Here is a 1,153,433-nt window from a genome sequence, read left to right on the forward strand (position 1 = left end):
GTTATTAAACTCAATTATACCATCTCTAACACCGGCTGTTCCGGAGGGACAGCTTCGCAGGGAGTTCAGAGCATTCCTGCTTGCCTGGTTTACCTTTGTTCTTTAGTGACTATTATTAATGCTATATCTTCATTCAGATGCCTACCCTTAAATAAACCTTTGCTCCCTCCCACAAGAAACATTCCCCCAATATTCCTTCCTTCCCAAATAGAAAGGGATTGGGAAATAAATGTTGGAGAAATCAGAGAACAAATGAAAGGGAACGGCCTCAAGTTGCACCACAGGAGGTTTAGATTGGATATCAGGAAAAATTTCTTCACCAAAAGGGTTGTCAAGCATTGGAACACGTTGCCCAGGGAAATGGTTGAGTTACAGTTCCTGAAGGTATTTAAAAGACATGGAAATGTAGCACTTTGGGTCATGGTTTAGTGGTGGACTTGGCAGTGTGAAGTTTATGATTAGAGTTGGTGATCTTAACGATTCTATGAAGAGAGGGATTAGGAGAAATAGCGTACAGCACTCCCCATAGCAATCACCATTCATGGAGCAAGAACTCTGGTCTGATCCAACACATCCATTCTCAAGGTCTAACTACGAAGCCCTACCAATGTAACTTAACTTTTGTTTTTCTCAGGAATGGTAATATTTTGTTTTTCCAAGTAGAGCAGCTGATCTAGTAGTAAAGAGGCAATAAACACTTCTCCCATTCTGCAACTGGCACTGCAAAATTGAAGCTAAATATAGAAATCCCGCTGTGAATCCCACTTGCTTTTGACACTCAGTTAAGCGGTTGAGTGTGAGAGGTAACTGCAACAGGAAAATGGTGTCATTAAAGGGCAAAAGATGAGCAACCATAATGGAACAGAATGTGTCACAAGACTTCTCTACAGGGTCCATAATTCTGGATGCTACACATCTACAGCAGTTACACTTGCTCCTCCAGTTGTTTGCTCGAAGCACAGATTTGGAGGTCACCAACACACACCCGCCAGCTGCTGGCATGTCTCTGGGATTTACAGATCAGGGTTGATCTCACACACAGGTTCTTCAGGACAGAGAGCCAGGGCATCCCAAACCCCATTTGGTTATTTTGTGTGTAACCAGGGATCCAGGCAGCTCCGCCACAGCGGTGCTCAGCAGGTTTACCTTCCCTCCCCACCCTTCTCCTCCCTCTTCCCTTCTCCCTTCTCCACAGCATCTTGGCTTGTATCAGAAACGGCATGGCCAGCAGGTCCAGGGAGGTTATTCTGCCCCTGTACTCAGCACTGGTGAGACCGCATCTTGAATAGTTTGTTCAGTTCTGGGCCCCTCACCACAAGAAGGATATTGAGGCTCTGGAGCGTGTCCAGAGAAGAACAATGAAGCTGGTGAAGGGGCTGGAGAACAAGTCTGATGAGGAGTGGCTGAGGGAACTGGGATTGTTTAGTCTGGAGAAGAGGAGGCTGAGGAGAGAGAGACCTTACTGCTCTCTACAGCTACCTGAAAGGAGGTTGTAGAGAGATTGGTGCTGGCCTCTTCTCCCAGGTGACAGGGGACAGGACAAGGGGAAATGGCCTCAAGCTACATCAGGGGAGGTTCAGATCGGATATCAGGAAAATTTTTTTCACAGGAAGGGTTATCGGGCACTGGCAGAGGCTGCCCAGGGAAGTGGTGAAGTAACCATCCCCAGAGGTATTACAAGGAGGGGTAGATGAGTCACAGATATTGGTTCAGTGGTTGATAGGAGTGGTTGGGCTCGATGATCATAGAATCATAAAATCATAGAATAGTTTGGGTTGGAAGGGAAGTGTCCATGGGCAGGGACACTTCCCACTAGATCAGGCTGCCCAAGGCCCCATCCAACCTGGCCTTGAACACCTCCAGGAATGGGGCAGCCACAACTTCCATGGGCAACCTGTTCCAGTGCCTCACCACTCTCATAGGGAAGAAATTCTTCCTTATATTATGCTAAATCTGCCCCTCTCCAGTTTATACCCATTGCCCCTCAACCTATCAACACAAGCGTTTGCGAACAGTCCCTCCCCAGCTTTCTTGTAGCCCCTTCAGGTACGGGAAGGTCACTATGAGATCTCCTCGAAGCCCTCTCTTCTCCAGGCTGGACAAGCCCAACTGTCTCAGCCTGTCCTCGTATGGGAGGTGCTCCAGCCCTCCGATCATCTTTGTAGCTCTCCTCTGCACCCGTTCCAAGAGCTCCATATCTTTCTTATGTTGAGGATTCCAGAACTGGACACAGTACTCCAGGTGAGGTCTCACAGGAGACGAGTAGAGGGGCAGAATCACCTCTCTCGACTTGAAATGATCTCAGAGGTCCTTTCCAAACCGGTGATTCCAAGGCTCCATGGTTCCACGTCTCTCCCTCCTGCCTCCTCCCCGGGGCGGCTCCCGGGGCGGGCGGGAGGAGGTGTCAGCCCGCCCCCCCACCCCCGCCCGCTCCCACTGCCCCGCCCCTCTGTCCGCACGCGCCCGGGCCGGCAGTGCGCAGGCGCAGGGGCGGCGGAAGCGGCGCGGGAGGAGGCCGAGGCCGGCGGGCGCTCATGGCTCCACGGGCGGGCGGGTGAGGGGAGGGCGTGCGGGCCGCTGGCGCTCCCCGAGGCGGCTCCGTCTCCTCGTCGCCTCCCTGCTGGGCTGGTGTTATGGCCCCTTGGGGGAGCGCAGAAGGCTCCCCGGCTTGGAAGTCAGCGCAGCTCCTGCTCCTCGTCGTCTCCTGCTGCGGTAGGTACCGGGGCGGCCGCGCCGCCCTCCGACCCCCCCCGGCGGCGGCGGGGAACAAAGCGGCCGGCGCCGTCCTCCCCCCGCAGCCCCGTCCGCTGCCGGGGCCGCCGATGGACGGGGCCGCGCAAACAACTCGGCGCCGGCCTCTGAGTCAGGAATAATCGCTGCCCGTGGGTGACGGGGCTGCCTGTTCCGCCGCCGGCCGGGCTGAGCCTCCCGGGGCGCGAGGTTGTGGCACATCTGCGCAGGCCTGGGAGCCCTTCCAGGCACCTTTGCTTCTCTTCGGGCTGCCCAAGTCCAGACCCGAGCGGCGTTTCGTTTGTGGTCCCGAACCCCTCTTTAAATAGAAGTGTAAATGAAAAATGCGTGTGTAGAAGCGTCGGGTTTTACGGCGCGTAAGTGGCCTTGCGCCCTGACACGAAAATGTGGGTACTTGGCGGTGAGAGTGATCGCCTGTTTTCTCACAGACTTGTGTTTTATGAACTTGAGCCCAGGTTGTGCCTGTGGGCTCGTAACGCAGGAAGCAGCCTTTGGCATGGAGCTGGGCATGTGCCTTGCTCTGAAGAGGACGATAACAGCGGCCCTGATTTAGCATTTTTTTTTTAGTGCCTTTGCTTTAAATACACGGTAGAACATATGAAATACTTCAGGTCTGTCGGTGCAGAGGGCTTTGTCCAGCTTATGCCTGCACTGCAAAGATTAGTGCAAACTCTTGAAGTGTAGATGCACCATGAACGTTTCGTATTTACGTGAGTGGAAGTAAGGTGGGCTGCCTCAAACAAAACTATAGTTACACCAGTACCTGTAATTGCGTAGTTATGCTGATCTAAGTTAATTTTTGAGGGGGCCTACTTGCATGACCTGAGGTACCGTGCAATCTCTTAAATGCTCACAGAGTCAAGGAAAAGAGTTTTAATATCTGTGTAGTTTGTTAAAAACGTGAGTGGGAGTTGGTTTACAGCAGAGCAGGAACTGGTAGGGAAAATCTCAAGCTGTCCTTACTTTAGTATACTTAATGTACTTGAGGAATTTAATTTCTTTGCAAAGGTTTTTAACAAACTGTATCTGCTTGTTATATTCACAACAGAATTGAAATATTATAACTGTCATGATATGCTTCATCAGCCTGTCTTCAGCAGATGCATTCGGATTGTGATGCTGTGACTTAGACAGTATTGTCAGCATTTCCTCGGTAGAAACTTAAACCACAAGCACAATCTTTAGTTAGAGAAAAAAACAACCATATAAAATTCTTGCTGAGTAACATTTTTCATAGACCTTTGATCAGGGCTTTCCAAAGTTTATCCAAGAATGAAGGCTCTGTAAGTTTCTTTTGCCTTGCTGAGAAATGCATCACCATTTCTTATTGCCACTGCTTGGAAGAAGCTGCTTCTGATCTCAGTCAGCGTGCTGCCTCATCCTCATGAGGGATTAGTTTCTCCTAACAGTTTCTGTTACAAATGTCAGGTTCGGCTCTAAGGAAAAGAACTTTCTCCTCTCCAGGCTAGAGGGAAAAACATAAAACCAAGTATTCGCTGTGTGGTGTAGCCCCATCTCAAGCTCTCATTTTGGTTTCGTCTGTTTGTTTCTTTTGGGAGAAGGAAGTGGGAGCACAAACTACTCCCTATTAAGGTATTTTACCTTCCTGTACATCTACTTTTAGCTCTCACAAACTAAACTAATTTAATATCAGCATGAATTTGATCAAGGCACTGCTGTCAGTAGAGCTCTGGACTGTGATTTTGATCCTGAGCAGAGCCTTGTAGAGATCATTATGTTACTGCATGTTAAGGCTTCAAATACAGTAGGTTGTACACAAAGTAAATGCACGCTTGAAAAAGCAGTAGTGCATCACTTTTGGTTGCCTTCCATTAGGCAGTTAGAGCTATGATATCTAGAATTTTCCACTAATTAAATTACTAAATTCAGCAAGGTTGATATGTGGGCATTGATCTCTCAGGAGAATGTTTCTCTGTTTCCCTGTAGTTAGTGAATTTTTCAAACCTTCCTTCTGATGATGACTATAATTATAAAAATTTGAGAAGGAGGAATACTGATGAGTGAAATACTTGGAATAGCACTGACTAACAAGAATTATAGCTTGATGGCGTGTTGGGCAATTATTTGTTTTTAATATATCTGGCCTTCCTGTTGGCTTGAGAGTTTTATATACAACAAATATTTGGTTGTATGTGTGTCTACAATTCTTGCATGTCTTTTACTGGGACAAATATGAAGACAATTCTGCCTACTTGGAGGCCTTAACAGTTATCTGAGTTTAAAACCAAATGTGGTGAAAGTAGTTTCTTTAGGGGAAAAAGGCTGTTTGAGAGATTGGTCCTGTTCTTGAGGCCAGTGTTTTTCAAACCAAAGTTTGATGATTGATCTACTGGAAATCAAATTAATCTTATTTGGTTTTTTGTTAAAATACAAGCTTAGATTAGAGAACTGAATTCTTAGTGGAAAGATGATGGTTTATGTTTTATGGGGAGGGATCGGTGTTTCAGAGTAGAGGCTGAGTTAAGAAAAGTCCCTGAGGTAGCACTTTGGAACAGAAATGTGGGTACTTGGCTTCTTAAGATTTCTGGAAAATAGATTTTTTTAATAGTCTTAACTACACTTGTCGCCCTGATTGTCTTAATTTGCATTTCTGTTCCACTGAACAGAAGACTACCACAAACTTTTGTAGTGTTCTGCACAGCTAGTGGTGTCAGTGCAGTGGCACAGTACATAAATACCCCTGTTTCTGGCTTCACCAGCTGTAATGAGTATCAAAGAACAATATTTACAGCAGCAGGACAGTGAGACTAAAACTGTTCAAAGGTAGAAGCGGGAGCAGATAGAGATCAGTCTTAATTCTTCTGATCTCCACAATGGGTTTGGCTTCAGTGAGTACTTCTTGAAGTAACAATGACTGAGAAACATTACTAAAGGTCAGATCATGATTATTCCCCAAAATTATTGTTGAATCAGTGTAGTATATTACTGGTGAGACTGTAATGCTATTAACATTATTCTGGCCCATTAAAGAAAGGCATATTACACTTACATAGGCTTTAAAATACTGTGTTCTGGGTTAGAACCATTGCAGGTTTCTGTGGTACAAATGTTACTTGAGATTACAATGAGACTATATAGATTATTCATTGTTCACTTGGCTTTAAGATAAGGCAGGTAAAATTGTCATATAAGTCCAGGACCCAAATTTGACTTACATATCATTTTGCTAGTGATGGTATGAGGAAGAAGAAATAATTCTTCAGGTTCATTCGCCTTGTTTGAAAGAATAGACTGAATCATGTAAGCAAATAAAGTGTGCCAGGCAGTTCATTTTCTAAAGAAGTTGAACTGTAAAGCCAGAACAGACTGTCCTTAAGGAATGGCTTTGCTTAATAAATTATTGTACCTTGAACTCTTGATTGTCACTCTTTAGTGATACTTTTGTGATATACTGAACAGAAATATTTTGCTAAGCTGTAAATCTTACTATTGTCAAAACTGCTGCATTTAATTTATTAGAATGATTTTGTAGTCCTTGAAGTGAAAATGTCCTAATTTTAATGCCGTAGAAATTTATATAATCTATTAAATTGACTGTACGTCAAGTTGTGCAAATACACAGATACTCAGCTGGCTGTTCAGAGCCACAATTGTGTTAGTAGTCAAAGAATCTATAAGGTCACGTGTACAATATTTAAAGCAGTGTTGATTTGAGGGAAGAAGACAACCCCCATGTCCTAGACAACCTCACAGCAAAAGGAGTTTGAAAATTTAATGTAAGGTAGTTATGTGATTGCTCTTATGCATTAAATGAGAACATTTTCAGTTGTATGAAGAATAGAGAGCTACTTGTAACCGGAATCAGGACAGATGCCACCTGAATCCTTTCCTGTCATCAGAGCAAAGTATATAATTAGTATGGCTTTTTTGACTGTTTGTGTCATTGCTAGGAGGGGAAAAGCCCTGCTGGGTTACTGGTGGAAGGGCTCTACAGGTGAACCTGTTTGATTCCTTTGCTTTAGTCACTCCTATTTTAGTTTCAAGTATATGTAATCTGTATGGGCACTATTTTCAGCTAAGACCTAAATGCATTGTTTTATACTTGTTCTGGCTAAAACTTGCGATTATGATCAGTCTTGTGCTTCTTTAACAGACCTTAAATTTTTAAACTTAGTTGTTTTGATATGTTAGGTACATCCCTCCAGGGGTCATGTACCTTTTCCAATATGCCTCAGTTTCCCAAGCTCTCAACGTTATTTTTGTACTTTTTAAGTATAATACACCAATTTCCTTACAGTACTCATGACTTTTAAAAAAAGGTGTATACTGTGTAAATAGTGTAGTTTTCATTTCCTAGATGTCTTTGCATTTTCCAGTTTTAGTGTTCTGTTTACGTTGTCCCAGATCAGCCGAGGGATAACTAATAGGCATTAATTGAAAGAGTGTGATTTGTCAACAACCTGGGATTTTCTTGGCTTGTGTCTATTTCAGAATTACTAGCTATAACATTTTGCAGTACTGATCGTTGCTGAGGTGTTGGTTGGAGAGACTCGGCCTACTTCGTTTACGTGGTTGTAGGAAGACACTGGGTACCAGCACATTTGGTAGTACAGAAGTTGGTTGTGGATCCAAGTTTCTTTGTTTATCCCCTCAGTAGAAGTAAATGCTTGAACTGGTTTATAGCAGGCTATATGATACCATACTCTGAAGAAATATGTTGTTCTGACTAATTTTTTTTTGTTTGTTTTCTACACTTGATTTTCTGCTGCAGTTGTTACTTTACCAGTGCTTTACTACATGAAGGTTTACAGTTGCATAGAAATACATAGTATGTATTCTTGTATCTAAGATTAAACTACTAAATTTTGCATAATTGGCAGATCAGTGCACATATTATCAAAAGCACTATTCTAAATTGGGGTTCTGACTGGTTTCTTGGAACCCATGCTTTAAATTTGGATATACTATAACTTTTGCTATATTATTAACGTGTCAATGATGTCCTTTTAGCAAAGCAAGCGTATTTAGTAGCTGTCTGCTAGATTTTGTTTTTTCCTGCTGTTGGACACTCTTGAATTTTAGGTTCAGGGAGTTCCTGTGTAACTTTTTGCCTGTTTTGTGAGGAACAGCTTTCTGGTCAGGAAAAAAAGAATGTTTTTTTTCCCTCACTTTGAATAATTTGTTACTGGATCAAAAGTAAGTTAGCAAGCAAGAATAAGAGCCCAAATTTAAGAAGGCTTACAAGTAGAGCATATTTTGAAGGGGAAAATAAAAACAAACCCTCACATGTGAACATCAGGTTTACTAGCTGCGGTTGTCATAAAATGGTCTCTCTTTTCACTTAAGCATCTTGAGACTTGTTGGTACTTTCCCAGGTACCTTTAGTTGGTTGTGGAATCTTTTCATGTGCAAGAAAGCTGAACTTGCTCCGTCTTAGTGAACTATAAACTTTCTGTAGAGCAATGAAAGTGAACAGTTGTTTCTCTCTGAGTGCAAAGTACTGTGTATTATGATGTGAACTGCATGTTTTCTCCCATCTTATTGTGTGTCTGTAATTCATGACTGCCCTTCCCTTAACCTTTGCTTCCTCTGCTAAGTGGAAGCCCCTGGGACTGACTCTGGGTAATCAGAGCAGACCTAGTGTTGGTTGCAGCCAGAAAAGAGTAGAGTGATCCTCTAATAAGCAGTGTGAGCACACTTTGCCATTTGGTGGAAGCCTTTAATGAAGTCACTTATTTTTAAAAGTTAGGAAAAAATGACTTTGCTAGAGGCTCCTGTAACTTGCTTTTATTACTTCAGCTTTGTAGGAAACCATTGGGAGACATAGATAGGTCCCTCTGAAAGTACAGATTGTGAGAAGACTTCTTTCATGAAAAAAAATAGGGTTTTGTTTTTCCTCTAATTTATACAGCATTTCTAGTAATAAGTTTGTTCTAGTCAATGCTGTCTCTTAAAAATTTAGTGATCTTAATAATTTAAGGAACTGCTCATTTAGAAAGAGCTTTCTGTAACTGAATATGAGCGGTTTAGAACAGAAAATGGAAGTCTTGTTGATGTGTCTTGTAGGGGGAAGGCATGAAGTTACATTCATGTGCTCCGGCTTCTAGACTCTAGCTGTATAAATTTTCATAAGACTTTGATTAGCATCTTTTTTTTTCTTACATTTTACAAAGTGCATTAGGATCCAGTGAATTAACATGCCCTTGTAGGATGTTCTCCTTCTATGAAATTGTGTTTTTCAAGAAGTGAAGGCTTCAATTAGGAATATTGTAGTAACTGGTACTGAGACAGATAACAAATAGGTCAAATGCAGTAAACAAATACATATATATGAGTTCCTCTTATCACATAGTTTTAAGTGGAAGCTTTAACACTCCCCTCCTTTTTTTCCTGCACATAAAGCTCAATAGAATAATTTGCAAAGACAGGATGATTCTAAAGTCCTAATTAACATGCTGTTTTACTCGTAACGTTGTTGTTTTTACTCCAGTATGCTCTTCATACTACTAGAGCAATTATGTTTTTCCATTTGTTCTGAAGAACTACTTAAAGAGAGCACACAGGGATTTAACTTGAAATGCCTGTCTAAAGTATGGAGACAGAACACCTCTTTCCATTATGTGAACATCAGTTTAAGCATTCTGAAAGAGATTCCTATAGGTGAGTCAGGGAGATGAGTGATAAAATGGTCAGTCACATGTCTCTTGATCACATTAGTGTGCAACTGGAAGTACTGCCTAGGATGGACTTGGGTGGTTGTGTAATTGGTGGAAATGGCTTCCCTTGTCAGAGCACCTTCCATTATTCATGTTTGCTATCTAAAGGTACTGAAAGAGCAAACAGTTCCACGGCTAAAGTTGAGCTGGTCCCTCTAGTTAAGAGATATTCATGAAAACTGAAAACCTGGGATGGCAAGGGAGCCAAAGACTGAGACATCTCGGGAAGGCATGTTCACAGCTAAAGGTGGCAGTACCATTCTTCAGTGTGGAAGAGGAAGCTAGGCTGTCTGGGAGAGCAGCTGTTGTTTAAGAGGCTGTGCAAGTGGATGGCAGGAAGTGAACAAACCCTTTTTTTTGTAAGGGGTGTTATGGTGGCTGAGTGAGCATCTAATAAGCCTAAGAAGTTACTCTTAGAAGTTCTTAGCAAGCGAGTGGAGGGGCTGGAGTGCAGGAGTAGATCAGGAGACACATGCGGTCTCTCTCATGTTCTGTTCTGTTACAGAAACATTAGATTTTTTCATTGTACCTGTGCTTTAGAGAATAAGTTGGTGAGCTAATAGATTTTTAAGTGTTTTGTAACTCAAGAGTATGGCTTTTGTCAATGTTTGAAACAGTGTTTTTCATGACCCTGCTGTGTGTTCCTCTTTCTGGCTGATGCTGACGTTTAGCAATTGTGCACTCTTTAGAAACTTTACCAATGGATGTGCCTGAGAGCTTCTAGAGTCCAGTTACCACTGACCTCCCTGGTGCTGCTGATCCAGCTAAAGCTGTTTCCCGTGCCTGCTGCCTAAGTGTTGTTCTAGCTTGTCTCGCTGCAGTCCCTGATTTCAAGTTATCTGTTGTTTGTTCTCTGTGCACTGTAAGAAAGCTTAAAAAGTGGTATCGCGGTTCTCATTTACATGACAATCCAATATACCAAAGCTGAGTGATAATGTTGCTAATCTCTTGTTAAGTCCACAATACTATCTTTCTGTTTTTCTTCATCTGTTGTGGAAATCTGGGACAGTACTACCTGTACAGCCCTTTTGCCTTCACACTGTAGATAGAAGGAGGACTATATCCTCTTGCCTTAGGAAGGAGCACAATTTGCTTTCCCCACGTTTTGCTGGGACTGTGTAGCTTTTGTGTGATGCCTTTGGAGTCCATAAGGAATTTCACTGGAGTAAGAGATCCTGTGTTCTAAATGTGCAGATTAGGAGGAGCAGCAGTGCTGCAAAATGGCCTGTGCAATGACATCTCCAAGGGATGACTGCCTTGCGAGTCATATCTGCTCAGAATGAAAAGTTAAGTTCATGACTGGGGAATTGAGAGACCCTCCACCGCATTCCTAACAGAAAGTTCTAGTAGTGCTTGATAGTGACTTTTTTGAATGAGTATCATGAAATACTCAGCTGTACATCTGTCTTAAAATGTTAATTAAAACCATAGAGGCCAGGAAGGTCTATGTGGGAATCAAGTGAGTAAGTCTGTGTTTGAACAACTTTCACCAGTTTGCTGGAACAGTCCCTGGCTTTACAAAGGAGCCACATTTATGAATGATCTGAACTCTGGATATAGCCATGTAGAGCATTGTATGTGAAGGAATTTGGCATAAAATGCAATAGCTTTCAGAAGTGGTTAATGACCAAAATAAATCTGAATTTAAATATTTAATCTGAGATCCTGCTTGCTGATCATATTGCACATTTGAGAGCCAATAAAGTACTCAAAACACTTACTTTGAAATAAGCATGCCCAGTTTCTCAGGGGTGTGCGTTTTTCAAGTAAAACGATCACATCAAACAGTAGGTTTTTTCAAAGGAGATGAGATACTGTGATTGGAAGGTCTGAGCTTGCTTTTAACTTGTGAGTTGTTGAACATAGTTAATAAATTATTGATATAAAACTATGGATCAAGTGCATCAGATTCTTATTAAGCAACTCCTTCATGTGTATACTGAAATACTGTGTACTTGATGTATTTTTTAAGTGTTTGAAGATATTTTAATTTATTTAGACATGTAATCAGAGTTTGTGTGTTGCAGTTTATGGAGTTCCATTGTTCTGGGTCTACTTTTCTCACTATATCTGGAAATCTGCTGTTAAACAGGAAGGACGTGTACTTAAATGACTGATAGACTTCATTATATAAAAGCAGATAAATAGAAATTTGAACATGTAGGCATTATGTCTGACATTGATCTTGTACTTGTCACCATGTTATGTCACATTTTTTGCTATTTTAAAATTCAGTGCCTCCCTTTAAAAAGGGTGTAGGAGAAAGTGCTGAATTTTGTTAGCAGGTTGGCTTTTAACAGAGTGGAATGTCTGCCTGCAGATATAATTTTTTACCCTTTATTTTATGCTGAATAAGTGCATTGAAGCCTAATTAACCCATTTCCCTCTTCAAGCCACATTCCTTAAAAAGAAAACCCATAGTTATTTGAGCCTTAGAACCTTTCTGTAGCAGGATAGAATGAAGCATCCCCTGTTGTAACATCACCGTGGCTATTTAAAAAAATATTACCAGGTATTGTATTCTTTAGATAAACTTCTCAAGAGATAGGTTTGACATATTTGTGTATGGCAGGATAAAGAATTCTGTCATTAATCCACAGCTTTGTTTCCTAACTCAAGACCAACTTGCTGTATTCTGAAGGTTGTTTCCTGTTAGTTTTTTTTACTTGCTGTTGCCTTGGCCCTTCCATAGTGAGGTTGGTCTTTCACTTCATCCATAATACTATATCCACAGAACTTGACAAAATAAAGGTAAATCTTTGGTTTTCCAGTGTGCATATGGTACTGCCAAGTCCTATGATTGCGTTTAATATGTGTATATGTATTTGGAAAGGGGGAGGGTGTGGAATTTTAATCCATGCTCAGCCTTGACTTTGCTGTGTTTTGTTGTGATCAGTTTAAATTTTACTGCTGGCATCAGTATGATCAAAGTAAAAAATTATCTGTTTTTAAAAATGTATTAAAATTGTTACCTACAGTTTGATAATTATAAGCAATTAAATTAACTTTAGACTTCAGAAATTTTCAGTGACATGCTTATTAATTCAAAATTACCTTTATAGAAAAGCTACAGTTGAAAATTTTACCCAATCGGGATTATTGTAGGCCACATACTTCTGTTGTAGGTGGTCCATGTTAGAAACCTATACAGTTTCTTTTTCTTTGAAAGGGCAAAGGCCAAAAAACCTGCCAGCTGTACTATCACTTTTAGCTGCAGCAGGCCCAACAGCTTGGGGATTGAATCAGCTGGAATACTTAAAGACTGAATGTGTAGATCTATTGAGAAATCACGTTGTCTTGGTGTTCCAGTGCTGATAATGACTAAATCCATGTAAAAGTTCTCTTCCAATGTCAATGCTGAGCATCTGAGTACTTCTGCAGATGATCCAGAAAGGAAAATCAAGTAAATAGTCAAGTAGATAACAAGCAGTGGTGAGTGCAGACAGTGTAAGAATTTGCAATTATCCTGTCTTTACAGTTTGTACTTCATCACAAATAATCTTTGCTTTTCAGTTTTGCAAACTGTAACAACTTGAAAATACTTCCTAATTTTTACAAAGTAGTATATGTAATATAAAAGATGAGGCATGGAAAACTGGGATACCAGGAGGTATTCCAGACTTCCTTTGTGCTGCTTTCCTAGAACTGTTCCTCTTGTAGTGATAACCTCTTCGTTTTTGAATAGCAAACATACAGCGAAACCAATGCACTTAAGCTGTGGGTTATTATTATTCATTAGGCGGAGTTGCCAGTGAGGAATTGTAAGGGATGTAATCTGCTTTCATCAATGCACAAGTGTAACAATGCTTTTCATGCAAATTGAAAAGAAGCTACATCCAAAACAATAAGACTGCCTGTCAAGTTTGGTAAATGGCATTAATATAAAATAGTAGTGTCTTCTTCACATAGCTATTTTTCCAAAGCATTCTGCATCCCTTTCTTCAAAAAATCATTTTGTTTCATTCATCATGCGAAGGGTGAATCTGAGTCTCTCAACAAATAGCTGCTGTTTGAGTTTTCCCTAGTTGGCTGTTACTTAGTATGTGGCATGTCTTTGTAAAAGAACGCTTGTGTATGAAGCGGTGACTTGCTGGCACTTAGCTTTCTTCTTAAAAATAGGATTATACCAAAAGAGTACTTTAAACATAACTCGTATCTGAATTTAGTGTGCTTTACTGATGTGACATGGTTGGAAACAAACCTCCAGTGAATATTTTTCTTTTGAAATATTTGTATAGTTGCTTAAAAAAATCTTTATTATCTGAGATTTAAGTATTAAGATAGACTAATAACCCCTCACACTGGCAGTAATAAACTGTAAGATGTTGTTTGCAGAGTAGAAACTGAAGCATAGAAAATAAATAGTTGTTCCATGGTTGTGCATGAATAGTTTGTTACTCCATGTTTCTGGTCCTATAGTGATTTTCTGTGGGACTGTGAAGTGGGGACTTAACTTAAGGTAGAGTCAGTGTGGGGAAAAGGCAGGCTTATTAAAGGGATGAGAGACATCAGGAATGTAAATTAGGGGATCTGAACGGCTTTTCAGAGAAGCCTCAGTTCTCTGTGCAGGCAAGCTACCCTCAGAGGGAAGATAAAGGATAAAGAGTGGTCCTAAAGTATTGAAAGGCAAACAGCACCCTTTTGGGAAAGATGTGGTTGCTGAGATTTCATTGTGGGACTGGAAATGGGCTACTTTGAGAACACTGTCTTTTCTTCTACTATATTTAAAACTCCAAATCCTATAACTGCCTTTTTTTCACAAATGTAACTATCAACTGATTTCACTCATCCCCAAAATGCCAATCCGCTTCTGCTCATAAGAAACACATATTGTTTCTTAAAGTAGTCTGCATCCCTTAACTGCAAAGCTTTGGTGATGATCTGCTGCTGCCATTTTGAGAGCTTCTTCAGACCAGCTATCTTTTATTGGAAGCAGACAGGTAGAACATTTTTTCTCATGGATTGTTGTATTCTATGTGGAATCTCCTGTGTTTAGTGACAAGAAATTTTATAGTGAAGCCTTAACGTTGGAACACAAATAGAAAAGTATATTTTATTTTTATGGAATAAATTATAAAATATAAACTGGATTTTTTTGACTATTACTCTTCTGCCAAATGTGGTAGCAGTAGTCTGAACTGTTTGGAAGATGTACAGAATGTACAGATGTGCACAACTGCTCTTAAGCTGTGTGATCCATGGGAAACTAGGCTCAAGTTGACGTTCAGTTTGCCAGATAACAATGAATATGCAAACTAAACAGCTGAAGTGGCTTTTGGAGTATCAGGTTGTGAACTGGATGGACAAAGGGTGGGTGGTAATTACGTAAATTTGCCTTCAGTCACCTAGTGTTTATCTGAATGATCCAGGGCAGGAATTTCCTCAGAGGAAGAGTTGAAACAGGTTTTGGTACAGTATCCCATATTTTTAATAAGTTTGGTTTTTTTTTTTTTTTTTTTTTTTTTTAGGAAACTTGAGTGCAGGAAAAAAGTAAATTGTTAAAACTCTTCTCAGGAAGGAAATGAATGACTCATGTAAAAGTGTAGTAAGAATCATTTTTGGTCGAGAAAGGAACAGATGAGAAGAAGAGCTTGAAGAGCTTGTGTCAAGGCAAAAGTGGATATAAGGTGTACTAGGTGTAGGTATACAGGAAGGTAATTATAAATACAAGTGTCAGAGTAAATGTTGATAAGGATTTTGGAAATACCTGTTAGGTCACATTCTCTTCTCCAAGGTGTTCATTCCTCTAATTATGTTTATGCCTCTCTTCCTATTTGTGTTTTTGTTATAGGAACTCTGTCTTTAACAGAGGGAGTGTGTGTGTACACACTCACTGTTGGCTACCTGCTTTTCCCTCCCTGAGGGAGCTGGGCATTTGGTGAGGTTTTTTCAGTGTATTACAGTGTGTGAGGTGCTCTGTGTTTTCCTGGTGAACATCCCAGAACCTGGAGGGGCTGGGGAGCATGTGCCTATGTGAGCCTTCTTTCGTAGTTCTGCCTGTAGGACAAGCATACGGGTAATGAGAACAGGGATATTGGGAATTGGTAGCCTCACACTCGTTGAAATGAAGCGGAGAGAAATGGTACAGCCCCAAGTATTTTGGTGAAAGGAGGCATCTTATTGCTTTCTTAGTTATCTCCATAAGTTTTTTTCATTAGGGTGGTAACATTGGGTGGAAGGGAATGGGCCAGTTCAGGCCTCTATAAATGTGCCTGTTTCAGCTATCTAACTTCTTGGAAAACTGTTTGCGCTTTTGAATTGCTGTGAACTTACATCTAAAACATGAAAGTTCAGAGTGCAATGAGACACCAAATTTGGGGTTGTTTGACCCTGAGATAAACAAATAAAGCATGTATTGTGAATTTTATAGACATTTCCAACTTTTTGCGAAGTGATCCAATTGAAATGATGATTCTGCTGCACTAGGGTACATGTATGTGGTGGACAGAGGGTCAGGGGGAGTGTCTGTGCATGTTTGACAAGGAAAACAGGATGTAGTTCATATTCCCTGTTATGAAAAAAGTGAGATAAGGCTGAAGAGTGCAGGACTTCTCTTGCATACTTAAAGCTACTGTGATGTAATAAAACTTGGTAATTTGTGACCTGCACAGTGTGAAACTTTTTTTTCTTAGTGGCTCTATTGAGAGTAGGCAAAGAAAGTCAACTTAGGGTCATACAAACAGCCTTTATTACACACTGTGGCATCTACAACTCATTGTGATCTTTTAATCTCTGTAACAAATACTCTCCTTGCAAAAAGCCCAAACCAGAATCCATATAGTAACTTAGCTATGTCTCTACTTTGACACATTTAAAGTTTTCCAGTGGTAATTTGTCTGTTTCAGGGGTGTAGTTTGACAGCAGGGAAATTGTATACTTAAGTGTTTTGAAACAAACTTTGTTCTACTCTCTTTGACTAATGTTATGTATGCTACGGCTGTCTTGAAAGCATGCTGTACTCTGCTGAATTGCAGCTGCCTAAACTTGCTGTCAAGTCAAATGCTTATTCAGCTCTTCAGAAAGGATTTCTTTGCTTCATTTTGTAATTGTGGAGTCATAGGACTATCCAACACTCTTGTTTCTAGTTCCTGACAGTAGAAGATCGTATTTATCTTTTCGAGCTACTGGGAATCCCCATGGCAAGAGGCTCCAGTACTCTGCAATACTATGCAATGTGAAAAGAAGTATTTTGGCTGACAGATGTGCATTTTTTCATTGCATATAAAGGTGACAGTGTTAATTACTGTTCTACAGTTGTTTTCACATAAACTCTCCAGTCTCCACAGAGCTGCCTCCAACACAGTTAATGTAATTCAGATTTTCACATATACTTCCTGAAGTTCCACATTGGGAAAGGGACAAACCTTTGCCTTTGGTGTTTAGAATTTTGACCTTTATTCTGGATGATTGAGAGGAGAGAGGGAAGGTGAGGCACAGTGTTAGCACAGTGTAGCTGTAAGTCAAAGTTGTGTTTCACTTGGGTTTTCTATCCAGTTCATCTGCTGTGGTTCTTTAGTACTGATAGCTTTATCGCTTACTAACGTTATTCAAGTTTATCCTGTCTTTCTTTTGTGCTTCCCACCACTTGGGTAGATCTGTCTGTGGGGAAAAACAAAGCCATCATATTTACTTTCTGCAAGACCTCTTGACTCTGCTGTGGTTCCTATGAAGCACTACCATCTGATTATATTTTGGCATCTAGTAGGCTAGGATTTCCAACTGTTTTATGTTTTGTGCTTTTTAATTTTCTTACACTTCTTCAGGTAAAGGAAAACACAGTTTTCACAAGATGGTGAGCTCTGTGGAGCTAAAGTTGTTTTTGTTTGTACAGCTGCTGACACAATAAAGCTATAATCATGATAAATGCTTATTTGTGCTGTTATGAAAAAATCTGGTTGAATGTTACCGTGTTTTACACATCATAGGCCAAATAAAGAAGACTAAACTTTTTGCAAGTTTATATTTCAGACACTGCATAGTGTCATGCTAATGTGTCAGGTACAACTCCAGCATCATTCTTGCAGGACAAAAATCACAGAATTAGTAGCAGATAACACAGAAGGAAGGGAAAGAAAAAAGTCTGCCCTCCAAAGAGAGGGAAAGAAATAATAGTTTGGATCTCATTTACTGTTTTTTTTTTTAAATTATGTGAATATATATATACTACTTCCAGAGTTTTACAGATATCCATGGGGCTTCCTGAAGTTTCCTATTTTAGAATCAACTACTTAATTCTCAGTGCAGTAGCTGTAGCAGAGTTTTCTTGAAGTGTACATGGGTATTGCATAGCACCCTGAAGAGTAAGTTTTGCTGAATTATAAATTTTACTGGTTATAATTATAAATTTTATTATTTCTCTTTATCATTTATTTGCTTTGATGAAACTAATTTATTTGAACAAAAGAACATAAAGTAACTGCCATGGAGACAGTTCGTACGTGGGTGCTGAGGATACTCATGCAAGTATGTGTACACACATGTTCATACCAGGAGTATGCCTTGACTACTTCAAGATCTGATTCTTAATTAAAGAAGTTATTAATCTGAGTAAAATTGATTTCATATCTTTGCATGCAATCTGTCTCCTATTAATGTCTGCCTTTTTTTTAATAGAAGCAATTCATGGTGCATTTTGAGGAATGCAGTATGTTATGACTGGCAAGCTACAGCAAATTCCTATCTTTTTCTTCCTGAGTCCTGAGGTTATTTAAAAAAGAGCATAGTTTAGGCAAGTCTAGAAAATTAGTGTAGCTAATTAATAGCATGGACTATCATAATGATTGAGATTTTGAAACTAACAATTAGTAATAAAGATCTATGTGGATTGAATGTCTTTTTAGTAGTGAGAATGGAAGCTTCTGCATGATATGGATCCTTTGTAACTCTGACATCACTTCTGTCTGCTATAACTAGAGCAGATCAAATTATTCATAATAAATAAATTAATTTTACACGTGCATGTTTGCTTGAGATTAACAAAAAACTTTGTTTTACAGATGTTGAAGGCACAGGCAAGAAGTGCGTTGATTTAGAAGTTCTTCCCTTCTTTTTACCTTTTGCTGTGTTGTTGCAGTCCATGTGAATGCTGGTGTGCTGAGTTACTTCTATGCTTTAATGAGTTCAGTGAGGCATTACCAAGGGACAGAGTCTCTGTCCTGTATTACTGGAATATAGCTGGGCAGACTGCATGGCGTTTTGTGTTAGTTCAGTTTCAGTCTGAATAGCTGCTAGAAGTCTAAGGACTCTGATTGCCAGACTTTGCATAAACAAGTCTGCACAAGTATTTGCAAGGTCTGTTTTTTCTGTGAACTTTTTTTTTGTGTAAATTAAAGAAAAGAAGCTTTCTTGAGAACTCTGCAGTGCTTTTTGATTCTATCAGAAAGAAACTAAAACACATTAAAGAGTATAAAAGTTGTCAAAATCAACATTTTATTTCTAGTAATAAGCTGCAAGAGGGGAAGAAAACAGTTTTATCTTTCAAATGAGGGTATTTTTTCTAGATGCAATAAACATGCTGCACTTTTACGATTTTTATATTTGATGTATGTGCAAAATGTACATGTAAATATATTGCTGCTTCACCACCCTTCCCAGTGAAAGGCTTGCATTCAGTTCAGTTATGTTATTACAACAAATGCAGCTGGGATGTTTTGCAGTTAATTCTAATTTATTGTTACCTTCATGTAGGCAGATTTGAAGCTCAGTGGGTATATACTTTTGGCTCCAGTATTCCTTAGTTTACACAGGCTAGTGTTCCAGAAAACCTAGCAAATCTGTAAATTATGGTTGGATTTCTCAGTCCTCTGCTTTTACTCCTGTCAGAAGTATGTAATTTCCTCCTTGATTTCTGCCTGAATTGTAGCATCTTAGCCCATCTGTTAAATGAAAGCTTAAAATTAATAGATTTTTAAATTATTTTATGAACCCAGTGAGCTCTCTGGATTTTGAAATTATTCTTCTCTGGATGGATCTTAGGTGATTTTTTTCTTTTTTTTTTTTCTAATTTGACTAGTGTTTTTCTTTCTCTTCTGTTTTGAGTTGTTGGTCACACGAGATGCAGGCTCCTTCATAAAGATACAACAATGGAGCACTGTTTTCGTTTTCTAAAATCCTCGTGATTCTCCCCCACCCCCACTATCAAATACTCTACTACTTAAGTCGTCTTTGGAGGAAAAAAAAGAGTTTTAAGTCTGAGTCATGCTGTCATCTGGAACTAGAAGCTTGGATTTTTTGAGGGTTCCTGGTAGAGATTCATGGAGTAATAGCAGATAATATATTTAATTCTGCAAGCTTACGATAGATCTGATGGCTGCTGTTATTAATTTATGAATAATTATTTTGTTTCTTCTGTTAGCACTTTTAAAAGAGAGAATGGAATCAAATCATTTGAAGAAAATAGGATAACCAGCAGCATTATATTCTTAGATATATGATCTGAAGCCCTGCTTTTGCCATCTAACTTCTCATAGAGGTTTAAAATCTTCTGTTTGACTATAGAAGTTTCTTTGTTGTTTTTTTTTCTTTTTGTTTGGTTTCGTTTATTTTTTTTAATATATAATACATAGCCATAAATAGATTGTTGCCCACTGCCATTTGTTCCTCTAGTTATAAAGAATTCAAATGGAAATTAGCCTAAACCTGCATGGAGCAAAACTAATATTAGGTTTTTAACTGCAACAGCAATTTAAAAACAGTGGTAGATAAAAGTATGAAGTACGTGGAGAGTATGAATGAAATCTGAAACGTTCTTTCCCCTACTCTATAAGCACTGTGCAGCCCACACATCGAAATTTTCCCATAGTCTGGCACTTCCTCAATGTGAAATGCTTTAGTATCTGAAATAGAATTTCAGAAAGAACATTTACTGCAGTTGAACATGTACAGCGGCTCTCAACAGTCCTTTGCTAAAATAATTGAATTTTATTATTTTAAACATAGCCCTTTAAAATAGCTAGGAATCTTGGCTTTTTCTAGGTTTGTGAGTAATACAGTGGAATGTTTTCAAATAGGAGAACAGATACAGAACTGAATTCATGATAGGATCTAATCAGTTAAGAATAGACACCTAATAAAGGAGATAGTTCATTTAAGGATGGGTGGGCATTATGGTCTCTTGCCATTTTTTCCCCCTTCCCTAGTTTCTGGACTACTTACTTTTCCTCTGATTTCCATATCCTTTTTTTTTTTTTAAGTTACTTGGGACTTAGCTGTAATTTATAAGACTCTATTCACTGTTTGAACTGTTTAATTGGTTTTAGTAATCTTTTTTTTTTTTTAACTTTGTCTAATCTGAAATGCTGCACTAGTTCTGCCACCTGAGAACATGTACAACTTGCAGGCAGAAGTCAGTCAAGTAACTACTTTCATACCTGGCTGAGCAGAAATATAAAGTTTGACATGAATAGAACTACTTATGTGTTTAAAATCAGGAATCTTGTTGAAGCTGAGCCAGTGTCTCTGCTAGATTTCCAATTTCCACTGCTTGCTGCCAAGTGTATTAGAGCTGTCTATAAATAGTTTGTGGAATTTTTGAGTGAGAATAAGAAAAGGGCAGGTCTGTCCCTACCTTTTCTAACTACAATTGAGAAGTTTTAACCATTTTTGCTGAAACTGTCACACAAAAATCCTTCTCTTAAGTAAAGCTGGTTTAGTTATTAATTTGTCTTCTATATTTTAATGGCAATGTACTCAGTCAAAAATTGTTGTGTGGGATTTACAGGTGTTACCTTTTTTCCACCTGCAGCAATAAATCACAGTTGCTCCTCTAGCTTCTCTTTGCAGCCTAGTATGAAAGATCTTGAGGTTATTGTGCTAATTTGGTGTGCAAAGATGTCTTCAAAAGCTGTTTCCTGTTCTCTTTCTTGAGAAAGTCTCTTGCCATACAGAAAAAGATTTGTGCTGTATTAAACACAGACAAGTACAGAAATGCTATTTGTATTGTAATTTTGGCAAGCAATAAGGGAGAGCAGTCCTTCCTATTGAGGGGAGAAGGAAGAGTGGAAAGTGGCTGGGAAGTCACACCTGTAGAGCAGGCATACAAGACCTCACATTGACTGCGGCATCTTCCAAATGTTTACTTGGTGCATCCCAGTAGTGCTGAGGGTTTGTGTTTGGGTATTCCAGCATAATCTGGTTGACAGCATGAATGTCAAATTTGCATTATGCTAGCATCTCATTGTGGTTTATATGGAATTGTTTAGACTTTCTGTTGTGTTGCGACAGCATTCACAATTGGTAATATTAATGAATAATGTATGCAGTGCTCAGTGTATGCAGAAAGAGGACTTCCATTGCTCACACTGAATGACTGCAGACTCAGGAGCTTGTTCCTGAAATTGAGGTGGAGCCTCCCTGGCAGCGCTGGAGCTGTGCTGAGTAGAGACTGCACTTGCGGTGTTTGGCAGCTAGAGGGGTCTCTGCGTTGGCCCATCCCTCAGCCTGGCAGGGGAGTATTTGTGGAGCAAAGCAAGTTATGCCAAAGTTCTGATGTTTGTGCTGTGTGCGTTTCTGAAGGGTTTTCTTTGGAGTAGCTTTAGTGTGGCCAGGGAACTGAGTACCCATTACCAGTATAAGCATATCATCTAAAAGGAATGCAGTTTGGTGGTTCCAAGGCCACAGCATAATGTGAACCAAAGCACAGGAAGTGGAGTAGATCGGGAGATTCAGAAACATGCTCCTTATCTGAAATAAAATACTAGCATAGACAAATCCAGATATGTGCTGTAGGAATAAAGGTATGTAGTATTGTTCAGTCAAGTACTCATTAATGTTGTATTTAGGCTCTGTGCAGTGAATGTAGATTTGGAAACTTCCTGGCTGTGCTTCTTAACTAAGAGACGAATAAAGACCTGTTTTTTCAAAAGTATCATACAGCTACATGTCATTTAAAGCCCCACTTTGAGGGGGTGATACAGAAACAGTGTTAGACAACAGGTTTTCATCATATAGGGCGGACTTTCAACAGCACCATAACCATTGTTTCATACCCAAGGAATAATTTTCGAAGCACAAAATGGAAGATGTTAGTTGTTGTAAAAAGTAAAAATGAGAATCTAAAACTTATATAGAACAGTTCCATTGCAGAATTGATTCTGTAGTTCTTAGTTTTCTAAAGAAAGCTGCATCACAGTTGGTCTAAAATAAAAATGGTACTACATAAAATAACAACATTAAGTATTGTAAACAAATGCTGTGCTTTATCTGTTTTTACAGCGAAATTTTATGTGCTTATTTCCTGCTTTTGTATCATAAACACATTTTATTAGCCAGTATTTCAGTATAGCTTCATCTGTTAGTCATTTTTATTCTTTCCTTAATTAAAGAAATTAATTATGTTGTTGTAGTGTTCAAGTATACACTTTCTCATTCCATGTGAACATTTGCTTTCACTGTTTGAAATTTTAGATATATTTACTGTATCTTCTTTGTAGCAGCTGTTCTTCTGTTACAAAGATTTGGAATGTATGTTGTCACTCTGCTCAGCTTGCCTTTAGTAGAGAATTCTGGCTGATGTCTGCACACTAGTAGCACTTTTGTCTCAGTGTTTCTCTATTGCACGTGTAATTTTGTATTAAAATAAATGGTCATTTAGTCCTTCCCTTACCTGAAGGATAATTTACATCTTGCTGCACAGTTTAACGCTTTTTTACAAATGACCACCTGGAATTCCTATGAGTCTAGTACTTACCCCTAAGGAAATATTGAAAAGAACTGCACCTAATTAGTTAACCCCAGACTGCTGATTTAAAAATAAATAATATAAAATTTGACAATAAGGCTTGCAAAGATTCTTCAACTAAACTGGAGATTAACCGATGTTAATGCCTAAAAGTCAATGTTATCACTTCTCATGATGCTTTTTGAATTGACTTTTGTCATGAAATGTATGAAATCATGCAAAAGTGTGTATTGCCTTATGTCAAGGAAGTATGTAGCGGTTGGGTATAGAACAAAAACTTCTGGTCAAAGATGCAATGCACTATATAAAAAGAACAATGAAGAAATGAAAATGAGATGATTGTGGATCATGAATTTTATCTTGAGCAGTTAATCCAAATATGTATCAGTGTACAAACATGTTAATCCAATTTCATGGATATCTCTAATCAAAAGGATGCAGTGATTGCCAACTAAACCATCACAAGACAGGAAATAACTAAAAGGTGTCACCTATAAAGGTTGTGAGTAGTTTCTGTAGGAATCTGGGAATGACATTGATGCTTCCCTTTGTTACTGAATGTAGAGATGTAACAAATGTTGCCTGGCTTCAGTGTACTGTTTACTCTGAGCTCTGCCACAGTTTAATTTGAAGCATTCTGTGTCGTAATAATACTCTTTATTTTCTGAACTGTTCTGGGAGGGTAAGTTTTAACTGCTAAGGTGGCTCTTCCCCCTTCCCTCCCCGCCCCCCCCCCCCTTTTTTGTTTCACTTTCAGTGAAGTTGCACATGTTCCTTTATTATGAGGAAGGCAAAGTCTGCATTTCTGTAATAACAGTTTAGCAATGGTAGAAGAATGGGTTTTGCGCAGAGAGAAGGTACAAGACGAACCATATTCTTAGAGGCTTTTCTAGGGTATAAAAGATGAAAGGCAAAGTCTAGTCCCTTTTGTAATTCATTTGAGATTATACCAAGTTTTTGTTTTTTTTCCTCAGTTTACTGGGTAATACTGCTATTGCAGGAGAATCTGGCAGCAGTATGGCAATATACCTATGGATATCTAACTCTTTGCTGTTATAGTGTTAAATCCCTGCAGCTAATGCATGTAATTCTAAATGCACAGTAGTTTAACAAATGTAGATGCAAGATGTTCAGGAGATGAGGAGATTGTAAATTATGAGACTGAGAAGGGTCATACCCTTGGGATTCTTTTGGCTCATTGACTGTGTGTGACCTACATGTAAATAATTCAATATAGTATTATCAGTTGCATACCGAACAGATGTTTTTATCATAGAATAGTTTGAGTTGCAAGGGACTTCTAGAGATCATTGAGTTTATCTGAAGGAGGACGGTAGTTTTCCCGTTGGTCAGTTCTGAGCTGTAACATCTTAACCTTAGATTAACTCTAGGTATGATGGGTAGGCAGTTAGCCTTTGCACTTTTCTCCCACAGACTTAGTAGATGACTGTAACTTTGGTTCAGCCTGACAGTGTTTTAAGGTGGAGCTTGTTTCTGCATAACTGTGCTTATATGTTTGTAGGAAGTGGGGAGTGGGATGGCTGCTGACTGGGATTGTCAGAAAATATGCTAGCAAAAGGACTTATTTCCAATAAGTGTGCTGGAATATTACAGCGACGTCATGGCTGTTACCACCTTCAGTATCTTCAGATCAAGAAGGATATTTCTATTTTTGCACTAGGATATCATAGGACCACAGCAAAGTGACTTTAGTGGAGTAATGAGTAAGGCAGCACCAATCTGTTCATGGAAGTGCATAATAAAATTCTTATTTTGCTGGCATCATCCACACACTTGGTGGATTCCATTTGGGGCAAAATTTGGTGAAGATTAATGAAACTTAAGCTAACGAGAGGCAGTGTAAGCAAGTTAAGCTTGCTTTTCGTAAGGTACAGAGGGGAAAGGAATTTTGGTCATGAAGTATGTTGTCTGAAGTAAAGCAAGTTGAACATGTAGTGTGTCTTTGGAAACACATGCTATACAGGAAGTGTTGTTGCTCTCTTGTCTCTGATAATTGTGGTTCAAGAGAAATATCCTGTCCTGTCTGCTTTTGTGGCATTCATTATGCACTGCAGTACCTTTTAACTCAAGGTGGTTTAGGAAAAGCTTTCTCTTTGTAGTTATTCAGTTACGGTGATTCCTCAATTTATGTAGTTCTGTTTATAGGTGGATTGTAATTTGTATGCTAAAGCTAATGGCAGAGGCTTAATCTTGGTATAGAAGAATTTAGTTTCAATAGACATGTGTGCATGATTTTATTTCTTCATGGGCAGTAACTGTTTGGTCTAACAGCAAAAATAAGGGTAGCTTAAATGTGCTGGTTTGCGCTATGGATTTTTTTCCTTCTCCTTTTTCATTTCAGCAATCAAGTTAATTTATCTGTAAAACACAGTCTGTATTTAAATGAGTCCAAAGATGCATGATGTTCTTCCAAACTGAAGTTATAAAATTTGGTTTTACAGTCATGGTGGAAAAAGTTACATGTACTAAATTTTTGGGGTGCACTTTTACAATATTCATTACTTCACTTTGTGTTCATGTTACTAGTTTTAGTCAAATCAAAATTAAAACAGGGTTTTCATTTGAGTCATTATCTCCTATCACAAAATATCAGACATAAACTTTTTTGTCTGAAACCTTTAGGTTCAAATTTCGTTTCATTCTGAAATGCAGAAGATTGTCGTGTTTAGTCTGAATGTTTTGACTAAAAGGACTTAGTTACTGCAGTGAGGGGTGTCTTTTCGGGTATGCTTTTTGAAAACTGTAGGACTTTGAAGTTAGGACTTAAAGGAGAAGCTCATTTCAGGACTCTAGGCTTGGTTATATGCTCTGAAGTTACATGCAGACAATCCTTTGAGACTGATACTGATCCCATTTTGAGTGTGAGCTGTGCTGTGTTTGCTGTGGGGAAGGGTGGATGTAGGGGTATAACATCCTAAATGAAGGCTGCTGTGTTGTGGCTGGCCTCTGCAGTAGTCAGAGCATCTCTGCGACTGTATGGGTTTCAGATATATGGAAGTTGGCAGATATTTTTCACAAACATGTCATGTTTTCCAAGTGTGAAAGCATTGTTTTTTTCACAGAATCGTTTCAGTTGGAAAAGGCCTTTAAGTGCGTTAAGTCCAAACATAACCCTAACACTGCCAAGTCCACCGCTAAACCATATTCCTAAGCACCATGTCTACATGTCTTTTAAATACCTCCAGGATGGTGACTCAATCACTTCCTTGTTCCAGAGCTTGACAGCCCTTTCAGTGAAGAAATTTTTCCTAATATACAGTCTATGCCGATGCAACTTGAGGCCATTTCCCCTTGTCCTCTCGCTTGTTACTTGGGAGGGGAGATCAACATCCACGTCTCTACAACCTCCTTTCAGGTAGTTGTAAAGAGTGACAAGGTCTCCCCTCAGCTTCCTTTTCTTCAGATAAAACAACCCCAGTTCCCTCAGCTGCACCTCATAAGTCTTGTGCTCCAGACCCTTCACCAACTTCATTGCTCTTCTTTGCATGCACTTCCCCCATGCAGTTTGTCTCTGCAATTTCGTTGGAGTGTTTGCTGCTGTGATGTTTTCCTTGTTGCCAGCCCTACTTCTCTGGCCTTTATTTTCCCATCTGTGCTGAAACTTAGATGTTTGAGTCAAATACCTTCCAAGTCTATGGTTTTTATCTTCTGCCTACTTTTGTTCTGCTGTCTGTACTCTCTATGAGTATAGGGCTCATGACTCTTTGACCAGGACAGTTGGAAGTGACCTTGTGGGGGTGTTTGGTTTTTCAGGGTGGGGTAGGGGATGTTTTAACGTAGTTTCATATAGACTGATATGGGAAAAATGCCTCAACTGCTGGAAAACGTGAAGGCGAACCCAGTGTTGTCTTGCCTGCTTCTGTGATCGTTCAGCTATGAAACAGAAATCAAAAGGAATTAATTCAAGTGTTCATGGAATTACTTGTTGTCTGTTTCTGCCTGCTGCTAAGGCAAGACAGCATCTCAGCTGGGATGATTTGAGTAGGATAGAGAAACTGACAAAGGTCTAAAAGACCAGCTTTGTGCTGTTAAAATAAAATTTTATGGAGTCTATCAGAATCGGTAACCAACTTAGACCATAACCATACTTTGAACATTTAAGTGATTTTTTTTAAAGTTATTCAAGACAGAAATGCACATCATAAACTGGAGATTGTTCCGTGCTGTAAACACACACTATAAAGACTCTAACTCATTTAATGATCAATAATTTCTTTCTTTTTTTTTTTGCATTGCAGTCAAGGACTCTCTGGAGATACTGCCAGCAATGGTGGCAACAAACTCATGTGCACTTAAAGCCATTAAAAATACTTTCCATAATTTAGTTTAACCTGTAGTTTACCAGTAGTTTAACAAATCTTATTTTATTTATGAAAGATTCTAATTTAATTTTTTTCCTAAGAAAAAATGTAGTAAGCATTTGTTTTTATCTTGAGCCTTAGCCATTTGATTTTTTTATTTAAAAATGCAGTTGCTGAAAGTATCTTAAGCTGATGGACTAAAGTTCACATACGTTTCTGTTTAATACGACTTAAAATGAGTGGTCCACTTGCAATAGCTATTTATAAAAGGATGTGAAGGAGAATGAGTATAGTCCTAGTTACACAAGTGATTTTTTTTTTTTTTTGCTAACTTCTTAAAAAATGTGATGGAACATGTCAGTTTTTGAAAAAACAAACTTGGATTCTTGGAGGCAGAATGGATTTCAGTTAAAAAGCAACTAATAATTTGAAAGGTTTCTGAGGTTCATCTTTTATGTAATGAAGGATTATTCGTAAGGAAATAATTTAAAAAAAAACCCTCTTATTTTGATATTATAGTACTTGGATCTGAGTTGAGGCTTCATAATCACACATAAGTCCTTCTTTTGACTAATCACTGAAGGTAGTTTGATAATAAATCTGACCTCACTTTATGTCAAGATTAATTTTTAGCTCATAAAGTATATTAAAATGGAAAATATTAGTGTTTTTCATTTTGGATACTGACTTAAGTTTTCTTCCTAATTTAAATCGTTAATTCTAAGGAAGTTGTTGGGATTTGGATGTAAGTTCCCATTTTATTATGCTTCTCGCTACTATGTATTTATAGGTTTTGTCTATTTTTTTAATGTTTTTTTTCTTTCCATCACTGGTGTTATGTCACTATTTTCATGTTTTGTTATTGTATTCTTATCAGAAATGCTGGAGTTTTTGTTTTTCTGCTCTTTATGTATAGGCAGCTTGTCTGTAATTCAGATTCTTGGTCTCTCAATGGAGTGCCCAGATACCAACTGTCTTGTATGTAATTACTTTGGGATTTTTCATCTTTTTAGGTGCTTGTGAATTCCTTTTGTTTTTGTCGGACTGTTAATTTTCAGTGTTCATAACACTACAGTTAGAGTTGAATGTGTTAATAACCCTAAAACAATAAATAATCCCTACTGTAATTTGGAAGATGAAATACCAGTAAGCATGATTTAGTTTAAAGCAAGAGGTCTTGAAATGTGCTAATGTTTTCCTTATGTTGATGGAAATAACAGCAAACAGTTGGAAATGTACTTCTGTGGAATAAGTTAAAGGCAAAATCACTTTAAAGCAAGGATGGTGTTTATTTTGTAAATTTAGATTTAAGTGCTACTGAAGACAAGAAATTGGAGAGGCAAATGTTCCTTAGTGTGTCAGATTATGCAAAATGGAGAAATTATTTGGTGAATAACTTCTTAAATCTTACAAGTGTTTTATTTTTGAAAAGTTTAGTTGGAAAATTGGTGCTGACTAATACGGTATTGGAAATAGATTTTGCTTTAAAATACATGTCTTTTGAATGTTGAGGTTAGTTGTTACACTGTGGAATTATTTTTCTTAATTGCAACAAAGCACATTGATATGTAAATATATGCAATGAAATTAGTACATTTAAAACAGAACAGGGGGGAATGCATCACGTCTAAGAGCCCAGGAATTTAGGTTTTTTAAAAAAAATTAGACCTGGTATTTTTCCACAAATTCTGATCATCAGGTTTCTGACTGTATTGTGTCTTTAGGAAATCTCCTAAAAATATGTCTTTGTGCATTTGGTGTCAACTCTGAGAGCAATTGCTGAAATATTTTATTTCTAACCACTGCAGTGGAGAAGCATTGAAATGCTTGCTTCGGTGTATATGGTCTAGGTCAACTCTAACAGTCTTTAAGCTTGATATAAAAGGAATTCGAGTTTTCTTCATGTATGCAAGGTTCTTGTTACCCAAACACATCACATTTACATTGCAGTGCTGGTAGAACAAACTCATTTCATGTGTATGAAAATCTGTGTGACATGGCAAATCTTCAGTATTACAAAACTTTGAGGCGTTAAGAGTTGCGTGTTTAAAATTTGCTTAGTGATGCTTTTTAGATTTTAGATTCGCTGCCTATGTTCAAAGCAGCTTATTTATGCAAGTAGTGCTCTCCTCCTGAAATGCCTGGAAGATTTTATTAAAAATTTGTTGTAAAGGTTAAAAAAAATGTTCAATAAAGGAGAGGAGAATGAGAGCTGTTCCGTAGGGGAAATCTGCATGAATGCAACTTGATCTGTCACATTATGTAACGGGGCTACCAGCAGTCAGCAAACGTTTTTGCTTTAGCAGACTTCTTTTACTTTGCGGGAGTACAACGTAGTATGAGATTCAGAGGATTAACTTCCTTGTCTCTAACTCTTGAGCAATGACACCCATGTGGTCATCATCTTTGCAAGTATACTTAGTTTTAATGAACATTGAAGAGTTACGCTTGAAAGTTGCTGGTTCCTGGCTGTATCCGAGACATCTTTCTGGATGAAGGGTATAGGCTGCAGTTCATTATGAAACAGATGGGTGTCTTCCCTCAGGTGTCTGTACTTGTATAGCATTTACTTACAAATATTGATCCAAGATATATTGAAATAAACCTTCCTAAAAAAAAAAGCATCTTTTGATGAAAATCATGCAGCATTTGCCTTCTAAAATGCCTGAAGTTTCTCAAGACTCTTTGCTACTATCAGTTTCTCATTCCTTAACTTTCTAGCATATTTAATTGTTCCTAGTACACTAATGATGCTTGGTTTTTATTTTCATTGTATAATAACTTTCTTTCTAGTTTTTCTCTTAAGTTTTATCATAGAATGACTGCAGGACATTTAATGTTTAATATTAATTAAAATAACTTCAGGTTTGTTCTTTCTGTTCTGTAAAAGGGTATCTGACGAATTTTTACAAATTTTATCTTGGAAATTAGCTTATTCATTATGTTTAATTTTAGGAAATGGTGCTCTTGCAGAACATTCTGAAAATGTGCATATTTCAGGAGTGTCAACGGGTAAGTCATTTTTTGTAATGTTTAAATTTCATGCATGACTTAAATAGTAAATATTGAAAGCCACCTGGTATCTTATGAAGAGATATTTGGCTATAAAAATTATTACTGCCTTTTGCAGCATGTAATAAGGAATGAAGCAACTGGAACATGGAAAAATTCTCATAAGATAAAATTGATACCTGCATGCTCATGAACAGATTATGCCTTTCTAAGTGGACTGCTTAATTATTTTTCCATACAAACATTGAACTAAGAGAAAAGTTGGTTTAAGTTGAATTGATATTTTCTTTCCACAGTAAAGTTTTTGTGAAATGAAATTTATTGAAATGTAATTTTGGACACTGCTACTATCAAACAATATAAATCCAGGAGTTGTGTTTCACTTGATTAGATTGAAGAAGTAACTGAAACTACTGTACACTAGACCACAGGTTTTCCTTAAGACAGGAAATAAAAAGGACTTCAGAACTCATAAAACTGAGAAACTGATGAAATGATGGGAGATTATGGGGTATAAAAGCAGTTCAGGCTGATTAAAGGTCACTGTGTTCTCTTCCAGTAAGTCAGTCTTAGGCCTCTTCTGGGCAGCAGCCACAGTTGGGACTGTTCTGTGCCAGTAATGTGACTGTACATCCATTAAGGCATTATGTAATACCAGCGTATGGTCTCTGTTCCTCAGATGTTAGGCAGTGTCAGCTAAGCTGCTGGTCCCGTTTTATGATACGGATACTCAGAATGTGTACAGATGGGGAGATAAACACTCTTCCTCAGTGGGTAGAAGAATACAAGCCTGATTGTTTCCATGATCCCTGGAAACGAAACTTAATTTTCACATCCATCTATAATAAGAGTCAAAATACAAACTCGTCCTTTTGACAACAGCTTGCACATCTTGCTGTAGTTATCCTTGCAGTATTTCTTCAAACATTACATTGCTACTTTTGCACACAATTAAGTTTTTGGATTAATGTATGGTCAGTGGATGATCTCTGTTGCATCATAGTACCTTCTTTTTCCGTTCAATTGTTTGCCACTCAAAGACTATAAAAAAATCTGTTATAGAAGAACTTTGCTATCCATTCTTGTGCCGTGTCATGAAGAATGTTGTTGCTTTTTAACAGTAATAATGCACCAAGTTATCATATGTAGTACATCTATGGTACACTGTAAACAATAAATAGCAGCACAGGTACTTGCCAGTATTGGAACAATTTTTGCTGGAATTGGATTGTACAAGACGCATATCCTAAAATCAAGATATGCAGTTTTCAGGATGTATTTTAACAACCTTTCGCACTTGTGTTTACTGCAACAGTCATGTCAGAGGTCGCAATACAGGCAGAAAAGCATCTGCTGGATGTGAGGTGAATGGAATTTCTGACTCTGCTTTCAGTACTGTGGCCAGCATGCTTTAATAGGCATTGCCAAGAAGAGAACACAATGTACTTCCTAAGCAACATAAAAGCAGCTGGTAGACAGACCTTTAACTATTGAGAAGAAAGATGCAGTGAGGCCTTCCATTTCAAAATAAATTTTTAAAATATGTGTGTGTATATATATATATATATATGCATGTAATTCTAGTGGTCTTGTGTTCTAAAATAACTTTCCAGTTGGGGAAAAATACCATACTCTTGAAGTTTCGATCTTAATATAAAGTAAAAATTCTTCACTGGAGAATTTTTGAATAACAGCGATTGGGGTGGTCTGTTAATGAAAACCCGAAGAAGGTGCGTAGGTATTTTCCTTAGTTCCTTGTATGTACATCTTAAATGTTAGGTGTTTGGCCCAAGCATAAAGGACGGGGATGAGTTTAGATGTTTTTTGTGTTCCTTTGAAACAGTCTCTGTCTCCCAAACATATTTTTGAACTTGCAGATTCTGTATTTACAAGCATACCTGGACAGCTTTATATTTATCAGAACAATTTTAGTCAGAATTCTGGTAAAGTAGAACCAAAGACATCTGGCCTTTAGCCTTTCTAAACCCAGCTTTAACTTGGTGTTGAGACCAAGCAAACGATTTTCTTGGACAATTGCTACTGAGAAGGGACGTAAAATGAAGTGATTGTCTTGATGGTAGATTTTCTGTCGTGCTGCTGCTGTAAGGCCTGTGCTATTTATGCTTCTACTGTATATTATACCTGCCAAGTTGCAGGTACACCTCTAATATGTGAGCATGCTTTTTGTACCAACTACAATAATGGAATGTTGTCTCTTGTGTATAAGCTATCACTAGAGAAGAAGTGTTTATGCCTTTAAAATATTAAAGATTGAGAATTATTTTCACATCTGTCTTTTCAAATCAATTAAAAATATGTCATTTTTCCTTTCTCTGAGTGTATCTCTGTATTGCAGAGCAAAGGGCGTTTTAAATTGGAGCTCTACAGCTTGACCTGGAGGCAATGATTCCGATGCCTGCTTCCCCGGTAGTTCTCCAAATAAGACTTTCAGTGGCTCCTGAGAGTTACAAATGCAATAATTATCCTCCCTATTCATGGTTTAGACTTTATCACAACATTATTCTCTTTTTACTCTAAGCTGTTTTAAACACCTTCAGATCATTTATCCAGCTGCATTCATGTCCTTACCATGTCCAATATAATGCATACCTTATCATCTTGTGGTTCACATTGAAAGCTAATTCTTTTATCTTTTCAACTAATCTCCTGGCATTACTGTGAAGATAAATCCCTAATCTCCCTCTCCCTGCTTTTCTGAAGTGACTTTTTCCTTGACATGTTGTTCACTGTTACTACAGGTACTTTACTTCTCTAGATCCTGCTACAGAATTTTTGCATTGCATTTCTCAATTATTTTCTTGCTTTAACTTGCAAGTACTGTAAAGTTTTCACTAGTTCTTATCTGTTTACCAGGTCAACATCCTGTAGGTAGTTTATGGTCATATTCTGCAGTGAAGAAATTTCAGGAGGAAGACAATAAGGCAACTGTTGTACAAGAAAATCTAAACACACTAACACACCAGAAAACCGTATGCACAGCTTATCCTCTCAGCAGAAACATGTTCAGTCCTAATTACAGTATTGCAATGTACTGAACAGACTTATGGCGAAGTAATGAACAAAATTGCAAATAGATTGTTAATAAAATACTTGCAAAGGAAAGATTTTAAATCGTGTAGGAGATGGCTGAATAGAATTGTACTAAAGAATAAAGGGGAATTGAGAGGACTGCAGGTAGAAACAACGACCATGTAGAAATGGTTATGCAGGAGGGAGTTTCTTCCACCCAGGAATCTTATAATCAGCAGCATGAGATTTGAAAACATCTTGACCGTGAATGACTATGTATCTGTGCTTCTCTATGATGCAGCCTTCTCAGTTTTTGTGCTTGTGTCTCCATTACAAACTCATCTTGTTTTTTCCTGACTCTTAATTTTCATTGTGCTGTTTTCTTTTTTTTTTTTTAAATACTTTTTTTTATAAGCTATTCCAGACCTACTCAGTTTTCCTGTAATTGTATGTTCCCATAGACATAATGGACCTGTATGACAAATGCTTGCAGGGCCACTTACAACTGAAATTAGAAGTGCAAATTCTCCCCAACTTTGTGAGATGATATCGTATATGTCTAAGTGCTGTCAGTTGAATTGTTTTTTGGATTCTTATGCCGTACTTGATGTTGTTCACATTCATCATGTTTAGAAACACACAAATAGTCTGTTCCATTATATCTCAAAAGCTTTAGAAGAAACATCCTAGTTAGACAGAGGGTCGGGAATGGATTTTTAAAGGCTTGCTGTTATCTTTATGACATAGAGTCCCTTTAGAACTGTTCTATTTCAAAAAGTTATCCTTGATTTCAAAAAATCTGAGAAATTATTCTCTCAAAATGATAGCACTTCTGAAGTACAGCTTCTACACAGTTGATCTTTATACACTTTTTAAACAAATAGGTGAATTTTAAGGTATTACTGCCTGAATCTATACCACGTATACAAGTACATTTAGCTTATCTAGCTAACCTTCAGTTAAAGAAGCTGTAATTCTCTTTTCAAGAACATTCCTTTTTATTTTTTGAACCCTCACTTTATCATATGCACGCTTTATTCAGTTTAATTTTTCTCTCTTGTACAGCAGTAGTACAGTATTGTTCACTCCATGCTGTAATTTAGTGCTTCTGATCATTCTTGCTTCCTCGTGCCCTCTTTAGCCTGCTTCTCTCTTCCCATATTGGATGGTGCTAGAAATGGTCATATTTTGCTTCCAGCTCTTTAGTGTTAGCTTTACTGGAAACAGAAAAAGCAGCCTGAAGAAAAGAATATAGCTAACATAGGGATATGACTGGTATTGCAAATAAAGGCTAAAAACCCGAATTTGAGTAAAACTAGATGTTTTCATGGAGCTCTGAAAATACTACCTTGGTTATGCAGGCTTTCAGTGTGAAATTTTTCCATTCAAACTCACATAGCAAGTAAAAGTCACTGCTCGTACTGCTGCAGAGATTGGATTGAGTGGATTATAGTGGTCAGGGTGTGCTATGCCAGCACTGTAAATTGCAAAGCTAATCACATAGTAATTTACAGTTTCTAGCAGTGTTTGGAGGTTCTTATTCAACAGACGCATGCTGTGCACATATTGATAGCATGCTTAAATTTTTGGAGGCGAACTTTAAGTAGAATGAACATGTGTTGAATGGATTATTTTTATTTTCTAGGGGAAGATTTTTGTTTGTCAGGCAAATTCCTCCATGACAAAATCTTGTATATCAGTTTGTAAATATCAAAAACTAGGTGTATGTTTTAATAGTATAAATTGAATGTGTAGACAACTTACTTCAAGCTGAGCACTATTTCAGTAGTAACTAAAATAGTGCATGGTATCGCTTGCTGACATCTGCAAGCTTGGTACAAAATGTTTTACGCGTTTTTTTTTTGCAGATGTTTTTGTTTCAGACCTGTTAACACTACTGTTTTACTTCAACATTTAATTGTGAATAACTAGTTTTTGTTTCAAGTCCCTCAGGAGCAGTGTTCCAAAATATCATGGTGTTAGAGCACCACCTATAGGGTTTGCTCAGAATAAAACCAATAAAGTTTCCAGGGAATAGTGGATTGGATATTCAAACAAAATAATATCTTTCTGTATTTGAGACTTTTTTTTTTTTGTCCTTGGATATTACAACAGGTCCTACAGTCTATAGCCAAAGTATACTAATACTTACCTGTGCCGCATGAATGAAGCTCTAATAAGAAACGTGAAAAATATTATTCACTGCACCAGTTCTGATTTGATTTTTTAACTAAATACATATTGAAAACTTAAAAAATTCTAAAAGCTTTTGATCATCAAACAATAAAAATGCCTCCGCATTTGTAATAGCTCCTGTGTTTAAACTACTGTGTGTAACTGTGATTGTGCTACCAGTAAACATCGAGACCCCACAGGTTTTGGAAAAGCAGTGAGGAGATTGTAAACTAAAAGTACAGAGGGCAGTTCTTTTCTTTTGTTTTCTGACCCCTGAAACTTCATGATAATTTCAGGCTTTGTAGTAAGAGTATTCTCTAGTGAAAGGAACAAGCAACTGAGTTAACATCTATAATAACTAAGTTACATCTATAATAAAGTAAGAATATAAATGGCTGAGTTACTTCAGTTGCATAGAATTAGTCCTATAAATACAGGCTTTCTAGTCCATTATGAGCAATGTAGATATGCAAGTCCCTCTTAAGAATAATCTCTTGTAGACCTAACTTTTAGTGGTATAAATGAGTGCAGCAATAAGTGCTCTTTGCCTTCCAAGCATTAGGATTATGTGTATGAAGATCATTTCCATGCCAAGGACTGGAAGAGGGAATTTAAATGATAGTCAGGTGACAGTGTCTTCCTAACACAGGAAATTTCAACTACTTGATTATTTTGCTTTAATTTATTTCTCACCTTCTAATGCATTTTTCAATATAAGGTGTAGAGGCATAGTTAAATTGAACTGAGTCTTTGTTAAGGTTAAAAATAAAATTAGGAAATACAAAGTCTCGCATTACTAGAAAAATTGTCATTGTCTGTATAAAAGAATCTTTTTTTTTTTATCTGTAGTACTAATTGACATTCATATAAACTTCTGTACTGCTAACATTGGAAAACATCTTTTGGATTACATGTTGTGACCTGTGTCCATTATGAACTCCTTTAGACGTTTTCACTGCTACCTCATCTAACTAAGTAGGATATTTTCCCTGATAAGTGTTGAGTAATTTTTGTCCTACTGGCTTTAAAAAAAAAAAGTCATTAATCAAATTGCTTTCAATATACATATATTTTATAGCTTGTGGAGATATACCAGAGCAAATTCAGTCACCAAGCGGGATAATCACAAGTCCAGGGTGGCCCTCTGAGTATCCTGCCCGAATGAACTGCAGCTGGTACATCCATGCAAACCCAGGGGAGATCATTACTATAAGGTAACAGTGCTCCTCTATTAACTACATGGATTCAAGAAGTACTGATCGTGTATGTACCAATTTCCTCTTCCTTCCTGTAAATGTAGGATTTCCGTTTTGTTTGTTTTCTGCCTTTCCTTTTGTCTGACTTGCTGTTCAGCCATGTAGCATTTGTTTTCAACTGGAGAGTTGGTGATAAGAAAGTTTCTCTGTGCTCATTTATTTGATTTCTTTTTAGTATCTCTAGTATAAGAATTTTGCATTAAAAATGTGTAGGGGAAATTCAGTAATGCTTCATTGCTGTGAAGTCTCCTGGTGTGCATAAAACTAGTAAATCGGCAGGTATGATTGCAGTTTTGGAAGTGCTGTCTTTTGGTGCACAGAGCTCTTCACTGTTTCATGAACCTTAAAACTTCTCTATAGAAGTCATGTAAAAAAGTTGTGCCACAAGGGAAATCTAGGTTTGTTTTAGCATCAAGATACAAATTAGTACTGCTTTGCAGGCTGATCATGAAACACTGTTAGCTGCAGATTTACTTCTAGTTGCAGTACAGACCTGTTGACCTAAGAAATAGCTCTTCATAACGAAGTATTTGTTTTGACAGCGTTTACTCCTTTGAACAATTTTTGTGCTAAATATTAAACTGGCATAAATGCAACATAAAGTAGGTAGAGCTCTTCATTTTCTAGAATCCTTTCTAAACTTTTTCATAGAGTTTAGCTTTATGAGAACTCATTTCTTTTTCTCACGTTATTTCCTTAAATCCATCTGATGAAATTTGGGTTAAGTAAAACCACTTAGTAGCATATAAAAGCCTTTGATGAGACTCATAAAGACAATTTCATTAACATAATTAATTATTTATTTATAACTTTTTTAGACGAAGGCTTAATATGTTTTTTAATAGCAAAACTGAACTGCTTTAAATAGTGAACGCAATATTTTGGTTAAAGAATGGATTCTTGCTGTCCCAATAATAGTATCATCACTACAAGATTAAATCCTGTTCTTACAGGGTAAGAGAAAACAGTCTCTATTTCAGTCCAGAGAAGCACTTACAGCAAATTTCCATTTTTATGTGTAGCAGTTCATCAGCTTGGTTGTGTAATACCCAGTTCAGTAGTAATTTTGACCTTTTTTTTTTTTTTTCTTCCCCCAACCCCCAGCTTTCAAGATTTTGATGTTCAGGGATCACGACGATGCAGCTCAGATTGGTTAACAATTGGAAGCTACAAGAATATTGAAGGCCACAGAGCATGTGGCTCCTCCATTCCTTCACCATACATCTCTACACAGGATCATGTCTGGATCAAATTTCATTCAGATGATAGCATATCCAGAAAAGGCTTCAGATTAGCCTACTTCACTGGTATGTTTCAAATGATACCTAGTTCAGTTTTATGGTTTCATTTTTTGTTTTCTGTTTCAACAACTACTTCCTTGTAGCAGGGTACAGCATAAGTATTTCCTGTAGTTGATTCAAGGTCTATTGTAAGTATGCATTGTGTAAATTATTTTGAGCCCACACACAACTTGACTATTCAGAGCAGGAATTAATGTTCACAGTAATAAGCAGAGTGAATGATTTGGAGGGAGGCTGACTATTAATACTAGGTAGCTTGGAAGGTTTTTCTAACATGAGTTAAGATTTGAATTTTTTTCATCATAATAAAATTAGTTGTTAAAATAGTTGGGTAGACTTCTGAGTAGCATAATCAGGGGAAGAGAAGGAAGAAATAGTTGGATTTTTTTGTTTGCATCATTTTTTCCCATCTCCTGAAGGCATACTCTCTTTTTAAAGAAACCTCTCAATTTAAAAACCTGTTAATATCATACATTACTGTAGCCAAGTATAGGCCTGGTTTTCTACATGCAGAATTTGGCTTGGATAATTCAGTTATGTAATATAAGGCTACTTACCACTAGTAACAGTTTGAGACTGTGGGTAATTCTTGCTCTGGTAGCTGTTGCCAAGAGAGACTAGCTCCAAACTTTTTTACTGGCCTTAAGCAATACTAGGATTTTCTGTAACAGCATAATCATGGATTTCCGCTCTCTGACCTGCTCCAAATCTCCAAGTACTAGATTTTAACTCCTCTCCTCCATAAAACAATTCATACTCTCTTATACCTATCCAGTGCCACTCATCTTCAGAACTACTCCTCTGAGATTCAGTAGAGTGAGCCCTGATCTCCTGTAGTCTAAGCAAGTCATGTTTGCTCCTGTTCTGTGTTCTGCACTCTTTACCTAATGGCTTCCTCCACCCTGTCAGTCTTCTATAAACCTGAAGTTTCCAGGCCGGCTTATCCCTTTCTACAGCCTGTTTTCAAGCCTACGAGAAAGTTTGCGCTATCCTGTATCTCCTTGCAGCTTAACGAGTCCTGGGAGAAGTTATGCAGCATTGCATTTGATGCTGGTTCAGCTTTCAGGGCAATGTTCTGCCTGAGTTTTGGTTACTCTCGCACCACAAAAACACCATCAGGAAAAAAAGCCACTGTCTAAAGAGTGACCCTCTACCACTGTTTCAGATAACTGCCTACTCACATGCTATTATCTTCTGTGAGTCATTGGCTTCTGCCCTGCTTTTCTCCCTGCCCTGTAGATACAGCGGGAAGGCAGCAGTATTCTTACCTGAAGGGCTTTGAGAAGGAAAGACATTTTGGATAAGGGTATGGAATGGGCAGAGGAGTCAAGCCACGGGCTGAGATCTTTTGTGAAAATCCTTTCCTCTCTTTTCCTCCAATCTTGAAAGTTTCAGTACATAACTGCTTTTTGGAAAAAACTGCAACGTTTTCAACCATAAGCAAGTTTTACTGTCATGTGATTTTTTTTTTTTTTTTTTTGTTGGCATCATGCAGTAGTACAAAGTTTAGAGTACTTAAGACTTTAATCTGATGTCTTTTAAAAGAAAATATTTTTGGTTTGGTTTTTTTTCTGTATGATTGTTGGTTTGGTGTTTTTTCTGAACAAACCTTGCTGAAACATAGCTTTGAGCCTGTTATCTGTGCTTGTTATGATACTTGGGAAGTATTTCATGACTGAGATGGAAGTGTAGTGTTTCAGCAATCAGAGTAGTCTTCTGATGTTGTAAACTGACCTGTGTATAGGAGAGTTGACAAATCTGCTTTAATAATCATCTGATCGTTTCTGCTTTCCAGTTTGAAGAGGAGACTCCTGAACTACTGACAGCATTTTTGCTATACATTCAACTGTGTCGTTTTGTTGTTTGATTTCTTCTCATTAGCATCATACAGTAGGGATCATGTTAATTCGTTGATAGACTATTTAATTCAGTGTTCTTATGGCTACTCTCAAAGGTGGCATGTGGTCTTAGAAAAAAGCAAAAAATAATAATACTTGATGGATGCAATTGAAACCTACTTGTGCTGGAATGACGAACAATATAGATTATAGGTTTATAAGGGACTGCTAGGGAGCCCCATGTTTAAAATTTGATGTGGAAGATAGGCCATGTGAATTATTGGAGTTCATTCCTGTTGAAAGTTAATTATATCTTGCTGGTAAATACTTGTATTTCATTTTAAACAAACAAAACAACAACAAAATCACAGTTGAGAAGGGTTCTTGACAAGGGTAAATTTTGTCACTTGTCTTTCCTCTGTCTTCCACTACTTTTAATTTATCAGCCTCCTTAATTATGGATATTGAAATGGGGTGGAGTTTTACTAATGGTGATGTAGAGTGGAAAATACAGTTAAGAATAAGTACAAAGGTTTATGTTGACTGTAAATGCATGGAAAGTTTGGGTTAGTCCTTTGGCTACAACTGCACATGGGTTCTGCTAATTATCTTATACTAGTCCTTTGTAGTACAGCTTGCAAAGTCTTATTTTGTACGTCTCATTATTTTATGATCTAATTTTTTATTCATATATAAACTTCCCTGATATAATGACTTCAGGATTGGTAATTAAAAATGTTAAATCAGGATCAAGTAGACAGCTCTTTTCTCAGATGTTTAAAAGCCTGCAGAAGGATGAGCTTAGGTTGAAATCATATCCTGTTTTGTTACTATAATAATACCATAAATATTTACAGCTCAGTGTTATAGCTTTCTATTCAACCTTGTTCCAGATTCTGTGATGTAGAAGCGTTGAGCTAGAGTATAATTGGTACCTGAGTGAGTTCAATGACTCTTCTTATGCTTATTCTACTATATTGCCTGCCACCTATGGGGCACATTCATTCAATTTAGGCAGGACAAGTCTAGTAGTTCACTTTTACAAGTTTCAAATTCAAGGCCAAGGTCCATACTAAGTTTTTGCCGTACTAATATTATGGGTGATATCTGTGTGAGTATATTTTTTAATATATATATAAAATGTATTTGTGATAAATGTTTTTTTTTATATATATATTAAAAAAACATTTATCTGTTTTACAGAATGAGAAGATTGTATCTTTTATTTTTTATTAGAAAATAAACATTTTCTAAAACTTAATCACTGGCAGGACATACGTCTTGCTCTCCTTTCACTCTGTTAGTGAATTTGTTGACTTGAACACTCTTCAGCAGTGCTTATAACATTTATCACTCTTGTTGGTTTCATTTTTTCCTGCATTCATTTTTTAAAAACCTTAGCATTTGTGAAATTAAAATGCCAATGTTGCCCTTTAAAAAAAAAAAATATTTCAAGGTAGAGTATTTCTTTTTTAATGCATTCTAGAGTACTAAAATAGCAAAAAGGAGAACAGAGGTGTGATATGACTTGACCTTTCACAGCAGATTAGTTGCAGCCAGAGAAATTCAGGCTAGATATGAGGACTTTGTGTGGTTGAGCACCAGAACTTTGAAAATACTTGATGAGACAAGGCCCTGAATGACCCAATCAGGCTTCAGTTAGCCTTGCTTTGAGCAGATAATTTGATTAGGTGATGTTCAGAGATGCCTTCCAATCTGAATCATTCTGTTGCAAAACAAGCTAGAACTTGCTGCTTCTAGGAAAGTTTATAGTTTAGGAAGTTCATCATGCTGTAGCTCCTGTTTCTTTTTTTAAAACCCTAACTACAGTGTATATTTATCTATTAGTTCCTGAATTACTGCTGTGTAGGACCATCTGCGTTACAGATCTTGTTGGAGGACTGACCATGGCTGTTCATTTTATAACAAATTTTACAGTCTGTATCATGGTTTTTAGAAGTTGCAGTGATTTTAAATGATACAGCGGTGCTTGACTCAGCTAAGTTGTTGCAGACCTGAAATAGCTTGCTTCCCAGGTATGCTTCAGTGTTTAACATGGCTGGAACTTCAAGAAATAAATCTCTGAAAAATTTATTCTTGATGTTACACGTGCCATCGTAGCCAGTAGACCACATTTTCTTCAATAAAGGGGTCTCTTGATTTTTATTTCCCAGAATTTAAAACAAAAACAATAACAAAAAAAAAAACCAGCAAAAACTCCCCTGCCCCCCACATTTCCGTGTTTTCTGGACCAATAGTTGCATCCTTATCTTTTAAAGCCTAATTTTGGGGTTTTAAGAATGTGTTCCTGCATTTGCTGCACTCTCCTCTAGGTTAGAAGTTTCTCTCTTCAGTTGACGGTAGTAGGTAATTTTAGCTGTCAGCTTCTGTCTTGCCATAGATAGGAACATATGAAGACAGGAGAGGTCTGACTGCTTTTGCAAGAAAGAATTTGAGGAGGTAACTGGTGCTGCACAACAAAATCTTTGTTTTTCAAGTGATACAAAGGAGATAAACAGTGTTTTTCTGACTTATTTCATAGAATCACCAGGTTGGAAAGGACCCACTTGATCATCGAGTCCAACCATTCCTAACGCTCCTTTAAACCATGTCCCTAAGCACTTCATCAACCCGTTCCTTAAACACCTCCAGGGAAGGTGACTCGACCACCTCCCTGGGCAGCCTGTTCCAGTGCCCAATGACTCCTTCTGTGAAGAATTTTTAGCACCTTAGAAGCCAGATTTTTCAGTCGCTCTCAATAAGCGTTGTTTTCTTGCTTGGGTTAAAGTTATTGGACTGAAAGCAACTAAGGATGATGCTCATACTGATATGCTGACTGAATTCTGACTTGAGAAATCTATTTTATCTCAAAACTCATTGAAAGTTGTTAGAGTTGAAAGAGTTAGAGAGAATTTTAGGTTGTTTTGCCATTCTGAACTACATGGTGCAGCAAATAAATATGACACAAACTATAAAAGTGCTGAATTCTGAAAAGATATTTTCGTAATTTCTTTTTTTTCTTTCAGGGAAATCTGATGAACCAAACTGTGGTTGTGACCAGTTTCATTGCGCTAATGGCAAGTGTATTCCAGAAAGTTGGAAATGTAATAATATGGATGAATGTGGAGATAACTCAGATGAAGAAGTTTGCACCAAAGCGAATTCTCCAACAGATTCTTCCTTTCAGCCATGTGCTTGCAATCAGTTCCGGTGTCTTTCTCCATTCACCAAGCTTTACACTTGCCTTCCAGAGTCTTTAAAATGTGATGGTAACATCGATTGTCTCGATCTAACAGATGAAATAGGCTGTGGTGTGCCGACGTGTGGGCAGCCATTAAAATACTTCTATGGTACTTTCAATTCTCCCAACTATCCTGACTTCTATCCACCTGGAAGCAACTGCACCTGGCTGATAGACACTGGTGACCACCGCAAAGTAATTTTGCGATTCACTGATTTTAAACTTGATGGTACAGGGTATGGAGACTATGTCAAAATATATGATGGATTAGAGGAAAATCCACAGAGGCTATTGCGCATGCTAACAGCGTTTGACTCTCATGCTCCCCTCACAGTTGTTTCATCCTCAGGACAGATAAGAGTGCATTTTTGTGCTGACAAAGTGAATGCTGCAAGAGGATTCAATGCCACCTATCAAGTAGATGGCTTCTGTTTGCCATGGGAAATTCCGTGCGGTGGAAACTGGGGTTGCTACACAGAGCAGCAACGCTGCGATGGCTACTGGCACTGTCCAAATGGAAGGGATGAAACCAACTGTACCATGTGCCAGAGAGATGAGTTTCCCTGCTCTCGAAATGGTGTTTGCTACCCTCGTTCAGATCGCTGCAACTACCAGAATCATTGCCCTAATGGTTCAGATGAAAAAAATTGTTTCTTCTGCCAGCCAGGAAATTTTCATTGTAAAAATAACCGTTGTGTGTTTGAGAGCTGGGTTTGTGATTCTCAAGATGACTGTGGTGATGGCAGTGATGAAGAGAATTGCCCAGTCATTGTGCCCACTAGAGTAATAACTGCAGCTGTCATTGGGAGTCTTATTTGTGGATTGCTGCTTGTCATTGCACTGGGATGTACTTGTAAATTGTACTCACTCAGGATGTTTGAGCGAAGGTAAGTACAACAGATCACCTCACGAACTCAATTTTTTAAAATATTTTCATATCTTTTATTGTTATATTTGAAATATTTTTATCGACCTACAGTTTTTTCTTGCATTTTTTTAAAGGCATTGGTCCTTCTTGGACAGTTAGTTAAAAAGATATAGAAGTATTTTGATCACTTAGCTATTGAGAGTTAAGCTTTCATATGTTATTACCAAAAAAAGTATGGAAAATCTGCATTTCTGCAATTAAACGTCCATTCTGTATTTAACAGCATGTTTCATCTATTACAGACTATCTCACCCTAGGACTGAGCATTCTGCAGTTTTTATAAAATATCAACATCTCTCATGGTGCCTTTCATGTTTAGCCTGTGCTTCCTTGGGCTTTTCTTAGGAATTTATTGTTGGATTGGTTTTGTTGTTTTGTCTCAGGTAGACCCACTGGAATGACTGCAAGGACTTACTGTATAGTCTTTGTCAATTAAATTTCAATTAAATTAATAAAACTTTCTCATGAAATTTATTGTTTCAGATTATAACAGTCTCATGTAATTTAACTTTATGTATATGTTATAGTCTTATGTATTATGAAATTTCTCTTCTCTTTGAAAGATCTTTTGAAACTCATTTGTCAAGAGTTGAGGCTGAACTGTTAAGAAGAGAAGCTCCTCCATCCTATGGACAATTAATTGCCCAGGGTTTAATTCCACCAGTTGAAGATTTTCCTGTTTGTTCACCAAATCAGGTAAGATTCCAAAATAGCAGGCAGACTACTTAAATTTTAGTGAGACTGAAATAAAGATACTTTAACTTTCATCTGCATTTTTTTTTTTTGTTCCACAGCATTTACCTTTTCTTTTCAGGCCAATCTTATGATATTAAGGATTAGCTATTGGATGAAATCGTGATATGATAGCACCATACAGTTTTCTTTGCAGGCTTTTTTTCACAGAATCACCAGGCTGGAAAAGACCTCCAGGATCATCAAGTCCAAACATTCCTATCAACCACTAAACCATGCCCCTGAGCATCTCATCAGCCCGTCTTTTAAATACCTCCAGGGCTGGTGACTTCACCGCTTCCCTGGGCAGCCCAGTGACCCATTCTGTGAAAAATTTTTTTCTGATGTCCAGCCTGAACTTCCCCTGGCGGAGCTTGAGGCCATTCCCCCTTGTCCTGTCACCTGGGAGAAGAGCCAGCTCCCTCCTCTCTACAACCTCCTTTCAGGTAGTTGTAGAGAGCAATGAAGTCTCCCCTCAGCCTCCTTTTCTCAAAGCTAAACAACCCCAGTTCCCTCACCTGCTCCTCATAAGACTTGTTCTCCAGCCCCTTCACTGGCTTCGTTGCTCTTCTCTGGACACGCTCCAGATCCTCAATACCCTTCTTGGGACCCTTGAGGGGCCCAGAACTGAACACAGTTCTCAAGGTGCGGTCCCACCCGTGCTGAGTACAGGGGCAGAATAACCTCCCTGGACCTGCTGGTCACACTGTTTCTCATACAAGCCAAGATGCTGTTGGCCTTCTTGGCCACCTGGGCACACTGCTGGCTTATGTTCAGTCGGCTGTCAACCAACACCCCCAGGTCCTTCTCCTCTAGGCAGCTTTCTAGCCAGACTTCTCCTAGTCTGTAGCACCGCACAGGGTTGTTGTGCCCCAGGTGCAGGACCCGGCATTTGGCCTTGTTAAACCTCATGCCATTGGTCTCAGCCCAATGGTCCAGCCTGTCCAGATCCCTTTGAAGAGCCTCCCTACCCTCCAGCAGACCCACGCTTCTACCCAGCTTAGTGTCATCTGCAAACTTACTTGGAGTGCATTCGATCTCCTCATCCAGGTCATTGATAAAGACATTGAACAGGGCTGGACCCAGCACTGAGCCCTGGGGGACACCACTTGTAACTGGTCTCCAGCTGGAGTTAACTCCATTTACCACCACTCTCTGGGCCCGGCCATCCAGCCAGTTTTTCACCCAGGAGAGTGTGCTCCTGTCCAGGCCAGAGGCAGGCAGTTTCCTAAGCAGAATGCTATGAGAAACTGTGTCAAAGGCTTTACTGAAGTCCAAGAAGACAACATCCACAGCCTTTCCCTTATGGAAAAATGGGTTTTACTAAAATGAAATCTCTTGATAGAGAAGACAATTCTGGAAAACTTGGATATTCAGTGGTTGCAGTCAGAGACTGGTACTGGAGCTTTTAAAAAGCTGTGCCGTTACTGAAATTTTCTTCTATCCTTAGTTTAACTTAAATTTAGTTAACCACTATTGCTTTGGATATATTTTAAATTATTTTTCAGAACTAAAATGTAATGGAATTTGAAGGACTTAACAAAATTGGCAATCTTTCATAGTGGTACATAACAAAATGTAGTTGCTTTGTAGTCTTTCTCTGTAACCATGATTTCACACTCCATAAAAGTACCAATGCATATACAGTAGTTTTGAACAATGAAAGTGTTAGTTAATTCCCATTATGTGGACCAGCATTTCCAATAAGACTTCTTTCATACCTGCTTTATTTTTAAAATAGCCTATTGCTACGGGCACCAGATCTCAATATTAAGGATCCTTTTTTTAATTATAAAAAAATTATTTTTATATTTAAGACTATATTTAACTTTGTAACTATATGCCGTTTTGTGTAATAGTTTTTATTCTTCCTTGGTTAGAACAGTGCCAGTGTACTTGATTGTTGCTTGTCTTCTCATTTAGGCTTCAGTTCTGGAAAACCTGAGACTAGCAGTACGATCTCAGCTAGGATTTACCTCAATCAGACTTCCTATTGCGGGCAGATCAAGTAACATCTGGAATCGAATTTTTAATTTTGCAAGGTCACGTCATTCTGGATCGTTGGCATTGGTCTCAGCGGATGGAGATGATGCCAGCCAAAGTACTAGCAGAGAAACTGAAAGAAATAATACTCACAGAAGTCTGTTTTCAATTGAATCTGATGATACAGACACAGAAAATGAAAGAAGAGACACAGCAGGAGCAGTTGGTGGTGTTGCTGCCACCTTGCCTCAGAAAGTCCCACCTGCAACAGCAATAGAAGCAACAGTCGGAGCATGTGGGAGCTCCTCTGCTCAAAGTGGCAGTAGTGGTAACACGGATAGTGGAAGAGAAGTGACGAGTGTAGAGCCCCCAAGCACAAGTCCCGCACGTCACCAGCTCACTAGCGCGCTAAGTCGTATGACTCAAGGCTTGCGCTGGGTGCGCTTTACATTAGGGAGATCAAGCTCAGTGAATCAGAACCAAAGTCCTTTGAGACAGCTTGATAATGGGGTAAGTGGAAGAGAAGAGGATGATGATGTTGAAATGTTAATTCCGGTCTCTGATGTAGCATCAGACTTTGACATGAATGACTGTTCAAGACCTCTACTTGATCTCAGCTCAGATCAAGGACCAGGGCTTAGACAGCCTTACAGTGCAACACATCACGGTGTAAGGTCATGCAGTCGAGATGGCCCCTGTGAGAGCTGTGGCATCGTACACACTGCCCAGATACCCGACACTTGCTTAGAAGCAACAGTGAAAAATGAAACTAGTGACGATGAGGCATTATTACTCTGCTAGGTACGGATTGTTTAGGAAAGATTGTGTACAAGTTGGAGCAATATCTGTCATTGTTTTGTACTTCACAGTTAAAACTAGTTTTTAGTTTTAAAAAAATCCAGGACAATGTTATGTTAAACCTATTTTAGCCTGTGTGGTTGATTAAACATTTCTTATACTGGATGATGGTATGGAACTGTTAGAGCGAACATTTTAGTGGCTCTGAATTTTCAGTGTGTGTATCCAGTATAATCTGATTACTCTTTAAACTGAAGTTATCCCACTTAGTTTCAAATTTAGTTTATCCTGGTACTGTAGTTCAAACCAGAAACATGGCTGCTTAAGACTTATTTGGCTGCCTGTTTAACCCCATACTAACAGGTGAATTTGTACAGAATTATTTTCCTTTAGGAATTGACTCTGTTGTATTATTTGCCAACATGCTTGTAACTTAATATACTAAATGCTGGTAAGGATTGTTAATGTAAAATATGTACTTTTCTTTGAGTTTATACAACACTTTGTCTAAATATTCTTGAATTTCATCATAATGTGAACTTACTTAAAGGGAGGAGAAACTTTCTCCAGGAGCATTCTTTTTTCTTTCAGAAGTACAAAATGTAATGATTTATGAAATTTAGACGCAGTAGATGAACTGGCAAAAGCTTTTATAGCACTGACTTTGCTAAACTACCATTTAATATGGTACAGTCAAATAGTATGTAAAATCCCCAGTCATTAGTAGTTTTGATTGAAGTAAAGAAGGGCCGAAGATATTACAATATGTGTTAGTTCTTTAAATATCCAATATGTACAAATACACTACAGAATAAGTTCCAACTGGTAATAGATCTTTCCCTAATACTGTAGGGTATAAAGCTTGTTTGGACTCAAGGGATTTGCACTAAAATCATTTAAAGGTCTCTAATGAGCTTAGTGCACAAGCACTATCACTTTAAGTACTATTATTGTCTAATATTGCAATGGCTATATATTTCCATGGCTCTTTTCTTGGGGTGTTGCATTTTTGTTGCAATTGAAGTTGCTTTACTAATTCCCCTATTTATTCGTTGTATTTAAAAACTGGTTTACTTGGTTGCAGACTGGTTGTTTTTTAAAAAGAAATACAAAATCCCTTTTAGTGTATTTTTTTAATCATATTACATGTTGGAGCGAAACAGATCAGTGGGAAAAAAGTTCATAATATCCAATTTTGTGATAAGCAGGTTAATATGTGGCTACTACCGTGACAACAAGAATCTACACTTTTTAAAAACAAAAATGTCAACTACTGTTTTATTTATTCTTTGCCAGTCTGTTTTTAGTAGGCTTAAAGATCCAGTATGAAATGTATTTGTGTGTGATTGTATGCTATTTATTAAATTTTAAATACTTTGTTGAATGTCATTTTAAAGCATGTTTAAAGTCTTGTGCATTTCTGTCGTGTTATGCTGTCGGGCAGAACTGACTAAAATGTTTTAATATGTATCAAAATTAAATTGAATTTTTGTTATGTTTTTGAGGTACTTTTAAAGATCAATCCAAGGTCTGTCTGGCTTTTTATTTTATTTTTTAAAAATCCTCATCTCTGAAGTACAAATCACATGCAGAAGAAATAATTGAATGGATTCCAAAGTGTATATATCTTCTCCCTCTTCTTTCACAGACACTGGGATGATAAAAATAAACAATTTTACCATCTGGTTGATTTTATTAATGAGATTTAGTGGATAAATTCTGAGTTCAGGATACAGTTATGTAGATTTGTGCTTTTGAGGAACTTATGTGCAATACAATTGTAAAAGATTTTATTATAATAACCCATGCGGTTTCAGAACAGATCACATCACACAGGTACCAGATCAGGTACAGATTTGGCCCATAATTACACATACCCAAGTAAAAGTCATCAATGGCCATTTTTATTCACATTGAATAATATCTAAATCTGTAGGTAATCTTTAGTCTGATTTCAGTGGCATTGCTTATATAGCAGGCAACTTTGCAATATGAACATGGTAACACACCTTGAAATGTATGTGAACAGTATGTCCTGGTATAAAATAGGTTTTTCAGCCTTCCTAACTAATTGTCATTAGAAAGTGATTATGGAAATGTTTGTCACCGAGGCAGATACATTTTGATGAAAGTCTTCACAGAATACCTTTGGTGTTACACACGCATATAGTGATTTAAATTTGTTCCATTGGAAGCCCCAAATAGCATGTACCTATGGACTCCATATTGCAAATGTAAAAAGAACACATTTGATTTGTTTTAAAGGAGAAATGCTACACATTTAACAAGAAGTTGGATTTGATTGAGAATTTGGAGAAATGTAAATAAAATTCATATTTGTATGAGGCTAATTTGTGACTTTTTTTTTTTCTTGGTGAATCTTAAGGGAGTGATTAAATCTTTATTAATAGTGATTTGGTTTACTTTGTTTTGAGGGGAGGCTGGGTGGAATGTGGGGTTTTTTGAGTTTCTGGTTTTTTTACTGAGGCTTCTGTTGTGTCATTTTTTATTTTGGAGCTGCTTGAATCAGTGTTTCAAGTGTTTGTTGGTTTAGCTGTGCTACACAGTGCCAGGGCATTTTGAAGAAAAATCAGAATGGTTCACTGTGGAAATATTTTCTGTAGTACATCACTTTCATCTGAAAGCTTTGAAGAATGTTGGTTATTGTGAGGCGAGTTTTCTCCTCACGTAAAGCTTTCTAAGCATGGAAGGAGTTTATCATTGTTCCTTTTCACACATCATGCTTTTCTTGTCATTTGATTTGCATTGAAACATTAAGGGGGGGTTGGGGGAGGAGGAGCTGATTTACCCTCCAATGCTAAAAGGGCTTGTTTTGTTTCCAAAGTGAAGTATGTTTTCAGTAGGAAGTTCAGCAAGTATTGTCAATAACTCTTCTTTAAAAACGGGTTACTGGAGAGGGTGCTGGAATTAGTTACAGCACCTTGCTTTCCACTTCTATCCAAATGCTAAAGCAAGAACTTGTGGCAAAGCTTGGTTTCAGTCTAGGAAAATCACAGTTCAGGTTTGGGGGATACATACTTTCTCAGTGAGTCCTTTACTGCAGATCAAAGTTAATTGTGGGGTTTCCTGTTGAGTTTTTGCTTCCTTTCTGAAAACTGAATGTTTGATTCTCTTGCAGTTGTTTGCTGCAGTTATCCTGAGGAAGTACTGCACATTTTCCATACGTCTTTAACAGCTTCAGTAGTCTTCCTGTAGTTCTGAAGATTTTGGGGGGATGGTTGTATATTTTTTTTCTTTTTGCTGTCTCTTCTTTACATTTCAGTTTCTGAAAATAAGCAGTTGGTAACTGAACTCCTCCAGACTATCATCTACAATCCATTTGCCCTAAATGGGGTATGTTCTGAAAGGACAAAGGAGGAGTCTGTCCCTTCGCAAAGTCACTGAAAGTATGGAGAAGTAAGCACATCCATAGTTGAAACTGCTTTCCTTCTGTCCTCCTTTGGGATTTGACTACTGTAGTTAGCTTTTCCTAAGAAGTTATGATTGGATGATTGGAGAGTTATAATAAAATGGACTAGAAACTCTAAAGGAATATAATCTGTTACATTGTACAAAGGATTTTGGGTTTTTTGAGATAAGCAATAGTAGGACACCCCCTTCCCCCCAAAAAAAAAATTAATTGGCGTGGGTAATGCATGTCAAATCAGGAATGTATAAAAGAAGGAAAAGAGGAGTTCTGGTTCAAGGTGCACTTTCTAACAAATAATAATGATTTCTTATGCAAAATGTAGAGGACAAAGGAATAAGTTTGTTAAAAAAAATTAGGTAATGTTATTTCAGGGATCTTATTCCTAAGAGGCAGGCGTCTGAGCCAAGACCAGAAATCTCAGGGTTTGTCACAGCATTGTTGACTTGTAGTGCTACAGAGGTGTAAGGCAGTTAGTAGAGTTGCATTTGGACTTTTGCAACTAAATAGTCGTGTCTGTCTGAAGGAATGCCAACAGAAATGCAGAAATAAACTCAGCTGCTTATCCAGGTGTAAAAACTAAAGCAGAATAATGGGTAACGCCTGTTGTTTTAAACATGTCATCTTTATTACAGTCAGTTAAGGACCTTTGACAGTCGCAGTTCAAGGAAGTTGTTCCGGAGCATCAGATGAGAAACAAAAGCAGGAACAATATACAGGATCATGAGGAAGGTCATAAACCAACGTCTTATTTCTGCAGTGGTATGGTAAGGAACAAAGGTGTTCACTTTTGCTTTCTCTTGCCTGGTATGATGTGCAGCAGTTAGAATTCTGACTTGATACTCCTTCAAAAGACAGATGTTGTGTTTGAGAACCATCCAAAACAATAGAATAACACTTTGCAACATTTTTTCCCGGGTAATTTACTAGTAAAAATAATAGTTTCCAAAGGAAGCTAATCTCTGTGCTTTGTGGTTATGTTTCTTGAGGTTTGGAAATGGCTTTTTTGACTAAGATCATCCACCAGGAAGCAACTGACACATCTGATGAGTCCTGAGAGCTAGAACTTCAATATCTGAGTGGAATTGTCTTTGGTCTCATGGATTTAACAGGCTGCCCGGGGAGGTGGTTGAGTCATCTTCCCTGGATGTGTTAAGGGATGGGTGGACAAGATGCTGAGGGGCGGCATGGTTTAGGGAGTGTTAGGAATGGTTGGACTCCATGAACCAGTAGGTCCCTTCCAACCTAGTGATTCTATGATTTCTAATCATAGTAATAGAGTAAGCCACTATATGAAAACTGAAAACAGCATAGTATTATGACTCCTTAGACGCTGCTCTGCTCAGTTCCTGGTTTGGTTTTTTTCCCTTGGTTGTGCTGTGTGTGATCTGTCTCCTGTGTTGAGCAAGAAGCACTTAGTGTTATTAAAATGAGACTGAATAGTTACTCACTGTTGTTGCTTTGTTAAAATAGGATGGTTGCAGATGTGGGGTCCAAGGCTGGATGTTAATGGGCTGCAGCTTCACCTGCAATATATTTGGGAAAAGACTGGCACTAAGAGCTTGGATGTGGCTCAGTATTTACCCCAAGAGCATATTTATAATTGTTCAGATGACGTGGAACTGTGGGAATCAACTCCTTTTGTGGTCTTTTTTTTTCAGTCTTGCTTTATTATAGAAAACCAATAGGATGTACTTCCTAGTTTTGGAGAGCATTTATAACTAAAGAAGCATTTAGTGATTAGATTTTAAAATATCACCATTTGTTTTGTCTGCAAATCAGTCTCACAAAAGTAGTCAGCACCAAATAGTACAGAAAACTAGTTATGAATTTTTCATGAGAGACACATGACTTTTATCACAATTACAAAGACTTTCCAGGCAGAACTACCTGTAGACCATTTGATTTTGCTGAATATTAAATTCCCACTGCAGAAAAGAGCTGTGTGTGTGTGTGTGAAAGTAAATCGAGGTGAACAGGCATTGCATATTCTTTATAGGAACTGCAGATAAACACCTACTGAGTATTCAAAGTATTCACTTTCAGAAGATGTGAGGAGATAACCATTGAGTCCCTGTTGCAAATCCTGAGTTCACCTCAAACTAACACATTTTTACACTGTTTATCCAAAACCAAGTGCCTTTATCCAGCATTACTGAAAGTCAGTGGTGTCTTGTCTGTTAATTTTCTTCAGCTGAAAATGTTGCTTATAATCCAGTCATTCTTCATTGGAGGAAAGTTGTCAAAAATGGAAAACATGATTAATAATGTACCTTCCTTAGCTGAACTTTTCTCCCCACTGCTTATCATCAGTCTCTAGTTGGTCACAAAACATCTTTATTGTTTGTCCAAAAGCCTATTTGTCTGCATCTCCGGCATTTTGAGATAGATCTCTGTTCCACATACTTTTACTTGAAGCTTAATGCCAGTACAAATCTTTGGCTTAAGAAAAAGACTGAGTGATCATAAGAAAGACTTTTCAGAAAAAAGATACAGTAGGAAGGACATGAAAATGGAAGCAAAGAGAGGATAAGAATGAGATTATAATGACCTTCAGAAGATGTACTCAAGATCTTCTGAATGTTCCAAACTTCAGTTGTCTGGTTTTTGCGAACCTTTTCCTCGCTTTGCTTAATTATTTTCTTCTGGTAGATGATAGATTGGATTGGGTTTTCTTCAGGGTACTTCATCTTAAAATTAAATCAGTGAAGTTAATCATTAGGTTACTGAGAAACCTCTTTGGTCAGACTTCTGTGATTGCAACCCTAAACAAGACTTTTTTAATGTTTAGATCTCCAGGATTGTTTACTTTGCAGCAGACCACAAAGGCATTAGCATAAGATTCAAGTTCAAGGTTGCAGTTGATGACTTTCTGCAATGTCTCAGTTAATTGAACTACTATGTAATATCTTTAGAATGAGTAAATATTTCTTAGGAAAATTCTCTGCACAGTTGTCGTTTAACCCCATCTGGCAGCTAAGCATCACACAGCTGCTCACTCACTCACTCGTCCCTAGTGGAATGGTGAGAGAATTGAAAGGGTGTAGAAGTGCAAAAACTCAGGGGTTTTAGATACAAACAATTTCAGAAGTAAAGCAAAAGCTGCACTTGCAAGGAAAGCAAAATAAGAAATTCATTCACTACTTCCCACCAGCAGGCAGATGTTCTGCCATCTCCAGGAAAACAGGGCTCCATCATATACAACAGTTACTTGGGAAGACAAATGTCATCACTCTGAACGTCCCCACTTCCTCTTCCTTCTCCTAGCTTTTTTTTGGTGACTATTGCATTGTATGGTCTGGAGTGTCCCCTTCCATCTTCTTGTGCACCTCCCACGTACTCACCGTGGTGATGTGAGAAAGCCTTTTGGCTTTGACTGTAAGTGCTGCTCAGCAATAACATCACTATCTTATTAACACTGCTTTCAGCACAAATCCATAGCATGAAAACACATAGCCTCATACAAGCCTCTATGAAGAAATCTGTCAGCCAAACCCAGTACAAAAATGCAGCCACAGATTACAGAGCAAAAATTGGTTTTATGTTCTGCAAAGAGAAGCATGAAAAGTTTGGGGGTGAGTGAAGATTCCAAAGCCAATTAGGAGTCAAAGGCCTTGTTGCAGTAGCAACATTTATTCAGTGATCACAATGAATTATGTGGCCAGCTGTCTTCTCGTGGTATCACCTGGATTATTTCTGTCCCACCAGACCATTCTTTCCAGGCACAGCTGAGATGTGAAATATCAAATACTTACTAAATATACGTAAATGCTGCTGATTTGATTTTATCTTGTTGGTCCAAATGGACTAAATAAAAGGGCTGCTTAAACAGTATGTCATTATCTACCACTAACATAATTAATGTGTACAAAACCACCTCTGGGATAAATTTAGTTTTCCTAGAAACAGCATTTTAAGACCCGACACTCAATTACCTTGCTGATTTGTGAAACCTGCAGATCTGAGTCAGGCATGAAGTTACACGTAGGAAGGTTTAGGTGCTTATTCATAGGATCAACAAAGTTTAAATTAGCCAGGAGAAAATCAGAGGTGGAGAGACAAAGCTCAAGCCCGATGCCATTCAGAAACAGAGGTAAATGGAATTTTGAGCTGCGCTACTCTTCATGCATTTAGGTGTCAAATCATATCAGTACCTTCCTGCACAACACACAAAAAAAGGGAACCGAATACCTTGGTGTTTACTATAATCTGCTGTGCTGTGGTAGGCTGCCTTCTAATCTCACTCTCCCTAATTTGGCTGAAGGATTTGAGCAGGAACTGTTTACCACTGCCACTAGCCCAAGAACATACACCTGGAGGTGATCGTCTAGGTCTGCCATGTAGAAACTCATTTTGCAGAAATAACTAAATATCCTTTGGCTTGGGAGATACAGTAGGAAAGTGACTGCTTTAGGTTGGCAGCTTTGGCACTGAGCTGGGAGTTTCAGGGTGAAGTCTCTTGGCTAATAAATATTTGATAATTTATTGATGCTATTCCCCTTGGAGTCATTAAATACTCTTTGGCAGGCATACGAACTTGACTGCTTCACACCTTGTGACTGCACATGGTCGTGGTCAAATGAACTGTCTTTGTCACCCCCTCATCTCATTTAGCAAAGGTCACTTCATCTAGACAAAGTGAAACTATTGTACCTGAGGCACACCCATCCCAGATCCCTGGCAGTCCAGCTATTCAGGTGCCCATCTGCATGGTGGGAGAAATGGGTTCGCTGCCTCAGCAGCAGCAGATTCAAAGTATAGCCCTGTTATGCCATTTCAGTGCCCACCTGGACCACTTCTCATTCTCTAGCGGTCTTAGAGAAACATAGTTTGATTACCCTTTTACATCTTTCTTCTTCTGCTCTTCATCTGAATAATCATACTGCTGAATCTCAGCTGTTCCTGGCTCATCAACACCACATTGATTCGAGCACTGGAACAGGCTGCCCAGGGAGGTGGTCGAGTCACCTTCCCGGGAGGTGTTTAAGGAATGGGTTGATGAAGTGCTTAGGGACATGGTTTAAGGGAGTGTTAGGAATGGTTGGACTTGATGATTCAGTGGGTCCTTTCCAACCTGGTGATTCTATGATTGTAATCAGTGAGCCAGAGTTCCTGCCTGGATTCCCATCACAGCACCTTGACCCTTATCTTCTTACCAGCTTTAAGTGCAGCAGATAGGGTAGGTGCGGCTTACCCTTTCCTGTGTGTTCAGCACCACAAAGCTGCTCTGAGACCCCTGGGCCATTTCACTTTCTGTTGTCCTCATTCTCTGCCCTGGTCTTCTAAACTAGTTTTGACCTTTTCTGTCACTGTGTGGTGGGATGAATCCCGGTGGATCTCTGTCCCATAGTACAAAGGCAAGGCAAAAGATGAGACAATTTGGGATGTGCAGATACAAAGGCAAACTTCTAGTACTGCTTTCCTGTCCACTGGGACAGAAGGAACGAAGTTGACATGTTGATGGGAAGGTGAGCATTTTCCAGATCCAGTGTAATTTCTCTAAGTGTCTATTTGGCATTATATATTATTATTATTATATTTGTGCACTCCCTGTCACAGCCTTCAGAGTCAATATCCCATCTTCTGAAGCCATCGTCGCTGAACTGGAAGAGGTCGAGGGGTTGAAGATGCTGGTGCTCAGCAGACTGGAGAACATGCTTGAGCAGTGTCACTGCTGAGTATGCAAACGCTGGGGTTACTGAAGGAGAGAAGTGGCAAAAGTCCATAAAGCAAGTGCCTCTGGGATAGTGTAGAGCAGGTCTTTCCTCTTCATCTGCTCCAAGTTCCATCTTATTTTCTAGCCATCTTAATTTTATTTTCCCACCTCTTTTTACAGGTCAATATTCTGAAGCACACAATCTGCCTCTCCCAGCCAGGGTCACACCAGCCCTGTGAAACCCACTGCAGAAGCCCCGCTTTCTCCTGGATCTCACTGCCTGGTGTGCACTGCTGCCCCAGGACTGAGGAAGGGGCAGAGCGGGTCAGGCACAGCCTGGGGGTTCGGAGGTTGTTGTGGGGCTGAGTGGGGCCCCAGCGATTGTGCAGTAACTATGTGAGGGGCAGCGGTTCTGCAGCAGCTGGGGGGACGACGACGACGGGGGTGTGCGGGAGGCAGTGGGGAGCAACACAAGGCAACAACTACTGGAGGATGAGTTTCATCTGGTTCTTCGCCAGGGACTACACCCCCTTGGTGCTGAGGCCCTCTGATGAGACGGTGAGGAGAGGCTCAATAGCTTCCCGAACCCTCTGAGCAGCTCTCTCCCTCAGCCTGGTGTGCTGTTCAAGCAGCGGCATTGGGAGGAGGGGGTCACTGTTTGGGTCCTGAGGGTTGTGCTCCATATCTTCTTCTGAGAAACAGCCTAGACACAGATGCCAGTGGCCACTGTGGTGGCTCAGTCAGGTGCAGCAGAGGAGACCCCACAACATCGATCTGCAGAGGCTCAACTGAGTTGGATGTGACACTTGGATTATTGCTGCCCTGCACTCTCCTGGGTCCTCTGCATAGGTGGGACCCACAGGTTCCGCAGATACTGCTGCAGGGTGTTTGTGCTATCCTTGGGCTCCCAGCCAGCTCTGTGAGAGCCTGGGTCACCCTCAGGATCCCCAGCCACCTCTGTGGAGAGCTCAGGTTACCATCGATTTCCTCAAACCCTGTTGCAATCAGCACGGGTCACCTTTGGGCACCACAAGCCAATGAATGGTCACATTTTCAAAACAGCCAAGCATGTTTGAAACCCCGGGGTATACAGGGCAGACTGGAGTGAGCGCCGTGAGAAGCCAGCTGCATCCTCCTGGAAGCTTGGCCCCTCTTTCTCCAGGCAAAGAGTCTGGAGTAGAATGGTCCAGAAGCCAGCTCTCTGCCACTAGTCTGTACACCTGATCTCTGCATTCATTGGGCATTGGTGCTCCACTGGAGGTGGTGGGTGGAGCTGCCAAGGGCACTGGGGGCAATTCCCCTGGTGTCTGTTTAAATAACACTGTGTGGTGTGTGTTTGTTCAGAGCCATCTGGAGATAATCTGCTGCTCTGGGAGAAGGGTGAGCAGTGAAATACTCTCAGGCAAGACTAGCTTCCTTATCTGAAGCCTCATTCTTGTCTTTTAGGCTCCCATGCCACCCTCAAAACTGGCTCAGCAGAGACTTCTGATCAAGGGGGGAAAAGTCGTGAATGATGACCACTCTGTGGTGGCTGATGTGTACGTGGAAGATGGAGTGGTGCAGCAAGTGGGACCAAACCTAAACCCTGAGCCGCCCACCGGACTCCTCGTGCTGGATGCAACCAACAAGTTGGTGATTCCTGGGGGTATCGATACTCACACGCACATGCAGTTCCCTTTTATGGGTAGCAGGTCAAAAGATGACTTCTATACAGGAACCAAGGTGGGTGTGCATATATATCTGGCTGTGTGTGCATCTGGGCTTTCTCAAAAAAGATTGTCTGCTGGCTATTCAGTGTTACTTCTAAACGAGAGAATAATGTCTGAATCAAGTGCAGACAATCGTTACTGCCCCTTGGCTGGGACATCCTTATAAGCAGTTAGGATACACAGAAGTGCATCTTCAACCAGTTTGTTATTTGGGTTCCTTCAGAGGCTTTTCTGGCTGCAGATGGAAAATGTTAGGTGCAGTTGTTTCCGCTAGCTGTTGCCGTGCAGTCTACAACATGCATCCATACATTCAACGAGCTTCATGCTTTGCTGAGCAAAGGTTATGTAAAGCAGCAGTTAAACTCCTCAGTGCATTGAGAGTGCTTTTGTGGTAATCTGGTTTTTGTCCTCCTTTAGCATTAGGGACTTACAGTTTTTCTTCTGCCTTTCGCTTCTGTCCCTACAGTGTCACTCAGTAGAAGTCCAGTTCAAATATAGTTTCTGAAAGGGTCTAATGTCTCCCAGCTTTAAATCTGGAGTTCTTTTTTTTAGTGTTTTAACTGATCTTATTACATTCCCTGCATTAACATTGTATTTTGCAGTGCCAGGTCAAATCCTTTGCACACAGAAGGGATCACATTGTCCTATGAAGTGGCTTGTCTGTTAGCCAGTATCCTCAGAGAGCCTGTTCTATCCTGTCCCTCTCACAGCAGAACTGGAGTTTGCTATAAAACAGAAAATGTTCATGCATCCCTTCTAAAGAAATTATTTTCATTGATATGCATTTTTTTCAGATGTGCAAAATACAAATCTACCTCTTTTAAAGAGTTGAAATAAGTTAAATTAAACTCATTTTAGCAAATGGTGTGGTGCAGTAAATATGCAACTATTAAGAACCTTTAAAGTTTGCAGTCCTTAGACTGACTGTCTTCTTTAACAGGAAATTTCATTTCTTGCTTGCTCCATCATTTAATGAGAATGCATTAGAGTGGTGTAAATTTCCATATTCTAAGGCTTTTTAAACATTGAGCCCAGAGTGCCGAAGGGACTAGAAATTACCTATATGCTGTCCTTAAATTGCTGGTGTATTTCTTTCAATAGTGATGTTTCTTTCAACTCAAGATAGATTTGCTGGTATAGCTGCTGTTACTTGGAGTGGAAATGCTGGGTAGCTGAAAGCGCTAGAATTGTTTTTCTCAATGAGCACAGGACTTAGAGTGGCTCATTATAATGAGACTGTAATTATTCTGCGAAACCTTGATGAAAGATTATTTTGTCCATCTCAGCAGATCATTCCTGCTGTACGAAAACACCTGCTAGGTCAAGCATAACCTGTACTCCAAGTTAGACATAAGATATAAAAGTGCCACAGCACAGGATTTCCACCTCCAGAACTGATAGCTGGAAAGGGATTATAAATTTGATCATGGGATTTTTTTTCCTCCAAACTAAGTCACTTCGGTAGCTGTATGGTAGAAAAGAGTGAATTTATTACTATGTGAACCTAACAACACTGTCTTTTTCAGATAGACAATAAATATTTTTTGAAAAAAAAATGTACTTACCCAAATGGCTTCCACAAGCAGTTTTTGTGATAAATGGAGAGAAAAGGTTTAAATCAAGTCCACAATGTCAGTTCTGCTTGTCTACAGACATCACCAACTATGTTTCCTCACTGAGTGAAGGGCAGAACTTGATTTCTGGAATACTTACTCTACATGACTTACTGTACACAAATAGATGTGTGTTAATGTTTTGTCGTTTTCTGCAACAATCCTTTATTTCTCTGTGAAGAACATTTTTGTAAACTAATTATCAACAATGTATTTAGAAATGTGGCATTGCACAATGCACATTGATTGATAGGAGAAAACATGTAAAAGAAACAGCAATGACTTCAGCTTTCTCCTAAGACGTCTGCTTGGGGTGTAAGAGCTCTCATTCTTCAAGTGCCTCCATTGACCAAAGATGCAGACTAATTCAGATGCACGTGCCCACACTGTAAATCCCAAATTAAAGAAGATAAATTGTGTGTTAACTTGGAAAACAAAAAGGTAGTAGTTTCAGTTACATATAGGGGTTTTTTTTGATTAACTTTTTGAGGCACTGGACAGGAGAACTGCAAATCATAACCTGCATGCAGGAAAAAAAAAATAAAAAAAAAATGGATGTCTAGATAGTCACTTTGGTTCCTAAAAGAAGACTGTAGATCCAGAGTAGTGATCAGATGTCAAAAAGTTAGATACTGTAAAACCGAACCCAGGTTAAAGTGTGGAGAATGTTCAGAGCTGTTTACTCGAGGTCATCACCTGCCAAATACTTTTGCAAGAGAATCAAGAGAGACAAGGTTGTGTTCCAGCTATTGCAAAGTATGCTACAATGATTAGCTAAGACTAACTCAGTTGAATAAATAAAGAAACAAAATACCTCTCTTTACAAAGAAAGGGGGGAAAAGATGTTAAGGGAAAAAAAGACTTTGGGTGGAGTTGGAATCAATGACTTTTATTCTTGAATTTTTTAAGTATTCTTTAAATCTTCTTTAACAAACAAGAAGTCAATCTGTCTCAATGAAAAAAATTTGACAGTTTCAACAACTTCTCTTGGAGACAAGATTCTGCTGAATTAATCACAGATTCACACATTTATGTCACTCTCGAAACTCCTTTTTGGTTTCAAAATATACTGACATTTTTGCTTCAGATTGCTAAGGCAAGGGAAGGAAGGAAGGGACTGATCTAGAAACAAGAAGTGTAATTTAGCAGGAATTTGGACTGTGTACATTTTGATCTGAATTGATTGTACCTGTTGTGCAAAGGGATGTTGTTCAGAGCAATAGAGAGGATTTCTCAGGCTAATTTGGAAGACTGCAACAATGACAGCAAAAGAATTTCTACATTGGATTGATTTCTATTAGCCGAGGATCTGATTTCTGAGAGTGACTAACAAAGATCTTTCAAAGGAAATAGAAGTAACAATTCAATTGTCCATAAAGGATAGTAAAACTTACTGGGTAAAACCTAATTTTTGATGCATATAATATACATAAAGTAAAATTTTTGTTTATTTTTTTACTTACATATATTTATGTGGAAGATGTAAATTCCTTATTCTGTTTCAAAACTTGCTATGCAGTTTTATTAAATGATACCCAGTCAGTAACAAAAATAAAAACACTACAATTCCTTTTGGTGTTAATCAAGAATATGGGGATTTTCATGATGGATTTTCAAATTGAACCCATTTTTTTCATTTTGCATCAGCCCCTTAATACTTTCCTGCTACATGTGCTTGTTTTTTCAACTACATAAGCTCTGAGCACGCATTTCTCATGTTGACTATGGGCTTCTGGCACTCCTTTCTCAGTGTTCCCACCTGCTTAAGGAAACTCACCGATGGATGAATGCTCATTTCCAAATCTTTGATAAGATTTTGTACGTGTGCAAAAACTTCTTCAGGAATTTCCCCCATGAGTTTCCTGAATAGCTGTTTGAGAACATCCTTCTCAAAGGAGGTGAAATTAATCTCCACAATCATTTGGCAAATTCAGACTTTACTCCAGAAAACTCTTCAGTGGCTTTTGGCTTTTCAGTGTATCAAGATTAAACGTTGCACAGGGAATCGGAGATGGTGTTGCGACCCAAATTAGCCTCTTACAAGGGGTGGGAGGAAATTTGCATTGCCTCTGATTGCTAAATATTAACTTTCTTGCTTTCAGGCTGCTATAGCAGGAGGAACCACTATGATCATCGACTTTGCCATCCCTCAGAAAGGCTGTTCTCTTATTGAAGCTTTTGACACATGGAAAAGCTGGGCAGACCCTAAAGTCTGCTGTGATTATGGACTGCATGTGGCAGTTACATGGTGGAGCGACAAGGTAGGCACAATAGCTGATTTTCAGTGCCATGGATTGGTGCTGCACCTGCTTTGAATTAGTCCTCACATGCTAAACATAGCTTGCTAGCAAGGTAGTATTACTATAGTAGTAAGTGTATTTTTCTATTTAAAACTACGTTTGAAATAATCCACATCCTTCTCAAAGTACATGTATTTGAAAAAACTAAATCCTGCAGATAGCCTGCATCATTAGATAGTACTGCACAAAAGGAAGCAGTTGTGCAAGATCAAGACCAGGCAGACCAGAAGGGGCAAGAAGTGTTTGCATACGTTTTGTCTTTTGTTACTTGAACACTTGATAATCTATACTCTTGTTGAGTCTTGGTGTTGTGTGTGGTTGGGTTTTACATATTGGAGAACCATCCTTGGTGTGTGAATGTTTGCTCATAGCCTGAAAGCTTTACTGAATAAATTAGCTTCTCAGGTGCTTGACATTTAGCTGAACGAGACCCATGTTTTACAAAATCACTTCAGATCTTCAGAGAGCTTGCATCAGTAAATAGATGTATTAAGTAAATTCCACTTTTAAATATGAAATGTAAGTACATCTCCTAATTTTTAGCTTTCAAAAGATATAAGCCAAAATCTTCACTCTGCAAACACCTCACCTTTGGTATTCTGTGCACTGAACAGACTGACACAACTTCTGGCTCAAAACAAAGATGTGAAATACATCCTCCAGTAAAGTCTGAAGAATGTGCATTTGAAACAGCCTTAGCAGAGAACAATGAAATCATCCTGAAAAATCCAATAAAACCAAGGACATGTAAATCAGTTAAATGTTCTTGTTTATGCTGAGAAATTAACTGTTTTTAAAGGCCACAACTGAAAGAAATAGAAAGGTCTGGTGTTTGTAGCTGTAAAAGACCTGAGTAAAGAAGACACTGATTTTTTATGCCCTTCTAATTTGCTGTCATCTCCTCAGCATTTAAAGTATTGATTAAAGACGTACGTTCTTTGCAATGTTTTCCCTTAGTCATAGTAACTGCTGAAGAAGAAAATAAATAAGATATGCCTCTATATTTGTGCCAGATCAGGGCCTTATGTCAGGTATTTATTTGTCTGATAATTCCCAGTGAAGATATGCTCCCAACCTTCCTCTGGATAAGTCTAGAGAATTTCCTTGAATTTTATATCAGTCTCTCACTTCTCTTGGGCTCCAACCAGAGTATTAGAGAGAAGATGAAAACTAATGTTCTACTTCTGAAAGAAATTCATTCTATGGAAATTATAATGGCATTGTAGATAGATGTCAATTACTATCACTATCATTTTACTGGGAAGAGAGAGCCGAAGTCAGGTACTATAGTTGTAGCTAACCTCCTGCACAATAAACCTTTGGGCTAAAATCTGCATCTATCTTTCCTTCTTTGGAACATAATGTTTTGATGGGTTTCACAGACTCTAGCAGAAGCAGGGAATTCTGTAAAGGAGTGCTTATGAGAAAAAAACAGTCTTGCATATGGAGTTTTATAAACATTTTATCTGATGACAAAATGTTTCAAAAGGCTGTGTGTTTTTTAGAGTCAAGTAAGTCTCTAGAAGATAAAATCTTTCCTGTCAATGATATTTGCCAGAAACTGAAGCTTATTACAATCCAGTTTTGAAAATCAATTTTGCTCAAATCTCCATATCCTGTAAGTTAGATACATTGGCTGGTGGTTTTGACAGGAGGAGGTTTATGTAGAATAAAATTCTGTTTCACTACCTTTTGCAAAATGCATTCTCTTCCTGCAATTGCCTTGTGCCACCAATATCTGCACTGCAGTGGTGCTAGTTGCTATACTTTAAGAATCAATTCGATACAAGAGGAATAGTGTAAGTCAATCTTCAAACATGTGACTTCGGCTGTTTGGACTGAACTTATGTTTGATGGGTAAGTAAAGGCTCATCCTTCATACTTACAATTTCTTTATACAAAATTATTACCAGTTAAAATATAATATTATTATTTTTTTTAAATTGCTGACTGTCTTTTAGGTGAAGGAAGAAATGAAAAGTCTTGTTCAAAACAAAGGCGTCAACTCCTTCAAGATGTTTATGGCTTATAAAGATTTATATATGGTCAAGGATGAGGAGTTATATGCAGCTTTTTCCTGCTGTAAGGAACTTGGAGCAGTTGCTCAAGTCCATGCGGAGAATGGGGACCTAATTGCACAGGTAGATATTTGACACTTCATCTGTGAAAGTCGCGAATATAAGCAATGCTGGTATCTAACCACTTCAATAGATGTATTAGTAACATCATTGTATCACAGGGAAAGGTTTTTCTATGCTATCTTACTTGCAGAGAACTGAAGATTCTCTGGGGCTGTTTAGCCTGGAGAAGAGGAGGCTGAGGGGAGACCTTATTACTCTCTACAACTACCTGAAAGGAGGTTGTGGAGAGGAGGGAGCTGGCCTCTTCTCCCAAGTGACAGAGGACAGGACAAGAGGGAATGGCCTGAAGCTTCATCAGGGGAGGTTCAGGTTGGATATCAGAAAAAAATTCTTCACAGTAAGAGTCATTGGCTACTGGAACAGGCTGCCCAGGGAGGTGGTCGAGTCACCTTCCCTGGAGGTGTTTAAGGAACGAGTGGATGAAGTGCTTAGGGACATGGTTTAGGGAGTGTTAGGAATGGTTGGACTCGATGATCCAATGGGTCCTTTCCAACCTTGTGTGATTCTGTGATTCTGTGAAGATGAACGTATCCAAGACCCAACAGGATGCTTGTGGTGATCTAAGAAATTGTAAGCTGGATTCCTGGGTAGAGTAGACAAAAGGCAAATGATTCTGTTGTAATGATACTTGCAGTTAATATATATACTTGCATTATGATATACTGACAAAGAAAGATGAGTCAGAAACAGTCAGAGCCTGAACGTCAACCAGGTCAAAGCCAAATATTTAAATGTCAGGAGTGTGATGCCTAACCCTAGGTCTCTCCAAACGTAGTCAGCTCATTTGACAAGAATGACTCTGGAATTGTGGAGATAGTCTCACTGACTGGGCACAAAAGTATTAACGCCCCTCTATGCATAACTAGCTGCACTTGACACTTGCTGCTTCTGTCAGTGCGATGTGGAGACACTGGGAGTATAACTACACTGATGTCTTTGAGTTTCTTCAGTTATTCTAGTCAGTAGTGCTTTGAATCTGCCCCAGGTCCCATAACGGAAATTAATTGATTGCTAAATAAGCTCAAATCAGGAAAGCATAAGCTACTGGAATATAGTAGGGAAAAAAAACTTCTGCCTCTTAAAACCTTAAAGTCTCATTCAGAGGCTCTGGATGTGTATCTTTGTGCTTAGTAGGGATCTTTTATTTTCTTTTTCCAGTGAGGGGTTAGTGCTATCATCTCAGTTACTGGCTGCGATCATCTAAGAGTACATATTTAGAGAGAAGTAGGATTTTCAAAAGTGATGATTTGAGGATTTATCCCTGCAAGCCAGTAGAGAATGTTCCCTGAAGTCACTTAGGTATTCTGAGCCCTATGTTTATTGAGAGATATATTGAATTTCAGATAATACAACAATAACTTTTCTTGAAAAAAATCATAACTGCCTTTTTTTTTGCCCCCCCTCCAAACTAGCTGCAGTGGCTGATTTGAGGATCCCTTGAGGATCCACTTGGCTGGCAGCATTTTCACAACACCATGGCTGTGCTTTAACTGGCTCTTACATGTTTTCGTGTGGTGTTCAGGGTGCAAAGAAGATGCTGGCAATGGGAATAACTGGTCCTGAGGGGCACGAGCTGTGTCGTCCTGAAGAAGTGGAAGCTGAAGCTACGCAGAGAGCAATTACCATAGCAAATGCTGTAAACTGCCCCCTTTATGTAGTCCATGTAATGAGTAAATCTGCAGCAAGAGTGATAAGTAATGCACGAAGAGAAGGTAAAAGTCCTATTTCTTTTATGCTTGGGGAATGGCTTTGGAGGAAGGGTCATGGAAAAACCAAATATAGCATTAATGTCCTACCTGTTATGGATGCCGTAACCCTCAGAACATGGGTGAATTTCTTGGAGTGTGACGTCTAAACTGTGTGTTTATATTGTGCAGACCGAGGGGAGCTGAACAGTGTGGAAGAAGAGACTGGGATTAAGGCTTTCCTTTTTCTCCAGAGCAAACATTTTTCTCCTTCATACTACCTTCAAGGTCAAAGTGGTGGGCAAGACAGCACTATTGCATTAAAAATTATGTGACCAGTCCAAGATAATGTATGCTCTGCTGTTCCCCTCCACTGAGTTATAGTCTGCAAGACCTTACTAGATATTTCTGTGGGAAATACTACAACAGAGATCCTAACATGTTTTCACAGACAGTGCCATGCCAAGACAAGAACTTTATTCAGTGGGCACTTAGAAATCATAGTGAAGACGAAAGTGTCTGAAAGATTCAATACTCTCCAGGGAGGAGTTTCTTAGGTCATGCACTGCAGAGTTCATAAGTAGTTCTGGTTAGCCAAGGGAACTTGACCCTCTTGAACATCTCTGGGCAGGCTAGAAGCAACATAAAGGCTGTAGGAATTCAGGATGTTTTACCTCCTCATCTGTAAATTCATCCAAAGGAGCCCGTGGAATCACAGTGCAGTAAAGAGACATCATATATTTATGTGGAATGTGTATTGATTATGACTTCTAGTAAGACTGATCAATAATTCAAGTTTATAAAACAATCTATCAGAATGGTTTTTACTAGCACATCTCTTGATATTGTGCTCTATTAGATTCCTCCACTAGATGACAGTGCTGCTGGTAATGTGGATTGTATCTGTCAGGGTATGGTTATTTGTACGTTCACAGGTGTGGTGTCAAGCTGTAACCACAGTTAAAATACTCAGATTAAACACTGACTGTGAACATAAAAGAGCTGAGATAAGAGGTGCTTTTTTACAAACTATTCAAGTACAAAATTCTATACTGATAATAAATATTGTAAAGTATTGTTAGGCATGTGTTACAAGAATAGTCTGCAGTGCAAGTAGGGTGACTGACTTTATAGCAGTATGCTTCTTCAACATGTAAAAAGAAGAAATTGGAAAAACATATGCTTATTCTGGTGCAAACTGGATTTTATATCTTCCTGGTTTCATACAGTCAGAATAATCAATGCTTGCCTTTGTTCACAGCAACTTATGACATCTCTCCATAATAAATTTCTATTTGTGTGGCAGTGTGCTATTTAGGAAGCAGAAATCTAGGATTGATTAAGAAATTTTGAAAGATTGCTAATGTGCCACAAAGATAGATAAAAGAATTACAGTTTTCAATAAGACTGATCTGTATAAATCCTGGCAATTAGAAATTCATTGTTGTTAGTTCCAGTAAAAGTTACTTTCTATTCTTCAGTTAATAGTGGTAATACAAAACAAGGACTTGCAGACAAACCCTGGAAATTCTCAAAGTATTTTATGCATGACATAATTAAAACCTAAATGCATTGCTGAAAGATATTCAACTTGAAGAGGTTAATGTGAAAACATTGTAAACTCTTAAATATAGGGACGCTCTCAAGCCTTTGCAGTATTCTCTCTGGTGCAGTTTATACATCTTTTCAACATTATTTCTCCATATTTTGATGCTAGTTTCCCACCATTTACAATTCTGAATTTTTTTGTGTTACTTTCCAAGCGCTTAATGTGAAGTACTGTGTGTGGGTGCATATTCCTCCATGCCCATGCCAGAGGAAGGCTTCCTATTCCTTCCTATTCCATCACTGACCTCAGAAGGGGAGAGACTGGTGTTTGTTGAATGTAATCTATTATTTGGGTGACACTGTGACACCAGCGTTGAAGCATTGTATCAAATTCTGTGGGATTATGATTTTTGTGGTCAAAAATGTAAGTCAGAGCTCAGTTCTTCTTTGACCTTCATTTAGCTGTACGAAGTGAACAATAATATTACATCTAGAAACCAAAGGCCTGATCCATTTTACTAAGGCATAATTCTGTTATCTTCAGTAAGCTCTGGCTCAGACTTTAAAGGCTAAAGTCAGTCATATAGACTGTAAAGGGATACTATAAGTGAATGTCAGGGAAATTACATGAGTGACTGTCTTCCGTTGTCAGGCAGTGCAACTCCCTCTCGTTAGGATTACCTGATATGAACTTGCTGGGCAGAACTAATGTAGCTCTGTAACCCATTGCTTCAGCCAATAATGCCCACAGGGAAGTAAGGCTAATAAAGTGTGATGTGACTTATACTGCCTCCCACTTAAAAATACTTTCATTCTAAGAGTAAAAAAGACTAGAGATAGTCATGTCCTTTTGCTTGTTTAACTGTGCGGTTACAGCTAAGGATATAAGACTTTCTAGTGCAGATCAGAACTGGAGAGCAGCATCTTACTAAAAAGTCAGTTGTTAGAAGGTTTCTCTCTTTTAAAAAAACAACATACCAAAAATATGTACTTGGTCAGATTACAGGAAGGCTACTTAGACTTATGAAGTTGGTATCTCCTACTATCAGTCACAGGTTAATCTGCTTTCAGTGAGAGGAAGGGCATGTCCATAGCTGTGGATATATGCACTCACAAGCTGATTCTCGGCACAGGAGTGCAACTACAAACGCCAGCTTCTTAGCTGGATCATGCAGGACAGCTTAGGACCAGATTGTAGATAACCTAATTGATGCAATGCTATGCCTGATTCAATGAATCCTGCCTTGCCAGTTGGCTCCTTTCAGACCACAGCTGGTCAGTGAGTAGCTTTGCCGCATATGACCTTACCTTAAGTGCTTCTGGAACTTTTATTAGCATAAGCTAACAGAGACCAGGTTTTCAAGCCTGTAAATGTTAGTTGGTATTTCTGAAGTTTAAAACTCTTTCTGAGTTCTAATAGGTGGTAAAATAAATTGCAGTTCCGCGTTCTTCTTTGTTATAAGGTAATTTATGTGAAAATAGCTCTTTCCAGTTGGTTTGGACATTGGATGAAGAAGTCACAAAATCCAAAGCTATTTTCCAGCAGCTCAGAGATGTCAGAAAGACCAAGCACCAGAACACTTTCTGATTACTATTTTTATTGAATGCAGGAAGATGTAACAAATGGAAAGACCTGATTTATTGCAGCAGTACTCCAGTTTTATGCCTATAGGCAGAAGCCAATTGATCTAGAAAAACCTTAACGCATAATTCGCTGTTGCCAATTGAACTAAAAGAGCCTTAATACAGAATTTCCTTGTTAATTGAATTAAAGCAAAGCCTTGATATTATTGCAGCCTTCAGCCTGGCTAGTCATGGTCCAAATGTAATGCAAGAAATAGCACCATCAGCAGAATTGTCCAGATGTAGCCCATTGAAGCTGCAGTGTTCAGACTCAAAATCACTTGAGGAAACGGCATGTACTCCTTCCCACTCAGAGGAACGATGGGAGCTGCTCAGGTCAAATTCTGACTGCAGAAATACTGTCAGGAGCTGCAGTACATGAGTTAGAATCAACTCAGCATATACAACTGAGAGCTCGGAGACTTCTTTTCAATTTTATGTTGTGAAACTGAGAAAATAATTTATGCAAGATAAACACTCCTTTCTTTCTGTTTTACCTTTTATTATTTATTAACTTTTATTATTTATAGGTATGTCCTAATGATTCATAGTTTAGATTTGGATGGAATTTTCTTTAGCATGTTTAGATGCAGGAGGAAATAAAAACAACACACTTTCCCCTTCTCCCCTTTGCACTGACCTTGCTTATAAAGAATCTGTCAAAAACCTAATAGGTAGATATAGCAGATGGTTGTATATGCAGGAGTTTTTCTATATATGTCTAGGTTTTTGGCAGCCTGCCTCCAAATACTGTGTCTGAAGTTGCCCAAGGAAGGCCAAGATTCCCCTAACTCCTGCCACAACTTTAAATCAGGAAAAAAGTAATCTGACTCAAACCTCCTCATTCTCCGAGTGGACATATCACTTCTGTGGATGGCTTAATATCCAATGCTTTATATTTTGAAAAAAAGATACAAAACCCCAGCAAATAATTGCTTTAGTCATGATTTCCCCCTCTGAGTCCTTATAAACCTATAAGTACAAAGATAAGTGGCACAGGGAGCTTAGGATGCTCCAAACCTAAGTGTCAGTACAAGATGTGCACATACACCACGTACACTGAGACAGTCATAGCATCTATACTGCTATAGGGACTTTTTAGGTGGCAGAAATTATACTGTGTAGTGCTTAGAGTAAATATACAGTACAGTAATGTCAGAGAAGGTCTTGAAACCTTATAGAAATAACCACAGAAGTATCAGTTTTAAAAGGCATGACACCTTTTTGCAAGTCTAGCACAGAAAATTTAAGGAATGGCACTGCTGCAGTGGGAAAGATACTTTGAGAAGAATCGAGCTCCTTGTTAACTACTTATGGTGGTGCAGCAGTTGTAATCCAGTAGCTCATAGAAGTACCAGAAACTAATGTACAGAGAGAAGCCTGCAAATGTTTGCTTTGTTGTTTCCTGACAGTATAGTGAATATCTGACTTACGTGCTGACAGCCAGAGAAAGGTCACTGTCTTGTATCACTGAGCAATTGCTAGCTGAGCACTTGCTGGGATAATTCAGTGACAGTTCTAATAAAAATTGTCCCTAAAGTGAAATCTGGGATCTGTAGCAGGATACCTACTGCCTGTTGGGAGCAGGCGAGGGAGAAAGCCCTTGCTGGGATCCAGCAGAGGCTGCCTTTAACCAACACCTGGTTAAGCAGCCTGTGAGTGGGTGTGTGAAGTCCCAGCTTGCTCCAGTTCTTCAGTAATCATCACTGTCAGGGACGTTACTACCTATCACCTACAGAACCGCAAGGTGGACCAACTCCTCAGGGAGTCAAACATCTTGTTTTATTTCCCATCTTGTTTCACTGAATTTCAAACCCATGTTTCCTAGGAGAAAATACAGTTAAAATATGTTAGCTCCATCCAAAGGCTAACAGACAGCCCGGGTTAATGTCCTCTTCTGAGGAATCTGGAATAACATGCAGCAAAGAATTAAAGATTAAAATTTGAGAGCTAATTTTTAAAATTAAATTATTCATCATTTTTCTTATTTGGGAAATGTTCCATATTGTTCTTCTCGGAACAATTCTAGCCTGGCAATTTAAAGTACCCCCTTGCAAAGTCTGTCTGCTGTATAACTTACATTGTTACATAGTCAATAACTTCAGAGGACAAACAGACGTTACCAAGAAATATATGGAACTTGAACATAATTAATGCAACTGAGGACTGTGTGCGTTTCTTTTGAAATCTCAATCACATACCCAGTAAACAATGTAAAAACCATTATAATATATCTGTCAACAATTTAATTAAAAAACTTGCCCAAGCAATGTTCTCATGAGTAAATATATTGGGAGATCACCAGCAGAATATTCAGAACAGAGATGCTGTGTTATAGTTGAGTTTATTATGTCCTTCCATGTGTTGGTGTTTAATTTGAAACAGTCTTTCAGATTTAACTATTATCACCAAAAAAGCTCCAGAATGGAGAAAATAGAAGGTATACATTTTTATTTTATTTAATGATAATACTATTGCTTTACATTTCAGGAAAGGTGGTTTATGGGGAGCCTATTGCTGCTAGTCTTGGTACCGATGGCACCAACTACTGGAATAAAGACTGGGCTCATGCTGCAGCATATGTCATGGGACCTCCACTGAGACCAGATCCATCTACTCCAGGTTTCCTCATGAACTTACTGGCCAAGTAAGCATATGAGCAAACAGTGACAGCTGACGTCTAAATACACAGCAAATTCTATCTTTAGTATATAATAACAAGTTGATGCCCTGGAGATTTTCCAAGTAGAAAATGTTACATTATTAGGAAGGAGAAATGCAAGGTGAAACCATAGATGAAAAACATTTTTTGTTACACAAATTAGAAAGTGTTCAGATTTCGTTTCTCTGGACTGTTGTGGCCTTCTCTCCCCGTTTGACTTTAATCAATAAACTTTGTCTTGATAACAAAGCAACAAAAAAACTGAAACATGACCGGGGGAGAGTAAGGCTGTAAGTCAATGGGAAATGTGTAAAAAGTGGGGTCACAGCTAGAGGTTCTGTGTTTTGTTGCCAGCTGCCCTTTTCACTTGAAATTTGGATGCTGCACAAAAACTAAGCCTGCTGACTTCTGAAGTTGTCTACTTCATAACAACTCTTTCAGAATAAAGTAGGAACAGAAGTATCCTTCAATACCTGCAGTTAACAAAATGTGCAGTTTGCTGGCATTTCATTGCCATTAAAGCTTAACTCCACAAAATGGTTGAATTGACTGAAGAGTCTGTGAAGGCATGCCTTAACGCTGAGTGATATTTGTGCACATCTGTAGTAATTTCACAGGGTGTATGGCATGACACAGTCTAAAATTGCTTTAAGTGAGGACGGAACCAAGTCTCTTGCTCTGGGCAAAGTGGGACAGTCTTCCATTTGTGGAACACCTTTGCCATATCCAAAGCAGAATTGATATTTTTGATAATTTGTTTCTTCTGAGGGGTTTCTGAAGGGGAAAGTACCTCCTAGGGGAAGCGGCTGTTACTGTAGAGCTATTCTTGGAGGATAGGACTGAAGACAGGCTGGCAGGGCATATCAGTTTTTCTTTGCCACAGTGATGCCTGGATATACGCAGCCTTGCAGCTGATTTTCTGATCTGGGACTGTCTGGTACATGCTCTGGTTCATAACGAACTTTGTTTCTCTATAGTGATGACCTATCTGTGACAGGGACAGACAATTGCACCTTTGACATATGCCAAAAAGCTCTGGGGAAGGATGACTTCACAAAAATCCCTAATGGAGTGAATGGTGTGGAAGACAGAATGTCAGTCATATGGGAAAAAGGCGTTGTAAGTATATCAAGATGCTTGAATGTAGAGGTAATTGATTTCTTCAACAAAATATAATCTCTCAGCAGTATTAACTTTCCAGTTTTATCAAGTGTATTTATCATAGGATAACTTCTTTGATCAAATACTATGACAGAACCCTTACTAACTCTAACTTTATGGTCCTGGGAAACAGAAGAAGATTCTTAGTGCTTAAAAAATACAACAAGAAAGTAATTTCCATTGTTTAGCAGCAAAGGACAGCTATTTCAGTGGTAGTGCAGAGTACGTTTACTTGCAGCATATTTTTTTCAACAGATGAAATGAAAGTAAGAGGAAGGAGGAAGCCACAGTATTGACTTGGTCAGTTCTGAATTTGTTCCTCTTTGATCTCTTTCAAATTTAGCTGTTGGAGTAACTTCTGAACTAGGTATATGCCTGTCAACTTCTAATTTGTGTTTTCAGTCAGAGGAAACAAGCTAGAGATAAGAAATGCTTCTCTAATGTATGGCTCAGTCCTGTGATGTGATGCAGTGAGCACCTTCATTGACTTCATATTCTCAGGTCTATCATAAGAATGCTCCGTGCGTCTCAGGACAATGCCCTTCAGGCTATGAACAAATATGAAAGCTAGCAGCTAGGCTCTTTGCATATGGGGTAGTCTAACGAAAGAGGAGGTGAGGCAGTTCTGTGAGGGATCTGCTGCTTACTGGGTATTATGATTGCTCTGGCTAATATGATACTGTTAATTTCTGGAGACTCTAATTCAACTTTTTAATAACACTCTCTTGCAATAGCCAGGTCTTGTTGACAACACAAACTGGAAAGCATATTTTTTGTCATAGTAGAATTATCTACCTCCCACATTTGGTAAGGATGTTGTTCAGAATCTCTCTTTCTTATATCTATATTGGATTCAGTTCCAGTTGACACGTACATAGCAGACTTCTGCCTATATTCACCTGTGGCATAGCTCTAGAGTAATTATTTATGGTGTAAACTGGAATATAATCTAGCTTGTGGTTAATGTGAGACATGGATATGTACATCAGTGCTTTTTTTTAACAGTGTATCCTGTTGGGCAAGACAATTTTTCAAATGGTTCTTCAATCAGTAATATTCTCCCTTTTCTTACTTGGAAAATATTGCACAGCTGTGAGACTTTGTCTAGAAAGCTTCCTTCACTTCCCAAAAAACATTATTTAGAAGAGCAGTGTTCACCACCTTCTTTATGCATTTCTTCTTGGATGACTGCTCACAGGACGTATACACATGTTTTTTATAACACCCCGATTTCTAGACTGACTTATGCACAATGTTACAGCCAGTGTAACTGGCTTTGCAAGCAAGCAACAGTCATGGAGGCTGGATTAAATTTGTTATGTAGCAGTGGACCATCCCAAGACACGTGTATCCATTTTTGTTTACCATTTTACTGATGCATCGCATCAGCAAATCTGGATTTTATACTGCTTGATCTCAAATATTTACTGAACGATACTGTTCTCTGCATTATTACTGAAGAGATTTGCAAATCACCTTTTGTAATATTACACATTGTGCCTTGCCTCTCCTTTATCATCTCATAGGTTCAAATTACATTGCAGTATATGCATCTAAGACAAATAGTTATTTTTATTTCTTCTAAACTATTCACTTGAGTTAAAAAAATGTTGATGTAATGTTCGCAGAGAGCTGTCACTCATCCTAACCTTTTCAGCAACAGAAACATTTTTGTCAATCCTTGTTTAAAAAATGTAATGAGCTTGGTTTTTTGTACTCTTCTGCAGTACAGTGGAAAAATGGATGAAAACAGATTTGTAGCTGTTACCAGCACAAATGCTGCAAAAATCTTTAACATTTACCCAAAAAAAGGGAGAATTGCTGTGGGTTCTGATGCTGACATCGTAATTTGGGATCCCAAAGCTACAAGGTATGTATGAGTAGTTATTTCCTCACATCAAGCCTCTCTGCAGGAAAAAATATCTCAAATCCTCTGTACAGCAGTAAGCCTCCAGAGTGAGGTTATGGTGGTTTTCAACAGCACTTCATGTGAATTATTTACAGGTTATTTGTCTCCTACAATAGTGTGTGTAAGCAGAGATCTTTGATCTCTTGATGGACTTATTAGATTGCTGACCAAGTGCAAAAATAACAAGGTCTGTACATTATGCTGCCAGGGCTTGGTATCCTCAGGGTCAAAATAACAACTTTGGGATCTTAGAGTAACTCTGCGAAGTACTTGAATATGTTTAACTTTCTCCCACTGCAAAGAGCAGGGAGAAGAGCCTGTGTCACTGCAGGATGACCCATTGCAAGCTCATGTTTTGAACTAAAAGCTGTTTCAAACGTATTCAGACGTGGTCAGGATGGGTGATGAAAGTGTGGGGTCTTGCCCTTGTAGTGTCTTCTCCTTAGCTAACAGAGCAAATATAGCGGTAGAGCCAGGAGTGAGCTTAGTTCTGAAGCTCAAGTTGTGCATGCTTATTCTTTTCTGTAAGTTTTTGCACACGCTAAATCTGCGAGATTAGACCTTGTCACACCAACAACCAATGCACAAAGTATGTGCTGATGTCTCACCCTGTGTGACTTTTTGCTACCAGGGGTGTGCAGTGTCTTTCTGTAAGCCTCAACATGTACAGCATACTGTGCATTACAGCTGAATCCTGTCTTCAGGTTTATTCACAGAGCCAGCCAGCTTCATACTCGGGCCACTATAAATATATCAAGAATTATATGTTTTGAGTCTTGCTCTGGCTCCTGCGCCCATCCTGGTCTTGTTTCAACTGCCTGGAAATGGCCTGGCAGCAGGCTGCCACCGAGCCTGGAAGCCAGAGATCCCTAATCCAAGATTTACTTTATGCAAACAAAATTTTCTTGACCAGCCTTCTGGGTTTTTGAATTTTTGGAAGTGTTGCATTTTGTTAATGAGTTCTCAGTCACTTCAATATATTCATGAGTACCAAAAATGTTGTGAGAGGAAAAGCATTATGTGTTTAAGCTGCAAAGATTAAGGACATGGAGGTTGCTGTTCAAAAGTCCCATAAAAAGCTGGCAGCACCAGCAAAAGAAGCTTCAGGAGTGTCAACCCCAATAAACAAAGAGGCCTACCCAGTGCTGGGTCAGAGAGATTTTCATGTGCATTATGCCTTCTGGCATGTTGAGCAAGCATATTTTGAGTTACTAGCAATGAGCTATTTCAGGACAGTGGAGCTATGAACTCTGATTAAAAAGAACACTGAAGGATTCTTTTCTGAGCTCACTTCTGCTCTGCCTGAGGACAGATGAATCTAGAAGGACAGCGGAGTTCTGACAGTTCTGAAGGTGCTTTGCCAGCTCCTGAAACTGCTTATTCTTTTGACCCCAAACATTCCTTCTGCCTCCCTTCACTCTCTCCTGAGTGCTTTCATTGCTTTTTGCCCACTGCAGCCCTGAAGGTGCAGTTTTTCTTAAAATATTTTTCAAATATTAAACTGTATTTTCCTACTGAGCAAGCTGATTTTAAGTTCGGCCAATAGCTTGGTGGTTTTTTTTTTTTTTTTTTTTTTTTTTTTTTCTGACCTGGTACCTTTCCCGTTGTTTATCCCTTTGGCTTTGCCTGGAACAAGCCTCTCTGCAGGTACAGTTGGGTAAACTACATGAGAAAGCGTAAATAAACCTGACTAGCGCCTGTCTATTCATTTCACTACAAATCCTGAAGAGGGCACAAACAGCCTAGCAGAAAGAAAGGATCCAGCTAAGGGACTTGGACCGCTTAAGATATTACACAATGTGCAGCCTCTCGTGCATTTGTCGAATCTGGGGAACTATTTTCAGTTTCACAATAGGCTTATTCCTCTTTCTTGCAGTCCTTCCTCTTTTGAGCCTGACTTTCTTCTTGTTTGTAAATCTAAATGTTATGATAGAGGAAAATGCAATTTTCTGGTTCTGATTTGATGCTATGTTGCTGTAGTCTTAAAATACTGGTTCATATTAGCCTAAAGAGACAATTGTTGAATTATCACCCTGAGGAACTGAGATTATCACAGTCTGGCAGAGGAAGTCTATAGGCAAGATTATGAAGTGATTCTGTAAATTAGCGAAGCTCTTCAAAATCCAAAAATTTAAATCCCTACAAAGTTGGCTGCCTTTCCCCTCCCACATTATGGAAAAAAAGCAACATGTTCGGTGCCATCTGAGAATTCAGGATTTTCTCTTTCTAGGTTACAAAAAAAATAGTGAATTAACTGTGTGAGCTCTGCGAACTGAGAGCAATTACAGTTCGAGGTTCCACTTCCTGCATTTTGCTACTTTAGCTGAGGGTTTCCTTCTATGGATTAGCTTCATTGACTGGCTTATTTCTGGAGCATTTTCTGATAATTTCTGCAGAAAAGATATAAGAAGTTATCAGATTTGCTACTGTATTTGAAGGTTTTAGCGAGTCTGCAGGAAACAAGCAATATTGGGAAGAAACACATTAAATGTATAAATTAGTTAGAAGCTGCATTAGAAAAGATGGGTCGTGAGTTCTGCCAGGTTAGGTGTATTAGCTTCCTTATTGCAAATTCATTAAAGAACACAGAAATACCAAAGGGACCTGTTCATTTATTGTAGCCATGTGCTACCAAACATCGTCTTGCATATCTCAACACCCTCAGTGTTCCAAATACAGCCTGTGTGCACAGGATTCTTTTGCGAGAAATCCTTGGAAAAATGCACATAAGCAGCAATTGTGTACTCACTGTAAAGTCTTATTTTAATCTGTATTTTGATCAAGAATGTTCGACAACTTCTTTCAGCTGCACACAAATAATATAACAGCCCCAAGTCTGTGAAACAAAAGCAACTGCACGGACTGTCCCAGAAGGAGAAGGCAGAGTAAGCAAGGAAAAACCAATGTCACCTGTCAGCAGCTCAGTGTCCTCTGTAGAATGTCTTTAGCTGTTTGAAAGCAAGCAAGAACACTAAATCTCTAGGGGTTGTTTAAGAAATGCTCTACAAGGAATCTAAATACTGCGGTACCCAATTCAGACTGTGGAAAAAACTAAACATTGCTTGTAAAGTAGGGGCAGAAGGTGCTAAAGATCTCATAAGAGACATTCAGCTCCTGACAGACATTAGGGCTCGATAAACTCACTGCAGCCTATTGAAGCCTTGGATCAGGCCCCAAGGGCAATATTAAACACTCATGGGGATAAAAAACCCATCTTGAGTTGAGTTTTAACTTTCTATATCAAGCCACTTCATCCTAAAAACATGCAGTCTGGGAAGCTTAACCCATCAGGGTTTTTTTAACTCACAAAATTTGGCTGAAAAGTTAGCTCGTTCTGAATGTGGAGGCAGAGCTGGCTCTGCAGGTAGCAGTCTCTCAACTGCAGGCACAGTGTGTGCCCCAAGTGTGCCGATGGAGCTGGGCTTACCCCTGAGCACAGCAGTGCCTGCTGCAGCCCCAAGTGCACAGCTCCTGGAGCAGGGTCCCTGATTAACAGGGAAGGCAGGAGCCCTGGGGTGAGAAGGAGAGGCAGGAACAGGACATGGTCCTCTGTAATCCACCTATTATGTCATGACTGGTGAAGACATGGTTTCTAGCCCATTTCGTGTGTTTCCAGTTATGCATTTTAGAGGAAACAGTCACTGGATGCAAATGAGCAAGAAGTCATAGTACCCCAGTAGATGCATGTGTTCCCTCAATGCCTTTTTATGTGTGTATACATGTTAATGGATAAATCTTTTGCATTAGTTGTAACCAAAATCTGCAGCCTGTGCCTGTCTCATTTGTAGTCAAGTCATCAGTCTCAGAGGCTTACATGGGGACAAGCTACAACAGTTAAACACCCTCTGCCAAGCAACTGCCTGTAACTTTTTGTAACATGAAAGGGAAAGAAACTAAGATGTTAGCAGATAATTAGAATAAATAATGCTGCAACTGTCTTACTCTTTTGATGAATGAGCATAATTTTGAATACTGAGTATATGGATAACTGCATCTAGAAACAATGAGGCAAAATGAAGTAATGTGGCTTACAAATGTGTATGCATAGGACAAGTATGTTCTGGCATTTTTAATAGCTTCATATTCATTTGCACAAGTGCAAGCGTGTGCATGCTTGAATGTATACTAATTCACTGGAATCAGAGTTCCTGTCAAAGGCCTGATATCTCAAATTAAGGGGAAATGGAGAAAGGAACAATAGGCACACATTAAAATACAGAAATTTCCTTTTAAACATAAGAAATAACTTTTCTTGGTGTGGGGGTGATCAAACACTAGCACAGATTGACCAGAGAGATTGCGGAGTCTCCATCTTTGGAGATAACTTAAAACCCGACTGGACATGGCCCTGAGAAGCCTACTTTGGCTGACCCCAATCAGAGCAAAGGGCTTGGAATGGATGATCTCCTGAGATGCTTTCCAACCTCAATGACTCTGCGGTTCTGTGAGCTGTAACAAAATAAGCCTCTCTGAGACAGCATGATGTACGTTTCCGTAGTAACTTGCTGTCTCACAAAATGTCAGCTGCTCTCTTTAGAGAACTGAATCTTAGAAATGTTACCAGAAAAAATTAAATCTTTCTTATTTTCTCCTTATATAACCTTGCTGTTTTCTCCCTGGTAATAACTTCCAGATCTTCTTTAGTCATTGAATAGACTAACTTGTATTTTCCATTTTTTTTTTTTTGCTATTCTGCAATCTTAATTTGTCATTACTGTTTCCTTCCTGCCCATTACACAGTGTGACCATTCTCACTTACATCCCACATCAACTTAGAGGGATTGATAGGACTGAACTGATGGTATTGTTGACAAATGAGTTACTTAACATAATCAGAAAAAAAAATTGTTGTCATTTTCTACCCATCTTAAAATAATGAATTTTAGGAGGTACGATTACATGAAAAGAAGACCTCATCCCCCACATAAGTCACTTTGATTTGGAGCTCCTGAACATTAACTTCCTACCTCTTCTTGCATCTGTTGTTTGATCCACAAATCTCCTCAATTCATAGTGCTACTCAAAGGCAATGCTTATCTAAAGATATTTTTAAGAGTCTAGGAATACAACTTAGGAACAGTTGCCTGAATACAATTGCATTTGCAGTTATTGCAATTCCTTGTTATAAAATAGGCCATGGGGGCTTAAATCCACATTATAGGCTTATAGCTAGCATTTTTGCACTTAGATTTTAAGGCTTTCTTCTTTTTCATTTCTTTTCTTCCCCTCTTTTGCTTTTCTTTTTAATAAAACTGACTCTTTAATAAAGTTTTACTTAATTATCATTATAAATGACTGGTGGTGCAGGACAGCACAGAGGGTGAATGATCTATATAGATTTTTCCTAGATTTTAGAAAAGCAGGTTAACAATATGGACGGTGCAAAGACATCTGAAAGCGATATAAAGAGGCAACTTACAAAGGCTGATAGTATCTCAGTAAACTGACATTTCTCACCTACCCCCAGCTTCAAAAAGCTTAAAGATATTGCACTGTAAGCACTGAGAGAAGTTGCTTACAGCTCAAATATATTTAAGGATGGGATGTCATCCAAAGAGTCCTGGACAGACTGGAGAAGTGGCCCTTCGAGAACCTCATGAGATTCAACAAGGCCGAATGTAAGGTCCTGCACCTGGGTCAGGGCAATCCCCATTTTCAGTACACGATGGGAGATGACGTGTTTGAGAGCAGCCCTGCAGAAGAAGGACTTGGGGGTGCTGGTCAATGAGAAGCTCGACATGAGCCAGCAATGTGTGCTCACAGCCCAGAAGGCCAACTGTATCCTGGGCTGCATCAAAGGAGCGTGGCCAGCAGGGCGAGGAAAGTGATTCTGCCCCTCTATTCCTCTCTTGTGAGACTTCATCTGGAATACTGTGTCTAGTTCTGGAATCCTCAACGTAAGGAGGATATGGAACTGTTGGAACGGATCCAGAGGAGGGCTACAAAGATGATCAGAGGGCTGTAGCCACCTTCCATACAAGGACAGGCTGAGAGAGTCGAGCTTGTTCAGCCTGGAGAAGAGAACACTCCAAGGAGATCTTATAGTGACCTTCCAGCACCTGAAAGGGGTTGCAAGAGAGCTGGAGAGGGACTGTTCATAAAGGCTTGTGGTGATAGAATGAGGGGGAATGGGTATAAACTGGAGAGAGGCAGATTTAGACTAGACATAAGGAGGAATTTCTTCACTATGAGAGTGGTGAGGCGCTGGCACAGGTTGCCCAGGGAGGCTGTGAATGCCCCATCCCTGGAAGTGTTCAAGGCCAGGTTGTATGGGGCCATGGGCAGCCTGATTTAGTGGGATGTCCCTGCCTATGGCAAGTAGGTTGGAACTAGATGATCTTTAAGGTCCCTTCCAACCCTAACTATTCTATGATTCTATGATTCTAGATTCACTCTTACATAAGTTGGTTTTCTGTCAACAAAGAAGTTGCTTTCTCTTCAACAATGACTGAAGTAATGTTAGGTGTCTTTATTACTATGTTCCTATTTAATTAATTATAAAATAGATATCCTTCTTTTGCTGAGATGTTAAGCAGCTATTCTTGCCTAAGGGCTGTTGACTACAGCATTCTTTCGTGTTCCAGTACCTGGAATTTTTAAGAAAACTGTGTGAAGCATGCATCCAGTTTCCTTTAAAAGTAATTAAATTGTTAATTTTCTTATGCCTACCTTGAAAATTAAAGCAATAATCCTCTCAGGAGTCAAAGTTTAGGTTCTAGAGCTCACTCAAATCCAACAGATCCACCTTCATTGGTCTGGCATAGCTTCATGTCCAATGAGAGGCATATCGCTGTAATATCTCATAATTTTCCCTTATCCAATTCCTCCTCCTCCCTGACTGTAACTCACTATTTAGTATTTCAGACTCTGACTGAGGCTTACACATTTATGATGCTCCTGGTTTGTGTTTGACTTGAAATGAAAGTTGGCATTTCTATCTCCTTAAAAAAAACTCAGGGTGTAACTTTTAATCTGGCCACCTGTACAGTCTTGAATTTCACACTACAGCTTGCTGTGTTAGTCTAACCTGATGCTCCATTATAAATGTCAAATTTCAGTTTGTAGTTTATTTAGATATAATATTCTAGGTGTCACTGTAAAGCCCTTTCTTACATAGACCATAAATAAATACAGGTTTGCCAGCCACTGAATCCTTACACAGTCAGAGAAAATCTACTGATTACTCTTGGACAATAATTGCTATTTGACTGTAAATTAGTTGGACAGAAGCAATGGATTGAAAAAAAGACAATTTCGGAATCGTGTCTTCCTCTTCAGTGCTAGAGGTCAATTTTTATATCGACAGCAGCTGAAGTGAATTACATGGAAACACCGATGTAAGTATGGACCAAATGGGGCCTGATGTCTTTGCAGTATTGCAGTATTTGTAGAGGAGAATGTTCTTTTAAACATTGAAATAATAATTCTGATCTCAGACTCTGTTTGAGAGAGGGTTGCTTGAAATAGGAGCCACTGTAATTTATAAGCAAATTAGAGAATTTTACAAATTTTATTTAAAAAATCCAATACAGCATTTTGAAGCCTGGAGTCAGAATCTGCTCTCTCATGTTGAATAATCCCTTATGTCGGGCATCACTTGGCGTGCTGGGGACAACTGTTACATTATACTTCACTACAAAAGCAGTCTTGGTTTCTTGGATAAGTAGTAGGTTACAGCCTTTTTTGCCACTAGCCAAGAGGTCAGTAGTGTTCAGACATTTGGAGCGAATGTTGGAATTTCACTAAGATTCCCAGCAAGCTGCCTGTTACTGGAATGGCTGATGCAGCAGTAAACAGTCTGTTAGGTAAGGCTGCTGAGTTACAAGGTTCAGAACCAAGCATATCATCTAGTTCTCTTTTAATTGGTTGCTCTCTTGCTACCTGAAACTTTCGTGGCCATTGATAAGGTCAAAGGGTTAAGTCACAGACAAATTCTGGTGATCTTCATCAAGGAGATTGTGCTTCAGCTTCAGAAAGGGCAGAGTGATCTAAGGCTTGTTTCCACAGAAAAGTTACAAATGAGTTCTATACAAGTTTGTTTTTGAGAAAAGTTCTGGGAAAAATGTTTTGTCATACTGTAAAGTTTATCTGTACATATGGATATTTCTTTTAAATGTACTAACTTCCATTCACTTTGTATGTTTTTATGAGGGATGTACTTATCTTTGAAGTGTGTTTACCTTTAGTGATCCTGCACTAGCGCATTTAAACAGCTCTCATGCTGAGTTGAAGGATCTTGCTTATTTTTCTGTTCATTTGCTGAAATTACCTTTTCCATTTTTCATTTCATGTCCCAGTTCTATTTTGCAAATAGATATGATGTATATCCAGAGAATGCTAAAGATAATTACATTACAGTTGTTCTAGCAATTGAACCCACAAGGGTGATGCAAAAAGCTAGAGGAATACATTCACAAACTCTTTGTAGGGCTGTTAGAACACCTATGGATAAAGTTGTTGTACGGTATTCATGGGACCAGTGAATACAAGAGATGACTGACTTCTACTGCTCGTTCTTTCCACTGTGAATCTACAAGATGATGATGCTACTGATGAATAGGCATGCATAATTTTTCTGTCCGAGGTGTGCTGAATAAAGAGAGTTTTTATACTAATGGGCAGATTGGCCATGGAGAGGTTTTCTACGTATACATCCTGTGAAAAGTCAGTTGCCACCAGGATTTAAATGTAGCCCTTAGCAGAACAAATTTTTCTTATTTCAACAAAACAATATGGATGGAAAATAAGTATCCTTCCACAAATTCTTTTTTCCTCTGTATAAATAATTGGGAATGTGATTTGTCATTACTTTTGAAATTTGATATGTGATTCCATTTGAAAATGGTTATACTTCAAGAAAGATACAGATTTTGTTGCTATTCTCTTATTTTGATAAGGATGTTAATAGAAGGTTTAAAAAACTGTTCTCCAAAAGGATTGACATTTTAATCTATTCATATTTCATATTAGTTTAGAATTTGATAATTCTGTTGCAAAAAATGTAGTCTCTGGACTATTATTAATGCTATATATACATGGTAAGTTTTTGATTGTGTGAGCATCCATTTTGGAAAATTCTGACTGCTAGCCAAAGCATGAAGCTTGTCCTTTCAGAAATTAGAGATGACAAAAAAAAAATATAAACTCTCCAAATTATAGGAAAAAAATAATTGTAGATTGGATTTAGAAAGTTAATAAAACACTTAGCTAAAATTCAAAATCTTGTGACCTATTTTAAATATAGTAGGGAAAATAGACAGTAAAGGAAGAATACACAACCTGCACTTCCAGACACAAATGCCAGCTCTAGCATTTACTCTGTCTTAATTGTAGCCAGCTGGGGTTGAAGAAATTGGCTAGCAAAATGATAATCATTAAGAAAGAAGCCTATGTGTAAAGAAGACAATAATACCATGGCTCAAATTAGTGCTGTTGCAGTCTAAAATTATAATTTGCTTAATACTATTAGAGGGAAGCTAAGTAGAAGTGTGCTGTTGTCATTATTATGTGGCAGCAACGAGAAATTTGGGCTGTCAGTCACTGGGTCAATCCAGCTTACATTAAGAGTTACCAAAATTCATTACCATCTACTGACTTCCCAGTGAAACGGTCTTTGTCTTATTCATAAGTCTCAATCTTTGAAACATTGCAGTCATATTTTTCAAACTTGAAATTGCAAGTCATTCTACCTAAAAGGTCAGAACTCTTCCTGACCTTACTGTAAATAAATATTTGCTTTAGAAGGCAGAATGAAATCATGTTATCAAAATAAAATATTACAACCTGATTTTTTTCTCCCACTAATCTCTTTCTCATGGAAAACTTTGTGTTTCAAGGCTTCAGAGTTCTGTCCTTTTGACGCCCTCTTAATTCTTTTGAAATGCAATTACTGCTCAATGAAATGTTAATGCTCTAGCCTATTTTTACAGCTATCCGGTGATGTACTGTACAATGTTGTAGTTTAATAATGCTGCTAAATTTTATTCCTTTTTCGATCTCTCAGCATTTTATAATGAAGTAAAATGCAAGGATCATAGTAATTTTGGGTGTTGTTTTTGTTTTGTGAACACAGGACAATATCTGCAAAGACACATCACCAGGCCAACAACTTCAATATATTTGAAGGAATGGTCTGCCACGGAGTCCCAATTGCAACAGTTTCAAGAGGCAAAGTAGTTTATAAAGGTGGAACTTTCAATGTCACAGCAGGAGAAGGCAAATATGTCTCCCGTCCACCATTCCCTCCATATGTCTACAAACGAGTTAGGCAGCGGGAACAGGTTAATTAAACTAATAAATCTCTGTAATGCTTTGTACAACATGAGAATAACTAGCTCTTGGGAAGAGAGGTTTGGAGATTCAATGGTAATTTTCCTTACTAATCAAAATCTGCCAAGGTGGGAGGAAATTAAACTAAGGTCTCAATTTTTATTGCTTTTTATCTTACAGAAAAAATATCATAGAATAGTACGTGCTCTTAGGGTAGCATGTACAGTTCACAGACTAAGCCTGGGTACTCTTTAAAATAAACACATTCCACCTGCAATAAAAGTGGATGAAGTTTTTCTCGTGGGTAATCTGACTAACTGCTAGAGTTCATCACTGATTACACTGAAAATCAGAGGATTAACATCATATGCAGGAAGAAATCTTATTCTGAGGAAGAGATTGATAATTTTCTAACTCTGTCATGGATCAACTATTTAGACCTAAAACAAATATTCTACAAGAATGTTGAACTCTTGGTTCTGTTACAGCATAGAAGCTGAACATGTGCAAAGTACACTGCTGGACCATCTAAGATAGCTCTGTTCAAGTTCTTGTTCTATTTTTTTTTTTAAGAGAAATATCATAAAATACATGAAGATTTAATTCTCAGTGCCTGTTTGCCATGCAAGCATTAATGAAGAATAATTCTGTGTCCTTAGTATTAATTATTGTGGGTAGGTTTTTCAAAAGCACCCACACTAAGCATATTTGAAAGTCATAACCTGAATTGGTGGGATTCACTGCAGGGTCTAAAAGCTGAATGGTACTATCATCCATGTGAGTCACGGTCTAATGAAATGCTTACAAGATAATTCAGTATTTTTCTTCCTGATGTTGTCTTGATGGACTTAGAAAAGCGTGTAGAAGTGTCTGAGTGAAGCTTTCTCAAAGAGCACAATTCCACAGGAGCTCGTGGATTGTCTGCAAGCTGATACACATAATAAAGTGGATAGGCAGCGAAGTCCCTTCATGAGGGCACAGATTTCCCCTGGAAACTAAGAACAGAAAACAGATGATTGAAATTTGAGGTTTTCTAAGAACAAAGGAACTTTTTTTTTTTTAATAGCAGCATGAGTCAGTGTAAATTAGACAAACTAGAAATATTTTCGCTTGCATTACTTCATTTGGACTGTTTCTACTTTGCTTTTTATTTAGAAACCAGATTCTTCATTTAAATCTGTCCACAAATTTTATGTATTCTAGTCACCTTTTCAATGTGAATGAAGGTTAATGTTTCTAGGGGAAAGGCAAAGCTAGAAAAATAATCTGTGCCTGGAATTTCCAGACCTAGTAGAAAAGTCAACCAGTAGTCCTAATTGTGAATTTGTCTGGAGAAAAAAAGATCTTCCCTTTCCACTGCACATTTAACTGAATTGAAACAATTGTTCCAAATGTCATGCAATTCTATGACCAGCTGCAGATAAGGTTATCTCACAGGCTAAATAGTGAGAACTGCTTACCTACAGTCGACTCATTCTGCATTTTCAATCTAGATAGTTTGTCTTTATGGTGCTCCTCTTAGAAATCCTGGCCCTTTGGATCTGTCTTCAGTGAGATATGTATCATGTGCAAAGTTGTATGTATCTGTGAGTCTATTTAATACACTAGACACTGAAGATATTTGGTACCTTGTTAACGAGGGCTGCTTCTCATTATAGCACTTTCTCAGTTGTGCAATGATAATCCTTTTGACTTTTAATGCAAAACAAATGTCAGGAAATTGTAATAGAAATTAGCTATTGAAACCAGATTTTTACTAGTGACAGAAACCTGGTCCTTCCTCAAGTATATCTGAGTTTTAGTGACTCCAGATCTTGGTATCTCTGCTAAAGATGGTGTCCCATGTCAGAGGAATATTATTATCTAAACTAAACTAAAATTAATAAGAAATTTGATAATTCTGGATTTCAGAAAGATTTCAGTGAATGTGGTGGTTTTAATTTCCCATCAGAGCATGAGAGATTTACCTTAGCCAAAACATAAAGAGCAATATGTCTTCAGAGTGATTTTTCTACCAGCTCAACCTCCTGTAGCCAGCAGCTGGGATGGTGGATGGTAGATGCCCTCAAAAGCACGATTCTCTGTTTCTGTGATATTCATTTAATTCTCTTACTTCTATCAACTCATCACTGGAAGATGTGATCAGTTTAACAAAGAACAAGCTTATAGCTTCAATATGCACCGAGTCGGCTGCTCTGGACAGCAGCTCATGTGTCTTTTCTCTGTACTTGTTTTCTCCTGGGATATCCTGAAGTAGCTGAACCAAGGTTAAAGAAATATACAGAAGCAACGAGATTAATCAATTTATGATTGTGTTTAAGGATATCCTAATTATTTATATGCCTTAAATTCTGGGGTTTTGCCACTCCAAGATCTGTTTGAACTAAGGAAGGAATAAAATGAGTAGGAATGTGGTCAATTGCTTTAAAACAATGGGTTTAGAATCATTTTATTACAGTACTGAACAAACTGAGCCACCTAGTTCCTGAAGAAAGTTGAGAAATGAACAGTTTAATCCTAATCTAAGGGATCATTTCAAAAGAGAGGTTTGATGAAAGTGTTGGGATGCATAACATACAAAGCTGAGTTATTATAGGAGTGCTATTTTTTGTTGTGTCCAAATAGCAGTTGCGAGGGGAAGACAAATACTAGTGAAAGTTTTGAACTCTTTTATTGCAGGTCTGTCAGCCTGTTCCTGTTAAGAGAACACCATATACAGATGTGGTCTCAGCAACACCCACCACACCAAAATAGTAGTCTCATTCTGCAGCTTTGGCTCTTGCAGGTAACTCTCTTTTGGTTAATGAAAACTACTTTACTTAATGCTTCTCTGAAATGTCAAGAAAACAAAAGTGCTGCTGGTCATCTAGCTTGTGACAGTCTTGTTTGAAATAAGCCCTCTCAGAAGCTGAGTTGTCTTGGTTTCTTTAACTTAGATGAAACTATATGTTAGCCTAGGGATGGAGGACCTTCTGTTTGGAGCCTCCTTTTTAAAGTTCAGTTGAAGGAAGCAGGTGGAGTTTAACTGCTACACTGAGACATGGGTTTGAAGGCCTATAGAAAATCTGAGTTCACTTAACGCCAGGATTACAAACAAATCATAAATGTTTGGCTTGCAAGTTTACAGAAAAAAAAATCTAACCAAAAACCAGCTTGATGTGAAAAATTAAACTCTCTAGTGTTCCTGTGTTACAGACAATAATTCTCCACCAATTGAGCTGTTTGGGTTAAGCTGATAGATCTGTTTTACAAGGACAACAGCTGCTTTCATGCTATAGAGTGCTGCAGTAAAAGCCAGCAGTGGTCTAGTGAGTGGTTGAGCTACTGTGAGGCTTAGTGCTGCCAACAGGGGAATAACACTCAGCATCTCCCCTTCCCTCCTCTCCAGTGTCATTCCAGTTGACATTCCTTCAACTGTATACATGCTGGTGCTCAGCAGATCTTTCTGTGAGGTGATTTACTTGCTAAGCCAGCAGAAAACTATTAGCTTCCTTTTTCTGGGTTAGTTTTCTATTGGCTTTGTGAGGTGAACTTCCTCTCAGAAGAAACTAGCACGAATCAGTGCAGTGCAACGTATGAGCGGGATAAGGCAGTTGGGGAGAAGTGGGCACCACCTCACTCTTAAGTGTTCAATAAGCAGCAGAAACGTTTCAGGAAACAGTAAAAGAATTAGCTAAGACCTTCAGGAAGCACAACTGAGACAAGATGCTGCTGTATGCCAGCTGCAGCTGAAATGTCTTCTGCTGCAATGGTGTTTATTAATATGGTGAAGGACACAGTGAGTGGGAGTAAGCATGGCAATATCCAGGCTGACTTTTTGGGTTGCATACGTGTACCAACAATGAAATCAGCGAGTTTGAGAAATGATTTCCCAATAGATGGATGTAAAGCCCCAGTTCACACCTCACATAAAAGGGGTTTGTTCTTACTGCTAATTAATATGAGGACAGGAACAAACCTGCAATGGTAGGAGGGTGAAATTAGTTTTTGCACATTTCATTGTACCGTGCCTTTAAAGCTCCCTCAAAGTGAACTTCATCCAGGCCATCAGCAGCAGCAACAGAGTGCAGCAGGCTATTTGTTTTCCTCTGTCATAAGGGAGAAAACTTTTGTAATAGAGGCTAAAGCTGTAATAGAGTGAGGGAGCAATAATCATTCTTTCTAGCTCTTAGCACTCTTTCTCCATTATTATCTCTCTGAGTGACAAATTACAAAGCACAGTTTTTCTTTTGAAAGATTGTATCATATTGTCTTTTTCTTCCCTGTAGATAAAAGGAAATGAAAATGACCCTGCTGTCCCCACCAAAGCAGTGCATTCTGGGTCCAACAATCAATCCACAATCACTACCAACTTCTCAAGAGCCAACATGAAACAACAGTAACCAATAAACATTATATTTGGCTTCTTCAAGAAAGTTGTCATTGCAATTTATCTTTAAAAGGAATTTTGTTGTTAGCACTGGAGAATTCTTTCTAGAAAATGGACTAACAGTAAAATAAAAACTACAATTAAAATGTAGCAGCTGCTCTGTAGGTTATTATAAGCAGGTAAGTTTGGGGATGGCGTTTCTCAGTATTTATCTTTAGAAGGTGTCAGCTAACCTATAAAGTCAAAACAATGATCAGTGGTCTTTAAGCACATTTTCTACATTCTTGCTCTGTAAGGTTACAGGAAATGAATCCTAATTCTCTAATTTCATGTGTTAGGAAGTTCTCTGTTGCGTTTAGCAATGCAGACAATTTTGATAGCAGATACTGAATTTGATTATTTGATTTTCCCTTCCTGGAAGGGATCAGATATAGAAAATGCTGATTCAGGAGAACTATCACTATTTTAGAGCTACTGATACATTTTCTTGTCTGTGTCTTTAAAGGAGTTTGTGTGGTTTTTTTTCTGCTAGCTGCACAGCCAAGCGTTTATTGGTGTGTTCAAGTGTTTCCTGTGCTACACCCTAGGCAAGCCTGTGCTAACCATACTGGTGAACTCAACTACGATACTGTTTTTTGCTCTCACTTTATGGAGAGGTCCCTACCCAGAACTTGAAAGCTTATGAAGAGGGATCACCAGAGCAAGACCGTAATGCATTAATTTAAAAATAATTCTTTTTTTACTGAAAAATATGAGTTTTTACTGATATAACTAGTACTTCGGATTTTGTAGGATAGGATACCTAATTCTTTTTTAAAAAATCTAATTTGCTCAGTTTATCTGATTTCTCATTTGAGAGGCAGCTGTGTTCTTAGAAGCATGACTGTGTTGCCATGTCTAGACATGTTTTGCCTCAGAAACCAAGAATGCAGTTTTACATTTTCACACGTGTAGCCCTTCTTTCTAAGCAACTGTCACTGGGAAATATTTAAGAGAGAAATGAGGCCAACACAAAAACACCTGTACAGGGAGTTTATTGCCCTATGTGCAGAAACAGTATGTCTATGCAATTTATGCACCAAACAGGCACAGAAAGGCACTTGTATTTTAAGACAGACATCAAAATCATATGGTAATTTACTGTTATTTTTAATTTGCCAGTGGAAGACAGACTTGTATTTCCTGCTGTATTCATATGCATATAGTATGATCTTGTATGAGAAACAAACTCCTGCTAGGTTGGTAGTTCTTGTCTCTAAATCACAAAGGAGAATTTTCTTTGTAAGATGATGGAGGATAATCACGGGGATGGTCAGGAAGAGCTAGCACGTGTTCCCATTTCTCAGGTTTTCTTAGGAGTGGCAGCACAGCAGAAACAGGCATCCAGCGCTATTGCAATGGATAACAGTTCACTGTTCAGAGTAAACTTCTTCACTGCAATGATCTGCACCTGAGTTTGTTGTCTAGTGTCCCTCTGTCACTGACAGGGAAAGAGGCTTCTGGAACACGGTTCGTCTCTGCATCAAGATCTCAAACAGGCCAGAGGAACTTGTCCAGAGTTGTTCTTTGGGATAAGTATCTTTCTTGTAATGCCAATTTGTCTCCATTGACTACAAAAAAGAATATGTCTGACTGTGATGCAGATGTCTACTTTGCAGTCACCTTTCACCTCTCCCATTTTTTCCTCTCAGATCTAGAACTTTCTGGTATAACTTTCATATATATATATACGTTTTGTCTCATCAAGAGTTTTTGTAAAGCATGGTTCTATTCTTTTTCATCTAAACTTTTGCTACGCTGGAAATTTGCAGCAGAAATTTGAGAAGAGTAGGGGATAAAACAAGGGGAAGAAAGGATAAGTTTCTGCTTCTAACAACTTATATTTGTGTGGCGTTTGTCATTTCAGGCTTCGTGTTTTAACTTTAGAGCCTTGCAATTTCATGATATACCTGTGAGACAAGTGAATATAATTAGAATAACTTTCCAGTTGTGAGAACTATGGATGCTCAAAGCTCTGAAATCACTCCAGTGATTGGATGTATGTACCCGGATGTTTAACATCCAGCATTGTCTTAAGTGAATTGCTCAAGGCCAAAATGACTCAGTTGAGACAGAAGTGAAACCCAGGATTAAAGGCTGCCAGTCCTGAGGATACTATGGACATGCCCAGGACTTTCAAATGTCCTTAGGGCTCTTGGGACACCCATTGAAATCAAAGTGATACAAAGCACTGCAGACAGTGAGGGCCCAAAGGAAGGAAGATAGTAACATTTCTATAATAAAATCAGATGTTTTCACAATATGACAACAGCAAGTAGTTTTACGAGTTCTATAAACACCCATTTTGTGAACTAATTTCTCCAACCCATGAAAGAATATCACCTGTGGAAAAATGTGTAAACTTTTTAGGTTTTCTACAGATTTTTGTTAGAGTAGAAATGAAGAAGCTTCTCCTTATACAGTTAGCACAGGGTTCCTGATCCCTATGTTGGTATTTACTGCTCTGTTCAATAGATTATGCTTCTTGTAGGAGGGTATCCTTTGGATTTTATTCTTAACAAATGGCCTACTTTTTAATTTCAATGCTGTTTTCATTTTTGTGCAGATGTCATGGAAAAAAATACCTGTATACTGTGAAATGAGATTTACACCAAAGCATCTGCTGTATTTTTATGTGCTTGAGTGCAACAAGCTGTCAGGTCTGCCAGATGTGTGAAATTTATGAGTATTTGTTTTGTCATGACACATGTGTGCCCTACTACCTGAATCCTGCTCTAGCCACAGAGTTTCAGGTAACAGTCCTTGAGAAAGTGTGTGACATCAAAAGTATTTCAGCTGAGCTATTCAGGTGCTACAACTAAAGTTGAGACTGTCGGGCTCCAAATCCTTGAGGTTCTTGTTAGTTTTAGTTTATGTGGGGCACTCTATAATAGTAGTGTCTTCATAGGGATATAATTCTGTAACTGCCCAGGTTCATATTTTGAAACACCTGTAATGAGTGATAGCAGAGCCAAACACAGTATCATGTTTTTTTCCTGATAGGCATATAGTTAATTTGGGATGAAATGGGATTATAAAATGCATTTATGTCAGCACAGGTCCTGAAATGGAGCACTGAGTGGTCTCTTAGTCCTGCCTCAATCTTCAGACCCTGATAAGACCTCCAAATTTGTCCTGCAATCTCATACCTGCTATCTCTTGCTCATTACGTTCTCATAAAGTTGTTAGTAGTGCAGTGCTGTAACTGTTGTCCTAAAACAACTACCAAACTAGACTGGAAATCTGGTTTAGAGATGACTTTTGCAGCACACTTTTCTTGATCATTTCACAGACAAGTACAACAACAATTGCTTTCCCAGATGTTTGAATCCTCCCTCATTTAGTCCCACTCCTCAGGCTTTCGAGAAAAATGTTTTCTTTGAGCCTTCTCTCTGTTGGTCACTTTGTGAGAGATTACTGTCTCTGACTGCTTTGAGAGATAACATTACATTGAACCCCTTTTTCTCTGAAGCAATGCATTACAGTATAGAGGAGCCAAGTATCTCTTTTGCCAAGGCTGAAACACAGAAGAGCCTTTTCTTGTTCAGTACTTATTAGAATTCTGCTGGTTTCCCCTCTGCTCTTGTATGGAAAGGTGAAGACTCAAATACATTGTTAGAGTAAGGAGAAAAGTCTGTAAACTGCATTTTCATTGCTCTCCCTACACAGAAATTTGCGATGTTTAGTATCCTGTTCTCCCTTGTGACGTGCATTCAAGCTGCAGGAGCAGAGAAGGAATTTGTGAGATCAGATCCTGACATACCTAACATTGCATTCATCCCCACCATTCGCCAGAGAAGCCCTCATATGGCCAGTGTGTGTTTATTGTCCGGTTGTGTCTTGGATTTCATTTCACTGCCTGTGAAGACCTCATGGCTGTAGTGCGAGCACCTACACCTGCTGGTCTTCTCTCTTCAGCCTGAAGGACCTGGGGATCTCCGCAGAGAAGCAATACTGGGGCATGTAGCTTTACTGGGCCACTGGAGGGCAGGGCTGTTATTGTGTATCAGGAACGAGATGAAAGAAGTTACTCTCACACACAGCATCTGTTAAGAGTGCTCACGTATTTTGAAGTCTGTGCCCATAAACTCGACAATAACATCCCCCTTTTCAGGCTTTATTTATTCATCAGCAAAAAGTGATCTTTTGATCCTTACTTTCTAGTTTTGCTATGTAAAAGAGAATCAGAGGAAAGGCTTTGCGTGTTCATTTCTTCTTTAATTGCAAATATCTCTGAGCTATTTAAACTGTGATGAAAACACAGTGAGTCAGTGTGACAATATTGACAGAGCAGGGGTCAGGGTGTAAGCAGCTGTAAACCCTATGTCCTCTGAATTGGCACACCCAACCGCCCAGACAAAATGCTGCAACAAATCTAGCACAGATTAAAAAAAAAGCTTTTATCTTAGCTATGAAGCAAGCCAAGGTCAGGGGTATGGAGTGGAGGTGAGGAGAGTTCTGTAAACACAGTTGTTGAAAGGAAATGTCCTCGTTTGCGTTGTGCTTCAGGAGGGTCAGGAACACCAGCACGTCTATCTGAATTATCTTCACAAGACAATGAGGTCAGCCTTTCATTAATTTTGCAAACCAGATTTGATTCAATTGGGGGATTTTTCACAGTAAATCAAACATCTTTGACACTAGTGAAGGACATTTAAAAGGGAAGTTGAGCTCTGCTGTGAGCCGGAGGAGGAAAGGGATGAGTGAGTCAAAAGCCAAATCCAGACTTCTCCTCAGATTCATGTTCTGAGTGCTGGTGGTATATGAATACATCTCTAACAAGTTCCAGAAGGGCAGTTAGAGACAGTGTCCAGTAACATGAAAGGTATTAAAAATTTCCATTAAGCAAATAAATGAATAAATGAAACCCTTAGTTTCAACTGTACTTGCAATTCACTGTCAGCAGAAAGAAAAAATGTGTGGTTTTATGTATGAGGAATAATGATCTGCTTGAGCAGAATAAAACACCAAAAGAGGAAAGAAAACTGAATGACAAAGACTGGGTAAAAGAGACGAAATAAAATGTAGGAAATGTGAAAAGAAGATAGAAAAAAAGAAAAGAAAAAACAATGTAATCACAAGGCCAAAAGGAATAGCTGAACAACTAGCAGAAAAGAAAGCTGAAGATAGACAACCCCCCATATTTTCCCAGATCAGATGACAGAAAAACATGGAAGAAAACAAGTTAAGTAAGGTCTGTAGAGAATGAGAGGTCTACCTCTGTGTAATGCCAGGGAAGAGACAGACCTGCCTTTTCATGTATACAACTAAAGAGGACAGTTAGTGGATATTTCTTCTACTCTCTTCTCAACGATGGGAGAGCCGAAGAAATAGACCTATTACAGTAGATGGGATTAAAACTGTTCTATCACTGAGATAAAACTCAATGTCTTTGAGGCACTAAAGGTGAATTTGTTTTAGAATTTTGAAAAAGTGTGCCGAACACCATTTAGGGAGCTAGGGAAGAGCAAACTTAGCTCCTTTGCCTGCCAGCTGCCTCTTTGCCAGCACACAGGTCTGCGTGTGTATGGTCACAGAAGCAAATGGTGCATTATGCGTGTGACTCCAGCGTCAGTCTAATGGAAACCACATTTGTGAGGTGGCACTCTGCTGCTGGCACGGCACGTTTACAAATTAACACAAGCTTTTGCTGTGCATGTCTAACATCTTTTCTGCAATTCATTTGGTATGAGTAACTAAATCACAGAGTGGCTGAGGCTGGCAGGCATCTCTAGAAATATCTACTACTCCTCTGTTGCTCTACGTTGCTCAGTCTAGTTGGATTTTGAGTTATTTCCAGGGATGGAGACTCCATAACATCTCTGGTTATCCTGTTCCAGTGTTTGATCACTCTCACAGTAAAAAAGCTTTTTTTTAAGTTTAGGTGGTACCCCAGACAGGTTCCCAGCCTTTATACTTGGAAATGGCTTGCAGGGGAAATTGTTCCATCACCTTCCCACAGACTGAAGTGAAGCTGACAAACCTGTTTCACAGATCCTCCTTATTACCCTTCTTGAAGATAGGAGTGACATTTGCTTTCTTCTAGTCCTTAGGAACCTCTCTTAATCACCATGATCTTTCAAGAATAATCAAGAGTCACCTCACAGTGATGCCAGCCATCACCCTCTGCAGCCATGGGTGCCTTCCATCATGTACTATGGACTTAAGTCTGTCCAGTGTGTCCAAGTGTTCTCTAACCATGTCACCCAAATATTGCAAAGAATGTCAAAAAAGTACGTCAATGGCAAAAGGAACACTAGCGAAAATGTAGGCCTGGTGCTGAATGAGGTGGATGTCCTCATGGCAGACGATGCAGAGAAAGTGGATTTGCTGAATGCCTTCTTTGCTTCAGTCTTTACTGCTATGGATGGCTTTCAGGAATCCCAGACCCTAGAGGAAAGAAAGAAAGTCTGGAGGAAAGAAGACTTGTCTCTTGATTGAGGAGGACCAGGTTAGACATAATTTAGGCAAACTGGACATTCACAATTCCATGGGCCTTGATGGGATGCAACCATGAGTGCTGAGGGAGCTGGGAGATGTTACTGTTAAACTACTCTCCATCATCTTTGAAAGATCGTGGTGAACAAGAGAGGGCTGGAGAAAAGCTAATAGCACTCCAATCTTCAAAAAGGGTAAGAAGGAGGACTCGGGAAACTACAGACCAGTCAGCTTCACCTCCATCTCTGAAAGGTGATAGAACAGCTTACGCTACATTTGATCTCCAAGTGTCTGGAAGAAAAGAAAGTTATTGTGAGTGGTCAACATGTGTTCACCAAGGGGAAATCACACATTCTATCAAAGACAGGAGAAAATTTGCACTAGCAATACAGTCTATGGATATGTGAAAGTGGGAGACTAAGTCCAGGCGAGGACAAATCAGCAAAAAAAAGCAGGGGACCCAAGGTGGGAGTGAGAGTTCGGGTGCGCTATAAGATTGGTAGGGCATACAGAGCACTGACTCTGCAGAAGCAGGTGCAAGTATGTGAACCTCAGGATGGAAAAGAACCAGGCTGAAGGATTTGGGGCACTTGATGGTTGAGAAATAGATAGAAATGCCTAGAAACAACTGAGCCCTCTAGTTAGGTTCTCGGCCAGCCCCGAAGCCAACGAACAGCCTCTGCTGTATCTTCTGAATGATATCTTCAATGTCTGAAAAATGTGAAGAAAACAAAAACCTGCCGCTGACATTATGTCCTCTGTTAGCTCAGTCCAAAGAGGTTTGTGCTGTCCTGAAAGCTCCACGCTAACTGCTTTTACACAGGAGAAGAGACCTTCCATGGATTTCTAAACTACCAGATCATGTAGACCTGAAGTTGAAAAACTAGTATTAATGCAATCCGGAGTCCTCTGTGGTGGAGAGCACACTATTTCCCATGGCTTCTTTTCCACTGATGTTTAGCCTTTGATCGTATTTTTTACATTTTAAAATCGAAATTCCATAGGAAAGATGGGTGCCAAAAACAGGCCCCTGTGGATCTAGCACATCTCAGCCGTATCCAAAGATTCACTTGGTCTCTTTCATACCATGTCATCATTTGCCACACTTCTTTCTTTCTTCCTTACTACCGCTCTTGCCTTGAGTATTGGAAACCAGAAGCTGCCCTGAAAAGACAGAAATATAATGCTATCGTAGTATTAATGAGTTAGAGATCGCCCAGTCAGTTCTGAAGGCTATTAAAAAAAACCAAACCAAACTAAAACAGCTATCTAGCTCAATTTACCATAAATATATGCCATTTCCATTAGTATGCATGTATATATTTATATATATATACAAAGTGAACATTTTTGCAAGTCAAAAGTTTTGTTCCCTGGAGGCATTTGGAGTTGCACTCCAACTGTGTTATAAAAGAGAAATATATGACCTTCCATTTTGCTAAGCAACAACTGAACATTTTTCTCAACATTAAGAGGCTGCTCATAAATACCTAACATTTGCTGTTTAGATTGCAGGGATAATCTTTGTGCTGAAGGTGCTTTTCGTATGTTCATGAAAAACATGTTTCTTCTCTGGAGAGCTCTAAATTCGAGAAGTATTTTCTTGCCAGCACATAGTCATTTACATGTACCCATGTTATGTGTGGTGCGTGTGTGTCGAAGGACAGAACAAAGTAATTATATGGTCTAACCTCACCAACAGGCAACTTGTCTAGGGCTCCTGTGCAGGAGAGCACTGGGGAAAGTCTGTTAGCACATAATTGAAGTTAATAAGTGTTTAAAGGTTTCCTGGATCTGGCTACCAACCTGAAAGAGGAATATTTATTTTTTTTGTGAGCTGATGGCTTACCGTTCTAACAAACATGTTCGTTCTAGTTTTCTCTCGTAGCTTTGCTCTTTTCTTGAGCAATTTTTCATGCAAATAATGTATCCGTTTCCTCTCAGTGTCAGGATAAAATGAAGTTGACACAAGAATTTTAAGTTGGGTCAGAAGGCCAGAGAATAACCCAAAAATGATTAAGAAGAAGATGATGACTCCAAGCTGGATCCAGGTTGTGGAGAGAGAGAGCTTGGGCTGAGGGATGCAGTCATGCTTAAACAAAGAGATCTTGAAAGGATCAGTCTTTGCAATATGCTCTCTCATGCCAATGATAAAGGTCTTCTCATTTCTCTGCAGAAAAAAAGGGGGAAAAATTTATAATAGTGACTCCCTCCTTTCTTAATATTTCTCCCATTGAACTTTCAGATTTAAAAAGTTCCATAAATATTCTAGCCCATCCAGTGTCTATGTATGCTATACATATAATAATATATTTATTGGCTATTTATAAATGTTTCAGACTGAATTTGCACCATTTCTCTTGAGAGGCTGTCCCACACCTGGAACTTTAAAGAACTTATCTTCTCAGCGGCTCTAATAGACAAATATTTAGATAATCTGGTTCTAATGATTTAATATATTTCCATTCCCATGAATCTGCTCAGATCCTCTGTTGGAAAGTCCCTTATTCAGACTAAGCCAGCAGAGCAGAGTGTGTCCATCCCTTTGGTTGTGGCTCTGTACATGATCAGCAGTGGTTCTACACCAACCTAAGCAGGTAGTCTGATAACAAGGTTACCACAGACCCCTGACCCGATCCTCCTCCACCAACAGTAAGTCTTGTTGTCACAGTGGTGTTTTAACCGTAAAAGTGGTGCTTCACATATGTCAACATTACAAATTTCCAGTTTTAAGATTCTGATCTTCTCCATATATATAAATGGAGGCATGAAAGTGCTTCTTCCTATAGTTACCGTTCTCTAGAAATATAATGACACTTTGGAAAGCACAGAGGACTGTGAGGTTCCAACATACATATCTGTAAAGTCAATAGCCATTTTTTAAATGAATGACTGTGCCATGAAATAACTGATGGCTCATCAGCTGTATCTGCTCCTGCAGCTGCTGAAAATGAAGGGAAATTTTTCCACAGTAAACTTAAGGAATATGTAGTACTGATAAGTACTTACTTGTTGAAAGAGGCTGAGTTGAATCTCTAGATCCGGTACTTCTTGGAGATGTTTAGTCACAGAAGTAATTAACCAATAAAACAAATAATCTACTGCAGCAAATAGAAGCCAGATGCAAAGATGAATAATTACAGGGAGAAAAAAATGCTGCATATTTTTTCTGTCCTTCATTGTGAGGCAGAAAGATGGGATCATCACATAATCTTTTCTTTCTTTTCTGTTAAGTGGAAGAAGACTGGGTCTTTGCTGTTGCTTTTGGTGCTCATCAAATGCAATGAACTTTTTTGTGATGTAAGTATTCTTAAATTTGACACTCTGAGAGCCCACAAATTTTTTGATAAAGAGGCCTGTTCCAAATGAGGCTAGAAATATCCCCACTATAGGCAATACTTTCTGGCCTATGTAAGGCAGTATAGTCAGCATAAAAGCTATCTGGTTAGCAACTCTCTGGATTTCTTGCTTTGTGTCATTTAGCTCTTGTTTTAATGCATCATCTGAAATTGAATAAGAAGGTGTGAATTCATGTTTTAGGAACACTATATATTCAGATAGTTCAGGGGAAAGCTTGGCTGCCTCATAAATCCATTTTATTGCTTCAACATAATATTTTATCAAGGCAAATTGTTCATACTCTAAATGACAGGTTATACTGTCTGCCAGAACCTTTAGGTTGTGAAAAATATTTTGGATGTTGCCAGCCACCACAACCCCTGTACCAGCAGTAATAAGAGCATTCCTGCCATTTTTCAGTCCACAAGAAAGAAGGAACAGGACACTAAAACAGCGCAGGTGCCTGAAACACGAGAGTGCAATAGAAAGCAAGATCCAAATGAATCCAGAAATCAGTAATGGAGCCAAAGGGTGGTGTGCCAGGGAGAAGTGCATGCCAAGGAATAAGAGGAAGCTTGAGAGGAAGCCAACTGCAGAGCAAACTGCAAAAAGCTGTATCAGATGCTTCCAGCCAGGCTTCCTGTTGGATATAAAAATTTCCCAGGCATTCTGGACTATGGAGACAAGTGTTTGCATTTTCTTCTGATTGTTGTTGAAACTGCGATAGCTCAAACTAAAAAGAAAGGAAGACAAAAGTACTGTTAGCTACAGGGTGACACTATTGACAATGATGTGCTTTTAAATGGCTGTGGTCAGTACTACTTCATGTTGCAAAAAATGCAGATCTGACTCACATAGATGCTGAACTGCGACATGTGAGACCCAACTCTTCATCCCCAATAGCACATGTATAAACATGAAAGAGATGACTTTAAATGGTATTTTATCTTTATTTCAAAGTATTTTTATCCTTTTACATTTTGTATAGTTTGATTACTCTTTTGCTATACAGACATAGTGGTTCTTATGTGCGTATACGTGTGCATGTTTTAGGAGAGAATGACAGGGACACAAGCCTTCTGTAACTCCCAGTGCTTCCCCACCGACACTAGTTTTGCCTTACAGGAGTGTTGGGAAGGGAAAGAGCGGAGCATGGAAACTTCCCATCAGTAGCCTGAAGCAGGGGAGGGTGGCTCGACCCACAGGAAGCAGCCAGAGCATCTGCTAGGGAGGGAGGAACAGGTGGAGCAGCATGTGCACGCTGCCAAAGCATGGCATATGAAGCTCTCCTTTTTTAGCTGGAGGTAGTTCAATATAGAGGGAAGAAAGTGTACCTCAGAGGCATCGTTCCTCCTTTGGATGTCTCCTGGGATAGCACAGCTACAAATTGGCCCATATACACTTATAACCCTAATTGCTTGTACTTGTCACCATCTTTCCTGCCTACCAGCATGCTCATATGGTCAATTACAGAGTATTTCTGTGAGATTCAATTCAGTTTAACGGGAGACAGTACAGTGCTCACGTTTTTCCTTCTTCTTTTACAGTATAATGTTTATAGTGCATTTTGTCCAAACACGCAAGAACAACTTTTATGCATATTAGCTTTTAATATGCTACAGCAAATGAGATACTAATTAAATAAAATAAACTACTGTAATTTTATCTTATAATAGAGAATAGTTGTCTTGAAAATACCTCCTGAAGATATTACTTTGTCTTTTGTTTAGCTTGGACACAGCAGGTAGCGAGGAAGTATTATTTTGTACACATACTGTATTTTACTGCCATTTGACTTTATGAATTCTGCTGCCATTCACTACATGGTTTTCCCCTTCTCTGATTGTAACTAGTTATTAGTTATGTCAATACTGTCTTTGCTTGCAACAGGAGCTGAAGATGATTGGAGAGGCATCTGACCCCAGTTGGGACCTTCTTGGACTGCTGTGTGCGGTGTGATGCTTTTCCTTGACCTCACTTGGGCCTTGTCCTTTCCAGTGCTGAGGATTATCCTGAAAGATGATGAGTTTTTTCACTACTTCAGCAGTTCAGGGATTAATGGTGGGCAGTAGTTCTTGGGTGGAATCAGTTCCTGACACTAGCCTCTGCTTGGGAAGGCTGAGGAAATTGCTTCCCTCCAGAGCCTCTGTGAACTCAGCTGTAAATGGAGTATAACAGCAATTAGCAGCTCCTTCACAGGAACAAATTTAGTTAATTAATGTCCCTAAAGTATGTAGAAGTGGCCATGTGTTTAGGAAAGTGGAGCAAGTGCAATAGGTAGGAGAGGTAGCACACAAGGCACTGCACTCCATCTTTGCCGTGAGCAGAGCTGCTTACACAAATGGTTTGCTTTGCCCTCTTCCTACTGAACTAGAAATTAACAAGTCACTTTTAGAAAACACAATTAAAAAGACAATGTTCCTAACCCCAGAGTCAAGCAGAATCAGACCCTGGAGTCAGGCAGAACCAGACCTAACAGCCAGCAAACCCTGCCGTTGAATGCTGAACTTCTGAGATCAGAACCTTAACTAGTACTTGCTACTATATCTTCTTTGTAGATCTAAGAGAAATTGCCTTGTACAGTGAGTAGATATGAAGTACTGCTCTATATTTAATGAGCAATAAAAAAAATCAAACGCAACCCCCCTAGCATTTATGTATTATACAAAAAACATCTGTGTGAGAAAATAATACATTTTGAGTTTTCTTTTCCAGCACTGATTTTTCAGTTATTCTCAAGTGTAGTTTCTGCATGGTTTTGTGTGTTACTATGTATGGGTATGGTGTATTCCTGTTAATGTTTATAGGCATTTGGTAAATGGCTGCAATATGTGACTGGGAGTCTGGCATGAGTGCATCTAAGTGTTGGAGAGAGTCAAGAATGATGACTTAGAATTAACTAAAGCTGTACTTCCGGACTCAGAGGCTGAAGACTTGCAAAATGTAGACAGAACATCAAAATAATTAAAAAATCTCATTTACTGGGCATATTCAATACTATATAAAAGATCACTGCACTACTCAGCACATAAATGGCAGGTTTCTCCCCAAACTGTTTGAACCCAGAATTTTAAGGCAGAAATGTCATGGTAAGGAGCAACTGAATTTTGGAGCCTGTGGCACAGATGCTCAGGTGTCTCTCTGGGATCACTGAAGGATGGGAAGGGAGCATCCCTGTCCCATGCAGAGCCCATCTCTGAGCTCAGCCACTGTTGGGTTAGTCAGGCTCACAGTGTGCATCTCTGTGGCTTGTCACCTCTGTTTTTCCCCCATAAGATATCAGCAACAGACACAGATATTCAGCACAGCAGAATCATGCAAAGGATGTAAACTCTAAACCTAAAAAATTGTGGACACTGAAGATTCTTGTATCACCAGGCTCTTAAACATCTGTGAATGCTTGGAAAGGGAAAATAACAGTCTGACTCAGGGGGTAGAAATAAATCTTTGGCTTGACTAAAGAGGCTAATTCGGTGCTTAAAGAAATAGTAAACCTTGAGAGCTTTCTGGAATGATTCCTCTATAAAACATAAATCATGAAAGCTCTCCTGAAGCTGTTTAGGTGCAAATACAAAGTCTAACAGGAGGCTGACGAGAACAAAATCTTCATTTCAATTACAGTCTCAAGTGAAGTATTTTTTTCTGTCCTATAAAGTGAACTAATGTGGGGGCTGCTACCAATATTTATGCAATATAAAGAAAGAATTATGCTTGGAAAGCATTTTCTTGCCGCTAAGTGCCAATTTCTTTCCACCATAATTTCTTGTGATGTACGCCACAGAGTGGAGTTGGAAATTCTTGTCCTCTAGCTCTGCCTTTGAACCTGAGTTTTCTGTAGGATGCATGAGAAAAGTCTCTATGCCTTAGTTTCCCTCTCTAGGAAATACTTAGACCTGAAATTGTGATATTCATCTGACATATGGCATGCTGGCAAGATTAATAATAACAAATTCTCAAAAGGAGCCTCTCCAGCAAGGAGTTTGGGCCGTGCTTCTTAAGGTTTGTGGTGTACTGAAATTAAGGCACTATAATTACATTAAGGCTATATAGTTATTTTTCTAGTTTCATTTTAAAGTAAAAGAGGAAAAAATTTAAACTTTTTAAGGTCTCACTTGTGTTATTTCAGGTATTAGCTACAGTTTTTAAGTAAGCAGAGGATAAATACATAGCATCAAGAATCCCTAGAAACTGTCAGTCCAGCTCAGCCATGAGCCTTGTGTTAGAGCTCTGTGCATCTAACACTGCGTATGGTCGCTTCCCTACCTGCTATGGAAAGTCTTTCATACTTATTGTCCAATAAGTTTTGGCCGTCTTCACTACTGATTTGGTCCTGTCCTAGTCCCTTGCTCACCCTGTATCTGATGATCATAGAATCATAGAATCATAGAATACTTTGGGTTGGAAGGGACCTTAAAGATCATCTAGTTCCAACCCACCTGCCATGGGCAGGGACATCCCACTAGATCAGGCTGCCCAAGGCCCCATCCAACCTGGCCTTGAACACCTCCAGGGATGGGGCAGCCACAACTTCCATGGGCAACCTGTGCCAGTGTCTCACCACTCTCATGGTGAAGAAGTTCCTCCTTATGTCTAGTCTAGATCTGCCTCTCTCCAGTTTATACCCATTCCCCCTCATCCTATCACCACAAGCCTTCATGAACAGTCCCTCTCCAGCTTTCTTGCAACCCCTTCAGATACTGGAAGGTGGCTATAAGATCTCCTTGGAGCCTTCTCTTCTCCAGGCTGAACAAGCTCGACTCTCTCAGCCTGTCCTTGTATGGAAGGTGGCTACAGCCCTCTGATCATCTTTGTAGCCCTCCTCTGGATCCATTCTAACAGTTCCATATCCTTCTTATGTTGAGGATTCCAGAACTAGACACAGTATTCCAGATGAGGTCTTACAAGAGAGGAATAGTGGGGTGGAATCATCTCCCTGCCCTGCTGGCCACGCTTTTTTTGATGCAGCCCAGGATACGGTTGGCCTTCTGGTCTGAGAGCACACATTGCTGGCTCATGTCGAGCTTCTCATCAACCAGCACCCCTAAAGTCCTTCTTCTGCACGGTTACTCTCATTCACATCATCTCCCATTGTGTACTGAAATTGGGGTTTTCCCCTACCCAGGTGTAGGACCTTACAATTGGCCTTGTTGAACCTCATGCGGTTCTCACAGGCCCTGTAGTTTGCTACGGTTGATAAGATTAGGATAGGATAGGATAGGATAGGATAGGATAGGATAGGATAGGATAGGATAGGATAGGATAGGATAGTTCAGTTTCATGTTTCCTACAGCAATCATATAGTCCAACTGCAATAGATTGAAACTCCCTACCTTTGCAGATAGTATTTCTGAAACCTTCTCTACCCAGGCTGATCCTTGCTTAGAGTTTATCATCAGTCTTACATTTTGCGTGTATGTATTAGCTACTCATGCCAATTCTTTGCAAATTTTTAATATAATGGAAGAAGCAGATGTCTCCTAAAAATGTGTAGGGAGAAAAAGAAAGTAATTTACTAAATAATTAACTTTTTTAGTAGAGCTACAGCTGATTTGGCAAAGCATGACAGGGTCATATCTTTAAGTCTACTTTCTGTTTTGACACAGATGTAATTCAGACAAAGCCTAGGGACTGCAAGTCCCTTTAAGTTGGGACTGATCGGTACTATCCTTTTTTTACACCTTCACACAAAGTCTGACACAAATTTTTTGTCTGTGCAGCATGAGATGAAAAGCATAGCAGTTTGGCAGGCCCTTTGCCCCATACAGTGCACAGGATCCGCATACAGAAAAATAAAGTTTTATTAAAAGAGACTTTAGTTTAAATGGGAAACATATCTCATTGATGTTAAAGCTTCAGCTTCATAGAGATCTTTGCCTCATAATTCCTGTTTGGATTTTATTCAGGACTTAACAAAAAGTAAACATATGATAAGAATAAAAAAAACAAATATCTTTTTTGGCAGTTTCAACAGCCTTCTTTCCTAGCTTGGATCAGTTACATTGAAATGTAAGATAATTACTTCCCTTTTTATAGATACTATAAAAAAAAATGCAATGCTGAACTACGGTTTAGTAAGAGGCAAAAGTACATGAGGGAGTCCCATATTATTTCCTTTGATCAATGCAGGGCATTCAGCAAAGAAATAAAAGCCCAATAAAAAATTCAGCCCCAGGGCTTCATTGAGAACCCTGTCATTTCTCACATTTGCATTCTTTGCTCTTAACTGCAGGGGAAGGAGAGTAAGTGGTACTACACACGTGCAAGTACTAAAACATAAAATTAAATGTGTGCAAATAGGAATCCAAAATACTAAACAACTCAGAAAATCAAATAAAACAGTAAGTTGTACACATGCAAAAGGAAAAGGAATATGATAACTGATCAAGATCTCTTTTTTATCATGTGTTTAAAATGCATGGCTCAGGAAGATTCTGAACACTGCAAGATATTATCAAGTGCTTAGCATGCACAAATTGGTCAAATATCATCTAATATCAGTTGTCTAAGCTTAATGTCCACATCTGAGCTCCCTGTCTTTATGATGTCGCCTCTTCTCAATGAGGAGAAAAGGACAGTTACCCAGAGCCATATTTCAGACTTGCTTTAGAAGTCTACCCTCACATGAGATAGATTGCATGCTATGAGAGCTTTTTCTTTATCTTGACTGTTGAAAGAGCCTGTATTACTCACACAGAGCTATCCAAATTCAGGCAAAATGAACCTTGTTATGTTTTCACATTGCAAGCACAACTTGCGTTTGAGTGACTGGGGAATCAGAGTAGGACGCAGAAAATGTGTTGTGGGCAGCAGCTGAAAATGGATGGCTACAGAAAGAACATGAAACGAGAAATCGTACTTTCTCTCTTATACCCCTATGGGCCATGTTATGTTTGGAAGTTCTGATGCAGCAGAACAACACACATATGCTTCTCTTAAAGCACAGGAGGGAATGAGACACAGTTTGTGAAACCCAAATTACAGTTTTCCTATTGACAAAAACAACTAGAAAAAACACAGAAAATTCAACTATGAGGGATGAAAGGGAACATGAGAGGTTATAGAGTCCCTTTTCCTACCCATAATAAATATCACTATACATAGCTTTGGAGGAGCTTAGGACTAAATTGTTTCATGAAATTTAGTAATAGAACCTCCAATCAGAAAGGTGACAACTTACAACAAATCTTTTTACCTTAGAACAGCCAACTCAGTCTATGATTGCTATCCACAGTTCCTTGATATTAATCCTAAAGTATTACTTACAGTCTCTCCTGTAAAGCACATGAAGGATATTCACAGTGTTCTCGTGTCTTTCTTGATTTCAGTGAGGAACCTAGATGGACACTAGTAAAAAAATTCACATGAGTAATTTGTTTCCCACAACCTTCCTCGGTGAGTCAGACACACTACAATTTTGAAATTTTTCTGATTTTGACAAAGATTCATGAGGAAGTAACTTATGCACAAGACTAAAATAGTGTATAATTTGCAAGTGCCACTTTCTACCTTTTTTCCTGGCAGAATAATAGATATCATCAAATGAGTTCTGAGCCCTGATTTCAAAGACTTAATTTTATGTTGAATAATATCTTAGGTCTAGAACTTTTAAGCTATTTTGGTACTTCACAGTGAAACTAGCAGCAATTCAGTGCCCAAGTAACTTTGAAGCTCTAATAATTTTTATCCAACAAATGTTCATACTGAGATCTATGTAAATATTTCTGTAGGCAATTTGTCAGCATATGGCCCTTAGAATGGTACCCACCTTAAACATACAACAATGACACTCAAATCATGTACAACAAGGCCTTGGATAATAAATGTAATTGATAAACAGGAGGGTAGAGCTGCTATTCAGAGGAATTTTGACAGGCTGGAGAAATGATTTGGCAAGCATGTCATGAAGTTTACCAGAGGAAAATGCAAAGTCCTGTCTCCCGGGAGGAATAATCCCAGACGTGTACAGGCTGGTGCTGACCGATGCAAAGAAGCTTTGCTGAAAAGAAAAACAGATTTCTTTGTGGAAAAGAAGTTGAATATAAGCCAGCAATGTGTCAGTTGGGCAAAGAAGGCCAATGGCATCCTGACCTTATTAGCAAGAGTCTTTCCCACAGGTCAAGGAAAGTGATTCTTCCCCTCAACTAAGCACTGGAGACACCATGTGTGCAATGCTGTGTCCAGTAAAGAAATCCCAGTACAACAGAGTAGCCCGATCTAGCTGGACCTGTTTTGAGCAGAGCATTGAACTAGATGGCTTTCAAGATTCCCTTCGAACCGAAATTATTTTATTCTTCACTAATTGCCTTATAAGTCAAAACTGAGATACCAACTACATTTAAACTTTCTTCTGAGCTCTATTTGCATGCAGTACCACATGCATGTGCTGTGTTCGTATGCTACATTTGCTTTAGGTAAGTTTATGACTATTACACACCTTTCAAAAATAAAACATTCTACCTTGGTAATAAAACAAACAAAACAAAATATTACTTCTTTCATAGCTTTGAGATTCTAAAGAAAGGGTAAAATCCATCTGTCTTCTAGGAGTTTATCTGCATAAATCAAAGTGCTGGTCTGGACATTACCTATTTGCCCTTGCATGAAATGTCCCTGCATGTAATTTTCCAGACAGCTGGTTTTCCAGCAGGTACTGATAGCACTGAAGTAACAGGTCTCACTGGCTCACTGTAAGATCAACTTTCCTCCCCACAGAGTAGCCATATCCCTGCTGTTTCAAAAGCGGCTACCAAGAAAGTTCAGAAAGCTGTCAGGCAGCAAGATGAACAAAGCATAATGTTCATAGCAGCTAAATTATGCACAATGTAAGGGTATAATTAGATACAGCAGACCATCTATAACTGGAGAAAGTCTCTGTTCATTATAGGACAAATGAACAAAATGATCTTTTAGAAGAACATTTTCTTCATAGTGTTATACAGGGGAAAATTCTGTGATTCAGATAAGTGCACATTGAGTTAGACCAAGTATCTACAGAGCCCAGCACGTCAGCTTTGATATTGTCACATAGCAGATGTCTATAGAATCACAGAATGGTGATTCTGGACCTGATCTAGGTGACCCTGCTTGAAGCATGGGAGGTTTGGACCAGATGACCTCCAGAGGTGCCTTCCAACCTCAACCATTTTGTGATTCTATGATTTTGTGATAGCTGAGATCGCTGTCAGTCCATTTCTCCAGCTTCTGAGGCCACTATGAGTGGCAGCACAATCATCTGCTGTGTCAGCCACTTCTTCTAGTTTTGTATCATCTGCAAACAACTTGCTTTTGCAAAGAGAGTTGCTCTTTCCTGACAATTAATGAAGATTTTATACAGTATTGTCCCCAATATCAGCCCTGGGAACACACCACTGGTGATCTTTGCCCAGCTGGATTTTGTGCTGCTGATCAAACCCCCTTAAGCCCAGCAGATCAGCTAGTTTTCAATCCACCTCATTGTCCATTTATCTTACCCATACTTTGTCAGCTTGCCTATGAGGATGTTTTGAGAGAGAGTGTTAAAGCCTTTCTGAAGTCAACCTAAAGAGCATCCGCTTCTATTCCCCTCATCCACCAAGCCAGTCCACTCATTGTAGGCTATCAGGTTGGGTGAACATGTCTTCCCTTTTGTAAATCCACATCAAATATTTCCTGCAAACGATTTCCAGGACTCGTTGCTTGATCACCTTCCCAGGGATCAAGGTGAGGCTGACCAGACTGTAGTCCCCTGAATTCTCCTCCTCACCATTCTTGAAGACGAGTGTGACTGTTGCTTTCTTCCATTCCACAGAAACCTCTCAGAGGCTCCATGGCCTTCAAAGATAATCAGGAGTGGCCTTACAGTGACATCAGCCAGTCCCCTCAGCACCCATGGGTGCCTCCCATTAGGTCCCAAGAACTTTGTTTAAATGTTCCCTGACCTGCTCCACCTCCACCAGGCGTAAGTCTTCCTTGCTCCAGACTCTCAGTCTGGTCTTGGAGGCCTGGGATTCCTAAAGGTTGGTCTTCCTCATGAAGCCAGAGCTGAAGGTGACATTGAGTACTTTAGGCTTTTCCATGTCCTTCATCACCAGATGCCAGCTGGACTTAGCCCACATTTCCCCACGTCTTTCTTTTTCTGCTGATATAGAAGATCTTTGTGGTGCCCTTTGCCTGACCCACTTGATTCGGCTCCAGGTGGGTTTTGTCTTTCCTAACCCCTTCCCATATACAACATCTCAACATTCTTACTGGGCTCCCTGTCCCTGCTTCTACCTTCTGTACGGTGCTTTTTCATGTTTGAGTTTTGTCAAGAGCTCTTTGGTTGCCTGTGCTGGCTTCCTGCTGCCTTTGCTTGGTTTAGTTGGGGTGAATAATTCTTCATGTTTGAGGAGATGATTTTTGAACACCAACCTGCTATCCTCGACCTCTTTTCTATCCTGTACCTTATCCCATTCTTCTAAGATCTCTGGATAAACCTACGTGTTTCCCCACATCCACTGCATATTCATTGCTAATCATTTTCTTCAACTCCACATGCAATTTGCAGGCAGAGAAGGCACTATTTTTCCTCACCTGGCATGCTGTTTGTCTCCTAGTAATTTTTAATATAGTGAAATAAAACAGTTAATAGGCACAAGTTTTATCTCTTAGACTTGGAAATTTTGGAACTTGGACTATATAGGGGGAAGAAAGTAATTCGTAGTCATCTGGATGGAATAACTTTTCCCACCCTTTAAGTGTTTAAGAACAAGGAGTAGTAGGCAAGCTTTATCCATACTCGCCAATTTGAATTGAGTCACAGCAGTGGCTGGCATCAGTGTTTCTAGCCTCTCCTAGAGAACGTAAGTCTGTAAAGTATATACAGACAATGCAGAAGTCAATCCTGCAGACTGAAAAGTATCCAAATGTTTCAATTACTTAATGCCGTAGCTCCCTTCAGTGATACAGCATGCTGAAAAAGAGCCTCAGCTGTTTTTTCCCAACCCAGGGACATTTTTCAGGTGTGCTGGTGTCACTGGGGTATTTTTTTCCAGAACCTTTAAAGCAGAATGTTTTACTGACTCACTCACAGCCCACCCTTACAAACTGTTGTGTCACCAAAACTGTCAAATGTATTCTGGGACCAAGGTGGATGCCTGCTAGTTTTGGGTGGCCGAGGCCACTGGATCACAAACTACAGCACAAGCCTGTGCTGGGAGAATATTTTCACCAGCTAATGGTAGATGCTGGGGCTGCCTGTTTCCTGGACTTCCCTGCTGATGTTGTACAGTACTTGTCACTGTGAAATGGGAGGAACTGATACTTAACTGGTTTGGACAATAGTATGGTAATAGCTGTTGGTTTTCTCTTCCTCTGTGTCCGCTTGGTGCAGTACTGATCCTTCTGTCTGCACTAAAAAAGTGAGGATGATTTCAGAATTAGTGTATTTGTGACCTTTGTTTTCTTATATTTCTGACCTCATTTTACTTCTTAATCCCTGGAGAATGACTGGCAAAATTTGCTTGCATATAAACAGTAAAATGTCACTGTTCAAGTTCCTACGGTTCTGGCAGTTAATCCATTTCAACTGATAACAAAATTGTGATTGACTTGATTCTGATAATGCTGTGCTTCAACTATAGTAACATGCAAATTGGATGCATATTTCTTTGTGTTTGTCTTTAGGGTGTTGAAGGTTTCTTCCTTTTGTGACATGTTGAGTGCTTCAAGAACAAAGTGAGTTCAGAGCTGTGAACACTGTGTTGCATTGAAATCACTAGATATTCTGCTCTGCTTGGTTCTGCCTAAGGATGGCCAGCTAGTAACTAATAGTTCTTTCTCCTGGCTGACTTCCAGAGAGCCAGGAAAGAAACAAAGATCAGCTTTTGTAAGTATTTGTGCTTTTGTTTTTGAGTCATGGTTTTAATTACTGTTTCTGTTTTACGGCTACAGCAGAAATTTAGATTAAAATAAGACAATTACCTTTTCTTTTCTAAATATCTGAGGAAATGAAATAATTATAGTGGATCATTACTCACAGTGAGCAGAGCTCCACCGGATGCACAGTATGTCTGGAGCTAGTGACACAACAGTTATGAGTAAATGGTTCTTAGAGTGAATCAGGATTGCAGAAACTCACTTCTGATTTTCTGCAGTGAAAAATCTGATCTAAATACTGCTGAGCACAGGTAAAACTTGTATCTGATACTGGTAGCTGAAGCCAGTCTTTGTATCATAGAAAGGTAGTGTTTCAGTCACTATGAAAACACTAACTTGTAAAGAACTATTCCTGTGAGTCAAGCTGAGGAAGTTTCCTAACGGTCTCCAGGAAAGGAATTTAACAGGGAATTTTCAGCTGAATAATCATCATTGGTGGCCACATAAATGCTCCTCACTTCATCCCAGGAAAATGAGGTCTCAGTACCTCTCTATGGAGTTTTCATTGAATGCCCATCAGATACCACGAAGTGACTGCCCAAGGCACAGATTTGTCACATCCTTCCTCTTCTAATGTAAGCTAGAAATAACTGTCTTTGCTGTTGTAAGTTACTTTACTTTGTTTATGTTTTACATCTCTTCCGTGTTGGAGGTGTCAATCCCAACGTATTATGCAGCCAGCTACAGCTGCTACCTACGACTGCAGACCGAATAGGCATTTTAAATGAAACATAAAATCAACATTTAAAAAAGCATTGGTAGCAGTTTCACAGTTATAATGAGGAGCTGCATCTGCCTAACTAGCTCAGAGGAAAAAGAGGATGTAGCCTGTATGAGATCCTGGGTTAAGAGGTCTGTGATAACAACCTTATTAGGAAATAAATGCTTGCTAGGTTGTGGCTGCTTGTGGGATTTCTGCCCTTTACTCCACAGCCTGAACTGTTGGGCAGATTCACAGACGCGTGCTTTTGGATGCAAGCTTCCCCTGGTGCAGTCATGCACCTTGTGTTGGGCCCATCTGTGTCCCTGGTTTGAGCATTCCTGGCCTCCTTAGAGTCACTACAACTGCTTGTGTATTCCTGCTTTAGCTCCTTTCAAAATCAGGTTACTTAAAAAATTCTGTTAAAAAAAACCCTTAAAATAAGTGGTAACATTTTGACACTATTAGACTATCTGGAGGTTGGACAAGAGGTTATTCCAGAAAATATGAGAGGGGAAGTAATCCTTGCTGAGCCATAGTGATGTGGCTAGGGTGAACATGGTAAATTCTCAGTCTGAAGATGCTGTGTAAGGTCTTGCTTAGTTGGAGGACACGTGGGGATACTCACAAAGCACATTTTCCAGGAGTGAATTCCAGATTGTTTTCACCATCTTAAAGTAAACCCCAAACTATTCATACATTGATAACTGATTTTTCACTCCTTTTTACCCTTCCCTTTGTGTTTTCCCCCTATTGTTCACTCAATACCCTAAAATCTTTTTCACCAAAGTTAAAGATATGCCATACAAAAGAACTGACTTTTTTAAATGGCTCTAAGAAAATTAAAAACGAATGGGATGCATCGCAAAAAAGGTTTTACTCCACATAGTTACACTGTAATAAAATGACAAAGTATTCCAATCTAATTTTTCTACAATATATGCTATTCCAGATAACTGAAGTCAGCATTGCTGCAGTGAAGGCGCCCATACAGCAAAGACTGCCAAAGTGACAAAGGAAAAAGGTTATACGAAAGAAGAGAAAAATGTAATAACAGCAGTTGTTGGACCATATCTTACCAGGAAATCGGATACATTACTAATAAATTCCTTACTGTATGCTATGAAATGAATCAGTGAGATAAGGAAAGAAACAATGCAGCCAAGGAACAGCAACTGGATAGCAATCTTTGCTTATAATAATGTAAGTAGAATTTATAATGGCTCTATCAAAGCATTTGGCACAGTTGCTATAAAACAGGCCTGGCATTTCCATCTTTTCCATCTTCAATTACTTTGAAGAAGTTTATAACTTACAATAAAGCATTATTTTCCAGGCTTGAATGTTTGGGAGAGAATGAAAAAAATAATTAAATAATAAGGCAGCCTAAGCCTTATAAGAAAACGCTTGTCACTGATCTTCTCAAAGCCTTTCCTTGTGCTGTCTACTTCTGACCAAAGACTGAATTCTCTGTCTTCTCCTTTCTGACTCACGTGGCTTAGCTAAAGAATGGCTTCTTTAAATTAAAAAATAAAAAAAAAAAATGAGGAAGTTGTTGGTGCAATATGGTTCCTGTGCGCAACAAGTATATGATACTAAAACCAGTACAGAAATGGAGTATTTTGAGGCATAAGAACTGGTAACACAAAGGGGAAGGCACAGAATGAAACCCATGAAGCATTATAAAACAAACCTCAACACAAGTTTGCAGAGTTATGGAAACAGTTCGAATCTCATTAGATATTAATATGTACTCTTAGGGATTCTCTATGTACTCTTATGGATTCTCATCAATCCTGTAACTTTACAGGATATGCCAAGACATGCCACCTTCCCAGAACCCGACAGCCTAGATAAGCTACAAAAATATTAACAGTCCTTTAGCCATTAAAACAATTCATGGCATAGTTAATCACAGAGGTATAAAACTGATGATGGTTTGAGCCTGAACTACTTGGTAACTGAGAATATGTGTTATCCAGCAGTTCCTACAGATAATTAGGGCAAAAATCTGTGGTTTAATGCTTCTACATGGATGTGGAAAGGGGTAGTTATGCCTTTATTTTAGCAAGAAGAAGAAGGAAACAGTAAAACATATATAGGACAGGAGAGAGAGCGATCAGCATATATATGGTGCTAAAACTTATCCTCGCCCCTCCCTGTGACAATTCTCCACTGTGGGCAGATTCTTGGGAGCCCTCGCAAGGAGGGGATCCACAAACAGCACTGCTGTTAAAGTGATGCTCCCTTTCTGCCTCAGAGCTCTGAGCTGCAGGACATCCAAGGGCACAGACGGAAGACAAATATGAGCAGAGCTATCCTGGGAAGGACCTGCAATAAGAACAATGACAAAGCAAGATGAGAAAGATTCATATCGGGCCATTATAGCTTCTCTAATGGATATTTTCCTTTTTAGGTTTATTTGGTTTGTCTGACTGTAGTCAATTAAATTATTCTTTATGGAAACAAGCAAACAGAGACAGCACACTTTCTACTAACTAGAAGTTGCAGCTCATGTTTCTTCTCAGATGGAAGAAGATAACTCAAATGTTTATTTATAAATACTGTTACAACAGCAGTTAAAAAAATGATCTCCCAGTGATAAAACCTGAAAGGTAGGATGCTGGTTTTCTTCTGACCTACCCAAAGATTTTTTGACACCCATATTCACTAATATAATCAGAGAAGTAGCTGTATGACACTTTCAGACAAATTTGTTGTAGTGCAAACGTAAAAGAAAAACTCATTGATAACAATAATGCTGCAAGTTGCCTGCAAAGAGGGAGAATGGAAACATTTTCTGCAGTTACATCATTTTTTGATATCTTAAACTGATTCATCATAAGTTTTGAAATAAGTCTGGTACAATGATTGCAGCAATTATTTATTTAAGTTATTGCAGGTAAGCACTCTTAGCATACATCTAATGAAGAGAAACATAAACCCCAACACTAAATGTTAAAGCATATGATTTATGAGGAAAGGAGTTCCTATTCTAGTAGTTTTACTTCCCTCTGCATTTCTGTTAAATGCAACATTCTGGCTTCCAGTAAATTATCCTGTCCCCAGTAATCACAACTTCAATTATGAATTATCAACATTTGTACTTTGTTAGGAAGAAAACAGCTAATCGACCATTTCCTTTCCTGCAATCAAGCAAAGATTGTGTTCAGGATGAGATAAGCTGCTTTAGAACAACAAAACATTCTGTAAATAAAGGAAAACTGGGAGAATCGTATATTTTATGATCAGCTAACAGGTTGCAATATGAAAAATTTCACAGGCAGAAGGGTGTTTGACAGAAAATATGGATGTGAGGACGTTTTGAGGAAGACAACTTTCCAGCTGAATTTAGCCAGCCAGGGCCCAAGTTTTTCTCCAAGTGCTCAAAAAATGCAGATAATATGTCAGCATTGGGAAAGTATAGTAAAAAGAAATTATTTTAACTGAGAGATTTATAAGTAAGGTAGTTGTCTTTAGGACAGACTGCGTTGAACTGTAATTATTAATGGGCTGACTTACACTGTGCTGAAAGCTTGATAATATCCATGACACTAAGAAGGGTCAGCCAAACCTCCTGGAAGCAGGATAGGGAGAGAACTTGAGGCTGGTTCCTTCCCCGTGAGGACCTGCAACAGAAGAGAAGTACTTTGCAAAAAGAGTTAGTTTGCAATACGCCCAAAATCTGAAATGTACATTGTGTTACATCTTAAAAGCTTTACGATAGGATAATTAAAATCGATAATTCTTGCTGTAAAATCTTTCTCTTAGTTGACAAATGCCCTATTATGTACTTTTCAATGATCCTAAAGAAAATATCAATGCTATGACAGAATTACTGCATTTTCTTTGTTTTTGGCATTCTGTAAGTGTTCAAGTCAATTTGATAGGAAAAAAGGAAGATGCTCAATACACTGTAATTACCTTTCCTTTTTCCTGATTTACAAGCTCTCAATGAATCTTCCCTCCCCATCACAATTGTGCTGAAAGCATTCATTTTATTTGCTTTATCATTTCTGTGGGGATTGTTTAAATATAAATTAGGTGAAATGTCTGTAATAGGCAATGAAACTAAGTCTGCTCAATAGAAGTCAATGGATAGTCTCTTTGTTTCACTGAAGTTTCATATGAAGATTTATATCTTAGTTACTTAACTATTAGGTAGAGAGTACAGCTCAGATTAGGAAAGAAAGAACCTTGTCATACCTAAATTGATTTGCTACCAAACTTATAGCCAAATTGTTTTGCTACCATTTAATTAGAATACCAATGCCATGGAGAGTTTTATCTCATTCCAATATAATGAGCCTGATCTGCTATGTATTAACTCTTCATTTCCTATATTGCGTTGTAAGTTCATTCTCTTAAGATGCAATCAGATCCTCTCACATTTTCAGTTGATAGACTTTGATGTAGGGTTTTGTTGATTTGGGAGTTTTTAAGTGCCATAGCCCTGTTACCCCTACCAAGAGAAAAGTCCTAGTTCTTTACATCAATGGAATTTATGTAGGAGATAGGGGGGTTTTTTTCTCTTTTCGGAAAAACTTTAGAGCAGTTGCAACTGAACTTTTCCTACTGCTCCAGTCCATTGAAGTAGAAAATCTAGTTTTCAGTAAAGACACATCATGTTTCATAGCCACAAAAACTGTTATCGTTTCTAATAATGATTTGTTTCTTTACGCAACCCAAACAACTCATATCTCCAGACAAAACAAGAAAAATACACCTTCGTGTGTCTCTGTGCCTAATTTACTTATTTCCTCCTCTTTAAACTGCAAACCAATACTTGGAAAACCATACATAGTGGCCTGTGTTTTTTTCCCTCAAAGTGCAAGTTCTTTAGTAGCCTGTGTGGCAAAAAAGAATGGGACTTTTTCTGTTTCCTGAACTCAAAATTATTGTGTGTATTTTATTTTGTTTTTGTTTTCAATTACAGCTCTAGTACAGAATCATTTGTGTTTGTGGTAATTATTCTGAACTTTGTATCCCAAAGGAGAAATGTGTAAATGGTTCACTCTTTTGTGGCTATTTGTTCCTGCCATTAGCTCAGGAAATGTGTTTTTCAAGCTCTGCATTAGTTTAGCCAACTGGTGACAAAAGTAGTAATTTGTGTTAACACAAGCACAGCAGAGTTGAGCAACAGAATAGACTCTTTTCTGAATAACATAATATGGTCATCTGAGGAAAGAGTAACTGTACGAAAAGCTTTGCCTTAAGTGTATTCTTTATTATTCATGTACTAGTTGTCAATGTGAATGGAGAATGGTTTTTAAATCATTGACAGCTGTCACTGGAAATGTTTCTATTTTGATGACTTGTCCTGCTATCCTTGAAGTCAATGTGGATGCTAGTCTGAACTTATACTAAAACGACAAGGATTTAGGTTTTATCCAAACATATATTGTGCTACCTGCTTTGGATTTCGCAAATCCACTACAAACTTAGCCTGGAAAGATGGCTGAGGCTCTGCCCTGAGACGTTGAGGCTGCAGCATGAGCAATGATGCTGAGTACCACCTACCAGCTGTCAGAGGGGAAATAACTCAGTGAACCTTCACCAGCACAAATGCACCTGGTAGGGCAGCATGACAGAGGTGTTCACGACCTACCCGATCAACAATTTTGGAGAAAAGGGGGTGTGAATAAAGCCACAGTAATCTGATACAGAAACCCTGATGTCAGTCTAAGTCCATCAACTTGGAGTCCCTGAGGAGCTAAAAGTTACTATCTAGACAGTTTGTACACTTTGGGTCCATGGAGAGTGCTGGACAGACCTGAATCCCAGAAGTACTGTGGGCTTCAGGGTATCAATATCTGCCCAGCAATGAGTAGCTGCCTGCAGAGCCACCAGTGGTTGCTGGAGAGACCTGTGGTGCTCCTCAGGCCCCACTGGCTCACTGGGACATGGAAAGGGACACAGCCCCTGTGCTTACATTGTGCTGACAAACTCCTACAGGACTCTGGAGGTGCAGGTACCCACTGAGCTCTCCTCCTGGATGTTCTCCAGTTCCATATCCTGCAAGCCCCTGCTCTCTCCCCATGTCCTTTCCCTGGCTCCTCTTCTCCCTTGGAACCTCAGGGCTACCACTTCTGTCACTTCTGATGCCAGCCTGCAATCTTGGCTGAACCCTGCTGAAAAGCCAGCCTGGGTTTGGGCTGGCAGCACTCATGTCCCTATTGGCAGACCATCACCATCCTGACTTCCTTGAGCTTCCAGTCCCATGTGGCACCAGCCCATGCCTGGAAGAGCCTGTCATGAACCTACCCCATGGGAAGAGCCTACCCCATGCCAGGCAGCTACCTGCTTTCTGCAGCCCTGTTAATGCCTTTCCAAAGTGTTTCCCCACTCAGTATCAGGTGTTGTCATGGAATAATACAGCCCCCAGATAATCTGCACACAGATTATTTAGAGTGGATGGTATGCAATCTATTTTACAAAAAACACCATTAAACTCTACTGTTCTACAGAGTTTCAAATACTCAGATGTTTTATACTGAAACCAGGAGCTATGCCCTATAGCAAAGTATTAAATGCAAGAAATCCTGCCAAGTAGTCTTTGTGCAGTAATCCCGTAGATCAAAATGTCACCACAGTTTGTACTTTTGTACTTTAGAACCTGAATCTAATAAAAGGTGACTGGTTTCTCAGACGTGTCAGACTAAAGAGCCTCCCATCTCAGCCTGCTCCACCAAGCCACGTTACCTGGACACTGATATCTGTACCCCCCTAAACCCTCTCCCCAGCAGAAAGCTGGGCTGGAGTCCTACTGAGGTCCCCTCCAACCTGAATAATCCAATCATCTCATGTTTCCACTACTCCTACCCAGGTATAGGACTTTTCATTTGCCTTTGATGAATTTGTCCTCTTGGCCAATATCTCCATCCTTGTTAGGTGGTTCTGAATGGCAGCATAGTGCCCAAAGATACTGGCTAATTCCCCCACTCCTAGTTTGGTGCTATATGCAGACTTGATGAAAGCAGACTCCACCACCTCCTTAAGTCATCGCTATGGATGCTTAAGTAGACAAGTCCCAGGATAGACCCCTGCAGCACCCTACTTCTTACCAGGATCTAGGTGGATTATGGCTCATTATTCACTGTCCTCTGAGCCTGATCACACAATCAGTTTTTTACCCATCTAGCTGTCTATCCATTCAGACTGTCACATCCTAACTTTGGTACTTGAAGGACTTAATGTTTGGACAACAGAATACATGCTTTGCCAGCTCTTATTGCTTGAGCTTCCTAAGAGCTGCTGTGTAGGTATGTTCATCCATTTTTTGTGTCAACTCTAGTGCCTTTAAGAGCTTCATCACATGCTCTTTTTGTCTTGAATGTGTCTCAGATGAGTCTGGTAGTGCATAGATACAGATCATCTGAACTTTAGCTGGAGTTTAAGATCAGAGTAATCTTATGCACCAACTAGGTTTAGAAAAACAATAGACTGCAAACACTGCAAATAATGACAATTTCATTGATTGTTTAATATGATATTTCAGTTGACAATTTTGTCTGATTTGACTGTTATCATTGACCTGTGATGCTCGTATGTTCTGTAGTGAATTATGGACAGGTGAAAAAGAGGAATTACAACTACTGTCCTCTTCATAAAATACTGTTCTTCATAAGAAAGTGTGCTAAGGGAATAGGACATTTGGGAACTAAAGACAATCAAAGCTTGGCTGGTTTTGTGCTGCTCTGGGAATGCAAACGTGGTTTTGCTGGACAGCATGCTCTGACTGCTTTGGTCTGTTCTGAATCTCTCCTTAAAAGTTGAAAAAATTTGAGTGATTTTACCACCAGATTCCATAACAGCAAAAGATTAAAAATAGCAAGGGATGTTGTTCAGTGTTTATTTATGCATTCCTTACTCACTTTTAAAGCCCAAAGATATTTCTAGAAGAACATATACATTAAAATGAAGATAAAGTCTTTCATCAGCAAGGTAAGGATATGACAGATGCTCCAGTCTCTTAACCATCTTTGCAACCTTTCACTGGTCTTGTTCCAGTATGTCTTTGTCTTTCTGGTACTGGGAAGGCCAGAACTGGCCTTAGTGATTCTTATGGGTGGAAGGATTACCTCCGTTGACCTGCTGGCAACACTAAGCCTACTACAGCCCTTGGCTTCCTTGCCCAAGGAACATCCTGGGTCATGGTCAACCTCTTGTCCGCACTCTCAGGACTTCCTTTGCAAAGTTGCTTTCCAGATAGTTGGCCCCCAACTTGTAGTGGTGCCTGAAAATCCTTTTAATTTACTGTGTCAAGAAAAATATGAGGGCAATATTCAAAATTATGTGAGCATCTTTGAGCAATTTGGTGGACCTTACCTACCTGTAGTTCCATGAGTCCTTCTAGTACTGCCATTAGGTTCTGCGAGGCTGTAGGATTGTGACTGGCCTCATCTGCTTTTACATCTCTGCATGTATGCTTGCCATTCACAATTCTCTTTAAGGACAATATGCACATCCAGGGCATAAATTGTCCTGACTGCTCTAGGATAAAACAGGTCACACGGCATAGCTGCTTTTGTAATTCCATCTGCTGTAAAAGGAATCTAGGTGACCCCTTGGGTCAAATTAATCAATCCCATGCCTTCACAGGAAAATGCATTAAACCAGATGATGATACTCTTTCTTTTTCTGTGATTCCCACCCTTCACTGCCAAGTGAGGATATGACACTTGGAAGTTCAGGCAATGAACAGGGAACTGTTCTGGTCTGAAAATAATACATAATATAAAACGGTTACTTTTTCACCCGAGCTATGTTTCTGTCCAAATAGTTGTACCCAGATTGAGAAGGGTGGAAGCTAGCAGTTGCATGAGCAGAAGATCTACAAGGAGCTGCAGCTAAACACAGGCTAAGTACACTCCAGCAAAGTCATCTCAGAGGCCTTCTTTTAGGAGTGCACTGAGCATCTGACACATACTTAAAACAGTGTACAACTGCCACAGGTATGATTGCCCTGTGCTGAAAGCATTTTCTGGTGAAGAAATGTTTGAATGTTTTAAGGATAGTTCAAGTTAATTCATTAAAACTTACAATCCAAATACCATTTTCCAGGTTTTTAATGCACAGTTTTAGTAATGTAATTACTTTGTGATGCTCTATACTTCCTTCTCTGTCTTCCTTCAGTGCCATCTTAACACATCTGGTAACATCAGCAATCAAACCTGTTCCAGGATTTCTAGGCATTTTAAACTAATTGTAAACCTGATTATTGCTAACTGAAGCTATACTTCCTTTGCAAGTTCTTCTATAAATACATGTTCTGTAACATTGCTAAGAAAAACTCATTATATTCTCACTATCCTTGGAATAAAGCACTTGTGTTACTGAAGCTGTACATACAGGAACCAAGGACAAAGATTTGGAAGTTTTTTGCTTGGAGTATTTATGAGTCAATGAGCATTGCAAAACCTCAGGGTCAGGCTATGGCTCCAACAGTGACAGTGGCATAACCCTGTAGAAAGCAGAATTTCTTCGCAAACGGGAGAAGCTGTAATGACTTAGGCTGCAGGTTACACAGAAGCTGATACGAGTGATCAAAAAATAACGCCTGAACAACCAGGGGTCCCAAGCTGTGTTCACTGTGATGCCACATCAAAGCCAGAGATGATGAGGCTTGGTTCTGTTTCAGGCCTTTTTTGAGAGTAAGCAAAAGTGTGCACTTGACATACTGCCTGGGCATCATAATGGCAGTTTCTTCTTTTTTGACTACAAACACACTGTACTCTATTACAGCATTATCACCAAAATCCACGGATCACGTGTTTTTAAATTCAGTGTGGATTTCATGTTCAAGAGTGTGATCCTAAGTCTATCATAATAAATTAATTTCATATAAGGACTAATTATAGAAAATAATGATAGCAATATCAGGTCAGATACTATGAGCTAACTTTTAACAGAGCTTACTGAAGTGCTTAAACTCATGCTTTTTGTGTGTGAGGCATTAAATCAGTTATGCACCGGTGAGGTGGCTCAGTAGGATTAATAGGTGACTCCTTGATCATACTAGCCTCTCCTCATGGAGACAAGCGATACAAAGCTCCCTTCCCAGCTGAGGCTGTAGGGATCCCCTCTGCCAGGAGGATATAATTGCCTGGGACAGCAGGAATCCCACCACCTCTCTTACCCAGCCCAGAGGCCAGAATGGCTCAGATACAAAACCACAATATAACAAAAACCAGTCCTTTAGGGGAGTACTATTCCTAACTCCATGTTTAGGACTGGTGCAGTGATTCTCAATGGGAAAAGGCTGTATCCTACAGTTACAGTGATGCTTTTCTGCTCTATTGCTCAGAGCTTCCCTGCCAGCCTCTTTACCTATCCTGGAATACTCTACTCAAACAGGCATGGTTCATCTTGGGAAAGACAGATGAAACCAGAGCATATGATACAGCTGGAGACCGTCTGCTTTCTGGACTCAGCTCTAGGTGACAGGACCTACAGATGTGTAAACGTACTACTACAAAGCACAGAACAAGAAATCGTGTGTGTTGTGATGCTGAAGATGTGTATGGGAACCATAAATAAGCACAGACAGCATGTGTACAAGCAAGTACCTAGAACATGGGTCTCTACAGCTATGTGGCAGTGTCCTGATCTGGTGCTTCTCTGGCCAGTGAATATCTCATGGGTACATGAAAAACAGAGGACACTTAACAGCATGGGTAACATATTCCGAAAATGCTTCTTAGTTTGTGCCCTTCTGCCAGTGTAGGCAGATCACCTAGTTTGTGGATCTAGGTATGACTTAAGCAGTAGCAGTTAGGCCTAAATACATCTTCAAATGCCAATGCAACTTTACTACTTAAAACCTGACTGATGCCTGTGATCACTCAGAGTAACTGTTGGCAGTTACATGATTGGGGATTTGGTGTTCTGGAGGCAGTTAACAGAGGGGAAGTGCACCAAGGCTGTGGTCTGTTCCTGAGGGGATGCATGAGAGCTGCTCCAGCTGGGCAGCTCTGAAGTGTGGTGCTTGAAGCCAGTTCAGGTCCCTCGCACAGCACTGAAATCCAAGGGCAGTCCTGCCCATAGAGTTCAGCTCTGTAGCCTGGGTCCAAGCTGCTGCCAGGGAAGGTAGCACTTCCCTACTTTTACACTGTGCCCATGTATCCCGAGCTCCACCTTTTGTCAGCCCTAGATTCACAAACCTACGCGGGCTGTTGGATCAGAGAATTAACGAGCGCTAATCCTGGGTATAATACAGTTTACCTTTATTAGCAGTGTGACAAGTGTATCTTGACCTGAAATCCCACTCAGGTTTACATGCTTCACTTTGAGGGGCAAGGGGTTGTTCAAAACCAGTATCAAACTGAATACAGACTGGGGTAAAAATGATCTGTTATCATTCCAAAGGGTTGTGTGTTGATTCTGTGAACAAGAAACAGACTCATCTTTTCCTGATATCAAAATAGTTATAGAAGGGAATATGTAGATTGGCCATATGACTACGCTCTGCCAGTCCTTTTCTTAGCTCTCTGCTCAGGTTTCTGTAACTGCTTCTGGGCTGATTTTCCTCTCTTTAACTTACAGGAAAAACTTTGCTTTAAGTTTCAAGGGACATGGATAAGGTCTGTATAGCACAGGTGTTCAGGTAAACATAAAAATACAAAGGTATAGACAAAAGTAGAAGTAAGGCTTCTTGGTGCATTAGAACATGATTTTGAGCAGCTTTTATTTGCTAATGATCCCTTAATTGTTGTGTCTAACAACACAATGAAAGGAACTTAAAAAATGTCTCTGCTGATAGCTATGACTACTGTGGTGGGAGATACAAATCTGTCTTGGATGAGTCAAAGATAGGGTATGGCAAACATTACAGTGACATGTACTTGGTTTCAGATGTTTCTCATGGTCTGTGGCGAAACATCAGTTATGGAAGTGGTGTATTTCATCTGACACTATAGGAAGACCAGCTTTCACAGATCAACGTTGGGGATGTAAATCTTTGTCCCCTTGCTTTAAAACACAATAGCTGGCTCAGAGAGACAATCTTCACATTTTTGGTCTGGCTGCAGAACATATTTGGCTGCACAATGTAGCTGTGGTTTTCCTTCCTATTAAAACCAGGATATCATGTATTCAGCTATTACATTCCTTATTGTTGTTATGTAAATGTATAAAATTCAATACTACAAGAGGCTGTCCCCAGCCCACAGCATGAAACTCCTTGTTACTCAGAAACCTTCCCTCCAGCATGAAGGAGAGCTTCTAGCCCTGCCAGCCAACTCCTGTTGCTGTGCAAACCATCCTGCATGCCAGCGCCTGTCTAGCACCAGCATGGTGCCAAGCATAGGGTGCTCTCACAGCCCTGGGGGAGGCTGGTAAGTATAATTCCTTAAGCCAGACTTAACACAAAATGTGGGTGTGGGAGATAAACCATGGCTTTAGGCTCCTCAGAGCTATGCTTTGAAGGAACCATTTTCCTAATACTCCTTCAGCTTGTTTTATAGTGATTTTTGAATCCATGGCTGACTTAGCAAAACTGGAAATCATGATTTACAAGCATGGGAGGAAAGTCTGCAGAACAAACTCCTGAAAACTTAAGGCCTGGTGCCTAAGGACTTAATAAACTGTGGTACTTCAGGTGTTTTTTCCATATTATCTGCTCCCTCCAGGTTATTGAGGTATCTGCCTACAGGTTTTGTGGAGTCGTTCCAGAATAGTCACATGTTTGGGTTTGGGTTTTTGGCGGTGGTTTTTGTTTACCCCCAGCATAATTTTCCTCTTCAATATTTATGGCAGAAGTACCTTTTCTCAGAGTAATATTAGTTGTACATTGTCTTAACAGGAAAGAAAAAAAAAAACCCCACATCTGCTTCTGCTGTTGCTCTTGCTTTTGTTCTCCTTTCACTGACGCAGGCAGCACATCCCCAGACCACAGCACTGGGACATCGATGGACTGTGTAACCACGTAGCCCTGTACTACAGTACTGCCACTGTTAGTAATAGGCTATAAGCTTCTGCAAGGCCTCAGAAGTGAGGCTGGTCAGGCTCTGCCCTGCCCAAACTCCCACTGATCTAGTTTACTTGATTTAGCTGTGACAGCAGGTCCTCTAAATATTCAGGTGTCCATGGTTAATGCCTTTTACTTTGTGTGACACAATCCTAGCTGTGGGCAGATAGTAGGCAATTACAAGCAGCTATTCTGCACTGAATACTGTATCTGCCATTCCAGAGTTAGGATGTAGTGCAGAGAAATACAGACCTGGTGTGATAGTAGAAGCCTTGAGAAGTAGGGACATAGGACATGATGTAGAAGAGCACAGGCAATAGGTGATGAGAGATGAGACATCTATTGGCACTAGAGACCACCCCCCCAGGTATAAACAGTTCCCTAACAGCCAAAGAAATACAGAGCCTGAGCTGAAGCAAACTGGGTTTAGTTGTAACAAAAAGAATAAGAAGTAGGATCTGACGTACATAAAAGGCACCATTTACAGTAAATTTGGATGTAACATGGAGCTGCCCACTGGTGAAGAAAGAATAAAGGTGCAAGAGTATATTAGCAAAGAATGTCCCTGGTGGATCTTGGAGAGAAGAGGGAACCATCAACATAAACATAATTTTTCTCCAGAAAGACACTCCAGGTGCTGGAAGCTCCCCCACCAACACCAGAATGCAAACATTGATCTTAGGACCCAGGGGAGCAACGATACAGTTGAGCGGAAAAAAAGGTAGAAAATAATAAATGTATGTATAACAATTTTTAATTGCATTCTAGTTTTGGGAAACACCATCTAAGCACAAAAATAAGGTACACAGAAATGGTCTCTGATCTTGTGAAACCTCTCATGGTCTGTCTATACAGAATTCCCTTGCCATTTACAGAAAATTGAATGAGTTATCCCTCCCACTTGACACTGTGTCAGTTCCTTCAATGAAAGTTTATGCATTCTGACTTGCTACCAATTTTATTAGCATTGTAGAAGATGTTTTACCCACTAAGGAAATACATGAACAATATTTTATATGACTACTGTATAGCATCCAGAAATCTCATGTTTCGTGTCTCAGCCTTAACAATTCATGAATGCATCCAGTTCTTGAAAAGTTCCCAGTAGGCACAAACAGTCCTATTGATTTCTGTTGTATTTAGGAAGTCTGGGGCCAAGGTTTTAGTGCAAGACTGCGCCTGACATGTTTTCTGGAAATAGCATAGGTGGTTTGAAGTCTACCATCATTCAGAGGTAGTGTGTAGATGTTTGCATTAGTATTGCTTCAGTGGATAAAAGAAAGACTTTGCTGCCCAGGGCAAAGCAAACACTTCAGTGTTTGCTGAGAGAAGAGTTTGTGAAATCAGCTTTATTTATCTAAACAAGGTGACAAAGGGACAACCTCCCCCTTGCATAGTCAGTAGAAATACTCATGCAGTTTTCAGTAACAAAAGCAGTGATTTGACATTTGCCTTCTGAGCAAAGCTTTGGGGTAATTTTGGCCAAGCAGGCACTGATGTTATAGCCTCAATATTTATCATTCTGAAACAGTTAAACTATTATTAAATGAATGCCCATACTATGACTGCATTTCTGAGTTTTTTGATCTTCAAACCCTTGGAAGTTAAAACGTGAGCTGAAATCCAGTTCAGTACTGTTTATGTGTTGTACAAAATCATTCTTGCGTCATAGATCAGGTGAACACTGCTGCAAAATGAAATTAGTTGCTGCAATTAGCTGTTCGTGAAACAACTGCACCATTAGTGGTTTGTAGATCTTAGGATTTCACTCTCTTTGTGTGAGATGAGTAAGTGAGCAGAAAGTAATGCAGATTGAGCAGGCTGCAAAAGTTTCTTTTGTTTGTCTTCCCTCTATTTCATTTATTCTTATGATTTTATGAATTTTATTTACAAGGACTGATTCTTTAAAAAGTATTAATATGGGATTATCTTCCAAGAAAAAGGTCAAAATATAAAACCATGGAGTCTGGGGGCCACATAACAAGGCTGAGTAGAAGTTTGATGCGTCTTATATCTACTGGAGGGAAAAAGTGCCATCAGAGTAGGAGGATGGAAAAGAGGTTGTCTGACAAATACACCATATGCATAAACATAATTCTGAACATCAAGGAAAGGTAGAAGAAAAAAAGTCACGAGAGAGGCAAACCCCCCCATCACTAAATAATGCTCCGTCTTAGCTGGAAATAAGCACTGGATGTAGCACATTTCATCAAAACACTTTTCAGAGAAGTGCTGTAATGCCTTGTTGTGGCCATGCTTTCCACAGAGCATGCACTTGAAGAGCAAAATTATCCAACCTGAAGTTCGTCTCCATCCTGCGCATCACGTGCCTGGGAGCGTGACTGCTGAGGCTGCCATGGATAGGCAGCCAAGCAGGCAAGGGCCACGTGCGTGCTGGCAGGAGAGGCTGCTACCAGCCTGCGAGCCTGGTGTCATGTGCCAATAACACTTAGCACAAGCATCTAATGTAGAGCTCTTTTTATTTTTCCTTTGAGTATGCTGTGGTCTGCAGTGGAATAAATTAATCCTCCAGTAAAAACCCACTATTTTTCTGCAAGGATGAGAAGGAGAACTTAAACATTTTTTCCACAGGTGAGGCAGAGCCCTCAGGAGTAATTAGTAGGGAACAATCTGTACTGGTAACTCTGCACTTTCTATTTAGTGCACCAGAGAAAGCAAAAAGATTCAGAGCACCATTAAAATTGAAATTTATTGTAGGTAGCAAACCTTTTAACATAGGAAATGGGAGGCTCTAGTGGAGATAAAACCTTTTACATTTTGCTTTCCTGCCACTCTTCAGTGCACAAGGCAAGCCTGTTATCTCCCACCAGTTTCCTGGGGCTTTGCAGGGCCTCCAGTGACTCAGCGCAGAGGCTGCACATCTTCCTCCCACCAGTCACTCTCAGCTTACTGCTTCTTTTGGTGGCCTTGTCCTTAGCCAATGTGGAAATTCTCTGACCCTCTCTGAGTAATGCTTTGTTTACCTTTGTTAATTTCTGGAGATATCCGGCATTTCTGGATACATAATATATTACATTCAACAAGTGTTGTCAATGCTGGTTTAATAGCAGGTAATAAAACATTTATGGAAGTGCTTTACAGCGTGCTGCCCTAAACCAGAAACATATTGAAGGGATGCTTCAAACACTGAAGTGGAGCCAGCAAACTGATTTTACCACTGCTGAATCTGGCCCCTCCTTTACTCACCCTAAGTGGCACAGAGTAGTCTTGCTCTCCTTTCTCTGCTAAACCTTAAAGACAAGTTTTAACAGAAAAGAGAATTTTACTAGAGGGATGACAGTGAAGGAATTGTCTTTTTGTGTTGTTCATCTTAACAGTCACCACATGGAAAAGACAACTTTTTATACTTTTCTCCGTTCCCAATTGACAGATGCTTAAGAGTTAATGGGTCCACCAGGTACACTTTTAGCCACATCAGTCAACAGGAATTTTTTTGTGGACTTAGATGAGATAAGAAACTGGCACAGACATTTCCAGGGTGGATTCCTCAGGTATAAACAATAAGTTGTTTTTAAAAATAAGTGCAATTCTTGTGTGTTGAAATCACAGAGACTGACTTGCAAGGCCCATTTCCTTCCTCTAAGCAATATCTTTTCTACAAGCTAGGGTTTAGAATAAGGTGCAAGTTAAACAACACTCACTTCAACGGAAGATTAATAGCAGAACCAGAAGATAGCCAGACAGAGAAGCACTGGTAGAAATAATGGTATTCAGCTGAATTTCAGCAGGTATGGAGATAATATAAAATAATGAAAATAAACCTGCACACATCTCTCCGATGCAACAATTATCTTCATTGTTTACCAACATACCTGCATAAAACTGGTTTAGGTGCCATGATCATTTCTTCTTCCTGTGAGTACAAAGAAAAGGAGCTGAATGTGGGAAGAGATGCTTATGCTTAGGCCATAGAACCACTCTTTGAGATTCCTTTATGAAACCGTCTCCTGTCATGCTGGAGGAAATCTTTTAGTACAATACACAGATTTGAAAGACTTCTAGTGAGGTTGAAAACTCACTGCAGGTTAGCTGCAGGTTAGCTGCATCATTAACAGATAATTTTTCAATGTTTAAGAAAAAAAAGGGTGCCATTTCATATTTTGAAAGTGTCAAATGCCTTAGCATTTGGTCTTGCTAAGCCTTTTTCATGTGGCTGGAGACCTCTCTATTGGCCGAAGTTTTGTTCCTGAGTAGACCAGCTGTAGAAATTTGGAAGGGAAGACCAGGAGTTGTTGTTAGCATAAAAAAAGAGAGAACTTTAGGATAAATACAGATTGTGTGTTTCTCTCAGTGTGTGCTGCTTTCTTTCTTCTAGTGTTTATTCAGGTGCATGCACACGAGCAGCCTCGGGAGGTACTGCTCCTCCTCTGCCTGTGCCCTATGCTGTCACCTTGGAGTTTACTGGCCTCTTGGTGTCCACAGGACTCACACAGAAACCTTTCATACAGGTTTCTGGTTTTTTCAACCAATGTCATATACGATGTTTTAGAGATGGTCTGTGTTAAAAAACTGGTCCATTAAAAACAGGCTCAACCTGCAGGTGTAGCAATGATTTCTACCAACCTTACAAAGCAAGACGTCCTTTCGAACATCGCCATAATACAGCCCCATGTCCTTCCAGCACTGAGTCTGCCACTTTGGCTCATACTAGCACCTTCTCCAGCCACAGGTCTCACTGTTGTTGCTGGAAGAAGAGGAGAAAACCAGGCTCAGATGGTGTATATTCTGTGTGTATGTAATCAGGCTGCACATCTCTGTACCTCGTTGCAACCCTCTTCTGGACTTGTTTCTCTAGCCTAAGAATGTTTTCTTTAGATACAGGACACAGACTGCTACTGAGAATTGCAAGTGGGCAACAGTCCTAGGAGACTTCGTCTGAAGTGACATCCTCCTCTTCACTATTTCTCTCAATAGGGTGACAACCTAGGCTGCAACAACCCACATTTTCAAGTGTTCTCCGTGTGTATTGCACACTGAGCCCAAGTCCCTCATTTAGAAATGGAAGATTCAAAAGAAAATCAGATTAGAAATTTCATTAACATACTCTAGAGATATCACACGGTATGTTGGCTTTACTTTTGCTTTCTGTCTCTTCTCTGAAGAGCTTTTCTTCTAATAGCTTTCCCTCTCCAGCATGCAGCTTTACAATTTCGAAAAGGGAATGGGGATTCTAAATAGATGATCGAGCAGTAACTGTCATTGAGACAAAAATTCTGTGGCAGTTTTTTCTGCTGGACGTCATTCTTTCCAACAGGAGTGAATATGCATCAGAGAGACAAAACTATGATTTTGGAATTAAGATAATGGTTGATAGGACAGGAAAGAATAAGTTGGAAGATTTAGGGAGATTAAAAGAAGAGGTATTCTTTCAAATAACAGGTATAGGCTGTTCGTATGTGAAGGCCATGTTACCTGCAGAAAACATGATGGAGACATGTGGGTTCATCTCCAGCAGAAGAAAAGAAAGAAGCCTGTTCCTGTGTTGTCAATAAAGTGATCTGTGAGAGGCTTAAATCCAAAGTATAGAGAGGTTCCTCAGGATCCCGGACCAGAACCCAGGCATGCCTAATCCCTCAGCTCACCAGCACTCCCACACATCTGTCTGTCTCTGTCTTGGTTACCTAGTCATCAAATTTCACAGAGGCTGGGAGAGTCCCTTTTCCACCACATGCCTCAGAGCTGGATCTTCAGGGCCCTTTTCTGCTTGGCAAGAGATTTGGGTATGAAGTCTTTTTAGAGTAAGTAAAAACTCAATTCCACTCAACAGCATCTGGGCCTTATGCTATAGATGAAAGACTGACCAATACAGGTCCCTCAGCATGCTTTTAAAAAGCAGGGTGAGGCAGAATTAGCTATATGAGAGAAGAAAGGCTCCAGTCTTCAGGAGAGGGCTCTCTGCACCCCAGAAACAGTTCCTGAACCCCTCCCATTTCAGACATATCCAGAGATGTCTTCTCTGTCTCTGCTGGATTAGCTCAAGGGACCTCTTGCACTGCAGCCAACAGACGTTATTTCAGCTGCCATTCTGCAGCACTAAATGTTTGTCTCTGGTGGCGTCAGACTGGATGCCACAGTGGTGCCTCTTCTGTGCTAGAGCCACATAGGAGGCTTCAGTCAAAAGCTCATTAGAATCAATAGCAAGACTCAATTAATGAGATTCATCTGACTAGCTGTACATCTGAGCTATTCCTTTTATAGCTGGTGATGAGAATAGGTACAGCTAAGCTATGATCCATTTCTATCTTAAAGGAGAACTCTAAAATGTCAGATAAACTGGATTCTAAAAGTACCGTTTCCACTGGTTATACAGGAAGAAAAGAATGTATCGCTTAGACACACACATCCACCTGGCTGACCTCTGAATTAGGTAAGATGAGTCCTATCCCTAGAGACTTGCCAGACAGCAGAGCACCCTCAAAGTTTAGCACCAAGGGAGAAGGAAAAAATCCTAGGTGAAGGCAGTGGGAAACACAGTGCAGGGAGCCAGGGGAGGTGATGATAAGTTTATGTTGTGACACCTGAGGCATCCATAAACCCAGATAAGGCATTTCTGCAACCCATGCAGCAGGGAATAGAGCCTGGTGCCAGGCCAGAAGGAGAGCCCAATCTCTAATGGCTATCAATGCCTGCAAAATCTGCCTGGTATCATTGGAGCAAAAGCTAGAACAGTCCCTTCTCATAGGAACAACCACCAGAGGGAAGTAACATGTCTCTTTTATGTAGATACCAATGTGTAGTTTATTTACCTGCCCCGAGGAGTTCCAGTCTGCCAGGGTAGTGAAGCATTTGGCAAAGGGCACTTCTCAGACACTGCACTGAAAGGTCTTGCAGGGTATAACATAATACAGTGCTGACTGGAGCAATAAGTAAAGGGTAGGTCTTGCCCCACAGCTCATGGTGCCTCCATATCAGTCAAGAATCTACGATTCCTTTCAGGTCCTCCCCACCGCCATTTCACTAGTTGTTCTTGGCATCTGGATTTTCATTTTTAGTGAAACATCTAAACACTTCTAAAAAACCTAGCCCTAGCTACATGCTGATCACAACCTAACTCAGCCATGCCCACTGTCCCTGAAGATCTCAAGGGATCTTTGTGGTTTCACATTCCCAGTAAGCCTCCTGTCATTCTACTGAAACTGACTTGAGTTCCTCTCCTAACAAAAGAAAGTTCCAGTGAAGGCTCAGTGGGAGACAACTGCATCACAGCTTCTTCTTCCCCTGTGGAGCTTTGGGTAATAGTTCTTCTTAAAAAAATTCAATTTTGTCGACTTCCAAGGGAGATGATGTATGGGATTTGGCATCATTCGACAATGGCCCATTGCGGAGCCTTGCAAGGCAGGCACTTATTGGTTAACTTTCCTTTTCTGCATGAATTGTGAGTTGTTTCCTTCCAATTTGCCATTTTCCTCTTGGCCTCTACCCAAGATAACCCTATTTTATTTTTCGAAGATGAATTTATCTTGAACAACTCAAGCTGTATTAATAGTTGTGACCTGAATGCATGTGCTTAGTAAATAATAGGGTAGTAAAATAAAAACCAAAACCACATTTGGGTGTAAAGGAACTTGAGAAAAGAAAAGGGTGTCAGTTGGAGACTCATAAACACGATCTTTACGCCATCTCATTTCATTGTTATTTGGCATCCTTAAAGACTGCAGATCAGATCAGCAGAAAGATTAAGGCTAGCCTTGAAGACCATGGGACTCACCATGCTGGATCCTAGCCTCTCATTTTACTTTCGTTTGACATGTACCCCTGCTAAATGTTTCAAAAGAAAGTACATAGGATCTCTTGGTAGATAGGAGCAGGATAACCTGTCCCACCGAAAGAGCTTATCCTTGTCTTTGGTGCTTTGCAGATCAGTTTCAGCTCTCAAATACAAATAACTTCATCCCTTCCAAAAATCAGTTAGAAGCAGATGAGATAGGATGTGGCAATGATGAGTGTTTATGGGGAAAACCACCTGCACGATGGTTTGTTTCTATTACCTGTGTAAAGGATTATGGGACAATATCACAGGCGCTGAACTAGACAAGACAACACCCTAGTTGTGAACAAGGGATGAAAAGGAATGAATGAAATTGCTTAGTAGATTCTTTTTCCCTCTCCTCTGTCTTTAATTACTTTGCTTGTTTCATTCATTTTATCGTTGTTAATTACAAATAATTGGCCATAAGTCAATTCTCTTTTTGCAAACATGTACAAGTAGGATAAACTTGAGCAAGGAAAATATTTGGCCAGAACACTTCTGGAAAAGTGTAAAATGGATCTTGTTGCTTATTTTTCCTGAAGCAGCTCCTTGGCAAGCTGACTGGCTCTTAACCTTCCTGCTGATGGGAGGCAGGATATATAGAATCATATAGTCACTAAGCTGGAAAAGACCTTTGAGAACATCAACTCCAACTGTACCTGTCCACTGCTAAGTCATATCCCTATGCACCTCATCTACCCATCTTTTAAATACTTCCAGGGATGATGACTCAATCAACTCCCTGGGTAGCCTGTTCCGGTGTTTGATAACCCTTTCTGTGAAGAAGTTTTTCCTAATGTCCAATCTGAACCTCCCCTGGTGCAGCTTGAGGCCATTCCCTCTCATTCTATCACCTGTCACTTGGGTGAAGAGACCAACACCCACCTCTCTACAACCTCCTTTCAGGGAGTTGTGGACAGTGATAAGGTCTTCCCTCAGCCTCCTCTTCTCAAGGCTAAACAACTCCAATTCCCTCAGCCACTCCTCACAAGACTTGCTCTTCAGCCTCTTTTCAGCTTTGTTGCCCTTCTCTGGACACACTCTAGGACCTCAATGTCTTTCTTGTAGTGAGGGGCTCAAAACTGAATACAGGATTCGAGGTGCAACCTCACCAGTGCTGAGTAAGGGGGTAGAATCACTTCGCCGGTCCTGCTGGCCATGCTGTTTCTGACACAAGCCAAGATGCCATTGGCCTTTTTGGCCACCTGGACACTCTGCTGGCTCATATTCAGCCGGCTGTCAACCCCCAGGTTCTTCTCTGCCAGGCAGCTTTCCAGCCACTCTTCCCCAAGTCTGTAGTGCTGCACAGGGTTGTTGTGTCCCAAGTGCAGGACTCAGCACTCGGCCTTGTTGAACCTCATCCCATTGGCCTCAGCCCATCAATCCAGCCTCTTCAGATCCCTCTGTGGAGCTTCCCTCAAGCAGATCAACACTTCATCCCAGCTTAATGTTATCCTCAAACTTACTGAGGGTATATTCAATCTCACCCAGGTCATTGATAAAGATATTGAACAGAACCAGACCCAGAACCAAGCCCTGGGGAACACCACTTATGAACAGCTTCTAACTGGATTTAGCTCCCTTTGCCACCACACTTTGGGCCCAGCCACCCAGACATTGTTTAACTCAGCAGAAGGTGCATCTGTCCAGGCCAGAGGGAGTCAGTTTCTTAAGCAGAATACATGCTGCAGTCTTCTCTAGTACTCCTTCCAGATGCCACATTTCTCACTTCCCCTGTGTTGACTTTAACATCACGTCTTTTCAAATTCTCCTGGATGTTTCTATTAACTCCCCTTGTCTTGGGGCAGGGGAGAATTGGCCCGTGTAGGCTCAGGACCAAAACTGTCTGCTTAGCTTACAGTGCTTAGGAGCCTGGCCATCTTGCAACAGATTTCTGTTCCTGCAATTCTTGTTGACTTTAGCCTTTCTCTGTTAAGCATTTATTAAAGACCACATGGAGTAATGGACCATGCTTCCAGTCTGTCAAGAAAGGTGTCATGTTCCCAGTTTGGAAAGGACTGATCGATCCTTGAATTCTCAGGCAGCTCTTTGAATTATTCACTTGAATTCCCATCTAGTGCTGCAACCCCATGTGCAAAGATGTCCAGGCTGCATCTGTAAGCAAGGACAGGCCATAACCTAAAGCTCTGGCTTGTGCCACATGTACTGTGCCGTTACTGGCATGGTCCCTGCTATGGTCTTAACCCATGATGTACAGTGTTCTCCCATGAAACGCTCTGGGGATAGCATAGGCCAGCCCTTGTTCCCAGATGTCTGGAGAGGAAGGGAAGGGAGAAAGGAAGAGTAATTTGTGTGTATGGATGCAAAGCAAGCCATGCTACTGGATCTTCATGCCTATGAACTGAAGATGGTCAGTTTTATTTAGCAGTGCAGATGAAACTTAACTGAACAAGGTCCGTAGGCAGAAGCATGGCAGGGACACCAGGACAATGCTGTCACAGGGCTCCAGCAGCCAGGTGCTGTCTTGTTTGTCTGCAAGTGAAACTCAAGTAGCTGTCTGAGAGCAGAAATACAACCAATCCTCATGCCAGGGTCTGTCACCAAGACTGAGGTCAGCCATGGTGTTAAGTCTAACATCCCAAGGTTTGCATGAGAAGGGTGAATAAGCTTCGGCGAGTACATTTTTCTCTTGCACATATTTTTGCCTTCACAAAATTCGAATTCACTGTAATTCAGGTCTCAGAAGAGACACTTTCCCAGGCATTTTCTGGAAGTAGACAGTACTGACAAGGAATAAGTAGTGATACTTCTTTTATGTCTTATCCAGGGGGTGGCATTGTTGTTTCAGGAGCTATTTGCATGGCTCACCTTGGAAGCTGAACTGCCTTAGCCCTCCTATGCAGTTGATAGTGAAAGGTGCTTAAAATGGCTTTCCAGAGGATCCTTAGTTAGAATCACCCTAAAGGGCTTCCTGTCTCTTTCAATTGAGTGCAATTATATAGACTCTTAATTTTGACCCTTGGAATTTCACTGAAATTAGATGTCTGAAGACAGCGTGAGTATCCTCTCGGGCTGTAAATCTGGCTTGCTGAACTGCATTGACACCCAGCTGTCACAATTAGGTTTGTTAATCAACACTGGTTAGGAAAGCAAAGCTGGTGAGAGAGGGAGAAAACTATATGCCAGACTATTCTGAATCCATTACCTAAGGCATCTGCTCAAGTTTTAAGTATAAACCAGACACATATTAGATGTAGAAAGATGACCAGGAAGCAGACGGGTCCTGCTCTCATTTTATGGATCATCCTTAGAGAAACCAAGGAAGCAAAAACTGTGCCTAAGCAGGTGAAGAAAAACTAGCCCTGCAGCTGTACAGGTACTGTGATCTTTACTGACCCTACAACATGCTAACTGAAATCAAGAAAACTTGGGTTAGAAATGAACATAGTTCACAGAAATCTAAAATGGGTGGTTTTGTTATTTTCTGGGGACTCACACCCCCCTCCCTCTTCTTCATCTTACCAAAACTTTCAGAGTTGAGAGCTGTACCAATGGGTTTTTTTTTTTTGTTTAAGGCTTCTTAAGGTGCTATCAGGAACATGTCACTTTTCTGTCTACACTCAACATTTCCTTGTCTAGCACCTGGCTTGTGAGTTGTATGGACAGATTTGAGATGTGGGTTTTAGCTGATTTTGTGGCCCGGTTCACTTTATGTGACCCAGACACTTCTCAGCTCACTCTGGTATCTATTGTTCTTAGATTCAGCTTTATTTCAATGGAAAAAGTGCATCAGGGTATATACAAATACACCTTTTCTCCAGCTTGTATCTTTGTCAGTGAGGGATAAAATTACCTGTTGGTGAAGTGCCATAGTACCTTTGGGCCATTCCTGGAGAGTCAGAGCTGTTGGCTTCCAGGCTGTTGCATTTGTACAGCCAAATCACAGTGAAGGACAGGACTCACTTGTTCATGCATGTGGCTGTGTAAATATGTGCACTGATGCCTGAGGCATACGGCAGGTGGTAGCTAAGGCTTCAAAAAGTCCACATTGGTACACCTGAGAGTAAACAGTTCTTGCATTCTGATTCTGAAACAGAAAATCACAGCTTGGAAATTGGTATGGAATCAGAATTGGGGCTGAGAAACTCTTAAATAAAGAAAGTTGTTGTCTTCATGTCATTTTCACTATGTGGTAGACTACAAGAAGGCATTTGAAAAATCCCCAAGCTTCTTAATCAAGTTGCTTCCCCTGCAGCAGCATTCTCAGTGAGCTGGTCTCTGGGAGATGGTGCCTAATAAAATGACCCTTCCTCATCTTCAGGGCAGCTGTCTGCCACTATTCAGCAATGCTGCAGCTAATTAATCATACATAAAATGGGGGATTGATAAAATATCTGCCTGTTTTTACCTTGATAATTTTACATTCCTACTTCATCCCTCAGTCTTCCCTATATCTATTTGCATAGCAGGACCAGCTGGTTGAGTTGTGGACTACTAAGTGTTGGTATATTGGTTTGTTTCCATTTCAGTGAGTGCTGTCACCTTAATATAAATATCCTATCTAAAACACCGATTGTTCCTTACCAATACCATAATTAAAACACTGATTGTTCCTTACCAATACCATATCTAAAACATTGATTGTTCCTTACCAAAACTGCAGCTACACAGGACTTTGACTAACAACTCTTGCATTAGCCCTGCTAACAGCTGTCCAGAGAAATCATAGAATCATAGCATCATAGAATAGCTCAAGTTGGAAGGGACTCATAGGAATCCTTGCTCACCTCAGGAATACCTAAAATTAAACCATGTGACTAAAGGCATTGTCCAGATGCTCCTTGAACTCTGACAGGCTTGGTGCCATGACGACTTTTCTGGGGAGCCTGTACCAGTGACTGACCACCCTCTCAGTGAAGAATCTTTTCCTAATTTCCAATCTGAACTTCCCGTGACACAGTTTCATTCCATTTCCTCATGTCCTATCACTGTTTATCACAGAGAGGAGATCAGCACCTCCTCCTCCAGAGCAGTACCCTGTAAGGAAGTTGTAGACTGCAATGAAGTCAACCCGCAGCCTTCTCTTCTCCAAACTGACAAGCCAAGTGACCTCAGCCGCTCCTTGTAAGCCTTGCCCTTGAAATAGTCTACCAGTGCCAGATAGCTAGTTGAGGTATCCTAAGCCTCCACATCCATAAAGCTACTGGCATTGAGTACCACTCACCCATTCTGTCTTCATGCCACCATGACTTCAGCATTAAATAAATTTCGGATGGCATTTAAACTGTTCCTGGTTGCAGGAAAGGCCACAGAGGACAGGTGCTTATGATAAACTTTTCCTCACTCCTGTGTCACGCACTTTCTGCAGATCTAAGATGGTATTTTCTTTCAGTGACTTCATGTCAAATACATTTTGGAGCATCAATGCCCTATAGTTTAATTAGTACGGCTGCTTCTCTTTCTCCCTGTGACTGGGCTGAGGAGTGACCTGACAGGGCAACACGTCAGATCTGGGAAACTAATTCCCAGACATTTCCTCTGTCATCCTTCCTGCTGCCTTCAGACCCGATAATTACACAGGCAGTTCAGATAGGACTTGCTAACGAAGGACAATGGAACCTTTGTTCTTACTTCTGGCTGCTGAGGCTTGGTCCACTTCTCCTGAGCTCAGCTGCTGTGAAATAAAACATTCAGCTCAAGTCAGTCACTGTTTTTCTGCCTCTGTGGTCAACAGGAAGTAGGGAGAGAATTTGATCTCCCCAGAATGAATCATCCCATCCTAAACAAGACATCTGAAATAGGCAGGTATTAAGCCAATAATTACAGAAGCTAATTTATCTTTGGTTTTAGTAGCATAAATCTTAATTTCTTGCCAGCTAAAGCTAGCTCCCATTAATATCTCTTAAATATGGGCCATATTTGCCTGGGAAAATGTACATCTTCTTACTCATATAGCTGCTTGCTCTTGGTAAAGTATCATAGCACATATTTACCAAGGAAGGGACAGAGAGGGTAGTCACAGTTGGAAGGTTGTTATGAGATCTGTAGGTCTAGTGTCTGGTCTTAGCTGCCTTAATGACAGGGAGATGAGAACTAAAGAGAGGTATGAGCTGTTGGTCAGGTAAGGTTGGAGGTGATGATCTCAAAGGTCTTTTCCAACCTAATGATTCTATGATTCTAAGGGAACAAATATGGACTGCCCTAGACTGCCCCACAGCAATACCTAACTTTGTGAGGAAGCTGTGAAATCTAATGCTTTCTTAACTTTTATGTCACGTTAAAGCATTGGTATTTAACCTTCTACATAAAACCACTTACATTTTAATTAGTTACTCAGTTGTGAAGCGCTATTCAATAGTAGTGGGAGGCTATGGCAATGCAATGGCATGCTGGCTGGCTTGTGCTAGCCCCATGCTTACCCTCACCATGGCAAGAACATCTTGCTACTTAAGCTTTAAAGATGGGCAGAAAAGGCATGGAAGCAGAAAACCCCCATGATTAGGGTGACATGGTGTTTTACTGCACTTTTCATTGGCACAAGTACTCAGAATGACAGCATACATCAACCATCTGACCCAATGTTTAGTAGTCATGAATAAAGTGGGACTGTTAAGATTAAAATGAACTACAATTTTGTGTTGTTTGAAATTAAATGGAGGTAGGTGAGAAGGTACTGGTGGGGGGAAACAGCAAACAATCTTGAGAAACTATCTCAAAGAAGAAAAGAACTCTTTAGATATTTGGAATCAAATGTACACATTTTGCTGTGCAAACTGCTAGCCAGCCTCTCAGCCTTCAGGAAATTTCCACGACGTAGGTATCTGACTTAGTGTCAGTGCTCTAGTTTTGCCTAGTCACCACCGCCTGTGCTGATGCTGCCTCTGAGCAGTCAGGCAGAAAGAGAAAAGCCTCCATCTCCATCTCCACTCCCGCCGCCTCACACAGCCACTGAGATGAGGAGCGCTGCCCGCTCTCCGCTGCAGAGGTTGCACAAGCCTCGGCAGCCACCACTGCCGTCTGGGTACTCTGCCCTCATTTGTGCCCCGCTCATCAAAATGATAAAAACCCCCAGCTAATATCAGGTGGTATCTAGGGATAGGGTGGAAGCTTACAAACTTCTTATTTCTACAGTCCGATCTGTTTAATATTATAGTTCAACAGCTGGAAATCTAAGGCTGCAGGTTTCCTAGTGAGTTAAGTGGTGGAAGGAACCATACCCGGGCAGGGAACACCACTGGCTTTGCTCTGGAAAGGCTGGTCGGTGCCCTCCTGACAGCGCTGGGAATGAGGCAGGAGTTCAGTCCACAACCACCCCCAACAGCCACCCTGAGCCCCGCCGAGGGCGGCCGCTCTTTCAAATGCTGGGCGTTTAACCGGGTGGCACAGCTGCTCTGCACCAGCTGTCGGTAGCACTTCCCAGTCTCAGCACATTTAGTGTGCCGTTTATATCAGATTCCTCGCGTGTCCTTGCAGCCAGGGTTGGCAGCTCCAGCGCTGGAGCCGTGCAGGTGTTTCTGCACGTGTCAGCAGGAGCATGGCTGGCGAGCAGGGTTTGACACCTGGATGGGCGAGGGGCAGCTCCGCCACCCCCCGCTCCCCGGCCTCTGTGCACACACAGTCCCAAAATCTCTGGCAGTGAATGTGTTATGTTACAAACGGTATTTCATTTGCAGCACCGTTCTGAGAAGAAAGGCTTGCTTGTTCATCAGCTGCATGTGCTGTTTCCCACAAACCCCACTACAAGATGCTGCCGACCATCAGAGAAAAGCAATAAAGCACTGCACACAAGTTCTGTAAAGAAAATGTTTTATTTAAAGTGTTAAATACCATCACCAGAATGAGTTTGATTTACATTAGTTGGTGTTCATTACAGGCCTAATCTGCCCTTTTTTCTTCCCCAACTGTAATTCCTTTTAACTTTTTAAAATGTACTATGTACAAGACAGCAGTGATCACTGGAATAGTGCTATTTACATGACTAAACAATAAGTAGAGTTGCAGATGTGTGAAAATTAAAAAAAATACATTAATTTTTTTAAAATAAATACTACATAATGACAAGTATGTACAAACCTTCCATGCGTCATGTCCTTGATTGTAAATTTGAAATAATTTATATAGGACTATGCATACAAGAATGTGTGAGCACATCTCACAGTATCAGGAAAATGGTTATGTATTTTTGTTTAATATCCTAGGGGATATTGTAGACTGCATGTTAGTAGTATTTATTTGCTGCTGGTAGACAGATGTCTAAATTATTTCAATAAATATAATTTTACCAGTCTGTCCATTAACTTAACAATAATCCATTATATAAACTCTGAAGACAAGACACAATCTTGATTTATATGATATTGCACAAAGTAAAAGGCATTTTAAGTGATACTGTTATTACTTTTGCCCTTTTATGAGGCATGTACAATTTCTGAATGGGAAACTTTAATAGATTTTCAAATAAAATCAGAATAATTCTGTGTGGCATTAAAGGTAAATGTAATGAATATTTCAAAAATTATTGCAAGGTTTCAATATTAAACCTTAAATAGGTATTAAAGGCATACAAATACCCAGAGAAAAAGGATATTTCGCTATTAAATGTTAGCCAGTTACATTCCCTTTAAATAATGTAATTTAATAAGAAGCTTGAACTTGCAGCACCACCCAATGGTAGTTACTGTCTGCTACAAAAACCAGGTTCTTGAAGATGCTTTGACTGCAGTGAGGGTTCTGGTAACAGTGTCAAATAGCTGTCAGAGTGGTACTGATAAGCTTTTTTTAAGGCTATTTTATGAACCAAAGAGTGACATTTTTCAGACTGATATTACCTAATTATGTCTTTTGCAACACAAATGTAATTTATGAAAATTGAACTTTACAGCAGAACTGTACGAATTACTAAGCTTTGTTGCTTTTGTAATCTCAAAAATGTAGCAATTAATTTGGTTTAGTGCAAATAAAAATGTTTAAATTTATTTCCTAAAAAAATCAACCATTTACTTAATTTTTCCTCTTTCCAAACCTTCAAGAAATGATAGTTCAACTTTTGAATGAAAGATGCTGGTGCTGAAAACAAATTTATTGAAGACACCTTACAATGGCCACATGATTCCAGTATTTTGCTGTAGAATTCAATTTGAAGGTGAGAAAAAATTAAAATAAGTTATCATGCACTGTACAATAAATTGCAAAAAGTTCAAATATCTTCTTTATCAAATACATGCTGAATTACTTTAATGTACTCCCAAGCCATGTTGCAAAATCCTTTTCAACATGCTTGAAAAAAAGTAAGTTCTTAAACAATATTTTTCTCAAATAATTCAGAAATGCAGAACAATCTGCAACCTCAACCAAATATGGGGCATAAGAGAGTAATAAGTCAAAAGATAGCCATTTTAGAATATGATGATCATCCTGGGAGGTAGAGGGGAGAAAGAGCAAAAGGAAGAAGGGAGACCAAGACGAGAGAGAGAGAAAGAAGGAAGTAAAAGAAGTGTACAATTTGCACATTATGTTGAACTTTACAAGGCTTGTACCTTTTACATTTAAATAAATTTAATATATTACACTTATTTCTTGTCACATAAACAGAATTTTAAATATTCGCTAGAAATTATTTTTATTTTTAATATATGTCTGCAAAAACACAGACCATGACCGGTTTAAAGAATGATAAACGTGGTGTGTCTTTGTATCACCCTGTTGCATTCTCTTCCCTTTAAAACCATGCACTAGTGAAATTTATTTTTAAAAATAATATAAATTGTTGAAAATGGCTGATTTTTTTTTTGCAAGTTGCAGCCCCAAGAAAATAATTTAAGTGTTCAGCTAAATCTGTGTCCATGCAAAAAAGTTTCTTTAATTTCATACAGTACAGTATATCCACAGAATTTATTTTTCAGAGAGTCCATCACATCTGGGGTTTCACTGTATCTATAGCTGGAGGTATGAAGCCCGCCACTTTAAGTCTTGAACCTTTTCAGTATGAAGAGTGTTCAGATCTCAGGCAACTTTTTTCTAATGACAGTTGACTTTTCCAGCATCCTGACATTCGTCTTTTCTTCCGCTGTCTGCTAATCCATTGACTTGTAACATGGCTTCATGGGAGGGTAACTCCATTTCTGTGGCATAACCAAGCTTTAGGAGGGGAGGGCAGATAAATAAAGAAACGGGAGCAACAAAACAGATATGCCATTGAAAAGGACTTTTGTTGCATGAAACAGATTGATTCTTTTAGTTTAGTCCATGGCTTCAGATTGGACCAAAACTGAGTGTCCCTGAACTCCAAACCTATCAGTTCTTCATGACTTCAGTCCTTCACCTGAGGGCCTTCTGTAGGGCACAATGTGTGCAACTTCCTTGAGAACACAGGATCGCATTGCAGCCCTAGAAACAGGCTCAGAAGACACAACATTAAGCATGCAGTGTTACCAGGGTTTGCGACCTGTAATTTTATTTTTTTGTAACGCTGGTTGCTATGACAACAGTTTCACAGCTGCTATGAGCGAGCATAAGAAGGTCCTGTTGAACTTTCAAGAGATGACTGGGAAGCTCTTCTAGTGAGAGGAGCTAAAGTTGGGTCTACTAGGGAAGAAGGAGGGAAGAGTTTGAACCACCCAATCACCATGTTGGACAGGTCCAGTTCATCTAAAAGTATCTGTGCCACTCCCATAAAGGACTTGTGATCCATACGGCCATAGTCTCCCCAAACAATTATCTGTTAGCAAAAGAAACACAAGAAAATAGAAAGAAATTAGTAAAAATGTCAAGAGCTTCAATCAGATTAATCAAATATCTCTGTTTATTTAATTATAGTAAGGAATGAAAATACTTGACTGCTGTGATAGTAGTTCTGTGCATACTAATAAAGATGCAATGACAGAAATGACCTGGGCAGTAACACAGCAGTTATCCAGTACACTAAAGAAAGCCTAGTGAGAGAAGGACCCCATACATATAGTAGGAGCAACTTTTCTCAGCACTTTGTATTTGCATCAACAGTTTTACTGTAGTATTTATCGTCTCAACGAGTATTTGAAATAGCAGAACTTGCCAAAAGAAGCACAAAAGTAAGTCTGAAACTCAGTGAAAACTGCACAGGTGATGTTTTCAGATTCAGAAGGATATTGATGCAAATTACCTGTAAAACTTTGCCTTGGGGACTTTCTTCAAATGATAGAAGTTGCTGATAAAGTGGTTCCAGCGTTTTTCTTGCTACCTTTGTTTTCTTTTTGGCTATGCAGACTCCATTTTCTAATAGATACACCTTTACATATGGTGCTTAGAAAAACGAAAATAAAGAACAGTAAGTCAAGAAGTCCTGATTTTTTTGCACAACTGATGCACTGTTCTATCATCATATGATAAAATCTGCCCTTTACAAGATATGTAACTTATATGAACAAATTTCCACAACTAATATTAAAAATTATTCATATGCAATGCATCCATGCATTTCTTTTACATTTCTCCCTGGTATAGTCTTTTCATTACTTCTTTTTATATGTCTCTTTTGCCACGAAACAATTCAGATTTTGACCTGAAAAAATCAGACATTTGTACACATAGTTTCCCTATACTGACAGCATGCAAAATAGGCCTGATAAGTAAATGAATGACTTGAGTTGACTTTGGTGAGATTTGGATCAATGCTCCAAATTGTTAATAATTTAAAATTATCTACAAGGTGAAAATCAGTGAAGAAAAGACTCTGACACGATTTCTATTTTTCTATTTTGGCAGAAGTGCTTGCTAAAAATAACATTATATTATCCTTTTCACATAGTGTTATAGGACATCAGATTATAAAATAAGGAGTAAGTATCAAATACTGGTCTACTTTTTGCATAGATACCTATTCCACATCTCTTGTTGATTCCCTCTTCATCCCTATGTCAACCTTCAGTATATATCTTCCTTTCTGCCCCATAACCAAAGATGCACCTGCTATTACAAATTATTTTGTGTCTTCTGGTAGCCTAGACATCAGTCTGATTTTTTTTTTTTTCTCCTGAAGTAGGGTTGACTTTTTTGTATACTGTTTCAATATATCATACATTTCAATGTACAATACTGTAATCTATTAATAATGTGAATTTGTTAAGTTTATCTAAGTTGAATAGTAAAGCTCCAGAAGTTGGGGGGGAGGGTTGGATTTTTTTGGTAGAACTCTATTCTTGTTGCTAAGATTTTTCTTCCTTACCTGGCAGTGTCTTTGAACCTGGTTTTACAACAAGGCCACGGGCTCGGATTATTTCTACTTCCAGTTGTCCTTTCTTGTCCATCATTCCCACTTGGATATCCCCTAGACAACATAAATAAATCCTGGCATTATAATTCAGAAATATCTAAATATATGAAAAGCTATGGGAATTTCTAGGATGAATATGTGATGACTTGTATCATCTGCATTCCACCAGTAAGAATTATCTGTATTTTAATACTACTAGGTGATTTAATACTTACCCTCTTCACTGCTATTTACCTTAGTAAACAATTAAAAAGCCCTACAGTAACATCTTATCTCCCATTTCCCATGCCCCTATCACTTCAAAGTAAATTCTTTTTTTTGGTCTCTTTTAGTATGAAGTAGCTCTGCAAACCTGTTTGAAATCTCTCCACCATGCCGCTAGTTTAAGACAAGGTAAGAAAAGAAAACTTGTAAATATAAAAAATACTGCAAGCAAAACAATAACAAATACCTTCACCTAAATTCCCATTTTTATTCAATACTATCCAAGTGACTCAGAGAAAGGATTGGTCTCGTTAGTAATATTTTAAAGATGGAAAACTGAGGAAGAAGAGATAAAAGACTGAATTTTTCAAAGCACCTTTCTACTTTTGAGTGTTTTAATAAACATCTGCAATTATGCTCAACTTTGGCTGAGGTTATGGTTTTGGTCTTAACTGAGTTGTTCAAAACCACATGGGAAATCCGTATTTAAAAACTTAGAACCTAGGTAACTTCTATGTTCCAATCATCAGACCCAGTACATTATATCATATCTATGGGACATAAATGCTTACCCATTGATGGTGTTGCCAAAGTCTGTCGTCCTACAAGCTGGGCAGGACCAAGACCATCCAGAAAATCACTGAACTGGCTGTCTGCAGCCAATCTCACGCCAGGAAAAATCAAACTGAAAAATAATATTTCAAAAAAACCCCAAATAAATACATTTGCTTTTGGTTTTTTTTTTTTTTTTTGCTTTCTAGACATTTTGTATTTAGTGTTTATGTTTTTAGTACTACTGCTCACAAGGAACTTAGTTATACTGACAAGATTACAAAACAATTACTGTAATTTTCAAAACTGCACAGTGTTCAACAAGTAGCAATTCAACCTTCAGCATATAAACAAACAGGTGAAGGAAGCACTAATCCACACTAAGTTTAATTTCCACAATAATATTTTTACATCATGCTTTCTTTTCCCAACATGTTAAACACTGCTGTTAATTATTTCAATATTCATATTAGATCAGTTCAATGCAATAGTAACACATGCCCTTATCAGTAATTTAGCTACAAGAAGGTAAAATTGCTTATGTTTCTGTCAATGTGGACTCAATGGTTGAATGTCAAATATATCTAGTGAAATTGTTACAATAGACTGAATACTGGTCACTATGTTTAAAATCACCTCTTAAAATCAGCATTTATTCTAAATATTTTCTTAAAAATGTCCTTGAGAAAGACATCTATTCAATAACGGAATGGAAATCCATTGTGGCAAATGACCAAATTTGGCATATGGCCAAATTCTTGCCATAAAGTATCTATGACCCATTTCAAGGCAATAGGAACTAGTAAGATTTGTAATGACCAGCTAAAAATAAATGCCTGACTCAATGCATATAGCGCATCAACTTGGATGTGTAAGATACATGGTACGGTATAGGTGTATCAGCCAGTGCCGTGAATACCACTAATAAATCTATTCACAATATGTTTTTCTTAGCTATTGTCTTGGACCCATCACTAAGAAGTCTTCGACTCGGGCTTTTACTCAAAGTATGATACAAGACAGTCTCACACTTCTGCCCAGACCATTTCTTCAAGATTAACTAGCAGAATTTTTTAAAAACTCAAGCCCAGTGAATGATACCCATGAATGCTCTGTAAATACTTTTCTCTGCAAAGCACCGATGTAGAAGAGGAATTTTTTGAAGATGACCTGTCATTTAGAGTGTTTTACTCAGTGCACTGGATCTGCTTCCCCTCCTGCCGCACTGCATGCTGATGGCTAATTCTGACTAACAGGACCTACAATGCTCACCTCACTTTGGTCTAACTACCAGTTTAATGGAGAAAAGTCAGGCAACCACAGTAAGAACTGCTGCTTACTTTCCCTCAGAGCTGTAGCTGTTCATGCTCCCATCCGTCGACTCCCGGCTGGCCTGACGAGTCATCCAGTTCCTCATCTCCACAGCCAGTCCTGTCTCAGTGCTCCTCTGGACAGTGCTCCTCAGCTTCTTGCCCCCTGCTTCTGCAGAGACAAAAGAGGAGCCCCCATCGCATCGCACTGTCACAGCGGTGCAGCCTTGCAGGGCACCACGGAGTGTGGTACCACTCCATTTGACAGGAACAGTTGAAGCCGGAAATTAAAGACCTGTAACAAAACTTCCACTTGAAAATTACCATTTTTTAAATAATAGGCAAGCAGCATTGCAAATCTCTTTTATAGGACCTGAGTTCATTCACCTCCTGCTTTCCAAGGGCAGACAGCATACACAAAACTCAAGCCTGCCTGTGGAGGTAACCAGATTTAGACATCCACATAGTCTACTGCATTTAGAATATGTTTTGTCTGGATAAATACATCCCTCCCAGGAATTCAATTAAAATGTTACCATTACATCAAAACCTGCACTGTCTGAGGAATTCAGATTGAATTATTTGATTTAAAAGCATTTGGTCACTGTCTGTTGAATCAAGTGAGATATCCATTAGTGAGGACAGAAAACAAGAACTGTTTATATTATTTCTTCTCTATTCACACTCATTTCACTAGCTGATTCAACTGTCTGTTGAATCAAGTGAGATATCCATTAGTGAGGACAGAAAACAAGAACTGTTTATATTATTTCTTCTCTATTCACACTCATTTCACTAGCTGCTTTAAATTAGTGTCTAAAAATATTGATTTATGCATAATATGAAACTTTATTTCCACCTCCAAAGTAACAATTTCGTTTTCTTTCTTGCAATTCAATTTTAGTTGTAAAAATAGCAGTGACATATAGCTAGGTACCAGAAGGGAAGAAATACTCAGAACTTAATACTGTAGCATTTTAGTGTAGAAATTTTGACCCCAGCCTCAGCTGGAAGATATATTTAGTGTCACCAAAACAAAAAAAAAAAACCAACTGAACAGGAATGAAGCCTCAGTTTTCCTCTCACGAATAAGATAGTTACTCATAGTTACAGAGAATTCTGCATTTCAATTTCTTTTATCTGTTCCTTGGATAAAACCTCCAGAATTCAGCACAGCAACGTGTTATATGCTGAAAATACCGTAAAAGAGAAATAATTCTGAACGTACATGACACCAAATGTTACCAGAATTCATAAATATTGAAAAAATGAGGGTAAAATAATATCCAAGACCCTAGAATAACTAGGGACTCACTTTCTTCTGCAGTTGTTCGTGGCTTCTGCTACCCTTCACCACCTCTGGGTCATCATATATCAGATGGCAGAAGAACTGCTGGACCTGTGGGATTTCTTAAGCACTAGGGATCTGGGAAAGGAAATGACCAATGGAGGAGATTGCACTAGGATAAGGACCCTTACACTCTGAGGAGGATGTGTGAGCACAGGGACTGGCTTACTGTAAGAGATCCTGCACCTTCAAGACAGGAAACAGGATGGGGTACTGATTTCAATGTCCCCACTCAATGTGGCACTGCCCTACAGGCTGCAGAGTGGGTTGAAGTCTCCCAGGAGTATACCCCAGGCCCTTGGGTGAGGGGGAATACCAGGTCAGATAAAGAACATGGGAATTTTAGTGAAGTGGGTAACAGACGTCAAAATCACCTTGAGAACCCACTGGCCCCTTGCCAAAAAACATCTAATAACATTGTAATACTGAGCAGTAGGGAGACATTTCTATAGCAGTACCATAAATGCTTGAAAACTTATTGCTTATTACAAGCCTTTCCTGCCATCCTTAAGACTATAAATTTTAACTAGTATACAAAAAAATAACAGAAGTAATAATTTTTGTCTAGAACTTCAGCTGTCCACATGAATTAATACCCAATAGAGTGAAATAATTTTTTATTATGTCAAAACTACTTCTGAAAATACCCATCAATATCTGGTGCAATAAATACAAATAAAAAAGAAACAACGCTAACATGACATATGAAAAATGAAAGGCAGAATCAGCAATTTAATTTCTAGTGGGTTGTACTGTTCCAACTGTCTTCCAGGTTTATTACTTATATTATAGTAAAGAAAGCTGATTTCCAATACTGGTCCACAGTTGTTCTAAAATCCAATCACTCATACCAAAGAAATATTCCCACCAAGCTGCCTGAAAACAAAGTGCTGTAGTTTTGTAGAAAAGGTACATGGTGTCATCATAACATGTGAAAAGCACACAACTCCCGAAGCTCCATGCTGTTTTCATGAAAGTCTTGTTACAGGATTTTACTCTTCTGTTGTAAGAGATCTTTTGATTACTAAATATTTATTTTTGTTCAGACTTGTTGAATGGTGGTCATTCTCAGTTCATTGTTGCAAATACGAATCCTCATGCAAATTCAATATCCAGCGTGATTCTGCAATCTTTTCACATCATATCTTTCAAAGATTTTGGCGTTTAGGATAAGTATGAGTTTGAATATGTGACATGTGAAGAAGTATATACAAACTTCTATCAACTAGTATGGCAATTTTTATCTGAATTAGAATTGTAAGTCTCTATCCCTTCACCAAAACATTCACAGGAAAAAATCAACACACTTCTTGCACATGAATTTACTGATTAATCAAGACAGAACGGGTGCAATTGCCATTCAAGTCTTCATAGAGGCGTACATGTTTCATTAGCTGTTCTTAGCATCTCCCTGAATCTTGTGTTTAAGCAGTTTTACTTTTCCACATTCATTTTAACTGACGTAAGTGCTCTGGTTCACATTAAGACAGGCTGACAGCTGAGAAGATAGGACTTTGATACAGCATGAAAGTCCAACATGCATAGTACATCCAACTTTTGTAGGACTGTGGCTGGAAAACAGTAATTATTTTGTCCTTAACACTGAATTTAAGGAGGGATGAAAGGAGGCTATGTAAATAACTATTTTCCAGTTTCCAACAGAAATGGGCAGAGCTCTGATCGTCCCAAAAGAGAAAGCTCTGACCTTTCAGAAAAAACGCTTCTAATCATGACGTTTATATTTCTTGAAATAAGAATTGAAAATTTAACAGTAAAATGTCAATTTGGAATAGCAGTCAGAAGCAGCTCCAGTTCACAGATGTGACTCGTGAGCCACTACTTTAGAGATTAATATTCTTTCAGATTAAGTTTTGATAAACTAATATATAATAATACAGATGAGAAATGCCTACACTTGATTGTGCACAATCCTAGCATACATTGGTCCCTGGGAAAAGGTAATAAATAAAATATAATCTCACAATTCCTCAAACAACTGAAAAGCAAAGACAAAATTTATATAATCCATAATTTGTGTTTCATAAATTCAACATTAAAATATTTAAAAGGTTGCAAGTAGCAAAGAATACAAAGTTGTTGCTTAGCTCAAAGAAATAACCTTTGGTGCCATACTTCCAAGCTGTAGGTGATGGAAAGTCTGGTTGAAGGTTTTACCCCTCCAGTAAATCCAAACTGTTTTCCCTCATCCTTGCCTAGAAACCAAAACCTCCTCAGTTGTGCTGATTTAACTGCTTGTGTAGCTGAATTCTGTTTTGGACTCAACCCAAGAGGAACAAATATGTTTTAAAGTTGTTCTTTTTCTTTTCAGACAGATCATTTCCCAAAAACATTGGTGAAAACACACAGCTGAATAAGCCCATGTGAGGTGATGCTAATCTCTAGCTAGGAGATTAATTTGGGAATCTGTCTGCCACTAACACAGAAGTAAAGATGTAAGTAAGTGGTGCCACTGTAAAAGTGAGGGCTGACTTTACAATCATAATGTATTTATAAGTATACACTTACCTCATGCACATTGTTCTTGATCCTATCAAATGAAAGGGTGTGAAAACAAGAGTCTAATAGTGTACTTTGTTGCCAAGTATGTTGCTGACCATCTACACCAAAAATCATTTAACTTACAATTTACTAAAATCTAATAAAGAACACTGAAAATGTTCTCCAAATTAGTGTAACCTAATTGCCCTAGAAAGAAGACATTTCTCTCAAGTTTCCATGACAAAATATGGAATACATTATCTGAAGAACACTAGTTAAGATTCATGTGGCCATATTGTAAGGAGTGGAATAAATTGACAGAAATAATTGCTTTGGCATTTACGAAAGCACACTCATTCTTACAGTTAATCACACTCGTAATTTAACTAATATGGTTATTTCAAATAGACTCCACAGACCACATTTTCTAAATTACACATGGAATTATTTGTTCCCACAACTTGGAGTATAAATCATTGCAAATCAGGGGTGAAAAACTACCGGTACGATCATCAATATCAGATGAGGACAAGTTGAAAACTGCAATGAATGCAATAGACTGCCTTCCGTGATTTGGGATCTAGCCAGATGAAATCTGCCTCTGGTGAGGAGAGTGAGAGCTCTCAGCTTGCTCTCAACAAGAGCTTCCAACAACTGCTCACCACCAGGCACAGATCCTTGAGAGAGGACATTGCTGGCACAGGCAAAGGCAGGCTGGCTATGCCAGTCCCCAGGTGGTATGTGACCTCTTGGTAGGACTTGTACTGAGTACAGAGAAGCTGTGGCTTGAGGAACACACTGAAGTGACTGAGGTGCCTCTTCTCTGCTCTCTCTACCTCACCAAAATGACTGCACAAAAACTGCTTCACTATTTTCATTTGAACTTAGGAGCTAAATCCACAAAGAGAATAAGCTGCTTTTAAGTGACCATTTTTTAAGAGTAAAGCTCTTTATGCACTTAAAGGTCTGCTCTGGACATGTTAAGAACAGGCTAGATAAAATCATCCAAGACAATCTAACAACTTTTGATCCTACCTAAGAAAAGGAGGGCAGAGTGGGTCTCAAATTCCCTTGCAGGCACACAGTTGTGTGTCTGGAACAGCACAGGTTTTTGTCACATTGAACAAGGCATTCAGCTCTTGTTGAAGAACTGCTGAGAACCACAGCTGAGTCATTTCTTTCCTTGTGTCACCCACAGACCTCAAGCAGCAGACAGATATTAGGATCTACTAAAGCAGGATCTGAGAAATGCAGATTTCACTGTCACTTCAGTTTGAGAAGTTTTTTGGTCTATCTCACTGAGTATTGGAGGCCAATGTAAACCACCAGCTGAGGAAGCGTGGTGTTACAGTCATTCTGATGAAGTTTATTCACAGTGCATTCTGTCAACATTTACGAAGCCCAAAGAGCATTTGCAGGACCAGGGAAAAACTGTAATCAGGAGTCTTTCCTTACTTTGCACTTGCAAGAAAGAAGGGAAGATCTGTGTTCCACTTCCTAGTGCCATGAACAGCTGAGCATAAAACACTTAAGAAATTCTGACAGCAATGGGAATGGCCTGCCATGGTAGCCCAAAAGCATAACTGCCTTCAGAAGGGAAGCACTTCAGTAATGGGAGCAGCCAGGCTTGGGAAGTCTGAGAGAGCCTGGACTGACAGCCCCAGTTTGCACTATTCACTTTTAAGTTTCTTGGGAGACCTCACTAGTTTTTAATTTTCAGTCAAGATATACTTCCTCTCCCTTGTCCAATGCCTTTGTGTTTCCTCCTCTCCATCTCCTCTGGATATAATAGAAGCACAGTGAAATTAACAGTAAGGTTAATTCAGATGGCATCTAAGAAAAAGCAAAAGAAAGCAAGAACTGAATGAAATAGCCTGAGAACTGTTGCTTGAGTTTCTGGTGAAAGGCTGATACAGAAGCCTTCAGGACCCATACTTGATGAATCCCCATATACAGCACCTAAAAGGCAGCTATCACGAATGTCAGTTGTACTTGGGATATAAAGATTTGGCCAGAGTGCAGCATCTCTTTTCTGCATTCCTGTTCATGGCAAGGCTGGTGATATGTTCAGTCTGGAAAATATCCCCCCAGCTTGTTGTGGTCACCTGATGTGAAGTCAGTTTACCACACGCTGCTTCAAAGTAATGCTGTGTTTTAACCTGCTAGTTATTCTCTCATGCTTTTTAATGGTTTCCAAAGTTCTCTTCTGCCACTTTAATTTCACTGCTGTACTGATGTCCATTCTTCAGTCCTAACTGACCCTTAACTGACTTTTCAGTAAATTCTTAAGAGTATCAGATAGTAGAGACTGCTTTGTGTGGAGTGGGGAGTGGAGGGGGACATCACATCTGTTTAAGTTCTTCAACACATGTGATCCCAAATAGTTTTGAAATATTTTTACAAGCCTAAGTTTTTAACAACAGTTGGTTTTCCACATACAGGAAATTTAATGTTCTTAAAATTCTTGTATCCTCTGTATTATTATTCAGAATCACTATTGAACATGCTACATATAAAAAGAATAAATAGCTGTCTCTGATAGTGTAGAGATTGTTTTTAAAACCTGTGCTATGTAACATTCACTGGAAATCCGAATTAAGTAATATACAGGACCACAGCATGGAAATTTTAGTTTGGCCATTGCCTGGACAAAGAATTAACCTCTGATAACAGCCAGTCAATGGTCTGGGATCCATTCCATGGAAGAAAAACTAAATAACCATAGCTGTCTGGATGAGAGGCGTTCACACTGATGTGACTTCCACTTCTCTTCTAGTTACTAGGCTCTGACTATAAAACAACAAATTGGCTATGCAGACAGAAGTCTGGTTGGATAATTCTTTTTACATAAGTTCATTATAGATCTGGATTGTACAGTAAGAAAATATCTGGCCCAAGAGAGATCAGGGTATCTCTATTACGTTTATGCTATTTTATTTCAAATTTATGACTTCTGGGACAAGAAGGAATGTTTTCTTCAACTTTGCATAAGATACCTTTCCAAGTCAACAGCTATACTAAGATTTACTGAGCAAGTAAGCTACCCCTTGGCTAGCCAGTCTAACCAGAGATCCATAACGATTTGCATATAACTTGGAAAAATCCTGTTGCACACCAAGTGGTTCAGATATGGAATTATTAAAAAAAAAAAAAAAGTTTAGTTCTGATGCAATACAAAATCAGGAGACATCAAATGCCGAATTAATATGTTATCCTTATGACTTGTACTTAGAAATGCACAGCTCCTGAAATAAGATATGACTCAGGAACACAGCTGCACAGCCCCTCCAGTCTTTCCAGCACTTCTGCAGAAGTCTCTATTTCTGATACTGATAAGACCATCAAGTTTTGAGTGCGGTCAGAGGATACACGTGCCAAAAGCCTTGTATGATTGCTGTAAAACCAAACACAGAAATACGATAATGAAGAAGCATGTGGCTTTGCAGCCCACAGCTGTGTGTTCCACGTGCCCAGTGACCTGAATGAACAGTTTTTCAGGAACTCTCATTCAGAGCAGTTAAAATCTCCACACAGATAGATGTTCTCATAATTCAAATATAATAGATGAGACTTTCTGCATATTTTGTGAATATGTCACAACAGAATGAGAGCATTTTATAACCACTGTGTACATCCTGTATGACAATCTACATGACTACAAAAAGTGCAAGGCAGGAGAAATCAGTCTCATCACCAAGCTATTAAAATCCTGAAAAACTAGAACAATCAGTTTTGTGGAATTACATTCTAATTTAAAATATCATTTACATAAGGAATCACTAAACTGGTGTACATCTTCACCACAAGAAATCTTTAACTCCAGTCCTTGATTTTGACAATGACAAAGGATGACCATCTAAAGTAGACAGAAACACTCACTGCAGTTTTGAGAGATATTGTATCTATGTTTACATGCACATTCAATTTTCTGGACATATAGCATTCTTATGAACTCAACAATTATACCATGCAGTACCAAAAACTTCTAAAACTAAGACTAAAACTTCTTAAACAGGGAAGACTGTATATATTGAGAAGCTTAGAATTGCTTTTTAAAAATTTTTGTATTACATGAATTGAGAGATACTTTCTAAATATGCAATAATGAGAGTAACACCATTCTTTAACCCAGCCTTGATTATGTTCAGTATAACAGGGTCACTACATATGCTATCAGATGGATTTGTGCAGCATTTTTTAATGATGCAAGTATGTTGAAATTCAACACCCTTGGTTAAGGCTTAATGAGATCGATGGTGCCAAGCAGTTGGATGGCTACTGAGATTACACAAATCAGAAACAATTCTGCCTCCTAACTTTGTCTGAGTAACAATACTATGCAAATATCATTATTAAAATAATCACAGTTCCCAAAAGTCTGAGCAAATTTCAGACTGTAATGGCCCATTTTCATACTACTGCTGTTAAATGTTAACCTCTGCTATTGAAATAATGTCGACACTGTGCCATTGCTCAGACTACTGTTGACCTTGCCATTGAAAAATGACAATACAGTATGCAGATGTAAGTGAGACAGGTTTTTTTCAGGTTTATGTAGGTACCACTAGAGATGAAACCTGTCATACTCCGTAGCTTCGCTGCTGCTGTTATAGCAATACCTGTGTTATCTATTAGCTATTCTGGTATATGCCGCAGTGTAACTGTAAGAGCAGCTCAAAGGAGAAATACAACAAATAGAAGAGAAATACAGTTTTAAAATTCTGTTCTATCACATAGTCAGGTTGAAGTATCTTGTACTTTGAATGTCAACCCTTCTGCAGTCTCTTCTACTCTTCTGTTGATTTTCCAGATGTTTCCCAGAATGTTTGTTTTGTTTGTCACATTCTTTGCTTCACCAGCAATTTGCTTCACCAGTATCATTTTTACTATGCTTCTTTTTAAAAGGTGTTATCCACCTTGGCATCTACATCTACTTCATGAGTACAGCACCTGAGTGTAACTGGTAAAAACACTTGACACTGGAAAGAGAGGTGCAAAATGCTGGTAATCATTCCTGTACTGCCTCCACCCCGGAGTCAGCCTGAGGAACTGCAAAAGTGGGAGACACCCAGCCCCACTGCAATGCCAGACAGGCTGACTCAGGGCAGATGCCCCTGAGCAGTGCCCTAGAAGCAACCATAAAAGATCATCGACCACAAACCTAAGTGTCACAGATTCTGCATAGAATAATTATTATTCCATATTCAGAGTGATTTTTGTCCTCTGACATGAGCCACCGCACTGATGCATGAGATGCACAGCAGACAGTTGTTGATGTGTTATTATCGATCAAGCCAAGGTTCTTTAAAACTTCATCTTTTACAGTGGATACCCTGCCACAGGGCATTATACCCTTCTTTCACATTTCACCTTGGCTCTGCCTGTGAACAGTCCAAATAAACAAGGTCATCTTTACCGCCAAGGCCAAAAAGTAGGCCAATTCCCCCAAGAAGATGTAGTTATTCTCATTTTCTTCATTGCCTGATACTCCTACTATTACTTTATTCTTTTCAAGAGGATAATTTTAAAGCACAACTACTTCATGTGCAGGATGCTCTTCACTTTAGTAATTACTGTGCTAATGAATTTGTTGTTACTACTTCCCCCATTTTCTATTTCTGGTTAAATTATTGTCTGCTTGTTATTGTCTACCAGGACCTCCAGACGGACAGTGTGATCTGGCGGTCTAACCACAGACACAGAATCCAGGAACCGATGAGCTTTATTCAAGTTCTACCAATGAGCAATGATTAATTGGGGAGAAATGCCACTGAAGTCAATAACAGTGCTCAACTGAGCAGTTCAGCATACATTTAAATAAGTCCTGATCCTTCACTCTCTAGCATCAATAGCAACACTCCTGCTGATATCTGTGTAGGATCGAACAACCCCTCAAGCAAGTTTCCCAGATAGTTATCAGCCAGGTGACAGGAGTATATAAAGTGCTTCTATTCCTGTTGAACCCCTGCAGCAACACTCAAATACCTCCTTCTGTAGACATCAACATGCAAAACTGTAATGCATCTTCTCACATAACTAATTCTTGCTATTTTGGGGATGATCGTCTCGAACTGAAGAACATTCTGTGGCTTTTTTTTTCAATTGCCTTTTGTTTTTCTAACATAGTGGGAGACCAAGATGCTTTCCAGTTCCTTCTGATTAATTTATGTCTTCAACTATAATGAATTATCTCCAGAATTGTCTTCAGCACCTGCAAAACATTCCACTTATCCCCTGAATCTCATAGCTTCACTACCATGCAAAAATTTGGGCAAAAAAAGACATTAAACTGAAATAGACTCCCTTTTGGAGATCATCTAGTTCCAACCCCCCTGCTATAGGCAGGGAAAACTCCCACTAGATCAGGCTTCCCAAGTCCCCATCCAGCCTGGCTTTGAACACCTTCTGGGATGGGGTATCCACAACTTCCCTAGAAAACCTGTTCCAGTGCCTCACCACTTTAATAGGTAAGAAATTCTTTCTAATGTCTAGTCTAAATCTGCCCCTCTGCAGTTTATATCTATTGCCCCTCATCCTATCACTACAAGCCTTTGTGAACAGTCCCTCTCCAGCTTTCTTGTAGTCCCCTTCTGGTACTGGAAGGTTGCTATAAGATCTCCTCAGAGCCTTCCCTTTTCCAGGCCGAACAAGCTCAACTCTCTCAGCTTGTCCTCATATGGGAGGTGCTCCAGCCCTCTGATCATCTTTGTAGCCCTCCTCTGGACCTGTTCCAATAGTTCGATATCCTTCTCATGTGGAGAATTCCAGAAGTGGACACAATACTCCAGACGAGGTCTCACAAGAGAGGAACAGAGGGGCAGAATCACCTCCCTCAACCTGCTGGCCACATTTCTTTTGATGCAGCCCAGGATCTGTTTGGCCTTCTGGGCTGTGAGCACACATTGCTGGCTCATGCAGAGCTTCTCATCAACCAGCTCCCCCAAGTTCTTCTATGGAGGGCCACTCTCAATTACATCAACCCCCACTCTGTACTGAAATCAGGGATTGCCCCTACCCAGATGTGTACAATACACACAGTGTAATTAGAGGAAGCATCAAATTAACAGCCCCACTCATAAAAATAGACGTAGGCTTTCTAGCAACCATACGCAATCTGAGCCTCTTCTTTTCTCAGTGCATGCTGGATAACTGCTATTCTTCTCCAGTAACCTTTCTGTCCATAAGAATTCACTTGCTCTAACACATTTTCCAGTTCTCCACAGGAAGTCTAGCAAATATATATCCACTACTTTTAAATACATTATGTGCATAAAATTTTGCACTATGACTACAGACATCTAAAAGGAGGTCACACACATTTACATTGGAAATTCCCTGGTCTTTTGAACTTAATGACAAAATTTCCTTTGGTTTCAACAACGTCAGGACTTCAGACAAAACATGAGGCTTGGGATGCTTCAAGAAGCAGGTACTGATTTGCTCTTTGTCCCCACACCTTTTCTACAAGTTCCATGTAATTTAAAGCCGTTCCAAGTATTATTTGATGGCAATCCTCGCTTTACTATGCAAGCTGTACACTTTAGTGTTGATGAATCTACCAAAAAATGCAAAAGGCATCCTTTAATAGCTTTGATACTTTGATACCATAAGTAATCTGCTCTGGTGCCAGATGTCACATTAGCTCTGCATGTGCACATGCAAGCATGACAGAGATACTGCTAACTGATGATGAAAAAACTGATTTTTCAATACCTCTTTTTTTTTATTAGACAGAGCTAAGAACAACAAACTCCTTTAAAAGGAATGAATGTGAATAAACTTGAAGAACCCATCTAACTGATTAGCATGTAGGAAATGCCAGAGTGAATAGCAGTTGCCTGTGCTGCAAACCTGGCCAACCACGGCAAGTTCAGGTCTACTCATGGCATGTTCATGTCTACCAGCTGGAAAACTGCACCCTTTCCACAGCTCACTTCATCAATACCTTGCAGCTTGGATGTCAGGGCTTAAGAAGTCTCCTTCTATAGTCAACTGACGCTCAAATGGATCTTGTCAATCACTGTGTTCAGAAGTAGTTTCTAAAATTATTCTTATTAATACGTTGTATTGAGTTACTTACTATTCAGTTACTTCTGAACTTCACAGTATTCATATTCTTTCATACCCAAAGATCTACCCATGGACCGGTGTACTCATTTCAGCAGTTAAAGAACAGAAGTCCTCAAAGGCTATTACGAAGAAATGCTTCAAAGGTTGGATTTTGTATTTATATTAAAAATATCATTTAGAAAGGAATGTAAAAGCACCCTCTAGTAGGTTATCTCTTTTTAACATATCCATCATTCACAAAAATAGCTACATCTCAAGTATGGATAACTCATGAAGTGGGTTTAATATGTACAGTTTAAACTGTAAAAGTGCATTAAGTTAGTGAATATGGGAGTGCATGTACCACACCCACTTAAGGACACTGGTGGTACATCAATATAATTGCCAAGAAGCACTTAGAATACAACAAATTCCAATTAAAATGCAGAGGTGACTTGCCATCAAAAAATCTCATCACATTTAGTGGTCAATGGCTCGATGTCCAGAATGAATCTGTGACAAATGCTGTCCCCCAGGGTCCATACTGGGACCACTGCTGTTTAATATTTTCATTGACGATACAGACAGTGAGATTGAGAGCACCATTAGCACGTTTGTGAGTGCACCATCAGCAAGTCTGCAGATGACATCAAGCTGAGTGGTGCAGTTGTCACACCAGAAGGATGGGATATCATCCAGAAGCACCTGGACGAGCTGAAGAAGTGGGCCTGTGTGAACCTCATGAGGTTCAACAAAGCCAAGTGCAAGGTCCTACACTTGGGTTGGGGCGATCTGCAGTTTCAAGTACAGAGGATGATGTAATTGAGAGCAGCCCTGTGGAGAAGGCCTTGACGGTGCTTATTGATGAGAAGCTCGACATGAGCCAGCAATGTGTGCTCACAGCCCAGAAGGCCAAACATATCCTGGGCTGCACCAAAAGAAGCATGGCCAGGAGGTCGAGGGAGGTGATTCTGCCCCTCTGTTCCTCTCTTGTGAGACCTCATCTGGAGTACTCATCTGGAATCCTTAATGTAAGAAGGATACGGAGCTGTTGGAACGGGTCCAGAGGAGGGCTACAAAGATGATCAGAGGGCTGGAGCACCTTCCCTAAGAGGACAGGCTGAGAGAGTTGGGCTTGTTCAGCCTGGAGAAAAGAAGGCTCCGAGGAGATCTTATAGAGACCTTCCAGTACCCGAAGGGGGCCTACAGGAAAGCTGGAGAGGAGTTATTCATAAAGGCTTGTGGGGTAGGACCAGTGGGAACGGGTACAAACTGCAGAGGGGCAGATTTAGACTAGACATTAGGAAGAATTTCTTCACTATGAGAGTGGTGAGGCACTGGCACAGGTTGCCCAAGGAGGTTGTGGCTGCCCCATCCCTGGAGGCATTCAAGGCCAGGCTGGATGGGGCCTTGAGCAGCCTGATCTAGTGGGATGTCCCTGCCCATGGCAGCGGGGTTGGAACTAGATGATCTTTAAGGTCCCTTCCAAACCTAACTGTTCTATGATTCTACAATTCTACTGTGTCCAATTCTAGAATCCCCAACTTAAGAACGATATTGAACTGTTGGAATGGGTCCAGAGGAGGGCCACGAAGATGACGAGAGTTGGAGCACCTCTGCTATGAGGACAGGCTAAGAGAGTCGGGCTGTTCAGCCTGGAGAAGGCTCCGGAGAGGACTTATAGCGACCTTCCAGTACCTGAAGGGGGCTACAAGAAAGCTGAGAAGGGACTGCTAACAAAGGCTTGTAGTGACAGGACGAGGGGCAGTGAGTATAAACTGGAGAGGGGCAGATTTAGACTAGACATTAGGAAGAATTTCTTCACCATGAGAGTGGTGAGGCACTGGCACAGGTTTCCCAGGGGAGTTGTGGATGCCCCATCCCTGGAGGTGTTCAAGGCCAGGCTGGATGGGGCCTTGGGCAGCCTGATCTAGTGGGATGTCCCTGCCCACGGCAGGGGGGTTGGAACTAGATGATCTTTAAGGTCTCTTCAAACTCAAACCATTCTATAATTCTGTGATTTTTTTTCTTTCTAACCTCAGAGACAGCACTTGGGAAAAGAGTTCAGCTGTCATGCCTGTCATTCCCTCTGCAATGTAGTATGTCTGAAACCTCAGCAGCACAAACTCAGCTCCATAAAAACTGCATAGCAATTACATCTCTTTTTTTAATTGGAATTTTCTAGTGTAGCCTATACCTAAATAGGATCATACAATGTAAATCAGCACATGCAACACTTCCGTACACTTCTGTTTAAATAACTTGCCCACACGAGCTAAATAAATCATTACAATTATCCTTCAAATAAGTTATTAATCTACTGACTTCCATATATTCCATATTTCTTTGAATCAGTGAACAGCTTTAAATATACACAGATCTCAACTGAGGAATATGTTAAGTGTTTCCCAGAGAAGTAAAGAAAACAGACAAGAACAAGAGAAATCAATGCTCTGATTAAAGCAATTATTGTAACTAATAATTAGTACCAAAAAGACAACTATTCTGGAATGACAGAGAAAAAACAATCTTTAAAGAATTCTTAGGCACATTTAGCACAATTTATGATATTTTCAGTGTTCTAAAAATGTGTGTTTTTAGCCACAGTGTTTATTAGCATGTTAAAACATTAAAAATGCCCTCTGAAGACAACCCTGCAGTCTACTGGCAATACTTCGCAGTTCACTTCATTGTTCAAGGTAGGGAACAGATGAGCGTACTGAAGGGCAGGGCATTTTGCCACAAGGAGCAGCTCCCGCTTGTCCATGGGAAGAGGCAACCTGGCCATGGGAAGAGGCAACCTGGCCTACCCCAAAGTAAGGTCCAGGGCAATGCAAGTGACCACACCTTTGCATTCACATTAGAACAGGAAAGATGATTTGGAGAAGAGACTTCAGGGGCTGTTGCACATGAGAAGATAAATCAAGATATGTCAAGACCAGGGACAAACATTTTAACTCTCAGCCTGAGATGTGGAAGGTGATATATGCATATGCAGATATATTACATATATCATACACATATGCAGCTTATGAATGGGGCGCATATATAGCCAATACACGTTTTTCTAGCAGCACTGTCCAAATACTGATATCTTAATTTGATATTGCTGAAATCTACTGAAGGTGCAAAAGACTCAATCTTAATGCAACTAAAAATTGTGAATTAGTTCTGTTAAACAATAGGAAGACTAGTTCATTTTACATGTAAAGATATTTAAACACAGCAGGTTATTTTCTTCATGAAATCGGTATTTTCAAAATAAGCTCCTGAAACTCAAGGTCTGTCCTGGGCAGGGTCTGGTGTTATGCTTAACTATCCATAAACATGTTACCCAAGGATTTCTGACCACTTGCTTAGGTTTTGCTCTTTTTCTTTTGGCCACAGTTATACAGAAAATCCATTGCATTTCATTTCTTTGTTATGTAAAGTTCCAGTCCTGCAACAAATACATGGAAAGTACACAAGTACTGGATTTAGGAATAGAGATTAACTGTGAGCTAGACCTGCGCAGCCTTCCACCTACGGAAAAGTTAAACAGAGACAGTATTTAATTGTTCAAACCTGGCGTTCTTTGTAAATTATGCTGTAACAACGGACAAGAGAAACCTGAGCAAGTCCACGGAGCGTCACAAAAATCACCCGCGAGCAAACGCGGTTCGTTTTCCTTATCCATGAGCAGAAAAACGCAGAGACCTCTACCTCACTCTTTTTTTGAACAAAACTAAAGCTTAGCTAATAACTTAATTTCCCGTGCGATGATAAACATCGCCTTTTCAATCCCCCCTCCCCCTCCGGGCAGCAGCCCCGTGCCGCCGGCCCCGCTCCTGCCCCAGCGGCTCCTCTCCGGCAGCCGCGGCCCCGCTCGCCCGCGGGACCCCGACCCCAACCCGCCCGGCTCCTCACCTCCGTCCTCCTCCTCCAGGGAGTTCATGCAGGGGAAATAGACCGCCAGTGCCTCGAAGGAGGCGGAGAGGCTGCTCCGGCTCTGCGAACGCTGCATGCTGCGCCCGCCGGCCGCCGTCTGCCGGCCCATCTTGGCCGAGCGGCACCCGCCTTTGGCGCGGTACAAGAAGCGCGGCGTCTTGGCGGCGGGCGGAGCGGGGCCGGCAGCGGAGCGGAGCACAGGAGGAGGAGCGCGGCTCCCCGAGAGCGCCCTGAGCCCCGGGGGGTGCTGGCGGCTGCGGGGAGCGCTGTGCCCCGCACTGCCCGGCTCTGCCCCGCTGTACCAGGCTGTGCCCCTCACTGCCCCGCTCTGCCCCGCTCTGCCCGACTCTGCCCAGCTGTGCCTCTCTCTCCCCGGCTCTGCCCCGCTCTACCCCTCTGTACCCGGCTCTGCGCCTCTCTCCCCGGCTCTGTCCCACTCTCCCCAGCCGTGCCCCGCTCTGCCCCTCTCTCTCTCCCCGGCTCTGCCCGGCTCTGCCCCTCTCTCTCTCTCTCTCCCCGGCTCTGCCCTGCTCTCCCCCGCTCCGCCCCGCTGTGCCCCGCTCCGGCGCCGCTGCTCACGGCGGGGCGGCCTCAAGCCAGCACGGGGCCGCCTCTCAGCGGGGTGAGCAGTCAGGCGGAGGGGCCGCCCGTCGTGCAGCCTCTCCGGCGGGGCTGTAAATACCCGGGAGGACCGGGCGGCAGCGGTCCCGCAGGCACCGCCCGCAAACTTTGTTCCTCCCCGCGCGCTCTCCGGCGCTCGCTCGCGCCTCCCGCCGCGCTGGGATGCTGAGAACGGGGAGAGGGTCGTAGGAGGGATGGTCCCCTCGCTTCGGCGAGGCGTGGGGAGCGCCCCGGTGGCACCGTCGGTGACGGCTGCCAGAGCTCCTGGTCGGTGACACCTCTGCGGCCGAAGGGCAGGTGTCTGTGTGGAGGAGGAATGGGTCACTGGGGCACAGAAGGGCTGAGGAGATGGGAAAGGACTTAGGGTGGTCATATGGTCACCCTACGACTTTGAGTATCTCCAAGGATGGAGACTTCACAGGCTCTCTGGGCAACATGTGGCAAAGCACAGTCACCCCCACAGTGAAAAAGTTTTTTCTGCTGTTCAGAATGGGCCTTCTGTGTTCCATTTTGTGCTCATCAGTGCTGCTCCTGTCAATGGCCCAGCATCTGGAGAGACATCAGCCCTGCAAGTCACAGGCAAATCCTTCACCTCTCCTCTACTACAAGACAAGCAGTTTTTCTCTAAAGCACACCTGCCTTCTTAGCAAATACAGATGCATCTTTTCTGATTTCAAAGGATCATACCTACCTGCCCATACCTACAACACAGATTTTGGGTTTGATTCACATTTACCTCCGTATTTTCCTCACTACTATTTAACATTACCTTTTTTTTCTGTTTATCCATTACATAGTATTAACAGGGTGCACAGCATTTGGCAACATTCATCTCAAACCCGTAAGAAAGGAAAGCACTGGAAGTCATTAAAAAGAGGTACTAGCTACTGTAATAGTCTTTTGCAGCAACAATAACTTAATCCCCTCTAGTTCATAACAGCACAAAAATGGTATCAAACCTTGCACATGTCCGTCGGTTCTTACTGGCCCTTTAAACAGTAACAATCGTAAATGTGGTAGTTTTTTTAGTTTTCTCTCAAAGATCTTTAAATCTCCCAAAATAATAATAACTTCTATTTAGGGCTTGATCTAACAAACCTTGCAGACACAATGCCAGTTTGAAGCCAACTAAAATTCTTCACAAAGAACATGTATAGCATCACACCCGTGGAGTGTATTTCATTGAATTTATTTTAGCGAAGGAATATTTGTGGCTGGATAATAATAAAGATTATAAACAGCCAACACTATTACTCTCATGCTTTGCTAAGGAATAAAAACTAATCAGAACTTCAGCACTCAGAGATGGAAGTCATCATCACTCAAACTACAGAAAAACATTGAGTTTTGACAGCTATTTTTACAATATGCACAATATTTTAATTTCTAGTTAGCTATAATCTAGTATTCCTAATAAAACATGTTTCACATGACATCACGGGCACTTATTTTAGAACATAAATCATCTTTACCTCTGTGCTAGCTATAAATGATGTCCAAAGCAATTTGTCTAGGCTTCAATATCTTTTAGGTGTCTCATTCAGTTCATACTCTAAAACGTGTATTTAGTTGGTCATTCTACATAAGTTTTCTTTGGCCACATGCTAAAGGTTGTCACCTTCCAATCTATCTGCGACTCTGATGATTATCACAAAGATGAGCCACCGAGACAGACAGACACCTCCCTCATATGTCGTGGGCAGGCCAGTGGACAGGCCATGATCACAGAGACCTGCTGAGACATCCTGCTTTGAGGTGGACACCTGGTTAGCCTGCAATAGCTCTAGAACTTCTTCAAAAGTCACCCTTTGCATTTGTATGAACGCCACATCACGTTAAATTGCTTTCAAGTTCCACAGTTAACTATTTCTGTTTACAGTTTACTCTAAAAAGACATTACTAAAAGACTAAAGCAAACCACTCTAAAATAAATCATAATGATAATGATAGTAATAGCAGTAAATTTCTAATATACATTTATCATCTAATTGGCTAAACTAATAAAACCTATTGAAGTAATTGCTAAAGATATCATTAAAAGTCTTAGTGGCTATAGAATTTTCTGTCTATAAATGCCAAAGCAGACAAAATAACTTAATTCAACATTTTTATCTGTAAGATATGGCAGAAAAGTAAAAGTCTGTGTCTTGATTAAATAATAGTTCATGACTGCTTTTAAGAAGTTGAAAGCAAAAAAGTTAATGCTTGTTACATTTCCGCTGAACTACTGATGACTTTCATAAAAACAGCTGAGTAAAACTGAAAAAGATGTTGAGGATGCAGAGAAAGGCAGAACAACAGTTGGACGACTTCAAAATATTTACAGAAATACAGGTAAACTGTAGAGTACACGTTCAAAGAAAAACAACTGATTGGTAACATCTGTTTAATTTGCTCTCACTCCCATTTATAAGTACTCCTTTTGTAAGTACTCCCTTTAGAAGTATCCCTTATAGAAGAAATAACACCTGCTTAGGAGCTAGCAAACTTTCCAGCAGCACGCTCTTGTTTTCCTTCCCAAATAAGAGAGTAAGCAGTTCTGCCACCTCCTCCTAAGCTCTGACTTCAGCAGAAACTGGGAGTCCCCTTCTAACACAGAGGCCTGACATCATGCCACAATGAGGTCATGGCAGTGGTTGTAGGCAAAACGTACCAAACAAGTTGGTGATGGGGCACTTCATGGGTGATCTGCAGCCTCTGTGGGAATTTGTCTGCGCCCTGAAGGCTGTGCCACAGTGCCAAGGTCCCCATATCTCTCAGCCCCTCAGCACAGAACAAGACCACCAGCCAAAGTGATTTTAATGAGTTGATGATTGTGCTAATATTGCATATATTAAAAAAATCCTGTTACTATAATTGATAAAACCAGTCTCTACCAAGAAAATCACTTTAAATAAAGGCAGTCCGTAGCCAGTTCCAAATTCCCACAGCAAATCTATGGCAAAACTCCAGGTCACGATCCTGTTCAACCTTCCTCTCCTTCTCTCTCATGATTTTCTTTCTTTAAAATAAAGTTTTAAAGGGAAGAAAGAAAATAGACACAAAGAAAAGAGATAAGAAAGCCATAAATCATCAGGATTGTGGGATTTGGGGAGGTTCTCCTTAAACAGTTGCAAATTATTGCATTATATAAATAATCTAATTGATGGCAGTCTAAACACAAGCCTTGACTGCAGAAAACAAGATTGCTACCCTGATATTAATAACATTCCCTCGTTATTTTGCTGGGATTTGTTGTTGTTTTTTTGTTTTGTTTTGATTTGATTTGGTTTTTTAATTTTAACTGCTACTCATTGATTTGTGTCACCAGTTGCAAGTGAATCAAATTCCCGTTGAAGGGAATCTCACATCTTAATGCTAAATACCGAGACAAAACATGAGACTCCCAGGTATCATATTTCTTTAACATTTTCTGATAGTTTGCTGAAAGACTAGTACATTGTAAGAATCCAGGTCAAACGGAACAAGGTCAAACATCTGCTATAAATGTATGCACTGTCCTGAGGCAATTCTATTTGTAGAGTTGGATATATTTTCAAATACTGTGGTGGCTCATCTATTGAACTAGGAAAGCAATTGCTTACTAGTTGTATTCCCTGAAAATTACTAAAACAATGTCATGTAACATGAACTGATAGGACTGGATCTTCAGTGCCACATTGCTTTAAATACAGGCAACCAGTCATGGGATTCTGGATTTAATCTATTTGCCTTTCTCTTATATAGATATTGTATTTATGGTAATTAATCACAGGAAAACTTAATATGGAAATTAGTTTATTCTCCATCTTTTTCCATCTTTAGGTGTGACTGGGTAATTTTCAGCAAGTGTTCCCCAACTAAACACAAATTATTAGACTTTAAATGGGGATGCATAGGAAAAACAATGATTTCATGATTTCTTCATGAAAACTTATTTTTATCCAGGGAAAAAAAAAGAGAAAGTTCCTTTACTTCCTATTGCTACTTCTGTGTGCTGAGCCTGGAGGTCATAATTTCCTGGATTTGAGGAATGTAAAATGAGTTGTATAGATGAGGGTTTTTTTATTACTGCCTATATTATAGATTAATTCCTAAAGCCTGCTCCGTCTCCTGAATGCAAAATAAAAGCACACACTGCAATAAAGGGGTTCTTAAGGCCTTGTGTACATTTTGGACAGGGCTTTTCTGTGCAGACACTGTGGAAATGTGACCTAAAGTTTCTGAATACCCTCTTGATCCTGTGATTGAGGACCGTGTTGTGGGAATGGGACTGGAAAGGAGTTATTGCCCCTTTCTTTGTCACCTTTTTTGCTCTTCTGTCAATTATTTCTCACAGATTTCTTTTGTTTGCTACAGAACGGATTTGTTTTGATTATGGATGTCTTCAGAAAAGACAGTGCAGCTGCCTAGCTTTTTATACGTGTTAATTATCTTTAACTTGCACTTATACCTATCAAGTACTAGGCATGAGATATTATAAGTGTTATTCAAACCCCCTAATGACTTTCTATCCAAAGGCTTCATCACTTAGGAAGTATCTCTGTGAAAAGTGTCAGCTACAAGAAGGGTGCTGGCTTCCTCTTACAATGCAAGGGACAGTCCCTCACACCTCCCACTAAGGTGCAATCCACCGTGTTTTATTTAACTGTGTTTTGGCCTCCTTTCATATCCTCAGTCTTTACTAAGCAGAGACAGCCAATGCTCTTCAACAGAGAAGAAACACTTGATAAACATCAGGGGGCTCAGAAAAAGCGTTAATTATTTCCCCTTCCAAAAAAAAACCACCCCAGTTTGAAAACCTAGAACTTGGCGAATTCTAGGATGACAGAAAAAGGAAAATAAATACTAGTATTAATTGGTGGAAATGTTATTCTCCGAATCAGTTATTATTCAAGCAATTTCCAGTAATTTATCCAGGTTAAGTATCACTGGGATATGAATCTGCAATTATTACTGAATTGAAATCTTTTTTTTTTTTTTTAACCTCTTTTTTAAAAAAAACCCTAAACCGACACACTGGACAGATCATTAAAAATACTGCTCAGTCAGTGTAAAACAGGGTTGAGGTATGAAAACTTGTAACTTGTAATAATGAGCTGTTACTTATTGTAATTTGCTGAATGTTAGGACTGTGCTGGCTGTCCCCATGCCCATGGAGAGGGGCACGTAGCAAGTCCAGCCAAGCACTTGGAAGAGGAAAATTCCAGAAAGCTACAAGGTCCTTCACAAAATAATGGATGTTTTTACTGTTTCCCATCATATAACAATTCACTATTCTTGCCTTCTATTTTTTTTACCATGACTAACATGGTCTTGCACTCTGTCCCAGGACAATGGCTCCCAATCGATGCCACACTAACCTTCAGTGGTGTCCTACTCTTCTTGAATTTTCATGACACAATGACCAGTCCTACATCATTTCTATGCCCAGCAATTGGATACAAGTTTTCTAAGTTCTATTTTTTTTAAAAAAAATCAACACATTTTAGATTTTCTGAGCATTCCCTGTTAAGTAGTCACAGAAAATGCAGCCTTACTTTTCCATCTGCTTACATGGTAATAGTAAGTTTTTCCATTCTCCCAGTTCTTTTGGCATTTTCTAATGTAAGGTCAACTCCACCTCAAATATCAAGCTAGGAATGCAGTACAGGTTTCTACCAAAATAGCTTTGCTGACTGACACAGCTGTTCTGGGAGAATTCCCTAGTTGTTAGTGCAAGCACGATTATATCAGCAAAACAGGATTCTCCTAGAACTGCTTGTTTTGCATGCCTACATTACAACTCATTTCCTGGTACCCAATTCCAGCATTCCTACACTGGAAAAGTGCTCCCAGTGTTTCCATTATCCTAATAATCGATGCCAGTGAAATTTGACCTATAAGTAATTTAGCCCTTCTAAGGATCGTTTCAATGTCTTGCACATTTTCAGAGGATACAGAATTGAAAAGCTGAAACAGAATTGCTTTATTATGTCTCTTCCATAACCATAGATTTCAATTTCTGAAAATGAAATTGGGAAATTTTAACTTAAAAATGCTTTAAATGGTAGAAATGGAAAAATAGTAAGTTATTTGTTTTTTTTTTCCTGGAAACATATGATGCTTTCAGATCTATGGAGATACCGATTTTAGTTTCTTAAACAACGTAGTAGGATTGCTTGTCCAGCAGTTGGCATTCTCTTCCGTATTATACATTAATGAACACGAAGAAAATCTGCAAAAATAAGTCTTTCTTTTGTTTTAATGCTAATATTAGTCACATGTGAAAGCTGTCTGTTCTTGTTTGAATAAAATATATTTAACTTTCCCCTACAATGTTTACAATAAAACCACAAAACCAAAATAAAGTTGTAATTTTTCTAAATAACAAAGGGAGCTGTTAGTGGGCTAGATGCAGCAATGCATTGTAGCTAGCTCACAACTAACTAAGATGTCAGAATTGGAGCAGAAAACCTTTCCATAGCTGAGTATTTCTATTTTGATTAAAATAATTTCGCACCTTTGTGATCACAAAGCAGTCTGCAAACCACAAGGTGTCTTAGAGCTCAGCAAAATATGTTGCTTCACAATGCTTCATCAGTGTGAGAAACAAAGAGCACAGAAGTAAAAATGTACACACTCTTTTAAGGGAAAAACCTGGTTTTGAAAATAAAACCCACAGGAAAAAACACCAAGCTGTAAAAACCCCAAAACTAAGTGTTTGGTTTTTTTTTTTTTTTAAAAAAATACATACATGGTTGCTATTTTCTCTCTCTACTTAGATCCTCATCAACCTTTTTGTCTCCAAGAGCAACCTTTATAATTCATCAGACCCATCAGCTTAGAAACAAACTGCAGTTATTCATGTATACTCTTAAATCTTATTATTTCAGCTGCCTGTTACTCCACTGAAGGTTTTCAAAATGTCTTAGACAAGAGCAGTGTAATTAGTTTCTGAAGCTGTAACTTCATGGAACTTGATTTGCTCCCCTGTATACTTCAGTCTTCCGTGTGGATGGGACAAAACCAGTATGGAACTACTGGCAGCCTATGGAGCACACTGCATTGCACAATGAATGCAGCCAGTCAATGCACCTCTGTTGATGCACCACTCTGCTGATGTTACTTAAGAAGATATACTGTGAAAAAGCACCCTATGATCTTTGGGCTTGTATTTTTCCAGAAAAAAATAAGTACAGAAAAACCCCTACTGAGAGTAAATGGGTTTTACAAACAGCATATTAAAATGACAAATGAAAACAACAGTATCGAAAGGAAAGTATATACCGATCACATACTGTTCTCTGTGCTCAAGACTGCCATGTCCAGAGAATACATAGTTTGCTGAGGACATTGCCTCTACAATGCAGATCTGGTTTGATATATTTGCTGCATAAAAGTATTACATTATCAAGTGGTGAGAGCTCTGGTGAGTCCAAATGTCAGCATTGCAGAGACATTTGCCTTGCAAGTCTGTAACATAATTTTGACATAGCTTGCAGAAGGTTAATTTATATTAAGGGGGGGATGATTTTGCAAAGTTCTATGCCTATTAGGTTACCTGTTTTTCTTGAAACCACAGACTACATCTACTGGAAACGCTGTATGCCACCATCTTTCAGTGCAGAACAACCAATCAGCAGTTTTCTAATGCTTCTTCTGCTATGCAAAGCCCTGCAGGGAATTGCCACATCTGTCTTGTAAATCATGCTCTTTCAGATTGCCTGCACTGTGTAGTCCACAGGTAACCAGTTCTGCTCCATCCAGGTGGCCTAGCTTCCACTTACATCCTTCAGGTTAGTGCTACCTAGTAGGTGTGAATCTCTGAATGCCTGGAAGTGCTACAGCTTCAGTGGAAGTCACACCATTCAGTCACGAATGTCACTTTTTACAGCTGAAAATACACGTGTGAGGAGTTTACAAGGGGGCCATATTTAAAGAATTCAGTTAAGTAATGAAACACCTTAATTTTAATGAACAGCTAAAATTCCGTGACTACAGTCTGGTCAGATGCTGTGGCTGAGATCCATCTACAAATAATAATAAAAGGTGATTTTCAAGCAAAGTGCAAATGACTGGGAAGAAAGACATATATTTTCATCTAGTGATGTCATATTTAACTGAAAAAAAACAATTTTAATTTTATTTTGTGAGTTTTCACACTGTTCATGTTCCTGGCAGAGGAATGTTTGCTGTTGTCACTGCACTACTTTCATTTCCATGGTTTTTGAGTCATAGCAGTGTCTTTTAAGCCATGATAGCACAATCATATGAATCTCCAAATCCCATTGCAGATGAAAAACAGATTTATTTTTCTCTTTCACATGTTTTTATTCTGGTAATCAACTGCTATGTCTACATGAATAAATACAATACCAAGATGCATTATGATGCATGGGAACTAGATAATTTTACTGCTACATATTTAGAAGAGTCTCTAGGACACTAGTGGTCTGAAGTTCTAGCACTCCTCTGATAAAGTCCCGGGTTAGGAGTTAAAATGTGACAGAAATCACTTCCAAAAGGCTGGTTTGGAGGGTAGGAGGGTATCACAGAATGGATTTGGGTAACTCTATGCCAGCTGGACTCATCGCCAGAGAACAACCCTCTGTGTTTTAATGGTGTAATATAGAGGAAACCTGTTTCTCTCAGATATGACACTGCTACAGATCTAAGCCTGCCAGGCAATAATTGGATTGTAGGTACAATCCAAAGTTAGCTTGCCAAACAACTTATTTGGCTTCATCGTGACCATGCTGCAAATACCTTATGAAGTATGTTGGCTGTCTGAAAGCCAGTTAGCCACGCTATCACTATTTAAATGAGTTTGACTGTGATTCAAAGCACCGTATGTGACTTCTCAATTGAGGCATATAACCTGGAACCCTTAGAAACTTTTCAGACACATAGGATTACATGATGTCCTCACTGGACGTCTTTTCACAATTTCATATTCAGGAACTAAGAATAACAGACAAAGAACTGTAAAATTCTATAGATTAGTATGCTATTACTATTACTGTTATTGCTACTAGTCGTAATAGTAGTGGTGACAGCACTAGTACTAGCCAATATTGATTGTAGACCAGGTGTGTTGATATAAATTTGGTCCCATGCATGACCTGTGTTGGATCCTGCAAAATATTGAGCAACTTCAGCTTCTTTACCTACATTGATCTTTAAGAAATAAAATTTACTTCTCCAGCTAGTAGGGTGTGCCATCTAAGATTATCTAATTATATCATCAAACACAAAGAATGTCTAAAACCAGTGTAGAATGATGTTGTAAAGGTACAATTTGAATAAGCTATAAGGAAAGCATTTAAGCATTCATACACCATAATCACAGAAACAGAGAACCATAAAACTATAGGACCATAGAATGGTGCAGGTCAAAGTGGGTCTTTAAAAGATCAACTAGTCCAACACCCTACCACAAGCAGGGACATCTTTCACTATACTAGGCTATTCAAAGACTCATTCAACCTGACCTTGAACAATTCAGGGTCAGAGCATTCATATCTCTCACGGTAATTTAGTCCAGTGTCTCACCACTCTCATAGTAGGGTGGTGAGACACTTCCTTCCTTAGATATAAGGAAGTGAGACACTTCCTTAGATATAAGGAAGAAATTTCTTCCTTATATCTAAGATAAAGCTATCGTATTTTACTTTAAAATTATTATCCCTTGTGCTATCACTATAGACCCTAATAAAAGGTCTCCCGCTTTCTTGTAAGCCTCCTCTCAGTATTGAAAAATCACTATAAGGTCTTCCTGAGCCTTCTCCTCTCCAACAGTCTTAACTCTCAGCCTTTCTTCAGAGGAAAGGTGTCCCAAACCTCTGATCATTTTTGTGGCCCTCCTCCATGAAAACAAATATTTTTGTGGCCCTTCTCCTGTGCACCATATCTTTTTGTATACACACAGTCTTTAAATTATAAGCATATAATATTTTTCAGACATGCCGAATTCCAGGTCTAAATTAAATACAAGAGATCTAAAATTAATACAATAAAGATAAAATAATAGGTGCAATAGCTACATTTTCTGTTTCCAAGGTAGTGCACATAGAACCAAGTCATACCAATCATTGATGGGTATAACGCATCACATAATTTAGGCACTTTTGACTGAAACAAATGCAGAAATCCAAACATTAAATGAAGAATAGCAGTGCAAAATGAAATGTCCCCTTTCTTTATCTGCTTGTATAATCTATTTTGAATAAAAAATAGCACCAGTATAATTCTAATAAAGAGTGGTCTAGTTAACAGTACAAAATCCAATAAAAGTGCAAATGTGTTTCTCTGGGTTAGAAAATAAAAGACAGCCTCTAACTAAAAAGAAGAAAGAAAACCCAAAAGATCTGAACTGTTCTTGCTCAGTGACGTAATGGGTTTACTTACACAGCACAATGGAGCTAGTACTTTAGCACCAGCTTGAGTACTGGAAACTACATAAGTGCTGTGTTTGGCCAAGATAAATAGCTTTGCAGAATATGTCACTTGATTGTCTGGAGTCAGCTCAGGTATTTGTGACCCTGCTATGCTTTGTGGCACTGACATGCACCAGATTCTTCTCATTTCACTTCTGCATATTAAAAGCAGGCATCTAGTTTAAGCCAGCTGCCTAAGCTCTCACTGTAGTCAATGGAGAAAACATTTGAAACAATCTCATTGTAGCAGACTGCAGCGCCAGAGGACCAACTATGGCAAATAAATTAATTTTCAATCCTGGAGAATTTAACAGTCAATATTAGCTGGAAATAGAAAACCTATGGACTCAATTAGGATTTGCATGCAGACATAAAAATAACAGCATCAAATCTAGAAGATGACAACAATCCCAAATAACTGATACTGCTGGTGACTGTCAGATATGTAAAAGAGGTTCTCAGAGCTTTTGGACTAGTATAGTAAAGGCATATCAAGTTCTGAACTCAATAGAGTGTAAAGTAGTACAAAATGCAGTCTCACCCACCCAGAAGCCCGTGGGCTAATTTACAGATAGATCAAATAGGCAGGTTGCCTCCCATCTCCCAGTCCAGATGGAGATGTCTAGCTGTGCTGTGACTGCTCCTTTGCAGTATACAATTGTGTGTCTGTCTGTATGCACAAGTATATTTATATCCACATATAAACACACACACATCTAAAAACATACATCTTGTGTTTATTGACAGATGCTTGTGTCTATATCATATTTTAATGCTTTTGTACTGCAGAAAATGTAGGAGTTGATGACAGACTGAAAAAAAGCAATCAGGAGGACAGCACATCTCCATATCTCACAGACAATGTCTATTTAACCTGAAATATTCCTATATATAAATGATATGTTAAAAATAATGCCCAAATAATGAATATAACACATATAATATAAGATCGTTAAGTCTTTCTCCAAAAATTTCAGCTGAATAGTATATAAGCTATTTTGTAGAGGAGCTGAGAAACTCTCTCTCTCACTTCTTTTGGAGGGATCTGTCAGAGACTCTGGGTTCTAAGAACCCTAAAAAATCAAGCAAATAATTTTTTCTCATTTCTTCCCCCTCACCCACTCTCTTTGTTTCAGAAACAGATACACATTTTGTTAATTAATTTTTTTTTTTCTGTATGAATACTGGCTATTGTTACTTTCTAAAATAAACTTTTGTGGATTTAGCAAATGTCAGACTTTCATCAGAATTCTGCACCAGCATTCTTGTTTAGAGAGTTCTACAAAATTCAATTAGAATAGCAGCTACCCACAAATGCATATGAGTTATTTGAATACAGTTTTTCTACGTCTGCCTATTATGTAGAGCGTCAAAGATAGCTGACTTTTTCTTAATTTTACAATGTGGGCCTTTAGTTACTATTTTAATACAGTTCAGTTAATAAAAGTCTCCTAATTTTCTCTATATACTGCTCTTATTTAGTTCCATCATGTTTAATAAATATAATATCTTTGTGTTTAGTGAATATCTTTAGATTCAGGGTCACTTAATATATAGAAGAATTAAGTTCTGTGCACATGAAAAAAAGAGGAAAAATGTTCTCTAAGCACAAATGTGACAAATGACCATATGAGAAGATTTTTTTTCCTGTAAATAATTAAAGAATGTTTAAAATTTGAATTTGAACCTAATTTTACTCTGTGCAATGTGATCTATAACAGAAAGATACAGACTGCACAGTCAAACTGTTGATGCCAATGTCTTTTAAAGACATGAGATCCTGTGCTGGCTTTGCTTACACTTGTGGAATATGTAGTTACTCCATGAACCTCTCTAGATTAACATTACCTTTGAGGTTTCGTAGAAGTATGCCAGGTAGACAGATAAATCAGCTGAGTTATGCACCTATTTACTTTAAAATCTTTTACAATTAAGGTAAGATTGTGGTTAGAATATTTTTCTTGGGGAAAGATAAATATTCTTAAAAAGCATTAAAGACATGGTTAAACACAATGTTAAGGTTTTGACTGGGATAATGAAAATCAGAATTGATACCAGCTACTGAGACTTTTGCAGAAAGCCAGATGAAACTTATAATGAATGAAATTTTCTGAGTAAGGGAAGAAAAAGAGATTATCATATGTAGAGCTGAATCTGCCATGCTGGATAAATCACACAAACTGCTGGTTTCCAACATCCATATAGTCTAATAATCAGACTGTTGTTTTCATGTCCCAGACCAGAGGCAAATATGGACAAAACATAAGAAAATAAAAATGGTCATATCAGGAAAAAATGAGGGTCTAGTTACTCAATATCCTATCTGTCAGCAGGGTCAGTACCAATGCCTAAGAAATGCATGTAAGGAAAAAAAAGTATAGGAAGGAATGTCTCTGTTTCACTGACTGCTGGTGTACAGGATCTCTGGATTAGAGACTTTTGTGTTTAATAGCCATTGCGAGGTCTAACCCAACTCATTTTGTCTAATCTGTTTTTGAGCCAGTATATACATCAGGTCCATATACTTTCTTATAGAACAGGACCATACAGTATCTTGTAGAACAGGCCCTACACTTTAGATTTGTCCTGAAGAAACACTTCCACTTGCTTGTTTGCCTGGTAATTGCCTGCAATGACTCAGTTCTTGCATTGTGAAAACAGTGATCAAATCATTCTGTAGTCACCTTTTTCACAGTATTCCTGACTTTACAGCCCTTAGTCATCTCTTTCGGTTATTTTTCTCTGAACTGGAAAACCCTATTCCATATGTTTCATCAAGCTCGTTGTGGCTCTCTGCACTTGCTCTAGCTCTTTGCTCTTGCTGAGGCTGTGGGACCATCAGAGGCAGACAACATAACAGTGATATTTTCTTCTCTGCTTTGTTGTATTATTTTCCTAATAATTTTTGGGAAGGGGGAACAGATCATATGAGTTTGAGGCAGGAAGACATCAAATCACACTTTCCATTGAAATGATTTAATAAGCAATAAACTTTCTTATTTTTTTTAACAACTCCTAAGCTGTAAAGAGTGATGAAAATATTTTCTTTCTGTTTCAGAAAGCCTCAACACAAAAATCTGTGTTCACATGAGGACAAAAGAAAGCAATAACCAATTCTGAGTGCTTGAACACGGAGACCTGTGCCTCTTTCAGTATTCAAATTTTAACTCAGGTTCTATGCTTGCTTTGGGAAACTTTTTTTAGACTTCTTACCTATGAAAGTCTTTGAAGCTAAGTAAAATTTTGTGACAGGATTAAAGCAAACTAGTGGCTAAGATGCTGGCAAACAGGTAATGAGATCCATCAGAGGAAGCCAGCAAACATGCCTGGAGAGAGATCTGAAATGTTAGAGGAAGATGGTATTTAAATGAATGACAAACTAAAAGCAATTGCTTCTTAGGCACACTCCCCAAAATGACTAAGTCAAAGATAGATATGTTTAGCTAGAAAATACCTCAATCTGAATCTGATGTAAATCATGCAATTGATTTTGATACAAAACTTGAAGAAACCATTGATCATCACTATCAGATTTCAAATGGAGGGATGAAACCTACCTTCCATGCAGTTCAGGCTAGCCAGATGAAACTGAACTAGAATGACTGTAGCCAGGTACCCAGGAAAATCATTAGCTCAAGTCACATAAAGGAGCCCATAGACACAAACCCTAATGCCTACAGAGTCCTCGTGATACTAATGAAAATCTTCAGAGATATAAAGGCTCCTTCACTGCCATTTGCAAATCAGAACCCTGGGAAAAAAGATTCTTGCTGCAGGTAATTAAACAAACAAGTCAGTTGGAAGACAAATACTGAGTGCAGTAGTTCTTTTGAATTCAGTATGGGCAAGAATGGCCTCTCTTATAGAGGAGAAAGATTTGAAACAGAAGTCAGTTGTGAAAGACACTTCAGTAAGCATATGAAAAGTGTGTATGTGGGGAGATTTGCAACATGTATAGATGGGGGATATAGACTGAGGACACAGACTGCCATGGGAGTTATCTCCTGAGATCTCTGGAGCCACTGTAGAGTTCAGAACAGGCTGAGTTTATACCTTTGGGGATTGGGTGAAACTAACAGAAGGATGTATCTATTTTTGTTGCTATGATTCCATTACAGAGTCTTTAGTTGTATTCTAGGCTCCTACTGAGTGCCCAGATAACACACACAACAATATAGGAAAATTGACCTGATTTTCAGTTGACTAAAGCATCATATAATGTGCCTTGAGTCCCTACCACGTGCTCTTTGAAGTGCAGGGTAGCAGGTCCTTCCAGCTGGTACTCTCTGACCAGCCCTGCCTGCCAGCTGAAGTGCACATGGGGAACAGAGACCCAACAACTACACAGCAAAGCATGACCTCCTTTGCTGTGAAGGAGTAAAAGGGCACAAAAATAGAGGGTCTTTGCTCAGCATCTAAGATTTAGCAGGTCTGACACCAACAGTCATCAAAAGTGGCAGGGGGATGGGAACTAGGTGATCTTTAAGATCTCTTCCCACACAAACCATTCCATCATTCTATGATTTTCTGTTAGACTAGTACTTTCTTTCATTTGCTTCTGCTTTCTCACTATGGTCCTACATCTTGGCATTGCATCCAAAGTTACTGCTAGAAAGCTGTTTTATATATACATGAAGGCTATTTTGAAGAGGACATTGTATCATTGATTCACCATTATAACTCAAACACACAATTAGCACCGAAAAGCTACCTAAACAGACACTTTAAAACTATGAAGCCTTGTGTATTTTGTGTCATGGCTACTTCAAGAACTACCTCTTCCTTTTGTAATTACTCTGCTGGTGAGTATCAGCTGTCCCCAATCTATCAAGCAGAAAAGACATAAGAACAGGGTATTTTTAGGAAAGAATCCTTCACTTTCAAATGTAATTCCACTTAGAGCTCAGAAATCACTGGCTTCTAGGGAAGTCTGTGAACTTTTTCTTCTTCCTTAGGATTTTGAAGAGGAGAAAAGGAAGCTAGGAAGGAAGAAATTGTAGATTATAATCCTGGTGAATCCTGAGTAAAAGTAATAATTTCATTTAGACTTTGTAAAAGCCTACTCTGAAGTCAAATATAGGATGACTGAAATTTACAAAATAAAAATTCTTAATTTTTCTAAACATCACTATGTGAGAAAATTCCTTTATTTCCCAAGAAAAGGAAAGAAATTTGCTAGGAATCATGGTACTCAATAAAGTTGGCTCTGCAAGATATATAAAATTGACAGTATTTGGAAAGCAACTGTTTCATTAGAGAGGATTCTTTACCCTCAGTTTATTTCAGGTTCAGTTTGAATAAAAAAATCTGACCCAGCACTTTGATTGGGGTGGAGAGTGTGACTCCAGAACACGTGGCTGCAATAAACTCTTGGGTCATTGAGGCTGCAGATCCCTTTCTGCAGGACTTTTGAATCTATCAAGTCTGAAAAGACTTATCATTTGTAGGTGGCTGTACTAACACCTCTAGTTTTCAGTCTCTCATCAAGAGGCATTAGTTGCTTTGTGTCAACTGCCTTGACTTGTTGTACTTCTACAAGAATGACAAAGGTGCAGTAAGCCTCAAAATCTGATTCCTTACAAAAGTCCTGTTCAGGAGGATTAACTAATGAAAACATCTGGACCTGACTGCAAAAAAATCTTTTAAGTTGGCAGAGTGGTGGGAAGAAACAGTTAAATGCAGTTTAACTGGGGTAAGAAATAATGATGCTTATACAAAAGAATCTTATCATAAGAAGAACTGAACATAATGAATCTGGGTAAATGGTCATTTGAAAATCAGGTTAACACATTTCCTTTGGTGTTCAATAGTAAGGAACACATCTGTTCTTCCTCATGACTGAGATACTTTAGCTGACCTTTTCTTTAAAAAGCTGCACTCTCAAGGCCACACATTTATTATTTAACATTGTATTAATACTTCTGCAAAATCAAAAGATAATGTACATGCTCAGAATCTCTAAATGATGAATTTGAGAGTGGAATGAAGTCACATTCCCGTTCCTTTTATGGTTCTCAAATGTCTGTCTGTAAGGGTGATTTATTTTCAGAACAAATAAAAGTAACATTGTAACTACTCTTCTATGCTAACAGTTTTGTTATTGTATTAAAAATGTTTTAGAAGGAACAAATTCACTGGCATGAACACTTGCATTGTGAAATGGCTCCGCTCTGCTCATGCCTGCTTCTTCACTGATATAGTTTTCCGGCAATATGTCTACATTTTATTTCCATTACTGCAAGTTACCACTTTTATGAACAAATACAGTATTGTTTGTTTTCACAAAACAGAAGAAAACTCTAAATTATTAACATCATATTATGTAATTACTCACGATGTAACTTCTGAGCATTTATTATGACCAGATGAACTACAACAATGTTCAGAAAGGTATCACAACATCATCTGTTAAGGGTAGGATAAAACTAAAATGTTTGGAGTTTTTTGGTATTATATGGCAAAATAGGGTGCATAGATTGCGAGAAAGAAGTTTACTGGCATATTGTTGATGTCCATCAGATTATATGAATGAAGGTTCAACATACATTCAGGAAGTGGGAAGAGCACAAAGTGTGCAGAAAATCGCATTTCTGTCAAAGCAGTCAGGGAGCCAATGGCATAACCGACATTCTGCAGGCTGGGCAGGGTAATCTTAGGCCCTTAGTACACTTTACACATCAACCACGTACAGGACTAATCTAATGAAAGTTTCTTCCACTAAGCTCTGCCCTGCCTGAAAACTTATGTTCATTGCTCCCTCACTGAACAGTATCCCCCTCAAAATTTCTTTTCTGAATGTTCATCTTACCTCCCTTGTTGAATTATAATAATCTAATTTTTTTTCATGAAGTATAGTACTGTATGCATACATGTAAACAGCGTGTGTGATGGAGAGAACAATCCTTTTCTTGTCCTGTAATAAACATTCTTCCTTTCCTCTCCCTTCTTTCCTGGGGAGGAGACACTTTGTTCATATGCCCCATTTTGTTTTGTAACCACTTAACAACCATGGAACCCAAGTCTGAGGGCCTAAAATTGTAAAACAGAGACCATTTACATAGCTTAAAGCATATGCGTGTGCAAGACTGCATTTTTTAATGTAGCAAAGGAATTTGCTTATAAACTGTGTCTAAATAGGTATCGATGATACACTCCTTGCCATGGTTTACCCACAGTTGTGAGCAAACATAATCTGCTAATTTTTATTCAGTCTAAATGGTATCCATGCATTTAGTTTTGCTGTCAGAGTGAAAGGAACAGGAGTAACTTGAGAAAAAAAACTGACTAAGAGGAAGAGACCTGAAAGATGTTGGAGTTCAGGACACTGAAGTTAGAATTTATATGGCTAGAAAGGGGGAGAGATAGTCTGTTGGAGCAATAGTTAAGGAAGATTATTTTAATTACTGAATACATGAAGCATCCTGATATACAGGAGAAAAGAAGATATCCTGTGCTGAAGAAAAGTGTGTACACAGCACAGAACTGCATAGCATAAGAATAGGACTTGACTGCTTTTGGAAAACAGTGTTTTTTCAAAAACACATTGCTTACATTTTTTTTCTACAGGCAGGCCAAGAGGAACCTTTTCTGCCCAGGCAGTAGCAACATCAAGTCTCATCTATCCTGTGTCATACTCTTGTCTAGTAAAAATAAGTACTGTGTGCTCATTAAGATAAGCAAAGATCAATCTTAAACTGCTGAAGAAAGTAACAGGAAAAAAACAGCTCCAGTAATAATCATTGGTGAAGTCTTTAATTTCATTTCATTTTTTCAATTGACCTTCTTCCTACTTAAGGCTTAGGCTTTATCATAACAAAGCTTTAGTGCATTTTTAATCCAGTAAGGAGCAGGTAGGAGTAATAATCATTACTAAGAAATTATTTCCACTCCTGCATGTGAATCTTACCCAGCTCTCTTGGAGCACTTTTATGGATGCCTTCACTCCTGCCTGAAATATATTAAATTTTGCACATGATCTGCATATGGAGAAGGATCTGTAGATTGTCTCTGAAGCTGTCTTTTGAAAGATCAGAATAAAAAGGTCCTATACCCTTTTCACTGCAAATTTATTATAAAATGAACTGAAGAACTAACACAGTGAAGAACTTGCATGGAAAAGTTACAGAGCTGTTTTCTTGGTTGCCAGAGAAAGTGTCTGGCACTCTTACATGGTGACTTTCTCACCATATCTCAGTTTGGAAGAGGGGAATGAAGCAGTTAAATTAGAATAATATCTATCACAGATATACAAAATATCTGTTTTCACTGTGAGAATTATAGAAAGTAGAAACAGAGAGGTCTATTAATCCAGCTAGCCACTGTCAATGCCACAGCAGGGGTGTCCACTGTCAGGCAGCTCGTTCAGGAAAGGACTGAAAATCCTACTGGCATGATGCTATTAGTTGCCATATATTGCATGGATTGCATTTATTAAAATGACTCAGCATATCTGCAATATACTAGTAATTGTTTGGAAGAAATTAATTTACTAGCTTCATTTACAAACATTTGGCTTTAAGTTTGATCAAGAGCCCAAATTACAACATAATCCCTCAGAATGATATAGCAAACTTCATGACCAATCATCCAGCCCAATTCATGCATCCAGCTGGCAAATCTGCGCTTAGCCCAGTCTGAGAAGTGAGAAGGGAAAAACTCCATTTCAGGACTGAAATTTACCATCAGTATTCATTATCCTGTCCTGATGCACCAAAAGCCCAGCCACACCCAGTGCTGTAACCTGACAGGGTAACTGCACTGCTGGGCACAAAAGCCGAGTTTGTAATTTCTAGACATCTCCTAAAGAAAGGGTTCTTATACAATTGTGCTATCTGCCCATATGGGCATTCTTTTCTCTTTACTAACCTATGGAATATTTGCATTCAAGTTCCATAATAGCTAGAGACCTTAACACTATTAGTTTCCTACAGATTTAATGAAAACAGATGATTGCTAAGAGCTGCAAATCAGTGCTCTCTAAGCTCAGGTTGGACTGTGCCAGCTTCAATTTGCACAGCTTGTCTCCTACTAGGAAGGGATGCAAGAGAGAGATGAGAGCTCCAGGGACTTGGGAGATTTGATCAAGAACTGCAGTATGCTGAGTAAGAGAGGTGAGTTTATTGTTGATAAGTGAGGTGTAGGCTCCAGTACCTCTCATATCTGTAGAAGAACTGAAGCTAGTAAGAAATAAAAAACTTAAAATGCCTATGTGGAATATATATATGTCTATATATGTGTATATGATATACATACATCTTGCACAGAAGCGTGTACATCTCAAACATTTAAATCAGGTTTGCTTCCTTTGAAATTATTGAATATTATTTTTCAAAGAATAGAACATTTTCCCTCTACTTTTATTACCAAGTTACACGAGATAATTGAAAAAGGCACCTTAAAGGACATCTTATGGTAACATAAAATAATCCTGGCAAACTTTTAATTAAAAATAAAAAGAAAAATTTACACAGCTACCTTATTTTTGTTTATTGCATTGAGGATTGACCTGTGAAACTATAATCTGATTTCCTGTCCCCAACAAAGTAGTGATTTTCAATTATTATTTTTGCTCATAGAAACTACATCATTTTTCTAACTGTTCAATATTAAAAACCAATAAGTGATACACTAATAATAAATAATTATTGAGCACAAACAGTAGCAGAAAATTAATAAAGGATTACAAGAAACAGGGGAGAAGAAAGTATGACACTTAAGAAAAAATAGATTTTCTATTCAAGTTGCTCATGTACTCTGCTTTCTCAGGATTGTCCTAGTCAGTCCAAGCAGTCCTACACAGCTCTCCTTCACAAAAGCTTTTCTTTCTTACTATATTGTTCCCCAGCTCCTGTTTTTCTTCTGACTCTCTTGTTCCTGATTCCCACAGTCTAACCAACAGCCAGACATTCAATCCTCTGGTGTGTGTGCCTACTTCTTCCTTCTCTAATATAATTGTTGAATATCTCCATACTCCACTTCTCTCACCTCCTGGCTCTTTCTCTCACATTAAAATCTGCCTTGCTGCCTCCTGCTGTTGCTCATCCTCACCAGTCACTTCTGCTTTCAGGCTATGGTTCATCTTTGATGAAAATCTTCTCAACAGGCCATCTGCTACCAGCCACAGATACTGAGTCCTTCATCCTGGATCTGTACAGTTTTATTAGCCAGATATATATTTCTTTGATATCAATACTATCCTATGATAGTAGTACCGTCATTTCATACTGATTTAAGACCAATGTCTTAGGGGGTCTCTGTTTTCATAAGAACTGATAGAACAGTTTCTTCTTATTTTTTTTTTTATTATCAATGATTTTTTTCACAGTCTAGAAAATTCCCGGGAGGTCAATGTTTTCATGTCTGCTTTCACGTCAAGGTCATTTACCTTCAGTGAGATCCAAACTCCCTCTGCTCTGAAAACAAAAAAGCAACAAAATGTGTCCACTTTCCTAGTATTTAGACACTGGACCGACATGACATAACTCTGGGTGAGAGATGGAGAAAAAGCAGGAACTGATGGCCTGAAGGTGGAAGTAGAAAACACAGTTAACTCTGCTAAGGGTGAAATTAGCTAAAAATGGCTAATTAGCTTCCTACAAATAATTTTCAGGAATGAACAGAATTCTTGGTGATATGCCAAAAAAATAAATGGAAAATAAGGATTTTAATGTGTTTTACCTGTTTACTGACTCTGATTTCAGCTACTTCTATCCTGTCCACACACACATATATATATATATATGAAAAAAAAAAAGGAATTATGAAACAAAAAGCTATAAAGCTCAGAGTAATGAATGTAGAGATAGAGGCTGCAGTAGGATTTATGTGCTGGTAAGTATTACGAGCACATTACTCTGCCATGAACCTTATCCTCCTGAATTTAATTATCTTTGTGGTCTACTCATTCAAATGTAGATGAAATTAGCCAAGACATTATAAAACTACAAAGTATTATGGAGGGTGCACACAGGCAAATAAATCCTCCATCATGGAAGATGACTGCATGAAATTCACTTTCTCAGGCTATATTTATAGTACAAAAGTCCACAGGTGTGGGACACTCATATAAACGTGCTCGTGATTTCTTAGCCCACTCCCTGCCATTATTTTGACCTAAGCCAGCAGTTCAGAAGACAGCATTGTTATGGGAGGATTCCAACAGATCTTAGGGACCCTGTTCTAAGGAAAACTTAAGATCGTTTAGCCATATGCACATCGAGATTGAGAGCTTTCAGGGTCTCTCCAGAAGGAGACCGTCAGATTCCTTTCCATATACACTTTGTATAGTCAAATGTCAGAGTACAGAATTGCACTAAGCTAAAATCAAATGACAGAAAGTTTCTTCCTCAGTCCCGGAAAGCTGATAATATGCAACATGGATACAACTGGCAAATGTTTAGATTCATCTCCACACTGAAAAGAGACTAGCATGGTGGCAAAAGCCAACATCCAGCTTGGACCATATGAGAAAATCCATTTCAAAATTGCAAAGAATCCTTTTCCCAGTAGGGTTCTGTTCAACAATTCCTATAATCTGCCAGCACACTGCATGAAAGCACTTGCTTAAATAGAACAGCAAAAGGCATGCAAATTAGTGACTTCTAATGTGCACTGAGCACTTACAGACCTCTCTGTAAGGAACCCACTGAACTGACTGATGCATTCATTTTCATGCAGCCTGACCTCTAATGGGTACCTGTTGCTGGTACCTGGCTTCTGTTGGTACATTATTAGAATATGAAGAGTCTCTTAGCTTGTGCACTAGCTAAGAAATGGTGTTTTTAAAGATAATCCCTGCAGCCAGATATAGGGATTATATATCAGGTAGTTTATGGAACAGTTCTCTCTACACTTTTATGTATCCCACCTATTTAATTGGAAATGATTTGCTATGCTTCCTGGCATTTCAGTCCCTCTACTGATGAATACATGACTTTGGCTATTGGTAAGATAGCAAAGTTAAACCAGGAAGTGTAGTAGTGGCAACAGTGAGATAACTGAAAAGTTTCTCTAGTTCTCATCCTTCAGTGGTCCTAGCAAAAAAAAAAAAAAAAAAAAAAAAAAGATCTGCTTTAGAAAACAGGATTGGTTTTGTGTGAAAAGTTGATTCACATGTCCTCCCTCCCTTTGCGAGGGTCAGTATCCCTCAAATGTACCACTAACTTCAGAGGAACTACTCATATGCTTAATAGCAAACACATGTACTCAGCTATTTCCAACTTCCATAAATAATATTCAACCTCAGAAATAAAATCAGAATGTTTTTACAACAGCCAAACAACCTTCTTCATCTTCCAAGTTACACATATTCATATAAAACAATTTTATTTGCATCCTCTGGATGGGAGCTCAATTTTCAGTCAGATAATGTAACTCATGGTATACTGAGATTATGAACTGAAACAACTTTTCAGTTGTCTACAAACTCCACCAAGGAACCAACCAAAATGCCTGTTCTGCAGGTATGCCCAAGAAGAGCAAGCTCAGTACTACTTGTGAAACTTGTCATAGGCAAGCCTGAGGACGTATCTAACTGAGGAGTGACATAATAAGGAAATATAGCTGGCAAAAGGGAGAAGAGGTTCTTTGCTCTATTCAAAACCCACACATTTTGGTGAAACAGAGGCAATGCTTCTAACTAGACCTTCCTATTCTGTAGTGGTCCCATTTCAGTTTTGAAGACTCTTTCAGGATGCATAGATTCTCTAAAGACAATGCTTCCAATCTGTGAGTTTAAGGTTTCAAAAATAATATCCAATTTTATGTGCTCTTGAAATGACTGAAAATATTAAAGCAAGCTCCTCTGCACGTGCCAGAAGGGGTGCGTCAGCCCAGACTGAGCTCCCAGGGAAACACGCAGCCATCCAAGTCTCTGTTTGCAGGGAGTGCCACCAGCTTGCACTGGAAACAGAGGGCAGCAGGGGCAACAGCTGCGTAAGCTGTGATCAGGTGAACTATCTCCTCAGCTTTGTGGCAAACCTGCGAGAGGAAGTAGATTGGCTAAGGAGCATCAGAATCTGAACTAGAGATAGACTTGTGGGAAACACACCCTGACCTCTCTGAAACATGAACAAAGACAACCACTGGAAAAAAGCCCTGATCAAAGGGATTCAGCGTCCTCCCCCCATCAGCATGCAGGCAGGGACTTAAAAGGAAGTAGTGAGTAGAATCAAGTCCACAAACAGGGCAGCAAGTGAACCCCCCCCTTGCCCACGCCTCCCCAGGTGCCTCTGCACAATAAGGCACAAGGCTCTAGCCGTGGAGGACCAATCAGAGAGCAATGTGGGTGTCCATTCATCTACACCAGAGGAAGAGCCAAGAGCAGAACGACATACCCCCCATATTATTACAACTGCCACAAGGAAGAAAATGCGAGTCATAGATGTAGGAGACTCCCTGCTGATGGGAACAGACAGTCCAATATGTCAAGCAGACCCTACTCATAGGGAAGTCTGCTGCCTCCCAGGAGCCCAGGTTAGGGATATCACTAGGAAACTCCCCTGTCTGGTACAGCCCTCAGACTACTACCTGTTACTGCTGTTCCACATTGGAGGTGATGAAGCTGCAGTATGTACCCAAGGGTGATCACAAGAGATTTCAGGGCCTTGGGACAGCTAGTGAGGGAATCTGGGGCCCAGGTGGTTTATTTCCTCCCCCCTTTCCATTGTGGGCAGTGACATTGGAAGGTACAGACAGACCCAGTCTATTAATACATGACTCCATGACTGGTATTACCATAACACCTTAGGGTTTTTTGACAACGGGATGGTCTACACAGCAGCAGGCTTAAAGCATCAAATGGGAGCCACCTTTCTCAAAGGGAAGGAGGGTCTTTGCTCAGGAACTTGTCGGGCTCATTAATAGGGCTTTATATCAGATGTGAAGGGGGAGGGGGATGATGTCAGGCTTGCTTATGACAAGCAGTGGGAGGACACACTATGGCTGGAATGACGGGGTGTTAGTATGGGCCTTCCATCTGTTGCCTTTGGGAATCTTTGGGATGCTGCTGCACAGCTGAAGTCTTCTGGAGATGAGAGGAGTGCTCCTGAGGTAGTAGCCAACAAGGAAACTTCCATGGAACAACTTAAGGGAAATAAGTGGTGTTCCACTAAGAAGGTGATCTGGCAAACAACCCGGATGAAGTGCCTCTACACAAATGCACACATCTTGGGCAACAAACAGGAGGAGCTGGAAGCTACTGTGCTGCTAGAAAGCTATGACCTGATTGCTGTTACTGAAACTTAGTGGGAGAAATCCCATGACTGGAGTGTGGCTATTGATGGCTACAGGTTGTTCAGAAGGGACAGGCCAGGAAGGACGGGCGGAGGTGTTGCCTTCTATATCAGGAAATGGATAGTGTGAAGAGCTGTCTCTGAAGAGTAGCCATGAACAGGCTGAAAGTTTATGAGTGAGAATAAGATACCAAGGCAACAAAGGGAACCTTCTAGCTGGTGTCTACTACAGGCCACCTGATCAAGGAGAGCTTACTGATGAAACCTCCTTCCTTCAGCTGCAGAAGGCTTCACGCTCACAAGCTCTTGTGCTAGTAGGGGACTTCAACCACCTTGACATCTGCTGCATAAGTAGCATGGCAAGCTGTATGCAATCCGGGAGACTCCTAGAGTGCGTCAAAGATAATTTCTCAACCCAGGTAACAGACACCCCTACATGAGGGGACGAAATACTGGACCTGATGGTCACCAATGCAAGTGAGTTCATCAGTGATGTCGAGATTGGAGGCAACCAGGGCTGCAGTGCTCATATGTTGGTGGAGTTCAAAGTTCTGAGGTATATGGGACAGGTGAGGAGCATAGTCAGGACCCTGAGTTTTAGGAAAGCAGACTTCCAACTCTTCAAGGAGTTAGTAAGAACCCCCAGGAAATGGTCCTCAAGGACAAGGGAGCAGAACAGAGCTGGCAAATATTTAAGGATGCTTTCCATAGAGTACAAGAGCGTTCTGTCCCCAGATGTAGAAAGTCAGGCACAAAAGGGAAGAAACCAGCATGGCTGAGTTGAGACCTGCTGGTCAAACTGAAGAGCAAGAGGGAACTGCACAGGAAGTGCAAGCAGAGACAGGTAACCTGAGAAGAGTATAGGGACGCTGCCCAGTTGTGCAGGGATGAGGTCAGGAAGGCCAAGGAGCAGCTGGAGCTGAACTTGGCAAGGGAAGCAAAGAATCACAAGAAGGGCTTCTACAGCTATGTCAACCAGAAAAGGAAGGTTAAAGGAAGCGTACCTTGACTGGTGGACAAAAAATGGTGACCTCATATCAACAGACAAGGAGAAGACTGAGGTACTCAACAACTTTTTTGCCTCAGTCTTCACTGACAACAGCTGTCCTCTCCCCTCCTGGATAAATGTCCAACAAGATGGTGACCAGGGAGGTAAACTCCCTCCCGCTGTAGGGGAGGATCAGGTTTATGATCATCTGAGGAACCTGAACATACATAAGTCTATGAGACCTGACAAGATGCAACCCAGAGTCCTTAGGAAACTGGCTGATGTGGTGGCCAAGCCACTTTCCATTGAAAAGTCATGGCAATCAGGAGTAGTCTCTGGTGACTGGAAGAAGGGTAACATTGTGCCCATTTTTAAAAAAGGGTAGAAAAGATGACCCTGGGAACTACTCACCTCCGTTTCTGAGCAGATCATGGAACAGATCCTCCTAGAAGCAATGCTAAAGCACATGGAGGACAGGGAGGTGATTCCAGACAGCCAGCATGGATTCACCAAGGGCAAGTCCTACCTGACCAACCTAGTGGCTTTCTATGATGGGGTGACCACATCAGTGGACACGGGAAAAGCATGGTCCCCCACAACATCCTTCTCTCTAAACTGGGAGAGATATGGATTTGATGATAGGTGGACTGTTTGGTGGATAAGTAATTGGTTGGATAAGTAATTGGTTGGAATTGAATGATTCACATTCAGAAGCTAGTGGTCAATGACTGGATATCCAGAAGGAGATCCCTGACAAGTGGTGTCCCCCAGGGTCCATATTGGGACCAGTGCTGTTTAATATTTTCACTGATGATATAGACAGCGAGATCGAGTGCACCCTCTGTAAGTTTGCAGATGACACCAAGCTGAGTGGTGCAGTTGTCACATCAGAAGGATGGGATGTCATCCAGAGGGACTTGGACAAGCTGGAGAAGTGGGGCTGTGTGAACCTCATGAGGTTCATGATGTTCAACACAGCCAGGTGCAAGGTTCTACACCTGGGTCAGGGCAATCCATGGTTTCACGGCAGGATGGGGGACATTGTGATTGATAGCAGTCCTGCAGAGAAGAACTTGAGGGTGCTGGTTGATGAGAAGCTCGACATGAGCCAGCAATGTGTGCTCACAGCCCAAAAGGCCAAACATATCCTGGGCCGCACCAAAAGAAGCATGGCCAGGAGGTCAAGGGAGGTGATTCTGCCCCACTACTCTGCTCTCCTGAGACCCCCTCTGGAGTACTGTGTCCAGTTCTGGAATCCCCAATTTAAGAATTATATGGAACTGTTGGAGTGGGTCCAGAGGAGGACCACGAAGATGATGAGGGCTGGAGCACTTCTGCTGTGAGGACAGGCTGAGAGAGTCGGGCTGTTCAGCCTGAAGAAGAGAAAGCTCCAGAGACCCTATAGCAGCCCTTCCAGTACCTGAAGGGGCCTACAAGAAATCTGGAGAGGGACTTTTACAAGGGCATGTAGTGATAGGACGAGTGGGAATGGCTTTAAGTTGGAAGGGGGAAGATTTAGATTACACATTATGAAGAAATTCTCCACAATGGCAGTGATGAGGCCCTGGCACGTGTTGCCTAGGGAAGCTGTGGCTGCCCCATCCCTGGAGGTGTTCAAGGCCAGGTTGGATGGGGCCTTGGGCAGCCTGGTCTAGTGGCAGGTGTCCCCACCCATGGCAGAGGGTTGGAACTAGGTGATCTGTAAGGTCTCTTCCAACCTAAACCATTCTATGATTCTATGATTCTACAAAATATTAAAAGTGATATCAACATTATAAAATTTTTACATTTAATCAAGTCATAATGTTTTATATGCACGTGTACTCCAAAAAAGATACTCACTACAGATAAAATTCAGAAATTAATGAGTAAATTAGTTCAGTAAGTGTTTTTCTGATGTTCATATATCATAGCATATTTTTATGCTGCATTAAAAAAAAATCAGAATTAGAACATGTAATTTATAGATTTTGGAACACCTATGATACAGACTTTCTATAAAAATCAAGTTTGTTTTGTAAGGTGTTATGTTAACTTTTTCATTTAATATTTTGTTAAATATAGCACTGTCTTAACACTGCAGGTTCCACACCAAATGTTGCATTGAGTTTACATTTTCAAAAATACTTAAGATATCCACTGTATTAGAAAAGTCAGTAATGTTGGTAACTATTAATTAATCTAGTTAATCACAGGGAACTAATTTTTCCTTTGCAGTGCAAATTTGTTCAACAGGTCTTACCACAGTAAGCAGTAACAAGAAGAGTACTTATTACTGTGAATATTTTCAATTAAGTCCTAATGTGTTTTCATAGACTCAGCTAAAAATAATTTTTCCTGACACAATGTTCTACCTAGAAAACAGTGAAATCTAAAAATTAGTGTACTATAGTTACAAAACTGGATAAAATTTGAATGTAACTTTTGAGGCAGAGTTTTAATTCATGAACTATAACATAAATAGCTTAATATTTCATATTGTAACAAAAAGATCATGCCAGTAAAAAAAAAATCAATGTCATTGACACAAGCACATGCAAACATAGGAAAAAAATCCTAAAAATAGGCATAAAAAGACATACCTCCTCCCTATTTTAAGGAGACTATGTTTACATTACAGTGAAAAGTAGGACTGATAAAATATCTCCCTAAGGATCTGTTCATCTTATGCAGATACACACAGAGCCATACAAAAATTATTTCACTGATGAAGAAATTTTTTTGCCATTGTTGACAAATCATTCACCTTTCCTAAATATGCTCTATTAGGAATGGCTTGAGAACAACTTGCATGTTTTCTTCCTTCTGTGACACAGAATCATAGGATGGTTTGGGTTGGAAGGGACCTTAAAGATCACACAGTTCCAACCCCTTGGCCATGGGCAGGCGCACCTTTCACTAGATCAGGCTGCTTAAAGCCTCATCCAACCTGGCCTTGAATACCTCTAGGCATGAGACATCCACAAGTTCCCTGGGCAACCTGCGCAGATGTTTCACAGTAAAAAAAAAATCTTCCTTATATCTAAATTAAATCTACCCTCTTTCAGCTTAAAACAATTACCCCTCTTCCTATCACTGCACTCCCTGATAAAGATCCCTTCCCCAGCTTTACTGTAGGCTCTCTTTAAGTCCTGGAAGTATGTTATAAGGTCTCTCCGGAGTCTTCACTTCTCTAGGCTAAACAAGCCCAACTCTCTTGGCCTTTCTTCATATGGGAGGTGGTCCAGCCCTGTGACCATCTTTGTGGCGCTCCTCTGGACTCACTCTAACAAATCCATGTCCTTCCTGTTGAGGACATGTTCCCAATGACATTTTTTTGCTTCTTAATATATTCCATGAACAGGAAGAGAGTTTAACTGAACTCACATATGCCTACTAATATTAGAGAAAATCCTATCACGTTGTGCAAGCAGTAATCAAAATGCAATAACAAAAACTGTACTGACATTTAAGAAAAATCTTGTAGCAATTACTCAGTTGTAAACTACTAATACAAAAAAGTCTAGCAAAAATATACAGCTTACCGTTGCACTCCTTGAACTAGATTCTCAGGTTTCCACTGAGTTTAGATGTACTAGTAATGTCTTCAAACCTCTCACTGTCCACTGCAAAAGCATTCGGCAATTGCTAAGTATAAGGATGTTATCCACTTCATAAAATTAAAAAAAAAACAAACTTGGACTTGTCCAATAACATAGTTAAGAAGCATAATGTACACTCAGAAGGACAGAAAAATAATTTCACAAATTCTTTTTTATTTTATTGCAAAAGTATGGAATCTGGACTTTATAAGCCATATTTCGGCTCTCCACTGACTTCTCTTGTTCTCAGGTAACTTCTCTCTTTCTCTCCTCCCTGCTTGTCTCCCTTCTTGATACAGACTGCAAAAGTCAGATATGAATAAAAGATGGTTTAAAAATGGATTCAAATAACTAAAATGCACAGGAATTTAGCATCTCATATCAAATAAACATAAAAAATCTTGCTCATGGCCCCAGTGGTCCCTAAATTCCTCCAAATCAGCCTTTTTTAATCATAATTTTCCCTCTAATTTTGATTCTGTGCATGTTGAGAAGCTACTGGCTCTTGCCAACACAGAGACGGCAGGGACCTATCCTACACATCAGTAGTCAAAAACTGCAGGTTGTGCACATTCTGTCTCAGCAATGAATCTGGTAAGCTTTGCAAACTGCAGCTGCAGGACTCTGCTCAAGGAATGTAGTTTTGGCCACTTCTTTCTTTTATTATATATTTAGAGAAGCAGAAACCAAATGCCTTACATTGAAACCAAGAAGATGTATCCATAATGGAGGGAGATCTGGGTTCAGAGTCTCACCGTGGCAGGAGAAGACTAAATAATTTCCCACTTTCTTGGAGAGTACCTTGCACACACCATCTGACACATCCCTGATGCAGTATTTTGCAAACTGAAGGGTTTTGCAAGCACCCAATAAAAAGGAAAAAGAGAACTCAGCAGGACAAACACAGCACTGATAAGAGAGCTGTGACTATAGGTTAATGCCTAGGGTAATTTGTTTGTGAGTAAAGGGTTCAGCTTTGTGATCCAGTGGTTGCTTGTGCATTTTCTGTGAATCATCACTGGTACACTTAACAGATTTTAAATTACTTTGTTGTTAATATAATTTCTCCTGTAAGAGTTTTCTACTAATGGCACATATAAATTTTGAGTAACAGCAACATCACACTTCTTCCATGGAAGACAAACCCAATTTAAATGGCCTAGGAGATTTCTAGGAGGTATGTCACTGTTAATGACGAGGAACATCAGCACAAAGAGTCCAGAAGTATCAAAGTCCACACAATTATATTCTCAGTACTTGCATGACTTCCTGTGAGCTGTGTATCTTGTGTAGTGTTTAAAAGAAGAAGTACTGTAACATTTACCTCCCCATTTTATCCTATGGAGAATATAGATTACTCTTATTTATAATTAAGCATACAACAGCCAGCTGAAATGGGCAATATGAAAATGCAGAAAAACTGAATGTTTTCATACTGCAACACTCACATAACTTGCATGCTAGTTGAGGCTGGAGAGCTCTTCTGAATTAATTTTCAAAGCATGCCTACAATGCTACCTTTACTTTTGGATCTATTTTCATGATTTTTTACTTTCAGGTAATCATTTTATAAATTATATTCTATTATTAGAAAAAGAAACAGTTATCAAAAGGGTATTAATAGTATGGCTCGTGGCACAGGTAGTGTTAAAGACTTAAATTAAATATTGAGATAAGACTTGCTAATGGACCCTTAATATTGCATTCCATTTAAGTACAAGGAAGGAAATCCTGTGTTATTATGAAATGTTGAATCAAAAAAAGATGAAGTCCTAATGAATCTGTAAATATAAATGTCATACTTATTTATTGTTGGTGCTAAAATCACGCTTCTAGTAACTGCCTAAGAGCAACGCATAACAGCCCTGTTCCCACCGGCCTTTAGAGCTCTGAAGTATAGTGCCCTTCATGGGACATTGTTATTTAGTGAAGGTGTTTCATTGAGAAATGTGTAGATGAGTTTTATCCTTCTGGAACAATATAAAAATAGTTATTGACATGGCTATATAGAAAACTGACAGTACTAGAAAAATTATTTCAAATGGAAAAAAATAAAACTAATCTCCCCCCCCAAGTATTAACTACTTAGATACACAGAACTGTAAGCATCCTAGACATTTCACATAAACTGAAAACTGAATAATTGCCAGAGTATAGGTATGAAATTACTCTATAAAGTCTTTTCTCTCTCAGCTTTCAGTAGGATGAAGTCAGAACCTTCTTTCATAGAATATCCAATAAGAAATTTGCATACACTAGATCACATGTTAACTAAGGGATTATAAAAGTCACAAAGGAGTTTTCAAACTGAAGCTTTCTTAAGGAAAATCTAAATTATTCTGTTGAATAGCTCCCACATAGCCTAAAAAAGAAATGCTCTCCAGATTGAATTAATTCAGGAAGAACTGTGATGGGTTTTCCTTATGTAATAACAAAAACCAAAAATCCTATTTAATGTGAAAATAGAAATAAAACAGCTTTAAAGTTTTTTTATGAAATGTATATATACATTTTTTTAGTAGTGATCTTATGAGAATTCTTCTGCTCTGAATATTAAAAGATAGCTTAGCAGTAATCTTACCAAGAAAAATCACCCTACATTTCTGTCTCTATTTTTACCTCTAATTATGGAAAGAAAAAAATATTTTAAGGCAGGTCAAACTAAACGTTCTGATCTCACTTATAGCTTTCTCCTTCTTTTCCCTTATTAATGAGATCAAGTAGTACTATTAGTAAGTCATTTTTTATGGGAAGGGTTGACGACATAAAAAAAAAAAAAGGAAATATAAGTAGAGGCTTTTAATCATATAGGTATCTAAACCTAAGGGATTTAGTTTTATTCCTACCCCAGTCAGCTGGAAAACTCACAGGTACATATCTCACTGAGTTGTTAAGTACATATTACAGAGAGGAATGAGTAATTTGTGACTGGGACAGTATTGCTCACTTGGTGTACATGGTATGCGCACTTTGTCCCAAAATTAAGCCTTTTATTCGTACTTCCTAGTCTCATCACAGGACTTCCTTCTTATGTCCCTGGAATTTCAGCTTATAAGGCATAAAGTGCCTCCCACACTTTGTGTGTGAGAAATGTCTTCCAGATGACTTCCATAAGACCGTAGCTAGCCCTGCCTGGAGTTAATTTCTGACACTTCAGCTATATATGTCTTTTCACTTCATCCATCTCTCTCAGAAGCTTTATGGAAATATGAGGACTCAAATACATACTTACATACTTACTGCCTCTACAGAAAATCCCTTGAGGATTGAATAAATTTTGTACTGCCTTATCTTGTTACCTAGTCTTTTCCTACACGTGAAAGAAAACAATTGAAAATAAAAAAATCTATCATTTTAGTATATTAAAAGCCTCTCTGGTCAGACTTTTTAGTGTGCAAGTAGAGTTTATTTATTAGCATACTCTCCAGAGTTGATTTAGTAAAAGCTGATTAATAGTCTTGGTAATGCATTTATTATAATAGTACTTTCTCTTTGGTAAAGGATTCAGGTCACAATTCTCAAAGGACAAATTGGCCTTTATCTCTTGTTAACTGTTAATCCTGTATTTCTATCCATGTAATATGGGTTTATTTTGAGACACTATCAGATTACACATCAAGAATACCACTACAAGTACAATAGTACATATGAAAGCAATTTGTTAACATGAGTAATCTGTCTCTGATAGACAGAGAGCAGGAAATAAAACCTCAAACACCAAACAAATGGCTTCAACTCACTGAATTATATCTATGATTTTAAAAAAGTAAAATACATGGCCATCTTAAAAGTAGTGAATGATAATTTCAGTTGCCATTTTGGCCATAAATTAATTCTAGGGACAGAAATTAACAATGTACATTATGAAAAGAAATACACTTTTAGTTCAGTAAGTTGTTTGCTTACCATGTTTTCTCTCATTTTAGACAGTGAAAGGCAATCAATGTAGTTCCTCCTTTAGTTACCACTGTTGGAAGTGATTAATCTTTTTCATAGGAAATCTGTACTGTATGTGTGACCGCTTAACATCTTTTCATATAAGAGATACGAGAACAAACTCATATTTTTCTAGCTATGATAACCTGAAAAGATCAGTTCCTAGTTCTCATATTAATAAGATCAGATGTTTTCACCTTTTTGAATTATTATTTTACTCTCATAAATTACCTTTGATGGACTTGGTCAATAGAGTTACCAGATTAGCAATTTTCTAAATGCTTAAGACTGTATATGTCTGAAGGGAAAAGAACATTGCTTATTCAGTTCTCTCTGGAGACATTCCAACACAGAATACACACTAACCACAGCTGAATGAAATAAAAAAAATTACTTTTAGATAATAATAACTACAGTACTACTACTACTACTAAGAAGAAGAACAATAACAATAATCCAAATTCAATTACTCCTTTTATTCCCTCCTATAAAAACAAAGCAACACACCCCTGACTGGCAAAAACTCAAACAACTGTTCCTACCTGAGTAAACAGAAAGAACTACAGACCAGAACAAAAATTACTTTGTTGTATGTATTTTGAGTATCAGTCTCTTAATACTATGCCCTCTAACAAGAACTAACTTAAAATTAATTTTAAAAGTCAGTGAAAATGGACCTTTGAAGGCGTTTATTATAAGCCTGATTCACAGTGCTGAAAGCACTTGTAATGACCTACTTTCAAAAACGCTTCTGGCAAAGATTTGTTATAAAATATGAATGAAGAAAACCACTGAAATACGGTTGTGCTCATAAAACACTTGAAAAAAGTTTCAAGGTTACAAGTAGGCATTTCTTTACTAAATTCCATGTGAGCACAAAGTTTATAAAAGCCTACTTGCTATAAATATGATAACAACTTTCTACACAAGTAGTATTGTTTTCTCATGATATCAGTGTGCTTTTTCAGGCCTGATATGTAAGGAGATACTGATAAAATAATTTCTTCAGAAACTACCTAAGAATCCTTTATACTTCTACTAGTTTCTATGCAGCACAAGTGCTTTGCCTCCTATTTCCTGCCTCTCAGCTCCAGAAATCTTTACTAACAGGATGTGTATAGCGCATCAACATTTTGACTTAATCTCTTGTATTAATGCTTGTACCAATACACCATTCCTTGTGCAGGCACTTACCCTCTGAAAACAGCAACATGATGAGATAAACTGTGGAAATTTACAAGTTCATTAAATACATTAACTGCCAAGTTTTAAACCTCTGGTGTATATGTATAACACTAGTGTCAAATGTTTTCTTTAAGATGTGGAGATGGGTGCTTAAGACATGCAAAACACTTCTTCATGATGTGACCTCACCCTAACCTACCCAACACCCATCACCTTGCATCACCCACCCAACAGATCATCACCTTGTGTCACTGGAGACACAGCATCATACACATACTTCATTCAGCGGCTGATGTGGCCACAGGTTTGCTCACTCTATGACCAGTGTGCTTGCATGACCCACTATTTAAATGATGCGCATGCCTGTCTTGGTAGGTGCAAACACATGTGGCCACCAGACATGGCCCCTCAAGAGCTCTGTCAAATAGGGTTGCAGGTGCTGTTGTCTTTTTAGAAGGTGGCAGCAGGAGGTGCACTGGCTGCACTCATCAGGGCAAGGCAAAGGCAAACAGCACTGAAATACAGCTCCTTAATCAAGAGTTTTTCAGAGCACCCCATTCATGGATAATGCATCAAGAGACCTAGAGTAGTTTTGAATGAGCTACATCCCACATTTGTCACTGATTTGAGCACCTAATCAGTTATTGGGCAACTGACTGAATATAACGGAGAGAAAAACTTCAGATTAAAAGTCCCAAGTAATTAAGACAGTGGGGTATTTAAATCAAATCTAGGCAAGCCACACAATACAGTTTCACTCTAGTGCTGAGACATGAACAACATAAAAAAGCTGATGAGTTAATAGCATTTCTTACAGTAAAAGAGACAAGATTAGATTAGACCTAGTAATATAGTGCATTGTATTTGACTTTATATTCAAATACATCAATACAATTACCTACCTATGTAGTTTCATGAGCAAAATTTCGATTTCTAGAGAAGCAAGTGGTTAAGACACTTCCCAGACCTGTATAAAGATGATTTCATCTCTTACTTCACATTTATTTGAACTCAGACAAAATAGAAATGTATATGAAATTGCCATTTCCATAACACACAAGTGAGCTGATAAAATATGAGACTGCTGCAAAGACTGATGGAGTCATCAGTGTCTGCATGATATTCAGAGCTTTCACTATATACGTTCTTTCCCCACTCCTTTTTCATTCCCTTCTGTCTCATATCACATTCAGTAAGACACATACTCGAGCTCTCTGCTTTCTTCCTGTACTTCATCTGCGCTGTTATCCCTCTTGCCTGACCTTTCTTTTCCCTCTTTCGTACTTCTACTCTTTCCAGGTACTTCAAATTCCACTCTTACAAATGTTTCTTTACAAAATTTACCACAGTTTCTGACATTGCAAATCATTGTTTGTTCCATTTACTTAACATTAAAACTCACTTCACTTTGGTTTCACAATATAAACTGTAAACTTTCAGAAAACTGAAAAATCTCTTTTCAGTGTTTGAGTGGATGTTAGCACAACAGAGAACTTCAGATGAGATCACACACAGATGAAGACTAAAAATAAACTTGCGTTAAACATATGACCATGTTACAACAGTTTTGCTTAAATACTGAACACACAAAATGTCTTTTATATATATACCTTAAAATGTAAATATATATGTTCATAATTATATATATGGCTTAAACACTTATATATATATGTAATTTAAATAGAAGTAATCTTTTTCCAAGTAGAATACACTTGTCCTATACAGCTTCCTCAATTAACAATGAGTGATTTTCAGAGTGCATTATATGGATTTTCCCTGAAATAGGAGGAATAGAAAAAAAATGCATAAGATTTTAAATGCTTTAGACATCAAAGCAGAAAAACTCTCCCCTTTTCGTAGGTAGAATATTTCATTATTAATTTTTAATTGAGATAAAGAGAAATGAGGAAAATTTATACGGATGATGAATACACTTGTAGTATAAAAAGAAATTAATTAAAAGGCAGTAAAACAGTTGTAGTAAAGTAATAAATGCATCATTTTGTTCAGGAAAATTGTTTCATTTCAAAGTAAGGATGCACGTTCAAATGTGAAAAAAAGATCCTGTACTGAAATATGCAAACAATACTTGTAACAAAAGTGAAGGAATTTTACAACATTTCAGTAAGTCTTCACAAGCTTGCAGTAAGAAGTCCCTTCCCCGCCAGAAGTACAGCATCACATGTTGTCTCCTGAGAAGCAAGGAATTAGTGCATTAAGCAGGTTCCAGCAAGCAGAAATTAAAGCCTCAGTCCAACCTGGAAAGAATCTTTGCTGAAAAAAAGTAGTTTGATAAGTGTCCAAAGAAAAAAGATGTATGACCATTTTCTTCATTCTGTAGAATGTTGTTCAATAGGCAACTTCAACAGGATATACAAGTGAATAAACCATAATACATACACATAATGTACATTTAAATTATAATTTGAGAGGGAAAAAAAATCAAGTTCCTACCAGTTTGGCTGAGTTGTGACGTGCTACGGCTTTTTCGTGAGAGACCCACAATGGCGACCATCTTTGCACCAATGCTGGAGCGTCTCTTTTTGCCACCACCGCCAACAGTGCCCACTGCAGTGTCCGACTGGCTACCGTCATTCTTCTCCAGTGTGTACATGTCCCCGCTGATGCTGGTGCTCTTGGTCATGTTCTTTCCTGAGACGCCCATCTGTCTGCTTTGCATTTTGGATGTAAAGACACTGTCAGCCAGTGGATGGATAAACAGCGCAGACAAAGAGTATAAAGGGGAAGACAGAAAAGGACAGGTTTCAGATGGAAGGTTTTGGGAGACTGGAGGGTAAAAGCAGCTAATTCACACAGGTAGGGTTTGGTTCCTGAGAGGTAAAAAGCAGCAACTTTAATTCTAGTTTCCTGTTTGGTCACCTGTAAGCATACTTGACTCATCAAAATTTTGGTTTAAGTAACAAGCGCTTATTTACTCATTTGCTTAAAACACATAACCAGCAAAAGCATATCAAAGAATTAATACATCAGCATATCATATGTACACTCTTTGTTAGGGAAATTTAATCTCTGTAATCAGTGATCTGTCTTCTTCTCACGTATATGCACACAATCTATATTTCTCTGGGAAACAGACACTTGATTCAATACTGAGTGAGAAAAAGATATAGATCTAAAGCATAGCTTTCATTTCTAAACATTCAGACATTTAAAAGATATTTTCAGTACACTGGTTTAGCTCAGTCATCCTATGATTTCAATGAAATTACATAGCAATGATGGCTGTAGGATTTTTACTCCTTCTCTTCAGCTACAAATCCAGGTATTATACATGCATGTCAACACAGCACTTTGTGGCTATGTGACAAATATTATCATTACTGATAAATCAAATTTAATTTTAGCCTACCTTCTGTATTACTTTGTAAACTGTTTCTACATGTTTTACACGGCTGCCCCTAAATCAACTGCTACAGCCTTTTACAACATGTCAAAGGCTAAGGGGCCTTTCCTTTGCACAGAAACGACCATCTACAGTGATAATCGCAGTACCTATCCAAATTTTGCCCTGACATCTAACTGGTAGGTCTCTAGGCAAACATCCAGACCTGGAAACTCTGGAATACGTGTTGGCCCGGGATACATACAGAATATTTCTAGTTCAGCAAAGTTCTTGCACAGAACTTAAACCTTTATTATTCTGTTCAGTACAGTGCATCTCATTGAAAAGTTCCTACTAGATACAGTCTTTGATAATCCAAAAAACAGCAGAATATTTTTAGAAACTAGAGGAAGCTATTCATTTTTGAGTAAAATCACCAGTATGTAAAGGCTAACAATGAATATTTCTGCTATTTAAACAGATTTTCAAAAACATGCAAAGGCTAGTCCTAGAGCTTTACCGCTCAGTAAATGGCTCTAAAATAACTTTTAGTGTGTATAGCCATACTCTTTCCCCTTTACCATAATGGTCTGGATCTATTTTAAAAAAGTAAGATTTTATCTTTTCTTTATGGCGTTTTTATAACACACATTCTGTCACAGAAGACTTATCTATGTATTTAACATAGTGTCCTCAAAAGCAAACGGATCACTGTGGCTCTTCCCACTGACTCAAGGGGAAATGGAATGAGGCATCAGATTCAGAAGAACAACGCAAGTATTTAAGATATTTGAGAGGTACCATAGAGTGTTTTACTCTTTAGTTGACAGTGCACATGCATGAAGGTACAAAATGCTTAGAGTTAAGCCACAACACAGAGGAAAACATAAGAGCTAATTTATAGGAGAAGTGGACCTCTGCCAACAAATCAAAAGAATATTGGGTGTGCTTCTAGAGGAAGTTATAAGGGAAAAAAAATGCGGAGGTGCAAAACAATGCTGAGAGACTTATTGGCCGTGACTGGACTAAAAACAATAAATGACTGCAACACAGTGGTAACTTGAAAGTTATTTTCTTATCACTTTTTAAAATCTGTTATCATATATTAGTACATGCTAACTTGCATTGTTACATTTAACACTAAGGAAAGAGTCAGGTAGGAAGTGAGTAAAGAGGAAGGCAAGGAGGGGAAAAAGTATAGGTCTCTGTTTCTGGGGATTTTTAGCACTATAGTAACCTGCTTGTAAGATGATAACATCACATGCTTTACTTTCTTTCAAACTAACACTTTAGGGATTGATTCACAAAGATGAAATGCCACAGAAACAACTTCTCAACTTCAACAGAACCTTGCACATAAGAAATACTAGAGAGATCTAGGAAGAACAGTGTTGGGAAAAACTGGTATCTCCAGTTTTATCTCACACAAAATTCTACTAAGAATCAAAAAATTAGAGCCCCTTGCCCAGTAATGCTATATTTAACCTATGTTCTCTAAGGAAATATGATTAATGTGACTATGTTTTCTCTTTTAAATGTTTTTTTAAATCTGTTCAAATTTGAGATAGGAGTAGAAAACTAGAGCTACTTAGTTTCTAAAACTGTATTGAAAACAGATTCTTGAATAGAGATCTTAAGAATGCCCCCTTGGGGAAGGACTGTAGTATAAGTCATTACTAAACCTGTTACTTCACATGGGAGCTCATTCGCACCACAGAGTGACAGAGGAAGTAACATTTTTACTGCTTGCAAAACAACCTATTCCAATGATCCAGTTTTCAAGAATTAAATCCAGAAAATCAGTGGGTTCTAGTCATATTTACAAATAGGAAATAATACTTACGGCATTGCTTTATATGTTATATTGACATTTAGGAATGACCTTATGTCACAGCACTGAAAACAGAAATATTCTGTTTCTCATAACACTTACACAGAGGAGAAAGTTCCCATTTCCTGACTCTAATGTCCCTTTGAGGAGCTTCACATATCATTTCCCAAGATGTATAATTCTGTGTAAGTGCAATGGATTACAATAATTACCATTATTAAAGAAATCAATGCGCTTAAAAAGTCTGACATGCAAACCAAATTGCTATAATTTCACTATGCATAATTTAGCTATTGAAGTACTATGCATTATAAAAACTTGCTCCTTGGCTGCTCTGTGAAGACTTCTATATCACAAAATGAAGCTTTGCAGTGTACACCTGCCTACGACAAGGTAGACTTCATTTAGCCGTATTCTTTTGACCAGTCGGGAAAAGTAGGAAAGAGAATTCATTTAAGGGAAAAGGGATTTGGATTTAGATTTGTGCAGATATATCAAATATTACTACAAATGGCTAATACTGAAAGTTCATTTAAAAAAATATGTAATTTTTTTCCCAGTAGAGTTCTAAACGTATTTGTGTTATTTAAAGTTTTGGAGTTTTCTACCTATCTCTAAAAGAACCAGTGAAGACATCTTTGTTATGCTCTCAAATAGCAAACAGTTGCTGGAGAAAGCCATCACACAGTAGTGGCTTTTTTTTTTTCCTTAATTCCTCCCTCAACAAGAAAGCTTTGCAACATAAGTGCTAGCAGAGTTCTGAGTGACTCTTGGTAAGCCTGCAGTTGTCATGAGCACCTCCTTCATCAGCACTCTGAGCCCATCCTGGCCATACAGAATGCTTACTGTCCTCACCAGCAAAGTTAATTTTCTACCCAGATTGCCTTTTCACAGAGCAAGAAATGGATTATTCCCACAAAACCAGAGAGTTGTATATCAAGTTTGGTTCCTTTCTGAAGTAACAGAAATATAAGATGGGCTTCAGAGTAAAAAAGGCAAATTATAAAACATTTTCTCTTAACAGGAAACAGAAATTACTTGAAGTGTTCTTTACATATATATACACTCAAACATAATCACACATGCAACCAGTTAAATATGTACAACAATATTTTAAAACTGACATTAAATAAAAGTAATTTATGAGATGAAATGTCAAGGAATAGATAAGGCACTAAAAACAAGGTTCTCAAGGTGCCTTACAAGGTATTAATCTTGAAAATATCCTCTTGAAAATCTTTCTAGACCAAATCACACGTGAACAATGGCATAATAATCACCCTAATTAGAATCAAAACAAGTACAAAATCATCACACAACCCCAGCTGCGTGGCAGCCAACAGTGACAGCAGAGTGAAGATGACAGCCAGGACTCTGACTATCCGGCAAGGGCAAAGCGTTGGGGAGGCTCATACGGCAACATTGCTTCCTGTGTTACCACTACGTCTGGGAAAGCATCTAAGGACATCTAGAACCACAGACAGGCCTCTGTCTGTGAAAGTAGGTTAGAAACTGGGGACTTTGAAAACGATCCCCTCTGGAGCTGATACATAGCCAGAGGGGAATACCATAAACTGCCTAAATTAATCCTCATAGTAAGGAAGCAGAGAGGTAGGTCTCACAAGTTCTTTACTTCAGTCTTGGTATTTCCTGCTTTAGACAGATAGTTTCCTTGATATTTGACCAAGAAGAAAAGCAAATGTTTGTGAGGTTTGGATTAAGAAAGGGAAGAATTCACAGTGCAAAAGGACCCTGCCCTAGAGGCAGAGAAAATGTTTTGAAGGCACTGCTTACTATACAGCAGAATAGGTGGGAAGTCTTGTAGCAGGTAAGATGGACTGCACTGTGAGCAAATGCTCCAGACCTTAGATAAACAAGTTCTGCATAAAAAACTTGGTTTACTCAACAAACGAAAGACAGAATCTCTGTCTGACCTCTTCCAATTTCTGACTGACTTATTGGTGCTTTAAAGTTGTTTAATGAGCTTGCAGAAAATACTAATTTTAGAATGAATTGGTAATATTGTTGGCTGCTTCTATATTTCCTGTGAAGCACTTGAAAACACAATCAATACTCATTGTTTCGTATGTACCAAATGGAAAGTTTCATCCTGTCTCCATAGTTAAAAACCTGCAGTCTTTGGCTGCACCTTTTGAACCAGTTGCAGAATTGGACAAGCCTCTCTCTAGTTGGTTGGATTCTTGCCTACGGAAACAGATTAGTACAGCAAGTGCCAAATTTCCTCAGGAACCTTTTGTTTAGGCTGGAAAAACAAAACAAAACATAAACTAAAAAAAGCCCACAGACACCTGAGAGTCCTTATGCTTTATCATGCCTGTTGAGATTTACAATATGAGGCAAACCAACCAGAAAAAGGGATGGAGGATCTAAAGGCAATGACTCCCCTGAAAGCTCTTACTGCTACAAAAAGCAACTTTGAAGTCCCATAGGTTAAAGAATATTATTAAGATTTTTTTCAGGCATCCTATGTTTGTTCACAGGGCAGTACTGCCCATTATTTTCTGTACATTAAGCAATCCAAAAGGCAGCAACAAGAAAGGCAGAACTAGGAAAATGCACTGACTCAGTCTTTCCCTGTAGACAAGAAGTGCAAACAACAAATAGGCCCAAACCTAAATCTTAGGGCACGATGGTCATTTGAAAAACCCAGATCATATCTTTTCAGACATCCTCTGCAACCATTTCATTTTTCTCTCCTTGAATTATCCGAATGATAATTAGACTCTTACAAGGCAAACACCTCTCTTCCCCTATATCTCATTTATTAAATAGTATCACAGCCCATCTACCAGCTCAAAGTAAGTCCCAGTGTCAGCGTCCCAGCCCTGTAGCTTAGCTAGTGACTTGTTGAACTCAATGGTCATTTCCCATAACCCATAAATATTACCCAGCATCTTCTCCTGTCTCTTCCTTTCCTTATTCTTCCTTCTGTCGTCGTCCTCACTAAAGTAACAGCAAGACATATATTTTGTGTTGGTTGATCTAGGGAAGCTTCCTCTTCTCTGTTTGCTAACCTAATAAGCTGACATCACATCAGCAGTACTTCTGCAGGAGTAAAGTACCCATAAAATTATACAAAATTCACTTTGGACATTTATTATAATAAGAGTCCATGGCAAAAACCAGCACAGGGAGCAGTACAGAATCCTTACACCTACTGACTCTGTAATCACCAACAAATTACAAAAAATATCATTTATTCTATGAAGAATAAATAGAAGTTCTACTCTATTTCTAAATGAGAATGATAGACTAAAATTATTATGACAAGCTTGATTTGTTTCACTTACCAACAGATAAATTTTACTAAAACCAGTATTATGAAGCACAGACTTTTCCAATCTACAATATTATTAATATTTTTAATTGTGAAGGAGAAGATATCAATACTAACCATTGTACTGTATATTAATGGGATTTCTGAGGATATTTTTTGTATTTTTGCAGTCATCTTTACAACAGAATTGGAAATTAAAACATAAAACCTTGTTGCTCTGTCAAAAGTGTGTGTACTGGAAAATCCATCTTACTCAAGTAATTCGGTGGATCTTACAGGTTTTTTCTTTCTTTCCCTTTGCAAGTCAGTATTAGTACTTTCTTGACTTTTAGCTTAGCTCTCTGGAAATGATCCTTAATGAAAATAAAGCACCTGCGATAATACAAATCCATTTTTTTCAAGTGTAGAGTACAAGTGTGTGCTATGCTACAGTTTTTCAGTTGTTGTAATAGATATTTTCCAATACACATCTCTTGTGAGAATGGAAGACCCACTGAAGAATTTGTTTATGGCTTTTTAGAAGAAAGAGTGGAATTTTAATGCCATTCTTAATAGGCTTCAACTCAATTGGACAGGCTTTCATTTCATTAATCTGCTTAAGAAATTTAACAAAAAAAAGCATTATGGGGACAGCTGTGATGTAGGGACTAACATTTCCATGGAAACAATGCTTCTGGCGAATGCACGTATTCATTTGCCAATTCACATCAAAGAGAGACACTGCAGGTTTGAAATTATAATGACTTAGTCTTCTGAGATTCACTTGGTCAAAAATTATCCTATTTACTTATTTGTGATATAAAACTCTAATAGCTATTAGGCTGACTTAATTATTAGGTTTACTTTATTTATTGAAATTACAACAAGAAAGTTTGTGGGAAATGATAAAGCAGTGATTATCATGTATTTTGTTATGTATTTTACTATTCAAAGAGATCTTGTGTGTACATCTCAAAACTAACAATATTTTTATATGAATCATCTGTTTCAAATGTCTTTTTCATTACAAATCAGAAATATCTCACCTGTTACAGTACACAGGTTGACTTGAACTGTATCTTCCCCACTCTGCTACATATCAAGCTATACACACTGGTTTATTATTAAAAATTAGTAGAGTTATAGCTTTTTTCATATCATACATAGCATGTTGTTGTTTTTTTTTTAAATCAGAACAAATTTCAAAATAATTTGGAGTCAGGCCATTGAATTACTTACCAAATATTGCCATAACAAATGAGAGATGTAGAAAAAACACTGCAACAGATAACTGTTGCCAAAGACTAGCAGCTGAATTCTTCACAGAGCTTCAGAGGTTTTTGATAAAAGGTCTCACCACCTCTGACAAAATTGGCCAATTTTATATGAAAATACCACTTATAACAATTATTATTTTATAAAAACATTTAAATTTAAATTTAATTAACATCATGACAAAAATTATTATATTCATATTCATCTACTGCTGATAAACTTTCAAGTCTTCCTTCACAAAGTTACAGAAAACCTTTTTATTACCATGCTAGAGTCACAGTAGTGATCTCTGTAGAAATCCCTTTCTTTGATACAGTGAACTATTCACTATGTGTGAAAGAAAAAGAAGGCCAGTGAGAAAACTAGCCAAGGTCCAAAAGCCTTGCATTAGTCAGATGTCATATTAATTTGTAAATACAAGTGGTCCATATGAGGTCTGAAGGCTTGACAATACAGTTAGTAAATTCTAAACAAAGACAGAGTTGGTTCTGAATAACATCCAAATCTTTGAGTTTAGAGAGCACCTTCCTTAACCCAGCCTGGCAAAGAAGCAGTTGCACTTGTAAAAGCAAGTTAACAACAAGCTTACCAAATTAAAACTGACAGCGAGCAATCTGATTTAACTGAGAGTGTCTCTAACAGAAATGCACCATGTGTGTAGTTAGTCTGAAAGTTAGATGTTATGTGCTCATTCAAACGTACTGTTGAATTACAGATTTCCAACAGAGACAGAAGAGAGGGGTAATTCTGTTTTCTGTATCAACGTTGCTGAATAAGTCACAAGCTGTACTGAAGTTTGCTTATTGCAGCCCAGATTTGCTCCTTGAAGGGCTGAAAAGAGCTCTATGAAATGAAAAGCAAGCAGTGAATTGCTAAACCAGACCTTAAATCCACTATGTGTCCAAGACCTAAAACCATCAGAGAAATACTGTAAAATCAAGTCAGGAAAGTGAGAAAAATTTCAGGCTTGAAGGAAGAAATGCTCAAAAATATAGAGAGGTAAGAAACATCACATATTGGCTTAGGGAAAGAGGAACCATGATTTATCATTTTTATTTGCTAAACAGGAATTAGATATAAGGAAGGCTTTTGTATTTAGAAAACACATTGACACCTAGAAAATTTTGGAAAGGAGACATGCGGGAACTGGATGGGATGCAATACCAAGATTACCTTCAGAGGAAAATCACATAACATACGGGGAAAAGCCAGATGTCCTGAAAGGGCTTTATTTAAATAAATTGCTGTACTCAATATGGATTTCACTGTAGATGCATCTATACTTCATCATGAGAGACTGAAATGCTTTGAGTAGTACCGTACAATGTGGTTATGCTCATGTTTGTACTACTTTGCATGTGTATGTGTGTGGCAGCAGGTGTCTAAAGAATAAAGCAATTCTGACATTTCCTTCATTCCTTGTAAATTCAGGTTGCTTGAGGACTCAAAAAAAAAAAAATCAGGATCAGAATAGGTACCACTAACACCTCACAAATCCATATCTCTCTGAATTGATCTTCTGGGACTAAGAGCTAAATGGACACAAGCAAGAGCTATGAAACCATAATTACCTCAAACAAAGAGACATTATCTGGGACATCATGATCTTGCAAGTCTGACTTCTGTCACTTTGACAAAATGACTTTGAGTCACTTTGGGACTCTGGGAGAAATTAGTAAAGCAAACAGAAAACCTAAGACCATCGCAAAAAGAAAATGCTGTGAGGAAGCGTGGCTTGCATCTTTCTGAACACAAGTCTGCAAATTTGTTTTTCTGACCTGGGGAGGACACAGGACATCACGCATGTTTGGGGCAAAGGTTCCTCTTGTTTATCTTGGGACTTCATAGGAATCATCCTTGTGTTATGGCTATGATCTGGGAAATGCTAGCCTCTCAGTTGTATTTGTAGGGAAATAGATAGGCTTTTTTCCTACTCAGGGCCACCCGATGGCAGATCTTCAAGGTTGTTTAGGTAACACCTTTTCGACTTTATAGACTAAGATGAATATGAACACTGTGCAGGTCAAACAACATTGAAATCAGATAGATGGGCAATGGCAAACCACTGGAGCATCATCTTACCATAGGTATTAAGGATGCAATAATAAGACCAGCACTGGACCCCTGATCTTTCAAAGTTTCAAAGGCACTGGAACAAAACCACTAACTATGTTTCAGAAATAGTTTTATGAAGCAACAAGAAGGAGTTTATGTTTGTTTCTCAGAAAGCTAAGGGATAAACTCATTAATTATTTTTAATGAAGTACATTTAGAGAAATCATAGATTCATAGAATCATAAAATCATTAGGTTGGCAAAGACCTTTGAGATCTTCAACTCCAACCATACCTGTCCACTACTAAATCATGTCCACAAGCACCTTATCAGAAAAGGAACTATTTTAATTTTATAGAAACTTTTCACTTTTCTATTAAATTTTCTATTTATCAGGTAAAAATAGTGAAAACATACAGCAGTAAAACAGAATCAGAGAATCATAATATCAAAGAAAGAAAAGCCTGGTGAGCTTCAACATTCAATTCCTTGATTCTTTAACTTTCTACCTTACCCTTTGTTGTTGCTATTACTATTCTAGTCTACAGACCTGTTGTGCTCAGTCCTGTACAAATAAAGACAAAAAAGTCTGTATATTGAAGATCTTATGATTCTATCTAGTTTTAAATATCTTCAGAAAATTAGACTTTTTAAGCACACTTAAAAGAGAAAAAAACAATTACAACATTTATATTTGCTTCAAATCCTCATTTTAATTTTTCCCTTCATCCCTACTTTCCTGCATGTTTACAGGGTTTTCATCTGCACCTTTAAAAAAAAACCTACTGAAGCACTATTTTTAAATAAGCTCTAGTAACAGGAGTATATCAGTGCTTTCTGGATCATAGGTCAGAGCTGACTCAACAGAAGTTGAAGTGCAGGCTGCGTTTCATGGAGAGGGAGATATCTCAATGATATCATGTTGAGGTTGAAAAGTCTAAGTTCCTTGCTGGGCACCATATATCAAAACTGCAGACTCTTTCATATGAAACATTTTCAATGTTCACCTATTAATAATTCCAAATTCATTACTTTATTATTTCCCAGTGGATCAGAATAAGTTTACTCAGTGAAAAGGAGTCTATATATCTTTTGTACTTCCTCCAAAGTAACAGGGAAAAAATGGGTCTCCAGGGGTTTGATAGATGGTGACAAATAACTTGGAAACAGGTGACTTTGCTGGATTTCTTAAATTATTTGTATTCTACTCTCAGTACAGGTTTCACAGCAAATACATGAATTTATATAATTGCCTCCTGAACAATTGCAATTTTTTATCCTTTTCCATAATATTTTTCTGGAAGTCACAGATAGTTTTCTTCTGCATATGATCTACAAAAGTGTAAAACACCAAATGGCCAAATTATTGACTGTATGTGTTGCTACACTCTAGTAGCTATATGAATTTTCAAGTTTTTAAGTGTTGCTGCACTGTAGAATACTAATGTTAAAAAGTAGTGGGTTTGAATCTGTGCTTCAAATGGAGCAAGAATTTGCCATGAACTGCTAACGGCTGAATAATAGTAATGAAATCATACTGAAAAAAAAGTTTATGTTAGGTCCTTCGATCTCAGAGTCACAGACCAGAAATGCATAAGCAGCATTCTGTTTATCTAGTCAGAAGTATGCAGAAGAGTTATGTTAGACTAGGGACACAAAGGTGCTGCCTTTTATTCAAGGACTCAGTCCTTTATGCCTGCCCCAGCTGACTGAATAACAAAATATTTTGCAGCTGAAAAGAGCTGGTGAATGTTGTACTGCAACCAGCCTTTCTCATCCCAGGAATGGCAAGGTCACTTTGTTGTTATGTTAAAAATTTTGTTACACCAACATCTTCAGTTGAGAGCTGCAGGAAACTGACGTTTTGCCTGAAAAATTATATGGACATTGATGCAGCTGCACCCAAGTTCTCTCTCCTCCCGTGGCGGTTCACACTGAGTGAACCCCATCTATCTGTAGATAGATAGATAGATAGATAGACAGACAGACAGACAGATAGAGCGAGCTATTGGGAGCATAGGCTGCATGTACTGCAGTTTCGCTAAAGGACCAATCATGCATTGGGGGAAGATTCTCAGGAGTCTCAGGTTACAGCATTTGTTTGCAAACATATGGCCCGTTTGGCTAGAAAGGTTAGGCACAATTAAGTTCTTTCATCCAGTAGTCCAGTTGGAGCAATAATTATAATCTTTCTGAAATAGCTTTAAGAAACCAAACAGCACATGTGCCTTGAAAATGGATTCCCAATGCTTGTTAACCGCACGGTTTCTGACATTTTTACAAGTATATAGATTTTCAAGAAATGTTACTGGGTACCACCCCTGCGAAGGAGCTTGCACAGACTGAATTGACATGCTTTTTCCTCCAGTTTTGTGAAACACTGCATTTAACTGATAATAGCTACAATTACAGTAGAAAGCTCATAAAAACGGAAACACTAAGATTACAATATATTGAAAAACTAAGGAACAAATACACATCAGGAATCAGTCTTAAAACCCTCCAATTAAATTCTTTAAAGATTTTTTTTTAACTGATTGACACACAAATATCTAGAAAGTGAATTTGAAATAAAACTTTATACCTAACAAGGGAAGGGGCACGTAGAGCATGAAGAACCATTAGGAACAGAAAAAGGTTTGCATGTGAAGAAATCCATTACTTAAAACTACATCCTGCACTCTGTTTCTTGTGTCTTCAAATGCTCTGCGAAATTACATCTCAGCTGATTTTCTGTACTACAAATCCTCACAAATCCTCCTGTCTACTGCTGCCTACACTAAAACCTTTTTCTTCAGCACCTCCTTGTAAACCAACAATCTCAACTCAGTCTTGTTGGACTCAGTGTTTCCCTCCAACAGCTCTCTTCTGCTTCTTCTCCCAGCCATGTAGATCATGCATGTAATTCAGACCTGCTATTTGGGCAAGCTTTTGAATTCAGGCTTCATATCAGGTCCACTTTTTTGTGACTTGCACATACTTCCTATTTCACATCTCTACCTTCTCTATCCACTCACACAGCTAATTGTTTTGTCCACTCTTCCTGTAGACAATATCTCATTTCAGATATCCACTATCACAGTGCTTTTCTCCAGCCCTAACAATTTACCCCCAATAACCTCTTCCAGGTAACTATAAAAAAAAGATAAGTTTCGTAGCCTTCCAGTTTGCCCGTGCCATCTTACTCCATACATCAGTAAAAAGCTATACTCTCTAATGCCTATTGTACACAATTCATCTCTATTTTCTAGTATTTTAGCAGTTGTTCCTCATGACATTTATCTTCTCACATTCAAGACTGAAAGATCAGCCCCTGCTGCTCATCAGACTTGCCCTATCATCCACCTGATACATTTTTAATAAGCACCTCATGTTTTTTTCCTCATTGCCTCTAATGCTTGAAAAGACCTCTCTAGAAACATTCACAAAGCTGTCACTTGGGGAAAGAGACCAACACTCACCTTGCCACAACCTCCTTCCAGGTAGTTGTGGACAGTGATAAGGTCTCCCTTCAGCCTCCCCTTCTCCAGGCGAAAAAAACAGTTTGCTCAGCCGCCTCTCATAAGGCTTGTTCTCCAGCCCCTTCACCAGATTCATTCCACTTCTCCAGACATGCTCCAGCAGGACAATGCATTTCTTGCAGTGAGGGGCCAAAACTGAACACAGGATTTGAGGTGCGGTCTCACCAATGCTTAGTACATTGACACAATCATTTTCCTGGTCTTGCTGGCCACGCTGTTTCTGATACAAGTCAAGGTGTCATCAGCCTTCTTGGCCACCTGGGCACACTGCTGGCTCATGTTCAGCCGGCTGTCAAACAAACACCCTCAGGTCCTTCTCCTCTAGGCAGCTTTCCAGCCACTCTTCCCCAGTCTGTAGCACTGCATGGGGTTGTTGTGTCCCAAGTGCAGGACTCAGCACTTGGCCTTGTTGAACTTCATATCACTGGTCTCAGCCCATCAATCCAACCTGTTCAGATCCCTCTGTAGAGCCTCCCTACCCTCAAGCAGATCAACAATCCCACCCAGCTATGTGTCATCCACAAACATACTAAGGGTACACTCAATCCCTTCACCCACACTATCGATAAAGATATTGAATAGAACTAGACCCAAAATTGAGCCCCAGGGAACACCACTTTTTGACCAGTCTCCAACTGGATTTAGTTCCATTTATCACCAGTCTTTGGGCTCAGCCACCCAGCCAGGTTTTAAACAGCAGAAGGTATGCCTACCCAGGCCAATGGCAGCCAGATTCACAAGCAGAATACTGTGAGAAACTGTGTCAAAGGCTTTACCAAAGTCCAGGTAAACTGGATTGATGAGAAGTTCAATACGAGCCAGCAATGTGTGCTTGCAGCCCAGAAGGCCAATCTTATCCTGGGCTGCACCTAAAGAAGCATGGCCAGCATGTCAAGGGAGGGGATTCTATTCCTGTCTTGTGAGAACTCACTTGGAGTATTGTGTCCAGTTCTGGAATCCTCCACATAAGAAGGATACGGAGCTGCTGGAATGGGTCCAGAGGAGGGCTACAAGGATGATCAGAGGGCTGGAGCACCTGCCATATGAGGACAGGCTGAGAGAGTTGGGGTTGTTCAGCGTGGAGAAGAGAAGGCTCCAAGGAGATCTTATAGTGACCTTTCAGTACATGAAGGAGGCCTACAATAAAGCTGGGAAGAGACTTTTTACAAAGGCATGTAGTGATAGGACTAGAGGCAATGGATATAAACTAGAGAGAGGCAGATTTAGACTAGACATAAGGAGGAATTTCTTCACAACGATGGTGGAGAGGCACTGGCACAGGTTGTCCACTAAGCAGGTAACCTTGTTGTAGAAGGCAATCAAGTTAGTTCGGCAGGACCTGCCCTTCATAAACGCACATTGACTGGGCCTGATCACCCGGTTGTCTAAATATTAAGAAGGTTAAGATTTAAAGCAGTCTTAAAAAGATTTCTTGCAATAAAAATTATGAATGCCCACACACCAGACCTAAGAGGGATATTTTTTGTCCCTGATATCAGGGAACTGTACAGAAGGAATCCTTAAAAATTACAGCAGGTAAGATTGATCCATGATTTCTGTTTACTAACACATATTGCCAAGAAAGAACACAATTATGTTTTCCCCATAGGTCAACCATATGTCAAGGTTTCGCTTTACAAGATTTAATGAAGGCAAAATCTGATGCTGCAGCTATTTCTGTCAAAAAATGATTTATTGATTTATTGTGCTCCAGTGCTCAAAAAGCTAATGCAGTTTAATGTGCTTAGGGACTCTTTAAAATAGCCATGGGATGAATCCATGATAGATATCTGCCTTCACGGTCATTTAAGTTATATTGAACCCATCTATGATCTCAGCAGACTGAGGCCCTTATTACAACTACTACCATTACTCATAAAGTATATAAGCACAGTGACATCAAGAGGCACAATGTATCCTTAATGAGCTAATTTTTGATGGTGGAGTGATTGAGAGCAGCATCTGCATTTGAAACTGCCCAGAGGAAAGCTGACTGTTGTTCAACTAAAGATGCACATCTGAAGTAAAAATATAGGTTGAAAATACCCATCTGCATTATTGCTTTTCTTGACGCCCAAGGTCTCGAGAACAATCTGATAATTTACTGCTACACTGTGATGGGTGAGCTGGCTGCTTTGGTTCTGTTGGGTCTCTCAAATACCTATTGATATGTTTAATTATTAAGCAATGCTTTGGTCATTATTTAATATTGTTGGCATGTCATGAAACACTTTTTTTAAAACTGAAGTTGTTAACTTAATTTATAAGTATCTTATAAATTGCCAAACAAGCAAGAAGAAGGCACTGAATTCACAACAATGCTTAAGACCAATCCTGCCTTTGTGTTTGTCCACTGAATATACAAGTCGCAGTATTTCAGTATATTAATGATATACAACTACGTATGTAAATAAATGTATATACATACGTATACCTGTACCTATATAGGAATCAATCTCTGCTTTTCAGTTTGCTTCTTACCCTAGAAAAATGCTAAGAAGATGAACGCTTACTGTACCAAGGGAAAGGAAGGTGGGTATAGGGATACTTTCCTTTTTATTTACAACTTACATACTAAAAGTAGTCAAATTGGTCTACGTGGGCAAATAATACTAGAGGCTGGTTTCCAATACTAGAGGCTGGTTTCCATGCTGGGAGCCAAAATCTAACATAAACAAAAGTCACTGCACAGCAGTCACTTAATATCTTGTTTCTCTATCGGGCTGAGACTCCTGACTTGTGCTGCTTCTTCCCAAAGGCAGAGATAGTTAACAAGCAGAGGAACAAGCTGGCACACAGAACAAGAAGTTGTTTCTCAAACAGGACTTTACTTTCTGTGGGGATATCATTTTGGCTGAAGACTAATCTGAGTTTTTGAAAGGCAGGACTTCCAGATCGACTAAACTGGGAACTGAGTGGAAGCTGGGAGAGAGAAAGGTCTTTAAAAGATCTTTTCCCACACTACCATTTAGCAGTACCTGCAATAAGTATTCCAAGGCATTCTTAAAGACAGCTGTTTCTAAACAACCACTTTTGCTAAATTCTAACATGCACTCACATGAGTGCAAGAATGATGGCACATAATGTATAAAAGCAGCAGCGTGACTTTATCAGTCCATACCACCCCACACTGAAGACTACGCATCTGGATTCTCTTTTCGTATCACCTTTGCTTGGTGCATATTCATGTATGTATGTATGTATAGACAGGTATACACGTAAATTTTTAGCAAAGGAAGAAAGCGAATTGCCATAGAGTGCTCTGGCTTATCCTAATATATACGAGCACAGTTTTACAGGCATAAGTTATCTCTAGTAGTGCAGAATTAGGAAGTTAAAAGAAAGTATTTTTTCCGACATTTTCTGTCATACTTGTGTAGGTTCAAGAATATTCAGCGAATCAAAAACTCATTTTTCACTAATGAAGAAAAAAGGAATATTATATCTTTCTTAATGCAAATTACATGGAGTTTGCAATACAAAATGTCACTCATTTATGGTAAAAGTCATGATTCAAAAGAATTGTGGAAAAATGTATACAGTTAGAAAGTTATCTGATAAAATCAGAGACAATTGTGATTGAATTTTTCTGGATACAATACAGCAGCAGAGGTACATGACCCCTCTACAATACAGCAACCCACAACAGTTATTTACATAGAACTAAAAAAAAAAAAAGGAAGACTCTACTTATCCTATTGATTGTTAATCAATACACACATCTCTCAGCCTACATAAAGAGGATTAAAAATAAAATCCAAATTATTTTTGCTAGTAATGACACAAATGAAAGTAAAGATGGTTTTGATATTGATGAAATGTCTCTCAACAAAAGATTTTTCCCTGAAATAATAATTCAAGCAGGGAATATAAAGAGGAATCTTACAATTTCTATTGTTTATTATAATCAAACCCAAACTCTAGTCTAAACCAATTTAAAAATTAATATGCTGTAGTTGCATGCATAATAACGAGTCAAGTTAACGTACTGCATCATTTTGTATGCAGAACAAGTTCACTGAAGCTGAAAGTGAAACTTGTTTAAATATGAAAGCATCATGACTGAAAGCAAAGCAAGCTGCAGAGAACACAGGCAATAAGCTAAGCAAAGGAAAGAAAATGGAAAGACAAGATTCTTGGTAAAGGAGGAAGAAGAATAAGTCTATAGAAACAGATGTATAATTTACCTGTCATCCTCTTTCCCTTCCTCAGCCTGGTCTTCTTGAGCTTTTTCATCATTCCCTGATCCTTTGATTTCCTCCTTATCACAGTTCTCTGTCACCTCTTGCCCTTCCCCTTTTTCATTAATTTCTTGCTCTTTTGCTTTTTCCTCCTCCTCCTCTTTTTCTTCCTCCTCAGGAAATATTCCATCTTGTTCATCCCCTTCCATCCCTCCCTCTTTTATTCCCTCTATATCCCTTGTCCTTTTGAAGTCAACAGGAATCGAAAAAGGCATGCAAAAAGAAAGAAGAAAATAATAAATTAAACTTAAGGTCATGGGAAGAGCATGCATGAACTCACAGGAAAGGAAATAAAAAATAAGTTAAATAAAAACCAAAGGATGGAAGCAATCATGAGTTAAACCATGTTGGCTAAGACTACAGCTTACACTAGAGGACCTTGGGATGCTTTCTTAGGACAGTCTTTAAGTCCCTCTTTGAAAAAAAGTTGTATGGCAATACATCACATTTAGAAATGTATATGTAACCATATGGCAGAAACATACAGTTTGAGATACTTATATAATTGGATGTTTAAATAATCTTTTCAAACACAGCATTTGCTTCAAGAGGACAATTTTCTGACAATTAATGTAGGCTGACATTGAATTTTGCTGAGAGATGGAGGTGGGTTACACCTTCCAAGGAAAATTATCTTTCATTCATCCTACAGCCAAAGCTCCTCTGAGTGTGCATAGGACACATATGACAGTGATGCTGTGTTTTGTTTGCAGATACACGATATACATCTAGTTGAAAAGTAGTTCAATGGTTGTATGCCTGCAGTCGCATTGGACCAGGGTAAGTATTAAATAAGATTTCTATAAAAGTTCAGCAGCTCTAGTGTAAAGGGAAATGAAAATGCTCCTGATGTTGCTGGCACAAATTTTCAAGTCTTTTCAGCCATATTAAGTATTTTACAAAATTATTTTCAGAAAGTGCAAATATGTGCCTAATACTTGCCATACTCTTGTATTTTAGTGTATATTATTATGACCCAAGATAAGAAAATTTGACTAAACCAAATACCATGAAGGCTTCAAAAAGCATTAGACGAGGAAGACATTTAAACCAGTATTTTGCAAATTTCAACATAGGCAAAATATTAATTTCAAATACAAATACTGACAAATGTTCAATTACTTAAATACACAGCTGTGTCTGGCACTACAGCTCTGTGTGCTCACCTTATTTTCTTGTTTCCTCTTGGACGCTCTGACTGAACAGACATGTAGCTTGTGCTGCTGAAACGAGAAGCACTGCTTGTCCGTGACACAGCAGAGACATCACTGACATCGCTGTCTGAAGACTTATTGGAAACATTGTCTGAGCCTCGCTGAGGATCCCGTCCTGACCGATACTGTAAGAGGAAAGGGAGAAATATACAGATGTTTTCAGTGACATATATCACAAATCAACTATGGAGCTGGTCCCTGATGCTATCTAAACTGCCTTTGTTGCTAGACTGTCTGAATTTTTATAATGAAGTTTTTACTGATACCGAATACAAGCTATGTCTTGGTTTCTATTAATTTTACTCTGCTTTGCTATCCCACTCAAGTTATTAGCTCCTCAGCTTAATCAACAGAGTGACTTGTGCAAAATTTCCAGCTCTTCCAAAGGTTTCACAAACCTTAGCAAAGGCATCTAAACCATCATAGAATACTCTTACCACAACTGTGCATAAAAGAAACAGTGAGACTTGGTGACTTGCCCATGATTACAGAGTTCATGAAAGATTGAACAGGAGACAGAATGTGCTTCAGGCTATCTATAAAAGACATGTCTCTTTTGGGGCCTAGTCTATTTACAAGAACTACTGTTTGACAAGTACTAACAATTTGGGGTTTTTTTTAAGTAAATAGATAGATGAGATTAATAGATAGATGAGATTATCAAACCCAAAGACAAAGTGATGTGGCAGCTGTGCAAACAAACCCTACATCTTGCTGAACTGCTGAACTGGGAAGTCTGAAAGGATCAGACAGGACCAGAGATAATTTGTACTGACAACACATAAATGCCTCAGAAACTAACAAAATTACAACAGTATTTGAGCTTGCTAATAGTATATTCCAAAAACAGAACTGGCAAGTGACTGGTGGTCAGCAGTAAGCCCATACAACATAAAGCAGTGTTGTGCAGAGGTATTCAAGTTAGATCTGAAAGATGTATTATGGCTACTTGTTCTTATTACACAAGTTAGCTATAAATTAATGCCAAGTCTGTGCCACTGCATTGCACTATGTGCAGATATAAGAAATAGAAGAAAGATATTTTTCTCTCTTCTCTTCATATATAGACATTTCTGGTTATACAGAAATATGATGGGTTACTATAGATAATCTTTTCAGAAAAATAGTACTGCAAGATGAATTGTCAGTGATCACCAGAATATTGCTTGGCTGGCACGGAAAGAAGACAATATGGAAACGTGAACAGAAGCACAGAGACAACGGAAAGAAAACAATTGGAGAAAATAATCTGTATAATACAACAGTGGTTTGTTGAACTCATGATGTAGAAACATTGGACTCAGCCACTTTGAGAAAATAATTCGTAATGTAAAGTGGCAGCCCTGTGTACTCCTGCAGAAGACAAGGGTGTACTTTCTTGAAGTACACTGGTCATTTTCTTCTGCTGTCTTGCAAGGAATGTTATACCAGGAAATATTCTGAAAGACTGTGCAGTGTCTAAATAGCATCTCAGAATAGCATCTAAGTGTCTATTTACCATAAGGGAATTTTACACTAAGAAATAGTAAGTTACTTGGCCCATTTTAAGGTAGGGAAATGAAATAAAGACAAGAAAATATTAGTCATGCAGGCTACACTGTATACCTGTTGCAGTGACCGAGCACAGCCTGAACTACCGACTTATGTAAAATGGTTACACACATTGCAGCTGGCTTCTCCATCTGTATGAATCTGCAGTATTTGTGTTCATTGACAAACAACTCCTGCCCTCACTAGTCTTTAAGTGTGTGAGTGCCATAAACTCATATAATATCTCTGTGATAACAACACTTAAATGTTGTGATATTTACTGACTGTTTTTGTTGATATCATTAGTATTTTTCCTTGATAAAGAAGATGGTGCGTATTATTATTGATGTATTTATTTGGGAACATAAAAACAATGATTAAACATCTGTCCTCAGAGATAACAGAACATTATATCAGAATAAAAGGATTGTTCTTTTTCCGCAACTCCTTTTAAAAGCACAACTACTTAGCCCTTTGGAGAAGAAAAAAAACCAACTACACCAGTGAAATGTGTATATATTGAGTTCTATCTATTCAGTTCCACTCACCTAGCCCTCCCTAGAATAATTCTGCATTGAAGACAAAGCTATGAGTGTAGTTTGTGTTGACTTAGCCTAAAACTACCAAAACTGGGAAGTACAGCCTGGTGTACTGAGTTACCAACACACACTATAGAAAAGGTACCGCAGATCTGCCTTCAGTGTCTGTCAAAGCTCCCAAGCAGATGTAACTGCCATGCCAAATGCTATGCTGCCAAGGCTATGCTGCTACTGGCTCCGAAAAGAGCGAGCGTACAGCCAAACTCTGTATGCATAGAAAACCAAACAGCTGTTGTGTGGACAGTGGCTAGTGACCGCAGGGCAGATGCACTGCTAGCGTTACAAGCCTATCATGGTCATCCTTTGGGGAAATAAGATAGATCGTAGTGTCAGAGGTAAATCATTGATGGAATTGTTAATTACATTCCAATTAGTGATAGATAATTACTCATGGTGATTCAAAGAATAACAGACCTCAGCCCGCAGATGCGACACCGAGTTTCCTAAGGAGTCCACAGAAATGAGCCCTTTTAAGCCACATACATGCAAGCAACACGAAGCAGCAAACAGCATCAGCATTGCACAAGGTTATTCTAAAGACTCATTCTGCAACACACTGAAAGTTTCCCCAACCTAAGGTTTTGATTTTGCCTGTTTCATTTCAACACCTGGAGAATATAAATTCTTAAAAATAATTTTTCATAGCAATGTATATAACAAACCAGGCATTTTCAGAAATAAAACAACCTTATTGTATTTTTTTAAATCTAATGTAATAGCGATAACATTTTAATATATCTTGACAATTGTGAATTTTTATGGCAAGAAAAGCAACTGAAAGGTAAGTAATTTTGAAAATATAATGCAAAAAAAAGATCCCCGGCCCGTTACCTTGTCTGATTTTTCTCATTTGTATGTAAAGATGCTTCTAATCAAACGCTTTCAATTGGAGTAGATACCACAGAAATATTATTTGACCCTTACTATTTCAGGATGTTTTAGGTTTGAAATTGGGAAAATTTACTGATTCTTTCATGAAATCTGAATTTCTTAATATCCAATATTAATTTTTAAAAAAGTTTTATTTACATATTGTCTGAGTTAGTGTCTCAGCTTGTCTTTCTTGCCAGACAAAGCTCAGATACTTCATATTCATCCATTAACTCAGCTACAAATTGCTATTTATTATGCTGCTAAGACCTACTTTCGACCTTACACATGACTTAATTGTGTTTAGGAAATGGATAATAATATTAAATGTACTGCATGTTTGTGCTTCAGTAACTACAGTACAGAGACAAAAAGAAATATACTGCTTGTCTGACAGAGGCCATGATGGCATTTCAGTTTTGCATTTATTTCTTAAATTGAAATTCTGTACTGGACAGCTTCTGAAGTGCTCCTTTACTCTCTGTCTCAGAAGTGAAATGGTACTTCCATCGTGTGAATATTGATTTTTAGAACTACTCTTTCTTCGGTTTTTGTGTGGCTAATGTTGCTCCAAGGCATTATATGTTCATATATTTCATATACTTCTTTGTCTTCTTCCTCCAAATTACATTTTCTTTCTTTCTAAATGTCATCAACTGTATGATAAGATCAGCTAATAGACTGAAAAGGTCATTATTAGCCAGGTGGCATCTACCCATTATATTTGAAACACTGCTACCGTTTCCCGTCCCTTTCCACTGCTGTCCCTGCGTTCCCGGCTGTGGGAGCGTGCATTGACTGAATGCACCCTGCCAGGTGACTGCAGCCTCCATGGCTGGATCCTGGCTGTAGCATGGCCACAGGTTTGGACCATCAGATCCAGCAACTACCCTGTATGCTCCATTTTCCCTCAGAAGAAAACATGGGTATGAGGTGAGTAAAAGAGCTTCAAGGTCCTCGATAGCTCCAGCTCCCCTGGTTTGGACAATCAGGAGCTCCAGGCCGTGTGGAATTGTACCCTTTTGCTATGCAGGTTAATTAAATAGTGTTTCTCTTTAATAATTTTTTTGTTTTTTAAATAAAAGCCGGAGCAGTAGGAAAACTATCTCCTCACTTTCCCCATGCTGGAAAAATGTGCCTTTTTTATTGGAATACGGTTATTTTTTTATTTCCAACCCAGTCAAGCCTCACATAATAGAGGCAGTATTCTGGATGTTATGACCCATAAAGCAATAAGAGTACTCAGCCTCTTCAAGCTGTTTCAACAATGGGAAGTCTGCTGCAAGCAGAGCAGTTGATTAAAAGTCACTTTTGTGTTTTTAATATTAAGATGATTTTTTCCTATTTTTCTGTGTTGAAGAATGGGATAAAATTCACCATTACAGATTCTATTAAACAAGTTTTAAAGTTTTTAAAAGTCCTTTGCTCTGCATTAGTAAAATACTCAGTGAGAGACCCTAACAAACTGACAGGTGTTTGTGCCAATATCGAGTAACTGCAATATATTATTTCCCTGTAGTGCTGAATTCAAGATTATTAAAGCTGAAAAGCACATACTTGCTTTGCTTCCTAATACAGCTACCTCTGCAAATATTTTGACCTTGTTGTGAACTACCACTATATGACTGACAGACTACAGAGAACTACCACTGCTCTGATACTTATTTCTCAAGAGAAACTGGTTTGGAACTTCCAGAGGGAGTTTTAAAGTATTTCGTATTGCTTTAATCTATTGTTACCAGTTTCCCATCTTGGACTATGCAGTCATGCAATTGTCTAGGCAATCGAAATTGTCAGTGATTTCCAACTGTCTTTCTATTTTATGATCTCTTTCTTATAGTTTACTCATCAGTTTTTATTTGCTAGCACTTACACAGAAACATGCAAATCTGGTCAATGTTTTTACTAATCAAAATGTTGGGAAGATGTTTCAGACCATTGTCCATTGTGCTGCTACAAGAAGATAAAAGAAAACCATTCTGGACTGCTTCAATAGTTTGCCTCACTGACAAAAGCTCTCAAGCAGCCAGAGCACAGCAATTGTATGAAATGTTCTGTAATTTCAACTGTTACTTTTGGTGTCAGTTCACAGCCTCTAGAGGCACTGCAAATTTTAGTTACCACACATCATTTGTGAATGAATGTTATTGGACCCTTTCTAAAATCATTGTTAATCATTGTTAATGGCTGCCTAACCAAATCTTTACTAATATTTACAACAATATTTACAACAATAGCATTACATTAATATAAAGCAAAAGATTCTAAGACATTTTTAACAAAACACCATATGCAAGTAAAGATGGAGACAGAAGATATGCTTATCTGTAGTTTGCATACACACAAACCCAAGATTAAAGTTATGATGAATCTGCCCTTGCATGTAACTCATACTTAGCCAACTCAATAATCTGTACTTGCATTTGTCAAACCTGTCATCCTCTATCCAGGCAAATGAGGTACAGCCAGCCAGGTCAGCCTCTGCCAGCCCTGCTTTAGCTATCAAGCTGCACATGGCAGCCATCAGTCCATCGAGAGATTTAAGGACTGACCATGGAGGATAAATTATTGCACTGCTCCAGTAAGAGGTATAAAATAAGTTCCACAGTCGCCTTGGGCTTATCAGCATGGGGCAGCAATCAGTCGTAGCCCAGACTCATTCTTGGCTGCTGATTCTGACTTCTGCTTTGTAGTCCTGGATTCTATCCTGTCTTCCTCGTTTTTATTCCTAATTCTTGGATCTTGCTTTCCTAGCCCTATATTTTTATTCTCATTGGCACCCAAAGTTCCATTAGGACTTTTCAAATCCTGTTCTCCCTTCAGCCAGTTCTTGCTTTGTATTAGGCACCTCTGGATTTCCTGACCCTGGCCTTACTGTGCCTCTCTTGGCAGTGTTGTCTTGCATTAGCATTCAAGAGACAGCTACTCGTGGTGTTGCTACTTCTGACCAATAGTGTGCCTGAAGCAGTAAATTTAGCTGGATGTACAGTGGTTTCCTGTACATCCAATTCCTTACTCCCATTCCTTATCCAACACATTTTTTTCCCAATATTTGAAACATTCCAGTCTACTACTACCTTGAATAAAAAGAACTGACTGTAACCTGATCTGCAAAAGCCACCTTCTAAACCATCCCATCTCCCGTAAAGTTAGGACACAAACTGAAACATTTTGGTAAAGTGGAACATGCATAGTTCTACCGAACATGCGAAAAAAAACCCTACTTCAAAAGTTCTCAAATAGTTCCCTTAGTGGTTTGGTGCCACCTATTTATTGCTTTCACTAACCAGTGCTCACATACAAAGTCTTACAAAGGAGATACTAAAACCTGACTTCACTACAAGAGTAAGCCATGTTGCAAACAGCATCCTACTGCTAAATTAGTAAATGAAAAATGAACAATAAAAAAGGTCAAGCAAGTCAGCAGTGGGCCCTGGCAGCAAAGGAAGGAAGCATTAGTTGTAGATCAAGGGAAGTGATTATTCCCCTTTACTCAGCGGTCATGAGATCATGTCTAGAATATCGTATCCAGTTTTGAGTCTCAAAGTACAACAATGACATAAATAAACTAGTATGAGTTTATTGGAGGCATCACAGAGATGGCTGAGGTTAAAGCATTTGCCCTGTGAGGAGAGGCTGGGAGAGCTGGGCTGGAGAAATGATGGCTTTGGAAGTACCTAACAGCAGTCTGACAGGTCGTGTGGGAAGGACGTCAAAAAAACAGAGCCAAGCAATTCACAGTAGCCATGACTGGTGTAAGAAGGCACATTTTTTATCACAGGCAGAGTGAGCAGTGGATTAAGTTGCCCAGAGGAGTTGTGCAGTTTTCATCCCTGAATGTTTTCAAGTCTTGACTGGATGAAGCCCCGAGAAACCTGTACCAGCCACACAGCTGACCCTGCTTTAAAGTACAGGTTGGACTAGATAGCTCCTGAGGTCCCCTTCAACCCAAATTACTCTTCCATTCTATAGTGAAGTTGATCCAGGAGCTCAAGAAGAAACTGCAATGGCAGCAGTAATGTGGAAGCCACTTAGACAGTGGATCACTGTTTAAGGACATCTGGAGATCTAGAAGGACACAGTCTGGAGGAGAGCCAAATCAAAAGACAAAAAGTGATCTGCTTCACTATGTTGCCCTTTGCTGCAATTTGTTTAAGAACTCCCTAAGCACACAATATGAAATAATTACAGGAGAGGACTAGAAAATATTCTGGAATTATATCAAGGAGAATTTATGGGACCTGGAAGTATTTGGTAAAGTAGAAAGCAGTAAGACAGCTCTTAATAAAAAGTATTTGGGTCTTTTAGTGAGCTTGATATTAGCTGGTCAACAAGCTTGTCTTCCTGCGAAAAAATTCTGTAGCTACAGTCAGTTTCAAAACACAAAATAACCTCTTGCTCTGATGTTCTTTTTCAGACAATATGGCTTCTGGAAGATCAAGACAACCTCTAATTCAGCTGCATAGATATCCGTTCTAAGTTCAAGCTGTTATTAATGCAGAATTAATTCACAAAGATAGCTTCATCCAGCCTAGGGAAGTAAGTGTTCTTATTTAATCATTAAGTCAAGTCCTAATTTTACAGATTTTGAAAGGAGAGAGCATGGCAAACTTTCTGCTGGGGTATGTAAGATGGCACATTATTCCAAAGACTGTTCAAAATCACAAAGACACTGCTTAAAATCCCATTTCTCCCATGAAGAGTACAATGGCCAAAACCTGTAGTTTAAAGTAAAAAGACAAGTAAAACAACAGAAGAATGGTTCCTTAAAAAAATCTGAAAAGGCAATCTAAAATGTATTACACACTGGCGTGAAAATACAAGGTTTAAAATGGCCAGGAAGGTGTCTCATAATCTTAATACATCATCAAAAGTTACCCTGAGATGACTGCTCCAAATCATCGAGAACAGGACATTGGAACTAGACATTTCATAATAACAAGAGCATACTACAACCAGTCTGAGTCCTTCGGTAGTGTGCCTCAAGTAATATCTAACTAAATATCCACTTTAAAACAAAAATAATTAGTTTTCATTATCTCCTAAGGAAAGTAACTGAGATTTTTAAGAAGAGTTTTCATAGTTTGATTAGTAAAGCAAGATGCTCTTTTCCATGGTTTTTGCTCATTGTGGCAGATTAAATTAGTTGGAAGAGAGATGGAGGTATTGCATGTGGCTAGGGTGAAACAGCTATAATTGACTATATTGTAATGAATAGAAAATCTCATGCGTTCTGTGGCTCATCTTCACCTTGTTACAAGATCTGTTTATCCCAACATGTCTTAACAAGATATAGGTGAACCCTAGAATGCTCTCATTTAGCCAAGGTATTCCCAACAATTTTTAAAAAAAAGCAAAGATCTTGAAGGAAGATGAATCTACTTAATATGACAGTAAGTAAATAAAAGCTTCAAAATAAGGACTCTTTAATGAGAATTGAAGGCACAAGGATGTCTAACAATCTAACCCTCTTTTCTGACATGAAAATAATTCAGGAAATCAGGCAAAACGGAAAATAAAACAAAAGTTCTTTTTAAGATTTATTTGAAACCTTTGCTATCCAAAATTCCTTTCGTACTGCTGATGTTCTGATTTTTAACTGCTATTTAAAATGAGGCTTACTAAGTCATCCAGCAAGTTTCACTTTAGAGACAATAGGTCCACAGTCTGGCTTTGTAATGGTGGGTAATAAAGTCTTTATGTAGATCTTCTTAAACTTCCCAGCATCTTTTTAGCTGCCATACATGAAATTCTAGACTTTTGCACAGAAGGAACAAAATCTATTTAAAAATACAGACCAGTAGTCCGTTAGCATTAGAGAACACTGTGTCAAGTCTCCTGAAGATGCATGGACATTGTTCTCTGCAAATAATCTGAGCTGCTCAAGCCAGGGTGATCATAAAAACACAGGTGTTCAGGGCTTCACAATCTACTGTGCAATTGCATTTAATGGTATCTCTAATGCTTTATGTTCTGGTGAGCTTCAGCATGTTTATTAGGACAAACTGGTGAGTGTGCCTGCAGTTAACTCACATGTTCAATGGGTTCAGCTTCAGTGATAACTCTTAATTCTGTTTCTGGTCCTTTTTGGTCTTCCAACCCTAGTGAATCCTATTTATGTTGGATAAACACAGTCAAAGTGTGCTTCCTGTATTTGTTTCTGTTCCTCAAGTGATTTACATGACATGTCTGTCACCACCACTCCCAAAATCTCTTGCACTTCCTACAGTCCTTCCACCCAGGCAACATGTTATTTTCTTAAAAGGATAACAAGGCAGAATTTCTGTTTTATGAAATCCACTTTTGCCTTTAACTGTTATAACTAATTTGGGCTTCTTTGAGATTTTGCTTTGCAAATGCAAGCTAGGAAGACAAACAATATGCATTTTAAGGAGTTCTCATTTAACCTGGATTTTAAACTACATTTCTTAATCTGGTTTTAGTTCCTGTGTCTCTCATAAAAATAAAAACAAAAAAAAATTACGGAAAAGCAACCATCTTTTCTTATCACAGAATTTCTGTTTCATTACAATTTTTTTCACCCAAAAAGCCTGTTAAGTATTTCAGCATACTTAATGGTTTGAGAACAGACATATGAACCTCCCCCTTAATCCTGCTTTCTCTATGGAACATTTAAAATATGCCATTCACTAAGTTTGTCCTGGGACACAGCACCTTCTAAGGAATTCATGCTGAAGACAACAGCTGGATTGACACATGGACCATCTGGTGGATGCTTATTCTTGTAAGCAGAAGTGCCTAAGGACCATGAGTAACACAATTGCTCAAGAACAGGATATAAATATATCTTTGCATGATTCCATTTTATAAGTCCTTAAATCCATAGATATCAGAGGGTAGCCTCCAAAATCAAGCATGATTTGAGGGACAATCCCATAATTTTTTTTTCTTAATTTCTTGTTTTCACTGATTAGGGTACATCTTGGAAAATCCCCGAATGCTAAGAAATATACGTTCCCAGCTGATACAAATTTTCTGCTGATTCATGTCTAGCTAAAGGGGAAACAAATCTGCAAGATGTAGATAACTCCATCTCCTTATCCCTTCACAGAAAAGTTAAACTGCTTAGCAAACTTTACTTTTGCCTGAAAATGTATTTCCTCAGCAGCTTTATCCTTGCTATATTGCAACTATGGGAAAAAAGCTGCAGGCAGACAGTGAATATGCAAACTGCTCCTAAGGAATAGAAAAAACAAACTCATTTTCTCTTTGGTCATTGTGCTTTAGTTTTCAGAGAGGCTCTAGTGAGGAAACAGTTATTAATTATGTCTGTCATATCACACTGTAGATCATAAAATAATTTACCTCTTTGCTTGTTTGTAAGGTTAATTTGAATTCACTTTTACAGACAATATGCAACAGCTGTTAACATTATTTACAACTTCAACTTCATATGAGACACTTTAAAGTGAGATTAAAATGTGTAACATTTCGAGAAAACAAGGAAAAAAAACCCACAAAATAATTCAGTTGAAACTCTTTGGGAAATTTAGATCATTTCACAAGACAGTTATCTAAATTGGAACTATTCTGGGGTCAAAAAATTCTATGGATATTTTTGAAGATTTTTAATGTCTATGAATTATTTGAACCCTTTAAGTTATTTACCTTTTACGGATGTTTCCTTAGCAGAGCATTAGCATAGCATTTTCTATATTTACGTCACTAGAAACTAACTTAAAAGTGGAAAGGAAATATTTCTAACTGCCTCCTAAAACCACCAAAGTTACTTCTTTACAGTTCTTGAAACTTAAAGTCAGCCTGTTTACCATAAGTAAATCAAGAGAAGTAAATTAAGTGATCATCTCTTAAATACAGAAAACTATGTTACAGTATTTTGATTTTTTTTTTTGAAAATCATATTCAAACTAAGTAAAGTGTAGATACTATTAACTAACTAGTTGCTTCAGGTTAAACCACAGAAGTGCAAAAATAACCAGAATTGTTTTTTACCTGATGGCGTGTCACTCAAGAGAGAACAAAACCAGGAAGATGCATCCTGGTTCTCTGAAATTTAATGGATCTAAGATACTGAAATATAACATCTTATAAAGGTCTCAAATATTTTGAAGAAAAAAAGGTATATCAGATAAATTTTACTGTGATAACACAAGTTGAACTTCATGACAAAATTGTGTGCGTTTGCATTTTGACAGATTGTTTTCTTCACCATAAACTGACTCTGGAATTTCCAAACTTATTTTCAGCATGATACTTAAGGTTATCAGATAAAAAAATAAATATAAATATATATGCAAGGCAAAGATTTAGGACTAGATGCTATTTTAGGGGGAAAAGAAGAAGTTTTGTTTATGCAGACTTTATTTGATTACTTTGCATAAAATTTCATTTTCTTCTGTCTTGAAATACTACTGGTATAAGAATTTTGCTGCAATAGTTTAATTATTTTACTTTTTGTATGACAAAAAAAGAACAATTTTTGGGTACATCATTACCCTGTTCAGAAGTAAGGATTAAATTTTCAAAATGGCTTTTTTTTTTTTTTTCTTGTTACTTCCTGTTATCATTGTCTGATTCCAGATTGTCCAAGGTATCTGTGGTAAAACAATGATTTCTGTCTGGAGGAGGAAGAGAATATTCCTGCTGATGTGTTACTAAAAAAAATATTCTATTGCCTAACACTAAATGAATATTAATCCTTGTAAACTTTCAACAAATGACTGTTGGAAATGCCATAGATTAGAAGCGCCACAGAAATAATTTCAGGTTTTAGTAACATTCTCACTAGAAATGTCGATGAAAGCATTAAGGCCTTACAAAGGAAAGACCTCCCTGTGACGAGACTGCAAGGTCCTGACCCTATTTTGATTAGCCCTATTGTGCAGAGACAGCTTTTACAGAATAATAGTGGCGTGTTGCATATCCATGCAAGTCGTTCACATATTCTACTTGCCATATGGATGGTTGAAGTCAGTTATATTCACTAAAATTAACTGCAATAGATTATGTGGCTGAGATACTTTAAAAAAAAAAAGGAAATGTGATGCCTTGGGGAAATAGTATAGAGATACATAGATTTTTATTTTATGATGGATGGCAAAAATTCTTCATAACCACAAATCTGTTGTTTGGAAAAAAGGTTGATAAACTGGCAAAATTTCCATTGTTAATAAATTTGGGGCTGCTATCAAAGAAAATCAACCCATGTAATAAACAGAAGCAATCCCAGAGGCAGGAATGAAGAAAATATCAACACTCCTAAAACCACTCATTATTACAGCCAGAACCTTTTTAGTGAAGAATTACAATTGATGACAGTAGATTCTGGGTGAATCCTCCATCTAAGGAACTGACAGCTGAAACATGGGGAGCAGCTTTTCAATGCCCCCCCCAGGAGACACATCTCAAGCTGCTACAGCAGAAGAGGGTTGGGCAGGGCAGAAGGTGTGCGAGGTGAGGGCCCAGCCAGCTTTCCTGCCTCTGAGTCCTGCAGCACTCAGTGGCCTCAGAATCATCCCTTGCAAGAAGATAGACAAAGGTTCTTCGTCATTTTAAATCCTACACGTTTATGCAGGCTCCATGCAAGCACTGCACTGGGACTACAGGTCTATATTTTCTACTTGTGTACCACACTTTCCCTGATTTTTCAAGGTCAATAGCCTAGCAAATTGATCTGGCAAACATATTTCCATCTACTTAGAATCACTGCTCTACCCTTGTTATCTTTCAAATGTGAATAATGTCCTTTTTGCGGCTATTCTGCCTGCAAGGGAATTAAATAGCACAAACTGCAGTCTGGCATGATACTTGTTATCAGAGATTATTATTCTCTTTTCTTGGAGCTTCCTGGCTGTTGAAGCTATTCAATTAACTTCATATATTCACTATTTTTGAATGTCACAATTTGGCACCCAGGTATTTAGTACATATTTCCTAGTTAATTTTCTTTCTTGTTTTCCATAGCTTTTCTCATTTATTATCAGCATAACATCAGATTCAGTACATCTTAGATAATTAATCAAGTATAGTCATACTATTTTAGACATTAGTTGTTACTCAGTTCAATATCATCTTGGAACTCAACAGCTTAAAATCAGATACGAACCGTAAACAGAATTAATTGAGTTTACTATGAAAAGATATCCACTCTGAACCAAAATAGACTAGAGTTTAGAAATCCATGTCTATACAAAGCAGTACTGAAAGGAAAATATCTACTATCATGAAAGGATAAAAGGATTTAAGATGAACTGCAGTGTTACTCTGGCTGGAAGTTGGTCAAAACAGCATCCACGTAATTTTAAAATATGATTGTTAATGGAAGGGTTCAATTACTTAATTGAATCCAACTTTGATTTAAAACTTTTTGATTTAAAAGTTTTTGATTTAAAACTTTTGATATACATTTTGATGTACATCAGTTTGATAAAATATTTTTTTCTGAAAAATGTTTACTTTTTGCAAAAGAATATTTAACTAATTGCTGTAAAACTCAAGATTTTGTGTTGCACTTAGCACTTGTGGATTTTTTAAATCGAAAAATGTAATGTTCTGCTATTGAAAATCCCCCCTTTCCCCAGGAAATTCAAATAACTAATGAATATTCAGAGCCAAAATAGACTGATGATTTTATTTTTCTTACCTTCAGGAGTAATTTTTTTTCTATTTGAGATCCATTGTAAAATTATAAGGTACTTTATCAACATTTTACAGTGTATTTAACCTCTGCTTTCCATATATATGATAAGCAATAAAAGCTTACACAAAAATGAAGTAAATGACTGGCAACAGAAAGTAGCTGCTGACAGATAAAGACAGACAGTATCAGTCTGCTTTGAGATGTTTACATTTCAGTCATGATCACAATATGTGAATGTAGTATTTGTGTTAATCATAGAATTACATTTCAGAATATTCTAAATCTCTAAGACAGGGATACTCATGATTAAAAAATAATTTAGAAAAGCATAAAAATCAAAATAAGTTGAAAACTTGAATTAAATGAAAAAGAAAAATGACAGCAACAGAAATATTTTCTTAGAGTTCACATATCATTGACTAAAGAAGAAAATACTAGAAAACAGACCAGTCCACATCTACATTCAAAGTCACTGCATCACTTTTAACCCATCATGAAAATACAGTTAGGAACCAGAACTGCAACATCAACAATATATTCTACAAATTTTTTATATTAAAAAACCAACAAAATAATTGATTGAAAATATTAATGCTATCAGCACTTTGGGCCAGAGAGATTCTCTCTGCCATTAAGTAGTAAAATTCCTTACATATTATAAATGAGCATGATTGATTGGGTAACCTGAGCACTCGCAGGCTGTTGAGAGTGATAGGACCTGGTCTTCCAAACCGGATAGCTGGTTTAGCCTTCAAGTTTCTTGTCCAAAAATACAATTACCAGCTAGTCCAGAGCAAGCACGGCACAAAAGCCACGGAACAGGAAATAGCTAGTTTCACCATATTGACAATTTTTATTAACCTAACTGGTGTGTGGTTCATTTCCTAAAGTAAAGAGCTTATTGGTGTGGAAATGGGGAAGACAAAGAGACCCTATGAAACTACACACAGCTATTCCCATTTAGAAGCCTATAAAAATCTACTGATTAGGTCCTTGGTTTTACAGGTATTTTGTAAAAATTAACTGCATGGAACATTTGTGTGTGGTATTATCTGTGTTAAATTTTGCCTTGATAATTATTCTTCAGGATAGCTCCATTCTAATACTAGTTATTTAAAATTTAAATTTTAAACTGGTATGTCAAAAGAAATGTATACAAAATAGATTTCTAATTTCTGCACTGTTTTGAAGCAATATGGATAACTAAACCAGCTTCCGCTTTTTATTCAATACAATGAATATTTCTAATTACATTCTTAACAACAGAAGTTGTAGGAAACAATTATAGGATCAAAGAGATATATTCATAATTATTATAGCTTCTCAAATTATTACGAGACATATCATGATCTTCCAAGAACTCCTAAACTCTAATCTTAAATTTGCAAAACCAATTGCCAATTCTAAATGACTATTAAGTCAACTATAGCTCATATACAGTAAGAATATCTAAGTTATCATCCTATTAGTTTGGACATTTGTCCAACTGCTTTTCCTCAAGGATTTAAAAAAGAAAAGTGAGAAGTGTTTCTGCTAGCAATCTTCGTTGCTCTGTGCACTCCTCTGTTTTGACATTTGAGGAGAAAAGGGCATTCCCAAACCACCACTAAATCAAATGTTTCAGTCAACAACACAGGTCAAAACGTACCACGTGTAACTGTTCCAATGACACAACTACTTACTGCAGGTTTCAGAGGAAAAAGGCAGTTCTTGTACGCTTTTGCACATTGCAACAAGACAGAGTTAAGGCGATCTGCTTCTGAAGTATTCGAACTCAACCTCTTTCACCTCCAGTGTCACAGTTCTTACCTTTTGCACATTCTCTCACACAGGTAACCCATAAGGCGGTACTGATTCATTGCTGAATCAGGGAGTCTCAGTCTGAAGAACTGCAGCTTTTCACTGTCTACATGCTCCAAGAGCATTTCATCTGCCTCTACATTATGCATGTAATCTGAGCTCACGCTTAACTCATCTTTTCCACACCTTAACTTGCCTTGGTTTTGCTAACAGGTTAGAAGATCACAAAGTAGCATGCTAGTATGCCTAATATTATTAGTCTTCTATATCTAACACAGAGAATTATGCTCATATCTAAAACCTGAACTGCAGTTATTAACAGGAACTGCAGCATTACATACATCTGATGAAGCAAAAAGTTCCACTTTAATCATCAATAGGAATCATTAAAGGTGGAATAGGAAAGTTCTCTTTGGTGTTCTGTATTATTCTCTATTTGGTGTACTCTTTTCTACATTTGGCTGAATAATCTTGTCATCAGTTCTGCAAAAATTTCAGGTTTTATCTGGTCTTTTACCTCTTTTATGCCAGATTTCTTCATTGTTGTTTGAATAGACAATATTCCTAGTAAATAATACCTTACTGACTACTACTAATTACTGTATTATATAACTGAATTTCTCTGCCTTTTTGTAGGTCATTATTTTCTCCTAAGAAAACAAATAAAATGAGCTTCATCATACTTTGAGGTTTAACTGTGCTAGCTGACAATCTGTTTTAGCTCTGTTCCTAAAGAAAAACAACTGGTTTTCACTATTCTAAGTCCTACATAAATCCAGCCCCCTCTAGTTTGTCATTCAATGCTTTTAGTTACTCAGATCCTTTTGTAGTGGCTATTATGTCTGAGTTGATGGAATTTTGCTTTGATTTCACATCGATTACAAATACTTCTAGGGCTCCCTAGTCGATCCACTGGACACGTTCCAGTAGTGGGGGCAAGGAGAGTGAAATGGCATGATTTCTTGCACCTGTTATCCTTTGTTTGCTAGCAGGAATTCCTGAATCCAAGCAGTGGTGGGAACAGCCACCAAGAAGTAAGGCACAGAGGCTCACAGAGGTTTTAAGAGGTAGTTTGGGAGCTGACTTCAAAAGCCAGTTCAACCAAACATGAACAAAGTCAATCTAGCATACTGCTCATTCAGCTTCTCCGGGCTCCCACGTTGGCTCTTCCCTCATCACGGTGCACCTCACTTAATCACTTAAGAACTGAGAAGCTTAGTTTTTATGAAAAACAATAAACTAGTTCCAGAAAGAATGTTGAAGAAAACGACATAAATTAGGCTAGTGTAGCAGAACTGCTTTTTCCTCAGGTGGAACGGTCTTACGACACAGTGGTTTTTGTCTGCATTACTAGAACTAAGGTTTCCTGCATGTCAGCTTCTACTAGCACTGCAATTCAGACTTTAGTATAATATGCTATTGAGTACAAGTCTACTAGTGCTCAATATTCAGAAAAAAATAATTGTTCCAGCACCAGAAATACTATTACCTAATCCTTAATCCGCACATTGCTTGTCCTCTCGTGTGCTTAGTTCCAAATAGGTTTATATGAAAATCAAATATATTGCTTGTTTTCCTTATGTCTGTGCTGAAACCACACCTAGGCAACTTCTGCATTAAAGGAAGTAACTCTTTTACACAATATATTACCTGTGAAACTCAGGTACACAAAATATTATGGAAGCAGATTACATAGCTTTCAAAAAATAATGAGGCGGGTATGTGAATAATAAAAATGCAATCTGCAATTTTATCATTCATGAGGAAAAAATATAAGGGAAAATCAATTTCATATTTCAGTATCTTCTAAGAACACAGGTGTCTGGAAGTAAACTTCTCCCACAAGCTTCAAAATGTCTGACTATGTACCATAGAAGTGTACGTATCTTCCTCTAAAGCCTCTAAAACTGACTCCCAGAAGGAGAACAGAACTAGAATGGTATAATACAGGACTAATTTCATATTTTAATATATACTATAACTTCCACTGTTACAGTTTTTGCTTTCTTAGTGAGGAAAGATATTTTTTCTTAACTCAAACTAATCACACAGGGCATACAGTTGCTGTTGAATTCCATTTAAAGAAATAAATAGAAGAGAAAGGTAAAAGAAAATTCCGTGCACTAGCTTTACTAAATGTCACTTAATGCCTACTAATGACATTTTTCTCAGTTATGGCACGCTTGACCGCGTGCTTGTGCCAGTTACCATATTTAAAAAATCAAAGTCACTGTATAGTACACGGGACATGTTATTTCAGTCAGCATTTGACATGTGTGTTTCAGTTTGTGATTCCAGAAGAATTTTTTGTAGAAACCATGTAGATACATTAAACTTACTCATTTTCTATCTCTAGATAATATAAGCACTTAATTAAAGGCAAGCAGTGGTAGCAAAAAAGTTAAAAAAAGTGAAGAATGAACTTTCACATGGTTTATGAGAGTTGTGGTTCTCACATGGCTTTAAAACGACACAATTTTAAGAATGCATTTTGAGATAATACATATATCTAAATATTCAGTGTCTAGTTCCACAAGTTCATTGATAGAATAAATAAGTCGTTTTCAAATACTGAAACTACACTTTGGCAGAAGAGTAAATTAACTGTTTATTTCTGGAGACAATTTGATGTGTGCAATAAATAAATCAGCATATTCATAAAATAAATCCATTTATAATTTTCCTCTTTAATACATTCCAATAATACTGAAGGTAAAATTTTAATTAAAAAGGTAAAAGATGTAGAGTGAGGCCCAATAAGGTTGTAGGTAAAATGGAAAAACAAGAGTAGGAAATACTTCCTTAATTAGTTATGGTCTATCCAGCTCCTTCACATGAGAGCCCATTTATACTCTTTACTCCATACCAGTCCTACTTCTGACTCAAATTTCATTCAAGCATTGAGAGAGCAGAAAAATTAGCAGAATAAGTCTGGTTATACATACAATATATGAAGTCATATTTTTGTGATACATACAATCATAACACTTACGAGGAGGTCTGCTCACAATCTCTAAAAGGTAACACCTTGCAAAGTCAACAATATAGACACACATGAAAATAATTTTACCATGTCAACATAAAAGAAGCGTCTAAATAGGACAGCATACCGAGCTCTTCCTACATGTTAATAAAAGCTTCTATGCCTTCTGTAGCAATAACTACATTTGTAAAATACTCAATTAAGCATGCAACCCATCTACAGAGTTTTTAAGTACTGTAGGCAATTTTCACACTTTTCTTTTTGTTTTGTCAATTCTAAATATTTCATTAATGGGATTTTACATTTTGTCATGGGCTTCACTAGAGCTCTTCCTCTATTTTCCCACTCTGATATGTACATTCTAGAAAGTAATTATATAAAGTCTATTAGTCTACATTACCTGCAAAATGAATAACATGTAACAAATTTGATAATTCTTTTTCTTCAAATATTAAATGACTCCGTTTACAGTAAATTTGCCAGTCTTGGAGAAATTTGCCAGTCCTGGAAATAAAGTCTAAAACAGACTTCTCTTCCTCTGCCAGCTTTTATAGGTCAGATGTCTCATGTTTTCCACTTACAATCTGACCTCAATTAATGAAGTCTTTTAGAGGGTGCTAAATTATTTTTACATAATAGAAGTTTAAATGGAAAATATCTTGATTATTGTAATTAACACACTGTATATGACATGACCCTGTTCCAGATAGCAGAAAATTTTAGATAGTATATTTGAGGTTATGTCACTACATAATGATTCAGATTTTTTGGCAAATTGCCATATTTGGGGTGGAGGATTTTGTTGATGTATAAGATACCTTTCTGAGAACTAATCTACCACTATTAAACTAAGTAACACTACATCTTTCAGCATTCAATGGATCAAGATACCTCTGTGTTCAAGTGTGTGAAAGTGTGAACACTTTTCAACAGCTCCCATTCCACCTGTCACTCAATAAAAATACTTTTTTCTTCTCTTTGAGTTTTTAAATCATGGCCCTATTGTTCATTTCAATGGATAATTTATTTGCTTTAACTTACCCTTCTTAAATTTTAATAATCATGAATACTCTGTGATAAGGGGTTTGCTGCATGTTTCTAATAATTTTATTATAGACACACAACAAATTCTACTGAAGAAACAACCTCTCATATATCTACTACTTTCTAAAAGGATATTGAATATAGTTTAGCATATTTTGTTGCTTTTCAAAACAAAACTCCCTTGCCTTAGAATGATAATCTTGTTCCAGCCTGGAATCTGATCCTGCTACCTGTTTGTACTTGCTCATTTTCATTTGGCGATTCCTTTCTTCTACATCCATTGCACCTGTTAAGTTGAAAAAAAAAAAGAAAATAAATACAGAAGTAGTCCTCAATTCCAAGTTTAAAGTTATGCCTATGGAAGTTTTGACAGAAAGACATGAAATCTGATTTACTTAAATTACATTGTCTATAATTTTAGTTTCTGAATTACAGTTTTGCAGAAAACCAAATAGTTGTAAAAGGAGGAAAATAGTACATAATAAGTACTTCAGCAGAATCTTAAGTGTTGTATTATCTACACAACTCAAACCAACTTTGTGGAAGAAATGAATGTGAATGGAACACAATATTTCCATAGAACAGAATTTTACTATTTCAAAAATATTCAATAGAAGTGAAGTCTTTCATTTTAAAAAAAGGAATGCAAAAACAACCTGCTTATTTTGAGTGGAGATCCTAGTTCTGAATTTGATATAGTGTGATATGACAAACTATTAATCAGGTAACAACCACAAGCTGGCAGACTTTCTGTTTACCATTTGAACATCATAGTATGATCAAAACAACTTAGAGATGTCTAAAGAAATGTTAAAGAGCCACCCAGTGGCATCACCGTTTTACATTCTAATGACACAGAACTTCAAGAATTATTTCAAGATTCACTCTTCTTGGACTAAGTACATAATTAGTCTCAGTTAGGGATGGGTTCTTACTATATGACTCAGGCAGCAGCTGGTTTCAACCAACTGGTCTTCTGACACCACAATTTACTATGTAAAATAATAAGGAAGTCAGTACCAAAGCTGAGGTGGGAGACTGAGAAATAGAAAAACGAGAGGAGGACAACAGCCAAGAATTAAAAAAAAAATTCAAACAAAATATAGTTATTTATTATACACACACACAGGCTTGATTCTCTTCCACTTTAGTGTGGTATGAATCATGAGTAATTCATCATCCAAAATTGTATGCTAAAAAGTATTCATTTTGAGTGACATTAGAAGCCATCTAGGGTCAAAATTCCAGCATCCTACTAGTCATAAATGGAAGTTTCTTTACACTATATATATTGAACAATCTGGACCTTACTTACGTAACTGTACTATATAAATCTCAAAACTTTAAGCCTCAGTTCTAGGTTGTAATCTAATAGTAAAGTGGGGTTTTGTACAGGGCCTCTGCAGAAAGCTTTGTACTTTCGTTCTTGAAAACAGTAATGGTAGTAGCACATACTATAAGGCCTGTTAGCTAAATCTTGTGGCATTTCATAGAAAATCTGGAAGAGAGGGAATGCAATAAAGCTAAACTGTACTGTTTTCTGTAAACTCTTTCTGATATTTGTATTCAAACTTTCCATACTTACCCCCTATAAACAACATGGAAAAGTTTTCATCAAAACATTTAAAAGAAATTAAAGAAAAATGGATGTAAAAGAAGAAATGAAAATGATAGCAGCAGATTAAAATTCCTAAAATAAAAAAGCTAGTTTTTCCTATCATAGTTTTCTTCAACCATTATAGGTCCCAAAGCAATATTTGCCAATTTATCATTAAGATTTTTTTTTAAGGATCTAGTTTTAAAAGCCCTAAAAGTATATTTTTTTCTCCTGAAAACAGAAACATCAAACTGAAAGATTACTTCTGTTTTTCAATGACAGAAGTAACACATAAGTGCTTTTGAAGTAAAAGACACTAACTTCTGCTCAAAGAAAGAAATCATAACACTCTGAAAATCCACTTCTTGTGCTTCCATAACATAAAGACACTTTTCACCAAAAAGGAAACCTTGTCGATTTTTCTTATAAATCATCATGTGTTTTTCCCCCACACATTCTGCCAAAATTCAGAAAACAATCAGCTCTTGAGCATAAATAAGAAATTTCACAATTACTTGTGAAAATCGTCATTCTTATCTATCTGTTGACAAATTTAGGTTTCCACAAATTCAGTTGCCTATGATCTGTAAAACCAAGCACTCAAAAATATGGCATTGAAAAGGGAAGTACAACACATAAGCCCTTGGTGTAAGTCCTCTAACAAAACAAGCAAAACTGGTGGCTCATTTTAGTCTCAAGAGAAAAATCAAGTTAGTAAGTTTAGAGAAAAATAATTCAATTCCTATAAAATCTTACTAAAAGAAAAACTAACTTGCTATGTACATTTGAAACTGCCTTGAACAACTGATTGAATTCAGTTATATGGAAAAAAAGGGAATGTTGAGGACTGTGAAAAGTTCATAATGAGGAAGATCAGCTTTGGTTCTACTATGCATGGAACTGACAAGCAGAAAGAGTCTGTAGGGTTACCGGCTGCCACACGTGACGTAACTTAAGCCAAATGCAGCTGCAATCTGGATGGGAGTAGGAAAGGGTGAGAGACTGTCATAGCACTTCCCATGCATATGGTCCAGTGTGTGTGCATGTTGCACTAAGTGGTGCAAACACAGGGCTGTCATCTCCATTTCTGCCAAGAGATCTGTACTTAGCTGAAACTAGTGTAGGTGGAGGGCAGGTGGGGTGGTAGGAGCAGAACTTCCACTGATTTCAATGACAGTCCGGGTGCATTAGGAAGCTTCAGGTCCTAACAGGATTTTGGTAACCAAGGCTGAAAATCCATCCTGCGCTAAGGACTCCACTGTAATCAGGAAGTGGATGTGAAGCATGTGGAAGCAAACCAGAACTAATCTGAATCTATTAGATATCAACAGTGGTGAAAATGTATCAGCATAAGCTTTCACACCAGTAGCGCAAGGCTCACTGAGGCCCTGTGTTATTCTGGTCTAGAGCCCAGCACAACACATTTTCAGGAATATAGAGACTGACTACAAAAATGCAAGCTATTTATGATTTATGACTTTCATTTACTGCCATACTGTACCAAAGTGTACGCAACCAAAATTGTGGCTGGGAAAAAGTGAGTTACTTTGTATACTTCTGCCTTATCTTCCTTACAGAATTTTGCTTCTAGACAATAGCTGATCCTCCAACAGAAATATCCAATGAGACAGTCAAACTTCAGTCACAGGAACAGAGGAAAAAAGGCAGTATAGAGGTTCGCATACTCTGTGCTTGGAGTAGAAAGGACAGAAGCGAAGTCTTAAGGTATATGAGAGTTCTCCTTCACCGATTCTGGTCTTTTTCTTCCCATTTATCACCCTAACCTGACTCCCTTGAAAAACCAACGGAAAACACATGTGCGAAAGCCCTTTCTTAGTTTCCATTTCCTAGTGTCTCTATTGAAACAGCCAAAATATATCAAAATTGTGACCCAAATCCATAGTGCACATTTTCTTAAACATAATAGATCAAAGAACTTGAGGGCAAAAAGATGAAAATACTTTGAATGAGTCACCCTACCTGTATCCCCATTCTCTGGATCTGCTTTCTTTTCTTCTATAAACAAATGAAAGCAATATGTAAAACAAAAAAAGAGGGAGAGAGAAAATGCAGAAATAATAATAAAAGTAATATAAATCATGCATTAGAAAGTAAAAGTGAATAAAACACATCAAATTAATCTAAATTGATTACTTCAATCAAACAACAAGGATGATGCTCTGCATCCAGAGGCACATTCACTGCATGCTGGTGTAAACATTTGTGCACTCTTATTGACAACTTACTGGAGGGAACCCACAGGTATTTTGTACACTTCCAGAATCATTAACACACTCAACAAAAAAGAGAGCAAGGCAGGTGTCAGGCATAGTTACTTTACAGTTTCCTTGAGTAGGATGACATAAAAGTAAAAGTAAAAAATTTGCTTGTGCTACATGTTTTATGCAGTGCACACACAATATGAGGTCTAGTAACTGAAGCATAAAAATTGAATCTGTCAGAATGATTTTCAATAATTACTTTAAATCCTTATTGGCATAATCAATTCTCACAGCTTCCACAGGTTAAACAGTTTTATAGTGATATTACTGTAGCTTGTTTTAGAGTTAAAAAATGAAGAACACTAACAGCAATACTCAGAACCCAGTAGATGCACGTAAATCCACCTAACTGATGCCAAGAAATATTCTGAATGCATATCTAAGGTTGTATATGGCTCGGGGCATTCCTCTGTCACAAAGAAATGAAAATGCATTGAATCCTTGTCAAATAGTTTGGCAGCTCATAAATACTGCACTCTGAAATCCAAGTTTGTTAATTAACGTAAAAGAATTTTAAGTCAAATGAAATTCACTTTAATTAGAAATAAATTAACTTTTAAACAGACTGTCTGTTTCTTTTTTCTTACTGTAAGCCAAAATGTTATTAAATTCAATTAAAACAATTCCATGAATATGGAGCAACAACCCCCAAGCTACAAACCAAAAATAGCACATATTATTAGAATTAAATATTTTCCTGAATTATTGGTAATTGAGGTTTGCTCATAAAATTATGATCTGCTTTATAGTACACAGACTATAGCAGGAAAAAGCTGTAATATTTTAAGGAAATACCACTTTGTAGATGGGTATCAAAGCAGCGGATGAAGTCATACTTAAAGAGAAATCATACTAGGGAAAGGTAGAGTGTAAGAAAGAAAAGTATGCTCCTGCAGAGAGCGTGAATTATATCCCAAACTTTATTAGGATCTGGCATCCCATGCAGAATGGGATTCTGCTGGCAACCCCTGGTAGAATGGTAGGCAATTAATGGGAAACAGATATTGCAAGTCATAAGCTTACACTTTTGGAAATCAGAGGATACCAAACGATTTCTTGAAACCTCTCCCACTTCCCAATCTTTCCTGCCCCATACTGCGCACAATTTGCAAATAAGGCCCTTTGCATTCTTCTGATTTGGGCTTTGGATACCCAGGCATATATTGTCTATGCAAGTTGCAGATACGGCTAGGAAATAGCAGAAAGAGAGATATAGTTGTGTTTGTTTTTCAAGATTTCAGTTTTTAATTTTTTAAAGAAATTGCTGTCATCACTATAAAAGCTACAAATACAACACTGCCTTCTACTGCCTCATTACTTTCTAAAGCAGAAAGTTGATAGCAATACCACTGATTCAACATAATGCAAAATAGATGAAAGTGAAGTAAAAGTCATTAAAATACTCTTGAGTTCGAGTTCAGACAGAGTTATGACATTTCTAAGTTATTTCTTAGGCATGGTAAAAAGAAATACTTATTTTGCCTGAAATATCATCTTAATACAGAAATCTAACACTATTTAGCATAACTGCTTTTTTTTAAAATGCCTAGAAGTCCAGTCATTGATGTGTCTGCATGCCTTTCAACCATAAGCCTTATTTAAAGGCATTGTCAAAATAAGGACAACTTGAAACCTGTCCAACTTTCACTAGTTCTTGCTCTATGTTTAAAACGTATATAAAAAAATATTTTCAAATTGACTTACAGAAAAGAATACTGTGGTATTAATAAAAACAAAATCCTTTTAATTTCTTGAATTTTAGAAATGTAACTGAAATTCTGTGACATTTATTACAAATCTCTACAACAAAACCCTTTATATTTTTACAAGAAAGGTCAGCACAGTGGATCCTAATTTCCAAACTGAGATTTCAGCTGTATTGTGAAGATCTGTCTGAAGAAGTGCTAGAAAGAACAGAAGACTGAATTGAGAAAGATCTCACTTGGGTGGGAAGCAGCAGAACTGAACAATATCAGTATTATGCATTGACCAAATAAAACTAATGCTAACTTATCAACAGCAAAGATCTTCACAGCAGCAATGAGCCTAGCCACTGCCTCTCAAAAGAACTCAGAGTCGGTTCAGAATGTTGATATTATAGTAATTAACCCTTTTGTTTGCCCCAGTTAATACGCGCTCAAATCAGAAAAGCTGTAAAGAGCCTCAGTGTCTTGAAAATGCTGAAAACCAATGAACCACTATGCGACAATTTTAAAATGTCTCAAACTGAATAATATATAAAAAGACAGTCACCAGTCATCCCTAAAAATCTTTGTGTATTTCTGTTTACATGATTTCTTCAATATCATCACATTAGTCAACATTTTTCTACACCTCTTTAATTATCCTTGGTTTACAAAGTGAAAAGCATATACTTCATCATGTGGTGCAATGATCTCAATGTAAAACCGAAAGTTTTTCAGAATTAACCAATGTTAAGAAAAAAAAATGTTGCTTTCATGAAGGAGACATTTCTGTACATTACAGAAAATAGCTATACATTTTCAGCTTAACCAGAATACAGATACACTGAAGGATATTGATGAAATATAAAGATGAACAGTAGACAGAGGGATTGAAATGCTGAAAGATCCTCTCTCAAAACCTTCTTCCAACATCACAGTTGACATCACTATTATAAATGACCACTGACATTTCATGAAATAGTAGACATAGTCACATTCCCCTGGTTCTGCAAGGGTCTATTCTTTCTAAGAGGTACTAGTATATTTAATAAGTATCTAACAATCTAACACACATCTGGAAGATAAAATTAACAAAAGAATTCTAATTAAGAGACTCATAGAAGAGTGGGCTTAACAAGAATGAAAACTGATCTAAAACGTCCTTGATCAGCTATATTTTCTTGAGAGCATCTTAGCTTAATGAGCTCTGGTGTTCTGACAGGAATCTGGGGGTGCCACGGCCAAAGCACCCAGGCAGACTTCACTCACCTTGCCCAAAGAAGTACTATGGAGCAGGGGCCCAAGTCCCTTGGAGCGGAACATGAGCACCTCCATACATGTCCAAATAGAATAACATCCACAGAAGAATCAGGATAGCAGACTTCTCTCTAGCCATGGATACCGATAGTAGTGTTGAACAATAGGTCTAAAATTGCTGGCTTCCTTGGGAAGATAACAGGGAGTTTGACTCTGTAGCCTTAAGGTCACAACTGGAAGGTGCTGGGCTTACTAGCCTTCCTCCTAGAGTTTTTTTCCTTCTCTCACAGCTGACTACCCCAAACTTGAGATTAGAGCCTGGTTCTGTATTGAACTGTGAGATATCTCCGGCAATGATCTTTAGCTATGCAGGGATCAGTTCAGCAGGCTGGTTCAGGAGAATTCTTTCACTTGGGATTCAAAAGAAAAAGATTTGCATCATCTCAAGCTGGGACCTAAAGTAAAACCAGACTTCCTTGCTTTGAATGAAAGAAATTGCAGCCTCCTACACTGGAGGACGTGCATTTTATTGCAACAGATGGATTTGCATCTCCTTGTTTATCTCTGAGTTTAGGCATAAGACAAGACAATGAAATGAAATATTTTATACTTCTATTTTTCATATTTGTAGACACTTAAAATCAGTAATTGTATTTAGAGAGTGGATAAATAAGCTTCTTTATTTAAGTGCTTTATTAAGTATTGAGTCTGATTTTTCAAAGTAGAGCAAATTACAGCATTTTATTTTAAAAATCAAATGTATACATAGGACACTAACTTCTGGTGAGTACTTTTAAAAAAGCTACTCAAGTTTCTCACTAGACATTTCTCTGGAAATGCCATTTATGAGAGCAAAATCTGGAAGTTATTTACTTTGAACATCAAAACTTGTCAATTAAAATCCTTTGCGCTCAAAGGATTACACATCTTCCTATTTTTTGAGCCACTCAACTCCAATCTTACCTCTAAGAACTTATCTCTACATTTTGTCATTCTGGCTGTCTACAGTGTGAAAAATATAACTGCCCAACTGCTACAGGTCTAGCAAAGGATCAGGTGATGTGTGATATAAACGGCTGCTGAACTTCACTCCAGGACTTTATGTCCAATGTGTGGCAAACATAAAAAAGATATTGTTGCAGCAAGCAAGGCTTTTCTAAGAACTCTGTGGTCCACCTCACAATCTGAATGAAAATAATATGGCTGACACCTACAGAAATGTGGAACAAGGGGGAAAAAATGCACATTGTTCGAGGTTTGGGGTTTTGGTTTTTTTTTTAATATTACTGTTTAAATGAGATTGAAGTGTCAATTACTGTCCTTAAAAGGGAATGCTAGAATGAAGATGATTTCAGTTAGCCAGCTTCCTGGTGGGGGAGCGCGCCTTTGCATTCGTGTTTTCTATTTGAGAACTGCTTGATAGTTTTGGTATTTTTTTCCTTCTTGGCTCCAAACTTGAGACACTAAACAAAGACTGAAATCCGGGGGGAATTTCACACCAATTAAACAATTTTTTATCACAATGCTTAAACCATGTTAACTATGCTACTTTGGATTATTTGAAGAATACATGGCACTGCTTAGTATGTGAATTGAATAAGATGGCGTGGTGATCTAGGCTAGAAAGCCAAAGAATCTCCAGAATCATCTGTTTTATAAATTGACAGGGTCATCTCAGGTCTTCATCACTAGGGATAGGTCAGTGCAGTTGGTAGAGGACAAAGGTCTTTAGAAGCAAGATGGGAAATTCTGTTTTGCATGTTTATTAAAGCAATAATTAGGGTTATGACCAGCTTTTTTTTTTATGGTGTGTGATTTTCCAAAGTGATTTTCACAGGGTGTTCTGTGATCTTGCTGCCTCATGCAAAGGTGTATATACATTTCAGTGGCCTTTGAAAAATACTGAGCATCCAGATGGAAAAAGGAAAAAGGAAGTAGTAAGATGAATGTTAACTAAAATGCTCTGTTTCATTTCTCCAAAGAATTCTGGTACATCCACCCTACATGAGTGATATAAAATAGTATTTTGAAATTTTAAAGAAAAATATCTGAGGGATCAGTGGGCCTTTCAGTCTGTACTCATAAAAATTCATTCAGATCAGGCATGCTACAAACCCTGCATTGTCTTCATGAAAGCCCGAGCACAGCCTTATTGTTAAGTTCTCCAACATCCTGTTTGCCAAGCATGAAAGCTCCTCAGAGTTCCCACCACTGGTATACTCCACAGTATAACCACAGAATATTTCACATTCTAATATAGCCACTTCAAAATATAGGCACAAACACTTGATGATAACTATGCCTCTGCTTCCAGAAAAGCAGACAACTATTAATAGAGATTCCTCAGCTATCCTAAGAATGCAAGACATCTTCTCGAACCAAAGAAATATTTATTTTGCCTGAAATATCATCTTAATACAGAAATCTAACACTATCTAGCAAAACTCCTTTTTTTTAAAATGCCTAGAAGTCCATTCATCCATACATCTGGATGTCTTTCAACCGTAAGTCTTATTTAAAGGCATTGTCAAAATAAGAACAACTTGAAACCTGTCCAACTTTCACTAGTTCTTGCTCTACATTTAAAAAGTATATAAAAAAATATTTTCACATTGACTTACAGAAAAGAATACTGTGGTATTAATAAAAACAAAATTCTTTTAGTTTCTCGAATTTTAGAAGTGTAATTGAAATTCTGTGACATTTATTACGAATCCCTACAATAAAATCCTTTACATTTTCACAAGAAAGGTCAGCACGGTGGATCCTAATTTCCAAACTGAGATTTCAGCTGTATTGTGAAGATCTGTCTGAAGAAGTACTAGAAAGAACAGAAGACTGAATTGAGAAAGATCTCACTTGGGTGGGAAGCAGCAGAACTGAACAATATCAGTATTATCCATAGATCAAATAAAAACTAATAAAATAAACCAAAGATCACAAAAACAACAGTGGTGTATACACCTGCATGTAAGACTGAGAATTACAACTAGCAAACCATTCCTGTTAAAAAAAATATATATATATATGTAATGCTAATCTGTCTTTTTATCTCATTTTCAAATATATAATACAATATTTTTAATATTTTTCCTTTAGTAGACTGGACATCAGCATTTATTCATGTGATTACATCTGAGTAAGCAACCTAAGTACCTTTAAAGTGAATTTGGAGCTCACCCATTCCTTCGGGTTTTGTTGACCAAATGTAGAGCTAGGCTCTTTAAAAGTCTCAGTCACAGACTAAGGCATCAGATTTAAACATGCCTGTCAAACTAAATATCACAGAAGTTTTCAGAGATGCACAAGTAACTTAATCATATTTGTGCTAAAATGTAGCAAATTCCATCCAGAAATTTCTTTTCAACATAAGAAAGATGGAAACAAAACAAAGCACCATCCTGGTCTTTAAAGGAAAGTATGCCACTGAATGCTGACTATAACAATAAATTAAAAATAGAGGAGGGGTGTCATGTTCTGTTGATAAAGGGTAAGTGTATCATAGTAGATTCACTCTTGGAAGGCTTGAAAAAACTCTTGTGGTATTGTAAGATAAGAACAAGTCCAAATAACCCTGCTCCTTGTCTTCTACCGCAGTCAATCTCAAACTCTCTCAACCATAGAATTCTTTTGCCCTTGCTTTCTCTAACACTTTATTTGCCAGGCCCTTCTACTGTTTGGCTCTCCACTGTTCAGGGCAGCAAGCTCTTCCAATTTGGTCACCCATCTTTAATAAATAATAAATGACAAACCACAGAAAAAAATTTGAAGTCCTTATATACTTGAATTTTATTCTCGAAGTTAGCAAAAATTCTAACCAATCATTCATGTTCTCTTAATACAAGAGTTTTGCACTAGATGTTGCAGAAAAGAGATAGAATCTCTATTTCCCTGCCTTTCATGGCCCTTTAGGAACAGAGCTGTTTCCCCTGTTCTATCTTCTAACTTCCATCCTCTTGCATAGAAAGCCTCAATGACTGAGCATCACCATCCCTCCTCATCCTGGGATAAACCTAGAATTACTTAGCACTGTTTCTGCTACATGCACACTGACTGCCTTTAAACTGTCATTGATCAGCCTTTCCACAGTTTTGGTAATCAATTTTTTGGGGCATAGTTACTTGAGTCAGCTCACATCTATGCCTAGATTGATTTTACAAGGCTGAAGAATGTTTTCTGTATTTCATATGTTTGAAGACCACAGTAAGTATTACTTGCAATTGCAAGTGATTGCTGACAAAATGGTAACTAGGTGGTCTGAACTGACGAAAAGAAATATGTCTTCTCTGTCACTAAGGTTCTTTGGAAGGCAGGGGCTTACTTCCGTTGTTCATACTGAATCCGTGAAGAGGTGAAGGAGGCATATGTCTCCCTAACAGTTTTCACAATACTTAAATCCTATGAAACACATTAAATTATTGCCAAAATATTATTTTAAAAACAAATTGTGACAACTTTGCATCACAAATCTCTTCCTTCACTCAATGAAAATAGGGGTTAGTCATTTAGACATGTTATCGAGCTGTACTGCTGTCAGATGACAAAAAATTACATAAAAATATTGCTTGTTAGCTTTCTGAACTCACTTTTGTGCTTGAAATATACAGCATAAACTTTGCATGCACTCTCACAGGACTTTGCAGTTAAAATACCTAGATATTTTCCAAGTGATACAATTCTCTCATTTGCACAACTAAAGATTAGAATGTCCAGGGAGAGGAAATGAAAATGGTTTCCTTTCAATATAATGGGTCCACAAGTTTCCTTTTCTTTTACTATGAACAAATAGGAAATGGATCACCCAACCTCTAATTTCAGTTTTGTAATGAAGGAGATTTAGAATTACTGGAGAGAAACTAGCAATAGATGTTAGGCACAAAGTAAGTAAACTCAGTGTTTCCACAGCATAATTTATTAATTTCTAATAGTCATGATTTACAGAAGGTGGAATTCAGATCACACTGCCAGTTATCTTCTCTGTCTACACCCAAATTTCCTCCTCCCCCACCCCCATAATTTAAGGGAGTTCTATCTTGAGATTTGTTTAATATGAAAACTACAGCAAGTAACATCTGCAAGTTTCCATAGAGATGATCTCTGACTCTAGGGGATTAGGACATGTGTAGTACTAAAGGTAAAACTGAGTTCTGAAGGGGTGAGCCACAATAAAGACAAAAATTTTTTACAAAACACCACCCAAGATGAATGGACCAGTCAATGTACTCCAAAAACACTTCATATTTTAGAAGCTAAATGCCATCCAAGTGTTTTCTCTAATTTGTTGGGATAATAACAGAGCCAAGGGAAATTCATTAAAGCTTTGACACAATAAGTGTAAAATTTACATTTTATAGGTAAATTTAATTAACTTAAGTATGGGGAAATGCATTGTTCTGACACACCACAACTGAACAAGCAGGGAAGTATGAACAATGACTGCATTTTCAGAGCTAAGATGCCTTGCTATATATTAGTTCTCTGTCAGTAATATAAACTACATGGAAAATTCAATAAAATGGCAGATTAAAAGTCAGTACGAAAGATGAAACCATAACTAATGCACAATATGAAAGAAAAGTCACAAACAATACAGCTAAATTAGACCTACTTCAATGTGTTGACTTCTGGCTCTCTTGTGTTATCGTAACCTTAAATTTTACACTTTTTGGCATGAGAGAATAGCTTTTGATCACTAACAACTATACTTTTAATCAAAATAGATTTTATTCAATGAAACTAAGTTGAAATTGCAGTGTGTGAAACATAACTCGGTAAAATTATTCAGTTCTCAAATTACATCCTCCTTGGGGTGAAAAAATAGCTAGCTATACTAGTTACATATATACAATTCCATAATTTTTGTAGCAGTTTTCAAATGCAAAGATAAAGCAAATTATTAGTTGTTTTCATGTGCTAGTCGGAAGCTTAAAGACTAATTTACAGATAAAGGAGATGGGAAATAAACCCCGATATGATAGAATTCAAATAAGTTTAAAGTCTTAAGGTATAGCACGCTCCATTAGTTATCTTTCAACACTAACTTTTTGTAGAGTATGTAGTTTATAGGTAATGAAAATTACATAAGCCACTTAAATTCTTACAGTTTGGCAATATTTAAATAAATCGAGGGGGAAGAGGGTGAAAAGTATATGAGGTAAGCTGTGGTAACATCTATAGGAAAGGTAAAAAGAAAAAATAACACAGAGAAAAGCAGTAGAAGAGACAGACCTGAGTTTCTTCTCCTTGATGATTCCGCTTCTTCTGTGATCACATCGGTTAATGGACAGACATAGACAAAGGAGATGGGCGTGAGAGGATGTATTCAGAAGGTTAAAACTGACACTGAGGGAAAGGGCCAAAAATTGTTTTAGAGAGAAGTCTGCAGAGCAGAGTTAGTAAGTTGGGGGAAAAAATAACACAGACGCCAGAAGGAAAAAGAAAGCTGAGGAAGAAGTGGTTAAACTACTGTTGTTGAAAAAGAACAGTAAAGACAGAGTTAGTATAGGAGCTGAGGAAATAATAAAAGTTATCATTCACAGCAAAGTCAGTCCTTGCAATGAAGCTGAAGAAAAAGCTGGATAGTAAAAGGTATGTTAACTAGAATAAACACTTTTGTTCATGACTGTTTCACTTCTTGGAACATTATCCACTTGAAAGAAAGTATTTTTCAAGTTTCAAACATTTAGTTTAATGTTACAAATGGGAAGTGTATTATTATATTTTTCAATTATTAAACTGCTGTAATTGATGCTGAACCAACCTTCACATATCCAAAACAGAAATCAAAAAATTTTTTTTCATGAGGATATACAAGCTCAGGAGTTTCAAAATCCACATAACACACTCTGGAAAGGACTGCATTATTTTAACACTCTGCCAAAGGCACTATTATTAAGATCAAAACACAGAATGTGAGAAAGAAGAATGTATAGCTTTTAACTCTTATGGTCAATTTCCAGAACTAAATATAACTCTCACAGAAGTCTAAGTTACTGCAAATGCATGCAAGTTAAATGACAAAGCAACAATTTCATTACTTATTTTACTACTTCGCATTCAGAAATACACTGCCACTTAACACACAGAGGACATCTGAGAGACAGTGTCATTCTCTGTACTGAAAATCTATTTGTAGCAAAAAGAATGGGAGGAATTAATCTTGAAATATAATAACAATTACAAAGAACTGTGGAGCTACCATCTTTAGCAACACAAATGCGTTCTTCAGAAAATAATCAGAAATAATAATAAAAATATATCTATAAGCCCTGATCTGAATTCAGCTTGCAGTTTGTTAATGAGTCACAAAATATTGTACATAATTCATTAACACTGCACGTGTTCTATTAGAAATTCCAGAAAAGTTCATGCGCTACAAAAATATGCTATAATTTTATCCACATTTTACAGTCAATATACCATTGAAAAATGCAAAACTAGAATAAGCAATGTAAATCAATAAAATTAAATTAAAGACCACTAAGTTCTGTCTGATAGCTACTGTACTGTAGTCAAACAATTTTATTCCATAGCTGGTGGATTATAACTTTCCTCTACTATTACATATCAAGACTGCACCAAAACGTTGTTGTAAACTTCTTGTCACATATATATTTAGAATGCATTTTTAGGCAATTAAATTTGCTTACAGAATGATCACATTTAAGTGCTGTATACAAAGTATGTAGTATGAAAGCATAGCAGCTGACAGTTTTGAGATGCATTCACATGTTAAAAAAAATTAACGGTATATAAATATCTTTTCACCTGTGCAAGCACAAAGAATCCACAGGATTAAATAGAAATAAGCCAATACAAAGATCTACTTCTCCTTGGTGTATTATAGCTTGTATTAATATAGTGTAGCTATAATTGCTGTAACTGTTAAATAAAAAATTATTACCACCACCAGAAATCCAGTTAAAGTTTTCTGAAACTCTATTCTGTTGTGTATCTATAGCCCGGAAGCAAGAACTCCTATCATGTCAAAACTAGTCATTAAAAAGTGTCTATCGTGACCCTCTTATAATTCATTTATTACTTTTAATATCCATGAGAATGCATAGCTTTGAGACATACACTGCATTAAGATAAACCCTTTTCAAGAATTTTTTAAAGGATGTTTGGAATCACATTGCTTCCAAATTAGGAATATGCCCTGTATGGCAATGCAAGGCATTCCAGTAGTGTCAGTGGGGTTCAGCATGGACATAATTTCTTCTTCTGGGAAGAAACCTTGGAAGATTTTAGAACCAAATGTCCAGTATTCATCTGCATATCAGTCACATGTGCAATACTTTTCGAAAACTGCATTTTTAAAGGTCTTCGTGCAAGGTGTGTGTTCTGAAAAAAAAATATCAACACACCAAAGTGGCAAACGAAAATAATTTGTAATTACAAATATTTTTCAATTTTAACTAATGAAATATATTAGAAGAACAATTATAATAGAAGCCAGAGATGAAAATAAAAGATAATAGCTATCTTCTCATTGTGGATATCTACTCAGCTGATATCTCACCTCTTGAGATACATGGCTTGTATAGATTGCTGCAAATATTAATAAATTAGTCAAAGTTGTGGCATGGTAATACACCTGCTTCTTTCAATTATCAGTGATAAGAAGGAAATACTAACAGGCTCATTAATTTAGATGTAATAGCACTTATGTGAATCAATCTCCTACTGAATAAGAAGCCATGCCATAATTCCCAAACAATAGTTTGAAAATTATTCAGGTCTTTGTTGACAGGAATACATTAAAATCTAAGAACAAAATTATGGAATAAATACTAAATAAATAAATATTAAATTAATTTACATCATGCCAACAGACAGTCTTTATTTGCATATTTATTACTTTGTTGTGGAACTAGCATTTATTTGATCAATTGTTCATCTTGACATAGGGGAATAGTATGTATAATAGTATTTGACACAGATTTAGAAACAAATGAGACTCTCAATGAAGAAACTTATAAAGAAAATTAAAACCACGTATTGTACTGCAAGTCTAAATAAAACAAAGTAAGAAACATCTATTTCATCATGCTTCGATGCAGAACTTTTCATTGCAAGTAATGTCACTTCTTAAAGAGTTAGTAATTTAGGAACTTAGTGTTCAAAAAACACACTTGAAACCTTTCACTGCATATATGGCCAACAGAAATTTCTGTTACTGATTTGGAAAGCAGTATTTCTGTATACTCTTCACAAAATCAGATGTGCAATAGCACAATCAAATAGGCATAATCTTAAAACATGGAGGAGACTTTAAGATAGAAATGTTCCATGGATACTATATGTTCCATAAATACATGCCATTAGTCTGGATATGATTAGACCTGAAGAATGACAATCTCTGCAATGCCAAGGATACAGACAAATGAAGAAGAGTAGATAGAATAGTTAAGAGCAGAAACATTTGTTGAAAGATATTTAGAATGAAAGGCTGGTTTACTACATTGAGGTGTGAAAAACAGTTTTCCTTAATCTTCTTTAGCATTAAGCCACGTTTTTCAGTTACCCTTCCTGTTGACACAGTGCATTTTTCACACTTTGAATTTTTTTTTAATGACGCAATTCCCTAGTAGTTAAAGGCTAGTTCTTTATCTTGAAGTATATATCCATACACACAAAATCCCTGGTGTATACTGGATAGATGCTGACATTTTTCCTCAAAAATACAAACAGAGGACTAACTATGACAAAGAACGTACAGGAGAGACAGAAGCAATACATCTAATTTAATAATTACAGAATATAAGCTATATAGAACATGCAATAGCTAAAGACAGTAAGAATATGGGAAATGTGGATAATTCCTACCTAAAGATAAGGATAACAGATAAGAAGGCAGAAAACAGCATAGAAGAAGAAATTGTAAATATTTTCAGGAGTGTGAACTCTTTCAATCAAATGAAACCATATAGACTGCATTACTTCTTCACAAGCCACAAGATAAATTAAATGAGGCATTCAGATAGAGAGCTTTTACTATATTGTTGTCTGAATAAAGTTCATTTTATAATTTTATAAGGGGAAAAAAGAAAAGAGTAACATTTCAAAATATTATTGCACTACAGTTACACTTTTGATTTGAAAAATCATAAATCCTGAAATGATAATAAATCTCACTAATAAGTTAGGTGATTAACGCAAATAACAATACTATTTCAGAAAAGATGCCTAACAGCATAGATACAAATACAGTCTCTTTCATCAATAAAGGATAGATAAGCTATCCTAAATCAGATATTTCTATTACATATCTGTTCTCAATCTAGCTATATCAAGAAGTTTCACCACCTACAGAGTCAGATTGTCCCGCAGATCACTAAGTTAGGACTGCAGGTATGATTTCCAGAAATGAAAAAGTAGGAAAAGGTTATATACAGAAAGGTCTGTGGTTTGGTAGGCATTTTCAGGCCACCTCACCATTAGTGATCCTTTATAAGTTTTGATTATACGCTAACTTCATGCAAGTTGGATACAACACTGAAGTTCAATATTTGACTATATCTGTACCCCAATCACACTGGTACTGCAATTCCCAACCACAAAGGCCCCTTTTCTCTCTTGAATACAGTTCTTAGTTAGTTTGATACAGACCAGGTATGTTGTCTTTCAAAGTGGTATAGAAAAAGATGAAAGCAAATTTTAAGAGAAGCAAATATATTAGAAGACTATCTACTTTAAATAGACCATTTATTACATGCAAGAAGAGTCCCTGGGAAGTGTGCAAACACTAATTTCTTTCAAGAAAACAATCATGCCACATATTCAATCTATATAATTTCTCACTTTGTCGCAGTTTAAGCAATCCTCGTAGACGCAACACATAGCTCCTTTTATAAGTTTACCCACTTCACTCCTTTTCAGATCCCACAGCATATTCATAAAATCATTCCTGTGCCTTATTCCCCAGTGCTATTACAGCAAACTGAAACTTGCATCAGGGCCATGGACTTTCTCTTCTTCCTCTCCCGTTCCATTTCTTTTGAAGAGTGTTGTACTGCCCAGTCACTTTTCCTCTTCAGCAGTCATTAACTAGCCTCTGATTCCACTCTACTTCTCTTCTTTTCAGAAGCTGGTAATTCTATACCCCCCTTCTTCTTTAATCTTTTTTTTTTTTTTAATTGATTCAACGCTCATGATGTCATTTATATGAAGTACTAGTGTGGCCCCCACCGCCCTCTCCTATCATTACTTGGTCTTTTCCAGCCTCATTCATTCCCCATTTCTAAACATATATTCCCTTTTATAATTTTCAGTCTACCATACTTTCAATTCTGACAACAAACTTCTTTTAAAATAACCACTACCTTGTTTTGAATTATTTCTGAATATTGATTTACTACTGCAACTAATTCCATGGTAACAGATTAACTAAAAAATCATATTCACATTAAAATTACTTCTGAAAGGTTTTTTCTATGTACAATCGAGGAATAATTCAGCCAGGAGAGACATAAATCTTCCATGGGTAAAACAAGCCATGATTCCCTTCAACTTGAAAGTGGATCAGTATCTATAAAGACTTGGCATTTGTAAGTATGCATTACCTTTGTATTTTCTCCTGTTTTTAACTTCTTATTGTTATAATTACTCCAAAACTTAAATATTACATTAAAGAAATACAGCTTTCCTACAAATAATTACAAGGACACTGCATTTTTACTTCATTACATTCCAAGATGTATAAATGCATTTCCACTATTCTATCTCCTTTCAGTCAGTCATAATAAAATATGGCAGCACTTTCTCATGGTTATTTTTCAACTGTCGCTTTGAAATTAGAAGTAACTGTAACTAAGTTTGGCTATTTGATGACAATGCTATCTTCTCAACAGGCAACAACAATGAAACCATTACAGTATGATTTCCAGGTAATAGCCATCAAATCTCCTGGCTCCAAGTAGGAAAAAAACAGGAGAAAAATAATAGAAGAATAGTGTTTCCTTTGCTATGCATGAAAGTAGTTTCTGCATTACCTGTATCATCTCTATGTGGAGACACAGATTGCTAGACTGCATTCAGCTTCCAAAACTTTGTATCGTGAGACTGATTGGACACATCAAAAACAATTGATGAGCAATTGAAATGAGTATCACTGCCTTAGTACCCTACACTATGTGCTTTCTCCCTTTAAGTAACCCTGATTCAAGAGAGGCTATTGAATATACTAGAAGAAAATAATTGATTTTTAAGAAAAACATCTTGCCTAACCTTATCTCAACCAGTACAGGACATTCGTACACACAGCCAACACCTTTTCCAACTTCTTTTCTTAATTCATTATGTATAAAAACGCAAAACTATGTGAAAATATTTGCATGCCGTGTTTTTTTCTTTTCTTCAGTGACCAAGGAAATGTGATTAGAGGACTAGAGCTTTATTTACTTTCTTTCATATGCCATCTATTACAGCTCAGAGACAGGGATGCTGAAAGTAGAAATGCTTAATAACATTGGATAGGAACAAATAACTAATCCACGGGGTCTTTGATACAGTGGTGTTCAGAGAATACAGTGCCCTCTGGCAGAGTGCTGACATTGGCTAAAGAAGGGGCACACACATTCAAGACATGGCTTGAATTCTGATGCTCTGCTTACCTATGATTCTGCAGTTTTACCCTTCCAATCCATCACAATCTTTGCTTAAATACAATTGACTCTTTGAAATATACTGAACAATAGCTTTGCAAATTGCCTCAGACCTTAAAGACTGCATGTTAAGAAAACATGTTGATTTCTGATATTCTGGAACAGAAATTTTATTAGCATTTTCTATTGAAAAGCCTGAAACATAAGAACCATTTTACTACCTGATTTAATGACCTTAAATTACCCTCCAACAAATTTGCTAATCTCATTTCTAGTCATGCCTATTTGTTGAATATTAATGCTTCACACGATACAGTATTACTGTTGGTTTTTTCTGTTATTCTAAACTATTTTTATTATCTACTTCAAGTTCTATCTACAATTTGCTGACAATTCTATTTATTCATTTAAGGAATCTATGTAACCAACATTTATGTTTTCTCACAGATTTCCTTAGCAATAATACTGCCATGGCTATTTCCACGTGACGTGGTAAGCTTAAGTTCTTTACAGACAAACTAAACTTACCAATGGGACAAGCTTCCTTAACAGGCTATAGCAGAAAAGTCTTTACGTGAAAAGCCAATCAAAACAGGGCAACAGCAATATGAGGTGCTGTATTCCTTCTTGCTTCTGTCTGCAAACTGCCAACTGCAGCCAGGGACAAACTTTTATTAGTATCACCTTTCTGTTTTCTGTGCAAACAGAACATTTAAAGGATTTTCAGATTAAAGAAAGCACCGTCTTCTACAGAGGATAAATCCCATATTGAAAATACTCAAATTCTTTGAAGCTTCCTTAGGTAGATTCCATCAGGCTACATCACTGGTAGACCATGGTCACAGATACAATATACTTCAACATCCAGTGTTACAGCATCTCCTTTCAGATGTCCTGACTACTACGCCTTGAAAATTGTTTGTAATGATATGGAGATGTCTACAGGGGACAGTAGTGTCCCATACATAGTAGCTAATGTAAATCATAGAATCACAGAACCACAGAATTATAGAATCACTTGGTTGGAGAAAACATTTGAGATCATGGAGTCCAACTGTACCTGTCCACTAATAAACCATACCCCTGAGCACCTTGTCTCTTCATATTTTAAATACCCCCAGGGATGGTGACTCAACCACTTCACTGACCACCTGTTCCAGTGCCTGATGACCTTTTTGGTGAAGAAAGTTTTCCTGATATCTAATCTGAACCTCCCCTGGTACAACTTCAGGCCATTTCCTCTCTTCCTATCACTAGTCAATATATATACAAATATATTAACAGCAAAAGGAGGGCCAAGGAGAATCTCCATCCTTTACTGGATGTGGAACAATGGTGACATTTTGGTAAAATACAAATATGTACACATTTGTAGACATATTTTTTTATTATTGATCAGAGAATTGGTCAGTTTAATTTCTAGTTGGGCTTTAGCCCAATTTTTCTGATTTTTTCTATGCATGACCTCACTTAATTCTTGTATTCCTCCCGAGATGTCTGCGCCTCCTTCCAAAGCTCATATACTTTCCCCTTTTTTTCTGAGATCCAGGATTGAGTGAATCCTTCAGGCAAAACATAATCTTTACTCAACTTTGTATCTATTCTAGACTTTGGGAATAGTGGCTGTGGCCTTCCAAGCCAGTTCTGTGTATTCCCTGCAGCACTGGAGATCAGTGGTACTTTTTCCACAGGGAAAAATAGATAAAAATCAGATAAATATCATGTTAATATAAAAAAAACTTCTAAAATTACAACATTTTCATGTCCACATTTGCTTCTTTTTTTTTTTTACAATTACAAGATTTCACTCAAATTCCAAAATCTAAAATGCCCCAAGACCAGGCATCTAACAAAATATGCTTCCCATTTCTAAAAATTGGGAAAGGTGGCTCTAAACAAGTATTGTAAATAACTATGAATGTGCCATCTGACCAGACCCCAGTTCTAAACCCACCTCAGCTGGGAGATGAAGAAAATGTTCTTACTTAGATACTATATAAAATAAAAGTCTGGGCAGAGGCATTATTCTGCAGACCTTGCTCTGGAAAGGCAACAGTGAAGATCTGCAGTCAGTATATTTTGAATCTGTCATGAAATAGTTAAAACATTCAGCTGAAAATGAAGATACATCATGTTCTGATCCTGACTCTTCTAAGCAGTACTTGTTTTATCCTGTAACTTCCTCTGATGCATTAAAAAGTCAGGAAACAGGAAATGCAACAGCAGGTCTGGCCTTTTGCAGCTAGGTTCCCTAATTCCTAGGTTGCAGAGTCAATCCAGATTTTACTGCTCTTTTTCAGTTCTGACTCTTCCACTTTCAGCTGAGCTTCAGGTGAGCTTCAAAAAAACACTTGGAAATGATCGGCATGTAGATGAGCTTAAAACTGAGATTACAGCATTCATTTAGGAGGTGGCACAACTGGTCATTGTAAACTTTAATTTGTGTGATTGGGAGAAGTGTTGAGTAGACATAGATGAACATTTAAATGCAGAGTGAAGCCTGCAAGCTAAAGGTTCTTTTCTCTTTTTTTCACTTTTCTCTTCTCTACTGCTTACAGCGTGCTTATCATCATAATATCACAATGTCTTAAAAATAAATTACTGTGATTAGGACCTTTTATTGTATGATACAGAGGAGAGAACGATACTATTATTCTTACCATTATCATTATTATAGTGATTATTATTACTAGGTTTAATTTTTATTACTATGTATTTGTAGGAACAGAGATAAAGTCAAATAATTACATTTTATGTTTGGGGCGGAAGAAAGTTTGTCATGGTTTTTAGGTTTAGAAGAAATCAGTCCATGTACAGGACAGAGGAAGGAAGAGTGTTCTTAGATTTGAGAACTCCAGTCTTAGGGGGATATAAAATGCAGCTTGTATAAAAGTTCTATTGGAGCATTACTACTTCCATGTGTCATGGTGCAAGAAGGTTTTAGACTCAAGTTTTTAGAAGATGACTTTTAGAAGATGAAGATACATGCACTAGATACCATAGTTTTGTCAACTGAATAAGAATAAGAATCAGCATAACTCATACTTGGATTCCTGAGGCTTGCATACATAGGTAAATCATTACAAAATTCAAAACTAAAAAGCAAGCCAAGTCTAATGTTGTGCCAGAACACTCTTTTCTAAAGCATGTGCATTCTAACACAATTATTTACAAAAGCAGATCTGTTTCGGCTACTCTAAAACAGAACTAAGTAATCTAAACGGTCTCTACATACTAAAAATTTCACACAAAGTGGAAAAAAATAAGATACATCAAGCACACACGCATTACAAAAGCATGAAATGTGTTTTTATAGTCTCATGCTTTCATGTGGTTTTCCAAACCCTGACAAACCTGTCTCAGAATGTTGTTTCTTTTTCGGCAATGGTTTGTCATCAGTTATTGTACCATTCACCTTTTTCTGCTGGTCCTCCCATGTAACTTCTAGCATAGACCAAAAAAAAATCAGAAATATTATGTAACTTATGTTATAAGACATCTAAAATCATTTGGGGTAACTTGATACAGAAAAAAAGTACTATCATTAACATGGCAAAAATTTAGATTAGTTATTTAATTTAGAGGCTTGTGTTGGAGAGAATTAGTAAATATCTCAAACATAGAACAGAATATAGTATACAAAAGATACTATCTATGTAATTTGTCAAATATTCTGCCCTCTGATATTTAACAATTGGAATAAAATTCCCAGGTTATTTACACAATAATTTCTTCAATTTCTAAAAGTTCACACTCTACATTGTATAGCTACATGCAGTATATTTGTACTTCTGTGTATTAAGAAAGAAGTTAGAAATATTTTAGTAAAAAAAGGCTTTGCAAAGGTATAATTAAAAAAACTAACCAAACCAATAAAAAATTAATCAGCAATCATATACGTTTATTTTAGATTTAAAAAAAGGAATTTTAACAATTAATTGTTAAGCCAAAACTTTCTTAATCTGGGATTTGATTTAAACTGGGGGGGAGGGGACACACACATGACTTAGACCGATTAAGTTATGCAATAAAATCTCTTTTGCAAACTATGGATCCTGCACCCGGAAACCAGCATTTCTAACAGAACTGCTCAGAAATAGCGAGCTATGAATAGGAGCACATACACTCTCGTCCAGACAAAGACTCCTTTCTCTAGACTTGCAAGACATTAGTTTTTCTGAGATCATCAGATATTTTTGGTCTATACTTTAGTTTTTCATTTTCTAACAAATAACCTGGGTGGTTAACATAATACTGTAAACAAAATTAAACAGATTCAACTCCCTATACTCTATTTTTCCTTTGGGTTGCTAAGAATGTGCTGATTTTACTGATCCCAGAATGCATAAACTTCTTCACAGCCATTGCCCACAGGTATAACAATTTTATGTTCACAGAAACAACCAGTGATGAAAAATAATATAATAGAGAACATATTTTCAATCTCATAAATTCAAAATAAATTGACATAAAGTGATATAAGCCTATGACTTTATTTGTCTTTTTAAATGAGACTGATGGATACCTGGCATTAAAAATGTAAACATGTAAAAACATTATCTGTAGGCATCCTGTAGCCTTCTTATCTGTGACTACTGTTTTTCTATAAAAGGCTGCTGTCCTATAAAATGTGGCTTTGATTTTTCAAAATTATGGAGCCATAGGTTTCAAGTATTATATCAATAAAATCATCAATATAATGATTTCATGACACACTGATATGCATAGTGAAACAGAAACTGTTGTCTTTGAAGTAGTATGTGTAGCAAGAACTAATTAAAATTTTCAAAACAAATATTGTTTCAAAACTATGTAGATAAAATCTTATTATGTTTCTTTCTACCAAAAACTTAGTTCATTTTATTTTTATCTGTGAAAATACACATTTAGCAATAAAATATTTACTGATCCCATCCATGCTTCCATTTTATTGGATGAGTACAAAAATGTCTTCTTAACACAAAAAAATTCAATGACTTTAGTAAAACTACCTTTGAATTTAAGGAATAGTCGTTGCTAGTAAAAAACAGACAATTATTTAGGTCAAATAGTGAGGATACTTAGAATAAGATAAAAAGTGGACAGGCAGTAATCTCAAACATAGCAGCAAACTGCAGAAGTACAAGATGATGCTGCAAAACAACTGATGGTAATGATGGGGAGTTTTCTTATGCAAATATTACCCCCTCCTTTCTTTTCTCCACCCTACAGACAGTAAAAGTCCTTTTCACTACTATCTTTTGCTTGAAACAATTTTTAAATACTTTCTCTTTTACTTGAATTTGTCTTTTTTTTTTAATTAAATGCACTCAGCTTTTATATTCTTTTCAGCACCTAAATTTCTGTGAACCAATTTCTAGTTTTAGACTTTTAATTAGGTTATCATGAAGTCTTAACTTTTTCATTAGGACATACTTAATTTAGTCATCTTTTCCTGCAAATGAAAAATCCTCAGAACTTCTTTCTATTTTTAATAGAAGTTCTCAGAAATGAATTACGTTCTTAATAAAGTATGGTGACAACTACTGTAAAAACAAGTCAAAAGTGTATTTGGCGATTGCTTCTTAAACACAAAGCAGTGCAGTAACAACCCATTAGAACTGTGGGATAAACTGTCAAAAGCTGAGAAACGATGTTTTGAACCAGATATTCAAGACCTTTAACTCATGCATTAAGAATATAATAAGAAGAAGAATTAATTAAAGACATAGAAAAGCCTAAATTCAAGTTACATAAGCTTTACATTCCACAATAATGTTCCTAACAAAATAAAAAAAAAAGGCATCAGTCTCAAAAGTTCACACGGAAAGAAATATTCTCAGCTGTGTCAAATCTCTACTCAGGGAAACCAAAGAGCATCAAGTCATGATACATGAATTGTCCCAGACATACTGCATTATATCTGGAATTAATCCATTTCCACCTGGCACCACAAGCTAATGGCATCAAGGCCAGCTCCAAGTGACAGAAAGTCAGCAATAGAGGCTTTATACCAGACTGCTGTTGCTCCTACATCAGAGAAACATTTAGGTGCCTCAGTAAAACAGGACTGTTGTTCTCTCACCTTGGTGCAACAGGAATGAGACTCGTCCAATTTCTGAAGACAAATAACAACACACAAAGTGGTTTCCTGATAAATTTTGGGCAAGATCTCCTGTCTCTGCAAACATCCTACAGTGAATCTGGGGACACCATTTTTTAGCTTCCTCTTTTGACAGAGTAACAGTTCTACATTTTTTCCTCCAACCACTAGAAGAATATTTTAAAGAATGACTCTGTCATTACAGCTCAAGGCATTCATCTGAGATGTGATTATCTGGTTTCCTTCCAAAGAGTGAAATGAATTTATGTGCTACGTCTTAGAGCATTGTCCTGAATGCTGGTATGGTGTGGAGAGTCCAGAGCAGAGACAGCAGATCTCCCTTGTGCCTTTTATGAGTCAGACAAACAGCATGTGCCTGTACACATGCACATGTTTTCATATGAAGCTAGTTTGCAAATTTGTGTCAAATCAACAAATGAATGCTGGGAAATGCTGATAAAATTTTAAAGTAAATTAATTATTGTTCATACATGGCTGTGTAAGCATCATTTATATCACAGTTTTAACTAATGCAGCATTCCAATAAAAATTCTGACATATTTTAATTTTTTTTTTTTAATTTTGATTTCATCTTCCCTACCGAACTACATATTCTGAAAAAAAAATCACCCTTAGGCTTCATTCCTTGGGGCTGCAGTGGGAATATGTTAAAAGAACTTTAATGGAAGTCATTAGGTAGGCAATAGAAAATATTGCCACATCTCTACATTTAATATTATCATTACTAGGGTAATAAATTGATAGTGCACTGTAGGTTATTCCTTTACCCATAAATGTTTTCTTCAAATTGATTTCAAGGCTACATTAATTATTTGTACCTATAAAGCACTTAACACGCCTAGTCCAGTCACAGTCTATTCCAATCATACTCTCTAGCTGCAAATCTCATCAATGCTGTTCTAAACTTATTTTTAAAATGTTTTATTAATGGATGCCTCGATATGGGGAATATATTTATTTGAGTCTACTCTTACTTATTTTAAAGAAAATTCTACAAGGGCTCAAGCAAGATCACAGAGAATACTTGTTCAATATCATGGAGTAAAGTCACAGCCTACCTACAGATAAAAATCAAAGTATCATGTTGACACTTTCATAAACATCATTGAGTTGTAAAACACGAAAAAACACCAGAAAAAATTTAAATGCTCCAGGTTATTCAGAAGAAAAAACACAGTCAGTTAATGGTACATTATATATATGCATATTAATATTTAATAAAGTATTCTTAAATATCAAAATATAAATATATCATTTTTTAAGACACTGTTAAGGCTTTGTTTCTAGCACTGTTTGGAGCAGGGGAGGCTATTTTTGTTTGGTTTATGTCATCTTATGTGTTTTAAAATACGGCAGTTTTGCTCCCTCTTCTGGTTAAATCTTTGAAACACGTTAGAAACTAGCACGATACAGCTGCCCTGCTGGTCTATTACGAATAGGTAGATTTTTAATATCTCAGAAGATTAGCTCTACTGAGTCACCTGTTTGGATAAGTACTGCAGGTTTATGCTCGCAGGACTGATTTCGCAGGACCCTCTCTGCAGAAAGGGTGCAGAGAGCCTATGAGGGAGACGAAGACACAATGTAAAGGTACTACTGACGTTTCTATAGGTTCCTCAGGCACAAGTCATAGGAGACTGGGGATTCAGTACCCTGAAGAAGCACTACCACACGCTTGTTCTGCTCATATTCCTTTCCCCAAGCATCCATGCCTCGTTCACTGAGGACTAGACATTGGGCTAGGTGGATTTTTGGTCAGACCTGGTATGGTTATCCTCATGCCGCTACCAAAGGAAAACACAAAGAAATTCACAGTATCTCAAGAGTCTGATGATTAATGAATTTAACTAAGGCAAATTACAAGTAATGGCCAAAATAAATGTGGAGCAAAAGGCAAGCTTCTGCTCTCCACTTGTCTCCCACAGTCTCTGCTCAGTTTACATTTCTACTCCCTGAGTGTCAGGAAGTGCTATGTGCATGCATGGAAAAGTAAATAGCCTATAAATCCACCCTGCAGAATGCAGGATCTAAGGATTAGCTTGCTATAGGACTTTTTTTACAGGTTATTTTTAACCTTTACTGAAAAACATAAAATTTATAGGAAGTCTTAAAATACTTTTAATGCAGAAAGTTACTTTATTATTACATAATCACACATCTAAAATGCACACAAAAGTCTGCAAGAAATTACAAGTGTTCTACCCTTTTTAAGTGCATTTAAAATTGAAGTTTATAGCATAATTCTAAAATGTTAAAAAATTATTCAGTCCAAAAAATGGTTCTGAAAATAACCCAGTAGTTTTAAGGGCTAATAACAATTAATAAAGAAAATACAGTAAATTCCTTATAGAAAGATGAAAAACATAGGTTTGTATCTTCAGAAAGCTCTAAATTCTTCAGAATGTCAATTAACAACCTGTAAGTTTTCTTATTGCTCAAATTTACATGCACATTTACATGCAAATTTTACATGCATCTTTACATGCCAAAAGTGCCCACAGCAAAACACTTATGCTATTTTTCAGCATTACTTATAAAATTTTACGTTAGAACCAGACGGTGTTTGACAAGCAGACAAAATGGCATCATATTGTTATATATGAAGTCTTAGAAATGCTACTTTATTCTGTGAGAAAGCTTTGAAATATGCCACCTCACAGTTTGTATAAGTGAGTCAAATTTGAAGTTATTTATGAACATAAATATGAATATTTGAAGCTATTTATTGAAGCTAGACTTTTTCTCATTGTCATATTTCGCTGATAGTTTTAAATTTGTAAAACAGTCACCTATATCATAAAGAATTCCATTGGAATGTAGGTTCTTCAGTCTGGAGAATTTGCATCTTATGGGCATTTCTTCTATTTTGTGTTGCTGTGTTGGGTTTTTTTTACTTCACCATCCAGCGTGTAGATTGCAGTTATGCGCCTGCCTACAACTACCACCATCTCAACAGGTCTATACCTTACTTTAACCTTCAGACTAAGATTTAATTAAAATGCAGTATTACCCTAGGTACTCATAACATGTATGAATACATTTTCTCACAGCACGCATAGCACACGCGCTCAGTATTATTTTTCATGCAAAGTTCAGAAGCTGCCATGGTCTCTTAGCAAACACCAGAGCCAGGTGAATAGACAACATACAAGACACTCACAGCACTCTTTTTTAGTAGTTCAGGCAAAGTGTAGGCCCCGATTCCAGGAATCCCAAATGGTCTTAGATGGAAGAAGGTGCTTGGGTCAGCCAGCAGGATGAGAGTTCCCTCTGGCTTGACAGCCACATGCTTTTTTTTTTTTAAAAAAGCGCCTGTATACACTATTTCTGCAAGTCAGTTAAGCAGGTCTCGCTGTCATGACTTCTTTGACTGGGATCCCTTTATTCTGTTTGCACTTCAGTCATGTAAGTTCTTAAGATTGTGTCTAAACTGTGTAGCAAGTCTAGAATGCAACGTACTTTCAGTTCTAGCCCTCCCGGCATCCACACTGCTCACAGAGTGGTGAGGCTGCCATGAGGGCAGAAACCAGAGACCATAGAAAGGGGAGGACTCAGTGACTTTGGGCTTGTCTTGGTATAGACTCAAGATACCAAATACACTCCAGACACTTCTCAGCCTGGGGGACGAGAACTGGAAAGCATTCCTGATTCCCATGATATAGATACAGCTCTTGTGTAATTACGTATAATGTTCTAACAAGTGAGAAAACCAGTAACCTGAAAGGCTTAAAATTGTACTTTGGTAACTATATCACCTTTCATACATCCTAAAGTAAGAAAATAAAGGACAGAACTACTAGTTCTGCTTTTTCTCACAGACTCAAGTGATCAAAATGCATCATACAAAATACATGAAAGAAAGAAGCAAAAGACCTGAATTAAAAATGAAAAGGGTAGTGGGTTTGGTGATAAATATTTGATAGTGAATTTTAGGCACAGATGATTTTTTTTGGAGTAAAAGAGTTCTGCAGAAGAAACTTCTAAAACACAAAATTGACACCCTAGAAAAATTAATAAATATATGAAAACAAATTACATTAAATACATGTTAGCAGTATTTACTTTAATGTGCACAGTACATCTTTCAGGCTCTATAATTAATTATAGAGAATATTGTTTTTGTTGAAGGATTGGAAGAAAAATGGAAAATGAAAACAGCTTTAGCCTGCCTCAATCCTTAATTATTGGTTTGTCATCCTCATCAAGTCAGTGGCAAAAGCCTCCAACTTTACCAGGATTGGAATTTAGATCTTAAAAGTATAAGACACTGAATTATCTGGTAATTACCATGTGTTACAGTCACAGCAGCAGATTTCCAGCATTTGAATTCACCCAGAACTATGCTGGCACAGCCAGTAAGTAAGAGTAAAGGAGGTGACCTCACACATTGCTCTGCCAGGCTGCCAACACAGCAACCTCTCCGCAAAGGCACCACATCCAGTTTATTCTGGACAATTAGCAGCATATTACAAATTGGTTTCCCTGAAATGCAATGAACTACCACAGGCAAAACTGAATCCCTGCTGTATTCCTCCTTGTCTCTGCTAGGGAAGAGAAAGCTGGGAATAGCCCTTAATAGTGTAACTGGCGCTATCTCCCACGTGGTCTCCTGGTAGAGAGGGAGTGTATTCTGAAAGAATATCCAGAATAAACCCAAGACATTGATGAGACAAAGTCTAGATGTAATATGGCTTTAGAAACACATGGAAAAATAAGAACAGATTTCTTCACAATTATCAACGCGATTTAGAAGCATAAACTTAGCTAAAGCTTCCAAGTAAGCTATGGTTGTTCACTGCAACTTTCCTGTTCTATTTTTAAATAAGAATACTATGTCTCCATGTTAAAATTTCTGTACTTTGAACAAAAACTACCCCACTAGTTCTGAACCGGCAACATGATCATGTATCTAGGTGGTATAAACTCCATCTTCAATAATATAATTAGCTGCTAAAAAAAAAATAAACCCAGAGCTTTTGATTCAAAGGAAAATTTTAGAACTGTACTTGAATATGATTATTCTAAGTGCAAGAAGTAAAACAACACATTAAAATTTAACATACATGAGCTTACTAATTTTGAACCAGTAGAACCAAGCAACACACACATGCAGAAAAAAAGAAGCAAAATTTCTCAAACACCCACAATTCACTAGTAATATCATCAACTTGCCTTTTCGCCCATTAACAGCTGGGGTTTGATGTTTTTCCTCACAATCTTTACAACATCAAAAACAGACAATAATGATTAACAGATGAAACAGCTACTATGACAAACAGCACAACTATAGCACACAAATATTTTGCAAACTAGGTTAACAAAATTCCATGCACTATGAATTATCACAAAACACACAGAGTAAGCAGTACACAGTACACACACCAGAGAGAAGCACACACTTAGAGACAGACCTACAACAGAAGCAATAAAAAATGTAAACTGTACTATAATGAAAAATCGGAATGCAAAGAACTTAAAGGATACTTTGGATACTCAAGTGAAAACTAGAGTTAAAAAAAGTAATTTTGTTTTCCAGCTGCCAAATGTGAAATTACTCCAGCAGCCAGATTTCAGAACAAGTAATGAGCCCTATCACATAAATTATCCCTTTCTTTGTTTTAGGAATAAAATAATGATCTGCATTTTCTTCTCTTAAATAACAATAGGAGTAGGGTCCAGTGCATGGTATTCCAAATAAATTGTGATTAGGGTACTTACACTTTTAAGCCAGGATGGCATTTTAGACATACTTTTGTTTCGCCAGTAACTTTTCCTACCAGCTAGTACTAGAAATGTTTCTTGCTTAGCTTGTCATTTATTTGGACCACCCTTCTGGAGCACTTAATTCTCATCACATAGCTTCAGTAATACCCTCATTATGATCCTTCTCTGGGCTTTGTTTCACGGGCCTTGAGGTGTGTACCACATTGCCTGCATTTAAGGCAGCTAAGTTTAGCATTGTTCTAGCCCCAAATATTTATAACTAGAACAGCTTATCTCTGCTGCTCTTCCACATTCACCATAGTTAATGCACTGGCACAATTATTAACAGGAATAAAAAATCATTTTTGAGAAAAGATTTAACTTGAAGAGCTAAAAATGTAACCTATTTATAGCACATGTAAATGCACTTTTGTGTTTTTGTAATTCTCCCTTTAAGAAAGAAACTTATGAGCAGAAAAATCATGGTTGGAAAAAATCTTTAGGTCTCTGCATGTCTTTGAGCCTGTGTATGGTCTGTGTTTTCTGAAATTAGAAGGTAAAGTTATTTTAAACTTATTTTAAACATAGGCATTTGAGTTGCATTTGTTTTATTTGATTTGATCATCATCTATCAGTTCTCAGCACACTAACTTCCTTTTTCTACCAACTGAACTGTCTTCATAGCAGGATGAGAGCATCATACAAATATTCAAAGTATTTCAATGTAATGCAGTTTCCTACTATTTTTGTTCAGCATCATCATTCCACCTACACAAACTACGGAAGAAAAAGTGTAATGGCACAATAGTGTTTGCTTCTCTGCTTGTAAAAAGTATAGCTGCAAAGTAGAGGGTACCATATCTAAGAGGTACCCATCCAGATCTCCTAAGGCTGTGACTTGATCATAGTGACAGAGTATTTTCATGAAGATGGATTAAAAAAGCTAAGTGATTTTTGCAGGCTGAATTATTATAAGCATTTACAAACTGGTAAATAAACTTAGTTATATTGGTTTGCCTTTTTCTTAGACAAAAGGATAAAATTATTGTCTGGATTTTGACTTTTAATAAATTTACAAGCTGGCTGGGGGAAAAATAATTCTAAAGGAGATAGGCACTTGTGGTCAGACAGACCTGCCTCGACCTCCGATTCCTGAACTCCATTATGCTTGTTTTCTTCATCTCCTGCTGCATTTGTATAAGCAAGGTATGACAGGGGGGAAAAAAGCAAGACAAAAACATGCATGCTTTATTACTAGCTGTTCAAATAAAAGATAAACAAACAAAAGACTTTCACAATAACATACAAACCCTCAGTCTGTAGCATAAATTTTGAGCGAATCAAAATTTAAATATATCCTTGTGTTATTTTTCATTAATATATCTCATTTAATCCAATGAGAACCTTCTGCAAGTAATGATGGTCTTACCCACCCCTTAATATGCATTGTTGCCAATCTCTTATTAAATTACTGAAGCACTGGAAAGCAGACAATAAGTACCAAAGAAGGGAAAGCAAACATATATTGCCATATTATTGGCTTAAAAGCATCTTCTGCTTCATTTTGCTTTAGTTTTTCTAGAAATAAAAGTCCAAGCCTCTCCTCTCGAAGAGCATATTTCAAATCTTGTATAAATCATAAGCAAGTGGACACACTCAGTATCTCAAGTGCGGAAGAAACAATGACCTTTTTTTTCCAGCTTGGAAAAAAAATCGTCAGTTTGCCAGATAATATGCTTTTGCCTGGATTTCAGAGTAGTTAGAATTCAGAAAGACAGACACTTTTCCATCAGTAACTACAGTTGCCTAGAGCATATTTAAATACTAGGGAACAATGGTGGCAATACAGTTAGTGATAAGCAACAGAAATATATTTCTTTCATATCATTAATAAAGAACTTTTTTACAGACCTCATCTAATAGCAGGGTAACAACAGTAATGATATAGAAGAGTGTTGAGCTGAATAACCAATGTACAATATGCATGCATTAAATTAAATATCAGTTATTAATTAAACACTGTTTTGATGTGATGCAACATACTGTAGCTTTTCAAGGTTCAGATTTTGATTACATATTGATTTTTTTTTTGTGATCTCTGTTCCCAGATTTTTTTCTTTCCAATTCACTCATTACTTGTATAGGTTTATGTGCAACAGAATAGCTCACTGAACAATTTGACTTCACGTTTAGCTAGCATGTAGTAATCATTTTAGAACTACTTGTTCTAACAGGTTATAGTTAATAGAGAGTGTTAGGTTATAACCAAAGCCAATGCAATGGCAAGTGGAAAATGGTACTGTGTCCAGCTCTGGAGCCTCAGCACAGGAAAGACATGGACCTGTTGGACCAGATCCAGAGGTGGGCCACCAAAATGATCAAAGGCCTGGAGCACCTCCCCTGTGAAGAGAGGCTGAAGAGAAGTTTAGACTAAGTAGTAGGAAGAAATTTTTTGTTGCTGATGGTGGTGAAACACTGGAACAGATGGTCCAGAGAGATGGTGTACGCCCCATCCCTGAAAACATTCAAAGTCAGGTTGGATGGAACTCTGAGCAACCCGATCTAGTTGAAGATGTCCCTGCCTACTGCAGGGGGGTTGGACAAGATGACCTTCATGGTCCCTTCCAACCCAAACCATGCTATGACACTATGGTTCTATTAAACTAACCTTTACATAGATTTATGGTCTATAATTCTGTGATAAAAAACAGATATTGAAAATTCTGATTGAAATATTTAGCACAGATACTATCTATACAGTCAGTCTTGTCTCATAGAAAAGAATGTATAGAAGGTGCACCAAAGACTTTAAAAACTTGACTCCAGTAGAACTGAACTAAACTATTTTTGGCATGTTGATATCCAGAAATATAAATAAGCAACAGCTGTTTTAAGCACAGGCTTATCACCCTTTCCTCATATTTCTTTATGCCTTTTGTAGTCACAGACCTAGATGGTAAGACCTTCAACTGGCATAAAGAGGTGTTTGATTCCTACTTTTGCCAGTCCAAGAGAAAATTATGAACCATTACTTCCCAAGAAAGGTCAGAACTTTGCAAGTAAGCACCCTAAGCCCTGTGTTACAGCTGACATTTTTTCCAGTTTTTCTATGGAAATTGTACTAATGTAAATAAAATATTTTTATATTCTTCAGGGGCTGAAGTCTCTGTTGCCTCTCAGAAGAGTGCACTAAGCATCCACAAGCAAAACTCAAAGCTATATTTTTGAAAATTCATAGTTGAAAATAAAAACCTGAGGTAGATTCATGAGTTATCCTAAGACAGCCTTGCTACTGACATAAACTAAGCTATTCTCTTTGCTTTCCTGTCAAGCACACATAATGTAAGTTACCCCATGTTAGCACGAAAATGTCTAAATCAGTGAGTATCACAGAAATATTGACATGAAAAGGGGGTGGGTGTAAGATCTTCATTTATCTTCATTTTGTAGACTGCTGTATTTGACTAAGTCATCAAGTTCTTAGCCAAGCTGAAGGCAGTCCAAGTTCCTATCCTTTATTATATATATCTGATCAATCACCTTTTACAAAACAAACTACCTGTATGCCATACAGTTTTAAAATCCTGTGAACCCACAGCTGACAGAGTATGATAGAATTAAGTCCAATGTGAATACAGGTTCTCTGCAATTGGATTATAATAGCCTTTCTCTGTCTCCCATCGAACTATGATAGAGCACTGGAAAACACACAATGAAATTCCTTCTCTTTTGCAAAATTATGTCTCATTTAACAGAGAAATTGTGTTCTGAATGAGACAAAACCCCTTAAAATAAACAGCATGTCTTTCTGTCTGTCAATGGTATGTGTGTTTTTCTAGCTCAATACTGCCTGAGTTGCAACAATACAATTGACAGTATAGACATTTTCTTTTTAAAGATACAAAATTGTATTTGAGAGATATAAAGACTGGAATCAGGAATAGCTAATAGCTATTCCTGATTAAACCTAATCAACTATCCCTATTATTTCTGTGTGTAGATAATTTTATTCTGGAATAAGATAACCCATACCTGAAGTTAAGAGGGGACAGTTAATCAGCATTAATGTCAGGTTTTTGAAATAACTTTCCCAAGACACAAGATTATTATGAAACCCTGTAATTAAAGTCTGTACTGTAAAGCATAAATAGAAGAGCAAATCCTCACTGAGCATTACTACTTGCTAACTTTCTGAATACTTCATTTTTGTACTTAAAGTTTCTATTACATTTGTTTGGCCTGACATAATTTTCTAGGTTTATTTTTTTGGAGGATTTCTGGTATGGATGAAGAAAGAAAGGGCTATGTTTATTTCTAAGAGGAAATGGAAAAATATATCATAGGAAAAAAATTCTCTCTCTGATTAAGTGTTAAAAAAAAATAGAAAGGGCTAATACTGAACACTTTCAAGAGCATTTTATGGTGTTACATTTTATTTAGCAGCAAACAGTCATTAAGTTCATCCTTCTACCAAGACAAGTAAGAGCAAATGAATATATTATATCTACATATAAATGAAACCAATTCTTGTTAACCTTTAAGAACTATAAATATTCCAGTATTTGCTTACTCTCTATAGCACTAATAACACAGAACATTTAAGAGTACATTACCATTTCACTGCTAAAACAAAGTTAAATTTAATACTATTTTTTTCCACAAATGTTCATTAGAAACAAGATATCTCTATTCCTAACATGATTTAAAACTATGCAAGCAAATGTTCAGCCAAAAAAAAAAAGTTTCCTGGCATTTCAGTAGTGAAAACCCAGTAAGACTTTAGGTGGTCTCCGATTACTTTTCAGAACTATTTTCTAGCCATCTTAAATGAATATAACAAAGTCTAAAGCACCCCCCAAACTACCTAGATGCTTATGGTATATTCTTTTTAGATAAGATAAAGAATGGCATGCATTTCAAAGATGCTCAGTCTTCCTTTGAACAGGTAAATCTGACAATGACAGAAACATAGCCAGGGTAAGCTAAGTAATTAGCCAAAATATCGTGACCATAAAAGAATGTAAATGCAACATGGCTAATGATATGTTTTTCCACGGAGCATGTGGGACACTGAGAAATAGATATATAGGTCAATATACTACTGTTAGGAATAGTCCTTCATAGCTACTCGCATCTAGTTATTAAAAACAAACTTACATGGTTATTTCAGAGTTTTTCTAAAATAAATAATTCTAAGGAAAACTAGAAATCCTGGAGCAAAATCCTGCCACTACATAACACACCTCACCAAATTAAAACTACCCCAAATCAATGTTTTTTAATTCTTATCCTGTTCTGGAAAGTAATTACCTAGAGGTGTATTGTTTCGGGTTTTTTCCGTATAGATTCCTTTCATTCCAGTTACATAATCATAAGCACATCATACTCCACATTATACTGAGTGCTGCACTATAATAAAAAATGTCCCCAACTGCGAATTAGTCCCTTATTTCTACATGGGTCCCTACATTTCTACTACATTTTAAGAAATTATACCCATTTTCAACCCTGTAACAAATATAGATTATTCAAATATATACACACTAAATGAGGCTGCTGCAGGAGTTACAAACACAGAAGTTTTTCTTTTGAAAAGCTGAGATGACTTCCAATTCCTGTTTGTATATAATGTATCTTTTACTAACGCTTTTCTTAAGTATGATTTTAACTTACTTTGGTCAACATAAAAATCTTTGATTTCAAAATACAGAAAGATTAACATCCACTGCAAGGTTCCACGCAACGTAAAATGTCCTCTATCTTTTAAGAGAAGTACACACTTCTATAAGAACAGAAAGGACTACCATGTGGCAATGACATTTTCCAATATGGTCAAATAGCCTTCCCAAAACCAGAAAACACCAGTTTTGATTATCACAAACAGACAATTGTATTAATAATCACCAGGGGCTATAGTAACATGTAAAAAGCTCTACTAAAATGTCTATAAAATCTTCAGGTTTACTTGCTGTTATATTTGTTGAATAATAAAATAAACCACTATAGTTTGTATTGTCAGTTCTACTGAATTTAATTTTTTTATCTGTGGTGCTTCATTTGCCTAAAATAACTTTTTGTAAAATTCAATTTCCACAGTAAAAACCTACTATTAATCATAATTACATTCTGTAACTGACAGAAGTGAGGTAATCTACTGTTCTTGTAGAGTGCCTTTCCTTTTAAAGAAAATGATTATTCCCCTTAAAGACAAAGATTAAAGAATCCCAAATATGATAGAAAAAGCCTCAAAGTAGAACTATATTGCTATTAGAATGTAAGCTCTTAATTAATGACAGAAAATTATAGAGAATACCATGTGAAACCTGTATCTATGGATTGCATTTTTAAGTGCAGTGTTTGTGACCTTTATATGTGTAATATTCAACATGAAATTTTGTCGAGGTACTGTATCTTGAGTCACCGATGATGTTTTGATTGCACATTAAAACTCCAGTATCTGTTGATTTCACAATTTTCCACAACCCAGATTTTCCAAAAGACTACTTTAGACAGAGGTACAGGAAAATATTACTCAGTCTTGAAGTAAAACCAAATAGAGTTCTTCAATTCCCAGCAGTACTTACCAGAGCAAACAATTCTAGCACTCCTATAAAAAATATTTTTTTTATTGTATTTATTACATTTCTTTCTATAGAACCCATGGTGTAAATAAGAATGCTACCCTCTGTAATCAAACACAGTAAAAGTATGCAGTACATCACTACTGCTGCCCTAAAGAGTTCACAGTCTAAACATATATACTAAGCAAAAAGCAGGGAAGAGTGGTAAAGCGTAAATGCATATACAGCAATGACAGCAAACATCGTATGCTCAGATGTGATTATTTCCTGGCATATCTAGACTGTATTTCCTATAAGCATTTCACAACACATGAAATCGCAAAGAAATTAATATACTAGGGTGATAATCTGAGAAAATATAGTTTTCTTGTCATGAAGTTTTGCTTCAAAAATGGAAATAAACACTGTAAACATTGGAAACACCAAATTAAAAAGCCTTATAAGACAGTTACAGTAATACTACGTATAGACCCTCAGTGGTATAACCAAGGACTGCAATTGATATCTCGTGGCTTGCTGTTAAGCAAGTTAAATCATTTTAATGGTATAAAATATAAGGGGATTTAATTTCAAGCAAAAGTATTAAAACTTTTTGAAAGAATATCTTGATTCAATTAAATTTAGCCCCTATATTTTTTGAAAATCACCTAGTAATTCAGCAACTGTATAATATTTTAACATATCAGCAATGAAAGCATTGTACTGATTAAATGAATGTTAACATTTAACATGTCAAATAGCCCCAAATGCTTAAATTTAAATACGTGGCTGAAGTACTAATCCGGAAAAGGGATATACATGCAGAAGTTAACTCATCTTTGCTGCAAGGTAAACCTTCAGTATTTAAAAATTTGTACATGTATAAGAATTTTTCTCATGATGATTGTATTTAGATAGTATTACTTATATTGGTTTTTTTTCATGTAGAGCCCTGTACCATTTATGAGTCATGGGTTTGATTATAAAAAAGACTAAATAATTATGACAATAATTCAGCCTATGTCTGGGCAATCAAGTAACATCAATTGCAGTTGGGTTTATTTTTCCCTATGCAGCCTTTCAAAAAGGCTTTCAGGTTAAAAACAAACCCCCCTTTCCGTACAGACCTTCATAAGATTCTATCTCCTTGTCTCCATTGTCTAGGGAAAGTAATAAAAACAAAACAAACAAACAAAAAAAAGGGAACCAAAGCACAGGGGTTAAAAACAACAGAAGTTTTATAAAAGATACAATATACATGTTAAGAAGGATTAAAAAAAAAGAATGTATATGGCCATTTAAACTGATTTTTCACAGCACTTCTAGCTATCAGAAGTGGAAGGGTGAAAATGTATTTGATACCAAAAATGTGTTTATATTCCTGTTTCTAAACATGTTGGAAAATGTCTCCATTAACCAATGCTTTTTTTAAGACACTAAAGAGAAGAACAATTACTGTACCAGTAAAACATGACTCATAAAATATCTTGCTAACCTTTCCTATTTACAAGATTATTACCTCTCTTCTTGCTGTTCCTGTTTCGAAATGCAGAGATTTTATACTAGCAATCTGTAAACATTTCACATGAACCCACAGGTGAGCAGCTATTCTCCTAACTCCCAAGGGAGCCAGAGCTTTATCGCTAAATAACATATAAAAGACTATTTCCTGTGCCTGTTGAAGTCAATAACAAAACACCTACTGACTTCAAAAGGAACAGGATATCATGCCAGTAGTTAGTCCATCTTGGTTCATGTGTATTGCACCGTTGATGATTATTGTACTGCCGATGATTCATTTCAGTCAAGAGTATTGTAGATATAAAAACATAATATACAAAAATACAGTACAAAATACAATACTACTCTCAAATCCTAATTATGTACACAAAACCTCAAGATATTTCAACTGCAATGCCAAAAAAAAAAATACAAACAGCACTGAGAAAATTTGTAACATCATTAAGGAGAAAACCCATACACTTACTTCTCTCCAGCGTCCCCTTTGGTGGGAGCTGCGGTAACTGCCTGCCCCTTCGCCCTACCACTGGAGTACTTGATGGACTTGTCTGAACAGATCCAGTTCGAGGATGTGACCTATGAGACACATATCAAAACAAACCATAACAATTAAATGACATATTAATCCTTAAATACCATGAAGAACTGATAACATGACTAAGTAAACTTTAGATCACTTGGGACCTTTGCAGTCCCATAGTGAAACTATTATCTCTCTTCAGAAAAAGACTTGACTAAAAAGAGAAATCTCTCTGTCGAAAGGAAGAAAGCCATACTAAGGCTGAACATCCATAAAATGCTTGTTTGCACAGTCAAGACAGAAAATGTATTGTGTGTACATTCATGTGCATACGGATATAATACCCACGTACACATAAAATATCCACAGGTCAAATTCAGTGATCTTTACTCAGCTTGTATTTGTTTAAATTACCATTGAGTGGCAATGACATTACACGGATTTGTCTAAACAAAGTAATAAACTGAGAAAAGACACTGGTATTTGACTTTAACTCTCACTGGGGGTTTGATATTACTCTCACTTTCATAGAAAAAAGGAATGTATCTGCAGTTCTAAAATGAGGAGAAACTTTACTGAACACCAACTAGACCAAATCATACTCATATTTTAACTGAATTATGTCTATTTAAACTGAATAATCTATAGAAACCTTCAAAATATCAATCAGTAAGGTATAGCACTCAAACAGGAACAATACAGACTATGGCACAGTAAAATGTAGTCAGAGAAAATGGTGGTTAAAATGGCAATCAATAGACAAAGTTAGTACGGTCCATTTAAAGAAACTTATTTTTTTAAAAAATATAGTTTCATTTGATGTTGTTATGATGATTGTTCCAAAAGCGATGTCTGATGAACACAAACAATTTCTCATTCTGTAAGAGAAGAATATGATAGTTATGAGGTGCTTTATGTGGGAAACCATCCAGGATTCCTGATAAATGAAAAATCACAAACGGATGTAGTTATACACTGTTAGCAAACAATTTGCGATGGCAGCCACACCATTATATCCAGAGTAGAATATAAATAGTGTGTTGGCACTGAAAGGATTAGTATCTATTGCTACTAGTGATCAGCTAAGGATGAGGCGATACCAATTAGCTACTTGGAAAATAAAATGGTGAGCTGGTGGGGTAGAAGGGGATTAGTCTGATTGATTTGTCTGTTTCACCTCGGTAAGGCAGGTGAAGGAGGGGCAGATCTTCCAGTCATTAATGAAGGCATCGACCTGATGAGGTTTGAGTCAGGACGCTCTGTGGATCGGGAGCGGGAGTTGGTCCGCTCTAGCATAGGACGTTGCTCTGTTGATCTGGATCTTTGATATGGCTGTCTATCTGCTGCTTCACAATTCCTGTAATATTAGTCAAAAAGCAGCTCAGTTGACCTTTGACTTTCCTATTAATTATGAAATATGCTGCATGTCACTGGTTTGGAGCATATCATTTTCTTACGTACACTTTTGGGGAGGGGGTAAATTTTCAGAGTTCTGTTCTTGAAAACACAGTTTTTTATACATGTATGATTACGTTTGCTCCATACTCTTGATAAATGGGCTGAAATGTTTCCAATGTCTCAGTAATGACTATCCATGCAATAGTCTGTTTCCTGATAATTTTGGGGTAAAAATATTGTTATTTTCTTAATTAATATATCAAACATGGAGGAAAAGAATAGCTGACATAATATTAAGTTTCATTAAAGCTAAGGACTCATTTAATTGTGCAGTTTAATTGAGCATTTTTACTCACATGACTAGACTTTTACAGACTTTAAGAGGTAATACACTTGTATGTAGGAAAGTCCACATCTCACATACTATAATTAACATATAGCACTGTTAACTATTATTAGACTCTGGATGTCTGTCAAATTATAGGCTAGCCTATAGTTATGGATTCATGCGTGGTGCTTGGACTGCAGTCAGATGAAAATCTACAACATCATTAGTAGTTGTAGAGGTTCCACCAACTACAGTAAGTTTGATTTGTAACCACAAAAAAAATAAAATAACCTTCTAATAGCCTAAAGAACAGTGCCAAAGCAGTAATGGAAAAAACTATCACTAGAGATACAACAGGGAGAAAGTAGACAGAGTAAAAGTTTCTTGATCAAACACTCTGGTCACCTACTATCTCAGGCAATTAATCATGCCATTACTTTCAGAAATTAATCAAACCACACCATTTTGCACAATGGAATTGATATGTTTGCAAGGTGTAGAATTTGCTAGCAATGTCCTAAAATACATAAAATTGAGGTAATTTTAAAAGCAAAATCCATACCCTGAGGAGTTACTTATTAAATTCACACTCCTCCCATCTCTCCTTGAGTAACTGAACACCTATAGAATACAAATGGGGAAGATGTACCCTTCAATACTTCTCCTTGAGCAAAGTCATGCGCTTTACACTGAAGTCAGTTAATACTGGTTAATCACTGGATGGTGATTAAGTGTAACAAGAAGCTAGATTTTAATCAGTCTCAAAAAAAGAGAGACATACCACAGCCTCATTATAAAGAGTCTTATGTTATCAACAGCATTTTATATCTAAAAACCATAGAGAGACAGGCTGTAGCTGTCTCAAGGGTGGCTAACTTTGCTGAATAGGTGGATAAAAGACTCATTAAAATTACTGTCTTTTCAGGCCTTCCATGAGTTAATTATTGGACTCCTAGAGCATACAAAGGAATTGTCACAGACAGGTTCAGAATAATACCGTTCACCATGAATCATCTATAAGCTCCTAACAAGCAAACACACCACAGTGAGACACATAACAGCAATTTTAATCTGAGGCACTAAAGATTGGAGGAACAGTACAATGAGCCTGGCACAAAACCACAACAAAATTACCTCACTTCTTCTTCTATCAGTTCTGTTTCTGAATGGGAAACTTCATCAGCAAAAGCATCCACTGTCTCGCTTCTTTTACATTGTGGATAGACAAAGAAACACAACCTTAGCTTTGATATGAATGTTGCTTTGTTCAGATAATTGTTTAAGAGAGGTTTCAGTGCTATGGAAGGTGAGAAAGGTGTCAGCTTGGTGGTTAAAAGCATGACCATAGGAATAAATTCCTAGTCTATGGGAATAAATTCTAAGAAAAAAATTATTCCTAAATTCAGAAAAATTACAAAAGAGTATATGGCCCATGTCAACCTGCCCTACCTCGTGTACCCACACGTTTAAGAAAACTAGTGAGTCCACAGAGACACTTTTCTTTGAGTCCGTCACTCTCACAGAGCTAGAACAACCCTTCTTCTGCCAATGAGCAGGGGACTGCTGAAGCACACAGCAGCAGGAACTGGGTGGTATAGGAGAGATATAATTTCATTTCTAGTTCTTTCTCCTGTCAACAGCAAATAGGAAACACAGAACAACACGCAAGTAGTAACCACATGATTCACGTAAACACCTCATTAGAGGTTAAGCCTCTTTCACTTGTTACTCCTAAGGCTTCATTCTCTTTAGCTGTTGCATAAAAACTATTTTTAGAGTGTTGGGGATCTGACCCATTGCCAGTATTAGAATGCAGGGAGGAATTTTTACCACTAGGACCAATACTAACAGCTTACTGAGCAGATTTTGCATTCTGCAGGCTCCAAGAAGCCACTATGCCTAACCACTATGACAACAAATAAGGGACTCAGAAATTTCATATTCAAGAATTAATATAAATATTGTTTTCCACAGTCTGCACCTGGCATTTACTTCAGGTGGAAAAAATAACCAGTAGTTCCCATAAGTGAAGAAGAACATGGATTATGGCAGTGAACCTTTTGTTTTTACATGAAGCTTTGGCACCACTGTTGCTTTTGTACACGGAATGCTTTGAAGACTAAGTTGAATTCTGAATTCTAAGTTTGAACTGAGTTGTTATCCTCAAGTTACAGGCTACATGCTAAAAGCCTCTCACTACTACAGCAGCAAATGGAGAGCTACGTAAGAATAATGTTAGTCTTCCACCTGAAAGCTTCACTGTGTGGTTTTAGATCATACTCATTTAAAGAATGATTCATCAGACAGTTTTCAGCCTGCAGTGAAACAGGTATACTGTTTGTCATGACGTATTTTTTTTGTCCTTTTAACAGTAAACATGTGTGCTAAGTGATCCAGGTCTTCAGAAATGATCTGTCCCTTTCATAGAATAAATATCTGCTTGGACAGTATCTGTCTTAGCACAGTATACAACTATGCATTAATATCATAATCCAGCCATAAGCACGAAGGGGGAGCTTTTAAAGCAGCTCATAATTAAAAAGAAAAGTTCATAAACTTTCAGGTAACATTCTGCAGGGCTTATGCTCCCAAGTTATCTAGATGAAAGTTTCATGTATTCTCATTATAATTCAAATCAAATGAATTACTGATTTTTAAAGACGGATATATAGTAGTCTGTGTTAACGTATTCAATGTCCATGCAATATTTTAATGTATACTAGAGCTTTTTATCTTTGCTAACAGACTTTTCATTATAAAAAATATGGTTAATGAAATGTCAAATAGTGACCTCGTCCATTTAGTGTTGCCTATCATAGCATCCTCTGCCTCTGCTGAGGAAAACATCCTTGGCAGATGGCCTATTTCCCTGCCAAAGTCTACAAGACTTTGGAGTGTAACTCTCTCCTACACTGAGGAAAGAGTACAGCAGTGTCTTCTTCTTAACTAAGCATTGTGAAAACTATCATTTTGAAACTGTCTGAACTCTCCGTAAGCCACCATGCAGAAAACTCTGTGGTCACAAATTAATTTTATATTTTAAACACCTCAAAAGTTAGAATTGGAATCTCATACTGTTTAGGTACCATTCTAGTAACTACAATATCTAATCAAAGGTGCTACAACATTTTTTTTAATCTACTGATTTATCTGCATTGTTCTATATTCATAGTCTGAAAACTTCAAAAGCTAACTCTTTTCCCAATGCAGAAACTACTTCTAATTTTTAATTTTTCAGATTTGTTACTTTTCTTAATAAATAAAAAGGAGAATTTTCAACAAATTAATACATTGATCTAAAATTATGTATAGACAAAGACTTATAAAAGATGAACATTTTTCAATAGTAATAAATCATAACAGCTTACAACATGAATAGAAGTTATTTTTTCCACAAAAAATGAAATCAGTTTATTTTAAAGCCCATGTTAAATTATTTTGTGGTGTGCAAGACTAAAAAAGCAAGCTATGAGATCCAATCACAATTTTAATACTAGATTGCTCTTGTAACAAAAACCTGAAGAAATAAAAATAGAATTGCTGTAGGTTTACACTACACTACAATTCAGCTCCTAGTGCACCTTTTTTCATCTAGAAACACTGAACACAGAACAAGAAAAATACAGCATTATATTTTCTAATCATCATAATTTCAAACTCCAGCTAACATACAATGGTAATACCTGTCAGTGTCTGTGGATGGCTGTTGGATTTCAATCCTTGGACATGTTATTCTTCTACTATCTATAGGAACTTTGCTGTTTAGTCACAGACACAAGATCCTCTGTTAGCATAATACAGATAAGCATGTCTACAAACAACTGAGAGTTCTAGTACCAAGCAAACTTAAATTTGAGTCATAAGTATGGTAACAGAAAATGGGGAAATGGGAAGGAGCAGTATACTGCCAAATATCTAGATAATCTGGTGACAGGATATCTCGACATGTCGCTCATTTATACCTATAAAGAAACTTAATATAAAATGATGTGCTGCTATAGTTTTCAAAAACCATGAATGCAATGCTTTTAGGTACTCTTGCAAAATAAACAAAAACAGGAAGCAAAGCAAGGTAATTTTGCTGCAGTAGTCTTCTATTATGCTTTTATACATATGTAGAACATATATCTATACGCATACATGCACACACTCATATCATCTATTCACATGCACATTACACCATAGTGTAAGTGATAACTACAGGTATATCTACATGACAGTCCCAGGCATGACGAAAGCATAACGTGCCAGTATCTGAACTACTTTTCTACCAGCTATCTCAGCTAAGCAGACAATGCAGACAACTCAGCTGCAATCCCAGGCACATTGTGCACCACATTGCTATGCACAGACTGCTACAGCTATAGAAAATCACTTGCTTACAGCCTGCTTAGTTACCTGTACATGGCATTGCAATCACTGGTGATTCTGTTGTAAACATATCGAGTCATGCTAACACATGACAGCATGATACAATTACAAAAATCCTTAAAAACAGCACATCCAACTGCATCTAAAGAGATCTACTCTCTGAAATATTCCATCATTAATAGATTGTAGGGCTGTTTAATTCCTGAGGAATAGCAAAGCCTTGCTTTAAGTAGAGAGTTAGATCAGACTTTTTTTCCATTTTTTTTCTAATCCAAAATAGTTTATGATTCTATGGATGCAGTGAGATGTTTACACTAGCTATTACAATCAAGTATCAATAAACTCAGTAAGTAGTGTTGATCCTGGAACAACTAAGACTTAAATGGATATTTCATATCCTCTTTTATCTGTAAAATCAGGCCAAATGAATTTTGGGTATTTTTGAGGAATAGAAAAGCAGCTTGTGCATTTGAAAGGAAAATAGTAAAAATATGTATGCAATTTCTTCACAGAAGACCTTGACATTAAACAAAAAAGAGGTAGTTGATGCTCTTGAGAAAGAGATCTCTCAGCTTCCAGCTAATGCTACCAGTTGTCACAGATCCTATTTGTAACTGCATTCCAATGAAAGCAAACACAGAAAATGAGCTACAGTGATACTAATTTAACTTGTCTAGTTAACTCTAAGTAGTTTAAGAATCATTTTCCAGTATTTTAGCCAAAGGTAATGTCTCAAAAAATGAACCTTCCAGGCTACCATTTCTGGTAACCTGGTGAACCAATGCATGTAAGGAACATACATATATGTGGCCTTTATGTCTTACCAATTCATTTAGCTTGTACTAACTTTATCATAGTAACATTTATTCATATTTTTATCCTATGCCTAGAATATGAAATGTCTGGAGGTATTCCTTTATTACTTAAAAGTCCAAGTGACTTAAGCAGGTTTTTGCTATAATGTAATATGTTAAGTTTTTTTGGTTTATGTTATTGTTTCTGTTACTTGTAACACAATTTTCCATCTATATAGACAGTTGCCCTCTATAATACCTTGTACTTTGCTAACTACTTGCAACTTTCAACATCTTTAACATAGACCCTCAATTGACACATACAAAAAATTGCACTGCAGGAACATGGATCTTCATCTTCATGCAGTGACTCACTGAAGATCACAATAAAAATGATTAGCATTCAAAAGCAGGGAAGTCAAAAGAAGAGAGAGTAAATCCTCTTAATTTACAGCTTAATTTTATAAGTGAATATACTGCTGCAACTTTAAGATAATAATCTAAATTCTAATAATATGGCAAATGTTTGGTTAGTAAAATATCACAAATGGCTTAATACTGCAAATATACGTTTATCTGCCTTCTTAACTTTTGGCAGAAGACTTGTAATTTGTACCTCACAGAAGTCAACAAGAGTTCTGTCACTTGATGAAGCCAGAATTTCAATCAGATAATTCCAAGACGAGTAGTTATGTAAGACTTTATTGTTTTAAGCTCTTAAATTACAAATGAGAAAAATAGCACACTGTTTTCATTAAAGGCATTCGGTAAATCTATGGATCTTGACAGAACCTGATCCATTTCAGTAGTCTTCATTCTGTTAAAGTATGTTTTATCAAAAAGTCATATTAGTTCACAAAAAATGTTCTTATCATTTTTTTCTTTTACCACAGTTTTGGGGTTTTTTTTTCCCAGCTAAATTTAAATGGGGATAGAGACTACTAACAAGTTTCTTTTTCAATTTGCAAACCTGGTTTTCCCCCTGCTATTTATTTATGTTAGCATCCATACAGTACTAAATCTAAGACAAGTGAAGTAAACCAGTACTACCTAACGGGAGTATGCTGTCCCTTGTCAGCATGCTTGTGCACTTTCCCAAGAAGAACCAATACTCATGGCCCTTGCTGTAAGCACCAATTAAATGCATACTTCAAACACTTAAAATTGAACAACCAGCAAACAGCAGCACGAGCTAGGGAAGGAATGGTCTCAAGTAAGTTTCTGTGCCTGCACTCAAGTTGAGCCAAAAGATCCTTACAAATCTCTCCTTTCTAGAGAAGAAACTTGCATGAAAATATTGAAGTATTCATTCTGGGTTTTACTCAGATTTTTAGTTTCAAGTTGACAGTCACTTACATTCTCCTTCAGTCTCTGAGTGTTTTAAATGGAATTCCTGCATTAGTCTACATATACAGGACAAATATGAATCACTATTTTATTTAAATAGCCTTAGGACTGCAGGTGAGCTGTGACTAATCCCTTTTTTAAAATATATATCTATATATTATATAGATATATATATAGTGTTCTATATATATATAGTATCATTTTATATGTTCTGTTATATCTAGCTTAGTAATTTAATAACCTTCCAGCGATCTTAGATATTTAACTATTTTTCCCGAGAGATATATTGACTAGTATCATCATGAAAGTATAAACAAACCCACAAAAGCTAAAGAATGGTCAGTAATTAATTTACTAATAAGCAATTAATTCAATATTCATGCACAAATTATATTTTATTAAGTATTAGTATGTCCAAAATTACTGCATTTAAGGCACCAATGTATAGTATTATTTTGAATAATTTCACAACAAATATTTTTGAGATACGGCTTTGTAACTCTTAGTCTTCATCAAGGAAAACTGCCCAGTAACTCTGTGGTACTTTCACTTAAGAACTTCAGGATTTACCAGCATTTTGGACCTACATCCTATGTTTGTTTTAGTTGGCCAGAATATGCCACAGGTCTAGCCCAGCTCCTGCTGATAAAATATGGAGAGGCAGAAAGAAGCAAGCTCTAGGCACATTCACAAAAGAATTAAGTAAAAATGATGAAGAAAAGTGTTGCAAGAGCAAGAAGAAAATGAGGGAGAAGCAGTAAAGTGAAAGAACTATTCTTAGCAAAGAAAATCTGTGTGCTCCCTTTGATCAGGAGCCAACTGCAGCTGCAAAGAACTGAAGATTGTAAGGAACCCAGCACTTTGCATGGATTATGCATCAGTCACACAGAAAGACAGGTTATACCATTAGAATTGGGATTATTTCTAAAACTAAGAAATATTTGGTCTCAAAGACACATTCCCCAACACTGTGAATGCAGGCAGGTCTTATCTGTCAAAAAGTGCTTTTTCATTACAGTGGCACTGAACAGTGAGAACATGTTTTAAAAATAGTTCAAACATAATTAATGTTCTTTTACTATTTGTAACCAAATAAAACAGCTTAACCTTGGAAAAACAGAGTAGCACAAAAAAGTGCTTTAGTTCTGAGCCAGGAAAGAAAGATTTCAAGAAAAATATACTTATTAAGAATAACTTTGGCACAATTATAAATGAACTCGTATTATAAGACTAGAACTACATTTTAGCTATATCTGTAACACTACACTCTTTACTTACCCATAATTTTCAGCTGAACCATTGACTACATGATCTGCCCATGAACTTGCACCATTGTACCACCTTTGCAACACAGTTAAAATAAAGAAGTGTTACAAAGAAAGAAGTATTATTAATAGCATTCTAATTCATATGACATGATCATTTCTCAATAAAATGGGAAGCTTTTCAAATGTTTTCAAATAATTTTTAAAATTTCCTATCTTCTATTAAATTTGAAGAAAATTGTATCTTTTAAAATTAAAAACAAATCAATTTTTGTTTAATTTTTCCTATATTTCACTACGAATTTATGTTCCATATAGACTAACTGATTCCTTATCTTTTCTTATGCAAAAGTCTTCATATTTTCAATAGTCATTGAGTTTGTGGAATAATTAAAAGAAATAATTGTGGAGATACAGAATTAACAAAAATAACATTCTATGTAATAATAACGTAATGCTTTTAACTTCAAATCTCTAACTTTTGGAAATTTAGGGTTTTTTTTGATAGGGTGGTTAGATTTTATGGTACTTTCAGTTCCACCTCAGCAAGCACCCAAAAGCAATTTGAAGGTGTTTAGTTAGTAATTTTTAAGTTAAGTGGGCAGCAACATGTTAAAAGCTGAGGTGTTTCTTAAGTTACTGAGGGATATTAAAGAATGAAATTGACAATTCTAAATTGCCCTATAATCACTCCTTGTGACTGGAAGGTTAGCCATGAGAAATATGCTGTGGCTAAGTGAGGGAAAAAAACCTTCAGTTGTACCCTGCTTCTCTGTAATGTCCGGTATTCCATTTTAATGAATAAAAAAATTTTCATGTTAAGAATTATGCTAAAAAAAGTCCAAAGTCAAATCAGTGGGGAGCTAAAAGAAAATTAGGTACTTAAAACCATGGAGATTAGTTGTTCAATATTTAGAGATATACTGCATAAAGTGCACTGTAAATTTAAATACAATTAATCTAGGCCAATTAAAAATTTTAGACTACAACTCAGAAAGTATTACTCAGCTTTTATCTACTTTTACTATATAAATTTAAATACCTTTCAGGAGTATAGGTTGTGTCATCATAATATGAATTAGGCACTCTTCTCTCCTGCCTAGTCCTCCTGAATATGGAATAAACAGCACAGACATTTCAGACATTTTAAAGGGTGCTTCTCTCCTGTTGTTTTCCCTCACTGTATTATTAAGGTAGTGATGAACACAGAGCATATTTATCTACAGTTCAGCAGTATCTTCTGAACATATAATTATACACATATATAAAATTTTAATCTTCTACTTCTAAATTATAATCAGATATAACGAACAATGTATTAAGAACACTTGATTGATACACGTGTATTTCATAAGAGTGAAAAGTTACATCAGTATGGAAACAACATTTGAGAACTGAGAAATTTCACCAAAAAAAAGAATATAGATGTCGGAAACTTTCTGACTGGTAAAACAAGAGCCAGAAAACAAAATGGAAGTTAAAGTTTGTTTCCTTAAGTGAAGCAACAGAAAGTCTGCTTAAAATAAACCTCATATTCTGTGAAAAATGTGCACAAAACAGTATTTATGCCCTTGTAAAAATTAACAACCTAGGCTAAGTGAAAAAAATAGAAGTAGTAGATAGCATGGTGTTCTCAGTAACAAAGCTGAGCTTTGAGATAGGCAAGTTGAGAAAGAATTTCATACAGTGAGGCTTTCAGCAGTTTTTTTTATTTGGGAAGGACTAGTAATATTTTAATTTTAAAAACAATTGGGATAAAAATCTTGAGGACATTACTCTGTTATTGACATCACTTATGTCAGCCAATTTAAAATGGTTGAACACCAAATTAGGAACTAACCTGCATGACTCTACAGGATTGTGAATTGGGAGATATTAATAAACACATAAATGAAGCTCTGCATATCCAGTCATAATGTCTTATATATGTTCAATCTGAATAGCTGCAACAGTTTGAACTAATACTAGCCAGTGCTATGATGCTGACTATCACATTAAAGAGTTAAGGAAAATTGGACTGCCGTACTGAGCAGCAGGATGTTCTTGAGAAAGCACTGGGTCCATGGGGCACTGAAGTCACTGAGGCTGCACACGTGCCTATTGTGCATAGCTGGATACGTATCTTGTGCTTCCATTTCTTTTGAGAAGGAAATAGATAGACTTCTTCAAAAGAAGCTGTTACAGGGACAAAATGACAAGTTTTGTACAAGCTGTAGCCTGGGAATGAACTCGGAAATTCAAGTTTTGGTAGTGTAAGTGTGTCCTAGAGCTAATAAATTTAACACTATCAAATCTGATAAATAGTAACTGAAACAAATCCCAGCACAGAAAAGATGAAAAAGACCAAAAAGTCTGTGGGGGAAAAAAAGGAAAAAAACTGCTAGAAGACTTCACTAGAGTTAATGGGCTCGTTATGTGGCTGTGAATGACTACAAGATAAGCAAAGAAAGGAGCCATGAACAACAAAGGTGGCAAGTAATTTTGACTGAGGTATCTGTATGACATATTTGCCTGCAGGACATCCACACTGATAGATTCACAATGACATAGGACACAAAACTCTCTGTCCCAGATTACTCTTTCCTCAGTGTTGGACTGTGCAGAATAATGTTTGCTAGTTTGATGAATAGTGGAAGCTGTAAAGTTATTTCACATGCTTAATAAAGTGAAAGGAAAAGACAGACAGAGAGGTGGTTGCTTGATATCAAAATGACATTGGAGATGGAACTAAGAAGACAGGACTAACCCCTTGACCTACATAAATAATGCAATCTAAGATAAGCATCAAACTTAGGAGAAATGTAAAGACAAATGAGGAAATATTGTTTAAAACCTAATTTAAATATATTTCCAACAAATAAAATAAGGAAGAAGAACTGACTTAGTGTTTATCAGTGGATAAGGAGGAAGAACTTCTGTTGGAATATGGAATGAGAAAAATATATGAAAAAATTATAGTGGCTATGAGCCACTCAGAATAGTTCATATCTTGTAAGATGCTTCAAGTAACTTCGACACTAAAGTTACCCACAGGCAGCCTGATTCAAGAGGAGAAGAGAATCCAGAATCAGTTCTTTCCTAGGCCCAGGGAGCTTCAAGATACTGTTCTAACTGTGAGCTAAAGACATTCCTTTTTATGTCAGATTTTCCTTTCTGACTTCAGAAGGAATTAGATTTAATAGCCTTGTCTTCAATAAAGCCCTAATATTTACTATATCTCACTGCTTAAATCCCAGCTTTTTCATCTTTATGTAGGATCGTCACTTTCACTCTTTATTTTCATTGATTTTACTTTATTTTGAGAAATTAATTCGTGTAGAAACAAAGATTAAGATTTGCAAATCAAGAACCTCAAATTAAAACAATTTGAGAATAGCTTTGACTTTCAGCAGTATCTGGATGGTGACAGATACAGCTGGCAATCTGAAATAGGTTCAGATAAACTAATGCAAATGTGAACATGTAACTAAGGAAAAAAAAAACCAACCCAGTATATAAAAAATAAACTATTGAAATAGCATAATTATGAGCACATATCATCACATATTTTCAGAAAAAAACCCAGAAAATCCCTTTCCTTACTAAAGTTTCTACGTGCAAACTGAACCATTTACACACTTCATTTATATTAGGTTTCGTGTAAAACAGTATCTTTTCAAAGCAATTGTTTAACTTGAATTCTAAAGGCCATATTGTCTATTATACTATAGCTTCGGAGAATTTTAAAAAGTAATATTTCTTTGCAGGGAATGCTTCTATGATGCTATAAAAGTTTCAGATTCCATTTTTTTTCCCCTGCACATTGTTTTACACTTAGTAAAAACATGGATGTATATGAGCTGAATTCAGAGCAAACCTTAATGGACTCCTCAGAGGAACTCGTATCCAGCAGCCATGCAGTTAACATATCAAGACTTCTTTAGTCCTTGATATGGAAAATTTTACATGGCCTATGTTATAAAGCACATGTCTTATTACATCTCTTAAAAGCCACTGTATTTCCAGTATAATTTTTTCATAGAAATTATTATGGGTTCAACTCCTTTCTACCATATATTTCATATATAAATAGGAACTCTGATGTTCTTTAATCACACACTTGAATGTATTCAAGTACGTATGAATTACAGAATAAGCACTATACCTATATCTACAATGTAATCTTTTACTTTTCACTCTATTTTTCAGTTAAGCAAGACTCTGTTTCTGTCTACTTTGAAGTAAGTAGGCTTTTCCTCATTGTTTTAAAGAGAATAAGTACTATAAGCTCTTTGGAAAATTTCAGCAAAAATAAAGGTTATACAAAGACATGTATGTAATATCCATTTAACCTAATTTATGAAACTGACTTCTATAAAGCTATTCAACTTCCCTTGAGATTCACCCATAGCCTTGAGTTTTTCTTTTTTGATAAATGAGTACATACTGACAAAGTATTATAAAACATCTTCAGTGTACATGTTTATCACCTAAAATATAGATCATATTTGGTTTGGAAATCAAACACAGTATTATCAAAGTATAAGTGGTAGAGCTAACAATATGCTCCACATCAGTTATACCTCTCAAGATCATAGTAAGCACCCTCAGAATAGGTACGGCACATCTTACGGGAGCGAAGTAATCTGATTGCATCTTCACAAAATAGAGGATACATTGTGTGATCCTGGCTGCCAAAACATAAAAGGTGAACACAATGAAAAGCAACACAAAGATGAAATGAGGACAAAATGACATGAGAAGCAAGCAATGTCAGCAACAGAACAAAACATTGGAACAAAGCTCAGCTGGAACTTTGGTGATTTTGCAAAACTACTTTTAAATGTTAGGGCATATTGGCCAGCATCTGAGACTACAAGAAAGGTACCACATTCCAGTTTTAACTAGTCTATAACACATCATATATGTATGACATTCTGTATATGAAAACCACAGTGTTAGCAGGTGTTTGTGTTTGTTGAATTAAGTCATTTTCTTTATTGACTTTTAAAAAGGTATTAAACGATATAAAACCCGGCCACTGATTATATATTCATGGGCCACCGATTATAAACTATTGGCAGTAAGAAAATATTTAAAACATGAAACATATGAAGAATCACCCCGTGATTGTCTACTCTCTATATTAAGAAAGCTAATGCTGATATTAACTCAAGACTTCTAAGTTTTCTACTACTACACACAAACTAATAAAACCAGAAGTGGACAGGTAGGTACATAAAAGTACATGCATTATCCACATAGAGTCACACAGAGGAAAGCATATACCTGGCATCTCTGTAATGGTGAACTGTGGGCTGGGTATACCGGGAACGAGGTAATGTAACATAATGACTGAGTAGATGGCAGAAAGAAAAATACAAACATGAGACAATATGAGATGGCAAAGGAATGATGTACGTCACACAACAGAAGACATACAAATCCAAGAACACAGGAGCTACAAAAGCATTGTATAGAGCCTTGAAATTACTAACAAAATTAAAATCTAATATATAGTTCTACAAGAAAAATTATTTAGAACACATTTGTTCTGAGAAGCCATTTGGAGACCCTGGATCAAGTGAATATCTATAATTTGGAATTTTGTACATTATTTCAGTTAGGAGGAAAAGATATAAAAATCTCTATCTGAAAGCCATCTCACAAAGACAAATTGCCCATTCCCTTGCTTGAAGGCAGTGATAACTTCAGCATGAATACTTTGGCAGAGATTTACCTAGACTGTCTGAAAGGCTACCACCATTGGGAAAACGGTCTCCACATAGCTAGTTCTCCAGAGCTTTTGCATTTCTTAGTGAGTTTTCCTAATATTTATCCTGTTATGATAAAGATGAATTTAGATGAAAGCCCCATTACAATTTAAATAATCAATGAAGAGATAACACATCTCTAACAAAATATGCAAAAAAACAATGCATACATTTTAAAAAAAAATTTAAAAGGGTGTTTATACTTTGTTTGTATTCTGAACATAGGTCAAAATTTATATATTTCTAATATATTTGTTACAGCACCTGATATTTTCCAGTTATCAAAACCAGAAGAATGTTACTTCTCTTTAAGTATAAATGTATGTTCACAGCACAGGAAAAATTATTTCAAAATTAGGGGTTTTTTTCCAATTCAGAAGGCATTATTAGAATGCAAATAAGTCCCAGGTTTACAGTTCTTCTTAGCCTGAGGTATTTTAAAGCAATTTCTGTCTAATCACAAAAGTTCACATTGGAAGTATAAAAAAATTTCACAAGAAAAATCCCATAGAAACCCCCACGTTTAACCTACACTTTTATTTCTCATGTCTTAATTTGCTTAGAATTAATGATTTCCTACTAATCAAACACACTGTAAGAGGTAGCTGTATTACATATACTTATTATCTTTGCCTCTTTTTCATATGGATAAAATTTAGTATCAGCCACATGTAAAAATTCTTTATAAGCATAATAGGTCAATTATATTTAGTACAAAAGATCTTTGTGCTCACTTCTTGTCAAATAAACGCAAATGCATAGTCACCACTATAAAAATCTTCTAGTCCAAGTCCCTGATTATGCAATTTAAACTTTGCAGTTTGTTACAAGAACAAAAAGCAAATCAGCTCAGCCCAGTTTGACACAGTATGTTGAAAATTTGAAGATGAGATCCTAAGAAAAACAATCAAAAAAATAATCATAGAGCTATACTGCAGTCTGTAAAAAATGTTAGGGTTCTTAAAAGTGCTGCTCAGTACGAAAAGCATAACAGCCTGGCAGTCAGCACTGAAAAAGTACTTTCATTATGTTCTTAAAATTTGTTTAGAATATATGCACACCCACAGAAAGAACAATTAAATAAAAATGTAGGAGTCTACCCACAGCAGCCATGATAAGTTTGATGATGGAAAGCAACTGCATACCAACTTATTCTCACCACAATGTGGTGACATCCTCAGGCTATGTCCACATGAATATGCCCTTAAATGATTTAGATGTACCTTGAAATTAACACTAGAAAGCTGTTAAAAACATCACATTAGTCTTAATGAGATATAACTGCTTCAAGCTGGTGGATGATATTTTAATATTAACAATTCACTTTACCTTCCCCTTTTATATCTCCAGTGAAATATTGATAAGTTTTCTTTATAGTCTTTCAAAAATATAAGACATCAAATACATACGATATATTCAACTAGTTTTCAAAGAGTAAATCTTTAAGTAAAACTAAGACTTCAAGCAGAACATGTGTTGCAAAACATGAATTTCATGGGAATGCAGTCGCTCTTTGCAAACAGCTTAACTTACTGTCCGTAAGAAGAAACACCCCAGACTTGTCCTTCACTTACTTGTGTGTGGATGAAAGATCATCATCTAACACTCTGCTCAGGATTTGAATCCTAACTACTTTTCAGATTCCCACTAAATTGTTTAAGTGCCCAACAGTTTTGTCCTAAAACTTCTAGGAACTCACGGCTCTCTAGTGTCCGTGTCAGGTTCTGAGACATTGGCTTATGAGTGCATGGCAGGCAGCTTAGCATTTTTTTATTCAGGAATTCGGAATCAGAGTAAGCCAGCATTTAGACACAATCACTTACAGAGTTTGATATGTAATAACTTTTAACAGGTTTGTTGCTTCCTCATCATCCAGAACTTTGCTTCTCTATCTAGAGAAGCGAGATAAGCCTTAGCTTAATTTGACCTGATCCTCTGACATTACTGGTTATTTATACTTTTTCCTACAGTTTCTTAGAGTACATGTTATCCATGCTATATAACTCCTAATAGATAATAAGCTCACTATAAAATGTTCTTACAAGTGCAACATAAAAAATGAGATTATGTCTAAATTCACTAAGAAGAAAAATCAGTCCTAGACATGAAGTAACACAGTAACTTACTAGACTACAAAGCACTAATCATAAAACAAAAATACATAACCTAACAATGTTTGTGCATTTTCATAATATCTCCAACTACGATAATAATTATAGAGATAGTATTGATAGAATCATAGACTCATTAAGGTCGGAAAATACCTCTTAAGATCATCAAGTCCAACTATCAACCTAACACCAGAATGAGTACTAAACACAGTCCCATAGTGCCATTTCTTCACGTTTTTTGAATACTTCCAGGGATGGTAACTCCACCACTTCCCTGGGCGTCCTGTTCCAATGCTTTCCCACTCTTTCACTGAAGAATTTCTTTTACCTGATATCCAATATAAACCTCCCCTGGTTTAACCTAAGTCCATTCCCTCTCTTCATATCCCTATTTACTTAGTAGAAGAGACCAACACCCTCCTCAATACAACCTGCTTTCAGGTTGTAGAAGGCGAGAAGGTCTCCCCCTCAGCCTCCTTTTCTTCAGACCAAACAAACACCACCCAGTTCCCTCAGCCACTCCTCATAACACTTGCGCTTCAGTCCCTTCACTAGCGTCATTGTCCTCCTCTGGACATGCTCCAGCAGTTCAAAGTCCATCTTGTACTGAGAGACCCAAAACTGAACACAGTATTCGAAGCGCAGCCTCACCAGTGCCAAGCACAGGGGCACAATCACTTCCCTAGTCATGCTCGCCACAACTTTTCTGATACAAACCAGGACACTGTTGGCCTTCTTGACCACCTGGGCACACTGCTGGCTTGTCAGCTGGTTGTCACCCAGCACGCCCAGGTACTTTCCCACCAGGCGGCTTTCCAGTCACCCTTCCCAAGGGTGTAGCGTTGCATGGGGTTGTTGTAACTGCAGTGCAAGACCCAACACTCGGCCTTGTTGAACCTCATACAATTGGCTTCAGCCTATCAATCCAGTCTGTCATGTAAGCACATCTCTCTCTGTCTAGAAACAGTTTCTGTTGAAGTACAGTAATATTTTCCATAAAATAAGCACAGTTTATGAAAAAGAAAGGAAAGATGCATGGCCTATTTGTATATAAGAGACAATTGCATAGGTCAAAATATGCCTGTGACATACCTAATTCTCACTGTCCAAAACTGAAACATGCAATGTTCATTTAGCCAATAGCTATTCCCAAACACTTAAAATCATAATGCAAATAAATCATAATGTAGTAAAATCATTAAGCTTTGCATTGCCTAAATGAAAAAGAATTCCAGCTATGTTCTAGTTCTGCATCTACAGTAGTCAACAACGGAAGTATACCAAATGATGGTAGGTCTAAATGAAAATATCAGTCTGCATCCTCAGAGGTCTCTGAAATGCTACATACTTTGTTAGAGATAGCACAGATGGAAAATTTGCAGCAGCAACTCATTTGATTAGATTAAAATAATGACATTAGTCTGATAAGGTAATACTATAGGTTTTGCAATATGAACATTAAGATAAACACACATCTTCTACACATGCTCCTGCATCAGCCGAAAACTGATTTCCACTAGTCTGACAAGAAGATTCCACACATGGAAGCAAACATCATAGCTTTTCTTCTTTAAAGTGAACAGAAACAGATTACTTAAAACATTCTTATATTGCTCGCCTATTTACTCATTTTCTTATACCTTCATAAAAATTCAATGAACCACAAAGCTAAGAAAAACAGAGATCAGTAATTCAGTGATGAATTAGATTGCCTAAGTGTGAATACTTAGCGTCCAGGAAAAGGCCTGGCATACCAGAACTGTCTTGGAAGCACACTTGAAAACACACACGCACAGAATGCCTCACTGAACCATCTATGGCACCACTTTCTATTCTTACTGTGCAAGGGGAATTTAACTTGGGCTTTAGAGTTTGGGGTATTTTGCTCAACAGTAAAGATGAGGCATTAGAAAATAAACTATTCCTTTTGATTTTCATTCTCAGTAAACAGGTCTCACAATTTGATTAACATTATAGCTTCCTTATTAGAGTGGGAAGTTTACTCCCAGGTATTTCTGTAGAAAGGATGAAGTACTGGAGTACTATTACATACTGACTATCTTATGCTTATTGGAATATCCATAAATAATTCTGAAAACAAAACAAGACTCTCTTCCGCTGTTAGAGCTTGAATGAATCAAATCTAGTTGACACCAGAAACTTCAACCATCCTATTAGTGGTTATTCATTCTGATAGCCAGCTTTTTCCAGTGTATTATCTGACTGCAATTTACTTAAAGTGATACATTATATCATGGGCAACACTACTATCATCTATGTTTAGTACTTTTTACACTTTTTAAAGATGAAATAGCAAATTGAATGTGTGACAATTATGACATTAGTAACAACGCTAAAACCAAATACAATGTTTTACTGATATGAATTTCTCTTTAAGAAAATACTCCCAAAATTTTTAAAGTTACAATGTGAAAAAAACCCAGAAAATTCTGGCAAACAGAAATTAGCTAAATCAGACTGCAGAGTAAGAAACAGATCATTCTTTGGGACAAATAGTGGGAAATTTAGGAAAAAAAAGTCTCATTGAATGTGGTAGGAGGGAGAAGAGTGATATCTGGCATATGAAACTTAGGGTAAGTACTGTGGGAAGGAATAAAGTAAAACACTGTGCCCAGGATCAAGTTAGGATTGCAAGACTGAGCACAGAATTATTCCAGGGAATAGGAGCCTGGAACTAAAAAAATGATGTGGCTACCATCATTCCAATGATGGTAACTAGCTACTACAACTACTTTATCAAAAAAAGTGAGGCCAGTGATATGGTTATAGAAGTTTATATACTCAGCTGAACAAAGTAGGAGTTAAATTGCTCTGGTAGAATGTTTGTGGTAGAATGTTTTCCATGTTGCTTCATAAACAACTGGGAAATCACATCTGAAATCTACATAGATAAAATGTGAAGTCAAGCTCTCAACCTCTAGAAAACAGTAAATGCCATTCCAGAATAAAGCATTAGTTATATAACTTCCCTGATACACTTCTTCAAAAAGATTAACAGAGTAGTTTTATTTAATACTTTGGGGTTTTTAAAGGTGATCACAAATTTTCTTTACATACAAACATCAACAGTTTTTCCACCCATAATTGTGTGGATGCTGTTCGTCACATCAATTCTACAGAAATTCTTGTTTATCTTCTGGGACAGATGAAATCTTAGAAATATGCCAACTTATGGCAATTGACAGTTTGAAGACTTTAACTGTGAAACAACAGCAATTATCAGCAGAGAATTTGTGAACAGACACATGTTCAATCAAGATGACAAGAAAATGAGCATCACATTATCACAATGCTACCCATAATATATTTTTTAAGTTCTGACTCCAAAGGCCATAATACTGAACTCTTTCATCCAAACTGCATTATTTATTCGTATTAACATGGGCATTTCGTATGCGTATTTTATTCTGAGGAATGCATCTATGACTGTTGTTGTTTGTTAGTTTAATTCAGTTCAAAGGTTCTGAATCATGATTCTTTGCAGATGTAGCTACATTTGCAAGACTGCACTTCTCTTGCCACCTTCCCACCTCATCCCTCTTACTGCAAAGATAAAATAGGACAGTGTGCTAGGACAGCAGTTACATCCATTTAGGCTCAAATTTAATTTTGTGTTAAATAGTAGAAGCAGCTAGTTAAATGGTACCTTATCTAACATGCAGCATACTCATGGCAGTGAACTATTCCAGTCTTTGCTTGTTTGATTAGAGTAACCAGAATTTTTGGCATGTATTTTGGCACTTTCTTTAAGATGCTTAAAAAAACCCCAACATTTCTTTGAACATCATGAAATAAATAAAGTGTTCAGGAGAAAATCTGTATTTACATGTGCTGATGAAATAATCTCTCAGTGGCGTGATAGTCATGTTAGTCCCAGTATACCAAGATAGCATATCTGAAGTGATTTAAAGATGATGGAGAATGTTTCTGTAAATATTTACAGTTATGACTACCCCATTGTTCTAACAGAGTAGGTAACAACTTTTGTTCTGTAAAATGAAAACTGCAATAATCCTGGAGAAGGGATAGCAGTCACAAAATTTAACTTGCCTTTTCTCTCATTTCCTTGTAACTGCTGGTAGAAAAATGTACACTTTAGGAGTTTTCTCATAACATTTCCATTGCACGGCTATTTTGAGTTAGGCTCTCTCTAAGTGCTATAGCCTAACATATCTATGCTAAGTTCACCATTAGCTATATCATGTTTCAGGAAGAGCACATCTAGGATAAAGAACATAGTTACATGAAATGTTGCTAAATAGTATTTAAGTTGGTTAGATACAGTTTCCTTACATTGACTTGGTGTTTGTTGTTAACTGCTGATAAATCATCTTTCAGAAAGTAATACATAGATTTAGTTTTGGCAGATGTCTTGTTTTGGGAACTATGCTAACATTCTCACTATGTTCCTATAATTCACCTAATTATGTTGATAGCTTAAGCATAAAAATATGAGGTCAAATCTAGCCGCTTCCAGCATTTTCTCTATAGTATGGTTGTTTTCAGTTTCTGAAGTGAGGTAAAAGTCTGCTTTAGAGACCTTATCAAAACATGTCAAACTGAAGTTTACAAGGTTGTCCTGTCACAGATGAAAGACCTTATGGAAGATGGGGCTGTATCAGGTCATAAGCATTCATATTTCTTTCCATTACAAGTTTAGGCTATTTCATAAAAGTGTGTGGGTACTTTCAAAACAAATCCTCACATTTTGACAAAAACTAACTCATACATCTATGTTAAATTTATAATATTTATATATATAAAAATATATATGTTTATTCCATATATATTTTTTCTCAGACTATATATATATTTATATGTATAGTCATATATATTTTTTCTCTTTTTTTTTGGTTTAGTAGTGGATAGGTACGGTTGGACTTGATGTTCTCAAAGGTCTTTTCCAATCAAATGATTCTATGATTCTATGATATAGGTTACAAATTGAGTCAATTTCCCACTTTGAGTTTCCAGTATACACAACACAATTCTGACATTTTTGATAATATAGCAACAAATTTTAACTGTTACTGTACCCTGCCAACAAAAATTAGTATATGATTTGACAGCAACATTTAAAATATTTAAAGGCCTGCCACTTGAAAATAAGTCTATCTCAAATTAAATTTAAAATTTATGTCTTTCAGCTTTTTTAAAAAAATAATTTTATTTTCATTTCTAACTATGCATTCCATTTTGAAAGAATGTTTACATGGTCATTAGGCTTCAGGTCATTTGACATTTTTGTATGTGGTTTCAACTCTAGTGCTATGTACCTTAGAGAACTTTACATTAAATTATCTAGAAAAGGAAGGAAAACATTTTCTTTCTCATATTCTCAGTCATATTTTAACTTATCAATGAGCATGTCTACAAGAAGGTAATTTTCACAGTTCCTTTTTTGCAAACATCTCTTGGGGATAAATGGACTATGGAAACAACAAACCATCAGAGCTGTGGGAAAGCAAAGTGTGATATCTTTTTTTTTTTCAGAGGTAAGTGTGGAGCAAAACAAGGATGACAAATAGAATATAAACCTATACAAAGATCCCATTTTCCCACTTTTCCCAAGTGCCTGCAGTCCCAGCAGTTTTCAGAATCAATACCATCAAAGTCCCTGATTTAGAGACCCGTGTATGCACCACTGGGTTTTTTTAAAGTAACACAGACAGTATCACAAATATTCACTAATAAAATTTGAAGTCTAATTCCATTCATAAAACCACTATGAAACTAATAATGCATATGAAACAGACAAATGTTTGAGAATAGACTTTTTCTGTTCTCTTGAGTGCGGCCTGAAACCTCTATGCTTCAGAAACTGTATGTTGCAAGGGAGGCGTAACTAGTAACAGTCTGGTAATACAGACAACTGCTCACCATAAATAAACAAGAGAACTTCAGTGTGTGTTTTGGAAAATACAAATGACAGATAAACCTGTGTTCAGAGATTCAGAGCACACCTAACAAATAAATCTCATCACCAACAACTTTCTGACATTGCTTTTCTGACATATTCCAAGAAAAAGAAAAATCAATTCTCCTTCTCTAAGCCAAGCCAGTCCAGTAGGGGTTATTTGATTGAAGTGATGGGGAAAGATTGTGGTGCCGTACTTCAAGCCACCTTTCACTGCTATGCATTTATCTGGGAGGCAGCAAGCAAATTTGCACAGCAAACAAATGCAGCAGCATTCCATAAGGCATATACAGGCTTTCAAGACAAGTTTAGATTCCATTGCAAGGATGACTGGTCTGAAAACCAACATAACATAATACCAAGAGCATTCTGTTCTTTTCTTTTATGGAAACAGCTCAGAATATTTAAGTTATCACCTTCTGTATGAAAATCAGCCTCATGAGTCAACTAAACAAAATTCTTCTTTTCTATAGCTTAAATAGAAATATTCAATGGTTCGATGCAAAAAAAAAAAAAGAGGTTTACCTATGATCTATTACATTTGCAACATATAGAGGTAAATTCTGATTGATAAATACTTGATTATTTTTCAATATCTTATTTTTTTTGCCCATTTGACATATTCACATTTTTTGTTTAATATTGGTAGCAAAACACCACTGATTTCTTAAATTCCTTGTATTACGCTTAGCAACACCAACTATATGCTTTGATAGCACTTGAGTAACAAACAATAATAATCACTTTTAGAAGTATTAACTTCAAATACTGGTCAGATAACAGTCAATAAGATTATAAAATACATCTGTGTTACTCTTTGCTATATGCAATTATGAAAATAGGACAATATCTAGTAAACATGCCTCTCTAACTATGATGTGTCAGTTTTCAACTTTGTATATGAAAAACTGGAAGATTTTCAAAATTAAAGGTAAAAATTCTTTTTCTTTTGATTTTATGACCTGAAGACAATGAGTAAAAAATATTTTTCTAATATATTTTTCTAATGTCACAAAGGCACCATCACAATCAATTCAGCATTACATTAATTACTACATTAGCCAGCTATCCTCTGCAATCCTTTTTTACATGATTAAAATTCACAGAAGTTGCTACAGCTCTGCTCGCTCTTTGGGAAGTTCCATCAGGCAAACCATTAGTCATAGTAAGATGTGTCTCTAAAGACAAATACTCTGATTTCATTTTAACACTTATTGCCATAATCTTTTTAATTTGGGGGTTAGGCTTTGGGTAGGTTTTTGGGGTGTTTTTTTTTTTTGTTTTTCACAAAAATGGTTCAAAATATTGAGGAAAGACACAGTGCTAGAATATACTTTAATTATGTCTGTGAATTGCACTGTTTACAATGGCAGCACTACATTAATATTGAGCTGAAATTATCCATTTTTGTGCCTCTTTATTCAGCAGCAAAGACACACTAATTTGACAGTTTTGTCAGCCTTGTGTGCACTATACATTTTATTTTAATGTATATCATGTAACCAATGGAAAAATAAGTAGGGAAATGCTCATCTGTGAGGTGAGATTTAGGTAAGTAATTTTGGTATTTATTTTAGTGAGCTACCATGCTGAAGTAATTCATGTTGATGAATGTAGGCTACAGCTTTTTCTAGTTCCAGTCAGATATTTACCTCTCTCTGTCCGTGGAGTAGTGGTCATCTATTACACGATGTCTATCCATTCGGTTCAGGGTATTGTAATGTGCAGGAGTAGATCGCGTCCCTCGTGGTCCCTGATCCACAGTCCGACTAAGAATAAAAGACATCAGATTCTGAGTTCTAGGTGCTCCTGGACCTTATTCCCTCACTAGTCTGTACAGACAGTTGTTAGTGAACAAGTTGGTAATGAGATGGGTCAGCTGAACTGTCTTTCATAAACTTTTACTCTCACAAAATTTTAGGTGTTGTAAAAAAGTTTTCTCCTTCAGAAAAAGCTGCTAAGTGCATGCTATGGATGGCACGGGTTGGTTTTTTTTTTTTTAATTTTCTTTCAATGTTTGTTTCTTTGTTCTGAAAAAAATTTTTTTAATTATAAGGTTAATTTTAAACAAAATTTCCTTAGTATTTCCAGACTGCTACCTTCAAGTCAAAATTATTTTCTAGCTGAAACATACACTGTAAAGAATTTCCCGTGAGGTCTTGAGTTTGGCTATACTATGAAGATGTAAATAGTAGTAAGACACAATGAGGACTTATGGCTTTTACAGCAGTGTACAGCTATCTGAAAACCTTGTCATCTTAATTAAACAACAGATCCTTGTCTTGCACTGGAAAGTTTATTCTGTAGTCTCAGTAACACAGAATCTGAAAAAGACAGAACTTTTAAACTATGTAAAAGTGCTACCCATAGTTCAGGCTTCATTTTTAAAGACGAGCAATCCAATCACTTTTACAGTTTTGTACTATTTAAGATCAAAGCTTTGCTCATAGATTGCTTTACTCTTAACCATTAATACCTACTGATAAGCACTAACTTAATCTGCTCTGTAAAACAAATCCCAAAGAATAGAGAGACAGAAAGACAACAGTTAACTGTAATAATTATTGGACAATTAAAACATACTCTCTTCTTTTGATTTAAATATTTAAGCTTTCTCAAGTTGTCATTTCTTTGAAAAACTGCCCAAAGACCTGACCTTTGCTATCTGCCCACACAATCAGAACTCCTGCCTAAACTCTGATTATAAGTCTTAGCCCTGACAACCCAGTACCATCCTGTCTGCTCAAATTACTTTCAATAACATTTTATTATTTCTTTATTGTTCTACATAAATAATTTATTCTTTAAATTTCTGCATTACATCAGATTGTGACTTCATGCTGTTTCTTCACATCCTACACAACTGCATTTCTTCTTCTTCAAAGTGTTACTACTATTTCAGTTCTGTTTCACTCTGCTAAAGTTGCCTTTGTTACACTTTCTCCAATGAAATGTGCTCTATAAGAAAAGTTGCTTTCACAACATATGTCTTCAGTCCTTTAAAATTCTTTGCAACTGACAGAACATCTATGGAGCAAACCGATAACATGTAAGCAGGTGAAAAGGTGTAGTTGCAGGTGGTGTTGGTAGAGAATAATGAACATCCTAATGGATTTACCACGCCATTTCAGCCTAGCCACTTTCTGTAGTCACCTTCACCTTGCTTTTTCAAATGTACAGTCCTAGAAACAGCTTAACACGTTTGTTCAGTGTCTGCAATGGTCTAAGCTGCTTTTTGATATACAGAGAGAATAACAGTTAACAATAACATTAAATAAATTGGCAGAAATCGTTACAAGAGCAGTAACAATTTTTTGTCAGCTACTATGCAATGTGAATTTGGTGGACTTCATTAATAAAATCCAGTAGAAGGACTGAGGACTACAAAACAGCTTCTAGGATATAACAGCAATTCGCACTTCTATGGCCCAAGAGCTCCTGCCTGAAGGCACATCAATCGGTATTTAGAAGATGGGCAGCATGCTTACTGCAGTTAGAACACGCCTGCAGTGGCATATGTATAACAAACTCAGCTAAACATGGTGCAAATGTGGACAAAGAAAATAACAACTTCTTTTATTCCAGCTGAATTACAGCAGCTGGAAACTTACCCATACATAGTGACAAAAGTGCTGGAAAACAAGTTTCATTCCCCTTTACATCTATCCTTCTGCTTACCCATGGAGGAAAACTCTTAATTCTGGCTTAAACAGTGTATTCAGTCAAGCAGTTGTCACTATCCAAAATGGATAGCTTTTGGAAGAAATGTCCAGCCACTGACAAGCTAAGAAAATGTCAAAGCATCATATGCTACAAAATGCTGCACCTTCTAAACAGCTCTTGAAAATGAAAATCTTGAGAAATAGTTTTCCTTCCTTAGATTAGAATGTACTGATTTTGGACAAAAATTAAGACAAAATTAAGTGAAATTTTGCACATCACCATAATATGAGAAAAAAAACCAAAATACATTATTGGTTTTACATAATTTCATAAGATCTAACTAATTAATTGCCATTTTGAAGGTCTGGAGATTCTTTCCAGTACTGTTATAGAATCAATACCACCTAAATTTATATACCTGCATAGTTCAATAACAGTTTACCTTTGTGGGGGAGGGACACTGGGAGACCACGATCTAGTCCGTCCTATACTATCTCCACGGTGAGGGGACCCTGATCGAGAGCAATGATTAGATGACATAACTTGTTCTGGCACTGATAGCGTTGAACTTTGAAGATCTCTCCCATTATGTCGATAATCTAAAAAGAAATGCAAATATTCAATAAATCTGAAATTGCACTTTTTAGTTTCCTACCATATATATATTAGTTAGAAGCATGACAAAAGATGGAATTTGATAAAGAATGTTTTTATGTACCCTTTTGGGGTTTTGAAATCAAAAATACATAACTTAAGATGATTCCTGTTGTTATGCTTAATGTAAGTAAAGCTATAGTTCCTATAGTTACAGTTTCAAAGTATAGAAAAGCATTTTCATGCACCAAGCTGGGGATTTATAATAATCAAAGTATCCAAAAATATTATTTATTTGTGGTTATTATGATACATTAATAATGAAACTAATAAAACTGACTTTTTTCCTTAGAATAACGTAAAAAATTTATTTTTGCTTAAAAGGCTACCATATGATCATTTTACATAGTGATTGTCTATATTGAATTGAAAAAGATGAATTGATGGTCCCAGGGTACAATACACTCTGTGAATAAAAGATGCCAGATATACAGCTGTTTCAAAGAATTATTCACATTTGTTGTGAAGATCAAATTAGTATACGATGATAAGAAATGGAAGGACTGCGAATCATAACCTGATGATAATGTTTTGCAGAAATAGGTCTTCAAACCTCTCCTGTGATTATGACAACTGATATAACTGACTTTATTCTGAGTGCAGTAACTGACTAACAAACATTTAGAGATCCACTTGGTAGTGAAAAAATCTGGCTCATAAAACTGTAATTCTTCCAGGAGAAGCTTCTCAGAATCCAGGAGTATTTGGTCTTCTACTCCAGATTTTTTTATAGTTTTTCTTCGCAGAAAATGTTCAGTAAGCTCCTAAACAAAACCTTATCAATTCAGTCCATTTCTTGGTTCCAAGATTTTTCTATATTTCCAACTAAATATTCCATTCATTGTATGCCTTAGAAACAAGGCCATACATGAACCACTGTAATTTATAGATAACTTCTTCCTCCTACGTCTAGGTGTGAGGTGCTTTGTGTGTGTATGTGTGTACATAAAGCGAAAAATTGCACATCATTACATTATCATAATGATGTTGAGTATCAATTACTCTCTTGTCACTTCAAAGTAATCAAGTCGTGTTATGTGTAATCTCAGTTGTGAGCCAGTAATGATCTAAAGATTTTTATCCTGAATGTGATCTGCACATTTTAGCATACACACTGACATAGCATATAAGGACCAGTGCAACACCCTTCTGGGTGAAATCACCAACATGGAGACATGGAATTTCATGTGTTTGAAACAGGTTGTTGCTCACTGACCAGTCAAGTACAAAGATACTGGTATAACAAAAACATTTTCACCTGTGAAAAAGAGAAATGATGCTTAATTTAATTAAGTGTCCATGAATTTAATTAAGAGGCCATGAAGTCTGGTGGATAAAAGGGAATACAAGCTTAGGCAAGTTACAGGAGTCCCCTCTCATAAGTTAAAGGGAAAATTAACCACAAGAAATGGACTGAGTTGTGATGGAGGCTGATAAGTAAAGGAAAGAGCTATCTTTTCTATAACAAATCATCATATAAATATTTTATGTTCTCTTTTATTTCTTATCCAATGTATCTTATAAATATTTTAGACTTGTTTTTTTTCTATCTCAGGTGTTGTAACCAAATGTTTTCATCTGCATTCAGTTTTAACCTTGCGTTTCCTAAGTGCTGCTTTACTGCAACTGGATATCAACAAGGTATTCATCCAAAGGTACCCCAATCTATAAAGGGAGCAATATACTACACTTCTGAAAACATCCACTGGATTATCAACCATATAACCTCTCCTTTAAGTCACACAGAACAGAGTCAGCAGTGTTTCTCAGCAGCTGGTGGTTCATAGGAAAAGTTTCTAGAGTTTGGTAAGTTACCAAGGTAGCCTTAAGCCTATTGTCTCTGGAGAATGGGTCATAGCAAAACAAATATAGTATATAGTCATCTAAATATGAACACAATCAAATTTACTGTGTGAAGCACAGCTTGAACAGCATGTTTGATAAAGGGGCAATATATTCAGAGCCTGGTATATGAAATAGCTTTTGCAAGGAAGTCTGGAAATTAATAGACTCTGCAATTCTGCTGTTTTTTAAACAAGAGAGAAAGAGCCAAAGTAACTGATGAAAGCTCATTAATGATAAAATAAAAAATGCACCAAAGCAGTAACAAATTTCTTAATTAAGGGAATCCATATTTGCCAGTTTTACACAATAAATGAATATTGTCCTCAATACAAAAATAATGCACAAAGAACTCCTTATTGATAAAACCAGCATTTTCAGAGAAAGCGGGGAAAGCACTTACAACATATTTATTTTAATTTGACCAGAAGCTGGAAGAACATGAAATGCACTGCACAGCACAAGAGGCAGGAAAATGAAGAGAATCATTTTGATGTTCTTTGAAGGCTCTGGTCAAGATGCCACCAAAAGAAAAATTCTACAGGTAAGAAACAGGCAAAGAAGGGAATACAAAAGATCTGTGAAGAGATTGTAGGCCATCATCTGCTACACCAGAAAACAAAAGAGCTGTAAGTGATTCTCAGTTAGGACCACAAGTGAGAGCTCTGCAGACTATTTTTTTTGATGGACTAGAAGTTAATCTCTCTATTCTTAGGTATTTATTTTTTTTATATTTTGCCCTTTTTAATTTACAGTACATGTGACTAAGACAACAAGCTTTGTGTTTCACTTAACCAATTAAATGGCATTGTGTACAGAGCAAGAAATGTACCGAAACAACCAAGTTATTATGCTATGATATCATACTATATATTGAAATAAAACAATACCCAAAATCCATATTTTCTACAAAGAAGACTGAGTGAAACTGGAAGGGCAAGGAATACAAATAATAAAACACAAAAATACCCCATACTCTTTCTAAAAAAATCCTAGAAGTGAGAACTACTAAATATAAATTATTACATTTATTAAATCTATAAACGTAAACAAATTAATTACTTTTAAACAAAACATCTCCTCCAGCTCTAATTTGTTATCGTAGTTAACTACTTGCACATTACTGTTGCAAGAAATCAAAATATATGACTACAATTAGATTGTGAAGTGTAATCTTGATTCGGAGTTTTACACCGAATTGGCAGCAGACATGCAATGCTTTCAGGTAACTAACACTGGTAATGCTTTCTTATAACAATTTCAAAAGGCCAAAAACTATCAACACCTCTTATAATTTTGCATCAACAAAACTAAATGTTAGCTGTATTTGAAGAGATACACTAATATTCTCTACGCTTTGTTGCCAGAAAATAAACTTTGAAATTCATAATTAATTGACTCAAAAAAGCCCTACTGCATTTATAAACTACTGTATGAATAAACTCACAGGTCACACATTGAAAAGGAGCAGTTTCAGTAGGGCAATCAACTAACATGAGTTAATTCTGAAGTCATCCTTCAACTTTGTAGAGTTCATGTAGCTCTCTGCCTTATTTCACACTACGTATTTTCACTGGGAGTCAAAGCAACACAGAAAGCAATCCCATACTGAAAATAACTATATCAGATTTTCACAGAGATAACTTTCTTTGAGTATCTTACAATTTAATACTTCTACTTAATAAAAATGTCCATTTTAAAATGTCACAATACCAGAAAATATTAACATGGGTTTAAGGTGGAGAAAAAGGAGTTTAAGGATAGATCCAGCAAGGCCTTTAGGTTTTTGAGTATAGTCATCATCATTGCAACACTCTACAGCCAGTAAAAATTCTAAATGGTAAAGGAAAATACTTGAACTATATACTTGCGCAGGAAAAAACAGGTATTTCAAAAAAATGATCCAAAACCCTATATGCTGTTAACAGCCATTAAGATACAGCTCATAGAAGACATCATGTTTTTAACTTAGTTGCCAAAATCAAGGATGCAAGGAGGATAATTCTATTCATTCAGGATCAAAAGCCCTGCGTTTTCTCCTGACATAACATATCTCAGAGTGTTTTTTAAAATAATTTAATAAGGATAAGGTGAAAACTGTTTTTTCATTTCCTGGGAAGCTAAGAAAACTGCTAGGCTTATGCAGGAGCTAGCTGACTAGGCACTAAGATTATGCCAGTTTTGAGAAACACACTCAGAGAAAAAAGTATAATCATATACAAAATTCTCAGATCCTACAGCTGAGAGCTTAGAAAGTCTCTTGATCACTTTTGGACTTAAACAAGTCTGACTAAAGCCAGCTTTGGCAGATCAAGTAGTTCAGAGCTACGACACCTGTCTTGAAGGCATTTGGCCCTAGTATATCGCAGTTTAATGATTCATTGGTCTTCAAGTCTCTATATTTATTAAAAAAAAAAAACTTTATTTATAATAGTGGACAGTTTTTTAAGTATTAGATTTTTGTTAAAATGTCATTGGGTTACTGTTTTATTGACTGTTTTATTTCTACAAATAAATGCTGATTTCCAAGCTTCAGGCCCAAGTGTAACATTTATTTTAATTTCTGAACTTAGCGATCAAAACAGTATAGTTACTGTGTGACTACTACTGTTCCAGGATGAAAGACTCGTCTATGTTTGAATCACAGAGACAGACAGTTGTCCCACAGCCAGTGGGATCCACTATGTCTTCAGGTCACCTGTGCACTGACTTTTTCTTCCAGCTGAAACCAGGTGAAAAAGATGGCACATGCTACACTTTACCATGAGACTTCAACTGGTACAGGATTTCAACCCAAAATTCAGAAAATATGAGAAGCTACCTTGGATGCAGGGAGATACAGTAAGAATAAAAAAATGTACCCTAAGAAATTGTGTAAGAATGAACTTATAGCACCGGCCATTGTTGTAATTACTGCTCATCAAATAAAATACTTCCGCATATAGGAAATACACGCCTATCATTAACGTTGGGAGTTCTTAAACCCCAAACACACTTTAAAGTTGCTATTGGTGATGGACTGACTATAGGATGTGAAGTGGTAACTTTGTTACTCCTAACTTGAGAACTAAATTCTTTCTAGAAGGTGACCAGCTTTGCTTGCCCAAGAGTCAAAACATTCATATCTCTCCCAAAACACATGACATTTCAAAAATTATGGTGATATTGCAGTTGAAAAAGGTGCTATTTAATTTCCAATTTCAAAAACATTCCTTGTCCTGGAAATAGGGTTAGAGAAAGAATGTAAAAATATTTTCTTGTGGAAGAAAATTACAGACAGTAAGAACAGGTCATAAGTTCAACTGGACCAAGGAGCTGCTGTTGAGCAAAGCAGATAGTTATTCACAGCAGTAGTAAAAATAGGATGAACGTTGGAATCTGCTTGTAGCTATACATAATAAGACTCTACCATAGAATCAAATGCTCTATAACTATAGAAAATCTCTTAAAACAACATAAAGAGCACAGAGAACCTCAAAATTGGTACAGAGATAATTAGCTATAACCAATTGTGAGCTGCAGACACTTAAAAGATGGGCACATGACAAAGATATCTGCAATGCCACCATCTTCTTTTCATGGGAGGGCTTGATTAAAAACTATGATACACATCAAATGAGGGATTTTAGAAGGCACCACTAAATATAGCTTCCTCTGAGGTGAAGTTTTAGTTTTATCTGTTTTAAAAGATATTAATATATTTAACTTACAGTATTCATCCATGCATTATAGCTGTACTGTGCTAATACTATGCTACGCCGGGTACATGTTCAGTAGACAATAACATTAATGAATTGTTATAAAATTCTGCACCTTACAGCCACAAAATTGCAGAAGAACCACAAACCTCAAACTATGAGGTTTACATCAACAGCATTAAAATAACTCTGAAAATAACAAACAACTGAAACGTAGTAATTAAGCTTTTAATTAACTGCCTTGCTGCTTGACTGAATTGAGAGAAACTCTTTGTATGAAAATTGTTCTAGAAAAGCAATATTAGAATTGCTGTTCATCACAAGCAAAATAATAGACTTATTTCAGACACTGACGCTAAATGACATTTTCTCCACTTTTAACATCTGCACTTCATTAAGGCATCAAGCTTTCTCTTTATCAGATATTTAATTTTTAACACTCACTGTGGTTGGGCTTAGAAAAAGCACTAATTAAAAACAATTATATAATCAAATTGTCAGAAACACTTAACATATAAAGATTTCACACATGGGCGCTTTGGAGGCATTTCAGATCAGATCAGCTTCTGTTGGAGATTTGAACACCTGAATGCAGAATTTGGATGTCCTCTGACAAACCGCTGACAGTAACTGACCAAATAAATTGAATCATAATATCTGAATTATTGAAGAAACATTATGAATGGGTTTGGGGATTGTTTTGCATCAAAATACTATTCTACAAGTACAAGAAAAGGAATACCTACTGAAAGGAACCAGAAAACATTGCAGTAGGATTAATAGGTTACTTGCTGTGTATTGTCCCGGCTCCTCCAGAGGTGTTTCTAGCTCTACCGCACTAACAGTATGTAAGGGCCTTCTCTGTCACTCATCCCAACCAGGCTTTCCTTTATGAGAGAAGTATCCATCAAGAGTGTGTCTGACAGGAATGCAACCTCTTTGGAGCTTCTCATTATCTGATAAATAACTCTGTCACTCTTTAGCTATCAGGGCTGTGGCAAAATAGGAACTAAGGTGCTTAGTTCATATTTGCTTTATTTTACTCAAATAAGAGAATGCTCTAATAATTACTCATTATCTGCAAATATAACTTGAATTTAGTTACATCGTGACTTTCAAAGTGAAATCATACAGCTTATATCTAAAAAAATCAAACTAGTTAGTATTAATTGAAAGAACTTGGATGTCTGAGGAGAAAGAGGTTTCGTCAGCTTAAGAAATGATACTAAGAAGGTGGAGGGTTTTAAATAGTTAAAGTATTACTAAACTTTACCTTTGATACATTGAAAATTAAACTAAAAGTTCAAGGAAAAGCTTGATGTATGATAACAAATTCCTGTGTTAAGAACTGTAGGCATAATGTTGTAAATAATATACACTTCGCTTGTTTAAAAAAAGCAAGGAAAATGGTTACAGACCCCTTGACCTAAGGGGTCAGCATAAGGACTATTTCAGTCCAATTTTTATTATTTATTTTATTTATGTCTATTAATATTATTTTTATGAATTTATTTTTATTATTTTATCTATTTATTTGTAGCTCCATTTATTCCATTTTTAAGGGGAATTTTCAAGACAGCTAGACAGTAAGCTATTTTTTACTCAAGGAAGAACCCACAAAGAACAGATTTTAGAGCAGTGGAATAGGCATCAGCCTATAATTAAGGGAAAAGCTTGATTATGTTAATGTATGTAGTTACTGGGCTTTTGGGACACTACAGAATTCCATTTAGGGCTAGCTGGTGACATGTAATAAAACTCACTATTTTTAGTAATGGTAGAAAATACCCACTCCATGTATTAATGCTGTTAATGTATTTTGATTAAAAAAAAAGTCTTTCAATAGGAAGCTGATTTCAAGCTGTAAACCAAAGTATTTGTGTGTTCTGTATCTGCTTTGAGCAGCAATCATCAACAAGATTCAGGTATAAAAATTCAGATCACATTATCAGCAAGTAGAGAGAGGGCCTTTTGTTTCCTCTGCAGGAAAGGCTGTACGTGACAGTGAAAGAATTCCTTTGAACAAAGGACTCCTCAGGTGCTGTGAGAAGTGAAGCAAAAATGAGTAATTGCTTTTCATTCTTCTACAAAAGCAGAATCACTTTTGTAAGCTCAATAAGAATTTCTTTACTGGTTGTTACTTCCTTTCCTAATCTACTTGGCTCTAACCATCCTCTGAATAATATCTTATTTGTATTCTTATTTTGCTTCTGAAACATCTTGCTGTCTTTTTTATAATGAGAAAAATTTATCACTATAACTGTTTTTCTTCTCAGGGCTGGTGACTGCATTCTTTTATTTGGAAAAGCTCGTCTCTGCAGAGACTTGAAATGCACTTTATGCAGAGTTCACTGCCTTATATTCTCCCAGGTTTCATCTGTTGAAACATACCACAGATTGCACGTCTCATAAAATTATGTAGTGCAGATGAGATACTGGTGTAGAACTGAATATTTAACATTAATATCTTACTTAATATTTAAAACTCACAACAATGATACGTGAGACTTTTTATGATTAAATGGTCTTGACAGTTCATGTCTCTTTTTGTACATAAAGTTGGACTTAGTAGGTTACTTGTATTTAGTAGGCTACAGACAGTTGAATATACATTACGGGGAAGTACCCGGGAAGATAACCATTTAGAAATTATAGTCCACATTCATTGAACTTCATTAACTGTAATGCCCATTCAACTTTGGTCAAGAGAAAAAAACCCCAACCTCCCTGCATTTCATTGAATTGTATTAATATTATGATCATTTTGCTGAGGGAAGACCTTGTTGCTCTCTATAACTGCCTGAAAGGAGGCTGCAGCAAGGTGGGTACTGATCTCTTCGCTCAAGTAACAAGTGATAGGGTGAGAGGGAATTGCCTCAACTTGCACCATGGGAGGTTTAGATTGGATATGAGAAAAAAAATTCTTTACCAAGAGAGCAGTCAAGCATTGGAACAGGCTTCCCAGGGAAGCAGTGGAATCTTCATCCCTGGAGGTGTTCAAAAAGCGTGTAAACATGCACTTTGGGACATAGTTTAGTAGGCATGGTGGAGTTGGACTGAGGGTTGGACTTGATGATCTTAGAGGTCTTTTAATGATTCTGTGATTCTATGATTTCAACGATCTGTCATGTGCTTTAATCAAATTAAAAATACTGTATTGCTTTTATCAATAAGCATCTGGGAGCATTCTAAGGGGCACATAAAGATACTGATATTCTCCCACACAAAATTGCTGATGACAGACAATTTTATGAGGAACAAAATTTCTTGTTCAAGCCAGCAAAATGAAAGCTTTAAGTGGTTTGAAAGCCATGCACAAGTGATCTGAAAGATAAAACCAGAACTGGTAGTGCCTCTCATTCCACTGTCTTATGTGAAGATTAAATCCAGCACAGATGAGATATAATAGAGATTGTGTTTTACTGGCCCCGCTCCCAAGATCAAATGAATGTGTATTGTGCATGAAGAGAGCTATTTTAAAATCTAGTCAAAAATCACTTTTTTATACATTTTTTAAATACATAATATGTTATAGCCATTTCTGAGAGTAGCTAGTGTAGAATACAGATACAGCAAAAAAAAACCACATTGGCATTTTACAATTGGTGTATCATTATTTTCTTAAGTTTTCCCTATTGATAGAAACAACTCTCTAATAAGATTGATTTTACTAAGTTTGGCGAAGCATAATAAGAAGCAAGAAACAAGAAATGATAGCTTTTATGAATATTTTTTTTTCCAGGAGATGTTTGAACTTCTTGTAAACATTAGCAGAAAGAATAGTATGGCAAGCAGACATAATTTAAGCATTTTATCAGCAGGATATAAAATTAGTGAATCAAAAGTACTACAGCAGCAACAAACAGCAACTGCAGATTTCTTAAAAACAGATGATGATACAAGTTCCCTCTGTTTGAGAATATACATTCTAACGCAATCTTGCTTAGAGATGTACATTGAGAAAGATCTTGGAGTTCTACCTGTCACCAGCTTATCCAAAGATGAGTCAATTGACCTTATGGGACCAACACCAGAGAAGGTAGATAAGATGATGTGGAGGAAGAGAAAGTCTCAGCTACAGTAAGGAACATGATGAAGCCAGACAGCATACATCATTCAATGAACTATAAATAAATACATAATGAGATCAAGGAAGGACCATGGGTTTGATAGAATCATAGAATGGTTTGGGTTGGAAGGGACATTTAAAGGTCATCTAGCCCACTGTTTTGAATAAAAATAAAGAGGAACCAAAAGAGAATTCGTGCTCTTCTTAGGGGTTTCTGGAGTTTAATTCACAGGTCAAATACTTTGAATAAGCATTAATTTTATGGAAAAGATCACTGAGAGTACCTGATGGATGTGGTACTTGATGTGATATAGTATTTACATGGCAGAAGAAAAAAGAGCAAAGTGAAGTGTCATGTTAAATAAAACCAGAAAATACAAAATGAAAGAACTGGGGTATGTAAGAAAGAAAGAAAACAAAAAGAGACAAATGGCTGAAGTATTATACTTCATGCAAAGAAGGTATATATTTAAACCAAGATTGTGATGAGTCTGCAAATGAACAGAAGAACCTTAGATGAGAGAAGGATGTGGATGATAAGACAGGGATAAAGCAAAAGATCTGCAAACATAGTGACTGCAGCACAAACAAGAAAGGCAATAAATAAATATTTCAAAACCAAAAGAACATCAAACTTTTCCACCCACACAGGCGGTCTGAATTAAAATGCAACAAAGGTATAGAATTGTCAGCAGAAATCCAAAAGCTAAAAGATCCCAAAGGAACCAAATATAAATCAAAAACTTAGGTAAAGGAAGTAGACTCATTCACTGAACTGTAAAGACCATAATTTTACAAGCTGTAAAAAGAGGGGTTTATTTCCTGTAAAAAGTACAGCTAACATAAGGCAGATATTAATGACTGCTTTTACAGTCTTAACGTAAGCAATACAAAATGTGATACAGATAAACAGTTCTTTAAGCAGGATTTTCAAAAGAAAAACTGCATTAGAAAATCATATGTCATAGGCATCTGGAAAGAAGAAATTTAGAAGCAGATGCGCTATCCTCTATTTAAAAGTTAGCCTTTTCAAATAACATGGGAAAATTTCAAAAGGCTTAATATGTTTTGAATGCTGTATGAAGTAAACAAAAAATGAAATAATATAATTGTAAATCCAGATTTTTCATAGGAAACCCAATGATGCTCAAGCACTGGGTAAAACTTCTGCAAACTCTGTTACTTTTTCCAGGATAATACAAAGATTTCAGTTTCAAAATGGCTCTATACTGGGTGCTTTACACCCCTTTTTTCATTATCTCGTTATTAAAATCCAGAGTTAGCATGATAGATTTTTAATTTAACAGAACAACAGGAATAAGAAAGTCCTTCTCTTTGGGAGGACAGGCAATCTGAAAGCCTTAGTGATTACTAGAAACATACAGAAAGCTAACCAAACTGAGAATAAGTACAGTAGGTAGGAACAAGGGACTTCTGAGGTTCCCTGCTTCTCTAGTTCTGGTACTGCACATCACTCTGTCTAGACATCCTTCCTGTCTTCTGACTGTAGTAAAGCAAACAGGGGTGTGGGAATGTAAAAATGCCCTAAATTTTCCTAAATATCTTTCCAATTTAGGTAAAAATCTGAAAATTTAGCCTATTACTGTTTGAAGATAAGCTGTTTAAGGAAGACAGAAAATTTAGTGGTCCTGTAACACAGCATTCATTCAGTCTCTGTTAAAATTGTTGGAACCTTAGAGCAAAACAAAACATTTGAATAGAGGTTAACAAAATATGATAGTTTACACAGAAAAGAGAAAAAAATCATTCCTTTGAGACAGAATAAGTTTTACTGTGGAATATCTTCAAGGTTAGATTGTTCCAACACGAACAAGGACAACTTCTGTTCAAAATGTCTTCTTTCTAGTAAGAGATCTACAAATGAATCACAGCCAAAAAAATTTGCTAACAATATGAATTGCCCTTGTTTGTACCATAAAGTCTGTACCATAAAGTTTGTACCATAAAGTTTGTACCATAATATCATTTTAGTTTAAAAAGGGCTGCTTGATACAATTTACATGCTGGTTAATAAAAAAATCCATTATGCCATTTTTCCCAATTACACAAGACAATGGCAAGGGAATAGCAACATAGTAGGGTCAAAAATTAAGCAGAGTCTAAGAGATAACCATCTGGAAATACGGTGATGACTACATAGACAACATAGAAATGCATTTGAGCTCAGACTGTTAATTTTTAAAATAGGGCTGGGCCAATTCAGTAATTTGGTAGCTCACTAATGTTTGAGTTTATCAATATTGACTGCACCTCATCTTGCAATATCCAGGATTGCCTATTTTACTCCCTTTTTAGTCCTACCCTCAGGCCCAGCTGTATTCTTCTGGCTCTTGTTTCCTATACAATGTTCCTCAGCCTGCCAGTAGCATGCATGATACCTGGTGTAATCGCTGTACATCTGCTAACGTGTGGCTGCATGGTAGGAACAGTTTTTGACCAACCAGCTGATCACTGTCTTGTAGCTGCTGCATAGACCAGACAGCATATATTGTTCCACCTTTTCTATGTAAGGTACACAATTCACTATATGTGTACACTTTAGCTAGACTTGACCCAAGCAAACCAGAAACTGTCTAACACAGACCACTATGAGTAGGTTAAAAAACTCGGTAGAGCACTAGGGCAATGGAGTACATGCTGAGGTGTGCAGCCAACAGCATGCTGGTACCAGTAGACATCAGTTCTGGTTTAAAGGTGGCATGGCTGCATCCTAAATATATTTCTTGTAGTCAGCAAAAGCATATGATTCCCTGATTTTGTTGTTTTGAGCTACAATTACAGTACTATCTTTTAGAGAAGAACAAGAAATACTCTTCCATATGACAACTTTTCTCTCAAATACTCATTAAATTCACAATTCCAGTGCTTCTTTGCAAAACACATTATCAGTTAAGATACTTCTGCCTTAAATGGTCAGGTTTCAGACCTGAACAGTGCTATTATTCCACCATGACGTTTTAAAGGATATACCAAACCCAAATGCCTGTCAAAAAAATCAAATAGTGACTTCTTCACATTTAATAGAAATAAACACTTTTGCACTATTTTTATCATTTTATAAAGGCAACAAGGAAATTCACACACATCATTATTTTTCCTTCTGTTGGTAGTTTTTATGGTTAAATATGCATTACTCATAATACTTATTTTGCCTCTATTGGAAAAATACACACTTAGATTCTCCTTATTTTTCACCAGAAAAATATTATAAAATTCTTAATAATATTTTATGAATAAGAAAGACTTCTACTGAACCTAGAAGGGTAAATTTAGACAGTAATACCTGAAACAACACCAATTCCATCATCACAGTCATAATCAGAGACTTCACTGTCGCTGATTCTTTTGGACCCTGTCAAAAAATATTAAAAAAAAAATCAGAAATGTTTATTTTATCCTCCAGTAAGTTAAAACTATCCTCAGCCAACAATACATATATAAACATAAGGATTTCATACTAGACGATGAAGCATTAATAAAAGCTTATAATCTTAATTATTGAAGTTATATTATTGCAAATGTTTTAGTGTACCAACAATTTTCAACTCAATGTTTAATGTAATATACAATGATATGTTGAAATACAGCTCCACAACATTGCTTTTATGAATATTTTCATATACTTCACATCTATATGAATTCGGTCCATACAGAAACTGTCATCCCACTGTTCACCATCCAAGTTTTCATATGCAAGGCACGATCCCTTAGCTGGTAAAAGCAGATTCCACATCCACAATTAAAGCCAAAACTTAGGTCATGTAGGACAAATATATCTGTCAGTTTGTGTTTAGCTTAATTTTAATTCTGTCTTCAGTGTCATCTTTTAAACAGCATTTGATTGCTGACATCAGGATTAAGCACTGGCATGTGAATGATAATTATTCATTTACTTGTTTTGAATGTGAAAATCACATTCTTCATCAAGGTGGTGTTTCTGCTTTATTTCTCCGGCAATCTAAAAATAGGTAACTAGTAGGTAGAAGGTTTAATATAATTGTCACCAATGTTTCAATGATGTGCAAGATTTTTTATTTTCTTACCCCAGGATGATTTATTCTGAAAAGCACACACACAAAAATACCAGTAAAAACTGGGAATAAACCTAAAGAAGCCCAGAACAAAGCATGACTAAAGTTCTAACTGTGTGACTTGCACAGGAGGATCCCTACTCTACTTTTCCAACATAAAACTAGGAGAACAATTGCTGAGAGGATTTTCAACAAAATAAAGTTTTCAATTTCAAGAAATTTTAGAAATTATTTGAATCATATGAACTATTGTCATTTCTGAGAGTGTCGTAACATCTGTCCACCTGCCAGGGGATAGTAGAAGGTCATTCTCCATCAGTAAGTGTGTGCTTACAAGAACTGTATGGAAAAAGTTTTCTGTGTTGCAACCTTCTAGTTTGCAGCAGGCAGGGCTCCTGGCAACTGAGACTTCTCCTAACCCATCCTGTTTATCATAAGTCTTTAATCAACTCACTCTCCACAAATTAATATAATTTCTTTTTGAGTCAGAGTATTCTCTCGACCTCTATAATATGCTGTGTCAATAAGTTCTGCAGCTTAATTTCACATTGTATGAAATAGACTTTCCTCTGTTTTGTTTACACTATTTCAGACAATTACCTCCAAGCTTTTGTATTCTGAGAAACATGAATGATCATTCTGTGTTGTCCCATACTCATGTCTTTTTTTGAGCTGAAATATCATTTAGTTCCTTTGCATATGCAAACTGTTCGGTATTTCTGATTGTTCCTGCTGTATTTTTGTATGTTTTCTAGTACTTCTGTGCCTTTCATGAGAAGTGATTGTGGTAATCAAGATGTGGGTGTATGAATTTATAAACCAGACTGTAGACATTTTCATTTTGGATAAAAAATTCTCTGTTAGAAATTATTCAACTAGAAAATGGTATAAGTCTGGTAAGTGTTAATTCTTAAAAAATGCAGCCTAATCTGTTATTACATTATGAAATTCCAGTATAGCAACATTAACTATTGTTATTTATTTGCAGTAGTGGATGGAGTTTTTTGCTTACAAATAGGAATTTAAAATTAGTACAAGGAAAGTCGTGCTTCGTTTTTCTATGCCCTGCAGTTCTTACACGGTAGAATTCAGGTAGGTTCAATTTATTGCAAAATTTTAGAAATAGCCATGCTGCAATGGGAAGGCTGAAAGGTGCCTTTGAATTCAGGAAATAACGAGGTCTTCCTCTAAAACAAGAAATCACAAGCAAGACATCACAATTAGCACTTGAGAAAGTCTAGTAGATGAGGGCAGGAGTGAAGGAAAAGTTTTCAGCCTGCTAATGGACCTTCTGAGAATCAGGATTTCTAAAAGAAATTAGGTCTGACAAGGATAATATTCAATCTGATTATTTTCTTAATTATAGTATCACAGAGACCCAATGAAAATCTCTCTTTCTTCCCAAAGAAAGAGCATCCATTCTATTTGTGATGTTGTTCCTGCTGCCATTTTCAGCAGAGCCTTCTACTGGTGTGGGGATATTGAACAATAAGTGAGCCAATGAGCAAGAAGGATTAGTCTCCATTCTCCTTAGCCACTAATTCCTAATTAGGCCATTATAAAAGAAGGAAAATATTTGTGACCAAACACTAAGCAAGAGAGCCCTAGTAGTTTGGCTGGGATTTGCCTGGCACCTTGAAGGCAGAAGCCCCAAAGGCAGTGCAGAGCAACGAGATTCTGGCCTCTGGTAATCCTGGTACTGATCTGGAAGCAGAACTACGGGATGGGAAGATGAAGGCGACTGAATAGTTTGCTAATGTTCATTACATGGATGCTTGGAAAGATTTGCATCATGAAAAATGTAAGAGTGCTGAATCAATTATTATTTGAAATAATGCCATTTATTTATCATCTAATTCATCCCTTTGAATGAATGTAATTACAACTGAGGTTGTGTTTTATTTATGATTATATTTACAGCTAAGCACATCTGCTCAAACATATTTTTAGCATACTGTATTCTGTATTCTGAAGAAAATATTTGCAGCTTTGAGGATGAAAATAGCCAGCTGTTGTCACAGTGGGCTCTAGTCTTCCCAGTTACATAGCTAAAATGATATGCCTTAGTAGCCACAGGATATATCAGGCAGAAAAGAGAGACTAAGAAGCTTCAGTGGACCACAGGTATGAAAGACAAAGGCTTCTCTCTCTCTGTCTCATCAAACCACATCCACCTTTTCAAAAATCTCCTAATCCCTCAACTCCGAATCACCTTCCAAGACCTAAAGACCCTCTTCTTTTTTTACATACAGACCTCTGTCTTCACTCCCATCCAAGCTGCAGGGAAGAGTCAGGGCATGGGGAAAGCGAACAGGCCAGGATTGAGACCTGCCCTAAGGATGGGAGTAGAGAAAGAGTAGAATCAAGAGAAAAATCAGATTTCAGGGCTTTCTCCAATTGCCTTTGCTACTGCAAAGAGGAAAGTCTCTTGTAATAGCTGATATCCCTTAAAAACAAAAACTTTTTCCTTGTGAAAATATACTAGCCTTGTTCAGATCAGATCACTTGTTCTGTTTCCTCAAGCAGAGGCTACATTAAGTCAGCTCTAACTACCAACAGACTTAAACCAAATAAAAAATAACCATGTTTACCCAATATTTCATATGTACTTATAAATGTAAATGAAAATGCTGGCTAAGAAGTCAGAAGGAATTTAAACTAGAATTAATTACTTTGTTTTATCTTCAGAAATAAATGTTTCCAGGAAGGACAGTGGAAGGCAAGCATGTCAATTAAATATTTTAATATATACTAATATTAAATATTTAATAATTAAATATGTCAAGAAGTACTGCCTCGAATATGGAACTTCTGCAAAGGAATCAGATTATATTTATTTAAAATGTTTTCCACTCATTTCAGAAATGGAACAGACTAGAAAGTGCACAGGTCAAAATCCTGTAGTGAACTCAGTATTCAAAACACCAGTACAATTTCTGGCAGCTTAGTTTAATGTTTCTTATATTTTTTGCAAGAGTAATTTCATCTGCTATATATCAAATTTAGATAGATTCAGATTTTCTTTTTAACCTATTGACAGTGCAAATTTTAAGATTTAGGCTTCAGTCCTACCTTTGCCACATCTTTTCAAAATATCACTTAATTATCTAAGTAATTTAAACCACTGACCGTAAAACAGAAGTAACAATCTGTAGTTTATCTAGAAAATGTGACAATGAAGCCTCTCAAATGATTTCAAAGGGATATTGTTAATGAAACTGGTATTTCGTATTTCCATTAATGTAACATTTGACAAATATGTTATGAAATATAGTACATATTTCAAGAGCAAGAAGACTAAATGCATTCTCACATAAATTAAAAATTCAGTAAAAAAGTTTAAGCATGTAACATCCAGGACACAGGGTACTTCAAATAAATGCATTGATGCCAATGATTTGCATCTAATTAACTTTTTCTTTGATGGATGTTAAACATGAGGAATGATATTAAGAAGTCTTACTGCCATTGCACTGGAATATAGCTTATAAATGAAATATTCTTAGGGATACTAGTACCATTTTGCCTGATAACTGGGTGGTAACACATGGTAAATATTGACTTTCGAATGCCTTCTACCAGGATTAATGGTTATCACAGTTTAAAACTGAGGCAAAAATAGATACCATGCTGTATGATTAGGTAGTGTAAGTCACATAAAAATTACTTTAATTCAGCATAAACTCAGTCCCGTGAAATCAAAATATATATTCTCATACATCTTAGCAAGTTGTGGTTTAAGGCCTTGAACTATCAATAAAACTGTTTTCCAGGGTCAACTTACCTTGAGGGCAGTGGAGAACCTCCCCAACAGAACTTGATAACCCTCAGCATCCTCCTTCCCTCCTGCACCTACTCCTTCCCTACCACTGCTGCATAAGGTACCATCCCACCCAGCATGACAACTCCGCAAGAGTGTGTACACACTAGAAGTGGAAGTTTATGGCACCAGCACTGAAGCTTTCATTGCAGGGTCAGAGGAAAAGCCCATCACCTACAGCCATTAGACTCATTATTTTCATTTTCCATTTAAAAAGTACTTTCTTCTTAAATTTTTACTAGTTTATCATTTGTCTTATTTACATTTTTACTTTCTATTAGGCAGGAAAAGAATGCAAAACACAGCAGTTTCTTAGTGTAAAAAACTTCCAATTTTTATCTTAACGACTAGCAATAATGGAGAGGAAATAGTGAGGTGGTTTATTCCATTTTATGAACCAGATCATTATTTTTGTTAACTTTACACAGGCTGCAGTGTTGGTGGCCATGGAAAGCTCTAACAACTTATGAATAAAAATAATATGGAAATATTTGAAGACATTTTTAGACAACCTTCTTCAGATGTCCCATGCCTGTCAGTGTTTAAGAGGCATTTGGACAATGCATTTAATAGCATGCTTTAACTTCTGGTCAGCCCTGAAGTGGACTGATAGTTGGATTAGATTATCATTGCAGATCGTTTCCAACTGAGCTATTCTATTCTACTTTACTTTGACAGAATTGCATTTCTCTCCATAATAACATTCTAACTGAAACTCTTCCAAATGAATGAGACTATGCAATCATAAATATTTTGCTGCAAAGTATAATAAATCTGTGGAGAATTCCGAAAGACCTTCTGACTTCCACAAGACAACTAAATTTGGCACAGAGCTGTGTTCCACTCTATTATTAATATACAGGGGAAACAATGCAAGATATAATAACTTCTGTGTTTCGTATATTGTCCATTAATATTTCTGATATAGACCTCAAGGGATAACAAAAACATGAGAGTCAAAACTCTACTAAAGCAAATATGAACAACCAATGTAGTTATCAGAACTGACAAGGACAAGGGATAGAATGAGAAACAAAATTACGGCAAGTCAGCTTAAACACAGAAGAAAGTGCCAGATTTATGGCCCAGGAATTCTCCGAATTCTCTGTTTTCCTCGTAGAAGGAAAAAAAACCAAAAAAAATAAAACAAAAAAAAAAAGAAATCAGAAAGTAGACTGAGCTCCTAAGCTGAGGATCCTGCCCTTTACAATGCAGGAAGCTTTTACAAGGTTATGCAGACTCCTTGGGGGAACAAAGAGTAGTGAAGCATGCTTATGAGCTCCTTCCCTGAAGCTCACAGAAGGCCTTCACAACCACTTAAAGTAACTTAGCATTGCCTGTAATTGTTCTGTGTTCAAAGCTGACATATAAGCAACCCTAAAATCAATCTCACAACAACTGTCTTAAGAATTTGCTCTCCCATACTCATTCAGTCTGTGCCTGAGGGTTCTTAGGGTGATTTGATTTCTCATGCAGTCCCGCTGTCTCCATGTCAGTCTGTCTATTTATCCTTTGGCACATAAAAATATCTCTTTTTAAGTTTTTGATCAAATTCATCTCCATTGACAGAGGGTTATAAATAAGAAATTTAATTAAATTCCTACAGATCTTTGAAAATGGTTGCTGGATAGAAGTGAGAGATACAAATCAGAGGCCCTTAGTGAAAATGAAACATTTTCAAGCTAAAATCTGTGGTTAATCCACACGTGAGCAAGTCTGCAGTCACCACAGCAAACATGATCTCTTCACATGTGAAGATATCATAAAGTATGAGAAGATTGTGGGATTATGTTCAGAAGAGAATGAAATAGAGGAAACATGTGAGACTAAAGGTAGATGAAATGGAAACTAGACTTTATCACTACTACCCTCAAGAAACATCCATTGGGGTTTTTGTTTCTTTCCACCATGGTATCAGATTTATTTTGTTAACAATATGTTTCATATTTTAACCATAGCTAAAAGATAAGTAGCTGAACCATTTATCTGAGATTCCCAAAATTAAAACTGCAAGAAATTCAGTAAGTCCCACATGAAATCCACTACAGAATTTAAGCTTGTAAAAACTGTACATTATGATTTTATTTGTATTTAATTAAGACTAATTCTGAGATATAGCAACTGGATTTGTAAGTGGTGATTTAAATCAATATGAAACTATAAACATGTATCAGTATAAATACCAATTTTGCTAGTATTTCACTTACCCCGTTTGTATTCTAAAAATACTTACGCTAGTTCTCAAACAGCTGTAATACAACAGTGTTCCTCTTAATATAGCTTAAGCAAAATAGCATTTTCCTATTAAAATGCTCACTAGTTTACCTACCAAAGCTCTACCTAAAATAAAGGCAAGCAAAGCAATTATAGTGTTACAATACTGCTCCAATATCAATATTGAGATGCTAAGAATAGAGAAAAAAAGCCAACAGAAGACCTCTGACTGAAAAGCAGACAACAAAAGCCAAGGAACATTTAAGCATTTTAGCATCTGCACGATAGGTAGCAAAAGCACAACAATAAAATATTTATTTAAATTTTGCATGTATGTGGAAGCAATAAGCATTTGTGGCATGCTGAAAAATTACCTGAATTATATGAATATAAGCCTTTATCTGGAAAACAAATTTTGAAATGAAGTAGTGTCAGGGAAAAATACATGAATCAGTACATGTAACAGGGATGGTAAGAACCTTAAACTTTATTATAATTGCTTCTGAAGACTAAAGAATTTGATATAGTAGGCCACATTCATTCAAAACAGTAAAACACAAGCAACTGGGAGAAATTAAACCACAAAAATGCCAGCCACTTCTGAATCAACATTTATACTCAGTAGTCACAGAGGACTATTAGCGTTATTACAGTCATTTCCAATTCTGAAATACAACTGCACATTCACTACAAGCGTTTAACTTTTTAAAGACAAAACAGATATTCCACTAAGCATACAATACAAGCTGCTACCCTTAAAGTTACTGCACACTGCCACTGGCATCTCCGCAGGAAGATATCATTGTTAACAATGATAGCATATAGTTAACATAGTGAACATTGTTAGCACATATCATTGTTAACAGTGAATTTAAAAATCCTGAAGTGAACACGATTAAATGCTTGCAATACCTGTTTTATTGTTTGCTTTCCTCAAGTCTGGCTGATTCATATATTTTAGCTTTCCAGAAAACCATACAAGTTTTTCTAAACTTGACAATATAATAGTATGCAAACATTTGGACTAATGCCTTTAAGAATTTACTGGATGAATAGGTACTTTCTGGCAAGTCACACTTACAATTTCTAACTCTCTGTATTTTCAGACTGGGTTTCTTGATAAATATAATGAATTTTTATGGCCCAGCTCCAGAATTCCATTAGGCAATATAATTTCAAAGTGAATAATAAGGGTGTTTCTCAGCATCATTTACAAACTTTTAGATGTGAGCTTCAGTGCATAACTTTAATATTTGTATTACTTGGTACAAATCTCTTCCAGTTATGAATTTAATGAAAAACTAACTCTTCTTTGGCTTCCAAGTTATGAAAAATGGAGCATAGGGAAGTTTCCTAGTTTACTCCAGCAAGATCAGAATGTCACCAAAGATTCAAGAGTACCATTTAAAATCAAAAAAAAAAAAAAAAAACACACCAAAAAAATTAATGCACAGAACCTAGAAATTATTTAAACAATTTAAATTTAGGACTCTCTGAATTTAACATTTGGAAAGATCTTGAAAAGGATAGAGTTTTTTTGAAGCGCACAAGAATACAAAAAATACTGAGATTAATATGGGAGTGGGGACTATGGAAGCCATGTTTGTTTCTGTATGGATACAACACAGAAAGGAAAAAGTCATAATAGTATTTAACCCATCCAAAAACTTCATAGGAAACATTACAGCTATATGTTTATTCTACAGCATTAATTAAAAAAATATACATATATATACTATGTTTAGCCAGAAAATGAAGCTACTGTATGGACCTATATATTTTAGAATCTTTTTAAAGATCACCTGACCTGCTATTTATCTGCTTAGCAAGATTACTGTACCCTGTCCACTGGGTTATTTCAACAAAGAGCACTGCTTTTCTGTCATCATTACATGACGAGAAGAGTAGTTTAATGACATGATACTGTCAACTAACCAGGCGCAACAGCATTATAAATAATCAAATTCCCTTAAACAGCTTCAAAACAGGATTTTAAGTATTTTTGTAGTTTAATTACAATTTAATAAATTTTATTTAAAAATTTTCAAACAGCACAGAATTAATATCTTAAATAAGTTTCTATTATTAGGAAAAAAAATATTTTTATAGTTTAAGGTCTTTCCAGACACCCCTGTATCATGTTAAATACCTTTTAATTAAAGTATTTAATAAACCATAGATGTACAATAAATATAATAAATAAATCATAGATGTATAATAAGTACAACATTAGTATAAATATACATATTCTATGAACAAAATATCAATGCAAGCAAACAAAGATAACATGCCCAGGGACTGTACCTCATAAAAGAAAGAAAAATTAAGGAAGAAGTATGAGAGAGAAAACAAGTTTTATTCTTGCTCCCTAGGGTAAAATTCATATCACATATTTATCATTCATAGTTTGTATCACCGACTATAAAATGCTCCATATTATAATTTGAAAAAAGTCACTGATGCATGTTTCCATTAAGTAGAACTCACTTACCTATCAGTAAGCAGCATTATTATAATTTCCTCAAGTAAATTCAGTGACACTGATATGAAATTATTGTACTGACTTACCATATTCACTACAAACTAAAAAGAAATTGCTGAGAGAGAAGATCTTGATTTTGCAGTAAAACAAGACTGTAAAGAGTTCCAAGAAAGTCAACAGCTTTCATTGGATGACTGAGGTTTGAAATACAGGGACTCTGATTTCACAAGATAACATTTCAAATATATTGTTATTTATTATTATTGAACTATGATTTTCATACTACCCATTGCATTTCTTAATACAATGCGGATTGTTCTACAGTATAGATTTGAAAATTATAACATTTAAATAACAGAAGAGTTAAATTAACAGTTATAGCATTCAACTCATCTATGATTTGATGGTACAGCCATGGATTTTCAAAAAGAACCCTCAGCACTCAGCAACAAGTCTATCTAAAAATGTTTTTCAAAAATTGATAAGCAAAGAGATCCTTTTATTGTTAATTCAGTCAATTTGATTTTAGTTATTACATCTAGTTAGATATAATAATTTTGGGTACATTATCGTCTCAGTATTGTTCCAGAAAATATTGTCTGATGGGATAATGTATAAAGCTGATGAAAAAAGATGACTAAACATTTCATGTGATTCAAAACACTTTGCTTATGCATTATAAAGGGGTTTTTTACCATCTGAATGAATAAATAAAATTCAGAAAAGGAATGTTATATATAGGTTTTGGCATACTACATGCACATTTTTTTTTTGTAGAACATAACTATACTTAATCTCTGTTGCCACAGTTTAATTACTCATTGCTATTATTTCTCTCCCTCTAGATTTTTTTTTAGGTCTTAAGAATCATGAAACTCAGTGAATTGAATCACTGATGACTTTAACTCTAAAAGTAATAAAAGTAAAATTCCCTTTAAAAGCAAGCTAATTCACAGTCTATTAATTTATAATTATTTTGGTCTTGACTTACTTTTCTGGTGTCCAGTTCTGGAAAAACTACAATTTGACTCACCATTTTGGACTTCTATGTGTTGATTTTCAAACGCTGTTATTCCTAAAATCTCTTAGACCTTGTTTACAGAAGATTTTATCTCACATAGATTTACTACTTTTCCCTTAGTGAGGATGCTTAAAACATCAATCTTCACTTTTCTTTTTCAAGCCATATTGTGCATTCTCACAGAAATAAAAAGCTCTCTTTTCACCACTGCACATACCTAAGCTGTGACTAGAGACCTGGAAATGGGTCTACTGTTATTTTCACATTTCTTCCCTTGTTGGTATTTAACTGTTATCTATACTTTACACCCTCTCTCTATGATCTGCAGATCAATAATTCAGGTAGCTTGGCTTTAAAGATGCAAAATCTGACCTAGAAATCTTGTGTCAGTTACTTTTTCATCCAAAGTAATTGAGAAATTCTTAAAATACTTGAAGTAAAACAAAATCTGCTTCTAAAGCAAATTCAGTGTTAGCGAGAGCCAACCGTTGTTCTTCGAAATACACAGTAACCCATTATTTTTTATCAACTAAACAGTACCAGCTCACACTGCACAAACACACATTACATGGACATATCTGTAAACGACAGAATAAGAACAATTCAGATTCAAACTGATGTCTGTTAGCTCTTTGTTCTGGGCTACATGGAGAGGAAGTAGTAGGATTTGCAGTCCCATGGTATAAGCCCTGCTTGATTTCCATATCAGTTCTTAATGAATACTAATAACTTCCATCTCATTGATCCTCACAGTTACAAACACAACATTCAAACCACATTCATTTTTAATGTAACCTATAGTAAGCCTCTTACCTAATGTGAGATGGAACAATAATACTTTGACCTAACCAACATCAGGAATTCCCAGATATTTTTTTAAATAATCATTTATTTTCCGTTCACAATCTCTTTTCCAAGGCAACATAAAAAGAACTTCAGTTTATCTCTAATTCTAGTTAATGCTGTCTGTCTGGAATTTTTAGTATGTGGCTGATTTTATGTCAAATTTTATAGAAAATTAAGCCATTTTAAAAATTCACTTCAAAAGTTCAGCACAGCAAGTAAAATAGAACTACTCATTACCTCATATTTCACGCAAGAAAAAGCCTAAAATATACTCATTGTATAAAAAAAGGTCAGTTTATGAAAAATCTGAATCATAATTACTTGAAAAACCTATTAAATCATAATCCTATGTTCTATATTACATAATTCTATGTTCCATATTAGCTCCAGTTTCTAAGTAGATGTCTTTAAAAAAATACTGAAGGAAAAAGCATGGTAATAATTCTTCAGCAATAGGATGTTAGGATGTTAATGGATTGTATGGATCAGAGGATTGGGCAAGACAGGGGGAACAACTGGCTTAAATCAGTCTGTATTACAACATAGTGTCCACTCAAGGATATTGAGAAATAAATACATGTAGAAACTCAGATGCTGCCTCTGAAAGCTGGTTCCTGAAAAATAAATAGCATATGGGGTTCTGTAGGAAGCTTGCACTTTGCTACTGTCTGTCTGTAAATATAGGAGTTCGGTTTTCAGGGCTGACAGTTTGTTCTTTGTCAGTAACACTACAATTCAGTGATACTAAAAAGAGAATAGAAGTAAGTGGTAAGTGTAGGTGGTTCTTTTAAAATACCTTCAGAGAATAACATTTAGGTATTTTCTTCAAATATATGTATTTATAGCAACTTTGGCAATCATGACGATAAGAAAGCTTAGATGTGTTAATGTGTATTTATACAAACAACAAACAATCTTGAAATTCAAAACATTTCTCATTATTTTTCACACTAACAATTTTGGGAGGCTTGCAAAAAAGTATTTCATATTGTACTCACTAATCCTATACATAGCGGTATCACAGAAATGAATAAAAGGTGGGAGGACTAAACTGCAGCCCCAGAAACTGAAATCAGCTGATTGTATAACAGCACAATAATTGTTCTAAGCTGTGCTTTGAAAAAGACAGACTAATTTGAAAGACATGCCTTGTCTTCATTCTGGAGATTTTTTTCACATTGCTGTAATGTGCTGCTGGATAACATCTTCTGTTTCATCATATATAAGAGTTCTTATTGAAGGATACAAAAAGAGCTTCAGTCACCAGAAACTAAGATATTAGGCTTAACTTAACAGTCATTTTAAACCTCAAGAAAAGGAAAAAGAACCTGACTTCTATAGGTTATTAATGTATTATAAATATTAGTGAAGGCAAACAGGCATAAGATGTGTTGTCTGCACTTCGCCAGTCCCCTTTTGATGACTTTTAGGTTGGGAAGGGATTTCAGGTTTGACCAACTTACATTGCATTGCTGAGTGTCTTGTCCAATTGAGTTCTGAATATCTCCAGCAGGATATTCCACCACTTCTCTGGACACAAAGAAATACTTTTTCCATTTCAGAGGTGTGACACCATTTTTTTGAAAAATGTATTTTTTAATTGCTAAATGTATTCTGCTGCTACAGCAGAACTCTGACTAGATGCTAAATTTCCATTTGGAGGCCTTTCTTGTCCCCAAAAAGGAGGTATTTTCATTCCAAGAGTCCTTGTTTTCTATACGTGTACATGTAAAACTATCTGTTTAAACCAAAGGTGTTTATTACACATAAGGATTCAAGAAGCGCATATATTCCTGGGACACTAGTGGAAATCCTTCTGTACAGGGTCTTAATCTCAGTAGGAATGTAAATAGCATAATTTATAGTAGGAGCATGTGAATTCTCCAGTAATCACAGTGTATGTTTGACGCTGCTTATTTGGGTGAAGTTTTTTGAGACTCAAGTTGCCAAAGTACTGCTCTGGGAAATACCAGGGTAAATTGTCTTTATTGAAAAGCGGGAATTCCTCAGCAAATCTTAATATTTGACCACACCAGAAGTTTTGCTAAGTCCTTCCCTCTACATTCCCAGACAGGCATATAAGATTGTTCAGATGAGCATAGTATTAGTATTAGTATTAGTATTAGTATTAGTATTAGTATTAGTATTAGTATTAGTATTAGTATTAGTATCAGTATTAGCATAAGTATTAGTATCAGCATTATTAGTATTATTAGTATTATTAGTATTATTAGTTAAAAAACTTATTTGCTGACAAATTTTGAGTCAGTAGTCAGTATCATTAAACAAATCTTTAGACAAGTATTACTACAATTTTTTCCAAAATAAATTACTGTCTCATTCATTCCTCATGGCAGTTATTTATTGCACAGACAGGTTTCTTCGTAGGACTGAAGATTTCCTGAAACAGAATTTCACCAACTTCATATGCAAACAGATACTGAAATGTCCATCTGGTCTGTAAAAGTAATTTTACATGGAAAATTTAACTCCCTAAAACGTGTTACAGGATGGCAGAAAAAAATACAGAAAAAAAAAAATGTAAACCGTAAACAACAGTCATGGTACTTGAGAAGACTGAAGAGGATTGAATTGATACAGAACTCCTTGCCCATTAACTCTCATTTTTTTTACCTCCTTTTGAGGATAAATATAATCTTGCATCTTGAAGGCTATGCATTGTAACTCTGTTTATATATCTATCTCCGAATATTATGATATGGAGCATTTTAATCCTTCTCACCATCCAATGCACAGACACAAAAACTATCAACTATTTGAAATACTTACATACAAGGGATTATTTAATAGAGAATACACATAGAACATATGAAATATCCAAGCTTGTTTGCATAGCTGCACATGCATATGTTTCTATGTGTAACATATGCAAACACACTCACAAACAATGACTCAAGAAACCCCAAAGAATTCTTAGAAATAGTTTTTGGTTTCTTGTTTTTTCTTTCTTGTTTGGGTTTTTTTATCAATGTGAACTGATATTTTATCAAGTTAATTCAGTGAAGGATAGCTTTAAATCACTGACAGTACTGAGCAGTTAAACTAGAGAAACAACAAAGTATTAAGGAGACAGATTTTCATCCTTTACTGTCTTATTCTTACGTATCCATTTTCAATAGCATAGTCCTAATACTCTATTTTCAAAATATCTACTGATAACATCAAACTACTGTGGACTGAGTATACCAAAACCTACAAAATAGAATTTTAAGAGAAATTCTATTTGTGAATATAACCACATAAAATACTGTCAAAACAAGGCAATAGGCCATGGTATTAATTTAGCTACATATGATGTTATATACTGGTCACTTTATTTTTTAGAAGTATGAGCTAAAGAGAAAGGTACTGCCCACTCACTTTTGGTTGAACAATGAAATGATGAACATAGTATAGGAGATAGGACTTCAAGATAAAAACAGCACATTGCAAAAGACCAAGATATTGTGCTCAAGCTCAGGATCTGCACTAGGTAGGCTCATAAGAAAAAAATGGTGTTCCGTATTACCATTTGTAGCATGTCAGACTCTTTCCAGAAAGCATAAATCACCTAATTCATAAGAGCTACAAGTGAACACAAATTCTGTCAGCTTTCCATCTACAATAACCTAATGTTCTTTAAACAGTAATTCAAATCAATTCTAAACAGTGAGTAAAACTAACAACCTACTTTGTAACCTCCTGGTGGGACTCTCACCATGGAGTTGTCTGCGTGGCAAATATGGTGAGGGATGGGGAAGTGGCAATGAAGAGACATCATGTGTTTGAAGTTTGTACCAATGAGGTTCATCATCTAGTAATGCTGTCTCTAACTCAATAAGAATCTAAAAAAGAAAAAACGTTTAAAAAGGAAAGCATTATGCAACAGAACATTTTACATTTTAGTCTATTCTCTTATTTTTAAAGACTTCAAAGTTTGCTAAAAATCTTACATTTAATATGAAAGTAGTTCCTGTCTTTTATAACACTATATACCAAAAATCTTTCATAAAATCTTTATTACCTTATGACAACCCTTAAAGTATTTAAATATCTTGTAGCAAGTTAGTCAGCAACATTCCAACATTTTTGTAAAATGGAACTACAAATAATATGGATTTAAATTAACAGTTCTAACAGAAATGGAGAAACCATGTGCATGCTGTCACTAAAACAGAACAAATACAAAAAAGAATCTCATATCAGTACTATGTGTTAACTGCAAGATCACTATTTGTTTACTACTAAGTGAAATAAGGAGGAATATAACAATTTAAAACAGTTTTGCTTTGCTGTATTTAACAATTTTTTTCAAAAATACTGTATCTAGACATGAATCTGGGAGCAACTGTATTTCTATAGTAACTACCAATAATTGTATACCTCTCCTAAAAATTCACTTTCTTCCTCTCGAACTCGTGCTTGGTCCCAAAGTGTAATTTCTAACATTCGTTCTCTAAACTCTCTCCGATGAACTGGAGAATAAATGAACGTCTGATTCCACTTAGGTTCCAATGTTTTCTTTACTGTTTTTGTTCTTCTTTTATTTTTATCACTGAAAGAAATAATTAAATATTAAAATGTAGGAAAGTAGGAAATCTTAAAGCAGAAGTAGATTATGGGCACTATAATCAATATCAGGGTTAGACCCTTACGATAAAATAAATTTCAGCACATACATTCAGGATAATTCATAACTTCATATTGAAAACTAAAGTTCATGTGCCAATTCCAATTTTAAGAAGTTCCCTGAAAAACAGAATTGTTTTGTTATGGTTTTTTTAGGAAACAGGATTTAATCAAGTAAAATATACTCCTGTAAATAGGAATTTGATGAAGCACAGTCTGACAGTAGGACATGTTTGCAGACAACATCAGGCATAGCAAAAATCTGCATTTCACACAAAGAAGCCAGCTGGTTTACTCAAGCTTCCAGGCCTACAGGGGCTGACTCTTCAACTGCAGACCAGGAGGGAGCAGCTGGTCTACAAGAAGGAACAGTCAGGAGCTGCGGGCAGTGTGAGGCCTTCTCTGCAGGATTTTCCCAACTAAGGGCTCCACAGCTGGGAAACTAGAAGTCCCAAGAATAAGTAACATGTGTTTTTCCAGCAGCACTTGAATGACTCCTGAAATGCTTTGGGTAGTGCCAAGAACCCACTCACGTTGAAGGTGGAGCTCCACTACAGGGTTGGCCTTATATTTCGGAGTCCGAAGAGATTTCCATGCAAGGCTACCATGGAATTCGCGACTTTGACTCCTGGTTGTTGTTGAAAGCAGTGCATTTTGTAGAATAATTCTGCTTAGAAGATTAATATTTTCTGATGGAAACAAGTTTCAGCCCTGCGCCTTCTACTGAGAATACTGATGAGTTCTCATAACAATGCCTAATTTAAAATGTGCCAGTTGCTGCATAATGCAGCTGTGGTACTAATTTATGTGGATACTTTAATATGGCAATGCAGGTACTGTCTGTTTGCTAATACTTGTGATTGCAATACAGTTTTGTATTTCTGAACAGTTACTTAGAAGCTGGAACAAAATATTAACTAATAAATAATATTTTAAAACATACTATTAAAACATAATGTAATTATTTCTATTATACTAAAGATTTGTTTACCTCACGAACTGAAACAAGTTACATTGGACAAGTTTTTCCAATGAAATTTGTTTAACTAAATACAGTTCAGAATCTTCATCCAATTAAACGCTTGATGTATTTAAGTGTATTTTACTTCTAGCACATTTCGTTCTACTACACAAGAAATATATTGTTTCTTACTTAGCTTTTCCCTCTACGGAAAAGAAAATGAATTTGCACATCAGAAAAAAAATGAACCGATTTGATAAGATGGTGAGCACATAAGTGGTAGAAAACACATATAATAATTCAAGAAAAAGTTCTGAATACTACACATAAATACACTGGTGTAGTATAATAAAATTTCATGTTATGTAACTTTTTGTATCTGTATACCTGAAAGTATTTAATAAAAATATTTTTCCTCTCTATAATTCCAGTTATTACAACTTACATTGAGAAGCATTCTGAACATAGTCATTTTTGGTCGCTTTATAATCTTGAAAAAGCAGATAAGATAATTTAAGCAGACCTGATTCTCAGTTTAGCACAGCTTCAGCATCTCCACACGCACTATAGCAATTTGAACAAACTAAGAATCTAGAGCAACTGTTCAAATATTGGCAAGTCCAACGCAATCCATCCATAAACTTTTTTCCATCAATGATATAGCAACTTATACAGTCACAGAAAATTTTCTTGTCAACATATAGTATGCAATAAAAGGGGAAAAGCAGTGTCTTCCAAAATACTGACTATCTTTAATTCCTGTTGAAGTCAGTTGGTAGTGAAGATAGTCAGCACCTTCCCTGTTTAGATATCAGTAAAAGCAAAGGATGTAAAGGTATAAAAGTTACATCCTATTCTACAGATTCAGCTATCCACTAGTCAATCTTTTATATACTGAGTCAGGTCAAATCTTTGAATTATTTGGTAGATACACTACGAAATACAGCTAAACATCTTCCCCTATTGACACAACCTGAGGAAATACCAATTTAAAAAAACAGCTGGGGAACACATTGTCCCCCTTGCTGTTCTTCCCACTACCTAAGTTGAAATGGCAGAAAACCAGGGACTAAAAAATTAAAGAACACTTAAAGAATAAGTGTCCCTATCTCAGTTTAGTTTTCCCTAAATGCATATATAATGCCAGTCCAAATTGATATCAGTCCTTTGTTTTAGGGGGATTTTTCAAGGTGTGTCTGGGAAATCATAATTGCATCCCCTCCACCCTTAACTCACTTGTACCATTACATGAAATCCATGGGTTTCAGATGCCAAACCTATTTCTGCTTTGCTGTGTAAAGTCAGGGCAAAACAAACTGCTGGACTGATCATTCCAGAAATCTGTGAACCTAACTTCATAGCATTTTCTTTACATTAGTCAGAAATAACTGTCACAGATATTAAGAGCATTATAAAACAGTAACAATATTCTTTGCAAATAACAGATCCCCATATAATGATGTATGTTCACCTTTCCTTTTCTATCCAGTATTTAATAAAATATGTAGTGAAAGTGAGTTTGTATTTAGGGCTCAAAGACACATTGTTGTCACATAGCATATTCAATGAAGAAATTCCGAACTGTAAGATTTTTCTGCGTATGTATAATCAGTAAACTTAGCTGTGCATGCCATTGGAGTATCAGACTAATTCTTACTGAAATTTTCCTTGTCTTTGTGTTCACCCTACCTTCTGTCTGGAAGAAAGTAAATTTTAACATAAGGATTCCTTGGCCTCCCATCTTCCCTTGAAGGAAGATCCTTTGCTCCCAATATTGTCACTATTAATTGATGACCAACCTTGTCATACCACAGTTTTATCTGTAATGAGAGAATATTAATTAGTGAACCCATTAGTGAACAAGCTACAACAAAGCTACGTATTAATCATTAAAATTAATTTTGCTCAGAAGCTTCTTTTTATATTGGTTACTTATACAAAAAATATAATGTTCTACTTTGTATTTATAACAAAGCATTAAATAAATTAATACTATAGTAGTTTCAGAATATACCAGGAGTTACTTTTTTAAAAACCCTGCATAATAAGCACATTATTTCATCCTAATTGTTTTTCACATGGTACTCGGTTTAGGATTATTCTCTCTGGGCAGTGATATTGTATTACTTGCATTACTGATGCATGGTATTCATATATATATACATTTTTAGGGAGTTTATGCACAATGAATGTATGAATTTTTCGTGTCCTGTTATGCTTGAAAGACTATGGTATAAGACCATAAATATTTCAAATCTCTAAATGTTTTTCAAGATGCAGAAACTCATGCTGAAATCATATAAGCTCTCCAGAAATTGTAAAAGATGAAGGCTTAGTAGTCCAGCCCTCTTCACAGTCCTATTCAGTACCAACAAGGCAAAAACTACTATCACTTAGCTATAGAAACTATTATTAAACAGTCTTAGACATGGTCTGCTACTTTTGTCATTAGAAGCTGCTACAGTCATTAGAAGCTGTTATTTAGCTATTTCAATTTGAACACCATAGCTGCAAATAATTTATTCAAGAAGAGGATATACCTACTTTAGAGCACTCACTGTGGAAGGGGGAAATGGTGCAGTTAGGACAAAGCAAAGCTTTCCAAATAGCCGGGGTGTCATGATAGTATCACTGCATTATCATTAACTATAGCTGTCAGAGGAGGCTCACTGCGCAGGGAGTTTGCCTGAGACAAATTACAAACTAGGACATTTAAAGGAAATACTGACCCTGCCTGAACTTAGGGGAATCAAAGAGGATAATGCCTAGCTTCACACTTGACCAAGCAGTGCACCTTTAGGTATGAATAGCTAAGATAAATATAACTATGGGAAGGTGCACTTTGTGTGGAGCCAATCTCACATCATTTCAGAGACAGATCTCCATATGCTGTCATAGTTCCTCATCTTCAGCCTTTCAGTCACTCAAAGAAAGTTCTTGATGCAATTCTCAAGGCCTTTGACCCACCAAAAAGAAGCCGATGCAGCTCTCTGCCTTTCCTAATACTTCTGTAAGTGAGAATACCCCAAGACACACCAACTCAATCAATAGAGGCAGTGTACATCTTCCTTAGATCTTGTAACTCCTGTAGCCACTAAACAGCAGTGTCTGAATTGATATTAAAAAGGGGAGGATACCTGTCCTCTGTTACCATGCTGTTGGCTTGATAATACTGACTTTATAGATTTCTGGTACCAACAGTTAAAGGGCTATGAGGCTTTAGTAACTAAAGCCAAGTACTGTGTAAGAGATTATCCTTAATATGTCAGATTCAAAAAAGTTCTAGATGCTGTTCCTTCATGCCTGCATAACAAGGGGCTTTGTTAGTATTTTTTCCAAACTGAAAGTTATCTGAAATATAGGTATCCTTATCCAGCTACGGATCGTAAATAGAAAGCTTAGCAACACTGCATGAGTCCAAAGCAAAGCTTTAATGACCTCTGAAGTGCAAGTCAACATAAATGTTAATGTATTCACCCACAAGCTTCCTTTGTTTCGTTGACCAAAGGTCAGTCTTGGCTAGTCCCACACTCCAAGGGGAGTAGCACTAAAGAGAATCTTCTTAATCTGCTTTTTGGGCCAAAAAATTTCCTTGCTTAAGCAGAATGCAGTATATCTGTGATCGAGACACTATCACAAACCGGGACCGAATGAATGTGAGATAATCCATATCTGTGTGTCTAAAATGTAACTGGAGTGATTCGTTCATATTCAGGATAAATATTTCTTTGCTATATTTGTTTCAGACTGGATTTTTGCAGGAAAACTTTGGCCAAAAAGTTTGGAGAATGACTGTAAGCAGGAAGTTAAATCACTTGACACCATATCTTTGAGATGTTCTAACATCTGTGTTTTGGAACAAGAATTCAAAATTTGCACTGACTTATAACTTCTACTTTTCTCTTAAGGATCTAAAAAAAAAAAAATTAGAGCAACTGGTACATAATGGGCATATATCCTTGTAATTCCCTATAATTTGGATTGTTACAAGAAAGGCTGGGAGGTACAATTATGACCAGAAGGCTCTCTCTTTCCTGTGTTCAATCTGCTCCCACTCCAATATGCAGCATGGGCACCTGTAACCCAAGAAGTCATTTGACTTGGATTCAAAAGAAGGGAAGAAACTGGGATTGAGAGAATGAATTAAGAACCTCATGGAGGAGAGAACAGGATTGCATTCTCATAGGATTAGAAGGAAGAAGTGGCAAATCAGAAACTGCTTTACAATTACTGGGGAAGTAAAGCATACAATATGCTTCTTGGTGAAACATAAGAAGAATGGAGGCATTAATGTGAGGGATCACAGAAGAAAAGAGGAGTAAAAACAGACTGAATGGGAGAAATGGAATGAGGTGAGAAAAGAACAAGCCATTCTGTATCTGATGAAAGAAAATCTTATAAGAAGGTAGAAAACTGGAAAGGAAAATGCAAATCAAGGAGTTAGACTAGCAGACTAAACATGGAAAATTAGTTTGGGAATAGGACTGATCTAATTCTGACTCTCTTGTGCAGTATATTCAGACAGTATAGTACCTTCCCACAAGAACCTTGGTTTTTTTCTGCACAGTAAGTGAGAAAGGATAGCCATTTAAGACAGCCAGGTGCAGTCCAAGAGGACTGGATTCTATGTCTTCCTCTTTGCCAGATCTCTGGTGCATTAAAGGGTGGATCTCTTAAAATAGTTCAAAAGGTATTTACAAACTACATGTTCTTCATTGTCTGGGAACCTGACATGAGACCCTGGAGCCTGATTTGAAGTGCTAAGTAAAGCACAAAGGAAGTCCAAGGTGTGTATTATGCCTGGATAGAACCTGGTTGTCTCAGACTCAGATCATAGTTTCTCAATTCTTAATAAATACAGGACAATCCTACCACACTTCACAGAATGTTATATATCTTTTATGTTGTGAAATAGACATGTGCTAGCACATGTATAGCAGGAAAGCTGATGATGGACTTATTTTTTTCATTTATACTTCGTTGAGTTGTATGCAAAAAATATTCTTAACACCAAAAAGATAAGAATATTGAATTATTCAGCCCACAAGAACGTACAGATGTGATGCTCAGAACTGTAAGACTAACAGAACAGAACCTACAAACCCTCCAGTAGCATGATTTTATACATGCACATGGCACTTCTAAAATCTTAAAGCATCTAAGCAACCGTGACTATGCAATCCTGACCTAAATGAGGGAAAGGGAAAGCAAAAATTAAAACACACAAAATGCTCCACAGGAAACCCATGCTGGCTGAAGCTAACATGGGGGCTAAGACCTGTAAATATCTTCTTGAACAAGATTTTGCCTGCATGGATAATTTAGGATGTAGGTACCTAAAATTCATCTAGATAGTAATCCAGCATGAATGCTTTCTAAAGATGTTTCTACACAGTGTTGAAGTCTTGGAAATTTATTTGCCACTCACACACTCATCTACTTTCCTTTCCTAGGCAGATATACACCTAATTCTTGACTAAACTTCTATGTAAATTACATTTGGGTAAACAGGTATCTAAATTCAGTGTATCTCAAAATTGTGAGATGGTCCACCATCCATAGAGTGTATCTGTTTCATTTCCTGAGACTGGCTTTCAGGTAAGAATATCTGCCATGCAGAGTGCAAGAAACAAGAACTCTTCTGCAGTAAGGTAATGAGGATAGTCAACAGAGGGGAACAGAGATGAGGAGCTCTGGTCCCAACTTCATAGGATTCTTTCTGGGTTTCAAGCAATAGTGGTCTAATAAAAGATCAATACACATTTTGGAATCTGGTATACTAAAATTAACCTTTCTTTACTATCACCATGTATTTATACTCCCAGTCACAAAATACGTCAGCTTGAGATGAAACTTCATACTCCAGAGAAGAAAAAGATGTGCAATAGTTCGATGATAAAGGCACTTTTCTGAGAGACAGGTTTAATCTCTTCACTTTAAACACTGTGTAAATCACAGATGTCCTGTTTCTGGAATACGCCTCCTACACATGGAACAGTATATAAAAGCTGACTGCTGGTGTTGCATTCTAAGATGCGACGATGCAGGTATCTAGTATTCCTGTTTGGTTCTCTGTAGCCTCATAAGATGCCTCCCTCTGGAGAATCAGCTTACCCTCAGAAGGAGTCTACACTTCAAATAGAGTTAATAGGGATAGGTGTCCATTATTCGGGCTGGATCAGTCACTGCAGGTATTCAGTTTTTTTCCTTCAACTGTGCAAGTCCAAGTTCCTTCCCAAGCCACCTCAGACTTACTTGAAGCTAGCATAACTTAAGTTATATCAATTAAACACATAAATTCAGTTTACTAGATTTCATCCTTTTCCTTTTAGTTCTCATCTTAACTAGGACTTTTTTTTTTTCAGAGCACTGATTGAGGTCATATTTTAGAAAAGAAGTAATCGAGTAATTAGGACTCACAGTGTAATACATATGCATAAGGAAAATGAACTAAGAAAATCTAGATAATATTATTATTGCCACTTCCTGTATTCCTATAAAATAAATGCTTGACTGTTCGCTTAACTATGCAATTCTAATGTGGTTTTGTGCACAACACATACAGGCACACCGACTTTTTAAGTGGTAACTTTGGATTTTAAAACAGAATATTTGGAGTTTTTAATTTGATGCTACACTTCATTTCTTGATTTGTTATATAAGGGTTCATTCACGAATCTCATAGAAAAGAGATAAAACTTGTGCCACCTGGCCTGTATAGCATGAATTCTATCACACAGCCTACTCAGATATCACTGGATTTGAGAGACAGCTGGCCAGGCATTTTTGTTCTTCTGTTGTTCATTATAATGTTGCTCTTTAATAGAGAAATATTTTGAAATTGAGATATATTATTTTTCTTTCTTACTCTCATTATTCTGAAACAAGAGATTTACCACCAGGATCTGTTGTTAGAAAAGAAAAAGCAATTTTCTCTGTTTATTTAGGAAATGCTTACAGCAACCATTTTATTTGGACCTAAGCTTATGTGGAAGCAGAAACTGCCCTGAGGTGGTAAACTCTTTGGCGTAGCTGAGGTGAGCTTTGCATGTTGTTAAAGATACATCTAATAAATCCTCACTACTGAGATTTGCTGAACCAAGCTATTATTGCCATCTGCTTCCAATGCGGACTGATCCGATGGAAAAAATACAAAAAAAGACTGTCAAATTGAAGACCCCCCAGGATACGAAGGCCAGAAAATTATGGAGGTTTTTAGGCTACACTAATCTACATTTCTTTTTAAAGCTTCTTTTTTAGTGGCTTCATCTTGATTTCAATAATGCCAAATAGACACAAGCATGTACTTTTATACATGATCAAATACACTGATGTTTTGTAGTAAAGCAAGTAAGTCTGATTTTTTTTGAAGTTAGAAAAAACCCAGCGGTTTATGGCAACTCCGACTCAGAAGGAAGTTCCACCAAGTAAACAAGAGATACTGTATGGAAAACACAAATTTAAGAACAGATTGTTCCCTATAAAGATATTGCAAAGCATCACTCTCTAAGTTAGAAAGTTGCTGGCATGCTACTCTAAATCTAAAAGTTCAGGAAATAAATACACACTTTTCCAAGTACTGTAGAATTAATAAAAGTTCAAGAGAAAGGTGCACATTAGGGAAAAAATGAGATTGAGTGTTTTTCTTCCCATTAAAGTAATAATGACAGGTTTTAAATCATCCAGTTATACAAGAGCTAGAAAATTAATGGAATGGCATGGAGAGAAGTGTGGAAAAGGAACTTGTGTCAGAATGCAGGACATTTATCACCAGGACCAGTTTCAGACTAACAAGTAAAGATGCAAGCAAGAATCCAGATGTGCATTTCCTGTTGAAAGCAATGAAACAGAAATGTTTGGTGCTCCTCATGCTTTTAGGGAATTCTACAGACACAACTATACCACAGCCCACAACAAAATGTTTATTTCCTGAGAACCCTAAACAACAGCTCAGAGCTCTGAGTTAGCTAGTTTCTCATGCCAAGAAGTAACCAGAGTTCTGCACTTCTGCTGGACTACTTCTAATACCCTTATTTAAAGATCACTAGAGAATTTCTGTTCTCTGCAGCCTGCATTGTAAATATATCTTAAATTAACCCATTTTAAAATATCTACCACCCCCACTAAAAGTGGGCAGATGGGGGACTTTTTGTTGCAGTCTAGTTGTAAAGCTGTTGCCAAGGTCATAAGTTTGAGTTCTTCAGGAACTCTTGTCACAAACATTATGTTTAGCTTTGACTGTTACTGAGCTATGCCAAAAAAAACTGTCAAAGAGAATCAAAACTAGGGCTAAAGACAACTCTTATCTACAAAATAATCCAATCAGAGGTGAGAGAGTAAGCCTCACATGATTTCACCTCTTGCTGGATATTCTCTATTAAGAATTACACTTATTTTCTCAAATGTAATACCCATTTGACCAAAGTAAAGTTTTTTAAGGGATATTAGTTTAAGTAGAACTGACAATTTTTGTGCCTATTTCTTTATTTTATATAATGTGATTAAAATAAGGAATAATGTTACTTCCACATTACAGTATTTCATGAAACATGCAGGTTTCAGGCAGACATTTCCTTCTTAAATTGAACAATTAGTTATCATATCATTTATTATTTTATTTTGTACATTTCTAAAAATAAAATAAATATTGAAAGCCTACTTATGTCACGTACAATATTTACCTTTCTGAACCACTTAAAAACTTGTTGTACCCCTCTCTAATTTCATTACCATGAGCAAAACCCAACTTTCTTAATCATGCTAAGGGTTGTTGTAAATTTTCAACACAAAGCCACTTTAAGTGATTAGTGTATAAGAATACGTTAACCTAAATCAATACTATCAAGACATTACTTTTTTAATATCTTTTTTCTTAGATTTTTTTATTTTGTATTTACATTTATGCAGTTGCAAGAACTACTTTCAGAAAATTATATACTGTGAAAAAATTGCATTTTATCAAATATGATTCATAACCAAACCATTTCTTCTGTCCTATGTAGAATTCCTTTTTAAATATATATGATCTTTTTTCCATTTCAATATGAAATTTAGTCATCGCATTCTGATCATTTAGATCATCTTTTTCATCTTTCCTTGAGCAACTGATCAAACAAGAGAAACATTTACACAGCTCCCACACAAAAAATAACTTCTCCATAAAGAATTTTTTTAAAAAAACAGATAATATTCTACACACAAAAAACTGAAGAACATGCAGCAAAGCAAGATAAGCATTGTAACATGTTAGTAAACCTACTTTTGTGTTAATCTACAATACCTTAAGAGCTTCCTAATGAAAAAAGGCAAACAACTTGTACCTAAACAGAATATAAAAGCTAAATAAATTCAGTAACACAATGGGAGAATTCATTTTTTATTTCAATAGGTGTACTTTTAAAATGCAAGAACCAAGCTTCATAAACAAGAAATTTGTTTCTTTAAACAAGGTACAAATTTTTTGCCTATCTTCCACTCAGAGCGCTACTATTACTTGGAAAATGCAAAAAAAAAGGATATGTTAAGTAATGATAATGAATGATTTAAAGAGACATTCATCTTTACATAATAACTTCAAGCACAAAATTATTTATTAATTAAACAGTACACACACTTTGTACATAGGATGCATAGCCATCATCAGCATTGAAACCTGCCTGACTTTAATTTTGGGTAAATGGCAAAAAAACTCTACATGTCTCTTTAAATTTTAATTTCATATTTTAACCCCCATGCAGAATTTTACAAGCTGCTCACAAGATGACATGAAACTTGTTAACATGGGTTAAAGCAACACACTAGAAGTATGGGAAAACGGACTATAACGTAACGTTTTCCTACTATGCATTTTCCATAACAAACAAAAGAAAAAATCACAACTTTAGTTTCTGTCAGGCAGACGAAGTCTTTACCTGAACCCTAGGAACAAAAGGCGTTGTTCTTCTACTAAGGCTTTGGCTCTGGTAAGCAAAATTAAAGAAAAAGCAATAAAACAAAACCAAAAAGGACAACACGCTGGAAACTAAAAGACCAAAAGTAAAAACAAAGACACACGACTATTACTTTAAACACAGCTTTACACCAATGACATATTTATCTAACATAAAGTCTTTTAATGCAATGCATAAATAAAATCTGCAAATCTGTTACCAAATTATATCAAAAACCCATGATGGAAATTCTGGCCTTAGGGAAGTCAGCAGGAATTTTGCCACTGATTCCCCAGGAGCAAGGATTTCACTTTACAGCTCTACAGATAACATTTACAATACAATTAGAAATAACATTAACAAAAGGAGCAGGTCAGCACAGTGTGATTTAAAAGTGGGATAGGAAACATAAGTTCAGCTTGATCATCTCTTTCAGGAAGATTATAGTCAGAGATAGAAACAAGTACAGATCACACACTGAGAGTTTTGGTTGCTTTCAGAGTAAAGCAAGCGAAATAAAAGGGTTTGTCTTTTCTGCAACTTCAAGAGGCATTTCTACAAAAAGTTCTCCTAAATATTTCAAAAATTATTCAAAGAATATTAGTGGTATCTGGTATTAGCACTACATTGTGGGAGGTACAATCAATCAATAGAGAGTTTTCTAGCAGTCATGACAGAAATGACATGATATATACAGAAACCCCTTGCATGAAGCAGGATTTAGAGCATTTAGCAAACTTAGTAGTTGCATTGCACATATAGATGCATTTATAACTCTTATTTTTTGATGTAAGACTTCAGACCACATATGGCTTTGTGGCTTCCAGTGGCTAAAACCAAGACTGCATCAGTACAGACAACACTCCTATGTTCCTGGACTAGCTACAAACTCCAACCAACCACTCTCCATCTTCAGTTTAGGGCAACAGGTGACGGAGTGGCACAGAAAGTGTACCCAGTATGGGGAATGGACAGGAACAGGAGCACAATGTTGATATCTCAGAAGTCCAATGAGTGGGTAAACAGGAGATTATTGATCTATTTCAAAGTGATGGAAAAAAGCAACTACTCAGTATTAACTTCAGTAAAAAATGTACCCAAAGTACGGAGATAGGCAGTGTGACGATGCTTCTGCCACCCTCCTTGCTTACTTGGCATGCACAGATGCTGGAGAAATACGTTCCATAAAACGTATGAAGTAATCTCTTCTCATACCAAAGCAAGGGAATATATAAGAAAATTTGACAGCGTGGATCACTGGTTTTGTCTGCTGTGCTCTGCAAAGTGCAGCAGCTGTACACAGCCCCCAGCTCCGCAGAGGCAGTATTGCATAGCCTAACATTTGGGTGCCAGAATGTGATTTACTCATATACAATAAAATAAGATCTTCACCTTGCTTCTGTTCCACATCCCAAGAAAAATACAATACTCCAGAATATTGCAATCCTAGGAAGGATAGACTATCTCCCACCATGCACCAAGGACCCTCCTATGACATATTGTGCCTTGGAAAATGGAGGGCAATAAGCACAATGTTGCACTATCGAGAACTCTCCAAGTGTTGACGTTAGAGCAAAAGCAATTTACTTGTGTTGAGGTAGAAAAGAAAGAAAATAAATGTGAAAAGGTGAAAGAATGAAGGGGAGTAAGTCTCATACTTGACTTCACTTCCACAGTATGCTGACATATTATGCCCTTCACAACATACAATATCCACTTTCTAACATGCTGCAGAAATTACAACTACAATTAATATACCAGTATTTTTATTGTTTTATACACTGAATATGTATGGAAAAACTATTGAAGTGGTTCTGTGGTTCATCTGTATCAGGAAATAGATTAATCTTATAAATTATATCCTTTTCCTGCTAGAATTTCCACCAGTACAAAACTGAAATATTGTAATTTTACACCTCTATCCATCGTATTCTAGTCATATTATCAGTCTCTAAACTATTGCAAAAGCATTCCAAGTTACACTCTTCATGCAGTATTTAAAAAGCAGCCAGAATGCAGTAATGAAGCGAGAGCACCAACACACAAAGAATTACAGACTTTTTTTCAAAATGATATTTAAGGAAAAATAAACCAGTGAAAAAACACAGAAACCAGACAGCAAATAATAATAAAATGATAATTGCAGTTATAGTCAGATACTCCTCTGAAAGAACAATGTGGATCAAAAATGACAGAATAAAGATAAATTATTTATATGTGTTAGTAAATTATAACACAAAATAGTATGCTGTAGCTGCACATAATTTGTTCAATTAAATATGTATTTGGGCAGGATAATTATTTATGGAAACATGATTTTCTAGCTACTTGAGATGGTTTGCTTCTAGGGAAATCCTACTAGCCAGCACTGCAGTTTCACTGTAACCTTGACAGAAGAAAACAGTTACACAGACCAATGCCAATACAGAGGAAAACATGGAAGCCTGAACAGATAAAGATATCGCTGAATAACAGAGAGGCATCACTTCAGATAAACTGGCTAAAGTCATCCTGAACGCAAAACATTCCAAACCACTGTTAATATAAAAACCCTTGAAGGATCTGGAGAACTGTCTGAATAAGGATTCCTATATCCAACTATTTATTCAGAGACTTCAGACCTCCACCCAAACTATGGGTATCTCCACTTCTGCTACAACTCCTGTATTTCACAGCGTTTTAACCAGAGCTGCCCCAACAACATCCTATCAGGACTATATGGTATTGTCCAAAAGTACAGAAAATACAGAAAACAATTCCAAAATCTTGCCTATCATCTGTTCCCTCATATTCATTACACCTGTCTTAATTCAGCCACCATCACCCAGAATGTTAACCCCCCAATTCCACAAAGAACAGCATCCCGTCCCCATCTACTGCCAGGATTCTGTACCTATGCCGCTGCCTGGGTACACACCATAAAGTGACAATTCCCAGTTACATTTGGAATTTAGTATTGTCTTCCATTTCCATCTTACTCAGCTATTTGGAATGAACAAGCATTCCAGCAACTGTTCTGTCAGAAAAGAGTTGATGAAAAACATAGAAAACCAAAGTACTGAAGCTTAACCATTTGGTATTGTTCAAACTACAATATTTTGTGAAACCAGAGGAGGTTTTTAGAATTCAGGTTTTCCCTACCACTTCAACTTTGCTAAAGGTCCAAAATTAGTGAATCTCATAGTTTATTCTATTTTTTCAAAATGTTTCCTACTCTATGAAGAGTTTTTTCACTAACACTTCTCACGTTTCAAAACTTTTTAAAGTTATTAAATCAGAAACCAAAATTCTAAGAAGCAAAGGAAAAACTATTCGAGATACCTTCAAAATTCATAACCCCCCAAATTCAAAAAGTAAAAAATTGCGATTTTTCTAAACTAACTTAAAATAGCACATCAAAAAGAAAACACAAATATTTACTGTTTTGAAAAAAGTCTTCCTGTAAAATACTTTCAATTCTCTTGAAGTAATCTTTTTCCAAAAATATATCTTATTCTACACTTTACAATGTACCCAATTAGCTGCCATGTTGCCCTCTTCAGACATTGTGAAAGCCACACTTCCTCATAAAGCAAAAGGTTTAGCACTAACCTCCCAGAGTCTCAAGACAACAGCAGCTGGAGCTGGATTGTGCCGTTAACATAATAATATGAAATACAGCTATTTCCAACTTCTCTTTAGCTTGTGAGGTAAGATAGATATCCAAATTTTCAAACCGTCTACTAATGTTAGGTGTCTACATTGAGACAGTGGGACTTTAATTTAGAGAGTTTCTGAGCATTTCTGACTTCAGTGTCAGTCAACTGGAGCTGTGTGTTCTCAGATATCAGCTGCTTTCAGGGGGAAACGAGGATATTATGTAGTAATGAGTATTGTATATAATTGCATACAGTATAGAAAGGAGTACAAAGAGGACAAACTATTAGTTTTCCTTAGATGCAAAAGAATACTATAAACTTATTAATAAAGGCATTTATATTTTGAAACAAGCAAAAATAATTAAAAATAGCAACAGTTCAGTTAAATGTGGAATTAATACCATTCCAAGTCATAAAAGTTTGTGAATATTCTTATTCTCAGTAAATTAGAATATATTTCCAAATCGCGTGATACTTTTCTTATTCACCTTAAACTCCAATATCCTATCAAACCACAAAACCAACAGATTTATTTACCAATAAATCTTAATCTTGGTTTCCTGAAGATTTTGTTTTTGAAAGTGAGGAAGTGAGGGAATCAGTTTTGTGGGGTTCCTATTTGGACCATCATTCCACAGCATCTGCATTGGATGTCTGAACAGCTGACTATGGATCATGATTTTCATGCTGGGAGCTAGGAACCAAAAATTTTGACAGCCTAATCTTTTATGATATTTAGCCAAAGACATTTCTTCTCCCTGTTTCCACTATTTTTTTTTTTTTTGCTGTCTTGTAAAGCTAAACTGCTTTTTAGAAACCTTGCTCTGTATATTTTTGACATTCATATTCATGTTGCCTTGTCATGGTATTTTGTCCAAAACATTCTGCACTCTACAGTCAGGGTTTCTTGTTTTCCATTAATCCAAAGGATTGAGTCCTTCAAAGTAGTTAAGTAGAACAGTTAATGAAAATTAAAAATTATATATTCTAAATGGCTGGTCTGATGAGCAAAACAAATAATGCTTCATGCATTGCACAACGGAGCCAGCATGGCTGCTGAACAGACAGAAAAATATTTCTTCCTGTCCTCTGTCAACACCATAAACCATTTCTGCAAGACCTATAAACATTCTGGTTTGATTTTATGCATACTTTTATGGCACACTCGTTATCTAAACATAAACAACCTAGAAAAAATATAATTGTGATATTTTCAAACTTGTTTGACACCAGTTTTTTACTGCTTCCATTCCATTCTCCCCTCCTTTTCAACGTGTAAGAGGACAACACTAAGTACTTTTGAAAAATCACACTTTGAAGTTGTAAATGACACAGAAATGAGTACAAGACCCAAGTTCTTCAGTTCAGTAAAAAAAATTACCCTTTTAAAGAAAACATTCAGCAAATTAGCATGTTCACAATGAGAGTGAAGAACAAAAGTCAATAAAATGGTACAAAGAATACATTAGTAAACTATCAGAGGAATATTTGGGGAATGGTATATATGAAAGCTAGAGCAAAAGAAATAAGCAATATTAATGTCCAAGCATACAGGTGATAAAATATACAGACTGTACATGTAAGTCTTATAGCTGAAAAGTGTATACACTCAACACCACAAACGTAACTGGAGGCCAAGAGCAGTCCTTTCTGAAATTTTGACTCTAATAGTCTAGCTTACTAGATAAATATACAGGTATTTACGCAATTCAATTTATATAATATTTCCGAAAGCAAATAAAATTGAATGCCCTTATGAAACTATGGCCCTGCCTATACTGTGATATATTGCATTAACCAAAAAAAATTAGCTAGTTTAACAAGAAATTCGCGCTACAGGTAGCTTGCACTCTGCAGTGAGAGTTGCATATGCTGCAAAAAGCAAACACTAATATTAATGAAATGTTTACATACTGAAAGTTGTCCAGACAAGAACTGTGGAACGTCCCTTAACATGCCAGGACTCATAGGAGAAGTCACTGAAATAGAAGGTCGGTCCATTTTTTGAGATTCAAATGAACTAGAACCTGTAATTATAAATAAAATTATTTTATAAATAGTAGCACTTATATATTTTTCACAATGTTCTTCAAAGAAAAATTGGACAAATATAATTAAATATACAATAAAATTGTGATATCATTTCGTTATCTATTTAAAGTTACTAAACAATGATACTCAGTCTTTTGGTGCTCAGATGTAACCAAAAGATATCCAAGTTTAATATAGCTGCAAAATGTCATCTGAAGCCTATAGAATGAAAAATAGTTTATTCAGATATTTCCAACTGTAATTATATCAGTAAATTGAAGGCCCAAAACTCCTAAATAATAAATACTTTCTGTGGTCAAAGGAATTCAGTCTTCTGAAGAGCACTTATTATTTTGTACAATCAGACTAAATTTTAATCAGATTTTTACAAAAACGTCAAGATGCATGTCATGCTTTTGATGCATTTTGTTTCAAATCTACAAGGTTTGCAAACTATCAGATGACAAGTTTTGAAATGTAAAACATAAAGTAAAAAAGCAAAGTATTTTTATAAGTACAAAAGACATTCCACATCTCACAAAACATAAAATGGATTCTATTTTAAGACTTGGCTTGATCAGTGAAAAGTTACTGAAGGAGTTTTTAATATTATTATAATCCAGTTTATTCCACTGTGTTTATTCATGGCTTCTATTATAAAAGACTTCTAAGACAATGACAAAAAAAATAACTGTAGGCTGGAATCTATCCTATCTGATCTAAGCCAAAGCAAAGTTATTTTTCCCCACATTGAATGCTGCTTTAGCTGATTTAAACAGTGCTGAATGGTTTAATAAAGCAGAAATACTGAGATTTCAAAGTAGCTATCTTTCAGGTCATCAGGTCATCAGAGATTTTATCTCTGCTTTTAGTTTACATGATTTAATTGAAATGCAAGACAATAAAATAGGAAGCTAAAAATTATTATTCATGTTCTTGTATACTAGTTAAAATTATGTTTTCCTGTTCAATGAAAAATAGCCAAAGCCTTATAACCAAATATCAAGCCTAAATCAAAATATCCTGATTTTTTATGGTTTATTATTAAACAAAGTTAGATAGATAATGCAGTAAGATGACTTATTGAGACAAGCACAGACAAAGAGACAAGAGCTATACAGACTGTAGATGACATTTTTCAATCTATTTGTGCTTACATAAAAGAGAGAGAAGATTTTCCTACCCCACAATTGAAACTTACTGGACTCCAGCTGTGCATGTGTGCTGTCAGGTATTCTGGGAATGTCCCTGAAATCAGGAAAATTGAGACAGGCTGATCCTTTATCTAACAAACATATTCAAAATTCAACCACATTATAACAGTTCTCAAGCCACCATGGAATGCCTCAGGAAAAGCGTATCATCTACCCTCTCTCTCCAGCCATGGGGAAGATTTATCTTTTACCCAGTATAAATAATTTCAGTGGTAAACTAAAGTCTACAGAACAAGTGGATTGGTAAATGCAGGAGAGAGGCTGCAGAGTCACAAGTAAAACAATTCAGTAAATAAAGAACAATCACAGAGTTAATGGTAGACTAAAATTGTTAGTAGACTATTATGACATTATCCATTAATTAAATTTATTGGGCCCTCATTCAAGCATACTAGACTGCCAACAATGGTTATTCCAACGTCCTTTACTGTCCTTGAATCTCAAACTTGGCCAAGCTTACCTTTTCCATGAATAAATGAGCAATTTCATTTGGTAAAATTGCATACTTGCATATACATGAGATATTGTATTACCTGTATTAAATTGTGTGTACAGCTATGTAATTTAAAGCACTTCGTCATAATAACTAAGTACCTCATTATGCCTGCCCACCCCTCAGAGGAACACATTCTTCCTAGGGGGGCAAACGTTATCGTATGCTAATAAAAACTATCAACATGCTAATAAATCATTTTGGAGGTTTTTGAGTAAAACTAAGCAAGAGGAAGAGCTTCAGCTCTGAGTCACAGCAAGAACGATATTTAAAATCATGATGAGTGTTTCAGTGTGGTTGGTTTCTTCGGGGCTGTGCTGGGTGTCAGTGCTCAGGTGCCGGCAACGGGGGCAGCGGGGCAGCCTCGGGGAGGAGAGGCCGGGGTTGCCCCATAACAGGCAAAGCTGGCTCCAGCCACTTCCAGTCAGCTCCAACAGCCCCACCACGGGGCACAGCTGAGCCCACCAGCCAAGGCGATGTGAGAGAGAAGAGTGAGGGGAAAAAAGCATAGGAGAAACATTCTTGCAGACACCAAGGTCAGAGAAAGAGAAGGAGGAGAACTGACCACAAATCCATTCCCCATCCCTCTGCACCACTCCACAGGGGCTAACGAAGGGGTAGAAAATCCAAGAATAAAGGAGTGAAGTTGGGCCTGGGAAGAAGGTCAGTAAGAGGGAAGCTGTTTTACTTTTGTTTTTACTTCTCACTACCTTAGTCTGTTACTAATTCCTGATAAATTAAATTAATATTCCCCAAGCTGTCTGGTTTGCCCATGATGGTAATTACTAAGTCTTGACCCATGAGATTTTCTGTCTTATTTTCTCTCCCTGTCCTGCTGAGGATAGGGAGGGAGAGAGCAGCTGGGTGGGCATCTCGTGGCCAGCCAGAGTCACCCCACCACAAAGATACGTGAAAAGTTAAAAATGCTTTCAGTGATATCTACTGTCTCATACAATGAAAAGAGTCTTCCATATACAACTAAAACATATCTAGTTCCTTTTTAGTATACAGCTTCAAATGTTTTCAAGACTAACTAGAAAGATACCTTTGCTAAGCAGACTAAGGAATCTTTCCAAGTGAATCGATGCACAGTGCCCAATAATTCAAATTAGTTACAGGACATGCAACTGGTGTAACTGCTCGCAGTAGACACAAAAAAAATCACTGTTTCTATTGTTAGTAAGCAGAATTTGCCAGAAATGTACAAGGGCTATTGAAGAAGTAAATATTTAAGTTTGCATATTTAATATCTGTAGAATTTATAAAGGCATCCAATGCTCGCCTATTTACTCAAAATTACACTTCTGAGCCTAACCTGTAATTTTAAAAGTATTTCTATCATATAAGTTGAGAAGAATGTCTTGAAATATATGTATCATTGTGAATAGATTTAATATGATTTTTCTATAGACAGCTAAACCAATATGTTCCTAAAGCATATAGATTCCCAGTATTTCACACTAGTGTGAATGGTATTTTTTACAAGGAACTCCCATTGAGATAAGGAGATGCAGGAGAAACAGACATACTTTCAGGCATTTCTTTACATTTTAAGATACGTTCCATTGCCAGCAGAACGTATAGAACAATTAATAAAACACAATGCATTGTTCTTTCCAAATTCAAAATGGTAGTGGCTAGGAAAATACCATGCATTTTAAACTATTTCTGAAAATTAGAGAGCAGAAAATAGGTATATTCTTACATATAAGGTACAGCCAGTTCACACAGAATAGCAACTTGGTCATCAATTTTTATTTTAAGATAGAAAAAGGGATAAATTGCATGCCATAATTATTTCATTTTTTTAAAGGAGCTTTCCATTATATTTTCCTTTATCAGCTTATCTTGCTGTCTTCAGTTCGCATAGCAGTCAGAACACAACAAAACAAAGAACTAACAATCATGTCTACTGGAATTTGGTTTGGTATTCAGAATACCAGGCTATGAGAACAGATTCACCTTCTCAACTAATTTAATTGCTAGTAACTGTCTGAAGATTTCTGGAACAATTTAGTCCATTGCCATGAGACCACCAAGACTCTCTTTATAAGTAATAGGATATACCTCAAAAGTGAAATTCTTCAAGTGGGCATTAATTATTCTAATCAAAATAATTATCACTTCATATATTTGGTAAATATGAACTTTTAATGATTTTAAACACATGGAAACTTTATTCCTGGGTCAGACAGGGACTATGTTGTTATGATTCTACACAGACCTATGGTGTTATGTTTCCTTGGCCAAGCATAAGATATTAATTTCTACAGTCCATTTGATTATGACCAGAAATCTTCTAAACTAGGAAGATAACATGGAGTTTCCAGTTCACCAATTCAAATGTCATGAAAAGCATTTCTGAAGTTATATTGTTAATATAAAAATCCAAATAGTTACATGCATCTAACATGAATCTAAAATCTTACTGACTCGCTGAAAGTATTCATCACTGAGACTTCAGTTATAAACTAATTTCAATTAGTAACTAGATTTTTGGAAGTGAAAACCCTCTTTTACATCTACTGCAAAAAAACACAGAGAATCAAGTACACAAAAAAACTTTTAGTCCTGCTATGGCTCAGTATGTGGCAAGCAGTTAATGCTGAAGAAGGAATACTGAAAGCCCACATAATTTTCTTTAAGGAATTACATATCATCTGTACTAATGACAGCAAGTGGAACACAGGGTAACATAACAGAAGACATGATGATAAGGAAGGTAAAGAACAGATAGTAAATACAAAAGCAGAAGCAAGAATACAGGCAGTTTCACACAATGAACAGAAAGCAGAACAAAAAAAATTGAAGATGTGAGCAGTTCCTCAAAACTTTTGCTATTAAACTTTTGATCTTACACCTGTATGAAATGAATTTGAAACCACCTTTTCTGAGATGATATTCTTCTAGCAATGAAGTCTGTCCTTTAGCATTACCATTATACCTACAACTCACAAGGTGCGCGAGGGGTTACAAGGATAAGATTTTTTTTCAGTACTTCAGTTGTTGTTTTACCCATGGTTTCTCGTATAAAGGTATCTTATATAAATTTTGTGTGTCATATAAAATAGAGGGATAAATATATTTATTAATTATAATTACAGAATCACAGACCAGCCCTGTCTGGAAGGTTTGGAAGACCATTTGCTCCAACCTCACATGGAAAAGGAAAAGATTACCTAGCACCCTGTCCAGTTGTGTCATATGCATCAGAATAAATTCAGTGGGACAAAAAAATTCTTAACAGTTGTAAGCATGTTCTAGTTAGGTGATAACCATCCCCCTCTTCATAGCCCTGGTGTGATCATCTATGGAACTTCCCATAGAGAAGTAAAAAAAGGATGGATGGAAAAAAAAGGAAGGCTTTAGGAACTTGGAAGAAAAAGAACAGATGAAGAAGGGGAAGTATTCAGTCTAATACAAAAAAAAGCAACTAGAAATGCCCTATTGTTATGCAAGAAAAATTTAAGTTTAGACATTGAGAGGTAGATCTGAAAGTTAAGAAAACTGGGCGATGTAAAGCATGAAAGAAAAGGTGCTACACAGTTTAGACATGTACTAGTCAAATTCAAATACTTTCTGTGTTAGATAGCAAGCATTAATTGAACAGATTTCATAGATGGAGATGATGAGAATGTAGATTAGAGATTTTCTAAAGAACATTGATGATGTCATTAGCAAACTGCATTTTGAGCAAAATACTACATTGCAGATTCACAGTAAATAGAGTTCATCGTCAGTTTAGAGACCAAATATGAATACATAATTTTATATATTATATAAAAACGTGAAGGAAGAAATAAAAATCAAGAGTCAAGTCATTAATCAAGAATTGCAATAAAGAGCATAACCACAGTTTCAGGGCCAATATAAGGTGGCTCACTAACTAAACAACCACAGAAGGGGACCTATTTTTGACCATATTAGCAGATAATGTCTCGGACTCTCTTAGACAACAACAACAGTTTCACACCAGCTCTTACTACTTACAGACATGATCTATCATTCCAGCTATGCTTTTGGTTTACAGAATTTTGCATACACTTATACTATTTGCAACATTTATGAATCTGTTTAATATGCTTTCCCCAGAAAGTTAAATTTAGCAACATTTCTATCATATGTAATACAAAATGTACAAAATTACTTACCCTATTGGTCTTGAAACAACAAGCTCCACTTGTGGCTCAGGTTTGGATTCTAAAATGATGTTATACACCTCCTCAAAGGTGGCTCCTTGTAGTAGCCTTCCATTCCATTCTAATACTTCATCACCTGTAATTTCCATAATAACACTGCTTAGGACACCTGCTGTAAACTGTCAGTTTACTCAATTGTGAAACCTGTATTACAGAACAAGTTTGGAGTACTTTATACAGGAAAATTCTGAGTATTAAAGATATGCAGCTCAACTTCAAACATGTGAAGTTCAGTGAAACAATTATGAGTAGGGCCCCTACTGAATTAGATGTAGCTCTTACTCTTTTTGGCAATTGTGGCTTAGAAGAAACCCCAACATGCTCTTTACAAATTGTAATCTTTAAAACAGCATATCTCATCAACTAACTGTTTTGAAGATCCATTTATCTCTACAAGTTTAATATTTAAGGTTCAGACAGTTCCCATGTTAATAGTTTATGGGTTTTGCACATTCTTCAGTCTAGCAATCCACGGGTTGTGTGCGGCTATAGAAGCAATTTCTTAGCTAAACTAGTTCTGTTGGTGCACTTGTAATATCTTGGTTTGCTCTAAATGAAATATACACCACAAAACAACTGGGCAGAACATGAGTGGGATATTATTTTGAGTATAAAAATGTGAATAAAAATGTAAAGTATGATTCTGAACAACAGGAGAATTTATATATTTCACAAAAGCAGGAATGCCAATAGCCTAGTAACCAAATGTCGGGTTGAATTCTGTAGCAGGTCATCACACCCATTTAACATACTTTCACATTTAATTAAACTCACTCGCTTATCATCAACTTTAGAAAAGCAACTCAGCAGTATAGATCTATAGTAGATACGTACCTGGTCTAAGATGCCCCACTGTATCAGCTAAGCTTCCCTTTTTAACTTTGGTGATAAATGCACAGAGTCGACCTGATTCAGTCATCTTTCCTCCTACTACCTGTTTCAAAGAGGAAGTAGTTCAACAGAATGAAAATTAAATTATTTAAATGTTCTTGCAACAGAAAGAAAAAATCAATTTCCTTCATTTTCAGGTAATCCGGGTAAGAAAAATACACTTGAAAAAAACACCACAGAATTTTGACTATGACAAGCTGTGTTTTTGCCTATTCTGGCTATAAGTGTAATTTAAATATAATGCAAATACTGAATACTAAAGTTTAAACTTTAGCAAATATAAGTATAGTATTTCACTGTATTATAGATTACAACTCAAAAAAAAGTAATTTATTGGTCATTAGCCTGCTTACTTTAATACACTATTTACATTATACTATTATACTTTAATTACTCTATCAATTAATCAAATCCACTTTGGCTGGAGAAGTCAGATGAAAATACTTGTTATATTGAAGATTTCTCTACAGGAAACTTTAACAGGTTTGACCTTAATATTTATCTTAGAATCAGGAGATTCAAATATCAGAGTTGGTTATAACTGCATAATCTTCAAATTCTTACGATTTCTTAACATTCTTCATATTGGTAATTAAAACTTATAATATTATATCCAGTTTAGATTACTCTCAAATATGTAAATACTTGAAAGTTCAGTTCAGGATTAACTGTCTAAAATCATTAAGTGACGCTGTCAGTCTTTTCTCCTGCATTTTCTGACATTAAGACAATAACACAAATCCCTAAAGTGGTGTTCAACTGCCTTCTTCACCCGACTCAAAATACAATCTTTTGTCAGTTAAATAAAAAAATCAAAGATTTCAAAAGCAAGTTAATATATACTGCAAGTAAATGTACTGATTTCTTCCCTATCTACAGCGTATGACTATAACATATGTCTGTGTACTCAAAGCAAAGTTAGTGCTATGCTTGATGAGGAACGGAGAATGAATCAAACTTCATCATGATTTCTCACAAAAAAGTACGTTGATTCAAAACAAATACTTGCTTGTTTCTTTTACTGTGTATAATTCATTCTTGTACTAGTATTGCTCAAACTGCAGATAATGTCATACAAAAATGAGATCAAGATACAGCTTCATAATGTGTTCAAAGAGTAGTGCATCATGGAAAAGGTGCAAACGCATTACACAAGAAATATTAATTTTCTGTCTTGTCTGTTTAAAATGTAGCAAATCAAACAATCAGAGGAGAAAGAGTCCAGAAATACTTGCAGATTCTGCTCTGGATTGAAATGTCATTAACTTCCACGTATCCCCCAGACCTTCAAAAGAGATAATTTATTTTACAGATTTCTCTCCTCTTTTGGGGAACAGAAGTTATACTATGGTGCAGTGCTCAATACTGAAGAAAGGAGATAGGGCTTGGCTTGTCCAGCAAGGATGCAATTAGTATCTTGCAGAGCAGATATTCTCAGTAAACTTGTGAAAACACTCCTAGTCATTCTGCAAAACTACTCTTTGTAACTGACTATAAAATGTCTCTATATTGCAACTTTAAGAAAGATAAGACATGACAGATATCATTATACATGCACCATATAATATGAGAACATTTTCATTACAAATGTACCTAGTTTATCTGTGAGAGTTGTTGGCTCCAAAATTATTTTTTTACCAACCTTTAGTCCAAGCATTGCTCCTGAGTCTCTAGGCACACTTCCATCTTTTAGTCGTTTATTTAACAAAATCCGACCAATGAGACGGTCTCCATCTTTGGATGGTTGCCAAGTTACTGGATGCTATCATATGGTGTTGATGGAAAATACAGTGAATAGGATTTCATGGATAATATTTCAGTAATACTTTTCATTTTCTGATAAATTTTTAAAATGCCATGAAAGTATTATGATTACACTAATATTTTATATAATAGAATGACAGAAAACTGTGCTGGAAAATATTTATTTGGACATATAGGCCACACAATGTATTTTAATATTTAATAACATTATCTATTTTACTCAATCCAATTTGTAAATATCGAGAACAATCTTTGCATCCTGATTAGACAGATGTAGACAACTATATATAGTTATCTACACTCAATGACACCCACACCTGAAAACTGGGAAAAAAATATGTAGAGGTCTAGTATAAAAGTAATATTGAAAAAAGGTTTAATGGAAAATATAAATTCTATGTAAGATATGTTTTCTTTTTCTGCTATTCCAAACATGTCTGTTTTCTCTAAAACTGACATACTTTTTCAGTGCTTTACTTTCTTCCGGTAGCAATATATTAAAAATTATAGAATCCATTTTTTTAAAAAAAATCAAACAGATCAAGAATATGTTAAAAGGTATAGCCATTACTCTATTTAAATGTACTCTTGCTTTCCTTCTTCTTTTCTAATTGCTTCACATATGAAGCGTAGTTACAGTGAATGTTATTACTCCATTACTATACAGGGGCACAGTGATACTTATATATTAGCATAATTAATAAAATTTTAATATTTTATTTTGTGTAATCATATCACTTTTTTATAGATAAATACCATTTCATGCTCTATTTCATGCAAAATTAGCAGGCACAGACAAATCTGCTCCCATTACAACTAATAACTCTAAAAAGATTTATCATAATCTCCACTAAACAGAAAGCAAAAATACAAAATACCAAAGCAGATGGCAAAGCCTTTAATTCTGCACAATACTGCACAAAAATGGCATGGCAACAAAACAAAAGAACAACCATGACAGTGAAAGGGAAAAAAGAAAAACAACTTTTCTGTGCAGAGAGACCCAATTTTCTCCCCTTTTCACATGGGGTTTAAGCTATTAATTTAATTTCAGCCCCAGGAGTTTGAACATAGTAAATCAAATAAGCCAATCAGTAGAATCCTTATTGTTAATTACTTTATACTTGAAGGTAATACAATGATATTTCTTTATGCCTCTCAATTTTTTTTCTTAGGCTGCCAAACAGTAAAAGCTGCAAGCATGCAGAGACTTTTCATTTGTTTTTCTTTTCTGCACCTTTAGAAATGCTACATTGTCTCTAGAAACACTCTATCTTTTATTTTATACACTACTTTAATGAGTGACAGAGAGCAAACAAAGACCAAATGAGCAGGTTAAAATGCAGGCTCCATAGTCTCGGTACCTTCTCACTATGGCTATGTTCCTCGTTTAAGGTTGTGCTACTACACGTATCTACCCCAGAGTCTTTTATCTGGGGCTCAGACCATTCCAAGTCCTCTTCCAAAGAGTGGCCACCAAAGCACACCATTCTCTTTTGCCTCTCGGATAAGGTGTTAGAATCCGACAAAACTGCCTGCTCACTAGTTTTTCTTTTTCCCCTTTGACTGTCCCCTAAAGGTGTGGGATAAAAAAAAAGATACAAAAAAGAAAACATGCAAAGGTGTAAATAAAACAAAGGAAATGTGAAATTATAAAGAAATCTAAATGGTAAGGCTCCACATGTCTCACCAAAGACATTGGGGATGCCTCACTGCTATGCCAAGACGTATGGTCCAACCAGTTGTAATCCATGTCTCCTGCGAGAGTCAGATAGACAAGATAGTGCCATGAAGGAAAGGTGAAAGAAAGGACAGACAAAGATACAGCAAAATTGTTAAGACTTCTGATTATCCTATTTGATTCATAACCTTTCCTAGCAGGACTTCCAAAATGCTTCCAAAGAAAGGTTAAGGCTCCAACAACAGAGTATACTGAATGACATACAGCGAGGAAGAAGGTACATTCGTGTGTCTCTATGTCTGCATAAAATTATGTACAACATACAGTATCATTGCTTCAGAGTTTTCAATTGTTCCTATAAAATTGCTTACAGTAAGTTAAATGAAAAGGCAAATTGTATTGTATTCCTAACAGAATTTTCAGAAAGGAAAGCATTTGCATACGGAATAAAGTGTCATCATAATCTAAAGAAATGGTTTTGTCCTAAAGAACATATGTCTTTGCTTGTCTAACATAAACTAGTATTTACTCTAATGACTTCAATAAAATACATAAAACAGCTGTACAGTAGATGGTGTCGTAAGGAAGGTTAAGTGGTTTGTTAGATATGCTAGATTGATAAGAAAAACAAATATATAAAATACTTTCAGAATAAAAAGCATATTAACCTTGCCTGCATTTCCCAGAAAAATGCCTACTGGTAAAATACCAGGAAGAATTCTAATAAATACAGGTAACACATAACTGAGAATAAATGTATAGGATTTTGACAAAATATATATGTATATTTTATAGAATCACAATTTAACCTGTATGGCAGACATATAGTACAAAGAAAGGTTTAAAAAAACATTTTAAAGGAAAGATCTAAATTAACACTGCTGTCCATAGAACGGGAGAATGACTCATGTATTTTAATAAAACATTCTCTTTTTTGTAGGTACTTTAAAGTGGAAATTGTACCCACACATTTGCATTAAGATATTTCCCTCTTTTCTTTTTTACCAGTGTTACTACGTTACATGAAAAATATTTTGTTACTATATGCTACATAATATTTTGATACTATTGTACACTGGAAAAAATGTTGATTTTTCTATCAATTTTCATGACCCAAAGAACACCAAACCAAATTAGTTCTGCTCTTTTTAGTACAGACCACAAATGACATTGTTCTGTTTCCATTACTTCAGACTCTGTTTTGACATTGCTCAATTTAGTAATCTGACACTATGTCAATAAATTGGTAATAGGTCTAAATGTAGTCTCAACACTTCTCTAGAAAACTTTACAGAGACGATCTGAAGATAACGTCCCATAAAACTGAGCTACCAAAAGCTAATAGATGCTTTAAAAAAATAAAATACAGTCTTCTCAGAGAGATATTATGTACAGTGAGAAATACGATCTCTTTTACTTGTTCTCTCTTAGTATCTAGACATGCGTATGCTATATGGAAAATTAAACAAGCCTCATTTCCATTTTAAAGAAGGAAATGTATGGAATACACAGGTTTTATTTTCAAAAGGACACTTTCAACTTAGTCCCTTACACTTACTGCTTTCTGTTGACAGTTAACATCTTAGCTATATTATAGATAAAAGTGTGGCTACCCTTCTAACGGGAAAATAAATAGTCTTCTGAAAGCTAATAACTTTTTGCAAAAGGTACTTCTGGTGTGGAATTTCCAGTGCTGTCTTACTTCTGTCTCCAAAGGCATTGCTTCAGAGGAACTGAGTGAAATCATCAGTGAGCTCACGAAAATCTAGACTTAACTGCACATATACACATTTAGAGATATCCAGAAGATCACAAGAGTTCCAGTCTATATTTTGCCTGTTTTACAAATCCTGGTTTTAAAATATATTTTAAAATTTATCTTAGTTGAGGAAAACTCACTAAATTGCAGTAATGATGACTTCTCAGCTTTAATTACATAAACTAAAGGCATGTGAGCCCCTGCAGATTTTGCCAGCAGTTATTTTCTGTCTCATTAATACAACTGCTATATCCAAACCCAAATTCTGACTAAAAAATGTTGAAATTTGGCTCCCTATAATTTGGTGTCTAATTCTAGGAGCAAAGCACTGAAATAAAATAGTCTTTAGAAGCAGTACAGTTAAAACAGATCATTTTTACTGAATCCAATTCCTCTTTCTGAGAAGTGTTGTATTTACATCAAGATGACTAAATTTAAACAAAGATATCTATGATTGGGCATTAAGAATCCACCACTGCAAACTACTGGCCATTTTTTATGGTTTTAAAATTCTCAGTTACAATCTCAACTAGTACTCATAATCCAAAGCAGCCACCAGAAAGGAATCTAGGAGTATAGCTATTATGACTTTGCTATTCTACACAGCATAGTGAACATAGCACTTTACCTGCAAACCACGAAACCCATCATGGCATTCCTATCAAAGTGAACTTTCACTTGTGTATTTACATAGAAAATAACTTGTTAAAACAAGTTACAGAAAAGTTGAGGGCGCTGAGGTGTACTGACTATGTACATATTCCCACCACAAATGTGTATTTACCTAGTCACCATAAGTGGTACAATCTTCACTTGCTACTTGTGTGACCACAATACGTGCACATAAACAGACAGAAATTAAACTAGCTTTACAGCAAGTGTACTTTCCAGTATAGAAGTCCTGTACATACATAACTTCATCCTATAGATGTTTATATGAGCAAATGTCGAGCAATGTTGGGCTTTAACAGCCTGGTGTATGCACACCTGCATTTGAAACACAAAATGACTTTCACTTAGAGAAAAAAATTCTAGGTCCTTTTCTCTAATAGAGCTATCCAAAATAGTAATCTACACACATTAATGCGTACAATAGTAGATGATATTATTGATATCACATTTTAAGTTACTGAGAGTAATAAAATTATTGAGAGTAATAATCTAAAATTTTTCAACTTCCCTTTATACAGTAAAAATAAAATTTTTCTAGTATAGAACTTCAAATTTCTGTCTACTTTCAGGGGAAAAAAATCTCTTACCAGAAGTCCTTTTGTCTCTTTTTAGAGATATTTTACTAAAATAATTGACTTTCAGTTCTTCTACCCAAACTTTGGATATTTATTGTACAGATCTGTGCATCTGAATTAATCAGACTGTGCTCCTTTTACAGTCAGAGAAAGAAAAAAATACTTTTGATCTGTTTTAGATGTGTACGTCTAGGTGAGATAAATCATACCTTCATCATACCCAAGAAGTCTTATGCCTCCTCCATTGCTTATAAAAGAGGTCTCAATGGCTCATTCAGACAGTCATCACCTTTTAACTAGGAGGATACTACTTTAAATTGCTATTTTGACACAGCCTCAACTATTCGTTTACATATCCAAGAAAATACCAAAATCAGCACAGAAAGGATTCCGGACTCTTCAAGTTCTCATAGAAGGTAAGTCTACTGGATTAATTTTATGCAACTAGAAATACCAAATATTTCTTTTAATACGTCATTTGAACAGGGTATTGTGTACTCTCTTGTTCATTCTTCACCTTAGCAGTGGTAATGGAGACTAAATTTCTCTGAAACCGCCTCTGTGCTCAAGTGCTTAAACTCAGGTCCCAGACTCATCTGGTGTTGTAAATGATGTCGGCTTATTGAAAAGGTTTCCAAGAGTCCTCTATCCATGTATTATTATATGGATCATCCACACACTATATATGTCCAAGATTAGACACATTTAGCCCTGTATACCCAATGCATAGGCACACAGAAATTACCTACATTTTAAAAGATCAAGTTAATCTTTATCAAATGAGAAGCCCTGAACCTAAATCTGCAGAGAAAGACATGCCAAGTCAAGCCTATTGCCTTATCAAACACTCACACTTCTTGCTCTACAATTTTTTCCTCTCCTTTTCAGTCAAGGTATAGAAAGTTGACTTTCTTTTTAATTTATTTGTCTCACAGTAAATAACAATTATTCTAAAATTAAAACGAGAAAAGTAACAACCCCATCCAATGACTGCCTTGTTTATATCTGTATTCTTTTTTCTATTAAGGTATGTCGCTATGTTTCACAAAACATGTGAAAACATGTTTATGATAACAAAGCTATGTTATCATAGAAATCAGAAATAATGAAGACCTTGTAGATCATCAAGATTTTGCCCTTAATACTGCATTAAGTAATTTAAATGACGGGTCTAAATACTATAAGTAAATGCAATCAAGCTTTTATTAATTAAATATTTAAACTTCTAAAAATATACCCAGGATGACTGTCTGGAATCCCCATAGCTTATCACATTTCTGTGAGAGATGTGTATTGCTTAGTACACCCACAGTTTTTTGAGGTACAATGAATTACTTGATAAAATCACTGGACATAAATTTTTCAGTGTAAGTTCTATAAGTGTTAAAATCTTGACTGGGTAAATGATTTGTGAAATCTTGCAAAACTGAAAATAACACGTGTAAGATAATGCTTTGTGTCTTTACAAGAAAAACTGCTAAACCAGAATCCTTCCATAACAAAGATACTGCAGTTTCAATTCTGACTACCAAAGAAGGCACTTGCTGGTCTCTTAGATACTTCTCTACCACAATAGCAGATGCTTTATGTTTCAGAATATGTGCATTTAGGGTGTGCAGCAGAAATTACTCTGGAAAAAACATCACCTCATTGATAAATTATTTAGGCTATAATATCAAATCCTTCTTTTTTTTATGGAAAAAGGAACTAACATATTACTAAACAAGATATAATCTTAGCTAATGGCATTATAACAGCATTCAGATGTCTTATGAGTTCTCACATCAGTGCAATGTGAGAAAGGACATATGTGAGGTCTGCTGTTATTAATGTCAGTGAGCTCTATGTGTATATGAAGAGCTTGCACAGACAAATTAGGTTGGGGGGAAATCACATCAGTGACCTACCCCTTCCGTATAAATGGTGTTAAGCTGAAATCTTTGTAATCTTACTGATGTTTAGTTTTCTTTAGCCAAAACCAAATACACAGAGGAAAAGTTTCTCTTCTCCTCCACCCAGGAACCCACAGTGATGGGAACTTCCCATAACGATGGGAACCTTGAATGACAGCCTATATTTAAAATAATTCCATTCCATTTTCATTACTCTTCTATTTTAATGTTTGATTACATATTTTTGATTCTTAGAACAGCTTTGTCACTCTGAAATATGGTACTTTCAAAAGACATTAGGTAATGTAAATCTAACGCACACATTGTGTGTCTATTCTTTCTTGAGTGTTGTCTAAGCTCATGGTAAAGTCCAAAGCCATTTGTCTTCCAAACAGTTTAGACATAAGATGCTTAATTTAATCGGCCATTCTACATGCAAAGTCACTTGAGATGCTCTAAGTTGCCCAAAACCACCACACAGGATATATGGATGATCCACTCCCTTCTTGTCTAAACCAGGATCTCTCTAAACTGGAAAGGTCTTCCTTTAGTAAACTAAAGACATCATCTTGCATTGAATCAAGTAAAAGAGAAACATGTTTCCTCAAATCCAAATCTCTGCCAAAAAGGACAGGTCATACAATTTGAAATTCATCAAGCTGTGGAGTCTACCTGACTACATAGTCCATGCTAAATACATACCACATACCTACTACATAAGCCAATGATTGTGCGTATGTGTCATTACTCAAAACTACAAATCATTTAGCCTTGCAATTCAGTGAGTATATTCCCCTCCAAGCTGATTTTCAGCATGAGGCTATAAAGACCAGAAACACATCCCATGTCTCTTTATCTTCCTCTTAAATGCAAGGGTCCCAGTGAAGCCCTACACCAAAAAGGCTCTGGAGAGAAGCGGAAAGTGCACTACAGCTATTGAAGAACTCACGTTTAAGCAGGTTGCTTTCTATGTTTCAATACTATTCATCTAGATTGCCACACAGTAGGTGACTCCAAATAAGAGCTACACAGCCAGAATTACCTGGAAGTGATTATATGAGTGCTTAAACAATTGCTTTCTCAGCTCTGGATATTTCAGTGGCATACTGGCATTTGGTGCAGGAACAAGTACAAAGGTGCCTGGCACACGGAAAGCACAGAAGTATTTTTTAGCAGAGTCACTAATGTAGTATAAGCACTAATGACAAAAGGATGCTTCTTGCAGGTCTTATAGCAGGCTTTGAAAGTTACTATCATGCATTTCAGTACTTCTTGTTTGGAAGTATTTCTCTGTCAGCTTTTGACTTTGAACTACCTAGGAAAATGTCTGGTGGATGTGGTCCAACCAAAACAAAAATAGAACCATTAAGAAAAAAATCACTATGCATAATTCAGCAGAGACTTCTGATGAGGAGCTTAGAATACCAGTGGATGTTGTGGTAAGTAGTAAAGTGTCAATTATCTGAGAATTAGAGACCCAAAGGAAAGTAAGAGGATAAAAAAGGAGAGGGGGGAGAATAGTAACAATGCATACCCATGTGGCAAGAATGATGACATGGAGAGCATGAGGGAATTGACTTAAGAGATATTGCCACCAAAGAAACTTCTCTGGTCTACATGGGCCAATTGCTTAGAATTTAAAAATCTCTTGATTTTGGTTTAGTTTTGATTATTCTTTTTTAATTGATACTGTTTAGGGAAACATAAAAAAAAAAAAAAAAAAAAAAGACCCTGGCTTACCCTCAATCAATATGTAACCTTGTTTCCTTGTTTTCAACTACAGCTAATACTGTTCAACAGAAAAGATATTATTCTTAAAGGAAAGGATTGTCTAACGTAAAGAGTGAAAGGGTTTCAGCATGATTATTTTGTTCTGGTTCTCTTTCTGAGGCTCAGCCTTAGCATCACTGCTGATAAAAGGATAATTACTGGAAGTATTTTCTTAGAATCATAGAATCATAGATTTCCAACTAGGTTGGAAAGGACCCACTGGATCATCGAATCCAACCATTCCTAACACTCAAACCATGTCCCTAAGCACTTCATCAACCCGTTCCTTAAACACCTTCAGGGAAGGCGACTCGACCACCTCCCTGGGCAGATGTTCCAGTGCCCGATGACTCTTTCGGTGAAGAATTTTTTTCTGATATCCAGCCTGAACCTCCCCTGGCGGAGCTTGAGGCCATTCCCCTTGTCCTGTCCTCTGTCACTTGGAAGAAGAGCCCAGCTCCCTCCTCTCCACAACCTCATTTCAGGTAGTTGTAGAGAGTAATAAGGTCTCCCCCCAGCCTCCTCTTCTCCAGGCTAAAATTAATTCTTAATTAAGTTTCGCTGCAAGGATTTAAATTACAGGAAAGATTTTCTCCAAAATTATGTTTTTGAAAATAAAATTAGGCTTAGTCTATTAGTCAAATATATTTTCATAAATGTCTTTTAAAAAAAAAAGAAAAATACAAAAAAGAAATACCAGTTTCTTAATGGAAGTCTATACTGACCAGACTCCCACTGGAAGAGATGCTTCCAGTCAGAGCACAGTGCACACACTAGATGACCTCACATGCTTACAGCCATGCCTTTCATAGGACACCTGGAGTGTGCCCCTACATGTCTCATCATGGCCTCTATCATGTGATCAAGGACATAAACCACACTCTGGGCCACCAAGAAAACAGACTACTAAGAAGTCATGGAGAACTCCTAGACACTTTATACCAGTGACCTAGTTCACCACTGCCGTTTGATTAATATTAATAATGAAATTTCTCACATTTGTACCCTTTTCTCATATGTTCCCTGCTACTCTATTTCTAGTAAGATAAGATAATGACACATGATAACCTATGTATTTCTCTGTTGTGTGATTGTCTTTAAGACATCGTCTTAGGACAGTATTATTCCAAATTATACTTTTGGCCCTGCTTCTGGCCTGTTCACTTTTCCACTTCTTCCTTCTCATGCGTTTTTTCTGTAGGCAGTTTTAAGCCTATGCCTGGAAAAGAAAATTCCTTCAGCAGAATACAGAGGAAACCATGCTTTGGAGAGCTTAGAAAAGATCATATTTCTGGATCGTGACCAGCAGTAAATAAACAAAAGAAATTTATTACTTTTATATCATTATTTTAAATAGCCTAAAGTTTACAATCCCTTCTTACAGAATATGCCTTTTTATTCCCTATTCATATGCACAAAGACTAAATATATGTTCATGAACTGACCTCACACATCTTCCTTGCTTGTCTCTCACTACCATTCATCCCCCCATCCTCAGGTTCCAACTGACAGCTTCATTGCCAAGCTTCCTCACCATCTCAGGCTTGGAGCCAATATCAGCAATATCAGTTTGCCTATACCTGAATGAGGAACCCATTTAAAGAGGAAATAAGCACTATTAGTATTGCAGTGGAGAGTAAAACTCTTGAAGAATTACATATCTGGCCCTTGTTTCAGCAGCTCAGTCTTCTGTAACATTCCCATCAACTAAAAGCAGATAGCCTAGTTAGATGTCTTGAATGAGCTTACCTTTCTTCTCTGACTCGGCTACTGAATGTTAACGAGCTCTTTGATACAACATAGATAGGAATTAACAGGTGTCTGGAAGGTAAGAAAAACCCTTATATTTCCTAAACCACTGGCTGAGAAAAATGAATCAACTTGTAGCTAAGGAAGCACAGACGATCCAATGGTTCTATGATATGTTGGAGATGCTGCACAACTGGGAACTGATCCGCACATGCACAACAAATGCCTTCCTCAGATGTTGTAAACGATCCAGGCAAATTCAGCAAGGCAACAGCAAAACCTGCCAAGCCAGTTGGAAAAGAGCCTTACAGCACCCTGGAAGGACAGTCAGTTCAAATTGGAGCACCATAAAAATTTGTGAGAAACAGCCACAATGTTTAAGAAACAGGTTTAGGTCTTATGTGCTCAGGATAGCTATTTCCATTAGATTTTGCTTTTCATTACAATTTTATTTATACTCACCAAAGGAGGCTTGGTTAAACTGAAGAAATAAGTAGCTGCAGAAAAACTCAATTTAGCGTTAGTAGCCAGATTTATTAATGCAATTCACTTTACGCTGGCTTACCCTATATTCAGCTTTCCACTGATATACATTGTTGTGACTTTGGAAAAATGACTGTCAGAGTAGCTCCAACAAGGCTGTCTGGCATCTGGAAGTCTCAGGGGCATAGGACTTACTGCACATGTTTCGAATCCTAAATGTGAACCTATTTCTCTTTAGACATTTATGACAGACATACGAGCTGTCTACCTTTGGGAGGCAGTGTTTAATCAGGTGTATTTGAAATTCTTCTAGAAATGGGCATCTGCTGAGAGGGAGTCTCTATTAATATTTTCTTCAAATGATACATTTAAAGCTACTAGAACAGTTGAAGCAAATACAAATAATAAAAATGCATATTTATTTTCTCAACATGTATACATATGCACAGATCCCTGTAATACTTATTAGTAAGAGAAAAAAACCACAAAAAACTAACCCATTATATTGGGTACTTATTTACTTTCAAGCTTTACTGCTTTGATGTCAACATTAATTATTACAGAAAATAACTCTAAGCTACTCCGAATCAGTACATCTTAATTACTAAGTAAGCCTCAAATTTACAGAGTGAAGACAACAGAAGACCATGAAAGACAGCAAGGGAATAGATTCTTTATGAAATGTGATGTCAAATGCATAAACAAGAACATAAACTTAGCATGTAAGTTGTACTAATGACAGAGCTGTACTAATTTCAGCAAAAGAGCAATCAACCACAAGTAATCAACCACAAGTAAGGCAGAAATAGTGAACATGTCAGGAAGGAAAATCTTCTTAGCTTAGTTTTAAAGAAACACAAGTATACTACTTCATAATAGCTTTCTATACTTTATCCCCAAAGTCACATAGCGATGATTCCAGCGAAAGTAGACACTACTAACACAGAGACACCTCCCACCATAGACATGTTATTATCTAGAATCAATTTCCATCATCAGCCCAACAGCCACATATATATTATGATCAGCCAGTTGTTTCATTGATCACATCTTTTTCCCTTCTCTCCATTACTTTCAGTTGAGATCAGAGATATCTTGCTAACACAGTGTGTTCTTAAGAAATAATCATCTTGTGATTTTCAGTATAACAAGCACAGAAATAATACATATGTGTATTTAATAGAATAATACAACAATAATAATCGCTATGATTTAAAACCAGAAATATTTAAAATTTTTAAGTGAAAATATTTTATGAAATAATCAAAACAATATCTAAGTTCCAGTTCATCATTGCCTTTTTCTGTTCAGTTATTAGGTTTTGTCTAGGAGGAAAAAGCCCTCCACTTTTACCCTTGGACCTCATTGTTGCCCTGTAAGGACAGCTGGAGGGAAGGAATAACACAGAAAAGGTTTTGAGCATGCTATCCCAAATAATTTTTTATAAACTCTCAATAGGCACAGTAAAGGACTTTAAATTCACTCTGTCGTGATCACTGATGAGGAAATGCATATTTTAGAATAGAAATAAGATGAACTTTAAAAACAAAGCTTCTGTATTACAAACTTGAACAACTAGGCATTTTGAATAGAAAATCACCACTCAGGGGCTAAGATTACTTATTTTCTTGTCTGTAATTCTCAGTTTGCATTATGCAGAAAACCATAGGCAAATTTTAAAATTCTACCTAATAATGAAGAGAGAAATACAACTAATATGTTATAACATGACCAGTTTAAGATTAAACTATTTCTAACAAGGAAATACAGTATTTCAATATAAATCATAGCAGGGTTTTTTTCTTTAAAGGTGATCTAACATTTCACATGTGGAATACTAATAACAGCCTTTCTGATTGACTAAACAAGTGTAATTTTTAACAAATTCAAACCGCTACCTTCCCAAAACTGATTTCTAAACAGCAGCAGACATAACATAGGCTCACCACTGTTAAAATTATTTAAGAAACAAGAGCTTAATCACAGCAGTAAATCCAAAGCATCACCCACCCATGGCAGCACACATGCCATAAAGGTTCGAGAAACATGCAGTGCATCTGCTGATGCACTATGCTGGAGTGGCAGCAAAAAAATCAGTGCAAGAGGGTTTTTCATCATCTTGACACTGCAATAAAAGCCTCTGTAAACTAGTAATTGGATCATTAATTATTGATCTCTCCTTTAATAGTCACAATGAAGAAAGTAATTTGGTATAAGTAAAAAAGAGGTATTGTTTTTAGTTTGGTTGCATGTTATTTTTGCTAAACCACCTTCTTTGAAGAAACTTAATTACCTCCTTAAAGAGAAACAGAAAGCCTGAAAATGAAACTCCAGCGTATTCACGAAGCAAAAATCAAAATGAGCTGTCCAATTTAGTTTCATACCTTCTATGCACATGCTTGAAAGCATGCTACTGTACAATCAAATTAGTTTAGAGCAATTATCTGTTATGCCTGGTTTACAGTTTAAAGAATACATGTACAGAAATGAAATTCCAATGACTCTGTTTTTTTTTAAGATGCCTTAGCACCATCAACCTTATTTTGTGCTTATACATGTTTATATGCACTTAGGTGCACGCAGGAAAATTCACATACATGTTACTTTGAGAGGAAGGTTAGCCTGCAAAATTAAATATTCAGAAGACAAGAATGATACAAGAGTTAAGTTTGCCATGAAGCATTAATATAGCTTTTATACAAATGTATAATCTTTCATAATATGATAGCATGTTCCTCCTATTCCCTAGGACCACAGTTATCCTCTGTGCACAGAATAAAGTGTGCAGATTAAATAAGCAGCTAATCAATATTTTGTTTCTTCACTTAATGACCCCTTTCATTAGCTAGTGAACATTACGTAAATGCAGTGCTAAATACAAAATTATTTGTCTCCTGAGAGTATTTCTCTGGTGGTCTCAGAGTATGTTAGTTCTGCAGGAGTCAGGGTGAAATTCAAGGAATTTTTCTTTGTGGCCTGTCTGCATAACGCAATCAAGTGGATGCTACAATTACCCTGTTTTAAAATGAGCTGCTAACACACAGACACAGAAGTGAAAGATATTAAATGTTCCAAACAATTTTCAGAGCCAAACTTGAGAAATACAGGACTTGATTTTTCTTCAATAATTTGTAGGGCTCTAGTTCTGCCTTTTCCCACCTTAATTATACTTATGCTTAGCAAGGGACAAGAATTTATAAAAATCTACTTACCAAACCACCATTAAATTTTACTATATATTTAAAACAAGGAAAAAATCCCTCTTCCCAACATCCATCCAGGACTGCTCATGTTTATGCATGCAAACTGGATGGAAACCTCCTTTGAGTAGAATTTTTCCAAGAATGCTCCTCAAAGAGAACCAATATGGTTAGTAAAATGTTGTAGAGATAATAAGGGTAAAATTGTCAAGTTGTATATATAGAGAGATATAGATACAATCACATTCCAAAATTAATTTTGAATACTAATGATAAAGAGGAGATTTCTTAATTACAATTTTCAGGGTCTTTATGATTTCAAAAGAATACAGAACAATTGAAGAGGGTTCCACAAAAGAACAGTTGGTTGACATCAGCTTTGTAATTATTTCATTTAGCTGAATACATAAATAAGCATATTGCTCAGGGACCTTTCCACAGTCAACAAGAACTACTCCCATAATTATAGCCTTGATGGTAGCCGAGGCTGCAATAAAAGTTACATAAGGGATTTAATCTCAGTCTTCTCTTTTTATATGATCACATCCAAAAATATATCTCTCAAGGCTAACTATTTCCAGAATAAGTTTAAGGAAAAGGTCAGTATTTTTCACTGGTTTTTAAGGAAAAATCCCTCACATCCTTCTCTTGTTCATCTTTAAATTTAAGGAGAGTTGAGGTGAAGGGAGGAAAAAAAAATGTTATAATACTTATTGCCTGCAAAAATAGCCAGGAATTTCACCTCATAACTTGGACCAGGTCCCACATTATGGAGACTCTCATAGTACAAAATAGTTTTCAGCCAGTATAACTGATGTAGCTCACACCAAAATAGCTTTTCAGAAGCAAACAAATACTGTAGATTGAGCCTGGACCACCATTCTGTTCTCCAGGTTGAATGATATTCACAGAATAGAAGTTGCACATTCATGATGTAAACACTGAAAACGTACTGCTCCACATGAGGTTAATAAATCATTCTTGTTATAATTATATCAAGGATGAAAAAACAAAGTGTTTCAAAAGCCACCAAGTGACTTTAGATAGAATCATGAGAGACATTTGTGGTGTAGGCATTTTCAAAACATCCTCTTCTCCCTTGCTTCAGTTGCTCATTTCTTTAGATGTGTGCCATACTTGACAATATAATTAATCCAGATTAACACAAACCTTCAAATAAAAGGTTTTTTGCATTCACCTTGTGACTCTCCACATCAGTTTTATCTTCAGATAAACTGCTATTGTACTAACCCGCTACTAACTAAAGATGACTAGCAGCAAATACATAATGGTCCCTCCATCATTTGTCCTCTTCAGTTATGCACTTCACTCATGAACTACTTATTCATCTCTGTAGAGCATGAATCTGAAAGCTTTTGATGGGGAAACATAACAGGAAAAAAAGAAAATTACATTAAAAAAAATCTTTTTTTATTATTTTAAATTAAAAATGTCAGAAACCTGTTGACATTAAGTTCCAGGGGGTTCCAATCATACAAACGCTACTGTTAAGTAAGATTTTTTTGTTGCCTTTTGTTGTGAAGAAGAAAGTAGGGCAGAGGCTGGCTCTTTTCCTCATCATGCTTTCTTGGTATCTCTGTACAGGCCTCAGATGTGAAAAAAATGGTTACGGGATCCAGCTGGCATAGGTGTCATCACAATGACCTTAACAGATATAGCCAGCTGACTTGCAAAGAGAAGGATCATTCTCCTCATTTAAATCTGGCAGCGAACACTTGGAAGTGCATCCATTAGTCCCTTGAAAGACTGCTCAGCAAATTTTTCGTCGAGTTCCCCGAAACAATGTTTTCTGCCTGTGTCTGTTCAGCACAGATAAAATATCATACAGTGTCTTTGCTGTGCTGCAAGAACTACAGTCCTTGTCCAAGACAGGGTTTTACAGAAAACCAAAGCCTTGAAAAAGCTATCAGATAACAATTGTATTATGATTAGAATATTGCATTATCTGAATCTGTCATTTTTTAAGTCTGTGACGTTATTTTATTTATTTTACAGCCGTTATAGATAATTTTAATCTCAGTATTCTTCTGTTGCTGCCTACCACTACACAAGTAAACTTGGACTATTTGTATATATCAAAACAAAATAAAATTAGCCTAAGTTGAAATCTTGATTAGTAATAGTGCAAATGCATATAATGAAATATTAACATTTATTACTGTACATTTCATAATGGATTGTGATTTTTATTTCCTATTTCTAGAATTGATTTGTTGAAATAAAAGATACCACGAGTTTTTGCAAACATAGGATTGGCTATGCACTCTGAACAATACAAGCAGTTAATGACTTTTTAGGGTGACATTGCTGTTCCTGCCTATTTTTTTTTTTTTAGATCATCCTCTGTCAAATCCGATAAAGAACCGGCAAGTATGATATGCTTTGGGAATAAAAACTTTGGTAACTACATGTCTCAACAAAAACAGTTATAGAATTTAACTGCTTCTCTGCCACAATACAGCATTTCCTTTTCTTTCATGTTTTCAAATGAGATATTACTCAAAAAATGGCTTTCACATTTCATATATGACTGTGTTCTTTAGATCAGTCTCTATAATTTTCTTTACTTGTTTTTACAATTAAAATTGTAAAATTTAATTGTTTTTACAATTACAATCTTTTCTTTCATAAGTGAAGAATAATAAGCAATTTGTTATTTCTGTTAGTCATGTCAGAAACAACAAAGGTTGATCATAGAGAAATCCTTTACTCCCTGGTTTTCGTATATTTCTAAGAATAAGAGTGTCTCAGTGCAGGGAAGGTAAAAAATGTACTGCAATTTTCTTTAACTCCAGGTGCTGCATATACCAAGAACTTAACATAAGTTTGCAGATTCCTAGAGAGAATATGAGTTCAATAGGACCCCTCACAGTCTTTTACTGAAGTGTTGTTTACAACCATTACTTCTTTCCATCTTCTTATCTCCAAAAACTCTGTCACATGCTATCAACATCATGTCATCAGACACAGAGAATCAGAGAATAGTTTGGGTTGGAAGGGACCTTAAAGATCATCTAGTTCTAATCCCCTGCCATGGGCAGGGGCAGGTCCCTCTAGAGGCTAAATAAATAGCAAACAGACAACTTTCGATGCAAACTTACTCAGCTACAACACTTGTCCCAACCTTCATCAATTTATGAGAAAATTTCCTGAGCTACTATTGCACTGGAGACAATGCCATAGTCCTGTCACTGGTAGCTGCAGCTTTCACACTAAATTCTATGTGACCCTGAACAAGACAAGGCAGCATTCCAGACAACACTTTACTGTAAGTCATAGGTTACAAGTTAGCAGTCCAAGTGTAGCAGAAGACCAAAGTGACCAATGACCTCATCTTGACAGCTTGGGTACGTGCAGGAATGGGAGCTATCATCTCACCTATGACAGACATCATTAAAAAGTTGACCCTGCAAGATTCATGCACTTTTTTGCTTCTGTGGAAGCTATCTGTTCTGGTAGCAAATGCTTTCAGAACTGTTGTGTAACCAGAAAACCAAGTACAATGGATGTCAAGACTCTGCAGTTCTTTCCCTGGCTTAAAGGCATCCACCAGGAGAACTAGTAGGCAGAGACAGCACGAGGAAGTACTGGTGGGGACTGGTCTTTCTCAAGCAGTGCATAACAAAGGCAGATATTCACACTGGATGCCTGTTCCCAGCTCTAGCCCTGTACAATGCCTTGGTTACTTAATCCGCTAGAAGAGATAAATCATAAAAAAGAGTAGATTTAGGAGAGCTTTGAACACAGCAAAAGCACTATGAAGTCAATGCACAAGAATGAACAAATGCTAGTACTGCAATAGAAGAGTCAAATGGGTATCACAGTTTCAGAATTTAGAAGATTTTGATCTTTGCAAAATCTTACAAGACCCAGAGAGGAGCAATGCAAGAAGACTAGCACACAGACAGTCAAAGAAGCAAGCCTAGGGGTTAGAGGGAAGTGCAGGAAAAAATTAGATCCACTGCTTTGTTTAAATGCTTTGTGCCTAAAAAAAATAGCAATTCAACCAAAATTTTGGAAAGTGACCCCCAACTGAAATCTAACAATCATAACGAAGGTTAACTGAAATGTGAATCTGCAGTTCCTCCCATAACAGTAATGAGTAATAAGCTCAAATACGGGGGATCTGAATGCTGAGCTTTGTTCTGACAGTGATCCATTGATTTTCAGTCCATAAAATCAAGATAATAGAGCTTTCTTCCACCTACAGAGATAAAGGAATAAATGTGAGCTACTCAAATACTACTGTGGTGAGTGTTCCACAAAGGACTATGAAAAAAAAAAAAAAAAAAAAAAAAGGACAGTTACAATAACCCAGGCTCCCTCAACAAGAATTAAAAGAAAAAATATCTATCTCATTTCTCCAGATATGATCCCTTGTCCATCAACAAAAAAGGCAGACACCTGCTGAAAAAAAAAAGACCATGGGGTAATCAAATTAAAGATATTGGTACAAAGCAAATATTTAAGGAAGTACAACTGACCATGCAATCTGGTTACTGAATTTTTTTATTTCATACTTGATTCTGAAACACAATGTTGTATCTAGATTCCAGTTCAAGGGAAGAAGTAACCAGAGATGGGCTCTGATTCTGTGCACAAAAGGGCAAATGCCTTCTCAAAGGTGAACCCTCAGGACTGAGATTCCTTAGGCTGGTATGCAGGAGCTTATTTTGTCACACTGTGAATTTAACTTTCAAGAGTAATCTTAATTTTCTACTCCAGTATTTTTTTTACAAATCTCCTATTTACAGTTCTTGTTTGCTTTTGAGTTAAATCACATTCTAGTAGAATAATTAGGAAAATAGGAAAAAATTACATCAAAAGTTTGCCTAGTTCAGCAATTTCAAATAAAACAAATTTAAATTCAATTACTAAGCCTATGTATTAATAATACAACAAAAAATAGTTCCTGCAGCTGTGATGTTTGTGAGTATACAGCCATAATTTTTTACTCAATTTGGATATTATTAATTTCAGTATTAAAAAATATACCCTAGTAACTACTATGTTCTATTTAACAACATCAAAATACTGTTCTCAGTCTATATTTGACATCAGCCAGAATGTTGTCAGCTGGCATTGCAAATGCAGATGTACAAGAGAATCTGGTCAGCATATCTTAAATAGTATTTATATAGTAGTTTTTCTTTCAGCTCAGGAAAATACTTGCCTTTGATTTGTATAAATATAGCTCTTTTAAAGGCATACTTTGTTCCTGCCCATGAGGATTTTTTTGTTTTGTTTAGTTTTCTGCTAACATCACATTAATGAGGGTCTTACAAACAGAAGTATCCTCATTAATTAAATTACATTCAACACATTAAACATATTAATGGATGCACTTTTTTCTTCGAGTAGGGGAATCATGCATTTCTTCATACACTAAACACTCATTTGGGAAGTTATAAAATACTATAAAAATTATAATACCTCACTTTCATCTGTCAAAAGTAATTGTTTTTGTAGTTTGAAAAAATTCGCCTGGGGTGACTAAAGTCACATGGTTTATACTAAGCTGAGATGTGTAAAGAAGCATTGTTACAAAAGCCTTATGTTAATATTCCCAAACCTTTTGGTCTTTCTGTGAGGCCAAAATGCTGCATTTAAGGGAATTGTTCCAGAACTTCATCATTACTGCTATAGTAAAACAATACACATTTTTTCAGATATAAAATACAGCTTTGTTACCCAGTTTAACATCAAATATATTTTTATCATTTAGCTCTTCCACAGACAATGCAGATAAGTCCCCAGCTTGTTTCTCATAAGAACTTTCTGAAAATATATACTATATTGTTCAGCCCATGGGGAAAACAATGCAACTGATGAAGAAATATGATATTATTATCAGTTATGTTTCACCCTTACTATTAACATTCAGCATTTTAAAGTATCACTACACTGTTTCAATACTTATTGCTGGAAAAACATTTTATATGCTTTGAACTACCATGCTATTTCATACTGTTAGCTACTGGGAGAATATGGATAAATTTATAATTATATACCAGTTCATTAAAATCCTAGATTTCAATACACTTTAACATTCTACTTACTGAAAAAGATAACCATAATCCATATAAAAGCCTCCAAAGGAAACAGAGAAATTCTCAGCTGACTTTTGAAATCATGAGTTGCATATTCTGCCCTTTGCTTTGCCATCTTCATTATTCATCTCTCAGAATAACAGATATTGGTACACACTAACATTTCATATTGAAAAGCGAATGCATTTTTTGTACATTTTCTGACTAGTGGAAATATTATTAAACTACAGTCAAAAAACTGATTTTGTGCATACATTAAAACACTTCTCTAAAGCAAGCTCCACATTTTAATAAAGAGATTCCCATAAGCCCACATTAGATACCACAAACATTTCCCACTCTGAATTCCCACTCTCAGTCACTAGTATTTTCAACTTTTTTCTTTGCAATATTCTAAATGCCTGAATAGGATTCTGGGTAGAAGAAATCCAGCACCTAATTTCTTAGAAACTGGTATAAGCAGTAACTCTTATATAGCTCTTACTTTCCAAATGAGAACTTCAGCAATCAAAACACTAGAAAAAGGCAAAGGTAAGTGTCCCAGACAAAAAGCAAATGTTGTCAATGTACATCACAACTAGAACTGACATTTCCAGTCATTGCTCAGCTGAAAGTCACTATAAAGATGTGAAGCTCCACACTGAACTCAGTGATTTTTGAATGAAATCCGCCCATATAATTTTAAGTGGCAGTTCTTGTCAACTTTTTCACAGGAAACTCTACCTGCTCCTTAAGGCCCTCCAAATGTAAATTTCTCTGCAAGCAGAACCTTGCTCATGTTAGGAAATGAGAATCAAACCATCTTATTCTCTCAGCTCTCTAGGGTGCTTACAAAAAAGGGATGTTAACTGCTGGCCATACTTCTTTGGATTCAGCCGAGGACACAGTTGGCTTTCTGGGCTGCAAGTGTACATTGCTGACTAACTTCCAGCTTTTCATCCACCAGTACCCCCAAGTCCTTCTCCAAGAGCTGCTCTTAATCTTTTCATTCACCAGCCTGTATTGATACCAGGGATTACCCCAATCCAGGTGTAGGATCTTGCACTTGATCCTGTTGAATCTCATAGAAAATATATTCTATTTTCTAAGATAATAAACTTAAAATTTTGGTTAATAAATTGTCTCAAAACTTTATGATTCAAACATTAAAAAGAAAGGGAAAGGAAGCAACTGAAGTATGCATTTACTTTGTTTGTATACAAGACTGCTTATTTGTATCTATTTTAGTCTCTTAGCTGGAGGTGGGATTAGTTTGATCTGACACATACGTGCAAAAGGACAAATGATCAGAGTAGAAAATATGCCCCATTCTCACTACAATTCATTTTCTCTTCAAAAACATATGCCATCCCATCCTATTTGTTGACCAAACCATCACTGAACTACAGGAGAACAGAGCAGTATTTAAGCAGCTGAAATTGTAATAAAGTATTCAGAGTTCCAAAACTAGACCTGCCATGCAGAAAGCAGACATAACAGAACTTGGAGGATTTGTATTAGGAAACCTTTTAGCCATTTCAACAGTCCTACTCATGTCAATGAAGGGCATTAACTTCATGATCGCTCTGTTTGCTGCATTGCAATTCTGTAGTCTTGCATGCAAATCTAGGGTGTTAGCCTGGATTTACTGCCCTCCTATCCTACTACACAGACCTAGATCAGCTTTGTGTCCCAATTCTTTTTGTTGCAAATGCCTTTTGCCAGGTCCACACGGCTCCCATTTTTCCCCTTTTCTTTGTTACTTTTTTTCTCTTTCTGCTCTCCCTTCCAACTGCTTTATCCTTTTTTTCTTACTAGGGTGCCAGAAAAAGCAAAGAGTGATTCTGCTGTATGACTCTGCATCCTCAGGTTGGCAGATAGTTTCTGACTATCTTATTATCCAAATTTTTTTTTGCAGCGTTGGACTGTGCTACTATCACTGTTAGGAAATAACTTGCCAAATGTTTTACCAGCAAAATACCATGAAAATGAATCCACTGTGAACAAACTGTGAGCAAACTAGTATAATGTTTTGCCTATAATATAAAGGTTCCAAGTTTTTCAATTCCAGAACGCAATCCTAATTTAATTTCTTTTGTATGAATATTTTGCTTTACCAAATCTCATCCTGTGGCAGAACGATTTTTCAAACTTAGGTCTCAAACACCTTCTATTTTTTTTTTTAAACCCTCGCCAAAAGCTTCAGTTTCTCTGTTTGTGAAGAATTATAAATATTTGTAAAATAAAACCCAAAAGCTTCTTAGTACTGTTACACACATCTTACAACACAGTTATTACGTTAAAAGTCATTTTTCTTAAGGATGGTATTTAAACCAAGACTAGCAGGGATAAAAACCCCAAACCTATAGGAAAGACTAAAGATTAGGCACAGAAATATGGTCAGATAAAAGGTGGTTGACCCTAAAGTCTTGAATTATAGAGGATTACGGGGCTCCTGTAGAGCAGATGTTTATCAATGTCAGAGAACACAGAAAGCAAACAGAGGGAAAAAATGCATAATATTTCACTGACTACAGATTTTTCACATCCTAGATGCACCCAGTAATAAAGGCAGCCTTCAAAACTGCTCAACAAACTGTTTTGCCTACAGATTTTGTAAAGGTACTAAAGAGTTTTCCTTTCTCAGTTTTCAGTTATATCCCTCAACTCTTTCCCATATTTTTATAGCTATTAACACAGCAACCGCCATGTGTGGCAAAGCTTTACAGTTTGCACTCATAAGGAAAATCATTAACACTCAGGCAAAGAATACGATATAAAGAAGGTCACAAGTAACAAGTCTGCCCTTCTAAGTGCACGAGCACTACATTATGATTGTCTTCCACTCTTAACATACAATGTGTTGTGCTCTTCTCCTCACTGCCTTGGGAGTGCATCCCATCCCAAACAAACTCTTCCTGTGAATGTGAGTAATGTCAAACAAAAGATAAGAATTTTTAGGTTGTTTATTAATAATTTGAATCAAGAAACAAGTTATGGAAAATAAAAGTCCCTATAGATATAAATTTCTACAACAGAGACAAAAAACTGGGAGATTAATTTAGATTAAACACTTAAAGTATTTCATTGCCACTTCAACTGAATGTAGTATCAATTCAAATTCTATAATTGAATCATCTCAGCTTTCTCTTACTTAAGAGTTTGTTGTGTCAAAACACTATTTTACTACATTTTAGTCGAAGGGTCTGGCTAAAAGCAAAACATTACCTATCTTTTTTCTTCTATAAATTATTCAAACTGTGAGCATTTTGTTCCATGAGGAATGCACATCAAGGAAGCAGAACATGTCATATGCATACTTTTCTTCCGTATTACAATCCTACATTGTATCATGCCATAAATCAAGTATTATGACACAACCTACTTTAGGAAAAAGAATGTAGATTACATGTTTTTTACTGCTTAGTCATAAGTGTGATGCTATAAAAAGCTGTAATCCTTACAACTTTCTTATCAGAGAGATATTTTAATACTGGACTTATAAAGTGAATCTTCTATCCACCATGAATGAATTTCTCTGGCCTGAATATTACTTTTCCATCAATATACTTCTTTCTTGCACTGCTAAAAATGCACTCTTTTTGTGAGTATGAGAAGCTCAAACGTAGTAAGCAATATTGTCCAAACTGACAAAGAAAGGAAAGGACGAGAAAAGGCAAGGCAATAAATACAGCCTCAAACTAACTAAAGTCTGGATATGAAGGCCTACCCATTCTCAAAAAATATGTTCACACAGTACTCTACCTATTCCACTGAACAAAGCAATCACCAATAGGAAAAGACTTTCCCTACTTCTTTATTATCTCTTCCTTTTTTTTATCAGTATCAGAATCCTAAAGGCAAGAAACATAAATGAGCCAAAACACTTCATTTCATAGTCTCTACTTCTCCCCAGGAATAACAATTAGCACTTGTGAGAGTCCCTTTAACTAGTGGGGAGGGGAGGTTGCCTTCTGAGGATGTTACAGAATATGAGAGAGAATTAGAATTTTTCATCATATAACTTTCATATTCCAGTTATATAATTATTTTCTGTTTGTTTGTAGGTGTTACAGATGTCAATAGCAACAACTGCAAGAATTATTTCCTTTGAAAGAAAACCCTTTATCAAATCCACACACACCATAATGAACTGTTCTGCTGTTGCAACACTGAAAACAGATACACATATTATTCTTATGCTAATATTAAGTATTATCTATAAAGTCAAAGGGAAGAAGGTTGATATGCTAGTTTAGATTCTGATCTGATAAACTTAATTAGAAAGACATCTACTCCCACTTTAATCCACTCTGTCCTGCAGGAGGCTAACAGTACTAGCAGACAGGCACAGAGCCAAATCAAAATCTCTCAGGTCTGTAGGTAAAACTGAATTTTTCTGCACTGAGGGCTAGTGACGTCCCAGCGTAAAGGTCAGGGAGGCATAAAAGATGGAGCTGAAGATGAGGGTAAGAGTACATTCAGAGTCAGGTTTGTTCTTCCTCCTGCATCCAAGCCATGGCTGTCACTGCAGCTTGGAGAGATTGCACAGCTCATCCTCTCCCTCTCTCCAGCAGCAACCACTGCACCAAATACTAACCTCTCTCTTGCAGCAAGCTCAGCATGCAAAATAATCAACTGGGCAATTTCACCAACCCTTATTATCCTGGGCCGCTGCCTACTTAGATTAGTCCTGAAACCCATCCAGGACATTATCTACATAGTCAGCTGTGAAGTCCTACATACATACTTCTACCACTTCTGTCAAAGATGCACAAACAAGCCCTTCACCGGAAAGAGCATAATAATATTTACGCAAATTGTGATCATGCTAGCAAGACCAGCTAGCTGCTCTGTTGAGCTCAGTCACGCAGTAACATGTGGAAATGGCTGATGAACTGGGGTTGGCAAATGCACCCTCTAGTTCAGAGCACAGCAGAGGCTAGCACTTAGCTATGTGGGTACATTCAAGTGTTAATTTTATCCATTTTCATCTATTAATAATTCAAGTCAATCCAAGTAACAGAATATATCAAACTTAGAGATGCAGAAAATTCTGTTCTTTTTAGCAAACCTGAAATACTTGGTGCCACATTTATTTTAACAATCTCAATATGCTATTTCCATAGAAAAAGGCCTTGTAGAGTATGTGATGCCAAGTTTATTGAGCATCCACAATTTACACAAACTCTAATTTTTGCTTGGTTCACTGCATCTACTTTAGGATAGAAAATACCTTTACAAAGCATTCCGATCCCTTTCAGGAAGGTACATCGCTTCAGCACAAATCCTCCCAGCATCAGCCTGCACTAGGATCCCCTCTGCCACGAAAAGCTTAGTGTTCAACCCATAAGAGCTAACAAGAGACTTTTTCTGTTTCTCACACTGCTGGGAAGGGACATGGCTGGGACAGCTGACCCCAGCTGACCGAAGGGATACCCCATACTATACAATGTCATGCTCAGTAATAAAAGCTGAGGGAGGAAATAAAAAATATCTGAAAGAACACAATTTCTTCTGTAGCCCAGATGAAAAATACTTCCTGTTTGTTCTCACTCTTTAACAAATGCATTCATTGAGAGATGGGTGATGAAACCTAGCTCTTTTATTTTCTTTCTTTCACACCTGGATTTCAGTTATAGTATCATAGTATTATAGTATAGTTAAGGTTGGAAGGGACCTTAAAGATTATCTAGTTCCAACCTCCCTGCCATGGGCAGAGATATCCGACTAGATCAGGCTGTCCAAGGCCCCATACAACCTGGCCTTGAACACCTCCAGGGATGGGGCATCCAACACCTCCCTGGGCAACCTGTGCCAGTGTCTCACCACTCTCATGGTGAAGAACTTCTTCCTAATGTCCAGTCTAAATCTGCCCCTCTCCAGTTTATTCCAGTCCCCCCTGGTCCTATCCCCACAAGCCTTTACGAATAGCCTGTCTCCAGCTTTCCTGCAGGCAAAACTATCATGAAGTTTATCATAAACTTCATTCTTTTTTCACTTTTAAATACTACCTGAACCCGTTAAGTCAAATTATTGCAGCTTTTAGATTTGCAGGTAGTAAAATACAATATTAAATTCCAACTAGTTACAAATTAAATATTTCCCAGTAAATTTCTCATTTTCAACTATTTAATAAACCTTTAATGAATAATTTGTTGAGTCTAATTTTAGAATTCATATTTTCTCCTCAAAGTATCAGCAATGCCTTCCCTCTCTGATTTTAAATACACTAAGCATATTTTTCTAATAAAATGAATAGCCAAACTGTAGTATCACATAACCTATTCCCTTATCACTGGAGTGATAATGATAGACATAACCACTACCCTCTGATTTCTTGGATCCTCTTTTTAAATGGCAGGAAAACACTTAAGCTAAATGTAATTGGTTTTTAATTTTTCTCTTATTCTCTTTTCTGTAGGCTTTTTCCTATATTAATTTTTATTTAATTTTAATATTTGTCTTCAAATAATATTAATCCATTTACAGGTTTGCTAGCTTACAACATCTAAATGACTGTATTGAAAACCTAAAGCAAATCAGCCAGTTTGTACAATTCACACAACAAGGCATAATCTCACACAGAAATGTAATTCTTTAATTAAAACACAATATTATTTTCTCTGCTCGTGTCTTCACATCTTTTAAATTCAGAATTCTTCATATTAAAAGGTGGAAAAGACACCTAGTTAAACTCCAGAGCAGTTAGGAGATCTGTTTAGGGATCAAACTAAGACTGTTTTATCTTTTTAGTTAGGTTGAGTCCTTATAATTATTAATGAAGATGCATCAAAACTTAATATGACAAAGTTTTGACATTTGCAGCAAGCTTAAGAGCCCAGATTATGTATAGATATGAGTGTTGCTCCCTGTTTCTGTTCCCACGCAGTCTTAAGCAAATGCAGAATCCCATACTTTATGATTAATACCACTGACTTTACCAGGATGATTTATAACACATAAAACACACAAAATAAAGCCTCTTTCAAGATGAAGGTTTAAAACACATGCAAGGCTAGCTCAATGTCCAGAATCTAAATCCTCACCTTAAGCAACAATAGAAATCATGTATTGAAATGAACTATTAAGAGACATCATAGATTCCCATCTCTCCTTCACACAAATTCTGGATGCCTTTCAAAAATGCCTTTTTATCAAACATAAGATATTCTTCAGTCGTACAAGTTATTGAGCTCAATAGCAAATTAACACATGACACTTGAATGGACTATGATAAATAGCAAGCCTTATTAGATGTTGTAACTATTCACTTTAAATTTTGTGAAACCATAAAAAATGGTTTAGATAAAACAGAAATACTACACAAGTACTAAAGAAGAGCTTTCCTGCTCAATAAAGCATTGTCAGTTGACCAAGTTAGACTCTAGATAGCAATATATTAGTTCTATTGCAATAGTACCTAAAAGCAGCAGTCAAGGATTAGGGCCCTCTTGAGTATGCCTCAGCCTGTAGTATGGAAATACAGCTACTATTTTATGCTTATGTTTTATCATAAATAGTTCACAAGTACATGATCTGATGGGGCTCTCTAGTTCAGCAAAATCTGCTTTATTTTTACAGGGAATAGAATAGCTAAAGCATTTGGTGGATTATGCTACATAATACCAAATTTAAACCTCTAATAGGCAGGCCAGATCCCTGGCCTTGAAGTAGACCTACTAAGCCATCAAAGTGGGCTTAGCTTGCTATCTGATGAACCTGCCAGTGTGAAAAGTTTTGGGGTAGCATAGAAATGAAAATGTCGGGTACTTGGCATATACTTTTGGAACAAAAACATTTCTGCACCATAACAAGCCTTACCTAATAAAGTATAAATTGGAAAGGCAAAAGCATATTTACCTTTCCAATGAACACTAGGACATCCCAAGCTGATTTGATACAATATAGTAACAGCTTTGCAACTCTTTGTTATGCTACATCTGTATCTACCATAAGTCACAATGAGATCCTATCAGTCCTGTCTCCCAAGAACAGTAGAGCTTTAGGGAGCTGTTGTGTATATGTAACTGAAGTAACATTAAATAAACAAACACAATGAGTAAAGAGCTATCAGTGCATACAGATCCAAAGCATGAAATGGAGAGGAAAACGCAAATCCATCAGTTTATCTTCTACAACTGTGTTGAATTCCCTTGCATCATTCACTACTAGACAATCCATTTCAGAATGGATTTACATTTACAACCCCTCTTGATCAATATGATTAAAAAAGATGTGCCAACTGTACTAGCTGTTCTCATACAAGGATAAATCTTTAGTAACTTCCACTCTTGCAGCAGTAGAGTTTTCAAAAGGAAGTTGGAGAAAAAACATCCAGCTAGAAGGATCTAAAGAACTACAAATACTCAGGAAAAAAAAGTGTATCAACCAGCAAAAAGAATAAGGATGAAATGCATTAACAAAATAAGAGGAAATTGAAACTTGTTTCGCATAATTCAGTATCTGAAGTTCTGCTTTGTGAGCTTGCTGATCGCATTGCTATAATCTGATAAGGACCATACAGTAGTGAACAGCAGTGACACCTTTTACAGCTCATTATTGCCACAGAAATCACTTAATAATGCTGTTTACTCCATTTGTGTGAGAGGACATGACTGCTGGAACTTACTCAACAAACAATATTTTTCAGGTCAAAATAAATTATGACAATCATAGAATCGCTTGGGTTGGAAGGGACCTTAAATATCATCTAGTTCCAGCTGCCCCTGCCATGGGCACAGACACCTCCCACTAGATCAGGCTGCTCAAAGCCCCATCCAAACTGGCCTTGAACACTTCCATGGAAGGGGAATCAACAACTTTCCTGGGCAATGTGGTCCAGTGCCTCACCACTCTCATAGTGAAGAATTTCTTCCTTATGTCTAGTCTGAATCTTCCCCCTTCAAATTTACAGCCATTCACCCTCATCCTATCGCTACAAGCCCTTGTCAAAAGTCCCTCCTCAGCTTTATCGTACACCCCTCAGGCATTAGAAGGCTGCTATAATGTCTCCTTGTAGCCTTCTCTTCTCCAGACTGAACAACCCCAACTCTCTCAGCCTGTCCTCATAGCAAAGGTGCTACAGCCCTGTGATCATCTTCATGGCCCTCCTCTGGACCCATTCCAACAGTTCCATATCTTTCTTATGTTGGGGATTCCAGAACTGGACACAATACTCCAAGTGGGGTCTCACAAGTGTGAAGTAAGGGGGGAGTTACCCCCCTATACCTACTGCCCATGCTTCTTTTGATGCAGCCCAGGATACAGTTGGCCTTCAGGACCATGAGCACACATTGCCAGCTCGTGTCAAGCTTCTCTTTGATAAGGAACACTAAGTCCTTCTCTGCAGGGCTGCTATCAATCACGTCATCCCCGAGCCTGTATTGAAACTGCGCATTGCCCTGACCCAGGTGTAGGACTTGGCCTTGTTAAGCCTCATCAGGTTCACACAGGCCCACTTCTCCACTTTGTCCTGGTCCATCTGATTGACACCCTATCCACTCAGCTTGGTGTCATCTGCAAACTTGCTGAAGGTGCACTCGATCTCGCTGTCTACGTCATTGATGAAGATATTAAATGGCACTTGTCCCAATACGGATCTCTGAGGGACACCACCGGTCACGGATCTCCATGTGGACTTCAAGCCATTGACTGCCACTCTCTGAATGCGACTATCCAACTAACTCCTTATCAGCCAAACAGTCCACCTATCAAATGCACACCACTCCAATTTAGAGAGAAGGATGTTGTGAGGGACCATGTCAAAGGCTTTACAGAACTCCAGACAGAAGACGTCTATTGTTTTTCCATATGACAGGGGTCCAACTGACTAACTCCTTGAAGAGCTGGAAGCCTGCTTTCCTGAAATGTAGGGTCCTGACTATATTCCTCAACTGTCCCATATCCCTCAGGACCTTGAACTTCACTAGCGTATGAGCACTGCAGCCCAGGATGCCTTCAATCTTGATGTCACTGATGAGCTCACTTGCACTGGTCATCAGGTCCAGTATTGCATCCCCTCAGGTACTGATGTCTATTACCTGGGTTAAGTAATTATCCTCAATGAACTCTGGGGAGTCTCCTGGATTGCCTAGAGCTTGCCATGCTACTTTTCCAGCATATGTCAGGGCAGCTGTAAGTCCCCTAGTAGGATGAGAGGTTGCGAGTGTGAAGCCTCCTGCAGCTGAAGGAAGAAGGCTCTATCAGTAGGCTCTCCTTGATCAGATGGTCTGTAGTGTACACCAACCACAAGGTTCCTTTTGTTGTCTTGGTCTTTTACTCTCATCCATGAACTTTCACCCTGTTCGCGGCCACTCTTGAAAGACAGCTCTCCACACTCCATTTCCTGATATACAAGGCAATACCTCCAACCCTCCTTCCTGACCTGTCCCTTCTGAAGAGCCTGTAGCCATTGATAGCCACGCTCCAGTCATGGGATTCATCCCACCAAGTTTCAGTAAAGGCAACCAGATCACATCTTTCTAGCAACACAGTAGCTTCCAGCTCCTCCTGTTTGTTGGCCAAGCTGCATGCTTTTGTATAGAGGCACTTCAACTGGGCTGTTGGCCCAGAAGGTACTATCTGAACAATATTTAGCAGATTATAATTCTCTCCTACCAATACGAGGAGTAGCTCGTAAGTATGGGTCTGAGATGATCTGTTCCATAAGGAACAAAATTTTAACACATAGCTTTGGCTGAAAAAAGGCGTTGTTTGAAAGGGTATTAGACTAGTTTTTTTTAATACAATAAGAATGTAATACAGAGCTTTCACTCAGATCTCTTTAATTATTTGGTATAACTGTTAAAAACTTCTTGTTCGGAGCATATTTCAACTTGTCAGAAAGGATCTATCATCAAGTGTGCAGACAGAGGGAAAAGGGTTTAATGTCTCTTCAAGTATTACGGATGAATTAATCTAATTTTTCTCTGCATATTTCATCCTTCCTCAACCTTGGCTTCCCCTTAAGCAAGAGGCATTTTGAATATTGCAACAACTCCTAGCATGAAAAAAAAAAAGCATAGCAGGAACTGGAATCAGGTAAAATAAACACTGGTTCAAGACCACTAAGGAAATGAGGCCTAGCAAGAGTATATTTTTTGTAGAAACTCTGGACTAGATGTTCAGTTCAGGTCTGCATAACTATACTGATACAAATGGAGTTATATATCCAGGTAAACAAAACATTTCTTTTACTCTTCTTTACAACAGAACAGAACAGTCAGAAGAAACAGAAAGACACTAAAGGTCTGTTCTAGTTTAAAAACCAAAATATTTGAGAAAAGCAGAACAAGTAGGATAAAAGAGAGAACTAAATAAATAACGGATATACATATTTCTAGAGTATGAAAATAAGCTAATTTTAATAACAAAATCTATCATCCCTGTTCAGCTATATTCTCTAAATGTCAAATCTTTTTGTGTTAGTATTTAAATAATCACAATAAAATCCCATATTGGGAAAAGAACAAGAAATGCAGATACAGTTGTAAGTTTAAGTGCTAAAAAAACTGGAAATGCTACTAATGCCAGACTCATTACCAGCCCCATATTCCCAATGGCAAGCACTGGTCCACTCCTCTTCTTCCTCTGTCTGCTCCCCAGACCCAGTCTGCCCTTGCCAGCGTCAGAAGCCTCCTCTCACTCCCACCGCCTTCTGCCTCACCCCTCTTCTCCTAGGGACAATTTATCCTTCTCCTGTCCCTACCACAAAATTTTTGCCCCAGTTTAATGGTTTTCCTCCACTTCATGAGTCATCCGTTTTGTCTTCCCAGGATCAGCACGATATGGAAGATAACGTCAAGAATACAAAATACATTGTCTTTGTTTTGTACCCCTGTACTGCCTTAGTCCAAAGCAGTTACAAGGAAAACCCTCATGTCTATGAGTACCAAGGAGAAAACTAGTTAAGAATTCCTTAGGAAGAGACCTTATATATTGTGGTCATACACAGGAGCTTCAACAAGTTCAGTAGAGCAATAGATATTAGCAACTTAAAACTAATAATTCTCTCCTAAGCCTATGTGAGCTATGATTTTTTTTCACAGGCCATAATGCAGCCTACTCTGTGCCCGTTTTCATAGTGATACGAAGTGCACACACACATGAAAAGAAAGTGATGCACCATTTCAAGTGTCTTAAGTGTTTTGACATGGATGAAGCAAGACATTTTCCTCGGGATTCACCCTTCAAAATATTTGAACTACTATTTCTGAATTGTTATGATTTGGGTTTTTTTTTTTTTTTCAAATCAGTCTGCAGGAGAAACCCAGCGAGGAAAACTGCAACACAAAGAGCCAAGTCTCACAGAGAATGAAACAACAGATAAAACAATCACCAAGTAGGAAGTCTGAAGAAGTCTTAATGTCAGGCAGTCCTACAACCTGTTTTTCACAAAGTCTGGGTGACCTGCAACTGTTATCTATAATTACCAATCAAATCATATCATTATAATGTACTTTCATAGTACTTCTTACATCACATTTCAACACTGCCAATAAAGAGGCAACTTCAGCTTCACCTAGTCCTGTAAAATGCTCAGTGACGTATCTACAATCGCTGAAGGTCACTGCCTTCACAGGGTGATGGGATTTCACACTCATACTACGCAAAAGTAAATAAGATATGTGGTTTCAATTTTAGGAAAACAGGAATTCCAAGAGGCTCTCACCTACTCTATCGCCTCTCCAGCCGTCTCATGCACTACCTTTTACAATTCGCATTTTTGCTTATGAAGTTGCCAGTGTATTTTGAAAGGCATACAATCTACTGCTTAATGCAAACATGGTACATTAGATGGCTGAATTATCTGACAGCTCATTGTCACTGGATGTGGTAGTCTTATTCCTCTTCCTTGTGGTAGTCTTTATTCCTCTTCTCCATGCTGCTCCTAGGAGTGTGACTATGCTTTTTTGTGACTGCATAACAGTGAATAGTCATGTAGATTTGTGATGAAAACTTGTATTTTATTCTTATTTAGATTATGTAACTAATGTCCATGTATTTCCATTTTCTAAGTAAATAGGTTATATGACGATGGCCCTAAAGTATATTCATAATCTAAATGTTCAGAAAGGCTGAAAGTATAAACAATGGAACTATTTATTAAAGAATATTTCTCCAATAGACCATTGACCTGAGTACACTTCCATAAAAATTGCTGTCTTCAATCTGATCTAAATTTCAGTGTGTGACACAGGTATTTTTTATGGATGTATTCATTCATTTTGTCTGTCTTTACACATCTCAATGGAATATCTTAACATAGGGAATACTGCTGCATGAATACAGACTGTTATATTCACTTTTCTATTGAAACAGATGAGACATAAAACATAGCCCATATTACCAAACTCCCTTCTCTCACAATCTACATCTCCAGGCTCATAAACTCTACTCAAATTTTCCTTTACAAGTTACTTAATCAACAGGGTAAAATGAAGAAATCTTCACACAGTATATGCGGCAATTTAGCAAGTTAATTTTCAGTTAAATGTTATCTAAAAGCAACTGTTTTAAAAGCATCTCCAAGTCTGAGAACTTGCAAGTGCTGGAGCATGATCCATCAAATCATTGACTAAAATACACTACTTCAAATAAGAGGGGAGGAAATAAACAATATAAGAGAAAAAATACACATTCAGTAAAGGAAAAAAGCACCACTGAATAATGTTATGATTTTGATGGGAGAAGTGGTAGAAGGCTGCAGTGTAAGCAATGGCAATCTTGACAGGAGGAACTCAGTCAAATATTAATGTGATGTCTCTCAATTTTTCTCTCTCTTTTATGCTTTGATTGTCCATTTAAAGTGTAACAATGCTCACCCATAATCACCTAGTAGTTAGGAATGAAAGACTACAGACTTGCTTTGTCCTTAACACATCTGGATGTTCTAAGATGTAAATATTTTAACAGTATAACAAGATACATTATAGAGAAATATTTTCAAAATAAATTATAAATTATAATTTTCAAATGCTTTCATATTTCAAAGCCATCTAGAGAACTTTATAAGTAAAACAGTGATGATTTATAGCCAAGAAAAAACAATGTTGGGCAAAACAGTGTTCTTATTTTTGTTTTCTCTGTGCGATAGTTGTTAACCTTTCCACTACAAATAGGTTAAGTTCAACTGAAAAGGTGAAAGTGTCAGCATATACTTTAACATAAAAATTCACTCTTCAGAGAAATGAAGGTATTTTGTATACCAAGCCAAAATATATTTCTCAGTGCAGCTTTACCACAGAACCAGCGAGCACCAATTTGATAGATTTCAATGATCCAATTCTCTTTAGCCAGTTTTAAATAATATTTTCTCAATTATCAGAAAACTCATTGTTACTTTTTTTTTCTATCTTGCCCCTGGAACCAGGATCTAAATATCAAAACAATGGACCATCACAGGAGAAACACATTAATGATCCTTTTAAATTAATGAAAGACATAAAAAAAACTTCAAAACACATTTATAGGCTTTTAAATATATTTTCAAGAAAATGTTACAGCTGGAAAAGGTTAGGTAGAATTTTCACGTATAGTGTAATATTCAGTTCCTAAATCAATAATAAGTTTTCCAGGCAGGAAAGGTACTCAACATTAGTCAGGTTGCTTTTCACTGGTGAGGCATCAGGAAAATGCAGTATTTCATCCTTTTGAAAAAATTCTCAGGGGCCTGACTAAGAAGCAGGGACAGATTTCTGTAAGGCTGCAGTAGTGATGGTTCCTGCCCTAAGCTGCCTGGCTTACCTCTCACACTCGTGCTATTGCCTTCATCACAGGATTAGCTCCAATATTACATAGCAGCCCCTGTATAGCTGTAGTTGAAATTACAGCCAGGTCCACTAAAGGACACAGAAATACGTATCATTTTACCTAGATTATTCATGTCACATATTTCTGGTGCCTCTGTTGTGAATTGCAGCAAATAAGGCTTGGATGGGGAGAGAACTGGGAAAAGATGGAATGGATATATGTTCCTTTGGCAATCATATTCTTCTAGCTGTCACCTTTGCAATACTCAGTTTAATCTCAAGTAGCGTCTGTGGATAGCTCCAGATCTTGGATAGGACATTTGGGGAAGCTTGGGGGAACAGGGCTAGAGTATCCTAGAGGATCCTAGAGGATCCTAGGAACCCAGTTTTCAGGTGAGTGACATATATACAGCCCACCCCACTCTGCTTATCCCTTCTCCATTTCTTTTTCCCTACTACTTCCATTCTGATTATCCTATCCTTAATGAAATACACATAAAACTAACTGTAGAACAAGAAAGATGACTACTCCACCTACTCCACGTGGATTACTGTGTCCAGTTCTGGAATCCCCAACATAAGAAGGATATAGAACTGTTGATCCGGAAGAGAGCCACGAAGATGATCAGAGGACTGGAGCACCTCTGCTATGAGGACAGGCTGAGAGACTTGGGGTTGTTCAGCCTGGAGAAGAGAAGGCTCCAGGGATACCTTATAGCAGCCCTGCCAGTACCTGACAGGGTGTACGATAAAGCTGGGGAGGGACTTTTTACAAGGGCATAGAGTGACAGGATGAGGAGGAATGGTTTTAAATTGGAAGGGGGAAGATGAGGGTGATGAGACACTGGCACAGGTTGCCCAGGGAAGTGGTGGATGCCCCATCCCTGGAAGGGTTCAAGGCCAGATTGGATGGGGCCTTGAGCATTCTGGTCTAATGGGAGATGTTCCTGCCCATGGCAGGGAGGGCTGGAACTAGATTATTTTTAAGATCCCTTCTAACCTAAATCATTCCATGATTCTATGATTTTTAACGAATGTAAAGAAAAGCACACCATATCATTGATAGAATACTTTCAACTAAATTTTTTTTTTCTCTTCAAATGATTAAAATTATTTTATAATGGGCCTTTTATTTTCTGGTATTTAATTGGAAATTTAGCAAAAATACCTGCAAAATCAGTTTAAATATGTGATAGGAAAGTATTTACATCATTTATAATGTCACAGAGTCTTATCCAGTCATTAGATCTGTGGCAGATAGGTTTGAGTGTTTTGTTTTACTAGGAGAATAATTATTTCAAAGTGTGAAGAAAATTATGCTCTGTGTATTCCAGAGACATGATATGTAATTTTCATTGCTGTTATTATTTCTGTTTGCTGGATTCCTCTGTGAAAAGACTACAAACCTCATAGCATTTAGCTAAGTATTCTTAAAACTTGAGAGAAAAATTCCATGATGGCTTTTTTGTTCTGCCATGTCATTGCAAAGAACTGAAACGTTTCATGCAGAATCCAATGGATATTCATTTTGGCTCATCTCTGCCAAATCTTTATGAACTAATAGCACTTATTTCTGATGCAAGACTTGGACCACAAGTCTTAAGTTAGTAACACAGTTAAACAGAAATTTTGATTAGAAATAAGTGGACAAGGTTGGATAAGATGTGAAACAGCTCAATATGAAGCTTTGCATTTCTTAGGATTAACCCCCTTCCAGGCATGTTTGGAAAAGGGATTTCTTTCATTGCTCTTTATATTAAAAATCAATAAATATTTACTGAGGTTTTTTCAGCAAATACTGCAGCTGCCGAGGTATGAAAGCATAATAGAAACTTATTTTTAAACTATAACACAACTTTCTTTCATTTTCTACTTAAATTTGAAAAAGATCAAAAAGTACTTAAGGAACACTATAATGCTTTTTAGCGATACTATTAAGAACGTCATCCATACAATTCAATGGCTTACAGTTTCAACTGAAAAGAAAAAAAATCTTTGCTATCAGAGTAGAATTTTTTGAAATTGCAGGGCAAAATGCATCTTGTAGCAAGGCTAAAAAGGATAAAGTTAAACTGAAGAGGAGCTTCAATTATAAAAATTTTCCTCAAGTCAAAAATATTAAAAATTGTGTTGTTCTATTAACAACAAAGTAAATTTCATCTAGTACCATAAATAAGTACAAGTAATGCATTAAAACACTTTAATAATAACTCATAACTTTTTCCATCATATCAAGAGAGAATTAACCTGGTGCCTGCACAACACTTATGTTACAGCTGTAGTTCCAGCAAAGTCCCAGGGTAAAAGGAAATATGATTTAAGAACCGCATTCTTAATGGTATCTATATATTTGCATAAAGAAAGTTCAGTTTGTAATTTAGTTAAGATTTTAATCAATAAAATTGAGTATTAGACTTTTTGTTGCAATCAAAGTGCTATGAATTATTCATGTTCACTTACGGGAAAATATTCTCCCTTCTCTGATCACTATATGAAAATATTTCTTCTTCCTTACATCAGCATATCTCTCTTTATCCTCAATTTTTGATAAGGCATAATCAGTTGCGTGCTATCTTTTCAGCATGCGCAATGTTATAGCTTCAAATGTTAATATTTACCATCTTTTTCCTAGCTAGCGTTACCCCACAAAAGTTTCCTGGGTGGATGCGTTGTGTACCTGCCTGAATGCTTCTGCCAGCAGAGCAGGAGTGATAAGAAGATGAATATGCAGCCAAGAATTGGGAAAAGGCAGGGCTCTTTCTGTAAGGGATATTATTGGCTTACGCTACGTTTAAGTGACTGCAAATTTAAAATATTATATAGTACATTTCTTCTAAATTCTGCAGAAGATCACATCCCTTCCTTTTATCTTCTAATGAACATGCAAGTGTCTAAGTAGGAGAAGGTTCATCAAATATAAAGAAACATTCTTTACTATTAGAAATCTCTGAAACTTTGAACACTCTGGTTCTGCTAACATCTATGCATCTATAAAAATTATTTTTGTAAGAAAACTCTATCATAGCCAACATTAATATTTTTAAGTAGTAAGATACTTCTCATCCACTGTTGTAAGAAGTACTTTAAAAGCAAGTTTTTATTACTCAGACATAAATGAGGAGAAAAGAGTAATATTTCTTATCTCTTAGTATTTCTTATCCTTGCACTTATAACAGAGGCAGTCCATAGAAGACATTAAAAAAAAAAATTGCATTTCCAGCAAAACTCTTTATACAGTGAAGTCACATTTTCCTTACATAAGATGTAGAAGCCTTTATGGGAAAGTAGGATTTCTTTATAAATGCAAATTACACTCTCTCACACTGCAATATTAATTGAAATAATAACAAGAAGAAATTTTGTCACTCCTTCAAAACTGACTTTTAATAAAACTCATCAAACATCTCGGTGTTTTAAAAAATCAGTTATTCTGTTTATGACCATTCAAAATTCCATTATTTGAATTCTTAGATACCTCCATATTGCATCATACAACTGCTGCAGGTCAGTCCTGAAAATTTGCCTTCTAGTATAATTTGTTCCAGTGAAGTTAGACTTTCAGGAACTCGCTAACCTGAATGAAGTAAATTTTAGAAACAATGACCTCATTCTGATCTAATTTAGCTCAGTGTATCTTTGAAGCCAAAGTTGTTGAAGATGTATGAAACTGGAACAAGTGGGATTGAAATCAGGTCTCTTATCTCTCAGAGTTTAAAAGTGAGAGTACTGTGATGGTATCCCGCTTGCTTGGCATCTCTGCTTACGTAAGAGGTGCACTGTTCTTGCAGTAGCACTCAGAAGGTGTGCTTTCTGCTCCTGACACCATGAGCTACCGTATATTTCTAACTTGTGACAAGAGGATATCATTTCCAAATAGACTTTATTCTCTGACAAAAACTAAAGTGTATCTCTACCGGATTGGTTTCAATATTGCAATAAACAAGGAGATCCTGCAAGCTATTCCAGACATGAGGACCTTTTCAACTTCTGTAATGAAAAAGTGCAAGGTTATACATCCATGTTTTCATTGCACATAGTGACAAAGAACAGCCCATTAACCTATTATCCTGCATTCACACTTTCCTACTTACAGCCTGCACTCTGTAGCATTCAATCAACAACACAGGGGCATTAAAGTGTATAAGATCTCTGTACATGTTATGCATAAAAGTTTTTATGATAATAAAAATGGCCATCCATCCAGTTATTGTGTTTTAATAAAAGAATAGTAAAAGCAAACACTAAACTTAAGAACTGCACCTCTAACAAAAGACGTATTTGCCTTTCCCACTACAGACTCCACCCATATCAGATATCAGTCACTGTCTGTGCAGGGTGCTCTGGAAGGTAGCTGGGAGCATGGTATGCGCATATGCCCGAACTCTTTACCACCACTGGAAAATCTACTATGTCCTACTTTGTATTTAGAGCTATACACACCTAGATTTCCTTGAATGAATTCTCTTTTTCCCTGTAAGATTGACAATTGTGGGAACCCTGGAGTTTGAGAGATTTGTAAAGAATTGTTGGACATCCAGGACTCCCAAATGTTTGGGGAAGAAACAGAAGGAATCCTAGCTCCAGCAAAGGTCACCTCTTCATTGACTATGTTCTGAGTAGGGGCATGATAGCCACAGTGACCAGTGGATTTCCTAAGCATGGCTGTGGCATGTCTCTTCAGACTGGTACTTCAACACACTTCAGGTGTGACAGTATTGCCACAAGGAACGTATGGGCAGTGGTACTGTTTGATTTTCTAGTCCTATCTGGAAAGCCTGTGGACACACAACACAAGGCTGTAGCACTCTGCCTCACAGCTGCTTCATGCTGGCTGACAAATTATGGAGGCCCTGTCAAATCTGGCCTAAGGCCGATTCCTTACAATCGCACTAACAGATATCTAAATGAAACTGCAAATAAAAAATGTTTTACTATTCCGTCACAATAGAAGAGACTTAAATTAGACAAGCAATAGAGACATCTTGTCCTAACCTACACACCACAAAAAAGATGACTTCATTTGGAGATTTGAAGGTGCCACAGTTCAATGTTCACTTTACTGCAATCAACACCGTGACTATTCTTATATTACAGACAATGTTTCTCAGAGCCTTGAAACTAAAGCAAGTAGACTGAACTAGTTTTAAGAAAGAGCCGGTGAATTTAACAGTCTAGAACATTCAAAAATTAATCCTTATGATCGTTATATTTACTAATGAGGATCTATTTTACTGCCATTTAAAATTTATGATTTCATAAAAGCACTGGCATTTTAAGAAGGTTTTTCTCTAACATTTTTAGCATTTTTCTTTTTTCCAGTATTAGGGAAAATAGAAATATACCTAGTATTTTGGTCTAAAACATATGGTCACATTCTTGGTTTTTTTCCTTCTATAGAGTGTATTCCCTAACAGACAGCGAATCCTACTGTGGAGATACAGCCTTGGACTGTTGGACCTTGATCTCCATGATAGCCAATAAGTGTTGAAAAAAAGAGACGACACCTTTGCAGCTTCAAAAGCTTTACATTCCCAGCAAAAATAAAGAAAGGTCCCTTAGATATCTTGGAAGCTTCAGAAAATTCTGAGTAGCACAATAAGTGAGAACTGTTCATCCTATGCACGGAGAAAGGCAGAGGCTATCTGGCAAATTAGCATGCAATTTTGTCACTAAGCACTGGCTTAATGTATAAGAAGACCTGCACAATATTCTATCTGCAAAATACATCTAATTCTGACATGACCTAACTTTCAAGTAAACAATTTTGTAATCTCAGTTGTGCCCATTTACTAATGTTGTCATGCATTTTCCTAACCTTTTAAAAAATCAACTTAACTGTAGCACCATTGGATCCTCACCGTAGTCCTGCACTTCTCATCCTGCCCAACCCCCTCTTCAGCACCACAGGTTGATGTGGCCAGGCCCTCACTCCTCACTCCTCAGGGAGTCCCAAGACTTCTCTGCCAAAGTTCCCAGCCAATTAGTGTCTCTCACAAAATGCTGCTTCTGCATCTCAGTTAATCTCAGCATTCTCTAACCTACTACTCAGGAAGCTCCAGTTCTCACCTTCCCAGTTATCATATTGGATCTGTTTTCTTTACTTTATCCCTTCTTCCCAAACTACAGATCACAGGTTTAGTCTACTTGATCTATTAGCATTGCTCTCCCTTCTGCTTTAGCCTCACTTTCCATCTCAGTCCACTAGTTTCCAGTCACCCAATGACATTTTATTTTGCAGTTCCTAAACTCTTCCCCTTGCCAGCCCAGCCTCCTGAAGCCTCCTGATTCCCACTCCAATACGCCAGTCCTGAGCGTAGTTTATGACCCGAATTTCTTGGTCCAAATATAGGTGCATTACAAAACCTATACAGTATATTAATAATCTAGCTCTTCTCTTCTGCACTTGCATGTCTATCTACAATGCTTCCGCATCATGCCTGTATACATGGCTGTCTGCTGGGGGCCTGGGTGTTGCCTGGGTATTTTCTGTTCACAGGTTTCTTGGGCCCTATGAAGAGGAGGCAGGAGTATCCCAAGGCAATGGTTTCTCCGGCTATTACCAGAAACCTGAAGAAAAATGATTTTGCCTTGTTGTCTCCCTAAAAACAATCAGATTTTTTTTTAATTTATGTTTTTTAATTTTAAAAAATAAAATTTAAAAATTACATTTTAAAATTTGCAATTTAAAAAAAAATAAAGGAAAAAAATAACGTTCGAGCAACCAGCTACTGAAATGAGATAAGACCCCAACACCTAGGCATTCAGTAATAATGGATGCCCTTCCCAGAGCTCTTAATCCAGCAGCTGGTCCATGTCTCTGTTGGACTTGTACAATGAAATGGCTATGTTCATTTTTTATGTATATGTATGTTTCAACCCTATATATGTAACGATCCTTTTCTAAGTCTAAAAAGGTAAACTTTTATATGACTATAATTCTTCCTACATTTTCAGATAATTCACAATTTTCAGACAATTCACAATTTTCAGACTAGTTTCCGAAAACTAATGTCGGAACCTTGCAAAATCTCAAACGTAATTCAGTGAACAGCTGCTCCTGCAGCTCAGGCCCAAGCTGCTCTTCACAGCTGAGCAGTTCTTAATATTTATTTGCAGAATCTGAAAAGATTGGGTATTCCATAGAGAAAGAGATGGAGGACCAATCATTCTCCTCTTTTGGAGAAGTCAATATTACTGCCTCCAAAATCTTACTCTAATATTGCCAGCCTTCATCACTCCAAGGATGAATGCTTTATATGAAGCATTATATCTGTGGCCAAACAGATTTTGTATGTGGCTTAAAAGAACAGCTGAGAAATCTTCAGGTCTAAGACTTTTTGAAGGGCAGACAGTGGGTTATCTGAGGGGAGGAGAAACCCGGTTTTGTAGGAGGTATTTAAAATAATTAGTTGTATTTCATCGATTAAGGAGATAATGTTTTGCAATACAAGAGAGAATACAAGGGAGAATGCATGCTGTATTCCTTTTGCTGGTATTCATTAATCATTTTTTTATAGGGCCTTAGAGTACAAGCTGTTTTACGTGGTAAGAGAGATTAATGAAAACAAAAAGAATGAGGTAGGATTCTGTGAGTCTTCGTATTGCAGTTGTGAAGGCTGAATAGGTGGTGAGACCTCCTTCTTCCTCTTCATCCTAGCAGATCTCCTCTCTCTCCTCCATGCCTAATAGAAGCTAAAGCTACCCAAACCCACCCAAAGAAGTGGTTTTCAGGAGCTTCTACTCCAGGGGGAGGGAATCATGGGTGGGACTGAGGATATCGCCCAGTACTGCGAGTAGGGCTGCGGAGGCTGGAACCAGCTGGCTCTGGCTCTGGCTACAGGTATTACTGCTGGGGTGGCTGCCTTTTCATGTGTGGTCACTGCCTCCCCACCCATCAGCAAGGGCAGAAACAGGACCCTCCAGCTCAGGCTGGAAGCAGGCACAGTCAGAAGTGGTCAGAGCTTTTCCCCAGTTCTAGCAGTTGCTCTCTTTGTCCGTGAAAGATCAAGGCTCTTCTCCACACTGGCTCCAGCCACAGGCCACCACTGGGCCACGCTGACACACCTACACTCTATATATCATGAAAATTTCTTACAGTAATTCAGTCAAGATTAACAAAACGTAAAACAGTATTTTCTCCCTGTAAAATTTTGCAAGCTTTTTTTGTTCACTTATAAAATACATGCTCAATTTAGCTTCATTAACTACCTGAGATAGCACAGGTATGACATTGTTATTAACTACTGTTATCAATAATAATGTTTTCTTTGACAGTTAAAATATAAGATTAATTAAGTGAAAGCTATCATTTGTCAGATTATTATGACAGAGAATCTAACATTGTTTGTAAACTATGTTTTAAATGTATATGGTTTGTATGTTATGTGTACAAAAATATATTGTTTCTATATTATTGTAAATATTATGTTTCCTATGCCAAATTTCATTAAATAAACACCTTTTTACTACTTCCCATATATTGATTGGGCCTCTTTTCCTCAAAGCTGCTACTAAGAACAGAACTATGAAGGTATCCTGAAGGTGATTAATGGAAGTTTTTCTACTCATCAGGAAGAATAAAAAACTCCATACCCCCACAGCAAAAAGAAACCCCCCATTGGTATAAGCTGCATCACTCATTTTAAATTTGTTTAAGAACTTGAATGAGTTAAGTTATACATGCAATTTTTTTTGCAGATCAGATGCTCTTTAACCTGCAGCAGCCAGTGTGAAACTGGCATAAGCTCTGTACCACGTGCTCTAGTTAATTCAACAGAAATGCGGTCATGCGCCCACACTTGATCCAGATCAAATATGCACTCATTGTGACTCAGGAGTATGTAAATCTGGTATTAACGGACATGAAACTGTGGCTTTATATGACAGCCCAGATTTAGATTTTGCAGATTTAATGAACAGTTTTTTCAACAGGCATGTCCCGATACTTCTAATAGCCATGATGTTCTTTTCCATATAAATCACGAAATTTAGATTTAAGAAAATTAAACACAAAATCAGAAGGAAAAAAACTGCCATCACAACAGGCTTGAGTCACCTGTGAAGGGCTGTAGATATGTGGTGGTCATCAATTCTAAGTAGTAAAATAAACATACAATGAAATGGAAACTAAACCACATCTATATATTGAAACACTTAAAAAATTAGAAATCTTACCTTTTTCACTAACACTTTCACTTTCAATCTCTACATCATCACAACTTGTATACTCTGGAGTAGATGCCAATTCTTCTTCTGAGCTACTTAAGGAAACCTGTCGCATTTTACCTCCCTTTTTTGTTTTATGGGGCTTTGGTGGTGGAGGTCTGACAGATTCAGACTGGTCTGAGCTGAGTGAATCGTTCCGTAACATGGTCTCCATCTTTTCACGTTTTGTTTTCCGTACAGCAGAATTGGGATCCAAATGGTGTTGTTTCCTTAATGAATCAGAGCGCCTCATGTCTGGTCTTTCCAAAGGAATTGGACTCCTCCTAGGTGTAGGAGGGCTATGATTTGTGGTCCTCTGACGACCGGGACTTGGTCCCTGAGCCTCTTGAGTTCTTTCCATAGAGTATGAACGTTGATTTTCCATGGCAGCCCTGCGTTCAGACACTGATCTTTGTCTTGATGGTCGTTCCATCCTCAGCATAGACATTCGAGAATCTTCCAACTCAGTATTTGCCAGTGAGACATCACTATGTCTCCGTTCATGACGTGCTCGGGACACTTCAGCATGGATACGCATTTGTTCCTCATATGGTTGTGGCTTGACTGGATAACGAGCCAAATTAGGATCACTTCGGTATCGTGCCTGGTATTCCTCTTCCCTACGTTGCCTTTCATATTCTTCCCTGTTCTGTGCATCCTCCTCTTCTACTGGATACTCCTTGGAACGCCTGCGACTCCTTCTGTTGGAATCCCTATAATCACCCAGTTCAGGTTCTTCATATAACTGAGGCCCACGCTGCGACCGCCTATCTGAATAATCTGATGGTGACCTGGGCATCGCACTGTCCGATGTAGCATACTGTGAATATTCGTCTCTCTCGTCCCTTTGGTCGTATCTTCTGTTCTGCTCTCTTGATATTGATGGGCTTCTTTTCCTACATAATCATGACAAGAAAGAAGAAATAAAATCCTGTCAATATTTCTTGTAGCAAAAATATACAGTTAACACTAATTAAATCATAGAATGATCAGCTGGTGGGAAAAAAAATCCATTCATTTTATTTCTTTGTGAACATGATTGCATATTTTCTGTCCTAAATTAAAGAAAGTATGTCAGGTTACAAATCTGCTTATGGTGCACAGTTTAAATCAAAAACAGCTTTAAAGAAAAAATGTTAATAGAACATTATAAAATATAGAACACAAATACTTATGCTACTTTGTAGTCATAACTGCTTTACAAGTACCAAAATCTTATAATCCTTTGTAAGCATTTTACAGCAATGCAACTTGACCATACACTTCTATTTCATAAGGTTTTATAATCACCATAGAAATTAAGGCTAGGAGGATCAGTCAGTTTGATCTTTTAGCAGACATTATTGCTTAAAAACATACATTTCAGTTCATACAAAACTATAATGCATGCTAAGACCAGAAAAGTGGACCGACAAATATCCAATGGCAACACTTGTATAAATCAGATTAACTCAAGACCTGAGCACAGAAAACAAAACATCTTTTGTGCTGCATAAGAAAGGAAAGTCCTGCCTCTCTGACTTGAAGAAAATAAATCATTCCCATCCCTACTTTTGCAATGGAATTAGTCCAAGCATTTGAGCAAGACACACTAGCCAGATACTAGAACAGAGTTCTTGCACCACATTAAGCATTGACTGTTCATCATAGACAATATCTAGCCACAGACAACTTCTGAGGCTGCAGAGGAAGGTGAAAAAAAGAATTATCAAGAGATATTCTTTTCTGACACTTAAAAATAATTGACAGAAGCGTGTCATTTTATTATATGTAATATTTCGATAGATGATGTGTCTGCAATAAATTATGAATGTTATATGTTCTGTTTGTTTGATACAACATTGTTTGCTACTTGATTAGAAGTGGCCAGTTAAACAGGGAGTAGCAATTCATAGGGGAAAAAAACACTGGAGCTTCAGATCCTTCTTTTATCAATCCTAACAGGGTAACAAGCATTTAAAAAGTTACTTCCAGACATGTCCAGATTTGTACTTAGTTTTTCACCCTAGGTGGATCTGAAGGAGTTACCTGCAAGAAACTGGAGCAAAGATCCCTTATGTGGATAAAAAAGACTGAGAGGTGGACCTTCTCTGGGATAAGATAGATCTGCTCAAGCTTTAAGTAACGAAAATATGTATGTGAATCTATTTTTATGTTATCAACCCTTTCTCAGATATTGAGTTCTATCTTTATAATTAAGATCCCTTTGAAAGCATTTTCTACACTCATAAATGGCCACTAATCCAGAAGGGAGCCTTGCAGGCAGCAACCAGGAAATCCTGCTTAGTGTTGGGAAGGATGGGAAAAAGGAGAGCAAAGATGCTGCTCTGTAGTTGCCACAGTGGCGCTAGAAGGGATAAGGGAAAGAAAGGCTGAAAGTTAGTGAAGAGATAAGGATAAACAGTCTCTCTTTGGTGCCCAGGTACATAGAAAGGCTTCTGCCTAGCCAGCAGGAGAGAAAATGTTCTTCTCACAGTCAGAAAGGAAACAGTGGTCTCTGCTCAACAAGAGAAACTACATCTGTCTATACAGAGTGTGCACAGGGTGGTGATTGGCAAGTTGTCATCCTGTCCTAGGTACCATACAGGATCATTAAACTATGTTTGAAAGATTTGAACACAGTCTTGCCTTGTAAATATTAAAGTACTTTAGTCTTACAACAGCATTGGCAAAAGAGAAAATTAATTCAATTTTCCAAAAATGCAACTCTTCCTATGAAGCATGACAAGTAATATAAGCATCATTTGGATGCTGTTTGCTTATGGTGAAGCTAACCTGTCCCATCTGTCTTATTAAAGTGTCATGTTAGTACTAGCACAAATCATAACCACTTTTATTATTTAACAAAATCACTGTGGATTCTGTTACTGGAGATTCAAGCTGAATCGTTCTAATGTGGCATGAACAGAATTTCATAAGTCTAAAACCAGAATGGCCAGCAGGAACAGACAATTAGGGCAACAAAACTACCAGAATTCAGAGAATACAAAGGCCTAGATATTTTCATTAGAACAGCAGAGATTAGATGAGGAAATTTTTTTTAAGGAAGATGTATATTTTTCATTTAAGTACATCAGCTGATGAAAAATATGTCACATCCCAAAATAAGTTGTTCCAATAGCAAATTACCTTTGTTGCTGAAAATTTCTGCCATGCCTATAATAATAATGTGCCTAATTTATTCTCCTTGATTCTGTTACCTATATAGACAAAATCTTTATCTCTATGCAAATCCAATTGGAATAAATGGTACTCAATAGATATGGCATTAATCTATGTGGATCTCAGATAAAAATGTGTGCACATGGACTGTACACACTCTACTGTTAAAACCCATACTGTGTATATTAAATTATATAAAATATATGTGTATATTAAATTACATATATATCAAGTTGCATTCGCAGTCACAGATCTTTGCATAGATTTGATCCTCCAAGACATCAAAACACTTTAGTGAGCATGGTTTATAAGATCAAGTCCATCATGAACTGTGTAACACACAAAACCGTGCAGAACCTAGTTTGGCAAATCTCATGCATGCCTTGGAGCAGACTGAGCATACACATTCTCCAAGTTTAAACATCTTCATACATCTATCTATAGTATTATAAACAACAGAATAGTGAGAATTGTTTTAGCTACATATAGGGGATTGTACACAAGTTCTGACACAAAAAAAAAAAGAAAACCAATACGAATCCTGTAGCTTGAGAACCAAGAGTGGGAGGGGAGAAAAAAGAGGTGGTTACAGAACGTATTCTAACCTGTCACAGTGGGACAAGGCTCAACTCAATCACTTCACTCAGTATGAGAGGACACATGTTCAAATACAGACATTTTCTTACCCTTGGTCAGAAAATGTTGGTATGTGCCAGCCCACAACACTGTCTATGGAGCAGTTGTTAGCGAACAACATCTCTGTGCTTTAGCACCCACCCTGTTCACCAGACTTGGCTCCCTGTGATTTCTACCTCTTCCCAAAGATCTAGTTGGTTCTCAAAGGAACCCATTTTTTGTCAGTAGAACAAAGCAAAAACAATGGAGATCCTCAACAGCCTTTCAGAAAATGATCCACAGAATTGCTTTGAACATTGGCAGCATTGTATGCAGCTGAGAAAAAAATATTTTAAATGTGATTGCAGTTAATGTTCTTAATGTTTTAAATAAAAAGAGTTACAGGTACAGTCTCAGGGGGGTTGTGTCAGACCTCACATATATATATAACACTTCATGTCATAGTGTCCTCATACGGAAGCAAAGAATAGAGGACAAATGTCATCTGGAAACAGTGCTGTTCTACAAATCCATGAGGGGAGAGGCTGAGGGGATAAAAAAGAAAATGTATGAGTAAAAGCACTTATTGTAGACTTTTCGGTAAGGCAAATGTACTTCTATCAGGAAAACACATCTTCTGAGGAACTGTCGCAAGATTTACTAAAAAATCCTCACCTTTTTCTAGCATGGTCTATGCTAAAGAGAGGAGGATGTGTCAATTTAGCGTTATATTTTCCATACCTCTTACACAAACATTTTCTAACCCTGTCTGTTACATTTACAATAAGCAGTCATTGTCTTTCTTCCATTTTGTTGTTAGGATATAAACATAGGAACACCACCTATGGCTGACAGTAATGTAGAGATCAGCTGGGTCCTCAATCTATTCCAATCTTCTATGAAGGAAAAAGCTTTATATGTCAATTACTAGGCCACATGCAAGAATAAAGACCTTCCTGAGAAAGCAACATTTTTCATCTGAGGAAGCAGTCTGATAGATAAAAGTAACTAATCTAATTCCTAACCTAAGTTGATTTGGACTATCAAACTCCCTTTCTAATTCAGCCCTGCTACCAGTATCAAATGCCAGAAGCTGTAATCCTATCCATCAGAAATAAATTAACTGCACCTGCACACCTGACCAACCAGAAACCTCGCTGGCAGGAGGGGCTTCTTTTTTCCTAGCAGACAACATACTGCTTCGTATTCAAGACTCTGCTTCTCTTTTCTGGTCATCACAACATTTACCATTAGTCACTTTTTTTCATTTTAAAAACAGCAGCTACAAATACAGCTGTACAATATATGCTATACATTTTAAACTAGTGTTATTACATCATGATAGGAGGAATAGTCCTTGTGAAAACTTACAGGCAGTCACTACTGTCGAGAATCTGCTGTTATTTTTAGATCACAAACTAATTCTCACTCACCTTTATGAGCCTTTATCTAATCCATTTCTCACAATTAACTACCTTAAAGATACCTTACTTTCCTCATGTACCTCTAGCTAGACACACCATGGAAAATGACTACTCCCGTCTTTCCAGGACTCTCATGGAACATTAAAAGTTAAGAGAACTTTAAATGTGGGTCAACAACTGTGATACACACCCTCCAACCACCAGCTTAACTAAGCGCTATATATCTCGTCTGAAGGATTACCACCTTTTCTGAAAAGGTTACCACACCACTGAAAAATCCTCCAGGCCTTTGTGATTATTTCTTCTTTGAAACAATAATAAAAGAAAATTTCTGTTATGGTCAGAAAATTCTAGAACCTGCATAAATTTCTTTGTTAGGTACATTCCATAAATATTATTTTTTTCAGACATAGAAACAGAAACTTATTTTCCACTAATTATCACCATGTATTCTTTTTATTGTAATTTATTAACACACGACATTTGGTCTTTTAACACACATTTATTAACCTTATATTGATGGAAACCTTATTTGCAGTGCACTACAGATATCACTAGTACTATGAAAAAGCTTGACTGTAATCAGACCTGTTGCTCATAAAGTCAAATTATTCAACTCCCACACATGATGATAGGAATTAAATACTTAAAATATAGCATAGAAGAATATAAGAGCTATTGTGCTTTGATGGCTCTGATTTCAGTAATCATAGAATTATAGAACCATAAAATCACTAGGTTGGAAGGGACCCACTGGGTCATCAAGTCCAACACTCCCTACACCATGCCCCTCAGCACCTTGTCCACCCGTCCCTTAAACACCTCCAGGGAAGTTGACTCAACCACCTCCCTGGGCAGCCTGTTACAGTGCCCAACGACCCTTTCCGTGATTTTTTTTCCTGATGTCAAGCCTGAACCTCCCCTGGCAAAGCTTGAGGCTGTTTCCCCTTGTCCTGTCCCCTGTCACTTGGGAGAAAATGGAGCTAAACAGCTTGAAAGTTTTTGACATTTATTTGTATTCTTCCTTGAAGAGAAAACACTTTTGCTTTGATTTAGATATTTTAAAAATCAACTCAAATGTACTGAGGAAAAGTAAATTTTAAAAGGTAGGTTCCCATCACACTTCAGAAGACATGGATATTAAAAAAACACTGTAATATCTAATTTATATCAGAGTCAAAACTAGATTTCTGATATTTATGGCTACTAATCTTGTTCTCAGACCAACAGAAGACATAGTTGAACTGGAGAAAACTTTCAAGAAAATATAATTCTAAAGATATGTTCAAACATATGGGTCTCTGAATTCATCTGCATTTACTTGGAAAATTCTATAAATAAGAAGTTTTGGGTAAATTAAGAAATAGTAAGGGCTCAGTAGGTCTATTGGCTACTTGAAAATCCAATATTGGATTTTCACCTATTTCTAAGACCTAATTATAATGTGCTAGACAAAACATTAATATTTTATTCTCTTGTTCCTATAAATTAGAAAGGAACAATATTGACTGGAAAATTAAAACTGGAAATATTTCTCCTACCCATATTGTAATATTGCTTAAATGTTGTCAAATTGTGATCCTTTCAGAAAACAAATAAAATTCAGAGTCAGTAAAAAGTCGCATTTCTCTGGAACTCTTTTCACTGGAACTATGTCACAAAAGACATGCAAGAAACCTCATCAAATACACTAAGAGCACATCTTTGTCCTTCCTTTACTGTATGCTCCTATTAGGAAAGCATTTGTTGGTTCCTAAGTGACTATATAAGAAAAGTTCAACTATTCTAAACTTTTCTATTTCTATGTGTTGTATTCAGCAGATAGTCAGGCATTTGTTTTAAAACAATAGAGACAGGGAGTGAATAAAACACCATCGTGACACCTTAAAAATGTTCTTAGGCTGCAAGAAGTTGAGCTGAACACACTCCAAACCATCCAACCAAAACTCCTGTAAGTGCAATGGACCCAGAAAACTTGCGATGCAAAACTTAAATCTGTCTGCTGTTCTCAGCAAGGGAACTACTCTCACTGCTTGATATTCTTATGAAAGCATTTCCACAGACTTCCTTTGCCATACTGAAGAATCTGCAAAATGTTTATCTATTTTTGGAAGTGTTTTTAAGAGATTAGCTGGTATTGATTTAACTCCTTTTCTCATTCTCTGCTTATAACTTTTGCTTTTGCTGAGTCACGCTGTGTATGAGAAATCTTTTTGCACATTCTCCAAAGCAGCTATGGCTCCAGCTTATTGAAAAAAATAGCTTTTTCTGACCTCTGTGAAGTTCCAGTTTCTACCGAGATTTCTTTTTGCATTTTTTCTATGCTGCCTAGTTTTATACAAGATTACTCTTCTGATCTGTCAGTTCCCCCTCTCCTTGGTTTCTCATTCCCACCCCCCTCCGCCCCTCAGAAAAGGAAAGAACACAAGCAACCAGTGCACAATCTTCCAGCTATTTCATTTAAACATCTTACTCTGATAAAAAGAAAAGGTATTTATCACATTTCTTGACCAATATAAACAGGCTGCCCTGAAGTACATCTAACACTCAGGCTTCTAAGCAATTCACAAGTAAAGTTCATCTGAGACGTTATATCATTTCTCATTTCAGCCACGCCTTACAAATTTTATTTTATAGCAACAATATTTTGAACCATTAAAATACCTTCCAGCTAAATATCTCCAAACAATAATGAATTAAGTTTACAATGATGATTATAAAATCTACTGAAGCATGGCAGTGATACTGCAGATGCTGATCTCTAGTAGATTTTATCAGAAAATATAAATTCACTGACTGCAGGGTAGTATCAACAGAATGAGAGGACGATTGTAGCAACAAGACATTAACATAATTAAATTCACCACTGATAACTTTGCTTTGAACTTCACATGATTGTTCAGACATATAAAACAATACATGTACTTCACACTTTTTCTAGACAAGTAATTCAGTGAAAATTCAGCATTGCAGCTCTCAAGGGCTAATTTAAATTTGTGTGTGGAAAAGAGTTAAAACATAGGAAAAAAACAAGAAACTGTTGAAGAAAACTAGTGATTATAAGTATACCTTACTATTCTAGAAATATTTAGGTAATAAATTTGTTGCACAGGTTTTTATTACATTACTTAAGAACATCACAGATAGGAAAATGGGACTGCTAGAAGAAATGGCTTTGTCCTTTATTTTGTCTGAGATTTCAGTAGCCCTTATATAATTTGATCTCACAGAACTGCAATAAGAAAAACAAAGTAACTACGATCTTACTGTTTACTCAGCTACCTTTGATGAATGCATACCTTTTACAAATAGGTTAAACATCCTGAGATTTTTCTTTATTTTCACTTTGAACATTTACAAAAATGAATATTTTACTAATTATTCTCACTTAATATATTAACAAGAATATTATTACACCTACTTTTTCCAGCAAAATCTTTTGTTTAAAAAGCTAATAATAAAAACAATGCTAAATATATTAAATCATTCTCAAAAATAATTAGTCAGAGTGTGTATTCTAGTTATCTGTCTCAGTACTGGCACCACACAAATCATTTGCAGAAGCATGGAATCAATTAACAGCTGCCATACAGCAGGATTCAAATGAGTTTAAAATCTGAGGTGTTAAAAGAACACTAGGTCACAGAAACATTAAAACGTACGAATGAGTTAATTCAATACTAAGCTGCTACTAAAAAAGGAATTAAAATAATATAAAATATAAGAAAATTCCAAAATTCTGTATATACTATTTTTATGAAAAGAAATCCAACTTTTCACGAAATATTTTTGTCACAGAAAATATATTACAATTTAAGATACTAATATAAAGAAAAGTACATGACTTTGTTGAAGTACTATTCTCATATATCCAAAGCACAATAAAAAGTTTTTCAGTTTTTTTTGATCTTTTTCTGCTAAAAGTGAAAATACCTTCCTAATCATCTCCCAAAAGAACAAAAAATGGTGAGCATTACACATTGTTTTAACAAAATACATTCAGCATCTTTCTTCCCTGATTTACCTTTTGATCAGCCACTGCACATCTGGGAAGTAGCAAGCCTCAGGTTCATGAGAATACATCAATTTCTCTTCTGGCTAGGTCTTTCATTTAATCCTCTAGGGTCAGTGAAATGATATGAACTGTCTCTTAATTTCGAGACACAACTTAGTTATATTTTACTATCCCTTCCTTCCCCCAAAATGCAAGTATAAATTATAAGGCATCTAGGAAAAAAAAAAAAAGTCTAGTATGTGAAACAACAGCAATTCCAGTCAGAGAGCTGACCCAATGGGAAGCTTTTGAGAGCATGAGAGAAGTGTTATAGTCTAATGCTGTTACCATGTGCTGTATATAGCTGGAGGTCAAGTAAGAATTTACCCTATAAGGAGGATTATGGTACTTAGCTGATTAGTGCCTTGCTACAGTACTATTGCCCACAAACGTACATGCTGGTCAAGGCATTTAATTTAAACTATTTTTAAAATTGTGCAGTTCCAGTTTTTCATATTTTGTGCTACTAGGTCCAGCATCTTCTTTATGTCCTTAGTCTCACATGAAATTATGGAATTTCTTTTTTAGTTTGCAACAAGGCAATTTTTCACATAATTTTCAACCAGTAGGCTAAAATAGCTGTAGCATCTACTTCTGTCTGATGTGCTGAACATACTGTAGAATGAAAAATATTTTTTTTTACATATAATTTAAAAAATTACAGTGAAAATCAATGGACTAATTATTTCTAGCAACAGACATCAGAATTCACTTTCAAAATATGGTTAGAATGTGAAAATAATAGAAAGCAAATGTGTAGATACCATCATTTGCATTAAATAACTATAAATACTTTTTTCCACAATTTTGCTAACTAGCTTACAAATAAACGATGTTTAATATAAAGCACCATATCCTACCCAAATTTGACTTCAATTAATTCAAGACATGATTAAATTGGATGACATGAAAAATACTGACATAGCAGCAGCCTAGTTTTTCTCCACCTCAATAACATTGAATCATACTCTTAGAAAAGACATTCTGACATCAGTTTTTTTCCTCAGCCACCACAGAGAATATATCATAATACACTTCATTGATACATCATTGCATCTCATTCCGAGTCTAATCTTTTTAAAGAGAATCATACAGCAGCTGCTTTTCCCAGCAGTTGAAAGTATCCTGATATTTCAAAAGAAACCTTTAATTCTGATGAAGAGGAGCATTTTCTTTCAAAGAAACACTCCTTTATTACTAAAGTATTATCATCATTAAATAAAGATAGCTGCTTCGATAATGAACAAACAGTAAGAAAGTTTCAGCAACTTGGACAGTCATAAGAGAACTGTTTTGCCTAATAACTTCTCCGCAGGCTGTTTTGGATTACTGAATTCCTAGAACTGTAACTTCACTAATGAATGTGAGTCAGTGTATCTTTTCTACTTTTTCTCTCTCTTTTCTTGCATCCACAATTACAATACATATGTGATCTCATGCAATGAAATTCAGATGTAAAATATCTGTGTGGTTCGTATTACAGCCTGGAACAGATTAAATACATCATACTGCGCTGTTTTTATACCTCCACAAAAGACCAAGCAGAAAATAATCACTGTGAAAATGTCCGGTTTCTTCAGTAATATGAGATAAAGGCCCATTATTAAATCCAGTGAATTAAATCACTAGTGGCTCATCAATGAATGGTGGGCTGTGTGCAAGACAAAGGTGGCAGGCTAAACGCATTCATGCTAGGGAAGATCAGCCGGACCACTATGAAATGACAGGTGCTTTCAATAACTCTTGTAAATTATTATGGTATATAAAACTTAAAAATTTTCTATTCAACTGTCATTCTCAGCATGCTGGTAAGGTGAAATTAAATGTGCATATTTTCAAAGCAGCACCTAACTCTATCCAACATACGAACATGCCACAATTTTTCAGAAAAATAATTTGGTTTTCTGTAAAAATTGATAGTAGATATATTATATACTGCTAGGACATAATTGTACAATGTTTTTCAATCTAAAATCAGGGAACCATAGAATCATAGAATTATAGAACTGTTTGTTTTGGAAGGGACCTTAAAGATCATTTAGTTCCAACCCCCCTGCCCCCCGCCATCGGCAGGGAAACTTCCCACTAGACCAGGATGCTCAAGGCACTATCCAACCTGGCCTTGAACACCTCAAGGGATGGGGCATCCACAACTTCCCCAGGCAACCTGTGCCAGTGTCTTACCACTCTCATCATGAAGAATTTCTTCCTAAAGTCTAATCTAAATCTTCCCCCTTCCAATTTAAAACTATTCCCCCTCATCCTGTCACTACATACCCTTGTACAAAGCCCCTCCCCAGCTTTCCTGTACTGGAAGTCTATAAGGTCTCTTGGGAGCGTTCTCTTCTCCAGGCTGAACAACCCCAATTCTCTCAGCCTGTCCTTGTATGGGAGGCACTACGGCCCTCTGATCATCTTCGCGGCCCTCCTCTGGAAGCGTTTCAACAGTTCCATATCCTTCTTATGTTGGGGATTCCAGAACTGGACACAACACTCCAGGTGGGGTCTCACAAGAGCAGAGTAGATGCACAGAATCACCTCCCTATACCTACTGCCCCTGCTTCTTTCAATGCAGCCCAGGATACAGTTGGACTTCCGGGCTGCAAGTGCACGTTGCCAGCTTATGTCAAGCTTCTCATCAATGAGCACCCCCAAATCCTTCTCCACAGGGGTGCTATCAAACACATTATCCCCCAGCCTCTATTTGAAACTGCGGATTGCCCTAACCCAGCTGTAGGACCTTGCACTTGGCCTTGTTGAACCTCATAAGATTCAAACAGGCCCACTTCTCCAGCTTGTCCAGGTCGCTCTGGATGACATTCCATCCTTCTGGTATGAGAACTGCACTACTCAGTTTGGTGTCATCTGCAAACCTGCTGAGGGTGCACTCAATCTCACTGTCTATATCATTGACGAAATATTAAACAGCACTGGTCCCAGTACGGACCCCTCAAGGACACCACCTGTCACCAATCTCCATCTGAACATCAAGCTGTTGACCACTACTCTCTGAATGCAACCATCCAAGCAATTCCTTATCAACCAAACAGTCCACCCATCAAATGCATACCTCGCCAATTCAGAGAGAAGGATATTGTGGGGGAGTGTGTCAAAGGCTTTCCAGAATTGCAGATAGATTACATCCATTGTTTTTCCTGTGTCTACTGGTGTGGTTACCCCATCAGAGAAAGCCATTAGGTTGGTCAGGCAGGACCTGCCCTTTGTGAAGCCATGCTGGCTGCCTCGAATCACTTCTCTGTCCTCCATGTCCTTTAGCATAGCTTCTTGTAGGATCTGTTCCATCATCGTCGCAGGCACAGAGGTGAGGCTGATAGGTTGGTAGTTCCCAGGGTTATCTTTTCTACCCTTTTTGAAAATGGGCGCAATGTTGCCCCACACTAGTTTAAGTACTGGGCTCTCAAACTGCTGTCCTTATATGAGCCCAAATAAGCACCTCAATGTGCAGGATCAAAGATTTACAGCTGCCTAGGCAGACTTCCTTCTGTAGGCACAGAAGGAATTCCAGGGATTCAGACAGGAGAAAGGGAGAGGTCCACTATGCCTGTCTGACTGGAGACAGTGTGTGAAAAATTTCCCACCACACTATCATGTATCAACAACATCATGTGCATAACAACAAACTGGAAATTTAAGCAGAGAGAGGAGCCATCCTCAGATACTCAGTTCAGATCCCTGAATTAGGTATTTCTAACAGAGCTATTTTGCTTTTCTGAAGTGCTAAGAGCACCTCTGGATGTTCCCCCCTCTTAATTTCTGATCATCTCTCAGAGTTGTCTGCACTAGATTAAATCTCCCATAAAAGAGGCTCAATGTACAGTCCTCCAAAGAAGAAAATTTATTCCTGGTTCTTCATAAAAATGCATATAGAAAGATCACTATCTATTCTAGGAAGTGTGTAGACGTGAATACTTGGAAGTGAAAAGGATAACTCTGGCTGCTTAGCAGCATTTATATAGAAGGTTGACATCCAGTCAAGATGACTACAGTATGAAAAAAAAAATGGACATCTTCTAGCAGGAAGCAAACCAATGCTGAATAGTTCCTGCAGAACTACTAGAAACACAATAGCCATGAAGAAAATTCACTGAAATATATAACTGTGTCTCTTACAAGAAAGTTGTGGGAGTATTAAAGGCACTTTAAAATGAAACAACTACAATTTTAGTTGCAATGTAAACAAGCCCTTGGGTGTGTTCTACGTTCTAATACAATGAAGGTAGACTTAATTATTCTAGTCTTATTTAAAAAAGAAAATAAGATGCCAGCTTTTTATATTCCACAGGAGAAATGAGTGCTCATTTTGTATCTCCATGTGTATCCCATCCCAACAAATTAATGCTTTACAGTTCCTATCACCAACATAACCTGCATTGCCGAAGAAGCCAATTCTCAGCAGGATTCTCCAAACTCAAGATACAAATGAAAAAATTCTAACTAAAGTTCAGGGCTACATATTAGAAGATTTTGGACCTAACATTAGTCACTTCTTCTATCAACAACAGCATTTCTACAGAAGGCATGAGAACTAGTAAAAAGAAGGCCAACCAAGACCAACTGGACTCAACTGGCAAATAGCTGAGAAACTCTGAGAGGCAATTTTAGAAGTTGTACAGGTTCTTGGCACCCTCAGTAATGTAAGTCTATTATAAAAATTACAGAGTGTTCTCAATAACTCAGTTTTAAGTAGAATGCGAGCAATCAGCTAAGAGATCACAGTAAAGGAAGAGGAAAAAAGTAATTAAGGAAAGTGATGATTTAAAACATTTTGTGAAGACATTGACGAAAGCTTTGAGAGATTAGTCATTTCATCACTCAGTACTATTATTGTCAGATTGTTGGGGTCAGTTGTATTTTTTAAGTTAACCTTCACTTTTGTTGTTGAGCTAAGCAACAAGGAAGGTTAAATGTATGCTCACTGAAACACTTTTCAAGCATGAGAGCAACTGGAAGTCAGGCTGGGGAGCCAAGCTAACATTGCAAGAGACTATAAAAGACATTCAGGATGCTTGAGTTGATGGAGCAGAAAGTGAGGATAAGTTTCTGTAATTTTACAGGAGAAAAACATTCAAAATGTTTTTACTATGCCAGACAGATTTGACTTTTTCAATTGCCAAAGAACATTTCTTAGTCTATAGCAATTTTGAAATCTAAACCCAGGTGAACTAACACAAAACAGTTACAAGATTAATAGATCAGTATGCATACTAATGAAAGAAGGATAACCACAGTCATATAGTTTGATGTCCTTCCTCCACAGCATGGTTTGGCATTTTCCTTCCTAGAAATTAGATTAATGTCGGATATAACTGAAACTTTGCTGAGAAGGAAAAAAAAAAAAATCAAATTAAATTCCTTATATATGGCCTTACTGTAGCACCAAGTTAATTTACCCTAATCATTAGTCTGATATTTGCCAAAGCAGTGGATTAGATTATTTGGGTTTATATGGATCACATGCTATTAATAGCACAACCTGAAGAACTTTTATCTTTCCACTACCTGGCCATTTCCATACAGCTGTAATTCACAGAGTCATAGAATCATAGAATTAATTAGGCTGGAAGGGATCTTAAACATCACCTAGTTCCTACCCACCTGACACAGGCAGGGACACCTTCCACTAGATTAGGTTGCTCAAAGCCACATCCCACCTGTCTTTGAACACTCCGCAGAGGAGTCATCCACAACATCTCTGGGCAACCTGATCCAGTGTCTCACCACTCTCCCAGCAAAGAAATTATTCCTAATATCCCCATCTTTCCTTTAAGCCCCTCCCCATCTTTCCTGTAAGCTCCCTTGAAGTTCTGGAAGACCATGCCTTCCCTTCTCTAGGCTAAACAAGCCCAGTTCTCTCAGCCTTACTTTACTGAAGTGTTCCCACCCTCTGACTATTTTCATGCTCCCCCTCTGGTCCCGCTCCAATGCCTTTCTTGCACTAAGGACTTCAGAAGTGGATGTATTACTCGAGGTGAGGTCTCACAAAAGCAGAGAAAATGGAGGAGAATTCCAGAACTGGACACAATACTCCAGATGAGGTCTCACAAGAGAGGAACAGAGGGGCAGAATCACCTCCCTCAACATGCTGGCCACGCTTCTTTTGATGCAGCCCAGGATACGGTTGGCTTTCTGGGCTGTGAGAGAACATCGCTGACTCATATTTGGGTGTTTATCCACCAAAATCCCCAATACGTTCTCTTGTAGCCAGGCGAGAAGAACTAGTGGTACTCCATTGGAATTTTTAGTTTGAGTCACAGGTCCATAGAAAATTATTGATGCAGATATAAACATTTAAAATACAGAAAAAACCTTGAGATAATTACCATCAATACATCATAGAAAAATAAATGGGTTTATAAAAGCCAATTTTCTGAAAGTGAACTGGAAGCTATTACTTTGACAGAGTTTATAGACATTTCTTCTGCTGCTCGTTTTAGCTTCTTTAGACTCTGCTAGAAATATCTTCAATAATGCATTAGAGAGTATCTCTGAATGGAGAATTCAGGTGAAGTTACTGATCAATAGTCTAAAGGCTAAAAAATGACAATGATACGGAAGCATTTTCTAGCTAGCATTTGCCCAATATTACCAAAATACTGGGCATATGAAGAAAAACTCCAGTTTAGCAAAAACATGAGAAGAAAAGTTTTTAGCTCCAGTTTTAAATTCTATCTGAAAACAGAAACCTTACAGAACCACGGAATCCTTTATGTTGGAAAAGACCTTTAGATCATTGATTCTAACCCTTAGCCTAACATTGCCAAGTCCTCCACTAAACCATGTCCCTTACCACATCTACATATCTTTTAAATACCTCCAGGGATGGTGACTCAACTGCTTCTCTGAGCAGCCTGTTCCAGTGTCTGAAAACCCCTTCTGTGAAGTAATAATACCTAATAAATAGTTCAAACTTCCCCTGGGCAGCGTGAGGCCATTTCTTCTTGTCCTGTCACTTATTACTTGGGAGAAGAGACTAACACCCACCTCACTACAACCTCCTTTCAGGTAGTTGTAGTAGCAATAATGTTCAGCCTCCTCTTCTCCAGACTAAACAATTACATTTACGTTAGCCGGTCCTCATAATACCCGTGCTCCAGACCCTTCTCCAGCTTCATTACCCTTCTCTAGACACACTCTAGCAGCTCAATGTCTTTCTTGTAGTGAGGGGCACAAAACTGAACACAGTATTTTTTTGCTGGTTGATGAGAAACTCTACATGAGCCGGCAACGTGCACTTGCAGCCCAGAAGGGGTATCCTGGGCTTCATCAAAAGAAGCGTGGCCAGCAGGTCGAGGGAAGTGATTCTGCCCCTCTATTCCTCTCTTGTGAGACCTCACTTGGAATACTGTGTCCAGTTCTGGAATCCTCAATGTTAGAAGGATATGGAGCTGTTGGAACGGGCCCAGAGGAGGGCTACAAAGATGATTGGAAGGCTGGAGCACCTTCCCTATGAGGACAGGCTGGGACAGTTGGGGTTGTTCAGCCTGGAGAAGAGAAGGCTCAGAGGAGATCTTATAGCAACTGTCCAGTACCTGAAAGAGGCTACAAGAAAGATGAGGAGGGAGTGTTCACAAAGGCCTGTAGTCATAGGACTAGTGGCAATGGGTAAAAAAATGGAGAAGGGCAGATTTAGACTAGACATAAGGAAGAATTTCTTCACTATAAGAATGGTGAGGCACTGGCACAGGTTGCCCAGGGAAGTTGTGGCTGCCCCATCCCTGGAGGTGTTCAAGGCCAGGTTGGATGGGGCCTTGGGCAGCCTGGTCTAGTGGGAGGTGTCCGTGCCCATGGCAGGGGGAGTAGGAACTAGATGATCTTTAAGGTCCCTTCCAACTCAAACTGTTCTATGATTCTATTTGAGGTGTGATCTCACCAGCACCATTTTCCTTTATTGTTTTCTTTTCTCAGTCATTTAAACTAATAGTGAAGCATTTTATCTATGCTTTATGCTTTATTACTGCTTTATCTTTCTGATTGCTTATCTTGCATTAGGACCACTCTTGTGCCCTGTGACAACTCTGTTAGACTATACAGTTTAACCACATATGACAAAGTTAGACTGCACCCGCAGCATGATAGTTCAAGTGCAACATCCCTAGAGACTTTTAGAGACAGGTGACAGCCTAGGTTCGCTTACTCTGCTTTGACAGGTACTGTAGCAGCTCTGTTCCCATAAAGCCTTTGACACAGTCCCATACAACATCCTTCTCTCTAAATTGGAGAGATATTAATTTGATGGGTGGATAAGGTAAGGTGGATAAGAAACTGGTTGGATGGTCATATTCAGAGAGTATGGTCAATAGCTCGAAGTCCAGGTGGAGATCCATGACAAGTGGTGTCCCTGAGGGGTCCATACTGGAATCGATGCTGTTTAATATCTTTATCAATTATATTGACAGCATGTCCCTGCCCATGGCAGGGGGATTGGAACTAGATGATCTTTAAGGTCCCTTCCAACCCCAACTATACTATGATACTATGATGCTATTTTTTGTATACTTTTGCCAAAGCTCTTCCTTAAAGCAATAGTTTAAGGGAATGCCAAGTGGATATTTTTTTTTTACACTACTGGAAGAAATATGAGAAAGATAAATCAAACTACTGAAATAACATGGGAAACAAGCCAAGAGATCCAACATTTTGCCAGACATTCTGAAAACTCTTGTCAAGAATTATCAAAGACACAGGCTTACAGATAAAGGCTGGTGCATAAAAATACTTGAAGACTTTGTAAGGCTTGCAAAGACTGGCAATTATGTAATTAATCTTAATTCAACTTAATAAGAAAGTCTGTTTTCTCTCTTCCTCAACAAGTTACCCTAAGAGAACATTTACTGCATCAAAATCCATTTTCAGGTCAGGTCAGCCTAACACTGGTAGCATCACATTGTCTCACTGCCTGCAAACTGTACTTTTTTAGGTCAACAGTTGTGGATTTAAAAAGAGTCTTATACAGGCACCTGGACATGATGTTTCAGTTCCAGATCACCAAGGATAAAGGATCTATTTATCACACAAAATAAAGTCACTGAAGATTGTAATAGAAAGAGTGAGATGACTGGCATTTTATGCAAATCATGTATATAAATCAGAGAGACTAGCACAAAAGCCTATAAATGCTGCAGGAACCAGAACTGGGATCTTGATCAGGACTACTCTGCTATTATCTTAAAAATACAGGGGAGCCACGAGCAAACACGGAGAGAAGCATTTCAATGAAGTGGACTAAAATGCTTTCACTAATTGTGTTATTTGGAAGTAGTATGCCCTATAATCAATATTTAGCACTAGTTGATATGGTGGGCAAAGAAGCTCATGAAGGAATGAAGAATGTGATAAATAGTAAATCTGATGAAGTTGTACAAAAGATAATTAAATTGCTTAATAATAATTTGAAAAAAAAGATAAAGCTGTAAATCAACATTACAGCTTTAAAAATACTGCCTAAAGAAAACAAACAAACAAAAAATCAGTGTCAGGAAAAATGAACACAAAATAAAATGCAGTCCAGGAAATTTTTAATCTCAGTTTCTATCACTACCTTATGTTCTCTGTAACAGAGATACGTATAATATAATTATGGGCAGGAACAAACTGTGATTCTTATTGATTTAGTTGCATGCACACATGCTCGCTTTCAAGATGTTTCTTACCATACCCACTCCCAAATTTTCAAAATATTCTTTTGTTAGTTTATGGTAAACTGCATCTTCTGTCTTCCTATGGCTAGGAATGATTTGCCCCTTATTCTTCCTTCTTAGAACCACAAAGAGACTTGGTATTGCCACAAGGAGTCTTCTAGTCTGGAATAGGACAGCATTTCTCCCCTACAGCATTTGAAACCTCCTTGTCTATGAACACAAAGGAAAAGAGAGGTTTAGCTGAGAAAAATATGTCCTCATCAGTCTTAGACAAGCAACATGAAAATAATCATCTATTCCTCATCTTTAAAATAAAATAAAAAAAGCACTGTTGCACTCCAAAAATCCATGGATGGCCAGAATTAAAGATCATAAGGCCCTTATCATATATATTCACAAACTTTTTAATTTTGAGTAAATTTCCTTGATAGAGTTTAACAAGTAGAAGTATACAAGCTCAATGCCCATGTTTCATTGTTTATGGCAAGCTTGTATGTGCCTGAAAATGTCCCTGGGATGATTCACATTAAAAAAAAAATGTGAATGACTGCAGGAATGACTGCACAGGTAAAGTCAGGGCCAATACATCAGTGCTAAATGTCCCTATAAAAATGCTCGTGTGAACAGCCTATGGAAGTGAAAAATAACAAGAGATTTTGATGGGGATGTGAAAAGCAGTTTTATCACTTGATTCATTGACCAAGCTCAAGCACCAGCATAACAAAATACTTTTTTTTAATATACATTACCTCCAAGGATCAAAAGAAAATTAGTCCCCTGGTTTTCTTTCTTAATCTACCTGACTGTTAAAGAGAGCTTCAACACATACATGATTTCCTTTCCTGACTCCCTGTTGCCAAGCTAACAGCTGTCTAACAATAATGATGGTAGTGTTTCATATAGCACAGCAAAACATAAATACTCCAAATATTCTAGTACATGGGTTCATTTGTTCTACTGCCCAAAAAACAGATGTGGCTTTGTTCCAGTAACACAACCTGCACACCAGTTTTATTGCAAAAATTGGTTTCTGCTTATGTTTTTTTTTATAGGATTGAACACAAGTCCGGGGTGATATCACACGTGAACACTTTAACAGTAGTTTGGCATGCAAAACCTCCAATATTGCAGCACTATAAGGAAGTTTCAATCCTGATTGTCCATGTTTGGAAGCCGCGATGCATGTAACACCAAGGCACACTTACCCTGATTAAAAACAACATCCAAGTTTTCTGAAATTGTTACTTTAGTAACAAACAGATAAAAAAAGAGACAGGTCCATGACATAGATAAAAATTTTGTTTGGAATTCAAATGGTTAATGTGGAGGAGGAGGGGCACAGATGACTCAAACTTCCCAAAACTTTCAGATAAGTAGTTATGCATTAGATGGGGCACTGTTCATCCAGGATGCAGGTTATTCCTCTGTGCTTTCAGCATAAGAAGGAATGGAGAGACAGAAGAAAGAGGCATGCATATTTCTGCAGAACTTCAAAGAAAAGGCTGGAGGCAAAGAAACAGAGAAGCAAGAGAACATGTGCAGCATAACCTCCACCTAATCTAAAGGAGGTTCCCTTCATTACATCAGGACACTTAGTTGTTCTGGTATCGCCAAATTCACTCCAGGTAAGAGTCCGAAACTCTCAAAAATGCCTAACATCTGAGTCCATACTTCACAGCTTTTCCCAAATCCATTAATTTAAGACAGATCATCTTCACCAGAAAAGCTATTTTCCTCTTATATTTCAGTAGAAATGCTGTTGTTGGGGATTTAAAACCTATTTATAACTTTTACTTAACACAAAGACAAAAAGCAGTCTGAATTTCAAATATCGATGTGAAAAATTGTTTGAAGTAAATGTTTTTTTAAAATAATAAGCCCTGGGTATATCACGATTAATTTTTTCCCAGGGTAAATTGTTCTGGAATATTCCAGATAGAAAATTTAACTAAAAAGTGAATGGCTGAATCAAAAATTGTTCTTGCATTACAACTACTGTTTTAACAAAATGTTTATCTCTTTCTTTTTTTAACTTCATTATGCTAAGGAGCAAAAACTCTTCTAATTCACTAGCAAATTGCTGTCACATGACTACAGAACATGTATTGCCTGGTCTTTCAAGTATTTATCACTCACTCCTTGAGAAGGAACATTCTTGTCACACGTTTTGTAGTGGTGGTTAATAACAGAAACATAGTGCAGTCAGAACAATTATCAGGACCCAGTAAGTTTCAAAGCCTATTGCAAATTCAAATAATGAAATCAAGTCCAAATAGTCATACCCATGGAATTCAAGAGATTACAACAAGACTTAAAGTTGGGATTTTTCAAAAGGAAAGCTGACATCAGGGCATGATTATTCCATGTATCACTTGAGTTTTTTGTTGTAGTTGTTTTTACTGAAACTTCTCATTTGCTGTTGCTATAATTAAAGGAAGACAAAATGTATCAGGCCAAATGCAGGTTGATGGATTTATAAGAAAGTTTAATCTGACATTTATTATCTATGACCATCTCTTACAAAGGTTACTATTAACAATAGTGTGGCGTCTTCTCAAGAAATCCAGACCCTTATATCTGAGGAAAAAAAGGGCTACAACAAAAAAAAAAAATCTATTTCATTGCTAAATCTCATATTTAGCTGTATTTTCTGATGAAAATCAGGATGTCAGAAAAAATGTCTATACATGGATCACTTGAGTCTTTATTTTATGCAGCTAAAACTACGTATTGGCAGGAAGCCTGATTTTTAGAAGGACAAAGATGTCCAAACAGGCATAACTTCAATTGTCATTCCAGGCATGACCAACAGATATTGCCAATTTTTAAAATACGTCCAGAGACCTGTCAGTGAGATGAAAGCTGAGACAATGGGCAATCATGTAATAAGTTTAATAAAGTTTCAAATCTTTTAACCACTAGAGTGTTGACAATGCTGTGAGACAGTTTCACTATAAGCAAATTTTCAGTGCTTAAAGATCTAACACCATAACTTTCACTGAAGCACGTGTTTATGAACTCTCCGGCCTACTTTATATAGATCACATGTACACCTTTGTATAAATAAAAATATTATTATTTTACCACATTCTGTTCAATAAAATAGATATTTGTTATGTTTTCAATCATGAACATAAAAGCAAACATGGCAAATATATGTCTTTACAATTGAAATACATTTTCCTAAATCCCAGATTACATTACTTCTGAAATAGAAAACAGTTTACAAGGTATTTATAAAATATATTTGAAATAAATTAACTTAGGCTTATGCATGTTACGCTCTTATAGTTAAAAAGTGCAACTGCTTTTCTTGTCAGGGTCTAATGGGGAAGTTGTTGACTTAAAAAATCCATAGCATCCCTACTTCCAAGTCAATGAGGCTGGACAAACTTCCATTATCAGGTTAGAAAAGATAATATAGCAAAATGCAAATAAATTATATTTTTTAGTATTCAGAAACAAAATTAGTTTTACAATAACAAAATTATTATCATTATTTTATTAAACTTTCCAGACTTCTGACATGGGCTATTTAACTCATTTTACCTATCTTTCTACACAATTCATTATATTATGAAATAATTATATATAAGAACTGTTTTATTGTCAAAGTGGTTTTATATTCTACTACGGCATATATTTTTTGAAAAGTTAAAGAGGCTTTTGCAGTGAAATAGGCAGTTTTTAAAAATAACCGTAGTGTTTAGCTGATATTCTCTAAAGCTCCGTAGTTTTCATGCCATTATCAGAACTAGAGAGTACATGCTGGGGCTGCATTGTACTTTCCGGTTGAAAGAACAGAAAAAGGAGACAACTGCATATTTACTCTGATATTCACTAGAAAAAAAACTTCAGTCTCTACAAAACAAAAAACATATTTGTACATTCTGAGGGACACAATAAAATGTGAATACAAGATCCTTTCAGCAAATAATGACTCATGCATTTAGTCTTTGTTCTTTTTGCCTCATGGCTTGTATGAAATGCTACAAAATACTGGGTCACTGAATATACAAAATGTAACTGCACACTCAGTATCACAAAGACATACTCCTTTACAGACTCCTTTAATAATAGGACACGGGTAACCAGTTCAAAATATGTAATGCAGTCAATGGAATAAAGCATAAAAACAATATGTCCGAGCCTATACTTGTGACTGTGCTTAAGAAATGCAATCAACTAGCCAAGAAACAAAAGCAGAATCTAATCAGAGCTGGATTTCTCAGAAAATTCAGAACTTTGTCAAAACGTAAGGATTTTCAGCAGAATCCTCAGAAAAAGCCAGTGAAAATAAAACCATCAGGAGAAAATATACAGTATTACATAAGCAGCCTGCTTTTTATTTCTCTTCCAAGGTGCAGACACCAAAAGAGAAGAAATACCTACAGTAATTAAGGCACTGGATCGGTTATCTGGGAGCATTATACTCCAAGAATATTTAGGATTAGTACAGATTTTAAAACGTCAAAAGGAGGCTGACATCTTTTGAAAACTATTAGCTACACACTTCTATGAATCACTGGATACTATGCAATAGCTCTTAATGTGTCAAAATATACTTAGTTCTTCCAGCTCTGTCTGTAATAACAAATATTTAATTTATCTAGTTATGATTAGCCACTGCATATCAGGGAGGTATACAAAAATTTCAAAGGAAGAGACAGACAGGCTTTTTGGTAGTTTATTTTTAAAAGTAAAGGGTAACAAAAATGATTAAAAATTTATTTTTACAGCTAGCTTTTGCAGTCATCACTTTTGCACATAATCCCTTTTACTCCCTCATCTATGGAGACTTAATCAGTTTTCCTGTTTGTAGGAATAATTACAAGAAGAAAGAAGGAGAGAAAAATTCCTTACCTTACAGTAATTGACGTTCTTTGAGATGTATCGTTTTGATGCACAGACACCTCAGGTACTCAACATAAAATCTTAAGGCCATCGATATTTGTTGGGGCTGTACCTGACTGTTCCCTCCCTACTTCCTACAAGGCATGAGAAGGGCAATGAGAGGATGCAGCTCCCTCGCCACTGCAGAACCCAGGCGGGAGATTCCTCAGTGGCGAGGACAGAGGAAGCACCATGCTTCCACACGCACAGGATGCCTCAAGGAACCACAGGTGTTGACATCTGCTTTCTTTTTCAAATGACTGGTCATCAGCAACTCATTTTTGCTGACTCACAAACAGTAACCTGATATGCAGAATCTAGATGCTCCGAGTCAATCTAAAAATGACTCATACAATTTTGCCAAAATGAGCTGCACACCTATAAGCCTTCGTAAAGAAACAGTATCCCGTAAATGTTCATATTAATGCCCAGAGAGAATCTTTTACAAAAACCTACAATCCATTCCTGATGTGAGGACTCAAGTTCTAGCGTGTTCATCTTCAACTAAAATAATTCACTGAAATATTAAAAAAACAACTCCCTTTTTCCCCAAAATATCCAATCACCCAATATTTCACAGTTTTTTATTCTAAGCAGAGTACCTTGCCAGAAAGAGAAGTATAGAAGAAAAGGGGAAAATGTTAATTCTGCTTCTCTAAGCTTGTTTAGGATTAATTACAGGGAAACATCATAGAACACCTTTTAAGTCAGGCATTAATAAGTGTGATGAAAAGTTTAGTCATAAATAAAAACCTTTTTCTTCTCAAATTCATTATAAAACTACACTAGACTGTAAAAGTGATGCTGTCAAAAGGACATTAAACTTTAGTCTTGCTAACAAAAAATTAATTTTTATACCATTTTGCTCATTGTGTCTTATGTTGCATTAATCCAGTTACCCCTATCTGTTTAAAATAATTTAATTTATATTTTACTGCAAACGACATCGGAAAATTTAAATACTTGATTCAAAATATGTTGAGTGCATACATGGGGTTTATATTTTTGTTTAATACACAGATGAGGTGCATTTATAACCATATTTTAGTAAATCACGTTCACCTACTATATACTACGCCTTCCATTATCAAGACTACATTAAGATAAAATTAATAACTACATAAATTTTTGCACTATTCAGTAGCAATAAAATCTGATCTATAATGTAATAGGAGTGTGTGTATGTGTGTGTTGAAATCTGCTATCTGAAACTCAGCATATCTTGAAAAAAGTCAGAAATAGAAAACTAAATAACACATGTACCAGAAACTATATGACTCTGTACCTTAAAATAAAAATCAAATATAGCTATTTTACTCTAGAATTAACAGCTTTTACTCCATCTGACATGCTACATTGTGATATTGCTTTTAAAGATACAAAGAAAATAGATTGAGGTTAACTACCTTTACACAATATGATAATAAAGCCTTGAACACACATATTTAATGGGTGCATATTGACCTATTAGTGCTTAGGGTGTGTTAGATTTTGTCCGTGTTCTTGTGTGGGGATATTCAAACACTCTTTAAGTCAACTCAGAGAATCTGCTCTCCCTAGGCTCTCTCTACAGTCAATGGGGAGAGGCAGCTGACTCTACTGGGTAATTCAGAGCAGAAAAGTAAGTTTAGGTTATCTGAATCATCCCCTAGAGAACCTATATATCTTCATTGACTATGAAGGGAGCCAAGGGAGATCAGCTACAAGCTAAAGCTAGCTTTTATGAATCTGTTGCATGTCACCACACTGTTTAAAGTGTGATTATACTATCACAGCCCTCATGGCTAAGAACTGTCATCTACATCTCTTTTGGACAATCTTTGTGAAAAATCTGAAGAATCTGACTTTTGCATCAACATTATCGTCATGGTTTTCAATAAAACATCTGCCTTTCTTTCATTTTTATTTAAAAAAAAAAATTTTAACTTCAAATTTTCTTTAAAATAAAAGGAACAACAAACCTTTGGGTAATCTCACCTAGTCTGAGGAAATGGCAGTTTAGGCACTCCAAAGCAAGGTTCCTAAGTCACGAGTCAGTCCCTTAGAGTGACTAGAAAGAAATGGCATCTGTAGAGTCTAAGAAATTTTAAATCACAATATGAGGAAAAAAACCTGTCACTAACTTTACAACCATTATGGTATAGGAGGGCTATGTGTGATGCAGCTGCTGCACCACGAATTGAGACCAACAGCGTATTGACCCGGAACTAAACAAATAATACTACATGTGGTCTTAGCTTACATGGATAATGTTTAAGTCTGCCTATCACTAATGCTCTGCCTACACTTATATCACTGTCGTGACATTAAAAGTCCAAATACATTGAAATAATAACAAAATAATCTATTTAATACGCTTCCTCTGCATCTTGGTTTCCTTTTGGTGGTATTTTCACTGAATAAGAAGAATTCCATAGGCTACTTATTTACTATCAGGATGGACTGCATTGCATAGACTCATAGAATGGTTTGGGCTGGAAGGGACCTTTAAAGGTCATCTAGTACAATCCCATTGCCATGGGTAGGGACATCTTTCACGAGATAGGGTTGCTCAAAGCCCCATCCAACCTGAATTTGAATACTTCCAGGGAGGGGCCTCCAAAATTTCTCTGGGTAACTCATTCCTGTGTCTCACTACCGTCATTGTAAAAAATGTCTTCCTTATTTCTAATCTAAATCTACCCTCCCCTAGTTTAAAATCATTACTCCTTGTCCTGTTCCTACAGGCCCTGGTAAAAAGTCTTTATCCATCTTTCTTATAAGCCCCTATACACACTGCAATAAGTTCTCCCTGGAGCCTTCCTTTTTCTAGGCTGAAGAACCCAAACTCCCTCTGCCTTTGTTTACAGGAGAGGTGTTCCTGCCCTCTGACAATTTTCATGGTCCTCTTCTGATCCCGATCCAATAAGTACATGTCTCTTGTGTTAGGGATCCCAGAACTGGATGTAGCGCTCCAGGTGAGGTCTCACAAGAGCAGAGCAGAAAGAGAGAATCACCTCCCTCAACAGTCTGGCCACGGTTCTTTTGATGCAGCCAAGGTTATGATTTCAATCCTCGTGGTACTCTGCAAAAACTGAACAATCAATCCCCATCCTACATGATGAGGAAAATATGGCATGCTAAACAGTCATAGATTTTCTTATTTAACCAAGTTCCACTAAAAGGCCAGGGAAGCTGTTCTGATAGCTAAAAAACTTGGTGTAATACCAAGAATTAGGCTATAAGGTTTATTTTATCAAAAAAAAAAAAAAAATCATGCAACCTTCCAAAATGCATGTATTCAATCTTCTGAATTGTACTGTCAGTACTGGATATATAATGACTGAGGAAAGATGTCATTTCAAAACATCGACAGTCCTCAAGCTAACAGAGAAAAAATGACATGAATATACTGACAATATAAAAATGCTATGTGGTTCATCTTTACATGTGTCTTTAACATTTCTCTTAAATCTTTCAAGCTTAATTACAGTCTCAAAAAAAAAAAAAAAAAACCTAAACTCTCTTCTAGAACAAGAACTATATTTGAGAAAATCTAATGTGTTTCTGGATCAATATTATCCTAGGGTTGCTTCCTTGTAGACTGCAAATCCGACAATTAATACGTATATTGCTTCCTCGGATGCAAAGGATTCCTGCCCTTCATTGTTATCTAGTCCATTATTCTGTAAGAAAGAAGACTTAAAGTATCTGCTTGACATCTATATTTCTTCCATCTCACTTCCCTTCTTGCTTCCTAACTCACATGCTGTCTGTCACTGTTACATATCTGATAAAAAGGATGAGACCATCTGGCATGAATGTTCTTTTCTCTCTCTCTCTTAGTAACTGACAAGCCAGGGTGACAACACTGCCCTCCAAATATCTAATGTGAACTTTCAGACAAAAAGAGGATTGACTCAGACCTTGCCAGGTTTAAAGCACAATCTGAAAGCAAGTCGTTTTTCCTTGATAATGCCTCAGCCAGTTTGGCTTATTTGCCAAAACAGTCTCAAAGATTTTTTTCAAAAGAATTCAGAGAGCTTTGACTTCATTTTAATAAGTGGCTTGACAGAATAATTTAAATATCAGGAAATCCTGAAGAACTAATTAAAAAGTTGTTATAGGATAGATGTCTTTTGAATATATATTTTTCAACTTAAAATATATCTTTTTAGTCCATATTAATAAGACTTCATGGCTTCTAAGCAGGTGAATATTCTGTTACATCTTTTTATCAAACATTCATAAAATCATACTAGAAAATGGCCCTAAGTCTGAAGATATTTCATAAACTGAAAAGAGTATTGTTAAGTGTTCCTTGAGGGTTCTGATTTTTAAGTTGATATTTAATAAAATTATTTTGCATTATTCACTCAATTTTTCAGTTTCTAACCTTGAAATATGGACGTATCTTGGCTCTGTCTACAAATATGAGAATGATTCCATTTAATTTAGTAAAATTAGTATTCTGGATATGTAAGACAGCTTTAAAAGGTAACAAAGTGAATCATAGAAACATAGAACAGTTTGGGTTGGAAAAGACCTTAAAGATTATCCAGCATCAAACCTCAAAGATTATCCAGCACCAAACCCTCTGCTGTCGACAGAGACATCTTCCACTGGATCAGGTTGCTCAAAGCCTCATCCAATCTGGCTTTGAACACCTCCAGGGATGAGGCATCCACAACTTCTCCAAGGAATCTATTCCAGTGCCTCACCACCCTCACAGTGAAAAATTTCTTCCTAATATCTAATCTAAATCTACCCTTTTCCATTACCTCTCTTCCTACTGCTGTACTCCCTGATAAGAAGTCTCTCACCCATCTTTCCTGTAGGCTCCCTTTAGGTACTGGAAGGCTGCTATAAGGTCTCACCACAGCCTTCTCTGCTCTAGGCTAATCAAGCCCAGCTCTCTCAACCTGTTCTCAAAGTGGAGGAGCCCTGTCCCCTGATCAGCTTCATGGCCCTCCTCTGCACCCACTCCAACAGATCCATGTCTTTCTTGTATGGAGGACTCCAGAGCTGGATGCAGTACTCCAGGTGAGATCTCATGAAAGCAGGGTAGAATCATCTCCCTTGACCCCACTTCATTTGATGGAGCCCAGGACGCAATTGGCTTTCTGGGCTGTAAATACAAACTGCCATGAACACTGAGAAAAATACAGATTTATATGATGTATCAGTGCCCCATGAAACAATCCAGAATCCTGCAACACTTTATTCATTCCACTTTAGATAAAATTAAGTCATGCCCATTGCATGAATGTTTTATGGGAAGTTCTTGATTTTTGTTAAACATAGAATACACTTCTGCTTTGTGTTTTATTAAACCGATATGCCAAAGCAAAACATGGGGATAAACTTTAAAAGTCAATGAGTTTAGAAAATGCAAGATTTTCTTGCCAATATGTTTACATAGTATGCTGAAGAACTAGATTATTATGCCGAATACAATATCCACAACAAAACACTTCCTGCTGATTTATAAAAGCTCTATTTAAATGCTATTTGTATAACAATTTTCTTAACTAAGTAACTGCTACCAAAATCTAAATAAACTATTTTTCTGAGAGACATGCAGGCATGACTACTCATGACCTACTCACTTGAATGGGTATCTTTTGCAGCCTTGAAAGCCCCATTCCCTAACAGGGTCTATTCCAGAACTTGAATGCCTTCCTTAAGAAAGTTTATTGAGTTTAAGCATGAGAGCTGACAGACCAAGTGGCTCTTGTTCACAAGGTCAAAATGCAAGGTTGTGTTAAATACACATGGTTAAACACTGCAGGAAAGAAGAAGGGGTTCTTGTGCGTGTTCATTAGATTTCAATAGAATCTGTTTTGCTTTATCATGAGATCTGAAATTCTGCACTTCCTGACTGAGTTTCTCAGCTAGTGAGTCAAGAAAAACAAATCCTCTGAACAAGCAATGCTTAAGTAGACACTTGGAAACCACACATGATCATTAAGGAATCACTTTTGTATTAGCACCTATAATTTTTATTTACAGCTATTACTTCCAATAACACTCACAGACAGCTGCTGTATCAAAGATTAGCTATTGCCCCTTATTGGATTAGCTATATGTCCTCCTTAATAAGAGCTATATGTCCTCCTTAATAAGCATCGTCAGTCGCCTTTTTTTTTTTTTTATCTTCATTCAAGTTATTTAATAACAGGACATATCTTGCAATCTTGCTAAGGAAAACAAATCCTTTGCACACTTCCTATGGGTGATGCTGCTAAGCAGAAAGACTTTATTATCATCTAATATACACCAAGCCAAATAATTTAGATCAAAGGTTCTAAATTTTTAAACTCCAACTTACTTTCCACCCTTTGATCAGACTGCAGCAACTTCTTACCTAACTTCAAAACTCTCTTGAGCTAGGAGATTATAGTACAACACTAGTTCCAAAAAGACTACTGAAATTTGATAACTGCAGACCTTAGAATCCAAATTTAAATATTTGTTTAGGTTTTCAAAGAGAAAATGAGAAGTCATATAAGCAGCTATTTTTACACCCACCAGGTATAAGGCTATAAAGGCAAATATTGAGAAACCTAGGGAAACAGCTTAGGTAAACGTTCCTTTCCCCATCCTCAGTACACCCCAATACTATTTGCATATAGACTTTCCCATGTAAAAAAAAAATACATTGTGGTTCAGAGGCAATCCACATTTTTATGGAACCCTATTTCGCAATGAAAATTAAAACACCATAATAGTCAATTTTTAATGCTAAAATCAGACTAGAGAAATATAATTTTTAGTTTTTATCATAAAGAGCTATGAAAGCCAGAATAATATATATTTTTAGCCCATAAAAAAACCCCTTATGTCAAAATTAAATACAATTGTTAAAGTAAAGGCTTTCATAAGAACACTAAAAAAAGAATAAGGAATATTTTAAGAATAAATTACCTCTTTAAAGACAAATGAAGATTCAATTTCTAGTAACTTTCACAACATGCACAGTGGTCCATAAGCCATTTAATGGGACCAGGTACATGATTCAATGCTGAATTTCAGATACGTTACATGAACACTACAGTAATATAATTCAGTTTCATTTAGAGGCAAAAAAAATATTTCAGTGAGGAAAGTACAGTCGTATTTATATACAATACATCTAGATTAGCTGCTCAAATAATCCAGTCACTCCAAATTAGGAAAAACTTGTAGTTACAGTACAAAGACATCTGAAATATTTTGCATTTTCATGATTCTCAACATTCTCAACCATGCTTTCACAGCTCACTGCACCCTTAGTCAGCTATTCATCACAAAATAACACCAGCTTCAGCTAAAATTTTAGCATTTACATTTTGTTCTTTCAAGTTTCTACAATTTTTAATTCACTAAGATTTTTAATTCACAATTTACAGAAGAAAAGATAAATAAAACAAAACAGCAAAAAAACAAAGCTTGATTAAAATTCCTCCTCTTCTACTGTTAAGGAGAAAACCTACCTTTTTGCTAATGGAATATTATACTGTATGCTGTATTATGCTTTTCTGCATTCTATAGTATATTACATGACTACTGTAGTTCCACATACTCGTGTCTGAAATAAAAAGCCTATTCAGCTATTAAGCTTTTCAAAAATAATGGCTTCACAAATGATGCTTAATGTCTCTTTTCCTTCATACTGAGACTTGTCAAGTGAAAAAATCACTCCACAACCAAAAATGTAAGAGACAAAAGATATAATTATACTTCTACTTTTAAGCAATGTTTTCATATGTAGGAATATCCACATTCAAGCCAGAGGCCACATGAATACCTTACCAAGCAGAAAACATGATGAACTCATTAATTTACAATATTATCTCATTTAAAAATTTACTTCCCAGAAACAATAATTCAGCAAGCTGTGACCATTTTGCCACATTTACTTAAGAGGTATAAAGTATTAGGCGTCTGTCATTAGTCAAAGCCAATAAAAAAAGACAATGGGAAAAGGTATGAGGTATCTGTTTTAGCTGTGTAAGCATTATTTGCATATAGCAGTTTACAATTCAGCCTGGGAAATGAAGTAAAAAAAAAAAAAATAAGATACAATGGTACACAAGGGATCTTCTCCTAAAAGAAACTTCAAACAAAAACTCAAGCTGCCTATGGGAGCTAATTACATAGTCTTCAAAGACAGTTGGCATAGGTGTTTAAAGATATTGAGGGTAAAAATAGAAGTCTCAACAACTACCAAAAATTCAGTTTGTAATTGGGCAGCATCTCTAATACATTTTTTTTTCTTTTTTAAAGCTAAAAAAAATATATACTGTACAGAAGTATAACTAACAAATTATTCCTTAGCAACCAAAAAAAATAAAAATCTAGTCCACAGATTTTTATTAACTACTATAAAGTTAAGCTTATAAGAAAAAATCAACGTAAAAACAATTCTGTTTCTTTTATAGTGTAATTTCACTACAATTAATAGAAGTCCAGTAATGTAAAAGTGGACTGACACATTACCTCTGACTTTCATTAACACATTTTTCTCTTTACCATAATCAAATACTAATACCAAATAATAGAACTCAAAGCTATGGCCCAGTAGAACCCCTAATGGGAGCATGGAAAGTCCCCAGTATCTATGCTTTCAGATTGATTCAACAGCTGTTCATTTATTCGGTATCCGAAATGCCATAATAAGTCATCCAACAGTGCTCAAGGATGCACTGTCTGACTTGAAGGAGCTATGAATGAGCACTTGCATCATATCTGCCTAAAGGGATGGTAAATTATATCTTTAGAGGTGGGAATGAGTGAGCCAGGATATGGGACAAATGAGAATGGATAAAAGAGTTCTTAAGCTCTCAAAGACAACGTGTCATCTAAACTGCATTCTGAGCATGCTAACCGATGACTCACATATTCAAAGTTAGGTACACACTTCATTATCTTCCTGCACAGAGATAGTCTCTTGCATTTTTAAAACCATATTTCATCATATTTATTTCATTATAGTTGGTATTTTTCTAGGGCTTATCCCATTTCACCCTTTCAGCTCTGGTGTTAGCAACAACACTCATTTAGCATCATCAACGTATTTAATTAACATAAGGTTAATCTGTAGATACTTTAATAAAATGTAGCGTGTGATCAGATTACACAAATCCATGTGTTCCTCATCTCCCATCCTGAACATTACCATTTATCCTAAGCTGCTGTATGGTGTGGAATTCCATTTCTTTTCAATACATGAAATTGTACTTATGCCCAGATGCTTTGAATTGAAGTAAAACAAGTAAAGAGATTGCACTGAACTCTTCTGCAGAGATCAGTAAATTATGTATCCTCTTTAACCTCTTACACAATTTTGCCAAATAGAATAGTTTGTTAAGCAATATGCTTTCTTCCCACTTTCAAAATAATAACCGATTTTAGGGTCCTATACAGATTTGCACATCTCTTCCTTCAGTTTTTTATTATTTTCCGACTAGGAATTGAAGCTTGATTTGGGAGGTGCCATTTTGCAGTTTTACATCCCGTAGTTTCGAAGATTCATACTACATATCCTATCTTATCCCCCTACACATTTTTATTGATTTTTAAAGCTGTGCAAACGCAGGATACAGGAACTAGGGAGACTAAGTTGGAATTCTTTTGGATATTTGAAATCACCAACCTAACGAATAAAGACTCTGTGGGAACAACAGGGTCTGATACCGTTCCTAGTGAAGTCAGTAGGAGACTTTCTACTGAACTCAGTAGTAGACAAAGGTGGTTGGGTACAAACAGTAGTAATTGCAATGGACCTCAAAGAAACATTTATACTACTAGGAACTGCGTATCTGGAGACCACATTTGAAGGAAAAATGAAGCTCTTAGAAAAGGGAAACTTTATCTTTCTCTCTCCTTCCGCCACATTACAATTAAAAAGACCCAAGATGTGTACAATTCTTAGAGCCAGTGGCTGCAGGGAAGGGAAAGATTACCAGACAGACACAAAGCTCAAGAAGGGTCTTTAAAAGAAACAGAAAAGGCAAGCATTCAAGAAAGCAGAATCAGACAAAGACTGTTGTTTGAGCAAATATTTATAGTATAACTGAGGATGAACTGATCCACCAAGTTAACTTGGGAAGTCTAGATGGGTAATAATGGCTCTAGAACTGCAGAAACACATGCCTGAATTCCAAGTTCCCTGTTTCTCCTTCACGGGTTTAACAGATGTATTCTGATAATATTCTGTATATTTATAGATGACTTCTAGACAAAGTGAAATACTGCCATGACAGTTTTCACAGTTATTTAGAAAACAATGAAAACTTACTCTAAGAATTACAATAGGGATCTGAAAATAATGATTGGATAATAAGCTGGCAGATAATAATAAGTATTAAAAAAAAATAACAGGGCAAAAATAAACCTAACCAGACTTAACTAGTAAAAGAACAGAAATTAGCTGTTATATTATCTACTCAATAAACAGGGGAATTGTGGACACTTTTCTGAAATATGAGCTTAGTGGTCAGGACTGGTCAAAAGCATAGAAATAATGAAATAGAAATGTTGAAAAGAAACAGTGAAGACTGATGCAAGAAGATGCCAGTTAATAAAATCATATATGTAAAGGAAAAGATACACAGGAAACAATTACCTGCTTTATCTCACAAAACTGTAAGTACCTGATGAAATTGTCAAATTACAGTTGTCAAAACAAACAAAAACGAAAAGCACGTTTGTACACACAGGACATAATTCCCATGTTGCAATAGCAGCCTGTGGATGCCAAAACAATGACTGGATTAAGAAAATTATTTTAAAAATGGGAGGACACGGCTACCAGAGATATTCCAGCTGTTACACCGCCTCAAGAAGTCTCTGAACTTCTATTTCTTGGCAGCTAAGATATTCTACATTTTCATTGCTGTTTGCATTCCTCCCTAAACCCCTGTTGCTCATTGCTGTCAGAGATAGGACACTAAGGTACTTGAATCTCTGACCAGCATGGCCTTGCTTATACCATGAAAAAGTAAATAGCATGGGACAAGAAAATACAAAGATAGTGCTTCAACAGGCACAAGGAACCAGACATATCACATTACCGTTACACATTGTGGTCTACACCATTAGATCAGTTGCACAGTTGCTAAGTGGTAAGTATATAGCCAAAATAGTCGTTCTATTTTCTCTAAATAATATGTTTACTATCCAGTGGGATAACTAGTAAACATCTTTGCCACTAAAGTAGCAGCTGGTGAGTTCTGTGTAGCTGAAAATGCTTTGCATTAACTGCTGGATTCATTGCTTTTTATGAAAATTCAGGCAAGCTGAATATTACTTAAATGATCTACATATTAAGCAGAAAACAGGAATCTCAGCTCTCACATTTAAATAGTAAATACCTTTCATAAGACAAGTTTCTAGTTACAGAGAAAAAGGAAAACATCTGAACTCTAAAGATTCTGGGACCGAAATTTACAACATCCATTCTTGGGAGCAGAAACAAAAACCCCTACAATTTTACAATGAACCTGAATGGAATCTCTGAAGTAAAGTTTGTCTTACTCCTAAAAGTTGGCTGTACAAGTGTTGTTTTCTAAAGTTATATAGTGTATAGCAGAAATTCAATGCAAAAAAATGTGCAGCCTAGAACCATCCATGTTCATCAGCTGAATTTGAGAGTTTCCAGACATACAGAATCAAACTAACAGAAAAGGGAAAATTTAATATTAAAAAGCGGAATCTTACTTAAAAGCAAAAAATTCTGCTGCAAACTACATAGCCCTTTACTGAAGCTGTTAGAGGAGGCAAGGGAGGTGTTTCTAAATCAAATGCTGGATATAGTGGCCAATCACAGCATGACTGTATTATAATACAAAAGTGTGATACAACGAAAAAGGTAATCGTGATTCTAGGAATAATCATAAACTTGCTTTCAGAAACAGAAAGAAGCATTGATGTCATTGTACGAGGCACTGTAAGATTCCATTTAGACTAACTGGTACGCTTATGGTCACTTATCTTCAAAAAAAGTAAAGCACACCGAAGACATACTGCAATGACTAGGAATATGGAGCATTTCACTAAAATGTAATACTAAAATAGTTTGGCTTATCTAGCTATGCAAAATAAAAGTCAAGCGGGAATATCATGACTCTATATATGCAATTAGGGACAAAAATGTAGAGAAAAGAACAACTTAAGCTACAGGATAATGCACTAACAAATAGAGAGATAGATACAAAACAGTCATGAATAAACTAAGACTAAAAATCGAGAAGGTATCTAATTATTGCTGGGATTGTGTTCCAAAAGGCATGAAACTTTCATTCTTGTACAACAGAAACTGTAACTTTAAACAAGGTGTCGTCTGACTGTGATAGAGAAATATAAGCTTGAGAAATGAGCATACAGAAGTCTGTTTAACTACCGTACATAAGGAAATGTTGAAAAGCAAGATTTGGAGTCTGCTTGCTCCACCATCTTATTTAACAGGTCCTGTGTCTTGTGATTTTCAGTGCTCACATGTACATTCCTGTTTTTCCAGAAGCATGATTTGATTTTAGGTTAGCTAGACTTTGGTTTTCACTGATGTGTGAGAATTTGGCTCTATCTAGCAACAGATTCTTGAGAAGAGGACATGCATGCTCCAGATGGTATTAAAAAAAAAATATTAGCTGTCTTATTGCTGCATCTTCTTTACCCTTTCATGGATAAAATAATTGATGCAATTGTGGTCAAGAATGAATTTTAGCTATGTCAGATTGGCAGGAATTATTTTTTATCTTTGTCTGAAGTATAAAGTACGGTCTACTTTTTAAGGTAATTTGGCATTCTTATCTGCAGGTGTTAGTCCTTTTGTGAAAATATAAGACACTGATAAAACTTTTGATCATTCCTTCCATTTTCCTAAAATCTCATGCAATAAGATGTTAATTAGCAGCACAGCACAGCCAAAGAAAGCCAAAGGATTCTCATCCGTACAAAGAATGTAACATAGCTTTCCCCAAATCAGAAATAAGACATTAAGTCAGAGTAAGCATATTTAGTAAGTGGGTGAATTCAGCTACAAAGAACTGTTCTACAGACTGCAACATTGAATGTGCCTCAAATAAAACTGGCCATAGCCCTGCTTGGCAGAGCTCTTTATACACTAAGAATTTATGTGTTCCAGTAAGTTTTATTACATGATCTCATTCGTTTGGAAAACGTTTAAATGGAATCACCTTTACACTTTTCCCCATAGGGGACAAACATTGTATTTTAGTTTTCAAAGGTCCTTGTTCTGTCTCTCTCAAAAAAGGATTCTTCACATTAAAGGCATGCAATGGTTGTTGCTTTGTTGGGTTTTTTTCCTTGAGTAGGCAGGAGCCTAAGGAAAAGGACAGAAAGAAATAGAAGCTGTCTGACTTGAAAGTGTGCAAATACGAGGGAAGTGAGTAAGAAAGTGATTGATCTAAGGGACACTTCATCTATATGTCCTGTAATGAGTAGTAAACCATTAGGAACTTCAATCTTGCAAAATATCTGTGAGATATTTTTGTGGCTGTAAGAAGCCAGCTTTAAGTAATAATTGTACAAAGGAACAAAGATTCAAATGCTTCTTGCAGTTGCATTATAACCCACCATGTTTAATTTCAAAGAAGGAGATGGTTTTCTCACCATAGAAAAGTGTAGGGAAAGTCTTTTGAAAGTCTCTAAACTGTCAGACAAGGTTATTCAAGATGTCAGTGAACAAAACTGCCCAAGAGAGTAAGCCTAGTTTGCTCACTGGAATTGAGTATGCTACCAGACTTACTTGCTTTAATAACTTCCCAGCCCAAACAATACAAAAACACATGTCCACAGAGAGAATATTGATATCCAAGAGATAAACATGGTCTTTGATGATCTCTGTTGATAAAATATAATGAAAAATTATAAAAAAAATGCAAGAAATAGATACAGTGCCAGGTGTTATACTTCTTTCTAAAGTCAAGATACAACTGTTGGCTGATAGGCTTCTGCTGCTGGTGATGACACATATCAGAATTAATAACACTGCCACACAACACCTTTCTAGGTTATAGATTATTTCAGAACACTAAGAACTAATGACTATTCTTGACAACATTTTTTATTACATTTTGGAAGTGACTTTTTGTCTAGGTGTGGATTTATAGAACTTAAATGCACCATCTCTCAAAAGCCTAATTTCTTGATACAATTTATGTCACTAAATGAGGGTCAGATAATTCACTTTACTAAATGAGCTCCCTTTAGTTCCTTCACCCTCCTTCTATTCACTCAAGAACTTTCAATAAAATTAACTCAAATGTTTTTAAGTCAATGTTTTAATATATGGAAACAAATTACAGACTACAAGCTTGCTGTTATTTCCCAGCCACCCATGAGCATCACTTAGTATTCACATACTTCGTGATATATGTACCACTTTCAGGTGACAGTTGTTGAGCTTCAAACTAGCTACAAAGCATTTAGTCACACTAGCTAAGTAAAAGACAAATGCATTAAGACTCATCTATAGGGTAAGAAAAGAAAAGCTTTTTCACAATGAGGAGACATTAGTATAAGAATATATGCCACACATACTGGAAGTCTCAAACTACTAATGCCAAAATGTCCCTAGAGTATTTTAGAAAGATAGCTGTCAATAGTGAAAAAAAAAAAAAATTCATCAACACAGGACAACCTTTACGAACATTATCCTGAGAGGCTGAGGAACTGGAAATAAAACTTAGTAACATCCTAGGTACAAATCATCACAATTACTTTGTATTTGTTATATGATTCACAGTCAAGTCCAAGCCTGTAATACACATGCAACGAGTTTTAAAGTAATCTGTGCTGCAAAGTTGAAAACAATTCCAAATCAGAATCCAAATCAAATGAGGGAAGAAAATGTGAACTGAAAGGCAGAAATTCTGATTGAGTGCTTTTCAGCACATTTTAGCAGGTATCCTTTACTTCAGCAATAAGCGAAAGCAGTTGCGCAAATATAACAAGCAGAAAAGAGAGGAAGCTGAGAATAATTAACATAAAGCTAGAAGTTAACAGAAATCTAGTAGTGGAACGAAAAATGAATATGGAATATCCCCTGTGAAATAAGATGAGGAAAAAAAATCATGAAGTCTCTCTGGAAGTATATTAAGAGCACCCAAGTTCTAACAATTTTTTGAGTCATTATGAAACAGAACATTTTCAGCTGACAGACAGAAATGTTCAGTAAGTATTACTATCCTGTGGTTTGGAAGGAAGCCAGATCATACACTGATGTTAGGTGGTGATGATCATAAATATTTCTCATTCCATCAGTAGCTAAGGAAATAACAAACTTTAGTAATGGTTGGTTTACGTTTTAAATGATAAAGAGTTATTAGTTTGTACCCAGTAGCTACACAAAGAGCAAGCTGATGCGTTAGCAGTGATTTTCAAGATCCTGAAGTACTGATGGTGTTGTGCCAATATTTATTTACACATTGATACTTACATATCTCCCAACTAAGCAGGAACTTGTCAGGATGACACTGACTGAATGACTAAAAGAAAGGGATAACTTCAAAAATCATGTTGCAGCACAGCTAAGTGTAAATCGTAACAGCTAGGAAAAAACAGGTAAGCCAAATCATTAGGACATAAGACTCTACACTGAAAAGTGGTGACTTTGATTTACAAGAAAGAATCTGAGTAAAAGGGCTAATATAATCCTTAAATGTTTAAATAAGGAATTGAGGAAATAAAATTCATTGCAGGACTTGTATTATCTCCATTATTGCTATAAAGACATATTGCAACTGCTTCTAAAGATCATGTCCAGGTCTAATGGTTGAACTCCAGGAAGTACAGATACATACAGTTCAACCATTAGGAACATGTCACTTAACAAAGACTTGATTAATACAGTCTATTTAGCTTATCAAATAGAAAATAAATTCCCTAATAGCTATCTTCTCATTTTGGAAAAAAAGTAAAGAGTTCTAATACATGGAAATTGAAAATAACAGATGAGGTGTACTCCTTTAACAACAACACTCTTAAAACTGGAATGATCTTGAAAGATTGCAATGGATTGTAATGAAAACTGTTGATTGAAAAAAAAAATTTTATGAAAAATATATATTCTTTAAGCCTTGAGTCTGTTTAGTCTCAGCATTTACGAGATAAATTGATAAGTATACAGATAAATTGATGAAAATCAATTTAGGGAATGGCCTGAAGCTCCGTCAGGGGAGCTTCAGCAGAAAAAAATTCTTCACAGTAAGAGTCATTGGGTACTGGAACAGGCTGCCCAGGGAGGTGGTCGAGTCGCCTTCCCTGGAGGTGTTTAAGGAACGGGTGGATGAAGTGCTGAGGGACATGGTTTAGGGAGTGTTAGGAATGGTTGGACTCGATGATCCAATGGGTCCTTTCCAACCTTGTGATTCTGTGATTCTGTGATCATAAATGTTTTGATGAGGGCCATAGAAAACAGCTACCTGTGGCTGGAATGGTGAATCAGCAGTACCCATCATCTGGGCAAGCTTATTAAAATGCATGGAAATCATAACCACCTTCCATTCCTTTGGACTGCTAAAACTGAACATAAGGCATGCAATACATACAATACAAAACATACAGTAGCATACATTTAAATAGTAAACTACATTTAAATTTGTATGCTCAGGCAAGATAGCTAAGACTTTAAGGCTTGCTTTAAAAGAAAATTAATGCTAAAATCAATATTACTTGAAATTCCTTACATGAAAAATTTGTTTGAATTATAGTATCTCTTCTTGATTGAGTGCCTGCAGCTACAAAATGGATTACTAATGGATATCAAAAGAAAAATAAAATTTTCTGAAGCTCAGTAATCTGGTTTATTGTAGAAGAACATAATACAAAAAAATGTCTAAGGAAAAAAATTAAATAACAACATTGTGTGTAATATTTTATTAGCAAGATGGATGGTTAAAATTAATTCAGAAAGCTTGTTTCAAAAGTGAAATAATGTTGACTTGCTTGTGTCCAATCAATATCGCTGTTTTTTCTCGTTACTGTTGATAAACACGTAACAGTTCTTCTATACAGATAAGACAATAAAAATGGAAGAGTATTATGTTCAAAAGAAATAAATAGAAATATCATTTCATGTGGGAATATCTGAGTCAAAAGAAGATCTATCTAATCCCTCTGATGCTTGATATATTCACAGCTTTGACCAGCTGCACATCCATAAGAAGAACACACTACTTCCGTGTACAATTTCACTCACTTCCTATATGATGTGATTTTATCTCCACCTGGACACTCACTTCCTTACTTTTACTACAACCTTGCTTATCTTCCCTTGCCTCAAATCTTTGAAAATATGGCTTTCCTTATAGATTTTATCCTCTGCTTGGCCGTTAGTTAGTTCATAAATCAAATTCTAAAGGAAATATCAACTCATATGGTCTCCCAGATTACAAAGACCAGATTTCTTACATCAAGACCATAAATTGCATTTGAGTTGAAAAATAAGCTTCTGAAAAGCATTAAATTGTGATTCAGAGTCTTTTCAATTCTAGAACAAAACTTCCACTCTTCTCTAGTCTGAGATGATGCTCTCCTTTCAGCTAATGGATTTTGTTGCATCTCGAAAAGTCTTTCCAGGGAGCACTCCCCTATCAATAATTATCAAGTGATAATTTCACCTTTTTTTATATATACTGCATCTTTAACCTCTTAAATTTTAATATATCTAGTCTTTGAAGCCCCCTGCAGACCTTTCTTAAGCTCTTCTCAGGAGTCAAAATCCCTTTGGAAGACCCAACACTAAAATTGGATACAGTTAATGTTCTTACTATGTTTTTCATACTTATCTCCCACATGGGCATAACTAGTCATACTTGATTTATGCTCACACCTTTCTGAAAGACAGCATTTTGTCTGAATGAAAAATTAAGTCATGAAACAAACCTACAGCCAACAAAAAAAAAAAATAATGACTTGCCAAGCCACTAGAAACTCACCCATTTGGAACTCTTGCTGTTCCTTTATTACTTTTCTACCCAACTAATTGTCCTACAAATTATTTCTGTCATGAGTCAACTTTAGGATTGCAACACACACCAGTAGTTCATGAAATGTTAGCTGTACATTCAGGTTTTCTCATACTCTTGTCCTTGCTCCAAACTATACTTCACCTCCAGTCCTGCTTGAATCTTCTGAGTTCTTTCTCTTTTCTCATGTATAAGACTTCATCACAATAAGCATAATAACATAACACAGTAATAATAAGTCACACAGTGCTGAGAAAATTTTTTTTTGCCCTTCACTCATAACATCCACAGATAAGATTTTTCCTAAGCAACAGGGAAGAACGTCCTGATTCTTCTCTGCCTCTTCCACTTCATTTCATTAACCCATTCTTTCCCATCCATCAGTTTGGCTACACTGACTGCACCGCTCTGAGAACCCACTGGACACCATTTAACTTCTTCTCACAATATACTGTGTTGGAAGAATATCTGCCTTTCTGTTCTCCTCCATAACTTGTTAGCGTTTATTTCTGTCAGGGTTTGATCACCCCAAGTCACAGTACTGAACAAGATTACAATAAATACAGAAGTGCTCTGCCAACTTATAGTATAATAACCTACTTATGTGTTAAGTAATTAATAGTTAATTATTTATGGAATAAAAACTAATAGTAAAATAAGTTTTTGCACTGGGCCATAGATAATTTAAAACAGAGAATTGCATGGATGTTTTGCACTTATGTTTGCAATGGAATCTTCACAGGGAAATTCAGACAAAATGTCAAGAGAGTTTCCTTCTAATTAGAAATTAAGCTCCTGAGAGTCAAAATAGAATCATAGAATCACCAGGTTAGAAAAGATATCTAGATTTTTCTAAATAAAAGGGAAAGTTTGCATAATAAGTATTTTTTGTTGCTGATGCTTACCTTGTCAACTGGACAAATAGCTAACTAATACAAAACTGATAACAACAGCACATACTCCTACACTGCTTCTGGCATACAGAAAAGAATCTCAAAGATTACTACATCAAACCCCAAAAGTATATTTTATTACAGTCTGAAAATCCAAATTCAGGTACTTTGATCCAAAGGATATTGTGTATTTGAATCAATCCTGCCTCTCATACTGCCTCTGACAATAAAACCTGCTTTTCAGGTTTTCAAGAGCAATCTCATGCTATGCTGTGCCAAAGCATTCTGACCAATGTTCTTTCCTCCACGCCACCATTCTCCCAGACCCTGGCTGCTAACCCACTAAAAAGAGGACAGGAGCAAGACAACTATCTGCTTTTCAGTATCTCTTGCCAGAGCCTTGATTTACCATGCTATGCTGAAAATCAGGAAGAAAGCTGCTGATAACACAGAAAGTATTTGGGATTGTCGATTAAAGTCTAACAGGTATCTTTAAACTTTCCCAATAGTATCATTCACTGTGAAAATCCCTAGGAGACTCCACTGGTAGCTTAGGATTCCTTTGAGTTCTCTAAATAGCAGAGAGGGAGCATAAGTGACTAAAACAAATTGTCCTCAAGTTATGCCTGTTATCTATTGACACTTTTAAGACAGAACACTCAGTCCGTTGGCTCAAAAAGCTGGACAATACTGATCTCAGTAGTACATAATAATTTTGGTTTTCATTTCTTCTTCTACCTCTCCATCAGCAGAGACATGGCATGTTTTGTATTATTGAATTGTTCCACATAAAAAAAAATCTACGACATGTTTCATGTGCTTAGCAAGCAAATTTTATGCAGTACATGTCAATAGCTAAGACGTTTACTTATCAAAATCTCAGCATTGCATGTAAAAGACAGAGGGTATAAAAGCTGATGTATCAAAGTAAAACGAAATAACAGAAAACTGTTAATTATATATTCTTTCAATCAATCTATATAGATCCCTTTATTTTCTCTGGTTTTACAGGATCTTCCTACTGCATACTCCTTTTAATATTTGCTTGAAATTTTGTAAGCTTTACATTTATAGGAAATGAACTGAAAGGGAAGTTTCAGTTACTTGGGCCCAAGAACTATCCATAACACACAGACGAGAAAAACTGGTGAACCTGTTTGCTCTACCTTCATCCATGCCACTAGCAAAGAAAATCCTTTGAGGATTTTGGCATTTTGGGGATACTCTCACTCCCTCATTTCCTGCTTCCACACACTCAATCGTATCTCTGACTGGAGCATCCCCAGCCTCCTGGGTGCCCCCAGGGAGCAGTGCCCACTTCACAGTCAGGGGATCTTGTGCTGACCTCAGGGCTCTCTGCTTGTTCCATATGATTCTGAGCACTTCTACTGCATTAGAGTGCCTCACTTGGGAATCTCATGGAGTACTATACGTTTGCTAGGTGACAAGGTCACAACTCAGCAAAACTGGTAGACCCTGCTCAGAAGTGCAAGCAGTATACAAATTTAGTCATAAAAACGTGAGTGTTCACGATCTATCAGCTATCTAAGTACTTACCAACACACTTCTATGAAACATTTAATTTACAAGATACACACAGTTATTTTTCAAAATGTAAGCCAAATAAACTAAAAGAGTAATTCTTCTTCTTTAGGACAGTCAATAAATTTGTGTTAATTATCAAATTTGTTTTAAAATGTGTGTGCATATACATATACATATACACATATAAGCACACACACTGAAAAATATTCTCAATGGATTTTATAGTCTAACATTGCATCTCTGGATGACTGAACAGAAAATTTATCTGGAACCAGTCATACTGACAGTGCAGTTGGATGTGTGTCCTGAAGCATTTGTCCAAGTATGTTTCTTACTTGAATGAATTAATTGTGATTATCTCTGTACAGTATTTCAGAGTAATTCAGTTAAATTTGATGTGGCTTCTACTTTACAAAAAGAAGCAAAAATTATAAACCAAGAAAGTTCTGGAGACGGTAGCACAAGAGACAAAATTAGAATGGAAATAAAGAGGAAATGATAAATCTAATTTTAGTTTTAAACACAATCAATATAACGATCTTATTCAACAAATAAACATCTAACAAGCGTTGTTTATTATCTCTAATGAACTAGTATTCTTATTTTTCTTTTGGGCCACAGAGCCTAAATTAGTGTTCTAGAAAATGTGGCTATATTTTGTGTTGATTCTTTTTCATTTCACTGGTTTGGCTGCAACAGCTGCTGTTGACAGCCATAAGGGAAAAAAAGGTAGACAGCACTGTTGTTAACACTAGACTATCACAAATGTGGAACAGATTTAAGCAGAATTTTAATGCTTGAAAATAGATTATTTTAAAATTTACCTTTCTTAGGAGTATTATGATTTTTTAATGAGTCTGCAATATTTTCTAAGAAATTTTTGTGTAAGATCATATTTGATCATTTCTCACCACTTTAGAAATCATACCATCTTTGCAAAGTGCAGGAACTTAAAAGGTGTTATACTCCAACAGTGAAGGCATTTGAAAAAATCACTCTTAAGTCCGACAGGAGTTTATTGATAATACATATATTTGGAAATATATTGAGAGCTTGTATTTTTAACACAAGTTCCATTTCATGTATTTGCAAATGTACTAAATGACTAAAGTTTATATAACAGAAAACTATTCTAGCAATGCAAACAGTAAAAACCTTTCTGCAGAAAACTTAAAAACTGCAGATAAATAAACTGCAGCAAGTATTAAAAATGCCTCTGGAATCCATATAGTCTGTCCCTGGGCTCTTTTGCTATCTCTGTGTGCAGATACTTGACTTTTGAATGAAATCCTGCAAAGAAAGACTAAATACAGGATTGGAATTTAAGTAAACACAACTTCTGATGATGTTTTAACTAAAAACTTCTCATGTGATCAGTAACAATTTCCTCTTTGGAATAAAGGTTGTTTGATGCAAGTTCAAATTAATTTTTAACCTTATGGGAAGAAGCACATATTTCATCTGTGACATCATTCTTTAAAGAATCTTCCAAGCAAATCATTTACTATTCAAAAACTTGTGTAAAAGGTAACACACAAACACAGTCCAAACATATTTCTGAAACAAAGTCTTCCTTGTAAAAGAGATAATTCAGATAGAGGATAAATGAAATTAATTAAATTTAGTTTCCATTCTTTGACTTGTCTTGCATTGCACTGAAAGATAGAAGAATTAGCAAAATATAATAGAAGTGAAACTCACATGATGCAGAAAAAACCCCAGAGATAATAGCATTAGGTTTTGCTCTGTCAATAATGTTATTTTGTTGATGTAACTAGGCATTCATGTATCCTACTTAGTCTTAATGAAAGATAAACTTCCAGAGATAATACTGAAATCTCAACTGTTAGTATGTTATACTCTATTGCCAGACAGTAAACTAATCAAAGATGCCTTCCTTTTCTAACTTCACCTGAAAATAGATGGCAGAAATAGAACATAGCTACAGAAGTAAAACATTTATCGGATCACCTAGTTTGTTTCCATGACAATGAAGGATCTTTCCCCACAATACATTTTATAGAGTTTTCTCAATCTAATTCCAGAAGCTTTTATTTTTTTAAGGCTTATACCATCTCCTATGTGATTTGTTCTATAATGTCGTAGATTAAGAAACTTGCAAGGGCATTCAGTCAAAACTTTTTATTGATTACATCACACTTCAGGATTTTTTGTTTAAATTTCCCAAGTAAATCCATTTTCTTCTTGTTGTTTAAATAATTATTACATATATATGCTGCTAACCTGCTTCCTTTCAACTCTAACTAAACCAACGTAGACATATTTCCACTCCTCTCCACTACTATATTCTGGACTTTTTTGCCTCCTTTTATTGCTTCTCTGATATATAATTTTGGTAACAATGTACATCCAGAATTATGCACAGTGATCCCAGCGTCAATCTCAGAGTTGTTTAGGACAGCATGTTCCACCCTGTATTTAACAGAAATACTACATAAAACTTAAGATGGTTTTCAGAGCTTTTTAATTAGGCGATAACCCACCAGTCATGGTAAGTGCCAGCGGGCACCTATGGGATTTGTGTCTATAGTAACACAATATCAGTTCCCAAGTGATATATGATAAGCATATGTTCATCCTTAAGAGTCCAAATATAAAGTTCCTCTTCCATGTAGTTCACCAGAAGCCAAAATTCTCATAAACAAATAGATAACAATTTAGAGAAGGAATAAAATTATGCTTGAGAGAAATACTGTTAAGAGCTTTTAATGGCAAAAAGTATACTTATTTTGCTGCATTGCATTTACTAAGGACAACAGTAGATACTGTTTTAACAAATAAAATATTTTTGTATCTATAGCTTAAAATAATTAAACCAGAATTTAAAAAAAAAAAAACAGTATCAATAAAGATTCATGGAAAGCAACCTTTATTTGGCTGATTTTAGTCTTTTTTGTTAGCAGATCATAAAACTAAAAAGACACTAAGAAAGGCTGTAGTAGTACCTTATTCCTTGCACTGTTTGTACAGAATTGGAAAAAAACAAGACCAAATATCTGCATATTTAAAATATTATTTTACAGGATTAGAGATGCTTCAAGACACTCAGGCAAATCTAGCTTTCCTGAAAGAATGCTAGGAATACCTGAGAGTTTTGGTTTCCTTCCTATAAGCAGCAAAGTTAAATTCTCTGCTTCAAAGGAAACATTAACTATGAAACCATAATTAATCCATGCTAATACATGAATACCTATAAAAATGCAGTATCATGCCTGTTTAAGTATTCAGACTGCCTTATTTATTATACGTGATTATAGATCACAAATAAAATTTAGCAGCCCTGCAGCAGAAAGTGCAGCTAATCAACAGAAAGTACATCATAGACAGAAAATATAATCAGGGAAATGGAGGCTATGCTTTCAGTGCAGAGTTAATACAGACTTCTGCTGTGATATTGACAGTATCCTTCCTCACAGCTGCTCTCATAAATCTCTTCTTCCATTCAGTAATGCTTCTAAATTGGGCTTCCTGACATGCTTTAAGTACAGGCAAAGTCCGGGTATACAGCCTATATCCAAAGGTCCCTACTATGACTGTATCAGTTTCACGCTGGCATTAGCCAATTTGCAGTCAGTATAAAGTGCATGAAAATTAGTCATTGTAACATTTCCTTTTATTTTTTTCAGTGTATCCATCTCAGCCTTTGCTAAAGCACATTCTAAGAATGTGCTGCAGAGAAGTGATTAAGTAAAAAAAACTGCCAAAATAATAGAAAATAAAATTTTCTTTCTAGATCTGCTCACTACATAGACTAATCCAACACAACGCTGATGAAAATCTGAAATTAATGTATTGGCCTGAGAACATGTTACCATCTCTTGGTTTTGATTATATAACTTAAAGTAGCACATTCTCTTCTGGAAAATAAACAAAGCCACCAATGGCTGTTGGTGCAAAATCATCTCAAAAACTGAAAGAAAGAAAGAAAGAACAATTATCTGGTTTTAGCTAGTGATATGAGCAGGGTAAGATATTGAACCTTGAATGAAGTGCCTTTTTATGGAATAGAATGAGATTCATCCCCATAATAAGTGAACAGGAAAGAAATTAAGTTTCTGAAATATGTTGTTTAGGTACATGGAGTTAATAAAATATTCCACTCTATTGCCATAGTTTAGATTTGGCATTACGTGAGGGATGCGTGACACATGATTTAATGAGGATATTCTATTATTTTGCAGCATTTTCTGGTCAAAGAAGAGAAGTGAAGCAGGAGAAGGAAATAAATACAAATAGGCAAGAGACGGAAATAACACACTGCAACTCAATGAATAGGTGTATATGATAAACTACATTTCCTATCTTTCCTTCACACTGTTATACTCCTTAAATTTCAGTATACTTTTTCCATACATCTTCAGGGCAATTACAATGTGCTAACATTATTTTCTGGAGAAAAAAAAATATCACATTATCAACACATCACTCCAAATTTGAAATTGCTATAATGAAACTCCTAGAATTCAAGTAAAGCTGAAGCATTGCCAAAGGCCTATTAAAAATGCAATTTTCTTTCTTCTTTTTAGTTAGCTCATCTCACTTCTGCTGAAACAGCAGTAGATTTGAGATTAGTTCTCAATTTGACCTGAAATGTTGTTTCAATACCCATTTGCTCCAATCAAAGGTGAATATATGCAACAGACTTTTTTCAGTAGAAAAATAACAGTTCAGATATCACCCATATGTGATCAAAATGAAATATTGATTAATTTACCTCTCCTAACTTCAGGTAAAAGTGATGATTATTGGGACAGCATTTAGACATCAGTGATTTTTCAAAGGGTTTCCCAATTAAAAGTAAGAAGGAAATGTTCAACTTTCTCAGGTGTGTTTGTCAGTTCTGAAGTCTAAAATACACAGTGGATTACATTAATAGACCAGAATCCAGTAGACATCCCTTTGCGTTAGTTATATGGAACTACTTCAACAGTAAAATCCACAAAAATGCAGCTCTGCAGATTATTCCTCAGTTTACCATCAGGAAGCCACAAAACATCCCGTGCAGAATTAATATTTTCTTTCTCTGCTTCACAGAAGAACAAAGCATTGCTGTAGAGAAGTGCAATCTTGTGAACACAGTCTCCGAGCATCTTGTATACTTACTCAATTTTTTAGAGTCGCCATCGCACTTGGCAAATATTATCAAACATGTTTACTGCACAACATTCTCACACTTGTTAAGAACATCTTTGGAAATACAAATATATTTGCTTTTTTTAGATATGAATATAGAGTTGAGAAATTATGATCATTCTTTTACTTAATGAACAAAATTTCTGAAAGACCTATCCCAAGGCAAAACAATCTCTGTAGCTGAGGACACATGAACTGTGTAGCTGACAGTATGTTAGGAGATAACGTAGCTAGTAATCTGATGCAATTTGCAGCTGGTATGACAGAGGGCATCCTTTGTGCACATGAAGGGTACGGCACAAAATCCTTGTGTATCTCTAAGATATTTAAGTTACTTTGCTATAATACATGGTCTAAAATCTAAAGATCAACCTTAATTCCCAGAAAATAGAATGCAAATATAATTTGATCTTTCACTTGCATATACTTAACCCAGGATCATGAAGAGCTTTACAAATATTTATAGGTTAAACTTCAGAGACTCCCATGAAGCACTGAATATGAAATACATCCCAGAAAGCTCGAGCAGTGAAGTTTACATTACTTTCCTGGCACTACAAAGGAGATTTTGATAGTAGAATCCAGGCACCTGCATCCTCCATTAACTGAATGACAGTAATACCTTCTTCTCATGTTTTATTCTAAAATAAGAGATTCGTACTTTTTATGAACTAGGCTTATACTATGTCCTAGAAATGAGCATACTGTAACATTAAAGACCAATGCTTAGCACAAGCAAGCTCCTGTTCACATGAAGTATCTGAATTGCTTTCTTTTAATATCATAATTCTTGTTGCATTTTAAAATCTTTTCTGTCCTCCCTGACACTTTTCAAATCTTCCAAAAGTGTGACAGTTAGATGAAGTAGGTTCTACTGGAAGAGTTCTCGAAAACAGGGCACTTAGGAGCTTTTACGATAGGTTATTTGAATAATCAAATACTGTTAAAGTCACTGTGATACAGAAGAGCTACAAAATTTGAGTCTTTTCTAAAACCAACATCTTTATTGTAATTTTACAGCAGAACAATGCCAACATTAGCAGTGAAAAATGGAAGTCCTCAAGTGAATGAAACCTTGACTACCCCTGAGGTCCTAACATCCACAAAAAAATGCACTTGCTCCGAGGGCAATATGAAGACACAGGAGCAATAACATTAAAAAAAACACTACTAGGAAAATCAAGAAATGTAAAGAAAAATGTTGGTATATAGAAGAAGAGAGGCTAAGAACAGAGGATAGATTTTATGCTTGCTCTTTCAGCAAAAGGTTTTAATGTTGTCCTAGATTTTTTTTTATTTTGTTATTTCTGTACTTGCAAATAAATTTTGTAGGAGTAGAGGTAATAAATCAATAACTGGAGTATAAAGTCTCATAGAAATTCTGAGGTTCCATCTTTTAGTAATGTTTTATTTATCATCTTCTTAATTCACTTTAAAAAATAGTAATTTGAATGTGTTATATGGAGAAAAATACTAAAATTTGCAATATATTCTTGAACTAGATGATCTTTAAGGTCCCTTCCAACCTAAACTATTCTATGATTCTATTCTATTTATTTAATAATGAAGTGAGTTATTATTTACTTTCAAATATATATACATAATACATGATAAAAGGTCCCATCTTCGGTGCACAACAGTTAAACCACATACTAAATTTCTGTGTTTTAAAATATTTCTCTGTGACTTTATGTATTATTTTATAGGCTAAAAATTATAACTATTTTAAAGCAATTATCACAATTGTGTTACCTTCCTTGTCAACCTAATGTTGTGTACCTCTTAACAAGTAAAGGTTATTGTTCCTATTTCAATATATATATCTATTACTATCTAAGAGACATGGACTAAAAACTAATTTATTGAAAATATTGATGGAGTTTCATGATAAAAAATTATCTTCAATACCAGAAGACAGGAATTTGGAAGTATATCTTAATAATTAGATAAGTCAAAAATTGCTACGAGGATAAAGTATATTAATCAAGACATATTTCATTCTTCTAAATAAAGACCATGCAAACTCACTCTGACTTCTGTAAGATAAATCCAACTCTATACTTACTTGAAAACCAATAAAAGTTAGGTTTCAGCAATTCAGTCTGTAATCCCTGTCATACTTAAATAAATTTGAGATAAAATTCTCCAATACCCAACTTTTTTTATTTCATTTCTCATTCTCATAATCATTTCTTGACAGGTTAAAAAAAAAAATGCAGAAACCAGAAAGCAGCTACCAGAAAGCTGTATTGCCTCCGTATTGCAAAGCACATGCTGAAGTGAAGCCAATGATTTGAAATACTTCCAACTTCTGCTTCAAACCTTTCATCCCAGAGTAAAGCTAAAATGATTATACTTCTGATAGTCATCTAGGATTTCACAGTTTTTTCAGAGGCCGATATTTTTTTTCCTTTCCTCAGAACTTTGTAAATCACCTGAGACCCACATACCAATCTTTCTTGAACTATTCTGAAGCACAGTGTTTTCTACAAGCAAAGCTTCAATCTACCTTTATAGAGTAAAATTAGAAGCATATTCCTGAGAAATCCAGAGGTCCATAATTAGCAACCAATGGGACAGCCCAGCCCTGCCCCACCCAAAAGAAGCAGAGCAGCTGCAATACTATTCCTTTCCATCCTCTGCAGTTAAACCAGACCTATATAGCTAACCTTCCAATTTTATCTGTACTATTCTGTCCACCCACAAGCTGTGATAGTAGAGTTTTAAACTGGTTATGTTTCCCTTCTAATTTTCTTCCTACCCAGAATCACACTATGCCAAAAAGATCAATAAGAAAAAAAAACTGCATCAAGAAACAGTAGGGCCCACACTAACAGAAGAGGTCTTCCTTCTTCCCACTCTTTCATGGGTTCAGCAATGATGGCAGGAAGAGGTGGCAAAACCTTGATCAAGGAACGCAAAGACCTATCTTAGTTCTGATAAAGCAACTTCTGCTTAGCAAAGCCCCATGTTTCAACAAAATTACTGTTACTGACCTGGTAAATGAAGAGTGACATTAGTATGCACATTGTGCCATAAATGTACATGTGATTTTATTTACTGACCCATGAGGAAAAGAACTAAAAAGATAAAGGAAGGAGTGAAAGCAAGGTGAGGGACTACATGAATGCTGTTAGCCACATTTTTTACATATTTGATCCTGAGCAAAGCAGAACTGGTAAAGATTCTCACTCGTAATTTTGACCATGTAGATGGGAAAACTGAAATATTTATGAATATGCATCTGATCAGAAACAAAAAACTGTCTGGTGTATTGACTTTGCCTCATACCAATAAACCAGACTCTAAACTGAGACAGTATGGAGCAGACTCGCATAGCATTCATGCCAGTTTTACATTAGTGACAGCACCCTGAAGAAGGGTAAAAGGGATCGCTCAGGCTAGTTTGTCTTTCAGTCATCATAGCTCAATCCACTCCAAAGTGTATTTATTACAAGGGTCATGACTACCAACTTTGATTTCTGGATGTCCATGTTGGAAAATGTAGTTTTCATAAGCTACTGGGCTCTTGTCATTGAACAAATCTTTTTAAGATGTTTCAAGCTGAGCACACAAAATCACTAGTCATTTTTCAGTAGCTCAATCTCTGCCTGTCTTCTTCCAGGAAAAGAAGAGTACATCCACATCTTACATGAACGCTCTCAGGAAAGACAGTAATCACCTGAGTTATTCAGGAATGGAAAGGGATTCTTTTTAGATGTTTTGATCAAAAATGTTGTGCTTGGTAACTCAAATATAGCTCAGATTTCTGTTGCTCTCACACAGGTGAGAAAAAAAAATCAAGTTTTAAGGCATGTTAAATGAGTTCCAAATTTAGGATGATTTAAATTTGTCAATTTAACATACTATCCGAATTGAGATATCCATCTCCGATCCCTCCTCTTTTTTCTTCCTGGTGAGAGGTTAAGATCATATGCCAGCTAGGATTTTATTACCATCACCAGATAACAGCAGCTGATGTACAATGAGAATAGAGAGAAACCTGTTACGGCTGCTAATATCCACAACTCTGTGAGATTCATGGAAGAAGCATATGTCACCTTATTAAATCTGTAGCAACTGAGGTGCCAGTAACAGAAGGTATCCCTCTCCAGAGCTGGAAGTGATGGGAACAGAGATGGTTCTGTAAGGAAATCACTCATTTTTCTCCCTCTGAAAATATCTGTAACAGGATGTTACAGGGATGGGTTTTCCTAGAAATAGGGATTTAAAAAACAAACCCACAACCCAACAGCTGCCAAGACAGGAATTTCTTTCCAGAAAGAAACAGCTTTGGGGCAAGTTAGTATGTTCAGTTGCTTCTTCCAAGGGAAACAGAAAGATAAGGAGATTTAAAAACTCATGCTACTTGTCCTACTCTCTCCCAAAGAAGCAAATCAAGGGGCATAGTTGTTAGATACACGTATTCACAGCCTAAAGAGGACATAGAGTGCTCTGTGAGAGGGATGCATGGCAGAGGTGAAAAAAATACCAAATGTGTTCACTAAATTCATCGCCAAGCACCCTCATGCTTGCTGACTGCCAGCACTTCTGTGTTACTTTGAGGTTATTTTTGTAGTTAAAAAAAAAAAAAAGGAAGTTTTGAAATTACTTGCAGAGAGAAGAGGAAGTAAAAGGGTTTCTTTACTCTCCTTGTTTCAAGAGCTGTATTTCATGGAATACTAGGAAGTACAGCTGTTAAGACTCTCTCTCTGCCTTTTATATACAACTTGCCGACCCTGTCAGTCTTCCTCTTGTGTTTGCAGAAGTTTACATATATGTGTATATATACACATGCACATAAGGATCCACCTGAATATGGCTTACACTTCTAATTTTAGGAAGAAAAAAAAGACAGAGGATCATTTGACATGGATAACCTCTCTGAAGTAATACAGACATCTATGCCTGGTGTCAGCTTAGTTTTGGAATTCTGCCTGTGTCTGATGCAAGACATAAAACAGCTAGGAATCAGTGGGGAAGTAGCTTTGTTATGCCTTTAACTCATAAAGGAAAAAAATATATAGAAGTAATACAAGTAAAGTTCCGGATTTTTTTCCAGCATTGCATGATTTTCAATTGAGAAAGCACATCAGATGTAAAATTCAGAAAATTATTTAAGAGAGGATTATATGAATCTAGTAAGGACGTAAAAATAGAGCAGGTGTGAAAATCCCAACAAACTAAATTAAATGTTAACAAGCTAGTTTTAGAAAGTGAGGACAGGCAGTTTCAGTTATTATTCATTATTGTATATCTAGAATATGGATAATATACTCTCAGTTCTAGCACCATCAGTGGGTTTTTGTCCTTGGCTCTTGGACTAAATATTTGAAAATACAACATTCTCTTAGAATGATAGTAAGCCCCTCGCAAGCTAGGAAAATAAAAAATAAATCAGATCTGTTCTACAAAAATATCTCAACAAAATTGTTTCATAACAAGGAACAGAAAATTATCTTTTTCCTTCGATATCAAAGTAATCATTAACTTCACCATGACAAAAACCAATTGTTTCTACCAGTAATTATTGACATCACGTGATGGCTTCATTATAAAGCAGAGCATTAGTAAATACCTCATAGGTATATCTAGAAAACAAAACAGAAAATTAAATTATAAATTATATAAATTATATAAATTATATATTTCTGCTAACTATATATATTTTTGTGTAAATATGTTTTCATGAACAGGCTAATATATTAGGCATTTTAGTAACCTATCGAAAATCACGGTATTTATATAAAGGATGATAACCAAGGGAATGACAAAGTGCAACTCTTAAGGATCTTTGATAATATTATGGTTTAATTCAATGAAAGAAAACAGAGTTTACTTTTTTAAACTAGATGTGTTTAATTTCAAAACAGGGATCATTCCTAACTCTCTGCTGTACACAGAATTAGTGAACAACCTCTGTACTATTTTGGGGCTGAATATCTCAGTTATCTTATGCCCCTGTGTGGCCAACTCAGACAGCAAGTTCACTTTCACACAGCTGTAATAGTGAAATAATGTGTCATGGAAGAACCCAAGTTCAGGTAAATTCACTGCTATTAAGATATACTGCAGTGGTAAAATTGGACTGCTACTCGTGTGTACATTTTCTATCAATTTTAGTCACAAAGGATACTTGCCATTATGCAGTGATGTGTTAATCTGAATATTGCCCAAAGCAACTGTGACTTCACAAAGCATGCTGCTACAAATAGAGCGTCTGACAGCACTTTACTTGTACATTAAACTCTAAATGAATAACGGCAATCAGAAAATCCAGCTTATCATAGAATCATAGAATGATAACTATATTCTTTAAGACTTTTAAAAACTTTTGTCTTTAGCCATTTGAAGGAAAAGTATGTCACTGAAAGTTATCACAAAAATTTTAGACTTCAAAAAAATGAAGTTCTTTTAGATGCTGCTTTAGAATTAAGATGTAATGTAAGCACTTAGTATGTTTTCAGAAAAGGTCTCCCAATTTCTTCTCCTATACTTTATTTTCCCAGACACATTAAGATCTTATGCCACAAACTAGCTATTTGCCAAATGCTAAGAAGGCAAAAAAATTCTTGTCACTTCCAGATGTGAGGTAATTCTAACCATTTTTCAATAGGAAGTAACTTATTACATAGGAAAGAGCAGTATAGTCCCCGGCATAGGTGAAACACAATTTTGAAGCAAAGTCATAGCTCTTACTGCTTCAACTGGATGAAGTTGATAATGTCAGAATAGAGGGATGCAGGGCTGGGAGGAAAGACCAGTAAACCGTCTCTCTGACACTCACAGTAGCATCTTATAGAAAAGCGTTGCAGTGTAGCTGGCAAAAGAGAACTAAACTAATATTCCTCCAACAAAAGCTGTTAGCAAAGGATATAAAAAACATTGAAATGGTAAAATCAATTGAACTCATGAGGAGCTTAATATCATTTGGATCCTCCCACAACAGCCACTGCAGCACAAAAAAAAAAGCAAGTAAGAACCCAACTCATATAAGGTTTCTATGTGAAAAGATAAAAAACAGTTTAATATATATTCCTGCTAGTGTTTGGTATAATATGAGAAAGCAAAGATCAATTTAACTGGCTTTCCTGCAACAAAATCACAGTGTATCTAACTTTCAGAACTGAAACTCCAAGAACAGATCAAGTGAAAATTAATAGGAATGTATTTTCAGTTACAGTTATTTGTATACTCTTTAGTTCCCTAAGACATTCTGGTTTATATTCCATTATCTACTACACTATTTGTATGTATTAACCTGTTTTCTTGTTTTCTTCACATTGTACTTTGCATAAGCAGCAGTTAAACATGTGCTTAATGTCAGCTATTTTCTTTCTGGACTCTGACTTTCAGCTTTCAGACGTAAGAACAGAAAGAAAAACCTTAAAAAGGATCGTCTCATATGAGTCTGACAAAAATACGGAACTTCAAAGTCTGAAGAGACAGACCACACTATACCTCATCAAAGAAGAATCTTCTACATGTTAAAGGTATTTTTGTTTTCCTTACCACAGCTCTGAACCATTAACTCTTAATGCATGAACAATACATTTTTAGCAAGTACATTACCTTAACAGTGCAAAGCTTTATGGGAAAAATCTACGCTACATTGATTTAATGGGAAAAAATAAAATAGATTTTTTTAAACCAGTAAATCAACAAAGAGGACTAGCCTCCAAAATAAACGTCAACAGGACTTTTTTAGTGTCTATTCAATAGGTGAGTTCTTCAAAGTCCTTTTATCAAGACCAGATTTAAAATATTGATGCTTATTCAGAAGATGGAATCTTTTTACTCAATAATCCGAAATAACTTTCAACTAGCTTTAACTTCAGAAGACACAGAAAGCATAATTTAGTCTCTCGTGATTACTGCTGCATATTATTAAAAAATTGCAGAATGTTTTCTTGAGGCCAAAAGCATTGGTACCTAGAAAAACACAAAATAAAATTGCTTCTTATAAAATTTCTTATAGAAATATTTTCACTCAAAGTAAAACAGCCTATACTAAGTAAGACACTGGGCTTCCCAAGACTACTTTCTTGTTTGACAGTCTTCTAGAATAAATATAATTCTAAATCTCAGGCATAAGAAATGCAATAAAATCATTTTCCGATGTCTTTTAATCTGAAACTGATACCATATGCAGCTTTTACTAGAGACTTACAAGAAAAATAAACATCGAAAAGCACTATGCACATGTATCTGGAAAAAAAAAAAAAGAAGACAAAAAGCATGCACCTTGATCTGCAAAAAGCATGCACTTTGATCAGCAAAAACAGATCCAGAGAATCAGGACTTGGTTTGTAGATTATTAGAACAGTTGCTAAGGGCTTTGTTGGTTGCTGCAGGTCTGAAACTATGCACTTGGAAATATGCACTTGGAAATATGCACGAGCACAATTGATAATACAGAAATTATTGCTCCATTTTGTAGAGCTTCAAAGATTTCTCAGTACACCAAAGAGGTAAGAAAAATCTCACAGACTACAGAGTTCATATATATCTAAAAAAATCTTCATTCACTAAAGTGATTACGAATGCTAAATCTACCTCCATAATTTTACATATCTAATTAGAAATTCATAACCAAAGTATAAAAACTTGAAACAGTGACATTAACTAAATATTAAAATATTTATAAAGGAAACACTAGCAGTAAGGAAGAGAATCCTTACAACAGAAGCCTGGGAATTATAATGGTAACAGTTTTCTGAAGTATTAAGTGCAAATATCACTGTATTTAAGAAATAATGCCCCACTTAAAAGAGATTTCTCCCACAGATACAGAGAAGAAGATTAAAATGCTGGATATAGTCCCTGCAATATTACTTCCACCCTTGTTCCAGAATGTTTCCATCAGTGCACTATCTTTATAAAAAACTGCAGGATTCTTTTTCTCCCTGACCTGCACTCACAATCTTTTAGATTAAAATCTTAATCATTTTACTGTTAATATTTAATAGCAGTATGTAAAAGTCCTAAACATCAGTATTATAGCATGTTTACTGAATACTGCAACAAAAATGAGTCATTATTGTTTATCTTCAAAAAAAAAATCCAAAGAAACCAATTTAATAACTAGATCACATCAATAAACAACAACTTCTCTCTATCATTTCTAATTCCTGAAAAACAATAGCTATTCATAAAAGGAGAGCCTACAGAGCTGACTGACATGCTGCAAAGCATCCACTGATCAGCTATAATTTGGCCACTTAAAAAGGTTATTGAAAAGCATTGCACACAGAATCTAAGTCTTCTAAAAATAAGAAACTGCTTCCTGCCTATTTTGCAAATGGTATGCAGGACTACTAATTTGCATCTTCCAACAAATTATATACGGTTAAACAGATACATCTTTGAGCATTTAATCCTTTCACTGCCACATCCACATAGAAATCATTTTCTCAGACAAATTTGTTTATGAATATTTTATAGGCTTTAAGGATTACAGCTAATAATGCTAGCTTCTAATGGTAGCTAATGTACTTGAAAGATACATAACCATCTTAAATATATTATTCTATCTTTGCTGGCTATATTTCTGCATATTTGAGTTCTCATTTAAATCCTTACATAAAACATAAAAGCACCAACAGAAGAGACACTCTGCTACCATAGAAATATTAATATCTAAGAGTGCAATTATAAAAGTACCCCAGTGAAAAACATGCAAATTGATTACTATCAGCATAAGCATAGAAATAGTGAGGCAAAAATGTTTCTTTTCTACTTACCTAGCGTTGTTCAACGTTTGTCCAAAAAGATCATTTTGTAAAATATTTGGAGGGGATGAAAAAACCCCATGAAAATGAGATAAAACAGAATTGCAGACCTGGCGCAGTGTCTCAAATTGCATTTTCTCTCTTTCCTTCCCTTCTATTTTTCTTCACCACCTGTCTTAAAAGTCATCTATTTTGCACATACCATCAAATGCAAACATGCCAATCAAGTTCCATATTTCTCCTGATCTCTGTAGAAACTGTGCCTAAATGAGCAGGGGCTGATAGCTAATTGTACAGTCATTATTCTTCTAATTCAGTCGTAGAAGATTTAGTACCCGTGCGGCTTTCTCCTGACCGTAGCAAGAATTCTAAACAGCAGTAAGCTTTTTGGGCATTCCCAGCTGAAGTGTGAAGCTGAGCTGCTTTCATGTACTCTACTCATATTTCTCTAAGCCTGTTAAAAACACGCAGTGAATAGATGCTGTCGTCAGGAGTTTCAGCACATCTGGCTGCCAGCAATAAAATCTCAGAAGTAAAAAAAATGAGGACAAGGCATCCTCACACTGTTACTACTGTCTAAGAGGAGGAGGATTTCTGCATCTTCCCCTCCTCCTTCCCTCCCCTGTAAAAATGACTAACATCGGTGACAGTGTATGTAGGTCTTTTTTTTTTTTTCTAACACGCAAAGGCCAGTCTACAGGACGGAAAGACTACTCTAAAAATATTCTTCATATAATGAAAATGCACACACACATACACACATGTAGCACTGAGACTGTAACAACAGATCTTTTGTCTCATATCTGAAAAGCTATACCATACCGTACGTGAGATCACAGGTTTGTCATTGCAAACATTTAAATGTAATACCAATTCATGGCTGAAGCAAACAGTATAAATTCTATACATAGCTGCTCTGTTAGGCACTGTACATGCAGCATCACGGCAATTTATCGTGCAGACTTCAGAAATCACTAAAAGGAACGGTTGCATTTTATTTGTGCTACATTTCAAAATAAGAAGTCTTCAGCATTTTTTAAAAGTTTATTACACAGAAGCAGCCATGACGGAATTAAGCAAAATCAATCACTTCCTTAGGTGCTCCATACCTGTCTACTTCCAGGAAAACCCACTGTTTTAGGAGCCTACATCTCCAGTAAATATACAGTATAGGAATTCAAAAGGCAAGAAGCAGAATCAGTCATCTAACAGAACACAGTGAGATTCTGCAGCATAATATGCACGGTGAATGCCATTAAATGTACAATTAAAAGTAGTTCTGACTACCAAATGTATTTTTCCTCTTTTTTTTCAATGCTTCTGCCAGAGGATGATATTACATAACATTACAGAATACATTCTGTCATTATCAAGTTGAAAAATAACAATTAAAAATATTTTCCTTAGAATCTCTCATTTTCTATCCACAGCTTAGCACTAATTACAAAATCTCCAAATAAACCAAACTGAGAATGAGGGCCATTATTAAAGCTCTTCCAGTGAAAGTGATTTTAATCCCAAAAGATACGGAAATAAGCAACCTTCCAGCTAATTAGTGTTGTATTGATGATGTGCTCAGAAGGGATTGCCCATCCAGGCTTCTTTGGCCAGAAAGATGGCAGCTACAACTCAGATTTTCAAATGAAAAAAAAAAAAAAACAAATTAATCTCCAGACCCTCCTAAAAGAGATATAGAAGACTTGTTGCCAACACTCATGTTAAATATTAAAAGAAAAAAAATTAGAAAATATCTGCTAATAAAATTGTTCCCAAAATTCATGTGAAAACTACAAAGTACTACACAAAGTATTTTTTAATATCTTTTTTTATACCTGTTAGCATACTGTGCATTATGGAAATATTTGTAGCTGAGAAATGTATTGCAATTTGTGGTAAAAAGTATGAGGCTATACATATGGCAAATTGGTAACTGCTAAGATCCTGGAGTAGGAGTTAATGAGTCTTTATGGCTACCTTGCTGTTACAAAAGGAAAACTTAATACTTGGTAACCACCTTGCCTACATTACAGAGAATTACGGTTTGCAATATAACAAAATTTGCCTTCATATTAATTCTATCAAAAAGACAAAATTTTCTGCTGCAAGAAACAGAATAATCTTGTTACAAATTATTCACATAATTAAAATAATTATAAGTTGCATATGCACCACTTAACAGTTTAGAGACAAAGTTGACAATGGAACAGGTACAAGACCAACATTTTACCAAGTATTTCAATTATATCGCTATTTTGGTTCATACCTCCTGAATGGTCATTAAAGCCAGAATGTTTCCATAGTCACAACAAAGGTCTGAACATTTTACATTCACCTTTAATTTTCAGATCTTTAAAATTGAAGTTATGACATAATTTTTTTTTTTTTTGGAAAATTGTTCTAAAAGTATTGACAAAATGAGATATATATTAAAGCTTCAATTTTTTTCATTTAATTCTCGGTTAACAAAGAGACTCTGCAAATATTCATGCAAGTATAATAAAACAATAAACAAGTAAAAAAAGAAAAGTGAAAGGTACTGTTAAAGGTAAAGAGCCTGTAGTCGCTTCTAGGAAAAAACTCAACTATAAAGACACAAGTTTTGTGCAAATATATATTTTTTGGACATCTGGAATTTTCATCAAGATTGACCTTACTGTTGATTAGAAATATGATTTTTCTTATTTCAGAAAATGTTACAGAAAAATAAACAGCATTGTCTTTCTTTCTTGACCCTTCTACTCCGAGAGACCCTTCAGATAATAAAGAATTTGTTCTTATATTTATTATGTGGCCTATATTATTGTATTGATTGTATAATGTACACTTATTACTACGCACTCTTCTTAGTTACTGCCACCTTTCCCAAAATATAATCCTTTGAGCTAGGAAGAACTGAGGAAGCAAAGAGGCCTATCAAAAAGAGGCTGGAGGGGATGGAATGAAGGAGCATAAGCAGAGTAGGCTGCGCCCACAGAGGTACTCCTCTTTTCATAACCGATATGGAACTGACAATCAAAACAAGTCTGTGGAACCACATGGAATTTATTTTCTGTACTCTTAATATTAAGAACAAAAGAGTACAGGCACTAGTTCCTTTATGTCAGTCCCGTTAGTGATCTTCAAATGTGTCAATATTTTTTTACATTAAGAAATTTCCTGCAGTGAAGGGCATGGTGATTTAGTGTCATTTTTAAGATTTAGAAAATTATGGCCTCAGTACTCATTCCCACATTAAAAGCTTCACTTAAGAATCCTGGAAAAGACAGGAATTATTTCTTTTTTCCCTGTTTGATATTTAATTTCCTTATACTTGAGATCTACACTTTAGATCTCTCTCTCTCTTATTCAGGTCACTCGCTCTACACCCTCCAATACCCATATTAGAAGAAAAGGAGGTCCTATGCGCACAAACTTCTTTTCAAACATCCTTAATTGTGTACTTCAGTATGCACTGGGTAAGCCCAGCACCACTCAAGCACTGGTTATTCTGGCATTTCTAACATTTGAGGACCTGGTTTAAATAATTTTGACAGTGATTTCTATTATAGTGTTTCGTTTATTTATATTTGCATATATATGTATACCGTCTTGATAACTATGGCTTAAGTAATAAATTTAATTTACACACCAATTTTACAAAGGATTTCATAGAGATGCACACAAAATGCTTTAAAGATATCGCACAGAATGGGAAAAACAAGTACCATGTAGTTTAGGCAACTACCTGACATGGCTGACAGACTATTTCAAACTGAAAAGACAAGCCTGGGAAAGCACAATTGGATCCATTAAGCCAGGCTACACTGAGATCCATACAGATACCTATTTCTTCAGCCAAGCTGAATTTTAATAAACATCCTCCAGCAACAAGTACCTTGGAAGAAAAGTTATTCTAGAAAGTTCCAAGGTATGTATGGACATTCTTCAATCTATAAAAAAAAAAATCTGTTTCAAATATAAGATTAAATTTCTTAGAATGTGATTCTAGAATTCAGAAAGCTTTTAAGGTAAACCTATTATACAGATATGTTAGCTCAAACATTATTTATAGGCATTACTTCTTTATTCTAGCCACACAGAAAACACATTTCATGGAAAGTTGTAGCTTAAACAAGGTAAAGTGATACAACCTCATTAAAGCTATACCTTACAGCTCATAAGGCAAGAATCGTTCTGTGATAAAACATACTACCAATACAATTTTGGATTCAATTCCATTCCAATTTAATGGATATTATGTAAATATATTTTGATGGAATCACAGAAGAAAATGGTAGAGATAGGTTACTTGGACAGGGGTAAGAGTGAGATTTTTAATAAGAAGAGAAAGTAAATTAATAGCAATTAATAGCACATAAATAACGTATAACGCAACTGTCATTGCTTTCCAGTATGCCCTTACCAAAGCATTTAGCTTAACATTTAATATTAAAAAGATTTTGTCTGTCTAAGTATTCTCATTATGAAAAGAAAACACATATGAATAAATGCTTTTCAGACAGATGAGTTAACTACAATGGCCTTACGCATGGGATGGTGTTATATTATTACAGTTTATATGACTAACCATTATAGGTCAGATTAGCAAACTGGTGCTCCAAGGTGGAACGTGATTTTAAAGTACTAGCTTAAATTAAATTAAATGATGGACAGACACTTCACTTTGCTACTGCAAGTGAAACGCAATCAGACTTTCTTTAGGAGTAAAGCAAAAATTCATTTATATTTCATCACATCAGTGTTCAAAGATTCAGCTTCACAACATGAGTTTAGCAAGAGCTAAGGCAAAACATACAGCTGTAAATTTAATCATATAAGAATAGGAGTCATAGAAGACAGGATCCTGAATATCTAGGATAGAATACCAGAAAGAGAGGGATGGAGATAAAGACACAAACCCAAAAGTATAAAAGTACCTAAATCCAGGCTGCAGGAAAGCATCAGTCTCTGCTCACAAATTGTAATAATGATTCCTCTCCTTGAGCTGGCACCTGAGCAGTCATTCAAAACACACACTTCTTTTTATTACAGGAAGTCTGGCAGTTAAAACAGTGTTTGGGAACATGGAAAATTGAGTCCCGAGTTTCCTTTCGGGCTTCCTCAAATACATCCACAAAGTCCCCATCGACACCCTATTGGTTTATTCCAAAGAGAATTTGTCTTTGCTGTTGAGGCTGTTCTCTCTCCCGTAAAATAATTAAATATTGAAAGAACTATTTAATTCACTGAGTTAAACATTCATTGAGAATGGAAAAGTGATACTGATTTTATTCCCTGGTAGTCAGGTCACAGATCTACAATGGAAGATACTGAAATTCCAGCTAAGAGACCAAACCTTGTTACAGAAAATGTTCACTAAAAAAAAGTATAGTAAAAAAAGAAAAAGTAAATTCATCCTTGTGTTGAATCATCAGATATTGTTTTTCTTGTTTGCATTTTTTGTCTCAGTATTTTCCACAGTTCCTCGTTTCATTACTTCCATTTCTGAGGCATGCTATCAACATTCATATAGTTCTCTTTTATGTTCTTTTTCTTCTTCCTTTTGGTCATTTAACAGTAATATATACTCTCCTTTTAGCCTAACTTACAGATTTTAAACCAAGGATATGAGACTTAGAAACCCAGACAGTCTGTTTATCCATTTTTCTGTCCATATTACTACCTATCATAATGATTAACAAGGTTGAGGAGAACCTCAACCAGTTAATTTCATAGAGGCATAAATATTAAATCAGTTCGATTCCAGGAAGCTGTGTGAAAATCAGCATCATCACAGGAGGAGAAAGACCCAAGTCAGTGTGCATAGAAGAAGGGTGGGCAGGACTGAGCTATTACCTGTTGAGTTTAGCAGTAGAAAGACAGTGAGAATGTGCTCAGTAAATAACCACATTGTTGCCATCTTAAGTTATCAAAAGTGATAAGAAAAGGTGATTAAGTTATTGTGATCCTCCACTACCTATCAGAAGAAATAGGACAGAAAAACATGAGACACCATTGTAGGCTATACCGATTCTAGTGCTCATGGAACCACCTCTCCCTGTTGTATTTAATTCCCTCATTCCTGTTTCCATCAGACTTGCTGCTAATAGTATCTCATGCACAAAGGACTCACCAATATTTATCTCAAATTTCATCAGCAGTAATACCAAATAATGAAATAATAATAATTTCTCCTTAGAACGACCTTTACAAAAATAGTTAATTATCACAAACCTTGTAAATACATTATCTGTTAAATATTTTAGGAGGTGAAGCTTGAGTGATCTCATTCAGTTTACAGCTAAGAATAATGTCAGTGCTCCAGACAAGATGTGTGAACCTCAATCTATTCTCTTACTCGCTGTGTTTAGGGTACTACAACTTTGCTTTTCCAAAGTCTGTTGAGCTACCATTCCCTTATAGCAGCAACTGTTTAGAAGCCTAAGTCCAGAGAAATCAGGGATAACACCACATGCTAATAGTCTTTGGACCAAGGCCCAAAGCACTACGCCTCTAGCATATTTCCAAACATTGAGACCGCTCTAGTGCCATTGGAAGCAGTCTGTGCCTCAGTCCTGAACTCACCCAGCATGTACCACAATACTCTAAATGGTTAAGAGGACGCTCTGATTAATCTACTTACATTCAAGATAAAATTACAAAGATAAGCTGTCAGTTTACATTTTGCACCTTTACAAGAACCTGGATATTCCCATCTCTGAAAATTCTCAGAATTAATGTCATCAAAACAGAGGGGAAAAAAGGCAAGTAAATATCTATTATTTTAATGAATAACAAAATTAACCTTGACACACACACATTCCCAAGAAAGTCAAGGAGTATAAAGTACATCAGCCCAAACCAAAGTGTCTTAATGGGACATTCCAGACCAGCTTTGGCCTTCCTAATCAGGAAAGTGCCAGCTGTCCCTAATTAGCTGCACTAAAGTTCTGTGATGAGACCAAACTATTCATTTCTGCGATTCTATGATTTTCTTGCATTTCATGGTCTAAGTAACTGACAGAAATAATCATGAGCCACTGATCACTATGGCTCTAAAATGTTCTAAAAGGTGACAAGCAAGTTAAACATGAGATTTTACCTGCATATATACTAGTTTGGAAAAAATATGTATTAAAAATAAAATATTTGGAACACGAGTTTTTATCTTATAAACCAGTTATGGTTTAATTAAATCCTTAGTCTATGAAAGAAAAAAAAATGAAGACTTGTGAAAGTTAAATGCTAGATGACTTGTTTATTATAAATAGTTTCAGTGTTAAAATAATCTACGTTTTTGAAACTCAGATAAGACAATGATAGGTCTGATTTTGCTCCTTATGCAGGAAATACAAGAAAATGTGCCATATGTTCAGTTGGGAAATCCTGCTGTTAGGCCTAGTAGGGACACATACAAAAACTGGCACTGACCATACAGACCATGCACATTCCAGGATGAGTAAGACAGAGGAGAAAAAAAAAAAAAAACAAATAAATTGGACAAGAAAAATGTGAAAATTATAATTTAAAATTTTTTTTTTTTATTAAAAATTTTAGACCATACCACAACAGTAGTACTTCTGGAAATTAATCAGTAGATATGCCTAGGAACCAGTTATGCCTCCCAGTATAATTATTTTTCAGCTATCTTTAACTAAATAACTTTGACTCATTGGTTAATTTCCTTAGCTCAATATATATTATGGCTTCTCAAACCTCTCCATGGAATTAGCTTTAATACATTAGTTGAAAGGCAATATGCGAAATTTTATTTAAATATGACAAGGCACAGAATAGTTGAAAATAATTACATTAAATGTTTAATTTTAATTATTTCTCTTATCTCTGTCATTCTCACCTTTTTGAATATTAGACAATGTATACAACTTGCATGGTGAAACAAAATCTTCTATTGCTAGGGCACACTACAAAATAGAGAAAAAACACACGTTGCATCTTCTGCCTCGAAAATATCAAAGCGTATAGTTTTGAGTTTGAGGCATTTTTACAGCACAAGTGGAATAAGACACTTTGGATTTTACTATTTTGATAATAATATAATATATTACAGGACATATTCACAAAACCAACATTCAACACTAAGTTTTACATATGTTGTTGCCTACAACTGGTCCACAACAAAGCTGCAGTGTTTCTGTCCGGAGATCAAGTATTTCTTGCTTAGGTAATTCTGTGCTTAAAAACGAAGATGTTACTGATTTTAAGCAAATTCATAGGTTGAATTTAGATTGCCTGGATCATCATCTAAACTTATCAACACAGACATCCAGAGTCATTACACTTAAATATAGATGACTGATGTATATAGTTTAGAAGCCCAGCTATCTTTTTCTTCCTGTATAATCAATAGAGTGAAAGAAGAGCATGGAAAAAAAATAAATTCATGTGACCAAAAATTGCACAAATACCCAAAAATAGATTTAACGAAGTGCTCTTCTGCTTGTCTAAGTCCCTTATTTAGGAGGTATGAATGTAATTCTGCGGTTGCATTCTATTCCTGGATCTGAGAACACTTTCCAGTTCCTGCCTTAGCTGTGTTCTGACACCACGTCAGAAAAAAAAAATCCAGGTGTGCACATTCTCTCCCTTTTTCCTACACATGTATTGTCCCAGCATATAATCCAGGCATTTGAAGGATCTGCATGTTTTCTAGAAAAAATACTTATTGATGGCAGTTCTGTATTAAAAGAGAAACACTAAAATCTACGGATACATGTTTTTTAAGCCACTGCCCTGACCTAAGAGATAATTTATCTGAAAAGCTGCTGGGGCAGAAATTGCATCTGGTAAACAAAAACCTACCTATTTCACTAATAAATGTAGAAATTACTTCTTCAACCTCCAAGGCCATGCTTCTAGTTTTACTGAAATAATTCATACATACTGTTAATTTTGATTCATGTTTGCAGGACTGGTTGACTTCCTAAAGGTGAAACATTTTTTTCTCTACAAAATAATGCCTGTAAATTCTGGGTCATAGAATGATCCTATAATCAGTTCTCCACTTTCCTCAGAGTGTCTGGCAGTTTACCAAAATGCCTATACATCCTAAGCTTTTAGTATGAATATCCACGTTTGTGTATGCTCATACATGTGGAATTAAAATATATAGATAATATTTAAAAGTATTAAAGCAAAACTATTAAGATAGAAGAAAGGGCAATCAGAGTTAGAAAAGGTCAGAGCCTTCATTTCCCTGACTGAAGGAATAGTTGCATTACCTGACAGGAACAGAAAGGTGGTATACTCTGGCTGAATAAGCAGGGTAGTACATGTAATTCACATTGATACATCAGACTCAATAAGCAGTAGATGCTGTACCTTGCAGACTGTGTGATTTAGAGTAGTATATTTCAACCAAATTTACCTTCAGCTGACTCACAATCAATTGATATTTCTTTTCACCTCATTACAGTACATGAATCCTGTTCTATGCTTCATTTGTAGTTCTGGATGGTTCACCAATGAGATGTATCTCACTGGTGAAGAACTGCTGGCCTAGAACAGAGATTTGATTGATTTTTGATTCAATGCATTGAAAACTCTACCTGCTACAAAAGAGATTTCTGTTCATCACCTTTCAAAAAAAACATGATTTAAAGTATTACTAATAAACTATTATGCATTATAAATAATGTAAAATAATTGCAACAGAAGCTGAAAATGCACGCATTACAATCTTTCAGGTATCAGTCTTTTCTCTTTGCCACAGAATGACATATTCAAGGTGAAAGTTGATTTCCTCAGCGCTCACAGTCAGTTCTTACTTATACCCTTTATTCTCTAAATTATATCAGCTTAAGAGAGGACATGATTAGCACAAAGCAGACAACAAAAATTAAATCCTGTAACAGTCCACTGATTAATGTAAATGCACCCAGCACAGCAATGATTTCAATATACATACTCAGGCAAAGAGATTATTTTCTCTTTGTGAAATAAAGTTATCTTCATTGGTTGAGATCCTTTACACAAACACAACTTTGGATGAGCAACCTGATCATAAGGGTCCTTACCATGCAAAAAAAAAAAAAAAAACAAAAAACAGTTACATTGATCTTGAACTCCATGGTGGTTATTCATGGCAGAAATTGGCTTTCATTGACTATGAACTTGGGAGTTTAATTGATTATAGAAATTCCTTTTACTCACTTGGAAAATATCTTTAGAGATTTATTGCAGTATGTCTACTTCGAGATGACTGATTTGGACCCTAAAAGGCTCCAAACTTGTGTTGGGTGTCAGTGTGTCCAGGTGATCTGTGATGGAAACAAAGGCTAATATGTGTGTAAACTAGAAGATAGATCATTCTCCAAATGACAGTAAGATTAACATTAGCCTTTTCATTTTGTGAAAAAGTTGCTAAGAGAACACATCTATGCACTGGCTCGTTTATTAATTTCTGCTGTTCAGGACACTGGATAAAAGTTGAAGCCTTCAATATCTTGGGAACAAGTTCAAAGAGGGTAATTTATCTTCCTTTCATGTCATTAAAAGATGTATGGTCTTCTGGCTTGCTCCTATCTTCATCTGACTGGAATACCAGAAGAATATTTTCCTGATGATCACACACCTCTGGAATTCATTTCCTTTGACAGTGTCATGGAGCCTGGGTTTTATAAGCATTAAGGTAGTGTAAATATGTTACTTTGGAAACACTTCAATTTAATACAGGAGTTTTATAATAGCGGAGCTTTGGGGAGTGGGCTAGCCTTAATTTTGTAATTGATTGTAATTATAACTGCAAGGCTTCATGATACTTGGTGATATACCTCAACATTCATTTCAAAATAGATCTCTTTTCCAGACAGAAAAAAATACTTCCTGAAGAAGTACCCATATGCCACGTAGAGCATGAAATATAAAATGCTTTTCTTGAGGGAAATCTGGTTTAGTTAGCTTCACAGAGCTTAACTCTCAAAATAACTGACAACATTTAGGAATGTCTACAAATGGGATACTAGCATTCTAATAAACACCCATAATTACTTGAAGGAGGAGCAAAGAAATAAAGTAGGTAAGAACAAATCGTCCTGATCTATGTCAGTGCATCCGTCATTACTGCAATATAGCTTATCATCATCTAAAAGGAGTTTGTTGAGGAGAAGTTGAGATGCTACTAGTGCTGGCCTTAATATCCAAAGCTCCAGAGTTTAGAGTGAATCTCATCTACAAAATATTCCTTATTTTTCCATTGTTTAAGTGATATATCTTCTTTTTCTTCTCACTTTCGTTCTTAGGGTTTTATAATTCATATTCTCACTAAGGGAAGAATCTCTGCATCAAAAAAAAACAATCTCCTAAGCAGAAATTAGATTATTTTTGCATTCAACTTTGTTATATAAAGATCAATTTTCTTGCTTCAAATATTGATGCATATTTTTCCAAATGAAGCTAAATTCTCAAATCACTCTATTTACTTGAGCTACAACACATGAGTGGCACCCAAAATTTTGGGGTCTTTTGTTTTTTCAGAAATGCAAGTCAAAGCTAAACTGAGGTTCTTTGAAGAATTTCTTTTTGTTCCAGTCCCTGATAATGAATGGTACAGGAAGATGACTCATTACTTATCCATTTTGGGAATAAAATGCAATTATCTTAGCATCATGAGGGGGTGAAATTGCTGAACTAACTGTTGAGTTGTCAATTTTTTTATATTCAAGAGATGAGATTGCTGAACTTATTGTGATTCCTCTTGCATCTTAAGTATTTTTCACAGTCCTAACTGGAGCATAAAGATACAACTGAGGAAGGTCCATTTTTGTTAGTCCAGCAACTCATGCCAGAGACAACAAAATTTAATTAAAATTAATCTACCTCTGGGAAAAAAAAATGGGTTTGTGCACTGATTTGGAACTTTAGAATGCCATGTCCTTATGAAGCTTCCCAGTTTGTTTGGAATTACAAGAAGATCAGATGATTTCTACTTTGATCTCATCTGCCTTGATGGCTTATTTTTTTTAAGTGATTATCAAGAAAGTCCAGGATTTTCACAAAGTCATTACAGAACAAAACCTCTTGCAGCTAAAATGCGTTGCTTTCTAACGAGATACCACCAAAAAGAACTGTTATTCTTGCTGTTTTCTTTTTGCCAAAGAAAATGGGTTTTCAGCAGCAAAGTTCATGGTTTGTCCTATTATAAGCTGAATTATCAAAACTTACTTTCACAGATAAACTACCTCTAGAGACCCATTCAGGTATGTAATATTGCCTGATACAACACTGGACCAGAAATAGTGAAATCTGTGTTTAGAGCAGCTTAACCTCCCTTTGTTCTATGAAGGTGATACACTTACTGAGGTCCTCAATCTCACTTCGAGGAAGCGCAGTGCTGTAGAAATGGGCACTTTCTGACGTTATTTTCTAAAACACCAGGGCATGATAACAGGGAACAGTGCTGCACGTTGCAGAGATGTCAGAACAAGTCACAGATACACAACCTACTGCATATCATAATAGATATTACCCTGGATTTTAAAACTCCACTTTAACTTAAAAGTTACTGACTTCAGGTCACCTACATTTCCTTCTTAACTTGAAATGACATTGTCTGCACTACTTTGCTGGAACAGGTAACTATTCCCTTAAAATGTCTGTGGCTGTAGGTCTTCAGTAAAGGATACAGTGAGGCCTATTTTTACTGAAATGCACAAACATAAGATTTCTCGAGGCTTGGGAAATTAGTGTCCACTTACTTTAGTACAAATCTGAAAGGACACATGAATGTTTGCACAATTATTGGAAACTGAGGAAGAGAGGTGACCAAGAGTTAGGGGAAAAAAAAAAAGGACTGGCTTATAGAAGAAAAAAATATCTGTCTTTAAGTGAAAGAATGTCATGGATACCTCTTTGAGAACACTTCCAACATATAGCCAGAATTTGATAAGAACTCACACCATTGAGAAAAAGATGATTATACACAAAAGAAAATGAGCTAATAAAATGAATAAATAAATAAATAATTACAGAGTAGACAAAGGGACAAACGAGGATTTGCTTTGAGAAAGGGACAAAAAAAGAGAAATGGAATAATTACGGTAAAGACAAGATAAAAACCAAAATTATATTGCTTAATGTAATTTTTAATTATGAAAATATGGTCATCATGGTCCTATTACATTTGGGGTTTAGTTATATTTTTTTCCTCAGACTTGACTTAATAAAACAGATTAACATTTACTAAAATTATTAAACTTGCCACATAAAAGATAAATTACAACTAAATTGCACTATAGAAGTGCCTGCTTTATGATTTGTGACTTCTAGAGGCACAAGTAGAGTAAAAGAAAGAATTTGTACCAGTAACAGCTATTGATTCTCTTTTTTATTTTAATTCAGTCTATACAGCTATGGTAAAAAGTATGAGAATAAAAGTCCATTCATTGATTTACCTCCTGCAGATTCCAGAACCACTTTGCTGCCAGAACCTACAGACTTGAGTTAGCAGAGTCCTTTATTAAATGTTCGTCATTTCCCTCGACTGTACTCCACAGGTGTAACTTATTCACCTTTACACACCAGTTTTGTAAGTATGAAATTCAAACAAAATCTGTTATTTATACTTCTGAAGAGAAATTAACCTCTGAATAACAAAGCATAGCACAACTAAGAATTATGAACACACCGTGCTCTAACATTCATGTTCGTGCAAGGTCAACAAAAGAGCACTTGAAAAAGACATGCTCAACCCAGAAAGGTATTGGCCTCATTAATTTAAAAAATAAAATTAAACGTGATACTATTTTCATACGTTTTCTGGTATTTCTTTCTTTCAGGGCCAATTTTACTAAAAAGCAAAACTATATTTAATTCCATAAATGTTAGCTGCAGTTACTACTTAAAAAATGTTCAATATTATTAAACAGCTGAGATCTGTGTTTACAGATTTAGATCAGTGGTCTTTCGGTGCAGTTAAAGACATAGCAGCGTAATACAGAAGCAAAACACTGCAACGGAAGGCCAGACTCGATTTCAAAGATACCAAATATCTGCACTGGGTATCAAGACAGTAAGTGCTAGTTTTCAGTATGCAGTATGAACCAAATATGAATAATTAAGGAAAAAAAAAATCAAGTAATCAGTAACAGTGAACAAAATACAAACATAATGTTGCAATGGAATTATTTTTGAAAAGGCACTCTAGAGTAAATTGTGAAAATGAAATTCCCTAAAACCAACATGAAATTTTCTCACTGCAGAGAATGATTGCAACCGAGTTCAGATTGACACTTAAAGTTGTAATTCAATCTGTTATGTGTTTAATTAAAACTCTTTATTGTTTGAAAAGAAACACAGTAGTTTTAGACTGTTTACTAAGGTAGGTTAGTTCTGCTGCATTTACGGAAGTTTTCTCTTTTATTCTCTTTCTCTCTTATCCAACCAGATTAGCTTTCTCTAAAAAAAAAGATGCCAAATTGTAACCACCATTGGTTAGAGGATCAACACTACTCTGTACAGACTGTACAGGAAAAAGGCTGTTCTTTTTTTTAAAAAAAATATTTCTTTTAATAAAACATCATCAGAAAAAATTAAGAACATCTAGCTCATTGGTAGTTTGGTTACATATGAGGAAATAAAAGAGAAGGGAGGAAGAGAGGGAAGTGATTCATGTCTCAGAAAAAACACACTGAAAGCACAGTGTGGCTGCACACATACTGAATGTTGTGTTAGCACTGTCACTACTCCTGTGAGTGGGAGACCCACAAAACAAACATTAGGAGAAAAATATAATTATACAAGCAGTTCTGTTTGTCAGAAGACACACAGTTCTGCAAAACTAATGCAGGGAAAAGCTCCCCCTTTTCCAAAGGTCAAATTAAAATTGAGATGCTATGATCCATCACAACCTATTAATAACAGGTAGACACCTGGTATACCCGCTATAGGTAGTCTGGGCTGTTAATAGTCAACATCAGTACCATTCAGGAACTTTTTACAGACATTCTGCATGTAGGCATTACAGATGGTACCAGACTCCTTACTCATCCTCATAAGTAGGTGTGGCTTAATCCTTGTCATAAATAGTCTAATTATTTTATTAAAACTTCTACACTGAAGAATTTCTGACTTTCTTAGACCCAAGGTACTTCTTTTCAATAAATAATATTGTATTTTCTCCAGCTCCCTTGCCATAAATCTCTGTCGCTTCCTCTGGCCATAGTGACCATCAATTTCCCTTTTACGTCGTTCCAGATTGAAACAGCAGATAGGTGTAGCTTCAGTTTCTACCTAAAAACTGGAACAGCCATGAAATGTTGATCCACACTCTTAAATCTATATGTAGAGGAATGAAACAATTAAAACAGGAGTTACGTGAAGAAGAAACTCACTCGTCTGTTCTAAGTCATTACGTCAAGAATCTTACAAAGTATACACTGCAATGGAAGGCAGCACAAGAAACAAAAAGCGAAACTACTGAAACTACTGCTTTCAGACTGACATGGTTTTCACTTTGTGGCTCCAAGGACTGACTATCAAAGTGGTGAAAAATGCTGGAACAGGAGCAGTAAGAAGACAAAAACTTATTTGGATGTAGTTTAAACTACATAGAATCATAGAATCATGAGGTTGGAAAGGACCCACTGGATCATCGAGTCCAACCATTCCTAACACTCCCTTAAACCATGTCCCTAAGCACTTCATCAACCCGTTCCTTAAACACCTCCAGGGAAGGTGACTCAACCACCTGCCTGGGCAGCCTGTTCCAGTGCCCGATGACTCTTTCTGTGAAGAATTTTTTTCTGATATCCAACCTGAACCTCCCCTGGAGGAGCTTGAGGCCATTCCCCCTTGTCCTGTCCTCAGTCACTTGGGAGAAGAGGCGAGCTCCCTCCTCTCCACAACCTCCTTTCAGGTAGTTGTAGAAAGTTATAAGGTCTCCCCTCAGCCTCCTCTTCTCCAGGCTAAACAACCCCAGCTCTCTCAGCCGCTCCTCGTAAGACTTGTTCTCCAGCCCCCTCACCAGCTTTGTTGCTCTTCTCTGGACACATTCCAGAGCCTCAACATCCTTCTTGTCGTGAGGGGCCCAGAGCTGAACACAGTACTCAAGGTGCGGTCTCACCAGTGCTGAGTACAGAGGGAGAATCACCTCCCTGGACCTGCTGGTCATACCGTTTCTGATACAAGCCAAGATTCCATTGGCCTTCTTGGCCACCTGGGCACACTGCTGGCTCATGTTCAGGTAGCTGTCAGCCATTACGCCCAGGCTCTTCTCCTCTGTGCAGCTCTCCAGCCACTCTTCCCCCAGTCTGTAGCACTGCATAGGGTTGTTGTGCCCCAAGTGCAGGACCCGGCATTTGGCCTCGTTGAACCTCATGCCATTGGCCTCAGCCCAGCGGTCCAGCCTGTTCAGATCCCTTTGCAGAGCAAAACATAAAACTTAAATCTTTTGTTAATATGTTAAACAAACTGTAGGGTATCTCTAATGCCCAAATTTTGCTTCCTGTTCTAGGACCACTGAAAATCAGTGGCAAGATGTTCGCAGACATGCATGAAAAATAATATTGATTCAATTTTAAGCTCAACCTGAAAAACACTTGCACAAAAGTACTCTAGTTACTCATTAATTGAAAGAATATCATTAAACTTTCTCAACAATTGTGGGGGTTTTCTACTGCTGTGGTCAAAAATGTTAAAATAAATTCATGTCAGTTAATTCTTAAATAAAGAATTCTAAAAAGCTTAGAGACGCTGTGGTCCTCAATGGATACTTCTGAACACAAACAAATCTGCATGTGGCATTGTTGGTCTCACTTTTGAATAACAATTCCCTCAATTTAAACAGTCCCTATACAATTTTTTTAATATTTCTCACTGTCTTTAAATAGGTCAGTAGGCAGAAAAACATAGGTAAAAAGGTTAAAATGCCTTTATTTTACTTGATAATGCTTTCAAATATGCTTAGATTCCACAGGTCCAAGTAAATATTGCATGATGTTTTAGGACACATGGGCAAAAGCTCTCTCAACTCAGATACTCAAAAACAGAAACAGTCAAAATTAGAGGCTGCACTACAGTGTTGTGTCATACATATTGCAGAAGAAAAATACTGATAATCTTGGGAAATGGCTGGCTCTCAGCCTTTCAGAAATATAATTGGCTGATTCTTTAACATTACATTGTGATATTTTAAATTGCAATAAACGACCATCGGTGATATTTTCAGTATCAGTTGTTCATAATCCAGCAATTAAAGAAGAGCCATTTCAAAAAGATATAACATGAAACAGATGGACACACACTTTCATTTATTTAATTCATGCTGTTCTTTGATGTTTCTCAACTAGCTTTTGTCTGCTTTTTCCTCTCTCCTCCTCTTCCCTCTTATTTTGTTCTTTTTTTCCTCTCTGTTCACACCCTGACATCCTCAACTGCAGTCCCAAAAGACAGTGCCTACACTGCCAACTCAAATTGGCACTCCTTCCAAGAACAGAAGCAAAGGAACACAGGGGACCACTTTCATTCTACTGCCATTGGTAATGCAATAGAATAAAACCTTTACACGTGGGAAACATGTATACATGCCATAAAGAATATGCACAAAACCCACACCTTCAGAGCCAAGTAGCCTCAACAGCCTTGTTTGCAGTTCTTACCAAGAATAAAATGAATCTTCCAAACCCACTATAGTGTGTGGAAACTATCATAAAAATTCTCTTTTTTCCTGAGATAAAATAAAAGGGATAATAGAAAATGAATTCCCAAAATACAAACGTATATTTGAAAGGAGAAAGAAAGGAGGAGGGAAGGAGGATATATTTTATCTGTCTGTTGGCCTGGAAAATAAATACTGCTGTTGTGCAACTACGCAGCTGCTCACTCTTCTCAATTTGTTGTTTTCATTCTGGTTGTTATGATTTAATCTCATATCCTTACAGTTAATCTGAAAAGAGTTCAGGCAGCTTTATTCATTAGTCTTGCTGCAAATCATGATCTTAGAGATCACGATCTCTACAGATACCAAGAACCAATTCTCTTTTATTTCTCTTTTTTTTTAACATGGCTCACCATCTGATAGATGCAGCAACAATAAGGTGACTCCTTAAACACAAAACCAAAATACTCACAATACTCTCACAATACTTTCACTTTTTTTTTTAAAATTGAATCTCATGAAAATATCCTTGAGGAGAGCTTTTCTTACAGTAATGGAACGCATGACATATATTGTAAATTGAAAGTTAACATTTTCAAATTTGGAAAGAATTCAATCATTCACATCTACCTGAACTATATAAGATTATTTCAGATAGGCATTAGATTAGAAATAGTTATGTCATCATAACCTTGCATTGGGAAGATGCATGGGTTGCTTCCTACTTCAAGAGAGCTATTGCTTAAAAAGGATTGTGCCAGATATATAGAAAAGAGTTTTATGAAGCAACATCTCTGGAATGTCACAAAAGATTTATAATCTGAAACACTGAACTCATGTGTGGAAAATTACTGAAATGGCCTTAAAATGGATCCTTAAGTTGTAATCATATTAGAACTTAAGCATTGCAATACTATCCAAAGATCTAAAAATTCAGGCAAACAGAATGACACATTAAAAAAAGCTCTGTATCAGCATTATGGTTCCCTGTACCCTAGCTTTTATTAGGATGTTATACTATTTTAATAGGACATTACAAACATCTGCTTTGGCTTACGCTTTGGAATGAAGAAATCAACTATTTCACAACCTGATTGCCTGCAACAAAATGACTGAAATCCCTATTCAAACAATTTTCCTGCTAGAAATAAAGCACAATTTATTGAATGATGAGTAGCTTAGGTATTTGGGATAATAGAGTACATGAATTGTTTCAATCAAAATAAAATTAAAAGAACCCTTTCATGTAATCCAGAATTAATGTGAATGATTCCAGATTTTAGGGGAACAAATTTCAGATCAGTCAAAGACTATCCATATTCAAGTACCTATCTTTTGTCTGAATAGATTAAGATCTAGTGATTTTATTAATTGGACAGTTGCATACATAAAGGGAACAGAATACTAGTCTAACACTTGTAACAATAAATACTATTTTAATGAAGAGTAATGCTAGTAAAGAAAATAGGAACTAAATACATTGAGTACTACTCAAGAATGGAGGGTGGAAAAAAAGAAAACTAAAAAAGTAATAGTGAGGAATGAGGCAGAAATTGCATTGAGGTTCTTGAGATTCAAGGAGTGAATGTTGCCCTTTATTCTGTAACCAACTTCTCTCCAGATGACTAAGATAAGGTATATGATACTTGATTTAAAGAACTACTAAGTAGTGATTGCTGCAACAATAAAGGAAGTTGCAAATGTTCAAAAAAGTGTCATGATAATCTCCCATATAGCATATTTTTCCCCTGGGTGGTTCTTCCAGTTAATGTTAAAGAAAAAAAAAAAAAAAAACATAACAGGAAACATTCAGAAAAGACAACAGAAGACCAGAAACAGTTATAAAGAATTATATACAACTGTTTGACTGTAACTGCATGTTTCAACTGCTTAAAGAGTTACTTTAACTTCATCAATAATAATAAACAGAACACATATGTATTTATAAATTTTAGTATTAAAATGATATCAAATTATATTATATAGAATCACAGAATAGTTAGGGTTGGAAGGGACCTTAAAGGTCATCTAGATCCAACCCCTCTGCCATGGGCAGGGACATGACCCACTCGATCAGGCTGCCCAAGGCCCCATTCAACTTGGCCTCGAACACCTCGAGGGTGTTCCAGTGCTGTGGTTACCCCATCATAAAAAGTCATTAAGTTGATGATATAGGACTTGCCCTTGGTGAAGCCATGCTCACTGCCATTAATCACCTCCCTGTCCTCCATGTGCTTTAGGATAGCTTCTAGGAGGATCTGTTTCACGATCTTCGCGGGCACAGAGGTGAAGCTGACAGGTCGGTAGTTCCCAGGATCATCTTTTCTACCCTTTTTAAAAATTGGTACAATGTTACCCTTCTTTCAGTCAACAGGGACTTCTCCTGACTGCCATGACTTTTCAAATATCATGGAGAGTGGCTTGGCCACCACATCTGCCAATTCCATCAGCACTCTGGGATGCATCTCATCAGGTCCCACAGACCTATATATGTCCAGGTTCTGCAGATCGTCACAAACCTGATCCTCCTCTACAGTGGGACGGGGTTTAACCCCTGGTCACCATTTTGTTGTCCTGTGATCCAGGAGGGGTGAGGAGAGCAGTGAAGACTGAGGCAGAAGAGTTAGATACCTCAGCCTTCTCCTCGTCTGTTGATACAAGGTCACCATTTTCAACCATCAGTGTGGGTACATTCTCTTTGACCTTCCTCTTCTGATTGATGTACCTATAGAAGCCTTTCTTGTTGGTTTTCACTTCCCTTGCCAAGTTCAGCTCCAGCTGTGCTTTGGCCTTCCTGACCTCATCCCTACACAACTGGGCAGTGTCCCTATACACTTCCCGCGCTACCTGTCCCTGCTTGCACTTCCAGTGCAGTTTGCTCTTGTTCTTGAGTTTGACCAGCAGGTCTCAACTCAGCCACGCTGGTCTCTTCTCTTTCCTGCCTGATTTTCTACATATGGGGACTTAGCACTCTTGCACTTTATGGAAATCATCCTTAAACATTTGCTAGCTCTGTTCTGCTCCCTTGCCCCCGAGGATCGTGTCCCAGGGGGTCCTATGGAGTAACTCCTTGAAGAGCTGGAAGTCTGCTTTCCTGAAATTTAGGGTCCTGACTATATTCCTCACTCGTTTCATATCCCTTAGGACCCTGAACTCCACAGTGAGTGATCACTGCAGCCCAGGCTGCCTCCGATCCTAATGTCACTGATGAGTTCACTTGTATCAGTGACCATCAGGTCCAGTATTTCATACCCTCGGGTGGAGGTCTCTATTAGCTGGATGAAGAAATAATCTACAATGCACTCCAGGAGTCTTCTGGAGTGCCTACAGCTTGCCGTGCTACTTTTCCAGCATTTGTCAGGGTGGTTGAAGTCCCTGAGTAGGATGAGAACTTGCAAGCGTGAAGCCTTCTGTAGCTGGAGGAAGAAGGCTTCATCGGTAGGCTCTCACTGATCAGGTGGCCTGTAGTATACATCAACCACAAAGTTCCCATTGGTTCTTCGGTCTTTTATTCTGACCCACAACGTTTCAACCTGTTTGTGGCTAATCTTCAATGATAGCTCTTCACATTCTATTCCTTTCCTGACATAGAGGGCAATGCCTCCACCCCTACTTCCGGGTCAGTCCCTTCTGAACAGTCTGTAGCCATCGATAGATACACTCTAGTCATGGGATTCATCCCACCAAGTTTCAGTGATGGCAACTAGATCATATCTTTCTAGTAGCACAGTAGCTTCCAGCTCATCCTGCTTCTTACTCAAGCTTCATGCATTTCCTGGCAATACCATATTCTATGCATCACTTCACAATAAAGATATTATCTTCTGCTCTAAACAGTAGTTTAACGTAATAAAATTGTAAGCCTTCTCAGTATTATTGCTGAGAATAACAACAGCACCACAGCATATACAGGTCCAAACATAAAGCCTACCTCCATCCTTGAATTCTGAGATAGTCTCTCTGAGAGATGCTGATATATTCCTCTAAAAGCCCATTTAACTAATCAGACATCAACTGGGCATCAAGGAGGAGTCTTTTTCTTTATCTCCACTAAAGGAAAAACAGTTAATTTGGGGAATATTAGGATGAAAGTTATTCAGACAATCCTCTAACCTCCAACAGCATGTAATATATACTATAAATATATTCTAAGCATACTTGTATCTGTTAATTAGGGAACACTAGCATTAGTATCCAAATAAAATAGGAAGGGAATAATCACCGAAATAACCACTATGGATTTAAACAATTTGTTGAATAGAAGTGATCACAATCAGCAGAATGGTTCTGATTTAAAACACAAAGTCTACATTCTTCCTGTTGGTAAATATTGCTTTATACTGTCAATTTTTATCATATAACTGCTTAGGGTAAATGCATATTACATATCTGATTTATATATTTATTTGTATATTTCTCCCTCACTCTCTGCATGCATATAATATAAAAAACACTTTCAGAGCTCAGTTGCTGAGAACAAGAAGGAAAGGGGAGGGGGGTGCTATCATCACATTACATACTATTCTAAATCTTTAGCAAAATTAAGGAAAAGAAAAAGAACCACAAGAGAATCAGTTTCTGTCCCCTGCTCCCTAGCCAGCTATATTCCACAAAGGCCATGCATATAACTAAAGAGCACTCAGAGCTACTAAATACTGAACCCATCAGCTGAAATCAGAGCAAAGCGCAACAGGCAGAATAAGTGAAACAAAAAAGGTTAGGTTAATTACATTCAATTTGTTTCCAAATAAAACCAAAACCAAGAAATAAAATATGTTGGAATACAAGAGGTGAGGGAAAAGGAAAACAATTTTAACTGTATTAGCCATAAAAGATAGTAAAGTTGTCTAACTTGTTTCAAGCTTGCAGAATAAATATTGTAATGAGGTCATAGCTGGGCAGCAGAGGAAGGGTGGCAGATTATACTGCTCTGGCTGCCAAATTCCAAGGCAGGTGGAAATCTGTGGAGGAAGAAGGAATAATTTCCATGGAAACACGTGAGCAATCTCACTCCTTTCTTACCCTTCTCATGGTATTTAAAATTCTGTTCTGGTCTCACAGAGAAATTAAATTTATTCAGTAAAACAGTTTTTACTTTTGTTTTCAAGTAACATATAGTTGCAGAAGTTGAGAGTCTTCTAGTGCCTTTCGGTACAATTGCAATGAGAAAAAGGGAGAGAAGTTCCCACTCCAGCCTCTGGTCCTACAACATTTGCACTGAAACAGCCACAGTTTCAACCAATGCCAACTAACACCGAGATAAATCAATAAAGAAAAAATTTTTGCACTAATGACAAGAATGAACAGCAAAAAACTGAGAAACCATGCAAAAATTCAGGTCACCACACAAAGATCTCACCATCTTCAATACTATATACTGGAAGTACAACCAGATATTCTAATTTAGTATTCTGAACATCCACTAGCTTCCATTAACCTGCCTTTTTTAGACCTACTTTGGATTACTAAAATTCTGCTGTAAATTTAGTGGCCACAAAAGAAACACAGTAGCATTCTATACAGCACTACGTCTGTGATTCAATACAGCTGCAAGTACACTGACAAGCTTTCTAACACTGAAAATGTCATTTTCCATGTTTGTCAAGAAGGAATGAGTGGACAATGACACACATTGCCCATGACCACCTGAATACAATAAAAGACTCCTTAGCTGCTACTACTCAGGTTTGTTTCAAAAAGCCCAGTATGTATTTTGTAGGCTAAAGAATAAAATTAAGATAAAACTTAAAAAGATAAAAAAAGAATAAAAAGCTTAATTGCAGGGGAACTTATCACTTCTAAAAAACATTAAATACTTTCTTACCTGTCTGATGCTGTGTCATCTGTTACTTGATGCTTTATTCCTGAGCCGTTCTTAACTGAGTCTTGTCTTGTGAGCCCTTGAGGTCTGTTTTTGTCCAAAACTTGTGTAGATATGCCGCCTGATGGTCCTTGGTACTGTGTATGCTCCTGCAGCTTTGCTTTTTTCTCTTGAGGTGCTTCCTCATTCTGTAGACCTCTAATACCTTCTTGATCAGGCTGCTGTGGTGCATTTGATCCACTATTATAGAACCAGGCTCCTGACTTTGTGAGGATTTCTTGTTGTTTTCGGCACAGGTTACATACCCACATTACCTGTTCAGACATATTTAAATGGAAAATCTGTTAGCTTGTAACATTGTATACAAAATTTTCATCAAGTATACATCGAACTATTGTTGCCATTTCCAAAGGTAGAAAGAATACTACTAAGAAACTAAACTTTATTTCTTTCTATTAACAATAGATTAGCCTCAGCACAATAAAATATGTCTGTAGAGCTTTCGAGGATATTGTTTTAGAAAAAAATACAAACACAAAAATACTTTATTCTACTTTTGCTTCATCATTTATAATACAAGGGAAACCACAGACAGTATTCACATATATGAAAAGGATCTACTTATTGACATTCCAATGGCAGTAAATGTAAGATTTGGAAAAGAAGCCTACAGATTGATGATGATAGGATGATAGAAAAGAAGAAAAGATTAAAAAAATTGTTAAACATTTAATCCATTCTCTTACTAAGTCAGAGTAAGGAACTTTGACCTGCTGTTAACAAGTAATTTTATAATTCTCCAAAATGTTCTGCTGATTTACTTCAGTGGTGGTCTATATCTTATATTTACGTGAAAAAACTGACTTCAAGAAGTGAACTGGTTTTCCAATCTATTGTAAATTAAAGCCATTTTATAAATAAAGTAAAACAATATATAAGGTGATGAGTCTCTCCACTTGATAGCCAAGATTTAGCTTTCAATGTATGCTTTCTAAAATATTACAGTTATTACAGCTTCTCAGTTGTGAGATCCTGCACACAGTAATGAGACTTCTTAATATTCTAAAATGTACTTGCTTGCAAAGCTTTTGTATCCAATCACATGGCAGTGCAGGAAATTGCCAATGTCAGTTATCTGTAAGTTAATTTCACATTCAATTCTTATGTTATAAGAGAATAAATTGGGATGCAACAAATCAAATACAACAGACCAGTTATTAATAATACATGGCACATTCAAACTGGTTATTGTGTTTTCTTAAAATTTTTATTGTAGATAGAATTAATTCATGGCAAGTTTAGTCCTTCACTCCTTAATCTTCTTTATCCTTGAGCCTTAACTCAGCTTTTCTGTACTTTATATATTTTGCCTTAGATCACAGACAAAATTGTATCATTTTTAGTACATGTTCCTTGAATGTTTACACTCAGCCTTCAATCTAGTTAACATGCCTCCAGTTCTAATCCTACACCACACTGTGTCTTTTTCAACGGTTTACAGCACAGGACAATTAAAGGCTTACATTAATGATCTTTATTATTCTTTTAATGCAGCTAGCTCAACTGTTAAATCACAGGGAGAAAGTAGTTTCTACCTCCACAATAATTCTAGCTCAGTCCACCAGAAAAGGTTTCAGAAGCTGCAATCTGTATCTTACTTCTGTTCTCCAGGCAGCTTCTAATAGAAAATTTGGTCCATGCTGTCTAGACAAGTCTCGCCAAAAATGTTTCTCTGAAAGCTTCATATAGAAGCTACTTGGATGCAAGGTTCATTCTCAAACTCATTGCCTCCTTCACAAACTTGTAGGCTCAAGCAGGTACCACTTGTCCATTTAATGGTGGTAACATGCTCCATCCTGGTAAACTTCCTTCTGAAGTCTTGATAGTGTTGATACTCCATCTGTAGAACTGATGAACTCATGTGCATCATGGGAACTCACGTCTGCTTCTTTCAACAAGACAGAATAAACTATCAAGGCACTAAGGGTAAAAAACAGAGACCCTCTAAGTAGCAGCTTGCTGTATGAAATAGGTTCATTGTCCTGAGGACAAAGGTCAATACTGTGTATGCTTCAGCACTGGCTGTCATTCAAATACAAATTTAAGAACAGGTCTGTTTTACCTTTTAATTAAGTTAGAAAGTACACTAAAGCTCCAAACTCAAATTTCAGCACCACAGACAGTGGTATTTTTGTCCTCTTTAATCAATAGCAATTAAAAGCTTTTAATATTTCTGCTTGGTTTGTACATAGATGAAAGAAGTTCTCAACTTTCCACATATGTGTCAGCACAACGAAAGGATTAGATCTGAGACAATTGTTTAAGTGTACAAATATATAACAATTTGAAGGACTACAAGATAAGGTCCCCTAAAGTTTCTGTGTGCTATTTTTCCTTCTGTTAGTGGATGTTAAAATATCACAAAAACTAGATATCGCAGTCTAAACACATGAGCAACTATGTCCTTGGCTGACAACCACATTTTGTCCCAGGACAATGCAGTCCAGGATAACCAGTATTATTCTGTTCTACCCAACAGAATGAGAGGTCCTTCTGAATTAATGTGATCTAATATCTACTCATCTAAAAGTAGAATCAGCAAGACTGCTCCTGGTCTAACCTCCTCTCCATGACACAAAAAAATGTAGTGATCTGTTTCAACACAAATCTCAGTTTCTGCAAAACTAGGTAGGTGATTAGGCAGAACACAACAGAGCAGTTCAATTGTCAGTGCCATGAGACCCATATGAAATAAGCAAACATTTTATAATTAAAGTTCTATCAAACCCAGTCCCTGATTAAAGATGCTTTGTTGTCGCTATCTATGGTATCATCATCTGCTATTTTATTTCCGTCTCTACAGCTTGGTAGCTGTTTTTCAATGACTGTTAGTGACACTTTAAGGAAGACATCATATTATCTCCCAGGCCCTACAGAAGTCAAACTGGTTCCATCTGTTTCCTTTGCGCAATGTTTCTTACAGACTACCAAAGTAATTGTGCTGCACCTGCAGGAAACAGTATGAGCACTTAAACTGAAATCATCTCATGAGATGAAGCAAATATAAAAAAATAAGAAAAATTTAAGTATTTCATGTTGAAAAAATTTGAACACACAGCATGAAAAATGCATATCTTTATTCTGTGGATTTTTTTTCTGCCTTTCTAAAAGTCTTTCAAAATATTTATAGCCAACAGTTCTGATAAAGCCTTATGTACTTTCAACATGCAGGCTTCTATAGTGTTGACTCAAGCAATTATAATTTTAGCTTCAAATAATCACACACAATGAGCAGAACAGCAACTGTCACGCAAACATAGAAATTTATGTGCTTTCAGTGAGCATCAAGAAACTGAAGCCCTTGATCAGCACAGGGCTAAACTGACTACTCTGTCTTATCATGGAGAAGCATTCCTGCTCTTACTCTTAAAAAACACTGGTAATTTACAGCACAGATCTCTAAATTAAACGACAGACACACGTCTAAGATAGTGTCATAGAAGCACAGATGGGAAGGTGGCATATTCCTGGACAGGATTTCTCCTCCTGCCCCCAGGGGCCGACAACAGAACGCTCGGCAGCTCGCACACACGCAGAGCAGCTCTGTCCCTGCCAAGTCCACACCAGGACAGAGCATTTCATGTAAATGTGACAGCAGCACAGCAAAGGGGACAGAGCAACTACACAAGTGGGCTGGAGGCTTAATACATGCAGTTTGACATATCTGCAAAGAATCACCACAGGCTTCCCTTCTAAAACAGTAATTATAAAAGGACTAATTCCCCACATTAGAAACCTGCATTCTAAGACAGGCACGCTCCCTTCTACACCTATTTTCGACTCTTCAAACCACCACTTTGAATTGTTCAACAGTCATGAAAACATTTTGTACAAGAACAAGAATTGTGTTTCAGTTTGTGGGTGTCAGCTCTTCTCAGCATGGGAACACTGCCAATCTGAAAAGGAAAAATAGGACGAAAATCTGTTCTCCAACATCTCTAATTATTATTTAAGTACTAGTTTAGAACTAGAATCTACAGAGCTAGTGGTACTGTATCGAGATGTGCAGTTCAGTACCAAAGGCTGAAACGCCATCTAGTGCCTATAATAAGAATTGCTGAACTTCTTTGCAAGTAAATTTCTCTTGTCAAGTCAGATAAATAGGTTAAATATATCTAGCCTAACATTTTCATATTCATTCTCAATTTAATTTGGGGTTTTTAAAGACAAATTTACTTTTTTATGCAACACTGAAAAGAAGGATTCTGAATTTGGGAATTTGGATAATAGAGATTTACCTCAAACCTCCCATATGCTTTCCATTCACAAAGATTAATTCCATACACGGAACAACCAGGTTCTAACTAATTTGGGATTTCTTCACCTATTTTTACAAGATTATTTTATAATGTGCTCTAACTTCTTCTAACATTGCTCAAAAGCTTTCATCACGTATTAGCATTTTTTATTACATAAGCACACAAAACCAAATTCTGCAAAATCTGCAATATCCACACAGTCATTTTTCATATACACATCAGACATAATTAATGCACAAAAAAGTCATCCCTTTGTATTGTCCTAAATAAAAAATCAAGAATTTGTCTATTAGATTAAATTCTTTAAAACACTTTGCACACATTGCTTTAAAGTCAACAAAATGGAAAATATATTCTTAAAGAAATTACATCTGCAGACATTTTAAAGCAAAGCCAATAAAAATTTAGGAACATGATATAGTATGACAATCATTTTGATATTTTCAGATACCTTGTGTGAAAAGACAGCTACCTGACAACATACCATTTACTGTTCTCCTAAGTAAAATTATAGATGGACTAACACTACCTTCTAAGAACAATACGGAAATCTTACTTTGTTTAAGATTATATTAAAACACACAGTATATTTGACTATGTATCAGTCAGAGTCTGAGAGCTGAGCCACTGCAATCTAAGAAATGATTACACCAAATCCTCATCAGCCTTCAGAACACTACTTTGAATCAGAAGTGTGCAGAGGTGCAAAATCATACTGGAAGGCATCCATACATAGGACAGTACGGTTTATTATTACAGTTTTACAATCTTTTACAGTTTACCTCCTTAGCAGAAGCACATTATTTATTAGCATTACTTTAATAGTTTTGCTCGCTGCTAGAGCTCTTCAGAAAGTGTTACTTTACTTAAATATACATTGTTGGGTTTGTCATGTTTTATTTAAGATGCAATTCCTTAAATATTTTACAAAGTAACAAGAATATAGCATTGAAAGGAAAGGGGAGAAAAGTGAAAGCCTAGGAAAACTCTTTGCTTGGTTCTAGTACCAAGGTAACAAATCACATTTACTAACATACAAAAGTTAGTCCTTTTTTTTTTTCCTTTTTTTTTTTAGTCTGGCACAGATGCAAAACAACTTCATTACATCACAGAGCAGTGCAATGTTTGAAGCCACCCTGTATCAAGGAAGTTTTTTCAAGGAAGAAGTACTTTATCTCTCCATTACTCACTGTGTTGACTTGGAATAGACACGGCCAAATCAGCTTTGACACTCAGTAACGAATCAGCTTCCCCTGTACAGTCACAGAAGTTATAATTATATAGCAGATGTATTCATCTTTGGCTAATAAGGCCCTAGTATAAGTAGGACCCAATGGTATCTTCCTTACCTCTAGTTTCTGCTGATTTTTCCTCATTTTGCCTATCTGAAATATAACAGGGCTTCCAAAGAACTAAGTTTAATCAGTGGGTCTCCCGGTCCTGGGACTGAAAGGGTCATTTTGAACATTGTCTCCCCAGAAAATTAGATTGAACTGCTTCACTGTTTTTTTGGTCTGTTTCTGAATACATTAAAATCCCACAAAGTTTTCTAGTAAAATAGCAACAGCACTATAATTATCCCTGACAGAAGTAAAACCTTTCAGTACTTTGCATATTATTTAGAATTCAAAGCTTTTTTAACTAGAATAGAAGACTTCTTGAAGTTAACTAAATTATAAAATCCTATCTACTTTGTTCTACACACCACCAAAAATAGATGGTTCATTTGCTCTAAAAAACAGTAATTGACTTTCTCCCCACCATCTGAAATCTCTATTGTCTCTTATAGCTAAAAGCACTACTTCCCATTATTAGTGAGTGAAAATTTGTATTCCTTTCTATGAGGTGCTTCCTTTAAAATGTTTATATTCCTTTTTAATGGAAGTAACTGCCTACAACTGCTTAAGAATTACAGGAAGCATGTCCTTTCAATAGCCAATATTCACATTTCTGGAAAGCACAGAGGCTTTTACAACAGCTGGAGGATTTACTGCTCATCTATGGAGACATCATTCTCAAGGTTCAGGTCCAGATTACCAATTCACCTTCTGTGGTCACTAAGAACTATTTTAAAGACACAAATTCATTATTTTAGAGTGAATGTAAAAAATCATACCTACTTTATGCTCATACATTATAAATAGCAGAGTCTGGGTGTATATTTGACAAGGCAGATTTTTTTTCCAATTCATTCTACTGTTCTGACTGTACCTACAACTCATTATTGTGTAAAGATGGCCTGCCCATCATCAATTTCCACCTTTTTTTCCAAAGAAATCTCATTTTTCCTTTCCTGCTGTTTCCTTTCCAAGCACTTTTTTGACTACATAAATCACAAGTTCATTCCAAACTGAGTGATTCTATGATCCTTTGCATCTGCATTTTGGTAACTATTTTACTACATAAAAATGAATCCAAATAACTGTTTTAAGGTCAACAGGACTACTCTGGATATTGTAATCAAGAACAAAAACTCCTTTCAGTGGTTACAGTATTGTGAAATATTCCTTAAAGGTGGTTTAGTTTCTTATTTGACATCAATCAATTTTACTGCTTCTCTTTCAATGCAAAATTAATCTGCAAGATTTCATGTCCTCTCAAAAGACGTTAATAACATCATTGACATCGCATTGTAGCTTCTGATACTGCACTATAGCAAACAGGTTATATCATAGTATTTTTCCATTCAACTCTGTGACTTTGTGTCACATTATTTCCTTCTGTGAAATTAATGCATTTACCTAATGAAGCATATTACAGGAGCAAAGAAAATCTCTGAATTTGTGACTGTAGTAAGAGCTGGTAAAGACTGCCCATTTTTTAAAATATTTTGCTATGCCACTAGTCTGTACTATGGCATTGACTTTCAATTCCATGCAACCCTCAATAACGTATTAAATACAACAAGGATTCCAATAACTGTTAATAATAGTGCCAAAGTTCACAATACTAGTATGAGACTAACATCTTTGCATGTATTTTAAAGAATAGGTGCATTTGCAGTTCTGTATACTGAGAGTGTGACTATCTTACACATTTGCTCTTGAGTTTGTGGCGAATGGATATCTTATATAAGAAAATAAAATATATCTTCATATATGATAATCATAACGAATCAAGTGAGCATAAAATAAGTATATCTCTCCTTGTGCATGCATTTGATATACCGCATAGTTACATGGTTTTATCTTTTAAGCATAAGAGGAAAATGTCATAAGTGACCACAATTTTTAAAAGGCACGCTCACTCTTTCGTACTAACAGTGTAGTTATCATCCCAATGGGACAGAGCATCTCTCTTGTATCAATTTTTTTATTATCCTTAAGGCTTATACTAGCTATTTTGTTCATACTATATTTTTCAAAATAGAGTACAATCAGTGAATAAGACATTAGACTAGGAAAACAGAAAAATTATGTTCAAAAAATGTGGCAAAGGTCTCCACATGCATAGCAAGACTAGGACTATTAGTTGGACAACTGATCCAGGTGTGTTAATATAGGCCAGAGCACATTCTTCCTAAGGCATACTGTATAAAGAGAAGCAGTTCACATATAAAATATATTCTTCAAGATTTGTAATTTGCTTTTTTCATTACAGCCTGGCACAACTCAACACTGTGCAGTCCAAAGTGTTTCTGATCAACACGAATGGAAACAGTGCACGATTCCTGCACAGTGCCATACTGCGGATACACAACTCCTTTGTGAGTTTTCTTGATTTCGTGAAGAACTTGATGGTGTAAAGACCTCTAGTGAGGAAACTGTTGATGTGAAACCAGATGTTATCTGGACTGGTGACCATTATGTCCCAGCAAATAGAGTTGTTGTGCTTCCAAAACAAAGTTTGTACACCTACACAGTAATCCACAGGGCTGTGAGGGCTCATTAAATAACTGTGGTGGGGTTTTGCACGAAACAAACCTGCCGTAAGTGAATAGAATCTTAAGAAAGAAAGAGAACCAAGCGTACATTTGCTGTCATTTTTCTCAGCAAGTTTAAGCTCACCGAGTAAGAATATTGGATAGAAAGAGACCTCATGTACTAATTCCAGTTGTCTGCTGTTTCAGTCAGCAGAATTTTTTTAACAACTTTATAATTTAATAAAGTTCCATCTTAAAATTAACTAGCTATATATAATGAGGCCAAAATCTTTCAAAATATTTTTCCAAGTCCTACAGCTATGATGGAAAGAATGCCTTTCCATTTCCAGTGCTCCATTATTCCAAGCTAATTCATTGCTATTTATTCTTGTACCAGTGTTGCTAATTAGTTTAAACAGCTCCCTTCTCTACTTAGTGTTTGCTGCCCAATGTTTTTACAGAGACCAATTATGTACCATCTCTGTTTTCACTTCTCTGGACCAAATAGATTTTGCTCTTTCAAGCTACACCTATACTAGCAAGACATAACCATGTCACAGGGCCAGGTGCGGCCAGGTGCCAGCTGATGCCTGCCTCCTAATCCTTATGCTTCCTGGCACAGTTAGACCTTTGCTAACCAGCATCTCCCAGACAAAGCCAGCACACTGTGTAGGAGAAGAGCATGAAGCAAGAACTGCTCCTAATAGGTAGCTTGGACTCAGCTACCCTGCTATGGAAAGGAGAATTCAGGGTTGTTGAGCAGGACTGTGCTATACAGGAGTTCCTGGCCTGTAGTTGAGAGTAGAAATTCCTATTAATCCTTAAATTCCCAATTTTACACTTAGCGCTATTTAATCTCACTCATTTTTGCTACTGGAGTTCATAAGGTCATTGGTTGTTTTGTTATATGGTGTCTCGTTGCTTCTCTGTACTGAAAAGAATCCAACTTTGTGTCATCAACGTATTTCATTGCAGCATTCTTGTTCTTTATGCCAACGCCAATAGTGAAAATATTAAAGATTTTCCCCAACAGTAATGCTTCAGGAACTCAACTAGGAAGTTGCCTGTATCCTTCCCTTCTATATCATCATTCAATTAATCCTTCTTATTTCAGATTAACCAGTAATTTCTAGGGGGGTCTTGTATAATTTAATCTTCTACGAATAAATTACAGTTAATTGTTGCACTCTAATCCTTAGTCATCTCTGCACACAGTTTCTGGAATTCCTCAGCCAAACTGGTTTTGCCTATTTGTTCCCTTAATTCCTCAGAAATAATTATCTCTGCAGAGACTATTGTTAGAGCAAATTTGCTGGTGGATTAAAAATTTGTGATGGAGGAAATGCAGTTAAATTTTTGGTATCAAAATGCAAATAGGCAGTTATGGCTGGAGTAAAGTAATACAAATAGACATTAGAATTCCTAGTTTTCCATAAAATTATAGCAAAGTGATTGACACTAAGTTTATAACACAAATCCTGGAAGTCTGAAAATATTAAGTTTTATTTAAGAAAATATTATTATAACATTTTCTTATTTTCTTAAATATTTTTATAATAATTAAACTCAGGCAAAGTAAGTACTGTGTTCTACCATATTTAGCATAAAACAGAAATACAAGTGACAGTTCAAAGTTGTCTCATTTCAGAAAGAATTTTACCCTCAAAGGCACTGGTAAGAATATTTAAATAAGTTACACTGATTTGATTTTGAGACTTTTGTTGCCTGAAAGTCTCAATTAGATGTTATTTATGTTGCTTTGTGTTTGAAGTTCTAAAGTCACAGCTTCATTCAAGAGCTAGCTATTAAAAATAACAAACGTTCTACAGCACAGAGGTGTTGAGCATATTCATTAGTTAACGCTTGCAAACTGTCCGAAGATGAATGGCAGTCACAAGTTATTTACAACTGCAAGACACTATATGAACATCTACAAGAGGCTGAAAATGGACAAAATGTGTCAGGACCACAACAAGCCTGGAGTCTGTATGAAGATGTCATTAAATTGAAGTTAACATAACTACACCACTTAAATCATCTGTGTCATCCATCATTACTGAAATTGTCTGAGAAAAATGAAATATACTACTGTAGTGAAATGTAACAGAATGGTAATAGAAAATTTGAGATGCTTATCATGCAGTTGCTGCTGTACTGAATCCCACAAAAACATTCTTCAGCTTAACAGAAACTTGCTGCCTAGACTCTTGACAATGTAGTCACAGTGCTTAGTGCAGGCTGCAAAGTTCAGACAAAAATTAAGACCCACAGAATCACAGAATATATGAAGTTGGAAGGCACACATAAGTAGCATCAAGTTCAACTCTCTGCTCAGGACTACCTGAAAACTAAACCATAGGACTAAGAGAGTCATCTAGACACTCTTTGAACACTGACAGATTTGGTGCCGTCACCACTTGTTGGCAAGCCTGTTCCAATGGCAGACCACTGCCTCAGTGAAAAACCCTTTCCTAATGTCCAATCCAACTCCCCTGATGCAGCATCACACCGTTTCCTCACGTCCTGTCACTGGTCACCACACAGAGGAGATCAGCACCTCCCTCTTCACTACTCCCTGTGAGGAAGTTGTAGACTGCAATGAGGTCAGCCCTCAGCCTTATCTTCTTGAAGCTGAACAAGCCAAGTGACCTTAACTGCTCTTCATAGTCCTTGCCCTTGAGACCTTTCACTATCTTGGTTGTCCTCCTCTGGACACACTCTAATGTAGTCTGATGTCCTTCATGCTGCGCACAGTACTCAAGGTGGGATCACACCAGTTTGATGTAGGGTGGGGCAATCACATCACTCAACTGGCTATGCTGTGTTAGCCAAGCAGAAAGCCATGCTGAACTGCATGATACAACAGCCATACATGAGATGCAGTCACAGTTAACCTGACAGAACAGTAAGAAAATCTAATCTTAAAAAATCATTTTAGTGTATGTCAGTTTAATGAATTTCAAAACAGAAAAGGAGAATAAGCAACAGACTTAGTGACACCTAACACAGTCAGGTATATATTACTCATCAATATCCTGATGAAAATAACTATATTTTACAAAAGGACAAAGGGATTATGTAAACAAAATAAAGCTTTTTTTTTTCTTTTTTAAATTCCTGCATCAAATAATGCCCTTTGTTAGGAAACACATCTGGTTAATTGCCTGTATATCTACTCTATATATATTAACTAGTCTCTGTACTTCCATAATTATTTCTTCCTTTAAAATATCTAAAATTCCACATGTGCAAAGGTGAACGCTTCCCCTTCACTGCTAGTATAAATTAGCAGGCTTTGTAAGTGTTATTAGAGAGAATTACTGCCTTCCCTAAATTAGGTACTACTTCTCATTTCACTCAAATAATTGTATCTGGTTTAATGATCACTTCCTGCCTTATTGCTCTTTTGCATTCTTCCCTCTTGCAGGGAAAGGAAGATAGAAGGTTGTAAAACTCTTCACATACACTTAGATTTAAGTGAACTGACAGTATAAAGCAGAACAATGAAAAGTCTTATGCCTTAATTCCTTTAAAACTCATGAGAATGCAAATTAAGTAAGAACAGGAAACAAGTCTGGACTAAGTGTCTTGAAGAATATCAATAACTGAACAGGCTAATAATCTCTCTTCAAAATAGAGCCTACACTATGACTGCACTTAGCAGCTACCAACTAGTGGACTTTACAAAGACTATTACCTAAACATAATTTAGTCCTGACAAAATTTGCATCATGATCTGAAGCTCTCATCAGAATAGAAGGCTTTCTACAAGCACGTCCTGGAAATCACGTCTATGCCTTCAAAAGGACATGCAGTTTGCCTAACAAAGACTATGTGGTCTGTTAGGAAACCTTTTTAAGTAGGCTGTGCAGTTATTAGATTCCAGCTCACAGCTGGAAGCTCTTATCAATTTACCTTGATAAACCAGCATAGCTTATATTGTCATCTCCAAGTGGCTTCTACTTCTCTCTTCACTTTTTCAGCGTATGCTACAGACAATATGGAGTGAAGCAAGTCAAGGTCTGTGGAGACACCGCATGCAGCCTATGTAAATGGACTAGGTTAAAAGTTCAAGGCCTCAGAAAGAAAATTTTTTAAATAGGTTCTTTAGTTGAGACGAAATTCTGACACAATGGTTTCATTATGAATTTTTTTTTCTTCCCAGAATTTGAAGTTGTGGTTTTTTCATTCCCAATTCTGGACCAGACCTAAACCTCTTTTAACTCCATTGAAGGTGAACACAGCAGTTTTCCCTCTGATAAAGCCATCCCTTTCTTCTCCAGTTGTTATGTGTAAGTTTATAACTGGTGGCACAGCCTACCTGAAATAATTGCCTTGCACTAACGACAGCTCTGCTTTTGTGGATTTAGGGCATAAAAAAAACATCTACCAATGACAACTACATGGCATGCAGATTAGAATGTGCCATATCTAACCCAGCATCATATTATGTTTTCCTAGAGTTGGATAAAAATTAGAAATGGAAAGCATCTGACTTTGCAACAACATAAAATATTTCTGGCTCCCTCTAGTGGGCTTTAGTTGTGTATCACCTTAACGATGCAGTTCTGAGCAACAGTAGCTCAGCAATAGTAAAAGGATTTGTGAAGCTGGAACAAAAACCTTTGAAGTCTTCCCTCAACACTTCTGGCATTTGTGTAAATAAACCCTAAAGTTAGCCAAATCTATTTATTTATTCCTATTTAATTTTATTTTTCTTTTCGATTTCAAATTTGGATGTCTGAAATGCTTAAAGGCCCTGTATTGATCTAATACATTAAGTACAGTACCTAAGTATTCAAACAGTTCCCCCCCACTACAGTGTCCTCTGAAGAAATTGTTAATACTTAAGTGTCTGCTTTTCTACAAGCAAAATTAAGTTTAGGTACTTCGGGATTTCTTCAAAACTGTTAAGTACAAATTTTCACAGTGCAAATGCTCCAATCTTTCTGAATTTGCAGTATCCCCTGTGTCAACAGTGAACATCAGCTACAGATCAAGATGCTATAACTACTTTTTTTCCTCTTTTTTCTCAGAACAGTTTGGTTTGGATTCACCTCTTTTTTTTTTTATTTAAGATTTTTCCACCTCAATGGTCTGAAGTTTCTCCTTAAAATAGATGGTTCCAAATAAAAGACTCATTTAAATATATTAAAGTGAACCAAAAAAAGGAAAAAGAAAAATCCTTATATTTCTGGTTTACAGATCATACTATCAGAGCTTTCAGCAGCAGGAACTTCAAGATCCAAATTAGAACCAATAAAGTGTTTCATTTTTCTGTAATTAACTAAAAACGTGCTTAGAGAATTTAAAATTTATTCCTTAATTTGAAAGCTCTTTCTCCTTTTTCCTGCATCTGCCAGCACCATGAAATTGAATGTTTGAAATAGTAATTTAAATGTTATAGAAGCACTGACAAAGTTTTGTGTAGTCTTTGGGTTGGTTTTCTTCTTTGTTTTTTTTACAATTAGTATACTAGTTATAGTAGTATCTCTAAATCTAAGTGGGTGACAGATGATGACTATGCTAGTAAACTGCCTCCTGGTTTTATGTAATGGATAACAATAACTGAACTTATGAAGATCAGCTTACTATCATGGATTCTAGAAACAAAATTCTTGCCTGTTCTTCAAAATACACTTATATACACTGATAATTTCAAAAGATTTTTTTTAGATGGTAAATTCTAACAAAGAAATTCCAAAAGACTGAGGGCTCCCCACACTACAACTAAAGAAAAAATTGTTCCAGCTTCAATTACACTGCCACAAAGAGAGAAATCTCTGGAAGGCTGATTCCACGCATCTCAGATTTTCCAATGAGGAAAGGAAAGTACTCTTTCAGAAAAAAAAAAAAAAATCAGATCAATATTAAAGTGTGAAAGCAATAAAGCCACCAAGACTACACAAAAGATTTGATGCAACACAAAGAAAAAGGAGATGATACTCTTTTCAATATCTAATCTAAAAAAATGTGTCAATGACACAGCTGTAATACAATTTAGAGCTTGCTGTATGCTGCTATGACTTCGATTCAACTAATACTAAGGAACAATGGAAACTCTGGTTCCATTCTCTGGTTCCAAATTACATGTTGCCTTAAAAAATGTTTGTTGGTTAACACTGTTTTCGAGAGAGTATCTCACAAATAGCTAACCTTACTTTAATAAATGCACACCTGCCCTGAATCCCAAAAGCAAACCGTATGTACACTTTCAACTTTTACAAAAGAAACATCTAAACAATAAGAACGCTGCATAGTTTCTTCTCATGTGTTCAAAGTAGTTTCCTGAACTTTCTCAAATATACTATCAGAAAAGACAAGTTTTGGTTCAGAGAGAAATTAGTTCCAAAATGTGCAATTTTTTTAAAAAAGAATCTAAGTGCAGTTACAACAACAAAAAGATGGGAAAATAGCACTTGTTCTGCCCCCAAAATTAGAACCTGTTATCTTTACAAGTCAGAAAATAGTAAAATACTTCACTTGATGACCAGAGTAATATGCATTCAATGACTATGTGCATTTTTCTAAGTTTGCTAAGATTTTCTACAAAGTCACTAAATTCATCCTATTCAGAAAACCAAATCAATAAAACAAGCTACTTTAATAATTTTCACCCTTCAGTTCAGGGTCCTCACATGGACATATCATTAAGTTCATAGTTCCTAAGGATGATTTCTTCAAAATATGTAAGTTCACAATACTAAAATTATGAAGTACAGACAATAAAACCCCACATTCATGCAAATTCATTGATTGATAAAGAAAAACAGGATGAAGATTCAAAAACTTCAGAAACTTAAAGGATTCCTTGGACTCAGGCTGACATGATTGGAAAGGCAAATATTCTTCATCTACTGAAGATTTATTTGCAGACTTTCTTGGGATCACTTATGCCTTCCCTGCTATTTGACAGGTGATTTCCTATAAGCATATGGCATATAAGACAGGGGAAGAACTGCTCACATCAAAGTTAGCATCACTGTGCATATACCTATGACCAGAGTTTGAACACGATCACACACAACTGCAAAATGAAAGCCAGAGGAAAACAAAGCTTCTATTCCACAGTGAAACTACTTTTTATGAACTTACAATAGTAAGAACTAGGATTCTTGCCAAAACAGCTATAAAAGAAGAATAAGAGACTAGAAATATAGATTACCACAAAAAAAAAAAATCTGTTTGCAACATGGGCCATGATAATAAAGCACTTTCTCTCGAATGAAAAATAACTCCTTTTGACATTTTCAACGAGCACTTGAGATTGATGTCTGGTTCTATAGGGTACATTGTAAGCAGATATTCACTTCTTGCTACAAAAGAAATATGTTAATGACAATGCAAACAATTATGCTCTTTCCAAATGACTAAGGACTGACATCCACTATGGTGAAAGTTTTCATTGGCCTCTCCCAATGATGTCCATGATAAAAAGAAGCAAAACTAGGATTAGATAAAACCAAAAAATATTTTAAAGCTGATTAAGAGGAATGTCGATCCCACCTACAGAGAAAAATGAATTTGTTAAAAAATGTATACATCTGAAGAAAAATGCATTTGAACCTCATCTTCAGTGTGGAGATACCATACATTCCCTACCTAGAACTGTAAGAAATCCAAATCATTAACAGCAATAAATATCATCTTTCATAATCGCATGACCAAGTATCTGAGAACAAGAACACCTTAATTAACCAGGTCATGACTCTAAAGTTATGTAGCAATTACACTGAAACTGAAAGATGAACAGGTTAAATGAACACTAGTGATTACCACTGGCAAGTTTAAACATTTAAAGATAAATGAGAGGTGTTCCAGTATAGTTAGAATAATAGCAGTTTAGTTTAGCTCCAGTTAATGAAAATACATCTACAATTCTGTCAGTCTAAAAACACTCTTTGCATGTATTTTATGAAAGCATATTATCCCAAACATCAAACAGAACATCTGTTGCATTTTTTTATACATTTGGTTTACAAAGCATAGATATTTTATATCTTGTGGATCTATAATGATAAGAATGACTTGCGTATTACATGAAACTAATTCTCGAAAAACTACAAACATTAGCACCATCAGTCGACCAAAACTGAATTAGCTACGTGAGATCCAGGCTTTTCAGTAGGTCTCCTTCATGATGAATGAAGGCATCTTTATAATAACTCAAACCAAGAAATATTTAATTTTCAAATACACGCCTATTTATACTTCATAGGTGACATCTTGTTCAAATATAGAATTTTTAACATTTGTTTAAATGTCTCCATGAATGCCCTGAAGTCCAATATCTGCTGAAGTTGTGTACATAATAAAGTCACTCATTCTATGCAGAATAACTGTCTTGTCTGTGCATCCAATATTTGACATATCAATAGATGCCTGTGATACAAATTCTTTTTTGCACACAGCGGATCTAAACAGCAGATAATATTAACCCAGATGTAAGGCCTTTTTTATTTAATTCCTCAACCTATAAGTAAACTGTTCCTTGAAGACGCTAGCAAAATAAAGCTCTAAGTAAACAAACAGCACCGCCTTGGAGGTTTGCCGCTTTACTCTCTTACTAGCAATGTCTTCATTATTTATATATATAGGCACTGGTTTCCAGCCACTGAAGCTGAATCTAGATAATTAAACATTTATACCATCCCCTGCTGTGCCATAATGTCTAACTGTGTCCAAAGAGTGGTGTTCAGTCCTAGGTGTGGTGTTACACACCTGGGACTGAAACAAGGAATTTGCTGAGCAACCTTTGATAAAGGTCTACACCTGAAACTTAATAGCACATGATATGTTTTCTGAACTTTGCAGCAGTTGGCAAATATAACTTACTGCTCAATAACTGTTTTGCTTTCTGGTTCCAGAATTGCAAAGAGCTCTTAATTTGAACAAAAATGAAAGTGAAAATTTATTGATGTGATAAAGTATACATTGTTATTACACTGTTTCCATACACATTTTAAGATAAAAGTATTTTAGGATATCTTGAAGAAAAATCTAAATGGAACATGGATCTATTTTGCACAATTTGAAATTAAAAGATAAATTTCTAGTGCTATCAGAGTACGAGAGACAGCAAAATGAAAGCCCACCCCTCTACCAGACTCTCGGATCAACAGTAATGTTTTTCAGAAATTTAGTACCATCTAAAAGGAAACCAACTAGTTATAACTTCTGTACTGTAAACCTGTAACACCACAGTGTACAGGTACAGGATAAAGTTTAAAGGAAAAACTAGTATCTTTTACACTGACTGTTGTAGATGAAAAAATTACACAAGTTTTTAGGCACATAAACCCTTGCTCACAGAATGGCAGGGGTTGGAAGGGACCTCTGGAGATCATCTAGCCGAAACTCCCTGCTAAAGCAGGTTCACCTAAAGTGGGGTACACAGGAACATACCCAGGCAGGTTTTGAATATCTCCAGAGAAGGATACTCTACAATCTCCCTGGGCAGCCTGTTCTAGTGCTCCATCATCCTCACAGTAACGAAGTTTTTTCCTCATGTTGAGGTGGAACTTCCCGAGTACCAGTTTTACCCATTGCCCCTTGTCCTGTCACTGGGCACCATTGAGAAGAATCTGGCTCCATACTTTTGACACCTGCCCCTCAGATATTTATAAGCATTGATAAGATCCCCTCTCATCATCTCTTTTCCAGGCTAAACAGACCAAGCTTGGCCAGCCTCTCTTCATAAGAGAGATGCTCCAATCCCTTGATCATCTTTGTGGCTCTCTGCTGTGATTTTATGATTCTTTTTTATATCCCAAATAGTGATTAATTGCCAAAGGAAGTCAAATGCAAGTCTTGTATTCAGTATACATTAGAATATTACTATTATTATTATTATTATTATGGCATCCATATACAGCCTGTTCCTTGACTGTGATGGCCAACACAGGCTGTATGTTGGTACAGGATTACGGCCAACGTAAAAAAACACATAGGATCTAATTTAGGGAAAATATGTGTATGCCAGTTTAACCAACAGTAGGATGCATTTACTACGTGTGGTCTTCATCGGGATTTTGGGCAAGTTTATATCTGCAACTTTAATAAGATATAGAGACTACATTACATTACATGTCACACTGACAATCTTTAAAATGGTGAAAATGGAAAGATAAGTAACGTATTTTTGAGTAGAGAACATGATTTGACTGCACAATCAGAGTAATTTTGACAGAGAAAAGAAATAACATAGTATTAAAATATATTTACAGAGAGCCCATTTTATTTACGTTTTTCAATCCAACTTCAAGAAACAGAACACAGAGAAACTGTGGGCTTTAAGTGCCATCTTCATTAAAAGCACTTTCTGCTACTGGAAGTGCATTTCGTAGTGATGAAGGAAACAACAATGAGCTCTGAACAGAATAAGATAAAGGAGAGCACGTTACAAATGGATACATGAGAAACAGGATCAGAGAACAACCTGGAACAAGCAGCCCAAGACAGGAAGGTCTAATTTGACAACTCTCCAAACTACTTTTAGCAACCCCAATCTCAAAGACAAAGCTCAAAAGCTGAAGAAAACTATTAAGCTTCTCACAGCAGAGAGATATCTCAGAAAACAATCCTAAATAACATCTTGTACAGGAGGCTTTTGTCAGAGGTATTCCAAGTCTAGGAACATTCTATTGGTTTTGTGAGTCTTTGTAAAAGAGTCTTTTTTTCCAAATTTCAGTAATCTGGAAATTAATATATTACTTTGTTTAAAAAAAAAATGAAAAGAAAAAAATCCTTTGGAGTCTACACAGCCCATGAAAACCTTGATGATACTCAGAGTATGTTTTCTCATACAACACAAAGTCAGTCTGAGTTACATGTCAATAGGGTAAGAGCTTACACATACATTTTCCAAGAATTAGAATGCAGTGGTAGGAAAGCAACCAATGGTTTCCACAAATACTCATCACAATTGTACAATTCCAGGTGAGAAAGTTGTAGGGCACTGTGGAGGTAGAGACCTGCAACACAGATGGTTTAGAAACAATAGGATTCTTGGTAGAAATTCAAAAATCAATCAAGATATTAGGGAAATTAGCCTAGGAAACTCTTCAGTAAATACCTTTGTTTCTGAACAAATGCTGATCATGAGCATCAAGAGAAGTGTTTAATTGATTATGCAAAGAAAATCTATTCTTCCCGTTTGAGTTACAGAGTTGCAGGTCTGTGTTAGAATATGTGAGATTAATGCCAAGGACTTCAGTGTCTTTCTGCTTTCTTTGATGGACTCCAGATCAGCTTCCAGTGCCAAGAGTGCTTTCTCAGAAAACTTATTATGCCTAGCACTGAATGAAGGGGATGCAAGAAAACTAAGACTTCCTCTCATTAGCAGAAATATAAAGAATCATCATTTCTCTGAAGTTTCCTTCAGCTTATAAAAACATACATTCTCTCTAGAACATAAACATCATCTTTTTGCTTCAGTTGACTCTCGTTTCATGAGAAACAACCAGAAACTGCATCCTGAATTCTAGGATGGAGAGGAAAAACAAAAACCAACCAACTATATTTCACTATCAGTAACAGGCATTGTCTAATCCAGAAAGAGATTGTCTAATCCTTTTCAGACCAGTCAGCACTGACCTAAACATTTGTTGCAAACGTTTCCATGTAGTTTAACTAAAATGCATCTAACTTGAATCATAAAATTGGTCTTTTTGTCTCTGTGCCTGAGACAGTTAAGTAAAGAATAAGAAAATGAACACTTATAAAACAAAACATGAATTGACATACCTAAGCCTCAAATGTCCTAACTAAACACTGTATAGGGATTTTATCAAAGTTTTACAAAGCCAAACCATGAGCAGTAAGTGAAGAGATCTAAATCAGATGGAACCATTTTCTCTTGCCAATTGTTTCCAAAAACGTCCTATATTAGGTTGTTTACTTATTTGTTTTCTGCAGAAGTATCAGTGATTACTTTAAATCCACTGCCTTAAAGCAAAGGTACGTAACATATAATGGCATTTAAATTCAGGATAATACTCAGCCAAAATTAAAATATTTTATTATTTCTTCATTTTCTAGTGTTTGCAATGAAGATATATTTTTACACAAACTGTATTGCACTTCTTAGTCTTCATCTTTTTCATTAGACCTTCCACGATTTTCAATCATACCATTTCACTACCCTAGCTAATGGTGTTGCTCATTTTAATAAAGTTATTTGGTTAGGAATATAATGGTCAAAATCTAAGTAAAATGAAAATGAATCTGTGAATATTTATTTTTTGAAATAAACTTCATTTCTATCAGCCTTAAATTACTTTGGTTTCCCAAACAGCATTTCTCTACCTCCCAGTCATCTTTGGCATGAATAATAGTGACATAAATACAGGAAATCCTTTAAAATGTACTTTTGTTATTTAAAATACATATATATTCAAAAGATGGGAAAAATCACTGATCACACTAATTTTCAATTAAAAAAATCAATTGTTCCCTTCTCAGAGATGATCTTGGCATTGGTTTGTAATACACATTTCCCTTTCATGCATGTTTAACAATAAAACTACAACGTTACAACACAGTCAGAATTCACATCCAGCTCCATTCTCCACCACCATAAGTATCACCAGTAGGCTGGCATAGAATTGTCACAATCATTCAGCACCATGTGCTGTCTCAGCTTTTCCCTACAATCTTAATCTTTATGAAAAGACAAGAATTCTAAAGAGGACATACTAAAATCTGTTTCTACACTCTAACTCTTCCCAGACCTGGTGCTTTCTATACATCACATTTTCCAAATCCATGTGGTTTAATTGGGTCAGCATACCTCTAACAGTCACTAAGTATCTATAGCTTTGTCTAGGATTGCTATAGATTGAGCTTGCCATTCGGTTACAAAACACAGAATTGGCCTCTTAAGAAATATTGGAATTCACACATTCTTTGATACGCTAACACTGGAAAGTGAAGGATAACCAGTAATATTAAGGATTCTCTAAGTGGGTTAACTTACTGATTAATATTTTATCACACAAAAAAAAAAAATTTATATTGAAGTATCTGTTTTGATGGCATCTACACAAAATACAGCATGGATTTTAACCTTACTGTTTGCACTAAAATAGCAAGATGAATACCACTGCTGTCCTCACTTCACAGCGTTTGTAGTAGAGCAAAAGTTGACCTAAAATACTTATTGTTCTTTCTGCCTTTGTAACTTCTAAAACATCCGTTTCAAAATCAGCAGAAACGGATGTTACCTAAAGCAACCTGAGGCACTGTCATTATTTTGAAAACATCTAACTAGTTAGTTAGCTAGAGAAATTCGTGACGCTTCCCTCCTTAACACGCGATAATCATGTAAAAACTTATTACTGAGACCTTCACACTTTTTTTTTATTTTCCAAGCAAATATAGGATTTGATACTGATACAATATTGATGAGTACCTACAGACATTAATCACTGAATTGACTGTGAATTGACTGTTAGTAGTAGTAGGCTTAAAATATAATACTTATATACAAGATTATACTGGAAGGGTAAATTCTTTAAGTAGAAAATTGTTCCTTTTATTCATTTATCTGTTGTACTCAACAGCTACCTCTGTGTTCTTAAGAATTAGCGTCACTTCACAGCCTCTATGAGTTCACAGCCTTTTAATTGTGAAAAACTCTAATGATACAGGCATAAACAAAACCCTCTAGCAGACTGAGGGATCAGTATCTGGCCCACCACAAAGATTACTCGCCCGCTAGCTGAAACATATGCTAAATGATAACAAGAGATGGCTTAGAACTTCTGTATGAAGCAATGTATTTCTGAACCATACATGCAACTTAAATGTGAGCCTTGAAATTTCCATCAGTAAGAAAAAAAATCACATTTACCGTAGTAAAAAACTTGGCTGTATAAACATGCACTATATGCATATGAACACTAAAGAATTTCTTCACTTCATCTAATATAAGAAATTTCTTCACAAGCACTACAGGGCAAGTTGGTTTTTTGATTGCAGTTCTTTAGAAGACATTAGAGAATCTCATGGAAGAGCAAATTTATACTACCTGAGGTATTTTTCTCAATTCTCTTACTTTGAAAAATAACATTTAGTTTGGTAAAATATTGAAATATATCCAGGCTTATTCTCGAATTCAGCTTATACTACTTTTCTAAACACAGCTAAAATAAAATCAGATTAAAGTATTTACTGTAGGTGTAATATTAGCAAGACAAACACAGCGTCAGTGACATGCATAACATTTAACATTATTTCAAGATTATGCTCAATACAATATGTGCACTAAATTTTAGAAATGCCTACACATCATTTAGTTAAGAAAATAATTTATATGCTAATGGGTAACTCCATGACACCGCTGGCATATTCCTAAATGTTTAAAATAAATGTTTTCTTAATGTTTATTGGGATCTAATCATATTGTCATTAAAAATCAAAACTGAATTACCATGCTAAAGAAAAAGTTACAAGCTAAAATGTCAGTGCATAAATATTAATGATATAAAAATCACTGCCACAGGGAGCAAAAATTATTCTAATAACTTCATGACACTTTGATAAAATTAATTTGTATTTTTGTAAGAGAAACACGTACTAGACAATTACCTATTTTGTTAAGCTGTGCACATATCATATTGCAAAACTAAAGGAAAAGAAGCAACATGCTAACAAAAACTGCAAACAGAGAGGAATATCATGCATAATGTTCACAACAACTCACAGATTATTAGTAAATTATCTGAAAAACGGGTAAGCCTTTCATGCCTAACATTGCTTTCATTTTAACGAGAGTAACTCCCCTTGCCTTCAGCACCTATGTAAATGAAAGCAAATGTAAGCCAGGGAATAAGTCTACCCGTAAAAGAAAAGCACTTTAGACAGAAAAAATCTCTAACCACTTTGTCCTCCTGGAGTTCATATCCACGAAAGCAAGAAAGAAAGGACAGAAAAAAGACAAAGAAGGAGAGTCACTTTCATTTTGAAAGTAAGCAGTAGTATTTGTTAGTAAAATAAACAAACAAATATCAAAGGAATTAGTATGTATTCTGTCTTATTTCCCTTAGCGATGAAGAACTAGTGAAAAATGTCATTTTAATAATTTTCTTAATGTTTTTGTGGGCAAAATTGACATGATTTTATATATCAAAGAAATATTTGCATAAAGAAAATGTGCACAAACAAAATTATTTTCATGAAAATAGTTTGGGATTTATGTCCTAATTACCTTAATAAAACAAATTGGGCATCTATAAGGAGGATACAGAATTTAGCCCTACATGCCTTGGACCACAGTACTGCAAATGACTAGCACATAGCGACCCTTTGCATTTGCAATGAGTCCAGTGAAATGAAGAATGTTTGTTTACTATAGCCAGATACAAGGTATGCATAATGGCATTACTGCATGTTATTCATAACACATCTTTAAAATGCTGAATTTTTAAAGCATAAGGAGACAGAGTTTGTCACAAATTGTTTACCATATGTCATATAAGATCTGTATTTTTTTATGCCCATAAATATTCCCATTGTTTTTTACTGTAATTGAGGAAATTGTCTTTTTAGCTGTCTAAAATAGTAAATGAAAAAATACTTTAGAAAACAAAAATATTCAAAATGCTTTCAGTCAAAACTATTTCCCATTTTCGTGAATGATGAATGATTAGTTTTTCTTGTACTTAAATTTCACATGCCAACACAGAGACTAGATCTAGGCATGCAAATAAGAACATGGCCACGTTGGAAATGCAACTGCTCACCAAGAAAAGATGACAACTCATTTTACACCTTTGTTGTTCAGATATCTATATGACATGTAACTATGTTCCTGTGCTCTTATAGAAGTTTTAGGCTCCCCCCAATTGTAGAGACACAAGCAAACAGGATAGAATAAAACAGAGGCCAACCAAGACAGTCAGGGCACTAGAGCACACAATATACAAGGAGAAGCTGTGTGAGATAGGCTTGTTCAGCCAAAAGAAGGCCAGGGCAGGGAAGGTTGCAGGAAGAAGAGAATTACTTCCATTCCTTAACTACTTAAATGTGAGGTAAAGGGAAGACAAGCCAGAATTCTCTTGAAGATGCATGGCTAATGGGGAAAAAAGCAACAATCAAGGGACAGGATATAAGAAAAAACACAAAATCACAAGACTGGTTAAGCACTGAAAGAATTTGACCAAAGAGGTTACAGATTCTCCATCCTTGGAGATTTCTACAACACAGTTGCACAAAATCCTGAAAACCTGGTCTAACTTTGAAGTCAATCCTATTTGGAGCAGGAGATTCGTCTAAATAATGTCCACAGGTCCTACCTGACCCAACTTATTCTATGATCCTATGTATGTTAGTAAAACAACAAATTATTCTCAAACACACTTACAATTTTCACTACACAAGATCTATATTTTAGTCATTTGATAAGAAGTAATATTATGTGCAGTATTCTCCTCAAAGATACACACTAAAGCACAGGACAAACAGCAAGAAATACAAATTGTAACATGGGAAATTCAGACTAGTTATAAGGAAATCCTTCTTCTAATTTTTTAATCATGAGAGTGGTCAAACTGTAACAGGTTGCTCAGAGTGGTTGCTGAATCTCCATTATCTAAGATTCAAAACTTAACTGGGTAAGGCCCTCTGAAAAATCATATAATTCAACATTATTTGACTAAGTGGTTGAATGAGAGGGCCTCCAGAGATCCTTTCTAACCCAATTATTCTGTGATAATTTTGCCTCATACATTAATAAAACCCAGCTATACTACCCTTTTTAAATAACCTTCTCCTACACATAGTACACCTACCTGTAATTAAACATTCTAGTTTGTCATTCATATGGATTTCTTTCCCACTTTTATTTCTGTTCCAAAAACAATTACTAATATAGTTTATCCACTATCCTGACTATTTTTATGCTGTTCTAAGATAGTATTCCAGTTTAGCCAAATTACATGTAGTAATTTTACCTATTAACTATCCTAAATCTTCTGCAAACTCACAGATGATCTGCACCTCTTCATACTACGAATTATGTTCTAATCCATTTCTTTCTCTCAGTAGTTTTCACCCAAGATACGAGGATTTTTAAAACACTAGGAGTAAAACTATAATATACAAGAAAAAATGTAATTTAATACAATAAAAGTAAATTCAGATAACATAATGGAGTATATACACAAATCAGTAACAGAGATGACTCAGAAATAAGAATGGAAAAGACAGGAAAAATCTCACTACAATACTGATATATGTTTTAGGAAGAATACTTTAAGAGTTTTGAGACATTTTTTCTAATATTTATTGTTGTGCCATGAGGTTCTAATATCAGAAACTAGTGACTCATAAATATTGATCAAATATACTTTTCCGTTGCATCGCTGTCTCATTTTGCCAAATCTTAATTAATGTTCAAATCAAGAGCTTCGAAAAGCCACACTTAACTTCAATCACAATAAGGATAAAATACACACCAAATACATCTTAAGACTGCAAGGAAGGAGAACATACCAACTCACATTTCTTAAAACCTCAGATTATATTACTGAAAATCATGGCTAATCAATAACTCTTCTGTATAAAAGATATTATCAGTAGAGAAGTCTCACTCTGTGTTAGCTCTAATGATATCCCAAAGTACAAGCACCACTCCGTCAACAATTAAAATAATATATATGCGTATTTATAAACTATATATTAAAGAAGACAAAAGATTTTTCTCAAAAATTCATGGCATAATGAAGAGTCTCAAATACTTCACAATATAAGCATAAGCTCTGCAATGCACAGCAGTAATTAAAAAAAAAATGGTGGCTTTGAAAGGACAGTCAAGATTCCAAATCAGTCATTCACACTGTGATCACAACAGTAATCAAGACTTGGTTCACACAATCTGCCTATATTGAATAACATTCAGTATAAAGAGTCTCTTTTCAGAAACAGGCTGTGAAATTTAGACGTGAAATTCAAGACATGCCACCGCACTTTACTAAACATCTAAGACTACCTCCAGCTTCTCAGCTGCCCCCCGAACATTGCCATCAAACATTCTTGAGTTCATCATTATAATGCAAGTACTGAGATGACTGACCTTATGAGAGACAGCCTAGCCATTCATTTCAATACGGAAGACAAATTATTCAATTCAGATCTCTAAGAACTCACATTAGAAAAGCAACAAATCAGTCAGATTTTGGTGTTATTTGTTCTGTTCCAAGTGAAAACACAATTATATTTTAATATTGGTTTTATGGGGAAAGGCCTTAACTCCATGAATATCCAGACACATAGAAATTACTGGAGTTGTGTCCCATACACAAAATAAATCTAGAATGAGTCAAGATCTACACCTGATACTTTTTTAAAAAAATCTGTTAGAAGATCAATGCTTCCCAGTGAGCCAAAGCCACTCTTCCAGACAGTATTTTTTCACCTCAAGTGCCTAAAATTATCAGTTTGTCTAAAATTATCAGTTCTTTTCTGTGTCAGAATCATAATAATCATAATAAAATAGAAGGAAGAGCTCAAACATGCCTAGCCTCTCTTGAAAATGAGATCATATGCTGTTTAGTGAGATTCAAAACAACTACCAAATGAAAATGGTTTCAAGCAAATAATAACAGAAACAGTTTGCGCAGTTATCATTTGAAAGGAATGATCATATGCATACAGTCTGTATTAAAACAGCAGGGTTCTTTTGAAGAATCAAGAGAACCAAGGTGTCAGATTCTGAATAAACGCAGATTCTGAATATCAGTTGCGCTAGGCATCAGTTTTCAATAAAAGTTTACAGGCTGAAAAGGAGCAGTATCTCCTGGTGCAAAATTATTGTTGTGGCAAGGCTTTTACTCTTACTGTTAAATGGAGCAATTTGAAGAAGTGTTTTGCTGGAGCCGCGTACTACTATACTGTCCTGGCACAAGCAGGGTCAGCAGCTTGGACTAGTCCAGGGGTACAAGAGGTGACATGAAGCAGGCTATGCCTCCACGGACAGGGATGTGCCCAGAGCACACACGCAAGGAGAGCAGGATGGGGCCCAGGACTGTAACTGTGGTCAGCAAAGAACCCAGGTCCCCAGCAGTTCTGTGGTGGAGAGGCAGAGCCAAGGCCAGCCAGGAAGCCAAGTCTACAGATTTAGGTCAATGAGGGACCGGGACAGGCAGTGACATAGCTCAGACAGGGACCAAGGCTGAGTTGCGTGAGCAGAAAAGCAGCTCCCAGGTGAGGGGATGGAAGCCTCAAGAAGGCTCATTGCCACTCCTGACACTGCAGCTTGTTTTGCCAGGGCTGATCCCAGGTCACAGCTGTGCCACATCAGAGCTGCCCATGAGCACAGGCAGCCAAAACCTGTTTCATGTAAGGAGAGGGGAATGGTATTAAGGACCATGAGGTATACTAGCTGAACTGTAGTCCGGATAAGTTTGGGTATAAATTTCAAAAGAACACAGAGGCTGGTCACCTCAAATAAAATCATTGTTTAGAGGTGTCTTAACAATCATAGATGTTCACTAAGGCGTTAACATTGTTTTTACATAATCAGGACCAGATTTCAGACTGGAAGTCTTTAATGATTTAGTAATACAAATCCTATTCCATTCTATTCATGGAGAGGCTGAGATGGAAAATTCTTCCTAATTAGAAGGATAACTTTCACAGCCTCCAGTTATGAATTTACAGCTTTTAAATACAAGATTGTCATTGGAATAACTTAGCAGCCGACTTTTCTTTCAGAGATACTTATTCTGAGAGTCTCCAGAAAGACGAATACAGTTGTGGGTTATCAGATTTTAAAGGTGTTACATGTACTAAACTGAAGAAAGAAAAAGAGAAAAAAAATCCCACATCTGATTTAGAGAAATCCTTTCTTCAAGTCTGTAATGCCACATCTCTTCTAGAGAAATGCAGAATCAAACAATGCCATGTAAGTACCAATGTATTTGTATGTGATAAGAAACTATTAAGTTTATCCCAAATCCTAGTGACTTAGAAATCCTGATTGTGACAGACTAATTCTTCAGTGCTTGACAAATGCCAACAGAATTAAATGGATTACACATTAGGACAAGCATGCTGAAATTTTGGGTTGTGACTCCATATGGATGGACACAATGCAAATCCTGCAGTTAGAATCATCCAACAATGAGAACTTGATGGTTTCCTGAAAATCACACATAGACCTAGAGTAATAATCAGAATATAAAGCTTTAACAGAACCAGAGGCAGCTGAGATTAGTTCTGTACTTATACCTTACATGTCGTGCATACAGTTGCTGGGCCCTTTAAAACAACTGAAATTCTCTGTCTTTTGATGTTCAAAGTCATAGAGAGAAGGATGTTTCAGTGGGTGCAAGAGACAGCAGGTTGCCAAACACCCTGAAAGAAGGCATTCAGCACGTGTTAAACTAAGTTTTCAGACAAGTACCATTTTCTTCCTCCACAAATTAAATCTTGTTTTACTGAACTGGCATTCTGAGCTGTTGGAATTTATACTCACTGCATACAAAGTTGTACCTATCTGGAAGCAGTACCTACCCACTATTTTAGCATGTAAATTTCTCAGCTGCATACGCCTCATTCTGCTGTTTACTGTCTCATTCAGTGTGCACTTCCTCATATAGTACTGTGTCCAGTTCTGAAATCCCCAACATAAGAAGGGTATGGAACCTTTGGAACAGATCCAGAAGAGGGCCACAAAGATGACCAGAGGGCTAGAGCACCTGTCATGAGGACAGACTGAGAGAGTTAGGGTTGTTCAGCACAGAGAAGGAAAATGGAAAAGTCTGACACCATCATTGGAGAAGTTCGTAGAAACCAAAAAAGGGTATAAAATTAGCAATCACGTGAATAAATAATGATAAGATGTGGAAAAGTCAGAATGACTTTAGTAAAGGGAATTTGTGTCTGTTACATGTATTAGAATTCCTTTAAAGAGTTACAGAAAAAGTGAGTAAATGAGATTTGATCATACTGCTGAGTTGAGCATCCAAGATTTTAAAGAATCTCAGCTGACATAAAATAGGAATAAATTAATCCATGAGAAAACTTGACTGATTAAAACACCAGAAGAAAACAGCAGGGATAAACGGTAAGGGTTTTTTAATGGAGAGGTATCATCAGTGAAGCCTCACAGGGGATCTGTCTAGAGATGCCCTGTCCAGCACATTCATAAATTATCTAAAAACACCAATGAATAAGAGACAGAAAAGCTTATTTATTAAAAATTATCAACAGTAGTAGGAAAAAAGCCAACTAAAAAGAGTTGCAGAACAGATTCATAATACTGAATGTCAAAGTCAGCTTAGAGAAAGACAGATTTCGATTATGCAGTAAGAAAAGCTTTCTATGGTGTGGTGTGGAACAAACAACCTAAGAGGTGTGGTAGAATCTCATTGGAAAACTGTCAAAACAAGTCAGACAAATATCTGCCAAGTTTACATGTTCTGTCCTGAGGGCAGTCTAAATGATGCACTAAACACTTCATTAGGAAATGAAACCTTCCTCCTAATACACTTTTTCTATGTTTCTAAGTACACAGACATAATGGCTCAAATATCCGTCCTGACTGCCTTCTATAATCAGATGCAATTAATACAGAAATTATTATATGTCTTATTACCAGCAACACAGAAACGTTTATTTAAAAAAAAAAACAAACAATAAAAATATGTGAGTTTACCGAGAACTAAGTTTTTAATTACCTTAACAGAATCCAAGGCAGTTTGAAAGATTTACACATTATCTCAGTCACTTTAAACATCAGGAAATAGAAGATTATTTTATACTTTGTTAAGTAAAAACCTGAGTCCATCATTTAAGCCTACCTTTCAATCTTGGATATTACATTTATAACATTGTTTCCTACCTTTCAAAGGATTAAGATAATATTTGCTGATTGCATTGTATTTGCAATGAACATTGTACAGAAAAAAACAGATTTATGGAAATAAATTATACTGAAAAATTATTTTATTAATAAATATTAAATTATTATTGTATTGATTTACAGAAGATGTGTTTATAGAAAAGACTACTATAAGATATTTTGAGCATTATCATGAATTTTCTACAAGAATCTTTCAGGATCATAGAAAGACGTGTATCAAACATGAACACTTTATCTAAAATATTGTATAAACTGGTCTAAGAACTGTTTTCTATGATTACTTCAGTTCTGCTGAATTTTTTACTCCAATTTTAAAAATTTCAGATTGCTGTTTTACCTGTTGTTATAAACACCAGCTGTAACTCTATATTGTTACTGTATTTAATTTTTTCCTAACAATATTTTTATGTTTGTTTACCTGAAAGGGGCCTACAAGAAAGCTGAGGAGGGACTTTCTAGAAGGGCACATAATGAAAGGACAAGGGGGAATGGCTTTAAATTGGAAGGGGTAAGTTTCAGATTGAATGTTAGGAAGAAATTCTTCACAATGAGGGTAGTGAGGCAGTGGCACAGGTTGCCCAGGGAAGGTGTGGCTGCCCCCTGGAGGTGTTCAGGGCCAGGTTGGATGGGGCCTTGGGCAGCCTGGTCTAGTGGGAGGTGTCTGCCCATGGCAGAGGGGTTGGAATAAGATGATCTTTATGGTGCCTTCCAACCCAAACCATTCTATGCATATATATAATAGATAATAAAGATCCAAAGCTCAATAATAGAGTTTACATACTGTTCTAACACTAATTTTACAATAACCTTGTACAGAAGAGCCTGGGCAAGCAGAAAAGAAAAGAAATCTGTGCTCTAAGTTGTAATAATTGTTGTCTTAAAATTAGCTTCACTAGATGACTAGGTATACCTCCCTATTTCCAATATAGACACTCAGTCCTTCAATTGAACTGTACTTTCATGAATCTGTTACTAGAAATGTGGCGTGTATTAACTTAAAAGCCATAGTCACGAATTTATCTGCAAATGGAAACTATCTGAAATGAGGACAGATGTCTTCAAAGTCCCTAAAGTAGATATCATTATCTCCTTAAAGGAAATCCTTTTCAGCAGCTGTGTGACTTGGAAGCATAAGCAATGAATAAGAGATACTAAGCTTATCTCAGTAGAGAAGGTTGTTACTTAACTTTCATAACTCCATACCTTATTTGACCGTAAAGACACTCTTCCTCCACAGCGTGCACAGAATTTAGTTTGGCAATATGAACAGTTATGGCCACAGCCATCAGCAAATTTTGTTTTGTGGCAGATGCCACAGGTTGGGGCATCACCCTTCTGCTCCTGCTGCTGCTGTGATTCTTCACCCATCTTCTTCACTTGCTCCTTATACATTTCAAACTGCTGATGTAATTTTCTGCAGAAGAGAAGAGATCATTAATAGTTGTTTGATTTAAGCCTATAAATACTTAGCAATCACTAAATTGCAATCAATTTCATAACACAAGTCAGAGAGGAATACTGTAATAAAGTAAATACATTTAATTTATGATGCTCCAGATGTGTAACATTCAAAAATTACGTTACTGCACAGAATAATGATTCTAAAATGCACTTTTCCAGTACTGGCTGCAGCCCATAAAAAGTTACCACAATTTAACAACTTATTGTAAATCATTTAAGCCATTCATATCATTATATAGGAACTGCTATCTCTCGCCAAATGGAAGGCAGAAGACTACCTTAGGTGTAAAATCCAGGGACAGTAGTTTAAGATACACACACTTGACCTTCTAGTCCCAGTGAACAAAGAATACTTTCATAATCAGCTGCTATGTGCATACGGAACTGCAATGATTCCTTCAGGCATGCTGCTTCATTCATATATCTGAGCTCACAATAATCAAAACTCCAGTTAAAACTGTCTCATTATGACCAAAGTTACAGGCTCATTGCACAGTCTATAATGACAGTTTTTTTCTCAAAGCCCCTATTTCTGAAGGTAAATGTTGTCATTGGAAATTTAATTTTCATTGTAAAAAGCTACAGGTTTTTAGCTCCTGTAGTTGCTGAAGAAAGCTGGGAAGCCTGACACAGCATATTGTAAGGGATTCAAATACAAAGAGAAAACAAAAAGAACTTTGATAAAAGTTTAAGAGAGATATATTTTTCTTTCAGCTCTTCTCTCCCACATGCATAAGACTTTTGGCACATAGCAGAGCAGTGAGAGGTATCATGTCTCTGGCCTCCGTGAGAAAGACACGAGCGTTGTCACTGCCCTAACAGGAGTTTGTGGAGTAAGGGGTAAGTGGCTTCTCACTGGTTCAAAAAGACTTCAAAAAAATCCTGCCCCATTTTGTTGAATGGGGCAGGACACAAGTTACTAACACGAAAAAACTGAGTCAAGCTTAGAATAATATTTGGAAATCTGGAAACAAGGCACATTTCAATGTTTTACACTGACAACAGCATATAATTGGTAGCTGGTAGTCTGGCCTGTGTCCATCAACATGTAATTCCAAGACCTTGCTTGTCTTTTAATTTTGCCAGACTTTGTGTTTTTCATTTAAAGCATATTATCTATGCCAAAATTCAAGTTTATTTTAGGTTACATTCAGTTTTGTAGCTTCCTTATAATCTACAGCCTTTGTTTGTGTGATTATTTGCTTACTAGTCTCACTGATGCATAAAAAGCGCAAGCCTTTTGCCAGTTCTTAAGCCTCATGTACTGAAATAATTTCACTTTTGTTTCCTCTTGGGCACAAGAATCTACGTAGAGGTCACAACTTTTGCCTCAAAGTATAAACTTTTCAATGTTATACAGAGAAATTTTCTAAAATCCTTGTTCCAAACAATTTATCCTCTATCAAAACAGTTTGTTATTAGATCTTTTTCCATGCAAGAGAAACTTTACTTGTATTGATAGCTGTCAGAAAAAATAAAACACAGAAGAATCCATTCAATAATCAGTTACACACAATATGTGTTCTACTTACTGAGCAGAACCACTTGAGAAGAATATGCATATTTGAAACAAAATACAATGTATTCATTTTAGGAAGCCCATTAAAAAAAAAAAATCTGATCTAGTTTATAAATTAATAGGGGTTTTTTTAATCATCTAGCCTGCAAGGATTTAAGGCAAAAACTAAACTAATAACATGCAGTATAATTAGGTGTTTAAAGTAACACAGTATTTGAAGCACATTTAGTAAAAATTTTATAACATTTTTCAGAAAACACAATGCAAATAAAACTGCATTTTGTTCAAGTTGTCTGCACTCATGTCTTTACTCAGAACATTGCTGCCTGAGAAGGCTCAGTTCATTTACCAAGGAACTGGAAGTAATTAGTACCAAGGCAAAGTTCAGAGCCTGGAGCTGAACTCAAATATGCCAAAACTAAAATTCCAGTCCGTATCCTCCAGTGAGTTACTCTGTTAATGTAAGTGGCCAAGGTCCGTGCTATGAGACTGAAAAAACAGGCTCTGCAGATGAGCTGCATTTTAGGCCAAAATGCTTCTCCATAACACAACTGTTGTTGTTGGGTATGGTAAAGTTTTTTTGGTTGTAATCCCAGATAATTACGTCAAACCAGAACATGTAACAGAACATTTAAGTAGAAAACTCAGTAATGCCTATCTATACCCCTTATATATGTGTGCATCTCCTCAAGAGCACATACTGTTGATTTGTACTGATGCAAAACCTCTCTCCTTTTCCACATTGCTACCAAAAATTCAAGTATCCACTTTAATAACTGTTATAAATTTTAGAGGAAAAAGAGAATATGATAGGAGTTTTTGCAAAGACTCAACTGTAACAAAAAGTTACATTTGAAAATTGATGTTTAAGTTCTGCTCATTTTCATCCCTTGGGAGAACGAGTTCCCTGAATCACTCTCATATCTTCTGGAAGCTACAATGGCAAAGTTCATAAGCATGACTAGTTAAGACTCTTTTTGTACTGTAAATCATCGTATCCATGACAGCTGCATAGAGGACTTCTCAGTGTCAAAAGCAACTGTTTGTAAGAGCTCAGATTGCTCCATCAAGGTCAAGAAACAGCTTTGCTGGAGCACTTCCTTTGTTCTGGAAGGCAGTTAATTAAATTCTGCCTTTTCTTGGTTCCCCACACCTTTCTGGAAATGAGAAATTCAATATTGATTAAAAAAAAGCAGCAGTCCATGAGTCTCTTTTGATCCATGAGCTACTGCCGAAGGAAAGTAAGGAAAGCAAGTTCAGTAATCTGATTTCTCTTATTGTTATGTGGAAGTTTTTATTTTCTCCTGTCCTCCAGAAACGCCAAAAAAAACTTTAAGAATTTTACAAAAAAAAAAAAAATTCCTTAATTCTAGTAAGTATTTCCAAAGCCATTCCTGCCTTCCATAAGTTCACTGAAACGTTCCTAAAATTTCCAAACCTGCTTAAAATCTGCCATTAGAAGAGAGATTGTTAAGCAACTATCCAGGATGTTGAGGCCAGATGTAAACAAAGCAGCCATTTCTCATTTCCTGGCTACAGTTTGCTCTCTCAAACTTTTATTACCACTTATAGCCCACCCCAGGCACGGAGCATGAATGTTGCTGAAATTCAGGCTTCAAACAGGTTTGTTCACATTCAGTTTTGCCAAGTCCTTTCATTCACCAATTTTTCCGCCTGGTAGCACTGACTATCGGGTAACATACAGCCTTCTCCTCTGTACTGTATTAAACACTTACTGCTTTCTACTTTCACAATAGAGCTACCTAACCTGTCACTTCTCTTCTCTTCTCTTCTGAATGGATATCATTCCTACACATATAACCCTACGTGCTGGTAGAGGTTAGGAAACAACTGGCTGAACATCACCTCCACCGATAAGAAACCCTGGAAAACAGGGCAGAAGCCAGGCTATCAGTCAGTGATTTTTGTGCTCTCATTACAAACTGGACAAATTACATATGGGGCTACATTAGCAAGAGCATGAGCAGCAGATAAAGGAAAGTTATTTTTCCCCTTTAGTTGCCACTGGCAAGGCTGCACCTGGAATATTGTTTCCAGACTGGAATTTGCCAGTTCAAAAGAGACGTTGACAAACTGAGCAAGTCCAGTTTTGCAGGGACCTAAAACAATTTGTAGGGACCTAAAGCATGTAATCTGCACCCTTTACCACATTTTGTTCTCAGCATTTTTAAGCTCCCTCACAAAATAGTAAATATTCCTCTCATTGCACTCTTCTGATCTCATAATTAATTAATCTAGTATGACCCTAAATAAATTTGCAACTACAGATGAAGTCACATCACTTAATCTAGTTTATTTTAATGCATTCCAAAACTCAGTTACAAAATAAGACAACAAAGGATGCGAAAAAATAAAAAACTCCGTTTTAATAACTGAATAGGATATGACTCTGTGAATGAATCAACGGGTTATGTGTCAGCTAGACAAAAAGCCTAGCTGAAATGGGCAGGATTGCCTTACTCGTCTTTTTTTCTGTTTATAATGCTCAGTATTAAGTAAAACTGTACCTTTTATTTATTTACTTTGTTTATTAGCAGCAGTAAGGCTGCTTTCTGCTGGCAATGCAGCAATGAAACATAGGTAAGTAAAACAGCCCTGTGCGAGACTACAAGAAAAAGAGGACATGGAGAAGATAAACATATGGCAAATTATTTCTTCTAATTCCAATAATAATAATTTCTAATAATACATAATATATACCAATACATAATATATATTTCTAATAATTTCTTCTACTTTCTTCTTTAATAGTTTCTTCTTGTTTGTTAAAATTAATCTTTAACTGAATTGCTTATTCTATTTTTACAATTTGTGATATGCAAAAAGCTATAAAGTCCCAATTAAGGTTTAACATGTAGAATACAGTAACACCCACATTCCAATAGTTTGTCAATGTCCAAATCACTCAAAGTAACCTAGTTTCTCCATAACAGACAGTTACAAGACTAATTGTCTGTAAGTAAGAAAGGTTCTTCCATAATTCCAGAGGGAAATTACTTTACATCTTTGAACATCTTCACAGCCCTCTGTTTTATTTCAGTATGAATGAGAAGGTTATAATTATCCTTTTCTGAATCTCATTTAAAATCCTACCTTACAACAGAAGCTTCCGCAACTTTCATACAAAGGTTTTGGTGATTATACTGAGGTATTTTTAACTCATTCTCATTAGTTGCTCCCATATTAGGAAAAAAAAAGCAGTAAAAATCTTTATGCCATTATGAGTCTTTAGACCATGTTTTTCTTCTTTGTTTTAAAATAAACACCCTCAGCCAAATTTTTCATTCTTTCTCCATAAAACGTCTTTATTATTCTTCTAATAAATTTTTCCATCTGCGTTTGTACCTTCTCCTTCTGAACTGGAAATATCAGCAGGACTCCTTTTTTAGTGTTTAAGCATCAAGCAGGTGAATTAAATCCATACTTTTACACACAACAGTGGTAGTTTTCCTTCCACTCTTAACTCCTGTGACAAGGCTAACACTCTCAAGGTAATTTTACATCTCATTCAAAGCAAGATTAACCATGCCAGTTGTTTACTGAAAAAAAAGGAATCTTCCAGAGCCTGACTTTCAAGTTCATTCCACAACTGCATTCCCTCAATTAAAAATACTTAATCTCTAGTTCCATGGCCCTTGTCCATGTGTTTGCAATCCATGCTGTCCCAAAGGATCTGCTTTGGTAAAGTGCTGAAACTGTAAGTACTAATCCTCAGCTGACAATGAAAATCAGGAGCAAGCAGTTGAACTTCCAGTAAAAGTATGTTGCCAGGAAGTGTATGTGGCAGAGTACAAGAACAGAATCTTTAAAGATGGGCTGTACTGTTATTTCATTCACATTTCATCCCAGTTACAGTAAGCAAAAAAATTACAAGATTACATATTAAAAATTACAGATAATTATTGTCATTTTTTTGTTACTAACTCATTACAAAACAAGATGTAGGTAGGTATTCTATGCATCTTGCCTACCCAGATACTTTCAACTTCACCTGAACAATTTCTACCAATTCTGGTGGGAAAGAACAATTGCCCCAAATACAATTGGGTTTCAAGTTTGGAAAAATAGTCATAGTATCAGAAGAGAATTTTTGGAACTGTCACATCTAAGGGTGAAGTTGCATTATGAACTCAAGGTTTACCAAATATTACAAAGGTTATAATCAGAGAGACACTGTATAATAGGTGATACTATTTGAATCCTCAGCTGTACTGATACTGTACTTTCATCATACACTGCTGCTGCTATGCAGTTTGGACAAGCGGCAGCAGAGTTTTCAGAAAACAGGGGGCATAAGTCTCTTTTTCAGCATTCAGTCTCATATTGTCAATGACCAGCACCTGTGCTTAATATTTATGAAAGAAGGCACAAAGGAGAGGAAATATCTGTAGCATGTATATCGCTTTAAAAAGGGCACATCAAATGTAACATTAAATACATTTAGAGTCACCACACTCTCGATTATCTCAACTTGCAGTAGTCTAGGTATTGGAAATACCCAACCAGAAACCAAAATTTTTATACCTCTAGGACAACCAGCCACAACAGACGCCTAGGTAAAAAGGCAGACAGAATAGCCAGAGCCTTTTGCTAAACAGAAGCGACGTAACATGTCATGACTTATTTTGTAACAGAAAACTACTTTATAAATTAGAATCAGGATTATTTTGCAGTTATTGCAGCACCCTTACCACGTTATGAGCTTTATGCAAAAATTAAGACTCCTGTTTGGGTATTTTCCATGCACAATTGACACTGACTTACACAGACTTTTATGCTCTATGCAAAAATTCTTGTCTGAAATCTAAACCACTGAGGGAGACACTTGGCTGAGGCTCTCATGAGAATTTCCTTTTACAATCTATTTGTATCCTATCATTCTACTTTTTATATTTAAAAACACCGCTGATTTTTACAGCTACTGTTACATGTTTCTTCCTGAGTCACCTGCTTGATTGAACTATTTTGTAACAGAAATGTTATATTAGCCTAAAAACATTAGAAACATAGTTGTATGTTTGTTAATTCTATGTCTTTTCTGATGCTGTTTGTGTTAGGAATCACTTTAAGAAAGCTGTGTCACACCTATACTTTTTTTTATTACTAGACATTCACTTTTTAAAGAAAGTCATTATTAAAAAGTGTGCAAAATACTGTTCTATCCAAATAATTCACTTACAAAAAAGTTTCACAGTTTATCTCATATTTGACTTGTTTTTGTAAATGATACTTTTATTTACTTTATACTAAATTTCATTTTAAAGGTATGCAATATTTACCAAATGTAGCTTTAAAAAAAGAGTAATTCAGTTTCCAGCAATTAAGCACATTGGAACATTATTACATTTATAAAGTGCATCTCCAACAGAGATAATATTTCTCACAGTCACTCAGGTTACTGTATGTGCATCATCAGTTGCCTTACAAAAGAAACTATTAACTTCAACCCATAGTTTCAGAAATACCTAAAATGACTCGTTTACTGCATTAAACTTCTTCATCCTTACTATGAAATGCAAAATTACTTTTTCATTAGACAGTTACACACACAGGCAAAATAAATACATGCTAAATAATAGGTCAGGCTGTCTTGGCTCTGAAATGTAACACCTCCTGACATTACAGTATCATGATTAGAGTGAGTTCATTCCACATTGTTTACAACATTGATGAGCATTTTCAATTATTAAATAGCCCCTATCTTTTTACCTCTGTGACAGGGTTGTTCCTATCTTGATGATTTTCCTTTTTTAACAAAAGGAAATAAATTTGAGCAACACTAGAAAAAGCTAGCGTAACCAAGTCTCGGTTGTGCTCACCATATGGTTGCCTCAACTTTATCTAAGAAAACCACAGGAACGTGCTTGATGCTGAACTAGCACCACCAGAACTTGTGATAGTAATCAGTTGTGCTGCATCTTGATTTTGATTGTATCAGTATTATTACTGCAAAAGTGCCACCCGTGGAGCCACGTTGCTAGCAGAACCATAGGAAGAGAGCCTCTTAAAAGAGTTTCCCAATTCGCAGAAAACAGTAATATTTAAAACATGAACAGAATGGAAAATAACCAGAATTAGAGACAAAACAATTTATTTTCAACTTGCTAGAGTAACCTCTTCTAGAAATAAAAAGAAAAAGAAATGGGGCCTGAAATGGAAATTCAAATACAAAAAATAATTATGTTTTTTTTTAAATTAAAGAGCTTACAAAGGGAAAAATATGATCTCACCTGAAACAGAGAATTTTTGTAAGTGCACAAATGCGGCATGTAACAATTTTCCCCATTTGAATTATATCTAAACCCTTCCTTTTACACAAAAAGTGCATTAAACTGAAACTTCACTTCTCAGAAGTAAAATATGTTCATTTATGTTGCAGCAGTATTGCTTCCTTTTAGATAAACAGTATTTTATTATGATTGAGAAGATATATTTTCACCTCAACAACTGTATAAATAGCAGTTAATCTAATACTATTTCTGAGAGATAATGCTCGAATTTTCCTAATTGGAGATTTGCAAAACCACCACACACACACAAAAAAAAAAAAAAAAATCAGTGCCAAAGAAAAGATTATCATACAATTCTAGATTCAAATCCTTGAACCTCTTAATGGTTTATTAGTAAGGTTTAATTAAGAGTTCAAAGCTACTAGGTATAAATGAGGGCTGCAAGAAAAGAATGACGGGCCACGAGTAGGCCTACTGATCATGCTATGCTGTTCATAATCCTGCAGAGTGGAAGCATGTGGTAACAGCAGGCCTTATAAACTAGGAGAGGGATCAAGGACACTGACACTCAAAGGCCAGGAACTATCCTATAGACAACTCCAAAATTAGGTTTTCCTATAGTGCTTAAATATCTTTCTCTGCCAAGATTTTGATATCAGTTTATCAAAGCCATCTCCTGGCATACATCTCCTTGGAAAAATAGTCACTATAAACAGATTCTACTTTTTTTTTTTTTAGTGTAATTTTACTTAAACTAGTAAAACAAGTCTTAGTTCTGCTCTTCCTCAGCCTTTCTTTTCCTGTCTCATAGTTCTCATGTTCATGCATTCTTTTTTTTCCAGACTGTTAATCAGGACTCATATATTACTATATTGTTACATCATCATCTAAATTGCTGAGAAATCTTTTTGTTTAAATAAAAAAGAAAAACAACTCTACAGATCTAACCTCTGAGTGGGTTCAGTCCTGCTCAGATGTTCACTGCAAATCAAACTTTGGTAGACTCGGAGAGAAGGAAAACCTTACTTGGTAGTGCTGCTCTCATTGAGGTATCTTAAACTGCCACAGCAATTCAACAAATTTGCTACCCTAAATTAAAGACATTGCGGAATATGATTTGGAGAAAGAAACATACATTATCAATCTTATTGCAGAACATGGTCAATTCCATGTAAGAAAGATAAATTCAGATGTCCAAAATCAATTGCCATTCTTATTTTAGGTAAGCCTTTGCTATCCAGTATTAACCAGATATTACTACTAAAAGAAGGTACAATATCAATACTGATAAATTTCCAATCCTTCTTCCTGCTGACCTAGCTAACCTGTTACAATAGGATCTTTGTAATAGGTTTCAGCATTGGAAGCAGGATCTTTCTTTAAATACAATGACCCAAAAAAAAAGAACTTGATTATATATACATGTCTCTTTTGTTTTTCCCTGACCACTAAAAGTAGAGTCAAAAGACAGGCAAAGGCATTGGCTAGGATATAAGAGCCAGTACTTGAACAAATCATCAGAAGAGATAATGTTGTGTTTCTAGGATCATCACAATTCATCAATGTTACATATTTAACCAAAAAAAGGAATATTTATTTAGTGTACATAGGAAAATAATACTGTAATAGCTAAGAAATACACACAATGGAGTCAGAAATTCAATAGTCAATCTTTTACACAACAGTTACCAGCAAAATAGACACCATAAAATTTTCTTAAGAGGTTCAATAGGGTTGCTGTAAAGAGGAGAATTCAGTTTCATCATATTCCAGCATTTACCCGGAATACATTTATCTTAAATACACATTAAATGTTGAAATAGACAACATTCTGCTGTTTCAGTAATCACCTGTTAATCAGATTTTTGTCATACGGATGTCAGTGGCTTTCACTCTGTTGTCAAACACTGCACTAGAAATAGTAAAACATGTTTTGGTCTTAGGTACATAATTGGGAGAGGGAGGGATCACAACTGTTCTAAAACTGTTTCCCAATACAGACTTATCTATGGATAAACTACACCTGAGATGAGAAGTCCCACTGTGTTCCTGTTGACAAAACTCAAGTTGTCTCTGCTGAATATCCTTGCACTGAACAACGACCACCCATTTCCTACAATAAAACCATCCTTAGTAATCATCTGTGGAAGCAGGGAATATACAAATGGATGTAAAGCTTCCTAAAGGATGATAAAGGTGGTATATAGAATGGACAATGAGTATTACTGAAAAGCTTTCAAATTTTGGAGTCATTTAATCATGTTTGTGACAGATCAAAATTCCCAATATACTACAATAAAAACTGGATTTCTGTTTCTATGAGACTGATTTTTTTTCACTCTGTGACAATCTTCACCGTCTGTTAATGTTATTCATAGATGAGGTTTTGTATGCGGTAGCACTCATCCTCACCCCAGGCTTCTGATCAACTCACCCTGGCACCATCTGTCCATGTTTGCTCTGAGCCCAAGACACTCCAGGAGCCACGCTACTACCAAGGTACTTCAACTTCGTCTCCATACAGACCATAATCAGAAAATCATCTTTAGGAAAAAATAATAAAATTGCCTTCTTCTGTAAAATCAATACTACTTTCACTATGATCACACAAAGCCACCCATTAACTCACATGTAAAAGAAAAGGGGAATGATTACATTAAAAAAATTTAAAAGATCCATTTCTCTGTAAAATAGAGGACCTGACTCAGGTTTTCATGATACAGATGTTTTGAGGACTATGCTCCTTTTGGAACATACCTGAGATCTTTCAGATATCTGTTCAGTCATCCTCAAATCTCTAAAACCAGAACCAGAGTGAGGACTGCCACATCACAAAAATCTGCACCCGGAAACTGTCTTAATTAGTCTGTCTTCCCTAGGTAAACAAGGCAGAGCTCCACATGCTGTAGTCAGCCTTTGTCTATCAGTCAGATCCTTTCCTGCCTTAAGTAACGGATAATAAATAAAAACTTTTTTCCTCTCCACACCTCTTCAATTAAGGAATGAATACTTAACCTTGTATTTATCTAATGAATTGAGCAAACACTGCAACTATTCCTTATCAAAGGAATAAAACAAGACAGCAGTGAAATTAACACTTTACTCGCCCTCATTCTGAAACACACAACACAATCAATCACTGCAAATATGTCAAAAGAAAAGCATGTAATTGAGACAATAAATTCTTCCAAAGACAAGCACAACACTGATCCATAGCTATCAATTAGACATAAATGTTATTGAAGGGAGTTGTGAGTTTAAAAGCTTGTAACCAACCTTTGAACTTTCTTCCAAAAAGCTCTGCAGCTGGGAAGCCTAATTGTATTTCTGGCAAGCCTAGTTACTTTTCCCGACTCCAGGGGACAGGAATTCCCCAGACACTGATGACTGACAGGTCTGGTTCTGCTTTCAATGTGCAAGTAAGCAAAAACACCGACTGCTATGTGAAACTTACCATGAAAACCAGCTGCTGTTTCCACTGCTATCATTAGCAGCTGGAAGTTCTCAATACTTCATACTAGCGTTCAGCACTACCAGCAACTGGGTCAACTGTAGAAGTCATTTGCACAGGTACAAACTAATCTCAGTACTTGCATTCAATAGCAAACATTAAGACGTAGGGCTTAAACTACAGAGGTAGCTTTTGTGAAGTACCAAACATCTTTCAGTACTACAGAAACTTGATGGCATTAAAAGGTATACATCAGCATTTCTAGAGTTACTGTCACTAACTGTTTTAGAACCTATTTCTTGATTCTGAAATTGGTTATAGAATCATGAATCTGATTTTTTCTTTTCTATAATTTGATCTGACTTTTTGAGGGTAGTTTTGCAGTTATGATGATATAATTGATTCAACCATGATCAATAAATCTCTCTTCTCTCCTGAATATTTATTCAACATTGTGCATTATTGCTCTTTTCACATCTTAATATCAAGAACACATGAGAGAAAGAGTTGGTAGCATGTATTTGTTTTAAGAATAATATCTACCCTTGTTGCAAAATAAAAATATTTAGAATCTTTCGTATCTCAAATTATCATTCATTAAAACTATCCTTTTGAAAGCCTTTTTTATTACACCAATCACAACTGATTTAAGTCCAATATATTTGATAAATACAAGCAAACATCTTCAATAAAGCCACTCTGATTGTTTCAGGAAATATTATTTTGATTTCCAAATAGCTTTTTATACATCTCTGACTGCAAATTCTTGGTCAACTTTCTTCCCATTTCATCCAATAATTAAAAAAATGTCTCCTAGTTATTTTCAGAAAATTTCCAGTCACTTGGTAACATGTAAAACAAAATAAATGAAGTTATCTTTTGTTCACACTTTCTTGCTATCAGTCCTTTTATACAAAAAAGAAAAAAAAAAAGAGAGTCAATGATTGCTCTGGGAGAAATCTACTGCTCTGCAAAAACCAAATAAGTCACCACTGCTACATTAGTCCTACCCTTACTGATGTGTGATATTCAATATTCAATATTACAGGGTTTAGTCCACCTTGGTAAAAGCCATTGAGTTTTTCCAGGTGAACTATTACGAGGATGAAAGAGGTTGAAAGAAGATGAGAGGAGTAATATGTTGGGGAGAGGCACTGAAGGACCATTTTAATCTACATCCTCATGGAGAGGGTCTGGTGATCCAACCAGGAGAAAGGAGCCCTTAGCCTATATTACCAGATGAGCCTGTTTACAAGAACTGAATACAACAGGGAACTCAAGTCAGCAGTTTTCATGAGAAAACAGAAGCTGTACTGCTGAAATGAGCACAAATTAACTGTGCCATAAAAATATTTCTCAAGTGATGAAGACAGACAATCTTATCTCTGCTGTCTTGGGCATACTCTTTATATTTCCAGTGACTCCAGTTTTCCAACATGACTCACAGAAGCATCTTTTTAGGAAAGAGACTTAGGACACACCATGTCCTAAGTATCTATGTCAGTTCCACTGAGGTCACTAACAAGTCTAACATCCTTTGATTTTATGATTCTGACCACTAAGATTATTTTCTCCTGAAAACCTAAATCAAAAAGAATGTTAACTGATAAAAATCTATTTTGACACATTTTTAAACTAAATAATAGAGTTGACACCCTAATGTATTGAGACGTTCTTCAAATTCGCTGGTATCAACTGAAATCTAAAATGTTAAGAACATCATAAAAGTGCTGAATATCTCACTAAGGCTAAGGAGACTTTTTAAAAATATATGGATTAATCGCTTTCAAAAGTTCATGAACATCAATGTACCTGATGACACAAATGAGAGTCACTAGAATAACTGAAAGACATTAATCTTGTGTAACTAGTGCTTTAGACAGTTCAGCCTCATGATGTCATGTTCATGTCTATGCATCACAGAAAATACTGATAACAATAACTGATTTCCATGGGGAAGAAAACCGTGATAGAGTGGACAAGCTCAGAGAGCCAAAAGAAAACACACTGGCAGATAAAACTTGCCAGAGAGAGATGGACACAGAAATCTTTGACCCAGAAAAAAAGAAATATTGATTTTGAAAAAGATGGCCTACAAAAATGCTTTTTTCTAACCAGAGCCCAGAATTACTGTAGTTGGTGATGACAACTGCATGCTACAAACTTCAATTCTACACACACTGCAGGGGTCCTATTTGCATGTTTACTCTACAGTACAGAAATCTGTGCACACTATTTTTGTCAGATGTCAGCATATAAGGAAACAATAAAAAACTACTTCAGCTTTCAGAGTCACAAATAAAACAAGCATACAACTTTATCCTCTGTTGCTGACTTAAGATCCTTCCTTTTATATGTTTGGGGTTATTTTCATTTACAAGACATCTAAGACATTTTTCATACATTCAAAAGACTGCTTCTACATTGCAAGAAAACAAAAAAAACCCACATTTCTTATAGAGATTTGGGATATTTGTTACCTCATCAATTACCACATGTTGGTCTGACTTAAGCTGTTATCAAAAGTACTATCACCATTGTTAGCAGGTCTTCAAATTGTAGCAGGATCAAGAGTTGTTCAGGGAATATAGTAACCCTTCCAATTCTCTCTCCCATCCCACTGGGCAAGAGTGAGCGAGTGACAGTGTGGTGCTTAGTTGTCAACTAGGGTTAAACCACGTCACCAATTCACATCACTACACCTTCAGACTATACACCAAGCGCAGTCTGGCTGTACCATACGGTTTTCTCCTTTACATTTCAGACTAAGATTCTGACTATGAGGGAATGCTGTAGAACTGCTGAGCTCCCAAATGTCCCTTTAGTTTCAAGCATCTTAACTGTATTTCCATATGATAAAGGTTTTATGCTGAGTCCATATTCCCAATGGGAATATTGAATCAGCAAGAAAAATGTACTAACAGGCAAGGAATTATTTAAAGCTGTGACTTAAGACAATATAAAGCCCACAGAAATTCAGACTTTGGTATTTAAGTTTAGAACAACAACAACCGTGAACCTGGTCACTATTCATCAGTGTGATACCGCTTGCTGTAGTCTTTATTTTCTACCCAAATACCAGAAGACGAATGCTCTCCATTTGAAGAGAAAGCCAGAAGTAGCAAAAAGCTGACAATAGTTTGTATCAACCTGCAAAAAAGCCCTAAGAACCAGAAGATATCCTTTTCCTTTTTTTTTGCTTAGTCTCTGCCACATCATCTCCACGAACTTGACTGATTATTTTAACAACATAGAAGCTCTGTAAGAAAGCTAAGAATATGCTGCTTAAGACAATATTTCACTGCTTTAAAAAAAAAAAAAAAGTTATTAAAAAATGTTTCTGCAATCTTGAATTTTCCTCAAAACTAGCATTAATTAAAAAGGTACAAAGCATGAACGGTTAAAAATTGAGATATAATCCATGAAAAATACTCTATACATAGCAGCAGCAATGGGTGCACTGAATAGGCACTTTTAAAGAGAAATCCAGACATTCCTACAGTGAAATCTGTATTTTCAACAATTAATAATTACCTACATTTCCACATATGCTCTACCCTGAAAGTAAATCTGTCCTTTGTAAAAATCAAAGGTTTTTTTTTAATATATCCAGCAACTTTTAGTGAGATTGCCTCAGCAAAACAATGCCACTCTACCTGCTTAGTCCTTGGTAAACAGCGAAAAAGGAAATAAAGGAGCAGGTATCTTTAATGGACTGAAAATTGCATGGGAAATTAGAAGCATGTTAGAGAAGGGAAACAAAAATGTAAGTATGGATCTTCACACCCTTCAGACACAGGAGTATGAGGGAATTTCCTCCCTTTGCACCAGACATGGGATAGGATCTGTACTGAACAGCCACATGTTGTTGCACATGTAAGTGATCATTTACAGTTTAAAATTATCAATGACGTTAGAGAAAGCAAGGTTCAGGTTATATCTGGCAAGTCAAAAATGTCTTACTCCACTTGTTTTTAATGATTTTTTATATAACTAAAAGTCTTGGAACTAGTGATATTGCAAGTAAAATAAGATTTAGATCACTTTACACACCAAATAGTGCTTTCCGTATAATTTTAAGGGGGAAGAATTTAAATTATTAAGAATAATAAATAGCCAGTAGAGTGCAGCAGCTGTGCTATAATCCTCTCTGTTAGTTCTGACCTTCCTAAGACAAGATTTGATAAACATCACACAAATTAAACTTGTTGTATGACCTTTACCATCAGTTCTTCGCAGAATGAAATACACAATTCTTCTTTGGGAAAAAAAAAAATGAAAACATCCATTATGGTTAGAGTCAATGCCAAAGTGAGTGGATAGCCTCTATGCCTTGCAAGAACCCCTTTTGCCACTGTCACGAAGGCAGGTTCCATTGGAGACTGAGGTCACCAATTCAATTGCATACTTAACATGCCTTCTTCTTATTATAGTAACAGTATCACTTCCATCTTGTTTAAGTTAAGCTTAAACCAGCATTTTCTAAATCTATTTGCTTATCTCATTCAGACAACCTGTCATCCCTCTAGGGGTACTGTCCATTTCTTTTGGAAAGCAGTTCAAAGCAGGATGTTGTCAGCATATTAGTAGCACCACAGCCAGTGGCATCCACAAACCCTGAGAAATTTAAAAAATTGCAACAGAGAGAAAATGCTCTCACACAAAGCTTTTAGGAGCTGTTTTAATTATGTTACAAAATACTGTCGTCTGTATTGTCTAGAAAGCAAAGAGTTTATTTACACTTCTATGTATATATACATGGAAACATTCTGTTCTTCAATCATACCACTTTTGGGGTTTTTTTACTTATTATTATGTTGCATAACAAAAAGTATCTAGAGATTCTAGTATACTATAGGGTTCAGATATAGCTCCATTACACCCGACCTTATAAAGTGGTATTATTTTCCTTTATTACATATTACCTTATTTGAGTAAAGTATATGCATTTGTATTATCTCTATTTTAGGGGTCTTTTTGACCTTTTTCTTGCCCATAATGCTAACCGCTGTCCACCTCTTTATTTTTTGCTTGCGTTCTTCTCTTTTTGCTTGCAAGGCTGTTTTATAACCCCACATCCTCAAAGAATCTCTCATTATACCATACTAAAATTTTCTCTAAAGATTCCTTTTTTTTTTTTTCACAAATAGACATTTTCTTACACAATAAGTTCCTTAGATTGTCCCTGAGTGTTTTTTAATTCCTCATTAATAAGATTTCTTAATTTCTAAAAAATGTGAATTCTATTATCTTTGAGCTATCACAGTCTGTGGGCTCCTCTGCAGAATTATAAATCTGTATTTATTCTAGGATTAAAATAGATCAGTTGGATTCCAAGTTAAACATAGAAATATATTTCTTATGATCTCTATATTTACCTGTCCCCAACATGTCTATCTTTTTCTTCTGAGAAAACTGAATTCCACCTTATTCATAACTACTGTCTTGGCCTCACTAATATCTGGAACAATCCAACCAACAAAAACAAGTATTTACTGTATTATGAGGAATAAATCTGAAAAAAAGTCCAGGGCATTTTTTCAAGTCAGGCAACCACAAACTTATGCTGCAAACAGTAAACTTAACAGTCCCATAAAAGTAAGAGCTGTGATCAGTCATTAGAATCACACAACAGAAGTCGTTTAGGTATATCATGTTTACTTTATTATGGAGATAAAAACAGTTTTATAGCTAAGAAGGTATTTTGTGGATTTATATTTTACTTTGAAATAGCTACAGTCACCATGTTTCATTTTTTAAAATGCTAACTATAATTTTATTTTTACCTCGTTCATTCTTCTTTTTCTTTCCATCTTACTGCCTAAGAAAATAAACACAGCAGAGTGCTAGGTTTCTCATGACTCAATTTTTACAAGTGTATTGGTTTCAGAGACATACTTTTCTTCTTAATAAAAATATTCTTTCAATAGGATCTATTAAAAAGCATGTTAAACAGGAACTACACAGACTGCAAATAAGCCTGCTGATTAAATATAGTGGAAATTGTATTAAATAGTTTTTTATGTGGGCTAGACATCACACATGGGGTAGATAATCTGAAGAAATTCAAAGCTACCCAATAGTTGGCAGACATATTGTTTACACAGTAAGTTCAGATTACAAAAATAATGATTCATTGATTTACGTTAAGTATTTGAGCAATGCCAGTCTATTTTAAGAATTCATTAGAGATTCTTAAAATGTAGCAATCTGTTTGAAAGATTGCTTTAATTCATACACTGACTAAAGTATTCAGTAATAATTCCTTACCAGACATTTCAAATTTTATGAAGAAAACAACATACCTATCCTAAGAAAGTCTACTTGTCAAATGTTGAACTTCAGGAGTAGTAAGACTAAGTTTGCATGTTAAAGCAAAAATCGTTCATAGAATCATAGAATGGCTCGGATTGGAGAGGACATTAAAGATATTCCAGATCCAATGCCCCTGCCATGGGCAGGGACACCTTCCCCTTGATCAGGTTGTTCAAAGCCCCCTCTAACCTGGCCTTGAACACCTCTGGGGATAGGGCATCCAGGACTTCTCTGAGTTACCTGTTCCAGTGCTTCACCATGCTCATAGTGAAGAAGACACTTTAAAGTCAGTTCATTCTCTTGTCCCAGTGCAGGACCGGCTACACTCACGCATCTTCTAACAGATATTTGCCAAACCCACTTCTTAAGATTTTCAGTGCAATAGCTCCCACACAAGCCCTAGGCAAACTCTGCAAGCATTTTAAGTTTTCTTTCCATTAAAAAGTTTTTCCTACCAAGCTGAATCCTCCCTGATACAACTTAAGTTTACTCCTTCCTGCTACACCACCAAATGCATGGAAAAGGGATTATTTCCTTTCCTTTTTCCAGCAACTTCCTGCATAACTGAAGATTTGTCCATCTACACTCTCTCAGATTTTCTCTTCAGGAGGCTAAATCACCTCATATGTTTCAATCTTTCTTTATTCATGCCCTGTTTCTTAGACATCTGATTATTCATTCTTCTTACTCTCTACTGAATTCCAACTGCTCCATATCATTTCTGAAATACAGTGTGCAAAAAAGGGCATGCTGTTCCAAGTGAGACCTTGCCAAAGCTTAGCACAGTGAAAACTTCTTGATGGTGCTTCCAGACCAGAGTCTATACATTCCAGTATGATATGCATCTCTTTCACAGTACTGGCTTCTGCTCAATTTACATACTGTTATGGCTCCCAGAATCTTTGCCAAAGAGCTTCTACCTACACTGTTTTCTTCTGTCCTACGTCAACCATATGAACTATCCTTACTTAACTACACCACCCTGCATTTATCCTTTTGAGTGGCATCATAATCATAGTTTGGATTTTTCAAGATAATTTAGGAATACAATCCTGCTATTAGATGTTACACTTCTCCCCGCCTTGTATCATCTCTAAATCAATGAGTATGCAACTCTTTAATTTCTTAGTTATTTAATAAAAACAGTGAACAAAGCCCGTTTCAAGAAAGATCACTGTTCAAAAAAGAAAAAAAAAATCCTTCCATAACAACAGTAACCATGTATAAATACTTTCTGGCAACTATAACTCAACTGTTTACACTAACTATATAGTATTTTCAATTTCTTCAAAGCTATATGCTTCATATGTACAACATTGAATAAACTTTGCTGCATTAAGGAAACTGGGAATACAAAGGAGGTACTGAGGTGTTGTTAACAAAACATAATATTGCCAGTATCTAATAATAACCAATAAAAGAAAACTTTAGTGTTAATATTATATGAACTTAAGTGCAGATATCAGAAACTGCTCTCAGAATAATACATTATTTTACAGAATACCAATATTATAGCCTGTTTCTCAACATAATTCTGTGAAAATCTCTTACTGTGTGTTCTCAAAAAATAATGCACAACTTTCATGGCCTGCAAGAATGAAACTCCACTAAAATATACATATTTAAAAATAAACTAAACCTTACTCTATCTGGAAAATAATTAACAACAATTATATCTGGTTTAAGGCAGTTATGCAGAAGTTCAAAAGGATTTTTCTTATCATGTGAACTTACAAGGCATTCCTCTTTAGAAGAAAGAAAATACATCAACTTAACTACTTAAAACTTAAATAATATCAGAAATCGCATTTTAAAAATTTTATTTTTTAAAAAAAAATATTACTTAGTTTCTCATTATGAAAATAATATTTTCAGCTCCATGCTTTAAGTTCTACCGTCAGACTGAATGTCCTAGCTTTGCCAGTTTCTGTTAAATGTTAACATTTTCAGGTAGCAAGAAAAGTAAAATTTTTCATGTGGCTCTCATACTGTAAAAGGTCCATGGATGAAATACTGGCCCCATCAAAGTCAAAATTCCCTCAGCTTTGACCTTAACCAAGATTTCACCTTATATCTACAAAGGTTTTGAAACTTCACAGATATCTTAGAACAATGGAGAAAGAAAAAAAAAAAAAAAAAGCAATGACATTTTCCCCCTCCTTGGAAAGCTCTTAATACATATTATGTAGATTTGTATAGCATTCTATGCATGACCGTATCACAAACACCATGCATGTGCATAGAAATGTTATATATAATACTACATGATTTATCATTCCAGCTCCTCATGCACAGAAAACATATCACTTCACTGGGAGTTTTATGTATGCAGCATTTGCAGAACAAGGCAAATGTATTCTAATGTAATCACTTAAGTTACTGATAAGGAGACCATAACCTGATTTTCAGTTCTTCCTTTGCAAACGAGACATGGGAAAGTAAACAGTGTCAGCTTGTAAAATGCCCTGAGCAGGATGTTCTAGATGGGCAATTATTTTAAACATACTCTCCTGTATGTTTTAATACTACACAGACATTACTTAGTCTACAGAGAGTAGCTTACTTACGTCTGGGGCTCCTTTTCATTTTGCTGTTTTTGCTGTGGTTGAAGAACGTTATTTACCAGCTCAGTGATCCCACTAAAGGGAAACCACCTGTTTAAATAAGCAAATAATGTGACTGAATAACCAATAAAACCACACTAGTTTAAATGTTTTCTTATCCAATGTCAATAGAAATATACAGGCGGAAAAGCTAGAGCCAATGGGAATGTTAGCTGCAATACTAAGTCAGCCACTAAGGATGTAAGGGAAATAAAGTTTTACAGGTCACCAGTTCACAAGCAGGCAGCAAGAACCTACATCCAGCTAACATGTGGATGAAGTAAGAAGCTGCAGGCAGCTCTCTTACAAGCAATCAGGAAGCAGATGACAAACTACCTGCAGCCTATCAGGTATTAGTGAAAGCTAATACCATCAAAGGTGCAGAAAGCAGAACATGGTAAAGGTAGAAACGTCAAGCCTACTGCATTTTAAGATATTTTACTTACTGTGTCAGCTGTGGTTTTTGCTCTTCTTTGACCCTAAAAAGATAAGTTTGCACAACTGAGTGCAACATGTTGTAAAACAACTACCCTGGAGTTCTACAGTCTGTATCAAAATGGGCAGGAGAAAGTTCTGACTTTGAATTTTAAAAGTTTATTATTTTTTGTATATTTAAACTAATCTATATACCATGCTTATTTCCTTTTAGGATTAAAAATGGGGAATGCCATGTAGCTAAAACTTTTAGTTACAAAATGAAATTGGTAATATTCTATAACTGGCTTCTAATTCTTTGGAGAGAATATCATGTTAGAATATTTCCAGCAGTACATTCAGCAATAAATGCAAAGGAAAGGGCTTTGGTTCTGTTAACTATAATCTTTTTTTTTTATTTACAACCAAATTGGCTATCACAATTCAAGGTGAATTGATAATATATAACATGCTATTTAAAATGCAATATCCTGGACTAATAGATTAAGGAAAAACCTGAACTGTATTTATTAAACTACAATGTCAAGGTCTGCATACAAGGCAACTCTAACAACTAAGGGAGGAAAGCTAAGGAACTTTACTCTGAGTAAAATTTACTGGGACTTGCTAGAAAAAATAAGTACATGCAGTAGTTCTGCATAGCACTGATTAATATTTGTCCATTGTCTTTCCAAAAATATTCTAGCTGTAATACATGCTTTAATTTGAATGAGCAAGCTGATGTTCTATGCCGTTCCCCTCCACCAAACCCAAGAATGGAGATAAATAATCATAGGAATATTTACATCCTCTAATTGCAGATATGTGTCTTAAATATCAAGTTAGGGTCTAGCTTCCCCGTATATTCAGAAAACCCAAAAAGATTCCTAAATTCTAAATTCTGAAAGTCTCCGTGGAGAATACTCTCCTACTTAACTAAACAGACAGTGCAGGCTTCCAATTTAAGCAGATGCTTAATGCTGGGCAGGAAATTAAAGCTCACCAAAACAGCTCCACAACTCCTTCTCCATGTGGTATCACTGTGAATACCTCTATAAAAAGGGTCCAGTGACTGCGTAAGAACTAAATAAGTGGACATTTAAGACACACTAAAAACTTTCCTAAACTGACTACAGAAAGGGAAAATTGAACATGCAGCATACAGTAAAAAGTCTTTTAGCATGGTTTTGCTGCTTCAGCACTTTAGAAAATTATATACAAATAAATGTTCCGGTAAACAAAAAAAAAAGAAAAAAACACAAAAAATTTTCTCATGCATTCACACTTCCCCCCCTACCATGCATCTTAATCATAATAATAATATTATCTTCATAATAATATTATCTTCAACCAAGAGATACCATACTAGTTTTGACACAGGAAATTCAAAGGGAGAGGAGGAGGGGGAGAGGGAAGAGGGACAGGACATGCAAGTCCACAGTTTCTATACTACACATCCACAGTTTCTATACTAGGCAGCTTAGGACATTTAATTCAGATCCCCCAACACTAAGAGCCTAAAAGCTCTATATGGTTAACTATGAGATGGAAACCCTCCCAGACTCAGAGTTCCTAAGTCGCATGCCTGGAGCTAATAATCACCTCCCTGGTAACTGTACAAAGAAAACTGAATATGCAGCTAATCCTGGTTCCTTATATTCCTCTCTGTACATAAGTCCCAAACATAAGTACTGGACACTTTTAAGTTAATAATTCATTGTGAATTTTTCTACTGAACTAAACAAAGGAAATCTGAGCACATAATCAAATTACAATTAAAATCTTTCCTTTGGATAGTGAACATGGTCAATCTTTTTCACATGTGGAACTGAGATCAAAATAGTGTAAGATTAAAATTGCAGTAGCGCACACTAATTCTGCATAACTGTATGCAGTTTGAAATCTTCGGTGTATTTTTTTTTGGAAGATCTAGCATCTTTGTGTAATAGCGTATGTTTGGTGACTTCAACTGCAGCTGAAAACCAATGGTATTTTTTAAAATCTTAGAATCAGATTTTTAGTATAGAACCATCAAATAAAAAACATTATCTGTTAGATACTTTGAAAACCTGCATTTAAAATTGTTCTCCCAGCATTTTCTAGGACGCTGTGTTCTAAGTTAGGATATAATTTGACCACACAATTCAAAATCTCTCTCCTGTGAAATAATCTTTTCTCCTCATACAATTCTGTGTCTCATCCACTATGCAATTTCCAACACTGTAGTTACATGAGGACGACAGCTTCCATTATTTTATAAGTGTGACACACTCCCTGAACACTTTTCGTATGTCCTTTAGTCCCTGCATTAGGCAATTAACTTCCTTGATTTTATAACAATCATGAAGGGCAAGATACAATTTGAAAAGAAATTAAAAAAACCTATCGAAAATAATAGATTCATCCGAAGTTAAACCCATATTGATGTTGCGGATCAACAGGCTTGGACCCTTCAGGTGTACAGCACAGATATTTATATTTCAAGGTCAGGGAATAGATAGAAATTCTGGATCTAAATCAGCAAATCACAGGCTAATGCCTGCTACTATATTTCCAAAAGACTCTTCAATCGGATGAAATTAGGTGTAAAAGTAGTAGTAACTGATAGAAATAATGACATATTAGATGAAATGTACAAAATGCATTTTTAATGCAGCTGTGGTTTAAATGGCTTTTTTTAGACAAAAGAGGCCTGAAGACACTCCAGACTCTTAAATCCTGCCTACATACACACATAGAGATGATTTCCTTTGGTTGAAAGAACTGCTTTGTTTTTCAATACATTGTATACTCCCATGCATATGCATTGCTTTCTCCCTTCCTCTCAAATATTAGCAACTAATAACTGCTTAAAATGATGGATTGACGGGTCAAAGAAACCTCAGACCTTGATTTACTCAACAGACTAACTGAAAAACCCCAAGCATTATACTGCATTCTGCTTCTTCTAGACTACCTTCCCACATCTTTTCAATCTTATGCTCTAAAACCTGTGCCAAGAACAATGTCAGTTCTAGTTATTCACTAGAAACAATTTCCAATTGATATTTGTTTACTAAAACCACCAACAGGCTGCAGATAAGGTCGATCGACAATGACTGCGACAATGCATTCTAACAGCACATAATACCATTATTTTCAATTTTTATTATTTTGTCTTTACAAGAATTCACGAAACATTTTGCACAAGGACCAAATTAATTCTAAAATGTTAAAAGAGTCTGAAGCCCTTATGACAACTTTTTTGCACAGATCATAACTCCACACGCAAACAAGCCAGGATTTTTCTTCTTGTCAACAATGAAGAACTTTTGGACCTTGCACCTTGTCATCGGGAAACATTCGTACACTTTGCACTTTAAAACACTCATAGTACCGTTCCTCTTCTGTTCCTCTGCAAGCCCACACAGTGCAAGTACCAGATCCCTTTGATCTTTTCCAGGATATAACATCAGTATATTAGATCCCAAGTCTCAATATTTTTTTGATGTTAGATTTCCTCAAAGATTATGGCTAGTCCCACTGGCACAGAGAATGAATAGGGCAGAATTGAAAGAAGAAGGGAGGGAACAAGAAAAATGGAAACAGGAGAAAAGGTAGTAAAAACATTAACATGAAAATTTTCATAGCCATTAAAACTCCTAATAATTTTCTATTCTTCAATCTACCACCACCCATAAAATCTCTTCTCTAGAATCTACAATGTCAAAATCATAAGCTACTCTTCCCCAAAGATGTGTTGGTAATGGGTAAACCAGCTGTGCCACCAGACCTCTTTTCTGATTTTACATTCATGGGTAAAAAGGGAAATGAGAAAGACTTGTGGGTTGGAAAATAACACTGAAACAGCTTTAATGAAACAATAACAAAAGGAAGACAACAAAATTAATAAGAAAAATAATAAAATATATACAAGTATATCAACCAAATTCAAGCCTTCCCAATGACAATATGTCATCGCTGACGCTGCAGGGCAGGCCCAGGGAAGGTCCCAGACCTGGACTCAGCAGCAGACAGGAGCTGGACTCAGGAGTGGATCCAAGAACTGGATTCAGGAACAGACAGGCTTCCGGGGCAGACAGACATATGAAGTCCTCTCTGAATGTTGATCATCAAAGAAGAGCGAGAGCATGACCTTCGTGATCCTTATGCTTTTATACTGAGTATGATGGGTATGGCATCGAATATTTCTTTGGCCAGGCTGGGTCACCTGTCCTGTCTGCCTCTCCCAGCAGGTGTCACCCCTTTTGACACCAGCTCTGGGATGGCCTTAATTTACGTACCCATAGGTGTGAGCTGTAGCCTGCCTCTCTACACACCAATGGCCCATTTTCTAAATATCAGGCTAAAAAAGCCAGAGAAAAAATGTTTTGCTTTAGCTCAAACGAGCACACATATAAAACCCACTGTGCACCTCCTACATATCTGAAATGAAACACCTATGCAGTGCTTCTCCAGCAAAGTTTGGGGAAATCCCAATTTCAGAATCGGCAAACCTTGGCAGGGATAAACATCCTAATATCTATCTCAAACCCAACAGCGCTCCGAAGATTCACAACTTGGCCATCTACAGATCTACAAACACAGCGAGATTTGATCTGCAGGAACAGTCTGGGTCTACCTAATGTCTCCTAGAAACATTGAATTCAGCATATAAAGCATTTAACACGCTGTGTCACCTTCTTTACAGGCCTGTAGTTACAGTCTTTTGCTCAGTAGCTTTCTATGCTCTCCTTAGCCTGAGGGTCTCAACAGTACATCCCTTATCTCCTAACCATAAAGCCATCCTTTACAAGCTGATGCTGGTTCTAAACTTATCTGAAAGACAGAGAGACCTATATCCTTTTGGGCATACAGTTTTAAATTAAAGACACTTCACCAAAAATTTATAAGCAGATAAAAAAATCCCTCTTAAATTACCTCACTATACTAAATTGTGTAGGTACCCAACATACACTAGAGGAACAAACTCAGGTTAAAGATACAAGAGAAACAAGAAAGCACCATACACACTTTATGGAAACCCATAGAAATAGGCATATTCCTGTATAGCAGTCCCAACTGAACAAGATCTTGTGAAAAACACTACCTATAAATACAATAAATTCTGTATGATTAAGACTACTCTGACTTTTAGATGATAATTAGAAATAGGATGGTTTATCAAAGATTCCGGACAGACAAGTCCCAAGGTGAAATTTTAACTCTAGTATTTTTAGAATATATACAGCAAAACGTGGTTTACTGCAACTGAAAATGTAGTGCTCAACAGCCCTGTAATTTCAACTCCAAAACTGAAGAGACTGACAACATTTTTTTATTAGTTGAGAACCAGCACAATAAATCAGACTCTGCTTATCTTAGGACATAACTCTTCAAGATAAAAATGTTTCCTTATATTTCTTTCTGTTTGAAGTAAGACAGACACTGAGACACACATTTCCTAGCTTGGTCAGATGTTTTCCCTTCTGTTATGGTGTTGATAGTAAAACCAAAAAATTAGTATCAAAATCACAAATCAGCACATGAGAAAATGACTGTAGTACAACTGTAATAATAAATAAGTACTACACTGAATGGTAGCCATTATGTTACGTGCAGTTCCATAATTAACTCATGGATCAATGCTCTCTTTTGAAGGTTATCCAAAATTGCAAGCAGGAGGCCTCGAACCATGAGGTGATATTAAAAGGTCAAGGTTAAAAAATCTAGTGTTTTTCCAAACCTACCACACGGTTTTAAAAGGGCTACTGTGGCTTTTACCTATATTTAGCAAAAAATAGAGTATTTTGGTTATCCCAGAGTAGGTGGGAATTTGTAACTGTCAGCATTATAATTGGTTGCCATGTGGAATACACCAGCTGCTTCTCACTTGGGTATCTTGTGTCTGCTGAGGGAATGAGGAATGTGCAAGAACTAGGAAAAAATAAAAATTATAAGGCAATAATTAATATAAAATCTTGGATCAAGTGAAGTTGTCAAAGAGAGGCAAAAAAAATTCTAGATGACAGTAGCATTATTCATCCTGCATGAAAAATATAAACATGAGAAAATACATTCAGTGAAGAAGTGTCTTCCAGTCTTGAAGTCCCAGAAGTTTTTTTCAGATTTTCAACATGAGCAACTTTTTTGAACTAGGAGTTTCACCAGACTGATCTCTTCTGAGTAAATTATCTTAGCTGTTCATCTTAGCTGACCTCTTAGCTGTTCATCTCTAACACCATATATAACAGCTGCAAGATCAGACCAGCTAACTTGCAACATGCGTAGGAAGACCAAAACAAGGATCCAGTCAATGCATAAGAAGGCCGTCAAGGGCATCAGTTTAAAAGAGCAAGCAGGTTTTAAGGAGCCCTAGAGCCTTAGTAAATACTTCTTTAATAGAAGATTCTATTGGCCCATTTGAAGAGCAGCTAGCATTACATGATTCTTCACTAGAATGAATTTCCAAACTCAGTTTCAAGGACATGAGATAGAGGCAAATACTCCCTTGAACTTAATCAGTTTGTTCTGTCAAAAAAGACTATGATTCAACAAATACCCTCTTCTCTTTAAAAAGCTATGTTGTGAGGCAATAGTTTAACCATTTGTCATCTGTCCTGCAGAGTATTTGGTCACACTATTGTCTCTCTCACACAATCTGAAAATCCCTGATTTCTCTATAATCTCAAGAGTTCACACTACATACTGGCTCAAAAGCCTTACATGGGAGCCTGGCACTTTTAAGGCCTCTGGGTAAGCAGTAAATGCCTTTACTAGGGATGTTCAGGGTGTTCGAAATGATTTTAACAAAACTTTAGCTAATTAAGCTTTAAAAAGATGGATATTTGCGTTCAAAAAAAGGAAAAAAAAAGTTTTATTTGGGTTTAATCTTTCTCTACAATTTTATAAACAATACTGTCATAAATCCTGCTGATACATGGATATTTTGGGCAGGTGATTTACAGAGACAAAAAATATTCAAACTAAAATAGCAGGAGTTAAATCAGAAAAAAGTACTGGAGTTTCCTCTCATTTTGAAAGAAAGGACACAGACAAAATTGTCTAACCGTCACGTAAGACTTGCTACTGAATGCAATTCTGTGTAAATATGTGAAGCCAAGCAAGTTCGAGGTGAGATTTAGGTTGAAAAATGTTTGAGTTACACATACTCCTACAACCCAATCTCCTAACAAAGATTAACCTTTGACATCTAGTACTATTATTTAGCCAGGTTTTGCTTTTGCTTGTTTGTTTTCCTTTGCTTTTAAGAACAGCAGCAGTCAATTGGTAAGAAAATTTTCCTCTTAGACAATACTTAAGACAAATACTCTACCATTACACCTTATGTTATTTTAAAGAAGTCAGGTTTCACCATAGTGCTAGAAAAATGCTTACACCTTCAGATCTACGGCTGTAATCATTTAGTGTTTTGCATAATAGAATGAGACTTGCCTACAGGATGCGTGAAACATACCACAACAGCTGTATTCCAGTAAGCTATACTTTACTTCTGGAAACTAAGATGAGTACCACATGATGACTGTGAATTATACTGTCTATTTCATGACCATAGTGCAAACATTTACCAATATCACTTATAGCAATGACACATGCATAAATATATCTGAATGTAACATACAAGTTTACAAGACTAGTCAAGCCTGTGTAAATATGTAACCTCCGTGCACAATTTTATCGAAGTGAATTTAAGCAGCATATAATCAAATACCATTTTAGTTTTTCTCCTACAGCAACTTTTCTAAAAAAGCGAAGAAAAAATCTTCCACTCCCAAGAAAAGTCTTTCTCTTAATATTTTATTCCATTTAAATGAAAATTTTAATCATAATGATTTTTAAGGCCTACTTATTACAGTGTCTGATTGCAACCTTCCTAGTTGATGTAACTTCTATTAATTCTATATTGGAAAAATGAGATTTCATTTTTAACTTATGCTTCAGTCTGTTTAGCAATTAACTGAAAATCCCAGGGAAATTATAATACAAAAATGAAAGCCTAATTTTAAAAGTGATACAAAAGATATGATACTGAAACCAAACACATTGTATCCCATTTCAGAGCATTAGTTGAAATCTACATAATATATGTTAATTATTCTGAAAAAAACATGGGCTCACAGGTAATAAGTGCGCAGATGTAAAATGTAAGTAGAGTTTCATCTTAGAAGAAACTATTCCAAATAAAGCAGATTTTGCTAGGCATTTTGGTTTAGATTTTTTTTTTTTCTTCTTCAACAGTAGATGGCATTCCAAGCATCTCCTGCAGAGAACATTTTCCTAGATGCTTGTGCTGTCACCAGCTGCTACAGTGAAATATGCAACCCTGGGCTCAGCTGCTAGCAGGTGAATTAAATAAAAACTCATTTTAACTCTGTAATTAATCTGAAATGCATTAGTAATTACTTTGGTCTTGATATGTTATTTTGCCTGTTAAATAAGGATTTCATAACATTATTAGATGTAGTATATCCACCAGGTGAAAATCATGTACACTAAAGACCTTAACAGCTACACAACAGATCATAAGTTAGTATTTCTCAGGCTGTGATATTTAATTGCATTAAATGGATTCAGATTTCTTCCAGAGTGCAGACAATCCTAGAGAAGAATTGCTTGCAGAGGAAACAACCGGAACAGAAATAAAAATTATCATTAATTAGTTTTTCTTGTCCTCAGCTTCTTCAAAATCAGCCTTACAGAGAGCCTCTTTGTAGGGCAGACTTGTGTCCTGCATCCACTCATAAATGAGGCTCTGAATGACTATGTTGTAAGAAACAGTGGTATTAGTACCATACTTCATCAGTAAGGCCGGCTTACTAAATGGCACGAAACATACAAGTTCCCTATGAAAAAGAAACACTACATAGCTTCTACTATGAAAACAATATTAGAATCTAAAATTCAAATGGAAAATGAAAAACCAGGAGAAAAAACAAGAGAGAGAAATTCGACAGTAATGCAGTGTCTATTCTGTAAGAATTTTTAATCTAGGAAAGTGTTATTCTTACTGACACAAACTTTACTGTGCCATCTTCTTGTTAAAGAACAGAAAATGTAATTACATATATCATATTTATGGCCACATTGCATTTAGGAGCCAGTTCATCAATAAATCATTCATTTTTGCTGATTTGCTGTTGCTGTTCACATAAATCTTCATACATGGAAATTATATTATTATTAAAGCAAAATTTTAAAACATTTTCCAAGGGAATATTTCCAATATTCTTAAGACCTTCTGTCATGAGAATAAAACATAAAATACTAGGGGGTTATGAGACTATATTGACTGAATAAAAGTATAAATGGGAATACTTTTGTATTCTCTATTCACATAGTCTACAGTGGAAAATACTGAAAGAAAGCACAAGTAGTTTTCTTTAAACACAGATATTGCCTGGTGATTCATTTAATGCATGGAAGAGTTAGAATCATAAATAGAATATTATTGTAAACTGTCTGCATAGCTAGTTATAGTAACACAGTTTACAGCAGTGAAAATGCTCTTTTCCATTGCTTTTATAAGCCCAAATCAGTGTTCTACTAAGAAAAAAAAAATCTGTCTATCTTTTTCCATAATGGTTTGCTCTTTCTGCCTACTTGTCTCCTTTGATCGGCACTCTGTTGGGGTTTGTTTACTATTTGTATCTTTATTTTAAATTTAATTAATGTTAGATAACACTTGGAACACACCAATTTCTTCTACGCTTTTTCTGATTATTTTTCTGAGTCCCCTTGTCTTGTACTTATAGTATGAATAAGGCTCTCCTAGTCTGAGGAGTTTATTTAAATTGATAATTTTAGTGGAAATTTTTATTTCTTACGTTGTACAAATGTATTTGCAACTAGCAAGCAAAGTGATTCTAATGCTTTACTACAGAAGCCAATTAAACTGGAGTATTTTAATTGTTCAAAATTGTTTTTATCTAGTGACTAGGCATTAAGTTCAGGAGATGAACATAATCCATTACTACAAGCACAGTCAGATTTGAAATTACTGACAAATTTGCATACATTTTGTTCTCTCAACAATTAGTTTCAACTCTTAAGGTTTTAAAGCAGATGTTCAAAGAATACTACCCATCTTAAAAGAGGAACTAATTCCTTAAAAGAGGAATCTAATTCATGGAGGAAATCCCATTTAAGAAAAAAAGAGAAACTTTTGCAGAACACATTAGTGAGATTAACCTTTAATGATTTTGAATTTTTGTCTTAGAACTAAAATTCTTTCACATAGCTTCCATATCACAAATTGCACACTAAGCAGAAGCTTAAAAGCATTTAAATTTCTGCTATAAAAATTAATGAAAATTATTTCTTTCAAAGGAAGATATAAGGGCTTCTGATCAGAACTCCTCAGCCTCTCCAAAATATCTTGATTTCGCTGAGACTATCAATAGTTTTAAAAGCTAAAACTATTTAATTTTGATTAATTTTCATTAACTCTTGTCGCATATGAATCTCTGCAGTGGCTAGTGGCTGAATCGGAAACATTTCCTGATTGAGTTCTATTCAGCCAACTAAAATCTTGCTGCGCCAAAACTTGAGAATTGTGCTGATCCGGGTCCATTAGATTTGATGTTCCAGAGTACAATGCAGGCTGATGAGCCAGGCTGCACCAAATTTCAAGGCTGTAGTAACAACATGTGTTTATTTTCAATTTGGGTGTTAAATTCATGGAATCATAGGATCATATAATCATTGGATCCTAGAATGATTTGGGTTGGAAGGGATATTAAAGATCATTTAGTTCCACACTCCCTGCCATGGGCCTGGACACCTTCCACTAGACCAGGTCGTTCCAAGCCCCATCCAACCTCGCCCTGAATTTCCTTCAATGTCTCTTCACAGGTTATTCAGCAAGATGGTTTAATAGGCAGTGAAAATATCTTAAATTTAATCTTTCTCTGCACTACAGCATGAGGAATGAAATGATTTCTGTAGCTATTTCCATTGCTCAATGAAAGAGAAAAATCTGCTCTCTAAATAGGAACAGAAGAGAACCCTGGAATCAAAAATGACAGACCATAACCAAACAGAAGTTGTATTACTATTTAGTAAATTCTGTGTTTATTTACACTTTCATTGGGTTTCATAGGACAACTACTCAAAAAACAAAACACAAGTATAACTACCTGACCTCTGAGATCTTAGATAAATTTTAGTCTAAATTAATAGATATTCAAATATTTAATTTCATTCTTCTTCATTTTTTAAAAAATACAAATAAAGTATAACCGAAACTGTAACAATCTGCAAAAAATCTTCTAACAGTCAGAGGCAAAATCAAGTGTCTAGGCTGGTAGCCATTAAACTTTTACACCAAATACCAATGAAAATTTTAAGTTTATAGTTAAACATCATCCCCTAATGAAATAAATCAACAGTATTCTCTCAAGAATTAACATTTCAATGTTGACTCAATACCTAAACTTCCTGAAAGGATGCAATGACTCTTGCATGGCATTATAAGAAGAATCTGAAGTTTGCCCTCTTGTTTCACGTTTCCTTGGAATAAATTTAGGAACCAATTAAGAACACAGAACCCTCCCCCTGACAAATGTGTTGTCTGGAACACTGACTATTTGTTTGTGAGAGTCATCAGTTTTGGATTCCAGAAACTTTGGATTGGCCATAATAGGTTAAAAGCGCTTGTAGGGGAAGAAGGCAAGGGCAAAAAAAAAGGAACTTCAGTTCCCTCAGATCTCATGTTCTTCCTCCAGCAGAACTACACCTATACAGAATGCTGCCTAAAAAAATACTTACCATCATTCCTCATAAACACGTTATTCAAACTCTTCTGTGAAAAGAAGTTCTAAATGTTTAATGATGGAATTCTGAATCGCAGCTTTGGGTGATCATTTAATTCCTAAGTCTTTATTGTAATGCTGCCACTCATTGTTCTCATTTCCAGCTAATTACATGCATTCATTCATTTCTGCTTGCAATTAGGGTGCATTTAAAATGGATAGAACAGCCATTCACGAAGACACTATATATAAATGAAAACAAGTAAACACAAAGTGACATCAAAACCAGCCCAGACAATAGCTTTATGATTTAAAATGTAGCACATGCTAAACATCCTTGAAAAACTCACTAGTTAAGACATTTTGCAGAGCTACAACACTAATAGCCATTTCTAATGGGGAGTATGAAACTCAATTTTTTAAATTTAGTATTTCCTTAAATCCACACTAGTAGTATAAATGAGAAGTATAGGCAATCTACAGAAAGCAAATTTGATGGTGATTCTCAAGTTCATAAATTAGTTAATTTGTATGCTGCTGTTTGTAAGGAAAATACTAACCCATTTCTTCTGAGGAAGGAGATACATGCATTTTTGCTCAAAGAGACAGTGTGAGACAAAAAATGTAGTTAATAAATGAAAAACATAGCCAAAGTGAATTTAACAAGTAGAGTTTTTGAAACTACAGAAATTACAGATGGAAGGATGAGTTTGCTACACTTTACTTATGGTTATTCTCTCTACCCAAAGCACAAGTTCAATACACCAGTTGCTGGTGCTGATCAGAGCAGAGGGATTGCCTCACAGTTTTGTAGGACATTAATAACATTCATGCAAACAACATGGACGATTAAAGTTAATGTTGAGTACAAGAGGTAGTTTAGAGCCTAGATATTGCACTTGACAATTGTTACCTAATTAGTTGCTAACTACAGTGTATAGATATGATTGCATCTAAGCAAAGTACTTACTGAATAATGTCCTTCTATATAATTCAATATTTTTAGACTATATTTCTAATTTGTCAAAATAATTTTAAACCTCTTTTCTAACATATTTCTAAGTATATCCAATTCCATCAGTCTGGACATTAATGAATGTGCTTAACAACTTCACCAAAGTTTCATTCACTGCATCTCTCTATTTATAATGAAAACCACCCCTAGATACTAAGTAAAACTTTCTGACTGTTAATCATTGGTACACATTACTATTCTACAGCGTGAATCATCTGCCCTGGCTTGCTTAGGAATATGTCCTGCAAGATGATATTAAAGCCTTCCTCAAGTCAAGATAGGTTATCTATTGCCACTTCTCTGTCTACAGAACCTGACATCTGTTGCAGAATTAAATTTTTGGCATGATTTGTTCTTGATGAATCCACATTGTCCATTATTCATTTCTTTTTTGTCTACTAGATACTTGTAAGAACTTGCTTATTGCTTCCACTGTTTTTCTGAGAAGTGAGCTGATGCACTTCTAATACTCCAGCTTCTCTTCCACCTACACCACCTCCCCTTTTTAAAGGAGTGTGTTTGCTCTTTTCTAGTCTTCTCTAAGAGCATATGCAGGAAAGAGATTCCATCAGATTTCCTCTACTCTTAAAATAGCTCAGAATAATATCCACAAGACCAAACTAATTAGTAGTTTCATTATTACTTACTCTGTGACTCACAAATACATTTAAATTCACAATTTTAGAGACAATCCTAGCACCTCTTTTTATTAAAATACTACTCCAACCAAGAAAAACAGAAAACTACTTTCTAAAGCCCTGTCTATTCAGACCATTTGGTCTGAATACAAATATCAGTTGAAAGTCTTAACTTCACCTTCTAGGATCAAAACATGGTATAGAATATCTATGATCACTTTTAAAAGTTTTCTCATTCCCATTCCAGAAAAAAAATGCTATAGTCCTGATAAGGTATGAAATGCTGTCTTCTATAGCTAAAACACTTTTATTACCCAAGAAACAAAAATTAAAATTGTTTAATACTTATGGGCAACAGTGTATTGGAAAGCAAAATGGTTTCTTAGTAATATAGGCAATCCCTGTTCACCAAAGAGAGAGAGGAGTCATCTATCATAGCCCTGCCCTGTCTGCCTGTGGCACTGTTTACCTCTATGAAACATTATAGATGTTTTTTTAAGCTATCTGGCCTATTCCCCCAAGATCTCAGGATTCTTAGGCAGAGATGAATTCTTAATTAAAAAAGTGAACCTGATAGAGAACTGAAATGTGCGTGTTACAGCGCAGAAACAACACATTTTGAAACTGAGCCTTACTTACAGAAACAAGTTTTTCATATAGAAAATAATGCTCTTCCTTTTTTCCCCTCAAAAGAGACACCAACTCAATATGGAGAAGGACCTAAGCAGCTAAATTGAATACCAAAACTCACGAACAGTGTATACAATTAAAAAATTTACTTAAACCTTTCTCTCCAAACAATGTACAGCAAAGAAGGTCAAAAAGAGCGACTACAGTTCAGAAAAGATGGACAAGAGCAGCATGAGGACTAGGAGAAACATCACTGAGATCTGAGTTCAGGATTCTTTAACCTTACTGGAAAAGTGATAAAATCACTAACTTGATTTCAATCTTATCCATTTCTATATATACAGGAGATGTAGACACTCTTAAAGAAATTGATTCATTTCCTTTCCACTCTAGCACTCCAGTTCCTTGATCATCCAAAGTGCGCGCATATTAGTTTGCAGCCAGGCCCATTACGGCTGAACCAAGCAGTCATTTTGATGCAGATAAAAACAGCTATGAATGAGATGATAATAAATACACAGTGAATACAAGTACCATCTGGCTTGGAAGCCTGGGCTTGTTTCTGAACATATATAAAAGGAAAATTTTGATATAGACTGAAAAATCTGTTCTCAAGGAATTAAAGTTGGGGAAGGGGACAGATTGGACAGAATTGGATGTAAATATTTTAAATGGTGAGGGGTTTTAAAAATATTGAAACATTTTACATAGCATTGAAACATCACAATAAGTCATATTTCATTAAGTCAATATTGGAGGCATTTTTAAATATGCTCTATTTCAATCTCACGTTCTTGAGCTTGATGCAATAGTTGCTCAAAGAGATTACATTACATATGTGACAGATGAAATCAGATCATGAAAGACCCTTCTCTGACTTAAAGATTTTCTTCTGGGTATGAAACCAAACATGCAGTCTTTTTCAACCTTCCAAGGCAATCTACTATCTATTCTGTCCTAATTATATATTATTAACAACCGTCTAGCTGAAAGGTGAGATATATCTGAAATGAACATTATGTGAGTGTTTTTACAGTTGCTTAAACATTTTTTAAAAGGATTAATAATAACATGCACTGAAAAAATAAAGATTGCATTCTATGCACAATGTATATTTTAAGTTAATACAATACCATCACAAAACTTTAAAGTTATTTGAAATGTATACTATACAGTTGATATTTAAATAACAATGAATAACGTTATCTAGAAATAAATGGGGGGTTTATTAAAAATCTCCATTTTGTTCATGAAGTGTCAATCAAATCTCTGTAGTTTGTAAAGCTAAAGGTATACAAGGCTTAGCTTGCCTAAAATTATTTTGTTTCAATATCTCTGATAATAGCTGTAATACAAGCAGTGCTAAAAATGTTGCAATATTATCTCATTGACTGCAGTAACTAAAAAAAGTAGCACTGTGCAAAAAAAAAAAAGCCTACATTCAATAAGACTAGATGAAACTATAAAAACATAAATTATGGAGCTTCAGAAAAAGAAAATAGCAAATTCTTCCAACTTATATGGAAATGGCTCTTTTTACTTTCTGGAGAACTTGTGTAGGGTAGCTTATAATGCAGCTCAAAGAGACTGTACCTGGAAGAGAAACACTCAGAAAATGGAAGTGTGAAAGCAAACTCATTTCTGAACAAAATAAAAACACTCTAGACTGACCTATAAAAAGCACATAAAATTACTACCTAATTAATTGCACATAGTGTTTTCTACTGCTAATACAAAGCTGCAGAATAACACTGATTTACAAAATGTTCTTAGAACAGAAAGCAGTGATGAAAGTACTCTGCCTTTGTCCACAATTCTCATAAGGAAATAGCAAGCTCTTTTGATTTCAATAAAATCACATTCTATAAATAAAATGTATTTATAACTTCGCAAATAAGCACAAGAGTCATACTGATCATGGCTTTAAAAATCTTGCCTAATTTTTCTATGATGCTTCAAAGCCCAGCTTAGCATCTGGATGTACAGATTTTTATAACTTATAACAATAACAGGGTTTTGCTACTTGAATAAGATCTCTTCGGGCATGAAGAACAGCTGGTGGAAGCTGAATAAGATGAAGTGAATGGGCAGAAGAAACCACTTTGAAATGTTTCTATACTTGTTTTGTTGAAAAAATATATATATATGTATATCCTCAAACTCAACTCAGTCAAATATTTAAGAATTCTCTTTGAATTCTTTGTGATTATCACCTACCATACAGCACCCACAGCTGTTATCTCCTTTCCTAGCTTGTCACCCTTTATGAGAGCCCATATTTATCAGCTGCCTTTATCATTACCTATCTCAACCACAGTAATGCAAAATTCCTCAGCAAGAAGCTATCAGCCATTATCAATTTCTCATCTACATTTTTCCACCATAAGGGCAGTAGCCCAGTTTTCTACTCTCTGAATGGATTTTTAACCAAAGAAAGCACTGAGTGGAAAGTTTCATTTCTTAGGTTCAAAATGCTCAGCATCTTGTGACCAACATGTCTAGGATAAAGATCATGGTCAACAATTTCACTCCTCAGGCATAATAATGGTTTTAATTTAAGTGAAAGGATAAAGAGCTTTCCTACAACAACCCTCAACTCCTAAATCACCCTGTTTAGGAGTGGTTCCAGCTACAAGGTGCATTGACTTTACCTATTCTAATGTGAACTTAAAGAAATGTACATGTTTTTAAAAAACACCATGTTAAAATAAACCCCACTAACTGCACATGAAATTCCTCCCCCAGGGAGAGAATGTGAGAGAATAAACCAAATGTAACAGATGTTAGTCATGTCATTTAATGCATGACTGAAAGACTAAAGATACTATGTTATGAGGACAACATAAGAACCTCTGCAGAACAGAATGGGATTAGCACTTCAGTATCTATTATTAAAAATGAGGGAACATAAAAATAAAGACAATTCTCTTTTTCACATTTAATTAAATTGAAAACTACTGAATGCCCAAGAAAGATGGTTCAGAACTTCTAATTTGCTATGAAGCCTGCCACAAACCCAGAAGACAATAATTCAAAATTAACATTAAATCAGCCACAGATGACACAGCACTGTGGTCAGATAGATACTAATAATACTCTATTTGTGATGTCTTGTACTGTTCCTGTGTACGATTTCAGGATATAAATGGAGAGACTTGATTATAAACATTACACAAACTAGTTACTGAAACCACAAATGTATGTCACAATTCATGTAATCATTGCATTATTAATTATAGATATTATCACAGCAGGGAAAAAAATTATTGTGGACTCGTATTTTCTCTAAACAAAGCAGGATATTTGTTCTGTGCATCACTGACACTAGACTTTGAAAGAAGTTACAATTAAACAAATATTAAAACTGACATCTAAAAAAAAGTATAATCATTGTAGCTACTAAAAAACCTCAGAGTTCAATGGAAAGTCCCATAAAAGGAACACTTGAAGTTAAAATATCTTTAAATATCATTAAAAATATTTGGAAAATGCTAACCACTTCCCTAAATACTAGTTGAAGTTAAGAGAATTATTATAGATAGTACTCAACTAATTTTTTTTAAATATATATATGATATACAAACATATCTGTGGAATGGTCAATGCAGTCTTTTCTGTTATGAAATTTCAAGTAGACAGAAAATATAAGCTATTTTCCCTAAAATGGAGGACATCAGAAGCATCTCTGATATATATATCTCAAATATAACTACACAAAAAATATATTCTGGTTGGAATGTGAATGACTACTTAAATGTTATATAGCTCTTTAAATATAAATCAATTCATTGTGGATACTGCAAATCATTTTAAGAAGAAACAAAATATTAATTCATGATCATTCATCCCCAAAGAAAGAACAGCAAACTCTATAATCATTCTTGGAAAGAAATAAATCCCAGGATTCCTAGACTTGTATACAATTAATAGCTTAGAGCCTTTTAGCACTCAGAGACAAAAATCTCATTGCAATAGCCTTAGACTTTCCAGGTTTCTCGTCTAAATATGACAGCACTATCTTATCCATGTCTGTTTGATATTTCCTATTACATCAGGGATATAGTTACAGAATCATAGAATTGTTTAGGTGGCCACTAACCTAGCACTGCCAAGTCAACCACCAAACCATGTCCCTAAGCACCACATTTACCCATCTTTTAAATATCTCCAGGGATGGTGACTCAACCACTTCCCTGGGCAGCCTGTTCCAATGCTTGACAATCCTTTTGGTGAAGAAACTTTTCCTAATATCCAATCTAAATTCTAATATCCTGAAATTATAATATCCAGCCTATTCATGTCCTGTCTGCTCCTTCTCACAGCTGCAAATCCCTTCATCAGCTCTTCAGAAAAGGCTTAGAGAATTGGTTCTGCTTTAGCCCAAACCAGAATAGAGAAACATTGACATGCTGAAGCAAGTGCAGAAGACAGCCACCAAGACGGTGACAGATCTGGAGCACATGATGTATGAAAAGATGCTGAGAGGCTAGGTAGTCTTTAAGAAGAGAAGAAGGCCAAGAGGCAGTCTTACTGCCTAAAGAAGGTGCACAGAAAAGATGAAGCCAGATTCTTCTTGTACGGGTATAGGTCAAGAGGTGGCAGACAACTTGGAATATGCGAAATTCCATCTATGCATATAAAAACCATCTCGTATTTTGAGGGTGGTCACATACCAGAAAAGGTTGTCCAGATAAGATTCTGGAATCTCAGTCCTTGGAGATGTTCAGAATTCAACAAGTTATTAAGCAACTTCACCTACTTGGTCTTGCATTAAGCAGGACCCCTAGAAGACCTCAAGAGGTCCCTTCCAACTTGCACAGTTTTATGATATTATGAGATGATCTTCTCTTGTCTGGGCTTGTATTCTGACCATCTTATCTCATCCTCTTATAAAAATCTAAGATGTTTTCAATTAAATATAGCCATATATGCTGTGTTTTGCAAAGCCATAAGTATTCATAAGGTGAGCTCACTCTGTGTCTGATGATGTTCAGACAGAGATTAGGAACTTCTCTGCCTAGTTTTTGTATTATGACAAGCTGAATCTCCTGTTTCTTCATGTTAAGGCGCTTATGCGCACATGCTAGGACCCACACTTGGACATGCAAGGAGCTTTAGAACAAATACCTGGTTACATAGTTGTGGTTAGGTGTATTTCTGAAGGCATATTTATTACCAGACCTTACATACAGTCCTAAGACTTGTTAGTAGCGTTAGCAATTTTAGAAATGATTCACTTTAATAAACCTAAGCATGGCTACTCAAGGCAAAGGAGCACGATAATTGTTCATTTCTAGTGTCTGTGTTGTTTTGATTCTATCTCAAACAGAAATGGCTCCACTTTTTATATTACATTTTATTCTCTCATCATTCATCACACTGCCCATTCATTTCCAAGTTTTAATGCAGTCGACAAAAGCAAATGTTTGATTGAAAATTCAAAGAAATTTCCATACAAATAAGATTTGTCATTCAGCTACATGTTAGATAAGTATTACTCTAAAAAAAAAAAGTAATCATGATTTTAAAAGTAAATAGTGTCCAAAAAAAGACAGAAATTATCATATGAAAATCTGAAACAGCAAAATCTATGAGTGTTCCATTTTTTGTGATTGTTGGCACTTCTTACAAAATGTACTAGCTGTAAAAAAATTAAATAGGGCAATAATTATTTGTACTGAAATGTGCAAACACAATTCCTGTAATTGTTCTTACCTAAAGCAAAACACATCTAACAAGCAACTACATCAAGCAACATGACAGGTGGTTTCTGACAGATGCCATTGATCCTCCTCTGTTTAATACAGAACAAGCTGTCACTAAGTGACAAAGTGAACATAACATTCATAGAATGGTTTAGGTTGGAAAAGACCTGTAAGAATCCAATCATAAACATAATACTGCCAGGTCCTTCACTAAACCACATTCCTAACGTTTGCTTTTTGAAGGATTTACCACAAGGGGCAACAAGCAGACTGGCTACTTTCATGTTTTAATAATTTTTAATATTTCCAAAGCATACTCTACAAAAGGAGTAAATACATTATCTTGATGTTCATGGATACCACACAGGCATTTTCTCTTCTTAAGTTCACAAAAGTTATGTAAGGCATTTCAATGAACTGATACAGTAAAAGATGTCTTCCCTTCTAATGGAAAACAAGACAGTTACTGTTGTCCCACCATGAAAAGTCATTCAAACCTAAGGACTAAAATAAGTAGGCAAATGAAGTATACTCGGGAAATGTGCATTTAGACAAAATCTATGAAAAATCTATGAAAGAGTATGTTTCACAACTTTTCCTATTGACCAAAAATTTGATAATATATGTACATACATTAATACACATTTGGAAGACAAGAAAGCATGTGATGTGTATTGATAATAGCATGGTTATTAGCTAGTATCAATATTTCTTTTTAGTTTTACAACAAAAGAAAACAAATTCTACTAGACTTCAAACCACAAAGCTTAACATCCAAAAATAAGGAGAAGATATAGCAGACTAAGTATTTCTAGCTAGCTCTCACAGCCAACATTTTTAACACACACCACTAAAAAAATTCGAAAATCTGTAACAGAGAAAACTATATGCTCATAATGACTCCTCTTTAGAAGAACCTCCTCATAGCTTTAAAATCCCTGATGGAACGTTCTGCTATGAACTATTAGGATGCATACTGAATTAAGTTTAAGACAGCCTGAAACATTTTTAGTAGAACTGACTAGTAATAGAATTTTTTTAAATCTTTCTGAAGAGAAAGCCGAAAATGTCACATTAAAAAAAATTCTTATCTATGTCAAATAGCGACTAGTGTTTCATTAGCATTATTTTTTTAAACAAGGTAAAAAAGGTTCAATTCTCTCATACAACAGCAAGTCAAACTTCATTTTCATGATGACTTAGTGATCATATACAAATATACTAATCTTTCAATATGAATCTAATACAGAAGACAACGTAGAAATAATGACACTGGTAAGCAGAATATTTAGATGCCATAAATAAATAAATAAATCAGCACAACTATTCCCCTCTAAATCTTTGGTTGAATTAACTTATTTCTATGGGATGTTTTCAGTTCCACTAGAATGTATTTAATTTTGCTTTGAAAATTTTTATAATATGAAATGGAAATCAGAAAAAAAAATTGCATATCCTCACTTTTCAGTAATCAACCATTACATTACTTATGATTAGTATATACATTCTTTTATCCTTCCTTTTCATTTACATTAACAAGCTAAAAAGAAGATTTTCTCAAGGTTGGAAAAGGTCAGCTTACACCAATACAATACCCTCAAATTATGTGGGTTTCTCTGACTTGAACAGGTCAATGTGAGATCTTAACTGCTCCAATGATAACTATGGGTAAAAAAAGCTTTCTAAGTTAACAGTATTTTCCAAACGAGTCTATCAAGCTCTGGAGACCTAAACTTCAAATTAAAAAAACAACTGGTTTAATGTATTGGAAATGTCCTTCTTGAAGTCTCCATTGGACTTCCACCGTGCTTCATTCCTAATGAACTCAGGATATGAAGATGCTGAAGAAGAAGAAATCCTACTTTTGCAATAAACCACCAATCTTGCTTATTGAATTACTATAAGGTCTCTTAAAATGTCAAATATCTTAGAACAGTTAATATTGACAGAAAAATACATGAGGCAGATAAAATGAATTAGCAACTGAAAAAGCTTTCATCTAAAAAAATAATTCAATTACCAAAGAACAGTGTGTAAATGATGAATGGTAAACTATTCAGAATGCCAGAAATTAGCCTTAAATTATGGGGAAAATACCAACTGAAGAATGGGCTATGTTGGATTACTTATTTAGCCGTCGTTTGGTAGAAGGACAATTTGCCATCCCCTCATCTCCTGCGCCCCAACAACCAAAATAATAGTATGAAGAATTCATTGCCCTGATCTTAAGAAACACCCTAGACCAAAATGTTTTTAAAAAGACATCTCAAGCAGCTACTCTTAAATCACAGAGAAAACTAGAAAGCAAGACTCAAAACCTGTCCCAATGCTTTTTTCTCTTCTTTCGTCCCAGGGCCACCACCAGCTCATAAACCTCGTGGCTGCAGCACCCCCATGAGCCGGCGACGGATAAGACAGCTAAAAGCAACGATCTAAGGGCTTCACGCTAACAGGACTTCGTGCTCCGCCTGTGTTCCTCCAGCAATGAGTAGGAAGTACAAATTAACAAATATACATCTTTTCTCTTCCTCTCTTTCCCTCCGCCTTAAAGTGCGTTGGTCAGTAAAAGGAAGAAGAAACAAAACTGACAATGGTAGCTAAAGCCCATGTTGTGTAGTTCTTTTCTTTCTCCTAATCAGACATCTGAAGGCTGACAGATACCTTGATGAAGAGTTTTCTCTTTAAAAATTCCCAAGCTAGCATGAAAACATTAAGAGGTATTAAAAGTGTCATTTACCTTTTACACCTTTAAATGTTTTAATTTTTTTCTTCTCTCCCTCTCAATCAAGATCTTTTAAGAGATTTTTGTAGTAATCCTTTCCATAGGATTAAGCTATCCGAGCTCTCTCTTCTCAAAACTCTTGAATTTCTTTTAGCTGTTCAGCAATATAAAGCTATACTGTCACACTATTTGCTAAACTCTTTCCTCCTCTGAAAACTGAGAGAGTATCAGTCCTCTATCGCAGCTCAGATAGTCTATTATTAATCTGCACTATGGCAGCATCCTGAGTGGAGGCTGTATGAAGTGTAATGCTGCATGACCTCTCCTACACCTAAGAACCTTTTTCAATCATTAAACAGAAAAAGGCAAAGTAATAAGATTTACAAGTTATCAATACCATAGACAGACAGGGTGGACAGTCAACGTGAGGTCAGAAGCACATCTTGCTGACTCCAGGGTTATACAAGATCAAGCAGCAAATTATGATCTGGCAAAGTTATTTGTTGCAGACAAAAAGGCCCATGAACTACAGCTATTTAGCTTTCCATTTTACCAAGTGCTACAATGCTCACATTGTATTCAAATAAGCTATTTTCATACTGATAAAATACAGAGTAAATGACAAACACAACATTATTTAATTTGGATATAACTATTAATTATACTTTTTGAAGTTAAATCCCAGATTCCATAACAGAAAAAAAATGAGGTCACCCTTTGATTTACTGCAAAAATGTTTCAATACAATTTAAGATATTATTTAGAATCTTAGAAAGACAAATCTACAAATTCACTTAGCCAGAAATGCTGGTTCTTTGTGTGCTTTAGGCAGGCTATGTGCATCACAGCTGAGATACAGTGCTGCCCTTCTAACCAGGAGCCATCGATGGGAAATGACTGTTCCCAGTCCACACTCCTAAGCACACTCCAAGTAATACAAAACCTCTACAGTCACAGGCTGGCATGGAGAATGACACCAATACGTTTTATAACAATAATAAGTCAGCAAGTCATTACTTTATTCCATGTTTACACCTAACAAGCTAGATAGTCTCTTAACTTGAAATCAGACATTTGTGTCACCTGGCATATTTAAAAAAAATTAACTGACTACTGTATTTGGCACTTTTCTCTGCTTAATAACATGAAAGGAAATGTTACATAAAATGTAAACAGTTCATGTATTGAAAACAGGCAGTTAAACAAACTATCATACTTAAAAACTATTTTGGGATATAAACACCTCATCAATGCACAGTTAAAAACTAGTTCAAAAGAGAAAAAAAAACCCAAGAATTTAATTTAAAATTCCCAGAATTCAATGTTTAGCAACTATGAAGTGCTAAGACTTTCTTTCTGTGGTCTTGATTTGTCTTTGTTCTGCTTTCTGAAAGGTGATGGATTTAACCACATATATATGGAACTCGGTACTGTTGTTATCACTGAGCCATTTTTCAAAGCATAACCACATGATGGGTTGCCTTTAGCCTCAACTGTTCTCATATACTGTACCAAAGACATAGTATTTCATACAGAGGGCACCAGTGCCTATATCTTAACAAATTTAAAATTAAACCTATTGAGTTTTCAGAGTAGATTTTGGATTTTAGTTTCAACAACATGTGCCATACATTCTCATAAATTATTTTTCTATGGTAAGGAACAAAAATTAATTAAGATGTTATAATTTAAAAATGTATACATACATATGAATTTAGGTCGGTATAGGTTAATGAATATTCTTCATTAGTAGGCAAAGATGACCACATACTCCCTGTTATAAAATATTGCTTTTAATTGCATAGAACATTGTCACTTTTCCACTGTTTCAATTTTGACAAACGACGTGCAATTGGTCATCGTATGGAAACCAAACAAAACAAACTTTGAGAGTAACTTCAGATCACTCATGCTAAAAAGAATTCTTAGATTATAGAAGCCAAATCCTCCAAACATTTCATCTGCCAGGAGAATCTTCTAACCTAGGTTGAACAAAGCCATATCTGAAAGTATTGCTCTGAGCTTCTATGACTCATATCAGGTTTTGACCAGACACCTGAAATGAAAATAGAAAGGCTCTTTCTCCTGAGCTCCCTGCTGAAATCAAGTATCTTACAGGAGGAGCATTATAATCCTCTATAAATCCTAATATGTATTACACTTATTTTCCCCCTCAGCTAAAAACAGAACCCACAACTATCAAGCATCTATCTGCTAATACTGCTGACAGCCAGTGGCAGCATATCGCACCGTTCTTCTTCTACGCATTTAGGCAAAAACCAATGAGCAGTCACTGCTAATACTTTATTAGCTCCGACTACAGAGATAAGAGTTGTCATTCTAAAGGTTCCATCCTTATGAGGATCAGTGCAAGGCAACCTAATGTGCTATGTTCACACATTCATCACTTTTGTTTATAAAATTAAGAACTGAAGGGATAGAAGATATATTAGATATTTAGTGTTGTTTCTATGAATCTATGTATGTATTACAATAATTACATGATCACAAATCATTTTTCACCAAAGATCCTATGCCTCACTTAGCATAGTTCACCTAAGCAGCAGTTATTTAATATTTTATGTTCTCATTTCAGATCTCCTCATTTGCCCCACGCTGAATCTAAGGTATAGTATTCAAATCCTGCTCTCAGCACATTAATTCAGTATTTGCAATGGACCTCTCTTACTCTTGCTGCTATAATCTGAACCATTAAAAAACTGAAATTATTTATGACTAACAGAAAATTCTGCAAGACATAGAATCCACAGTCAGGTTCCCAACAAGTGTGAGAATTTAAACACTCAAGATCAAAATTTAGCTTAAGAGTTCACATGCATTCCACTATCTCTTCTGCTGCTCACCCACTGTTTTACAGCAGAACTTTTCTGCCAGGTGCTGCATCACATCTGGGAGTCACTGCGGCATAACACAGTAAAACTGGCTGATCTGTACATCGCAGGGATGCAGGTTCTTCTTGCAATTGATACTGTTATCACTGTCTCAGGTACTCACCCCCAGTGTAGCCAGCTATTTCTTAGCGTTTTCATACCAGTCAAGAAACAATTTTGATAGCCTTTACTGTTGAGGGTATTCATGTACCTCTGATTCAAAGGCAGAAAGACACCAGAATTTTGTTTAACATATATAAAATGTACATTCCTCTAGACACCCAGGAGTGAAAATGACATCTGGGATGTGAGGCAATATCGCACTTCTGCAACAGTATACATTAAAAAATGGGAAAATTAACTTAAAGAAGACAATAGAACTTATCCGGGATCCCTTCGTAGGTGAAACTTTACTCAGAAAAACATGATATAGGGAGAATCACCAATAAGAGTCTTTCTACTTTTCAGGCAAAAATGGCAGCCAACAGAATAGATGTGCTTGTCCAGAGATGAAGGAGTGACTTTATTGCCAGAGAACAGAACACAGTGAAGCACATGGGCACCAAATGACTCTCCCATCACCACCAGTGATATCATTTATCAATGTCTGAATGGAAGAGAAAGGTCGCCTCAGGTACAACAGTGAAAAAATTACACATAATGAGAACAGCTGAGGCACTGAAAGAAGAACAAAGGAACGCCACTACAGTATTTCAACCACTTGAGTAGGTGTGCATCACAAGTTAAATAGGTTTCTTTGTTCTATGCAACACCATTCTCGTATCTCTGTAGCAGGGTCTCTTAGACATGAACTGTGCAGGTGTACTGGGTCTGGCTGGGATGGAGTCAATTTTGTTCCTAGCAGCCTGTATGGTGCTGGGTTTTTTTGGATTTGTGACAAACAGTGTTGATAACACACCCAAGTTCTGGCTATTACTGAACAGTGCTCAAATGGCGTTTGAACTGTTCTGTGTGCAGAGGTCAAGTTTAACAGAAACAGGTTAAACATCTGCCTGCCAGTGGGAAGCAGTAAATAAACTCCTTTGCTTCGCTTGCATGTGTAGCTTTTGCTTCACCTATTTAACTGTCTTTTATCTTGATCCACGAATCTTCTCACCTTTTATTTTTCTCCCCATCCCAGGTAATAAGAGAGGGAGTGAGCACCTGTGCTTACCTGCTACCTGTGGTCAACCCACAAAACCAGAAGAGGAAGAACTTCCTCTAGTTCCTCTGTCCAATGAGAAAGAGCATGATAAGGTCAAAATGATGTTCTGATGACTAGTTCTACGGATGATACACGCTAGGTATTAGAGTACTTTTGAAAATTCCTTTCTTGTTCAAGCACAAGTCCAGAGAGCAGCCCATCCGACATTGTAATTAGATCGACCTAAACTGCCATGTTGGAAATTCATCTGGTGAAACTCTCAGACAAGCAGTTTTGAGACTTTTTTTGCAGTTCCTTCCTATTTCTGAGCTCAAATATCTGGCAAACACTGCAATTCTTCCAAACATGTCTTCACTCAGACAGACATCGAAGAAGGTAAGAATGGTTGTCTGACAGACGGATGCTATACTGCATGCCAAGCAAGGCCTGAAGCCAGAAGTTTTTTTAAGAAGCAGCTTTGTGAAGAAAATGAATTAAAGTCCAGGAAAAAGTTATAAATTAATTTCTCCACTGAATATGAGCAGCCAGGATAAGGGAAAAAAAGTAAATAAAATATAAGTAAATATAGCAGCATATTTAGTAAATATAGGAAGTTCAAAACAAAGAGAAGCTGTTCTAATTTAATCATACAGCATCCAGGACATTCCTTATTGATTTTCATTTCTAAGAAAAGTATATGCGGCTGAACAGGAGTATGCTGCACAGAAATCACTAAGGATAACAAAGTTTTGGGACCATTATAAAAATCACTCAGGCAATATTAGGAACTGTAAATCATAAAGTAAAAGGAAATAACTGTTCCATTGGTCATCACTGTTGTTCTGTACTGTCTACCTATACATACAATGCTTAGCCTTGTTTTTCAAGAATCAAGTAACAAATTGTTCTGGCAATCCCTATAACAGACAACCCCATATTCTAAAAAGACCTCATTCCCAGAATATTTTTATTAAGAATCTGTACATTTTTTTTACTTCTTCTCCCTGATTTGCTTCTAAAATTGTCCAGACTGCTATATTCTTCCCCTTTTACTATCACTAAACCCTGTAATAACATGAAAAAATAAAGAATTCACATTCTCAGTCCTTTCACAGGTTCTTGTGAACAACTTTGCAGCTCCCTGCACAACTTTTTTTGTGGAGGAGGAGCCAGAGGAAGCAGCAGCAGCTGCAGTAGCAATAGTACCAAGGTCTCTGGTCAGCAAAAAGGCATCCCCCCGCTCTGCCCTTGGGGCAAGGCAAAGGCATCCCATACCCTGCAACTGGACTGCCCCGATCAGCCTGAGCTCTTCTGGAACTGCACCATCTCCCCTCACAGGAGGTCATGGGAAGAACTGCAGCGCTGAACCCAGCTTTGCTCCCAAGCCACGCCATCTACGCTGCATTGCAAGAATGTCGCATCACCAATAATGTGAAGTGTGTTGCTGGTACACACGCTCTATTTGTTTCCATGCTTCCGGTTCCTTCTCAAACTACTACAGACAATTGTGCCAAGTACAAAACTTGCATTTTAGAAGCTAATATGCAAAAGGCATTTCATGCTCACAGAATGATTAGGAATGGCTAATAATTTGCAGAATAAAAGAGGAGAGCAGCTGCTTCTGCTAAAGGAAGGAGCATTAATGCCAACACACTGATCTTCGTAAAACTTCACCTTGAACACTACGCTCAGTCCTGTTTATCACTCTTCAAGAAAGATGAACCTATATTTGAAGAGTATACAGGAATGATTATGGAACCGAGAGCATAATTTAAGAAAAAGGACGAGAGATTTGAATTGCAGTAAAATGAGAAATGAAAAAAGTAAGTAAAAGTAGAGTCAAGTATCAGAGAAAGAAGAAAAAAGGAGCAGGTATAAATTGTCTGGAACTGGGTTAAGCAGGAAAATAGAAGATGATTTCTCTTTCAAGAGAGTGGTATACTAGCACACTTTCAAATGAGAAAAGTGAGAGTAAAATACAGTTAAACTACTGAAGCTCTACCTATGAAATAGTTATGAAGTGGACTATTAACACATAATAATCTGAGAAACAGAATTTGGACTTGGTAACATAAGAATGATTCATTCTTTCTAGGACTCATTTTCAATTCAGCTACACACTGGAAAAAAAACAAGAATGAAGAATAATTATCGGTTTTCCTTTTAAAAGCAAAACAATCAATGATTTTTTTTTAATTATAATCTTTGGTACTAAATATGTGTACACCAGTAGAAACTTGGCATTTCTCCCCTTTGTCTCTAACACTTCCATATCTTTATATATGCATATGCCCCACACATAAAAATATCTCAATTTCAATATTCGCTTATTAAGGTATATTGAAACTAACTGGTGATACTTAGAAAATAGCCTTCAATAGGTATTTCTCTGTGTTATGTGGAATCCCCTGTTTTATAGAAGCCTTGTACATTTTTCAAGCACTGCACTCACAGAACACAGAGCAAATGCAGTAGAGTAAGTGCTTTATAAGCTTCCCAAAGTTATCGGGAAACACTGTAATGCTAAGTTTCTAAATGTTGCCCCAAAAAAACCCAGAGATGGTAATGACTATTAAAGATTTAAATAAATTTAAAATCATTAACACCTGGCAAGAACAGTACTCCATCTCTTCTGTTATCTAAACTATAGTCACATATATCATTTTAACAAGATTTCCAGCCAAGTAAATAAATGTCATACTATGACCATATACACATACACAGATATTCTCTAAATTGTTCCAATTAGTGCTGCTTTACTCCTTTTAAAGCAAACTGTAAATTCTTTACAAGAATCCTGAACAAAAGAGATAGCAAGTTTTATTCCAAAGGTTGTAACCAGATTTTTTATAATTTCTCTTATATTTGCATGTAGAACTATTGCAGTCCAACAAATAATAAGAAAACTCTTGTAGTTCTGAGGTGCAAAAAGATTTAAGTTCAGTAACTGGAACATTAGATGGCAGGTGAGTAGTGTTTATATTCAAATCAAAAAATATCAAACTACAGGAATCCCTCATCTGTAGCGTACTTAAAACAAAGGAAACCTTCATATGGGGCATTAAAGAGCTTTAATTAAAATATATGGGTTTAACTCCATATCTAGTACATTCTTGGTTTAAAATGGCAGTTCTCAAGGCTTGGATATTGCCACCTAAATACAAGGCAAATGTGAAAAAATAAAACTTTGGTGACAAAAGTCCTCAGTGGTGCAAAGTTACTGGAATCTGAAGCTGATTGAGAAGAATTGTAAGAGATCTTAAAAGACTTAGCAGGCAGTCAACTAAATGTTTGATAACATTCATTGTAGGTACTTACAAAGTAATGCCCATGGGGAAAATAACCCTCCCTACAGATATAAAGGTTGCTAATTCACTATTATGTTTCAGGAGAAAGAACTTACAGTAGCGAAAGCAATACCTCTGGGAGTTTATTATGAAAGGCAATGTATTACTATAGCACTTGATAAAAATATGGTATGCTTGGACTTTTAACCTCTCAATTCCAGTTGCCACCCCTCAGAAAGAATAACATTTATTCAAAAATCTAGCAAAAAGGGTAATAATAGTGATCAGAAGTAGAGAATGATTTCCATATTTGAAAATCTATACATGATACTTTTACGGACCCGAGATCTGAGATGAACTGAGATTGTCTAAATTGTAATAAGAAGCAGTTGAGGGGGGGTGGATATAAAAATAAGTTTAAGAACAGTTAAAAACTGGAATACTCTCCCCACAGAAGTGGTAGATTCCTCTACACTGGACACTTGCAAGGCTCAGTTTGAAAGGATGCTGGGTCATATCATTTAAACAATATATCACCTAAAAAGGTTGGACCAGATGATCATTGAGGTCCCTTCCAACCTGGCATTGTATGATTCTATGATTCTAAGTCTATCCAGACATAATGAATGTGGTCAAGGCGAATACAGCTTCACTACTTCCCTGAATGTAACAAAGCTACGTGGTGCCCAGAGTAATCAAGGGGCAAATTTAAAATTAAACAAAACTGAAGGTTTTTATTCTGCACTTCTTTCATTCATTCACTTGGTAACATGATACATATTATGTTGTTGAAATCAGAGGTATGAATGGATTTTAAAAAAGAATAAGAGAAATTCACACAACAGATCATCAGTGCCTTTCATGCTCAGTGGTGTGAGGACAATACCCAGTTCAGTATGTCCTAGATTCCAGCAAAAGCTCCTGAACAAGGATAGCTATAAAAGTGCCTGCTGAGACAGTCTTTCCTAAACATTCATGCCTGGCCACTGACAAGATATCAGCCTAGATATGAGTACAGGGCAACAACTTTGGTAGCTTGTAAATTTTAATGATTTAATGTCATTCACAAAAAAAAACACCCAAACTCTCTTTTTTTTTATTAGTGAGAGGATGAGACAAAAGGAAGTATTTCCTAAATAAATTCAAAGAGATTTACAATGCACAGGTAATCCAGATCCTTCCCCACTCTGCAATGAAATGTAAAACCAGTGTAGTTCAGCCTCCTTAACTGTCAAGATGGAACAAGTGAGTTTTTGTTCCAGGTCTTGCAGAAAACCTAGAAAAATGCAGAAAAAAAATGTCTTTTGCAGAGAGAGAGGGAAAAAGACATATCTCCTCCAGTATTTAAAGATCAATGCCTGAATTCCACTCTGTTGTCTTCCTAAGTTAGGCTATTACAAATCAGAGAAACGATACTTTCCAATTCCTGATATCTCTTACCTTTGCAATATGTACATCAAGTTATACATCAGAAAGCTCTGAAAAAGGAGTAGTGTACTGCTTCTCTCCCAGCACATTTATCAATGAACAATCAATAATTACTTGGTGCAGAATTTCAAATACTTATCAACATACTAAACTGCATGTCTGTCTTTAACCTCATTTTATTATTGCCCATCCATAATTTTCTCAAGAGAATGGCAGACTTATTACCTCATATTCCTATGGAAGTTGAATAATACTACTTATTCATTAATCATTATTTGTGGTGAAAATATTAAAAGTCTAAGGATGCACCCACATGACATCCCTGATGTGGATGGTTGTTAATCTCTTTGGTATATGACAGCATAATTTACTGAATTAGTTGGAAGTCTTCTGTGGCTCCAAATCAAAACAAAGTCTTATTTGCTTCTTCTGCAAAACACCAATTTGCCCAATATATCTGCTATGTTCTGTTGAATAAAAATCTCATTTCTCTTGAACAAAAGATTATTCCCTTGCAAATAATATTCCAGATACTACATGTTTTAAAAATAATAAACCAAATCAATATGTATATCCCCAGCTTCATCCAACAGGTTCCGCATTGTTTTTAATTCTGTCCCTCACCAACCAGTGGAACAAGAGGGGCTAGTGTTACACACCTGATACCAGACTTTATTGCAAGCTATAAGATTCATGCCCACTAAACAGATCAATTTGTAGGTATTACAAAAAGTAAATGTATTTGATTTGCAAAATCACTTCAGTTGCAGTGCCTTCTTGTAAAGCTACCAGTAGGAAGTGAAAATAGTAGTCTAGAATTACAAACTATTTGTCAGCATGCATTTACACATCTATGACTATTTTGCCTCATTAATTAATTCTTTGTGTCTCATTAACACTAGATTCTTGTATGTCCTTTACCATAGCATATCCTACAAAGTCTTAGAGATGTCATAACATTTCTTCGTGCGTCATGTTCTGTAAAAAAGCATTGTAGCTTACCCTGTAGATTTTTCAGTCTCTGATCCCACTATAACCTTTTTCATATCTTTTCTTCAGCTTTTCAGAACTCGCTATCCTAGCAACGTTAAACCAAATTCCTAGCTGTGACAGTTGTCTCAGGCATGCTTACTAGTAAATGTGATTACTTTCTCTATCATCTTACACCCTTAGCCTGGGAAATGATTGCTTATAAAAATCTTGGTAATATAAGAATAACATAATATGATCCTCTGTTTAATACAAACTGGAATTCCTACTGTTCCTGAGACAACTAAACTTCATTAATTGACAATTTTTAAACCACAATTATTTTAGCATTTGAGGAAAAATTAATATCTTTTTTTATTAAAGGTATTGCAACCCTATAAAAGCAATCCCAACTCCCACATTGTGCATTTGCGGTGACAACAGAACAGCTTTTCTGGTTCCTTAATGTAACAGATGTTCAACAGCACACCCAATCTCTAAATGCTAGAATATACAGGTTAAGTTAGGTCCCTAGGGTTCACAGAAGTGGCAAAAGAGCATTTTGGAATCACCCACAGAGTCATTCAAATACAGCTGGCCATGATCTGCTAGGGCTTGAGTAGTGTTGAGCTTTGCATCAATAACATAAGGAAGAGAGAAAGGGTGAAACAAGCTAAATATAGGCATAGCTATAGTAAATTTATAAAAAAAAAAAAAGGCTAAAACATGCTTGCTGATTTTACACAATCATATTACCAACAGACTTTCTCATCTGTGCCACTTTAAAAAGAAAGAAACAAAACTCCTCCCAAAAAACCAAACCAGCAGAATACCATCTCCTTAATCTCCCTAAAACTGTCTTGGAAACCGCTGAGAAATGCTTTAAAATGTACATGCATAATATGGCACAAAATGTTTGGTTAGACGGTCATGTAATGATTTGGATGGCCTCTCTCCTAAATGTTCTGTAGACCAAATGAAAGACACCAGATGAATGTAAAATTAAATAGGAACCCTGATTCCATGCACACTCTCAAATAAGCCTCTAAAAATTGTATTATGCTAACATTTGTCAAAGATCTGACATCCACTGTTTCTTCATTCTCTGTCTGGAACAAATGGGCAGTGACTAGACTCAAAAAATGCAAAGATTTTTGATGGAAACCCAGAGATTTCCCACTAATCTGTGATCTACTTTGCACTTGAAGGAAAAGAAACTTCTTTTCAAAATGAGGACACGAGGAAATTTCAAATTTTCTCTTTACTCAGAATTGTCCAAATTTATCTTTATTCTGCTTAATGTTCTGTCATCTAGTCCTTCAGACTGTTTGGACAGCCTGCCATTCTCTTATAGAAACTAAAAAAAAAAAAAAATAGATAATTTAAATAACCCAAATTTCTGAATGACATAAGGAACATGCTTTCAATTCCACCACTTTATTGTATTCCAGACCAAAGCCCTGAAAATCTTTCTGACAGATCTCTCATCTTTGAGGACAATGAACTTTTGATGGTCAGGCACCATCCAGGCACATAACCCTTCCCAGAAAGTCCATCTCTTCTTTAGAATGAGCAAGGAGTTCAAGATGGGAATGAAGTATCAAGCTAAAAGGTGAAAAGCCTGGTTTGATCCAAATTTCATTATATTTTTTCAGTCTGCCATGGATATCAGATACTAAAACTGGAGACAAAAACTTTCAGAACATCAAAACTGATCACCACATAACAAATGATTTCTAAGCTAATAAAAAATTCCTTCTCAGCTTCAAGGCTCTTCAGAAAAAAAAACAACCAACTTTTTCCAGAAAATCACTGTCCATCTGGAAGAAACAGTCTTGACAAATTTGTTTTTATTTGCTATTTTATCAACAGCATCAGCACTATAGCACTCCACGCTTTCACACAGATTTGCACATGTAACCTGAAATAAAATATAAACAGCATCCTGGGAAAAAAAGTGCTATGAAATCATCCAGGCTTGAAGAAAGAATGGTGAAAAAGAGAGGGAAGTGGTTGTATTCTCCTGAATGCAGCTGAGGAATTTGCTTTGCTAACAAGTCAAGATTCAAGCTTTTTTTTTTTATTTGGAATGCTAAACAAACACAGCAGAAAATATGAAAATAAAATCTTCCAGTTTTTCTTAAAGCATCATGATAATTTCTTCTATGCCAGCATTGAAAGTGGGAGTAATCTGTAATTTAGTCTTATAATAAGGGTATAAGACCATATCCTCAGATAGTATAAATCAGCATCTTCCAAAATACTTTTCTGACTAGATCATTTACTCTTCATCATTTGGAACAACGTCCAAAGACAGTACAGAAGAAATTGCATTTTGGTCCAAGCCTTTTCATAGACTCATAGAATACTCTGGGTTGGAAGGGACCTTAAAGATCATCTCATTCCAACCCCCACTGCCATGGGCAGGGACACCTCCCACTAGATCAGGCTGCCCAAGGCCCCATCCAACCTGGCCTTGAACACCTCCTGGGATGGGGCATCCACAGCTTCCCTGGGCAACCTGGACCAGTGGCTCACCACTCTCATTGTGAACAAATTCCTCCATATGTCTAGTCTAAATCTGCCCCTCTCCAGTTTATACCCATTGCCCCTCATCCTATCACTACAAGCGACTATAAACAGTCCCTCCCCAGGTACTGGAAGGTCGCTATAAGATCTCCTCGGAGCCTTCTCTTCTCCAAGCCGAACAACCCCAACTCTGTGAATAGCTCAGATTCCCCTTCTTACTCTCTTGCCTCTCCTTGTACAGCTACCTATTCATTTTTCAGAGATTGACCCCTGACTAAGAGGGCAGCTGTCTAAGCCTATGGAAGTACTCCAGTAAAGCAGTCCTGATAGAAGAGCTTGGCATCAAATTGAGATGGCGGAGGAAGCTATAAACCAGGAAACAGAAGGGAGCTATTCTCAGACCCCAACCTTTTTTAGATAACTTTTACAATTTTTTTCAAAATCTGGGAGTTGCAGTGACCAAAAAAACCCAACAAGTTGAAGTGTGAAATACTGCTTACTTTTTATCTTAATCTCTTTGAAGAATATCTGGCAATAAACAGAAAAAAAAAAATCCTTGTGTCTGACTTAGTAACAAGCCCCAATTATATGTAAAGAAACTGATTAACAAAGATGCAGACTTCAAAGACATTTAAGTTTGTAATTGGTGTTAGTTCTAAGTGTTATTTACTATTCTCCTGTTTAATTTGTAAATGTTTATTTTTGCCTCCTTGTATGTTCTCAGCATGAGTTCTCTTCTGGGTTGTCCAAAAATTAATGAAAGCAAAAAGGCATATTTGAGAGCAGTTCCTTTGGGAACCGTAAATCACAGTTACATCTTGATAAAACTTGCAGAAAGGCAAATAGTTACCAGAAATTTTAGCATGTAGAGTAGACATGCACTTCTAAAACAAAAAGTACTGTGAGCTGGCCCAAATGCTCACAATATAAATTAGATAACGAAGAACAGGGAAAGGTAGGCAATTGCATTTGTTCTCTATTATTCTCTAAGCATGGGACTAATTTAGTTTTCTGAAGAGTTAAACAAGTTTCTTGTTCTAAATGAGACAACAGAAGGCTGTTAGGTGAGTACAATAACTAGAAGTACGTTTTCTTTGTTGGCTCTGTTGAATATACAGAAAAGATATTTAAACACTATAGAATACAGGTAACATCTAACTTTTTATAGCAGAGGTTTAGCCCACTATGCTGTCATATTCATAGAACCATGAAATGTTGGTTCAGCAAAAGATTTTAATCAAATGGCTAAATAGAGCAAAAGCAATTTAACATTGTGTGCCTATTCTAGATGAAAACTTCGTTGGTTTATGTAGTTTCAGTAGTTGGAAGATTCCAGCCCTCAGTAAAGACAGAGGTAGTCACAGTTAGTAATAATCTCTCACTGTACAGATTAACTAGGCGGAATTGTTTTTCTTACCCAAGAAACATGTCAGATCACACATTCTTAATAATTGATTATTTTCATTTATTTTTGTGAGAGTACTTTTAAGGCATGAACATTGTTCTGTAATAATCTTCTGTAACTGAGCAGAAAAAGGTAAAAGAGAGAAAGAAGTTAGATTCATTTCAAATATCAAAAAAATCCAGACAGGAGAACACTCAAAATCCACATAAGGTAAGGAAGATACAAGGTTCAAACCTAGCAGTGATTCTGTTTTATGGAAGAACGAACAGCAAAAATTCACAAATTTTCCACAAAGTGGAATTACTGAATTTGACATAGTTTAATCAGGAGTCTGGGTTTTGCAACGAGACACCTGACATGATGCCCAGAACTAAGGGTCCTGGAAGCCCCATCTGCTTCCATTGCTGAACAACCAGGGACCAAATGACACAAAGGATGCAGAATACAGCTTCCCACCAGCCTGCTAGCAAGGCTGCCAGGGAGCTGGGAGAGGAGCTGGCAGAAATTCTGGTTTCTCCCAGCAGAATCCAGATATCAAAACTTGTCTGGCTTCTAGCAGCACATGGAGAGTTCTGTCAAAAAAAAAGAAAAAACTGACAAAAATTGGAAAGTTTTTTTTTCATTACCTCCATGAACATGCAAAACTCACCCAAAAGTTGAGAAGTGAAGCCTTGAGTACACCCAAACCTTACTGAGGATGTAAAAATAAGCCAAAGAGCCCACAAGAACACACATAGCTGTAGTACTTCTGCCTAATAGACTGCAGTAGGAAATTCTGTTGGTAGAGTTTGAAAACAACTAAAATCTTAAATAAGACCTTTAAATCTCTACACACAAAACAGGTGCTTCTTCCCTCAGGAACTTCCTAATGTCACTTTCCACCTGGATCTGCCTTCAGAAGTCATACTGAACAAAACACCCTCTTCCTTCTGCCTTCCTTCTTCTCAAATCTCCCAAATGCCATGTCTGACACTGCATGCCACTCCTACAAAAGAAAAAGGTCATTGTAGGAACAGAGTAATGGTTGCACTGGACAAAACCTCCGTGTGTCATAGGAAACTCTCACAAGGAATAAGCATTGCAGAAAAAAAAAGAAGGGAGAGAGTGAAAGGAAGCCTGAAAGAGAGACAATGAAGAAAGAAAACAAACACTACCTAGTTCTGGCAAAGTCAAAATGGACATACTTCAGCCTTAGCTATTACGCATCAAATAATATCCTTCCCTTATCCCATTTAAAAATACACAAGGAATTTTTGTTCCTATTTTAAACTGAGAGCCCTAAAAAGATAACCTATATTGAAATAAGAGTGTTACACCACAAAAGAAATTGAAAAATACAGGGAAGATTCTAAGGCTCACTGACGAGATCAGGCATGAGTAATGCTTTGTCACAGATTACTTCTTTGATCACTTCAAATGAAACCAGAGGAACCAACAGCAGCCAGATTTAGTGCTGTGGTTTCTCCTTTCCTTGCCCTTTTTTGCTTTATTTTTTCCCTTTTTTTTCCCTCCAATGTTATATTACCTTTACCTCTGACCCTAAGAAGTTTATGGCAGTAAGCTAAATTCGTCCATCATAAATGTCCTCACAACAGATAGCCTGACTTTTTTAATACCGTGTACAAGGCCTGAAAGGACAGGTCAAATGAACTCCACCTAATAATGTTTAACAGTAAAACTGTTAAAATAAGAATAAATGCCATTATTCACTATTAGACTACAGCTGGGGGCACAGCAAGCTAATTGCTTCATTACAATAGATGGATTAGATTATTAAGAGTGAACTGATTATCAAGTGCACAGTCATGGGGTCATACTGGATTCTTCATTTTTCCTGGAGGCACAGTTGTACTGATGGCAAAGAGTGCTTTTAGTGACCTTAAGTATCCAAGGAGGCTGCACTTTTTCTTTTCAAATGAGGACACTATCAGTGCAATTCATGCTTTAATCATTTCCTGATCAGATTATTTCAATTTCTTCTAATGAGGATGAGAAAACATAACTTAAAATATAAGATTCGGCAACCTCCCTGTCAAACAAGAATAACCTGGGAGAACACACCTCATCAACACACTCCATGGTTTTACATCACTGCAGGCAAAACTACAGATTTCACTGCTATCGATAACTGCTATACTACGTAGCTAGTAGATACTACAATGCCGTGCACACTGCAGGTTAAAGCAATTCAGGATAGGATCTAAGATGAAACTAAATATATCTTTCATTGTGCATCAGGACCCAGATACCCTCACCTCCGAATCATCTAAACAAGCTATTCTTTACAGTATGCCATGGATCTCACCTGATGCACAGAATGATGCACCCTTTTTGTGGAGGCCAGGGCAGAGGGAAACTGAAGAAAATGGTAAACACTTTTATTTTGTCCTATTGTGTAGCAAAGTCTTGAAGTTGAGTTGCACACCTGGATCCAGAGAAATGGGACATGTACCAAGCTGCAGATATCAGGAAATGTATTCCAATAAGCTCTTGGATTCTCATTGTTGAGAATTGCATTCTCAGTTTGGAACATAAGTTTGCAACTTTATTTTCAACAGTAAATTGAGTTAAAACTCATGTCCCTTAAAATGAATGGCCTACCTTCCTATGGAAAACTTTTTACAATAATGACATCCTTCCTCAAGAGAAAAAACAGAAGCAGAGAGACAAAGACGGATGCATTAAGATATGGATCTCATGGATGATGTACATTTGCTCTATTTTTACTAAAAGCCCAGACAAAGGAACAAAACCTACTTATGCTTCTTCAGGGGCAGCATTTGTTCAAGGCTGTGAAAATGTATTTTGGGACTGCAAAGGGATAATCTAAGTCAGATTTGTTCTTGTTTCTAATCACTTCCGTCTTCATGACAGTGAAGACAATCTCAAAACTTGCTAACAAATGTTAAGGTCAGCTCCCTTTCCACCTCTGCCCAGGAGATACCAACATAGCTGCTGGAGATGGAGGGTAACAGAACTCCTTCTTGGCCCTGAAAAGAGCTTTGTATCCCTCTTCGGTACAGATAGAAACAGGGCTGAATGATTTCACTGTACATGAAGAATTTTGATGTCATTCTTAGAGGAGCATTAAATCTATCCATCTTCTGAAGAACATAGATCAATCTGCTCTAACTAAAACTGTATAAAACAGCTTATTAAAATAACGAAACATAGAAAAACCAAAAAAAAAAAAAATCTAGTGTAGAAATGTAGACTACAACTTCCTTTAAGTGGGTCTGACAGATTGAGAGATCAGAAGTAGATTGTAGCAAAGCAAGAAAGTGAATAAGCAAATGAACAGAAACTGATAGCATCCAGACTCTCTCATTTTGACTGGCACGGCTGTCTGTCACAAGCAAATTAAAAACAGCACTTCAGTATGAAATGGTGCAGCTGACAGCACAAAAAAAGCTTCAGCTATCAAATGCCAACTGTTAGAAATAACATTAATTAATTACACCCTTTTCAGATTTCTGTACTTTGATTCTTACTTGATTGAACTGGATAAATTTAACTATAGACAGGTGGCACTTTTGTTAGCACTCATGAAGATGTATTCCTTTAGCAACAGACATAGGGATTTCACCAAAAAGTGCTAAAAGAAAGGTATCAGGATAAAGATAATTCAAGACAATAAGAAAATTATTTTTTTAACTTATTATCTACTACAGATAAAATAGCGCTAATGCATTTTCTAGTGTAACTCAGATAGTAAAACACTTTCAATCAGAAATATTTTCTTAATGAGACACCAAAAAATATTGAGTTGCTATTGTTTAATTTTCAAAAATAGTTTATATTTTTCATTAAAATCATGAAGACACATACAGATCCAAGTAACTCAAATAGTGAGTGTGCTCTTAAAAGCTAGGCAGTAAAGAGAATAAGAACCACTGAAAGCCCTATTGTCCTCCCTTTATCTACTGTAAGCAAATAAAAATCTAAAGCTGTATCTATATACAAGATGATGTCATAAATGTAGATATCAAGTTGCAATTTCCTTCCAAAGCTCCCTTACTTTTTATTACTGTAAGCACAATTCTTGCTACACGTGATTATTCTTGAACTTTAACCCCAAAACTTCATCATGTTTGTGGAGTGTACACTAGTTTCACTATTTATTAAAATGATAACCTTTATACCGTGCATATTCCACAACAGATGTAATGGAAAAAATACCTGGAGGTAGCAGAATAGCCAAAGACGCATGAGACTAACGAAGTATTTAGATTAAAAAAAAAAAAGAAGAAAGGAAAAAAACTCTAGAAGCAACAGTGAACACAAGAAGTGCTGACACAACAAGGCTTGCTAACTTCTTCAATATTTAGCTCTTTTTTAACAGATACAGTAAATAACTTGATTAATTTCAATAGTTAAAATGGATAACCATAATTTTACTCTCTTGCTACAGCATTCTGGGCAAATAGTCTTACTTTTCTGTATTCATTTTACAGTTTTTATGCACTTATCTATATGTAGCCTAACACTGGACGTCGTGATGTCTATCCACTTCCAAGAAGGGAAAACATTATCAATCATCGAAGAAATCACCAGAAAACACTTCACTGTGAAAGAATAATAAAGACATCAGCAAAATATTAGCAGCCAATCTACAATCCATGCTTTCAATATATATAACACCAGCTCAGGCAGTGTTGACAGTAAATGCAAGAAAATTTGGAAGCCTGTAGAGTTAAGACAATGCAATAAAGGTCCTCTGTATCAAGTAAGAACAGAATGAGACCAAACAATACAATTCCAATGGGCTTGTTTGTTTCAAGATTTCCCCAGGATGAGTACTATGTCTCACTTCAGATTGCTGTTCTCTCTGCAGTTCCACAGGCAATAATGCTAGTTCAGGAACTACAAATTCACTGCTTAAATTCTACACAGGAGTAAGGCTATCTGCAGTCTCTCACTCCTGCATGGCCATTATAGGTTTCGACATAAATGATGAGGACTAATGGGACTCATTTTTTTCCTTTGACAACAAGATTAAATCAGAAGTGATCTAATGCCATCCGTAGACTTAGAACAGAACAAAAGAATGGAAGTTAAACAAAAATCAAGCTCAATCATTTCACTACAGAAATAAAATTTTCAGGAAAGCATCACAAAAAAAAGCTATAAAGTGTTTTATTTGCCAGTGAAATGGTCTAACCTAAGTGTCTTCTTATTAGGTCCATCCATTAAAAATTAATTGGGAAAAGTGTATAATTTAAAACTGATCTGTATTAAAATCTGCAGGACTGACAGACTTAAATGGTCATCTCCTAGAACACTTTTATATATAAAATTAAAATAAAATTACAAAAATTGGAAAATTCTATCTCGTATAACCTAAATATAAGTGAAATTTAAAGTATTAAACAATCACTTATATAATTTAAAACATATTTGGAGCACTGGGAGAAATAAATCACTTCTTGGATAGAAGAAAAAGAAAAGTCTTGTTTAAGTTGAACATGCCCTCCTCTTTTCAAAATGATTTCATTATCATCTCAAGTAGATCTCTATTGAAGCTCCTTCCTCATTTTCTACAAAGAGAAACATTTAGTCTAAGTGCATCTTCTTCACATGCAGCATTAGAAGGAAAGACCTTTTAGTATTTCATTATACAGTAACACAAGCATTCAGGCCAGCAGTACAAACCAGTAATGGAATCACTGAAATCCAGTCAGACACTGGACATTTGTTCTTCCAGAGCCTGAGACAGTCTGAATATTAACCTGTGAAAAAGTAAAAGCCTACTATACCCTCCAGAAATTTGTGTCTGATATTTATAAAAAAAATGTTCAAAAGGAAGTTAGTTTTAATAAAACTGCTGGATTCTGAGTAAATATGACATTTTAAAAATGTATAATTTATTCATATTTGGGGACAGCAAATCATTCCAGATGAGTGGGCTCTGATTCTGAAAGGAGGACCGTCACACTCATTTGGTGGTATAACGCACGTTAACATGTCAAAAGATTGCTTCTGTAGTAATTTTTACCAGCATTCTAGCGGGGAGGCATAAAAAGGAGGACAGCTGGTTTATTTTTCAATAAAATGCAGATCAAAGATGACTGTTCTAGCAATCCAGAGGAAAAAAAAACACCACACATTTTCTAACCAATAGTATAGTGTAGCTCCTAATGAATACTGAGCTAATATTAGCAACCAAGTAGTACAAAATATGTGAATATTTAATAGTCCTACATAATAGCCCTAGTCCTAATAGATTTATTGCTCTTCTGAAAGAATAAAATGTTCCTCTAACTCTAGCATGCTTAAAAATAAGGCAGCTAGGTAGGCATTCAGAAAATTGCTACTAGTGTGGTAATATTTCTAATTGCTATATTTCTCAAGCATTTTTTCCAAAAAATCAATTAAGTCAGTGAGGCTGCATGTCAGATGCACAAGTAAGTCTGCAAGTCTACAGCTTTCCATCAAAGCATTGATGTTTTTTCTAATTGTAATAAAAGTTATTGATTCTGCTAAGTGTCTTTTTCTTATGTGTCAACATAGACAGGGGCACTGGTAAATTCACACTTTGTGTTTCTCTGTGTAATCTTACAAACTTTCAGTAGTCCATGAGTTCATGACACTAGTACATTGAAAATCAATCATAACTGTTGTCATCCACAGGATTCACTATTAAAAATGTTTTAATAACAGACTGAATTACAACAAAGCTATTTTTATGTCTTCTTTTTTTAAATATAAATGTAGTCTATGTTTCAAGTAAATTGCAAGCAAATTTAGAGCCAAAGCCATCACATACTTTGAACCATCAGAAGATCTTGTCTCTGTACAACACCTAAAATACTAGGGGCAAAGCGGCTGTCCCATTATTTTACACAATAAAAAGAGTGCTTGGTCACCTGTGAAAACAGAAAAGCTTGTGGGTGCAGCAATTACAACTGGGACCTTTGCTACACGTATTTCATTATTTGTGTCCCAAATCACATAGAAAAATGCAACAGCACAGCTTTCTATAGCCCATTCACTTAGCAGCTTCATCTAAGATATTTCCTCTCTCCTTTGTTTCCATGTGCTACAAGCTGAACAAACATTCCATTATGTCAAAAAAATCAGAGTTTTAAAAGTGTCTGAGAAAAAAAACCCACGTCAACAATTTGATATGGAGACACATAACTTAGCTCTATCTGAACTAACACCGACAATGGTCTTCTAACTCCAGTTATTCCATAGCAAAATTTTATAAGCATTTTTTTTGTTTTCTTCACAAGAAAAGCTCCAAACACTAATTTTGACTGCATTGGCTCATAGACCTCAAAACAGCACCTGCAAAACCAGAAATTATTTCTTAAGTGTTGACTGTTGCTTTCTCAATGACTACAACATGATTAGTCATTGCAGACTGTGAAAACAATGGTCAAAAAAGTCCATTGCTCCCAGAAACTCCAAAAGTACTGTGGCTAACCTCTCGCAGCCCCTCAGTCGCGCTAGCTCAGCAGCTTGCAGGACTGTACAGCAAACCAGATCAGTTCCATTTTGTAGCTTAAAAACATGCTCGCCAAAATGGTGAAGGGGAAAATACTTTTCATTAGTTTAATTTCCCTGAAGCGGCTTCATTTAACAGTTCAGCAGACACTTGCACCAGGGCCGTGGTGGTGTCATGGAGGGAGGAAGGAGTATCTGGGCTGGCAGTGGAGCTGCCTGTGCTGCACTGAAAGCAAAGAACTGTCCAGGACTCCGCAGCTGAATTTAGCCTCTCAGCGTTGCCTTTTGGAGAAGCCTCTCTTTCTTTCTTTGCATTGATTCTGCAAGAAACCCAGGAAGAGGGGCCTCACTAGACTCAAGTTAGCCTTTGTAAATATATTTGCAAAATACTATGGTGTGCAGGCCTTGGCTTGCTGCCAGACACCCACCAAGCCAAACTTTCCTTCTCTTACTCAGCAGGACAGGGCAGAAAAGATGGAAAGCTCGTGGGTCAAGATAAGGACAGAGAGGTCACTCACCATTTATCACCACAGACAAAACAGACCCCACTTTGGGAAGATTAATTTAAATTATTTCCAATTAATACCAAAGTAGGACAGTGAACACAAAAACAAAGCTAAAAACACTCTCCTCCATCCCTTCCTTCTTCCCAGGCTCAGCTGCACTCATGAATCTTCTACCTCCACCCCCCAAGTAGTGCAGGTGGATGGGGAATTGGCATTGTGGTCAGTCTATAACACTTTGTCTCTGCTACTCCTTCCTCCTCACACTTTTCTCCTGCTCCAGCATGGAGTCCTTCCTTCCTTCCTGCAGGATATTGTTCTTAATGAATTGCTCCAATGTGGGTCCTTCCCACAGGCTGCAGCTCTTTGAGAGCTGTTCCACCATGGGTCCTTTCTATGGGGTGCAGTCCTTCAGGAATGGACTGCCCTGGCAGGGATCCCTCTATAAGCCACAGGTTCTGCCAGCAAACCTGCTCCAGCCTGGGCTTCTCTCCATGGGCTGCAGTTCCTGCCAGGAGACTGCTCCAGTGAGGGCTTCCCATGGAGTCACAGCCTCCTTCAGGTACTTCCACGAGTTTTAGTGCAGGCTGCAGGCAGATATTTGCTCCATCATTAACCTTCATGGGCTGCAGGGAGACAGTCTGCCTCACCATGGTCTTAACCACAAGCTGCATGGGAATCTCTGCTCTGGCACCTGGAACACCTCCTCTGCCTCCTTCACTGACCTTGGCATCTGCAGGGATGCTTCTCCCACGTTTTTTCTCCTTTCTCTCTCATACAGCTGCTGCAGAGAATTTTTTTGTCTTCTCTCAAACATGTTATCACAGACGCCACCAGTGTCACAGATGGGCTCATCTTTGGCCAGTGGTGAGTCCATTTTGAAGCTAGCTGAAACCAACTCTGTCTGACTAGAGGGCAGCTCCTGCAGTCTTTTCATAGAAGCCACCTCTGCAGCCCCCTCCCAACACCTGGACACATAGACGCCAAAAGAATACTTACTCTATAACAAAAAAGAAGTGATACAATTTTAAATTTCAATCTGGTGAGTTACATGCTTCTGTATGAATTCTTATGTAAGTTTTCATTTATTATGGCAATATGAACCCATTTATGAATTAAAAGGCAAAGAATAATTGGGTTGATGGGCAAGAGTTCAATGACAATCTTTTCCTCCCTTTGTTTCACACACAGAGAAATTTTGTTGAAATAAAACTTTATTAAAGTGAAACTAAGGCTAGAATACATTTCAGAAATGTAAATATAAACATTACTAAGCGGATGTTCAAACCATCCCTAAAAAAGATACTAATGATGACCAAACATATTAAGAAATGGAAATTTACAGTCGCGTTCTTGTATAAACCTCCTTCCACATTATGACAACATCATTCAGTAACTTTATAAATACTGAATAAAAGTTATTTATGTCCAAGACAGAAGATATTTAACAGCAATTTCTCTCTTTTAACACAAGTCACCATCTTTCTTGTGGGCAGCTTTACTGAACGCCCAGCAGTGCCAGTGGCAGGCAGGAGCTGTTTTAAAATAGGTCATCATTATTAAGGAAGTTCTTAGTCTTACTTGTGTTAGGAACAGCAGTCCATTTGAAAGACAGATTTTTTTGTGGATTTCTATATTAAAACACTCCTAAGCCCCTGTCAAAGGAAAACCTCGTGGCTAAGATGAGTGACAAAAAAATGCTACTGATTCTAAACTACTCTTTCTTATTTAACCAAAGAATAAAATTAGGAGTACATAATTCAATTATTTCAGTAATTAGAATCATAGAATGGCTTGGGTTGGAAGGTACCTTTACAGATCATCTAGTCCACCCCCCTTTGCCATAAGCAGAGACATCTTCAACTAGATCAGGTTGCTCAGAGCCCCATCCAACCTGACCTTGAATGTTTCCAGGGATGGAGCACCTACTACCTCTCTGGACAACCTGTTCCAGTGTTTCACCACCCTCAGCATGAAAAAATTCTTCCTAATATTTAGTTTAAACTTCTCTTCTTTTGGTTTAAAACCATTACCCCTTGTCTTATTGCAACAGGCCCCACTAAAAAGTTTTTCCCCCATCTTTCTTATAGGCCCTCTGTAAGTACTGAATGGCCACAATAAGGTCTCCTTGGAGCCTTCCCTTCTCCATGCTGAACAATGCCAACTCTTTTCAGAGGGGATGTTTTCCAGACCTTTCATCATTTTTGTGGCCCTCCTCTGGACCCACTCCAACAGGCCCACGTTCCTCCTGTGCTGAGGGCTTCAGAGCTGGATGCAGTGTTCCAGGTATGGTCTCACCAGAGCAGAGTAGAGAGGCAGAATCACCTCCCTCAACCTGCAGGCCACGCTACGCAGAATTACAGAATCACAGAATGACCTGAGTTGGAAGGGACCCACAAGGATCATCGAGTCCAACTCCCATCCCAGCATAGGACAACTCCAAAATTTACACCATGTGTCTGAGGGCATTGTCCAAATGCTTCTTGAATATTCTTAGGCTTGGTGCCATGACTACTTCCCTGGCAAGCCTGTTCCAGTGCTCTACCACCCTCTGCATGAAGAACCTTTCCTAATATCCAATCTAAACCTTCCCGGCACATCTTCCTGCTATTAACTCGCTTCTTTTGATGCAGCCCAGGATACAACTGGCCTTCTAGGCTGCAATCTCACATTGCCTTGTCCAGCTTCTCATCCACAAGGAACCCCAAGCCCTTCTCTGCAGGGCTGCTCTCAATTGATACTGAGGGTTGCCCTAACCCAGGTGCAGGACCTTGCACTTCACCCTGTTGAAGCTCATGAGGTTTTCACAAGCCCACTTCTCCAGCTCATCAAGGTCCCTCTTGATGGCATCCTGTCCCTCAGGGATGTCAACCTTGGTGTCATCCGCAAGCTTGCTGAGTGTGTACTCAGTCCAATCATCTATGTCATTGATGAAGATATTAAACAACACTGGTGCCAGAACAGACTCCTGAGGGACATCATTGATCTCCATCTGGACACTGAGGCATTGACCACTACCCTCTGAGTGCAACCAACCAACCATTTTTTTATCTGCCAAATAGTCCATCTATCAAATCCATATCTCTCCAGTTTAGAGAGAATGAAGTTGTAGGGGACTGCCAAAGGCCTTAGAGAAGTCCAGATAGATGACATCTGTGAGTCTTCCCTTGTTTACTGATGCAATCGCCTCCTGATAGAAGGCCACTATGTTGGTTTGGCAGGACTTGGCCTTGGTGAAGCTGTACTGGCTGTCTTGAATCACCTCCCTGTCCTCCACATGCCTTAGCATACCTTCCAGGAGGATCTGTTCCATGACCTTCCCAGGCATAGAGGTGAGGGTGACAGGTCAGTAGTTTCCTTTCAACTCTTTTTAGAAATATACAAAGGTGTCTTTACTTATTTAATGACTCACTGAACTAATGAATTTTAATAGTAATCTTTCAGGAAATTACTTCTTATTAAAAGAGTAAACACTGTAATCTGCAAAGCATGTTGTATATTCTTTATACACAAAGACTAAACTAAGGCCTTATATTAAACCATGTTCTGTCAAATTAATTAATCTCTTACTTGTAAATAACTAGTCCTACTGAGTTAAGAAATAGTTATTTATGTCTGGAAGTCAAGATGAGGCACAAGTGTCAGTGTAATCATGGCCTGATTCTACAATTATTATCACTCGTTTGTGCAGAACTAATATGACCATTCATACTAACAGTTAAAAATCTAAATAAATGTGTATTCAGGTTTTCTGCAAATAAAAGCTGATTTTATACAACAGAGTATTTGTCTTATAAAGATTTTTCAAATATATAACTTAGAATAAATTTTAGACAAGAACACTTGACAAATTCTGTGGAAGAGTTATTAATTTAAACACCACAAAGTAGATAGAAACACTTGTCTTCCAAAGATGACTAAATAAATGCAAAATATATAATTGTACATCAGTGGCCAGCTACAGTCCATTAAATTTCATTCATCTTTGGCCACCTGCATGTTCAGATATCAAGCAGAGAGTAGAATTCAATGCTTTCAAATACCAAGTACTTTCTCTGTACTCTACCCTAAAAATACCTTTCCTTGGCTCAATGCCTTCACAGCAACCTCTACAGCACTTTTTCAGATAAACTATAAACAGGAAAGAAAAAAAAAGCCTGAATTTTCTGATACATATTTTTAAACATGGAACATACAATTTTTAAAAAGAAATGTGGACACTAGGTAAAAATACAAATTTCTTTCAATCATACTGGGGTTCTGCTTAACTTTACAACATGCTAACTCCTGAATTTCCCAGTCACTATTTGTAAAGTTCAGCAGAATAATTAAAATTACTGCTTCACTTGAAATGTCTTCTGATGTGATATATATTAGCATAGAAGTAATATCAGCACTTGAAAAATATTTCATACTCAGTTAAATTTAGCTTCTCAAACCTGCCACTTATATGTAAATCAGACTATCAGCAAAGCATCCACAAGCATAATTTTACAACCAACCCAAAAAGCCAATAGATTATTAAAAAAGCAGGACAAGAACCTTCATCCTATTCATAAATCACTATTAAGATCATATTTTTAAATAGTTCATATTGTTTATTATGATATTTCATATCTCTAATGCTACATGTAGTTTGAAAAATCTAAGATTTTCCCAAAGCATTTTAACTTTAGTACAAAACACATGTTCAATAAAAGTATAATCCTCAGCCTTCCAAACATGACAGTGATGCTATTTTTCTAACTGTTAGATAATACATGGTTCAGCTGTCACTTACCGTGCAGTAGTTGGTTACAAAGAATGAAATTAATCCTAATTGCAAAGACTAACCAAATTAATGAAAGCCTACTAAATCAACACCGGTCTTCCCAAACTGTCTTAGGGCCTGATTCAGCAAAAATATATTTTATTTCTACACCACACAACACCCTCCAGAAACCTGTTTATACAGGTTTTTAAAGCAAGCAAGTGCTGAATTCAGAATGCCTAACAATTCATTCATGTCAATGTTTTCGACAGACTACCATCAAATGTAATCTATCAACTTGTAAAAACACAGTAGCTAAATAAATATTGTTAAATGAATGGCTAACTGGCAGAAAAGAAGAAAATAAAAGCATAGAAGATATTCAAAGAATATGTTGTGATCTCTCTAACTTACATTGATATGACAAAAGAAAGATGGTGTGTGAGTTATGGAAAGAAATTATCAACTTAAATTGAGTTTATAGAGTTTTCTTTGGGTCATAATGTTACACTGCCTTCAGTTTACAAGTAGTAGACAAATCCAGTGTTTGTAACTTCTTATCTACCAATCAGACTCACTTCAGCTATGAGATTCTATCTTCTGGCTTAAAATATCGACTAGTCGTTCTTACTGGTGAATGGCATGTGGATATTTTCTTTACAATTTACTTTTGTTGATAGGTATGTTTAATCCCACATGCTGGAAAGATCTTGTCTTCCAAGGTCTTCTCTTAGATCTCATTCTTCAAAGGCTTTCTGAATTTAGTATAAAAGATATACCAAATCCCAAGAATAACCTTGGACTAGAAGGAAAATGTACTCAGGTTCCCAGCAGTGAGTCTTAAATAGTAAAGATCTGGATAAATGAGCATGCCCTGATTAATAATCAATTGAAATATAAGCAAATTATGCAGATTGACAAAAAGGCTTCGAAAGAAATCTGGAGAACCATAAAAGAAAGTGCCAGTAAGGAAAGCGGCTATGGCATTCTTATAAGACCAAATAGTGAAGAGTTACTGTCAAAAACAGAACTCTGAGGGTGAGATTCAACTTCTCTAGCTCAAGATGCCTACAGGGTAGTCCTCTATATATGACATGTTCACTGTGTCTTCTTTTTAAATCCACAGCTAGAAATAGGCTCTGCAATTCATCCGGCCTGTTTGAAATGTCTAATTTAAGATGAGGTGGATCACATCCTAATGGTGCCTCTTTATTTCCATTTGCTTTAAAGTGAATTTAAGAAATTTCAGATGTAGATGTCTTATATTGCAGACATCCACATCTAGTCAGAAGAATCCCAGAGATTCTCTGGGCTCGATCCTTAACGCAAGCTCTAAACATTGTAACGTGGGAATGAAAAAGATACCAAAACTGAGGTAATCATTTTCATTTACCAAGCAGTTCTATGAGTGCAGAACCTAAAGATGTCTGATTCATGAGGACTCACAGCTCATGATTGATTTATTTTGATGTCTATGGTTGGTTCTCCCGTATAAGGACTCTTCGGTATGTAAAATGGTGTGAGCAGACTTTTCCACAGTCAGGAGTGTGGACAATCCCTTTCCACTACCCACCCATTTATTTTCATTAGATCCTTAGCAATTAAGTATCTTCGGGATGCCATCCTTTTTTGCCACATTTGTTGTAAGTCAGCCAACATTTTCAATGGACTGAATAAATATAGCAGAGGACACAACTGTTTCTCTTACAATAGTGTAGCAGTTACACCTTTCCAAGGAGGTGTAAGATTTGTGGTTTACACCCTTCTCAGCTTGAGGAGATTTGAACACAGCTCTCTCTTCCCTAACAAATAAGCTATGGGCAAAATTGGAATAAGATTATTCTGCATCCTACTAGTGAAGCTGTGCAACTGTGCAGTCAGAAATGTGAATGTATGGAGAAGCAAGAGAACATAGTCTCAGTAAGATATTTTTCCAGAAGCAAATCCTTGTTCTTGCTCCAAGGGCTATTTGTACATTTTATTTAAGCACTCTAATGCAAAATTCATAAGGATCTGATATAGACAGAATACAACTCAATGGTGATGAAGACAAACACTATGCACAGCTGAGGTAATCAACTTCAAAATACAGAATGAGGAATGATTGATTCAATGGCAGTACTACAGAAAAACACATTGTAGGTATAGTGGAACACAAGCTGACCATGAGTTCATAATGCTATATGATAAGAGAAACCCCAAACATACATTACACTGGCTGTACAAAGAAAGTGTTCTTGTGCAAGACACATGATACCATCCCTGTGGCCTCCCCATACACTTTTGTTTGGAATGCTGTGTCTGGCTTTGGACATTATATTTCAAAAAAGATCAGTTATAAAGAACAAGTTGGTAACAAGAACGTTCAAAAGTCTAGAAAATGTGACCTATTGAGTCTACAGAAAGGAGATGATGATAATCTACAGGAGGAGATATGATCACATTTGTGAAATACATAAAAGTTTGCTGTAAGGAGAAAAGTAACAGACTGCTCTGCATGTCCAGTGAGGATAGGGTAGGAAGTAAATGGCAGGAAAGAGATTTAGGTTTAAGAGTAGGGGAAAAAATGTAATGCTAAGGGTGATGACTCTGAGTAACTAAGACAAATTGACCAGGGAGACAATGAATCTCCATCTGTGGTTAGGTCAGTAGTTGGATTAACTAATTCCATACTTTCCATTTGTAAACTATAATTGAAAAAAAAAACTGTACCAAGTTTCATACTGGATCCAAGAGCTTTACCCTAAGATCCATTTGGCCCGTTCCTCACCTCCTCCTACATAGGCAGCACAGCTCTTGGAGAGCTGATTAGCTCGAATCCTGTGTATTGTCTGTTACACGCCTTTGCTTTGGCCATGAAGCCTATTTATTTCACTGGCTGGGTGGGCCCTCATAGCTGGGAATCACTAGATGAGACAACTAAGTGTCACAAATTGCTGTCTTATAGTTCAGCGTATCTTGAAACTAAGGATGAATTGGAAGACTTCTTCAGGCCCTAAGCAAATCTATTTTCTGTTTTCTATGTGTTATCTAGGCTTTAAACAGCTTTAAAAGCATTACTTCTCACTCATACTTTCTGTAAAGAGGAAAACGTATAAATGTACCAAGAGTTAGAGTAGCTGTAAATGGAAAACAAAAGATTTCTGGCTAACACACTGGAGTACGCATTTCTAAAAATTTATATGAAAGATGGTTGCAAAACATTTTCCAAAAAGGGCCAACTGCCTCTAGCTTAGAGTTTTATTTAAAGGTCAAAATATTTTATGTCCTTCATATGCTCAAGATAATACACATTCTAAGGAAAGTCTGCTCTCACAAATACAGACAACCAAAATGCCATGTTATATCAAATACCTATTAACGCTATATGACCTGTGAGATGTTCTCTGTACAAATGCAATATTTGCTATAAGAACCCATTCACCTCAAATTATTAATGTTAAATAAAGAATAAGTCATCAGAAAGTATCTAAACAACTTTCATATGAGATTTAAGAAGAAAGAACCAACCGTATAGAGACAGTAAAAGGAAAATAACTTTTTTTATGTTTTATTTAAAGATTTTCTTTGTGAATTTTTTAAACAGAATCGATCAGAATTTTCTGAAAAACAAGTTCAGCTCTTGGTAACTCCTGCTAGAACAAACAGGATATCTCACTATGGTTTTATTAAAATAGTTTAAAGTTTAAAATAAAGATATTCTGTAGGGTCTCACATCAAAACTTCAGAAATCTAAAACTCTAAAAGGCACATAAACTACACTATCATAAACTCCTCCTCTATCAAAATGCATTCATTTAATTTCATTTTATCCAACTGCAACTAAGATCCCTCTGAAAACATGCTTAGGAAGAGAAATGTGATGACAGCTGGTATTTGAATTCAAGACTATAAAAGAACTGCCATCTACCTTCAATGAAAACAGCAGAGAACAGTATAAATTACTTTGGACTCTTATTCTTCAAAAATTGTATGTATTAACTTCTTGAAAGCTACTCCCCTACAGAATCTTGTACTGTTACATCAACTCTTATGATCTCAGTCCTGACTGATCCTTTTGCAACTTCAAGACAATACCTTAGGGAAACAACATGAGTAAATAGTCACAACATGATACCATGAAGAAACAGATTTTCACACAGCACTGATTCTGCAGTTTCATTGTATCACCAGAAGTTTAACAAATCGTAAGAAGCAGTTATTGGAGTTTACTGATTTTACAAAAGCACTCTCAGATTAGATGTAAACTGTTCTTACAAATAAACTTCTAACATAATATAACCTCAACAGACATTTATACTTCAAGATCATGATAGTCCCTCCTGTTACACCATGTAATACTGCAAAACAGACAAAATGTACACTCATTAAGTATTGAAAACAATATGGTTTGATTTGAACTTAAGATTTATAATATGAATTAATTTGTCTGAAATACATCTGGGTTTGAATGCCATTTTTAAACAATTAATATTTAAACAGAGTCAGCCTTCTTATAACTTGAAATTAAGAAGACTCACCACTGCCTACTTTTAAAGAGATTAGGTTCTCTATGATAACTTCTAGCTATTAACCATCATATACTAAGACATAGGATTAAGATATCCTACATGATCTAATCTTAACTCAAAAAATCACCTCCACCTCAAAGTTCATTGTTAAGGTGTAATGTCTATTGCCATCAAACAAGCATAGAAGAGAGCATAACTCATTATTTCTTGTGTTCATTTGGGTTTTATCTCCTGAAGTTCCTGTCAAAAAAAACATCATAGAAGATGTTGAGGAAAGATGGCAACACAAAGAAGAAAAAAATCCTTCTTGGAAAAGGTAGGCCTAATGGACTTAAAAATGTTGTAGCCTTCTGACTAACTGTGAAAAGAACTTAAAGGAAGTCAGTAAAGCAGAGTAGAAGAGGTGACATTCAGCTGAAGAAAATTCCCAAGGCTGTCAAGTCTACCTTACAGATAAAAGCTGAAAATTTATATATTTGACTAATTGCACATTTCACTGGATTAAATTTTGAAGATCAAACCATTATCTTACAGAATAACAGAATCACTTAGGTTGGAAAAGACCTTTAAGATCATCAAGTCCACCCATAAACCTGACTCTGCCAAGTCCACCACTAAGCCATATCCCTGCTCACTGCAATGGGGTTGGACTAGATGACCTTCATGATCCCTTCCAGTCCAAACCAAACCATTCTATGATTTTATGTCCCTAAGCATCACATCTATATGTCTTTTAAATACCTCTAAGGAGGGTGCCTCAACCATTTCCCAGGGCAACCTGTTCCAATTCTTGACAATCCTGTCAGTGAAGTAGTATTTCCTAATATCTAGCTTAAATCTCCCCTGGTGCAACTTGAGGCCATCTCCTCTTGTCCTACCACTTGTTACTTGGAAGAAAAGACCAACATCTGCCTCGCTACAATCTGTTTTCAGGCAGTTGTAAAAAGCAATAAGGTCTCCTTTGAATATGCTGCAAGTATCTTAAAATTTCATTGGCAATGTAAAAACACATTTTATATTGGTTCTGTAGTAACCTTCTCTGTATTTTTGCACTAATAGTTTATATACTAATTAAGCTGTTGTGTCAATGGAAAAATCAATTATTTGACATTCTCCGTTATTTAGACATTACCCAGCCCACAGATGCATACAGACAGAATCCAGAATAGACCATTCAGCCCCTTAAACTCACTTCCACAGACCACTGTATTTCACCCAGTCACTGCTTTCTAGGATACAGTCCCAGCACTTTAAAGCATGGTCGATGTTCTTGTCTTTAAGGTGAAAAATTAAATTTTTTCTTCATTTTTGTTTTAAAGCAATGTAAAAGCAGATGTATTTGACAAGATATATTTTTCAGAAAGCGCGTACCGGCTGGTGTTAAATAGCTATTTTTTTTGCATTCTTTGTTAATTAAATCCTCTATCAGTTTTTCTATTTTTCGGGGGCCCATATGATGTCTTTCTACATCCAACCCATCCAGCTTGTACTTTTTGAATGCGGGAAAATCAGGACTATTGCAGTCGTCTGAAATTTTACTCAACATTAACATTAGCAGCCCCAGTAACTGGTGTAACTGTCAGTCTATATAATCTCCAAATACATTCTGCTTAGTCACTAAGAGGAAGTCCTGCTGCTATAATTTGTGGGCAGTGCCCAAAAGTGTGTTAGGTGCTTTACAGAACAGTTGTAAGCACTGGGTGTTCTTGAAGAGCAAATGGTAACATCCTGGCAATTATTATCTACAGTATAAAATACATAAGTGTGTGGTAAGAGAGAAGAGTAAGGAACAATGACAATTTTGAGAGATGCCCAAAAAGCAGTACAAACTATTAAAACAAAAGAAGGGTGCACAGAACGAGGTAGGGGGAAGGGAAGGGAAGGGAAGGGAAGGGAAGGGAAGGGAAGGGAAGGGAAGGGAAGGGAAGGGAAGGGAAGGGAAGGGAAGGGAAGGGAAGGGAAGGGAAGGGAAGGGAAGGGAAGGGAAGGGAAGGGAAGGGAAGGGAAGGGAAGGGAAGGGAAGGGAAGGGAAGGGAAGGGAAGGGAAGGGAAGGGAAGGGAAGGGAAGGGAAGGGAAGGGAAGGGAAGGGAAGGGAAGGGAAGGGAAGGGAAGGGAAGGGAAGGGAAGGGAAGGGAAGGGAAGGGAAGGGAAGGGAAGGGAAGGGAAGGGAAGGGAAGGGAAGGGAAGGGAAGGGAAGGGAAGGGAAGGGAAGGGAAGGGAAGGGAAGGGAAGGGAAGGGAAGGGAAGGGAAGGGAAGGGAAGGGAAGGGAAGGGAAGGGAAGGGAAGGGAAGGGAAGGGAAGGGAAGGGAAGGGAAGGGAAGGGAAGGGAAGGGAAGGGAAGGGAAGGGAAGGGAAGGGAAGGGAAGGGAAGGGGACAACTATCTTCCTCAACCATATATTTTCTTGTAACTCCCACTATCACTTATTTTACATTGCATAAAGTCATTACTTTTAAAATCGCCTTGACTGTATTTTATCTTATGATACATAGGAAAAAAAGCAAAACAGTGAGTGGGAAAAAAAGCAAAACAGCAATGGACTGTTCTGATCAGCACTCCAGATTCAGACAAGATGCAGTGTGAAGTTATGGGAGCGTAACTTAAACCACTAATATTGCCTGGAATCCTAGTTGACTATGTAGCCAAAAGCAAATCTTTTTTGTATTACCCTACAAACTATGGAAATTCCCATATGTACATCTCTATTTTCAAAAAACAAAACAAATAATCACCACCTACATCTCTGTCATCCCTCCAGCCTCAGCCCCAAAACCCAAATCCTAAACACATGGTGCTTTTAAAGCAGCGTAAATCAGAGTTGATTATTTCTAAACTAAGATAATTCCTTATAAAGTGGTACAATAGCTTTGTGAGGTGAATATTTACACTGCTGTAACTCAGAGACATGAATCTATTGCGTCCTCTCCTCCAAGCCCAGCACCCCGCCCCCCATCTCACCCATGCTGCCATACAGAGCCCATATAGTCTAACTTCTCTGAGGTCTACTGTTGTTGTTTCAGTCAGTGTAGCTACCAGTTATTAGCATGGCTCTGCAACCATTGACACAGAGCAACTGAGTACACTCAAGCCCACAGTCAGTCACAACCTCCTAAAGCCAGCTATAGGCTTGACAGTGGTGGCTGAGAAGCACCATTCTTTAGCTAGCCCACCATGTTTCCACCTGTTTTCTCCCCCTGGATAAAATAGATGGCAATGCCTGTTGATTTCAGCCACACGCACATATAAAAGATCATTTATAAGGACTTCATGGTAAAACTGTGATGTTTTGCCAATATATAAAAAGCTGGATAATTTCATAATGAAATTTCTCTTGGCAAAACTTGTCTTCCACTGAGCCAAACTGTCCATATCCACGAAAAGCTGAGATGCAACAATTTTTAGAACTGCAAGTCTCACTTTACAAGGAAAGCATTTCATCTTCAGAATAGTTAGGCAAAGGAGCTGGAATGATACTGCAAGTAGGAAGTGTATATGCACACCACACAGTCTGAAATGTAAGCCTTTACAAATAATGTCAGCATACTAGTATCTTCTACAAATATTTTTTTCTATGTGCATCCTCTCAAGCCAGTCTTCGATATAGAAATAAAGTAAAATTACAATTAAGAAAGCACAAGACTGGTCCCATAAATCAATCTATATAGAGGAAATGTACTATCTAAAACCTGTTAGAAAGTTTGCACACACAAAACTAGAGTTTATAAGAGGAAGGATGCAGAATGTAAAGGAAAAGGCATCATCAAAAGTTCTATGTTACACACATGGAAGTAAAACACCCATAAAGATAAAAGCTGAAAATACATAAATATTCCTATTACAGCAGAGAAGGACTTACACCCGGTGTAGAGACAAGAATTAACTGTCATGCATTATGCATATTAAATACTACACAAAATATACATTCAATAACCTCGACAAAAAGGCACCTTCCTAATACATGACATTCAAAATGCACTCCAAAGGTCCCAGAAATTCCAGAAGAGAGACAGCCAAAGCAGCAGAGCTTGCTGCCTATCCTTCTTTTTAAAGAGGAAGCTTCACCACAGTAACAGAGTTCACAGCTGTAGCTAGACTTATTTCACAGACCAAACCAGGCCAAATGAGAGAGCAAATCTGGAAAGTTTCTGCTTTCCATGCCATCATATTCCAGCAAATCCTGGCAAGAATTCATGCTGACCTGACCACTACTAGTTGCTACAGATTACAACCCAATACCATCTGCATTTCCTTTCCTCAAAAAGAGTAAAACAAGCATAAGGAGAAGTTATGTTTCTATTTTAAATCTACACATATTTACCCCAGGGAGTGAAAGGAAAAGAAAATATAGTCCACATTACAGATGTGAGTCACACTACATAATGCACTTTTGGAAAATGCTTAAATACCACAGTGATGGGTAAAGCATCAGAATTTGAAAAGCACAAAATAGAAACAGAATGGAGAAAGGAAGTAGAGCCCAGGGACTAGCCATTCATACTGATGCTCAATCAGCATAAATTATCAAAAAAAAAATAGGGGAAATCCATGCTTGCCCCTTTCTACAACATTTGAACAGTTCTTGTGATAGTATCTTTAAATGTCAACTCTTGTTTTCAGCATCTTTTTTTTTATCCTCCCAGATTTCTCCATGGAATGAAATGACACAATTTTACTGCTTAGTCAGACAAAAATACCTTCCACTTCAAAAGGAGCTTTCCTTCGAGGAGAATTACACTTCAACAAAGACTGCAAGATTTAGCTCTATATTTATCTCTATGCAATAACAGCAGTTCATTCACATAAATATTGGGGGTGGAGGGAAGGGGTCTTCTTCTTTCTCCTCTCTTGACAGAAGGGAAACAACGGCCAAGAGAATTAAATGCAGTATTATCTATCTAAAAATGCAGAATAAGCTCTGGTTTGACTTCAGCAGAGGGCTGTGCTTAACAAATCTGTAGATATTTTCAGAATAAACATGTACTTTATGGTTCAAGGAGCCACTTTACTTTAAGCAAAATGAAATTGGTGACTTATCCATCTGGCACTAGATCACTTCTCAATATCCTGTGAAATACTGTGGACCATTTATGCAAAGTCCATTGACAACAGCATTTTCCAAAAAGAGCTCTCTTAGGCTATCCTTCCTATATAAACTTTACAACATACCATTTCCCTAGCAGATTACGCAGAACTCCAGAGGAAGCTTTAGTGAAACATACTGAGAAACTAAATCCCACATAAAGTTTATAGCTTATCTTTAGATATGATGAAGACCCTTCTTTTGTCCATTGTCTGTTTCCAGGGTTCTGAACATTACAAATGAAAACAGTTCTGTATGATTTCTTAAGCTGCTTTTACCTTGTCGTTACTTGAGAACAGCTTACTTTTCATTTGCAAGCTTAACAGTTTGTGCTGAGCCTAGTAACATACTGAACTCATTCTTTATATTAGAACATAAATATTATCATCTGCCACAAAAGTTGCCAGGAGCTTTCTTTAAAACTGTAATGCTATTATATTTAAACTGCAACTTGAATAATTTTCTTCTTTCTTAATGCAGAAAACAAATAATTTTCTTCATTCTTAATTCTTAAGAATGCAGAGATGTTATACAAAAATGATTAGTTATATTGATATGCCACATGATTTAGCAATATGAGGGAATTTAAATTGCTTTAAAATAAAATAATCACAACAGCAAGCAAAATATAAAGCATGAGACTGAGAGGTATTTAGTACAAAACGAGGTATAGCACTTTATTTCTATTGCTCAGTTACACTGTCCTCTTCAAAATGTTTCCTCCATTTTTTTTTTTAAACAGACATTGAAATGTTTTTAGGAGATCACTTCACAGTTTAACAGCTGCCACACAAATGATATCTGAAGTTTTCATTATAGTACTAACAATGCAATGACTCTTGGAAACAGACTTCCAAAGTCAGCATAAGATAGCTTCCAGGTACTCAGTGTGAAGGGCCAGCTGTAGTTAACATGTCCAGGGCACAATATTAATTTTGGTATTAAAAAAACACTGAGTGCTTCGGCTCCACAGTACTCATAAAAGTCATGCCCACAATAGTAGTAGCTTTGCTTATTTTTAAGCTATTAGAAGTCAGCGTGACTACTCTGCCATGGAGGGAGAACAGTTTTCTTGGGTTTACTAGGAGCCTATCAGCCAGGCCAGGGAAGGACATAGCCCATGCCGCTAGTGCCAGCAGGACCCCCGCACCTCCAACACCACCAGTTTCCCCCTCCCAGCTGGGTCACAGCACAAGAGAAAACCTCGCACTTCCTCGTCCCCCAGTGCCCGGGGTGCTGGACAGCTCCCGGGGCTGGAGCAGGGCCATTGGACAGCTCCCTGTGCTGGCTGAAGCCGAGCAGCCGGACAGCTCCCGGGGCTGAAGCCGGGCTGCTGGGCAGCTCCCGGAGCTGAGGCCAAGCCGCCGAACAGCTCCAGGTTCTGGGGCTGGGATGCCGGATAGCTCCCGGGGCTAAAGCCGAGCCGCCAGACAGATCCCGGTTCTGGAGACGGGGTGCCGGACCGCTCCCGGGACTGAAGCCGGGGTGTCGGACAGTTCCCGGTGCTGAAGACGGCATGTCGGACAGCTCCCGGTGCTGAAGCCGGGCCTCCGCTGCCTCCCATGTCCGCGCCGGCCGGGCGGCACGGCGCCCCGCTTCCCCCGGCGCCGGAGCTCACGCTTGGAAAGAGCAGCGGGGCGGGGGCGGGCGGCAGACACGTTGTCGGGGGAAGATGGCGGCTGTGGCAAACCCACCCAGCGAGACGGACGGAGCCCAGGCCCGGCGATCCTTCTCCGCCCCGGGCTGTCGCTCCAGTGTCCGGCAGGGCCGCTGCCGCCAGCCTGGAGCCCGCCGCGCCCCCGGGACTGGGGCCCATGCCGCCGATCCGCCCCCTCCGGCGGCGCCAGCCGCCGCCTCGACCCACGCCGCCTTCCTCCCCGTGGCACACGCCGGGTGAGAACGGCACCCGTGCGGCCATGTTGGGCGCCTCGCACCCGCCGGGTCGTGCGGTGCCAGGTCGCCCCGCCGAACACGGCTGGGGCGGGGGGCGGGCGGCGAGCCCGGGCCGCGGCGCCGTGCCGGCCCGCCGGCCTCCCGGCCCCGGCCCCGCCCGCTCCCGCGGCGGCAACGACCCCCCACGCCCCAGCCCCGCGCTCGCCCGAGGCTCCCCTGCCCGCCGCCCCGCTCCTCTCTCCCGCCCCGGCCGGGGAAGAGACCTCCGTCGCCCGGGAGGACGAGGAAGGGGTGCGCCCGCCCTTACTTGAGCACGGATTGCTCCTTCTCCTCTTCCTTCTTCTGGCGGTCCATGACGGCCAGAATGATCTTCCGCTCCTCCTCGGTGAGGTGGCTGAGGTCGGGCATCTCGGGCTGCGAAGCCGGAGGAGGCTGCGGAGGAGCGGGGCCGCCCCGGGGCCCGGCAGGAGCCGACATGTTTGGTGGGAGCTCGGCGCCGCTACGGGGAGCTCTGCCCTGACTCCAGCGGGAGCGGCCGCCGCCGGCGCCGGGAGCAGCTCATACAAATCAATACCCTGGAATCAACCGGCAGCCGAACGACGGCCCCGCCGGCGAGGGGCGGGGTGGCCGGCGGGCCCCGACCTCGCACCCACCTGCCCGGCCGCCGGCTCGCCGGGGGCGGCGGGGCCCGGCGGGGCGAGCGGGGGGGGAGCGGGGCGAGGGCAGCGCCGGGAGAGGAAGGGCCGGAGGCGGGGTGGGGAGGGAGAGGGGAAAGGGCAGGATTAGCCGCGGGAGCGCCGCGGTTTGGGTGCGAGGGAAATTATACCGACCCCGAGCGCCCGGCGGGGAGAGCGGGGACGGCGGCGGGGGACGCGGCAGATGGGGGCAGAGGCTGCCGGGGGGGCGAGCAAGAGCGGAGCCCCGGGGCGTGCGGCGGGGGACGCCCCAGCGGGCGAGCGCCGCTCCCGGCTCATAATTCCTCGCCGGAGTCCGTGGAGGAGGGGGCCGCGGGGCGCCTCCCGCCGCCTCCCGCCGGCGCTCCCCGGCCGCGCCGCGCCGCCTCCTGCCGCCGCCTGGCTTGGCCGGTGCCCTCTCGGCTGCGGGATGGAGTCCGCCTAACCCATGGCATGGCGGAGCGCCCGAGTCACGGCCCCAGCGCCTCTCCGAGCGTGCGGCGCGGGGCCCGGCTGCCGCCCCTAGCGGGGCTGGGCGGCGGGCGGACCGGCGCCTTATTTATTTATTTATCCCCGCACACACACAAAAAAATAGACGCGATAAAAATCACGCGAAGAATGACGAGGAGGAGCCAGCGCGGGAGGACAGGGCGGGGGGAGCGGGGGCGGGGAGAGGATGCGCGGCCGCCGCCCCCGCTGCACGGACAGGGGCGCCCGCCCGAGAGCAGTCCCGGGGCGAGGGAGCCACGCTGCCGAGGGAGGAGAAGGAGCAGGAGGCAGCGGGAATGGCGAGGGGCAACGGGTCCGGGAGCGCGGCCGCAGCCCCGTCCCGTCGAAGGCGCGACGGGCAGCGCGGGCTGAGAACCGGAATGCTGCTCTCCCGCGATCCCCCCTGTATTTTCCTCATGAAGTGTCCTTCCACCAAGGCAAGGCGTGGGATTTGCCCCCCGCGTCTGTCTGGGCAGATTCCTACAACCCAGAAGAGTGAGAATGTTGCAGAAGGCTGGAAAAGGAAGTCCTTGTCCCGTCCTGGCAACCAGGCAGCACGGGAATAACACTCACAAAATGCATTTGCTGCCTACATATCCCCCACCTGAGCAGTGACCAAGATGACATGAAATAATTTATCAACAATGCCCCAAATGTCATCCATCCCAAATAAATGGGAAATAACCTGTCCAAGAATGCTGAACATCAACACAGGTGTCTGGGGTTTCAATCTACCTATAGATAGTAGAGTTCCATTTGCTATCATTTCATGTTATAGGACATAACACCTTTTTCACAGCAGTACGGGATATGATAGAAATGTATGTAGCAATAATGAAGTAATTTTGTAAAGTTTAGTTTGGACAGTTTGAAACCTCCACCATAGATCACACATTTCCAGAGACGTGCTATTTCTAATCAACTATGACACCAACTTATAACCAGGTACAAAGGCCCAGGAAAAAAGTCATCTTCCTGAAACTATCCTGATCCTCATTAACTCTATTTCCACAGAGAATAAATTCTAGGATGTACCTTCACTAGCCAAAGAGTTCTGCATGCAATGTTGGGAAGACATAATTCCTTTGGGAAAGCAAGTTCTGGAGGAACAGATCACAAGAGGGACATGATAGGTTGGCTGTGGTAAAGCAAGTCTTAGTAGCAATCCATACCTATTCTCGTGCAGGTATACTCACAGAATTTTATTTTTGTCTAAAAGATGTCATTGGCATCCTTAGCTGAAAGGACTCTATTGCATTTCTTGGTGTAAAATTATGTATAGTATTATTATATATTAACCATCATGTAGAAACTGAGCATATAATATTTGAGCAAATACCCCAGAAAAATTAACTAGGTGAATTTCATCAAGTCCTCAAAGCGTTCTGCTCTTCCAGTCATCACCTTCACCTTTCAGACTGGGTTCAAGCCAGCTGGCTCTCACCCAGTTCCCTGTTTCTTCCAGGCACTAGATAAATCTGGCATCTAAGTCAAAAAGAGGAGGAAATGTAGAACTGTGTGTCATCAGATTACCAAAGATAGTGCAGTCCTTGTCAATCTATAAATGTTGAATGGAAGAATTAACTGGATTGATGCCTTTGGGAAACTACATTTTATCCTGGGGAAGTGAGGAAAGAGAGAAATCACTTAATCACTTTTAAAAATAATTAAAAAGAACCAAACCACTTGAAAGTAATCTCTTCACCCTGTCAGGTTACACAGTTGTTTCAAATATGTTACATGCCATGTCTCAACCATAAACACTGACAGTATTCTGACCATAGTTTTGGTTGCAAGACATCACTACTGTTCTCTGTGCATTGCTTCACTCATCTGAATTTCCTTCTGATTGATATTTATCTCTGATCTTTCTGGATTTACAGTGCCTGCATTTCAATGTACCTGTGATTCGTCGTCCACAAATTACAAATACCTGCTCTCAGCATGACTGTAGAAATTTAAGAGCTTTCTTTTCTCCTTGGTATTTTCCCTGCTCCCACTAAATCCTGTACCATTAAGCATGTAACTACAAACAAACAAATCCAGGGGCAGAAACTGTAATCCCCATATATTATCTAGCTATTTGCTTTGAAAAGAGAACACAGATTCAGAGCAAAAGACATTGTGTGACTCACTGAAGAAATGCCTCAACTTGGCCTTTCTATGCTTCTACTTTCCTTTCCCCTCATGAGGTCCACCTGTCATGCCTCACGTTTTCCTACAATTAAATATAAACATTATTTATTTGTTCATATCCCTGTCAGCCTGCACAGAATTGTCTCATCCTGCTACTGTTCTTTAGACTACCCAGATGATATACTGATCAAAAAATACTTACAGCACAGACTACTTACTCCAGAGTAGTGATGCCAACATTAATCTGCAATCAACCAACAAGACAAATTATTATCATGTAGTATGATCATGTATGAAGCCTATTTTTAAGGAGTGTTTATTTTTAATTCCTTCAGCAGTGAAATGCCTATAGATTCTGGCCCTCATTTTCACTTGTCCCCAGGTACCTGCCTTTCATGTTCATCTCAGCTCTTGTTCCGAGCTCACTACCATATTCTGAAAAAAGAGATTCCCTTCCCTGTTTCAAATTCTTCCGCTCTATAATCTGCAACTGAAAATTCACTCCAGTTATATATCAGAGGTACGTGATACTTTATTTTGGTGGCTTCTCTAAGTCATTTAAATGTACTGACACCATCAGGATTATTAATGTAAGTTTTCTAATACCCCTTTTTTTTTCCTGTTGCTTTCCAGTTCTGTTAGACAAGAGGGGTTCCCAGGGAAACAGTGGTATTATATCACCACAAAAGGTCTTTCACTAAGGGTCTCATTATGCTTACTCCCATTTCCTTCCTCATAGCAACTACAAGAGCAAATGAGCTAGTAGATTTATCGTTCAAGCATGCTAAGTGTAATTTATTCCTGAAAAGGTAACACTAACATCTGCTTTATAATGTTTTGTATAAGGGAAAAATCCAGTGTAACTAATTATTTCTGTTATTTTGGTCCCAAGTTGAAACATTCACTTGGAAAACATCTTTAAGTAACTGACGTGAAAGGTACTTTAAAGTATTCTGTTATGGATCAGTGAATGGAGAAAATGAAAAACATGTTCTTGGTTGGAAACTTCCAGTGCTCAGACTCTCATTGGATCAAATCAGATATGTAAACAGCAAGAAATGTGTCCTGTCGGACTTCTCCTGAAGGCACTTTGCAAAAGACTCCTCAAATTCCTATTGAAGAGGGACAAAATTTTACACTGCAGCAATTTGTGATAGCAAGGTCCTATGCTAAGTGCTATCAAACCATCATGGGCTGGTTTACTGATGCAGTCTTGGATCTTTCCCAGCTTTCCCCTGCCTAAATTGAGGAAGCTAATTATATCATATATTGTCACTCACATTTTCATTTGATTTCTTTCGGGAGGATTTTGCTTACTCTATGGGCAATTTTTTTCTTTTAGAAGCAAATTTATTTTAGTTGGATACTTCCCCACAAGTGATTTGAAGAATGCTAGATATTTATGGGTAAAAGTTATTTTCTTTATTTGTTACTCTAATTCCTCATAAAAGAGGGCTATCAATACATTACGCGGTACTGCCTATACACCTATGTCAATTATACTTGATGAAATAGCCCTTCCCAGTTTCACTGGTGTAAATGTATCTACAGCAGGTGGAAAAACATTGGTATTTTAGCTAGTTCCCCCCTTTTCCTTCCTCTCCACACATGTGATCAGCGTCTTCGCAGACTCAGAAGATGAAGGAAGGCCCTAGGCTGTGCTAAAGAGCACAACTTATCCTACCTGTTTCCAAGCACTTTCCATGCTCAGGAAAAGTCATTAGCAAAAATCTTTTGGATTAGAGGAGTCAGGGCTTTCTGTGGGCATTATGGTGGTTGCTGGGGATATGAGGGAGTTTCAGCCTTATTCCTAAATCAGTTCAGGTGTCAGGAGATCGATTTGCCTCCTCTTAGTGGACTGAGGAGTGGGTATTGAGATTATATTTTTAAATGTGGTGTGGAAGAGGCCCAGACACATAGGTGTTCTGTAAGCACAGCTGGCTGAAAACTAAAGAAAAGCTCAGATCAGTTAGATTGTTTTCTGTTTTAAGGCTGAGAGAGTTGGAATTGTTCAGCTGGGAGAAGAGAAGGCTGACAGGAGACCTTACTGCAGCCACTCAGTACTTGCACGGGGCTTATAAGGAAGATGGGGATAGACATTTTAGCAGGGCCTGTTGCGATAGGACAAGGAGAAATGGTTTAAAACTAAAGTATGGTAGATTCAGACCAGATGTAGGGGGTAAATCTTTATATAATGAGGATGGTAAAACACTGGAACAGGTTGCCCAGAGGGGTCTTAAGATACCCCATCCCTGGAAAAAAGTCAAGGTCAGGTTGGACCTGAGCAACCTAATCTAGTTGAAGATGTCCCTGTTCATTGCAGGAGTTTGGACTAGATGACCTTTAAAGGTCTCTTCTGACTCAAACTATTCTGTGATTCTGTGAATGGGATACAGTATGAACGTATGGCTTGGGATATTTTGACCAGAGCAATTACACACAGACATATAGTTCATAAGATCATAAATGTTATCAATTCTAAAAGCTTTGTCATGTTTCATACCTGCAGTTCTGCTTAGCTTGGATTAGTCTGACTGAACTAAATGTGAAATATAACACACTAAATTAAGGGTGTAGGTACAAATCTTTACAGGTTCTTAAACTTTCTTATTTTCTGTCTGAATTTGACAATTCAATTTTGATTGTTGTTCAGTTAGTCAGTTGAAACTCAAAGGAGGAATCTTTGAAAGAAGCTAAAAATTCCTGCGTAATGGGAGTTCCTTGGTTATTTATTTGTTTGATTCTTGACCTGTTGCACCAATGTTTGTAAGTAACTGGGCAATAAGTTAATACCTGTATTCTAACAGGCCCAGGCAGTAATAAGTTAAAGATTTTTTTAGTAGTGTAGTAATTGTCCAGCTAATTTTCAGGAATTTTACCAAAATGATGGAAGAGTCTAATCTTGTTGGTCACTCACAGGCCATTCATTGGTATTTAACACCTTCATTGGTATTTCAAATAGTCCACAGCTTGGACACTTTGGTTTCTTTTTAACTGTTCTGAGTTGTCAGGTACAGTATGGGTTTCAAAATCGAGTGTAGTAAGTACATAGAAATGATTCAACACAAAAAGCATGTGCTCACGTTGGCACAGTAGGTGTTCAGAACTTTATCGCACCTTCCTGCAAGGTATGGATGCAGCATTGCTTTTACTGCTTGTTGCCTATTAATCCCTCTTCTCTACATTTCTGACATTCAAGCTGCTTCAGAAGAAACACCAATATTCTTAAGTCACATGTAATTTTTTGTTTTCATTCAGTCCTAGGATTGTCCTTCAGAGTTGGTACAGAGCGTCCTGTACCAGATGTCAGAAATATATTCATTCCTACTGTAGTGACAGCTTGGAACTCCCAAATCTCCTGATTTTATACAAGACAGAAATTATTATTTGCCCCACCCTCCTTTTTTAGTGGACTCTACTCTGTGATTCTGTCTCTCAATTCATTATTCTTTATTAGAAGTATTAATAATATATTGAACTATTATTATTACAGTGATGCCTAGAAATCTTAGTCATGTATGAAGAGTCTAGTGCCCTGGCTATTGCTATAAAAAATATCACAGAAAACAGTCTGCCACAGAAAGCTCAGAGAGTCACAGACAAAATGCAACGGACGGGTAATTCAGATTGATGCAGAGGGTTGAAATGAGAAGACAGCAATAAGACAAAGGTAGTAACAGTAAATAAGTGGAAGATGACTACTTTTTCACGGACATTATTGTGAGATGGGGTTTTTCTTTGAAGAAAAATAAGGAGAGAGGAGTTTGGAGGCAGAGGGGCATTGCTGGAGAACTGTTCAAGCTTTTCTCGAAGTATCAAGTGAGCAGGAAGTTCTCAAGGTAACATCCATCCATGCAAAACCAGCCCATTACTGAGATCCTCATTTCACTGCAGCCAGCTTAAGTTGTGGCCTCTCTATTGGTGAAAGAAAGAAAACATGGGTCTGACCGCTAGGTTTCCTCAAAATCCAAAGGCAGCTGGTCTTTAGCTGTTTGGATTTTCAGCTAAGTTAGTTCTCACAGACCTGGAATATAGCAGCTTTGATAATGAAAACATGCCTGAAAGGGATGAAAATTAAAGCTTAGCATCTGGTATTTTCCATCTAGAAATCTACATATCTAGGTTTTACATCTGCCAAATGACCTGAAAATTAATCAGGAAGTTCAATTAATTCAAATAATAGGTAAAGGCAGAAATAGTAGCACTGCTAAACTGCTTCTAAAAGCACAATGTACAGGCAATTTTATTTTTTTTAATAATTTGAGCAAACAGCCTTTCATTACAAGTTTAGCTCCAGTACATGAAGGAAGGAGACAATATTTTGTGAAAGTTCATTTTATACTCCAGAGGCATAAGGCACTAGAGTGACAAAAGCTAAAGCCTAATTGCAAAAAAAATTCTTTCTTGTGTATTGAGATTATAAATTCTTACTTGATACTTCCTAGTACTGTTCCCCTGAAACAGTTCCCCATGATACTAGTTGACATTCCACGGATAAAATCAAACTGTGCATCATGAAAAGTTTATGAAGAAGAGTATTAATCAACATTAATCAACTTTGGCATTTTACTAGGCTAAGGGGAAAATTGCATTAGGCCAAATGAGAGTCAGCAAACGCATGGTAACATGATGGTGCCTGCTTTGTGTTCTGCTCTCCAGACCAGGAGTCTGCTGTACTTGAAAGCACAAGTATGATTAAAACAAGATTCATTCACTAGCTACAATAGTATAATTACATTCATAATGATTTCCTAATAAGTAGGAAATCAAAACATTCTGAGAAGGTACTCACGCAGAAAATAGTGATATTAGTCTAAGAAAATATATGACCTTTGAGTACAACTATTACATTCCCTAGGCTTACAGTATTTTACAAACTGATGCGAAAAGTACAAGTTAGGATTGTTGACAGATAGCAAAGATATTTAAAACAGTAATGTATGATAACTTTATATTTATATTTTCATTTTTATTTCCAGCTTTCCGTTATGAAAGTGAGATGGGAGAAGCAGCAGCTTGAACACAGGGTGTGTTTTCACAGTGAACAGAAAAGAGAACAGTTTCTACAAAGACTTGTCTTGCAAAGGAAAAGATGGAAGGGAAGAGGTGATGAACTATGAGCTAATTTTTGACATTTCATCTTGCATTTCAAAGAGGTATATAAAAGAAGAAAGTGTAGTGAATTTCCTTCTTTGAATGTAAAGGTAGTTGTTTCAGTGCTGAGGGAATCTCACAGTGAAACAATAATTTAGACTATCAGCTGTTAAAGCCTGCCTTGTGTCTTTTTGCATTCTCCCTGTGCCAACTACTTCAAAGGATAGCAAGGAAGAAACCATCAACAATAATTGATGGTATTTTGTTGATGATAGTACAGTTTTCATAAGTATTCATTCAGCTGTCAGTCACCATCATTTTCAAAAGCATTAATGGCTGTCAGCAGTTCAGAAACTGTCTTAAAGAGTAGCCTGTAACACCCATGTCCAAAATTCAGTCATAAAAGATATAGAAAACTGAGTTATATATGGAAATAAATCATTTCCACTTATGTAAAAATCACTGCACCCAAGAAGAGTGTAGGACAAGTCAATATTTGACAAGTCAGCATCAAAACAAGCTTACTTTTCTGGTCATCTAGTTTTAATGAAACTGGTAATGTGCCCTCTCCAAGGAAATAATGATTTATAGCAGTGAACTAGGGTTTTTTCCTCCTTGCTTTCCCTGACTACACAGACCATGGATCCAGCCTCCAGCCTCCAGGCTGCAAGCTTTACCAGTTATGTCTTTGGTAGAACGGCACGGCACGGAATAGAATAGAATAGAATAGAATAGAATAGAATAGAATAGAATAGAATAGAATAGAATAGAATAGAATAGAATAGAATAGAATAGAATAATTGGAAGGGACATACAACAGTCATCTAGTTCAACTGCCTGACCACTTCAGGGCTGATCAAAAGTTCAAGCATGTTGTTGAGGGCATTGTCCAAATACTTCTTAAACACTGCAGGCTTGGGGCATCGACCACCACCTCTCTAGAAAGCCTATACCAGTGTTTGACCTCCCTCTCAGCTTCCCAACATCCAGTCTAAACCTCCTATGGTGCAGCTTTAAACCACTCCCATGGTCCTGTCCCTCGATACCAGAAAGAAAAGATCAACACCTCCCGCTCCACTTCCCCTCCTCAGGTTGCTGTAGAGAGCAGTGAGGTCATCCCTCAGCCTCCTTCTCTCCAAGCTAGACAAACCCAGAGTCCTCAGCCGCTCCTCACAGGACATTCCTTCCACCATTGTCACCAGCTGTGTTGCCCTTTACTGACCAAGAGATGAGACATTTGATCTGACTTCAAAGACAACCCACTTCAATACAGAAAAAAATGTCATCTAGGCCATTGTCTGCAGAACAGCAACAACCTTATTTCAAAATAGGCACTCAGATTTTGCCGATCTGGCTGTTGCTGAAAGCACTTCCATTACTCAACACCTCAATCTTTCTGTTACAGAAGGCAAAGTCAAATTCTTTCTATCCTTTAGTTGATGGAGCTTGAGATTTAAGAACAGAAGAGCTGCATCTAACCCGTAGTAACAAATGACTGCAGGCCAGCTAGCAATGACACTGCTGACTCACATCCTGAAAGACACGAGGACATGTCGGACACATGGCTGCTTACTCCTCTTACAAGGAACTGTTTATTTCTAGTCAGGAAGTTGCCTCCTGTGACTTTGACCACCTGATGTTGCATCTTAGGATTTCATATATTCATCTGCTATTGCCTTGAAGCCTACATTGTTACTGTCCACAATTTCATATCCAGCAACTATTTAACTCTGTTGGTTTATGTCATGGTTTTTTTTTAATTTCATATATCAGTACATAAGATGAGAAGCATAAGCAAAGATATATCAACTTTGCTTTACTCTTTCGTAGAACAACTTAAAGAGGAAAAGGTAAACCTGTTCACTACCTGACTAAACCCTTTCACAGGAAGAAATGTATTATCTCTCTGTCTGATGATGCTAACCTGTGCTTAACAGTGATGTTTTACTGCATTCAGACCTTCATCCTCAGGTAGCAGGAAGGAAGTAGTATAAACATTAAATTTTTTCCTATTTGGTTCTACATCATGTACTTGTTGTACTTTTCCAATTTTGATACAATAAATTCTGTGTTATTTTTTAAAAATAAGAAAAATCAGTGCAATATTTTTTTCCCGAAACAGAGATATTACATGAAGTAAAAAATACATGACAAGAATGTAGGGTGCAAGAGCTAATCATTGGAGAAGGCAAGATCTAGGGTGATAGGAGGCAACATTTGCATGACTCAAGAAGGAATAGAAATTTCTACAGGGCATAGATTTATGAGTCAGAATCACATATAGAAAATAAGCAACACACAAATTTTGATCTACAGAGATATAATTCCATTGAGAGTTTTTGTTAACTGGACCATAAACTATCTGAACTTCACTCCTGTGGTTTATAGCATCACTGAAACCTCTTGTTATAGCCTATTATGCATTTTCATTTTCCTCATACTCTCACACAGACACAAAAACGTAGGAGTCTGCAGGACCCAAAGGATTAGTTAAATACTGAAAGAACCTAATTTATCAGATTTCTAATCACATGCGATTTAGTGTTTTACTTCAAGACACTGAGTGAATAAAAAAGCATTTCAAAAAGCCAATAATGAAATAGTTCACCAGACAACATACAACGGTTGTAATATTTTCTATGTGAGTGAAATTAGCTGATGGCTGAGAATAGGATTTGCAAAATCCTCTAAACACAATATGAACAAATAGAGGAAAAGCTAAATTAACCTGCTTAATACTGAGTATACTAGAATACAAATTGCCAGAATAATGCAGAGTACACACATACACATGCAAACAACTGACTCCCCCCTAAGGCAAACCCCCATTTTCCCCCATTTCTGAAACTAGTACCTGGCTGTGTTGGGTTGCTTAGGAGACCCTGATCCAAAGAGTTATGTCAGCAGGATTATGTAAGCTCCCAACAGGTCTACCAAGGCTGGGTACATCCAAGATAGAGGCCAGATAGAAATTTTTCTCTTGATTCTTCAAGCGTGGGAGCTGGATGCGAGGCTGACCACCTCCCTCTTTAAAATATTACTGGCTAAGTCTTCACTTTGTCTCCATGACAATTTCCATCTCAGTTCCTTGGATTTGTGGCTAGTCCCGAATGAATATGTGCAACAAGCATCAGTCCAATTCTGCCCCAGCAAGCTCAATCCTTGTGGTAGCTGTTGCTCCAGAGTCACTCCATGTTATGTCTAAGATTCTGGCATGTACATACAATGCTGCAAGCTGGGAAAATCAGCCCAAGTTATAAGTGAGATGGAAAATTACAGTATTGATATTCTCAGCATGAGTGGGTACAGATGGTCAGGAACAGATTGTATCAAATTGAAGAACAATAATAATATCATGAACTATTCAGGTTCCCCAGCTGGAAGGAAAGAGAGAGTTGTACTGATCATGAGTGACACCATGTAAAGAGCCCTGCGAGACATACGAGGAACCAATTAATGGCAAAGGAGCAGGTACACAGTGCAAGGTATTAGGTGAGAATGAAAAGACTCCAAGTGCTACCACGATACAAAGCCACCTTTTAAAACATCCTACAGAGCCTCATTAGCAGCCGCATGCCCTCATTGACAAGGTTGGGTATGAATGGGCGAGTAGGGACAACTAATTATGGACTGCACGTGGCTTGGGTACCTAGAAGTTGTTCATACAGGAGCAACAATGAAGAGCTCATCCGACTTGGATAACTAAATTATCTACTGATGGCAAGAACATACACTCTTCTACCCACAAAAACCCACATCAGACTGGTTGTAACAAAACACACGGGCATATCAGGTTTTAACTGGAGAAATTTTTGTTTCTTCCTCTGAATGTTTGGGCATATAAATCGCGTGTGCTGACAGTGAGTACGACATATGTGTTGCCACCATGAAAAAAGGCTTAAAGCAAATACCTGCAGAAGAAGAAAATAAGAAAATAACCACTCAAGTCAATGGAATTTAAGTGTCAGTTTAAAAAAAATAGTTTTCCACAGACAGGCATAATTTTCAGCTTTCACATAAACAGATTTTGAGGATCTTTAGTTAAATATGCTAGTTAAACAAGAATTTTCTGTTATTTTTAAGTGGCTAGAAAAAGGAGGGTTGGGTCACTGCAATGCTACTGAGTGTCATCATCAGAGGCAAAGCAGGAACTCAAATGTTTACAGCAAAATGCCATTAAAAATGGAAAAAGGGTATAAATGATTATGAAGAAAGACATTTACATCAGCAGGCAGCGAAAAGGCAGTGCCTGTGGATTATCTTTTCAACCACAAAAAGCTTGCAGGTGATTTTAATCATAGCTAGAATGAATGAATAAAAAAACAAATTAGGAACTATTATTACTATCCAAAAAGAAAAAAAAAAACAAACAAATTAAAGAGGAGACTTTCACTGCATACTAAAACTGCCCTGTCACCCACCTCCCATCCCAAAAAAAAAAAAAAAAATCAATTTGGATAATTCAAATAAGACAATAACTGTGAGAAAATCATCTTGCATTAAGCTGAAAGTAGCTTAAAAAATTAAGACCTGGAATGCGCATTGTACAGTAAAACAGATTGGATCTGCCTAAAGAAGGCAGCAAAAAGGAACACAAAATGGTGCTCTAAATCTTGAACTGAGCACAAGAAAATGAGTTCACTGTAGAAGAATAGTAAAGAAAAAACATAAAAAAACCTACCTGAAAGACACTTCTAGTGACTGTAAAACTGACATAACATCACAATCTTCTTCAGAAAATTCTTTTATGTACTTGTGCTGAATTGGATTTGCAACATTGCTGCATCTTCAGGTACTTTAAGAACAACAGATTACATTTGGCAGGCTGATCTTATGTTTATTTTCAGGCTGTGGACTGTCACTGAACAACCAATGCACATCAGCCAGACATGGCGCATACCAAACATACCTAGATGTTGCCAACTTTCAAAAAGCTTTCAGGAGGATCTCTGAGATTTATCAGTGACTATACAATACTCAGAAAACTTTGTGGCTTTCACTAAGATACCAGATGGACCAACATCTCTAGCCAGTTAGCTTGGAGTTAATACTGAACTTACTGGATTTTGGAGGTAACAGATGTTCAAGACAGTGAAACTCTGTGGTCATGTCATGCACATGTACGTCTGGACGTGGCTGATGGTATCTGCCTCCTGGAGACATTGATAAAAAACATGCTTCTAAAGAACTGTCAGAACTGCATGAAATGTCCTGAAGTGAGAAAGTCAAAAAACAAAGGTAGTAAAAACCGGTGTGACCTCAGATGATTGTATTGCTTTGTAAAAGAGAAGTGGTCTTGAGAAGTGTTATTACCTCACTTACTAAAACAGCAGTTTTCATACTATTGCGAAATCTGTGAGTAAGTGACTCGAGTGGCAAGCCTTGCTTTTCCATGGCTGGCCTCCAGCAGGGAAATCCAACGCCCGCCATGACAAGCTAGTTGTCTTTTGTAGCTATGCATTAAACATATACCTGTGGGAAGGAATGGGAGCAAAACTGCTTTCAGCGTTGGTGCCCTCCTTTGTTAATAGGAGTGATGTTATTGCACAGAATAAAGTAGGCCCTGTTCTTGGACCAAGTACACCTTTTCTATTGGCCCAAGACGTGAGAACTTTGACATCCCTAAAGCCAAGCAAACCAGAGGGTCATTTTCAGCAGAGTATTAACTGAAACAGCAGTTTGGCAAGAATACATGGAGAAGTGTGAAGGCATTGGCTTATGATAGTACAGCTTAAAGGCACCCAAACTCTCACTTCTGGTAATATGAAAAGTGGTTGAATTAAGGCAGATGAATAAAATGAGCACCTGACTGATCTGCAGATTCTTCCTTCAGATATCTCTTGCTGAAAGACTTAGCTGGTTAGTTTAGCATCCCACTGCATACTATTTCGTACTATTTCAGCTCTTCTTATCTTGCAAATAGTTTTTGGTTACTAAACATTTTAACAAAACTTTTTTTTAATAGATTCTTTTTTAGCGTTTAGTCTGATCTGTTCTGTCACATTTTTCTGTGTCTGCCACCATAAGTGCATCCCTTAGCATGACTCCTCAATTGGATTTTGACTCAGTCCAAAATTCACTGTGACACTTCTTCAGTATACAGAGCTCAGTCAAAATCTCTGTCTAGGGCAGTTCACATAAAAGACTTTCCACAGAAAAAGGCACAAAACCCATGAAGGTATTTGTCTTTTGAAGCAAATTACTATGCATTGCCCACAATTTAAAAAATTGTCACTGAGCCAGATTCCTGGTCTTATTCTTTTTATTCCCAGGGAATAAAAGCCACTTCTTCTGACTAACCCTTAGTTTCAAATCACATTTAGACACCCAATTACTGTATTAAGTTTATTCCACAGTTTGACATCAATATTATAATCCAGTTACATACTCCATGCTGCTTTAACTCGTGATAGTGAACATTTTCTGTTCAAGATACTGTACGGCAGCCACTGGACAGCCATAACTGACAGGATTATGCAAAAACAGTGGCTTATCATGAAAGTCCTAATGTTTTCTGATGTTAAATACTCACTTGAGAATGATGCAACTGCAAATATTGCTAGTGGTTTTGTTTGCCAAGGTTATATTTTGCCTTAAGTGATGCAAAAGAACACAGGCTCCATTCCTGAAATAGCTGGTCTATAAATACGATACCTTTAGATATCCAGCTGAGCCAAAGAATCTTTTGCCTTCAGACTTAAATGCTGGATTATCCCATTTGTGGAGAAAAAAAAAAAAAAAGAACAAAACATAGGCATTTTAGATATTTTGCCTTACATTCTTACGGCATAAGAGAGAGTGATTTTTCCCTATCATCTTTACTCAAACTGAGTGAGAAAACTGCTGACATGCTCCTTCCTTTTCCATCTGTGCCCTGCAGCTCCCCTGACTCCTGCCATGCCAAATCCCACCCCTTTGGACAGCTTGCAGATCCTTGTTATATTCTGGTAATAATCCTTCCCCTTTGGCTCCACTCTCTTCTCATCCGTGAAGCATTTTTGATATCAGAGTTCCTTCCCCCTAATACATCCCAGACACTATGCACACCATAGTGCAGGTTCAATAGGCATCTGCAAATGAGAATGACCATCGGTCTTCCAGCACTTAACGATGCTTATTTTAAATGGATTCAGTGTGACGTCCCACCAGATAATATTATATAGTAGAAATAATCTCAAGAAAAATGTATTTCTGTTTTCTGGTTAGGAAAAGCTAAGTGAAACAGGAAAGACAATAATGTCCATAGAGAAAGCAAGGATTTCTGAGGCACTATTTAGGGAAGCAGAGATGTGAAGAGAACAAAAGCAGAAGAGAAAGAAAACTGCATTGCTGGAAAATCTTTAACCCTCTGATCAAACCAATTTTACAAACACAAAGAGGTGATTTCATCCTCAGGTACTATTCAATCTCTACCCTAGATCTCAAAGTGCAGAGAAGCAGCAAACAGCTGTTCTTGCAGGACAGAGCGAAATGGAAATGAGTAATGACTAAATGCTGCTGGATGTTTGCCTCAGATAGTAAAAGCAGGAGTGCTCGGACTGAGACCCTGCAGCTGTTGATAAGGTTTGGGTCTATCATGAATTAGCAGACTTGCCTCATACAGCTGTTTGATGCAATGGCCTCTCTTAACAGATAGATGAAACAAATCCTCTGTCCCTTGCTACCTTTTGCCATTCATCTTACCTTATGCCATGACAGCTTTTATATGCTACTTTGGAAAATAATGGTATTTCTCAGGTCACTGAAAAAAAACCCTGTCTTATTCTACAATAAGGCTTTAAGAAAAAGTCTTATCTTCAAATAATTACACTCTGCTTGAACGTAACTTTGAGGCTTGGATGTCAGTCTTGTAATAAATATGTGAGTGCAGTATGTCTACTAAATCTATATTAAATCTGTGGGTTTCGATCATATTGTGGTTTTTAATCACATTTTTACAATGACGGTCAAAACACCATCTCCATCCATTTATCTTCTTAATAATCAGCAGTGCTCCTTTGTCTGCTGAAAGATCTTTGGTTTTGCCCACACAGCCCTAAAAGTAGAAAACATGATGCAACGTGCTATAAACTCCTGATCATATCCATCTACCCACTGAGAACACGTTGTTTGCATCTGCTGAAACTGCTTCAGACTTGCACAAAACTGGAATCACTAAGTATACTAATATTTGTTAATATAAGAAAAACTTCAAAACCCAAGATCTTCCACTTTATATCCTGAGGTCCACAGAGATCTCAGATCAAACTTTCAAGCCTTGAGAAACAGCACCTCTCCTTAGAGTCAGTGTAACACTAATTACTCATCACCTTTGAAAATAAGTCTTACAGTTTGTTTCAAAGTGTGTGTAGAGAACACGATCAACTCAGAGGAAGTGTGGGCTATTTTTCATTTAATATAGTGAGGAATGACACTTTCAGCACTTTTTAGTTGATAGCATTTGAACTATGATCTTTGATTTTGACCTAGAATTCTTCACATACCTTCTAGAGCCCCAGAAGTCCTAGGTGAGCACATCATAGCCTTTTCTTTCTAATTAAAGTCCCTCTTCTTTAAATGACTTCCCATCTTTCTCTAGTATAACACTGAGCTCTTCAAGTTTCCCACAAGCTGTTATCCACAGATATTTCTTTGTCCCCAGAACCTCATTTACCTCCTTTCAAACATTTTCAGGTTTTTGTGATGCTGAATGGCAGATAAGAATGTCCAGAAGGCGTTCACTTGTCACTGGTTTTGTTCACCTGAAATCTGATTACCTCTGTGTGCAATGCTGTCCAAATCTAGGCAGATGTTCACAAGTTAACTACCTGCCTTTGGTATCACAATGTTGATTATAAAATAAAACAAAGTTTTAAGTGAACATCTGAAGTATGGGAGAAATGTCCCCTAAAAGTAACTATTTATGTTCACAGAGTATAGAAAGAGCTCAGGCACACAAAGCTGTTCACCATGCCTGTGCTGCAGACATCTAAGGTTAAGGAAGGCAAATTCTACTCCAACCGCCACATTCTTGGTCCAGTAACCAGGACCAGAAGGTACTGCAGAGATATTTTTGTATAAGAGTGCTCGGTTATCTGGCCAAGGGCTAAGCAAGTTAAACACAAAGCCATGGCAAGGACCAGAACAGTTAGTGAAAACCAAGCTCACTGGTCCCAAAACTGTTCAAAGAAGAATAACTCAGATCATTGTTCCTGGTGCAAAACACACTAAAACGAGTACAGAAAACTCCCTACAAAGCTATGCAAACTGATGATTACTTGAAGAATTCTTACAGGATACAGGGGGCTGAGAATATAGGGACAGAACAGAGAATTTGAGGACTGTGTAAAACTGATCATGGGAATTTTTTTAAGGGGATTGCAGCAATGTATAAAACTGACTGTGGGATGTTTAAGGGAAGCACCAAAGGCATGTAAAAGGAGGGACTAAGATAGACTGGAAAGACATAAAGGAGGCCAGTCCCACAGAGCCAGCCTACCGACTACACTTCAGTGCATGAGCATTGCACTTCATTGCTGCCGTCCACCTGATATTCTTATTATACCCTATTTTTAATTGCTCTTGTGCACATCTCTGTGCCACTGATAGCAAATTTCAAGTGGGACTAGCCCATGAGTGAGATAATGGGAATAAATATGAGCCACTGGAGCACGATCACCTGCCTGAGACTTGAGGATTTAAGGACCAGCAGCTGGGGGCTAGGGAGGCTGGATACCAGTCACTGCATGGACTGAATGTCTCACAGCAGCTACCAGAGAGCCATACTGCAGAGAGGTGCACAGCCCATGTGAACTTCACAGCTGGCCAGCTGGAGAGAAGGAAGAGGGTGGAGCTGTGACACCCACATGCACCCTTTGTTTACACAGGTGCCAGTAAGGGCACTGCTGCTCACTGTGTTGACTGGTCTCTGGCCACCTGTGTAAAAGATGTTATTTCTCTTTCAAAACATTCTTTAAATATTTTCTCGAAGTAAGAACACATACATAAGTGATTCTTTTAATCAGCAGGTATGTAGGCACTGCATTTGATTTACAAAATGATCCATTGTCTCCCTTTTATTTTTTTCAACCACACCAGAATTATATATAGTTTATTATATATAGAATTATATATAGCCATTAATAGTTTCCTTATATTTTCTGCATCTTATGAAAGAATTTTATTCTACATACACTGAAGTATATATGCAGATGATTTTTGTAGATACAGATTTTATCATTCTAGGTAACCCCTTTTAAGGTGATTAAGATGAGGCTTGATTATCTCCCTCAAATCACTGAGGGGGGAGGGGAAAAAAAATAGAAGAGCTCCAACTCTTCCAACACAGTTTCTATATTGTTTCCATGATGGCCTGTGACAGACTTTTATGCACACTTCTTGCAAGAACAGAGCTACCATTTGACAACTACTATATTTAAATAAATACATTTAGAATCTCTACTCTGAGTATTGTGGCATTTATGAATTTTTGGTGGTTGGGGACATAAAGCATTGAAGATAAACTGTAAGGGTTTCTAAAAGAGAGAAATCAACAGGAGGTAGCCCAACAGCATCCATGGCCAAGGATCCTCTAAACAGACAAGACTACGAACACCACTTGCAAAATTCCAAATTAATGACTTCCCGCCAGAAAGCCCCAGCCCACTCCTACACTGGTTTTACAACTAACGTGTTCCTAAAAGTCAGAGCAAGACTTGATTTTGGAAAATATACTTTTCCCCGGAATGCTAAGAGGTTGCCCCACTTGATGACAAGACTAAGATCTCTGTACAAGACCACACCTATTGAATTTGGAAAAGGAATTACTATCCAAATACACGAGCCTTTGAATACACCCCTAAATTTATAATTTTTTCAGCATGCTGTTACAATCTCTTTAACAACACTTTTAGCCAAATCTGATCCTTTCAATTACTCCACTTTGGGGCCTGTCTGAAAGGAATAGGCCTTTGAGTATAAGGAGATCCTTTGGACGTGGCTCATGCCACACCTTGTAACCAAACCAACTTCAGAACTGAAAGCTCTCTAGTTATATTCAGAGTTCTGCACCAAAGCTAATAAATTCCAAGTGGCAGGGCTTGTTCACACTAGAGGTTATCATGACTCAACAAATCAACAACCAACATCAACTCAAGCTGAACTGACAAGGCTGAACATTTTTAATCACATTCCATAAGATTAGGCTGGTTCTACAAATTGTGCAAGACTTGACTACAGCTGTGTCACAGGCCATACTTTGGACCACACATTCTCCCTCAATTTTCTCAGTGTTTCAGGAAGGAAATAAACTGTATTTGGCACAGAGCACACTGAATTAGTACAACAGGCACACAGCCAGCACCAGTCTATTCTGTGATCTGTTCCACTGCTTCTCCTGACCCTAGTTATAGCTCTTCAGATTTGCTTCTCTTCCTGTATCACCCCATAAGGTAAGTGATCCAAAAAGTCAAAGACACATTATCATCTCTTATAACCAAACAGCCACAACATTGCTGTGATGATCTAGGAATCTTGCCCAAACAGTGCTGGAAGGGACAGATGAAAGAGTAAGAACTAGAACTGCATATGGATGTTACTGTCAGTAGATGCTTTCATAGAGCATCCTGTTCAATATAAAAGTGTTCAATTTCAAAATAAAAAAAAAATTTAAATGACAAAGTTTATTCTAATTGAGTTCATAAATGTTTGTGTATAAATTTGGTGGGGATTGTAGTTACAGACTGCATAGCAGAGCGAAGGCTTAAAAAAATCCTTTTATAGGGAAGATGTTAAGCAACACTTATGGCTATTAAATATATCATATTTCTGCAAGAGAAGCCTTCAGCCTAGAAGGCCTAATTGAATTCCAGCATAGTTTTCTGATCACCTCAGTATCTCCAGTAAAAAGCTAAGTCTAACCCACTGGAAGAGAAGCAGAGCATTTCCCAGGCAAATAGTAAAAGAACTTCAGGTTACACGTGTCTTGTGAAATGCAAAGCTTTTATTTTTTTTTATATAAACTTAAAATAGAAGGCTTATTATAAATCTCACCTAAAGAAGTTTCTGGTTTCACGTAATTTGTGTTATCTTTCCTCCAGATGTTAGAAGTTTTAAATAAAATACAGATAACATACATTTAATTAACAATGTCATTATTAATATTAGAAACTTCAACTGTCTAAAGTTTTGTCAAGTCATACAACAATACTTAAGAAGACAGAACAAAACCATAAATATGTTTACAGATGTCTGACATTCTGGTTGAACTCCACTGAGACAAAACGAAAATAATGTGCCATATTGTAACAAGTTTAACACAGTATACTTGTCAGCTGGAATAATCAAGATCTAGTCCATTGCCTTAAGGTCACTTGTTTACTTTATTAGATTTTTTTTTTTTTTTAAATAAACAGCATAAGGGCAACTGATTTTATAACTCCCATGTGGAACAAAGGGTTTTTTTGCCTCTGACAAATCTGAATCAAGTTCATCCTTCTTTTATAGTAATAGTACCACAGAGTAGATTGGAACTACAGATATCCTCCGCCAATTACCAAGTTATCTGCTGATATCAAAAGAGTCAAACTCCACTGCAATAAACAGTGTGAGGCCAGTAAAACCAGACATGCAAATAGTAATAAAAGATTAACTCTCCAAAGCAGATGATGATTTGAGAAATCAGGACATGAATATACTAGGAAGAAAAGGCATGTTTCTGGAGCCATACGCTGCCTTACCAATGTCCATCAAATTTTATACTGTGGATTCATTCAATAGTGACATTTTCTTTCATTGTGACATTTCATACACAGAAAAATAGTTATTTCACTACTGCCACAATATGTTTCTTCCTCTCTGACACAAATGGCACAGATCCTGGTTTACTGTGTTTACGACGATTCAGTTCCCTAGAAACAAAAAAAAGAAAAATTAAGTTCAGTAGTCAGAACAAAGATATAACAAATACTAGCTTTCTCCTTAAGCTTCTGACAGAGATATCCCAATTTAAAAAAATTAAATTAATAATTGCTCTGCTTTTATTAATCAAAAGGCACGTGTATACTCCTTTGAGAAGGACTGTCTCTGTGAAAAGTAACTGTAAAATTGGCTAATATAGAAAAAATACAAATTCAGCCTTTTCTTGGGAGCTCAGCTTACTTGGTTTTCATGTCAACAGTATTTTCGGCTCAAGTTTGTAGAGTTTTTCAGCTGCAAAAGACAACTAAACCCCACCACTTTTTGGTTTTACTGTTAATTTAATGGCTACAACAAAGTATGCCATCTTCTGCTCCTACAAATTTCAATACGGCAATGATTCCAGTGACCAAAACCACTTATCTTGGAGTCTGGCATTAAAAAAAACCTCAAACACCAAAAAAATAAAAAAAAGCCCTCCACACACCCAAACCAGGCCACTGTGTTTCTATTGCAATGTTGCATCATGTGGTGCTTAACAGAGCCTTGTGGCACTGTTAAGAGCTTCCATCATGGCATTCACTCCCATTTCTTCACTGTACTATTGGGAAGCAGCCAGTCCTCACTGATACTACACTTTTCTGCATTTTCCTTCTAATCAAAGGTTAATCAATCCAGTAGTTCAGATGTTAAAAGTAGCTCAGAGTTGTTCCTCCTACACACCGTAGCTCTAACACTCCCAAACGTTCCTGCTGCAGCACTGTAGCAACGCATTTTATTAACATCATGAGAAAACAGCACCAGAAGAGAAAGACATACTTTCGCCGACGAGCTTCTCTCATGATACGCTGCTCCTTTATTTGGCAAAATATACTCCTAGGTAAGTGACGGTGTTGAGCTATGCGTCTGATCTTTGGGTGATACTGGAACTTCTCCTTCAGCTTCTGATTGTAATTCATAGCTGCCTTTTCTCGTGGTGCAAGCTATGGGGAAAACACCGCAGACAAGCATGTTATAAAATAACAGGGATTTTACTATCTCAGTTTTCTCTACAAAACAAAATTTAGCTTTTAAGTCAAAGGGCTTCCTTCTGGCAAACTGCTGTACCCAAAGAAGCTTCAGAATTAGGGCAGATAAGTACTAAAAACATAAAATTTCAACGATACCCCAATGCTCAAGCACAAAGTATTATCACAGTTTAAGCTCAGAGAAGTAACCAAATTTTTTCTCCAAAAAATCAGATTTTAATGTGCTGTATATAAAGAAGACAGAATAGACATAGGTGACAGTAAAACCTCTTTGATCGTAGTCTGCCTACTTTCCTAACCTATGATGATGATCAACTTTTGCTGTGAAACAAAGATTTGCAGGCATTTTAATCACTAGCAAGCCTAAGTACAAATGCTATAAATGAACTGTCTTCATGAACAGCTTTACAGACAGCTCGTTACGTGGCCTAAATCTTTTCCAATGCCTTGATCCATTAAGAAGCACAGTGTACATATAAGATTTCAAATATTAGTTTGACTATAGGGCACACAGGGAGTTAAAACTTTCATAACACAGCTAAAAGTATCTTAGTATTATAAGCACGTGAAATACAGGTGAGCTAGTTTTAACACAAAAGACTTGAATTTTATCCATGTTTAAAATTGCTTCTGTGCCACCACTATGCACACTGAAAGTGAGAAATGCCTTTTCCTGGCAGCTAACCTATGGAGGATTATTTTTTTTTTTTTAACTAAGCATGTCTCCTTTGGTCCCAAAGCTTATTTATCAAAAGAAAGAGATGCCTGTGCACTGTGTTTTCATTTAAAGCATGCACTGCTTCACAAGGATATATTTTGGATTTGCTCAGAACTTTGGGACTTTCAGCTGCATTTCAGTCTAGTGAGCTTTCATATAAACAGAAAGTCTGTTTAAATGTTAACAGATGATCATAGAACCATAGAATCATTAGGCTGAAAAAGACCTTAGAGATGACAGACTCCAACTGTACCTGTCTACTACTAAATCTTATCCCCAAACACCTCATCTACCTGCCTTTTAAACATCTCCGGGTATGGTGACTCAACCATCTCCCCAGACAACTGTTCCAGTGTCCAACAACCCTTTCTGTGAAGAAATTTTTCCTAATGTCCAATCTAAACTTCCCCCAATGCAGCTTGACACCATCCCCTCTTGTCCTATCACCTGTCACTTGCGAGAAGAAACCAACACCCACCTCTCTGCAGCCTCCTTTTAGGTAGTTGTAGAGAGCAATAAGGTCTCCCCCTCTGCCTCCTCTTCTCAAGGCTAAACAACCCTAGTTCCCTCAGCCACTCCTTGTAACTTTTTCTCCAGCCCCCTCACCAGTTTCACTGCTCTTCTCTGGACACGCTCCAGGACCTCAATGTCTTTCTTATAGTGAGGGGCCCAAAACTGAACACAGTATTCGAGGTGCGGCCTCACCAGTGCAGAGTACAATGGGAAAATCACTTCCCTGGTCCTGCTGCCCACACCATTCCTGATACAAGTCAAGATGCTATTGGCCTTCTTGGCCACCTGGGCAGACTGCTGACTCATGTTCAGCTGGCTGTCAATCAAAAACCCCATGTCTTTCTCTGCCAGGCAGCTTTCAAGTCACTATTCCCCAAGCCAATAGCACTGCACAGGGTTGTTAGGTCCCAAGTGCAGGACTCTGTACTTGGCCTTGTTAAACCTCATCCCACTGGTCTCAATCCATCGATCCAGCCTGTTCAGACCCCTCTGTAGAGCCTCCCTACCCTCCAACAGATTAACACTTTCTCCCAGCTTAGTGTCGTCCCCAAACTTGTTAAACCCATCCTCTTCTTCCTACCCTCCCTCTCAAAATACACTCTACAACACCAGTATGTCAGACATACAAAAATCCCTCTGTAGTCTCAAACAAGCAGTGGCACAAGCCTTTTGCCCTCTCACATGTATTTCATCCACTACCACCTGCACCTGAAATATTAAAAGCAAAACAATAGTTCAAGCAACTTCCATTGATTCAAGCTCTGCAAATTACTTCCACTAATTTATCTCTTTCTCAAGAAAAAACAGAACCCGAGTTTCAGACACCAAAAGAAAAAAAAAAAACACAACTGGAAAAAAAATCTGGAAATTCCACATACATTATAAAGAAACATGCTTTTTTTCCCTTTGAAATCAGCAAATGGCTACTTTTCCACTCTTGAGGTCACTTTTATAAGTGACTTCTGTCAGAGTAATTCATAAATCCTGAACAAAATAAACATTATACTCAGATAATTTTGGTCCAAAATAACATTAATGGCCTGAAAGCAAATATTTATAAAATGCATAGCAAAGGAGTTTCTCCTTTGGGACAATAAAGAAACCAGCTACCAGATGCAGAGTTGTTCATCACTCAGAATATTCTTATTCACGCAGAGACACACAATACTCTTAACCTCTGTTCCTCCACACCCTTTTGTTTATAAAAATAAATTCTTTCTGCTTTACTTAGATTTATGATGACCTTTCAAACGGCAAGTGAATACATTTTACAACCTTAACCCACTAAAATTAACTCCCCCTCCACCATTTACTGAAATTTCTTCTAGGAAGCCAGCCTGAATAGCTGGTTCACTCTCAATAAATCCCAGGTGTTCCCACTTTGCAGAAAACTGCCAACATAATCCAAATTAAAGAGCTTTTATTTTAATTAAATGCAATGATTTTTCTTTAATTTAAGAAGAGGAAATTGCTGCTGATTTAGTATAAGCTTGATGATTCTACAGACAAGAGGTGAATCTGTAAATTAAAAATACATCCAGGATATCTTATTTAAAAAATTAATATAGATTAAGCAGTGGTTATGTTTCAGACTGATTCCATTTTTATGTGTAATGTGGTATACAGAAGGGCACAGAGCTGGTGACATTCCATCTAACTACTAAATGCCATCACTCCATATACCAGGCTGTGCTAGACACACCCTTATCTACACGAGGATAAAAGAAAGTTTTGCAGTAATGACAAATTTCTGTCTATTTATGAAGTAGCAGGTAGCTAAGGAAGCAGACTGCAATAATGCACTGAATACCAGTTTCTCTTTTGAAAGTCATTTTTAAAAGGTCAATGTAAACAGCTGGAGAGAACAGCACTACTTCCCATTCTATTTCAGCTGAAGAAGATGCCACAAATGCAGCACGATTTAGCAAGATTAGATATTTTGTTTATAGGAACTAGAACACTCTACAGTGTAATAGTTTAGGATTTGTATGAAATCACAAGTTGAAGACACGCTTAAAGGTGATGTATGACCCTGTTTTCCACATATTCCAAAGTGCATGTCCTTACTATATGAGGAAAAGAGAAATTAGGTGCCAGAAAGCCGATTCCTGCCATTACCACAGAGATACTTCACAGCAAATACCTAGAATGGAAAAAGTGGGAAAAGAATTCTAGAATGCGACCAAGCTGTCAAACACTGGAAAATGCATCCGTCGGTAAACTGCTTACGCCTCATTTCCTCCCTTCATATAACAGGAGGTGTTTTTTCCCACTTAAGCAGAAGGAAGGTAATAATTTTTGCAGAGCCCCAATGCAAAAGCTAAACTCACCTTTAACAAAGACAAATAATCTCCCTTTAAAGAGTGCTGTATTTGTACTGTGCAGTATTTAAAACTCCATGCTACTAGACTCCTGTAATTCAGCATGCAAATAAATAATGGCTGTTTATCTACCCTGTCCAGTTAGCCCTTCCAGGTTAGAGCACATGAGCGCAGATGCAACATTTTTAGAATTCAAATGTATCCCAACAATTTTCTACACTATAACTTCTCTAATTTTTTTCCATTGTTCTGCTAAAAACACCTATCAATTTATTGCCGTGAAGTTTATTACTCATTGTTTCTTTGGAGTAAGAACTTACAGCTTCTTTAATCTAAACAGGTGACAAAAAAGAAAGGTAACATAGATGTTAAGAGCAAAGAATCATAGCTAAAGGGATGAAGCTACATGTGCACTCAATCACAAATCCAAAGTCACTACAAGAGGAATGCCATGTCACACAATAGCGGGTACTGCTTGTTATCAACTTTATTGCACAAAATGGAACTGTGTACTAGAAGCAGACTGAAAGGATATACTATTACTTGGACAATTTTGACGCTCTCCTGTTAATGCACTTTGCTAGATCAAAATCAAGACTTGTAACTGCACATTCTCCCATCTTCTTCAGTCCCTACTCAAAAGCTGTTATTTCTGCATCTCGTCTAAAAGCAGCAAACCTCTTCTCCCCTACTGTTACACTCACTGCTCACATGAGTTTTACACTTACTGAAAAACAGACCGTTGCCAAGCAGAAAGCTCTTCTTCAGTTGTCCAGTGCTCTGTTCTAATTTTTTGGAAATGTATCAGAGCCAAATTTTGCAGCTTTTACAGCAGTAATGTTACTAAGCATTTATATTTTAAGAACTGCAGGTGTAGATTTTTTTGTCAACAGACTGAAGAATAATACAAGTTTTCAAACTTCCACTAATGGTTCATCACTTTCACCACAATTAAAAAAAAAACCAGCCTCTCTCTTTATTCATAATAATTTAATTAATTATATTTTATTAAGTGAAGCCTATTCTATTATTGCTGCTTTTACAACCTTTTCCCTCTGATGAGTCTGTATTTTCTCATTTTTCAGAAATCCCAAGCCTCTCCAAGAGCACAGGAACAAAAGCCTCACATATTTAACACATCAAATTTTATGTACAGTATTTGAACAGTCTGGAGTATCTTGAAAGTCTTGTTTAATTGGGTCTTTTACTTCTGGATATGCAGAACTAGATGTTTTCTACTACAAAATTAAAACCTGTTATATGCCAGTTAATAATAACCAATTATTATTTAATCAACTTTTATTAGAAAACTTAAATACTGCAAATTATTTTAAAGCAACTTCTGCAGCAGCTTGCCAGCTTAACCTATGCAAAACCCATGCAGACTCAATTGTCAGTGGAGTGGAGACACAGCACGCCTCTGGCTCCTTCAGAGACTTTTATTCTTACTTTAATGTTTCACTGATTTTAAATAATGAGTGCTATGCCAGATACATTAAAAATCAAAAGAAACATGCATGTCAAAACTGATGACTGCTAGGGTAGCCACGGTTCAGAAAGTACAACTTTCCAACTGGATAAATGTTCATCACTCACAACATAAGTACAATATATTCACCATAATCTCCTTCGAACACAGCAATGCTAAAATCAAGTACGAATAAGTACTCAAAGAGAAAAATATTTTAATACCAATTTTAGTTTCTTTTTCAGGATGGTGGTTTCCATCCACCCCGACCCCAAAAATATACATCTTAACACACAATGTATTATACGATGTTAGCACTATATCAGAAATACAGTGAACTTTGGATGAGTCATTCAATCAAATCTTCTCAGTGAAGAAAAACAGCAGACCAAGCAACTAAGCATTTAATACATGTTCTGATGCTTCCGACAGAATTACTCAACGTTCAGTTTTGAATATTCAAAGTGTTCAAAAATAGACACAGACCATGGAAGAACTGGACATTTATAAAATGAGCAAGCATATGTCTATGAAGATAAGAATATCAATCCTCTAAAAAAGTAGCAGGTACTAAAGAAAAACAGTGGAACCTGATAAACGGCCATTAGCAGCTGCAACTAAGAATCACAGGAACTACCAAGTTGAATCAAACAAGGACTGGCACAATTGCCTGAATCCAAGCAACATTTCAAAGGTATATCCAAGAAGGTGATAAGCCATAAACATTCCACTTTTAACTTCTAGTAGCAACAATTACTCTCTAAACATGTGAAAAATAAAGTTTCATAGTGCTTCTAAAAAAAGATTGAACAATCACTATAGCAGCTTACTAATATCAGTTACAAATATCCAAATTCTGCGTCTTGCTTATTAGTTAGCTGTTGACTTAGTTCTCTGGTAATCCAATAGCCAAAGAGCTCTGACAGCAACGCTTACAAACCCTTAGACACACGTGCTACATAAGCTGTATCTGTATGATCCCACAACAGCAGAACTGAATCGCATTCAGAGCCTCCAAGAGTCATGTTGTTGTGGTTTGACCTAAATTGGAGTCAGTTTTGTGACTAACTTGTTGCTCTAAGTAACTTCATTCTCTGAAAGCTAACTGCACGTTTTTGAGTGTTCTTCACTAGAAGCGTAACACAGGGCATTGGTATGCAAAAAGGCTTATACTTATCCCTACATTAATCAAGGCCATTCAAGCTGACAGAAAAGGGCTGCACCTGTGCGGAGGAGCAGACAGGGCAGGTGACCCTAAATGGACCAACATAGTATTCCATCCCATATACATCATACTTCGTATAAAAATGAGAGACCACAAGGGTCTCATCCTCTTCTGTGAGAAGAAAAGGACCTCATCTGCTGGTTGCTCCGGATCCCAGATTTGTGTGTTCCTGAATCCAACTCCTGAGCCCAGCTCCCTCCTAGCTGTGGACCCAATTCCCTCATGTCTGGTGATGTATAGTCATTAAGGACCTTAAGTGGGGGCATGACTTCATATATTTGTATATATTTTATTACTTTCTAAATATTTTCATTATTATTATAATTTCATTAAAACTGTAGTTTTCCAACCCACAAGGGTTTTTTCCCCCTTCTCATTTCCCTTTCCCCCTTCCTGTAAGGGAGGTTTTGGGAGTCCAACTGCATGGTTTTAACTGTCAAAATTAGCTGGGCTGGGGCTAAACCATGACACGTCAAGCAGCAAAAACGTACTTATAAACAGAAAAGATACCAAAAGCCGATTCACGTAGGATTCCTGTCTTCATCAAGGAAGACAGGAGTATTAACGTGCCGCCCAAATCCTATATCCGATAATCATAACTGGTAACACCTTTTTTAGGCCCATCCCTGACCAGTTTTCACTGATGTAAATAATACAGAAACCAGTAGGATGTCATTTACCTCTCTACATGTCAAACAATCGCAAAGTTGGGTTTGCCCATTACTTCCCAGAGCCAAGCATCCTTCCTCTTTCATAAGAAAAGGAGCCATCTAGTATTCAATAGAGTGAATTTTCTGTTCACACCTGAAAATATTAGGAATCATTCTATATATAAATGCTATTTTTGACATTCTTTTTACCCACTTGTCCTTCACACAAAGAGTAAAGATGTATGAGGTCCGACACAAAATATGAGACTGTGCCTGTAACTCCTTTCATTTAACAAATTAAGAAAATCAACTACGATCACCTTTAAAATAGTTCCCTTCTGAGTTGACACACAGCCGCCAATGTTCAAAGAAATTCCACAGTTCATTTTCTGAAAGGCTGTTGAGGATCACCCTCAGTTTTGCTTTTACAATTTCTACCAACAAAAAATGGATTCCTTTGAGCACCAGCTTGATCCTTGGGAAGAGGTAGAAATCACAAGGTGGAGTCAGGTCTAGAGAACAGGGTGGGTGCACAAGCACAGCAATGTTGTTATTAGCTAACAGCCGCTTCACAAACAGAGCATTGAGGGCTGGCACACACCAACTTCTAACGGAGGGTAGGAAAACATCTATATTTGAACATGCCTCCACTTATACTGAGTGAAGTGATTGAATTGTGCCTTGTCTCACTGTGACAATCTATAACATGTTCCATAATCATCTCTTTGTCTCCCCTCCCACTCCTGTATCCTGAGCTATAGGGTTAGTCTTGGGGGAGGGCAGGTGGTGTTGGATCTTGTATGTCAAAAACACCACACAATTCTATTGCAGAACAACATCTTAGAGAAAAATAGCCTGCTCCATCTGTACTAAGAACAATTGTAGTGAATAAAGAAAGTTTCAGCTAATACTAGGTGAAAAGGGCATTGCCATGACCATACAGATACAACAGCAGGAAAACAGATAATATTTCTGCCCAATACTGCACTGTCCAAGCACATTCAACACAAAAGTTAAATTAAAAAGTAAGGCTTATAATGAACTTCGATCAGTCCTTGCATATTTAGATGTTAAATGTTCGACTGAAGCACTACATGGGAAAATCCCAAGAATCAATTCAGAGAAAAAAAAGAAAACAGTAGCATCCTCAACAAAAAAGAGGAGTTATTCCATTAAAGAAATTCAGCTTAAATAGTTTTTAACCCCAAATACTGTACAGGCTACAAAGGTGGGGTTTTATCTGTAGCAAAGATGGAAAAAAAACCAGGACTTACAAATACCTACAATGGAACATGGCTAAAGATATCCATGTTGGTTTGGTTGTGCTGCTCCATATCCAGTGCTTCATAGTACACAACAGTCTATAAATTACTCTGTTCTGGACTGTAGCCCTAAGTACTCCTACCACTCCTAATCACCCGACATCCCTCCCTGCTCCACTTTCCTCCTACACACATACCATCACTTGATGGAGGAACTTCAGATGACCACAAGCAGCCCTAGACATAACTACGCAATAGATCCATCCCCTTAACCATACAATATTATTCCATGAATTACAGCTTCTCTTTCCTCCCCCCTCAATCTTTCACAAGATAAAGCAGAAATTCCCCCAAGCATTATTTGACAGCTATGCTGATGGGCTCAGAAAAGGCAATGTAAGCATCTCCAGAATTCCATGAGAATATAAAGCTACGTAAAGAGATTACTCCCAGCGGAAAAAGTGTCAAGTTCATTCTTCAAAGTCATTCAACAATTTAACACATCTGTGCAAGTGAATATATGCAAGTGGTAACTGTAACAGAACATTTTGGCTTTTTCTATAGGTAAAGGTTTGAAGAAGTGGAAGAGAAGTGACATGTATCTAATCAGACTAATGTCTGTTCCTACTAGGAACATTTCAAACAAACTGACTTAGCATTGAATTAAATGGACTTCGGAGACCACACAAGCTTGCCCACTTGATATCTTGAGTTATATCGGTTAATTACAATCTCAGTTATGCATTGGTGCAAGTGGTACATTTTACAATCCATACACTTAACAGAGTATGAACTGCATATGAACCAGTCACATGCCAGGCAACCTTTCTAAAAGTAGAAACCCTGAGCTTCAGTAGAATAACTTACATATGACAAACCAGAATTTATTGCTTTTTCTCAAGTGCAAAAGGGATGAACTCTCACCTGTTGCACCCAGGTAAAAAACTCCAATCTGGTTTAGTTAGAATTGATAATTACTGTTAACACTAAACAAGATAAAAAAGTCAACTTCTGTAGCAATAACAAGGCATGTAATTGAATTATTATGAGCTATAATAAATGAAATGAGCTATACTGTGCATGTCAGTTTTCAAACTAAGTACAAATGTCAAACTACAATTTTACATTTCCCCTTAAGAAACAAGTTTTTAGAAGCTGAATCAGCTAATCAGTTGTAATAGTAAAAAAACCCAAGCATCTTGTCTTGCAATAACAAAAAAAAAATGCAACTCTTACCACTCCCAGTTTTTCAGAAGCATTAGCTTTCCACAGACGAATATTCATCTCATCTGAGCCACACAGAATGTATTTGTTATCTGAAGTCCATTTTACAGTGATTACGTGCTGCATTCGCTTTGTATGATACACCTCCCTACCAAAGAGAAACATTTTTAAATGATCTGCCACCACTTTTCCAACCAACATTACCTTTCAAATAGCAGGAAGCATTCTGTTAAAAACAAACTATATTTATTTGTGTTGTTGTTTTTTAAAGAATATGACTTTTTTAAACACTCTGCTGATCTTAAATCCATATATAGAGAGGTTCAAATAAAGTATGATGGTTAGACTGATAAAAGACCACCTAGGATAAGACACTTTTAAAATAAGTGCTTTCATAGAAATTACAGTACATAGCCAGAAAATAACTCTTCTTACAAAACATCCCATAGGTATATAATATGATATGCCTACTGTTCCCAAATATGCTGTAATGCTGACCAAGCAGTACAGAATAGAACTGCAGAAGAATGGGGATGCCAAGGAATTTGACGCCATCATTAGGAACAAGAAAGAGAATAACAAATAGACACCTCCAGCTCTCCATTTATGTCATGGCAATGCACTGGCTGCTTTTCATTGTGATTTCCCTCCTTTCCCCAGAAACAGGCTTCTTATCATTGCCTAAAGGACTCCCAGGAAAAAATTTAAACCTCTAAAAACTCGCAGAACATTCTCCAGTCCTGCAAAAAAGGACTCAACAAGACATATCAGCTAGTAAAAAAAAGGATTCAGAATAGCTGTGTGGCTGTTAAAGCATAAACCACATCTAATTTCTGCCTATCAGGCTTCTCCTCAACAAGTTCTGGTACCTGGTGAAAAACGTTTCTAAATGTTGCATTTTAAACCAATATTTAAATGAAAATCTTATCTAATTTTCATTAAGTGTGCACCAAACGGGCAGAAGATTATAAAGTTATTCTTTTCTTTCTGCTACAAAAATATAGGTCCAAGTACACTCTTCTGGTAATTTTAATTATTTATTAGCATTCTAAAACTAAAGAATAAAGTAAGGCCTACTAATAGTCCACCAATACACTCTCCTCTGGTATATCAGTCACACACTGCAGTTTAGAGACCATTGTCTTTCTTCATTTTCACAAGTAAAAAACAAGCAGTAACGGAAAGGAAACATTGAAACAACACCTGTTCAAGAGCTGTAGAAAAACTAGACCAGGGTTCAGTTGGAGCAGTTGTGAGAAAAACAGAAGTAATCAATATATCACCTTAAGTAAGCTTTAATAAGTTTAACCACTTCTTGTAATTCATACTCGAGTGACGCATTACAAGAACAACCACGTGGAAGACTGAGCACAAGTACCTTCAGAAAACATTCACACTCGTATCAGCTTTTTACTTATGTCAATGTTTAATAGCGCATGTGCACCTATGTGTTTTCATGAGCATCTCTAAGTTTACTTTTGCTTTATTATTTGCCTCAATAACAAAGCTTTTCTTTACCCACCTTTGGGGAACTACGTATTTTTCATTTCTTTACTCTGAATTTTCAGCCTGTGCCTCCCCTCTTGCTGTCATCACAAGTTATTTAGTATCATTCTCAGGGAAAGAAACACCACAAAACTTGGCCAAATAACCTGGATGTGTCATTTAAATAATCTGCACAGACATCCAGTTCCATTTACCATGAATTAATCAAATTTAATCATCTTCATAATAAATCTTATTTCTTATGGATAATCAATTTCCCAACTTAAATTTGCATTTTAAAATAAAATAGAAAGCAATGGAAGTTAGGGGTTTTATTCAGATTGGTAGAGAGATCAAAAGTCAAAACTGGAATATCATCAGGATCCTTGTTTACAGATACTCTTAACTGTCTTCTCAGACTTTTCTCCATTCCACAGCATTAAATTCTGGAAAAGCCCAGCTTCTAAAGTATTTTAAGTGTCCTAGAATGCCCTAGTGAGCTTACGTGAGACTAAGTTCTTCATTTGTAAGGCTCTTCCAGACTATATTTATGGCCATCACACAGAAAGCGGAAAAAGGGGCTACAAAGAGGAAAATTCCTTCTACAGGCCTTGGCAACAATTTGCTATAAAGTGGAATGCACCCTTTGACTGCTGCATTATGGCATCTGTGAACTTCCCTTACTATGTGCTTCCACTTTGCACAACACCACTTTTGTGAACATTACCCTTCCACAGAAAAGAAAATCTGTCGAATACAAGAGCTGCTAACTGTATTGTTTAATAATACAAGAATAAAACCAAAACAACAAAAAAAACAACCCACAAAGCAACTGCAATACCTAATTGCACTTAACATTTCATTGCAAGACAGGAAGAAAATAAAAACTACCTGTAGATTAGTTACATTTCATTTATAAGCTGCCCTTCTCAATCTTTAATGCAGTAAGAATACAAACAATTACACTGAATAATGCATACATAACTGCATCAATCAATCTAAAAAATGCTCCTCCCACAATAAATATTTCAACATTTCCACACACAAACCACCTAGAACTTGACTCAGTAGCAACTTTTGGGGGGCCAAGGCTGGAGAGAGGAAGGCAACTAGAATTAAAGTCAAGTCAAGAATAAAGATAAACAGGAGGAAGAACTGACAGCAGAGCATGGAGGTAGGCTATAAAGAACAAATGATAACAGACAGATCTGATAACTCACTTCAATTTTCATCAAATTGAAAAAAAAATTGGAGACAGTAGATCCAATCTGAACACCAGCAAAATATTTAATATACTGCCTTATGAAATCTTACATGAAAAACTAATTCAATGTAAACTGCATTCAAACCACTGTCGCATGAATCAAAACCTGGTTACCAAAATATGAACAAAAGTTAATAAGCGTAGAGATCACAAAAGTGTCCCAAAATGATCCTCAGGAATTCATACAACAGTGCTTTTCACATTAACGTCTTTAGCAATCATCCATATTGGATGAAGGCAGTCTCTAGAAAACCAAATGCTACAATGTTGTAAGGAATTAGAATCATAGAATCACTAGGTTGGAAAAGACCTTTGAGATCATCAAGGTCTGTAACCGTAAATTGCAAACTTAAGTGATGACAGATATAGCACAAAGTGACCTGAAACATTAAGGATACATAGAGAGGGAAATAAAATACAATTTGTCTTGGTAAAATAGGAATGAGTACACTCAATAATAATAATGCACTGTAATTTTAATCCAAAACAGCATAAATAACTGCTAGCGGTTAAGTATAAATTCTACCCTTATACATATTGCAGAATTATCTGTCAGCTACATGACCTACCAATCTCAAGTTATAAACAGAAGAAGATTTCAATATCTACAGAAAATGAATGCTTCAACGAAGATGTTAATAACTGAATTAAGAATTCTGATGACTAGGGAGGGAGGACACTGGAATGAATGACAGCAAGAGAGAAGGTGTAAAATCACTCACCTGCTGCGACCTTTGTCTACAGGAAAAATGCGGACAGACTTATCAAAGCTGGCAGAGACAAATTCTTTCCCAGTGGGAGAATAATCCACATCAAGTACAGCAGACACGTGATCCATATGCACCATCACAGGTGATTCAAGATAGCGCATATCAAAAGTATACAAGCTTTAAAAGAAATACACCAACAGATTAATTTCTTAAAACTCCTAAGTAAATAGTACATTTTTGCTGAAGAGCTACTTAAATCATACATAAATCACACGTAAGACAGATCCATATTGCAGAGGGAACTTTTTAAACTGCCTAGAACACATAAAAAGAATGAATAATACATTGTTTAAGGCCTGAAAAACGTTTATAAACCAGAGACCTTAATTACTGGATCAGACCTAGGTTTCTCGCTCGCTGTCAAAGAACAAATAGTCTCTACTATTCCTTTCATCATCTGTTAATGGGTCACTGGCCACACTACCCTCCTTTACTCCATCTTCAGCTGTAAGTATATAATCTGAACTTGAACATGCATTTCTGAATCATTACAGCAAGCCTATCAACTCTGCAAGGCTTCCAGATATTCCCATATTGGGAACTCCTAGTAATTCGGAATCTACTGTGAAGTTCCCGTTTGGCTAGCACCCTTTTGTACTGCCTAATTGTCTGCAAGCCAGACAATGTAGAAGTCCAAGAGAAGCCTGGTCCAAAATATATAAAGATACTGGTTCAGCAGAGCATGCTACTTTAGAAAAGTATTACATCAAAAATAAACACAGCTGCTGGAGCACAGCTGGTTTGCTCTTACGCACTTCAAAGCTCAGGTGAAGTCTACCTGCATTCCTTTGAATCAACAGGCCCACTGATTCACAGCAAGGCACAATAACCCAGTAATTAATTAATTTCCCTAGTGCTAATAAGCAAAGGTGCTTTACAAAGCATTTAATGAAGCCTGCTTAAGATACTCTACTTAATAGAACTACTACATTAAAAACTTGTAATTCAACAGGTTTCTCACCATCTTTGTTGAAGATGAACACGTAACTAGAATACAACATCTCTTATTTAATAGTTTACTGACTCCTATTGCTTTTCCTTCCAAATCCCCAAGAAAAAGTATGCTAGCATCAAGCCACTAGCCCATATAATCAGCTAACACTTGCATGTGTGTTGCTGACATATGCCTTTGCACTTATACTAACAGATTTAGTTTGCAAGAGGACAGTCGCCCCTGGCAGTAAAAGCTACCATTTTTAGTTTTGCAGGGCAGGGCGGAGGGAAGACACATACAAACAGACAGGTTAGGTAGCCTGGTAGCCCTACTACACCATAACCAAAATAAGTAAGAAGCAGTACTTTAAACACAACACCCACTTTCAAGGTCTGGGCCAGATGCCATGTCCTTGTAAAAACAGTCTTAAGAATAGTGACAAAATTCCTATGTCCTAGAATAAAATAGCGATCTTGGTAGATCACTGACTTCCTGGAAAAAAAAGGATATGGAGCACACTTTGCAGTGGCCTAGTTTTGAAGAGACAGTTTTTTCAGTATCAGATTAACTGTTCACATGAATAGCATTGTTCAAAAGTAAAACACTGCTGTGAGACATTGAAAGAAGTACTGCAGTCTCTGCAACTGTTTCACAACAGATTAATTTTTTATTTTCAAGAAATGTTCTCATCAAAATAGCTGATCAGTACAACACATCAAGCTTCACAAAAGCTAGCAAAACCCACACAGTTATATTGCCTCAGACTAGACCAATAGCATTTATTTTGCAGGTCCTGTCACAAGTTACACTTGCATTGGTTCAGCTGCATTTTTTGCAAGTTACACTGCTTTTCCCTCCTCAGCTAGAGTCTAAAATCAATGTCTTTCTTTTTTTTAAAAATCAGTGAGCCTACAATTCTCTAGGTTATTACTTAAATGATTCAACTTTAGAGTTTAAGTTGTGTTTTAAAAATGCATTTTAGCATGATAATGAATTACTAAGATATAGACTAAAAGCATGACACAATCAGAATTATCAAAAGGCAAAGGCACACTTACTTGTAATCTTCATTTGCTGCAGTAAAAATGAAAGCTTCCATGGGGTTCCAACACAGTGTATTTGTCCTCATGTTCAAGATAACCTGAAAGATATTTACATATTGCTGCCTTGTTACAGATAGTAAAACTCTGGCTGTACTTCAAAGCTCCCCACAACACTGGAGATTGGCACTTTCTACATATAGAATTACGGCAGAGGAATAGCTACCTGACAGAATGTTTCCTTAGACATGCTCAAATTGGAAGTCAGGAGCTTCCAGTCCCACATCATATGCTGACTGCTTTGTGCTATGCTGCTATTAAATTTTCCTCTGTACTTCACCTTAGAAGCAAATTCTTCTAAGTAGTTATTTAACATGTAAACCATGTACACTACTTCATCATATTTACAAGAACTTTTAGTCAAGTAATCTACAAACACAATTATATGGTTATTTCAAAGGATAATCATTAATTGACACTGTGAACCACACTTGCAGAGCAACTATAACATTTTTATGTTCCCCCAGTTATTACTATCCCATCATTATTTTCTCTGAAATTCCAGTTCACGAATTCTGCAGGACAGCTGCCATCTCTTGTTGAAGTGCCAAGCAAGTTACTGTGTTGTAATGCACTCACCACTAACACTGTATCAGTAGTGCATCCTTTACTACACATTCCTAAGACTTGCTTGCTGCTAGTAAGCAGGTGGATACAAAGAGCTCAATTCGCCTTGGAGAGGGAGGAAGACAGATGACCACAGCCTAATAAGACCCTTCCAGGTTGCTACCAGTGGACTAAACAAGAGGCATCAAGTAGCAGTGTGTTGGATGTCCCCACCTTGGGAGACAGCTGTGGCAGGAACAGCTGGGCCCCTGTGGGAGAAGAGGAGGTAGGGAGGGTGTCATCTCACAGGCCATATGACAACAGCCTTGGCTGCTGCTGAGTCTCAGAGGAGCTTTCAACTATTTTATTTAAAAATAAATCCCATGCAGTATGCCTGACGCATGTAGTAGGTGTATGATTACAGAGCAACTTATTAACAATCTAATCAACTCTAAACAGGATTTTCCACAATGCTCTAGGCCAGCCATAATCCTACTTGAAAATCCTGAAATTTGGGTATTTAATGCTATGGTACTCCAAAATAATTTTTGTTCTCAGCTTACTACGCCAAACACCATAAATTTACATACATATAACAAAACACAGTTGTACAATTGTAACTTTTACAATAACAAACACAACCTCAAAGCAAGTTAATAGTGATGACCTCTACTGACAGCCCCTCCAAAAAAAGTGATTTTGTGTGTGTGCAAACTCTCATGATTCTTGTTCTCCCCAAGTCCTCATTACCTAGGTGACATTATCCTGTTCGATATGAAGTTTGTGCTGCAAAACACTGCTCATTTTCCAAAATCACATGCATCCAGAGCTGAATGCAATCATCAGATGTCTACAGGGATCTCTTAATTTAAGAAGTGACTTTACTGAAAGGATAGGCCACTGAAAGGCCCTTAGTTTACAGTACTGTGACAACTAGAATTTTTCCAATTTCAGTGTTCTTTTAATTATAAACCTTGCACAGATCTGGGAAGCTAATAAAGAAGAATACTCTCTGTTCAAATTTTGCAGACACTGCAAAATGAATACATAATTAACTGAAACACTACGTGTATGATAAATAATTTTAAATCACGTCACAAAACAGAATCATACAATGGTTTGGGTCAGAAGGGACTTTAAAGATCATCCAGTTTCAACACCCCTGCCATGCACAGGGACACCTTCCACTACATTAGGTTGCTCAAAGTCTCATCCAACCTGGCCTCCAACACTTCTAGGGAGAGGACAGCCACAAATTCTCTGGGCAACCTGTGCCAAGGCTTCACCACCCTGACAGTAACATCCTCCTAATATCTAATCTGCCCTCTTTCAGCTTAAAACTGTTACCCCTCATCCCACCCCTGCACTCCCTGAAAAAGAACTTGTGCCCAGCTTTCCTGTAAGCCCCTTTAAGCACTGAAGGCTGCTATAAGGTCTCCCCAGAGCCTTCTCTTCTCTAGGCTAAACAACCCCAACTATCTCAGTCTGTCCTCATAGGGGGGTGCTCCAGCCCTCTGACCATCTTTGTGGCCCTTCTCTGGACTCACTCAAACAGATCCATGTCATTCCTGTGCCGAGGACTCAGGAATGATCACAGTACTCCAGGTAAGGTCTCAACAAGAGCAGAGTAGAGGGGGAGAAAAATAACTCTAACATAGCTGAAAAATCCAGCTCCTTTTTTAAAGGAGTCAGGTTTGGTCAAAACCCATGCCCCACATCTTGCTTCACTATTTTTTCACCCAAACTTAAAACATTCAGTTTATTTCAGTAGCAACATTTGGAATTAAATAGTGCTAAGGAAAACGATTCTCTGTACACCTCTAGCACTGTATTCAGTAAAAACTATGTAAGGCAACCTGGAGTGGAAATCATGTAAATACCTTAGTAATGGCATTTCAGAACTATCTGAACTCATAGCAGAGCCATCTTCTTACTCTTTAATCAACCATAGATATATTTACTTCTTTCAAAAGAAAAAGTCTTTATTAAGATACCTCAAAGCTGTGAAGTTACTGAAGGCTTGGCTATCTTGCTTTACTTTAACTGTAAGCACTTGCTTAGAAAGAGTATCAGCCTGGAGATTTTGACACAAAACACTAACACAAAACTGGACTGCGCAAATAATCTGCTCTCCTTCATTACCTACAGGGTAATTAGTTGAGGTGATCAGCCAAGATTGTAACAATTTCAAGCAACTGACACCACAGATACCATCAGCTGTTCAAATGCTAAAGACCATAATTAAAACATCCTAAACTCTTTCTTCCTCACAGGTTGCACAAGAATGACTTTTAGTTTTAAAATGTGCTAACTTCTATTAAAAGTCTTCTTATCATTTCCCAGCTTTTTTAGATTATTCATTTTGCATTTATACAGGGTCTCGCCTTCCTATCCATCCCTATCTGAAACTTAACACTTGCAAAGTCACAGACAGGACAAACAGGCAAGAGAGCTCCTGCATCATGATGTGGCAAGTTGTACTCCCGTTTCCACTAACGAACAGACTCAGGGCAGTGTGCAAGCTGCTCTGCTGATCAAACACCAGGAACACAGCAGTGCCAGGAGCCAGTGCCCATATATAGATAGGTAAGGTACATTCAGCCTGGAAAAGAGAAGGCTCAGAGAAGATCTTATAGTGACCTTCTAGTACCTGAAGGGGGCCCACAGGAAAGCTGGAGAGGGGCTATTCATGAAGCCTTGTGGGGACAGGACCAAGGGGAATCGGTACAAACTGGAGAAGGGCAGATTTATACTAGACATTAGGAAGAAGTTCTTCACCATGAGAGTGGTGACACACTCAAACAGGTTGCCAAGGGAAGTTGTGGATGCCCCATCCCTGGAGGTGTTCAAGGCCAGGTTGGATGGGGCCTCAGCAGCCTGATTTAGTGGGATGTCCCTGCCCATGGCAGGGGGCTTGGAACTAGATGATCTTTAAGGTCCCTTCCAACCCTAACTATTCTATGATTCTATGATCTAGTAAGTAGCACTCTCCTCTAGGGAGTTACACATCTCTTGGCCCTCAATGCAGAAATAGACACAACTACCTCTCCACAGGGCAATCATTCCTATCCCAGCAGGAAACCCAGTAGAAGCTGCTGTATCCACATATAGAAGGAAATATTCATCATTGTTTTATTCCTATAGCAAGGAATGAACCCAGGCACAAGATACACATACATGCATGTGTGTATATATATATACACATGCTTATTTTTTTTTTTTTACTTATTTAGGATATAAAAATATGTAAAAGTCTATTAAACTTGAACTTTGTTCACAAGGGCTCAAACCACATCCTTTTAACCTGTAACTGCACATCTACAGCACTGGCCATGTTCATTTCAACATTCAGGTCTCCGACTGGCACCACTGGCAGGTTTTTTATAAGCACTGTCTCAGGGGCGTAAATGAAGCTTCATTAAAAATTGTTTGGGCACAAGGAGGGAAAGAAATATTGTTATGCCAATCACATTCCTATTTTATAACTAATTGCCACTATAGTGTTCTAGAGTATATCAGACCACTGTCACTGCAGACAGTACATAAGAGAAAGATACTGACTGTACATTCACAAGCTGGAATACTGTCTTTCAAGAAGAAAACTGCTCATAGAATTATAGGATGGCTTGGGTTGGAAGGGACTTCAAAGATTATCCAATTCCAACCCCCTGCCACGGGCAGGGACACCTCCCACTAAACCAGGTTACTCATATCCTCACCCAACCCAGCCATGAGCACCTTCAGGGATGGGGCATGCACATCTCTGGGAAACCTGTTCCATTGCCTCACCACCCTCATTAGGTAGAATTTCTCCTTGTAACTAATCTAAATCTACTCTCTTCCAGTTTAAAGCCATTACCTCTTGTACTATCACTACATGCCCTTGTAAAAAATTCCTCAAGATTTTTTGTAGGCTCCCTTTAGAGCCAAACTCTGCTCTCCTTAAGTCCAGCGTAATGAGCTTGCCGTGTTCCTTCTTCACTGCCTTAAGGATCTTGAACTCCACCATTTCAAGGTCACTGCAGCCAAGGCTTCCCTTGAGCTCCACATTCTGTACCAGCTCCTCCTTGTTGGTGAGAACAATTTCCAGCACAGCTCCTTCCTCACTTGGAGGAGGCAGTTACTGTCAATGCATTCCAGGAACCTCCTGGATTGCTTATGCCTTGCTGTGTTAAGACAGATGGTGCTAAGATAGTTTTGGGGATCAAAACTACCGACCTTGATTGAGGTTTATGTGCACATGAATCACTGGCTTCTTGTTTTAATACAAACAAACATTCTCTTAAATACAAATAAAAATCTTCATGTAATTGGTAAATTCCACATGTAAGTACAATTTTGATTCCATTGCAAAGGACTTCTGAATGTTTATACTAGGCATACAGGGGAGGGTTTATGCCCCTGCAAAAGAAAAACACCTTTTCAAACACAGAGCAAGGGTCTCACAGGGTTGAAAGGAAATGCCTTAGAAGTTACCTTGTTTCCTTTTGGCTAGGGGGAAAAAAAAAAAAAAACAACAAAAAACACAACCCAAACCCACCACATATACACAGACAGAATGCAATATAGAAATGTAAATTTCTTGTTGTAAAATAGCTGTCAGGTCAGGCACTTTATCAAGAATAGTGAGTGTGACAGCCCATTTGGATGCAGACAAGGGCCCTTCTAACTCTGTGTGGTTTAAAAAACAAATATTAATTCTAACTCAGTTAAAGACTCCAAATTATACAATGAAAACTCAGTGAACTCAGTTCAGAGATGCCCTTTCTCTACTGTCATCAACAGTTACAGGCTAATTTACATATTCAGTACAATTATTAGTGCCATAAGCTTTGTTAAAAAGACTACCTTCTTTAGTGGAGTTGATTTTCTCATATCATATAGCACAATATTTCTGTCAGAAGCACAGCTTCCCAAAAGGTATGTCTGGAAAAAAAAAAAAGAAAAACAGCACGTATTGTCTTCTAAACACCTCTAAAGTATGGTGAAGAGTTTACATTACTTAACTAAGCTATTTCACAAAGCTGGTAGTCAAATACTTCCTTATTTCAACCAAGGAAATACATCCATCATTCTTTCTGTACAATTAATTATTCAATTTTAAATAGCTTTCCTTGTGAGATTCAGAATCCACACAGTTCTCTCTACTTCGCAAATAACAAAGCAATTCACCACGAATACTTCATCTCGAAGACAACCCACTCAAGAAGTACACAGGCGCTGCTGTGGAAGATCAAATGGAATTGTTTTGCCATGGGGAGTGGGAGAAGTACTGGTCACAGGTACTACAGTACTGGAATAGGCAAAAGCTCCACAGCCACATAACAGCTACACTTTATAATGGAGGAATGTGGTATGTATTCTTGTGGGCAGAACAAAGACTACCCTACTTTTCTTCCTCCTCTTCCCCACCTTAGAGACAAAAGATAAAATGATGAAAATATTTGGCAGTACATATCAAAGCAGTACAGCCATATAGTTATAAGTATACATCACCCTAAATATTATGTTAAAACACATATCAATATCTAAATTTGCAGAAAGTCATTAAAGATACTAGAGTTTAGATCCATACTGATCAAAAAAACATTGACTCCCAATACATAACAGAAACATTACCTCAATGGGATTAAATTTTACACTGCTTATGCTATCAAAACCCCACGTCAGAGAACACATGGGACTTGTCCTTTGCTCATCCCAAATGTCCACTTGATGGCCACAGGTGGCAAAAACAGCTTCCTTCCAGTGGTGATCAATTCCTGTAAACACTGTCTTTAAAAGAAAAAAAAAATCACAAAAAAAAACCAAAGAAAACTTGCAAAGCCAATAGTATATACGAATATGCAAGTAAGTTCTGTTACAAAAAAGATGAATAAGTCATTGCATATTGAGTCTGCCATGTTTTTACTACTCTCTGTTACTGAAAAACAAGTCACCACTGCTACCAGAAACTAAGTCTCATCAGATGTACCCTTACACAACAAACCAGCTTTCTGTGTACTCGATGCGTGTGAGTGCATTTCTTGTTAATTCACAATGGAATCAGCATTAAAAGCCCTTTTACAAAGTCCTGGCTGACTTTAAAGGAAAGAGGAATTTTAAGGGTACAACTACAAATTTTCAGTGGGGACCTGAATACATTCCATAGACATCACAATAATTGAAGAGTTTCAAACTATCTACTTACAACAAGAATTTAACGTTATTCTTAAAATAAGCTTATCAGAACTTGAAAGTTCTTAAGTATCTACTTTTAGTCTGCTTTTGTCAGAAAGAACGACAAAGTCAAAACTTTGTATTGAATGGTTGCAAGGTATTGACATGAAAAGAAATTTAACACGGGCCTACACACGTATCTGAAGACAAAGAGACTACAGAAAGATGTGACCAGTTCGCAGGAAAGGCATGAATAGCAGAAACATTTAAGCAGCCTCTGACGGCATTTGAGATATTGCTTTCTGGCTAAATGTAAAATAAATACCATAAAAACCTGAAGATTTGTTATAAGTGTCATTATAAAATTTGATGCCAACACCACACAACCCATTGTGATAACAGGTGATATCAAACTATTTCTTACTCTTTCAAAAGCTAGATAAGAATTGGTTCAAACTTAATTCAAAAGGAGAGATACGGGTAAATAAAAACTTAGATTTATTACCTTTCCAAGTATTGTATGAATAGGTTCTTCTTCTTCTCCATATTCTGGGCTCTCCATTTTCCACTGCTTCACAGTTTTGTCGTCACCAACCTGGAAATATTGGAGAAAGCACATACAATTCTATGTAAATATATTCTGTTCTTTTTACTAGATGTGCTTGGCAATTAAGTACAGGTAACTTTTGAATAGAAAATGATCTATGACATACACCCAAATAAAGTACTGTCTCTTGCCTATTCACTGATCTCTTTTAGTGAAGATTAGTCCTCCTTATCGTATTACTCCACTAGAAACTGAAAGGGTACATGTACATCGTCTGGCTGAAACAGAGTTAACATTCTTGGTAGCAGCCCATGTGGCACTGTGTTTTGGATTTGTGGATAAAGCAGTGGTGATAAGGCATCAATGACTTGGCTATCACTGAAAAGCGCTTGCACAGTGTCACGGCATTTCCCTCCCACCCTACTCTTAACATCATCACCCCTGCCTTCTCCATCAGTGAGTAAGATGAGTGTGGGCAACAGACTGGGAGGGGGGGACAGGCGTGACATGATCCAAATTGACCATAGGAGTGTTCCATACCATGTAACATCATGCTCAGGAATAAAAACTGCGATAGCAGAAGAAAAAAAAGGGGGGGTGGCACTGGCTTCCAAGGTAGCTGCTGCTCAGTGTGGGAAAATAAAAAAAACTAACTACTGTCCTCATGGCCTTGTATGTTCTTCAGAGAAGATCAGCACACAGTAGTGAAAATAGCTCTTCAATGCCAAGCTTAGAAGAAGCAAAACCTCAGGACACTCTACTCTTCGAAACCAATTATTTTTACTGTTTCATTAAGACAATTCTGCGATGATAACAGGAAGACATACTATTTCCAGATGGTTTACATACAACTGAATCAGCCGTTGTTGATGTAAGTTAATAAAACTTCAACATAACCTTATTTAACATAATTACTTAACTGGAACCATCTTGAATTAATCAGCTTATCTTTAATCACAGGATAGGAAAATGGTTACTTTAACTGTTTATATGCATTTCAATGAAGATAACCGAACTACTTCTTCAATGAAAACTAGTTTACTCTAGTTTCAATTGCAAGACCATCCATTGTTAATCTTCTGGTATTTATCCTTTCCACAGTTCTGAGTAACATCCATATCACAACACCAAACAAAATTTCATCAGAAATAGAACTGTCAGGTTCACTGACAAATTGAATATATGCATTCATACAATATCTAAATGTTGTATGCCAGAGGGTAAGTTGCTCACTGGAAAACAGGTGGTGAACAGGCAGTCTTGTATTGCTGCACTGCACTCAGGAGACACGTTATACTTACAGTAAAGAATGATGTACCACAGAAACGAGCACACATGCCTCGAACAAAGCCTTCATGGGCTTGTATAGTACGAATACACTGGCGTTTGGTCAAGTTCCAAATTTTAACCTGTTAAAAATAGAAAAGATTCTGTTGTTATTTCTGTTTTCTACAGCCTACAACTGCACTTCATAACTCAAGTACAAGAGATCACACGCATTGTAACGAAATGGCACAGCTGGCTTGAACATCAAACAGATTTCATAATGTTAAAACCACTTAATTATTCCCTTGTTAAAAAAAACAACAACCCAAACTTAGGAGGCGTTGCTCTTTCCTTCTCATATCTTCCCCCTACCCAAGCAGCATACTTACTGTATATTCCCCTATTTCTGAACTAGAATTCTTCCTAAAAGGCAGTAACAGTGATACTTTTAGCAAAAAAAAATACCTCTCTAAAGAGAAAAAAGCACACAGAAATAACCTTCGGAACCAACAGAATGTTTCCGTCTAGCTGCTGTATTACATTCTACACAATGTCCACCTCTCAGAGGTTTTGGTGTTGAAGCATTTGGGCCCAAAAAAGAAATGGACGTCAGTTTTTTATATTTGTATGTATCACTAGTACCCAATACTTTACTCCTTCTAGCAGTGGATGAGAAGCCTGGCCAATGTTTAATTCAACTGCATTCCCCTTCTCTTAGAAAAGGTTAATCTTCCTTACGCTACTGCATGACGTGTACCTTCTGTGAAAAGCAGAAAGCAACCAGCTACCAAGAAGGTAGCTTTAAAACATACAAGTACTACCAAATGAGCAATTTACGGGTGAGAGAGGACAGAGAAGACAGAAAAGACAGGCAATTCTTTTCTGCCAGCAACTCCAATAGAAGCGTTCTTTCTTTATACTTGTCAGATTTACGTAAAATAATCAAACTAACATAGGGCTAGCATTTTTTAGGCAATATACTAAATTATTATTCCAAACATTTTTCCATTGTGTGCCCCTTTCCCCCACTTTATGTCATCTTGTGAATATGCAGCAGTTTAATTTCTTCAAGGGGAAGGGAGGTTGTGTGGGCAAGAAAAAGCAATCACTATGAACTGTAAACATTCACTACTCCACCCTGAGGAACTGAACGTCACACTCTCTGCTCACAGCTGAACAGCTGAAAGCTGCTGCCTAAAGATTTTTGAAACTCTGTGTGTCAAGAAGAAGAAAAGCTGTGGTTTGTAACTGCAGCTTACCTCTCCATCACAAGCTCCAGAAAGCACTGTAGACAAACTCTTTGGATGTTTGGCCATGCAATTAACTCCATCTCTGTGGCCATCAAGTGAGCTAAGAAAGGGTTTTGCAAATACACGTTCTAGCTTTGTTGCATTCAGAGCTCTCGTGTACTCTCTTGGAACCTCAAATGGATGCAGTAGAGGGTCATAGTTTCTTGGAACTGCAATAAGAATAATGTAGAAATTAGAAATCCACAATATGCAGTGTAGTTCAAGGTAACATGAATTAGGAAGATTTTCTCTTTGATTTTCCTGCCACGGGAGAATTTTCTGCAACACTAACATTTTTACCATTCCTACTATTTTGAAATTGGTCCATGGGATCATTAGTGTGTTCACTTAATAAGCTTAAAGTTAATAGCCTGAAATAGCTCTGAAATTATTTGACATTCTTTTCAAAGGTACAGTGGTAAACTAATGAAGATATGAATGTGCACAACAAACTGGAAGTCGACAATACCTTGCAACTATTATTTAAAAAAAAAAAACAAAACCTAGAACAAACCAACAACCACAAAGGGAAAAAAAACCCTCACACAATACCAATATCCTACCACCAAACTCTAACACACACAGAAAGGACATGGCTACAAAAACATGCATGAAGGGAGCCAATCTAGCTCCATTTATGTTTAGCCAGCTGCAAGCCAGCCCTGGCTCAGAAATGACACTCATTAGTTTGATTAGCTTGGTCCTCTGTCAGCACTATCTGGTTTCCCAGACAGGACCGTTCACAAGCAACAAGCTTCAAGCAAGGGTCCATTTGTATCCCCCTGCATAGACAGATCTGAAAAAAAAAAAAAAAAATGAGAAAGACCATGGATACTGACATTGTGCTTCTGGGTTTTGTCCCTTTCATTCAGTTTCATGCAAAAAGGTTAAAAAGTCAGTAGAGCAACTGACAGCAGATCACTCATTAAGAATCACACAACCACAGAACAGTTTGGGTTGGAAGGGTCCTTAAAGATCATCCAGCTCCAACCCTCCTGCCATGGGCAGGGACACCTTCCACTAGATTAGGTTGCTCAAAGCCTTATCCAGCCTGGCCTTGAACACCTCCAAGGATGGGACTTCCACAACATCTCTGGGCAATCTGTTCCATTGCCTCACTAGACCTAACACATAGGTCAGTCTGCCAGTGTCCAAAGGTTATTTGATACACATCAAAACCTCTAAAATCTCTGGTGAAATGGATGTCATACTTTAATATAACACAGAATTTGATTTAACAGCTTACACACAAATCACAAATTAAGAGGTATTCAGAAACTGTCCCAGTGGGTAACTTAACATGGAAAAATATTATTGAAGTTACCACAATTAAATAACTGGAGAATGCTAGTTACAGCGTCACTTCATAAAACATAGCCATCTACCTCCAATTCAATCAAATAACAAAGTATATGCAACTCAAAATACTGTATGAGTATTGTCCTGCTCAAAACACATTTGATTTAGTACATTCAAGACACCCAGAGTTTTATTCCTGCTCCTTCTGACACACGGTGGCCATTTTACAAACTTTGTCTCTGACACTAGGTAGAGACTAAACCTTACTTCCATCATGTTAAAGAGGTGAAATTGCACAACTGTGTGAAATCATCCAGTTCCAATCCACCTGCCACAGGCAGGGACACCTTCTGCTGGATAAAGTTGTTCAAAGCCTCATCTAATTTGCCTGGGAACATCTCCAGGAATGGGGATGTTCTCCATGACTCCTCTGGGCAACCTCTTCCCAGCGCCCCACCACTCTCACAGTAAAAAAATTGTTCCTAATATCTAATCTAAATCTATCCTCCTTCAGCCCAAAACCATTACTCCTCATCTTAGTAAGCAAGCATTTAGTCCCTAACAAAGGGCCCTCCCCAGCTTTCCTGTAGCCCCTTTCAGTACTGGAAAGCTGCTATAAGGTCTCCCTGGAGCCTTCTCTTCTCCAGGATGAACAACCTCAACTCCCTCAGCCTATCCTCATATGAGAGGTGCTCCAGCTCATAACATCCACGGAGCTGCAGCTCCTGTAACTAAAAATGTGAATAATCTACAGGATTCTCGCCAGTTTTAGTAAGGGATATGCCAGAAGTGGGATGAGCTGTACTTAAAAAGAAGTAGTAATAACTGCAAAAGACTGCTAGGTGAACAACATGGCAGCACCAGGACGGGAACGGACGGGGACCCCGGCTCCAGGCCCGGGCCCAGACCCGATGCCTCAAGCTGAGGCCGGCGGGAAGGCCCAGACCCCCGCCAAGCGCCCCAAGGCCCCGCTGGCGCCTCATAGCGGGCCAAGCCGCAGCCACCTCCCCGCTCAGGACGCGGAGCTCACCGCGCTGCAGGTCCAGCTTGGTGTCGCGGACATAATCATCGGGGTTGCGGCTCAGCACCTTCACCCGCATCCTCGCCGGCTCCGCGAGCCACCACTTCCCCCAGCGCGCGCACGTGACCGGAAGCGCCGGCTGCGCTGTTCTCGCGAGACCGGCTCCGCGCGGCTCCGCTGCGGCGCCGCTGCCGGCCGTGAACACGTGGGGCGGGAGGGACCGTTCTCCCCCCCACGCCCGCGCGCCGCCGGTCATGAGCGCGCAGGGCCCCGCGTGCGCCGTGCGGGAGCCGGCAGCGCCGCCGGTGCGCTCCCTCCTCCGCCACGTGCAGCTGGAGAGCCTGGCGGCGGGGCTGAGCGGCGGCGTCATCTCCACTCTGGCACTGCACCCGCTCGACCTGGTCAAGATCCGCTTCGCAGGTCAGGCCCGGCCAGGGGCGGGGATATCGCCGGGTGGAAGCGGCTCCCCTAGCGCTTGGCGATGAGCCAACCACGCACAGACCCGGCGGAGCTCCGAGCCGGGCACCTGTGGCTGGGGGGGGGGAAGGGCTGGATGAGCCCCGTCTCCCGTCCACGCTGTCCGTCTCCCTCCCCTCCCGCTTCCCAGGGCCGCACTCGCCCTCCCGGGGCCCCTCAAATTTCTGTCTCACCCAGTGTGCCGCGACCATGACGCTGGCAGGGTAGCCCCGTGGCTTGCAACAGTGAAAAGGGAGAGTCTCCGGTTTCTTTGCCTTCTACCCCAAAGCCTGATCTTCCTGTCGCATGTAGAGACTTGGGAGGTGCTGTGTGTCGTAGCCTGGTTTCAGAAGGACGGGAGCTAACCAGGTTTTTTCTTATTTTTCCTCTTCCACTGGTGCTATAGGATGCAGCAAAGTGTTTTTGAACAGGCAGATTGTCTAAAGCCAACGTTCAAAGTTCACCTGTATGCCTAGGATTTTCAACACTCGCATAACAATAGTTTTGCAATGATCCTGGTTGTTAACAGTAGTGGTATGGTTTTACAGAGAACCCTGGCTTGTTTGTTGTTCTGCAGGGAAGTGTGCCACCTTCTCCCTATTGATTTTGCTGTTACTGTGAGAAATGTGTCACCCTTTTATCATGTTCTCTTTTATGGAGGTTGAAATATCTTGCTGTATCTTTGGATCATTACCTCAAATGGATGCATGGGTGCTTAAGATCTCGAAAACAAATAGTGAAGTATCCCAGAGAGGTTTTACAAAATTTACAGCATTACATTTCCAAACAGACTCTTTGCAAATTTGGATTTAAACACTCCTCTGCATATCCTAGTGGGGGCATATCCTGCCCTAGGTTAGAAGGAGTGGAGCTAGCAAAATTGCTCCTTTTCGCTCTGTTTCGCTCTTGTAAGACCACACCTGAAGTACTGTATCTAGTGTGGGGCTCACCAGTACAAGGAGGACATGGACATCTGGGGTGAGTGCAGTGAAAGCCAGAATGGTGAAGGGGCTGGAGCACAGGATCCAATCAGCCTCACAAAGCAAAGGCTGAAGGGGATTGTTACTGCAGTATATGACTTTGTGGTTGGAGGACATGGAGAAGGTAGAGCCAGATTCATCTTGGGTGTGAATAGTGGTAGGGCAGGAGGAAACAGACACAAGTGGCAAATAGAAAATTCCAGTTACTTATTAGGAAAAAGGATTGTTACAATGAGAGTGGTGAAATGCTGGAAGCAGTTACCCAGAGAGGCTGTCATCTCTTCAGTCTCGAAATGTCAGGATGGACTGGCCATGTCCCTGGTGTAAACTGACCTGATTAGACCTTTTGGGCAGGGGGTCAGATTAGATGACCTCTGGAGGGCACTGCCAGCCTACATTATTTTATGATTCCATATAATTATTTCAGTTTTGTTCCTCATTTCCATCTGTCAGGTTTTGGTTGGACTCGCCAGTCGGTACTCATGGCTTTTCACAAAATTTTGTTCCAAATTGCGTGTTCTGGTAAAAACTGACTCTAGAATCAGTAAGACCGGACCTGTTAGAAGTATTCAGATCTTTATAGAACATTTTAAACAGGAAAACTGAATGTAAGAGTTGTTATTTGGCATGTCTAAACTTCTTCTAGAAATGTGCTCTCAAATGCCCCACTCATATCACTTGAAATATGATGCAAAATTGCTGGGGTGCTAAAAAGAAGAGGAAAAAAAACTTAAATTCAAAGCTGTTGCTCACTAAAAAGAACAGCAGTGCATTTACTTAGCCTTGTCAGATTTATGGGAATCTTCCTCTTGCAGAATTTAAAAGTTGTTTTTCATTTTATTTAACTTTTTCTTTAAAGTTATTTAACTCTAGACTTGGGAAGTTGTAAATCCCAACTCCTGAATACTTTTAAAAGGATGCTTTTAAAATATAGCTGATCCACTAGGTTTCATGTTGCTTTGTAGGCTGTGTACTTCTGTGGGGGCTTTGACACAAGTGAACTTTGTGCTTTCTGAAATGTTTTTCAGTATGATTTCCTTCTTTCATAGTAAGTGATGGATTGGAGCTGAGACCAAAATACAATGGGATTCTCCACTGTATGACCACTGTCTGGAAGCATGAAGGTCTACGAGGCTTATATCAAGGGGTAACTCCAAACATGTTTGGAGCAGGGGCTTCCTGGGGACTTTACTTTTTCTTGTAAGTAGAACTGTAAAATGTGTCCTGTCCTGTGCAATGTGATGTTCGAATATACACTTCATCTTCTTTGGAGGGTATATAAATATGCTAAGTGGCTTCTAAACTTGTGATTCTTTCTGTAAGTCCAGGTCTGTTACCTTTTACTATAGAATCATAGAATCGCTTGGTTGGAAAAGACCTTTGAGATCATTGAGTCCAACTGTACCTGTCCACTACTAGATCATACCCCTGAGCACTTCATCTGCCTGTCTTCACCTCCAGGGATGGTGACTCAACCACCTCCCTCGGCAGCCTGTTCTGGTGCCTGGTAGCCCTCTTGGTGAAGAAATTTTTCCTGATGTCTAATCTGAACTTCCCGTGGTGCAACTTGAGGCCATTCCCTCTCTTACTATTGCCTGTCGCTTGGGGGAAGAGACCAACACACACCTTACTGTAACTTCCTTTCGTGTAGTTGTAGACAGTGATAAGGTCTCTCCTCAATCTCCTTTCCTCCGGGATAAACAACCCCAGTTCCCTCAGTCACTCCTCATAAGACTTGTTCTCCAGTGCCTTTACCAGCTTCGTTGTCCTTCTCTTTATGTGCTCCAGCACCTCAACATCTTTCTTGTAGTGATGGGCCCAAAACTAAACACAGTATTCAAGGTGCAGCCTCACCAATGTGGAGTATATGGACACAATCACTTCCCTGGTCCTGTTGGCCATGCGGTTTCTGATACAGGCATTGGCCTTCTTGGCCACTTGGGCACGCTGCTGACTCATATTCTGTTGGCTGTCGACCAGCATCTCCAGATCCTTTTCTGCCAGGCAGCTTTCCAGCCACTATTTCCCAAGCCTGTAGCACTGCATGGCATTGTTGTGTCCCAAGTGCAGGACTTGGCATTGTTGAACCTCATATAGTAGGACTCAGCCCATCAATCCAGCCTGTTTAGATCCCTGCCCTGAAGCAGATCAACCCTTCTGCCCAGCTTAGTGTCACTGATAAAGATATTGAACAGAACTGAACCCAACACTAGCCCTTGGAAACACCACTTGTGACCAACTTCCAAGTGAATTTAACTCTGTTTATCACCACTCTTTGGGCCCGGACATCCAGCCAGTTTTTAACCCAGCAGAGGGTATGCCTGTCCAGGCCAATGGTAGCCAGTTTCTCAAGCAAAATACTGTGAGGAATGGTGTCAAAGGCTTCACTAAATCCCAGGTACACTATATCCATAGCCTTTCCCTCATCCATTAAGCAGGTAACCTTGTTATAGAAGGAGATTGGGTTAGTTTGGCAGAATCTGCCTTTCATAAACCCATGTTGACTGGGCTTGATTCCCTGGTTGTCTTGTGTGTGATGTGTGCTAGCACTCAAGATGACCAGCTTGATGACCTTCCCCAGCACCGAGGTCAGACTGACAGGCCTGCAGTCGCCTGGATCCTCCCTCTGACCCTTCTTGTAAATGGACATAACATTTGCCAACCTCCAGTCCAATGGAACTGCCCCAGTCAGCCAGGAATGCTGGTAGATGATGGAAAGGGGATTGGTGAGCACCTCTGCCAGCTCCCTTAATACACTTGGGAAGATCCCATCTGGCCCCATAGACTTGTGAATGTCTGATTGGCTGAGCAGGTCTCTAACCATTTCCGCTTGGATCACTGGAGCTTTGTCCTGTTCCCCATCCCCGTCTTCTGGCTCAGGAGGCTGAATACCCAGAGAACATCTTACTTAACTATTAAAGACCGAGGCAAAGAAGGCAATAAGTACCTCAGCCTTATCTTTATCCTTTGTCACTATTGTTCCCTGTGCATCCAGTAAAGGATGAAGAGTCTCCTTGGCCGTCCTTTTTTTGTTAACATATTTGTAGAAATGCTTTTTATTATCTTTCACAGAATTGGTCAATTTAAGTTCTAGCTGGGCTTTAGTCCTTCTGATTTGCTCTCTGCATGATCTCACTTAATCCTTGTAGTTCTCCTGAGATGCCTACCCCTTCTTCCAGAGCTCATAGGCTTACCTCTTTTTTCCCCAAGATCCACCCAAAGCTCTCAACTCAGCCAAGCTAGTTTTCTCCCCCCCCCCGGCTCATTTTTTGGCACATGGGGATGGCCTGCTCTAGCACTGTCACGATTTCTTGAGGAGCATGCAGTCCTTTTGGGCTCCTTTGCCCTTAGGACTGCCTCCCAAGGAACTTTATCAACCAGCCTTCTATACAGGCCAAAGTCTGCGCTCTGGAAGTTTGCTATTCTAGAATTTAAGCAATTTCAGTCAGATACCTGTTACTTTGTCAAGTACAGTGCATTTCCTTTATGCTGTGAAAATACTAAGGCTTCTGAGAGACAGTGACATCATTCATGAAGAATCCTTTAAAAGTGGCAATACACTGTGCTTAAAACCTCATGGAAAAGAAAAAGCTAAACTGATCTGTTAAGAATTGGAAAACATGATAAAGTTTTCTACTAAAGCTAAATGTTTCACTGTTTTTCAGTGATTTTAGAGACAGTTCTTTTTTTGGTTTTGAGTTGGTAGGCGTTGCTTATAAAGCCCATTTTTAATACTCAGTGTTTTCTACTTTATTAGCTGTGTAACTGTGACCTGACTTACTGCTGATCCCTATGAACTGAAACACATTAGGAAATAGTTGGTATGACTACACAAAACTGACTTGTTAGTAATTTAGACTCTGTTATTGTTCTACTTCAGTCCTCAAGCTTTGCTACTCGTTCTTATTGACCCTTCAGCTCCTATTGACAGTTTTTTGATCCACAAAGGCTGGAAACTGGATGAAGAGAAGAAATTTCAATGTATTTCTGAGCAAGAAGTTGGATCCCTGTATTGCTCTCAATAAAATTGAGGCTATCTAATCAGTTTCTTTTAGAAATTAATTCTTGAGATCCAGTAGCTATTTCAAGATGGAGTCCCATTGATACTGACAGTAATACTTTATCGGTTTAAATTATATGTTACCTTAGTTCACTTTACAGAGCTAACTGCTCAGAGATTAATTAATCAACTAAACAAAGATAGTTTGCTTAGATAACTGTTTTCAAAGGCTGGGTACCACCTAATGTTTTTCATGGTCTTAAATGAGATATTTTGTTGTTTTCAGTACTTTTTTAGTGATGTTTTCACCTTTACCAAAATATATTTTACATTTTCCAGTTACAATGCCATCAAAGCTTACAAGAAGGAAGGGAAGCTGGAAAGTCTCAGTGCAACTGAACACCTAGTGTCAGCGGCAGAGGCTGGTGAGTTTAGATGCAAAGAAGATTAACATTTGCTTCTAGCCTTTCCATATATTGCTCTCTGCCTTTGTGTGTCAGTGCTGCTTTTTCTTACAGGTGTGTTTGAGTACAAATGCAATTATTTATTATCTGTAAATAAATGAATGATGTCTAACATGAACAGATGGATCACTGTGATCTTTACAGTTTTTCTCAGAAACTGCAGTTGTTAAAATAGATTTTGACCTTTTTCTCACTGTGTGTAAAGGCTTTCCATATTTAGCAGTATATTGAGTCCCGAAATATAACTGTTACCAGCTTGTTAACTCTTAAGTGTTTGACACTTAGACCTGGAAAAGAGAATCATAGAATAGTTTGGGTTGGAAGGGACCTTAAAGATAATTTAGTTCCAACCCTTCGAAGAGTTATTAAAGTTAATAGAATAAGTGAATTGGTCATTGGGCTTTGAATATCTTTACAGTCCAAGTTTTCTTAGAAACTAAAGATCTGAAATAAAAATACAACTTCCATCAGCAAGACTTTTAATGTGTTGTTACTAACATGTTCTTGTACATGCTTCTGTGTTGTATTTAATCTAGCCAATCAAGGAGACATTTTACTAGGATGTTGGAGCATTCATTTAATGTTGAAATACGAGGCATATTTTTTGATGCAAAAAATAGTAATGGATTGTTTTATAGCTGTATTTTCAATAACCTGTAAAGCTATAATGGGTTGCTTCTATTAACCTATCAGTATGATTAAGCACTTTTGTCATGACAAAAGCATCCATTAAATTTTCAATAATTTTATACCCAAAGAATAACTTAGATCATCAGTAGTACCTTAAGAAACTGTTTATGTTTCCTATCTACTAACACTATGCTATCTTCCTAACACTACTAACTGTGGAAACGTGAGTTGAAAAAGGAATATGCAAAAAGCGGTATTCTCTATGGCAGTATCCCCAGCAAGAGTAGGTTGGACTCGATTGTGAGCTTTGAAGGCAGAGAGAGGGAACAGTGGTGGGCATAAACTTCACCTGTTTTAAGTAATATGAGTACTTTTGTAGGATAAATAGTTTTGTCATTGTAGAAGCCTGTGTTACACTTGACTGAATAAACTAGAGCAAACTGGTGTTGACATAATAGTCTTAACTTCCATCTGTTTTCAGGAGCCATGACTCTCTGTATTACAAACCCAATATGGGTAACGAAGACCCGACTTGTGCTACAATATAACGCTGGTGTTGATCCATCAAAGAGGCAGTACAGAGGAATGTTTGATGCTCTTATAAAGATATACAAGACAGAGGGCATACGTGGCTTATATAAGGTAATAAAATTCAAGAAAAAAATCCAGGACTGGCTGGCACCACTCAGTAGCATACTTGTTTACAAAAAAAAATGGAAGTAGTTTTTTCTATTAGCTCACTTACTTTTATTCTGTGAGTCTTCTTTCCCACTGAAGAAGTGCAGCTAAAAGGCTTGATCAGAAGGAGAGCTATTATACTGTTGAAATCCAGGAAATAAGCGAAGAACAGAGTGTAAGCCTTATGGCTAAGCCATTTTCTATTGGGTGCTAATGCTGAAATGAAAGTAAACTACAAGCTGCTTTTTAATTTTTTTGAGTGTTCATATAATTAGATTTTTGATAAGGAGAGCAGTAATAGTGTAATCTGTCTTGCTATTAGTGCTTTCTTCCATTTCATCCCTTATCTCTGCGTTTCTGATACGCTGTGGAACATAACATGTGACTAAATTAGTTCCTAATTTTTTCTTCCACAATGGACAGTTTCACCACTGCTCATTTACCCTCTAATTATTGAGGTCTGTAATCTACCATCTCTAGATTCATAAAATTTGCAGACTTACTAAATATGATCTGCATGTATAGGGGAAACAGATGGCAACTTGATTGGGACTTTTTGCTTCCTCCTTCCATTAGGCCATGACATCAAGATGCGTTCATCAGTGCCTGGAAGGTTAGAAGAAGCCTGTTTTAGTTCAGTCTGGTTCTTCTCCTGCAAGTAGTGATACAGAACAAGAAAAAATTTCTTCTGGGAATTGTCCTGATTACTGAACATTAACTTCTATTCGCAGTGAAAAATACAGTCCTTCCTATGCTGAAAGAGTAGTATGCCGCATACCAATGAATGTCAAGTTCTGACACGAGGAATGAGGCACTTTACTTATTCCTAAATTGAAATTGTTGTTATTTCTGATTTGCCTACCTGGATGTCTGCTCTGTTCCATGTAGATAAGTTCTAATTTCTTGCATCTGTTAGGGTTTAAGATGTCCTTCCATCGACTTACTTTTCAGATTATTCATACATGTAGCACGTGTTGCCTTTGGCACAAGGCAGTTCTTTGTAGTGTTAATCTGCTAGTGGGGAACTAAACCGGGTACTTGCTTTGAAATAGCAAGTAACTTGCTTAAATCTGCGAAGAGGGTGACCTAGATAGGTCCTGAGTGACCTGTATAACTCTGCACATTGAGCAACATCCATTTGATGTCAGGATTCTCTCAACCCTTGTCCATACTGGAGAAAAAGGCAGCTCTTCAGGTGCTTGTCTATGCTTTAGCCTTTCTCCATTTTCTGGTTTTGGGAGAGTTTTCATTTTTTGTTTTTCTTGCCTTATTTGAAATTTAACAGCAGAAGTTTCATTAATTGCCCTGAGTTGCTGGAGTCATAGTGTGCACGAATGTCTTCTTTTTCCTCATAATCTTAATTTTAGGTAGACTTTCTTATAGCAATTAAGGAGATCTTGGAGAATATTACCACAAGCTGGAAATAAAATCTGGAAGTAGTTTCTTCCTGATTAATTTGAGATTAGTCTTCTGAAGAGTGGCATTTCTGTCCAAGCAATTCCGTATCTTGTTCTCTGTTGTACAGGATGCTGTTACTGTTCTGGGCAATTCCTTTTTGTCCTTTGGGGCACAAGACTAGTAATGTCAGGATGCATCAGTCTAAACAGGGATCAAAGCTATATTCATTAGCTCTGTTGGGGATGACTCGTTCATTAAAGTATAGTTCATCTGAAGCAAAGCTAACAAAAACAAACAAATCCTAGCAATAATGTGTGCTTAGTAGCAAATCGAGTAGCTAGATATAGATCTAATAATATATTTTAATATTATTATATTAATATATATTTGATATATTATTGTATCAATATATTTAATCTTCGTTTCATCTTTGGTAGGCAAGACTCTATACTCTGAGGATAAAGTATTTTTTTCCAATCCATTAATGTCTAAGGCACTTAGCTCTCTCTATTTTGTTACGCTTTTGCTTATGCTGTTTTCATCCTTGTGGATGTAAAGCTTGCAAGCAAAGTGATTTCTGTGTCTTTGTACTTGAATATAGCAAAATCCACTGAGGTTGGGCCATCTTGATATTTAATCCCAGGTTCTTCAAGAGGGACAGAAGTGTAAGTAACTTCCACATAAAAGTTGGTATCGTTTTTCACCATGAAGGAATCAGGATGGATAGGGAGAAGATGGTGTACTTCCAGTGTCTTTCTGCACAGGTTGTCAGAGCAGGGCACGCTGATACTAGTGGTCTTTGTCTTCATTTGGGTTCTCAGCATGCTAACACTAAACAGATTACAAGGAGAATCCACTGCATTCTTTCAAAATGTATATCAGAGGCTGCTCTGGTGTGAGCAATCTCAGACTGCTTCAGGCAGTGAGTGAGGATGTGAGTAGCACATCGCCAAATGAACTTTGTTGTTCCCTATTTTACTAAGAAACATAGTCTTTCCACTATAAACACTTGCCTGTGTTCCTTTTTGTTGCGATGGGCAGCCTTTGAAACACTAACCAATAGGACATTTTTCTCTTGTTCTGGATCTGTGGGACTTACAGCTGTTTAAGCCAACTTTAAAATACAATTCTTTTACCCACTGTCTGCTGTTCAGAATTACATGCTTTAGAACTTAAATTGCTAATTATGTCTTTAATTCTGTCTGTTGTTCTAATGCTTCAAATCAGAATTCAAACAGGACTTCTTTGAGTAACCGTGTCAAGTCCTCATGACAGAAATCTTCTAAAGATATGTTTTAAATATTAAAGTAAAAAATAACAAGAAGTACATAATGTGAAATTATTTTAAAATCAGTCTCCGTATTCTGTTATTGATGAAAAATAAATATCAAAATCTATCAAATTTTGTGGCAAGAAAGATTTTTGTTTAAAATTGCAAGAATAAGAATATAGAGTAGGAATATCTTCCAAAAACTTCCTCAGCCAAGATATTTAATTAGTGTGAAGGAATCAGTTTTGCTTTGAAACATTTTTTCATAAGAACACATTGTATTGTATGATTAATAGAAGCCTGGATCAGCCCTTATTTTACTGAGGTTCATTGACTGACAGTTGCTTCAGTTGCCTTTCTTGCATTTTTTAATATTGGCCCAACATAAAAAGTCCTTCAGTCTTTGGAAGCTTTCCCCATTAGCACAAGACTTGCAGCACGCTGGTACTCATTTAGCAAGAGTCATCAGTAGATGCTTTAGGACTCTTGGCTGCAAGTTATCCAAATCTGCTGGCTTAAATTTAAGAGAGTTTAGCACTCTTAAATGTTGTTTAACACTCTTCTGTTGTTGGTAGGGAAAATATTACGTCGTTCTCCTTTGAAATATACATATCGTTCCAATTCTTTCCAAGTAGTGAGCAATTGCTTCCTGTGCCTTTTAATGGTTTTACTGTCTAATCATGAGCAAATGTTTGTGAAGATTTTTCCCTGCTATGGCTATACATAAATTTCATGCTCATCCTCGTTCGGCTCACACAGATAATATTTTAATATTTTCAATACTTGTGGTTTTCTCTATTCCTCTTCTTCTGTTTTTATATTACTGTTTAATTTTCTTTTCTGATCCAGGATTTCTGAAAACCAAAGTTGTTTTTATTCCCCTCTGTTGTGGCCCTTCAGCTTCAGACTCCACAAAATTCTATGATTATGCTCACAGTTGACACAGTATAGGTGTTTGGTGTGATTCTGCTTGTTCTTATTTGGGGAAGTGTTTTTTCTGGGATTTTAGCTAGCCCATAATGCATTTTGGCAGTTCATGGTCACTGATTATTAGTTGATGACCATTATTTTCTACTGTGACAAGAAATTTGTCCTCATTTATCAAAGTGAGACTGAAAATCACTTGCTGAGTGACTGCAATATCATAAACTTAAGAAATCCGTAGTATGCAGAGAGCTAATCTCCAAAGTGGTAGAATCTCTGTGCAATTTTTATGCCTACTGTTGGTTTAGGGGTTTTTTCTGTGCAGGTTAGGAGTTTATGAAATAATGTATCATTTTTGTTCTCTTACTCTCTTCAAGTGGAGTCCTACCAGGATCCCTCCACTTCTTTCCTTCTCCTTCTCCAGCTTTTAGTAGTATACTGAAGTCTTTATTCAACATTCTGGAATTCCGATTTATTCTAATACAGAGTTTTGTGTCTGGAAACGTCTTTTAATTCCTCTGTCTTACCTGGATGGATCATGGGAAATAAGATGAAACTGTTCAACACCAGTATTTTTAGGGGAATTCTCATTCTTTGAGTCCTTTTACTAACATTTTGATCACTTACTCCATTATAATTGCCCCTTTTCACGGTTTCTGCAGGCTTTTGACTCCTTTATGTCATCTCTGGCCAACATGATCAATTCCCCATTTATTTATATTTTTGCAGCATAAACGACCAGCTCCTTAGAAAAAGAATTAGTGCTTCTCAGAACCCATGCAGCTGTTAGCTCATTTTCAGCTGAGCTAGTCTCTAGTAGGGATACTTCAGAAAATATCTGTTTTTCCCATACTTTCAAGTTTTTTAAAGAATAGGTTTCTATATGTTTTCCCAGACTGCTTTGTTACACCTTTAGTCACTTCTAATGGGCTGCATCGGGACGTTCTCTGAGCAGAGTGAGGAATGCACCCAAAATCAGTTGAATCTCAGCTTTATTTCCTTAATGTGAATCATCCATAATTCTTTGTATGAGTTAGCTCTCCATCTGTGCCCTTCAGTTTTACGCTATGCAAGTGTGTGTGCATGTGTGAAAGACACTAAAGGGCAACAAAGCTGGTGAAAGATCCTGGAGAACAAGACCTATGTGGAGTGGCTAAGGGAACTGGGGTTGTTTAGCTTGGAGAAAAGGAGGCTGAGGAAAAACCTTATACCTCTCTGCAACTACCTGAAAAGAGGTTGTAGCGAAGTGAGTTTTTGTCACTTCTCCCAAGTAAGAAGTCATAGGATGAGGAAAATGGCCTCAAGCTGAACCACGGGAGGTTTAGATTGGATATTAGGAAAAATTTCTCCACCGAAAGGGCTGTAAAGAGGTTGCTGAGGGAAGTGGTTGAATCTCCATCCCTGGAGGTATTTGAGGTATTTGACTTGTAGGTGTGGCACTTAAGGACATGTTTTAGTGGTAGACTTAGCAGTGTTAGGTTTACAGTTGGACTCCATGACTTTAAAGGTCCTTTCTAGCCTAACTGATTCTATCATTATATATATATATATACACACACTCTCACAGATTTTTATACAGAAATGTATATAGTTATCATAGGTACACATTTATATATACACACGTGTACAAATCTAATTTGTTTGTACCTCTACTCCTGGTGGCCCTCCTCACTGAGACACCAGCTTCCATTATTACCTTACCAGTCTCAGGGAGGAACTAAACAAATTAGTGCCAGTCACAGGAAAGGGGCAGGCACTAAGCAGCACATTCACAAGACTGCAGCTTGATTTGTATTCTTACAATCCTGATTCGTATGCGCTGTGCTTGTGCTCTGAGTCCCTAGGCTGCTTTTTTTTCTTGCTCACTCATTAGGCGTCTTTAGCCTGTACATCATTTGGAGAAAAGTAACTTTAATTACTCCTTTGTGTGGTGCCTGCCATTAAGAATACCAGCCCAGCATTGGCTTTGAGTCATACTGCACAGTGACAGTTGTGCAGTCACAATCTGTGAAGTAATGGAGGACATACTCATGTGTGTAAGTTGAGCTCTGACAATTGGTATAGTTTTTGTGCAATGCTGTTTAACCTTTTTTTATTCCTTTTTTTAGGGATTTGTGCCTGGTCTGTTTGGAACTTCACATGGAGCACTTCAGTTCATGGCATATGAGGATTTGAAACTGAGATATAACAAGTATAGAGACAGAGTATCAGACACAAAATTGGTACGATTCTTGAGAATAAAAATGTTCTGTATCATGTGAATAAGCAGAAATACAAATGTACAAAGTATTGATGCATTAATTGGAATGTAGAATGTAAAGGAGGAGATAATACTTTTCCACATTATAGTGAAAAGCAACTGGTTAGTGCTGCTTTCCTGTAAGGAAACCAACTTCTTATTTTGGCACATGTTTTGAAAACTTTGGAGGGAGGAATGTTTTTTTATCTTACTTTGTGGAACCATAGGTGGTGGTCTTAAACACTTACATGGGAAACTGATCAGGTGCAAGTTGGCAAAGGGAGCTACTTTTGGCAGAAATGTTTCATTTCATAAGAATGAGAATGAATTACTTGTTGCACTGTATATGGTAAATGCTGCCATTTTAAAAATGTTTGTGTTATAACGGGGGGGGGGGGGGATCTAAAGTATTGTTTAGTTCAACATTTAAAAATCAAATACTGTTTTGGGAAACTGACTAATTTAAACCATACTTAAGGCAAGCCTGGTGATTTTTGTTGCTTTTAGAACACTGTGGAATACATAATGATGGCAGCTATATCCAAAATATTCGCTGTGTCAGCAACATATCCCTATCAAGTTGTGCGAGCTCGTCTTCAAGATCAGCATAATACGTATTCTGGCGTGTTTGATGTGATCAGCAGGACGTGGAGGTAGGCATGCAGAATTAAAAGCTTATTTCTTGGACGGTAAGTCTTGAAGAATCAGAACTTTGTTTACTGGCTTCTGTGCTGACTTGCAGAACCACTGCAGCTCAGAGGAAACAAAATCTTAGCTGTGACAGTAGTTTTGTGCAAGATGTCACTAATAACAATAACCTAAGGACAAAGGAGAAGATAAGAGAGGGTCGATGCTAGCCTGGCAGGCTTCTGTTGCTTATTCTCTCTGCTTTCTCTCTTCCTCAGCTAATTTCTCTTATAGGTTAAAAAGTAACATTGAGTCAGTTGTTTGGGCACTCTTAAACAATGACCTCTCACTTGAACTGTTTTGAATTACCACATACACAGGAGTGTTGTGCTGCTGGGAGTTGTGGCTAATCCAAATTCCTGGAAGGAGGAAGCGAGCTAGCCAGAGCTTTTCATACTGATGTCCCTGGGTTTCCCCGGGGCCTGACTGCGTTTGTAGTCTAGTCCCCACTTTCCACAGGACCTTTAGAGATCTGATACTGCACAGCTATACATATGTCTCACAAACCCTCTTTGCTCAGCTCCACAGGCCATATGAGAGTTTTCACACAGAACTCTGTAGTTACTAAGGCTGGCTGCTGTTGCAGCATGCAACCGATATTAGTCTTGGTTTGGACGATGTTTCTGGGTTGTGGCATATTGCTAGAGAGACATGAGTGGAGTCAGGAAATTCCTGGGGTATTAAAAGGTACTACCTGAAGGAGCAAATGAGGCTATGTCATTCCAGGTCCGCTGCTTAGAGGTAGTACAGCCTTTTTGACTGAAGCCAATTCAAAGCAAAAATAGCTCTGATGTCTCAGTGCTGCAGTCTATAGGAAAGGTGATTAATTCTGATAAAGTGTGAACAGGTACAGCCATTTTGGGGCCACTCATTATGAAACACGTGCAACCTAGAGTCCTGGGCAGGGTAGTGTAAACCATGGCCAAGCACTTCTCAGGATGTATTAACTGTATTCATCGCTCCAGGTGTCCTAGGTCTCTATGAAGGTGGAAAATAGAAAGCTGAGATTAAAAGTCTTTGAAGCTTTCTAACAGCCCTAACTTGAATACAATAGTTCAAATCGGAAGTTAGATTCTCATTTTTTGGCCAGCGGAATCAAAATCTGGAGGGAGGTGCTTTAATTCTCTGAAAATAAATGCTTAAGAAGGCTCTACTTAGTTATGTTGACTGTCAGCTCACTTGCTATTACATGACCCAGAAGCACCAAGCCTTCTAGCCCTGCTGGCTTCAGTGAGATTAAATATGTAATTACTTTTTGGAACAGGCTGTAGAAGTTGTAACTTATTTTAAACAGGTTTTGTGGCATAAAGAAAGATTGTAAATTGCCTCCTACTTAAACAATACAAAAGTAATCCACAAAAAAAAAAAAAAAAAAAACACCCAAACCCTAGGCTAAATAGCTGACCTACAGAATACTATTGTATATTCAAAAGAGAAAATAATGGGTTAAGATTTGATATATCATGTCTCTTCAAACACTATAATAAGAAATTATTCTGAAATTGTTATTCCTAACCTGAAGTACTTCTCTCAGTGAGAATGTGAGAAGAAGAATGCCAGGCTTTGTTTTATGTCCGATTTCTATTAACAGACATAAATTAAAACTAAATGTTTTTCTGTGTCTTTAAAGGAAAGAAGGAATTCACGGCTTTTACAAAGGAATCATCCCCAATGTGATCAGAGTGACTCCTGCCTGCTGTATCACCTTTGTTGTTTATGAAAATGTGTCTCGTTTTTTACTTGGTTTTAGAAAAGAAAATAATTAAAGGTACGAGCTTGTGTTCATAAGGAATTTATCCTTTTTTATATTTACAATCTGGGAGAGATTTAGTTCAGCATTCTTTTTTGACACTGTGAATTGATCTAGTATTTTGAGGAAAGAACCTGGAGATAGTAAAACCCTGCCAACATCTCTTCTGCTGAATGTTCCTGTGTAGCTGCCATCCTTTCTGAATTAGCTGTGTCTATTTGAAACAGATGTGTCTGCAACTGTGAAATAAGAGCACTGTGACTGGGTGAAGGGAGCTGTGCAGCAATTCAGTTCATCCTGGAATAACAGACTAATCTATTTTGACAAGTCTCAAGATAACAGTTGGACAGATTCTACTCCAACAGAAGTGGAAAACCTCATATATAAGCAACCCTGGGGTCTGTCAAAACTTTCTTGCATCTTTACCCCAAGTCTTATGAAGAAAGTATGTATGTGGTTGTTCACAGCAGTGTCTTCTGAACCCACCTCTGTGTTATGTGTCAAATGTTAGGATATGGAATGCTCCAAATTCCATTGCTCATCCAACACAAGAATGCTGCCTCAGTGGGGTGCAGTTTGGAAACTCAGATTGCTTTGTAAAACATCTGTCCATCTTGGGTCTGAATAATTGCCAGTCTGATGAAACCAGTTCTTGTCTCATACCAGGACAGACTTGCATCATGGGTTTTGGCTTGCTTTGAGAGCAAGTGGCTGTCATGGCTAGATTTGGGTTTTATTATAAAAGTTTCCCTGTGTATTTAGTTCGAGATTAAATTTACTGGAAGTTTACCATGCAAATATAGCTCCGTAGCAGCTATTACCTTCTTTTGCCTTTGGCGGGTGTTTACTTGGTTTTGTGCATTTTGTACTGTGCAGAATTAATTTAATATAACACTGACTTAACTCTGCCACCCAGGGTCCAGAAAATATTGTGAAAATGTATGAATAAATCAAAAGAGAAGAGTAGAAGTTGTGAGCTTACCAACCTGGGTTAGTGTACTCTAGGCCCAGAACAACTTAACTCGTGCTCCAGGATAACTGCAAAGACAGGCTACAAGCATGTATACAATCAGTTACTGTATGTTAACTGACATTCTGTAAATTCACACCATAGCTTAGCTCATAGTAACTTGTTTGTATTCAGATACCTTAAAACCCATCGTCCAAGCCAATGAAAACAGCGCAGTTCTTCAGAGACAAAATACCAGCTGTATAATTTGCTGGCTTGCAGCAGTTATCACACATAAGTTTGCAGCTGGGAGAGCCTGAATGCTTTCCTAGTTGCAAGTGTGTTCCTCTAGCATTCTTAACAGAAGGTGCAGACAAGAGCTACCAATTTGAGAGATGCCTTTTTTTTGGGGGGGGAAAAAAAAAAATCTTATAACCTGTTCAGAGAAAAAAAGCCAATATTTAATCCTAAATAGCTGAAATAAATTCCGCGTCTCAGATAGAATGTTTTTTCCTTTTAATTTGTGGGAAGAGTATAGATTTCTGCATGTTGTGCATGCTTTTTCTTGAGTCTTTTATTTCACTAATGTAAAATGGAATTTGTAATGTAAACGTGACTATTGTTTCCCTTTAGAATCTGTACATTTTTTAAATATATTTGAGTATGTCACTCATTGCTTTTGGAAGAAAATATGTAAAAGACTGAAGCTAATGCTGTGCTAGCATGATCAGTGCTGTCACTTGTCCATTCCAGAGGCTGCAGTCAAATACCTGTGATACAGTTATTTCACTTCACGAGGACACTTTTTGAAAGCTAAGGCATTTAACCTGCCTTATTTCTATATATTCCAAACTATTTAATACCTCTAGCTTTTAGTTAACACCAAAGTGATTGTATATATCTGAAAGGCTAAATCCAGGAGCATTATTTTATTGGAGAAATGAAATTACATTTTATAACTGAAAAATTACTTAGAAGCTGCATGCTAAGAGAATAGATTTTTATATTGAAATCCAGTCTGCTGAGGAGCAAAAGAGGGATGGAAAGCTTAGGTAGTCTATTTTTACTTAGTTATTTAGAACAATGTATTTAATGCTTACCACATCATCTAGGTCACAGTTAAGTCACCAAGAGTTTGTTGAGAGACATAAGGCTGTAACAGCAGAGCATCCTATTCTATAGTCACGTTCACAGGAGTAGATGTTACATGTGTCTTCTGAAGGCTGAAGCCAAGACTTGAGTTTACTTTCTTAGAACTTTCTATGAAATCTTAAAAAATGTGTATCATAACACCATGTAAAATAACTTGCACAGTTTGATGATCATTAAAATAGCCTGGAATTTTTTTGTAAAAGGTCTTATTTATTTGATACAAAAAGTTACAGTTAATTCTTAAAATGGCGGTGGTGTATTTTCATATGTCAAACAAGGAATTAAAAAAGTTAATGAAGTTGGTTTTGATATTTATATTCTAAAATGATTATTATAAAAAGCCCCTGCAATGTGCAAACAAAGGCTAGACAAACACTACAGATGCAAGAGTTTGGTGCCTTTCAGTCACCTATTTGCATCCCACTCTATAGAAATAAATTCTCAAGAAAATTGTACAAAATCTATAAAAAGGGAAAGAATATAAAAAAGGAGGGAAAGTTATTTTGGCAGTTCTTCAATGATGATTCGGGAGACTGAATTCCATCCAGTAGAAGCATCTCCCCGTGGGTAATCTGAGCAAGTCCCGACCCAGATGGCAATATCCACCAAGCCAGCATTGATCCCTTCACACAGACCTTCCACTGGTTAAAGACAAAAATCAGGTTACCTCTGAAGGCACAATTGCTTTGGATTTCACAACTGAGGGTGGCCACAAGCTAACAGCAGTTCGTTGCAAGCTCATGCTGGTTTGTTAAATCTGAATAGCATTTTTAGAAATAAAATCTACTACTTAGAGATATGGCAACAGAGGTCAGAGTCATGCACTGCCTTTATCCGTGTTGCTTCTTGATGTCTGTTGCAGTACCTGAAGCAGATTGCAATCCACAGGATGGCTAAATGGAGGTGTATCTCCTCCTTTAAATGTCCTAATTCACAAACTGGTAGCTGGGATATGGCTTCAATCCCATCCAGCCATCTTTTTAGCAGTGATGGGGAGGGAGAACAGAACACAGCCATACATGCCTCCCTCAGCCAAGCCCTGTAATCTTTTCCACACCTTATTCACTGCTTCTGTATAAAGTTCCACTTCTATTACCCCTTTTCCCCACCACTAGTTGGAGGTTGGTTAATGAAGACAGGTGGGTCCTACCCCTTGATGAAAAAATGCAAGCGTAGCTCAAGGTGTTAGATTGCAGGCAGTCATGAAATAATACAAGGAGGAAAATGGCCTTGTGCGAAGAGCTGGGTTGCTGGTGTCACAGCCGAGACTGTTCATAGCTATAAGCCTCTTAATTAATGCAGCCCTTTTAGTTTTAGAAATACTTTTCAGAGTGTATCAACCATTAGAAAGGAGACAGAGTACAGAGTTCACATTAGTCCCCTTCTCCTAGCATCACCTCTTTTGATGTTAAATGACTTCATTAAGTTGCCTTTTGAGTAGCAACCGAATAGTTCTTCCTAGATATTTTGCTTCGGAGGTATTTTCTACCCTACCTGAAAATTACAGTAGAAATTCCAGGAGAAATAAGTCTCTCTTTATGCACAGATAATGCACAAATATTTTATATTTACCAATATTTAACAATAATTTAAGGCAGGATGACACTGCCTACTTGGCAGTAAGGCATTTTCTCTGTATGGTAATACAGCATAGAATGTCTCTGTGTTGTAGCAGAGATCGGCAGAACTGTCTGGATAGAAATCTCTTCCATTTCTAAGTTGCAGACTGTAAATACCATGAACAATACCACAGCAATAAAGTACCACTTAATAAACAATTCTAATACTGTCACTGTTCAGAGTCAGCTGTGGGAGAGCAGAGTAAGAGTAACAAGTGCTAACTGGCCACTCTTCTGCCTCTTCTTGCAGTCTTTTGACTTTGTATGGCAGAATGCACTCTGCTAGATTTGCTGCTGGTTTCTACTCCATCTCTGTTCATGCAGTCTGGGCATACCTACCTGACGAAGTTCGATGTATATTAATAGTAGAATTCAGCTCCGGGCTTCCTTGATCTAGATATATTATGGCTTCAATAGGAAGTGGCCCAGCACATTCTGCTCCATTAAAGGTGAAGTACCAGCGCTGACAACAGGCATTTTTGCATTTTAGCCGAAGTGATCCACTGAAAAGAACGCGGAGAGCACTGTTCGAGCGCATCTTCGTAAATGTACATTCCTAAGAGGAGACAAAAATGTCTTGGTAGCAAACTCTGGTTTTGAACCTATTTCCTATAATTGTTTCCAGAATGGTTTGGCTATTCCTTTTATTCCCTTCCCTCTGGAAAAGAAAAAAAAATAAAAAAACAAAACAAAGAGTAGAGCCTGGCAAATAACATGCAATGCAAAGATGCAAATTAGGAACAGCACCTTATAGATGCTCGTGGAGAAGGAGGATTATAGAAATTATTAATTTTAATTAGACTCTACCTGCTATTAAGTTGATAACCTACTTAGCTTCTGAGGTTTATTTAAAGGAATATGAGCTGTCTTAAAGCTGCACTCAAGTCCTTGCATGAGAGGACAGCACAATTTCTTTGTTACCAGAAATTCTGGATTTAGCAGTGCTCACAAGATTTGTCTGTGTTAAAAAAAAAAAAAAAAAAAAAGGAGGGGAAAAAAAAGAAAAAAAGAAAGAGAAAAAAAGAGGCTTAAATACTGATAAAAGGTCCACAAGTGACCACAAGTGAATGAGAAACATTTTCAGGTTTTTAAGAGCTTGTTATTCTGCCTTCAAAATGCAAGACGTTGGGAGGTTGAAAAAAAACACTTGGGACAGTTCTGCAAGTGCAAGGCAGTCAGTCTAGTTAAAAAAGATTGATTCTCATTCTAGCCAAAGCAATAGCAGTTCAATTAATCCAACCAATCTGTGCATTGCGTCATAGCTGGGACTGACCTGGGATTTCTTGCCCTCTTCTAGGCATGCATCTTTGTGTTTGCAAATGTTACACCCCTGGGCTGCAGTAGAGGGCAGATTTGGGTTAGTCTGGGTGACACTTGTTAATTCTGCTCCTGAACAATGCTGAAGCTTTTGCAGCAGGATCCTACATCTGGGTTTCGGTGAACAACTATTTTGAAGCAGGAGTTATAAGGACAAACACAATTAACAGATTAAAGATATACGTCTCTCCGGTTCTTTATGACTGAAATGGTAACGCCCTACTTTGGGCAAGCTGGAGATAGTGTGACTTTCCGCCTTACAGTTACAGACCTTGTCCTCTAAATTTACTTTTCCACCAGCCACATCATGGTTTTCAAACACAATGACAGAAAAGTCATGGGCACATAGGTGTGAAACACAGTTGAGATTGATCTGAAATAGATAAACCTTTGAGGGGTTCACCCTTACATGGAGAAAAAGGCTCCAGCAGGAAGCCTGTATGGTTTCCAGTAGGAAACCCAACTCACAGAGGCAGACCTCAGACCTAGCCCCTGCTGTGGTATCGTTTTGGCTGTTGAAGCGCAGCAACCAAGGTAAAGCTAACTTACTGCTATCTTCCCAAGATCAATGCCATAATTAAGCGCACTCCACGAACACTGCTTGAAGTTGGGTGTCCAAGGTTCCTCAATGCTCTCGCGCATACACTCCCCCTTCTCTCCCTTCAACCCATCCCGTCCTGGGATTCCAGGTGTTCCAGGGATCCCGTTGGTTCCTGGGTTTCCATCCCGTCCAGGAACACCACTGGGGCCTTGCAAGCACATGCCGTTGTACTGAAATACAGAACAGATCGTGTTGAGTCCATCCATTAACTCCAAGGCTAACCAAATTAAACACAAACCACCAACAGCATAACACAACCCCCCCCCTGCTGTGACACAAACTACTGCGTTATTTCCAGGTCACCAAGAAAATGGTTCCATGAAGGAAAAAGCAGGAAAAATAACATTTCAATTTGCTGTAAATTAAGATACCAATTATTTTGTAAAAAGACACATAAATCTTAGAAGTTAAATTTGTCCTAGTCTAAGGATCAAACTCATAGAAAACATCAGAAGATTAGAAACATTGCAATACAGAAACAAAAATAGTTTAAATTTTAATAGCTATTTTTTCTTACTCCACCACCACTTGCATAAATGTCTAATGAGCTTTTTTTTTTTTTTTAAAGAAGAGAAACTTCTGTATTTCATAGAGGTGTGAGGTTAATACCAGTTTTCTTCTGCTGCCACTGCCCTGGGACAGAATCATGTTGCAACGGTCGAGCCATGCAAGTCAGACTTCAGAGCACACAAAGTGTATTGGTGTTGATGTGGACGAGGGCAGCTGCACCCTGGAATAATCCTGAACTCAGGAACCCTATTCGCAGGAGTGGGAAGGCAAATATGAGAGAACAGCACACTAACATCCTCCCTAACATCGCAATGTTAGGAAAAATAAATGTAGATCTCATAGACCCCACGGTAATACACGCTGCCTTGGTGTTGTATGAGATTTGGGTTCGCCCTCCTAAGAGAGTAGGTCTATGCAACCCAGAGCTCCTTCCCCCAGAAGCCTGGATGCCGGAGGGAGCACGTGTAGAGCTGGCAGAGCAGGCGCAGAAATGTTGAGCAGGAACCTGCTGGGGCTGGCAATGGCAGGGCGATTACTTTAAATGCTCTTTCCCATCTGGTGACTGACTGCTTCCTCCGGGCTTCAAACTAAACCCTCATGAATAACTATATTCTGCTCTTCCCTTTTCTCACACTTATTTCCCTTCATCTGCTTTAAGCCACCTAATCACCACCTATTTAATAAAAAAATAACGACGTAAATATTCCCCCTCCTGCAAGTTGTGTCACTCCCTGCACCACAGGAGCTGTAGACTACAGCTCGGACCCTCTTTCCTTGGTCAGACTAGTGAACTTTCTTCTTCTGCAACTGTTCTTTTTCCTGTTCTCTGGTGCAAAAAAACCCATGGGCATTACAGGCTTGGCCAGAGCCACTCTGCAAATCAAATGAGTGACTATATGAAGAGGTCTAGTAAGAAATAAGATGAGTGTTGGACTAACGGATGCCAGAATTCCCTTACTACCTTCACCAAAGAAAACACGGCTGGCAACTGGCAGTGGAAATAGTTTTAGAAAGAGTTATCTGGTGAGAAGGCTGTTTGGCAAAGCACACACTGGCCTAGGGACCCTGAGAATGATGAAAAGACATTTCTATTTCACACAGTACTGGTTATCTGCTGTTGCTGTTTTCCTGTTGGTCTCTGCTTGTAACAGTGACTGGCTCTGGTTTTCGCATGTGGTTACTCACCACAGAAACCCCAAGGACATGGAAATCAAGAAGAGCTCAGGGTCACCGATGCTTGGACTCACTGCTCCCTCTGTCCACTGGGGGTACCCCAAGAAAAAGGGCTGCTCCAGGGGAGGAGCAGGTCCACTGCTGCCTAGAGCCATGCTGCTGCCTTTCAGGGAGAGCAGCTTGGCCGCTACACACACCAAAATCTGATGTGAGCAGATAAATTACCTGCGCTTCAGGCTCCACTCCAATAAAATTCATCTGTGCTTTCCAAATCAAGTGTTTTCCATGCTTTCTTAAGCTGGAAATGCAGAAAACATCTTTTAAAACGTCTGCTGAAGGCAAGACCTCCTCTGGGGCATGCCTTCCTGCTGCCTTGGAAGAGCTTTAGCTGAGGCAGCCTGTACAACCAGGCTGTGACTAACACAGCTGCCATCTATTTACCTGCACTCTGCTGCCCACTCTACCGCAGCTGAAAACACAAAGGAATTCCAGAGAAATGGCCTGTATGAAGGACCCTAAAATACCACTCCAACAGAAAACTTAAGCTCCTCCATTTGAATTGAGTGTTATAGGAAAAAAAAAAAAAAATTAGTTTTACAAAGAACATCTGAGGGAACTGGGGTTGTTTAGCCTTGAGATGAGGAGGCTGAGGGGGGACCTTATTGCTCTCTACAACTAAGGTTGTAGAGAGGAGGGAGATGGCCTCTTCTCCCAAATGACAGAGGACAGGACAAGGGGGAATGGCCTCAAGCTCCACCAGGGGAGGTTCAGGCTGGACATGAGGGAAAAATTTTTCACAGAAAGGGTCACTGGGCACTGGAACAGCTGCCGAGGGAGAGGGTGGAGTCACCATCCCTGGAGGTGTGTAAGGGACAGGTAGACGGGGTGCTCAGGGACATGGTTTAGTGGTTGAGAGGAATGGCTGGACTTGATGATCCAAGAGGTCTTTTCCAACTTTGTGATTCTGTGATTCTGTGTGTACTGAATCCTTATTCTCCATTCAGTTCAGTTTCCACAGTAAAAGTGAGAGAGTAATGAGATGGTGTGAAAGGAAAGGAGCTTTGTTACCAATGGTTTTTCCATCACATCCCTTTGGGGGACCTCTCTGGAGATCATGGAAGAAATGTCCATGGCACTGATTTTCTACAGAAGGTGAACAGCAGTCCAGCATCTCATACCAATAGCTTCACATCTGCTTTCTACATTCCAAGGGCTGGAAAATCTCCCTCCTTTCTTCTATCCATCAGATGGGAGAGTCCCAACGCATTCAGGTTTCTAGTTGCAATGGAATTGCAAAGAGCTTTCCACGATGGTCTTTAGAGAGTCATTGCTAAACGATGAAGTGTAACTGTGGTTTCATTCCATTCCTTGTCCTTCCCCTCCCTGGGCTCTTGTGGCTTGCGGGTTTATTGGACACAGGGCAAGAGCAGCTCCAAGGAGACGGTACATAAATTACTTATTGTATAGATACTCCACTCTCAACACAAGAGTGATTTTGACGTTTGCAAAAAATCGCACTTTATATTCACACTTCCCAAATGGCATCAACGCGACCCCAAACAAAAAGGGGTTCAGAAAGTTTGTGGGTACAGCTTTCGCAGGGGTCACTATAGATCTTTCATTTCAGTTTTTGTGCCTCGTTATTTACTGAGCAGCCTTTTAGGACCCCGCCAGCCCCGAGCCCCGCGGGCGCCGGGCCGGGAGCGCCCCCGCCGCTCCGGCTGCGCCCGCGGGTCCCACGCGGGACACGAACCGCCGCGGCAGCGCCGGCCCGGAGAGAGCCCGGGGAGAACCCAGGCGGCGCAGGGAGAGGCGCCGCGGAGCCCGGCTTTCCCAAAACTGCTCCTTTTGCGGGATTTTTTTCGAAACTGCTGCTTTTTCGTGTGGTTGGGTTTTTTTTTCCCCCGAACGTCTGCTTTTTCGCTTTTTCTCTTTCCGAAAACTGCTGCATTTTCTTTTTTCTTTCTCCCCCCACCTCCCGAAACTGCTGGGTTTTTTTGATTTTTTTCTGAACTGCTTCTTTTTCGGTTTTTTTTCCCGAAAACTCCTGGGGTTTTGGGGTTTTTTTGTTTGGTTTTCGTTCTTGGGGTTTCCCCCCCCCCCCCCCCGAAAGTGCTGTTTTTTCGGCTTTTTCTCCTAATCTCTGCAACCCGAAGGCAGCCGCGCGGCCCCTCCCGCCGCCCCTCGGCCCCGCACGGCTCCCCCTGCCGCCCCGGTCCCGGTCCCCCCCGGCCCCGCTCTCACCACATCCACCACCTCCCGCTGGCGAAGCCCCTTCTGCTTCGTTCTGGGGCCGTCGGAGCCGGCTGGGGCCGCCAGCAGCATCAGCAGGGCCAGCAGCACCGGCGGGGCGCGGCGCATGGTGCGGGGCAGGGGCCCGTCTCCGCCGCTCTCAGCGGCAGCGCGGCGATAAATGAGCCTTTCAGAGAGCGGAGCCCGAGCTCCCTCCCCGGGGAGGCCGGGAATTTCCATCCTGTAACGGAGCGGGAAGGTCCGGGCAGAGCCATTCCCCCGCAGCCTTTGGCACTGGGGGGGCTTCGAGCAGCTGCTCCGGCCGGGCACGGCGGGGCGGACCCAGGGACTCCTCCAGGAGCCCGAACCCCGAGCACCCCCTTGCAGGACAGCTGGAGTTCGAGCTCCAAGCACTCCCTCACAGGGCTCCAGGAGTCCGAGCTCCAAGAATCCCCTTCCAAGGCTCCAGGAGTTCGAGCTCCAAGCTCTCTCTTCCAAGGCTCTGAGAATTCGAGCTCCAAGCACCCTCTTCCAAGGTTTCAAGCATCCTCTTCCAAGGCTCCTAGAATTCGAGCTCCAAGAATCCCCTTCCGAGGCTCCAGGGGTTTGAGCTCTGAGCACCCTCTTCCAAGGCTCCAGGAATTTGAGCTCCAAGCACCCTCTTCCAAGGCTTCAAGAATTCGAGCTCCAAGCACCCTCTTCCAAGGCTCCAGGAGTTCAAGCTCCAAGCACCCTCTTCCAAGGTTCCAAGCACCCTCTTCCAAGGCTCCAGGAGTTCGAGCTCCAAGCACCCTCTTCCAAGGCTCTGAGAATTCGAGCTCCAAGCACCCTCTTCCAAGGTTTCAAGCATCCTCTTCCAAGGCTCCTAGAATTCGAGCTCCAAGAATCCCCTTCCGAGGCTCCAGGGGTTTGAGCTCTGAGCACCCTCTTCCAAGGCTCCAGGAATTTGAGCTCCAAGCACCCTCTTCCAAGGCTTCAAGAATTCGAGCTCCAAGCACCCTCTTCCAAGGCTCCAGGAGTTCAAGCTCCAAGCACCCTCTTCCAAGGTTCCAAGCACCCTCTTCCAAGGCTCCAGGAGTTCGAGCTCCAAGCACCCTCTTCCAAGGCTCCAGGAGTTCGAGCTCCAAGCACCCTCCTTCAAGGCCCCAAGAATTCAAGCCCCAAGTACCCCCTTGCAAGACTCCAAGAGTTTGAGCCACAAGCAGCCTGTCCGAGGTCTCCAAGAGTGCGAGCTCCAAGAACCCTCTTCCAAGGCTCCAAGAGTTCAAGCTCCAAGCACCCTCCTTCAAGGCCCCAAGAATTCAAGCCCTATCTTCCAAGGCTCCAAGAATTTGAGCCCCTGGCACCCTCTGCCAAGGCTCCAAGAACCCTCTTCCAGGAATTCACTCTGCAGATGGTTAATACCTTTCTGATGAAAGAGCTGTTTTGCCAAGAAATCCGCAGCAGGAGCCTGATGCACCACGAGTGGAAACAGAGATTAAAGAACCGCTGGATACAAATCACTGATTTCATTTTAACAGTAGTGCAAGGTATGGACCCCAAATCCTTCTGAACAGCAGTGGGATTTGGACTTTTATCAAAGAATTTGGTATTGCCTGACTGATCATTATCAATAACTCAAGAAAAGTTCTTGGCAACCCAACATAAACCATCTCATTTTGCTTTCATTTAAAATAGTAGAATCATAGGATGGCCAGGGTTGGAAGGAACCTTAAAGATCATCCAGTTCCAACCCCCTTGCCATGGGCAGGGACACCTCCCACGAGACCAGGTTGCTCAAAACTCCATCCAAGTTGACCTTCAACATCTCCAGGAATGGGGCATTCATGACTTCTCTGGGCAACCTGTTCCAGTGCCTCACCACCCTCACAGTAAAAAAGTTCTTCCTAATAATAGAATCATAGAATGTGAAAGTAATATTTTATTTTTCATCGTACTCACAAAGAAAGCACTATGAAAGGAAGAATGCTGTATGTCCTTGAGCATTAAAATTGTAAGTAACAAATACTTGAAAGATAACTTCTGTGTACTGCAGTCTTCATGGGATTTGTGGAGGGAGAGTTTCCAGAAGGGGGAGATAAGCTTCAATACATTTTTTTTTTCTGAAGTATTTAACAGAAACCTGCATTTCTTCTGCAAGAATGCATTTTACAGTACATTGAGCCATGCAGACTAGACCATGAAGAACCAAACTTTTGTTTAAACTAAACCTCTTCACATTGGTCTGACTGCAGTTACCTCAGCACTTTTTTCCCCTTTCCACGACCATCCTGGCTGAACAACAGCAGTGAAGTGAGATTTGCAGCACAGGTCACCCTGTTATCATCAGCCGTGTCACACACTGTCCTGAGAACCAGGACTGAAGTCAGCTGCGTTGCTGAGGTGTTGGCTCTTGGCTCCTGGAGAAGTGCAACAATACACCCAGCTGACTTCATAAAATAGCTGGTAAGTAATAATGGTTCCTTAAACCTGTTGGGAAAAAATATGGGATGATGTAAATCCTTAATTATAACAATTGCTTCTGTGACAGCTTCAGTGAAATCCATAAACATGCACATGCAGAGCCTTTCTTGTGCAATTGTAAACTGCTGCCAGCAAACCCTCCTGCCTCTGGTCCAGGTTGGTGGCAATACCATGAAGATGGTAATGTCTGATTTCTCTGTAATGTGCATGTTCACACAAGCACCGTTACCAAGTGGCCAGGGATCCCCAGCATCAATACAGGCCGTTGCTAAGGCGCGTCCCTTCCCAGAATGCCAAACTTCTGTGTTACAGAATTCATTTCTTCAGGCAAGGTGCAGAAGCTCACAGCACAGCAGCACTGTATACCTTCCTAATACAGTTACTCAATATTTTAGATAACAAATTTGGCACATACATCCATGTGTATTTCCCCACCTGGATTTTTCTCACTACTAGAATTTGTGTCTGTGCTAGAGGTTTTTAAATCCCAAATGGCTGGCTTTGCCAGGGAAAGCAAGTTGAGGAGCACTGTAAAAGAAGGTCTTAACAAATAATGATGGGACATCTGCTTTGAGCTCTGCTAACTGCACTGTGCGGTTCCTGGCACTCAATTGACTTGCAATGTGCAATGCCATCTGGAAAACAGAAATATCAACATCCTCCTTAGCCTACTTCAGTCTGAACAAGCCTTGCCGTCTGCCAGGCTTATGTTTGGTGTGCCTTTGATATATTTAAATGCTTCTGAGGGCAACAACCATTGTTGAATGCTGTGAGATACTCGAATGAGAACTACCGATCTACTTTGCCTTAAATATTTCCTGGACAAAAGGAGTTGTAATAAATTTGCCTGAGTATCCTCAAACCAGGATCCATATTTTGTCAACTAGTAATTCCTTCATCTTACCCATACTGATTCCTCATACAGAATTTATCTTTTATATGTGCCTTTACAAACATATCAGCAAAGATGATGGATGATGATGTACATCAGTCCACCTCTTAAATGTCACTGAAATCTTCTATACTATCAGTCTGCTGCTGTGGAACCCAGGCAGGCTCATGCAAGGTCACTGCAGTGCCATCAATGTACCACACAGTGAGTGCTCACAGTACCAGGCTGGTGCCATAACTACAGCCTCTCTGCTGAAACTTGAACTGTGTGTCATCCATCCCACACAAGCCTGGAGAGCAGAATGTGCTCATACATACGTGTTTCCATTCACTTCAGCTATAAAGTGTTTCAATTCAAGGGTCTGCACGCTGGGTTGCTTGGTCTCTCCACCTTTCTTGCACAAACTATTCCAGTTCATGAAGCCTATTTATTAGAGCACTGGTTTGAATTCAGCCAGTCAATAATTGCAATTCACTTCTTCATCTTCACAAAGTGAAACAACTGCAGTAGGAAAGATATGGGCATTTCACCACGGGAAACCCACCACCCATGGCTGATGCAGAGCCTGGGAATGAAAGACCAGGTACATGTTCCAAATCCAGTAGAAGAGAACCAATTCTGGTGGAAGAGTCTCCTTTCACAGTGAGGAGAAGGTTTAACCACTCAGAAACAGATTCTTCTCAGATGGGAACTATATTACTTACGGCTTTTCACTACCAGGAAAAACAGGCTTAGGTGTCTAAATGTTATAGGAGGTTTATGGCTGAGGATCTTGAGCCAAAAGAGGCCCAGTCAGGTAAGTGCCAAGGCCTGGACCTTTCATCTGCTTTTAACTCTTACTGCCTTATACATTGCCCTGTTGTGGTGATGTCTGGGGATTTTGACTGATTGTCAGTCCAATCTATGCATTGTTTTAGGGAACGCGTGTATGCCCCAGGGTAAGCATCAGTGAACTCAGGCTCAGCAATGCTGTGCTCAGCATCACAACACTTAGATCTTTGCTGATCTACCCTTGGTGCTTTTAATTGTGGAGTTTATCATTTAGCTCTTGTTCATTTTCTTACTGATATTTTAGGATGAGTTGTAAGTTGGTGTAAGAGGCTGAGATCAGAAAAGACTGTTGAATGCCTCAAATGGCTCTTTGCAGCCTGCCTGTCTGATTGAGGAGACAAAGAGCCATCTGTACTGCTGCAGAAGAAAACCAAAGCAAGAGCTCTCAGGGTAACTTATTATAGATTTAAGAAATAGATTTCATTTTCTTCCACAAAAAGCTTTGAAACTGCATAAAAATCAATAGGATTTTTGCCTTGATCCCTTCTTACACCTTTTAATTTAAATGTTACTTATATAGCATGCTTAATATTTTAAAATAATTTAAAACTTCTCTCCCTCAATTTTGTCACTTTACTAGCACAGATAGACCTATTTAAAAAAAAATCTTCCAGTAGCTTCTACATACAATGATAAACATGGCATTACAGTCACCACAGTGCTGTGCAGGTACACATATTAACATTTGAATCTTAAAAACTAGTTTGAGGCAGGCAGATTCTTTAGTGGATTGCAATACTTGGTGATGTCCTGTTCCTGCTTTTGAGGAAAGCTTATAAGTGTAATTCATATCAATATTCTGTTTGCTGACACTCCACACCTGCAGGTGACGGGAAAGTCGTGCTAACAGTTTCAAGCTGTGAAAAAAAAATAAATTGATCACATGAATGACAGCCAGAAAGGACAGGCAGGGGTTAGAGCATAATAAGGGTATTCATCAAAGAGAAGAGGGTCAAAACTGTTAGGAAAACATACGTCAACCCTTTGGAGGCCTGTCTGCAGAAGAACATTCCTGTGCCCATGTACAGGAAGATGGCATTTTTTGAGTGTGAGAGAAAAATCCTGCAGTGAAGTGTTAATTCTTTCCCTTTGAACATGGCAATTCTTAAAGGTGCTATAGGAAACATCGTATTTTTACACGATATAAAACACTAAAGAGAGGATTAACATGTTTTATTACTCAGATTAATTGAGTTCTTTATCCAGATAAATCTTTAACATTGTTACTAGTAAGTCAAGACCAGGACATACTTGAGGTACCAAGGAGCTCATCTGCTGGAAACGGGTCCTTTCATAGTCTGCTGGGGCTTCTAGGCAGATCTTTCCTTTCCATCCAAGTCATCAGTTCATCTATAGTTGCATTTCTTTGTATGTGAGGCTTTTACAATAATAATAGAAGCACTGACTATCTTAAACTGAACACTACTCACAAATTGTCAGACAGAGTTAATAAAACTATCTGGGAGAACTGGATGCTTCACTGATAAAGGATAACTCAGGATATCCAGACATTTCCGTTGTGTGAACTTCAGGATGAATAGCCCATGCTAAGATGTGTTTTGACTCATTGCTGGTTGCAGATGCCTCACTCTGAAGGAGTCTGGTCTGTACCTCTGCAAGACTGTCTCCCAGTTGCAGCTGGCACAGTCCTGTCTGCAGTCATGGAAACATGGGGGTTGGAAGGGGCATATGGAGCACATCTGGTCAAAGCAGGTCCAGTTAGATGGGGTTGTTCAAGGACTTGTGCACAGAGTAGAATGGGAAAATTAATTCAGACCAGTTGTAAGTTAAATTCCCTTAGCCTCCAGTGAATCATCATGTGCAAGGAGAGAGATGGGGCTCAGGAGAAACATTTGCTCATCACAGTGGATGTGAATCAGTCAATGGTAAAAAAATTACTTGGCAGCCTTGTGAATGCTCAATGAGTAGAAAGGCCTTTTGCGAACTGAAAAGCTAACTTTCTTTGAATGCTGTGCTAGTGAATAATTATTGGGATGTGGAATTCAATACTCCATTCAGACAGGAAGTCTTCTTCAATAAACAATCTTGGTTTTTATACACCATTCAAGAGGACTGCCACTGGTCTGTTCTTCCAGTTTTGGAAGGTACTACCTTGTATTAGTGATAATCTTAAAATTGAAGGAATGGACTTGAACTTTGAAACTTTTATTTTCTTTTGTATCCAGCAAGCCTTTTCAAAAGATGTTCCTCGGTATAAGCCAGGCAGCAATGAGGAGTGAGTGAGCTGCAGGCTGAGCAAAGGCTTGCATTGTGCTTAGGGGTGGCTTACAGAAACCAGAGGTCTACACCCACCGTAACTGGCACATACAAAATACACAGAAGCTTGTGGATGCAAGAGGATTTGGTGACCGAGACAAATTAATTAGCCCAGGAAACTGAACTGTTGCACAAAACTTAGTGTCTCAAAGGCGAGAGAGACAGAGAGGGGGGCAAGGGCACAACAGCAATGACAGATCTGAACATGCACAATCGCTGTGACTCTGCCTGTTGAATGTAGTGGTGGAGCCTGCAGCCCACAGTGTTCCTGAGACTTGGCTTCTCACATCCACACCATCCTTCCAGATGGCGTGACGTCCGCAAAGAAGTACAATGGCTTGCTGCAAGAAGGACTGTAGAACTTCTGGGCAGAGCCTACCTCATCTGTCTAATGATGACCCTCTTGTCACCAAAAGGGCAATGGATTTATAGGCAACGCTGGGTTAGGCACAGTGAGAGTTTCATCATGAGCAGTTCAGTGGGGTCATATATAGCTATAACTGGCCCTGAGGACAGTTGAACAGATGATAAACTCTTGAATTAAAATTATTATGAGTGTTGAAATCTTCTTTGACTTGTGTCAACAACTGACTAGTGCAGTGGCACTGGAAAGGATCAAGCAGAACATTGAATCCCTGACTCAAGTGGAGATGAAATTGTGTTTGGCCAGAACAGTCAGAACCAGCTTCCTTTGAAGAAAAATGTCTTTTGAAGTACTTCGAGTTATATTTTTTTACAGCAGTTGCTCATCTAACAATGTTTTTGTGAGGCATGACTGTTTCTTGTGTGGTTTCCTTACTTCTGTCCCTGTAATTGCTTTACAGCACCTCTTAATTGACTAAATACCTCATTCATGAGTTCATAATTTCCCATTGCCAAGTAGACAAAATTTCAGTATGTGTGCCCTAAAAATATCTAATGTGGTTGAGGTTTGGTTAATTTAAAAGGCAAAGTCCTCTCTCTCTTGTTTTTTATTGAGTGTACTTTCTTGGGTTTTCCTACTGGCTTGGTGACTTTCCATTTTTCTCCATAAGGAACCTCATCTTGACTACTCCATTCTGAGGATGACCTTGCTTACTTAAATTACATTTTAATAAAAACAGCTCCAATTATTTTCCATGGCAAATCCTGACTTCAGCCAGCCCAACACATTTGCATCTCATCCACTCAGTGGCACATCCACTGCTGTCTATGACATCTCTTTGTGTTTCACAGAATGACACATCTCTGGATTGTTAATCCCTGTAGTTCATCCACTTTTTCTTTAGCTCAATGTCTGGATCACAGCCCTGCCTGTAGAAATCTGGAAGGAGAGCAAGTCCCTGAGAGGACTGTGTCCAGTGGACATCAGTGACTCAAACCCAGTGCCAAGAAACCTATTCAGCTGCTTCAGCATCCCCAAATCCTCTGTCTTTGGGTGGGTCATTCAAGACTTGCGTGCACTGTCAGATAGTAGGCATGATACTACTAGAGCTGGGTCTGGAGAGAACACAGATTCCCAGATAGTTTAAGCCATCAACTAATTAACTAACTTACTAATTTTTTCCTCCAGGACATTATCTGGCAGCATCTTATTTTTGTACCCATGGAATTTCTAGTGATTTGGTTTCATGTGGCCAGGCAGAACATCAAGAAGATAAACTGGGATGCATATTATCTTCATAAAAATATAGTTACTTTGGTGATCCTTCATACACAGCTGTAAAAGACTGATTCTTTTTGGCTGCCTTAAGCTACTTGGTTTTGACTGCAGCAAAGACAGTGTCCTTCAACCTTATCTCGCTCTCGCAAGCAGCCCAGCTGCGCCTGCTGCCCAGAGAGATCGTGCTGTAGTCTTACTGGTAGGGAGAGCAGGGGCAAAATGATACCTTGGACTCACTTCAGATCCCAGAGACCTGATAACAACCTCCTCCCTTCAAACCTCCATTCTATAACTTTCCTAGAAGCAACACTGCACAGGCACACCAAAAAACTATAAATAATACTCTGGAAGAGAGGCTATTTGCTATCTGTCTCCCCTTCCTCCCTTTCCCTCTTTCTTTTCCCTTAACAAAGATTTAACAAGCCAATGCCAATCTTATCCCTAAGAATGCCTGTACAAATAAAATCCTTTTGAACCAATTGTTTTGGCATCATTTTGCCTTCATATAGCCCAATGTATACTGAGCCTATATATTTTACGGGGAGACCCAGGGTCCTACCCTGGTGACCCCTGGCCTATTCAGGGTGGGTTGTGACAACAACGAACACAGAACATACTTCTTCCTATTCAGATCCCTTTGGTGGCTGTGTCTAATGATCCCACCACCACCTCTGTAACTTACAAACCTACTTAATGGAATTTCTTCTTGCCATTTCTCTTCAAATCGCAGGTCTAGAGTGAGCCCTAAAATATCAGTGTATTCCTCTCCACTTAAAACACCTGATGTTCTCTCAGGACTATACTGCCATATACGAGAGTATGCCCTCTAGGCTGAAGACTTGTGATCCTCCAGTTCACCTACACCTAATACTGAGTGCCCATTTAGCACTCCCACTAAACCTTCTTGCTTTCACACAGCTCTTCTTGCAGAGACTATTCTTCTCTCCAGCTCCTGTTTGTGCTGAGAAAGCAGTAGTGAGCCATTTAATGAAGGCAGGCTTAAAAGATATCTCATGTTTGTCATTAACTAGTAAGACCTCAAATAAAGAAAACTTTTATTTTAGATGTAGTGTTGATGAACAACCTTGAAATACAGGGAATAAGTTTTCACGAAGAGCTCAGGTGGAAATGTCCTGGCATGTTTTTAATCTTTTAATTATAAATTGCATCTCAAATGCTTTTTAACACAAAGTAAAATCCAGGTAATACACAGAAGCAGTCTTCAGAGGTGTACATCAGGAATATACACTGAGCTCGCTTCTAGAGATACTAAGCAGAGAGCTCACAAAAGCATGGTAGAGGTTGCCCAACTTCTTTAATTACAGTTAAACTCTATTCTATTAAAAAAAGTAGGCAAGTATGATAAGGGACAAAAATAAGATTGAAAGAATAAGTGCAAAAAAAGGTAATGCAGAGGAAATAACATTTATTCTCATGAGACTCTAAAATACCTTTGGTGCCAGCCATCTAAATTGCTGCGAATACCAGCGGTTAATACTGGCAGAGATCTTTACCGGTGAAGGCAGCCAGAGAGCAGCTAGATGCCTTCAAAGACTGATTCAACAAGCGGCCAGTGTTGAGAGAGGGATGTAGCATTTTCCATTTGATATGCAGTGATCTGAAATTCCACATTGAGACTGGGTGGTCAGACTTCAAAGGGAAACATGATTCCTCCTCCTATTCAGCTACTGCATTTCTCAGCACTTTGTAGAAGATTAAACTTATTTTTATTAACTTTAACTTTTCATATTTTTTTTTCTTTTTTTGCTTCTGAAACTCAGCTAGATTTGACCTCTTTAAACCAAGTATATTCGGCATCCTGTAAAGGACCTACATCTGTCTGTAGCTCAATCAAACTGACAAAGAAAAAAGTATGATGCTTCAGCTTGTTAGTACTCCATCTTCTTGTCTTTTTTAAAAAAGTTTAATAAAGCAAAAAGATTTAAAGACATTTTAAATACTGCAGATATTTTTCTTACTATCTGCTAATAACACCCTTCAAATGTTACACATAGAAATAAAACCCTGTATTTTCCATATCCCAGGTTAGCTTTGCAAGCTTGGACTATTTTTTCCAAATACATTGCACAGCTTTATTGGACAGTAAAATAGAGTATACATAAAATGCACCATAAAACTACTGTAGTGGTAATCTCAGGTGCTGATTACATCACAAATCAGATATGATTTAGTAGGTTAAATTCATCTTCTCCTTTGAAAGATTAGAAAAACTTAAAGTGATTTGTGGGAGAGATCCATTAATAAACAGAGAAGCAAAAGAACATCTGGCATCCTTTATTTTAGCTTTCTGCAAAAAAAGGCAGAAACCAAAACTAAAATGGCTGTATCAGTCTTTGAAATTGTTGAATTCACAGTGCATCTTTCAGAAGACAGCCAGTCTCGATTAAATGACTTGAGGTGATGGAGAAGTAGTTATTCTTATAGTTTGAGAAAGGCCTTTTAATACAAATTGTCTATTTTCAGGTTTAACTTTGGTCAGGTAACAGACAAAAGCAGATAACCCAAACACCTTTTGTTAAAGAAACTGTTTATTCTGTTCTTTATAGCCCATCTCTGTAAGGCTGTCTTCCATACTCTCACTCATCTCTGCACCTCTCTTCTTCCAGTTTCTTTCCTCTCATCCTTTTTGAGGGCATTCAAATAGCCATTTAACTTCCCAGTTACTGCTTGGGCATTTCAGGGTTAAAGCATCCAGAGAGCATGATCCCTTTAGCTGTAAAGGTCACTTTGGGAATTCATAGTCTGTAGGTTATTTCTGGTACAGCAGCACTGGAACACACAAGTGCTACAGTCTCATTCTACCACTGATGCATTTCACTTCCAATTAATGTTATGATTACCGCTTAGTTAGTATTTCACAGTCCTTTGGAAATGTATCTATTTTTAAGCCCATGGTACTGATTTAACTTCAAAATTAGCACAAAAAGCATGACTTCTATCGAACTACCTAAAATGAGAATAATATTAAATAAATTAAAAATGTGTATCAGTATTTTAAGAAAGTTGAGCAAGAGCATAGTGTGGAAATATTCTATGTAATCGAAAGGAGGTCTTTTAACTAGAGGTCATGAAAGAAAGAATGCTCTAAGTGTTAGGATGAAAGAACCAGTTTGGTTTCTCACTTTCATAGCTCTCTGTGTTCATGTGAACAATTCCCAGCATTGTTCTGTCTGTTTCTCACACGGGACAGATAAAGTCACTGCAGTACTTATTACCTCAAACAGCTCTAAGAAAAGTATATTACAGTGGCTTAGCTGCAAAAATATTATATTACTACAGCAACAAACATGCTACATCTAGTTAATAAGAAACATCAACTCCGAATCTCCTACTATACAATAGTGTATTTTATTACTAACAGAGACAGTAATAATAATAAAACTACAGAAAATGTGTATCAGGTTACCCATTTACAAACATGACAACAATGAAGGGCACTTAGTTAATTTTTGCAGGAGATTTTTCAGATCTTTCTCACTGTCCTTCCCAGCAGCAAGAAGTCTGTATATTTTAAATGGGGAAATTATAAAAGAAATAGCATGTCCTGCGTAAGACAATAAATTACAAATGCTAAAACACCATTGTCATAATATAAAGAATTTACATTCCATTTTTAATGCATGATACATAGAACAACAGGCACCAAATAACGCTGGTTTACCAGAACTGTAGCTCCTGCTGATCCAGCATTTATATGACCTTTGTACCATGCAATTTCGCTTGACTGTTCAAAGCTCCACCATGAACTCTGCCCAATCACAAAACAGTAATTTCTCTGAATAGTATCAAAATAGTGAAAAATATTCTTACTAGTAATCAAATGCAAGATGCTGGACAGTCTTACAAAATGCATTGACATTTAGGTTTACAAAACAGCATATCCCTGGCTCCAGATTACCTCAATTAATAAATGACACTGACTTCACTGGAACGAGGATTTCTTACGAGTGAAACGATGAAATTCTCATCCACATCAGTAGTAAGTGCTCTTGAGAACTACCCTATCATAAGAAAGGCTACATGCATTAAGGCCTTTTTGATTTAAAGAAAACATATTGCTTTAGCATATAGAAAATCAAGCTTTGTAAAAAAGTATTAAGGTCTTCTTTTAAGTAAATATATCATTAAACAAGCCTGTATATTAATACCTCAGCAGTTTATTTTCTATAGATATTTCTCTGCAGAATTAAAAAAAAAAAATTAAGTTACTTGCATAGAAATAATGTGAAACACACACTTTCACTGCAGCTCAGTAAAAAAAAAAATCCCAAAGTGCATACTTCAGATTCTGTCCCTGATACCACTAGGGATCTCAAGTGTTTTCTTCTTTGGCATGATGCACTGGAACGCCACACCAGCAGGGGCTCCAAGAAGTATTGTTCTGAAGCAGCGCTGCATCTAAGGCATTAACCTTGTAACAGGATGCACAGATGTCTAACCAGTCTTGCCCTAAATGCACAGTGTATGGTGCATGTTAAACATAAAGGTACAATCTGCTTTACTCAGAACTAAATAACATTGTCCAATCACCACAGGACCGTTGCCTTTAGGAGCACCTAATGGAAGCATGTTAACTTTACCAAGTTTGTACAATACATACAAAACAGTAGTTCTAAATATTGAGACCTTACACAGTTATTTACAAAATTCATTTATGTACAAAATAAATCCTGAATTCCAGTTTCCCTTTCCTATTCAGTGTACAAACTACCATAAACCAGTGCTATAATTGATAGGTCATGATGCATAACTTAGAGAATATTTATAAAGTTGTGTATCCTTTAAGTGACACTGCTGTTTAAGACACACACAAAAAAAAAAAAAACAAAGAAAAAGAGTGTAACAAGTTTTGAAAAATATCAAAGACGCAGATGTAACTTTTATGCTTTGAAAAGTAACAGTGCTTTATAAGCCTTATTTTAATGCTGTTCATTACAAAGTATTCTTTATAGAACACAGCATACCATTTCCATCCAGAATTAGTCTCTTGACAGCTGGCAATAATATTTGTTTCTCTCATCTCTTTCTTAAATTACTCCTAGCCATTCCAGCCATGTCCTACAGAATTTCAATTTCCATTATTCCTGGACATGAATAAATATAGTACATTATTGCTAGATGTCCCCATAACAAAATTTACATTTTTTAAGTGCAAACCAAAATAGGCATGTTTTTTAATAAGGCACAGAATATCAGCTATTTCCAGTGTAACACAGAATTTTTATCAGTTTTATACATTGAAAACATTCATATAAAATGCCAGTGTTTTAAGGGTTTGAACTGTTTCCTGAATCTAATTCTCTTCTGGTGCCTGAAGCTGAGTAGACAAGTAGTGATATGGAAGCTGACTGTGAGACATTAGGTATTTGGGAACAGCTGCTTTGCAATGGAGATTCCATAAAATCATTTTTAGGAGTTATTCTGCAAGTAATAAAAAATAAAACCCAGTGAGTCAATTTTAAGCACAGTGCATTGCACCATAAAAAATACATTTTTAGCAACAAAATTGTAATATATCTTAAGCTGTATTCTTTCCAAGAGAATTCAATACAGTTCTGTATAGTTTTCCAAGCTTAAGGTAAACATTCTTCTTTTCCAGATTTGTCACCTCTCGAAATGATTGCACTGCAACCACAGATTTCTTGAGGGTCACTGTTCAACAACACACGAACATCCTATGAGCGAAGCACTCTACGCTAAAGAAAAAAAGAACCCCACAAAAATATAAAATGCCCTGTATGCTAAAGATACAAGATATGAAACAGTTTCTAAGAATTACAGTATTCCTGACAGTTACTGAGGGTTAACTGCACATTCAGAGTTTACTGATTCTTCACAAAGAAGAAACAGAAAATTTACAAAACCAATGGTAATACACATAACATGCAAAAGACTGAGATAAGGAACCTTACCTTCCTTCACCTACTCTCTTCATACTCTCAGCCAAGCTACTCATATCACATGTGCTATCTGCTTTGTTTCTTCTTTCCACCTGGTCCACTGTCAGTTTAGAACTAGATAACATTTGATCTCCACTGTTTTCACCTTCCTCAACTCTTTGGGCTGATGTTCTTTCTGCCTCTGTCTCTTTCTCAGATGTCTCTGGAGAGGTTTTAATTTCTGCAACAGTTTCTTGGCTTAAGTAATCATGGTTAGTGATTGCTACTGCAGAAGTTCCATGGTTTGTTGTACCACCTGTACTTGTCCCCATTGACTTGGAAATGACTTTCAATTTGTGTGAAGTCGATTTGTAGTGCTTCTTTTTATGTTTAACTTTGGAATTGTGCCTCAAGAAAAATTCGCATGATTCTTGCAGCACTCTTCGACTCTCACTGATTGGACTGAAAGAAAACACAAGCATTTAACTGAATGAAGAGGGCAACCTTAGATGTATTGTAATATAGCTTCATATGCAAAACTGAAAAAACAGCAACCAATGATGCAATCTGAGCTGGATGTTAATGAACACAAGGAAAACAAATGTGGAAAGAGGAGGAAAAATGTCTGATCATAATGGCTCCAAAGTAATTATGTCTATGGAACAATTAAATAAAGCAGATTTCTACATTTCTTACTTCTGCAAGTTGGTCCAACGACTTCAGTAGATTAATTATCTAAGACAGGAAAGCACTATTAACTCATAAGCAGCTGTATTACCAAATTAAAGCAGTTAACATCTGAAACACAAGAAAAAATATACGGGAAATGGAAAAAGAGGGGAGAGGGAAAGGACGCTATAAGCTCACCATCAAGGAATGTAGATGTAAAATTAAAGGAGCTTAAAGGCTGCTGCTTTGGGAAATTCAGTGAAATAAAAAGATCTAAAAATAAGGTAAAATTTATGAGTAACACATATAATCTAGAACAAAATAATCAAAGAATAAAAAGGAATGGAATAAAATCACAACTACAAGAAACAGAGATGATATTTAAGATCTCTTTAAATCCAGAGCCATAAATTTACTATAATTAAATTGAATCACTCTCTTTTGGAAAAAGAATAAGGAACAGTATATTAATACAATAAAAGTGATACTACAGGGGGTTCAGTGAAAATTAATTTTAAAATAAGACAAGCCCGTCAGAGGAGAAAAGCAGAGAATGTTATTATTGCATGACAGTAAACAGCTAAGTAGTCTGCCAAATGAAGTATTCGGAACGCGTGAAAGGATCTAAGTGGATGGCTGAAATGATCTTCTCTCATTCAACTGGAAACCACAGATATATCAGCCAATGCTAAACACAACAGTAAGTCTTCTGCTTTATGAACTGAACAAAGCAGCAGAGAAAGATATTTTTTTGTCTTCTGAGAATGTTGTTAGAAAGTCATTGCATACATAAAACTTCCACAGACTCCAGTGGAATTTTGCTGATGCCCATATGTGGCATTTAGACCAAAACACTAAGGGTCTAAGGACAACATTTTGACTACTTGAGCAATATTTAAGAAACGTCTGAAATCCAACTTATTTTAAAGTAGATACTTTAAATAATAGGAATAAAAAATTGTTCTCACTCTCTTTTGCGGTTTCTGTTGAAGAAATTGGCCCATTCAGAACAGGTCTTTTTACTTCCCACCCAGAAGACTGGAGATATGCCAACAATTAATGTCAGCAAATATTTCATCAGAAACAAAAATATTTCTGGTCTTGCTAGTGCCTTTGCCTAGAAGATAAAAAAGTTTAATAAATGCAAAGAAGACAATGTATTTGTTGAATTATTTTTTAAACACAGAAAACAAATTATGTAAAAGAGAGACCTTTTCCTTATGGCTGTTGTTCTTTGCTGAGGCTTGTACTGTGGACAAATGTTAGACAAGTACAGTCAAGTCAGACCTGGTTAATGTCTACAGCTGAATACACAGAGGAGATTAGTCACAAGGAAATATTTTTCTTTTAAACTGAAAGGAAAGATAATTTGGTGGGTAAGAGTATTAGAAACCATGTTCTTCATAGATCGTTTGTATGTTTGAGATTTATCCCTTCAACTTAAAAGAAATAATAAGTGGATGAGTTTCGAGTTAATCAGATTAGACAGCATCTTCAAGGAGCCGTAGGGAACTACATAGTAGTTTTCTGTTTATTGCAAAATTAATCCTCCCATTTGCAGAACTGGATTGTAGGAGCAAAGACATTTAACTCACCAAGAGATTTTTATCTTCTGCTCCCATGCTGTAAATTTAATTTACGTTACCTGGCTTATCTGCCAGTACCATCTATGAAAGTCTCTATTTTTCTTAGCCAGGCACCATTAGCTACTTAAACTGAAGTTTGTTTTTATTTGGTTCTGATCTGGCCAATGAAATAAAAAGTTTACAAGCTAGCTCAGGTGAGCCAAGACTGAGCACACCACTTTAAGCTACTCCATAGCTAGCATATGCTGTTTGTTATAGGGACAGATCCTGTTAAGTATGTCTTTGTGTAACATTCCCTGTTGCTATTTACTCTTTCCAATAGGTTAATGAAAGGCTGGGAATACATGCTCCTTCTGCCTTACTTACACCAATCTGTTATATATAAGCACCACAAAACAAGTTTGGTTTTTTTAAAAAAGCACAAAAGTCTTATTTTGAACCTTGTACATTTCGGACCATTTAGGCTGATATCAAAAATAACCAACAAGTCTGTGAGCTGTGTTAGTCTCAGCTTATACTATCTCGAATACAGGGGATATAGAGGATGTTTACGAATGTAGAGGGATCGAGTCTTATAATTCCAGAACACCTGTGTTTATATTCCTCCTTTAAATACTAGTTTATTGCAGTAAACACATAGATAGTAAGTGCAAAGCAATGAAAGATGACACAAGACACTTGCATTTCTCTTAGGGATAGTGTCTTCTTTTGTATTTGTTCTTAAATGGAAAAAAAACAAACCACAAAATTACTTACAATTGCAGGGAGTTTTATGTACTTACAAAAGATTTAGTCCATAGAGAGTACTGAACAGGGGCAGATTTATTTTAAAAGCCTTTCCAAAGAAGTTGTTTTTTCAAGACTCAAATGTTAAACATGAACAGCTCTGCAATTCAAACTGCTGTTGGGTTGGGTTTTTTTTCATTTGTTAGTTTGGTTTTTTAAAGATTTCTTCACATTACTGAAAAAGAGCCTGCAAATGACAGCTATCATGGGAAAAACATACTGGAACTTTGTTTTGTTATTTCAAGTGTTTTATAGTTCCAAACTTTGAAGAATAAAAACAAATCTGTTTTTAAATCTATGTGTATAAGCAACATTTTAAAGCAAATTTAGATTCAATTTTCAAGAATCATTATTTCAGCTTCAACTGAAATTGATGCAAAGTCACCTTCAGTACTTTGATAAGTGAGCTAGGTACAAAAATACTGAGAACTACTTTTAGGAATAGATACTGTGAAAAACAATCCTCCCCCCAACATAATCTGTAACACTAAGATCAAATATCATAAAGATTTAGACTTGTGAGTTAGAATCTAATTGCTGAGTACCACTAATTTGATTAATGAAAAATTTCTAAGCAAAAGTATGGTACCACTGACATTGACTTAAAAAGTAACAAATCACTGCATGGTCTTGAAATAATTACTTAATATGAAAATAATTTACTAACAGCACAGCAGATACGGTGATGTGTAAAGGTTTTTTGCTGATTAACTTTCCAGTATTGTTTATAAAGAAGACTGCTACTTGCCTGATAAGGACAAGGAATATGGTACTGGTCACAGTGGTCAAATACCCAAGTCGTTTCCCAGATTTTCCGGTTCACCAGTTCATAGACATAACATCCAAGAAGTGCTACAAGTGGCACCAAATATAAACCACTGAAAACTCCAATTCGGATCATAAATTTCTTTAGCTTCTCCTGGTTTCTGCCATCGTGTTGTATGACTTGCCGCACATGATTTAAAGAAATAATACCAGCTAAAAGAAGAGAGAGGCCAAAAAACACACAAAGGCACAACGGCAAAAGCACAAAGTACAGAGAGGCATCCACATCGTAGAGACCTACAAAACAAACCCCGCTGATATTGTCCCCTTCAACTTTGTTCATTGCAAGGAGCATAATGGTTAGAAAGCCAGGTATTCCCCACGCAACCGCATGGAACCACATGGCCTTTTGTGCAATAGCTTCACAGCTCCATTTTCTTCCTGCTGCAAGAAACCAAGTGATTGTAAGAATCACCCACCATATAGTTCCTGCCATAGTGAAAAAATACAAAACCATGAAGAGGAAAGTACAGGCTTTGTTCTGCGAGCCAAGAACAACTGTTTCACCAATTTCTAACTTATCATCCGCCTCGTTACAAGCAGTTCTGTTCCCAAGTAAAAATCCAATAAAGTACATTAGAGAGACTATGCTGTAACAGACGGAGTAATATATAATCGGCCTCTCTGGGTACCTAAACCTTTTAACATCAATCAAAAAAGTCAAGAATGTGAAAAGTGTAGCACAAAGACAAAAGATTGAAACTATTCCAATGAAGCTTTTTGCAACGTCCAATTCATAATTTTTGAAGTACATATTGGGACATGGGGGTGCACACTGGTCAATTCCTAGAAACTTGTAGCCTTGTCCATTGGTAGTGTGTAGGTGCCGTGGACACCAGAATCCATAATCTCTTCGGGCCTGGCCTGGGGTCTTCTGAGTTCCATGTATGTTAGTGGTTACAGCAGCTGCGTCAGGAACAGACTCATCACAATTGACCAGTCTACATAAATATAAACAGAAGAGGAAATACCTTAGTAACACTCATTCTCAACTGTAATTACTTCTTAGAAATAAGAAAAAAAAAATCTGAATCCAAGCACTGTTAGATTTTATAGATAATGCAAAATGTCAATTATGTGAAAAAAAAACAAACCCTCAAGCAGCATTTTATAAAAGAGACTTCAAATATTTTCAGTTTAGAAGTCTATTCAAACACACCATTTAACTGTTCTTCCCTACCTGTTATTTTTTGGTTTTGCTTATGAAACACTAAAGTGCACTTATTCTTTTAAAGTCTTAAATTCTACTAAACTTTTACACATCTACACAGAAGCATTTACAGTTGTTTTTTCTAAATCTGGATAACAACAGACTGCTGGAGAGAGCAAATAATCTTGTCAAAAGTCAAGCTGCAACCAAGAAATAGAGAAAGAAAACCGATGGCATCTAGAATTAACTGATGACTAGTATACAATCATTATTTTAAATGTTTGTGTTACAGTAATATTTCATTGTCAACATTAAAACTACTTGACTGAAAAAGACAAAAGCAACAAATATAAGCATTGTAAAAAATGATCAGTATTTTAGCAAATTTTTCCCTAGCTCGATAATGTTTATTTAAAAATTGCTCAAGACAATCGTTCAAGGGTTTGATTCGACACAATATGTGATCTTTTTATATTGTTAACATAGTATTGGCAGTGTTAGACATACCTCCAAACTATATTATGTAACTCAAACAGGTAAGCATTTACTCAAAACTGGATTTACATTTATATGCATTCCAAGTTTAAGCATATATTTTAAAAGAACAAGTGTTGCATTCCAGCTTCTAAAGTATGGTTCTGCTACCTCAAAATATTCTTTGTTCAATGTTATCGTAAGTCTCTCCAAGTCAGTTTGCAAGCTCAGCTGGAGCTAAAAAAAAACCTTTAGTCCTCTCTTTCTCTGCATTATCATGCTGTCCAAATTAATCTAGAATAATTGTTAAGAAAGCAGACTGCACAGCAGATTCTTTCATTAACCATGGACTGGACCAGTATGCATGGGAAAAGTGGGAACTTTATTCATCCATGTCTTAACAGGCATTAAGTATGCCTGTAAGAATATAGAGTGTGAATCTCAGGACCCCGGTTACTGCCCATCCTTGCGCCAGCTCCTCCTCTGTGGGCTCCAGCAGCAGGATCTCTGCTGTTGTAAGCATATCCTGCATTACATGGACTTCTCTGTATCGGTTACTGGGGACACGTCATTCCACATACGAACAGAGCAGGTTCATTTTCAGTAAATGCTAGCAGTAATAGAATGATTTAAAGCTGCAGCAATTCCTGCGAAAATGTAATTTGATTTAAAATTTCATTTGAAAGACATATTGAATAACCGGATTCATTTGTAATTTTCCTAATTTTTCAAAACAATTACTGAAGACATCTGCTGCACTGAGTGGCACTATCAATCCTTCTTGTTTTAAAATCCTATAACTTCACTTTTTCTGCAGAACTAAGGGAAATGGCATCAATGCCATCTGTCACAGTCACCTCAATACAGATTTCTACCACAGATCATGGCATGGGACTACTGTCTCAGCTCTCTCTCAGCCCTATCACAGAGAAGCAAGTGCATGGGGGTTAAAAAAATTAATTGAATTTCCACCTTCTGCTCCTTTCTCATATTTCTTGCCCTGACGTGTGCTAAAACCCACCCCCATCTGGCCATAATAATTTACAAGTATCTGCAGCTGAAGGTCAGAATCTCAAGATTATATTGCAGTTCTTTCAGTGGTTATAGACTTATCCTCCCCACAAATGCAGCATTAACTGTCTTCTCTCTGGAACAGACACGTGAACATCTTTGAGAAAAGGTGAAATTTTTTTTAAAAAAAGACTTTGGCAGGCAGTAAAGAAAAAGCAATCCAAGACATTTAAGCAGTTAGGAGTAAGATATCTAGTCTAAATCTGCCCCTCTCCAGTTTATACTCATTGTCCCTAGTCCTATCACTACAAGTCTTTAAAAACAGTCCCTCCCCACCTTTCTTGTACTCCCCCTTTTGGTACTGGAAGGTTGCTATAAAATCTCCTCAAAGCCTTCTCTTCTCCAGGCTGAACAAGTTCAACTCTCTCAGCCTGTCCTCGTACGGGAGGTGCTCCAGCCCTCTGATCATCTTTGTAGCCCTCCTCCGGAGCCACTCTAACAGCTCCATATCCTTCTTATGTTGAGGATTCCAGAACTGGACACAATACTCCAGATGAGGTCTCACAAGAGAGGAATAGTAAAAGGAAGACCAGGGAGAATATTCAGTCTTTATTAGATGCAAAGGGAACAACTGTGACAAAGGATGAGGACAAGGCTGAGGTACTTATTGCCTTTGCCTCAGTCTTTAATAGTAAGGAAAGTTGTTCCCTGTGTGTACATACCCAGGAGACAGAGGAGCAGAACGAAGCCCCCGTGATCCAAGAGGAAGTGGTTAGAGACTTGCTTGGCCAATTAGACACCCACAATTCTATGGGGCCAGTTGGGATCCACCCAAGAGTATTAAAGGAGCTAGTGGATGTGCTTGCCAAACCCCTTTCCACCATTTTCCAGCAGCCCTGGCTGACTGGGGAAGTTCCACTGGACTGGAGGCTGGCTGATGTTATATCCATCTTCAAGAAGGGTCAGGGGGAGGACCCAGGAAACTACAGGCCTGTCAGTCTGACCTCAGTGCTGGGGAAAGTCAGGGCACAGGTGATCTTGAGTGCTATCACGAAGCACATGCAAGAGAACCGTGTGATCAGTCCCAGTCAACACAGGTTCATGAAAGGCAGGTCCTGCCAAGCTAACCCGATCGCCTCCTACGACAAAGTGACTCAACTACTGGATGGGGGAAAGGCTGTGGATGTAGCCTTCTTGGAATTCAGAAAAGCCTTTGACACAGTTTCTCATAGCATTATGCTTAGGAAACTGTCTGCCTCTGGCCTGGACAGGCGCACGCTCTCCTGGGTGGAAAAATGGTTGGACGGCTGGGCCCAAAGAGTGGTAGTAAATGGAGTCAACTCCAGCTGGAGGCCGGTCACAAGTGGTGTCCCCCAGGGCTCTGTACTGGGTCCATCCAATGACCTGGATGAGGGGATCAAATGCACTCTAAGTAAGTTTGCAGATGACACTAAGCTGGGTGGAAGTGTCGATCTGCTGGAGGGTAAGGAGGCTCTTCAAAGGGATCTGAACAGGCTGGACTGCTGGGCTGAGACCAATGGCATGAGGTTTAACAAGGCCAAATGCCGGGTCCTGCACTTGGGGCACAACAACCATATGCGGTGCTACAGACTACGGGGAGAGTGGCTAGAAAGCTGCCTAGAGGAGAGGGACCTGGGGGTGTTGGGTGACAGCTACCTGAACATGAGCCAGCAGTGTGCCCAGGTGGCCAAGAAGGCCAATGGCATCTTGGCTTGTATGAGAAACGGTGTGACCAGCAGGTTCAGGGAGATTATTCTGCCCCTGTACTTGGCACTGGTGAGACTGCACCTTGAATACTGTGTTCAGTTCTGCGCCCCTCCCTCCGAGAAGGATATTGAGGCTCTGGGGCGTGTCCAGAGAAGAGCAACGAAGCTGGTGAAGGGGCTGGACAACAAGTCATATGAGGAGTGGTGGAGGGAACTGGAGTTGTTTAGCCTTGAGAAGAGGAGACTAAGGGGAGACCTTATTACTCTCCACAACTACCTGAAAGGTCATAGAGAGGAGAGTGCTGGCCTCTTCTCCCAAGTGACAGGGGACAGGACAAGGAAGAATGGCCTCAAGCTCTGCCAGGGGAGGTTCAGGCTGGACATCAGAAAAAAATTTTTCAAGAAAGGTCACTGGGCACTGGAACAGGCTGCCCAGGGAGATCGTTGAGTCACCATCCCTGAAGGTATTTAAAAGATGGGTAGATGAGGTGCTCAGGGACATGGTTTAGTGGTTGATAGGAATGGTTCGACTCGATGATCCTAGTGGTCTTTTCCAACCTAGTCATTCTATGAATAGAGGGGCATCATTATTTTATGAGCAATTATTTATAAAACGATCATGAAGTAAACATGATCATCCCTAGTTTAGAGATCAGAAACCAAAGCAAAATCCATTTATTATTTATTATTTGAAACTTTAAGAAACTTATAGTAAAAAGTTTCTTTGTGCAGGGATCTGAATATTGAAAAGAATTGTTGCAGAACTTTCTTGCAAAAAAAGTCACAAGCAGGAAATGAAGATGATCAATGCAGAGTCCCGTGCGTAAGTACTGCAGGGTCACCAGTGATGAAGAAGCTACAGCAAGGTGACATTTAACACTTAGACTGAGTTGAAAATCCAAGGCAAAGTAAATTACGAAAATACCAACTCTCATCACCTGTCAACATGAAACACACCCCACCTGGTACATTCCAGCTCTTCGGGCCATGCGATTCCAAAAGTGTCCATCAGCTGCTTACAGTCAGAATAGACTTTCTCACAGACGCTTCGACAAGGATGAATCACATGAACTTGCTCCAGGCAGGCAGGGACAAAGGCTTTGCAAAGGAATGTGTGGATGTCTGGTGAACAGTGAAGATTCATAAGCGTAAGAAAAGGCTAGGGGAAAGAAAAAGGCTTTTGTTAGTAATCTTAAGATGATATTTCCAGGTATCAAAACTAACTGTCATCACTACGGTTCACATTTGTTCCCCTGTAGATTTGAAAAGATACTAGAAAATGGTGTTTGTTCAGCAGTTGTGAAAGAGCAAAACCCGGTGGCCCGAGCAGTGATAGAAGCTCCATCAGCAGTTCTAGCCCAGCCCCTGCCCCAGGATCTTGGCCAACCTGATTTGTCCTGTTTGACAATATTAGAAATCTGAAGGGTATTATAAAAGCCCAAGATTGTTAAAAAGTACAGTAAAACGTTATGCTCCTACATTCGCCAAGCAGCTTCTAAATAAGTGCTCTGAGATTTTTTTACTGGTGGTCTGTCCCTGTCATTCCTGTTAAATTATATTTCCAGTCCTGTGGCGTGTTGCACTCATCTCTCATGCTAAAGAGCTTTGAGTTCCTTTGATTAATGAGATCCAAATATCATTATTCCTCATTTTTTAAACACTGCATTTCAAAATCTCATCATGATTGAGAATTTCTTCACCTGTATTACTGAGCACCAGACAGTGAATAACTGCTGCCTCTTCTTACTAGAGAATTCATATAATGAAATTGAATGCAACCCTCTTTCCCCATAATTTATTGAATTCATTATTTACAGTCAGAAAGGCTTTTAAGGAAAAAAAACCACAAACAGTCCTCCTTCTCTGCATTTTATCAACGTTAGTATTAGGGAAAATTAGTTTAGCTGAAATATTACAGTGTGTGCAAACTTCAGACAAACCAGAAGTTGTCACTCATTTTTGCAACTGCTGCATCATTTTAAGGGTGGCTAATTGATGGAAGCAAGCGATGACACACTAACAGCAATGCCAGGCACGCTCCTTACTTCGGAGGGTTCTGTTCCATGCTGCTTTAACTGTCCTGTCTGCCATGCTGGGTACACATTCTTGATCCAGCTCAGCAGAGTAAACCAGGCTAATTTAAACACCCATCTGAGGCAGAGGAAACCAACCCATGGCTGAGGTGAAATCAATGTACAGGATCACATCAGCCTTTTTATGCAGGCTTTTTGATAAAACGCTTCTTGTATCCAAGGGAAAAAAAAATAAATCTCTGTATTACACGTAAACAGTCAAATTCATGCATCAGGAAAGCTGAAAAAGTAGTTAACACACTTTGAAATGTGCTGATAAATAGGGACACTGCAAAAAATTTTTGAAGAAAACAATTTTTTGTAAGATTTTTGTTTACCAAGGATTTTATTTAATTCTTTGTCATTAACAGCTATGTATCTCGAATATTCCACCAAAGACTGGTACAGAGAGAATTAACTTCTGAGCCCAGAATAGTATTCTTTTGTCACCTTTTATATATCCCAAATATACACAGACTTATACCCCAAGAGCAAATCTTACTAGTGAGCATGCAGTTTAAAAAGAAAGACATTGATAAATAAATTTTCATCTTCAAAACAGAATACCTACAAATCCTCAGGGCACATTTGTAATAAACACAGGAATGCGTGGGGGCTGGAGGAAGGGAGAAGATAAAGCAGAGTAAGAATAACAGAAAAATGCTTAATGAAAAACCAAAAAGATGTTGGCATTGCCTTTCAGAGCTCTCCAGCTGTGTGCTGCATCTGCAGATGCCATTACAGTAGGCGCACAGAAGTCTGACTCCCCCTCTGGATGTCTGCTTTGGTGTTGCCTTCACAGGGACCCAAGGCTTGAGTATTTTATGACAAGGAGAGAAGCATAGCTCTGGTATAAAGTGCTCTAGTTCCATGAGTTGGATTATTTCCTAGATGTTACATGGCCTCAGACAAAAAAAAATAGTTTTAAGCTATTTTAATTAAAATTTCCTTAGCACAACTATGATGCTTGTTTTCTTTCCAATTATATTTTGCTTACTACAATGTTTGATTTGTTAGCTCTGCTTTTCCTGGCACTTTGGATAAAATAAATATAATAACCTGGGTACCCATATACAACTCCTATGGAAACTGAGTTTACTTTTGAATTTAAGCCTTGTAGAAATTTTGATTGTTATGAATTCTTCCTTTTTGAAATCCAGAGTTCATCTTGGCTGATAAAAAAAGCTCTTAATTTTCTAGAGCAAGTGCTGCAGTGCCAGTCAAGAGCTTCTGCAGACTTAGATCAAACAGCAATATTGTCACTAGAAACTACGAATTTAAAAAAAAATAATATTGCTATCTGTGGAACCAACTTTATCAACTGAGGTATTTTACTAGACATTTTGATTACCAAAACAATTTTTAAATAGTATTTTCCAACATAGCTAATAAGACCACATATCATAAGCTCGGCCCTTTTTACAGAAAATGAGTATAAAGAAAGCCATCTCTGGTGAAGAAAGTCAGGACATAAACCCAACCTTTACCTTTCTAACAGTTTGTTATATGAAAACACTTAAAGGCCAAAATATCACAAGTATCACTACACACTACTACTGTATATCAGAGGTTGAGAATGAGAAGTGAAAAAATAAATGTTTGCTAGTTTTACTATATTATGTTGTCATTGGCTAAATGCTGTTTTTTAAAGAATATATTTCATTTAAATGCAAAACTACCTTACTGGATAAATGCAAAAATGCAAACCTGCAGGAAGGAAGCTATGCTCAGTCAAGAATTTGGCTACTCAGAGTAACCGTTCTCACAATATTTCTTTCAGCTTGCTAAAATTGTATACCTTTTGACGCTTGGAAAATATGAGCACAAGTTAAGACCAGGAAATCTGATGTTCTGAAAACACAAGCAGACCTTCTGAGTTAGACCAAGGATGCTTTTAGCTGGCCACCCCAGTCTCACCAGAGCTGCTAGCAAGGCGTAATAAGGTATATAACAAGATAAGCCAACATCCCTCCCAGTTTCCTACAATCAATGCTTTATAAAACCAGCTGCAGGTTATACCACCATCACTGTGAAAAGACACCAAGAGACCTCCTTCCTGCCTAGAACACGTTTAATCCCTTATCCAAATCATTTACGCTTATAACCTTTGTAAAATATTACAGCAGTAAGCTATATTGTATAATTTAACCAGGCACTCCTGAGAAAATACTGCACTTTATTTGTTTATTGTATCTCCTGGGTTTGTAACCTAGTTTGTTTTGACAGTTAACAGACTACTCTACTTTCTGTGTCCTTTTGCCATCCTGCTATCATTTACGTATTATATTTATACATCAGCGTCGTGGTTTAACCCCCACCAGAAACTAAGCACCACACAGCTGCTCACTCACTTTCCTCCTCAGTGGGATGGGGAGGGAAACAAAAAAACTGCTAAAACTCAATGGTTAAGATAATGACAGTTTAACAGGACAGCAAAATGATACAAATAAATATACAAAACAAGTGGTGGACAATACATCCTCATCACTCAATGCCTGATGCCCAGCCCCCCCTAAACAGCAATCACCCCTTGGCAAACTCCCTAGTTTATACGCTGAGCATGACATTATAAGGTATAGAATCTCCCTTGGGCCAGCTTGGGTCCGCTGTCCTGGCTGTGTCCCCTCCCAGCTTCTTGTGCACCTCCCAGCTGTCAGAGAATGAGAAGCTGAAAAGTCCTTGACTTTGTATAAACACTACTTATGAACAACTAAAAACAGTGCCTTATTGACATTCCTCTCATACTAGAACCAAAACACAGCACTATACCAGCCGTTAAGATATCCCTGCTAAAACCAGGACAATTAGCATAATAATGTTTCAAATTTTTATTTCTATTCCTTTCATAATATACTATGCCTTCTATCTGCCTTGACTACATCTGAACACTGACTTCACATTTCCACAGTGACAGAGATCCTTTTCTGAGTGGCAGTAAATCATATAACGCTGTGCTCACCTACTTGTATGAATAGCAGGGGGTATTTTTCCCCCCATTCATTACTCTGTATTTACTAACCCTAAACCTCACCTACCATTCTACTATCTGCTTGAAGACCTTTCTGCAACTCTTTAAGTGATTTTTTTTCCCCAGGAAATTCACCCCATTCACCCCTCTTCTAGGTCACGAATTAGTTGTGCATCAGAGGTATTGGTAACTAGAGTGAACCACTCTAGTCATTTATTTGGTATAGGATGAAACTATCAGCCACTGACAATACTCTCTAACACAACACAACATTTGTTTATTCCTACTTTTCTTCTTGCTCTTTAGGCAGGCATTGGAAAAGAAAGTCCCTGTTGGGTTAGCAAAACAGTTTATTTAAAAAACCACAGATTATGATTATAGCAAAGCTTCTTGAAAACTGAAGTACAACATACTGGCTGAATCACCCCTTTCAACAATTGTACCGAGTCCATCAAAAAACTCCAGTAGATTTTACAGGCAGAGTTCCTTTAACTAAAAAACTCTACAAAACGTGAAACTTTGCCTCAAGCACAAACAAACTGGATTTGTAAAATACAGATTTATTTTTAGAAACTGCCTACTTTCACTATTTGAGAACAGCAAAAGATCTGTCCAATTGTGCCTGGAACTCTGCTAACAACTATCTATCTTTAAGCGTGGGCTTTGCTTCCAGCTAGGCTCTTTAGAAGTGTTTCATTATAGAAAATAGTAGGTCTGCATTTCCTGACAGTCTGTACAAGCAAAACCTTAGCAAAACCAAAAGTATTTGTTCCTCCAGCTACATGCAATGCAAGTAAAAAGCATAAAGATCACAAGCCCACTGACAGTAAGAATCAGTTGCTTCAAGGCCATGTTTTCTGGGCCTTGGGTGTCCCAATCACAGACCATTTTTTACCAAACTGGTTAGCTGGGTAACCTGCACACATACACGTGCTGATGTCTCGAGCATCCAAGTCTGAGTTTAAACTCAGAATCTAGTACCATAGTCCTCTCCTCTTCAGGAGGTTCAGGATCTGCAGGTGGCACAATCACACAGAACAGGCCCTTCCAGGAAACCAAGGCACCTGGCACTGCTAAGTATTAGCAGCCACTGCCCTGTCACAGGAAGAACAGCAATTAAAATCTGTAGATTTGGTGACGGCAGTGCTAAAAAATGAGCAATAATCAGACTCACTTAAAACCAAGAATGAAGCCTCACAAACCAAATATAAATCTTAAATAATAAATTATCCTACTGCCAATAGGAAACAAACCCAGCAAACGAGGCAAACCAGAACATGATAAAAAGCTACCAAAAAACCTCCAACAAACTAATCTCAACTGTAAAGCCAAAGATGATATTCTATAAGAACAGAAGCACTACATCAAGCAATAGGGGTGAAGAACTGTTGCAAACTGAATGCAAACTTTCCACTGCATTGTCATCGCAGAGTACAAGAGGGCCATGTGCCCCATATAGAAACGTCCCAGTGCAAAATGTTCTGAACTGAACCCTGTGAAGCATACGCAGACCCACTATGGACTGTGAATGTGGTCAAAAAATCAAAAGCAGCAAAGCATCACTTGGAAGTGAGAGGAATATCCTCTGCACTGAACGAAACACAGACATCTTACTTAGTAAATCCTAGCTTCTTTACAAAGAACATCTATGTTATATTTTATCCAGAGGCAAAAAGCCAAACTATCTCAGATATCCAGTTATGGTGTGGTCCTACAAACATAACAAAAGATACAACAGAAACAAGGTCATTGTTGCAGACACACAGTGCAGATGCTCTGTCCCAACTCATCTCAGCTTTATGCTAGAGAAAAGTATTACCAGAGACAATCAGATGTCCCTAGGGTTGGGATGTATGATAACTACTAACATATGTCAAAACAAGTAAGTGAAAGTGTTCTCCTGTACTATGCTGATTAATGTCACAGAAATATTTAAACACTAGAAAATGGTGGATCAAAATATTGAGGTCTTTGTTACAATCAGCTGTGGCAAACCTTGATTATCATGTACAGGAAATATCTTGGATTGCTGAGATACTCAGGGGACCAGAGCCTTTGTTCAGCCATTGGAGCCACTCATTTAAGACAGTTAACGACCCACTTCCCTAACCACTAAGGTCTGGCTACCAACTTAGCTCAGTTGACACTGAGGTTAACTAAGTTAAATAATGAGAGCCATCAGTTGTCTCAGTCTTAAGCAATGGTACCCCTTTCATGATTTGATACGAATCTTGTCACCTAAAGCAACAATATTACAACCTTGTCACTTACACAACTGTGTGTTTCAATCATGGAAGTGAATACAGACTTAGATCTCCATTTCTACAACCATACCACACTGCGTGCCTCAGAGTCCTACCTATATTAAAGATACACACTGTTATTCACAAAACTATTTACTTGCTTTACAGGAAATAACACCTCACCTTAGCGACTCATAAATGTTTACTATTTTACAGCACCTGACTCAAACAACTACTGCCCAGTAAGTGCCGTTATAGAATTAAAGTACAACCTCAAACCCCAAACACAAAAAAAATTACATACAAGCTTTCATATTATATGTAGGAACCATGGCCACTGTCAACCATGGTGTAAACGAACGGTCCCAAAAGAATAGGCAGTAATTAATCTCTATACTCACAAAGCTACACTAACAATTACTGTTCATGGTATCTTCAGCCACTTTTATAATGATAATCTACTTCAATTAAAAAGAGTGAAACAAGTATGGCATGGCTGATTTAATCCTACACTATTGTTTCAATGGAGCTATTCTCAACTGGATGAAGGAGATTAGCATCATACCCAGAGAGATTAATGCCTTCATACAATTCCCAGAAGGGCTCTCAAGGGTGGTAATTTGCTCATGGACACAATGAATCAGCTGCCAAGAAACTCTGACTCCTAATTCATGCACAATTAATTAAGCCACGATAAATAAATGTCCTAAATAAACTAAATGAAGCATGAAATTTTCAAGTTTGATTATGTTCAAAGCAATGTTGAGAAAAGACTTGGTTCTTCCAACGGGATGCTCTATTGATGGTTGTAGATCAAAGGCAAGGTAAAGACACTTTTAAACTGGTATGCAAGGATGTAGAAACTACTTTGTAGGAGGCTAAGACAGTTCCAGCATCAGCATGTGGTTGCTATATGTCTGCTAAAAGTTGCTACTTAAACAGCAGAGCTGCAAAACATAAACTCCCCTGCAGTTTATGAACATTAGCACAATGACAACCATCCTTACCAAAAACGGTGGTATGACCTATTTAGCTGTTGATTTAAGGGGAACTCAAATACTCCATGTCACTAAGCTGCAGTTAATACTTACTGCTGGCAGCGATAGTTGATTATCAGTCATAATCTGTATTTTTTAACCTCAGTCAAAATTATATGGGTAACTCCTTTATGACAAAGTTTTTCAGGACTAAAATTCACTCATAAAATATTACAGATACGTATATATAATTTTAATATGTATAATTATTGCATCCTTATCTGACAGGCAAAAAACATCGAAAGCACATGAATTTGACTTATTAAAATAACCTGTTTTTAAGCGAAGCAGCATTACTTTCTACAGCTTTCAAAATAGAATTAAGGCAAATGCAATCATGCTTAATTTAAAAGCTTATCAAATTTTTTTTTAAATGTAATCAGTCTAGCATTCACAGAGATAAGAATGAAATCTTTTGTCAGACTAGAAATCAGGTTACCTCAGCAGTTTAAAAAACAGAAATAGTTTAAGTTTCCTAATAAAGCACTACCTAGAGTTCAAGGAGCTCTGCGTGTGTGTGCGTGTGCAAGTGGACCAAACGATGCTGTTCTGCAGTGGAAGATGTTTGCAAAGATATGAGCTTTCATCTCTGTCCTTCAGCTGAACAGCAAAGGAAATTCATGCACTTGGACTTTCAACGGCAACAAGTTATTTTAGGGCTCTGAACCAAGCATGGAGACAGCTTAACTTGCAAGAGTTGATAAACCAAACCATTCCCAGCAGTCTGCTCCTCCCACAGCCATACAGGCATGGGAGCTGCTGACCGGTCAAGTGCCTGAAGCATCATAATTTAGAATGCAAAGTCAGATGGCCACTGATCTTAAAAATGCTGCACTGCAAACTCCAGTGTTTCAGGGCTTGAGTGGCCAGCCAGCGCTCAGATGAACCTGCAGTTCAGACCCCGGGGCCAGACCTTCATCACCCATCTCAAGCTAAACTAGCCAGGCATCAGGTCAGATGGCAGGCTGTGCAACTGCTCAGTGAGCTGAATTACTCATCATCTAAAAGTTCAATGGATTTGCAACAAATCATGAGTGTATTTGCAAACCCTTTACCATCATTCACCCTACACCTATATATGCAAGATACTTCAGTACATATTCAGTTATGAACCTTCATACTAGTTGTTCAAAGCTGATGGGACTACTAAAGTGAAATCCAACCAGGGTAAGGACAAGGCACATGAGGGAAGGTTTTCAGAGGCCACTAGGGCAGTAAGATACTCACTTATTTTTAAAAAAAGGCAACACCCCCCAACCCAAAACCACTCTATCACCAGAGCAGGGCATTAAATTTGCCAATGACAGTGTACACAGGCACATGTACAGAAAGATAAAACAGGCTATTCTGCTTTTTATTTCTATGGGCTCTGGACTATTTTGCATTAACTAGCAACTGCGGAAATTCTTTCCATAGTAAAACCACTCAGTTGCATGTTTTCTCTTTAAGTGTTTTTTAAGTACAAAATAAAAATACATATATCTCTACATTCCTTAACTATAACAAAGGAACGATATATATTGTTAGGAACAATATAAACAGGAATACTGCATCTCACTAAGAAGTTACCCTGCAACAAACAGATAATCCAAGTATTCCAACAGTTTCCAAAATAGCTTACTATCAAAACTCACTGCATTTTGTGGTTCTAACCTAAATTACAACTTAAGCTATATTATAAATACTTGTCTCTGCAATTTACATGAGAGAGTTTTCCCAAGCATTACAGGATTGAACTATTCATACAAAGCTTTCAATTATATATGGTTTTAACTCCATCTATACTATACAAAGCATAAAAGACAGACAAAGAAGCTAACTGAAGGAAAGAATACTGTGGGCCCTCAAATATCTAAAGTCTAGACAGAGCTTCATTACATCTGGACTGTGATGGCAGAAGAATCTCAAAATAATCTTAAATTCTTCATGTATTTGGCATGTAACACATGAGTAAATAGATTTACTACTGAACTTTTCATGCAGAATACAATTTAGAAGATGAAAGTAATACTATTGATAGACTGCCTGTTATGTATAAAAAAAGCCTCTTGAAAGGAAATCCAGCAGAAGTCATTACTGCTCTGGTTCCAAAAAAGTCAGACTAGATTCACATTTCTCCCCCATCTTTGGCAGTGTGGACATGCGCTTTAGCAAACAGGACCACCGAGGTTAACAGATTACTAACCCTGCACCACCCCTCTTCCTTGCCTACTTCATGCATAACCTAGATCAGGACAGTCTCAGTCACAACAGGACTGATCTTCTGTCAGTATTCTGCAACATCAAACAAAGCAATCAAGAGCCATAGCCATAAAGGGGACGGGCTATTGCAACAGAAACTTGTGATGCTTAACTTCCCTGCACTTCACAAAGTCCACTAAAGCAGTTTCCCCACCCAATGTCCACAAAGACAGGCACTCAAGGATTACATCCACGGGATTCAGGAAGCAGCGATAAACTCAAATCCACAAGAAAATGCTCAAGAGGAACAAGAATTAAAAAGTACATATCTTTAGAAGCTAGGCAATCAAACCAGGCTCTGAGGCAACATTTATACAAGAGTACTCAGAATGCTTAGGGATCCTTGTTCAGACACCCCCTTTGCCACTCCATAAAATAGAAATTTAAGCCACCTTAAGTAAAAATAATAATAATTAATAAAAAAAAAAAGCGTAAATCAATAGCTCAATGACTGGTATGCGCATGAGAGATAAACCAGGAATCCCGTTCCCCTGACTATTTAAGTATTTTAAATAAGGTGATACAAGATCAATACAAAAAAAGCAAGAGACATTTTTGTGCCAGAAAGCCATACAAATTGGAGATTATCTGTCACTGCCAACTCAGCCTGGAAGGAGCAATCAGTCTTCTTCCCCACAAGTTACTCAACTCCCCTTTTCTGTATCCAAGCCAACACTACAACGCCAGGGCATTCGATGCCCGTTACCATCACAGTTACTAGCATGGCAAGAAAGCCAGGTTTGTGGATGAAAACCATCTCTGCACAGACCAGCATTGGCCCATCCAGGTGATCCTGCTCTGAGTCCACCCAGGAACACAGTTACATGGCATAACACCTTTAGCTCAAAACTGATCCACTCGGACCGTACAAAGCTCTGCAAGCAGCCACACTGTCACCTGCATCAAGTTTTCTCTCTTTGCAGACGGCGGCTAACCATGCTACGGAGTACGCTGGGGCAGAGATTTTCCATGCAAATTGCGAAAATCATCTGGCTTATGAAGTTAATTCCCATGCTAATGGTGAATAATAAACTGCCGCCTTGAGCTTCCCAAATCCAACAAAATGAAAATTAACCACATCCACTGATTTTCTGCCCATATCTCATAAAAATGAGACAGTTTGTCTCATGGCCAGCCAAGAAGTGTGTCAGTGTCTCGAGGTATGACCAACTGGAAATACTAAAACCAGATCAACGTAAGAAGTGCACGCAGTGATGTAGATAAATGCAGTTTCCTGGGCTTCAACTCAATCATCTGACTTGTACATGCCTGACTGATGCCATGTCTTACATAACAACAATGTGAACGGATCAGTGGAAGTTTACAGAAATTAGTAATTTCAGTAATTTTAATGCAGTACTATATCAAATGCTTTTCTGAACTTCAAATAGACTGGCTTAGTCCCCAGAAAAATTGCCCAGGTCACTTTTGTCTCACACGCAGAGGCTGGCAAGGAGGATGGGATCTTCTGAAAAAATTTTCAGTAACAGTAACACAAGAGCACAGACCAATGCATCAGACAGAGCACGAGTGACCTGAAAGTCTTGAGCCACAAACTAGAGACAGTTCAAAAGAACAATGGAAAACTGTATGGCAGCTTCAGTTTGTTTGTGTTTGGAAAGCTTTCACCATGCTCCTAACTTTCTATATACTTAGCATTCACCATGCTCCTAACTTTCTATATACTTAGCATTCACCATCTGCTGTAAATTTGATCCAGAGTAATTTTCTGTAAAATCTCTTCTGGGAAGATCAGTGTGCATGTAAAATGGAAAAACAGTCATTCCACTTTAACTTCTAAGGCTAACACTTTCACTACAGCTTGAAAGTATAAAATTATAACTATTATTATTATTATTCACAGCGTATAGTTATTGTAATAGGAAAAACAGTACTTAAGATTTTTAAAAATATAAACATAAAATATTTTTTAAAAAAGATGTGGTACTTCATTCTTAAATATCTGTGAGCAATAGTTCTTATCTTCCATAGAGGTATATTTCTTTTATGCATTTTTGTTCTGTTATTTATTTTTATGAAAATAAAATGTCTAAACCAATTATAAACTGAGTAGTTACAGACTTCTGCTCTGTAGACATATGTATACATCTTAATTAAATTACTTTCACTTATTAACTTTTATTTACTCTTAATTTTTATTTCTTTTGAGACACAGAACAATCTGAAAGGCAAGAGAGCAAAAAAAACCCAACTTACTTTTAAATATTTTTTTTTAAAAAACAAATTCTAAAGGATCGATGATGCAGCTAGTAAGGAAAGAAGCCAATTCTTTTACCACACTACTTTATGATTCCCTCCTCCTTCCTCCAAATGCAAGATATCCAAATATACTAAAGGACTCTCCTAACGTAACTAATGGTGTTACTACAGATGCTTCTTTTTGCCCACACTGCCTCACAGTCTTTCTTCAATCCTTCAAATCTCCACTCCAATACTCGACACTTTAAATACACTGCCACCACCTGCTAGTGACATCAAAGAATCACAGGAGAGACAGCTTCCCAACATCTCGTTGTTTGCTGTAGCACAGAACTAACTTCTCACTACTGCATGGGACAACCTGGTGTGAGCTTTCAGCCACCCTTCACAGGAGCCAGTCTAAACAGAAGCAGGTACGTCCCCAGCAGCTTTGTCACACCGCAGAAATCTTCACCCATGAGAAGCTGGGGGCTGCAGGAAGCTCACAAACAACGTGTACGTATTGTACAGTAACTTCGCAGGCAGTCAAGGGACTCACATTTGCTCTTCTTCTCCTTCACAGATGCATCTTATAAAGAGGAGGATGCACCCACTTCCTTATCAGAGCCTTATGCGGTAGCACCTCTTCCTTCTCCTTCTTCCCCAGCATCTCATTCCTAGACTGCTGCAGGTAAAAGGCAGCACACACCCCGTGTGTGTGGAGGGGAGTGTCACTTCTGAGGCAATGCTGCAGCACCTTGCAGCTGAGGTAGCTTTAGGGAAGGCACACAGAGAAACAACACTGTGCAAGTAGTCACTGATAGGCCCACCAAAGACATGGAAAAGGACCACAGCAGCTCCTGGCCCACCCTGCTGCCCAACTGATAAAGGATTCAGAGGATTTAGACCAGTGACATGGGTGACAATTTCTGCTGGAGGCCTTCCGTTCCCCTCCAGAACTACCAAACTATTGGCTATAGCAGTAACCGGTGGGGGAGATGCAGAAAAGCATATAAGAAATCAGCCCAATCCTAGCGAGAGACCTCCATCTGTACCATAAACTGCTTCTCAACCCCATCCACAGGCACCTAAGCACCCAAGCGAGGGTGGCAAGAAGCATGCTTGATGCAGCAAGGTGGCTGCTGGGACCCTTCCTGTTCTCCCCAGTTCTGAATGCCTGTATTAGCCAGTGTGTACCTGTGGTTAGCCCACGTGCTAATTTTGTTGGTCATGGTGCCTTTCTTCCCCATTATCTTCCCTATCTCTCTTCTAAAAACTCAAGGCCAACTTTTCTTCTACCCTTTTATCTTATGATCTGTGGGCCATGTTAACCATCAGCAGCTCACATTTTGCAGCTCCAGGAACACCCCACAGAGATAGCCCGTACCCAGCTGCATTACTGATCTTTGCTTGAAATGATGACCTTGTACCTTCCTAGCAAGAGCCTTAGCTCAAGTGAAGCAGTACGGAGCTAGGAAAAAGTCTTGATAAATGGGTATCACTGGGCTATCAGGAGGCTGGATGGGTACAATATCTCTCTGGAAAGCTGCTTTTAATTTTCCCATGCAGGATGAATGTGTGTAGAGTCTGGCCACCAAGTGCTTTGTGAACAGGAATGTTGCAGTGGTTACTGAGACTGAAGAAATCTGGTTGTGCAGGTCCTCTGGGGAATACAGCATGGGCCAAACTCGGAAGATGTGGTTAGTCTCTGAAAGAACTTGATCTACCAGAAGCTTAAATATAGGAAAGATGATTACTCCCCACTTCACCCCCACCCCAAAGCTCTTGTCTGTCTCACCACAGGGATGGAAAGGAGCAGATATCTTTCATAAAATGATATCCTTTCTGTCCTCCGGAGACTGATTATCCAGACCTGTCCCCTATGCCTCTATATCTTAGCAAGCTTTTCTACCCCATTTACAATAGCTGCTTACACAGCTCTTATGCTCACCTGCACAAGTCCCTTTTTTCTAGTAGCTAAGCAGAAAGCAAGCAGTCTCCTCTCATCTCCACTATGCAGTTCAGGAGAAAAGGGTAGACATATGCATCTTTTCCTCCAACAAGCAAATTACTACCATGATTGCTGCACACAATACACAGAAAAGGTCCAAAAAGGCAACAGGAGACAAAGCAACCATGCTTTCCCCATAGGGTTAGTAAATCAACAGCGAACAGATGGTGTGAGAGAGAAAAACGCACCAAGCTTTGTGGTACAGACACTCCCACTCCCTCCTTTTGGAATGGAGCAGGGAACTAAAGAGATGACACCACACTAGTTTTAGAAACTGTCATATTTAATCATTGTCAAACTGCGAAGGAAAGCACTGACATTTGATAACATCACCTATCCCATGTATTCTTTTCCCGGACCATTCAGTTTTTGTGGTCTTTATCAACAAAAACATAGATGACATTCTGAAGCCAAGTTGTCATCCTGAACATCACGTCCATCTTCCAAACTGAAAACTAAACTTGTACTCCATCTCCACCTGCATGCAATAAGGGCATGTGGCTCCATAAAACCTTATGACCAAATGAGCACTGTGGACAAACACCATCTCTCATGGTTGTAGGAACACATGTAGACAGAAAGCTCTCTTCAGAAAGAGGGCATCAAAATACTCTTCCGGCTACATTTATAGAAGACATAAATATCATGAGCCTTAAGACATACACAAATGTACCCTGGTGGCTCATCAAGGCCTGCAACAACGTTGATGTTGCCATAGCTGCCATGGGCCAATACACTGGATGTAAGCCAGTAATGAGATGCTTCATGCCACACAGCTTGAAAAGTCATGGACAGCCAAGGGAAAACTATGGGCTACCTCGACACAATGATACACAAATTTTGTCCACTTCTCTACTATTCAAAGGAAGATAATGTGAAAAATAACCTTTGAAATTGTGGTCACCACATCACTGTCAGCAGAATTGTCCTCTCTAATCTGATTTACTACTGATCAGGTGAAGTTCATGAGGTTCCACAGGGCAACAGCTACTTCCTTAGAGAGATGATCTTGAAACTGCAGTTTTCAACGTCTGAAAGCTCTGTACCCACTGTTGGCTTTCTCCAACTCTAAGGATGATGAGTTCGCACCAGCTTAGGTTCAGCTCCCAAGCCCTAACCACCTCCTATCAATGAAGGCAAATCAGTTTCAAATTCAGCAGCTCTGTCCATGTTTTTCTTCCCTATATAATGGCTTCAGGGCAGCTTGCATGACTCCATTCATTCACAGGTGTCCTCCTGGAGTAGGGTACAGCCACAGCAGTGAGCCAATCACTGCACACTTAACCATGAGTTGGTTTAGTCAGTGACCACGCTTTCCATACGAGTGTGGAGAAGAGGCGTTCCAAGATGCAGGCTGCACAATGAGACTAGGAAGCCACCAGGGCTGGCAGCTGCACATGAGCATCAGACAGGGCACCGTGGAAGGGAATTCAATCTGCAATAGGATACCAAAGTATTTCCCAGAAAGGTCTGTTGTTGAGAAAGATCTGAAAGACAACTTTCTGTAGGCCAACTCCAGACCTCACGCACAGTAGGACTGGTCTAAATCTAGTCTACAATAAAACCCCTGTGTCTCATGCAATGTGCTAACTCTCAAGAAGTGTGCTAACAACTTCACCTAGTGATCAACTCCCACAACACCAAATTACTTCCAAGTGTAGACATAGTCTCTTAACATGGATAAAGATGAGGTTCTGGAAATCCCACTGTCTGCACCATCTCAATGAACCCCAGTTACAACAGGGTAAATACCCTCCCTTCATCAAGCATGCATTACTTCAGATCCCCATGCATTCCAAGCAGCATCCTTTCAGAACAAGGAGCAAGACATGCTCCATACTATTCCAGTTATCAAGCCGACAAGGAATGCTGTTCAGATAAAGCAGCGTTAGAATTTGCAGATGACTGATATGCTTAAAACCAGTGTAGTAGGATAATGCACATTCAGCTGTCTGGTTTTAGACAATCTGCAAAAGCTCAGCACACTTGATAAAGGGCCTCAGTACCACAGGTAACACACACTTTTAGTAACTTTGTTTACCCACAGGAAGGTGCAGAGATGGTTTATGAATGTGTTGCTGTAACAACCACTCTAAGAACTAATGATGACATATGTTACTTTGGAACACCTGAAAGCAAAGAGTGAAAAACAAAACCAGACTTCCCAAACGTTCATGGTATGGTACAAAATGATGCAGATGTGTAAAATTCATTTATGTTTTTGACCCCTTAGCCAAAGCCTTTCTACAAGCAACACTGTGATGCTCCAAACAGAATTTCTCAAGTCCAACTGCTCTGTATTTCTAGAGACAGAACCCAGCACAGAAGTCAGCCATGCTGCTTTATTACCATTAATAATTAATATAAACCGTCTATAAAAAAAAAAGTGGCATTTACCAGCTTTCATTTAACAATCAGCAATTTAGCTGTTTCACATTCAAAATCTTTTGTGACCACCACTTTGTTCTAATAAGCTAGAAAAGTTACCTCAGTGTGCACAAAGGATTGCACAATGCACTGCATCACCGTATTTACCGCTTTTTATACAAGCTTTCCGGGCCCCTTACTATCACTGCTACATGATAAAGAAATAGAAAAAAGTTACAAGCAAAACATAAATTAAAGAGTCTTTTGTGCTTGTTCCACTGGGTCAGTGTCCACACCTCTGGACCACTTCTCCAACTCAGGCTCTGAGGCAGCATCGGGGACAAAACATAACTCCAGGTAGATAGTGAAGATCGATTGTTTTCCTAATTGAAGCAGAGCTACCAAAAATTTAAGAGCAGGGATATAAACTTTGAGTTTTAAGTACTAGTGGTTTATATATTACAGCAAGCACTCCTCAACTGGTTTTGTTAGTTTAAACCAACCCTAGTTCTTGCACACTTCCCCCACTGCCGCAGCCAGTTGCACTGAGCTCTCCATAGACACACGCATTCTGGCACACGGTCGCAAACTCAGAACTGAACGGAAAACTCACTACTGAATCATTTTCCCAGCCTCTCTGAGGTACTTTATTGTTCTTTGTGGAATATTTTCCCGTGTTTTGTACAGTCTGCTTTAAAAATTCACTGGCAAGACTTTTGCCTTTGTATTTTATAGACCTGTAGATATTACCCAGGTCAGAAAGTCTTAAGGGCTTGTCTACAGTGGACACATTCCAGAACTGCAGCGGAACAGATTAACAGGCACGAACAAGAAGTTACACCACAGGAACATTCTCTGCTCTGCTGGAACAATGCCATACGTTAACAACCTATTCCAGGATAGTTAAAGTAGGAATTATTTTAGAACTAGAAGTTACTTGGTTTTGATGATTACCACGAGGTGGAGTTACATCTATTTAAATACAGCCGTAATGAACCAGCTATTCTGCTGTGTCCATCCATTCTCCTAGACCTTCAGCCCCCCCAACCTGAACTAGTAATAAGATGAGCAGCATTACTGTTAAACTGCTTTGAGATACAGATGCTGTAAGCGTCTGCAAATAATTAAATTCCACTGTCACACAGCTGTTTAGCTAACATACACAAAACTTCACTCCGCAAAGCCCTGTGGTTTTACTTTCCTCAGATCGTCACTTGTTGTATAAACAAAACTAATCCAAATATAAAGCAAACTGAAGGCGCCTAAACTCAGTTTGCCAAGTTGAAAGATCAGAATAAAAATAAAGGGAGGGGTGAGGAGAGCAACTGGAAATTATTTATTTTCTATTGCAGAAAATAAGATCCCAGAGGGACTATCATCACTAGCCAGACACCCGAAACAGAGGCCTGTAACTTTCTTCCTGCTCTAATCAGTTCAGTGTTCTGGTTTATAAGCACATCACTACGAAGGGCTGATATGCAAGGCAGAAATGCAAGACCACAGATGATCTGATGATCCAGCTGACTTCCTGGAAGACAAGCACCACCTCAGACAGTGGCTCCACATGATCCTCTAGCAGAGAATTACTATGAAGACACCATCCCAGAAATGCCAATTTAACACCTTTCTGGAAAGCAGAAAAACTCTACAGAAGCCTTTCTGCTCCAACAGACAAAAAGCAGAGCACAATACCCTGCCCCTGCCGCTGTCCCCACCCTTCCAAGAACAGGCCTGTAGAGCCTTGAGAGTGAGACACAGGAGAGAGTTACGGCTGTTTAGGAGTGGACTTCACTTTGAGGTAAGACTCGCCCATTTGTTCTTTCTGGAAATAAACACTCCAGATAAGTGATGGGAAGATGTTTCCAGAGGAGACAGGAGCAGGAAAAGGACTAATATTAAATCCCTTCCTGCACAAAATACTTCGATTTCTTGAAGAAGTCTCTGCTGTATGCCCTGAGATTGCACAATTAAGCAGCTTGCTCAAAGTCAGTTAAGATAAAGAGAGGAAAACATTACAAACAGTAATCTCAACCCCCAGCATTTAGACCATGCCCAGCCTTGAGAAGGCTGTGGGGATGGAAGGGGGAAGAGAGAGATGGAATTAAAAACAAAGCCTTAAAGCCTTCCTACGCAGGATCAAAAGAAAGAAGTTTCAACCAACATAACATTAAAATTCTTTCTTTGGTATGAACAAAGTTTGGACTACCAATTACAGAAAAATTCAAGCTCTTAAAACAACAGTCTCCTCCACCTCCCAAGCTGCTGCCTCTTTACAGCTGCAAAATGAAATGAAACAATATTCCAAAAGTCATTAGCTCCTCCTTCTCTGTTCCAACACCAAGTCCCCTGAAAAGAAAAACCCTTTGACAATCCCTAGAAGGCTCCCTACTGCAATCAGCCATGGACAAACTAAACTAGCCCAATTACTGAATACCATGTAGAATCACATCAAAATGTGTAAGTGACATTGGTAAGTACTGGTCTTCCTCAGAACAAAGGCCCAGCAATGAACTGCCCTAAGCTTATGGTATTAACTCCAGCCACAAGCAAAAAAGTCAACAGGAGCTACATACAGCATGGGGAGGAACTTCCTTACCCTTTCACCAGTAAAGCAGCTATCTGAAAAGTTTAGTTTAACCAAGCAGTCAATCGGCACTGCTCAATCACAAATAAAGGCAGGCAGATCAGCACACATACACATTAGGTAATTTAGAAATGTCTGGACACTAGAGCAGCAAGGTATACCAAATTAGAGGCCAGACAGTGGCAATGACAGGACACTAAGCAGCAAATGAAACCCGGTAGGGAAATCAAATCCTAATAGACACTGCTGTTCCACACAGCCACCTAGTCAGCTGGCTGAGTAGCAATCAACTCCTGCAGTAGTCAAAGGTTATCGTAAGGGAGATAGAGTGGGAAAAAAGAGAGAAAACCAACAAAACCTCTCACTACCACACAGGTTTTACGAACCAGCTACATGAGAACAGGTAAACCATGAACCCCTTCCAGAAGGAACTCCCTCCATGCAGAATGCATACACTACGCAAAAGTTACTGACAGTTCAGGAAAATCAGTCATAGCAAACTAATGAAAATAGCTCTGTAGTCTCTCTGCTGTAACATCAGCACAATTGGAAGGCATGAATACTAACAAAAGCTGGCTCAAAAGCCATAGTCCAGACACGCCAAGTGAGAACCAGCAGCAAGCATATCTCTCTTGATGATAATGGCAGATGCTGTAGAAAGAATTTCTGACAAATCATGACAGAAGGCACCACACAAAGTTTACAACCTGCCTTCCAATTTGAAAGATGAAAATTTATCTAAGATGTGTATCTGAATTCAGTTGCTTCATATAGGAATCGGCTTTGATACCAGGATTTCCCACACATCTACACCGGGCTGGCAAATACAATGTGAAACCAAAGCCTGTGCCCTTCCAGGCTGGCAGCTAGAGGCCAAACAGGGAATCCCGACTATCCCAAACAACACTAAAAGAATGTTTTGACAACGAAACCAAGCTCCTCCTCCAAGCTCAGTAAAGAATATGCAAATAAGACTTTAGTAATAGTAGCCATCTCAAATACCACCCATATTTTTTTTTGTAAAACAGAAACTTCTTAATTTTCAACTTGCTTCTGCTTCACTTCCTGCACAGCACAAGACAGTAAGCATTTCAACACCTGCACTAAGATGTCCCCCCCATCCTCTTACCACTGAAAAGTCATTATTAAAACAGGTTTAAAACTTGTTTTACAAGCCTCTCACCCAGAGAGGTTCTGGCCCTTTGTAGCTATTGCTATCGGCAAAGCCTTTCCACAAGGTGGCATATTCTCAAAGAAGCCATATATTACAGTCAGTTCAGGTAAGAAAAGCGTTTGTTTCCAGGTTAAAAACTAAAAGAGGAAAGTTGCTCTTTCAGTCAGAAGCTTCAACATCCAGTCAGAAGACAAGAGAATGCAGAAGCCACAGTGGAGAATAAGAGTAAGAACAAGCTTAGTTATCTCTCCTTAGTAGATATAAGCTAAGGGAGAACAAAGAAAACTTCTAAACATTATTTTGGCACTATCTAAGTCCAGGCAGGCCATGATATCATAAGCTATGTCCCCAGAGAACTTCAAGAACTGCTCTGTCTATTAGTGAGGTGCCTGGGCTCTATGCTATCAGCTCTGCCAAAGAGCTCGGAAAGCCCCATGGCTGTGCTACACCCATTCCTTTTCCGCTCTAATACAAGAGAGAAAGGGAAGGTGCCTATAGCGGCCTTACACAAACATGCCGCGCCAGCACACTCCAAAAAGATTTAAAGAAACATCTAATCACTAAACACCATCTGCCTTGTTCAGTGCGACACATATCACGAACGACTCCTCAACGACAAAAACACAGGTCGTTTCACAGCGTTTACAGTCACACACGGGGGGGGGGGAGGAGTGAGGGGGTGGGGAGAACGTACCTCCATCTGGAGCGCAGCTGTGTCCTGGTCATAGTGCCCCATGATGTTGGGGAAAAAAGTCATGTTGTAGGGCATTCCCGCACACCTGGAAATAGCGATGGGTTCGCAGGTGAAGAGGCTGTGCCCTCGCACCAGAGGCAGGAGGAAGCCGCAGGTGGCGGCCAGCACCAGCGCTGCCATCTCGCCGCGGCCCCAGCGCGTCCCGCGGTCACAGGGCGCGGCTCCGCCTCGGGACACGGAGGACGGGCCCCCGCGCTGGGGACACGGGCGAGGCCGCCCCGCATCGCCCCATCGCGGCCGGCGGCGCTTCTACCGAACCCCCTCTTCCTCCGGCCTGAAAAAGACGGGACAGAGCGATGATCGCCCGAAGCGGCCCGGCGGCCCCTTCGGAGGCTGATCCCGCCTCGCCCGCGGCCGCCGCCCCGTTCCCAGCCCCGCCCTGGGACGCGGAGCCCGCGGGGCTGGGCGAGACCCGGCCGGGGAGGCGGCCCGGGGGCCGGGGCTGGGCTCGGCGCCGCGTCCCCGCCGCAAACCCCGCCGAGGAGCCGCTCCCGGTGCGTTGCGGTGTCCCCCGCGGCCCGGCGGCGATGGCCACGGACAGGATGTGGCGTCTCGGGGGGGCGGGGGCGCGGGCGGGGCGGCCCGCACCTTCCCGGCCCGCACCTTTCCTGTCTCGCATCTTCTCCCCGCTCACCTTCCCCTCCGGCATTTCCCCATCCCGCACCTTTCCCCATCCCGCACCTTTCTCCATCCCGCACCTTTGTCCATCCTGCACCTTTCCCATCCCGCACCTTCCCCATCCCGTACCTTCCCCGTCCCATACCTTTCCCTCCCTGCACCTTCCCCTCCGGTATTTCCCTGTCCTGCGCCTTTAGAATCATAGAATGGTTCGGGTTGGAAGGTTCCATCTTAAAGTTCATTTAGTTCCAACCCCCCCCTGCCTTCCCGCGCCTTCCCCGTTCTACACCTTTCCCTCACTCGCCTTCCCCTCCGGCGTTTCCCTGTCCCGCACTTTTCCCATCCCGGACCTTTCCCTCACTCGCCTTCCCCTCTGCCCTTTCCCCATCCCCGCACCTTCCCTGTCCCGTACCTTCCTGTCCTGCACGTCTCTCATCTCACACCTTCCCTCCCGACACCTTCTCCCCACACACCTTCCCCATCCCGCACCTTCCCCATCCCACACCTTTCCCTCCCCGCACCTTCCCCTATGGCGTTTCCCCATCCCGCACCTTTAGGATCATAGAGTAGTTTGGGTTGGAAGGGGCCTTAAAGATCATCTAGTTCCAACCCCCTGCTGTCCTGCACCGTTCCCTGTCCCGCACCCTTCCCTGTCCCACACCTTCCCTGTGCCATAGCCTTCGCTCATCCTGCACTCTTCCCATCACGCACCTTCTCTCCCCACACCTTCCCGCCTTGCTCCCCGCCACCACCCAGGGTTGCCCATGCCCACCTCAGATACAACTTGAGTCTCAGATGAGAAAGTCTCCAGGGCTGAACACACAGGTGTCGATGGTGTAAAAAACCTACCCAGGTAATACCTGGCACTTAGTTTTTCGCACAGGTACTCAATACTAACTCTGCAGTGTGCTGTATAAATGCTGAGGTGATTTAGTGCATCTGGGTTGGGGCAAGCACAATTACAGGTTGGGTGGAGAATGGATACGGAGCAGCCGTGCTTGGCTTGCTGGGGGACGAGAAGCTGAACATGAGCCAGCAATATGCGCCTGCAGTCCAGAAAGCCAACCACAACCTGGGCTGCATTAAAAGAAGTATGGCCAGCAGGGCGAGGGACGTGATTCTGCCCCCATGCTCTGCTCTCGTGAGACCTCACCTGGAGCACTGTGTTCAGTTTGGGAGTCTTCAGCACAGGAAGGACAAGGATCTCCTAAAGCAAGTCCAGAGGAAGGCCACAAGGATTATCAGAGGGCTGGAGTGCCTCTGCTATGAGGACAGGCTGAGACAGTTGGGGTTGTTCAGCCTAGAGAAGAGAAGGCTCCAGGGAGACATTCTAGCAGCCTTCCAGTACCTAAAGGGAGCCTACAGGAAGGCTGGGCCAACTTGGTCCAGTGCTTCACCACCCTCACACTAAAAAATTTCAGCAGTGCTTAGCAATGTTTGCAAAACCAGACCTGAGGTAATGCAACCTAACTATAAAAAAGATGAAGGTTACTAGGCAGAGATGACTGAATTTCTCTTTGCAGAGCCACCCAAGGTCTCATAAGGCTGCTGTTTAGCTATGTAACTCACTCTGCATTCCAGGACTGGAACAGGAAACACAAGATGCTGAGACATGCAAATCAGGATTAGAATTGGTTTGACAACCTACAGGCAGCACTGCCTCTCTGCTACTGTGCCCCAAGGTAGTCTGTGCAGAGCTAGGCACGTTTATCCAGATAATCTACCCATAGATGGTAGAGTATGAAGCTGCACATGGTTATTCAGAGGACCACAAGCACCTAAAAGCCTCTTCATGCAGATCTTTTAATTTCCTGTGTCACCCTACAGAAACACAAAACCTCTCCAGATTCCCTTATGTGAAGCCATTTTAGCACGTGTATGAATCATGAGGAGGATTAGACCTACCTGCTGCAGATCCACAGAGCTGTAATGGAATTAAATTTACTGTGCCACAGGCAACTGAATGGGGAGGTGACTGTCATTTTCCCAGCAGGTTTCACGGGTGACAGTAATGAAATCTTGTCTGCAGGTTGTGGAAGTGAGTGTGTTTGAGTGTACAAAGACACCTATGCTATTCTCTGTCATAGCTCTAGTTCTCATCTTCCAGCTGGCTTCTCTTCTGGTGTCTCTGAGCAGCTCTTTCCCATCCTAGAACTATCAGCATTTTTCTTTTCATGAGCTCCGGGAGTGGGCTGCACACTCTGCAGCTTTGGCAGCGAAAGCACTGGGAGCATGCAGGAAGGACTCTCTGTACTCCACATCTTCAGAAGCCAGTCTAGGGAAGTTCTTGCTCAGCCTTTGATGAAGTCACTGAGTTGCTCTCCACTCCGGGGACACCATCAGTTCCTCAGTTCCTACACTTGAGGCTTTGCAGTGTCAGGATTCAAACTCAGCAGGTTTCTACCAAATCCTTTTTTCTTTCTAATTCTATTGACTAAGGCTGTGGGCATTTCCATGGACACAGCAGCAGAACTATCTAGGACCATCTATACCAAGTAACAAGTCTCTGCTTCCCGGTACGTAGGGTTGATAAATTCTCAGACAAGCTTCTGGAATAATATTAATATGTGAAAAACAGTGTGTCTTACATGATTTTCATGAAAGCTTAAAGACAAATTTTGTTGAAACCACCAAAGAAAACTCGAAGGTCTGGAAATTTCAGCCAAACCACAAAATTTTGTTAAAGTAACATGCACCTGAAAATTGGATATTGTGAGGAGTTTAGCAGCCTTAGCTGTAAGCTCAGCTAGTATCATACTGCATAAATAGTTCTTGAAGACTCTTATGTTTTTGTTAGATGATGGGAAAGGACAAAGAAAAGGAAGGATGAGCCCTTTCTTCAATCACATTATTAAGATGCTTTCTTTCCTCACAACCTAGTTGCTGAGCAAGTTATTCCAGAAGTTGATTCTCAGAGCTGTGATCTAAATATATTTGTTTCTGGCTCTCAGCTAACCAGAGTGAGGGGTGTGAGCACCATCGCAGGTATCTAGCAAAGCACCTTTAAGTATGATTAAGTGTTTTAAGCATGTGCTCAAATATATTGCTGATTAGGGATGCAACTACTCGGATGTGTAAGTACTTTGCTTTTCCAGTACTGGAGAGATTCTTAACATTTCAGTTAATATAATATTAATTTGCTGACCTTTCTCTGGCACTGCTTCAAACAATTATAGTTTAGCAATTTTTGCTACAAAGAGTTGAATTGATTTAAAGTCTTGTTTAAATCCTAGTTCAACTTCAGATGCCTTTTCACAAATGTAGCAGATGGAATTTTAGCAGTGGCTGATGGCAGCTTCCTTCCAAGCCCTGCAGGCTCCTATCACCCTTACAACAGATGTGGTAGAATGGATCGTGTGCCATCCCCTCCACACCCACACTCCACCCGTCTAGTTTAAACTTATCCTTGGCAGAAACATTGACAGCTTACCTGGGCTATGAACTGAAGCACCCTTTTCTCCTTCAGATTTTTGTGGGGACATCCATTCAGGAAAGGCAGACAACAACATGACCACGCTTACCTGTTGTGTAAATGTGTTAGTGCCTCGTCTGCTCATGCACTAGGGAGGAAGGATCTAAAATGGTTGGAGTTGTCAGAAAGAAGCCTGAGACACGAAGGGTATGCATGAGTGTGGCTTCAGTGCCTGGAGTCTGCACACAAGAAATTGTCTGCTGGCTCAAGATTTCTCCTGTTGGCACATCTAAAAGCTTCATAACTGAATTACCCTGTCGGAACATTGTACCCAAATTCGACTTAATGTAATTTAAATATTACACATTTGCCAGTTACATAGTTTGATGTTGGTTGATTCAGTTATAAGATTCATAATGTTCCTATTATTCTGCATTTAAAACACATTATTCATAATTTGGTGAAATTTAAAAGGATTAAATAACCAGTAGATGGCAGCAATAAATCCTGTTGTAAGACCTAAATTGAAAAATGTAATTCTTGGATTTTTTATCAAATGCATTTTGGAAATTAAAAAACCTAGACAAAACAGCATTATTGATATAATTTATTCTTACTATTTTACAGTAATAGTCGGAGGAAACATTTCCATTTATGAACAGATTGTGTTTCCCAAGGAAAAAATCTACTGTTTAATTGAACACATAAGCTCATGAGAAAGGCTTAGTAAGAGCACACTGTTGGAATGGGTCCAGAGGAGGGCTACAAAGATGTTCAGAGGGTTAGGGCACCTCTCATATGAGAACAGGCTGAGAGAGTTGGGCTTGTTCAGCCTGGAGAAGAGAAGGCTCTGAGGAGATCTTATAGTGACCTTCCAGTACCTGAAAGGGGCTACAGGAAAGCTGGGAAGGGACTGTTGACAAAGGCTTGTAGTGATAGGACTAGGGACAATGGGCATAAACTGGAGAGGGGCAGATTTAGACCAGACATAATGAAGAATTTCTTCACCATGAGAGTGGTGAGACACCGGCACAGGTTTCCCAGGGGAGTTGTGGATGCCCCATCGCAGGAGGTGTTCAAGACCAGGTTGGATGGGGCCTTGGGCAGCCTGATCCAGTGGAAGGTGTCCCTTCCCATGGTAGAGGGGGTTGGAACTATATGATCTTTAAGGTCCCTTCCAACTCAAACTATTCTATGATTCTATGAATCTATGTGTTACAGTAATTTCATAGTTATGTAGAAAATCCAGTCTTGTGAGATAATGCCTTATGAGCACTTCTCCAAGCCCATGCAGCTGTGTCATCTTAAACCTTTCTTTATAAGACATCTTCTTCCGTAAAGCCTTTAAAGTACCCCCCCACATTCCTCAGCACCAATAAAAATTGGAGAAAGAAGCATACTGAGAAAGCCAGAAGGTTTTTGCATTGCCTTGTGCTATCCACGTTACTGAGTACTTGGAACCTGTGTCATCTTCTTCCTCGAACAAAGTATGACGTATTTAGACTCCAATCCTTTAAAATATTATGTCTGTGTGGGTTGTGACACCCACACATAAGAAGATGTTGATTTCCTTTATGTTAGAAGGATCTCATCTTTCATTTCCCTGTAAATGACACTGTGCCTTCATAATGTTGCTTTAATAAAACAGTGATTATGCTAATAGTATTCCTTTCCCAACGGGTTACCTCATCTAGCCTCAGATATTAAGCACAATGTAAGCTAAACAGGAAATATCCTTGTAAAGAGTAAACTTTCCTAAGAACAGTCAAGGTTTTTTTCATTCCTTGTAGAGTTTTAGCAGCTGCCCTCACTACTGTTAAATCTGCAGCTTATCTTCTTGGATGGCAGTAACAGTAGCAGTGCTGGCGGGTGTTTTTGCTGACAGAGCCTATCTTATCTCGTTTCCACAGCTGGGGCAGTGTTTTCTTTGGACCATGTCATGAAGGCTAGGGGAAAGGAAATCTGTGCTACAGGGCATGAGTCATTTCCAATGGAAAAGACTTATACCAACCAAGCACTCTGTTAGAGTGGACAAGCAAGGTTCGGGTGACGCTGACAGCAAAACAGAAAGTCCTGACTTGAATGGTGTTTGTCATTGCTTTGTTCTTTGCTCCCTCCAGAACACTGAGGCATTAACTTGAGTTTAACTGTTCCTATCAATATGATGTGCAATCAGCAAAGTGGGATTGACTTCACACATATTTCAAATGCTGCTTTTATTGAGGCATGAGAGTGGCAGTGTTACAACTAAACAACAGTTTTGGAAGGTCAGGCACTAACTACTACAAGGTGATTTCAAAGGCACTCATCAGCATATTAAAGGCAGAGTAATGAACATCCACAGCACTGTTGGAGGGAATTGGTCATTACACCCATCCCATATGCAGCTGATGCATACTCTCTTCCCATCATAGCAATCCTGTTCTGCAGGGACTTTCCAAGTTGAGGGGAACTACTTCACAGAGTACCTTGTACAAAGAAAGAGACCTGTCTGCAAGGACATCCTCCTGACAGCTCCTCCTAGGGGGATTTCTGGAGTAGCAGATTCACTATTTGCTAAACTGTGAATGAAGAAGTTCAGATAGGAAGTACAAGTTTTTGATTTTCATTGCTTCACAATCTCATGTTTATCTTTAGCAACATTTCTCTGAAATTCTATGGAGTAAATTTATTGTTAATGTATGAGAATTAAGTAGAAAATATCATGATCGCTGTACACATCATCTTTACAAATAGAACTGTTTTCTGTAAAATTTTAGGTCACTGTTTTGCTCTGTGTATGTAATAGTAAAATGATTTGAATTTTATAGTTTCAATACTCTGAAATAATAAATGGATTTTCTTTTCCTACGATGCTTCATAGGTACTCCAGAGCTATTGCAAAATGGAAACATCATGCAGAATACTAAATATGCTTTCAGCTGAGACACACAGTTCTGCCCAAGATCAATGCAGAATACAAAAATGAGTCACACTTCAGATCTTAGGGTAACCATAACCACATAACAACTCATTTCTTGGGTTAATAAAATCTGCTGCACTCCAGGACTTGTGTCAGCATTACTGTTTTAAAACAGGATTTGCAAAATATGCTTATGGAACCAGTTATACCGTGTCCTGGGAGATAGGGCTGACCACTGTTAACACTTACAAATTATATAAACCTCATTTTCTCAGTCTCCTTCTGTGTCTTTTCATCCTTGCTGGTTAGGGTCGACCATTATATCACCAGTCAATGTCTGGAAATGAAGCCTTTCCATCCAAAAATTTGTAGTCAGAAAGATTATGGAGCCAACTTTGTGAGTGTGAAAGCATCTCAAATACAAATTATGATGGAAAAAGAAAGTGGGAAATATTGTTAGACAAAGAAATAAAAGCAGACAAAGCCAATAATGAATGAGAAAGGAAAGGCTTTAAGATGTGTCAGTAGTAATCTCAGTAGATTGTAAGCAGGAAAAAATGCTTCATTAGAAAGGAATTGATTTTAAGTACAAAAAAAAAAACCCATTTTCTTCACTATATGTAGTTAGCATTCAAATTTGTCTTCCTACCTGGCATAGCAGAGTTTAGGTAATTCACAGATATCATCAGGTATGACCGACAGACTGTTTGAGAGAAGGGAAGCCAGAGAGGTGCTAATGACTATTATGTATATTCACATGACTTTTTGTAAAAAAGTCTACTGGTTCCATGTCTGTGCCTTCATTTTCTTTCTTGAACTGTCTGCCGTGTAACTGTATGTGTTCAACTTAAAGGGGAAAGAGAAGGCCAAAAGCCAAAACATAAAGCTTCAAACAGAGAAGGAAGGCCAGGAGGCAAGGGAGAAGTGACAGAGGGATGGGCTCCTCCAAGGCAGTGGGATGAGAAACAGAGGAGAAAGGCCAGGAGGTTCTTTGCCTTTCTAAGCAGGGCAGACAGGAGGCTGGGCAAGAGTTTACTTGCTGGGTAGGGATGGAACATACAAAGTTCAGCTCTGGGCTGTTGCTAAGGATTTTATGAAGCATCCAGAATCACAAAGCGAAGCAAAAATATGGCATATAAGCAAAAAGAAAAGAGAACACTGAGATATGAGGAGGGATCCGTGTGTGTCTGTGACACAGGAATCCTAACCTGCCCTTCTCAGAGTACTGGTTCATGAAGATCTGTGGTCTTGGTTTCCCAGCTGGGAATATGGCTGAGAAGTATTCTGAAAGCATTCTCTCTTACAAAGGGGAAGTGGAAGGCACTCGTACCATCGTCTGCTGGATCCTAGAGAGCTTCTGTCAGGCAAAAAGACACTTTGAGTTCATGGGAGGCCTCTCTGGTCTTCCTTGCCAACAGCAGCCTAATCATCACGGTTGTGTTTGTCCTCAGAGGACTCAAACAGCCCTTGAATGATAGGGATGCTCGTGTCTCCTTCCACAGAGGCACTCATGTACGTTGTTATAATGTACCAGCCCCACAAAGAACACAGATCCTCACAGTAGCAGAGGACAATGACTTAGCAATGGCTAAGTGTTCATTATTGGCTTTAACTACCTTGAGGCCTTAATTTTAGTCCTGCGCTATTATAAGTTGCATTTACACATGGGTTGGGCAATCTGGGCACAAGTGACCATCGTTAGTCACGTAATGTCACCAGTGATCACCCCATACACTGATGATCCTCTACTCAAACTTTCAGGCAGTTTAAGGACTGTCTGATAAGTTCAATTGGGATCATCATATGCTAAAAGAACACATCTTCTTGGAAAAATGTTTTTAACGGTTGCAGTAGGGATAAGTTTGGGATGAGGTTCTGTGTCTGGTCCAACTTTGCAGTGGTACTACGTTGTAGTACTGATGACTTTCATGGTGAAAAGTGAGGACAGGCAAAACAATCCTAGTATAGCAGTGGTGGCCATGCATAATTCTACTGAGCATCTAGATGGAGAGGATGGCTGGTAGCTGATACAGACCCAAAGATACTGACAGCACTTAAGGAACTAAGCTAACTGAACAATCTAAGTCTCTAAAAAGAGAGGCATCCAAGGGATGGCAGCACTGTTTACAGAGGTCAGAAAGGGTAAGGAAATTCTGTACTGTAACACAGCTCCTGAGACCTTTTCAAAATGTCAGTAGAGCAAAATGGGTAAACAAGACCAAAATCAGTTTAACTCACCCAACTCAATTTCTGCTGGAAATGCAATTGGGGTAATGCAAGTAGGATCTTTCAGTCTGGCTCATAGATTCATAAATCCAATTTTACTGTCTCTTCTTTGTGCACCAAATGTCACAAAGGCCTCATACTGAGTAAGAACTAAAAATAAGCAACTAGCAACTTAATTCTTCACTACTCAAGAGCAGTTATTTGTTCCTGTGCAAAGGAACTGAAAAGAAATTCAGAACAGTAATAACAAAGGTAGTTTTGTTTCTATTCTCTTCTTTGTGCTTGCATTATACTAACATGTACCTTATTATATTTTGCTCCAAACGAATCCAGCTTCCTTTGCAAAACTCAGGTGAAGGTGTTTAAGCAAGTTTTGTGGAGTATTTTATGCTAAAAAACAGATACTAACATTTTTAATAGAAGATAACAACAAATTCTGTTATCATATCAACGTATTCATTGATTAATAGTGCTATAACTAGCATCAGGATTTTATCTAAAGGACTAGCATTTCCATAATTCCTTTGTTCATGTTTCCCTCTTTCTGTTTTCCTCTCTGTGCCTGTTTAGGCAAGGTATTCATGTTCCTGCATCTCTGCCAATTACATTGTGCCTTTGCTTTAGCCATTAGCAGATCCAAGGTTTCTGCACTCCTGGGAGTAAAGAGAGTAATTCAGCTAAGCTTTTGTTCAAGCTCTACATGAATTGTGTGATTGAAACTGTCAGCTACCAGGAAAGAATTCTCAGATTTCTACCAATTTGGAAGAATCTAAAGCCACTTTGTATTCAGGTAGTCTAGATGTGTCAGTTCAAGTGCTGGTATTACCTTGTTTCTGAATTTAAAAGCTATAAAAAAGGAAGAAAATATACTTGCATTACTGGAGCTTCCTACTTTCACAGTAATTCATGGTAAATCAACATAGTTTCTTCTGGATTGTAGACTACTGTGGGAGAACAACATCAGCATAATACATGTTGAATAAAGAAAGAGGCTAATTTTACTTGTGAACCTGAACAAAATTAATTTATTTTTATATTGTAGAACATTATATAAATCAAAATCTTCGAAAAAATAGAAACCCACTGATTTTTGCCCACAGTTAAGTCACCTTATACCAGATGCCAATATGAAGTGATTAATGAGAATGTGCAAAATGCATTCATTTTAAAGCCTTTATGCTAATAAAGCAGTCAGCATGTTACACTCTGGTCATAGTAGAAGTGAAAGTTGCTGTTACTGGAATCAAAACTTACCATTGGTAGGTGTAACCGAAGTGGTCAGTCAATGGAGGAAGAAAGATGTCCTGTATGCCTATCCGCACTGAGTTTGAACTGCTGTTTTAGATACATGGAAGAAAATCATGGAGTATAAAAAATTTATAATAAATTGCACTGTTGTGGCTAAGCAAAGCTCGAATTTATCTGCTATGTGAAGAAGGAAATCTATTTCTTTTGACTTCAAAGACATCCCAAATACCCAGCAGAAGTGGATGGTATTATTACTTTTCTGACAGTCCTACAGGCAGTCTGAGAGCAGTGTCAAAATATATTTAATTATTGTACTACTCATGTCAAAAAAAAGTGGTCACTTTGGTTTGCTTAAGCAAATATCCAACAGGTTTTTGTGAGGACATAAATACCTAAGAATTTAGTAGTTCAGGTATATGGGATAAATGCCATTTGAATTTGAAGAGAAACTGTTGAAAGAACTGAGCAGACATAAATCAGGATAGCCTGAGCTAATAAGAAAAGATAATTAGTTTACCACTGGAGAGGTCCATATGGTAATGATAAATGTGGTGAATAAGAACCAGCAGTGCCTCGAGGAGCTTTCCACCTGCCTCAAAAACATCCAGAACAAAAGCTCTTAGTTATTAATACCCAATACAGTGGAACTTCAGAAGATGATGCGCTTGAGAGTGTTGGAAATACTTCTTCATTAATCCAAATGGATAACCACTAGCAGGCAAATGCATTTGAGAAGTTATTGCTCCTTGGTCCTGAATGACAGACCTCCCACTTCAGACAGGGTGTCTGACCATTGCTGGGGTAACTTCTCATTGCTTTGCAAAGCAATTCATGTGCTTAAACCGCTAGCAGAAGGTTCTTTGATGTATGAAAAAGGCAAATTTAGAATCACTGCAGGTTCTTCCAAGGTAGACACAAAGACTGTGATTGTGGATCATTTGTTTTTGTCACAAATCATACTTAAGAATGTTGAGTCAGAGCAGCAGTGCTGATGTGATCAGGAGAAAGAGCTGATTCAAAACTTTTCAGCAAATGTTGGTCACAGAAGTGCTTGGAGACATGAGAGAAATTATCTTCCATTGCTTGCACCCTGCTATGGTCAGGGCAACCTGACTTTCTATGCTCTCTGTAAATGAATAAGACTACATCAGAGATATCTGGATCTGTCATCAAAATGTCCTCCTAAATGAAATTACTTGAATCATGCTAGTCACTTAGATCAAAAAGAGGTAATGCATGGGCAGTTCTGGAAGGATTAATTTACTGATTTTCCTATGCATATAATTAAGTCACCCAGATTTTACACATTTATAAGAGTGGACATAAATAAAAATTTTTGCCTTTCATGTGAGGAGTATCATGCGAGCTCTCCTTATGCCAAGATCTGTCCAGATCCAAATTCCGTTGTGGGTAGCTGGCAGCTATACTTCTGAAGGCATCAGGCCTATTGTAGCTTATCTTCAAAAAGTCAAGGTTAGTCCCTTCTAGAGCAGGCTAGTTGCATACACACTGCATGGTCGTGGAGCTTGGCTTGATACATATCCAGCAGTCTTTCTACCAGCCCAGCTCTTCGCCTTTTCTGGTGTGCCATGTATGGTACTTAACTTTCTCATGTATGGTAAGTGACCACTCCAGCAGACTCCACGAAGATTGTACACTCCCCGCACTGACAGTCCCTTACTGCACGAACATGCTGCTCACCGCTGCTGCCATTACAACATTTTTTTGGTACTCCTGCCACTGCTGTATTTACTGCTTGTGTTCATGTGAAAGAAACTTTGATATTATCTATCAATACCTGACTCCTCCTCTTGAACAAAGCCTCCCCATGAGAGCTGGAGACATCAATCCTGACAAGTACAGCAGCCACGTACTCTAGGGAAGACAGCTTACGGGCAGGCTGTTGCCACAGACATGAACTGCCAGGAGTCTCTGTGACTATATTCTTGCCAGTTTCTCTGTAGTTCAGAAAAAAATTGTGACCCAGGATAGCAGTGACTCTGGTGGGACCAAGATGTGCAGGACCACCTGGGATGACCTGGGCTAGATACCAAATTCTTGTACAGGGGTCATCTCCACTGTTGATAAAGGCAACTGGCAGAAGCCCATGGAAGAGGACAATGTTCTGAAACCTCACTACTCTTAAGAATGCTGGTTTATATGTATGTAAGTATGACCTGGTGGAAGTTTTTTGAGCTATCATCCAGATTGTCTAACCCTAGGTGCACTGGATGTATTTATAAATAGATAACTTACCAGTCATACTGCTACAACCAGTAGCTATTGAGTATTGTGTCTGTGTGTGTCTGAATGTGTGTCTTCTGATGGGTTGTTCTTGTAAAGTCACAAGAGTTGGCTCTAAAGCAAGGATGTTTGTGAGACTAGGTTTTGTTAATAAAACATTAATTAGGTTATCAGAAAGCTATAGCTTGATGGTGACTGAGAGAAAACAGGAGGTTGTAACAGGAGTTCTTGAAAGTACAAGCACAGGATGACAGTAGAGTCTTCTGTAGTGCAAGTGTGGACTGATACCAAAGATGCCAGGACTGTAAACACAAATCACACATGGTCGGTTATTAGTCTCTAGGGAAGAACAGCACTGTGGATTGAGTTAAAGCTGTTTTAGGAATAACAAAGAGAACAAACAACTAGCTTGCAGCATAAATAGAATGTGCTCTGAATGGTAAATTGAGACAAAGCATGGAATTGTAAATCAGTGAGGAAAGAGCAAGTAAGCAGACTGTATTAGAAAACATAGAAAAAATACTCAAACAGACCCAGAATGAGGAGGAGGCCCTCCAGCATCAACGTCATACTCTTCCTGGAGAAAATGAGGTGAAAATCTATGAACTTGAACATCAAGGCCAGGTTGAATGGGGCCTTGAGCAGCCTGATTCAATGGGATGTCCCTACCTATGGCAGGGGGGTTGGAACAAGATGATCTCTAAGGTCCCTTCCAACCCTAACTATTCTGTGATTCTATGATTCTATGATCATAACCTCTCAGGCTTCTTCTTCCTTTCAGGAGCAGATCGGTGCTGTTGACCCCAGGACACGGAGGGGCTGGGCAGCATAAACACAGCCTAGGACAGTGGGGTGGGTGCTGAGCAATGGGCATCTTTCCTGCTAACGGGCTGTTATGGCTGGACAATTTGGTCTATGAGTATTAGTATGTCATCATGGAACTGGACTGATAGTAATTCTTTTATTGGACTGCTAACATTATTATTAGACTAATAATAAAATCTTGTCTGTGCCTGCAAGCTGTGTTTCTTCAGCCCTTGCAATTTGTACTGACCATTTAGTCTGGTACCCTGGCCTGGAGGACTGGAGATTGAAATTCAGTACAGCCACTGATGGAGGACACAGAGACCCCTTCTGAGAGTCCTGAGGCATTGTTGTGGACAGCCCTCTGTAGTCACCAGCCTGCAGTAATGACACAAGGGATCACCTGATTTTACTCAGACTGTAATTTCTCGTGCAGTGTGTAGTACCGGTAACTTGAGCACAGTGACTGAGTAAAGGAGTGGAGACCCTCTGTGCACAGAGGTAGACAGAAATGTGTGGTGAATGAAAGTGGAAAAAGTGGTGTATTGTGGTGAAATGTATGTGAAACAAGATCCCAGGAGGGCTGAGCTAGGGAAAAAACAAGAAAGGTTTGCAGTGTCCTTCTGCCTGGAGAAGGAGGATGGAGTCATAAACGCTAAGGTCTGGGAGTGCTGTTGGGCTGCCCAGGTGGCATTCCCCAGGAAGCTGGTAGGAACCAGCTTTCACCCTCGAGCAGTTAAAGAACTGCTCTGCAGCTCACAGAAGCTGTTGTTAACGCGCTGGTGATGCTCTTTGAGCTGTGCCCTGGGGCATAACACAAAGGCTTCCACGGGTGTGCCAGTCTGGGAGGTCTGCGGGGTAGTACAAGTCTCTGTAGGGCAGAGGGAGGGAGCCAGCTCTTGCCACCTGCCAGAAGCAGTTCCTGGGACAGCCCCTTTCCTGGGTCAGCATTCAGTTTTATGACAGAAGGAGCTGGTTATTTTGATCCCCTGTTCACCAGGAGTGAACACGCACACGTGCCTTTGTGCAGTGCAGATGGCTTAGGATTCAGGAACAAGTATTGGAGCCAAGTGATTCGGCAGCATAGATGCACCTCATGATAAAAACGTGTTTGTAAAATGAAATGCCAGTGAGAGGTTACTGGAGTGAATTGAAAAACACCTACTGAGTAGAGACTTAAGCAGCTGCTTTCTTACCATGGATGGAAGCAATTAATGTAAGAAAAAACAGCATCCAGACAGCTAAGCAGTGATGACAGCCATTTCCTGCTGGAAAATGCATCCGAGTGTATATTCTGGAAGTTATTCTGTTGTATTCGTTAATCATTCTTCAAAATTGTCAAAAACTTGTCATTATATCACCTGCAGACAAATGGATGTAAAATACTTGCCTCAGCAATAATTTTAAATATGTTAGTTCACCTGAAAGATGGTTTTGAATCAGAAATGTGAATGATGAGTATCAATTGTATAGGGCACTAAAACAGTCCAAGAATATTGAACTCCCTACATCCCAGCAGTTCCCAGAGGCAGATACTACTTGTGTGAGGTTGCGGCTGGACTGTGAATCAATGAGAAGCAACTTTGCTCCTCTGCTCGGTAGTTTTGATTATGAGCTTTAGCCTTTCCATGTCCATGTCTGAACTGGTAAAATAATGCTTTCTATAGCACAATAATGTGTATAATAACGTGCTGCAAAGATTATGTCCTATTAGTACTCCGAATAAAGTGGAAAAAAAGAGAAGAATTAATTTGAGGTAAGGTGGATTCTGCAGCACTGTAGAAGGGCCGTTTGAAGGACACGACAAGACTCAGCCTCTGATATTTTAGAATCAAATTAGCCTGTCAGGTATAGGGAACATCAAGCCACTTACTAAGTGTGACCTGGAAAGTTCTCTCTGCCTTGCATGAACAAGCCAAATACTTTAATTTCCTGGCAAGAGCACATACAAATGACCATAAGTATTTTCATGCCTTTTGCATTTGACAGCTCCTCACAGCTGATAAAGAACAGGCTGCTGATTAGCTATGGTGCCTTTTCTGAAGCTGCTTTTGAATGTGAGCAAATTGTTCTTTCTATCCAGGCAGTAACACACCAGACATATTTCCCTGTATCCAAACATGTGTGTGTTTTGCAAAGGTTAATGGAAATTAAATTAAATCTGAATACTCTTATAATGCAAGAGTGTGCAAGTGAGGCTAATTAATACAACTGACAGCATAACTCAGTCCTGACCTGTGATACCACTCTCTTTCTTTCTCCTTCAATACTATTTTTTCCCTCAGCAGTCACCCACAGCAATTTAAAAATGCTGGTTTCTGACAGTTTAGCAAACTTGGTAGGGATGGATTTACAGAGGCAAATTCAATCCTCCAGAAAGAAAAGAAATTATGTTCTCCTTTCTTCTTTCTTGCTTATGAACATCCTAATTCTACTGTTAAGTTTAGAGTACTTCCTGCATCTTAGTGTTCACTGAGCTTTTCTGTGCAAATAAACTTGTATTTTACCTTATTAAAGTGGCATAAGTTAACAAACGTATTTTCTGGTGAATTGGCTCACTTTCTATCCTACATTAATGATCCAGCTTTGCCATTAGTTTACTCAAGGGCAGGAGAATGGCTTTTAACTCTGGATAATATGCATAGGCTACCTGAAAAAAAATCTGAAACTCAAACTGAAGGACTTGAAAACACCAGGATGATAACAGAATAGAACAAGAAGTCTTGCAGCTCTGTATCTTACACCATCACATCTTATTTCTTTCTGGTACCTCTTCCATGTCCTTCACTGAGAAAATCTGGCAAGGAGGCACCTGGGAAGGCACTAGTGTAATGGGGAATGCTTGGACTGAGGACACCGAAGGTTTAATTTTGAAACATCGCAGTGTGTTGAGTTCTTCAAAATATCAGGCCAGACTTTCTCACCGTGGAATGAAAAGGTACGGTGGATGCACTGTGTACACAGCATTGTAGATCACGTAACATCTCCTAATCTTTGATTTTAGGAATTCCACGTCAGCACATATTCCCCAGAGGCATAAGAGAAACAAAATCCATTAAGACCCAACTGCTTTGAGGCCTTCACCTGCAACAAGCTCTCCCTCTCCATCGCTCCCTGCAGCAACAAGGGCTCTGCTTGCAAGGTGCAGTGTGACCCCTGAATTCAGAGCGTCCTTTTCACAGGGTCCCTACAGGCTCTTGCATACCTGAGTGCTGGACTACAGCTTTATCTTGTTGACACATCTGAAAGCCATTCCTTTGTACTACTCTTCTTTTTTCCCCGAGGAAACAAACCAGTTGCTGTGTCGGCATCTTGGCCAGGTATCAAAGAGAAGAGGCTACTTGTCAGACAACACCCAAGGCACAGGCAGTTAAGATGGGGGTGATATTTCAGCAAGAGTAACACTTTCTGGCACTAAGGAAAAAATATCTTAAAAAAACAGCGTAACTTTGCGGGGGGGGGAAAAAGGGTTATCTGGGAAAGTTATGAGTTTATTTCTATGGCACATGTTAAACAATGCAGCAGCTACCTGCTGCTTTTAGCAGGAGCAAGGATATTTTATTAGTATTCTATATGCCTCATACATTTACAATACCTGCACTGAATAAACAGGGAGAATAAATCACATCCCCTTTACGATCTCTCCACTGCTGGTTATCCTGCTGGATGTGAACCATTCTGCTGGCTGCTAATCTTTTGCTGCTGGAGTCCTGGAGACCACAGACGGTTTTGACAGGCAATTAACAGCTTTGTTGCTAGCATGGCTCATACAATTCATTTAGCAGCAGCTTTGTGCCATTTTCTTCTGCATTACACTTGGCTGCTGTTCTTTCCACGCTACTGGATACTTTTTTTTTTTAATCTTTGCACAGGCACTGACTATTAATTTTCATGATTTCAAGGATTCTTTTTTTTTTCAGCGTCACAGAAAACTCTGGACACCACAGATGTACTGCCTTGAGTGGGGATCCAAATGCAGAGCCCTTGCTAAGGTCATGTCTGTATTGTTACGTCCCTGAGGCATGTGTAGAAAAAAGCTTTTTGTACCCACCGTGTGTAACAGTGAGCCCTCCAAGCAGGATTTGCTTATTACTGTCTCTTGTGGTACTTTTTAGTCCTCCTATCACATTTGCCTACCTTTGTAGCAGTCACCCATTGCATACTCATTTCACCATGTTCTGGAAGGGCCTCAAATACATCAGAAATTATTAATACCTTGTGCAAGAAGAAGAGGACATGGCTACATCAAACAAATCTGAAATGCTTAATATTTTCTGCCTGAAGAAAAGGATAGAGATATATCCTGAAGCCTAACTGAGACTCAATCTATACATTGTCCCACTTGATTTTTGACAGTAGTATTTTTGGTAATGCTTCTCTGATGAATATAGCAAGTCCTGTAGCCATTTCTATCTTAGCACTGAAGTGCTTCCCACCATCCACAAGTAAATATTGTCTTTTTTGCATGTTAGAATATATACCATCTTTATATTGCCATGCCATACAGATTTTCTCTAAGATTTTAAAACATTGCTCACCAGCAGAACCCTCCTGCATGGCTAACATGCAGAACCATCCTTCTCCACAGCCGGCTCATTTTTTTCCCCCTTTGCTGTTGATCATACTCATTTTCCATGTGTTGTCTCAGAGAGCAACACTCTGTGTCCCTTGGGACAAGGACTGTCTCATGCTGTGTTCTTATGCAGTAATTTTAGTAATGAATCATCTTGGTGCAACTGGTAAAAATGACAAGAGATGAAGAAGAACAAATAGCTATCATTACCACCCAAGGAGAAGTGGGGCTTTAATGACATGGGCATGTCATTCCTTTTACCCACAGTCATTATATTTGGATGAGCCCTGAGTAATACAAGACCAATACTGTATGTAAAATGCCTTTTTTGTTCCCAGGATACCTCAGGGAAGACCTCCTTGAAGAACAAGAGGGTCTAGAAAATAAAGCAGAACTGGGATTTCTGGTGATTGTGATAAAACAACATGTTAAATGATGAATCAATTGTCCCTATGCCACACAACAGGCATCTTTCTACTGTGATCTTAGGAAGCTTTCCTAGATAATACGTCAAATACTTATTGATCCTCGAGAGTTTTTTGGTTTTTGGATTAATCTTCCCAACTTCCTCTTAAGTCCATTTCTTCTTGTTTTCTTCTATGTCTTCTTCAGTCAACATAAAGGAAGATCACAAGAAGGCACCCACCAGTGCTCTCTGCTGCACTGCCTTCCTCAGGCTCTGCTGGGGAACTGTGCCTCCAAAGCCACCAACTCCTCTTGCTCGTCTCTTTCAGATTTTCTTAAAGTGAGGTGCCAGAAATCGGCTGAGTGCTTCAGCAGGGAATTTCTAATGCTGCATAATGGGGAAGGATTACCTCAGCATGTACCAAATTTGCTATTTATAGCACCAGCTCTGGGTTATAACTCTGAGCTCTTGGCCTCTTCCCTCCCTCCAAAAATATTACATTTTTCAGGAGAAAATGTCTCAGATTCCCAGTCTCTTTCACCTTTGCCATGGCAGCAACCACAAACTCTCCCATTCATAATTACAGAGCTACCATTCCTCTAATTTTTTAACCCCATAAGCCTGCTTTGGCAAATACAATTTCTTATGAGGAAAATATACATTTTAGCTTCTTTGATGTGACCACACAGTCCCAAGAGTCATAGCCTGAAGAAATCAGACTATACAGAAATATTCTGATTCCATGAAGAGAGGAGGTGGGAACCGTTCATTATACCTTCGCAGTCTTTGGTCTTGGCTTTTAAAGATAAATCAACAGTAAACACAAGAATGTAAAATGCATGGAGTAATAAACAGATACTTAAAAAGTGTTCTTTATTTTCACTTCCAAGTTCATTCTTCAATAATTTCCAGATAAAATGAGAGTACAAAAATGGTCCCTTTAGTTGACTTTGAATTGAGATATTATTTCCAAAATACTAAACCTGCCTTTTCAAACACAATTTCTGTGCGTGAATTATATAGCTCATTCTTTTCATAAAGCATGTAAAACAGATTTCAGTTCAAATAGTAAAACATTTTATACTTGGTTGTCAGACTTAAAAACACAACTAAAAGGTTCACAAAACCCCATGCCTGAACTGCAGAACAGAAATACACACTAAGGACATTACACTGTACACACACAGATACATGTGCATATGAATTTATGTGTGTATAAACATACTAGGAAGATAAAAAGTATGTTTTCTGTTTTGTATGTGATCTTAGCCATTAAGCTAGCAAGAAGGCATGTTTAAGCCAGTACTCATATATTGCTTACACAACAATTATACTCTTATTTTTTCCATTAAAATAAATTCTGTCACGCAGTAAAATTGTGTCTTCCAGTGTCATATAGTAATGGTGAAATGATGAAACACATTAAGGAAGCACAAGGGACAAGGTGAAGGAATACTGAAAGATAAAATTGCACTGTGTTATTGAGAAGACAAATTTGCCTAATGATGTCTATTGGTAACTGTAAATTCTCTCCTTTATCTAATGTTCACTTTTTTGAATGATTTAGTTTCTCATATATTGGAAGCATACGTATTTTATTTGCATGCATGTATCAGAGTAAAATCCTATCTATGTGGTGTGTTGAAATTTTGGAAACATGACAAAATGAGTTTCTTTCTGTCTAAAACCTGACAGGTAAATCATAAAAACTCACCAAATCATAAAAACTCATCAAATGTTGACAAATCATTTCATCAGAAATTGTGTGTTGTTTCAGTGTGGCTTTAGAAATCCTCTTGTGCAGCCAATGGACAGATTATGTGGCAGAACGTCTTTTGGGGGAAAATGACACTTAAAAAATCCTGTCATATAAGGAGACAGAGTTGTCTGCAGGTCCTTTATATAAAAGCTTGTGTCTCCTAACATGGTTGTTTTAATTCCTGTATTTGAACTGTTTGTATTTGAAATATGCTACTTGAAGAACTAACACTGTAAATAAGACTCTAGGGAGTCCATCTGGAATGAAGATGTCCAGATGATTCTTTGAGCTTGCTTCTTCCACTAAAACCAGCACAGGACACTGATTTTAGACTTTAAATTGTCTTGAGCAGTACAGACTAGATCCTGTCACTCCTAATTATACAGAGTGGTACGTTCTTTCATAAACAAATTGGTCATTTCTACTGGTGGTTGTCTCTAGTAGAAGGAAAGTGAAGAAAACATAAATATAACCCTATCTATGTACACAGGCAGGATCCACATCTCCACAACATGCTCTTAGTTTTATTAAGGTCATTTGAAGCTTATGCATCAAGACCTAAGAAGCCACTAAAGACATAATATAATTTCTTTTCAGTTATCACCTAATGAATAATAACAGTAATGTGGTGTTACATGAGAAGGGTTTTTAAATTGCTTGTAACTAGACTTGGTTTGTACCATAGAAGTTGGGTCCAGTTTTTGAATGCCCTAAAGTTAAGTTTCATGATATAAACCGGTTTATTGGATCTTGAAGTAGCTCAGGAAATTTATCATGAGCAGACGGAAGAGTCACCCAGGTCAGTCAGCCTTCACGATTCCACAGCTGCCACTCTTATGGGAGTTGTGGTCAACATAAGCAAGTTCTGTAGTACTGCCTAGATCATTATGCACCAAGACCATCTCCTGTTACATCTGACGCTCTGAACATGAGACTCAAACCCTGCTTCTCAAACAGATGCGTTATGCAGCATTGCAGGCTTTCTTCTGTTGTGTGACCCAAGCCATCAGATGCATCTGGTCAGCACACTGTTACGTAACAATTTCTTAGCTAGTAAATAATCTCACTGCCAGGACTCCTTTATTCGTGCATCTACTTATCCTAATGTGGCATCCACACAATCCACCTGTGGAACAGCTTCTTACATAAAAAAACTTACCTTTTGTCTTCCTTCAAAATCTACTACCATTTTACACACCAGCATCATTATTTGCTTCCTGTAGCTCTCCTGTCTCATAAGCTTATATTGCACTCTGTCTGCCAGTAAATCTGAAACAGAAGCCGATTACAAGCCTGGCACAGATCTGAAATGGTTCATCTTCTGCTCTACACAAATAATGCAGAATCCCAAATGCGTGCTTTCAGTTAGGTCAGTACATGGCCACCAACAATGTTTAGCCATTTCTAAATTAATATTGCTGTGCTGCTACAGCCACTATCTATTGTTAGAGTGAGTCAAGTACCTTCCGCTCCTACTATGTTGCCAGCAAGTTGGCAGAGGGCCACAAGTTAGAAGGACATACAGACTGCCATTTTCTTATTCATACAACACTATTCTCAGTATTTTTCTATTTCCTCTGCACCACAAAATCACTTACCAGATAACATATTGGCCTGTGGAAAGCTTAGCATAAGTTCTTTGCTCCTTTTCAGGACTTCTAAAAATAAATGTTTCTTATACATATTCTATTGTATGCAAAAATTTCACACTGACTCTGGACTTAGTTTGCCTTGGTACTGAAATAATCTATAAACAATTCCCTATTACACTGAGTTGTTGTACTCCAGCGAAAGTACTAAAGACTCACACACCTAGCAGCAAGTTATTAAAATGATCCTAACATGGAATAAATTAGGATTCAGTCCCACAATTCTATTTATACTTACTTGCCTATGTTAAAAATGACTTCTTGCAGTTCATACATGGATTTTCTTCCCAACGTCATCTGTTTGTTATGAACAACTTTTGAATAGTTATTTTAAATGGCCCTCTAAGGATACTCATATATTGCTTGATGGGGAGGCAAATAAATTTACATCTTTTATCTTCACAAAAGTACAAACTCACAGAGAATATATATTATTACTTCTATATTGTGAAGTAATACGTTGAATTAATTCCTGGTCTTTTCTAAACTAAACATTTATATTCCTTTTAGCTGTATATTTATGAGAAACATGGAGTACTACAATACACGATGCTTACAATGTAATTAAATAAGTTCCGCACAGCAAATAAAATATATCTGATCAAATAAAGTTAATTTCTGGAACTGTTATTGGAATACTGTTTTAAGAATTATAGTTATTTTGATGTAATGTTAACGATCACTTTTTTTCCAAGTCAGTATAGCCTCAACATAATTAAAGGGGGCATGTACGAAATAATGGAGACAGACCCCTAGGTGCCAGCTAAGGTTAGGAACTTCGAGTAAGACTAATCAATATATGAAAGCTACTGCTTTTAAGACATAAATTCTCTCAATACAGAAAACCAATTAAAACTAAGTAATTAAAAGATAAATATGTAAGAAGAATAGTATGTAACAACTACATATAAACTATATATATAGTTTAGAAGACATTTTATAGAAGCCATGTCTCTTTCCAATATTTCTGATTTGAGTTTTATGAAAGGGAGCTCTTCTGTGGGTTTGCATATACATACTCAAAATCCCTTAGACTGAAAATGCAGATTAATTTGTTCATTTTCTGTTCCAAATCACAATGAACTGTACCTCTCATCATCCAGCCTCATTCTAATAGCAATGCAGAACAGGGCATACACAAGTACATAATGTTAGACTTAGTAAAAAACAAATGGCATGAATTTTGGTGTATGTCTGCACAGTTCTACTGCTCTAAACAAATGACATCTGAACTTCCTACAGTGACTGCAAGTGGTTTCTACAAGACAAATATCTGAAGGCACTCAGCAGCAGCTGCCTGCTGTATTCAACATGGGACACCTGGAGATCTTCATACTGTCAGCGACTGATGACATCCGAAGTGCTGCGAAGCATTGCTGGTCCATCCTCACCTGCACTTTGCTTCGTTAATTGACACAATTCTTTGTTTTCCTTCTGTCACTTTGTCTAATATTTTTTGTAACATTAATGGTGACTTCTTTTGTAGACATTTTCTGTGCGTCCCATTTACTCTGTGAAAGTTTTAAACAGTGAGTTCCACACTGAGTCTTTGATGATTACCTCCTGATTTATGAAAACAGTTCTACATAATAAACAGAAAGGTTTCAGCATTCTTCACATAGTACTGTGATGAGCAGCAACATTCTCATTCAGCATGGATGCAAGCTTTTATAACTGCTTTAAAGACTGTGAACATCAGTAAGGTTTGGGTCAATCCTCTTGGCTACTATTAGCATCTCTGCACGCGTGTATTCTAAAAGCAGAGTAAATCAATCTGGTTTCAGTCTAGAAGTGGAAATTAGAGGTTCCTTCTGATGTCCCTGGGAATTGAGAGTGACTAGTCTGAGAATTTTCTAGTATTTTCCATTTCTTAATAGAAAATACAGTTTCAAAATAAGTTTTACCTGCATATAAGACTGAAGTACAATATATACCTTTCAAAGCTTCATCAGATTATTTCCAAATATTCAGATAAGGTAGCCTGTCTGAGGCATGCAAGTGCATCCTTAATTTAAATTTATCCTTCTCCTAGTATGTCTGCTTGTTGCCATAAGCAACGCACTATAGTGAGCAGTAAACTAGATAGGTCTGGCAAAGGACACTCAGAACTGGGCTGATGGAAACACAGAGCTGAGTTAGGTGGTTTTGATAATTGCATTTCCAGAATTTCATGAGACAATTTGTAAGTGTAAAGAATGTCAGATAAATTAGGTATCATTTACATGGTAATAAAGCCAGGTGGAATAATGTCTGTTAAAATTCCACTGACATGAGTGGAAGGTACATACTTATTTGCTGCTGTTTATCACTTCACATTTATGCAGCCTGAATACACATACTCCTTTACTACCTACTTCCCCCGTGCTGCTGTTCACACAAGGACTCTCCAAACTCACATAAGGACTCTTGAAAGGCTACACATATAATGAAAATCAAGCCAGGTAATTGTCAGCCAGTGATATAATCTGAATATCACCTTTGCTTTTGGGGTGTCTGACCATTATATTGCTTTCGCTGGTATTAAGATTCCTTTCAGCATCTTTTACTTCCAAGTTATTTTGACACTAAACTCATGAGACAATACTAAAGTTTTGTAGATGCAGCCTATGTCAAACGCCTTCCCCTTCGACACCACATATTGTATCCGGCCAATAGGGTAGGGGGTAAGTCTTAATGCTGGAGAAAATGAGAAAGAGAGAGGTAAAGCCATCTACCTGCTACTGCCTTACAGGCTGATGGCAGAACCCAAGTCCTGAGGGCATGGTCTGCAGCATCGTGTTGTATTCTTACAGCATGTAGAGGTAAAAGAAAAACTGCTGCTGTGCAAGCAGGGCAGTGTGTGGGAACATGTGAGAGACAGGAAGAAGTCTGGGCTTTGGTCTAGCCCCAAAGCCTTGGGTTTCTATGCATTCTTGTTACACTGGATGATCCTTTGACAAAGTACACAGTTGGTGAGCAGAAGAAAGGAGCAGGATGTGATCCAAAGCCTAGTGAAGTTACTGAAGAGACTCCCATTAACTTTTTCAGGCTTTGCATCCACCCTTGAATGAACCAGAGTTCGTGCAGTGAACATAATTGGAGCAAAGCAGCAATTAAGGAAAACACATTCCCTTTCAGATAATTAATCTAAATAGTTTGCACACTACATGCCACAGCTGGACTGAGCTGAAATAAATAAGCACAGGGGGTTTTGCTGTAACAAGCGTGTGACTCCAGTATCCAAATAAACCATCAATTTTGTGGCTATTCAGGCACGAGATGTGGTCAGAGGTGCTAGGCTCAGTCATACTGTGGATGTGGTGCCATCATTTTGTGTTACGCCAAGGCATTAAATACAATGTGATTGCAGCAAAGACTGTCAAAAATTATGTTTGACCTGGTAGAAGCAAGTGCTGAGCATCAGGCAACACAATTATACTCTTACCTCTGCTGCTCTGAAGCCATTTTGTCTCTGTATTGTAGCTCCCGTGCCATGGACCATGGGGTTCACAGACTGAGGACCACCATTGTTCCTCTTTTCGGTGTTCAGCATTCCAGCTGTTGCTGATGCTGTAGTTACACCTGTCTGAGCTGATTTTCCATCCTCGCGAATACCTAGTAAGGACAGATGAAAATGTGTGATTACTATGAAAGAACAGTTGTAGCTGTGTCTCTGGCTTCCTGCTATTTCACCACATCGTTGTGAGAGCACAAGCCATGGAAGGTGCAGTAGAGTGCTATGGTGGGAAAGGTCTACCTCCTTTTGTCACCTTTCCACTGTTTGGCCTTTCTCCTATAGTCCACTGCTTAGTGAAACAATGGCTTAGACAATGTGGAAAGCTGACTAATGAGTGCAGCATATCAATAGTCCTTTGTTCACCTGCAGAGCTCTGTTGGCTTCTCCACACACACAGCTGCTTGCATGACCTATGGACCCAGAGGGGCTCCCTTAAATCTGTTCCCGTTCTGGAAAATGAAGGGGTTAGATGTGAGCATCACAGATCAGACTGGTATGGAAGGAGAGATTGCTCTGTTTATGGCCTTAAATATTTTTAAAATCAGAAGTTGAGGCAAAAAATTCAGGAAAAATATATTTCATTTTGTTTTGACAATCAGTAATCAAATAAATAATTTGCTATCTGCTCTGTGTGGATAAGACGTGTTGTACAATATGATATTGGCCAGCCTAGAAGAATGTTCTTATCTTATTGGATTAACAAAAATCAGTTGTCATTTATGGTGAGTGCAGAGCACTAAACATCTGGCTGCAACTCTATGTCTGAAATCCAAATGCAAGGAACAAGTAGAATGCATGACTGGAGTTCACAATTCTATTTATAAAGACCTTTATGTTCAAATAGAAAAAATAAATCCCATAATTACTAACAGGCAATGCATGTATCAAAACCAGAGGAAGAAGCAAGGAGTCACAGATATTAGGTGAAAAATAAATATGAAGAAAATAAATGACAATTCATTACTACCTGAAGTATGCAGTGCCAACAAAACCTTCTGCCATGAATCAGGTGGGAATTCAAACACAGTACTAAGGGTATTAAAAAAGAAGCCGAGAAAGTCCTGAATCCTTTCCCAGAAATCTATAAGAAAAACCAATTTATGAGTAGAAAGCAACATCAGTAATAGCTAGCAAAGACAATGACTGAAATCAGTAAAATATTCAAAATATCTTCGGCCAAATATTCAAAGTCTTAATATTGAAATAATCAAACGCTGGGTAAGATTGAGAAGTCTAAATACAAACCAGCCACTGCACTTCCCTAAGCAGTCAGAAGATGGTGTTAGAGTTTTCCTAAAACAGCTTAACTTGTAGTGGTAATCACCAACAGTGCTAAATCATCTACTTTTCAATAGAAAACATTGAGTTGAAACTTGAAAATATTACATTGTAGTTTATTTTTAAAACAAAAAAAAATATTTCAGGCTTTGGAAGTTGCCTTTTCTGTTAGATATAAAACGAATGTCATTCTCCCACCTAAATCTACAGGTAACTTCCCACAAGACAAGAGTCACCTCTCCTGCCTCTCGTGAAAGTCCATACCTACTTGTGTCTTAGGTCTCATCTCTTCCTACCACTCCACAGTGCAAGATAAGAAGCAGAAAAATGACTCAGTGCAGAACAGTAAGCAGCACAGACTGATATAATATACAAAATCAATTGTCAGGAAGGGAGATGTAGAGGCAATTAGCCATGTGTGAGTCAGAGCACTAAGCCAGGAGTCACACTGTAGTCTACTGCCTCACCTTGCAGTGAGGCTGTGAGAACAGGGTCGAGTATCGCTCTTAACAGGCAAAATGCTATAGGCAATACATACTAATTCCATTAATGAAATCTTGGACATTCCAAACATATACAAATTATGAGTTTTTCCTTCTGCAGAGTCATCCTACTAAATTACTTTCTGCTATGTATCCCTTTGGCCATGTGGCCTCTAACTAAATTGTCTGGTGAAACAGCTGTCAGCTGAAAAGTCACTTTGTTATTATGCACAATTGTTCATTTATCAGATTGTGTTGCAGCTGCAGTCTCATACAGAACTATTTTGCTTACATCAATCCATCTCTGGAGGCTGATGGAAAACGACAATCCTGAGAATGGTTCATTTTTTGCCCTGTGTTAGTTTGCAGCCCAAGCATTCTTGCTGCATCCTGCATGGCAGGGGTAAGACTTTTTTTCACAATACTTAGCCAGAAATGAACTAAGTATCAGGATCTGAACCTTCCACTATTACTTTACTATATTTTTATATAGGTGACCTTGTGATCACCAATACTAGTGTAAAAAGCAATGCAAAAAGCTTTTTTTTATTATTCTGAAATACATTTGCTGTTTCGAAGATAAGAAACTAATTTAGAATTCTTTTTCGTTGGCATATAGATGATTTAGAAAGTGGGCAACAGTTTAAAGACTTCAGTGACTTGCTTTTTATTTATGAGCACTGAGAAGAAATTACAATGAGAATGCATGAGCAGTAGAAGAAACAGCATCAGATTTGTTGACAATTCATAAAGCAGCACCTAGTTTATAGATTAGATATGTAACACAATGCTGATGGCAAAATAGAGATGATGTTAAAAAAAAAGATTAGGAGCACGTTTTCTTTTTAAATAGCTAATATTTTTGTATTGCTGTTTGGGGTTTGCCACACTACACAAAAATGGAAAAGTTAACTTACTTCTTCCGTACAATACAGAATTTGCAAGCTAGCAGGTTGGTAATGCTCAGTGTCGTTTAACTGAGCTAACTGTCGAGACATTTATATCGTCCTCACAGCATGGGTTCGATAAATAACTTCAGTATTCGATAAATTCAGTATTCGATAAATAAGTTCAGTAGAAACTTAAACAAACAAGTTCAGTAACACTCTTTATGTTCTCGAGGCCTCTGCCAGGACAACCTCTGACAAATGCCTGTGGGCGTCCTAAGGCCAGGGAAAACAGTAGATCATAGAATCATGGAATCACAGATCCCACCACAATCCTCTGTCAAATCCATGTATTTTATTTTTAACTGGCAAACCCAGAATATTCTTATGGCTCCACTCCCAAAACCTGAGTTTCTGTCTGACCATCACCCCCCCACCAATGCAATGGTGACCCTTCCCTTTGCAATGGTTTGTCAGGGTTCAGGGGACCGCCAGGCTGTTCCCATTATGAGGAGGAATGTACAGTAAGAGGCAGGTATTTCACTGCATGTAATCAGGCTTATTCATAAAGAACATACAGGAGTTCTCTCTAATGAATGTGGGGAGAGTACCCAAGCAGCAGACCCATTGCTTACTAATTCTAGTTTTTCGTTCCAGCAGGAAATGTGCTTAAAATGATTGTCTCTCCTATGGCAGTGCTTCCTGTCACCTTCCTTTTCACTGGCTTGCTAACTCTTGCCTTTCTTACCAGACCAACAGAAATCCTTTAGGTTGCAGTTTGACAAACACTTTTTTCCAACAGCACCAGGAAAAAAAAGGGTTAGTTCAGACTGAAATCTATCCCTAGACTTTATTCATGACCCAATGACGCAAGCAGTTGGACTGGCACAACTTGGGAGGTAGCACGGGAATCAAAGCAAGCAGCAGAAAGCAGCTTAGGTCGGTGCACTAGCAAACAAACCAAAACCAAACCAAACCCGGCTCATCCGGCTACACTTGTTCTTCTCATTGAGGTGCCTTGCTGAGCTGTCTAAATCCTCTAGAAGTAGGTTCACCTTGCTCCCAACTACCCTCCATCAGGGGATGTGCATTTGTTTCACCCATTTAACCCGGATTTGCCAAAGATTCCCACTGTGTTGCTGGAGAAACAGTGTCCCAAAGATTTCTTAAGAGGCTGTTGGCCCACTGCGAGGTGCGATATGACTGATTACAAAGAATCTTTATTTCTAAAAGATCTTTCACTAAGAAATCTGATGATTTAGACCAAATGATGGCAGTTTAAATAATCTTTTGTTTTGTGTATTTCCAAATTAAAAATTTGATTGGATTTTGAAAAACAAATCTGCACAAGTTTTTTTCACTAAAATGCTGGTGCTAAATTACTGCCTTTTTTTTCAAAATTCCCAAAATAAAGAAGTTTGGGAAATTTAGATATAGAAAAAGATCCACTGTCATTATTGATTTGTACATATCAAAACTAAAAATCCATCTGTACAATATCTGGGTACGTTTTAGCTGTTACCGAATTTAAAGAAGGACATTCAAGAACAGTCTTAGAATTATATCAATATATAATGAACAGAAAGCTACCTAAATTCAGAGGCATCTAATATAAATATGAAGACCAGCAAGACAAGACAAATGCATCTGAGATATAGGTCCTGTGAGGAGAAAATTAGGCATATTAAAGGTAATATTAACTCCTAGAAGAGGACAAAGAGAATAGAACATGACAATCGTCACTATTAACACAAAAAATAAAGGCCGTGGTATTTTTAAGTAGCTCACATAAACTGCATAAATAAAATTAACTCTCCAAGAACTGCTGCTACTAATTAATAGTTTATCCTAACGTTGAATATTCAGACTGCCAGTACAACACCAAGTTTTTCCAGTCTTCCTGGGATAACCTCCTACTCTGTCTGCTGCAAACATAATGAAAAATTCAGTGTGTCCAAGAAAACATCAAAATTAGATTTTAGAAGGAAGACTCCGAACACATCAGTGCTTCTATTACTTTAATTCTATATCTGCTTTAAAATTTTCTTTATTAATCAATGAGAGTTATTATCATCATGACTCCTTCTGCTTCATACTCTTTAGTAATGTATTAATCACAGCTAGGATGCAATCATCCTGTAAAGAACAGATGTTTTCTTCATAAAAGAGTTATAGGCTGTAAATAAAGGCATATTTCAGCCCCTAAATGCAACTTGGAAACCTGATATAAAGGCACTAATGCATTTGGAGAAATCCGTCTGTGGGAACTACGGGGGGTCAATTTTGTGCATGACAGAAGATAAAGGTATGACTTCCTTAAGGCCTTTTGCTGGACCTTATCGATGTAATATATTAGAAAGATAATACATATATTCTAATGATCAAGAATGGGAGAAGGAAGTGGATAGCAACATTTAGGCGTGTCCCTTAACTATCAGGACTACAGAAAATGTCTCAAAGCATGGGTGGCATGAAGGTAGGTCTACCGGATCTCTGCATGGACCTCGTCAGAATTGCAGTATCTTCATAAGACCCAAAACTGAACTGAAAATTTCTGTGACTAACAAAAAACATCAATGCTGCAATAGCTTATACTGTCAAGAAATTCAGGAGTATGAAGCCTTCTAGTTCAGTGGCTAAGTTATTCTTAGCCAAAAGAATCAGACCTTTGTGGAGAAAATGATTCCACATGCGCTTGTCACAATATTGTCCTACTTTATTTTGAAGCAGCAACCAGTAGCCAGAACAGGACATGAATTCTGACCCAAATATGTTACAGATCTGACCCAGTGCTGCAGACCCTGTGCTGTCACATGCTCTGCTATTGAATAATAAGCCTGTATTTGTTTAAAATGGGTAGCTGTTGATTAGCATGCTAAATTTTACATCTTTGGAATTGACTATGAAAACCTGTAAGGTGCAATTTTCTGGTTCAGCAATACCCTTTTTTACTTATCATGGCTGTTATCTCATGAATAATGCATAAGAAACTGTTTTAGAAAATCCCTGCACAATAAGATGCCGCAATGTAAAAATAGACTCTCAGAAATCTCACAGTAAAGACAAATGCACAATTTTAACACAACATGCAGTTTCTTCCAGAGGAAGTATGTATTTGCTACAATCACTTTCTTGCTTTTCATACAAGAGTGATAATAACCACAGAGAATACTGTTTTCTATACTGTTGTCTTGATTTGAAACAATGTATGCTTGGGAAAATGACATATCTGCAGGCCTGAATGCTGGTATGTACTTACTGCTGCAGAAATAAAAGACAGGATGGGTCCCATCAAAAATGATGGCGCGGAGGTTGTGACCAAAGTCAAGTTTAAGTAATTTCTTCCAAAGCAGAAGCCTCAAGATGAGGTTAGATGCTCAGGAAAATGCAAGTAGCTTTTACCCTAACAAGAGAGAATTCAGAAACTTTCAGTACTAGCAGAGAGTGGGTTTGTAAGGCAGCATGAAGCATCCAGAAGATCTGCAAAAGAAGGACCTGCTGCAGCAAGAAAATGTCACCAGAAACAATGTTTTGTGTTTACTGAATTGGTAAATACAATACCACGATAAATTTACTGCCTGAACATTCAGAGAATTCAGAATTACTTACCTGAATTCTAATGCAGTACAAATTTTAGGTGGTGAAGCAAACCAAAACAATTGTATTTGCATCTTCTACATGTTCTGTACTGGTCACCAAAATTCTGCAGTCTCTCCAGGGAAATGCTTTCCCCATGGCCTGGGAAAAGGCAGGGGAAAGAGATCTGTTCTCCTTACATGAAGCTCTCCACGTGTAGCAGGTTTCCCCCTGGACTTTGACCAAGCAGAGTTGATCCATGCCAGGGCATACAGCTCACATTCAACAGGCATGGGGAAGCGGGAGTGAGCTGTATGCCTTCCTTCTGAATTCCATGGGATGCTATTTGAACTCAGCTTGCCTTAGAACACCGACAGCCTCTTAATTCTCTGTTTGGAAGGTACCTCTTCTACTTCCAGTGCTAAGGGAAGTAGATGATAATAAGAGGAAATTCTGTATTTATGCAGACAATGGGGCTCAGATAACAGCTAATAGAAGAAGAAAAATCAGACTCTGAAATCCTGTTCTGGCCATGGTTATGTCACATTCAAAAGCCTTATGGAACTATATTCTCCTGTAAGATTATGGTTTATGGTCCTGTAAGATTAACTGTTTTATTTAGTGCTAAAAGAACTGGCTTACAATGAATACATTTAGCACTTTTAAATGACTCTATGCACATCACAGTCCTGGCAAAACGGGAGACCAAAGCACATCTTGTGACAGTTTTGGCTGGCAGCTTTGCTTATTTCCATATTTCCTACCACTTTGTTTCTGAGCACAAAACAAACGAGTGTCCTATAGATCTCTGTATTTCATAACTCCTTTTACCATTGACATTTTGTAACGAAGCAAGAGGCTCCTCTCTGTAAAAGACATTTCTAAAAGATTGTAAAACTGAAATTTAACATGCACATGCATAAAGAAGCATATGATAAATAGCTCTAAAAGTCTTGTCAGATTTATCACTATAATATGAAGATTTCTCCTAGAGAGTATTAAAGGATTCTAGCAGACAAGTAGAATACAGAAAAAGGCAGCATTAAAGCTGCAAACACTGATATTCCTGACATGGCCTAATTTTTCGGGTACAGGCAGATGCTAAATCTTTGCATACTGGTATATTTTTACTACAAATGATGATACAGAATCCTGGTACAACTATCTTGTAAGCAAACTTAACAGTGCTGCAACCACGTCTATGGAATGAAAGGTGAATATAAAATTTATATTTATTCCAAACAGCAAAAGCACACTGCAACGTTCTTTAATAACAAGTGTTTGTGTCAAAGATCAAGACAAAGTATTCTACATGGAAAACAGAATCCGAAAGCAGAATAAGGGGATGTTGGTCTGACCCTGAAGGGAAGACAAGAAATACAAACTTGAAAGAATTGTAATCAAGGTACTAGGGAAGGGCTTAATGGCAGAAAGAAAACAGAGTTTGGTGGATGAAGATGAGAATTTTAATAACTGGAACAGGCAAGAAGAAGTGAATTTTCACTACATCGTGGAAGAGCCTTCAAAAACATAGAAGAATCAAAGACATTGAAGGCTAAGTGCATTTTATGCCTGGCAAAATAATGAGACAGAATGGACTGAGTAATTTACCAGTGCCACATGATGTGCCAGAAACAGACCTTGCATTCCTCCAAAGCGAAAAACTAACATACAAATAGCAAATCTCTGAAGTGCTTTCCATCATACTGCATTTTAGAAGCACAGGCAGTGCAGGGGTCTGCTTCTCCATCTGCAAAGACACAGGTTGTGTTTCTGCACTGCCCATGAAAAACTCACCATAAAAATTATACTCTCCATGCACAATACTTTACATCATGGGTATACAAACCACGCCAAAAGTTTTCCAAAGGTGCTTGCTTTTGGCTTATTTCTGTCTGTCCCTTCCCTTAAAATACAAATAAAGTAGTTCCCATTATAGGAAAGCACTGTGGTAGATGGAAACAAGCAGCAGACTGCCGTCCACCTCTCAAACACCCTTCCCACAACTGCACTCACCCTGTTTCAGGACAGGTTCTGAACAGTAGCTTAGATTTGTAGATGTCTGCATGGTCTTTCCTTCTCCTTCAGGATGTGGTAATGAAACATCACTCATTATGTTTTAGACTAATTTCCAACACAGAAAAGGAAAGTAGTATTATCACGCTGATTACCTCGCTAATCATGCATGGAACGTTAAGATGAGTAGATAGTATCATTTCAATTAATCATACTGAGGAGCAGTAAAAATATTTAGGCAGACTAAACCGAAATTCTTATGAAAAGCATCTAAATATACATGAACCTTGAGCTGAAATTGCTCTTCACTTTTGCTCACTGAAGTTTAGCAGCTTGAAATTGATGCTAAAGGTTCCAGATAAGATGTTAGACATGTATTTTAACAAGTGATTAGCTACTGACCTAATTTACAAAAGCTCAGGCAAAATGTCAGCCACCAAGAAATTGTAAACTAAGTCTAAATGCCCCAAATGTGTGCTTCACATGGGAATTAACTTAGGATAAGACCAGTGGGCTCTACGGCCAGGTGACATTTCCAGCCTTAGAGCCTATGAATATATGAAAGAATACTGATGTCTTCACTGACTCATCATAGCAAAATGCTTTGGCTTAAGGTATTTCTACATGTGTCAAAAAATTATCACTCACATTTAGCCATCATCCCAAAATGAGCTGTGCTAAAACCTAACGTCATCAGCTGTTAACAATCTACTGGATAAACCCATGACCGTTTTTTCATCTTTTCTATGGATGCTGTGAAACACTCAGAAAGTGCTTAGGCAGCAGCTTTATGCAAGTGGCAGAAATTCATGCTTTTAGCACTGCAATTCTGATGGTTTTGAACTATATATTCCTAAAGTGGATTGGAACCAGCCAGAATATATAAATTCATTCCTGAGGAAAAGAAAAAAGAATTTTAAAATAACCTGAATCAAGATATTAAGTGGGGGATGGGAGGATGGGAAACCTTCTTCCACAAGAAGAAGGATTTTTCCAAACCATTTCCATCTGAGCATCCTGCAAATAGGACCTATCATTGACAAAAGCCACTGCTCAGGCTTCCTGCCAAAACCCTTTCAGACCCTTTCCCTCCACTGTCCTCCCTATCACCCACTGCTGAGGCAAAGGGCAACAGCTCTTCAAGAAGTTAACAACATTCCTTTGGCTCTCAGTAACTAAAAAATTTATTCTCAGGAAACATTTCAATGTTTCAAGAAGGAAGCATTTGCAATGGAAAATTATCCAGCCAGAAGGTTCCAAATGATCCCTCCCGCAAATCACCTTGCTCAACAACTTTTCTGCTTTCTGGTTCTGTGACAGGAAGAAAAGCCTTTCATATAATTCAAGAACTGATGCACATAGCATATGTCATGATTTTTTTTCATCTGCAGGTAAATGACTGTGCTAGGGGAAACTATGGGTGATCGATCTAGTAGGTCTGCTTCAGAGCGCAGGAGGGATCTAGCAAGAATGCTGGCCGTCAGCTACAGGAGAACTAATCAGAAACTAAGAGGCCTTGTGGAAAAGTTATCATATATTTAATTTTATTGTTATTATTGTTGTTATCATTATTATTATTTTCCAGCTTTTGCAGTGCTTTGAGGGACTCCTAGAGACAGAAAGTGCAATGAAGAGGCTGCCAAGGAAGCAGAAGGCAGCGAGAAACTCCCCAGCCCCTACCTTCTCCTCCTGGCACAGGGCAGCTGCTCCTAAGGCAACAAGACCTTTCAGGAGGTTTTGTGCAGTACCTGCACATCACTGACCACGTGCCATTAAACAAGACTGATGTTTATCAGCAGTTGAGTCTAACGCCTCTAACAAAATAACAAGCTGAAGGCTCATAATAGAAGAAATTTTCCCATCTATCAATTATTTCTGATATATTTAATAAATTTTTGCTCACTATGAACTCCACCTTTTTGTATGGCATTTGATTATTAGTATATAATTAATTTTAAAATACTTTTAGAGGTGATGAAAGGAGGTCACTTAGTATGTTGTGATGGGCCAAATAAGTATCACTTATATTTTTCAACCAAATCAATAGAACAAAATAAATATAAGACCCACAAAGCATATTATTACACAGAATGGTCATGGTGCAAAATGGCAGCAACAGCCCCATCCAAACTCCTTGCATTCCCTAAACATTATCTCAAACAACATTTGTGCCTTTAACAATCCTACTCTCATAATTTAGCAAAAAGCTTAAGCATAGATTGTCTCAGTATCAACAGGCCTTTTTCTACACTTAAGAGACTTAGTTTCAGGGGTGGATGGGGAGGGGTGGGATGACGCAGGAACATAAAATAAAAATGCCAAAGTTCTCTGACAATACGTTGAAATATTTTGTTGCTTCCAATCTGTATTTCAGCCTTTGCTCTTAAATAACATCTGTGCCATTGTGAAATTAAGTTAGTATTAAACTATCAGACAACAGCGAAGATGAAAACATATGATTAGAAGAAATAACAGCAATGGTTATGCTAAATAATACAGTTATTAGAAAAAAATGTACATGTCTGCCTAGTCTAATTTTTTCCCAATAATTTCAAGGCCCTCTTGTGGTAGAGTAAATACTGTCTTAGGCCAATACTGGAATGTTTGATTGGGTTCTAACTCAAATACGGATGTTGAATGAAAAATGGCAATCTTGAGTAGTTTCAGGCCAGTGAGTTGACTACCATCATTTACTACAGAGAATATTCATTTAATTATACTTTGTTCCTCTATTGCTATCTAAGGTTCTGTGGTAGGTTGAGCCTGGCTGGTTACCCACCAAAGGTGCCCTGCCACTCACCTTCTCTACCTCCCCCGCTCCCAACAGTGCAGGCGGACAGGGAATGGGGGTTGCAGTCAGTTCATGGAATGTTGTTTCTGCCACTCCTTCCTCTTCAGAGAGAGGACTCCTCATACTCTTCCCCTGCTCCAGCATGGGAACCTTCCCATGGGAGGCAGCTTCTCCGTTAATTTCTCCAGCATGAGTCCTTCCCATAGGCTGCAGTTCTTCATAAACTTCTCCAGCACAAGTCCCTTTCACAAGGTGCAGTCCTTCAGGAACAGACTGCTCCAGTGAGGGTTCCCCATAGGGTCACAAGTGCTGCCAGAAAACCTGCTCCAGCCTGGACTTCTCTCTCCTCAGGGCCACAGATTTTGCTAGGAGCCTGCTCCAGTGCAGGCTTCTCACAGAGTCATAGCCACCTCTGGGTATCCATCTACCCTAGCATGGGGGTCTCCATGGGCTGCAGGTGAACATCTGTGCCACTGTTAACCTCCATGGGCTGCAGGGGACAGTCTACCTCACCACAGTCTTCACCATCGGCTCCAGAGGACCTCTGCTCTGGCACCTGGAGCACCTCCTCCCCATCCTTCTTCACTGACCTTGATGTATGCAGAGCCGTTTCTCTAACATATCCTTACTCCTCTTTCCGGCTACAGGTTGTTGCACAGGTTTTCCCCTCCTCTTTCTTAAATATGCTATCCCAGAGGCACTTCTACCATCGCCGATGGGCTCAGCCTTTGCAAGCTGTGGGTCCGTCTTTGAGTCGGCTGGCATTGACTCTGTCAAACATACGAGAAGGTTCTGGCAGCTTCCCACAGAAGCCACCCCTGCAGCCTCCCTGCTACCAAACCTTTGCCATGTAAGCCCCATACAGGTTTTTCATAATCCCCTGATCCGTGGACTGATGCAGAAATGCTACTTTTTTACTGGTAAAAATTGTTGGTTTTCCATTTCTGAGGGAACATTTCCTGCAGATATGCTGTGAAAAGTTCAACTAGAAGTTCTTAAAGCCTATGGGAATGGTTGACTGCTTGGAAGCAAGCAGGGGCTCTGTGCTTTTTCATGCCTTTGGTTTACCTCCACACTTGGTACCACGTTTGTACTTTCAGTACTGACAGGAAGGTTCACTATTTATGTGGTCTTCCAGAGGTGCAGTAAGGCTCCACACAAAACTAGATGCTATTTGGAAAGAACCCCTCTGAAGAATAATCCTACCAAATCATGCTTTTAAGAAAGTTATTTTTAGAGTGCTCTGGACCGTACTCTCTTCTTGTGCAGACAGAAGCGCCTACACACTTCACACAGTCACTTAACACATATAACAAGTCTGTTGTCCGTCCACATAAAAGTAAACACAGAAAAAGCTAGTGTGCAAAGCTGAGCAGGCACATGAGAAGGCTGCTTTCTGAAAGCTAGATTGTAAAAATTAGATCCAAAAGCTTTCTCTCTCAACTCCATGAAACATCCTATGTGCAATTTTAAATTTTCTTCCCATTTTAATGTGGTTTAGAAAGGTTTCCGCAGTACCACCCTCCATACTGAGGCTAGTGACAACTGAAATGGCAGAGATCATATAATTAAAATACAGAAACAATATAAAAATGGGATCCTGTAGCAAATACCATCTCATTACATCCAAGGTCTGGACTAAGGTAGAATAGGGATTACTGTAATATGTTTACAGCCCAGTAAAAGGCTGTATTTATTCACTTTCACCATAAAACTGTAATAAGGTTGACTCTTGAAAATAACACGTATCAGAATTATTGCTCTAAGTGTTTCTTAAACATACCAGACTTTGAAACAGCATGTTAACAAAAGCACGGAGCTCTGCCTTGGGACCAGTGATGAGCCAGCTCAAGCTGCTGGGCCAGTCTCAGATCAATGCAGGTGATGCTGGGGTGGGTGTTTGCCACGGACTGCCAGATCATGAAGAAGGAGATGAGGCCTTCTTCAGACAATGGGAAGAAATCATCCCAGAGGAGACAAGGCTCAGGTGATTTTATCCATGTGTGTAAAGCCAGACTCTTCAGTGGTATCCAGTGAAAAGACAAGGAGTGATGGGCTCAAGTTAGAATTCAGGAAACACCATTTAAACATAAGAAAACTTTTTTGTAACAAATGTGTCTGAAAACTGGTACTGGCTGTCCAGAGAGGTCATGGACACTCCACCCTTGCAGCTATTCACACCTGGCTGGACACAGCCCTGGGCAACCTGCTCTATCTGATTTCGTTTAAGCAGAGGTTGGACTAAATGGTCCCTATCAGCCCAGTGATTCTGCCACTCTGTAAGAACAGCAGTAACGGGTGTAAGAGCACAAAGAGATACTGATATATCTATATCACACACTAGCAAAAGTGTTCACTCTTTGGCTCTTAACCAAAATAAAGGGATTTTATTAAATACTTCTCTGCAGTCCGATCTACAAGAAACCATCTGCTGCACAAAGTTCTTAATTTATGACCTGATGCTTGCTTATTCATTTCTGTTATGCTTTTAACTTGATGTACACCTGGTAAATGAAAGAGGAGATGACTGCATCTCTGGTCCAAGCCAACACCGGTCCCTGTTGTTATGGCAACTGGTGTTCACCATAGCCCTGCTCTTTGGCTGCGGCTGCTTCCAGCCTCTCCAACTGTAAAGGATGGAAAAGCAATTTTCAAAAACTTCTGTATGAAAGGTTACCTCTAAACCCCTGGATTGTGCATACTGAGCCTCATCCAGAGCCTAACAGTAAAGATGAACCCGGTCTGTAAAACTTCCCGCAGTTGTCAACAATCACAAAATAGCAGAGCAGCAGCATAAGTTGGACATTTAAGTCAACAATTATTCATAAAGTCACAACTATATTAAAAGCAACTATGCAAGATAAACTGTTAGCTAGATAGATTTCTAGATCCTGATAAAATTTCTCTGTTTTCCTCTAATTTTATTTATTTTACAAAGGCCTCAATTCTACTCCCATTTCATAGATATTTTGTAAATGTCTTTGCTAGGGAATGAACCAACCCTAAATTGCAGATTTCAATCCTGGCAGATCATTGACTGCAGTTACATTTGCTGATGCCATAAGCAAATTTTTCTCCCAAGTGCATGAGATGAGTCTGTGTGAAACGTGGATAATTATTTTTCATACTCTTCAGGAAAAAAAAAAAGACTTTACTACAGAAATAGCGCAAAGTACTAAGAATAAAAAAACAATTATCTCTGTTTTTAAAGCCTTAGTCAATAGTGCGAGTCAGGTAATTATAAAAAACAAAGAGAAGTTTTATTAGTTGAGGAGCTGAACAATTGAGTCCTGAGGTAATCAACATGCAGCTTTTCAGTTGTGATACAAGAGAATTCCTTTTAACTTGGTTGCTATATCATTTAAAAATTACTTATTTTTATTTACATCTCAATAGCAATCTCCAGCCAAGACTGGGATCTTTTATGTTGCTGGCTGCTGTTGGAAAACAGCAAGAAGAGATCATATCCTAAGGAGTTTGCAGCCTGTAAGGTAAAGCATGATTGCAAGGTCTCTGCTGCTTTATCCACCCTGTGGCACTTTCAAGTATAATAAAGGAAAATAACTGAATACAGCAGCTAACTTAGACACTGAAAAATAGAAAGAAATAGAAATAAGATGTCTTAAAGCCTGCTTTAAAACAAAACAAAAGAAAAATTTTGTTACAGGTAGTATTGAACAGGTTTGTAAAGCACTTTTACAGTACTGGTTTCTGGTAGAAAATTATGCATCTTAAGTTCCAAGCCTACACATATAAATACATATCAGCGAGTTATCCCAATGTAACACAGCAGGCTATGCAAATGTGTTCTCAAAAACCTCACGGTTTGTGTGCAGTTTTTGTTATTTCAGCCTTCACCCGCAGCTTGCTTGTAATCCATGGTGACTGCCCTGGGGACTCACCTGCACCTGCAGATTCTCACTTCCCCAGAAAGTCATTACTTGTGCTAACTCTTCACTTAGCTGAATCAGACCCTCTAAAGAGAAGGCAATTTGTGCAAAAGGTTGCAAGGAACAAGGAACGGTTACCAAGCAAAAACGTAGTCTATTATTTTCCCCAGCTACTGCCTGTGCAATATCTGAATCCTCCGACAAGTTCTTTGCACTCACAGCAATGGATGTTCTTAAAAGAAACAGCTGTTTTATGGGTGCATGATGAGTTTTTCCTTTTTTTCCTCCCTCCTGGAAGCCACTCAGCCTATGAACAGTGCATACACTTATCTTCTAGGCGTCGTTCAATTTCACCACCCGCAGTGCTTCAAGAAGTTATTTATTATTTTTCTACCCATTTCATCTGTATCAATTTACCCTGCTTATCATTGTCAAAGCCTCTGCCTCAGCACTGCAACGAATTGCTATGACCTATATTCATGGCTGACAGTGATTTGTCATGAACCTAGGAAAAACTATCTTATCACAACTGATACTGTCCTATATGCCTTCCAGTAAAAAACAGGAAGATTTGTAATACATCTTCTTAAAGCATATGTAAAAAATCAGATAGGAAAGTGGACAAATATTCTAAGAAACCAGTTGAAACAGGAAGAAAGGAAAAGCAAAAGGAAAATTTAAGAAAACTCATTATTTCCTTTTTAATTCAATATTTTAGCTTTCAAAATGTTTTAGTAAAGATACAAACATTTGGCTATACATAGTTCAAATGAGAGCTGACAGAGAAATCTAAATATGCTGGCTGACACAAGGAGGAAGACATAATGAAATTTTGAGGTGGCATGAGATTCCTAAGATTAATATACAGTAGTTATTAGCCCTTTCCTCATTGATATGCTTGCTGATCCTGTATACCATACATTCTTTCATCCCTGCTTGATTTACTCCTATCTCCATGGTGATGTCCACTGTCTGGTGTTGTTTTTTCCACTTGATTGAAATATGACAACAATCACAGACACCTTTTACTGCTTTTGGCATTTTCCTGAAAGCTTTCTTTCATCCCACCTCCACTTCTCCCTCTTAATAGAATTTTACCAAGTTATTCCAAGAGAATAATGACAAAGAACAACTTCATCCTCTTCTCACCAGCCGCCTTTGGCTAGTCCTCATTTCCCCGCCTGCCCCCTCCCTTCTATGTCCCTGTTACAGAAGTTTCCTGCCTCCACTTATGCCAATGTCATGTCCCACCTCCTCATCGCCTTCACCCTACTCTTAGCCCCTCCATTACTGTTCCCTTTTCCCTTTCATGCTTTAGTAGTTTTCAGTTCTCACACTAAAGGCATGTTTTCCTCTTCACCTCTTAACCCATACTTGACCTCATTTGCCCCTCCAATTGCTGCTTCCTCTCCCTTTCATCTGTAAATTCACAGAACATGCTGTTTCTAGTCCCTGGAGTACCTCTCGTTTTTCCTTTCATACCTCAGTCCTTACCCTACAACAGCTCCCAATGAAGTATTAACACTTCATGATTTTTGATGCACTAATTGGGACCAGGATACATTCCTCAGGTCCCTTAAGTTGCCACCACCATCCTTTGTCCTCTCCCCATCCTCTTCCTCTCTAATTTCTTCTGCAAGTTTTTTTTGTAAAGAGCTTCGCATACTCTAATCAGTCTCTATCAGACTTGAGTGCTGTCCTCCTTATCTCTGATATTCTCATCTGTAAATTCAAATTCAATTATCGTATGTTTCTAGGAAGAATACTTGCTGATCTACCTCTTTATCACTTCCTATTCAATATCAAATCTCAGACTATCTGGCTTCTGCATACAATGTTTAGGCACCAACTCAAATTCAACACGGCTAAGATAATGCTAAGGAGAGGTACTCAAGAAACACTTGCTGTGTCTTCATTGATAGAGACAAGACTGCCACCTGTCATTCAAGGTTACCAGCCAGTACCATCTTGAATTTCTTTAAAGTCCTTACATAATCCTGTTCAATACAGCACTTCATATTCTGACTCACCTTCAAATTCTCATAATTTCATATGAGTTCTCTTGTCCCTTTTTGCCATATTTCAGCCAGCACAGAGTCATCACCTCCCTATCCCAGGTGGCCTGTGACGCCCACCTCTGTGAACTTCTACTCCTGCATTTTCACAATTTCTTCCTGGTGCTTTGTAGCTCACTATAAAACTCCACAAAGCTACTTTTTTTCTTCTGAAGCCTCCTATAAGCAGTTACTGCTTTATATGCAAATTGTCATTTACCTGGGGCAGCGCTCGTTTTCACCTTGTGATTGTGCAACATCTAGTACGATGAAGAATTTCTGGACCTAGACTGAGATTTCTAGATACCACTGCAATACATAGTAATTCTTCAAACACGTTAAATTCCACATCAGGTCAGAGCTCCTCATTCTGTTTTTGACCTCTGCTCCTACTGGAATACCCTGCCCCTACTGCAATACCTCAAGTGCACAAGCTAGAACGTTCCATGCTGACAAGAGTGAGGACATTCAGCCTCGAAGGGCAGCTCCCATGCAGCCCACCATGCGATCAGGTTTTGGTTTTGTATATCATCCTAATTTGAAGCAGTGTGGGAGAAGGCTGGCATATCACTAAATCTTCTTTATTTTAAACCTGTTTCCTAAATGACTTGTTTTGAAAAAAACCAAGTCAGGTATTCCCAGGTATGCCAGGTATTCCCCAGCAAAAGCCTCAAAGATCAAGTTCTCTCCCGTTCTGGTGCTGCTATTACACAGTTGATGGCATTTATATGCCTTCTCTCACACGCAGCCCCTCTGCGAGGGTTGAGCCCCGAGGGCGGGTGCCCAGTCCCGCCTGCGGGGCAGGAGAGGGGCAGCAGGGGACAGCAGAGGCTCCAGGACTTCACAGAATCACGGAATGGTTTGGGTTGGAAGGGACCTTAAAGATTATCCAATTCGACCCCCTTGCGGTGGGCAGGGAGAGTTCGCACCGGATCAGGTCGCTGAAAGCCTCATCCAACCTGACCTCGAACACCTCCAGGGACGGGGCAGCCACGGCTTCTCTGTAACCTGCGTCTCACCACCCTCACAAGTAAAACATTTTTCTTCCCAATATCTCATCTCAATCTCCCCTTTTTCATCTTCAAACCGTCCCCCTGGTCCTTCCGAGCCCCTCCTCCGCTCTCCCGTACCCCCGTTTAAGCCCCGCAGCGCTACCACGAGCTCTCCCGGGGGCTCCGGCGGGCGGACACGTCCCCGCTCCGCCGCCCGCGCTCACCGGGGCGCCCGCCGGGCTCGGCGCCGCCGCCCTCCTGCGCCGGGCTCTCCGAGTCGGTGTTGGTCAGCCAGGTGGACTCGGTCTCCCGCGTCCAGCTCTCGTAATAGCGGGGTTCGATGGCATCCGCCCTGCTGCCCCCGCAGCCCATGGCAGCTCGGCGCTCACCGCCCGCGCAGCATCGCTCCCCGCCGCCTCAGCCCCGCTCTGCGCGGCTTCGCACGCCTTCCTCCTCCTCCGCGGCGCCTTTATCAGCTCCACCAGCCGCCCCCCCGCCTCCATCCTAGCTGTCCCCTCCCTTTCTCCTCCTGCCTCCCTTTCCCTTCCCTTCCGTTTTTCCTTTTCTACGGGGAGAACTTACAGCTATCTACAAGTCTCCGAAAGGCGGTTGTGGGGGGTGGGTGCTGGTCTCTTCTCCCAGGTGACCAGAGGGAATGCCTTCATTTGCATCACGGGAGGTTCAGATTGGACCTGCCCATGGCAGAGGGGTTGGAACTGGATCATCTTTAAGGTCCCTTCCAACCCAACCTATTCTATGATTCTATGACATTAGGAAAAATTCCTTCACTGAAAGGGTTATCGGGCACTGGAACAGCTGTCCAGGGTGGTGGTTGAGTCCCCATCCCTGGAGATATTTAAATACGGGTGGATGAAGTGCTCAGGGATATGGTTTAGTAGTGGTCATGTACGGTTGGACTCTGATCTCCAAGGTGTTTTCCAACCTAGTGATTCCATGATTCTTCTTCCACCCTACCACCTGCCCACCCGTCCCCAGTCTCTCTCCATCCATGGCTCCAGGGAACCCAAGGAGAGGGCATCACTGCCCCCACTATGGCGCAGAGCTCCCCCTGGTCCCCAAGGGTGGGACGGCCAACAGCAGACACCCGCCTTGGGCTGGCAGCCTTTGCCTCTTCCCTGGGTTAGGCATTTAGACCTACAGGTGTTCAAGGCCAAGTTGGATGGAGCCTTGGGCAGCCTGATCTAGTGGGACATGCCCCTATCCATGACAGGGGTGTTGGAACTGGGTGATCTTTGAGGTCCCTTCCAACCCAAACTATTCTATGATTCTATGATTTTGTAGACTGGCAATACATGCCAGCCTGCCCTAGCTAACACTGCGCAGCAGTCCTCCTGGCCCAGTTTGCGCCTCATTTAGGTACCCTGTTTGGGACTTGCACCCCATTTCATACATTCGTTTCCCCCATTCATTAATCCCTTCTTTGGTTTACCTGGGGGAGCTTGCTTCCACCTTCGGCATTCACTGATTTGCTGATGTATAATTGGGAACTGAAGATGCAATGTCAAGTGCTCAACTCCAGAGAAATTTTCACTCTTGAATATGCCCTTTGGGAAGCAACCAAGAACGTGAGATTCCTGCAAAACAGACTGTAATTTATACTGTTGTGGGTAATGTAGATGACACACACAGAGATTTGGCACTGTTCTGAGTTGTATTGCTGGTGGTTGTAGTTTGTGTTGCAACAGCTGTTTCTCAAGGGCTCCATCAGGGATGGAGCTGGCACCATGAACACTAGGCACTGTGGGATCATATCATGAGAGGGAGACTTCATCCCAGATGAATGTTTCTCTCCTGTAGTCATTTTGTAGTGGAGTAGCAGCTATGGCTCTTTCCCCTAAGACAACTTACAGAGTAATACAGAAATGTGTGCTGCACTTCATGCTGTTATACAACACAGCTGTTAGCTAAAAAGGATACATCCAGGGAAATCGGGAGAAACTATGGCTGCCTTGTGTTATTTGAGTTGCAAGTAGAAGCATGAACTCTCTGGAGCTAAAAGCTCTTTTTTCTAAAGTCTGGTAGAAGATATTTGAGAGGATCCAACAGGCCTTAGCTTTGCACCCCAGATGGCAGGTCCCACATTCTGGTTCCAAAGTGATTCAGGTCAGGGAATGCTGCCCAGGTTGCTGAATCACCCGTTACGCTTCCTGAAGCAGATGACTAGTGAGATGTTTCTACGCAGCTTCTCAGCCAAATACTGACTCAGAACCGTCTTACTTTTCTACTGAGATCTGCTGAGATCCCTTTCAACATGGGATTGCTATTGACATTTATTGCCTGTGTGGTTTTCTACCGAGGTCCCTGAATCACCAGGGCAGCAATCTGAGAAGAAGCAGCTACTTCTTCATGACTGTGGAAATGCTTTTGTGTATTTAATAAGACTTTTTTTTTTTTTTTAATAAAAAGGGAGTTCAAACAGAGATTTTATTTCAATGAGACTGACCTACCAGCAAATAGTCCCAGGGCAGTGAACCATTGTGGTGCCAAAAGCCAACGAAGAGGTCTAACACACATCCCACTTCCCATGAATTGTGTGTGCCCCAGGTGGGCATAGGGCATGGCCCAGGAAAAACTGCCAGATGTATTTGAGTCTCCAAATAAAAACCCTAGTGACACAGTCAATGTCTCACACTGTTATTGTGTGAAGCAACTTTCTAGACCGAGAGCCCTAACCAACGGATGTGATGGAACAGAATCTTGCAGGAGTCCTTTTATTTTGTTTGATTTTAACTTAAAAGTTGGAAGGGCACTGACAGGATGCTGTCTCTTTGCATGTGTACTTTCACATTGCTTAGATATCAGTTCTAGCTGTACTTGCAGGAACTACATCTTCTGACATTTTTTCCCTAGCAGAGTTTTCAACAATACAAGGATATTAATTTGGTAACATTGATTTTGCACTGAGAATCATATGAGGAAAGAAAGAGGACAGCAAAGGAAATCCACCTTCAGAAACACATAAAATACTGAGAATCAGATGAATCCTTGGCGTGAGGCCATATCCTCCTCTGGTGTATTTGGATGGGAACTAAGCCACCAGTGAAGCTGAGTAGAGAGCAATCAGTGTAGAGCAGGAAAAGGTTGATTCTTCCTTTACTTCAGCACCTGAGGTGGTGTAGCCTACCAGGAGTGAGATTAAGAATGCCCGTTTTTTGGGTCTCATTTAATTTGTCATGCTGTTACCTCATTCCAGGAGATGATTAAGACAGTAAAATGTGACCTCTCTCCACTAATCGTCAGCAAAACAATGGTTTCCCAGAGATCCTATTAGCAGAGCTTGGACTGCATTTTAGCTGCTCTGGTTTTGTGCTGCCTAATGCACAACATGCAGCAACGCTTTTCCTCCTCCTGCTGCCAATAATGTCTGCTCTGTATATGCTGGTTTCAAAATATGCTGCTTCAAAAATGGGAGTAGGAAATAGAGGGACAGGAATGGGCAGGGGATGAGCAAGGAAAGGGACTCCTGGGGATTTTACATTTATATTTTTTCTAGAATTAGTTTTAAATAATTAAAATACACTCTTCCTCATAAAATCCTCATGGAATTGTGGTAGGGTCCTTTTTAATTTTCCCCTAAAAATTAATTGTTTTGTATCCCAATGACCATTATTAGCTGTATGTCAGCTTTGATGTTAGCTTTTCACTTTGTGACATGGTTTAGTAGGCAAAGTGTTGTTGGGCTGGTGGTTGGACTGCATGATCTTGGAGGTCTTTTCGAACCTTAATGATTCTATGACTCCATATTTGCTTTCAGTTAAGTGCAGAAGAAGCACTAGGAGGTTTAGTCAGACATCCTACCTGTATTTAGCTTTTTTGTGTGGTATCACTACTTCTTCTGTCAGATGATTCTCCACAAGTACACCAGTTAAATCTGGTTTTAGGCCCCAGCTTTTCTCATAAACCTGCTTGCCTCAAGCCAGAAAGCAGATAGGAGGTCAGGTTACTCACTTACCTAGGGTCTCCCGTGGGGCGTCATTAGAGGGGGGAGAGGAGTTTGCATTTAAAACTTGTATTTTTCCAGTCAGGTATTTTGTGTGTGTCTGAGGAGAAATAAAATTAATTAGCTGCGTTATATCCATTTGACATCATCACTCCAAACTTGTGGTATTCCTGGAAGCAACATTGCCCCTGAAGTTTTCAAAATGCGTGTTTGAGTCAGCTTTCCTCCTGACAGCAGATATTTATTTCAAGTAAATAGTAAAGCATTCAACTTTAGTATGTGGCTACTTGGAAAATATAAATTTCCTTGCTTAATTTCTTAATTTCTTCTTTCAAAAATTTTTCAAATGTATAGCGTGTACTTTCCACGTTGCTCAGCATTAATTATGCATTACTTAAACAAGGAAATAACAGCATTCATTTTTCTCATATGGCCATTCATACCAAGAAAGTTTCCAGTTTAGTATTAACAGCTTCCTCAAAATGTATGGGTGATATTCAATATTAGCTACAGCTAAATAAGATGTCTCCAAGCAGCTCATAAATCAGGAGTTAAATAACTGACTCTTCTACTGCACTTTTTCATATTTGAAGATGACTTTGAAGCAGCACCTCAAGCCCTAACATCCACACAGTCAGAGAGCAAGGCTTTGAATTCCCCCATCTGAGCATGCCAGTTTAGTTTTAAATTGGATTAAAAACCCTGAGAGAATAATTTCCCAGATTCCTAATTGTGAATAATTCTGCCCCAGCAGCACGGAAATTTCCCACAGTGATGCACTATCACAAAAGTTTTGTGATCGTTTAAGCTTTCTGCTTAACCGGTTATTGCGTTGAACCACAACTGGACTTCGAAGCTGACCTGTACTTCTCAATGCTCCAACCTCCACCCCCTGCAAATAGTGAATGTTTCCTAGTGAACAATTATAAGTTTTGCATAAGCAGGAGGATCAGTTCAAGCTTATTCACTTTTCCAGCAAGTAGTGAAGAACTATTATGTAGCCGGCATCAAAGTGTTCTCACTGCGTGGCATCTTACTGATATTTTATGACTGAAAATTGGGCCAGATGTGCGTGTTTGCAGAGTTCATCATTTCCGTGTACCATGTGCAAAAAAATCTACAGTACTGGTGTGCAGAAAGACAAAAACTTAGGTTTGCCTCCATCTAACACCTATGCTGGGAGTTCCAACATTTTAGAGTTCCAACAGGATATTTGTTTCATTTTCAAAGTGAGGGTCAGCACCTTTCACTGCACTCAGAATAGGGTGTTAACCCATTCGCAATCAAGGATAGAAAGTGGATTGCAACCACTCAACAGAGGCAGAGTTGTGGTATTAGGTGATGGTGGATGCTGGGTTTTCAGGGAAGTGGAATGCTATAGGGATAACAGGCTTGCTAATAGCTAGGCGTATTTGCCTTTAGGGACTGTGAACTCCAATAGTTTGACGATGAGGAGTTAGGAAATAAAGAAGTTTTGGCCACATTGCTTTATAACATAAGGAGTTGCTGGTTGTTCTAGAAAGCCATCCCGTTCACTGGATTGTTTGAAAGGTGCAATAACCACCTGTGGAAACGCGTCCTACAAAGTATTGTTGGGCTGTGGCAGCCAAGCTGAGATTTCCTCTTTCTTAAGAAAGGTAGAAGGTCTTCTTCAAGTCCCTTTGGGTGTCCCATATCAATCCAAATAAACTGGCAGCTAGTGAAATAAAAATATTTTTTTTTGGGGGGGAAAAAGTCAACCCTGTGCCAGGCTTTATTTGGAAATATTTAAATATCTATTGGATAACAAGCCTGAGTAGAGCAGTTCAAGTGCAATATCCAGCAAGGATATTAAGTGTAAGTGCAGCAAGGATAATACAGAAAGAGTCTCAGGATTGTTCACACAGGGAGTATGTGGGTGGCACTCCCCAGAGGAAAGAGCTATTGAGTTTACCACTAAACGGTGCAAATCACCTGCTGGAAACCTCAGACTGCAGACTGAGTAGCAGCACTGTGCAGTGATGGATTTATTCTCATTTACCCAAATCTCTGTAGAGCTCCTCCACGTAAAATCTGTTTATCTCATACTCTGTTCGAAGACTACACTTTGTTTCTAATTAAGAAGGTAAATCATAAAAACTGGTTATGAAGTTCGTATTTCATGTAACTAAGTATCATACTGTGTAAACATTTATCACTTAAGATGTTCCTGGTAGAGTGCATCTGAAATTTTATGTCCAAATACTAAATCTTAATTAAAATAGCTTCGGCTTTTTCCTTTGGATGCATTCTTCTCTCTGCAGGTATTACAAGATTAAGCAGGTACTGCTGCTTTTTAATTTTTTATATGCAATTCATTCTTTTTATTCTAGACTAGATCTTCTAACAGCCCAAAGCAACAGCATGGGAAAATCTAAATGTAATAATAAAGAAAGTAGGCAAACACTCCCTTAGTTATGTACTGCATTACAAAAGCTCTGTAAGCTGAGGAATTGCTAATTCTATACATATAGGGTCCGTTCAGTCCACTATAAACCTGACAAAACACAATATTTAGCTCTTTTCTCTTCTTAGGCACCATTTCAAATTCCTACAGTGCCAAGACGAAGGAAAATAAGGAGATTGCAATCAGCAGGTTTTAATTACATTTGTGTTCTCCATGTGTTAGGTAAGAGTTCAACTAGGACAAATAATCCTAAATTTTTAAGTTGTGTTTGTGATTTAATAATAAAATTGTTTTAAAATGAAGAATAAAGATAATCTCCATTCAAGAAGCACTTTTGAATATTTTGAAGCTTCAGCGTCACCCTTTCCTGATGTATGAGTCTTCCTTTGAGCTCCAGTGCTTCTGCTGATGTTTTTTAAAAATCTTGCCCAGGTGCAATTATTCTGAATTCAACTTCATTCTTTATAAATGTTAATTCTGAAAAAGTCTGTTCTTCTATTCTTGTCCTCTTTTATTCTGTCTATACACTGGGGTCTAGAGCAGCTTCTTTCTAAGACTCTTCCAAAGTTCTGACTCCTCAGTGTAATGGATCAGTCCCAGGGAAACCAAAATAGCGGTACAAGACCAGTGCCCACTCCCAATGCCTTTTTACACTGCAGTGTGAAATGCAACTGTAAATATTTTGAGGTTTCGGCCCTTTTAGGCTAGTACACAGCATCTGACTCACTGGCTGCTGCACAGTGCCTGTGTTTGCTGTTGTGTGTCAGTGCAAGAGGAGAAAGCAGATGATACCGCTATTATGCAAAATCACTTCCACCCACCCTAGTGACTCACCAGCACACCACTGAACAGGATTTACATCAGTTTCAAAATATATCTCCGTTATCCATTCCCGTCTCAGCAGATTATTTATTTCTTCCTTCTACTTCTTCTCTGAATGACGACAACATGGCTATGCGTTTCTCTCTCGGAAGTGGAGCAGGACCGGAGGCTGTGGCTGGCTGGTTCAGCTCAGCTTGCCTGAAGCAATAGTCTCTTGCTCACAGATGGAGCAGAAATGCCGTGTTGCAAGGGCTGCATCTTCCCTCTCCATTGCATGACTGAGCTTTTTTCCTATGAGGAAGGTTTTCTTTTCAGCTAAGATTTTTATTGCCTCTGTTAAGAGCAACTGCATCCATCTGTATCTTAAGGAGTTGACTCATCTGTGAATTAACGTAAGGTAATGCTATCTTCACTCGCCGTGATATGCCAGTCTGTAAACGATGACGACTCAAAGGCTATGACAGACTCATTTGCCTCAGTTTAAATTTGCTACTGCTTTTAACACCTTAGTCAAGTCAGTCAGTTTGGGAAAGGAAAATGAAGACAATCTGGTTTAGAATAGCTAGTTATTCACCAGCGGTAGCACACTGTCTTGGTATTGGGAAAGCACTCTAACTGCCTATTAATGATATTAAATAATTAATTGCTCACTTATTTATTTTGAGAATTCTATTAAATTATGAACTGTGTTGTTCTTTCCTCTGACATACCTTGTATCTAAATTTAAGCAGATGATATTTATGTATACTTGAAAAAAATGGGATTAAATTAAATTAAGATCAGATGGATTTAGGGATCTGAGCATTTCTGGAAATTTGAAGGTTTATCTCTGTGCCTCATTTCTCAAACCTGCATAACAGCAATATGCCAGCCTTTGGGTTGCTGCCAAAGTAAATATACACACTGTATGGGATGTCATGCTGGTACATAAGCTGGGCTGTAGAGTATGAAAGCAAGAAAGATATATCAAGATGAGGATCTATCCTGCAAAAGAGCTTGGCTGCTCTCAAGGAGGCGCAGGCAGGTGCACCCCTCCACAGTGGCGGCTAAGCCGGAGCCGTCTGTCCCACTCCAGGGACCCCAGGACTCCCCATCTGTGTTTAAAATTTACCTTCATCAGTTTTCTCCATCAGTGGTGGATCTCTCAGGTCTGGCTCAGTCTGGAGATCCAAACCTAAAGAAAAACCCTCCAGGAGAAACCTCCCCATCTGCCTTGTAATCCTGTTGTTGTGTGCTGAAAGGAGATGTTTGATAAACAGCTGGCTCTTGAGCATTTTACACAATTCTTTGTTAGATAATCACTATGCATCACTTTCCTTTGTTCATACCTGAGTCCATGCTGGTTTTTAGCTATCAGAAAGCTCTTCTTCATCTTCTTCAGGCCTTCAGCTCCACATAAAAGGACACATCTTAATAATCAGGAGAATTTACCTTTCCCTAGGAATTGTTTGCAGGTGAAAGATAGATGTTCCTGCTCTGACTTCATGCCTTAATTTATTTCTCTTTAAGCATCTGTTTGCAATGACAACTGATCCAAAAACAGGACTATACAGGAGCTTCTCACCAGCTGGAAGACTGTCTCCCAGCCCTAGCTGAATTTCTTTCGACAGACCAGTGACTGGTCATCACAGATATTTTGAACAAAGATCTATATATTTTTGTTGCTGTTATTATTACGTTTTATTGTCATTATTTCAAGTGGTTCATCATTAGGTACTAAGTATTGAAAACTCCTTTCAATATAACTAGCTTTATTTATTAGAGTGATGAATTTTCCTGAGTTTGAAAACAATGATTTACAGCTTTCTTGCTGTGGTGTGGTTGAGTGATAAGCTGTTTTTTTACACGCAACATCAAAATTTCAACTTAAACAGTGAGCAAATTTCACTGTAAGACATTTTTAATAAGTGCTGCTTAGACTACTGTGGTACTGCTATTCTTCAAAAGCACAAAGCAGATGAGCTCTGAATAAAAAATCTGTTATTTTTAAACACTGTGGTTTTCTTTTTAGATTTTCTTCCTATCTACTTTTCGGCATTTTAACCTGGCAAATCCCATTTGCTACCAACATGGGAAGATGTTGGTTCACTAGGATATAGCTGATCTCAAATGACTGAAAAGTGAAGAAGAGACAGAAAATCAAGAAGAGCCAAAAATGAGACAAACTTTTATTTTCATTTTTAAACAGAAAGGATGGCACTGCAATCAACTAACTACAGATTACTGAAATGTTAATCTATTTAGCTGTTTAAGACTGTGTGTTTTACCAGTAAATAAGCAGTAGCTCAGTGAGCCACTTCAAGCCAGCTGCAGAAGCTACTTGTTGAAATTCTGTGACTTTTGCTACACACAACTGTCCTGTTGGGCTTAAACACATTCACTCTCCAGTCTTCATCAAAAGAAAACTGTAGTCATGACTGAATACAACATAAATGCTACAGAAAAGTCTGACGGCTCAGAAAAATCACCTTCTCCTAAGAATTTTATCTATTTTCTGTTGGTTTTAAAAAAGAAGCCGTTTGTATTACTGATGTACAAAACCTGTCTGGGAAGAGATGGTCCAACCACGACACAAGCATTTTGTAGATGTCTTCCACTTTGGGTCTCCTACTAGTCCTCTCTCTTAGTTCATGAGATGAACTCACCCCACTAGAGGTCTTCCCTTGAAACAACATCAAGGATTGCAGATTAGGATAAAATAATTATGATCTTTCTGATCTCCTTTGATACTAGCCTAGCACATGAGGAGAAACGTAACAGATTTGTAGAGTCTGATCAGATCCAATCCAGGCTGGAGAGAGGGGAAAGGAAGCTCTGGAGAGTTCTGTCAGTGAAGACCTTCATCCAAAAACATGAGGAGCCCTTCTCAAAATAAATCAATACAGCTGTGTGAGGAGCTGTGTGAAGTCAATTCTGTCCCTGCTAAGGGAACATTTTTTCTTTCCCCATCATTTAGAAAGAGTCAGAGGTTTGTGCAAGATTGCATGCTACAAATATTGTTCACCTGTGAGAAATGATCCAGGAAAGAGAAATTCATGCATGACCGCAATGTTAGTCACAGTTGTGTAGTCTTTGAAGCCTGTTTTTATACGCAGTGGTACGAGCACTACATCCTGGTCAGCCATATGGACTTCTGTAACTGCAGCCTGTCAACAACCCTGCTATTGCTAATGCAAATCAGAGAATGGGAGAAGCCTAATTTCAGATAAAACCAGATGTTTCTTCATCTGCACTCGAAGGGAATAATGGGGGTAAAGAAGAGAGGCCAGAGAAAAAGATATCTCATCCCAGTGCACTTAGAGAAAATGTATCTCAGTCTTAACAGTGAGGTTACACTGAGTGCAGTGAGAAGACAGAGATAAGACAGTTATTTTAGTGAAAAATCAGTCTTCTCCAGATGTCACCTAACACAGGCAAAGTCCAGTCATTCACTTTGAGAACATTCCCTGAATTTTTGATTTACTGTTACTGTTTTCGGAAGGAGCTCTGCTTACAGACCAAAACACTGCTGGAGGGCATTGGTTCGCTTGGCCATTAAGTCTGTCCTCGATGTCACTTCAGCACAAGATGATTTATTCCCAGTTTCACTCTGCACCTGGGAGCCCTTACTGTATCTGTTGTACTCTATGTGTGCAGGCAGAGCAGCCAGAGTCAGCTGGCCTCAGAGGACAGTGGATTGATAGCTACGGGGGCACTGCTAGTTTTTTGCTCTTTGCATTCCTAATAGTCCAGACAAAGTCGTCAGCCCAAATCTTCTGACACTGACCTCAGCTATATCACTGACACACCACCAGTGCATGCAATGTTCAGCGGGCTTCACACGCAAGAGGGTGGTAGCACGTTTGTTTCATGCTCTGTGTGTCCATGATCTCTTCCAGGATTCCTGGGAGCCTGGGTTTCCCGAGTCGAGCTGGTTGTGTGACTAACGCTGCCCACTTACTTCATGTAGCTCTGGTTGAGTGACGTGTGGAGTGGATATTTTCTTTAACCATCCAGTGTAGCAGAAGCAAGAGGACCTATGCTTCTGTAACAAATTCTGAAGAGGCTTCTAGTGTCTCTTTGTCCGTTGGGGTGTAGCAGGTAGGGTAGATTGATGTTTGATCTTCTCTGTGTTTTTAGCAGCTACACCAAAAGCCCATTGCTGCCCCTTGGGGTTCTTAAATTACCCTCCCCTCAGGTGGTCTATGCTTTACACTCAAAAGTGCTTTGATAGGCAACACTTGCAGGACACCAGCAGAAGCATCTCTGAGTTGAAAGACCTGCAGGGCTAGTTCGGGCTGGAGAAGGTGAAAGAAGAAATAATTTGTTAAAAGTTTTAAGTTTGAATTAACTAAAATATAGAATTCTGACATAGAAGTTTTTTTAGCAGGGTGGTGACTGTATCTGTTTGAAGCCAGATAACAAGGACTGGTACAACGGTCATGGGAAGGACCACCAGCTGGGTGGGGACCACCAGATAAGGCCTGAAGGTGGCCTAGGCTCTCTAAGAGCATGTGCAAGGAGGGAAGGTGAAAAGTTCAACGCGAGGAAGACTGCCTGCCCTCGGCCCCAAAGACCCCATCGACCATTACCACGAGAGAACGCGCAAGCGCTAAGAGGAGGAGACCTATGATAATGAGTTCCCGGAATTAATCTTACTATGATAATGAGTTCCAGTGACTAATCTTACTAACCTTACCCACTTCTTGGAAAATGGAAAAGTCATGACTATGTATGTTACCCTAATGCATATGTATAACATGGCACAATAAAGCTGTACCGGCTTTGACGCATGGTGTGCAAGCTTGGTGGAAAGATCCCCCTTGCACCCTGTGCACAGCTGCATACCTGCACCTCACTCTGCGTTTGGTGTCGTTACTCCGTGAGTCAAAGGGATGCAGGACACTCTGGAAAGCTCTGGCTAAGCCCAGCCCATTCATCCAGCTTACTTCCAGCATGCAGATGCAGGAGCAGTCGTGGGTTCAAGGTGCTTGGTAAGCATCCTTTCCTGGAGTATGAAAGATGCTTGCGCAGACAATCCACTGAGCAACGCCACTCACTGTTCTGCTTCCTTCTGCTCTTTACTGGCTTTGGCAAGGACATGCACTGCAGCCATTGCCAACAGGAGGGTCCCCATTGCTGCCTGCAGCAGCTGTGCTCTGACATGGCAGAGTTGCCCTCTGGAAAGTCCCAGGGGCCTTCGCTGGGCTCTGCAGGGCTCTAATTACCCTCCAGAGTGATCCAGGCTCTGCAGGGGCTCATGTGGTCCCTAACTGGCCTCCAGAGTGCCCCAGAGCTTCATCCAGGCTTTGTGGTGGCCTGTTGGAGGCCCCTGCTGCCCTCCGGAGGTCCTCTCATTCTACAAAAATTTAAAAGTAAAACCAAATTCCCACTTTTAAGTACAAATTCACTTCTGTGGATATTCAGAAGGTTTGTACAGGCTATGTTTATTTAAGCATTTAGCCTCCGTCACCCACATCTAGATCCTCTTCCTCCAAAACCAGTGAGAGACTGAAAGCATAATAATTCAGATCATCCTAGTTGTTGTCTTCCAGATCATCATCTGAATCTTCTTCAGCAAAATTAGAGGGGATGTTATGCAAAAAGGTTGGATACTTAAAATTTATTACTTTGATAGATTATTATTTGCAAAGATTTCCTTAAATCAAACTATGACAAGGTGTTGAATATTAGTTCTGTAAAGAGCTGACCTGCTTTTAAAGGTGGTTGTGAAATTAATTTTTTTCTTCTTTTAAATCTCAGGCTTCAGGTTTGGGTGTTTTTAATGAGTAGCCAGTAGTTTAAGTGGAATAACATTCCCATATAGTTATTTTAAGCAGAAAGGGATTTTGTATTATTATTCAGGTCAGGTTATTCAGCTCCTTGGGGTCAGTTGTGTGGGAGCCAGCAAGAGATACAAGGCCCTGAATAAGAAATCTGAATTGTCTTTTAGCAAAACAGAGCAACAGGAAAATTTTAGGTTTGATTCAGCATTTTTTTATAAGCCTAGCCTGACTGAAATAAGTAGCAAGACTGACATTGGCTGAAATAAGGATGGTATTTACCTCATTCATTTTACCTTTTCCATTTTTTTAAGCTCTAAAGTTTGGAGTGGTTGTGCATTTAAATTTAAAAAATGTATTTTTATTATTACAATAGATTTTTCCACCTAAACTCAAAAGAATCTGTCTCTTCCTTTCCTAAGCAATAACTTTTCAGAAAGTCAATTAGAAAAAAATAGAAAATTATTAGTAACATCTACTTTACAGTACCAAACACATTAATTATTAGTAAAATGCCAAGATGCATATACCGTAATCCATTTCAGTATCAGCAAGAGTTATGGCCCACTTGAAAACACTCAGATCAACAGGTTTGAAATCCTTGTTTGTGTTAATAGTATCATAGAATTATAGAATAGTTTGGGTTGGAAGGGACCTTAAATATCATCCAGTTCCAACCCACAATAGTGACTGTTACAACAATCATGCTGTTGAATACAATGGCTGTAATTGTCTATGTAACACCTAAAACAAATGCCAGAGGAGGCTACCTGTGCAGGGGTTTCGGATGGCTTTAGCACTGTTATCTCAGAGACATGACTCTGAAAGGTTTGGTTCTTATTCCATTCATCTGAAAAAACAAGGCATCATTTATATTGCCTTTGGACCACCTCATATCTTCAGAGAAGGTTTGTTGGTGTATCCACTTGGCAGAATCAGTCGGTGGTTTCTCCACCATGGCTGAGGAGAGAGGCTTGTTCTAAGCTGTGGTGTTTCCACAAACTGAGAAGTTCGGGTCAAGATCAGAGTGAAAATCAGATCCAAAAGTGCCTTCACCTGGTAACAAAGATATTCATACGTACTTAGAAGCATGTACTCTTATGACAAGTTTGTCACTATGAGGGCATCACTTACACATCTGTAGAAATCAACCATTATGGATGGTTTACAAGAATGTTTATGACACTATTTTGGTATTTGGGAAGAAACTTTCTATTACTATTTCATTCTACTGAAGTAAGACTGTGTTAAATTATATTCTTCAGAGTTAGGTACCCCAGTTAAAAATGTGACTTATTTACTACTTAGTAACAAAGTAAGTGTTCATCACTCTTAATTTCAAATTTTGTTGCCACAAGTCACTAAAATCTGATTTTTTTTTTACAGTTTCTCTGTAGGTACAGCTACATGAAACAGCCTTGAGATATTCTGCTTAAAAGAATAGTTTCATTGGTGCATATACAAGTAAAACCATGATACACCAGTATAGCAGTGGTTTCAGAACTAATCCTTTTTGCATGTGGAAATAAACTCAGCAAATGTCACTATAGCACATTACAGCAGCCCTCCTGCCACTTCACAACAGTGTAGCTCACAGCAGAGACTGTGCACAAGTAAGAGCAGCAGCAGAGTAACTGCATCCCACAGACTCAACATTTTTAAAGGGAAATTATCTGCTGGAGGGTAGAAAGTAGTAAAAAAGATTTATTAGTTTAGAGGAAATGACAATAAGGAGTTTCTGTAGTGTGGGGCTGGGCATCAGCAACATTTCTCTCCATGTTAAGTTGACTCATCATGGTCTGAAAAAGTAAATTTAAATTCCGTAAGTAAAAAGTAAATTTAAATACAGGGTCAAGAAATCTACTCGGCACTTCTAAGCAGTCTTGATGCCCGGTATAGAAATGATAGGCTGCTAAAGCCCGTGGTTCTCTGTTGGTACTAACATCTCTCCCTTGACACTCCCAGCAGCAGTACAGAGCTTGTGATGGACCTCTCTCTGGTTGCCTTTGATGTGTATTTCCCATTAAGTTCACCTAAGCTGTGTAAACATCAGCTCATGGTGCTTGTTATCCGTGCTCTTTTCTGCCACCTGCTTACTAGGGGTAAACCTTAACCTTGAACTGAACTGTGAAAATACTGACAGTGATACAGGCAACCCTGATGCACAGTTTTGCAATGCACAGCTGGGACTCTGGTCATGGTTTGGTTTCAGTAGCTGGTCAAAACTGTCTTTTCATCTCGCCACTTCAAGCATTTGCTGTACTCAGTGACTGAAAAATCCATATATGATTTAATTTTTCCAGACCCTTCACCAACGGGGCACAATGGCTACATTAGACAAATATTTTGTCAGAATATACTTCATTTCTGAGCCCACCAGAATCCTGTTGCACTGTCAGGATGTGTACTTTTCTTAGGCTCTTCAGTGAGAGGCTGTATATTTGTGTGGCACCATATGAATCTCTTGGGACTATGGGAAAGCAAAGCATAATAATTACGTATAATATTGAAAATATACACGAGATCAAACATTAAAAGATCAAATATTTAATTCAAACCCAAAAGTAGCTCGAGATCGCTCTCTAGAGGCGAAAAATATTTAGTTTCTTAAGACTTCAATCAAAACAGTTTGTTAGAGAGCACACAGACATAATGCAAGACTGGAGAGGTTCTTAATAGGACAAAAGCTTAACCCACTTATTTTTTAGAAGATACTGGAGTCAATAAATAGCAAACAGCCCTACAACACTGCATGCTCACTCTTATTGTAACTCTTTAAAGTAAATGTGTAGTATTGCCAAACAATGTCATCTATTCAAAGCAGGCTCTCCACCATCTACTTTTGCTTAGTTTAGCTTCCCCTGTAGTTTTCCTGTTTGTTCTGTCTGATGCAGGGCTCTCTAAAACTGTCCAGACAGCCGCAGTTTCTCAGGTCCCACCGGCACCGTTGTCTAGCCCCAACATCTCAGGGAAATAAAGTATTCCAATGTAATGGTTATGGGCTCAAAAAAAAAAAAAAAAAAACAACCTAAAGAAAAACACATTCAATTCAATGAAGTTGCAAGAATTTAAGTATTACACTTGTGTTTTCCCTGATCCTACAAAAAGTGAACTTCTTGGTGACACACAAAACCCAGACCTTTGCGAGATGAAGTATTCTTGATTTATTCGACCCATAATTCTTGCAGTTAATGCCATATAACAGGAAGTGTAGGAGTTCATTTGTGTATAACAAAGCAACACTAAAAGATCCCAGACAGGAATTCCATCCCCACAAAGCAAAGGGTGATGCCATTTGCTTATGACTCATCTCACATATTGTGCCCTTAAAGATATTTCAGTCAGCATAAGATAGATCATACAGTGCCTACCTGGAGACAAATGCTAAGCTGCTGGCAAATGTTCAAGTCTCTCACTCTAAGAAACTAGTCCCAGGCAGGTGGAAGACAAACACTGCATTTGTTCCACATAAGTGATGGAACAGAATTCAAACAGCCCCTCTACAGGAGGAATTCTGTCACCCTTCACCACAAATTCATGTGCAAAGGTTATCTGGGAAGGAGTTACCATCTAAACATTTCTGTGCTCAGTGTTTTTCTGTATCTAATAGTTCAGCAGAACATAGCTGCATTTATCTTCTAGACAGCTTTCAAAATCATTAATATCTCTATGAAAATTAAACTAATAGAGGTTTAAAACCTGAATGTTTCAAAACTATTTGATTGAAAAAGAGAAGCAAACCAAAGATCTCACATCTGCTGGTCGCTGTGGATTGCCATGTTTAACAGCTATATTCCTTAAAACAAAAACAACCCCAGAAGCAAGTGCTTCAATATTACAGGAGAAATCACCACCCTCTGACCAAGAAAATTAAAAGCTGTTTCATGAATATCTTATCAATGATTATGAATAGCTGGTGGGAGAGTGTAAAAAGAGGGATCCTTCTTTAGTGGTGCCCCGTATAAGGACAAGAGGCAACGGGCACAAACTGGAACACAACATATCTTGACTGAACATAAGAAAGCAGTTTTACTGCATGGCGTTTGAACGCTGGAGCAGATCACCCAGAGAGGTTGTGGAGTCTCCAGTCTTGAAGATTTTTAACACTTTATTAGACACAGTCCTGAGCAGTCTGATCTGGCAGACTCTGAGCTGGAGGGGTCAACTAGGTGATCCTCAGTGGTGCCTGCCAACCTCAACTACTGTCATTCTGTGATGCGGTCTCATCAGTGCTGAGCTGAGGGAACTAATCACCTTCCCTGACACACTGGCAACGCTCTTCCAAAGGCATGCTGTTGGCCTTCTCTGCTTCAAGACCACATTGATGTCTCATGCTCAACCTCTTTTCAAAATGGAGTCCCAGGTCATTTTAGTGCAAAATCACTTTCCAGCCATTAGTCTGTGCTGGTACAGGGAGCTATTCTTTCCCAGATGCAGGACTTCACGTTTTCTCTCTTCTGATCTTCACAACGTCCCTGCCTGCCCATTTCTCCAGTGTATTGAGGGCCCTCTAAATGGGGACTGTCTAGTCCGTGAGCCACTCCTCCCACTTCTCTACCACCAGCAAACTTGCTGAGGGTGCACTCTGTCCTATCATACAGGTCAGTAATAAAAATGCCAACCACTATCAGCATCTGTATTGACCCCTGGGGTACACCAATAGTAACTGGCCTCTGGGTGGACTACATGCCACTGATCACAAGCCTTTGAGCCCACCAGTTCACTTAACTTTCAGTCCACCTCAATGTTCGCTTACCTAGACTGTACTTCATCAGTTTCCCAATAAGAATGTTATAGGAGACAGCGGCAAGAGCCTTGCTAAAATCGAGATAAACAACACCCACTGCTCTCCTCTCATCCAGTGAGCTAGTCATCTCCTTGTAGAAGGCTATCAGGTTGGTGAGGTACAAATCCACACTGACTACCCTTTATCCCCTTCCTCTCCTGAATACAGTTTGCTCCATCCTCTTCCAGGGATAAAGGCGAGGCTGACTGAACTGAGTAGTTGCCCAGACCCTCATTCTTGCCCTTCTTCAAGACCAAGTTTGTTTTCTCCCAAGTTTGCTTATGGTTCATTTTCCTTAAGTTCACTGAAATTCTCTCCCACTCTGTTCTCAGCTATAGCAACGGTCCCCTGCTCAATAGAGTTACCAGCTCTTTCCTGCATCTACTTAACTGTCCCTTCTATAAGCTCCTAGCTACCACATTTCCTCTTCTGCCCAGTTCTCCACCCCTCCCTCCCTGTCCTGCAACTGACTGTAGGTATTGCTTTCTCATGCAATTTCAATACTAAGTTTTAGTTGTCAGTTTTCAAATGGTATCCACCAGCATTTCAAGATCTATGTTAAATTTACTAAAATAATAGTACATTGCTAGTTTAGATACTTCTGCTGTGCAGCAGCTGTCTCGGCTTCTCAGATTTTGACTACAGACGTAAATTATGACAATCCAGTTATGCCTGCTTTTCCTATTAGGACATAAATCATCTGTTTTTACTTATTTTAATAAAAATGAAATTCCCATACTCCTCACATTCCAGAGTAGACTACATTCTTCATTTCTTCCATAAATTACTTTCTATCTTAATCACCTGGCATACTTCTCAGAAACTGAATGAAAACTTTCCATTTCTACATAGTTCAAACCCTGTTCCATTTGCCAGAAATCTTTTAAGAACCATAGAAATAAAATAAACCACATGAAGACTTTGATTCTAGCCTTTACCTCTATATCAAACCTAAACCAGATTAATGCCCACCCCTTGTATCCAAAATCTCTCTCTTCACCACTAGGAAAGCCCAATGATATCAAACACCTCTATTGCATAGCTGTTCACTGACAATATTCTACAGTCTTCCCTTCCTTGTAAATAGCAATCCTGAGTCTGTTTGGCCACAAATAACTCCAGTCTAGATGCATCATTGAAAGGAAACGCACTGCAGGTATTTCCCTGCATCCCGAGGAAAGTTCGGTTCTGGTACAGATATCCACTCTGCAGCCTCTAGAGGACCCAAATCAGACCAGGTAGACGTGCTCTGAAAGAAATGTGGCCCACAGAAGACCCATGCTAGACTAGGTTTATCCGGAAGGACTGGAGCAGGGAAAAGTACAAGGAGGCAGGTGAAGCAGAAGTTATTAACTGATTGTATTCCCCTATTCCCCATCCCTCTGTACTGCTGGGCAGAAGAAAGAAGGTTGGGAATAAAGGAGTGAATTTGAACCTCAGAAAAAAGAAAGGGTATAAGGTGTTTGTCTGCTTCTCACTATCCAAATCTATTTTAAATGACAGTAAACTAAATATTTCATAAGCCTCCTTTGCCTGGGACAGTGTTTGGTAAGCAACCTCCTTGTCTTTTTCTCAGTCTATGAACTTACCCACCTCATTTTCACCACTGTCACATTGAATAGAGGTAGTGAGAGCGCAGCTGGGTGGGTATCTTGCAGCCAGCCAAGCTCAACCCACCACGGCCTCTAATGAGAATTTAACATATTCAAACTTTTATCCTCTCATCCTATTACCATATATCTCTGAGAAGTACTCAGGTACATCTGAAGATTCCATCTTCTCTGTATCCATTGCTCAGGCAGTTATAAATATATCAGCAACATCTGTTCTTTGCTTTCTCTCCATCTATTCCCCAACGTGAGGAGACAATTATCACAGGATGTCATGGTATCACATGCTCCAGCACCCTAACAAGCTTGCACAGCCTCCACTGGGCTTCCTCCCTTTGTTATACAGAGCCCAGACATGACCTCACAAATGCCAGACATTGGGGAAGGATGGCTACCCTATTACTAACAACATACCAGGAGACGGCTGACGTTTGCTCCAAGCACAACTTGTTTTCCACAAGCAGTCCCAGGTCCTTTGCTGCAGCGCCGCTTCTTGGCTAGTCAGCCCCCAGCCTATAAATGTGCATTAAGGGTTATTTCTCCACAAATGCTGGACTTCCCTTTGCTGAAGTTCATGAGGTGCCTGTCAGCCTGTCTCTCCAGTATTGCCACGTCCCTCTGCGCAGCAAACCTACGTTCCAGCACCCTGACTGCTTCTCTCACCTTGAAGGGGTGGCATCATTCTATTGTCCAGCTGCCTCCTCCTTCCATTCATTTCAGGAGAATTCAGTACTGTTTAGCAGGCACTAGGTACCTTGAACAGGGCAGAGTAGTTTTTACAGTACTTAGTAGAATTCTAAGCCTTTATTGTGCACTTATTTGTACGAAGGCTTTGAAAACAAAATCAAAAGGAGAACAAATATAAAGACTGGGGACAACAGTTTAGCCTGACGGCTTCGGTAATTGGGAAGCAGGATTAAATGCTTCCAGTGGACAAAAAAAAAATTTCCCTAGCCTAAAGCAGTTTCTCTCAGTTACAGCAGGCTCAGAACCACAATGACTATCTTTGTGTGCAATAATAATGAAAGCCAATGGAAGAGCAGCTGTTATCTTCTGCAAGGAAATGAGAGACAGCATGGGAGCATAAGCACAACTGACAACTTGATCTCACTTTTTCCCCTTTCAGCTATAAAAGTATAGTAAGAAAAGCAAATATAATTTTACATGATCCTTCTTTATGTATGGACTTCAAACCCCATTACATTATGAGCAGCTTCATGCAACTTTTGCACTCAAAAGCTAGCCTTCTCTTTTAATCAATGGTGGCCTACCAAAGATAGCAAATTCCTCAAAAGTGCTTCTGGTTCACTATTAAGAGATTCAGCTGAAAGCACTATACTGCTTAGATTCACAGTACTAGCATTTTCAGTTAGGGACCAAATTAGAAGAAAATCCAGTGGTTGCAGTACTTCACATACTAATTTTGACAAATCGGGTCTCCTCTAGTCTAAGTCCTAATTGAAGTTAGTTTTAAAAGGTACTGCCAAAGGTACTGCAGTTTTTACTGCATATTTAGCAACTGAAATATGTAGAATACTTGTAATAGCTTTGATAATCTACTATTGAAACAAAAAATCCCTCTCTATACACATTAAATGGAAGCTGTCACATTCCCTGTGTGGTAGAATCATAGAATCACTAGGTTGGAAAGGACCCACTGGATCGAGTCCAACCATTCCTAACAATCCCTAAACCATGCCGCCCCTCAGCACCTCATCCACCCATCCCTTAAACACCTCCAGGGAAGGTGACTCAACCACCTCCTGGGCAGCCCGTTCCAGAAGGTAGGAAGGATACTGCTAAAAACCCAAGTAAGGATCTAGAATCATAGAATGGTTTGGGTTGGGTTGGAAGGGACCTCAAAGATCATCCAGTTTCAACCCCCCTGCCAAGGGCAGGAACACCTCCCACCAGAGACTGCCCAAGGCCCCATCCAACCTGGCCTTGAACACTTCCTGGGATGGGGCAGCCATAACTTCCCTGGGCAACCTGTGCCAGTGTCTTACCACTCTCACTGTAAAGGATGTCTTCCTTAAAGCCATTTCCCCCTTGTCCTATCACTACATGCCCTTATAAGAAGTCCCTCTCTAGCTTTCCTGCAGACCCCCTTCAAGTATTGGAAGGCCACTATAAAGTTTCTCCAGAGCCTCCTCTTCTCCAGGCTGAACAATCCCAACTCTCTGTCTGTCACCATGGCAGAGGTGCTCCAGCCCTCTGATCATCTTCGTCGTCCTCCTCTGGACCCATTCCAACAGTACCATATCCTTCTCATTTTATGGATTCTAATAGCACAGTATTCAACGTCATAAAATAATCACAAGCTTCAACTGATTGAAAAGGACTACAAAAAAAACCCAAAAACAGATCAGTCTAGATTGTTAGCATCTCAGGTTACTCTCATTCATCTAATAAATGTCTCATATCTTTCCTTTAGAGTCAGGAAGATATAGACATGAAAAACATTCATACATAGGTTTCGTGGACAAACAACATACTTGAGCATTTCTGCACAAAGCAAAATAAATACTTGCATCTCTTAAAAGTACTTCTGCTGAAGTCAATGGCATTTCTGTACCACTGTGTACACGATGCAGCATTGATTTTAAGACTTAATACATTGCTTCAGTTCAGACACGGGTATCTACAGTTATGTGTGGTAGAATGAAGCAACACATTTGCACAGGTATGTTTATTTTTTCCTGTGTTTACAGTGCTTCAATTGTAATGTTAAACCATTCATAAAACACAATTTCATATCAATTTTACATACTTTACATCACAGTTCAACAACTTTAACACAATTGTACCTACTAAATCAAATTAACAAAATGGCCATGAACATTTACACTATTCTTCTGTAAACAAGGTTTTTTATAAACAACAGTAAATGGAATTAACACAGACCATCGTATGAAAGAGGAACAAGCTTTTCCTTAAATAAATCACTCTGTTTATAAATACTTTAATTCTCTCAATATACATTTACAGACATAATTGGTTAAAAGCAGATCACCTATGCTGTTCTTCAAAAGAAAACGTCTAAAGATGGACCACTGTGTTAAATTCACCTAACATAAGAAGCAAGCATATGATTACTAGAATGTTAAACGTATCACTGTATTTCAGCCTCACTTCTTTTTGATTACACTGACACTGAGAAGACTGTCATGTTAGGGAACTTTTACTTGAACTCCAGCAAGTTACAATCAATCTTGTAGTACACGTATGGGTAGTACTCCTGCTGACTGAGGTTTAAGCCTGGAATATCCATAGTTGCCTGCAAAAAAGGTTTTGAAAGCAGTTATATTCTTACAATTCAGACTCCTGTTCAGAAGCAGATGAAACATTCAAATGTTTTAGAAACAAATAGGCCAGGCAGGACTTCAAACTTAAATTTTCACATTCAGCTGACTGCTTAAGTAACAAAGCTAGAACTTTGACAAATGAATAATAGTATTTTTCAAGACAAAATACAAGTGTTTTTTCAAAATCTAAGTAGTTTTGTATTAATAATTCTTATCTGTTGCTATAGTAAACAAACCGCCACTAAATGGAAGGAAAAGTATTGTCATTATGCTTTACTGCTTCTAAATACAGATAGATTATGAGAAGAATGTTATAGGGTGCTGAGTGATCCAGGAAGTTGAATGACATTCAGGATCTTTAATTTTCACCATAAATGTCTCGCATCCTTTCCCCAAAAAGGAGTGGAAATACTTCAGGAAAACATTAAAAATAATCTTTCCTAATGTTATATTTAATCCTAAATTCAACTAACTCATTGTGTGGTCTACCTTTAGACAATTTTTAACTACAAAAAGCACTGCTTTTCAATACAAAACAAATTAGTAAAATAAGCCTCCCACTAACCAGTCTTAAATATGAAAATGAGAGCCCTGAAGACGGAAAGGATGACTCCATCACAACATCAATTTGGCCTCCTTCAGCAGAGGACAACTATGTCAACTTGAAAACAGACAGCAATGTAACAAAAAATGCTGTTCCAGTATTAAGACCACTGCTAATGTAGCGTTGACAGTTTATGTACTCCTTCTTAGCCAAAAAAAGATACGAAATGTGTTCAAATTCCTTAAGTCTACTTTCAGATCAAAGTTTATTTTGTTTTAATTCCTTGAGGATATGAATATGTATGTACTCTATAGATATCTTTCCAACAGTAGCAGGAAAGAATGCAGTAAGAAGAACTTAAATGAGACTTTTATACCAGACAGCTTGTTAAAGCACTGATTGCAACTTTAAACACCATCTGCTCTGCAGAAGTGTAAAATGTTAAGTGACAATTTTCTGCACTGTGAAAGAATGATGGAGAATATGGAGAAGTGTAGCTTTTTAATAAAGTACCACTTTATTGTTTGAACAGAATAAACCTAATATTGAAGTAGAGAGGCAGTTACAAGAATACCTACATCAATAATAGCTGCTGCACTGCTGTCAAGGTGCTTGTACAAGTCATACAAAACCTCCCTCAGTTTCTTCATTGTTTTCTTGTTAGGCTGAAGCAGCATTGCCTGGAAGTTAACAGGCAAACCATACCTGAGGAAATCAAACAGACAACTATGAAAAAGCTCAAATAAGCCTTCTTTTATCATTTCAGACCAGAATTTTACTTTCAGAAAGAATCATATTGCAGAAGAGGGAATTCTGTTCATTTTAATTTTTGCAAGACCATTCTGTTTCTACAATTCATAAGGTATCAATAAAGTAGAAATTCTCTCTTCAAGGTTAAAATAACAAATAAGAAGTCTAAGTGCTTTTAAAATAATTTAAAATCCTTGAGTACTTGGCACAATTCTCAAAGCTACCTGAAGTCTCAGACTAAGTTTTGAACATTCAAATTAGTTTACTTGCAAGACTTTGCTTATACCACTGGGCAGAGAATCTAGTCTCTACTCAATCTTTCTAGATTGAGTAGAAACATGTGCGGAAACATTTGCCAGTATTCCAAATAAGTTTAGCTTTCTTACTCAAGTTTCTCTTCAAAATAAGCCTGTAGCATCTAGAATGTAACTGAAGTGCAATTTTTTCCTCATCTTGTTTCCTTCATGATAATTTATCAAAAGGCTAAAAAAAAAAAATCTTTCTATTTTCTGACTGACAAAGGCAGCAGTACTTTCAGCTCTAAAAATCCAGGTCCTTCCTTCTGCCAAACAATTACAACTGTTCTTAAGTCAACTTAGTAACTATATTTCCTGATAGCTATGAAGGAACAAGCAGAGAAATTTCAGTTATATTTAACTGCTTAATACTGAAAAGTTTAGACTACAAAATTCTTAGAAAGGCATGTTTTATGAAAAAAAAGCATACATTTCAAGAGGTCAAGCTATACTACTCAATGCCTGAATACTTTATTCTGAACTACTCACACTTTCCACTTAAACAGAAGATAAAGTAAGCTCTTTTTACAGGCAGCTCATAAAGCAAGCTAATAATCAGCAGATCCACCTTGCTGCAATGTACAGACTACCTGTAATTCCTAAAGGACTAGCAGAAAGACTATCCAAGGGGCAAGAGACACAATTATTTATCTCAAATATTCCACAAATGCTAACAGGAGCTACTGCCATCAGCTGTTCTTACTGCCCTACTTCTTGTTTCTTCCTTCCCAGAAGAGTGGCATTGACACACCTCAGTTTGGTAAACCCAACTTAAACGTAAATTCTTACAAAGTCTAGGAAGAAAAGAACTATTTGGGTCTCCCTCATTACCTTAGAACAGATTCAACAAAAACTTGGAGGGCTTTCACATGTATCCATGCAATGAAAGCTTCACTGAAATTAACTTTCAGCCACCGTACCAGAGGCCCCTGTGAAAGTGAAGATGAAAAAAGATTCAGCCTGTTAAGCATGTTTAGGTTATTACTCAATATCTGTACCATAACAATAAAGACAACTTAAAGGCAGCGTTCATAATGTACATAATGGCTCAAGTGTGTTTCAATAAAGTAAAGAGACCTCAAATGAGACTTCCATTGTCTCTTCAGTACAGCTGCCATGGGCTAACTATATTAAGGACCATTTAGTAATATCTGATTATTCCATTCAAATGCTTGCCCATTTGCCAACTTCATATACTATTCAGCTGCAATATCAGTACTTGGTACAACAGTGAGGAACTTTTGTTCTACAGGAAACTAATTTTTCCCTGAGCAGATCAGATGGGTGGCAGGCTATGTCATGTCATCCTTGCAATGCTTTCTCAGAATCACAAGTTCACTACATTGTTAGACAGCAATAACAAGTCTTAGATATCTCACGTTTCTATAATGACTAGTGTATACAGACTTACAAACTGCTTCTTCTTGTCAGTTGACAGTCTATTCATCTCTTCTTTATCCGCTTTCATCTCTTCTTCATTATACTGGAAGTCACGGACCAAAAATCTGCATTTGGAAGTGAATAAAATCAAAAGTAGCTATCCAGAGATCCTTCAAACCATGAGACAGAACACACAAAATTAAGCCTTACTTATATTCTCTGGCTTTATGCTTGAAGTCATCCACTGCCTTCCTGAACAAGGTGACATTACAAAGGTAGCTATCTTGATCCTCAAAGAGTACACTATGTGGGGAAAAAAAAAGTGTCAGAATTAATAAGATTCGAGTCACCACAGATCTGATATACAGTAGCTTATGCTGTGCTTTATCACTACTAGGCAAGAACATAAATGCAGACAATCGCATGGGATTAGTTCCCAAATTAAATATCTTGTACAGAAAGTAACTGAAACTTTAGCAATTGCTCTTAATTACTCCCTTTGTAAAGGATGGCAGTTTCCATTTCACATTCAGAGACTTCACCACTCAAACACTTCACAGACGTCTGGATATTTCTCAGGTTAGAATTATTTTACAGAAAGTGGAACTAAAGCTGGTTTAATACTGAAAAGTTTGGACTACAGAATTCTTAGAAATGTGTGTTTAAAAGAAAAAGGAAACATTTAAAATAGAAAAGGACACAAATTAAAAAGACATGTTGGTAAGAAAAAGCGTTTCTCAGGCTTTAAAGATGACTCTTAGATTTATGGTTTATTGTTCAAGACAATACCGTTTGAGACTTCACCTTATGAAAAAGTCTTGGAAGAGATTTAGATTGTTCTTCAATGCCATACTGTCTTTACTACAAGAGTCATCCAACTGTTTAACAAGTCACCTTTTAAGCTATCCCTTGGTCATGGTTTGCCAGTAATTAAATAAGAATCATTAGCAGGTCTCCCATGAGGATTACATTGATCCAACTCAAATGTGAAGTTTGCCAGAGCAAGTTCAGATTCTATAAGTGACAAAGAGCTGGTAACAGCAGATCCACCTGATCAAAACCTCACTCTGTCAATTAAAATTAACAACACAACGATGCTAGGTGCTATCTGTTGACCTTATTTGCAATGTGGTTACAAGATTGCTCAAGTGACTTAACAGCATTATCAAATCCTGGCCTCAGTCTTGCCCATCAGACACCAAGCACCAGCTTAGTACAAAGGACCTTTGTTAGCCCAAAAGAGACAAGTTACTTTTCTTTGCACACATCTACACTTCCAGTTCTTCATTCTTTATCAGCTTTCAAAGGGGGTATGCACCTTGTTTCAAGTACTCTGAATACACACAAAGCTAACAGGCTAGCAGCCAGTATTTGTTGCAGCTTTTCACCATGCAATAGCTTGAAGCAGAACATGCCTGACCTGAACTACATCAACATTTCAATTCTTTCACTCTTCCCACACAAACTAGTTTGCTAACATTTTTAACCCTAGAGACCCTTCAAATTTTTCTTCAACATAATCAAGCTTAATTAGATAAAGCTATAAAGCTAGACATTGACAAGTTTTTGATCAATCTTTAAAATTCAAAGTCACTACAGATAAAGAATGTTTATAAAATACAGGACCTGCAAATACGAGATTTAGCATTTAACAACTTACTTGCTGGAACGTGGTACAACCATCTCTGCTAGTGTTTCATATTGCTTAACCCAGTCATTATAATTTAACCTAGAGAATACACAGGTTATGGTTAGACTTTAAGTACTGTAGTAATGGATCAAGTTTTTTAAAAAAAAAATGTTAAAAAAAATTTAATCATCACATCTTCCAAAATGTTGTTGTCAGAAATACACAAGGCACTGGGGACAGCACTCCTCCTCATGTTGTTTTTAAGTTTATTGCTAACTAAACTACAATTACAGCAAAAGTAAAATTTTTATCTTCAGTCTTCATATAATTTTACATATGTAAAATTTTTAAAATTAAAGAACTACAAAATAAAATTAGTCATCATTAAGTACAGATCTCAGGGGACCAAATGGACTTAACTGCCAAGGTTTATCAGAAAATCCTTAAATAACTCTGCTTTTCTGAGCTATTAATAGGAATACTTTTTCCACAATTACAAATGGGTTCCCTAGAGTCCAGCACTTGCCTGAAAGACCAATAAGAATTTTGGAAGCCCTGCCTTTCTGTAGTTGGTGGTGAACAGGTTCCACCCTTTCAACATCAAAACCAAGTTAAAGATAAAAGAAAAAACAACTAACAGTTGTTAGATACCAAACACTTGTTTTCTGCTAAAGCCACTACAAAACTGGCTTGTCTTCAGCAGAGTTTTATATGTGACAGAGAGATTATTGCTTCACATAATAAAACAGCTTACTGGCTCTCTTTACAAGTTAGAAGCTCTCTATCTAGTGTCATTTCCTCACGTTACAAGAGCCTTACGGTCACCTGTATCAATGTTTTCCTTGGTCAGGGGATAAGATGTTTTTTTGTTGTTTAAATATTTCAGACAGGAATAACCTGTTCCCAAACCTCTGACATGACATAAGCAGTATTCTGTTTCTAAAGATCTAGATAACTAAAAAAGCAGTGTCCTGGCAATCTGAAAGAGTGCAGAGCAAAGAAGTAAAGCTCCTCTGACTCACTAAGTGAGTGCAGTCCTAACCGTGATAATTCAATCATTTAGCTTCTAATGTAAAACAAGTCATGTTTTTACCGAGTAGTTACTTTCATAAGGAAAATACCTTCTGCACCTAATATTGGCCATGGATAGTCATGTTAAGAGACGCAAGTCTAATCTCCAAGTTTCTTCAAGAAATTCACAAGCACTCGGCACTCGTTATGATGAGTTCTAGTGAGTAATGGAATACAGGCGCACAGGTTCACAGAGCATTCAAAAGTTTGTGTGTGCTCATCCAGGAAGACCCCCAACAAATTCAGATGTCTTTTCTTACAGTATTATAGAGTTGTGCGATCTATTCTTTGATTTACTTTTTTGTTATTTTATTCTGTTCCTAGGAAAAACAATAAACTTACTTCGGTACAATCACTAATAACGTGACCAAATATTCTGAATCGAGTACAAAGTCCTCTTTCTTTACAATATCAGCAAGACTTCTGGTTAGCAAGCTTCCTCTGCAGAGAAAAAAAGACAGCTAGAGTAAACACATGTTTAAGAATTGAATTTGTCTGGACAACAGTTTCCAGTGCTTGACAGTATAACATTTTCAAAAATATATTTTGTTTACACATTCACTATTAGCAGAGCAAACAAAATGTCCTTACACACATTTTATATCTTACTGTCTAAAGCCACTGGAAATTTTTATCAGTAGCTCCACTGCTGTGCGTCATTTCCTTATTCCAAATACCTCATACATTTAAGAAGCCAAGTTCTCTTTTAAAAAGTGATCTAAAAACACAAGAACCATTCAAACTATAAATTGTTAAGTCTAGTATACGGAGCCTCAGAGTTAGAGCCAACCTAGTACAGACCTACATATAGAATCTTCATAAAAATTTAAAGCAGCATATTGCCCCACATTCGCAAAAGGCTAAGAACATGCACAGATTTAATGGGGCTTAGCTGACCTGTTATTATACTGTAGCTTAACATGGAACTTATGACTCACTCATAAAAGGGCCACCATTAGCATGGCCCATGGTTCTGAATCAGCCAGCAGCCTTGTACCATTAACTGTAATGGTGGGGCTTGGTCAAATTAATCAACCATATTTGCACAGAAGAACTACCGTGCCTCAACTGTATTTTTGATCACCATCACACCTACCACAAGACAAGACACCACACAGTCTTTATCTAATGTATCATTTGCACGTATGCAACAGCTGTCTCTGCTGGTTAATTTTGAGGGAAGAAACCCAGTAAAACTGACAGGCTTAAGGCATAAATTGGAGTGAAGGGAAAGTCTTCTTTGTTTAGATAGACACCCAGGTAGCAGTGTTATACACTAGTTTGACAACAAGCTTCTCTCAAAAGCTCTGGCAATTTATACTATTTGTACATACTTCTGTGTATTTTGTGATAACTACTTATCAATTGCAAGTGAACAAGTCAGCTGGTAATAAATGTTCTTTTAAGATCAATAAAAACCTCAAAATATACATTAGGCTTAAAACCTGTACCTCTTTGCACTTTACTGGACTTTCATGGTTAGGTAACTTTCCTGTGTTACACTAGCAAGATACAATGTGACTTACGCATTCTTTCTTTCCAGATTCTGCAGGTTCCCTTTCAGATTATTGTATGCCGAGGCTCTTGCTTTCAGATCATTGTCGATCTGGTTTACTCCCTTACAGATAAAAAGAAAAGGAACAGTGCTTAAAGAACTAGATTTTTTTAAAAAAAAATATTTCTCAATTCCAAACCTTAGATTTGCCAACAAGAACTTAAAGGAAAACATGCAAGTTAAAATGTTCATTTCTAGTGCTTGACAAAAGAAAACAAAAGTTAGAATTTCTTTAAAGGAAAATCAGCCAACAATAAAAGTTACACATTCACTTCTGGTATCATCTGGACATGCTTTGCGACCAGCTGATCGTTACTCCACCACCTTGAGGCTATCATTCTCCACCTTGGCTGACAGCAGAGACCATTTGAAGTTTACAATCCTACCATGACACAAGTACACTCATGAACACTGGTTATCATTTCCTCCAGCTGCTACCTCACCCATCATTGTACTTTTCTCTTATCAGAGTTTCAGTGACAAGAATCAGTACATTTTGGACGTAGCAAATCAAGAATTAAGTAATACAAAACAATAATGCTTCATCTATCATCTACAACTTAAAGAGGAGACTCTGTTGTACTGTATTTACCTACTGCAATTTCCACCTTTCCTTGAAATGAACAGCCTTAGTCACTCAAAGACGGAATATCAACTAACTATGTCTGCCTGATTCCAAATGGCTCTTACTACTTGCAGTTCTAAATATTATCACAATTTTACGCCTTCCCCCAGCAAAGCTACTTCCCATTTTGAATGTTTGCAAATGAAAATATAATAAATTATACCACCATCTCCCTTCACAAAGTCATCTTTCATGGTGCTGTTTTACATCGGCAGTGGCTTACAACTATAAAGAAAAATCTGTTCTATAGAGACTTTCTTCAGTTAATAAAACCACATACTTTGTAATGTCTGAAGTTGGACAGGGTCAGTTCCAGTGTAGACAGATAAACAGGATTTCAGACCTGAATCCAATTTATTTCAGACAATAAATATACGCAATTAATCAAGCGGAGGCACCATTCTATGTTTAACGTCACTGGCAGCCTCCAACCATCTTTCAAACTTTCATATAAAAGTTCCAATTATTTTACTGTTTAGACTCAAAATCTCACATTTGGCTTGCCGTTGCTGCTCAAATAAGTCATCTTTCTCAAATCCATCCTGCAGGATTAATTAGAACGATTACCAAAATTATTAATTCCCAGCTAGGCAACTTGGCAGCAAGTGAAGAACACAAAACAAATTAAGCAATTAGTAGGTCTTAAACATCCAATCATACTCCTATCAGCATGTACCCTATATAAGGAAGTATTTTAAAATCAATGTACTCAGTTGGATAATTGAGAGAACACAGTAAAGTTCAAGTTCTGGAGTACTATGTTGCTGCAAGCAGATGATTTATCTAGCAAACTCCAGGGTGTCACATGCACTGAATCCTCAACAATATCTCAATAAATGGTAAATCTCTTCATGTTCTTCACTGCTTTTTCAACTAACTTAATTGCTACAAGAACGAGTTCTGTACTGTGACAACAGGTATGTTCCAAAAAGGAGGTAAAACAGTTGAAAACACTTTTTTTCCCTTTTATAATTCAGTAAGCTCCACTCCTATTTTAGGTCCAAACCAGAACAAAGAAACTTCAAGAACCACTTCCTTGATAAGACTTTAGGAAACAACTCTACCCTGCCTTCTTAACTTCTTTCTATCCCTCTTTCCTCATCAAGCTCCTCTTTTCCCAACTTAAACATCATACCTATACCTGCCAAGTAGCTGCTGTAAACAGCTGAATATTTCATTCTGATATCGTCCAAAGAAGTAAAAGCTTAAGTAGTGTCAGATATTATTATTTTATCTCTGTGAGATATTTTTAATGTGCAAATCTTAAGAGTCATAAAATAAGTCAGTCTTCCACCAACAAAACTCTGCAGTGCAGATATTTTCCAGGAACAGTTGCTGAACATAATTTGTGCAGTAAATTCAAGACGAGTAATCCAAGTAGCCCCAAAGAAAATATCAAAACAAAAGCATTATTTGCATTCTAGGTAGCTATGTGCCGTATATTAAGATTTTGTAATCTCAGCAGAAATTTTAAACTAAGAGTTTCAGGAAATTAACTAACGCGTAGAGAATCAGCAGTTACAGCACAGCACAAGACTGCCAGCACTAACCCCTGTCCCCATCCTCACTGTACCTCCCACATATCGATCACCAAAAACTCCCTCTATAGGCACCCGAAGCAGCTGCTGCTTCTTTCCAGGTTATGTATTTTACTGACACAGATAATTCCAAGAGCCGGTTCACAGATTACAGGAAAGAAAATGAACCTAAAAAAGCTAGGAAGGTACTAAAGCAAGGTAAGCATACAGATAACTCACTCTTCGAATATAGTAAGCCACTGTTGAGGACCCTGTCTAAGTTCACAGCAAGAACAAACCAAATGAAGGCCACAAAATGCAAAAAAAATCTACTAAGGTAAAGACAGGAGGAAAACCCATGACAACACTCAAATGAACTTTCCTTAAGTTGAACACTGAAGGCTTATTTTTTCCCCCTTCACAACCAAGTGCCACAGATTTCAGAAGGTAAATAAGTTCCTTGGTTCACTGCTAATAGCCCACAAAGTTTGAGAACATCAGGCAAACTGCATGCCACTAGGGTAAAATTCAAATATAAGTGAGAATTTGCTAGTTATTTATTTGTTAACTCTGTGATCTTAGGAAATAAAAAGCAAAGACAGCATGATGGCCTTCGGGGAGTACTCTCCAAATCCTATCTCCATCCTAACAGACTTCTTTAGTTACTGAAAAGCCAACACAGCTACCACTGTTCACTACTGTTGTTATCAAAGTTACATGAAGATAACAAAACCAGATAAATACTTTCGAGTACTAAGTTTTATGCATAAATATTCAAGTTCAAGTAGGAAAGTTTTATAAAACAAATTACCTCACCTTTGCAATAATTTCTGAAATATTCTTCAAGGACTGCTTGATTGGATATTTGGCCATATCCCACTGGAACCTCGTTATATAGGTGACCAAGTCAACTAAAATTTTAAAGAACAACTTCATTAAGATGGCCAATATAAAGACTGATGTATTATATTCCATGCAGGATTACTGTAACAGACAACTACTGTAACAGACTGTGGACCCTGCTGCTTGAGAAATTTGAAAATAAACCATCAAGTTATAAGTATTCGTGACCTCTGCCTTCAGATACTGGTTTCTCCACCTCTGCGGATCCTAAATGATATTTACAACCAAGTCAATGATGGCTGGAGAAGCACACACAAGACCAACTGTTTTTTTTTGCTTTGTGTGATGAGGGAATTAATTGTGTTAATTAGGACCACTGCACTTGTCTTCACGTTAAGCCACTCATATTAGCCTCTCTTGCATTAATACAAGCTGTGTTAAATTTTATGAAATGACTACTGAAAGAATATTGAATTGGAGACCAGTGCAACTCTCTATTATAATAAAGTGGAGGAATATTTCCATTATATAATTAGCTTTATAAAGACATCCTATCCCAACTTGGGAACATCTCAGTATCACAGCATAGCTTACATAAAATCATGCCTATTCAGATGACAGACTGACAGAAAGAATGTGTACAGTGATCAGTAACAGTGATTTTGATGCGCCACCAGAGACCAGTGATGACAAAATACCGCCCTAAATGATCAAAAAGCTTCTGTAAGTGAGTATTTAATATGTAGATCCAATTTCATGCCATTGTCGATTCTATAACCTGTTTCACGGCAAGTGACTCATGGAAAAAAGTATTTCCATGTCTAAACTAGGCTTTCACAATGTCACACAGAGAAGCAGCATTAAATATCTTTCAGGATAATTGCCTTCCCTCCTATCACTCTTAGGATGCACATGTTGTGTTTAATACTTTACCTCCATTAGCCAGAAGATTCTCCTGAACTTTATCTTTACTGTCTTCCAGAACATCAGCCATATACTGGGCCACTTTCTTTACAACACTGAAAAATGAAAGATTTGAAAGATATGAACAAAAGAAAAAAAAACCTGCCACTTTGAGACATACTATTCATGGAATCCATCTGAAACTGTCTGGGAAAAGAATTAAGAGATTGGATCAAAAACCAAGAGTAGCTTTACATATAAACTTTCCAAGACCACAAACTGAAGGCGACCAACATCTCAGATACATGCCAGAACTTGATCTAAATCTTTCTCTAGCATCACTACTCGTCAGTTCTCACCAAGGTGAAGCTACTTCCCTTGCTGCCAGGTAATAAAGGCTGCCTTCAGGTGCGGTTTCACTATACTCTTTTTTTGAAGACTCTGGTACTTTCAAAATCCTAACCTTTTTCTAAAAAACTGAAAGCAAGGTAGAAACCACCAAAACCCCAAATTAAGTACAAGGCAAACACAACAGGGAAATACCGAAGATAAGTGAAAAGCTATGGAGAGCCCTAAGTTTTTATAAGATCTAACACCCAATACGTGAACTTCCTCACCAGAAAAGCTATGATGAGATTACTCACATGTGCCAGGTCAAACAGTTCCCTTTTCCACTTAAAAAGAACTAACATTACCTAGCACTTCTCTCCTTGAAACAGAAGATGGCTCCACAAGTTCTGGTTATGTGAAATTTTCAAAGGACCCTTAATTTCTTAAAAGTGAACAGCTTTTGCATTTTAATACTAATGCTGTTTCATCATCTCTGTGGATTAGCAAAGAACATGGTTATCTTCTCAAAGTCTGTAAACAGTACTTTAACTTACTAAAAGAACAGGTTTTACTCCACGTCATCATCACTTCCTGCAGCTGTCAGACTTGATCTCTAACAGTTCTCGAGGATCTGGCAGCACACGACATTACTATAGGGGAAACTATTCATCAATGCATAACGTCCCACTATTGCACAAGAAGTTCAGATTTACTTTTTTTTCCCCAAGTACAGGTACAAAGTAAAAAAGCAGCTTAGCTTATCAACATCTTAGTTTTCTGACTGCCTACAGAAAAGCACTATGAAACCAAAGAATTTTAAAACTATATACTGTAGGACTCAGCAAACCATCACATCATTATTTTGCATGCTAGTAAAAATAAACTCTTACCTCTCCACAAATGCATCCAGTTTAGCCAACTCATCTGACAGACCAACCAGAACATCCAGTGTGCCAACCTAGGAGGAAAGATCAAAATGCAGTAGCAATTGTATATAAACAAAGACAAAAACGAATTACAATAAAAGCTAAATGTCCTGAACAGGCAGCTTTTTAGAACTACGTAAAATACTGTACTCAAAGATTTCAGACTTGTTGCTTTAAAAAGGTCACACTGCGTTTCCTTTGCTCAGGATACCCCTAAAGCACTACTGCCTCAAATCTAACTAACTCTAGCTTGGTGCACAGTTTCAGTCCCGCATTCCAGCCATCTGAAACTTGTTAAAACATCTTTAACATTACAAATTGGCTACATTTCCCACAAGTCACTTGCTTCAGCATTTGATTTACTACTTCAGATCAAATCTGAAATTTCTGTAATGACGTATCTCAGTGCTAGAGGCAAACAAATATGAAAAACTTTGAATATACAAGTACTGCAGCAGTCAGGCTAAGAATCTGGACTTTTTGCATCTGGAGTAATAGAATACCCAGCTTGTTTCCAAGCTTTCACTCTTTTTTCCTCTCTCCTCCAGAAAACACTTTTCCCCCCAATTTCATGTAATAATCTAGACCAACACATCTACCTTTCTGGGGGCCGGGGATGACTCCATTTTAGACACTGTGTAATTCAAACATGAAAATTACAGCACAGTAAAATATCATGTTTGATGCTTTTATAGACAAGTCTCAAATGGGTCTAAGATAAAGTGTAAAACCAGTATAACTATGCTCAGGTTAAACAGCCAAAAGGTGATTAATTTCATATAGGTCACATAATATCAGTGTTTCTTTGGGTCTTTCTCTTCAAGTACTCACACAGTTGTTTGTTCTGTTCAGTGAAAGTAGGAGATACCTCCAGAAACACAACTCTTCTTATCTCTTAATATTTCAGCTGCTAGTTTATATTCCTTGCTGAAATATTAGGCGTAAGTGAATCTTCTATCTAGTCAATATGCCATTGACATTATTATTAGTCTAGCATCTTTTTCTAGATCTGACCAGTCAGCTTTGCATGATTTCTGTTCTCTTTAGCCTTGAAGTAGAAAGAAGCACAATTACTTAAGTAACATCAAAACCAAATCACTTTCCATGCCCCATCTTCTTCTGAGCTACATGCAGAATAAGTAAGCTAATGTTTTGACTAATCATTTACAAGCTACAAGACAAGTAAGTCTTCAAGCAATACAGCTACTGTTCAGTGGAGACAATATCACTGTTTCAATGACTTTTAACTAAACTATCTTACTCTTTTAACAGTTTTACCAGGTCCACAGAAGCCAGCCTATTTCCCATTGTATATAAAATATGCTCAATTTCTTGCCATTTCAGGGCAACCCCATCATTTATAACCCTAATAGGCCACATCAGTTTTCAGTGACTCGTCCAAGGATCTCTCAGGAGGAGACAAATATTTCTTGTAGCCCCCCTTTCTACCTTTACTAGTATATATCTTGAAATAACTCAGGACAGTCTAAATATAAACGTAAGTTACAGCAGTGGGAAGATCCTCTTAAAAGACACACTGAAGCACATTGTGCCCTGGGCCTGTTCCTTATCAGACAGGAACAAGGCACCACTCCACCTGAACTTTATCTATTCAGTAGAAAGAGATTGGTGGCATTCCTTTGATAAGCTTTGACAAAGTTAAACTGAGCTCCCAATTCTTCTTGTTCAAGAAATATTCGCATGTCAGGATGGACCTTCTCTTACCAAATACACTGACTTGCAACTTCTCCATACCCTGATAACGGTATTAAACCAACATAAAAACAGATATTGTTTCTCTTCACTACTCACAGTAATAGTTCAAACAGTTTTCTTCCCATTTTCTCTAGCACACATCAGCAAGTTGCACTGGAATGCTCAGCTGGAGACAACTACTACTCTTAAGAAAAGAATGTCAATTCTGGACTCAGAATTGTTGTCTGGTTGGAACTGTTTGATCAACTCCTGTATTTTAAATTGACCCTTTTACTGCACCTCAGCCAGAAAAGGAGAAGCAAACAATTCAGAAGTAACACAAAAAAAGGAACACTGAATCATCTGAATACTCAGATCACAAGCCTCCATTTTTCTTCTAATTTTGTTCTCCAGCTAACTACTAGAGTATAAGGTCAAGACTACTATCCTTGGTAAAACTAAAGTATTAGCTTAAAGAACATGGCTTGATGAATCTTTAAATCTTACACATAATTCTTAACTTAGAATTTCAGAAAAAAAGATAATTGAAGTCTCACTGTTTTTTAGTTTCACACTCAACCATCAAAAGAAGTCAGTTGTTCTCTCTAAAAAGTCTGCAAGTGTTCCTCATCTAGTTTTAGCTTAAAGAAACAAAAATGATACAAAACTAACATACTTCTTTGGACATGACATGGGCCTTACTTACCTTCAGGTCTGGAATGTTGAACTTTGAATTAGTAGAAAGATTGTTATTTTTTGTAGTTGCTGCATGTAATTTCTCCCATGTCTGTTGACAGGTTTTTTCCCCCGGAGCAGAAATCAGCCAAAACTCGGTCATTTTTCCGTCTTTCTCCTGCTGCTTTCTGCTTCTGAAGATAGAGGCAAGATGCTAGCAGAAGGGAAGTGAGGATGGAAGAATAAAAAAACCTGCCATTAGTAACAGAATGAGAAGGTTTTCTTCCAGCAATGCTTTGTATCCTGAACTAAAGTGCAGTTCCAGTCACTGCAAGAGATTTTACCAGGAGTATTGCGTGGTTCCAAATTCATTTTTTTCCTATCTTCCAAATCATACCTGCACAGTTGGAAAGCCATTTTAAACTTCCCAACCTGCAAGTTTAAGAGGGATGAGTTTGCATCATTAGCATCTTTCAACTGCAATCCCACAAGAGATTATAAGTAAACAATCTAACTGAAAATAAACTCAATAAAACAGGACCCAAATTATATTTTCACAGCTGTATATGTTTTCCAGTATCTGTACAACAGCCAACTTTTCTGAACACATAAGAGATAAACAACCAAATGTCAACTCTGACGTTATAGTTTTTCCAATGACTTTTCAGATTAGGACAGTGTTTTAAAGTAAGTAAATGCCTAAATGTGATAAAATTTAGTTCATTATTTCAAGCAAAGAAGGTTCTCCTGGCACCTAAAAATTTCAATAAAAAGAAGGACGCTTTCTAGTCTTGGTATCTCTGTAATCATTACAGATCTTCAATAATATTACACTGCAAAAAGTCAAGAAAGTATCAGTACTATATACAAATTACACTGAGCTCCTTTGCAAAGGAGCTGAAGAAACTAAGAGTATATACGTTCTTCTGACAATAAGAAACAGAACAAACTGGTTGAGGGTTACTGGACTTTACTTAATAAGGAAATAAAGAACAAACTAAAAGCATACCTTAACAGAATCTAAATGTCAAATTCTGATATTTTTAATGTCTTCTGTAGCAGCTTTGAAAGAGTAGAGGCTAGCCTACATTTCATTAAGAGCACAGACTACAGCACTCAATTTTTGAGAGAGAATCAAATAATGTATTTTTAAGAATTAAGACACAGTAACAAACTTTGCCCAAAACAACACATACAAGTCTATCATAGAAGCACAGAATGTCCTGAGTTGGAAGAATGATCCACAAGGATCATTGAGTCTACCTCCATCTGTGTAATCATTACAGGGGCAACAAATTATCAAGGGTGTTAAATCAATCAGAGATGAGCTAAAGAAAGGCCTGTTAGCCAATTCCTTTGTTCAGCTACTCAGGCAGCCTAAAGCTGAAGAAAGTTTACCAACCATTAAATTAAAATAATGAAGCACATCTTGCCACTGGCATAACAGCCATCCTCCTTCAATTATGGTGCCTTGTTTATAACAAGAGATGATGATATCCAGTTATCAAGGCTCTCAACTCCAAGATGTCTGACACTCCATTACTGTGCAGCAGCAGAGCAGTGCTATAATCCTAAATATAGACAATGCCAAGGCAGGTACAGATATTTGAAAAATCAGAATATTTACAAGACTAGACAAATGTCCGACTCTGCAGAAGCTTGTCCAGCCTGACATAACCCAGTTCTAGGCACTCTCCGGAGCTTGGGCCAGGCACCTAAACAGTTGGTTCTAATCAAAAGCAGAAAGTCAGGGACCTGGAAGCCATCTGTGCTCCCCTCACTGACAGTACTCTCCCTTCTCCCCTGACAATTTGACAAAGCAAGCTGGAAAAAAGGATAAGTTCTTTGCTTCTGGAAATAGTGTGGGTGAGAAAAAGGACCCTATCTCTGAGGAGGACAGGTGAAAAGACTGGATTTACTTTCCCCTCATGCTGTGGCCTTGACTATCCAGGTAAAGTCCACGAGAGCAGAATCAAGAGTCAGGGGTAAAACCCATGCCAACTGCCCCTCATGCTCCAAAGTGTGTATTGCAGCAATCCTTGGTCATAGCGTACTGATGATCTTGATATTGAGATGGATCATGAAAAATTAAAGCAACATCAGTCATCACCATGTACAGGGCTTCCTTGTTTAGGGAAGCACACACTGGATTATCTCAACTGGCCTCTGTGGGAGGTCTACCAATTATCAACAACTTGGAAGAAGACAAAATTTCCTCTTTGCGAGACTACTTCGATGCATTATCTTCCTTAACACATGCCAAACTCTGTGAATCCATTGCACATGATGTTTTCCTACATCTCACTGAACTCTGGCCCCATAGAAGACAGGGCCAAGTTTATGGTACACATCACTGATGCAGGGAGACACCACTACAGTTGACGCACACACTCAAAGTGTTTAAGCTTTAAATTTGTTTGTTTGAATTTGACTAGACTAGGACTAGAAGAGTCCTTGGAATAAGTGTTGGATAAATAAACCAGTTTAGGCAGTAGCAGCAGCAGCATGCAACTATCCAAGTAATAGACAGAAGAGCCATAACAGAGAAATCCAGGCTCCTTTTCAGTAATACTGATGGAGCATTGCATTCTTATGTTTTCCAGTAAAACATAAACAGCTCTTAAAGTATAAGTACAAAGTTTCCAAAGATTATATAATCTATGGAAACAGTTACATGTTTACAATGACACAGTCTCATTCCTTGCATTACAGATTGGGAAAATAAGCTCACCATTAAAAATATAAACATCTTTTCCCCAGGAAAAAAAAAAGAAAAGAAAAAAGAAAAGAAAAAAGAAAAGAAAAAAGAAAAGAAAAAAACCTTACTAGACCCATTGCAAAGAAAAATGGCTTTCAATAAGTGAAATTTTCAAACTTTTTTTTTTAAGACTAACTGTCCTGACTTCATCTGATGACTACAAGTGTATCACAAACAAAAGTGAAGTTACAACAACCTGACAGACTTGCAGCGAATTTTTTTTCATGCTTAGAAATCAATGTGCTTTGTGATTCCTTAATATCAAAGGCAAAAATGGATTGTTCAACTGAATAATCAAAGCGTTTTTCTACTGTTCAAAGTGAAGAGGCAAAGGTCGAACAAGTTGCAGCTCCCAGGAAACATTAAGCCTGTGGACTTCCCTTCCTCCCTCACCATTTTTGCCTGTGCAGTTGGTTTTCCCGAAGCTCTGCTCCATTTCCAAGAGCCATGGGAAGTAAGACGATTCCCTCTTTGAGCTACCCACTCAACGGAGGTATTTTCAAATGCATATAGAGGGGGGAAAAAAGCTTCATAGAAGAGTTTTAAACATTTGTTTGTATGGGGTTTTCTTCTGTAAGGAAAGGAATGAATATGAAATCAGAACTTTGTGGAACAATGAACAAGAAATACAAAATGGAGAAGTGCTATAGAATGGCAAGAAAAAGAGAAACACATGCTAGTCAGCCAAAAAATACATCCTGAGCCACTATGAAATGAAAGCCATGAAATTAAAGAGAAGGATCACAGAATAAAGAAGGGACTATCAAGTGTCCAACTCTTCTAAGTACACTGACAGGTTTTTTTTTTTAGTAAAATATAATTTTATTCCTTTGATCTGCAAATAAGGGTATACAGTCTGCCTTGAGATTCACCACTGTGCTGAACTTATACTCTCTTTAGGTCAACAAGTATTTTTAAAGTGGCGAGCCCTGGCACCTCAGCAACCTGCAAAACCTACCTCCAGTCTCTTTTCGGCCTTAACATTAGAATATCACTTACATGGATACTACGTATTTATTAGCTGCAAAGACTTGGACTTTTGACAACATTTTAAAACCACAGTATTGCAAGTATGTGATCCACCGTAAACTCTAGTTCAATGCAGACTGGGATGTCATTGTACTAAGCAGTGTCTGTACAAGGAAACAGCCCTAACTCTGCGGTCTGAAGCATGGTACACTGAAACTTAAGTTACAGAGAGAAAACCAAACACAATAAAAACAAAGAAGTCACAACAAGCATGCTGGCAGAAGCAAGTCTAGGTTTTAGTCTTGCTCATATCCCAACAAAACCCCAAAGGTACAGTTCAAAATTTTAAGTACTTGGCTAACAAGTCAATAATTAAACATCTTTCCTTCCTCTGCTTTGCCTGTGATTCCAACTGAAAGCATTACTTAAAGTTGAGAATCTAAAGCAGAAGCAGGAGGGATAACCCCAACAGCTGCCTCCTAGAAATCATCTCATCTTTCTCACTCCCAAAGACCATTAACCACATTATGCCAGTCAAATTTTCTCAAACTTTCCTGCTTTCAGGTTTTTGGAAAACAAACCAAGAGAAGAACCAAAAAAAGGAAGGTGTAAAACCCAGAATAAGCAATAAGAATGGACAAATGAATTCTTGTTTATATCAAATACCTCTACGACCAGCACTTTTTGTAATGTACTATTGAGTAGAACCTGTCATAGCATAGTTTCACCTAAGCACTGTTCGCTATTTTTCCTATTTCGATTGTTTCTGACATACACTCACTGAAAGACACATTCATACATAAATGGATATCTGCACACGTAAGTGGAATTGTGCACAACACATAAATCTATGCATTCAAAAACATTCAATACCATAGTACAGGTAGAGTTAGTCAAACAAACGCTTTCAGGGTGGTGTTTTCTTCCTAAACAGTGTCCATTCATAACCGAACCACATCACGAAATTTAGAGAAGAAATTACAGTCCTAATTCAGCCAGATATGGGTAAAAACACCCTTTAAGGAGTAAAGCTGCTTCTGAGACACCACTGTAAGCACCTTCTGTCCAACTTCAGCAAAAAGTGTTTGCTATACAACTGAAAAAACCAAGCAAGTCAGGAAAATGAGAAATAAAAGTTTATACAAGAGTCTCTATAGATCATGCTGAAGCAAAGTTCTGGACTTCCAGAAGTACATTCTGCAATTCCAATTTTACATACAGCACTGAGCTGGCTGCTTGGCATTTACAATTCCACAGGGTTTGAAATTGCTATTTTAATACCATTTGACCAAACCACCTGTATCTCAAAAAAAAAAAACCCCAAGAAATTAACTTTGCATGATCAGCACTGCTTTGATCCATCTTTACTACGTTCAGTACTCACAAAGAACACAAGTTCTCACTCATATGGACTCGATTCTAGAAATTCATTAGAGCACACTTTTCTCCTTTTAGATTCAACAACTCGACAGCATCCTGTTGATTATTTCATGACACTGTCTCATAAGCAAAACCACAACATAACCTGGAATTTTAATTGTCTTCCACGTGCTGTTACGAAGAGATTTAGGTAACATAAACACATTGCCAAAATTTTCTGCTAGTCATATAAGCACAACTGATTTACAAAATACTTGAAATGCTTAATCCCTTGAAGCTTTCCTCTAGAGAACCTGGGTTTGGACCCTGACTATTCTAATATGCAATGTAAGTTTAATATATTATTTAAATTGTATTTTGCATGACTACTCATAATTTAAACTGCTTAATTTCTATGTTATTGGAAAAAATGGATTTCCAAAGAAAAACTGTTCATGTGGTACATTATAATCTAAAGAATAAAACTGTTGCACAGCTGTTTCAATGCTGTTCCTGGAAACACAACAATGTCAAAACAAAACCTTAACTAAGACACTTCACACTACATGTTTCAGAACCATTTGGGCAAGGGGAAGGAGAGAGTCGTTTCTTCTTTCCTATTTATCTCTACAGGAAAGCTCAACGGACTAAAGCGATTTGGAAGTTTTGCAACATTCAGCACTAAGTTCTTGAGAAGTTATGTCTTCAAGCTCGGTCTCAGCAATCCCGGCCAACGCTTGGCGTTCGCCCTTCGCTGCCTCCCCGTTTCCTAAACAGAAGTGGCCACAGTGAGGAAGCCGGGCTACGCCCGGAAAGGTTTCACAACGGGAACCTCACACGCCCCGTGCAGAGAGGCCTCGGGTGGGCACACGGGGCGGCGGACCCGGCTTTGCGCTCCCCGGAGCCGCTGACCCGAATCACAGGTATGAGGGGTCGGATCCCGCAGCCGGGCGGGCAGCGCCCTCCTCCCTTCGCCCTCCGCCAGAGCAAAGCCCCACGACGGCAACCCCACCGCCCGCAGCCCCCGAGGGCGACGCCGAGGCCTCTCGGAGCCCCCAGGAGAAGCAGCGGCGGGGGCGTTCGGGCCGCCGCGGTGCTGCCAAGGAAGAAGCAGCGCCGGCCGCAGGAGACCGGGACACTGCGTGAGCCGCTGGGAACGCGGCCCGGCCCAGGCCCTCCCTTCTCCTTGCCTGCCTCCCCCCGGGCGGCCGCTCCCGGCGCCGCTCACCGGTCACTGCTCCATTCCCCTCCGGCCGCCGCCGCCGCGCGCGCACCCGCCGGCGGGTCACGTGACGCGCCTGAGTCAGCTGACTTAGCCGCAGCGCGCGCACCCGCCGGAGGATCATGTGATGCGCTAGATCGACTGACAGCCGCAGCGCGCACCCGCCAGCGGGTCACGTGACATGCCGGGTCAGGTGACGCCACCGCAGCGCCGGTCACGAGGTCGCGGGCGGGGCGCGAGGGACTGACGTGGCGTCGTGGTGGTGGGTGATTATGCTCGGGGATCAGGGGACCTCGTGTTCGAGACTCGTCCTGGCGCGATAGGCCCTTCGTGCCTCGCCGTCGCACGGCTTGGCTCGCCCGGGGCATCTCTTCCCCCACGGGCACCGACAGCCGTCTCGGGGCGCCGAGCTGAGCGCTTTGCTGCCACCATGGGCGCCTCAGGCACCGGCCGCTTCTGGGCCTGGTTGGGGAATTTGTGAGACGCAGATGTTGTTAAGAAGGCTTTGTATGGTTTTTTTTTGTCCTTAGGGCAGAGAAGACTTGGTGTTGCAAACGTCTTCTGTTCATTCTCACTATGTTTGGCAGTTTTCCCTCAAATTGGCACTTGGAAAACAGAGTCTTGGGACATGTAGTGGTGTTTGTAGCTAGTGGCATTCCCCAGGGGTTGGTACTCAGCCCAGTCTTGTTCAACATGTTCATTAATGGTAAGGGATGAGGGGCCAGAGTGTGTCCTTACAGAACTGGGAGGGGTGGTTGGTGCAGAAGGGGACTGCGCTGCCATCCAGCGAGACATGGACAGGCTGGAAAGTTGGGCGGAGAGGAACCTAATGAAGTTCAGCAAAGGCAGGTGCAGAGTTGTGTCTCCAGGGGGGAATAACCCTCCTGCAGCAGTACAGGTTAGGACTTGACCTTCTGGAAAGCAGCTCTGCGCAGAAAGACCTGGGACTACAAGTTAACTATGAGCCAGCAATGTACCCTTGTGCCCAAGAAGGCCAGTGGCATCCTGGCGCGCATCATGAACAGCATGGCTAGCAGGTCAAGGGAGTTTATCCTCCTCCTCTCCTCTGTCCAAGTCAGGCCCCACCTGGAGTACTATGTCCAGTTCTGGGCTCCCCAGCTCAAGAAGATGAGAAACTACTGGAGAGAGTCCAGCAGAGTGCCACAAAGATGATCAGGGGACTGGAGCGTCCCTCTTTTGAGGAAAGGCTGGCTGAGCTTAGTCTGTTTAACCTGGAGAAGACTGGAAGGGAATCTTATCAATGCTTTTAAATATATAAAGGATTTCAGGAGGATGGAGGGAAACTCCTTTCAGTGGTGCCCAGCAGTAGGGCAAGAAGCAGTGGGCACAAACTGGAACACGGGAAGTTCCACTTGAACATGAGGAAAATCTTTACCTTGAGGGTGACAGACCACTAGAACAGGCTCTCCAGAGGGGTTATGGAATCTCCTTCTCTGGAGATATTAAAAATGTGCCTGGACACATTCCTATGTAACCTTCTCCAGGTGAACCTGCTTAATCAGAGGGTTTGGATGAGATGATCTGCTGAGGTTCATTTTAACCTCAACCGTTCTGTGATTCTGTGACTTGGGAAAGAAGACAATATGCATGCAGGTGAAGAGTGCCAGAAAGTGGACTTAAAAAGAAACTGTTGCAGTTTTGTTTTGGGACCAAACCATGCCTTGCACAGTAGTTGCTAAATAAAAAAAAGCGGGTTGTAAATTACTGTATTACTACAGACGCCAGTTCCTTTTATTGTGTGAAACTGCTTATCTTGTTAATTGACAATATTATCTGGAGAAAGCAGGAACCACATACAAGAAGCAAACTACTTTGGTTACTGGTTTTGGTGAATCAAATCTATAATTCTTTTTTTTTTCTTCTTCTTTTCTTTCAAGTAGGTAAGAGTTGGGGCCATGCTATAGCTATAGAGGAGGCACAAATATGATAGCAGATAGCAAAAAGGTGACTTCATGTTGTTCCAGCCCAGCAAAGGGTGTGGCTTCATGTCTCTGGGAGTGACTTCAGTCTTCTAATCCAGTGCTCTTCTTTCCCTTAAGCATTTATGGATCTAGTAGCTCCAAACTCTGCTTGGTCAAGTTCAAAGTATGAACATTGTTAAACAGCTCTGGATGAGGTAAGTTAGGCTTCCTTCAGCCATTTCTGCTGTTCTTCAATTGCCAGAGGCTTCTAAAAATGTTTCCATTGCTGAACTCTGCCTCCAGCCATTTTTAATTCTCTCAGCACTCTCCAACATGTACAATTTAGCTAGAGAGACGATTCTTGTACCAGTATAAAAAGGCATATTCAGTAAAACAGAAACTTACCCACCTTAAAAGTGGGCAAATTTATTTTTAAATGCCTGCTCCACCAAGAATAATTTCTTAATGACTGAATTACCAACGTTCAGTTTGCAGTGGAAATTTAGTATAGAGCTTCACAATAGACACATTTTCTCATTATTATTGCAAGCCATTTCCTCAAAATGTGACAATCTATGCCATACGCCAACACTAACTAGCAAATGGAAATCACTATCTATGTTATTTTTGGAACAAGATAAGATTTTTTTGCATGATCCGTAGCTCCAAGCTATCAGACGGAAACTTGGCATTAACCTCTATAAATAAACAGAGTAGTTGGTAAATGATACTATAAAATAAGTGCATAACGGAAGAACAGCAAGCATTTCTAACTTGCTCAATGACAACATGCTTGTAAAAACCACAGGAGAGAATTCTGAGAACAAGGACCTATGATCTGCCACTTAAAGTAAACTGCCTAATGTGGTTGGTTTTATTGCAATATTTGCCATTTGGTTAATTAAGATCAATGAGGTACAAAGCAGGACTATAGGCAATCCATAACCACTAGGAAACAAAACGGGGAGAAGGAATTAACATTAATTAAATAATGGGGATATTAGCACCCTCAAGATAAACGCACGGTGACATTGTGCTGCAACATGGTCTGTAGGCAAGCTGTCAGTGAGAAACTTGAGCCAGGTGTGCAGTAGTAATAAATGGTGTTATGGAGAATGCTATAAAGAATAACATTTTAAACGAGAGCTGCTAAGATATGAGTGGGTATATGGTAGATTAAACAGATATGTTCACCAATATATTTATAAATGTGCTTGCCTGTAACATTGTTCCATCTGGCCTGACGGGTATTTTTTTGAAGACTCAGAAGCCTTTAGAAATTTATTTGTTGAAGTTTCCTTTAGGGGTGGGAGGACACACCTGTAATGGGTCTGTCTGACCTCAGTTGTTTCCTGTTTTATTTTTTGAAAAATAATTCTCTCTTTAAATCATTGCATAGAAATCTCGTTCTACAACCCCAACTTCTGTCAAAAAAAGACCTTGGATCAGCTGTCCGCATAGAATCATAGAATCACTGGGTTGGAAGGGACCCCCGGGTCATCGAGTCCAACCATTCCTAACACTCCCTAAACCATGCCCCACAGCACCTTGTCCACCTGTCCCTTAAACACCTCCAGGGAAGGTGACTCAACCACCTCCCTGGGCAGCCTCTGCCAGTGCCCAATGACCCTTCCTGTGAAAAATTTCTTCCTGATGTCCAGCCTGAACCTCCCCTGGCGAAGCTTGAGGCCATTCCCCCTTTTCCTGTCACTTAGGAGAAAAGGCCAGCTCCCTCCTCTCCACAACCTCCTTTCAGGTAGTTGTAGAGACCAATAAGGTCTCCCCTCAGCCTCCTCCAGGCTAAACCACCCCAGCTCTCTCAGCTGCTCCTCGTAAGACTTGTTCTCCAGCCCCCTCACCAGCTTTGTTGCTCTTCTCTGGACATGATTCAGAGCCTCAACATCCTTCTTGTGGTGAGGGGCCCAGAGCTGAACACAGGCCTGTATTCAGCTTTGAATATCATTGAATGACTCATTTTTGTTCAGGGAAACCCTCATGCCCAGGCTAAACACAGACTGACTGAAGTGTGCACTGGGGTGCACAGAGATACTTGCAGATACTACTTCGGATTGAGAAAGCTTGCCTAGGAGTTGGGCAATAGGTGGCAGAGGGGCAGGTTTGTCCTTAGGTCTGATCTTTTATCAGCTGTAGAAAGTGGTTGCTCTTTTATGTTTGGAGAGCGAAAATAAGAACACATGAGATGGGTTATGAAAGTAGCTGCCACTGTTTGAAAATCCTGGTGATGAAAGTAACACTGCCCGGGGCTACAGGAGTCCCACAGGGTTTATATGACGCAGAGCTTGCGTGCCGCACCAGGCAGTGCCAGGGAGTCCCCAGCTGGGGAATTCACACCTGCTGCACTGGAGCCTCAGCCAAAAAGCCCATGGCAGGCTGCTGTCAGAAGCCATCCAAGGACTCCATCCCATGAAAGTCCTCTCATTTGTGAGTCGACGTTTCCATTCCATATTCCCTCATGGCAACAAGTTTTTCCTAAATGAACGTGGGGACACACATTTCTGAGGGAAAAACAGATCTTATTTGAATTCTGATTATCCACCCATTTTCTTTCTATTATTTGATTAGATGTGTCGCCAACTTTTCTGCAATGATCTCTGCAGAGCTACGTGTTCTTCATTGGTATGTAGATGGACAACAAGAGTTTGGCACAGATGATATAGGTTTCCCTTGCTTTCTGAGGCCGTGTTCCATAGATATTATACAAACAAAACCTGAAATACTGACTTCATAGAATCACGGAATGATAGAATGCTTTAGTTGGAAGAGACCTTAAAAAATTCCACCACCCCTGCCATGGGCAGGGACACCTCCCACTAGAACAGGTTGCTCAAAGCCTCACCCAGGCTGGCCATGAACACCTCCAGGGATGGGGCTTCGTAAGCTTCTCTGGGCAACCTGTTCCAGTGCCTCACCACCTTCAAAATAAGTATTTTCTTCCTAACATCTAATCTAATTTTCCCCTCTTTCTGTTTAAAATTATTACCCCTCGTCCTATCCCTGTAGTCCCTGCTAAAGAGCCCCTCCCCACCTTTCCTGTAGCCCCCTTTAAGTAATGGAAGGCTAGTATAAGGTCTCCAGGGAGCTTTCTATCCTCTAAACTAGCGGAAATGTTATCATCGGTTTTAACACAATCAGTTTTACTCACAGTTTTATTAATGTGTCAGTGGGATTTTTTTAAGTTCTGGTGATAAAGGTGCAAACATAAAAATTTATACAATTTGCAGGTGAAAAAAATGGAATCCTATATTCTATAAAGCTTGAGACTAGAAGAGAGTAGTATTGCTATGAGTATATCCCAGTATCGAGTTGCACAGGATGCAAATATCTGAAAAATGAGGAATATGATGAGGTAAGATCACGATGTTCTGCGTAACATGGGGAAGGTGCTATATAAGACCCCATCCTCCAACATCCATTGCTTTAGCTAATAGGAGAATGAGAGAAAAAATATTATTGTTTTCACAAAGTTATTTGAAGAAAGTGGAGAGAAAATAAACTTTAATTACTTTGTTATTTACTTTTATTTTTCCTGGAGGTGTTCTTTGAAAGCTTCTTAATAAAAGATACCTATCAAAGCACATTGCATTTTAATCTTTCTTGAGGTTGCCTGGGAAACACAAGCCTTAAGATTGACATTTAAGTATTTGAAAAAAAAATGTTTACCAACCAGAGCAGAAATGGCATATTTTCTTCATCCAAGCTTTGTGAAGGAGACAGAATGCCTTTTTCCTAGCTGCTCCTCTGTTTTAAAACTGCCTCCCTAGCTTTCAGCTTCAGATCAAGGACTTGAGAAAGAGAATAAATCTGAACTTTCCAAAAATTTTAAAATTCCTGCATTGCGCCAATTGATGTTGAAGTCCCTATTGGCATGTATTTATGCATATGGGCATTTAGGTATTCAATACAATAGAGCAGCGTCAGGACAGGTGCAGAAAGATTTGAATCAGCAGGTTTGAAAAGCTTTGGGGCAGGAGATGCTCTGACAGACTTAAAATCCATACCCAAAGCTTTGTTCTAAATCAAGCAGAGGGAAGTTATGGACAGACTTTGTGGCATGGACGGTTATGGCATGGACAACCTGAGTATATGTTCCACCCAGACTGCAGTGACCGCTGCCTCCCATGTTTGCTGCAGGGCAGAGAGACCTCAGGTACTTTGTTGATGCAGGACTGGGAGCCAAGATGTTGGGGAGAGCACCTGATTTATGGAAGGGGGTGCTGGGAAGCTCAGTGATGTTGTGAATCTGTGTGTCAGAGCCTCTGGTCTTGATCTCTGCTGTAGAGACAAGCTGATGGGGATTCTTGCACTCTAGCTCCAGGCATGGACTGATCAGAAGGCACTGGGAAGGCTGTAGCCATGTGCAGTCAGCAATGTTCAGGCACACATGCAACCCTGTCACTGCACAGCACTTCCATCCACATGCTGTTGTGTGAGGCTTTGCGTTAGTCCAGCTCTCAACATGAAGTCAGGCAATGTCCTCCACACCTGTGTCTATGGCAGAGCTCAGCTGGCCCAGCTTCATTGGCAGAATTTTGCAGGGTGCACAGTGTTTCACACAGTTACAAATTTGTCCAGCAGAAGAAATTTCAAAGCCTGGGGAGGTCCGGAGAGTGGTTGGATGCTTTGGGAGCTGTGGGAGCAGCCACGAATAAGCTCTGTGGATGCCAGTGATACCAGATGTCACTGCTATGGAGCTAAATGCATGAACTCCTCTGTGAATCTTCACTGAATTAAAATTTCATTTAGATAATTTCAGTATCGTCGAGTGGTATCTAAATGAATTATATGTCTGCATATTCCTAAAAATTGAAGCAATCTGCAGTAACAGCAATAATGGATTGGAGCCTTCTATTTTATGAAAGATTGTGAAGATGCAGGTGACATTGAAGTACTAACTGTTATAACTGCTGTAATTTGGCACCCAGCTCTGCAAGCACTCATTTAACTGAGCAGAGTGTCCGTTGTGCTATTGTAGACAGCACCTTTGAACACGAAAGTTTCTGGGTAGAATAGGGATAATACAGGCTACTACTGCAGTGGTTTTTATAGCAAAAACAAAAGCCCTATCTCACTCCTATGGAACTGTGCTAGGGATTTTTCCTTTGAAACTTATTTTTAAAAAAATAATTTTAATTATTTACTGTATTATCTTCTCATTTAAAAGTTTTAGCTGTAATCCTGGCCAAATATTTTCCCCATCACGACATTATATTACAAAAGGTTTGATATAGTTTGATAAGAAACTATTTGACATCAGAGCCAGGTTACAAAGTCATTGCCTCCCTTCTGTGTCCTTGCCCGCTGGCCCTAACCCATATCACCTCCCCTTCTGCCCAGCGCTGCATCATCATAAGCAGTCTGTAGCCACACAGTGAGCTCATGTGGCTGAAAACCAACCTTTTTTCAACACTCTCCTGTATTTTACAATTGAGTCTGTTCTTCAACCTGATATACTCAGTGTCTGTTACTGTGCCAGCGCGTGGAAGGAGAGAGCTGGTGGGAGAGCAAGAAGCTCAGAAAGTACAAGAGCGCAGAGCTGCACGGCTGATTCATGCAGCAATTCCACTGAATCATGTCCTCACATGAATACATTTATGTACGTGTTTATGGTTTATATGGTGTTACATTTTTCTTATGCTATCTACAACAAAAAAATATTTGCCAAATACAAAATTCATAAATCATGTAAAGTTTATCTCTGCTTAGAACTTCTGATAGAGGGCAATGTTAGTACAGCTCATCTGGTGCTTCCTAGTTCTGCCCTTGTTTCTTGCAGTCTATAAACGAAAGTATGTCTGGCTCTTCACAGACGTGCAGCAAAGCTAATATTTCAGTTGAGGTTCCTGGGAGCTGAAGTCTCGTTTTGCCCAACATATCTCCAACACAACTGCATGGACTGTGTGACTCTTATATACCAGTACCTGTTTATTTTTAGTTTGCCAAAAGGGCAGTGATTTACCTGCTGGTAAATTTAGATCTTTGAGTGTATTCCCCAAGCGATAGTGGAAATTCTTCCTTTTCTTCTCACAGTGGATTTTTTACCAATAGGCAGATGAACTAACGAAGTGCTAAAATCCAGGCAGCATATTTCAAATTCTCGATATGGTCAATACAACGAGAATGAGCAAAGTCGGTTAAAACCAGCCAAGCCTCTGCCCAAAGCACAACCACATCTTCGTTAGACTCGATAACCTGTGGCTTCTTTTGCTCATGTTTGTATTATTTGGGATTTTTTCGTCCTGTTCAGTAAAAGCAACCTAGAGGGAAAGACTCAGGAAAGGCTGGTCTCAGGGCAATGTGAGGGTGCAAGTGGGATCTTTGGTGAAAAATTAACAAAAACTGCTGTTGTCTAGCATTTGAAATGGGCATTTTCAGCAGGAAGCGTCAAAACTTTGTAGCGTTTTGTAGCAGTGTTGCTGTCTCCAAATATTTAGCTAAGATCTCCATCTTACATTCGCTTTCTCACAGGACGTTTTTTCTGGGTTTGCTGTCACTAGGAAGTAGAATTCAGGGGATTTATTCATAAAACCTGAAACACGAGGCTCTGTTTTTCCTGTCTTGCAGACTGGAAGCAGGTAAACACCGCAGTTGTTATGTTGCCCATTAATGAAAGTCCAGAAAATGCCTTGGTTTTAAGATGAGGTTCAAATGAAAATGCTACTTGGTTAAATGGCTTTTCGTAAGTACTTGTATGGTCCTCATCGGTATGACATTTAAATTCTGAGAGTTTTGGCATGGCTATTAAAGGTCCTCTAACTTAGGGATAAGGTTTAGGTGACGAGTGTACTCGGAAATGAGCAGTAGTTAAATTGCAGACGTGGAAACAAAGCCTGGCTTTGAAAATGGTGGATGAGTCCAGGAGAAGGCTGTTGTCTTTGCTGTGTTTGAAGAAACATAAAGTTAAATGCTGCCAGACTAATTCAGCTGCAAATCTTCTGTTGAATGTATGGAATAGGATTACACCCTTGGGATACAATTTAAGCAGATTAAAATTGCAATCTGTGTATGTGCAAGGGTAAATTTTAACAGTAAGGTGCAGATAAACAAATATTCACACCATCCAACCTGCTAACAGTTGCAGGCCATGTCATCTCAGACCTGATTTTTTACTGCTGTGTAGCACTGTATTAATTTTTCCTATGAGAAGAATACCTGAAGCACAGCCAGGCTAGTGATTTAGGATTTTATATTAGCCAGAGTGAGGTAAACAAAAGATTGTTTCAGAAGTGAGTTACTGCGTCTTCATAGCAGAGCTTGGTAGTCTGGACAGGCCATTTGCTCCCAGTAAAACATTACTTGTTGGAAAGATTCTCATTCCTTTACCAGAATGAAATGACCTCCCAGGAGGCACTGGAGTTTATCGTAGCATTTACTCCTTATTTGCAAGAATAAGTGATCACCCAGCAATGGCATTCGGGATATTTTATCTTTCTGTCTATTCTACAAGTGTGTTCCAAAGTTCAGACAAGGACTACATTTTATTCTGTCTCACACCTGGAATGAAGGCACACAATAAATATCTTTCAGTTAACTCCATCACTATCCTTTGCGTCATTTTGCCCTTTGTTTATTCTGCAGCTGAAATTATTCAAGGTCTTTCTTTTTACTGGGCTCTTCTGGACTTGGATTAAATAATGCACTAGATTCTTCCATGTCAAATTCCTTTGAATCACATTTATTCTGCTTGGGTGAATTAGTAATTGGATCAAATGTTTTTCAATTGAACAATGAAGATAGACATGAGCTTGTGCTGAATTCCCTGGATTTGGAAAATATGATATGGAACGCCAACCTTTTTAAGTTAAAGTATGCTTTGGGAATGAGAGAAGAAGAACTGTTGACACTTGTTACATGAACTGAAGACAGCTGTAAGATAAGGAGGCACCTTTTCTTCCCTAAAGCACAACTTGGGTGGCAAACAACCAAATTTGGTAGATGCAGTCATGAGCTTCCTCTGAGTTAACGCCTAACACATTGCAGGTGAGAAAGGAGATGTAAAAGTGTCAATAATAATAAATAATAACAGCAGCAACAACAGCTCTTTAATACCACTTTCATTCATAAATCTCAAAATGATATGTTTCTCTCATGTACCTTTTTTTTTTTCTCATGTTGAGGTGGAACTTCATGTGTTTTCACGCTAATTGCAGCAACACCTTTGAAAACAAACTGTTGGTAGAAAAGTATCAGTTTTTTCCTTTCTTTAGCAGTGTTTTGTGGTTTATTTCTTCCTTGGGCAAGTTAATCACTCTTGACTTCTTCCCTTCCATCTGCTTTTCTTCTTTTTTTTTTTTTTCTCTTTGCAGATTCAAACTTCTGCCTCACACACAGCATATCAATCTGCTCCTCTGCCCCATCAGCCATTCAAGGGGGCAACGCTCTCCTGTGAGTGAGGGTCCCCTCTGGTTGTGCTGTGGTAGCCCTGATTTAGGGATGGCCTTTAAGTTTCTTCCACCCTTCCTCTTAAATAACAGCAGCTCCTGGGAGGTTTTGTCCCAGAGGCTGTCAGGTTTCCAGGGGACTAGGAGCAGGAGTTCAGCTTATCCTGATCTGGCCCTCTAGTTGCATCACTGGATTTTGAGGAGTTAGGCATATCTGGGAATATATTTTTCTGCAGCTTGGTTGGAGCTACTGTATGCTGTGGCCACAAGGGCAGAGCTTGGTAGCAAATCCTGGATGTGCCTAGAGTGCGTGTCCAGATGAGATGCAGCAATCGTGCAGTGCATGAGCAGCAGTGCAGCGCCACAGGGGTCAGCAAGACCTGCACTGAAACTCCTGGGAAAAATAGGGCAGCTTCACTGCAACACCTTCTTAACCTCACAAAACAAAGCACTCTGCATGGATCTGCCTCCATTCCTTGTTTCTATGGTGTTTACAGAAATGAAAGCTGAAGCGCACTTAGATATCCAGAGAGAAACGCTGAATAATTTAGGTTGGAAGGGACATCTGTGGTTCCCCAGTCTGATTTCCTGCTCAAAGCCAGGGTGGGGTGAGAGGTCTGGAGGTTGGGGCTGGAGATCTGCAACCCAATTAGAAACCCATGGTCTTCAGTTCTCTGCAAACAGCATAGATCAGCTGGAAACTGCCATCGTAACAAACACAGCAACAACACTTGGGACTCAGTGCCTTTCATCCAGGGGCTTCACACACAATTAAGCCGGTTTAATAGAAACAGTCCTTTTTATAGACATGGTAGAGACAGGGAACATGAGACCTTGTCTGAATTACTTAAGTTGCAAAAATCTGTGTTAAAATCTCACATTTTAAAATTGATCTAGCTAAAGTAGGGCAGTTTTCCCATTGTAGGCATGCCCTAAGGCATGGAGGGTTCCCATTAATTCCACTTAGGAATATGAGTGCTTAACATTCATGAAAATCTGGCCCTCAGCAATGAGCCTTAGGAGATGAGTATTTTTGGCAGAGAGCCAGTGATAGGAATGAGAGCAGAAATTTGTGGCTCACAGCGGGAAAGGGAACAAGGAAAGCCATCAAGTAGGATGGCTCTACTCTCCTGCCTTTCCTTTCCTCCAAAGTCAGCCACTGCTGGTCGTGTACATAGGTATATCTATACCTCCCTGGGATGATCCAGCTCTGCAGTGCTCTGCTCAGAGCCACATCAAAGTCAGAATGTGTCCAGGGAGCCAGGATTGGGGCCCAGGGTACACACAGCGTACCAACTTGCTTTGACATATTAGCTTGTTTCTGATGGAAGTAAATTATTTACATCTCTGTGGTGAAGTGGATCTCATGACTGTGTGAAGAACACACAGCTGAGCAAGGATTGGCTGGGCAGAAGGAGTAGGGAGCATCTCTGTTTCATCACTCTGACCTGAAACACTGACAGTAATACACGAAGCATGGCATTGTCAGCTCCAAAACCCTCCAAATAATTTAAAAAAAAAACCCTTATGATTGCCTTTTAGAGAAATTTGCTCCTTTCTAATGCCACTAACAATTCCACCTTTGAGTTTTTCTGCATAACCCATGTTTTTTTCCCTTTAATGGACATGCAGATCCCTTCACTGCAGCAACTGGAAAACCTGTGTAATATCAGTGGGTCTCGCAATCCCTTAGCAAGCGTTCCAATGCTGCAGCTGGCTCGCTGTGTTTGCAGAGACCTTTTGCCTTGATAGCTCATGCATCCCGTTGGTCTTAATGTCACGCTGGCAGCCCAATGGATTAATCCAGACTTTGTGCTCTGATAAAAGCTGGTGCTTCCAGGCAAACTGGAGTATTGGAGTGAGATTTAATACTTGATATGTCCTTTGCCGAGCTGGCGATGTGCACAGACTGCTGGATGTTTCTGCTTGTGTGATTATTTTTTAAATTTCAGTTCTTAATACTCAGAGTGGGCCGTTTTTACAGAGAGTTCATATGTACCTATACAGATTTCTTAGAAGTGTCCCTTTGTGGAAAGGAAGTGCACAAGGCTAATTATGATTGAGAATTAGCATATGTTTAAGGCCATAACATACCTGTAATCTAAGACATGTATCTGTTTTTAAAGGACAGTGAACAAACATTCCTAATGAGCTTCCTCCTCTCATCCAGTCACTGAGGAGTTTGTTCACCAGATTTGCCTTTTTTTTTTCACTTTTAAGTTATTCATGAATATATATGAGAGGTAAAATACACAAATGGGTGAGAAACTGCTTGAAAATGAATACCACTGTCAACAAGGCTACAACTATTACAAAGTCACACCATTTTTTTAATGTGGTATCGACATGTATCTCATGTGTGTGGCCACCCCTGCTTCGTACTTGGAGGGCTTTTTGAAAGTTTGTGCCAGCGTACTTCTACTGCACACAGAGTATGTTGCAAAAGTCCCAGCGTACTCCTCATAGCTCAGGTCTTTTCCCACTATACCTCAACAAGCAGGGCAGATGTGGCAATGTGTAGGCAGATGTGGCGATGTGTAGTTGCACAGCAATAACATCTGGACAGGACAACTATGTCCCCTGTCAACCTCCACCACTATCCTTGTGCAAATGGCCTCTCGAGGAGGTCGTTGATGGCCTTCCCCGAAGACTCCTTTAAGCCACCCTGACTCCGTAGTTCCTGAAATAGGGGTAAGGGCTGTCATCACGTGTGTAGGGATGGTTGGGCACAGTGTGAAGGGAGGGGCAGAGAGGGATGTAGAGAGATTACTTGGCTGCAGTTTTACAAATTCTTGGTAATGTGGAAGATTAAGTTTTCAGCAATCAAAAAAGGAGAAGGTAAGTCAGAAGTGTCCCTCCACTTGTCATCTCTGCATTTGCTGTGCAGCCACAAACTCTTTGACCTCTTGATTCAAGGACAATCTTATCATATGGACAAGTTTGGAAAAAAGCTAAGTGTAATTCCTTAGCTTTTAGAGCAATAGTATGTCCTAGGTGGGATGCTGCAGAACTGTCAGTTTTATTTGTTGGTTGGGGTTTTTTTTTCATTTACAGATTATCTGAACACTTGAGCTATGAGAGTGATGTGGAAATCATTTAACCAGTAAGGACTTTCCTCTTAAAGGCAAGCTCACATCGTAAAAGGTCTCTCAGGCTTTGTTGAGGGCTGGCAGGAGTTTCTGAGTGACAGCCAAAAATATGTTCTCGCTGCAGAATTTCCACATTGATGGCACTACAACAGAGGCAGCTCCACTAGAGACAGAGCAGGCAAACCCACGCTTTGGCAGAATCAAGAGTTCTGCTTGCCTAAATGCAATGGTAGCTGTCATCTTTGCAGTTTTATTTGTCTTCGCCTAAAGCAGTGATGGGAGTTGTGTTCATACAGAAAATAAAAATAGTCCTAGTAAAAATATCCTAGGTTTTTATCCTCTCACTTTTATCTTACTCCAGAGTTATCTGCATTGCTTTGGAAAGCTGATACTCTCTGAACAAAGCACAAGCCCTGCATAGTGCTGGATGCCCTGACTAATTACTGGGTAGTTACAAGTGCTGAAAAAAGGGAAGGAGAAGAGAAACCCTCTAAACCTTCCTCTGTTTCAGTCTTGCATTAGCTGCCTTGGATTTAGTACCCTTTTCAGCTGAGGCCAAGACAAGGTTTCAAATGACTCGTGCAAACGGACTAAAGTTTCAGCGTAGCACATGCCCAGGAGGACATTCTCTTCTACCTAGCTAATTCCCAAAATATAATCGGCAGGCACCGGCTGAGCCGAGGGAGCCTCTCGCATGTACAGTGCGTTACCCCTGCCGGTTGACCTAGTTGTTGATGCAGGGAGTCACACACAATGCCAAGCCTGTTAAGTGACTGCAGATTTCTTTGTGCAAACAAGCAAACAAGAAAATAAAAGCTTTCAGCCCAGCTGATAAGCTCGTAGGGGCACACAGGGCTTGTTTTCTTGTTTTGGTGCTTGGTTTGGCCTTTCTTTGAACCCAGTTAAGATGGAAAGCTGTAGTAAGCTTCAGTGCAGTGCACAAAGCTGGAGAAGTCTGAAGGAGGTTGACCCACAGCTCCCCAGCCATTTGGGGCCTACAGAGCATCAGCCCCACTCCATGTGTCACATCCTCCAATGCCCTGGGAGTGTTTGCTCTGTTGTGCTGATGTCTTAGTCAGAGAGATAAAAGGAAAGACTGTAACTGTCGGTGTTATAATGCACCCTAGTCAAAGGCACCACAAGGCTGCTGCCAGATGAGCAGTGTCCGTGACGTCTCCATACTTCCTACCTGTGATTTCCATATCACTGAACATTAAACACACTTCGAAGAACATTAAAAGGACCTGAATTTCAGAGGAAAAATGTGCAGCCTTTTGTGATCCGTTCATCTGTAAGGACTACACTGTCCTTAAAGAATCGTAAAGGAACTTACAAATGCTGGTCTAAATCCTTTTCACTTCTAAAAGTGTGAACACAATAATTGTCCTGTGCTTCCAAATACAGCTTGTATGAGCCATATGTGTTTTAGGACCATGCCATATAAGCGTTTTGGGATGACATTTAAAAACAGTATAAGTGATAGTCAGGAAATTCTTTTCAGCCATAAGGCTGAAAAGCATTTCAGCATCAGGCATGGTCTGCAAAGCACAGGAACTTGTCATCATTTTTGGTGATTCTGGAGAAGCCAGGCTTGCTCCTGGAAGAAGCTGTTGTTTGTAGCCTGTAACATGGGTATGCAGAAACTGGTTTTATGTTCTATCTTGAAAGACTATTTGTGAACACTTTAAGAACTGAGGACAGGATTTATGACGCAGAGTGGTTCTTTGCTCAGCAGTGTTCCTGCCCAAAGAGCCAGCCACTTTAGCGGGTCATTTGTTGCCCCGACCTCTTTCAGAATATTTTTATCAGGGTATTTTCTTATTCAAAATACACCTTCAGGCAGAAGGACATGTCACCGTCATTTTATTTTATTAAAAAGTAGTCTCATGAATACACCTTCTCCGTTTGGCTATACCTATAAGTTGAGTGCTGTGTACGCCCTGTGGGATTGGGCAGAGGACTACAATGCATGGATAACATTCAGGGCAGTGATGCTTTTCATTTTTGTGAGAAATGAATGAACTAGAAACCATTCTCCCCATAAAAGAGTTCTTCCAGTGTAGATGGAACTATGGAAAGAATCTCCTCGTCACCAGCAGGACAAAGGACCTACAAAGAACTGCTTTTATTTGTTGTATATTACACCGTGTAAACATTAATGGGCCATGGGTGCTAGAGACAAACCTTCTGGACCAGATCCGATGACTATAGGTGTCATCATGGTAGTTCCTCCACCAGCTTTGAAGCAAAATCTTCTACTTGAGCAGCTCCACCGTGCTGGCTCACATTTGGAGCCTGGGGCCTCAACTGAGTCCCACAGACCTACTTTTCCAACACAATTATTAGCCTCTCGTGCCCTCACAACACAATTGTACAGCTGCGGCAAAAGCCTGTGCTTTCCATGACAGCGCTGTCAACAAAAGGTCCCACAAAAGTCCCTTTGCACAGGGTTTGGGTCATATTCACAGAGATCCATACTGGAACAAGGTCTCCAAGCAAGTGGTCATGGCCCCAAGCATGTCAGTGATTAAAAAGCATTTGGACAACACTTTTAGATACATGGTTTAACTTTTAGGTTGCCTTATGTGGAGTCTGGAATCAGATTCAATGATCCTCATAGGTCTCTCCCAGCTCAGGATATTGTGTGATTCTGTTTCTAGTGTTTTCTACTCTTCCCATTCACTAATATGTCACTACAAAAATATTAGTGCAACAATTTGGTGAAAACTTCAAGATCACTGGGTACAAGAATAGGGAGAGGACTCAGTTTTTTTTCTTAGCATTTATTCATATACAGAATACTAAATAATGTTGCTCATTTACTATGCAATAGAAGTATCACCTCTATGCAATAAAAGTATCATCTGTTAAAGAGGGACAAACAAAGAAGCTAATATACAAACTCAAGCTGTCCTTCAGACCATGTTAAAATGGCTGATTGGATTTTTACAATCTGCCTTCTCTGCTCTTGTCACTTTATTGCGCTGTTGTAGTCTCTACTCACCTGTAAGTTCAGTAACTGATCAGTGGCCTGCTAGAGCCTCAATACAAACCGTCTGCAGGAACAGCCCCAAAGCGCCAGCAGCAGCAGCCGGACAAGGGCCAATAATGGGAAGACCTGTCCCTCTGTAAAGAAAATCGTAAGGACTGAACAGTGAACTACACCAGAGCTATTACAATATCTTATGTGATGTTTTTAAAAGGGCATTTATTTTAATATGTTGTGAATTTGGAAATCTCTTTTTCTTCCCCCCCAACCCTGCAAAGATGTGTATTAAAACATATTGAAAAATTGTGGCTTGTATTGTTCCCTTTGCAGACTTTATTCCTAGAGCAGAACTTTTTACACATGATCCTCTTCAGTGCAAGGTCTAACTAGAGGGTGCCTAACTCTGCACTTCTCGTGATGAAGAAGGCACTGATTTTTTTATGGAAGGCAACTGCAAGGTTTGGGTTCCTTCCTAACAGCTCAGTAGCTGCATTACAAGACCACTACTTATACTACCGACATTTACTTGGTCTAAATAACACCAAAGAACACAGGCTGCGAGAACCTGAGCCTAAAGATGTCCGAAAAGATCTTTTATTTCACTTTTTGCAATGCATAAGAAAAGCCCACTCATGGCAAAATGCTCTTTGCAGCAAATTACATTTTAAGAACAATTAAAATTCAGGGTTTGAATCTGGAAAAGACTAAAAGAAGGATTTCTGTCCTGGGATTCTTTGAATTAATTCTTTCTGCATCTTCTCTAACATTTAAGTTCTCAATATTGGTCTTGTATATGTGTGAAATTGTGATTACCTCATTGTGAACCAAAGCAATGTTTCCATACAACATAGAGGATTGAGATGATACTCATTATCATGTGGGTACCATCGAAATAGCTTTTATTAAATTAACCACTTCAGGAAACAGGTTTGCAAGAGATGAAGCTGAGAAATAAGACAATTTGGTCTTCAAATAGCAACACAGATCTGAAGTATACCTTGAACTTGGGCTTCTATTAGTTCTGGAGTTGTTATGACAAGTTTATCTTCTGTGTGGCCTTTGGGGGCAAATGCTATTTTAATAAATGGAGACAGTAAAATTAATGTATCTAAAGCTTCTGTAAAACTGCTGAATTCAAGCAGCTAGGATCAACTATGCCCAAGTATGAATTTTTTTTTTAAATTATTCTGTCTCTTTAGAAGCCCAGATATTCCCACTAAGCCTACCTGCAAACTTGTCTGGTTGATATCTTTCCCTCAGTGGGCTGTAAATTTCACTTAACAGAATGAACGGATCCGTACTTGCTTGCAGAAGTTTGGACAGCTTATATTCCATGTTTAGAAACTCTTAACCTAAATCATTGCAAAAGAGGAATTTAAATGTTTCCAGTGTGATCAATTCCAGCTGTAGTTTTGGGGTCTCTCTGATCTTTCCCAGCCTCCATAAGTATAAAAGCCACAATGTAGTTCCTTGAAACTTGGTGTGCTTCTTTCCAAAGAGTCTACCTGGTGATGAGGGGACAGGAATGATTGTTAATGCTTTCTCTGCTTCATGTTTTATCTCCTGAAATACTGCATATAGTTTCATTAATTTCGTAATTATTGTAATAGATACTAGTATTATGGGGAGTTTATGACTATTATTTCAATCGTTATTTTTAATAGTGTTTCAGCATGTCGAATTCTAAGCACATTTGTGGCAAGGCATCTCTGTAGGTCATAGCTCCTCCTCTCACAGCTCAGTTAATTCAGTTGATGCTGTGACTGCCATCACACTGACACTTTCAAAGCATCACTCAAGGAGGTTAGTGCAGTTTTAATTACTGATGTGCTTACCCTGCCAATACACAAGCTCGGCGGTACCATCCAGGTAATTCTTCATGGGTATTTATGTTTATGTATTCACTCACAGCACAAATATCACTTGACCTTTAGTAAAGTTTGTTGCTTTATCTCTCTGTGCCACATTCCATACAGTCCTCTCAAAATTTATTCCTCACAGGTCTAAAAGCCATCATTTCCACTGTTTTATTATGAAAATCTGAACTTCTGATCTGGGGGTTGGGTTGGCTCTTCCCTTTTTATTTTCCCTGGCATCTTCTTTGGAATATCAAGATTCTGATCTGCCTGCAAACCCCAAGCAGTTAAATGCAAGTTAACAGCAGTTATGGCCTTAGCAATTTTTCTGCCTAAGGGCATGATTTCACATGACTTGTTATGACAGCCCTGCAGTACCAGATGTTATCTGGCACAGGTAGGTATATAACTTTGTATTTTCATTGGTAACTCATTCATTTATTGTCTGTTTTGCAAGTACTGGAAGCTCACCACATCATTAGTAGCCTTCATGGTCTTTTGAAAAATACCAGCTGAATCATTACAACACAAGAAAAATGGATACTTCTCAATTTTCTCTCAAGTTTCCCTTCTATTAGGGTATGCAAACTATGTGAAAACTTCATTTTTCTGCCTGAGACAGAAGCAGTTGCACGTAGAGCTGCACATCAGTGAAAACTAATTACCCTGTCCTCAGCTTCCCAGCAGAGGAAGAAAAGAGGAGTTATCAGAGGAGGATGAGCCAAGAGAATGACCTGGTTTTCCAACACTGTGCACAGAGAGAGACATAAGCCGTGGCTGATGAGGAATGCTAATGGTATCATGCAGCTGGCATCTCACGCTAAAGCAGGCAGCCACTGTGACAGCTTGGTACCGCCATCAGAAGAAATCAGCACCCATCTTGCGGGAAGCAGAGTTGTGTGCATTCTCATCAGTGTCCTAGGGGATTTCACTGCAGCAATTTATTATTACTTTTATTGTGTATTTCTCTTGCCTGGTCATTAAGGATGCCACTTGAATGAGTTATTTCAGCCTCTCAGAAGGGAATCTGGCAAATGGAAATGTTACGTGAGCCCCATGGCTTTGTGGTGTCACCATCCCGTAGAAGCTCATCTAAGGTGTGGTAGGAAGAGAGAATTTTCTCCATGGACAGCAGCAGTAACCAGGCCTGCTTCCCATAGTTTGCACTTTATTTTTCCTACTGCAGATATCCTAGCTGACACTATCACATCCCTGTCTCCCATCTTCTCCACATGCCCAGGTTCTCCCCATATCCCCTGGTACCCCTTGCTGATAGCCTGCTGAGGGCTGGCCAGGGAGGAGGCAGCGCTGCAGCTGGTCCAAGCCATTGCTGCCCAGCTCAGCAGAGCAGATGACGGCTGAGCTCCTGCTGACACTTCGTCTTGCTGCAAGCAGGCACTCTGCCGCAGAAAAAAATTATGAGCAGAATGTGAGTTTTATCCAGTGCCCTCCCACCAAAAGAAGAGGACTCCATTTGCTAAAAAAGTCCCTTTTACTTGGAAGGAAAAGATGAAGACCAGACCTGCTGCAGGTGGGACTTTTAACATAACTCCCTAGAAAAAGACAGGTGCTACCCTGAGGAAATGCAGAGACTTTGCAGAGCTAAAATCACAGAGCTGTGTCTGACCAGACCCGAGGGGAAAGTATAGTATGATGGATTGCCTTTGCTGCAATGATAGACTGCTACTATTGGTATCTGCAGCCTTCCCACAGACTGAAAAAGAAGCAGCTGTCTGCCACTTTCTGGTATTTCTGTTGGAAAACTGATGTTTAGAAGTCATGTATCATCTGTCAAAAATCTTTATGAATCTTGCTGTGCTAAATGCAGGAGTGATGAATATGTGCTATGGAGTTTTGCAGAAGAGAAGCAGAGCTTGCTGTTTCAGGCAGCCCCAGTTTGTGTAGGGCTCTTTTATCTAGAAGGAGAGCCTCAAGGAAATGTCATCCCAGGGAAAAAGTTGGCAGGATGTCATCTGGATGATGGGAATATTCTTCTGTCCAGAATTTAGAACTCAGATGGCTTACAGAGACAATAACAAGGCAGAGCTTGAGAATAAATGGTACTAAACACAGCAGCATCTTAGCCACAATGCTGCAAGTGGGATTGCTCATGTCAAATTTCCCTGTTGCTGTTTCTGGTTTTATTCAAGGTGAACAGATTGATGAACACATTGTATGGACAGCAGAATAAGACGGATGATGTCTAGTACATTTCTTTTACTCCTCAGGAAAAATGCTAAGTAATATCCCTATTTCCACATAGTCCTTGGCAGAGAGGACAGTCTGTGGTTGCTAATTTTTAAGATTTTACTGAGAACAATAAGGTATTTGAGTTTTTTTCAAGTGTTCATCATTTAACACTGGTACATTTTCTGAGTTTGCCTTTATCTCTGGTGATCACCCCTTCCTATTGTCTTCAGAGGGATTAAACTGTTGAGAGGAAGAGTCCCCTGTACAACAAGGAGCAAGAAAATGTGGAGCTCAGAAAATGAGGAAAGGTGCTAGGATGAGAAAAGATCCTTGAGCAATTAGATAAATCGAAGGAAGAAGAAACATTAGGGGAATTGCATAGAAGTGTAAGACTAGAGATATATGCCTGTTAGGGCTGTGGCCAGGCATGGGTGAAATAGGGAGGAAGGACTGGGAGAGCAAAGCGGGGATTGGGAGGCAGCAGTTGAACGGGGGAATTGGGGCAGAGCACCATGGTGCCAGTGGCCCGGGGTCTGGCTGGTAACCACAGAAAGGGGAATTAAATGTCGCGTTCTGTAACCCCTCATGTTATGAAAGGAAATAATTTTCTCTAAATTTCAACCAGGATTTGCTGTGCCTGCATTATATTGAAACCTGGAATAAAACAACTCAAAGTGGGACAGACCTGTCCTTTGATGATAGGAGGAAATTTTAACATGAGTGAAAAAGATGAAGAAATTTATCTTTTTTTTTTTAATTTACAGTTAGTTGCATTTTTTAAGTCCCTGTGGTAATTTTGTGTTGCTCCTTTTTTTCTTTAAAAAGACTTGAGGCTGTCAAGTGTAATGCGGCATATTAAAAAACTCAATACTCTTTCCACTGTAGCACTTAAATCTACAGGAAGACTTCCCGGAGCTTTGGAGATCTGGTATTTTTTACTGCCTTTGTCATCATGGAATTTCAACGGGCATTGAAATATCAAAGCCTGACATTCACAAGGTAGATTTAATACCTTGCAGAAATGTTAAGATTTGTGCAATTAATTTTTCCTTAAGTCCAAGCACTTCCGTTTTCAGCCCAAATGTGATTTCTGGGATAAGTGCTCTGCTGATACCTGTTTTGAGCTTTTTATTTTGTAAGGCATTTACATTCCTCTGCTGGATTAGGTCCACATGAAGCACACGTGTACTGAAGGAAAGGGGTGATAACAGAAATTCAGAGAGCAGAGCAGAGCAGTTGAGTAAGCTTCATGGCAAGCAATGTTGCAGTATAAGGACTAACAATTCATAAGATCCAATATTTCTATTACCGGGGACTACACTGTCTTCATTAATTTGCAATTACCATGGTGAGCTAGTGATACATTTCAGGGGGGGAAAATGTAATAATTGTCTTGTTAACAATTAGGAGAGGCGTTATGCTGAAAATACCATAAGAACATTTAAATTCAGACATTTTCCTTAAGATTATACAATCATTAAGTGACTGTAAATCACTAAGAGGCAGCATAATTAAGATTTTTTATTTATACGATGATGAGAAATACATACAAAGTTCTTACAGTTTAGAATTCCTTTGTGAAAATGATGACTTGGGCATTGGCAAGGATTTGTCAGATGAAACCCATTCATGGAATGACCTTTTTTCTAGACTTTAATATCTCAATTTGAAACTTACCAGTTTGCCACGGTTTAAGATATATTAGACTTGTTAAATGCAAGAGTATAACCATTAGCTTTAGATAACAAATGGTCTGTTGAAAGAAATAATTTAGCATATCATCAAAGCAAATAGTAGAACTAATTGTATTGCATTTATCACTGGGCGTGTCAAATCTGGTGTGGTATTTAAAAGCAAACTTTGTCTGAGAATTAAATGGAAGCCATTGACATTGATTACACTTATGACTGTGCTTATACGTGGTAAAATCTCAGAAATACAGTCCCTACATATCATTATCATCACTCATTCAAATTCTGCTTCTATTACAGAAAATGGTAAACATTTCTTTGACTTCTCAGAGAAAAACTCAGCCCAGAACTTTGCTCTGTAACTAGAAAAATGTTGGGATATCCTCAGTAAAGGACTGTCTGGGAGGTGTTAACCTTATATACATACTGCTTCAAGCATATCTTCCCCATGCTTGGCCAGCCATCTCTCCCTCCAGCTCCAGCAGCACTTGAGCTGACGTGGGCATCCAGCTCAGCCGTGGGATTGCAGCAGCTTCCCAGATGCTGTGCTGGGTCCCCGTCCCACACTTCCAGGCAGTGGAGAAAAGGGGAAACAAATTATGTAAGAAAATTATATATAACAAAAAAAAATATTATTATTTATGTTAAGAATGAGGAGCAATTATCTGCCCCTTTGGAAAACTGCCTTCAAGAAAAAAAACACATCCCAATCTCAGGGTGCGAGGCAAAGTTAATGGCCCAAGACTAGTTTCAGTGGCATTTTTCATGAGCAGATGCAGGATAAGTAGGCAGGGAGCAGCCACCCCAGTATGCTTACTGGTACCAGTAATAGCTCCTTCAATACAATCATCTCTCTCCTCCTCACAACAGTTGAGTTTGCAGAGGCTGGATGGTTTGCTGTCCTGTGGCCTGGGAGCAAACTGTGGGGAGGTAAGCAGCAGAGGCACGGCCCTGGCAGGACACCGTGGCTGGGAAGGGCTCGGACACCCAGGCACTGGAGGTGGTTTAGTCACTATCACTGGAGGTATTTAAAAGACAGGCAGATGAAGTGCTTAGGGGTATGATTTAGTAGTGGACGGGTACAGTTGGGCTTGAAGGTCTTTTCCAACCTAGTGATCCTATGATTTTATCATTCTATGATTCTATGACTGCCCGGAGCTGAAGCCTTAGCTCAGCCCCGCAGCTCTTAGCAGCTCAGCCCTCCTGCTCTCCAGCAACCCGGCAGGGCTCTGGCTGCAGACTCCGCTATCCCACTGGCTTCCTGGCTGTGTGTGACGCTGCTGCCTAGCACAATGTCTTCTTTGGGGTCTTGCTTTGGGATTTCGGAGATGTTAAATCTAGTTGAGATCTTCTGCCTTAGAACTTATGCCTTCTGGTTTGAGAGTGCACACTGGGCCATACATTCTTGCTGTTGAAATGGGCATGACAAAGAGGACGGGGCGCTAACCGCAAGACACTGCCCCAGCCTTGCCTGGTGCTTGCTTTGTGTTCAGCTTTCACTTGCACTTTGAGCTGGTCATGTTTGGAAGGGACTGACTATTTTGACCAGCTGTGAGGAAATGGAGCGTAATAAAAATAACCCAGCCCTGGTTGCTTTGCTTTGCTAACTTTCCTATTGCTTCTGTAAATCTGGCTTGCAATACCATAGCCAGGGGATAGCACTGGCGTAGTATCCTAAGCAGATGATATCCATAGTTACTGTTTCCCTTTTTACCATATTATGTCTGATCCAAGAGGTTACCCCACATTCTTGAGCCAATGGTGGCAAAAGTCCTAAACAAGATCAGGGATGTTAATGTTAACAAAATTAAAAAGGGATTTCCTTACACATTTTTGAAGACCACCAAAAGGCTAAGCCTGGAAAAAGAAACAGCAACCTACAAATCTTAGAGTTAAGGACCAGATCCAAGAGAGAAAGAGCAGCAGGTACACGAACAGTTTTCCACAAGTGAAGAGCAAACTTGGTTGTATGCAATTAGGGGCTCAAAAGCATGTTGACCTGTTTGAAGGACCCAAGTACCAACAGCATCACTACTTGCAATGGTCTGACAACCAAATGCACAGGTCCAGAGCCTGTTCATTCTTGTATGTACCTGGAACAGATCCTGCAGATCCTTCCGTATGCTTTTAACTATGTTATATGGGCAGTTATTCCATGCTGATCACTACTGCCAGCCTATCACCTATGGGTTCTCTGTTTTTTATGGGCGAAAAGAAAAAGTACATTTTGGAAAGATCTGTCAACTTGCAAGTGAAAAATGCATGCGTTAAAGAACATCCAATAGGAGAGGGAAGTCAGTTGTGCCACATTCTATTCATCTTCCTCCTGCTAACATTAGCAACTCTATTCATGCAAGCAAAGTAAACAGGATTTATCTTAAGTGGGTCAAATATTTTTCTTCAAATGTGTTGTCACTTGCTTTGAAAGCAAGTCGAAGAGTTTTGGGGGTTTTGCCTTTCTAAGAGTCCTGCCCCTTTTGCCCCAGTGGGAAAGGCCTCTGCCTTGACTTGTGGTTCTCTCATCGCCAAAATGTGTGAGACAACATTGTCAATGAAACAGAAAACGAAGGCGCACATTTGGAAGCATCTCAGACAGTGTTGGAGTGCAGTCTCAAGAGACCACTTTCCTTCTTGCTGTTCTTGGGTGACAAGGGGGAGACCATCACCACCTCTCAGAACCAGGAGGGTGATGAGAGACATTGACAAGTGGAAAGTGCTTCTGCAGGGGTTATCTGAAAATCTTTATCTTGAAGACTGAATTTTCACTAGTGATAAAATGCTCTACCAGATAGGGGAAGCTCAGCCGGACTCGGGGCTGCCAAGGGATACTGTTTCTAGAAATCATGAGAAGAACATGTGTGTCTTCAGGAAGCTGGAAGGTGACTGACAAGTTCAACTAGCATGCCACACAGCCTGAAAACACTCTTAATCATTGCATATGGCTAAGAATAGACATCTGGGAACAAAAACTCCTTGCAAATGCAACCAAGAACAATAAAGACAGTATTCAGTGCAAAAGAGTTAATAAAAAAGAATCTCCACATTTGGTAATCACCAGTAACAGCGCATGATACATATATTTTTAGCCTACTTGCGTGGTACACAGCCCACTTTATCCCACTTTAATGTTTGGACTGTTGCATTTTTAAGCTGATATAGTCTTATCACTTTTGACTGGTTCACTCTTCTGGGAACTGCTGCCTCCTGTTTATCTGCAGAGGGAAACCCCATGCCTCTTCTCTAATGCAGAGTTATTTGTAATCAGAAATTATAGATTCCATAAAGGCCCAGCCCTTAGCCTCCATCTGATCCTTCAGGTTACAGTGGTGATCCATGACACGTGAATACTGGGAACTAGAGTGTGAGTGATTAATACCCAACTCAATATCTACCATATAATGAGCCAAAATAATTTCTAACCTAGGCTGGACTTGGGCACATTTTCTAATAATAAAATGTCCATACTCTTGCAGGTACTTAAAGCTTTTGAGTCTTCTTTACTAGTTAATGTGGTGTAGGCATGCAGGTCACTAGACTCTCAAGTAATGCTCATATTTGAATATTCTCTTAGTCCTTATTTAAGTAGTCCTTATTTAATAGCTCAGATATTTAGTTCACAGTCAATTTCTTTTAGTCTCTGTATGGCTAGTTTAGATCATTTAGAGGTGAAAACATTCTAACATTGGGCTGATAGGAGACTGTAGCTCTAAAAAGCAAAACTTGGCTTATGACATACTGCTGAATATCCCTAAAACAAGATTTAATTGTCTCTTGCTCTTTCCTTACACCTTTGATTTTGTAAAACAACCCCAAATTAATTTTACTTACTTGTGATATCTTTATATAGTATTTGGAACTGCTGCTTCCATTAATCTTCAATGTGACATCATCCCAAGGGCATCTATAGAAGCTAAGTCTGTCAAAATAATGCTGGAATATACACGCTTTTAAAGTTCACAATGAGTATAAGGTTTATTCTGTGTATAAATTACAATGAAACGTACTCTTCTTCTGAAGCCAATTGAGCCTATACTAGGAAGTTGGAGTCTTATTTCTAACCCAGTCGTTTTGATCCCGCAAACAATTCAGCAAATGTAGGTGAGAGGTGACTGTTCCATGTAAGCTAAGGCAGAGATGTCTTTCCTTGCACCACCTCTGGGCTTTTAATAATTATGAATCATTACCCCAGCTGGTTATCAGTATTTCTGTCAACTGGGAAGGGACAGAGGTAGCTCCAAAGTATGCAGCAATGAAAAAGGACTGAAGACCAGAGTATCAACTGATATTACTTCCACAAGGCCCTATTTATATAGGTCGTTTTACTAAAAAGAGAGACTATTTGAACTGCAGTATTTCTACAGCACTGTGGGGACAAGAGCTCCAGAGCTGTCACAGCCCTAATTTTCCTTTTCTATGCCTCTGCTGTGTGCACGGGCATTCCTGCCCCGAGCAGCTCAGACAAAAATGCCATTTGGACTGATTCCTTCCTCCTACTGCAGTGGCTGGGTGCTTTGGCTGGGAGGCTACAGATTGTTAACTATACCTGGCACCGAGTGTTGCTGCATGTAAGAGGAGCCAGGACAGGGACCATATTGACAAGTTCAAGCATTCAGAAATTGAAGTAACCTTTTCCTTACATTTAAAAGTAGATCGCTATTTGTATTTGTCTTCTCTCGTGCTGAATTTTCAGTAGCTAGGGACACTTTATTCTCAATGGAAGATGAAATTCCTGTGTAATCACACAATTCCTCCATCTGAGGCTTTAAGAAAAAAAACACTGACTGCTGCAGGAGTTGGCAGCAGCAGGGGAAGAGGAAGAGGAGATAGAGGAGGAAATAACCTCATTCTCTCACCTGCAGGAGCGGAATCCAACCCCGCTGCTGATGCCTGATGATAGAGGGTGCATCAGGGAGAGAGAGGAAATGGGAGAACCAGAGGAGAGAAGGGGTAGACCGTAGGAAGACATAAAGAGAAGGAAATACCTGGGATTAGCAGGGAAGGTCATGGGGCTATACAGCCTTCAGACATCTGTCCAAACCAATCTGAAGCTCCTGACCACTGGGTTGCCTCACCAGTGAGTATTTTTGCTCTCCGAAAGATGAAGTGAGGAAGTGTGTCTTTCCTGCTCTGGTTTATCTGCATCATAGGGATAACACCTGATCTTGTTGACATCCAACTGTGAGCCATGCTGAAAAGAAAATGTGTGAAGGCGAAAAAAAAAAAGGGAATGTGGTAGAAGTGCCTCACAGTTGGAAATAAGGGAAACTCAGGGCTGGACATGTATTTTGTGCTCTGCTGCTTTTTTATCTTTGGAGAACAAAACATGAATTGTTATTCTAGTAATCTAAGAAATGTGTGTATGGAGCCATACAAGATAGGAATCCAAGTATTAAAACTGACTGTAGAGACATGTTAATGAGGCAGAAGGAAATTTTATATTAGCTTTTTTACATTTTGCCTCTCCAGACAAGACAGGACTGCTGTTCTGTGCAGCACCATACTAAAAATATACATACATTGAGCTGTGGTATCAGTTTTCTAGTTCTGCATTAATATCACCAGTGGCAGAGGAAACACAGTATAAAGCATTCACCTATCAATTTTTTTCTCATTTTGTATATAGTGGCTATATAATTGTCTTATATTCTTCCAAATATCGAGCCACTCTTTTTTTATCCAGCAGATTTGAGAGGATGAAGTTCATGTTTCTGTTTTCGAGTGTTGCTTCCTCCCCATAAGCAGGAAATCCCCCTTTTTTCCATACATTTTTAAAATAGCTGACAGTGTCCCCGATTAATTGCATATCAGACTGAAGTTATTTTTCCTGTCCTACGTGACTGTCCTCCCCTCTTAAATAGTCCATCTGTTTTCTTACTCCCGGTTAAAATATTGAAAAAATCCACTACCTACCAAACAAAAAACTCCTCTGGGAAGATGAATGCAGATAAGGTGGCAGTAACTGATGTGGCAGTTACATCACTAGTGTATCACTGTGACATCTTCAAATATTGCCATCAGTGGATGTCTAAGAATATAGATAAAATAGATAGTTCTACATAGAACTAGTATTGACTTAATATTTGCCTTTTCCCCCGAGGATTGCTTTTTGCCTGTGCCTAAATGCCTCCAAACTGGACAATTCCTTTTCCTACTTTAAATACCAAGTTTAAATGTAGTTTTAAAAATCTACCTTCCCAAAGAATACAGCTTTCTGGGCTGCTTCTCAGCATATCTCACAATAACCTTTGTCCTCCCCTCCAACCCTTCCTCCTTTCTTTGCCTGTTAATGATTCACATTTATTGTACTGTGTCCAAGCTCTGCTCAAATCTCTCTTCCTATCTCTTTATACCTTTTACGGTTTAGTTTGGTTTGGTGGCAGTTATACATATACTCTGATTACTCCTCCTGCGCTCCTGGAATAGGAAGCCAAATGAACAGGTAAGTCATGGATGAAGGGTGTGATACAGAACATACCTGAGAAAAGAGCAGCGTAAACCACTCCATTTTCAGTCCTCAGTGCAGGGTTCATTGCAAATGTACGTGAGAGGTCTTCTGACTTTCTAATCAACGTGCCTGCCTTTACTGACTTCATCTGTAACCTACTAGTGCTGTTACTGGGAAAGATGAGCCACTGTAATGAGGCTGCATATATTTGTCAGTTCACTTCCTCCTCATGTAAAATGATTTGCAAAAGAGAAGGTGACAACAGATGAAAAGAGTAAACAAGCTCCATCCCTGCATGCTGTGGAACCTCAGTCTCATTTTATTTCTGAAGTGATTTTTATTCACCACTTCTCTAAATTCTTCCTGCTATAAAACTAAACAAACCCAGCTTTTTTTTGGAAAAAAAATAAACCCCAAACCTGTTCTAACTGCCCAAACTGTACTAACATACCTTTTTAAACAGAAAATTAACGTGCCCTAAGATGAACAATTACTTTCCAGAACAAATATATCATTTGGTGGGTCTTTGTGAACTGGTAATTTTAGTGCTCGGAAAGAACTGTGACTACTGGAATGAGTTTTTACAAGATCAGTCCTGTGTGGTTTGGTAAAGTTCGCCTGCCAGGCTGAGGGCTGGTAAATTGGAGCTCATCCTCAGCTCCACCAGGAACAGTTTTGTGACCTCTAGCTGAGGCATGTGATCTTCGAGTGGCTCTTTTCTGCTTGTCATGCTTCCTCAGAAAGGTGTTATGAAAGTACCGAAGGCTTTGGGATGTGCTGAAGATGTTCCAGCGCTTCATTGAAACTCTATGAAATACAGGGGTCAGCTAACTCCTCCAGTTGATGGGTTTACTTACACGGCCCTCGAAAGCCCAGAATCCATGACAAACTGAGGCTGCCAGGCATGTAGTGTGATCACTCTCCTCTAGCAAACATTAACAGCTGATCAATGCCCAGTCAATGCGTGCATTAGTTGACTCCTGTTAACACATGGAGCAAGGCTTCTGACATGTCAAAAAGATCCCGGTCCTACACTTGGAACATAACAACCCCATGCAGTGCTACAGCCTTGGGGAAGAGTGGCTAGAAAGCTGCTTGGCAAAGAAGGACCTGGGGGTATTGGTTGAAAGCCAGCTGAATATGAGCCAGCAGTGTGCCCAGGTTGCCAAAAGGCCCACAGCATCCTGGCCTGTGTCAAAAACAGCTTGGCCAGCAGGGCCAGGAAAGTCATCCTTCCCCTGTACTCTGGCAAGGCCACACCATGAATCCAGTGTCCAGTTTTGAGCCCCTCACTACAAGAAAGAGATTGAGGTGCTGGAATGCATCCAGAGAAGGGCAATAAAAGCTGGTGAAAGATCTGGAGCACAAGTCTTATGAGGAACAACTGAGGTTTCACCTGGAGAAAAGGAAGCTGAGGGAAGACCTTATCACTGTCTACAACTCCCTGAAACGAGGTTGAGGTCGTATTGAAGTGGGTGTTGGTCTCTTCTCCCAAATGACAGAAGATAAGACAAGAGGAAATGGCCTCAAGTTGCACCAAGGGAGGTTCAGGCTAGATATCAGAAAAAAATTCTTCACCAAAAGGGTGCTCAGGTACTGGAACAGCTGATCAGGGAGGTGGTTGAATCACCATCCCTGGAAGGGTGTTTAAAAGACGGGTAGATGAAGTGCTTAGGGATCTCGTTTAGTGGTGGACAGGTACTGCTGGACTTGATGATCTCAAAGGTCATCTCCAACAAAACAATTCTATGATTTCATGACGTGGTTTCTTTTCTCACCCACCCAAAGCTAAACTGACACGGGACGGTTTTGTAGAAGCCATTCCTGAAACATAACCCCAACCTGCCACATGAAATCGCGCAGGGGTAACCGCCTGCCCCGCATCCTCAGGGACGCCTTTAGTCGAGCCCTCCGCGGTGCCCGCTCTGCCTTCTGCTGGGAAACCGCAGCAAGACCCCAGTTTCTCCCGCAGCCCCTGCGGTGCCCGCTCTGCCTTCTGCCAGGAACCGTATCAAAGACCCCAGCCTCTCCCACACCCCCCATGGTGCCCACTCCGCCTTCTGCCGGGAACCGCAGCCAACCCCTAGCACGGCCCCCGTCTCTCCCGCAGCCCCCGCGGAGCCGGGCGGGCGGGGCGGCCGCGCGGGGCTCGGGTCTCACTGGCGGCCGCGTGCCCCGCACCCGCCACACCCGCACCCGCACCACCTCCCCGCGGGCAGCGGAGCTCAGGGCCGGCGCTGCCGGTGCCTCGCGCGCCCCGGGGAGGCGGGAGAGCTGCGGGAGGGGGGGCCGGCGGTGGCGGCTCCTCCCGCCCCGCGGTGACGCGTGGCGCCGGTCCCGCCCTCCCCGGCCGCGCTATAAGAGCGCTGCCGCCGGCCGCCCCTTCTCCTCGGCTCGCCGCTCGCCTCGCTGTCTCGTGGCTGCGCTCCCGCCTCCGCCCGCCGCCCCGCGCCCCCGCCGCCCCGGCTCCGTGTCTCTCCGTGCCTGCGCCCCCCGGTCCCAGCGCCGCGCTGCGCTTCCCCCGCCGGCCGCCCCCGCAGCCTATGGCCCTTGAAGGCGCCGCTGCCGCCGCCTGTGTTTCTGCCGTAGGTTCCCACATCCCTCTTTAAAAATTCCGCCTAAAAAGAGAAGACGATTTACCAAATCTTTCGGGCCGTTATCTCACGTGAGTACCGGAACCGGGCGGGGGGAAGGGGCTCCGCGGGGAGCGGTGCGGGGCCGGGGCTTTTGTCTCGTGGCACGCGATGGACGGGGGTCTCCCCCGCCCAGGCCGGGTGAGGGATGCTCGCCGGTCCCAGCTCCGCAACGAGCCGCAGGGAGACGATTCGCCGCCCTTTCTCCCGGCGGCGCGGGGCGACACCGGCAGCCTCGGAGACGGGGAGCGGCGGGAGGAGCCGGCACCGCGATACGGGGCGATGCGGGGCGGCGGGAGGAGCCGGCACCGCGCTGCTCTTCTCCCGGCACTGCCCGGGCGCTGCGATGCGGGAGGAGCAGAGCGATGCGGGCGGAGCTGGCCCCGCGCTGCTCCTCTCCTGGGGCCGCCCATGCGCTGCGGGACGGGCGGGCAACACCGGCAACCCGAGAGACGGGGCACTGCGGGAGGAGCCGGCCTCACGCTGTTACTCTCCCGGCGCTGCGATACGGGAGGAGCGGGCACTGCGGGGCGGGCGGCCGCGCTAACATGGCGGCGGCGGCGGGGTGCGCGCCTCGGCCCAGGGACCCCTCGCCCCGCGGGGCCGCCCCAACATGGCGGATTCCTGCGGGGAGGGGGGGGCCGCGCCCCAAGACCCTCTTCCCGCCCGGGCGTCGCCGCTCGCCCGCTCCGCAGGGGCCGTGTTGCGCGGCAGGGACCGATCCATCCGGGCTCCAACGCCCCGGCACCCCGCCTGGCACCCGCGTGCGCGGCGGCACAAGGGACGCTTCCCTGGGCGAGCGCTGGGTGACGGGGCAAATCGCGCAGAGCGGACGAGGACCTCCGAGCATCCTTTCCTTCCCTTTCAGCAGCCTCCTGCCTTTCCCAGAGAGGTTTGCTGGCTGCCCGGAGACCGCGCGTTGTCCCCCTCCCTGTGGTGAGTTTGTGGAGCAGGTTTGGTGCTGCCAGTCGGGGCTCAACCTTCTCAGCTCGACTGCCGCCACGGCTCCACTCAGCAGGTGCTGTGCTGGTGGCTTTCAGGAAGGATGGAGCAGGGGGTCCGGTCAGCGCACAGCTGCCAGCTGGAAGGGTGTGTGAAGTGTCTGCACCTGGATGTTGGGGTGTCCCGAGTGTGCGTGTGTGCTTGTCGCGGTGCCGTTCCCCGTTCCGCAGAGGATCAGCAGAGCTGCAGTGCTGTTCCTTCTTCTTCTGTAGAAGATCAGCAGAGCCTCAGTGCCGTTCCCCGTTCAGTAGAAGGTCAGCAGAGGTGCCTGTCACTGGTTGTAGGGGGCTGGAAACATGGTGTGGGAGCAGGGTGTTCATGTGTGTGTAAAGGGGATGGTGTGCAAATGCAGGGATGTAGGGCAGCTGGCGTGGCCAAGGAGGATGCTACAATGGCTCCTAACTGGACAGCACTGCAGGTCTTCTCCAGTTGGCAGTCTGGGCTTGTTCGGAGTCCTGGAAGATGTGTGTCTGCTGGGGAGGCCCTGGTTGTGGTGAAGAGGGGAGTAAGTGAGCTTGCATCTTCTTTTGAGCCTTTCCGAAATGCATCTCCTGCAGTGCAGAACCCTGCGCAGCTGACATGTGCCAGTAGGCAGGAGAAGCGCTGTGTTTCAGACCTCTGCAGCAGTCTCAGGTGACTGAGCAGGATTTGATCGTGTGGTCCCAGTCGAATATAGCCGCCCTACATGAAAACACCATGTGGCGTCCAATAAAGCGGATTAGGCCTGCCCACTCTCCCAGCTAGACGTGTGGCTGGGTCTCCTGTGTGGTAGTGGGCTGGGGCGGGAGGGTATGCTGCTCCACTTCTGCCTCCATCCCAGCTGCTGGATTTTTGGCTCCGAGGGTACTCCACTTGCCCGCTATTCTTCCCTGGATAAATGTGGGAGGTGAATAATGGTGATGGTAGGAGGGGTTTGTTCCAGTCTGGACTGGTCCAGTCTAGTTCTTTCCTTCCTGTCACCGTGTGAACAATGCTGCTGCTGCCGTGGCTGATGCTTGCAACACGGCAGCCCCCTCCCCGGGTGCTTCAGGCTGTGTGAGCTCCTTTCCCCGCCAGCCCTGCCTGCCGCAGGCTGAGCCCCTGCAGCCAGCCAGCAGCCTGCTGCCCTCCGTCCCTCCCGCTGCATCTTGAGCTCTGGGGGAAGGTTGTTTAATCCCCCAAAAGGAGGGATCTTTACATCACTTTCAGTGGCGGAGGGTGTGGTTCGTTGGGAATGTTTCTCCTCTGGGGACAGTTTTACTGGAGGCTAGAGGCAAGCAGCTTGTGCCTCTGGCTGCTCCCTTCGCTGTGAGGGTGGTGCAGGTGTGTGTTCACAGCAGTGCTGGGCTGTTCTCAATTAAAGGAGAAAGAGTGCTCTGGAAGGGAATTGAGACTGTCCCTTCCTGAAAAGGAGGCTTAATTGTGTAATGGACTCATTCGGGTATAATGGCAAATTTCATTTCAAAATCCTATTGATGTAGCACAGGAGCAAGGGTGCTGTTAAAGGGAGAATTCCTCAGGGACCTGTGCGCCCTTCAGGATCTGCTCTCCCCCAGGGACCGACTCCACAATGCCCTGTCTCTGATCTGGAAAAGGCCTATTGTAACATAAGAATAGCTGGCGGTTTTGTGGACCAGAGTAACTTTGGTGCCTCTAAGTCTGCCAGTTGGTGTAAATATGCGAGGTCATCGTACTGCTGGATTTTTAGTGTTTGATTCATGGTTATTTTAGCTCAGGTCACTGAAGGGTCTCCTGTCAGAAACCGAGAGATGTAGTGGATCACTTTTTCCAAAGAAAGTGAGTTGGTGCCTGGTTTTGTAGGCCTGACTGTGTTTGGTGTGGTGACCTGAGAAGAGCCTGGCCTGCTAGTGCTTGTAGGGCTGGCTGTGGGGATGCAGTTCTGGCAAAATTGTGCCTTGTGGGCGACTGGGGGGGTTAATTTGTTCCTCAATGAGTGTTGCTATTCCCAGATGAAGTACAGCATTGCTGGTTGAGCTGCAGTCAAACCTGAGGCACCTGCTAGCGGAGTATACTAACAGATGATATATAAACGCATGCATGTAGGTGTCACTTGAGCGTTAAAAGGCAAAGCTGCCTTCTTGATTATTCTTGCAACTCAAAGCCTGCTGTTTTAACAAATAACGCTTTTATATCTACTTTAAGAACCTTAGACAATGAAAGCTTCTTTGTGGCTGATCACATGTGCAGCGTTTGTCCATATGGGCTATGCATATCTAATACACTTCTGCTTAAAATGGTAGTCTGCTCTGCGGTAGTACAGCAAAATAACTCTTTGTGCTGGTTAAAGCAGAGTAAAATTACTATGGTTTGAAAAGCTCAAATCATGCCATTTTCCTCTGAATATTTAATATCGGCTATCCTGCACAACAGAGGGCAGTCAGGATATTTTATATATGTTTGTGTAGATCCTTCAGTTAAATAATTCTCACTTAAATTCTGAAGAACAACTAGAACTCAGTGCAGCTCAGCATTGACTATTGCTATAGAAGTTGATCTGTTGCTGTTACAGCTCCATGGGAACTTTCACTGCATGCTTCCTTCCTGGGACATGTGAAAGTATTGGCATAGTACTGGAAGTGATATTTGTCTGAAGCATGGCTTTTTAAGTTTTGTGTTAAAGGTCATGTGCTCTGCCTTGAAGCACCTGTTCTTTATTATTTGTTTTGCTGGGTGGGTAAGCTTAATTTGTAGTCACTGGAAAATTTGTATTTCTTGAGTATAATTCTGGAGTGTAAACAGAACAGCACTAGAAAATAATGGAGCTACTAGGTTTCACAAAAGGAAAGTGTTGCCAGCTTTTAAAACTGTTGTGTGTACTCGGAAGCAAAAGCTATTGACAGCTTGCTTCAGTGGAAGAAAACAAGATGAAATATACTGCATATACATAAGTTTAGCTGGCAGAATTCTTTATCTCAGTTTTGAAGTACTGAAGTTTAGTTGTGTATGGTACTGAATGCTAATATTTATGCTAAAGCTGAGGAGTTGCTGTGGAACACCTTCAAGTTACATTCACTCTGTAATTCAATACTTCACACTAGTTTAGTTTTCTAATAAGTGGAAAAATACACTTCAGCAGTTTACTTAACTGTAATGTGGTTGAAAAGATGTTCATTTGGGTTAGATGATTCCCAGAAATTAGTTTTTTGTAGTCAGTACATGTAGTTTCCCTCAAATAATGAGAGCAGCAAAGATTTGGTTTTACAATAGGTTGATACATTCCGTGTTTTGTACTGTAGACCTCAGTGAATTTGTAGAAAATCTGTTCTTTGTTGGGTTTACACATGATCAGTTCTGTACTGTATTTAATTCCATGAAAATGACAGTTCCTATTAGAAGGAATAACTTCTCAGCAGGGCTGGTTAATGTTTTGTTGACTGCTTTTTATGTCCATTGTACTGTTGTGTGATTGTTTTACCTTAGTTTGAGTAAGTTAGCCATGTACTTGAAAATACTGCTTTGGTATGGGGTGAAACAGCCTTTAAGAGCCAGCTGAAACATTCCCTCATTCCTGAAGGGAAGCATAAGTTTCTTTTACTGCCTTGCTCATCTCTGGATTTATCTGTATGGTGTTCAGTTTCACTATATAAAGCACTATTTTTCACCCACGTAGCTTTTTCACGCACATGCTGTGTTCATTCACAGCAGAGGGAGAAAGAGCATGGTAAGGGAATTCTAAAATAGAAAGGAAGTGGGGAGGGGAAGAATCGTGGTGGTTACAGGGTTAAGGGATGGTAGTCCAGTATTAAGGCTACTACCCTAAAGCAGGATCATTTAGAGCTTGTTGCCTTTAGTTTTGAAAATCTTCTAGTTCAGACTATGAAAGATAAGTAGAAAGAAACAATTTCACGTGCTGCATTCCTGTGTTTTAGCAGTTTTTTGTACATCTAACTTGGTCTGGCTCAGAGTCTACATTCACTATTGAAAACTGGGCGTTTTATGATTATAAATTTTCATGGTGGGGTGTTGCAAGCCTCCTTAAAAGCACCACTGAAAATGCAGTTGTTAGATCTTTTAAGATAAAGCTTTTCTTTCATTCCATGTGTGAAATTTATTCTCATATGTGTTTTCTCCCACAGGGCAAAATCTCTGATCAAGTTTACAACTATCCAGAGGGCTTAGGAGAAGTGCTTTATAGAGAACAGTTCGACTTCAACGCTGAGCCACCTTGGGAACCTAGCTGATGATAGTAGGGTTCCATCTCCTAACTTGTCCATGTAAGTCTCTTTGCCTTCTTTCAGCATCTGTCTGCAGGAGGATAAGCACTTCCAAAAATACAAACCACATGTATTGTTTTTATGATAAGCAAGATAATCGTCTCGGTGTAGATTATCACAATTTGAATAGTGGTGTGCCTTTAATGTGGTACTCCCATTCATGTGCTTTTCTCAAGTTATCTGAGTTTCTGAGACTTACACATCGTGAGTAAACTTTTGTAAACAGTTACTTTTCTGAATTAGGGCTCTTAGTTGCAGAAATCCTAAAATAAAATGCCCTAATTTCAGTCTCTTCGTAATTGTGAAGTGATGAATTGGCACTGCGTGATTGTTAACATCAAATCATGATTTGCAGAGTACTGTGTAACTTCTTAGGGTATTTTGTACTGAAGTAGTTAAAATTTGCCATTGTAAACAGTAACTAATGCTGATCATGAAGGGTGTGCCTTTCCAAATGCATGTCTCTATTATTTGCTAATTACTATCCACTTCCACAAATAGTTGTAGTTGAGCTACAGTAGAATGTGGAATTCTTTGTTGGATGGAAATCGTGTACCAATTATAAATGCCTTTAAATTCTGAAGGGGCAAATAGTTAAAGAAAAACAAAACCCATGATAACTGAGAACAAACAAATGCGCATAGCTGATCTTAAGGAGCATAGAAAGCTCTGATATGTGTGTGGTTATTCTTTTCTGTTAAAATAAAACGGTAGCTTCATGTGGTTTTAACAATAGCCTTAAAAGCATTTGTAATATCTGAGTTAAGCTGATTTTTATACAATATTACTTTTTTTCCTGTCTAGCTGAAGGCATTTTTGTTTGGCTCAGTACCTATAAATTATATAATGCTTTTTGATGTAAAAGTTGAGAATGAGAGTAGTTAAGTGCATCTGACTGAGCCAGGTACTTTTTAGAGACCACAGAGTCCAGATGCCGATTGTGTTAGTATGTCTCCTAATAAGGTACTGAATGTAGGTTTGAAAATACTGTGGTAAGGGAAGCACAGGGTGAGCTTGCTTTATCATGGTTTCTGGCTTTGTCTCTAGAGGTTTTGTTCTTCTGGTTTGTTTGAAACTTACTGAATTAACAGCATGTATCTGGTTTTATGTAGATGACTGCTCTATTCAAGTGAATAAAGTTAACACTAAACAGTCTCTGAATATCAGGTATAAGCAAAAGATCTGAGAATTTTCTCTTGTTCAGTTTCTGAATTTTGGCTCTTTTTAGTGTGTGGGCAGAACTCTTGCATGACGTTTTGCACGTCAACATTTTGCTCTTCAACAGCAGTAAAGAAGTAAAAAGATAGGGAAGGCAGAAGAATTTCCAGGAGGAAGTAGTGAATAAAGTAAAAAATCTCAAGGTACTATAAATGCATTTTGTTCTGAAGGAATTTTGGCTTTGACCAAAGTTTTTCTCTTTGTGGAGAGGCTGTTCTGGTCACTTCATACAGATAGCTCTTTCTCTAACTGGTAGATGTGCTGTGGCAAATAGTGCAATGTATAGCTTGCCCTAGAGTGAGAATGCCGCTGGATTTGCTGTATTTGTAGCCACATGTTCAGATGATCTGTGTGTAAGCTTGGATCTGTAGCGTCTTCAGTAATAACGTAATGTACACAAATGTAAGTAGTTTGGTATGGAATGTAGTAGTGATCTAGGCAGCAGTAGGGGGCAAGTATTTGCCAGTAAATCTGTACATGTTTTGGTGTGCACAGTTAATTGCCTCAAACACAGCTAAGATGCAAGTTAGCCACGTAATTGGTAGCTTGAGTCTTGTTCAGCTTGTAAAGAGATTTAATTGTAAAAAGGTCAATTGAGCTTTTAAATGTAATTATTAATATTGTTTTTCACTGGAACTCATAAAAATCTTCTGTCTGAAGGTGTATTTACATTCCCATTAAACTTAACTTCTTTTTTATAATTCCCTCCCTCCCACCTGTGTCCTTGTATTAGACAGGCCAAGGAAGAACTTTGGATTTGGTTCGGTCTTGCTCTTGAAGCTCTGACTTCCCCAGCAATCAAGCAACTGTGGTCTGAAGTCTTGCTCCTTTGAAAATCTGTACTGTTTATTGCCACATCTGGTTGATTTGAAATGGAGGGAATTGAATGGAGAGATGGCAATCTGATCTGTTAATGGGCCCTGCCTATGCCACGAGAAAACAGTGGTTATCTGGACTGCTTAGCCTTTAAAGCTCTCCTGACTTTGTCTAAATGAAACTAGGTGGTGATCGGGAAACAGGAGGGCTAGGAAGCAATAAGGAGGCCAGATACTAATATTGACTAAGCAAGTAAAAGGATATGATAGGGAAGTTACTGCTTGCATTGTGATGAAAGAGAAATGCTGGTATGGTGCCACAGCAGTATACATGCACTTACAAGAGCACTCATTTTTGTAAGCTTTGCTGGCTCATTGGCTTCAGATAACGTATTCAAACATCAAGGAAGCAGAAGGTAGTTCTTAAAACCATAGTTACTATAGAAGATGTCAGATGGGGCGTTATTTTTTTAGTATCTACACCCTTTGCTCGCTTACTTCAGTACAGATGTTCTTGTTCCATTTCTCAGTTAACTGTGTGGAATACTCCTGAGAGAACAGGAGAATACAGCTGACCTAGGCTGTGTACAGGTGCTCTGCTGTGACCTGCAGTGGATTTGTGCTGAGAGGTAACTTTGATAAGGTACAATGTCTATTGCAATTGTAAGTAAAGACACCTGCTTCTGCATTTCCATCACTTGGTTAGTGGCTGCATTCAGCTGCCTAAATGGTAAGGGTGTAAAAGGGGGAAATGGCATCTTGCAAATTTTTTTTTTTAAGCTACTCCCATTACTCATAGGCATGTTGTGCACTGGAAACAGAGGGCTTGTTTCTACTTCTCTAGTATACCTGTTCTGTACTTAATTGCTAATGTTAGTGACAAAATGCTTCTACGTTTTTTATCTGTTGCCCTTGAAGAACCAACATTGTAAGGAATATGAGATGAGTGTATTTTACCTCTATGGTTTTTGCACCAGCATACTTGTTAATCTCATAAATATTTGTTTTGCTTAATAAGTCATGTAGTTGTAAGGTATTATTTGGAACCCATTTGGTTTGCAGAGGAAGTCTTCAGTAAAGTAACCAAACCTTAAGTTTCCTTTTCTTTCATGCCAGACAATATGTAGTTCTGACAATTTAAAGAAAAAAAATTGAAAATTGTGTGTGTTATGGATGCTTGCACATGACAAGCATGTGTTTAGTTAATCGCTTTTCAGAGCATTTTAATTTTCTTCTATTCCAGATGTCTGCATTAATTGCAGTGTTTAAATATGTAAACTTTAGATAAAAGTTCTTCATCTGGGAAGTCATTGTGTTAAACCCTAAAAAGCCCGAGGATGTAAGCTTACTTCAACAAAAGCAATTGCATGCCTACGTAGAAATCTCATACCACTTGACAGCTTTTGTTTGCCCTAAAATATGTCCTGGGGCATTGTGCAGACTAACATTTCAGGTGGTAAAATGGGTGGGGTTACGTGCCAAGTCTGTCAAATCATGACTTGCAGCAAGTCAGCACTTCCAGCAGGGACTGAACTCTGCGTACAGTAATGATTTCTGAATCATCTTACAGACATAGAACAATTCTTAAACCATTGTCTCTGTTTCCTTCTGTATGTGTTCATTTATCTGCCATGAATTTTATCATTGTTTCTGCCCCTCCCTCAGGAGGGGACTGATGAGCTGACAGAACAGAGCAAATTTATAGCACAGCCCCAAATCCTACTGCAGGTATTAACCCTTAAAGAAACATTTCTCAAGCATGTGCTGTTCTGTGGTGACGCTGTAGCAGTGCTGGTAGGAATTTCAGTTTTCTTTTTGTAGGATATTTTGTCTTGTTCTCAGCAAGACTGGAAAGATATTATTTCTTCCAGAGCAGAAGAAATTGGAGAGGAATGGTCTGTTCCTCTGAGGTCGGAAGTTGGTAGGCTAATGCCAGTGTTTTTAACTAGATGAACTTCACGAAATGAAGAAGCTTAGATGTCATGGGCATGACCTGCATCAAAGCTAACAAAAAGCTCTTGCTGCCTAATTAATCCTTGCTTTTGTCAAAAGTTCATGTGGTCGATTAGTTGAGCAAAGCACAAGTGTCTTTACTGTGTTTTATGGAGCAGCCTCCTTGTCTGAAGCCAGTATGCTTGGTTTTGCTCTCAAGCATAGTTCTTTCTTAAAATGTTTGACTTGAGATTTAACTTGGACTTACTCTACTAACTTACCAGATAAGTGTTCTTGTTGCTGTTTTTTTGTGGAGGAATTAGTGCTAAAGGGGCCTTCTCCCCTGACATGCTTTATTTAAATGAGTTTTCCCCCCTCCTCCTCACAGGATCTTCCCAAAAGTAAAAGAGCAGCTTTTGGAGGCTATGCCATCTCTGTCTGAAAGCTATAGACACCACATGGCTGTGAAAAAAGCTTTGACTACTACAAACTTAGCTTAAATCTACTCCCATGTAACTCAGATGAACACAAAGACTCGAAGAAAGAAAGCGAGCTGTTATTTAGATTGAGCTTCTTAATTTGAAATATGAGGCACAAGCAGTAAGCCTGCAGGGTGTGTGAGAGTCTAAAAATCTGTTCAGCTCTGTGACTGGTTCCACTGGGTGGGTGAAGTGAGACTCCCCAGCAGGGCAGATCGGAGGTGTGCATTCATTCAGTGGAAGAGAGTCTGCACGCTTTGGAGTGCAGGAAGTGTCTTGTGAGGAAAAAAAACCCAACCAGCCAAACAAGAAAATTAAAAAACCAACAACCAACCACCTAAACTTTAAAATCTGGCTAAGTGGTACCCTTGTATATATAAGGATCTATATACAGTAGATCCTTAAAATGTTTTAGTTTTTCCTTAAGGCTTTTTAACAGGTTTGTGCAAAATGTCAGGGATCTGTGAGCTTATCAGAAACACAGATTTTGTCCAACTTGAATAAACAGTAGAAAGAAGCTCAGATATGAGGCTTCTGCCAGCCCGGTCACTTCTTACGTGCATTTGGTTGCAGGTACTTAGAGTATTTACTGGTTGGTTGTGAGTGGGGAGCAGGAAGGAGGAACTGGGATTGTGGAAGCTCATCCTGTACAGTTACTGTGTCAAAATGTTGCCACTAAGTTTTGTTGAACTGTTTTGGAAGTTGGAACAAATTAGATATGCCCTAAAAGATGCTACATATGAAGCATAAAACATTTATCCTCCCACCTCACAAAAGGTGTTTTTTAATGGTTAGTAGATATGCTACGCTGGAATACGCTGCTGAAAATGGAAACCACTTTGCTTTTGAATGTGTTGGCCATGATTGTCTAATTATTCCTCTCTCTGGGTATTTTTTTTCTTGCAAGAAGACAACAGAAGAGTTGCTGTTCCTGAGGGTGCATGAAGTACTTTAAAACTTAAACAGTTTAAGTGGTAGTCTAAAGAAATTATGCTAAAATGATTCAATGCTGTTGCTAGCTTTTTTCTTTCCGGGGAAAGGGGGTGGGGGGGGAGGGGAAGAAAAAATCCACCCACCCCCCCTTTTTGGTACTCTGCCCCTGGAGATAATGGATATTTTATGGAGGTGAACTTGTTCAGGACTGTGCTGATCAGCTAGCAAATAAAAAGTACTGATGGAGTTCCTGTTCAGAGGGTGACATTAGCTACATAAACATGACTGTGATGGTCATGTTTGTTTCACTGATTCAAAGTCAAACTTCACTTGAAGTTTCTTTTTCTTTTTTTTTATTTTGTGATGTTTTTTAAGGAGTTTCAGCTGATACTCAAATGTCTTCAGTCACATGTCAGTTTTTCCGTGTTGCTGATGTCTACCACCTAGTCACTGTTTTTGTAGTTGTAATTTACTTAAATCCTTACATCAATGTGATAATTATCTTGTTCTTTCATGATTGTTTTGGATCCTCAGGAATCACTTAAATAATCATGTGGCTCACTGTTGTGAGACAACTATGTTCTCACTCAGCATACTTGTCTATCTTTCAGCTTGTGAATATAACTGAGGAGTCTTGCTGCCATTAACTTAAATTCACCTGGCAGTACATGCTTCTCTTAAACATAGGTGGCATATTTGAGTTAGGCAGAAAGCATGCAAAATGCTGCGGGCTCTTTCCCCTTAGGGTGTGTCTTAGTATTAGTTTGAGCAAAAGTAACTTTGTTCATATTATTAACAATGTTGACCAAACTTATGTTGCAAATAGGGAGGTGGTAAAAGAAACATGAGAGGCCTTGTAAGCATTTGAGGCCAAAATGATAATCTTTGCCTTTATAGGCTCAGTGAAGCTTTTTTTTTTACTTTCAGCTGTGATGTTGCTGGTTTCTATGGACACTATTAATTAGAAAAGAGATGTTATTATTTTAAGGCCAAGAACAGGTGGCTTTACAAAACAACCATCACTTTTTATAAATACTGTGCAATTTCTGTAAGGAGACTTAAAAAAAAAAACCCAAAAGCTTAGTGTTCATGTAAAGAAAGAATCTAGTTAACTGGCTGGTTTTGATCAGTCTTATGGTAGTCATAAAGGTGATAAATGAAACAATGTCTGGTCAGTCAGTTGCTATACAGTCATCAGTAATAAATCATTTTTTAAACAAGACCTGCAACTAATGTAAACTGCAGATTGTGTTCATCAAGTAAGGTTGGTGAAGGTATATAATCAGTTGTTGGTAGTTCCCTGCTGCTCTACCCATTTTTATTTGAGACTATTTAACGCGTATTATTACACTGTGTTAAATAAGGGTTTCTAACTTTGGACCTTGTTGATTCAAGTTGTCTTTGGGAAAGCACTGCTTATAAACAACATATGATTTGCAGCGAAGGCCTGAGGATAAACAAGATGCAAATAAAGCTGGGCTAGAACTGTTACTTTCTTTTAATACTACTTCCACTTACTGAGATTAATTGTCATTTTTAAAACTACTTCTACCTAGTGGCTTCCTTCAGTAAATCTCTACTGAAGTAAAGATTTTTTTGAAGTGTTGTGGGTAATGTTATGAGCAAAACGGCAAAATAAGTATCTAGTAAATACACCATGTGAAGGTATTGGTTTTAAATTAGCATTTAAACAAAAGCCAGCATGCTAACACAAATACATGTACTTAACAAATCAATGTTAACATTTAATTAATAAATCACAAGTTTTCTTTAAATTCAGAAATGTGTTATGGAGAGTCCTCCAGTTGAATGCTTAATTACTAAAGTCACTTAAGATACTATATTTAAGAATAGCTGAGCTGAAGTGTTTGTACAAGTATGCTACGCTTGCAGTATTTTCATAGTTGCATAAGCTCAACATAGGTCAGTGTGCACACAGTCTGGGATGTTTCTCAAGAACAGCCTTGCATCAGTGGTTTCTTACTCATCTTTAAGTTAGTATCAGATTTCAAGTATGCAGCTTCTTTTGTTCTTGGCTTCAGTAGAATTGCACTGTCCTTATTCCTGGTAAATGGAGGGTGGGCAGAGGAAAAAAAATTTTTTTGTAGGATGTCTGTTAGTTTGTAATACATCAGATGTAAAAAGCTCTTTCTAATGTTTAAATAGTGACATAATGTGTTTTGTGCCTCTTTTCCCATTGATTTGTTTCTTTGTACAGTTTGTTGCATAATTTGAGGACCCGGATATAAGGCTTGGAAGCCCATCCCCTGTGTTTCTTGGTTTATGACTGTCGGCTTTGTGGAATACGGCTGAGATGAAAGGATTTCTTGAGGATGCAAATTACTGCATTGGCCTGTTGGATGAAGGAGCAACTCTTGCAGATGTTATTGACAACTGTATTTATGAACATACTCATGTGAGTCTTCAGTTTTCAAAATCTTCTGGTTCAAATTTGAGTCTTCAAACTAGGTCAAGGTATTTAGCATTGATGAGCTGACAGAACAGAGGACAGTTGGCTAGAACTCACCTTATGAAGTAGCTTCCTGTTCTAATTCAACTTCTTTGCTGTTTGTTTGCCTTGGCCTAAAGGCTGTTGAGGAAATTTGGGCAACAACTGTTACCTCCCTGAATGTGTCTAGCAGGGAAGTAGTTTTGCGGGTGTAATTAAATACAGGTTCCTATCTCATTCTCTGAAGATATTTTGTTATCAATGAGGTTTAGACCAGGAACCTGAAACTGAGCAAGTTGATATGGCTGAGTTAGAAACACTTTTCTCTTTGCCCCAAAATATGGTAAAGCGTAGACAAATGTGTGCTGAGCCAGTTTAAAGCCATGTTTAAGATTTCTGTATCAGTCATGCTTGTATGTTGTACATCTTCCCAATGCCCCTCTCTCCATTGGAAACGTGGATATGAGTGCATTGTGAGGTGTAACCCTTTTTCTTTCAAGAGAATAAGCTGGTCTGAAAGCTATTAAGGTTGATCAATCTACTGGGAAAAAAATAATTCTGTGTATGCAACAGAAGCTTTATTGAATAAGGCTTCACTTCTTAGGAGGTAGGAAGATGTTTTAGCCTTTGTTTTATAGATAAGGTTGTACAAAGTGAGCCTTAAAAAAAATTTCATTCAGGTAATCCTGTATCCTTAATATGCCGTACCTACGAGTTGTTTGCCTTTCCCTTGGTTTATCGGAACTCATGTTCAAATGCAAGTGCTCAACTGTAATACAGCAAATAGCTAAATCCCATGGCCTTCTGAAAGCAGATGTAGGATTCCCAAGTCCTGATTCCTAATATTCTTTTTCTGTCTAGCGAATAAATAGGTAAACCACTGGCAACATGTCATGTCTCCAACCACTGACTGGCTCACAGAGGATAGCTGCCTCCTGCTGCTTTCATTTACTCCTTTAGCTCAAGGGGTAGAGGCCTGTGCCATGGATCTAAAGCTCCAGATCCCATTCCTGCTGGTGACCCATACAGGGGGTCAGTATGCTTCCACCCGATGGAATTTCTATTTGTGTTTTTTTTTTTAAACAGAAATAAAGACATTGTGTACAATAAGCCACGACATAGTTTCATATCTGCGAAAGTCAAGTGCTAGAATTCACGTTTGATGTACTGTCTTAATTCAGATTGATCATATATTTTGTGATGGTCTTTAACTCATGTATAGTAGGCCATTCATTTACTGAAATTTTACTGAGTGCACATTATAAACAAATATAGAATGATCTGTTTGGATTTTGATCCACTACATCCACGTCATGACTTGGTATTAAGAGAGACAATGGTAGCAGCTGCACAAGGGGGACTTAACAGTTTCCAGAAAAGTACCTGTGTATTTTCTTATCATGTACTTGACTCTGCAACTGTGACACATGGAGTTTAGGTCTTAAAATTGTGTTCAAACTTTGTACTTCACAAGCTGTGGAGAACAGTCTTAAACTTGACTTCCTGAATTAAAATACTGTGAAATAAGTTTTCGGTTAAATAAGCTGTTAGCTAGATGTTAAAATAACAGTAGTGCATTAGATTTTATTCCTTGTTTAATAAGCTATTAATTATTGAGACTGTGGAAGCTTTCGTCCCAGTGATTTTCTTTCTCCAAATGTTGTGGATTTCTGAAAATACAAAGTTGGAAGAGATTTGTAATCTAATCTGTATTTTCAGATAAAATCAGTGTTTGGCCTTTAAGTAGTACCTCTTGATCAGGAATCTCAGAATAGTGTCTAAATACCATTCCCAATATCTCTGAAGTGGTAGGTATTCCCTTTGATATATTTTTTCAACTACCTCAGATTGCTAGGTGAAGGGGAAAACAAGAAGATTGTTCAAGGTCAAACCTAAAACTTAATAGCAGGATGAAAAAAATATGCATAATTCTTTAAGACTTCATTTCATAGGTTATTTATGTTCTAACCACAAATCCACAATTTCAGATGTTTTATTTTCCTATTTTTCCTTTTTTAGACTGGAAAGAGAGCATTTTATGTTGGTGATCTTGGAAAGCTTGTAAAGAAGAACATACAATGGCAGAATGTGATGGCACCAATAAAGCCATTTTATCCTGTAAGATGCAATTCTACTCCAGGTGTACTTGAAATTTTGGGAACCCTTGGTGTTGGATTTGCATGTTTCAGTAAAGTAAGTTTTTTTTATTTTCTTATTTTCTTCCATCTCTGCTGTTTTACAATCAGCTTTTTGGCATTAAGTAACTGGCTGTTGCAAATCTAGTACTTCTGCCATAGCAGCAGTGGATAGTTTTTTTTCTTTCATGTGTTTGATTATTTAGTCCAGTACTAGAGTACATCTAATAAAAATTAGTGCATCGAGCTGTGTCAAACTCTGGTATGCTCCTGTTTTTCAGTGTGAAATGGCATTGGTACAAGACCTGGGCATTTCTCCTGAAAACATTATATATACAAATCCTTGCAAGCAAGCTTCTCAGATAAAGTATGCAGCAAAAGCTGGGATAAACGTCATGACTTGTGACAATGATATTGAGCTGAAGAAAATTGCACGTAACCATCCAAATGCTAAGTAAGTGTCAAAATCCTGCTTTTCCTTTTAATTTTGCCTATATTCTGGGTTGTTTGAGTTGGAAGTAAGTACATGGTTTCTTTAATACTATTCACTTGTATCTGTTTTCCTTTCTCTGTCTCGTTTGCAGGTAGCTTTTTTTCAACTTTCTTTACTGAGGTCTCAACTCTCTAATATGATAGTAAGGCCCTTGTTTGGGAGAAATCTTGCATTTTGATTTCATAGGGCAATCTTCCAGTGAAGGTTTCAGTGATTAAACCTTGAAAGTCTGTCACCTTGCCATTTGCAGGTGCATCTTCTTCCTTCTCTGTTGTGGCTCTGGTTTTTTCTTTCAGGGTGTTCTGTTTGGATTACTAGTGGCTTCAGCTGAAGTCAGGGCTGAGACTACCAGCAAATAAGCATGTGCACTGAGTCCCATCTAAGGTCTGGGCATACTCTGCAGGCCTAGTAGAAATGCCTACAGGTATTTCTGCACAATTAAAACAGTGAGGAACTTGACTGCAGTTCTGTTTTTTGTCACTTTGGTATTGGCCAAGGTACTTTCAGTAGAGAAGTGATAAAGCTGATGTTCTGGTTATTAAATGAGAATTTTATTGCTGCCACTGTATTGTGGTCTCTTTTGGACTGATAGGTGCTCGTGTTATTAAGCATCATGTCCCTCACATATCAGTACTTTGTGGGCCATACCTTTAAGAAATTTGCAGTCGGAGCCTAAATGAATGTTAGTGCTTTCCAGTAATCAACAAGAACAGCTTCCCACAAATGTAGTCAGAGTGCACTAAAACTAAATTCCTGATGTCCTTTACAAAGCCCTTTGGTCTAAACAGTCATTATTAGTGTCATATCTTCTCCCAAAACTGTGGCCATAGTAGTAGAATTGGGACGATTCTCCCAAGTTCAGTATCTGGAGACTCTGCTCATCCCCCCCGGTGATTTGTTGGTTTTCTTTTAGAAGACTACCACCATACTACCATGTTGCTGTTGCTAGTGTTTACACTTGAAGGTCATGGAATCCTATCAGTGTTTTGCCTACTGGAGAGTACTTCCTGTGGAAAAAAAAGTTACTTATGATGAATAATTTTGTGTTTAAAATGTTGACCTTACATACTCCATGCCTTTGAAAGCCTTAGTAATACTAAAGCATCTCTTACATCATTAGTATTTTGCCAGTTATGACTGGGTTTATTTTTGCATTGATTTCCTTGAGCCTATAGCCTCTCTTAGAAGATGTTGCTTATCGTAACGTTCACAGCAGGAGAAGTCATGATGCGGGTTTTTATTTGGTTAGAGAAATTGTAAGGCAGGCAGACAGAATTAAGGAGTTTGAGCTATAGAAAAACAATATAAGCTCTTTACTACTTCTCAAGGATCCCATAGTCTTAATATTTGAAAAAGTTCGTGTTTACTGAGGGCAAGAAACTAAATTTCTACGAAAGAACTGCAATTTGCTGTATAAATTTTCTAAAAATCTGATTGCCGGTTGCCACTGCTGGATAGTGGCTTGTTCGCATGGTTTTAATTAGTCTTCTTATTCAGGTCATTAAAACTTTGATGCTGAAGTGACAGCTGGGTTTTCTTCTGTTTCTTCCTTGGAAAGTTTCAGAAAGTCAAAGCCTCTGTATAGCCTTGTTCTTCCTGCGTGTGGCTGCCATAGCTAGGTTGTCTTTTTGTGGATGAAGCTAGTTATGTTTCAGCTGAGGAAATCCTGCTTAGAGCTGCAATTCTTCTCATTTTCTGAAATTTTTTGTAACTTTCTGCACTGAACTCAGTTAATGGGTGGGTCTCTTTATGTAACTGATGTTTCTGCCTCTGGAAGTCTTAGTAACTTGAATGATTGAATTTTTCTTTAAGAAAAAGGAGTCAGAAAGGAGTGCTTAGTCTTTCATTTCTTTATTATAAACTTTACCTGGAAAAATTCAAAGGAAACTAAGATTGCTAGTGTCTGAACTCCGTTAGAGGCATGGCTGTTATAGGTATCAGTGCTTCCTTAAAAATAAAAAAACCCAAACACGTCATCCTCTAGACGTGCTATAACTGGCTGAGTCCCAGGAAGAAGGATCGTACTAATTTCTAGAAATCAGAATTGTACTTTTTCAGTGGTTTGCGCTAGAAAAATACCTTGACTAACTTACAATGCTTCCATAACAATTCATCAATAAAATTTAACTTTGGGTGTCTTCTTTCAGAAACAGCTTTGTCTAATCTTAGTCTGTGGTTACAAACCGTAGTATTATGGATTTGAAACCCTTTTGTTTTAAAGAATTCAACTTTTAACAATTCATTCATTATACCTTCTCTTTCCAAATGCTTTACAAAACATTGTCTGACAACATTTATTGCACAAAAGTGTCTGTGCTAGTGGAGCAGCAGGAAGCAAGAGGCCTGTCAGTTTCTCAAGGTGAATGAAGGGGTATAAATTAATGAGGATTGCTGGGCAACCTGTGTGAACTTAGGATTTTTTTTTTCCTCTTCATAAAATACATTTTAAATGTATCGTGAGATGTTTGGAAAAGACTTTTAGAGTCAGGGTAGCTGTTAAGCAGACACACTTTGTAGTGGCTAGGCTAAGTTTTGCTTGTTTCATGCCTTGCAAAGAACTAATTCACTTTGAGTGCAGAGCTTTCATCACTTGTTTATGCTCCCAGTCTCAAGTAACTGCAGTGTGCTCCGTGCAGTCTATGTAATGTCATGACAACTTCTGTTTAGTTTACTATGTGGCTAATGAATTAATTGGTCTTTATGGTGGTGGTGGGGATGAGGAAGTGAGTGACTTTCAGTGGACAACAATTTGAATTTGTGAGTTTTGGGGAAATACCTCTAGAGGGTTTAATATGAACATGCCTTTGCCACTCAAGTGATAATTTAATGTACCGAACTGTCATCAACTGGCACTGCAGTTCATCAAACCTGTCCAGAATTAGGCTTTGACAGGAGGGAGGAAGCTGTCCCACTGTGCAATAAGACTGTAAGAGGTGGTACATGCTGCCTCCATGCTACACAAGTGCCCTGGAAGAAGGAGCAGGGAATGGACTGACACCCCTACCCCATCCCCAGTCTGTGTGCTCAGCCAAGTGGGGAAATGGAGGGACATGTCCAGGATGTGCTTTCAGTGTGTCAGCCTGGTGTTCTCAGGATGCTGAGTTTAACCAGTCTGATACATGACTGACTGAAGGGGAATCTTGTGTTCTCCTCTGCTAGAAAGGAGGACAGAGATGGGAAAAGTGTTTTATGAGAAAGTGTACCTTATAAGAAGATAACATTCTTTCATTACAGCACTCAACAGACTCTTGCTGCTACAAAAGAGTCTTAGTTGCTGCTTTACGAAACCCCTTGTCCTTGTTGGCTCCATGTTTTAGCCCCTAATTGCTAGTTTTCTCTCTGTACAGGATTGTTTTTATTAGGTTCACTTGACTCATCCATCGGTGGAGCTGGAGTACTGACAACATAATCAACACACTTCTGACAGTCTTCAGGCCTCACATGTGCTGATGATGTAAACCAACTGCCCCAATCATCTTCCCCTTCTCTTAGGCTCTTACTGCACATTGCCACAGAAGACATCACTGCTGATGAGGAGATGAATATGAAGTTTGGCACCACCCTGAAGAACTGTAGGCACCTCATGGAATGTGCTAAGGAGCTGGGAGTCCAAATAGTTGGTGTTAAGTGAGTAACTTCATTGTTCTCTGCTGGATAAGAGGATGTTTGTATGATGTGCTTGAGATTTTAGAATACAAAAAAATCCTCTCCTTTGCTCTGTTTTGCAGCATTTTTAATAAACAACCAAAACTGCCCCCCCCCCCCCCCCCCCAACCTTTTGGATCATGAGTTTTTTCTCACAAGCAAAACATTAATATTAAAATTTAGGTCCTGCTTCGCTCTGCTCATATTAATGGCAGAAATGAGCCCTAATGTTCCGAGATGATTACTTCCAAATGATCTGTGGTATTTTAATTTCAAGTTTGACACAGTGATTTCGCTATGTGGAGGAAAAATGCATGGACAAATCTTTGTTCTGCCTGCCTTCAGCTACTAATGTTACATGCTCTTGACTTTTAAGAAAGTGACCAAACAAGTAAAAAGAGAGTGGGTCATCAAGAGAGTAAAAACAATGTTTAAAATGGAAGCCAGATTTTGAGGATTTAAACCACAATTGTTTTGATATAAATCTGTTTGAAATTGATGTCAAATTAAAGCATAAATGTACTATAATCATTAAGAATTACAAATCTATTTAAAAATTAGATGATACTACTGTGAAAATGTACCTCATGTATGTTTAACTTTACCAGAAACAACATAGCTTTTTGAATTTTATTTAAAAAAAAAACCTAAACAAAACTGCAGATTCATGCAAGTAAGTTCAAAAGTGACCTTTGCCTCAAAATGGCTTTTCTTAAAGAAGTGAGCAGATCTGGAGTAGAGAACATCATAGCTTAGATATGTATGTCTATGGTGTGTCCAGAGACAGCAGACTTGGCACTTGTTTGTTTTACTCCTTAGTTACTACCAGAATTATGGCATTACTTAAAACTGTTTGATAGTGAAGACTGAAAGGTTCAGTAAATCTGTTATTTCTTAAAGACAAGAGTATCGTAGGACATTGTTAGCATTAAGAGTAAGACAGGGTTCAAGTGCCAATCCAATGGACTAGAAGGCAATCATCTGAGCTTATTTTTTTGTAGTTACTGTATTAGCATGTAAGCTTGTCTTGAGACACTTATGAATGAGTTGCTTCCATTGCTGTTCCAGATAGTGAGACAGTTTGCTTAGTCTGAAAGCTGCATGGTTCAGTGTATTAACTGCATTTTTATTTCTTTCAGATTTCATATTTCAGGCTCTTGCAAGGAGCTGCAAACGTACATTCATGCTATATCTGATGCTCGGTGTGTGTTTGACATGGCTGTAAGTAGATAAATACACATGTGCAGTTGTTACATTAGAGTATTCTGTTCTAATCATACTAACAGGCCAACTACATTATTTTCCAAGTATATTAATGTAGGAAGTGGAAATTTTAGTGAAAATAAATACTCTGGTGAGATGTGTGGTAGAAGTAAAACAAATGCCACACAATGGGAGTTGACGTTGCTGTGGGACTTGAGAATTGTGTAACTGGCATCTGTTGCCATCACAATGCTGTTAGTGCTTGGTTTAATGGAGCTATACTGACTTTTACAATGCTGTTACTCCCTTACTAGGTGTATTCTGTTAAAAACAATCTTAAGTACATAAAAAACAACCGCAGTAAGGAGCAACAAGAAATGTTTTTGTAGTTATGGTTGTCCGTGTGCTTACATTCTGCCTATGCATTTTAGGAAGAATTTGGCTTTAAGATGAACATGTTGGATATTGGTGGGGGCTTCACAGGTTCAGAACTTCAGCTGGAAGAGGTAAACATGTTGGAAGTTGAAATTCCTATTTTGATTTAGGAAGTTTAGGTGTTTAATCTTCAAACTGCAACATCAATAGTTTAAACCTATTCTAAATTCTGTGGTAGACTGTAATTCATCAGATGCAAATAATTGGTTTTATATTCTTTATCATGTGGAGTGTAACTGATCCTTAGAGGGCAGTGATCACTCTTTCTTTTTAGTCTTATCCATATTGGGTGAATGCTGACTTTAAGCATGTCCCCAGGTTAAATTACTACCCTAAGCCACCTTAACAGTAGTAATTCAATTTTTTTGGTGGCTGACCGTTGTCTAACTGGTTACTCTGTCGCATGGTTTGGGCCATGTTTGTTTAGTGTGCTTTGGATCGTAAACTGTGTTGCTATGGTATGAAAGTTTCTAGTACTTGGCCTTAGAATGGAAGACTAAATATCTTGGTTTTATCTTTGCTTTGGCTAGCCTTAAATAAAATTCATAATGTTGATTTGGCCTCAGTGGGATCTTTAGTATGCAGTGGCACGTGAAACAGAATAACCTGTTTACACTCTTACATGTTTTAAAGACAAACTTGAATGTAGGATAGTGAAAGTGATTCGACACAAAGTTACTAACAACAATCGGGGCTCTCCTTTCTTGGTTCTAACTGTTCTGTTACTTGTCTAAAATATTTGCTAGTTTTTCAAATATCTGGCTTCAGATTTGAAATTCAGTATTAAATAATTAATTTGGTTTCTAATAGAACAGTATTCAAAACCAATCACAAGAAGGCCCTTTCCTTGTTATTATGAATTAATATGTAATTCTAAATCTATTTTGCTGCATAAACTTTGAAATCACTTGTGCAGTCTTGAGTGTACCACAGCTTGAGCTTTGGTTGGGAGGAGGGCCTGTGTGGTGCTTGGACTTGTGATATTCAGTCTTCAGTATTTACGAGAATGACTTGTTTTCTTAAACACCTCTCTAAATTTTGAGCCTCTGGTAAGGGCACTTGTCAGAGAACAGGGGACAGAATAAGCCTTTGGTGTGCTTCCTAGAACTGACTGAAAGAGTGTGTGTATCTGGTAGACACATAAGCCAAGTCTAACCTCTGACTTCAATTCCCTAGGTTAATCATGTCATCAGGCCATTGCTGGATGTCTACTTTCCTAAGGAATCTGGTGTTAATGTGATTGCAGAGCCTGGATGTTACTACGTCTCATCTGCATTTACACTAGCAGTCAACATCATTGCAAAGAAGACTACTGAGTATGATAAACTTCTTCCTTCTGGAGGTAAGGGTCATACTTATCTTTTACATGTTATCAATCAGTATAGGTAACTGCCTGCTTTTAGTCAGGATGGACTAGTTTGTCTCAGCATGTATTTAGTGTGTTCCCTTATGTTTGCATTGTAATCTGCCTTTTGGGTCCTGACCAGATCTTATCCGTATATCTCAGTTTGTGCTACATTTGTGGGGCACATATTGTTTCCTTACTAGGTTTGACTTCTCAGTGGTGGTTAAAACTATACTGGGCATTTAGCAGCAGGTGTATTAGAAAGTTCTTTATTGGAAGAACATAGAAAACAGTATCATAGCAGAGAAGCAGCTCAGTCTAAATTAGAAATTAGATTTGTATTTTTAACAGTGATTATTACTGAAAGTATTAGTTCTATTAAGCCTCGCACTTAATGTTACAACTGAATTTATAATCTGGTCTCATACAGATTACTATGCTTGTAATTCTCCCATTCCAGTATATATGGAATCCCCTTGCCAGGAGAAAGCAGTTGACTTAAGTTAGATTGCAGAAGAACTACTTATGACAAAGAATGCATACAAGACTGCTTCTTTTTTACTTTCAGTGGAGCAAGCCAGGAATGATGATGAACCAGTATTTACCTATTACATAAATGATGGTGTTTATGGTTCTTTTGCAAGTAAATTGTCTGAGAAACTGAATACTGTCCCAGAGGTTCACAAGGTGAGTCCTCCTATGTTCTTTAGAGATAGTCCTTACTTATGCTTGTCTTTTATATATAGCTTGTTAAATATATATAAAACTATATATTCTTTATGAAATTATCCTCATGTATCTCTGAAAGTTTTCTTATTTAATAAACTGAAGCCTGCATTACCTGGATCATTTCCATATAGAAATACAAGGAAGATGAGCCTCTGTTCACAAGCAGCCTTTGGGGTCCATCCTGTGATGAGCTTGATCAAATTGTGGAAAACTGTCTTCTTCCTGAGCTGAGCGTTGGAGATTGGCTGATCTTTGATAATATGGGTTCTGGTACCTTGGGTGAACAGTCTGCCTTTAACGACTATCAGAGGCCACTGATTTACTACATGATGTCTTTCAGTGACTGGTAAGAAAATTGTCCTAATAGTGGTGAAGATTGTTTTACTTCTTTCAGGAGCGTACGCTTACAGCCAAATATAAGTTACGTTTGATGGCAAACACAGGAAGTTGCAACTGAGCACAACGGTGTGCCCTTTCAGTTTGTGGGTTTTTCACTATTCTGTCTGACTTTGCTAAGACTAAGCTGAGAGCTGTGGTAATATGCCTACTTTGCTTTAGGACTGACAAAGGAGAGCAAAATGCCCAATGCGGACTGATGGTGGTGGTAGTTGTTGCTGAATAATAACCTTTTACTGTTTGACATCAGCTGAGGTTTCCTAATAACTACTAACTGCAACTAGCGTACAATAATAGCACCATCCTAGGCAGGAAGGGCAGTAACGCTGTTGTGGGTATGGTGAGGGTTGGGTAACCTGTTCCAATGTCAAGGTAGCCACAGCTCCGTGCTTCTGCCGGTGGAGGCTTACAGCCTTTCTGTGACTTCCAAGCGCTTGCACAGCTGATTGTCCCTTCTGCTGAGGGTGGGGCCAACCTACCCAGGGGCAGCAGACCTCAAGTGCTATATTCAAGGCTAGTTTCTGATGTGAAACTGTACATGAAAATACTCTATAAACTCACATCCTTTTCTGCTGCAGGGATGAGATGCAAGATACTGGAATTACTTCAGACACATTGATGAAGAACTTCTTCTTTGTGCCTTCTTGCATTCAGCTGAGCCCAGAAGACCGCTTTTCCACTGCAGCTTAAACAGGCATTAACGCTTCATTTAGACCTGCAGTTGCAAGTCTGTAGTTTGCCTGGTCAACATTCCAGTGTGGAAGAAATGGAACAATCTTGAACACAATTCATTCTCTTCAAAACTTGAAAAAATAGTAATAGCTAATGGGGACCAGGCAAAACAAGCTACAGCTACAATTCACCATGGGGTGGGAGGGTTAGGTAATGGTGTCCAAATTTAAAATCAAGTTCATTCAACCCCTGAGCGTTAAAATATGCAACAAAATGGATGACTTAGTGGAGATGGAAACCCATCACTTGGGTTCTTCAACAGTTTACATACAAGTACACAGTTTTTATACTAAGGATTCCTGTTAGAAAAGTCTTGTAAAGTTATTGTCTTTTGCCCAGATATATCAAATGTCATTGGGAGACCAGTGTGACTTCATTAGATGTTTAGTGTATTTAGAATGTGTAAATTTGTGCTTTGAACTGTAGTTTAATAAATGTAAAATTGCATCATAGTATTTGTTGTATTTGACCATTGATGTATTCCTTGTATGATTGCAATAAAACTTTGTGTAGATTTTAATGTTTTTCAGGCTAACTTTGGGAGGAGCTAGGCAGAAGAGGTAGCTATGAAATAGATGTATACATCTTTGTTTGAGAAGCCTTCTTTTCTCTAGCCCATTATTTGAGCCTTGTATCAAACCATAAATAATTGAAGCTTCATAAACCTGCGCGACTTGAAAGTCATGTAGGCTTCTGGAAGGCTAAAAGGCAATTTTGGGGTGTTCTTAGAAATGACCTTAGATTCAGTGTTTAACATTAAACAGCAACCTGCAGTAGTTGTAGATGTACACAAGGAGGGGCAGTCTTTTCACTAGTGTGCATGTAGTGCCTCCGAGGCAGCATGAGTTAATCCACCTCCAAGTTGTCACAGTACCTTTAGCACTTTTTTTGGTGGTGTTATCAGAAAGTCTAGCTTTTGATGTTGGCTTGTCCTGTGTAGTGCTGATGTCTAAGGGAAGGGCTACAAGAGTCTTCAGCAACCTTGATGTGTGCTCTTGCGCTGCACCTAATTTAAGTATATCCACACAGTAAAGGTAAAGCACATTACAAGAAGTATGTCTGCCAACTGCATCTAGTACCTGGAACTGCTAAAATCTTCAGAGGATTTCCTTATGTTATGAAGTCTCTTATTTTTTTATGGTCTATTTCTTACTTTCTCATTTTAACTTCCTCTTCTTAAACTGGGGAGAGAGGGAGGAGAGGTGTTAGGGCTTTGAAATGGTGAATTACGTTCTGGAACCTGCAGTCAAAGAGGACTTTCTAACTCTTTAGTTGGAGGTAAAATGTCTAATGTTTGGTTGCAAGCATTATTTTACATGAGTGCTAGCTAGTAGGTAATATTAATTTCTGGTTTATTTCATAGAACTTGAACTTTTATTTGAAAGTGAAGTCTCAATTCGATCTCATCAGAACATTTTACAGGCTGGCTAAAAGAGGTACAAAATGGCCTATGCCTCGAGGATGCACTCTAAGAAATGTTTATTTACTGGGATTAAATGTGGAAGCAGGAAAGGGGAGTAAATCATACTGAGAAAGCTGGGTTTTTTTCTTGGTTTTCCTATTTTCTTTAAAGCTAAAGTAGCCATCCTACTGTTTCAGGAAGTGCTGGGCATTTCAGTCTAGCAGTTGAATCTAGCAATTTCTCTAGACAAAATGTAGGTGGCTGCCTGGTTTCTGACTAAATACAAATTACAGTTGCTTAAGACAATAGGATTCTGTTACACAGTCTTAGGGAAGTTGGTTTATGTTAACTAACAGATCAGTGGGAAAAAAGTTTGTCTCCAAATGATACAGTGGTCAGAGCAGAAATACTGCACAGAAGACAGTTTGCCATTAAAACAACCTGGAGTTCGAATGCAGCATGTACCTTAAATTTCATTTGCTAAGTGTTTCTGTTATATTGTAAATGCAATTCAGAATTTTGCTCCAACTACAAAAGCAAGTGTTTCCTCTTCAGTACTTGGAACTGATGTAGCTGTGTCCTGCCCAACACCTCTGTGACTCCTCTCGTTGGCTGAGGCCAGTGCTCGAGTAGCCCTGCTGGTACAGCTGGCTGTAGTAGCTGGAAGTTTTTATGCTGTTCTGTGCAACTAGTGGTTTTGTGTATAAAATAATTGCTCATTGTGTACGCTTGCTGTGGCCTGAAGTACTTCCCTGATATAGCCCCCTCCAGCGCATGCCATTTCCCAAGGAAGATCCAGGGCCGCAACCTGAAACAACGCTGTTACTAGTGATGCCAGTCATTCCTCAGGAACGGGAGAAAACAATTCTACCTTGTCCTTGTGTGTGTCAGCAGCTGCGCAACTGGCTTACATTGGCTCACAATAAAAGTTGTTGCCCTGGATCCACCATTGGATGTGTAGCCACGTCGTATCTACTTTTCATTGCTGCTTTGGGGGGCAGTGGAGCAGTCTGCTCATGTATTTCGTGGTGAACTGAGACAGGTTTGAACCCTGCTTTTAAAAAGAAAAGAAAAACAGAAGCAGATGCTTTAAGGTAGAGCGTGCACTGACGAATCAGGTTTGTGGCTCTACATAATCTCTTAAAAAACCCATTGCTTTTAGTCCCCTATAGCTGGTAAATGCTGTACTCTGCTCTAGTGCTTGATCTTGCTGATCAGCTTTGCTGACTCCTGCAAAGACTACAGGAGACCACACCTTTGGTCTCCTCTTGGCTCAGGGGCAGAGCGGTGGTGCTTTGGGCTTTGCCAAGGCTTTAGACAACAGCTGAAAAGCAGATAAACCCTTGTAGAGAAACCTGCTCATCACTGCAGCGAGGCCCTGGTGCTGCTGCCCAAAGGAGGGGTTTGGTGAGGCTCTGCCTGTCCCCTGTGTCGGCTGCCTGCCAAACACTGAGAAGCTGGGAGAAGAAACAGGGTATGTACCAACACTGGCTTGTCTTCACTGGTCTGACCCTAACTGAAAGAGAAAGTTATTTCTGTGACTGCCACAGTCCCCCAGTTCATGCACTGAAGGGAAATGTTAGAAAATGTACATTTAATTTTTTCCTTACAATGGAAGCACTATGCTGTCTGGGCTTCTGGCTCATTCTCTGCAATCTTATTCCTTTTATTAAAATCCAGATTTTCAAGTAAGCAGTGGAGTGTAATTCACTACCACAATTTACTGTTATTTATTGCTTTAATGGGTGATGAGAATCGTGGGCTTTGAGTACTTGCCCTCGGAGTTAGGGAAAAACATGCTAGATTCCTGCCTGGAGCCTGTGTCTGCGGGCACTGGTTCCCCCCCGCTCCCCAGTGAGGGCAGTGCTGGTACCCATATCACAAAGGGAAGGCAAGGGAACATCTTTCTGATCTAGATGGGCTGTTTCCTGAGATCCTGGCAAACTGGGGAGCCTGTCTGCTCTGCAGAGATGGGATGGGAGCACTAATAGTGCTGTGCCCACCTCTTATTAAAGTCTCTATCCTTGGAATAGAAAGCTTTTTCTCACTTCATACTTTAATTTCTTTGCAACTGCGTAGTCTTTAATCCAAATTAGCAGTATTATTAGCATTACCCAGTCAGCTACATAGGACGAAGCTAATTGCTATTAGCAACCCAAGTTAGAAAAGACAAGCTTATAGGGAGAGGGTAGCAGGAGCTAGTTCCCCTGCCTCCAGTCTGACTGGCTGCTTCTCATCACCTCCACGCAGAGCCAGCAGCCTCCTATTACAGGTAGGTCTTCCTCCAAAGTCCGTGCTTTGCCATTCCCCTAAGTCCTGTTGGATATACTACATCATTTTAATATTCTCTGGCTGAAATGCTGCAGTAGTGCAGACTGCAGCCTCTGTCAAATGTGCGTCATTTAACTACTCGTGTCTTGCCAAACCATCTCGATACGGGGCAGGTACTTGGTATTAGTAGAAAATGGAAGGGAGAACTATTTCAGGCCTAAGAATTAGTGTGATTTTGCAAATACCTGCATGATTTTAGATCCTGATGGTATATTTTGCTCAACTACACAGTCTCTGAACATGAACCTTCTTTGTACCATTAAGAAAATCATTCAGATATTTGTGCTGCAAGTTCTTTACGCTTCTGACATGGAAATCCCTGCTGTTACAGTGGTGACAGCAGAGGGGAGCTGATGCTTCAGGTCTCAGAAGCAGCAATTCAGAGTGAAGTCACTCCTGTCGCTGTGGCCAGTCAAGTGAATGCCGAGATGGCAAAGGGATGCGCTGTGTTTGTGTTAGGCGTAAGCAATAGACTCCAGCAGTGTGGTCTGACACCCTTCCAGTAAATGCCCTTTAAATAAAACCCCAAAATAGCTAGCGAGCCCCACTGTGGGTGTTGATGCTTGGAAACAGCATCTGAAACAGAGGCACTGGGGCATCGGGGCCAAGCTGCCTCAGCCTGTACCTGAATTTTAAGCCTGATAATGGAGTTTTGGCAGATGCTGGCTGCTTTCCAGAGCATCCTGGCTGGTGCTGGGAGCTGTGGGAGGCAGGGAGCTCCACTCGGCTGTCTTCCCAGGGAGCTGCTGACGCTGGGCTGGACAGCTGCAGTGGAGGACTGAGGGAAAGTTTTTCCTTCCCCCCCTGCTCCTTTCAGCTCTTTTCCAGGCTGCCTTTCCTGCCAGCTCTCTGTGTCCCCTGAGCACCATCCTACTCCTGCAACCAGCTCGGCGCCTGGCCCTGTTATTTGAGGTGATTGTGTGTGTCCTGGCACCCGGCAGTGGCTTTGCAGGTGGGCACAGTGCCACGCAGCACAGCAGTCGTGGAGGCTGGCGCTGTGCTGTGCCTCCAGAGCCAGCTGGAGAGTCACACCCTCCTGCTTATGCAGACTGCAACCTCCACGCAACAGTTTAACCTACTCTTTAAAATGTCCCTGGACATTCAGAGCGGACAGTAGTCTGCATGTGTTGGGCATCATAAACAGCTGCCGAGCAAGGCTGCCAGTCTCCATATCCAGAGACTTTTCCATGCCTGACAGGATGAAGCGCTCAGCAGCCTGGTCTGACCTGAGGTCTTCTGGGTCCTCTTCACAATGGAAATACCCTCTGATCTTGCAGCGTGGTATCACAAACTCTCCTTTCAGCTTGAGCTGTGTCACTGCCTGCCCGAGTGGCACTGGCCCACCCAGCTGGAGATGTGCTAGCAGGTGTTGTGGACGTGGCTCCCAGAAAAGCCAGATGTCCAAGGGTCCAAAACCTTCTTGTTCTGCACAAAGATGGGGACTGACCTGCCTGTGCTCGTACCAGCTGGAGGGTGGAGGTGGGAGACACAGACTGAGGCACAAAGGATCAGGGACTTGGTCTCCCACATGCACACAGATATTCCCACTACAGATTTCAGTTTCAACAAATTATAGCCATTTTTCAATAATGAAAGCTTCAACAGCAATTTCCTAACCAGCCCTGGGTCCAAAGTGGGAGGCCCTGGGACACCGGCATTAAGGGGAAGACTGTGAAGCAAAGACGTCTCCTTCTCCAGCTGCCCTTGACCTGGCAGTGCTCACAACCACCCACTTCTCTGCCACGCGGCAGTCCCTGTTCCACAGACCACCTGGTGCACTTTCAGGGCCAGTGCTTCAGGCTTGTGCTGGCAGCAGGGCTGGGCTGGCAGCACCCTCAGCGTGGGCTCAGAGCTGCCCACAACATTCACGTTGTCCCTGTGGGATGGGGTCTGGGACCCACCGGCCACCACACCCAGCACCCTTGCTGCTACACCTACCGCAAGCTGCAGCGAGATGCTTGACTGCAGCTGGAGGGCAGTAAGGACAAGGAGGAAAGATATCCCTTAGCACTCAGATAGTCCAAGACATACATTTTCCAAGCTGGGAGGTATAACAGAGGTGGTGGCTGTCACGCTGTTTGAAGGCTGTGTTTTTCCTCGCATTCCCCTGGGCTGAGATTTCCTTTCTCCCACCAGAGCTGCCGCCCTGCCCTCGTGGCAGGCACGGGCGCCCATGCGGAGCCATCGCCAGTGGCAGCCAGCGCTCACCTCCCTTCACCCTGCCAACCTTAATCAGTTCAGCTGAAATTTTCCACTTGAGATGCATGTGAGACCAGAATAGATTTCCAGGATGTCTTGTTTTTTTCCCTTCCTGCTAGCTAGAGGAAGGTTAGGCAATGCTTTGCAGCATTTGCTTTTAAGGCATCCAGCCGGTGGCTTTAGAGAGTCTCCATCGTGTGGGCAGCCAGAGGGGAGGGGCCCTGGGGCTCCAGTGTCCCAGGCTCAGGGTGCAGACCTGGCTGCTGCTCCCCCAGAAGCGCCGGCCCTTCACCCCACAGAGAGACAACGCAGTTTTTCCATGGTGCCGCTACAGCTGCTGCCAGGACTTGGTCAGATGCTGTGAGGGCTTGAGTAGCCACAGGCAGAGGGAAAGGCAGGAATAGGAGAGGGATTCCCAGCTTCAGCTCGGCTCTCAAAGCAGCATTTCATTTGGTGGCTTGTGAAAAAAACATCTACAGAACAAAGCTGGTTTAGCTTAGCACATTTTGGCACGCTGTTCCGCTGCTCCTGCCAAATCCATCTTGCAGTCTCCCTGGAGCAGGGGCTATCCCTGCGCCTGTGCCGCCGAAGGGCTGGACTCTCGCTGCGGTGGTGGCAGTCAGCCCACAGCCCCAGCCCTGCTGCACCCACAGCACACACCCATCCACACCCCCTCCACGAGCCGCTGCTGCTCCACCTGCACGGCCAGGGTGCAGCTGCCATCTCCAGAGCCAAGGGTTTGAAGGATGCCCCTGCTCAGGCACTTCTGTGGGATTCACCCATCTCAAACCAGGTTGTTGGCAAGCTAAGAGGAGCCATCTGCAGCCCTGGTATTAAAGGGCAGGCACATAAAGCCCAACAGTGCCCTTGGTGTCTGCTGCCCGTGCACAGGCCTGGCACTGGACCGCAGTGCTCAGGACTCCATTTGCCAGTACTGCTCACCTGGATGCAAGCGTATGGGGCTGCATCTCCAGGTACCAGCCCTGCACAGCTATCCAAAGCTCTTCGATAGTCAATGAGAAGCTCGACATGAGCCGGCAATGTGCACTCGCAGCCCAGAAGGCCAACCATATCCTGGGCTGCATCAAAGGAGCATGGCCAGTATGTCGAGGGAAGTGATTCTGCCCCTCTATTCCTCTCTTGTGAGAGTTCATCTGGAATACCGTGTCCAGTTCTGGAATCCTCAACGTAAGAAGGATATGGAGCTGTTGGAACAGTAGCTGTATGGAGCTACAAAGATGATCAGAGGGCTAGAGCACCTTCCCTATGAGGACAGGCTGAGAGAGTTGGGGTTGTTCAGCCTGGAGAAGAGAAGGCTCACAGGAGATCTTATAGAGACCTTCCAGTACCTGAGGGGGGCTACAGGAAAGCTGGAGAGAGACTATACGTAAAGGCTTGTGGGGATAGGACCAGAGGGAATGGGTGTAAACTGGAGAGAGGCAGATTTAGACTGGACATCAGGACAAATTTCTTCACTATGAGAATGGTGAGGCACTGACACAGGTTGCCCAGGGAAGCTGTGGCTGCCCCAACCCTGGAGGTGTTCACGGCCAGGTTGGATGGGGCCTTGGGCAGCCTGATTTAGTGGGATGTCCCTGCGCATGGCAGGAGGGTTGCAACTAGATGATCTTTAAGGTCCCTTCCAACCATAACTATACTATGATACTATAACATCATGATACTATGATATTCCTGGCCCAAGCAGTAACTGGCAAACAGGAAGCAACCCTTCCCTGCCCAGAGTGGGGAGCTTCTCAGATGTCAAAGCTCTATTAAAACTGCAGACCAGCTATATCGGACACAGCTTGAGCAGGAATAAACTCCTGCCCTGTTGCAAAACCTCAGGCAACACCAAAGTTAGGTGTGTTTTGGAGGAGAAGACTCTGTATCACCTGTCAAGTGTCCTAACATGCACTCACGCTAGATTAAAGCACCCATGATGAGATGGTGCCTGCAAGCCACTGCGCACAAGAATGCAGATTGTTTGCACACTGAAGCTCTACACCACAAGCATCACCCGGCTGCTGAAGCATGGACATCCTCCACACTTGGCAGCCAGAGCCTTGCACTCATCAGGATGGCTCTCAGCGCTGCAGGAGACAACTCTGGACATGCCACAGGCAGTGGGGCAGACAAGGGAGAGGATGTGGTGCCACCTGTGCTCCCTGCTATGCTGAAGCCTCCCACGGTCCATTATGGAGCCTTTTCCTTTGCAATGCCAGGCTTTCACTGTGCCATAGGCTGAGCCCTTGCACCCCACAAGCTGCCCTTGGCCCTGGCAGGGCAGGGAGAGAGGGCAGCTGGACTCACTTCAGCTGCGTATTCCTATATGATCACATTTTCTTTCTTCATATGAACTTCTTTGCCTTTCCAGTGACTATTTAAGATCCCCCAGACTCAGAATGACACTGGCCCTTTGAGCTTCTGGGTCTGTCTGATAACTGTAGCAACTTCACCCTAGAACACATTGTCTTGCAACCTCTCTATTTATATTTATGTTTTACCTACACACACACACACAGAGAATGCTGGGCTCTGGGACAATTCTGTGCCATGTCCCTGTGACAGACACTCCATAAACAGGCCATTTCTTTACCCTGTGCAGTTCCCAGCTTCTCACTGATAATGCACTCAGAGATCTAGGGTTTCAGATAACTGCAGAGTGAAGCTGAGGACATGGCCACGACATATAAAGCAGCCTGGTGTGGAATAAGCTAAGCTCTGTCTAGCTGAAGGCCCTGACAGTAAGTCAGAACGCATCATTTCAGCATTAAGGAGCTTGTTAATTTTGTCAAAGAAATGGAGATATTCAGCTTCTGCAGTCGGCTCTCTTGCCTGGTTGAGCAAACTGATAAAAGCCAGCAGCAGAACTGTAACGCTCCAGATGAAAGCCTACTGTTTGGCTTGGTACCTTGTTCATAATTCATATAAAGTTTCTGGACAGGGTAAACCACAGGACAGGATGAGCGGAGATGGGCGTATTGAATGGTTCTAGCTTTTGTGGTTTGTTGTTTGTTTTAAATCAGTTATGATTTGCAATAGATTTCCAAAAGGTCCTTTTGCCGTGGTTCACAGGCTGTCCTGTACCTGCAGAGAAACAGCAGAGGAGGAGGGTGATGTGTTGGCTTGCTTGTCTCCCTGAGGCCTCTCTGTAGCTGGCATGAATTGTGGATGACTAACAGTGTCTGCAGGCACTCCTGAAGGACAATGGACACAGCCACCGAACTGTCACTCCCTGCAGCTGCGGCCCCCAGCAGAGGCTTCTCCCACCTGGATCAGAGCAAAGCTGCCAGACACTGCCCATGTCCTGGCAGAACACAGGGCTGCTCTTGCAGCAGTCTCCAGGGGAGGAGGGCAAGCCCTGGCGAGGGAGCTGAAGCATCAGCTTGTTCTGTGGCCAATCCTGTTCAACTGGAGTCGAATCAGTGTGTATGGCGGCACACAAAGCGACCACATCCTCAGCCTGGCCATGCAGGTCCTACAGAGGGGCTTGCACTCACGGCAGGTGTCAGAGACATCTGGGACAGACACAGGCTCCTCTACCAAGTGTCACCAGGGCCACAGGCCAGGCTATAGCTGGGAAAAAAACATAAAGAAGGCCACAGGATACAAGTGTAGGAGAAGATGCTGGTGCTCCAGGCAGGTGGCTCCATGGGAGCACTACCTCTTCTCATCTCCAGGTCAGCTGTGGAGCATGTAGTCCTGGGCTTGCAATTAGATTTGTCTTCTCTCCTTGAAGTCAGAGGAAATGAGGGGGAAAAATCCTTTGATAAACTACTGGGAACAAGTGGTCTGTGAGCAACTTCTTCAACAAAGCACCTGCACCATTTCCAGCACTTGCTACCAAAACAAAATCTAAGGTCCAAAGCATTTCAACACTTGCAGAGAAGGTAAAACAGTGTTTGAACCTGTCTAAACTCTTGCATTTGCATCTTCCTTTATGTGTGCCTAAAGCATGACCAGTCTCTTCCTCACTCTGAGTAAGAACAAATTCCATAGGGTTCTGTTTATTTTGGTGTGTGGCTCCCAAGGAAACCCCCTCCTCTCTCAGAGAGATATCAGGAAATTGTCATCCTAACCAGGAGTCAAAACGAGTATTAAATGAATGGTAAGGAGATCCAAATCAGGTCTGAGGATGGAGTTTTTTCATAGAATGGTTTGGGTTGGATGATCATCCAGTTCCACCCCACCCTGCTGTGGGCAGGGACACCTTCCACTGGATCAGGTTGCTCAAAACTTCTGGATGCTGGATGCCTGGCCTTGAACACCTCCAGAACTGGGGCATCCACAGCTTCTCTGGACAACCTGTTACAGTGCTTCACCACCCTCACACCAAAAAAATTATTCCTAATACCTAATCTAAATCTTTCCTCTTTCAGCTTAAACCTGTTTCCCCCACTTGGGCTTGCTCCAGCATACCGCAGTCTGTCAGCTTGCCTCCTCCGTCACCCAGGCAGCTCTGAAAGGCAACGCTGACCCTGCACAATCAAGACCATGCTGCATAGCCTGGCTAACAGGGCAAGGAGGTTGATGTTCACCAGACAACAGCCGCTTCCAGATGGGAGACAATAGGGGAGAAGAGGTGAAGAGAAGACCCATGCTTGCACAGGCCTCCTCCGAGGTGGGGCTGAGGGCTGACTTGTAGCACAGCAGCTCGGAAAGCACCGGGACAATGCGCCCTGTAGCTGCAGCCCCTCCGAGCCTCAAGCAGCACCTCACCCGATAGGGGTAAGAAGCTGCCTTGGGAAGCAACAGTGAGGCAGGCTGTGCTCTCCCCTTCCTGGCTGAACAGAAGTGTATGTGCAACACCAGTACTTCCCGCTTGGGACCCACCTAAACAGAGCACACACAGCCCCTGTAGCCTTTCACCCACTAAACTCTGTTTACATATTTCAATTCCTCCCCAGCTGCAAACCAATACCTCTGTGTGTGTGTCTGTGTGTGCGCGGGTCTTGCCTTTGGCAGGGCCATATGGTGTTTTCCTGACATATATTTGAGGCCAGATACGTAATTGTACTACTGAGAGATTTAAGATGAGAAAACCTTTCTATGACATTTAAGCTGTATAAATAATCGTAATAAAAAGCCTTTCTAAATCTGTATGTTTATTTCTGACAGGCTCCTTGCTCTTCTACTGACTATGAAATATAGTCAGACTGTGACTTAAGAACTTCCTCAGTAAACAAAACAGCAAACAAGTAAGATAAATGGCTATGTCTAGAGAAACAAATGCTTCTTAAAATTCCACTTAAAAACATTTTTATTTTGAATTTATAGCAGCAAGAAAGGAGTACTTAGAAATGTTTTTAACAGGGAAAAGATCTTGCCTCGATGTACTAAAATGAGCGAAGAATTATGGCTAAGATTTTCAAATCTGCCTAAGGGGTTCAAGTCTCCAACTAAACCAAACAAAGTGAGCATCCAATTCCCTTAAGCAGCCTTGAAAATTCTCCTATCGGTGTGCACAGTGCAGTGCATATAAAAGCATATAAAGCTCCATAGGTAAAAGACTTAATATGTCTTTCACCAAAGCAACTATTTTGATGGATTCTGAGTATATATATGCACTTAAGAATTAACTCCAATGAGATGCACTATTTGAAAGCGTGCTTGCTTGGTCTATCATATGATCTAATCAATACGCATTGTTTATTTAACAAGAGTAGATTTGACCTGAAAGTTTCTAAAGCCTCAAGCTCTCCAACACCCAGTGCCAGAAGGATTATTTACGGGCATTCACCCAGAGTTGCCAAATAGCCATGCAGTAACCAAACAGACCCACACACTGTTTGAGTCTGGGCTGGCCAGACCCCATGCTGTTAATTGCTCCACAGAGGGTCTGTGGATGTAGGGCCACACATTGGTCTGCTCCAGTAAAAGGTGGCTTTGCTGTATCATCTGTGGCACTTTAACTGGGATCCATAAAGCTTCCTTTATCATGGGTCGCTACGCTGTGTTTCTTAAGTTTAACAAGTGCTTTCCAGACACAGTCTTATGTTACATTTATTTAGGTTAGTCCCTCAGCTTTTCCTTCCATAGCTAAGCTGGCTGGGATGGTGCATGGCTGATTTCACTATGACTGCACACAGTCACAACACCTCTAGTTGCTTGTACATGAAATCTGAGCCTTTAATCCACTGCACATAAGGAAACTGATCCCAACCACGATGGACTGACAATATGTGACAAGAGCACCGCCACAGGCCAGAAAATACTGGGGTGGAGGAGAAAGAGGCATCACACCAGCTTTAGGAGTTCCCAGGACTTCTCTAGAAGCAAGAAGTCTTGGAAACCTGAAGACTTTTGCCTTTCTAAGGAGCAGGCAAAGCTTTCTGGAGAATTGTTACAGGTGTTACCTGCTCCAGAGAACTATACATTACAGCTTGTAGTGCACATGGTCTCATGAGGCTGACCTGGATTTGAGGTTAACATCAAAGCTTCCTGGAGCCAAAGGAAGTCAAAGGGCCTCCGCCTTCCTCCTTGGTCTATATCCATTTTCCTGCACTGGCCCCAGCCAGCACTCACTGACTATGAACAAGACCCATGAGGATGGGATCCACTGCCTGTGCACACAGGTTTGTGCAGTGGAAGGCTGAACACGTGAGCAAAATAAAAGTGTGGAAAATGTGACCTACTTTGTCTGACAAAGATTTCTGTGGGCACAAGAAACTCCCAACCCTCACTCACTGCTTTCTCTTTGACTCACACTCACATCGATGTTGGAAATGTTCTTTTTTGGAAGGGCTCTGATGATGGTTCCTGGTAAGTGCGTGATTCTGACCATGCAGAGCAGGTAATGTAGCTGTTTTCTGATAGTTAGAACTGTTCCAGGTGCAAAACAAACGCATGTACACACACAGACCTTACAATATGAATATTTCTGTTACAATTGGTGCCATCAAACAAATGAAAATGGTCTTCAGGAGTGCTTCTCAAAACCAACAACTGGATGCAAGCTTTCTTCTGATAGAAAGATCTCTTTCACATTCCGCCTTTCAGTCCTTGCTCGAAGCAGTTCACTGCATCGAGATCAACAACTGCAGAACCACACCCTCTTTCTTTCTGTCCAATATCCTCATTTTCAGTCCCTAAACAGAGGGAGATAAAATAGTATTTTGCAAAAATCATTCTGTTCTGCTGCTACGGCAAAGCAGACAGTTACTTTTTGACAGCATCCATGATAATTCTTCATGGAAGTCCATGCTGAAAATTAACACTTCAGTCAAACTTCAGCCATTACTCTTGCTATACAAATAGAGCTTGCCTGCAAAATCCACCTCAAGTCAATTCAGCAGCAGGAAAACACTAGAAAACAAAGTTGAAAGTGGAAGGAAAAAAGCATTTCACAAAACCAAACATTTCAGGAAGTAGTGAGAATTTAATGTCAATTTTCTCCTGGGAGAACAAAGCTAGTTGTATGCAAGTCTTCTCCTGACTTTTTAAAATTATTTCTAAATACAACCTGCACTTCTGAATTAGCTCTGAAAACCACAGAGATCACAAAGCCTTTGACCCCAGTCTTACAGCTACAGCCAAAGAGGTAGATTTGGGGGCCTAGAAAGAGCATTTCTATAAACCCAGCAGTACAGAGCCACTGCCCCTCAGTGGAGCAAACCTCCAAGAGGTAGTGACAGTCAGTTGCCATGCTGTGTATCACTTTGCAGAGGAACGAGGGGAAATGGACGCTTCTGACACAGCATTGAGGTAACCAAGCGGAGGTAACCAAGCAGTGGATCTGGGAGAGCCTGGTTCGCTACAGTGTCTGAAACTGTCCTCTACATGCCCCATCTCAATAGCTACAGCATCCCTTCTTCTTTACATTCTTTGTGCCCTTGCAAGATCCTCAGGTCTCCTCATCTTCTCCTAAATTTGAGTCCCCACACACTATATCCTCTCTCTCCACAGTTTTTACCCAAGTCTCTTGGCAGAAAAGGGCAGTCAGTGCTATGTCCGTGTTGCAGCCATGTACGCGAACACCAGCGTGCCAAGCAGCCAGCAACAGGCAGGCCTCAGCTCGCTCGGTCCCTCCCTCCACAGAAGTCTTCTCTGCCCAGCTGATGGTTCTCATTGGCCTTGTAGGCACTCATGGTGGGATCCACCTCGCCCCACCTGCTTTGTAGATTCACCCACTTATGGTAGCTGCCTGAGCTCCAATCAATGGCACAGGGATGGAGTGAACAGAGCTCAGAGTGCAATTCATCCCACATCAGGCAAAAAACAAAATGTGCCTGAATCCTGTGGTTTATATTTACTAGCACTCCACTGACTATAAAAACAGCTATAAAAACAGATGCTCATGTTATAAGCACCTAATCTTAGGTGAACTCCATCCACAGTGACTTCTGAGTACATCTATATTCACTTTGCTGTTGGAAGCCAGGGACAACCTTGCACCCAGGGTCAAACAGTGCAAAACTTCCCAGTGCTCACTTCCCAGTTGTTCCTCACAACAAAGGTCCTCTGAACTAGATTATTTGCACCCATGGAAAAGACGAGAGAGAGTATTCCAGCACACTTCCCACCCCCCCGGCCTCCTTGGCCTCCCGTGCCAGCACACTTGCTATCATGAGCCATACTCCACAGCCCTCTATGGCTGTTTTGCAATAGACATGTGCCTACGCACCTACACCCTTCCAGGCATTGACCTCATCCACCACCCCTTCTTCCCCTCATGGAGAGGAGACTTTGGACCAAGGATACAGCAGTCACAGTAGGTTCAGACTGGTGAGGTGTCTGTAAGGCTGCCCGCTAGCCCTTTAACTCTAGCACATCACTCACTGGATCCCGATCTCAATGGACCAGCAATTCGCCACCACCCTTTGGAGACTGGCAATCACTGCAGAGTCACAGGTACCATAACCAGCTACATGGGCTCAGTCTGCACCACAGATCCTGTTGGTAAAGCATTCCCTGTCTACTACAGACAAACCAGTGTCCTCTTCTTCTAGAAGACCTTCCATGAGATCAGGATGCCACTTCACATGTAACCTCAAAAAGGGCCCACGCAGCCCCTCTCCTTGTTACTGTGCCTCCTGCGGAGTGAACACCTGTTGGGACCAAGGTGCAGCATGTCTCCAAGGGTGAGCTGTGGGACAGAGGTTACGCTCTCCAGAAGTGAGCTGCATGACTTAAGTGCCTATCTCCTATGGGGAGCTGAGGGAATGAGGTTCATGCCCCCAGGATTGGGATGCAAGAGAAAAGTGAGCCACACAGAGGAGAACTGAAGAATCGATGAGATGTCAGCATCCCTCTGCCACACAGGTGGTTGGGATGGGTTGCACATTGCATAACCTGCGTGATCTCCAGCTGAGCCACTCCACAGGGATCTGCAAAGTCCAGGGGTTTGATACACCTGATGAAAATCTTTGGACAAGTTTTTCTGGTCATGAGGGCAACCCCACTGACAGAGGTCCCCTCCTTGTGGTCTCTGACAAAGCCCCCAACATCTCTGCGCATTGTGCACCTGGAGAGTACATAGGGATCTCCTCTGCAGCCACTCACATAGATCTGATATCACAGTGGCGATATCTGCACTGAGCAGCACCAAAACTGGCTTTCATGCAGGCTCTTGTTTTAAAAATTTAAAGTAGCATTGCTCAATCCCTATATTGCTGCCAAGAGACTATCTGACCAGCAAAGCTGTTACTTTTATGATGTCTCTTTAAATGAAACATGAGGCTTCGATCTCCACGGGTCCCTCAAGTGTGCCCTTTGCCCTTGGTTCCTGTGACATCTTAAGGAAAAAAAATGAAATCAATTACTAAGAGTGAGCAGATTGCTCAACAGCATGCCAGTGACGTGTTTTGTACCATGATGCCAAGGGCGTGGTATGTGAGCCAGGCATTTGGCAAGAGAGCAGCAGGATATGGGAGAGCTCAAGGCCTGTCAACACACACATATAAACTAACACATATGCAGTGGGTGTGGGATCAAGTATTAGCATCAATAAATTAACATTGCAGGACCTATTAACAGACCTATCTTGCCTGTCATACAGGGCTGCACCTACTCAGTAATTAAATAGTTATTAAAGGTAGGTAGGCTTAAAGAAAAGAAGGACCTTTTTTCACACGACTTCTATCAAAATATCTATAACGGAAGGTGTGGAAATGATATTACTTGTGTTAAGAAGTCCTTGCTCGCTTCCCCCGGCCACACCACCCTCTGATCTCCTCCATGCTTCCAGGATTTAGTCCATCAGATTTAGCCCAAATTTTGAAACACAGCAGCCATTACGCCATCTTGTAACAAGTAAATTCTGTTTTGGCATGAAAACGCATGCGGTTAGCTTCTATTGGGAAAAACATTTATCTAACTATAGCAGAAACAGGTGCTTTGTTAGGTTTACAATCTCATTCTACAGTGCTTAGAGGCTGTTGTCTTCTTGTCTTACCGGCTGAGAGTTCAGCTGATAAGTATCTGATTTTGTTAGCAGAAATTCAGATTGATCAGTTAGGTTTTAAACTAAATAGTTAAATATATCATGACACCAGAAAAATTCTGAATATAATAAATACATAGTTAAAAGTGGCGGAACACACAGACTCAGATGTTATCCTTGCATGCAGAGAAAGTTCTTGGTTTTCTTTTTCCAATGTTTTCCAAGCTCTGTATGCAAATAAACTACGCCACTTTGCCATACTATTCCACAGCTTTCCAAAAGTATCTATGTTCTTGTGAAATGGCAAATCTCCATATCAGGCACAGGGCTCAACAATGTTGCCCTTTACTGGAGGTATCAACAAAACCACCAGCATGGCACAAGAAAGACCACACAGATAATAAACAAAAATAAACACATGGTCATTCCAGGTAAAGCAAAATACGAAGCAAGATCTACATGGAAAGAATAAAAGATTAATTCCAATATAAACTCCTGATTTCCACTACAGAGAATTCACGGGATTTCGTGGACCAAGACATGCAGTGAATATGTGACTTGGCTGGTTTGAGATGACCACAGCTGCTTTTCCAAAAAGATAGATGGGAAGCAGAGCTGTAACCAGTACCATCATCCTGTCCAGTGTCCTAAGAAACACAGGTCTTGTGACAGCCACAGGACCTGAGGAAATTTCTGGCTGGCACACAACCTGATCCTGCACTGAAGGAATTAAATATAAAAACTCTCACAATCTTTAATGGATGCTGAAACAATCATTTACTCACCTAGGTTCTTTCTGCCCTTGCTACAGTAACCATCTCTTACAGTTTTCTGTGAAGCAGGTATACCTTTAACATCAGTGGCTAAAAATACCCCCTGATGTCCCATCACAAGAAGTAGAAAATGGTTCTCATTAGTACGTAGAAGCCAAGAGTTTAGGATAAAGGACCAACTTAAAGCACTGTCTTAATTCCACATGCTGAAGCTGAGATAAGCCACAGATAATAGAGATATATTTCTTAAGAGTAGGGTAAATCCAGGAGGCTGGAGTTTCCCCTGACAGGCTTAGTCCCTAGACTGCTGAGCAAGAGTGTGGTTACACAGCTGGCCAGTGATTTACCAGCCATGTTGCCAACTCTCTTCACTGATTTGTTTTCCCAGTCCCATGACAATTTAGCTTTCCATAACAGAACAATATGACCTGCAGGCTGAGTAAGGGTTTTTCTGGTGAATATAAACTTAAGACTGTGTAATAGTGCTTAAAAGTAAAAATCCTAAACATCTTCCCAATGAAAACCCCACACATGTCCATTTTCCCCTGGGGGTGCATAAAACCACATCCTCAGTTTCTCTGAGAAACTGAATGGAAAATACAAATACATGTGAACTGACAGCAGTCCTTTAACTGATTTCAGTAATCGCCAGAGAAAATAGTTTCACTGAAAACTGCTCACTGACCTAAAAGAAGTTTTTCTTACCTGTCCCAGGCTTCATTAGGGGTGTTTGAGGTCTTTTTTTCCCCTTGCCAGGCTGTCTCCTATGGCAGCAGTGCAAACATCAGCACTGCTGACAGCCTCTCTGAAGCCTTCCATGGAACAGCATGAGCAGGCACGGCAGGGCTGGAACTGCCGTGACTCAGGAATGGCCACAAAAGCTCCAGAGGAAAAGGGCCATGAGCAATACCGTGTCAAATGCACGTACACAGAAACTGGGATCAGTAACGTAGTGCTGGGGAGGAACATGGTGCTGGCAGCCAAACAAGACTTGCTTCATCTGGTTATCAGGGGGGTAAAGCAAACTTAAATGCATAAACTCAAGTCTTAATTACAAGTAAGTTCTGGTTTTCACCTGGTATTCTAATAAGAAGTAGCAGAATGAGCATAAAGCTGGTTATCCCCCAGGCTGGGGTGTATGAGGAAAAAGGGGGATGAAGAGGAAAGAACTTAGAAGAGACAAAAAGATGACAAGCTGCCTTATTGCTGATTACATGCTCCACCTCCACAATTATCTGAGATATAAAGCTCTGCCACTGCTGTCTGTAGCAGCAGAGATGCTTTCCCAGTTATTAATAAATGGACGTGAGCAGCAGTCGGCGTGCCAGGGAAAAGAGAACAGCCCCAAGCAGTACAACTCTCCCTGCCCTGAACTCTCCGTCTACTGCCTCCGGCAGTCCTTCCACCCCCTTTGCATTCTCGGTTTGCTCCCTTCCTTCCGTCCTTCCTCTCATGTTCCCCAGCTGCCACTTTCCTGCCATTTCAGAGCTGCCTTTCACTGGCCACCCCCTCAGCCTCAGCTGCTTTCAGACACCCACCGCTCCTGCACATGAAAATGAGCTGTCACATTTTCCAGCCTCTGAAGCAGAGATTATTTTTGGGAGAGGTGATTTTGACAATTCAGCCCTGCAGTTCACAGGCAGAGCACAGAGCAGGCTATGTCTGCCCAGCGGGAGAAGAGAAGGGAGGATACAGCAGTTGAACACACACATAGGGCTCCTGGCCATGGACTCAGAAGGGACTGAAGGTCTAGGGAGGATGACATAATGATCCCGTATGGGGTATGGGAGTCAAGGAGAAGCTAGGTCTCTTCACTTCCAAGGCCTGTTCTTTCCCAACCCAAGGCTAGCTGCTAGCAATGCTGCTACGGGACATATCATTGAGATGATGGTCCAGCCTGCTGGTGGAAGACAGGCATGACAAAACCCCTTTCCACTCCCCCACACAAAGTCCCTCGTCCTACCAGCCCCAGGCAGCCTCCCACAGAGCCCATATCTCCTGCTAAGTACCACAATCCACAGCCAGATCTCATCAGAAGATCTGACCTAAAGGCCCTGCAGAGGGAAAGTGGAATAGGGTTTTGACCTATAGATACAGCCCCAGCCATTTTGTGCACTTTAACTGCAGCTGGTCAGTGCCTAATGTGAAACTTGTAGGCTCAAAAAGTCCTGCGGCACCTGGATGCTCCTGGATGGTGGGAGCAATCGACAAGGAATGGCATGGTGGAATAAACCCTGGGGATGAGAGGAGACCCTAACACAAGAAGGAAGGAGAATGAGTGGGAGGTTTCCTAAGGGACAGGAATAGTAGAGTCTGATAAGAAGAGCAGCTGCGGAGTGCTGCTCTGGAATTGGAAGTTGAAATGAGCTGATTAGAAGAAGCAAGGAAAGATGGCAGTTGGAGAGGCAAAGCTGGGAGCACCCTAGGATGAAGTGGCTGGAGGTGTCAGTGGAGGGAGGAACGTATAGGGAGGATCCAGACAAGGCTGAGGAGGCATCCGAGTACGAATGGCTGCAGGTGGAGTGGAGCAGGCTCTCGCAGACACACTGGGAGCAGCCACCAGGAGAGGCTGTCACTGAGCAAAAGCAGTATGGGTGTCACAGGAAGGAAGGTCTATTAAGAAGCATTAAGGAGTGGGGCTCGTGCTAAGAGCACATGAGATTGGCAGTCAGGAAAGGCAAGCTGTGAAGAGGACTAGTGGAGAACTACTGCTGGAAGGGGTGTTGCAACCAGCAAGTGCAGTCCTGCCAGACCCACAGCAACAAAGGCCAAGAGCAAGTGGTCTTCCTGGGAAGTGAAAGCAAGTATGGATAAGGAAGTAAGGCAAGGATAGGGGGAGAGAGAATAAGAGCCAGAGAAGAACAAACCAGAATGGGCTACCTCCAGCAGAAGCTAATGTTGCAACTCGGTTCTTCGCTGTTTTCTCATAGTTGGACCACAGTGGGGTCCAGAAGTCAGTGTTGGGTCGTGTCCTACTTCATGTTGCATGAACTGAGGAAGACGCAGCCAAAACTCTGGAGTATTTACAACAGTCTCATCCGGTGACCCTGAAAGCTGCCCTTATGGAAAATCTGGAAGGCATGTGATGCAGCTCAAACATCGCTACACTAATTTCTTCATATTTCCATTTTATATGAAAATAATTCTGTTTTCTACAAAAAGCAGTTTATTTCTGGTAGAAAAATCACTGAAGAATCGCCTTGTTTTCCACAAAGAGTCTACCACATACCTCCAACATCTTGACACAGCAAGCAAACTAAAAAAGGGAACAAGTATTTCATGTTACGCACCTTTAGTGCCTGTTGGCAACTGGATTTTTAGCGCTGAAGCTCTCACTATATTGTAAAACTTTTGAGTATAAACATTACATATGTATAAGGGTGAAGGAAGTGACAAAGATCTGCCCACGTTCCAGCTGAGGTGTAGGAAGAAGCTCTTAGTTTTGTGAGTGAAGTTATTATGCAGGATTAAATTGTAATGCTGGTGCAACTTTTACAGCTTCAGTTCTAAGGGCAATAACACACTTCAAAAGGTATTTTGAAATGTCCTAAGTGAAAACAGCTACAATCACAAAAAACATGACAGAACTTGCCATAGCAGAAAACACCGCACTTCACCAGGAATTATGTATTAACCTTGAAACCTTTATTTCGGCTGGAAAGGGTGCAGACAGATGCACTTACGAGCCAAGAAGTCTTTCCCCAGCCGTGCCTCACCTGATGGTAGCACTTTTTGGCACAGGAGAGGGTGTTCTGGAAGTCAAGCAATCATTTCAACAACATTTTTTTCCTGTCGATTTCATTGGGAAACACTCAGTTAATGCACTTTCTCCTGTTAAGACACACAGAGATGTGGTATCCAGTGGAGTAATTTGTAAACAACTGTTTGCTACTACTAATGAAAAGGATTTGGATCATCCTGAGCTGAATTCTCTTTTGGGAATTCCCTCTAGATAAGGCAGCCAAGCCAATCATTTTCCCTGCAGGCACGGCAGGGATCTTACAGACCCTGGCCAAAACGCAGGCAGATACTCAGGTTACACAACAGAAACAGAAGATGGGAGAAGCAGATTTCCCTCTGTGAAGTGCCACGATTTCTCAGATGTGACAATCGTGGAAGCTGTTGGAGTGGGGAGAGAGGGATCTCACCCCCGGCAGCCTGGGGCAGTGGGCACAGCACAGGAACGTGTCCCACCAGATGTGTACAGGGTACCAGGGAGAAGCCGAGTAACAGAAATTCCAGCTGTGCAATAGATCAGTGGGAATGCTGGAGTTAAAGCAATACCAAAATGTGTCTTCCTGAAAATAATATTACCACTCTTCCATCAATGCACAAGTCTGTGAACTAATTAAGAAACATTTTATGTTACATTTTACTGTGTGTTCTTGTTTTGCAGTTGTTAGATCCTCATCCTTCCTTCAGGCTGAAGAATATGCTTGTTTGCTATTCTTGCAGTGTTGGGGTTTTTTTTCACTTTCAGACACAATTGAACATTCTGGGAGCCTTCCAGGCAAGTTACAGGAGGACATAACCTGTTGTTAGACCCCTCCTGACAATTGCAATCTGACAAGGGGAAGAAGAAATAAGCAGAATGGGAGAATATTGGACAACACCACCACTGAAAAGATGTAGGAGAGGAAGATGTATCTTAGAATGAAAATAAACCCAGCAAAATGCTTTGAGAGAGCATGGCTGGACTGTGGAGGAGGAGGAGACTTCCCTGAAATAAAGCTGAATAAAGAGGAGAAATGGATCTGAACCCTAAGGCAGCATCAGCAGTATTTGCAGAGCAGAGCGGCACAGCCGCAGCCTGTGCGGGATCCCGCTCCGCTGGTGCTGACACGCGCAGACACCTTTTCTGCTTTAATTACAGCTTTCTAACACGAAAAAGGCTCCGCCTGTCCCTTCGCCCCGAGAAGCGCTGGGGCTGCCGCGGGGTAACGCGATTCGCCGTCACCCGGAGATCCGGCGGCTGCGGGGGAGCGGGGCGGGGGGAGGGGACAGCGACATGCGCGGGGAAACGGGGCTGCGGGACCCGCGGGGGGGAGCGGATACGGGACCGGGGCTGCGGGACCTGCGGGGGGGGGGAGCGGACATGGGACCGGGGCTTAAACCGGGAAACGGGGACTGCGGGACCCGCACTGGGGCTTAAGAGGGGCTGTGGGGCTTAATCGGGGGTTAAACAGGGGAACGGCGGCCGCGGGACCCGCACCGGAGCGTAAACGGGGGTTAAACGATGGACCGGGGGCTGCGGGACCCGCACTGGAGGCGACGGGGAGGGGGGGGGGGGGGGGAAGGGGAAGCAAACGGGGGCTGTGGGGCTTAAACGGGGAACGAGGGCTGCGGGACTCGCGCCAGGGCGTTAAGCGGGGGCTAAACGGGGCTTAAACTAGGGCTGCAGGGGTTAAACTGGGCTTAAACGGGAGAACGGGGGCTGCCTTCCCGCCGGCAGCGCCGGGAGCAGCCCGGGGCCGCCCCCGCACACCCAGCCCGGCTCCTCTCCCCCCGCCCCGTCCCCGCCTGACCCCGGCGCCGGGCTGATGGGCTAGGGCTGCTCCCCCCCCTCTCCCCTGCAGCCGCGTGACCTCGTGCGCGAGGCAGCACCGCCCCCGCCCGGACGCGGCTGGGGGGGAGGGAGGGGGGCAGGCCGTGACTCAGGCGGGGGCTCCGCACGCAGCGCTGACACAGCGGCCACGCCGCGGGGCAGCCGCCGATCACGCGCGGGCTGCGCGCGCCCATTGGCCGCCGCCTCGCACACCTTTGGCGGCGATTGGCGGGGGAGGGCGCCGAGCCCCGCCCCCCCCCCCGCGCGGGCCGGGGGAGCCGCCACCTGAATGGGGAGCGGCGAACAAAAAGAGGAAAAGCGCGGCTGCAGCGGGCGGACAGCGGTGGCGGCTCCGGGCGGCGGCGGCTCCGCGGCACCGGTGAGCCAACCCCGGGGGTGCCGGGAGAGGGAGGGACACGGCGCCGACGGGCTGCGGAGCGAGGAGTCCCCGCGGCGGGGGGGAAGGGGTGGGCGAGGGAAACCCCAGCGCCGGGGGGGCTGGGAGGGGGAAGGGGCTGCCGGGAACCCGCTTGCACCGCCGGGCGGGTGGCGTGCGGCGCGTGTGCGGGGCCAGAAGAGGCAGCAGCTGCCACCCGCGCCGCTCCGATGCGCTGCGCGGTCCCGCGGCGGGAGGCGCTAGGCGGGGCCGCGGGCGGTGGCGGCCGCGCGAGGGAACTGGGGGAAAGGTCGAGGCGCGGCGCTGCCCGCGCTGCCGCCCGACAGGCGCCGATCACGCTTTGTTCACGTGAACCCGCCCCGGCCGCGCCTTAGGGCCGCGCCGGCCAATGGGGACCCGGCGGGGGGCGGGGCAAAGGGGGGGCGCGCGGGCTGTGCAGGGAGCCAGTGGGGGCGCGCGGGGGCGGCGCCGCGAGCCAATAGGGGCGCGCGGGGGCGTTGCCGGGGGCCAATGGGGGTGCGCGGGGTGCGCCAGAGCGCCTTAGAACTTCCCTTTGGGAAAAGTGGTTACAAAGCTGCCCGGAGAAGGACCTGGGGGTGCTGTTTGACAGCCGACTCGACATAAGCCAGCAGTGTGCCCAGGTGGCCAAGAAGGCCAATGACATCTTGGCTTGTGGCAGAAACGGTGTGACCAGCAGGTCCAGGGAGGTGATTCTGCCCCTGTACTCTGCACTGGTGGGACCACACCTCGAATACTGTGTTCAGTTCTGGGCCCCTCACCACAAGAAGGATGTTGAGGCTCTGGAGCGTGTCCAGAGAAGAGCAACGAAGCTGGTGAGGGGGCTGGAGAACAAGTCTTACGAGAAGCGGCTGAGAGAGCTGGGCTTTACCTTTAAGAAGAGGAGGCTGAGGGGAGACCTCATTGCTCTTTACAATTACCTGAAGGGAGGTTGTAGAGAGGAGGGAGCTGGCCTCTTCTCCTAAGTGACAGGGGACAGGACAAGGGGGAATGGCCTCAAGCTGCACCAGGGGAGGTTCAGGCTGGACATCAGGAAAAAAATTTTCACAGAAAGAGTCATTGGGCACTGGCAGAGGCTGCCCAGGGAGGTGGTTGAGTCTCCCTCCCTGGAGGTGTTTAAAAGCCGGGTAGGCGAGGTGCTCAGGGACATGGTTTAGTGGCAGATAGGAATGGTTGGACTCGATGATCTAAGAGGTCGTTTCCAACCTAATGGTTCTATGATTCATGATTAGAACGATGCTCCTTAACTCATTCTGGCTGTGTGGATAGGCGGCTTTTATACGGACATCGTGGGTGGGCATGGAATTCTGCGGGGGCGCCACCCCGCGGAAATCGAAAGCTGTGTTGATACAAGAAGCTGTTACTGTTACAAATAGTGGGATGTTTTCCATTTAAACTAAAATACAGTTAAGTTTCATCTAAGTAATCGTACTTTTTGAAAGTTAGAATGTCCCTCTGATGGCAGTTTTCTTTCAAGCAGTGTTTTCCTAACATTGTCCATTCTTTGGGGATGATCGTGCCTTGTATTCAGTACAGTCTGTGCTGAACAGGTGTCTACTCTGTGATCACCTCTGTTCACAGTCTCTTTCTATATCAAATGCAAGGTCAGGCTCCAAATCAGCAAGAGTTTTGACTGTTGTGAGGTTCAAAATAAAATTAAAATTAGTCCTTGAAAAGTAATAGAATATGCGTAAGATTTCTGGGAGTTAATACATGTGCATGTAAGTGGGAAATCTGTTCTGTAACTGGCTTTTGTCTCGTTGCACACAATTGATGGCAATCACTCCCTCATGTTGCCCAGGCTTGATAAAGGGTACTTGTTTTCTAAAACTCCAAAGCGAGTCTTAAAGAATTTATGGTGAGAGAGTTGGTGAAAATGCATATATATATGTATATGTATATATTTCAGTTCTCCAAGCTGATGATATTCCATGCATGTGTGTATGAGAGAGATTTGCTGGAGAGGTTTTGATAGCTAATACCTTTTGAAGAAAATGTGCGTCAGTCCTATGGTCCTTTGTTGTGTGTCAAACGTGATGCTGAGGGCTGTGTTTAAAGCAAGAATAGAAGGAGTGTGGAAGTTTTGGGGTTTTTTTGTGAAGACTTTTGTTAAGCTTTCAGACACAACACTTGCAATATTGAATAAATTAAGCTGTTGTTTAATCTTTGGGGCATTTGTCTCAAGAAAATGTATAATCCTCACCAGATGGCTAGGCTTCCCCACTTGCAGCTTCATATAAATATTATATAAATAAGACAGAGGGCAGGAAAATACAGACAAACCTCCCTCCCACATGACCAAGCATATTTATCTCGCACAGGTTGCTTTGTTTTTTATGATGCCTTTTAAGTGACTGCAAACTTATCATCAGGTTTAATGTTTCCTTTTTTTTTCCTGTTAACTGAAACAGAAGGAAGAAATGGCGATGATGACTGAGAAACAGAGAGATACTAGGTATTTGTGGAACAACGCTCCTGAAAAAAGCGATTATGAGGCTGTAGAAGCCCTTATTTCTATGAGTTGCAACTGGAAATCAGACTTCAAAAAACATGCAGAAATGAGACCTATAACTCCAGCATCTGATATGTCAGAAGAAAGTGATGAGACCTTGTTTCCTGGAGCAGCAGACTTTAATGCAATACCAGCATTTGTAAGTCATTGGATTTGTACATGTGGGTGCTTGTTTTTAATAGTTAGTGTGGCAGTGTGTTGGTAACGTGTCCTGCCTTACTGTGTCTCTTTCCCTGCACAGTGCCTGACTCCCCCCTACAGCCCTTCTGACTTCGAGATGTCGCACATGGTCCATCCTGGGACACCGGCAGCCGCTGCAGCTGTTGGCAAATTGATGGCCGAGGCTGCCAAGCCTTCTCTGGCCACACCTCACAGAGAGGCAGAGAGGCCTCCAGCAGCCGTGCCTCTGAAAGCTCAAGCAACCAGCGTTATCCGCCATACGGCTGATGCCCAGCTTTGTGATCGCAAAACCTGCCCAGTGAGAACAGCCAGCGTGCTGAAATACCAGGACAGTATTTCGAGAGAAACAAACAGTAAACAAAACACTGAAACAGAACATTTGTTGTGTTGTGCTGCGGCACCAAGCAAAGTCAGTGATGGGGGTGATGAACTGCCAGTGGCAGAAAGCAAAATCACCGAGCCAGCTGTCAGCCCAGTGCCCTCAACAAAGCCCTTGGCTGGCAGACACCAGCCTGTCCTTGGGTCAGCTGGGCTGCCACCGCCATGCCCTGCCCAAGGCGGTGGAGCCCCTGCTGTGCCAGTGATTTGCCAGATGGTCCCACTGCCCGCAAACAACAACGTTGTGACCACCGTAGTGCCTAACACCACGCCAAGCCAGCAGCCAGCTCTCTGTCAACCCATGGTCTTCATGGGCACCCAAGTTCCCAAAGGGGCTGTTATGTTTGTGATGCCCCAGCCAGTTGTGCAGAGCACAAAGGCTCCCATTATTAGTCCAAATGGCACGAGACTCTCTCCCATTGCCCCTGCTCCCGGCTTTGTACCTTCTGCAGCAAAGAACACTCCTCCGGTTGATTCTTCAAGAATAAGAAGTCACATTTGCAGCTACCCAGGATGTGGGAAAACATACTTCAAGAGCTCCCATTTGAAGGCTCACGTCAGAACACACACAGGTTGGTTACTGCTGCTGGATGTTAAAAATTAATGTAGACAATTGTGACTGTAGACGCAACTTGCTAAGGTTCTAGGGATTACCAGATTTGTTCGTGGAACAAATGATAGAGCAGCAATGAAATACTTTTTTTGCCAGTGTGTGTTATAATGCTGCCTAATCTCTGACAGGAAATCCCCTGGGTGGGAAGTTGACTCAGTAGTTAGCTTGTGCTGGAGTAGCTTCATGTCAGAAGCCGTTCAGTAATGCTCCGTATGAGCGTGGAAGCGAGGCCTTGCCCAATGTAGTGTGTCCTTTTCCACAGTTAAAGATACTTTATTTGGCTTTTCCACAAGAATACGTTTGTCAGAAGTGGGTAATACTCTAAGATTCTCTTAGAGTGTAAGGATCTACTCCACTATACCTACCTTGGTTATTTTAAAGTCACTTCATGCCTCTGCTCTTAATCACAATAGCAAAAAGATTCACGTACATTTTTGCGTAGGCTCACAGTACCCTACCAGAGCTCCGTTACAGAAATGTTATTACAGGTTGTGTTTCAGGGGTGGTTCTGGGCACGCCAGCTTGTTGTAGTCCGCCATGCATGTGGGGCTGAGAGTTAAAATCGTCTGTCTTGAGATGTAGAAAGCATTTCAAACCATTTGGTTTCCAGAGGATTGTTAAACCTTTCTGCTACTTAGCCTTGAGGACAGTGAGTCTGCAGGTTTAATACTGGTATCCAAATGTTTTTCTCACATTTCATATATATAAAAATAATTAATATTTACATAGATTTTGGACTCAATTGTCGTAGCTAAAAATTTTCTTTAAAGAAGTCAAATCCTGCCAGTCAAGGCAGTGGTGTTTATTGCCTGGCTATTATTCATGGGTTTTTTTTCCTTTGTCTTTTTTTTCTTTAGGAGAAAAGCCATTTAGTTGTAGTTGGAAAGGCTGCGAGAGAAGGTTTGCGCGGTCTGATGAACTGTCCCGCCATCGCAGAACGCATACTGGAGAGAAGAAGTTTGCCTGCCCAATGTGTGAGCGGCGATTCATGAGGAGTGACCACTTAACGAAGCATGCCCGTCGCCACTTATCGGCTAAGAAGTTACCCAACTGGCAAATGGAAATGAGCAAGTTAAACGATATTGCCGTGTCACCAACATCTGCAGCTGCGCAGTGAAAGGATGTAGTCTGAAGATGGTGGAATTAACTGTTGTTGCTGGGATATGCCAGCTGAAGAAAGGCTTTTGCTTCTAGTCCGTGGTTCTTCCGTGCCAGCTGCTGATGGTGGTGCGGCAGAGGGGCAAAAGCAGTCTGTGCTTGGTCACAAAAATGTTGCTGGGAGAACCAGAGGCTGACTGGAATAGCGAGTATCTTTTGCACTGGTAAGGAAAGGGAGAAAGGGAAGGTTCTAGAGCAGATCAGCAAGCATTGTGCATGTTTTGAATTTTGGGAGTTATTCGTATATACTTGAGATCAGCCAGGTGTAAGTATTCCTGAAAGTTTGCTGCTGACCATTGAGACCAACTCTGATTTGAACTTGCAGTGTCAGTATGGCACAGCATAGGAAGACAACAACATATGGGCGCAGGCTTGAAAACCCAGAACACACCTGCATAAGATAATCTAAGCTGTTTTTCTTACTTCTGCCACCTTTTCTTGATAGGAATCTTTTCCTCCAATCCATATTCTGGCTCCATTATAAGTGATGATTCGGTGCCAGACTCCTAGAAGTTTTAGGCCTGTCTCACTGCATGGGTTTTTCAGCTTTACATGACTGTCCAGGGGTGCTGGGAGTGTGCATTTTGAGGCGCCACGTGGGCAGCTGGAGGGTGGGAACACTTCTGAATCCTCTTTAGCTGTGTAATATTTTCCCACCTGCTTTGGCAAGCGTTGTGATTATTACAGTCAGTTGGGCATCGTACAGTGCTTCTGCTTTTGTGTTGCTTATGTTTTCCTTAATACCTTTTCACCATTCTGTACCACTGGCTTTTTGTAAACCAATACTGTGCACTTTTAAGAGAAACATTGTAACTGTAAACTATTTGGATTGATTAAGGAAGAAAACAAAGAATTTTAGGCTTCTTGATTATGTTATTCTTTTAAAGATGATTTATACTAAAAATGAAATGGATATATTATGTATTGTACACAGTTAGAAAGTTGTGAGTTGAAACATAAAATGAGGCAGTAAAGGCACTGGCCTAGAATTTAAACTGTAGCTTTTGTGACAAATAATGCATCAGCTTTCACTATTTCTATTTTATTGTATTATATTGAGGACACGTATCAGAAAGTGGACAGTTTGCAAATAGTGTATTAGATATGCTTTTTGTGACTACTTTAAAGATTTGCACATTTCCTATGTTGTACTTTATACTTTGTTTACAATAAAACGAATTTTCTTTTATACAGACCTCTCTTTTTTACTTCGCAGTGGAACTTATCCCTTTGCAAGGAACATAACCTCAAAAGAAAGTCTAGCATCCATCTCTGTCCTGACCAATGAAACACTCTCTCTTAGCTTCTGTTATCTTTTAAGCTCTGTAAAGCCCACAGAAGTGGAATTTCAAGTCTCTGCTGACTACTCCAAGTCTGTTTTGTTGTGGCTTTTTTTTCCTCCTCACACTTTATCCCCACTGCTTTTCTCCAAGCTCCCAAAAATAAATGTGCTTATATGGGCTATTGTAACACTGGTGAAAAATACTTCCTTTTTCTTGGTGATGGAACCACGCTGTCTTCTCCAGGTTGGAGTCCAGACCCTGTTTTTGATGGCCAGGCCATCAGGTGGAGGGGTGACACACGTGGACCTGGGATCCACCCCACGGCACTGCCCGGGGCCCACTGGAATGCAGCTCTGGTACAGTGAAGCATGTTCCTGTCTAAGGGGTCCACCTGTCTCTGACCTGTCTCCTATAGGAGACTCCTGTGGGAAAGGGGACGGGGAGCTGAGGTTTTACCTGCTCTGGCGGCTGGAAGGCAGCACAGTTTCTCTGCTTGCCGCTGCTGAGTGCTGTTGGTGAGGGCTCTTCTGCCTCCTCCGACTCTCCCAGCTTTCACAACTGTGTGGCTGTTGACTCACTGCCCTGCCTGGCGGGATGTTTGGGGCAGGGGCACTCCTTACCTTATCCTGTTTGACGCAGTCCCCTGCGTAGGGAAAACTTGAGTCATGACCCTTTCTTCTTGTTCCAGGGGGAACATGGCATCGTAGCCCAATGCAGGAGAGACGCTTCCCCAGGAGCCTGAGTCCCACTCTGTCTTGCTTTAAGGTATTTTATGTCTCATGGGCATAAGTCAAAACATCTTCACAGCTCTGGTTCTGAAACCCTTCCACGCCTATGACTAGCCATTGGGTTAGGAAGCCGGCTCCTCTCACCAGCTCTGCCTGGCATGCTGAACTGGTTTTGTGCCATACGGGAGGGGAGGGCATAAGGGAAGTGCATCTCCATCGTTATCCTGCCTGCCTGTAGGTCTCCTTGGCACCCTCTGGCTCTGCAGGCAGCTGAACTTAAATCCAGCTTCCCAGGCGAGCACTCTCACGCTGCTCTGCAATAAAAGCGGAAGAAAGGGAGTTTCCGTGCTGTGGCCACCTCCGCTGCCTGTGTTTTCTGAAGAAAAAGCATCTGCTGATGCTTTGTGTGGTGTCCCGGTCTGGAGCTGTGTGCGGGGCATGCCCTGAGAGCGCCCACTGCCAGCACTGCAGGAGACGCTGCAGAGGAACACCTGCTTCTGGCACTGCTGGCAGTTACATAAAATATAGTTTCTCATTCTAAATACAGAACCTAACAGTAAGAAGTGCACTTCTGAGTAGTTCCAGCCGAAGGCAGAGATGTAACAGGGAATTTACCTTACATGCCACTTTTTAAAGCTTAACCATGGGAGCCAACTGGATATTAAACCAGACGTTTGGGGGGTTGATCCAAGTCTAATCTGAAAATTGTAAATTAAAAGTCATGATTAGCCATCCTTTTCAATGCTGACTTTATTAGGCAAGCAACCAAATTGTGTTGCATAGTAGGAATCTTGATTTTTATGAATTTTATACAGATTTCTGTGTATATTTAGGGTTTCCTTGCTCCTCCATGCAAACCAAAACCACACCTGGCATTTTGTCTTCCTACTTGGGTTTAGTGATGAAGCCAAATGGAAATGCACTCTAAAATGCTTCTAGCAAACTCCCGGTGACTGGTATTTGGATGCAAACACTGGCAGCTGCTGGCTGTGGCAGGGCCTGTCGGGCAGTCACTGCTGCCATTTGCTGTGTCCAGCAGCTCCAGGGAGCTGCTCTGAAGAGATCCAGGCGAGCAGCATATGTTCTTGGAAGCAGATTTCGAAAGTACCTATAGATCTCTCATCTTGCTGCTTAGCACTGATCTCCAAACAGATGCACACATAAGAATGGATGCAGCAGTGTGGCATCGATTATGCGAGTTGGAGCAAGAGGCAGCCAGTCCCACCGGACAGGGAAGAGCAGCTGGGGTTTCACGATGAGTTTTCCTAGGAAAGGAGGGAGCGAGCCACTGTGTCCAAAGCAGTATAACGCCACATTTCATACGCTCACCTTGCTGATGGACACTAGAGGAGGTGCCTGCCTGCTCTGGGGGTAGCACAGGCAGCTCGCTCCTGCTGCAGGAGGAGCAGCAGGGCTGAGCAGGGCTGAGCAGGACACACTGGGGTCTTGAGGTCTGGTTATCTCAGCCCCTGCCTAAAGCAGCACAGATAAGCAATAGGAGTCTGTGGAACAGGAGCACGCTGCATGTCAACTGAGCGTGCCTTTGGCAGTGATGGGAGAAGGCTGGAAAAAGCAAGCATTTTCCCTTGTGGTTTGGAGAAGAATGATTTCCATTACAGCAGGATTATTTGTGGGAGGCTTAGATACTCTACGAGTGAACTAATATATGTTTTAAAAGAACTGGGGTCCTGAGCTGGGGCAGCTTGTGTGGAGACACAGACGCAGCTGAGACAGGAACCAGGGCAGCCTGTCTACCAGTCCTGCCTGGAGACCTTGGCTTTCTGAGGTTTTTCCTCCTGAGCTTTGCTATCCAGTGGTGCTATTTCAAGACATCCATAGCCAACCAGTCCTGTGGTCCTGGCAGAGGGTCTGTCCAGCCTTGGTGCCGGGGTGGGTGCACAACGCAGACGTGGCACATTCCCGAGAGCCAAGAGGAAGGGCTTTATTATCGACTGGCCTGAGACTTGCACACCACATGTAGAAGCATCAGGTATTCCCCTGGCAGCTCCCTACTTTTCCTGTAAATAGATGATTCATTTGTCTGCTTTGGCAACAAACTTAAATCACCAAGGAAACACTCGCAAACTGTCAGAAAAGTTAGAGCACAAAATCAGGTCAAGAGAAATGATGAATGAATACATATGTATATTACAGGCTCAAGGTCCCTGTTCTGTACCACAGATTTTCTGCTGGAGAATTCTTTACTTCTCTTGGAGCATGTGGCTGGGGGAGAAATATTCAGCTAGAACAAATATTTTGGAATATGCCTCATGATGTAATCGAATGTGTCGCGTAGAGCTTCCATGCTGTCTTTTCTAGGGTTTTGGGGATCTAGAACACCAGAAGAAAGCATGATACTTTAGCAATAAGAAAACAAGATAAAACCACTTCTTTAGCTGTCTCTTTATATTTATGAGAAGATGGGCTAAACTTGTTAACGCACTTGCTGTGTTGTGATATAAATCAGGTAACAATCATATAAAATGTATTAGGTAATTCAGAAGCTTTGCTTGGATACTAGAGTTTTGATGAAACCTGCTTGTGTATTCTGTTCTGAAAGTCAAAGCAACTGTCTGGTGAAAAAAATCTGCTGTTACCATTACTTTAACTCCTCAGAAGGTTTTGGTAGGTTTTAAGGTACTTGCATGGCAACAACTTCCCAAATAAACTGATACAGCAGTCGTGGGGAATGCCCATGCACCAACAGCTGCGGCGAGGCACAAGCACACCCTGCCTCTGCTAAATATTCCCCAGGGCCTCTGCAAAGCTTAAACGGCTTTGAATATTTGAGGCATATAGTGTCTCCTCCCTGCCCAGCCTGTCTCCTGGCTGCTTCCAACATTCAGGAGGAACTGGAATTTGTCAATTTTTTTTTTAAGCCTTCACAAACTTCTCATTTCATTAATACCATCTGGGTTGAATTCTATCCTGTTGTCATCATTTAACTGTAAGGGCTGGGATCTTTGCAGTAACAGCTAGGGGACAGGCACAGGGTACTTACTGTGCACAGCAAACTAACTTTAAATACTTATGCTAGGGAAACAGAGCTTTTAATATTTAATAGCCTGCAAAGCAGTTGAAAAGTACAACCCCCATTTCCCCAAAATGAAAAGAGGAGGAGTATTGCGTGCAACCTGAGTGGAATTAAAGAAAATACAGAGTGCAGCATGTTGCCCTCCTTGAGAGGTGCTCCCACTGCTGGGAATGAGGCCACATGCTGCCCACTGGCACCATAGCCCTTTCACCATTGCTTCATCCCCCCATGGCTCCTGGCTCCACACCAGCTTCTGCAACCCAGAGCTTCTGAAATGGGAAACCAGAAGTAGCCCCACTGTTCGGAAGCCTTTTCTGGGGTCACTGGAGTACCTTGAATCCCGCCTTGGAGCCATGCCTCCACCCAGCCATGTCCACCACTGACTCTGACCCAGGGGCTCACCCTCCCCACTGGCATCAGCACTCACCAGACCCTCAGCCCCGCTCAGCAGTGGTACAAAAGTTGGGTGCCTTCTCACGAAGCCCGGGAGATGTTAGTGTCTCTGGCACCTCATGTCCCACACTGCCAGCAAAGCTGGTGGCTGCTCAGGAGACCGATGTGATCACCAGTCCTGTGAAATTCTCAGTGCATGGGTCAAAAATATCTGTCATCAAAAAAGAAGGAGAAGGAAATTATTACCACCTAGAAGTACCCAAAGGGAACCACAGCGTGTGGAAAGGACAAGCGCTTACGGGTTAGCTGGCCTAGATAGCATCACTCGTGCCTCACACTGATTCATCTTAACAGTAACCCTCCCAGCCATGGGACTGCAGGAATTTTTTCGGATCTTTCCATAGGAAAACATCTAAGTGGATAGTTGCTAATCTGCAGCTGGGAGGATCTTTTAATTAATTTTCTTTTCCTCATTTATTCAAGAGACTTCAGTTCCCTGTTGGAGTATGATGAGTCAATGATGACTCACCAGGCCGGGAAAAAAGCTGCAGGAAGACTGGACTATTTATAAAATGCAAAAGAAAGAAAGGAAATATATTCTAGATGCAGATAGATCTGGAAGGTGACTCCAGCTTCTTTTGTGTGATTGCATATTCCTGGGCACAAGACAGCAAACCTCCCAGGAAGGAGGCAGGAAGCACAGGCAGAGTGTGCATGCTTTTTTGAAAGGGGTTCATTCATATTGCACCAATCAGCACAGGCTGCAGAGCCTGCTGGACACCTGCCCTTGACGTGGGAGAGCTTTGCATCTCTCCTCTGACGGGCACGGCCATGCAGCCGGATTCCCCGTATTGATCGCCTTGCACCGGCTCTGCGCGCTGAGCTGGGAGGTAAGGCAGCCTGAGCTCTCCTCTGCAATGGCACAAGTGCTGGCTGCATGCGCCAAGGTGGCTTATTGCAAGTAAGGTCAGGTACTGCTGCGTGAGCCACTGTTGGCACCGGGCACATGTGGGGCTCTGCTGGCCCAGCAGTGGTCGAGATGGCTGGAGGGGCTTCCTGCACTATGGCCGCTTGGTGTCTGCCAGCTCCACTGCTGAGAGGCTTTGGGTTGTGGGCAGGAAACCTCTCCACTGTTCAGCCCCTCTGGCTTTTCAATCATCTGGCTCACATCACAGTACCATGAGGTGGGATGTGAAGGTGCCGCTAGGCAACAAACAGACAAAAAGCTATTTGACAATAATTATGAAGTGTTGGCATGGCTGGCAAGGGCATTACTGAGGGTGAAAGCTTGGCCTCGGTGATCCCACAGTCTGCAAATACTGTTGCCCAATGATGGGCTTGGGCAGTGGAAAGCAAAGGAAGCTTCACCTCTGCCAAACGCTGCCAGAGCTGTCTCCCAGAGCACACACCACAGCCTCTAAAAGCACGTGTGAGCAATATGGTGTGGCCTTCTCCTGCAGCAGGTGGTCATGTATCTCCCTGGGTTTTGACAGTTAAAATCCCAGGTAGTTGCAGCTGCTTTGGGATGCAGTTGGGCAGGGGTGGAGGAAAGGATCCATTGCCAAGAAGGGAAAAAGCACTTGAGGTCTTGGAAGTCACACTTGCAAAACACAAGTGGTGTCGGTCAGACGGGTTAGACCACACCAGTGCCCGATGCTTTTGGAGAAGAGGGGCCTGTGGCCCAGATCATTTGGGTGGCTGCCACAGCTTTGTTCTCACTTTCCTGCCCTGTGCTCACATCTTCCCTACTTCCAATGCTGGATCAAAATCCAAAAGCATATCACAAACCTGTGTCACAGCAAGGTTAAACAGGTGCTTAAACAGGACACATGGACTGGAAGGTGATGAGCTTGCTTTATCACTTTAGACACGGATTATGTGCTGGTGGCTTGATTCAGCCCTCATAGTTCTCATCCAAACATGGTTTGGTGCTGACATTAAGAGCATGTTCCAGTGTGTGTGATATCCACATAATTAATGAGATTTAGTGTGTTTAGGAGTTTATTTAGACTCTAGTTTCATAAATCACTGGATCTGGGGAAGGAGGAGCATGGATCTTTAGTGTTTATGTGATAATTTCTCTTGCCTAAGCGTACACAGGGTGGAAAAATGGTCAGTGCTATTTGCACACCATTTCAGGCCTTGAATGGACTACTCAGTTCAGTTCAGTGAACAGTGAACAAACAATGTGAGCAGGGTGACAGCTTCTCAGCTAGTTCATCATTAAAGGAATCACCCAAATCAGTATTCTTCTGGGGGAAATCAAAGTGATGCCTCATTTGAGGAAAGTTAGTTTTGATTGCTAAAGTTGAGGGTTGGCCGTTCTGGTTAGCCATAGCACCCAGTCTGTACATGCTTAGTGTTGTTGGTGCTGGTAGGTAACAAGAAAACAAAAAGTAAAGCATTTCAGTGAGAGTTTTTTTGGTGACTTTTACCACCGTTGTCAATAGAAACTTTGCAATGAGGTACTAATGTATTTAGGTTTGCAACACTGCTGCTGAGAATTCCTTATCAGTGTAAGGTATCAGTGTAAGTCTTGGGTTCATCACGTCTTATCTAAGAAATACAGACCCTGCCCCCTGAAAGATTTAAGTCTATGTTGAAAGCCATTCCAACACTAAAGAAGTTTTAGTTGTGTTCAAAGGTGGTGTTTTCATAGAATCATAGAATACTTTGGGTTGGAAGGGACCTTAAAGATCACCTAGTTCCAATCCCCCTGCCACGGGCAGGGACACCTCCCACTAGATCAGGCTGCCCAAGGCCCCATCCAACCTGGCCTTGAACACCTCCAGGGATGGGACATCCACAACTTCCCTGGGCAACCTGTGCCAGTGCCTCACCGCTCTCATAGTGAAGAAATTCTTCCTGATATCCAGTCTAAATCTGCCCCTCTCCAGTTTATATCCATCCCCTCTGGTCCTATCCCCACAAGCCTTTACAAATAGCCCCTCTCCAGCTTTCCTGTGGACTCCCTTCAGGTACTGGAAGATCGCTATAAGATCTCCTCTGAGCCTTCTCCTCTCCAGGCTGAACAACCCCAACTCTCTCAGCCTGTCCTCATAGGGAAGGTGCTCCAGCCTTCCAATCATCTTTATAGCCCTCCTCTGGACCCGTTCCAACAGCTCCATATCCTTCTTATGTTGAGTATTCCAGAACTGGACTCAATACTCCAGATGAGGTCTCACGAGAGGAACAGAGGGGCAGAATCACTTCCCTCGACCTGCTGGCCACACTTCTTTTGATGCAGCCCAGGATACAGTTGGCCTTCTGGGCTGTGAACACACATTGCTGGCTCATGTTGAGCTTCTCATTGACCAGCACCCCCAAGTCCTTCTCTGCAGGGCTGCTCTCAATCTCATCATCCCCCATTGTGTATTGAAAACAGGGATTGCCCTGACCCAGGTGCAGGACCTTGCACTTGGCCTTGTTGAACCTCATGAGGTTCTCAGAGGCCCACTTCTCCAGCCTGTCCAGGTCCCTCTGGATGACATCCTGTCCTTCCGGTGTGGCAACTATACCACTCAGCTTAGTGTCATCTGCAAACTTGCTGAGGGGGCACTCAATCTCACTGTCAATATCATTGATAAAGATATTGAACAGCACCAGTCCCAGTACGGACCCCTGAAGAACACCACTTGTTATGGATTTTCTGGAATCACTTAAGTAAAAATCATTCTTGCAATAAGGAGTCGAACCATTTTGTTTCTGTGTGTTGCTAATGTCTTTGATTGGCTTAAACACTCTGTAAAATGAACTGTTTCTTTTTTTGAGTAGTGCTGTTTCAGTATGCAGTCTGTGATGGTTGGAAGTTCTTGGGAAGGAACTGTCTTCTTCCACAAAGACTTAGCAGGGCTTGCTCTTTCTTGCATCTTCAAATCACGTTTTAGAACTTATGATACATGCTTCTTCACTTTGGTGCTGGGCAGGACAGCCTGCAGTAGATGAGTCTACAAATTGGAAACAAAGCTTGGTATCCAACTTGCAATGCTTTAGGGTTTCTTTCTCCTGGACTCTCACTTGCCTGTCTTGAGCTCTGAGCCTTGGTATTTTGTTAGTCTGTGAAAGCTTTACTTCTTGTCTTATTGTCACCTATGCTGGACGTGCTTGGCAGAGCATTGCATTTTTGGAGGAGTGTCAGTAGGAATGAACATCACTTGGGTTCAAGGCTGTGGGGCAGTTTTCACTTCCCTCCCTTCTTCCTCTCTGTGCTGAGTGTTGATCAGCTGAGGAGGAGAGAGCAGCGCTTTGTCCTCTCCACACTGGGCCTCCATACTAGCACCCCTTAGAAGCGGGGCAGGAGAAAACCAAGCAGGAAGAGCAGAGGGATAAGGCTACCTCTTCACCCACCTGCACTGGAACCATGGCCAAGGAACGGCCTCGCCACTAATTAGTGCAATTAATACCAACGTAACAGGAACTCTTTACAACCCTGAGCACTGATTGCATTGTAATTTCAGTGCTGCGTTTAAACCTGCAGGGTCCTCTCTTAATGTCACCAAAGACAAATAAAATGCTGTTATTACCTCTTTTGCCTTTTGGCCTGTTTTTCCTGGTACTTTTTGTTTACATGCTGATACTCTCTGTTTTCCTCACTGCTGCCTATTTCTTTAATGTTTATTGAACAAATTTAATTCCCCATCCTCTCTGCAGTCACTTTGCTACCGTTTTAATTTGTCCCCAGCTTTGTGGGCATGCTGCGCAAGAGGAGGCTGAATGCTTTGATAGACTGGGTTGGATTTAAAAGTTTTGACAAACGCTGATATTTCCCATGGCAACAACCCCCATACGATGCAGCATCAAGCACAAACCTTGCTCTTGCAGAAACAAATGTAGCTCTGCAGTGTTGGCTTCTTTCGAAGCAGATGTTTAATTGCAGATAAGATATGAAATGAGGTCCTGGGGCCTGGGCAAGGTAGGGTGAGTCCTAGGGGTATGTTGGATACAACAAAATTAACCACTTGAATTTACTGGATGTGACCTGATAACTCATCAAAAAGAAGAATTTGCAGCTTTTCCTTGGACAGGAGTTGGTGCAAAAATCTCTTCCAGAAAGTCGTCCTTGCTCTGGCACCCTGTGGGTCCCACCAGGCACCTCTGCCTCTCTAAAGGTATGCCTGTGGGTTTCAGAACTCTGCACTTGCTGCCTGAGACATTGATGAATTAAACTGAATGTCTGTTCACAGGAGGGATTTTCAAGGCATCTCAAGACACGCTACCATGGAAGCCAGCTGGGCTCATCCAGCTGCAGCCTGGCTCTCCAGTATTGTTTTCCTCCTGGCTGGCCATGGTCAGAAATTCAACCACGCCATGCCTTTTTGTTACATCAAATTTCTAAGGAGATTTTGGAAAACATTTCTGATCCTGAGGCCACAGGAAGAAAATTAAATCCACCTTATTCTTCCCCTTCACCACCTCCTTCAGACAAGAGGTGGTGTTCCTTTAAAGCATTACCTACTTCTGCTATCAGCACACCAGAGCCAGGACTGACCAAGCCAGTTTGTAGTTCAGTATTTCAGAGAAAAACATATAATAATATGTGTCACGTGTCCCCTTCTTGCCTTTTTTTTTTAAAAGGCATGTTCAAAACAGTTTATTCCTGATGTTTGATTCCAAACAAGCACTTACATGGCTCCTCCCTGAGAGATGCCTGGAGGAGATGGCTTTTCTTCATGATGGTGTAGGCCACATCGAGTGTCTTCTAAGGCCTTGCAAACCTGTCTTTGCAGTAGCAATAATGCTGGGTGGCAGATCTTAGGTCCCCTCGCTTCTCTATGGGCATTGTCCCCAGCATAGCCCCAGGTTTGGGTCATACAGCATGCCACGGGGACTGCCAAGGGTTGTGCCGTCGGGACTGCCGAGGGTTTTGCAATAGAGGAGTATCCTGGAAGAAGGCAGCAGCGAGAGAAAGGGTCTTGCAGACAGACCACTTCAACACTGCATCCCGTCAGGTGACACATCTGCCGTGCTGGGTGGTGGTGGCTGGGCACAGCAGCTCCCAGCACCAGCTCAGCAGCTGCTCCAGCCACTGCAGTACAGCAGAAGGGGTTACAAACGGAGAGGATCCACAGGGAACTGCTGGGGCTGGGGAGGCTGCCAGAGGTCTTCTCATGGTATAGGGGGCTTGTGGCCCTGGAAATGGGGGCTGGATGAACACAGGCGTGAGGCAGGTGGGCAGGGATTGTGAAGAGGAGCTGGTCCCCAAGGTGTGCAGGGTATGTGGTAGGAGGGGATGTCTCCAGGTGTACTGATATTTCGGAGTGGCGGCTCATGGGGTTTGAAACTTTGGTTCCCTAGGATTACACAAAGCATAAAACCTGTAGAAATTATGTATTTAGCTGTAATTCTGCTTCTCTCTCTAATCATGGAATTTTTAATGAGCTTCATGCAAAAAAATAAGTCCAAATAATGTTTTCCTTTTGTTTTTTTCTTCCCCTGCTCTACTTCAGCATGTTGGCATTCTCCATGCGTTCCTCTAGTTGACTCAGACCTCTGCGAGAGAGCCCAGGAGGGATTGGATGGAGTGAGTGCTGTGCCATCTCCAGCTTGGCAGCACTAAGGTCTCAGGCACTGTGACATCCACATTCAGCAGAGCCAAAAGTCGGTGCCTTGATGCAGGGCTGCAGTTCAGTGCCGTCCCTGCTCCTGTCCATCACACACTGTGGAAAGAATTGTTGTTCAGAGATTGTTTTTCTTGTACCTGCTCTTCTTTTTTTCCCCTTTCAGAGTTGTGAAATCAAGGGCATGAACTCTTACAGCAAGGACCTAAGACCTTTTGACGGGAACATCTGCATGTCCTCAGCATAGGGAGCAACGGAGAAGAAGGGCTGAACATGACTGTCAAGAAGGTACGGCAAAGGCAGGAAAAGCAGCTCCTCTTCTGCTGCTATTGAACTAGAAAAGCTGCTGCCTACAGCTTCTCTAGAATTGCCTGCAACCTCCTGCCTCACAGCTTTGGACTTGAACACACAGCCAGGACTTGCATCTTGGCAATGTCATTAATTTCCTTCTCTTTTTTTTTTTTTTCTTCATATAATCCCAATTTTTTTTCCCCCTCCTCTCAGGTAATCATAAAATCAACCAAAAAGAGACTGAAAGGGCCTTTTGTAACACACTGCATCTCTGTGAAGCAGGTACCAGCCTTTCCTCCCCATCCTTACTGCGACTGTCTCTGCCTGTGTCCCACTGTGGTGAGACAAAACAGCATTTGTCACATCTTGCTGAGAAAGGGCCTTCCCACAGCAGCACTTGGACCTCCTCCTGCAGCTCTGAGCGTGATGCCTGGATGCCAGGCAGCCTTCCCCCTCCCCTTCAGTGCCATGCGATGGCCCGTTTTGCAATTCAGAAGAAAATCAGAGAAAACTTGTGTGTATTAATATTTTTTGTGGGATTGGAACGGCAAATAGTGATTCTCAGGAGACTGGACTGAGCTGATTATATTCTGAGTGGTTCCTCTGCTGATGGCAGTACTTGAGGTAACACTGTGGCAAATAAAAAAAATACTGCTTTGCTGAGAAAAATGGGAAGTTTATTTTTCAGGCCCTGTAGCTGTTGTGAGACTATCTTCCTTTTTTTAAAAAAAAAATAAATAAAAATGGACCTTTTCTGAATATGAATATACTGATTTGAAAACAAAGCCATAAACTATGAACACCCTCATCCTCAGACCTTGGTGTCTGGGACACGGACACGGCATTTTGAAAAGAAGGTTGCTCTCTTTCATGAAGTGGGTTTTTCATTAGTCAAAGCTGACAAAAAGCCTCTGGCCTGATTCTTATCATTCTCCTGGAGTTTCCAAGGGCACTTAGGGGATCATAAATACAACAAGAGCCTTTAGGAAAGTTTATTACAGAGGAAGTTTTTAAGCTGTGGTTGACCTCCAAAAACATGAAGAGCACTATTAATTACATGGATGCCTGAATTTATGGAGTTAATTCTCTAATAAAGTCTGGACTAGTAAAAGATGAAAAGGCAGACTTCCACACACCCTAACAACGCTGACTTCCCTGCCATTCCATTGCTGGAATAAGTATAAGCCAGCACATGAGCAGGAGCTTCCCAGCAGCAGGAAGGTTGTTCAGCCTCAGGGGGGAGGGATGTGGGCACCTCCAGGGCAGTCCAGAACCTGACACGAGGGCTGCACCTGTCTCAGGGTACAACCCAGATCACTTCACTTGCTGTCTGCAGCTCCTGATGTTGAGTCTAAGGACGGTGAGGCTCTGGCACAGGTTGCCCAGGGAGGTTGTGACTGCCCCATCCCTGGAGGTGTTTGAGGCCAGGTTGGATGGGGCCTTGGGCAGCCTGGTCTAGGGGGAGGTGTCCCTGCCCATGGCAGGGGGATTAGAACTGGATGATCTTTAAGGTCCCTTCCAACCCAAAGCACTCTGTGATTCTGCCACTCTGCGATGTCTTCGTCAGGAACTGGTGTGGGGACGTGCTGGCCAGGTCTGGGTCGGCACTGAGCACTGCTGGAGGGAAGCTGCAGCCTGCCCAGGGACAGAGCCTGGGATGTTTCTCCACACATGTTCACATCCCAGCCCACGGATTGTATTGCCCAGGTAAATGCCGGAGCCACAGACATGGCAGCAAGGGAGATGTGCTTTCTCTGTCCTGTTCATATTGGTCACTGCATCCCTGGAAAGGTCACTTCTGGAAGGTGGGAGTGAGCCTGACTCCACATCCAGGACAACCTCCTAATGACAGATCTACATTTGGTGTAGGTACTCCTAAATGGCAACACAGGAGGGATCCTATCCTGGAGGCTACAGTCAGGGGCACTTCGCTCCCTTCTGCAAGGCTTTATGTGCCCAGCTGTACCCTTCCTGCTATGGAGAGGAATTGCTCTGGGCTTACTCGCTGCCAGCTGTTGCCTGACTAACTTCCCAGACAAATGTGAGCTGCAAGGCTGGTCCCTTTGGCGTGGAACAAGGCTGGGGATCAAATCTGCAACCTCCTCTGTGTGTGTTATTTAGGGCATTGCTGCAGAAAAAGCCCTGACAGCACCTACAGTAAAGCTTTGGAGAGAAGGTTACTTTAGGTCTCTGTGGTCAATGTTCAGCAAAGCAGCCTCTCTGAGAGTTTCAGCCCTGTCCTAGTCATCTTCAGATCCCAGGTGAGCTGGGTTGGAAGCAGAACACCACAAACCAAGGTGCCTCTTAGCAAACACTGTAGTTCACGATGAAGCTGCTGGTGAACTTGGTGCTCCCTGACACGTGGACTCCTAGAGTGTGCTGAACGAGCACTTCCCTGCATCGTGGACAGCCCACGTTCCGCCTGCTGTGAAATCTGGCTCTCTTCAGGGCAGAAATTGAAGCCAGGTGGAGCAGCGGCCCAGGCAAAGGAAAATTATTTTTTCCTTTTAGGCAAATGGGCTAAGCAGAAAATCATCCTGTGCTGCAGATGTTTTTCTGTGTTCCTTCTCTGCAAATATACCTGTATCCAAATTCTGAGCTGTCGCTTCTCTGTGCCAAGAGCAGTCCACAAACAGCACCTGTCGCCTCTTTGTATCAGGAGTGAATGTCCTAGAATAAACAAGCAAAAATCAGAGGAAGAGAAAAAGAAGCTTGATCAGAGGGAATGTCAGCTAATAAAGTAACAAATCCATCTGCTAACATAACTCTTATAACCCCTGAGAACCCAGCCAAAAATTAAGCAATTCCCTTGATTCTCTCTGGTGCCAAGCGACTTCCAATCTGCACCACCTCTATTAGCTCATATGAAACTCTGTTACTGCTGCTTTGTTATAGAAGTATCTTAAAGCCCAGCTATCTTAGTGTTTTAAATTTCAATCACTTTGGCACACAGCTTGCTTTTGTTCTTTATTTTTCTTTATTTGGATAGTTTAAGACCATTTGTTTGTCCAATCAATGACACTGGTGATCATCGCCATTATTTTCAAATGAAATGTGAGTGTCTTAAAACCTATTGGAGAGCCTGCTGGCAGGCTGAGTCACCTCTCTTGGATCCTCTTTGTCCTACCTGCCACAACCTGGTGTAGCTACATCAGCAGGAGGGGACATGAGTCAAGGATTTTCTGGTCAGGTGTAACCAGCAATATGTGGTCAGCATACATGGACTTGTAAACACGTGTCTTCAGTCCTTACCACTTAAAGGACCTAAAATACCTCACTGTGGCTGATGTGAAAGTCAACGTGGCCTCCTGCATCTCACCAGAGACTGTTCTAGCTGGCTTTGGCTCCTTTTTGTGGTGCTGGGCACATCTTTGCCAGTGTTTATGTGCCTTTCATAAACATCATGTAGGAACAAAAGAACAGGTAGGGTATGTGCAAAAGAGTGTGCCAGCACTTCCTATAAAAATGCTAATGCTGCTTCAGGCCTCTTGAGGGTGTTCAGTGATGTGCAATAAATTACTTTTATATGGCTTTGTGAGCAGTTGTGAATTTAACACTGTTTTCAAGGAGCAAGAATTGTCTCTATAATCAGAGTCAAGGAGATAGAATAAAAACAATTCCAGCCAGCAAGCATGAAAATATCTGGCCTTTACCTTTTGAGCCTTCCTGATAATGTTTGAAATTCAGTTAAACCTCTATACCCAGGAGAAAACTAGCACAAATAATGTCAGAGAGATTGATGCTAATGCTAGGGAAGGGAGAGAGCTTCTGTCTCTTCATACACATTTAGTTACCCTTCCTTCTGTAATAATCAAAGGAATATTCTAAAAATGTTAGATTGTTAAAGGTAAGCTCATCTCCCTACTTGTTACTTTTGATACTCTGCTGTAGTGTAATGAACGTAAGTGATGAGCCGCTGTTTCTGCCACATCTCATGGATCTACCCACATGAAGTGTTGGAAGCAAACTGCTTTTCATCTGTAAATTGGGCATGGAAGAGGTCAATAGGTAGAAAATTGTCAATAGGTCAGAAAGAATAAGCTGAGGTGTAGAAAGCAACATGAATTTAAGTCAAAAGCCTGCCCCCCAACACAGAGGTGGAACAAAGCACAGGGGAGGAAAAGGTGATGATCCTCTTCCAAGCTGGCCCCTACGACAGGGAAGATAAAATCAGGTCTCCACGCTGTCATCAGGAGACAATCCTGTGCAGATCCTGATCCTCAATTTTACATCCCTCCAAAACACAGGTCTTCAGGACTGACCCAATATTCCTGGAAGAAAAGAGCTTAAGGACTAGAATTCAATTCCTAGAGAAACCTGAGGCTTCTGCGGTAGGCTGCAAGACGTGTTGTGGTGATCTAGGAATTAGGAACTGATGAAACTTTCTTGTGTGGAGCTATCTGTTGTGCAAGACTATAAGTGTCGAACTAATAATTTCACTTATTTCTGATCTGACAGACAAAAACTCCCTTACAGAAAAGTAACCATGCTGGGATTTGAATCACTGCTGTCATCAGCAGGGGATGGCTTGGAGCTCCTTCCGGCACCCTGCGGTGCAGCTGCCTCAGGATGGATGGATGTTCAGGAGAGGTTAATGAGCCTTTCAGACTATATAGCAGCATCAGGTCATCTAGCTCAATACCCTGTATTTCAGACCATTGCATCTCAGCTGGTTACCCTTGAATGGAGCTAAATCTTGTGCTCAGCTCTGGCATTTGGTGAGGGGTGTCCACTACTGCATGACATATCACCAGCAGGGGGAAATCCCACCACAGCTGTTGGTAACATGTTCCAGTTATTGCCCGCCTCTGCATCACTCTGATCTGGCTTTAGTGTATTGCCTTTGCTGCCAGGGACTGAAGAGGCTTCTGGGACCCCTTTTTACACTTGGATATGGGTGGCTGGCTGAAAATGTGGTATCTGTTCATGCTCTAGTGAGGAGAGATTGCTGAAGGACTGAAGTGTTTTTGGTTCAGCCTGGATTATTTTACAGATATATTCCAAAGTCTGTGCGTCTTCTCATCTTGGGGCAAACTATTTGTGCTTGCTGGGATCTCCCTGCATGCTTTCTGTTTGCATTGCTCCAAAGTCAGCTCTCCTCCTAACACTGTTGCTTTAAATTTGTTCCTCATTCAAATCCATTCTGAAGCTATTTGGAATCTCTGTTCTTTACTCCTTTAACATTTCACTCGGGGTTTTTTTTCCTCACATGAAATAAAGATTTGAGCACTCTGTACCATGCTGTTCTGGGTCTCATGTAACGAAGTCCTGCATGTGGTCCTTGGGCAGTATGAAAATGCAGCATCTCCCAACACGAGAACTTCAATGTCCTCAAGCCTTGCTCACCTTTGCAATAGGAACCCTGATCTGAAATGTTTGGGTTTTTTTCTGACACAGTTGGCCAACCCTGGCCTAGTTCTGTCACTAACACATCCCAAAGAGATGGTCAGAAAAATGGAAGGGTCTCAGCACTGTCCTGCTTTTGCATAGCCTGGGTGTCGCTTCTCCTTGTTCTGGGTGACTCCAGCTCCAAGCTGCCTGGGATCTGGCGCAGTGCAGACCCGGGGTGCTACCTGGCATAGAGCAGTGACTATGAGTCTGACTTCAAACGAGGTGCAGCTTTTGTTTCAGGGTCAGCAGCATCACAGGGACAGGCTGTCACTGATGAATTCCGTTCACATAGGTTGTTAGAGGGAAGTTTTGGCTGTGCTGCCTGCAGAGCTGCCAGCTGCTAACCCACACATCAGCAGGCAATGCATCCCTCTGCCTCTTGGCTCCACAGTCCTCTGTGAGTTCATTTTTTAATCTTTATTAGACCAGATTTTACCTCACATGTAAATCTTACCACGATGAGCCTCTGGTTGAAGCCAAGCTCTGCTCCCAGACAGTGCACAGCACCGAGGGCGCAGGGCCAGGACTAAGCAACAGGAATACAGTCCTGGTGAGCTGTGGGTTTATGTTTTCTCCCAGACCTCCTGTACAGCCCAAGGGTTTAGGCAAAATTAAGGAAGTGCAACAAAACATCTGGCTGCATCCCACACCGGGCACCCCATATGCTGTTGTTCCCAGGAGCACATGCTTGTATTAAGGAGTCTTTTGGCTTCTGGCTTGGTCTTCTCCATTTGCTGTCACAGAATGATGGAGCAGCTCTTTAAGGATTTGCGTGTGGTTTGGAAAATGCCCGAAAAAAGCATGAGGGAGGCATGTTTGTCCCCACGGGCTCTGCTGTGCAAGGGGTCTGGGCATGTGTGATGGATTGAGGTAGTTTATCCCACTTTCACCGCACGCTGCAGGCAGCCAGGGAGGAGGGCTAAGCAGGGTCCTGGCATGATCCATGGCCCTGCACCCACACCAAGTCAGTACCTTGGAAGTAGGAAATTTGCTCTTCTTATCACTAATGTCCCTGGATGGGCCAGTGCTGAAGGAGCTTGGCAATACTGTGGGTGCAAAGCCTGGAAGCTGTTGAATGAGAATCCCTGCACTGCCCCTGCGTGGGAGCCAGGAGGATGAGTGCCAGATTTCCAGGAGCTCCCACAAATGCAGGGCTCAAGCTGCAGGCAGCAGGAACCCCCACCTCCAGGGACAATGAGCAGCCCTTAAAAAGCTCTTTTAGGAGCCTATTTGGTGCCCAGAATTGGGGCCTAGTCCAGACAGTGTTTACTGCAGTATTTACTGCTTCTCCCTTCATGTCTGTAATAATCCACTGCCCTACGGTGGCTTGCTTTACCTCAGGTTTTGGAAAGTAAGAAGCACAGATAAATGATTGAATAATATTAGGCATTGTTCCCAATCCATTAGTAGCTGCTCAAGGGAGCAAACAGTGTGTGCTTCCTACAATTTCCTTCGGGGTTCTAATATAACACAAAGTTTCATTCTTTGTATGCTTTTTGCATACACTTCTTAGAAGAAATCTGCCATGTTATCACGAAGTCAGCTGCACCACACTTTAAATGCCATTGTGCTAACTGGGCACCCAGTCTAGACTGGGGTTTATGTGGGTCAGTCTGTTTGGCTATTTTTAAATATTGGGGTCAGGGTCACCTTACACTGGTGCTTTAACACCCGTAAATCACTGCAGGTGATGGCTCTGGATTCCAAGCTAACTGCCTGGCTCTCTAGGCACACTGAGCAGCCAAGGAGGGATGGGGACCTGATCAGGGAAGGTGATGATGATCTTTAAGGTCCCTTCCAACCCTAACTATTCTATTCTATTCTATTCTATTCTATTCTATTCTATTCTATTCTATTCTATGCCATGACATGCCATGCCATGCCATGCCATGCCATTCCTAGCAGGTAACAAAAAGAGGAGAAGCCAGGACACGTGAAGCAGTGAGCGGTGCTGCTCAGCACGGGGCCTGAGCAGAAAGCAACAGGCACTGCAGCACATTGGAGATGTTCTGATGGGGACTGTGTCTGGGCTCAAGCTTTTCCAATGCATCTGCTTGTCCCAGTCCCTCCTCTTCTCCATCCCTTTTCTATTCCCCCACAGGAGCATGGAGAGTTGCCTCTCTGTTTGCAAGTGCTGGGCTCTGGTGGAGGTCAAAGCACTGGGTCCCACGGGCCCTGAGCGCTTTGCCCAGTGTGATTGCTGGGCTGTGAGCATGCTGGCAAGCTCTCCCAGTCTCTCTGCCTTCCCACTGACATAACTTTTGGCTCAAATTCTCCTCAAAATGCTTACTGGGACACAGACAGATGCTCTGGGTGGTATTCCCTGTTCTGTGCCTGCAGGCACACAGCCCTATGTCCCACAAACACAGGGCATGGCTGGGCTGGTGACCTGCCAGATGACAACCCCCGGGGCAGTGGAGGGTGCTGCCATCACTGCCCGCTTGTGCACTCCGGCTGCTGCAGGCTCCTCTTGGCTCAGTCCTGATCCAGGACACACCTGCGCTCTGCAGCTCAGACCTCAGTGGGAGGGGATTTTGTTTTCTCTTTGGATATGCTTTGAACTGCCACATCCACTCACGTAACCACGAGGCAAAGCCCTGGCAACTCTCCCTTCTGCAGGTTTTTCCGCACTCACATGCATAGATGCATGAAGCTCATTAAAAAAAACCCAAACAAGGTAAGGGGTTGCATTTTCTTTTTCTAGCAAGTTAAAATCTGTTACAGCGAGGAGCAGGGAATGGTGTAATTTGATTACTGGTTTGCAGGGTTTTTAGTTATAGCGTTTTTTTCACTTGCAGGTCTTTAAAGACTATGGGCAACACCCTATGTTAGGGACCATTGCAAGAAACCAAATAACTGAGAGACCTTCTATTATCTGTAATTGATGTTGAAATTGAGAAGGACAATTACATGGATATGATTTCACACCACCTACATATAACAGAGTTATTGAGAGGATAATCTCAGGGACAGCCAAGCTATTTTCACCTGGACTGGGATTTCAGCCCTGGCAAAGGGCTCTGCCAGTCAAAAGAAGAAGAAAAGCCCATACATAACTTGCCAAAAGAAAGCCCTGACCTACAGCAATTGAAGTGGAGAGGGACAAGTGGAATGATGGGGGGAATTAGAAGACAGCCAGAGATGGAAAAACAACTTTATATTGAAGGGACCAGGGAAGGGACCTGCTGGGTGAAAAAGGAGGGGCAAGGGCCAGCCCCTCACACGCTGGGCCAGCATCTAAGTCCACAGAACACTGCCTGGCTTTAAGAAAACCTCTAGAAATTCATGACCAAACAGAGATTTGGAGCTAGTATCCTTAGATGACTTCCTGTTACAAGTTCCTAGAACTCTGGCTATTTATAAATACCTCGATAAGGCTGGAGTTCAAGAATGCACTAACGTTTATAACTCCAGAGCCAAGTGGCCCTCTCAGGCATTTTCTTCATGCCAGGAAATTTGGAGAGGGCATTTGTTTTATGAGGATAGCCAAAATTGGGCCCCAGGATAATTTCGTGCAAAAAATATGCTGAAGAACACATTAACTCCTGGAAGTCCCTGTCTGGGCTAATAGCTGTGGTAGAGCTCAGCTGCTGAAGCAAATGAAATTTGCCTTATCCGGGAGCTGTACGTCAGAGTTGCAGGATCAAAGGTCAATACAATCCAGTGTAGAAACCTAACGTGATGGTGGGCTGTCATGAGGGAACCCAGAACCACAAACTGTAGTTCTAACTCTTACGCTCCTCTTCATTTGCTGTTAGCCTGGCGAAGTAAAATGCCAGCTGCAATATGTGCCAGCCTTGTTGCTTTGTAACAAACACCTTCATCACCGGGTTTGCTTTTAGAAAGGAGTTACACGGTGGTAAGTGGGAAAAAAAAACCAAACCAAACAATCTGCCACCTAGTGGCAAAGGAATTTCTTCTAGGGAGATGCTGAAGTGGGCACATCGTGCTGTGTTAATGATAGTTTTCCAAAGGTATTTTCATTTAGCAAACTCTCAGCCAAGCAGTATTTGGAGGGTCCAGATTTTGAGAATGCCTTTGGTTGTGTCTCAAGGTGTTTACAGTAGTTAGGTATTCACAAAACTTACACTTTCGCTTCTTATGGAGTTTATGGAAAAGCCCTTACAGATGCTTCTACCAGCCCAGACCACCATTTCATGAGATATAAAATGAGTCAGGAAGATGTGCCTCTCAGCCTGCCAGTTCTCTTTGAATTTAAACACTAGCAGTCCTAATCAATAGGAAAAAAAGTCTATCTGTGGCTCATTTCTGTAAAAAAAAAGGATAAACATCTTTAGGTGATCTTTTGAGGTCCATTCCAACCAAAACCATTCCACCATTGTATGGTTCTATACTGACTCAGCTACACATCAAGCTCATAAATCTTAACATTTGTTATCAGCTTTGTTTTAAGTGCTAGGTTGATGCTGAAAACATGCCAGAAGCAGCTCATTTCTTCCACCAAATTTAGGTTACCTACCTGGTTACAGCCAAGCCAAACCGATCCTCAGCTGCTTGCCGGGACGTTTGACTGAAGGTGCTGTTTCATAACGCTGGCGGTTTTGGGGAGATGCTTGCAGTGAGCTGCCCTGAGGGGGTGTGCTCACTGAATGGGAGGCTGAGGTGTTGCTGACTTCACTTTCCTGAAATCTGGACAAGGTGGTATGAGCTAGCGAGATGGCTTGCCCAAGTGGCTCACTAATGGAGGCATCTGGAATATAGTCTTGTCACATGCCTTTCTGCGGTGAAAGCTAACACTGCTTCCAGCTGGCATAGGCACTGTGGTAGGGGAGGTGGCAGCGACGCAGCTCCCCTTCCCACAGGTGCTGAGGCCCAGGAGGCAAAGGTAGTCCTGCTACCAAGTTGTCCCTTAGTGTCACACACACACACACACAGAGGTCCCCCTCATCCCACTGATCCTGCTGGTCTCTATGCGCAGGGAGCGTGAGGGCTGGGGCTGAGTGAGGCCTCACTTTAGAGCTTAAATTTTTTGATAATATTAACCTGAAGAAGTCGTATCAATAATTGCCACTTCCAACATGAAAATTATTTTCTTACTAATCTAGAGCTACTGATTCCTACAGCAGGAAACACTTTAGTCATCTGCTCCTCTGCTACTAAGTGCTCTTCTTTAGTCCAAGTGTCTTTTAAGGAAAAGCTCTCTGCACTTCAACTGCATCTCTCCCCCACCGGGCACCTTCCATAAGAACCACACCCAGAGGCAAATGGCACAGCTTGTTTATTTGGGAGGAGACTCCTCCCCTCAAGGTATTTATTATCAATGTTTTCTTCCTAGAATCATCTTGTGGCTCAAATGGAAGCGATGGGATTGAGAGGCGTCCTTATTATGAAAATGTTCTGATCAAATGGCTGATCATAAATGGTGAGTTTCAGCATTTAAAATCCATGAAATTTTCTGCAACAGCAGTACTCCACCTGAACCACATCCAGTTGTGCCTTTGGTACCCAGCAGAAGACTAAGGCTAAGTATGCTCAAAACCATCTTTGTATTTTCCAGTTGTTACCCTCTGCTTTTTCTCACAAAATCCCTTTGAAACAAGGCTCACACACTGCTTGGAGCATTGTCTTTTACTTCAGAAGAGGCCTGTGAAGCTGCTACTGCGCTGCTAGAGGGGCAGACCGAGGGCTGTTGCGGAGGAGGGATGCAGCAGAGGAAAAACTATGCCCAGGTGCTGCTCCCTGCTGTGGCTCAGTGGCTCAGGAGAAGTAGAGGGGGAGAATCGCCTCCCTCTACCTGCTTTTGATGCAGCCCAGGGTACAATTGGCCGCCTGGGCTGCAAGTGCATTGCTGGCTCATGTGGTGCTTCTCATCAATCACGACCCCCAAGTCTTTCTCCGCAGGGCTGCTCTCAATCACATCATCCCCCAGACTGCATTGAACTTTACAGAAGTCCAGATAGATCACATCCATTGCTTTTCCCATGTTCACTGAAGTGGTCACCCCATCAGAGAAAGCCACTACCTTGGTCAGGCAGGACTTGCCCTTGGTGAATCTATGCTCACTGTCTCAAATCACCTCCCTGTCCTCCATGCGCTTTAGCACAGATTCTAGGAGCATCTGTTTCATGATCTTCCCGGGCACAGAGGTGAGGCTGGCAGGTTGGTAGTTCCCGGGGTCATCTTTTTTACCCTTTTTTAAAATGGGCACAGTGTTACCCTTCTTGCAGTCACCAGGGACTTCTCCTGATTGCCATGACTTCTCAAATATCATGGAGCGTGGCTTGGCCACCACATCAGCCAATTCCCTCAGGACTCTGGGATGCATCTCATTAGGTCCCATGGACTTATATATGTTCAAGTTCCTCAGGTGGTCACAAACCTGATCTTTCCCTACAGTGGGAGAGGCTTTACCACCCTGGTCCCCACCTTATTGTTCGTGTTCCCAGGAGGCTCCTAGCACTAACTTACACTCTCGAACAGCTACGCTCGTCTCTTCCCTTCCCTCCTCAATTTCCTACACGTGGGGACCGAGGGCTCTTGCGCTTTATGGAAAGTATCCTTAAATATTTGCCAGCTCTGTTCTGCTGCCTTGTCCCTAAAGATCATAATCCAGCAGGTCCTACTAACTCCTTGAAGGGCTGGAAGTTTGCTCTCTTGAAATTTAGGGTCCTATTTCAACATCCCCTCACTGGATGGAGCAACTGTGGAGCTGAGAAGTTCTTTTGCCTAAATACAGAGAAGCCAGCACTCCTCTTTCACATGTACATAGAATCACGAAGCCATATATGTCCATTTTAGGCCTTGTCCTACATTTCATATGGATGATCACAATAAATCATGTTTTCCAGTTAGGAGTTTTGTTTAAAGCAATCAGTGGACAGGAAACACATCTGGAAAAAAAAAACCCCAAATGCACCTGCAGAGCTAGAGGCTCACTGACCCATTAAAATGATTTCTAATACTGTCAAACGGTGACTCTGCTCAACCAGAAAGCTGACTCTTATTCAATCCATTTGTAAAGCAGACAACGGAAGGGTCACCTCAGTTACAATAGCTAAATTGAACCCCAGGCACCAAATTAAACAGGTAATGGGTGTGATGGAAAAGGAAGTAGGGCAAGCAATAAGGGAATGGGCATGACCACTAAGGTGAGAAATCCCTACGTTAGCAAGGTACACCCATTTCAGCAATCGTACTTAAAGCCTGCAGTGATTCAACCCAATGGTGTGAATTTTGGGATGTATTTTCTGTGCTCTTTGACAGCTGGTTCCTCTACTTGCCTCCTTGGTCTTTTTGTATTGCTTGTTGGAGGAGAATAAATGCACCGAGAAGAGCTAGTCCTTCACATCAATTTTGTGGCAAAGGGATGGCTGAACTCCTCGTGTGATGTGCTGCTGTGGTGTGGGTCCAGATGGCAGTGGCACAGACTTGTGTTCAAACCAGCAAGTTGCCCTGAGTGTGGCAGGGCTGGGGAGCCTGGCATGAAGGGACAGCATGCCCTGGCATCCCATGGCCCATCCTGAGACACACCCTAAGCTTCCATTCAAACTGAATTTCCATTCCTTCACTGTGATTTTGGTATGCAATAGTTCTGCGAGGGGGTGCTGTGCCTGCTCAGCTCTGGTAGTTTAAAGTAACCTCACAGCAACTTTTGTGCTTGCTGAAGTCAGTGTGAAATTAACTCAGGGATTCAGGCTTTTGTTCCTTTTTCTTCTAACTTTATTGTACACAGCAGAGAACGCACGTTATAGACCGTAGGATGGTACTTGCTGCTCTATGGGTAAGAAAAATGTCACATTCTATTTCACTGTTACTTTTAGGGAGGTGATTGTCCTGCTCTGCTCCACACTGGTGCAGCCCCACTTTGACTGCTGTGTGCGGTTTTGGGTGCCACAGTATAAAAAGGATATCAAACTACTGGAGAACCTCCAGAGGAGGCCACAAAGTTAAGGGTTTAGAGGGGAAGCTGTATAAGGAGTGCCCGAAGTCACTTGGTCTGTTCAGCCTGGGGAAGAGACGGAGGGGAGACCTCATTGCAGTCTACAGCTGCCTCACAAGGGGAGGAGGAGGAGCAGGCGCTGATTTCTTCTCTTTGGTGACCAGTGATAGGACCCGAGGGAATGTCAGGAAGGTGTGCCAGGGGAGGTTTGGGTTGGGTATCAGGAAAAGGTTCTTCACTCAGAGGGTGGTGGAGCACTGGAATAGCTCCCAGGGAAGCAGTAAAGGCACCAAGGCCGACAATATTCCAGAATCATTTGGACAATGCCTTCAGACACATGGTGTGAAAGTTGGGGTTGTCCTATGCAGGAATAGAAGTTGGACTTGATGATCCTCGTGGGTCCCTTCCAATTCAGGTTTGATTCTATGATTTTAATTTGATTTGATTTTAATTTTAATTTGATTGTGCTTTAACCCAAATGGTAAGATTTAATCATTCAACGGCTCCCTTCCTGCAGGGCTGTCTCTGGGTTTTGCCTCTACTAGAGTCAATCTTGATCTTCATTAGCAAATAAAATCATCACACCGGTGGTCAAAATGAGGTCTAGAAATCCTCACATTTTTTTTCCTGCTGTGTGATGTGGGAAAATATGAACACACGTCTGTGGTGAATCAGCACTGCACTCCACTGCATACAGGCACATTTTGGCTACTGATGAAAATAATTACATATTTAACAGATTTTAATTGAATTTAGGTCAAAGATGGACATTGTTCCACAGCTGAGAAGCTTTGGATCTAGTAGTGTACTTTACTTTAGATGCAGTTTGAGAGATAATAACATCACAATGCCATAGTCCAAACTCTTCCTGGCACAGGCACTGCCTGCGTGGCTCCTTGCTGGCTGTCTGGCTGAACAAACTATGCCTTCCTGTTCCCTTTTCAGCTAATGTTTCCAAAAATGGCTGTTTCTCTCCCATCTTGCTTATCTGTTTCTACCTTTGCTCTTGATACAAATGCCAAACCTCCCTTCAAATTGCCTTAAAGCATGCCAATGCCTGTACAAAGTGGGCAAATATGTTACCTGTCCAGTTCTTGCTCCACATCCAGATCTTGCTCCACATCTAGCCTTGTGCTGAGGGCTTTACTCTCCCAGGGGCAGAGGCTGGGCTGGCACAGGCAGCAGCAATGCGCGGCCAGGCTGCATGGGCAGGATGCAGGCAGCTTCTCATGGAGGTGTTGCAGGTGCATGTCCAGCAGCGTCATGCGCCTCTGCATCTCTCTCTCCACATGCTTCAAAGCCTGCTTGTCCTCTTCTAAAGCGTGACTGTGGAATGACATTGTCACACCGCAAAGCACAATAGGGCACAAGTGTGGCCGTGGCAGCCTGCACCCATAGAGGGGGGGAAAATTGCCTAGAGAGTTTCCTCTGGAGGTGAGTGTGTAAGCAGAGCTGCAGGTGTTCTTGCAGTCTTCTAGAGGGCATCTTATGACATCTTGTGTCTACTGACATCTCACAGCTCCACAGTCACCATGGGATGGGCAGCCCAGGTCCATGCACAGCTGCACCCCCCTGCTGCAGCTCCCAGCCATAGATCAGAGGAATCTGTGGCAGGGGGACCTGCTGAGGGGCTTGGAGCATGGTGGGATTATGTGTGCAGTGGCTGGGCAGTGAGCCACGGGCCATCAGGAATATGATTTGGGTGCAGTTTCATGCACAATGTTGCTCCAGCCTGGTTGCCCACTATCCCACTCTCTTCTGCCCTGGCACACCAGCGCAGAGGAAATGCAAGCTGCTCCTCTCCACTCCCAGGCAGAAACCCCCATGGACAAAGCCCAAGCCTCCACTCGAGCTTTTAAGCATGATCTCCTCCTGAAGCCCACAGGACTTCCCTTTACCAGGTCCTGACCACTGCTGTCTTGGAAGAAGGGAAATGCACACCTGTGAGCAGGCTACCATCAACTTACCGCAAAACTGCAGCCCCCAGCAGCCTTCCCTCTCCTTGCTGTTTTGCTGCCTTTTACCACAGCCTTAAGGAAAATGTGTAAATCAATCAGAGCTGCAATATTTTTTCCTTCTTTTCAAATGATTTGCAGAATGTTGGATGTGTGATGCCTGTCCAGCGTGGTCTGCCATAGTGGCAGGTGAAGGCTACCAGAGCCTTGGCCTGAATATGTCAGGCTGGTCTGCAGGGCACTGGAACCCCCGGGAGCACCACCAGCCCTATAGCGAGTGCCGGGGAAACACATTCATGGCAACTCCTGCACAGCTTCTCCCTAGTAGAGCACCCTTGCTTCCCGTTTCTGCTGGCTTTGCCGGGGTTTTCTCCAGAAGCTACATGTTTCAGATGTGACTTCAAACCTGCTGCTCCCATCAGCAACTTCTGCCTCTGCCTGTTAGCTCTCTGCCTTTTTTATTAATAGGAAAAACATGGCAAACAGTTGAAAATGTGCAGAAATTAGTTTCTCTTTAAATCCCTTAGCTGACAGCTGCAGTTAAGGTTACCGGGAATACTTTGAGAATACGCACCTTCAAAAAATATTTTTCTCCCTGCTCTCACACCATATTAAGCAAATAAGGTGCTAAGAAAAGCAGAACCAGGTATCATACTTGTTCCCCTCTCCCCCTTACAGAAGTTATTCTGCCTACGCATCAGAACAAGGTGCTGCCTTGGCAAGAGTGGGCAACAGGAAGATTTCAGTTGATGTGAGACAACAAAAAGGATGCTACATTTATTTTGCAGAGAAGCAGACAGGGCACATGTGCCTCACACACTCAGGGCACTGCTGCAAGCCCTTATCTGAGTTGACACTTGTACTTGGCAGATCCTGTGTGTGCTGAGTACTGCCTGAGCTTGGGCAGGGGGACCCCAGACTTGAGGACTTCTGAAGCCATCGTAGTCCAGTTAGGCTGTTGCATCAGTTTTTCTTGAGAATGACCCACATGGGTTTCAGTGACAGTGATCTTCATGGCATGGATGGATTTTCCAGGCTGCGGTGTACTTTAATCACAAGCAGCATTGACACCAAAACCTCCTGGGTCTACTACTGCTAGGAAAACTAAGAGAAGTTTACAGGAGTGGGGAATGCTTCATATTTTGGGGAATTCTAGCATTTAAGGGCTTACAATGGACCAAGTATCAGTGGGGATACATAGTCCATGTGTATTTAAGATATTATTATTCCCATGGAGGAAGCACCTTCCACACTTACTAGCTGTATCCAAAAACCTAAGTAGCACCAGAGAAGAAGATATCCCATGTAGCTTCTGAGAAGGCAAAGATGAGCTTGTCCTGGGGGCTTTTCCTGTCGGCAGCCTGCTGATCACCTGCATAGAACTGGACCTACTGGCAGACGAGCAGGGAGTGCGAAAGGTGAGGACCCCAAGAACCACCAAGGGGAGCAGGTCACTTCTTAAGCTGCACAAAAATAAGTGAGGTTTCCCATTTAATTTCTCACACTCAAGCTTTGGTGTGTCAAATGCAAGAATAAATTCAAATGTTCAAATGTAACTTAAATACCTATATTTACACATACCAGCAATGAAAAACCTTTGTTAAAAGCCAGATGCTCAGTATGTACTTACAAAACAACCCCAGTTCCCAGCAATGATACTCACCATTACCTTCTGTCCCGTCATCTCCAATAAAAACTGTAACCCAAGACATGAACCATACTCCCTCAGACTGGCCTGTGACACAAATGCTAATTCCAGCCCCAGCAGCACAAACACCCACATCTCTCAGGCATCTGCAAACTGGTGAGCTGGATGATGTGTTGTTTTCCCAAGGCAAAATATGAGTTTGGTTTTTCAATAATTCAAACACAGCTTATTTTATATTGGATGGTATTTTCATGCAGAAAAAAAATGCTTTATGCTTTTTTTGCTAATAAAAGGCATTACTGTTTCAGTCTGAAGACAAATCTTTTATTTAAAATCTGAATTCAAAGGCTGCCAATGTGTGAAGGATCCCTCCTGTGTGAAGTCTGTATGCCTTTCTGATGGCAGTACTTTGTCTTTAAAACTCCGACACTCTGTGGTTCCACAGGAAAGAGTCTTTCAGGAGGTGTCTCTGGTGTGGTAAGAGCCTGAGTCCTTTATTTCACACAAAAAGTTTTGTTTGTGAAGTCTCATCTGAAGAGATGAGATCTGGAACAAACCACTCTGACCAAACATTGAGCTAAATGTTCCTGACAAGAGTCCTATGGATATGGACTTCAGGAGATGTTACAAAGGAAAGACACCAAATACAAGGATGTGTGTCAAAACAAAATTTCTGCAGGAAAAGCAAGAGCTTGAAAATGATTTGAAGTTAAACCTCCCTGGTGCACAAAATCAAGGGGGTAGGAGATTCACCACCTGGCCCGCGGAGCTTCTGCAGGCAGGAGTGTCCATGGGGTGCTGCCTCCCTTGGGGCACACCTTTATGCCAGGGAATGTGAGCTTTTCCCCACAGGCACCCTCACCCATGGAGTCTGTTCCCAAACCTGCAGAGCATCAGCATGGCCCACAGCCCTAAGCACCAAGCAGAAGGATACGCATGTGAAATAAACTTGGAGGGCATCATCACACATTCTAAGAAGGATAAATAAGTGTCTGTGGACACAAATCAGCCAAGCAAAGGTTTGCTGAGCTGCCGCTCTCCTCCTCTGCCCCCTTTCCCACCCCACCATCGCAGGCTGAAGCACAGCAGGCAGCATTGCTCCTGGCATGTGGTGGCCCTGCACAAGAACAGTGCCTGCTTTTCCTTGTCTTACTGTGTGCCAAAGCCTCCAGGGAAATCCTGCAGTGGGATGAAATGCCGTGTCAGCGAGGGCCTTCTGTGAAATCAATTAACCCAGGGATAACAACACTGGTTTGCAAAGATTTCCCAAAACACCTGTGTGTGGAGCCACTCATCCCGAGGGCACCATCACACCAGCTGCGTATCTTTACTTACGTTTTCAAACAGTGTTTAAAAATCACAAAAACTTATCTGCAAGCAGTGCATGCTTTTAATGCTTTGAAAACTGGGCTATAGATTTTAAACCGAAAGGAAATACAGAGTTCTGAAAGTAATTTGTAGCCTTGTTTCCTTTTACTGCAGCAGCTAAGCAAGGATTGTACGCTGGCAGAGTGCCTTTTTCATGCCTCTATTGCTGTTTCCAGTTAATCCCCCCCACTCTAAACCTTTGGTCTTCCCTCTGCAAATAAGTAGCTTTGCATTTATAAGGGCTGGATGGGTGGCTGGACTAGACAACTTAATAGTTATTTTTTATTTTATCTATTATGATCTTTCTAGAAAGATCTACATGGTGATAATCCTTACGGTGACTTCTTAGGGGCTGAGCAAAAGTGTGCACCTGCTTTGGCTGTGACAAACGACTCTCTTGATTGTATGTATTTGAAAACAATTCTGCAAGATGGCTGCTGCCCCTTTCTAATATTTAGCACTGTTTGCAGCTTTACAGCAGCTGAGTATAAATTCAGTTTCAGCATAGTAAGTTGTTTGTGATTATTTCAAGTAGAGTTTACTGCCTGTGGATGTCATTTATAGAAAAGGGACCTCAAAAGTGTTCAGAGGGGAAAGACTGATGTCACTCTCTTAGCAGATGGCACCAAATGGATTGCCCAGTATTCATTTCCAGGCTTCACTTCCTTTGGGTCACAATGTTACAGAGAAACTTATAGTTTTAATTGTTCACAGGAATCAGATCTGACCTCAGCCTGGTACATGAAAGCTGACAAATGTTAATAAAAATCCTGGAATTACTGATGTTGCCTGCTCCCAGTACAGTGAGAGAAACCAGGGACAGGTTGGCAAGTGAGGGACATGTTCAGGTGGGTAAACCACAAAGATAAGGTTTGTCACCAACCATCCTTTTTGGAGGGAATGTGTGACTCAATAGTGATATCACAGCAGTGGCAGATTGGATGGAGCATGTTATTTCCTTATGGATGCCAAGTTAATGATCTGGGATCCTCTGCTGAATGGAGACGTTAGTGAGTCCTTTTGAGCCCAAGCTTGACATACATCAGTAGGCTGGAGAGAGGGATGTAGATGGCCCATGAACTGACTTCAGCTTTTGGTTAAGCACTGCAATCCATCCAGAATGTGGATCTTGCCTCCTTCTACTTTCTCTTTACCTTTTCTCTCATGGTCTTGCTTCTCTTTGAAAAGATTGCTATGTAGTTGGCATCTTCTGCAATGTAACCGTAAGCAGGTGACTGGTGTGCCTCACCAGATAAGGACATCTTAAATAATTCAATGCTCAAAACCCCCTATCCATGAAGAGCCTGCTTGGCCCACACGCCTGGCTTGTCTTTGGCAGGGCCAGAGACTTCTATGGGCCTCCAGGGTGACATTGGGCTACGAGCTACTCTACTCATTGTGGCATTTGTCATGCTTAATTACCCAAACAAAAAGAGCCAGCGTATATTCTTGGGAGAGAGCCTTGTGGGCCGTGGACTCCATCAGGGAGATTTTCACCTCTTTCCACAGAGCAGGGCTAGAGGCAGGTGAAGGACAAAGGTCTCACTCCCCAGTTTCTTCCAACTTGCCCGCAGGCTGGGGTGAGTGCAGCCCTTCCGCTGTCTGCTTTAATCACATATGACCAGACAAGGACAAAACACAGCCTTGCTCTCTCCACCATGTCTGTGAGGTCAACATCCTGAAGGCAGGTACTGTATCTTAAGGCATCACCATAAATAGGTGAAGAGACTTTCTGAGGCTGCTGACTCTCCGTCAGACCTACAACTGTTCCTGTAGAGCAGCAAAGGAGACTTGAGGCATTTCCAGATTAAGGGAATGGAGGGTATTGCAGGTGGAGTGGCTGAGAAGACATCTCTTCAGCAAAGCTGGCATGAGAGATCACCAGCATTTGCTTTTCACTCCCTTATCAGGAGAGGATCAGAGTGGGAGGGCATCTCTACCAGCGTAACACCCTTCCAGCTACGCAATATATGGAGTAGGTGAGCTGTGGAGGTGGACCAGGAACTACCCATGTAAACGGGAAGTGGGGCCAGAGCAGTGTAAAACAGCTTCTCTAAACTGCCTGCTATTTTTTCAGCAATTTCTCAAAATACGCAACTCTGTAATAAAGGGTTGGGTTCCTGACTCACAAGGAGACATTTAATTTATAGAAGCAGCTCACTCCTGAGGCAGGGTAATCTGCCATGCGTTAAACAAGCATTTCTTGATGGTCTGCTTCCCACGGCCAGAGCCGTATCCACTCCTCAGCTTTCTCCCGAGCTTCCCAGCAGCAACGCTGTCCTGGGCTTGGTCAGCTCCAGATGGGAGTAGGCTGGACGGCTGAGCCTGGACATGAGAATCACATTGGGAAACATCACCCACCATGAATAATACTGCCAGTGCCTCTGGAATATATCAGGAAGTGGTGCTTTGTGGTGCAGGAAGGTGAGCTGCTTTGTAATTATTTCCTGTGAGCCGTGGGAGAACTTGCCTGCCCTTCTGGGCATGGTTGGGTAATCATGGGCAGAGACTGGAGCAGTAACTACCACGTTCAGGTGATTTGGCCAGTGACACCACTGCAAAGTTAGTGACTTCTCAGGCATGGGGAAGAAGCACCCACATTCATGTGGGTCTGTCTATCTGGCCCCACTGGAACAGGGCACCAAACATAGCTGAGAAGGTATGTGGATGGATGGGAAATGTTTTGAGCACAGGTCATCACTGCCCTGAAGGTGTGCTGCCTGTCATTTCAAGAACCAGATGAGCTCCATTTCGTAAGGGAAAGAGGGACTTCCGCCACATGGTTTGTCACCAGTTGCTGGAGGGGTTGTCCCAGTAGTCCCCATGGCAGAGTTATTCTTCTAATAGTTCTCCTTCACTGCAGGTCAAGTGGTGCTGTAAATGTGAGTGCAAGTTGCTGCAATGGGTTGATATGTGGATGCTGCATATTACTGGGACATGAATAATTACCAGGGCAAAATAGGCTTCGGCTTAATCAGGTCCCTGTTCAGTGAAGTCAAGGTGAATTTTGACTTCTGCTGGGATCAGGCAATGAAACACATTTGGCATTGTCAAGGGAGTGAGTCCACTATCAAGCCTAACTTGCAAATGTTATCTTGAAATTTTCTTTCATCCGTGGAATAATACATCCTCCTGCTCTGAGTCTGCTGCACTCCTAGGAAACCTACACAGTCAGATCTAATCCGGCGTGAGAAGGAGGATGAGGAGGGTGAAGGAGTCCGTATACCACAACATCCATCTTTGTCCTGTCCCCTGTCAGTCTCACAGATGATCTTGGACTCATTCCCATGGAGATCTTAACAGCAAAAGCATCCCAACAGAGCTAAGCTAAACACAGTACAGGTTCTTTGGTTTCTTGTTTCTGAGCCTTTTAGAGTCCTTGGTTTTCAAGACCTTCCTGACACCCATGAAGATGAGAACCTTTCTCTTAAAATGTAAAAGCAAGATGGAGGGATGGAAACTGGAAGACGTCCTTCAGACTGCTGCTTCCTGCCAGGTGTGACTCTTTTCCTGTCATTAGTGTGTGGCCAGAGACCCCCCAGTCAGAGGCCACCTTGTCAGGGGAGTCCATGGAGATGGACTTTAAGGTACTCCAAGTGACATGAAACTTGCAAAAAAAGCCTACCAACCCCAGTGCTTCCAGCCATTAGGGCTTTCATTGCCCTTCCAAACAGAAAGCCTGAATTAGCCTTTTCTTTCAGAGCATCTCTTAATCTCTTTTGAGCAAGAACAGATCAAGTACACCCAAGTACCAATCAATTCAGAGTTTGGTCAATACATTCTCCGACCTAGCAGCTTTTGACAGTGTCTGACATATTGATTTGCAGATATCAGCTATAATCTCTTAACATCCCAAACACGTTATTAAGAGTGTTGTAAAGGCTATCATCCAGTCTGGACTAACCCTGGTACAGAAAGCCAGACACTGTTAACTGAGAGTACAATTGAATACAGAGTACTGCAGCCATACACTGAAATCAGGTAACCATGTGCTCAAATGGATAATGATCATTTTCCCCTCTCCTAATTTTCAAATGGAACAGAAATAATTAGCTATGTAACTGTGCGCCTATGTGTCCAGCCAAGCATTGCTGAAAGGCTTGGAGCCGACCCAGGGCTCAGGCGCCAGTTCAGCCTCCTGCTCTTTGGAGCAGCGTTTGACTTCCCATACAAAACTGTAGAATTAACTCCTGGGGATGGTATTTTGGGATTCTCAACACACTGCTTATGTAAATGAGACAATCCTTTGATATTCTCTGGGTTTTACCAACATATTTAACATATTCTAACCTTCACGTGAAAAGATATTAATGTTATATCAATAATGGTTTTAAAACCTTTCCTCAAGGAATTCTTCATCCACTTGAAAACTCATAATGGAGCAGATGAGTTCCTTAAATTCAAATCTAAATATTTCATTGAATATTTTATGCCGACTCACTTCTCTTGATACTCTTGCATCACTCTCTTGCTCAGACACTGCTGCTTAGCCAATAAAATAGTTTTCCCTTCTTTGTTTTCCTAGTGCTGTCCTAAGGTGTCTTCCTTTCAAATAATGCTACCTGCATCATCGTAGGTTCTCCTCCATTCCTATTTTCCCACCAGCATGCAGCTGTGAGATTCTGAGAGCAGGGCCACACTTCCTTACACCTAAAGGAATAAATGTCCTTCCTCCTATTCAGGCCTGGTCTAACCAGGACAGGTGGAAGAAAAAAAAGTGTTACCCTTCCCTTTTACAGCAAGGCAGTTAATTAGTTGCTGATCTGCTCATGGTATTATTCACTCCAGCTCTGCACGTTTGAATACAACTAAAGCAGTGACAGTTCTTTGCTCAGCACATTTAAGGGCACCACAGGACCCAGCATCACTTCTAAAGACGTTTTATCCCATGTGTACACAGGATATTGACTGAAATATCTTGGAGCATCACGCCTTGGAGAGCAAAACCTGTGGCATGCCTGTCACGGCATGTCAGTCATGCTCATTCACTAAGCTTGCCCTTTGTAGAGCCTCTTTTAACCCTGAAATGTCCCAACATCTCCACACTAGCTCTGGTTTTCTGCCTGCTCCCTGGTCCTCTTCGGTGACAGCCTCTGCAACAGCCTGGCTGTGTTGCCCCTGCCATTGCTGCGGCATGGACAGCTTGGAAGACGCACTGGCAGCAGCTGCTTGCTTTCATGCAGATTCGGAGGGAGCAAGCTATGGAAGAGCTCCTCTCACTCTCCATTAAGACAGTCCACTCTTCCCAAGGGTGGCATCTGAAAGCTGCTGCAATGCTTAAAGAGAACAGTCTGCTGACAAATAGAAATTTCTCTCTCTGACATGACCAGAGTAATTTTCAGGAGCCCACATCACCTTTCTGTAGCACAAACAGGAGGACTGGTGTAGTCTTCAGGCCCTAAAGCTGCTCTGCAAATCTCCTTGCTTCAGCTTCTGTTTTCAGCCAATGTTTCTGAATTCCTACTGCTCCCATTCAGTTCAAATAGCTCAGCAAACAGCGAATGTGGCACCCAGAAGAGATGTAAATCGTGGAGCAGCTGAAGAAAGTCACTATTTCAGCTCTCACCTGAATGAATGAGAGAGGTGGGTATCACCCCACAGTGCACAACTCATCCCAGGGGTACAAACTCCCACTTGAAAACAAGTCCCAAGAGCCACTAGTGCCTACACAGCTTAGTATATTGTATAGTTGCATTTAAATTCTGATTTGTATGGATGAGAATTCCCTTTGTGGCAGGCATGCTGGACCAGATGCAGCATTGCTGAGCACAGGAGGAGACTCGCCTATAGATCACTGAGCTTCTTGAGACTTATGCAAGGATGCTTAGAGCTGCATGAGCCTCAGAAGTCACGTTTTCTTGGGGAAGTTGATTATTTCAAATCTCCATTTATTCCAAATTGGAACATAGCAGAAATATCAAAACCAAGCTTATTGAAGTCCTTTATTTAGATGATGGTGTTTTGATATTTTATCGGATTTATATCAAGTTGAAAAAGATTTAAAGCACCTGATAATTCTGTCATAGCTCAGTGAAATCAGAGATTACGTGAAACATTTCCACTCTTGTCTGGTTTTTATGAAGAAAAACGTCTGTCAGTTTTAAAGAGAAATTAGTTACCAAACAAATCTATACCATTCACCAACATCAGCTGGACACTCCAGACTACTAATGATGATTTTCTCAGGTGGTTAGTCCTCACCACCAACCTCCCATCGTTTCTGTGACAGCTTCTCTTTGCATGGGTGGAAAAAGGCGTGGGCTCTGGTGATGACAAGATTACCCCAACCCTAACTTTGCTTTCCTTTCCTCAAGCTTTTCTTCCCTGTTAAAAGAAGGTTGAGCTGTTCTCGTTTGCAATGTGAATCTCCCCAGCAAGGGCGTAGCAATGGCAGTGACCCAGAAGGCTGTACAGGTCCTACCCCACACCACCAAGCATGGGCCACCTTTAGCAGTGTGAAATGGGAGCTGTCAGCCTTACTTTCTCCAGTGAGTCTATCCCAGGGCCTCAAGAGACTTTATTTACAGTATCCTCAAAGCAGATGTAAATAACCTGGTGGTTAGAACTGAAGAGCTTCTGGTAGCTCGTTTCTGCAGTGCTAACAGTGGAGAGCATAAGGAAAGGCTGGTTTAGGGCTGGTCATAGGGATCTGAACTTCAACCCGGAAATACATGTAGGCATCAGGTACATTCCCATGCAACTTTCTCCTTTCTCCTCCTTGCTCCACTTAAGCACTGTGAAATATGAAATACCTCTATATATGCATTTTTCTTTCATTCTATTTTTTTCTGCTTTCCATGGCTGGCTTCCAGCTTGCGGAACACTTGGACACAAAAACTGAATCAACCCTCAAAAGTCAGTTTTGAGGCTACAATGGCTCTCACTAAAAAGGGCTGGAGCTTCAGAGCAGTGACGGCAGCACAGGCAACCGTATCACTGGACTGCAGCTGCATGCAGAGGAGGAAGAGTACAACACATTTCTGTGAAGTGTTGTTACCCAAGATTTGTTTGAATCAATTTTCATGCTCTGTGTGTAATTATCAAATTAAATGGCTCAAGAATGAAAGCTAGAAAAATTCTTTGTTGAGAGGAAAAAAAAGATAGCTTTGGAGCTTGGTGTCCTGTGATGTAACTCCTATGATGTGGGAACAGTAATTTGGTTGTATTATAAAACAGACTGGAAAAATGCACAAATTGGACTGACAAGCACTTCCACTCAGCAGTGATTACAAAAACCTCAGCTCACAGCATGTGCCCTCTTAAACCACATCTAGGGGTCTGTATTTGTGAAAAGGATCAAAGACCAGAAAAACCTTTTTTCTTAGCATCTTCATTATAGACAAACTCTGAATACCTCTACATGCCGCTGTGTAAAATCTCAGTTCTTTCCCTCCTCCTTTGGCAGCACTGTTAGGGGTTGAGACAGGGTCAGACAGTAACTTCTTGTATTACTGAAGAGTTAAAAATTAAGCCTGTGCTTTGATGAACCATAATGATCACATCCTGGTCTAGAAACATTGATCTCTGAGATGGCCCACAGGCGTCAGGCAGAGCAGGAGATGCTCTGTGCCTCACAGACTCTGGTTTGTGAGGGCTGCTGCTTTGGAAGAGGCAATTACCTATGCATATGGATGCTGTGATGACGAGCAAGGGTTGGGCTTCTTCTGCCACCCCACTTTTAGCAGTACTGCCTGTACTGGATACTTTGGAGAGAGCCTTTTCTCAATCCCAGCTGGAGATATGGTGCTGCCCCAACACGTCCTGATGTGAGGAGCCCAATGGATACTGACAGGGTGCATGGGGCTGTGCCTGCCTCATGCAGCAGCTGCTTTGCTGCTTGGTATTACTACCGTCACATTTTCCATTGTGTCACACCTGCCTTTGAACCTGCATTTCCTGCTTCTCCTCGCTACTCGGCAGCTCTGCATCGTAGCAGTCCCTGCCTGTGTACTGCTCTGCTCTACACTGGTGTGAGACAGTGAACGCAGCGATCCAACAGATGTGTAGTGACACATTAACATCCGTGGTTGAGAAAACTCACAGGAGGAGCACATCTTTGCTTCAGGGCAACTGTGTCTACCAAAGAGGCAGGATGAATAGTGGTGAGAGGTGATTGCTTCAGCCACCAGACACCAAGTGGGACCTGTGAGCTGCCCATCATGCTGTCCGGGGTGGCACTGGCTTTGGAGTGAGGACAGGCAGACTGCTCCTCAGCTGCAGTTAGCAGGCACCAAACTGAGGTTCACTCACTTAATTTCAACCCCCTAAAGCAAACACATCCATTCTCCTCTAAATGTCCTTGGCAGCCAACGGAGAAGAGAGGTGCTCCTAGGGCATGGTTAATTCCACCAGCAGCTGTAGAGCTGAGTCTATCAGGTTCCCATTTCTCCCCATCGGCCATGAGAGAGGGCAGGAAATTACGTCAGGTGTGGGCATCACCACTGTAAGAGCAGGTGAGTGTGGTGCTCCTTTCTGAGTGCCGAGTATAGAAATTGAGAGTCTTTGGACGTAACCTTACTCAAGTAACACCACTGGAAATGCTTTCTGTACATGTAGGTAATCCTTTCTGAAATGCAGAAAACCTCCTCCGAACCAGGAAAGCTCCAGATGTTGCTATAGCTCTTGTACAGGTTTCCTGCTCCAGAAACTATACTGGAAGAAAGAGTTTTCCTTTAAATTAACAACTGGGTTTCTGCCATTACAGAACGTTTTCGAGCCCTTCCTCCCACAGCATCACACAGAGACCTAGCTAACAAACACTGCTAGACCATTGAGCACAGAGCTAGTCTAAACCTGTCAGCAACACCTAGAGCTGACTCCATACGTTAATTATATGTTGTGTAAAAAAGGATTTCCTAAGTGCCTTTTTTCAGTTAAACTGAAGATCTGAATCTTTCATTTTCTTATGTGTCAAGGGACTAGGTAAACCATAATGGAAAATCCTGTTAACAGCCACACTCGCGTATCAGCGTCTCATCTTCTCTGGAACGCCTCCCTTTCCGTAATGAACCCATGTTTTAAAACAAATCTTTTTTCAAAGGAGCATCCTCAGGCTTAGCATGTATTCCTGATTCCTCTTAATTTATTGCATACTTTTGAAGGACTGGAGATCCCAGAGTCCACCTGCTGAGTGCTAATGGCTTTTAGCCACAATAGGTCACCTTGACAGATGGGCAGGGAGGAGCAGGGGATGTGCAGGGCAGGCTTTTACGACATAGTGAGGACAGGTGGTGGAAGGCAAGAATTTGCAGATGCCATAACCAGAGGCTTCACACACACAGGGAATTTCACAGAGACTTTTAAACCACGGCCACCTTGCTCTGCTCATCATGTGCATGGCAGCCATCATTCCATCACTGTGCCTCACACCACTCATTTTTGGTAAAAGCTACTGAGGAAGTGTCCAGACACACAGTCCTAGCAGTACCTGATGTCTTTACCCGTCTTATCCCAGTCGTGAGCTGCACTGACAGATGTCTTTGTGATGAATGAAAAATCTGTCCTTGATGAGTCCCCAGTCTTAAAACTACCAGTTTCCTTGTAGAAGCAGGCTTAAATAGATATGTTTGGCTATGAAGTAGCCATAGAAAAGAAATGAAATGTTAAGAGGATTCAGATATCATAACTATGACTATTCCGTACAGAAATGGAAGCTTTAATATAATCATGTTGACCTTGTGGACCTGTGGCTTTAACATTTTTTATTTATTCACCTCAACTGTCTGGAGCATCCCCATGCAGAAAAACTGCCTGAGGTGGCAGCATGCCCCCATGAAATCTCTGATGGGAAAATCCAACGTGAGACTAAGCACAAAATAGATGAGACTCAGTGGCCCTGCCTCCAGAAGGCTAGTATGGCTTCAGGTTACCCTGTTGAAATCACAGCATGGGCAAGGTTAGAGCCCACAGAAGCAAAGATCTTTGCTAAGAACCTAGTTAAAATCACTGCAGGCGTGTGCTAGCAAAGTGGCCTGGTCAGACCTCACCTGAACACAGAAGTCAGGGCTTCAGCAGTAGTATGGGTAGTACCTGACTGTTGAGTCTTCAGGGATCGTTCTGGGAATGGCTTACAGTCCCCTGCACTGATTTACAATGGGCTGTGAAGCATTTCCTGATGCTTCATTTATGGAGATGAACATGGACTATGATTTTGCACCGCAGTTTTTTGGAAGTGCCCAGGCTGCCAGGTGGAGGACCCTCTTACAGGTACCTGTGCTCTAAAAATTCTCAGCACATTGTAAGGTTTCCTAGCAACTTCCTTCCATGGTCTTTGCGCTCAGATTTGTTTTGAGATGTGAGCCATCATAAAACAGTGTTTCTGCCCATTTAAACTAGTTTAGTTCTTTTAAGCTGGCAAGGCAAGTGCAGTACAGCAGCAGTGTCTGATTTATATCCTTTTCAGCTATTCCCTCCAAAACTAACAAAAACCTTAACTAATGGAGGTGGGTTTCTTGCTGTTTTTTTCACTAACCAGATCACTCATCCATTGCTGAAATTGCTGAGCAATAGGAAAACACCAATCATCTTTAAAAAAAATCCACACAGGAGCAATGTTTTCTCTGATCTCTGCATCTATTACACTCTTGCTGAGCTCCTGGCACATCTGAAACCAACAGATGTTGATCATGTGCTTTGGACAATTCTTTCCTAATACGTGAGAGACATCACAATTTTGAGCCAAAAATGTTCTTAAAAACAAGCAAAACCAAAGTAGCTAAACAGTGCTAACCTTCATCCACATGCACGTGTAACCAGTTTAAAATTGGACATAGGTTTTAAATCTGTAAATTCACTCATAGCATCCAGGCTTGAATACGTTGAAGCATTTATTCAGTATTTTGTACTGGCTCAATCAGCTTGAAATTAAACCTTAAATAGAAAGAAAGTGAAGGAGCAATTTGGTGAGTGGAGCAAACTTGAAAGAGTTGGGATGTAAGGCGATGCAGGGGAAAAAATCTAGATTATCCCCATCTCCTAGAGCAGCACTGAGACATTATTTATTACTGAAGTCACTCACTACACAAATACATATTTCTTTAAAGATAGCAGAAGGGAAAAAGATGCAAGTGCACACAGACATTTAGCAACTGGAAAGTGAATGCCAAGTGCCTCAGTGTTTTCCTTGGCATCTGCACTGCTCTGTGAACTCTCTCTTATAGAGCCATGAACAACTCAAGTACAAGAGGAAATGTGGAATTAAGTCCCTCTGTGCTGTGGCCAGACTCCTTCCTGCCCTCAGCAGGATCCATCCCTGCCTGACACTGAACAAACCCCATATTCACAGGACTTGGCATCCCATCTGGGCACAACTGAGGCACACACCCTGCCCGTCCAAAACCACCCTACATGAACTCTCTCCTTTTCTCTCCAGGTCTAGCTGTCACCATGACTATTTTAACGCAGCATCAGGCACTTCCATCAGAGATGAGTTGCACTTACACCCTCGTGTGCATTGGGGATATGCCAGCTCCTGCCATATTTCACTGCTGCAAACCACTGGATTTCTTGTTCAACGCTAGCGTTTGCACCAATGCAGCTATGTCAGCTCTTGGCATCGGCTGCAGAGATCAAGGCAAACTTCCAGAGCAGATCAAGCCTTGGATTTCTATCAAAACCCATCTGTTCCTGGCTGAGAGTTATTCCCATCACCTTTATAACTGAGTGGGATAATGAGATGTTGAACCCACAAATTAGCACAACATGGAGCTCTTTTAATAGCCTTCCTCTCCAGAAAGTCAAGGCTGCTGCTGCATCTTGTGTACACCAGCCAGCTCAGCGAGCGAGGACTTCTAGCTGACAATGTCAATCATTTTTAAAGTGTTACTATACAGCTGACATTTGAAAAGCAATTTAATATTTCTCCCATGACAGTCACTTCAAATACTTTGGAAACAACTTGTATGAAACAGCAGGTGACAGCCATAACACTTGTCCTTTCTGAGTCGCTCAGGCTGCATTTGGGTACAGCTTGTGCCAGGCAGGACTGCGAGGTGAGCATCACAGTCAATACACCTCCTCCATCAATCCAAACCCACTTGGCAATCAAATGTGTGCAGAAGGGTGAGCCTCACACCTCAGGCCCCGCCACAGGAGCATTGTAATTAAAGAGAGTGAGGGCTAAAAGGAATTTCGGCAAAGCTGCTGTGGCAGTGCTCCCTCCACAGTGAGCTACAGCACCAAGGGTTAATGTGCTGCTGCCTGCCTCCACAAATCTGCATAATGCCTCGCATTAGGCAGCTCATTTGCATAATTTTAAATGAGTCTTTTGTCTTGAAAATAAAATCTAAAACATGGCTTCTAAACTAAGTGGTAGATATTAACGTTTCATGTGCTGGGAAGGCTTGGCTAAGTCTATTTGTCTGAACTCATCAAGTCAGGTAGTAAAAATAATTTGAACACAGCAATGATGTTTGTTTATTGTAGAGCCCAGAGTGTTCTTTCCTGGTGCCATTTTGACTACCTCAAATAAGGTTGAACGTGCTCACCCACCTCACACGGAGGGGCTGAAACTGGCCTACACTGCTCAGACTATCTCGAGGGCTCAGCAGCTCCAGTCTTTGTGAGGGAGCTCCAGCTTACCCCTCTCATTAATCTGGAGAAAAAAAAACAGCAGCTGGAGACTGAATCCTTGTCATCAGCACATCCTCACCCCAGATGGGCTTACCTCTAGGCTGTAGATGTGTACTCAGAGGTAGGGGCACACCAGTATGGGCCCAGTGTCCCACTTCCCAGCGGCATGAGGGATTCAGCTCACCAGAGGATGGATAAATAAGTTTCATCAGCCGACTCACACTCCTGGCTCCATTCACTGCACTACCCAAGTGAATGAACTGCAGTGGGAGATTAGACGCCTAAATTCATGGATATTTCCACTCCAAGTTCAGCTGACAGCCTATGAGTTGGTCTTTGTAGGCTGAGCCCCATACCTCTCAGCTCTTCTCTCCCACATCTTGGGATACAAATACAAAGTGCAGTATGTTCTATTTGCAGTGATCTATTCCAGGATAGGAGAAGTGGCTATTAGCCTGAACTGGCACCTCAGTATCTTTTAAGTTGTAGTTTATCAGAGCAGCAGAATAAATTCTAGAAAACGGGAAGACAAATGGATAAGACATGCATTTAACAGTAAACTCACCCGTCTTTATGACTGAAGCCTATCTGGACTCCCACTATAGTGCTTATGTATTTTAAACTTGTTCTGTATAGTCTTCAGGCAAAGACCTGTCATTTCTGCATTGAAAATGTACAGCATTTCTATGAGGGACATCCCAAAGTAATGCACCTGTGCTCTTGACTTTGCAGTCCCAAAAGCTAGGTGACATCAGAAGACATTTCCCACTTGACAGCAGCTCTCCCCCCATCCCCAGCAGCGTGCCTGGCAGGCACTCTACCCACCAGAGCAGCCAAGGGGCAGGAGGGTTCACTGCCTGCCCCCCTGCCAGCTGGACTGCACTGGATCAGGGAAAGCTTTAGGCAAATCTAGCTGAGTTGAGGTAGCTTGTACCAGCTCCACAGGAAAAAGTAAGTAACCCTGAATGAACAGATCCGTCAAAGACTAACAAGTTTCTACCTAGCATGTTTAGTTCAGCTTTTCTTTCGTCAAGTTCTCATAACAGAAATTAAGGTGAAATTTGAAGTTTCCTGCAAGTAGTAAATACTTAATGCTCTCCTTCACACTCTAGTGGCATTATAGTTTTCAAGAAAATGTTTCAAAGATGCCTTAGGACAATGTTTTTCTATCTTCACCTTTTGCAACAGCTGAACCCTCTACTTGACATTTCTATTAAAAATTAGACAAAGGCAGATATCACGCAGCATTAAACATTTCAGCCCAGTAATTAAAGCCCGATAAATTTACAAACAACCCGGTTCATCTCATTTTATAGCAGTAGGCAACATTCACCACAAGTGAAACTACGTTTCATGTTCAGTAAGTAGCAAGTAACTCTGTATATGCAAATCTGCCTGCTGTTACACCTTAACTGCTGATCTCTCTGTACAAATACACACAGCAACACATACACAGGTGTACACAACAGACAATAGTTGTAATTGTAGCTACTCACAATAAAAAGTTCATCCACCAGTTAACTGTGTACCTTTCCTCTCACATTGCAATGGAAAAAGCCCTTCCAGGCTATTAATTCATATTTACTTTCCTCTATTAGTTTCACTGAAGCTAAAAGTTACATACCAAAGCAGTTCCCAACACGTCTCCACGTACTGCATCTCCTTTTGCCCACTGTCCCCACTGCACATTTTTTTTTCCCTTTCAGCACTGAAGCTCCGTCACCACAAAAATCCTAAAACTTTATTTAATGGGACTTCCACCTGTTAGAGCTGCCTCACTTCACATGAAGTCAACATCCTTTTTTTTTTTTTTTTTTTTTGACATTTAATCACTTCTGTGACTGGTTGTGATAACCCACTGCAATTATGTTCTCAGCTTGGGAATATGCTACAGGGACATGGAAGAACAGTTAAAAAACAGCCATCCTTGTCTATGTTGAAGTCCTTAGTGATTTAAGGCAGGAAAACAAGAAAAAAGCTCACAACATTTTTAGCAGAATGGTGTGATCTTTTCTGAAAGCAAAGCTCATAATTTAAAGGGAACAGGGTGGTCAGCGAGATGATGTTCTCACTCCTGGTGAGTGGTGTTAAACCTGTGCCTATAGGCCTGCGATGGGACTCTCCGGCTGCTGAAACATGGAAGAGCTATTTCAGAAGGGCTGGTGAATTGGCAGCCTCTGCATACGCTCATTTGGCTTAGGCCAAATTTCTCCTGAACAGCCACTCTTTATCACTTCTCAAATGACACAGCCTCTGGTTTGTTTAAAATGCCAGCTTCGGAGAGGCTGCTTCGGAGCCATTCCGTGAGCAGTTCAGCTCTCTCTCTGTGTGCCTGTGCTATCATTCAAATCAGGAGTCTGAACTCAAAGCTCATCTCAGCACCTGCTATTTTGGAGTTCACTCCTCTTTAAGTTTCATAATATTTCAAGTAAAATTAAAACCAAACTCAAGAATTATCTACTATCTCCTTCTATATTATCCATAGCTGTCTATGTCAGGTGGCTATTTGATGGCTGAGGAAGAGCGTCTAGAAATTAGGCTAGTATATAGGAAGGTAAATCCTAGCCCCGCTGGAATCCATGGAATAATTCACTTGCTTTTGCCCTAGAAGTTCTCAAGTACTTTCCCTGACAGAAACAAATTTACTCTGCAATAATTTTGGAATGCAGTACATGAATCAAGGCCATCCAGAACTATTGCTGTGAATGCAATTCACCTTCACAATTTATAAAGACAATTTTTTTCCAGAACTGCCACTTTTGAAGGTAAATATGGTTAAGGCGAGAGTAACTAACCCAGTCAAACGGAACTAACAGGGAAATAAAACTCCTTTTTTTTTGTCACAGTTAATCATCTGGACTGCCTTAGCAGCCTGCCGACACATGAGCAGGAGAAGGCAATTCCACAGGGAACCCAGGCAACCTGCTAGGGCCACATGCCTGCCTTCTAGGTTGCTAAAATTATAAAAAAAATCTGTCTCTCCTTGGCAGGAGCTTACAGGAAGCCACTCTGATGTGAATGAGCACAAGTCTGCTATTAAGCTGCCTGCACAGGAACACCTGCCCAGGTGACACAACCTCAGAGATACACCCACCATATACAATGTGCACGTGAGCTCTGCCCGCATCGCCTCCCAGGGATGGATGCACAAGCTGCCTGTCCACAGCCTCTGTTCCTGGGATGTTTAGTTCCTGCACAGTGCTCAGGACACCTGGTGAGCAACTTTTGTCAAGATCAGCTGCATTTGTCAGCAGACTGATCTGTTCTACATATACGAAAGCCAATACATAAATTTTGTGGCTGGGCTTGGGCAAGGAGAGATGTCCTGGATGCCCATGCAGAAAGAAAAGATGTTCAGAAGTGTCTCTGTGGGAGCTGGAAGATGAGGATCCAAGTAAGGGCCTACAGCAAGTGTGAGGAGTAATGTCATGTGAGAGATCTGCCAAGAGGCTAGGGGCATCAAACAAAATTTCAGTCTGCCAGATGCTGGCAGACAAACTCTACTGAGTGCTTGGCAGAGACCTCACCTTGATCCTAGGTGCACTGTGCAAACTCCCCATATCAAAATAAAGTAACCCTGATAGTATATTTAAGAAAGAGGAGATGGATGCAGAGTTCTAATTTCTAGCCCAGAAGTCCTTTACTACAGAACTGGAGAGAAGAAATGCCGAGCAGCTCAGACAAGGGGGAGGGAGATCAGGTACCTGCAATATTGCCTGATCTTTAAGAAATATATTGCGGTCTGAGTGCAGTACCAAGTGTTATGTGTGCGCCAAAGTTTCACTATATTCTGAGCATCTGAGTCTCTTTCAGCCAAATTTTGAGAGGAGGTTGTGGTCTCAGAGGTTTCCATTAGCTTAACTGACCCAAGCACCAGAGAGGGGGCCGGAGCACCAATTAGTACTGCAGCCAAGAGAAAGACCGCAGCCCAGCTCAACCTGTTTTAGTCAATGGAGAATCCACAGGGCAAAGAGAAATGTTGCGTATACTATTAGGCACCAAAGTACCCACTGTAAGAAAAAATCCACGGGAAACAAGATTTCATCGGCTCTGAACTTTAATAAGTTACCTGTTTTTTTGTGACCTTAAACAATACTTCTTAATTAATCAGTATCTTTTTGTGCCCAAGACACAATAGAAATGATTTTTCTATTACAGCGACCCCTTCACTTGACAGTCAGGTACAAGCTAGAAAATAAGAGATCATAAACAATACTTGTCATCAAGGCAAAGTTTCAGCTGTCATAAACAATGTATTAAAAAATCAGGCTATGACAGCCTGGGACACAAGCATGACAAAGCACAGACTGAGACAGGAGAAAGCAAATGGCTGGCAGCATAGCCCTCCTCAGCTGGAATTGCCCAATTTCTAGTGTTAATCTGCAAACTAAGCAGGTACTTGTGTTGCAAAACACACAGATATGGTTTAAAAGCCTGAGCTCCAAACAAACTACTCTTACGCTGTACCTATACGCTGTACCTAAACAGAGGCAGAACAGGAGCCAGCAAAGGGCCATGCTTTGCTTCAGTTAGCGGCATGAGGTACTGGAAACAAAATTTCCTTGCAGTGTACTGTTGATCACTACAGGGACTTCTGCTCAGCCTCAGAAACAATCTAGAAGCTGGAGTTTTCTCCACAGCATTCTTGTTGAAATTTCCAGGAATGCAGGCGTCACTTCTTCCACAGCAAAATACAATGGTATGCTGCCAGTCTGACATCATCTCTATGGACATCTGGAGTCATCAGCCTGGAAAGCATGTGTTGGGGCTCTCCTTAGCTGTCTAAAGCCTTTCCTCTGCTCAGGGCCTCCTCCCTGACTTCAGCACACTCCATCAAGCTGCAAGCACCACTGCTGGTGGTATACCTGCCAGCATCTGCTTGCGCTGTTTACAGAGCAAAGTCCCTTGCAGTCTTTCTACCCTAATCCTCCAGCCTCCAGCAGGTCCCCTCCCTCTAGGACTAACAGACTTCTGTGCAAAGCACCAGTCCAGCAGCTGCGGAGTAAGTTTAGCAACCAGTTGGGAATAAGTCTGTCCCAGTCCACGTTACTCAGAAGCTATTCCCGATGGGAAAGTTCCCAACCTACTGGATTGGATGTGTGTGGTCCAGGAGGTTGGACGAGATGACTTCCAGAGGTCCCTTCCAGCCCACGCGCCTCTACCAGTCTGAAAACTTCAGGAAATGCTGACTCTCACCAAAACACAATAGCAGAAATCCCCCAGGAGTTATTTTATATGGTATTTCCAAGCTGGCAAAAACTCTAGTACAGACGAGCACACCAGCAAGGAACTTGTTCTGCTGGTTAGGTGTTGGTGTATTTATAGCTGCACCTTCATAAGGAAGCTGCAGCTTTATCAGCAGGCCTGAAAATAGCCCCATCGACACACCAAGGAGTTGTGTAACACACGGACCTCAGTTTCTCAGGCCAAGACAGAAGTCCCGTCTTAAAGATACATCTTGTAAAGAAAGGAAATGTAGTTTGGTTCTTGATTTTTTTTCATGACTTGGTAAATATGAATTTTTAAATACCATTTCAGAATTGGATGTTGTCATCCAACAGACTTGGACAATCCAGAGAGAGGGTTTAGGAAGAGTGTTTTATTTTGAAGTGCTTAAAAAAACAGAAGTTGTAAGAATGAGCAGTTCTACTGTCAGAAAACAATGCTATTCAGAGTAATTTCAGATAATTAAAGAACCATCAAGCTGTTACTTGTGTCATTCTCTTCCAAGACGTCTATCAGTGGACAAGACAGGCATCCAATGCATTGCCACTTACTGGTCCTCCAAAGACAAGCAAGATGCAGTCCTGCATTCTCCTCAGAGAAGTATGGGTGCTTCTGACAGTGACGTGTTACAAACTCCTGTAAGAGTAACAAAGCCGGATGACTGCTTGGTTTTGTGTTCTCTCATGGACACACAGGATGAGTTGCCATTTCAGACAGCACTATAAACTCTTAGCATGAACAACAGCTGACATTTGCACTACTCAGGTTTATTCTGGCTCCAAGCGCAAGTTCCAGTGGAATCAATCTTAATTTTTTTTTTTTTTTCATTTTTGCTTATGCTAAATGTTTGCACTGGCACAGCCGTGCACAACAGCTAAAACTGAGGATCAGTCATAATGTAAATCAAGCTATAGAAATGATTACTTGGAAATGCCAACAGCAGACTGCTGAGCCTAACAGAGGTGTGCCCCTGTGGGCTTTTCCAGCTCCTTTCCTGTCTTTTATCCAATAGGTTTCCACAGCCCATTAACTTTTAAAGCTTGGTGTGAAGGGTGAAAGAGAGTAATGGAAATCTCTTCCTTATGGCTAATGCTGAGCCCCTGAGAGAGTCCACTGAACTTGTCGTGTTATTTGGAAATGTAAACGCTTTGGAGAACTAGATCTTGACCCTGGAAGCAAATGTAAGTATCTGGAGCTTCCCAGACCCTAGGATGCAACAAGACCTACTGCAAGAATTCATGTTACTCATCTTCCTACAGTTTAATGGAAAAGAGGAATGACTGTCAAAGGTTAGTATTATTTTTTTGTTTAGAAAAACATAATCAAATTGAGATGCAAGGTTTTTCAGGTGATTATCAAAACATGCAAGTAATTCTGACAAAACAACTGTAGTCAAGACGGCTTAGAAGAATTTCCCACTGCAATACTGCAATATACAACATATTTCTTTTCTGGAAAAGCATAAAGACTGATATTTAAAAAAAAAAAAAAAAAGAAAAAGCACAGCAAAACTAACAAACCAGTACAGTCAAATGCAGAACTAAATAATCAAAAAAATATTTAGCTCTGTCCTAAACAGGAAAAAAAAGTAAATAATGATCTACTAATTTTTAAAAGTACAGCTAGTGCACTGTCTTACTGTCAAACCTAAAATGAGTCCTATTTCATACCCTGTGAACCTGTTAGGATCTTCCTTACCTGATAAGCTAAATTACTTACTAGTATTCTTGAATCCATTTGAATATCACTGTCACTTGAGAACAGAACATAACATATGGGGAAACAGTGCCTCAGAATAAGAAACATGGAACACATCAACTGAATGTTCCTTCTCTTTTTCCTCATATTAGTGATAGCTGTACTGAACAAAAACTTCACAAACTTTCCAAATCACTGAGTTGCAAGCAGCTATGTCAGCCGATTCTTGGATCAGCTCCTTCCGGCTGTACTGGAGAACGAGCCAGCGAAGAAAGGGGAAAGGAAAATAGCAAGTTGCAAAATCCCTTAGATTTCGTAGTGGAGGAATGAACTGACATTTCCATGGTTTATGATTACACAGCTTCAGAAACGAATCATAACTCACTGAACTAGGTCCTAGGATTTTTCTGTATCATGTGACTGCCAACACTCCTCACATGCTAAAAACTTCCAAACTGGTTTGTTAAATTTCTGATTTCTTGAAACTAAGCAAAGCAGCAAATTCCAAAGAAAAAAAAAAAATAAAAATCAAAGCCTGGTACAATCTCAGCCGAAGTGTTAGTTTCTATAGAAACAAATGGCTGCTTTATTGACTTTGTTACTCAACTTTCAGCAGATTGAGATGTAAATTTGCTAAAACCGTCTCCATTTGCAAGGTATGTTCTCTTGGAACAGAACACTTCAACCCTGCCCGGGAGGAGGGCGCGCAGCCAGATCGAGCCCTTCATGGGCTTACGGGATAACTTTTTAGTCCGCTACACCCTGCAAAGGGGCGGCGAACTCGGGCCGCCGGAGGGAAGCCTGACTGGGCTGCCGTGACTACGAGTTACAAGGCGGGCAGGCGGCCGCGGGGGGCCAGTACCGCAGGTCGTCGGGTTCAAGACGCCTGCGGCCACGCCTGCCCCGGGACGATCCCCACCGGGGCCGGGCACGGCCTCGCCCCATCCCCGCTCACCCCCGCAGGCCGCCTCGCAGCGCCCCGGCGCCACCACAGGCCGGCGGGGCAGGCCGAGGCGCTGCTGCCCGCGCCGAGAGCCGGGCCAGCCGCCTCGGAGCCGCCCCAGCCGCCGGGAACCAGCGCCGCCCAGGCCCCGGAACGGTGGGGAACAGGAGATCCCGCCTGTCGCCTCGGGGAGACCCGCGCGCGCCGCCCCGCCCCCACCCGCCCTCTCGGAGGAGGAGAAGGGGGAGTGGGGGGAGCACGTAATCCCGTACGTCCCCTGCGCCATGACGTCACCGCGCTCGGCGAGGGGCCCTCCCCGGGCCAATCGTCTTCGCGCTTAGTGTGGGGGCGGCGCGGCGCGGCGCGCGCGCCAGTCAGCGCGAGTCTTGCTAGGGCGGGCGCGCGCCGCCGCCCCGCCCCTCCCCGCCGCGGCGCACGGAGGGAGGGGAGGGAGGGAGAAGGGCCCGCTGGAAGTTAAGATGGCGGCGCGTGCGTGAGCGCGGTGCGGGCCGAGCCTTCCTCCCGGCGCCGGATCGTGGCGGGCTCTCTCTCTTTCTCTTCTTCCTCGCGCCCCCGCCCCGCGGCGGGTGAAGCCGAGGGCTCCGCGGGCGGCCGCGAGCGGCCCCCGGGGGAGGGAAGGGAGGGGCGGAGGCCGAGCGTCCCCCGCTCTCCCCCCCACCCCCCCGCCCCCATTGTGTGCCCGGCCCCCGCCCGCCTCCCTCCCTCCCTCCCTCCCTCCGCCGGGGGCGGCCGCGGCGCGGAACATGACCTCGATCCACTTCGTGGTGCACCCGCTGCCGGGCACCGAGGACCAGCTCAATGACCGGTGAGGGGCGGAGGGAGGGGCCGGCGCGGCTCGGCCCCCTCGGGGGGAGGGGAGGGAACCGGGGGCCGTGACCTTCGGCGGGGCCACCCGGGGGTCCCGGTGCGAGATGGATCGGGGGGGACAATGGGGTGTGCGGGAGCGACGGGAGCGGGGAGAGAGGCGGCGCGGCGGGGCTGTCACACGCGGCCGCCCCGCCGCACGGGTTGCGCTTTGCGATGAGAAAGGAGGCCCCGTGTCCGGGGGGGGAACGGTGGCGAGCACGGCAGCACCGTCACTTTAGAACCTCGTGGGGAGCTTTAGCTTGGGCTAAAGGGAGAGATTGCAGGCTGGGGGGATATTGGAGTGCTTGGGAGAAAATAAATCTGCCAGTCGGATTTTATTTGCTGCTTGATGTGTATTTGACAGCACTTGGTGTGGCTGTCAGGTATTTCTTCTGTAGTAATCATAGTGTGTATTATGTCTTGTAAATTTTACTTCTTTTATATAGAAAATCTTCAGAAACATGTAACTTTTCGTCTTGAATTTCTTATATGTTTATGTGGGACTAAATCGAGATCTTTCAGTCATCACTGGATATAAACTAGCATTTTTATGTGCTATAGATAAATATTATTTAATTTTTATAAATAGTGTTGAAATATGAGCTATTAGTTATATTCTTTTGGTTTTGATCTTTCCAGGCTTTGGAGTAGGCCAGGGTCCAGCTCACTTCCGCTATTGTTTGTAGCTAGGTCACTTTTCCTAGTCCCATCTTTGCGGAGATGCCTCTGCTAAAACAGCTGAGGTTTGAGGAATTGTGGTGAGGAAAATAGGTCATTGCAAAGATAAAATTTCTCCCAAACTGCATCATCCCTGCACTTAAACAGGGAAAAGAAACTTCTAAATGATAAAATAGATTTGAAAGGTGAAGTGTGTCAGTGTAGAGTATATTTTTTTACTTAACTGAATAATTCATTTTACAGGATCCTGCTTCCTAGGAGGCCTACCCATTCCTAAGGGATTGTTTGATTTTCTCCACTGTAATACATTCAGATTTGGCATACATCTTCCTTTAGAGTGACAAACTCTTGAGAAGTGATGCTGTACCAGGAATTCTTCTGCTTCTTCATTGTACTGTTTTGATTTAGGCTAAAATATAGGACTTTGAACTTGAAAGGACCCCAGTGGTTTTTCTTTTTGTGTTTTAGTGTTGATAGGCCCTGAGAAAAACATTTATCATGTAATTATCACACTTTGCTCTGAGCAAGACAGCTTACCTGTTTTTTTTTTTTTTTTTTAGTGTCGCCTGATTTGTTGACTTAATGTGATGGCCCTTCAGTCTTCATAATGCTTCCAAATTTTTCTTTTTTTTTTCCCCTTACTTTCTTCTACCCCTGCTCCCCCGTCCCCCCTCTTTTTACTGCTGCAGCAGCTCTTTCAACTTCATTTGATACAGGAAGCTTTATAATATGTGGTAATTAATAGATGGAGAAGGCTGCAGAAGTGCTGTTAAGTTGTGACTTATTCTGAAAAATCAAGTGGCTCCTTGATCTGAGCTGCAAGTCATAAATTTCCACTTCATAAATATAATTTTACTAGAAGTGTGGTAGCTGTGTATCAGAACTTGTAATGCAGTGAAATCAGCATGATTCATAAATACAGTTGAGGCACACACATATGTGCTGGAAATGTCAGTTCAATTTTATCAGTAGCATTGCTACTTATTACTGTTCTGTCAGTGTAGATCAGGATCTAGATAGCTTAATAAATTCTTATGAACATTCATATGGAAGTTAGGGTCTTGGAAAGTTTCCTGTCTCTGTTTCCCCTCATCACACTTTATAGGCTTTTCTGAGGCTGCACTGCAGATGATGGTCAGTAGCCCAAGTTAGTTTTTTTCTGTCTTTATTCTGAATGATAATTGCTTCTCAGAATCTGATTTTGGGACGATAATTCTGCATTATGTGCTTTCGTTTGTAGTGTATGTAGAACATGATCAATGGTATTGCTTTCAGTAATGGATCCGTGTTCTGCATCTAAGGAATAATCACATTTTAAAACACAGGGGATTTATTGGTGCAATCCCTTTGTGTTCAGGATACATGACAGTTTTGAAATTTTATTCTAAAGTATTCGATGCATTGTGCTGTATAATCAGTGTAGATGTGTGAAGGGGGTGAAGCGTGTTTGGAAAACATTCTCCTGAAGTATTACTCTGTTCTTAAGCAGTCTTCAAAATGTGAGGAAGCGGAGGGGGGGGGCGGTGCATTCAGTTTGGTTTCGTGCAGTTTGTGTCTCTCAGTTCTTATTAGATTTTCTCTGTAGTTTGTTATCCCTGTTCTTCCTGTAGCAACTCAGAGAATGGTAAAATGCTTTGAAAGAAAAAGTAACTGTAGAACCACAAACAATTGTGAAGACACCTGAGCAAACCTACTCATCATCTGCAATTACTTCTTCACTCGTGTTTTTTAAAATACTAGTTAATATTGTACCTTAATGGTGGTTATTAGACCTCTCTCAAATCTGTTGAAGCAGTCTTGGCTTGTTCATGGTATTCACTCAGATGCCTGGAAACTAGTTGTGGTGAAGAAGGCTTGTAGAGGAGAAGGTTTTATTTAGTTTTGCAGTTGTGTTAAGATTAATTTTTTTTTTTTAAATGGATAGTAAGCAAAGCTTTTTTTTAGGATGAATTGAGGTAATTAAGCTTACTGGAGAAAGCTGATTTAGGAAGATGGGCAACTTGGATTTTTTCCCCAAGTGATTTGTTCTCTGCAAACTAAATATGAAAAGTTTAATGGGAGAAATATGAGGTATGGCCTGCAGTTTGAGGAACAGCTCCATAAAGTATTTGGAATGTAAATAACGGCTTTAATCTTTGAAAGAGAGATGCCTAACTTCCGGTACAGTGGATGTAAGATTTATTTTGTTGGTTATCCACCTGTTTCACGTATGTTTCAGGGTTAGACACTTTGTGAAGGATGTTTGACACAAAATTTCATAGATAAGTCAATCTTAGTAAATTCTTAGTGTATTTCTTCATTTTATGTTGGGTCAGGAAGTGGGTGTAACCATGACAAATAACCATTTCTTGCCTGTTTTGAAACCTTCCAGTTTAACTTGTGGCTCTGTAGAATGGGAAGGGGAGGGTTCCTTCACCTTATGAGGTTGGCTTTCCACGCATGAACAGGGACAGGATTCATCTCAAGGCTTTGCCTTTGTGTTTACCTTATACTAAGAAAATATTTGTCAGCTAAGCCACTTAAGTCCTAGCATAGGGTAAGTGTAATGATTGAAGTGGTCATTGATGCAATGTCAGTGTGCTTTCTTCTTTCCTCTTGAAGATGAGATGTACTGAATTTGGTTAAATAGAGCATATTCTGAATTTAAGATGAGTGTTAAGAAGTGGTTAAGCTCTTTGAAACAAGTAATGTCACTGAGAAAAATTCATTCCAAGCTTCAGTGAGCATGTAGGGTCAGTTTTGAGGAAAGAAAGGATTGTCTTGCTGTTATGTGAGTTTGTTTTTCCCTTAATAATATAATCAATGCTTTTTTCTGTTATTTGTATATTACTTACTTTAGGCCATACCTGAACTGAAAGTTTCACTAGTGAACTTCACATTTCCTGCATTGTTTACACCCTCTAATAATTAATCAGTTTCTGTGGAAAAAGCACATAGTAAGAACATACCCTTCTAATCTGTGCCTGTGCATCTTGTAGTTTATGTACATGAAAACATCATTTCAGGGTAACAAGCAGGTTATCAGTGGGCATGTGGGCTGCTGCTCTGGCAGATTTTCTTGCCTCCCCTTTGCATTTACTGATGAGCAAATCTGTTAAAAATCCCAAGCAGATATTGCTGGATGGAGCTGGCGTAGGGTGTGGTGTGATTCTGTGCAGGCAGCCAGCAGGGATGTGGAGCTGGTGTCCTGGCCCCACATGTCTGCAGGAGCTAAGCATGGAGAGGGAGAGGGAGAGAGTGCTCCTAGTAACACAAGTGTTTGTTTAGCCCTGAACTTTCCCTTTGATGTCCCCAGGCATGCTGGGAGAGTACCTGTCCGCTTACGGAAGGGAAGGCAGCCTTAGCGTCAACTTCCCGGCTGTTATTCAGGTGTAATCTGCATTGCTGCTCAAAGTTGAGGGGACAGAAGGGACTAGCTGGCTTGTTCTTAAATAGAAAACCTACAAGTTGTGTGCAGATAATATAGTGCTTCTTTTAGCTCAAGTGATTTATTTTGGTGTGCTTTAAACTGTTTCCTAATCTACTTTAGCAAATGTGAAGTTAGCCTGCCTCAAACAGGAATAGATGGTTTAATTACAGGGAGACCATTGCTGATGTAGTACTTTAATCCTTGATTTACACTTACTTGATGAGACTTTATAATGGGACAAGCCCTGACTTTGTTTTTAGGAGTAGTTTCTTGAAAACATAATAAAATCTAAATTGGCTTCTTTGAGAAGAGAGTGAGGAAATGACATGACTGTCGTGACATTATCATCATCATCATCATCATCAGGCTCTTAATTGGAAACACTTTTTTTTTTAAGAATATAATGGTTTAGCTGTGTCAAAAGGCTTGCACTACCTCTATGGGTATGCAGACCCTTACAGGATTCATAAGTTGAGAAGCAGTGCATTAAGATTTGATCTTATTTTGGTAATATTGTTTAAGGATGGTAGTTTGGGAAGTTGAACATTGGTGCTTAGGTAGAAGCATCATTTCATATCTGGTTAAATGTGAAAGGCTACTTACACATAGGCAAATAGACCAGGCCTTTTTGGACTTTGCTCTGCCAGGGTCCTCTTCTGGTTACAGTTGTTTGCTATGTTGCAGACACTGTTTTTTAGAGACAGTAGATCTAAGTGTCTGTGAATGTTGTTGCTGAAACTTTCCTGAGATGTTATAAGTCAAAGTAATTTTTCCCTTCTGAGGGGTGTGTGTGTGTTTGTTTTCCCACTTCTTACCTTGCACTAATTTTTAAGTGTCTGATAGCACAGTGAATTGACTTAATTTGCTAAAATGAATCAAAGCTTACCCTAGTAAAGTGAAGTAAATACATTTTTGTGGATTAGGAAGTTGATCTGGTTCGTCTCCTGGTTGAGTGAGCATCAGTGTAGATGGATTAAAAGGGGGTTATTTTGAAAAGTGCTGCAGGAGGGGGAGTTGGGAGTGAAGAACGGGGAAGAGGAAGCAGGGTTGAGTTCCTTCCATTTTGAAAGCAGCACATTTATTTTGGGTACTGTAATGTGAAACTGTACTGTGAATGTAATCCAGGCTGAGAGTAGTTGTGCCCTGTCACAAGGAATTTAGTAAAATAGTAGTTCAGCCACATATTTAAAGGTTGGCAATGCGAGCCAGAGCTGCCAGAAAACAACTTTTTAATTCTAAGAAAAGTAAGTTTATCAATGACACCTATGTGCTAGTTCTTGGTAAAAGCTAAAGTATATAATCAATGCTTTTAAGGTCATTTTGGTATAGTGAGTATGTATTTATTAAATGTTATAGTTGCTAAGTAGGATACTTTTATAAAAGATATTTGTCAAATATTTGTAAGTAAACTCTGAAATAGTTGTAAAGGGTAAGACACTTTTTTCTTAAACTATCTAAAATTTAAGTAGATAACTGTTCTGCAAGCCATTACATTTGTGTGAAAAATAAATGAACACTAGAGAAAAACAGCCAAGGTGTACCTAAGTGTGGCAAGCTCTGCAGGGTGTTGCAGCTGCCTTCTTACAGTTACACATGGTTAATTGTTCCTACACCTGGGTCGGGGCAATCCCTGGTTTCCATGCAAGATGGGGGATGATGTGATTGAGACCAACCCTGCAGAGAAGGACTTTGAGGTGCTGGTTGATGAGAAGCTTGACATGAGCCAGCAATGTGCGCTTGCAGCCCAGAAGGCCAACTGTATCCTGGGCCGCATCAAAAGAAGCATGGCCAGCAGGGTGCTGGAGGTGATTCTGCCCCTCTGTTCCTCTCTTGTGAGACCTCATCTGGAGTATTGTGTCCTGTTCTGGAATCCTCAACATAAGAAAGATATGGAACTGTTGGAACAGGCCCAGAGTAGGGCTACAAAGATCATCAGAGCGCTGGAGCACCTCTGTTATGAGGACAGGCTGAGAAGGATGCTGTTGTTCACAGCCTGGAGAAGAGAAGGCTCTGAGGAGATCTTATAGCAACCTTCCAGTACCTGAAGGGGCTCCAAGAAAGCTGGGAAGGGACTGTTTACAAAGGTTTGTGGGGATAGGACGAGGGGGAAGGGGTATAAACTGGAGAGGGGCATAAACTGGAGAGGGGCAGATTTAGACCAGACATTAAGAAGAATTTCTTCACCATGAGAATGGTGAGGCACTGGCACAGGTTGCCCAGGCAAGTTGTAGATGTCCCGTCCCTGGAGGTGTTCAGGACCACATTGGATGGGGCCTTGGGCAGCCTGATCTAGTAGGAGGTGTCCCTGCCCATGGCAGGGGGGGTTGGAGCTAGATGATCTCTAAGGTCATCTTTAAATACTATTACTTAAATGAAATAGGCAGTAATATGTATTTGAAAATTACATAAAGGAGGAGGAGGGATTTCAAGGTACTTTTTGTTGTAGTGATTACACTAGCAGCAATCTAGGTAGTTAAATTTGTAAGATGCTCCTTGTAAAAGCTGCAGTTTTGTTTTTCCCTGCATGAACTTGAGTGCAACTTATGCAGAAGAAAACCATTTACAAAAACTGCTTGTGCTTTCAGTTGCACAAACTTTTTTTAATCCAGTGAAGTTTGATAAGGATTTGAGTCTTGCTAACAACTTCAGATAGAAGACTGCAGTAGTTGGCATTTGTATAGGGCCCAGAGAAAACATGGGAACAAGGCCTAGTTGAAGTGAACAGAGGATTTTAAGTTGGGAGGAAGGATTAGGAGAAAAAATAATGAAGTAAGTGTGCAAATGTGATTTTCAAGGTACACACGTATCTTGTCCAAGACTGTAAGCCTGTCAGTTTAATTGAGGATGGTCACAGCCCATTAGTCCACCACAGCAACAATTATCCAGGTTTCAGATCTTAATTATTTTGCCTTTCTGGCATAGAAATATTTTGACAATAGACTCTCTGCTCTACTTCTCCTCCAAGGAAAAGTAGCAATTTTGTTTCAAGTTGAAGAGCTTTTTGTTACATTTAAAAGACAATGTGTACTGCCTCACTGATACAAAGGAATGAAGTTGTCTATTCGGAACACCTCCTGCTTGAAAGTGAGCAGAAAGGCCTGAGGTAGGCACACTGGTCATCTACATTTATGTGAAACTGCCAGTTTGGTTCCAGCTGAGGAGTGATGTAACTATTGAATTTGCTGCCTTTGAAAATTTTGTCTTACTCTGACAAGTCTCACTGCTACTGCCAGCACTTGTCAGGGGAACTTCTCATGGTAAATATGCTTCACCCTGTCTTTCAGCAAGTCTTAGCTACTGTGCTTTAAAGTGCAGTGTACCAGTCTGCATTGGTGCAGAAAGGTTTTGCGGTATTTTTGCCACCTTTTGTAGCATCTCCTTGTGATTATTTTGTTGCAGTTCTAAAAATGATCTTTAACATAGGACCTTATGGCAAATTTGTCTCATTGGCTAGTATTTGTAATCCCAAAGCTGCTGGCATTATACTGTAAAATGTCTCTTAGCAGTTTCTCAAATTGTTTATGTCTATGATGGAGATTAAATGTGTATTTTCTGTAATTTTGTTTCGGACAACTTTTCTTGATTTAACTAGTTATTACCTTTTATCAGAAAAGATGTCCCAAAGTAGCTTTGGTCCCTCTTGTTTCTGTTTCAATTTTACATTGTGGTGTTTTATTAAAGAATGCAGAATAAAAAAGATTTGAAAACCTTCACATGATTAGTACTACTTTGGACATTAACTGTGTTGGAACTTCTAACTACTGTTGTTTTATTGCCAGCCATGAGGTCTGCCAATTTAATTTGTGACAAAGATGGTTTAACTCAACAGATGCAAGCATGAAGGCTACTGCAGACTTCGGTAATCTTATGAAATTTGTCTTCAGCAAAAAAAAAAGACACAACCACAAACTCTACTTTCAAGGGCGTGTGTTTATTATTTGTTTGAGTTTTTTTGCTTTTTAGTGAGAGTAATCAGTGTTGTGGGCAGCTGGGAATATCTTGAGTAACCTAGGTTAATTATACCCATGCAGCTGTAGTTTGTCTGCTCATTAGAAAACAGCCCAGAAAGAGACTGTGCACCAAACACAGGGTTTGATGGTGTTACTTTCTGCAGCACGTGTGCCGTCATATCTGGATGCTAATTTTTGTCTTTTTTTATGCAGCGTAGAAATAGTAGCTGCCTAGTTTAAGCCAGCCAGTGTTAAAACAGCATTAAAAAAATTTGCTTACAATCTTTCATTATGCTTCATCCTCGATTCTCCATTAGGTTTCCTTTTCCTCAAACTCGCCTTTTTCACCTTTGGGGTAGATTATCTGTTTATCTACATAGATAGTTCTGATACCATGAGATGGATGTTGATTGGGATCTCTGGATTCTACTAAAAATTGTAATTTTACTATAGAGTTTGTAGTAGGGAGCCTGGCTTTGGCTGGATATGGACAAATGTTTGTGCTATAGCATTTTACCAAAAACTCAACTGGAAAATAATTACTCGTGTGAATGCAGTTGAATGAGAGCTGTAGGCCTTACTCTGGTGTCACTATCATTGGGGCTTGTCACTTTCTTCAGTAAGTGTGATATGGTTTTAATTTCTCGTTCATTTTGCAAAGTTAACTTTCTTCAGTGTGTTTCTCAGTGTTTGTTCTTTCATTTATGGTGTAAAGTTTTGCTATTCTCTATCCTGAAAATTATCAGAGATGTTATCTTTTTTTCTTTCTAGTACATGTATCAAGAACCATTCTTCTGAAGAGGTTTTATGGTTTTTAGTCAATTTTATATTGTTTTATTTTTTAATATAATTAATTGAGTTATTGTTTTGTGATCTATAATGAAGATGTTTTTCTTAGGTTGTTCAAACTCTTCTCTTCAGCTTTGACCATGCTTAGTCCGTGACAGCACTTTTCCTTCTCTCTCTTTTTAAGTTTTTATTTTCCTTTTTAAAGGCATTATTTACACAATTTGCTGACTTTGGCAAAATGTGTCTGTCTATGGAGCAAGGATTTAAAGGTACATAATAAAATGTTCCAGTGATTGTAGCATCTTGTTGCTGTGGGGCAGATTGAGTAAGCAGAATGTAATCTGGCTGGGATTGCCCTGCTCTCCATGGAAAGGCGTGGGGGGATAACAGACTGTTTGCTGGAACTGCCAAAGCTTTGTTTCTTCCACTTGTGGTGCAGAATCTGTACCTGGCAAGCTTGTTACCTGAAATAGTATCGCCATAGGCAAAATGTGAAGCAGGAAGTATGCAAGGTGCTGAGTTTTCCTAAAAGAACCAAAATACTGTTTTCACTGAGGGGAATCACCTGGAGTATTGTGGCTGTAGTACAAACAGATGGAAAAGAGAGAATCTGTTTTTTGGTAATGCAGAAAACTATTGTGGTGAGCTGTGCTCCTGAAAGGCTGGGGTTTTTTGAGTTATTTTGCCTGCAGTGTGCATCTGACAAAGTGATTTGGCTGCTTGTTTTTCTGGCGTGGTGCTTGCTCTCTACTTCCTTTGCCAGGTCTCATTCCATTCCTATCTAAATCAAAGATGCAGTGAGAGGAAGGGTTTAAAGATGTGGAAGATGGTGCAGTGTGAGGAGGGGAGTTTATGGTATTTTAAAGGGTTTTTTTTTAACAAGTTTGCAGAAGTGACAGGCAGATACTACTGTGATGATTGAGTTTTTGTTGAAGACTTCAAGCCTTGGAATGGGAAGAATTGGCAAGTAAAGGACGGGACATGTTCAGCGATCTTTCCCTGTTGCTAAAACTAATTCAGCATGTGAATAAGCACACTAGATGTTACTGAAAAGCAATCAGAATTCAGTAACTTGTTTGTGCTTTGTGTCTTTGTGTGCAAGTTATTTTATTAAAAATAAAGTGTTGAATAATGTGATAATTCTTACTTTTAAAATTATTTTTGTAGTACTTGAATGCTCTGATCAAAGGCCATTTTCCAGCTTTGGACGTAGTGGTCATGGCTTCCAGAAGCTTTGAGATAAAACAAGAGGGAGAATGGTGGACAGATTATGATTTGAGTTCCCATAGTAGACTCAGCTGGGACCAGAACCTGGCTCTCCTGGCTTTAGGCTGGTGTGCTAGTAAATACATAACCTCCCTGGTGGCTCGTAATTATCTCTTGAAGGAGCTTTAACAATCCGTCACTCTGGGACACAAAGTTTTTAAGATTTTACAATGACTGGGCTTTTATTTTGATAGGATTATTTTTAGTGGAATCACTAGAGCCAATACTGACAGTAAAAAATGGGATTTTTTTCCCCCCCTTTGTCTAAATGTGTTTTTTTAAGTTTCACGTGTTTTAGTCAAACAAGCGTACAGCTTCCTAGGTACATTTGGTAGGTAGCGTTCACATGTTGCTCAACATGGTAATATCGACTCACCTTATTTCATGTGAGTATTTTTCAGGTATCCTTGAAGATGACCATGGGCTTCTAACTTTTCGTTATACACAATCATGGAAGGATATACTTACTGAAATGGTGGATAGCTAAATAGCTTACAAGTTTCATTGTTGTAGGATTTGGAACTCCTACTCAGCTGAGTTGATTGATACAATTGTTTAGCTTTTAGTGGTCTTCTAGCTGAAGAATTAGCTTCCTGCTAAATATTAAGCAAAGATTCTTTGTGGCTACCAGTGCTTCATGTGATTGAACACAATCTAGGAACACAGAATGGTGGCTTGATGCATTCTACACCAGGCAGAGTTCTGTCTTGTGACCTATGTTTCGGAGTCTGCTGTTACAGAATAACATTCGGTTGAGGCCAACTCCTTCTCCTGTAGTGTACTTTTATTTTTTTCCCACACAACCACCACTAGGCATCTAGGCAACCTGTAGCTGTAGATGGACTTTACTAACAAATCCCCTGGATATCACGCTAAATAATCTGTGTAGGTGCGCTGTAACTGCTATGCGCTAGTCCTGACAGACTAGCGTCTGTCCCATCGTCGTCCCATTTGTGATTTCCTTCTGTTTATATTCAGACTTTTCATATAACTTTATTATGGAAGAGGGGTCATGTTGTGTCATAGCTATTTTAGGATTGGATGTGTTTTTATTTAATGTATGTTCATATCTCTCTTATACTGGGAAGCCCAGAATTGGACACAGGACTCCAGGCTTGGCCTCACCAGTGATGAGTAAATGGAAGGATCAGTTACCTTGACCTGCTGGCAATGCTCTGTCTGATGCAGCCCAGGACACCATCCTCCTTTGCTGCAAGGTGTGCTGACTCATATTCAAGCTGAAGTCCGCTAGGACTCCCAGGTTCTTTTCTGCGGAGCTGCTTTCCAACTGGGCATCCCCGGCATTTACTGGTGCATGGGGTTCCTCCTCCTCCAGTGCAGGACTTTGGTGCTTCCCTTCACTGAACATCAGGAGGTTGCTGTTCTCAGGATGGCAGCATGACTGGCGTATCTGTCACTCCTCCTAGCTTGGTGCCATCAGCAGGCTTGCTGGAAGTATGCTCTGCTGCCTCATGCAGATCATTAATGAAGGTGGTGTTGAACAGGGTGGGGTCTGGTGCTGACCACTAGGTACAATGCCAGTCACTGGCCTCCAACGAGGCTTCATGCCACTGATCACCACGCTCTGGGGTCAGTCATTTGGCCGGTGTTCAGTTCACATCACTGTCTGCTAATGCATTCGTACTTCACGAGCTTCTCTGTGGGGATCTTACAGAAGACAGTATCAAAAGTCTTCATTAAAGTCTAGGCAGACAATATTTATGGTTCCCCTTAGTTCTCCGATATGGTGATATGAAATCTGCCTTGCTTTCTTAAAACCAGAATTGAAATATATGCTTACCCTCTCTGTAGGGTGAAGATGGGTAACTTGTCTTACCTGCCTATGAAGTATATGTTGAATTCTGAATATTAGATATGGGTGGGTATCTGTCTTTAATCTTCTGAGGTTGTTGCTACTCTCCTGTCTTTGCTAATTTTTCTTGTCCTGCTTATTTTTTGTTGTGACCTAGCTTATGCCTAACTATAGATATAGGTCATTATCTATAACAGTGTTGTTAGATCATGAAGTAATAATGATTTGCTGTAAGGAGATTTACTTTGTGCAATCATTGTATTACCTGAAGATTTTTCAGTGATCTTGCTGAAAACAGTTTTCAGGAGATTAATTTGTTTGATGTTTGCCATATTAGCTTTGTACTAAAGCTTACTGATTAAGCACAGCATGTTACTGTTGTTCCAGAGAGGACTATTAAATGGACAGAACTACCAAACTGACGGCCGTACAATACAGAAAACAGAGTTTAGGAGCCACGTTCTATAAACCACGAAACATAAGAGTAGCTGTTACAGTCACACAATCTTATCTGACAGTCCATCTTGTGTTCCTCCTGTTTGTGGCGGTGACCAATGCTGGATGACAGAAGAGTGTTAGAATAGAGCAAACATACAGTGATGCTTTTCCAGCTTCTAACAATTTGCAGAGCTTTCCTGAGCAGTCGGTGGTGGCTTGATATGCAATAACTGTATATTCCTGGTTTATATTTCTTAGAATGGGGGGAGGACATGGTGTAAGTCATTGGTATACCTGCTTACTGACTGTGTGGAGCAGTAACTTTCGTTGTCATCTTGTTGTTTCAGTGTTCTGTGTATTATACTGTAAACACATTGTCCCACCCCACTGCTGAGTAGTATTGCTTACTGTGGAGTCTGTCATTTTGTTCTCACAGTTGTGATTTTTATTATTTCTACAGGCAATTTTATTCCTTGCTTTTATGTGATACTTCAGCATTTTTTTAATGGATGTCCACACACCCTTACTGCCCAGAATGACTTAATACTTAGAGTAGACCTTAATTTTCTTTTCCCCTTTTCCACCGTCCCATTGATAGCGAAGATGTTTTACACCCTTATTTCTTAATTTGTTCAGCTAGAAGAAAGATGTCTGGTACAGCAGTTTTGGAAGCCTGCCTCTTTGGAAAATGCTGTCTAAGGTTTGAAATGGTGATTTGAAGCAGGATCCTTTTGTAGGTTGTACTGTGGCATGGAAGATAGCTGAATGTGACTTTACATTGGTGTCTTCTGTCCAAGACATCTTAGCATCAGGAAGCAAAGATAAACGTACTTTGCTTAAGCTTCTCGTTTGTGTCAGTTTCTGCATTCCTGAGACTGTTTTCATGACACTGATAGGAACAGGAGTTGATTTCCACCTGATTCAAGACAGGCAAGTGTGATAGGGCTTTGATCTGGAGGCTTTGCAGCTCTGCTGGGATGGAACCTGTTAATGGGCCACACAGCTGCCTCCCTGGGTCTGGCTTGGTGTGGCCTGAGCACTTCAGGGTCTCAGCTGAGGGTTGGTGGTGGCATTTACTTTTTAAGTGTTGATAGATATGTTACCCAATACTGTTTTCCAGTGCTTGAGTTGATTTAGGTTTTCTTTTTTCCTGCTTGGGTATCTGCTTATTGCTAGCTTTCTCTTGGAAAGGGAAAACTGTATCTGTTCTTCTGTACTTTTTTCTCCTCGGGTGTGAAAGTCTCATGCATTTGTTGACTTGCAGACTTAATTGAAGTATGAAGCTCTCTTAGAGAGGCCTGATCACTTAGAAAAATATACCAGGGGTAAATTAGTTTTGTTCTTAACTGTCCTACTTGAAGTTGTTCACCCTACCAAGCTCTTGTTGTTATTTTTAAAAATGTACCTTTCCTTTTCCTTCTCTGCAACTCTTACCATCACTGTGTGGTTCTGAAATGAGGGAAGCTCTGTGGTGGGGCCCCTGCCTGATAGTTTAACTTTAGAGTGCACAAGTAACTATTTAAGGCTATTAAGGAGCAACTTCAGGAAAAATCCAAGATAAACTTCTGAATACTGTATCTAGGACTCTGTAGTGTTACTTACAGGGTACAGAAAGACTTCTTTCCAGAGACATGCGACCTGCAAACAATTTTATTTTGTACCTCTTTAATCTTTTGTTTGGATTGCTTCATTTAAGTGAATTTTACTGTGTATTCTTTAAAGACCTAGCTGACATTTAAAAATGTAGTCTAAAGTTGCAAAGAAAAATGACAAATAGCTTTCTTTATATTGTTACATGAATTAATCTCTGAGATGGCAGGGTTTGTTTTAGTAGTTCCAAATGAATGTGCTGGATAAACCGTTACTTAACCAAACCTGCAAAATGTCAGGTTAGGTATTGGCGCCTGTAAATACTGTTTCTGTTAAATATCAAGTTTTTTTTGAGGGGAAAGTTAGGTAAATCTTGCTACATGACATTCCTATTTACAGTGCACTGTGCTTTTCACGTTACTTGCCTGCTTGACAAGGTCTTGCAGATGTTGAGTGAGTGTGGATCATGTAGGTGGTGAGGTTTTGGGTTTTTTTTCCTTTTTTATTTTTGTAACTTTTAGTTTCCTAACACATGGGGGGAATGATGAACGTACATTCATTACCTATTCTAAAACCTTACAGCAGTACCACAGTTCTGCTTATGTCTTATGGTTTGATTGTTTGTTTGTCTGTCAACGGTTGCTGGCAGGATGGAAGTACTTGAAAAGGATAAATATTCCTGGAGGATGACTGGCAAGGTAGGACTGCTGCTGTCTGACTGCTGCAGTGAACATGCCATGGCGAATGTGTATTATAGAAGTCAGTAGAGTCTTTAAAAAAATTAATTCTCAGGCCAGCCTGCCTACTTTAAAACAGAAGATTTCCATTCTTACAACCTCATTAAAAGCACGAACTGTAAACCAGAATTTTGCTATTGTGGATGTAAGGACTTGTTTAAATAGGGTAAAGTTACTTTGAAATGTTCCAAAGTTCAGTATTTCTGTAAAACAGTATTTTGAAATAGAGTTTTTCTGTAACTCTCTTGCGTTTTCCAGCCTTCATTTTACAAAGCAAGATGTAGTGAAAGGATGGGTCCTCAGATAAATATCTCTAGAAATAGAAAGATACTTTGAGAGAAGAAATAGCTTGTGATAAGTAGGTGTCCCTTGTGAAGGCTGAGCTCCTGTAGTCCTGAACTGCGACCTCTTTGGTTGCTTAGTGTGAGCATAGTTCGCTCGTATTCTGCTAAGTTTGGAGAGACTAGAAATTGTAGAAATTAAATTGAAGCAGTCCTTAGTTAGCTTGGACAAACTCAGTTTTGTTTTCCCTACAGCTGTTTTTGCATGTATTTTCGTAGTAGGTATATTTAAAGAACACGTGTCTACACACAGAAACTGTCATCACTAAACTTCTTATTCAAAAGCATGGTGAGCTAGTGCATTTCCTCAAAAATAATTTTGTGAGCAAAATATATATTGCTTCTAACTTTGTCCTTTGAAATAGTTTAGTTGTCTTCAATGAAAGTTTTTTGAAGCTTCATCTGTCCAGGCATTTTTGTCGGAGATATGTGTTACCACAGAAAGGTCTCAGTGGAAGAGTTTGCCTTCCTTAAAGATAATTGATTAAATCATCTCTTCTTCCCATGCAACATCAGTTAAAATGATTGAATCATATTATTAAAATTAACCTGATCTTAAATATGTATTTGTTTTTTTTCTTCAGAGGGTTGATAGTACGATACCACGCAACTGTGCAAGCAGAAATGTTCCTGTTGCTGCAGGAAATGTTTTTATGAAATTATTTAGAGCTTTTATTTGCACAAACATATTTTCGATACAGAATATGCAAACACGTCTTTACTCTTTTTCTGTTGATTTAATTTGTGACTGATGTTCACAGGAATGCTGGTGGCAGCACAAGGAAAGGGAAGAGTGGGGGTAGAACCAGCAGCCCAGCAGGGACGTGGCGCTGGGGAACTATTTCTTTTTCAGTGGTGGTGTTCTGTGTCAAATTCAAGTCCTCATGGATCTCTAAGCTTATTAGGCAGCACTTGGTAATTTTAGGATTACAACAGTTGCATACAACGTAATTGGGAGCTGAGACAGTTTTAACCTTTTTTTTTCTTTCTTTTTTCTGCAGGAGAGTTTAGTACTTCCAACTTCATCACTTGCATCCTTCTGTGTGCTGTCCCCTTAAATGTTGACAGCAGCCTCTTTTCACTAAGCTTAGATGTCTTTTGACCTATGCTTGTTACAGATGGACCTGCTCTCTTAAGATTGGTGTTACTAATAGAGTTCACTGAGTATGCAAGTCATCTTTCTGTGTGTATTTCTTCCCTATCACTTCTTTTTTTTTTTACTAGTAAAAAAGGACTGTGATTTTTTTTTTTTTTTTTACTAATTGAAAGATGTCTGTTTTTTTGGTAGTGCTCAGGTTTTGTGACACAAAGCTCAGATAAGGAAACTTTACATGTTACTCATAGACTAGTCTAGTAGCCATCTCAAATAGAGCTCTACTTTATTTGCCATCAGCTTTTGATATAGGCAGTGCAGTGAATTTAAAGGTAGATTTTCCTATTCTATAATTATTATTCCTGCTTGCCAAGAGGAGAAAATGCTTATGATTCCTGTGGGACACTGTTAGGAGGTATACTTAAGACATGAAACTTGAGGGGTGTTTAACTTGACATATGCAGTAGATCCCTGCTTGCTATATGAAATGGTACAGTAAGCTGTGGAGTGTGTGCCATTCATCGTCAGGGTTCATTCCACGTTCTCCCACACTAGTTCGTTCTTGTGGGATAACTTCCATGCAGATCGCACATGAAGTTTGTGTCCTCTCCTTCCTTTTTGTGGGTTGTCTTTGCAGAATCTTGTCTGTGTACTCTTGACCTGTGTGAGGTAGTTGTGGCTGGATATTGGGAGCATGACAGTGCCTACTTACAAATGAGCAGCTTGGCTTGGATAAGCAAAAGGTGATACTAAGCACATTCACTTCCATATTTTTGTCCTTTCACCGTGGGCTGTACTTATTGTGCTTGAAAGTTATTTCTATTGGTATAGTTTCTCCAACAGATGTATATCTTTTCTCGTCCTTCCCCACCGCCTCATTCTTCCCCACCGCTGGACAAGCTGAACACTATTGATAGATAATACTAAGACTTGGCTGTTTGGACCTCTAATCTGTATTCTTTCTCACACTCAGGGTTTGCACGTAACTGAAGTCCATAGCAGTGTGTGTGTAGAAAATAAAGTGAAGCAAGTAAAAAGAAAAGGTTTAGAGATGTGGATTCAGGTAGAGGAAAACAGTGCAGGTGTGTGTGTCTTTTGTTAGGTTTAGAAAGGTGTTGCTGATTAAAAAGGTGGTTTGTGGAATGCTAGGATGAACATGACATCAAAGGTGAGATTTTTTTCCTTAATTGGGAAGACCTTGCATTATTTTTTTCAGGATTAAACTTTGTTTTATATCTTAATATAATGCAAATATTCTAACTAAAATTGAAGCTATTTTAGGTCCTGTTCAGATTGCTTATCTTTGGTAAGACAGGAGCCCAAATTTTACCTGAAATGCCTACCTGATATTACGAGAGTATCTTTGCTGCCTGGAGAGGATCTTTTCCAAGTGGATTAGAAATTACCTTAGAAATTACTGTGTTGGATTCCACTTTTGGACACTTTACCATCTAAGCAGGAATGGTCTGTGAGTTGGCCCTTTTTTGGGTTCCGCTTCCATTTAGTGCGGTGCCACAGAAGACAGATCCAAGTAATTTTGGAAACATTCTTTCCCTTTTAGTTAAAAGGTGATGTTTTACATAACCTTATATATAGTGAATTTTCTGTGGATTATTTCTGCTGCTAATCAGTTTATTCTTTGTCCCTTTTGATGCTGGTTTTTATGCATTTCTTTTCCTGTCTTTTCTGTTTGGGGGAAGTTGCTGTCATATTTTGGCTCTGACATGCCACATACTTGGATTTCCTAGAAAATGATAATCCTGTCTACTCTGGGATGCTGTATTCAAGCTTATACAAGGCAATACAAGTATATCTGCAGTTTATGCTTACTGCTTCTTCTGCTTATTCTGTGTGTAAAGTTGTAAATGTTGTTAAAAAGACAGGAGTAGTGCTTTTCAAGAGTGACTTGTGAAACAGGTAGAAATGCAAGAAAACGGGTTTTCTGGCAAAATAGTAAGCGGGACAGGTAAAACTCTTGAGTAGAAAACCTTCAGCTTCAAAACAGGTGGGCTTTTTGGACCTCCATACAGAATCCTAACATCAAGCAGTATTTATATACAGTATATATACTTTGTTAAATCTGGTTGTAAGTTGCTGCCATAATGTGGTAAATGTGCTGCCTAAAGTGGATGTTGTGTGCTGTGGATGATGTCTTTCAACCAACAGCTTCATTTCTTTTTGTTTCAGATTAAGGGAAGTTTCAGAGAAGCTGAACAAATATAATTTAAACAGGTAAGGCATATCACATGCTGCTGTAAATCATTTAGGAAAATATACTTTTCTAACAGCAACAAGAAGCGACTGATTATCCTGTAGATATAGTCTTAGAAAGCCTCGATACTAGGGTTCAGAAATACTTGCAATAACATAGTTCTTGTGTTGGGAAGAAAATGTTAGATTTTCAGTTGTGATAAATTATAGTATTAAATACCCCTCATATGAAATGGCTTCTTAATTTTAAGTATAACCCCTGTTGTTTATTGCTGATCAAATTAAATGAAAACTCTTGCTACCTTTTAAGGTTTTGTTTTGCATTTTCTGTGCTTAATGACCAAAAATATGTCATAGTTGCTTCAACTAATGCATGTTTAGTCATTCTTGAATGTTTTAATATCAGTAACTGTCACTGCACACTATTCATTCCATAGAGCACTGTTTTTTATTTTCTTCAGACTTTAAAAGTTTAAAAACATTATACACGCTCACTTTTTGTTTTCAGCCACCCCCCTTTGAATGTATTGGAACAGGCCACTATCAAACAGTGTGTGGTGGGACCAAATCATGCTGCATTTCTTCTTGAGGTAAATTTCTTAAATCTGCTCTGATAACGAACTTGTAAACCATACACTTAAAATTATTTCTTCTAATAACAAGTTTATCAAAAGTCTTCAGTAACTGAAGACTTGTTTTTGTTTGTGTCTTTTTTCTGTAACTTGTCTTACATTTCAATTTTGGACTCTTGGTGTTCTTGTTTTAACATAGGATGGTAGAGTCTGCAGGATTGGTTTTTCAGTTCAACCAGACAGATTGGAATTGGGTAAACCTGATAATAATGATGGGTAAGAAATGTTTTTCTTAATATTAAATCACTCTTTTGAACTGGATAAGCAACTTGGCTATTCTTTTGGTTTTGTTTGTTTTCAAACTAGATTGACTTTGCAATGGGTACTTTTGAGTAGATACATAATAGTTATAGTGATGCAGCCAAACAGCCTAGCTTGACAAACTGGTGTAGGAATAAATACCAGATGTGATTTTTAGAAGAAGTGAGATAGGATCTCTAACTTCAGGAGAAAAAAGCAACATCTAAAAATAATCCTTGTGAAAGAAACTGTTATTAAGTCTCATGTGGAATCCACTTTGAAAGTGGTCCCATCTGTAGAGGCTTACTTTCTAGATCTATTGTCTTCAGTCCAGGTAAGTCCCCCTTAATAGGAGTATTTAATGGTTTATATTTGTATGTAAACTGCTTCTTACTACTGAAGTAGCATACTCAGGCTCAGGTTTATGGATAGAACACTTGGTGTTTACGATTTGTATTTATATGCTAACTGAAAACTTAGCACAGTGGCTAACTCAATCACTAACTAGCTTAATATGTATTTGCAACTGTGCTATTAAGGATTGCTGATGTACATAAGATCTGTTAGCCATGCTTTCCACTTTCTTTTTCCGGATACTTCTTAATATACAGTTAGATTAGTTTGGAATATTCCCCAAGGGTGTTGCTTAAGCTGGTATGTTACCAGACTAAGTCCCTGAGAATTTAGACCTGGGCTTCCAGGTTTTGTTCTTGACCCATTTGGGATTGTTTTGTGACTGATTTACCATCTTTTACTTTCAGTTCAAAGTTGAGCAGTGGCTCAGGGGCAGGAAGGACATCCAGGCCAGGCAGGACTAGTGACTCCCCATGGTTTCTGTCTGGTTCTGAAACTCTGGGCAGACTGGCAGGCAACACCCTTGGGTAAGTTTTGATAGGATTGAGGCTGCAATCTGTTTGTTCCATATTTGAGTATATGTGTATACACATATATAAATTGTATGCAGTATGTGTAAGGGAACGTATAATTACAGCAGTTCTGTAGGTAGGGTATAATAAAAAACTTTATTGACTTGGTTAAAGTAACAGATATGCAAGTGACCCTTCAGTACCCAGCATACGGAGCGTTCTTCATATGTGTGAAGAATTACTTGGTTTTGGCTACGTTGTCTTGTTTTGAACATTTTTTAGTTTCTTGGTTTTGAAAAGAGGGACACTATCAATTTAAACCCTGATAGGCTAGCAATATTAAGTAAAATGAGAGCGTTTACACAGGAAGCGTCTTCATTATCTATGTTTGCAGACCTTTGCGTGTTCAGTTTTGTTGTGCCTTCTTCCATGCCCCAAGTAATGATCAGCGTTTTGTTAGTTGGGTCCTATACATAGTAATAGGAAAAGAACATTTGGAGAACGTTGCCACTCAGAACCCTTAAAATGGTACTACGTACTAGATGTACTATACAGATTCAGTTTTTTTTATCATTAACTTTAAAATTGATGGTGTCCCTTTATATAGCAGTGTAAATCAGTCTTCATTATATAATCGCAGTGAACTCTTTGTTATTTGCTTTTGTAAGATATGTTGAACAGTGCTGCTGCTTCTTAAGGTTGCTCACCATAGTAAGGAGGATTGTGTTTACAAACCGTGGTTTCTGCATGTAAATGATTTGTCAGGAGGGAAGAACTACAACTTTACCATGAAAGTGAATTTGTTGTTTATGTTAACAAGCTAATTCCATCTGGGCCTTAGTTGCATAAGATAACCCATCCCCTTGCCCCCACAAACCTCTTGTGACGCTTGTGCATTTGAATCCATGGGTTAAAGTTTAACGGCAAACTGGTATTGTCATGTTTAAAAACTTACTGTGGGAGGTGTAAGACTTATTTTTCCGTGTTTCCTTGCAGCTTTATCTGAGCATAACCAGTTGAAATTGTTTGAAGCTATGTGATTAGGAGACCAGCCCTTCAGGGTTCCTTGTTTCTTCCCTTGCCTTTTTTTAGAACTAAGTAGTTGAAAGTCACCAAACTAGAAGAGTAGCAGTAGACACGGTAACTGCTCTATTAAATGCAGGGAATACTTAATAAACTGAGTCTATAAACATTAGAACTGTGAAGCCCTTAGATTAGATCACAGGATTTGGAAAATTGCTAGCATGCTAGTAGGAAGTGGAGAGATGTGGAAAACTAGTAGGTTAGCAGAAGTGAGCAGAAAGATTCCATTCTATATTAATATTTATTCTAGGTTTAGACAGCTTTAATTGGAATAGCTATGTTGTTATGGTTTTTTTTTTCCTCTCTATAGTGTGACCAAGTTCAAGACACAGTTGGAATATTTGAATTATTATATGAACATAAATGGTTGTAACTGTTGCATATCTTAAGTCTGTCATTTATAGTTTATAACTTAAACTAGAAAATGCATCTGTAATACGTATTGAAATCTAATACATAACCTTTTCTTTAAACTCGCATCTTCCCTACTGAAAGTTGAGTTGAGAATTGTTGTATGGGAAGAATTTGACTTCCCCACAGCCCCTTTCTTTTCCCCTCAGCCCCTTTCCCACCTTCAGAAACAGATTAGCTGTCTCATTTTTATTTAAAATGTCACGTTCTTCTTTGGGTTTGTTTTTGAGTATTTTTCCATTTTCTGTTGTCTTTTTTTCAGAGCTCCTGTTGTAACTCATGAGACAAGACTTTTCCTAAAGCCATTGCTGAATTGTTTTTCATCTTGTCATTATCAGTGTGTTTGCTGGCTACAATCCTGAAAACATATATGTCTCTGTGACAGGGCCTTGTCTTAGACAGAGAGTGGAGTTATTCTGTGATTGTTTGGTCTTGTTAGGAGAAAAAAAAAAGCATGACAGAAAAAGATGAGGATATTGGTAATCAACTTAGGCTGTAAAATCTAAGACAAATACACTTGATTAGCTGTTGTAGAGAGATGTATGTTTCAGAGAACATAGCTTTTTATTGTGTTATTTTAAATTATTTTCATTAAAGGAAATTGAGGATTAGGGTGGTTGAGAGCAAGAAAGGTCTGCTGGTACTGCTTATTAAGTAGCAGTAATACCATATCCAATATCCTTTCAGGTAGATTTGTGCAAAGAAGTTTAGTTAACCTTGAAGAACAAACTTAAGTCTTTTAGCCTTTCTTGACAACAGGGTATGTAGTCTCAGGTCCAGAACAGATTTGATTGATACAGTTCTGCGGTGTTGAGATTAGTGGAAAATTGTAATGATGGAGAATTGTCTCTTTCTAAAAATCCCTGCCTTTTTACTTATTTGTTTTGATTTATAGAAATGAAAAAAAGCTTTTCAGTCAGTTTGGGCCTGTTTTTGCAATTATACAGTTCCAATATGAATAGATCCAGACTAGAGTATCTCTAGAAAACCATCCACGATGATCAAAGAACTATCTAGTTTAAGATTCGTTTTGCAGTAAAGAAGACTCCTTGATTTTTCTGAAGCAATTTCTTAATGTAAATCAAGTCTTAGAAATTTTGGGAGGCCTGTCTGAGTATAATGACCTTCTGTCAGAGTCTACTGACCATGAAGCTGCTGCATATATGCTTTTATAGTGGGAAGTTTAAAGCTGAGTGTTAGATATTGCAGTACTAATATTGTTGCTTTTAGAAACTCTGGGAATTGATGTGTGCATGTATTTATGTATCTATACATCCACACAAGTATATGAGTAAGAAAGAGTGCAGCTTCCAGCTGGAGTACTATTTTATCTTTCTTTGTAATTCAGAACTTTATCCTTTGCCTGGTCCTCTTGTTCTTACAGATTTTGAGAGATACTTTCATAGTGTTTGTCTATAAAGTCAATCTGCAGTATTTTTCAGAGACTGTCTACAAGGTATTAGTAATAAAACTAAGACTTCTTGAAGTAGTCCCCGAAGTATACTACTATGTAAAAATAAAATTTAATCTAAATCTTTTAGAAGTCGCTGGAGTTCAGGGGTCGGTGGAAGTGGAGGAGGATCTTCTGGTAGATCATCTGCTGGAGCTCGAGATTCTCGAAGGCAGACCAGAGTTATACGCACGGGACGTGATAGAGGATCTGGACTGCTGGGGAGTCAGCCACAGCCAGTGATTCCAGCATCAGTCATTCCAGAGGAACTCATTTCACAGGTATGTGAGCTAGAAACTGCTTTTCGCCAAAAAGCGTGGACAGCTTATAGTGTGTGAACAGGAATGTGTTGTAATAGTAGTGCATTTTCTATAAATAATGGCATATAGTTGAAAAGATTGACTTTCTCTAGCTGAATTGTTTTTATTCTTAAATGCCTACTGTGAGTGGTTGACTTTTTAGGATTCTAGAATTTTCATTTCCCAAATTTCCACTAAGACAAGGTATGTGTTTAATCTACATGAGGAATGTCATGTATTGTTCACTTGCAGATGGACGGTGTAGTAAGAAAACCAAATATTCGAGAATCGTATCAAGCGTGTCGCTAATAAAGTTAAGTTTCTTGAAGGAGTATAAGGCAGGGGGGCAGGTTAACTTTTTTTCTTGTTTGATAAAAGGAATTGTCAGTTTCAGATTTAAGTGAACAACACTAAACATACTTAATGTCTTTGAAATACTAAGAGTTTTTCTTCATGGACACCTCTGCTTAAAGGTTTTATAAATGGAACTGATGAGTGTTGGTTAGAAATTGCTCTGCTTTTGCCTCATAATCCATTAAAGCCTGAATGAGGTCACAGGCTTTTCATTGTGTGATTAAGTGGAGTTTGTTAAAACAACGTTTTTCTACATGTTTGAAGAAAATAATACATTCAAAATACATGACTAGTTAATGCATTTTAGTTCTTAGTTTTAAGCAGGTTGCTGACCTGCATTTAGAATGCAGATGTTAGCTGCTAGGCTGAAGATAATCTGCTTGCATGCTCTGGATGGCACAAATGGTGCAACTGACACAAGATAGGAGCTAGTGGGCAAGCCATCTATGGACGCAGCAGTGACAGACTGGCTTATAGTTCCTTTCTCTTTTTGAAAGCTCTTGGTAAAAGCTGGGAGCTTCTGCCTTCACTGAGGCAAGATACTGGAGGTATTGATGACTCTGAAGTTAGCCCTGCTTTCGGGAGGTGGTTTCATTAGATGATGTACAGTGGTCTGTCAGCTGTAGGGTGATGAGGTTCTTTTGACTTCTTTGTTCACCTTGGGTTTTTTTTGAATGTGTTTACTGACATCCTTGACACCTTACATGAAATGGGGATAGATAGATATCCCTTGGTCCAGACAGTTCCATTTTGTGATCGAATGTATAGTTTGTTGGTTAAGTTGTAACTTTCCCTTGCTGTGATCTTTTGCCTTTTCATCTATGCTTTTGTATGTTCCTCTCAAAGACAGGAAAGTTTCTGAACTGGCAGTGAATACGTCCGTGATTCTTTTTCTCCCAGACATTAAGAGTTAAAAACAAACAGGGTGCCAGACAAACTTGTAAGCAGAAGGCACCTACTGAAGGTTCTGTTGCATCTTGAAAAATCTGAAAACTTCTGGCATAGAATGTTATGACAAAAAGTTTACCTTTGTGTGTTGTTAAAATGTCCCTTTCTTTTTTTGATTGCCAACAGACCAATTTATTTGGTGCCTCATTTTTACCTTGTTATGAAAACATTCAGCAGTAGTTTCTTACTTTCTTCAGACAGTTTCTGATCTTCCAAAACTCTGTCATCTTCTGTGGTATTCGGGAGAGGATAGTCTGTGTGGAAAACAAAAATGCTCAGAGTTCAACACTTGGAAGGTTTTTTCTGCATTTGCACTTTGCTAAGAAAAATATAAATGTTGCAGCAACTGTTGAAGATGAGTGTTTAGAGACAGAATGTTGAAACAGAGGAAGTAAGATGGTTCCAGATTGAAGGGCAGTAGAAAGAGAAACCAGTGTCAAAGAGACAGGGATTGAGATGTAGTTTTGGAATGGTTGATTGCAAAACTGTTGATTGACATAGTAAGCTTAAACACTTCTATAGAAGCATACAGAACATTCTCATTTTGCTTATCCTTTAACTACAGCATTAAACGTTTTAAGAAGTAGATTCTAAGGTAGACCATTAGGAAATTCAGTGGCCTGACTTGGACTGGGAAAAGGTCAAATATCTAGTGCAAGATACTGTGAAAAATCCGTGTGAGTCTTTATCCGTATGTACTGTGATCAACTCTTGGTGTTTATTAGACTGCTTTTAGTGTTAAGCATTCCTTCCTTAAGAATGGTGTTTGGTGAGCCGAGAATGACCAGATGCCAATTATACTCTGCTTTTACAGGCACAAGTTGTTTTACAAGGAAAGTCCAGAAGTATTATTATTCGGGAACTCCAGCGAACAAATCTTGATGTAAATCTTGCTGTAAATAATTTGTTGAGTCGTGACGATGAAGATGGAGATGATGGGGATGACACAGCAAGTGAATCATATCTTCCTGGAGGTTTGTATCCTGCAGCTATTGATGGAAAAAAAAAAATGCCAATGTGTTCTTCAATTTCTGTGTTTAAGCACTGACAGCATGCTCCGTGCTGTGCAAGGTATGCAGCGAAGACAGTTCTTGCTTATAGGAGCAGTGTCTAAAGAGGCACAAAACAAACGGTGCAGTGGGATGTCTTGAGGTGCTGAGTTAGGTCGTGAAGAATAACTGTTGACCCTGTTTGTGGGTGGCATGGAAGTTGGTTTTTTTTTTGGTTTTTGGTTTTTGTTTTTTTTTTTTTTTTTTAGGATCCCAGGCTTTGTAACATCAGCATTACTTACATCTGTGTTTTGCTGCTCAATGAGATGCTGAGACTGCTGTGTGGCTTGCTCATAAAAGCTAATTCTAAAACCTTCTAGTGACTTGCATGTTTTTTATTACTAACATATATTCATAAGATACCACAGGTTTTTTTTTAATCTAAATGCCTCAACTAGGGACAAAACAGCTTATGGTTGTTACAGTTAGATTGAGAATTTATTCTTCATCCAAAATTCTTTTTATAAAAGACTTTGAGTCATCTTTTGCATTGGCTAAATAATTTAGGTAATCTTTTCTTGCTGAGTAAACATATTTGAAAACGTAGCAGCCAAATCTAATGTTTGTCTTGGGTGCACTGCATGAAGAGAACACACCTAAACTCTTGACTACATTTTAGCTTTTCTTTCTGTGTGCCAAAATGATGTTTTGATGATTTTCTAATAAATGGGGTTTTTTTTCTGCTCATCTGGTTCACCAGGAAGGTTCATGGGCTTCCTCCATCTTTATCTTGTCAGTCATGTGATTAGACAACAGTGGTTTTTTTTTGTTTTTGTTCCGCAGCAAAGGCTTTGAATTTCATTTTGCCTCTTCTAGTTTTAGTTGCATCTCTCAAGCTTTTTTTTTTTTTTTGCTATAGAACCAAGAATCCTCTGCTGAAAGGGGTGAATAATGTTTAATTTGAGTCTTGATTTTAGTGATCAGCTTAATAGCATTAGATGGATGCATTGGAGGAAGTAAATACTCCTAAATCTTCCCAAGTATCCAAAATAGTTCTTTCTCTAAGCGTACCTGAATGCATTCCTCCAGAATTTGCCTTCAAAAGATAAATCACTGTTAGTAATTGTTTACAGTAGATGTTCCTTTTAACCATACTAAACATCTTTCTACAGCTTTCTTTATAGTTAATAGCATTAACTATTCTCTTAACCTTAGGGATCAGTTATTAGGGACCATCTGACAACCTGTGACTGGTAACTGTCATTTGAAGGTGCCTGTGCTACAATCTGTATCTTTTGTGTTTGAGAAGTTAAAGTAATACACAGTTTTGCTATCCTCAGTACCTAAGAAAATAATTTTGTCCTTAGGTTAATTTTTAAAGCTTCTCCCCTGTTTAGAGTAATCTTTCCTATAGGGGATCAAAACCCCGTTTTTGTGTATTTTTTTTTCCTCCTTTTATCTTTTAGCCCACAGAGAAAGTGGGCTAACTTCCTCAATTCTTGTGGGAAAAGACATTGAAATGGCAACTGAAATGGAATTTGATATGTCTTAACTCCAGTCTTCAAACATGTAATCAGCAGTTTGTGGAACATGCTATGCCTTCTTTGTCTGTCTTAAGTTATTTCGGTTTTCTGGGCAAAAATAGATTTGCACAGGAATAAATTAATTTGTTTTGATTACATTCAGATATTGGAAAAGTCTAGCTGAACACCAGTGGGTACTGTCGTGACTCTGCTGTTGGTATTTTAAGTAGTACACATTACCAGTACTCGCTTGTGGCACATAACAATGCAGGCTGGTTTTTTTTAAGTCTTGCTCTAGAAACTTTGCGCTTTTCTTGCTTTCACTTATCTTGCCTCTGGATGCTCTTTTGGAACTGTAAACAAAGTTCATAGAAGAAATCTAGGAAACAAACAAATGCTGTATACATTCAGTTCTTAGGTTTTTATGAATAGTTCTGAAAGATAAAGATCTGTCTTGTTTTTTACCCCTTTTTAAAATGATGTTAAATTATGCTTTAAAGCTTTTTGATTTTGTTCCTTCAAAAAACAAAAAAAGCAAATGAGAAGACTAGTTTTGCCTCGGGACTTTTCAGGCTCTTGCATTTGGATTAAAAGCTTGTCTTAACTTTTACTTTTTTTCCTCCTTCTGCATGTGTGACCCTTAAATTGAGGGGTTACTCCTCTAAGCCTTCCAAGATGGAGAAGCGTTCTTTAAAACACTAGGAGTAATTTACACTTGATTTTAAAAATAAAAAAAAACCTGATACTTTCCAAGCACTTTGAAATTAATTAGTTATAGTTTAATACATCATAATTTTATTAATATATCTGTTCTGATAATTCCAGTCAGTATTGTAAAGGTTATACATTTGAATTTTTTTAAGATAACAAAACCCATGTCTTGGTTCCTCCCAAATTCTTCAAAATGTCTACAAGTGAAGAGCAAAACTTTACTTTTCTGTACAGATTGCCTTCATTAAGTATCTCTTAAATGGTTATTATTGGACCCTTATGTCCTTGAATTTTGACTTTTTACATTTAGTTCTCTTTCTGTTGTTTTATGATAATTAGCAGAGAGGAATGTGGGTTCATTTGATACGTAACGAGTATATAAAGAAAATAACGTAAAAACTAAGTAGAATGAGATCGTTTAGCATAGAAAAGACTTCAGGGTCTCTAGATTAATTTTCCAGCTCATATCAAATTGTATTAGAGGCTTCTTCTAAGCTTTATGTTGTGTTAATCTTCTGTATAGAGGTTGTTTAGGAGTTAAAATATTTTGTTCTTTGTACAGTTCTTGTGTGCGTGTTTGCTTGGTAACTTCTGCATGATGTAGTGGGTCCTTCCTAGTGGGACTTGTGAAACAAGTTTGGCAACATCTAAACTACTTCAGATTTTGGAATTGAGATGAGCTTGTTCTAAAAATCCATTTTTTAAAGGAGAGAAAAGGAGAGGAGAGATGGGCTGGGCTTGCTTGTCTTGCAGCAGTGTATTGGCTTGCAGTGAGGGGAGATGGGAGCTGGAGCATAGTGTAGGATCAGTTCAGTGGCTTGCCTTTAGGGAAAACAATTAGGTGTATCTTTTTCCTGTGGTTTTGTCGGTGTGGTTTGGTTTTCTTTGTCTTTTGTGTTTTGTTTTGGTTTTTTTTTAAGATGAGCTTCAAGTTGAGTAATGTTTTGAATAAATATATCTTATCAAGAAATGAATTCTGGAGTTCTGTTTGAGTCTGGTTTCCAAGGAAACCAAAATACTTATTTCTCTCTCTTCACTGTCACAGTTTTGCCAATTTAATCCAAACTTGAAAGAGGAGGAGATTCTGAAGACATTGAATTCTTGAATATTTTATAAAAATATGCAGCTGAGAAGAGAGAGAGAACTTATGAATGCCTCTTAAGGGAAAAGGTTTAATGTGAGCTCAGCTTGAGATTGGAATCTGTCTAGGCAACGCCTTCAGTTAATGAATCCAGTGATAAATGCTATGCATGCAGCTATTGAAAATAAAAGTTTTCTTAGAACGTGAGTTTCTGCTTGTGTGCCTACTGCAGCTTGGGTTTTTTTATTGGTGTTGGGTGTGTTTTGGTTTTTTTTCCCTTTCTGATGTGCTGTATATTCTTTTCCTTCCAATTTTCAATGGTGTTTACTAGTGAATCACAGGTACTTTCTTACTTAAATAGGTTAATCAGAATTATCACATCTAAATGTGAAGGGTGTGGTCTGATTTTGGTCTAACACGACCCAAGAGATGAATTATGTCAGCCCATGGAATTTTTCTGAAGAACAGGAAGATAAAGTCATAGAGAATGTGTTTCCTCTGGATTCTTAAACTAGATATAGCCTTGTAGTATCTGTGTTTTCACAGCACTGAAAAAATTTCAGTGATGTTTGAAGGGGAGTAAAGTTGGCTCCTATCCCTGCTGGTTTTAGCACCTTTTTTTACTGGTACAGAAAATGGAAGAGGGAGGATGTCTTGCAGAAATTTAAAAAAAAAAAAAAAGAAAATTAAAATCTGATTTGAAACTGAAATAGGAGGATAAGAAAAGACTTCCTCACTTGTCTTATTGAGCATTTAGCCGAAAAACATGTAGTTCTGGTTCTGAAGTCTGATGGCTTGAATTTTTAATTTCCTTTTTGGAAAAGCAGCTAAGCTCAAGATGCTTAACATGGTGGAAGAGGAGTGAGAGTGTGTGTGTGTATATGTCACAAGCTAGTATGTATTTTCTGACAAAAGGATTTTTCACTTAGTTTACATTAAAAAAACATTGTCCATTTTAAACAAGGCTGGAGCATTTTTTCTGCCCTGGCCATTGCTGTTCTTAAAAAATAAAAAAAATAATCAGTGTTTCTTGCAGTTTTTGGCTGGATAGCGATCACAAAAATGTAAAACAAGAGTTGTTAGACTCTAAAGAAGTTGGAGCTTGCTGAGGAAGGCAGGGTTGTGAGTGTGGCAAGAACTAAGAAGAGCAGCATGTGGATATTGGGAGATAGAACAGGGTCTCAGCTGTATTTCTAGGTCTCATACTGGTAGTTGCAGATTGATGCTCTTTTTGTGAGGTATACTACTGCTTTATCGTTGCAGAAAGACAGTGGAAGATAGATGAAGTAGCAGGCAGGGTAAGGCCACTGAGAGACCTGAAGTGTTTTAGTAAGACAGAGCCTGTTTGTGAAATCTGATTTTATTTTTACTAGGACTTCTAAGCGGTCTGTCAAGGATGGCTTCCTAAAACTTATGGCATTGACCGTAGAGTCCCAAAGTGTGGTTTTAGAAGCACAGACCACACTTGAGTGGATTGCTTATTTAATGCAAAACTCATTTGTGAATGTCTTGCTTTGAAATCTGCAGCACCCACTGGTTACAGCACTGTTTTTCAGGAGACAGCTGGTTGTGGTTGGTAGTGTTACGTTTCTGTAGAAGAGAGTTTAGAAATTTAAGGATGAATATTCTGATGTGCAGGGATGTGAAAGTCTCTCACACTTCCAGTATTGATAAGTGGAACAGTTAAGTGAGTTACTACTGGCTGCAAGTGTGGGCTTCAGGCTTCTTTTCAGTTTTTGGATACCCACTCCTTTGTGTTCCCCAACTCCTTTGTTCCAGACATTGAGAAAGATTGATAATAATCAGTTTCTACTGTTGAGAGTGCTTTTATTTGACTTCAGACCTTGATTTCTGGCTATTTTGGCTTACGCTTACAGTGAGGTAAAGGCTGAGAACTGGATGTGTTGAAATTGTCTCTGCTTCTGTGTTTACTGAAGGGACTTTGTGTCTGGCTTCGTGTTAGCTTCACGAGTGGTGTAAGCAGATGAGGTTGTCCTGCTGCGAGGAGCAATCCCACAATTTCCTTGCATGGTGATGAGCTTTGTCTGCCTGCATAGGTTAGGTGAAACATACTTTGAGGAGCCTGATTTTATTTTATTTTTTTTAAAGACAGATTTGCTTCAGTGTTTGGGTAGGGGCAGAACTGTCTCACTAGGCAGCGGTAGGGTCCAGTCAGCTTGGTGCATGTGGGGAGTAACCACCATTGGGGTTCAGTTTGACTGCAGGGTTAAGTCAGTCTGAAGATTGTTTCCCACTTTTACTTCTATACCCTATGAATTATTGTTAGGTTAATGTGCTCATTGCAGAGTTAGAAGTTCCACATTGCCCCAGGGAGGTGTCTGCCTGTCACAGGGATAAAGGAGGGAAGCAGCAAGGTGGTAGCCAGGTTTAGTTGCCTTGAAGTCCAGCAATACAGACTGACAGTAAATTGCATGAATTTTCAGCAGCCTGTTTTGTTTTTGGTTTTGGAATCTGTCTAGGCAACGCCTTCAGTTAGTATAGTATCAATAGCTTAGTTAATGGAAGGAAGTTGTTTTAATGATGATCACTACCTCAGAGAAGCACAAAATTTCCAACATAGAAGCTAGGGCAGTCACAGTGTTTTTCATCTTTTTGGTTGGATTTTTTAACTACATGATATTAAAAACTGGTGCTTTTTTTCAGATAACTTGTTGTTCTTAATGTAGCTACCATTTAAAGCTTTGTACTGAGGGCTGCAAGCTACTAGCCTGTGAATTAAACAGGTACATCTTTCTCTGAAAGAAACATTCCATGGAGAATCGTACAGGCTTTGATATGAAAGATATGGCTTTGTGAAGGCCAGCTTTTACCATCAATTCTGTCCTTCCTTAATTCTAGGTCATCTTTGGAATTCTGCATATGTGCATGAGTGTGTGTGCACATGTACGTATATGTATCTGTGTTATCCGAGCGCTTTGTTGTTTCAAGTGACAGGCTAAAGTTTGAATTTCTGGGTTACAGAAAAATGTGTTTTGGGCACGTCTTGTTTGGGAAATGTGGTTTGATAAGAGACAGAGGAGTTCTTGTAGGGAAACTTGTTTTGTTTAGTAGTCCACCAAGCTTGATTGTAAAGGTGGTTGCATAGGAGGCACATGAGTTTGCACTGGTGAATCTGAAAAGCAGAAATTCAATTAATAGATAGGATTTTTTTGTTTTGATATTTGTTTAGTTGATAGTATCTCTAGCTGATGTTTGAAGTAGCTGATGATTTACTTAAGACCCTTGTCTCCTCTTATAGAGGATCTTATGTCTCTTCTGGATGCTGACATACATTCTGCTCACCCAAGTGTCATTATTGATGCTGATGCTATGTTTTCAGAAGATATTAGTTACTTTGGTTATCCATCCTTTCGGCGCTCATCACTTTCCAGGCTAGGCTCATCCAGAGGTAATTTTGCACCTTTTTTCTTTGTAATAAGTAGTTTGCTGTGGAAAAAGCTAGTGATAGTACACACTGGTGGTTTAGATTCTGATTTAATGCGAAAGTAGACTGTGATATGTTGTCAAATATAGAGTAGACGAATAGACTGTTACTCATTATTAATTCTGAATATTAGCAGGTAAGTTCTGCAAGAACCTTGATAGTTGTGTATTTTAAATATAATTGTTGATAATTGGTGTTGCAAGGTGTTATAAAATTATTGCATGTTAAGTTTATTTTAAATGGTAGCTTAAGTACCTACTAATACATAGATTGCATTACAAATATTTTAATTTGTACTAACTAAAAAGTTAGTAACAATTGATGACATGCAGCATTCTTAATCTTTTCTCCCCCTCCCCCACCCTTTCTTTTGGGTTGCTCTTCGTTCACTGTTTTTTGCATTTCCTTAGTTTTTCCATGACAGAAGTTACCTTTATGGAATGAGGAACTTTAAATACCAAGGAGGGAGAAGAAATCTAAATTTTACTTTTTGGGAGCGTTTTTATAGTTGGATAAGGAGAACTATTAGCAGCTGATAAAAAAAACTCCTTGAGCAGTGTTAAGGCATTTTAATTTTTTTTTTAAAAGCATATTTCACTTAAGTGATTTGTAACATACCATGCGGCAATTCCCTATGTTTTTGAAGCTGTTGCGCAAATGCCTAGAGTATTTTGAAACTGTTAATCCAACCTCTGCTGTGATTGTTTGTTTAGTGAAGTTTTGCTGCCTTTCATGAACATGTTTTAGAATATTAATTGCTGAACATGTAAGTTCTTGTTACAAAATTATTAGTTAGGAGTCAGTGTGATGTTTGCTAGAAAATAAGTACAGTACTTTATGGAATATATCTGTGAGACAAGCTGTTGTGTTTGGCTTATATAAAAAACTTTCCCATTTGTCTAATACAGCAAAAGACCCAAGACTTGGCGTAGTTGTTGAAACTGTGGTAGTATAACAATGTGGTCATCTCATATATGTAATTCCACTTGATTTTGTGAGCATAAGTGAACTTAATAGGTTGAATGCATTATCTGCATGTACGAGTATTCAGCATCTGACGTAACTCCTTCTAAATTCCTCCTTTTTTTTTCCTTTCCTAAGGTTATTCTATATAAGACGTTACCGCGAATTTTATAATCCTTATTTTCCATGCATAGTTGACTCTTGGAAAGTTAGTTTGATTACGTGATTTAAAAAATTTATCTGCATGAGCGAACTGCAGAGTACTGGCTTTAGACAGTTTGTAGGCCAATTGGAGGGGAAGCATTTTGGTAAGGAACATTTTCCTATGAGGATCCTTTTTAAAACTTGTCTGACTCTTGAAAAGTTTTCATTTGATCTACTCAGAACAGATGCACTTTAATTTATTAAATCCAGTCCTATGGATGTTGCTTTAAAGAAAAGGGGTTGGATTATCAAACATATGTATACGAGAGCTTTTTTAAATGCTTGCTTTCTTTAATCTTTTCAAATTACTGGGTTCTTTTGGGAAAGTTTTTGTGAAACTCTCTAATAAATACTCTTTTTTGGTTTGCGTAAAGAATCTAACAGATTATATAGGCTTAGATTTTTGTTGTTGCTACATTGATAAAACAAAGCTACAAAACTGCATATTGTACTATAAAACTTTAAATTGCAATGTTAAATGTATTTGGCCTCTTATGATTTAAGTGAAATGCTTTAGCATTTTTATAATGGTGCAGAAAGCTGTAAGACTTTTATTTCTAGTGTATTTTTATGTTTAGTAATCTAAAGTACATATGCTTGAAAGGGTTAATATATTGAATGTTGCATGTCAGGACTTTATTTTTAATCTGTGTGAGTAGATTTAAATGCTGTTAGTTGCATCCTGAAGGGTCTTTACTAGAGAGTGGCTTACTTTTATCCCACTGGTGTGACCCAATTGCATACCAGTTCTCCTTCTTCCCTTAGAGAGAGACTCTGAACTGTTGCGTGAACGTGAGTCCGTTTTACGTTTGCGTGAACGAAGGTGGCTTGATGGAGCCTCATTTGATAATGAAAGAGGCTCTACAAGTAAGGAAGGGGAACCAAACCTGGACAAGAAGAATACACCTGTTCAAAGTCCTGTTTCTTTAGGAGAAGACTTGCAGTGGTGGCCAGATAAGGTATTGACATTTCTGTACTTACTTATTTGCATGCTGTGCAATGGAACTGTTTGTTTTTTTTCCAAAGAAATACTTTGTTTCCTTTTTGAATATTGCATGTCACTTTGTGATATAATATAATAAAGCGTATGATTTATTGTGCACATAGGAATGAGTAACTAGTTACACACTTAAAGCTGTGCTTCTGTAATTACTGTTTTAATTTTCTTTTCCATGTGTACTTCTTTAGATCATAAGGTTTGAGTTTTTTCTTTTTTCTTCTTTTATTGTTTTGGTTCTCAAAACATTTAACAGGCAATAGGGGAAGCTCATGAAGCAATTTAAACTATCCTTTGTCAAGGAAACCTTTTTTTATTAGCGTTATTATTCCCAGAGATATTTCCAGTTTGAGTGGATCAGCCTTTTAAGCAACAAAAGTGAAAATTTATATTTATTTGCAGTTATGTTTTGAGTTAGCCAATAACTTAAATGAATATTGGTTGCTCCTTCAGAATCCCTTTGCCTTTGATTAGCTTGTTTTCTTTTAACCCGTTGTTCAAGACAAGACATAATTCCCACCTGAGATACAAGAATAATAGGAACACCAGCTATGTGTTGCTAACTGTAGTTATTTTCTTTATGAATTACCTAGATGCTTGGGGAAATTTCTTTTTAAAAAACCAAATAAGCCAGCTAAAAAACCCCCAAAAGTGATAATCTGTGATTATTAGACCAAACTTTAGAATTGTTGGGAATCATAGAATTGTTTGGTTGGAAAAAAACTTTGAGGTCGAGTCCAATTATACCTACATTTTAAGGACTTGGTGTGGCTTTCTAGTGTTTTCTTTTCTGTCTGTCTGCAGTATCTGAGGTTGCTATTCTAATATACCATGCTTTCTTGTTCTATGTTTTTTCCTTTCAGACTAAATATAGATAGAGAACATGAAGAGGGAGGTGAATTTAGAGGCTTATTTCAGCTCACCTTGAGTCACTCTCATCTTCATTCTGGCATTTAAACTGAGAAATGAAGAAACCTAAGAGTGTTTGTCTAATAGATTCTGTCCCAGCTGGACCTTTAATGTTGAAAGTGTGGGTTTATATTTTTTCAGCCAGCAACACTGAACTTCTGTATCAGTGATAATCAGCAGCTTTTGTCCCTCTTGCTTTGTCATAATGATAGAATGAGATAGTGTCATCTAGATTGGGTGGAGAGAAACTTCAGGAGTTTTAGCATCAAAGAATAAATGTAGTTTACATTTGGAACACTAACTTGTCTTTTATTTCCACTGCTGTGTAACATTGGTAACATTATTATAATCGTTGTTACTGTTCTGGGTTTTTTTTTTTTGTTCTTGATTTATACTGACTGCTTCAGGAATGTTTTTCTTGAGCTGTTAAGCTCATTCTTTTCTCTGGCTCTGAAACTTAGTCACTAAAGTAGGTGTTTTTTTTCTTGGATGGAGTTTTTTGTTATTTGCGAGCTCAACAGATGGTGTCCTAGGACAATTATTGCAGGCTTTTCTTGGCTATCTTTTATGGAATTAATCTGCTGTGGTATCTAATGGCATGCTTGCTCACTTTAAATATAATGCACTTCCAAGATCCTGTTTGCATATGCACTCGTATAAACCCTAGCTTCCTGTTAAATGAACGTGTTTTGCTGCAAAGGCCTTTCATCTTATCCAGAAATAGTTTAACTTTTCGTCTTATCCTTCAGTTGAACATCCATAAGAAATTGTTTTGCATATTTCTTGCTGTAGCTCCTCTCTAAAGTTTTGGTAGTGGTATTTTCCAAGAGAAATTTTTCAAGGTGAATTGTGAGGGAGGTGATGTACCTGAGAGGCCAATTCAGATGTTTCCTCCATTTTGAAAATTGAAAAAGACAGTAAACTAGGGAAGAGACTTCAGTAGGTGTGAAGCATTACTACAGAATAATCAGTCTTGTTTGCAAATATTTTTCTTTCATTTCTGATTATTTTGGTGTTTAGCATTTGAGACCGAACTGTAGTAGTCCATGATGAGGATGATTAACTTTGGTTTATGGGAGGTAGAGTACCAGCTTGAGAGGAATGGAAGAAACTTTTGGAAAGCTGAGAGTGTTTCCAAATGTATCAGTTTTTCCTGTAGTCTGTGACTGATGATGTTGAGACCTGTTGCATAGGTACTGAGTTTTCTCCACCAAATAAGAGAAATCAACTGTTGAAGAATTCGAGTCAGTGAATGAATTCCTCTGATAGCTCAGATCTTGTTGGACTGTGGTCCTTTAAGTCTACACTGCCACATATCAATGTTGCGCCATGTTTATCGGAGCCACTCTATAGCATGACATGTATGGCCCTTTTTTCCTGCTGGACTATAGTTAGGTGCAAGCTTAGCCTTTTATCTTATTCAAATAGATATATTCTGTTTAGTTATTGAGATATCAAGATTTTGTCATCATTCTGCATAATTTTCAAGTATGTAGTTTCTCTGGCCTGAAGTCAGAGCTTATAGTTGAACACACAAGGCTCTGGTTACAGAACCAGAGCTGTCATCATCTTCGTGCATGTTTGTGCTATTAGTCTTTTGAATAGCGTAAGGAGGTGTATGTAGCATTCATTAGTCCTGATTTTTATATCATAACTGCTAATATTTTGATGGAAGGTGGAGAAAAATCTTTAATGGCACATGTCTTCAGTGATGAGCTTGTGGTATAAAACATTTTATAAAAGGTTGTAGAGCATATTAGCAAGATTACAAGTTGTAACAATACTATCATGGAGCAAAAATTAATTGCTTTCCATACTTGACTATGACGCATTAGGCCAGATAAATGAATCTCTGGAAGTTATGATGATGAAGTAGAGATGTGTCTCATTAGACTACAGTAGGTTCTGATGGCAGTTCTTTCTTGGCATATGCAATATTTATACAATAGTGAGGATTAATCATGACACAGATTAGCATGCATGATACTTCTGTGCTGTGTTGGTAGATGCCCTCCCAGAGTGAAATAATTCTCTCGTGAGCTAACTATTTCTAGATCTTGTTATCAGGGTATAAAAGACAATTGCTTGTGATTGTTTCTGTCCTTTCCTGCTGCCTTATTTGTCTTCTTTCCACAAATATTGATGAGTGTTTTGAGCAATTGATAAGGGATCTAATTAGTCCTGCATTATTCAAGGATACATTCATGCCTTTTGAAATATGCACTTCTGGGCATGAAAATAGTTAAAAATAGCGCGAATCCAGATTTGTGTAACTAAAATTGTTTCCACCAGTAAAATTCTGTAGCTGGAAGAAAAGTCTCTTAATTTAGGGGACAGATAGATTTACTGAATAGTGAGCTTTTGTAGTATTCTCTGACAAGTTCAGATTCCCATCAGATGGCTGAATTGTTTAAATGCACATGCAAGAGAACCGGGAGATCAGGCCCAGGCAACACGGGTTCATGAAAGGCGGGTCTTGCCAAACTAACCTGATCACCTTCTATGACAAAGTGACCCAACTACTGGATGGGGGAAAGGCTGTGGATGTAGTCTTCCTGGACTTCAGTAAAGCCTTTGACACAGTTTCTCACGGCATTCTGCTTCAGAAGCTGTCAGCCTCTGGCCTGGACAGGCGCACACTCTCCTGGGTTGAAAACTGGTTGGATGGCCGGGCCCAGAGAGTGGTGGTAAATGGAGTTAACTCCAGCTGGAGGCCAGTTACAAGTGGGGTTCCTCAGGACTTGGTACTGGGTCCGGCTCTGTTCAATGTCTTTACCAGTGACCTGGATGAAGGCATTGAGTGCACCCTTAGCAAGTTTGCAGATGACACTAAGCTGGATGGAAGCATGAATCTGATGAAGGGTAGGGAGGCTCTGCAAAGGGACCTAAACAGGCTGGACCAATGGGCTGAGACCAATGGCATGAGGTTTAACAAGGCCAAATGCTGGGTCCTGCACATGGGGCATAACAACCCTATGCAGTGCTACAGACTAGGAGAAGTCTGGCTAGAAAGCTGCCTAGAGGAGAAGGACCTGGGGGTGTTGATTGACAGCCGACTGAACATGAGCCAGCAATGTGCCCAGGTGGCCAAGAAGGCCAATGACATCTTGGCTTGTATCAGAAACAGTGTGACCAGCAGGTCCAGGGAGGTTATTCTTCCTCTGTACTTGGCACTGGTGGGACCGCACCTTGAGTACTGTGTTCAGTTCTGGGCCCCTCACCACAAGAAGGATGTTGAGGCTCTGGAGCGTGCCCAGAGAAGAGCAAGGAAGCTGGTCGGAGGACTGGAGAAAAGTCTTATGAGGAGCAGCTGAGAGAGCTGGGGTGGTTTAGCCTGGAGAAGAGAAGGCTGAGGGGAGGCCTTATTGCTCTCTACAACTACCTGAAAAGAGATTGTGGAGACGAGGGAGCTGGCCTTTTCTCCCAAGTGACAGGGGACAGGACAAGGGGGAATGTCCTCAGGCTCTGCCAGGGGAGGTTCAGGCTGGACATCAGGAAAAAAATTTTCACGGAAAGGGTCACTGGGCACTGGAATAGGCTGCCCAGGGAGGTGGTTGAGTCACCTTACCTGGAGGTGTTTAAGGGACGGGTGGACGAGGTGCTGAGGGGTGTGGTTTAGGGATTGTTAGGAATGGTTGGACTCGATGACCCAGTGGGTCCCTTCCAATTTAGTGATTCTATGATTCTAAATGTGGGATATTGTAATCTGAGGGAGGCAGCTAAGGATGTCGGTTGGGGAGATTACTACAGAGAAGACTAGTCATCATATACCTGTCTTTCAGACTTGTAGCTGTAGAAGACAACATTTGATTTTATACTATTTTAAGTTGTGTTTTCAGTTTTTAAAAGCTGTATTCTCCCCTAAGTAGAAGGGAACTTTTAGTTATTACTAGTAAAGTACTTTGGAAAGAACATGCCTGTCCTATAGCTGCACTTGCTGAGCAGCAGTGAATGGATGGGCCTTATAGATGTCTATCAATAAACTGAGTAAATTTTGTGAAATCACCCAGATTTACAGGTCTCTAGTTAGAGATCTGTTTCAAGGCCAGGTAGAACAGGAACTTGAAAGAAGTGACATTATAATTGTTGCATAGTTTATGCAACACGGATACGTAAACAAATCTAAAGCCAGGAAAACAGGCCTGTGAGATTTGGGTAAGGTACAGGATGAAGCAAAGAGGGCAAAGAAGTAGAAAGACACCATGTGAGTTTTGGTAAAATGTTAAAAGGAGAAAAGAAGGGGAGAATAACGCATAATTAGAAGGTTTTCCAGCATATTGGGTAATGATGATGCATCTAAGTGACAGTTAACGTGCAGGCTTTTTTAAAAAAACTTGATCTTGTTTGCGGTATGTATTCACCTTCAGAAGTGAAGGCTAAGAATTGTTTAGTTGATGATGTGGTGAATTTGGTAATTGGTTTGTCGGGTAGTTGGAATTATTCTCTTCATGAGTATGCTTAGGAATGGGATTAGGCTGCTTTTTTGTTCATTTATAAAAGCTAGAATTTTAGAGGGAAACACTTCTAAAATGTCAGCAATCAAGTGGTCTTGCCATCTTTAATTCTACGAGCAGTGTCATGTTCATAAAATATTGTGGAAACTCTTAATAAACTGCAAGTATATTGCCTTGTATATGTTATTGCTAAACTTCAGGAAAATATCATCTGTATCTTTCCTCCTTCACTCTGTCAGCAGAAATAATGCTTGCGTGTGTGTTTGTGTGTGTGTGCTGATCTGTAGACAAGCTGGATGTTATTTTCAAATTCAACATTAATGGGAACTCTGAAGAATACTGAAGAAACAGTTACAAGTTAATTGTTTGCACTTATATTTGCTTTATTAAAATCTTGATCTGCTGGTTTTATAGTATTGTTGTCTTAGACTTTGTATTTCTGTGTTTGTAGGATGGAACAAAGTTTATTTCTATTGGAGCTCTGTATTCTGAGCTCGTGGCTGTTAGCAGTAAGGGAGAACTTTATCAGTGGAAGTGGAGTGAATCAGAACCTTACAGAAATGCACAGGTACCGTACATCTTTAAATACTTACCTCCAGAATGATTTATATGCTTTGAATATCTAAAATATTTTATTCTTTCCAAAGAATCCATCGCTACATCACCCACGAGCCATGTTCTTGGGATTAACCAATGAAAAGATAGTGCTTCTTTCTGCAAATAGTATTAGAGCAACTGTTGCCACTGAAAATAACAAGGTATGAGATGTGCACTGTTTGCTGAATTTAACAAAGCTGGCTTTTTTAGTTACTTGCAGTATAGTGTAGAGAAGTTGATTATTCATCTTCATCGGTGGTAGAAAGTACTTCACTCGTTCGTTTGTTACATTTCTTTTCCTCTACACAGATGTAAAAATGAAACAGAAACCCAGCTAGTGTTCTGTAAATAATGCTAAAATAAAAAGAAATATCTGGCAGATTTACAACTGAAGCAGTGAAATGATATCTGTTTTACCTGATTATCCAAAGCACTTGACTTTTGCTGTTATAGTAGAAATTTAAGAATGGAGGAGCTTGCTAATATTCTGTATTTATTTACTAGAAATACTAAGGGCATTGAGGCTTTCCATACTGTAAAGTAAGTTATCTAAGTATGCTTTTCTGCCCAGTTAAGAGTGAACTTGAAACTGATTTGGTAAAGTATGTGCACTTCTTAAGTGTTTTTATGACATCTCTCCATATTTTCCTTTACCTTTTTTATTTTAGATAGGGACTGGAAATAGAGGAAAAAGAAATCCAGAAAAGCTCTTTTCTAGGGAAAGCAGTGGGGATAGGGCCTAAGATTCCAAAGGGAATAATTAGTTGCTTTTTGTTTTGTGGGTGTTTTTTTTTTCCCCTTTCAAAACGAGTAGGTATTACATTAAAGGTGCAACTCTTTCTTCCCCCCCTGCCCCCACCTTCTCTCTCCATCTCTTCCTTAGGTTGCTACATGGGTAGATGAAACTTTAAGCTCCGTAGCTTCTAAATTAGAACATGCTGCGCAGACGTACTCGGAGCTTCAGGGAGAACGCATTGTTTCTTTACATTGTTGTGCTCTTTATACATGTGCTCAACTAGAGAACAACTTGTATTGGTGGTAAGTAGTGGTGTGTGTATGTACAGAAGTGTAGATCCGTGCGGTGTCTTTGGCTCTGAGAAGCATTGCAAAACTCCTGAACCACAGTTGTTCTGAGTTCTGTAACCCTGTGCTTGAGCTTAGATTCCCTTTTTAAAGTACATTTATTGTTGTCTTTAATGCCTAGAGCTTTTGGATCCAGTTACATAACATCTTTAAGAGAATGAAGTTATTCTTTTAGGAGATGTGCATAAATGCTTTAACAGTCAGAGTATATTGTTACTACACAGTATCAGAGAATAACCTTCTTTATGCCTTTCGATCCTTTTTCAGTTTATAAATATGGAACAAACTTACCTGTGTATGAGGTCTGCATTCTTCTGTCATGCTCTGTTAGGAAAACTTTACCTGTTAGTTTGTGATCCAAATCTTAAAGAAAGGAGAAATAAGATCAGATTCTCCATCTGGAGCTTGTTGTTAAAATACAACGTTTAAACGTTGTAAAATATGACATGTTAGTTAAACTACTTGAACTAACAATTTTCTAAATAAGAAGCTTATGTTTTGAAAAATAAACAAGCAGAAAAAAATGACATTTCCCAAAGAGCTCCAAGATTGATATTCAGTGAATTTGCACAAATTAGAAATTACTGTCGTGTTGTCAGGGTATGTTATTTTTGTCAGTGTATTAGGAGTCATTGCATTACATATCATGCCCAAAGTTCACGTGGCTTTTAGTTATGGATAGGTTAAATACTTGATGATTTGGAAATCAGAGCACTGAAAATTGATTCTATAAAACTGCTTTCTCATTAAATTTTAATAACTCTCGAAAATATTTAAGTAGATTTGCAGCTAGGCTTGTAAACTTGAATACAGCTGTATTTTATTCTAACTTCTAGTCACAAATTTCAAAATTACAGCTCTGTAGTTCTTGACCCTTTCGTTGTGTCATGGCTGACATATTTCAGAGTAATTACTCTTAGTGTAAAAGCTAATAAGCTCTGACATTGGAGATACCTGGCTACTAGAACCTGCCATTTTTACTGCTTTTAGAATAATCAGTGTGATATTTAAAAGGGCTTATTAACATTTATATGTAATCTTTTAAAGCAAATTATTTATTAACCAACATGTCCTTTCTGAGAGGGGTTAAATGTCAGCAGTGCTGATTTTATGTTAATTGAGGTTATGTAAAGAGAAGCTTCTGTCACTGTTGATATCCTTAGTTACAGAGGTCTGTAGTACACTAGAAAAGATTTCAGTTCCCAGTGTTGCAGAGGACTGATGATTTTCATGTTTTACTTAACATATATTATAGAATCATTAGGTTGGAAAAGGCATTAGAGGTCATCAACTCCAACTTTACTTGTCTACTACTAAATCATGTCCTCAGGCACCTCATCTACCTGCTTTCTAAATACCTCCAGGGATGGTGACTCAACCACCTCCCTGAGCAGCCTATTCCAGCACCCGATAACCCTTTCTGTGAAGAAATTTTTCCTGATTTCCAGTCTAAACATCCCCTGGTTTAGCTTGAGGCCATTCCCTCTTTTCCTGTCACCTATCACTTGGGAGAAGAGACCAACACCCACCTGTCCACAACCTCCTTTTAGGTAGTTGTAGAGAGCAATAAGTTCTCCCCTCAGCCTCCTCTTCTCGAGGTGCTGAACAACCCCAGTTCCCTCAGCCACTCCTTGTGAGACTTGTTCTCCAGCCCCTTCACCAGTTTCATTGCTCTTCTCTGGACGTGCCTCAGGATCTCAATGTCTTTCTTATAGAGAGGGGCCCAAAACTGAACACAGTATTCGAGGTGCGACCTCACCAGTGCAGAGTACAGGGGGAGAATCGCTTCCCTGGTATTGCTGGGAGGAAGGAGGTTTTCAAATAAAAGCATCTAATTCTATAACCCACTGGCTAAAACATGAAATATCAAAATAATAAGCATGCTTAGCTGTGTATATGGGTGTTATTTGCAGTTAAACTGAGTAGATCCAATTACAAAAGAAGTGTCCTTTTTTCCCCTCTCACAGCTGAGGTCTGCTGTTAGAGTCCTAGGCTTCTTCAGCCATGTCCCCAAAGAGAGAGGGAAGCTTTTAGAATTACAGATAAAAAACTCTTATCTCTTCCCCAGTAACTGCAAATTCTGGAAGTTGTCACTAGTCATGGGAAAGATAGGCTCAAGTTCAGAGGGAACAACCCACAGCTTGAAAGCTGTGACTGGAGTGTACTGTCTGGGACAGAAGTCTTGCAGTATTTTTGGCTAGAAGGAAAGCAATTTGGCAGTTACATATAATGTGTGTTCTTCCCTTTATCCTTCTCCTAATAAACTGGCCAACTGAGATTAATTTGGAAAGTGGGGTGAATACAGGAAAATGTCATTTCTGCAGTGCTTTGAGATGTTGGAGAAGGTGGCACAGTGATATCTTTGGTCATGACTACATTGAGCAGAAGAATAAACTGTTCAAAGTTACACACTAAGCATTTCTTTCATAGCCTTTTTTAAAATAGTATGTGTTTATCCACAGGGGTGTTGTTCCTTTCAGCCAAAGGAAGAAAATGCTAGAAAAGGCCAGAGCGAAAAATAAAAAGCCGAAATCTAGTGCTGGTATCTCCTCTATGCCAAACATAACCGTTGGAACCCAGGCAAGTAGAACTGTCACAAGTGCATTTTTACAGTGCTACGCGATGAGCTTACGGCCTGCTCTTAAAAAAGCCCCAAATCAACAATTACAGTTCTCTTGTTACGCACAAAAGTTGCATCAGTAGTATAGAATTAAAATAGTATGTCTTAATTATACGATTGTAAATTGATGTGTCTTCTTCATGTTGGGATTGTTTTGCAAGTGTGATTATTGCTGCAAACATGGAGAGGCAACCTTTACTCATACAAAATACTTGTTTTAACTTATTTAACTATATTTTGAGAGAAGTTAAGTTCAGAAATAACAATTCTCAATGGAGCACGTAGCTTTGTAGGTGATTTGACATTTAAGTGCCTGCGATATTAGAGTCTGGGTTTGATTTCTTTAAGCAGTGGGATAGGCCTTTGGTTTGAAGCCTTTACGAAGCCGTTACTAATAGCTGATACAGAGGTATAGGATTCTTTTTTGTGATTAGTATTAGAACTAGTGTGAGCCAAAACAGCTCCTTCCTCGGGAACACATTTCTTTTAGTTCCCAATCTATTCTAGTAATCCTTGGGATGAGTCTTTGTTATTGGATGAATTGTTCCTTTTGTGGTTGAGCATCTAAATACTATGTATTAAATGGTTGCACTGTTAAAGCTGTTGCTTTCAGCTGTGAATTGCTCTACAGCCTCTTTTTTCCTAGACAAGTGCATAGTACATCATGCTGACTTTCCTCTTCATCTAGTTCCATAAGTTTTCTTATTTTTTGACTACTGGATATATCACCAAGAAAATGCATGCATATATGATTTCTCTCAATATAATCCATTGTTCTCATAGAACTAAATATTTCTTTCTGTAGGTGTGTTTAAGAAATAATCCCCTCTATCATGCTGGAGCAGTTGCTTTTTCAATCAGTGCTGGAATTCCCAAAGTAGGTGTGTTAATGGAATCTGTTTGGAACATGAATGATAGCTGTCGATTTCAGCTTCGGTCACCCGAGAGCTTGAAAAGCATGGAGAAAGCTAGCAAAACTACAGAGGCAAAGTAAGTGTTGAGATCATACACGTATACCCACAGAACATTTATTTGATTTTTCTCTTGAACTGGTGGTTAGTTAAAAATGGAAAAGAAGGAAGGTCGGGATTTTATCAGTTTGAACTGTTGCCTTCTTTATAAGATTCTAACTTTCTTGTAAACTGCAAAATGTCCAGAAATTCTCACGGCAGGACAGGCATCTCATCTGTGTGAAAACACTATGGAAATGTGAAATACAGAAGGAATATTAACTGAAGAACTTCCTGCAGTGTTTCATAAAGTCTCCCAAGATTTTAAATTTAAATAACTTTAGAATGTTTTTTTATGGAACTGTTTCCAGGCCCTTCCTCATTGCATTGAGAGGTCTGTTTCAGCCTGTCTATGGTTTGAAAAAAAATCATTTGGCTCACAATTGACAGTTAAATGTTTTTTAAAACAGATTTAGACTGTTTCAAAAAAACTTGATGAAGTTTAGTGGTTCTAGAGTTTCAGGTTACTGTGTAAAGCTAATAATGCTTCCTCTCTTCAAATGAAGTACATCTAAGGATATTTAATTTCTGTAGTATTGCATCTATGTTCAGTTAATGTTATAAAACTAATCCCTTATTAAGCAGTCTAGCACCATTCCTAACACTGGATATATAGCCTTGTCGCTTAGGGTGGTTGTTCACAAGTGTGGCGTTATTTCATTAAACTACTATTAAAGCAATGTGGCTGGGACACACTGATGCTTTGTCCATTGTCACGGCAAAGATTTCACCCTTTTTCTTACTTTGTTCTAAGTAACACCTTTGATTCTAGACCTGAAAGCAAACAGGAACCGGTGAAAACTGAGATGGGTCCTCCGCCATCCCCAGCATCCACTTGTAGTGATGCATCTTCAATAGCAAGCAGTGCATCAATGCCGTATAGTAAGTATTGTGTAGCTCATAGTAACATAAATATTTGTGTAGTTAAGAAGTTTTCATAAAATGCAGTTCTACAAAGATTATGCACTTACTTCAGGATGGTTTTTGTTCTTTCAGTCTTAACTACAATATATGTAAAGGCTTTTGTAATAGACTTTAGTTAATCAATTAATTGTCAGCGTTAAATTGAAATGTATTGGTATGAGCAGGGACTGCTTGATGTAAGTTGGATCTAAACAAGTGTAACAGTTCTTAGAATCAGAAGTATCTTTCAGGAGGTGATCAAGACGATGTCTGAATATAAAGTTGTTTATGTTTAATTGCGATGTGATAGTGAGTTGCTTTTCAGCCCAGAAGTTAAACTTGTTTTTCAAAATTCTTTTCATGATTAAGCTGTTGTTGCACAGTTTACCTTGCGGGTGAACATCAGTGCATAAAAGCAGTAGTTTAGGAGTGGCCATCTGTTACATAAAATATCTAAACTAGACAGTGAGATAAATTTTATAGTACAAGTTGTACTTGAAAGGACAGCATTAAAATCTATGTAACTGACCTCTTGAGCATTTTTTTTTTTTGTTCATTTAAAAACATACATTTATAAAGGGTTAATTACAATGCCATCATTTGAAGAAATCTTCTCTCTGGTCCTCTTTCTTCTACTTGTTCACATACTGCAGTTTTAAGAAGTATTCACCTAGCGAATTAAATGGCCTCATTCGGTGGCTGAGAATCTTATATACTCAGATTTGCAATACTAATAAACTTTACTAGTAGAATCTTTTGCTGTTGATTTATTCTCTTTTGCAGTTCTTTCAACTGTAAATTTTCACTGACTGTAACTTTGCTTGTGGTTTTGAACTAGTGTTTTAAGTTAACATCACAGCTTAGAAGTTCTACTTCTTTAAATATGTTGATAGTATTAATTACACTATATACTCAATTCGGGATATTAAAGATTCTTGATGGTATTAATTTAGGCATGTTGCATATTGAAATTTGTTCCTGAGAATGCTACGGTTACTGTTCAGGTAACATCTTTGCAGCCAATCTAACTGTATTGCAATTGCTGTTAGCCCAAATAGCCAAATGTTCTCTGCCTCATTTGCTACTCATCTAGCTGTTTACCAAAAAATCCGTACTTAGTGGACAAGCAGATTTTTTTAACAGTGGTACAAAGCACTGCAGCAGGGCTGAATGAAGGGACTTACAATGTCAGCCTTGTTACTTACAGCATTGCCAAAACAATTTCTTGTGTTCTAATTATATCACTTAAATGTCCTTAAAAATTGGTTTGTTTATCGGATAGGCTTTCTTAGTGCTAATTTCATAGAAAAACATGACAGTGGCATGGAATACTGTTAGGTAGCTCTGACTTCAGGTGGTTTTAAAGTCAGGTTCTTATTAACTTCTTGTTAATTTCTAGATTTGACTATTGATAATGTTTTCTTGGGGAAAGGTTTGTTGTTTGCTGAACATTGCATTTCGATGCTTCGATTAGATATTTTAAGTCTTTTTTTTTTCCCTCAGAGCGACGACGATCTACTCCTGCCCCAAAAGAGGAGGAAAAAGTGAATGAAGAGCAGTGGTCTCTGAGGGAAGTTGTTTTTGTGGAAGACGTTAAGAACGTTCCTGTTGGCAAGGTTTGTCTAAAATATGCTGTCTCACCATCCTTGGAGGGGGAGGAAAGAAAGATTTTCCTTTTATATAAGTTAGCTGTTAAAAGAATCATAGTTTTGGGGATACTTGAGAATGTTTCTGCTTAGTATGATTTCTGTTGTATTTTTATTTGTCCAATGATGGTAATAGACTGAATGTGTTGTGACTAAAACGTGATGAATATTAAAAAAACACCATGCTGGTACTTTAAGTTGAACCACAGTGCTGAGTAAAGCAGATGTGTTTTTATTCAAAAGATTATTTTTGGGGACTGGAGAGAGAGTTCCCAGTGAGATTGTAAAGAGTTACATGTGTTATGACTGACTTTTACATACACATCAGCTGACATTTGGTTGAATCTCATATTCTGGCAACTAAAGAACAGAAATATTTTGGTTAGAAATGATTAATTATAGTCATTAAAATGACTACAAAGTTATTTGATTTATTACTCCCAGAAAATCTGTTTATTTAATTCTTTATTTTTTTAATTTTCTCTCTAGTAAACCTTTTGCTTTGACTATGCTGTAAAGGAATATATTTTGTTTCTCCTCTGGCATTGTTTTGCAGTGTTAAGAGGGATTAGTTTGTTTGGACAGTTCTCTGCTCTGTCTTTCAAAAGTGGGAGCAGCAGGAAAGACATTAAGTTTTCCACAAAATGGAAAGGTTGGATTTCTTTCTACTTGATTCATAGAAGATAAAAAAGGAAGTTAAAAGTTGCCAGAAGAGGAAATAACTGTCTGATAGAAGGCAGTTGAATTTAGTCAATTTTTACTTGCATCCATAATGGGTTTACTTATGCAGGAATGGAAGATTTGCCTTGAGCAGTATCTTTGAAAGGAGTAGACCCACAAGGAATTTTCATTATCAAGTTTACTTTGTTTACTGCTCACCGGTATCAGAAAACAGAAGCTGGTATTGTCCATCCCGTGTACTTTAGGGTGTTCTGCTTTCACACATTAGCTTCTGGATCTCCTCTTCTGGAATGGCTTAAATGGTATCTGGAACCACTGTTAGAACAAAAAGATAGGGAATCCGTGTTGTAGCTGCTTTTATCTTCTTTGGCAGCTGTGGTTTGTGTTGGTCTGAGGTTTTTCCATTGGCAGTGTCAAGGCCTCCCCAAACTGCTTCTGTTCATTGAAGTTACCCTTGATCAGATGAGACGTCTCTGTATTACCGGTTTTGCAGTTCCTGTGCCCAGAAAGCTCATCAAGTCCTAGGGATTTTGTAAAACGTGAATTTGGATTGAGTAGTTTGTTCTTTAATATGTACTTTTATTGTATTGTTTAAGTCAGTTGCTTGAATGTTTTTGTTCAAGTTCTGTCTTAGATTGAAGCCTTCCAATGTGAAATGTGAAGGATAAGTTGAAAGAGCTCAGGCTGGGTGTAGTCCCAGAAGAGTTACACTATTCCTATTAGGAATTTAGGTTTTAATCTCTCAAAGCTGAATGTTTTAAAAATTGCATCCGTATTTCTTTGGAAGTGCTTGTTCCATTTTGAGAGTAGAGGTAGAAGCCTTTTCTGTGATGTTGAAATTTCTTCCATTCCAGCAAGGAGATTGGATAAGAAATAAAAAATGTATTTTCACTTGCCTTATGCTTCTGTATCTTGAGAGGGAATATGGTGATTCTGCAGAGGGAGATTCTATAGATTACCAGTGGATCCAAACAGGTTTGCTCCTGAAAGGCTCGATTGCTAGTGGTTAGCATAGTTATTTTTGGAGGCTACTCAGTCTATCATCAATGTGATTTTAAATAAATTACGAGAGGGAACAAGGGAGGGGAAGCAGGGCTCAAGACCTGCCTCCACTTCCTTTTGAGGAAGGAACTTCAGTTGAATGTTCTATGCCAATCTGTATGCTTTGGCATTGTGCCTTAAAGGGTTGTTAGGGTATAGGACATAACAAGTACGTTCATTTTTTTTTGGTTGTTTCAGTTTATGGATTAATTTTTTTCTTCCATTAAAAAGAAAGATCAGATCTCATTATCCTGCAACTGAACTGTTCTACAAAAAGGTGTTTTGCTTTTGGGGAAAAAGAACCTTTCAACTTTTCTTTTGTTGCCTCCTTCTTTTTGTTCATTTTCTTGATTCAGTTCTTTTAATTTACTCCTAGTAAGACAAACATTCGTATATGTAATTGTGTAAAATGCTTATTCCTAGTTGAGGAAACTTTTGCATTAGTGATATGAGCAGTGCAAGTACCTCAGTTCTGTAAGTTAAAGCATCCAAATCCTTTAAACTCTTGCACTTTATTTTTGTTAATGTGTTTTTCAATGAATTCAGACTTACAGAATTTCAGTTCAAGAGGGATGCTGATGTTGATAATTTATCTTGTTTAATGCCAACCCATTATAAAACATCTCTACGTTTGAGCTTTCTCTTCACAACTATCAATTTTTTCACTCAAATTCTTAGTTGTTTGCTGCATCAATGGATAGTTTTATTTTCTTTGTGTTACAGTGAATAGCTGTGGTAGTAACTGTCTTTGAACACATGAAAAGTGATGTGATTGAAATGACATGTAGGTGATAACAGTAAGAGCAGCCAGAAAGCATGTAGAAGAGACTTTTAGTTATGGAGATAAGAGATGTTTAAATATTTCCGGATTATGCCTTTTCTTAAGATGTGTTTCTTACACACACACACTCCAATTGTAAATTTGAAATTTCATAAAACTTCATATGCCCTGCTAGACAGCGATGGCTTAGACTCTTATTTTTTCAGAAGCAGCCCAAACTTACAGTGCTTTTATAGCAACATTTAGTCATTAAGGGGAAAAAATGCTACATATCAGACCAGAAGGTGTGGTTGAATCATTGACCTGTGATTTCAGACTTAACGAGCTAGTCTGATTACCTTAAAAAATGCAGATGTGCCTTGACTAAAGTTTTTTTTTACAAAATCACGATTTCTGTAGAATCACAGAATGGTTTGGATTGGGGGGACCTTAAAGATCATCCAGTTCCAACCTCCCTGCCATGGAAGGGACACCTTCTACTGTATCAGGTTGCTCCAAGTTTTATTGAGCCTGGGCTTGAACACCTCCAGTGATGGGACTTCCATGACTTCTCTGGGCAACCTGTTCCAGTGCCTCACCACCCTCACAGTAAAACACTTCTTCCTAATACCTAATCTAAATGTCCCCTCTTTCAGCTTAAAACCATTACCTCTCATCCCATCACTGCACTCCCAAGCTTTCATGTAGGCCCCATCTAGTGTATTGTCTTGCAAGTTTCAATAGAAATCTTTCTGTAGTCTAGATTAGAGTTAAAGATCGTGAATGTTTTGAGTATGTCTGAATTCTGTATTTTTTGATGGTATTCTTACAGCTGTTGGTGATGCCTTACTGGAACTGGGAGCTCTGTTACTACAGTGGAGTTTCAGCATACAGGGAGCAAGTGCTCCAACTCTATCCACAATAATCTTTGTTACAAAAATCTGCTGATGTTTTCATATTTGCCAGTATATCCTCTTCCTTAGTATGCTTGATAGGCTGCATGAGCTAGAGAAATTGGGGAGAAAACATGGAAATGCCTGAATTTTTATTAGGTACAAAATCTTGAAAATATGAGAGACTGTATTTATTGTCAGAGATGTTTTACATAAAGTTGATTACATCTAGTTCTTTAATACTGCTTTGTTAGCACTTTCTACATAGAAACTTCAGAAATTCGAGCCTAATCAAGATCAACAGTTGCTTATATCTAGTTTTGATCGAGACTGAGAGCATACAGAGATCTTTTTTCTCCTCATAATTTAAAGATTGTCTGTCCTTTGCCCTGCCCCCTTCCCTCTTAGCTTAGTTTTCCTTTTGAGAAAATTGTGGTCTCAACTGGAAACTCAAAGAGCCTTGCTGTTTGGTGGTAGCATAACATGTTGCTATATCAAGGAAACCTATTTTGACTGTTTTGATTACATACACGTGGCAACAACTCATTAGAGAGGCCTACAGTCTCAGGAATTACTATGTCAGTGTGGGGTTGAAAAAATTCCATTTCCCCGGGGGGCAGAGAGAGACACAGATGCATGAACTATGTCTGTATCCTGCAGTCCTAAGGGACTGAGTGGAGAACTTAATCGTGGAAGGAATAAGTAAGAGACCCATAACACCACACTTTTTTTCACAGTCATCTCGAGGAATGTGCACTAAGGCAGTACAACACAGACATCAAAAATTCTTAGAATAGGCCAAAAGGAAAAGAGCAGTTTCCTGTGTCTTGTAGTACAGGAGCTAACGAGCACCTAAAGAAGTAAGAGGCTCAATATAGTATTTTCTCGTGAATTGTTAGCTAATGTCTGGAACTCGTTGCTTCAATAACAGTATTTATTTCCCGAAGTGCTTGGACAAAATAATAAGAGAGGGGTCTATCAAGGTTATTAAACATCGAGTTGTCCTGCTTTTCTGTTAGGTGGAAGCTGGAAAGATATCAGGGAATTATCAGTAGGAGCTTCTCTGGTCAATCAGCGTTAATTCCTGTTGGATGTGGGATGTTGGAGTGGAGGGACTTGTGATCTGTTTCAGGATGCCTATGAAGTCATTAAGAAATCCAAGTGTTTGAGTTCAGCAATTTTAGCAGAACAGCAAGGCTGATGACCAAGAGGTCTAGAATTTTATCACTGATTGTTGTAAACTTTTTTCTTTTCCTGATAAAGATCTGGTTTATTTTGAAGCAAATCATCCTAAACTTTCTCTTTTCAAAGCTTTTGGTAAAACTGTGATGTGTTCTGCTTGTAGGTGCTAAAAGTGGATGGTGCTTATGTTGCTGTGAAATTTCCAGGCACCTCCAGTAATGCGAACTGCCAGAGCAGTTCTAATTCAGATCCTGATCCTTCTTCTCTTCTTCAAGACTGTAGGCTTCTCAGAATAGATGAACTGCAGGTATGCCCTTTTGAAATATTGAGAAAACAAATGGTATCTTGAAATGTCAGCACTGTGCATCTTTAAAATTTTATGGATGTTTACAGGTTGTAAAAACTGGTGGAACTCCAAAAGTTCCTGACTGTTTTCAAAGGACACCTAAAAAGCTGTGCATTCCTGAAAAAACAGAGATCCTAGCAGTAAATGTAGATTCCAAAGGTGAGTAGGACTTATCTTGTAAAACATCCTGTTGGATCCTTTATTACCTGTCTCTCATCCTAGTGGAAATCAACGACTGTCCAACGAGCATAAACAGTTGTTTCCACTGATATTAGTAATTCCTTAAAAGTGTATTAGTTAGGAGTTCTTTTACTGGATGCCATCCGTAAAAGACGTTAACTTTTTTCTTCATGTATCTTTGAAGGAGTGCATGCTGTTCTGAAAACTGGGAACTGGGTTCGATACTGCATATTTGACCTTGCCACAGGAAAAGCTGAACAAGAAAATAATTTCCCAACTAGCAGCATTGCATTCCTGGGTCAGAATGAGAGAAGTGTTGCTATTTTTACAGCTGGACAGGTTTGTGGCTTTGTAACTCAATCATTTAACCTTACTGCACTTCACTTTGGTCATCATTGAATGGGATGGTTCAGCCTTTTGTAAGGCTTTTCCAAAGAGTGGCAAAGATCAGTTCTTCAAATGGGTTATGAAAGACTTGCTGCTACCATTAATATTTTGAAGGCACAGGGAATAGCAATCTAACTCACTTAAACACTTTTAGTGATTTTATTCATGTTCTATCTTGAATAAAAGATAAATGGGGGGAAAAAACCTTGACGGGATAGTTCCTGTGTTAGTGTAAACTTGTTCTCTAGCTGTATTTTGGAATTGGGTTGGATCAAAAACCACTCTTGAGGAAATGTGGAAATGTTAACAAAAAAGCCCTATGTTTGATACTAAAATGATGTATTGAGATTTTGTGCAACTCTTTCTACTGTCCAATGTTAAGGATCCTATTTTATCTGATTATACAGCTTGATTACACTGTGCAGACATCCATGAAAAGGGCTGAGAAAAAATTCCAAAGCCATTTTAGTAGCTTCCACAAACTCAATATACTTTGCTTACGATAATTGAAAGAAACATTTTTTTCAAAAGAACTGAATTTGTATGTTTCGTTTCAATATATTCAACTTTCCTTGGAGCATTTAAGTAAGCTAGAAGTATAGGTACTATGTTTTGTTGTTAATGTTTCATGCTGAATGTATGTCGTAAAGAAGATACTTTTAATAGCATTTACTATGTTTAGCACGTTTCAGGCATTTTGAGAAAGGGAGTCTGATGCCTTATGCTGCGTCACTTCATGATAGGAGACAGAGGCATAAATAAAAATCTTAGGTAAACTGTTCTCATTGTTGGCCATCAAGCAGAACTGGACCTTTTGGGAAGGATAATGTTTACAAATTGTGGAGACTTAGTGTTAAAACTTTTTTTCCCAATTGTAGGAATCTCCTATTATTCTTAGAGATGGAAATGGTACAATCTATCCAATGGCAAAAGATTGTATGGGTGGGATACGAGACCCTGACTGGCTTGATCTTCCACCTATTAGTAGTCTTGGAATGGGTGTTCATTCCTTAACAAATCTTCCTGCTAACTCAACCATCAAAAAGAAAGCTGCTATTATCATTATGGCTGTTGAGGTAAAATATTTTCTTTACTATAGAATTACGTGCATTTTTTTCTCTTGCTTTTTTAACGTTCTGCTTAAGGCAGCTTTAGGTTTAGATAGTTTCATTTTCACTATTTCAGGGAAACTGGTTTCAGCAGAAAATTCTCTTAGAAACAAGGAAGCACAAATAAATTTATGTAGTGAAGTGAAGTGAAAGAACCATTTTTTTGAGTACACGGCTTCTGTGTCAGGCTTTTAACTAATAGTATTTTTTAAGCATTACTTTTAAAACTATTACCTTCTTGTGTTTACTGCCAGTATGCAATTTTACTTGGTCTGTGGGTGCACATTTTTTTCTGAGGGATGCAACAGCTTCTTTTCTTGTGAGTACAGCTTTTTTTAAAAAACATTTTTACTTTAAAAAAAATTAGTTACTTTTTTCACCTTATATGTGTACCATACAGTAGGAAATTATGACAGCAGAGTGAAGATTTTTTTCACTCAAGTCACCTGTAGGCTTCTGTACTCATCTGTGGTGCTGTATGAATTTTGTTACATCATCTACAGCTTGTAGAAACCTGTCAATGTTTTGATGCAGATTAGTTAGATATGCTCTGTGCTTTGCTGCCTCCTGGAGGTATTGTGTATCTGCTGGACTGATTGCTTTCACAATGGAATATTCAGCCACTGTGGAAAAGCTTCTTATATATGGGGAGAGCCCCCAGACCTGTTGAGCTTCTATATGTTGAATTATCAGTGTGTATATCACTTTCTTGGAACAAATATGTAAGAGCTATTTAATGTAGACTCCTTAGCTTTTTCTGTTGTGCCACTTTTCCCACGTTACACGTAGCCATGAAATAGAAATAATCTGACTGAAGAACCCAGCTGTGATGCCAAAGGCATACATTTATGAGCCTGGTACCTTCTGTTGCTTAAGCCTCTCCTTTCCTTTAAGCTGTGCCTGAATGCATGCTGTTTTCTGTTTTAGCAGTGCTTTGATAGAGATGATGCACGTTCTCAGCACTTCCTACACTGACTTCCAGAGAACATCCTAGATTTAGACCTTTCTATTCATTTCAAAAAAATTAAAACTAGAAATACTTTACAAAACTTGGATGTTTGCGTTTTTTATTTAAAATTGCTAATTTTTTTTTTTTTTTGAGTACAGAAACAAACCTTAATGCAGCACATCCTCCGATGTGACTATGAGGCTTGCAGACAGTACCTGATGAATCTTGAACACGCAGTTGTCTTGGATCAGAATCCACAAATGCTGCAGACATTCCTTGGCCATAGATGTGATGGAAACCGTAATATTCTGCATGCTTGTGTGTCTGTATGCTTTCCAACCAGCAACAAAGAAACTAAAGAGGAAGAGGGTGAGCTCAACAATATCATGAAAATAATTTGAAACTAAACTTATGCATTTTCAAGAATGTCTGAAATAAAGGCTGCCTTCTTCTTTATATGGGTGTCTTAAAATTTGGCACCTAAAATGTGTCTTTATCGTTTCTCAAAGGTGCTGATACATTTTTATTACTCATCAGGATGTATAAGAATTCAATTGTTAAGAATACTAAGCTGTCTTTATTGCTTATAAAAGACAAACTTTTCACGTCCACATGTTAATTTTAGATGAAAACAAGTATTTTTCCACCTTTATAACAGTAGTAAACTCGCAAGAGAAATGATATTTAGTGTTTTTCAAGTTTCATAGTATATGTTAATTCCTCCAAATAAGAAATACTTCTTGCAGTTGATATATATTAAGAAATGTGAATGATTTTCTGTTAATGTCCATTACTGATACCATTTAAAAATGTCTATTTAATACCATTACGTAAAATGTATGTTAACAGAACAAGGTTGCTAAGTCAAGCACTCAAAAATTAGGAAATGGCAGAATTAAGTTTACCCGTGTGCTATACATGGGTATGCGTTGTGAAATGGTCTTTAATTACACCATCATACTATTTTTTCCACAGGACTACCTCATTCAGTGCACAAGATGGACGGTGCTCACCGAATGGGTAGCTATTCAATATTTCTTTTTATCCTCATCATTCAGTGTGTGGCCCCATTCCTTACTTATTGCACACCATACAAACCCTGCACTGAATAATGAATTAACTTCCTTGTGGGATTTTTGTATGGTGCTGTCATTGAATTTTAGTCATTTATAGACCTTAATTGTTCTTCATATCCCTCTTTATAAAGTGGGGGTAATGCTGCAGCTTTCTCATCTCTTGAAGGTATTATAGCTTGAAGTTTTTCTGTATTCAAAGCTTTTAACTAATTTTGAGAGTTCTGTTTGAGAAGGTTAGGGCCTGATCTCAGTTTTTTTTTTAGTAGGTGTCATTATGAAACACTTCTTTCTAGAGCTGGATTAATAGTAGTTTTAGTTGTTCTAGGAATGTTAGTTATTTCTGTGAGTTGGGCACCTTTTAGGTGTCCAGAAATGAGTAAAATGTATCACAATTATCTGTAAAAACTTGTTTCACAAAGTTCTGTGTGCTGTTAGATGTGGCAGAAATATGTTCCAGTTTCTCCACGGTGATGTGCAGTGGTGTTAAACACGAGGCAGTGCTTTCCCCTTCTCCTTGCCAAGCTGTTGCTACCTTACTACTCACTTTCCAAATGTTGGAGCAAACAAGGCAGGAACAGCTTGCTCATTGTATAAACCTTCATCTTTAGTGTGTCGTCCATCCTGTGCACTGATTGAGGCAGGGGTCTTGTTGTGGAAGGGGAGCAAAAAAACCCAAACAAAAAACCAACCCAAAACAAACAAAAAACCAAAACTGAGCTGTGTAACTCAAGATTGTTTTACTATAAATGTATAAGAAAGCTGATATAAGGGTGCATGGGCAAACTTAAATCTGACTATTCCTAATTTGAGTGCTTATCTTTGCAACCTTGACATTTTTTTCAAGTAGCTTCATTTGGATGTAATTTAACTGAAAAATGAGAAGTGTGAACCTGATACTTTTAACATCCCTCTGCCTCTCTCTTTTTCCCCTCACAAAAAATGTTTTAAAAAGGGACTCATATCTTTAGATTCAAATTGCATTTACCTTACCCTGTAGCCCTTAGTGATGGATATTAGGACAAGCTTATTTTCTGTGCATCATCTGGAGGGCAGTCATGACTGGTGTTACTGTCTGTAAGTTATACAGCCATCTGTTAAACTGTAGAAGAAGTTTGATTTGGCAGTAAAGGCTTCAATTTCAGGCTCCAGATATTATTTATCTTCCTTGACAATTACAGAACTTAGTGCCCCTTCCCAGCTAGTACCTTCCTGAGATCCTTCACTTTTATTCCTATCCTCCTTCAGTGCCAGAAGGGGAATATTGAGGGAAGGGGATAAGCTTTCAATGTTCCCAGATCCTGTGCCTAGTTTCACCATACCTTCTGCAGTGTTGGATAAATGACTTAAAGCAGAAGTAGCTCCAGACCTGCAAAGCTTGGGGAAAGCTGTTCTGTTTCTCTGTGATTTGATATCTCTTCAGTCTTGTCAATAGAAAGGATCTTGGAAAAGACAGATCCAAAGAAATGTCCAAAGCATGTGAAATCACGGTACTGAATTTCAGGTAACTTTAGTAAATACCTGCGAAATGAAGATTTTTTACAGAATTGGGACAGATTTCATTAGACAACAGAAGAGCAAATTACCGTTAGAACCAGGATGTTTACGATTGATGGGTCTCCAAAAATGAGTACTTACTTTCTAAGTGGAACAGTGAAAAATCATTTAAAGTTTACTGTGGGACCAAGGATAGGTGAAATCTCTCTGTTGCAGATACTGATTGCATTGCTTTGTATTGCTTGGGGGATCACTCTTGAGAGCTGACCCTTGGCATGAGGGGTCCAGAAGTATGATGTGGTGTGTTGTGAGTTAAGAGAACTAATGGATCTTAGAAAGGAGTACAGCACAAATAGAATGGCAATTCAGTTACAACTGCAGGTCAACTAGTATAGAACCGAGGGCACAAGATAATATTCTCTTAAGCACTTGATAGTCATCTGCAGTGGATGATTTTTGTCTAAGAAACTTCACATGCTTGAGAAGCAAAACCTAAGATATTTTTCTACTTCAGGTAGTGATGAATATAAAGATCTAAAGAATAAACGTACTATAAAAGCTGATAAACACCATCAAATTACCTTATTCTGTCAACTCAAAATTGAAGGTATTAATAGGTACATTGTTGTTTAAAAGAAAAAAGAAAAGAAAGGAAAAAACCAGCTAGTTATCCAGGTCTTAGTGCTGTCAGTGGTGAAAATATGAATGCAGAAGATGGTGACTGTCAGTTTAAAAAGCCTTTAAATGGAAAGCGAGCACTAGCTATAGCAACCTTGAGTCATGTCTTGAAAGAACTATCAGAGTCACTTTAAGTAAATTTTTTTCTATTTTTATTTTTTTTCCCAAAACCATATTTTCCTTCTAGTCTGTACCAAAATTTGTCGTTCGCTCTGTTGCAAGGAAAATTGCCCTTCTCCTGGCCTGTATCATGCTGGAAGTGTCTTTTCCTTCAGTTGTTTTTGGATCCATAACTGTAGTCATTCATAATTTTCCATGTAGTGGCTATGCAATCTTTAATTGTCAGTAGCTTCTGAAGAAGCAATAACTGTTACTCTGTGCAAGCTTTGCATGGCTGACTTCACTGTTTATCTATGTATTTATCTTGCAGATAAATATTTCTGTGTTAAGTCTTTGATTCAGGTGGCTACCTCAAGTTGTACCGTAACTGTACAGCTAGGTATCTTTTTGCATTCTGTATAGCACTTGGCACAATATGGTCCTTATTATGACTGGGATCTTTATGTGTTAGGTGCTTAGGGTTTTAGATGTTAGAAGAAATTCTTATTCTTTCTGATGTCAATTCGTTGTGCTACCTTGTTATATTCATTATGCTTAGTTTTTCTAAGCATGCTCTAGAGTAGAGTGTGTGTTTTCCAAGCCCACAACTTTGCATTGCTGTTCATAGCTGCTCATTGTAGAAGTGTGGTGTTTGGGTTTGTTGGTTTTTTTTGTGATGTCTTGGGATTTTCTTGGTTGTCATTACTATTTATAGCTTGACTCAGCAAGTGTCTGGAATCAGCTATGTGATAGGTCCTTGTCTCTTGATGATTCTGAAAATGAAGCTTGTTCTGGAATTTGGGTGTCTTAAATTTCTTTCCTTGATGGCCTTTTAGAAACCAAACTTGAGCAGAGACATGGTTAAGCTCATCGAAAATAAAAATTTGTATATGAACCTACTCTATCCTTCTAAATCTTAAAGAAAAATTTCAGGGAACATTTTATGATTAGTGACATTTCATACTTTATAGTTCTTCTGTAGAGTTTTTCCTAAGTGAAAGTTTGACGCTAATAGTTTTCTTAATTTTTCAGAAGCAGAGCGCTCTGAAAGGAATACATTTGCTGAACGGCTCTCAGCTGTGGAAGCTATTGCAAATGCAATCTCTGTTGTGTCAAGTAATGGTCCAGGAAATCGGGCAGGATCATCAAGCAGCAGAAGGTAAACTGAATAATGCTTTCTTTTTGTTTTCTGTATGGTAATTTTGGTATTAATTACAGTCTCTTATTAATTCTTTCCTTCAGTCTAGCTTAAGAATGGACTCTATTGCTAATTGAAAGTCAGATTTCAATTCAAGCCCCAAGCTAGAGATTGAGGTTTTTTTTTTCTTGAAGCCTTTTCTGGTAGGAGAGCTAATAATGGCATATTTCTAAACTGATGGTGTTTTCTGGGTTGGGGAATTGTCTCTTCACTTGTAAAGTGGAAACACTCATCCTTCTGGGGAAAGAGAATTTAGGGATAAGCTGTTACGTTCTTCCTGTTTCTGTGATGGTAACTGAGTGGTGCGCACACCCAGGGAATCTGAAGATATCTGTACTGAGTTCTGGTCAGTTCAGATGATGGATGAGGGCATAGTATAATTTTTGTACTTAGCTCTGTAGCCAAAGCAATCGACACAAAATTATGTCTTTATCCTTCTAAAGCTACGGTCCTCATCACTATGATGTTTTTGGTATGGGAAATAAAGGTAAGGGTTAAAGCTTCTCTCCCACTTTCTGTAGCAGACATTACTCTGAAGAGTAAGTGCAAAGAAACAAAACCACCTTTTTTGTTTTTATCTTTTTGTATCACTGGGTTCTTTTGTTTTTACCTTATTCCTGCCACCTTTCCTTATAGTAAGATGATAAAGGATTTTTTGAAATTGTTTACAGACTGTCCTCAGTATAGTGGTACTTTCGTATTAAATAATTTTAAACTAATAACTCCTTCAAAAATTATTTTTCAAGCCCCTTTTTTATTCCTTCAGTAACCTCTTATTGCAATTAGACTGTAAAAAACAGAGCAAATCCTTGCATAAGCTTAATATCCCCAGCAATGAGCTTAGGGTAAAAGCACTGTCAAATAGTGGTAATAATGCCCATCAGCTACTGCTCCCTGCAAGAGGTAGTGCTGTGGTGACTAGGGGTGTGTTTTGGGTTCAAATCTGTCTTGATACCTTGCTGGCTGACTCTTCTTCCAGGGCCATTACATTGTTGCAACAAAATGGAGTACAGGTATGAAAAATATCTTTTTGCTAATTCTTCTCTTTGCTGAAGAAAAATGGAGCTAAGAGTTTGGTTTCTTTTTTTCAGTGTGATATTCTGCTTTAAAATGTTCTAATTATAAATTAAAATGAGATAGTATTTTTACCTTGGTTTTGTATTCAGTTTGAGGTTAAGGGAAATGATGAGAAGATCCTTGAGAGCTGCTGGGCTGGGCAGACATGAAGCTGGTACTTCATCAAGTGATCATCAGGACCCGGTTTCTCCACCGATAGCTCCTCCCAGCTGGGTTCCAGATCCTCCTGCAATGGATCCGGGTAAGCCTGCTTATGTATCACATTAGAGTGTAGAATGAGAGATTTAATAAAGGAACTGTTGGCTTTTAAGGTGAATCGCTTCCATTTCCATCTAAGACTAAAATACCTAATGTCACTGAGGTAACAAGACATGCTTTAAGAGTTTACTGAAGACGTAAAAGCTGTTTATAAATCCAGTTTGTGTCTTTCTAACACTGGTGTTGAACTTCTGTGAAGTGTGTTTTGTAATGTTGGGTTACGTTACTAATCTAGGAAGTGGCCGTTTGTAGGAAAGAGTACCGTTAAATACAGAAAATCTGCAGTGTGTTAGACATTGCAGAAAGAGCATGTTGTTAGGGATGTTTTTATGTATTGATATACATCCTGCTGTTCTGTTTACTGAAAGATGGTGACATTGATTTTATCCTGGCCCCCGCTGTGGGATCTCTTACCACAGCAGCGACTGGCACCGGCCAAGGACCTAGCACCTCCACAATACCAGGTGAGGACCACGTGTCTTATCTGATTATGCTTTAGAAGGTAAATGATCTCAAAAGCTGTCTTTGCTTGCACAGACTTTCTGCCTATGAAAATGCCTCTTATCAGATGAAGACTGGATTGAAGCAGAATTTCACAAGTGTGCTGAAAGTACATGAAGCACCATGCTGTTTTATGTAAAAACTATACCTGGGGAATGGCAAATATGTGAAGATATTGTAATCAGTATCAAATTGGGATTACTGTCTGTAGTTCAGGATGTAATTTGGAACTGAAATTTACAGTACTTCAGTGAAGTGTTGCTGAAACTGGCAAACCACTGAACAATCAAGCTAGTGATTAATCATCCTAGTGAAACATCAAATTATTTACTTTTCATAGTTAGTCATTTTTTGAGGGAAAACTGTTTCTCTGCAATTTTTTTTTTCTCATTACAGGTCCTTCTACTGAACCATCTGTAGTCGAATCAAAGGATCGAAAGGCAAATGCTCATTTCATACTGAAATTACTATGTGATAGTGTTGTTTTACAACCTTATCTTCGAGAATTGCTGTCAGCCAAGTAAGGATTTTCATATGAATTCTCACTATTCTTTGTAATGTTTTATGACCTGAAATTTATTACGTAGAAGCCTTCTTTTTAAAAAGGTTATTTAGAGGCACACTAATTAAAAAGGAGAATGTTGGGATATTGGATGTATTTGCATCCTGCATCTCTTAAAATTTGGTCTATTTCGTGGAAGTAAAACGAATAAAAGGGTGATTATTCACCCCATGTTTTTTCTGTTTGCACAACATTAGCAGTCCTAAGATTTCATATCTTTGTTTCCTACCTCCTCTGTTGTACCAAAACAATTCAGTGTGTTTTAACTTGTCTGCTGTTTTTCTCCATAGGGATGCAAGAGGCATGACACCATTTATGTCGGCAGTTAGTGGCCGGGCGTATCCTGCTGCAATTACAATTCTAGAAACTGCACAGAAAATTGCTAAAGGTACACCAGTTTCAGTATTTATTAGTGTGTGGTTTCCTTCTAACGTTTGGCATGTGTGCAGATTCATTATTTACAGTGCATTTTTTCTGTGTGAAATGATATGTGTGTGAGCAGTGGGTGATGGTGGTGAACAGCTCTTTCCAAAACACTGTGTATTGGTGCATGTTTTGGGACTATCTTCCTCTTTTTGTAGGGTGTATATTACAATAGATTTCTATGAGTATTATTGGGTTTGTGTTCTTTATAGTCTTTTCAGCATTTCGTTGCCTTAATGAATAAGTGGATTAAGGTACCGTTTTTCAGTAGCACAAAGGTATCACCTGAAACTTCTTTCTTTGAATTGGGAAAAACACGATATGATAAAGCAGTGTGCCAAGCTGAGTCCTGTTCCTATACAAACACATTTTGTGACTTTCTTCCTATGTTGTTATTTAAGAGCAGTATGTGAAGTTAGGCTTAAAGAGAAACTAAGGCAGGTTACAACTGTGGTGTGACAAGGTCTGTAGGACTGTGTGTATTCCTTATAAGAATATTGCCCATAAATTATTTTTTAATCCTTCAAAATGATATTCCACTGAATTGATTAGAATATCAGAGAATTCAAAACTGGGGAAAAGTTGGTGTTTGTATTTTCCAGGCAAGAATTTGTAGCAGTTTCTACAGTAAATACCTGTAATGTGACAACCAGAAAGCTTTCTAAAAAGCTGTTTATTAAAACTTCTAACCCTGTGTGGGATTCAGGAATGGCAAACATCCATCAAGGATGGGTTCTGTTGGTGGGTTTTGTTATTTTTCGGGGTTGTTTTTAACGTGGATATTCTGTTGTTTTTTTTTTTTAGCTGAAGCAACTTCAAGTGAAAAAGAAGATGATGTGTTCATGGGAATGGTTTGTCCTTCTGGTACAAATCCAGATGACTCTCCTTTGTATGTTTTGTGTTGTAATGATACATGCAGTTTTACATGGACTGGAGCAGAACATATTAACCAAGTAAGACTTTCCTTTTTAAGTAAATAAATGTGCTTCAACCATGTATTGTGTTAGTCTACTAATCTAACTTTTAAATTAATAAAATTGCATTGTTTTAATTGCTGTAACTTTTAAGTCTGCCTCCTCCTAATTGCTTTGTACTCTCAAAGTTGGCCCTGTTGGTCAGAATACGGCTGCTTGTGGATGTGGCTTTGACAAAAATTTTGGTGGAAACGGGTCTCTGAAAACACTGAGTAGTCTTAACTAACAACAAAGATTTACTCTTTAGATTTGACTTACTTCTAAGTTAAGACATCATTTTGAACAAGAACAATTTTATCGTACCCTGAAATGCTATGAGATTGAAAGCCCTGTAGTGAGAAAACTGTGCATAATATTTTTGGTAAAATTTTTTTAGGATATATTTGAATGCCGAACATGTGGCCTATTGGAATCGCTTTGTTGTTGCACAGAATGTGCAAGGGTCTGTCACAAAGGACATGATTGCAAGTAAGTATTGTGTTCTGTTTCTTATAAATAAATCAATATTTTGTAGTTTTGTTTGTTTATGGATAGTTAATATGTTTTTCCTTTGGCTGAAGTTTTCAGGTATCAGAGAACAGGAGATTAATAAAATATTTTAAATATCTTCTGCCCAGTTTTAGTTGGCAAAACTGAGCTGGGCTGAGGCTAAACCGTGACATGATCTTTTCCTTCTGCTCTGTAAGATTTATTTCATGAGTCAGAATTGAAAGAGTAACTTGAAGCAGTCTTGTACTTTTCATTTTGTAGAATTTAGAGTAAATGAGTAAGTCTAACACCCTCAAAGTGCTTAACGTTCTAAGAATAATGTATCTGAATAATACTGTTTTCATTTTGAGAGTCTGTAGGAGTTTTCTGAAGCCAGTGGATCATGATAACAGACCATCCTTTTAAACTTTCAGAAAGAAGTGTAGTGTAGTATATTAATCTAAGATCAACCGTAATAAAGGGAAAAGTGAGCAGGCAGTCAAATGAACGGTCACAATGTCTGTGATTAAACAGCCAAAGCTTTGAAGCTGCAGACGTTTTGTGCCGCTGTTACAGGATGTAAATGTTATAGCATTAATATCCAAGCTATAATAAGCTAACAGATATAGTTATAAAGAAAGATATTCTCAGCGTTGTAACAATTACTGAGATTTTACTTCATGTCATAAGGATTTCCAACTTTCCTGGCTGGAAGCTACTTTGGGGAAGAATAAATGGTCTTGCATGGGTTCTACTAAGGCACTATGAAAAGGTCTATAGTGAAACTATACTCTTAAAATGAGCATGGGAAAAAAGAATAGCGAATTCCAAGTGTATCTAGATATAAACTCTGCATTTCTCTTAAGCTAGGTTTTGACATTTCGCTGTTATAATGAATGAAACACTAGCAGGTATCTTAATGTGTACACTAACACTCTCAGCCTGTGCAGAAAATATTTGGTGTGTTATTGAGCAGTGTTGAAACTTACCTTTTCTATTTCTTGCAGGCTCAAACGAACATCTCCAACAGCCTACTGTGATTGCTGGGAAAAGTGCAAGTGTAAAACACTAATTGCTGGACAAAAGTCTGCTCGCCTTGATCTCCTTTACCGCCTGCTTACAACCACAAATCTTGTGACCATGCCAAATAGCAGGCAAGTTTATAGTTGCAATGACTAGGGCAGAATAGTTTTTATTATTTTGAAAAATGCGGTATATAATATCTCCACTAATTATTTTTCTGTTACAGAGGAGAACATCTTCTGCTGTTTTTAGTACAGACAGTTGCCAGGCAAACCGTGGAACACTGCCAGTACAGACCACCTAGAATTAGGGAAGATCGTAATCGTAAAACTGCAAATCCTGAAGGTAAGAGTTGTTTCACTGGAATAAATGGCAAATTCCATATTTCAGTATCTTTTTCTTATATTGCTTTTTTGTGTTTAGATTCTGATATGCCTGATCATGATTTAGAACCTCCTCGATTTGCTCAGCTTGCTTTGGAACGTGTTTTGCAAGACTGGAATGCACTGAAGTCCATGATAATGTTTGGCTCCCAGGAGAATAAAGACCCGTGTGTATTTACAAATAGTTGTTAATGTAAAGTTTGATCTGATATTTGAGACCTGCAGACTTACATAAAATTTATTTTCTTTCTTTCTGTTTTTTCCAAGTCTTAGTGCAAGCAGTAGGATAGGTCATCTTCTGCCTGAAGAACAAGTTTACCTTAATCAGCAAAGTGGAACTATTCGCTTGGACTGTTTCACACACTGCCTTATTGTCAAGTGTACAGCAGACATTTTGGTAAGTGCTCTTAACATAGATTTTCTGAATAATGTGATATTATAGCATATCTCAGGTGGTCCGCTTGGAGACTAATTTGAAAATTAATTAACTTCAAGATAGTTGTTTTTGTGAATTTGTAGTGTTGTGACTGTGGTCTGCCTTTGAATCTTAATGCATCTTGTTTCATGCTTCTAAATTGCACACCATTATTGGGTTGTAATAACCTGTTTCTACAGCTCTTAGATACTTTGCTGGGTACTCTGGTAAAGGAATTACAAAACAAGTATACGCCTGGACGCAGGGAAGAAGCTATTGCTGTTACAATGAGATTCCTGCGTTCTGTGGCAAGAGTGTTTGTCATTCTTAGTGTGGAAATGGCTTCCTCCAAAAAGAAAAAGTAAGTAGTGGTTGTGGTGGTGTTGGTTGTGGTGATGATTTGTTTTTTTTTTTTTTTATTTAAATATTTCTTCTCTTAAGTGAGTTGATACAAATCAACAATAGGCAGAAATATCTGAATTAATTTGCAGTCTGTAGGCAACATTGTATGGAAAGGTGCAAGCTGCAAGATTGCACAATAGCTGCAGATATGTCATGTGGCTTTTAATACAGTGCTTTTTAAACTCATTCATACTGAATGTTTCTGTTTAAAATGTTAGGATTTTTGGAGGTAGGGTTTTATAACATATTAAGATTATTTTCTGTAGTTGTTTGTCAGTAGAATATATGATATCCTTAGTCTCGGGTTCTTGAATAATGAATGTTTTCAACTGACTTGAATAGCTGTGCATATTGTTGCTTTACACACACACAGATGTATGTATCTGTTAAAGATAATTGTCCTGACTGGTTGGAAAAAATCTGATGTTGCGATGAAGTTTTTTGCACAAAGAGACATATTTGACTTCTATTTTCCATATTTCTTTCTCTAGCAATTTTATTCCACAGCCAATTGGAAAATGTAAACGTGTATTCCAGGCACTATTGCCCTATGCGGTTGAAGAGTTGTGCAATGTAGCAGAATCTTTAATTATTCCAGTCAGGATGGGAATTGCACGTCCTACTGCACCGTTTACTCTCGCTAGCACTAGTATAGATGCCATGCAAGGGAGTGAAGAACTCTTTTCTGTGGAGCCTCTGCCACCTAGACCATCATCTGACCAGTCTAGCAGGTAAAATTCAGTAAAGCTCACTATTTGTCCTTTTCAAAGATTTGTTAAAGGTGATTTTATTTTGGGTTTTTGTTAGCATTTCATTAGCAGAAGTGTGTTGGATCTTCTTATTCTGATGAAGCATTTTGGAAGTACTTTCCTTACTGACAGATTTCTACAGTAGTTTACCTCCATCGTGACAGCCAGAGGTCCACATCCACTTATTTGGGTTTTTTTTATAGTTCTAGTCAATCTCAGTCATCCTACATCATAAGGAATCCTCAGCAAAGACGAATCAGCCAGTCACAGCCTGTTCGTGGCAGGGATGAAGAACAAGATGATATCGTTTCAGCAGATGTGGAAGAGGTCAGTTCTCCTTTTCTGTATTTTTTTTTCTTCTCAGTACAGTACCGAATGCATTGGCAGATACTTTATCTGAACCAGAAGTCCACGTATCAAGACCTCCAACTTGCAAAAGTTAATGCTTAGTACTTCATGAGGTCCATTATGCCATGCGCATTCTATTTTAACAGAACCTGTAATTGTTTCGTATTCAACAATATTTAGTTATTTCGGAGTATACTAATTGAGTTGCTTTAGACAGAATTACAGTATGATTTAGGATCCAAGGCATACATCTGTAATTTGCTTTATGTGTAATCTTGAGCTATATTATACCTCCCTGTTGAAAACAAGGTCTTTCAGCATATGGTTGCTGTTACATAGATTCTGTTAGAGAACTAGAGGGTCTTCTGCCAGGAGGGTAGCTCTCCAGTATTTGAAAACTAATTCTAGGTTTTGTAGTCAGTCTTGCCCTTTCAGCATTAAAATCTAGTGTCCAAAGCTATCTTTTGTATGTGGGTTTTATTTTTTTATAATTTTTTTTTTTCTCCGCAATGCTGTGGACTATACAACCATGAACAACTGCTGTAGCTCTAAGTTCACTTTCTATTCAGTCATGAGGGTATCTTCCTCACAGGTGTTTTTTTGTTTCTTAGTTTCAAATTTTGCACTGCGTTTTTTAGAATATGTGGTTTATCTCTGATATGGAAGATATTCTGGCATAAAATTACAATGCTTTTTCCCAGGTTGAGGTAGTTGAGGGGGTAGCTGGTGAAGAAGATCATCACGATGAGCAAGAAGAGCATGGTGAAGAAAATGCTGAAGCAGAAGGACAGCATGACGAACATGATGAAGATGGTAGGTATAAAGTACATCACGCTCATTACTGCTTGGATGAACAAACTGCATCAAACCCAAGAATATCTTTGCTGTCACAAATAATGATTTGGGAGACTTGCATGAGTTTAGAGAATTCAGTGGTTTCAAATTACATACCTTGCAAAAGGAGATGGGTAAAATTGTAGATAACTTGTAGTAGGCGAACACGTGAGCACTTTTATTTTTATATCTCTACGTGAGAAGGATTTAAAAAAAAAAAACCCACAACCCCAAATGTTACTGTGTGCTTGGTTAACAAGATCTATTTTGCCTTTTGTATTTCCTACTGTAAAATGTTGACATAAACTATTTTGAAGGACTAGAAAAATAGCTGAGCTCTTGTATGGCTAATGATAGTGTAGTGGTTATGGTAGATATGTTCTCAAAAGGGATCTGAATCATGGCAACCCAGTTTTCAAACCAATCACAAAATATTAAATTATGGTTCAATATTTTGTCTACAAAATTAATCCATTATGTATGAAAATTCTTGATGTTAATATGTCTTGATTTGTATTAGTCAGCTTGGGATTAGATACCCCAAGCTATGATTTAAAAAAAAATTATCATGTGCCTTATATTTCCAGTCAGTCCATTTACTGTACAGGAAATCTGTTTATTCACTTTCTGAGCATTCAGAACATTAAATTCTCAAAACTTTAACTTGAATAGAACCTGTATTTTTTAATGAGATTTTTTTTTCAAGTTTTCATATGTTCCCTAGGCATTGGTTAACTGTCCTAATAAGTGTGCATGAAAAGTTGTGGAGTCTTTTGGCTTGAATGACTAATTCTGAATCCTTAAAGTCTTAATTTTCAGTGTATTAAATGTATATGTACAGTACAGAGTGAGAGATTCGGGGGTTGCCAGTTGCTGGAAAATAAGGGAACATACTTAAAGTCTTGCTGTATGTTTGCACTGCTTTTATGACTCTTCTCCCTGCATATCCATTAACTTCTGCTATAGTTCAGAGGCTCTGGGTTTTGTGTAATGTGTCTTATATAAGACACTACAGTCATTCCATTTTTTCCCCTTTCTAATAAGGTGGTCTTTACATTGGTTTTATAGGCAGTGATATGGAGTTGGATTTGCTAGCTGCTGCTGAAACAGAAAGTGACAGTGAGAGTAACCACAGTAATCAGGACAATGCTAGTGGGCGCAGAAGTGTTGTCACTGCAGCTACTGCTGGGTCAGAAGCAGGTACGCCACATCATCTTGTGTTTAATCTAGTTGTTTACGTTTAGACATTAGGATTAAGTTGTACAGGAAAAAAGAAATGTATTAGTGCTTGAAAATGGCTTCAACAAAGGCAGAACTGGCTTCACCTAAAAAATACTATTCTTTTCTAGACTATCTAGCACTCCAGAGATATACTGGAGAAATTACTTACTTCACAACTAGATTGGACAGAGCAAGAGTTAGCTGGTTATAACATTGTAGCAAATACCTTTCCCTTGTAGTAGTCTGGTTTTCCCTTTATTTTTTTTTCTTTTCACTTAGCTTCTTCCCTCCACCTTCCCCATATTTCCTATTTTTACTTTGCTTTTCCTTTGCCTGCAATTGTAAAGTACTATGCAGAGTTTTTGGACACGGAGATGTGCTAAAATGTGGCCAATATTTTTTGGTCTTATGGATCTAATGCATTTGTTAGCCAGAGGCTACCTTGCACTCTTGTGAAGTGAAATGAAATGTTTTCACTCATTTTTAGTGTGGAAGTTAGGTATGGTTTAAAACAAAACACAAAACTTGATCAAGCATTTTAAGGCTTTTTGAAAGAATCAGCAGTGCAGTTTGGAAGCATAATTTTTAGCATTCATTGCCTGGAGGCAGAATCAGTGAAGAATTTTTAAATCAAATTATTTCTTAGTTTATCTTATCAAATGTAAGTAATCTTTCTGCTTTTTCATGAAAATTATGGAAAATAAGCAGTATGCTATATGGATAATTTATAGTGGTACTTGAACCTTTGTAGTACATGTAGTTTCTTTTCATGGAAAAATTTCACAAGGCTGACATGATACCTGTATTCATGGGCTCATGTGCAGTTGTCTGTTACTGTTTATTTCTCATTTTCCTCAACAGGAGCTAGCAGTGTTCCAGCATTTTTTTCTGAAGATGACTCTCAATCAAATGATTCCAGTGATTCTGATAGCAGCAGCAGTCAGAGTGATGACATAGAGCAGGAGACCTTCATGCTTGATGAGCCTCTGGAACGAACCACAAATAGCTCACATGCCAATGGTGCTGCCCAAGCTCCCCGTTCCATGCAGTGGGCTGTACGTAACACCCAAAACCAGAGGACCACTAGCACTGCTCCTTCTAGTACGTCAGCCCCAGCAGGCAAGTCTGAGTAAAATGCATGAGTGTCAGTTAACTCTGGCTTTGTTCCTTCCTCCATTCTCATTTGTTCTCTTAAGTACGAAATCTTATTTGTCTTAGAAGGGCAGTGCTGACATTTTCTTGACTGTTACAGTTCTGGTTTTGAGTTTGAAACAGGAAGGATCTCTTCTGGCTCTTAGGAAAAGAGTACGCTTACTGTATCTAGTAATTTTTGCTAGTGGTGATGTCAGTATTATTTACAAGTTGGTTTCCAGAAACGTTCATTATGTCAGTTAATACAGAAAATACATAGCAAAGGCTTAATAAATTCGTTAATGTCATACCTTCTTTTATGTTTAGCAAGTTCAGCGGGCTTGATTTACATTGATCCATCAAACCTACGTCGGAGTGGTACCATCAGTACGAGTGCTGCAGCAGCAGCTGCAGCACTTGAAGCCAGCAATGCGAGCAGCTATTTAACATCTGCAAGCAGTTTAGCAAGAGCATACAGTATTGTGATACGACAGATATCTGATCTGATGGGTCTGATTCCCAAGTACAATCACTTAGTATACTCTCAGATCCCAGCTGCAGTGAAGCTGACTTATCAAGATGCAGTTAACTTGCAGGTAAGAATGTCCAGGTCTCTGTAGAGAAACATAATTTCAATACTGCTTTCTTTTTAAAAATAAAATCATAGAATTGTTCAAGTTGAAAGTGACCTCTGAAGATTGTTTTAGTCCAAATTCCCTGCAGAGTCAACAGAGAAGTCTTCTCAGGACTGTGTCTGGTTAGGTTTTGAGTATCTCCAAGGATGGAGACTCCATAGTGGCTCTGGGCAACCTGTTAACTCTCAGTAAAGAAGTGGGATTTTTGAAGTTTAAATGGGCTTTCCAAGTATTTCAGTTTGTGCCTATTGCCTATTGTCCATTCACTGGATATCACTGAAAAGGAGTCTGGCACTTTATACATAATACCTTTTTATCAGGTATTTATACACACTGATAAGATCTTCCTGAATTTATTTCTTGAGTCTAAACTGTCCCAGCTCTCTCAGCCTCTCCACATGTAAGAGAGACTAAAGTAGCTGTAGTTACAAATTCCATTAAATTATTTGTATTTCAAGTACGCATATGCTTTCAAAAAAGGAATTTGTTAGGGTTGTTGGTTTTTTTTCTTTTCAAATAAGTCTGGTAATCTCTAATAGTTAAGTCAGGATTGATTGTTTTGAAGATAATAGTGATGTCTAATAGAGATCTTTTGCCCTGTTCTTTTTGATGTGAACTGTTGAGTCTTAAGAAGAAAGTAAGGGCCAAATAATCAAATGAGATAAAAGATTTGTACAGGTGAATTTACTGTTCACTGTCTGTTCTTTTAGGGACGTGATCATCCTTTCCCTGTTATGTGCTTTAAGTTTTTATGTACTGTGCTCTTGGCTGTTGATTTTTGAAAATATATGTAAAATGCATCTTTAGAGAAAATATGTAAAAAGGAAGACCGATATCTGGCATGCATAGAAAGAAGTTTTAGAGACTAACAGCACAGGAGGAACTTGAGTGTGTTCTGGAAGTATGATCAAGTTTCTTGTAGGCCTAGTGTATAGATTGAAATCACCTGTACTGGATGCTGTTTATTTGTTAGTAGTACTGTGAGTTGGGATGTGAAAACTGGATGACAATATATTTACTTGTAATTAAGCCACAAGGTGTTTGTATGGCTCTGTTTCCACAGTGCATTGGAAGAAAAAGGCTTCTGATTTGGGAAAGCCAAATGTGCACCAAGTGATAAGAGCTGCATACCACTACAGTAAATCACCACTACAGTAAATCAGCAGTCTTAATAGAGCCTCAGGAAACTGTCCATTGATCATTCTTCTGTGTGGTTTTACAGCCTCTTTGTTTGCAGGGAATCAGGTGTAACTGTAAAAGCCATGGTAGAGCCTTATGTTGAGATTGCATCCTTTTCATCTAGTTCTTTTGTTTGCAAGACTCATTAAGTCTCTCATTTGCTATAGAACTACGTGGAAGAAAAGCTTATTCCTACTTGGAATTGGATGGTTAGTATCATGGACTCTACTGAAGCTCAGCTGCGTTATGGTTCTGCGTTAGCTTCTGCTGGTGATCCTGGGCATCCAAACCATCCTCTCCATGCTTCTCAGAACTCAGCCAGGAGGGAAAGGATGACAGCCCGTGAGGAAGCTAGCTTAAGAACACTCGAGGGAAGAAGGTATAAAATAGTTTGATTACTGCATGCAATAGGAATTACTAGTTTTACAGTCAAATCTTCACTGACTTTTTAGGAATCTTTATTTTGCAATGCAGCAGTGTAGGGTTTTTTATATTTAAGATGGCTTCCTGTGTTGCTACTATTTGGCTTATTCTGACTAGATTCATCTGGAGTGTTAACTGTCCATAATATACTGGACCTGAGCTGCTTACAGTAAAGCGTAAAACTACAATTGTTACTCTTATTATCACACTGTTTTGGGGTGTTTGGGTGGTGACATTTTACATCCATATTTTCGAATATAGAAACTAATAGCTAAAGGATGCATTCTACTGTGATGCCTAATCTCTCTTTATTCTATTCTTTTCCTTCACTAGACGCGCTACTCTACTCAGTGCCCGTCAGGGAATGATGTCAGCTCGTGGTGATTTCCTGAACTACGCGCTGTCTTTGATGCGTTCCCACAATGATGAGCACTCAGATGTTCTTCCTGTTCTAGATGTCTGTTCACTAAAGCACGTAGCATATGTTTTTCAAGCCCTTATTTATTGGATTAAAGCAATGAATCAACAGACAACATTGGATACTCCTCAGCTGGAACGGAAAAGGTATTGAGGCTGACTCATAGAAACAAAAACTTACGCTCCTTTATTTCATTCCTTGGCATTATTGCTTAGCAACTCATATAAATGTATACATATACCTAGATATCTCTCTCTCTGTGTATGCAGTAACGTGCGTATTATAAAAAGAGTATATATGCTGGTATATAATATGTGTATGTTTGATAAGCCTGTTGCAGTATCCCATTCAGATCTTTTTATGCTGATTTGTGTAAAAGCTTTTCTTACCACTGAAAATTGAGTTAGAAATCAAACTCCACAGCAGTGCCTCTAAAAGATGCACTCAGGACAATTTCTCAGCTGAAAAATGCAGTCTGCCTCTCACATTTAATGTCATAACGACTTATTTAAATTTCTGTCAAACATGTTAAGAATGGCATGGGAGAAAATGTTGAAGTCTAGTACAATGAGCTTAGTAGTTCTGTTTTCCATTTGGTTTGGAACATCTGAGATTTGCTTGATGATTTAAAGCACAGTAGGGAAGTCAATAGCTGAAAATGTCTTTAAGTTGAAAATCCCTGCTGCTCCAACTACAGCATTTTACAAAGTGCATTTATCACTTCTCAAAGTTGTAAGACTTTTTGGTTTCATAAATGTTCTTTGATTTGAAATGGCAATTACTGATCATAGAACTGTCTCTGTGGTGGTAGTCTACACTATCCGTTCCCATTTCTTTCTAAGTTTTGAGGTAAGGTACAGGTAACCTGAACAGTCATAGTCAACAGTTAAATAAATGCAAATATTTGCCCCTTCCTGCCCCTAGTTTTCAATATTGCAGGTCAAACTTAACTTTTCCTTTTCTCCACAAATTTAGTAACTGTAAAATACAAGGAATGGATGTTTTAAACATATGTTGGAGTGCTGCTTTAGTTCTAATGTTGTATTCAATGTATCTTGGTAATGTAAAGCTAGTTATGACCTCAAAATGTATACTAGAGGATGTTGCTGTCAACAGTAGTTTCCTCACAAGTAGGGATAACTTAATACACTAATTGATCGAGTTTCGTCCTGGCTGACTTCAGTAGCTAGAGCTCTAGCTTTAAGCCTTTTCCAAGCAATAATGTACTTCTGGAATCTGCTTTGTTCCCCAAAATTTACATATTTAATCCTGTCAAATACCTATTCATCAGAGAATTGCAAAGTTCCCAAGAAGAAAACTTATGAAGGCCTAAAGCTTTTCTAATTAAAGGCGAGTGGTTCAAATGCAGGCAGTCAGTTGCTTATGTTAGATAGCATTTTAGTAGTTCATGTGAAACAAAATCTTATTTGTCATAATCTAGCTTCAGAATGTATTTCATAAGGCACAAACTGCCAGAAATGAATGCTAATCAAAGTTCTTGATCCTTTTTATAATAGTGTGAAATCAATTTCTTTAATATGCAGGCTTACCTTCTGAAATGTAATCTGTGACATTTATTTTTTACAGGACCAAGTGTTTCTACACCAGTAAATTTTAGAGTAGCATTCACTCATGCATTTCTTCCACTGGTGCAGGGTTCCTAGGTATTTTTGTTTTGACATAGTCTTTACAAGCAAGCATACCAGTCACCGTCTGAAGCTGTAACTTTTTATATCAAAGTTGATCGGTGGCCAAATGGCTGAGGATAACTCTCCAAGTAGTATAGTGAGCGAGTATGTAATGAGGAGCACTCTACAATACTTTGATTTAGAGTGAGTTCGTTCTTGTTATGGATAGCTTTCAAGTACACTTACTGCTTTTATTGGTTGCTAGAGGTGTGACTGTTTTGCCTAACGTTTTCTGCAAAAGGATTGACTCTTCTTTTTCTTTTTTCTCCTTTTTTTCTCTTGCATTTTAAGAACTCGGGAGCTTCTAGAACTGGGTCTTGACAATGAAGATTCAGAACATGAAAATGATGATGATACCAATCAAAGTTAGTATACAGAAACACTTGTATAATATCCCAAAATGAGACACTTTCTTAGTGTGTTTTTACATTTAGCTGAGATTTTGAATAAATTTTGCTACTGGCATATGTTACATAAGGCAATAAAAAAAAGTCATTTTAAAGTAAGTCCTTTTAGTAAGATTTCCTTACCACTGGTACTTTACCAAATTTCTTCTTGCATAGCATAGTCTCATTTTGGAGCCCTCTTCTTGTCTCTTTTCTCTCTGAAATGCAGAATTTGTTCCCGTACTTATCAATCTACACAATGACAGAATTTAAAATTCGAATCAAAGTTAAACTGTTTTTTTATCTGATGAAACTTCTGCTGGAAATGGTAGAATGTATACTCTCTATATAGTCCATACAGTGCAGGAGTGCATGGTCAGTACAGCTGGTTACAGTAAAAATAATAAAAGTGATTACTAAGTAAATTAATAGAAGTACAAGATTTGTGGAAGCATCCTGTAGAAGTGTTAAATGAATCCTATTTCTCTAAATTTCTGTTCCTTCAGTCAGATAACGAAGAGGGAAGCATAATGGTTTTTGGTAATTAAAATCCTTTGCTTTTATAACTGTGAAAATGGAATTGAAATCTTCTCTGATATTTAGGTGCTACACTCAATGACAAAGATGATGACTCCCTCCCGGCAGAGACTGGCCAAAACCATCCGTTTTTCAGACGATCAGATTCTATGACCTTCCTTGGCTGCATTCCACCTAATCCTTTTGAGGTTCCTCTGGCAGAAGCCATCCCGCTGGCAGACCAGCCCCATCTGTTACAGGTGACATCATAGATGATGTTCTAGAAAAAACCTGCAGTTTACTTTTCATTTCTAACTGAAGTATATTACTTACTCAGAATGCTTTTGTTAATTTTCAGCCAAATGCTCGCAAAGAAGATCTGTTTGGCCGACCAAGCCAGGGTCTGTATTCATCCTCTGCCAACAGCGGGAAGTGCTTAATGGAGGTTACAGTGGATAGAAACTGCCTTGAGGTAGATTTAAAGGTTTTATGACTTTAAACAACAGAGTAGTTTTAAGCTAGTACCCTCATTCCTTAAAAAGACATGTTAATGCTTTCAGAGAGAATTTTAAGTAACCTTCAGAATGATAACTTAAAAGCCCAGTAAATGTGAAAACTTGGGTTTTTTATGAAAAGTAAACTAATTTTTTTAATTGTAGGAAGTTCTTCCGTTACTGATTTAGGGCAGATGTCAGGCAATATTTTTAAAGGCTGCAGTACAATCCCAAGTTAATTTTGAAAAGCCAATTGTATAATTACTTGTGGTAAAAAGAATGAAATCTCTCCATAGCCCAGAAGTTCTTACAGGTCAATTAAAGTGCTCACTTTCATGTGGTTTAAAAATTATATGTATATAATTATATCCTGAAAAAGCCTTCCAGACTGCTTTGAAAGTGCAATTAAATTTTGCTTCCCCTTATTTAGGTTCTTCCAACTAAAATGTCCTATGCAGCCAACTTGAAAAATGTTATGAGCATGCAAAATCGGCAAAAGAAGGAAGGGGAGGAACAAAACGTGCCTGTAGAAGAATCTGAGAATTCAAAGCCAGGGCCTTCAGCTCATGATCTTGCAGCACAACTGAAAAGCAGCTTGTTGGCAGAGATAGGATTGACAGAAAGTGAAGGACCGCCTCTCACATCTTTCAGGTAGTTTGAGTTAAAAATTACTCTATGAAGTATTACTGAACTGATAAAAGGGTATTTTTGACTCTTAAAGTCTTCTTAAATTAAAGTGGGTAGCTTACTTTGGTTTGAATTTGTAGTTTGTGTTTACTGGCTCTTGGATTGAACAACTGAATAGTCTTTAAAGAAGTCTGTGCAAACTGTGGTGAAAGTCCTGTACTACCCAATGCCCTGCTGCAGACCTACTGTGATGTCCTGGGCAGTAGAGTTTAAATACTGGAATTAACAGCTCACCATGTGTGTCTGGGGATACCGACCACACTTTATGCAGTTAGGGATTGAACTGCCCTGTCTTTGAATTACAGCCTTTTTAAAAAAACCTTACAGCCTCGATTGAAGGAAGACTAGTAACAGTGAATTCCATGTAGCACTGAAGTTACATACTTTGAGAGTAATTTCTCTTTGAGAGCCAGACTTGTGTTTCAGCTGAAACTGAGCATGTGCTTTTCTCCACAAACTTACTGTATTGTCTTGTTTATCAGAAATAAAGGACTTATTTGAAGGCAGAGGGTTAAGAAAAAATCGGAAATAAAAAAATTGTCTGAAATTTAACTTGATTTTGCTTGTCTGTCATTTTTCCCTCCTCTCAGGCCACAGTGTAGCTTCATGGGCATGGTTATATCTCATGACATGCTGCTGGGACGTTGGCGCCTTTCTTTAGAGTTGTTTGGTAGAGTATTCATGGAAGATGTTGGAGCAGAGCCTGGATCGGTATGTATTTCCCAGTATAAGGGCAGTTCCTTCTACAACTTAATGGTGAATCTCCCTCATTATTCTGATTTTTTGGTTTTTTTTTTGTTTTTTTTTTATTTATTTTAAGATCTTGACTGAATTAGGTGGCTTTGAAGTAAAGGAATCAAAATTCCGCAGGGAGATGGAAAAACTTAGAAACCAGCAATCCAGGGATTTAACGTTGGAGGTAAAAAATGTTAGTTTATCTTCTGATTTTGTTTTCATTAAAAGTTGAATTATTGCACATTGCAGTAACTTGATAGGAGAAGTTGTATTTCAGTCTGCAAGCAGGTGTCTTAAACTTTTGAGCTGTGTTGCAATCACTCAATAGTTTTTCACAGTCTGATTGGTATTTTCTGAGTCTTTGCAGAAGCATCTAGAAACTTCTCCTGAAGCTGAAAGTCTCTTGGTCTGATGATTGGTAAAAGAAAACTTTTTACTTCTCCTTTTTATTTTTCCTAGGTTGATCGAGACAGAGATCTTCTAATTCAGCAGACCATGAGGCAGCTCAACAATCATTTTGGTCGCAGGTGTGCTACCACTCCGATGGCTGTACACAGAGTAAAAGTTACTTTTAAGGATGAGCCAGGAGAAGGCAGCGGTGTAGCACGAAGCTTTTACACTGCTATTGCGCAGGCTTTTCTGTCAAATGAGAAACTGCCAAATCTAGATTGTATTCAGAATGCCAACAAGGGTACCCATACAAGTAAGTGGTGCACAGCAGTTTATCTACAGATAACATTCATAAAATCCTTGGATGCTTTTTTACGTTTAAATATTTGGCATTGTCTCAGAGATATCTAGTCAGCTCAGCATAGGAACTGTGAAAATGATGCATGATACTTCTCTGAGACAAGGAGATTGCTTTTTTTTTCTGCTTTCAGAAACAGGAATTTCTTGCTTTTCTCAAAACAAGAGTCTGCTTTAGATGGTCTCAGCTTTATTGAGCATCATCTTCTCCAGTAGGTAATAACTGTCAAGATTTTAGCTAGTAAGAGCTTATACATTTTAATATGACTACTCCACTTGGATTGTCACAAATACATTATAATGTTTTTGAAAGTTTATCTGAACTCTTGAAGTATTTTGGCATTTGTAAATTGGTACAAACACTTCAGGTTCCTTTCTTAAGTTTGGCTGAACCCATATCACTACTTTTAAGTGAAGGGGTTTTGTCTCACTGATGTCTTTCAAACTCTCTTCCAAAACTGTTACCTCCTTACACTGAAACTTAGGTAGAGAGAGAGAAGTATTAAGATCTTTAAGCTTATGAGTTTTTCCCCCTTCAGGTTTGATGCAAAGATTGCGAAATAGGGGAGAGAGAGATCGGGAAAGGGAGCGAGAGAGAGAAATGCGGAGAAGTAGTGGCTTACGAGCTGGTTCTCGGAGAGATAGGGATAGGTAAGTGATACATTTTTGGTTTGTTGGAGATACTTTGTCAAGTAGAATAATTGCTGTGGTTACCTTCAGGAAAGATACTACTACTTCCTCAAATTAAAACAATCTGTCTTTTTCACTTTCAGGAGCAATTTACAGGGTGATTTCTTGAAATTCAATATATACTTTAATTCTCTAAAGAATAATTGTGCTTACTTTAGCCTTGATTGGTTATGTCTCAACCATGTGCCATCAATGTCTTCTACTAAAACAAGAATAAAATCTTGTGTACTGGAATAAAATTGTGAGGTGATTTAGAAGCAACATTGCTGTTGATGGCATGTCTGACTGCTAATATCCAAAATACCATCAGTATTAAAATCTTTCGTTCATTTTGATTCTCTGTTTCTGAATCATTCTCTCCAAGCAGCTACGAGCAACACTACTATTCCAGCATAAAAGCTAATGCTATCTTGAATCTGTGTGCAAATTATATTGTTCCAGAAGATATTTGCATATTTCCTCTGAAATGAATACAAACTGCTCTAATTTTCTTAAGGGACTTTAGAAGACAACTTTCCATTGACACACGGCCTTTTAGACCGGCATCAGAAGGAAATCCTGGCGATGACCCTGACCCTCTTCCAGCACACAGACAAGCCCTTGGAGAAAGGCTCTACCCTCGAGTGCAAGCAATGCAACCAGTAAGACTCATCTGTCTAGTCCACAATGATACATTGTCCATTATTGTTTAAAATAACTGGAAATATTTGAAGATGTTTTTGTATTCTTTAGCATTTTCTTAATATTTTCCTTCTGCAATTGGTTGTTTAACTTAGGGGGTATCTTGTAAAGCGTTCTATATTTAAAATACTAAAAATTTCATAAAACCATATTTGAAAATGAGAGAACTGGAGGAGAACACTAACACTTATCATTCCTTATCCCCAGGCATTTGCAAGTAAAATCACAGGAATGTTGTTGGAATTGTCTCCTGCTCAGCTTCTTCTGTTACTAGCTAGTGAAGATTCCCTTAGAGCAAGAGTTGATGAAGCGATGGAACTCATTATTGCACATGGCAGGTAAAGTATCGAGAATTGAGATCAGAAATGAAAACTAAGTGAGCTACATCTAACTCTGATACATGCAACTTATTCCTTGCTTTGTTCTAGATACTTTTCTTTGAACAAGGACTTGTTGACTTTGGTTTAATCTAATCCATCTGGTTTCAGAATATGACAGTTCCTTATTGTCAAATTAAATCTGCCTTTTTTTCTTTCCCCTTGTCAAGGGAGAATGGTGCGGACAGTATATTGGATCTTGGCTTGCTAGACTCTTCAGATAAAGTACAGGTAACAAATTGTTGCACAAATTAATTCACTTAAGATCCAGTTGTGTAAGTTAATTTTAAAAATTTAAGCAACTGAGGCCAAAGGAACTTGAATCTTTGGATCTAGTTAAAAATAGTTTATTGATGTGTGTTAGTAATTGGAAATAAGTTTGTTAATTGCTATTCTGACTTTCAAAACAGGAAAACAGAAAGCGACATGGTTCCAGCCGCAGTGTAGTAGATATGGAATTAGATGATACAGATGATGGGGATGATAATGCACCACTTTTTTACCAACCTGGAAAACGAGGGTTTTATACACCAAGACCTGGTAAAAACACAGAAGCAAGGCTGAATTGTTTCAGAAACATTGGCAGGTATGCTACTCTTAACTTTCTAGTCTGTAAACATGTAAAAGACAAGTATACAAAATACTAGGGAGAGTACCAGTGATCCAAGCTGCAAAACCTTTCTCTATTATTTTTATGCTCTGTATTTCTCTGTATTCTGTGGGAATTTGCGCACATCGACTTGGGAGTTTCTTTTCCTGTTAGATTTTTATTTTTATCTCTTTTTTCACAGTCTGGAAGTTTTATACTGCAGGAAATACTTTTTTGAAATTATATGTGACCATCATGTTCTTTCAGGAATTGATAGGGCTGGAATGCCTAGCTGCAACTTGTCTCTTAAATATTTACATTTTTAATGTGAGTTTGCTGAAATATCTCCAATGTATTTTTGGTTGTAACAAAACAAAACTCGAACATTTATTTTCAGAATCCTAGGATTGTGCTTGTTGCAGAATGAACTATGTCCCATCACGCTAAATAGGCACGTAATCAAAGTTCTTCTTGGGAGAAAGGTAAGCTGAACATAGAAATTTTTAAGTTCCTTTAATTACATAAATCTCACCTTTAAAACTTGGCTCTTTTTTTCTTTACTGTGCATCTATTGACGAGCAGAGTTGATCTTGGAACTGTAAGAATGCCTTGAAATTTAATGGGGAATATTAATTTGTTAATTTCCTAGATTTTCTGATTAGATATACTAGAAGTCACTTAATTGACTGTGATGGAATGACTTGTAATAGGCTAGCCTTTGACTGTCTTCAGAAACAGCTTCCTGTCTCTCCTTCCTCTCTTCCTGAGACTGAAGACTCAAAGGGATAATGTTGGACAGCATGAGGCAATAGCATCTCAGCTCACCAAAAAGCATTTTTCTCATTATTTGGGAGAACTCATTGAATTGTAATTAAAATTTTGTCTCAAATGTAGGTATAATTTTAATTCAGAGCAGTAATTACCTACACTTAAACACTAATAAAGTACTGCACATTTCATGCATCAGTCCGTGGCATGGTGAATTCTGTCTGATGCAGCAAACTTAAACCAAGGTTTGTTGCTGCTGGTCTTTCCTTAAAAACAATGTTGATCACATAATCAGTTATCTGACACACATATGATCTGTTAATGAAAAAGGGTTAATGGCAGAAAGCTGTTCCTCTACGTGTCTCCTGGTATCTTCCCAGAGAGATTCCAGTTAAATGTTGGATACATCAAAAAACATTTTGGTTAGGTTTAGTTTAGTTATTAGATGACTTTTCTCTCCAGGCTGATAAAGAGCAGAGAAGCAAGGAACTGTAGAAAGCAGCAGGAAGTAGACATGGGTATTTGGAAACCATGGTATGCGGCTGCTGGGCCATCAGTCATTCTGATGTGTGCATGTAGCAGCAGTTTGTATGGGTTAGTGGAGGGGAACTTTCAGCGTTTTGGAGCACTGATGCGAAGTGTTTCCAGCTTCAGTCAACCTCCATCAAATGTCTGTTGATCTAGGTGATATGTGGAATAATTTGTTCTGAAAAACCCTATAAACTGTCTTCGTAACCTCTACGACCTTAACAGAAGGAAGGGCTTTAGAGGTCTGGCTTTATGTCCTGCTAATGCATTTCAGTTGAGTATTCTAACGTACCTTCAAAAGCAGGCTGAAAATAGGAGTTTGACTGCCATTATTGCCAAGGGTTTGTATGCTTTTTTACATGGGTTATGCACTGCTTTGTGCTAGTGCATAGGTTAGGCACAAATCATGTAGTTTTGAATATATTCTTAAGCAACTGGTATATTTCAAATATCTAGTTTCAAATATCTTTCTTTTTTTTTATAGGTAAACTGGCATGACTTTGCTTTTTTTGATCCGGTTATGTATGAAAGCCTTCGGCAACTTATCCTCGCTTCCCAGAGTACAGATGCTGATGCAGTGTTTGCAGCGATGGACTTGGCCTTTGCCATAGACCTGTGTAAGGAGGAGGGCGGAGGGCAGGTAAGCACAGCTAGACCTCTGTCATTTCAGAATTCAACAGCCTGCACATCTGGTAGTGTACACAGGCTGCATGCTTTTGTCAGATGGCAGAGATAATGAGAAGCTCGACATGAGCCGGCAATGTGTGCTCGCAGCCCAGAAGGCCAATCTTTATCCTGGGCTGCATCAAAAGAAGTGTGGCCAGAAGGTCGAGGGAAGTGATTCTGCCCCTCTATTACTCTCTTGTGAGACCTCATCTGGAATACTGTGTCCAGTTCTAGAATCCTCAATGTAAGAGGGATATGGAGCTGTTGGAACGGGTCCAAAGGAGGGCTACAAAGATGATCGGAGGGCTGGAGCACCTTCCCTATGAGGACAGGCTGAGAGAGTTGGGCCTGTTTAGTCTGGAGAAGGCTCAGAGGAGATCTTATAGTGACCTTCCAGTACCTGAAGGGGGTCTACAGGAAAGCTGGAGAGGGGCTGTTTGTAAAGGCTTGTGGGGGTAGGACCAGGGCGAATGGGTATAAACTGGAATGAGGCAGATTTAGTCTACACATCAGGAAGAATTTTTTCACTATGAGAGCGGTGAGGCACTGGCACAGGTTGCCCGGGGAGGTTGTGGCTGCCCCATCCCTGGAGGTGTTCAAGGCCAGGTTGGATGGGGCCTTGGGCAGCCTGATTTTAGTAGAGATATCCCTGCCCATGGCAGGGGGTTGGAACTAGATGATCTTTAAGGACCCTTCCAACCCCAACTATACTATAATGCTATGATAATATTTTATCCTTCCTAGATTCAAATACAGTGTTCTCCTTTAACAGTAAAGTGTGGGTTTTTTAACTTGATGATGATCTAGTGCCCACAATTAAGCCTGGATAGCATAGTCACTCCTAGGGAATCTTTACAGCAAACCTGCAGTAGTAAATTTTGTTTAGTTTTAGAGGGTTATTAAACAATAAATAACTGAAATAAGCATACTGAACATACTGTGGTCATCGTAATAATCTTAATTCCTTTTTTCTTTTTTTTCTTCTTAAATGGTCCTTGTTACTTTGCCGTAGGTTGAACTTATTTCCAATGGTGTAAATATACCAGTCACTCCTCAGAATGTATATGAGTATGTCCGGAAATACGCAGAACACCGAATGTTGGTAGTAGCAGAACAGCCTCTCCATGTAAGTCTTTGGTGGAGTGTTTGTTTTTTTATAAAAAACAACAACAAAAAAAATCTTTATCATTTCAGTCAGTTAATTCTTCTCATTATGGTATTGCTCGTGAGGTTTCTTTTGAAGTCTTGACAGCTTGATTAAAATACTTAATTTCCTTTTTTTTTTTCTTTTTTGTAATTGTATAGCTGTTTATGCAACCCTGTGAGGACTGAGTACTTCAAGCAATTTCTTTTTTTTTTTAATAGAATGAAAGTTAATTTCTATTAAACTTGATCTCATTGTTTAAGCATATATGTTTATTTCTTGAGGTCAGATAACATGTATCCTCTTGGAATTTTTGCTTTGTATTTAGCAGCTACTTTGTTCTAATAATCTGACACCTTTAATTGGTTTAGCTTTATTAAAAAAGATTAAGAAGGAGTTTCAAAATACTTAAACATGACCTTGAACATCTGACTCTTATCCTTATTTTAAAAGGGAAAATCAGTTATGAAACACACAACTTTGTTCTTATTTTACTAACCTGGCAAGAAACCTAACAATTGACCATAAAATTATAGTAAAAATAATTTGTTTTTTAAAAACCTTTTAAAATAAAGGTTATGGAATACTGTGTTTTTGTAAATAGTTAATGAAAGTACAGGACTTAGGATCGCTTACTCTCTGTCATGTGATACTACATCTAAACTTGGCTATTCCTGCTGACTGTGTTTTCCTACTGCGCTCCTGAGATAAACGGTCAGACTGCTAGATAACCTCTGGGCAGTTTAGGTCCAAAATTCTTAGAGGAAGAACATGTCCCTGGAATTAAGCTACTTGCTCTTGATGTCTGCCTATGTGGCTTTTGAATACTTAAGTACAACTCGTTTATTTTAAGAGTTGAAAGTCATAACGTTTGTGTTCATTTTGGAATTTAATAAAATTAATTCATTCTTCCATTTAGAAAATGGAATTTCTAATCTCTTTCAGGATATTGCTTATTTATGTAAAATATATATGTATGTTTGTGTATAACATTTTTAAAGCAGATTTGGCATTGAGTGTCCAGGGAAGCAAAGTAAAAGTGATGTGCAAGATGCATTTTTTGTAATACTTGTGAGATTCAGTATAGGGCAGCAAAATACCTGAACTTTTTAACTATCGAGAGTGCTGGTGCTCCTGGTGAAATATTAGTTTAAACCATTACTGCTTTCTTCTGCAATAGTAGGTAGAGTTTAACAGATTAAAGAGTTCTTTGTTTCAGAAAACATGCATCTTGGATAGTAAAGCTTTGAAAGAAAAGAACAGCTAGGAGAATAATAAATTTCGAGTCAATAGTGGATTTCACGTGGAACTTTCAGTAATGCATTTAAAGTCGGTCTGAAAGTGATAATGGCTATAATCTGAATCTTGTGGTTTTCACTTAAGGCAATGAGGAAAGGTCTCCTGGATGTACTTCCAAAGAATTCATTAGAAGATTTGACAGCAGAAGATTTCAGGCTTTTGGTAAATGGCTGTGGTGAAGTGAATGTGCAAATGCTAATCAGTTTTACTTCTTTCAACGATGAGTCAGGTATGAAATAACTTATTCAGAAAGAGAGTTGCAGGATAACTTAACACTGTTTGTTCTGTGTGGAGTAGAATTACCAGCGTTAAACTTAAACTACCTCTTCAAATTTGACATTGGTTAATAAGTCACTTAAAGTCCTAATAAAATTATTAGTGTTTTTACATACCTTTGAAAATATTTACCTTCAGTGGAGAGGGAGGAAGCACATTTTGGAACTTTGCTGTCACTTGATGTTAAATACAAGGACTGTATTATGTATTCCATCTGAAAGGTCTGACCTAACTTAGAACTGCAAATGTGATGGATGCAGCCTAATATTTCTAACATAATTTTTGAACTATATTTAGCTGTTGTTAGGCTTTGTTGAGGAGGGAGTTGTACTGAGGTGTTTCAGAGTTAGCCTTTAGATTAAAAAGTGTGCATATTAGTTTTATATTTACTATTGTCTCCAGTAGCAGGACTTCATGAATGAGATTGTATCTAAGATCTTGCAGTTCATATAAAACAGATCTCTGAATATTTATTGTCCAATGTACCAGCTGAACCAGGTATTTTTTTTTTTTTTTCCCCCCACACAGGAGAAAATGCTGAGAAGCTTTTGCAATTCAAGCGTTGGTTTTGGTCTATAGTTGAGAAGATGAGTATGACAGAAAGACAAGATCTAGTAAGTTGTCCATTCCCAGTGGAAATATGCAGAAGAACTGGAAAAACTTTTGACATCAACACTGTTTCTAACTGTATCTGCCTGCAGAGACTGTATGTGAAGAGTTAAGATAGCAGAGCAGGGTAGTAAGGTCTGATTAGACTTTCAGTTCTGGAAATATCAGGTGTGAATTCTAGACCTTCCTTCTTGCAGCTGAAAGTAAGCATGGTGTGTCCTTACCCGTATCCACAGGTCTCATGGAAACACACTTACCATCTCTGCACAGTTGTTCTTAGGCTGAATAACTGTCTAGTCAGATGTGTTGTGGGCTACTAGGGTTTTGAGGTTGAGTTCTCTTCCTAAATAGTTTACTCTCCTGACTAATGTGTATCCTGAGGTTAACGCCTGTATCCTTTCTGTAAGATGTCAATAATCGTATTCCCTCCTCCTCAAAGCCCTTTAAGAGTAGCTGATGAGAAGCATGAAAGAACAAGATACTGTTCCAGGGGTTTAATTTTGGAAAACTCATCTGTAAATTGTATTAATTGTACACTTATTCAAACTATTGCTTTTAACCCCTTTAGTACTTGAGGTACTATCTTTCCTTTACAGCTTTTTAAAAGGAAACAAAGGCTAATCTGCAAAGTGGAGAATCTAGGGCACATTTGTTAAGGAATATTTATGGTTACACTTTGGTAGTGACTCTGCTCTCCAAGTCAGTATTTCTCCATCGAGACAAAAAAAACAGCTAGTCTCTGTTGCCGCCTTTTGTCTGTTCAAGTACTGTATTCCATAGTCACTGATTTGTGAGAGACTGATTTGTGGTGCATTCTGTATTGATGGCAGTCACCACCTTCCCAGATGGATCTGGGGACATTTCATTTACTAAGGATTTTTTTGATACAGGATCATTTTTAGCGTTGCTTTTATCAGTTTTAACAGAAGTATATGATATAATGAGCAGTTAAAGGAAGGAAGTGAAGGAAGCTACTAAGAAAGCGTGAAGCATTACCACTGAGTTTAGTTTGCCTGTTGAAAAGAACCTAATATGATCAAACTTGCTGTGACTGCACAGTTCTTTAACCTATTCCTACACAACATGTAGGCAATATGAATTTTAGCCATGTACAGCAAAATTTTAATTGCCATCTCCTTTTTTCAGGTTTACTTTTGGACCTCAAGTCCATCTTTGCCTGCTAGTGAGGAGGGATTCCAGCCTATGCCATCAATCACAATAAGACCACCAGATGACCAACATCTTCCTACAGCAAACACTTGCATTTCTCGCCTTTATGTCCCACTCTATTCCTCTAAGCAGATTTTGAAACAGAAACTATTACTCGCCATTAAGACCAAGAATTTTGGTTTTGTGTAGAGTATAAAAAGTGTGTATTGCTGTGTAATATTACTAGCTAAGTTTTGTAGATTTTTCCATTTGTCTATAAAAGTTTATGAAAGTTAATGCTGTCATACCCCTGGTGGTACTTTAAAGATTTAAATGCAAACATTCCTGTCCTAAATTTGTAACATAAAGGCCTAAGGAGCACTGGCAATACCTGATTGCAACAGTTTGCCAGTCAATAATTCCTTTGCCTAACCCCAGCCAAAGATGACAGCAGAACAATATAATTTACACTGTGATTTATCTTTTTGCTGAGGGAAAATATGTAACATGTTCTGAAAATTCACTGCTGCCTTTGTGGAAAGTGTTTCAGCAAAGGTTCTTGTATAGAGGGAGTAGGGAATTTCAAAATAAAAAAATAAGTATGTTCTGTGGTTTATTTTAACTTTTTTTTTTTAATGGTGTTTAATTTGTGGTTGGCTGCAGTTGTGTATCATGTATATTGAACTTGTAAAAAGTTCCTGACAGCTCAGATCCTGGAGTTGGGATCGTTCACTTAAGAAACCACTTTCATTGCAATTTTTGTTCTGATTGCATTGAACTCTGGCACATCAGATACCATCACTAATATTTTGCATGTAATCTGTACCTTTTAGTGGTTTTTTTTTTTTTTTTTTTTTGTACATATGATGAGGCCAATGCACAGTATTTCATAGTTCACAATCAACATTTTTGTATCCCTGTTTCAGTGAACAGACAGTCAGGAGATTGTTCCACTACCAGTTCTAACACGACACTTGTACTACGTTATCTAACTATGTAAACTCAGCCTGGGCACTTTCTGGTAACTGTAAAATGTTTATAAGATCATGATTATTGAAGATACATTTTGGAAAACTTTAATGTTCGTGACCAGCTTAACTTCTTTTGTATCTAGCCTTTTTTTAAGTACCTTGTTACAGTTTTTTAATAAAGAAATTACAGACAAAATACCAAGTCATACTGAAGAAACAATAGTTTTTATTTACTTAGCCATTTGTACTTTAGCTAACAGCATACACTAAACATAGTTGTTCATTAAAAATCTGAATTTTGTAACTGAAAAATTGACCTGCAGAAGACGTTCAGCCCACATTTTACAGTTAGCAGAGAATCCTGAGTGAAACAGGCCAGGCAACCCATTCTTTTCACAGAATTGCTTTGGGGAAAGTGGCTTGTTCTGAAAAATCTCAAGGTAATGAGGTTAGAATAAAATTCTCAAACTGCATTGTAGTGGGTTCTACTGTATGTTCACTTTTGAAGTGGTTGGTTGCTTTTGGGGAGGGCAGTCTTTGATCATAACCTAGGACTTGTTTTCCCTAAAGCTCGAGAGATTTTGTTGAAAGTTAGGAAGTGATTAATAAATGAAGGAGCTACTTTTTCTATGTCAACAAATTTCTGAAAGCTTAGCAGACTGAAATATCGAAGGTTAAGAGCTTTTGTGGTGGTGATGTTTTCTCCCTCTGTTGTTTCTCCAACCCCATGAGTCCATATTAGTTTCCCCCCCCTTTTGCTGGGAAAAGCTAAAGAAATGCCATCAAAATCCAAGTGGAATTCACCTTTGCTAGAGCTCTACTGGGTTCTCCTTTCTGGTCAGCTAGTTGAGATGGCCAGAAGTTACCTACAGCTGTGATTTTAAAAAAGCCTCTGTTTTCACCACTTACTTATTTAGTTGCTAGAGGTATGGAGGACAGTTGAGATCAGAAATCCTGATCAACAGTTGCCAAATTGAAGCTGAAAATCCTGTTTTCTAAATAAGGCTGACAGTTTCAGGCTTGTGTAGTTAAACTGCAGATAAATCAAGTAAACAGATGTAGAATTATTTCTGCATGTACTAATATTTCCTAAATCAGTTGTCCTAGAAAAGCATAGTTTCAGTGTATGAGGACTGGATTTCCTGTTGTGACCCCCAGTGTATGTTAGGTTCAAAACTGTATCAGATTTTACTATGCTAGTATTGATTAAAAATAAAAAGCAATACAGCTACACAAGTCTAGATATAGGTGTATTAGTATAGGAAAAAATTATACTGGTATGGCTGTTCTCATATACTGAGGAGAATAGTTACAAAGGTATCAAGCAACATCTACCTTATGCCTAGATTTCTAACTGGTGTAATTATTTCCATTACCAAAAACGCCTCTAACTGAAATGTGTAAAGTTAGTAGAAAGCAAAAAAAGAAACTGTTTAGAATAGACATCAAACCTACAGTCTGTAAAATAAAGCTCCCGCCCTCACAAAGTTTTGTGAGACTTGATGTATTAAAAAGTATCCAAGGCCCTTGGATGAAAGGCCGTATATAAATGTAAAGTACTGTGTGTATATATATATGTATTGTGTGTATATGTATATAAGTGTATGTGTATGTATAACATATAAATATATGTTATATGTATATATATTTCTGTATATAGCTTAAACATTTTTTAAGTCCTGTCATGTATAGCTAGACAGAAGTTATGCAGATAATTCACAGTAGCTCACCATATACACACACACCAGGCATTCTGATAAGTGGAGAGGGAATCTAGAATGATTTATGCTGTCGTCATTGACTTGAAATGTGTATGTAGCTTTATAAATAGCTTTTTTCCTCTGTATGGTATATTTAAACTATATCAAGATTTTAATAAGAAAAATGTTTATTAAAATCATACACCTCATCTCCCTTTGAGTTAAGCCCTTCTGTTAGTTCACTTCTAAGATGTGGTAGAGAAAGTAGTTCAAGGACAATTATGTAATGTTTACATTTTTTGATAGCCTGAGTCCTTAGCTGTTTGTAGCTGCTGAAATAGGAGATAAGGGTAGCTACTAATAAAATGTTATTGCCAGCTGCTAGACTAGTTCCTATGGTGAATCTAGGGAAAATTCACACCTCAGTGCTAAAATCCATGGCTAATTCCCATTGTTGGTTTCTGTTCCTTATGGTTGGACTCGATGACCCAGTGGGTCCCTTCCAACCTAGTGATTCTATGATTAGCTAACTGTATCCAACACAGAAGATAAATCACTTGCTCCAGCTTTGTTAGTGTTCCAGAAGTAGAAAATTGTGTGAACTTGTCATCAAGTGGCCTTTCCCATCTTTTTGGTTTGGAAGTGACTTTTCTTTCCTGCCAGTTAGTTATTTGGTCACTGGATAACACGCTGTGAAAAAGCTTTGATTTGTGAATCAAAGGCAGACCCCTTCTTGTATGGCAGCAGTCCTTCTGGGAGGCAGGGGAAAGGAAACTTTCCTAATCCCTTAACCTACATTTATCTTTGTATAATTTGCACAATTCTGTAGAGACCTACTGGTTTTGGGAACCTTACTTCCATGTGTGCGTCCAAAGAGAAGTGGGTAGAGAGCAGTGTCAACCTTTCCTCAGTACCTGGGTTGCAGGTTGGACAAGTGCCCCTGTTTTCACCAACCTCCTCCCCTGTGGTTCTGCTTCTCACAGGGAGCCTAATTCAGCGTGCCTCTTGGTCATCCTTAACGCCATGTGAAAGATTGCTCAGTGGATTAGTAGTAACTTCCTTGGAGGAGGCTTACTGCTATTTTTTAGCTCCCTTTTTATAGTGTCCCTGCAACCTGTGAATCCTGTCTGTGTGTGAATCTGTAAATGCCATCCTGAGCTTTTCTATGTCTATACCCTTTGCTTCATTGACACTTGCATTTCTCTGGCTTCCTCTCTAGAGCAAACTGCAGATACCTGGCTCAGTAACTTTTATTTCCTTTCTCTTTTCAAGTTCCGTATGATTTGACCTTTTTTCTGAACCCTTCAGTTTGCCTTTTTAATAACGAGTCTGCCAAAATTGAATAGCAAATGCAAATCTGGATTAACTGGATTTCAGTTTGTGTGGCATTTGCTTATTCTGAGGTCTGAATATCCACACACAATTGAAATGTGTGGGTGAATTGGTCACGCAAAAGTTTCAGCAACTATCTTGAACTGGAAGGGCTGGAAGTTCCCATGTGGTCCGGGTGCCGAGGACACTAACAGACATGACAACTGGAATCTGGCCTCCATCTCAACGTAGTCATTGCCCAGCAGGACTCCCTAACATCAGCAGGAGCGGCGATGGTTCCTTTCCTAATTGGAAATGGCTTTTGTGGTTTTCACTTGCAGCTATTTGAATATCTTATCATTCAGCAGATTTTCTGAACTGAGAAGCATGGAGGGTTTATATATATATATATGTATAATATATATATGGCTATTGATATATCTTTTATGGATTTTCTGTGGAGTTGTCTTTAAGAGGATAGCTTCATGTCTTCCTTGAAACACAAGCCTGTAAGTGAGACTTTTTCTTCCCTTTGTCCATGGTTTTCTTAATATAAAGGTAATTTTTTGTCATTAAATATCACCACAAGTTACTATTATAGCAATACACCATTTAGTATACTAAGAAGCAGTCCGTTGTTCCCGAGTGTTCCAGGAGTTCTTTCCATAATGTGAAACTTTTCCATATCTCTTGTCCAGTGACAGTGGCAGCTAATACAAATGTGTATGTTTGAGAACTATAGACCTGTGAGCCTGTTGGAAGATAGGCTACTGCCACAACTTGCACTAAGGTTTCTCTGCAAGGAGACTCTCCAAAGAAACTAGTTGTTCTGGATATATCTGAGATTATTCACAAATTTATTTTCATACAGTGAACAGTTTTAAGCTGGAAAAAAAGCAGATTTCATTTTAATTTATAAATGAAAATTGTTTAATTTACCTGAAATAGCATTCCTCGTATAAAAATATGAATATTTATAAACCATTTTTAAAAGGTAGCTAAGCGTTCCCAAAATGAGTAGTATCTTTTGGGAGAGGGAGAGAAAAAGGCATTACAGTTCAAGCTGTGATGACTGCATTTTGAATGCCTTAGTAGATAAAGTTTTGGGACATGCTTTGTGTCTTACTTTGTCTTGCTGCGGAGGAGTGCTTTGCCCCAAATTTGCAAGTGATGCTAGTATAATTACATCTTTTCATTGCTTTTATTATTTTCAGAACTACTAAACACAGCGTGAACCTGCAGAGTGTTCTCATTTTTGTCTTTCCAAAGGAGAATGTAGACAGGCTTTTTTTTAATAGCTTTTTTGGGGGTGGGTGAAAATTACTCTATTGGACAGAGCAAACTTTTGGAATGCAAAGCTCTGTTACTGAGTCCTTCCTGCTGCGGATCATCCTCCACCTTCAGGAAGTTCCACCATGATTTCAGGACATGATCCTGGGGACCGGAGTCCCTCTCCATGCTGAAACACCTCCACAACTCGAGTGCATATATTTGGGGTGAGCAAGTGCAGCTGAGGGGCAGGACAGCTGCTGCACCAGCAGGCAGTTAGGAGCTAAGGAACGAATACAGCTCCCATCACCCTTCAGAGAGTGTTCTAAATAGGACATCATTGGTAAAGCTGAGTAACCTGAAATCTTGCAAAACTGTGCGTAATGCTGTATTTCATATGTATGTTCATTCTGCTTGTTAACTGTTTTACAGTTCCACAAGTATTCTTCTGTATTTCAGTATCATGTACATGATGTAATTAATTTCTATAAAACAAAGCTAAGAGACCTTCATAGATCTTAGTGGAAGTGCAAGGACAGCCAACTGCTGTTTTGTTAATCATTGCGGTACATTTCCTTTGCAGTATTTTTCCTTTATATGTTACTCTTTAGACACCATGTGTTTGCTGTGCATCTGTAAAGGGGCAGGTGTGACTTTGAGAAGTTATCCCCAAATACTTGAACTCCTTTCTATTGTTAATTATGCTCATTTGTGGTAGTTCTTAAACCCTGTCAAATACGCAGTAGGACACTCCTTTATTAGGAGAATTTTGAAACGGCAGCCAGGATAATCGAGTTAGGGGGCTAAGACAACTGACAGGCAGGTCAATGTTCTTTAATAGGAGTAGTATGCCTGAATTTTGCTGCTGCTTGTTGGTTTTGGCCCAGAAACTCACGTCTCCCTCTTAAACCATCAGCACACTCTGCGTTACGCACACCAATATAATTTATCAGTGTCAGTTGGCTTTGCTCTGTATCAATGTGTTCCTCTAACTGCTCTGGACAAAGAACTGCAATCCCTGGTACTTGGTACGCCAATTAGTGGAGCTGTTGTTGGATGTGAATATTAAGCAACTTGTATGGGTATCTCTGGGTAATAAAACTTAAAGGCTGACACAGAAAGAGCAGTAGTCAGGTAACAGCAGATATTGTTAGTGTAAAACCACCTTTTCTCATTTACTTTTTGTGTGTTTCTGGTATGCTGTTGAGTAACTTGCTCCTTAGAAACATGTTTCTGCTCCCCAGAAAACTCGATGTCAGAAAACCAAAGTGGTTTTTCTGCTTAGGACAGGCACAATCATCTCTGTTTCACAGATCTTGCCACTGAACTTTTCTCACCCCATGCCCTGATGAGGCTTGAGCTCCTCTCACAAGGCATAGAACAGCCCCAGGAGGTAGATACGGTCAGGAGTAGCAGAATCTCCCCAAAGCCATCACCGGTGCACTATTTGCCTTCCCTGGCTGTGAGGCAGTGGGATGTTTGGCCAGCGGTTGGACTGGGGAACACTAGGCAGTGGTCCTGAAGATGTTTCACAGTGTCTATGGACTCATGTTCACTGAGGAACACTAGGCCTCCAGGTCTTCCCTCTCCTTCCAAAGGGATCACAGATGCGCTCCAAGCATTTCTTGGCCTCTGAAGAGTAATAGCCCCGTCCTGCTTCTGTGCTGCATGACTGTCTTGGCGCTCATAAACTTCCAGTTCTTACTCACTGGTGTCTGTTTTAGATTTGCGTCTTTGACTTAAGGTCTCCATGACAAACTGAGCCTTATTATTGGGTAGGACTTCTCTTTTTCCTATGGATTATTTGATTGTTCTGGTAAATGATACACATGTTTACAGGAAAGGGGCCGAAGGGCCTGGTGAGCTTCAGGATGAGGAAGGAAGAAGAACCCACTGCACTCTGACGGATTCTGGCTCTGCATGAGATCTCTCTGCTTGCAAGAAGTGACAGAAACAGATGTCAGGAGTGCTTTTGCTCAGGTGTTCGCACTCACACGGCCCCTGAGCACTCCAACTGCGTCTGCCTGTTCCACAGTTACTAGGGTGTGTTCTGAGTTCTGTATTAGCTCAGGAGGGACTAAAAAAGGGTGGGTTTTTTTCTTACATAGTTTGTTATTTCTTGTAGTCTTTTAAGAGTTCCCACCTGCATCCAGTAATAAGACACTCTGGGTTCTGGCCTCAGCGACAGCTGCTGCTACTATCTTCAGCTCTGTACACATTCCTCTGAAAATACTTGCAACAAAGCAGCTAACTCTCTAGTTCATAGAATTGTGGAATGGTTTGGGTTTGAAGGGATGTTAAAGATCATTCAGTTTCAACCCCCCCCTGCCAGGGGCGGGGACACCTCCCACTGGATCAAGCCCTACATCCAACCTGGCCTTGAGCACCTCCAAGGGTGGGGCATCCACAACTTCTCTGAGCAACCTGTGCCAGTGCCTTACCACCCTCACGGTAAAAAAAATTTTTATGTCATCTAAATCTCCCCTCTTTCAGCTTAAACCCGTTACCTTTCATGCTATGGCTATAAACTGGAGAGAGGCAGATTTAGACTAGACATACGGAGGAACTTCTTCACCATGGGGGTGGTGAGGCGCTGGCACAGGTTGCCCAGGGAAGGTGTTCAAGGCCAGGTTGGATGGGGCCTTGGGCAGCCTGATGCACTGCAAGGTGTGCAGGGGGGATGGAACTGGATGGGCTTTAAGGTCCCTTCCAATCCCAACTATTCTATAATTCGACCCCCGCGTTCCCTGCTCACAGCCCCTCCCGGCTCTCCCGCAGCGCCCCAGCCTTCTCCCCTCCAGGCTGACCAGCCCCGTCCCCTCACGGGCTCCAGCCCTCAGCTCTGCTTCGGGCCCCTCACCATCTCTCAGAGGCTTCCTGAGGACTTTCTCCTGAATTGGGGCCGTTCTTTCCACTTTGGCTTTTCCCCTTACACACTGTCCCCCCCACCTCGGCTCCAGCTCTCAGCGCTCCGCCCCGGAGCCCGCCCTGCCCGGGGGCGGCGCTGCGGGATATGGGCGAGCGCGGGGGGCGACCGGAGAGCGGGGCGGCGCGGGTAAGGGGGGGCCCTGCCCCAGCCCCAGCCCCAGCCCCAGCCCCTGCCCCTGCCCCTGCCCCGGCCCTGCCCGACACACGGCCCAGCCCCAGTCCCGGCCCCGGCCCCGGCCCCGGCCCTGGCCCTGCCCGAGCCCCGGCCCCGGCTCCGGCCCAGTCCCGGCCCCAACCCTTGCCGAGACCCGGTTCCAATCCCAGCTCCGGCCCAATCCCTGCTCCAGCCCTTCCCGGGCCCCGGCTCCGGCTCTTCCCGGCCCCATCCCTTCCCGACCCCCTCTTCCAACCCCGACTCCAGCCCTTTCCAAGCCCTGGTTCCAAACCCTGCTCCGGCCCCATCCCTCCCCGAGCCCCGGTGCTTCCCCTGGAGCTCCGGGTTCTCGTCTCCGCGCCGGCTTTGGGAGCCCTGGGGGGCGCTGGGGTCCCGCCGGGCTCCGCGAGGCCGGGGTCGCCCGTGCGGTGCGCACACCCGGGCAGCGCCTGTCCCGTGTCCCGGGGCCGTGCTGGCTGCCCTGCCCTTGGCCCCGCGATCCCGCCCGGGAGCTGTCGGAGCTCCGCGCCGGGTTCCCCCGATGCGACCGTGCGGAGCCGGGGCGCGGGGTGCAGGGTCACCCGTGTGGTGTCCCCAAACCTCTGCGGCTCCGCAGTGCTCAGGTTCCCCAAACGCGGGTCACGCTGTGTTAAATACCGCACCTTGAGTACTGTGTTCAGTTCTGGGCCCCTCACCACAAGAAGGATGCTGAGGCTCTGGAGCGTGTCCAGAGAAGAGCAACGAAGCTGGTGAGGGGGCTGGAGAACAAGTCTTACGAGGAGCGGCTGAGAGAGCTGGTGGTGTTTAGCCTGGAGAAGAGGAGGCTGAGGAGAGACCTTATTGCTCTCTAGATCTACCTGAAAGGAGATTGTGGAGAGGAGAGTTGGTCTTTTCTCCCAAGTGACAGGGGACAGGACAAGGGGGAATGTCCTCAAGCTCTGCCAGAGGAGGTTCAGGCTGGACATCAGGAAAAATATTTTTATAGGAGGGGTCATTGGGCAGTGGAATAGCCGCCCAGGGAAGTGGTTGAGTCAGCGTCCCTGGAGGTATTTAAAAGACGAGGTGCACAGGGACATGGTTCAATGGCAGATAGGACTGTTTGGACTCTATTATCTAAGAGGTGTTTTCCAACCTAGTGATTCTGTGATTCTATGAAATAGAGAGCCATAACGTTTCCCCTTGTGAACAGTGGCGCACTGTACCTGCAGTGAAAAGGGGCTCACTCTGGCCTGCCAGAGGCAAGCCGGAGCCCCATGCCTCCCTGTAGCTGTGCAGAGACCGTGAGCACTGGCTTGGCCCCGGTGTGGTGGCAGCTGTCTCTCCTGGCAGTGCCAGTGATCTTCTGGTCTCACCGCCAGCATTGTCTGCATGGCCCAGGGCTGGCCTGAAGCCTTTGGGAGCTCCTGTGGTGCACGTGCAGCCTCTTACCAGGGTACAGAAGTGCTTATGGTCTCATACCAGGAGTGATGTGAGTATGGTGCCGGCTCTGCCAGCACCTTTAGCCTCTTCCCTGGCCACAAAGGGTGTAGGGCGTGTAACGGAGATACCTGCACAGCTGTTGCTGTGGGGTAGTGGTTGTACATGTCTGTTAATCGTTTCCTAGTTTGCTGAACTTGAAATTGATGGAAAGAACTTCAGGACCACTATGCAATCTTTGATGTCTGTTGGGTTTATTGTCATCACTGTTGTCTCTAGCAGTTGAAGAATAACTGGGATGTGATGTACTGGAGCGTGTCTGGCAAATGGATGATGATTAAGGGGCTAGAGCATCTGTCATATGAAGAGAGGCTATAAGTGGTGGGGCTGTTCAGCTTGGAGAAGAGAAAGCTCCGGGGGATCTTGTGCAAATGCCTGCTGGAGGGAATAAAGGAGATGGAGCCAGGCTCTTCTCAGTAGTGCCCTGTGATGCAACCAGAGGCAACAGGCACACACTGAAATACAGGAGGTTCACTTCTTCATTGTGAAGATGGTAAGATGCTGGCAGAGGTTGCTCATAGAGGTTGTGTAGTCTCCGTCTTTGGAATTATTGAAACCTTGACCGGTAGGGGCTGTGGGCAGTCTGCTCTGCTTACCCTGCTAGACCTGGGGTTGGGCTCTGCCCACTAGCTTCAGCTCTTTTATACATTTGGCTCATGTTGTGTGAACAGAAACTAGCACATTCACATTATAAACTGGATGCTCTTCATTATTGTGGTGACATATGCACCAGCACAGGATTAAGAAAAGATCCAGGGTGCAGACTGAAGGCAGGAAGTGTATTGACCTAGTGACTGTTACCTTCTCCAGCTGCCCGCACCTCTTACCCTTCCTGGGGCCAGGAAGGCAGGACTGGGGATGTGTTGTATGCCTTCTGCACAAGGCGATGGCTGCTCAGAAGCCCCAGCAGCAACCAGAATGTGCCTTGCATCCAAAATTGAATAGGGAAGGATCTTTCGTGAATTTTCAGCTGAGTTGTACCAAGACATATACTGTGTTAATAAACAGGCTAGGTAGCGAGTACTACTCTGATAAAACTTTGGCTCAGAGGAATGGAAGCCAATATGGAGAGAGACGGGGCTGTCTCATAGCCAGGTGGTGCTTGCCTGCTAGCTTGGAAATGGAGCTTGCCTGTGAAACTGCTTTCTACCTCAGAAGGGATTAGGGAAGATGGGAGGTTCCTTTACGATGTTGTCTCTGTGGGCTGACCCCTTTTTAAAAATTAAAAAAAAACACCTCTTTTTTTTTAAAACTTGTACCATTTCCCAGTTCATCAACCAGAGGGGCCTGGACAGGCTGGAGAAGTGGGCCTGTGAGAACCTCATGAGGTTCAACAAGGCCAAGTGTAGGGTCCTGCACCAGGGTCGGGGCAATCCCCTTTTCAGTACATGATGGGGAATGACATGATTGAGAGCAGCCTTGCAGAGAAGGACTTGGGGGTGCTGGTCGATGAGAAGCTCAACATGAGCCGGCAGTGTGCGCTCACAGCCCAGAAGGCCAACCGTATCCTGGGCTGCATCAAAAGAAGCGTGGCCAGCAGGTCGAGGGAAGTGATTCTGCCCCTCCATTCCTCTCTTGTGAGACCTCATCTGGAGTATTGTGTCCAGTTCTGGAATCCTCAACGGAAGAAGGATATGGAGCCATTGGAATGGATCCAGAGGAGGGCTACAAAGGTGATTGGAGGGCGGGAGCGCCTTCCCTATGAGGACAGGCTGAGAGAGTTCGGCTTGTTCAGCCTGGAGAAGAGAAGGCTCAGAGGAGGTCTTATAGTGACCTACCAGTACCTGAGGGGGCCTGCAGGAAAGCTGGAGAGGGGCTATTTGTAAAGGCTTGTGGTGATAGGATGAAAGTGCATGGGTATAAACTGGAGAGGGGCAGATTTAGACTAGACATCAGGGAGAATTTCTTCACTATGAGAGTGGTGAGACACTGGCACAGGTTGCCCAGGGAGGTTGTGGCTGCCCCATCCCTGGAGGTGTTCAAGGCCAGGCTGAATGAGGCCTTGGGCAGCTTGATTTAGTGGGATGTCCTGCCTATGGTAGGGGGTTGGAACAAGATCATCTTTAAGGTCCCTTCCAACCCTAACGATTCTGTGATTCTGTGTGGTGGTCCTTCTCTGGGTCATGCCTTCACTCTGAGTCTTTGGGTCTTGGAAGCCCTTCTTCTGCTCTCCTGTCATCAGGGCTCTGTGGGGTGTACCCCACTGCTTCTTGGGCCTTTTCTTCTTCTCTTGCTTTTCTGTCTTGCTGTGCGCTGACTATTTCTGGTATGGTGACCCCTCTCTCTGTGGCCTGTGCATGGCACCTGTTAAAGACCATTGGAAAAATGACAAGTGGTCCTTGTCTCAGTGTTGGTCTCCAGTTTTCCTGCCTTACCAGAACTTTGCTCTTTCTGTGCTCTTCTTCACTTTGGACACCAGAGGTATTACTCAAGTTATCTCCCTGCATTATGAGCTCTGTAAACTGGCTTTTGAATGGCTCAGAACCATCAAGGCTGAGGTTAGTAGCTGCTAGTCCGCCTTGTTAGGCTAAAATAAATACCTGGGAGTAGTTCCCAGGCAGTACAGAATGGTTTTGCTCAGGAGAACATTGGGCTGACTTTTGCAGTGTTTCCTTTATCGAGGATGATGGCTGGTGCAGAAACAGATGGAGTTGCTAGCTGCATGGCAGGCCATGAGAAGATGTGTGTATGCTAAGACAGGGTGGTGTCCCCACAAGGCCCAAATTCTCCTCTGTGGCACTTTCAGTGGGTTACTGCAACCATCTCTGCGTCCTGGGAAACACAGAAGGTCATGGCCTTCAGCAGAGGCTCTGCAAAGTGCTGCTTGGAAATTTGTCTCATGTAACTGAGTAATATTTAAAAATATAATAAAGTAGTAAAATTGTAACCCAGAATGTGCTTCCTGCTGTGTTTTCTTTGGAAGTCTGCAGCACATATGCCAGCTATGCAATATGCATGTGTGTTTGGTTTTTGTTTGGTTTTTAAATGTGAGTAGAATTATTTGTTTGAAGGTATTTTCCAAATCAAAGTGAAGGATTACTTTTTATTATGTGAGTGGTTACAAGCAGACTGGGTAGGGAAAGGACTGTGACACCCCCTAGGGGGGTAAAAGCAATGGTATTCCAAACCTTTTGCTCCTCTCCTTAGCTGTATTAAATATAATACCTTGTATGCCACCTGTGTTTAGTTATCTGCTACAGCAGTGTCAGTGGGATCTCAGAACTGATCCAGAAAGGCATCCTGCTGGCTAAAATTTTGATTGATGCGAGTCATCAGCTCTTCTGGAGAGGCTACGGCATAGTCTCCTGGCGTGCTTTGCAACGTCTTCAGTAGGTGCTGGGTGCTATGGCTGGCAGGGATGCTGTCTGGCATTGATCCTGGGAGCAGCTGCTGGAGGTTGAGGTGAAGGCCATGCTCATTGAGTGCCCTCTCTGCTGCTCTCCACTGGGCTGTCTCCGAAACACTGGCTGTCAGCAGCTTGGCTGGGCTGGCAGCTCTCTGAGGAAGAGCTCTGCATGGGTGTTCTATGGAAGTCTGCACAGAGGGAGTGGAGTAGGGATGGGTGACTCTAGGCAGAGGTTTTCCTGCTGCCTGCTGTTGGAAAAAGAGGCATATATCTTCATATCAGCACTTGAGGCAGAGCTTCCAGAGCAGCTTTCAGCCCTGCGCTGGTGTGTGGGCTGCCTGCTGCTTACCACAGGACCACATGCACAAACTTCCATGCAGAGACTCGCTGTGGCACAGGGCTGTTACTGTGATCTCATGGTATTTTTAAGAATATCTGTCCAGGCCCAATTGGCTTTGATGGAAGGCAAATGACTTGGTCGTGACCTAGGCAGTGAGCCTCGTGGAGCTGCGCTGGATGTGGGCTGTGGTGGTATGTGGTGACCTCGCACGTGTCTGATGTTGTCTCCTGGTGTGGATTTCCTCCTTGTGCTACAGAAAGGCGCTCTGTTTGGCACACAGGCATCGGGCGCTTCCTGGCCCTGGTGCACCTGGGAGGGAGTGGTTGGTGTGAGCAGTGCCAGACAGAGCTGGGCAGACAGGCAGTGCAGCTGCCCCAGCAGCAGGAGTAAAGATGGAGAGCGAGGGGGCAGATACCCCAGGGATGAGTGGTACAGGCGCAAGAGGGGGGCAGGTGAGTGTCTGCGTGACATGAATCGCTTTTGAACCACACCTTTGGGATATGGGAAGAGAAGGAATAAGTAATGGCAACCTTAACCAGAACTATGCTTTGTCTTCAGAGCTTCTCTCCAAGTGCTGCCGAAAGTTGCTTGGACTGCGATGAGGAGCCTCTTCTCAGAAAAAATCCCCGCCGGTTTGTCATCTTCCCCATCCAGTACCCAGATATATGGAAAATGTATAAGCAGGCTCAGGCCTCCTTTTGGACTGCAGAAGAGGTGAGCTCTGGGGGGCAGTGTGTTGGCCCAAGGTGCTCCAGCTGGGCTCCTGGTGCTCCTTTCCTAGCTCTGCTGCGGGCTTCTGTGTTGTAAATTACTAATTGGAAGAAACATGAGGTGCCTGCATCAGAGCAGGACTCCATGGACAGAGGGAAGAAAGTTCTTCCACATGGTGATTCAGCAGAGCTGCTTTAAGCGTTTGGTTTAGGATGAGGTGGAATTGCATCCTGGGGCCCTTCTCTGGTTATAGGGGCAGCCTAAGTCAGGTAGCTGTGATTTGTGGTCAGATAGCATCTTCTCTTCTGTGGTCTCTGTACCTGCAGCTAACTCCTTGTGCATAAAAGATGTTCTGGGCAATTTCACGTGAATGCTGGTCTTTAATGTTAGGCACCTCTGTTCCAGGAAGATGGTGATAATCAGGGACATATGCTAAAAATGCTTCTAATTGACTCCTGATTGCCCTGGTTAGATGCTTGCCTCATGTTAGAATTAAAGCTGTTTTTCCCTGAGGTTGGTTGTTAGACAGACCTGAACAGTATTCAGCTCACTGCACTTGCCGCAGTGGAGGGTTCTGAACACTGCAGTGCTCTGGAGAGATTGCCTGCCAGGGAGCTGGTTGTTGCAACTCAAAACTTCTGCAGCCTTTGCTCCTTTGTAAGCAGTAATCCGCAATTGCGGAGGGGTGAGCTGAAAGCACTGGCAGGCTCCAAATATGCCAGAAAGCATCCTGGGATTGTGAGGCATGGCTGTGCATCGTTCCATTGCCTGCCAGGGAGCCTTGCTGCCCTCTTGCAGTAGAGCTTCATTTAAGCCATTAAAGAAAAAGCATTTAAACGCCTGTCTGGTCAGCATTGCTCTTCTAGCATACCACTGCTCCTTCTTACATTGCCCTACCATCTGCGGGTGCATTCCCAAATGAACTGGAAAGTTAACTGTAAAACTGGTTTGTGTATATGTGTTTATAAACACACCTATATACAGAAGTTCTTAGGCTTCTCTGTTTTTCACGTCTGGCCCTGCTTAACTGCTGCTGTGGTTCAGAAATCCCTCCAGACAAAAAAAAAAAAAGAAAAAGGCCTGTGCGAAGGAAGTTGTGGTTTTCTGCCATGGCTCCAGTTCAGTCTGGTAGACAGAGCAGGTGCAGAGCGTTTGCCCTGTGCCATTCTTTGGCAGGAACACCTGCCAAAGGCAAAGGTCCCCTCAGTCCGTCTTTTGGCATACCTGGGTGTAGGTTTCTTGCAGTAGAAGCATTTATTTCAAGTAGAGTTTAAGTGTCTCAGAGTGAGCTTTGCTCACTGGTGCATGTTCATACTCATGACAAGAAGATAGTAATAATTTCAAAACCTGATTTATTTATAATTCAATAGACACTATTTTTTATTCGAAATTACGAAAGTGTAAACTCCAAAGCAAACGTGTGATGTTAGCATTGCAGAGGGAGACAGCAGGACTGCAGCACGTCCATTATCTCTTACAGTCATATGTATTGAAATTCTCTACATGTAAAGACTGGAGAGCAAGTGCCAAAACTCGGACTCAGTCATTTGACTAGGCTGCTTCTGTTCTTACAGAATGACAAGCTCAAAAGGGCAATAATGTTTTTCTTTTCTTTTTTTTTCTCTTCTCATTAGGTTGATTTGTCAAAGGACCTTCCTCACTGGAACAAGCTGAAAGCAGATGAAAAATACTTTATCTCTCATGTTCTGGCATTTTTTGCAGCCAGTGATGGAATTGTAAATGAAAACCTGGTGAGAAAGCTTTGCAGAGGGCTTGAATACTTACTCATTTTATTGGTTTATTGGCTTTTCATTTTGGTTTTCTCACATTAATGCATAAGTTATGAAATGTGTACTTTTTTCTCTTCCTGTCATTTCACCTTTGCTGAGGGGAGTAAGCAGTTTGTTGTGCTGGGGCCAGTGTCTGACTTAAATTGGGTCAACTGTAGTCAGCAAGACTCAAAATCACATCACGTTTGGACACAGTTTTTAACCTCAGCCTTCTGCCTGGCTGTGTTGATCCACATTTCTCCATGAATTATTAGAACCCTGCATTTCTTCCCATACTTGTGTTAGATGAGAAATAGGGATGGATTGTGCTGTGCCATGCTCTATGTTCCTCATTTTGGTAAAATCCACTTTGCTCTTACTGGATGGCACCCTAGAATCTTTTCAGGCTGCAGGTGGGTGCTGCTAAAAAGGTGGGGAAATCTTTCTGCTGAATCACAGAATCACCAGGCTGGAAAGGACCCACTGGATCATCGAGTCCAACCATTCCTAACACTCCCTAAACCATGTCCCCAAGCACCTCATCCACCTGTTCCTTAAACGCCTCCAGGGAAGGAGACTCGACCACCTCCCTGGGCAGCCTGTTCCAGTGCCCAATGACTCTTTCTGTGAAGAATTTTTTTCTGATATCCAACCTGAACGAACCTCCCCTGGCGGAGCTTCAGGCCATTCCCTCTTGTCCTGTCCCCTGTCATTTGGGAGAAGAGGCCAGCTCCCTCCTCTCCACAACCTCCTTTCAGGTAGTTGTAGAGAGTAATAAAGTCTCCCCTCAGCCTCCTCTTCTCCAGGCTAAACAACCCCAGCTCTCTCAGCCGCTCCTCATAAGACTTGTTCTCCAGTCCTCCGACCAGCTTCGTTGCTCTTCTCTGGACACGCTCCAGAGCCTCAACATCCTTCTTGTGGTGAGGGGTCCAGAACTGAACACAGTATTCGAGGTGCGGTCTCACCAGTGCCGAGTACAGAGAGAGAATAACCTCCCTGGACCTGCTGGTGACCCCATTTCTGATACAAGCCAAGATGCCATTGGCCTTCTTGGCCACCTGGGCACATTGCTGGCTCATGTTCAGTCGGCTGTCAACCAGCACCCCCAGGTCGTTCTCTTCCGTGCAGCTCTCCAGCCACTCTTCCCCCAGTCTGTAGCACTGCTTAGGGTTGTTGTGCCCCAAGTGCAGGACCCAGCATTTGGTCTTGTTAAACCTCATCCCAATAGCCTCAGCCCAGCGGTCCAGCCTGTTAAGATCTCTTTGCAGAGCCTCCCTACCCTCCATCAGATCCACACTTCCACCCAGCTTAGTGTCATCTGCAAACTTGGTGAGGGTGCACTCAATGCCTTCATCCAGGTCATTGATAAAGACATTGAACAGAGCTGGACCCAGTACTGAGCCCTGAGGAACTCCACTTGTAACTGGAAAACTTGAAACTGGGATGTAGAATGTCTTACCACAGTTTTCAGTGGTGTCTGAGTGCAAATGCCCAGTTTAAATCTTGGATGGGTAAAACATATAGAACTTGTTATAGTATACGTGCATGTATTGCATGAACACATCTTATGTCATACTGTTTATTTTTTTAATTGTGAATGAAAAATCTGAGGCTTTCTTCAACATGATGTGTTTACTATTGCAATAGTCTGCTGTCCTCCTGTGTATGTGTGCCCTCATGCTTCACTGCAGCTCTCCACTATGCATACCAGATGTATTTACTTCTAGTTAGCTTGCTTTATTTTCTTCTGCTCCATACCTATCCTATTGATGTATCTTTGAATAAAGTAGAGCTGAACCGCTCCCATCCTTTATCTGCGCTGAAGATCTATTGTCTCTCCCATGAAGCTTAGAGTTCCGTCATGCAGGACTGGTTTTACTGTACTCATTGCCATGCTTTCTGGTTTTGGTAGGTGGCACGTTTTAGTCAGGAGGTGCAGATCCCAGAAGCTCGTTGTTTCTATGGCTTTCAGATTCTCATTGAGAACGTTCACTCAGAGATGTACAGCTTGCTCATAGACACCTACATCAAAGATCCTGAGAAGAGGTAAACCTTTGAAAACCTGGAAGTATGACCAACCCATGGGCAATCTGTCACCTCGTCCAGTGGTACTGTTATTGAGCAACAACAGCAGCAGCTGTCTTCTGTTTCATAATGACTTACTCTGGAACCTGGGGGTGGTTCCTTAAGGCTTTCAAGGCCTGCATGCCTGACCCTCAAATTGGAGAGTATTTTTAGACCAACAGACTTGTGTGGGAGTGTCAGAAGGTTAGTTAATATTTGTATAAGTCTTTGATTGCAGTAAGTGTGGACTGTGTGAAATGCTGGTTAAGTTTAGACAAGCTCCTTGTGGTTCTTGTGCTCCTGAGGTGCTTGCTGTCATATCAGCCTTGGGAAATTGAGTGCTTGTGGTCCAGCTGGTATTTCTAACATACAATAATCTATATATTGCATCCATTCAGCTTTTTTTTTTTTTTTGTCAGTGCTTTTTCATACAACTCGAAGTGCTTATTTTTAAAGTATTGGCTTGTTTGGAGAGCCCTATCACCTTTGTGAACTTCCTGGTCCAGATGGTGATTCATTTGAAAGGAAGCACTTTTCCTCAGAGACTCCACCATGGTGATGGTCAGGCAGAGTTTGGTTTCCCATGGTGGCATCCTGTGTGGTAACAGCGGGAGGACTGCAAGGTTTTCTTTCAGGTTTTTAGCCTGGGAACAGAGCCTGTGCTTGAAGAAATTTTCCAGCTCCTTTTGTGGAGTAGGCAAGATGAGGTGTAGCTTGGTGGGTAGGAAGGGCTTGAAGTCTCAGAGGCAGTGGAGTCTGGTTGGTGGGCACTGCTGGGAATGGGACACTTTCATTCACTTCCCATCTCTGCAGTTCGCCTCCTCTGAGGATTTGAGTTTGTCACTTTCTGCACATCTGGCACCCCGTACCATTGTTATTAGACATCATCAGCCCTTTAGGGTGGGAATGGTCGCCTACTTGAGTTAGTTCAGAGCCTGGTGTAAGGGGTTCCTCTGTCTGATGGAGCCAGTAGGGACAACTAGGGCAGATAAATCACTTCTTGTTTTGATGGGTTTATTTGTTTTCTTCTGTAGGGATTTCTTATTTAATGCTGTTGAAACAATGCCTTGTGTCAAGAAGAAAGCTGACTGGGCTCTGAAGTGGATTGAAGACAGAGAATCCACTTTTGGTGTGTAGCATCTTAAAAACTTGTTTCTATTGCATGTGTCACAAATTAGTTCTCTAGGAGTGAGCTGCATCCTGGAACCTGAAATTAAATTCTCCACAGATGATGTAGTCGCTTATGGGTCTCTGCTTTAACTAAAGATCTAGAATTAACTTCTGGTGAGCATGTATGTTTTATCTTCAGCTAAAGCAATATAGCAATGGCAGTGCCACTAGAGTCATGTAATGAAAAATGCCTGTGGGTTTCTCTCTCTCTTTGTCTTTATACCAAACAACCGTAATTTATTCAGCTTTTGATTCTAGACCTTGTTTTCTAGGAGTTCTGATTAATTCTAACCGTTGGTTCCTCTTTTGTACTCCAGTGTCGGAACTGGGCAGCTGGAGTCTTGCAAGTCCAAGCTTTTTCTGTGTTCACGTTCATATAGACAAACTCATGTGTGAAGTTAGTTTTTTTTGTAATGTTGTGACTGAGCTTGGACAAAAAGATTTAAGAATGCTGAGGATTCACTTGCTGTGTCTGTTCTGTGGACTTTCAGCCTCCCAGGATGCACTGATGTTATGTGGTACTGCTGATAGGCGGGTTTTGTTTCAGCATAACTCATTTGTACCATAGCTAGTCAGGTGGGATGTAGTAAACCCAATATTGATACTTGGTCATGTGCTTCACTAAACCTGTATTGTATGAGCAGCCTTCCTCCACTCCTCTCTAGAAGTAACCTAAGAGATTTTTAGTGTTGCCAGACAAATTGTTCCCTTAGTAACTGCTGTGATAATTGTAAGCTTGTGTTTGCTCTTCATGCTTTTATCCTAACTTGAATTTCTTCAGATGAGCCAGCAGGTGGCATTTGCATCTTGTAGAGGAAGTGGGACATGTGGTTATTCTGGGGTTATTTTATTTTTTAAACAAAGTTCTGTGCAGCTCTCACTGGGAGGAGGCACCAGCACTTAATGCAAAAGCTCTTCATGTTAGAATATACTGAAGGGTCTTGTGAAGTTGTTTAAAATAGAGTGTGTGGAGTGATGTGTTCACCAAGCAGTCAGATAGTCTTGTATTCTGAAGAAATACATTCCTGTAGAGAACAGAGAGAACTGGGACCAATAATACTATGGTTTCCTTGGGTGAAAGGTGGGGTACATAAATAGTTATTTGTCTTGATAAATTATGTTCTGTGTTCTTCCTGTCTTGTAAGAATATAGTTTCATGTAGTTTCTTAACAAGCAGAAATTGAAGTGTAGGGGTTTTTGTTTAATTTATAGGAGATTGGCTCTTCGCTCAGCTTTGTCAATTATTTACATAGCCATTTTCCTGCCTTTAAGAGCAAGACATAAGACATAAGAGTACTAATGTCCTGGCTGCTTGGCACAATTATGTTCCCAACCTTCTGACTTGTTCCAGTTTCAGTGGGTGCCCTGGTTCTTCAGTTCTGTTAGGGCTGCCTGTGGTTAAGTGCTGTTGCATGTGTAGACACTGTGTGCTTCAGGATCTACTGCAAGATGTGGTCAGATACAGCACCTGGTGCTTCTGATTGCTCCTGTTCAGCATCAGTCTGTCTGATGGAAGTGGTGCATCTTGCTGACGAGCAATATGCTTTTTTGTGTTTAACTGAAAATGTTTTATGTTAAACAGGTGAGAGGGTGGTTGCCTTTGCTGCAGTTGAAGGCATCTTCTTTTCGGGCTCCTTTGCTGCGATATTTTGGCTGAAGAAGAGGGGCCTGATGCCTGGACTGACTTTCTCCAATGAACTTATTAGCAGAGATGAGGTAATGTTGTCATATCCTACTTGCTGTTTGGGAGGGAAAGTGAGTTTCCAGGGGAAGGGCAGAACTATATTTGTAAAGATCCCATCGTCTTGCCAGAGCGTTTGGTGGCGAGGAGGGTCGGAGGGAAGTGAAGAGAGCAGAAAGCAGTGTTTGGGTAGGAACAAGTGCAAAAGAGAATCCAGCAGTGAGTAAGGAATGTATTTCTCGGTACAATGGAGCCTGTTTAATGCTGGCAGTGCTGGAGGCCAAGGAACTGGTAGAACTCTGAGTAGGTTCTCTGCTAGCCAGTGTCAGTAGCAGGATTTTCTAGGGAGAGTCCACTGTCCTGGTGAGATGGAGGTCCTGGTTACCTGCCAGGTAACTGCAGGCCATGCTTCTTAGAGCTTTTCCTGCCGCAAGCCTTCTGCATGTGCTTTAACATCGCCTCCTAGGCAGCAGAGAGATGACTTCCTTTCCACAGAGCTGTGCCTGACCCTCTTTCTGCAGCCTAATGGAGGAGCTGAAACTGCTGACAGGTAGGAAGACTGGAGTCCTGCAAAGGAGCCGGCTATTTCCAGAATATTTGTAAAAAGGGGAAAGAAGCAGATTTCTGTCTGTAAGTTACTGATGAGCTTAAAGCCTAGGTGCTGCTATGTCCTCAGCAGAAAGACCCATTTTCAAGGGAATAAGCATAAACATTAGCAATATCCCAATGCATAGTAAGATCAAAAAGATGGACTTTTTGGATTGAAGGATACGTTTGTTTTCCTGTGCCAAGAAGGGAGGCAAAGGCCTGGCTGCCCAAGGACTGATGTGGAATTGCATGATCCCTAGCTACAGTGGGGGCTGGCTTGTGCAAGGACGTAGCTAGGATGTGACTCTGAGCATTGCTCTGCCTTAACTGCTTTGGTCAGGTTCAAGTGGCCTCCTTGTACCACTCACCATCAACCCTTAGTTGTGGGTTCCAGAGCTGGCAGACGGCCTTCCGCATCCATTGCCTGGCCAGCTGTGATAGGTTGCTGCAGAAGCAGCAATTATCATTCCTCTCCATGTCCTTGTGCTACGTGGATCTTCTAGAAGGGGGCAGCTACAGGTCTGCACTAGAGGGAGTGCTTCTTAGCTTAAGATGTGATGTGTTTGTCAGCACACTTGGGTTCAGCAGGCCGTGTGCTGACAAATGCCCTTTCTTTTCATTGCTTCCTGCACCACTGCCTGCCAGTTGGTAGTGGTTGCTTATGGTTGGGTCCTGTCTTGAATGCACTGTACAACTTACGGTGCTGTCAGCACTGAAAAAGTGGAAAGACCGGTTTTGTATTCAGTATAAACATGCTGGTGGTTTGAACTTACCAGAGTTGGTCAAAGGAATAAAGAGCTTTATCACAATGAAAGTAATTTCCATGGATTAGATAGACTGATTTGAGAAAGGAAGCTTCTTACAAGATGCCTTTAATTTAAAAGATACTTTTGAAGAGAGTGATGGGATCAGTAAGCAAAACCAAACAGTTCTTCAGCCTTGACCTTCCTTGTTGCCTCTGTTTCTGTGAGTCATCCTGAACTGATCCGTTGGAGCGAGGAGGTATTTGTTTGTTAGAAGGATCATTTACAGGTAATCGAGATGTAGGTTTCTCTATATTGCAGTGTAACTATACTTCTCTGCAGAGTCGAGCACGAAAAGGCTGAATTTTTCTTGAGCTCCACTGGCATAATTCCAACTGCAGAGCTGTTATGAAGGGTAAGGCTTTGTGTGCACAGCACCTGCATCAAAAACCAGGAAACGCTGTTACAAAAGCGAAGCCAGTCGAAAGAATCCACAATGGAAAACTACACAAACTGTTTTCTGATGCACCTGAACAGATAAATGGTTAATGCTCAATATGTTTGTTTGAGCTGCAGGCTCTGTTCCCAGGCTGTTCTTTAAGGTGGTGCATCTCTAATTCTTAAAGGTGCAAAGCCGCACCAGTCAGCGGAGCCTACCGGTTGAAGTTAGCAGCCAGGTATGTCCTGCTGGTGATATTGCCCCGGACAAGACCATGGGAAGCCCTGCAGCAGGCAGCCAATGCTGTCCCTAGTCCGGGAATATTTCCCAAATTACATTGTTGCAGGGCTGTTCCATGACCTGGAGCACAAGGATCTTGTAGCCTTTCTGAAAAAGTTTTTGTTTCTTGGTTTTGTTTTGCTCTTGTTACCAATAGCACTGGATTGTCTCATAGCCCATAGTCTGCCAAATCCTTCTGACTGATTTTCAGTCTGCATGTGCGGCATGATGCTTATAGGCTGTAATCGCCACTTTGCTGTCACGAGAAGTGGTAGCACAGTGCTCCTGGAGTCCAGCAGCAGTAGGTATGGCTGAAGCTGCAGCCAGGCAAGTTTGAACAGAAACCAAGAAACCTCTTGGAGCAACTGTGTGGTGCCCCACTCAGACTGAGGGGCTGCTAGTCTCCTGATGTTGTCTTATCTTGGCTGGAGGCTTTTCTGGAAATCTTGTAAATGAACACAATTTGCTGGATTCTGTGCAGGACAGTTGGGTGAAATTTGAAGGTGGGCTGAGTTGAGGCGCAGTAGCCTTAAGTCCTGCAAACCTATGAATGTTGCAGTAGCAATTTCCTCACAGTAACTGGAGGGATGACCTGTTAATCTTGGATTTGGTGACTCTAATCTGAATCTTCCTTTCTGAAAATGCTATGAGAAGAATCAAGGGGAAAAAATGCCTCTAAAATAACTTAAAACAAGTATTTCTGTACAGGTATCTCAAAGTGAAGACGAGATAAACAGTCTTATGTTAACTGGCAGGTAGTTTTGCAGGTCTTGAGGTAGGAGTCTTTCTGCAAAAACATCTCTCATGGGAGGCAGGGCCTCAGCAGGGCTCTGTGTAGGATCCCTCACAGTAGAGAAGGTCTCAAAAATAGTTACCTGAGAAACATGTATATTGAATCATAGAATCACTAGGTTGGAAGGGACCCACTGGGTCATTGAGTCCAACCATTCTTAACATTCCCTAAACCATGCCCCTCAACACCTCGTCCACCCGTCCCTTAAACACCATCAGGGAGGGTGACTCAACCACCTCCCTGGGCAGCCTATTCCAGTGCCCAGTGACCCTTTCCGTGAAAAATTTTTTCCTGATGTCCAGCCTGAACCTCCTCTGGCAGAGCTTGAGGACATTCCCTCTTGTCCTACCCCCTGTCACTTGGGAGAAAAGACCAACTCTCCTCTCCACAATCTCCTTTCAGGTAGATGTAGAGAGTAATAAGGTCTCCCCTCAGCCTCCTCTTCTCCAGGCTAAACAACCCCAGCTCTCTCAGCCGCTTCTCGTAAGACTTGTTCTCCAGCCCCCTCACCAGCTTTGTTGCTCTTCTCTGGACACGCTTCAGAGCCTCAACATCCTTCTTGTGGTGAGGGGCCCAGAACTGAACACAGTACTCAAGGTGTGGTCTCACCAGTGCCGAGTACAGAGAGAGAATAACATCCCTGGACCTGCTGGTCACGCTGTTTCTGATACAAGCCAAGATGTCATTGGCCTTCTTGGCCACCTGGGCACATTGCTGGCTCATGTTCAATCGGCTGTCAACTAACACCCCCAGGTCCTTCTCCTCTAGGCAGCTTTCTAGCCAGACTTCTCCCAGTCTGTAGCACTGCATAGGGTTGTTATGCCCCAAGTGCAGGACCTGGCATCTGGCCTTGTTAAACCTCATGCCATTGGCCTCAGCCCATTGGTCCAGCCTGTTCAGATCCCTTTGCAGAGCCTCCCTACTCTCCATCAGATCCACACTTCCACCCAGCTTAGTGTCATCCGCAAACTTGCTAAGAGTGCAGTCAATGCTTTCATCCAGGTCACTGGTAAAGACATTGAACAGAGCCGGACCCAGTACCGAGCCCTGAGGAACCCCACTTGTAACTGGCCTCCAGCTGGAGTTAACTCCATTTACCACCACTCTCTGGACCCGGCCATCCAACCAGTTTTCAGCCCAGGAGAGCGTGCTCCTGTCCAGGCCAGAGGCTGACAGTTTCTGAAGCAGAATGCTGTGAGAAATTGTGTCAAAGGCTTTACTGAAGTCCAAGAAGACTACATGCACGGCCTTTCCCCCATCCAGTAGTCGAGTCGCTTTGTCATAGAAGGCGATCAAGTTAGTTTGGCAAGATCTGCCTTTCATGAACCCGTGTTGCCTGGGCCTCATCACCCGGTTCTCTTGCATGTGCTTCATGATAGCACTCAAGATCACCTGTTCCATGACTTTCCCCAGCACTGAGATAAGACTGACAGGCCTGTAGTTCCCCAGATCCTCCCTGCAACCCTTCTTGTAGATGGGTATTGAGTATTATTGTGCATAGTTTGCATTTTGGATTTTAGATGTTAACTGGGTTGTAAACTCCAAGTGCTCTCTTTGTGTGGTAACATTAAGACCGTCACAGAAGCAGGAGGCTAGGAAGCTTCAGCCTGAATGAGGCTGCCTCGAAGTAAGAGCAAACTACGTGGAGGAGGGAAACACTGACTTTTTTTTCCATTGTTCTCTGTTATTTCAGGGTCTACACTGTGATTTTGCTTGTCTAATGTTCCATTATTTAGTGAACAGACCGTCAGAAGAGCGAGTTCGTGAGATCATCGTTAATGCTGTTGAAATCGAGCAAGTAAGCCTGGCTGGGACAGCATCGGGGGCAGTGCAGGAGCAGTCTGATGTGTAAAAATAGACAAATTAAATTATAACTTTTGGGATTCCATATTTGATACTTGTCTCAGTCCTGGATCCCTGATACTTTATATCATCCTTTCCCTCTTTCTTAATGGTGTTAATGAGAGTCAGAGACTTTCTGACTGAGTTGTCAAACAGCTGGGAGAAGCTGAAGCTGGCAACTGGTTTCCTCTTTGATAACAGAAAGGCCGTTTTATTTAGTATTGAATAGAATAGTTCCAGTTGGAAGGGAGCTACAACAATTATCTAGTCTGACTGCAATTGTGTCTTAGAGAAGAGTTTCTTTACCTCTGTGTTTTCAGGATCTTTATCTCTTCCTGCTGTACACACATCCTTGCTTGTCCTCAGGAGAAGACAGGGTCTGTTCTGGCCACATTTACCATGCTGGCTTCTGACATTTTGAGATTGTTGTCATGTTTCTTTCACATGAAGTAGTACCCGTCCGTAACCACAAGTTTCTGCACTGCTGAGTGTTTGGCAGGATTGTAGTGTACTCTTTCTTTTCTGTTGTCGTCTGCCTGCTGTGATGATGATGAATGCCTCAGCTTTGCCTTCCGACACTAACAGGTGTTGCACCAGTGCCTAAGCTTATACATGGCTGGGTTCAGTGCTCCTAGATCACTATCTTCTTTAATTTGTCATTCTAAAGTGGCTGGAAGCCAAGGAAAACTGAGATTTCTGTATGTGTTCCTCTGCTCAATAGTATGGCCTGTATGTTTTATTGAACTTTGAGCTCAAGCTTTCATTGAAGCTTGGGATCTTGGAGGGGAAGGACAGTAATAAAAATTCCTGTGCCTTAAACATGCTAAAAATAAAGGAAGATTCAAACAACTACTGAAAACAGACGACTTTTGTTGAGGTTAGTGATGCAAGTTATTTATTCAGATAATTTCCTGGGGAGTCTGGAATATCACAGATTGTATTCCTGTGAAAAATAGGTGTCTTCTCTCCTTTTCCTTTCTTAAATTTCATATCTCTAAATGTTGTTTGTATTTTAATGTCTAGGAATTTCTAACTGAGGCGCTACCTGTCGGTCTGATTGGAATGAATTGCACTTTGATGAAGCAATACATTGAATTTGTTGCAGATCGGTTACTAATGGAGCTTGGGTTCTCAAAGGTAAGAGATGCAATTTCCTAAAATGCTGGCCTACCAGGGCAGCCCAGGAAAGTTGTCTGCACAAAGCACTCTCTTAATCTGCCTGGGAGCAGGTCAAATTTAGTCCTTGCACTTTCTATGAGTTACAGCTGAAGCCACAACATTAATATATACCTGCTTTGCTATTTAAAAGAGCAAGAACGATTTAGGCCATTTCCCTCCAGCTGCTCTGCAGGCTTGTAGTGGAAAACTTATGCTGCGCTTAAGTGCTGCAGTCCTTGAGGATAGTAAGCACCTTGCATGAGTGAACTTCACCATGGACCAAACTCCTGGGGAATGACAGCACTGAATTAGATAGGTGCCCATAGATTCTACAGCATATTCCAACAAGGGATGATCTGATTAGAAAGAGTTTGACTGTTTTGTTTGTTGGCTGTTTTTTTAAACCATTGTTACTCTATTAGAATTGCCAGTGTAATAGTGTTTTGCTTCCTTAGGTCTTTCATGCAGAAAATCCTTTTGATTTCATGGAGAATATTTCTCTGGAAGGAAAAACAAATTTCTTTGAGAAGCGGGTTTCAGAATATCAGCGGTTTGCTGTTATGGCAGAAACAATGGACAATGTCTTCACTCTGGATGCAGATTTTTGATGACTTGACAAATGAACAGTGACTGGTTCCCCTCTTCCCATCTCACTTTCTGTTGTGAAGTTGTCTCCATTTCCTCTCCTGGAATTAGAGTCTACTGGGAATTTTTCCTGGGTTTTCGTATTGTCTATCTGGAGAACAAATAAATCTTGCACTGTGTCATTTGGAAAAAAAAAAAAAAGGGGGGTCCTTTTTGAAAAATTTAGATGGCTTTTTAAAAGGGTGGCCTTTTTAAGATTCCCTTGACTCGTCTGCTGTGATTGCTGTCTTTAAAAATGACCTGGATACTACTGCTTTTTTAAAGACCTTGGTAGTGTTTTAAGCAAGCAAGTTGTGTATTTACCTCATGTTATGTTATTTTAATCTGAGAACCAGATGAGGTATCACTCTATGTGTATATGTTGCTATAAATTATTTTCATGGTTTCTGTTTTCATGTTTATATTTCTGATGTATACTAGAAGCTCTTCCCTTTCATCCTGCTGCAGATAGAGTAATAGAGGAATGTAGAAGACATTAATAAAGTATAAATTATAAAATCTTATTAAACCCAGGGATACAGTTGGATCTCCCCATTAATCTCGGTTCTGTCTGAGAACATTTTCACTTTGGCTGCAAAGCCGATGCCTTTTGGTAGGAGTTTAAATCAAATATGTATGACTTTTGTTTTACAGCTGTTAGTAAGCAGGTGAGTGAACCTTGAATGTTCCCTGATAAGGCAAGCCTGTTAACAGTGGAGAAAGAACACATCCTGCAGTTTCTTTTTTTGTCTTGTGCTGCCTGTTTTTCCCTGCTTCTCTGAACAAGTGCCTTATTAAACAATCTGGAGTTGCACTGAGTTGTAATTGGCATCCGACACTGGAACAGCCAGCTCTGGGTATTGTCTGCCTTCCCTCTGTCGTGGTGGGTGATCTGTTTTTCTCCCCTTCTTGGTTTTGCTTATGCATTGATGGGGTGAGAAGGCATATCATTGTGAGGGATTATCCCTTGAGGTGCTACAAACATACTACTTGGGCTGTATGTAAGGAAGCACTGGTAATGTATTTGAGTTGTATGTTTAATACAAACCATTGAAAACGTCACAGAAGAGGAGGAAGGTATTAAACTTTAATCAAATCTTGAAGTGGTATGGATGAGCAGCGTCTTAATGGACTTCTGTTTGTTTTCTGGTGTGTTCCAGTGTGTGCCTGAAAACTTTTTTTAATTGCTTGATATCACATGCAGTGAGCGGAGCAATTGAAGAATGCCTGACATACTACAGTGGTATTTGGGGTGGAAGGGATACAGTTGACTCGTAGGTGTGCAAACAGATATGCTCATTATTCTCAAAGGTGAAGTGAATGTGCAAGAGCTAAGCAAAGTATTCCACTTTACTAAATATACAAGCATTTTTTCACAACATTCAGCAATTTGTATAAGAGGTTTTATAAGTCTTTCTTATTGTTGCAGACATCTTGTGCTGCTTTCCGTATGCCTGGCTTGTGATGAGCTGATAGTCCAGGATTATCGGTGATGGGGTGGTATAAGTGTTATTTCCCTGCCAGCCCAGATCAGCCATAGTCTTGAGTGTCTGAGTTCCATGAAATAAATCCACCGCCTTAGCATAGTTCCTAGTGAGCAAGTGTCCCTGGTGTAAATATAAGCAGCAAAACTGACTCTTCTAGTTTGGTCTCAGTAAAAGATCATGAAGTTCATAAAAAGCATGGAAACAGGGCAGCTTTTTGTTTTCCTTAGAGAAGAGCCTACATCATTTGACATAAGGTACTTGAGGAGTGCAGAAGGGGACCTGGGGAGTACAGAGAAAAACTGGAATCGGTGTCACTTATTAACGTTCTGCAACTGCAGGAGAATATGATCTCAGTGAAAATCCAACGCCTTTTGGAAATACTATGTTGATGGGGAGAAAGAGAAAATGTTGTAAATGGGTCTGTTGATGAAGGAATGGATCCTATTTTTATGTCAGTAGAAGTAATAAAAAGCATTTGTTTTGAGTGTTGTGAATTGAGAATATGCAGAATATTCAGATATGAAACTGCTATGTGCTCAGGTTCTGTAAGTGCGTATAACCAAAGTCTGGTACAACAGCTCCTGCCCCATTTGTGTGTAAAATATGTGTGTAGTTTCAATAAAGCTTGAATGTGGAGAGGAGCAGGCCATTGTCTGCTAGTTTCATGCTTTCTTGTGAAATCCGAAATGATACAACTGGGCTGTGCCGGAGTAAGTTGGTGTTCACAGCTTTTGGGTTGTGGGAGATAGTTACGAGTGCTCCATACACTGTCTTGTGCTTTGTGGGCTCTCGACTTGCTGTTTCTTGTTCCTGGGAATGGGGTTTGCAGTCTAGGATGGGGAGAAGTATTTTTTTTCCTGGAATTTTCTGGATCAAGGAGAAATCTCTTGAGAGTCCCTTAGATTCAAAGAAACACTCCAGAAATGTAATTCTGGATGGTATCTGGTGTAGCAGGGGCATCGTGCCCTTCCGTTGGATGCTCTGGCTGTCTCTGGGTGCAGCAGTGTGGGGTTCAGCCCCCGTGAGCTGGGGCCAGCCGAGCCTGCCTGCAGCCAAGCATTGGGGTCTGAGCTAGTGCAGGTTCACACCTGGTGGCATCTGCACCCTCAGGGGTGTTAAGTCAAAAGTCTTGTCCCTTCTGTCCCTTTGTGCCTCCTTGAGACAGGCATCATGGTTACAAGGTCTCTTCCTCCTAGATGTTCTGGAGGATGTTTCTGGAGGGCTTTGTCGATGTTGAAGGATGTTTGTGATAACAGAACTGTCTTGGGGTGCTACGAGAGGAGCTGAGGCTGAATCCCACCTCTTAACATCCAAAATAGCCTCTGTAGTTCCCACTGTTCTCATTGTAGCAGATGTGGATCCTAGAAAACCTATGACTTGATTAGCAATGGCCACAAGCAGACAGTGATTACTCCCAGCCCTTGCTGGGAAAGAGAAGAAAGTGGGTGAAGTCAGGCCAGTTAGCAAGTTTTTTCTTAGTGTTTTTTGACAGTTCCTGAGGACACGTTGCTGGACTAGTAAAGTTTTTGCAGGAGTTGAGGACACTGTGTGGCAGCCCCCGTAGCTGTGGCTGACACCACGCTAACCAAATTCTGCCCCGTTTCTCGTCCTTGCCTTTGAACCTTGTCAAGCAGCAAGTCTGACCTTGCTGCCAGTCACTCCCAGTCTACCAGAGGAGCGCCTTCCTCTAGCCCTTCAGAGAGGATAATCCGGGCTAGTTTTCCTCCTGGGGGAGCCCTTGAGTTAGCAAATATTAATGGTTCTGTCGGTATGTTTTCAAGAGCTCCTTCTGGGAGAGAAACAGTCACCAGAGGTGCTGTTGTGTTTATATTACATGTAGCTGAATATCTGCCTGCCAGGAGGATGCTTGTGTGACTGGGGACTGCTCTCCACACTGCGCTCTGCGGAGATGTGCACGTGCATGGACGAACTTTCTGTGCATACTGATGTACACGTGTGGTACACGCAGATGGATGCATACTCATATGCAAAAACAGAGTTGAAGGGAGAAGCTTTTGAATATCAAGTTTTAGCAAACCCTCTCCCTGGAGCAGAAGGGTAAGATGGACACTACAATGTTGCTATCAAGAGACGCTGTGCCTTGTTTGCCGGAAGCTGCTTGCTGCCTGGGGACAGATGACAGCAGTGGCAAAGCCAGAGGCTCCTCGCATCCCATTGTATGTAATCTGGCTCTAGGAACCACGGCTGCACAAGCCATGAGGCTAGAGTTGTGCTCTCCTAACTGAAATCTTAAACTAGGGTTTGTCAGCTTGAAATACAGATACCTCTCAGGAGTGGTTGTGTTTGGCTAGCGTACAGCACACGTGCCTGCTGTGAAGAATGGTAACTTTAATTTTTGGCTGGTTGAGTGTAGCCACATAGATGGGCTGAGGAATTCCCTGTTGCGTTTTGACCCTTCTAATGAAATAAAAGAGAATTTGTGAGTGACAATGATGAGATGTCTGTGACAGGCAGCAGTGCTGCCAATACCACAGTCCTGCGCTATTCATCACTAGAGCATTAGCTGTGGTGTGGCTGTTGGTGGGTTTGCAGAGACAAATCTGCTTAATCATCTATCTTTTTTTTTTTTTTTCCTGTAGTACATAGTTTGGTTAATGTTACTCTGGGAATCTGGAAATCACTTGGTTGGAAAAGACCTTGGAGATCAGAGTGCAGCTGTACCAGTCCACCACTAAACCATATCCGTAAGCACTTAATCTACCCCTCTTTTAAATACCTCCAGGGACAGTGACTTGACCACCTCCCTGGGCAGCTGTTCCAGTGCCTGATAAACCTTTCGGTGGAGAAATTTTTCCTGATATCTAATCTGAACCTCCCCTGGTGCAACTTGAGGCCATTTCTGCTCATCCTACCACCTGTCACTTGGGAGAAGAGACCAACACCCACCTCGATACGACCTCCTTTCAGGGAGATGCAGACAATGATAAGGTCTCCCGTCAGCCTCCTTTTCTCCAGGCTGAACAACCACAGTTCCCTCAGCCGCTCCTCAAAAGACTTGTTCTCCACCCTCTTCACCAGCTTTGTTGCCCTTCTCTGGATGAGCTCCAGCACCTCAATCTCTTTCTTGTACTGAGAGGCTCAAAACTGAACACAGCATTCAAGGTGCAGCCTCACCAGTGCTGAGTGCAGGGGCACAATCACTTCCCTGGTCCTGCTGGCCACGCTGTTTCTGATACAGGCCAAGATGCCAGTGGCTTTCTTGGCCACCTGAGCATGCTGATGACTCACATTCAGACAGCTGTCAACCCACACCCTTCTCTGGTCCTGTGCCAGGCAGCTTTCCAGCCACTCTTCCCTGAGCCTGTAGCAATGCATGAGGTTGTTGTGGCCCAAGTGCAGGAATCAGCACTCAGCCTTGTTGAACCTCATCCCGTTGGTCTCAGCCCATTAATCCAGCCTGTTCAGATCCCTTTGTATAGCCTCCCTACCCTCCAGCAGATCAACTCTTCCTCACAGCTTAGTGTCATCTGCAAGTTTACTAAGGGTAAATTCAATCCCCTCATCCAGATCACTGATAAAGATATTGAACAGAACTGGACCCAGCACTGAGCCCTGGGGAACACCACTTGATTGGCCTCCAACTTGATTTAATTCTATTTATCACCACTCTTTGGGCCTGGCCATTCATCCAGTGTTTTAATCCAGCAGAGGATATGTTCAGGCCAATGGCAGCCAGTTTCTCAAGTTGAAGACAAACTGTGAGAAACCGTGTCAAAGGTCAAGGCCTTCACTAAAGTCCAGGTCCACCATATCCGCGGCCTTTCCCTTGTCCATTAAGTGAGTAAACTTGTCATAGAACGAGATTGAGTTTGTCTGGCCTCTCATAAACCCATGTTGACTGGGCTTGAGCCCCTGGTTTTCTTGTGTGATATGTGCTAGCACTCAAGATGTCCTGTCCAGCTCTATGATCTTCCCCAGCACCGAGGTCAGATTGACAGGCCTGTAGTTGCCTGGATCCTCCCTCCGACCCTTCTTGTAAATGGACATAACATTTGCCAACCTCCAGTCCAATGGAACTGCCCCAGTCAGTCAGAACTGCTGGTAGATGATGGAAAGGGGTCTGGTGAGCACCTCTGCCAGCTCCCTTAATACACTTGGGCAGATCCCATCTGGCCCCATAGACTTGTGAATGTCTAATTGGCTGAGCAGGTCTCTAACCATTTCCTCTTGGATCGCTGGAGCTTTGTCCTGCTCCCCATCCCCGTCTTCTGGCTCAGGAGACTGAATACCCAGAGAACATCTCACCTTACTATTGAAGACTGAGACAAAGAAGGCATTAAGTACCTCAGCCTTATCTTTATCCTTTGTCACTATTGTTCCCTCTGCATCCAGTAAAGGATGGAGATTCTCCTTGGCCGTCCTTTTCTTGTTAACATATTTGTAGAAACATTTCTTTTATTATCTATCACAGAATTGGCCAATTTAAGTTCTAGCTGGGCTTTAGCCCTTCTGATTTTCTTTCTGCATGATCTCAATTAATCCTTGTAGTGCTCCTGAGATGCCTACCCCTTCTTCCAGAGCTAATACACTTTCCTCTTTTTCCCGAGATCCACCCAAAACTCTCTGCTCAGCCAAGACAGTTTTCTTTCCCACCAGCTCATTTTCTGGCACATGGGGATGGCCTGCTCTGGTACCACCAGGATTTCTTTCTTGAAGATCGTTCAGCCCTCTTGGGCTCCTCTGCTCTTTAGGACTGCCTCCCAAGGAACTTTGTCAACTAGCCTTCTGTACAGTCCAAAATCTGCCCTCTGGAAGTCCAAGGTGGCCGTTCTACTGACCGCCCCCTCTTTACATCTCCTAGAACTGAGAATTCTATCATCTCGTGATCACTGTGCCGCAGGCATCCTCCAGCCATCACATCCCTCACGAGGCCTTCTCTGTTCACAAACAGCAGGTCCAGCAGGCACCTTCCCTAGTTGGTTCCCTCACCAGTTGTGTCAGGAAGTTTTCTTCCACACGCTCCACAAGCCTCCTAGACCGTTTAATCTCTGTTGTATTGTATTTCCAGCAGATATCTGGTAAGTTGAAGTCTTCCACAAGAACAAGGGCTAGAGACTGTGAGACTTCCACAGTTGCTTGTGGAATAACTTGTCAGTCTCTTCTTCCTGGCTGGGTGGTCTATAGCAGGCTCCCACCATGATATCTATCTTATGGGGCTTTCCACTGATTTTTACCCATAGACACTCGACCCTATCATCACCATCATTGAGCTCAAGGCAATCAAAACTCTCTCTGACATAGAGGGCTATCCCAGTGCCTCTCCTTCCTTGCCTATCCCACCTGGAGAGTTTATAGCCAACCATGGCAGCACTCCAGTTATGCAAGTCATCCCACCACATTTCTGTGATGGCAATCACATCAAAGTTTTCTTGCCATACAGTGACTTCTAGTTCCTCCTCTTTGTTGCCCAGGTAACTGATGATGGAAAGGGACAACTCTTTGCAGGACAGCTCCACGTGGCTGACTCTCCACAGAGAGTCTACATGGCTGTCTTCCTGCACAGAGATGTCCCACAAAGAGACGGATGCAGGGAGAGGTCATAGACCCAACTGCGGCAGCATCTCTGTTAAGCTCATAGAATGAGGAGAGCTCCACAGAGAGCTATGTGGACCAGCCTAGCATCAAGGCTGAGGTGTCCTGCCTTGGGGACAGGCTACCTTTGGGCCTTGGTTGTGTCTGTTCCTTTAGTGAGTGCCTCTCGCTGCAGAGTCAGGAAGAGATCGTCACCAGCAGATGATGAAAGGGATCAGTGGACTGATGAAAAGAAGGTATTTTGGATGCTTCCATGATTTCATCAATGGGGACTGACTTTGGTTCCTGTCCCTCTGGTGCCCAGTGGACATCAGAAAACATCTGTGCTGGGCACAGTGTCTGTGGGAAGGCTCGCTATGGGATCTGCTCAAAGCTTGTTCCTGTCAGCCTTTTCTAAACATCATGCCACAACTCCTACTCAGTGATGACAGAGAAATGAAGCTGCTAGGATGTCATGAGCAGCTCTGCATGGTTCCTTCTCTGTTCACTCTGCATGATGGTTGGCATGGTCATGCTGTGACCTTTAAGATGAGGCTCAGGCTGAAGTCCTGCCTGGCTTGGACTCAGTTCTCACTGTGCACAATGCCAGTTGCCAGATGAAAGGTCTGCCATGAAGCATGGGGCTCACAAACCAGTGGCAGATGCTGACAAGAACTATGTTTGCTCACCCCAGCCTGGGCTCAGAGCAGACTGCGCAGTCAGGTGGCTGGTGTGGTTTTGTGGGGCTTTTTTTCAAGCCCTCCAAACAAGGTCCTGTCTCAGATTGTCCATAAATTTTTCCTTTTTGTGAGGAAGTTCCCAAAATTGCACTGTAAGCTCTGGTGAACAATAGAGTAGCTGGTGGAATTTTTCTTTTTCTTGAGAGCTGGCGGGATTTTTCTTTTTCTTGACAGCTGGCAGATCAGGAGAAGTGTTAAGAACAAGTCTCAATGTGCAAATAGTTTTTACTCATCTGATGAAAGCCTCTGGCACTGCAATCTAAATTGAACTTGAGAGCTGCAGGAAAAGTTTGGCTGCCCATAGCTGTCTCTTAGCCCACAGACATAGTTCAGAAGAGATGATACTCAGGTTGTTTTATTACGAAATGCAAGAATCCTTTCTACAGCCAGTGTACGTTGTGACCCAATCTGGACAGTCCAGGGGTCACCAGGGTAAGACCCTGGGTCTCCCCACATAGTTTATACATTCAGTAACCACTGGGCTATATGAAGGCAAAACGATGCCAAACCGTTGGCCAAAAAAGCAATTTGTTTGTATAGGAATTCTTAGGAATAAGATTGGCCTTGGCTTGCTAAATCTGTGCTAAGGGAGAAGAAAGAAAAAGAGAAAACGGATGAAAGTGAGAGGGAGAACGAGAAAAGTGCAAGGACACTACCTGGGCTCCAGTCCTCTTCTCTGTCCCAGGATGGTGGCCATGCTACGAATGCCCCTCTTGTGGAGTATTACTCATAGTTTTTGGTGGGCCCATGCAGTACCTCTTCAAGGAAAGTTCTGGAACAGAGTTTGTGGGGACTTAGGGAGGCTCTGGGGTCTGAGGTATCATTCTGCCCCTGCTCTCCCTACCTGCAAGGTTGCAGCACGACCTCCCTGGGCAGCAAGTGTAGCTGGGCTGCTTACAAGAGTGAGATGAGTTGTTGAAGGAAACCGCTGTTGCTGCAGTCTCAAGAGTGGCTTAAGGCAGCAAAACAACCAATTTAAGGCAGCCAAAAAGAATCACTCTTACACCTTACAAGGCAGGAGATGGTTTAGGCTCTCCCCACAGTGCTGTGTCTGCACGTCTGTTACCAAACAGCCTGTCTGTGGTCACCGTCACCGGCCTCTGCCATGGGGGATCTCCAGAGGAGGGTGAGCTGTTTTGCGCTGCACAGCCAATTTTGAATGCTTCGAAGACGGATTGAGGTGGCACATCTACCATCTCCTTCGAGATTGGGACCACCTGGGGAAGGGCTGGGTGCTCATGAAGTCAACAACATGTCTTGGGTAGGAAAAATACAAGAGGCAAAAGATGTGCTGGTGAGAGTGGGAGTGACAGACAGCTCACACTGCTCATTGCTGAGATGCCAACAGTTATCTGACAAAAATGATCATCATACACTGACTCTGCGGTCACTCGTGTCTTGCACTCGCTTTCCTGGTGGGTCCATCACCTCGACTCTGGGCAACTGAACCCGACGGTGAACAGCACAAATATTGACATATAAATATTCAGTAATAGTACTGAATAATAATAATAGTGTGGCCATCTGCTCAGTTGGAAGTCATGGCAGAAGCAGCTTTGGGGGCCTTGAAATCACTGGGGCTGGGAAAATTTACTGCCAGTGTTAAACCTGCAGGTCTGGGGGAGGCCTGAGCCCTGAAAGTTTCAGCCCCACCGTGGCTGTTGCTACTCTGAATTTGGCAGTGGCAATAGTGAAGTACTGAAACCCCTCTGCTCTGAGCCACAGCCTCCCTTGGTGGAGAGACCCTCATTTCCTGGAGCAGGGCCAGTGCATGCAGGCAAGCCTGGGAGGATGCGGGACATAGAGGCTTTTAGATCCTGTTGGTGAGATCAGTTGCAGCTTTGGGGGAAAAGATGATTATCAAATGAGTGTTCCTTCACTAGATCTCTAGCATTTAAAAGCATTTCTGTGGGACTTTACTGGTACATTTGCCTCTGGGTTAACTTTTTCCCAGCTTAGACCTGCTTTGAAGTGTCCTGTTCCTTATGGCACAGATCAGGACTTCGGGTCTCCCTTGGAAGAGTGGCAGCTATGGAGCAACTTCTCTAGACCAGACATGGGTGCAGGGACACCTCAGCTACCTCTCTGTGCATGGAAACTCCCCCAACACTTGCCTCTTTCTTAGACATCTCAGCTCTGCAGGTAGGAGGAAATTGCATTGCCAGGGCTGTAAGGGAGAATGGATTTGAAATGAGGCTCCAGGAAAGCAGGGGGGTTTCTTTGAAATACATCTCATCTGGTGAGTTCCTTTTGCCTAGATACCTATGGAGAAAAGTTTCCATTAATGAATTTAAGCCAGATTAGTGAATAAAACTGTTCACATCTTGGTTGCGAGATACCAGGACAGCATGGCTTGGTAAAACCCGTGGTGCAAGGAAATACAGGTTTAGAGCAATAATAATGAGCATTTCTGACAAATGAGAAGAGGTGTGCCTGTCTGCTATTGAATTCTCTTTTCTTTCAATTTGGAGGGAAATAAGAGTTAAATTACAGCCTATTAGGCTGACTGGAGAACTGAATGTGTTTATTGAATGACTTCATTCATAGCGTGTGTAATTTCCTGCTTCAGAGATGGGTATTACGATAAGCCCTGGCAGAGTTGCTTCGCTCCTTGCGGTACCCTCCGCCTCCTGTTTACTCATCCCTCTGTGGGCTAATGGAATCATGTGTGGAGGGAGGTAAGCTGCAGCTACTCCATCCTGCAGCCACTACTGCATGTGCCATTTTTTTGATGAATACCTTGAGAAAAGCATTTCTTAGTTCATTTCTCCAAGATTTCTGTTGTTAAAAGCCTCTTCTATGTAGTCGGGCCAGTCTGCTTAACTTCTCTTGTTAGCTGAGCAGGGTGTAGGGCCAAAAAATATTTTCTTAGCTTCTCCCACACTGAGCAGTGTTTGAGGGCCAGGTGAGGATGTCTTCTGCCTTTGTAAACACCTTTAAAAGGATGGCAGCTGGCTGGTGCCACTAGCCCTGTGACAGGGCAGAAATGTGACCTGTTTGTCCCTCCAGTCCTCTTGGTCTGTAAGATAGCCACCACATCTGCAGGATGCATGTCCTGCATCTGGTGCAGGCCAGACATTCTGTGGCTCCTGATGGGCTGCTGAGGCCAAGCAAAACTCATGGCAAAAGCAGCATGCAGCTGCTGAGATGAACGCAAACATTTTCACTCTAGGACAAGGCCTGTTGCAGTGTCTGTTTGCAAAAGAAAATCACTAGATATGAATTCTGTTGTGTAATTTTAAAATAATTGTATTTTTAACTCGATCGTTTCTTTTTTTCCCCACGCTGTCTGGTTTTATTCACCATGGGCTCATCACATTTTCATGCTTAAAAAACATGAGGTTCTTGACAGGTGTGTTAAAGCTCTTCTGTCGCTTATAATATTAACCTACACTACTCTTGGTGCCACTGTGCTTTGCAGTGTGATAACTGCATCAGCAAAGCTCTTTCTCTCCTACAGCCATTAGATCTAAATGGCAACAGTAGCACATGCTGATTGTACAGTAAGCTCAAATAGTCTTACCCAAAGCCCATAAAACAGAGAGGAATTGTTGGCACTTCTGTTTCTTTTTTGTCATGACTACTAATTTAGGACAAGGGGCAATGTCCTTAAGCTATGCCAGGGGAGGTTCAGATTGGACATTAGGAAAAAATTTTTCACCGCTAGTGTCGTCGGGCATTGGAACAGCTGCCCAGGGAGGTGGTGGAGTCACTGTTCCTGGAGGTATTTAAAAGACAGGTAGACGAGGTGCTTAAGGATATGGTTTAGTGGCAGATCGGTATGGTTGGACTTGATGATCTCAGAGATCTTTTCCAACCTGGTGATTCTATGATTCTATGATAATTTATTTCCCTGCTACTGCTGAATGTAGGTCTGAATTAATACAATCTGGTTATTCTCATATCAACTACACAAAAAGGCCAATTTTTTACCCAGGAGTAGGAGAGGGAATTTCCCCCCCATGCATTCATATTTCTTGCTCATTGGGCTGAAAAACTGAAGTTTAGCCCAATTACACATGCATTGGTGCATATTTAAGAAGAATGCTGCTTGTGCAGAAGGATCGCTGTGGTGAGAAGCACTTCCTATATTACTTAAACCTCAAACATGTTAAGGAGGGCTCTCATCCAAGATTCACCAGTGCAGAGCCACTGAGGGCATCAGATCCACTCAGTGCCTGGTAGATATTAGGGTGGAGATGTGGCTTTGGTGTGATAAGCAGCTATAAAGTCCCATTCTTTGTTCTTTCTGCTTAAGGTAATACCTATGCACAGGTGAGGTGGAGAGTAAGTTAGGGTGAAGGTGTGGTTTGTACAGCGCAGGGCAGGTATTCACCTTTCCTGAGGGCCCAGCAGTGTTTCAGAGTATGCTAGAACATGTATCCCTTTTGTTCAAAAAAAACCCAAACAGAAACCCATGGAGCTGGAGTCCATCAGCACAGTGTGGCAGCCCCCTGGGCAGTGCCATGCTGGAGGGGATGGAGCCCTGCAAGCAGAGCCCGGAGGCATCCATTCCTTGACAGCCTGGTGCCCGCTAGCAGGCTGAGAGGGGGGGAGCTGGCAGAGATTGCCAGAGGGACTTTACAGTGCTGGCTTGAACGACATTCATTTAATTCCCAATGGCCTGAAGAGCTCATCTGAAGCTAATTAATTGTCAGCAGCAGCTGTCCTAATTTTATCACAGCTGCCCGATTCTTGCAATGAAAGGCAAGAATGTAAGACCATAAGAGAGTGAGAGGTTTTGGTTCAAGGGGAGCAAATGCCTCCAGGGATGTGTCTATCTTTGTGGGACAGGCTAGCCGCCAGCTCCTCTGGCCTCAGTGCAACCACAGCTGGCTGGAGCTGGAGGCAGCTGGTGCTGTTTGCAGAAAGGAGCTCAGCCCCCCTGTGTTCTCACCTACCCTTTCCTACTCCCTGTAGCCCCTCTTGGAGGACCCTGCGCCGTAGCCCAGTGAAAGATTTGTGCTATGTTGTGGTTTAACCCCAGCTGGCAACTAAGTCCTACACAGCCACTTGCTCATCGCCACCATGGTGCAAAGGAAGATTGAGAACTGGAAGAATGAAAGTCAGGAAAACTCATGGGTTTAGATAAAGACAGTTTAACTGGTAAAGAAAGAGCCACGCACACAAGCAAACCAAGGAATTCATTTATCACTTCCCACCTGCAGGCAGGTGTTCAGCCATCTCCAGGAAAGCAAGGATGCATCATGCTTAACTGTTAATTAGGAAGACAAACACTGTAATTCTGATTGTTCCCTGCCTCCTTCTTCCCCCAAATTTATATACTAAGCATGGCATCATATGGTATGGGACACAGCTTTGGCCAGTTGGGGTCAGCTGTTCCAGCTGTGTCCCCTTCCAGCTTCTCATGCACCCCCAGCATTGCTGGTGGGGCAGAGTGGGGAGCAGAAAAGGCCTTGACACTGTGTGAGCACTGCTCAGCAGTAACTAAAATATCCCTGTATTACCATCAACACTGTTTTCAGCACAAATGCAAAACATAGCCCCATAGCAGCTACTGTGAAGAAAATTAACTCTATCCCAGCCAAAACCAGCAGACGGTAAATCTCATGCACATTATTCTCAGCTCCTGGGGACATTTCCAGGAACACTTATAGGCTCATAAATGGTATTTGAGAGTTTTCTAGATTAGCCAATAAACTTTCCAGGAGTGAAACATGTTCTGTTGTGAAGGGGTTTTGCATCCAGGGGTTTTCCTCTGTGGCCAAGTACGCAGCGGTCTGGGAGTGTGTGTTCAATTAACAGAGCACTGCTAGGAGAGCATGGCTGCCTACACAGATGCAAACAGTGGCAAGCAGTGCATGATGGAAAGTGTGCTACCCAGCAGGCTCCACTGCTGTGTTCCTAGAGGGGTGTAAGGAAAGGAAGGTGTTGTCTCAGGGAAGTGCAGGCACATCTGTGAGACAGCTACAGCAAGCACTGAGATTTGCAACAGCGCTGTGCTGTGACATAGTCTGCTGGGACCTGTGTATGCCATTTACCGTCTTTCTGTTTACATGTGCTGTGAGAGGAAAAATGGGAGGATCATGTGGAAGGCAAATATACTTTACAAGATTAAAAATAAACCCCAGCCCCCTGCTCAGCTGTTCTCTGGCGTCTACTCCCACATAGATGCTGGTCTGCACGATGCAGCACCCTCCCGTGCGGAGGTGGCTGCCAGCTGCTCTGGGGTGCCAGCAGCTCCTCCTGCTCAGGGGCTGGAACATCCAGTGATGAGTTGTGCCCACAAGACGGAAATAACACTGAGAAACCTGTGGTCTCCTTCCCTCCCTTCATACGCTGGAGCAGGGTTCCCTGTTTCTGGCACACCAGCCCCTCATCTTTGTGGCTCCTGGGGCAGATGCTGTCCATCCTCTTCTTCTTTGGGGCCATTGAATTATTCTCTTAAAGAAAAGTGCCCAGAGACAGCCTGCTGAGGAAGCAGATGGGTTCTGGTGCACTTTACGCACAGCTTTTTCTCTTGTAGGAGTGCTGGGCTATAAGGTATTACGGACCATGTCTGATGGGCAGACGTACAGTAGTACACTCAAACTGCATTTGTATTTCTACCTAATTATGAATATGATTCTTGCATTAGGAGCCTAATTAGTGTAAGTTATGGGCCAGGGTGCTTGAGGCAGAAGCTGCAGGTGAAGCCAACTCTGCAAGCACTGGAAGAGGTACATTAGAATAATCTTGATGTGACCTACTTGAATTTGCATCTTCCTCACATCAATATGGCTCTCTTCCAAACCCACAGAGTGTCAGCCACACGAGTTTAGGGTCAAATATCACATTTGTTAATGAATAAAATTAATGCAACTTGTAATGTGAAGGAACTGGGGAAGGCTGCACTTCATTAACCTATGTCCCCTGGGGATACACGATATCCTTCTAAACTAAGGAGTAACATCCAGACTGTAGCAGACAATGTGTACAGGACTCGCCCCAAGATAAGAAGTCCTGCAAAAACATGATGGAGGTTGTGACAGAGCTGGATGCATAGCAGATTTGACCCTATAAATATCCTGGGCTTGCTAAAAGACTTGTGTTGTTCAACACTGAAGCCAGAAGAAAGGAGAAGCTGTGGTGGTTTTGTGTCTTTTGAAGTCCTTGGCATCCCCTGGGCCATTCCTGAATGCAGCATGAGGAAGCAGTTCAGTCATTTGCTTTTTGTGTTAAAAGCTTCAGAAGTGAATAATGAAAAGTTTTGTAAGCACACTGTTCAGTAGGAGCTGTAGGTTTTAAGTATAACAGGCAAACACAGTTGTGTTAGGTCTGTAGCTGCTGCACTGCCATCATTTGTTTGGGATGTTCATTCTCCTTCTACTCTTCTTTGGGCATGAGACAACATAGCTTGTGTCCATATGGCTACAGTCTTCTCTCCTCCACTCCCACAAACCATTATGGCAGGGTTTGCCTGTTTCTGCTGGGAGCAGGCTTTAGTCTGTGCTGGTCCCTGGGCTGTACCTGAGCACCAGCTGGGAAGGGGCAGGTGTGGCTAACAGGGGCCGCATCCATGCTGGGGAGCACACTGATGGAGAAGCACTGCAGGTAGCTGCAGAACAGTACTGTACAACAGTACAGAAAGTTGTTTCATCCCCTGCATACATAGGGTTGTGTGTCCCATATGTCTGGCACTGGCTTAGAACCAAATCTTGTCTTTAAATCTGTGAGGGTGGCTTCCTGAGGAACAGCTCAGGTTTAACCACAAGGTACTGAGCTTGACTTGATACTCCTGGGTGCACTTTTGGTCCTAAGCCATTCTGGATATCAGAGCACATGTTGAACATCTGGCTTTGAAATGTATCAGTTCATGATGAAGAACCTCCAGAAATAGACGTGGTTCATGACGATGATTCCAAGGCTGTCACAACTGAGCTTTCAGCAACCACTTGATAAATCCCCAGCTGCAGGTCCCTTTTGAGGCACACCAGCTCTTGAATGCAGTCTCATGTCTCCCAGGGAGTTGTACTTGGAGGAAGCCTCTTTCTACTATGTGTATCTCATAGCTTTGCTTGGGAAGTAGGTAATTGCTCAGGAGATGAGTTTGTCCTCTCTGCCATGCAGAGCAAAGGATACTTTTCAAGAAAGAAAGGGGGGGGGGAAAAAAAAGCAACATAAAATCTCTTCTTGCAGTACAATCCTAACCTGGGTTTTTCAAGGCTATGCCTTTTCCCCCAGTTACCTGCTGTGTATCTCATTAGCTCCGCCATATTTCCCTTATCTGGTCCGTTAGACCCTCTGCTTGGGAAAGATTTCTTCTCCCCATGGTGAACAGTGCTCAGGGAGCTTATTTTTAGGTTGCATGGACTTCAGGACCATGAAGCCCACTGAGTATCCAACCTTTTCATATGCTGAGTATGCATCACACTGGTGTTAGGGACAGCTTTTCTTGATCTTCTTTATCTTTTTCCTTATGTTTTAGCACAGAACTTCAGTGGCCTCTGTGTTCTAGTTTGCTCCTTCAGGGCTGGGAGGGGAACTGGCGCATCCTTTGCATGTGATGGGTTAGCTATACCTATTTCAAACAGTCAATCCCATCTAAGGACAAAACCTCCAAGTCGTCCCACCCCCTTGGAAGGTGGACATGTTAGTACACTATAGAAGAAAAAATTGCATATAAGCGACATCAGGTAGGATCTGACTACCTCTCACTATACCAGTGTAAGATGAAGAAGGCCATGGATGCAAGGGGTGTTACTGGGAAAGTTTTGTTTCTTTCATGTGGATCTTCCATTCCGTTATCAAAACTCAATCCAAAAGTTTTTTTAAAAGATCACATGAATTACTGAAGGGTCATCTAACAAAACTATAATGTGATAGTTAAGTATTTGAAATCTTAGAAGGTCTTTATTATAGTCTCAGTGTGCCTTCTTTTCCTCCAAAATACCCTTTTTCCAAACAATGTCTTTCCTGTTGTTGCATGTCCCTTCTAATATTCCTACCTGGTAAAGGAAGCACTAGGAGGACACCATGGGCGTGCACAGAGGTTCTGAAGTTGTTGGGAAGTTTGCAGGAGTTCATTTACTTTGTTAAATTGAAAAGAGCCTCGGGTAAGTGGAATCTGTTGATCAACAGAGTAGTCTGTAACAGCACAGAACTGGCTGCCTCAGCTGGTCATTTCTTCACTGGCTGTAGGCTGGGGACAAGACAGTTTAGTTCTGCTTTTAGGATCATTTTCATTATCATCTACACAGACTAAGCCATATGAAAACATCCTGTGGTGAAAGAAAATGAAGTGCGTCAAAGAGCTGTAGTTCATTCCATGGTGGATTTTAAAGTAGCAAAGCCACTGTAACTTAAAGCAAAATCTGATCAAGTTGTTAATAAAAAAACATTAAAAAAAGCAAAAAAATTCAGTGCCTCTATTTGATTAAGTTTCAAAGAACTGTGTGTACAGGATAACAAGACGGAATTGCACTAACATCCATAATTTAATTTCTCATCAGACTTCAAATAAATTTTCTACTCATGTGAAACAAATTTCAAAGTTGTTATGGTTCATCTTCCAAGAGTTTCTTCTTCTTGAGGTTAGTGTAAAAACATATTGCACAAATCATGGGACAAGCAAAGTATGAAGTAATTCCCTTCAGCATCTTTCTTGAAAAGCCACAGAATTTTTATTTGTTCGTAAAAGCATGTATGGCAGAAAGAAAATCTGTTTGATAACCTGAGCAAAAACATTTATTTCTATTATTCCTTTCACCTGATTTGTTTCTGAAGTTTCTTACTAACACACTAAAAAATAGGTATTTTTTAGTAAAACCATATTAGCTGAAATGTAACCTCTCAGGTAAAATATGACAAAGCGATCCATTCATCAGAAGCCTCCAGAAATACAATTTAACAGTTTAGTGTGGGTCTGAATGAGAGTTCCCTGTGGGAAATTTAGAGAGATTCAGTAAGGATGGTCAATTTCACAGGATTGTATCTGAGCTTCCCGTGTTTTATCAGGTTTCCACTGGGTCTGTAACAACCGTACAGGACAAGAACATATCTTTGCCAATGCTATTAACAATTCTGTGGTTGTAGTAAATGAAAGGTATTCTTTGTCAACTACTATCTGGGAAAAAAAAAATGTTTTCTGTTTTCAGCAGTCTTCTGAGGCAGGTATAGACAAAAGGAAAGATATACAGTCTTGGACTAGAATAACATACTGTGAAAAAGGGGAGAAAATTACGCCTTGAAGGGAATAATATGGTGGGAAAGAAATACATAAAAGGAAACAATTTTGAGCACAGCTGAAGTGCTATCACTGCAATTTGCTAATAAAATATTCATTAGTTTAGTTACAAGGCAATGTCCAAACCCATAAAGTATATAATTGGCATTTGTGGGTTGATCAAGACCTGCTTTGGTCTGTAAGTGCATATGGTTCTTATTGTATAGGGAAGATAAGATTATTCAAAAATTCCTAACGAGAGGGCTCATTAAGATAATTCTAACTGGCTCTAAATAACCAAGGGGACTCATTAAAACAATTGCAGCTAGGTCTAAATAACCAAGGTTGTACCTGTTACTTCACTAATAAATGTCACCACCATAAAGATTTCTATAAACCTGGATGGAATTGTGAGTCTCAGGACGTTAAATTTTCATTAAGAGCAGGTTTGTACTTCCTAAAAGAAATTATACACTGAGTCAGATTTCGGTTTTGCCTACATCACCAGCTCGTGTGCATATAGCACAGGAGAGTCATTGACGCTGCAGGGTGCCGGTGTGAAGCTGGAGCTGCTTAGCTGGGAGCCAAGGAATGCTGTTACCACATTGAGTCTGGTAACAGCCTTTTCCAGTGGCCATTGGGAAGCTCTTCAAATGCATCACCACAAGGTAAATAATTTGCACACCAGGTCTTGATGGCATAAGGAACATTTTAAAGCCTTTAAGGTTTGCATTTCATGATTTCCCATAGAACCTGTTTATTGCATTAACTCTTTTGTCTTGAAACCATAGAATCATAGAATCACCAGGTTGGAAAGGACCCACCGGATCATTGAGTCCAACCGTTCCTAACACTCCCCATATTTGACTTTTTAGAAACATTTTGTGATTAATTACTCAGGACAAATAAACACAGAAATTCCCACCTTTTTTATTACTGTGATTAACATTTTTTACTGTGTTGCTATGTAAGTCTGGTCAGCTTTGCGAAGCTCACCTACTCCAGCTTAGACTCCTGGGCTACGTCTATGCTAGTAAATTAAATGCATCCAAGACTCTTTCCTGCTCTGACGTCAAGTGGCATGGAGCAGCCCGGACCTGCACCGTTAGCGTCTCACCCCTGGCATGGGGCTGCATCCACACCAACTGTCAGAACAGTACTCACTCCCAAGTTGTGTGGCTTGTTTCTGAGAACATTGCTTGGTTTGGGCTAAAACCCTGCCAGGGACCCTTAAAACAATTTACAACCCCAGACAATGAGCACAGAAAAGAGCCTTTGTGCTCTTTTGATTTCTAAATAATGCCTGTTGGTCTGAAAGAAAGCAGTCTGGAGGAAGGTAAGAGTCAAAGAATGGCTAAACCCATCTGAGGGAAACTGAGACCCAACTCTTGTAGTGTTTCATCAACAATGTTTTCAGCTGCTGCGTAATGAAAGTCAGTTTTGAACATTACTGAAGGCATTCCTCCCACTTCCCCATATTTTCTGTATTTGAATGTGTTTGCAACTTTTTTGTTTGATTTGTAGCCTATCAGATATTTTCTGGTGTTTCCTGTATGACCAGGATGAAAAATAGTATTTATGGCATTTTCTCTTCAATCTTGTTAAATCTTTATCGTGTTCCTTGGAAATCTTGATTGGTTAGGCACTTACTCAGAACTAACTGTAAGGGTCCCAGACCGAAGGTGGGAGGGTTTTGTTGGAAATCCAACAGACCCGAGACTAAGATGCAACCGAGGTCAAATGCTGTACACCAAAAATTTGTCTTTATCGAAAAAAGGCAGTGGATGAAAAAATGAGATAAAAGTGAATAGTGACAGGAAAGAGTGGAACAAAGATAGAAAGTTAAGCAAGGGTTTGGGATAGGTTTGCAAGAATAGTCACCACCATGGGTCCATGGCATCTTCAAATTCATTGTCTCAGAGGGTCCTGTGAAGAGTTTGTGGTGGGCAGAACGCACACATAGGCTTTTTTTCAGGTCCTTTTATATATTTCCCTCAGTCCAAGCTGTCAGCAGTACACATCCTGCACCTCTCCATCCACCTGCGCTTGTGTGCTCAGTGAGTTTGCAGACAAAACCAAGCTGGGCAAGAATGTTGATCTGTTTTACAGAAGGATTTGGACAGGCTGGACCAATGGGCTGAGGCCAGCCGTATGAGGTTCAACAACTGCCAGATTTTGCACTTTGGTCACAATCACATGCACTGCTACAGGCTTGGGGACAAATGTCTGGGATGCTGCCCGATGGAAAAGGACCTGGGGTTACTGGTTGACAGCCAGCCGAATGTGAGCCAGCAGGGTGCCCAGGTGGCCAAGAAGACGGACAGCATTCTGGCTTGTATCAGAAATAGTGTGGCCAGCAGGACTAGAGAAACATTTGTCTTCCTGTACTCAGTGCTGGTGAGACTACTCGAATACTGTGTTCAGTTTTGGGCCACTCACTACCGCAAAGACATTGAGGTCCTGGAGCGCGTCCAAAGAAGGACAACAAAGCTGGTGAAGGGTCTAAAGAACAAGTCCTATGTGGAGTGTCTGAGGGAACTGGGGTTGTTTGGTTTGCAGAAAAGTTGGCTGAGGGGAGACCTTATCACTGTCTACAACTACTTGAAAGGAGATTGTATTGAGGTGGAGATTGGTCTCCCACATAACAAGAGGAAATGGCCTCAAGTTGCATCAGGGAAGGTTTAGATTGGGTATTAGGAAAAATTTCTTTGCCAAAAGGGTTGTCAAGCATTGGAATAGGCTGCCCAGGGAAGTGGTTGAGTTGTCATCCCTGGAAGTATTCAAAGGACATGTGGATGTGGTGCTTAGGGACACAGTTTAGTGGTGGACTTCATAGTATTAGGGTAACAGTTGGACCTGACGATCTTTAAGGTCTTTTCCAACCTAAATGATTCTACAATTTGTTCAGTTTGTCTTGCAAAATAGTGCCAGCTGTGGCAATTGCCACCTTGCTGTCATGGTGGCTCAGAGATGCTGCTGCAGGAGGCCATGCAGCATGTGATTTGCCAGCAGCTTCTGGAGATATCTCTCAGAGAAATCATTGTGTGAATGTGTGGTAATGCTCCATGGGGTGTGTTCTTCACAGCCACTATGTTTTGTCACTTCTAGGGACACCATTGGAAATGACATTCACTCTAACGTGTTCATCCTACTGGATTTAATTAGAAACGCTCAGCTTTAATTAAGTGTTTGTTTTGCAGACTCGTTAGTTCTATTTTGATAAGACTGTCAAATAAATCCTAAATGAAGCTGAAGTAGTAGATTATTGCATGGCATAGCTCTTGGGTAATGAACAAAGACAGTACAAAATGAGATACAGTTGCTGAGAGTTGGAGGCAACTCTGTGCTTTGTATTAAGCATTTACTTTACACTTCCCAGAGGTTTCCTGTATTATTAGTTCTCTGTACCCTCAGACCGTTTCTTTTCTTTTCTTTCCAGCATTCTCCTCCCACAATTTCTTCAAGGACTGATGCAGGTGTGGTGGGGTCAAGGGTTGAAGTGCAACACAGGCTGCACAATGTTACCAATTCCTCCATCCTTCCAACCAGAGCACACACAGCACAGGAGAAACAGGGAGAAAACAGTCCACTAAAAAACTGTAAACCTCTTCTTCCCTCTCTTTTTCTCAGTAAATCTGCAATTTTTCCTTTTCATGCACAGTTTGTGTATCATGTTGTATCTACATGACTTGCCTGCATGTGGCCCAGTCTATATTTTAAAAAAGTCTGCATGCTCTGTAGCTCCTGGTTCTGTTAATGGCTTTTTTATTTACCTACAAACCTTTATTGCTTGCAGTGTAACTCGAAGCTTAGCAGCAAAATGAGTTCCGGTAATAATTAGCGCATAGGGAACAGATCTAAGGCAGAATTTTTCCATAAAGTCATACAAAAGCATGAACTCTTGTTACAGTGTCTACAGATGAAAGCATTCTCAGAAACATCCCAAGTCTCATGATCAAGTCAGATTTTTATATTTTTAAAACAAGCCAAAGCTAAGGCTAATGAAGAAGGCCTAGAATTGACCTGAAGAACCAGGTAGCTGTTGTTGGAGCCCAACAGCTAATGCAGTGGCCCCCAATGCAGTGCGCTCAGCACATCTCCAGAGCCACTGTCACTTGCGGCACCAACCTTTAGCCAGAGAGAATTTTTCACATCAAAGGTCATAAATGCTGATTTTTTTTTTTTTTTTTGAGGTTGTTGCAATGAACAGCAAAAAAAATTTCAAGCCTCAGACCTGAGAACATAAAACAGCTGTAGACTGATGGCAGTATGTACAATTTCTACCTATGCAGAGCCCACAGCCCGGGCCACTCTGTGATCACGTTCTCTCTTTCCCTTAAACAAGGTATCATCAAGATCACTGACCCTTCATCATTAGCCTTGACTGTCCTGGAAGTTTAGTCTTAAATGGAGGTAAATGGGTAAAGAATAAAGACAAATCCCCACTCAAACAGATTTAGCAGTCAGACTAACTGTAAGCAGAAAAAGCACCTTCCTGTAGAGATTCTGAACCTCCGGAGGTTGCTCTCCTGGGGAGACAGAACATGCTGAGCACCCAGAGCAACACACCCTCCCCAGTGAGGTGACCTGCAGGTACAGCTTGTGATTCCCTTGGAAGTCCATTTGTCTTTGCGTAGGTTCACAAGCAGGTCATGATTTACCTTCTCTGCTCTATTTTCTGTGCTATTGCCCTCTCTCCCAGCCTCCCTACTCTCACCCTGTCCTTGAAACTCTTCAGTTTCCTCTTGGAAGTTTTTCTGCTTTCCTTCTCTCCCCTCCCTTCTTCCAGGTTCATTTTCCCAAGGTGATTCACCTTCAGTAAACAGCTACTGAGCACAAGGACCTGCTGTTGTTCCTGTTAAAGACATCCCATACAATCTACAGACAGGCACTCCCCAGCCTAGCAATTTCCATAGTAAGAACTTCGTGTTGTTGGTCAGAGCCAAATCTCCAAATGCTTACACGTGCACAGCAAAAACTGTATTTTAACGGGGAAAATGTTAATAGTATTTACATTTTATGTCATGGAATTTTAAGAAATTGCCTTCCTTGAATTGATGGCATTATCTGGCCTCTCACAAACCAACACAAGAAGCAGGCATGACACAGCCACAGAAGTTCTTATGGTGGCTTGAAGTCTGCAGAACATACCACTGGAAATTGGCCTCATATGGGTCACATGCAGGAGCAGAAGGAGCTGAAGGGCAGCTCTTCCCATGGCAGGGTGTGGTGGGGAGGGAGGGTCTCCATACGTGGGGTGTGGGAATGGACAAAAGGGCTGTGTACTATGCATGCCTTGCCAGAACTCATGCTGGGAATGGGGCTGCCCTCCTCACCTTGGATGTGGCTTCCCTTCTCACAGGGTCTCATTGAGAAAGTATCCACACTTTGACTCTAAGGTACAAAGGAAAAGTGAGGGAGAACGTTTAGGAAGATGGAAAGTGAGGGCTACCACAGAGCTGTTCTGCCAGCTCAAAAATGTTATACTGCTATGATAACAACATACTTACAGGTGAAGCCTTTCCCTGCTGGAGGCTAAAACAAATGCACAGCAAGGCTGGGGGAAGGGAGGAAGGATCTGGACATGAGCATGGGCAGGAGAACCTCCTTCCTCCTTAGAGTCAATGCTATGCTGCAAACCTCCGTGATGGATGTGTTAAAGCTTTGTGAGGATGCACGTTAGCATGTTCCCAGAGACAACCAGTTGTCAGTGACACACAGGAGACCTTTGCTGCGAGGTAGATCAGACCCCCTGCTACTAGGTGAGAGCAATGAAAAAGCTAGGGGACCTGTATGGGGGCTGTTGCACAACTAAAATCGTGCTACGTGAAGTGGATGGAGAAGTCATCCATTTCCACCCCTTTCCTTTTGGGGGATGAAGGTTTGGGCAACACTCTTTGGAGATGCATGGGGTTTGTGGCACTGTGGTCCCAGGATCTGAAGCCCTCAACTTAATAGTGAGGGCCAGTAAGACCTTTCTAAGTAATATTTGTTTCCTGGAGCTGGCAAGTGATATGCAAAAAACTCGAGCCTTAAATAACTCTGTCTGGGTAGGTAAAAGTTTTCTCCTAACTCCAGCCTGATTTAGTTCACTTTCCTTTCTGTTTGACAAGGTAGCTGTTATTAAAAGCAAACGTTATCCATGAAGTGCCCTTTACAGCATGGCCTCCTCTTTCCCGCGCTGTAGAAGCCAGCATGGGGTCTCAACAGCACCTTTTGGGGTTCTGTGGTGCTGGTGGCTTGTCTCTACCTCCCCACGCTGCCTTCTTCAGTTTGTCTGTGTGATGCACTTTCCATAGCGCTTCTTCCCACACACTTCAGATTCTCTCTCCCAGCATTGTAGCAATGATTGTACATGCTTCTGTTCTAGCAGCCCACCACTGTGTAGTGGTAGGATTATATAAAGACTAGTGACAGAGAGAAGTCTTAATCACTACAGAAAAAAAACATTTAGCTGTTACCTGTCTTGGAACAAGGAGCAGCGCTTTTAAAGTCCCTGTGACATTTCCACACTTCATGCTCAAAATCCTATTTTAAATCTTCTGTCATCACATATGAGCCTTGATATTTAGAACAGGAATTGAAAATATTCATGTATCAGCTTTCAGCTAAAGAATGTACAGAGTGTTAGTGACCTTTTGAATTCAGATTTTTGCTCCCAGTCTCAGTTCCTATTCTCTCTGGATGTTCCAGGTCAATAAAATAAGTCTCACCCTCTTTTCATATACACATAGATATACACAGACACTAAGGGGCAGCTTGCAGAAGTGGGCTGACGTGCTTCCTATTTATGAATAATAATTTCTCAAAGGCATTCTGGAATAACTCTCCCTGTTAACTTTTATTCCAAAATAGTGTTTATACCAGTGGGTTATAACAGAGCAGCTAAAATGCAGCAGGGCAGTCTTTCCTCTCATCACAAGACTTAAATGTTCTTCCTTTCTATTCCCAGAGTGATTTATTATCTATGTAAATGTATAGTCCCCCCAAGGCAGAAACCTCATCTTCTTTTGTATTCTGAACATGCAGCAGATGTTTAGGAAGTAACAAACTAATAGTGTAACAGTAATAGCTAGAATATGAAGATATGTGACTGCAATAAAAGTTGTGGTAGCAATACTGGATTTTTGTGGTTTACAGTTCCGACTTTGACTTTCAGAAAGTGACAATTATATGCACTCTGGGAATGTGATAATAATCTTCGTACTCCAAAGTAGATTTCCAGTTTGAAGAATAATATAAACAAAATTAATTTCAGTTCTTAGATTAAGCATCTCCCCTTCCCTAGATGGTAATGACTCAAAGATACTATAATGATATATGACTGCTGTACTGTGTGAGTTTTTTTTCTTTAACTCATATGCATTTGGTTGGTAGAAAAGACGGAGAGGAACTTGGAAGAGTAAATCCAGAACTGTTTATTAAAGGTCTTTCCATACAAAACTAGCTCCTAATGTTGACCATTCTGTGTGCTTTCAAATTAATTATAATTGTGGTGTCTAAGTGAAATAAAGACTTTATTGCTCCACATCTCTGTTTGCGCAGACTCTACTTTCTCCCTTTAAAAATATTTACAAAGACATTTTCTATTGAACATTTCCAGTCAAACATTGCCCAAAATGTGGTTGGAGAATCCAGTGGGTGTTGATTGCAGATGCTATTGAATTTGCTGAAGGCAGAAGCAGTGTAAATTCAAAGACTGATAGGTGCACTATGAGCTGAAAATAGCAGGTCTATTTGAAACACTAATGTTTTATGGCCCCTGATCTGACAACCCAAATCAGGAGCAGCAGGACACTGCTAAAGGTGACAGAAATGTCCTAACAAATTACCTAGCTGACTGTGTTAATAACCTGACATCAGTTTCCAAGGAAGCCTTTTTTTTTGTCTAACTTGGTTCAATATTCTATCAGAAAGAGCATCATAAAATCACAGCTCCCTTCAGGAATGCAATGTTCTATTGTGGGGAGAAATTTAGAGGTGATGTCCCTGGCCCAGGGATTATGTGGGGAAAGGATTGCTCCCAGAGGTGTGTCATAACTGAGCTCCTACCAAGAGAAGCACTGATACCAAATTGCACATTTGAATGACTCCTCTCCATGTTCTGTTTAGTCAGCTTGAGGCTCTTCCTAAGGTTATCACACATCCACACAAATGTCGGGGACTCTTCAGCTGTTGAACATGTAAATAACATACAGAAGCACTACATCTTACTGAATAAACATCTGGAGATAAACTGAGTTCCTTTTTCTGGAGGAATGTTGTTCATCATAAAAGTCATATGGGTTTTTATGCTGTTTTAGGAGGACCTTCTATGTAGCTGCAGTAGTTATCATACTTTGGCAGGAGCTCATGTGATCAAACATGGATCCGTCACTGATACTTTTGTTATGATCTTTTCCATGGATACACAGAGAGCTGTACAGATGTGACGTGCCCATCTCTACAACTCTGTCTGATAATATCAAGCTGTTGTTATTTCATGTCTTTTAATGTTATTTTGTATAACTAACTACTGGAGCACTGAACTGTGTTTTCCAAGATCACAGAAATGTCCAGAGTGAATACAATTGAGGTTTTAACATTTAATATCTTTACTACAAAGACCAGCAGGTAGGTGTCGCATAGATTTCCTACAGAGAAGAGACAAGTCATTGTGGTGGGATGTTTTTCTGAAGGACTCTGCAATGTGGTAGATGTGGAGGCCGAACATGAAACAGCTGAATTTTGTAGCTCACAGCTGACATCCTACACTATTCAAGGATGTTTCACACAACTGCTGATCCTTTTCAGACACCAGATTATCTACACAATCCGAGCGACTGCCGATGGAGGAGTGCAAGATGGCTGCATGGGCAGGGAGCTGCAGAGCCTGGCACAGGGCTCCACAGTTTGGGAGGCACCAGCCTGAAACAAGGAACTTTGAAAACCCAAACATGAGCACACCATCTGGGTCCATAATGTTCCTTCCTGTCTCATGCAGACTGTGCTTCTCCCAGAAAGCAGTGCAAAACCATCAGCCTGGTCTGCATGGGGACTTTACTGTGACACAGTCCATGAGGCTCAACCCCTCATGCCACGCAACAGGAAAACTGGTGCAAAGCCATGGCTTCCACTCTTGGCTGGATTTAAGGCAGTTTGATGAAGCAGATCAAGCCTAATATAGGTTTCTTGATTTTGTTAGTTGTCTGCAGACAGTGGTCACTGCACAGCAATGTTGCAAGTAGCATTAAAATTTCTGATAGACCACAACAGCTTCTGGAGCAACCAGAGTATTGTCAAAATCTGGGGCATGAAGGAGTAGCACAAGTAAACTTTCAAATGCTGGTTTTAAGATAGATTCTCAGTTGTGTAAGTCTTTCTGGAGTGGGGATGGCTATAAATCAAGAATCATCAGCTCAGTTTGGCAAGACATATTGTGACCTTTCAGGCACAATACCTGCCAACTTTAGAGTTACATGGAGTTGCTTTTTGGCATAGGAATGAATGGAAATAATGCAGAAGTGATGAGAAACTTAAGGAATATTGCAAAAGAAGCTACTTTGGAGAGGGGTGTTTTTTTGTCTTTTCTTTCTGTTGTCCTTCCCAGTACAAAAACATGTGTTTATCAGCAGAAAGATGAGTATTGAGGGTTTTTTATAGTCGTAAAGCAGAAGTTTAGCTACATTCATAAACACAGTTATCCTAGCCAATGCAAACAATGAAAGCCTAGTGTTTTATTTACAAAGAGTTATCTGCCCTTCAAATATTTACAAAGAATGAAGGCAAATTCAAGAGCAGTTGGCAGAAGGATTTTAAGCAATCATGAGTATCTTCATGTAAGCTTATTATTTTTGGGGTGAAAAAAGACTTTGCAAGGCTAGTTAATTCTGAAATTATGAATGTAACTATGAGGAAAAAAAACATTTAAATACAACAGATGCCAAACAAGTTCTGGATCTACAGTCATATTATTTGACAATACCCTTTCAGCTTCTTGGACTTAGGAAGATCATGTGCCTGAGCGACAAGTCCTTGTGCTAGTAAACAAGAGTGACAAACAGGTTAGGAATGTTCACACCTATCTCTGGACAACATGTACTGCATATTTTATTAAAAAATACATGGCAGGGCAGGAGAGAGGAGCGTCTATTTACCTCTGCCTGGCTGAACAGGTCAAGTTTCCATGCCTGGGAATGAGAAGACTTGGCTCAAGTGAGAGACACAGTTTAGGATATTGAAGAAAGGAGAGTTTAGGATATTGAAGAAAAGAGAGGGGAGAATAGGGACCACGCGGTGTGTGGATGGACTGAGGGACTTTGGGGAGAAGGAAACCCGCAGTTTGGTCTCTGAGATGGTGGAAGGGAGGGGACCTTCTCAAGGGACCATGTGGACTGAAAAGCTGAAAACAGGATCATTCCTCCATGAGGCCATGTCTGCCAGGTGTCTTGTGGGTGTCTTATGTTCCTTTCTGTTTCAAAGACTTTGCCTCATGAATAAAGGGAGCAAGAGTTACCTGCTCTCCACTTCACGTGCAGACGTTCCAGAGTTGTTTCTGCTTTGTTTTGAATGTGAGTGGAAGGTGCCTGACAGTCTCATGAGACTCAGGCTGAGTATTTTGTACAGCGGTGCCCACTGGAGAAATGTCTGCATCTCATGTCTCTTTATGATCCCATGGGCACAAAGAGCAGATGGTCACAGCCTCGTTCAATTCTGCCTTGTGACAGAGGAGTTGTCAGTGGATGCTATTTGTCAGAAATTAGTTTCATTTATGTTGTTTGAGGATTGTTGCTTTTTCTTCAACTGATTTAAAAGGAAAGATTCATCTTCCCTCTCCCAGTTTCTTTGAATTTAAATTGTTCGTATGAATTAAGGACAGAAAGGATATTCCTAACCATGCAGGCTGTGAGATTAGGTGCTTTGCCTCAGTCCACTGCTCACAGTCTTGCCAGTCCCAGATCCTTGCTGCTCCAGTAGTTAAAAACCCGGTTTCCATCCTAGATGCATTTGTGGTGAATTTATAACTATTTGTTCTTGTGCCAAAGCTGTCTCCCAGTCTGAATAGTTCTTTTCATTCCCTGGTATTCCCCTTCCTCCAGGGATATTTATAAAAAGCTATCCTATCACCTCTCAGCTTTTGCTTGTTAGGCCAAGCAAGGACATCTCTCAGTCTCTCCTGACAATTCTGGCAGCCCCTTTGTTGCGTCTTTTCCCGTTTAAACTCTTCTTGGGCATGGCTGATTAGACTGATCATCGTCAGCTTACTATCTGAGCTACTGTAGACTGAGAAGAGCTTGATTTAAGACATGTCTGCTAGAGTTATCTATTCACTTTGGACCTTGTGTGCGTGTAACAACAAGAATGCTGTGGGAAAAACCAACCCTATTCACTGCTCTGAGGCAGTTACAGTCATCTTAGGAGCTGGATAGGGAAAAGAATAATAATAAAAAAAAAAAAGACATAATACAGCTGACACAAGCAGAACTTTACATAAATATCTTGGAGCCATTGGATCCTACAAAGAAATTATCTGAAATTCCCACACTGATGAGCAATCCTTGGCTAATGCCCCTTATAACAAACAAGATGTGTGGGTCTGTCTCATTTGTATGGAAGACTCAGACCTCTGAAAATACAACTCCTAAGACAGGGCAACGCCAGCATATGTTCCTCTATTGGTGTCAGCAAGAGGTAGCCTTCTTCGGCCAGTAATTAGTATAGCAGAGATCTGTGACAGAGCAATATCCAGGCTCATTTCCCACTGGCATAACTGCAAATGCCAGAATTTCTGTTGGCATTATTGGCCTCTGCCCTTGTACAGATGCCCATTGTGCCCTGATCCAACAGGGGGAGCCACAAAGTTCAAGAGAGACCAAACCATCCTCTGCCACAGACAGATGTTTTTGGAAAGTCCCACTAGCACCTGATGTACCAGGCTCTGAAGGTGGAGCAATGTAGTCAAAAGCTCATCACTGTCCCACAGCCCGTGCCCGAACATCCCCCTTCCTGCTGTCCCATGCCTGTCCTTGCCACCAAGCCTCAGTGTCATACCTACATGCAGCTATGGACTCCTTCGATCCACTGCATGGAAGGTGTGTTTGATGATGATGGACAAGTGTGATATGGGCCAAGGCAGAGAGTGACTGCAAAGACTCTCGCCTACATGCTGTACTTGTAACAGGCCAGCCTCCTGGTTGGCCTCCTGGTCCTCACTCATCATCTCAGCATGCAGGTGTGCTCAGTGCAATATTTGGTGCCAATGTTTTTCAAAGTTCACCTGTGTTCATAATAAACTTTCTAATACGAGAGATTTTCATGCCATGGAAGAGATACTAAATCCTACATATTCTGTGGAGCTGAAAAACACTGCAACTTAACTGCTGGATCAGTCCCCAGATTCAGGGCACCTGGGCTGTAATTTCTGTTCAGCTGGTGCCTTTCCTCAACCCCCTCTGTGGAAAAGATTATGCTTGCTGGAGGCTTGATGCTGCTGGGTAACTGAAAAAAGAGCAGTTCAAGAAATCAGTGTTTTGCACTGCACTGACCGGTATGGACTCAATTCCCATTTGCACTGAGATCTGAAGTACCAGAGCAGCACAGATGTTAAACAGGCTGATGTCTACTCAGATAAGCTGCTGCTTGTACTGCCTGGCTCACAGCATGTGTCATGGTTTTGTAAATGTAAGTTATTCCTCTCCTACACGCCATACATTTTCGCCTGGAAATGCTTCTCAAGGCTACAAAGCCATGAGATAGAGTAAGACCAACTTTTCTCTGTTACATATTTTTTCTTCCCACCCTCCTTCCTCTCCATACATGACAGCTTATCTGGTCTCTGGGAGAGATGAAATCATCCCAGCTGGAGCACCAGTTCTCACGTTGTTCTGGTCCTTTGTTTCTGTATTCAGGCTATTTTCTCTTTTCACTGCATGTTCACCTACTCATTACTTTCTCCTGCATTCTTTCTTGCTCCCTGTCTTTACATCTTTCCACTCTTTTCTGTCTGTCCCTGAAAATTTGTGCTCTCCTCGTCCAGTTGTGTATCCTCACCTCGTTTTCTCATTACTTTCCTCTAGTAAATTAATAATAATTTTGTTTGCACTGGTGTCTTTCATTTCACACAATTCTTAGTGTTCTTCTCTTTCCTGCATCTGCTTATTCTTTTTTGTTGTTGTTGTTGTTGTGGTTGTCCTGTTTTTCACACATTGAGTGATCTGTTGTTGGCTGCCCCTGCCACACTTGCTTACAGGTTCCCATGTGTGCTTTTTACAGAACTGTCAACTGACCACTGGTTCTATAGAAACCTTCTGATTCAATGTAATGAAAGCTCTGTCTGTCTCTGTGTCAGAGACTTGGTAGCTTACGGATGGTCAGTCAGTTCCCCACTGCAGGGGCTGCTCAGGGCGTCACATCAGAAAGTCAGAAATGGGAGGAGAAAAGCACCCTGTGCCTCCTGCCAGTGCATGCCAACACCACTTTTCCAGCATCTCTACTGCTGTCTGCAGGAGGTGGTGGTTCTATTTAGCACTTTCCAGCACGACAGTACTGCCAGCTCTGCTCACTCTTTGCAAGGAGGTTTCACAGGTTGATGTGGTGAATGGTGTATTGACAAGAGACAGACTGAGGGGAGAGAAGAGGCTGTGGGAGGTGAATGGAGGATGCAGGAGGAAAGGATGGTGGAGGATGGCTCAAGGGTGTTCTGCCTGTAGGAGATCATAGGCTGCTCTGCACTCTTCCTTTGGATAAACAGAAAAATGAAACTGTATCTCTGATGTTGTTTATATTAAACAACCAGTAAGATGTAGTTTTACTGGACAGCATGTAAGATACATCCAGAGCAGGAAGTCAAGACGCACGATATTTCTGCTGGAAATATGCAGAAATACTCAGCTGCAGAGTTAGGGGCTCATAATGTCTGCCTTGGAGATATGTGTTCCCCCAAGGAAGACGTATGCCCACTGTGCAGGGTAGCTTCTTCCTCCTGTTCCTCATCTATACTGGTTTTCTTGACTGTTTCCCCAACTGCCTTGATCTCTACCCTTTGCAACTCTTCCTTATACCTTATCATGATTGCTAAAACTGAAATATTGTTTCATATTAGCCCATGCAAGTGCCTTGTGGTGTTTTCCCTTCTGGTTGTTGTTATAGCTGAAATGGAAATATAAGGACATGAAGACTCAATAGGAATTTCTGTAGAATTGAAGTGCTGGTAGAAAATTGCAGAGATAACTGGAAAAATGTTCATTGATTCCTCTGTCAAGAAAAAGAGGAGAGTGATCGTCTTAGGGGATTCCCTTCTTAAAGGAATGGAGGGTCCTATCTGCAGACCAGACCCGCTCCACAGGGAGGTCTGCTGCTTGCCGGGGGCTTCAGTGTGGGATATCAATAGAAAACTCCCTTCCTTGGTGAAGGAAACGGATTACTATCCCCTGTTAGTATTTCAAATAGGTAATGATGACTTACAGCGCAGAAAGCTGAAAGCCATCAAAAGAGACTTCAGGGATTTAGGGAAGATGATTGAGGGCTCTGGAGCGCAAGTGGTGTTTAGCTCCATCCCAATACTAAGGAATATGGAGCAGGAAGTCAGGAACGTACAGATGATTAATGCCTGGCTCCGAGCCTGGTGTGAGGAGAGAGGCTTTGGCTTCTTTGATCATGGGGTGACCCACCCACCCCCAGGTTTTCTTACTAGGGATGGGTCATACTTGTCTCGAAGGGGGACTAAAGTTATCTCTAAAAATCTAGTTAGGCTCTTAAATAGAGCTTTAAACTAGATGTGAAGGGGGAAGGGGAAGAGACCAGGCTAGTTGGGAATGAGCCTGGAAGTGGGAAACCGGCGGCTGAGAAATGGTGTGCTGGAGAGGACCACCAGTACACCACAACAGGGCAAGTGAGGGCGAGTATAAGTGGGGACAGTAAGGATGAAACTGGGTCTGTGGAATTAGTTATTCCAAGGACCAGTCAATCGAGAATAAACTCTCTTCCCTTTATGAGGGCTGAAGGTTCATCAGCCCAGCTGAAGTGCATTTACACCAATGCACGCAGCATGGGCAATAAGAAGGATGAGCTGGAAGCTGTTGTAGGGCAAGGTGACTATGATGTCATTGCCATCACAGAAACGTGGTGGGATGACTCACATAACTGGACTACAGCTATGTTGGGATATAAACTCTTCAGGCGGGACAGGAAGGGTAGGAAAGGAGGCGGGGTAGCCCTCTATGTCAAAGAGTGCTTTGAAACTCTCGAACTGGATTACGGTGAGGACGGGATCGAGTGCCTATGGGTTAAAATCAGAGGAGCCCACAAGAAAGGGGACTTTGTGATAGGAGTCTGTTACAGACCACCCAGCCAAGAAGAAGCTGCTGATGAACTCTTCTATAAACAGCTGGGGACAGTCTCTAAATCTCTGCCTCTTGTCCTTGTGGGAGACTTTAACTTTCCGGATGTCTGCTGGGAGTACAATACAGCAGAAAGGAAACAGTCTAGGAGGTTCCTGGAGTGCATCGAAGACAACTTCCTTGCACAACTGGTTAGCGAACCAACAAGGGAGGGTGCCTTCCTAGACCTGCTGTTTGTGAATAGAGAAGGTCTTGTTGGGGATTTGACGGTTGGAGGACGCCTGGGATTAAGTGATCATGAGATGATAGGGTTTTCAGTTCTAGGTGGGATTAAGAAGGGGGTTAGCAAAACAGTCACATTAAACTTCCAGAGGGCAGACTTTGGCCTGTTCAGAAGGTTGATTAGCAAAGTCCCGTGGGAAACAGTCCTTCAGGGCAAGGGAGCCCATGAGGGTTGGGCGCTCTTGAAAAATGAAATCCTATCAGCTCAAGAGCAGGCAATCCCTGTGTTCCGGAAAAGGAGCCGGCGGGGGAAAAGCCAGCTTGGTGGAGCAGGGAGATCTCAAGATGCGTCAATAAGAAGAAGAAGCTCTATGTGCTCTGGAGGAAAGGACAGGCATCTTGGGTGGACTACAGGGACGAAGTGAGATCGTGCAGGGAAAAAATCAGGAGGGCCAAGGCCCAACTAGAATTAAAACTCGCTAAGTCTGTGAAAGACAACAAAAAGTCTTTCTACAAGGACATTAACAGGAAAAGGAGTACGAGGGAGAATATCCAGTCTCTAGTGGATGCAGAAGGAATAACAGTGACAGGGGATAAGGACAAGGCTGAGGTACTTAATGCCTTCTTCGCCTCAGTCTTTAATAGCAAAGGAAGTTGTTCCTTCTGTTTACAAATCCAAGAGTTAGAGGGGCAGATTGAGGCTCCCGTGATCCAAGAGGAGGCGGTTAGAGACTTGCTTGCCCAGCTAGACGTCCACAAGTCTATGGGGCCGGATGGGATCCACCCAAGAGTATTGAAGGAACTGGCGGATGTCCTTTCCAAACCCCTATCCATCATCTTCCAGAGGTCCTGGCTGACTGGGGAAGTTCCACTAGACTGGAGGCTGGCTGATGTTGTGCCCATATACAAGAAGGGTTGCAGAGAGGATCCGGGGAACTACAGGCCTGTCAGTCTCACCTCAGTGCCAGGGAAAGTCATGGAACAGGTAATCTTGAGTGCTATCATGAAGCACACGCAAGAGAACCGGGTGATCAGGCCCAGTCAACATGGGTTTACAAAAGGCAGATCTTGCCAAACTAACCTGATCACCTTCTATGACAAAATCACTCGACTACTGGATGGGGGAAAGGCTGTGGATGTAGTCTTCCTGGACTTCAGTAAAGCCTTTGACACAGTTTCTCACAGCATTTTGCTTCAGAAACTGTCAGCCTCTGGCCTGGACAGGCGCACACTCTCCTGGGTTGAAAACTGGTTGGATGGCCGGGCCCAGAGAGTGGTGGTCAATGGAGTTAACTCCAGCTGGAGGCCAGTTACAAGTGGAGTTCCTCAGGGCTCAGTACTGGGTCCAGCTCTGTTCAATGTCTTTATCAATGACCTGGATGAAGGCATCGAGTGCACCCTTAGCAAGTTTGCAGATGACACTAAGCTGGGAGGAAGTGTCGACCTGCTGGAGGGTAGGGAGGCTCTGCAAAGGGATCTGAACAGGCTGGACTGCTGGGCCGAGACCAATGGGATGAGGTTTAACAAGGCCAAATGCCAGGTCCTGCACTTGGGGCACAACAACCCTATGCAGCGCTACAGACTGGGGGAAGAATGGCTGGAGAGCTGCACAGAAGAGAAGGACCTGGGGGTGCTGGTTGACAGCCGACTGAACATGAGCCAGCAGTGTGCCCAGGTGGCCAAGAAGGCCAACGGCATCTTGGCTTGTATCAGAAATGGGGTCACCAGCAGGTCCAGGGAGGTTATTCTCCCTCTGTACTCAGCACTGGTGAGACCGCATCTCGAGTACTGTGTTCAGTTCTGGGCCCCTCACCACAAGAAGGATGTTGAGGCTCTGGAGCGTGTCCAGAGAAGAGCAACAAAGCTGGTGAGGGGGCTGGAGAACAAGGGTTACGAGGAGCGGCTGAGAGAGCTGGGGTTGTTTAGCCTTGAGAAGAGGAGGCTGAGGGGAGACCTTATTACTCTCTACAACTACCTGAAAGGAGGTTGTGGAGAGGAGGGAGCTGGCCTCTTCTCCCAAGTGACAGGGGACAGGACTAGAGGGAATGGCCTGAAGCTCCGTCAGGGGAGGTTCAGGTTGGATATCAGAAAAAAATTCTTCACAGTAAGAGTCATTGGGTACTGGAACAGGCTGCCCAGGGAGGTGGTCGAGTCGCCTTCCCTGGAGGTGTTTAAGGAACGGGTGGATGAAGTACTTAGGGACATGGTTTAGGGAGTGTTAGGAATGGTTGGACTCGATGATCCAATGGGTCCTTTCCAACCTTGTGATTCTGTGATTCTGTGATTTCTGGACAAATCTTGAAGCAGGATCTACTGGAAGATTTCAGTCTGCTCATAAATTTGGCCTTTCAATGAAACGGGGATTCTTGTTTCTGCACCACAGTGAAGGTAACTGATAATGGCGAAGACAGGGAAATTGGCTTTTTGGTATCTGGTAGCAACTTTTATTAAAGCCTGTGGGTAGACTGGGGTTAAACTTGAAATGATCACCTAAATCAAAGCCAGGGGATATTGTCTTCATTGGTATTGCAACCCAGTCCTTAGCACTGTGTGGCTAAACCAGACTGATGTATGCATCTGATTTTTTAACGTCTTAGTAGAGACAGGTGGTATTTAGATATTTTTTGGCCAATTATAGCTAATTGTGACTTGATATCAAGTTTTCAGATCTGTTTGTTCTGAAAAAATAATGTTGGGTTTGAATGCGATATTTTACCTGTTCCCTGTGTTTCTCATTACACCTTTGACTGAACTCTCGCTATTGGTCGATAAAGAAACTGTCTTTGGTATTGCTCCAGTTGTTTTTTATGAAAACAGATTTGTATTTCCAGGGTAAAGTATGAGGTGATCGTGAGTCACACTAAGAAGTCTAAACTGCCATTATTTTAATAAAATTTCAATACATTCATTGCTTCACCAAGATTATTCAATAAAATAAGAAATATTTACAGTTTTACTACAAAATTTCATGAAGCTGCAGCAGTTCCTTCCAGTGATTTCCTAACAAAAATGCTTGAATCCTAACATTTCAACATTCTTGATGCTGCAGATCCTGTCTGCCTCAATTTAAACGTAGCAAACCTTCACATCTTGGATCTTTCAGGTATGGTCTCTCAGGGAAGATGAAGCACTTCAGGGTTTCTACAAAGCTTGTATCTCTATTGAAACCTTCGTCCCAGAAGCAGTTGTGGAGAAACAGTTCACAGCTTGCTAAACTCCCCAGCACATGAGATTAGTTTCTAGCACGTGAAAACTGGATCTCAATCTTCCTTTTGCTGGTCTCTGAATTTCACTAATCATTCTGGAGTGGGCTTAGGCCCTTGGTAATTGGTGGGCATTTTAATAGCACCAAAAATTATCTGAAAATCCCATCAAAACATCAGTTAAACAAAATGTTGTTAAATATCTAATAATTTTGATGGTTTAGGGTAAGCTCGTCCGTATCTGCAAAGGTCATCACACAATTGTAATATTTTGTATTAAACAATCTGAAATATCAAAAAATAAAATATTTGAAATTAGGTTTGATTTTTCAGTTTCTAGAAACATTTTAATAGGGAAAAAATATACTTTCCGAATTGTTATAAAGCAAGATTATAATGCACTTTTCATGTATCTTCCTTATTGCTCAAAAGCCTCTGTTGATATATTTTTTGATATTTAAAAAAAATAGCTTTGAAAGAAACTTCATGTCCATGTTCTTAACTTGTTATACTTGCCATGTCTTTCAACATGAAACTTATCCCTCCAGTGTGCTGACAAACAGTAGAGCAGAAAACAATGACTAGTCTTAGTAGAATTGCCTTTGTCATGCTGTACGTTCAGCACTTGGCTTAAGAGTCTTTCTTCAATTTTTTATTCTGAAATAGTAATCTTTATTTCTGAGGTCCTCAGCACTGTAGTACCTTAACACCATAAAAAAAGAGTGTAGGATGATAAAGTCCGTACAAGGTGTGTGTTTCCTCACAGCCTTTTCTTACGCAGGAGCAGCTGCAGGAGACAACGACAAAGGCTGCACTACAAAGGTCTCTTGCCTGGTGTTTCAAAGGTAGCAAAAACTGGCTATTGACCATCATTTTGCTGCGGAGTTTACCATTTTTGTATTGAGATTTTCTGTGGTTGTGGCTGATCACGGTGTCCATCTGAAAGGAGAAGGTAGGGCAAATACATGGGGGCATGTACAACTTCTCCTGAGAGGAAGGATGATTTGACAGTCTGACTGTCCTAAAAAGATTATTGGGGTTTCTTAGCTTCACTCCATCTCAGCAATGATAGTCATGAAGGTGTAAGAAATGGTGCGCCAGCTTAGACTCTGGATAGATGAAATACCGCTGTCCTAAAGGTCACTAACCATAAGGTGGGCAGGCGTATATGTATGACTGCACATTGGTAGGAATTATCAAGTTAATTCTGCAGTTTATAAGTACTCCCTCCATTATGACTGGATCTTATCTATCTCTTAATGAGAAACAAAGGTTAAAAAAAGTAAGAAAATGTTGGGCTAAAGAGTGAAAAAGAATTCCGAACTATCGTATCAGCTATAAATGCCATATCTGGAATAATAAACATCTTTATCTGGAATACTACATTCAGTTCTGATAGTCCTGAAAAAAAAAACTGAACAGAAATTTTCACGGGTTTGTAATGGAGCTTGTGCAAATTATTTAAAAGGCTGGAGACATTTCTGTGGAAAAAAAAATGGGGCTTTTCACATATGAGTTGCACAGGAAGGGCATGGTAGGGGTCACAGGGAGAGGCAAACTGCATCCAGCCTTTATGAAAAAGAATGTGGCGGTACATCATCTATCAAAAAAATGATGAGAAATACAGACCCCAACCTAGCTCTGTATTTGTAGCATTGCATTGTTGATGAAAAATGTCTGTAATTGCTTTATATAGGTTTGTGTACACTGTCCATAAAGTGTGGGCTGTAGAGTAGGAGGCTGAAAAGAAGTGGAAAGGAGGAGCAAAGTCCCAGTGTGTCCCTTTGCTCTCCGGTTTTCTTCCTAAATGAAGCTTGGACTATTTTCTTGAATGGCTGTTATGAAATCATAGCAAATGTGGCCCTGTTTGGCACACGTGCATGAATGTGCCTGTATCTAATTCACTGTAAGCTCTTGCGTTTCTTGTCCTCCTACCGGCTGCTGCAGCACTGCAAGTGCCCCTTTTGGCAGGGCATCCCCTAACTGCCTGTTTGAGAGATCATGGCTGATGTTGACCTCTTGCTGGAGAAAGGCTAATGCACTAGATGGACCAGTAGCAGGATTTATGTGATAGTATGATAAAAAAAGTAGTTGAAATACATTAAAACTATGAAACCTTTTAATCAAGATAGATGTCTTTCAAGGAAACATGCTCTTGTTCCTAACTGCAACTAAGGCTGGGTTCCAAATGATCTTTTCTGGGTGCATGTGTGCTTGTGCACGCAGACGTGTAACATTCACTCTATGTCAAGCAAATTGGCTTGGCAGCATCCTGACAGCTGCTGTCCTCCTGCCTCTGAGGCTAGGTAAGAGGACTGTGCCGTGCGATAACATCAAGGGTAGACTTTCATTAGTTACTGCTAAAAATATCAATGGCTGCTTACAGATAGTGGTTGTATCGAGTCACACATGACTTTTGTGTTTAGCTGTTTTTCCCTGGAGTGGATACTGTATGGATTCTAAAATAGGTTATGTTGCATACTATCTGAGATCTGTGTATGGGTCTCCGAGTTGTTAACTTACCATTTTGTAAACTGTGATTCTTTCTTTCTTTCTTTCCAATCATCAGAAAGTTTCTGTAAAAAAAAAAAAAAAGATAAATAAAGATCTTTTTGAAGCCAACATGAAAAATATTTTTTCTTTCCTAGCTTCTATATTTCCATGTTCACCTGCCAATATATGAATAATGTAAAAGTAGTATAGTATTAACAACTGTAGGCAGGAATGCAAAAAGAAGAGCTAACAGCAAGGTTCAGCTACTCACTCATGGATCCAGAGCTCTGGCAACTTCTTTGGTTGGAATTTTTGATGGAATACATTTCTCAAAAAAAAAGTACATCCCCCACCCCAAATCCTAAATAAACCAACAAAGTCTGTCTCTTGCAGCCTCGAGTCTGGCATTGTGCACATGTGCATCCCTGGATGAAACACAAGCTGGAGTCCAGGCAGCTGTGAGACTGGCAATGCTGAACCCGCAAACCCCTCTGTCTTCACACCAAACATCTCCCTCTTTTCTTTTATTTCCCAGCTACATCTTCCCACCTACTTTTCCTCATTTCCCTTTCTCTTGACAATTTAACTTATCCCAGCACTGAGGTCTTTAAGGTGTTTGGTACCGTTGCACTTCTGCTTCCCCACTCTTGGTTGTAAATAGCATACCTGGAGAAGGGAGAAATTAAGTCATCCATGCCACCTTCCTTCTTCTTATCTTTCTCTTACTTTCCCCTTCCTCCAGATTTTCCCCCACTGCAAGACCAGTGGATGCTTCTCTGGTTTGATATCTGCCCCAGTGCCTCCCAATGTCAGGCAGTGTGATAGAGCAATGGGACTAGATGTGCTGTGGCTGCAGGGACCTGCAGCCGCCAGGCTCCTCACCATCACTCTGGCACTCCTGTGCACTGGCAGGCAGTTTGCTCCCTTTTCTGCAGTCCCCAGGGCCAGGCAGGAAGCCGTCCTTAGCTGGCAATGACAAAGCAGCAGCTGTAAGGTAGAATCTTTTTAAAAAAGTTAATTATCATCTTCCTGTATGGAGTATATAAGCTACGGTAGCTGCCAAGTGATTCTCAAAGTGGTTTAAACTTCAGCGTTGATGGTGTTTGGGGGTTTCAGTTTAGAGGGTCCAAAAGACTATTTTCTGCCTCTTTCTTCTGCTATCAAAGAGCTCCATTGCCCCATATTTATAATGGTTGTTTTGTCACCACTGAACACTAAAGAGAAAATGAAAATAATATTTTTAAGTGGGTTTTGAAAGATTTCAGTACAAAAGAGGAAATGCAAGGGAAAGCTTCCTTTTGCTGTTTGTTAGTGTGCCCCCATGGAAAGAGTAAAGATGTCCTGTTACCCGGCTTTTCCAAAGCATATGTGTATGTTCAGGGGGTAGAGAGATTGAGAGGAAAATATTGTTAAAAGACATAACATGGGAAAAGACTCAAATCACACCTTGTATCATAGTATCATAGTATCATAGTATCATAGTATAGTTAGGGTTGGAAGGGACCTTAAAGATCATCTAGTTCCAACCCCCCTGCCATGGGCAGGGACATCCCACTAGACCAGGCTGCCCAAGGCCCCATCCAACCTGGCCTTGAACCTCCCCTCCAGGGATGGGGCAGCCACAACCTCCCTGGGCAACCTGTGCCAGTGTCTCACCATTCTCATAGTGAAGAAATTCTCCCTGATGTCTAGTCTAAATCTGCTCCTCTCCAGTTTATACCCGTTCACCCTCATCCTATCCCCACAAGCCTTTACAAATAGCCCCTCTCCAGCTTTCCTGCAAGCCCCCTCAGGTACTGGAAGGTCGCTATAAGCTCTCCTCTGAGCCTTCTCTTCTCCAGGCTGAACAAGCCCAACTCTCTCAGCCTGTCCTCGTAGGGAAGGTGCTCCAGCCCTCAGATCATCTTTGTAGCCCTCCTCTTGGACCCATTCCAACAGCTCCATATCCTTCTTACGTTGAGGATTCCAGAACTGGACACAGTATTCCAAATGAGGTCTCACAAGAGAGGAACAGAGGGGCAGAATCACTTCCCTCGATCTGCTGGCCACACTTCTTTTGATGCGCCCCAGGATACGGTTGGCCTTCTGGGCTGCGAGCGCACATTGCCGGCTCATGTCGAGCTTCTCATCGACCAGCACGCCAAGTCCTTTTCTGCAGGGCTGCTCTCAATCATGTCATCCCCCATCGTGTACTGAAAACAGGGATTGCCCCGATTCAGGTGCAGGACCTTACACTTGGCCTTGTTGAACCTCATGAAATTCTCAGAGGCCCACTTCTCCAGCCTGTCCAGGTCCCCCTGGATGACATCCAGCCCTTTCTTTCTTTAGACTTCTTAATCTAATGCACTTCCTTGCTTTAGAGTAAGAAAAGACATTAAGGAAGGAGCCTGATGAATACCTAAAATGGAGAATCTGATCAGAATTATCCCTGTCTGAATACCCAGTTCAAGCAGGAAAAAATTACATCCCAGGAAGCCATGTCTGCCTGGATTTGTGTTATTTTTAAATAGCAGGAGACATGGCAGGTACTAACTAGTCCATTCTCTAAGTCTGCTTCATATTGTGTGTTGTCCAGCTGTGTAGAAATGTGAACAATGTCTAGGAAGAGCAGACTATCTTGTTTGACTGCCAGGGTTGCTCCTCCAGAGCAGGGATGTAAGGAGTCTCTGTGTGGAGAGGTGGTGTGCTGCCTCTCCGCTCCCCTATGACATGGAGACAAACCAGGCTAGAGCTGAGGTCTGCTTATACCCCACTCAAAAGCCTGCCCTCTGGCCGTCCCTTTCTCTTTGCAATAGAATCTATTTGGTGCATAGGCCGAACAATCAAATTTAGATTATGAATGTCAAGGATGCTCTCTTCTGTATGACATCTGATTGGAACTAAAAGATGATGGGAAAAAGTGAACAGCAATGCACTCAGTAGGTTACTGCAATTCTCGTTTGAGTGACTGTCTCATTAATCCATATACGTATCACTCCACTATTCAGCATTGCTTCCTAAGGCACCTACCAAAACTTTTTATTTCTCCTATTAAATCAATAAAGGCTTATGAAAATTGTAGTCTGGACACTTTTTGTTCCTTCACAACAGGTAGGAGTTCATAGGAGTGCTGCAATTAGGAAGGGTTTGTATATGTCAAATCTGCAGCTCTTCTTGGAGTCAAAGGCCTATAAATTGTCTCATTAGATATTAATCACAGAAATTTAGTGTGTAGTGGAAAATAACCTCTTTCTCTTTTGTGGTCTGGATTTTAACCCTGGCTCAAGTGGCAATGGTGACACACATATACCAAGCAGTGGTATATACAGAGGTGACTTGGGCTGTGAAAAGGAGCAGAAGCACTTTCTGAAATTCCGTGTACTCAGGATGCTGCTTGCAGTCCTAGATATCAGAGCATGAGTTCTGCTAAACTCCTTGGAGTCTGTCCACTTCATGTTACCCTCTGACCAACTGGGATAGATTAAACCCTTGGCTTGAAGATCTTGTCTACATAAATGATGGTATGACATCACCATCTACGCTTTCATGTTGGTGTGCACCTGTGTAGCAGTAGGTGTTTGTTTTTATGGGACTGAAACCTCTTCCCAGGGTGGGGCTTTGTTGTTCTCTGATGTAGTAAGTTTGAGAACTCCATTTTGGGTAATACTTGCTGGTGAGACAGACCAAACCTCTACTGACAAATACTGTGGGGCAGAGCTGAGTGTGTATTGGAAAACATTACCCTTTCTCTGATTCAGATGCTCTCCACATCTGTGTTTCCTTTCTTGATTTTCAGTCATCTAATAATACATTGTGGTTCTCTCTCCCAAACATCGTCTATTTTTGACATCAAAACGATGCTTCACTCCCTTTGTGATTCATCTGGTGACCATTAATGAAACAGTTAACAATGATGACTCTTGGCAGCACTCGGTGCCCTGCTGGGGTGAATGGCCTCATATTGCAGATCTGTGGCATTAGTTATCCCAGTCTGTGCTTTTACACTTATCTTTAAGAATACATTCAATAAACTTTTTTTTTTTTTTTTTTTTTTTTACACTATAGTTTATATATGGAGTACAGCCATGGAGAAAATCCCACATGTAAACAAGCCGTTGATGAAAATGATTTCTTCCTGCAGTTCCTATCCTTGCAATGGAATCAGAATGAGAAGAGTTTTTCCCTAACAACTAGCACAAGTCAATGTGGAAGCTAATAATGTGTATAGTCACTTCTGGAGAGAAGTTTTCCAGTGACAAGAATGAACTAGACTCTTTCTGACATTTGGCAAAACAGTGAGAACTGTTCCTGACCTCTGAAACCCCTCAGAAGTTTGCAGATGAAAGCCACCAATATATGCTGTAGTCAATAAAATCAATGGCTTTTTCATAACAGCATTAAGGAGTTCTCTTGAGCCTGCAAAATTCTGAAAATCTGAACATGTTTTGTCAGTAATTACTGTCATATTTCATTTTAGTAACTGGCATAACTGATCTGTTAAATTATGTATGTACGTAGTTACTTAGTAAGAGTGATAATATTTTACTAGAGCCTAGGGTTTGTTGATAGAATTAAAATCTAATTTTTGATACTTATTCTTAAAAATAACTGTGTAAAATACATTTTTCACAATATTATTGTCTTGCAATATCAAAAGCAGATGACGAGCCTTCCAGAGTAGATGGAATGTTTTTCTGAGAGAATTTATGCTATCACATGTCATGGTGGATTATTAAAGTGATGTGCAGATGAAAGTTACAGTAGTTCTTGTGAACCTCAAGGACTCATTCTTGAAGTTTCCTTAAAGATAGAGACAATGTTAGCGTGTTACACAGACACATCTAAAGCCACATCTTGCACTAATTCTCGTGTTCCTCTAATGGTGCAGCAACATATTGGACTGGAGGTACTGAGCAAGAAAGGTATCTCTGGATATGGGCTCCACAGCACTCAACTGCAAACAGTGCTGTCTGGTGAGACTGGAAAACTCCCTAAGATTGCAGTTCAGCTAATGTAAATGTAGGGAGGTGGTTGTTTCACTGATTGTTTTGATTTAGTCAGCCTTTGCTATAAGCAGCATCTCTGATATATGGGATATATCGTTCCTTCTGAAGACTCTGCTTGGCTGCTCTGGTGTGATCTGATGAAGAGTGCGACAGTGCCTGGCAGACGCATCAGATTCCTCATACTCATGCATATGCTTTGCACTTTCTTTGAGCAGCATTAATACTGTAAGTGTGCACAGTAGCCCGTCATGACACATTTTTCCCTTTGCAAAGGGAGCCCCGCAGGCTGTTCCTACGAGACAGCGAATCTGTGTTGCTTTTAAATCATCTCTTTGAACACTGCCAAAACTTGCATGGCCTTCTCAGCACAAAGTTCCTATCACTCAAGAGCTGTTGGGGGACTGCCTCTTCAGCTGGAAGTAATTTAAACAAGCAAATAGGAGTTGTGTGCCCAGGCCTTGTAGAAACTTAATTTCTATTTTTAAGTGACAGCTATTTCTCTCTTTCTGACAGGCTAAGTTCAGAAGTGATGCCCCTACTGTGAATGCATCCTCAAGGGTCTTCGGCAGGGCCTGGGAAGGTGTCTCAGGCTGCTGGTGGGCTTCTGCAGAGCTTTGGGTACTGCAGGCCATGCTCAGCTGGAGCACAAGGAAGAGCATCCCTCACTGAGATCAAAGGAGCAATGTCTACTTAACAGCCTGGCTGATGCCCACCAGCTTGGAGCCCTGGGGGCAGCCTGGCTTGCCCAGAGCTGTCTTCTTTGCAGTGCAGAGAGCTCTCTGAAAAGTGACTGTCTGCTACGGTTTTGAAAGTGGGGGTTTTATCTTCATAAATCTTTATTCTGCATTGTACATTATGGAGGAAAACAACTGCAACAATGGGCATAAAATAAATTGGTAAAAAGATGAGACTTCAGCAGAGCACTCCTTCTCCCCTCTCATCTCTCCCTCCACTAGCTTGGAGAATGGGAGAATACTGAAAAGCATTTATGCCTCCTGGGAGAAGCTTGTGGATGCACCAGCCAGTCCAAAATTCCACACTTTTCTGTGGATGGCCACTGTGAGGTCCCTGGGCTGCTGTGTGCAGGAGGCTGAGAGACAGGTGGAAAAGGCCTGCTGCCCATCTGGCAACGAGGGGCTCTGAGGGTTTTCTGTCCTGCAAGGAGAGGAGTGTGGGTGACAGCTGCATTTTTCTTTTAGTCAGAGACTATCGCTCCTGCGTTTTAATTTACTTACTTCATAGAGGAAGAAAAACAAAGCTCTGGTGAAATGCCAGAGTACCCCTGCAAACAAAATGGTTTTGTTAGATAACCCTGATCCCTGCTTGTGCTGGTGGACATCAGTTTCATTTAGCAACATAAAGTTGAACAATATCTTTGCAACAGAGATACGACAGTGAAGGACAGGAGGCAAAGCCTGGGGTGTGGGTGGGCATCGCAAAATGAAGTGCCCTGAGCTGCGGTTTGCCCTTGGCTATGTCAGATGCCCATGATATGGTACAGAGGCTCAGGACAGTGTGAAAGCCTATGTCCTACTAGTGGCCAGTGGCTTTGGTCATTATGCATATGGCACATGAAGGTAACTTGTGGGCTTAGATGTAACAGAGTATTTGCCAAGTGCATGCAACCTGCAAGACCTGGTGGTACGTGGGCCTTGTTTTTCTGGAAAACAGGATGTGAAAAAGCCGGCAAAAAGACTCACAGGTTATTTGGAGGACCTAATAATAACTTCCATTACTCTCAGAATTTCTACATTTCCTCCTCCTGGGTCATTTTCATTATCCCTATGTCATTAGCTCTAGGAAAAGTTGGGGGAACTGTTTGCAGTGCCAGGACTAATCAGGAGGGGAAGTGCAAGGTGACCTGGGTGAACGAGTGTTTGCCATGGCCATGTGGGTGGAGATGGTCCGTAGTGAATGGGAGCCTTCTTTGGCCTATCCCACACTGTCAGAGTGGCAGAGTGGAAATCCTTATGGATTGGGCTTTTTCTTTGCTGACTCCCTTGCTGAAAAAACATATTGAAAAACATTCAGATCCTGATCCTGACATGATGTTCCAGTCATGGTGAGGAACCTTTGCTGTGCCTTCTGCTTACAGAGAGGGACTTGAGTCATCTATTTTTGCGTACCTTTTAAACATCCTCCATTCTTTGAGATTTTTGCCTTGCTACCCTCTCTGCCTTTCCAGTTTTGAATAAGAAGTTGTGAGGGAACCATTCAAAGGAGGGTTGCCTAAAGTGCCCAACACATTTGTATGCAGAGTCTCTTCAGACCACACTCTTTTGAATAACCGGTAAGTAGAGTGGGTTTCCTACTGAGCAACCCTGCATTCACACTGACATTTCAGCTCCAGCTTTATATAAATACAGAGCCAATGGAGACTTCTCTAATGAATTGCTTTTATTTCCAGAGGAGAAATCTGTCTCAAGAGCCAATTACCACTTTGACTAGCTGCAAGCCTATTCAAAAGTGCAATAAGTGTCTCTAAATTACAGTATGTGTTGAGGCAGCCCTGGTAATAAGGTGAATTTTCTGTGGATTGAAATGTCCCTTTTTAGCAGGTTTGTGCTCTGGTGATGTCTTTGCGTGTCTCAAGCAGCAGGCTCCAGACAGTGTTCTGAAAGCTTCATTAAAAAATGCTATATGAAAACCTTCTGATCTCAGCAGCAGACAGAAAAGACCGTGTCTGTATAACCTTGCCTTTTTTACAGAGCAGGAGGTGAACACCTCTCCCTGATGTCCACTCCTTTTAATGCTTTAAATAGCTCTCCTTGACACATGGCAATGAAAATGGCTTACTGACAAGTTTCTCTTAGCCCTGTGGCTATAAAGTCTGTTCTCTAAAGAGAAATAGATGTGGAGACCATTTGGCTTAAAATCCTTTAAGCAAGTGAACAAAATTAATCATCTGTCTTTTAACTCTGATTCATTTTTTCTTTAATTCAATTTACAAAAATGTGCAGGCTGAGTCTGACCCTCTGGGTATACTAACATTAATAAAACACAATTAAGCAAATGTTATTATGTTGCCAGCAACAAAAGGAATGCCCCTGAGTATACAGCTTCCCCTCACTCTAATAAATATGCAGACACAAGAACTGTGACTGCAACCCATTGCTACAAATCGCACTTTGGTTAATACAAAGAAGCAGGCAGGAACAGGTTGAGAGTTGACATGCCAAGATGCAGTCACTTGAAGAGAAGAAATGAGAAGGACAGGTAGGAAAGTTTTGCCTTTTGTAGTAAAATTTAAAGGTCTGGACTTAATTGGTTAGTGTGAGTTGCAGAGCATTTGAATGAGACCTTTGAGAGAGATGACATTTTCTCATTTCTTCTCGAGTGTGCCACGGCCAAAACTCCACTCCCACCAAGAAGAACAGAGAAATGAAAACTAATAAGATAAGAAACTGGTCACATTAACAATCATAAAGGAAAATGGCTGAAAAATAAAAATTATAGGTTTTTTTTTTTTGTGAAACCTAACTAACTATTGTGACAAAAAATATACATGTATTCATGTATTCTATGTGTTTAGGAAGAACCCCTGATAAATCAGGATATACACGAGAGAGTTAATTTCTCATGTGATAATATGGACTTTGCAGCTGCATAGTGGCTGTGCACATGCTGTGTAGGAGCTAGAAAGACCCCGATTTACCAAATGCAACAGTGAAGTGCATTTGTAATTACACTAATAGCAAGACTTTACGTAGTGATATCCCTTTTCAAAGCATTGAATTAACTGTTGTCAGATAACTGTTAAAATATCAACAAAATGCAAACATCTGTTCATCAGCATTAAAGCTGAATTTCATTCTGAATTTGGAAGTATATCTTTCAAAAGGCTGAAATTCATAGCTTACGTAGTGCAAGGAATATTTTCTCAGTGTTTTAACCCCAGGGACTAAGGTTATCTATAATTTATTTCTTTCTTGGACTCTTTCTCTCATTGCCATAGCTCTGCCAAGTTAGGATAAACATTTATGTTAATCCGCTGGATGACTTTGAGTCTTTCTATTCTTTCATTAAAAAAAGTGATTCATTGTTCCTTAGAAGGGACTTGGGACTTTGTTTCACCAGGATGCAATCCCTAAAGGTGTTCAATTGTGGTTCTTTAATGAGTCAATCCTTTGGGGAAAATAAAAATAATGTGAAAGAAAGAGAGAGTGATCATTTTCTCTTATAATCAACATGAGCCAAGCTGCAAGGCTTTTGATTGCTGCTGCCTGCAGCCATCACTGCCAAGGGCAGCTGAAGACCATTGTGGTCTCCTGGTGTTATGTGTTGGACTGTGATGGGAGGGACATGTCCCATCTGGATCCCAGGGCTTATAAAATCATAGAATCATAGAATAGTTAGGGTTGGAAGGGACCTTAAAGATCATCCAGTTCCAACCCCCCTGCCATGGGCAGGGACATCTCACTAGAACAGGCTGCCCAAGGCCCCATCCAACCTGGCCTTAAACCTCCCCTCCAGGGATGGGGCAGCCACAACCTCCCTGGGCAACCTGTGCCAGTGCCTCACCATTCTCATAGTGAAGAAATTCTCCCTGATGTCCAGTCTAAATCTGCTCCTCTCCAGATTATACCCGTTCACCCTCATCCTATCACCACAAGCCTTTACAAATAGCCCCTCTCCAGCTTTCCTGCAGGCCCCCTCAGGTACTGGAAGGTCGCTATAAGCTCTCCTCTGAGCCTTCTCTTCTCCAGGCTGAACACGCCCAACTCTCTCAGCCTGTCCTCGTAGGGAAGGTGCTCCAGCCCTCAGATCATCTTTGTAGCCCTCCTCTGGACCCATTCCAACACCTCCATACCCTTCTTATGTTGAGGACTCCAGAACTAGACACAATATTCCAGATGAACTCTCACAAGAGAGGAACAGAGGGGCAGAATCACTTCCCTCGACCTGCTGGCCACGCTTCTTTTGATGCAACCCAGGATACGGTTGGCCTTCTGGGCTGCAAGCGCACACTGCCGGCTCATGTTGAGCTTCTCATCGACCAGCACCCCCAAGTCTTTCTCTGCAAGGCTGCTCTCAATCATGTCATCTCCCATCGTGTACTGAAAACAGGGATTGCCCCGATTCAGGTGCAGGACCTTACACTTGGTCTTGTTGAACCTCATGAAATTCTCAGAGGCCCACTTCTCCAGCCTGTCCAGGTCCCTCTGGATGATGAACTGGGGAATAAATAATATTGACCTGCTGGCCACGCTTCTTTTCATGCAGCCCAGGATACAGTTGGCCTTCTGGGCTGTGAGTGCACATTGCCAGCTCATGTCAAGCTCCTCATCAACCAGCACCCCCAAGTCCTTCTCTGCAAGGCTGATCTCAAATCTGCAAAGAAGCAGTGCCTGTTATACATAGAATAAACTAGCCAAGATGGATGTAAAGCCAGTCATAATGCTGTTAGTTTTGTCAGGTGGAGGTGAGAGCCCACCTAACCCTTGCTGCCTCCAGCCCCATGTTTGCCCTTCCCTGGGGTGAAATGGGTTCTTAGCACAAGGGGAAGATCAGCTCTGAATGGACACATCTGGCCTTTATAAGCTCCTGGTTTTCTTCTGATGCAGATTTCTGTAGAAAGGTCAGTGGTAGTGATTGACCAGTGACATGAACAGCATCAGCAACAAATGGGAAGCAAACCCAGAAAGGGACAGGAAAAGAGAGAGAAAGGCCATCTCAGTCTTGTAATGCCTGGAGAAGTGATGGACACAGACCTAAAGCTATCACTGCTGATTTGGATTGGGAGGGTCACTTATTCAATATAAAAGGCAAGAGGGACTGTAAGGGGTTGGAGAAATATTCCAAAATAAATAGGAAGCAATTCAGCTATATAAGGAAAGGCTGGGAGAAGCTAGGTTTATTTACTTGACAGAAGACTGACACAATAGCCATTTTCAAATACGTCAGAAACTGCTAAAAAAAATGGGTGTTGCTTTTTATGTCTGCTCCATCACAGCAAGCAGGATAGGAGAAAAAGAGGTTTAGTTTAGAGATTTTCCAGTGTTTTCTAATTATTGGGAGAGCAGGGCAGCTGAGCAGAGTACCAAAGGAGATTGTCTGCTGTTTAGTTTCAGAGGTTTTAGAAAACAGGTAAAGTGTTATTGGCCAATATACATATATTATATGTATATATACATATAATTATATGTAATTTATCCTACTTTGGTCGTTAGAGATGGACCAAACAACTCCATGAGCCCATTCCAGCCCTGTTTGCTGAGAATTCTACTTTGTATAAACTCCATTGTAGGTCTGACCTAGCTGGAATGTTTTTGCCATTAAGCAGAACAACAGGCTTGCAGATGTGAATGGCAAATTATATACTGTAAATTAAAGCTTTAAGGAATTATGCATGGCCTTTTCACATTGTATTTATACTTTATGAATGTTATTTTAGTTCACTGCATATAAATAACAAATTGAGAAGATCTGTCCTTAATTGAAACCATCTCTACTTTTCTATGAGACAGATTACCATTTTTAACAGACTCTTTGTGATCCACTGGGGCTTATTGGAGGATTTTTTTGCCTTGTTGCTAGGCAGCGTCCTCCATGCCAGCAGACAGACACTGCTGGGTATGTCATGGCTAATTAAAAAGATCTCTATATTTTTAAGTTTGCAGCAGCTCAAGTTTTTAAAGCTTACTGCTTGGGATAAGGACAATTTAATTGGTATGAGGAGTGATGAGAAAAAAATAATAGCAATTGTGCAGTGTTCTAAAATAATTTGTTGTTTACAGTCCCCTGAATCCACTGGGTGAACGAAGTGGCAAATATCTAAATATTTATTCATGAGAAAAGAGCACTGAGATGAACTATTCCAACATTAGTTTCATCTAGGCAATTTCAAAGAATCAAGTATCACATTTAAGTATAAAAATAATAAATACAAGATTATTTAGCACAGAAGAATTTGGAAATTTCAAAGGGGTGTAAATTGTTTAATTTCTTCAAAGTCATTTCATTTAAAAAGCTGTTCCGAGCTCCACAATGGCCGTTTGTTAGAAGATTATCCAACAGGCTACGTAAAAGTGCCTCTGCAGAATAAGCTGAGGAGTTATTATAGCAAGATAGATTACTGCCAGGTGCTAAGCAAGACCAAAAGTGGCAGCTCCTGCCTGGACCAACCCCAGGCAGGTGAGGCGTGCTCTGCTGCTGGTTACCAGCCGCAGTTGCACTGCACATCCCTGGAAACCATCTTGTGCAGGGAGACAAGTCTGCCCGGTTTAATAGATTTAAAGCATTAGGTAGCTTTCCTTCTGTTAGCTTACAAAGGGCATCAGTGCGTACAGTTAGCAAATGTTAGAGAAGAGTCTTTGTGTGAGTTAAAGGAGCACAGGATCAGTTACAATTACTTTGACCTCCATCCATCCTCAAGAGATTTTCAGAAATTCATCATTTCTGTGAAGAGGAATGTAGGCCAAAGGATAAATCTGCATTTAATCTCTTAGGAAGATACCATATAAAAAACTATTGAATGGCAGGCTGAAGTACAGGGATTATAGAAGCTGAGGACACCTGATACAGATACAGCAATTTATCAGGGGAATAGATTTAATAGGTGCTTGGGATTTCTTTCTCTTTGGAGGGATTGCTTTTAATCTGGATCTAGTTCAGGGAAATGAATAGACTGAAAGAAGTTTTAAACTGCTGCAGTTAGGTGAGAATTAGATTTATAGGGATCATTGTGGAGACTTTTGAACTCTTCATAGATGTTTTTTACATAAGGTAGGTGAGTAGTCTTTGAACTGGCAATGGAAGCTTCCATCTTCTTCTCTTGTTTAAAACCTTATTTTATCAGTTTGTTTTGGTTTGCTCTATCTCTTACTCCCTAATTATACTGCGTTTCTTTTACCTTTTCATGTAAAACACAGTTTTGAGGGAGACATTAGGGCTTATTGCATTTGTATGGCTGTTGGTCTTTGTACCTGGCACTTCTTCCAGGACTGCACATCTCAACTGGTGACCTTTCTTTCCTTAACAAACGTAGATTTCTTTTACTGTTGTGTCTGCTATTGGCCTCTGAGAGAAGAAAGTTTTACTGAATCTCTATTAAAACAGGAAATCTGTGTTGAAGGAGAGATCTTGTTGGAATCCCTGATGCCTTTTAAAAACAGGATTCATGTGAACTGTGTCTGTAAAGAAATGGTACATTCAGTTCCAGGCCTGGACTGGCCACATCTGGCATGAGCACAACCTGAGCTGTGGCCGACACGAGGAAGCTGAGTGTGATGAAACTCATGATGAAGATGTGATGGCCAGCTGAGAAATACAAATAGCCATAGCCAATGCAGGAAAGGATTCATGTATCTTTCAGCTAAAAGAAAAAATGAGTATATCTTTGCTTGATCAGTGTTTTGGAGGAATGATGTATGTCAGGCTGCTGGCAACGAGGACCCTCTTTCTCTCATCCCAGCACTGCTATAAACACAGCACAGCACACAGTAAGGCTTGTGCAACCCAGGCTGCAGGCATTTACCTCCAGAGCCCACTGAATAATTAGAAGCCATTGCATCCTGTGGGAACATGATTATATTCACAGACCTTGAGGGATGCTTTGCAGGCACCTTCAGGATTTAATATAAAATGGCTGTGATGACTATAGATCCTTGGGAGTTCTCTGCTCATTTGCAACAATGGTAGCAATGCAAGAGCTGGTAGCACCAGGGATGGGGACCGTGAGATGGGGTGGGCTCAAAAGAGGGATTCGTTCAGAAAGTCTGGTCTCTGCTAGGAGGAGTTGCAGGCTGTTTTCTGTGTGACAAAATACCTCACCAAATATCTGTGGTAGGGGAAGGAAGGGCAGATGGAGTGGAAAAGTATAAGGGAAAAGACCTCTGCTGGTTCGGGATTCTGCGTGTCTGTTGGATTGTCAGAAATATTGTGCATAAACCGTTCTTGTTGCCATTAAAAGACTGTATCTATACTCACTGTTTTTGACATCTGAGGAAAAGTATTCATATGATGACATATTCCATTTTCTGTGTTCTTACAAACATACCTCATCTACGTCCACCAATGTAGGTTATCTTCTTCATGTTTATGTTGTCTACTCCTTTGAATTCTGCTTAAAATGGCATCTATTGCTGCTTTCCATTACTCCTCCTCAGATACTTTTTCTTTCTCTCCCTGTTGTTCCCAGGGAAAAAAGCAAAACAACCCCAATTTGTGCTGGGATATCGACTCCAGATTCTTGCAAAACTCCTCTCTCAGTGATGAGACTGAGACTCAGGAGCAGTTTCTTGACATGCAGTGACTAAAGCTGGGGGATTTTTCATGCAGAAGGATTTTTAAAAATAAATGTATAAATCCTTTTAGTATTAAAGTACTGCAGAAAATGCTGTCGTGTTCATTTTAGTTCAGTCTCTGAAGATCGAAATCTCCTGGCAGGGATCTTTCACATCCACGTAACAGGTCAGTCTGTAGTACTTTGGCACTGCAGTGACTCTCCTCTAGTCCATTTCCTCAATGCTGCATGCTGTGCATTTGCTTTTCAGAAGATGCTTCTGAAGGAGTGTTGGGTGCAATTAACTTTCTCCAGCCTTTAAGGACAGACTCCAGAAAAAACACCAACCTCATCAGTGTTGCCCGCTGGCCCTGGGAAACTGCAGGCAGCCCTGGCACCGACCTGATAGTGCTCACAGAATGCAGAGCAAGAGGAGAAAGGTTAGGCAACCCATTGCTCTCTTCCCAAATGGGTTTTTGCTGAATTCTGCAAAGGAAATGGATCCAGCACTGCAGCCTTGCTACTGGAGGGGTGTTTGTTGTCCTTAAAATCTCAGTAAGAGGCAAAAAGTAACCTGATTATGTTAGGACACAATTCAATTACAAGAGGAAAGCTGTCCAAAATCAAAGACTGGCAATACTTACTACATTTATTTTACATTAAGGTCTGTTATAACCTTCACTATGGAGTGAAGGATAGGTTCAATTAACTCCCTGATTTCTTGTGTTAAAAGTAATTAGATTTTCTTAAGCACTATGAGGGGATAAAGCTGTCATTTTATACATCTCTACAGCTGTAAATTATTGATATGAATTTCATTTTTATCAGAACAGAGATTTGCCCAAATTGGAGATCAACTCACAATTTATGCATTTGCCTGTGCTTACTGGGATGCAACTGACTGCATTATATGCCCAAACAGATGGGTACTTCTCCAGCCGTTACCATGTATAGCAGCACCAACCTGTTTGCTCATGGCCATGGAAGTCCACAGACTATAAATCCAGATTTGCAAGGGAGGGTTTTCATATGCAACTGCATGTGTGTCTGTGCAGCCCAAAGGCATATTCAAGGAGGTGGTCTGGACTATTCCGCTGAATGACAGCCTCAGGGAACATTCTCAGATTTGATCTCTGGTGTCTTGCGAAGCAACAGCATGATAAACGTGTCCATCAACCACTGCAACTGAGCTTTCAAAACCTGTTCCATAATATTCCTTTGCAATGGTATGTTCAGAAGCAAATGTCAGAACTCGATTTTCTATAATTAGGCAGATTTATGGAGCTGTCATCACCATGCCAAGACAGCTAAGAAATTAGAGTTTGGTTTTTGTTCCTAAAAAAAAATCTTTTAAGGAGATTGCTACCTTTCAAATATTTAAAAAGAAACAGAACATGGCCAGGGTAGAATGCAATGGCAATTCTTTTAATGGCTTGATTTATATTTAATTAACTTCTGATAAGAATGAAAATGCTTTGTTCAGAATTTGAGTGAGTTAAATACATTTCTCTGCCTTAGTTATACTTCTGCAAATATACAGGTGGAATACATTAATTACAACTTTGTGACGTTATAACTGGAGAAATAGAAGCCTGCTCTTTTTGTTCATGAAAACATCACTGAAAAACTTGAACAGCTGTTGTCCCAACATAAAATGGAGCAAATTTCCTCCTTTATACCTACATGTATTTGCACTTGGTGGTAGCACCAATAAGAGGGTGAATGTTAGAGATAATAAATAATTCTTCACTGAGCTGCAAGTTTTAATTCTTTAGAAAAAAATGCTTTTGCCACATCAATGAACACTTTGATGAGGATCTTTTTTCCTTATTTTCTTAGTTTTTTTAAATTTTGCAGAGAGGATTATATAATTTAGGAGAATAGTTTGCTTTGTTTTGAAACAGTTTAATTTGTTGAACTAGATCAAACAGAAAAAAGATCAGGTCTCCAGTGTAGTGAGGGTCATAACTTGAGCCTGATACACCCACTCTTTCCTATTAACAGTGCTTTTTTAGTTGATGGTACCTCTCTCAGCAATTATACTACAGCCTCTCCTCTCATCTTGTTTTTTTGGTTGTTTTGTTTTTGTTTTTTTTTAATGACTATTGCAATAGTATTTACAAAACAGTGAGATGCCATGTATGTGAAAGGAATCCCAGGAAGGACAGCTCTGTGAAAAGGCTGGAGTTCCTCAGCTGGGAGTAGTCCACTGGTTGTGCTAAATGGTGGCATTTTTACCCACAATAGCTAGAAAATCCTCAGGTCTAATGACAGAGAAGTGAGAAAAGAGAAAAAGAAACAGGAGTGAAAAAAAGAAAGGTACTCTTACACCAATAAGTTCCTCAATTAGATAAAAGCATTTGGATCAGGAGGTTTAACAGAGTAGCTGGCATATGTGGAGAAGTGACAGGGATCTTTTCTGTTCTCCCTTCTCTCCCTACTTCCAGATCGTTTCTTGCTGTTATGTGCTTCTGCTTACCTCTGAGATGGAAGATGCGATACAAGACGGTTTTGGAGATGCTGGGGCTACCTCTTTCTGCCAATCCTCACCCAAAGGCTGCAGGATCATGGCCTCATCTGCTGTCCTCTCGAGAACTTCAAACCTACTGGACCTCTGCTCAGCAGGTGTGCTTTGTTCCAGTGCACTGCTGGGTAGGACATGGCTTACTACTATAGAGCAAGGAGAGCAGGAGGTCTTTTCTGGACCTTCTCCTTCCCCACTGCTCCTACGAATGAGTCTGTGCTTATTGGGGCAAAATAAAACAATGCAGGAAGGGAGGAGGTGCTACAAACAGACAGGTGTTGGGCTAAAAGTGCTGATATTGCAGGAAGAGCAGTGCCTCACAGTTTTGGTAGTTTGATATCACGTCCCCACAGAGTCTCAGTTTTGCCATGGTCCTCTCATACGCTCTGCTCTTAATGCCCCCTCTGAGGGATGTGGAGGAAGATTAGGGTAGGTTAGGTTTTGAAGATAGCTGAGTTTTCAGAAATGCGAGTGCAGACTACTGCAGCAGACATCTCGTAGTTATGCTAGCACTGAAGTAATTGAAGAAATCTTTCTGATTATTAATCTTGCTGTTTTTTCTCACCGTGTCTTATACTACATTCCATGGAGGCTCCTGATTTAGAGGCAGACCCTTAAGATGCTGCCAGCAATAACTGTTTCCATGAAAAGAAGAGATCTGCAGAAAAGAATTCTAGCAGGAGAGCAGCCAAGCAGTAGAGCACTGGGGTGAAGGGGAGGGCAGGGAGGAATTGAATGGAAGAGAGGAGCAGAGATAAGAAGGGGTAGAGAAATACATCTAACACCGTAGAGATGATGGAGTGTGTCTGCTGCTGCAAACTGCTGTGATAGTAATGTGCTGCTTCAATCCCCAGAGAAAGTTCAGCTACGAATCACAGATTTTGAGTTAACTAATATTGTAGTCAAGGGTTCCAAAATAATTTGAGCAAGTAAAGCTCTTTAAGAGAAAGTAATTAAAATGAGGAAATGAGAGAGCTTCAAGTAACCTGTCAGTACAAGGAGATGTATTAGGAAAGTGCTCCATTGATGGAGTGCTCTTTTATAATGCAAGTAAGGTATTTTTCAAGTACAAATATATGTTTGCAAATGTACCAATAAGAGCTAGTGATATCATCAGTGTGTATTCACATTTCTTTACCTTGTTCAGAAGAGTGATTTAAATAAGGCATTTGTGAGTAAGTGGAAGCACATACTTTGTGTTTATGTGGGACATCCGACACAGTCATATTCCCATCAGGTACCTGTGTGCCTGTATTTTCACACCTTGGAAAGTGGAGGTTGGCCTACAAACACTGCCTGCCACCCAGGGCCACCAGCTCCTGCTGCTGTGTTCCTCTATGACCCTTTGCAGGTTAAGTACGGTTGGCTTATCAAAATTAACCCTGGATTCAAGCTACCGGATGTCAGATGACATGATCTAATTTTTCAGAAATGCAAATCCTCCATGCCCATGATTTGCAGGGTCAAGAATAGCCATGAACTCTGGAGCAACTGTTGAATTGAAATCCAGCTTAAGTCAGCGTTTGTGGGTGGGTTTCCCAGCCTTAGAGTTCAATATCAATCTTTTAAGATTGATTCCCAGAATTACAGCCATTTAATTAAAATAAAGCTACACCAAATGCCCAACTCCATCAGAAAATATCTTAACTTTTCTCTGCACTTCAGCTGCCTCCCCAGTACCATAACCTGCTTTGTGTTTCTGTTGGAGTTTTATTTGTTAATGCATGTTTGTTGCCTCCCAATAATTAGGAAAGTGCCTTAAAACAATGAGAGAGGTAACAATGGAGTTATTTGCTGTTCAAATATCCCAAAACATTCTGCCAAACAATACACAGGAAACCATTTAACTCCCAACTCAAACTGGTTGCTGTAGCAATTGCTTGTTACGTGGAGTCTCTTTCTCATGGGTCTTGTTGTTGGATACCACTAAATGGAACTTGGCAGTGAGGTCTCAAATTGTCTTTAACTGGGACATCACATACCAGTATCCTGGGCTGTGTTGATCTGAGTAGTACAATGCTCCTGAGCTAAATTTCCTAGCACAGTTTCGATGGAAGACTGCTTTCCTTATATCTAACCCTGGTTTGTCACCAAGTGTCAAGTATGCTGCAGTCCCTTCATGTTCGTTGGCAGGATGAATGTGGTGGGAGGAAGACAGATTTCTTATCTAATAAGGCCTAATGCAGTATATGAATTTTAAAAAAGCTAGCAGATTACGGCATGCTAATTTAGAAAAACATGCATGATCCTTAGCTTCCTATAAGACGAGGGCAATAGGAAATGTGTTAAGAAGACAGGTATGTTTTCAACAAGTAAATAAACTGATTGAAATAGGTCACTTATGCAAGGAAGGAATTAGACTTTGGAAGCACTTTTCTTCTAATTGTGAGTTGCATAACAATATCTAACAAGTGCATCTTTTCAAAAATACGTGGGGCTAGGACTTGCTCCAAGCTTGTGTATTTTTATAAAAGAACACACACTGGTGATGTGATTCCTGCCCACAAGCAATTTTTTTTTCTTGAAGTATGTTTGCATCTACCACTTTTCCAGTGATTTTTAATTTCTTTTTCTTATTATTAATATCCTAGTGATTGGGCTAAACAAATCTGAGCTAAGAAAGCTGCTGCTTCTAGATATGGAAACATGGCTAGAGGTATCTCTAATAATTGTTTTATATACAGTTACCATGGAGATGTGTCCATGAGTCTTAATTTGGCATGACTGCTGTATGAATTATAGGATTTTATAAAGGCTTGCTCAGGCAAAGGGAGGGCTCTCACTTGGCTGGGGCCAAAGCAGACGGGGTGCTGAGCCTACGGACCTGGGTCAGCAAGGGACCAGGACTGGCAGGGGCAAGGCTCAGGCAGGGACCAAGGCTAAGAGCCTGAGCTGAAAAGCAGCTCTCATGTGAGCGGCTGGAGGCCCCAAGGGGGCTCATTGCCACTCCTACAGCTTTTTCCTCAGGGTTGATCCCAGATTACAGCTGCACCACATCAATGCTGCCCATGAGGACAGGCAACCAAACCCCATTTCCGGGAGCAGACATGGCTGCAGAGCCCTGACATGTTTCTGGTTTTCCTTAAGCAAGAGCTGAAACCCACACATGGTCTCAGCAGACACTCTTGCATCTGTAGGCTTTTAAACTCTCACACTCTGCTCAGGTGAAAGCTGGCTATCCTTTCCTCTCCACCTCACTCGTCTGGGAAAAGAGATGTCTATGGCCATAGGCAAGCTGAAAAAGCAAAACTAAAACAAAATCCGAGCTTTGGGGAGAGTCAACTTGTGGGGACCCTGTTGGAAGGAAGGGGGCAGATATGGGTCTCACTGTGGCTGGATTTCATAGGAGGAGAAGATCTAGATTGAGAGGGAGAAGGAAAGGAGGAAAATTGTGGTCAGGAACACGGAAATAAACCTACTGCCGTGGAAGTAGGCAGCAACTCCCTAGAGGATTTGCCTGAACCTCCCAGATCATTGCGGTGGTGAGGGATGGTGCTGGGGGGAGGGGAAGCAGGTCAAGGTCCCTCCCCACCTGTGTAGTTTTCAAACAGAAGCAGTGCGTGATTCACGCCTGGATCCAAGACCACTGTGACGATCTGATCCCACAGACTTCTGGAGGAGATGAACCACAAATTTGTAGGGCGTGCTGGGCCACCTGTTTGGTGATTGTGCTGTTCGGAGGTATTGATACTGCACCTGGGCTTGTGGCTGCAGCTGGGCTGAGAGGATCAGTCTTTGCAAAAGGGTAGGAGGTAAATAAATAGTCTACCTTCAGGCATCACAAGGGGCCTCCCTGAAACAAAAGAAAGGGGCACAAGTTGTTTCAGGACCTGAGCATTTTGGTGAATAATGGATTCATTTTTTTTGAGCTGCTGCCTTCCACCTCACTCCACCGTAAAACAGAAACCAACCACCTGGAGAATGTAATTATTTTACAAATCAGAGATTTTTTTTGCTCCCTATTTTTCATCAGAAGGAAACCTGAAAGAGGTCACTTTGGACTAGTGTGAACTACATCACTCAATCCAAAATTTGTTTCCATGTTAAATATCTTACTCTCTTGCTATAATTTAGAAGTAAATTTTTAAGTGGAAATTGCCATTTTGAAAGAAGTTGAGCTGGCTTTGTAATTAATAAAATGAGACATTCTGTCCTAGAAATGTTGAAATGAAATGTTCTGACACTCAATGTTTTGGGATGACTGATTCTTGTTTTTTTCCTCCCCTATTCTTAGTTGCCTTTACAGCTGTATTTATTGAAAACTTTCTACATTCTCTAACTGAGCTGTAACACATCAGTGTTTTGGGTGCTCAAGTAGTGGAGTGTTACTGCTATCACATGACAAAGGTATTTTTGTTTCTCATTCGTTACTGAGTACACAGGACAAAACAGCTGAAGTTCCTGAAATTGGGAAAAAATGGCTTTTGCTTATGACTATAAGGTGTAGTTATTCTGTATTTACATTGCTTAAATGATATTAAATTTTAAGGTTTTAAAACTGTTCTTTGTTTTCTCTGCCTTTAATAGAGAAGGAATATCTCATGAAGGTAATGTTATTAATGTGAAAGTCCATCAAGCAGTAGAAAGAACCATAGTGGTCATTTTCCAAGTAAAAGAAGAGAGAAATTAGCAGTAGGATAGTGCCATAATACTTTGTCACTATAAACAAAAACAGAAAAAAGAAATAAAACATCCCGAGACAGGAGATGATGAAAGATTCTAGGACTTGCTAGGAGGTTCTTTCCATTAGCAAATTTAGTAATCCATCCAAAGTAGACTTGATCATTTATTAACCAGAAAGAATGGTTTTATAGTAGAATAAAATGTCTCATAAGGTCCATGATCTTAGATTGATGACTTAATCTCTCTGTCTTACATACTTTTCCTTTGTGCTCAAGAGAGATTTCATTAAACCCATATAATGTCTATGATAAAGATAATATTTACGTGCTGTGAAGAAATGCTCTAGAACTGGATTAATGATTTTGTATATAGAATTAAGATTGCCGACGAACAAATGTTATGATCAGCTTTGCCAAACTCTCTGTTGACTTTAAGAGATCTTACAGCTTTATTTTTGAGGAAGATGGTATCTAGGGAAGACTGAGCTGGGCACTTGTTATCCTTAGTCTTAATTTGTGAGTGGCTTCTAAATAGTGTTACATGCATAATGAAGTTGTTATATGCTTCCCGTCTATAAATTCCTTTTAGAAAATGCCTGAAGATGTGAGCTAGGATAATCATGACCAGAAATTATGTAAATTCATCATGGTAGATTTATCACACCTACAAACCCCAAGTTTGGAGTCAATAGAAAATACAAGTAAATATGCAGCAATAGGAAAAGCAAATGTGGCAGAGGCATATTTAGATACCTTCCAGATGTAAACTACCATGCTTCTGAGACGTTCCCAAACATGTTCAGATAAAGGTGAACCAGAAATTGTGATGGAGAAGGATGAGAGAGACCAACAGTAGGCAAATATTCTTTTAAAGCTTTCAGAAAAGGAAATTGCTGCATAAGGACCCCAGGAAAAAAAAAGAATAGCCCAAGCCTCAAGGGGTTAGATACCTTACTTGAAGACTATTTCGGAGTGGACAGGCTGGTACTAATCCAGTTGACCTCTTCATGGGCAGGTCTGAAATGTGGGCTTGGAATACACGCCATTATCTGAGACTGGGGCCAAACTAAGACTGTAAAATTAACCAGAAAAAAGCTGTCCTGGAAAATAAAGCCCTGAAAATATGTTTGGTAGCATCCAGCTGGTGGGAACAATGGTGTTACAAACTACAGTCTCATGTGTAATGTTGGATTTTCCACAGTTCCATGGATCTTCATCTTCCAAGATGAAGAAGATCTTAAAAAGACTGGTTGATATGGTAGCTCTGCTCTGCATGGCAAGTCAAATATAGGTATAGGCAATGGGGACAGCAGGGAGAAATATTGTGAGCAGCAATATAGTCCAGACTGGCTTTGTCAAAGCAAATTCTACCATGGGCAAGAATCAAGTTTGGGATTTTTTGGCGGAGTGGGGAGGACAGTTGGCACTGGGCATATGGGGAAGAACGAGTTGCCCTGCTCTCCCAGACCATAAACAGCGCAACTGTTTGTGGAAGCTGTGAGAGCACAGGGTAGCAACATCAGCAGCCCCAGCTGCAGCTGCCCAATCAGATGAAGAGTGACCAAAAGAAGGAGAGATTCCGAGTTTGGCAAGGCAAGCAGCAACAGCAGTGCTGCTAACTAGCCATAGACAGCAGAGGCAGCTGCCTGCACAGGTGTCCTTACTGCCAAGGCTCAGCAGCCCATCCCATGCTCAGTGGTTCTGGATTGTGATTTGTCAGAATCTCCAGAATTTGATTCACTTTAGGATAAAGTCATCTTTAGGATAAATCCACCAGCCTCAGCTGGGTTACATAAGACCTGAACTTGGCTGGGCATCTGAGGAAATCTTGCTTGCAGATGTAATTCAGACTGACTTTTATATGAACAGTTTGCAGCTTCTTGTTCACTGAAAATTGGCTGAGACGTTGTAAACAATGTGTAGTGATTAACAGCAGTGAATCAAGCCACAAGGAATGGCCAAAGGGACTAGAGTTTCATCTTCCTATGCATCTTTAATCATAATTAAAACCAAACATTTCAAAGATTATAAAGTATAATTTCGTCACTACAGTCAGTAAGTTTTGCCTTCTCCTACTAGCAGAATAATAAAAAGACAAAAAGGTGGGCCAAAAAATGAAACAGATTCACATCTGAAAACAGTAAACTGGCACTTTGTAAAAGCAGTTTGAAATGTTTATTCTGGGAGAGGGAAGAAACTTAGAAATGAGTCATCCACCAAACACCTCCTTGCAGGGGTAACAGGAGTCTTCCAAACTAATGCTGACAAAAATCCAATATTATTTTGGACTCATTTTTACATATATGCACACAGACCCCCCCTATATGGAAACAAGTGACAGTGACAATATGACAGGGCTTTTGTGCAAACACAGGTGAATGGACTCTATGTCCGGTATCAGACCCTCCTTGGAAGCTACTGGCTAGCTGAATATGAATTATTTCACTCACATTACCTCTTGTTTGATAAACACCAGATAAAATAATGAGATGTTCTGGGAGAGCTTTTCTTAAATCAGGCGAAGCAGCTTGGGAACCTAGTGCATCGTTTCTTCTCCACTTCCCCTGGTGCTCAGCCATGTTTCTGGGGTCCATGCCTTGGTACCAGAATGATGGGCATGCACTGACAGCTAAATGTTCATGTGTATATGTTCCCTGCAATGAGTTCTAGCAGTCGTCAATCAGGTTCCTGAGGCACTAGGGTGTGTAGCCTGCCCTGAGGTGAGAAACCTCACTGCTATCATGGTCTGCAGCTGCAGGAGAGGAATCTTGATGTCCTGCTTCTAGCTAGGCATGGCCTGTTCAGATCATAGAATCATAGAATGGTTTGAGTTTAAAGGGACCTTTAAAGATCATCTAGTCCAACCACTGTGTAATAGACAGGGACATCTCCAACTAGATCGAGTTGCACACAGCCCCATCCAAACTAACTTTCAATGTTTCCAGGGATAGCGTATTTACCACCTCTCTGGGCAACCTGTTTCAGTATTTCACCATTCTCATTGGTAAAAATGTAAATTTACCCTCTTTTAGTTTAAAACCATTACCCCTTGTCCTATCACAACAGACACCCTGCTAAAAGTCTGTCCCTATCCCTTTAAGTACTGGAAGGCCTCAATAAGGTCTCCCCAGAGCCTTCTCTTCTCCAGGCTGAACAATTCAAATTCTTTCAGTAGTTCTTCATATGAGAGGTGTTCCATCCCTCTTATCGTTTTTGTGATCTTCCTCTTGATTTGCTCCAACAGTTGCGTGTCTTTCCTGCACTGAGGGCTCCAGAACTGAATGAGGTACTCCAAGTGCCAAAGGCATGATGTAGGAAGCACAAAAGCATGACTGTAGAAGACTCGGTGTTGAATGAGAAACTGTGTGTGTGTGTTTAAGTCCACCTACATCTTATTTTAAAGCCCTGCATGGTCACAGGCTGTGTTCCAGTGCATCACCACTTTTCCTGATTTTCTGTTGTGGTACGCCCAGAGAACAGCAAAAAGGTGTAAGAAGTGATAATGTGCTGCTTTGTATCTGCTAGATGTGTTGTACTAAAGCTGAACGTTGTGATACCAGCATCCTTTTAGCTGGCTGGCTTTCCCCAGCTGAGGAGAAAATAGTCTGGACTGGAGCAGGACAACCTGTGTGCTACATGAATGAGGGCTTACTGCTCAGAAGGGGACTGAAAGAGAAGAGCTTCTTTAATACCGAAGTGATGTTTGGTGAGTGTGCTCTGAGCCTGGGGTGGTCCTACTGTGTCCACTGATGGGGAAAAAGAGACTAACACTGTCATGGCAAGCTCCTTGGCATGCGTTTTCCCTTCTCCGGTGCTGAGAGACTCTCCTCATTGCCCCCACTGGGGTGCAGGCAGCAGATCCTTCTTCTGTGCCTCCGGACATCCCCCATATCTGTGCTGGAAGGTGTTTGGCAACGCGCTGCTTTGCCCCAGCTGTGGTGTGCTGAGGCTGCGCAGGCATTGCTGCCACACTTCCCGAGAAGCATCAGTCAGGAGTGCAAACAGCTAAATCACATCTTGATAAATTAAAAGGAGAAGCATTTTTCAAACAATGCAATTATATAAATGTTTTAAAATGAGCTTTAATACTATGGGTCTGTGACCTCCAATATGAATGAAACAAATTGGTTTTACACCTACCCATGGAACAAGACTTGATTAGTTGTAACTCTCTTCTGTTTCACTAAATATTCTGATTGTCAACAGCATGACAAAAGCTTTTGTTTGATGAGGAGACAACCAAATATTGAGAAGCATTTGCTGAGTACTGACACTTAAGAAAATTCATTTTTTTCAAAGCCTATGGTACTCATGCAGTGGAATTAATGGTTCTCAGGTCTAGTGGGTATGTAAGATTTTCTACTTGTGGAAGGATGCTGAGATGTTCTGCTGGTGGAGTTTGCATGTTTGTGGCCAGTTGCCCTGTGATGTCCTGGCAATGTGCTTGGCATGGCACTGCAGAAAAGCACCAGGCAGGTTATTAGCTAGAAGTGGGAGTGCTAAGAAAGTGTTGTTCTGAAATCAGCTCCAGCAAACAGGCTCTCTTCATTGGTTGTAAAACTATAATTCAGTTTATACTTCTATTGTGCAGTAGATTATGTGAGATGATCCAACGTCCTGTTTCTACACGTAGACCTCCTTGTCACACATTTCCAATTCACCTGTTCCACTGAAAAGTTAGTTAATGGGACCAGCCTTGTGAAAACAAGACTTGTGAAAAAGCCAGACTGTCTCTGGTCTGAATAGTAAATCCAACAGACCTGACAATCTGTGGGTTTGGATTGTGACTTTCTTCCTGGGAAAGGGGAAGTACCAACTTTTCTCTGAATTACTCTTCTGCTGAGCCTCTGCACTTTGCTGTACTCCGTAATCTGCACTGGAGAAGGTCAAGAGAGGGCTGTGCTTGTGCTTGCCTCTTACAGGAGGCCTGTGGGAGGTGAAGAATCCTAAGAGAGGCAGGAAGAGGCTGTGTGCTGCCCCATGAGTAAGGAAGAAGTGATGAAAATGTTTTTTTACTATGTCAGAATTGTTTCATTCCTATTTACATTTGTTTATCAACTATAGGAACATTCTGTTTCATGGAATGGGCTGCATAAGCAGCAGAGGGGTCGTGACTATGTTTCCCCACAATGTTATATTTTCATGGGTGAAATTCCTTAAGATTAATAAATTGCCTGCTTGCATCCCTTCTTTTCCCTTTTTAACTTCCTATCATGGCAGCTTATGATATGCTAATACTGCTAACAGTACCAGAACATCCAGGATCTGATAAAAATGCAGATCCGTTATATTGTCCAGAAATAAAATAAAACCAGAGAGGTTCCTTTGTCCACTGCTACATTACTTACAGCAGGGTCCCATAGCACTGTCCCTCCTGAAAGGGACGTGGGGCAGCTGGCATGCTTACACTGGCCAACAGGGCTGCAGAATGGAGTGTAAACTTGCACAGAAATTCACACATCTACATGTTTCATAGGTTCTCCGTGATCATATTTCATTGATAAGTTAATGAGGAAATCAAAATTTGTACCGGGGGCAACATGAGAAGATGCTGTATTTCCAAAGTCCTAAGTTGTTAAAATAAAAAACACTTGTTCCACTTGGATGTTTTTTATTAAATTAAAAGAACAGGTGAAAAAAAACTCAGTTTCCCTGCAAGGAAGGTCAAAGCTTCATTGAAATTACCCTATACAGGGATATTTTTAACCAGCAGAAATTTTTCTGTTTTTAAAGGCAGTAATGCAAATTTGACATGAGACTATATAAGCTATAGAGTTACTTCAATGAGTTATTTTATGACCTTGTGCTCTTCAGAGCTATCAAACGGAGTTAAATGTGTTTCTGGTGGGTGTCTATACAGAGGAAATGCGTTGTGAGGGTGAGGGAGCTTGGCTGTAGTGATATATAAGTGATTATTTAGGGTTAGTGAAGATGTGCATGTTATCTTAGTGATGGCTTTCTTGGATTTTTTTGTTGGTGTTCACAAGAATTTGGGTTGGGGCTTCACATGGGGCTTCTGGGATAGAATAAGCTGAGCTACAATTCTGATGGTAGAATATGAGCACTGACACCTGTATTTATCCTCTGCTGAGTGCTTCTGGTTCCTTCCTGCAAATCCTGCTTAATCTAGTTCATAAAGACCTCCGTTCATTGGAAAGTCTCCAGAACTAACTCACATGAGTTTTCTTGGATGGGAATTTGATGATGCAATATATAACCCCCCAAATTCTTATGTTCATTTTGTCTTTAAGAACTTGCCCAAGCCAGCAGGCAGTATCTGCTACTTTTTCTGTCTGCATGAGCAGTGGTTGCCTGCCACATGGGCTTACTGGCTACTTCAAGTGGGTGGGTATATTCTGATAATGGAAAGATGTTTCAAATAGAAAGCAAGCCATTTTCTCTGTGCTCGTTTTCCTTCATGCTAAGGATTTATCAGCCTTGCTGGAGAGCAAGGAAATCAACAGAAATTATCTTCCTTCCTTTATTCAGAATATGTCACCATTTTGCAACCCCTGTGCCAGCTGTGACATGCTAAGAGGTTGAGAGAGCCATGAAGAGGTGGGCACCTGCTGGGGACCAGGGACATGGACAGAGGCTGGCTGTAGGGGGGCCAAGTTGAGCTCTCTCACAGCTCATGTCTCAAACAGAGCTCTATTTCAGTCTGCTGTTGTGTTCAAATACAACAACACCCTACATCCCTCTCCCCTTGAAGAAGCCAATATCAAAGTCTACGTGTTGGCTGTGGAGAATTTGTCAGTCTGAACTTCTTTTGATCAAGAGGAGCACCATAGTTCTCCCAGCCCAGGAGAGTTGACATGATATAGACAAGAGGGATGCTAGTGCCACAGCTGAAAAAGCCTGTTCAATTTACCCTACAGCCTAGACAGCCAAAGCATGGTGGTGCTTTGAATTGCTCACAAAAATCTTTGTGGTGCTGTTAATCTCATCCTGTGTAGCTTTTTCTGATACTCCATCTTATCCCTGACCTCCAGTTATCTCAGCCCCTGAGAAATCACTGATTTGGACGTCAGAGGCTCAAGCCAGCAGTTGGTACAGATGTGCTGTGAGTGTGGGTTTGCTGGTGCAGCACAGCCAAGCATCCAGTCTCTGGCCATGGGGTGGCCGGAGGGTTGTGGCTCCAGAGGAGAAGCAGGATCAGCCTTGTTGCCAGGGACTGCTGTAACGTAGCTCACTTGGCTTATAAAACAGCCTAGCTCTTGGTTATTACTAAGTAAGGAACATTTTTCAAAATGACTTACCTTGTTTGTTTAAAGCTTTTGACTGCCGTTTATAAGATTATATATGAATGAAGGAAGAAAAAGCTTAAAAAATGCCCCAGGTTTACCCTCCAAAGCTTTGAAATATGTCTGTACTATTTACAAGTGCTCCTTTGTTTTGGAGTCCGGATCTCTGACTTCCTTTTGGACTATTCTTCACTGGAAATGCGTACTTGCTGCCAAAATATTCCACCTTTTCCTGAAAGATTTGGTATTAATAGTTCTGACAGAACATCTTGTTCCTGTGTAATGCAGGAGTTGGTCTAGCAGTTGGTCCTGAACAGGGATACAATATGCAGTTGCACGACTTTTGTTTTGAGATTAAATATCTGCAGTTTAACAGAAAAAAAGTCTGAATTATGCCAGCATGTACCTCCTGAAATTAGGAGGAAAATGTCAGTGTTAATGGTGTAGCAGATCGCTATGCTTGCTTTTGCTTAAGGAAACAAGTGGCATTTATTAAAATGCAGTTTGCGGTTTGGAGTATTTTAGAAATGCTGTTGTGATGTTTCAAGTCTCCAGAGAGGGATTTTCATCCCTCTCCCTGACACCCTGCCTGTGTGGGCAGCCCCAGTGCTGACTCCCTGCTGCCTGAGCGCTGCCTGCCTGGCTTGTCTTGCAGGTCTGCAGCAGGATGGGGACCAACCAGGGACCTCGACATGCCCATATCAGGGAACTCTGCAGATGCCTTTGTTGAAATACCGTCAGGCTTAGATGCTCTTGACCTAGCACACATAATAGGAGTGATCCCAGACTTGGCTAAAAGTTCCTCATGACATCTTCTAATTTATTCTTCCTTGGTTTCCATTGTTTGATTTCAGTTGCTCTTTTTTATTAGCAGTCATTGTAGCCGTGTGACAGGGAATGAATGATGTTTGATAAGGGTTATTTGTTTCTTATGGAAGGCAAAAAAAATGCGATTTATATTCTTGCAAGACTTTTCCCAAGCAGAGCTCAGTAATTAATCCTGGAGACGGTAGTGCTCTAAGTGAAATGGCATTTTGTACACTGTGAAACCAACAGGTCGTGAATTTTTTTGGGGCAATTTTACTTTGCTCTGTATCTGTGCTTTTTAGGTGGCTGTACACAACCATTGCTATACTCTATCTGGTTTTCACAGCAACTAAACAATATTGTAACATTCTGCTGGGCAAAGATTTTTCTGCCTGTACACAAAATGTTTCCTCACTCCGTCTGTGACTGGTAAAATTCTATGATATTAATTTTTACATCACTGCTTAACTTTTGCTAAATTAATGAAGTGGACCAACAGATGAGTTCAGGCAGGCTTTCAACTGCTGCTGGCATATATTACAGAAAACTGGGCCAGACTTATAGGATTTGTAAAATTTAATTATTTTTGTCACTCTTTTTTTTTTTTTTTTAAGACCTACTCATTAGCTCAATGCCATTCCCAGTTTGGGACTGGGGTTCTGTTCTACAAGTTAAAATAAGTTCCTAAGACAATAAAAACTTATTTTGTACCTACTGACTGAGAAAAATCAGAAAGAAGATTCTTGGAACATTTAAACAAAATTTTGAGAAGATAAAATTTGCTTTAACAAATAAAATTGTAATCCTTTTTTCCTATCTTGAATTTTTATTCATAGAGAACCTTTTCCAAAGAAAACAGCCTGATAATTAATGACAAGTGAAGCAGCAAGTGCCGTCCGAAAAGTGGTATAAAGTGGATAAGGGATGAGGATAGGGAAAAACTGCACTGGGTTCTGCTGGTAGCTCTGAAGTTGTGTTGATTCCAACCTTGTTTCTGAAGAGGAGGACAACTGGAGGTGAATGCACGCAGAGCAGAGAGAGGCACAGAGCAAGAAGCACAAGGCTGTGCTCTGGCGCTGGCGTTTGCATTTCAGTTACTGCAGATGCAGGAGCATTATGAAGGTGTTTCAGAACAAACGCCCTTGGCCCCACCATTTGCTTCCCAGCATAAGCTGGTGCCTTTGGCTAGAGATATGTCAACTGATTTGCAGAAATGCAGAATGCCTGCAGAAATTGCAAGTTTGTCATGTCAAAACAGGGCAATAAAAGTGTATTTCTGCATAACCAAATTGTGAATTAGAAAACAGAAAGCAGGGGTAAACTTCTTGCCAGGAGTTGCTGATGAAGGAAAGGGAAGATCTTACGTGCAGTGTTTATAAAGCAAGTGACAGTGTGTAGTCACCCTTGAGGGTGTGTTGGAGACCTGCTGCTGAAAAGAGCTGCAAGCCTGAGTTTTCACCTTTTCTTATTCATGCCTGAAGAAGAGGCATATATTTTTTTATAGGGAGCAGCATCTAGCAGAACAGAACAGCAGTTTGCAGTTTGCAGCTTTTTGTAAACTGGACCTATGTTTCAGCCCTCTGTATATTTGTCTTATCTTTTCTGTCTCTGCAAACACCTTCTGAGCAGCACAGTGCCAGTGCAGCCAACTGTTGTACAGGTTTGTACAACACCGCAGAATATCCCACTCCTAGGGACAAGAGCACATCTCCACTGCTGATTTCTCTGGAAGCCAGGCTGAGCCAAGAGAGAAAACAGTAGGATAAAGTAGATCTATAATATAAAAATGGTGCCACTTCTCAGCACGGGAATGAAGTCTCAGAAGGATTTAATTGACTACAGTGCGTGCATTTTCAGCTGGGATATGGCGCTCCTTCTCACCCATCTGGAAGTGAGATTGGCCTGGCAGCATGCATGTAGGAATGATGCAGACGCCAGGGTAGGCTTGATCTCGCTCCACTTCGGGTCCTTACAGGCCAGATGTCTACCTCAGACAATGCTGACAAGGAAATAAACGTTTGCCGACCTGCCAGCCCACCTGTCTACAGCAGCCAGCAGCAGGGGAGTGAGGCTCCCGTGGGTGCAAGGGAAAGTGGATCCCAGCCCAACAGCAGACACTGGTGCTGTACTGGATTGTAGTGTGTAGACATAATCTCCATCCTAGTGGTGCTTAGGGAACTGCACACCATCTGCTTTAGCTTTTACAAGTATTCCTGATATGAAAAGGGGAAGTCTGAAAGCACTTATAAAACCCAAGAATCCAATTTTTCTTTGTTTGCAGTAATTTCCAGAATCATCAAAGTAGCCTTTGGTGGAACCCCATCCATCTTCCTTGCAACATCTCCTATTTAGCTAAGTTGTTTTCTACAAAGTCAAGTTCAGGGAATTCTTTTCTCAGAGCAGGACTTACCCTGCTCTCCTGAACTGGCTAATTTATTTTTATTCATTTTAGAAACAAGAGATAGAAGAAGCTTACAAAAGTATCAGCAAATAACAGACAGAAAGAAACAAAGGGGGTATTTATTAGTTAGCCAATATACAAACAGACAAAAGGATGATCACTTTATTATAAAAGTGAATGTTTCAGCATAAATGTTAGCCAAAACACTCTGCTGTCTGCATCCCTGATGTACAAGTAGCTCTGCAATATGGCTACTGAGTGATGCTCTGACAGTGTTTAAAGCATATTTGTAACATTACATGGAAAATCTCTTAAGTTAGGACCTGCTTTATTATAACTATGAAAAATAAATGCAAGATATTTCTGTTCTCAGTTTGGAGGGGGATATCCTTTGGCATCTGCATGGCCCTGCTCATATGGGTGAGAGACTACAGCTAAAGCTCGGCCTTAATCCTGAACTGTCTGCCGAGGAAAAGGTTTTCTGTTTCAGGAACAAGAAAACCAAATAGCTACACAATCATTTTGGATTCATGTCCTCTGCAAGAAGTTTAAAAACTTGCATTTTCTGACCACTCTACAGGTCACTCCCAACTCCTACCATTCTGTGATTCTGTGATTCGGTAAAGTTGGGAGAGAGAAAACACACAAGCAAACGCTGACTTTTTGCAAGGATCCCACAATGATCTCAGCTGCAATGCAAGGAAGTAGACTTTCTGACTCGGTCCCTTTCAGTCATGCAGATTATATTTCTAAATGTCAAGTAATTCATACAGCTATACTTATCTATATTTGCATGTACGGCCATACAGTATGTGGCTGCATCACTTACTCTCATTCTATATTTTAATGCTTGCGTAGCTGCACGCATCTGTCTGTGAAGAGAGGGGAAGAGATGAAGGATGCTGCAACTGAAAATGTTTACATATGTATAATCAATATCACAATTCTGAATCCATATCTACTTCACTGAGTGTCTTTCTTTCTTTTAACAGTAAACTCCTGGGATTCGTAACACTGTAGTTGAGAACAAGGAAAGATGACCACATCCTGCATGACTTTTAAACAGTGCACACTGGCAGCCGCTCCTGAGTACTATGGTTTTGCCTCTGTCAGCCTCTGTGAGTTCCAGATGTTGTAATCGGTCATTAGTCTAATGGGTCACTTTCATTTCCTCATCCAATGTTTTTGGGTTTAAATTATTTTTTTATTTTATTCACATGTTTACTCCTACCACAGGACTGGATCCTCTTTCTGAAGTGCAAATACATCCCATAGGCATAGTTACAGAAGTGCTGGTGAAGAAAGAAGACTCCTCTGACTCCTCTGACTCCAAGTTGCTTTTTCCCTCGCAGATGTTTTATGAACAATCCTTCTGTTTCTGTAGAGGTGCTGGAAACACAAAAATTGGTGAAGAACCTTATTCTAGGAAATCTCATTTTTAGCTGACTGGTGAAATGTAATGTGTTGGCTGTTTATCATATGTTATTTAATGTATGGTTTAGAGGTGTACTTTCTGAATAGGTGCTGAACCCTCCTCTCTGACTACTGTTTTAGCAAGGATCCCTATTGGCAGGTGTGCTGGTGAGACCCTTGAAGGAAATCACAACTTGTACAGCACAAGCATGGTAAGAAGAAAACATCACAGGTCTGAAGGTGTCCAGGCTGCTTCTGAGCAGTTACTGCCCTGAGAAAGATATTACGTTCTTGCCTGCTGCCACAGAAAGCATGGAGTGAGGTAAAGTCAGGTGCTTTGCCCCACTGTCCCTAGATAATAATCCTAAATGGGCAAAATATTTAACAATAACTTTAATTTGTTTGAACAGGGCTACTACTTAGTGCAAAAACTACTAACAGAACTTAAAGATTAAAATGGAAAGTATCAATTTCTGGAAAAAAAAAAGAAGGTAAACTAGTATGTTCCTGTTCGGACGAGAACAGGGGAGAGAGGAGGTGAAACAAAGAATCTTGCAGTGAATCCCTCAGTGTTTGTAAAGACCACTAATTCTGTTTTTCATTATTGCAGATCTGAAATGGGTCATGAATCATGCCTACCTACTAAGTTCCCCTGCAGGTAGGTATGAGTACTTATGTATTTTTTTTCCCAAATAAACAAAAAATTGATGACTTCTGAATGGTTGTGCAGTTTACTTAATGTTTGGATATATTTGTTTTTATTACAACAGTGTTGGTACCTCCATTATTTTTATTCTTCAAGTGATAGGTTACTCCTACCCTGCTATTTCCTATATTGTCAGCTCTTTGCTTGAGGAGGTTTCTGTGGAGTGTATTTATCTTTCAATTAGCGATGTTTTCTCTGCAGCCCTACTGATTAGTTTATTTTACCTTGCCATCAAACAAGTTGAATATATAGGATGGCAAATGTAGGAGTGAAACAGCAAACACACTTCAGAACATTTTTTGAGCATTATTATCCCTGATGCTTTCCTGGATTCTGTTTATAAGCCTTTTGTACAGTTTTTCCTAGCGCAGGATTTTGGCTTTGCAGATTTTGGGATCTTGCACCTTGCAATACATACTGCAGTGCTACCTCCTGTCCAAGAGCTGTGCAGAGACATTGTGACTCTATCTGTATGCATTGCTTCCATCTCACTGACAGGAATATTAATTGCAGCATGGCCACCGGCCAAATTTAAAAACACATTTTGGTGTCTAAACATAGGAAAAGAAAACCTAACAAAATTCCTACACATCTCACTCAGGTGGGGACTAGGGTGTGGAGGTGCTTTTGGGAGGTTCACCAAGTGCATACCCAAATCTTTAGGTCTTTGGTCCTTGTTTTCCATGCTCAGCCCCAGGTTATGGGGAGCAGGGCTGCTGTACAGCCGCATGCTGTAGAGCCCATTCACTTTGATAGTGCATATTTTGACTGCTTGGGCCATCTACATGACCCTTCATTTGTTGACCCAACCTAGTCCTTCAGCCAGGACTTCTGCCAGGAACAGGCTTCCAGCCTTAGAGGGCTAGTCTGATTTGGGAAGATACAGAGTCTTAGAAAGTTAATGTTCATCCATTTTCATTGCAACTGTACCCTTGAAAATGCAGACTGATCAATTAGGGACAGCAATCCTCACCTGTGGCACCTCTCAGCACTGCACTTTTTCTTAGGCTGTCCCTATGAGTGAAATGTCCATGTGTAACTGTAGGTCCCATAGCCACTCTCTGTCTTGCTCCCAAGTCTTATCTAGTCCATCATTTCAATATTCTGTCAAAGAGAAATAAAAAGAAGTCTTTAGGTTATTCCGTGGTCTATGGTTGCATTGCTGGGCCTCTCTTACACACCTCTCCCTTGAACTGCTCTGGGCAACCACAGTGTTTCTGAGTCTCATTCAGTTGTTGTGCAGATGGTGTAGAGCAGCCATATGCTGGCGATGTGCTGGGGCTGTGCTGCGGCTGTTGCACTGTGCTGGGCACACCCTGAAGATGGGTTTGATGATGATGCAGATATTGCTGAGGGAGTAAAGCTCTCAGCAAAACATCCTGTGGGAAGCCGAAGTTGCATGCTTTGTCTTTGATACACTTGAACAAAGCATCTCACCTTTTAAATGTAGGTCCCTGCAAAGGCAAAACTTGCTGCTCTTCCATAGCTACAGGAGTAACAATCCTGTGTTATGGGGCAGTGTATTCTTGCCCCATCCGCCATGCTTTTAGGAGCAGGCTCCCTGCTGAGAATGGGATTTTGAAAAGCTCCTGAGCTGCATCATAGCAGCTTTGGATCCAGGATCCTTGGTGTCAAAACTGGAGGTTTTTACTGGAGAGCTCTTCCAGCTATGATCTTTGGCAGCCAGACAGTTTGTTACTTTTACTTACAGTATCTTCACTCCCCACAGGACATAAAATGTGTCTTCAAATAGACAAAGCCCCTGCTGGGTGGGATGGGCACTGAAGTCTGGGCTGGCACTGTAGGCAAAAGCAAATTCTGGCCTGGAAGCTGCTCTCTGCAGGGACATCAAAACCATCACAGTCTCACCTGTCCGTACGATGTAACCATCAGCATTAATCATCACCCTTATTTCCATCCAGTTTTATTATAAATAGTGGTGCTCCTTTCCTAGTGCATTTTGTACTACTCCTTGTCTCTACTTCAAAGGCATTTTGAATAAACAACCTTATTTTAATAAAGCAGATGGAAACCTTTTTATAGCTGTCGAGGCACTGGCAGTAAGCACACTCCACAGTTAGCTTTGTTTGGCAGTACAGTGCTGTGCTAAGGAAACATCCAAAAACACTGAAGTATTGGATCTAGCCCACCCCACTTCAGAGAGGTTGGATTCTCTAGTTCATAACGTTGCTGAATTAGTTTGACAACTACTCCAGAGGTAACCCTGAGCAACTTATATTGATTTCTCCTGCTTCTTCTTATGATCTGTTATTTGGAAGCTGACAGTAAGGCAAAGCCATCAGACCTCCTTGAGAAAGGCACTGGAAAGCACCAATGCTCAGGAAACATGTACATACCCACCTTCTGTCAGTACCACCGTTTTGGCCTGCCCATTGCATCTTCCCATCTATGGAATGTTGCTCATCTCGTGCTGGAGCCTCAGCAGTAGCACTTCGACAGCTGCTGATTTTGACAAAGTGTCTCTTGAGTGCAGGATGTTTAGCACCGGTGCCGCAGGAGGTCACGGCTTCCCTTTTTTCCTCATTTCCTTCATCCCTGTGGGCAGCTGTACATTTCTGACCTTCTCTTCCATTCCTGTTGAATTGTATTCTGGCCTTCAACAAAAGGAGACTTGCTGGGTAGACACATTACTAAACATGTCTGGGTGGCTTCTTTTAGTTAATCTCTATCTCATTGCATGGGTTCTTCCAAGGTAGTTAACATTATTTCTAGAAAAAAAAAAGGCTCAGAAAAAAAATTCTCCTCATTCCTCTGTATTAAGTCAAACATCAGTTTATGCAGCAAATGTGCTGATGAAAGGCTGGCTTCAGAGCTGCTGTGTGGTTTGGGCTCTCAGAAGGACACTCAGCTTCAGCTTGGCTGTTTAAGTCGTGCCCTGAATGCCTGCAGGTACATCAGGAGAAGATTTAGCTTTGTGTGCTGCCTGCATAGATCTGGACTCCCCGCCTTGCATATGGAAGCAGCACCAGCATGCTCACCTTGTGCAAACATTGTGTGCTTCAAAGGCTACACCAGCCTCGTGAGCCTGGAAGTCTCTCTCTGAGCAGATTCTGTGCTTAGTACGTCTCAGGGTGTTCCTCTGAGGCTGCATCCAGTGTGTGCCTTCCTATTTCCTCAGTGCTAACAGCTGTTTCGGTGACAGAAGGCTCTTCCATTTGTACTGAGGTACAGTTGTCTGTGCTACTTAACTGTGAGCATCCTCCCTGTCAGGGCTTTGACTGATTCCAGCTAGCACCTAGTTTAGGAGGTGGCATGGTCAGGGCATTATCCCCAGAGCCCTGTACACATGGACAGGCAGACCTGTTCCTGGGATTCACCCTCTTTCCCAGCCTGGAGTCCCTTTGGAACATCCTAGGAAATGCTGAGGTGCTGTGAGAAGGGTTTGTAGTGTTGCACGTACATGTCTGCATGTATTTAGTAGCTGATTTGAAAGGCAATTTGGAAAGCAGGGCAGTCGTCCTCTCTACTCACGCCCCAGGCAGTACAGAGGGGTCAGGCTGACAACTAGGCACCACTGTTATGGGGGTCTGGCACTGCAGTTCTGGCCATGCTTGCTTCCTTCAGACCATGCTAATTAGAATCATAGAATCATAGAATCACTGGGTTGGAAGGGACCCACTGGGTCATCAAGTCCAACCATTCCTAACACTCCCTACACCATGCCCCTCAGCACCTCATCCACCCGCCCCTTAAACACCTCCAGGGAAGGTGACTCAACCACCTCCCTGGGCAGCCTATTCCAGTGCCGAATGACCCTTTCCATGAAAAATATTTTCGTGATGTCAAGCCTGAACCTCCCGTGGCAGAGCTTGAGGACATTCCCCCTTGTCCTGTCCCCTGTCACTTGGGAGAAAAGGCCAGCACCCTCCTCTCCACAACCTCCTTTCAGGTAGTTGTAGAGAGCAATTAGATGAAATGTCATTATGTGGTGTCCAATCACCCTTTTGTTCTCAAATTCCATTTATAGGAGATATAACTTGGCATTCAGATTCCCTCTCATCAAGCTTCTTCAGCAATTTTGCTACTTCAAGCCCTTCAAGAGAACTGATGTCCGTCCCTGAGATCTCCAAGTGCTGGGCTGAGTTGGAGGGAAAGGCCTGTTTCTGAGGCCAGGCTTTCAAACGCAATTTAATCACCCGGCCTGCATTTGTTTGAAGATAAAAGACAAAGGGAAGGATGAACAAAAACATTGTTATTTTGTCACGTGAAGTGGCATGAAGTAACCTTAATGTTTGGTTACTTGCCTATCAGAGAAGCATTATGAATTTCCAGCATTGTAAGGAAGACATTATTTTTTTCTCTGCTGATTGCCGTCCTGGTGTGAACTGCATAATCTCTTACTCAGAAGATTACTGTAGCCATCTATTTTCTGGTTAAACTGGTGTAAATAAAACAATTACACTGAAATGACTGAATTTTCTCTTTAACGCTTGGAGCACAGATGCAGAACACATAGTTCATTAAAACAAATGTTCCTACTCCCCATCAAATTTATACTAGAAAATTATCAACAAAAATATACTTTTTATGCTATCTGTCTGGGGAGAGAAACATAACAAGGCCATATGCTATGTATGCATCCATATTTTATGGGGAATTCATGCAAGCAAATGATCTTCTGTTCTGTGCTGGGAGACATGGGGTTGTCCCTTTATTCTGACCGAGGGTGTTTCAGTGTTCAAGTTAATTATTTTTTCCACTGATAAGGAACCACAAGGAAGGTGAGGGGCAAATTACAGTGCAGATGCCGCCAGGGTTATATTGCTTCCTTTTTTGTGGAAATGAGAACGGAGATAGGAGAAAGGGAAATGAGAGGAGGTCTGGGTAGGAAATCCCCTTTGCTGGCCATTTCAGGGCTGAATACCTGATCAGAGAGTGCCCGATCCAGCTGCTGAAGGGTTGTGGTGAGCAAGCAGAAAACTAATTTTGAGCACACAATTACATGTCTGCTTTACTCCTTTGAGGAAGGCTTGTATGGCTTACCTCTCCTTCTTTTGATGTTAATTTAATTCTCATCAGCCTTTTATTGTAACTCAGGGCAACAGACATCAGTTCCTTGCAGGATGATAAATAGCAAACAGCCACTCTCACTGCCCTGCAGAACCTAAGTTTCCTTTGCAGCTGTGGCTAGGCTAAAGATGCCATGCTCTGATTTCTTATGGCACGGTTTTCCTGTAGTGGGCAGCAATGCAGAATCCCTTAATCCATTTTAGACCCCTTCGGTAAATCAAGACATGAAACTGCCTGTTCGTGACAAGTTTCCTGGTAGGTGAGAAGCTGGTGACATTTTCTTTGCCTGTTAATTATGTGAAATGTCTTCTTCTCTTATATTTTGACAAAGTGTTTATTGGTCTCCAGGGACTGCAGCTTGAGATGAGCTTTCCAGCGAGCAGCACTGATGCCTCCCTAGTGTGGAAAGGTCATAAATGATCAATTTACTCATGAAATACCTTCCTCGTTGGTCGTCTGGGGCTGATTAGTGTGAAATAATTTAGAGTTACACACTAGAGATGTATCACACCTCTTACCTTTCTACTTCAGCAGCAGGATATTTTGGGTCTTCCAGTGGATGACATGGAAACAAATGGCCATTTACCCTTCTTCTTCCTATAGATGGTGTCTCTCTCTGTCTGCCCTCTAGCTATGTCATTATTATATTATTGCTTATATGTTTTTTCAATCCCTTCCTATGGCTGTATCAGAAAAGGTACAGTTGGAATTTCAAACCAGACTTGTACAGGGAGGTGTTTCATTACTTCCAGATGCCATATTCAATGGCATGATTTTGATCAAATCTTGTTAATATCAATAACTTTCGATGTGTAGCTATGCAAAATGCAGGAATGGAGACAGTGGTCATCAGGGGACATGCAGCTCCTCGTAGGCCGTGGGCTTTTCCAGCTGCAAGGCCAAATGATCTCTTCCTCCTTCACTTTTATATCTGCCTGACTCTAGGGCTGGTTGCAAGCATTTTGCTTCAGTTACAGCACCAGGAAAAGCCTTTCTCCAGAGTTCCCAAAGGGTTGAAAAGGAAGGTTTTGCAGACACATTAAGAAAGAGAAGAATAAATTATTGTTAGCCTTGGCCAGTGAAGTTTGCTGTTATTTGGGCTCTGCTCTGTCAGGCAGTTACGATGATGGATGTAAGCATTTGATGTAAACTCTTCTGCTTACAAAGAATGTACACATGCACTGCTTTTTTTTTATAAATAGTGCAGGAATAGAGGCTGAAACACATATCAGTTTTATTGTTCCTGCTTCCAAGTCCTACTCCTGCCCTAAACAGCTCTTCAGCCTGAAAGCTTCTCTACTTTGTTTTCTTCATGAGGTTTGTTCCTAAATCTTCTCTTTCATCTGCCTGACCTCCTGATACCACTCTCTAACTGCAGAAATCCTCCTTTTACCTGAAGTATTTCTCACCTGCCTGTGTGTGACCTGTGTTTTCATGTGTTTTCCTTCGTTCGGTTGTTGGACCCCACAAGATGATTTTTACTACTTCTCATATTCAGCCAGGATGAAGGCTTGCTCTCATGCAACAAGGTCTCAGCCATAATATGCCTGCAAGCACAGGTCTCATTTAGAGTCGTGTTTACCCAGCAGAGATTGCTCGTTTGTGCAGGAGGTGAATTTAAGCAACCCACTTGCCTACACTAGCAAAAATAGAGTTTTTTAGGTATATTGTCCTTTTGTTTCTTATTCCCTCCTCTCACCCATACACTTAACACATTTGATGACAACCTTCATTTCATACTTTCTCCAAAGACTGACTGCACAGCTGCTCCTCAGAAGCAACCAGGGGCTCTGGAAGCACTCATCCACATGCGCACACCTTGGCTACTCGTTCTAAAACCGCTCATCACCCCACTCCTTCCACTCTTCACACCTTCTCCTCCACTCCATCTCTGCCAGGCAGTTTACTTAGTCTTCTGATGTTTAGAAATTACTCATTTTTATTTCAAAACCACTGTAAACAGACTTTCCTGTTGCAGGGTGCAGCATCTCAGGCTGAATACATTTTCGCCTCCCATGAAACAGTACTGAAAGCCCTACCCCTTTCCTCTCCAATCAGCCATCAGTTGAGTCCCAGCAGTATGTCCTCCATGAACATACCACCAGAACTCCTCCTCCACCCCCAGGGAGGCAGGCTGCCTAAACCAGGAATAATAATGCAAGAAAAGTAGGTCATCTTTCAAAAGAAGCTGTTTGAGAACATGAAATACAAAATTCAGCCATCAAGTGCTGGATAAGCACAAAATAAGAAAGTTAAATCAACTATCAAATCAAACTGATGCAGAGCAGAAGTTTCCCTGGATTTTAAGACAAAAGGCTTTTATCTTTGCTTGTGTAGCAGCACTGCTCGGAGTGCTGCCTGGCCTTCACTGTCCATGGCTCTGCCTGCTGCAGGCAGCTCCAGTGGCTTCTTCTGTAATCTGCTGTCTGGACATAGCAGCAAGGTCTATATCCTTGACCCAGGTTTGAAGGCACGTAATAATATTTAGCATTTTTAAGCACAGTCAAATATTTTTATAACATGGCCACTATTTTTGCTTCATCACTAAAATGATGCTTTTGCCTCTTTATTTTGCTGAGAAGCATTACATGTTATAACTTGTTTTAAGTGTGGTCAGAAGCCATGGGAATTTCCTATGCATGAACAGAGATAGGAAAGACAAGGGAATATACCATACACAAAAATTGCAGTCCTATTCTGACGCCACCTGTCCTGGGTTGATACTCCTCTGAGAAATGGAGTAAAATCCTGAAATAGTCAGCAATGGAATAATCTATTCACCACGAATGAGTCCTTCAAGCTGTAATTACTTGGTGGGGACTTACACCGTAAAGCTAGGAGCTTTGTTGAGGTGCTTCTACAAAGAGCTGGAGAAAATTGTGCTGCCTTCGACAGAGCCTCAGTTTTACACCTGGGCAGAGTGAGCACAATGTCCTTGAGTCCAGCCAGAGTCCCAATAATATTGAAAGTCGTCGTTATCAGTGAATCAGTGAGCACTTTTCTGTTGTTAGCCTGCTCTGAAGATTCTGAAAACCATTTAATGGACTTTGGAGATGGGTTTCCACTGCTGTGTGGCCAGTGCTTGCCTTCCCAAGTGTGCGGCTCTCTGTCTGCTCTCCTTTCTGTTTGCTGCCCTTCTCTAGGCAGAGCAGGTGCCCTTCTCCATGTCTTGTCTTTGTACCTCACTCAAGCTCTGCAACCTTTCTTCTTTACAATGTCCTCTGTGTTTTTTCTAGTTTGTACCAGACCTATCCCTTTTTTGAAATGCACATGTTCTGCCTTTCATTGAGATAAATCCTGAGGAAGAAAGAAACATCTGATGTGATGGTTTGGCGTTGTAACAGCTGAGGAGACGTGAACAGTGTAAACGATCAAAGATGAAAGGCGAAGAGAAGCAATTGGCCTTATTTTCATGCTTTCATTGAGAATGTATGTAGCATTCTTGACTTTGTGTTTTCCTTGGGAATTGTGTAGAGATATGTTGATGGCATGAATGAAGTTACAGTCCTTCTGTGCAAGCCAGGAGTTGCAGGAGATAAAATTAATTCTTCCTGCATCAGACATTTGATTGGAAGATTGGTGATTCACAATTCTTACTATTTTTTAATCCTAAAGAAATGTAAGCACAAGGCATGCTCTAAGTAGAAACCATCATAATGCAAAAATAATGCCATTCCCCATCTCTTCAGAGATGGTCAATATGCTGTTCATTGCAGGTTGCCATAGAGATGCAATACTATCTTTTTAGCTCAGTAATGTGCACTGAATTCTAATACTTTTATAGGAGAGGCATAAGTTAACAAAAATCTTTGCAGTTCCAAAAAAGCTTTTCTTGCTCATCCTTCAAATAACATTTGAAATAAAGGGTTTGTCTAACACACAGATTCATCCAATTTGACTAAAATGTACTGACAAAATAGCATTATTAAATCCATGCAACTGTGTTTAAATGTTCTGACACATACTTTGACATTGCTTATGAAAGATGCTGTTGCACAGAGGTGCACTGGCTTCACTAAAATGGAGAGAAAAGGGACAGGAAGAATGGGAGCGATAGAGAGTATAAACCCATAGCTTCCCAGATGAAAAAGTGATTGTAGTTTCTTCCACACAGCCTAGGACTGCATACAGCCACCTACTTTCCAAAAACCCATGAAAAATATTCAGTTATCTATATGAGTCCCAGCACTCCTCATCAAGCGTTGGCTTTAAGGCTGCTTCTTTCCATCATGAGTCAGTGGAAATAAAACTGTCTGCTGCTGGAGCAGAGGGTCCAGGAACAGGTACAGCAGTCCGGGCAGGACCCTGTGGTGGCACATATGACAGGGTAACCGGTGGGGACAAGGCTGAGGTGCAAAACTCCAGCGTGCCTGCTGATGTCAAGTCCCTCACTTTCACCTCAATAAATGAGAAAGGAAGAAAATATTTGTGGCTCGTAAGAGGCAGAGCTGTGGTTTGCATGTATTTCTGGTGACAAATCTGAGTGAGAGGAATATGCACCTCTGAAAGAGCATCTCTGTGGTCTGGTTTTGTTTGTTTGCTGGGGAAGATATGTTTTGTTTACAGAAATAAAGTACACTGAAAATTAAGAGGCTATAGACATCTGTTACCCATCCACTCATTCCTCATGGAAATGTTTCTCACAGAAGTTCTCCAGACCATTTTGCACCACAATCACAATGTTTACCTGTATCTGCAACTGCCTGGGACGGCAGACCTTGAGCTAGCCGGAATTGAATACAGATATTTAATTTGTGAAGAGTGATTAGAAGAGGTATGAAATCCATTTTAGATAACATTGAAGTCACTATCAGAGCCTGAAATTGCTGCAATTTCTTGGCAAGAGAAATCTGTACATCACTGAGCAACTCTTTGCCCAGAAAACCAGCAGTTTGAGATTGTTGGCCCATTTCCTATGTTCTCCAGGGATGGAGGATGCTGCAGGGAGGGAAGTTATGGGCCTCCTCACCGGCCGAATAGCTAGTGGGACCCTACTTCTGGCGGCCTGTCATGTTGGCATTTTAGTACTTGCACACTGATCCAGAGGCCAACTTGTGGTGCAGAGGCTGTGCCCACCACCTGGGCAGTGCCACATAGCAGTGTCAAGGATTCCTTGGGGTGGGGAACCCCAATGCTCATCCACCCTGCCAGCATGCTTACTTCCCCCTGCATGCCCCACGGATGGGAGTGGGACAATTGGTTACACTGAGGAGCCCGAGCCCTTCTGGCTTGCACAGCTCACAGCCCCATCCACACACAAGCGCTGCTCCTTGCCAATAGGCAGCCCTGTCTGCCGGGGTATCATCTCTGGGACAGAAGATGTGCTGCTGGCTGGGGAGGCAGCTTCCAGAGGGGCATGTGCCAGCACCATGGTAGGCTGAATTCTCATTTTGAAGACTGTGAAGTAGGTGACTCCTGGTGTCTCCAGATGACTAATGTGCCAGGGGAAGGCTGGTGTGTGCTGATGTTTATAAGGCAACTACACTGTTCTGTCTGAGTCTTCCCTGAAAGCCTGACATGGCTGACCTCCTTACTTAAGGGCAATGCTAAGGAGTGAAGTTGCAGAGGGAGACGTTTTGGTGAACTCCAGGTTTATAATTTTAAAATGACATACCCTGACTAAACACTATCCACCTTCTAAAATCCATCTGTTAAACTTCCGAGAAGGTGTTCCCTTTTCTAGCCTGCAGCTGTTCCCTCCAGGTGTTATGTTTCCTTTAGAAAGACCTGATTGTGGCTGCTGCCAAGTGCTGGGGAGCTGCCAGCCCTTATTGCTACTGCTGCCTTTGCTGGGGCTTTGAGCCAGCTCCGAAACCACTTGTTCTTGACCAAAGGTAGGTGGCTCCAAAGACAAGACATCTCCCACTGCTCCTTCCTTTGGCACTTGCAGGGTGTGCCCCTGAGGTTCCCCTGGGAACCCCATCTGGATGGTCTCACTCCCGGCATGGTACCTGGCTCAGCAGCCCTTGCTCCATGGTCTCCCACTGGCTCTGAGCTGCTGGGGATGGGGGAGGCTGCAGCAGGAAGGGCAGCGGTGCTGTGCAGTATTATGCAAGCAGTCCTGCACTTAGAAGCATCCTCATGGTAGGGGCATCCCCTGGGCACTCACTCCCTGGGCTCTTAGGGTCCCTTACCAATGGTGTCCCAGTGTTTCAGGGAATTCTGCTCTGTGGTCCTGTTCACATGTGTTCATTGTGCCATACCAGCATGCCTGGCCTCCCTCTCCCTGCCACGTGGTGTGGCCAGTGGGCCCTGAGTGCTGGGCGCTGGATCTTTTAACCTAAATGGTTAAAAGGTCAGGCTTAGTCTAGACTGTAAGTATAGATATGATGGTAGGCTTCCTGTTTCTTTAAAAAGCCTTAATTTGTATCAGCTCATTTGACTTCCTTTGCAGATAATATCAGCCCACTGCATTTTACATAGGGAGCGAAATACTGGCAATGCCTGGACACCAGTATTACTTTGTATTGGATTGCAGAATTTGTTTACATTTTCTCTTGTGAAACCATCTGCTAAGAGGATTCTTGACTTTTTTTTGGTAGTAATGTAATTCAAAAGGATTTCACATTTGTAAACCCCCAAGGTGATAGGTGGCATGTCTTTGCTACAGGGAGTTAAATTCAATTGTATACCAAAGGGTTATTAAAACTGAAGTGCTTTAGCAATGTAAACTCATGCTTACAAGCCCCACATGATCTAGTAATGTATTTTTCTTCTTTGCAATGCACATTTGCAGAAAGCAGAGCTTGCACTTTCCCCCTCTGGAACCTGGGAAACATCCAGCAGCATGTGTGTGAGCACAAGGTGTGCTGTTTCCAAGGAGCTTTACTGTGGAAAGAGGTCCTTATGAAAGACACCTCACTGATGAATTTGATTTTGTTTTTCAGGTGAGCCCTGCTTCAGGACTTTCACCGTACAGAGTACCGTCATGATTCACCATCTCTGTGGGCCTGAGACTGAGCTCAGTACCCCATGGTGAAAGCACAGAGCAGGTTCCTTCACTGGACTGTTTCACGGTGGATGGGTGTTGTAGAGTGTATGGTAAAACCTGGGATCTGTGCCAGGTGTCAAGGCCCATGGCTTGTCTTAGCCTCCTGCGCAGTGGGACTGCTGGAGCTCAGTAAGGTCTATGCTGCTGTAAACTTGCTGCAGGCTGTGGGGATGACTGGCAGAAACTTAGGTCAGATTTTTTAGCTGACTTAGCAGCACTCATTTCAGTCTCCAGGAGTGTCAATAAAAACAGTCAAGTCTTATACCTGACCTAAGTCTGTGTGACTGCTGTAGAAGTGGTACCTGCTTGCACTAAATGAGGGCTTGCACTGCTGCATCCACTGGAAAAGTCCAAGATCAGCTGAGAAGTCTGAGAACTTGGTACTATAGTTGCTTGTGGATAGGATCCGAAAATCTTAAATTCTAGCATGGCTGAGACTCAGTATCTTGGCTGCAGAGAGTGATCCGATCTCCCACTCTCCTAGCCTGCGTCCCCCTGCAAACCCTTCATGGCACCCTCAGGTTCTTGGGGTATGCATCTGAAGATGACCACACTGACTCAGAAGTGTCCCATACTGGGGAGATGGGCACCTCTCCCACTTGAGATTTTGCTGCTGTTTTTTGATAATCAGCAACTGAGCTCTGGTTAAACCTGCTGGGGAAAACTAGATGAAGTTAAAAGATTTGTCATTTGCCAGTGGGTTCTATGGATACAGAAACCACCCAGGGAACAGAAAGCTTGAGTTTTACATTCAGAAGTCTGAAAAGGACAAAAAGGGCTTGCCAGAAAGTAAAGAGAATAAGATCCTCCTTAGTAAGGAGGATATATTCTTCCTTGTAGATCCAGCCACACGTACACTGCAAAACAAGAGTAAACTACCCCAGTCCTGGGCAAAACCGATAACTTCTTATCAGTAATCTCTGCGATTATTGAGAAATGCACTTAAATGCTGGCTTGACCTGTGAGTTCATGAACCAAACCAGAGAGCAGCACAGCTGAGACTGCTCTGTGGTATTAAGAGTGCCTAACACTTTCCTTCAAAACATCACAGTTTCTCTTTCTTTTGACTTTGCCTATTTTCAGCTGTGGAAGCCAAAATTTGGCATACCAGGTGTCTGCTTCAGGCTGAGAAAATCTGGAAAATTTCAGCCAAAGAATGTGTTCATTTGCAGGGATGAGGTAACAGAAGCATTAAGGTGATCTTCCCATGCAAGCAATCCTGGAATGCTTTTCTTTGAGCTGCTTCTAGGTCTCGTGTATGGGAGCAGTGTCTCCACCTCTGCCATCCCACAACTTGACATCAGGGAGCAGCTTCCTGCCTGCCCTGGGACAGGGACTCAGACAAGGGCAAGTCCATGGGACACTCCTGTTTCAGGAGGTGAAGCAGCTTAGGGTTTCCCAAGTGTGCTGGACAACTGGCTAACATGGACACTGGGCAATTGTTGAGTATGTGCTGGCCTGGGCACTGCCAGCGTCCCATTAAAATAGGAGGGTAAGCTGCTTTTCCCTTCCCATCACAGCCACGACGCATTCCAGAAGGGAGGCACGGAACCTGGAGGAGATGCAGCAGGTGGCAAGCGTCGGTCAGACCAGCACACTGACTTTGTCTCCCAGACTGCCAGGAAAAATACTACAGCTCCTCATCCTGTCCTTTCCACTGGGGCAGCATGTGCTGTACCCTTCAAGGAGAAAACAGAAAATGCAGACATTGACCTGCTGCCCGGTCCTGCCTCACTGGCCTGCTCACCTATGTCCTGCTTAGCTCTTCATTCCAGTCCTTGCCTCCCATTTACCTGTATGATGGGGAGGTAGGCAACTGCATTCAGGTGACAGAAAGGTGGCAGCTTTGCGCCTTCAGATACCAGGAAGCACCATAGGTATCACTCAACCATCTTCATGCCTCCTCCTGTGCACTCGTGTTGTAAACAGGTCACCACCTGCCCCTTGCCCATGCACCTAATATGCAGTTACTGCGTGACATGCACAATTACCCAGAGCAATGCTAGAGGTGTGCAGAAGAGTAGGAGAGATATAGTTCCTAATATAGATTAAAAATACTATTAACAAATCTGACTGGAAAGTCTGCCAGCATGGATAATAGTTTAGCAATACACTACCTTGCTAAATGCAGGTACGGCTGTGGCAGTTGTCATTGAGTGGTCAACCCAAATTCCCTCCTCCAGAAAGTGGTGAAGATGCTGATTGTGTCAGAGGATGCTGAGAAGATGCAGCACTGATGTCTTCTTTCTCTGCATGGACACTTAGAGCCCTGAATGTGCTACTTGTTCTTTCTAATGTTTGTAAGGTTGCTGAACACTGCATTAAACCCAAGAGGGGAATAAACCGGTGTTTTTTCCACAGAAGGAGGGATCTTTAAAATGCCTGAGTGCTTTTTCTCAAGACTGTGTGTATTCTCACCTTCTCTGTTTTTTCTTGATTGCTTGTCAGCTGTGCTCGCAGAGCAGCCTTGCACATTCACATGTTCCTAGTTTATTGACTTATTGTATTACTGGCAGTAAGGAAGTGAAACAGCCTTTTTTCTACCTGCTGCTAAGTGCCAATTCCAGACCACACTGTGTGTATGTCTGTGCATCTCTGTGTGTGTGTATCTGTGGCTAGCCAAAGGGAAAAAAAAGACGTAACAAGCACCGTTGTATAGAAAATGTAGATTATTTGCAACATTCTCTAGAATGGCATGGTAAATTACAGGATAAGCTGCATTGGTGAGAGCAGGTATGAAAGGCTTCCTGCTGGGAAGACTATATTTAGGGGAACTAAGTTGTATTAAATACAACACATTCATAGTTATTTTCTTTCTCTCTTTTTTTGTTTGGCTGAATTGCTTACACTTTCTAAATCATTTCTACTCCTGCAGAGAGACTCTCCGGCATAGATGACTTTGCTAATCAACTCATTCTTTTCAGAGAGATCCTGAAGACTTCTTGTTACTATTCTACCATATCTTCTACTATGACCATTCTATGCAGCAGAGGCATTGCGCACCACATCCCAGTGTAACATATGCTTGCTTCAGTGCTCCCTCTCACTTGCACTTTGCATGATTGTGATCCTCAGTTTTGGGTCCAAAAGCTGTTAGGGGATATTAAAAATTAAAGCAGCTTCTTTGACTGTGCGTTAATAGCAGTGCTGATCACCAGAATTGAAAACACTTTTCAAACGCTGTTTAGCTGCTGTGTACTGACCATGCTGTTGGCGGACTGTGGAGTGTCATGCAGCGCTGACTCTGGAATTGAAGTGATTGTAGTAACCTTTGCTTTTAATTAGTTTCTAAATTGTTTCTCTTTGGGGTCTCAGGGCTGGTTCTCAGTCTCACTAATGCCAGTGCCTGCCTTGGGCTGGAAGAGGTTTCCATCACCACCACATACACATAATGACAAAAAATCCTGAGGCCATGCAAAGTAATAAACCCAGGGGCTGCAGTTCCTTTCCTGGAGCTTCCCCTGTCCATCTGCCGTGCTGTTCTCCACCAGTGCTTCTGTGGTGGCCAAACCCTGCAGCTGAGGGTGACCACTCTTCCCCTGATGCCTTCTCCAGAAATAACTCCCGCATCCTTGGTGTGCATGTGGGGTAATCCCACTGGAACACTGCGGAGGCTGGAGCTCTGGGCTGAGGTACAACAGAAGATCCTTTGAAAATGTTCATAGAGACCTGGCCTCTCTGTGCCCATTGCAGCACTGGGTTATCGGAATTGAAAAAAATCCAGCTCCTTTCTTGGGTTTTCCTTAGGGCTGGGACCTTACTACCAATAGCTAACTGGCACATCTGGGGCTCTGCTGCCTTCCCAGATCAGGTCTCAGGCTTTTTATGCTGCTCCCTTTTGACTCCAAGACATTTTACAAGCCTTGTAACTTGGGAAGTTTGACACTGCTTTGGTCGAAGTTTTATGGCCTGGGAGCTGGAATAAGTACTCAGTGATTTCTGCCAGTAGTATTGTAAGTCCTTCTGGAAATACATTAAAGTATCACCTGGTAGCTAGGTGAGATCTCCAGATCTTGAAAAGGCGGAAGAGACAAGTCCTGGAGAAATTTTTCAAGTGATCCTTTGTAAGATCTCTTGCTCAGCGCTTCCTAGCACTCCTGTTTGCCGAGGGAACACCCTTGGGGTGTCCAAGGGACAAAGTGGGGAGATAGAGCATTTGCTTATTCACAGTATAAAGGAGGCATAACCTGTGGTATGATGTAAATGAGCAAGTAAATGGAAAACTTACCTTTGGGGGTTGCTGTTTTTTCTGTTGCCTGCAGTGAGTAACTTTCATTTCTGTCTTAGACACCATTCACTTCTAACAGAAGTGGTCTGAAAAGAAATTGGAAGCATATAATTGAACAACAGGTTGCTGGCTAGGTGAAGTCTTTATGTCTGTCACCTCAGAACAAATAGCTCAGCTCAAAAAAATAAATCTGAAGTGCTCTGGGATGAATTATATTCCTAAAAAATATATATTCTTTTATAAACCAATATTTTGTAACACAGAGTTGAAAATAATTTTGGCAGAATTTTGATGATGGTCAGATGTGTGGATGAAATTGAGAATTTGCAGCTGTAGGAATTAAATCCCATAGACCAAAAATGACACTCACAAAAAAATTAATAATCTAAAGCAAGGGCGTATATTAGGAGGCCAGAAAAACACTGGAATGAAAACCAGATTTCATGTTTGATGACCTCTTTAGGCTTCTGCCTTTTTAAGGAGAGAGGAGGCTGATGAGTGCAATAGCAACTGGTAGCTCACTCTTGGCCATTTTAAAGTAAGTTGAGCTCTGAAGCACTTAAATGAGATTTATTATGTTTCCCAGACTAATGTACAATGGATCTTCTGCTGAGGTTTTTACGTGCCTGTGGCTTTCAGTGGAATATTTCTTTAGTTACATGGTCATCAAACTGCTAAGAGAGACAAAATGCTACTCAGTCAAAAGCAAGCACTTTAAACTAGCTCAGCTATTGTTGAGAGATTTATTTGAAAACATGTAATTTATCAGTTAGGAACAATTTTGTTTTGGGTGATTGAGTGTCCACAGCATGCTCCCTGATTCAGCAGGGAGATCGGTATCAGGACCTTGTTTTGCAAAGCTGTGTCTTGAACAAAACAAATCAGGTGAAGCAGTAGTCTTCATTTTTACGCAGCAATTGCAAACATAGTAGAGGTTAATGTGGCCAAGTACTGGACACAGCTCTAAAAATATGGAATTTTGGGCTAAAGATGTGTCTCATCAGAGCATTGGGATACATTGTGAGAATTATGTTGTTGGTTCAAGACCTGCCAAATATTTTTCAGACAAATGTTGTAATCCTCAAGGGCCCTGTTAAACTCTCTTACTTTCAGACATTGAAATTGCATGTTGCAGAGTTGAAGGTGCCTGCAGTCTGATGAGTGTCAGCTCTCTGGTGTCCTTTGACTTAAAAGTAGCCTGACTGCCCTCCCACCCCCACCACAGCACTCCAAAAAAAGAACTAGAGTTGGAACAGAAATAGAGAAAGCCTTCCAAACTTATTTTCTATTCAGACAGGGCTGAGGGTGATCCTTCTCACCAGGAGGCGCCCCAGGCATCTCCCACAGGAATGCCCAAGCCCAGCCAGGCTGTGCAGCCTCCAGCAGCAAGTCCCACAGAGAAGGCTCTATCCTGTCCTGGACCACAAGCAATAGGAACAAGCTAAAGGTAACACACGATGTGAGAAACACTTCTCATGGAAGCCTGGAGTCAGAGCAAGGTCATCTACTGTATTTCAGCTCTGCACGGTTAGGAATCCAGCACATGAAACCTGTAGCATTTGCCACATATTGATTTGTGAGGAAGTTAGCTTCTTGGCTAGGCTGAATTTAACTTAATGTTGAAATCTTGGTGATCTGATTTACCTTTGCTGGCCAGAAAACATCAGAGTACTTCCTTAATGATTTTTTTGGTTAGTACGTGCTTTCTGACAGATCCATTGGCCCCAGTAACAAAACAGGTCTCAGGTCCTGTAACCTCACAGCAACTTGTCCACAAGCCCTGCATTTTTTTCCTGTAGCTAAAACACCTGATTTCCAATGTATGTTGTGCTCTGAGAAGGAGATTCTCATGGCTATCGAGTCATCCTGATGGACTTTTTTAACATACCTGATTCTGTTCTCAGATCACTGTTAAAAGGGTCAATGATAATGGAAGCTTGTGTTAAAGCAACCTGCAAAGAACACCAGCCCAGCTGTGAGTCAGCATGTGGGTGCCAGGTGATGTATTTCTGATGTTAATCTACTGTGTGAGACTGATGCTTGGGACTGTATTTTCCAGCATCTGTGAATGTTCTTTTCCTTGACATCTTCAGTAAGTGGACCAGAACATTGCATAGAGTTAGGGAGAGGAAATCTGAACAAAGTCATTTTCCTCTGGAACTACTGCAGAAGGGTCCTTCTCCCTTGTGTCAGCGTCACTCAAGGCACTGACAAGAGAGACCTTCATTATTGTTCCTTAGATGGCAGCTACTAAAGCTGCAATAATAATAATAATAATAATAATAATAATAATAATAATAATAATAAAAGGATAAATGCCTGTTTTATTTGCTAACTTGGTGCATACAAGTTACAGCAGCAACCCATTTTGGGATGCGTGTCCATAGCTGAACGGCATGGTACAGGACCAGTGCTCTTTCCTGTACTTCAACCCTGTGAAGTCCTCAAAGTTTTTTTTCTTCAACCTTTTGTCAACTTAAGATGCCACTAATATTTTTTTCTCTATTCAAGTGTGTCCTTTTTACCTCTGCCAATATTTCTGACAAGACACCAGCAGGTAAATTTGCTTCTTGAATTTCTGCTATGCATTACAGCCCTGATACAAGCTTGGCACTTATGTATGTATGTGAATATGGTCTCCTGGGCCCTGTGCTAAGTGTGAGGTTGGCACCATGTCTTAGTCACTTCCAAACAGTTGCCCTTGTAACCACGAAGTTCCTCTGATGAGATGCCTATATTGTTGTTCATCATTATGATACATGATGTGCTCATTTTCAATAACATTTAATTTAATATCACAACTTGGTTTATGACACAAAGTTTGGAACAGAGAACTAGACTTTTTTGTAATTATTGGGTTTTTTGTGATATGTTTGGGTTCCCCAAGTTCATTAAATACATTAATTGCAGTTGATGTCAGTGAATCATCTTTGCTCTTAAACTTTGTTTTTCTTCTAAAAACAGCAAGTGTATCTTCTTCAAGCATCAACTAAATGCAAAACATTTTGCCCCAAAAGGGTAAGCATCACAGATTAAGATTAAATAGAACCGGAGCTCTCCAACAAGATCTGTTGCGCACCATAAATACAATTAATGCCATATACTACCTGCTTTTGGCTCAGGACTCTAATAATCCAGAGAAATTTCGTGCTGCTCGGGCTGCCTGGCCCAGGGGGTTGTGTTCCTCTGCCCAGCCCTCCACGAGGAGCTCAATTTGTGTCTCTTCACTGGATTACCTGCTCTGCAGCAGCTGAGAGGCAGTAGGTCTGCAGGTCCTATTTGCACTTTGAATTAAAAAGCCACAACCTGCCTCATGTGAGCACCCATAGTGGGAGCAGGCTTGACTCAGTAGCATGCAGGTCCCGCTAAGCAGGGTGTTTATGGACTGGCCTCACTTGAAGGTTGTTTAAGCAATTTATCACATTGGGAAGAATATACGCGTCCTGACAGGAGAGATGTGAGACCCCTCATCACTTCTGTTTGACTTGTTGCAGTAGCAAAGAGCTGCAGCAGTTATCTCCTGGCTGAGATGATTGACTAGAAGAGATTTTTCACCAGGTGACATTTACAATAAATACATGGTGCTTTGCTTGCTTGGGAGGAAATAATCAGCACGACCTTCAAACGGCTTTGTGGAAGGCGACTCTTGTAAAAGCAATTATTGGAACCTCCTGCTACGGCTGCTCCTGGTACAGCTAGGAAATGAGAAGAGTATACTGTGCACATAGTAACTGCTGCTGGCTGCTGAAAAGACAAGCAAAGCCAGGCAGGAGAAGTAGTATACTCAAGGGAAATTAGATTTCCTTCTGAAATCCTACATATTCTCAACGTCTGCTTCCCTCTGCCAAGCTGCAGGTGGTGGAATAATCAAAACGAGTGGCTGAGGGATCAGATCTACTGGAGCATCTCCTGTGCATCTGACCTGCTTGCTCCAGCCTCTGGAAGAAAGTCTTTGGGGTACCATTTTACAGCAGCATATGAGACAAGTAACTAGCTCCCACGCTTCGTGACCTGAGGACAGTACTTCCCCTTGCTCCCCTCATGCTGTGGCCCTGACAATCAACCCGTCTGTGCCACACTGAAACTGGGGAGCTTTCTTGGGAACTAGGTGTGGGTAAGCAGTGCGAGGTCAGCATCCCCCATAACATCCTGGGACACAGCCTGGTCACTTGGATGCAGCAACCCTACCCTAGCAGTAACATGTTGGACCCACTGTGGGTTTCTTCCCTTCTTCCACGCCAGAGACCCTGAGGTGCTTTTAAACCCTGGGTGCCATGGGGCAGCTGAGGTTCCGAGCAGGTAGAGTGGTTGGGGTGGAAGGAGGGCTCCCCACAGGCCACTGCACTCCTGCAGGGCAGCACCAGACCCTCCTGTCACCCTTGTGGGTGCCTGGTGTGCAAGGATGGGGCACGCTGCCCCAGCCCCCAAATTCAAAAAAGTGTGCAGCAGGTGTATACTTGCAGCTGCAGCTCCCCATGCCAGGCCAGCAGGGCCAACACCATAGCTTTTACAGGTCAAACAGCAGTTTCCGTAGCACAGTGTTACTTTCCTGCACTTTGTGGCATGGATTGCATTGCTACGTGGCTGCTTTCCTACAGCTGCCTGCTGCAAGGGCTGTGCTTTTCCAACCCTGGCCGTGAAGCTTTGCTTCCTCAGAGATACAGACCCTGGACAAAGCCTCAGGTGTATCTCCTTTCCCAGTATTTGTGGCGTTTCCAGCTGAAAACCAAACCTGGGTTGTCCACCAAAGTGTCAGCCTTCCTGGTACCTTGATTGAGGTTTCAACAGGGAGGCTGCCTGCCTAAGCAGCATGTAAAGAAGGAAAAAGTCCTAGGTGGCTGTTAATCCTGTCCACTTATCCTGACCACTGTCCTCTTGCCTGCTTCAAAAATCATCCCCACACTGGATGCCTCTCTCCTGTAATGCCTGCCTGTGGAAAGAGTGTTGAGACTGAAGGGAGCTGCTTCAAACCTAGGGAAGCCCAACTGTGTGCCAGCCCAGGATTCAATTTGTTGGACTCTTTCTTAAACAGAGCAACACCATCCAAAAATAGCACCCTATGGCTAACTGATTTATTGAGCAGTCTAGCACAAACAGCTAGAATCAATGTTATCCAATATAAATAATTTTTCTGACATCCCCACACCCACCTTCTTACTGTTAAGCTGAGACCAGCCTGAAATATTTAAAATGGCATTTTTTTTCCATGAAATTATACTTATTCTCTTTTAATTAAGACAAAAAATCTGAACAGACTTTAAATAAACAAATACATAAATAATCATTGTCAAGCTGAGAGAAAGCTGGGAAAATGACTCATTTTGGGTGATCCTGAAAGGGAAGCCAGAATTCTTGTCTCCAGTTCCAGCCAGTAAAACATGCTGTCTCATCAGAAATACCTAATTAGCTCTTTGTTTAAAAGGGAGTTGCTAGACACACTATGCGAGCACGGCATCAGGGCAGCCTGGTGCTTGTCCAGGACACCACTTGCCCTTGGCAGAAATCCCAGCCTCTGCCTACCAGGTGAGGGTCTGGGAAGGCAGCCCATAGTGCAGCACTCAACAGGGAGAGGATGTTGTTTTGGTTTGTCAGCTGTTATAAGAAAGCAGAGTGCTGCTTTGGTCCTTCCCTGGGCTTTACACATGCTGTGGAAATTCCTGGTGCTGGCACAGAGCTGCAAAATGCAGCAGGAGCTGCCGCCGGGTCACTGAGCTACGCCAGTACCTCATTTTGCCAAATCTAGCCACATCGCCAAGTGACGCTGGCTAGAGGCAGCTGAGGGGTGCCAGGTGAGAGATCTGGGTGAAGCACTGCGTTATTTCCACAGCGTGCATCCCCAGAGGCACTCTTCCCATAAGTAAGGCTGCAGGCTGTGCCAGAGCCAGCAGCTCGGTGTGGGTGGAGGGGATTACAGGTACATTTCTGGCTCGTCTTATCTTCTTGACAGCATCAAGACAAAGTCCACAGTAGTGCTGGTGGTCTCCCGGACTGCTCAGCTCTTTAGAGAGCACTGGCTGTGTTTGCTTAAAGCTGCCTTGTGCAAAAGCTGGCTCGACTCCAGAGAGAGTCTCTGAGCTGAGCCTGGGATGTGCCCACTCTGCCACCTACAAAATCTCCCTTCCTCAGTACTGTTCAGCTTTTCTTCCACTTCAGGCTCTGCAGAGAATCTGAAAGTGTGCCCTGCAGGTAATGCAAAGCCCATGTTGGTGTCCTCCGATGCCCGGTGTCCCCCGATTCCCAGTGTCCCCACTAGTAAGACTCTTGCCCATCATTTTCCAAGGAGAGCACCCTTGTAAGGAAAGAGATGAGGTCTGTGAGTGTGACAAGGCTTGGAGTTAAACTCCCCACACCTTCTGAACTGGAGCCCAACCATCTGCTGCACAACTGTGGATTGGTCAGAAAACTGCTGGTGACTTAGTAGCGGAAGCCATGGGTGATCTATTTTTAGCTGTCAGTGAATGTACTAAAGTGGCTTACTGTTGAGTTGAAGAAAGGACGGACGATCCCTGCTTGCCCTATTTAGGGAATAAATGTGAAATACTTAACGTCCATTCCTGGAGTCTAAAGTATAGGTGCTGCTGGAGAGAGGGGTGCTGGGGGAGACAAATCTCTGGCCATCTCTCTGTATTGCTCAGGGCAGACTTTGCTTCACCATTGCAGTAGTGATCTGGAAGACAAGCAGCACATCTGCAGAAAGAAAGGTGGAGGAGGGGTGTGGGCACTCACCTGGAAGTGTGATGCAGTTACCTGGCAGTGCTGAAGTCTACTCAGCCCTTCTTGAAGAAGATGCAAATAAATGATGGCAGCGGTGAGCCCAAGGGGCCTGTTAAGCCTTTCTCTTCCAGACAGGAGCAATAAGAAAAATGAAAAAAATCCTAAACAAATTTTGTATTTTATATATATATAATAAAAATACAATAAACATATATAAAATAATAAATGCACTTACAGTATATATGCGTAAAGAAGATTCTGTCCATCTAGTATTGGAACATTAGAAGATATTCTGGGAGACAAAATGTTTGTACATTCGTAGTCGACAAAGAGGTTTTACTCAACCAGCAGACAACTAGCCTGCAGGTACAGCAAACATCAAGAATATGGTGAGGTCACAAGAAGGATGAGCCATTGGTGGGTATGAAAGGACCACATGGAGGTGTTAGTAGATTTTTACAAATCCCATTTCTGCCTGAAATGTCTTCTGTTACTGACAACAATAACTCCTGCTTTGACTGAAAAGAAGAAAAATGTCAGTTTGCTTTGCATGTGGCTTTGCCTGTGCCACTTTGGCACAGGTCCTTCTCTGATCTTTGTTTCCAAGACTTTCACACAGAAGAAGAGTGAGAAGCCTTTTGGACCTGGGAAAAGGTTGATGTCCTGGGGGGGATGTTGGTAGGCGTGAATTGCTGTCCCCCAAACTGCATCAAAGCTGCTTTCCAAAATCTGCTGGCAAGGGCCGTTGCCAGTGTAAGGGTGGCTGGGGCTGGATGAGTCTCTTCCTTTGGGAAGAGTTTGCCTGAAAGGAGCTGGGGCAGAAAGTGGGTGAGGTGCTTGGGATTTGGTCTGTAGACTGTTGCTGCCTTTGCATCTGTTCTCTAAAAAGAGACCGAGAAAGCCTATCCCACTTCCATCTGTCAATGGCAGTAGGAAAGGCTGCTCTGCTGCAGGCACTGCTGTTCCTTAAAAGCTTCCAAATGCTCCTCCACTGATTCATCATCGAGGTTTATTTCCTTGCCCTGGCTGTGGTCACAGAGCTCATACCGGTAAAAGGAAGAATGTCTATACTGAAACGACTTCAGAAATGTAAGATTTAGGTGTATTAGATCGAATACACCTAAAAATACAACCTGATGGAGAATAGAAAGGAGGAATGACCCCTACAATGGAAAAGGAAGAGGATGATCAACCTCTTGGTTTTTAACCATTATTTCTGAAGCTTTAGCAGTGAGTAAAGGAAATCTGGGGGATCCATGCAGTGATCAGTATTCTAGGAGGCAGATTAATTAAAAAAATGGATTTTCTCTTTGACACTGTTATGTGCTGGAGCTGTACAGGTAGCCTGTTGGCTTTCCAAGACTATTCATACACAGTCACTTGCAAATAAATTACTTGTGGCTTTGCCTAGTAGGTACTTGTGACCTGGCAGTGTTCTTGCAGGCACTGAAGTAGACGGGTAAAGAGCTTGGGGCTGCCACCCTGCCTGCACTTGAAGCAATGTCTGAAGGCAGTGCTACAGGTAACTGGGCTGAATCATACACTTCCAACCCAATACCACACTCCTAGGACTTGCATCATTAATGTTCAGAGTGGCATCCAATTGCTCCTCATCTTCACCTGTCTTCCTTTCACCACCTGCCTGTCTAGAAGAGCAGGGCTTGTTTGGCCACTCCAGCAGAGGAAGACACAGGAGATACAGAGAAATAATATTTTGTGTTTTTTTAAATTCTATTATTGTTGTAAGTGTTGGTGAGAAAAAAAAAAGACTGAATATTTGAAAGCCTACTCCACAGGTCAGGCATTAAAGCCCAGGTAGGTTGGCCAGCTAAATCACCCAACACGAATCTCTTCTACTTGTTGGGCGAAGACCAGAGTCACATCTCCAGGACTGCCACATAATAAAAAATCAATATTAAAGTCAATATTCTTAAGTTTGCTGCAGAAAATCTGAATAGGGTTGTGTTTCCTCACGGCTGGTCTTTAATCACCAGAAGTTCCTTACAGAGAACTGCAGCTTCTGCTTGCTTTGTGTTTCCAAAGTACCAGTCCAAGACTGGTAAGGCGAGGCGTCAGCACTAAGAAATCTTGTTTTGCTGCAAACTCCTATATTTATAATGCACTGATTCCTTCTTTCTGAAAGCAGCCTTGCCATCATCTTTTTTTCTGTGCCTGCAGAAGAAGCCATGCTGGATGGAAAGGGACAACTACTCTGCTCTCGTGAGACCTCACCTGGAGTATTGGGTCTAGTTCTGGAATGATCAACATAAGAAGGATATGGAGCTGTTGGAACGGATCCGGAGGAGGAGAGCTACAAGGATGATCAGAGGGCTGGAGCATCTCCCGTACCAGGACAGGCTGAGAGAGTTAGGGTTGTTCAGCCTAGGGAAGAGAAGGCTCCAAGGAGAACTTATAGCAACCACTGTCCTAGCAATAGGATGAGGGGGAGTGGGCTTTAAATTTGAGAGGGGAAGATTTAGACTTTGTAGTCCTCCTCTGGGCCTGTTCCAACAGCTCCATATCCTTCTTACGTTGAGGATTCCAGAACTGGACACAATACTCCAGGTGGGGTCTCACAAGAGCAGAGTAGAGGGGCAGAATCACCTCCCTCAACCTGCTGGCCATGCTTCTTTTGATGTAGCCCAGGATATGGTTGGCCTTCTGGGCTGCGAGTGCACAATGCCAGCTCACGTTGAGCTTCTTGTCAATCAGCATCCCCAAGTTGTTCTCTGCAGAACTGCTCTCAATCACCTCATCCCCCATCTTGTATTGAATATATCTTCCTCTCTGGGGCTTTGAATTGCACAGTTAAATAATTCTCTCATACTTGTCATTAAATTGCATAGTCTGAGGTCTCTTGCACTGGGGTCTTTGCACTGGTGTTTTCCTCTGGCATTAGTTTTGCACAGTTTTACATATAAAAACCTTCATGAAACTGCCTGCTACTGCAGCTGATAATTGTGCTTGTGTATATTTTATTGTGCATATGGATGCTGCTTACCACACTAGAGAAATTCTCATTGGCTTTGAGCATGTCTGCTTAGTACTAAAATACACTGTTACTTTGGGCAATTTCCTTGTAATGATCTTTGCCACAAAGAATGGATCAGTTGTCTGACTGCTTAATTTGTAGGTGATGTGACCACCCTTAGACCTGGATGCTCTGTTGCAAAGCGGTTACTTGTGGGTTTGCATTTTAACGCCACCACTTCCCCCTCCATCTTTAGATATTTATTTGCTTCGATAGCTCTGAAAAGAAGCATTTTATTTCATCATCATTTTTTTGTTATGTGTGAAAACACTTTTTAGTTGGTCTGATCACTTGCACTTTGAAATATTTTGCCATTTTCACTGTATTATTATATCCTGGCCAAGCTGCCACGGCTCATCAGTTTTAATTGGTGAGAAAGCACAGGGCGTGTTCATTTTTCCCAGAAAATAATTTTCGGCTCCATAACAAATTTTAAAGGCCTATAAAATGCATTAATAGCTTGCATGAATGCAGCTGTTGCTGAGGATAGTGGGGGAAGTGCAGACTATCCCATTGCAGGGCAGCGGGAAGAGGGAACCCACTACCCTTCCCCTGCTCTCTAAAAGCACCATATGTGTTTTGGGTCAGGAAACGCTCACTCGATGAGTAATGCAGTAAGCAGCCCATCCTATCAGTGGGACTTTTGCTTGGAAAGGAGGAAGGTAATGTGTCTCCAGGAAAGGACACGGGCTGCCTTTTCTCTGACAGCCCCTCCACAGCTGCCACAGGGATAGATCAACAGGACTGCCTGGAGGGTAGTAGCAGCTCTCCCAGGAAGGCTGGCAGAAAGATCAGTGGAGGGACTGCTCAGGACAACGAGGGCATGATTTCAGACTTCCCGGGGTTTAAAGGGATTGAATTTGCCTTTTCTTAATTTGGTTAGAGTCAGCCATTGCTGAGCCCCTGGTGCTGCCGGTTGTGCCCACGCTGTACCTGGATAGTCACAAACTGCTTATTAAAGCTGTGCAGCCAAGGGACTGGGGCTTCGCTCCTCATCACTGTCTAAGCTGCCCCTCTCCAATGCTGCTACAGCCCCACAACCCCCCATGAATGTGCTCTGTTTGGATTTGGACTCACTGATTCGCTGCTATGGGGCAAACTGCCTGCTGCCTGCCACTTGCAGTCCTGAATCTGTCTCACACGATCACAGCTCCTCATTTCCTGCCAGCTGATTTCCTTCCCTAAATGTTTACATTCAGATATTACAGTTGTAGTGAGTGGAAAGATCAGTGCCTTTAGTGC

The 1,153,433-nt window shown here is 39.3% G+C and overlaps 14 protein-coding genes and 2 long non-coding RNA genes across 75 annotated transcripts; 8 read left to right on the top strand and 8 right to left on the bottom strand.

The window, feature by feature from the left end:
• The first annotated feature begins 2,513 nt into the window (after window positions 1-2,513).
• Window positions 2,514-49,060, top strand: LRP12 (LDL receptor related protein 12). Its single transcript, XM_054059294.1, has 7 exons — window positions 2,514-2,712; window positions 30,384-30,440; window positions 36,724-36,859; window positions 38,006-38,208; window positions 43,067-44,168; window positions 44,773-44,905; window positions 46,865-49,060. Exons 1-7 carry the CDS (start codon window positions 2,634-2,636, stop codon window positions 47,723-47,725), a joined length of 2,571 nt encoding a protein of 856 aa, XP_053915269.1. The 5' UTR covers window positions 2,514-2,633; the 3' UTR covers window positions 47,726-49,060.
• A 2,750-nt stretch (window positions 49,061-51,810) lies between these two features.
• Window positions 51,811-89,846, top strand: DPYS (dihydropyrimidinase). Of its 3 annotated transcripts, none has more exons than XM_054059494.1 (11): window positions 51,811-51,916; window positions 58,252-58,527; window positions 62,230-62,388; window positions 64,389-64,568; window positions 66,091-66,280; window positions 71,915-72,071; window positions 73,064-73,205; window positions 74,975-75,117; window positions 85,229-85,436; window positions 88,105-88,210; window positions 89,694-89,846. In XM_054059494.1, exons 1-10 carry the CDS (start codon window positions 51,839-51,841, stop codon window positions 88,177-88,179), a joined length of 1,608 nt encoding a protein of 535 aa, XP_053915469.1. In that variant the 5' UTR covers window positions 51,811-51,838; the 3' UTR covers window positions 88,180-88,210; window positions 89,694-89,846. The 3 variants fall into 3 exon arrangements, with proteins under 3 accessions (XP_053915469.1, XP_053915470.1, XP_053915471.1); XM_054059495.1 differs by lacking the exon at window positions 51,811-51,916 and adding an exon at window positions 57,283-57,363; XM_054059496.1 differs by lacking the exon at window positions 51,811-51,916 and adding an exon at window positions 58,129-58,185 and having other exon boundaries at window positions 89,694-89,845.
• A 233-nt stretch (window positions 89,847-90,079) lies between these two features.
• DCSTAMP (dendrocyte expressed seven transmembrane protein) lies at window positions 90,080-106,999 on the bottom strand. 2 transcript variants are annotated; one of them, XM_054059498.1, is made up of 5 exons: window positions 106,874-106,999; window positions 104,941-105,087; window positions 99,281-100,343; window positions 98,121-98,441; window positions 90,080-97,435 (listed from the first exon to the last, which is right to left on the bottom strand). In XM_054059498.1, the coding sequence occupies exons 3-5, from the start codon at window positions 100,304-100,306 to the stop codon at window positions 97,352-97,354; spliced, it is 1,431 nt and encodes a 476-aa protein (XP_053915473.1). In that variant the 5' UTR covers window positions 100,307-100,343; window positions 104,941-105,087; window positions 106,874-106,999; the 3' UTR covers window positions 90,080-97,351. The 2 variants fall into 2 exon arrangements, with proteins under 2 accessions (XP_053915473.1, XP_009554545.2); XM_009556250.2 differs by lacking the exon at window positions 104,941-105,087 and having other exon boundaries at window positions 106,874-106,929.
• LOC128851347 (uncharacterized) lies at window positions 99,451-113,654 on the top strand. The gene is made up of 3 exons (XR_008448703.1): window positions 99,451-99,571; window positions 111,254-111,455; window positions 113,158-113,654. It is a non-coding gene; the product is annotated as an uncharacterized LOC128851347 (long non-coding RNA).
• A 27,083-nt stretch (window positions 113,655-140,737) lies between these two features.
• Window positions 140,738-598,680, bottom strand: RIMS2 (regulating synaptic membrane exocytosis 2). Of its 50 annotated transcripts, none has more exons than XM_054057987.1 (43): window positions 598,387-598,680; window positions 537,812-537,844; window positions 537,330-537,416; window positions 516,969-517,179; window positions 485,723-486,033; window positions 403,192-404,117; window positions 360,798-361,006; window positions 359,312-359,431; window positions 357,613-357,712; window positions 356,731-356,854; window positions 352,074-352,120; window positions 350,756-350,868; window positions 345,186-345,233; window positions 336,964-337,094; window positions 334,068-334,239; window positions 333,376-333,529; window positions 325,710-325,736; window positions 318,554-318,622; window positions 305,429-305,585; window positions 302,976-303,092; window positions 292,790-292,855; window positions 292,084-292,191; window positions 288,564-288,629; window positions 287,535-287,597; window positions 283,428-283,502; window positions 280,879-280,950; window positions 279,196-279,375; window positions 277,965-278,074; window positions 277,105-277,137; window positions 270,551-270,604; window positions 268,887-268,931; window positions 260,966-261,055; window positions 251,235-251,264; window positions 241,763-241,795; window positions 238,371-238,471; window positions 218,691-218,863; window positions 217,471-217,707; window positions 200,437-200,678; window positions 147,251-147,392; window positions 145,931-146,043; window positions 145,107-145,208; window positions 144,045-144,184; window positions 140,738-143,621 (listed from the first exon to the last, which is right to left on the bottom strand). In XM_054057987.1, the coding sequence occupies exons 1-43, from the start codon at window positions 598,554-598,556 to the stop codon at window positions 143,403-143,405; spliced, it is 5,820 nt and encodes a 1,939-aa protein (XP_053913962.1). In that variant the 5' UTR covers window positions 598,557-598,680; the 3' UTR covers window positions 140,738-143,402. The 50 variants fall into 50 exon arrangements, with proteins under 50 accessions (XP_053913962.1, XP_053913960.1, XP_053913961.1 ...); XM_054057985.1 differs by having other exon boundaries at window positions 241,763-241,798; XM_054057986.1 differs by having other exon boundaries at window positions 251,235-251,267.
• Window positions 598,681-618,434: 19,754 nt separating this feature from the next.
• DCAF13 (DDB1 and CUL4 associated factor 13) lies at window positions 618,435-647,606 on the bottom strand. Its single transcript, XM_054057803.1, has 11 exons — window positions 647,465-647,606; window positions 645,106-645,305; window positions 643,882-643,989; window positions 642,539-642,628; window positions 641,494-641,649; window positions 640,723-640,800; window positions 635,287-635,369; window positions 633,247-633,411; window positions 629,788-629,923; window positions 620,186-620,349; window positions 618,435-619,359 (listed from the first exon to the last, which is right to left on the bottom strand). Exons 1-11 carry the CDS (start codon window positions 647,532-647,534, stop codon window positions 619,272-619,274), a joined length of 1,338 nt encoding a protein of 445 aa, XP_053913778.1. The 5' UTR covers window positions 647,535-647,606; the 3' UTR covers window positions 618,435-619,271.
• A 3-nt stretch (window positions 647,607-647,609) lies between these two features.
• On the top strand, window positions 647,610-665,225 carry SLC25A32 (solute carrier family 25 member 32). Of its 2 annotated transcripts, XM_054057805.1 has the most exons (8): window positions 647,610-647,875; window positions 649,941-650,091; window positions 653,231-653,316; window positions 654,467-654,627; window positions 660,364-660,477; window positions 661,002-661,147; window positions 662,812-662,949; window positions 663,159-665,225. In XM_054057805.1, the coding sequence occupies exons 1-7, from the start codon at window positions 647,710-647,712 to the stop codon at window positions 662,945-662,947; spliced, it is 960 nt and encodes a 319-aa protein (XP_053913780.1). In that variant the 5' UTR covers window positions 647,610-647,709; the 3' UTR covers window positions 662,948-662,949; window positions 663,159-665,225. The 2 variants fall into 2 exon arrangements, with proteins under 2 accessions (XP_053913780.1, XP_053913779.1); XM_054057804.1 differs by having other exon boundaries at window positions 647,611-647,875; window positions 662,812-665,224.
• A 189-nt stretch (window positions 665,226-665,414) lies between these two features.
• Window positions 665,415-672,785, bottom strand: CTHRC1 (collagen triple helix repeat containing 1). Its single transcript, XM_054057806.1, has 4 exons — window positions 672,497-672,785; window positions 668,518-668,739; window positions 666,991-667,207; window positions 665,415-665,673 (listed from the first exon to the last, which is right to left on the bottom strand). Exons 1-4 carry the CDS (start codon window positions 672,722-672,724, stop codon window positions 665,531-665,533), a joined length of 810 nt encoding a protein of 269 aa, XP_053913781.1. The 5' UTR covers window positions 672,725-672,785; the 3' UTR covers window positions 665,415-665,530.
• Window positions 672,786-681,762: 8,977 nt separating this feature from the next.
• FZD6 (frizzled class receptor 6) lies at window positions 681,763-716,883 on the bottom strand. The gene is made up of 6 exons (XM_054058561.1): window positions 716,308-716,883; window positions 695,680-695,876; window positions 690,279-691,296; window positions 688,127-688,275; window positions 686,523-686,951; window positions 681,763-686,031 (listed from the first exon to the last, which is right to left on the bottom strand). Exons 1-6 carry the CDS (start codon window positions 716,485-716,487, stop codon window positions 685,878-685,880), a joined length of 2,127 nt encoding a protein of 708 aa, XP_053914536.1. The 5' UTR covers window positions 716,488-716,883; the 3' UTR covers window positions 681,763-685,877.
• An 18,805-nt stretch (window positions 716,884-735,688) lies between these two features.
• BAALC (BAALC binder of MAP3K1 and KLF4) lies at window positions 735,689-760,125 on the bottom strand. Of its 2 annotated transcripts, XM_054060550.1 has the most exons (4): window positions 759,895-760,125; window positions 742,672-742,785; window positions 741,633-741,802; window positions 735,689-739,719 (listed from the first exon to the last, which is right to left on the bottom strand). In XM_054060550.1, exons 1-4 carry the CDS (start codon window positions 760,040-760,042, stop codon window positions 739,615-739,617), a joined length of 537 nt encoding a protein of 178 aa, XP_053916525.1. In that variant the 5' UTR covers window positions 760,043-760,125; the 3' UTR covers window positions 735,689-739,614. The 2 variants fall into 2 exon arrangements, with proteins under 2 accessions (XP_053916525.1, XP_053916526.1); XM_054060551.1 differs by lacking the exon at window positions 742,672-742,785.
• A 21,585-nt stretch (window positions 760,126-781,710) lies between these two features.
• ATP6V1C1 (ATPase H+ transporting V1 subunit C1) lies at window positions 781,711-803,531 on the bottom strand. Its single transcript, XM_054058891.1, has 13 exons — window positions 803,396-803,531; window positions 797,113-797,295; window positions 794,676-794,743; window positions 793,486-793,571; window positions 792,526-792,620; window positions 789,539-789,630; window positions 788,355-788,453; window positions 786,972-787,040; window positions 785,522-785,614; window positions 785,343-785,436; window positions 784,763-784,860; window positions 783,464-783,590; window positions 781,711-782,313 (listed from the first exon to the last, which is right to left on the bottom strand). The coding sequence occupies exons 2-13, from the start codon at window positions 797,242-797,244 to the stop codon at window positions 782,218-782,220; spliced, it is 1,149 nt and encodes a 382-aa protein (XP_053914866.1). The 5' UTR covers window positions 797,245-797,295; window positions 803,396-803,531; the 3' UTR covers window positions 781,711-782,217.
• Window positions 803,532-820,011: 16,480 nt separating this feature from the next.
• On the bottom strand, window positions 820,012-830,575 carry LOC128851531 (uncharacterized). Its single transcript, XR_008448899.1, has 3 exons — window positions 830,379-830,575; window positions 829,354-829,435; window positions 820,012-821,293 (listed from the first exon to the last, which is right to left on the bottom strand). It is a non-coding gene; the product is annotated as an uncharacterized LOC128851531 (long non-coding RNA).
• Window positions 830,576-834,365: 3,790 nt separating this feature from the next.
• AZIN1 (antizyme inhibitor 1) lies at window positions 834,366-861,197 on the top strand. 3 transcript variants are annotated; one of them, XM_054058994.1, is made up of 12 exons: window positions 834,368-834,635; window positions 839,682-839,819; window positions 847,415-847,612; window positions 849,665-849,838; window positions 850,062-850,234; window positions 853,766-853,900; window positions 855,058-855,139; window positions 855,553-855,627; window positions 856,733-856,898; window positions 857,470-857,588; window positions 857,762-857,976; window positions 858,605-861,163. In XM_054058994.1, the coding sequence occupies exons 3-12, from the start codon at window positions 847,511-847,513 to the stop codon at window positions 858,714-858,716; spliced, it is 1,353 nt and encodes a 450-aa protein (XP_053914969.1). In that variant the 5' UTR covers window positions 834,368-834,635; window positions 839,682-839,819; window positions 847,415-847,510; the 3' UTR covers window positions 858,717-861,163. The 3 variants fall into 3 exon arrangements, with proteins under 3 accessions (XP_053914970.1, XP_053914969.1, XP_053914971.1); XM_054058995.1 differs by lacking the exon at window positions 855,553-855,627 and having other exon boundaries at window positions 834,366-834,635; window positions 858,605-861,176; XM_054058996.1 differs by lacking the exons at window positions 834,368-834,635; window positions 839,682-839,819 and adding an exon at window positions 848,507-848,677 and having other exon boundaries at window positions 847,472-847,612; window positions 858,605-861,197.
• Window positions 861,198-881,561: 20,364 nt separating this feature from the next.
• Window positions 881,562-887,840, top strand: KLF10 (KLF transcription factor 10). The gene is made up of 4 exons (XM_054060207.1): window positions 881,562-881,768; window positions 884,216-884,455; window positions 884,558-885,446; window positions 886,345-887,840. Exons 1-4 carry the CDS (start codon window positions 881,679-881,681, stop codon window positions 886,602-886,604), a joined length of 1,479 nt encoding a protein of 492 aa, XP_053916182.1. The 5' UTR covers window positions 881,562-881,678; the 3' UTR covers window positions 886,605-887,840.
• Window positions 887,841-938,357: 50,517 nt separating this feature from the next.
• On the top strand, window positions 938,358-1,026,360 carry UBR5 (ubiquitin protein ligase E3 component n-recognin 5). The gene is made up of 59 exons (XM_054058523.1): window positions 938,358-938,456; window positions 956,789-956,833; window positions 957,321-957,402; window positions 957,584-957,660; window positions 958,446-958,565; window positions 961,586-961,775; window positions 963,910-964,069; window positions 970,659-970,808; window positions 972,759-972,970; window positions 978,823-978,939; window positions 979,019-979,129; window positions 979,852-980,006; window positions 982,514-982,631; window positions 983,477-983,661; window positions 984,454-984,563; window positions 986,088-986,200; window positions 990,951-991,094; window positions 991,181-991,292; window positions 991,498-991,652; window positions 992,579-992,776; window positions 993,917-994,127; window positions 998,138-998,264; window positions 999,470-999,621; window positions 1,000,007-1,000,102; window positions 1,000,536-1,000,659; window positions 1,000,992-1,001,089; window positions 1,001,929-1,002,077; window positions 1,002,475-1,002,566; window positions 1,003,574-1,003,720; window positions 1,003,816-1,003,934; window positions 1,004,013-1,004,139; window positions 1,004,240-1,004,369; window positions 1,004,588-1,004,748; window positions 1,005,281-1,005,520; window positions 1,005,742-1,005,865; window positions 1,006,588-1,006,699; window positions 1,007,789-1,007,920; window positions 1,008,803-1,009,060; window positions 1,009,400-1,009,668; window positions 1,011,054-1,011,265; window positions 1,011,643-1,011,873; window positions 1,013,707-1,013,780; window positions 1,014,405-1,014,577; window positions 1,014,676-1,014,789; window positions 1,015,242-1,015,462; window positions 1,016,089-1,016,209; window positions 1,016,319-1,016,417; window positions 1,016,693-1,016,936; window positions 1,017,520-1,017,631; window positions 1,018,167-1,018,311; window positions 1,018,559-1,018,689; window positions 1,018,899-1,018,959; window positions 1,019,139-1,019,314; window positions 1,019,715-1,019,799; window positions 1,021,098-1,021,253; window positions 1,022,292-1,022,405; window positions 1,023,807-1,023,951; window positions 1,024,527-1,024,612; window positions 1,025,754-1,026,360. The coding sequence occupies exons 1-59, from the start codon at window positions 938,395-938,397 to the stop codon at window positions 1,025,964-1,025,966; spliced, it is 8,397 nt and encodes a 2,798-aa protein (XP_053914498.1). The 5' UTR covers window positions 938,358-938,394; the 3' UTR covers window positions 1,025,967-1,026,360.
• Window positions 1,026,361-1,033,995: 7,635 nt separating this feature from the next.
• On the top strand, window positions 1,033,996-1,055,235 carry RRM2B (ribonucleotide reductase regulatory TP53 inducible subunit M2B). Of its 4 annotated transcripts, none has more exons than XM_054059561.1 (9): window positions 1,033,996-1,034,062; window positions 1,039,810-1,039,965; window positions 1,041,597-1,041,713; window positions 1,043,644-1,043,777; window positions 1,044,830-1,044,924; window positions 1,046,548-1,046,681; window positions 1,051,182-1,051,286; window positions 1,052,354-1,052,467; window positions 1,052,944-1,055,235. In XM_054059561.1, exons 1-9 carry the CDS (start codon window positions 1,034,021-1,034,023, stop codon window positions 1,053,094-1,053,096), a joined length of 1,050 nt encoding a protein of 349 aa, XP_053915536.1. In that variant the 5' UTR covers window positions 1,033,996-1,034,020; the 3' UTR covers window positions 1,053,097-1,055,235. The 4 variants fall into 4 exon arrangements, with proteins under 4 accessions (XP_053915536.1, XP_053915538.1, XP_053915537.1 ...); XM_054059563.1 differs by lacking the exon at window positions 1,033,996-1,034,062 and adding an exon at window positions 1,034,238-1,034,838; XM_054059562.1 differs by lacking the exon at window positions 1,033,996-1,034,062 and adding an exon at window positions 1,034,877-1,036,058.
• Window positions 1,055,236-1,153,433: the final 98,198 nt, after the last annotated feature.

This window comes from Cuculus canorus, chromosome 2 (genome assembly GCF_017976375.1).
Source record: "Cuculus canorus isolate bCucCan1 chromosome 2, bCucCan1.pri, whole genome shotgun sequence".
Taxonomy (NCBI): Eukaryota; Metazoa; Chordata; class Aves; order Cuculiformes; family Cuculidae; genus Cuculus; species Cuculus canorus.

Bases quoted from the DNA above. Each gene is read 5' to 3' on its own strand.
- LRP12 (XM_054059294.1), top strand. From the start codon at position 2,634: ATGGCCCCTTGGGGGAGCGCAGAAGGCTCCCCGGCTTGGAAGTCAGCG. The intron at 2,713-30,383 runs GTAGGTACCGGG...GTTTAATTTTAG, and splicing joins CCTCGTCGTCTCCTGCTGCG to GAAATGGTGCTCTTGCAGAA. The intron at 30,441-36,723 runs GTAAGTCATTTT...TATATTTTATAG, and splicing joins TATTTCAGGAGTGTCAACGG to CTTGTGGAGATATACCAGAG.
- DPYS (XM_054059494.1), top strand. From the start codon at position 51,839: ATGAGAAACAAAAGCAGGAACAATATACAGGATCATGAGGAAGGTCAT. The intron at 72,072-73,063 runs GTAAGCATATGA...GTTTCTCTATAG, and splicing joins CTCATGAACTTACTGGCCAA to TGATGACCTATCTGTGACAG. The intron at 73,206-74,974 runs GTAAGTATATCA...ACTCTTCTGCAG, and splicing joins TCATATGGGAAAAAGGCGTT to TACAGTGGAAAAATGGATGA.
- DCSTAMP (XM_054059498.1), bottom strand. From the start codon at position 100,306: ATGCAAACACTTGTCTCCATAGTCCAGAATGCCTGGGAAATTTTTATA. The intron at 98,442-99,280 runs GTAAGTACTTAT...TTTTTTCTGCAG, and splicing joins AACTCAGCCTCTTTCAACAA to AGAAATGAGAAGACCTTTAT. The intron at 97,436-98,120 runs GTAAGCCATCAG...CTGTCTTTTCAG, and splicing joins CGAACATGTTTGTTAGAACG to GGCAGCTTCTGGTTTCCAAT.
- RIMS2 (XM_054057984.1), bottom strand. From the start codon at position 598,556: ATGTCGGCTCCTGCCGGGCCCCGGGGCGGCCCCGCTCCTCCGCAGCCT. The intron at 537,417-537,811 runs GTAAGTAAAATA...TTATTTAAACAG, and splicing joins CAAAAACCACAGCTGACACA to GTGGTTTCCCTTTAGTGGGA. The intron at 404,118-485,722 runs GTAAGAAAGTAT...ATGATTATGTAG, and splicing joins GATGACACAGCATCAGACAG to GAAAAGAAGCCCATCAATAT.
- DCAF13 (XM_054057803.1), bottom strand. From the start codon at position 647,534: ATGCGGGTGAAGGTGCTGAGCCGCAACCCCGATGATTATGTCCGCGAC. The intron at 641,650-642,538 runs GTAATAAATCTA...TTTCTTTTAAAG, and splicing joins TTCATACAATACTTGGAAAG to ACAGTGTTTACAGGAATTGA. The intron at 640,801-641,493 runs GTAATGTTTCTG...TTTTTTTTCCAG, and splicing joins TAAAATTTAATCCCATTGAG to ACATACCTTTTGGGAAGCTG.
- SLC25A32 (XM_054057805.1), top strand. From the start codon at position 647,710: ATGAGCGCGCAGGGCCCCGCGTGCGCCGTGCGGGAGCCGGCAGCGCCG. The intron at 654,628-660,363 runs GTAATAAAATTC...TCCTTTTTTTAG, and splicing joins GCATACGTGGCTTATATAAG to GGATTTGTGCCTGGTCTGTT. The intron at 660,478-661,001 runs GTACGATTCTTG...TGTTGCTTTTAG, and splicing joins GAGTATCAGACACAAAATTG to AACACTGTGGAATACATAAT.
- CTHRC1 (XM_054057806.1), bottom strand. From the start codon at position 672,724: ATGGAAATTCCCGGCCTCCCCGGGGAGGGAGCTCGGGCTCCGCTCTCT. The intron at 668,740-672,496 runs GTGAGAGCGGGG...TCTGTATTTCAG, and splicing joins AGCGGGAGGTGGTGGATGTG to TACAACGGCATGTGCTTGCA. The intron at 665,674-666,990 runs GTAGGTATGCCC...GTCTTTAACCAG, and splicing joins TATACATCGAACTTCGTCAG to TGGAAGGTCTGTGTGAAGGG.
- FZD6 (XM_054058561.1), bottom strand. From the start codon at position 716,487: ATGGCAGCGCTGGTGCTGGCCGCCACCTGCGGCTTCCTCCTGCCTCTG. The intron at 688,276-690,278 runs GCAAGTAGCAGT...TTTATCTTCTAG, and splicing joins ATATTCCTTGTCCTTATCAG to GCAAAGGCACTAGCAAGACC. The intron at 686,952-688,126 runs GTGAGAACAATT...GTTTTCTTTCAG, and splicing joins AACAGAAACCGCAAAAGAGA to TCCAATCAGTGAGAGTCGAA.
- BAALC (XM_054060550.1), bottom strand. From the start codon at position 760,042: ATGGGCTGCGGGGGCAGCAGGGCGGATGCCATCGAACCCCGCTATTAC. The intron at 741,803-742,671 runs GTAGTAATGAAT...TGTCCTTACTAG, and splicing joins GTTGGCACTGCATACTTCAG to GTATTCGCGAGGATGGAAAA. The intron at 739,720-741,632 runs GTAAGAGTATAA...AAACTTTCACAG, and splicing joins ATGGCTTCAGAGCAGCAGAG to AGTAAATGGGACGCACAGAA.
- ATP6V1C1 (XM_054058891.1), bottom strand. From the start codon at position 797,244: ATGACCGAGTTTTGGCTGATTTCTGCTCCGGGGGAAAAAACCTGTCAA. The intron at 794,744-797,112 runs GTAAGTAAGGCC...CTTTCCTCCTAG, and splicing joins TCAACATTCCAGACCTGAAG to GTTGGCACACTGGATGTTCT. The intron at 785,615-786,971 runs GTAAGTTGTTAA...TTCCCCACATAG, and splicing joins GTTGTACCACGTTCCAGCAA to TGTACTCTTTGAGGATCAAG.
- AZIN1 (XM_054058994.1), top strand. From the start codon at position 847,511: ATGAAAGGATTTCTTGAGGATGCAAATTACTGCATTGGCCTGTTGGAT. The intron at 855,140-855,552 runs GTAAGTAGATAA...TATGCATTTTAG, and splicing joins GGTGTGTGTTTGACATGGCT to GAAGAATTTGGCTTTAAGAT. The intron at 857,589-857,761 runs GTGAGTCCTCCT...ATTTCCATATAG, and splicing joins CTGTCCCAGAGGTTCACAAG to AAATACAAGGAAGATGAGCC.
- KLF10 (XM_054060207.1), top strand. From the start codon at position 881,679: ATGGGGAGCGGCGAACAAAAAGAGGAAAAGCGCGGCTGCAGCGGGCGG. The intron at 884,456-884,557 runs GTAAGTCATTGG...TTCCCTGCACAG, and splicing joins TTAATGCAATACCAGCATTT to TGCCTGACTCCCCCCTACAG. The intron at 885,447-886,344 runs GTTGGTTACTGC...TTTTTTCTTTAG, and splicing joins TCACGTCAGAACACACACAG to GAGAAAAGCCATTTAGTTGT.
- UBR5 (XM_054058523.1), top strand. From the start codon at position 938,395: ATGACCTCGATCCACTTCGTGGTGCACCCGCTGCCGGGCACCGAGGAC. The intron at 1,002,078-1,002,474 runs GTAAGACTTTCC...AAATTTTTTTAG, and splicing joins GAGCAGAACATATTAACCAA to GATATATTTGAATGCCGAAC. The intron at 1,009,061-1,009,399 runs GCAAGTCTGAGT...TTTTATGTTTAG, and splicing joins TAGTACGTCAGCCCCAGCAG to CAAGTTCAGCGGGCTTGATT.
- RRM2B (XM_054059560.1), top strand. From the start codon at position 1,039,644: ATGGAGAGCGAGGGGGCAGATACCCCAGGGATGAGTGGTACAGGCGCA. The intron at 1,043,778-1,044,829 runs GTAAACCTTTGA...TTTCTTCTGTAG, and splicing joins ATCAAAGATCCTGAGAAGAG to GGATTTCTTATTTAATGCTG. The intron at 1,046,682-1,051,181 runs GTAATGTTGTCA...CTGTTATTTCAG, and splicing joins AACTTATTAGCAGAGATGAG to GGTCTACACTGTGATTTTGC.